Raw genomic sequence first — 871,224 nt, 5'->3', positions numbered from 1 at the left:
GAAAAATCTACATGACTGCTTTCTTATCTACAAACGAAGTTTGTTTTCACTCACGTTCCGGTCTTTCCTCACCTTCTATATAACGAAATATTTCCTCATTTGAAAACTTGTAACATTCCCTCAACAGTTTATAGGCCTGTAACATATCATCCATTATTTCCTATTCCTCACTGTGGGTAGTCCACATACATATCCTCAATCTGCTATATTAAACCCACATTCCATAATCGTGATATAATCTTTTTTATTTGTTACTCTTCTTTCAACGTTTTCCAGTTTTTTCAGCCTCCCAAGCCGAGGAAACCAAATTTTCCCTATTAAAAGACCTTATAAACAGTGGGAATAACTTGGTTATCATGTTATAGTTCGCTTCAACATTGGAATTATCATCAAGTTTTATTTGGATTTTTGAAATGTGACGTTTGATGTTCAGTTTTCTATCCCTTATATCAAATGCCAATATCCCTAGCTTTATCGCTTCATGCCAAGCATTATGAACATTGAATTGACAGGTGATCACCCTTCCTAACTATGCAAATCATTCTGTAACCTACTATATATCATAGTATCCTTGAATGCTCTATCAATCTTTGCTTCATCAGCAAAAATAAATCTCTTGCCATTTCCTTCCCAATATCATTAAAGTATAGACTGAAGGACCCAATTCAAAAACTCATCCCAGGATTACACAAACAGCCATACTAAATCTTCTAGATTCACAAATACAATATGTTCTAATCTCATATCCTTTAATTTATGCAACAATCTTTAGTATGTATCCAATCAAATGCCTTAGCAAAGTGTAACAGTGTCGTAGTGTATCCCTTCCCTTTATCCAGGTTAGTAAAAATTAAGATAATTCAGATAATGAGTACGACTTCACTTAGATCCATTAACCAGTTGTAAATAACATGGTACGCAATGATACCACTACACTGGATGGAGACAGAGAGGCACCTACAGATAGGTCTGCATTTGAGAGGAACTTGTGACATGAAATTAAGAATTATTTGCACGTTAGCACAAGAAACGTATATTTAATATATTGCCAGATATTTCAGTTTGAAAATAACAAGCTATCATCAGTGGCTAGACAGAAAACAGTTTTTTACAAGGTAGAATACAAACAATTGATCATTCAAAATTAGAACTAGCCGCGTGATGTTATATCGTTAATCATGATATTATTTCACTGAAGAAGGTAAACATAACAGTGCAGAATAGTTACATGTATAATTTACAATGTCATACAAAAATTTAATTTATAAAATCATAATAAAGATATCATTAGACAAAAGCTGTATCTTTGTAGGTCTTCATTTTAAAAAAAAAATTAATAATTAATTTGTTATTCAGATCAAACTTTCCCATATTTTTGACATAAATAGGCAGTCATTGCGATTTAGGTTAGAGCTGTGAAGTAAGGCCTCAGCACTCTGTTTAAATAGGCATTCGAATTTATACTGACAACTGTGTAGAAGGCGATTTTTTGGACCATAGAATGTTGTGGTTTGTCTCTAATCCGTGTTGTGCCAATCCAGACTTATCCGATTTGTTGTGAAGAATACAGATATGGTTCAACAGCTTTTGTATATCGTGAATATTTTTTAAACAGTAGGACCAGACGGGATATCAGCATGTGTACTAAAGTAATGTACAGCTGAAATATCTTTGCCCTTTGCCTCTCTGTCTTCATCCAGTGTAGTGGTATCATTTTGTATAGGGCCAGTCCGAGAGTATCTGATACCCTAGGCAAAGAAAATTTAGCGCACCAATACATTGTCTCTCTATATATATTTTGTCATACTCACACGTACACCTACACATGTGGATATTTATAAAAATAATATCATTATGAACATTACAAAACTTTATTGACGGCTTGACTTATTTCAGTTTTTTATTATTAATCAAGGTTTTACTAATTTTTTTTCGAAGGTTGTAATTTTTCCCCGAACTATGTAGCAAAATCTTGGGGAACGAAATCTTAACGCCCCCCCCCCAGGCGATTGCCTATTGTAATACAGGTAACCCTCATATAAAGCGGTAGTTATACAACGCGGTTTCGTTATAACACGGTCTACAAATTGTAGTAACTCTTTATCTTTTCATATATTTTTCATCGCGCGAATTACAAATCGAATTTTATCTTCGTTAAATTTGCGTCTTCCCGTATCGCTCGTAAGTTATAAGTAGCGAATTTATATTAGGGAAAATACCCCTCAGCACGCATGTACGTCAATTGCTTACCGTATAAAGAGTTCATTGTTGAATGTTGTCTTCGGTTTTTGGCAGAAAAGCGCATTAAAAATCATGTATGTTAATCTCCAGCTGAGATTTTATTTTTTGGTGAGCTGCATACAATATGTAATGCTTTTTTTATGTAAAAAATTAATTTTTATAGTAATGTCCACTTAGAGGGCTTTTGCAATGGTCGAAAACGAAATTAGTGAATTAATTGATGGGGAAATAGATTTAAAATCGGAGGGGAGGGAGGAATTGGTACAATTAATAGATGACGTCAAACCATATGTTGGGGAATAATTCTGCCGAAGATTCCGATTATGATGAATCCGTTAAAGAATTCAGTTTAAAGAAATTAGCAGAAGGATTGGACTTGGCAAGAAAGATAGGAAGTTATTTTATGGATAATGATCTCTCAGTGGAGCGCTCAGGAAAATTCGAGACAATTGGATATTTGTTTAGCTCCATGTTATGAACTTAATAAAAAATTGCAGCATAGTGCTAAGCAAGGTCTTATTACTGAATTCTTGATAACTAAACCAGTCAAAGTATGTAATTAGAATTATATAAATGGTGTTTGTATATTAGGACTGTCTCAGACCAATGTTGTAGAGTATTCATTTGGAGAAAAGCCCTTAAAGCCAGCCCACATTAATTAGTAACAACACCTCTTAAATACAACATTTGCAAGTAGAGATTGGTTTTAGTGGATTTATCCTTTCAGTCGTTTCCGACACTAGATGCCATTGTAGACATTACCCACAAGTGTTCTGGTGAAATATTTTACGGGGCAGTTCATCCATGCTTCCCCACCCAATTTTATCCGGGACCCTCATACGGCTGGGATGTATTCATGACTATAATCTATGTCTGTTCATGGGGTTGTTTGCCTGTTCTAGCGGGACGAATAACCAGAGTTTCCAGTTGAAAAAATCCCCTACCTCTGTGTGAGACCGGCAAACTCACCTTTCGTCGAAAGAGAACAAATAACGGTTACCAACGTCACCGACGGGAATCGAACCCAGCACTTTCCAATCAAAGGGCTTCATCTATATTGATTGAGTTACGGAGGCTCGGAAGTAAAGATTATAAAATAAACCCTAAATTTGCTTGTAGACTTCATTTTTAGTCTTAGAGTTCAAATGGCTACAGAACCTATCGAATACCCTATACTTAACATAGAGGAAGTTCTGGGCTCAATTATCTTGTGCTAAAGTCTTTTTAAAGCTCGATGTTCATAGTGGCTTTTATCAGATACCTTTAAAAGAGGAAGATCAACAGAACTTTGCTTTTTCGACCCAAAAGGAAACATTTCAATTTACCAGTAACCTCAAGATGAAAGAAATTCTGGACAAGGTTTTCAAGAAATTATGGATTTTATTCTATCAGATCTATTAGGCTTTATATAAAGCCTAATAGATCTGATATTTCTGTATATGCATTTATATTTCTTTATATTTCTTTATATGCATCACAGAGCTATGTTAAAATATATATAATATGTTAAAATATATATGTATATGTTAAAATATACATTTTATAGAGCCCATAACGTTATGTGTTCTATAAAACTGTTATAGAGCACATAACGTTATGGGCTCACACTTATATGGCGTTTTGTGTGTTCATTGTGATAGACTGCTTTGTTGTCCAGTAATGAGTTCACATAATAATCTTCCAAGAGAGTCACGAAGAAATTATTTGAGGCCAAACTCAAACTTCAAAATGCGAATATTTCTCGAGTGAACTCTTCCATCTAGGTCACCACATTTCACATGAAGGAATAAAACCTGACCCAGGTATTCTAAATGTTCTCTTGATTCTCTGCTCCTAAGATTACAAAGCAAATCAGCAACTTTATAGAAATGCTAAACATTTATCGAGAGTTTATTTGAAGAATCTCAATAATCTCAACAAAGAAAGGGGTAATTTCAATTGGAGTGCTAGAGAAAAAAGCTCCACTGACTAAATCCCCCTGTACTGAGTTAGCAAAAACCTTTATTTTTCTCTATATGCAACACAGAGCTATGTTAAAACTGTTATAGAGCACATAACGTTATGGGCTCACTTTAGTGAGTACGGGAATTACAAACCAGAGGTATCTTACTTCATATAATATACATCTCTTATATTATCTTTAGACAGGTCTCATCCCTTATTTCGTTTCCTCTTGCTCCTTCTCCACAATGCTATTAGAGTATTTGAGGGCTAGGGATGAATCACATCTATTTTGCTATTTCGTCTCATGCAGTTGAAGTCTGTCACATTTAACAGGCGGCGGTCTCAACCCACCTGGCCAACTTGAAATGAAATGGGAACAAAACTTCCCAGATATGTAGACAAGACTCCTGGAATCCTAACATTTATTCTTACAGTGACTGCACTTCAAAAATACTAATATGATCTTTCCTTATAATAAATCTCATGCTGCATCGATTGTCGTGCAGAACAATAAGGTAGCATTTTATAGGTAAAGGTACTAGAGATCAAATCCTTTGCCTTCGACCCATCACTGAAAAGCACAAAGAATTTAGAATTTAGAAAGAATTTGTTCCATAGACTATTCCAAATCCTTTGACTGCCTTCAGCATATGAAATTATGAGAAGTAATGAATTTAATGAGTTTTCTCAACACATTATTAGGTTGATAGCCAAGTAGTACATTGAGCAGGAAGTTACACTACGAACAAGTGTTGGATTAACTGATTACCTTCAGGTCGCACGAGAATATTTGTTATGTGCCTGGAGCTAAAGATGATCTATCTAAAGATGGTGACTAGATACAGACACAGAGTATCTGTATCTAGTCGAAAGATTAGAAGAATCAGTGGCATAGTCAGTTATGAAACATAAGAAGGCTGCCACTTCTAATGTGTTATCTTTTCCAAAAACAAAAAATTCATTCCAACTAAGACATGTTAAAGTGGTGGATATGTGAATTGCAGTCAAAAGTATAATGATAAACAACATTACAAAAGAAATTATAATTGTAAATGAGAGACACTACATTGACAAAATAACTATATTTCACAATAAACTTATTATACTTCTCCTGAAACTCATTCACAGACGAAGCTCTCACAATCACAATCACCTCTGGCAATGCATTCCAAGCATTCACAATCCTCCAGTCAAAACATCTATCCTAAGACCCGTGCTAACCATAGATAATTTCAAGGGATGAACCCTCATTCTATCCCTTCGTGCACTATACAGAAAATCGTCATCAGTATCAATCCAATAAAACCCATTTAGTATGCTTCTATCATATCTCCTCTCTTTCAAATATCAACTAGATTTCGGAGCGCAGAAATCTCCAATCTATCCTCATAAGAAATATTCCAGAGACTTGCCATTCCAATCTTTGTCACTCTCTTTTGGATCCTCTCCACCATTCCTTCATCACCAAGGAATTTATGTGACCAGACCTGTGCGCAATTGTCTAGATGTCGTTTTATTATTGCCTTGTAAATTGGAACAATGACTTCTCTATACATGCTTGTATGTGTGTTCTTCAACATGTAATTCGATGGGTTGTTTTGTCCTCCTTAGCAATATGCCCTCTAAACTTCGGTTCTGTGTTCACAAATACCCCAAATCCCTTGCATTCAACTTTTTGCAGTTCAATTCCATTAATTCAGTACACAGCATGTGATTTCACGCCCCCCCCCAAGTGCATCACATGAATCTTAACCACGTTAAACTAGTAGCTATTTACCTTTGCCGATACCACCAGCATATTTAAGTCATTCTGCAAGATATGTACACCACCGTCATTGACTATCGCCCTACCCAATTTTACATGGTCAGCAAACAATTTCCTGTCAAAGTATTTCCCAATATTAAAAAAAAAAAAATCAGCTAACGCCTTTTTATTCCCGTATATACGGGAGTAGGCGAGGCCATTTAGCCCTATCTAACTTTTGGAGACTGAGTGGGCAGTTCAATCTCCACTGGTACCCAATCAGAGACAGATGGCCCAAGGCTATCACTAATTAAGCGGTACGCAGTGAAGAGAGACGGCTCAAAATGTGCCGCCATCTCGTGGTCTCTAATCCTAACACAATATATTTAATGTCTGAAATAATGTGGGTTCTACGGTCGATTTTCTTGAATTTACAGGACGAAAAACCCGAGTTTCCGGGAGAAAAAACCTGCTTGCCCGTGCCAGAGATCGACTAACTCGGGAACCGGTCGAAAAAAGGCTTAGAAAAATTTCCTCTAGTCGCCGACTAGACTCGAAACCAAGACTTCCTTCGTGCGGCCTAGCGCGATGGTGTGCAAACTTCCCAATATTAGTAAAGTGAAATTAAACAATTGAAGACAAAACTGAGTAATGGGTTATACGGTATACCCCATGTCTCACCTGCCGTTTCACTGTTCTCAGATCTTACATTTTTTTTTATTTTTTAGTTGACGATTTTGAGGAAAAAATTAATAAAAAGGAATGTGGAATTGGCTTTTGCACTCCACGGCACTTTACTTAAGAAGGAATACTTCGGTTCAAATCTAGTCGCTGACTAAAGGAAAATTGTCTAAGCCTTTTTACGATCGGTTCCCGAGTTAATCGATCTCTGTCACGGGGAAGTGCGTTTTTTTCTCCCTGAAATTCGGGTTTTTTGTCGCGTAAACTGAAGAAAATCGACCGTCAAACCCAATATTTTGAGACAAAAAATATTGTCTTAGGGACACGAGATGGTAGCACTTGTTGAGCTGAGTCTCTTCATTCGTAGTGATTAAATTACTGATAGCTTTTGGCCGGCTATCTCTGATTGCTATCAATGGAGACTGAACTGTCCACTTAGTCTCCAAAAGTTAGATAGGATTAAAATAGCCATGATTTCTCCCTATACGGGAATAAATGGCGCTAACTTATTATTGTTATTATTATTATTATTATTATTGTAAACATTTTATAAATGTATAAAGAAAACGCAATTATAACTGTAAATGACAAAACTTTGAGAATGATTACAATAAGGATTATGATTAAGACGCTTGTCGAGAGAAGAAAAGCATTGATAAGGAGGTCATTTCTAGAAAAATTTCCTCTGCTGATGATGTTGCCAATGAACATTTTGAGAGAGTTCTACAAATCAATAGTAGCTCTCATGCGGAGCCCTTTGTAAATGCCGATTTAGAGGATAGGAGTTCTCTGTCTACTAGTAATCTATCATTAGGATTAGTTGAGTCTAATTATTTATATTAATTTCTAATAAATAAATATAAATAAATTAGCTAATGCCTTTTATTCCTTTATATGTAGTAAGGAAGGCTTTTTAATCCTATCTAGCTTTTGGAGACTGTTCAGTCTCCACTGGTAGCCAATCAGAGATAGCTCACCCATGACTGGCCCATAAAGAGGCTGGTAAAGAAGTATTGCCATTTCTTGTTATTTAACACATACAGTGCATGTTCTATAATAGTGTTGGTTCTATGGTTCGATTTTCTAAAGTTTAGGATAGAAACAACCAGAATGTCCAAGTGAAAAACCCACTGGGCCAAGATGGAGATCGACTAACTCTGAAAGTGGTCGATGAAAGGCTTAGGAACATTTCCTTCAGACAGCGATTAGACTCGAACTTAAGTTAATCTTTGGGTGGTATAGTGTAGGGGATGCAAGCGTCACTTCTTTGTAATCAGTTTTTTTTTCTAATGTTTGATACGAGAAATCTTCGTATAGTTAAAGCTCATCTCAAACTGTTGGATCATCTCTAATTTAATTTAATATATTTTTTCTGTAGCATAAAGTTGAGAGAAGAAGATTTTGATCTTTCCAACGACGTTTTGAAGTCATTAAAGAACTATATTCCTGTATACAACTACCTACTAAATGCCTTTGTAGCAAGTGGAAGCAGAGCTTGCATCCTCTATGCTAAGCCACTCAAGGATAGACTTACGACACGAGTAACTTTTTCTAAGTCTTTCTTTGAACGTTTCCAGAGTTATTCGATCTCTGGCACGAGCAAGAGTGTTTTCTATTACGGAAACTCGTGCTTTATATATCCTGTAAGCAAGAAAATCGACCATAGACACCACATTACTTCAGATGATAACACATCCTCTTAGGATTAGGTACCAAGAGATGGCACTTGTTTGCCCGTCTCTCTTCATCGGTTACCACTTAATGGTAATATTCATGATCTATCATTCACAATCATAATTAATATCTCTGATTGGCTGCTAGTGGAGATTTAACTTCCCTTCACTCTCCAAAAGCTAGATAGGTTTAAAAGGCCTCGCTTACTCCCTACAAGGGAATAAAAAGCATTAGCTGATTTTTTTTATATTCAAAGCTAAAAGTGTATCATCAAATCATTAATGAACATATCTTTAAACAACACTTCCGTTTACTTCCTTATAGACGCTTTTTATACACAACTCGCTGATATCTATTATTATTATTATTATTATTATTATTATTATTATTATTATTATTATTATTATTATTAAGTCGGCGACTAGAGGAACTTTTTCTAAGCCTTTTCTCGACCGGTTCCTGAGTTAGTTGATCTCTGGCATTGGCTAGCGGGTTTTTTCTCCCCTCGAAACTCAAGTTTTTCGTCCTGTTAACTCAAGAAAATCGGCCGTCTAACCCACACTATTTTCAGACATTAAAAATATTGTTTTAGGGTTAGGCACCACGAGATGGTGACCTTTCTAGCCGCCTTTTTCACTGTGTAGGAATTAATTAGTGATAGCCTTGGGCCAGCTATCTCTGATTTGCTGCCATTGGAGATTGAACTACCTACTCAGTCTCCAAAAGTTAGATAGGGCTAAACGGCCTCGCCTACTCCCTATATGCAGGAACAAAAAGGTGTTAGCTGATTTTTTTAAACATTTTTTAATTTATTATTATTATTATTATTATTATTACAAAACTACCCACATGGAGTCCGAGGACTTCTCGCAGGACAACAGTGCAATCCACTGTTTACACTGCAGAATAGAATATCAGTCCTCCACTGCATACCACCCACTCCCATTACATATTATTATATTTTCTTTTTGTCTATTAATTGCGTGTGTTCAGCGGGCGATTTATTTTATAGCATCTGTTCTCACACCTCAGCCACGTTTCTTACTATTCAAATTATTAATTTAATATTGTAATGTAATTTTAAAAGGCTTAAAGAAAAACATTGACTAAAATAACAATAACAGCGAGATGTACAACCAGCATTCAGTTACATGCATCTTTGCAATATTAGGTGTTTTATAAAACTAGAAAAATTATTCATGTGGAATTCATTCATTCATATTCAAAAGTATTTACTCTGTATTTAAAATTTTGAGGATACAGTGTTTTTTTTTTTTTGACACTGATCTTCTTCTTCTTCTACTTCTGCAGCTTCTCCCACTTAAGTGGGGTCACTGTTTGTTATGAGTCTCCTCCACACCTTCCTGTCTTGGGCTGTCACCACATCCAAGTTCTTCATCTTCAAGTCCTCTTCTACCAGCTCCCTCCATATCTTCTTTGGCCGCCCACGCTTCTGCCTTCCTTGCACATCCATCTGCATGACCCTTCTTCCCACATATTCGTCCTCCCTCCTCATCACATGACCAAACCATCTCAACCTTGCCTCCTGTATTTTCGCTCCTAAGTTCGTAACTTTCACTGTTCCCCTGACATAGTCATTTCTCAGATGATCCTTTCTGGTCACACCGCACATCCACCTAAGCATTCTCATCTCTGCTACTTCCATCCTGCTAATGTTATTTTTCCTCAGGGCCACAGTTTCTATAGCATATGTCATAGCTGGCCTCACTACTGTCCTATAAATTTTGCCTTTCAGATTGATCGGCACCCTCTTATCGCATAACACTCCAGCCATCTCCCTCCAGTTCCTCCAACCTGCTTGTATCCTGCATCCCACTTCCTTCTCACCTCCTCCATTTTCTTCCACTGTCGAACCTAAGTATCTAAAGTCTCTCACCTTCCTGATGACATTTCCTTCCAGCTCCAAGTCTGTCTCCTGGCCACCGCCCACTGCGCAACACATATACTCTGTCTTACTTCTGCTCAGTCTCATACCTCTCTCTTCCAGTACTTTTCTCCATCTTTCCAGTTTAGTTTCCGCTTCTTCTCTTGAATCTACACACAGCAAGATGTCATCTGCATACAACATTGTCCAAGGTGCATCTTCTCTCACCTCCTCTGTTACCACCTCCATCACAATATTAAACAGAAACGGACTTAATGCTGACCCTTGATGCAAGCCAACTGTTACTTGAAAACTTTCTGTCTGTCCCAAACAGGTCCGAACACTTGTCTTCACATTTCTGTACATTTCCCGCACCAACCTGACATATTTCTCCGGCACCTTCTTCTCCCTCAGACACCTCCAGACATCTTGCCTTGGCACTCTATCGTATGCTTTCTCCAGATCAATAAATACCAGATGCAGCTCCCTTTGTTTCTCTCGATATTTTTCCATCATCTGTCGTAACCCAAAGATAGCATCTGTTGTTGATCTACCAGGCATGAAGCCAAATTGTTTCTTTGCAATCTCCACCTCCTCCCTCAATCTACCATCAAGAACCCTTTCTAGGATCTTCATTGTGTGGGACATCAACTTTATTCCTCTGTAATTTTTACAGTCTTGTGCATCCCCTTTACCCTTGTAGATGGGAACAAGAGTACTCTCCCTCCATTCCTCGGGTATATTTTCCTGTTGGCAAACTTTCATGAACAGGTCCCACAGCAGGTCAATTCCCTCTTCCCCCAGTGCCTTCCATGCGTCCACTGGAGTTCTGTCGGGGCCCACCGCTTTTCTATTCCTCATCCTCTTCATGGTCTCCATCACTTCCATTCTACTGATGTTCTGCACCATCCCCTCAGAAGGCTGCCCATCTCCTCTGTGAGTCCTTGCATTTTCCTCATTCAGAAGTCCCTCAAAGTATATTTTCCATCTGTTTCTTATGTCCACATCCCTCCATAATACTCTTCCTTCAGCATCTTTGATCTGTCTCACATGTAAGCTGTCCTTAGCTGCTTTATTTCTACATTTCGCTAGTTGGTAAATTTTTCTCTGTCCTTCCTTTGTTTCTAATTGATCATACAGATCTTGATATGCCATGGCCTTCGCCTGTGCCACAACTCTCTTGGCTTCTTGCTTTCTCTCTTTGTACACTTCTCTATCCTCTTCCACTCTTGACTCATCCCACTTCTGCTTTGCCTTCCTCTTAGCTGTCACTGCCACTTGTACATCATTATTCCACCACCAACCCTCCTTCTGCTCTCTAATCTTTCCAGATGTCTCACCAAGCACCTCGATTGCACAGCTCAGGATTACTTTTGAATTATGTTTCCACCAATCTTGTACACTTTCCAGTCCATCCGAAATCCTCTCTAACACTCTCTCCCTAAAACGATTCCTCACACTCTCTTCTTTTAAGTGAAACCACTTAATTGTCTTCATCCCATGGCAACCAGAAGTTCTTATCTTCGATCTTATTTTAAAGTCTGCGCACAGCAGTCGGTGTTGTTGTGCTACTTGATCTGTTGGAATTACCTTACAGTTTGTCACAACCTTAAGATGTTTTCTTCTAGTCAAAATGTAGTCAATTTGTGAGCTGTTGTTACCACTTCTAAATGTTATCAAATGTTCTTTCCTCTTGAATAAAAACGAGTTCACAATTGCCAGATCAAATGCTACTGCAAAGTCCACAACCCTCTCTCCTTCCTGGTTCATCATTCCCACTCCGTGGCCACCATGCACCCTTTCACAGTCTCTATTCTGTCTTCCTATGTGCCCGTTCAAGTCTCCTCCGACAATCACCATCTCGTTTTCTTCCAATTCCCTCATTTCTTCATCTAACACGTTCCAGAACTCATCTTTCTCCTCTGCTGTACAGCCAACTTGCGGGGCATATACACATAATACGACCACCCGCTCTTCTCCAAGACCCAATTTCATTCGCATGATCCTGTCGTTCCTTCTACCCACGTCCAGTACTCCCCCCTTCATTCTGCCACACACCACAATTCCTACACCATTTCTTCCCTCGTTATTCGCTCCAGAGTAGAACAATTTATATCCATCTCCCAGTTCCTTTGCCTTTCCCCCTTTCCACCTTGTCTCCTGCACAAATAAAATGTCCAACTTCCTCTTTCTCATCATGTCTGCCACCTCTCTTCCCCTTCCAGTCATGCTTCCAACATTCAGTGTTCCCACTCGCAACATCCTCTCCACCTGCTGGGCTCGCTTCTTTAACCGCACCCGCCCTTGATGCGGTAGCCCTCGTCCACTTCTCACAGCTGTAGGGCGATGTGGCTGCGCGTCGCTTAAGGGGTACGCCCTAGCCCTTATATCATTTTCTCTTCGACTCATAATCATAGTTTGAGTTGGCACTTTTTTTTGACACTGATACATGATCTAAAAGTCTGTGTCTATGACATTTTTTATTGGGGTGGGGGTTCTGAACGTATCAAAAAAGTGGGAGATCATGTAATATATTCCTTATCGAAACAATCAGTTATGTCACATTTCGTTATTCGAAAGAAAGCAAAAAATATATAAATAAATACATTAAAAAAATAAGAGAAATAAAATAAAAGCACAGCCGAAATTCTTTTAAATAACAGTTTTATTAAGGATAAATTAGATATATTGCGATGCATATATCTATAATACTGGATATTTTATTTATAATTACTACAGTGTTATTTTATTTTTGATAGCTATATTTACATTTGAGATGTCGTCTGTTATGAGTAGATTGTGTTTTGCTCCAGGCTTGTCATTCTTGTTTGGGGTGGAAGATCAAAGCGTGAAGTAGATTACGATGTAGGAATTGGGGGGGAGTGTCAATGGATGGATATTGGAATGATATGTTTTCAGGTTGTCAAAATTAATAATCAGACGAGCGATGTTTAGTAAAAAACCTCATTCGGATATTAGAAAATCATCCCTTAAGGTTCTTGATGCAAAGAAAGATTCATTGAGTCGATTGAAACACCTGAAAATAGTATTAGGTAAGGCGTATATATCTTAATGTGTTTGTTGATTGGTTAATCTTGTTGTTTATTGATGGTTGTATATAATTTAACATTATTTAAAACAAAATGACAAACGACGTAACTCGAATACATCTAGAAACAGGAGTTCTTGGAAGTCAGGCGAGTACTACTACTTTATGACGTAAAGTACATTTAACAGAAATAATTTATATAACAGAAGTAGTAATAACTTATGTGCAAATTGAATGGAAGTTTAAATGCTAAGGAAATATTTCCAATGTTTGGCCCTTAGTTGATTGGTTTTGATCAAAAGATGTCGATGAGCATTGTAATTGCAGACCTATCATTTTGTCAATGAACCTAATTCCGCTTTTTAAACTGTTCAGAAATGACAATATCGACCAATTAATAACTAAGTATATATGAGCATCATAAGTTTCAGTATGAATGACATGTATGCCTTGAAAGGAACAAGTTGAAATACTTATCAGGTTGAGAAAAACAAACAAACAAACAAAACAAAAAAATTGATTGGTATGATTGGTTTATTATTATTATTATTATTATTATTATTATTATTACGGGCAACTCCAGGGAGTCATTAGACTCATCGAGGGAGGCCCCAAATCATTTTCATCACAACTATTCGACATTCATACAGTATCTATCATACCTCGCCTTAAACTCATTCACTGTCACAGCATCCACCACAGACTCAGGGAGCGCATTCCACTCATTCACTACTCTAAAAGTAAAGAACCCAGCTCTAACACCTTTACTAACCACACTTTTGCCCAGTTTCCATGGATGTCCCCTAGTCCTCCCACAACCAGCCCTGTTCTCAAAAATATCTTCTGAATTAATTTTATAGAAACCCTTCAGTAATTTGAATGTCTCAATCATATCTCCCCTCCTCCGCCTATCAACCAATTTTTGCAACCCACAAATCCTCAACCTGTTCTCATACGGTTCATTCCACAGACCTGCTATCATCTTGGTCACTCGCCTCTGGATCCTCTCCACCTCCTCCCCATCAAGAAGAAACCTAGGTGACCAAATCTGAGCACAGTAGTCGAGATGAGGTCTTATCAAGGCTCGATACAGAGGAACAATAACCTGCTTATCTCTGCTTGTCAACGTATTCTTCAGCAACCAAGTGATTTGATGAGCTGATTTGGCCACTTTTGCAATGTGTCCCCTAAATTTCAATTCCTTATCCACCAACACTCCTAAATCTCGTGCCTCATCAATTTCCTGGAGCACGGTTCCACCAATGCAGTAAACTGCCTCCCATCTTTTCACCCCAAAATGCATAACCTTACATTTTGCCACATTAAATTGACATCCATTCTCCCTAGCCCAGACCTCCAATCTATCCAAATCATCCTGCAAAATTTTGACGTCATCTGCATTCACTATTGCCCTACCCAACTTCGCATCATCCGCAAACAAATGAACTGTTCCTCTCAGATCCTTTCCTATATCATTTATGAACAAATTAAACAGCAGTGGTCCAAGAACAGATCCTTGTGGTACACCACTAGTCACAGGCCGTCTTGTGGACTCTACTCCTGAGTAAACCACTCTCTGATATCTCTCCGTCAACCACCCTCCTATCCATCTCACCAACCCTATGTCCATTCCCATATGCTGCAATTTACTGATTAGAATTCCATGTGGTATCCTGTCAAAGGCCTTAGCAAGGTCCAGCAGAATCACTGTAAACCCATTACCCTTATCCAGTTCAGCCGTCACTGTGTTATAATACGTGAGCAAGTTACTGAGGCATGACCTACCCTTCACAAAACCATGCTGTCCCCGATACAGTATCCCATTTTCTTCTATCCAATCTTGTATTTTCCTCTTGACTATTTTCTCTAAGACCTTGATAATGATTCCTGTTATGCTGATTGGCCGGTAATTTTCAACAGCAGCCTTGGAACCACCTTTGTGCAGTGGAACTATTTTCCCCTCTTTCCACCCCCTTGGGACTGACCCAGTCCTGAGGCTCAAATTAAACATAATGGTCAAGGGCACTGACAATTCTTTGGCCGCTTCACGTACGACACGAGCTGGTATACCATCCAATCCCACAGATGTATTGACATTGAGGTTCTGTAATAGACTAGTTACCTCTACCTCATTCATCACAATTCCAGTATAAGCTGTTGGTTTCTCCATTTCCGCAAAGCCACCACCTGGATGATATACTCTTGCAAAGTGTTCGCTCAGTAATTCCACAACATTGACTGATTCAGTTACCTCCCTACCCTCAGCATTTTTTAAGATCATTCTACCATGAGCATTTTTCCTTTTACTTGCAACATATTGAAAAAACTGTTTGGGATTCTCTTTAGCCTGCATGGCCAATTTCCTTTCGTAATCTGCTTTTGCTTTTCTTACCACCCTTGTTACCATCCTGGCCTGAGCTTTGTACTGTTCATGCACCTGATGGTCACCCTTCTCCTTAAATTCCCTCCACAATTGTTTCTTTTTTTGCAGCTCAAGCTTAATAGTGTTATTCATCCATTTAACCCCTACCTGATTTATTATTCGGACTCTTGGTATACAGTCAACCATTGCCTCCTGCAAACAGTTCTTGACCACCTCCCATGCACCATCAACATCCAGCCCTTGCAGTTTTAAATGCCATGGCATTGAGCCAAGCACACACCTAAGCTTGTCATACTTACCAGCCCGGTAATTCCACATATACCCTGTCTTAATTGTAAATTCGACTCCTTTAGCCACCTCCCAAGTCATGACCTTATGGTCACTCTCACCAATTGGTGGCAACAAGGTCATGTTCGTTACAGCCACATTCTCAGTTGCAATTACTAGGTCCAGCACTCTCTGCCCCCTGGTATTTTCCAATACATGTTGCCGTAGATAGTTGTCCCTTAATAACTGCATAAAATCCAATTCCTTTCTCCCATGTGCCCTCTCCTCTTTCCAGTCAATATTACCATAATTGAAATCACCCATAATAATTACCCTCCTTCCATTCATTTCTTCTATTTGCTTATGCATACTATTCCCACCATCCACTCCATCACCCGGTCTATAGCAGCACCCAATTGTATATTTTGTTCTGCTAGATTGTATCTCACACCAAACAGCCTCAAATGTGCTTTTTTCCCCATCCTGCAGTTCAACTTCTATACTCCTTGGCTGAAGCTCATCAGCTATCATCAATAACACTCCTCCCCCCTTTTTATTCACCCTGTCACTCCTGAACACGCTATACCCATCGCATTCAATCCCACTAGCTTTATCATCTTCTGTCAGCCATGTTTCACTAATACCGACAACCTGTGGCCTGGAAGTGCCAACCATGGCCAAAAACTCTTCCTTCTTGTTCCTAATACTCCTGGCATTAGTGTACATGAATCGCAGAAGCCCATTTGTCCCATCCCTACTTTGATTCCTTATACTAATTATCCCATTCTGATTTGTTGTCCGTCGTACTCGCCCGGGCATAATATACTCATTCATACACTTAACTTCCCCCCCTAAAGTCTGCATATCTACTCCCCCCCCTCTTAATAAATCTAGTTTCCCTGAGTCTGTACATCCACTTCCACATCATTCATCAACACTCTTTCAAGTCTCCGTACACCAACTCCATTCAAATGTAACCCATCCATCTTATATAAGTCCTTTCGCCCATCGAACTCATTCCACACATCCACAAATTCCACACCACTCTCCATGCATAACCCACGCATAAAGTCATTGGCAATTATGGCCCTCCTTATGACCTTCTGTTGGTGAGATTCACTTAAGTTGAAAAAGAATATCAGCTTGACTAATAGTCATGATATGTGAGCCATACATACCTTTATGTATGGCTCTCAAGTATTACAAATTTTTGTTTTACCTGTTTAGTCTAGAGTTAACCAAGCTACCAACCAAGACATCAAGGTTATCATGGATGCGAAGTGTGTATTAAAATTGTAATACCATTGATATTACATTGAAATATATAATGGATACGAAGCTTATGAGGATGCGTATTTGATCCATAATGGCCGGTAAGGTGGTTAAGTGTGAACCAGATTTGCTAGCATGATAGGCTAAATGGATAGTATTTCCACTCTCTAACCAACAGGTATTCTGTTCAAAGACTACCTTTCTTCTTATTGGAGGATTGAAGTGGTTTGAAAATAGCATTTAAGTCTAGAGCAAAAGTTTTTGGATCCAGTTCTAATGTATCGTAGAGCCAGAACAACTTTTTGTTTGTTTACAATGTTTTGTTGGAAGGATTTATATAAGAAAAAAATAAGAACATGCATCATCTGATGTGTGTTCTTTCTTTCTTACTTCCTCTGTGATCAAGATATAGAATGTTCTGCTAACAGTTTATTTTCTGCTAGAAATGCTTTTTCCAAGAATTATTATTATTATTCAGACCTCCATGGAGTCAAAGACTCATCGTGGGAGGTCCTTCCTAAGAAACACAGTCTATCAAGACTCATCGAGGGGAGGTCCTCCCTAAGAAACACAGTCTATCATACCACTCCTTAAACTCATTGACTGTTCTCGCCACTCCATCAGGCAATGCATTCTATGATTCAACCACCCTCCATGTAAAGAAACCACTCCGCACCCTCTTGCTCACAGTTTCCTTTAGTAACTTCCAGGGATGGCCTCTTGTCATCACTCCTTCCCGCTGTTCAACCAAGCGAAAGAACTACCCAGTGTCAACCCTTTAACCACCTCTCAGCAGTTTAAAAGTCTCAATCATATCACTTCTCCTTCTTCTATCGACCAAACTCTGCAGTCCACATTCCCTCATCCAATCCTCATAACTATCATTGTACGGTCCTGAAACCATCTTTGTTATCTCCCTTTGTACCCTTTCCACAGTTAATTTATCCCCTTCAAATCCTGGGGACCAAATCTGAGAACAATAGTCCAAGTGTGGTATGATCAGGGTCTTATACAACGGAATGATAACTGGTTTATCTCTGCAGGTCAGCATCCTTCTCATTATTGCAGTAATGCTCCGTGTTACCTTCACCACCTTTGTAATATGTCCCCTAAATTTCAGGTTTCAATCAGTCATCAACCACAGATCTCTTGTCTCCTGTACTTCCTCCAGTATAACTCCTCCCATAGAGTATGCAGTGTCCCATCGATGTTTCCCAAACCTCAAGATCTTGCATTTTGCTGCATTAAACCAACACCTTTCCCCCATTCATTTGCCCATCTATCTAGCTTATTCAAATCCTCTTGCAGGGCTGCCACATCTGCACTATTACTAATAATCCTTCCCAGCTTCGCATCATCTGCAAAAAACAGAATATCCCCTTGCAATCCACTGGCAAAGTCATTGATATAAAGGTTAAACAATATAGGTCCTAGTACTGAGCCCTGTGGGACCCCACTTGTAACCCTCTGCCTCCTTGAAACTGCTCTACCATACACAACTCTCTGATACCTATCGGACAGCCAATCCTGAATCCAGTTGACCAATCTGACATCCAGTCCCATGTTCTGCAACTTAAATATCATCTTATCATGTGGCACCCTGTCAGATGCCTTTGCTAAGTCTAAGAAAATGGCAGTATATGCCTTTCCCTCATCTAATGCTCTTGTAACTTTATCATAAAAGGCTGGCATATTGCTAAAACAAGATCGCCCCTTCACAAATCCATGTTGACTCTCACAGATAATATTACTCTCATCTGCCTAATGCTGTATAAGGTCCTTCACTACTTTCTCCAAGATCTTATTAACTACTGATGACACACAGACTGGCCTATAATTAGACACTTCCAGTCTGCTACCGCCCTTATGCAATGGCACTATCTTACCTTCCTTCCATTCCATCAGCACCTTTCCTGCAGCCGGACTTTCATTGAAAATTCAGGTCAAAGGCTCTGTCAGTTCCCTAGCACATTCTCTCAAAACGTGTGGTGAAATACCATCCAGTCCCACAGCTTTATTGACATCCAGAGTACTCAGTATTTGGAACGCACTCTCCTCCTGCACCTCTAAACCTCGAACCTGCCCTATCCCTCTAGCATTAAAACTGACTCCTCCAGGATGAATACTCCAATAAAGTGATCATTGAACAATTCCACTATGTCCTCTGCATCAGTCGCTCTATTCCCATTTTTATCCCACAATATCATTCTTCCACAGTCATTTCTCCTCCTACTGGTCACATATCTAAAAAAATTCCATAGGATTTTCTTTGGATCTGAGGGCCAATCTTCTCTCATATTCCAGTTTTGCTTTCCTTACCACACTAGTCACTCTTCTGGCCTGTGTCTTATACTTTTCATGCATCTTCTCTTCACCTATCTCTTTATATCTCTTCCATAGCCTCTTTTTTTGCATGCAATTCCTGTTTAATATTGTTTGTTATCCACTTTACTCCAAATTGTGTCCTCTTGTTCACTCGTGGTATACAACTTACTATTGCTCCTAACAAATATTCTTTCATAATTTTCCATGCACTAATGATATCCCGGCCTTCCAATTCCTCCCTCCATGAAACTTCCCCAAGTTGACGTCTTAGACTGTTATAATCACCTGCCTTATAATTCCACATATGTTCCCATCTCCTTGATACTCCTGCATGTCTATTCATTTTCCAATTCAAAACCATATAGTCACTCTCTCCAACTGGTGGGAGAGATGTCAACTCAATTATTATCAACTCTTCTGATGCTACAACCAAATTCAAAACTCTTGAACCTCTTGTTCCTGTTATTACATGTTGCCTAAGACATTTGTCCCTCAAGAATTCTAGAAATTCCATTCCCTTATTGCTACATGCATCTTCCTCTCCCCAATTTATACTACTGTAGTTAAAATCTCCCATAACAGTCATTCTTCTTGCACTTGCCAAACTTAGCTGTCTAAACATCTCTTGGTCCCCATCCTCTGTGCTCCTGGGTCTGTAGCAACGCCTCACTAAATATCCTGTCTTGCCCACCTCTACCTCACACCATATGCTTTAAAAATCATTAGTGCCACTGCCTTTGAAAGTATCCACTCTTAGAGGACATAGGTTGTCACTTATCATAAGCAGTACTCCACCACCACCACGCTTTCCCTTCCTATCCTGCCAAAAAATGCTGTTCCCAGTGACTTCTATTCCTGTTATTATATCCTCTTCTGTCAATCACGTCTCAGTGATCCCAATAATTTTTGGCTAGGCTGATGCTATCTGCACCACTAATTCCTCTCCCTTATTCTGGATACTCCTGGCATTAGTATAAAGCATATAAATGCCGTTGTTTCTATACCCAGCATTATCCCCTCTAGACTCCACTGGGCTCAGTGTTACCTGATGTCGTCCCCCTTCTCCCAAGTACCCAGGTAGAATTGACCTGGTAATGCTTCTGTCTTTGTGTTGAGGGGAACAACCTGTAATTGAAAAAAGGACTTTAGGTTTATAATGTTTTTTTAGAGATTATGCTAAAGGAAGTAGAGGAACTTTAAGTTTTGGATGGAGGAATTGTGTGGAAGCTCATTGAGATAACTCTGTTATTGATAAATGAATGACCTTTAGCATTGTTATGTGTAAAATGGATAATTGACCTTTGATAGAATTTCCTACTTGAAATAATGTTTTAACATATTACGGGAGAATTAGAAATTTTATTATGAATAGCTTTTTCAAGAAGAAAATCAACCGAAAATGGACTTGGAGAAGCACAAATAGACAAACTTACAATGAAATAGACTTCATCCTCTCCAACAGAAGATATATAATAAATAATACTGAAGTGCTTAATAGATTTAACACAGGAAGTGACCACATACTAGTAAGGGCAAAAGTATGGATCAACAAAAAATGGGAACGGAATAAGCTCATAAGAAACAAGTCCAATTTAGTGAATCTACAAAATCTCTACCACAATAAAAGCTGTTATAGAGAATCACTCAAAAATTAACTAAAAAAGTTAAACACAGCTACCACCATCGATGATGCTAATGAAATATTAACAAAATCTATCTTGAATTGTGCACTAGAAATAGGAGGTGTAAAAAGGCACCAAGGAGAGGAAAAACTAAAACAGGAAACCTTAGATCTGATCAAGAAAAGAAGAGATTTGAATGACACCAATAAAATGGAATATACAGAAATTTGTAAAACTATACATAAAAGGATGAAACATGAACTTAGATCATATAATACTAGGAAAATTAAAGAAACAATAGTAATATGAAGGTCCTAAGACGAACATTATCAGTTGGAACAAAGGAAATAGTTGCTGTAAGAGGAAAAAATGGTGAACTGATAAAAAATTGAGATTCAATAATCAAAAGAATTCAGGAATTTTATACTGAATTCTATGAAGACAAAGACCGGGACATCCAAGAATCCTCTATGGATAACTCGAGTCAGGAAGAACATGATGCCCCCTGAGATCTTACAAGGTGAAGTGGAAATGGCACTGTGGGAAATGAAGAATGGAAAGCCCCCCTAGGAGAAGATGGAATTATGGTAGACTTCTTAAAACTGGGAGGAAGCCCTGTTATCAAATTGTTGAGTAAACTCTTCAATAAATGCCTAAAACAGAGAAAAATTCCGAAAAATTGGAACAATTCACTTCTAATATTAATTTTTTAAAAAGGGCAATAAGGAAGAAATTAAAAACTACAGACCTATAAGCCTACTCCCCACCATATATAAAGTTTTCACAAAAATTATAAATAATAGAATAAAATCTAAACTAGAGGGAATGCAATCCTGTGAGGAAGCTGGATTTAGGAAGAATTACAATACTTTGGACCATATTCACACATTAAGACAGCTCATTGAAAAATCAATTGAATACAATAAACCATCATGTCTGGCCTATATAGTCTATGAAAAAGCATTTGATTCAGTTAAAACATCTGCAACACTAAAAGCACTTGAATCCCAGGGAAGTGAGAAACCATATATTGAAACACTAAAAAATATTTACAATAATGCAACTTCTGTAATTAAATTATATAAAAACAGTGAAAAGTTCCCAATACAAAAAGGCATCCGGCAAGGCAACACCATATTTCCCAAATTATTTACAGCTGCACTAGAGGAAGTCTTTAGAAGCCTTGATTGGGAAACAAAAGGAATGAACATAAATGCAGAAAGGCTGCATCATCTGAAATTTGCAGATGATATTGTCCTAATAGCAGATAATCTTGAAGATCTGGAAGAAAGGCTAAATCAGCTAAATGAAGCCTCCAGAGAAATTGGATTAAAAATAAATAGAGAAAAAACAAAAATAATGATGAATAAATACATAAAACATAGAACTATCAAAGTCGAAAACCATGAAATAGAACAAGTTACTTCATTGTATATTTGGGCCAATTGTTATCCTTTGAGGAGTGTCAAAGAAAAGAGATTGAATGAAGAATTCACCTTGGATGAATGGCTTATGGGAAAATGAGAGACATATTCAGAAGTGACATACCTATGAGTCTAAAAAGGAAAGCTTTCGACCAGTGCATACTTCCTGTCCTAACATATGGAGGAGAAACATGGACTTTAACAGAAGCCCTAAACAAAAAGCTGAGAACAACACAACATCGCATGGAAAGAAGTATGCTAAAAATAACATTAAGAGATAGGAAGACAAATATCTGGATAAGATCTCAAACAGGTGTCATGGATATTGTAAAATACATTAAACAGGCTAAGTGGAGATGTGCTGGCCATATTGCCAGATGCAGTGACGGGAGATGGACTAGAAAAACAACAGAGTGGAGACCAATGGATGGAGCAAGACAAAGAGGAAGACTGAGAAGAAGGTGGAGAGATGAACTGGAAGAAATTGCAGGAGTGAGATGGATGGGAGATGCAGAAAACCAAGTGATCTGGAAAATCATGGGGGAGACCTTCGTCCAGCAGTGGACAGAACCAGAAGGGTGAAGAAGAAGAAGATACTCATACCCTAAAGTTAGTGCAATTCTATGTCAGAGTTTGTTCATAAAGTGTAAATTGTCTGATTTTGTAATTAAATGTTTTTCTTTAGTATTAATTGATGACTTGCCTGATTTCCTTTCTATTGCACCGTTCATTAAGTTAGAACCATGACGGGAGGTAAAATACAAGGGAGGCTATGACTGTAAATTGAATTTTGGTTATTTGATGTATTTAGAGTTTAACGACAGTGCTTAAGAGATGTTAGACAGTGTACTAAACTGAATTCTAGTTCCTTGATTTTGCATTGCTCAGTAGTCTAGGATTTAGGATGGTACAGTATAATAGAAATTTTCTCTGAATCTGAAAAGGAACTGGCACCAGCACTGAAACAAAGGAATTGGCACTATCCAACGGCAATCCCTTTGTCTTCAATTTACGTGCACTACTCTTAAGATAGTTTAACGACCCAGATTAAGTATTGAGACTGCATAGGAATTATAGTATATTAACTTGATGCATCGAGTAAAGAACTTTTATTGAAATTAGGCTAAGGAAATTATATGAGGGAATAAGTCAGGATTAAGATCATAAATCACGACGTTAGGAAAGAAAAGAAAAACGCTCCAAGCACTGTTCAGAGATTTTCATGTGAGTATCGTTTTTGATCTGCTGTGAGCAAGCATAGCACCCATCTTGCGCTAAGCTTTTTCATTTGCAATTCTACATGCAAAATATATCCTACACATTCTTTTAAAATGTATATAGTCTCAGCAATTTCACGCACTTTGACTCGCTGGTCGTCCAATACTATACCATGCACTTGATAAATGATTTCTGGTGGTGTTACACTTTTTAGATGTGTCCTTCACGTGGATCATCTTCAAGGCTGGTATAGCCATGTTTAAATGTGGCAACCCATTTCTTAATTGTCGAAAATGAAGGAGAAAAGTGCCTATAAACTTTGAATGAATTTATTTTGGCGTTAAACCTTCTTTTTTTCAAAGAATTTTATAACTGCACGATACTCAATTTTATCCATTTCAAGGGATACAGACAACACTTTTGCTTCAGACATCTGTATAAAACAAACTACTTGATAGAATAACTTGCAGTTTCACATGGATGCTTATTACAGATGTACCAACTTAGAGAAAAAAAAAAATCGGCCGATAGTGTTGCTATCTATGGTCGAAGCCAAGAACTGTTCAGACCACGCTCGTATAAGGGATGGCTATGCTCTTATTTTAATCTTTTTTTTTTTTTTTTTGGTTGTATTTTGAACTGTCAGTTCAATGTTTGTTGCAAAGTGTAAGGTTTTGAGATTTGGTAAGCAATGATGGGATGCAAAGTATACGCCTGGTGGGGAAATTGTAGAGGAGATGAGAGATCTAGGAGTGACGGTTGACAAGGACGTGAAATTCAGGGGGCCACTTTGCACAAGTTGTGAGGATGTCACATCAGATAATGGCAATGATGCGGAGGACCCTGACATGCAGAGATAGAGAGGTTATGATGCAATTGTATAAGGCCTTGATCAGGCCTCATATGAATTATTGTGTAGATTTGGTTGCTGGGTGAAGTATGAGGACAGATTGAGAGAATGTAAGTTCCAAAGCCTCATGAATAGGAGGAAAAGGGGGGTATATGATCGAGACATGTAAGCTAGTCAGGGGTTGTTATCAGGTTGACATGGAAGAGATTTTAACAGAATGGGAGAGGGGGAAAGAATAGAACAAGAGGCCATCGCTTGAAACTGTATAAGGAGGGTGTGAGCAGAGGAGTAAGGAGCAGGTTCTTTGCATGGACAGTGATTGGTGAGTGGAATGCATTGCCTGAATGTGAACAAATTGAATCAGTTTACCCCCCCCCCCCCCCCCCAACAACCAACTGGTGTCTATAGATGTCGAGCTAAATCTGGATACGAAGCTCTAAAACCCATTTAATAACATGGATAAGAAGTGCAATTTGGTATCACTATTTCATCCATATTGGCCAGTAGGGAGGTTAAGGCAGTTAATTAAATTAAGGGGATATTAGATCCTACATTGTTTTAAAACTGAATAAGAAACTCAAAGATTGGAATCATAGAGTTTGATGCCAAATATAGTATAAAAAACTATAAAAGTATCAGCGAATATTAGTGTGAGCTAAATGCAAGTAGTCCTAGAACGTAGTACAAACATGGGCAACTCGTTGCAAAGGTGGGTAAAGTTCCGATCGCTATTCTTGGTATTTTCCATAATGTAAAAACACATTTCCTAGGAAATGTATGCTGTTATTACATTATGGTAGGAGGTCACTGCCCAGACCGATTTCAGCCTTTATTGAGGCTTCATCAGTGAGTAGCAAGACCAAATTAATACCAAAGGGTAAAGCGAAAAGAACTTATATACTCTGCTATACGAGTTGTCCAAAAGGTGCACCCATTAAGTTTCTTAAATATAAATATAAAGAGCCAACAGGCTTCATTTCGGCGATATAAACATTAATTAAATTAAGGGGATATTAGATCCCACATTGTTTTAAAACCGAATAAGAAACTCAAAGATCTTCCACATTTTGCCTTCCTTCCTTAAAAGTTTTATGCCAGCGAAAAACACTTGCCCTCAACATTGCTTCATTTCGAAAGCAACAAAGCATGTGTAAAAGCTGCGGAGGCGGTTTTGAAAGAACTCTCAAAAAACGGATTCTCACATGTGTTTAAGAAGTGGACGCAACGTTGGGACAAATGCATCGCATCTCATGGTAGTTACTTCAAAAAAGACCATGTAAATGATGACGATTGAAGGTAATCTGTTTTCTGTATAAATATAGTCTTATTACTTATTGAACAGCCTATGTATGTATTAACCCATGTGTGTGTGGGTTTATGATAAACAGCATGAGGGAAATGTAACAAGCTTATGTATAGAAGGAAGTATGTTATTGTTTTCGATTTCAATGGTGAATTGAATGTTCTGTGTTGTCTGTTTAGGTGACTGAGGAAATTGTTTCAAGTTTGGTGGTCATGTGGTCAAATGGCAAAGATGTCATCAAGATATCTTAGCCAACCTTTGGGTTTTAAGGTCACTGTATTTCAAGCTTATTGCTCAGACTCTTCTATATAAAAGTTAGCTATAAGGATGGGGAGGTTGTGTACCTTCTTTTTTTTTGTAAGTTTTAGTGGTTTTGCTACACAAAATAACCAGATTGACATATGCAATCAAAGAGGACTGTCAGGGGAAATTTTGTTTTGTACCATTTTTATGATTGGGACATTTGCAAAAAAGGCAGTCACTTCAAAACTAATAAATTTTCATTGTTGTGTTTGACATCTTTAATTTTGTTTATGAAATATTGCATATATTTTATGCAGGAGGGGGAAATGACCTGCTAATTATCATTTAGTCAAGAAACTAATGTGGCATTCAAGGTGTAAGTAGTATCATTATTATAAAATGTAAGTTGCTCATGTTGTTCATTGCAAGGTATAGATTCTCTGTCAACCTTTTTCTGTATCAAATTATATAGCCTGGTCAAAGGAACAGCAGCTCATCTGAAACATAGCATCTGTGTTGATTCTCGTAGAATCAACACAGATGCTATGTTTCAGAAATTCGAAATTCAATATTTACAATTAAATTTTAACAATTAAATAACTTTCACCACAGTGAAAGTTATTTAATTGTAAATATTTCATCCTAAGTATCTTAGGACATCATCAGTACAGTATTTAAACAAAAATTAGGAATAACATACAGTTAGGGCGCGTGATTACAATAGAATCTCATGAAAACGCGCCAAACGTGCTAAAGTAGTGCAACAACAACAACAACAAAAAAAAAAAAAAAAAAAAAAAAAACGTTAATTATTTAACACAGTTTTGTATGATAATTTCCCATACTTTAGGAATAGTAAGAACGTCGTTGCGGTTTAGGTTTGGTCTGTGTAGTAGGGTTTCAGAACTTTCTTTGTATAAACGTTCATGTTTAAATAAAGATCTATGTAAAAGTTTAGTCTCTTCCCAATGGATCCTATGGTTTGGATTTTCAATTCCGTGTTGATACAAAGAAAGTTCTGAAGCCCTACTACACAGACCAAACCTAAACCGCAACGACGTTCTTATTATTCCTAAAGTATGGGAAATTATCATACAGAACTGTGTTAAATAATTAACGTTTTTTTTTTTTTTTTTTTTTTTTTTTTGTTGTTGTTGTTGTTGCACTATTTTAGCACGTTTGGCACGTTTTCATGAGATTCTATTGTAATCATGCGCCCTAACTGTATGTTATTCCTAATTTTTGTTTAAATACTGTACTGATGATGTCCTAAGATACTTAGGATGAAATATTTACAATTAAATAACTTTCACTGTGGTTTATATGTGTGTTTCTTCTCATTATGAACGCACCACAGGTTTCTTTATTTAAAAAAAAAAAAACGACAAAATGATTGGCTCCATAATTTTGACATAGTGATTATTGATGACTGTGTAAGAATGAAGGAAAACATGTTTAAGTCTAGCTTTATCCTATCCTATTCCTTCAGCCATATGACTGGTGGGGGATAGCTATATGCTACCATACTAGGGAGATGATTATGAAAAAGGTGGTTTCCTGTTGCCTTCCTTGCCGTAGTATTTTTTATGACTGTAGCCATGTGTGTTCATGAGATTTTGCCTGTTTTGAGGGATGAAAAACTCGAGTTACCAGGAGAAAAACCCCCCCCATTTTTGTATGAGACAGGTTAACTCACCTTTAGTTGAAAGAGACCAGATAAAGGGTCCCTTATGTCACTGACAGGAATCGAACCTAGGTCTTTCTGACCAAAGGGCTTTGTCTATACTGACTAAGCTATGGAATATGAGCTACTATTTGTTAGGCTCATGTAGTACCTTTTATAATCTTAGATATAAAGATATAAGCAAAGCCTGATTTTTATGGAGCATCCTTGAATCAGAACATGTTTGTTTATTTATTTATTTTATTTTCTTTACTGCAGCTCTTTTAAATTAAAAAAATTAGTGAAATTATCATATATAAGTGCTATTGCCTCCCGTGTATTTTTGCAATTACGATCTTTAAACACTTGAATTCCAAATTGTAGATGGTGATGAATGAATATGATATGAATGATGAGTAACTGGTAATTAGTTTATGGAATTAACAACACATATAAAGTATATTAATTAAAGGTAACTTTAATAAATAACTTCTATATTTCGGCAACTCACGTTGCCATCTTCAGGAACATAAAGATATGGTACGTGCACGCAGGCACTAACAAAAGCAAATGAGGAAAAAAGCAAGAAACTAATATTGTTCCTAAAGTCCTAATGGTGCCCTCTGGTGAGCTAATTTGGTTGACTTGGCAGTTCGGCTGAAGTTCTCAAAATGTAAGTCTCCCAAATTTGGGGTAGTTTCATGCACCCAAATTTGTTGAGGTTAGGAACGTTTTTTAGAGCTGCTGAAGATTCCTTGAATAATCTCTCTCTCGTATTTAAACTTGCTGCGGTGTATTATTTTTGTTTTCTTCCAACGAATTCTATGGTTGGTATCTAAGGCATGGTCTGCCAGCCCTGAGCAGCTGTACTGGTGAAACCGGATGTAGTCTGTGTTCTGAAATCCTGATATTTGTTGTTCTGCCTGTTTGGCCAAAGTAGGACAATTTGCAACTGCAAAGGACATGGTATACACCAGGTAGGTCTAGGGGAAGTGGTTGGTCTTTGGTAGAGCGGATAAGGGATGCCAACTTTTTATATGGTCTGTAACAGGAAGTAAGGTCATATTTTCTGAGGATATTGGTTATTTTCTCAGAGGTGCCCTGGATGTAGGGGATGGTGATAGATATGGGGTTATAAAAACACTATATAAGGGCAAAATTAATCTGCTCAGATGACAAGGCCCTAACTACTGAACTAAACCACATCCACAACACTTTCTTAGCCAATGGCTATAACCCCAAAAAAATCCAAAAAATACTCAAACCAGTAAACCACAACCCCCCTCTCCCCCCTCCACAATAAAGATTACACCAAATCTATCTACATCCAGGGCACCTCTGAGAAAATAACCAATATCCTCAGAAAATATGACCTTACTTCCTGTTACAGACCATATAAAAAGTTGGCATCCCTTATCTGCTCTACCAAAGACCAACCACTTCCCCTAGACCTACCTGGTGTATACAAGGTCCCTTGCAGCTGCAAATTGCCCTACTTTGGCCAAACAGGCAGAACAATAAATATCAGGATTTCAGAACACAAAGACTACATCCGGTTTCACCAGTACAGGGCTGGCAGACCATGCCTTAGATACCAACCATAGAATTCGTTGGAAGAAAACAAAAATAATACACCGCAGCAAGTTTAAATACAAGAGAGAGATTATTCAAGGAATCTTCAGCAGCTCTAAAAAACGTTCCTAACCCCAACAAATTTGGGTGCATGAAACTACCCCAAATTTGGGAGACTTACATTTTGAGAACTTCAGCCCATCTGCCAAGTCAACCAAATTAGCCCACCAGAGGGCACCATTAGGACTTTAGGAACAATATTAGTTTCTTGCTTTCTTCCTCATTTGCTTTTGTTAGCGCCTGCATGCACATACCATATCTTTATGTTCCTGAAGATGGCAATGTGACGTTGCCGAAATATAGAAGTTATTTATTAAAGTTACTTTTAATTAATATACTTTATATGTGTTGTTAATTCCGTAAACTAATTACCAGTTATGTGTGACCAACGTATAAGCCTTGCTACTGGAATGATAAGTAAAATAGTGAGATAGTGCTATTTTATCTTAATAATTTAATTCCTGAGATATAAGAAAGTCTAAAAGTATAAAAATGATAGGATATGATTAAAAGATGTAATATGAACAAAGAATAGATTTGCTAATGGATGATGTGATGTTATGATAAATATCATCATTAAACTTGTAAAGATTAAAAGTTCCGTCTAGAACTTAAAAACCCATAAAGGTTAAATAAAAGATTAATATAAATGCCTCAGAGTAGAAATATTAAAAATATGACAGATGCGATTCTGTGGTTGAAGTAAAGCTGTTTTGGAAATGCCGTCATTGGAATGAAGGAACAAAATTTTGTGTAGAGCATGTTATGTAGAGGCTGTGTGTCAGTTACATAAATGCATTTTTATTGGTGGAAGGTTTTCTGTTAGGGAGCTGCCAAACCTCAGATATAATGTAGGTGTGGTGGACATTGAGAGTGCAGTGTGTTTTTTTGCATTATAAGTGGCATTGCAGTTTGGTTGACAAGGGAAGTGATAAACAACATTGCAACACTGTAGAATGTCATGGATTGTTTTCTTTTCTATTATTTTTAATTGATTTGATAATTTAGAGTAACTCAGGAAAACACTTTATAATCAGAATATTTCAGATATATTTTATGGCCCTGTGTATATGTGCTTCATAGTAAATTTTGAGCTATGGGATATGTCATCGAAGGGTCAAAGGTAGATAACAGGGAAGAGACTTTCACATAGCTTCTGCCTAATTCTTGCCTCTTTAGTGTGCTCCATTAGCAGGTATTCACTTGGCTACTGTACAGACCAGGATGGGCTGGCAATTTGGGAATTGGTTGACTATATTGTATTCTGTATTGGCTGAAAACAATATGATGGTGCAGCATGATCAATCATGCTGGTTTTGATACCAGTTAGGCAAGACTCCATTGTTTTCCTCAGGTAGCCAAGGAGAACACTGAAAAGTCAGTACTAGAACAACTCAACATCAGAAGAATTAAAGGAGTATCATGTCAACATAGTGTTACTGAGACAAAGAGACTAGTAAGACAGATGAATCTGTGCATAAATAATATGTAATATTTAGACCATAGCAATAAGAGAAAGGTAAATTTCTGGAATGATAGGCAGTTTCAAGAGGGGGGGGGGAACAAATTTCAAAATGGGAAATCTGAAAATGAGACTTATAGGCATTTGCTGTTAAGTAGACATGGACAGGTGAAAACTATTTAATAAAACAGTAATGGCATCAAAGTTTAACAGATTCTAAATCCATAATAAAGCTTCAGGTTTAGCATCAAAAAGTCCATGTTGGTTCCAGGATAAGAGAACACGAGGCAGTCGCTAATATGTTTAATGGTCTAGAGAGCTTCCATAGCTCAGTTGGTATTGATGAAGCCCTTTGGTTGGTCGGAAAGACCTGGGTTCGATTCCTGTCCATGACCTGAGAAGCCTTTATCTGGTGTTTTTGACTAAAGGCGAGCTGGTCTCATATGGAAGTAGGGTTTTTTCACCCGGAAACTCTTGTTTTTTGTCCCCCAGAACAGGCAAACTGGCCCTGTGAACACACACGGATTTACACTCATGAATACTTACAACAATGTGTGGAAGAGATAGGGTCCTCACCATATAATGCCCATAGTTAACCATGAGTCATATCATGGTAGTTAGCCTCCTAGATTGGAGATGGCACTTGAATGGGATCGGTATATTTTGTATGTGTAGAAATATCAAGTTTGTTTTTTTTAACAAGAAATTTATTTTCTTGCGAGGTAGCTGTTATTTTAGCTGTTGTATTTATGTAATTTATTCATTGCTAGGGATAAAACATAGTTTAAGAAAATCTACTTTAGATGGTTAATTTTCTAGTTTAAATTTTTGGGAATAGATGCAACTTTATTCATAAAGATCTACAATTAACTAGGAGCATAAATTAGATTTCTAAAATTAAAATAAATATATTTTAAACCATTACCACTGTGATTACAAAATTATAAAATTATTGATTTTTTGTTGCAGTATTCTGTTTTCTCAGCAACCTTCACATTACAGGCTTTAATGATATAGTGAAATTGTCCATTTATTCCACAGATGGAATAGAAGACTTCGTCTTTGCACCGTATTTTTCGATAGATGATGTGCGCGTTATCTATACAAAAAAGTCTAAATTTGTTAAAAATGAACATGCGCGGTATACATTTTAAAGGTATGAGAGGTAAATCAAATGTCATAACAAAACTAAGGTAGAAATATTACTTAATATCTATTGAACATTACATTACGCTATTCAAATCCAAAAAATTCTTCATCACTCTCAATATTGAAAGAATCAGTTGCATTAAAAATTTCGTTTGGTATTTCTTCAGCTTCATAATCATTGTCACCGGATACCTGCATTCCCTTGTGCTTTAATGAAACCATTTCTAACATAGTTTTCACTTACAGCAACCCAACTTTCTACAGTTCACGCAACTATATCTTTATATGATGTTCTTTTCATCTGCCCTGTTTTGTTATATTCATGGATTCCATTCATCATCCAGTCTTCCCACCTGCAAATTGTCTTTGAATGGCTTATTTACTGCAAGAGCAAGGGGTTGGAATTTTTTTGTTAAACCACTTGGAATGACGGCCAATTTGGAATACTTACTTTCTCCGAGAAGTACTTCTGTCTTCCATGTCGACCACTGCTGCTAGCAATGCATGTATTTTTAAAGAATTCCTCCATTCTCTGTCTGTACTTCCTAACTCCACTGCTAGTTGGTGCATGTAAGTTATCTCTACAGCAAAATGAGTGAGGAAAATGTTGGGGTGAGTGTTATCTATCGAAAAATATGGTGTGTGTGTGTGTGTGTGTGTGTGTGTGTATATGTATGTATGTGTGTATATATATATATATATATATATATATATATATATATATATATATATATATATATGACGATCTGTAATATTAACTTGGAATTGGGATATATTCAAATATACTGACTTAGATCCGAAACTAGAAATAACAATTAAATTTATTCAAAACGCAACATGTTTCATCGGATTGTCCGACTTCTTCAGGCATAGGAACATAGAAAGCAAATAAAAAACACTATAAGAAACATCGTATCACTATAAAAACGACTATTATAAAATTCAGTTAGCTTTGAACTGTAGCTACAGTCTGTGTTGAAGTTCTATTGTTGGGCATTTGCGTGCGTCTGATTTCACGAGTGTGCCAATATCGGATAGCAGAGCTGAAAGGGTCCGGTAGATTATAACTAAGTTATTATTTATATGATGAGGGTTCATAACAATTTCCTTAGACTTGACTATGTGGCGTTCCACCTTGTCACGGCATATATGAAGGTTTGAAGTTGTTATCCAGTTTATCTCATGTTGACGGCCTTCATCATTTGTGTTTACTGAAAACAGTACATGGCATGACAGGGCACTTGCTCTAGTTCTTTTGTAGGCAATGTCCCTCTGGTGTTCTTGAAGATGTAGGAGGATGGATTTTTCAGTTTGGCCATAGTATTGTTTCCCCGCAGTCACACGTGATTTTGTACACTCCTGGGAATTGTAGATGGTTGTGAGCTTGTTTGTATTTGCTTAAAATCGATCTTAGTTTGGGAAGAGTAGAGAAGCAGGTTTTTATGTTGAACTTTCGTAAAATTCTTCTTAGTTTTGTGGAGAGCGAGCTGATGTATGGTAAGGAGATATAACCTTTGGGGTTGTCTTGTGTTTCTGAGTTGTTTTGATGGCGGATGTGAAGAGCCAAAGGCTTCAATTCGGCGACATATAACTTGTAGATATCTAATAATTTATTAGAGCACCTTATAGCAATACTCGTAGAAGGGGTACAAGTTCTGTTCGCTACAAACTTGATATTAACTAGGTCTGGCTACTCACTGATGAGACCTCAATAAAGGTCGAAACCGGTCTGGGTAGTGACCTTCTCTCATAATGTGAACAAAAATACAGTTCCTAGGAGCTAAGTTCACATTATGGGCAAATATCAAGAATAATGATCGGAGCTTGCTCCACTTCTACCACGAGTTGCCCCAGCTTGCACTACCCTTTGGGATCAGTGCTGCAGTATCCAGGTATTTGCTTACGCTTGGAATCACCGAACTTTATACAGTTTCTACTATATTCGGCATGAAACTCTTTGAGTTTCTTATTCGGCTAAGAAACTATATGGGATGTAATATCCCTTAACTTAAACAAGTTATATGTCGCCGAATTGAAGCCTTTGGCTCTTCACATATCTAATAATTTATTAGAGCACCTTATGGCAATACTCGTAGAAGGGGTACAAGTTCTATTCGCTACAAACTTGATATTAACTAGGTCTGGCTACTCACTGATGAGACCTCAATAAAGGTCGAAACCGGTCTGGGTAGTGACCTTCTCTCGTAATGTGAACAAAAATACAGTTCCTAGGAGCTAAGTTCACATTATGGGCAAATATCAAGAATAATGATCGGAGCTTGCTCCACTTCTACCACGAGTTGCCCCAGCTTGCACTACCCTTTGGGATCAGTGCTGCAGTATCCAGGTATTTGCTTACGCTTGGAATCACCGAACTTTATACAGTTTCTACTATATTCGGCATGAAACTCTTTGAGTTTCTTATTCGGCTAAGAAACTATATGGGATGTAATATCCCTTAACTTAAACAAGTTATATGTCGCCGAATTGAAGCCTTTGGCTCTTCACATATCTAATAATTTATTAGAGCACCTTATGGCAATACTCGTAGAAGGGGTACAAGTTCTATTCGCTACAAACTTGATATTAACTAGGTCTGGCTACTCACTGATGAGACCTCAATAAAGGTCGAAACCGGTCTGGGTAGTGACCTTCTCTCATAATGTGAACAAAAATACAGTTCCTAGGAGCTAAGTTCACATTATGGGCAAATATCAAGAATAGTGATCGGAGCTTGCTCCACTTCTACCACGAGTTGCCCCAGCTTGCACTACCCTTTGGGATCAGTGCTGCAGTATCCAGGTATTTGCTTACCTTGGAATCACCGAACTTTATACAATTTCTACTATATTCGGCATGAAACTCTTTGAGTTTCTTATTCGGCTAAGAAACTATATGGGATGTAATATCCCTTAACTTAAACAAGCTTATTAATAGTTTTCAACGAGTAGCCATTACTTGTGAAGGTTCTTTGTAGATGTTGTAGTTCAATTTTTAGTATAGATATTGACAGTATAGATCTGGCATGATGTGCTAGAGTTGAGATGATATCCACTTTCTGTGCAGGATAGTGATGTGAGGATGCATTTAATATATATATATATATATATATATATATATTATATTAAATTGAAGGTTTACTTGGTTTGATAACATATTAAAATTTATTTAATGACTAAAAACGGAGGTTTTGAGTAAAAAAACTTTATTAATACACACGACTAGTTTCGTTTGAGAACAGACTTCATCAGGTGTAAGCAAAAAGGGCATAAAAATATTAGAGAAAATATCTTTCTTCCATTTAACGTTAACTTCTGCTGTGCAGAAATATAGTATTTGTTTGGTTTTCTCTAATATTTTTCATGTCCTTTTTTCTTACACCTGATGAAGTCTGTTCTCAGACGAAACTAGTCGTGTGTATTAATAAAGTTTTTTACTCAAAACCTTGGTTTTTAGTCATTAAATATATATATATATATATATATATATATATATATATATACACAGTGTAATATATAATACAGTAATAAATGTTTTGAGAAAATCATGAAGGTAACAAAAACATTACTTGATATTTTTGCATTCCCCTTTCTTCCTGATTTAATTATCATGATTTCTTTTCTTATATATGATCAGTGTGCACGACTGATGTTTTTTTATTATTTATTTATTTATTTATTTTTATAGATTATTTGGACATTTCTGATGCGAAGGTATTCTTTGAGAATAATTATAGCCATATATATTATATATTTTACGATGTCTTCATTTCTGTTGAGGCTAGTTTAAAGCAACGAGGTAAGTTTATTTAAAAAAAAAACTCTGTTGTTGGTTTATTTTATCTTTGCTGCAGTTCATTAGTATTGCATTAAAACTACTAATCTGCTGCTGAAAATGTTCATCATTTTAAATTTAGAAAATGTTATTTTTGTTTAATCCATTCAGTTCATCCAATTAATCACATTAATTGGATGAACTGACATCTTAGGGAGTAAGTTATCTTATCCGTGAGTGTGAAAGATAAGATTTTTTTTTCTTTTTTCAGTTCATTTTAGTAATTGATTAAAATGATTATCATTATTAATTTCAAAAATGATTGATTAGAATGAAGTAATAGGAAATGGCCACAAAGGATAAGAACTGTCTGTCAACTCAAAAGATAAATTTTAAAAAGATGACAGAAAACTGAAGATAAGGATATCCTATATGTCTGGAGTAATTACTTTGAATGACTGTTAAATGAAAAAAGCAGAACCATAGTTGAAAATTTTTATGAGAAATGCAAACAGAAGTATGTAGAGAAAGCTATCAAAAGCTTCAAATGTGGAAAGGCAGGCTGGAGTATATTCGACTAGAAATGCTCAAATATAAAACAAAAGTTTTGTAGTGATTATACTGCATAATTCAGAGGGCCTGATCAGAAGGTCTAAATCCAGATGATTGTGGTAGATGATTCATTTCTATTCATTTTGTAGCAGATTTTTTTAATTAAAAAAAAATGAGAGAAAGTAGGTATTATTTAAAGTCTGTCAGTGTTATATAATTAGAATCTGGCTAGGTAATGTATTTTATTAGTAAACTATATCATATTAAACTTTGAAAGGTAACTAAACTGAGAGGATAACAGTTCTTCAGAGCATTATAGATATGCAATAGTAAACAATATAAAAAGAGAAAGTAATAGATCTTTTTAATGTGATAGAGAAAACAATTAACACTATGCAGACACCTTTTAACTAATAAACAATTGCCAGTCTGGATTATGCAACTGTCTATCAATGAGGAAGGGGATTCTTATTACTCAAGTTTCCTGCCTAGGGACCTGTGCCATGGAAATGTCAAGAATCTCTAGTGGTCGCTCTATGTGACCTAACATAATTGGCTTGAGGCTTGTTAAGTAAGCTTCCATTGTGTGGTCTGTTTGGATGCTTATTATTTGCAATGGATGAATGGCTCTTTATTATCAAACTTTGCAACTAATGGTGGCGACAAGGCTCACTGTTTTCATTTCACCATTTTTCATGAAGGCTTTTAAAGCCTAGAGCAACGTTGGCTTACATCAACATGTCTAATGACTCTGGTTCAAGATAACTTTGCTTACTTGCTAATATAACTACCATACTGGTATATTTAAATTGAGTAGTTACTTTGAAAATAATCCTACAGTACACAAAAAAAAAAAAAAAAAATTAAAGAGACTGCCTGCAGTCTTTAACAAAGGGCATAGCTGAGTCTACTTATGTTCCCTCAGTAGTAGTAATAATAGACTATGAGGGTGGGGGGGTTTGGAAAATTCTGATAAAACCTAGAACAAAAATGATATTAAAGTAACTGATATAAGCACAAGAAAGAACATACTAGTAGCAGAGTTATGATGGTAACTTATGTTCTTATATTCTGCTATCCTTCTATGTTCTTTCTTCTGCTTATATCAGTTGCTTTAATATAATTTTTATTCTAGGTGTTTATCAGAACTTTTCAGACCCTCCCACCCCTGTAGATTCTGTCTAATAATTCAGAATCTAAAAGTGAGAAAATGTTTCTGATAAATCATGTTCCCTTTTGTTTCACTTTTTTTTTAATTGTCATTCTTTCAAAGAATATATATATATATATTTTTATATTGGAATTTTACTGACTAGAAACACCGAGATAAGACAAAAACACAACTAGTTTCATTGGAATGCCCAACTTTTTCAAGTGTACATACTATTACAAAAAACTGGAAAAATTAGCAAGATAAAAAAGTGAACTTCTCACATTAACAAGTTAGAAACAACACCAGTCAAGTTTGAACTGGCGTCCGCGTGGCAGGTCTAGCGGGAGGCATTAGTGAGTGGGAACTATCTCGAGAACGGTAAAATTGAATTATTACACTGTGTTAATCAGGTAAGCAATAACTTAAATAACTGTTCATGTGTGAGGGGTGGTCCAGAACTATTTCTTTCGATTCTAAGATGCGTCTTTTTAGTTCATCAGAGCATTTATGGATATTTGTAATAAGATTCCAGTCTATCTGGTGTTGACACTCTTCTAAATTAGAGTTGGCAGAGAAAAGAACATGACTGGAGAGGGCGCTTGTATAGGTTCTGTTGTATGAGATATCACATTAATGTTCTTCGAGTCGTAGTGAGATAGACTTATCAGTTTGCCCATAATATGGCTTCCCGCAACTACAAATGATTTTATATACTTCTGAGAACTGAAGTTGGTGATGTTTTAGCTTGGGTTGACTCAGGAAAGAACAGTGGCGTTTCATCATAAGCATGTGATAAATTATTATCTTATTTATTTACCAATCTGGTTGGTTAAGTGGTAAGCATATCCACTCTCTCTCTCTCCACTAGGCTGTGGGTTCAAATCCTGCTGTGAATATAGTCAGGGCTATAGAAATCCACTTGCCGCAGGTAAAGTGTAGGTAAAGCTTTTTACCTTGGTTCTATTATGCATAAAAGATATCAAGAAATTATATGCAGTTGACCCTTGAAGAATGCATGTTTGAACTGCACAGATCCACTTATATGCAGATTGTTTTCAATAAATATGCTGGAAAATTTTTTGGAGATTTACGACAGTTTGAAAAACTTGCAGATGAACCGCATAGACTAGAAATATCAAAAAATATTAAGAAAGAGTTGAGCATGTCATGATTTCATGAAATAGCAAATAGTCCATTGTAGATACTAGTCTATTTTATCATTTACTACCATAAAGTATACACAAATCTATTATAAATAAAATTTATCAACACTTATATACACACACAAACACTTACACACCATTCATGGCGTCATTCGCAGTCAAGAGAAAAAAGTTAAGATTTAATGTTATGATTTAATATGCAGTATTAAATCATAACTGCATAAAATTAATTGTTATTAATTAGTTCAATTTATTTAATCAATTAGAATAAAATAATTTTATAATGATTCATTTATTAGTGTATAGGTTACCATGAAGCAATCATATCGATTACGCTAGGCTACCATAAAGCAGTCATATTGTTGCTTCTTTGTTATCAATGCCCGGATTGTTATACCTGTAAATAAATATGAATAATTTCCTTTTCACATTATCTTTTCATTTTTGAAGTCTAGTGTTAGTAATGCATATAACATCTACAGTGTTTTGTATCATATAAGACAATATTGATGGAAGTACCGACAGACATACGATTCATCTTGTAAACAGACGATGTAAACTTACGGTATCGATAAATACAGTACGGTACTGTAAATGTATTTTCTCTTTGTTATGATTTCTTTAATAACATTTTCTTTTCTCTAGCTTACTTTATTGTAAGAGCATATATACATACATACATATTTTATGTGTGTTAATTGACTTTTTGTTATTGGTAAGGCTTCCAGTCAACAGTAGGCTATTATTAGTTAAGTTTTTGGGGAGTCAAACGTGTTATATGCAGATTTTCGAACAGTACAGGGGGGGGGGTTGAGGAACTGAAAAACAATAAGGGATTTTTATCCCTTTTACTTACATACCAAGAAATTATATACTTGGTTTTAATCCTTTACCCAAGGAAGCAAAACAATGTTTTGCATGTATAAGTCTCTGTATACAAGTAGCTTAGACGTGAATATATTTCATGTGCAAAACATTGTTTTGCTTCCTTGGGTAAAGGATTAAAACCAAGTATATAATTTCTTGGTATCTTATATGTATAACAGAACCAAGGTAAAAAAACTTTCTACATCTTTCTCTCATCCAGAAATTCTAGCTCCATTTGGATACTTGTATATGAGATATGTATGACTTCTTCACTAGTTCAACCTTGGTATCTCTCCTGGGTCTGGCTCCCACTGATGAGACCTCAATAAAGGTCAAAACCAGTCTGGGCAATGGCCATTCCCGTTATGCATCGCATTTTTACATGTCCAAAAGGATGTGTGTGCTTTGCATTGTGGGATACATATTAAGCAAGATGTAGGTCATTAGCCTCTATATATAAGTAGCTCAGATGTGAATATATTTCATATGCAAAACATTTTTTTCTCTCTTGGGTAAAGGATTAAAACCAAGTATATAATTTGTTGGTATCTTTTATGTTTATCAAAGACAAGTGGTGAGTGAATTTTCAACCTTGTTCTAAATGCATTCAATATATATTAGAACAGGTTACATGCTGAACTACAAAGCTGGAAATTATGATCAACTTAGGAGAATACTATCTTTGGTCACATGGTATCAGGTACCGAATGGGAAAGTCAGCTATGCATGGGAATCTTTGAAAAAGTGGTAAATGAGATGGTATCTGAATGTATCCCTATTGTTCAAAGAATAAGTAGGTTGAGAAGAATGAAATGGATGTGCAACCTGATTAAGCAAGAGATCCACATGAGAAGAAGATGATGTGGAAATTGACCATGCAAGCTAAAGGCGATTCAAAAGAATTTTATTGTTATGATGCAAGCAAAAGAAAAAATGAACATGAAAAAATAACTTTTTGAGTGGCGGAAGCTAATTAGATTGTTTAATTAATGAGTGCTCACTTTGCTAAGATATATCAACCAGGTGTGTGTGTAACATGGTGCATAGTACTAATGTTACGTTGGATGAAGAATTAGAGGTTCACAAAAATGAGGTTGACATAACAAGGATTTGTGTATAGCGGCAGATGGAATATCAGCCTGTTTGCTAAAAGAATGTTCAGCTGAATTGGCTAGGCCTTTTACATCTTTGCATAACTTGAGTCTCAGCTCAGGAATGATACCACAGGAATGAAAGGAATGTATGATAGTTCCATTGTACAAGAGTGGTGAAAAAAACTGATATGTCTAACTACCGACCTATCAGTATCTCTGGTATGGTACTGAAGATTTTAGAGAAGTTTGTAAGAATTCGCAGAAATGGGTAGACAAGCAAGCTTTACTCTGCATGAAGCAGCATGGGTTTATTAAAGGAAGGTCATGTCTTAGCAATTTGCTCGTATTTTATAACAATGTTACGGCTGAGTTGTTGGATAAAGGGAATGGATACACTATGATAATGTTGGAATTTTCTAAGGCATCTGATAGGATACCACATGAAAGGCTGTTGCATAAACTGGAGAATATGGGATTGGAATATAAATTCTTGACTTGGATCAGGGGATGGTTGACAAACAGATATCAAAAAGTGGTATACAGTGGGTGTGAACTGCCAGATTTAAGGTGACCAGTGGTGTACCACAGGGTTCAGTCCTTGGGCCATTATTGTACAATCTGTGCATTAATGACATCAGGCAGGGTCTAACAATCAGATGTGCGATTGTTTGCCAATGATGCGAAGATAGGCAGGGCAATCAGGGATGCTACTGATATTCAGCACTTAAAAATGGTTTGAATAAGCTTGAAATTTGGGCAAACGAAAATGGCTATCAGTTTAATGTTAGTAGGTGTAAAATTATGCACTTTGGCATTATTAGATTTCCAGCAGTTTATTATATTAGCAGGGTTATGATATAAGAAACTGTGGAGGCAAGGGATTTTGGTGTATTGGTGGATAGGAATTTGAAGTTTAAAGGTCACATAGCAAAAGTTGCAAATACAACTCAGAGGGTAATTGCAATGTTGAAGCGAACCTTGACATGTAAGGATAAGGAAGTCATTTTGTTTCTTTATAAGGCTTCAATAAGACCACACCTGCATTATTGTGTGCAGATGTGATCTTCCATATTCCAAGGGGATAAAGAAGCTGTGGTAGGGGTTCAAAGAAGAGTCGCAACAATTATATCTGGATTATGGGATTTAGATTATGAGGACAGATTGCGAGTATGTGGATTACAGACTCTGTTTAACAGGAGAAAGAGGAGTGATATGATAGAATACAGATGTATAAACTTTTAAATGGACATTATAAGATAACATCTGATGAAATTTTCTTTATATTTAAGGTGGGGAGAGAACATGAGGACATCCATGGAAGTTAAGTTTGTTCACAGTCAAGAAAGGGGCAAGAGCTAGGTTTTTCTCTCAGAGCAACGAGTTAGTGGAATAGTTTGCTTTAGGGGTAGTGAGTGCATCTAGTATGATCGAATTTAAGGGAAGGTATGACAGATGGTTTGCATGATTTCTAGCTTGACTCCTGGAGGTCTTAGGTAATAATATTTTTTTCACATAATTTACATTTTTTTTTTTTGAAACATCTCATTCACTATCAAGTTATTTGATCACTAGTAGCAGCCATTGAATTTATTAAAGAAGTTCTACCATATCCTCTGCCTTCCTAATAAATCTGTCATTTTTTTGTAACATAACAGTTGATAACTTTTAAACATTTTTCTTTTTATATGAAAAACTTCATAAATATCTACTATTAAGTTCCAAAAATCCCCCTCATTTCTTATGGCAGTATTATACTGTTCTCTTATATAGAAATAGCAGATATTAAAGGTTCAACATTATTTCAAAGCTGAATGTGCGTAGATATTTTGAAAGCTTCAAAATTTTGAGTAGAGAGCTAATGAGAATACAATACTTAGTATTGGAGTTGCACTATTTAAAAGCGGCCTGTCCTGACATCCATATATTCACCTTTTATTAGTACATTTAATAAAGGTTTTACTGGCCTGACACCTGTTTCAAACTGGTTGGTTCTCTTCAGAGACTGGGCAGCAATCTTAACTGGGTTCTTATAAGCTCTATGGTCATAATTAAAAGACCTTCAAAGTTTGTACACATATTCGGCTTTGATATAATATTGGATCTTTAACATCCACTATTTATATATAATTTACCTTGCTGATATGAAGTCATATGGCTCTTTCTTTGATAATGTTCTTTTTGCTTCGGCACATACTCTACTATGCATCGCACTTCTGGTTTTTGGTTTCAGTTCATGAAGTAAGAAAAAGGGCTGCCATCACAGCAGTTTACCTGAAAATAGTAAAACTCATACACTTAAATTATGCAAAACACATCTAAGTTTTCATATCATGAATGCATTTCAATTAAATTACACTTATCTTTTCCAGTAAATACATTTTTAATCAAGTCAATGCATCCACCTTAATAAGATGTAGGGCATCTTTTCGTTGCGATGATTCAGCAATCCTACGGGCGATTACTTTCCGCAAGCAAACAATAGCAGTCAGTGGGAATTTTGGACCATTCTTGGTGTGTGCATGTAATGACGTCCCAGACTTTTGTGGGGCAGATGTCCCTTGACCTGATCTAACTCCAGTTCATCCCACAGATGTTCAGTAGAGTTGAGATTAGGACTCTGTGGTGGCTATTCAAGTGTGGTGACGTTCATGTCCACAAACCACGAGTTACAGTAGCAGAAGCCTTATGACATGATGCATTGTCTTGCTGAAAGAGACAATGTGGCATTTCTACAGAACTGACCAAAGTAGGATACAATGAATTATTTAGAATGGTCAGTTACCTCTCAGAGTTCATTGTTCATGACACCACAAACACAGGTCCAAGGCCAAACTAGTAAAAACAGGATCATACCATCACACCGCCACCTCCAAATTTCATAGTTGGGGTTACACGCTCTGGTAAGAAGCGTTCACCAAGTATCTGAGACATCCACTCCATCCACCTGCTTGGTAGAGGTGTAGCATAATTTGTCTCTCCAAAACACAGCTTTCCAAGCTTCCATCTCTCGCTATACATGCTCTTTGCATCATTGAAGGCAACTCTGCATTTTGGTTTGGGTAATGTGGTGCTTGCATATTGCAGTCCTACCATGGAAACCCATGCTGTGAACCTTGGTTCTGAATGTTTTTGTGCAGATTCATGTTGCAGTTGATGCCCGGATCTCTTCATTCAACGTGTTGGCTGACGAATGGTAGTTTTTACATGTTATTCTTCACTGACTAAACATGCACACGTAACCACAGTAATAAGATATTTTTAATAAGTAAATATTTCATTCTAAATATTATAGGACGTCAGTACAGTTAATTCAAACAATGCTAGGAATCACATACAGTTAGGGTGCAGGCTTACAATGGAATCCCTCTATGCATGCAGTAGTATGTTACAGAATTAAATTAAAATATATCTAGTGAGGGGGGAAAAAAAGATTACATTAAAATGAGATAACATATATAAATTATTTTATACAATTTAGGATGACAATTTCCCAGACTTTAGGGATAATAAGAACAGCATTACTGTTCAAATTGGGTCTGTGACATAAGGCTTCAGCACTTACTTTATATAAACGTTCATGTTTATATAAAGATCTACGCAGAAGTTTGGTCTTTTTCCAATGGATCCTATGGTTTGGGTTTTCAATTCCATGTTGTGCAAGGCCAGATTTCTGCAGTTTGATAAGACAGATATGGTCTTAATGTTCCGAAATATGTTTGCTAGTGGATTTACCTGTCTGTCCATAGTAGGACAATTTACAGGAATAATGGACCTCGTACATGCCAGGTAACATCAGAGGTGAGAGTTTGTCTTTAGGAGAAGGTAACCAATTGTAGATCTGGTTGATTGTTTTGTAGGCAGCAGTCAATTTATATTTCTTCATAATTTTTGAATTATGTTTGAAGATGCCTTTGACATAAGGTATGGGAATCCTATTGGGGAAGTTTTTGGAAGATGATTTTTTGAGTTGTTTTTGGATTGTATTTTTGATTATTTCTACTTCTTTATTTAAAGATTCTTTGGAGGAGCAGAATCTGTGTACTCTGGTTATTAATGATTTAATGATGCCAAATTTTTGAGATGAATGATGAGCTGAAGAATTGTGAATGTGGCGACCTGAAATGTCGGCTTATGATAGACAGAAGTGGAGATAGAACCACCTTCTTTTCTTTGGAAAAGAAGATGGGTCATCCCTGTGGAGATTCTTTTTCTAGTGTGAATTTGATGCGAGGATGAAAGAGGTTGATTTTATCTAGAAACAAGTGTAGTTCTTGTTCAGAATGACCCCAGACAGCAAATACATCATTGATATATCATAGCCAAATCTTTGGTTTAGGATTAAACGTGCAAATTTTTTTCTTTAAGGTGTTCTATAAAAAAGTTGGCTAAGTTTGGTGATAAGGGAGACCTCATTGCTGTTCCTTCCTCTTGCTTGTAAATTTTCTCTTTCCAAGTGAAGTATCCAGACTTAATAACAAATTTGGATAATTCAACAATATTGAATGGAAATTTTTGAGTTATCAAGTCTATCATTTCCTTATGGAGAGTATTAGTGAAGAACGAGACAATGTTGAAATCTGGTGTCATTCTGAACAAGAATCTTTAAACCAGAAATTGGAAATAATCAAAAATGCAGCCATACAAAATGGATACAATCCAAAAACAACTCAAAAAAAATCATCAGTCACTTCCACACACATCATCCTAGACAAGAACAAACCCGTAGGATTCCCATACCTTATGTCAAAGGCATCTTCACATGTCTTTCAAAAATTATGAAGAAATATAAATTGGCTGCTGCCTACAAACCAATCAACCAGATCTACAATTGGTTACCTTCTCCTAAAGACAAACTGTCACCTCTGATGCTACCTGGTGTATATGAGGTCCCATGTTCCTGTAAATTGTCCTACTATGGACAGACAGGTAGATCTATTAGCAAACTTATTTCGGAACACTAAGACCGTATCTGTCTTATTAAACCGTAGAAATCTGGCCTCGCACAACATGGAATTGAAAACCCAAACCATAGGATCCATTAGAAAAAGACCAAACTTCTGCATAGATCTTTATATAAACACTAGGTGGCTCTGGCGCCAACGGTACCCCCCCCCCCCCCCGTGTTCTGGGTTGGTAGGCCAGTTCTCCTTGAATTCTAATGACTCGAAATGGGAGATCCCCCCCCTTGAGTTCTGGACTGGTAGGCCAGTTCTCCTTGCATTCTGATGACTCGAAAGGAGATTAGGGGATTCCTCCCCCCCTGGCATCTACAGTGCCTAACCCCCGAGTTCCGGACTGGTATGCTGGCTCTCCTTGAATTCTGATGACTCGAATTTTGAAAACTCGAAAGGTTCTTCCCCCCCCCCCCCCCACACACACATGAGTTGTCTGGACTGGTAGGCTCCTTGAATTCTGATGACTCGAAAGGGAGGGTTCTGTCTCCCCGGCACCTATGGTGCCCCCCCCCCCCCCCCCCGAGTTCCGGACTGGTAAGCCGGTTCTCCCCTGAGTTTCAAAATGTTTCAAATAACTTGAAAAAAACATGACAGAAAAAGGCTTATCATTTTATATATATAGGGTAGATGAACATTAATATGAAGAAAGTACCGAAGCCTTACGTCACAGACCCAATTTGAACCATAATGGCATTCTTACTATCCCTAAAGTCTGAGAAATTGTCATCGTAAATTGTATAAAATAATTTATATATGTTATTTCATTTTAATATAATCTTTTTTTTTCTCTCTCCCCTGATATATTTTAATTTAATTCTGTAACACACACTACTGCATGCATAGAGGAATTCCATTGTAAACATGCCCCCTGACTGTATGTGATTAGCATTGTTTGAATTTACTGTACTGACGTCCTATGATACTTAGGATGAAATATTTTCTTATTACTGTGGTTACGTGTGCATGTTTAGTCATGAATGCTTTACAGTATACAACAGTTTTATTCTTCGTAGCATTCTACGGTCACATTTGGTGGGAGTGACTGGTTGTCTACTGTGGGTAGCACTTGCAGTTGACTCCTTGTGCTTTCATGGACTCCCTACGACTCCCTGGGTTGGCCTAATTTGTTAACAATTTGCAGGACAGGTAGGCCTTGAACATAGCATCCTATCACAAGACCTCTTTCAAACTCCGTCAGTTTTCATCTCAGAGTTATTTCATCTGGAAACGGTTGCACTGACTTGGTAGCATCATATTCCTCCAAGTTATAACAGCCAGAAACATGACTTGTTACATGACACAATACACCTTGTTTGTGTCCGTTGACTTCTTTCCAATCACTGTATAGGCATACTCATGCCATATGTAATAAATTTTTAAAATATATATTTTTTTTACATTCCATTTGTAGAGCCTCTGCTACTAAAGGCTCACGCAAAAAGTTAAGCAAGTTTAAGCTCGGTTAGTAGTTGGAAGGAGATCAATCTTTCAATGCTGTTGGCACACTCTCCCTCTTTGACTCCCTGGAGGTGTCACATAATAATAATAATAATATAAATAATATAAAATATTTATTTTATATTATTTTTATATTTTTAATTTTTGTTTTATAATTTTAATTTCATTAGCAAAGTTAACCAGTAATTATAAACACAAAAATTAAAATTAAATCTCATTCTAATCAGGGAAAAAGAAGAAGGGGTAGACAGTCAGTGAGATGAATGGATGGTGCGTGTGGAGTGACTGATCTTCAGAGAGTTGAAGCCTTCAGAAAAGCATACAACAGGACTACATGGTGAGGCCTGGTGTGGCACATTACCAAGTGTGAGTGACCATATGGCATCTGTGGATGCCCAGTGAACAGATGAAATCTAATCAATACTGCAGAATATCTACACATTTTAGTCTTTCAACACCTTTACCCCTTAATTTGTTTTCTGAATTGTAATATTACTGTCCTAAGCTTGTTTTCACAGTCACAACATGAATTAGCTTAGGTGTAATTAAATTCTTGAAAATTTTCCATCACGAAAATGCTTTTTAATACTGTTATTTAAAGAGCAGTTATATTCGAAAGATAAGTCAAAGATTGAGTACTTCATGAAAAGTGAGTCTGGCTCCACGTGGAGTGCCAGACTCTGTTTTCATGAATTTTATCATTTGTCTTTCTTATTAAAGTATTGTTTATGGATAATTTATATACATTCACCCTTCATTATTCATTTATTCTGAGTTGTGTTTGCAAATTTTGCTATATGGCCCTTATACTTCAAATTCCTATCCACCGTTATGCTGAGATCTCTAGCCTCATCAGTTTCTTGTAGCATAATCCTAATCTAATATAATATGCTACTGGAATTTTCATCACCCCAAAGTGGATAATTTATACCTACTACCTTTAAACTGACAGCCATTTCATTTATCCAAATTTCCAGCCTTTTCTAATCATTCTGTAAGAAGAAAAGAAAAAAGGGGAAGGGACCAGTCTACAGATAATATAACAGATGTATATTACATGAAGTAAAGCACGGTCCAGCATCAGGTGAACGGTGAAAGTCACGAACTTGGGAGCAAAGATACAGGAGGCAATGTTGAGATGGTTTGGTCATGTGACGAGGAGGGAGGATGAGTATGTGGGAAGAAAGGTCATGGAGATGGATGTGCAGGGGAGGAGGAAGCAGGAGCAACCAAAGAAGAGACGGGGGGGGGGGCGGTGGAGGGGGACCTGAGGATGAAGTTGGATGTGGTTACAGCCCAAGACAGAAGGATGTGGAGGTGACTCATTAGAAACAGTGACCCTACTTAAGTAGAATAAGCTCTGGAAGAAGACGGTTTAAAAAATCCCAAAAATATGGGATTTTTGGGACTTTCAAACCACTTTAGGTCTCTAATAAGTCTGCTGATTAAAATGTGGAACTTTTGTAGCTTATTCTGTTTTGACAGTGCTGATTGGTTAGAAAGACTTGTATTTGAATCCTGTCTAGATGGATGGCTCATATTCTACCTACATAACTTTTTGTTCTAAGTGTTATTTTAAATTATAATTAAAACTGTAATAATCCAGGATCTTACCATTAACAGTTATGATAAATTACTGTTGTTGTATTAAAGTATTAATATGAATTTGGTCCTTGACGATATTATAGACAGCATATGGCTTTGATGTCGTTCCCCCTCCCCACTAGTAGTCAGGCCAGTAGAATAACGGTTGATCAAATCATTGTCACTTTGGTATATTGTTTGAAATGTAATATAGCTTTTCTCTGTTTATACTCTATGTGTGTGTAGTATACTCCAGAATTTTATTGAAACGAATAAACAGATTAGTTTTACCACACCTATAATCTGGTGGTTTAGGGCTTTTTAATAAGAAAAATGAAACAATAAATTGTTAGAAGAGAAACAATTCAATGCAAATGTGACTACTGTATAGTCGCTGTAGTCATGAAAAAAAAAAGTCACCAGATTATAGGTGTTGCAAAACTAGTTGGTTTTATTATTTTTCCCATGTACTATTAATGACTAATAAAAAAATTTCCTTAGTACCCATTTTAGCATGTAGATTTCTGATATGAATATTTTGATTATTGTGAATATAATTTTTAATAGCTCATAGGACTCACAGAGATGAATTAGATGCTGTTTGTCATATATTTGAGGTAAAGCTTATTTTTTTGCTTCTTAATTTGTATTTTATATTAAGGAAAAAATAATATATTTTACAAAAAAAATGTCTAGATTTTAAATTAATTTCTTTTTTATTCTTTCAGTGATGATAGTAATTGAAAACATAGATAAAATCAGTATTTTGGAATTATTTTTCAAATATCATTAAGATTGTTATGCTTTATTAATCAAGGATTTTTATAGAAATCAGTCATAAGTTTTCCATTTTATACACTAACATACTAAGCTATGAGACTATGTGAATCCCATCCACAAAAGACTGTAAGCCTACGGTACGTTAGTACTGTGCTTGAGTTAGGTAATTCAGGAACCTGGCTTTAGAGATCAAATTTAGTACTCTTTCAAACCACTTTAGGTCTCTAATAAGTCTGCTGATTAAAATGTGGAACTTTTGTAGCTTATTCTGTTTTGACAGTGCTGATTGATTAGAAAGACTTGTATTTGAATCCTGTCTAGAATGAGAAGAGCCTTTATGAGGGCTTTCAATGAAAGGTGAATTGTACTGGTATGGAGGTGGCAGAGGACTTCTGGAAACTTATATTTCATTTTTTAAAGAACAGACAAACTGGCCAGAAGAACAATACAATACAAATACAATTAACAGGCATAATACTCTTACTTCGTATCCTTAGTTTCTTCAGCTGTAGTTACAAACGATGACCAACTTAACATGCAGATTATGCTGATATAAACAAGATATCTTTATTGACAGAAATTAGTAACTCATTATTTTTCATCTAGATGTAATATTTGTTTTAATGTATTGTGGGAGATTTTCTACTCGTGTTTGATAGAAAGTTGTATTGTGCTTCATCTTTAACACATTCACTCTGGGCATGAGACACATCTCATGCATGTTGTGTATTAGACAGGAGCTCTCTTGTCTTTGTATTGTGTTCCTTCTACATCAGGCAGAGGCACATTTCAGATTCTAAATGGATGAAATGTTTCCTTGTTTTATAGATTTGTTGCCGAGAATGCAATTGTGTTTTATGTTCTGTCTTTTTCTTAGTGTATGTGTTTATTACTGATTTTCATAACAAGCAGTTATTTAGAGAATGACTTCTCTAGACTTGTAGTGTATTATTTAAGAGGCTAAATCTACTTAAAGTAAAGCGTGAACCAAAATCTTTGATTTTGATATCACTTTCCTTTATTGTGATTCATGTAGATGAGTAATATGGAGATAATGTTCACCCTTGCCTTACAACTGATTTTACATCAAATATATCTTTCATTTCTAACTGCTGACTTGCAGTTCAAGTATAGTCTATATATATTACTCTGTATAATGTCTCATTTATACTACATAAATGTAATATTTTGATGAGATTTTCATTTGGTGATTTGTCATATGCCTTTTTGATAGCTACAAACTTTAAATGCAGATTATTATTATTTTTCTGGTGCTTTTTATACAGGAGCCTTCACACAATTTGAAAACTCATAATGAATATTCCATTACACATTATTTCCACAGTACTACCTATCATGCCTCTCCTTAATATGCTCATGCTAGGCAGAGACAAATCGTTTCATGCCGTACTTGAAAGAATGACTTAGGGCAGGACATGAGGATTTGTTTCCTATTTTGCTTATCAGGTGGATACCACAAACCATTGTGTGTGTGTGTGTGTTGCGGTAATTTATTCCTACATGCTCCATTGCATACAATGCATATATTACATGCAACTTCCAAGTACTGATTAACATTTACATTTCCAATTTTGTATCAATATTCATATTTGCATTTATATTTTTACATCTATATGTACATATTCTGACCTTTACATCCATGTTTATGTTTTTATATATACATATATTTACATTTTAAATTCTTACAATATCAGTAATTTATGTTACTTTACAACAACTGGTAGTTGATCTTATTGGCAAATTTAATTAGTTCTGAGTAATACTTTTCACTAAGTCCCTGTTTTGACACTGGTCACTTGTCTCCAGAAGTAATGGTGTTGCATTAGGGCATCCGGATGGAGTCCAGTAGCTGACAGTCGTTAAAGTATGTGGTCAACAGTCTTTTGAAGGTGTGAGCTACAAATACATGATCGTGATTCCAAGATATGGAATCTGTGTAGGTGGTGTCTTAGTTTTCCATGTCCCATTAATAGCGTGGTTAGACCTGGAGAAATGGCGTGTTTTTTCAGCCGGAGTCTGCTTCTGATGCTAGGAAAGAATTCTTTTGTTGTTAATCCGTTTTTTGATGTTTTTCCATTCTTCCCACAAATCTAGGCTTCTTTCTTCTGCAAGTGTTTTTATAGCAGATTTCGAGTGCCTTTGGTAACTCGTTTCTAGCTTCTTCTTTAGCCAACTGATCTGCCCTCTCGTTTCCGGCTACCCCAGTATGTGTGTTCACCCAGCAGAACTTGATTTCCCATCTTGATAGAGTGAGATTCCAAACCAGCTTTCTTCTCTGTTCTATTAACGTTATATGGTTGTTCTGGTTTTTTATGCCATCTATAATGCTTCTACTGTCACTGTAAATTGTTTCTGTCTTTTGATGAGAGGTGTTGACTTCTAATTCATGGAAATATGTAAGTGAATAAATTATAGCAAGTTGTTCTGCTTGGTTGTTGGAACAGAGAGGATGCAGTCTAGAGCACCTGTCTTGTATAATGGACTGCCTGTTATTATTATTATTATTAAAACAAGACCTCATGGAGTCAAAGACTCATCTAGGAGGTCCTTTTATCTCACACACATCTCTTCATACCGGGTCTTAAACACATTCAAACTCCCTGCAGACACCACACTCTCAGGCAAGGCATTCCAATCATTCACAACTCTGCACGAAAAAAACCTGCCTCTCACTCCCCTACTCACACCCTCTTTATACAGTTTCCAGGGATGACTTCTGGTTCTCCCCTGATCTCCCACTATTCTCTGTAGAACTTCTCCACCATTGATCCTATAACAACCGCTTACCAACTTGTAGGTCTCTATCATATCTCCCCTCTTCCTTCTCTCCACTAGACTCTGCAAATTACATCTTTTCAATCTTTCCTCATACTCGACATTCCAGAGGTCAGAAACTACCTTAGTCAGTCACCTTTGGACCCTTTCCAACATCTCTTCATCCTTCTGAAAACCAGGTGACCAAATCTGGGCACAATAGTCCATGTGTGGCCTAATCAAAGCCTTATACAATGGAACAAGAATCTCCCTACTTCTACACGTCAGTGTCCTCCTCATCATTCCCAGAAGTCTTTGTGTTGTCTTCACAATTTTGGCGATGTGTCCCCTAAATTTTAGATCTTTATCCACTATCACTCCCAGATCTCTTATTTCCTCTACTTCCAACAATATATTCTCACCAAGCATAAATTCTGCATCCCATCTTTGTTTTCCAAATTTTAAAACCTTACATTTTGCAACATTGAACTCACATCCCCATTTGCTTGCCCAATCACTCAATTTATTCAAGTCTTCTTGCAAGGCCACAACATCTTCACTACTCTTTATGGTTCGTCCCAACTTTGCATCATCTGCAAACAACTGAATATCTCCATCCAAATCCTCGCCAATATCATTAATATACAAGTTAAATAGTAATGGCCCTAAAACAGATCCCTGAGGCACTCCACTAGTGACTTTCCTTTTCCTGGATATTGCACCCCCATACACAACTTGTTGATACCTATCAGATAGCCAGTCTCCAATCCAATGCACTAATCTAATATCCAACCCCATCTGCTCTAGTTTGACTGTCAACTTATCATGAGGTACTCTATCAAAAGCTTTTGCGAAATCCAAGTATATTACTGTGTATCCTTCTCCTCTGTCCAAGGAAGCAGTCACTTTATTGTAATAAGTAAGTAGATTACTAAAACACGACCTCCCTTTAGCAAATCCATGTTGTCCATCAAAGATTATACCATTGTTGTCAACCCAATTCTGGATCCTAGTTCTCACAAGCGTCTCCAACAACTTAACCACAACACCTGACACACAGATAGGCCTATAGTTTGATGCTTGAGTTCGATCACCTCCTTTATGAAGTGGCACAATCTTGCCCTCCTTCCACTCTTTAGGGACTTGACCAAGTGCAAGACTCGTATTAAAAAAATATGTCAAGGCAGGTGTCAACTCTCTGGCACATTCCTTCAGAATACGCGGTGATATATTATCAAGTCCCACAGCCTTATTTACATCTAGTTTACTCAACTCCCCAAACACCTCCTGCTCACTTACAGGCAGTTTCTCCTCCCCATCATCAACTGCTCTTAATCTCTCCATGAAGTCACAATCACAAGATTGAAAGATCTTTATGAACTGCTCATTAAGTATCTCCACCACACATTCTGCAACAGCTGTCTTTATACCATTTCCTCCAATCAATGTCATCCTTCCATAATCATTCTTTCTTTTGCTGGCTACATATTGAAAGAACTCCCTAGGATTCTTTTTAGCTTCATTAGCTAACTGCTGTTCATACCTCTCTTTAGCTACTCTCACCAACCAAGTCACCCTCCTTGCCTGGTCTTTGTAGACCTCATGAAATTGGTTACTTCCACTTCTCTTATGCTGCCTCCACAATGCCCTTTTTCTCTGTATTGCATGCTTAATCTCTTTATTCATCCATCTCACACCTACCTTATTCACAATGCAATGAAAGAACAGCCGACATTCCCTCCAGTTTTGCTTCCGTCAGTGTATATATGGAATTCATCGTCAGGGCTTTCCTTCTCCTTAATACATGTTTTCTTTGCTGGGTGAAGCCACTTACTATAGTAAAACAGTAAATTCAATGTTGGAATTTCCGTTATATCTCCCAGAAGTGACTTCATATATTAGAGATAATTCCTGTATTTTTGGGAAGATCTGTGTTTGAGCTGCAATAATGGAAGATGCCTCAAAAGCTATTGTCTTGTATCCTTTAATTATACGTATGGCTATAAGACATTGAACTCTGTTTAGTTTTTGTCGATTTTTCTTTGATTTTAGTTGAATGTTTCCAGGCAGATGCAGCATAAGATATTAATGGTAGTATAGCTCCGGTATATATTGTTTTCAGCACTTGGCCTAATCCCCACTTAATCCTTGCCAGCTTTACTAGAAGGTTTACAATTTGTAAGCTTTTTTCGGCAACATATGTGATGTGCTTGTTGAAGGTAAATCTTTCATTTATTATTACTCCTAGGTATTTTAGCTCACTGGCTACCTCGTGAACTTCTCCTTTCAGTACCTGTACTTCTCGAGAAGACCGTAACAGGTTGTTTTGATTTTTTACGTGAGATGTGAAGCACTTTAGACTTGGTGCTATTGAATATAACTTTCTTCTCGCATGCCCACTCTGCAATTTTAAAGAGTTCCTCGTTGCCCGTTACTTCTAGTTGTAAGCCATCTTGTCCTCGAATCATTATCATTGCATCATCGGCAAAAGCTATGACTTTTATTTCAGTAGTGAAAGGAAGTCTTAATAGTGAGTCATATTGGATGTTCCAGAAGCCTGGTCCACAGCAGGAGCTTTGCAGGCAGCCTTGTTTGACTTCTTTCATTGCAGCTGTGGTGTGTGTGTGTGTGTGTGCATTTTGATTGAAACAAAAATTGCATGGGAGTGGGGGGTAGAATCTGTTGCAGAATATATTAGAAACCAGTGATTAAGGGGAAATCCTCTATTTTGTTGGTATATTTAAATTACTAACAGGCAGGGTCGGCTCGTCTATAGGGACCGGACCCCACCTATATTTGTATAAGTAGCCCAATAATTGTAGTTTTAAAAAATGTTTCTTGTAATTATTATTTTTTGATCTATTTCCAACACGTTTTATTGATTAATAAAAAAAATTACTGTAGTATTTTGTGGCAATATTGTATAATGCAACTTAGTACAGTCTCTGGGGCCAACCACGGTTGGCCCTATTTTATACGTGTAGAACACAGGGCATGTATGAGCACATACACTAACGATTGTATTTGTTTACCGGGCGCAACGCTTATCTTGGGGCCAGTTTAGTCTGGCCCAGTCACTGCGTTTGTGCATAAATAGTGCACAATTCTTTCATAGTCTTATTATTTATTCTCATTATTGATCTGTTTTATTGTTTAATAAAAAAATTACTGTAGAATTTGTGGCATTATTGTAATGCGACTTAGTACGGTCTCTGGGGCCAGCCACAGCTGGCCCTATTTTATACGTGTAGAACACAGGGCACGTATGAGGTACGTGCAGTAGCGATTGTGTTTATTTACCAGGCACAGTGCTTATCTTGGGGCATGTTTAGTCTGGCCCAATCACTGCTTTTGTACATAAATAGCGCGCGATTCTTTCATTGTCTTATAATTTATTCTCGTTGTTCTGTTGTATTGTTTTTAGTGTGTTTAATTATTGTTGTCGTTTTTTGTTATAATTTATTTTAAAGTTTAAATTTTTATTACATCCATAAACAATATATTTTAATTATGAACAAAATCGATAGTTTATTGGAAAAACGTTTCTCATTTTTCCAATTTAAAAAAAATTAATAGCTCAATGCATCAGTGGAGTCTGACTAAACATTATTGTAAGAGAAATAATAACTATAAATCAATAATAGAACCACTATATAAATATAAAAAAAAATTAAGTTGTTTTTGGCCCCTGGCTCCACCTGTTTCTATTGTCACCAGCTGCCACTGCTAACGGGTATACATTTATGAGCTAATCATACAGATATGATCACCTGATTTTCAATAGGATGAGTTGTTGGAGAGGGTTCAGAGACATCTCTGGAATATGGAGTATAAGGACAGATTGAGAGATTTCAAAATTGCAGAGCTTAGTGGATAGAAGGAAGGGGGGGGGAGACATGATCGAGACATAAGTTGGTAAGTGGTAGTTACCAGATTAATGTGGATGAGATATTTTATAGAATGTCTGGAGATAAGGAGAGATCAAGAGGCTATCTCTGGAAGCTACATAAGGGTAATGGGTTTACAGTGATACTGCTGGACCTGGCCAAGGCCTTTGACAGGATACCACATGGAATTCTAATCCGTAAACTACAACATATGGGAATGGATATAGGATTGGTGAGATGGATAAGTGGGTGGTTGATGGAGAGATATCAAAGAGTAGTTTATTCAGGAGTAGAGTCCAAAAGACTGCCTGTGACTAGTGGTGTGCCGCAGGGTTCTGTTCTTGGACCACTGTTTAATCTGTTCATTAATGATATAGGGAAGGATGATGCAAAGTTGGGTAGGGCGATAGTAAATGCAGAAGATGTCAAAATCTTGCAGAATGACTTGGATAGATTGGAGTTCTGCACTAAGAAGAATGGATGTCAATTCCATTTGTATAATGTGACAAAATGTAAGGTTATGCATTTTGGGGTGAAAAGATTAGCAGCAGTATACCGCATTGGTGGAACTGTACTCCAGGAGATTGATGAGGCCAGCGACTTGGGAGTGTTGGTGGATAGGGAGATGAAGTTTAGGGGGCACATTGCAAAAGTAGCTAAATCAGCTCATCAACTCACTTGATTGTTGAAAAATACCTTGACGAGCAGAGACAAGCAAGTTATTGTACCTCTGTACCAAGCCTTGATAAGACCTCATCTCGACTACTGTGCCCAGATTTGGTCACCTCGGTTCCTTCTTGATGGGGAGGAGGTGGAGAGGATCCAGAGGCGAGTGACTAAGATGATAGCAGGTCTATGGAATGAACCATATGAGAACAGGTTGAAGATTTGTGGGTTGCAGAAACTAGTTCATAAGCGGAAAAGGGGAGATATGATTGAGACATTCAAATTGCTAAAGGATTTCTATAGGATTAATTCAGAGGATATTTTTGAGATCAGGACTGGTGGTGGTGGGAGAACTAGGGGACACCTATGGAAGCTGTGCAAGAGTGTGGTTAGCAGGGGTGTTAGAGCTCGGTTCTTTACTTTTAGAGTGGTAAATGAGTGGAATAAGCTGCCAGAGTCTGTTGTGGGTGCTATGACGGTGTGCGAGTTCAAGGCAAGGTATGATAGATACTGTGAGAATATCGTATAGTTGTGTGGACATGATGTTTAGGGCTTCCCTCGATGAGTCTAAGGACTCCCTGGAGTCGCCCGAAATAATAATAATAAAAAAAAAAAAAAAAGCTGTATAAGGAGGACGTGAGCATGGGGGGGGGGAGTAGATTTTTTTTTTTTTTTTTTTTTTGCATGAAGAGTGATGGGTCATTGGAATGCATTGCCTGAAAGTGTGATGAGTGTAGAGACAGTGCATGCATTTAAGTCAAGGTATGATGAGCAGTGTGCATGTGATAGTGGGACCTCCCACAATGACTCTCTTTATTCCTTGGAGGTCTGATGATGATAATAATAATGTAAGAAAGGGAAAATATAGGTGTAAATAGAAATACTTTCTTTAGAGACAAATAAACAACTAATAATTTACAGCTGTGGTATTATGTGCGTGCCCAAAAAGCTACTTTAGGTAGGAAGGTATTACATATCATCCTATAATCTCGACACATGCATGTTCACATTTATGATGGGGTGTAAGTAAATAAAAAATTTGAATCAAGGGAAAGAGGTTTGTAAATAACTGATAAATAATAAACAGCACCTGTAAACTCAATGGACAAAACATTAGAGATAGAGGTGATGGGAAGTTGACACTGCAGACAGTAAATAGACAGACATTGGGACTTCCCAACAGTGTATCACAATCGACGAACATGAGTAAACGTGGCAGTCTTAGCAACTTTGATTGTGGAGTGTTATCGATGCAAGACAGATTGGTCATTCTATCACCCAAGTGGTAAGAACCCTAGGGTTCTTGAGGGCAACTGTAACAAGGGTCTACTGCAAGTATACCATTAACGGATATACCATTGAGCAGGTGGTGGCCGACCACATACCATTGATGACTGGGGTTGACGTAGACAGTCCAGGCTCTTACAGACCAACCACAGGGCAGTGGCAGCACAAATCACATCCAGTTTCAATGTTGGATTCCAAGCAGCATCAGCGAGCGAACAGTACGGCATACCTTGCATAACCATGGGCTACGGAAGCCAATGCCCTTATCATGTACCGCTGTTGACAGCTCATCATTAGGCATTGCACCTTACCTGCTGTCAGGACCACCAAAACTAGACCTCTGCAGAGTGGTACAGAGTCATGTGGTCTGGTGAATCCCATTATCAGTTGTATTGAGCTGATGGGAGGGTGCAGGTGTGGCATTGACAGCATAAGACCATAGCCTGTCGTGCCAGGTTGGCTCTGTTCAAGGAGGTGGTGGCTCTATGATGGTTTGGGGAGCCTTCTCATGTGATGCATTAGGTCCCTTAGTGCAGTACTTCCCAAACTTCTGGATGTCAGGGCCCCCTTTGCAAAAATTAAAATATTTCACAGCCCCCCTCGAAAAAAAATTGTAATAGAGAGATATATTATTATAATATTTATTGTATTTATATTCAATACAAAACATACACAGTGAATATTGCAAAAATCAAATGCATATATTACATTTTTTGCCTCTTACCGTTTGGTTCTGAAGACGGTGTGACTGTTCTATTAAAATATGAAATATTGTCCTTTTTTTTTAGTCTGTTTCTGCTTCTTCTGATTGTTCGTGGGAATTTTTTTTTATTTTTTATCAGCCACTTATCCATCTCAGGGTTAAATTTTTTAACGTAGAATAGATCAAATAATATCACCACTTACTGATACTGGCACACCACAGACTGATAACATGAAATTAGTGAATATTACCTGAATAAGGGAATCCCCGGACCAGGAACATTTTTCTCTTTTGTGACTTTTCTCCCTTTACGGTAATTAAGCCTAACGCAAAACAGACAGCAGAGGCAGGTTATTAAAACGTGCATATGATTGGTGCGGTATTAACAAAAGATCGCACAACCGAAAGATAAAAGCATAGCTGACAATTGAGTTGAAATGCTAACTCTCTTCAACCGAATTCCATATGTGAAACTGCCATAACATTCATTATATATATATATATTACTTAGTTTTAACACTTTTGCGAATTTTAACACGTTCGGTTGAATTTTATTGCTGCCTTGGGAAATCGAACTCACACACATCTAATTAATAGCAATAGTTTTTAGTTAGACACTGTGTTTGCCCATGCAACATATGGTTTTGTTTCAGTCTATATATACAGCATAGCTTCTGTATGAGGGGACATGTGATTCATTAATTAGTGTTTTTTTTTTTTCCTAGTTGTCTCTAATTGCACTATTTGTTGAGAAATATATTACACAGACTCCTCATACTTTATTCACTGGCATAATAAAAGTACTTGTTTTTATTGCCTCTGCAGTATAGTGGCTGTTAAGGAGAGCATGTTGTTTACCACTGCAAGCGAGTTACTATCTCCCCACATGAACTTGTTTAAGCTTTTTTTCATGTGTGAGTATATGCGAAACTTTTATTGGTAACAGAAAACTAGCTTGGATGACAGTGATAATATAAAATGAGTTTTAATATGTATATAAAGTCGATATCAACAGTCCCTGATTACGAACGCGTGATGAAAGGGACAGGAAGATTTGGAGCTTCCCTGGAGAGCATTCAAAGTAAATACAATTAACCACTGCTTTGAAATGAAATATATGAATAAGCAATATTTACTAATATTCATTAAGCGCCGAAATACGCAGGAAGCAAAGTTTGTGAACCAACACCAATGTGTGAAATTTTCCATTAAAATATAAAAAAAAACAAAAAAGAAATAATAAATAATAAAAGTTAAATACGTTTCTTTTAAAATAAAAAAATCTACTTAGTCTTAAAACATTTTAAATTTGTTTTCATTATTTCACGGCCCCCAAGGGGGCCGTGGTCCACAGTTTGGGAAGCGCTGCCTTAGTGTGTCTGGAAAGATTCTTAAATGCCGAGCTACCAGAAAGTGTTGGCAGATTGTCTACACATGTTCATGCCCTTCATGCATCTTGCAGCCGATAGTCTGTTTCAGCAGGAGAGTGTGCTATCCCACCTGGCCACAACTACCTAGGTATGGCTCAAGGAACACTCACGTGAGTTTGGGACCATCCAGTAGTCCCAAGGTCCCCAGATTTAAATCTGAATGAATCTTCAGATGCCATAGACCGAGACAATAGATCTATGTATCTGAGACCAACCTCTAAGGTGCAGTTGTGGACAATGTTGCAACAATCATGGCTGGAATTACCTCAAGCAACCCTCTGTCATCTGGTGGAGTCAATGCCTCGGAGAGTATAGGCTGTTATTCATGCTATAGAAAGACTGACATGCTATTAGGAGGTATCTTTAAGGTTTTGTCCATTGAGTGTATATGTTGATAGCTTAGTGAATGATGATAAGCAAGAGGCATATCCAAAAAACTAGTATTGATCAGAAATTTAATCTAAACAAGCAAGCACATAATTCTATAAATTTATTATGCTTATAATGTGTATTTGTTTCTGTGTTTCTCTATTTATGTTTGTTGTTTTGTTTTCTTTTATTCAATAATAATTATCATCTGTGTACACTTTTTACATAGTAATAAATCCTGTATATTGCTAATTTTGTTGGAGGTCATCACAGTGCTTTTTTTTTTTTTTTTTTTTATTAGAAGGCTTAATTTTCTTCATTAAATATAGATGGTTTTAATCTTATTCACTGGAATAAATGGATTATTACTCTTGCATATTCTTTCTGAAGACTCCATTGAATATCTGTGTACAGTGAAAAACATCCTCTCCACCATAGACACCAATTGCACAGACTTATTCAAAACAAAGAAGTTTTATTATATCGCTGAATACATTATAGCAAGAATTGAACTGTGTATTATATTTAGTGACAGAGTAATTAGCATAATAGGACTGAATGAAAATGACCCTGGATAGTGAAAAGCACCTCCCCTACCCTCCCATAAACACTATACTGCATAAATGGGAGCAAAATAAGGCAGTAGTTCTATTGTTGTGCCAAATACTGTAACTAAATACAGTGTTATAACAACTTTTCAACTATTCAACTTTTCAGTTCCAGAAAATATGTGGTCACAATTATTCATACAATTATTTGGTGCAGAACCAAAGTGATTTATCTAAAGCAAATTTTAAAAAGTAAAGAGTTGTGTATATATATCCATAGCTTGAAATCATATTAACAAAATTGCATTTGAGATTTTCTGTATCATTAAGACAATTCATAAATACTAATTTTACAAATAAAGTTCTACCAAAAAATTTCTTGTATTGAAAGCATTGTTAAAATGCTCCTGCCAAATGCAGATGGGACATTATATACAATCAAGTGAGTGCTTGTTTGCCTGCCTGCCTGCCTGCTGTGCAACATGGCAGACAAAATACAGACTGGTGTGAATGTTTTAAACTCATTCACCAATGAAGCACTTGTAGCAGCCTCTGTTCTGCCAACCCATCCCACTCATTTATCACTCTTCAAGATAAAAAAAAAATCTAATTTTTCACCCTTCTAACCATACTTTTACACAACTTCTTGAGAAGATCCTCTTGCTCTCTCTCTCTCTGTCATCCTGTCATGCATCGAACAAAAATTTTTCTACATCTCTTTTTATAAAACTCCTTTTAGTTAAATGTTTCTCTCGTATTCCCTCTTTTCCGTATGCCAACTAAACTTATTAACAACAAACCTTCAGGTGTCTAAATCTGTGCACTGTAATCAGTGCAGTCTTATCAGATCCTTGTAATGAGGGATAATAACCTCCTTATCTCTATGTTCAACATCCAAGTAATCTCTTGAGCTATTTTGCTCACTTTGATAGGTCCTCCAACTTCCATCTAGTTCCATCACTGTAATACACAGCTTATAAAGTGCATAACCTTACACTTTTTGGACATTAAACTTGCAAGGGTTATCTTTTTTTTTTTATGCTTAGTCTGTGCAAAGCATCCTGCAGGATCTACTATACATATCTATCTCCAAATCATGTCCTATGTTCATTGATGTTCAAATTAAATACAGAGACAAGATGCACACACTGTTGTTATGCCTTTTTGTGATTCCTCTTCCATAAAAGGTTGCATACCCATCGTACATTATCACATCGGAAGGGGGGGGGATTGCTTAAGGGTCAAAACCAAATAACTGGGAGGAGACTTTCACATTGCCTTTAAGGAATGTGGAGAACCGACTGAGGCTCCTGACCTAATGTCCAAGCCTCACCTTCACGTGGTGAGGTATCCACTGAGTACTAGACGAACGAGGAATGGATGGGCGGGCAGTTTTCGGATTTAACCAACCAAATTGTACTTTCTATTGGCTTAAACCACAAATAATATCATTGTGCAATATGATAAAATTTCATGCTGGTTTGGGCATCCTCTAGTTAAAAAAGGTCCTTGCTGTTTTTGTCAGAAATTACTCTTGCAAAATGTTCACTTAGTAATTCTGCTATTTTCACTGATTTAGTTATCTCCCTACCATCAGCATAATTAAAATCATTGTGCCATAAACATTCTTCTTTTTACTTGCAGCATGTTGAAAGAACTGTTTGAGATTATCTTTGACCTGCATTTCTAATTTCCTTTCATACTCTGCTTTTGCCTTTCTTATCACACTAGTTATCCTTCTAGTTTGTGTACCTGCTGGTGACCTTTCTCCTTTAATTGCATCCACTTTTTTTTGAATTTTTTTTTTTTTAGCTCCAACTTAATGATAATATTCTTCCATTTAACTTCCACTTGATTTACTCTCCTGATTCTAGGTATGCAGTCTGCCATTACTTCCCTCAAATACTCCTTTACTACTTTCCATGCACTATCAACATTCAGTCCTTGCAGTTTCACATGCTGTGGCACTGATCCAAGAAATCTTCTAAGCTTGTCATACTTACCAGTCCTGTAATTCCACATATATGCCTTCTTAAGTGAAAATTCCACACATTTAGCCACCTTCCAAGTCAAGACCATATGATCACTCTCACCAATTGCTGGCAACGTGGTCATATTAGTTATAGACAAATTCTCAGATAGTTACTAGATCTAGCACTCTCAAACCCTGGTATATTCCATCACATGCAGTCTCAGGTAATTATTCCTAAGTAACTGAATAAATTCCATTTCCTTCCTCCCATGTGTCCTCTCCTCCTTCCAGAGTGTTCTCATATTTAAATCCCCCCCCCCCATTAATTACCCATCCTCCACTCATTGAATTTATTTGCATACTATCCCCCATCATCTTTTCCATTCCCTGGTCTAGAAGCATTGAACTGTATATTTTGTTCTGCTGGTTTCTATCTCACACAATATAGTCACAGATGTGCTACACCCTCTGTCCAAAAAGAAACCAAAATCTTGATAGAAAATAAAACAAAGGCCGATTATATAATTATTCAAATAATTTATTTCAATTAATATATACTGTCCCTCAGCTTCGATACAGCATTTGGCACCGTCAATTAATTCGTTAAATGAGTTTTTTATATCGGTTTTTGGGAATACTGTTGAGGGTTGTGGTTACTGCCGCTTGAACGTTTTCAATGGTGTCATATCACTTTCCTTTCATCAGCAAATGAAGTCGGGGGGGGGGGAGAGAAAGAGGTCACAGGGTGCTAAATCAGGTGAATACGGTGAGTGATCCAACACACAAACTTGGTTTTTGCTCAAAAACTGTCTCACAATGTTCGAACGATGAGATGGTGCATTATCGTGCAAAAGTGACCAGCTGCGTGCATCACTATATTCATGCCGTACATGATGAATTCTTGCTATCAATCGCTTCAAAACTTCAAGAAAAACTCCATTGACCATTTGGCCAGGTGGAATGAATTCTTTGTGGATAATGACCTTGGAATCATAGAAACAAATCAGCATTGTCTTTACTTTTGACTTCTTCGATTTCTCCAAGCGACTTTTTTTCAGATGCCCCTCTACTGGTGGTCTCCACTCAGCACTCTAGTATTTTGTTTCAAGCTCATACTCAAAACACCACGTTTCGTCATCAGTAATGATCGTTTCAAGAGTCCTTACGAGCGGTTTTAATGAGGTCCTTGCAGTGTTCAATTTGATACATTTTTTGGTTGTCGGTCAACTTGTGGGGAACAAATCACGAATTCAATTTACAAAGGTCCAAACTCTCGGTCAAAATGTTGTGCACGGTGGATTTTGGAATGCCCAGTTCATCTTCAATCAATCTCACGGACGATTTCGGGGTTTCTTAATGAAATCATGCACTTTTTGGATGTTAACTTCACTCAGTCCAGTTTTTCGACAGCCCGGCTTTTCGTCGTCCTCAAGCGTCTTGACCACTTTGAAATCACTTAAACCACTCATAAACTTGAGTACGGGATAAGCATTCATCATCGTATGCTTTTTGAAACATTTGATGTGTTTCGGTAAAACTTTTATCAAGTTTAACACAAAAGTCAATCGCAGATCTGTTCGAAACTCATTTTCCAACCATTCGTCAAAACACACTGTCACGCTTGGCACCATAACTCGGCTTCTAATGAAACAAATGTCATAAACATTTGACAAAACACTAATCAAGGTTGTGCTTTCGACAACAAAAAAGATACAACAAGTGTTTCTTCTATTTTCGAAAAGTTCGGTTTCTTTTTGGACAGAGGGTGTATTTTCACTGGTCTGCAGTTGAACTTCTACTCTCTTTGGTTGCAGTTCATTGGCTATCATCAATAACACTCCTACATTCTTTTCTCTCTGGCCTCTCTGAACACACTATCCTTCACATTCTATCCCACTAACTATATCATCTTCTGTCAGCCATGTTTCACTAATGCAAATAACCTTTGGCCAGGATGAAGTAACCCATTCCAAAATCTCTTCTCCTTTGTTCCGAATTCTCCTGACGTTAGTATACATAAAGTGCAAAAGCACCTTAGGCCCACCACTATCCTGATGCTTTTTACTAACTAACCCATTCTGGTTTGTTATCAGTGATACTATAATAGGCATTTTATGTACATTCTTACTCAGCTGCCTCACTGATATCTGCATATTCACTCAACAGCTTCCCCTTTAAAAGATCTAGTTTCCCTTATTTTGCACAACCACTTTCACTTCATTCAACAACACTTTTTCCAGACTTTGAACACCATACTTCAGATGGAAACCATCCTTTCACCTGTCAAACTCACTCCACACATCTACAAAACTCCACATTATTCCTCCTGCATAACCTATGCATCGAGTCATTCGCTGTTATGGCCATCTTTCTCAGCTCTACTCTGACATATCGTTGCAACACATCTATCTTGACCAATCAGAGATATCTTCTATTTAATGTGTTATGATTGTGTACATGTGCTTGTGAGTGAGTAAAAGGATCACTGCTGTTTTAATACAAATTTATTTTATATGTTGTGTTTATATATATATCTGGCATCTTGTGACCATTTCAGTTGGGTGTGCTGTTGTGGCTTATGCAACCTGCATTACAAAATTCACGTCAATTTAACCACATGATTGCATTTTTATTGATGTATGAAAATTGGTTCAATGCAGTTAATTGTAGGATAATTTTGAATACTTTAATTTATCAATTAAGCTCAGAAATGGAGGAAAGAGTGCTGTAAAAGGAATTAGAGATGATGAAGGTAACATGAAAACTGGAGAAAAAGATATTCTTGAAGTATGGAGTAATTACTTCAAAAAATTGCTAAATGAAACAATCAGTGACAGCACAGTAGTAAAAACACTTATCAGGCATGCAATCAGGAATACATACCCATACTTGAAGTAGAAAAAGCCATCAAAACCCTGATGGCTTTTTCTAGGCAGCTAGAGTAGATATTCAACCAGAAATGCTCAAGTATGGAGGTATAAAAGTCTTACATTGGCTGCACTGTTTAGTTCAGAAGGCCTGGACAGAGGGACGAATTCCAGATGATTGTAGTAGAGCTCTCATAGTACCCATATATAAAAAGGGAGATAAAACAATGTGAAATCTAGTAGAGAAATATCCCTTCTGAGTGTTCCTGGTAAGATTTATGCAAGTATACTTGAGAAATGGTTGAGAAGGATTGTGGAAGAAAAAAGAAAAGCTTGGTGAAGAAACATATAGAGGCTGTCAGGATCAGTTTTTCACTTTACGACAAATAGTTGAGAAATCATGGGAATATAACAAAGATCTGTATTTAAGTTTTGTAGATTTGGAAAAGGCATATCTCAAGGTGCCAAGAGAGAAGCTATTCAAAATGCTACAGTTATATAGTGTCAGTGTGGCATTATATCAAGCAATACTTAGTCTTTATTTGAGTTGTAGGTCAGCAGTTAGAATTAAAGGAAGTAGAGGGAGATGGTTTAATGTTAAATCTGGTGTCAGACAAGGATGTACATTATCCCTTGTGTTATTTATTATCTATATGGATCACATTATGAAGGAAAGTGGTATTAAACCTGATATCAAATTTGGAGATGTTAATGTCAGCTCTTTGCTTTATGCAGATGATGTTATACTTCTAAATAAATCTCCTGCAAATCTTCAAGATTCCCTGGCTAAATTGAATAACTGTTGTAATAGATAAAATGTGCTCCTTGCCCTTAAGCTTACAACAAGAACTTTTCACTATAAAGAAGTTAATAGAATCTAATGGTTACAACCCTAATCAAATCCAACAGATAATTGACTCCTATGTTCCAACACCTCAGGATTCTTCAACAGACCACAGAGTTCCAATCCCTTATATTTCAGGTATCTCAGAACCTATTGGCAGAATTTTGAAGAAGTATCATCTTATTCCCACATATTTTCCTATCAACAAAATTTCTCACTCATTGCCATCTACAAAAGACAAACTGGCACCTCTATCATTAGCTGGTGTTTACCAGATACTATGCGAATGTAATTTATCATATTTTGGACAAACGGGCTGTTCTGTGGAAAAAAGAATGAAGGAACATCAGTATTATATCGAATACATGAAACCTCATAAGTTTGGTCTAGCACAACGTAGCATTTACATTAAACATAATATCCAGTGGGATAAAGCTTGTCTTCTCCACAGATGCATGTTTAAATATGAATGCCTTTTCAAAGAAAGTTGCGAAGCCCTTTTACATCAGCCGAATTTGAATCAAAATGACTGTCTCTCTCTCTTCCCCAAACGTTTGGGAGATTCTTATCTTATGCAACCATCAATGAAATAGTTTTTAAGAATTATTTAATAATATTTTATTAATATTAATTTTCTGGCATGCGGCAACAATTTTAATTGGTAATCCATCGACTATTCTGTACTTTGTATTCCATTCCTTTAACTGTTTGTTCTATACTGATGATGTACTGTTACTTTCAGTACGAAATATTTGTACCTTTAATTCATTAAAGTTATTACTGTTGGTTTTATATGTGTTAAGTTATTAACTCTCACTAAAAAACTCACAGAGACCACAGCAATAGTTTGTTATAGTGAATTTCTTTTAGCATAACATTGTACCTGTAATTTCAGCAGGACTGTTTTTTGAAAAAAAATTGAAAAAAGTAATTTGATTGTAATATTTTACATGTAATCTCAACAAAATGTAGTCCAATATTTTTTTTGATGGTGATATTTTTAAATCTTTTTTTTTTTTTAGAAAATATTAACACTTTTACCTGAACTGCTTAACAGAAGATGGCAATATCACAGCATTCAGCGGTTGATGAAGAAGCTTTTGCATCCTGGAAATTCAATCAAGGTAGGCTTGAATGTTTTTTTTATTTTTATTTTAAGCAAATATAAAAAATTATTGAGATCATAGTAGCCAATCATGGATAAAACATACCAGAAGTAGCTCCTTTCTTACATTAATTATAATAAAATTAAGACCACTAATGTGTTAGGATAATAGCTTCAATTTAATATAAACCAAAATAATTCCATTAAGTTTTGACTTTCATATGAAAGTCTTCATATGGAGTATATATGAAGTTCATCATCTGGAGTATTTATAAATACACACACTGCTTGGAAAGAAGTCAGTGTACATCCACATGAGCAAGGTGCAATTGCAAGCCTTTCTGTTCAGCAAATTGTTGATAATTTGGGTCATTCCAGGTCAACAATCAGTGATACCATACTGAGATAGAAGTGCAGAAAGTCAGCTGCAAGTGCTACCTGCAGTGGATGACTCACCACACTTGCTGAACATGACTGTAGAGTGCTATGAAGGATAATATGTAAAAACGACCACTTGTCGGCCAGCATGTTGAATTCAGAGTTCCAGCCATCAGCACTAGTAATTGAATCTGCACAAAAACATTCAAAACCAAGACAACACACCCTGATCTCAAAAACATTCAAAACCAAGACTTGCAACATGGGTTTCCACGGTGACTGCAATATGCAAGTCTCACATTAGCCGATCCAACATGCAATATCATCTTCAGTGGTGCAAAGAGCATGTACAGGGATGTGGAAGCTTGAAAAGCTGTATTATGAAGTGATGAGTCACTCTACTGAGCAGATGGACGGATGCGGGCGTGGCAGATGCCCAGTGAACTTCTCTTACCAGAAACCCAACTATAAAATTTGGAGATGGTGATGTGATGGTATGGTCCTGTTTTACCTGGTTTGGCCTCTAACCTCTGTTGTGCCATGAACATTGAACTAAAAGAGATATCTGAACATTTTGGACACTGCAATGCTTCCTACTTTCTGGTATTTCTAATTTCTACAGAACTGACTATTGTATCTTTTAATAAGACAACACACCATATCATAAAGCTGCTTCTGTAACACTGTGGTTTGTGGACAGGAATGTGATCACACTTGCCTAGCCTCAATAGAGCCCTGATCTCAACCCTATTAAACATCTGTGGAATTAATTGGAGTGTTGGGTGAGGATAAGGGACGTCTGCCCCACAGCAGTCCAGGACCTCATTACATGCTTACAGGAAGAATGGTCCAAAGTTCCCATTGATTGCTATCATGTGCTTGTGGAAAGTATGTCCCATAGGATTGCTGCAGTCATCACAAATTGTTCCTCAGCGATGGCATCCATTGGATTCTGGTTAATTGGGCTACACTAGGAATGGCATAATTTGGCCCAATTCAGCAGCTGCTCCAATGAAACAAATTTGCAAATCAAGAGATTAAAAGGTGTATGGACATAAGGCAAAATACAAGTTTAGACATTTTTTTTTTTGTTTATTGTGTAGCATAATTATTGAATTATAGATAAACAATTGGTTTTAATTAAAGTAAAATATTTGCCAGAAAAATAATTTCATTTATATATATATGTTAAACACACATGCATCTTTTTAGCAGTTAATAGCATTGAAGGAATTGATTGTATCCTGTCATTTTTTTCTCCTATTCACTGCAATTAAACCAGTTCAGGGTAGGTATCAAATGCAGGTATAGCATTGCCTTCCTACATGAAATCACAATTCTCTAATAAATTTTCTTGCATCCCGAGTAGTCACTCCTTCAAGATTGTATGTGTCATCCTTATGACTTTCTTCTTCTTCTGATATCCTGTGATATTTTGATGCAGTTTCCTCCTCAAAATCTCCGTTTTCATTTGAGTATTGAAGTATGCTATCAATGGATGCAACTTTGCTTAGTTTCTGATGTAGTTCATGTCTAATGGGATATCATTTTTACTATTAGCTGTATATGGCATATCCATGACCAAATGCTTAAAAATGACTAAAACAGTTTTGAATGATACTGTTGCATATTCCATGCCAACTATTGGTCATAAATTGTATTTCTTGTAAAAGATTTTGCACTGACCTGCTTAGCAGTTGCCAATTAAATTTTTCTCCATTGTAATTTTTTCTCCTAACTCATACCCCAGCCAAACCTGGGGTATACTGAATCCATGGCACCTGTAACTTTATATTTGTGAAACAGATGCACAATTCCGATCTGAGAAAAATAACACATCAAATTTAACACAGAGTTAAATCAGGCCTCTCGGATCATGCTCTTAACACTGTACATCAAATTGATTGAAAAGGAATCTGTTCCTTACATTATACTATAACTTAGTAGGAATGGAAATTTAAGGAAGCCTGTGAAATTTTGATCAGTCATTCTAATTTAAATGATAATGGTGGCCCAAAAATTCCAACCATAGGAATAGCACACGTTCAGATATCACATAACATAGATTAAAGATGTTGGTGATGCTGTTAGGATGTAGAGAGTGAAGGTGAAAGAGATGTTTATTTTGTCAGATACAAATGATTTAGCAGATGACAAGTGTGATATATGAGAAGATATGAAAGAGTTGCTAGTAAGTGCTACAAAGTAGATTGAGAATGTGAAAGTTGTGTCTGTTGTTATTGTATGATAGAAGAGATCTGAGATGGAGAGTTACAATAAAATGAGTTAGTGCACAGAATGTGCAGGAGGAATGGTAGGGAGTTTGTGGATGAGTGGAGTGAGTTTGATGGAACAAAGGATTTATAAAAGGTGGATGGCTTGTATTTGAATAGATTTGGGTTCGAAGTCTTGAGAAAGTGTTGTTCAGTGAGAGTTCAGAAGCACAGAGTCAGGGAAACCAGAATGCTTGGGAGGGGAATGCAGGTGAGCATGTGTTCAGTCAACCTAGAGATTGGCAAATGGTAGAGTCATTGCATGATGCTAAATGTAGCATCCACATGTTCTTAACTTTAGTGGGCTAAGCAACACAAAGTGTAAATGAGATTGTGGGATGAAAGTTGTTTCTCTTTATGTGTACTAATGTATGTATTCGAAATAAGGGTGGAGAGTTTTAGGCATCAGCTAGCTCAACTTGGTCAAAATAGACCCATTGCATAAAGGAGTCTCTGAGACAGAAGTAGCAAATTATAAGCCAGTCGGCATCTCAAAGTAGTACTTAAGGTATTGGAGACATTGGTGAAAGAGAGAATTCAGGCTTAGTGGATAGGAATATGATACTGTATGAGGGAAAACATGATTTTGTGAAGGATAGGTTTTGCCTTAGTAATTTTCTTCCTCTTTATAATAAAGTGACAGTGGGATTGGGTAAGGAAGATGGTTACTCAGTGATACTTTTGGACTTTACAAAGGTATTTGATTCCACACAGAAGTATTGCTTAAACTGGGGCAAATGGGAAAGGATATGAATCTGGTGATTTGGATTAGAGAGCAGCTGATGAACAGATATCAAAGACAGATATGGTTTATGGAGGTGTTGAGCCCAGGAAAGCAGGTGACCAGTGGTGTACTGCTGGCTCCATACTCAGTCATCTGTATCAGTGATAAAAGAAATGATTTGATAGGAGATATTCAGTTTTTTGCTGATGATGCTGAACTTGGAAGAGCTGGTAAATGAAGGTGATGACGCACTTTGGGAAGAGATAACAAGCTGTGTACTATATTGATGGAGCTGAACTTCAGGAAACTGATGAGGCCAGGGAGGTGGTTGTGGACAGGGAATCGAAGTTCAGATGGCATGATGTGCAGGTAACCAAAGCAGCACATCAGATTATGTGGTTGTTAAGAATAAACTAACAAGCAGGGATAGAGAGGTTATTGTTCCTTTCTATAAGGTTTTAATAGTTCATGTCTGGAATGCTATGTGTAGATCTGGGCACCCAGATTCCTTGTGGACGAAGAAGTGGTGGAGAGGATCCAGAGGCAAGTGACAAAGATTGTGGCAGGTCTGTGGAATGTAATGTTCTCTATGAGAATAGATTGATGATTTGGAGGCTTCAAAAATTGTTTGATAGGCAAAAAAAAAAAAAAAAAGAAGTCATGATAGAATTATCGTATTTGTCGGCATATAAGATGCACCTCCCTTTTTTTTTTTAGTTAAAAAAAATTTTATCACTGAATATTGTAATGAATTTACAGTATTTCAAATATAAAATATAAAGTTCATGAATCTTGAACACGATGTTGATCTAGTAAAGTTGGCCAACTTTACTAGAGGTTTCGCTTGATGAAAAATGGTTAATCAAGCGAAAGCGATAGCCTCTAAGAGAGGGATATCGCTTTCGCTTGATGAATAACTATTTTTGTAGACACTGAAAGTCCCACTTTTCAGTGGTCTAAAATCCAAGTATTCGGTTTTGGCCATTTTGCAGTTCGACTTCATAGGTTATGTTTACTGTGAGTTGCTTTTTTTAGATCCTCTTCCTGATTCTGCCAAATTCTTGTCATTTTCTCAGTGGGGGGTGGGGGGTGGGGGGCAAAATGCCTCTCTTCAGCCCTGTTTCCATGTTCTTTAGTATACGCAATCACATGTAGCTTGTATGTAATATTGTAGCAATGCCGACGTTTTTCAGCCATAATTTGCCAAGAAATTTAGAGAAAATTTAATAGCAGAAATTTATCACTGTTCACAACAACAATTGGAAAGTTTAAATGAACAGGAACACAGCTGTCATCGTCGATGACAGCGCATGCACATCTACTGAATTCTACGTAACTAGAATGCTCTCACACAGCGCAAGGAAGCAAGAAAGAAATCACGTAACTCGGAACAGAGAAAATTTCCAGAAATGAAAGTAATAAAAAACTGAGTATCGGTGTATAAGACGCACCCTGTTTTTCAGACCTATTTTCAAAAAAAAAAGTGTGTCTTATATGCCGGCAAATACGATATATGTGATTAAAGGAGTTTAATAAGATTGACACTGCAAAGAAGGGAGACAACAAGGGTTAATTTGTGGAAATCGTGTAAGCATGTATGTAGCTAATAAGGATGTTAGGACTAGATTTTTTGCTTGGAGGCTGGCAAAATGGGTTGCCTGAGGTAGTTATGATTGATTTGTTGATGAATGAGTTTAACGACAGGTATGATAGGTTGTTTGTGTTATTTTTTTTCAATGTGTCAGCTGCACTATATATGTTATATCTCTGTAAAAATATTGTTTTACACCGAGTGTTAATTACACAAGAGTTCATTCTAATTGGTGTAATGACTTTTAACTCTATTTCTTTTACAATCTGGAAAATTTGAAAATTATTGACTCGAGACCAAATACAAAAATATACACATTTAATTAAATTGAAACACTGTATACATTATAATTAAAATTACATAAATTCTTATCCATACATGCCAATGTTTGTTCATTGCAATTATCCTCTGAGTTGTATTTGCAATTTTTGCTAAATGGTCCCTAAAGTTCAACTTTCTATCTATAAAAATTTCAGAGTCCCTAGCCTAATCAGTTTCTTCTAGCATAATCCTGCCAATAATATTATTATTATGGAGTCTGAAGACTCATTGCAGGAGACCCAATCTACCCACACAATCTGTCATACCTTTCCTTGAACCCATTAACAGACAAAGCATTCACAACTGACTCTGGCAACCCACTCCACTTATTCACAACTCTCCAAGCAAAAAATCAAGTCCTCACATCCCCTACTTGCCACACCTTTATTCATCTTCCAGGGATGACCACTTGTTCTGATCCCTCTAGCCAAGTGCTGAAATATTTCTCCTGCATCTATCCTATAAAACCATTTAAGCAACTTTAATGTTTCTGTCATATCTCCTCTTTTTCCTCCTATCAGCCAACTTCTGCAATCCACACACCTTCAATCTATCCTCATAGGGAACAGCATTCCACAGGTCACTCACCTCTGAATCCTCTCCACTGCTTCATCATCCCCAAGAAACCCAGGGGACCAGACTTGAGCAGAGTAATCCAGATGTGGGTGTATCCAAGGCCTTATAAAGAGGAATAACAACTTCCATATCTCTACTTGTTAGTGTGTTCTTCAATAGCCAAGTAATCTTATGAGCTACTTTATCAACCTTAGCAATATGTCCTCTAAACTTGAACTCTCTGTCTACTAGCACCCTTGTACTCTAGCTTCATCTATTTACTGAAGTACAGTGCCATCAATGTGGTACACAGCTTGTAATCTATTTATCCCAAAATGCATTTCTTTACATTTCTCCACATTAAACTGATACCCATTATCTTTTGCCCATACTGCCAGCCTATTTAAAAATGTCCTCCAAGACAATTTAAATAGGCTAATTTAAATAAGTGTCTCCACATCACTTGATTAACTATTACTCTACCTAATTTTGCATCATCAGCAAACAACTGAATATTTCCTTTCAGGCTATTTCCTATATCATTTATGTACAAATTTAAACAGCAAAGGTCTTGGCACTGAACCTTGTGGCACACCACTAGTCACCTATTTTTGCCTCAATTCTGCCCCATCCATATACCACTTTTTGATATCTATCCAGCAGCCACCCTCTTATCCACTTGACCAGTGTCATATCCATCCCTGTTTGTTCTAATTTGCATAACAGAGTTTCATGTGGTATTTTGTCAAATGCCTTTGCAGAATCCAGTAAAATCATCGTGTAGCCGTTTCCTTTATCCAGTTCAGCTGTTACTCTATTATAAAAAATTTAGTAAATTACTAAGGCATGACAGAGACCCTTCACAAAGTCATGTTGACCTTCATACAGTAGCATATTTTATCTACCCATTCTTGAATTCTCTTTTTTACCAATTTTTCTAGCACTTTTACCACCATGCCTGAGATACTGATTGGTCCATAATTTGCTACTGTAGTCTTAGAACCTCCCTTATGCAAAGGAATTATTTTGCCCTTTTTCCATACCCTTGGAACCCTATCAGAGCCGAGACTTAAATTAAACATTTAGTCAAAGGCACATTCTCGCAAAACCCTAGGTGATATTCCATCTAATCCCACAGCTGTATTTATATTGAGATTTTGCAATATCCTAAGAACTTCCAAATTCATCCACTTCTGTTCCCACATTAGTGTCTGTCACATAGGTTAAAGCAGTAATCTCACTATCATGATATATCATTGCAAAGTGGTTACTCAGTAACTCAACTGCTTTATCTGCTTCTGTCTCTCCTTGTGATTATCATCACTCATTAATTTTAATCTTCCATAGTTATTCTTCCTCTTACTTGCCACATAACAAAAGAACACTTTGGGATTTCCTTTGGCCTGCTCGGCTAGATTCTTCTCATAATCTGATTTTGCCTTCTGTGCCATGACGGTCACCTTTCTTGCATGAGCCTTTTAATGTTCATGAGTTTCCTGGTTAACTTTTTCTTTATATATCCTCCACAGCATTCTTCTGCAGCCCGTGCTCAGTGATATTACTCATCCACCTAACTCCTACCCAATTAACCCTCCTTATCCTAGGTATACAACTTAATATTGCTTCCTCTAGATGACCCTTAACTAAATCCCATGCACTACTGACATCCTTAACCTTCAGTGTTTTATGCCATGGTACAGATTTAAGCTCCTTCCTAAGCATGTCATAATCACCTGCCTTGTAGTTCTACAAATATGCCTTCTTGATAGAACATTCCTCATGTTTTTTACAATCTCCCAAGTCAAGACTACAAGGTCACTTTCACCAATTGGAGGCAATGTTGTCACCTTTGTTATGGATAGCTCTTCTGATCCTATGACCAGGTCCAATATTTCTCCCACACCTAGTCCCCTCTCTCACATGCTGCCTTAAGTAATTATCTCTCAACAGGTGTATAAAAAATTCTATTTCTTTCCTGTGTGATCGTTCTTCCTTCCAGTCTATATCTCCATATACCCCCATAATAATTGCTTGACCTGTACACATTGTACTAATTTGGCAATGCATGTCTTCCAGATCATCTGTGGAACTCCCTTGTCTGTAGCAACAACCAACTGGATATTTTGTCTTACTGGCCTTAAACTCACACAAGATTGTTTCAAATGAACAGCCACCCTCCTACCTGTCTCCAATTCTTCATCTGCTATCATCAGCAGTACTCCTCCCCCATCCTATCTTCCCTGAAAATACTAAACCCTTCACATTCACTCCCTGTAACTACATCATCTGCTGTTTGCCAAGTCTCACTAATGCCTATACTTTTTGGTGAGGTTGCACTAACCAATCCCAAAAACTCCTCCTCCTCCTTGTTTCTGATACTTCTGGCATTAGTATATAGAAACTGTAGCATCCCATTAGTCTCCAACCCACCTAAACTTTCTGACTTGACTACCCTATTCAATATTTTTGCTTGAGAGACTAGATTCCTCACTTGGTCATTCTCACACTCATTTGCTTTATGGATGCCCCTTTGCAAAAACTTGCTTGCTTCCACACTAATTGCTTAAGTTTCCCTGAATTTGCACACTTCAGCATCAGTGAACAAATCTCTCTTCAGACACCTGGCACTGAAACCACTTAGATGCAGTCCATCAGCATTTGTACAAATCCTTCTTTCCATCAAACAGAGACCACAGATCCACAAATTCTACATCATTCCATTTGCACAATCTATGTATAGACTCATATAGATTCACTGGCAATCAATGCCCTCCTCCTCAGTTTGTCTCTGTCATAGGAGATTTACAATCTTCACCTTCTCACTTTTCACTTTTGCCTCTTCTAACAACTCCTTTGCATCCTCCCTCATAGAACACCCCTTGCCTCTCAAATCATTTCCTTCAACTTACCTTTTTGCATCCAGATGGTGTGGCTAATATTGTAAATTTTTGCACCCAGGAAACACTATTTTTCATACTTTTGTTAAGTATCCCCCCCCCCCCCCACAATCATTAAGTCTCCATACATAATTTTCTTAACTTGTTTTTCTTATTTGTTCAGTCAGTCTTTATTATTCCTTCGGATAACCTGCTTTTTTCTTTTTACAGTCCTGCTTTATTAATATTGATTTCATTCTTATTTCCATGGCTGCACGTTCGACATTAATAACATAATTTTCCATCTTATCATCGGTATTTGTTGCATTCTCATCACCTAACAGACACTCACTTTTAACACTTAATACATACTCTGTCTCTATAGTTTCAATTTCCTTCCACATATTCTTTAATTTTCTCGACAATTACATTTCACATACACTGCACTGAATAATATCTCACACATTCAAATCGTCAGAGAATGTGGTTTTTGCCGCCATTATTTGTCGCATTGGTGCCATGGCGACTATATCACAATAAATATCACAATAAAAATGTTATAAAAACGCAATAAAACAGATGTATATAACATACCATTTTCACTTGCCCACAATTTCAATCTATTCAAATCTTTCTGCAAACGCTGAATATTTGCTGAATGTTATATTCATAATTACTTTACCTATTTTTGTATCATCAGCAAATAACTGTCTCCTTTCAACTTCTTTCCAAGTTCCTTAATGTTGTACATCAGTGATCTTCTCTCACTAACATCCAGCAGTCTGATGCATTACTATTCATAGCTTTGCTGACAATAGTACATTCCATTTTTCTCTTCTTCATTTACAAACCTTGTAGTATGCTTAGGTTTTCAAGGTTTTCTATGGCCAGTTCCTTGAATACAGTCTTCTCACTATTCTCAAGTGCATGAAGATAATTTAAGGAATTTTAAAGTGAGTACTACAAAAGTCTTATTTACCAGAAAAAAGTCTTTACCTAACTTTTTTTTTTTTTTTTAATTTGGGTTGCCAACCAAGATCAGTTTTCTCTTATTGGGTTGACTTTCACCTCTAGCCTATCCTGACATAAACATATCTCATCCACAGTCTCTTTAGCCTCCAGAAAGCTTGGTAGTAATTTTTGATCTAAACATTACTTGTATTCTCAACTTCAAACACTTCATAAATCCCAAGCCCATATAACCTTAGAATATTGGCCTTGTGTTTGTGGTTGTGCACTAAAAAAACTCGCTCAGAATGTCTGATTGTATCCAGAAGAGAGTTATTTGTTTAAAACAGTGGTCACCAAAGTCGCCAATAGCTATCTTCTGGATACAATCCAGAAGATAGCTATTGGTCGATATCGACCCCCAGGGGTCGATAGAAAAATATAAGACATCATTGTATACGGGTAATATTTAATTCGGTTAACTTGAATTACACCTCCATCCTGAATGACAACGCAATTAAGAGTGAATCGTGGGAACAGTGATATGAAAAGGACCTGTAAGATGGAGCAAGGTCATAAAAATAGTTATGCAGGCCAATACAGTAGGACAAAATGACATATTTACCAATAAACGGATGGAGCGAGATTACAACACGTGCGCGGTTGCTTATTTACTCATACTTACACGTACGATTCTTTTAGGCTTCCAAGCTGAATTAGCCTTATTTAAATCATCATTGTTATGAAAAGATTTTCAGTACTTTTCGAATCTATGGCAATTGGAAGTAAAAGATGAAGACTTAGAAATATACACAAAACATCTTCAAAATTTGAGCAATAATTTTAAATCGCTCTTTGCAGATTTTGAAAACATGCACATTCCAGATTGGGTTATCACGCCATTTTCTGCAGATATTGAAAATATCGAATGTAACTTACAAGATGAACTTATTGAATTGTCAGTTGATCTTGAAGCTAAGATGCTTTTTAAAAATAGGACTTTAAGTTACTTTTGGATGAATATAAATGTTGTAGAAAAATATCCAAAACTTTCTGAAGTGGTACTCCCCTTTTTGCTTGCATTTCCAAGCTCGTACATGGTTGAAGCTGGTTTCAGCCATGTTAATTCCATTTTAACAAAACAAGGAAATAAGCTAGATATAGAATTCTGTGGCGATTTAAGGCTGAAACTTACTAATTTTGAACCCAACATTGCTAATCTTGTCAAGAGTCACGAAGCACACCCTTCATGTTGACAACGTTAGTAAATTGTATACTAAGTTAATTAAAGTCTTACTTTCATATATATAAGGAAGATTATATTATTGTTATTTTGTTATCTAAATTAAATTTTATATTTTATATATTATTTATCCCTCCTATCAAATATGTAATGTTAAGAAGGACGTCAAAATCAAAAACATATCCCTTTGACGTTAAGTCAATATAATAATATATACTATATTATACATACAATAAACATTATAACTATAAAATAAACAATCTGAAAACTCACATAAGCGTCTTTTTTGCTTTTTGTTATAATTAAGCAATAGTAAAATAGAGGGGGTCAATAAAAAGTCAAGAAACTCTTGAAGGGGTAGACGGTCAAAGAAGTTTGGCAACCCCTGGTTTAAAAGATGATTCTTTTCTCACTGATTTCCTCAAATTGTCCTATAGATGTTTGTACAGTTCCTTTTATGTAGGTATTTCCACAGACACTCCCCATCTGTACTGGCTACCACCATCTTCATCTAATTATGTACAAAAATGAGCAGCTTCCAGTCAACATTCATATATCCTTGGGAAACAGAATATCATTTTCCCAATTAATACAATCTTTAACTCTTCAAGAAACATATTAAGATTCCTTTCTTCTCTGTAAAACATTTATCCACACATGGTATTCCTGTGTTATGTTTTGAGACCTTTTATGTGTTGATATTTTTTTAATATCCCTCCTATCAAAAAACTTTGATTTATTTTATAGTATACTTTATTTTATTTTATTAATTTATTTTACGGTACACTTTCTTCCATTTCTAAGCTTTTCTAATAGCTTCTAGAACACTAGCTTGCTGCCTTACTGATATTTATCTTATATATTCTTACTAAAGTTTTCCCTTTACTTCGGTTTAAGCTACTTTTAGACACTACTTTTTTCTTATATTTTTCTCTGTGTTCTCTCAGAGCACAAGCTGACTTACTTGCTAGAGCTTTCACTAAACTGTCTTCTTTTCCTTTTCCATGATTGCCCCAGCTCCACAATCCACCATGGAGTTCTAATTTTCCTATCCTTGTAGATACTTCACAATGTGTTTGTATAGCTAAATCAGTTTCATTGTGTAGAAATTATGCAGAAAAAATGTGCATGTTAGATCAATTACTTAAAACCAAGATAAAATTGCATTTTTTTATCTTAGAATATCATATTTTTTTTAAATAATGGCTTAACACATAAGAGAAAACTAAATAGAATTTAGTTTTTTGAAATATATAGACGTAATCAATTCTATTAAGTTTGCTTTTTTATATTTTCTTTCTATTTACAGGGTGTTCGGGATAAATTTGACATTTATAATTAATTATATTTTTCCGTAAGTTACATGTATTAACACACACTTCTCTTCATTTAAAAGTTTGGACCCTTCTTCATTCATATACAAGATGTCAGAAAGGATGGATAGCTGGAACCCACCTGAATCATGGAAGAGAATAACTTGTATCATGATGATTCGTGCCCGCCATCAAAATAAGGATATTACGACTGCTGCCCAATGCTCCCTGAATACAGTAAAAACAATCAGGCATGAACTAGAGACTTGCAATGGTGACTACGAGGATGTAGCAAGAAGAAAGATCCCTAGCAGACGATCTGATTGCGTTCGTACAGCAGAATTCCTCGCAAATCTGCAGGAACAGGTGTTGAAGAACCCTGGCATTGGAATTCGGGCTTTGTTCGTGGAGTTGCTAACTGTAGTCAAGCCCTGGATAACAAGGGTAGCCAATGGTAGGCCGTATGTATGGCAGCAGGATTCGGCCCCTTGCCACACCTCTGGGAAAAGTCAAAAATGGTTGTCTGAAAATTTCTACGACTTCACCAGTCCAAATGTTTGGCCTCCAAACTCCCCAGACCTTAACCCCATGGATTATTTTGTATGGGGCGCAGTTGAAAAAGACACCAATCGCACTTCCAGTAATACAAAAGCCCAGTTAATGGATAAAATTAAAACAGTTTTTGCGGCCCTTCCCAGGGAGACTGTAGCATCAGCTTGTTCGAGGTTCCGAAGCAGAATTGAAGCTGTGATCGATGCTAATGGTGGTTATTTTGAGTAAATCTTGTTGATAGTATTGTAATTAACTCTGCCTGTAATGTTTTTTTGTCAATTCATTAAATTTAATAGATACAAAGAAGATTTTCTTTTTCCTTACGAAACTGTCAAATTTATCCCGAACACCCTGTAGTAAGAGAGAACTAAATAGAACTTAGTTTTTTTTTGAAATACAGGAGTAATATAGAAATATAGGAGTAATAAATTCTATTTAGTTTTCTCTTACATGTGTGAAGCTGTCATTTGAAAAAAAAAATTATACTATATCTAACTCACATGTCCAGGCCTTCCAAACTATGGTGTGCAGCCACTGTAAGTCTTTCATTCCTTCATACTTGATCATTTCTGGTCAGATATCATCTACTTCAGCTGCCTTTCCACATTTTAGACTTTTGATGGCTTTTTCTACTTCAAGTATGGGTATGTATTCCTGATTGCATGCCTGTTGAGTGTTTTTTTACCATTGTGCTGTCACTGATAGTTTCATTTGGCAATTTTTCGAAGTAATTACTCCATACTTTAAGGATATCTTTTTCTCCAGTTTTCATATAACCTTTATGTTCATATAACCTCTGAGTGTTCCTGGTAAGATTTATGCCAGTAAAATGTCAGCTCTTTGCTTTATGCAAATGATGTTATACTTCTAAATAAATCTGCTGCAAGAGTGCAAGATTCCCTGACTAAATTGAATAACTGTTGTAATAGATATGCATGAAGGTCAGCAATAACGAGATAAAGACAATGAAAATAGGCAAAGAATTGAAAATATCAACTGCCTTGTGAATGGAGAACCTATAGAAGAAGTAAAACATTTTAGGTTCTTAGGCATGATTTTTAGTGAAGATGGTAAATTAAATTTAGAAATAGACAACAGAATCAACAAAGCTGATATGGTATGATAGGAAGTCAACTGAATACATTTATATCGAATAAGAGAGAAATTTGTCAAAACACTAAATTAGTAGACTAGACACCACAGATATGAGAGTCCTGAGAAAGATTAGGGGCGTGAACAGATGGCAGGTGAGTACAGGTAACAGTACACGTGAATACAGGTAACAGATCGATTTGGATGAAAATTGTAGATAGGAAGTTAGTAATGATGTAAATTTTTCATGTAGTACTATTATATCCTGTGCACCCCTTGAGGGTACATGTCAGGAATTTGATAATGATGATGATTAATTGTAACCAAATCTTCATCATTCGTTACACAAAAAAATTGTAAGAACTCATTAACTTATTTTAAACATTTTTATAAACTATTAAAATATCTGATAATGTATTTTACTCTAGTTGTATATATAAGGAAAATATTTTTATTTTTCTATAACAAAATAATCAGCCAACAATAAATGCAAAAGCAACAGAAAATATGATAGCAATATTATGTATACGTGATGAGAATAATAAACTTTGTATTGTATTGTGCTGTATTGTAAATCCACGCAGAGTGGTGGACAATGTGTTTGTTTTAAGATATTGTATATTAGAAAACAGTAATGAAGGAGAAAGCTATCTTTGGTTGGTATATTTGAATTACTCAAAAGTGTAAAATTTGGAAGAGGAGGATGAGGCTTACCTCCTTTGACTACAGTACTGTTTCCCATTGTAAATATCGGCAAAAAAAGTTATCAATTTATCGAAAATTATATATTAAAAACTTCATCTTCATCATCATCATATTCCTGCCATGTACCCTCAAGGAGGATATGAGAGTACTACATGAAAAATTTACATCATTACTAACTTCCTATCTACAATTTTCCTCTAGATCAGTCTGTTACTTGCCAAGACTTCAATATTATCAGATCTTATATTTCTGTCGTCTAAGGCACTTTGTACCGTATCAATCCACCTATAATTTGGTCATCCTCTGGGTTGTTTTCCTGCGAACCTGGCAGAGAACACTTGTTTTGCCAATCTTTCCTCGCCCATTCTGTTTAAATGACCATACCATCTGAGATTAGCTCAGCTAATGCATTTTCCTGGATGCTGACATTGTCAAGTTCTTTCCTAATATCCTCATTTTTGATATGATATTGCCATTGATGCCATCTGTTCATGCCTCTAATCTTTCTCAGGATTCTCATAACTGTGGTCTCTAGTCTTTGGTCAAGTGTTTTACTTCTGACCCAGCTCTCAGATCCATAAGTTAAAACTTGTTTGAACACTGTCTTGTATACAGCTGATTTAGTGTTCCAACTAATTTCTCTCTTATTCCATATGAATTTATTCAATTGACTTCCACTATACCAGCTTTATTCATTCTGTTGTCTATTACCATATTTAATTTACCATCTTCACTAAAAATCGTGCCTAAGTAGGTGAAATGTTTTACTTGTTCCACAGGTTCTCCGTTCACAATGCAGTTGACATTTTCAATGATTCTGCCTATTTTCATTGTCTTTGACTTTTTATTGCTGACCTTCATACCATATCTATTACAATAGTTATACAATTTAGTCAAGGAATCTTGACTAAATTGTATAACTATTTAGTCAAGCTTATCAATAAATCCGACTAAATTGTATAACTATTTAGTCGGATTTATTGATAAGTATAACATTTTCTGCATAAAGCAAAGAATTTCTACAAAGAATTTCCTCTAGAATTCTTCTCAACCATTTTTCAAGTATACTTGCATATATCTTACCAGGAACACTCAGTAGGGAAATGCCTCTGTAATTCTCACATTCAGTTTTATTTCCCTTTTTATATATGGGTACTATGGGAGCTCTACTCCAATCATTGGGAATTCGTCCCTCTGTCCAGGCCTTCTGAACTATGCAGTGCAGCCACTGCAAGACTTTTATACCACCATACTTCAGCATTTCTGGTCGAATATCATATACTCCTGCTGCCTTTCCACATTTTAAGCCTTTGATGGCTTTTTCTACTTCAAGTATGGATATGTATTCCTGACTATATGCCTGTTGAGTGTTTTTTACCACTGTGCTATCACTGCTTGTTTCATTTAGCAATTTCTCGAGGTAATTACTCCATACTGGAAGGGGTGGTGAAGCGCAATACATAGCCTCTCTCACTCAAATGTCAACCTCACCTTCCCGTGGTCCATCCTGTTCTAAAAGTACAAACGAGGCACTGGCGACCGAGTATGGGCGGTATAACCTTAACACCCTAACAGAGTAAATGCTGTTAGATCTGCCTGTCCAGAGGCGTTAGGTAGCAGCCCTACCACTGGACTTACCCAGCGACAGGTTAGTAACCTGCCCTGGGGAAATTCAAAATACTTTCAAGTTTCATGCAAAGAAAAGCCAGACGGACTGTCAGGGAAAAGACCACAACCCAGGAAACGGTAAACGAAATTGGAAAAAGGAACACATAATGAAGATTGCAACATGGAATGTGAGAAGCATTGCACACAAAGAAGAAGAACTTGATAAACAACTAAACCAAGCTAACATAAAAATATGTATAGTAACAGAAACAAAGAAAAAACAAAAAGGTACAAAAGAAACAAACAACTATATACAAATCTACAGTGGGGTAAAAAAAGAAGAAAGAGCAAAAGCAGGTATAATGATTATGGTACATAAATCCCTAAAGAACAATATTGTATATTACAACTATTTGAATGAAAGACTAATAGAAATTAGACTCAAGACATTAAGAGGCCACATAACAATAATTGGTGCATATGCACCAGAAGAGGGAAAAGAAGACAGTAATATATTTTATAAAGAATTACAGAATGCCATAGATAAAACAAACAAAACTGACTATTTACTGCTAGCAGGAGATTTAAATGCCAGAATAGGAAACAAAAAATACAAAACAAACATAGGTAAATTTGGCAAAGATACATGTAATCAAAATGGTCGCAGATTGCGCGATTTTGTCATTTATAATAATATGAGAATAATGAATTAAATGTTTAAACACAAGGAAATACATAAATATACTTGGTCAGCCAGAGGATACAAATCAGTAATCGACTACATTATCACACATTTTAAATTAGCGGAGTTAATTTTAGACGTAAGAGCATATCGAGGTTTTGAATTAAACTCTGATCATTATATGGTATCAGCAAAAATTCGTTTTAAACCAAAGTGGCTAAAAACACATAGAATTGAAAATTCTTACCAGCCAAGCTACAAAATTTCTTCATTACAGGATCCTCAAGTTAGACTACAATATCAAAAATGCACAAACTTAAAAACAGAAACCACACATGAATCAAGGGACATAGAGGATGAATGGGAAAATTTGAAACAAATTCTCACAAAAGCAGCAACAGAAACCTTAGGAATAAAGCACAAATGGATTAGAAAAAGAGGACTACGAGACTGGAACAAAGAAATAGAAAATATAATAAAAACCAAAAAGGACAGTTACCAGAAATGGCTAAATTCCAAAACAATAGAAGCAGAAATAGAGTATAAAAGAAATAGTGCAATTGCAAAACGAGAAGTAAGGAAAAAACATAGAGAAAGATGGAACAATTTCGTAACAGAACTAGAAAAGGATTTATTTAAGCCACAACCCAAAACCTATAAAGTAATAAAATACATGAATAAAGAAATAAAAGAAAAGATAAAAATCCAAACAATAGATTTAGAAAAATGGGTGACCTATTTCCAAAATCTCTGGACTGATGAGAACAATGAATTAAAATTTTATAAGACAAAGAATGACCTAATAGAAAATATCACAATGTTAGAACTGAAAAATATAATAAAGAAGATGAAAAATAGGAAAATGCCAGCAGAAGACAATATAAATATAGAACTCTACAAAAATGCAGGTGAAAAATTTAATGAAAGACTTTTGAAATTTTTTAATATGGTTTGGATGTCTGGAAAAACCCCTAACTCTTGGAAAAAAGCACTGGTCATCCCAATCTATAAAAAAGGAAATAAAGACAATTGCAATAATTATAGGGGAATTAGCCTGCTTAATACAGGATATAAAATATATGCAGGAATATTAAAAGAGAAACTAAGCAGCATTGTAGAAAACAAATTACTAGAAGAACAAAATGGCTTCCGAAAAGGCCGATCCTGCATAGATCCAATTTTTACTTTAAAATTATTAATAGAAAAGAGAATTTCAAAAAGAAACACATGTGGCGTTTATTGATTATGAAAAAGCTTTTGACAAAATTAGTCGACAAAAATTGTTTAAAATATTAACCAATTTAAACATACCAAACCGACTTTTACAATCTATTCAAGAAATATATACAAGAAATAAAATAGCAGTTAAATTAGAACACACCTCAGAATGGAAAGATATATCAAGAGGAGTACGACAGGGATGTACCCTCTCACCTCTGCTTTTCAATATATATATAAATGAAATATTAACAATCTGGAAACAGCATAACCCATTTGGTATACAAATGACCCTGCAAATGAAGATAGATACACTACTATTTGCAGATGATCAAATAGTATTAGCTACATCAGAAGATGACTTACAAAGATCATTAAAATCATTAAATGATATCTCAAAGCAATATAATATGACAATATCCAAAGAAAAAACAAAAATAATGGCATTCAAAGGAGAAAACCCAATAAGAAGTAAAATAGTGATAGATAATAAAATACTAGAACAAGTAAACACTTTCAGATACTTGGGATGTGATCTATCATACGAAGAAGAAGAAAAAGACATAGACACTAAAATATCAAACTTTGTCAAAGTAAATGGCATAATAAACAGTATATTTAAGCCATCCCTGGTACAAAAACACACTAGAATCAGACTATATAATGTCTTGTCAAAACCAACTCTACTATACGGAAGCGAAACATGGACCATGAAAAGGAAAGATGAAAAACGAATTCAAACAGCAGAAATGAAGTTCCTCAGAAAAACAGCTGGATATACCAAGTGGTACCACAAAACAAATGAAGAAATCTTACAATCCCTAAAAATCAAACCAATTAATTACTACATAAGACAGTATAAACAAAAATGGCTAGAACATTTAAATCGAATGGACAACAGCAGACAACCAAAAATATTATACAGATACAAAATAAGTGGAAAAAGAAGAATCGGAAGACCAAGAAAGAGATGGCATGAGACCGGAACAGGCCACATGGCCTATATTCCATGTTAGGAAGAAGAAGAATAATTACTCTATACTTCAAGGATATCTTTTGTTAGAATGTGTTAGCAGAGCTGATCTCAGGTGGTAGGTCACTTAAACAGAATGGGTGAGAAAAGATTAGCTAATGAAGTGTTCTTTGCTAGCATGGTAGGAGGAAGACTAAGATATAGGTGGATTGATATGGTAAAAAGTGCCTTAGAAGATAGAAACATAAGATCTGACAATGTTGGAGTCTTGACAGGTAACAGATTGGTTTGGAGGAAAATTGTAGGTAGGAAGTTAGTAATGATGTAAATTTTTCATGTAGTACTATCACCCCCCCCCCTTGAGGGTATATGTTAGGAATTTGATGATGATGATGATGAAATCACATGTCTATTAAATGTTTACTAAGATAAAAATAACCCTGATATTTTGACCTCTATATCAAGGTCATCATCTTGAATACATATGTAGGAACTAAAACACATCTACCAACATGCTTAAGTAAGTTATAGCATAACTACTTTATTAACCATTTATACTATCCTGACATTTGGTGAGGGAAAGAAAGAGGAGTAAAATTTTTAGATTAAAAAATAAAATAATTGTATAGGTATAAATTAAAAGTGGAAATACATCAATTGTTACTTGGTAACTTCTCTATAGTCTGTCATCTTTAGGTTCTGTCCTTTGATCAGGTTTTCTTGTGTTTGAAGTTTGCCATCTTGTTCTTCTATCGTTCTATACCTGAATGCTATATGGGTTGTAGATGGGTCTTCCAGATTCTGCGAATTGCTAATCCATCATTCCTGTTGATGATGGGATAACGAATCAGCATCTCATAAGCTTATTTGCATTTTTTTTCATACCAAGTTTTGATGATGTGTAGGAACTTGGGTACCTTTCCAATTAATTCTGTAGTATGTTTGAACTGGATGATCAGGAGGACCTGTTTTTCCATAATGAAAGAATTTAACTTTTATATGGAAAACTTTGAGCAACAAGCTTTAGATTCAGCTAATCTAAGCCTGACATTTGGATCAGATATGTTGACAATATATTTGTTGTTTGGCCTCATGGCCACCAGACTTTAAATACATTCCTAAGCCACCTGAACAAACAACAGAAATGCATCCGGTTTACTATTGATATTGAAAAATAACATTTTTCCTTTTCTTAATACATTGTCTTTCCACAAACTGTCTTTCCTTCACAGTCTACTGTATAAAAGGCCATATAAAACTGCACATAGGCCAATAGGAACACAAAGATTTATACCACTCTCTCTGGCACAAAAATTAGGGGTAATTATCACCCTCAGACACAGACTTAGCAATTTTCTCTGATGAATGTGCTCTAGAGAATGAGTATGAAATTATAAGCAAAGCTTTTATAAAGAATGGTTACAACAGAAAAACAGTTCATAGGATGCTTCACAATAATTCTACCAAATATAAAATTCTTATTTTATACATTTTGTAATCTTTTATAGAAATTTCATAGCCATTCCATACATTAGCAGAGAATCGGAAAAATAAATTAACAGAACATAGATACAATATTAAGGCAACATCTGAACCACCAATCTGAGCATGTATTGGCAAAATTAAAAAGCCTATATAAGGTAAATTATAGTAAGTTTTTTTTTTATTGTTTCTTATTGGGAAGCAAAAGGCACAATTCCAATAAGAAACAATAAACACAAACTACACATTAAACCCATTTATTATGGAAACACAGGCATTTCTGATCATGCACTTCAAATGTGCTACAAAATTGGAAGGGTATTCATTTCCTTCACCACATCAAAACATGGTATGAAAGAAAATTCAAAGAAGCTTATGAGATGCAGATTCATCATCTCAATCTCAGCAAAAATGATGGATTAGCAAATCCAAGAGTGTGGAAGACCCATCTGAAACTCATAACAGATTCAGATGTAGAACAACAGAAGAACAAGGTGGCAGAACTCCACAAACTTTCTAACACAAGTTAGAAAGCTTGTGGAGTCAAATTCTTTATTTATTTTTTCTTTGGTATATGGTGCTTAGTTTCCAATGTTTGATTCTTGTTATCAAACTCTAATTTTTTACTTGAATAATATTTGTGTATTTGGGTATGCAGTTCATCTCTGAAGGCCATTCCACTTTGATCCTTTTTAAAACTTTTTATATATTTTTCTTATCAATATGATATTCAGTTTTATCATGCTCAAATGCAAATGGTGAACACTTTCTGTTTCAAATCTCCTGTATTATCTTGTGTTCAGAACCATCTTAAAGCTATTGCTATCAACTGTAACATAAATTAAAGATACCAAGAAATTATATTTTTGTTTAATCCTTTACCCAAGTGTAAATAAACTAAGTTTGCATGTGTAATATCTTCATCACCAAGCTACTTATATATAGAAGCTGATTACTTCACATCATTTGCCTTAGTATGCTGTAATGCAAAACATGCTTCCTTTCAGAAGTATATATTACAATGCATTATGAGGAGGGTTACTACCTGGACCGGTTTTGATCTTTATTGAGGTCTCATCAGTGGCAGCTAAACCCAGAAGAGATATCACAGTTGAATTAAGGCAGAAGTCATGTGCTAAGCTTTAACATTAATGTTATCTCACTGAGTTCAAATCTGGCTTTGCAAACTTCTGTGAGACAGCAAATGTTATTGTTTAAATTTAGTATTAATTCCACATGAAGATAGTTAATATAACAATTTTATTTAGATCTTGTTTTGTGTAATATGTATACTTCAGGAGAGATAAAAAGTGAATTACATGACAGTTTGGCAACAAGCATATAATGGTAACATTAGTACATAATATTTGAAAAAAGATTAACAATTGAAGGCATGTGTTTTTATGTTGAATCCTGTTTAGCAATGTAATGAGCATCTGAGGTCTGCATGTGCCAGGTTTTTAACAAAAGATTCATTGTTTCTTTTTGCATTAAGTTGGGTGTGTTCTCTCCTGAAGTGTACTATAAAGTTATGCAAAACTAGTTGAGATCTCTAAATGAAATAAAAAAAGAAATGAATCTGAAAAGAGTAGGAATTCATTATGAGAACTAGGATGTAAAGATCAGTGCATGTGAGGCTATCTGGTGTAAGAGGCTAATTGGATGAAATATACACTTTGTTCCTGCTATAAGCCATGCGAGGTGTTATAAGGGAGAATAGGGATAGCATATATTGGCAAATAGCATAGTGGGTGCAGGTTAAATGATTATTATGGAGATGGGACATGTAGGAAGGTAGAAATCATAACAATGAAGGAAGAAAATGGAATTTATACAGCTGCTAAGAGATTATGACCTAAACATGCATGTGATGGAATACCTGGGGTTTGAGAATGCTAGATATTGTGCTAGTACTAGAGAAGTTGTCCATTTCCAGTTAAATGCACAAGAAAATGTTGAATGATAACTATAGTAAAACATCAAAAATTTCATGTTTTTACATCCATCAGTTTAAAATATTTTTCATGGAGGATGAAGCAAGTGGAATTCATTGTCAGAAAGGTGATGAGTGCATTGATGCTCATTAAATTTACAGGACAGTTATGATTGATTATTCAGACCGGTTTTCCTGAATAAATTTTGGGATTCTGTAACAGTCTGGTTTTAATAATTACACTAATTAAAAACCAGAACTTCTGCATTTATGTTTATAGCCTATGGTTATGGCTATGATATGCATGTGGATCTGGAATTCAGTTTCCATTCTGAATAAGTAGTGTATAATTTTATGGCAGAGTTGTTAAGAATTGCTATGTTTTGAAATTTCTTAGCTATAGAAAACTGCTATCAGAGCCATTTTTTATAGCTTTTTATTTATTTATGGCCAAAGATATTCAGTGGTTTATTAATTTATAACTCTCTAGATGTACATGTGTCAAGAAAAAGTAAAAATGTAAATCTTACTCAGAAGAGTAAGATTTAGTGTTTACTAGTCTTCCTATCATTCGTCTCCATTCATATTGTTCTTATCCAAGAGAAGGACAAAAGCTGCCTACACTTGAAGTATATTACCTGGCTATCAGGATATTGTCACTCTTTTAATGATTCTGTTAATGAAAAAAAAATTTGATTTTTCATGTTTTCTTGTAATGATATATGTCTCTAACTAAATATATATTATCTTATAATTTCTATGTTTATATTTTCATTTGGATGCGTCTGCTTTTTTCCTAAATTCGTCTAATTTCTCATTAGATTTCCAGTCATTGAAAAATGATACAATATTTGCTAATTTGTTGTTGGTCATTTGTTGTAAAATAAACATTTAATTTTTTAGGTACGGAAGGAAGGTTTGCAACTGTTCCTCTTGTGGTATCAAATATTAGGTGAGAATACCTCAGAAGAATTAGATACAGTGTTTAGCAATCTTGTGCCTGGCATTCATCCTAGTTCATCTAATCCTTACACAAGAGAAGGACAAGGTCACAAAACGTTTAGAGAGCCTCCTACACCTGTTGATATTTTTCAGGAAACTTCAACTTTCTATGCACCAACTACTCAGGATGACACAGGTATGTTGGAGTATTTATACAGATTTTTTCATTGTGTAATATTTGCTTTATACATACCAAATCGAAAAGAGAGAGAGAAAAAGTATACTGTGTTGAAATGAGTATTATAATGAAGTGTACTAATTTACGTAGTACACGTGTACTAGAGCCTCCATAATTCAGTTGGTATAGACGAACCCTTTGATTGGAAAGACCTGGGTTCGATTCCTGCCCATGACATGAGGAACATTTATCTGATCTCTTTCAATTAAAGGCGAGTTAACCAGTCTCATATGGAGGTAGAAGGTTTTTCACCTGGAAACTTCTATTTTTTCATCTCTCAGAACAGGCATACTGGTCCCATGAACACATGCATCTTCAGACATAGGACAGATCTGGAATAAGGATTGACCAACCTATTCCATGGAGTTTCTGGTTTCAAATGCACAGTTAAGTGTGGGTCTATGCGTGAACGTAATTAATGATGTGTACTAATGGGCAAACAGATATATCCTACAGGCTGTGTACAGAATACACTGTCCATAATATGTGGTGAAGAATTTGACTTTTAGGATGTTGATAAATTACTGCATCATCCAAAATTAACTGCATGCAATGTTCTCAACCACTGGAAATGTGTAGGTGCGACCTAATCTAAGAAATGCACAAACCCAAAAAACCTATAGCAAGAGACTAAAGTATTCTGAAGTAAAGGACTAAAGTATTTGAAAGGTGTTATGGAAATCTTGACATTCTGATGTGAAATGATCAACCAGGAGCTCAGTCTATAAGGGTTCAGGTTAGTAGTAGGACACTATATAATGAGCTGTTTTGTCTTTCTATTCTTGAGAGCCACTTGTGACGTTAAATTAAGAATTATAAATAAACACATTAACACAAGAATATTTTAATGCTTGCCAAATATTTCAGTCTGAAACTAACAGAATATCCTCAGTGGCTTGATAGGAACAATTTTTACAAGGTGGAATAGAAACAATTGATCATTCAAAAGCAGAATGAGACGTGTGATGTTACATTACTAAGCATTAAAGAGAGGTAAATTTCATCAGAGTGACGAATAAATTATAGGTATTAATTCAAAATTTCATATAACAATCTTAATTTATAAATTCAATTACAGATAACATTAGATTAATGTAAGAATTAAAGGTCCCAATTAAAATTTTTTTTTTTTTTAGTGTGTTTTCCGGATTAAACTTTTCCATATATTTGACAAGGATATACAGTCATTTCGATTCAAGAGTTAGGGTGTTCAAGTAAGGCCTCAGCACTCTCTTTGAATGCGACATCTCTGTAGAAGGTGCGTCTTGCACCATAGAATGTTGTAGTTTGTCTCTATCCCGTGCTTTGCTAATCTAGACTTATGAGGTTTGTTGTGAAGAATGTATGATTGATGTTCTTGTATTCTTTTTTCTATAGAATGTCCAGTTTGTCCAAAGTATGACATATTGCAGTTACGAGGAACGTGATATACACCAGGCAGAGACATAGGTATTTATTTTTAAAGAGGGGAAATAGGTGGATATTTTGTTAATAGGGATATAAGTGGCCGTTAAATCATATTTCTTCAGAATTCTTGAAATTGGTTCTGAAATTCCAGAAATATATGAAATTGGAACTCGACGCATTGATTCATTGTTGTTCTGGATCGGATTGTAGGAATTGAACAGAGGTTGTGTAGTTTTTTTCGAAGAAGCCATTTAATTTCATGTGATGTTTGATGGTTGAAAGTTATTTCTGTAATTATTCATGGGGAGTTGAGCAATTAGTTCTAGCTCATCGAATTAAACATTTTATGATTCCTGTTTTTTGATAAGGATGATGGGCAGATTGTTTGAGAATGTAACATCCAGTAAAAGTGGGTTTTCTGTAAACTGTCGTTGTCAGAATACCTGAAAGTGAGCAGATGAGGAGGATGTCTAAAAAGGATAACTTGTTGTCTTTTTTAATCTGCATGGTAAACTTAATACGAGAATGTAAGGAATTGATTTTGACTAAAAAGGAAGGTAAGGAATCTCTGTTGTGAGGCCACACTGAAAAGATGTCTATATATCTCATCCAAAAGATTGGTTGAGGGAATATAGAAACAGGACGTCTTCTAGATGTTCCAAATAAAAGTTGGCAGGTGAAAGTGGACTTCCCATTGGTTGTAGAATTTGTTTTGACACAAGAAATATCCAGAGTGCATCATGAAATCGAATAATTTTATGATATCTTCTGGGAAAATGTCAGCAAGTAATTGTAAAGTCTCTTTGAGAGGTACATTAGTATATAGAGATTCTACATCGAAGCTCACCATAAGATCAGTGGGTGTTGTAATGAGATATTTTTTAATTTATTTAAGAAATCAAGAGTTTTTCAAAAAAGAGCATGTTTGCCTATATGTGATTTCAATAATTTCACTAAATATTTGGCTATGCGATAAGTAGGTAAATCAATACAGTCAACTATAGGACGGAGAGGAATGTCTGTCTTGTGAATTTTAGGTAGACCATAAAATCTAGGTGGTCTTGCAAAATGTGTTTTTAACCTTTCTATCGTGTCTGCATCTAAACTTATCACCTCATCTAGAAAGGAATTTAGTTTCTTCAGTTGCCTGTTGGTGGGTTCATGATCAAGTTCTTGGTATGTTGAGTGATCTCGAAGTAAAAGAGAAATTTTTCTTCTGTAGTTTGAAGAATTCATAATTACTGCTTCTTTTCCTTTGTCTGCTTTAGTGATAACAAGGTGATTGTGGATTTCTTAAGGAATGTAGCACTTTCTTTTCAGAAGGAGATATGTTGGAAAGAGGAAGCTTGGCTTTGAGTAGCATAGAAGCAACTTCTAGGGGGAGAGAATTAGCCTTTTCACTGAAGAGATGACTAAGGTTCTGTTCGATATTAACCGGAAATCTAAATAAGGAATCTTTTTAGGGACTATAGCAAAATCATGTCCTTTTGAGAGGATGAGTGTTTCACTACTCATTAAGGGGCGACTGGATACATTGACGACCTAATTATCTGGAACATGGAAAGGCTTGATTTGTCTAGATACATGGACATCTAATATGCGGTTTAGATGTTGATTCCGTTTTTTATATGAACGTTGTATAGAGCATTTAGCCACATTAAGAACTATGTCGGAAAGTTGTGGGTCTAAGTTTGCGGAGATAAAGGTACAGAGATCAGCAACTTCACAAATGTTATTGTAATAGCAAGATCATGTTTAGCTGCTCTGAGTTGATTATGGATTAAAGCTAAGCTGGTGTTCTTGTAGATTTTGAGCTCCAGAAGATTTGATGGTTTCGTTTATCTTAGCAAAGTTAGGAATAATCTGATTAACTCGGCACTTTTCCGAAAAATGATCTTCGCTCGTAACTTACCTTGTATTACAGATAGTTTACCTATTTTACCGTTTTTTTTTGGTAAAGTTTTCCCCATGTAGGAACAGAATTCTATTCTTGAGAGAATTTCCGACATAGTTCTTAATGTGGCCAAACGCTTTATACAATGTTCATATAAAAAACAAGACAGACATTCCTCTCTGTCCTATAGTTGACTGTATTGATTCACCTACTTATCGCATAGCCAAATATTTAGCGAAATTATTGAAATCACATATAGGCAAATCATGCTCTTTTTTGAAGAACTTCAGATTTCTTAAATAAATTAAAAAATATCTCATTACAACCTACTGATCTTATGGTGAGCTTCGATATAGAATCTCTATATTCTAATGTACCTCTCAAAGAGACCACAATTACTTGCTGGCATCTTCCCACAAGATATCGTAAAATTATTCGATTTCATGATGCACTGGATATTTCTTGTGTCGAAACATTCTACAACCAAGTGGGTGGAAGGAATGGCCATGGGAAGTCCACTTTCACCTGCTTTAGCCAACTTTTATTTGGAACATCTAGAAGACATCCTGTTTTCATCTATATTCCCTCAACCAATCTTTTGGGCGAGATATATAGACATCTTTTCAGTGTGGCCTCACAACAGAGATTCCTTACCTTCCTTTTTAGTCAAAATCAATTCCTTACATTCTCGTATTAAGTTTACCATACAGATTAAAAAAAGACAAGTTATCCTTTTTAGACATCCTCCTCATCTGCTCACCTTCAGTTATTCTGACAATGACAGTTTACAGAAAACCCACTTTTACTGGATGTTACATTATCAAACAATCTGCCCATCATCCTTATCAAAAAACAGGAATCATAAAATGTTTAATTCGATGAGCTAGAACTAATTGCTCAACTCCCCATGAATTACAGAAATAACTGTCAACCATCAAACATCACATGAAATTAAATGGCTTCTTCGAAAAAAACTACACAACATCTGTTTGATTCCTACAATCCAATCCAGAACAACAAAGAATCAATACGTCGATTTCCAATTCCATATATTTCCGGGATTTCAGAACCAATTTCAAGAATTCTGAAGAAATATGATTTTGCAGCTACTTATATCCCTATTAACAAAATATCCACTTATTTCCCCTCTTGTAAAGATAAATGCTCAACTATGTCTCTGCCTGGTGTATATCAAGTTCCTTGTAACTGCAATATGTCGTACTTTGGACAAACCAGATGCTCTATAGAAAAAAGAATACAAGAACATCAATCATACATTCTTCACAACAAATCCGATAAGTCTGGATTGGCGCAGCACGGGATAGAGACAAGCCACAACATTATCTGGTCCAAGACTCGCCTATTCAAAGAGAGTGCTGATGCCTTACTTCAGTGCTCTAACTTGAATCGAAATGACTGCATATCCTTGTCAAAAATATGGGAAAGTTTAATCCGGATGACGCATTAAAAAAAAAAAATTTTTTTTTAAATTGAGACCTTTAATTCTTACATTAATCTAATGTTATCTGTAATTGAATTTATAAATTAAGATTGTTATATGAAACTGTGAATTAATACCAATAATTTATTCATCACTGAAATTTACCTCTCTTTAATGCTTAGCAATGTAACATCACATGGCTCATTCTACTTTTGAATGATCACTTGTTTGTATTCCACCTTGTAAAAACTGTTCCCATCAAGCCACTGAGGATAGTCTGTTAGTTTGACTGAAATATTTGGCAAACATTGAAATATTCTTGTGTTAACGTGTTTATAATTCTTAGTTTTGTCTTTATTTTTAGAGAAAGGTAGCTGCACCTAATCCAGATATTTGAAAATAACCATTCAATTTCCAAATATGTAAATTTGTCAAGGTGAGGAGCATCATGACTATAAATTAAAGTTGCCAAGAAATTATATTCTTGGTTTCATCCAAGTGTAAGCAACCAAAGTTTGCACATGAAGTCACTTCATGATTGGGCTACTTATATATAGAGGCTAATGACTTCACATCAGTTGCCTTAGTATCACATAATGCAACTCACATATCCTTACAAACACGTATAATGCTATGCATTATGGGAAAGGCCACTACCCAGACCGGTTTTGACCTTTATTGAGGTCTCTTCGGTGGGAGCCAGACCCAGAAGTGATACCAATGTTGAAGTAATGTAGAAGTCATATTTCCAAAAAGAAGTAGCCAAAAGGTGTCTCTTGTATATGGAAATATGACTTATGCACATTTGGAGGGGAAAAAATGAATTTGACACAGACAATGCTGCAATAGACTGGTGTCATAAAACTAGTATTATGGTGCCATCTAGTGATGGTATCTATTATTTAAAAGATTGATTGATATTTAGCATAATCGATATTCTTCATGTTAAAACATTCTAAGAGCTTAGTGTGAAAGTACTCCATGTATCTCTGTCCTCATGCCATTAAATTGAAGCAAAAAGCCAATTTTAAATTTTATCGAGCTAGATAAATTAGTCAGTGAAACTCTAAAGCAAATTGAAGGCAATATTTGTCTATTACTCATGTTTGTTTTAAGTGCCATAAATATTTCTGTCATGGCAAAGAATCACTAGAGGATGACAAATATTCTAGATAAGTAATCAGAACACGAGATTGGAAAAAATCTCGAAATCATAATCTGTGACCTTATTGTACAATGAAGCCTGTGGAAAATTCATGACTAAACAAACACACATGATGTACTGACGATGTCCTATGATACTTAGGATGAAATATTTACTTATTAAAATTTATTACTGTGGTTATTACGTGTGTTTGTTTAATCATAATCTGTGACCAGTTTGCAATACTCAGTGATTTCAAGAGATCTATGCATTATTAAAAAAACAGTTCATTAGACAATTATCCAAGATTTGAAGAAAATAAAGGATTTTGCATCCACATACCAATTAGAAATAATGACAATCCTATGGAAGACCAGATTGAACATTGCAGGGAACTCATTGAAGCTACTGAAAGAAACCAAGCTTCTTGAATTCAATCATGACAAGTAATGAGATATATTTAGACATTCTGAAACATTTGCTGCAGAGATTGAATCATGTGCAGTACAGCTGCAGTACTAGAAAGCTATAATTTTGGCAGTGGATTTGGACACTTTTCAAAGAACCATGATCAGAGCTTTGAACAGTATCCTAAAAGAAACTTCCACAAGTCATTTACATTCATTTCATAACTGTTTTGATTGTACACCTGTCGATATTTTTCAGGAAACTTCAACTTTCTCTGCACCAATTACTCAAGATGACACAGGATGAAATTTGATCAAAACACATATACAATTATGTGTTTTATCTTTACATCCTTTCATGTTTCATCTCTGTTTTAGGTGTGTGATAAAATAAACTTCTCAGAATGATACTTTTGAAAACATTGGTTTAAGAAGTATAAGTCTGAGAAGTTTTTTATGCTATAGATGTGAATGTAAAAGCAAGTATTTTGGGACTTCCTCACTCTTGTTTTTGTGAGAATAAAGTAACTTAACTGTTTTTTTAATTGTGTGCATGTTCTTTTGCCAGTTTGCTTGTTTTGCATGATGAGAAATCTATTTTCAGAACAGGAAAACGTTATATGAAATTGGCAAAATTATGTACTCACCAGGGGTGTACAGGATACTATGACAGTATGGTCAGTTCTCACTGTAACAGTACCAAAAAGTTCTGAGCAAAACACCTAGAGGCTAGATCTGTTGCATACTAAAGAAAATTCACAATAGCAAATTGTCCCATTCTTTCTAACATCTTCATTTTTAATGTTTCTGCTATTGAATCTATCTGTACCATCCATCCAAGAAGAGTTGAGTCTCCTGATTAGGGATTTTATGCAATTTAATACATCCAGCCTTCAATTCCTCTGATACTTATTTTTTAAAAGTCTGTTCACTGGGTTGGTTTTCCTGTTTATGGGATGAAAAACCCATGTTTCTAGGAGGAAAAATTCCCACCTCCACGTAGATTGGCTAACTCACCTTCAGATTCTATCTGTATGCACTCCTAATTATCCAAACATCTCTCATGTCTGTAGTTCCTATTCTCTGATCAGCTTTTTTTATTTATGATCCAGCTCTCCAATTCAATTTAAATTGGTTTGAATACTGACTTGTGTACTTTAATCTTTAAAGGTACCTGTGACATGATTATAAATAATAAATTACACGATAACCACAGTAATTAATGAAAATGAAAGTACAGATATTTCATACAAAATAACAGTATATCATCAGTGTGTAGAAGCAAGCAGTCAAAGGAACTGGATTACAAAGTACATACAGCAGTCGGTGGTTTGCCAATTAAAAACTGTTGCCATGCTAGAACTTAGTATTAATAAATAATATTATTAAAAATATTATTAAACAACTATTTTTGATGGTTACATAAGATAAGAATCTCCCAAACTTTTGGGAGAGAGAGACAATCATTCTGATTCTGATTTGGCTGAGTGAAAAGGCATTTATATTTAAGTGTGTGATATTGACTATTCTTGGTCGTCGTCTGACCACCAAGAATAGTCGAAACGGACCGGACCCTGTCAACCCCCCCCCTTCTAAAAATCAATTGCTGTTTTCAACCCCTTTCACCCTTTCCCACCCTACATAAATATAAAAAAATGCTCCGCCCATCCCTTATAATATATATCATCATCATCATCATCAAATTCCTGCCATGTACCCTCAAGGGGTGTACAAGATATGTTAGTACAACATGAAAAAAATTACATCATTACTAACTTCCTATCTACAATTTTCCTCCAAATCAGTCTGTTACTTGTCAAGACTCCAATATTATCAGATCTTATATTTCTATTGTCTACGGCACTTTGTACTGTATCAATCCACCTATATCTTGGTCTTCCTCTAGGTCGTTTTGCTGGCAACCTGGCAGAGAACACTTGTTTTGCTAATCTTTCTTCGCCCATTCTGTTTAAGTGACCATTCCACCTGAGATTAGCTCTGCTAACGCATTCCTGGATGCTGACAATGTCAAGTTCTTTCCTAATATCCCCATTTTTAATATGATATTGCCATTGATGCCATCATGTTCACGCCTATAATCTTTCTCAGGACTCTCATATCTGCAGTCTCTAGTCTTTGGTTCAAGTGTTTTACTTCTGACCCAGCTTTCAGAGCCATAAGTTAAAACTGGTTTGAACACTGTCTTGTATATAGCAAATTTAGTGTTCTGACTAATTTCTCTCTTATTCCATATGAATTTATTCAATCTACCATACCAGCTTTGCTGATTCTGTTGTCTATTTCTATATTTAATTTACCATCTTCAGTAAAAATCGTGCCTAAGTAGCTGAAATGTTTTACTTGTTCCACAGGTTCTCCATTCACAACACAGTTGACATTTTCAATGATTCTGCCTATTTTCATTGTCTTTGTCTTTTTATTGCTGACCTTCATACCATATCTATTACAACAGTTATTCAATTTAGTCAGAGAATCTTGTACACTTGTAGCGGATTTATTTAGAAGTATAACATCATCCACATAAAGCAAAGAGCTGACATTAACATCTCCAATTTTGATATCAGGTTTAATACCACATTCCTTCATAATGTGATCCATATAGATAATGAATAACAGAGGGGATAATGTACATCCTTGTTTCACACTAGATTTAACATTAAACCATCTTCCTGTGCTTTCTTCAATTCTAACTGCCGACTTACAACTCAAATGAAGATTAAGTATTGCTTGATATAATGCCCCCATTAACACCACATAACTGTAGCATATTGAATAGCTTCTCTCTTGGCACCTTGTCATATGCCTTTTCCAAATCGACAAAACTTAAATACAGATCTTTGTTATATTCCCATGTTTTCTTGACTATTTGTTGTAAAGCGAAGATCTGCTCCTGATAGCCTCTATTTGGCCGGAATCCAGCTTGTTCTTCACCAAGCTTTTCTTCCACAATTCTTCTCAACCGTTTCTCAAGTATACTTGCATAGATCTTGCCAGAAACACTCAGTAGGGAAATACCTCTGTAATTCTCACATTCACTTTTGTTACCCTTTTTATATATGTGTACTATGAGAGCTCTACTCCAATCATCGGGAATTCGTCCTTCTGTCCAGGTTTTCTGAACTATGCAGTGCAGCCACTGTAAGTCTCTTATACCACCATACTTCAGCATTTCTGGCTGGTTATCATCTACTCCTGCTGCCTTTCCACATTTCAACTTCAGCTTTTATTACTTCAAGTATGGATATGTATTCCTGACTGTATGCCTGTTGAGTGTTTGTTTCATTTGGCAATTTTTCAAAGTAATTACTCCATACTTCAAGGATATCTTTTTCTCCCATTTTCATGTCACCTTTATCATCTCTAACTCCTTTTACAGCACTCTTTCCTCCATTCCTTCAACAACCTCCAGAATATTTTTCCGCCTTCTTGATATTTATTTTCTATATTCTTGTCAAAGTCCTCCCATGACTTTTGTTTAGCTAGTTTTACACAGTGTTTAGCATTCTTGCATTTGTCTCTGTATTCTCTAAGAGCACAAGCTGACTTATTGGCCAGGAACTTTTGATATGCTTTCTTCTTTTCTTTCACTGCCTCTTTAACCTCCTGTGTCCACCATGGAGTTCTAATTTTTCTATCCTTGCAGATAACTTCACCACATGCCTCTCTAGCTGAATCAATCAGGGCTTTCTTCAAGGTTTGCCACTGAATCTCCAAATTTTGATTCCTGTTCTCAAACTCTTTCATTTTTTCTTCAATAATCTTTGTGTATCTTAGTCTACAGTTCACATCTGAAAGCTGCTCAACTTTTATTCGCTTTAAAACTTTCTTACGTGTTATTCTTTTCAATATGAAATTCAATTTTATTCTGCTCAAGACTAAATGGTGATCACTTCCAATTTCAAATCCTCTGTACACTCTGGTGTCCTGCACCAGGGAGAAAACATCACTATCAACGATAACATAGTCAATGAGACTTTTCTTATTCCTTGCCTCTTCTCTTCATGTGAATTTGTGCACATTTTTATGTTGGAACATGGTGTTAGTAATAACCAGTCCATGTCCTGAGCAGAAATTCAACAAATCTTTGCCATTATTATTAGCTTTGCTCTTTTCTCCAAATTTTCCCAAAATATTTTTGTATGTCTCACAATCATTTCCTTCTCTGCTATTTAGATCCCCAACAAGGACCAACTTTTTCTTTTTCATTGTGTCAGTAGCCTTTTCTAAAGCCTCAAGAAAAATCTCCACTTCTACCTTAGTAGAACCTTCTGTGGGATCATAGGCACAAATAAGTCTCATTGTGCAGGTCCCCATTCTCATATTTGCCCACATTACTCTACTTGAGACTGACTGCCATTCAAGAAGATTAGCCTCGTATTTAGTGTTGTTTACTGTGGCTACTCCTTCTTTTCCTTGATTGTCATTGCCTGAATATGACATTTTGTATTTATTGCTCAGGAAGATCTCACCAGTTTTTGTTTTTTTTGTTTCAGTCACCCTATATATGTCTATTATAATATATATGTATATATATTATTCAAAAAAACCCGGTTTTTTTCCATTTCTATTTTAATTCTCCCTCATTGCCTAATCCCTCCCCACCATGCACACACACACACAGTAGTTTGGACATCACTGAAAGAAGAAAAGCCACAGCACCCAGAAAAAGGTATGATGTGCAAATTTCTCTTCCTTTATGCTACATATATTTATTGGTAAATATACATCTACAATGCCCTAAGAATCCGTGAGTAAAAAGCCAGTGACATTTAAACAGGGACACTCCTAAACAGAAGCAGGCAACATAGCTGTAAATATAATAAATATTTATATTTATTCCCGCATCTATGGAGAAGACGAGCTTTATCCCACTGGATATTGTGTTTAGTGTAAATACTGTGTTGTGTCAGACCAGACTTTTGAGGTTTCATGTATTCGATATCATTGGTTTCGTTATGTTGATGTCTTTGCTATTTGGCCTCATTCTGAAAATGAACTTACTGCTTTCCTACAACAGATCAGTAGCCTTCACCCACACATTCAGTTCACCATGGAAAAAGAAAAGGCTCGAAGTTTACCATTCTTGGACATCTTCCTTGCATGCACAGCCTCTGGTAATTTATCAACCAGTGTTTATCGAAAACTTGTCTTTATTGGCAGATACATCCATCAAAAGTGTGCTCATCATGCATCTCAAAAAATTGGTGTTATCAAGTCCTTAATTAATAGAGCACATAAGGTGTGCTCCTCTCCCTCAAGCTTACAACAAGGACATCTCATATCAAAAAGTTAATGGAATTTAATGGTTACAACCGTAATCAAATCCAGCAGATAATGAACTCCTATGTTCCAACACCTCAGGATTCTTCAACAGACAGCAGGGTTCCAATCCCTTATATTTCTGCCATCTCAGAACCAATTGGTAGAATTTTGAAGAAGTATCATCTCATTTCTACATATTTTCCGATCAACGAAATTTCTCATCTGTTGCCATTTAACAAAAGATAAACTGGCACCTCTATTATTTTATCATTAGTTGGCATTTACCAGATACCGTGTGAATGTAATCAACATACTTTGGACAAACAGGCCGTTCTGTAAAAAAAAAAAGAATCAAAGAACATCAATATTATATCGAATACATGAATCCTCAAAAGTCGGGTTTGGCACAACATAGTATTGACACTAAGCACAATATCCAGTGGGATAAAGCTAGTCTTCTCCATAGATGTTGATTTAATGAACATCTTTTCAAAGAAAGTTGTGAAGCCCTTTTACATCGGCCAAATCTGAATCGGAATGATGTCTCTCCTTCTCCCAAAAGTTTGGGAGATTCTTATCTTATGTAATCATCAAAAATAGTTGTTTAATAATATTTTTAATAATATTATTTATTAATACTAATTTCTATCACGTGGCAACAATTTTTAATTGGTAAACCACCGACTGCTTGATGTACTTTGTAATCCAGTTCTTTTGATTGCTTGCTTCTAAACACTGATGATATACTGTCATTTTGTACGAAATATCTGTACTCTCATTTTCATTAATTACTGTGGTTATCGTGTAATTTATTATTTATAATCATGTCACAGGTACCTTTAAAGAGTAGAGTACACAAGTCAGTATTCAAACCAATTTTAACTGGACTGGAGAGCTGGATCATAAATGAAAAAAGCTGATCAGAGAATAGGAACTACAGACATGAGAGATGTGAGAAAAATTAGGAGTGTATACAGATACAAATTAGGAGTGTAATTTATTATTTATTGACTTGTGTACTACTAGTTGAGTGTTTTGGCTGATTTAACTTTATTCTCTCTCTCCACTTTACCAGCTTTGTTTCTGTTATATATTTGTCTATTATCATGTTCACTTATTGATCTTCACCTTATTTTTGCATCATTTTTTTTCTTATTGCTAATTTTCAAGCCAAATTTACCATCATAATCAGTTTTCTGACATGTATCCTCAAGGAGAATGTACAGGATACTATGACTTTATTACATATTTAAGTTACATTATTACTAATTCCCTATCAGCAATTTTCCTCCATTTGTTAGCACCCCAATATTGTCATATCTAATATTTCTTCTAGGGCACTTTTGACTGAATCACTTGACATAGCTCTTGGTCTATTTTATATCACCTTGCTATTAAACACCTCTTTTGCTTACCTTTTCTCTCCCATTCTGTTTAAGTGTGACCATACCACCTGAGATCAACCCTGCTCACATATCCTTGAATGCAAACAATGTCAAGTTCCTTCCTAATGTCTTCATTTTTAACATGATTCTGCCATTGATGCCATCCTAATCTTTTTCAGAACTCTCATATCTATGGTCTCTTATCTTTGATCAAGTGCTTTCTTTCTAACCCAGTTCTCAGATCCATAACTTAAAATTGGTTTGAAAACCGTCTTGTATACTGCTAGTTTAGTGTTTTGGCTAATTTCTCCCTTATTCCATATAAATTTATTCAGCTGACTCTCAACCATACCTGCTTTGCTTATTCTGTTGTCTATATCCAAATTTAATTTACCATCCTCACTAAAACAGTGCCTAAATAGCTGAAATATTTTACTTGTTCAATAGGTTTGCCATTCAGAATGCAGATGGAGTTTTCTATGATCTTGCCTATTTTCAGAGTTTTAGTGATTTTTCATGCCACATTTGTTACAGCTTTTATGCAATTTAGTTAGAGAATCCTGGAGACCTGTACTACATGTGTTTAGGAGTACATCATCTGCTTAAAGTGAAGAACTAAGTTTGATCTCTGATTCTAATATTTGGTTTCATGCTGCTTGCTTTCATAATGTGATCCATATAGATGATGAATAAGAGTGGAGATGATGTGCAACTTTCTCCTACATTGATTTTACATTAAACCATCTTCCTGTATTTCCATCAGTTTTAACTGCTGACTTATAATTTAAATATAGACTATGTATTTCTCTCTATAATGTTTCATGTACCCATATAATTGAAGTGTTTTGAGAAACTTTTCTCTGGGCACCTTGTCATGTACCTTTTCCAGATTTACAAAACTAAAGTACAAATCCTTGTCATAATTCCACAATTTCTCAACTATTTTTTAAAGTGAAATTTGATTACTTAAGTATAAAGAGCTAATAACCTTCATTTCGGCAATGAAAACATTACTTAAATTAAGGGGATATTAAATCCCACATAGTTTTAAAACCGAATAAGAAACTCAAAGATTGGAATCAGAGAGTTTCTTGCCGAATATAGTAAACTATAAAGTATCGGCGACACTAGCGTTAGCCAATGCAAGTGATCCTAGTACGTAGTACAATACCGGGCAACTCGTTGCAAAGGTGGGGGAAGTTCAGATCGCTATTCTTAGGTATTTTCCATAATGTAAAAACACATTTCCTAGGAAATGTATGCTGTTATTACATTATGGAGGGAGGTCACTACCCAAACCGGTTTCAGCCTTTTTTGAGGCTTCATCAGTGAGTAGCTAGACCTAATACCAAAGTGTATAGCGAAAAGAACTTATGTACTCTGCGAACGAGTTTTCAAAACTCGTTCGCAGAGTACATAAGTTCTTAACATATGGATTAAGAATTATATATTAATATATAAGTTCTTAACATATGGATTATGGATTAGTTCTTAACATATGGATTATGGATTAGTTCTTAACATATGGTTTAAGAGTACATAAGTTCTTAAACATAAGTACATGTGTTTTTACATTATGGAAAATACCTAAGAATAGCGATCTGAACTTCCCCACCTTTGCAACGAGTTGCCCGGTATTGTACTACATACTAGGATCACTTGCATTGGCTAACGCTAGTGTCGCCGATACTTTATAGTTTACTATATTCGGCAAGAAACTCTCTGATTCCAATCTTTGAGTTTCTTATTCGGTTTTAAAACTATGTGGGATTTAATATCCCCTTAATTTAAGTGAAATTTGATCTTTAGAACCTCTATTTGGTCCAAACCTTGCTTGTTCTTTTGCAAGTTTCTCTTCCATAATTTTTCTCAACATCTTTTCAACCATGCTTGCATAACTCTACCCAGAACATTTATTGAGAAATTTCTCTGTAATTCTTGCATTCAGCTTTGTTCCCTTTTTTATAGATGGGAACTATGAGAGCGCTACTCCAAACACTTGTAATTTGATCTCAAGGTCCTCTGAAAATGTTGTAGTATGGTTCTGTCACTGCATGTTTCATTTAACATTTTTTTAAAGTAATTACTGCAATTTCTTTGGGTTACGGCAGATGATGGAAAAATATCGAGAGAAACAAAGGGAGCTACATCTGGTATTTATTGATCTGGAGAAAGCATACGATAGAGTGCCAAGGCAAGAAGTCTGGAGGTGTCTGAGGGAGAAGAAGGTGCCGGAGAAATATGTCAGGTAGGTGCGGGAAATGTACAGAAATGTGAAGACAAGTGTTCGGACCTGTTTGGGACAGACAGAAAGTTTTCAAGTAACAGTTGGCTTGCATCAAGGATCAGCATTAAGTCCGTTTCTGTTTAATATTGTGATGGAGGTGGTAACAGAGGAGGTGAGAGAAGATGCACCTTGGACAATGTTGTATGCAGATGACATCTTGTTGTGTGTAGATTCAAGAGAAGAAGCGGGAACTAAACTGGAAAGATGGAGAAAAGTACTGGAAGAGAGAGGTATGAGACTGAGCAAAAGTAAGACAGAGTTTATGTGTTGCACAGTCGGCGGCGGCCAGGAGACAGATCTGGAGCTGGAAGGAAATGTCATCAGGAAGGTGAGAGACTTTAGATACTTAGATTCAACAGTGGAAGAAGATGGAGAAGCTGAGAAGGAAGTGGGATGCAGGATACAAGTGGGCTGGAGGAACTGGAGGGAGATGGCTGGAGTGTTATGCTATAAGAGGGTGCTGATCAATCTGAAAGGCAAAATTTATAGGACAGTAGTGAGGCCAGCTATGACATATGCTATAGAAACTGTGGCCCTGAGGAAAAATAACATCAGCAGGATGGAGGTAGCAGAGATGAGAATGCTTAGGTGGATGTGCGGTGTGTCCAGAAAGGATCGTCTGAGAAATGACTATGTCAGGGGAACAGTGAAAGTTACGAACTTAGGAGCAAAAATACAGGAGGCAAGGTTGAGATGGTTTGGTCATGTGATGAGGAGGGAGGACGAATATGATATGTGGGAAGAAGGATCATGCAGATGGATGCGCAAGGAAGGCGGAAGCGTGGGCGGCCAAAGAAGATATGGAGGGAGCTGGTAGAAGAGGACTTGAAGATGAAGAACTTGGATGTGGTGACAGCCCAAGACAGGAAGGTGTGGAGGAGACTCATTACAAACAGTGACCCCACTTAAGTGGGAGAAGCTGCAGAAGAAGAAGACTGCAGACATCTTCATTTTTCATGTCAGCTTTATCATCTTTGAATCCTTTTGCAGTATACTTTTTCCTTCATTTCTAAGCTTTTTGAACACTTTGAAGAACACTTTGCCACCTTCCTGGTATTTATCTTCCATATTCTTACCTAAGTCTTTCCATGACCTTTTCTTTAGCTACCCTTGCACATAGCTTAACTCTCTTATATTATTCTCTGTATTCAACTACTGCCTTATTTGCTACGAGCTTTTGGTATGCTTTCTTCATTTGGACTGCTCTTTAACTTCTTGCATCCACTGTGGAGTACTTATTTTTCTATCCTTGCAAACAGCTTCATTACATACCTCTCTAGGTATGTAATGAAGAAAACATTAACTGAATCAGTTGATGTTTTCTTTAGAGTTTATCACTGAGATTCCAAGGTTTGGTTCTTGTTTGCTAACTGTTTCATTCTTTTGTCAATAATGTTTATATAGTTGAGTCTACAGTTATCTGTAAAAGCTGCTCAATGTTAATTTTGTTTAAAACTTTTTTTACATACTGTTCTTTTCAGTGTGATATTAGTTACTTCCAATTTCAAATCCTCTGGACATTCTTGTATTCTCAAGCAGCATGAAGATATCGCTGTCAACAATAACATAGTCAATGAGCTTTTCTTATTACTTGTGTCTTCTCTCAATGTGAACATGTGCACATATTTGTTGGAATATAGTGTAAGTAATGACTAGCTCATATTCTGAGCAGAAATCCAGCAAATATTTGCCATTATTACCTTGCTCTTTATTCCAAATTTTCCCCAAACATTCTTATATGCTTAGTGGGATTCATTTCCCTGTTTAAATGTCCAACAAGGATATCAGCTATCTGATCTTCACCTTATTTTTGCACCCCCCCCCCTTTTTTTTTTTCTTATTGCTAATTTTCAAGCCAAATTTATCATCATAATCCGTTTTCTGACATGTATCCTGAAGGAGAATGTACAGGATACTATGACAGTATTACATAATTAAGTTGCATTATTATTAATTCCCTATCAGCAATTTTCCTCCAAATTAGTCTGTTAGTTGTTAGCACCCCAATATTGAAAAATTCCTCCACTTTTACCTTAGAAGACCCTAATGTGGGACCATAGGCACAAATAAATTTGTCTCCATTTCTCCATTTTGAAATTTACCCACATAAAATTTCATTCCAATCAAGAAGTGGTGAATGCAGTTGCTACTTCTTCCTTTCCTTGATCATTATTGTCCCAAAGATTTAGAACTTAAATACATATACTATATATAGCTGTGTATAATATTCCATTTATTTCATATAAGTGTAACAATTTTCTCTTGGCACATTGTCATATCCTTTTTTGAGATCTACAAAACTTAAGTATTGATCATTCTTATATTCCTGTGATTTCTCAGTTATTTATTTTAAAGTAGATATTTAATCTTGATAATCTCTATTTGGTCCAAACCCAGTTTTTTTTTTCTTAGAGTTTCTCTTCTAATTTTTTTTAGCATCTTCTGAAGTATGCTTGCATAAATCTTTAGTTATGCAATCAGATGTGTACCACGGTAAAAATTAATTTATTGTAGAGATATATTATTTTGTTCACTCCCCTAATTTTTCTCAGAATTCTCTTATCAGTAGTCTTTGTTTGGTCATGTGCTTTATATCTTACCCAACTCTCAGATCCACGAGTTAAAATTGATTTGAACACAGTCTTGTATGCTGATAAATTATTGTGTTGGCTAATTTCTCTCTTATTCCAGCACAGACAGGAACATCAGTCATAAACTTATTTCTGAATATCAAGCCCACATCTGGTTCATCAAACTTCACAGATCAGGCCTAGCATGATTGAAAACACTAGCCATGGAATCCAGTGGGAAAATACCAATCTGTTACATAGATCAATGTATAAATATGAACGTTTATTCAAAGAAAGTGCTGAAGCCGTACTTTATTGACCTAACCTCAGTTATACTGCCTCACCATTCCTGAAGTGTGGGAAATTGTTATCTATAAACCATATTAAATAATTTTGTATTCTTAAGTTTCATTTTTAAATTCTGTTTGTTTAAATTTATTTCCAGCCCAATAATTTTTAACCAATGAACATGCGACTGTATATAGACAGATTCTAATGTAATGCACGCACTCTCCAATGTTTTTCTTATTCATATTTCTTACTGATGTTCTATGTTCACAATGATAATGTGTTATGATAAAGATGAAAGATCTGTACAATAAATTAATATTTACTGTGGTACATGTGTGATTCTATAATTGTGGATACCCCACAGGTCTCATTATACAAGACATTGCATGAATCTTACCTGAACACTCAGTTGGGAAAATCCTCTGTAGTTCTTATATTCAGTTTTATTTCTCTCTTTTTTTTTTTTAAAAAATAAATGATAACTATGAGTTTTACTCCAATCATCTGAAATTACTTTTCTTTAAATTAATGTGAAAAACACAAGGAATAAGTAATAATACTATTTTTTCATGTTAATTTAAATAAGCCTCTTATGGCACAAGTATCTCTTAAAGAAACATCTGAAATTAGACCTTTTTACCTGGTCTTCTGAATGAAGTGAAGCTATTGCAAATCTTATATCCCCATATTAAGCATTCCTGGTTGAGCATCATCTGCTCCAGCTGTCTTTCCACATTTCAGGCTTTCTTGGTTAATCTGAGCTTAATGCAGTTAAGATGTTTTTCATTTTCTTCCTCAAGTGTAAATATTTACTGATGTTTTTATTTATTTTATTTTATTTTTTTATGTAGCTTCCATCCATGAAAGATGTTTTTGTAAACCTATAGTACATTTCTACCATGGGTGGCTTTTGATTTTTATTTACATTTTTACATAGTCCAGAAACGCTGCTCTAGAAACCAATGTTGAACTTTTTCAAGCTACTTCAGGCCTTTATAAGCAAGGGATAGTGTCACACTAAGCAATGAAATTCATCTCCCACCTAAAGATGGCCAAAGCATTCATGCCCATGACAGGATTTGAAGCTGTAGCTTGTTGGTTAGATTGCAGATCTGCTAACCGCTTGGCCAACAAGTCTGATATTTCAGTTGGAATCCAAGTTTGCATTCCTCTTGAATATTTTTTACCACTGTTCTGACAATGTTGCTTTCATTTCCATATTTTAAAGTAATTACTCCAGAAATGTAGAATATCATTATTTTCAGTTTTCATGCTATCTTTATCATTACTGGTTCTTTCTACAAAACTCTCTTCTTAACTTTTGAACTAACTTTTTCAATAGCCTCCAGAAAATTTTGTCGCCTTACTAATATAGTGGATTCCAGTTAATTGGGACACATCGGAACTAGAACACTCTGTCCCGATTTAAAAAAAAATTTTTTTTTTAGTTAAATTTATTTTATTTTATTTTTATGTAAGCAAATATATACAGTACAGTTTGGTTGACCAAGTGCGAAACTGCTAGCCTATTCTTGTGCATTCAGCATCCATGTGGATACTCATTAACAGGGGCTGGCACACACACTACATGGATGATTGGACATTAAGCCTGAAGCCACAGTCACATTCCTTAAAAGCTTATGGAGATCTTCTCCCAGTTATCTAGCTTTGACCATTAAATAGTCCCTTAACCTAAAGTCTATTCACATCTTGGAGAACTCGGTTTTTAAATATTGTTTGAACTTATTTCAGTTCATTGATTTATAATAGATTATTATTATTATTATTATTACGGGTATCTCCATGGAGTCAGTAGACTCATCACTGGAGACCCAAACTATCAAAACATAATAGATAGTGATAAATGATAATGATGAATAAAATAATGATATAAAGATAAATAGATAAATAAAGATAATGGAAGAGATAAGAGAAACCTTGACCTTGTACAAGAAATGGACTGAAACTACTCTAAGAACTTTTGCAGATTTTGAATATGATAAGATATAAAATATTTGGGAGTTCTGAGGACAATCAGAGGAAACACCTGATTTTCCTCAGAAAAGGATGTTCATTATGGAGCAGATGTATCAATAGCTGGCCTATATTGCAAATGAAGATATCATACGGTAGCTTGGCATTTATAATATTTAAAAATGTATATGCATAGCCAGTTTAGGATGATATAATCACTTAAACAGAATTGTAAAAGCAAAATACGTATTTAATGTGAAACTGGCAAGAAAAAATAAAATACAGAAGATGATCAATATATACTATATTTGAGCTTAATGCAGTTAAGATGTTTTTCAGAAGATCAAAGTATATTGGACAAATTGGAAGGAGGACTTCTCAGAACAGTAATAGGAGGTAAAGTTCCTGGAAAAAAGAGGAAGGAGTAGACCATCAGTGACATGGATGGATCGTGTGCCTGGAGTGACTGATCTTCAGAGAGTTGAAGAAAAGCATACAACTTGACTACATGACAAGGACTGGTGTGGCACATCACTGAGTATCTGAGTGGCCATACAGCATCTACTGATGTCCAGTGACCAGATGGATGGATGGAACAAAGGTGATGGGATACCAGTCACAAAATCATGTGTTAGATTGTCGTGTCTGGTTCACTCTTTTTAAAGTCAAGGTTGTAGAAGGTTTTGATATCAGTTCTGATTTTTCCTTTTATTTTAAATTATACACCTGTCTTCAAATTAACTTTTTAAGTGGATTATAATTTTGATGTGCTGATTTCAAAAATAACATCCATCTTTTAGTACAGGAAGATGGTTTGATTTAAAATAAATTGTAAGATACAGGTGCCCATTATTTTATTTCCACTCTTATTGAAAGAAACTGACAAACCTAATGTCAGAATCAGTGATGTGAAACTTAACTCTTTATTTTTATGTATGTGATATTATACTCCTAAACAACTTGAGTGCAAGTCTCTAGAATTCTTTAACTAAACTGAATAGCTGTTAATTTGGCATGAAAATCAGCAGTAAGAGAACAAAACCATAAAAATAGACAGCTGAACATAAGGAAAATATCAACTGCATTTTCTATGTTAACCTGTTTCAGATTTCCATGTAGGGAACCTATAGGGCAAGTAAAATAGTTCATCTATTTAGGCACAGGATTTCATCATCATCATCAAATTCCTGACATTTACTCTCAAGGGGTGTACAGGATATGATAGTACTACATGAAAAATTTACATCATTACTAACTTCCTACCTACAATTTTCTGCCAAATCAATCTGTTACCTGTCAAAACTACAACATTGTCAGATCTTATATTTATATATCTATTCTAAGGCACTTTTTACTGTATCAGTCCACCTATATCTTGGTCTTCCTCTGGGTCTTTTTCCTGCCAACCTGGCAGAGAACACTTGTTTGGCTAATCTTTCCTCGCCCATTCTGTTTAAGTGACCATACCATCTGAGATTAGCTCTGCTAATGCATTCCTGGATGCTGACAATGTCAACTTCTTTCATAATATCTTAGTTTTTAATATGATATTGCCATTGATGCCATCTGTTCACGCTCCTAATTTTTCTCAGGACTCTCATATCTGCGGTCTGTAGTCTTTGGTCAAGTGTTTTACGTCTGACCCAGCTCTCAGATCCATAAGTTAAAATTGGTTTGAACACTGATTTAGTGTTTTGACTAATTTCTCTCTTATTCCTTATAAATTTATTCAGTTGACTTCCTACCATACCAGCTTTGTTGATTCTGTTGTCTATTTCCATATTTAATTTATCATCTTCACTAAAAATCGTGCCTAAGCAGCTGAAATGTTTTACTTGTTCTATAGGTTCTCCATTCACAATGCAGCTGATATTTTCAATGCTTCTGCCTATTTTCATCATCTTTGTCTTGTTATTGCTGACCTTCATATATTATTTATCACAACAGTTATTCAATTTAGTCAGTGAATCTTGCAGACTTGTAGCGGATTTATTTAGAAGTATAACATCATCTGCATAAAGCAAGGAGCTGACATTAACATCTCCAAATTTGATATCAGGTTTAATACCACTTTCCTTCATAATGCAATCCATATAGATAATGAATAACAGAGATGATAATGTACATCCTTGTCTCACACCAGATTTAACATTAAAACATCTCCCTGTACTTCCTTTAATTCTAATTACTGACTTACAGCTCAAATAAAGACAGAATTGCTTGATATAATGCCCCACCAACACCATATAACTGTAGCGTATTGAATAGCTTCTCTCTTGGCACCTTGTCAAGAGAGAAGTATTTAAGTTTTGTCGATCTGGAAAATCTGTATTTAAGTTTTATTGATCTGGAAAAGGCCGACAAAACTTAAATACAGATCTTTGTTATATTCCCATGACTTTTCAACTATTTGTTGTAAAGTGAAGATCTGATCCTGACCACCTCTGTTTGGCCTGAATCCAGCTTGTTCTTCACCAAGCTTCTCTTCCACAATCCTTCTCAACCGTTTCTCAAGTATACTGGCATAAATCTTAACAGGAACAGTCAGTAAAGAAATACCTCTGTAATTCCCACAATCAGTTTTATTTCCCATTTTATATATGGGTACTATGAGAGCTCTACTCCGATCATCTGGAATTCGTACTTCTGTCCGAGCCCTCTGTAAAACTGTAGCCGCTGTAAAACTTTTATATCTCCATGCTTGAGCATTTCTGGTCTAATATCCATCAATTCCAGCTGCCTTTCCACATTTCAGACTTTTGATGGCTTTTTTTCTACTTCAAGCATGGATATGTATTCCTGACTGTATGCCTGGTCAGTGTTTTTTTATCACTGTGTACATCTTTGCTAGTTTAATTTAGCAATTTTTTGAAGTAATTACTCTGTACTTCAAGATATCTTTTTCTCCAGTTTTCATATCACCTTTATCATCTCTAATTCTTTTTACAGCACTCTTTCCTCCGTTTCTGGCTTCTTCAACAACCTCCAGAATATCTTGCCACCTTCTTCATATTTATTTTCTATGTTCTTGCCAAAGTCCTCCCATGACTTTTGTTTAGCTAGTTTTACACAGTGTTTAGCTTTCTTACATTTCTCTCTGTATTCTCTAAGAGCACAAGCTGACTTATTTGCCAGGAACTTTTGATACGTTTTCTTCTTTTCCTTCACTGCCTGTTTAACTTCCTGTGTCCACTGGGGAATTCTGATTTTTCTATCCTTGCAGACAACCTCACCACATGCCTCTCTGGCAGAATCAATCAATGTTTTCTTCAGAGCTTGCCACTGAATCTCCAAGGTTTGATTCCTGTTCTCAAACTCTTTCATTTTTTCTTCAATAATCTTTGTGTATTTTAGTCTACAGTTCACATCTGAGAGCTGTTCAACTTTTATTCGTTTTAAAACTTTCTTACATGTTCTTCTTTTCAGTATGAAATTCAATTTTATCCTGCTTAAGACTAAATGGTGATCACTTCCAATTTCAAATCCTCTGTACACTCTAGTGTCCTGCTCCAGAGAGAAAACATCACTATCAACAATAATATAGTCAATGAGACTTTTCTTATTCCTTGCCTCTTCTCTCCATGTGAATTTGTGCGCATTTATATGTTGGAACATGGTGTCAGTAATAACCAGTCCATGTCCTGAGCAGAAATCCAACAAGTATTTTCCATTATTATTAGCTTTGCTCTTTTCTCCAAATTTTCCCAATATATTTTTGTATGTCTGACCATCATTTCCTACTCTGTTATTTAGATCCCCAACAAGGACCGATTTTTCATTGTGTCAGTTGCTTTTTCTAAAGCCTCAAAAAATTCCTCCACTTCTATTAGTAAACCTTCTGTGGGACCATAGGCACAAATAAGTGTAATTTTCCAGTTCCCCATTCTCATCACTCTACTTGAAATTGCCTGCCATTCAAGACGATTAGCCCTGTATTTAGTGTTGAATACTATGGCTGCTCCTTCTTTTCCTTGATTGTCATTGCCTGAATAATACATTTTGTATTTATTGCTCAGAAAGAGCTCACTAGTTTTGGTGTTTTTTGTTTCAGCCACCCCTATTATGTCGATCTGGTATTTATCTAATTCCTCAGCTAGCTCCATTTCTTGCCATTCAGGCTTCTTATGTTGATAGTACTGATCTTCAATTCTGGTGATGTTGAGTTGGGGTGTGTTTTAGGATTTGATTTCAGATTCAGTAGCTGACTTTTCGCTGTTCGCCCTGGTTCCCTGGCGAAAACAACGGGGGCCTTGTTTAACCGGGCGATGCCTCAGTCGGCATGAAATTCTATCATGTTGTACCATAATTTAATATTGTGGTTTAAGCCAATAAGATTACAATTTGGTCGGCTAAATCCCAAATTGCTAGTCCATTCTCATTCGTTCAGTATCCAGGTAGATACCTAACACGGTGCACCACGAGAAAGTGAGGATTGGACATTATGTCAGAAGCCCTGGTCGGTTCTGCACATTCCTTGAAAAGGTGACATAGTGGATTCTTTTATGTTGCATGCAGCAACATTGTCTTCTACATAAGGCATGGAGCTCTTATTCCACTCAGTGTTGTGGTGTGTGTAGGAAAAATGAAAAGACATATCTAAGTTGTCTTCTTTGCTGCTGTTGTCTCTAAGTGTTCTTTCTGTCTTATTTCAAAACTTCTAGATATCTGGTCTATGTAAAAAAGACCATAAGAACATGGAATATTATAGATCCCAGGATGTTTGTAGAAGGAGGTCTTTGTGGGTCTTTAGGCAAAAAAGTAAACCTGATACAGTCAAAAGAGGCTTCAAATCCACCCTGATAATTTGAGCTTTGAGAAAACTAGCGATCTTGATAGAAAGTCTAACAGTGTATGGGATGGAAACAAGTCATATAGTCAATGGCAGGATTTTGCCATGGAGATTAGAGAATAGCAATTGGTGTGCGAGTTCCTGTAAATTTCCATTGTAAATGAGTAGGTTGAGTTTGTAATTCTTCATTTAGTTTTTTCTTCATCTCATGTGATAGAGACTGCCCTTTTTGTGACACATAGTAACATCAATGTCGAGATGCCACGTTCAGCTGAACTGACAGATTTCCAGTGTGGGATGGTAGTTGTGTGTCACATCAGTAGTCTTTCTGTCTGTAACATTACTACCCATCTCAGTATACCGAAATCCACTGTTGCTTATGTCATTCATGGATGAAAAGTTGATGGACCTACCACAGCAGGAAAACATTTTAGGATGCCATGACACTTACTAACTGAAATCGAAGAGCTCTGTCTCGGAACGTTCGAGCATCCCACATGTCATCACCATCAGATCTTGTGGTCAACCTGGAAAGTGCTGCATCTGTGAGCACTAGAACTGTCAGCAGAGAGTTGCATGCCTTAGGTTAATGGCAGGGCTTCTGTGAACAAGCCACAAATTAACCCCCCCCCCCCCCAACATTAAATGATGTTTAGACTGGTGTCTTTCACACCAGGAATGTGGATGATTGGAAACCCTTTTCCAATCATCTACCAGACTGTAGATGATTGGAAAAGGGTTCTGTGGAGTGACAAATCACACTTCCAAATGTTTCACTCTGATGGGCATATTTGGATTTGGAAATTACTGGGAATGGTTCCAGCAGGACTGCATCATTCCAATTAGGTTTGGTGGAGGCTTGGTAATTGTATAGAGGTGTTTCAGTTGGATGGGGATTGGTCCATTGGTGGATGAACCCAAAACCATGACCTGGACAACTTCATGCTTCTGATGCTGTGGGAGTACTTTGGTAGTGACCTTTGCATGTTTCAGCATGACAATGCTCCATGCCATACTGCACTGTGTGTTTGTGACTGGTTTCCACAAAGCTATGTTGAAGTGCTGGATTGGGCAATTCAGACCTCAACTCCATTGAACATCTTTGGGATAAATCAGAATGCCGAATTTGCTCCAGACCACAGCAGCTGTCATCAGCAATGGGGTAGATTTGTGTGAGGAATGGAAGAATATTCCTGTTGTGACGATGATTTGGTTTTAATGGCACAAGGACAGTAAAGGTCATACTGCACCTTATAGCAGTACAGAAGGTGACCTTCGCAAACATCCTTGCTAGCAGCTGGATTCAAACTCACGACATGTTGGTTGGAGAGCGGGTATGCTAACCACTTGGCCAAACTGGCCAACTCCTTTTGCGACATATCAGAAATTGGGTGAAAGAACCCGAAGGTAGCTGCTGTCATTCAGGACGAAGGTGGTCCCACTAGGTACTAGAGTAATTAAAATGCTTTTTTACCAGAACTATGTGTCCAAATACTTTTGTCAGCATGGTGTATTTCCAGATGATGAAGATAATGGTATATATATTTTTAACCCAGAAGAAGCCACAAGTATTAACAAAACTAATGGGTTTTTGTTATTTTTTGTATTTACAACCAAATAAAACCCGGTTTATTTTATAATTATATTTATTTGTCAAAGTCTCCATATCTAATTTAGGGTTGTCAGCAAAGTGTAAATTTGTAAAAGAGAGCCTTGAATCTATCTCATCTCATCTCATTGCATTGGCAACAGGAGAATGATGAATATCAGATGCATTCTCCCAAAACATCCTTCTTGTTGGTGATTAATAACCACTCAACAGTATATTTCCTTCTTAAGAAGCCAATTAGTTCCTTTATTAGTTGGCTGAAGAATCATGCAGTTGTAGTAGTGTTGCCATCAAACCCTTTTCTGTGCAAAAGGACACTAATTTGTAAATGCATGTAACACAAACACACTTCAGATGGTAAACTTACACTAGTGAATATTTAATGCTTTTTTTATTCAAGTAAGCATATAAAATTGTACTTTGAGAACTGACAAATGCTGGAACCTTACCTGTGTGAATAGAGTATGTGTAAAACTCAAAATTGAACAATGCCAATGACAAGCCTATCATTATTTTCTCCATGAATACTTGGGCATAGTACTTTTCTATGTAAACGTATTCTCTATAAATATTTTTTTTTTAGGCAGACTATATAAAGGATGCTAGACATAAATGCGTTGATACATCATTTTCCGCTTTAGTACTGAAAAACAACTATAACAACAAATAATAAAGGATTATGTTAAACAATTTATTTTTATTGCATTTATTTTAACAGTTTGTGTTAAGGATCATAACTGGAAGGAAATTAAGTGTTGAGTAAGGGTCATAAATGGAAGGAAATTTCCAGATATTGGAACATGGCATCTCACACATTGTCCTAGTAACTTAGACACACTTGAGGTATGTCTCAGTTACTAAGCTTCCACTTAGATACTGAATAAGGATGGACTGGTGATTTGGAATACTTTAGCCAATGAATTTATTTTACTTTATGTATTGGCTTAAAAACCACACTCAAGATGGGGGGGGGCACATTTTACTAGGTATTGATTTATTAAACAAGTCCACTGCAGCTTTCATCAGGAAGCTAGGGAAAACGGTGAAGGATCTACTACTAGACAAACCTCAAACTCAGTAGGCTTTATAAGAAGCTTCAATCAAAAAGAGGTAGAGAAAGCAGAGGATTTGTAACAATATCAGATGTTGAGAGATTGGTGCTACCAGGATAAAGAAAACAAAAAACGTGAACAATTTCAAAATAATAACTATGCCACTGTCTCTCATAATAATTAGGTTTAATGGCACAAAGAAAATAGCACAAAGAAATAATCAAACAAAAGTTTAATAATTCAAGTATTTTGTCTCCATCACGGACATCTGGATTCAGTATAAAAATTGTATTCTAGAAAAGGTTTTTATTTTGCTCTCACCCCCTAAAGGTTATTTGCAAACCTATGATATATTTGTACAATTAGTGGGCTAAGCATTTTTTTTTTTTAAATATATATATAGTTAAATTATTTTATCAAGAGCCCACTTCACACTTCAAAGGCCTGAGGTCTCACACTGCATGATGAAATTCATTTCTCACCTAAAGACAATCATAAGTATCCATGCCCACTGCAGGATTTGAACCTGTAGCTTGTTAGTTGGAGAGCAGGTGTGCTAACCACTCGGCCAACCAGACTGGTTTATCTTCGTGTTTAGTTTTGAATGCTATAACAACTACTTCATTTCTCTGATTACTATTTTCTGAATATAACATCTTATATTTATTATTTAGCAGAATCTCATCACCTGCTTTTCTGTTGATACTTAGGTTTATTATTATTATTATTATTATTTCGGGCTACTCAAGGGAGTCCTTAGACTAAAACATCATATCCACACAACTATTCGATATTCTCACAGTATCTATCATACCTTGCCTTGAACTCGCTCACTGTCATAGCACCCACAACAGACTCTGACAGCTTATTCCACTCATTTACCACTCTAAAAGTAAAGAACCGAGCTCTAACACCCCTGCTAACCACACTCTTGCACAGCTTCCATAGGTGTCCCCTAGTTCTCCCACCACCAGTCCTGATCTCAAAAATATCCTCTGAATTAATCCTATAGAATCCTTTTAGCAATTTGAATGTCTCAATCATATCTCCCCTCTTCCGCCTATCAACCAGTTTCTGCAACCCACAAATCTTCAACCTGTTCTCATATGGTTCATTCCATAGACCTGCTATCATCTTAGTCATGCGCCTCTGGATCCTCTCCACCTCCTCCCCATCAAGAAGGAACCGAGGTGACCAAATCTGGGCACAGTAGTCGAGATGAGGTCTTATCAGGGCTCGGTACAGAGGTACAATAACTTACTTGTCTCTGCTCCTCAAGGTATTTTTTAACAACCAAGTGAGTTGATGAGCTGATTTAGCTATTTTTGCAATGTGCCCCCTGAACTTCATCTCCCTATCCACCAACACTCCCAAGTCCCTGGCCTCATTAATCTCTTGGAGTACAGCTCCACCAATGTGGTATACTGCTGCTAATCTTTTCACCCCAAAATGCATAACCTTACATTTTGCCACATTAAATTGACATCCATTCTCCTTAGCCCAGAACTCCAATCTATCTAAGTCATCCTGCAAGATTTTGACATCTTCTGCATTCACTATCGTCCTACCCAACTTTGCATCATCAGCGAACAAATGAACTGTTCCACTTAGATCCCTATATCGTTAATGAACAGATTAAACAGCAGTGGTCCAAGAACAGAACCCTGCGGCACACCACTAGTCACGGGCCGTCTTTTGGACTCTACTCCTGAATAAACTACTCTTTGATATCTCTCCATCAACCACCCACCTATCCATCTCACCAACCCTATATCCATTCCCATATGTTGTAGTTTACGGATTAGAATTCCATGTGGTATCCTGTCAAACGCCTTTGCCAGGTCCAGCAGTATCACTGTAAACCCATTTCCCTTATCCAGTTCAGCCGTCACCCTGCTATAAAACTTGAGCAAGTTACTGAGGCATGATCTACCCTTCACAAAGCCATGCTGTCCCCTGTACAGTATCCCATTTTCATCCATCCATTCCTGTATTTTTCCCTTGACTACTTTCTCCAAGACCTTGACAACAACTCCTGATATGCTGATCGGTCGGTAATTTGCCACCATAGTCTTGGATCCTCCTTTATGCAATGAAACTATTTTCCCCTCTTTCCACGCCTTCGGGACTAAACCAGACCCGAGACTCAGATTAAACAACATGGTCAAGGGGCACTGATAATTCCTTAGCTGCTTCACGCAAGACCCGTGTCGGTATACCATCCAATCCCACAGATGTATTCACATTAAGGTTCTGTAATAGACTATTCACCTTCACTTCATTCATCACAATTCCCGTATAAACTAATGGTTCCTTCATTTTTTCACTGTCACCACCTGGATGATATACTTTTGCAAAGTGCCCGCTCAGTAACTCCACTATATTGACTGGTTCAGTGACTGCCTTACCATCGTCATTCCTTAAGCTCATTTTGCCATGTACAGTTTTTTTCTTGCTTGCAGCATATTGAAATAACTGTTTGGGATTCTCTTTTGCTTGCATAGCTAGTTTCCTTTCATAATTGGCTTTTGCTGTTTTTACCACACTCGTTACCCTTCTGGCCTGCACTTTATACCGTTCGTGTGCCTGCAGGTCACCCCTTTCTTTAAATTCCCTCCATAGTTGTTTCTTTTTTTGCAGCTCAAGTTTAATGGTGTTATTCATCCATTTAACCCCTACTTGTTTTACTATTCGGACCTAGGTATACAATCAGCCATAACCTCCTGTAAATGCTCCTTGACCACTTCCCATGCTCTATCGACGGCCAGCCCTTGCAGTTGTACATGCCATGGCACTGATCCAAGCAATCTCCTAAGCTTGTCGAACTTGCCAGCACGGTAATTCCACATATACTCTGTCTTAATCCAAAATTCCACACCTTTAGCCAGACTTAATCCAAAATTCCACACCTTTGATCACTCTCACCAATAGGTGGCAACATGGTCATATTCATTACAGTCAAATTGTGAGATGCTATTACCAGGTCAAGCACTCTCGCACCCCTAGTATTTTCAGTTACATGCTGTCTCAGATAGTTATCCCTTAATAATTGAATAAAATCCATTTCCTTCCTCACATGTGTCCTCTCCTCCTTCCAATCAATGTTACCATAGTTGAAATCCCCCATAATAATTACCCTCCCTCCACTCATTTCATCAATTTGTTTATGCATACTATCTCCATCATCTATTCCATCACCTGGTCTATAGCAGCACTCAACTGTATATTTTATTCTGCCAGTCTCAATCTCGCACCAAATAGCCTCAAATGAGCTCCTTTCACTATCCTGCAATACAACTTCAATTCTCCTTGGCTGCAGTTCATCAGCTATCATCAATAATACCCCTCCCCCCATTTTATTCTCTCTGTCCCTCCTAAACACACTATAACCTACACATTCTATCCCACTAACTATATCATCTTCCATCAGCCATGTTTCACTAATGCCAATAACCTGTGGCAAGGAAGAGCCAATCAAGGCCAAAAATTCTTCCTTCTTGTTTCTAATACTCCTGGCATTAGTATACATGAAATGCAGTGATCCCTTTGTCCCACCCCTATCTTGATGCGTTATTCTAAATGTCCCATTCCCATTTTTTGTCCTTAGTGCTGGCTCGTGTACATTATATACATTTTTACACTCAACTGTCTCACTGACGTTTGCATATCCACTCTTCTTGGTAGTTTTACTTTCCCTGGTTCTGCACATCCATTTTCACTTCATTCAGCAACACTTTTTCCAGTCTCCGCACACCAAGTCCATTCAAATGCAGGCCATCCAACTTGTATAAGTCCTTTCGCCCATCAAACTCATTCTACACGTCCACGAATTCCACACCGCACTGTCTGCATAACCTGTGCGTAATGTCATTTGCGATTATGGCCCTCCTTCTAAACTCCTCTCTGTCATACTGTGGCAACAGACTCACCATTTTAACTCTGTCACTCTTTTCTTTCGCTACCTTTAACAATACTTTCAAGTCCTCTCTCATAAAAAATTTATCACCTTTCAATTCATTCGTACCCGCCACAATTATTAATTCTTTCACCCTCTGTTTTTGCACTCTAATACTCTCACTTACATCCTTAAATTTCGTGCCCGGTAAGTACGATTTAGTTACACTCCCATCTATCACTCCTCTTAATAATGAGTCACCATACAACACTCTTTCCTTCATTTCAGAAACTCTCCCACTCTTACGCTGTTTGTTTACGTTAGCCGAATCATTCTGGAAAGAGTTTTGCAGGTGCTCTAATTGCAGCTGCGCATTTTGTATCACTGTGCGCAGCCTAGCGATCTCACTTCCTACAAATAATTCCTCATTTTTTTATCATTCAAACCATTTTCTCTTTCTGTATAGTTGCTCTCACAATTTCTTAGATCACCGCTCTCATTGCCATCTTGTACATCGCAATTCCCTATCAAGCCACTATTTTCACTCTCAATCTGGCTTTCTTCAACCATAACTGTCTCGCAACCTGACACATACCTCAACTCCTCACTTTGCTTACACTTTCTGCACATTCTCCCACCACTATCACTTTCAATCCAAACTCCAGCCTCGTTCGGGAATGCATACATTCCACACACATCACATTGGACAAATTCTCTCACATTATAGTTTTTGAACAATGGCGTTGTATTTTTGGACGCCATTATCTTACGTCGCATTGCCGCCATATTCAAATCTATGAAACGTATCGTTAAATACTGAATTAAATAACGGAATTCACACCGAAATCACTCAGACACAACAAGCTACCAAAATTAGACAATATTACATTATGATTTTAACCTATATTCTAATTTTCATTCAAAATTATACTTAGCTTTCGGGAGCTCCCTGAAAATACGACTGACTGTCTGGCCCTCTAGCGGCCATTATACATCTCTTCAGTTCAGTTCTGCTGATGTTGAGAATTTGTTTCAGTAGCTGACGTTTCAATATTCACCCTGACTCATCAAATTTCATGTCAAATGGGACATGGCGTGTTTAACCACTGTACTAGCCTGGATGTGTATGTATGTCCATTATCGCATTGATGCAAAGTGTCTATTAAAGTCTGTATAACTGTTGTATATTATAAAATAAATGATATGGATACAAAGTGTATATTTTTGATATATTTGATCCATGCAGCTGGTTAGGTGGTTAATCATGCCATGTCCCATTTGACATGAAATTTCATGTTGTGCAATCATTTTGTTTTGGTGTAAGCCAGTACTGAATACAGTTCGATTAGCTTGGTTTCAGATTGCCAATCATTTGTCCTTCATTAATTATCACAGGCTACACCACTTGAAGTTAAGGAAGGGAATTAGGTCAAAAACTCAGTGTAGATTTTTCTGTTTCCTTTTCAGGCTATATGGAAGTCTCTTCCAGTTATCTGGGTTTGACTCTTAAGTAGTGCCTTATGTGTTAAGTTTATTTACTAAACCCACATCAACATCACAGAGAACTCCTGTTTTTAAATATTGTTTAAACTTAATAGTAATAAGAGACTTCCAAGGAGTCAGGGACTCATCAAGGGAGGCCACATATCACTTGCACCACTTTATATCTTCTCTCGAATTCATTCCTGCTATTTGTATTCACAACCTTGCATTCCAGTTTTGCACTACTCTGAGAAAAAAATCTATCCCTAACCTCTTTCTTGACTGCATTCATTCTCAACTTCCATGGATTCCCTCTAGTACTTTCTCCACCTTCCATAAAATGAAAAATTCCATCTACTGGTATCTTGTATGACCTCTCAAAAGTTTGTAGGTCCTTATCGCATCACCACTCTTTCTCATTTCAGCTAGCATCTCAATCTCTCTCTCTCTTTAATCTACATTTCACAATCCTGATATAATCTTTAACACTCTCCTTTGCACCCTCTACACTGTATCTGTATCACTTTGATAACCATATTGTCGAGAAGGGGGATAATGGGAAAAGTTTATGCATGTATCTACCTGTTTGGTTGGGTTTTCTGTAAACTGCAACAGAAAAGGTGCCATCAGGTAGATGTGTGATTAGAGTATCTAAAAAAAGGCAAGCTGTTATTTTCTTTTTTTTTTTTTTCCTTTTTTTTTTCTTTTTTGCAGTGAACTGGATTCTGGGGTGCTAACTGTTGAGGTGAAGTAAGAAAGAGTCTAATGTGTCTGAGTCATGTGGCCAAATAGAGAACACATCATTAGTATATTTTAACTAAATAGAAGGTTTGAGAATGACACTATCAAATGCAGGTTTTTCAAAATGCTCCATATTGAAATTGGCCAGAGAGGAGGAGGAGCCCATGGAAGTACCCTATATCCATTTATATAAGGTGCCCTTCCAAGAGAAGTAATCAGTAGGAATAGTAGAATTGGAGATCAATAATGTCTGGGGGAGGGAGCATTTTTTCAATAAATTTAGCTTCACAGAGGTGAATATTTGTGAATAAGAAGGTGACATCAAAGCTCACCATGATATCATTATTGTTTAAAACTAAATTTTGGATTTAGGATTCTAAATGTGTGGAATTTTTTAATATAATAAGTGTGCCCAGTAAGTTGAATTAAAGATTTATCTATTATTTGGCTAATTTAAAGGAGGGGGGAGTCAGTAGTGTCTACTATGGGACACAGAGGGTAAATGGGTTTATGAATTTTTGCAATCCATTTATCTGGGAGGCGGGAAAAACTAAATGGTTTGAGTTTTTTTAACAACTTCAGGAGGCCAGGATGTGACATTTTTTAGAAGCCGTTTTAATGTTTTTCTCTGATACTTGGTGGGATCATAAAACCAGTCAACATCCTAGAATCTTCACTATAGAAAAAGATAATTACAACAGCTAACAGCTTGTCTTTTTTAAAATACTCTAATCACACATTTACCCAATGACACCCTTCTTTTCATTGACAGAAAACTCATTCACACAGATAGATACATAAATTTTCCATCATCCCCTTTCTCAACAATATGGTATCATCAAAATCCTTGTCAACAGACCCTCTAATCTCTAAGTATTAGAGATTAGAGGGTTACACACAGAGGGTTACTGTGTAAGTTACAACAATATGTAACTTACACATTATTCTACATATTCCTCATGAAGTGCCAATACACTTATTACAATGCTGCCGCATCATTTGAAATCCTCTGAGAAAAAAAGTCTTTCCCTTGTTGCATAAACCAGTCCTCAGCTGCAGACATGATTTCACCCGTGGTAAATTTTGTTCCTTTAAAGTATTTCTTTAAATTTGGGAATGGGAAATAGTTAGATGGAGCAAGGTTTGGCAAATAGGATGGGTGAGTGAGGCAGACATTGAAAGCGCAAATTGTGTATATCTGTTGGGTTTCATGAGCAGTGTGAGTAGGTGCATTGGCCTGCAAAAGCACACCTCTGCTCAGTTTCCCATGGTATATTTCCTTTTTTCCCTTCAGTACTTCCTTTAATTCCTTCAGAACTGTTGAATAAACTGCTTCTGCTATAACAGTGACACTTTTTTTTTTTTTTGAGGTACTTTGTAAGGATTACGTCATCGATATCCCCAAAGACAATGGCAAGAACCTTCCTTGCTGACTTTTGGGTTCAGAACTTTTTTGGCCATGGATAACCTTTGTGTCTCCACTCCATTGACTGTTGTTTGGTCTCTGTGTCATAGTGATGAAGCCATGTTTCACCAACAGTCATAATACGAGATGAAAAATTTGCACCTGATTTCTCAAAATGACCCAATATCCCTTGAGATGACAGCACACATTCTCTTTTTTGGTTTGCATTCAAACATTTGGGGATCCACATTTCTGAGTGCTTCTGCATGTCCAGATATTGGTGGATAATGATCCCAATTCATTCCCTGGATATTCCCAGTCTTTGCAATGTTTCTGGCTCGTATTCATCTATCATCAAGGATTATGACATGCACTGCATTGATGTTTTCAGGTGTGATCACTGTGAAAAGTCTTCCTGATCTAGGAACATCTGTTGTCTCAGGATGCCCAGTTTTAAACTTGGCCACCCATCTGGCAACTGTTGGGTATGCTGGAGCACAGTCCCCCTAAAGCCTCTCATAAAGTTTGGTGAATCTCAGTTGTGGACTTTTCTTGCAGCATGAAAAATTGATGACGACCTGCACCGCTGTGTCTTCGAAGTCCCTGGCATATCTTCTTATATATCCTAAATGAAAAAGAACAAATTATTACAATTTGATGAAACATGAGGGTTAAAAGGTTTAAGATATGTTATTTCTTGTGGTTATATTATTTGCTTTAATATCATTTTTGTTCTAGGTGTTTATCAGAACTTTGCAGTACCCCCTCCCCCTCATGTACGTATGTGTGGTATATATATATATATATATGATATTGATAATTTAACAGATTTACTCCTGAATTTTTAAGTGGAATATTGTTTGTTGATATTAGCACTGGTATCATTGCACATGTGTGGAACAAATATAAGGTGCCATTGCATAAGTGATGCCCAAACTAGCAGTATCAGATTATTAATTTATATTTCTGGAGGCATGGCTAAGGATTTGGAGAATATAGTCTGTTCATAAACTTCTGGATTTGGTACATTATTTTTATATTCCTTGATTTTTTCAAATATTATACAGTATAATATAATTTCATTATATTATACTGCATTGGAATTTCAGTAAATTTCAATATACTGCACTTATTATTTCAACAGAATTTGAATAATTAATTAAAATTATTTTATTTTTAGCAGATTCATTTGTAGTGTAGTGTGAGGCTATATTATATAGGTTGTTTGATAGACTATAGCATGATTTGAAACATTATGATTTTTCATTCGAATTACCATTTGAGTTATCAACAAAAAATGTTAAAACAAAAAGATAATTCAACACTGCATTGTAGTTGCATACGTATGATTTTTTATGTGAGATCTATTTTTTTATGTAAGATTTATGTAAAACTAAAAAACATTTAGTTTTTTGCATGAAATTGATAATTGTAGGATTTTAGCAGTTATAAAAATTATGATGTTTGTCAGAAAGATCTGGGTTTATATTTTTCCTACCAAAGGTGATTTTGCAGCATTTTGGCTCTTGCAAAAACAAGAAATAAGAATATAATTCACTGTAGTGGGAGTTGACAGTAAAAGTCAAGTTACTTGGCTGTGACCAGCCATTTACCTAATAGATTAAGAGGAATGTGATATAATATGCATTTTTTTTATTCATTGAGATTCAGGTGAAATATATAATCTGATTTGACTGTATCATATCAAAAGCAGTCTACTCTTTCCTTAATTTCAATTTTAATAATGGAATTCATACATTTTTTTTTTAATACAACTGATATTCATACTTACATTTTAAATAAATAATTATTGTTCACAGGTCCAGTATGTCCAGGAGATATATCACCCATTCTGCCACCACAGAGTGGAGAGCAACAACCAGAAGATATAACTATAATTTTCCTAGATTGTTTAATGGAATTTATGGTGTCACAGGTAATATTTTATTGTTGCATGCAAACATTGATGATCATGTCTTTCAGAAAATGCAATGGATTACACCTTAATGACTGTCAAAAAATATAACTGCTTTGAATCACAGTTGGAATTAATATGCACTTTATTTTCATTTAGTATCATATTAGAGGCTTAATGGATTGTATACAGCACTCAGAAAGGATTAAAACAGAATTTAATACTTCCTATATATTTCATCTCAGTAAATGAGGCATCTTCAGGGATTACAAAAAAACTAATGTAACATCAAAAACAAATAACACACAATACTAAGCCCAACAATGTGGGTTACACTAAAGTCCTATTTAGGTGGAGCACCCTCTAAGGGCAGTTGTAGGTGGCCTGGAATGTAAAGCGGGACCTCTAGTGATAAGCGTTTCCCAAATCTTAGGAAGCTTAATGCAACTATATTTGTTGAGATTTGGTTGATTCCTGAGAGCTGCTGCTGATTCTAAGAATAGTCTCTCTTTTTTGAATTTGCTGTGGTGGAGCATGGTGGTTTTTTCCCATGAGATCCTGTGGGTTGTATCTAAGACATGGTCAGCCAAGCCTGACTGACATAGTTGTGTTTGCGGATGTATGACTTATGTTCCTCCAGATGGATAGTGGCTGATCTGCCTGTCTGTCCAAAGTATGCCAGTTTACATGAACAGGGTACTTTATAGACTCCAGGTACTGAGAGAAGAGGGAGCTGATCTTTTGTAGAGCGGATAAGGGAAGCAAGTTTGCAGTGGGGCTTAAATGCTGTGTGTAGGTTGTACTTTTTTAAAATCTTGGCTATTTTTTCGGATGTGCCACGGATGTAGGGTATGGTGATGGCATTTCTAAACTCTATCTGAAGAGAAGACCGAGGAGAGGAGGAGGACCTGATTATTTTTTTAATACTGCGATCACTGTAGCCATTGGAGAGGAAAGTGTTGTTGTGTATGTGGTCAAGCTCAGTTGTAAGGGCAGTTCCACTGGAACAAAGATTGTGGGCTCTCTTGATAAGAGTTTTAATAATGCATATTGTTGAGCAGGGTGGTGACGGGAGAGTTTGTGAATGTATCTGCTTGTGTGTGTGGGTTTTCTATATACAGTGAAGGAAAGTGTACCATTGGGAAGATGTGTAACTAAGGTGTCTAGGAAGGGTAAACAATTGTTCTTTTCCTTTTCCATTATAAACTGGATTCTTGGATGTAGGCTATTGAGGTGACTGAGGAAAGAGTCGAATGTGTCTGGGCCATGAGGCCAAATAGAGAACACATCGTCTACATATCTTAGCCAGATAGAAGGTTTGAGAGGGGGGTTGAGTCTATGGCTTGTTTTTCAAATTCTTTCATATAAAAATTGGCAAGAGGGGGAGAGGAGGGAACATAACAAGAAATTTAACAACGTGGTTAAAGCCAAACCGCAACCACAAATTCAACCACTCCAGACAGTAAGTAGTGAACTTATCATCCAAAAGCCTCAGTGATGATGCCATCAGTGCCCTGAGCCTTGGCCACAATTTCGCGATCGCTCCTAAAGAAGTGCCAGTGCTTGATGTGACGTACAATGTTGAACGCGGTATTTGTCGCTTAGCGCTGGAGTTAGCAAATAACATCAGACTTGACGTCGCCAACATCCTCACCCAGTCTCCGCCTCCAAAAATTAATTTATCGTCCACCCAATGCACTGCTCTCATGAAATTACAAAAAGAAAAAAAAAAGTATTGTCATCACCAGAGCAGATGAGGGTAATGCCACTGTCGTTCTTAATACCATGGAATACAATCGGGAAATGGGGATTATCCTCCGAGATCGCTCTACCTACACCCTGCTAGAAAAACACAAGTTTTTCGACCCTACAAAAACACAAGTTAAAAAATTAAAAAATTTACTTTAAAAAGTGTCTTCCTGGTCCCCGGAAATCGCAAAAAAGCTCAAACCTTTCCATTCCCGTCCCCCCGAATATACAGTTTACCAAAAATCCATAAACCTAATTCCCCACTAAGACCTATAGTAGATGCCACTAACGCACCTTGCTACAAGCTGTCAAAACAGCTTGCCATCTCTCTGACCCCCCCGAACTGGACTTTCCACATCCAATATAAAACGCTCTACCCATTTTAAAACCCTCGTAGAAAATCTAACCTTAAATAACACAGACATGTTAGTAAGCTTTGACCTCTCCTCATTGTTTACCAATATTCCCTTAATTGATATGTTAACACTCTTAAAAAACGTTTTTCCTTCTGACATCTTAGATCTCTTTTCCTTTGCCATCAATTCTGGTTAATTTTCTTGGAAGAACAAAATCTACAAGCAGATAGAGTGAACTGCCATGGTTCTCCCCCCTCTTGCCAATTTTTATATGGAAGAATTTGAAAAACGAGCCATAAACTCAGCCCCTCTCAAACCTTCTATCTGGCTAAGATATGTAGACGATGTGTTCTCTATTTGGCCTCATGGCCCAGACACATTCGACTCTTTCCTCAGTCACCTCAATAGCCTACATCCAAGAATCCAGTTCACAATGGAAAAGGAAAAGAACAATTGTTTACCGTTCCTAGACACCTTAGTTACACGCCTTCCCAATGGTACACTTTCCTTCACTGTTTCAAACTTTCCAAACACACAGGCAGATACATTCACAAACTCTCCCACCACCACCCGCTCAACAATATGGCATTATTAAAACTCTTACCAAGAGAGCTCACAATCTTTGTTCCAGTGGAACCGACCTTACAACTGAGCTTGACCACATACACAACACTTTCCTCTCCAATGGCTACAGTGATTGCAGTATTAAAAAATAATCAGGTCCTCCCCCTCTCCTCGGTCTTCTCTTCAGAAAGAGTTTAGAAATGCCATCACCATACCCTACATCCGTGGCACATCCGAAAAAATAGCCAAGATTTTAAAAAACAGTACAACCTACACACAGCATTTAAGCCTCACTGCAAACTTGCTTCCCTTATCCACTCTACAAAAGATCAGCTCCCTCCTCTCTCAGTACCTAGAGTCTATAAAGTAGCCTGTTCATGTAAACCTGCGTACTTTGGACAGACAGGCAGATCAGCCACTATCCACCTGGAGGGACATAAGTCATACATCTGCAAATACAACTATGGTCAGTCAGGCTTGGCTGACCATGTCTTGGATACAACCTACAGGATCTCATGGAAAAAAACCACCATGCTCCACCACAGCAAATTCAAAAAAGAGAGACTATTCTTAGAATCAGCAGCAGCTCTCAGGAATCAACCAAATCTCAACAAATATAGTTGCATTAAGCTTCCTGAGATTTGGGAAATGCTTATCACCAGAGGTCCCACTTTACATTCCAGGCCACCTACAACTGCCCTTAGAGGGTGCTCCACCTAAATAGGACTTTAGTGTTACCCACATAGTTGGGCTTAGTATTGTGTGTTATTTGTTTTTGATGTTTTTGATTACAAAAAACGTTAGTTTTTTGTAATCCCTGAAGATGTCTCATTTACTGAGATGAAATATATAGGAGGTATTAAATTCTGTTTTAATCCTTTCTGAGTGTTGTATACAATCCATTAAGCCTCCAATATGATGTCCTCACAGCATTTAAGCCTCTAGACATGGTTTCATTTAGTAATTTGTTAATTATTCCAAAATCAGGAATGGTTTAATTGTAGATTCTCTTTTAGTTGATTTGAGCAATGCCTTTGGGTTGGAAAAACCTGAGTTCAAATCTTATTCTAGGATATTCTTTTAAGGTTAAATGATGGTCAGCATTCATTGTGAAGAACTTGTGGAGACAAAAACACACTTTGGAGTAATTACTTATAATTATGAAAATAACACGACATTTCAACCTCTGTTTCGTGATCATCATGAGGAAAACACATATGCACAGGACACAAGCTACATGACACTACACAAAAGTAAGATAGATCTTCTTTCCCTTTTCATCCATCCCTTAGGATGGGTTAGAGTCTCTTAATGAGGGGGGGGGGTATGATGAAAATGTAGCTGCTCATTGCTCTTCTGCTGCAAGTGTTTTATTTCTAACCCAGCTCTCAAATCTATAAGTTAAAATTGTTTTAAGCATTATTTTGTATATAGTTAGTTTAGTTTACTAATTTCTCTCTTATTCCATATAAATTTATTTAGTTCACTTCCTTCCATATCAGCTTTGCTAATTCTGCTCTCTATCTATTTCCAAACTTAATTTTCTATCTTCACTAAAAATTGTACCTAAATAGCTGCAGTCTTTTACTTTTCTATAGGTTCTCCATTCAGAATGCAGTTGATGTTTTTAACATTGCTTCCTATTTTTGTTGTCTTTGTCTTTTTAGTGCTAATTTTCATACCAAATTTATTACAGCAGTTATTCAATTTAGTCAGGTAATCCTACCTGTCCTGGTTTTATTTAGGAGTATAACCTAACATCATCTACATAAAGTAAAGAGCTGAGATTAACATTTCTCATTTTGATATCAGTATGATATCACTTTCCTTACTAATGTTATCCATATAGATGATGAATAATAGTGGAGATAATGTGCATCCTTCTCGCACTCTTGATTTAACATCAAACCACCTTCCTGTAATTCCTTTAATTGTTATTTACAACTCAGATGTAGACTAAATGCTGCTTGATATAATGTCCCATTTAAGCCTTATAACTGGAGCATTTTGAACAGCTGTACTCTTGAAACCTTGTCATGTGAATTATTAATATCTATAAAACTTAAATGCAAATACTTGTTATATTTCCATTAGTATCCACTATTTTAAAGTGAAAAGCTGATCCTGACAACCTCTATTTGATATGAATCCAGATTGTTTTTCTCCAAGCTTCCCTTCCAAAGTTTTTCTTAGCTGTTTCTCAAGTATGTTCATAGAAATCTTACTAGGAACACTCAGTATCAAAATTCCTCTGTAATTCTCTCATTCAGTGTTATTTCTTTTTTTTATAAATGGGTACTATGATAGCTCTACTCCATTCAACTGGAATTCAACCCTCTTACCAGGCCTTCTGAATTATGCAATGCAGGCAGGCACTGTAAAACATTTGTACCTCCATATTTGAGCATTTCTGGTCAAATATCACTATTCCAGCTGCCTTTTCGCATTTCAGGGTGACGTTTTCTACTTCTGGTATTGACATATATTCCTGATTCCTTTTCTGTTGAATGTTTTCTACAAGCATACTGTCACTTTGTTTCATTTAGCAACCTTTCAAAGTAATTACTCCAGACATCTAGAATACTTTTGTCATCAGTTTTTATATCACTTTTATCATCTCTGATTCCTTTTACATTACTCTTTCCTCAATTTCTAAACTTTTTCAATAGCTTCCAAAATATTTTTTTACTTTTCTGATATATATACCCTCCATTTCAAATTGAAACATTTTGGCTCTCTACTTAAAAATTTGACAGTTTTATTTAAGGAAAGCAAAATTTTCTCTTTTTATCAAAGATTCTAAAAGTCTTCATTTTGGCAATGCAAAATAAACAGAAATAGGAGATATTAAAGAACATTGTTTGGTAGCCAAATATACATATATATAGATACTTGGAGAGTTTTGAATTCAGAAGAGAGCTTATGAAAATGTAATCCTTGGCATTGGAGTTACCTTAGCTTCATCCAGCTATTCACTGGACATCATCAGATGCCGTGTGGTCACTCAGATGCTTGGTGATGTGCCACACCAGTCCATGCCATGTGGTTCTGTTGTATATATTCTTCTGGAGGCTTCAACTCTGAAGATCATTCATTCAAGACATACCATCCATCCATCCATATGATTGATGGTCTACCCCTTCCTCTTTTTCCAGGAACTTTACCTTCTGTTACTGTTTTGAGAAGTCCTCCTTCCATCCTTTCAATGTGCTCAAAGTATTTCAACTGCCTCCTGTCAATATTCTTGTGGAGCTTTAAAGTTCTTCTGATTCTTTCTAGCACCCATTGTTCACCTTTCAGTATATGATATCCTCAACAGCCTTTTGTAACACTAAAGCAGATGCCCTTTTCCTATCAGACTTTCCAAGTCTCACATCCATAAGTTGCTGTTGGAAAAGCAGCTACATTTAAAATCCTCAACTTTGTTTCTGTGGAAATAGATCCATCCCTCCAGATTTTAGACAGGTCTCTGACTGTTAAATTATAGATGCCAAGAAATTATATTCTTGGTTTAATTCTACAAGTGTAAGCAAAATGTTTGCAAGTGAAGTATCTTTATAATTGTGTTACTTGTATATGGATGCGAATGACTTCACATCACTTGCCTTAGTATCCCATAATTCAAAGCAAACACCCTTTTCAGATGTGTATAATGCTAAGCATTATGGGATGAGTCACTACCCAGAACAGTTTCGACCTTTATTGAGGTCTCATCCTTGAGAACCAGACCCAGATACAAAGGTTGAATTAATGCAGAATTCATATTGTATCACATAGAAGTAGTCAAAAGGTGTTGCACCTTATCTTCAAAATACAGGTGGAAAACACTAAAAAACTTTGAACATCTCTGACTGTTGTTTTATTCATTCCTAATCTTCTGACATCTTCTCAACAACAATTCTTCACATTAATAATGGATCCCAGGTACTCCAACTTGCTGACTTCCTCAGTTCTTTCTCCATTAAGGTACATTTGTTTCTCAGGAGCTTCCCTGTGTAAACGTAATGTCTGTTGGCTCCTTTGTAATATTATGCTATTATTTACTTTATGTTCTCTTTACTCCATTGTTACGCTTTTACTCTTTACCTTAGATTACTACAGGTTATCTAATTTCTAATACCTTGAGAGCCTTTCTATATTATACTATCATACTATAATAACAATACTATCATACAGAAATCTATGTTCTCATCTCAATACTAATATGTTCATGCAATATATATTTCAACTAACAAGTTTCATCATCATCATCATACGTATCAAGGATTTAGGCCTAGTATGGCCTGTTCCGGCCTTAGAAGTCATCGTTGAATCGTTTAAGAGGATGTCCTGGTTTTCTTTTTCCTAATGGCTTGTACTTTAAGGCTTGATTTGGTAATCTTTCTGTTTTCATTCTTTGAACGTGTTCCATCCATCTATGTTTATATTTTTTAATTTTTTCTATTACTGGTTCTTGGTTTAATTCTTTCATAATATCTTCTTTTCTTTTGTGATCAAATAGGGTATACTTTGCAGTTTTTCTCATAAACTTCATTTCTGCTGTTGTTAATCTTTGTTTGTCTTTTTATTTTATTGTCCAGATTTCGCTTCCATACATTAAGACCGGTAGGGCTAATGTATTATATACTTTTAGCCTGGTTTGTTTTTGAACTAGGTTTGGTTTAAATATAGAGTTAATTACTCCTGTTATTTTTAAATATTTTGCAATTTTTATGTTTATATCTTTTTCATTTTCATAAGTGATCATACATCCTAGATAGTTAAATGAATTCACCTGTTCTAAGATCTTGTTATCTAATACTATTTTAGTTCTTGCTGGATCTTGTCCTTTAAAGGCCATAGTTTTTGATTTTTCCGTTGATATTATCATACCATAATCTTTGGATATCTCATTTAGATTTAAAATAGCTTTCTGTAAGTTATCTTCAGAATTTATAATTATTATTTGGTCGTCTGCAAAGAGGAGAGTGTTTAAGTTAACTGTAGGTGAAAGTTTAATTCCTTGATGTAAATTTTTACTCCATTTTATTATTATTTCATTTAAGTAGATATTAAAAAGAGTTGCTGAGAGGGGATATCCCTGTCGGACCCCTTGGTTTATCTCTCTTGTATATGATAGCTCATGATTTAATCTTATTTGTATTTGATTATTTTCATATATACTTGTGATAGCTTTTAGGATATTATTTGGTATTTGTCTTTCTTTTAATATGTTAAATAATGTTTCTTTTAACTTTGTCAAATGCTTTTTCAAAGTCAATAAATGCAATATGTGTTTCTAAATTATATTCTCTTCTTTTCTCTATCATTAATTTTAGGCAGAAGGCTCGGTCTATACATGATCTTCCTTTTCTAAATCCATTTTGTACCTCTAGAATAAATTTTTCGGAATATTTCATTAGTTTGTTATTTAAGATTCTGCTGTATATTTTGTAACATGAATTTAGTATACTGATACCTCTATAGTTTTTAGGGTCATCTCTATTACCTTTCTTAAAGATATGAATCACAATTGCTCTTTTCCATTCTATTGGGGGGATACCAGTTGAGTAAATTTTATTTAAAAATAATAAGAGTCTTCCTTTGAATCTTGTTCCTGCGTATTTATATAGTTCTGAACCTAGCTTATCTTCTCCAGGTGATTTTCCATTTCTTGTTTCTTTCAGGCTGATTTCTAATTCTTCTTCAGTTATTTCCTTTTCATTTTCGTTAATTGTTTGCCAGTTGTCTTTTTTAAAATATTTGTCTGTCCACAGTTCTGTGTAGTAATTTAGAAATTCTTCTAATTTCAATTCAGTGTTTAATTTTATGTTTTCTTTGGTATCTGCATTTAGGTGTTTCAAAATCTTATATACATTGGTTCTTATTTTATATAGATCACGTTCTAAATTAGAAACAAATTTATTCCTTGATTCTCTGTCTTTTTCTGACTTCTCTTTTAGCTATGGCTCTTATTCTTTTATATTCTATTTCATCTTCTAATCTTTTTCTGCTTAACCATTTGTGATAGGCTTCTTTTTGCTTTTTGATTATTTCTTTGATTGTATCATCCCAGATCTTCAGTTTTTTTCTTTTATTGAATTTTTTGGTCTTTCCTAAGCTTTCATTTGCTGCTGCATTTAGTATCGTTTTTATATTAAGCCATTCTATTTCTATTTCTTCATTTTGTTTTATTTTATTTAGATACTGGTTAATTCTTTGTTCATATAGCCATTGTACATTTGTGTCATTCAATAGTCTAGTTTTATAAACAAATGTTTCAATTTTTGTTCTTGTTACTTGTAGCCATTTAGGTGGTAATCTTAATTTTATTTTAACAAGAAAGTGGTCACTGCTTATTTTATATCCTTTGTGAACTCTAACATCTAGTGAAAATTTTGATGTCTTTTCATTTAATATGAAGTAATCTAATATTGATTTCCATCCTCTTGCTGCCCAAGTATATTTATGCATGTCTTTATGTTTATAGAAGGAATTCATTATTTTTAGGTTATTATAAACTACAAAGTCAATCAATTTTTTACCATTTCTGTTTAGAGTGTGTTCTCCATGTATTCCTATATTATTATTAATTTTCGTGTTTCCAATTCTTGCATTTAAGTCTCCTGCTAAAATTATGTAATCATTTTTATTTATTTTATTATATATGTTTTATAGCTGATTATAAAAATCAATATTATCCTGTTCTCTTCCTTCTTCTGGGGAAGAGAAGTCGGAACTAGATAAGTGAAACTAACAAGTTTCACTTATCTAAATTATACAAATTAATCCTCAGCTTCTTAGTTCAGAACATACAATCACAATTGAACTTTGTTATTGTCCCATGGACTATCAGTCTATCTTCTGTAATGTTAAACAAACACACAAAATTTTACTCACAGTTCTTCTCTGACACATATATCTTAACTGGCTCTTTTATCTCTTTACTGGTTCCACTGACTGCTTTTTCCGTCCTGGGCCCCAACATTCGTGCGGGCTTCTTTCCTTTAGCGGCATCACATTGTGGAGGACTCCTGGGTCTCGAAGCATATTATACCGATGCTTTCTAGGTCAGTCGACGGCTTTCGACGTCCGATGCACATGGCAGACTATCTTACTGGCAAGGCATGCTGGTCCGACTTCTCTTCCCCTTCAATGCCTCACGGCACCCACTGCTTCCCTCCGGACTTCTAACCGTCGTCCACGATTCTGGATCAAGACTCTATGAGAGGAGACTGCCTCCTTTGATTTGCCCCCCAATGATTTCTTATACTTCTCCTACAGCCCATGGATTAAGGGTTGAGAACCCCTAATATTTCCATGCAAAAGGGGATGTGACCTTCAAAGTTGTCGATTACTTCTGTTTCCCACAGAACACACAAAAACAATCTTATTTACTAACTGCTGGGCCTCCTTAGATATTCGCCGCCTTTTGTTGCACTGTCCTTGAGACTTGCATTTTGTTAAACTAGAACATAATTGAAAGCACTTTACATTGTACAAACAAAGTTTCTAAGCTATTTCTCTTAAATCAGAACCACATCAAATGCTGGGCCGCCTTCTAAGGCATTGCCCTTGAAATATACAGTTTAACATTCATACAGTTTCAGCATATATTTGCATCGTTTTTCAATCACAAAATTATTACAACTACAGTGGCAACATATACCTTATATACAAAACTCGTATTGTATATAAGCTATATACAAAAATTTGCAATCACAGTGTTAAATTACAATATCCTTATACAATTTTCGTGACCTGTAAAAGTCGAAGCAAAGTTAAGGAAAAAATTCTACTGCATCAAATTTTACACCTGTCTGTATTTTCTTTGAAAACCATAATCTTTGTCTTGCTAAGATTGAGCTGAAGTCCCCTATTCTTACTGATCTCATTAACTTATCAAGGATTTATCTTAGTTCTTCCTTGTCATTACAAAGGAGTACTGCATCATTAGCATACCTCAGATTACTGATCAGTTTCCCACCTATCCTAATTCCTGTTTCATGCTCATCTAGTGCTACATGCATGATGTCCTCAGCATATCTTCTAAACAAGTGAGGAGAAAGTCAACATTCTTGCCTAAGTCCCTTTCCAACCTGAAGCCAATCAGTTAATTTAACACCTGTTCTTACTGTGGCTTCTTGCTCCCTGGACAAGTTGGCTATCAACCTGATAGTGTGTTGAGGAAAACCCATTCTTTTCATTACTTCCCACAGTTTCACATGCTGAACACAGTCAAATGCTTTAGAGTAGTCTAAGAAACACATTATCAGGGGGGAAGACAGAGACTAATTTCTTTATATTTTTCTATGACCTGTGTAAGACAAAAGGTTTGATATCTGGTTCTGTTACCTTTCCTAAAACCTGCTTGCTTCTCAGGCATCTCTGCCTCAACTTTGGCTTCAGTCCTGTTTAAAATAATCTTTAATAAAATCTTGCTTGCATGAGAGATTAAACTAATAGTCCTTGCAATACTTCATATCTCCCTTGTTAATTTAACACCTGTTCTTACTGTGGCTTCTTGCTCCCTGGACAAGTTGGCTATCAACCTGATAGCGTGTTCATCTCATCTCATCCGATTGGTAACGGGTTGAGTCCACCAAGGAGAAAGGTTGGTTCTCCACTTATCGCGATCTTTAGCCATCTCAATCATGACTCCATAGCTGGGTATATGTGAATGTTCTTTCAGTAACTTTATCCAACTTCTTGGTTTACCTCTAGGTCTTTTTCTTCCGATATATCCATTCAGATCTAAATATGGGAGTCTATGAGGGACCATTCTCTGAATATGACCAAACCATCTCAGTTGACGCTTAATGATTGTGTCTATTATATTATGTGGGAAGTCTAAATCTGTTCTGACTTGATCATTAGTCTTGTTTTGCATCCAGTGGGTGTTATTAATATTTCTGAGGCATTTCATTTCAAATGCTTGAAGTTTCTTGATTGATTGTTGAGTTAATCTCCAGGCTTCTGAAGCATAAGTAGCCGTTGGGATAATAATTGTTTTATATAATTTTAATTTTAGACTCGTTGGGATTTTTTTTATTTTTCCATATTTTGTTTAGTTTATTCATGTTGGTCCAACCTAGGCTTAGCCTGTGTTTTACTGTTTCCATATTGTTAAGGTTACTAGATATAAGACTGCCAAGATAAACATATTTATTAACTTGTTCCAGCAGGTGATTTTCAAGATTTATAGCAATATTTTCTTCTTCTCTACCTATCTTCATTATTTTTGTTTTATGAAGATTTAGTTTCATACCATAAGTTTTACAAGAGTCATTTAAAATATTAATAGCTTTTTCTAGCTGTGTTTTAGAATCTGCTAAAATAATGATATCATCTGTGTATTTTATGTGATTAATGTTGGTACCATTGATTTTTACACTTGGTTCATCGGCAATGGTTTTACAGACTTCTATGAAGAGGATAAAGAGTTGAGGTGAGAGATGGCATCCCTGCATTACACCTTTCTCGACTCCGAAATTCTCGGTTTTAATGTTGTTTGTTTTAACAAAAGCTTTGGTGTCTCCATAATAATTTGTAATAAATGTTAAAATATCAGAATCCATATTTACGTTTTTCAGGATAGTAATCAATTTGTTTCTATTAACTGAATCAAAGGCTTGCTTAAAATCTATAAAACAACAGTATATGGGCAGGTTGTATTTTCAATATTTTCTGCTATATTATTAATGGTGAAGATATGGTCTATAGTGGATCTATGTGGCCTGAATCCTGCTTGGTTTTCCTCTATGATTTTTTCTGTAAGCACCTGTGTTCTCTTTTGTATAATTCGAATGAATAGTTTATAACTATGACTTAAGAGTGTTATGGGTCTGTAATTTTCACATATTCTTTTGTCTCCTTTTTTCTGAATTGGTATAATAATTCCTGTTTTCCAGTCAGTTGGAATTACTCCAGTATAAAGAATTTGATTAAATAAATTCATTAAGAAATTAATGGCTTCCTTGCCACCATATTTCCATAGTTCTATAGATATTTCATCTTTACCCATAGCTTTTGAAAGTTTCATTTGGTTTATTGCATTTATAATTTCTGCTGGAGTTATGGGTGGTGCCTTTATATCATCTTTTCTGTTATACTTTCCTCCCCCTGTTCTTTTTGAAATAATGTTTGATAGTAGTCCTTCCAAATTATTTTAATATTTTGTATTGATCCAGTTTCTAGATTGTTTTTATCTTTCATTGTTAATGGTTTATCTTTATAGATCTTAGTTAATTCTTTGATAATTTTGTGTACCGTTTTATTATCATTTCTTTTATTAGCTTCTTTGCACAGTTTTGCTTTTTCCTCCAACCAGTTATTTTTGGCAGATATGCACATTTTATCAATTTTGTTTTTAAGATTCTTATAATGTTGTTTATTTTCTTCTGTATTTTTTATATTTAATATATGCTTTGCTGTTCTTTTTTCTTCTAAAGTATTTAGAATTTCAGGGGTTATCCATTCATGATTTGGTCTTGATGTTGTACCAAATATGTTTCTTGCAGTACTTGTAACAATGTTTTTACCTTGATTCCATGTATTTTCTATATTGTCATAGGATAATCTTCTAAACTCATTTCCTATTAGTGTCTGATAATTATCTTGCATAGATTTCTCTTTCAGTTTTGACAGGTCCACCTTGTTGATAGGAGCTCGTGATTTACGATACTTGAATTTTAGTTTAATTTTTGCTGATAGCAGTTCATGGTCAGTGTCGAAGTCTGGAGTTTTTAAAGTTCTAACATTTTGCACTGATGATTTCCAACTGCGTTTGATTAGAATGTAATCAATACAGTTCTTTGTTGTACCATCTGGTGAGGTCCATGTGTATTTGTGGGAAGGTCTATGGAAAAAAAGGGTGTTACAGATAAATAGATTATTTGCTTTACAAAATTCTAAAATTCTTTCACTTCTTTCATTTCTGTTATCAACTCCGAACCTGCCCATAACATCCTCCATGCCTGGGGTGAACTTCCCAATTTTGGCATTAAAATCTCTTATCACTATTAAGATAGTGTGTTAGGAGACTAAATTCTTTATTTAAATATAAAGAGCCAATAGGCTTCATTTCGGCGAAGTTGCAAGTTGCCTGAGTTTGTACTATGTACTTGGACTATGTGCATTAGCTCATGCTAGTAGTCGCCGATACTTTTATAGTTTACTATACTATATTCAGTATGAAACTCTCTGATTCTAATCTTTGAGTTTCTTATTCGGTTTTAAAACAATGTGGGATTTAATATCCCCTTAATTTAAATAAATTATTTATATTTTTCTATGACCTGTGTAAGGCAAAAGGTCTGATATCTGGTACCGTTACCTTTTCTAAAACCTGCTTGCTTCTCAGGCATCTCTGCCTCAACAACTTTGGCTTCAGTCCTGTTTAAAATAATCTTTAATAAAATCTTGCTTGCATGAGAGATTAAACTAATAGTTCTTGCAATACTTCATATCTACCTTGTTATGTAGCAACATGAAAACAGACTTCTTCCAGTCTCTAGGCCATAATCTTGTCTCCCATATAGTCTGTCCTTAACAAAAACACTGCTGCAGTGATGATAATAATTTATCTGAGGATATGCTGACAAAATAGCTCAGTTGAAAGAAATTATTAGGAAATCCACCAGGGAATTGGAAAACGTTTGTTTAAACTTCGACAGGATAAGAAAAAGGATGAGAACAAGAACAGGCAGGAAAATACTAAACTTGGTAATCAAAATATTAATAACCACAAGGTAAGTCAGTTAATATCTAAGAAAAAAGAAGTATGGTGATTCAATTTTAAAATTTGCGCTTGCCGAGGGAGTCGCCACTTCTAGTTTCCTGGGAGAAAAAATTACAAATGTGACAAATGTAATTGAAAACCAAAAAAGAAATGTAAAAGAAATGGTAGTGCTGGTGGGTACTAATAATTTAAGTGGTGACAAACATAGTATGAGAGAAGATATGAAAGGTCTGTTGGATGAAGCGAGAAAGAAATGTGAGAGAGTAAAAATTGTACGATTACTACCTAGATATGATAGTACTGAGTTAAGGAGGGCGATGATAGCAAATGATTTCAGGTGCAGGCTGTGTAGAAGATATGGATGCGAGTTTTTAGACGTGTGGGGTGTGTTTGATGGCAGAAAAGATTTGTATAAGAATGATGGCCTGCACTTGAATTCATTTGGCATCAGAAGCCTGGAGAAATTATTCTTGGTATGAGACTTAATGCAGAAAGTCAGGGAAACTAGAACATCAAGGGAGGAATGGGAAAAATGTGTGTGAAAGTTCAGCTATGGTATACAAGCGTGATAAAGATATAAATGCCTTTGAACATGGTTATGTATGTGGTGTAGGAGTGGAAAAATATGCTTTGGGTTCGGACCTTTTAAATATGTCTGGGGAGGGAAAAGAGAAAATTCCAGAACAAGACCAAATACATTGCATATCTAATTATTAGAATAGGCTAGGTCGTAATTTATTATGTCTATACACAAATGCCAGGAGCATTAGCAACGAAGGGTTTGAGTTTGTTGGTTTATTGAATAAGATGTGGCCTAAGATTGCTGGCATTAGTGAAACCTTGCTGTCAGAATTGGAGATGGTAAGTGGGATCGAGTGTAACGGATATACTATTTTTAGGAATGACAGACGAGATTGAAGAGGAGGAGGAGTGCTACTAATGATATCAGATGACTTAAGTCCAGTTAGGGTAGAAATACAAGAAAACAATGATGGTAACAATGTCCCATGTAGCGATGAGTTTGAGTCTATTTGGTGTGAAGTGGATGTTAGCAGAATGAAATATATGGTGAGGTGTTGCTATAGACCTGGCAGCTCAGTTGCAGGGGACAAAGAAATGCATCGCCAATTTAGCCTTATGGGTACCAAGCAAATGATCATTATGGGTGACTTTAATTTTCCAAACATTGATTGGGTAGAAGAGAAATCTCATGAGCAGAAAGAACAGGAATTTATTGAACTGTTGTGGGATAACTTTCTCAAGCAGCAAACATTGATTGGGTAGAAGAGAAATCTCATGATCAGAAAGAACACGAATTTATTGAACTGTTGCGGGATAACTTTCTCAAGCAGCATGTGAAAGAAGGAACTTGAGATTAAAGAGTGTTGGATTTGCTCATAGCATCAAAAGGGATCTCTGTCAAGAATATAGCTATTTTACCACCAATTGGTGATAGTGATCATGCTGTTCTTTCTTGGGAAGTATCTACTTGTATTGAAATTCCGATTAAATCAGGCTACATGCTGAATTACAAAGCTGGAAATTATGATCAACTTAGAAGAATATTATCTTTGGTCCCATGGTATCAGTTACTGAATGGAAAAAATGTCAGCAATGCATGGGAATCTTTGAAAAAGTGCTTGAATAAGGCGGTATCTGGATGTATCCCTAGTGTTTGAAGAGCAAATAGGTTGGGTGTGAAATGGATATGCAGCCTTATTAAGCTAGAAATCCATAAGAAGAAGATGATGATGTGGAATGAGTATCGTGAGAATAAGAGTGAGAGGAGTTATGAAATATATAACACTCATGCCAGAAAAGTAACAAGTATTGTGAGAAAAGCTAAAACGGAGTATGAAAAGAAATTGGCCATGCAAGCTAAAGGCAATCCAAAAGAATTTTATCGTTATGCTGCAAGCAAAAGAAAGAATGAATGTGGAAGAATAACTTTATTGAATGCAGATAGTACACAAGTGTCGGAAGCTAAGGAGATTGTTCAGTTAATGAGTGCTCACTTTGCTAAGATATATCAACCAGGGTAAGTAGTATGGTGCACAGTGCTATTGCTATGTTGGATGAAGAGTTAGAGGTTCATGAAAATGAGGTCGAAGAGCTTTTGCATAACCTGGATAAGAATTTGTCAATAGGAACAGATGGAATATCTGCCCGTTTGTTTAAGGAATGTTCAGCTGAATTGACTAGGCCTTTCACACATTTGTATACCACAGGAATGGAAGGAATGCAATTTAGTTCCATTACACAAGGGTGGTGCAAAAAGTGATGTGTCTAACTATCGACCTATTAGTATTTCTGGTGTGGTAGTGCAGATTTTAGAGAAGTTAGTAAGAACTCGCATACAGAAATGGGTAGACAATCATTCTATACTCTGCAGGGAACAGCATGGGTTTACTAAAGGAAGGTCATGTTTTAGCAATTTGCTCATATTTTATAACAATGTTACGGCCAAGTTGGATAAAGGAAATGGATACACTATGATAATGTTGGATTTTTCTAAGGCATTTGATAGGATACCAGACGATAGGCTGTTGCGTAAACTGGAGAATATGGGATTGGAATATAATCTATTGACTTGGATCAGGGGATGGTTAACAGACAGATATCAAAAAGTGGTATACAGCAGGTGTGAATCTACCAGATTTAAGTGGTGTATCTCAGGGTTCAGTCCTTGGGCCATTATTGTTCAATCTATACATTAATGACTTCAAGCAGGGTCTATCATCAGATTTGCAATTGTTTGCTGATGATGCGAAGATAGGTAGGGTAATCAGGAATGCTACTGATATTCAGCAATTACAAAATGATTTGAATAGACTGGAAATCTGGGCAAATGAAAATGGCTCTCAGTTTAATGTTAGTAAGTGTAAAGTTATGCACTTTGGCGTAATTAGAGATCCAGCAGCATATTATATTAGTGGGGTTATGCTACAAGAAACTGAAGGGGCAAGGGATCTTGGTGTATTGGTGGATAAGAATTTAAAGTTCATAGGTCACATAGCAAAAGTTGCAAATACAACTCAGAGGATAATTTCTATGCTGAAGCGAACCTTGACATGTAAGGATAAGGAAGTAATATTGCCTCTTTATAAGGCTTTGATAAGACCATACTTGGATTACTGTGTGCAGATTTGGTCTCCCGGGTTTCAAGGGGATAAAGAAGCTGTGGAAAGGATGGAAAGAAGAGTTACAAAGATTATATCTGGATTATGGGATTTAGATTATGAGGGCAGATTGTGAGTATGTGGATTACAGACTCTGGTTAACAGGAGAAAGAGAGGTGATATGATAGAGGTCTATAAACGTTTGAATGGGTGTTATAGCATTTCAAATGATGAAATTTTTCGTTATATGGAAGGCAGAGAGAGAACACGGGGGCATCTGTGGAAGTTAAGGTTGTTCTCAGTCAAGAAAGGGGTAAGAGCTAGGTTTTTCTCTCAGAGAGCAGTGAGTATGTGGAATAATTTGCCCTTAGGGGTAGTGAGTGTATCTAGTGTAAATGAATTTAAGGGAAGGTATGATAGTTGGGTTGGGTAATTTAGAGCCTCCCTTGATGAGTCCTTGACTCCCTGGAGGTCTCAGATAATAATAATAATAATATCCTTGTAATCAATCTGCCTTAGCTTGCACAACTTAAAAACTTTCAAGTTTCTTAAATTGCATGAAATATGATATGGGTCACTCTGTTTATTTTACAATGCTGAAATGAATACATTTATTCCCTTCGTTGATAATTACTGACATTCACGCTGGGTAGTGTCTGCAGATGAGTAAACTGCTGGCATTAACTAGCTTTAGCATATATATGCTGCTTCTGTGCTAGGCAGATGCATTTTCACAAAACTTATATGGCATGTTGCAATTTTTTTGGTAGAATTTGGTAGAGTGGCTGGATAATATCGAATAACTCAAAATGTAATTGAAACTGATTTCAAGTTTATATATATATATTCTCATATTGATCTTTTTGCTTTATATAAATTGTGTGCTTTCTGTATCCAGTGCCTGCATTATAAACAGCTATTATATGTATTTTGAAAGAGAATGTTAGGACAAATGTGTTTAGTTAGCTGCAATGTTTAGTATACATGCAATAAATCTGTTTTTGCTTGCATGCTGCATGCAGCATAGAGTCTGTGGGAGGGGAGTCCTTTTCAATTATGAGTGTCCTTCCAGTTGTTTCGAACTATACTAATTGTTGCTAAATATAGTACATAGACTGTAAATGTCTCTGTACTGTATTTAGTGATAAACCAAGCTACTTGTTAGTTAAATATAAAGAGCTAATAAGCTTCATTTCGGCGATATAAACATTATATAAATTAAGGGGATACTAAATCAGACATTGTTTTAAAACCGAATAAGAAACTCAAAAATTGGAATCAGAGAGTTTCATGCCGAATATAGTAAACTATAAAGCATCGGTGACCACTAGTGTGAGCTAATGCAAGTGGCCCTAGTACGTAGTACAATACCGGAGAACTCACAGCAAAATTGGTAAAGTTCTGATCGCTATTCTTAGGTATTTTCCATAATGTAAAAACACATTTCCTTATATTTAACTAACTTAATGGTTGCACCTGTTTGGAAACTCGTATAACAGAGTATATAAGTTCTTTTCGCTATACACTTTGGTATTAATTTGGTCTAGCTACTCACTGATGAAACCTCAAAAAAAGGCTAAAAACCGGTCTGGGTAGTTACCTCCCACCATAATGTAATAACAGCATACATTTTCCTAGGAAATGTTTTTTACATTATGGAAAATACCTAAGAATAGTGATCAGAACTTTACCTACTTTGCTGCGATCCAGTATTGTACTACGTACTAGGGTCACTTGCATTAGCTCACACTAGTGGTCGCCGATACTTTATAGTTTATTATATTTGGCATGAAACTCTCTGATTCCAATCTTTGAGTTTCTTATTCGGTTTTAAAACAATGTGGGATTTAGTATCCCCTTAATTTAAATAAACCAAGCTACTTGTGTTTCTTGCTTCTGCAGTATAGCACTTATTGAGATTGGATTTCACGGTATGGGAATATTTTATTCCAGTCTTCGTAAACAACAGACATAGTAAAAAATTATACATTGCTGAATAAAAATGAATACTTCTATGTATTATAAGAGGTAGTTGATCTACAACAAAATACTAGCATATGTGAGATATCTATTATTGCTGAGACAGAAGTGCTGCTGACAAAGAAAGGAAAAAAGTAACAAATGTAGAATTTGCAAAAGTGTGAATAATTCTGGTAATGATCAGATATTATGGTTTCCTATTACTGTGTAAAATATATACTGTTCCTTGGTACAAAAAAAAAATTCTTAAAAATTTAAGCGAAATATAAATAAAACGGAGAAATAATACACATAACAAGCACAACGAATTTTACAAGCTGTTTGTGCTTCATCAACTCACATGTATTCCTACCACAACTAAATGAATCTCCTGATCAACATTATTAGTTCATTGGATTAGTTTCTTCCTATAGTTATTTACTGAATTACCAAAAATGTAAACAGCAGCTGTTTATCATTAGTTAGTTATTTTTACTTTGCAAAGAAATCCCTTTTCCTCTCTTCGTAAGTTTTTAATTATGCCATCATAAATTCACTTATGCATGTCTGGAATTTATAGAATCACATACTATTTACTCTGCCTGGAATGGATAATTCATTATTAATAATTCGTTTGCTACTAAAGAAAGTATTTTTAGTCACACTTGTTCGTTCCTTTACATTTCCCATTTTCAGATGACTTATTAATGATATGAACCGAGAATGGGAAATGTAAAGGAACAATCAAATGTGATTATAAATATTGTAATATTTGGTTGGTATATTTGAGTAATTCAAATATACCAACAAATGTCAAATCTTTCGAGGACAGACATGGAGTTCAGTACAATGTGAACAACTTCCTAACTGACTTGGTATTTGCAGATGATAGTGCCATATTTGCCGACACATAGATGCAGAGGCTACTGGCATCCTTTACCACATTGCCCATATTGCTCAACCATACAGTCTAGGAATCAATATGGACAAGACCACAGACGGATCACAGATGGCCAAAATGGCATCCACCATTGAAGTCCACAGTAGGATTGGTTTGGCAACAGAAGCTTTTGCCTCACTCAAATAGTGCCTCTGGAAGAGAGCTAGCATCTCCACTAAGACCAAAATTGCCTCTTCCAGACACTAATCATGCCAGTCCTCATGTATGGAGCAGAAACATGGATTCTGCTTGCATCAGACATGAACAAGCTCAAAGTCTTCCAAATGCAACACCTGCAACATATCCTGGGCATCTCACGTCATGGTTGGCACTGTAATGAGACTATTTGGGCAAGGTGTGACAACCAATGTGCTGTTGAAGATCAAATACAAAAATGTAGACTGCAGCGGTTTTACCACATTTGCAGAGTGAACACCAGTTAGCTGACTCACAAACTGCTCTGGCATGAACGACATGCCCACTGGAGAGTTCAGTGAGCAGCACCGAGGAAATCGGGGCTTGGGCATGTGAAGGATGACCTGCAGAACCTGCGGCTGACTGCTGACATGGCCAGAGTTATCTCCACCGATTGCCAAGAATTGAAGCATATTGTGAATGAAATACGGAATCCAGCAGCACCTACAATAGCGTATTGATTGAGAAGTCAACCTGTTCATCAATCCCCAAATTTAATTGTAACAAAATCTATGCAGATTTTGTTACAATTAAAGAAACGCATCACGATATGTAAAATGTCTGCCAAAACTCAACCATGAAATTTCTGTGGGGACGATGTTTTCTCTCACCCGGTTAGATTGCTCGAGTAACTGCTAGACAGCTGCATTTTCCCCTATGCGAATGTATTAAGCACCAGCTGCTGTTCATTTATGAAAAATACCCTTTTCTAAGACAGAATTGCTTTGGCATTGAATGAGGATTCTTGTCATCATTTTAAAGTTTCTGTCTAATCTCCAATGAGAGCCAGCAGTTCGAAACAACTGTCAGGTTAGTGAAACTTTAAAAGAACTAATACGGATTGCATTGACAACACACATCTTTTAAATAGTGCAAGCTAAGGCAACTCCAATGCCAAAGATTGCATTCTCATAAGCTCTCCGATCAGTTTTTGAAACTTTCACAGTTTCCATATATATGTATATTTATTCATTTATTTTCATGTGGTTACATGATTAGGTGAAGTATTATTACACATTTTTTAAATCTGCAATTTGGCTGAAGTGCTAAATATTCGGCTGAAGCATAATTCATAATTAATTAAATTTTATAAACAAATGCTTTGAACAAAAAAAAATATACTCATTAAAATTTTTTATCAATTTTTAATGAGTATTTTAAAGAAGCACTCATTTGTTTATATAATTTAATTCAGTACACTTCGGCCAAATATTTGGTGCTTTCTCCACAATCAGACCAATTATTCAGTATTATGTGATTTGGCCTATCACTAATAGATACCTGTGAAAGTCTTTAGGTGTAAACGAATTTCATCAACCAGGGTGTTCAGCAACCACCATTCCCTCTTATTGGGTGCCTGAAGTGCATACAGGCTAAGTAATGGTGATTTTTTTTTTTAATATTTGGTCTCTATAGCAGAGTTTCCAGATTATCTTTTTAGCTTACCCGTTATGCTAGTGTATTATAGTTTTACAACCTTTCACTGTACGAGGGTTGGGTTTTCAAAACTATTTAGAAGATAAAGACTTATGAATAAGATTATTCAATGGGAGAAATGCCAAGCATTGGGGAATAAGGTTTTGGAAAAGTTTTTGAAACCTGAATAGTCTTAGCAGTAACAGTTACTTAATAATCACTATTATTAAGTAAATATTACTTAATAAGGATAATAATAAAAGTTTACCATATAAATGTATTCCAGAATATTATCCTTAGCAATGTCATAGGTGATGTTTTGATTTGATTTATAAGTATGAGAATGAATTGTTTGAAAAATATTCATTAATGAAATATATAACTGATGTAAATTATTTGTGTTCTAAGGTGAGCAAGATAGAATGGAAAGATAAATGTGATAACAGATTCCAAAAGTGTTTCCATATTCTTTTTGAGAAATTCAAGAAACATTATCTCCCATATATATTTCCAAATATTTGTTGGTCAACCAGTTTGTATAAACCCATTTTAGGTAAGAATTTTATGTACAAAAAAAAATAAATAAAAATAAATAAAATTATAAATAAAAATATATCATTAATAACTGAGATTTATTGAGTTTACTAAAAACATATTTTCTTCTCCCTTTCGGTTATTTTAAGTGGATGGTTTCATTAGTTTTCTTAATGCAGATTAACACAGTGAGTGTGCAGGCCAAACAATCATTATGGGAAATTTAAACTATGAGGACACAGTTAAAGGGGAGGGAAGAAAGGAGGCACCACAAAATGGAAGTGGAATTTATACAGTTACTAAGGGATAATTTCATTAAACAACATATAGAGGTGATAAGGGGGGTTTGAGAGTGTTGGATCTGATAATAGCATTAGAAGATATATTCATGACCAAGGTAGACACTCTGCCTCCAATCGGAGAGAGAGACCATGCAGTCTTGTTCTGAGAAGTTACCAAACATATGAAATTCTTCATCAAGAAAGGCTTTATGTTGATAAAGAGTTCATCATCAAATTCCTGCCGTGCACCCTCAAGGGGTGTACAGGATATGATAGTACTACATGAAAAATTTACATCATTACTAACTTCCTATCTACAATTTTCCTCCAAATCAATCTGTTACTTCTCAAGACTCCAACATTTTCAGATCTTATATTTCTTTCATCTAAGGTACTTTGTACTGTATCAATCCACCTATATCTTGGTCATTGTCCTGCCAACCTGGCAGAGAACACTTGTTTTGCTAATCTTTCCTTGCCCATTCTATTTAAGTGACCATACCACCTCAGATTAGCTCTGCTGATGCATTCCTGGATGCTGACAATGTCAAGTTCTTTCCTGACATCCTCGTTTTTAATATGATATTGCCATGCCATCTTTTCATGCCTCTAATCTTTCTCAGGACTCTCATATCTGCGGTCTCTAGTCTTGGGTCAAGTGTTTTACTTCTGACGCAGCTCTCAGATCCATAAGTTAAAACTGGTTTGAACACTGTCTTGTATACAGCTAATTTAGTGTTCCGATTAATTTCTCTCTTATTCCATATAAATTTATTCAATTGACTTCCTACCATACCAGCTTTGTTGATTCTGTTGTCTATTTCCATATTTAATTTATCATCTTCACTAAAACCCACTATGCTAGTGTATTATAGTTTTACAACCTTTCACTGTAATAGGGTTGGGGTTTTCAAAACTATTTAGAAAGAAACAAGAAACGGAAAATCACCTGGAGAAGATAAGCTAGGTTCAGAACTATATAAATACACAGGAACAAGACTCTTATCGTTTTTAAATAAAATTTACTCAACTGGTATCCTCCCAATAGAATGGAAAAAAAGCAATTGTGATTCCTATCTTTAAGAAAGGTAATAGAGATGACCCTAAAAACTATAGAGGTATCGGTATACTAAATTCCTGTTACAAAATATATAGCAGAATCTTAAATAACAAACTAATGAAATATTCCGAAAACTTTATTCTAGAGGTACAGAATGGATTTAGAAAAGGACGATCATGTATAGACCCAGCCTTTTGCCTAAAATTAATAATAGAGAAAAGAAGAGAATATAATTTAGAAACACATATTGCATTTATTGACTTGAAAAAGCATTTGACAAAGTCAAAAGAAACATATTATTTAACATATTAAAAGAAAGACAAATACCAAATAATATCCTAAAAGCTATCACAAGTATATATGAAAATAATCAAATACAAATAAGATTAAATCATGAGCTATCATATACAAGAGAGATAAACCAAGGGGTCCGACAGGGATGTCCCCTCTCAGCAACTCTTTTCAATATCTACTTAAAACGAAATAATAATAAAATGGAGTAAAAATTTACATCAAGGAATTAAACTTTCACCTACAGTTAACTTAAACACTCTCCTCTTTGCAGACGACCAAATAATAATTACAAATTCTGAAGATAACTTACAGAAAGCTATTTTAAATCTAAACGAGATATCCAAAGATTATGGTATGATAATATCAACGGAAAAATCAAAAACTATAGCCTTTAAAGGACAAGATTCAGCAAGAACTAAAATAGTAATAGATAACAAGATCTTAGAACAGGTGAATTCATTTAACTACCTAGGATGTATGATCACATATGAAAATGAAAAAGATATAAATGTAAAAATTGCAAAATATTTAAAAATAACAGGTGTAATAAACTCTATATTTAAACCAAACCTATTTCAAAAACAAACCAGGCTAAAAGTATACAATACATTAGCCTTACCGGTCTTAATGTATGGAAGCGAAATCTGGACAATAAAACAAAAAGACAAACAAAGATTAACAACAGCAGAAATGAAATTTATGAGAAAAACTGCAAAGTATACCCTATATGATCACGAAGATATTATGAAAGAATTAAACCAAGAACCAGTAATAGAAAAAATTAAAAAATATAAACATAAATGGATGGAACACGTTCAAAGAATGAAAACAGAAAGATTACCAAAACAAGGCTTAAAGTACAAGCCATTAGGAAAAAGAAAACCAGGACGTCCTCTTAAATGATTCAACGATGACTTCTAAGGCCGGAACAGGCCATGCTAGGCCTAAATCCTTGATACATATGATGATGATGATGATGATGATGATCTTCTCTAAAAATCATGCCTAAGCAGCTGAATTGTTTTACTTGTTCTATAGGTTTTCCATTCACAACGCAGTTGACATTTTCAAAGATTCTACCTATTTTCATTGTCTTTGTCTTTTTTTATTGCTGACCTTCATACCATATCTATTACAACAGTTATTCAATTTAATCAGTGACTCTTGTAGACTTGTAGTGGATTTATTTAGAAGTATAACATCGTCTGCATAAAGCAAAGAGCTGACATCAACATATCCAATTTTGATATCATGTTTAATACCACTTTCCTTCATAATGTGATCCATATAGATAATGAATAACAAAGGGGATAATGTACATCCTTGTCTCACACCAGATTTAAACCATCTTCCTGTACTTCCTTTAATTCTAACTTCACTTACAGCTCAAATAAAGACTAAGTATTGCTTGATATGATGCCCCATTGACACCATATAACTAGTGTATTGAATAGCTTCTCTCTTGGCACCTTGTCATATGCCTTTTCCAGATCGGCAAAACTTAAATACAGATCTTTGTTATATTCCCATGACTTTTCAGCTATTTGTCGTAAAGTGAAGATCTGATCCTGACAGCCTCTATTTGGCCTGAATCCAGCTTGTTCTTCACCAAGCTTTTCTTCCACAATCCTTCTCAACCGTTTCTCAAGTATACTTGCATATGTCTTACCAGGAACACTCAGTAGGGAAATACCTCTTAATTCTCACATTCCGTTTTATTTCCCTTTTTATGTATGGGTACTATGAAAGCTCTACTCCAATCATCGGGCATTCATCCCTCTGTCCAGGCTTTTTGAACTATGCAGTGCAGCCACTGTATGACTTTTATACCGCCATACTTCAGCATTTCTGGTCGAATGTCATCTACTCCTGCTTCCTTTCCACATTTCAAGCCTTTGATGGCTTTTTTTTCAAGTATGGATATGTATTCCTGACTGTATGCCTGTTGAGTGTTTTTTACCACTGAGCTATCACTGCTTCTTTCATTTAGCAATTTTTCGAAGTAATTACTCTATACTTCAAGGATATCTTTTTCTCCCGTTTTCATGTCACCTTTATCATCTCTAACTCCTTTTACAGTACTCCTTCCTCCATTTGTAAGCTTCTTCAACAACCTCCAGAATATTTTGCCACCTTCTTGATATTTATTTTCTATATTCTTGCCAAACTACTCCCATGACTTTTGTTTAGCTAGTTTTACACAGGGTTCAGCATTCTTGTATTTTTCTCTGTATTCTCTAAGAGCACAAGCTGACTTATTTGCCAGAAACTTTTGATTTGCTTTCTTCTTTTCCTTCACTGCTTCTTTAACTTCCTGTGTCCACCATGGAGTTCTGAGTTTTCTATCCTTGCAGACAACCTCACCACATGCCTCTCTGGCTGAATCAACCAGTGTTTTCTCCAAGGTTTGGTTGCTGTTCTGAAACTCTTTTATTTTTTCTTCAATAATCTTAGTCTTTGTATTTTAGTCTACAGTTCACATCTGAGAGCTGCTACTTTTATTCGCTTTAAAACTTTCTTACATGTTATTCTTTTCAATATGAAATTCAATTTTATCCTGCTCAAGACTAAATGGTGATCACTTCCAATTTCAAATCCTCTATACACTGGTGTCCTGCACCAGGGTGAAAACATCACTATCAACAATAACATAGTCGATGAGACTTTTCTTATTCCTTGCCTCTTCTCTCCATATGAATTTGTGCTCATTTTTATGTTGGAACATGGTGTTAGTAATAACCAGTCCATGTCCTGAGCAGAAATCCAACAGGTATTTGCCATTATTATTAGCTTTGCTCTTTTCTCCAAATTTTCCCAAAATATTTTTGTATGTCTGACAATCATTTCCTACTCTGCTATTTAGATCCCCAACAAGGACCAAATTTACCTTTTTCATTGTGTCAGTTGCTTTCTCTAAAGCATCAAAAAATTCCTTCACTTCTACATTAGTAGAACCTTCTGTGGCACCATAGGCACAAATAAATCTCATTGTCCAGTTCCCCATTCTGATATTTGCCCACATCACTCTACTTGACACTGCCTGCCATTCAAGAAGATTAGCCTCATATTTAGTGTTGAATACTATGCTACTCCTTCTTTTCCTTGATTGTCATTGCCTGAATATAACATTTTATATTTATTGCTCAGAAAGATCTCACCAGTTTTTGTCTTTTTTGTTTTAGTCACCCCTATTATGTCGATCTGGTACTTATCTAATTCCTCAGCTAGCTCCATTTCTTTGCCATTCAGGCTTCTTATGTTGATAGTACCAATCTTTAACTCTGTTGATGTTGAGTTGGGGTGTGTTTTCAGATTTGATAAAGAACTGGTAATAATGAAAGACTGACAAGTCATCTTGGAGAAGTGCCATGGCTTGAGAAGGTACAAAGAAAGAATGTCAGTAGTGCATGGGAAGTAGTCAGAGATTTGAGTTTGAGAGAAGCAGTATCAGACTGCATACCCAAGGTCAGTAGGATAAACCAACTCTGATTTAAGTGCATGAGTAGAGATATAAAGCAAGACGTACAAAAAAAAAAAAGAAAGAAAGAAAACACTGCAGAGTGAATATAAAGAAAAAAGTTGATCAACATGTTCATCAGCAGTAGAAAGTGCTAGCAAGAATGGTGACTATGGATGGTGGAAGTTTTTTCACTTGGCTATGCTACCAATTATATATTTGGTCCTTTATCCAAGTTTAAGCAAACAAAGTTTGCGCCTGAAGTATTTTCAGGACTGGGGCCACTCGTGGTAAAGGTGGATTAAGTTCTGATCACTTGGCTTAGTATCCCCCATAATGCAAAGCACATCTCCTTGTGGACATGTATAATACTAAGCATTAAGGGAAGGGCTACTACCCAGACCGGTTTAAACTTTTATTGAGGTCTCATCAGTGAGAGCCAGACCCAGAGGTGGTGAAAGTAATGCAGAAGTCATATCACTTTTGGCATATCATCATATGCCAAAAGGTGTCAACACCTTATTATTAAAATTCTCTGGATTTAGAGACAGTTGATGGAAGTTTTTTCACTTGGCTGTGCTACCAATTATATGTTTGGTTTAATTTTTTATCCAAGTGTATGCAAACAAAGATTGCACGTGAAGTATTTTCAGGATTGGATAAAGGATTAAACCAAATATTTAATTGGTAGCATAGCCAAGTGAAAAAACTTCCATCAACTATCTCTAATCCAGAGAATTTTAATAATAAGATGTTGACACCTTTTGGCAACTGGTATATGGTGATATGATTTCTGCATTACTTTCAGCTTAGTATCACCACCTCTGGGTCTGGGTCCCACTGATGAGACCTCTATAAAGGTTGAAACCGATCTGGGTAGTGGCCCTTCCCTTAATGCTTAGCATTATACATGTCTGCAAGGAGATGTGCTTTGCATTATGGGAGATACTAAGGCAAGTGATCAGAACTTAATCCACCTTTACCATGAGTTGTCCCAGTCCTGAAAATACTTCAGGCTCAAACTTTGTTTGCTTACACTTGGATAAAGGATTAAACCAAATATATAATTGGTAAGAAGGGTGACTAGTTTGATAAGAAGACAAAATCAGATTATGAGAGAAAATTAGCTAAGCAAGCCAAATTAAACCCAAAAGAGTTTTTTTCATTACATGGCAAGTAAGAGTGAAAATGATTATGGTAGGATGACTTTAATCATTACTCATGTAGGAAGGTGACAGAGGCAAAAGAAAAAGTTGAGTTGCAGAGTGATCATTTTGCAAAGATATATCATCCAGGTGGAGATTTTGCAGTTGCTAATATGACCAAAGATGCATATAAAAATTGAGGAAAGGAAAGAGGAGGTGTTCAGCATATTGAAAAATATGTGAACCCAGTAGTGGGATTGGATGACATGTTGGCTCATATACTAAATGAATGAGCAAGAGAATTGGCATTACCTCTGATGAAGTTGTTCATTCTGAGTTTCAGCTCTGGCAGGATTCCAGGGGGAATGGAAAGAGGATAAGATGTTCCCTTGCATAAAGGTGACCCCAAGACAGAGGTAACAAACTACAGACCAATTAATATATCAGGAGTGGTTGTTAAAGCATTGGAAAAGTTGGTTAAATGCAAATTCCAACATTGCTTGGATAGAGATGGGATACTCTATAGTGTGCAGCATGGCTTTGTAAAAGGTAGGTCTTGTCTTAGTAATTATTTACATTTTATAATAAAGTGATAGCAGAAGTGGATAAAGGAAATGGCTACACTATGATATTGCTTGAACTTTGCAAAGGCCTTTGACAGAATACTATATGGAAAACTATTACAAAAGTCGGAGCAAATGGGAAAGGATATGAAGCCGGTAGCATGGATTGGGGGGTGGTCTGACAGACAGACACCAGAGAGTGGACTGGAATCTAGGAGAATGAGGGTGACTAGTAGAGTACCTCAGGATTCTGTACTAGGGCTGCTACTCTTTAAATTACATTTCAGTGATATAGGGATAGATTTCAGAGGAGATATTCAGTTGTTTCCTGATGATGCAAGACTAGGTAGAACAATAGTAAATAAAGGTGATGTAGATTGCAGGATGATTTATATAACTTGACATTGTGAGCAAAGGCTAATAATTTTCAATTTAACATTGCAAATGCAAGGTTATGTACTTTGGGTTGAAAAGGTTGCATATGGTATGTCATATTGATGGTACTGGATTGTGGGAAATTGATGAGGTTAGGGACTTGGGAATAATGGTGGACAGAGTTGAGGTTCAGAGGGCATAATGCAAAAATAGGTAAAATAACTCAAAGGATTACTTGAATGTTGAAAAACACACTAACAAGTAAAGATAAGGAAGTTATCACTCTTTATAAGGCTAAGATTTGGTCACATTTCGACTACTGTACACAGGTTTGGTCACCCAGGCTTCTTGTGGACAAGGAGGTGGTCGAGGTGATTCAGAGATGAGTGACCAAGATGGTGACAGGTCTGTGGAATACTCCCTACTTGGAGAGGTTGAAGGTTTCTGGGTTACAAATGTTGAAAGTTTATTTTTCACTTGGTTAGACTATAACAAGTTTAGTTTAATCCTTTATCCAAGTGTGAGCAAACAAAGTTTGCACCTGAAAGTATCTTCAGGACTGGGGTAAGGTAGTGCAACACCAGGAAACTTGTTGCAAAGGTGGAGAAAGCTCTCATTACTCCTATCTCAGTATCTCCCATAATGCAAAGCACATCTCCTTGCGGATATGTGTAATGCTATGCATTAAGGCTCATACTGGTTTCAACCTTTATTGAGGTCTCGTCAGTGGGAGCCCGGCCCAGTAGTGGAGATACAAAGGCAGAAGCAATGAGAGGTCATCCTAACCTATAGGAGTTGCCAAAGGGTGTGCAACTTTATTATTAAATTACTCCGGATTCAGAGAAAGATGTTGAGAGTTTATTTTTCACTTGGTTAGACTATAATAAGTTTAGTTTAATCCTTTATCCAAGTGTGAGCAAATAAAGTTTGTGCCTGAAAGTATCTTCAGGACTGGGGTAAGGTAGTGCAACACCTTATCCCAGTCCTGAAGATACTTTCAGACGCAAACTTTGTTTGCTCACACTTGGATGAAGGATTAAACTAAACTTATTATTGTGGGTTACAAAGTTTAGTTGATAGGCAGAAAAGAGGGGACATGATAGAAACATTTAAGATATTAAAGGGATTTTATAAAATTGATGCAAGTGAAATTTTTCAATATATGACAAATAGTCGGAGAACTAGGGGCATTCCATGGAAGTTCTGTAAGAGTGTGGTAAGTAGGGGTGTGCAGACTGGATTTTTTGCATGGAGAATGCTGAATGAGTGGAATGTATTGCCAGAATTGGTTGAGTACCCTGATGGTGAATGAGTTTATGGAGAGGTATGATAGGTTTGTGTGTAAAAAGTTAGTTTGGGTCTCCTGTGATGAGTCTCCAGACTTCATGGAGATATTGTGCAATAATAATAATTTGTTGCTATTTATTATTGTTAATTTCTTGATATGTAACCTCTAGAGGTGTACAGATTACTATGATGGTACATAATATAAATTTTACTGCATAACTAATCATATATCAGCAATTTGCCTCCAGATTAGTTAATTACTTGTCATGGAATAGTTCGATCTTCTATGCCACTTCTCATTCTACCTAAATCTTGGGATTCTCCTGTCTTTTTCCTGCAATCTTGGTATCAAATACCTGTTTTGTTAATATTTCCTCATGTATTTTGTTTAACCATGTCACTGTCAATATGGATAAAATACATAACTCCTCTACACTTCATATCCATCATATATTTCAATGTAATATCAATTGTATTATAATTTTAATATGCACTTTGTATCCATGTTAACCTTGACTTATATAGACGTCATATCCGGTTGGGTGGTTAAATGACCATACTACTTTAGATTAGCTCTGCTTACACATTCTTGAATGCCAACAATATCAACTTTAATTCTTTTTGAAACTTTCTTACAGATTGTTCTTTTCAATATCATATTCATTTTTATCCTATTTATTATTATTATTATTATTATTATTATTATTACGGGTATCTCCATGGAGTCAGTAGACTCATCGCGGGAGACCCAAACTAGCAAAACAATATCTGTCATATCTCTTCTTGAATTCATTTACAGACGAAGAGCTCACAACTAAGTCAGGCAATGAATTCCACTCATTCACCACCCTCCTATTTAAAACTGAGCAAAGATTATGTCCAAATTTAAATCCTCTGTACTCTTGTATTCTGAACCAGTATGAAGATATTGCTATTAGGAATAACATAGTCAATGATACTTTTCTATTTATTGTGCCATTGTGAACTTGTTCGACAATGGTATTGTCTGTAATGACATCGTGTTGTGTTGCATTGTGTTGGAGCGTGGTAATGACTAGTCTGTATCCTGAACAGAAATCCAGAATGTACTTACCATTATTGTTAGCCTTGTCCTTTCTCCAGATTTTCCTGACTGATTTCTGTATGCCAATTATTCATTTCCTACTCTGCTGTTTAGAACTCCAACAAGGGCCAGCTTTTCCATTTTCTTTGTTGGCGATCTCTTCTAATGATTCAAAAAATTCCTCCACTTCTTCCTTAGGAGAAAAATCTGTGGGATCATTTCCTCATTTTGAGTTCGGTGAGCAAACTTGCTCACCGAACTCTACTTGAAACTGCCTTCCAAGTAAGAAGTTTATCTTCATGCTTGGTGTTGAATGCTTGCCTTTCCTTGATCATTATTTCCCCAAATGTAACATCATGCATATTATCATTTAGTAGGATCTAACCTGTTACGTTGTCTCAGTAACATGCATTCTACCCACATGGTACTTTTCCAGTTTTTCTGTGAGTTTCATTTCCTTGCCATTGATACTCGTTATGTCGATAGTTCCTATCTTCAATTCTTTTGAAATCGTGTTGGGTTGCTATTTAGTTATTGCAAAATATATCTCCAGAGCAATGTTCTTTTTTTCCCATCTCTGATTTGAAAGCACTGAGAAAGGTAATGGCCAGAAATCAATAGTAAGTGCTATTGATTTTAAATATTACTGTTTTGTTCATTAAGTTATCACTTGAGTTTATCAAGAATTTGTATAAATCAACATTTTTGTAATCGTATGTTTCATGGATACATTTTTAATATCTTATTCATTCCTCAGAATTTCATTTTACCTATGTATTTGTTGTACATTTCATTTAACTTCAAGAATGAACATGAAAGCTTAGAGATTAATGATGAAATGGAGGGGGGGGGGTTATGGAGCAACTCATGTGGGAAAAAAATAAACTTTGCTGACATAGGTTTCAGAGTGCAACACAAGGTCATTTGGAAATAAAGTTGCTGCTAATATTATTTTATATAATTTTTATAAAACATTTTTAGTGTTTTACTTCTTCCTCAGAATTCTTTTTTTTCCCCACCACCTATACCATCTCATTCACCTGTTGCTTTCTGTCATTAGTTATAAAAACTTCAAAAATGATAAATCAAACGCTTTGAGATTAATGAATAAATGATAATGAAATGGCAGTAACCACTAAAACAGTGGAGCAGCTCTTATGGGGGTGGGAGGGATATCTTTCACAATGAAGATTTCTTGGTGCATTGAGTAAACTCATTTGGAAGTAGTATCGTTAATATTATATTATTATATAGGCATTTCCATGGAATCCAAAGACCCATTGTTGGGAGGATGGGGGTCCATACTAACTAGTATTGCCAGAGCACCTATCATATATTTCCTGAGACTCGCTTATCCAACAACAAAATACTTATGCAGCTAGCAACAATCTATTCTACTCACATCTCCATGCAGTAGTGGCGAGATATGGAACTAGGGTTGTTGAATTATATGCTTTTTGTCCAAGTGGGCTGAAGACAAAAAAGTTTGATAAAAGTGAATTAGACAATTTTCAAAAAGATTGGTGTCAGTGGAAAAAAGCTCCTCTAGTAGGGGCATACTAACCGTTATTGAGAAAGCATCTATCATATCTCTCCTAAAACTCACTCATTCAATAACAGAATGCTCATGTCACTAGCAACAACTCATTCATCTCACTACTCTCCATGCAAAAAATAAAAAAAATAAAAATAAAAAAATAGAGTCCTTGCATACTTCCTAGCTATGCTGTTCAAACAGCATCTGGGGGGGGGGATGTCCTATTGGTCTCATCCACCTGGTTATATATTGGAAAATTTCTTTAGCATCTGTTCTATAAAACTTCTTTAGTAACTTATGTTCTATCATATCATTCTTCCTATCAGCTAAGCTTTAACTTACAGATCTTCAGTCTGTCTTCCAATCATCATTTTAGTCATATGCATTTAAGTCTCCATGGTTCAGTTGCATTAGATGAGCCTCTTGGTTGGAAAGACTCGGATTCCCATTTATGATGTGAAGAACCTTTATCAGGTGTTTCAGTCAAATGGTGAGTTAGCCAGTCTCATACAAAGGTGGAGAGTTTTTTCCTCCTGGAAACTTGGGTTTTTTTCATCCCTGAAAGCAGACAAACCAGCCAGAGGAACATACACACAGAGAGAGAGAGAGAGAGAGAGAGAGAGTATACTGATAGGACACTATAGAAGTACGGATTAGCCACTCTATTCCATCAGATTGGTTTTGTATGTTGAAGTGCTGGCCTATGCATTGAGCATAAATTTGGAGGAGCAATCTGAATCCTTTTCACTAATTTCACATTCCAAGAAACCCAGGACCCAGATAACTAAATCTATGCCAAGTAGTCTCAGTATGAACCTTCCATAAATTAAAGATGCCAAGAAATTATATTCTTGGTTTAAAATTAAATATCTTAAAATTTTTAATTAAATATTTCAATTTTAAATACCTCTCTTATCCCTACTATCATCGTGTATCTTAGCATCCATAGTGATTCTTTGAACTAAAGCTTACTTTTACAATATGTCCTTTGAACTTCATCTCTGTCTACTATCTCCCCTAAATCTTTAGCTTCAAGAATTTCTTGCAATCTGGTTTCATTTATGCAACTTGTCATTGAGCTTCTATGGTTTGTATTATTCATTATCTCTAGTATAAATCAAGTAAAAATTGTTTTATTCTTCTAGTTTCTTATGCTCATCAGTAAAGATATTTTTAATTTGAAACAAATAGCATCAGAATGACATAATACATAAATTATATTGATAGAATTGGTATTAAACTGATTGTGTATATTTACATACACATTATTCACTTTTGATCAGTTAAATGGTGACATTTTACCACTAAGATATCATCATGTATGATATCTTTAGTAAAGCATGCATAGAATAAAATACCTCTTTTGGATCTGACAGATATATTAGCAAACTTAGACTTAACAAATTTAAATCTTCCTGAAGAAGACATGATATATTACTAGAAGAATCTTTTTTTTTTAAACATTGTCTAGATCATTTTTCTCAAACATTTTTGTCCTTAGTCCACTTGGATAAAACCTGTAATTCACCAATCCTAATTCCGTATCTCACCCTAGTTAGGTCATGTTTTACTAAGGTGAGCCTTCATGTATCACATCTAAGAGCAAAATGATGGAGTAGTTGTCATAACATACAGAACCTTAACATATTTCATTTGAAAATTAGGATAGGATTTCTCAGCTTACCGTGGCAACACACAATAGTTGATTTTATGTATCACTATACATTCACATATTGAAATATACAAGCATGTGGCAGAATATTATGCATATTATTATATTAAAATGAAATAAATTATGTAAAACTTTTTTATTAATAGGATTTTTAATATATATTGCATTTTTAACTAAAAATTTACCCAGTAAGATTTTTTAAAAAAAATATTGTATTTATTTACTAATAAAATCCTCTTGCGGCCAACCAGGAAAATCATGCAGCCCATTAGAGGGCCTTGGATCACACTTTGAGAAATGCTGATTTATATAATACCTTCTTCAAATTTGAAGACGCTATAAAAAGAAAGAACTAGCAGTGAGAGTGTCAGACTCTCCCATTTTAGCAATTATATATATGGAAAGTTTGATTACCTCTGCAAAGTGAATGCTATTAGAATAACTGTCTTCTAAGTATCAATAACCTTTTATTAAAACCACTACTTGGCACACATAAGAAAATATGAACTATAAAAAGGTATCAGGTTATTTTACCATATAGCTGATAAAATAGCTAATGTAGACCATCGATATATGTATATAGATATTCTTCAGTATTTTTATTTAATTTAATAAATGTAAATTTGAATTTTTTTTTCTTCAATTTTCCAGTTTCTGTTAATGCAAAATATACAGGGAGAAAAGAAAAATTATAATTAATTTTTCTTATATATAGTTGTGCATTATTAATATATCATGTTTTGTGTAGCACTAATTTTTAACAAAGTGAAAGTAATAGTAGAAGATTTGCTTGTAAATCTTCTACTACTACAAAAAGCAAATAATGGTTATAGTTTAATGTTTGCGTCTGAAATACATAAATTAAAAAAAAAATTACTTATTTCACTAAAAGTATGAATTTTTCCTGCTTTCAAACAAAGTGCCATGAAAATAACACATAATAGTGGTAGCTTGTCTCACTTCATGACTGAAACAGATCTAGAAATGTATAAATGCTGGAACTTGTGTGAGTGCATAGAATACAGTAGCTAGTAAACATCCGAGGAGAGAGCTGTGAGAGATACAGTTATGTAGTGGTATGGAAGAATTTTTGCAACAAGTTAGTAACGTTCCATTAGTAGCATCATTTCATACAGAAAGATTAAAATATTTTAGTTGTTAAATTACAAAAGTAACTGGAATAATAGTTGTGAGAGGAACTTTAGATCTCAATGAATGAAGTTTCTCAGATGGGAGAAATTCCATTTCTAATTTTATTTTTCACATAGAAGTAAACTAAATTTACTGGTTATATATATATATCAAGTAAATTAACCATCTTTCAAGTTTCAAAAATATCTTTCCAGTGCATTACAAAATAGCATATACAAGTCCCTTTATCCATTAAATGTACAACAGATACCCATATGCTTTACATCAATCTTTCTACACAACTTAAGCGTTGACTTATTAATCATGGCTTTTTCAAACTTTATTCACACTCTTTTTTTGCTTCAAGTAAAATTAGTATTAAAAAAAAAGTCATAATTTAAAGTTCAAGACTTTGTTTCAGAATTCAGACATTTAACTTTTAGTCTCAGCAGTAATTCTTGTAGATAGGCTTATACGTTGGTAACACATGACTATTAAATTATTTAAGGAATTTACAACGTATACTGGAATATTAATTCCTGTCCTATCAGGTGTCTTCTCCCTCCAGGAGATTGACTACCATGTGTCTCCACCATGTCCTATTCAGCACCTCTCTGCTGCATTCCTCATATGAGATAGATAGATCCAGTCTTCTATATTTTTCATCCACTCCAGTCTTTGTCTTCCTCTCTTTCTCTTTCCCTCAACAGTTCCTTCGAGAAGTGTCCATTGTAGGCAGTTATGTCTCAGAATATGTCCAAAATATCTGACTTTTCTCTTTTTAATTTCTTTCATCAGGCTCCTGTTCACACCTGCCATCTCTAGTACCTCTTTATTTGTCTTTTTGTCTTTCCATGATATTCTCATAATTCTTTGCAGCATCCACATTTCAAAGGCCTCCAGTTTTTTCACACTTAGATTGGAGAGTGTCCATGTCTCTACCCCATATAATAATGTAGACCATATGTAGCATTTGGAGATAGTCTTATTTTGCATATGTCGAGTAAGATTTTTTTAAAAAAAATATTTAATTAAAAGAAACTTTAATAAATACCTCCTATATTTCAGCAATGTCACATTGCCATCTTCATGAGAACATACAACTATGACACATGCACGCAGGCACTACAAAAAGCAAATGAGGCAGAAGAGAGAGAACTACTGTTGTTCCTAGAGTCCTAGAGGTGTCCCCTAGCGAGCTTTATTGGGTTGTCTTGGCTGTTGGGCTGAAGTTCTCAAGATGCAAGCTTCCCAAATTTGGGGCAGTCTCATGCACCCAAATTTTTGGAATATTTCGGAACACAAAAACTACATCCGGTTTCACCAATACAGCCACTCTGAGCTTGCAGACCATGCTCTGGATACCCGCCACAAAATACATTGGAAGAAAGCTATGTTAATACACCGCAGTAAATTTAAATATGAAAGATTGTTCATGGAATCAGCCTCAGCTCTAAAAAAAACTTTCCAAACCTCATCAAATTTGGGTGCATGAGACTTCCCCAAATTTGGGAAGCTTGCATCTTGAGAACTTCAGCCCAACAGCCAAGACAACCCAATATAGCCTGCTAAGTGGCACCTTTAGTTTTTTCTCTTCTGCCTCATTTGCTTTTTGTAGTGTCTGCGTCTGCGTGCATGTGTCATAATTGTATGTTCCCATGAAGATGGCAATGTGACATTGCAAAATACAGGAGGTATTTATTAAAGTTTCTTTTAATTAATATCCCAGTATACATTATAAATTCCTTAAATAATTTAATAGTCTCAGCAGTAAGGAAAAGATTTATAACCATGCCTTCCATAATAAGTCGTTCTGTTTCTTAACAACTTATTCTCTTGCATGTTTTCGTATATTATAATTACAACTTACAGAAGTTTAGTTTCAAAAGAATGGGTTAAGAGAGGAAGGGTATTACTATCTCCTGAGAGATAATTACTTGAGGCAGCATGTGATGGAGGGGACTAGGGAAGTGAGAGTATTTGACCTGGTTATAGGATCAGAAGAGCTATCCATAACCAAGGTGACCACATTGTCTCTGGTTGGTGAAAGTCACCATGCAGTCTTGACTTGGGAGATTGTACAATGCAAGGAATATTCTGCCATACGGTCACTCCAATGCTCAATGATGTGCCACACCAGGCCTCGCCTTGCAGTCCTGTTGTATGTTTTTCTGGAGGCTTCAACTCTCTGAAGATCAGTCACTCCACACACACACACACACACAAACACGCCATCCATCCATCTCATTGATGATCTGCCCCTTCCTCTTTTTCCAGGAACCTTTACCTTCTCTCACTGTTCTGAGAAGTCCTCTTTCTATCCTTTCAATGTGTCCAAAATATTTTAACTTTCTTCTGTCAATATCCTTAAGGAGCCTTAAAGTCTACTGATCTTTTCTAATGCCCATTCATTTGTATGTCTTTCAATATACGGTATCTTCAACAGCCTTCTGTAACATGACATCTCAAAAGCAACTATCCTTTTCTTATCTGACTTATTTAGGTTCCCAGTCTCACATCATAAGTTGCTGTTGGAAAAACAACTACATCCAAAATCGTCAACTTTGTTCCCATGGAGATAGATCCATCCTTCCAGATTTTAGACAAGTCTCTGAATGTTGTTTTAGCCATTCCTAATCTTCTTTTGACGTCTTCTGAACAGCAATTCTTCACGTTAATAATGGATCCCAGGTACTTAAACTTGCTGACTTCCTGAATTCTTTCTCCATTAAGGTGCACTTGTTTCTCAAAAACTTCCCTGTTTACATTTCCTTTGAGAACCATAATCTTTGTCTTGCTAAGATTGAGCTGAAGTCCTCTGTTCTTACTGATCTCATTAACTTTATCAAGAATTTGTCCTGGTTCTTCCTTGTCATTACAAAGGAGTACTGTATCATTAGCATACCTTGGATTACTGATCAGTTTGCCACCTATCCTAATTCCTGTTTTATGCTCATCCAATGCTACATGCATGATGTCCTCAGCATATCTTCTAAACAAGTGAGGAGAAAGTCAACATTCTTGCCTAAGTCCCTTTCCAACCTGAAGCAAATCAGTTAATCCAGCACCTGTTCTTACCATGGCTTCTTGCTCTCTGTACAAGTTGGCTATCAACCTGATAGGGTGTTGAGGAAAACCTATTCTTTTCATTACTTCCCACAGTTTCACATGTTGAACACAGTCAAAAGCATTAGAATAGTCTAAAAAACACATTGCCATAGGTAGTCTAATAATTTTTTTATATTTTTCTATCATCTGTCTAAAGCAAAGGATCTGATCTCTGTTACCTTTCCTAAAACCTGCTTGTTCCTTGGGCATCTTTGCCTCAGCCCCTCACTCATTAACCTTAATGAGTGATGATTGTCATGAGGTGACAGTAGAAGATAAAATAATTGAGTTATTTAGTGACCGTTTTGCAAGGGTATATCATCCTAGTGAGGTTACTGCTTTAACATATATGACAGACACTAATGTGAGAACAGAAGTATATAAATTGGAGGTTCTTAGAATATTACAGAACCTCAATGTAAATACAACTATAGGATTAGATGGAATATTAGCTTGGATTTTACAGTAATGTAAAACCCACGTTCTGGCAGAGTTCCAAGGGATTGGAAAGAAGGCAACATATTTCCTTTGCATTAGGGATGTTCTAAGTCTCTGATAGCAAATTATAGACCAAGCAGTATCTCAGCTGTGATGGTAAAAAGTACTGAAAAAATTGGTCAAAAAGAGAATTCCAGAATGGGTGGATAAAAATATGATACTGTATGAGGGGCAACATGGCTTTTTGAAGGGTCAGTCATACTTTGTAATTTACAAACTTTTTATAATAGAGTAACAGCAGAGTTGGATAAAGGATATGGTTACATGATTCTGCTGGATTTTGCGAAGGCATCTGACAGAATACCACATGGAACTCTGTTACATAAATTCAACCAACTGGGAATGGATATGACACTAGTTCAATGGATAAGAGGGTGGCTGCGATAGATATCAAAAAGTGATATATGGAATGGCAGAATCGAGGTGAAAATATGTGACTAGTGTTGTGTCATAAGTTTCAGTGCTGGGACCATTGTTGTTTAATTTGTACGTAGATGATTGATATAGGAAATAACCTGAAAGGAAATATTCAATTGTTTGTTGATTATGCAAAATTAGGTAGAGTAATAGTTAATCAAGGCGATGTGGAGAGCTTCAGGATGATTTAACACGTTGACCGCCGTATGAATCAAATACGATTCACACTACATTTGTTCAATGCGTTGCGTGAATCATATTTGATTCGCATAAAGATTTTTCTTTCAGGCCGTGTAGTTCACCCGTGATTCGTATCTAAATGAAATGCTTATGGGTAATGGAAATGTGGGGCCTGGTAAACAGGTTTATATGGTTAGCACAGTAGAATTTCAACTACACGACCTATTATAGGGGTTTTATTTTTACCTGATTTAGGCCAATTTTTAATGTTGAATAAAACAATAACAATGGTGCTAAATATTTATTTATAATATATGTCATTAGAAATGTTACAAATCATAAATTTTTCTTCTAAACAATTGAAAAATTAATAAACAAAAAAATGTCAAATAATAGACAAATTGATATGAAAAAAATAATTAGGTGAAATTATTACAAACTACAGTTATGCACAATAGTAAAACAACGAACACAGTAAAATTTTTTGCACTGAACACATTTCCACCGTGTTTGTGTCGCCTTAGATGTTGCATATTTTCTATTATGTTCTTCGGTTAACTTTTTGTAGCAAGATGTACATCTTCTCCTATTACTGGTACCAACCTCTTCTAAAATATGTTTTTCCTTGTCTGAAGTCGAAGCGACATTATTTTCCTTTGGTGTAATTCCTAATAACTCTTTTGCGATTTTTTCTCTAAATTCTGTGATGCTAATGTTTTTATCAGTAACTCGCTTATATACTATAAAAGCGTTCACCACAGCAGAACCTAAAAGAATTTCAACTGCGAGTTTTCGATACCATTTCACACTTCTTCGAAGACAAGAAGCATAGGCTTTTATCTGATCAGATAGATCAGTAAAACTTTTGCTTTTGTTATAGTCCATAATAGCTTCCGGCTTTTGCACTTCATTACCATTTCTTGCTGTAAGGGATTTCATTTTGTTTGTGTGTTTTGTTGATAACATAAGCACTTCACGTTTATCGCACCATTTTATTACCACTACCCCTGTGTCACTTTCTTTACCAATTATTTCACCCTTTTTCAATTTCTTCTGGGTAACATCCTGTGGAATTCCCTTTCGATTTTTTCTCAAAGTGCCCACAAGGTGTGTTTGTCTATTCAAAAGTTTGTGCGCTAATTCAATACTGGTATAATAATTATCTACAAATATTGTGCGTCCATGGTCAAGAAGATTCTCACAAAGTCCCATAACAATTGAAGTTGGAACACTATTAGTAGCATTGGTCTTTTCTGCGCCGCAGTATATCTTGAAATCATATGTATATCCATCTTCAATACACAATTTGAATAGTTTTATGCCAAATTTGTGTCGTTTATTCTTGATGTACTGTCGAAAGGCAATACGACCTCGGAAAGGAACTAAAGTTTCATCAACGCAAATATTACTCGAAGGCGTCATTATTTTCTGGAAATTTTTTCTTATATGATTTATGAGAGGTGTAATTTTATAAAGTCTTTCAGAAGTATTTCTACCCTCGTTGTCTGTGAAGTGCCAGTTACTGAGAAGAAGATCGAACCGATTCCTTGACATAACTTGTTTGATTTCTGTAGAATAGAGGATGTTATTCGACCAATAACACTCTAATTTTGGCATCTGCACTAAACCGAACCAAATTTGCAGACCCAAAAATATCTTCATTTCATTGGGATTTGTGTTTTTCCACTTTCTTATCCTTGCTTTTGGTAAACTTCTCTTACTGAGTTTTTGAAGAGCGTATCTGTTAGTTTCTTGCACCATTAGGTCCAGCAGTCCTTCATCAACAAACATAAAAAAGAAGTCTACAGGCTGTTTATCATGCATTTCTTCAATAACGTTTTGTTTTATTCCAAAATTATTATCCACAAACTGAAAATGTTTTAGTTTATCACCTGTAATTTCATTCCATTGTAGGTCGGTTGAATTCACATTTCCAAGTATTTCATCTGAGGAATTTCTTATAACATCATCAATTGTTTGGTCTACAGAATGAGCAGCAGTAAACTGAGATGTACTAGGAGCGAAAACTTCGGTATTACCAGTTGTAGATACTTTTATTCTCTTCCTAGCAATGAGAGAATCAGAATCTGAAGACACAGAACTAAGATCACTTCCGTAGTAACTTTCCGTAGAATATTCATATGGTTCGTCATCAGATAGAACTTCATTTATCAAGGCTTCTAAATGACGTTGCTCTTTTTCGTAGTCTCCCATATTAGGGCAATTTATAACAATATTTATCACTATAACAAATTTATTCCACCGGACAAAACACTCAACACATATAACTGTTCGTAAGCGTCATATATATCCAAGTTTGACCTTGTGTGAAGTGCGAATCACGTGTGCACCGCTCGGCCCAGCAGTAAAAAAATTCTTCTCAGGCCACGCGGTGCACACGTGATTCGCACTTAAAAAATCTATTTAGCTGCATGAAATAAATAAAAAATCATAAAATATGATTATTTTATGTTACTTTAAGCAAATTGTAAAACAAAAAGAAGTTGGCCTGGGGATCAAAAAATTTTTTAACATTACGGCAGTCAACGTGTTAAATATGCTGTCACTATAGGCAAAAGATAATGGCTGTAGTTTAATGTCTAGAAATGTAAACTTATGCATTTTGGGATAAACAGATTACAAACTCTGTATAACATTGATGGCACTGTACTCCACAAAATTAGACAGAGTTCAAGTGTAGAGGACATTTTGCTAAGGTAGCCCATAAGATTACTTGGCTATTGAAGAACACATTAACAAGTAGAGATAAGTAAGTTATTTCTCTTTATCAGGCCTTGATATGTCCACATCTAAATTATTGTGCTCAAATCTGGTCTTCTGGGTTTCTTGTGGATGAGGAAGCAGTGGACATTCAGAGACGAGTGACCAAGATGGTGAGTGGTCTGTGGAATGTTCCCTATGAAGATAGATTGAGGGTGTGTGGATTGCAGAAGTTGGCTGATAGGAGAAAAAGAGGGGATATTATTATTATTATTATTACAGGCAACTCCAAGGGGTCCTTAGATTCATCAGGGGATGACATAAACATCATGTCAAGAACTATCCAACATTTGTGCAGTATCTATCATACTTGCTTTGAACTCATTCACAGTCATGGCACCCACAACTGACTCTTGCAATTTATTCCGTTCATTCACTACATTCCAAGCAAAAAACCTAGTTCTAAAAACACCTTTGCTAACTACACTCTTACTCAGTTTCTATGGATACCCCCTAATTCTCCCACCATCACCACACCTGTTCTGAGAATTTCCTCTGAATTAATCTTGTGAAAATCCCTGAGTAATTTGCATGTCTCAGTCATATCACCCTTTTCCTGCCCAACCAGTTTCTGTAACCTAGAAATCTTCATCCTGTTCTTAAGGTTCCATAAACCTGCTACTATCTTGATCACTCATCTCTGGATCCTCTCCAGCTCTTCCTCACCACCAAAAAACTCTGGCACCCATATCTGCATGCAGTAGTCAAGATGGAGTCTTAATCTAGGCTCGATAAAGAGGAACAATCAACCAGCTTGTCTCTGCTTGTCAAAGTATTCTTCAGAAACCAACTAATGTGATGAACTTCTTTAGCCACTTTTGCTATGTGTCCCCTAAACTTTGACTCCCTGTTAACTAATACAAATGATATGATAGAAACATTTAAGTTGCTTAAAGGGTTTTATAGGATTGATGCAGGGGAAATGTTTCACTACTTGGCTGAAGGTGGCCAGAAAAGGAGTTATCCCTGGAAGTTGAATAAAGGTGTGGTTAGTAGGGATGTGAGGACTAGATTTTTGCTCGGAGAGTTGTGAATGAGTGGAATGGGTTGCCAGAGTCAGTTGTGAGTGCTTTGTCTGTTAATGGGTTCAAAGAGAGATATGATAAATTGTGTGGATAGTTTGGGTCTCCTGCAATGAGTCATTAGACTCCATGGAGGTGCCTGTAGAATAATAATAATTATTATTCTGAACCTGTTTATTATTGTTAAAAATAATAATAATTAATAAATAAATAAATTAAAATCCTAAAAAGAGTTTGTAGGCTGTTTTGTTTGTCATTTATTTTCCAACACGAGTAAAATATCTCAAAGCTGTTGAAGGTTATTTTTCTTTAATCTCTTTCATTGATGAAAATGATGAAAACTTTGAGGCTTAGATTCCATTTTAGGAAAAAGTCACAGAAGCTGTTGACCCTGCTCCTTCTGCAGTTAAGAATGACAGTAAATTAATCCATGTTTTATTAGGTCATACTTTACAAATTATTGCTGCAACTGTAAGGTGCTTTCTCTAGTTTATGAATTGTACTTGTTATTATAGAAATACATAAGTATGTATATAAATTACTTAATGGTGAGGTTAATCATTTGAAGATGATTGCTCGTAATAATTTCTTAAGGTATTGCACTATTTCTTCACTGTCTCTCTAGAAGTCTTGAATATTACTGATATGCAAACAATAGTTTTTCTTTTTTTTACATTTTTAGCAAGTGGAATTAACTGTGATTATCCTGTTGTTTCAGCTTGCTTTATTTGGGATCAGTTTTCTTATATGAGATAACCAGATATCATGTTTTATTTTATCATTGCATTAGATTTGCCTAATTTAAGAAGTGAAGATGACAATAACACGGAACCTACAGATGGATCCCATCTTAGTTTTAAAGATACTTTGCTTCAGTGTCAGTCAGTAGTGGTACGATGGTTTACACATTTTGCACAAACTCCTAAAAGAACTAGTTCTTCAGATAATCATACAAAAGTATCAGAAAGGTAAATTTTTATGAGTACTAAAAATGGATTTTTAAGGTTATTTATATTATATTAAAAAGCAAAGAAAAATTCATTTCTGGTATGAAGGGTTTCATTGCTGGTATTTTAAATGCCGATATTTCTTGGAAAGAATTACAGTACAGCAGTAACAAAATTGTTGACTACAGTTTTGGAATGAAATTTTTATTAGGTGTACAGGTTCACAGTGTAGCTGTGAACCTATGATATATGTTATATAATACATTATACACATATAATATATATGTTAATTTTTACTGCTGCTGAGAAAATAAGTTGGTGTTTTAATATTAAGCCTTCTGTGAGTGTTATTCTTAATTACTAATTAATTATTAATTAGTAAATTAGAAAGATTGCTAAATGAAACAAGCAGTGAGCATCATGGTAAAAATAAAGAAACACTCAATAGGAATGCCATCTGGAATATATATCTGTACTTGAAGTAGAAAAAGCTATCACAAACCTAAAATGTGGGAAGGCAGCTGGAGTAGTTGATATTCAACCAGAAATGCTAAAATATGGAATTATAAAAGTTTTACAGTAGCTACACTGCATAATTCAGAAAGCTCTGTCAGAGGGTCTGAATTCCAGATGATTGGAGCAAAGCTCTCATAGTACTCATCTATGAAAAAGGGAAAACGACTGAGAAAAATTGTGAAGGAGAAGCTTGGAGAAGAACAAGAGCTGGGTTAATGCCAAACAGGTTGTCTGAATTCGATTTTCACTTGAAGACAAATAGTTCAGAAATCGTGTGAAATATAACAAGGATCTGTATTTAGGGTTTGTAGATCTGGAAAAGGCATATAAGGTGCCAAGAGAGAATGAAGATGTTTAAAATGCTCCAGTTATATAGCGTAAATGGGATATTATATCAAGCAGTACATAGTTTCTAATTCAGTTGTAAATCAGCAATTAGAATTGAAGGAAGTACAGAAAGATGGTTTGATGTTAGGTCAGGTGTGCAACAGGGATGTACATTATCCACTGTTATTCATCATCTGTAGGGATCACATTATGAAGGAAAGCAGTATTAAATCTGATATCAAAATAAATCCAGGACAAGTCTGTAGGATTCTCTGACCATATTGAATAGCTGCTGTAATAAGTTTGATATAAAAATTAGCATTAAAAAGACAAACACATTGAAAATAGGTAGCTACTTATTACGAAGATGAACAGCAGAATTAGCAAAGCTGGTACGGTTGGAAGTCAGTTGATTAAATTTATATGGAATAAGAGTGAAATTAGTTAGAACACTAAACTACTGTATACAAGACAGTGTTTAAACCAGGTTTAATTTATGGATCTAGGTATTATTGATAATTTTAACTTATGAGAGCTGGGTTAGAAATAAAACTCTTGATCAAAGACTGAAGACTATAGATATGAGAGTTATGAGAAAGATTAGGGGGACTGAACAGATGGCATCAATGGCAGTATCATATTAAAAATGAGGATATTAGGAAAGAACTTGAAATTGGTAGCATTGAGGAATGTGTAAGGAAAGCTAATCTCAGGTGGTGTGGCCACTTAAACAGAATGGGAGTGGAAAGATTAGGCAATGAAGTGTTCATTGCTAGGATGACAGGAAAAAGATCCAGAGGAAGACCAAGATTTAGGTGGATTGATAAAGTAAAAAAGTGCCTTAGAAAACAGAAATATAAGATCTTATAATAGTGGAATGTTGACAGATAGCAGGCTAATCTGAAGGAAAATTGAAAATTGTTGATAAGATGTTAGTAATGATGTAACTGTTCATATAGTACTATCATAAGATCCTTTGATGATACATATATATCTATCATCAAAGGACGTACAAAGAACTATCTGCCTTTACTGGAAGTCAGATTGTCCTTTGTATGAATTCAACATGAAAAATTTAATTTGCTGTAACATGTCGAATACATGCATTGGTGAGTTAGATTAGTTCATGGAAAAAAAAAGGAGATGGCGGTGCAAAAGTATGTCAAAACTGTGTGCTGATTAGCCAGATTGAGAAGTGAGATATTGAATTTGAGTGAAATTTCAAATGATAGAGCAAATGAGATGGTGTGATATAATGATGCTTGCTAAGAGAGATCAAGGTAAGAATGGAGGTAATAGAGCAAGATGGTATAGTACGCTCACAGATACGAGGCCCTTCGACACTTCTGCACATGTCAAAAGAAGGAGAATCCATTCTGATAATAGGGTAATCAATCCGTATTGTGGAATGAGTGTTTATTATTACAGGTTGGAAAATTAACTTCTCCTTTATGATTTTGTAGTTTTTAAAGTGGTAACTATTTTGCTTGTATAATAGTTGGAAAATTTTACGTATAAAGCACGTGATTTTGGTGACCAATTCATACATCGCCTTATTTCTTTTTCTCCTTCAACATGAATTGACTTTTCTTGGCAGTCTTCTAACGACAGCTCTCGCTTATGTGGTCAGACTATAATACCAGTGTGAAAGAAGTTAGAGGTGTAAGAAAGGTGATATGAAAGTAATAAAAAGAAAAAAAAAAAGAAAGAGGTGTATGACACATTGTTGTAAAATAGAAGGCTTTGGCAAGTGTTTTCAATTAAGAAAGGAAACAAGATGTGAAAAAGTAAAGGAAGGTTTGAGAAAGCAGATTTGGATGAAAAAGGATATGGTGATGCGTGGCTATTCCATGTGCTGGATGAATGAGTAATGAAAACATGTCTTGCAGAGGAAAGATTCATGATGAATGATTGTGTTTGTCAGAACAAATAATTTGAAATGCTAATTATATGAAGAGCCAAAGGCTTCAATTCGGCGACATGAACTTATTTAAGTTAAGGGATATTATATCCCATATTGTTTCTTAGCCGAATAAGAAACTCAAAGAGTTTCATGCCAAATATAGAAACTATATAAAGTTCGGTGATTCCAAGCGTAAGCAGATACCTGGATAGTACAGCACCTGATCCATTAAGGTAGTGCAAGCTGAGGCAACTCATAGAAAGGGTGGAACAAGCTCCGATCACCATTCTTGGTATTTACCCATAATGTGAACTTAGCTCCTAGGAGCTATATTATTGTTCAACATTATGAGAGAAGGTCACTACCCAGACCGGTTTCGACCTTTTTGAGGTCTCATCAGTGAGTAGGTAGACCTAATTAATACCAAGTTTGTAGTGAACAGAAATTACATCCCTTTTATGAGAATTGCCAAGAAGGTGTCCTAATAAATTACTAATTATATGAAGAGCCAAAGGCTTCAATTCGGCGACATGAACTTATTTAAGTTAAGGGATATTACATCCCATATTGTTTCTTAGCCGAATAAGAAACTCAAAGAGTTTCATGCCAAATATAGAAACTGTATAAAGTTCGGCGATTCCAAGCATAAGCAAATACCTAGATAGTGCAGCACCTGATCCATTAAGGTAGTGCAAGCTGAGGCAACTCATAGAAAGGGTGGAGCAACTGGTCTGGGTAGAGACCTTCTCTCATAATGTTGAACAATAATACAGCTCCTAGGAGCTAAGTTCACATTATGGGTAAATACCAAGAATAGTGATCAGAGCTTGCTCCACCCTTTCTATGAGTCGCCTCAGCTTGCACTACCTTAATGGATCAGGTGCTGCACTATCCAGGTATTTGCTTACGCTTAGAATTGCCAAACTTTATATAGTTTCTATATTTGGCATGAAACTCTTTGAGTTTCTTATTCGGCTAAGAAACAACATGGGATATAATATCCCTTAACTTAAATAATTTGAAATGTACTGTGAGGGATGACTCGAAAGCATTGAGTGAATTGAAAGAAGAGTAAAGTACATTTGAGGGGCAAGTCATTTGCCACAGTATGACAAAAGTGAGCTGAGTTGGAACTGATTATATGATTCTGTGTGTAGACTGTGTAGCCAAAATGATGAATGTATTGTGATGTATGGGATAATTCTGATGATTGAAAGGATTTGTACTTGCAGGATTGGTTACATCTGAATGTATTCAGTGTTAGGTGCTTGGAGAAATTGTTGATCACTGAAAGAGGAAAGGAATGTGAATAGTCAGGGAAACAAGATGTCTGGGTAGTTACTTGAAAGCATAGAAGGATGCATTCTGTAAATATGTTATTAATATTAATTAATTAATTTAACATTAAGCAGTAGGTTGATATTGTGAGAGTAATGTGAACAAAAGAGAGAGACAATGATAGTATATAGAGATAAATTCAGTCAAGGCAGGGCTAATTTTTTGTCAAGAACAAAAAGTAAAAAAAACTGGAAATATGGTGGGGAATTTGGTTGAGGAATCAAATCTAGCTCTTTGTGTGAACTAATCTTGTTTAAAGAGTTAAATGAACAACAATCCCAATCAGGGAATGTGTGATGGCTGGTGTGCATGATGTATGACCTCCTTCGATGAGTCCTTGACTTGCTGGGGGTATCAGATAATAATAATAGTAACTGCTATATCACCTTACAAGTGCTAAATATATCTCTAGTAGCTGGTAGTAAAACTGCTTTTTCTTCTGTCTCTCTTCTGAGTCCTCAGAATCTAGCATAGCAGCTAACAACATTCAAAGCTTTGTTTTAAATTTAGCAGTTAGGGGGCATTGAATTGAATTGATACAATTATCTACCCAGCAGAACACTGCTAGTATTTCTATTAAATAATAGTCCATATATCATTTTCTTTGCCATTCTTCTCATATCCAGAATATATGAATCAAGCACTACCATTTCAAATATCATATTTCCTTGTCAACCTTACCTCCTATAATTCAGAATTTCTCTAATTCATACTTCTGAAATTTTTGAGTGAAGACATTAAGTAAAAAACTTTGACTCAGTCTTCTTAGTTCTAGATACATAGGGAAGGAAAATTTTATTAAGTCTATAACAAAATCATTGTCTTTCAGAGCCCAGCAAAACAATTCCCATCTAATCACTGGTATGGGACAACAACCTGTCTTCTATTTCCCTTCAGTTTAAGCCACTTAAGTCAATTGTTTCTGCATCATTCATTTAGTTTTGCAGTAGTAGAGTCCAGGTACTTGCACTAGCCTCTAATCCTAATTAGTCACCAGCTACTCTTGGGTATATTGTATATGTATCTACCTAAATAGGACATTCCAAACAGAATCCAAACAGGAGAATAGTTGTCTTCTCCTCTTTTCACAGAGGCTTATCAGTCCAGCACTACTTAATTCAGATTGAAACGCCTGTTGTAATCTGATCCAATCAGTGTAAGTGATCTTGTCAAATCCCAATGAAGTTGACATTTCTCTCCATGGATTCTAGATTGACTAATAGAATGTCAAAAAAATTAATAATGAGATGTAATAATTTAAAAGTTAAATGGAAAGTAAGAATCAGATAAAATGAAGATATAATTAAGTAAACTTATTATCTTAGCACTACGTTTTCACGAATACAGATGTATATTGCCTTTTCCGGATGTTTTAGTATCCTGCAGCTATGGGATTATTTGAACAAATGAGATTAAAAGAGAAGAAGAGCTCATGGAAAATTAAGTTTAAAATCAGAATCGGCTAGTATATAGGAGTGAGGAAGGATCTGATCATGTCATAATTTTGATAAAGGAATGGAAATTCTACAAAATGAAATATGAGTAAAAGCAATGAAGAAGCTGAATGAAGAATGTTGTTTCAACCCATTGTCATTTTTGAAACATAATTTAGAAATGGGCCAACACATATCTGCATTTTTTCATATGGTTATCATATTACATATTCATGAGTAACAGATATTTGCATGTATCATTTTATAATGAAATACTTTCTTAATTAAGCTAACGTGCAAAATTTCTTGATTGTTAATTCACTGAAAATATTTCAATGTGCAGTGAGCTTTTAAGTGCATCACATTTGTATTATTTTGCATTTTATTAAATTAGTCTCATTTAATATATTCTAATAGGTCTGAATTACGTGAAAGTGATCGCCGTCCAGCTGGAGCATCTGAATCAGATGTTAGCCTGTCACATTCCACTAATCCACCAACTTCATATATTAATCATTTGGAGTTTACCACCAATAATATTGAATTATGTTGTAGAAATCATAGAGTTGTTAGAGAAACATTCTATTCAAACAGAGATAATATAAACCTTGTTCATGAAGTATTTCGACAGGTTAGCCATTTTTTTTAATATAAATTATATATATGTATATCCATTCTTAATTCCCAATTTATGTTTCCATTGCATCTTCCATTATGTGTTAGCTCAAACAGCTTTTATTGCTAAGTAATTTGGCTTCTTATAAATTGAATGTTTTGGTAAGAATAGTCTATGCTCCTGAATGCATGTTTTCTGGTTGGTTTGTCATTTTTGGAAGGGAGAGGAGAAACCCAAATTTTTCACATACAGAAACCCAGGTTTCTGTATGTGAAAAATCCTGTCGCTTTCATAAGATACTAATTATCTTCAACTGAAAAGATTTATAAATGTTTGTTTTAGACTGTTATTTTACAGGAAAAAATTTCTTGGGAAAACTAATTCAGTAAACCCAAGAATTTAATTTTTTATATAATATAATTAAATTGTATTAAATTATTACTATTATTATTATTACTATTATTACGGGCAACTCCAGGGAGTCATTGGACTCATCGAGGGAGGCCCCAAATCATATTCATCACAACTATTTGACATTCATACAGTATCTATCATACCTCGCCTTAAACTCATTCACTGTCACAGCATCCACCACAGACTCAGGGAGTGCATTCCACTCATTCACTACTCTAAAAGTAAAGAACCCAGCTCTAACACCTTTACTAACCACACTTTTGCCCAGTTTCCATGGATGTCCCCTAGTTCTCCCACAACCAGCCCTGTACTCAAAAATATCTTCTGAATTAATTTTATAGAAACCCTTCAGTAATTTGAATGTCTCAATCATATCTCCCCTCCTCTGCCTATCAACCAATTTTTGCAACCCACAAATCCTCAACCTGTTCTCATACGGTTCATTCCACAGACCTGCTATCATCTTGGTCACTCGCCTCTGGATCCTCTCCACCTCCTCCCCATCAAGAAGAAACCTAGGTGACCAAATCTGAGCACAGTAGTCTAGATGGGGTCTTATCAAGGCTCGATACAGAGGAACAATAACCTGCTTGTCTCTGCTTGTCATCGTATTCTTCAGCAACCAAGTGATTTGATGAGCTGTTTTGGTCACTTTTGCAATGTGTCCCCTAAATTTCAATTCCTTATCTACCAACACTCCTAAATCTCGTGCCTCATCAATTTCCTGGAGCACGGTTCCACCAATGCAGTAAACTGCCGCCAATCTTTTCACCCCAAAATGCATAACCTTACATTTTGCCACATTAAACTGACATCCATTCTCCTTAGCCCAGACCTCCAATCTATCCAAATCATCCTGCAAAATTTTGACGTCATCTGCATTCACTATTGCCCTACCCAACTTCGCATCATCCGCAAACAAATGAACTGTTCCTCTCAGATCATTTCCTATATCATTTATGAACAAATTAAACAGCAGTGGTCCAAGAACAGATCCTTGTGGCACACCACTAGTCACAGACCATCTTGTGGACTCTACTCCCGAGTAAACCACTCTCTGATATCTCTCCGTCAACCACCCTCCTATCCATCTCACCAACCCTATGTCCATTCCCATATGCTGCAATTTACTGATTAGAATTCCATGTGGAATCCTGTCAAAGGCCTTGGCAAGGTCCAGTAGAATCACCGTAAACCCATTACCCTTATCCAGTTCAGCCGTCACTGTGTTATAATACGTGAGCAAGTTACTGAGGCATGACCTACCCTTCACAAAACCATGCTGTCCCCGATACAGTATCCCATTTTCTTCTATCCAATCTTGTATTTTCCTCTTGACTATTTTCTCCAAGACCTTGACAATGATTCCTGATATGCTAATCGGTCGGTAATTTACTACAGCAGTCTTGGAACCACCTTTATGCAGTGGAACTATTTTCCCCTCTTTCCACCCGCTCGGGACTAACCCAGACCCGAGACTCAAATTAAACAAAATGGTCAAGGGTACTGACAATTCTTTAGCTGCTTCTCGTACAACACGAGCTGGTATACCATCCAATCCCACAGATGTATTGACATTGAGGTTATGCAATAGACTACTCACCTCCACTTCATTAACCACAATTCCCGTATAATCTACTGGTTTATTCGTTTCTGCAATGTCACCACCTGGATGATATACTTTTGCAAAGTGCTCACTCAGTAACTCAACTATCTCAACTGATTCAGTTACCTCCCTACCATCGGCATTCTTTAAAATCAATCTGCCATGTACATTTTTCCTTTTACTTGCTACATATCTAAAAAACTGTTTAGGATTCTCTTTAGCCTGCATGGCCAATGTTCTTTCGTAATCCTTTTTTGCTTTTCTTACCACACTCGTCACCCTTCTGGCCTGTGCTTTATACCGTTCATGTGCCTGCCGGTCACCTTTCTCCTTAAATTCCCTCCATAGTTGTTTCTTTTTTTGCAACTCAAGCTTAATGGTGTTATTCATCCATTTAACCCCTACTTGATTTATTATTCAGACTCTAGGTATACAGTCAGCCATTGCTTCATGCAAGCACTTCTTAACTACCTCCCATGCACTATCAACTTCTAGTCCTTGCAGTTGTACATGCCATGGCACTGAACCAATCAAACTCCTAAGCTTGTCATACTTTCCAGCCCGATAATTCCACATGTACCCTGTCTTAATTGAAAATTCTACACCTTTAGCCACCTCCCAAGTTAAGACCCTATGATCACTCTCACCGATTGGTGGCAATGTGGTCATATTTGTTACAGCCAATTCCTCAGATGTAATTACTAGGTCAAGCACTCTCTGACCCCTAGTATTTTCCATTACATGCTGTCGCAGATAGTTATCCCTTAATAACCGCATAAAATCCAGTTCCTTCCTTCCGTGTGTCCTCTCCTCACTCCAATCAATGCGACCATAGTTGAAATCTCCCATAATAATCACCCTCCTTCCACCCATTTCTTCTATTTGTTTGTGCATACTGTCACCACCATCTTTTCCATCACCTGGTCTATAGCAGCACCCAATTGTATATTTAGTTCTGCTAGCCACAATCTCACACCAAATGGCCTCAAATGTGCTCTTTTCTCTATCCTGCAATTCAACTTCTATTCTCCTTGGCTGGAGCTCATCAGCTATCATCAACAATACTCCTCCCCCCATTTTATTCTCTCTGTCATTCCTGAACACACTATACCCATCACATTCAATCCCACTAGTTATATCATCTACAGTCAGCCATGTTTCACTAATACCTATAACCTGTGGTCTGGAAGTGCCAACCATGGCCAAAAACTCTTCCTTCTTGTTCCTAATACTCCTAGTATTAGTGTTAAATTAAATATTAAATATTAAAATTAAATATTAAAAAAAAATTAAATATATTGTATAATTAAATTTATACTCGAAGTAGAAAATAACAGTTGTTTCCCCTTTCTGGATCTTCTTATTCTGTGTCAGCCTAATAGCAATGTACGATTCTTCTCAGATCATTCTAATCAGGAAACCGATTCATACTGGTATATATATTAATGCTGCTTTTTATCATCGTCCATGTAAAAAATATGGTGTGATTAAAACTTTAGTTCACTGTGCACATAAGCTATGTTCTACTGATTCTCTTTTAAATAATGAACTTCATTTATCAGAACTACTTTCATATCTAATGGTTATAATTCAAATATAAGTGATGAAATAATTAATTATGGCCTTCATCCTGATCCTCCTCAAGAAGAAGTTTCTAAAATTGCAATGCCATATATTAAAAGATGCTCAGAAAATTGCAAGACTTCTTAGACGTAAACCATCGGATCTGTTTAAGTTAGGAGAGTGGAGTAAAGACAAGAGTCCGTCACAAAAGTCGGTTCCTCATAGAACGGCTTTATAATGAAACATGTGAAACTTTACTCCATTCTCCTGACTTAAACAGATCTGATGGTTTACGTCTATTCCCTTTATGGGAGATAGTACTTTACAAATCAGCTGATCTTTCCTAACTTTTTATTGTATATATAGTTTTTTTTGTTTAGGAAATTTCATTGACCTTTTTAGTTATCTTACACTAGCTACTTAGGTGGCGCTTTTTGGAATTGTCAGTTATTGTTTAATTTGAGCTTAACATGTACTGAAGATACCTGTGACACACAGGCAAAAATTATACTATTAAAAAAAAATCTTTTTACATGAGATTTTCCGTCATTAATTTTGTATTTATATGTTGAAAGTTTATTTTTCACTTGGTTAGAGTATAATAAAATTAGTTTGTCCTTTATCCAAGTGTGAGCAAACAAAGTTTGCGCCTGAAAGTATCTTCAGGACTGGGGTAAGGTGGTTCAACACCAGGGCAACTCCTTGCAAAGGTGGAGCAAGTTACCAACACTCCTATCTCAGTATCTCCCATAATGCAAAACACATCTCCTTGCGGATATGTCTAATGTTATGCATTAAGGGAAGGGCCGCTACCCAGACTAGTTTCGACCTTTATTGAGGTCTCTTCAGTGGGATCCAGGCCCAAGTGGAGATACCAGGCAGAAGCATTAGCAGGTCATCTCTACCTATAGGAGTTGCCAAATGGTGTGCCACCCTTTTTTAATAAATTACTCTGGATTTAGAGAAAGATGTTGAAAGTTTATTTTTCACTTGGTTAGAGTATAATAAAATTAGTTTAATCCTTTATCCAAGTGTGAGCAAACAAAGTTTGCTCCTGAAAGTATCTTCAGGACTGGGGTAAGGTGGTTCAACACCAGGGCAACTCGTTGCAAAGGTGGAGCAAGCTACCATTTTATTAATGATTAAACTAATTTTATTATACTCTAACCAAGTGAAAAATAAACTTTCAACATCTTTCTCTAAATCCAGAGTAATTTATTAAAAAAGGGTGGCACACCATTTGGCAACTCCTATAGGTAGAGATGACCTGCTAATGCTTCTGCCTGGTATCTCCACTTGGGCCTGGCTCCCACTGAAGAGACCTCAATAAAGGTCGAAACTAGTCTGGGTAGTGGCCCTTCCCTTAATGCATAACATTAGACATATCTGCAAGGAGATGTGTTTTGCATTATGGGAGATACTGAGATAGGAGTGTTGGTAGCTTGCTCCACCTTTGCAACGAGTTGCCCTGGTGTTGAACCACCTTACCCCAGTCCTGAAGATGCTTTCAGGCGCAAACTTTGTTTGCTCACACTTGGATAAAGGATTAAACTAATTTTATTTGTATTTATATGTCTACTCACGATATTCCCTTACTAAGAGTTATTGCAAGACAATACGGAGAGTCTATTTCCAAACCATGTGCTAGATACAGTAAAGTTTTGGTAAAGAAGGCTAAATGCATTAACAGAGTAATCTTCCTAAAGCAATGTAAGATGGCTCAGGTTATTCCTACCTCCTGTTAAATAAAAGAAGTTTTCAGGTTCCCAAAAGCTCATCGGATTTATGTAAAAGCTAGTAAGTCTCTTTTAAATTATCAGCTACATGAAGCTAAAAAAAGTCTCTAGCCCTCTTAAATAGAGAAATTATGGACATCAAGAAAGCTCTAGAATCTGTTTTAATGGGTTGAAATTTTTAACACTATATTACGTATATCTTCGAATTCTTACCTAAAAGTCTTTAATGATTCTCGTGATAAGTTAAAACACAAGTTTGAATCTCTGGTCAGGCTACCTTGACTTAGTAATAATGTTATTGATACAGATAAAGTAGTTATCGATGTTTCCGGACGTCCTCTAACAGACAGTGAACGTTTTGTTTTATCAAAAGGTTATGATTTCGCCGTTGCTCCTAATAAAGTTCCCATTATGGATTTTTTTCACAACATAGACTGTATTCGATCCTTATCCCAAAAAACAGCCAACAGGTTACATTTTGAACGTGTGAAAATTCTCTTTAATACCAAGCTTCCTCGTCCTAATCTGTCTTACTCTGAATTTTAAGCATTGAAATCACTGAAGAATAACAATCATTTAATTATTACGAAATCTGATAAAGGGAAGGCTGTAGTTATTCAAGATAGGAAGGAATATGAGAGAAAAATGTCTCTATTACTCTGCAACTATTCAACTTATGGGCCTCTTACCTCAGATCCTACCAGGAGTCAATTGAATAGACTTAATTCTCTTATAGATAATGTATCGACTTGGAATGAAGATCAAAAGAAAAAACTTAGAACCTCCTTCGGTCATCCACCTAGATTGTATGGTCTTCCAAAATTCATAAACCAGGCATTCCATTTGAGGCCAGTTGTAGATTGTATAGGTTATCTCACTTGCAAAATTTCAAAATTTTTATCAAATTTACTCATTTCCTCAACTAGAAGAACTGATACTTATAGAAAAAATACTTTAGATTTCAAAAATAAAATTTCAGATCTTCATTTGGACGTTTCTGATATGATCAGTTTAGATGTTATTTCTTTATTTACAAATGTTCCTTTATCTGAAAGTATTGAATTACTGCAATAGGAATTTCCTTCAAACATTGTAAAAATATTTGATTTTGTAATACATTCTGGCTATTTTTCCTTTAAAAATAAGTTGTATCAACAAATTGAAGGAACGGCAATGGACAATCCTCTTTCTCCTGCTATCTCCAACTTCTTTATAGAACATTTTGAAAAACATATCTTTGACAACATTTCTCCCAGACTTACTCATTGGTTTAGATATGTCGATGACATTTTTGCTATTTGGAATGGCTCTTCTGATGAACTTCAACAGTTTCTCATTAAGTTAAATGCACTTCATCCAATAATTCAGTTTACCCTATAAATAGAATCAAATAAGCAGTTAGCCTTTTTAGATCTTCTAATTCTTTGCCAACCAGATGGTAACCTACATTTCTCAGTCTATAGAAAGAAGATTCATACTGACCATTATATCCATGCTGAATCACATCACCATCCCAGTCAAAAGGCAGGAACCATTAAAACACTGGTTCATCGGACCAAATCTTTTTGTTCTTCAGGCGATCTCTTATGCATTATATTACTTCTTCCTTTCTATCTAATGGATACAAGAATTCCTTCATCAAAAGAGCTTTGAGTAGTTTTAATATGTCTTCCTCTTCAAATAAAGAAGAAATAACATGCATTCCTATCCCTTATGTACATGGGATTAGTGAATGTATAGCAAAAGTTTTAAAACCACTGAATATTTTTGTTTCCTTTCGACCGGTCAGAAAAATCTCCACCTTTCTCACTTCTCCTAAGGACAAGCTTCCATATCTTAATTATCTAGGTGTCTACCAGATTCCTTGCTCTTGTGGATTATCTTATTTCGGACAAACAGGAAGATCTGCCTCTATTCAACTAGAAGAACACCAGTCTTATATTCAATACCTTAAACCTGAACAGTCTGGTCTTACAGAACATGCCATCTTAACCAGACATAGAGTTCATTGGAAAATGACAAGAGTCCTTCACAAAAGTCGGTTCCTCATTTGAACGGCTTTATAAAGAAACTTTACTCCATTCTTCTGACTTAAACAGATCTGATGGTTTATGTCTATTCCCTTTATGGGAGATAGTACTTTACAAATCAGCTAATCTTTCCTAACTTTTTATTGTATATATAGTTTTTTTTTTTTTAGGAAATTTCATTGACCTTTTTAGTTATCTTACACTAGCTACTTAGGTGGCGCTTTTTGGAATTGTCAGTTATTGTTTAATTTGAGCTTAACATGTACTGAAGATGCCTGTGACACACAAGCAAAAATTATACTATTAAAAAAAATCTTTTTACTTGAGATTTTCCATCATTAATTTTGTATTTAATAATAATAATAATAATATGCCAGCTGATGCCCTAAAAGAATACAGAGAAAAATATAAGTGAGCTAAGCTACGTGTAAAAGTAGCTAAACAAAAGTCATGGGAAGACTTTGGTAACAATATAGAAATTAAATATTAGGAAGGTGGCAAAATGTTCTGGAGGCTATTGAAGAAGCTTAGAAATGGAGGCAAGGGTACTATAAAAAGGAATCAAATATGATAAAGGTGACATGAAAACTGAAGATAAGGATATCCTAGATGTCTGGAGTAATTACTTTGAAAGACTGTTAAATGAACCAATTTGTGATAGAACCATACTAGAAAATTTTCAAAAGGAATGCAAATACATATCATTGCTTGAAGTAGAAAAACCTGTCAAAAACTTGAAATGTGGAAAGGCAGCAAGTAATGATATGTATTTGCATTCCTTTTGAAAATTACTCCAGACATCTAGGATATCCTTATCTTCAGTTTTCATGTCACCATGTTTTCATGTTGAATATCAAGTAGATGATATTCAACCAGAAATGCTTAAGTATGGAGATATAAAAGTTTTGCAGTGCATACACTGCATAAGTCAGAAATTATATGTGATTATCTCTTTTCAACTGTATTGACAATGGCTAGGAATCCTAGCTGAAAATTTCATAAATAATATTTTTCCTAACGTAAGTGTTATTCCATTACTGTATAATAATATTATCATTAAATAGTGGAAGTGTTTTACTTGAAAGGACAGATGGTTGAATTCCCAATGATTGGAGTAGAGCTCACATAGTACCCATCTGTAAAAAAGGGAATAAAGCTGAATCTGAGAATTACAAAGGAATTTTTCTCTACTAAGTGTTCCAGGTGAGATTTATGCAAGCATACCTGAAAAGAAGTTGAGAAAGATTGGGGAAGAGAAACTTGAAGAACAAGAAGCTGGGTTCAAGCCAAATAGAGATTGTTAAGATCAGATTTTCACTTTACGACAAATAGTTGAGAAATCATGGGAATATGACAAGGATCTGTACTTAGTTCTGTAGACCTAGAAAACAAGGTGCCTAGAGAAAAGCTTTTCAAAAAACTTCAGTTATATGGGATTAATGGAACATTATATAGAGCAATAGCTAGTCTGTATTGAAGTTGTAAGTGAGCAGTAAGAATTGAAGAGAATACAAGAGAATGGTTTGATGTAAAATCAGGGGTAAGACAAGGATGCACATTTTCTTCACTCTTACTCATCATTTATATGGATCACATTATGAAAGAAAGTAGCATTTGGCATGGTATTATAATTGGATGTGTCTTTGCTTTATGCAGATGATGTTTTACTCCTAAACACATCTAGTGCAAGTCTCCAGGATTCTCTAACTAAATTGCATAACAGCTATAACAAATTTGGTATGAAAATTAGCAATAAAAAGACCAAAACTATGGAAATAGACAGAAATATTGAATACATCAGCTGCATATCAATAGAGAACCTATAGAACAAGCAAAATATTTCAGCTATTTAGGCACAGTCATTAATGAAGATTGGGAGGTTAAATCTGGAAATAGACAACAGAATAAGCAAAGCTGGTATGGTTGATAGCCAGCTGAATAAATTCATATGAAATAAGAGAGAAATTAGCGAAAAACCAAACTATCAGTATATAAGTGTGTTCAAAACAGTTTTAAGTTATGCATCTGAGAGTTGGGTTAGAAATAAAGCACTTGATCATAGACTAGAGACACAGATATGAGGGTTCTGAGAAAAATTAGGGGAGTGAACTGATGGCATCAATGGCAGAATCATATTAAAAATGAAAATATTAGAAAGGAACTTGACACTATTATTATTCAAGAATGTATAAGTAGAGCTAATCTAAGGTGGTATGGCCACTTACATAGAAGGGTGGGTAAATGTTAGTAAAACAGGTGTTTGATGCCAAGATGGCAGGAAAGAGACCCAGAGGAACACCAAGGTCAAGGTGGATTAATTCAGTCAGAATTGCCTTAGAAGAACAAAATATTAAATATGGCAATATCGGATGCTTACAAGTAATAGACTAATTTGGAGGAAAATTGTTGATAAGAGATTAATAATAATGTAAACTTAATCATGTAGTGCTGTCATAATAACCTGAACACTCCTTGGTGGTACATATCAGGAAATTGATTATGATGATGATGATCCTAAGTAACCCTTCTCATTTCTATGTTTCTTAATATTGTAATTATTTAAATATATTTCTCTGAATTCTAATAATTATAGATCAAGTTATGTTCCTGCAGTTGATAGCATTTATTATTACTTGCTTGCAATTTTAAGTGTTGTTCGTATTGTTAAATTAAATTATATGTGGTTATCTCTTTTCAACTGTATTGACAATGGCTAGGAATCCTAGCTGAAAATTTCACAAATAATATTTTTCCAAACGTAAGTGTTATTCCATTACTGTATAATAATATTATCATTAAATAGTGGAAGTGTTTTACTTGAAACGTCTCGATTCAGGATTGGTACACATAATAATAATAATACACATAAAACAATTGGTGTTTTATGTGTATCTATTTTCTTAGTTACTTCTGAGCACTTATTGCTGATTTTCATACCAAATTTATTATAGCTGTTTATAGCTGTTATTCAGTTTAATTAAAGAAGATGCAGACTTCTGTTGGATTTGTTTAGGTTAGAATGTCATCTGCATAAAGTACATAGCTGAATTGAATATCTCAAATTTTGACATCAGGCCTAATGAACTCATAATATGGTCCGTATAGATGATGAATAATAGTGAGGATAATGTGCTCATTGTCTCATGCCTGATTTTACTTTAAACCATCATCTTCCTGTATTTTCTTTGATTCTAACTGCTGTGTAAAGATATTTAAATATCTTTGCATGATTTTTGTTTTAGATATTATTGTTATTATTATTTATTATTTTAATAATATTGATATGTTATTAAAATATATTATTGTTAGTTTAGTTAATTATAAGTGAAATAAGAGCTGTATAAAATATAATTTTTGTTTATAAAATTATATTTATTAAAGCAATATTCTACTGTAAGAAGAATATAGCAGCAGTATTTGTGTTTCACAATTAGTAGATGATTAGCAAAGCTGTTAAACTTAATTCTGCCTCATGATTTTAGCCACCAGTGGAATTAGTTTTCCAATTTAGCAACGACAAGAAGAATCAGCAAGATATACCTATCTTTCCCCCATTGTTGGAATTAAAATACTTGTAGACTTTTTTTATACAGAATACATGAAATAGTCATCAAGTGATAAAGGAATGTCATCGTGCCGCAGATAAACATATCCAGTTTGCCATTATTGAAACACTTCATCTGTACTATCTGTGATACCTGGCTGTCATGTCATTCGTGCAATTTTGCAATTGCATGAAGCAATTCTGAAGAGAATACAGTGTATGCTCTACTGTGATACGAAATGAATAGCTAATGCATACATGAGAGAGAGAGAGAATATATTAATATGTAGATGAGTGATGTTGTAGAAATGTAATGAATAGAAGATGATAAGGGAAAGTTGTAAACGATTCTCTTTAAGAAATATAGAAAAATATAAGGAATGAATTATTATTATTATTTTTTTTTTTGAATTCCTTATTAAAGTTCCTATTGAGAAGTTAATGTATCTTCACTTGTAGCATTTGGTTTTTTGAGTGAAGATCAGATGGAAAGCTCTTCTCTGTTTGTTGGAAGCCACATTTGCCAAGAACATATGGAAGAATATTCCAGAATAGTTGTATTCTGTTTCATCTGAATATCTGAATTTTGTGAAGTAAACCATTAGCATTTTTGGTACCTGTTTTAAATAGAAACAAAATATGTTCAGTAAAGTAGTTGAAGACATGGGTATGAGTTGGCATTTTCTTGTGCGATTACATGCAAGCAGATCTGTTGCTGTTGTTTCTATTATTAGAGTATTAGAGTAGATTTTCATGTTTTTTTTATAGTATTTAGTGTCTTCATAACATATTTTCATTATGATTTTGTAATAGTAAACACAACTTTAAAATGGTGTTTTGTGTTTTAAACAACTTTAAAACACAGAAGAAACGGAACTCTAACAAGAACAGCGAACTAGTGAACAATAAGATTTTTTACACTAAAGACAATACTAAAGAGGATATTGAAAATAATTTAATCTCTGAAATCGCTAGGTTAAAGCAGATTATTAGACAGACAATGAGGGAATTACAGAAAGTCAAGCAGCATTTAGAGGAACAGGAAGAATAAAAAAAAAGTTCAGCAGCAAACTGGAAAACAATAAAACACGGAATCAGGTAAGTTAGTGCGTAATAACAAAATTCTGGTAAGTTGATTGTAAAAAGAAGATTCTATTTAGTATGGTGACACTTTCATAAAACAAGACATTGTTGAGCTGTGGTTGTAATGTCAAGTTTTCAGAGCAAAAATGAAAAATATAATGATGCACGCAATTAAAAAACAGAAAAGAAAAACAAAAGAGGTTTTAATTCTGGTAGGTGCCGATGACTTAACTAGCGATAAATTCAGTATGAGAGAGGATATGAAAAGGTTGTTGGAAGAAGCAAGAGTGATAAAGTAAAAATTTTTAATATATTACCTAGATATGAAGGAAATGAATTATGAAGAATGGCTATGATGACAAGTGATTTCGATGGGTAGGCTGTGTAGAAGAAATAGATATGAGTTTTTGGATGTGTGGAGTGAGTTTGAGAGAAGATTACATTTGTATGAGGGACAGCTTATGCATTTGGTGTCTGGAGTCTTGAAAAATTATTAAATGATATGAGAAATTATTAAATTCTGATGGGAAGAATTGTGAGAATCTGGGTGTAAAAGTTAGGTAACTTTGTGAATGATGGGAATGGTTATTTATTATGGAAATAATTATGAAGAGAGAACAATTCTGTGTTTGTCCAGTTTGGACCTATCACACATTTGTAAAGATGTCTACATAAGTAAGAAACTAGATAAGAACAGAGATCTGCAATTTGTTGAACTGTGTCATGCAGACCACAGACAAGTGTATACAAAAGAGAATACAGATAACTTATATATCTGTACACAAATGCTAGGAGTATCAGAAACATAGGAGTAGAGTTTTTTGCATTGGTTAATATATTAGGATCTCATATTGTAGGCATTAGTGAGACCTGGCTATCAGAAGCAGACATACTAACTGGTATCAAGTGCAAAGGGTACAATATTTTTAGGAAGGATATACATTATAGGAGAGGAAGGAGAATGCTTCTAATGATATTGGATGACTTGAATCCAGTTAGAGTTGAGACTCATGGCTGCAATTCATGTAGCAGCGAGTTTCAAGCCATCTGGTGTGAGGTGGAGTCTAACAAGATTAAATACACAGTGGGGGTGTTGTTGCAGACCTGGTGGATTGGTTGCTAGTGATGAAGAGATGCATCACCAAATAAACATGATTAGTGTGAAAAGAGTAATCGTAATAGAAAACTTCAATTATTCAAACATTGATTGGCAGCTGTGAAATTGCACAAGAAGAATGAAACTGAATTTATTTAGCTGTTGTGAGACAACTTCCTCAAGCAACATGTGACAGAAGGAACTCCTAGTAAAATAGTCTTAGTTCTGATTATAATTTCTGAGGGGTTAAATACAACTATTCTGCCTCAGGTTGGTGACAGTGATCATGCGATATTCACTTGGGAAGTAGCTAAGTTTATGAATATTCCACGTGGAAAATGTTACATGCTAAGTACAAAGCAGGAAATTATGACTGCCTCAGGAGGATGCTGGATTCTGCATCATGTTATTAGATGTTGAATGGGAAGAATATTGACAGTGCATGGGAAATGTTTAAAAAATACTTATAAATGATGCGATATCAGAATGTGTCCCTTGAGTACGAAGGATGTGTAATCTAATTAAGCAAAATATGTCATCTAATTAAGAAATTAATTAATAAAATGTAATCAAATGTGTAATCTAATCAAGTAATACCTTCCACATCATCATTTTCTTAAGCATAAGAAAAAGATGATGTGGAAGGTATACTGTGTGCATAAGGATGATGTCAGTTTTGATAATTACAAACAGCAGGCCAGAAGAGTCACAAGTGTCATATGGAAAGCTAACTATGAAAAGAAACTGGCTCTGCAAGTTAAAGAGAACCCCAGAGAATTCTATTAGTATGCTGCAAATAAAAGAAAGAATGAATTTGAAAGAATAAGTCTTCGGAAAGCAGATGGTATGCAGGTGACTGAGGCAGAAGTGATTGTTCAACTGAGTAGCCATTTTGTTAAAAGTTATCAACCTGGAATATTTAACATTGTGTTCATTGCTATCTCTTCACTGGATGAAGAAACTCAGATATATGAGGAGGAGGGATTAGAGTTGTTGCACAAACTGAACAAGAATTCAGAAATAGGGGCTGACGGGATATCAGCACAGGTGCTAAAAGACTATTCAGCTCAACTGGCTATTCCTTTAACCAGGCTATATAATTTAAGTCTCAAATTAGGAAAGGTTTGGCATGTGTGGAAAGAATGTATGGTAATCCCATTGCACTAGGGTGCTGAAAAGATGAATGCATCCAGTTATCGACTGATCAATCTCAGGAGTGGTAGTGGTGAAGATTTTGGAAAAGTTAATTTTATTTTTATTTTTTTATGTTGGGCACATATACAAGAGGTTGGCTGGTCAACCTATAGTACGTTAGTACCGTATATGGGTGATGGAATTCATGTGTAGAGGCTTAAGTGCTGTGAGGACATCATGTTGGAGGCTTAATCACCAGAGGTCCCACCTTACATTCCAAGCCACCTCCTACTGCCCTTAGAGGGCACTCCAACTAGATAGGACTTTAGTGTCACTCACGTGGTTGGGCTCAGTATTGTTTATTATTTGTGTGTATGTTACATTAACTGTTTTTGTAATCCCCGTAGATGTCCTAGTGACTAGGACGAAATATAGGAAGTATTAAATTCTATTTTAATTCTTTTTGAGTGTTGTAAAAAATCCATTAAGCCTCCAACATGATGGGTGATGGATTGTGAAAGGAGAAACTTGTTTACATTTGATTTAAATGCCTGCATATTGTATTCCTTGGGAAATATGTCAGGGGGAAGACTGTTCCACAGTACTGCAGTAGCAGGGATGAATGAGGAAGAAAAGAAACTTGTTCTGTGGGTTTCAAGGTGTACTGTAAAAGGATGTTGGGTGACAGCTGTACATGTTCCAATGGGTTTAGTACAGGGTGGGGGAATTATTGATGCTGTTTCAGATGAACATTTCCCATGAAAGTATTTATAGAATATACAGATTGCAGAGACCAAGCATCTATGTGAAAGTGAGTTGGTGAGGGATGGGTCATTTATTAGTCTAATTGCTCTCCTCTGTATTGAATCAAGCATTTTGAGGGTGCTTTTTGAAGCCCAACTCCAGATGTCAGAGCAGTATTTGAGAGCTGGGTGGATTTGTGACTTGTATAGTGTTAACAGCTGTTTAGGGGTGAAGTAACGTCTTGAGCGAAAGAGAAAATCTAGTTTTTTGGAAGCTGAGGATGCAATGGTTGTGATGTGTTTATGCCAGGAGAGGCTTGATGTCAGGGTAATTCCGAGAAGAGAAATTTCATCTTGTCTGTGAATTTGAGTGTCATTGAAAACAATGCTGGGGGAAAATTCTTTTTTGTGAGAAATAAGACAGAACTGGGTTTTACTAGCATTGAAGTTGACAAGGTTGTCTGAGCCCCATTGGCGGATGGCTTGGAGGTCTGCGTTAAGGGAAGTTGTGGTTGATGTTCTGTGGGTTGAAGTGAGTTGTGTAGGGTAAGGTTTATCAAATGAAAGGGAGGAGTGCAATGTGCTGTCATCTGCAAAACTGTGTATTGGGTGTTGGAGGTCAACTGAAGTAGGCCATTGATGTATAGAAGGAAGAGGGTCGATGAGAGAACTGGACCCTGTGGGACCCCAGCATTAGTTGGATAGTGGGAGGATAGGGAGCCATCTACCATTACACATAGTGTGCATCCAGACAGGAAGCTGGCAATCCATCTGCAGAAGTCCTGAGGCAGTCCAAATGATGGGAGTTTGTTTAGTAAGTCTTTGTGCCAGACTTGGTCAAAGGCTTTGGAGATATCGAGTGCAACTACTTGAGATTCACCAACTTTTTCCATAGCGTTTGCCCATTGATGGGTGGTGAATGAGAGTAGATCTCCTGTTGAACGGCTTTGATGTAATCCATACTGGTGGTCGCTTAATAGCCGGGTACTTTCAAGGTAGATTAGGAGTTGAGAGTTGATGATTTTCTCCATTACTTTTGATAGGACTGAGGTGATTGAGATGGGATGGTACTTAGGTGATTTGTCACCCTTTTTAGGAATGGGTTGAATATAGGCCAGTTTCCAGGTTTTGGGATATATACCAGTGGAGTAAGAGAGTGTGTACAGGTGGCATAGGATAGGAGTCAGTTCAGATGCACAGACCTTCAGGATAATTGGAGGAATTCGTTCTGGGCCAGGAGACTTTTTAGTGTCTAATTTAGACAGCATGTTTGTGATGTCTTTTTGGCAAAAGGATACAGGGAGCATTGTATGTTGGGCAGTTGGAATGACTGGAGGGCATTTGCCATTGTCAGTTATGTGTGCATTGGAGGCAAAGTGTGATGCCAGGAAATTAGCTTTTTCTATGGGTGATGAGTTAGGGCTCACATTCAGAAATGGGTTGACAGAGAATCTCTAATTTGCAATGAACAGCACTGGTTTACTAAGGGAAGGTCATGGTTTAGCAAGTTTCTCATATTCTATAATATTGTTGAAATTGAGAGCTAGATAAGGGGAATGGATCCACTATGATACTTTTGGATTTTGCTAAGGCTTTTGACAGAATACAGCATAGAAGACTGTTACATAAATTGGAGAATATGGGATTGGATTAAACTATTCGCACAGATAAGAGGATGGCTGACTGACAGATTGGAAAAGTTGTATATGAGGATGTGAATCTGCAAGATTCAAGGTAACCAGTGGTGTGTGTCTCAAGGATCAGTCCTTGGTCCATTATTATTCAGTCCGTAAATAAATGTGAGGTCATGCATGCACTTTGGTGTATTTTCAATATCCAATGTCATATTATATTAGTGGGACTATGCTATAAAAAACTGATCAGACTAGAGATCTTGGAGTTTTGGGAGACAGGCAGTTGAAGTTCAAGGGTCATATAGCAAAAATTGTAAATATAACTCGCAGAATAATTACAATGCTGAAAAGAACCTTGACATGTAAAGATAAGGAAGTCATTTTGCCTCTTTACAAGGCCTTGATACAACCTCACTTACGCTATTTTGCACAGGTCTAGTCTCCTGGTTTCCATGGTAATTCTAATACATGGAAAGAGAGTGCAAAGGACAGTATCAAAAATGATATCAGGATTGTGGAATGCTAATTATGAAGACAGATTAAGAACTTGTAGGCTGCAGACACTAGCAAACAGGAGAAAGAGGGGCAATATGATTGAGACTTCCAAACTTCTGAAAGGGTTGTATAGAATTTCAGTAGATGAAATTTTTCATTTTATGGAGTAGGGAAAGGATGTGAGGGCATTCTTGGAAGTTGAGAATGAATGCTGTCAAGAATGGGGTGAGAGCTAGGTTTTTCTTTCATAGAGAAAAATCTCATCGACTCCCTGGATGTCTCTCTTTATAATAATAATAATAACATTAAGACTTATCAACACGTTAGCATAGGAATATTTTAATATTTGTCAAATATTCCAGTCTGAAATTAACAGACTATCATCAATAGCTTGACAGGAACACTTTTTGCAAGGTGGAATACAAACAATTGATCATTCAAAAGTAGAATGAATTTACCTCTCTTTAGTGCTTAGCAATTACATTGCTAAACACTAAAGAGAGGTAAATTTCATCAGAGCGATCAATAAATTATAAGTATTAATTCACAATTTCATATAACTATCTTAATTTATAAATTCAATTAAAGATAACATTAGAACAGTTTTGATAGGAAAACTTTGAACAGTGTAAACTGATGACCAAACTGGTTGGTGTGTTTCCTTAACGCGCCGTTGGTAAGGTGGCAGTGTCACAGTTATTTCTTTCTATATGTTTGGGATCTGTGACACCCCACCTTACTAACGCTGGGTTAAGTCATGCTACTCAGAATAACTTTTTCGTTTGAGAAAATTATTCTAAATATTTTATTTGCACATCTGACATAAATAAATGCATTATTTAGATCATTTAGTTGCCAAAGCGAGGTTTCCAAAGTACATAACTCTTAGCTGTAGATTAAAACTTAAGAGCTGGGAGAAATGAACTCAATTTGGAGTCTGAATTGAATATACCAGCACTGAGAAAGGATTAAAAACACTGATTCTTCCAACATTTCGTCTCTGTCAAAGAGACGTCTTCATCATATATAATATGAAACTTGTAATAACAGCACATATACACAAAATTCCAAACATGTTAGGAACGGCCATGGGAAGTCCACTTTCACCTGCTCTAGCCAACTTTTATTTGGAACATCTAGAAGACATCTTTTTTTTCATTTTATACCCTCAACCATCCTTTTGGGTTAGATATATAGATGACATTTTTTCAGTGTGACTTCACAACAGAGATTCCTTACCTTTTTATTTAATCAATTCTTTACACCCTCATATCAAGTTTACCGTGGAGATTAAAAAAGACAAGTTATCCTTTTTAGACATCCTTATCTGCTCACCTTTAGGTATTCTGACAACAACAGTTTACAGAAAAACCCACTTTTATTGGATATTACATTCTCAAACAATCTGCCCATCATCCTTATCAAAAAAGAATCATAAAATGTTTAATTCAACGAGCTAGAACTAATCGCTCAACTCCCCATGAATTACAGAAAAAACTTTCAACTATCAAACATTACATGAAATTAAATGGCTTCTCAGAAAAGACTATATAACATCTGTTCGATTCCTACAATCCAATCCAGTACAACAAAGAATCAATACGTCAAGTTCCAATTCATATATTTCCAGAATTTCAGAACCAATTTCAAGAATTCTGAAGAAATATGATTTAGCAGCTGCTTATATCCCTATTAACAAAATATCTACCTATTTCCCCGTTTCTAAAGATAAACGCTCAACTATATCGCTGCCTGGTGTATATCAAGTTCTGTGTGACTGCAATCTGTCGTACTTTGAACAAATCAGATGCTCTATAGAAAAAAGAATACAAGAACATAAATCGTATATTCTTCACAAAAAATCCGATAAGTCTGGATTGGCACAACACAGGATAGAGACAAGCCACAACATTCTCTGGTACAGGACTTGCCTTCTACATAGATGTCGCTATAAATTCGAACGCCTATTCAAAGAGAGTGCTGTGGATTTACTTCAATGTCCTAACTTGAATCGAAATGATTGCCTATCCTTGTCAAAAATATGGGGAAAAAAGTTTAATCCGGATAACACACTAAGTTTTTTTTTTTTTTTTTCAATTGAGACTTTCTAATTCTTACATTAATCTAATGTTATCTTTAATTGAATTTATAAATTAAGATAGTTATATGAAATTGTGAATTAATACCTATAATTTATTCATCACTCTGATGAAATATACTTCTCTTTAGTGCTTAGCAATGTAACATCATGCAGCTCATTCTACTTTTGAATGAATCATTTGTTTGTATTCCACCTTGCAAAAACTGTTCCTATCAAGATACTGATGATAGTCTGTTAATTTCAGACTGAAATATTTGGCAAATATTAAAATATTCTTGTGCTAACATGTTGATAATTCTTAATTTCATGTCAGCAGTGTCTCTCAAGAATCGAATAATAACATTCTTTGTTCTGGCTTCAACTTATGATTCTGCTGATGTACTGATGATTACCAATCACTTTCTAGTCTAAATATTTGGAATAATTAATTTTTTTTTTTTATTGTGAATATGCTTGTCTAATATATTTGGAAATATATTGTCATACAGTTTTGTTGCATATATTTTAGACTTGTAATTTTTAAACTGAATATTTTGGCATAAACTACAGATTCTGTGTATTTTGTAATATTATATATGCTAATATTTAATTCATAACCTGTGTTTACATATAGGCATATTCGATGCCATTTACGCATTCTTTTACCATGAGGAAGGTTATCGTTGTATATAGAGAGTGGATACAAAAAAATGTAAGTTAACCATCTGACTCAAAATATAGTTTCATATGAAATTACTTTGTTTATTATCGATTATAAGTAAAATTATAATTGTAAAACATATAATAATCCAAATGATTTTGATTTTGGCTTCAATGGAATAGATTGCATTGTAAGTAAGGCATAATTTGAGGTATTTTCTGGACTTAATGTTGCATAAAAAATATGATCTAGTTGAAAATATATGAAACTATATCTTCTATAAACTTGTATGTTCTATATCCTATAAACTTGGAAAAGATGTATAAACTTATATATTAGGAGGTAGCTTATATACAGTGCAAGTTGTTGCCTTTGTGTATATGTGCTGTTATTACAAGTTTCATATTATACACTACGAAGACGTATCTTTGATAGAGACGAAATGTTGGAAGAATTAGTGTTTTTAATCCTTTCTCAGTGCTGGTTTACTCGATTCAGACTCCAAGTTGAGTTCATTTCTCCCAGCTCTTAAGTTTTAATTTACATCTAAGAGTTATGTACTTTGGAAACCTTGCTTTGGCAACTAAATGATCTAAATAGTGCATTTATTTAGGTCAGATGTGCAAATAAAATATTTAGAATAATTTTCTCAAACGAAAAAGTTATTCTGAGTAGTATGATTTAACCCGGCGTTAGTAAGGTGAGGTGTCACAGACACCAAACATATAGAAAGAAATGACTGTGACACCACCACCTTACTAACGCCGGGTTAAGGAAACACACCAACCAGTTTGGTCATCAGTTTACACTGTTCAAAGTTTTCCAATTTTGGCAATACATTAGTTTATGGGTAATTGTAGTACTAACTTGTGTAGCATTCCTCATTTCACTAATAACTGTATCTTTGTTTTAAACACCTGTAATCAGTAGTGTGAGGGTTTAGTGCCTATCTCAGTGATCGACTCATCATCATCATCACTAAATTTATGGTTTAAGCTTGATGTATAATATAATAGGTTTGCTTATCTTCTTTTCACTAAAACAACAGCACCCTTACTTTGAATTTCATGCGCCATTAACAACAATAAAATAATAATTATAAACAGTTTATAATTCACAACACCAAAACACAGATGTAATGTGTAAATGATGTAAACAAAACATTCAAAAAACTGCACATTGGTTGATTCAAGGGAGCTTCAAGTTGCTAAAGCTGTCGTATGAGTGAATGCAGTGTTGTATAAATGAGCATTGGTTATAATTGAAAAGCATCACGTGAGTGGATCATTGTTAAGCAAAGCATCATAAAGGTATGGCATTACTGTATTTAATTCTGATTTCTGCATTTCTCCTTGTCTAGTGAAAGGTTTACCTCAGGTGTACCCACAATTTCATCTGATTAACTTATATTGGTTAGCAAGAATAGACCTATGGAAGTTAATAAATGTGTCAGTACTTTGTGTTCTGATAAAGCAGTAAAAAAGAAAGATTGGATAACTGATGAAATTCTCTCTCTCATGGATCAACGCAAATCATAAAAATCATAGTCGAATAAAATATAAAGAGATTCAGAAAATTATTAAAGACAAGATCAAAGAGGCAAAGAAATCTGGGTGAATGAAAAATGTAAAGAAATAATATTTCTACAGGAAAAGAGTGACACTTTTAATCTACACAAAAAAGCTGAAAGAAAGACCTCATGTAGAACTCTACTGATAACAGACAAAACCGAGAAAATACTTATGAACATATGAAAGGTCCATGCATTCCAATATCAGAGATAAAATATGCACTGAACTCAGCTAAAAATGGTAATGCCTTAGGCCCTGATAGAATATCAGCAGAAATAATAGAGATATTAGAAGGTGACAACATTGCTATATTAGTAAAGCTATTTAATAAGATCTACAATACAGGCATAATCCCTCAAGATTGGTTACAGGTTGACCTTCATCACGCTATCTAAAAAAGCAAATGCCAAAACTTGTAATGACTATAGCATGATCAGTCTAACGAGTCATGCTCTCAAAATGTTTCTGAAAAGAATCTCTAATTTTGAAAATTCTGAAAAGAATCTTTTGGATATATTCAAAAAAGAATATATAGAAAATGTAAGGATACCATCAGTTTTTCTGTTTTCAAACCTTCCAAAAATGCAGTGACCAGAACAAAGAAGGAATTTTTTTTTTTTTTTTTATGTGTTGGGCTTATATACGAGAGGTTGGCTGGTCAACCTATAGTATGTTAGTACTGTATACGGGTAACAAAGTCAATGAAGCATTTACTTCATCGACTTCGAGAAAGCCTTTGACAAAGTCAAACACACTAAAATGATTGAATTATTAAAAAGAATTTTTAATAATTCAATCATTTTAAAAAATTTTAAAATGAAGAGAGGAAAGGATTATTGTAAATGGTGAAATCATCAATAATATCTGATTTGCTGATGACACAGCTCTTCTGACAATATTCAGGATCTTCTTGAATAGTGAATGAAGAGAGTGAATAAATGGGATTAAGAATAAATATCATCAAAACTAAATTCACTGTCATAAGCAAAAATCCAATTCTTAATTCAACACTTTCTTTAAATGGGAAACATAGAAAGAATGGCAAAATTTAAATATCTTGGATGCTGGTCAAATGAAGAATGCAACCCAGAAATGGAAATAAAAATTTGAATTGAAATCGCAAGAAAACATTTTCTCCTAATGAAATCAACACTGTGTAACCACAATTTAAATTTAGAGCTTAGAAATTGTGAGTACACATGGTTAAATGCTATGTGTGGTCTGTACTGCTGTACGGTGCAGACATTTGTGCCTTGAAGACGACATCGATTAAAAATAATAAAAAGAACCCTCGAAGCCTTTTAGATGTGGTTATATGGATCAGTGTTAAAAATCCCACACAACTCAAAAACATCCAATGAAAAAGTACTGGAACAAATGGGGAAATCATCTGAACTTATAGATACCATAAAAAGAAAAACTGCATCGCTTGGTTATCTACTTCGTAATGAAAAATATAAGATACTTCAGTTGATTATAAAAGGAAAGATAAATGGAAGAAGAGGACGAGGAAGACAAAGATCTTGGCTAGCAGACATCAAGCAATGGACTGAGATGAGACTGAGATTGAAAGACTACAGAATGGCTGAAGATCATTCAAAATTTGTCAAGGAGGTCTTCAACCTCTGATAGGAGATGGCACTCAAAGAAGAATAATACTGGTTGCTATTATAGTTGATCAATTTCTGATCAACCAGCATTCTTTCAAATAATTCTGGATTCATGCTTAGATGGATATATGTAAAGTCTCTGATTTGATTAGCTCTTATATTTTGATCTGACATATGTTTAATGAAATCTGCTGATATCTTGGTCTTCCATTAGATCTTTTTTTCTGCCAATTTTTACTCACACTGCTAATTTTTCATTTCTCATTCTGTTTAAGTGATCATACCATCTTAGGTTAGCTTTGTGTAATCATGAATATTAATAATGGCAAGTTATTTTCTGATATGTTTTTAATGTGGCTCTACTATGGATGGCATTCTTCTTCTTATTATTATTATTTGACACCTCCAGGGAGTTCAAAGACTCATCGAGGGAGGGCTCCTGCTCTACAATTTTTCGCAAACCTCGTATTTGTGGCCTCTGGTCTTTGATCAATTTTCTATTTACAACCTATTTTTCAGATCTATAACTAGCAGTATATGACTAGTTTTATATTAGTATAACAGAGGAGCAGAATATAAGACTTGTATACTGCTTCTAAAGTGTTGGGAGGATTTATAAAGTGTTAGGAGTTGTTCAAGTAAGAAGTATTGTTTTGAAAGAAAGGGAATACCATGCGTTTTGGAGCCCGAGGAGGCTATGGATTGTGCTAGTATAGATTAGTTGTGAAAGTCGATCCAAGAAGAGAAAATTGACTGGAGATCTGAATATTATCAAAAGTATGAAGGTGGGTGGGTTGAAGTAAGATTGTTCTTTTGAGAAATGTTCTTTTGAGAAATCAAAACTGTGTTTTGATTACATTGAAATTGACTAAATTATCCTCACTCCACTGTAGAATGGTGAGGGGATATCAATGTTTAAGTCATTAATTATGGATAATTTTGATGCTTGAATCATTTCAGAACTACTAGACTTTCAATTAAGAAGAATAGAGTGTATGCTCATTAGCAAAAGATGGAATAGAATTTGAAGTTAATGACAAGATCATTAAATGTATAGGAGAAAGAACATGGGCAAATTAGAACCCTAAAGATAACCTGGCATTGCTAGAGAATTCTAATAAGAGGAAACTATCCATCACAACATACAGTGAAAGAACAGTAAGAGGATTGTAAGAAGATAGATAGCTTGGCAAGAAGCCTCTGTTGGACACAGTCTGAAAGAGGACTTCTTACTGAGGACTTCATGATATTTCCAGTGCCTTGGAAATATCAAGATTAATCACATGAGTTCCCTTCTGTTCCACTTGTTTCACTTAGTTTTGTGCTGCCTTCGTGTGTGCATTACTAGTCTCATATTCTGATTCCTGATGATGTCTCAGTGACAGATGAAGATATTGGAAGAATTAAATAACATTTCTAATCCTTTTTTAGTGCTGTTTAACTCCATTAAGTCTCCAACACGAGAAATGTAATAGTTATTGCATTCTCCTTCCTAGAGTGATCATTTATTACTTCTCATAATTTTATCATTTATTACCACTTATTTCATATTTTTTAGACTGCCGATAAACCACAGTTTCTGGAAGAGCCAACACCAGATTCTGAGTGCAATATTAAAGAGGAACTTCAGAGATTTTCTAATAATAATACTCCTTCGCATACATCTAATCTGTCATCTCAGGAAGTAAGTTTTCTCTGATTTTTATTTTCATTTTTTTTTTTCAATTCTAATGCAGTTTAATTGTTGCAACAAAATATAACTGCAGCATTTTTTATTTGTAGATTAATATAGCATAAATTAATTATTAATATAGCATTAATATAGCACAGTTCTGGGGAAAAAATCTGGCTCTTAGCTGTTTTTTACTTGCACACAAACTTAACTTCCACAAGTGACCCCTTGTCCTCTCTTCACTTTCAATATAATGAAAAATGTTTTCAACCAATATTTTATAACACCACCTCAAGTTTATACACCTCTATCATATTGCCTCTCTTTCTCCTGTTTATTAGTATGTGCAGTTCACATACTCTCAATCTATTTTCATAATTATATTTCATAATCTCGATATCATCTTAGTAACTTCTCTTTGCCACCTTTCTATAGCTTTGTTATCCCGTCTGAAGCCAGGAGACCAAATATAAACACAGTAGTCCAGGTGCAGTCATATAGTGGCTTTGTAATTAGGCAAAATTACTTCAAATCCTTATGTGTCAGTGATTGTTTCAACATCACAATTATTTTTTGAGTTGTATTTGCTTTTATAACGTGACCTTCAACATGAACTTCAACTTTCTATCCACTATAACTCCAAGATCTCTAGCCTTGTGCATTACTCCAATAATTCCACCAACAGAATATGCTGTTGGATATTGCATCATGCCAAAGTGCATAATTTTATGCTTGCAAACATCGAATCACTTGCCCACACGTCTAGCCTGTTCAAATTATCATATAAATGCTGTATGATAGTAGCATCTCTAATTGCCCTATTTATCTTTGCAGCATCAGCAAACAACTGAAGATCTCCTCTCAGACCCTTTCCAATAACACTAATGTATATATTATCAACAGTACTCCAACCACAGATCTTGGGGTGCACCACTGGTCACTTTAACTCTGCCAGATTCACATCCTTCATATACTACATTCTGATACCTGTCCATCAGCCACTCACTTATCTGAGCCAATAGTTATATTCCAGTCCCATATTCTCTGTTTATGCAACAGCCTTTCATTTGTTATCCTATCAAATGGTTTAACAGAGTCCAGCAGTATCATAGTGTATCCATTCCCTTTATCCAACTCAGCCATAACATTATTATAAAATATTAGCAGTTGCTCAGACATGATCTTCCTTTAGTTAACTCTTGTTGCTCCTTGCAAGGAAATCTTTACAGTTACTCTAGAGATACTGATAGGTCAATGGACACATCAGTCTTTGTACTATACCCTCATGTAATGAGATTATCATACATTCTCTCCATTTATGTTAAATCTTTCTTGAGCTAAGACTCAAATTATACAAAAATGTCAAGAATCTAGCTGGTTTGGCTGAACCTTCCTTTAACACACATGCTGATATTCCATTTGTCCCAATTGTGAATTCTTATCCCTTCCACACGAGCAGGTATGGATGTTACAGGAGTAATATCCATACCTATTCATGGTGGAGGGGACCTCCCAGTGATGGCACTGGCCGTTTTCATTCATATTCCTTGTCTGTGATTTTCTTCCTGTATTCTTTGCTCTACTTCTGAGTATTGCTATCCTATCTTCCAGACCACCATCACTGGGATCCAATGCCTTGCTGCCATGTTTTGCTGTGTGATACAACACATGGGCATCTTGGAAGGGGTTGGGATCTTAGTAGTCTCACAGAACTTTGGCCTGTGCTTTAGCAAGATGGGCTGTCCTTGAATATCCTGGCTTTGATTGGCTAGTGGACTTGTCTGCGAGGATCATACAGCTACCACACCAAGGCTTGCTGTGGTGGCTGTATGGCATTTGGGGTAGCCCCGACTTTCGACTCCCAAGTGCACTTGCTGCTTGTCCGAGAACGAGCATCCATGTTTGGTTCCATGGCAGACAGGGAGCTCTGGCAGCACTGAACCAAACTCCTCCTGAGAACAAATACTTCTTCATCCTCTTGATTATCAGGGGGACTTTAACAAGCTCCAATCAGGTTCTAACCATATTACTATTAACAGAAAACCAAAGCAAAAAACAAAAAACATCAGAAGCCACTATAAATACACCACTTTTCTTAATCTTGCACTCAACATCTGAATGTCCAATTGGAAAAATGTCACCCTTTTTCCAGAAGGGTTTAGAAGGGTTGATAGGATCTCCAAAATCTGTAAAGAAACTATCTTCAGGAGATATCCTTATTGAACCAGCCCCAGTAGCACAATCAAAAAACTTACCCCATTCAACATCTATCAGGGAAATATCGATTACAGTTACCTATTGCAAAATTTTAAACTTTTATAGAGGTGTAATGTTAAATTGGAATCTCCTTGATGTTCTCAGTAAAGAGATATGCTCTGAACTCAAGAACCTAGGTGTAATAACATCCATAAGCAGAATCTAGATGGGTACTGGATGTAACTCAAATTATACAAAAATGTCAAGAACCTTGCTGGTTTGGCTGAACCTTCCTTTAACACACATGAATTTTAATTTCAAAACCCATTTTGAAATTAAAATTCAGATATTTCACAAGTTAAAAATATAAAAATGAATTAATATAAAGTTAAGAAGTTAGAAATAAGGTCATATTTTATAAAGTAATTAAACATATATTTCATTTTTGTATGTACGAGCAAGATGTTTAGAAATGTCATATTTTATCTTTGGCTACTGAAGTCTTGCTCAGATATAAAATAAATTTACTTAGTTAGATATATAACTGTACACCCCCTTAAGGGTACATGTCAGGAATTTGATGATGATGATGGTATTAAAGTGTAATTACAGGTTTGTATGAGCTGTCAAAGTTTTGTAATGTTGGTGCAATTTGTATGTAAACAAACGTTGTTTACGAAATGTTATCAGTGATAAGGGAAGTGAAAGTTATCACTACATTTCACATTGCATGAATAATTAAATGATCTTACCTCAGTGCATAAAAGATTGTGAAATGAAGAACTTTTATAAATGTTGGGTGTTTTGTAACAAAATTTATAATTAAATAATCTGCACTATGAAAGAAAGAACTTTGTTGTTTCAAGTCCAATGCTGGAATTGTAGTGTATGATGGTGGACTTGAGCGGAAGTTTCAAGGAGAAAACTGCAGAGTTTCTGCGTCTTCAATATATGAAGACTGCACAGAAATTGAAGGAAAGTTAGAAATGGAAGGCTGAGAGAGGATATCCTTCTATAAAGAGATGTGTGTGTGGAGTTTATTGTTATCATTCATCCATATAGTTCCTAAAAGAACTTTATTCATATCCAGCTGATATGAATGGGCCCAGTAAAGTTTGTTTTATTTAGTATTCTTAGTCTGATAAGTGGTTTCTAACAGTTGAATATGGGTTCAGAATTTCTTCAGAAGCTTTCATATAAAAGGAAAAGTTGTTCTTGAAGTATTAAAATTATTGTTAATGTTTTAAGGAGAATAATAATATAATAAATTTAGTTTAATCCTTTATCCAAGTGTGAGCAAACAAAGTTTGCACCTGAAAGTATCTTCAGGACTGGGTTAAGATGGTACAACACCAGGGCAACTCGTTGCAAAGGTGGAGCAAGATACCAACACTCCTATCTCAGTATCTCCTATAATGCAAAACACATCTCCTTGCGGATATGTCTAATGTTATGCATTAAAGGAAGGGCCACTACCCAGACTAGTTTCGACCTTTATTGAGGTCTCTTCAGTGGGAGCCAGGCCCAAGTGGAGATATCAGGCAGAAGCATTAGTAAGTCATCTCTACCTATAGGAATTGCCAATTGGTGTAACGTTTTAAGGAGAATGTTGAGACTTTCACACAGAAAGTTAATTCATTCTAAATTGATAGTATTCATTATAGAATATTATTACCAGAATCACTTTGATGTTTAATTTTAAATGTCTTTATTTGTAAAATTTTTGGCTAAGCTTCATAGCCATTATCAATACAATTTTAGGAAAACATAAAAAAGAGAACAATTCAGTTGAAACATGTGATATTATGTGCACTATCAGCTGTAGGAGAATAGCTCCATCTGCATTAATAGGTATTCAAAATAAATTACAATAAAATAATTTAGCTAATAAATTATTTTTAAATGTAAACAACAACAAAAATACAAATTGTGGAACACGTGAATGGTAAGTCAGTATAACTTCCAAAAATTGAGAAAGTTATAGTCAGTTGTTTTTGTCCAGGTTTAGGTTGTGAATTTGTGCTTCACAGCTTTCCTTGTACAGTCCTTCCAGGAGAAAATAACTTATGTGTAACACTTTGGTTTTGTTCCACTGAATCCTGTGTTTTGTAGATAATGCATGGCTTGCTAAACCTGATTTGTTTGGTTCTTTAAGTGAAATGTATTCCTGATGGTCTTCAAGATGAAGTTGTGCAGAATGATTAGTTTGTCCATAATAATGTAAGAGCCACAAGAGGTGATTCTGTAAACTCCAGGATAAGAAAGAGGAGAATATTTGTCTTTAGGTGATATGAGGAAGATATTAAGTTTGTGAACTGGATGGAAAGAGACTTGTAAGTTAATCTGTTGAAGTAGTCTTGCAGCTTATGTGCAAAACAAGTGTTCTTTGCCAGAATGGCAGGAAAAAGACCCAGAGGAAGACCAAGATGTAGGTGGATTGATACAGTAAAAAGTTCCATAGAAGACAAAAATATAAGATCTGATAATATTGGAATGTTGACAGATAATAGGCTAATCTGGAGGGAAAATTGTTGATAGGATGTTAGTAATGATGTAACTGTTCATGTAGTACTATCATGAGATCCTCTGTATCCCTGAGGGTACATGTCAAGAATTTGATGATGATAACTTACCTTGCTTTCCTTATTTTTATTTTCTCCTCAGTTTTTTTTTTTCCTATCTTAGTTCTTGTAAACTAAGATAGGAGAAACTTCCTGGTCAGTTTTTGAATTCTCCCTTTTAGCTTGAAATTTCCTGTTAAATTTTCTTCATTTATGTCATCAATATGCAGGTTCTTTTTACTGGCTTGCATGCTTTTGTTATCCTTAGCTTTTGATGCTGCACTCTGCCTGGCACGATTTAAAGAACTATCTGAATTTAACAATATGTCTTTAAATATATTAGCAGATATACCGAATACTGTAAGAACAGCAAAAACCAAAATAACATAGTTCAAGTACACTAACTAATCTTTAAAAATAATAATAATAAAAAAAGCTCCTATTTTATAGGAGATTCAAATTACACATGTCCACACGTGGAATAGTCTCGAGCCAGACAAGTATAATATATTTATACTATAATAAAATTTTATTATAATTATGTAAAAACTACCATTGATAATGAAAATATTACTGTGGACATTATATAACTGCATTTGAAATTGAACAAGAGACAGTTGAAAGATTAATGCAGTAACTTATATGTATAGCTGCCATATTGTAAGTTACAACCTATCATTGCATATCAATATATTAATTTTGTTCTTTGTGGTTCTGGTTAAGCAGATTCACATAACTTGGTGTCAGTTTGCTCACATATCTTGGTATTGTCAGTTTGCTCACATATCTTGGTATTGTCAGTTTGCTCACAAATCTTTATAGGTCATTTCCAACTTTTGATCTGAACATATTCTCCATCTCACTCAGTTTTGTCTCTTCTTTTATCAGTTATAATTTCATATTGGTATTCCTTTATGTTGTCCATCCAGCCAATTTGCTGTTTTCTGATCTTTATCATACACTCAACCTTCCCTAACATAATTGCTTTTTCCAATGGTTCTTCTGCTTGAACAATATGTCCAAAGTACATTAACATCTATTTAGCAGTCAATGCATAGGAGCATTCTGTCTTTGTTCTCACTTCCTTTTTAGTTATTTTTGCTATTTGTTGGATTCTTAAGTCTTCTCTACCTCCACAATTGAAATTAATAAATACACTTCCTATCTTTCAACAATTCCACAGACACATGATTAGCTCCAGGAAATTTCCTTTGGCAGATTCTGTCCTTTTAAATTCTTCATATTTGTTAATATCTTTCTTGTACAATATTGTACAAGAAAGTTTCTTTATTGTTGACAATAAAGAAATTATTTATTGTCAACAACTTTCTTTTATTTTCATTTATTAATTTTAGATTATTCCTGACTAAATTTTTCTTGCATCTACTTTTATCTTGACATAATTATACCATGGTTTGTGCATAATTTTTAATCAGTTGCATGGCTCATTATAATCTAAATTACTAATGTGCCAAAAAAATCATATCAGCCAGCCAGTATCTTAGCATGGCTAACTTCTTTTCATAATCTGATTTCTGCCAAGGTTTTTATAGAAGTAATATCCTGTCCTCTGTGATCTTAATTTACAGTGTAGGCTGTCATCCTAATCATTAATTTTTAATTTTTTTGATTTTTTAAAATGCTGATGAAAGTGGATTGGGTTTCTTATTTTTCTGATCAAGCTCATATTGATGCTTATATGTCATGCATGTATGAGATTTATTTGAAAATTAGTGAGAACTACTCACATTATTCAGTGCCTGAGATACCTCAGACTTGGGCAGTTTTCTTCAAACTTTAAAAGGAAGGCTCTGAAACATTCTTCAGACTGCTCTGAGATTTTTTATAATATAGCAGAATTGGCTTACTTTATTTCTGTGTTGGAGACAAATATCCCATTTAAGTATCAGAAATCACATGGAGAAAAGGTTGAGATTGTAGAATTTTATACTAATTGTTGACACCACTTATTTTACAAGTGTTTTGTTATTTGTTTCTACCACTCTTGTAGCATATAATCTGTTCGTAATCTGCGACTATGCATTGTCTTGATCAGTCCTGTTTTTTAATATGCAGAATATTCTGAATTCCATAATCTTAAGAATCTGCAATATTTATTGTCTTATGTAATATTTATCGCCATAGTTGGAGATATTTGATACCTCCAGGGAGTCCAAGGACTCATCGAGGGAGGGCACCTGCTCTACAACTCTGTCTCCATCATTCAATCACCAAATGACTGCAACTACACTAACACCATCTACTGCCGACCACCACTGGTATTTCCACAGACAATCACAAACATCCATGCCCATGACGGTATTCGAACCCATAGGCTTTTGGCTGGAGAGTGAATACGCTATCCACTCGGCCAACCAGGCCGGCCAAAGATCACGTTCTCAAATGAAAGTGCCATTACATTCATGTATCACACTGATGGTCCTGTTTGTTTTGCTGCTTTTTTTTTAACTAATAGTAGATAAGATTAACATTTGATTTTCCATTTAGAAAAATTATTTTATTTAAATATTTTTGTTAGAAAATTTATGTTTTGTAAAAATCAAACGTACAACTCTACATTTTTAAAAAATTATTATTATCTAATATTGAAATTAATTTTAACTTACACAGGAAACAGAAAGTACTGATCATGAACCTACTGGAATGCGCCTTAGAAAAGATTCCTATTTGAAAGCCATCCATAGTGACAATAGTTATTTAAGGGCTGGACTACAAAATATGTTACAAGTATTTGTTACTAATGCTGCCAATGTATTTCTTTTGGAGATTTCTCCAGAAAGAATAAACCTCTTAGAAGAGCAGGTAAGTTTATATGTATGGTCATGAAACTTTTGCATGAGACTTTATTATTCATTCCTCTCATAGAACAGCTTAAATTCATTCACATTTTATTTATGCATATATTAATCTAACCCACTTACATACAAGACTACAAAACCAAAGCATATAGTGCCTTGGACAAAAGTAAAAGTGCCCAGCTAAAACCCACTATCTTCAGATTCTGTTAAAGCAGTAGTTTTCCATTTCTCTCTCTCTCTCACTAAGGGATCTGTTCTTCACTCCTCTGGTAACTCTCTCAGAATATTTCCTCCTCCTCCGAATATCTTTTTACTACCTTTTGCTAAATTAATATCTATTTATTTGTATAGTCTCTTCTTCACCTGTTAAGTTCTTTCAAGTTGTATAGTTTTACATAACTGTAATGTTTATAATTTTTGAAATTTCATCCATCTGTTAATTGAATTTCAACAGATGCTATGTGATGTGCCACACCAGTCTCTGTCAGAGATCAACTCTCTGAAGATCAGTCATTCCAGACACACCATCCATCCATCCATCCATCTCATTGATGGTCTACCCTTTCCTCTTTTTTCAGGAATTAATAAACTAATATATAACATCGACATTTTGCTACCAAAAAAAAAAAAAAAAAAAAAAAAAATGCTGGCATTATCAAGGTTCAAGAAACGTATACTATCAACTCAGACATAATAATGTGTCTGAGTTGATAGTATACCCCTATGTTGATAGTTATATGTTTGGATCTGAAGAGTCACATGCAGTTTTCACACAAACAGAGACACTTTTTGCATGACTGCTGTTTGTGCTGAAAGTATGCAAGTATGAATACCAAATCTTATTCCAGAAACAACTATATGCTCACTTCTAATTATTTAGATTTTGGACTTGTAATGCATTCTGAAAAGTTAGAGATTTAAATTAAAATCTACATGTACTGGCCAGTGAATTAGAAACTTATTTTACATATAGGCATGCAACTGCCAATACTGATCCTCTTCAATTCTCTGCACATAGTTTGATGAAATATGGGTTGGAAACTGCTTTCATTAAATGCTTCAGTCAATTGCTGTGCACAGGAAGTTCTGTTTGTCTGAACAAGTTTTCTCAGAGGATGGAGATCTCATTCCTACCACACTCTGTTAGGATCACAGCTATACCTCTTTCTTAGACAAGCAATGCGAGTTATTCTTCCACTGATGAAACATCCAGAATATCTCACCTTTCGAGAAACCAGTCGGCTCTGCTGTTTTCAAAATCATGGCTCTAGCCAGATGGGCACCCACAGTAAGCCCTTTATTGATCTCTGAAAGATCCTTTGTTTTTCCCATTGTGATCAACACTATTGATGATTAGTGACCAGTAGCACTGTTAAACAGTTGCTAGAACGTGACACATGACCAAGTATTTTGCATTCAGTGGCTGATATGTGTATATGGTAGCTTCTATCTGCATAAGAAATTTGATTGTATGTTGAGCTAGTTCTTGGTCTGCTACTCCTTTCTTGGTATACCTTCACATGCTCGTAGCATATACACTGAAGTGCCATTGAATTTGGTATATCTACCTAATAATGTGTTGCTCTGATAACAGTCACCACACAACACGGCAAGGACTCCATAAGCTTGTGAAAATATTTCACAGGTATGGCGACCCTTACCTCCTCTAGATCTGTCCACAATTCACTCAAGTTCGGCAATGATAGGACATGGGCCCAAACTACTCAACCATATTCCAAAGATTTTTGATGGTATTTAAATCAGGGCTTCTAGGTGGCCACTTCATTATTTCAAAGTCAACAGAATGCTCTGGAACCAAGCAGTAGCCTGCCTGGACCTGTGAGATGAACATTTGTCTTGTTGGTAGATACCATCTCCATCGGGATGCATGATGGATAGAAATGGGTGTAAATGGTTGGCTATGAGTTCCACTTACCAGGAAGCACTGGGAGTCATTGGTACATGTATAAAAGGTCCCATAGATGTCCAGACCATCACTGAGCCACCACCAGCTTGTACAGTTCTGACCTGACAGGATTCATGGCTTAATAGGATTGGCACTATATCCTGGGTCTCCCATCAGCACCATGACATTTAAATCGCGATTCATCACTCCAGGCTACATGTTGCCAATTTTCAATTGTACGGTTTCGATGTTCTTTAGCCTAGACAAGACATTCAGCCTGGTGTCGTACTGTTAGAAGTGGGACTCTAGTAAGTTAAAGGCTCCCAAAGTCAAGACAGTGAAGTCAGCATTGCACAGTCCTTGCACTGACTTTCCAGCTGGAACCCTTTTTCAGATGGGAGATGATTTGAAATAATATCTGGCCCCTATCAGTGTATGATGTGAGTCAGGCAGCGAAGCCCACAATTATTCAAGACTGGTTGCCCTTTGCAGTTTGTCTGGGTGCTTGTTATTTTGCCAGAATTTTCATATTCCCGGAACATTCTTGAAACTGTCATATGAGAAAATCCAAGTTCGTTGACAATTTCAGAGATCGAGTGACCCATCTGTTGGGCACCTATGATCTGTGCTCTGTCTAATGCATCTAAATTCTGCCTTTCCCATTATACTTTTCACAGCAAATGCTTGGGGAAGCCAATGCTGACAGCTAAGTATAACCACAGTTTCAGCCATGCATTGCATGCAAATGTGGAATTGTAGTACATAATTTGCATAGTATCTCCTATACCTAATTCGGTGGCACTTCAGTGTATATAACAAGATGTCATCACATCACTTTGCCTCATGGAAACAAACTGTTCCTAATCTTTGTGAGTGTGTTCTGATCCTTTTATAGGAATTTCATTATTCATAAGTTAATTGTGAGTTGTCATGTATAGTTGCATTGCCCAATCCCTGTATTCTTTTCATAATCTTGTGATGTCTGTATAACTTTTGTCTGTTTTATTACCTTATTTTAATTACTATTTTATTTTATATTATTTTCAGTCATCTTTCATTTTATCCTTACACTGTTTCATATTTACTTGTACTTTATTCTGTAATGCAAATATAATTTGTGCAGTCTGAGTACAATCTTCTATACATGTTATTTGGCACCATCACTATGGTGGGTTTATTATTATTATTTGTATAGGTACTCCACAGAGTCAAGTGACTCATCATGTGAGATCCACTCTATCCATTAACACATCTATTCTCCTTTAACTTATTCATTGTTGGGGGTGCTCACAACAACCCCTGGCAGTCCATTCCACGCATTCACCACTTTCCATGTAAAGAACCTAGCCCACAAAGCCTTACTAACCACACTCTTAGACAACTTCCAAGGGTGACCTCTCGTTTTCCTCATACTCCCCATGTATTGAAGAGCTTCTTTTGTGTCAATCTTATGGGATCACTTTAGTAACTTAAAAGTTTCTATACATATCCCCTCTCCTCTGTCTGTCAGCTAAACTCTGCAATACCCCTCCCCCCCACACACACTCAATCTGTCCTCATAGGGAACATTCCACAGACCTGTTCCCTAAGAAATGCACATGATCAAATCTGTGCACAGCACAGATTTGATCATGTGCATTTACTTAGCTGTCAGCATGTAGCCAAATCATAGCCTGACATAAAGGGATCATGACCTCCCTATATTTACTTGTCAATGTGTTCTTCAACATTCAAGTAATCCTCTGAGCTATTTTGCCAACTGTTGCAATATGTCCTTTGAATTTCAAATCTCTATCCCCCAGATCCCTAGCCTCAATTTCCTGTAAACTAGTACTATCAATATGATACGAAGTATGTAGTCTTTTCATCTCAAAGTGCAATTGCCTTGCATTTTGCAACAGTGAATTGACATCCATTGTCCTTTTCCCACTCTGCCAATTTCTTTGAATCATCCTTTAAGATATCTACATCAGCTTTATCAGCTATTTCCCTCCTTAGTTTTGCATCATTGGCACACAGCTGAATATCTCCCTTCAAATTTTTAACAGTCTAAGTTTAACCCTTAAACAGTCAAACATGCCATGATTGCTGTTTGGAGATGCATCAGCATTCTAGTATGGATGATCATGCAACTAACATGGTATTACATAATTCTTGGAGTATATAGTTAATATTCCACTATATCAGTATGGAGTTGTGGATCCAATTAGTGAATGTTATATTTACCATTCTAAACATGCAACATTCTACATAGCATTTTTGTGTATCTGTATATTCTATGATTTTTGGTGCTTTACTGTATGCCCACAAATGCAAGACTCTTCGACATTTCTGCACATGTCAGAAGAAGGAGAATCCATTCCGATGTTAGGGTAGTTAATGCATTTCTTGGGGTGAGTACTTATTATTATATGTTGGACAATTAGCTTTTCTTTTATGAAAATTCTAGTTCTTAAAGTGGTAACTATTTTGCTTGTAACAGTTGGAAAATTTATGTATAAAGCATGTGATTTTGCATGTTGGTGACCAATTTGTACATCCTTTATTTCTTTCTCCCCTTCAGCATGAATTGACTATTCTTGGCACATTGCCAGCCTTGGTTCTATGAAGTCTGGATGTACACCTGTGTTGACACATACTTCTGCTGTGGAGTGTGGAGTATGTGTCAACATATACTCCACAGCAGGAGTATATGTCAACACAGGTGTTTGTGCTAAATCGAGGTTGCCTATTTGCTTCATAGATTTGAATAATAAAATATTATTGTATCAAGAGTAACATAGTACTTCCTTGTACTTAAGATTGTTTATATATAATTTTTAACAATGGAAAATTTCCTAACTTTTGTACATCAAACTTGCTTATTGCCAGCCACCTCATTCAACAGAATTTATAATATTCATTACAATGTCCTAGTATATTGACATGTCTATATACTAGGACATTTGCTTGCTATACATGCCATTTTTGTAATTTATGGTTGTTTCTTGCTTCTGTAGTGTAATTTTAACTGAGTTCTCTCTTTTTACCTGTTCTATTTTACTGTATATAGTTCTTGTTTTATTGTTTATAGCTTTGGAATTCAAAGATATAAGTAACTTTTGGAAATTAATTGAATTTAATCTTCTTCTTCTTCAGCCTCTTCCCATCCGCTGTTGGATATTCCATTTCTTTCTATCTTTAGCCAGTGTCCACCATCTCAAGATGGAGAGATGATGATGTAAAATCATCTCTCCATCTTGTTCTTTGGCAACCTTTTATCCACTCAGTGCTTAATCTCTATCCACTTTTTGTCTGGAGTCTATTATTATGGCCAGCCCATCTCCATGTATATGCAACACTTCATAATATCTTCTACTCCAGTCATCTCTCTAATTCTGCTATTTCCTATTCTATCCCTTTTTTTTGTTATGTGGATCATTCTTCTCCACAAGGCTGTTTTGGCCACACACAACCTGTCTTCATGTTTTTTGGTTGTTATCCATGTCTCATTCCATGGGTAGACACTGGAATAATGTATATATTGAAGAGTTTTCTTTTTAGGCACATAGGGAAATCTCCTAACAGATAATTATTATACAGCCCAAATGCTTTGTTTCTTTGTGTGATTCTTCCATTTATTTCTTTATCTTGTTTTTCCTTAAAACTAATTAATTGACCAAGGTAAACATAGTCCTCCACAATTTGAATACTATTATCTGATAATTTTAGTTCAGCATTTGTCATCAGTTTGATTTTAGTTAGAATAATCTTTAAATCTTTTTCCTGCATTCTCTGTCAAGGTCATTTAGCATTTCCTGAACTTCTTTACTTTTTGCTAAAAGAACAATGTCATCTGCAAAACATAAGTGATTGAGATTTTTTCCATTGATGTTAATTCCAGTTTTCCCATGAGACATTCTTAAAAGACTTTCTAATGTAGCAGAAAACAGTCTGGGTGAGAAAGGATCTCCTTGCCTTACTCTCCCAATGTCAGATTCATTTCCTTGATATTCTATCTTTATACTGCTTGTTGAGTTTTGATATACAGTTTATATAATTAGATATACTTTGTTGAGATCACTTTTTGTTTTAAGCTGTTCATTATTTCTGAATGAAATAGAGAACAGCTTTTTCAAAATCTGTGAACACTAAACATGCAGGAAGAAGATATTCATTTGCTTTTTTTCTATTGGTTAATGTGGATATGATCTATTACAGAGAATCTTGCTCTGAATCCTGCTTGTTCATATGGCTGTGCATCATCCAAAAACCTTGTGATCCTATTTAATATAATTATTATTATTATTAAGCCAGAGAGTCAGAGACTCATCGAGGGAGGGCCAAATACTACACACACCAGCTATCATACTTATTCTTGAATTCATTCTCACTGCTTGCACTCACAACATCCAATGGCAATCCATTCCAATCATGCACCACCCTCTGAGAGAAAAATCTAGCCCTCACCCCCTTCTTAGCAGCCTTCATTCTCAGCTTCCAAAGATGCCCTCCTGTCCTTTCCTCACCCTCCATAAATTGAAAAATTCCATCAATTGAAATTTTATATGACCCTTTCAAAAGTTTGTAAGTCTCAACCATATCACCCCTTTTTCTCCTGTTTGCTAGTGTCTGAGGTCTACAAATTCTCAATCTGTCTTCATAATCAGTATTCCACAATCCTGATATCATTTTTAACACACTCCTTTGTACTCTCTCCAATATATCAGAATCACAATGGAAACCAGGAGACCAGACCTGCACACAATAGTCCAGTGAGGTCTTATCAATGCCTTGTAAAGAGGCAAAATGACATCCTTATCTTTACATGTCAACGTTCATTTCAGCATTGCTATTATCTTTTGAGTTGTATTTGCAATCTTTGCCACATGACCCTTGAACTTCAACTTCCTATCTATTAACACTCCAAGATCCCTAGTCTCATCAGTTTCTTCTAGCAGAATCCCACCAATATAATACGACATTGGATATCTAATCCCACCAAAGTGAACAACTTTACATTTACTGACACCCATTTTCCTATGCTCATAATTCCAGCCTATTCAAATCATTCTGCAAGTACTGCGTATCAGCAGCATTCCTGATTACCCTACCTGTCTTTGCATCATCAGCAAATAGCTGAATGCTGCTTGTCAAATAGTTCGAAATATCATTAATGTACAGATTGAATAATAGTGGACCAAGCACTGATCCTTGTGGTACACCACTGGCTACCTTAAATCTTGCAGACTTACATCCCCCGTATACTACTTCTTTGATATCTGTTAGTCAGCCATCCTCTTATCCATGTTAATATTCTATAAGCAAAACTCATTTTCTCCAATTTATACAACAGTCTACATTGCTGTATTCAGTCAAAAGCCTTAGCAAAATCCAAAAGTATCATGGGTTATCCATTCCCCTTGTCTAGTTCATTGGTAACATTGTTAAAGAATGTTAACATTCTTTAACAATGAACAATGTTATTCACAAAGATTGTGAGCAAGTTGCTAAAACACGACCTTCCCTTAGTAAACCAATGTTTTTCATTGTAAAGTAGAGATTCACTGTCAGCCCATTTCTGAAATGTTAATCCTAACCAATTTTTTTAAAATCTTCACTACCACTCCTGAGATACTAATTGGTCGATAGTTGGATACGTTGGTCTTTACATCACCCTTGTGCAATGGAATATCCACACATTCCTTCTATTCCTGTAGAATCTTCCATGTTCTGTGACTCATATTAAACAGCCTGGTCAAAGGAATAACCAGTTCAGCTGAATGCTCTTTTAGCACACGTGCTGATATCTCATCAATCCCTATTGCCGAATTCTTATTCAACTTGTGCAACAGCTCTAATACCTAATCCTCATACACCTGCATTTCTTCATGCAGTGAAGAGGTAGCAGTAAGCTGAATGCTGCGTACACCACGTTAACCAAATGGGCAATCATTAGCTGAACAACCTCTTCTGCATCTGTAACCCTCATGCCATCTAGATTTAGAAGAGTTGGTCTTCTTGTGAGTTGTCGTTAGCATGCAGAGCCAGTTTCTCTTCATACTCAGATTTTGCTTTCTGTGCAACAGTTGTGACTATTCTAGCCTGCTGCTTATAATGTTCATAATGGATGTCATCCTTATGCACATGGTATTCGTTCCACATCGTCCTTTTCTTACGAATCTCTTCCTTAATATGATTACACATCCATTTGACTCCTACCCTATTTATTCTTCGAACTCTCAGAACACATTCTGATTTCACATCATTCCACACGACCCCATTCCACTGAACTCAGTATGCTCCTCAGTTGGTCACGATTTCCTGCTTTGTAGTTCAGCATGTAACCTTTTCTGAATGGAACATTCATAAACTTAGTTACTTCCCAAGTGAGTACCACATGATCTCTGTAACCAACTGGAGACAGAATAGTTATGTCTTTAACTGAAACGCCCTCTGACACTATAATAAAATCTAACACTCTTTGACCTCGAGTTCCTTCTGTCACATGCTGCTTGAGGAAGTTGTCCCGCACCAGCTCAATAAATGCATTTTCATTCTTCTCATGAGATTCTACTGCTACCCAATCATATTTGGATAATTAAATTTGGGATAATTTGGGAAATTAAAGTCTCCCATTATGATTACTCTTTTCATGCTCATCTTTTCTATTTGGTGATGCATTTCTTCATTACTAGCAACTGATCCACCAGGTCTGTAACAACATCCCACTATGTAATTGATCTTGTTAGATTCCACCTCACACCAGATAGCTTCAAACTCACTGCTTCATGAAATATTGTTAGTAGTAGTAGTACTACAATCATGTCTCAACTGTAACTGGATTCAAGTCATTTGATATCATTAACAGCACCCCCCCCCCCTTCTCTCTTATCTTCTCTATCCTTCCTAAAAATATTGTACCCTTGATGCTGGATACCAGTTAGTAGGTCTGATTCTCATTGCCAGGTCTCACTAATACCTAAAATCTGAGGTCACAACATATCGACTAAGGCAACAAACTCTACCCCTTTGTTTCTGATACTCCTAGCATTCATGTACAGACATAATAATCTACTTGTTTTTTCTTTTGTATAGAGTTGTCTGCAGTCTGCCTGACACAGTTGGACCACTTGCAGATCTCTATTCTTCTCTAATGCCTTATACATGTAGACATCTTTGCACATGTTTGATGGATCCAAACTTAATGAACACAAAGTCAAAATCCTTCTCTCCTCGTCAACATTTCCTTGACTAAGCCCGTTCCCATCATTAACACAGTTATATAACATTGTCACTCTTACACTCACATTCACACTATTCCTCCCTTTATAATTTAGCTTCCCTGACTCTCTGTGTTAGGTCTAATACCAGTTATTAATTTTTCTAGATTCCTGATACCAAACACATTCAGGTGTAAGCCGTCACTCTTATAGAAATCTAATCTTCCCTCAAACTCACTCTACCACACATTCAAAAACTCGCAACCATTCCTTCTACACAGCCTACGCATCGAATCATTTGCCATCATAGCCCTTCTTCTTAATTAATTTTTATCATAGCGAGGTAAAATACTGACAATTTTCACTTTCTCAAATCTTCAATTGGATATACACATTTTTAATAATTGTGATAGTAAACTGATTGGCCTATACTTATTGATATAATCTCTACTGGCTTTTTTTCCACTGCACTGGAATTTTTTCTGGAGTTAAAATATCATTGAACATATCCGATGTGACCTTATGAAACTGTTTGCCTCCTGATTTTATGTATTCTGTTAAAATGCCATCTTCTACAGGCATTTTATTATTATTTGCTGACTTGAGTACTTTCCATAATTTTTCCATCATGATGGGGGTGGTTCTGTATCAGCCTTATCTAAATATAATAGAGTATTTTTATCTGTATAACTCACTAAATATTTTCATTATTTCTTCTCTATTGTATTATACTATTCCTTGCCTACTAAATAGTTAGTATAGTTACCATTTTAAATGCTTTATTAAATTCAGTACTATTCATCGCTCTTCTAGGAATATCATCTGAATTTAATAAAGCATTTAAAATTGTAACTATTTAAGTCTCTCTCTCTCTCTCTCTTCCTCCCTCCCTCTTATCCCACTTTATTTTATTATAGTGTTTTTTTATAGTGTGTATAGTGTGTATGAGCAAGACAAATAAGTTATAAGATAGTATTTGCCTCTCATCAATGGCATATGAAATCCTGATCATTGCAGGCTTGATATGCCATTGATGTACATTTTTGGCATCTGATATGTCAGCTTAAGTCTATGCTATATCTTAGTTTATTTATTTGTTATGTTATACTGTGTACTTGGTTTACCCCAGGAATCAACAGCCACAAAAGTTTGTGCAGGAACATCAAATTCTAAAAATATTGTTCCTTTTTGTCTTCGTATTTAAATTTTTTAATAAAAAAATTTGCACATTTTTTTAAATATAATCTTTTTTGTAATATAATGTTTTTAATTATTTGAGATATCAGAAAGAAAATTCCAAAAAAGTTTTTCTGATATTTCAGATGATTTCATTTGCATTATTATTACAGTATGTATTTCCCAAAAATTGCACTTGCTCAAAAATATCATTACTTCTTATGGTAGTATACAGTAATACAGGTGTTTATTGCACTGTAACTTTTTAATTTCTTCAACACGTATGTTTGCTAATTTTACTGTTTTTAAAATTACATTTCATTGAGTGTTGGATTAGGGATATAATAAAGTGTTACAGACATAACAGTTCCCGGACAATTCATCGCATAAAATTCATCACGGGGAAAAATCATTGCTAGGAAAATTCATCACAGAAAAATTCATCGCAGAAACTATTGATTGCTGAAAATGTTATTTGCTAGAAAATTGAAATGAATTGCATTGATACCAATGTATAAAAAGTAAATGCAGTGCAAGATAAATTTTGCAAAATAAAATTATATATAAAAATATAATTTTATTATTATCTATGTATTAGTCCGTGCAGTTATCTCAGTGACTAGTTGCTTCACAATCATATGCCTGGGAAAGGAGTGTCCTGGGTTCGAATCCCATTGCTGACATTGAGGAGCTTAGGATCCTTCTCAGACATAGCCAAGTTAGCCAGTTTTGGGCAAGGACTACAGGGTTTTTCTCTGCAGTTTATGTGGGGTTTTTCCTCCTGCAAGCAATCAAACCAGCCCTGAGAACATAACGCTTCTACAGACATAGGATACACTGGGAGGCATAGGACCAACAACCTTATCCTCGTATAACGGTTGCAGTTATAATTTTGTAAATATTAATATTCCATCAACAGAATCTGTAGTATCAAAGTAAGAAAGAATATTTATACCATTTTAAGACGAAACAGAAATTAGGAAACTTGCCAATCAATAAAATATTACTTTCACTGTATAAGAATAAAAAAATATTGTGAAAATATTTTTTTATTCTTATACAGTATATAATATAAGAATTATATTATATACTGTATAAGAATATAATAAATAATACATAGATAGATCTATGTATTATTTATTATATACATAAATAATACATAGATCTATCTATGTATTATTTATGTATAATACATAGATAATGTATTATACATAAATAAATAATACATAGATCTATCCCTCTTTTACCTCTATGTGTCGAGAGTTTCTATTCCTTATAACCGCAACCGTTATATGACAATAAGTTAGCCACTTAGCTAACCGCACGGACTAATACATAGATACATAATAAAATTTTATTTTGTGAAATTTATCTTGTACTGCATTTACTTTTAATATATCGGTATCAATGCAGTATCATTTCAATTTTCTCGCTATAACATTTTCAGCTAATTTTTTTCTGAATTCAATAGTTCATGCGATGAATTTTCCCCTCGATCAATTGTCTCTCCGATAAATTGTCCCTGCGATGAATTGTCTCGCCGATAAATTGTCCCCACGATGAATTGTCCTGGGAATAAATTGTCTCGCGATGAATGTCCGGACATGGACATAACGTACTGTATATCCCTTTATTATATTATATACTTACATATATATGTATGTATATACTTTATTATATTATATAATATATTTATATTATATAATATAATATTATACTATATTATATTTTTCACAATTATGAACATATGATGCTTTTTTTCCAATTAATGATGTTACTTACGTGCAACTACTTATATTTCCAATCAATGAAGTTATATGCAACTACTTTTGAAGTTAAGTATAATCAGTGCACATTGTCAATGTAGGAAGTTAGTAATGTCGAAAGTTTTTTTTACTTGGTTATTGATTAAAGATCCAATAATTTATATTGTTTAATGTGTAAACAAAGTTTGCTCATGAAGTTACTTCGCAACTAGATTACTTGTATATAGAGACTAATGACTTCACATTAATTGCTTTACTATCCCATGATGCAAAGCGCATCCTTTCGAACATGCATAATTCTATGCATTATGGGAAGGGCCACTACCCCAACTGGTTTCGAACTTTACTGAGGTCTCATCAGTGGGAGTTTGACCTAGAGGAAATACCAAGGCTGAAGTGATGTGGAAGTCATATATTTCCTAAATACAATAATGAAAAGGATAACTCCTTATTATTAAAATACTCTGGATCAGAGCTAGTTGTTGTTGAAAGTTTTTGCACTTGGTTATAAATTAAATTAAAGTGTGGCTCTTCTCACTTGGATAAAGAATTAAAGAAGAATATAATTTCTTGGCATCTTTAATTTGAAATTAATAACAATGTAAACTTTCATGTTGTACTATCATAATATTGTGTGCACGGCTTAGGATGCATATCAGGAATTTAATTATGATGATTTTGGATTGGGATTCCACCAATCCACAGATAAGAAAACTTCACAGACTTCTTAAAAAGGTCACCTCTTGGCCTTTGGAAGTCACCAACAAACTAAAACCTTATAAACTCTAGACCCTTCCCTGTATATATGGGCTACCAAAAATCCATAAAAACAAATTGCATCCATGTGGATGGCATTGATCCACCCACATACAAATTAGCCAAACATTAAAAAACTCAGCCTGCTTTAAAGCCAGTATAGAAAACCTCAGGCTCCAAGATACTGACATGATGGTCAATTTAATGTTTCCTCTCTGTTCACTAATTTTTCAGCCAAAGACACCTTAGACCTCATCCAAACTATATTTCCTCCCAATATCTCAGCCCTATTTCAGTTCACCATGAATTCTGGCTATTTCATTTGGCAAGGAAAATTCTATAAACAGATAGAGGGGACAGTTTTTCACTTTCTCCACCCCTGGCCAACTTCTTCATGGAGACCTTTAAAGAAAAAGTCTTAAACTTCTGTTCCACATAAGCCTACTGTCTGGCTATGCTACACAGTTAATATGTTTTCTGTTTGGCCATGGTCTAGATGCATTCAACACTCCAGGATCTAGTTTACCTTAGAAAAGAAAAACAACAACAGTCTCGGCACTCTGATTCCTTGGCACTCTCTGATTACACGCCAGCCTGATTGATCCCTTTAATTCTCCATTTACAGAAAACTCACACATATTGATAAATAGATCCACCAGCGGTCACCCCACCACTCACTCTGAACAATATGATATTATGAAAACTCTATGTAACAAGGCAAAATTAATCAGTTCTTATAACAGTGCCCTAACCACTGATCTTGACCATATTCTCAACACTTTCTTAGCCAGTGGCTACAATCCCCCCAACATCCAAAAAATATTAAAACCCTAACTGCAACCCCACTCCTCTCCCCTTTCAGAGCAGAGATTACACAAAATCCATCACCATTCCATATATCCAGGACACATCCAAAAATTCCTGTTAATTCCTTAAGCTAATTACCAGTTATGTATGACCAACATATAAGCCTTGCTACAAGAATTACGATAATCCACGGAGATTTCATAGCACGAAAGGCCCGCCAATACGGCAAATTGAGGTTGAAGATATCGAGACAACTAAATCGTCTGACCTTCCTAAAACGCTGCCAGGATAACAAGCTAATCCCAAATTGTGTTAAATTGAAGCACAGTTTTACTTCACAGAAAGCTCTCCATATTTATAACTGCACTAGTTTCGCCTTATTTTGAGAACAAATCGGCACGATGCGTGTTCTCCTTGCCGATGAAAACAAAACCTTACAGGCACTAGAAGAAGAGCTTTCAGATACTCTCCCCCATAATCTTTGGACGACTCTTTATGATGTCTCATGCGCTTTGGCAACAAAAGAATTCGCAAAAATACATAGTCTGCACTTAATAAAATATGAGAACTTGATAAAGAATTCTACTTCCTTACCACAGACACCACTCAACACGGTTGTCAACTTCTCTTCCGGAGTTTTAAAACCTGAAGCACTCACCGCACTTTCACGTGGCCACAATTTCGCCCTAGCTCCTAAAAGAATACCTGCCGAGGAAATCATGATCCAAATAGAACGTGGGATTTGCAGCCTTCCTAACCATATCGCCAACAACGTCAGACTGGATGTAGCTGGTGTTCTCACCAAAACAAAACCTCCAAAAACCAACTCCAAAGACGAATATGCAGATCTACTAGAAATGAAGAAAAACAAAAAAAATAGTAATCACCAAAGCAGATAAGAAAAACACCACTGTGGTTCTCAACCAAAAGGACTACACAGGTAAGCTTAATGCTTTAGTATTAGACGGTACCACCTACCTCCCTATTGAATCCTACCATCTCTCAGATTAGAACTCTCCACAGACTCCTTAAGAAGGTTACTTCTTGGCATGTGGAAGTCACTAACAAACTAAAACCTTATAACTCTAGACCCCCCCCCCCCCAATTATATGGACTTCCAAAAATACATAAACAAAATGTGCCATTACTTCCCATAGTGGATGGCATTGATTTCCCCCACATACAAATTAGCCAAACATTTTGCCAAAGCGCTCTCACACTATACTGGCAACACACCATCACACATAAAAAAACTCAGCCCACTTCAAAAGCCAGTGTAGAAAACCTCTCGCTCCAACGACATAATGGTCAGTTTTGACGTCTCCTTCCTATTCACCAATGTCCCACTGAAGGAAATCCTAGACCTCATGCAAGCCAAGTTTCCTCCTGATATCTCAGCCCTATTTCAGTTCACAATGAACTCAGTCAGTAAAATTCTACAAACAGATAGAGGGGACATCCATGGGTTCACCACTTTCCCCACCCTTGACCAACTTCTTTATGGAGACCTTTGAAGAGAAAGCCACTATTCGACTTCATTACGTGGATGATGTGTTCGCTATTTGGCCACATGGCTCAGATACACTCCACTCCTTCCTAACACACTTAAACAACCAACACCCCAGAGTCCAGTTCACCTTAGAAAAAGAGGAAAACAACACCCTCCCCTTCCTAGACACTCTAATCACTCGCCAACCTGATGGATCTTTGGTTTTCTCTGTTTATAGAAAACCCACCCATACAAGCAGATACATTCACCAGCAATCCCCCCCCCCACTCACAACAATATGGGGTTATAAAAACACTATTCAACAGAGCAAAATTAATCTGCTCAGATCACGATGCCATAACTACTGAACTAAACCACACCCTCAACACTTTCTTAGCCAATGGCTACAATCCCCAAAAAATCAAAAAATACTAAAACCAGTAACGCCCCCCACACACACATAAACACAATAAAGATTACACTAAATCTATCACCATCCCCTACATCCGGGGCACATCTGAGAAAATAACCAATATCCTCAAAAAATATGACCTAACTTCGTGTTATAGACCATATAAAAAGTTGGCATCCCTTATCCGCTCTACCAAAGACCAACCACTCCCCTTAGACCTGCCTGGTGTATACCAGGTTCCTTGCAGCTGGTAACTGTCCAACTTTGGCCAAACAGGCAGGACAGTGAATATCAGGATTTCAGAACACAAAGACTACATCCGGTTTCACTAGTACAGCCACTCTGGGTTGGCAGACCATGCCTTAGATACCCGCCATAGAATTTCTTGGAAGAAAACTAAAATAATACACCGCAGCAAGTTCAAGTACGAAAAATTATTCATGGAATCATCAGCAGCTCTAAAAAAATGTTCCAAACCTCAACAAATTTGGGTGCATGAAACTACCCCAAATTTGGGAGGCCTACATTATGACAACTTCAGCCCAACAGCTAAGACAACCCAATTAGCCCGCTAGGGAGCACCATTAGGACTTTAGGAACAATTTTATTTTCTTGCCTTCTTCCTCATTTGCTTTTGTTAGTGCCTGCGTGCACATACCATGTTTGTATGTTCCTGAAGATGGCAAGTGATGTTGCCGAATTATCGAAGGTATTCATTAAAGTTTGCTTTAATTAATATCCGTTATATTATTATTATTATTATTTCAGCCGACTCCAGGAGTCCTTAGACTCATCGAGGGAGGCCCTAAACATCATGTCCACACAACTATGCGATTACATTCTCACAGTATCTATCATACCTTGCCTTGAACTCGTTCACCGTCATAGCACCCACAACAGACTCTGGCAGCTTATTCCACTCATTTACCACTCTAAAAGTAAAGAACCCAGCTCTAACACCCCTGCTAACCACACTCTTGCCCAGCTTCCATAGGTGTCCCCTAGTTCTCCCACCACCAGTCCTGATTTCAAAAATATCCTCTGAATTAATCCTACAGAATCCCTTTAGCAATTTGAATGTCTCAATCATATCTCCCCTTTTCCACCTATCAACTAGTTTCTGCAACCCACAAATCTTCAACCTGTTCTCATAAATTTCATTCCATAGACCTGCTTTCATCTTGGTCACTCGCCTCTGGATCCTCTCCACCTCCTCCCCATCAAGAAGGAACCGAGGTGACCAAATCTAGGCACAGTAGTCGAGATGAGGTCTTATCAAGGCTCGGTACAGAGGTACAATAACTTGCTTGTCTCTGCTCGTCAAGGTATTTTTCAACAACCAAGTGAGTTGATGAGCTGATTTAGCTACTTTTGCAATGTGCCCCCTAAACTTCATCTCCCTATCCACCAACACTCCCAAGTCCCTGGCCTCATCAATCTCTTGGAGTACAGTTCCACCAATGTGGTATACTGCTACTAATATTTTCACCCCAAAATGCATAACCTTACATTTTGTCACATTAAATTGACATCCATTCTCCTTAGCCCAGAACTCCAATCTATCTAAGTCATCCTGCAAGATTTTGACATCTTCTGCATTCACTATTGCCCTACCCAACTTTGCATCATCAGCGAACAAATGAATTGTTCCACTTAGATCCTTCCCTATATCGTTAATGAACAGATAAACAGCAGTGGTCCAAGAACAGAACCCTGCGGCACATCACTAGTCACAGGCCGTCTTTTGGACTCTACTCCTGAATAAACTACTCTTTGATATCTCTCCATCAACCAACCACCTATCCATCTCACCAACCCTATATCCATTCCCATATGTTGTAGTTTATGGATTAGTATTCCATGTGGTATCCTGTCATTGCCAGGTCCAGCAGTATCACTGTAAACCCATTTCCCTTATCCAGTTCAGCCATCACCTTGTTATAAAACTTGAGCAAGTTACTGAAGCATGATCTACCCTTCACAAAGCCATGCTGTCCCCTGTACAGTATCTCATTTTCATCAATCCATTCCTGTATTTTTCCCTTGACTATGCGTCATTAATTCCTTAAACTAATTACCAGTTATGTATGACCAACGTATAAGCCTTGCTACAAGAAAGACATCCAAAAAATTGACCAAATCCTAAGGAAACACAACCGTACAACCACTCACAAACAATATAAAAAATTGGCATCCCTTATCCACTCTATTAGCGATCAGCCACATTCCCTAGACCTTTCAGTTGTCTATGTTAGTTATGCAGAATATCATAGTAGGATATTCTGCAGTTGCAGAATATCCTACTATGGCCAGATTATCCTACTACATCTGGTTGTTCCATTACAGCCACTCTGGACTTGCTGACCATGCTTTCGACATCCACCACAGGATATACTGAAAGAAGGCCACTCTACTGCACAGCAGCAAATGCAAATATGAGAGGCTATTCCTTGAATCTGCCTCAGCTTTGGGGAACTGTTGAGACATCAACTAATTTGGGTGCATGAAACTGCCCCAAATTTGGGAAATACTCATCCCCAGTCTTCAGCCCAACAGCCAAGACCACCCAATTTAGCCCACTGGGAGGTGCCATTTAGGACTCTAGGCATGACTTTGATTGCCTTTCTTTGGCCTCATTTGTCCTGTGTTGGTGCCTGCATACACATATCATTATTTTGTGATTCCTGATGATGGCAGTGTAACATTGCCGAAACATAGGAAAGTATTAATTAAAGTTATTATAATTAATATTTCCTGAAAACTAACAGGTATGAATAGCCAACATATAACCCTTTCTACCAGAATTATTGTGTCAATAAAGCGTAATGTTTGTTAAGTTATCTGTCCATAGTGGTTTTAGTTTTTGGAGTGCTGCTGTTGCTTTTGCAATTTTTTGTACTAATGTCCTGCCTTGATCTTCCATCTTTATTAAATATATATTGCCTTGGTATTAAAACTGATCAACTTCTTCTATTGCTGTATTTTTGAGTAGGATGTTTTCAATTTCTACCACAGTACTTCCTTCTTGGTTAGAAGCACAGATATAATGATAGCTGAAGAATTATAAATAATGAATATATAAAAATATTCATTAAAATACGAATGTGAACACAGTAGTTGGATAGGATGATGTATCAGCCCATTTACTATGCGAATGTGCAAGAGATTGAATAACGTCATCATTGCATATGGAGTTGTTCAGTCTAAGTCTCAGTTCTGGCAGGATTCCAGGGAAATAGAAAAAGGATAAGATAGTTCAAATGTATAAAGGTGGCTCCAAGACAGAGGCAGCAAACTACACACCAATTAATATATTAGGAGTGGTTGTTTTTTATGTAAACCATTTGTTACCTACTGCTAAGTATGCTTCGAATGGAAGTAGTTAACATTAAAAATGGTGGCAGTAAAAAAGCGTACGCCAGCAATGCAGATGGTTTCAACTTGGTGATCAAGTTTTTCTGTGGACTTTTCACTTTGGATATGCTATGACAATTGTTACATGTATGCACCCAAAAATGTTAAAGATTTATGGAGTGTTAAGTTAAATAAGGAGGGCCATAATTGCCAATGACTTTATGCGTGGGTTATGCATGGAGAGTGGTGTGGAATTTGTGGATGTGTGGAATGAGTTCGATGGGCGAAAGGACTTATATAAGATGGATGGGTTACATTTGAATGGAGTTGGTGTACGGAGACTTGAAAGAGTGTTGATGAATGATGTGGAAGTGGATGTACAGACTCAGGGAAACTAGATTTATTAAGAGGGGGGGGAGTAGATATGCAGACTTTAGGGGGGGGCAGTTAAGTGTATGAATGAGTATATTATGCCCGGGTGAGTACGACGGGCAACAAATCAGAATGGGATAATTAGTATAAGGAATCAAAGTAGGGATGGGACAAATGGGCTTCTGCGATTCATGTACACTAATGCCAGGAGTATTAGGAACAAGAAGGAAGAGTTTTTGGCCATGGTTGGCACTTCCAGGCCACAGGTTGTCGGTATTAGTGAAACATGGCTGACAGAAGATGATAAAGCTAGTGGGATTGAATGCGATGGGTATAGCGTGTTCAGGAGTGACAGGGTGAATAAAAAGGGGGGAGGAGTGTTATTGATGATAACTGATGAGCTTCAGCCAAGGAGTATAGAAGTTGAACTGCAGGATGGGGAAAAAAGCACATTTGAGGCTGTTTGGTGTGAGATACAATCTAGCAGAACAAAATATACAATTGGGTGCTGCTATAGACCGGGTGATGGAGTGGATGGTGGGAATAGTATGCATAAGCAAATAGAAGAAATGAATGGAAGGAGGGTAATTATTATGGGTGATTTCAATTATGGTAATATTGACTGGAAAGAGGAGAGGGCACATGGGAGGAAGGAATTGGATTTTATGCAGTTATTAAGGGACAACTATCTACGGCAACATGTATTGGAAAATACCAGGGGGAAGAGAGTGCTGGACCTAGTAATTGCAACTGAGAATGTGGCTGTAACGAACATGACCTTGTTGCCACCAATTGGTGAGAGTGACCATAAGGTCATGACTTGGGAGGTGGCTAAAGGAGTCGAATTTACAATTAAGACAGGGTATATGTGGAATTACCGGGCTGGTAAGTATGACAAGCTTAGGTGTGTGCTTGGCTCAATGCCATGGCATGTAAAACTGCAAGGGCTGGATGTTGATGGTGCATGGGAGGTGGTCAAGAACTGTTTGCAGGAGGCAATGGTTGACTGTATACCAAGAGTCCGAATAATAAATCAGGTAGGGGTTAAATGGATGAATAACACTATTAAGCTTGAGCTGCAAAAAAAGAAACAATTGTGGAGGGAATTTAAGGAGAAGGGTGACCATCAGGTGCATGAACAGTATAAAGCTCAGGCCAGGATGGTAACAAGGGTGGTAAGAAAAGCAAAAGCAGATTACGAAAGGAAATTGGCCATGCAGGCTAAAGAGAATCCCAAACAGTTTTTTCAATATGTTGCAAGTAAAAGGAAAAATGCTCATGGTAGAATGATCTTAAAAAATGCTGAGGGTAGGGAGGTAACTGAATCAGTCGATGTTGTGGAATTACTGAGCGAGCACTTTGCAAGAGTATATCATCCAGGTGGTGGCTTTGCGGAAATGGAGGAACCAACAGCTTATACTGGAATTGTGATGAATGAGGTAGAGGTAACTAGTCTATTACAGAACCTCAATGTCAATACATCTGTGGGATTAAATGGTATACCAGCTCGTGTCGTACGTGAAGCGGCCAAAGAATTGTCAGTGCCCTTGACCATTATGTTTAATTTGGGCCTCAGGACTGGGTCAGTCCCAAGGGGGTGGAAAGAGGGGAAAATAGTTCCACTGCACAAAGGTGGTTCCAAGGCTGCTGTTGAAAATTACCGGCCAATCAGCATAACAGGAATCATTATCAAGGTCTTAGAGAAAATAGTCAAGAGGAAAATACAAGATTGGATAGAAGAAAATGGGATACTGTATCGGGGACAGCATGGTTTTGTGAAGGGTAGGTCATGCCTCAGTAACTTGCTCACGTATTATAACACAGTGACGGCTGAACTGGATAAGGGTAATGGGTTTACAGTGATTCTGCTGGACCTTGCTAAGGCCTTTGACAGGATACCACATGGAATTCTAATCAGTAAATTGCAGAATATGGGAATGGACATAGGGTTGGTGAGATGGATAGGAGGGTGGTTGACGGAGAGATATCAGAGAGTGGTTTACTCAGGAGTAGAGTCCACAAGACGGCCTGTGACTAGTGGTGTACCACAAGGATCTGTTCTTGGACCACTGCTGTTTAATTTGTTCATAAATGATATAGGAAAGGATCTGAGAGGAACAGTTCATTTGTTTGCGGATGATGCGAAGTTGGGTAGGGCAATAGTGAATGCAGATGACGTCAAAATTTTGCAGGATGATTTGGATAGATTGGAGGTCTGGGCTAGGGAGAATGGATGTCAATTTAATGTGGCAAAATGTAAGGTTATGCATTTTGGGGTGAAAAGATGGGAGGCAGTTTACTGCATTGGTGGAACCGTGCTCCAGGAAATTGATGAGGCACGAGATTTAGGAGTGTTGGTGGATAAGGAATTGAAATTTAGGGGACACATTGCAAAAGTGGCCAAATCAGCTCATCAAATCACTTGGTTGCTGAAGAATACGTTGACAAGCAGAGACAAGCAGGTTATTGTTCCTCTGTATCGAGCCTTGATAAGACCTCATCTCGACTACTGTGCTCAGATTTGGTCACCTAGGTTTCTTCTTGATGGGGAGGAGGTGGAGAGGATCCAGAGGCGAGTGACCAAGATGATAGCAGGTCTGTGGAATGAACCGTATGAGAACAGGTTGAGGATTTGTGGGTTGCAAAAATTGGTTGATAGGCGGAGGAGGGGAGATATGATTGAGACATTCAAATTACTGAAGGGTTTCTATAAAATTAATTCAGAAGATATTTTTGAGAACAGGGCTGGTTGTGGGAGGACTAGGGGACATCCATGGAAACTGAGCAAAAGTGTGGTTAGTAAAGGTGTTAGAGCTGGGTTCTTTACTTTTAGAGTAGTGAATGAGTGGAATGCGCTCCCTGAGTCTGTGGTGGATGCTGTGACAGTGAATGAGTTTAAGGCGAGGTATGATAGATACTGTATGAATGTCGAATAGTTGTGATGAAAATGATTTGGGGCCTCCCTCGATGAGTCTAATGACTCCCTGGAGTTGCCCGTAATAATAATAATAATAACAAAGACTGTATTACAGTGGTTGAGAAATGCAACAAAAAGTTAGGACATTCCAAAAATGAGACATTGTTACCAAGAATAATCATAAAATGGCTGAATTGTGTCAGGCAAAGAGTGTTCAGTTTGTGAATGGTATGAAGTAAATTTGAGGGAAAGTTAGGGTTTGAATAATAATGGTCTGGTGTTGAACATTTGAAGCACTTGTTGTTTACTTAAGAGTGCACAATGTTCGTACAAAATTAGTATCACTTAGAGTCAGACAGAGGTTGTGAAGCAGGTTTGGGAAGGACAGGAAAATGATGGATACAAAGGCAAGAAAGTTATTGCAGCAGGGTAGAGTGATGCAGAGAAAACATCATCAGGATTGGGGGAAATGGAGATGGTGATTGAAGAGAGAGAGAGGTGTGCTATAGCAGAGAGAGTACAGGGTATTGGTGTTGGTGGAATGGCCTCAAAGAGTAGGAATTGTGATGTGCTGGCAATTTCAGAACTTATTTGACCAAATAAGGAGTATTAGAAATAAATGGGCAGAGTTTGTAGCATTGATCGGGTCATTATGCCCAAAGATAATTGGTAGAAGTAAAGCATCTTTGCCTGAGATTAATATACTGTTAGGACTAGTAATCATAGGATATAGAATTTTCCAAAAAATGGGGAGAGGAAGAGAAGTACTGTTAGTGATAGCAAAATAAGCGAACCTTGACATGTAATGATAAGCATGTCATTTTGTTTCTTTACAAGGCCTGTGTGCATATTTGGTCTCCTGGGTTCCAACTGGATTTGTTTAGTGAGAGAATGAACATGCAAAATTAGGAAAATTAAAGCTCTTGGAGAGGTGGGAAAACGCAGCCTCCTCTGAAGTGAGAGAATGAGAAAGACCATAGAATTATGAATTCCATTTCTCTGGTCTCAAATATTTTAATAAGACACTCATTAAAAGAATCAAGGGTCCTTATGTGGCCAAAGAGAATATTCAAATCTGTGTATTTTAAAACCAGAAGTATCAGAAACAAGAGCGAGAAAATTTTTGTGTTAGTTAATTTGAATTAGCCAAAAATTATAGATGTGAGATGTGGTTGACAGAGGAAGATATTATCACAGGGACACAATGCAATGGATACAGTATTTTCAGGGTTGATAAGAGAGAACAGGAAGGGATATTGCTAATGATGGCAGAACAATTGCAACTAGCATAAATATTATTTAGGTAGGAAGGTAAAGTTTAGGTTGCATTGCATTTGAGCTATTTAGCATAAATAAAAGCCAGTATGACAATATATAGAGTTGGATATTGCCATGAGTTCAAAAGGATATGCATTAGTAAATTAGTTTAATGGGCACAGGGCAAGTAATCATTATGATTTACTTCATGTATGAAGATATAGATTCAAAGACAGAAATGGTATTAATGTAGGTACTGAGAGATATATCTAAAACAGTATGTATTGGTAAGTACCTACAGTTTGAAAGTATTGAATCTGATACTATCAGAGAAGTTAGTCATAACCAAAGTTAATCTCTGCCTGAGGAGAACAATCAAGCAGACTTAGCCTGAGAAGTTGCTAAGCATGTGGAATTTTCATTTATAAGAAGAATTATATGTGGAATTACAAAACTGGTGATTATTGAAAAAAGCACACTTTGCTCTTGGTTCTTTTTCTTCTGTTTCTCTCCCTCTCTCAAGATGCCATTATAATAGTGGCAAAATATTACTGACCTTAACACAGTTTCCTTTTGTTACTAACTGATATGTTGCTGTCTTTAAAATTTAGAAATATATCTGATTCACATATTGCATTAACATTCCAAATATAAGTCTTAATAATTTCCCATTTTCATTTGTTCCCTTCCTTTTTTTTCCATGGCTCTTGCATTGTTGTCTTTCCCAAGTTTTGCATTTATGTTTGCTAATACTATTATGATGCCTTTGGGAATAATTGAATTAACTTTTGGTGGCTCTTATGTCATGTTAGTTCATGCACAGACATGGTTCCCTTAAAGATTGCTATCTTACACAGATTGTTATTCATGCAAGATATTTGTGCTCTTTGAAACAGTATCATTGTTACTTATTTTGTGTGCTTTTCTTCATTTATGTTTCTGCAATACTCTGTTTCTCCACTGTTAAACTAGATTCTGTCCTTTTCAAATTAAATGTAATGTTTCTAGTTTGTATTTTCTGATTTGTTTTTCAGTGGGTGCAGCAAATTTCATATAATTTGTTTTCCTTTTTTGTTCATTATCTTGCTTTTTTCTGTTTCCAGTTCATGCTTTCTTGTTGTAATCTTTTACAAGAGAGTTATATTCTCTTCTGAATTTTGATAAAACTTTTACAGTGTTATTTCTGTAGTGTGAGTTTTTTACAAGGATGGGCTGCTAACATTGCTCAACCCCATTCTCTTCTAGTTATCAGGACATGGAATGAGTTAGCACTGTTTCTAAATTACTGATACTTCACTTTTTTTTTTTTTTTTTTTTGTTGAGCAGATTGTCCTTTTGAACAATTTTATAATTGAACACTGTTTTTGTATAGTGATATGAGCATGGACAGTAAAAGAGGAATCTTGTTCGAATTGGTAGGGAATTTTTTTAATCATATGCTAAATTAGGATGTTAGATCTTCTTTCAAGACCAAAATATTCATTTATTGAAAATTCAGAAATCCCATTAGAATTTAATGAAAAAATACAGCATATTTTTAATCTAATCATTTTGAGACAAAAACAAGTCATGTGTAGAAGCTATAAAGAACTACTTGAACCATACAAATTATTATATTTCATAATCACATTGTTCATTTCTTCTGCATTTAATTCTGACTTTATCAGTTTTTATGCATTCAGATTTGTCAGTAGTTTATTTTTTGTTAATTATCTGGTTTTGTTAAAACTGCTAATAACAGTATGACCTATTAGATTTCACTTTGGGATATGAACATTGTGTTTGAACATAAAAACATACATAAATTCACATGGAAAGAACACATACAAAAGAAGAGACATTGCATAGATTGTTATTGTTGATAGTCATCTTTTTAGAATGTTTCAAGATGCGAGAGCTTATTAGGGGATTTGAATGGAATTTGATCATCACCTAGTGTTGGTCAGAATAAAATGAGTATCCTGTTGGAAATAAAAATGTGTACTAAAGCTTGGAGACGAATCAAAGTTGAGCAACTCTGAGATGTAAACTGTAAACTCAAATATACAAATAATAATGGGGAATCATAAAATGATGGAGTTTAAAAAGAAGATCCAAACTTTAGAAACTGGGTGCTAAACTACAAAGGAAACATTGATAGACTTAGTAGGGAAGCATGTAGCAAAGCTGATCAAACCTTCTGGTGGGCCCAAGAAGTTAGATTCTAGTAGTAAGACTTATACGTTGGTTAGACATAACTGGTAATTAATTTACGGAATTGACAACGCATATAAAGTAAATTAATTAAAGATAACTTTAATGAATCACTTCTATATTTCGGCAATGTCACATTGCCATCTTCGGGAACATAAAGATATGGTATGTGCACTAAGGAACTAACAAAGCAAATGAGGAAGAAAATAAGAACTAATTTTGTTCCTAAAGTCCTAATGGTGCCCTCTTGCGGGCTAATTTGGTAGTCTTGGCAGTTGGGCTGAAGTTCTCAAAATGAAAGTCTCCCAAATTTGGGGCAGTTTCATGCACCAGCTTGAACTTCAGCCCAACTGCCAAGACTACCAAATTAGCCCGCAAGAGGGCACCATTAGGACTTTAGGAACAAAATTAGTTCTTATTTTCTTCCTCATTTGCTTTGTTAGTTCCTTAGTGCACATACCATATCTTTATGTTCCCGAAGATGGCAATGTGACATTGCCGAAATATAGAAGTGATTCATTAAAGTTATCTTTAATTTATTTACTTTATATGCGTTGTCAATTCCGTAAATTAATTACCAGTCAAGAAGTTAGAGGCAGTCCACACGCATGCACTCACTCATCCTTCTTGAGACTTCCTGGCTAGTAGTTTAAATGCTTTAAAAAATACACTTAAATTAAAATGTGAGAAATCTATGTATAAAAGAATCAAAAGTCAGCCATGTGAAGACTGTGGGGAAGAATATCATGTCTGAACATGAACTCTTGTCTGAATCCTATTCAGACAAGAGTTCATATAGAAAAGTCATCAGAAACCTGAAATATGAAAAGGCAGTTGGAGTAGATGATATCAGACCTGAAATGCTAGCAAAATGTTTTAAAATTTTGTTTAAATTTTAAATTAAAGCCAGTTGGCTACTGGCTTTAATTTATAAAGAGAAAAATAAAACTGAACAATGAGAATTATAGAAGAATTTTCTTACTGAGTGTTCCAGGAAAGATTGATATGAGTAGTATATTAAGAAGAGTTGAAAATTAGCAAAAGAATAACCTGTATTTAAGTTACCCAGGAGCTGAAAAGACCAGATTTTTTACCTCACAACAAATTCTTGAAAAGTCATGGGAATATAATAAAGATACTTACACTCATGTTCATAGAAACCACGTCATCTGCTGTATCCATGTTTTTATGGTAATTATATTTGAATGCCTATTTGAAAAGGGATAATAGCAATAATTGTCCCAAATCATGAAGAAGATAATATAACATTTTTATTTATGATTAATATTTGACTCTTTTTAGTACAAGCTATGACATAATTAGGAAATGACAACAAACTTGACATAACCCTACTTTTTCTATTTGATCTGAGACTCGCATAACGCGATTTATATAACACGGCATTTCTGTGGAACCTAACATGTGCTTTATACGAGGTTACCTGTATAGTACTTATACTAAATTAAACCACCAGTTTAATTTAGTATAAGTAGTATATTTAATGTCCGCACGGTTAGCCTAGTGTCTATGCACTTCGCAACCATATGCCTGGGGAAGGAGTGTCCTAGGTTCGATTCCCGTTGGTGACGTGAGGAGCTGAAGGATCTTCCTCAGCCATAGCCAAGTTAGCCAGTCTTGGGCGTGGACAGCAGGGTTTTATCTCCAGTTTATTCTGGGGTTTTTCATCCCGCAAAGCACGCAAACTGGCCTTGAGAACTCAACACTCATAAGGCTGACCACCTTATCCTATAAACGGAGTGAGGTCCGATGATCAATGGACCCTCGACACCGCAAGGTAAAAGAGGGTATAAGGAAGATGAGATGAGATGATGAACAAACTTGACAAATTTGCAAACATTTCAAAATGGAGTAGACAGTGATATTTTCACTGGAAAAACAAATACTGATATCAGAATTTCCAACTACACGGTTTTACTAATATTCAAAGCTAAAAATTCACTTTTTGCTGTTTAGTACTTTGTGGGTCCTCCTCTTACCTTTTTACAGCTTGGCATTGGTGAGGCATTGACAAAATCAATTTGCTGATGAATGCAATAGGGTAAAAATCATTATTTCATATCCTTATAATGGCTTCTTGGAGCTCCTGAAGTGTTTCTGGCTTCTTCTTGTGTATTTCAGTCTTCATTTGGTATCACAACTTCTCAATGAGGTTGAGATCTGTACCGTTTCCTGGCTGAATCGAGTAGGTAGGTAGTTGCTGAATTGAGTCTTCATGGAACCACTCATTAACCTACAACAAAAATTAAAGCTTTTTTTAAGTACTAAATTCAATTCATATTGTACATTTTAGGGTTATAATAGCATTACTTACACTTTTTGCCCTATGACAAGGAGCGGCATCATCCTGAAAGATGCAGTTAATCGTTACAGTAAAGTGGTCTCTAATAGTAGACAGCAATTCTTCTTCTAAAATTTTCTGGTACACGTGCAAGCGACCAAAACCATGATATGACATGCAGCCCCAGATCCGATTAGCTGAGCATTTGATTGTATACCAGACAGTAAGAGTTGAATTTTTTCCCTGATCATCTTTGAACGGTATGTCTGCTGTCAGACAGACACTTCAAATTTAAAAAAAATTTTAAGAAACTTTTCTTGTCATAAAAAAAATGACTCTTTTCCACTGATCTCCATTTGGCATGCTCTTTGCACCAATATATCTGAGACAGCCAACTTTTTTTTGGTTAACAAGGGTTTCTCTTTAGAGCATCTGTTTATCAGTCCCTGTCAAATGAGTCTTCTCCTGACAGTTACAGAGTTTGCCACAACTCCCATTTGTTCTTCCCAGTCCTGTTTCAATTCTCCAGATGATGCATGGTCATTTTTGAGGTAGAGCTGCTTTAGAACTCGATGTTGACATGGTGTAGACAGTGGCTTTCTTCTCTGTCTCCTTCCTTTCAGCAGATCCAGTTTCCTTCACTTTTGACAGCAGCCACACCATAGTAGATTGACTACAGGACACCCTTTTAGCCATTTCACAATTTCTATTCAAATCTTGAATCACTTTTTCTGTAAGATATTAACTGCATGTAACTAGCCATAGTGATATCAGCACACAAATGCGCAAACTAGCTCTTGCTATCTATTTATAGCATAAAAAATTCTGATGCAATAGCAGCAACTATTACATTATACAGAAACCCATGGGAATGATGTAATACAATAAAATATCTAAAGATAAACTAATGAAAATGACCATTTAACTACTAAAAAATTATATTCATGTAAGGTGGTGTGGTTTCTATGAACATGAGTGTATTTAAGCTGCGCTGATTTCTAAAAAAAAAAAAAAAAGCAAGTGATGAATGGGTGGATAAGGTTAAGTGGTGGAGATGGAGAGTTGTAGAATAGATGCCCTCCCTCGATGAGTCCTTGACTCCTTGGAGGTGTCAAATAATAATAATAATATATCAGTGGAACATTATGGACATTGATTAATATAAGTTGCAAATTGGCAGTTAGAATTGAAGAATGTATATGAAGATAGTTCAATCTTAAATCATGTGTCAGGCATGATTTTAACTATTTTTCACATTCTTTGCTATTATTTATAATGTTTATTTATAGACCACGTCATACAGATATTCAAATATCTATATGATTTGAATATGTTGATATTCAAATGAGAGAGAGATCTCCTATAAGCTGTTAAAATGTTTAGCTATATTAAATAATTGCTGTGAGAAATTTGGTATTAAAATCAGAAATAAATGTATTCAAGAAGAGATATGACAGATATTGTTTTGCTAGTTTGGGTCTCCTATGATGAGTCTACTGACTCCATGGAGATACCTGTAATAATAATAAAATAAAAAGTCTAAAAGTGTGAAAATAGAAAACATCAAATGAATTCTCAGTAGTTAATCTATAAGATATTGCATGGTTTTTAGTGAAGATATCAAATTGATAATAAGGTTATGGTGCGAAGCCAATTGAATAAATTTATAGGAAATAGAGCATTCAACTCATACAGTACAAAACAATGTTTGAGTGAATTTTAACTTATGAATTTGCAAGTTTCTGAGCAGAACTTAGGAGGTAGTGAACAGCAGAATATCAATGTCTGAATCATAATAAAAATGAAGATACAGAAAAGATTTTGACATTGCTAATGTTAACAATATGGTCACTTAAATATAGAATAATACCTGAAAACAATCTGGTTGGCATGAAAAAGGTCTCATCAAGAAGACCAAATATTGGTGTTTACAGTTAGGAGTGTTTCCAAAGATTGAAATATACTTTTTGGATGAAATCTGAGACCTGACAATAGCACACTTGTTGGAAGAAAATTGTTTATAGGAATTTTACTCTTGAGAGACACTTGTGACATTATGATCAGGAATTATAGACACGTTAACACAAGAATATTTTAATATATTAAAATATTCTTGTTTATAGGAAACCAGCCATAAAATATTGTGGACTATCTTATCTAAAGTATATCTCAAGGCACTGCATAGAAAATGTTTTTTTGTTCTTAGTCCCAGAGGATGTTGACAATACTTGATTAAATTCATAATGTAAAAAGATTTTTATAATGTTTGATTCAATTTGCTTTTATACTAGTTATAATAAAATAAAATGATATTCTTGCATTATAAAAATATTACCTTGGTAATACATTGTAGGTTGAAGTTTGTAAACGGGTTTTAAATATATATCGATATATGGTGATGAATATACACATGGAAAGGAAAACATGGTAAGTATGTTATTTTGGCTGATTAATAAAATATTGTTCTAATAATACTTTATTTTGGAAAGCAGTTTGTACCATTGTATTTTTTATAGTTCAGGTTCTCTTCATTTTTTTAAATCTAAGCATATTGAACAGGTTAATGCAATTCTTATTTCAAGTTTTTGTTATAACTGACTATGGCATTTATAGCAAATAATCAATGTAGCCAGCACTGCTATAATGAACTTATCTGCAAAAAAGTATTGAAATATCCAAACCAGAGTCCAATAGTAAGAACACTGTTTTAACATTACTAATGTGAACAGTAAAAAAAAAAAACAAAAAAAAAAAACATTAGTTCCCTGTTAAGCAGACTGATTTACTTGTGGTTGATGCCACAGTCCATTATCAGAATTACATGTGTATTTTTAACTTAATCTGTTGAGCACAATATGGAATGTCTAAAGTCAGAATTACAAAGGCAATTAATATAAAATGAGGCCTGTCTTAAATGTGAGTGTATCCTTCCTAACATTTTAAGAGAATGGCTACTCAAAATTTACAATTTGGAATATCATTCTATTCATGTAATGATATGACAGAATGATATAGAATTTTTGTGAAGGTTTAAATTCCATCATGATCGGATTCCTGACATGTACAGTATCCTAGGGGATTATGTAGATACTATAGTAGTATTACACAAAGAGTGTACATTGTTACTAATTTCTCATTGATTTTTTTTTTCCATAATCTCATCTTTCAGAACACCAGTATTGTCAGATTTTTATTTCAGCCTTTTATCACTTCTAACTGCATCATTCTAGTTAGATCTTCTGACTTTTCCTAGCATCTAAAAACCTGCTGTTTTGCTAATCTTTCTCTTTCCAATTTGTTTAAGTGACAATACCGTTGCTCACACATACCTGAATGCTAACAGCATCTAGTTTCGTCTTAATGCCTTACTTTTTAATGTGATTCTGTCATTATATATCTTTTTCTCCCTCCTCTAATATTTTGCAGAACTCTAAAATCTGTGTTTTCTAGGTCTGATCAACTGCTTTATTTCTAAACGAGCTTTCAGATCGATAAGTTAAAATTGATTTGAACGCTATCTTTCTTGTGCACAGATACTATACTGCTATAATAAATTTAGTTTAATCCTTAATCCAAGTGCAAACAAACAAACTTTGCGCCTGAAGGACTGAGGCAACTCGTGGTAAAAATGGACCAAGCTCTCATCACTACTTGTCTTAGTATCTCCCTTAATGCAAATCCAGACCCAGAGGTGATACCAAGGTTGAAGCAATGCAGAAGTCATACTGGCTCCCACTGAAGAAATCTCAATAGAGGTCGAAATGGTCTGGTTAGTGACCCTTCCCATAATGCATAGCATTATACATGTCTGCAAAGAGATGTGCTTTGCATTATGGGATACTAAGGAAAGTGATGAGAACTCAGTCCACCTTTGCCATGAATTACTCCAGTCCTGAAGATACTTCAGGTGCAAACTTTGTTTGCTTATACTTGGATAAAGGATTAAACAAAATATATACAGGTAACCCTCGTATAATGCGGTACTTATATGCTAACCCTTGTTCAACATGGTACTTATACAAACCAGTTTCGATAAAAACACTATCTACAAATTTTATTTTCATTAAATTTCCGTCTGTGCATATCGCTCATGTAGTTATAAGTAGCAAATTTATATTAGGGGAAATACCCTTTAGCATGCATGTACTTCAGTTGTTTACCGTATAAAATGTTTATTGTTCAAAACATTGGTTGAAAACGAAATTAGTGAATTAATTGATGGAGAAATAGATTTAAATTAGGAGGAACCGGTACAATTAATACATAACATCGAAGCAAATGGCGGGGAAAGTTCTGCCGGAGATTCTGATTGTGATGAATCTGTTAAAGAATTAGGAGAAGGATAGGACTTGGCAAGAAATTGAAAGTTTATTTTTCACTTGGTTAGAGTATAATAAATTTAGTTTAATCCTTTATCCAAGTGTGAGCAAACAAAGTTTGCACCTGAAAGTATCTTCAGGACTAGGGCAAGGTGATACAACACCAGGGCAACTCGTTGCAAAGGTGTAGCAAGCTACCAACACTCCTGTCTCAGTATCTCCTTTAATGCAAAACACATCTCCTTGCGGATATGTCTCATGTTATGCATTAAGGGAAGGGCCACTACCCAGACTAGTTTCGACCTTTATTGAGGTCTCTTCAGTGGGAGCCAGGCCCAAGCTGAGATACTAGGCAGAAACATTCGTAGGTCATCTCTACCTATAGGAGTTGCCAAATGGTGTGCCACCCTTTTTTAATAAATTACTCTGGATTTAGAGAAAGATGTTGAAAGTTTAGTAATTTATTAAAAAAGGGTGGCACACCATTTGGCAACTCCTATAGGTAGAGATGACCTACGAATATTTCTGCCTAGTATCTCAGCTTGGGCCTGGCTCCCACTGAAGAGACCTCAATAAAGGTCGAAACTAGTCTGGGTAGTGGCCCTTCCCTTAATGCATAACATGAGACATATCCGCAAGGAGATGTGTTTTGCATTAAAGGAGATACTGAGACAGGAGTGTTGGTAGCTTGCTACACCTTTGCAACGAGTTGTCCTGGTGTTGTATCACCTTGCCCTAGTCCTGAAGATACTTTCAAGTGCAAACTTTGTTTGCTCACACTTGGATAAAGGATTAAACTAAATTTATTATACTTGGCAAGAAAGTTAGGAAATTATTTTACGGAAATGATTCCTCAACGGAGTACTCCGGAAAATTCACAAGACATTTGGATATTTGTTTAGCTCCATATTATGAACTTAATAAAAAATTGCAGCATAGTGGTAAGATGTCTTGTTACTGACTTCTTGATAACTAAACCAGCCGAAGTATGCAATGAGAAATCTCCAAGAGATTTCAGGTGATGATGACGTCTGGCCACTCATAAATAAAGAACATCTACGAAATGTTCATTTTGAAAACAGTGATGATGATTAAAATATGCACTTCATTTTATTTTGCCTAAAATATTTATGCATTATGTGTAATGAAGTTTACATACAATTTTTAATTTTATAAGTTTAAACTATGTATTTGTTTCATAGTTTATATGTTTTCTTACCTTACATGAACTACCTGAAATAAATAACAATATATATTTGTTGGATATGTCATTGGATATATAATTTAAAAAAAAAAACGATTTCGGAACATAACCCTACTTTTTCTATGTGATCTGAGTCTTGCATAACACAATTTACATAACGTGGCATTTCTGTGGAACCTAACATCGGCGTTATACGAAAGTTACCTGTAATTTATAGTCTAACCAAGCGAAAAAAACTTCCAACATGAGTTTAATTTATTATTTTGTTTCTTTCTATGTTTAATTTCTATCTTTGTTAAAAATTGTAACTAAATAGCAAAATCTTGTGCTCTAGGATTCTCATTAAGAATAACTCTCTCCATGTGAGGTGCCCATTCATGATTGAGTGGAGACCTCCCAGTTATGCTACTGATCCTTTTTGTTCTATTCTTTTACTGTGCTTTTCTTCCCATATTTTTCACTCTACTTCTCCCCATTCTTTTTAAATTGTCTTCCAGACCACCATCACTAGGATACCATCCCTTGCCACTGCGTTTGCCATGCAGAATGACCTGTTGACATCTGGAAAAGGGAAATCCTTTTAGTCCTACACTACTTTGACCTCTGCTTTGGCAAGATAGGTGGTCCAGAATGCCCAGCCAGGATTATTCAGCTAGTGTGCTTGCCTGCAAGAGTGTCAGCAGTGTTGCAGTAGTCCAGGAATTGGGCACAAGACTTGCTGTAGTGCCAGTATAGCATCTGGAGTAGCCCTGTTATACCATTACCACGCCCCAAGTGCAGTCATTGCTAGCTGGAGAGTGGGCATCCATGTGTGGCTCTGTTTGGTGGGTGGGGAGCTCTGCTACTGAATCAAACTCCACCTGAGAATGAATGATTTTTCATCCTCTTGTTTATCAGAGGTCCTCAATAAGCTCCAGCCATGTCAAGAAACCATAGAACATCATCTGAAAACAACAAAATGAAGAAACAAAATAATCAGAGGTAGCTATTAATAGCCATACCAATCTTTTTAATACTGCACTCGACTGAAAAATGTCCACTTAGGAAGACATCCTTCTTCCTCATCTAGAAGCATTGATAAGATCCCCAAAATCAGAGAAGATTGTTTATATCTATGAACAATGACAGATCCTTATATCTATTGGTAGTCATGGTGATGTTTATTTTATGTAATTCTTCCAACAGAAGTCTGCATGATCATCAATATATTGATGAGTTTCTTGGAGCATTGTTGGTGAATAGGGAGACTACATCAAAAGAAATTTTTGTTGTCCAGCAAACATAGATCTTTAAATTTACCTTTGAAGTTGGTGTATATTTTTTATGTAAGAGAATCAGAAGAACAGATGGAGCAAGTTTGGCTTATAAGAGTTTTGATAATGCCTGTTTCATGTGATGGATGATGTCATGAGGATGGATGTAACTGCCAGTAAGGGGTTTTTGGTAAACAAAAATTTAATACTGCCCGTAGAAGTCAGATTGTATACAAAAAGGGATACCCTTTTAGATTTATGTTCAGTAGTGAACTTGATACAGGAGTACTTCAAATTTATTTAATCCAGAAATTGTAGTAATTCTGTCCCTGAGTATAACTAAAATTCAAAGATATATGCGAAGCAAATGCAAATATGAGCTTGAGGAAAAATGGTACTGAAAGGTTGACTTTCCTTATTTTCCATAAAATAATTAGCCAAAGCTGGTAAGATAAATCTGCATATATCTGTTCCTCAGTCTGCTTGAAAACTTAATTTGCCACTTAAAATGGTCTGCATGATCATCAATATATTGATGGGTTTCTTGGAGCATTGTTGGCGAATAGGGAGACTACATCAAAAGAAATTTTTGTTGTCCAGCAAACATAGATTTTTAAATTTATCTTTGAAGTTGGTGCATTTTTTTAATGTAAGAGCTAGTGTGGCCAGTTAGATTTTGAAGACTAGAAAGATATTTAACAAGACAGTACATTCGAGAGTTAGTACAATTAACGAACCTTAGGAAGACCATAAATATGTAAGAATGAGCATGATGAATCCACAGTTTTTCAGTAGTGGATGTATCCAAAGAATATACCTAGTTCAATAATTTTTTTTTTTACTTGCAGTTATTTCTCTGCTGATTACACTACAAGTTGTCATGTTGGTTCATGAGTAAAATATTGAGTTTATGATTATACTGTGTAGTATCATCAGAACAGTTGCATTACCTTCTGATTCCCTTCTGCTAGAAGAATTAAATAAAAATCACTAAGACTACTAATAATATAACTGGACTGCCATCCAGAAAATTACCAGCAGATATCAGCACTAAACCAGATTACGTTCTGATATATAAAGAGTTCCAAACTCTAACTCCCAAATAGTAGAGGTTCTTTGCAAGTGTTATTTATGCACCACCTTCAAACCAGTTTTGAAGGTGGTGCATCTTGCCTTGATGGGTAGCTCTATAGATTTATCTTCTACAGTGGTAGTTAGTTTATAATTTGTAAATTACAGTAATTCACGGAAGTATTCTCTCCAACTGTTTTGTTGCTTCTTTATTAACATGATTCTTTATCCATCTCAGCACATACCTATCCCAGGCTTATATCCTTCTTCACTTTGCTTGATTATGTTATATGCTTGTCTAAGATCACCCTTGTTCTTCTTATCTTATTCTATTGTGTATATAATTTCATTAAGGGCTTGAGTTTCTTCCTTCACAGATTTTATGTCTCTCATATCAGTACTATATATTTTCCTTCTTTATTCGTAGTTGATCTTGCAGTGAATTCTTTATATACTTTAATTTATTTTTTATTATTGCCTTTACTGGAAACTCTGCAGTATTCAGAATACTCTTTTGATACAGTGCAGTTTGTTCTATATCTATATTTGGGTCCTCTGTTTTCTCTTTTATTTTGTGTTGCAAAATGGTTTTCACTTCATTTTCTTTAAGGTTTTGCAAATTAAACTTTAGTGCTCTTTTGTTTCTTTCTTGATTCTTCACTGAGCTTCTTTATCTATACTTAATTATGACCAGATAATGATCTGAATTACAGCAAGTGACTATATGATCTTACATCCATAATATTTGATGTTGATCTTTTATGTATAAAAACATGATCAATCTGATTAAATGTTGTGCCATCTGGAGATATCCATGTCCTTTTATGAATATCTTTATAAGGAGTACATGCAGAGAATATAACCATATTTATAAGAACATCTATCACTCTTCATTATCATTGGAGTGGGTATGTAGAATCTGTTTTCTATTTGTTCCTTTATATAATTCTTCCTGTCCAACCTTGGCATTGAAATCTCCAGTAATAATTTTTATGTCATTAGTTGGTGCTAAATCATAGAGTCTCCATTTTACAGGGGGAAAAAAAAGTTTTTCCATATTGTCTGTTTCTTCTGTTGCTGCATGAGCATTTGTTATCCATAAATGAAATTGTTCTGATTCTTATTGTGCATAATCTTTCATTCACAGGTCTAAAATTGAAAACATTCCTTTTAGTGTCTCTGTTTACTATAAATGCTTTTCCAAACTAGTGTCCCTGATTCTTTTCCACTTGAAAAAATTGTGTATTTTCCAAAATTTTGATTTCTGTTCCGATCTATCTTGTTTCTTGTGTTGCCACTTATTTTAATTTGTATCGATGGATTTCTGATATGAGTGCTTAAGTGCACCTATGTTCCTGCATTCCATGTCTCAAAGTCATAATCCAATAGTTTCTTGAGTTATACCTCTGTCCAGTCTGAGGCTTTTCTTTTCCAAGTTCTTTAACAAGTAGTAATTTTACAGGAATTTGGCTTTTCAGTCCATTGCCCAACCTGGATGTATTTAAATTCCCATAAATAGAGTGGTTTGGCTATACCAACTCCAGATGTGGTTCACATCTCGTTACTCAGAATGTTTGCATCAGGAAACAAATTCCATATCTAGGGTTCTCTCCATCCTTCACCTGTCTGGTAGGTTGTAGCACCCCACCCCCCCTTCCAGTTTTTACAATTTACCAAGGATACCACTTATGTTATTAGCTTGTGTCTGTCAAGTATCCTTTTCATGTTGACTTTGTTATTTTGGACTGATATACAGTAATGATGTTCTTGATTCCAATATCATCAGCACAGCCTATCGGTAAGAAATTCTTAGAATCTGATAAGTTTGGGCTTGCTTCATACTATTGACATGAAATGGAATTCTTTGGAATGAAACTAAGATTCTGCACTTTAATATCCTGTTCAACTTTAAGATTGCAGGAAATCACTTCCTCATGAAAAATGGATGGATAATTATGCCAACAGGAAAAAGTCCCTTCTTAGGACTGCAATGAAAATATTTTTTGAACGAAACATTATGAGCATGTTTAGTCTTTTTTAAATTAAACAATGTTTTAAAAAATATACTGCTTTAAAATACCATGAAAATAAATAAAAAACTAAATAAACTGGCTGATTGTTTTGACCAATCATATCACTTCATGGTCACACCATGATTTCAAAATCATGACATGATGAGACAGGTGTTTTGATTACGAATCCAGACTTTTTTTATTTGAAATTCTTGTCAGAAAACATTGAGTTAAAAAGACATATACTGAAATAATAGCTCCCGACAAGTTTCGTAAATCGTAGGATTTACATCTTCAGGAGTAAATAGTATAACTTAAAGTTTAAACAAGAGAAATTAATAAAAACAAATCATAACCATCTAGCTATTCATAAACTCAAATAACAGAATGCAGATATATAACGTTATTGATGTTGAACAATACTGGACCCAATGCAATGGAAAAACCCAACCCAATGCAATAAAAATCAAGGTTTAATTCTCCATCAAGTGTGGTCAGCTCTAATAAAAAATCTACCTCAATCTGAGCTTGGACTATATGAACGAGAACAAGAACACGCGACATCGTCCAGTATTGTTCAATGTCAATAACGTTTTATATCTGCATTTTGTTATTTGAGTTTATGAATAGCCAGACGGTTATGATTTGTGTTTATTAATTTCTCTTGTTTAAACTTTAAGTTATACTATTTACCCCTGAAGATGTAAATTGTATGATTTACGAAACTTGTCAGGAACTATTATTTCAGTATATTCTAAAACTGAATAAAAAATATGGTGTAATCACCAAAATATGTCTTTTGATTCAATTGCCACAGAAGTCTACGCCTGCAATTGATGAGTTAGTCAAAGCAAATTTTGATGAACGTTTCCATGAAGCTGTGAACTTCACACCCTGGTGAGACCAAGGAAGAGAGTGTAGTGATGGAGAACAAGCTGACCAATGTTTCAGAGAGAACCATCTTCAGTGCAAAAGCTGAAGGCCAAGTCCCCATCATGCTTGCTTTTTGGGTGTTGAAGACAACACCCAAAAAGCGGGCATGATGGAGACTTGAACTCATCCAATCTAATGTGAAACACTCAACAACAAAATTGTGATGACCTCCTTCAGTGTGGCATTTGCCAAAAGATTTATGCATTTTTCTTCAGGAATGAGTGGCCAACACCGAACAATCTGATTGTTGAAGTCAATAGTGATCCCAATAAATATAACGAACAACATTTTATTGGATGATGAAGGATCTTGACTTCAGGTACATAAAACAGCAATGTGCATCAGCCTTCATAGAATGAGAAGATGTAATTGCTTGGAGACATTGATACCTTCAAGTGTGGAGGAATATGTGCCTTCCTTGTGGTTAGTGGACTGCAATCTTCAAGTGGAACAGAGCATAGTCAATTTAATTTGATCATCTCTTCCTTGAAACTTATGAAGCTATGCCATCTGAATTGGGGGGTTGGCCACTAGAGGGATTCGTAGTCTGTAGTGTTTGTTGAGAGCTCCTGATAAGATAAGTGTTATTTTAAGTTATCATTGAAAGAAAATGAAATTGAAATTGAAAGAAGAAGGAAAATGGCGGCTAGTAATAATGGTTCGCCATCTTTGTTCAATAACTGTAATATAAAGGAGATTATTCAGTGTACTATCTGCGAAATGTATGCTTTGCGGAAAGAGGTTGGAGTATGGTTAGATGATGGAGTGAATGTGTGTAGAAAATGTAAGGAAAATGAGGAATTAAAGTGTGTTTCAGGTCGTGAGTGTGATATTTTTGTCAAATTTCAGAATGAAGAAAATAGCGATATAAGAAATTGCGAGGTTGTACCAGAGAACTGTGAGGGCGTGAATGTAGAAAGTGTGAATGATGGTATTAATACAGAGCAAATTAATGGTTTAATAGATAATAAAAAAGATGAGATAGATGCAATGAGTGAGATCGCGTTGTTGTGCGGAGCAATACATAGAGCAAAGCGACAACTAGAGCGTATGCACAAATGTCTACCGAGTGTACCAGCCAATAATAAAAAATAAGAGTATGATTGTGAACGTAAACAAAATGAAGGAGCAAGTGCTGTATGGAGATTCGTTAGTACGAGGTGTGTTAGTAGAGGATTTGACAAAATCCTACCAACCTGGTGCAACCATCAAGGACGTAAGTGAGTCTATTAGAGAGCAAAAGGAAAGGGTGAAAGACATGATAGTTGTGGCAGGTACGAATGATTTGAAAGGAGATAAAATGGAAGTGATAGAGGACCTGAATGAATTGTTTGAGGTAGCAAAAGAAAAGAGTGAGAGAGTTAGGATGATTAGTCTTTTGCCATGGTATGACAGTGAAGTGTTTAGAACGAGGGCCAAAATTGCAAATGACTTTATGTGTGGGTTATGCATGACGAGTGGTGTGGAATTTGTTGATGTGTGGAGTGAGTTCGATAGGCGAAAGGATCTGTGTAAGATGGATGGTTTGCATTTGAATGGATTCGGTGTAAGGAGACTTAAAAAAGTGTTGTTGAATGAAGTGGATGTGCAGAATCAGGGAAAATAGATTTATTAAGAGGGGGGGTTAGATATGCAGACCTTAGGGAGGCAGTTGAGTGTATGAATGAGTATAATATGCCTGAGCGAAGAAGGACAACAAATCAGAATGGGATAGTTAGTATAAGGCATCAAGGTAGGGATGGGGCTAACGGGGGTCCGCAATTCATGTACGCTAACGCTAGGAGTATTAGGAACAAGAAGGAAGAATTTTTGGCCTTGGTTGGCACTTCCAGACCACAGGTTATTGGCATTAGTGAAACATGGCTGACTGTAGATGATATAGCTAGTGGGATTGAATGTGATGGGTATAGTGTGTTCAGGAATGACAGGGAGAATAAAATGGGGAGAGGAGCCTTGTTGATGATAGCTGATGAGCTGCAGCCAAGGAGAATAGAAGTTGAATTGCAGGATAGAGAAAAGAGCACATTTGAGGCCATTTGGTGTGAGATTGTGGCTAGCAGAACAAAATATACAATTGGGTGCTGCTATAGACCAGGTGATTGAAAAGATGGTGGAGATAGTATGCACAAGCAAATAGAAGAAATGAGTGGAAAGAGGGTAATTATTATGGGAGATTTCAACTATGGTAGCATTTATTGGAGTGAGGAGAGGACACACGGGAGGAAGGAATTGGATTTTATGCAGTTATTAAGGGATAACTATCTGCGACAGCATGTGATGGAAAATACTAGGGGTCAGAGAGTGCTTGACCAAGTAATTGCATCTGAGGATTTGGCTGTAACTAATATGACCACATTGCCACCAATTGGTGAGAGTGATCATAGGGTCTTGACTTGGGAGGTGGCTAAAGGTGTGGAATTTACAATTAAGACAGGGTACATGTGGAATTATCGGGCTGGTAAGTATGACAAGCTTAGGAGTTTGATTGGTTCAGTGCCATGGCATGTACAACTGCAAGGGCTAGAAGTTGATAGTGCATGGGAGGCAGTTAAGGTGTTTGCATGAAGCAATGGCTGACTGTATACCTAGAGTCCGAATAATAAATCAAGTAGGGGTTAAATGGATGAATAACACCATTAAGCATGAGCTGCAAAAAAAGAAACAACTGTGGAGGGAATTTAAGGAGAAAGGTGACCGGCAGGCACATGAACGGTATAAAGCGCAGACCAGAAGGGTAACGAGTGTGGTAAGAAAAACAAAAAAGATTACGAAAGAACATTGGCCATGCAGGCTAAAGAGAATCCTAAACAGTTTTTTCGATATGTTGCAAGTAAAAGAAAAAATGTATACGGCAGATTGATTTTAAAGAATGCCGATGGTAGGGAGGTAACCGAATGAGTTGATATAGTAGAATTACTGAGTGAGCACTTTGCAAGAGTATATCATCCATGTGGTGACATTGCAGAAATGGAAGAACAAACAGCTTATATGGGAATTGTGGTGAATGAAGTGGAGGTGAATGGTCTATTGCAAAACCTCAATGTCAATACATCCGTGGGATTGGATGGTATACCAGCTCTTGTCGTACGTGAAGCGGCTAAAGAATTGTCAGTACCCTTGACCATTTTGTTTAATCTGAGTCTCAGGTCTGGGTTAGTCCCGAGTGGGTGGAAAGAGGGGAAAATAGTTCCACTGCATAAAGGAGGTTCCAAGATTGCTGTTGTAAATTACTGACCGATTAGCATATCAGGAATCATTGTCAAGGTCTTGGAGAAATTAGTCAAGAAAAGAATACAGGATTGGATAGATGAAAATGGGATATTGTATGGGGGACAACATGGTTTTGTGAAGGGTAGATCATACCTCAGTAACTTGCTCATGTTTTATAACACAGTGACGGCTGAACTGGATAGGGGTAATGGGTTTACAGTGATTCTACTGGACCTTGCCAAGGTCTTTGACAGGATACCACATGTTACTCTAATCAGTAAACTGGAGCAGATGGGGGATGGATATAGGGTTGGTGAGATGGATAGGAGGGTGATTGATGGAGAGATACCAGAGAGTGGTTTATTCAGGAGTTGAGTCCAAAAGACGGCTTGTGACTAGTGGTGTGCCGCAGGGTTCTGTTCTTGGACCACTACTTTTCAATTTGTTCATCAATGATATAGGAAATAATCTAAGAGGAAGTGTTCACTTGTTTGCTGATGATGCAAAGTTGGTTGGAGCAATTGTGAGTGCACAGGATGTCAAAATTTTGTAGGATGATTTGGATAGTTTGGAGGACTGGGCTAGGGAAAATGGATGTCAATTTAATGTGGCAAAGTGTAAGGTTATGCATTTTGGGGTGAAATGATTAGCAGCAGTTTACATTGGTGGACCCGTACTCCAGGAGATTGATGAGGCCTGGGATTTGGGAGTGTTGATGGATAGGGAATTGAAGTTTAGGGGGCACATTGCAAAAGTGGCTAAATCAGCTCATCAAATCACTTGGCTTCTGAAAAATACTTTAACAAGCAGAGACAAACAAGTTATTGTTCCTCTGTATCGAGCCTCGATAAGACCCCATCTGGACTACTGTGCCCAGATATGAGTGCCAGGGTTTCTTCTTGATGGGGAGGAGGTGGAGAGGATCCAGAGACGAGTGACCAAGATGATTGCAGGTCGGTGGAATGAACCTTATGAGAACAGGTTGATGATTTGTGGGTTGCAAAAATTGGTCGATAGACGGAAAAGGGGTGATATGATTGAGACATTCAAATTACTGAAGGGTTTCTAAAAGATTAATCCAGAAGATATTTTTGAGAATAGGACTGGTGGTGGGGAGGACTAGGGGCCATACATGGAAGCTGGGCAAGAATGTGGTTAGCAGGGGTGTTAAAGCTAGGTTTTTTACTTGGAGAGTGATGAATGAGTGGAATAAGCTGCCAGACTCTGTTGTGGGTGCTATGACCGTGAATGAGTTCAAGGCGAGGTATGATAGATACTGTGTGAATGTCGAATGGTTGTTCTTGACATGATTTTATGGACTCCCTCGATGAGTCTATCGACTCCTTGGAGTTGCCCGGAATAATAATAATAATAATAATAATTTCAGCTGTTCTCTTTGCATGCATATCGCAAAGTTTAGGGAAGTAATTACAGTGAACTGTTCAGAATTTTTTTTTATTTATTTATTTTTATAATGTATGAGTTATGTAAACCTCTGTTTGAATTACATTTTGTGACTTGAACTGCAATAGCATGTTCTCTCTTTACTCAGCTGCAACTGAGACACAAGTAAGTAAACACATATTATGTGACTTGTGTTTTTTAGTCATGTTTTGAATGTTGTCAGCTAATCTCTTCTTTTCTTTCCTGTTGATGTCCTACAAGGAAGAAATAATAAGAATAATAAATTTTATTTCTTCTAAATTTTATTTTAGAATAAATTTTATTCTCCACGTGTTAACTGTTATTAACAACATGATGTCTATTACATGTTCCTTAAAAATATGTGTGATAGACATTTTGTGCTCCTTAATATTTTCAGTTTGCAAATAATTTTCTTAATAACAGGGAGCAGTTATTGATGATACTTCTTCAGATAACATCATTGGTGCTTAAAGAAACCCCTCCCGTTAGAAAAGAAACCACTTTGGGTGGCAGGCTAGCCCCAGCTTTATTTCAGGTATGCTATTGAATACTTATAATTATTAAACAAATACTAATTGTATTGGAAAATATAATGTATGAATCATATTTTGTAAAACAGTTTGACTTAAATTTTCTGCTGTCTTTGATAGGGGTAGATTGAATGTTATTTCAGATATCTACATGTTGAGTTCACATCATATTAATATATAGTAAAAACTTGAAGTTCCAGAAATTGAAAAAAAAAAAAAAAGTTCCAGAAAAAATCCATAAACTAGAGTAGCTGTTTTGACAATATATATTTGAGTAAACAAAAACAGAACATTGATAATTAAGTGACAAACACCATTTCCTTTTATACCTGAACTATTACATAGAATTGGCCACAACCTATCTCAGGAGTTTTGTGCAATATGTCTGTGGTGGTAGTGCATATGTTTCCTTGCTTATAATATTCTATTTACTACCTTAGGCTATGTCATTTCTAGTTATGGTGTTTTTTTTATTTATTAATTTTTTATGTTGCTGGTTGATTAACTGACAAGGATCATTCCACTCGAGGCAATATCAAATTCTAGATAGGATGGAAAATTGAATTTTCCATTCTATGAAAATTTTCTCCACTTCTCTCTCTCTCGAGAGAGAGAGAAGTGGAGAAAATTGGGAACCGGGATGGATATGCTATTTGCTACAAAACTGGAAACTGAACTAGGATGGATATGCTATTTACTACATATCCATCCCAGTTCAGTTTTAACTGTTTGCCTTTGTGTATAATGTGGGGAATTTCTGCAGTCTAATTTATTTTTAATTCTAAAAATGCATAATGCATCTTTCCATTGCTGATTGCTGTGTTTTTTTTTTTTGTCATGGATTGCGTTTGACACCATATGGCACCAGTGTTGATGAGATAAATGAGTATTTACACTTAGATGCTGGTTTGCATCATGTTGTACTTGAAATAATTTACAGCAGAAGGGAAATAATTAAACAACTGGTTTAATCAATTTCAGTATTTCATCTCAGTCACAGAGACATCAGGAATACAATGTTAAAATTATAACAACACACTCAAAAGCACACAAACAATAAGTGGAAGAAATGAGATAGAATAAATGAAAACTAAAGTCCTATGAGTGCCCTCTATGGGTACTGTTGGCCAGCCTTAAACATTGGGCGGGAGGCCTAAGAATTAAAGTCTACCAAATTTTGGGAAGTTTAATACAACCATGCTTATTAAGATTAGGCTGGTTTTTTTAAGTCTGCTGCAAATTCTAAAAAGATTCTTTTAAGTTTCTATTTGCTGCGATGGAACATGGTGGTTTTCTTCCGTCTGATTCTGTGTAAGGCATCCAAGACATGGTCTGCTAGACCTGATTGACTTTGCAAGAACAAGGAACTTTGTAAACACCTGAAATAGAGAGGGGAGGAAGCAGATCCTTAGGAGACTAGAGAAGGAAAGCCAAATTCATATGAGGTTTGAAATCAGTGCAGAGATTATATACAGTAAACCCTCGATTTAATGGACAAAACACCAAATTAGTGTCACGTGAAAATTAACACCCTGTTAATTTTAAAATGCTTTTAACTAAGATTTGCTTATAATTAAAATTAACGGGTATTTTTTGTTATTAATTTCCTGTTATTTTTAACAAATTTTGGCAAATAGGCCATCATATGTTGGAAAAACACTGTAGTAATTTAGCTGACATAAATGAGTCACTGCTCATAAAATATGTTCGGCGAATGATTAGGATGTGATCACACCTATCACACTGTAATTGGTTCTTTTGTTGCGTGGCATAACTTTCTGCAGTAGTTTTATTACACACATTTTCGTAATTTTAGGGAGTTAATTTTAAAAAAAACAGCAGAATTCAAAAGTTCAAAAAAAAAACTTGGTAGTTTTTTCAAAGCCGGATTACCTAAACCAAGCACCTCAACATCGAACATTTAACTTATCTAAAAGTGTGAAAATTGTGTTAAAAATTGTGTGTAAAACAATTTTGTTATTACAGTGCTAATATTGATAAAATTGCAGTATTATGTTACAGATATTTTTATTTTAAAAAATTCACGATTTAACGGACACACCTTAGCCCCTATTAGTCCGTTAAATCGAGGGTTTACTGTATCTTCCAAGTTCTGGCTACTATTTTTTATGAAGTGCCATGGAAGCAGGAAATAGTAATGGGATTACCGTAGTCTTGCCATCTTGGCATCAAACAACTTTGATGACTTTGCTAACCTTTCTTCATCCATTCTATTTAAGTGGCCATGCTACCTTAGATTAGACCTGCTCACACATTCTTGAATGCTAACAATGCCAAGTTCCTTTCTAATATATTCATTTTTTAATATGATTCTGCAATTGATGCCATCAATCCACTCCCTTAATTTTTATCAGAACTCTAATATCTATGGTCTCTAGTGTTTGATCAAGTGCTTTATTTCTAATCTGACTCCCACATCTATAACTTGAACCTAGTTTCAATACTGTCTTGTAGACTGCTAATTTGGTGTTTTGGCCAATTTCTTACTTATTCCATATAAATTTATTCAACTAATTTTCCACTAGACCAGCTTTTCTTATTCTATTGTCTATTTTGAAAATTTAATTTAGTCTTCCCTAAAAACTGTACCTAAATAGCTGAAATATTTTACTTGTTCTATAGGTTCTCCATTGAGAATACAGCACGACTTTCCCATGTTCATGCCTACCTTCATAGTTTTGGTCTGTTATTGCTGATTTTCATGTCAAATTTGTTGCAGATGTTATGCAAGTTAGTCAGAGAATCCTTAAGAACCCAGAAAAAGACCAAATGGGTAGGTGTATTCATACAGTCAGAAACATCTTAGAAGCACAATGTTAGATATGACAACATTGGAGTACTGACAAGCACTAGACTAATTTGGAGGAAAACTGTTGATAGGAGATTAACAATAATGTAAACTTAATGATGTGATGCTGCTAAAGTAGTCTGAAGATCCCTCGAGAGTACATATTTGGAAACTGATGATGAAATATTTTTTGCTCAGATAAATCTCACCTGTTTTTGTCTTCTTTATTTTGGCAATGATTATCACGTGAATCTGGTATTTATCCAAGTCTTCTGGTTCCATTTCTTGAGTTCTGCTGATGTTGAGTTGGGATTTGACCAAGTAGCTGACTTTTTGCTGTTTGCCCTGATTTTCTGACGGTGTGTGTGTGTGTGTGTGAGAGAGAGAGAGAGAGAGAGGGGAAGAGGCTTGTTTATCCAACAATGCTCCAGCTGGCATAAAATTATCAGATTGTACCATGATTTTGGTTTTAGTCAACAAGGATACAGTTTTTTGGCTGCATTCCAAATTGTCAGCACATCATCATTCAATGAGTATCCAGATAGATACCTATTAATGAGGTACACCAACAAGAAGGTGAGGATTGGACATTAGATCTGAAGTTTTGGTCACTTCTCTGTATTCCTTAAAAGCAACATGGAGGTTCCTCCCAGTTATCTAGCTTTGTCCCTTAATGTATGTGTGGATGTGTATGTGTGTTTGACCCCCCCCCCCACCTCAGTACACTTGCTATGAGATATGACGTTTGAATGCATGCACATTAATAGAAGAGCATGTGTAGAGAGTCTACAGTATTACATTTAGCTATACAATGGTGTTAACATTGGAAGAAAAGATATTTATTGTTGAATGTTATTTTTATTCATACAGCGTTGGTAGAGCAAATGGTTCAACATTATGACATGCTTGTGAGTAGTTTGTTCGTCATTTCCATAAACATTCCTGAAGCAATAGTGTCATCATTGCCGTAATTGAGAGGTTCTGACCTATCAGGAGTGTTCTGCTGCAATGCAAAGGGTATTCCGGGAGACTACAAACTGTTAACACAAATAAGAATCACGGGTGTGTGTGCTGAAGCAAGTGTTACAGTCTCTGTAACTCAATCAACATTGAACAGCAGTAAAACTTGGGATACCAAGGTAGTCACTACAGAGAATCCTTAAGGAGCTGGAATAAAATTGCACGTGTCCAGCAGATGTCCTAATCCTTGTTCTCCAAGATAATAGAGAATCTTCTCATGTGCTATGAAACCTGTCTTGAAAGACAAGTTGCCCATTTCAGGGCTGAAATGGGCAACTTGAATATTTCTTTGTTAATAAACCCATTTATTCCATAACATATATTATTGTAGTTATTCAATACTGTTTTTATATATATATATATATATATATATATATATATATATATATATATGTGTAATGCCATACTGTATGTATATACCCCTATTTCAATTTCAATAGTAAAATAACATTTTTTTAATAGAATTAAAAAAAACAGCAAACTTCAGATGATGTGCAATGATTTTGCCACTAGTCCATTGTTTTTTCCCTTGTCATCACATGCTACTTTTGTTTCACCAGTCTTCCACGAGAAGAAGAGCTTTTTGCTCTGTCATCTATCAAAGTTCACTGCAGATGAGTTTTGGAGAGGAATTATGTAAACAAATACTTCTTGTGATTTTTATCTGCATATCTCATATAATGAATGAGTTTTTCTTTATCCGAAAAATCTGTAGAATCATCTAGAAGAGATCACTACTGGAGTCTTTAATTTCTTTAACTAATTTTTCTTTAATGACAAGAACTGACACAAATTCTTTATTTCCTGATATTCTGTTACTGTTCTGTTACAAGGCCTATGAAGTTTTTCAAGTAAGTGGCTTATTAATTTAGCTTTATAATAGGCTGTATTAAAAATGCCCTTTGGGTGTTTACACATTTAAAATTCATCTTTCTTTTGAAAGTAAGTAGAGGTGTATTTCCTAGGCAATATCTGGCCAAGTCTTTGTCATAGCATTTTTTGTGGAAATTGAAGACCTAATAAAACCTAAATGTCTCCATTTTAAAAAGACCATGAAAATCTTGTAGTAATCTAGAGTTTCTATCAGCAGTCCCAGGATATTTTTTATACATTACAGAATGCAACTTCATCTTTATAGCACAACCATGTGAATTCCTCAATCCATTTGTCTTGAAAGCATGTTGTGATTGTTTTTAGTTGATAACACATCATCCTTTTCTGCTGTGTTTTAATATTTTTTGGTCCCTTATCTTCTTCTTTAGTTTTGCATTTTAATAAACTAAAAATTGTAGTTTGCATTTCCTTTCATTTATTGTTCATAATAAAAAAGGTGAATTTATATAAGTTATCCATAAAAATAATTCAATAAGAAAGATAAATAATAAAATATACAAGAATAACAGAAAATGGTCAAACTAGCAGTGGAGTCAGACTAACTTTTCACAATGCAATGTCAGTGATGTGTCAATAAATTACTGCACCTGTATGCCCTATACAGGGGAAACAGGACGCACAGTTCCTGTCAGAAAAAAAGGAACATAAATGACACATTAAATATAATAACTATGGTCAAGCTGGTCTGTCCGATCATGCCCTGAACACTTTACATAGAATTGACTGGAAAAGCACCCGTTATTTACATCACACCAAAACATGATATGAACACAAATTTAAGGAAGGGGCTGTGGGATTCTTATCAGTCACCCTAATCTTAACAATAATGATGGTCTAAAAGTCCCAAGATTATGGAAGGCACATATTCTACCCACTTAACCTTTCTCCCTAAGAGTTAATTTTAATAAATAGGACCATAGGTAATCCAGGATCTTAAATCTAATATAACAATTGTCATGTTGTTAAATTAGGACATCATTTTTACTGTAACAAAACTATCTATATGAAAGAATGTTTCTCTGATATTGTCTTAAATAGAATATAGCTGTGATGTAGTTATTTTATTTTATTCCATTTATTTATTGTATTTTATTTTCACTAGATGTCAGGCCAGTAAAATAACAATTGATCAGTTCATTGTCTCTTCAGTATATTGTGTGAAATGTAATTTAGCTTGTCTCTATATATATATGTATATATACTCCAGATGACCTTAATATGAAGATTGAAATGTTTGGAAATTAAAATAATTATTTATAACATGGTTGTAGAGTCCATAATTTGTGTAAAATGAATCACCATGTAACACTAAAGGAAGGGAGTATAAATTTTGTAAATAAGAATATGTTTTGTTGCATTATAACACACACACACACATTTGCATTTTAAACTTGTCTGTATTTAATAATATGATTGTATACATTAGAATTACCAAATACTGCCATGTGGCTAACATGTGGTGTAACAAAAGAGCAACAGTGTTTTATGTAAATCTCTATGTTGTAATCCATAGAGATTTACATAGAAATAATGTATGTATATTATTATATTCTTGTTAATAGTAGTGTTCTTATGCCTTGCATTATTACAATGTACAAGCACTGTTATAATGACGAATGACAGCCATTTTGTTACTAAAGTTTTGCTTTGAACCTTAGTAACACTGCGCAGCCAAGAAATATCGAAAAAATTAAGAAAAAGTTAGGTATGTCATGAATGCATAAAATATATATAGATAATACTAGTCTATTTTATTATTTACTACCATAAAATATACACATATCTATTATAAAAAGTTAAAATTTATCAAAATTTATGCATACAAATTTATAGATCATAAATGGTGCCATTCAGTCAAGAGAAATGTAAACAAATGTAAAGATGTAGCATTATAATAATAATGCTATTATCATAACTGCAAAAAATTAACTGGTAATTAATAAATTTAATTAACTGGCATAAAATAAAAATTTTATAATGATTCATTCCTTAGTGTATAGGCAAGGCTACCATGAAACAATTGTATCGATTATACTAAGCTACCATAAAGCAATTACCGTTTTTTTTTCTTGTGTATAAGACCAACCCTACTTTTTCGAACCCAAAATTAAGAAATCAGTATTTTAAACATAATGTTGTAAGATTTTTGTTAGATTTTTCTCTAACAGATCAGAACACATTTGATATTTTTTAAAATATTCAAAGTATATTTAGTAATTAGGTAATATTTTTAAGATACATACTAATATGCATTTTCTGGGCTAACTTGGTTCGTGCTGTCATGGCCAACCCTTCTCTCCTCATGAAGTTGAAGCACTATTTTGCCTTTCCTGTGAACTCAATAATGTTCATTTCTTTTGCAAACCTTTTTGCCTCATATTGAATAAGCTTGGTTGGCACACATATCCTGCTCTGGCACTGCTCCATAATCCAAGTCTTAAACCCCTGCTCCAAATTTGGCCATTTTGCTGGTTTTCCTCATAAGAGCCCTCTTCTTTTTTGGCATCTTGAGTAGTTGTTCTTCCTGTTTTTTCCACTGTCTAATCATACAGTCAATGAGAGGAGGTCCAAACTGTCTCTCTGAAGCTTTATTTCCATGTTATTTTGTGTAATTGATGACTTTTAACTTGAATTTTGAAGAATATGACAATTGTTTTTTATTTTCAGACATTTTCATGGGCCAGCGCTCAAAATATTGTTAATGCATTAACTTACCCTGCCAGTGAGTTGCAGACATATGAATGCTTTCAGAGTTCTGATTGGTTTATTCAGAATCAGCCATTAATGACGTCAGTGGACAGAGTCCTGTCGATTGACGTCATTAATTTGATATTGTCTTAATCAGATTAACTTTTGTCAGAAGCCTGTTCGCAGAGACAAGGTGCTGGCAGTTTTGCCATGGCAACCGCAGGTTTCTCAACTGGTTATCCCCATGTATAAGACGATCCCCAATTTTTGGTCTAAAAATTTTCGTCTTATACATGGAAAAATATGGTATATTGCTGCTGCTTCATTATCAGTGTATGAATTGTTATACCTGTAAATAAATATGAATTTCTTTTTCATATCTTTTCAGTTTTGATGTCTAGCATTAGTAATATGTATAACATCTACAGTGTTTTGTATCATATAAGACAGTATTGATGGAATTACTTACAGACAGATGATTCATCTTGTAAACAGAACAACATAAACTTACGGTATCGATAACAGGTGTATGATATTGAGGTTGAAGGGCTGTTGCATACATAACCTGGATAGGAATTTGACAATAGGGAGAGATGGAATATCAGCATATATGCTAAAGCACATATGGGCAATCCCCGGTCTGCAGGCTGGATCTGGCCCTTCTACTTCTTTTGATCTGGCCCTAATCTATTTCAGCGAAGTTTGTCTGATTCATGGTGGGAGAAAACATGGTGTGTTCTACTAACTCGCATTAAGCTGACGTCATATGACTTGCGCAAAACACACTGTTTTCTCCAACCAAGGTCTCTTTCTCACTTTGACTAGCGGTGTGTGTGAACGTGTTGCAACATGTCAGTTCGATACTTGCATTAGTGTTATGCTTTGTTCAGTGCCTGCATTGATGTTATGTTCTGTTCGGTGCCTGCCTTGATGTTGTGTTTTGTTCAGTGCCTGCGGTGTGGAAGACAGTTTTGTTTGACAGTTCTGAATATCGCTTATAAATTTGGGACAATGTTAGGGATTATTGCAAAAAAAAAAAAGAAAAGTAGATGCAGAGAATCGTCAATTTCAAGACAAGTGGACGGAGGATTATTATTTTATTCTGAATAAAGGTTTGCCTGTATGTTTGCTGTGCAACGAATCCGTATCCGTCAACAAAGAATATAACTTGAAGGACACTTTCGAGACATGCGGATCAGCCAAAAATTGATGGACAACTACGAAAAGATGAAATACAGAAGTTGAAGAAGAACTTGGATACTCATCAGCAAATGTTCAACAAGCAAAGAACGCAGCACCACAGCATTGTCAAAGCCAGCTTTGTGGTAAGCGAAAAAATCGCTAAGCATTCTAAGTCATTTGGTGAATGAGAATTTATCAAAGAATGTCTATTGGATGTTGCAAGTATAATATGTCCTGAAAAGAAAAAAGACTTCAAGAATATTTGTCGAGACATACTGTTGTCCGGCGGATAGAAATTATGGCTGATGATATCAAAAAAAGTTTAAAAGAGAAGATTGCTAGATTGGAAGCATTTTCAATTGCTTTGGATGACAGCACCGATGCCTCCGATACAGCACAACTAGCAATATTTATTCGAGGAGTTGATGCGGATTTCAACATCACAGAAGAATTATTGGCGCTTCGGCCGTTAAAAGGAACGACTACAAGTGAAGATATATTTGAAATATTCAACACAGTCTTTGAGAGATTTGGGCTTAAATGGAGTTCACTATCTGACATATGCACCGATGGAGCCCCAATGGTTGGTGCACAGAAGGGATTTATTGGAATAATTCATGAAAGAGCAATAGAACTACAGATCCATCCGGAAAATTTAACAAATTTTCACTGCATTATCCACCAACAAAATCTGTGTGCAAAATCGATTAAATTCATAAATGTTATGGAAGTTGCAGTAGCCAGTGTTAGCTTTATTAAGCCACGTGCACTTAATCACCGCCAATTTAAGGAGTATTTGGCAGACCTATTTTCGTATTATGAAGATGTCTTATTATTGTGAAGTGAGGTGGTTGAGTAAAGGTAAAATGTTAAAACGATTTTATGATCTAAGACAAGACATTGCAGATTTTATGGACATAAAAGGAAACACAATTAACCAAGTAAAAGACGATGAGTAGGTATGTGATTTAGCATTCCTTGTAGATGTCATCGGATACCTAAACGAACTGAATCTTAAATTGCAAAAACATGGACAATTGGTTCATGAACTGCATGGACATGTCAAAGCTTTTTGTAATAAACTAAGATTGTTGGAAAGTCAGATAAGAGCTAAAAATTGTTATCATTTTCCTACTCTAGCAAGTCATAAAAATATCCCTTATAATTGTTATGGAGATGAACTGAAGGCACTAATAGAGCAATTTGATACGAGGTTTGCCGATTTCAAAAACAAAGACTCCACATTCGCTATATTTGCTCGTCCGATGGATGCTGATGTAAATAATGTGCCAGAAAACTTACAGATGGAACTTATTGAGCTTCAGGCAGATTTAGTGCTAAAATCACAATTTAACAACATTGCTTTGAAGGATTTTTATAAATTTTATTTGGTGGAAGAAAAATATACAAATTTACGCGCCTTTTCAAGAAAAATCATTTGTCTTTTCGGAGCACATATATGTGTGAACGGTTTTTTCGAGGATGAAATACAATAAATCAAAAATTCGGACAAGAATAACGGGACAAAAACCTTGAAAATTCTATGCGATTATCCTTAAGTAATATTAACGTCAATATTAATAGTCTCATAGTTGAAGTACAAAGCCAATCTTCACATTAAATTGTTATGTCATTCATTATATTATAAAATTTATGTAGAGCTTTATACCGAAGCATTATATAATAAATAAATGAAATATGAAGTAGCAACTTGTTTTAATTCATTTAATATTAATTTATTTTATTTAATAATTTGGTCCGGCCCTTGACTCGGAGACAGAATGATAATTTGGCCCCCAAACTAGGAAAGGTTGTCCATGCCTGTGCTTATGGAATGTTCAGCTGAATTGGCTAGGCCTTTGATTGATGTTTGTATAACTTGAATCTCAGTTCAGGAAAGATACATACAGGAACGGAAAGAATGTATTATAGTTCCATTGTACAATGATGGTGCAGAAATTGATGTATCTAACTAATGATCCTTTAGTGTCTCAGGAATTGGTGGTGATGATTTTAGAGAAGTTGGTAAGAACTTGCATGCAGAAATGGGTTGACACGTAAGATATACTTTGCAGGGAACAGCATTGGTTTCCAAAGGGAGATCATGTTTTAACAATTTGCTCCTATTTTATAACAACATTATAACTGAGTTGGATAATGGAAATGGATACCACAAGAAAGGGTATTGCATAAACTGGAGAACATGGATTTGGAATATAAACTTTTGACTTGTATAAGTGGAGGGTTGATAGACAAGTTTCAAAAAGTGGTATACAGTGGGTGTGAATCAGCCAAATTTAAGATGACTAGTGGTGTACCTCAGGCATCAGTTCTTGGAACATTGTTGTTCAATATATACATCAATGATATTAGGAAGGATCTACCAGGAGATGTTGAATTATTTACTGATGATGCAAAGATAATCAGGGCATGTCCATTGCTTACTGAATGATTTGAATAAGTCAGAAATTGGGACAAATGACAGTGACTATCAGTTCAGTGTTAATAAACATACAGTTATGCAGTTTGGAGTGATGAGATTTCCAGTGCCATATTATATTAGCAAGATTATGTTACAAGAACTTCTGAATGAGTGTTATAGGAGTGTTATAGTCCTTGTGATGAAATTTTTCATTATAATGGAAGGTAGGGAGTGAACATGGGGATCCATGGAAATTAAGTTTGTGAGCAGTAAGATTTTTCTCTACCAGATCAATGAGTGAGCGAAACTGGATTTTCAGTGGCATTTCCAACAGTTTACCTCTTGAAGTGGTGAGTACATCTAATGTGAATGAGTTTAAGAGGAAGTGTGACAGCTGGTTTGGGTGATGTATAGCCTCCTTCCATGGACTCATGGATGGAGGCTATGGTCTTTCTTCTTCCTTCTTTATCCTTCTGGTCTCAGATAATAATTATAATAATGTACTCTTGTTTACTATTCATACTTTTTTTTTAAATGAGTCAGTTATACTTGAGCATTGGATATTTATATTGAAGCATGCAGTTCCTTACAGACACATGAAAGTTTCTGTTAAATATTACCCACTGGTTTTTATGAATCATTTATAGTTGTTGTTGTTTTTTTCCCTTACAGACATTAATAGTCACTTGGATTAAAGCTAACTTGAATGTTGTAATCTCTTGTGAACTTTGGGATCAATTTCTTCATGTATTGTCCTCTCTAACCCAGTGGGAGGAACTTATAAAGGAGTGGGCGGTAATGTATTAATCTTTATTACTTTTAATTTATTTTTAATACTGTAGTAGTAGTGGAGTTAGAAATTCTAAGCCACTTTTAATGTAATTATTTCACCAATGGTTCCCTTGGTCACTGCATCTTTGCTGACACATGCACAAGTAAACTGTATATATATGAGAGAACAGATTCAGCAGCAGGGCAAAAAATGGAGCAAGTATCTTACAGTTCTAATTAGAAATCTTTGCATGTATAGTAAGGTGATCTCAAATATTGAGCTGATGACAGTCTGAAATTTTTGGAATTGTAAAGCATCAATGATTGATCAAGTTGTGTAAATATTGTAAAGTTGATCTATGGCACATTCCAGAAATTTTTGTTTGGATTTAAAATTGTGTTTGTATATTAAGTTGGTCTTCTTCTCCCCCTGCCACTCCTGCATGACACGACGAGCAGCACATGACATGGTCTGCAACTCCTCATTGTTATAGTGTAGTACAAGTAGACAAGAGAAGTTACTTCACGCAAAGATCTTCACACCCTGCATGATTCCTTCCACCAGAAGGGTAAAGCGAATCATGCTCTGCATGAAGATTTAGTACTTTTGTGTGATTGATATTTCTTGCCTAAGAATGTCTATTGTTGAACCTTCTTCTTTTTTGACCTTTTTTCTAAGATTTCTCATTCATCTGCTGTGTCTACAGTATCTTCCACTTCTGAAAATCATCCTGACATCTAACTAGTTACCTTTGAAGCTTGATATCCTTGATTCAAATTTCCTAACAGTAAAGTCAGAGAGTCCTTGGTGACTTTAATATGTACAATTCTAACTTCCACCATTCTGAAAGAGATCAGAGGTATTTTCTATGAGTAGTGATTTAGGAGAAATTGATCTTCTGACTGGAATCCCTGACAATCCTCTCCACTCATTAAATGTTCTGAATATTTTCTCTTTGCACACTGCTAAGGTGAATGTGCCTGTTTGCAATTCAGATTACACTCTCTTCCAAGTTTCATCTCTAGTGAAATATTCTTTCACAGTCTAATGTTCTTTGGAACTACAACACCACCAAGTAGAGACTTTTACTCCTTTTCGTGGTCAGACTACTATTTCCATTCTCCATATCCAGATACTTGTGATCTTGTTACAGAAATTATCCTTGTTAGAAAATGAGATTTTCATTGCTCACTCTGTTCAAAATTCCCACCCTGTTTATTTATGCTATTTCCAAAAAAATGTGCCAGGACAGTCCAAGAAAAGAAAAGAGCTTATCATAAAAGACCTGGGACAAAACCTCTAGATTCATTCACAGTTTATACTGAAGCCTACAATCACCTGTGCCAATGGCAGTCGTACCCTCTGGTCCATAGCAAAGCTGTTGAGCACAACATTTGCCTGTCTGTATTTTCACCTCTTTTTTCACCTAGATGGTAGCATTGTAACATCACTTAAAGATAATGCTGACCCCCCCCCCCCCCCCACCATCATTCTTCTGTCATCTGACTCTAGGATAGATGATTAAAGCAAATCTTTCCATAACATGTCTCATGTAGCCATCTGCTAGGGGCATCAGAGAAATAAGCAACCTAGATACCAGAGATACTTCTGGCTCCAATGTAATTTTATCAGTTATTCAACAGATGTGCTTCTGAACTAATTTCTGTTCTTTATCATCTATACAATATATTATACTCTAAGTAGACATTGGGATGTATATAAATAATTTGTTAATTATTTGCAGCTGATGTTTCGCTAGCTTAGGCTAGCATTATCAGAGGCAGTTTAACACTACACAACTCAGTGAAGACAGAAACTAAAATGACTTATGATAACAGGGACAGTCACGTGTGTGGAGGGCGACAGTGGTGCTCTTCGTGATGATTCCTGTTAATGCTAAAGCATAGATAAGGCAGTGCTCCAAAATCTGTTTAAAATCATGCTGTTAGTTCTGTTGCAGTTAACTGTATTCTGTAAAACATGACACTTTCAGGAACAGTCTCTCAGTTTGAAATGGGATTTGTGAAGTAGTCTGACTTTCTTCCATCTTACGAAGTGGTCTTTCTCTGTGGCATGTTGAGATAGTCTGTTTTTTTGGTTTTCCATTTCAGATGTAGTTTTTATGTTATTTTTTTCCATACTAAAGTAATTACTACTTTAGGTATCCTTACTAAACCCTACAGTATAAATTAAAAACAAAACTTTAAACCTGCTAGAAAGCATTCCAAGTTGACCAACTGAAACTGTGTCCACACTAAAAAATTTTTTATCTACATACACCAAGACTATGTGGGCCATCTAAGGTCCATAAATCTGGATCCCCATTGCACTCAACTGTGGAAGCCACAAATCGTCCCACCTATAAACTAGCAAAATGCTTGGCATCTGAACTCAACAAACACATCGGCAAGACATCATCTTACATTAAAAAAAAAAAAAAAAAAACTGCAAATTTCAAAAGCACTATACAAAACCTTCAATTAGTGAAGAAAGATCACTTAGTAAGCTTTGATGTGTTGTCCCTTTTTACAAATGTTCCAGTAGACGATGCATTATCTCTGTCCAAAATTTATATTTATCCCCCTGAGATTTGCAAACTCTTTAAGTACTGCCTTAAATCGGGGTATTTTAGCTGGAACAACCAGCTCTTTAAATAAATTTGCAAACTTATACATGGAGTCATTTGAATCTTTGGCACTTAATTCTGCCCCCCCCCCCCCCCCAAAAAAAAAGCCCAAGGTATGGTTGAGGTATATAGACAATGTCTTTACCATTTGGCCGCATGGCCCACAGACTCTAACTTTTTTACATTTTGACAATAATATCCATTCTCAAATCACTTTCACTGTAGAAGAAGAAAAAAAAAGGGCACTTACCTTCTTGGATATTTCAGTTACAAGGCAAGCATATGGAATCCTCATACACAGGAAGATACCTACGTGCCACTTCACACTTCCATCCTTCTCAGAATTTTGGAATTGTCAAACCTTAGCTTCCATGGCAGAGTGAATTTCATCATCTAGACAAGCACTACACCGAACAACAGGCTCTGCTTGCATTATTCCAACAAAATGGATACAACAAAAGAATTCTGGCCACACTCCTTAAAAAGAAGAACAATCCCACGTCCTCTAAACAAGACTATACATGTACTATATCTTTGCCCTAGATCAAAGGCACAAATGATCCAGAAATGACACAGAATCGGAACTGTCTAGAAGCCACTCAACAAGATTTCTACCTACCTAAGACAAATTCAGGTTCGCCTAGACCCTCCGTCATTCCCTAGAGTCTATATCTTCCCTTTCCAGTGTGGAACTTGATATTTTGGACAGACAGGATGAACTACTTTAGTAAGGAAAAAAAAACACAAAAAATACATCCAAAATGGAGAACCAAAAAATGGACTATCAACAAGTCATAGAGAAAGACCACTTCATAAGATGGAAGAAAGCCAGACTACTTCACAAATCCCATTTCAAATTGGAGAGACTGTTCCTGAAAGCAGCACATGTTTTACAGAACCTTGGTTAACTGCAATCTGATGACATGATTTTTAAACAGATTTTGGCACACTGCCCTATCTACGCTTCCACTTTAACAACAGGAATCACTATGAAGAGCACCACAGTCACCCTCTACACATGTGACTGTCCTTGTTATCATAGGCATTTTAGTTTTTGTCTTCATTAAGTTGCGTAGCGTTAGCCAGCCTGGTTGGCCGAGTTGTTAGCGTATCCGCTCTCCAGCCAAGAGGCTGTGGGTTTGAATACCGCCATGGGCATGGATGTTTGTGATTATCTGTTAAAATACTGGGGGGTGGTGGTGGGCAGTAGATGGCATTAGTGTAGATGATGTGGTTTGCTGTAGTTGGCAGATTGAGTGGTGGAGACAGAGTTGTAGAGTAGGTGCCCTCCCTCGATGAGTCTTTGGACTCCCTGGAGGTGTCAGGTAATAGTAATAATAATGCTTGCTTAAGCTAGTGAAACATCGGCTGTAAATAATTAATAAATTATTTATTTACATCCCATTGTTTACGTAGTTTTTAGTTCCAGAAATTTCGACATGAACAACAGGAATAGTTATGGAAATTTAAACATGGAATATATTATACTCAGCTGGCATCCACCCTACAGCATGGAAGGAAGCCCATTGCTCTCACTTCATTATTTCCCAGAGTTATGGAGAAGATCATTAATAGGAAACTTCTGGAACATGTCTGGAGAACTATCAGCTTATCATTCTTGTAGGAAGGCTTATACGTTGGTTATACATGCTTACTAAATAGCTTAAGGAATTCACAATGTACAATAGAATATAAATTAAATTAAACTTTAATAAATATTTCCAATATTTCGGCAACGTCATGTTGCCATCTTCACAGGAATTTAAAATAAAGACACTTGCACGCAGGCACTACACACAGTAAATGAGGAAGAAGCGAGGAAGCTGTTATTTTTTCTAAAAGTCCTGATGGTGTCCCCTAGCGGGCTATGTAGGATGTAGTCCGTTGGGCTGAAGGTCTTCTGATGTATGTCTCCCAAATTTGGGGCAGTCTCATGCAACCAAATTTGTTGAGGTTAGGCATGTTTCTTAGGACTGAGGCTGATTTCATGAAAAGTCTTTCAAATTTGAATTTGCTACGGTGTATTACTGTAGCTTTCTTTCACCGTATTCTGTGGTGTGTATCCAGAGCATGGTCTGCAAGACCAGAGTGGCTGTACTGGTGAAGGATGTAGTCCTTGTGTTCTGAAATTCTGATATTTGCTGTCCTGCCTGTTTGGCCAAAGTAGGACAGCTTACAGCTGCAAGGGACCTGGTATACACCAGGTAGGTCTAGGGAAAGTGATTGGTCTTTTGTGGAGCAGATAAGGGATGCCAATTTTTTATATCGTCTGTAACATGAGGTCAAGTCATGTTTTTTTTAAGATTTTGGTAATTTTTTCTGAGGTGCCTCGGATGTAGAGAATGGTGATGGATTTAGAGTAATCCTTGTTGGGGAGGGGGGTTGTGGTTTATTGGTTTCATTTTTTGAGGGGGGGGGTAGCCATTGGCTGAGCAAGTGTTGAGGATGTGGTTGAGTTCAGTGGTTAGGGCATTGTCATTTGAACAGATTAGTTTAGCCCTGTTGTATAGTGTCTTAATAACTCCATATTGTTGTGAGGGGGAGGGGGGGATTGTTGGTGGATGTATCTGCCTGTATGGGTGGGTTTTCTATAAACTGAGAAAACCAAGGTTCCATCAGGTTGGCAGGTGACTAGTGTGTCTAGGAATGGGAGGCTATTGTTTTCCTCTTTTTTCAGGGTGAACTTGATTCAGGGGTGTTGGTGTTTTTCAAGTCTCTGTTTGTCCGAAGCAAGAAAGGTGACAGTCACAAATAACTTGGTATATGCCAGAAAGAGCAAGAGGGGAATATTTATCTTTAGAAGATGGAAACCATGGTAGTTTGTTGACAGGAATAAAATTAACCACTAGATTATACTTTTTAAGAAATCTAAAAATTGGTTCTGATATTCCAGAAATGTTCTCTACCAAACTTTTTTTGTGACTGTCACCTTTCTCACTTCAGACAAACTGCACATGTTTAGTGGAAAGAGAATACAAGAACACCAGTCTTACATCATCAACTGGATATCTGGCCTTGCACAACATGGAATAGATGTGGACCACAATATCCTGTGGTCTGAAATGCACTTACTCCATCTTTGTTGCTATAAATCTGAACGTTTATTTCAAAAAAGCACTAAACCCTTAGTTCATCTGAACTTAAATTGGAATGATTGCCTCTCACTATCTAAGATATGGGAGAGTCTTATTCTAATCACACATCATTCGAGTATTTTTTAAATTAATACAGTTAATAACTAATAATAGTGTTTCATCAGTGATACCTTTTGTGTTGTTTTATGCATAACATTACGTGGCTCTCACTGTTCCATATCAATCCATTGTTTTCGATCTACTTTGTTATTCTTTCCTTGTCTTATTGCATGAATTTAAGAAACCTTATGGCACAAATAGTTCTTAAAGAACAAGATTTGTGACTAAAAATAAACATATTTTGTTTCTCTGCTAAACCACATTGCTCAGTAAGTATCTTATTGAATGTTACAACACATCTAACCAAGTCACTATATGTGGAGGATGGTCTTGTCTGTTTGTCAGTTGTTCATATCAAGTGTTTGAAAGCTAGTGTTTGTTAATGGATATTGCATTTTGTAATTCTCTGAATCAGGAACAATCTGTACATGAAGTTTTGGCTAAAAATCAGTAAGTTGACAGATGAGGATATAAATTAAGACAAATACTATTTATTTTTTATGTTAAATCCACCTACAAAAGGTTTCTAAACAAAACCTAGATCACTTTTTATTGGGTCATGTATGGCTGAGAATTAGATTATCTTCACTCGCCAGTAAACAGACTTGTGGGCTTCCATAGCAATGAAACCCATCTGGGTCTCAATGAAGTAATCTGTTTATCTTTTATAGCAGAGTAACAAGAGCCATAGGTGCGGGTAAGTCATATACTGTATTTTTTCCCCAGGGTGCCACATGACAAGTTGGTTTTTAAGTTGCAACATATAGAGTTTGATATTAAGTTAGTGTATTGGATTGGTAACTGGCTTTCTGATAATATCAGTGTTATATATGGGGGAGCAGTATCAGGAAGTAGGAAGGTTATAAGTGGAGTTTCACAGGAGTCAGTACTGGCACTATTATTGTTCAATCTTTGTCATTGATTTGTCTCGGGACTACAGGGAGATATTCAGTTGTTTGCAGATGATGTGAAGCTTGGGAGGATTATTAATGATAATGCTAATGTTTTGGCTCTTCAGGAGGATGTGAATAAGTTGAAAAAGTGGGTAAATGAATAGGGAATGTCAGTTCAATGAAACTAAATGGAAGGTTTTGAAATTTGGGCTCCACAGATAGGATGCTTCTTACTCACTTGGTATACTGGAAGAAGTGGGGGAAGCAAGGAATCTTCCCATGATTGTAGAAGGATATTTGAAGTTCAGAGGACATATTGCAAAGGTTGTGAAGACATCTCAGAGAGCTACTACAATATTGAAGATATTGACCAGGAAAATATAAAAGGATGGTGGTCCTATTGTATAAAGCCGTGATCAGACCACATCTGGATTTCTGTGTTCAGATCTGTTCACCAGACCAGGGTTTGAAGGGATGAAGTAACCTTGGAGAGGATACAGAAACTGATAACAAAAATGATATCAAGACTACATTGTTGATTATGAGAATAGACTGAGGCTGCAGAGATTGGTTAATAGGAGCTGTGGAGAGAATATAATTGAGACATTTAAGCTGTTGAAGGATTATTATTGCATTAGCACTGAGGCGATTTTTCATATGGTAGAATGAGGACATTGACCAGGAGAATGAGCAAGGACAAGAGTCCATCCCTGGAAGCTATAAAAGAAAATAGTGAGTAAAAGAGTAAGAAAAAAGTTTTTTTCCATGGAGAGGGTAGGAGCATGGAATGCATTGCCTGCGAGGATGGTGAAAGTGCAAATGGTGGATGAGTTGAAGGTGTGGTATGCTACACTTTGTATTAACTAGTGTTTGACTTCCCATGATGAGTCTTGTGACTCCATGGAGGTCAAGAAGATAATAATCTACTTTGTATTCAGGCATGTTTCTCTTGTTCTTTTGTTTTGGTCTAAATCAATATTGAAATTCAGCTGTGCAATAATTGCAGAATTTAATTCTCTTAGTTACCAGGTCTGTAATTTTTACATCAGTTGCTTTTTTTTTTTTTTTGGTAACTGACAGATATAGCATACTTAAATGTCTTCTCCATTGTAACACAGTAGATAAAAAATTGAATGAAAAAGCTGTTTTTTTTGTGTGCTGATGTTGAAGAATCTTGGGGGGGGGGAGGCTTTAAAGTTAGTTTAGAAAAACAACAAAAAAGTTACAGATGCTCTCTCAGAATATTGTGTTAAATTTTGAATGACTTTATTGTCTTTATTAAAAAAAAAAGGTTAATATATATTGAAAAAAAAATTTTTTTATTTTAGAAAACAGTTGAAACTTTAACTCGTGTGTTAGCCAAACAAGTTTATAACTTAGACCTCACTGATTTACCATTGTTTCGACTTACTGAGCAGAAGCAAAAAAAACAGAGGGGTATGAAAAAATTTCCCTCAGGGGCAGGCAACAAAAATCAGATGGATTTAGAGAAAAGAGATGCTGCTAGATCATCACCCAGCAATAAAAGCAGAGATTCTCATAGTGCATCTGGAACAAATGAGGATGAATCCCTTTCGCAAGAAAAAGGTATTTCTCTTTCTTATCTACTTTCCTCTTTATATTTTATTAAGTATTTAGGGTTTTGGATGTAGTTTGATTCTTAAGTGTAAACTTTTGTTTTCTTTTTTAATAAATATTACGAAAAATGTAAGAATTTCCTTTTACTTTGCCAGTTTTTGTCTGATTAGAAAGTGTTTTTAATTTGAAAAAAAAAATAATGATGTAGCTTTGTAAAAATGATTTTGTCTTATACATCTTAGAAATTATGGAAATAATTTCTAAGATGTATTCTAATCATTATGTGAGCACAAAGGAAAGGATTTTGTCTTATCTTTAAAGGTACATATACATGTCATAATCAAACAACAGAAAAAAAAAAGGTCAAGATAAAACACAAGTCGGGATCAGAAATGATCCATTCATATAAATGAACAAGGGATCACTTTGGTGCACAAAATTAATAAGATTTCTCGAAGCATTTTCCTATTTTGCATGGTTTTATTTGTATCTAAAAATTACAGATAAAGCCATGAAGATGTCATTACTTTAAAATTCTGATTACATACTTCAGAAATATGTATTATAATTCATTTAACATTTCTGAGAATTTATTAATATACTGAATCATATTTACTATGAAATGAATATAGTTAATTTTTTTTTTTCTTATCAGTGTGATCTAATTTGGGACAATATATCATTTAGATGTAAACAACTCTGTTATGAAAATTTCATGGTCTTTTTTTATTTCATATTTGAAACATTCTTTAGATAAACAGAAGCAGTTTTTCCTCATTAAAGATATATAAACAACCCTTTAGATTATACAAGAAGCATGAAAATGCTAAAAGGATATTTTGCCTTCATACACACAGATACTGTATATTATCAATGAGATATTATTCCAGTGGGAAACCAAATAATTATTGAAATTGGCAAAGTGAAAAAGGCAAAATGAGTATGCAGAATTCTGTGTTCGAAAGCTGTGGGGCAACTTTTCAGTGCCTATTGTTCCATGTTTTTATCTAAAATAAGAGAAATTAAATTGTTTCACTGATTAAGTTCATTCACCCAAAAAGTTTTGGAATAAGTGAGGCATGGTTGGATGAGAGTGATTGCCTGACAGGAATAGAGATGGGGCGTATGATGTTTTCTATAAAGATAGGCAGGGAAGAAATGGTGAATTGCTGTTCATGGCAGCAGTGGAGTTATTGCTATCCAAGATAAAGATGTAAGGAACAAATAGTGGCAGTATGGTATGCGAGGTAGATGGTGACAAATTGAAATATTTAGGTGGGTATTGCAATAGACATAGATTATAGATCTGGTAATTGGGGATGAGAGACAGTGAGAAGGAAATGTGTAGGCAAATAAGAAAAAATGATCATGATTTTAATTGTGATAATATAGATTAAAATGAAGAGGTGGCATTTAGGACAGAGAGAACAAATTTCCTCAAATTCATTTGGTCATGGTTTGTGACCGATAAAAATGACCATGAAGGGGTCACTTTCATATGGTGGCTATCCATATTAGGACTTCTGTGAGAAAGATATATATATGGAACTGTAAATCTGGCAGTCATGAAACTCAAGAGGTGGCTTGCCACTATATCATGGAATGAGGAATTGGATGAAAAGGAGATAATTTTCTTGAGCCCTATTCAGTAACTATTTTTCAGATGCAGCGTTTTGTAGATTGGATGAATGAAGAAATATGGCATGCAATTTGGAAGAAATCATTATGAAGGCAGCACAGGATGACCAGTAATAATCAGTTGCATGGGGAGTACAATGAGCAGGCAAGAAATCTAATGATACAAAAAAAAAAATCCCAGATTGTTTTTTAGATCTGTGGACAATAGAAGAAAGAATGATTGTATGATTATGAAAGGATGATATTGGCTGATATTGATGATAATGAGCAATTCATAAATTATTTCATCCTCATGAACTGTGACATTTTGCAGAACTTGAATGCATTGGGAAGGGAAGACAAGGTACTGCTGCAGAGTGATGAGGTGGTATATTAGTTTTTGCATCAACTGATCTTAATAATGTTGTAAGACTTGATATATCACCACATGTTTTGTAGGAATGCTCCAGGGATTTAACATCTTTGATGTATCTTTTTAACAGGAATTGTAGACTGGGCTAAGTTTCATTGATGTGGTAAGAAGGCAAAATTGTTCTGTTCATAAGGGAGATGATAAGACTAAGTAAGGCTTTGAATTATAGGTCACTTTTTTGTGTCTTGAGTTGTGATTAAAGTGTTACAAAGGTTAGAAAAGAAAAAGATTTAAAAATTGGGTTGAAACAGTAGCATTCTCTTTGATTGACAGCATGGGTTTACTAAAGGAAGATCATGTTTTAGCAGCCTACTTAATTATAATTACATGACATATGCATTGGACAAGAGAGATGCATACACAGCATTATATTTAGATTTTAAAATGGCCTTTGATAGATTTCTGCACAACACAAACTTTGGTTATACTTGGATCAAGAATTAAACCAAGAATATAACTTCTTGGCATCTTCGATTTATAGTATAACCAAGTGGAAAAAATTTCGGCATCAGAGTCAGTTTATGCAACTTAGTAACTCCATGTATAACATTATTTATCAATATATTCATCTGAATTCTTTCTCAGTTCAAGAGATCACAGCAATGCCAGATCAAGAAATTTTTGCATTCTTGATATTCTTCATATGTAATAGTATAGTTCTTCATTTTTTGTTTTAGTAAATGATGATGCAAACTATTTTATAACTAACTATATAATTATTAAATCTGGTTGTTTTCAAAGTTAAATTGGCATTGTCATGGGAACTGTATAGTAGTATTGACACATATACACAAGCATTACATTAGTAAGTGAGACTGACTTACAGTCTTGCTTCTTCTACATTGTTATTTTTCCTGGAAAAATGAGTAATGAACATCTAAGATTAAACACTAGAAATACAGTTCTTTTGGTACAAATTATTATTTTTATCATGTGACACTTCTAGGGAGTCTGAAGACTCATTGAGGGAGGGCACCTATTCTACTACTCTCCATCTCCGCCACTCAATCCACCAACTACAGCGAACTGCATCAACTACATCAATGCCATCTACTGCCCACCACCACTAGTATTTTCACAGATAATCACAAACATCCAAGCCCACGGCGGGATTCAAACCCACAGCCTTTCAGCTGAAGAGCAGATATGCTAACCACTTGGCCAACCAGGCTAGATGGTATAAATAGAAATATTTCTATAAATGCCAAAATATTGAGTGAATAACTTGAATAGTTTTTGCTCATTGATTGTTGATAATTACCATGAACTTATAATATTAAGTTCATGGAAGCTTCATGATTTTTGTGCTTTTATACATTTGTTTCCATTTGCATGTTTACATCATTTTGGGACAAAGGTCAAGGTAATATTATAGTTTTTGTAAATTACAATTCATTTCTAAGTAAATAATAATTTTCATCTAGTTTTTGAAATTATTAAATCTTGATTCTTCCATTGCAGTTCATTCTGTTGTAGTATACTGAAATCTCATCATCATCAAATTCCTGACATGTACCCTCAAGGGGTGTACTGGATATGATAGTACTACATGAAAAATTTACATCATTACTAACTTCCTATCTACAATTTTCCTCCAAATCAGTCTGTTACTTGTCAAGACTCCAATATTATCATTATCAGATCTTATATTTCTATTGTCTAAGGCACATTGTACCATATCAATCCACCTATATCTTGGTCTTCCTCTGGGTCGTTTTCATGCCAACCTGGCAGAGAACACTTGTTTTGCTAATCTTTCCTCGCCCATTCTGTTTAAGTGACCGTACCACTTGAGAATTAGCTCTGCTAACACGTTCTTGGATGCTGACAATGTCAAGTTCTTTCCTAATATCCTCGTTTTTAATATGATATTGCCATTGATGCCATCTGTCCACACCTCTAATCTTTCTCAGGACTCTCATATATGTGGTCTCTAGTCTTTGGTCAAGTGTTTTACTTCTGACCCAGCTCTCAGATCCATAAGTTAAAACTGGTTTGAACACTGTCTTGTCTATACAGCTAATTTAGTCTTCAGACTAATTTCTCTCTTATTCCATATGAATTTATTCAGTTGACTTCCTACCATATCAGCTTTGTTAATTCTGTTGTCTATTTCCATATTTAATTTACCATCTTCAGTATAGCTGAAATATTTTACTTGTTCCACAGGTTCCCAGTTCACAACACAGTTGACATTTTCAACAATTCTACCTATTTTCATTGTCTTTGTCTTTTTAATGCTGACCTTCATACCATATCTATCACAACAGTTATTCAATTTAATCAGGGAATCTTGCAAACTTGTAGTTTTTGTCTTTTTTGTTTCAGTCACCCCTATTATGTCGATCTGGTACTTATCTAATTCCTCAGCTAGCTCCATTTCTTTGCCATTAAGGCTTCTTATGTTGATAGTACTGATCTTTAACTCTGGTGATGTTGAGTTGGGGTCTCTTTTTTTCAGATTTTTTCCAGTAGCTGACTTTTGGCTGTTCGCCCTGGTTCCCTGGCGAAAATAACGGGGCCTTGATTAATCAGGTGATTCCCCAGCCAGCATGAAATTTTGTCATGTTGTACCATCATTTTCTATATTGGTTTAAGCCAATAAGAATAGAATTTGGTCGGCTAAATCCCAAATTGCCAGCCCATCCTCGTTCGTTCAGTATCCAGGTAGATACCCAACAGGGTGCACCGTGAGAAGGTGAGGATTGGACATTAGGTCAGAAGCCCTGGTCGGTTCTCTGCATTCCTTTAAAGGCTATGTGGCGGTCTCCTCATAGTTATATAGCTTTGCCCCTTTTGACTGAAATCTATCTTAAATAAATCAAATGCATTTCATTTGCTATTTCACAATATTTTTAATCAATAAAGTTTTATTCATATTTATTAAGCATTTTATTTTGTTTTTTTCTTTATAAGAAAGTACTGGACAAGTAACAAGAACTCGATCTGATAGTGGGGATGCTTCACATAAGAGATGCATGTCTCCTACTGATAAACTTTCTTCATTTCATAGAAGTGCTAGTGATAGTCATCTAAATAAGAGAGGTAAAATGTAATATTAAGTTTGTGATTGTAATATTAATAATTATGAATTTTATTTATTGATATGAATAATTCATGTTTTTATGAATAACCTTTTTATCCTAAAAGACAGCTATTTTTGTATTTCTTCTCTTCAACTTTCCTCTTCATTTTCTTAAAACTTTTTTGTTATTTCAAATATACCCACAAATAACATCTAGCTTGTCTTCTTTTCTTGTCTTCTGTTGTATTCCCTTTCCTAGGATATTTTTACTGCCAGACTTTTATATAAGGAAATCATTTATTTCTTTTCTTTTCCCTCCAGATGAACAGACTTAATCATCTAATCACATCAATACTTTGTTTCGTCTTGGAGATTTCTTTTATTTTCAGCAATATCTTGTTTCTTCGTATTCTTCCAATTAGATGATTGGATAATTAATTGGTTTCTTTTTTAATTTTCATCTAGTAATGCTGGTCCAAGAATTTCTCTTTCAGCTTTATACAGGGTGATCATAAAAAAAAGTATCTCTGTTTAAGACCTTGTGAAGTTCTACCCAGTGATCCAAATACTGCAAAACATTTCAGGTATACATTCGGTGTCATGAATTTAAAAAAAAACGTAGTTCCAAAATTCACCACCAGCAGGGTGCTGTATGATGTACCAAATGTAAATGTGGTAATTTTTCTGTGTGTGTGTAAGAAGGAGAAAAGCAACACAAGCATAAATAACATATTTTTATTCACTTTTATTCACAGGCTGTACTGTTCAGTATGCTACCCTTCTCATTATGCCACAATCTGCATCCTTTTCACAGTATGTTCAACAGAATAACATAGCTCATTGGAACTGTTGTGCACATGCTACATTGTGCTGTCTTTCAGCACTACAATTATCAGGATGATCCTGATAAATCCTATCTCTGAGGAATCCCCAGAGCCAGAAGTCAAGAGTCATCAGGTGTACAAGGCAGTCCTGCAGTGGGAAAATGCATGGCTGATCACTTTGGCTTCTGAGAAATGTTCTGAAAGAACTTCCTCTGCAGATTGATGTGGGGAATGACCCCAATTTGCATAAAAAAAAATACTGAATCTGTACCACACCTGTAGCTGCAGCACAAGAAAGTTGTTTATCATATCATCGTACCTCTTGACAGTTACTGAGCAGGTCACAGGACCTGACTGGCAAATATCCTCAAAGAAGAATGGTCTAACGATAAATGAAGCTGCACTAGACCATAATTTTGGATGAATGCAAAGGAATTTCTTGAATTGCATGCTGGTTTTGTGTAGCCCATTCCCAGCAATTGTGGGTATTCACGTCTCTATTCAGATGAAAGTGAACTTTATCTCCCCACAAAATCATCCATGGCCATGAAGCATCTGACTCCATTCGATCAAGGAATATTAAAGAGAATGTCAGTTGACTTTCAAAGTCCTGCAGGTGCAACTACTGTGTTAGGGTTATCTTGAATGGGTAGAAATGCAGAATGCTCCATAGAATTTTCCAGACATTTGTGTGAGACAGATCCATGTGTCTTGATACAACATGTACACTTAGGAACCACTGCTGTTATTCATGTTCCACACAGCAGTAACAACTGCATTCATTTGTTGAGAACTGATTGGTTTGCAACCTCTTTCAGGTCTAATTCCCAACGATTCCAGTTTCTTCAAAATGACTAATCATTTGTCGCAGAGCACATGGAGATAGTGGATCTCATCAACATTTGTTTAGGCAATGAAATTCACTGAGTCCAGCAAGAGCATTGCAGTTGTTTAGGTAGTGCAGCTTCTCGAGCAAAGCATGTTGGGGCAAGGGTAGTGCATCGTTGTGGACAGTATTAACAACCAGAATGAAGGGAAAACTCAAGTGTCCTTTTTTTAGACCCTTCTGGCTAATGTCCTCCAAGAATAATGGTATAAATACCATTCTTCTTTGTATAAATGCTCTGCGCAATTGATAACTTATGCATATCCATCAACTTGCACTAATACCCATTCACAAAAAAAAAAAAAAAAAGCAAAATGGACTGCAAAAACTATAGAACAGTTGCTCTTACAAGTCATGTAGAGAAAAATAAGTTTATGAAAAAATAATGAAACTAATGGAAGAAAATCAAGATGATGAGTAAGCTGGATATAAAAAAGACAGATGTTCTATGCACCAAATGTTCATGTTAAATTAATTGTTGAGAAAGCTCTGCATCACAATAAAAATAGCTATACCTGTTTTGTTGATTTTCAGAAAACATTCAACATTATAAATCCAAAATTGGCATGGACTGCACTTGAAATTTATGGTATAGACAGAAACATGATATGTCTATTGCAGAACATCAATAATTATGCAGAGGCTGCTGTGAGAAACTGTGGAGAAATAGCAAAATGGTTCTGGTTTATGATTTGCAGATGAAGTTAAGTGAAGGAGGAAAGAAATATGGGTTGATAATAAGCATCGATAAAACAATGATACTTGGAGAGAAGAAGAGAGAAAGCAAATAAAGGTCAATAGACAAGATGGAAGAGGATAGAAACTTTACATACTTAGGGAGCAACGTGATACATGATTTATATAAGCGGGTGGCTGCTGTATAGATATCAAAAAGTGGTATATGGAGGGGTGGATCAAGGTGAAAACAAGTGACTAGTGGTGTGCTGCAAGGTGTGCTGGGACACTACTGTTTAATTTATGCATACATGATATAGGAAATAACCTGAAAAGAAATATTTTATTTGCTAATGATGCATAATTAGGTTCAGTAATAGATAATCAAGGTGTACAAAGAGAGAAAGCAAGAAGCCAAGAGAGTTGTGGCACAGGCGAAGGCCATGGCATATCAAGATCTGTATGATCAATTAGAAACAAAGGAAGGACAGAGAAAAATTTACCAACTAGCGAAATGTAGACATAAAGCAGCAAAGGACATCTTACATGTGAGGCAGATCAAAGATGCTGAAGGAAGAGTATTATGGAAGGATGTGGACATAAGAAACAGATGGAAAATATACTTTCAGGGACTTTTGAATGAGGAAAATGCAAGGACTCTCAGAGGAGATGGGCAGCCTTCTGAGGGGATGGTGCAGAACATCAGTGGAGTGGAAGTGACGGAGGCCATGAAGAGGATGAAGAATGGAAAATCGGTGGGCCCTGACAGAATTCCAGTGGAGACATGGAAGGCACTGGGGGAAGAGGGAATTGACCTGCTGTGGGAGTTCATGAAAGTTTGCCAACAGGAAAATATACCTGGGGAATGGAGGGAGAGTACTCTTGTCCCCATCTACAAGGGTAAAGGGGATGCACAAGACAGTAAAAATTACAGAGGAATAAAGTTGATGTCCCACACAATGAAGATCCTAGAAAGAGTTCTTGATGGTAGATTGAGGAAGGAGGTGGAGATTGCAAAGGAACAATTTGGTTTCATACCTGGTAGATCAACAACAGATGCTATCTTTGGGTTATGGCAGATGATGGAAAAATATCGAGAGAAACAAAGGGAGCTACATCTGGTATTTATTGATCTGGAGAAAGCATACGATAGAGTGCCAAGGCAAGAAGTCTGGAGGTGTCTGAGGGAGAAGAAGGTGCCAGAGAAATATGTCAGGTTGGTGTGGGAAATGTACAGAAATGTGAAGACAAGTGTTCGGACCTGTTTGGGACAGACAGAAAGTTTTCAAGTAACAGTTGGCTTGCATCGAGGGTCAGCATTAAGTCTGTTTCTGTTTAATATTGTGATGGAGGTGGTAACAGAGGAGGTGAGAGAAGATGCGCCTTGGACAATGTTGTATGCAGATGACATCTTGTTGTGTGTAGATTCAAGAGAAGATGCGGGAACTAAACTGGAAAGATGGAGAAAAGTACTGGAAGAGAGAGGTATGAGACTGAGCAGAAGTAAGACAGAGTATATGTGTTGCGCAGTGGGCGGCGGCCAGGAGACAGATCTGGAGCTGGAAGGAAATGTCATCAGGAAGGTGAGAGACTTTAGATACTTAGGTTCAACAGTGGAAGAAGATGGAGGAGCTGAGAAGGAAGTGGGATGCAGGATACAAGCGGGTTGGAGGAACTGGAGGGAGATGGCTGGAGTGTTATGTGATAAGAGGGTGCCGATCAATCTGAAAGGCAAAATTTATAGGACAGTAGTAAGGCCAGCTATGACATATGCTATAGAAACTGTGGCCCTGAGGAAAAATAATATCAGCAGGATGGAAGTAGCAGAGATGAGAATGCTTAGGTGGATGTGCGGTGTGACCAGAAAGGATTGTCTGAGAAATGACTATGTCTGGGGAACAGTGAAAGTTACGAACTTAGGAGCGAAAATACAGGAGGCAAGGTTGAGATGGTTTGGTCATGTGATGAGGAGGGAGGACGAATATGTGGGAAGAAGGGTCATGCAGATGGATGTGCAAGGAAGGCAGAAGCGTGGGCAGCCAAAGAAGAGATGGAGGGAGCTGGTAGAAGAGGACTTGAAGATGAAGAACTTGGATGTGGTGACAGCCCAAGACAGGAAGGTGTGGAAGAGACTCATTACATACAGTGACCCCACTTAAGTGGGAGAAGCTGCAGAAGAAGAAGAAGAATAGATAATCAAGGTGATGTGGAGAGCTTGTAGGACAATTTAAATAGGCTGACAGTATAGGCAAAAGATAATGGGTGTCAGTTTAATGTGGAGAAATGTAAAGGTATGCATTTTGAGATAAATAGATTACAAGCGGTGTACCACATTGATGGCACTGTACTTCAAGAAATAGATGAAGCTAGAAATTTAGGGGTATTGGTAGACAGAGTTCAAGTTTAGAGGACATATTGCTAAGGTTGATAAAGTAGCTCATAAGATGACTTGGCTATTGAAGAATACACTAACAAGTAGAGATAAGGAAGTTGTGATTTATATTCCTCTTTATAAGCCTTGATACATCCACATCTGGATTACTGTGCTCAAGTCTGGTCTCCTGGATTTCTTGGGGGGATGAGGAAGTGGTGGAGAAGATTCAGAGGTGAGTTACCAAGATGGTGAGTGGTCTGTGGAATGTTTCCATGAGGACAGATTGAGGGTGTGTGGATTGTAAAATTTGGTTGATAGGAGAAAAAGAGGGGATATGCTAGAAACATTTAAATTGCTTAAAAGGTTTTATAGGATTGATGCAGGGTAATGTTTCAGCTTGACTGGAAGGGTCAAAACAAAGGGTAATCCCTGGAAGTTGAATAACGGTGTGGTTAATAGGGGTGTGAGTACTAGAGTTTTTGCTTGGAGAGCTGTGAATGAGTGGAATGGGTTGCCATAGTCACTTGTGAGTGGTTTGTTTGTTAATGGATTCTAGGAGAGGTATATAGATTGTGTGGATAGTTTCGGTCTCCTGCAATGAGTCTTTGAACTGTATGGGGGTGTCCGTACAATAATAATAATAATTTTTCCTTTTGCTTGCAATATAATGAAAATATATCGGAAACGGAATTTCTTATTTTTTATTTCTTATGTAAAAGTCGCTGTTTCAACCTTTATATCTAGGTCATCATCAGGAATATATATATATATATATATATATATATAAAGGTTGAAACATCAACTTTTACATAAGAAATAAAAAATAAGAAAGTTATTTTTCTTAGTTGTAAGTAATTGTTCTAACATGTTTCCAATGTATTTTCATTATGTTTGAAGCAAAAGGAAAAATTATTATTGTTATCGTACAGGCACCTCCATGCAGTCCAAAGACTCATTGCGGGAGACCGAAACTATCCACGCAATCTATCATACCTCTCCTACACATGTGTGTATGTATAGCTTGCCCACAGTTGAGAGAATCATGGCTGGCAGAGTGGCAAAACATATGTTATAGTTTAACTGCTTTAACTATTGACACTAGCTTGACTGCTGGTGAGGGAAAGAAAGAGGGGAAGAGCAAAATTTTTAAATAAAAAAAAATGAACTTGAATGAAAAACAAACAAAAATATTATATAAAGAGGATAAAAAAAAAAAAAAAGATGATGATATATATATATATCAGCCATTGTCAATCCACTGCTGGATGAAGGCCTTTCCAAGATTACTCCAATACTGTCTGTCATGTCACTGCTGCAAATCTGATGATATCATCAATCCACCGTGATTTAGGTCGGCGTCGTGGTCGTTTTTTTCCTCTTGTGGAATCCAATCCAGTACTTCTTTTGTCCGTCATTGATCTTGTCCTCGAGCAATATGCCTAGCATTGCCACTTCAGATGTTTCACTCTTCCTATGATGTCAGAGACTATGGTTTGATTTCTTATCCACATATTCCTTTTGATCCAGTCTTGTGACACCAAGCATACTTCTTTCCATAGTAAATTGTGTTGCTCTTAATTTTTGAATTTTATTTGCATTCAGTGTCCATGTTTTACAGCCATATGTCAATATAATATATGAAAAATTCACTGGTTAAAAACTTTTCTCTTCAGGCATAAATGGTAGTTGGCTTTTGAATATTGAATGTAATTTTTTAAATGCTTTCCACCTAAGCATTGTGCATCTTTTAATTTCATCCATGATGATATTTTATTCCATTGATATCTGTTGCCCTAAGTATATATGTGTGAATATATATGTAAGCATGTGTGTCTATATATATATGTGTGCGTGCGTAAGTATGTGTGTGTATATCTATATATATATTTTCGAGCTATATCTATATGTATAGATATAGCTCGAAAAGATCAAATAACTCTATATGTATATCTATATATATAAACGAGAAACCTCAGCATACATTTTCTTTATTATTTATTTATTTATTAATTTATGAAGTCGAGAACTTCACCTTTTCACTTAAAAGGAAGCACTTTATGTCTTTGGCATATCCGAACTGCGAGCATCACTACTCTTGCACTTTGGGGTCATTATTAAGTAAATAAGTTACTTGAACACAAGTACTGTGATACTGCAACAGTTGATCTGATAACTAAGAACTATTTAGAATGGCATAGAATTTAAAACTTCATCATCATCATCTCATCCGCTTGATAATGGGTTGAGTCCACTAAGAAGAAAGGTTCTCCACTTATCGCGATCTTTAGCCATCTCGATCATGACTCTGTAGCTGGGCAGATGGGAATGTTCTTTCAGCAACTTTATCCAAGTACTGCTTGGTCTGCCTCTAGTTGTTTTACTTCCTATATATCCATTCAGAGCTAAATATAGCAGTCTATGAGGGGAGGCCATTCTCTAGGTGTGACCAAACCATCTCAGTTGATGCCTAATGATAGTATCTATTATATCATCTGTGAAGTTTAAATCTATTTTAATTTGATCATTAGTCTTGTGTTGCATTCAGTGGGTGTTATTAATTTTTCTGAGGCATTTCATTTCAAATGCTTGAAGTTTCTTGATTGGTTGTTGAGTTAATCTCCAGGCTTCTGAAGCATAAGTAGCCGATGGGATGATAATTGTTTTATATAATTTTAGACTTGTTGGGATTTTTTTATTTTTCCATATTTTGTTTAGTTTATTCATGTTGGTTCAACCTAAGTTTAGCCTGTGTTTTACTGTTTCCATATTGTTGAGGTTACTAGAAATAAGACTGCCAAGATAAACATATTAACTTGTTCCAACAGTATTGATTTATTTACAAGAGTCATTTAAAATATTAATAGTCTTTTCTAGCTGTGATTTAGAATCTGCTAAAATAATGATATCATCAGTGTATTTAATGTGATTAATGTTGATACCATTGATTTTTTTACCTGGTTCATCAGCTATGGTTTTACTGACTTCTAGGAAGATGATAAAGAGTTGAGGTGAGAGAGGGCATCCCTGCATTACACCTTTCTCAGCTCTGAAATCCTCGGTTTTAATGTTGTTCGTTTTAACAAAAGCTTTGTCTCCATAATAATTTGTAATGAATGTTAAAATATCACAATCCATTTTTATGTTTTTAAGATAGCGATCAATTTGTTTCTATTAACTGAATCAAAGGCTTGCTTGAAATCTATAAAACAGCAGTATATGGGCAGGTTGTATTCCCAATTTTTTCTGCTATATTATTAATGGTGAAGATCTGGTCTGTAGTGGATCTATGTGGCCTGACTCCTGCTTGATTTTCCTCTATGATTTTTTCTGTAAGCACCTGTGTTCTTTTTTGTATAATCTGGATGAATAGTTTATAACTATGACTTAAAAGAGTGTCATGGGTCTATAATTTTCACATATTCTTTTGTCTCCTTTTTTTGTGAATTGGTATAATAATTCCTGTTTTCCAGTCAGTTGGAATTACTCCAGTGTAGAGAATTTGATTAAATAAATTCATTAAGAAATTAATAAATTCCACGTCCTCCATGGCTTCCTTGCCCCCATAGTTCTATAGATCTATAGTTCTTTGCTTGTAGCTTTCGAAAGTTTTATTTGGTTTATTGCATTTATTTCTGTTGGAGTTATGGGTGGTGCATTTTCATATATCATCTGTTCTGTTATACTTTCCTGCTACTATCAAACATTTTTGAAATAATGTTTGATAGTAGTCCTTCCAAATTATTGTAATATTTTGTACTGACTCAGTTTCTAGATTGTTTTTATCTTTCATTGTTAATGGTTTATCTTTATAGATCTAAGTTAATTCTTTTATAAGTACTGTTTTGCTTTTTCCTCCAACCAGTTATTTTTGGCAGATATGCACATTTTATCAATTTTGTTTTTAAGGTTCTTATAATGTTGTTTATTTTCTTCTGTATTTTTTATATTTAATATGCAAATGTTTAATATGCTATTTAATATGCATCAGCCTGGCTCCCACTGACGAGACCTCAATAAAAGTCGAAACCGATATGAGTAGTGGCCCTTGCCTTAATGCATAGCATTACACATATCTGCAAGGAGATGTGCTTTGCATTATGGGAGATACTGAGATGAGATAGGATTGATGAGAGCTTTCTCCACCTTTGCAACGAGTTGCCTGGTGTTGCTCACACTTGGATAAAGGATTAAACTAAACTTATTATTGTCTAACCAAGTGAAAAATAAACTCTCAACATCTTTCTCTGAATCAGGAGTAATTTAATAATAAGGTAGTACACCCTTTGGCAACTCCTATTGCTTCTGCTTTGGTGTCTCCACTACTGGGCCTGTCTCCCACTGACGAGACCTCAATAAAGGTCGAAACCGGTATGGGTAGTGGCCCTTGCCTTAATGCATAGCATTACACATATCCACAAGGAGATGTGCTTTGCATTATGGGAGATACTGAGATGAGATAGGAGTGATGAGAGCTTTCTCCACCTTTGCAACAAGTTGCCTGTTGTACTACCTTACCCCAGTCCTGAAGATACTTTTTGCTCACACTTGGATAAAGGATTAAACTAAACTTATTAAAGATAAGGAAGTTATCACTCTTTATAAGGCTCAGATTTGGCCACATCTTGACTACTGGGCACAGGTTTAGTCACATGGGTGTCTTAGGGACCAGAAGATGGTCCAGGTGATTCAAAGATGAGTGACCAAGATGGTGACAGGTCTGTGGAATACTCCCTACTTGGATAGGCTGAAGGTTTGTGAGTTACAAAGTTTAGTTGATAGGCAGAAAAGAAGAGGACATGATAGAAACATTTAAGATATTAAAGGTGTTTTGTAAAATTGATGCAAGTGAAATTTTTCAATATATGACAAATTGTCAGAGAACTAGGGGCTATCCATGGAGTTGTGTAAGAGTGTGGTTAGTAGCGGTGTGCAGACCAGATTTTTTGCTCAGAGAGTGGTGAGTGAGTGGAATGGATTGCATAAAATTAGTTAAGTTTCCTGACAGTGGGTTAAAGGCGAGGTCTGATAGGATTTGTGTGTATGATGGTTGATTTGGGTCTCCTGCTATAAGTCTCCAAACTCCATGGAGATACCACGAAGAAACTAAAATAAAAAAATATATAATAATTAATATATATATATATATATATATATATATATATATATATGTACATAGTAAAAATTATAATGATTAAAGTATAATGAAATAAAAATGATAAACAAAAAAAAAGTTATTAAAAGTGGAACTACATCAATTAAGAGGGAGATGTTAAATCCCGTTTTATTTTATAGCTGGGTATGAAACTAGGGTCGAAATCCATCGACATCCATAGAATTAATAGTTTCGTTAATTAATCTCTTAATTAATAGTTTCGTACCCGGCTATAAAATAAAACGGGATTTAACATCTCCCTCTTAATTAACAAATTCGCCTGTAAAAATAGCCTTTCGACTTATTATCTTTGGAACTACATCAATTGCAACTCAGCAGTCCTACTATCCTTAGGTTCTTTCCACTCATCAGGGTTTTTTTTGTGTTGGGTTTTGCCATCATGTTTTTCTGAATGTTATCTGGGTTGAAGTTTCAGCTTCTCAGAAGCAGAAGCTTCTTTTGAATTTTCTCTCAAACCAAGTTTTGGTGTAGGGTAGGGACTTGGTACCTTTCCAGTTAATTCTGTGATGTGTTTAGAGTGAATGGTTGGAAAGGCCTGTTTTACCATAAGTGAAGGAATTTAATGTGGCTTTTATGTTCATCTTTTCTTACAGGAATTGTGTGTTCTGTTTCCCTTATTTATGGTAAGTTGCAGGTGAACTCAGGTTTGTAAATTCATGGGTGGACAAGGTAAGAAAGCGGATGTTTGGATGAACTAAGTAAACTTTTTAATTTTGCAGGAGGTTTGAATGTCATCTTAATATTGTATTTATGATGCAATATTTTTTTTTCTGGTATTCCCCTGATGTGCAGTACAGCTATGGTATATTTGATCTTTTTTTGTAGCATTATTGTGAGCTTTTTTTTTTTTTTTTTTTTTTTTGTAGCCATGCTTTATACAGGTTTGGTTAATAATTTCATATTCATTTACTTGCATATCTGAGCAGATTGTTAGTGCTCTATGTTTGAAGGTGCTGATGATTGCTAACGGACAAATCAGTGGAAGAGGATTTGTATCCCAACAGTGAAATGTGCGGAAGAATCTTCAGAGGAGCAGACCTCTATAAACAACCCGGGCTCAGCTGGCTCTGGCTGTCAGTACCCGGTTAGGGTCCCTACCTAGGGTTACAAGGAAAAATAAAGGGTTCAATCCCTTGGCAAAGGGAAGCAGCTTTGTCAGTACTGACACAAGGTTGAAGTCTCATGATGATGACGGTAAAGCTTGTGATTAGAAAATTGCAGATGGCAATACAGTTTATTGTGTACATCTGTAATACTGCAGAGCAGAAAGCAAATGGAGAAGCTACTGCTCTATTCTCTCTCCAGACTAACCACCATGGCGAACAAATCTACACAAATGGCCCCGAGTTACCGGCGTCCCTTAAATGGGACAGGGGTGCGAAGAATCCCCGGGCTCAACATGGTGCACTCAGTAAAACTAGGAACCTGGAATGTCAGAACCTTGTATGAAGCAGGTAAGCTAAGAAATACTATCCAAGAAATGAAAAGACTTGAAATTGGAATTTTAGGAATGAGTGAAGTTAGATGGCCAGGATCAGGCAAAACTCAAGTCAATGACATGACAATGTATCACTCTGGAAGTTGTGAAAACAACCATCAAAACTGAGTTGGAATAATAATAAACAAAGATATCAATAAGTCACTGTTGAGCTTCATCCCTTACTCAGATAGGATGATGTTATTAAAACTGAAAGGACAACCACTAGATGTTAATCTTATACAAGTCTATGCCCCCACTGCTGACAAGAGTGATACCGAGATTGAAGAATTTTATGATCAATTAAAAGAACTAATGAAAAACACAAAAAAGCATGATATTAACATAGTCATGGGTGATTTCAGTGCTAAAGTTGGGAAAGGTAGAAGTGGAGATGTAGTTGGTGCACATGGACTGGGCACAAGAAATGAGAGAGGTGACCGTCTTTTTCAATTCTGCCAGGAAGAGGAGCTAATAATCACAAACACATGGTTTAAGCTACCACCTCGAAGATTGTATACTTGGCGATCACCACAGGATAATAATGGGAATATAGTCAGAAACCAAATTGATTACTTACTAATTAATCAACGATTTCGAAGTTCTATAAAGAGTACAAAAACCTATCCTAGTGCAGATATTGCTTCTGATCATAACCTACTGGTGGCAGCGTTACAACTTAGACTGAAAGCTATGCTTAAGAAACATCAACAAAAAAGGTTTGATTTGGAAAAATTAAAAAACACAGAGATAAGAAGCAAATTGAGTCAAGATCTGAATCAAGAGCTAACACTTATCAAGAATGATGACATCATGAGGGTTGATGAATCGTGGGACAAATTGAAATCTGTCTTCATAGAGAAATGTACCAATACCTTATGTCCTAATAGAGCAGTAAAAAAGAAAGATTGGATGACTGATGAAATTCTTTCTCTCATGGATCAACGCAGATCATATAAAAATCATAATCCAACAAAATATACAGAGGTTCAGAAAATTATTAAACACAAGATCAAAAAAGCAAAAGAAATCTGGATGAATGAAAAATGTAAAGAAATAGAAATTCTACAGGAGAAACATGACAATTTTAATCTACACAAAAAGATGAAAGAGACCTCAGGTATATATAAGAAAAAACAATTCTGTATCCTTCGAAACAAAAAGGGAGAAATTATATCCAAAAAGGATGACAAAATACAAGAATGGGTGAAATATATAGAAGAAGACCTAGATGAGTCTTTGACTCCATGAGGTCTTGTTTAATAATAATAATAGAACTCTTTACTGATAACGGACAGAACCCAGAAAATACTTATGAACATGGAGGGTCCATGCATTCTAAAATCAGAGGTGGAATGTGCATTAAACTAAGCTAAAAATGGTAAAGCCCTGGGACCAGATAGAATACCAGCAGAAATAGTAAAGTTATTAGAAGGTGACAACATTAACATATTAGTAAAACTATTTAATAAGATCTACGATACAGGCATAATCCCTCGACTGGTTACAGTCGACCTTCATCATGCTACCTAAAAAAGTAAATGCGAAAACTTGTAATGACTATAGAATGATCAGCCTAATGAGTCACGTTCTCAAAATGTTTCTGAAAATAATTCAAAAAAGAATATACAGAAAATGTGAAGACACCATCAGTGATACCCAATTCGGCTTTAGAAACGGCTTGGGAACAAGAGAGGCCCTTTTCTCTTCTCAGATCTTATTTCAAAAATGTATTGACCAAAACAAGGTAATATTCATTTGCTTCATCGACTTCGAGAAAGCATTTGACAAAGTCCAACATGCTAAAATGATTGTACTATTAAAAAGAATTGGATTAGATGGTAAAGACATCAGGATTATTGAAAACTTATATTGGAACCAAAAGGCATCTGTTCAAGTTGATGACATTATTACAGACTCCATTAACATCAAATGAGGAGTAAGGCAAGGATGTGTGCTGTCACCTCTTCTTTTTAACATCTACTCAGAAGCCATATTTCAAAAAGTCTTGGAAGGAAGAAAGGAAGGGATTAGTGTAAATGGTGAAATCATCAGTATCATCCGATATGCCGATGATACAGCTCTTCTGGCTGACATTATTCAGGATCTTCAAAATCTTTTGGAACTAATAAATGCAGAGAGTGAAAAAATGGGATTAAAAATAAATATCACCAAAACTAAATTCATGGTCATAAGTAAGAAACCAATTCTTAATTTAGCACTTTCTTTAAATAGAAAACAAATAGAAAGAGTGGCAAAGTTTAAATATCTTGGATGCTGGTTAAATGAAGATTGCAATCCAGAAATGGAAATAAAAGTTAGAATTGAAATGGCAAGAAAAAAATTTTCTCTTGATGAAATCAACACACTGTGTAACCGCAGTTTAAACTTAGAGCTTAGAGTATGCATGGTTAAATGTTATGTATGGTCTGTACTGCTGTACGGTGCAGAAACTTGGACCTTGAAGACAACATCAATAAAAAGACTTGAAGCCTTTGAGATGTGATTATACAGACGAATGTTAAAAATCCCATGGACAGCAAAAACATCCAATCAGGAAGTACTGGAACAAATGAGGAAATCACGTGAACTTTTAGATACCATAAAAAGAAGGAAAACTGCATATCTTGGTCACCTACTTCGTAATGAAAAATATAAGATACTTCAATTGATTATAAAAGGGAAGATAAATGGAAGAAGAGGACAAGGAAGACGAAGAAAATCTTGGCTGGCAGATATCAGACAGTGGACTGGTATGAACTCTGAGAGACTGCTCAGAATAGCTGAGAATCGCTCAAAATTTGCCAAGGTGGTCGCCGACCTCCGATAGGAGATGGCACTCAAAGAAGAAGAAGATGATTGCTAGTTTCTGTTTTGAATAGTGGTATGAATCTTTGTGTATGTATTGGCCTGTATGTGTAGGTTTACAGTAGACCATGAAGGATAAACAGCCTGAATGAAGATGTGACAAATGTGTCTAGCAAAGGAAATGTTTTTGTTTTCAATATCAATGGTGAATTGGATATGTTTGTGTTTCGTTCAAGTGACTTAGGAGTGTATTTAGTGTTTAGCAGCTGTGGGACCAAGTGATGAATATATTGTCAATATATCTGACCCAAACTTTGGGCTGTTAAGACTTGCCAAATCTAGAGCTTGTTGATGAGAGTCTTTCACCTAAAAGTTATTATTAAACACTTAAGGAATAGAACAATGTAGTTAAGGATATAAATTAAATTAAACTTTAATAAATATTTTCCGATATTTCGGCAATGTCACATTGCCATCTTCTAAAGGAACTTACAAAAAAAGCACGTGCACGTAGGCACTACAAACACAGTAACTGGGAATGAAGAGATGAAGCTATTGTTCTCCTAAAAGTCCTGATGGTGCCCTCTAGCGGGCTAAGTAGGTGTTCTTGGCCGTTGGGCTGAAGGTCTGCTGATGTAAGCCTCCCAAATTTGGGGCAGTTGCATACAACCAAATTTGTTGAGGTTTGGAGAATTTCTTAGGGCTGAGGCTGATTCCATAAATAGTCTTTCGTATTTGTATTTGCTACGGTGTATTACTGTAGCTTTCTTCCACCGTATTCTGTGGCGTGTATCCAGAGCATGGTCCGCAAGACCAGAATGGCTGTACTTGTGAAACCGGATGTAGTCCTTGTGTTCAGAAATTCTGATATTCGCTGTCCTGCCTGTTTGGCCATAGTAAGACAGATTACAACTGCAAGGGACCTGGTATACACCAGGTAGGTCTAGGGGAAGTAGGTCTTTAGTGGAGCGGATAAGGGATGCCAATTTTCTGTAAGGTTTGTAACAGGAGGTCAGGTCATGCTTTTTTAAGATTTTGGTAATCTTTTCCGAGGTGCCTCGGATGTAGGGAATGGTGATGGATTTAGAGTAATCCTTGTTGTGGAGGAGGGGAGGGGATCTGTGGTTTGTAGGTTCTAATATTTTTTGGACTTTTTTTGGGGGGTAGCCCTTGGCTGAGAAAGTGTTGAGGATGTGATTTAGTTCCGTGTTTAGGGCCAAATCGTTTGAACAGATTAGTTTGTCACATGGCCACAACTTCGCGATTGCTCCCAAAAAAATACCCAGTGAGGATATTATGATCCAGATCGAACGCGGAATCTGCCACCTTCCACATCAAGTCGCCAACAGTGTGAGACTGGATGTAGCTTGTGTCCTTTCCAAAGCAGTCCCACCAAAATCCAACATATCCAACAAGGAATATAAAGCTCTACAGGAAATGAAGAATAATAAAGAAATAGTTATCACCAAAGCGGATAAGGGAAACGCAACTGTAGTCTTTAACCAAAAGGACTACACAGGTAAGCTGAATGCTCTTCTCTTAGATCGGGCTACTTACCTCCCCATCAATTACAATCCCACCAACTCTCAAATTAGAAAACTTCACAGACTCCTTAAGAGAGTCACTTCTTGGCCTGTAGAAGTTACCAACATATTAAAGCCATTTAACTCTATTCCACCCCGTATTTACGAACTCCCAAAAATACATAAAGAAAATGTGCCATTACATCCCATAGTGGATGGCATTGATTCCCCCACATACAAATTAGCTAAACATTTGGCCAAAGAGCTCACACACTATACTGGCAACACACCATCACACATAAAAAAACTCAGCCCATTTCAAAGCCAGCATAGAACACCTTACACTCCAACATACTCACATAATGGTCAGCTTTGACGTCTCCTCTTTATTCACAAATGTCCCACTCAAGGAAACTCTAGAGCTAATCCAAGCTAAATTTTCTCCCGATATCTCAGCCTTATTTCAGTTCACAATGAACTCAGGCTATTTCGTTTGGCAGGGAAAATTCTACAAACAAATAGAGGGGACAGCCATGGGTTCACCACTCTCCCCACCCTTGGCCAATTTCTTTATGGAGACCTTTGAAGAAAAAGCCTTAGCCTCTGCCCCACAAAAACCAACCATATGGCTTCGGTACGTTGATGATGTGTTCGCTATTTGGCCACATGGCTCTGAAACACTTCTCTCCTTCTTAACACACTTAAACAACCAACACCCCAGAATCAAATTCACCCTGGAAAAAGAGGAAAAAAACAGCCTCCCTTTCCTAGACACACCAGTCACCCGCCAGCCTAATGGAACCTTGGTTTTCTCAGTTTACAGAATACCCACCCATACAGGCAGATACATTCACCAACAATCCCCCCCCCCCCACACACCACAATATGGAGTAGTGAAAACACTATACAACAGGGCTAAACTAATCTGTTCAAACGACTTGGCCCTAAACATGGAACTAAATCACATCCTCAACACTTTCTGAACCAATGGCTACCCCCCCAAAAAAGTCCAAAAAATATTAGAACCTACAAACCACAGATCCCCTCACCTCCTCTACAACAAGGATTACTCTAAATCCATCACCATTCCCTACATCCGAGGCACCTCGGAAAAGATTACCAAAATCTTAAAAAAGCATGACCTGACCTCCTGTTACAAACCTTACAGAAAATTGGCATCCCTTATCCGCTCCACTAAAGACCAACCACTTCCCCTAGACCTACCTGGTGTATACCAGGTCCCTTGCAGTTGTAATCTGTCTTACTATGGCCAAACAGGCAGGACAGCGAATATCAGAATTTCTGAACACAAGGACTACATCCGGTTTCACAAGTACAGCCATTCTGGTCTTGCAGACCATGCTCTGGATACACGCCACAGAATACGGTGGAAGAAAGCTACAGTAATACACCGTAGCAAATACAAATACGAAAGACTATTTATGGAATCAGCCTCATCCCTAAGAAATTCTCCAAACCTCAACAAATTTGGTTGTATGCAACTGCCCCAAATTTGGGAGGCTTACATCAGCAGACCTTCAGCCCAACGGCCAAGAACACCTACTTAGCCCGCTAGAGGGCACTATCAGGACTTTTAGGAGAACAATAGCTTCATCTCTTCATTCCCAGTTACTGTGTTTGTAGTGCCTACGTGCACGTGCTTTTTTTGTAAGTTCCTTTAGAAGATGGCAATGTGACATTGCCGAAATATCGGAAAATATTTATTAAAGTTTAATTTAATTTATATCCTTAACTACGTTGTTCTATTCCTTAAGTGTTTTAATAATGCATAACCAATGTATAAGCCTGTCTACGAGAATCACCTAAAAGTTAGTTATGGAGTGGTGTGGGTGATCCCTTGGCTGTACTTTCTTCCCTAGGTAGAAATTATTTCCACATGAAATACCCAGGGCAAAGTATATTAGCGAAGAGAGCTGTGAAATTGGGTGAAAATTTGTTCTTTGCAAGAATAATCATGTCATTGATTGAAACAATTGTGAAAAGAGCAGTTATGTCAAAAGTGACTAATAAATCTTCTTTACTGAGTGTGATGTTTTTAATTTTGCTTATGAAATGTGTATTTTTTATTTGGTTACACAGCATGCTGGATACATTCTTAGCACACATAAATAGCAAACCCCTAGAAAAAAATTTTCTTTAGAAATTGAAAATAGCTGTTGTTCACCATTTTTAGACATAGTTGCCTAATTCTCTCTCTCATATGAAAACCTATATATACTAATCAGTATCTGAGCATTAATTCACCCCACCATCTTGCACATATATTTGTCATAATAAAAAATTAGCATAATAGCTTAGAGTTATTTGATCAAATAATGGTTTATTTCAAAAAGAAATAGAATACATTTTTAATAATTTCCTATGGTTACTATCCTGAAAAAAAAAAAAAAAATTATTAATTCTTGCACCTAATAGCAGACAAACTAATAAAGAACCATCAGATCATCCCAAAATGATAGTTATATTAAAGCAGTATCTGAAAAAATTACTCACTAAATACCAATTACTTCATTATCAGTACCTGGAGTAAACAGCATATTGTCAATGTAAACTTCCATATTATGGATGTTCTGGCACATCTGCTGCAAAACGGAAAAGGACATTAGAATTATATAGTTATGAAACCATTATGAACAAAGTGGATTAGCAGACCATGTGCTTGATAAATAGTGGAAAACTGCTACCCTAAAATGGCTGTTCTTCAAAAGCTATTTTAGGATATTTTAATAGTCTGTTTATGCTTTACAGAATATTCTTAACCTAAACAAGAATGCATGTATAAAGTCTTTAACCACCTGAGAAACTGTTATTCTTGGTTTAAAACAATGATACCACATCATTGTTGATAGTGATATCATCATTATAGAGGATTTGTAATTGGAAGTGACCATTATTTAGTACTAAGCTGGATAAAAATGGATATCACATTGAAAAGAACACTGTGAGAAAGTTTTAAAAAAGAATTAAAGTTGAGAAGCTTTTAACGTTTAAATCATATCCTTAACAATACAAACATTATTGACGAAAAAATGAAACAAATTGAAAACAAGAATGAAACCTTGGAGTCTCAGTAGAAAACTCTGAAGAAGACATTGATTCAGCTAGGGCGTTATGTGGTGAAGTTCTGCAAGGATAGAAAAAATAAGAACGCCATGGTTTACACAGGAAGTTAAAGAAGCAGTCCTGGAAAAGAAGAAAGCATACCAAAGTTCTTAGAAAATAAGTTGGCAGATCACCTAAATGTAAGAGAGCTAAGGTATGTGTAAAAGTAGCTAAACAAAAGTCATGAGAAGACTGGTAAGAGTATGGAATTATCAGAAAGGTGCAAAATGTTCTGAAGGCTATTGAAGTTTAGAAATGGAGGAAAGAGTACTGTAAAAGGAATCGAAGATGATAAAGGTGACATGCAAACTGAAGCTAAGGATATCCTAGATGTCTGGAGTTATTACTTTGAAAGGCTGTTAAACGAACCAAGCAGTGAGAGAACCATGCTAAAAAATTTTCAAGATGAATTGGAGTAGATGATATTTGACCAGAAATGCTTAAGTATGGGGGTATAAAAGTTTTGCATAATCTAGAGCCTGGTCAGAAGGTCAAATTTCTGATGATCGGAGTAGAGCTTTCATAGTATCCAGCTATATAAATAAAAAAAAAGAGAATAAAACTAAATGTGAGAATTACTGAGGAATTTCTCAACTAAGTATTCTAGGTTGGTGAAGAGCAAGCTGGGTTCAGGCAATAGAGAGGTTGTCAGTATCAAATTTTCAATCTGACAAATACGTGAGAAATCATGGGAATATGACAAGGATCTGTACTTAAGTGTTATAGATCTGGAAAAGGCATATGACAAGCCAAGAGAAAATCTTTTTCAAAGCACTATGATTATATTGGATGAATGGAATATGGTACAGAACACTCAGCAGTTAGAATTGAAGGAAATACAAGAAGATGGTATGATGTAAAATCTGGGGTAAGACAAGGATGTGCATTATCTCTACTCTAATTCACCATATATATATATATATATATGGATCGCATTATGAAAGAAAGTGGTATTAAACCTGACATCTATAATTAGAATTATAGATGCCAAGCTTAGTCCTTTGCTCTATGTGGATAATGTTGTGCTCCTAACACATCTAGTTCCAGTCTCCAGGATTTTATAACTACATTGGATAACAACTGTGATAAATTTGACATAAAAATCAGCAATAAAAATACCAAAAGTATGAAAATAGGCAGGAGCATAGAAAACTTCAGCTGCATTCTGAATGGAGATCCTATAAGAACAAGTAAAATATTTCAGATATTTAGGCATAGTTTTTATTGAAGATGACAAATTAAATTTGGAAATAGATAGCAGAATAAGCAAAGCTCATATGGAGTGGAGCCTATTGAATAAATTTATGTGGATTAAGAGTGAAATTAATCAAAATATGAAACTACAAGTTTGTGCAAAACAGGTTTAGTTATGTATCCAAGAGTTGGGTTAGAAATAAAATGTTTGATTTTTTTTTTTTTTTTTTTTTTTTTTTTTTTTTTGAATTTGTTTGAAAAGACTAGAGACTACGGATCTGAAAGCCCTGAGAAAAATTAGGGGAGTGAACAGATGGTATCAATGGCAGAATGATATTAGAAAGGAACTTGACATTGTTAGCATTCAAGAATGTATGAGCATGGCTAATTTAAGGTGGTTGGCCTTAAATAGAATGAGTGACTAAAGGAAAGTTAAACAGGTGTTTGATGCCAAGATGGCAGAAAAGAGATCCAGAGGAAGACCAAGGTCTAGTTATTATTATTATTTTTTTGTAATCTACATGGAGTCAGCAGATTCAACATGGGAGGCCCACTCAACCAGCAACATGTCTATCATAATGAGCTTTGAAGTTATTTATACTACCTGCATTCACAATGCATTCCACTCACTAACAACTCTCCATGTAAAAAAATCTACTCACATCCTTCATCACATCATTATACAACTTATAAGGATGGCCTCTGATTCTTTCCATCTTCACATCCACTCTTTTTATAATTTCTACTGTATTAATCTAATAGAATCCCTTAACTAACTTGAAGGTCTCTATCATATCTCCTCTTTTCCTCCTATCCACCAACCTCTGTAATTAACATTCTCTCAAATATTCTTCAATAATCAACACTCTAGAGTCCTGATATCACTGGTTATTTGTCTTTGGACCCTGTCTTGTGTTTCCACATCACAATGAAAACTAGGTGACTAAATCTGATCACATTAGTCCATACGTGGTTTGACTAATTCCTGATATAGAGGCACCACCACTACTTTTTAGCAACACGATATGCAGTCTTTGCAACACCTGCAATGTGCTCTCAGAGCTTCAGTCCACTGTTTACCATTACCCCAAGATCCCAGATCTCAACCACTTCCTGAAGTATAGCTCCACCAATACAGTACGTAACCTTATATCTCTGTATCCCAAAGTTTAATACCTTGTGTTTATTAATGTTAAAACTGTTACCCCACTTAATTGATTCAGTCAAAAGTGCATTAGAAGCATGAAATGTTAGATATGATGATATTGTAGTGCTGACAACTAATAGACTAATTTGGAGTAAAATTATTGAAAGGAGATCATCTAATTCTCTCATAGTAAGGCTACTGTGAGAGCCTGAGCACCCCATTGAGGATACATGTCAGGAAATTGATGATGATGATGAAAGAACAGAAAATGTATATTTTATTTCAGGAGTGATTGCATGATATTTAAATTTCATGTGGAATGGCTTTGTGTGGGTGGATGGTATGAGTGAATGTTTATCAGTAAAACTATGGTTTGTTTTTTGTGTTTAATTTGCATCTATTCAAAAAAATAATTTAACAGTAGGAGTGAAATTAAAATTTTGCCTTTCATTGCATTCATGTCGTGGCTCACTGGATCACATCTGTGATCTTGAAAAAGTAGTTCATTGATCATCCAAGTGTTAGTGTTATCCATTAAGCCTCAGCATGAATGTTTATTAATGCATCCAGGTATTAATTCCATATTTCTTCTTATAGCATACTGGAATATTTTTAGAGAGTCAAATATAGGATTATCTGAAGAGAAACAATCCTCTGTGATAACAAGTAAGTTCTTAAAACTTAAATTTTTTTCTGTGCTGTTTACTGTGAAAAGTTTGCATGTTGTCTTCATTGGCATTTTATAACATTTTTTAAAACGTTTTTTTTTTCTTTTTCATTTGCATTTTTTGTTGACTTTTTTTAGATTTTTTACATGGAGAGTTGTTAGTGAGTGGAATGCATTGCCTTAGTGCATTGTAAATGCAGGTAGTATACTTTATAACTGTAATGATCCTTGTTTACTAACATCTGCAAAATTAATTTTAGTAGTGTGCATGGCAGTTGAAATATTTCTGTGGGGAAGCAAAAAAAAAAAAAACAAAAAACATCATGAATAATTTTCATATATACTTGTATATCCTTTAGCCCCAACTGGCCATGATGTCTATAGACATCCAGCAGAATCTGGATACGATACTGTAACACCTGTTGAATAACATGTATAAAAAGGACAATTTGGTCTCACTATTTCATTCACCGTGGCTAGTAGAGATGTTAAGCTTTTCTCAGTGTTGTTTTTTTGCTAAATTAAATTATGCTAAAAATATTTTAAGTAACAAAGTAAAAAAACACGCAAAAATTAAAAATATAATCAATAAAATTCTAAAAAAAAAAAAAAAAAAATTCAACAACAACAAAAAATCCCAGAAAAAAAAATGCTCGCATCCATTCAATTTGTGGTCTTAACACAAACCTAAATAATGCACACCATCACTTACTTGCATCAAAACCTAAGTTGATATGGAATATTTTTAGGGATATAATATTATATCAAGAACATTCTTATCAACTGCTGTCCATTTCAACCATCCAAATGACACTTTCCAATGTTCAGGAAACATTGGAAAGTGTTTTTGCCACACTTTGTTTCATTTATTTGTTGTTGGTGCTATATTAGTTTGACTTATTTGATTCTTTATCTCAGAAGTTTGATTTTCTGGAGTCTCTGCCTTCCCAAAGATGGGCTTTGTTTCCTTCCTTTTGTTTTCAACATCACCAAGCTTACACCTTCCTTACACAACTTCCAAGACTGATCTCTTGTTCTTCCCAATTTCCCACTATTTTATGAAAAACCTCTTCAGCGTCCAACGCCTTACTAACTTGTATGTCTCTATCATATCACATCTCTTCCTCCTATCCATTAAACTCTGCAAATTGAATCATCTCAACCTTTCTTCATATTCAAAATTCCAGAGATCAGAAACTATTTTGGTCAATCGCCTCTGGACCCTCTCCAACAACTGGTGACCAAATCATTGGAGTAGTCCACATGTGGCCTAATCAGAGCCTTATGTAATAATGGAAGCAGAATTTCCTTACTTCTAAAAGTCTACATCATTGCCAGAATTTGTAGTGCTCTCCTCACAATTTTGGCAATGATGCAGATCCCAAGATCTCTTATTTCCTCCAGCTCCAACAATTGGCATTGCCACTCCCATGCCCATTTACTCTGTCTATTCATTCTTCTTGTAAGGCCACAACATCTTCTCTACTTTTCATAGTTCGTCCCAACTTTGTGTCGTCTACAAACAGCTGTATATACCCATGCAAATCTTCCCGAATATCATTCACATGCAGGTTAAACAGCAACAGCCCTAAAACAGACACTGAGGCACACCAGAAGAGGAAAGGCACTAGTGACTTTCCTGTTCTGAGATATTGCTCCCCCTCCATACACAACTTGTTGATACCTATCAGACAGCTAATCCAATGGACTAGTCTAATATCCACCCTGATATTCTCTAGTTTGGCTATCAACTTATCATTAAGTAATCTGTCAAAAGTCTTTGCAAAGTCTAAGTATACTACTGTGTATCTATCTCTTACATCCATTGCTGCTGTTAACTTATTGTAATAAGTAGATTACTAAAACATGACCTCCCTTTAGCAAATCCATGCTATCGATTAAAGATAATATCATTGTTGTCAGCTGAATTCTGTATCCTGATTCTTTCCCGTTTTTCCAACACATCTGACACACAGATTGGTTTATAATATGATACTTGAATTCTATCACCTCCTTAATGACTTGGTATAGTCTTGCCTTCCTTCCACTCCTTTGGAACCCAACCCAATGTAAAATTCATATTAAACAAATATATCAAGGCAGATGTCAACTCCCTGGCACATTCCTTCAAAATACACAGTGATATATCGTCAAGTCTCACAGCCTTATTAATATCAATTTTGCTCAATTACCTCTTCCTCACTCATAGTCGATCTTTCCTCTTTATCATTCACTGCTCTCAACTCTCCATGATGTCACTTTCACAAGGATGAAAGACTTTTATGAACTAATAATTAAATATCTCAATTATATTCCCGCAGCAGTTGTCCTTATGCTATTTTCTCCAATCCATGCCATCGTACCATAATTGTTCTTATTTTTGCTGGCTACATATCAAAAGAACTCCCTGGTTTTTTTTGGCTTTGTTAGCTAACTGCTCATTCTGAACTTTTACTACCCTTACCAAACAAGTCGCCTCCTTGAATGTTCTTTGTATTCCTCATTAGTATCACTCCTCTTATGTTGCCTCCACATGCCTTTTTTCTCTGTATTGTATGCTTAATCTCTTTACTGATCCATTTCACACTTAACTTATTTAACCTTCTGACCTTTGGAATGCATTTAGACATTGCTTCTACTAGGTAGTTCTTGAATGTCACCCAAGCAGCATTGATCTCCTTTCCACCCAACTCCTCATTCCATACTACAGCTCCAATCTGTCTCCTGAACTTCTCATAATCACCAGCCTTGTAGTTGCACACATACCCTTTCCTCCCAGAAGTCTTCACTTGGTTGGCAACCACCACCCAGCCCAGGTAATCTCTTCATGGTTATTCTCACTAAGTGGAAAGAGATTTGACCTCTCATTTATAATGATATCCTCTGATGAGATGATCAAATCCAAGACCCTTAATCCTTGTGCCCTCTGTTACATACTGCTTGAGGTAGTTGTCCGTAAAAAAAAAAACTACAGAGACTAATTTGTTTTACTTCCAGTTGCTATCTCCTAATCCTAATGAATATTGCTGCAATTAAAATCACCCATAATGATCACCCTTTTCCTATTTTGCTTAGCTAATTTTCTTATACATTTCCTGGTCACTACCCTCCACATTACCAGGTCTATAGCAACATCCAACAAAGTATTTCATTCTATTCACCCCTGTTTCACACTGCCTTGCCTCTCAAAACCATTACCACTACTTCTCCCCTGCATCTCTACTTTCTATGGACATAACTTTTTTTCTATCACCAATAGCACTCCACCTCCCTTTTTACTCTTTCTATCTTCACGAAATACATCATGCCCTTCCATCTCTATTCCTGAGAGGATGTCATCCAAACATGCATTCTGCTAAAGCTTGGAGGATATACAGAAGTGCAAGTTTTGCTCTTTTGCAAGCCAAAATACAAAAAACTAGATCAGACTTGTTCCCAACTGAGCAAAAAGCATATCACCCATGTTGTACTCTAGCTAATTCAATATCCCAAAATACATGGAATGTCATATACATTCAAATACAGTTTCAAGAATAGACAGAGACTGTCAAAAAAATTCAAGCATTTATACAGTAAAGTTCACTTCACAAAAACAGAACTTTTCAGAATTTTAAAAAATCTATATTAAATTTATTGTAATCATACTAATATAGAAACTTTAGTTTTAAATAAAGATTTTCATTTTACCATTACTCTGAGTCACATCCCAAATTTATACATTTTGTCATCTCCGAAAGAGGCATTATCCACAAGATTACTTAGCATTTTAGTTTTATTAAACAGTCACACACCAAAAAATAATTTCTCAGCTTTAGAGAAAGAACCTTTAAGAATTTTATGCAAAAATGAAGAAATCATTTTACACAAGGCTGATAAAGGGCATTCAACAGTTATTTTAAATAGTGCACACTATGACATCAAGATCACCTCCATGTTATTTGATTCTTCCATATATTCAGAAGCATGTCTATTCTTGATCTAATCTCCAATACTTTTGGATTTACAGAACTTAAATCTAGACAATCGATCACTCCAAGATTATAATGAACTTCAGGCATAAGACAGACCGATGTCTGTCTTATGCCTGAAGTTCATAAGACAGACATCGCTCTACATCCAATAGTTGATGATAGAAGTTCTCCAGCATAGTTCACTCTAACCACTTATCTAACCTCCTTATATTGGACATACAAATTCCTACCTGAAAAACTTGATGCATTTTGTAGATAAACTCTCAAACATTCAAATTTCCAAATCAGATATATTAGCTGGTTAGATGTAGTTTTTTGTAGTTTTACCAATGTTTCAGTTGTACTTGATATACTTGAAAAATTATTTCATCCGGAGACATTGCATCTATTTCAGCATTGCCTAAAATCCTTATTCTTCACTTGGAAAGAAAACTTTTACTACCAAATATGCAATGGTCTCACCTCTATCACCTTTGATTGACAACTTATACATGAAAAAATTTGAAGAATCAGCTATAGATCAGGCATCCTTAAAACCACGTGTGGTAGAGATGTGTGACATCTTTATCGTTTGGGAGCATGCCTGGAAGAATTTGTATATTTTCTGAATAATCAACATCCAAAAATAAAATTCAAATTAGAAGTAGAAAAGAATGGAAACTTACCATTCCTGACATCCTTGTCAACAAAAATGTCTAGAGGAATATCATTAGAAGTCTATAGGAAAAAAACCCATATAGGCAGGTACCTACAATCAAGCTCATTCTATTCATCCTCAACAAAATTAGGTATAATCAAAACCTTGAAAAATAGAGTTTTAAACAAACTAGAAAATGACAAATCAAACAAAATCAAGAACTTCAAATCCTATTTAATCATTTCTTCCAAAATGGATAATCAAAAAAGTACTAAAGAAACTTTTATTTTCTGACAAACGATCCTGTGAGAACTCGGAAATTAATTACAGAGTCATGGTATTTGTTCCATACATTGGCAATACATCAAGAAAAATAGCCAAAATATTAAAGACACTCAATGTCAGCATTTTTACGTTCTCCTAAACTTTTTTACAACCATTCGATTGTATACAAGATTCTATGTTATTGTGGAAAGATATGCATAGGTCAGACTGGGAGAAGTTTCAAAATCCTCAACAAAGTACATAGAAACGATGTTGAAAACAAAAGGGAAGAAAAAAATCGGACTTGTAGTGCATGTCCTCAAAGAACATCACACAGTAAATTTGTAAACATCCTCCATGCCTTACCTAGTAGAGAATTACTTCAACAGGTTGCTCATGGAATCAAAGAATAATCTTTCACAACATCTATAAATCATTAATTACTATCTGTAATATTATAGACCTCTCCTATGCCAACAATTGCAGACAGAGCTTACACAACAACGTAGAGGCTGCACACAACATGCGTAATGATACTCATGATTAAAACTATCATTCCAATCTTTTCAACTTATAGATGTTAACTACTGTTAAAAAATGTTTATTTTTTGTCAGTTTTTACTTATGTTAAGCAACCTCCTGATTATGCTGTTAGCAGTATAGACAGCAAAACATGTAGAGGAAATACATCTTGCATTAAAAAAAAAATTAAAAAAAAAAGCATGAGTTTCTGGCAGTTATTCAAACAAATCTACTTAAAGTTAATGGGGGAAAAAAACTTCTTTACTATTGTTTCACACACAGAAATGTAGATACTTCTAAAGTACAGTGTTAATTCTTGTGAGTAGTTGGAATAGTCAGCTGAATAGTACATCCTCAAAGGAAAGATTTAAAAAAAAAAATGAAAGAAAACAATTGAATGATTATGCATGAATGAATAGCCACACTTTTTTCCAACAGATAATTTTTTCAGTCCAAAAGTAGAAAGGCAATTGCATCAGATGATTTATAAGTTTTTTTATCTTAAAACTGAAGCTGCAATATATTAGAAATTATGTGATCTTTGATTAGGGAGTATCAATGAGAAGAACGAATAATTTCAAAACAAAAATTTCTGGTGCATATTAGGCAATTGCTTGTGTTCTTTAGTGTAACTTCCAGGAAGTGTTCGTGCTTTATTTATTTATTTTTTTCCCCTCAGTACTGGTGAATAATCTCATTTAGCTTTCAGTCTAGCATTTGCTAGGACAAAAAGTATTATTAGCTGATGATATGTCTAAGCCATAACTATAAAGATATGAAATCTATATAAAGATATAAAAACCCATCTAAGGTATAGCTGATTTTAGAAATGGCTACCAGCTGAAGTAACCTCAAAATTTCTTTTTAAGGAAGAGGGAAATAACATTCAAACAACTTTTTTATGGCATAAATGTATATAATTTTTATATAAAGATATAACAGAAATTCTGTTTGTAAAACTAAAAATAATTTGTGCGTTTACTTTCTTCTAAAACAACTGATGCTAGGCCAAGAGGGAAAGAAAGTGGTGACCTGAGTAAATGGTCAAGAAATAGTCCAGTTTTAAAAGCACCTGCTTCAGCAGACATGAAAGTCAGCTGAAGTTAATGCCTTTATTTTATTTTTTTCAAAACAGTAAAATAATAGCTTTTGGATACTAAAATATGAAATTCTCCCTGTGAAAAATTTCCAACCAGTAGGAAATTAGGCAAAACCTCAAATTTCAGATTATAGGTAGGGGAATGTAATTGGAATACCTCAACATAAAAGTAAATTTTGAATTTTTTTTATTTTTTATTTTATTTTATTTATGTTGGATCCATATATGAGAGGTTGGCTGGTCAACCTATAGGTGACCGGCCAACTATAGGTTGACAACATCTTTAAATCATTTTTTACCATATATGGGGTAGTGGGATAGGAAAGGAGGAACTTGTTAACATTCGATTTGAAAACCTGTATATTGTATTCCTTGGGAAATACCTCAGGGGGAAGACTGTTCCACAGTACAGCAGTAGTAGGGATGAAGGAGGAGGAAAAGAAACTTGTTCTGTGGGTTTCAAGGTGTACTGTGAAGCGATGTTGGGAGGTGGCTGTACATATTCCAATGGTTTAGTACAGAGTGGGGGAATTATTGATGTTGTTTCAGATGAGCATTTTCCATGAAAATATTTGTAGAACATACAAATTGCAGAGACTAAATGTCTATGTGAAAGTGGGAGGAAGTGAGTCGGTAAGAGATGGATCATTTATCAGTCTAATTGCTCTCCTCGGTATTGAGTCAAGCATTTTGAGGGAGCTTTTAGGAGCTCCACGCCAAATGCGGGAACAGTATTCGATAGCTGGGTGGATTTGCGATTTGTATAAGGTTAACAGCTGTTTTGAAGTGAAGTAACGTCTTGAGCGAAAGAGAAAGCCTAGTTTTTTGGAAGCTGAGGATGCAATGTTTGTGATGTGTTTATGCCAGGAGAGGCCTGATGTCATGGTAATTCCGAGAAGAGAAATTTCATCTTGTCTGGGGATTTGAGTGTTATCAAAAATAATACTGGAGGAAAGTGGTTCTTTTTTGTGGGAAATAAGACAGAACTAGGTTTACTAGCATTGAAGTTGACGAGGTTATCTGAGCCCCATCAGAGGATGCTTTGGAGGTCTGCGTTAAGGGAAGTTGTGGTTGATGCTCTGTGGGTCGAAGTGAGTTGTGTAGGGTAAGGTTTATCAAACGAAAGGGAGGAGTGCAATGTGCTGTCATCTGCAAAACTGTGTATTGGGTTGGAGGTCAACTGAAGTAGGCCATTGATGTATAGAAGGAAGAGGGTCGATGAGAGAACTGAACCCTGTGGGACCCCAGCATTAGTTGGATAGTGGGAGGATAGGGAGCCATCTACCATTACACATAGTGTGCGTCCAGACAGGAAGCTGGCAGTCCATCTGCAGAAGTCCTGAGTAAGTCCAAATGATGGAAGTTTGCTTAGTAAGCCTTTGTGCCAGACCCGGGTCAGAAACTTTAAGAGATATTGAGTGCAACTACTTGGGATTTGCCAAATTTTTTCATGGTATATGTCCAGAGATGGGTGATATATGAGAGCAGGTCAGCTGTTGATCGGCTTTATGATCTCTTTCTGGCAAAAGGATACAGGGGGCATTGTATGTTGGGCAGTTGGAATGACTGAGGGGGCATTTGCCATTGTCGGTTATGCATGGATTGCAGGCAAAGTGTGATGCCAGGAGATTAGCTTTTTCTGTGGGTGATGTTGCAATCGAGCCATCTGGGTATGATAGGGGTGGGAGTAGTGTAGGGAAAAAGTTGCAACCAATTGCTTTGGCAATAGACCAAAAGGCATGGCTGCCGATAGGATAGGCTGCAAGTTTCCTGCTTTTTGCCCGTTCAAATTCTGTTTTGGAATCATTGATAATTTTTTTTGCATCTGTTTTGGGCTTCAGTATAGTCACTGAAGGTATAGGCATTGAATTAATCTATATGTGATATGCTGCAGACATTTTTGCCACATCGCATTGTCACTGTGATACATAAGGACAATGATGTGGTTGTGCCACTGTCTGAAGCACTGGTCAGACCCACTTGGACTGCTGTACTTAGTTTTCATTGTGATGTGGAAACATTGGAGAAGTTCCAGAGATGCATGACTATGACAATAACTGATACAGGAAGTTTCAAGTAAAACAGTTCACTTTAAGTAAAGTGGTCTCAAAAGTCACAACTCCATTCTATTTAATCTGTTAATGGATCCAACTGTAAGGCATTTATGATGGAGTAGGGTAATTAGAAGATGAAAGACAGAAAGCTATTCCTGTTTTCATCCTTGAAATTTCATAAGGTGGTTTATGTAAAGAGTGATTATAATTAAAGTTCATGTTTTGAAAGACTGTAATTGGGCAACTACTCAACAGAACGATTTAATATTTAACATGATGATGTTGTGCATCAATGGAATTTTATTTTGTGCAAAAACCAATGTTAATTCTAAAAGTTACCACTAGGGCGATACATGCCACTGCAATACCATAGTGGGTAATTCAAAACGTCACAAAATATAGGGTAAACACAGTATACGTTGTGTGATTACACAACACGTTTGATATGCTGTCATCCATTGTCGGCAACAAGCTAAAATTGCATGTTCAACCACAGAATGTAGAGTTTCACTTGAAATGTTGTGGATATGGCATGTAATGCTAATCTTGAGGTCCATTAAGTTGGCTATTTGTCCACAATAGACAATGTCTTTGAGATGCCCCCACAGCGAAGTCACAGAGGTTCAGATCCAGCAAGCATGCTGAACACATTGTACAAAAATGGCAGCTGATGATTCTGTCCTTGGTAAAATCTGTCTGAAGCAACCACTTGACAGGAGTGACGATGTGAGGAGGGGCACCATCTTGCATAAGAACTGTTGAATCCAGGCACTGATGCTGTTCAAGTGTTGGAATCACCTGATTGGCTGAGAGAGAGAGAGAGAGAGAGAGAGAGATGATATCGCTGGCCATTAAAACTGCAGCTAACAAGACCAGCAGGACCAAGCTCCTTGAAAAAGAAAGGTCTGATAATGAATTCTCCTATAAAACCATACTTTTGGGGAATGAAGTAGAATCTGTCACACAACGTGTGGATTTACGGTTGCCCAAATTCTGCAGTTGTACATATTCATAGCACTGTCCAGATGGAAGTGAGCTTTGTCCATCCAGAAAATGTTCCATGGCCAGTTGTTGTTCAGTTCAGTCCGAACAAGAAACTGCAGGGCAAATCTTTCCCGTGTACAATTGCTGAACATGGGAAATCTTGTAAGGCTAACAGCACAGAATTTGTCTTATGACTTTGTGAATTGTGCTTATGGTTCACAAAGTCTAAAGACCATGTAGTATGCCATGTGCTGCTGCTTCCTACGACATTTGCCATCCTTTCTTCCTCTAATGTTGGGTCTACTTCCTCCACTTCTGCTGTTTGGGCTTCCTTCCTCTGCCAGGTTTGACATCTGAGAAACCCACCTCTTCAAATTTCCAGATCATTTTGCGCAAACCTTTTTTTTAATCTCTTTAATGTTCTGAACTTTTGAAATGCTGTCAATGGACTGGTGTTGTTTTGGTAAAACAAATTCATGACAAGTGTGCAATCCTTAGGTAATGATGACATTGTGCTTTAACATGTTGTTTGCTCACAGGCATTGAACTGCTGTATTCTGCAGCTACCTGCTTTTATAGAAGTTTTTTTCGAAGCATGCATCATTGGGGACATTTGTCATTTGCATAAATGGTACAGTTGCAACATTTCACTGCATACCAGGAGTATCATATGTAATTTACATGTATTACAGTGCCATGTTTTGCTCTTGTGGCAACTTTTAGAGCTAACATTGTTTTTTTGCACAAAATAGAATTCCGTTTCGCTGAGTACTTACTCATCGAATTATAATCGCTTTAATTATAATCACTCTGTATTTGATCCAATTTGGTCATTAGGGAGGTTAAGATATAAATCAACAGAATTGAAGGAGATAACAGGAAGATGGTTTGATACCAAATCAGATGTTAGACAAGAATGCATCCTTCTTCTATCCTGTTCGTCACTTATGTGGATTATTTTAACAACAAAAAAAGTGGTATTAATCTTGATTAATCATATATTAAACCCTCACTGTTTACTTTATGTAAACACTGAGGGTTTACTGTTACTGTGCCAAATTTACTATTGCAAATTTTCACGTTTCTTTGACATTGAATAACTGCTCTAACAAATTTGTCAGGAAAATCAGTGATACAAAGACAAAAATCATGAAAATAAGCAGGAGCATAAAGACATCACTTGTACTGTAGTCTCCCCCTTATCCATGGGTTCACTTTCAGTGTTTCAGTTATCTGCAATCAATCCTGGTCCAAAAATATTAATTGGAAAATTCAAGAAATAAACAATTTATAACGTGTTGTGAAATCTCGTGATGTCCTACCCAGGGACATGAATCATCACTGTGTCCACTGTACCAATGTCCACATAAGCTATCTGCCCATTAATCACTTAGTAGCTATCTGAAAATATTAAATGGACAATTCCAGAAATAAACAATTCATAAGTTTTAAATTGTGCACCATTCTGAGTAGTTATCTTTTATCAGATCAACTATGACGATATTGCAGTGCATGTGTAAGTAACCTTTATTTTACTTAATAATGGCCCCAAAGTGCAAGAGTAGTTATGCTGGCAATTCTAGTGTGCCAGAAAGAAGTCATAAAGTGCTTCCTTTTAAGTTAAAAGGTGAAAGTTCTTGACTACATGAAATAATAAATAAATAATAATAATAAAATGTATGCTGAGGTTGCTATGATTCCATTCACATTCCAATAACTTTTTTACAGTATGTTGGTATAATTGTTCTGCTTTATTATTAGTTATTGTTGTTAATCTGTTATTGTGCCAAATTTATAAATTAAACTTTATCATAGGTATGTAGGTATAGGAAATCAGTATAGTATATATAGCTTCAGGTATCTGCAGGAAAGGGGGGAGGGATCTTGGAATGCATTCCCTGCAGATAAAGCAGGGGGACTACTGTATTTTCAATGGAAAATTTATAGAACAAGTGAATATGTCAGTTATTTAATGCAAAATTTAAAAAAAATTGCAAATTGAATATGGAAATAGACAATAGAATAAGTAAAGCATGCATTTATGGGGAGCCAATTGAATAAGTGTATTTTAGTTAAGATAAAAAGCCAAATGGCTAGTTTTCTGGCACCTTAATATAGAAAATAAGGGGATAAACATCTTTTGTTGTTTTATAGCCAGTAAGCGAAACTAAAGATCGATAACTACGATCTATAAGTTTCATGCCGAAAAACTATCGGCGAAGGCAATTCGAAGTAAAGGTGGAGCAAGCTCCCTCACTATTTTTGATATTTTCTCATAATGTAAAACACAGCTCCTAGGAGATGTAATACTGTCATTACATTATGAGCAGAGGTCACTACCCAGACCGGTTTCAACCTTTTTTGAGTTCTCATCAGTGAGTAGGTAGACCTGGAAGATATGAATGAATAAGTGTATGTTGAATAAGGGACAAATTATCCAAAACACTAAATTAGCCATATACAAAACTGTATGCATACCAATTTTAACTGACTGCTCTGAGAGTTGAGTTAGAAATAAAACACTTGATCAAGGACTAGAGATAACAAATATTAGAGTTTGAGAAATATTAGCCAAGTGAACACATGGCATTATAGTAAAATGTAAACAGATCTATTCTAAGGTAATATGATCACTTACACAAAATAAGAGAGGAAAGGTTAGTAAAACAGGTGTTTCTTGCCAAGATAGCAGAAAACCAAGATCTAGATGAAACGATGCAGTTAGAAATCTCTAGAAGACTAGAATATCAAATCTCACAATATTTGACTCCTGACAAATATTGAGAGGATGATGGTCCTTACCAGGAATTTATTGGTGATAATGTTTTCTTTTTTAGTCAAAAAAATACTTTTGTTTAAGCTTAGAATAGATATTTAAAGTTTAAAAATACCTGTGTATTTATTTATTTTTTCTCATTTTCTGCCTTTCAATAGGTACATCTCCATCTGTAGATGAGGAGCTTGTAAGGATAATCAGTGGTTCTGGCGAGTATGATATAGAACATAATTCAAAGAAACTCTGTTCTCGCCAAAGAAGTAAATCCTTGGATTTCCTCTCCCACAGAGGTATTATTTGTAGTTTATGAAAATTATTCTTATTTTATAAAATTACACAAGATATTGTGTAATTTTATAAAAAAAAAATATCTTGTGTATCTATCTTATGTTGTTAGGCTTAGGTGCTGATTAGGACTCTTGTTAGAACTCTTGATTGTAAAAAGCAAAAGAAATGAATTAAACTACAGCTTAATGTTTCCAATATTTTATACCCATCATAGACATCTTCAGCAATATAGTACGGATTGTAAGAAACATGCATGCAACACATCATAATGTGGAACTTAGTAGTCTCCATTACTACACTGGGTTAGCAGTCTTGAGACCTATGTAGGAATAGTGCCCTCTATGAGCACTAGTAGTTAGCCTAGTTGCAACTCAGGATGCCTAAGAATTACTGATTCGTGTATCTCGGGAAGTTTAACACAACCATATTTATTTATATTAAACTAAATTATTGACATCTGCAAATTCTTTGAATAATCTATTATATTTCTACTTGTTGTCATCAAACATATTAATGTTTTCCCTTTGACTCTGTGAATGATGTTTATGCAGTGGTCAACTAGATATAGCTATTCATAGTCATGATTGCCAGTTAATTTTTTTATCTTCTTCCAAGCAGACATTGGCGGATCATCTAGTCAGCCTATAGTAAGGCAACTTGTAGTACTAAATAACCTTATATACACTGGCAACAGAAACAGGAAATCATGTTCCTTAGTAGAACAGAAAAGGGCAGACAGTATTAAATGTAGTTTGAAGACTGTGCAGAGAATCATATAGAATAATGATTGCATCACATTGCCTCCATTTGTTGATAGGTTAAGGCTTGAGAGGTGGGTTAAATATTTTGTTAATTCTTTTGGAATTTTAGCTATCAGATAAAAATGTGTGGCTTATGTATTGAAGAGATTGGTAAGGAATAGAATACAGGATTGAGTTGATTGACATAGCATTCTTTATGATGGTCTGCATGGATTTGTAAAGGATAGATCCTGTTTTAGCAATTTACTTGCTTTTTATGATAGGGTAACGGGTGTGTTAGATAAGAGAGAATCATATACAGTGATATTCTTGGATTTTGCAAAAGTGTTTGACAGATTATACTATGTGATAAGTTGCTGTGCAAGCTGCAGAAGATGGGAATAGGTAGTATATTGGTTAGATGGATTGAAAATTGGCTCTGTGAACAATACCAGCAAGTTGTGCACCTACTGTATAACTTGTCTGTCAACAATATATCATGTGGACTGACTGGGGATCTTCAGTTGTTTGCTGAGGATGCAAAGTTGCAAAGAATTATAAATAGCACTGCTGATGTTAATTCCCTTCAGGAAGATTTGAATAGACTTTTGACTTGGACAGAGGAGTGGGGTTATAATTTTGATATCAATAAGTACAAGCTGTTGCATTTTGTAGTGCAGAAATAAGGCTGTGCGCTATATCGACAGTACCGTACTATATCGCAGGAAGTGGATGAGATTTGAGATTTGGGAATAATGGTTGACAGTAGACTGAAGTTTAGAAGGCATATTGCTATGATAGAAGTACTCTAACATGTATGGATAAGGAAGTGGTTGTGCAACTGTATAAAGCACTAGTCAGACCACACTTGGATTACTGTGCTTAAATCTGGTCACCTGGTTGTCTGTGTGATGTGGAGACATTGTAGAGGGTCCAGAGACAAGTGACTAAGACAATATCAGGACATGGCATATTGTGGAGAGAGGTTGAAAAAATGTGGATTGCAGAGTTTAATGGATTGGAGGAAAAGAGGTGGGTGATACGATAGAGATATGATTAACTTAATGAGAAGATTTTATCAGATTAATCCAGATGAGATTATAAAAAGAGTTGAAGGCAAGAGACCAAGAACCAGAGGTCATCTCTGGAAGTTATGTAAGAGTGTGGTGAAGAGGGATGTGAGGTAGATTTTTTATATGGAGAGTTGTCAATGAATGGAATGCATTACCAGAATGTGTTGTTTAAGCAAGATGTGTTAAAGATTTTAATATTCTATATAATAAATATGTTGTCAGTTGAGTGAACTTCCCACAGTGAGTCTGCAGACTCCATGGAGGGTAGGTACAGAATAATAATAATAATTATATCGTTAAGTTCAGCTGTGAAGAATGCCACATTGGAACATGGGTTCTCTCATCTTCATCTTCTTTATACCCTCTTTTACCCTGCGGTGTGGAGGGTATATTATTAATCATTGGACCTCAAGCCATTCACAGAATAAGATGGTGAGCCCTGTGCCCCACTGTATCCTATGTCCTGTAGTGTTGAGTTCTCAAGGCTGGTTGCCTGTTTTGCAGGATGAAAAACCCCAGGATAAACTGGGGGAAAAAACCTACAGTCCACACCCAAGACCAGCTAACTTGGCTATGGCTGAGAAGATCCATCAGCTCCTCACATCACCAACAGAAATCGAACCTAGGACACTCCTTCCCAGGGCATATGGTTGCGAAGCACACAGCCACTAGACTAACCGCACGGACTGGAACAGGGATTAATGGCCCTATTTGTTAGTTTTAATAATACATATTGGCTTGGGGATAATGATAAGAAGTTTATAAATGTATCTCCCTGTATGAATAGGTTGCAGTATATTGTAAAAGAAAGTTTATCATTTGGAAGATGTGTTATTAAAGTGTCTAGAAAAGCTAGGCTACTGTTAGTCTCTTTTCCTTTAAAACCATCCTTGTGTGTTGACTGAGTTGAAGGTGTCTATTATATCTATTTGGCCACAAGGTCAAATTGAGAGCACAACTGTGTATCTTAGCTGTATCGAAAACATAACTGGAGTTGCATGTTAATTTGTTTAACATTATTGATTTACAACACAAAATAATAATAAAAAATATTAATATTTATTAACTTATTTGCTGCTATTTTTCTGATATTATATCCAGCATCTTCAGTGCACAAAAACAGTTTGTCACATTACACAAAACAGCAGGAATTAATATAATTAATAAGTGGGATAGTTAAAAAAAAAATTGTAATGGACAACACAACGAACTACAATCATCATCATCATCATCAAATTCCTGCCATGTACCCACAAGGGGTGTACAGGATATGATAGTACTACATGAAAAAATTATATCATTACTAACTTCCTATCTACAATTTTCCTCCAAATCAGTCTGTTACTTATCAAGACTCCAACATTATCAGATCTTATATTTCTATCGTCTAAGGCACTTTGTACTGTATCAATACACCTTTATGTTGGTCTTCCTCTGGGTTGTTTTGCTGCCAACCTGGAAGAGAACACTTGTTTTGCTTACCTTTCCTCGCAATTCTGTTTAGGTGACCATACCACCTGAGATTAGCTCTGCTAACGCATTCCTGGATGCTGACGATGTCAAGTTCTTTCCTAATATCCTCGTTTTTAATATGATATTGCCATTGATGCCATCTGTTCATGCCTATAATCTTTCTCAGGACTCTCATATCTGTGGTCTCTAGTCTTTGGTCAAGTGTTTTACTTCTGACCCAGCTCTCAGATCCAAAAGTTAAAACTGGTTTGAACACTGTCTTGTATACAGCTAATTTAGTGTTCCGACTAATTTCTCTCTTATTCCATATGAATTTATTCAGTTGACTTCCCACCATACCAGCTTTGTTGATTCTGTTGTCTATTTCTATATTTAATTTACCATCTTCAGTAAAAATCATGCCTAAATAGCAGAAATGTTTTACTTGTTCCACAGGTTCTCCATTCACAACACAGTTGACATTTTCAATGATTCAGCCTATTTTCATTGTCTTTGTCTTTTTATTGCTGACCTTCATACCATATCTATTACAACAGCTATTCAATTTAGTCAGAGAATCTTGCAGACTTGTAGTGGATTTATTTAGAAGTATAACATCATCCGCATAAAGCAAAGAGCTGGCATTAACATCTCCAATTTTGATATCATGTTTAATACCACTTTCCTTCATAATGTGATCCATATAGATAATGAAAAACAGAGGGGATAATGTACATCCTTGTCTCACACCAGATTTAATTAAACCATCTTCCTGTACTTCCTTCAATTCTTACTGCTGACTTACAACTCAAATAAAGACAAAGTATTGCTTGATATAATGCCCCATTGACACCATATAACTGCAGCGTATTGAATAGCTTCTCTCTTAGCACTTTGTCATATGTCTTTTCCAAATCGAAAACTTAAATACAGATCTTTGTTATATTCCCATGCTTTCTCGACTATTTGTCGTAAAGTGAAGATCTGATCCTGACAGCCTCTGTTTGGCCTGAATCCAGCTTGTTCTTCACCAACCTTTTTTTCCACAATTCTTCTCAACCATTTCTCAAGTATACTTGCATAAATCTTACCAGGAACACTCAGCAGGGAAATACCTCTGTAATTCTCACATTCAGTTTTATTTCACTTTTTATATACAGGGTGTTCGGGATAAATTTGACAGTTTCGTAAGGAAAAAGAAAATCTTCTTTGTATCTATTAAATTTAATGAATTGATAAAAAAACATTACAGGCAGAGTTAATTACAATACTATCAACAAGATTTACTCAAAATAACCACCATTAGCATCGATCACAGCTTCAATTCTGCTTCGGAACCTCGAACAAGCTGATGCTACAGTCTCCCTGGGAAGGGCCGCAAAAACTGTTTTAATTTTATCCATTAACTGGGCTTTTGTATTACTGGAAGTGCGATTGGTGTCTTTTTCAACTGCGCCCCATACAAAATAATCCATGGGGTTAAGGTCTGGGGAGTTTGGAGGCCAAACATTTGGACTGGTGAAGTCGTAGAAATTTTCAGACAACCATTTTTGACTTTTCCCAGAGGTGTGGCAAGGGGCCGAATCCTGCTGCCATACATACGGCCTACCATTGGTTACCCTTGTTATCCAGGGCTTGACTACAGTTAGCAACTCCACGAACAAAGCCCGAATTCCAATGCCAGGGTTCTTCAACACCTGTTCCTGCAGATTTGCGAGGAATTCTGCTGTACGAACGCAATCAGATCGTCTGCTAGGGATCTTTCTTCTTGCTACATCCTCGTAGTCACCATTGCAAGTCTCTAGTTCATGCCTGATTGTTTTTACTGTATTCAGGGAGCATTGGGCAGCAGTCGTAATATCCTTATTTTGATGGCGGGCACGAATCATCATGATACAAGTTATTCTCTTCCATGATTGAGGTGGGTTCCAGCTATCCATCCTTTCTGACATCTTGTATATGAATGAAGAAGGGTCCAAACTTTTAAATGAAGAGAAGTGTGTGTTAATACATGTAACTTACGGAAAAATATAATTAATTATAAATATGTCAAATTTATCCCGAACACCCTGTATATGGTACTATGAGAGCTCCACTCCAATCATCGAAAATTCTTCCCTCTGTCCAAGCACTTTGAACTATGCAGTGCAGCCACTGTAAAATTTTTATACCACAATACTTCAGCATTTCTGGTTGAATGTCATCTACTCCTGCTGCCTTTCCACATTTCAAGCCTTTGATGGCTTTTTCTACTTCAAGTATGGATATGTATTCCTGACTGCATGCCGGTCAGTGTTTTTTTACCACTGTGCTGTCATCACTGTTTGTTTCATTTAGCAGTTTTACAAAGTAATTACTCCATACTTCAAGGATATCTTTTTCTCCAGTTTTCATGTCACCTTTATCATCTCTAACTCCTTTTACAGCACTCTTTCCTCCATTCCTAAGCTTCTTCAACAACCTCCAGAATATTTTGCCACCTTCTTGATATTTATTTTCTATATTCTTGCCAAAGTCCTCTCATGACTTTTGTTTAGCTAGTTTTACACAGTGTTTAGCATTCTTGCATTTGTCTCTATATTCTCTAAGAGCACAAGCTGACTTATTTGACAGGAACTTTTGATATGCTTTCTTCTTTTCCGTCACTGCCTCTTTAACTTCCTGTGTCCACCATGGAGTTCTGATTTTTTTATCCTTGGAAATTGTGAGACATACAAAAATATTTTGGGAAAATTTGCAGAAAAGAGCAAAGCTAATAATAATGGCAAATATCTGTTGGATTTCTACTCAGGACATGGACTGGTTATTACTAACACCATGTTCCAACATAAAAATGTGCACAAATTCACATGGAGAGAAGAGGCAAGGAATAATAAAAGTCTCATTGACTATGTTATTGTCGATGGTGATGTTTTCTCCCTGTGCAGGACACCAGAGTGTACAGAGGATTTGAAATTGGAAGTGATCACTATTTAGTCTTAGCAGGATAAAATTGAATTTCATATTGAAAAGAATAGCAACCTCACCACATGCCTCTCTGGCAGAAACAATCAATGTTTTCTTCAGAGTTTGCCACTGAATCTCCAAGGTTTGATTCGTGTTCTCAAACTCTTTCATTTTTTCTTCAATAATCTTTGTGTATTTTAGTCTACAATTCACATATGAGAGCTGCTCAACTTTTATTTGCTTTAAAACTTTCTTACATGTTATTATTTTCAATATGAAATTCAATTTTACCCTGCTCAAGACTAAATAGTGATCACTTCCAATTTCAAATCCTCTGTACACTCTGGTGTCCTGCAATCGATAATAACATAGTCAATGAGACTTTTCTTATTCCTTGCCTCTTCTCTCCATGTGAATTTGTGCACATTTTTATGTTGGAACATGGTGTTAGTAATAACTAGTCCATGACCTGAGCAGAAATCCAACAGATATTTGCCATTATTATTAGCTTTGCTCTTTTCTCCAAATTTTCCCAAAATATTTCTGTATGTCTCACAATCATTTCCTACTCTGCTATTTAGACCCCAACAAGGACCAACTTTTCCTTTTTCATTGTGTCAGTTGCTTTTTCTAAAGCCTCAAAAAATTTCTCCATTTCTACCTTAGTAAAACCTTCTTTGGGACCATAGGCACAAATAAGTTTCATTGTCCAGTTGCCCATTCTCATATTTGCCCACATTACTCTACTTGAGACTGACTGCTATTCAAGAAGATTAGCCTCGTATTTTGTGTTGAATACTATGGCTACTCCTCCTTTTCCTTGATTGTCATTTCCTGAATATAACATTTTGTATTTATTGCTCAGAAAGATCTAACCAGTTTGTCTTTTTTGTTTCAGTCACCCCTATTATGTTGATCTGGTACTTATCTAATTCCTCAGTAGCTCCATTTCTTTGCCATTCAGGCTTCTTATGTTGATAGTACTGATCTTTAACTCTGGTGATGTTGAGTTCGGGTGTTTTTTTCAGATTGTTCCAGTAGCTGACTTTTGGCTGTTCGCCCTGGTTCTCTGGCGAAAACAACAGGGGCCTTGTTTAACCGGGCGACGCCCCAGCCTGCATGAAATTTTGTCACGCTGTACCATCATTATTTATTTTGGTTTAACCAATAAGAATACTATTTGGTTAGCTAAATCCCAAATTGCCAGCCCATTCTCGTTCATTCAGTATCCAAGTAGATACCCAACGGGATGCACCACAAAAAGGTGAGGATTGGACATTAGGTCAGAAACCCTGGTTGGTTCTCTGCATTCCTTTAAAGGCTATGTGGACGTCTACTCTCAGTTATACAGCTTTGACCCTTAAGCACCCACGAACTACAATCATACAATCTAAATCTAAAATACTAAAATTCTGGATGTGATAAAGGAGAGAGTTTTTTCTTAGGTGAACAGATAAGAGTTGCCAATTTGACATATGGTTTAAATGTGGTACGTAGCTGATATTTATTAAACACTCTAAATATCTTTTCAGATGTACCTTTGAATGTTTGGGATGGTAACAGTTTTGCTGTAGTTTGGTGTTATAAGCAATGGAGGGCACTATCGTAATGGGAAGTTTGGACTAGCAGACCATACTTTGTATACCCCTTCGCACAGAATCAAATGAAAGAAAACAAAAGTGCTACACAGAAGTCATTATAAGTGAGAGAGATTGTTTTTGGAAACAGCAGCAGCTTTTAAACATACTCCAAACATCAAAAAGTATGGTTGTGTCAATTTATTGAAAATCTGGGAGACAATCATTAATTTAATCATTGAAATGGATTACTTGTTTGGATTAGCAAAGCAAGTGTTCTCTGCCAGGTTGGCAGGAAAAAGATCCAGAGGAAGACCAAGATATAGGTGTATTAATACCGTAAAAAGTGCCTTAGAAAACAGAAATATGCGATCTGATAATGTTCAAGTCTTGACAGATAACAGATTTATTTGGAGGAAAATTGTTGATAGGAAGTTAGTAATGATGTAAGCTCTTCATGTAGTACTATTACAATATCCTGTATGCCCTTTGTGAAGGTACATGTTAGGAATTTGATGATGATGATTGATACTTGTTTTCTTTCTCTTTATCCAACAGTAGATGGTGCAAATTAGAACTTTAGTTCCTTGTGTTGTCCATTAATTTTTTTTTTTTTAAACTAGTACCACTGTTATACCAAAGTGTTGCTTTTTTGAGTACTTTTTTTGTTTTTGTGCTCTGAAGATGCTGGATATAATACAGTCAAATATCAGCAAATAACAAAATATTAATTATTTTCTTATTATTCTGTGTTGTGAATCAATGCTATTAAATAAAGTAGCATGCACTTCCAACATATATAAGCCTTTCTACCTGGAGTGTGTCAAATGCCTGTATTTCAAAACTTACATGAAACTTGGCTATAGGAGAATCCATTACAGTACTATCTCTTTGTAGAGGAAGACCAAGATATAGGTGTATTAATACCGTAAAAAGTGCCTTAGAAAATAGAAATATGCGATCTGATAATGTTCAAGTCTTGACAGATAACAGATTTATTTGGAGGAAAATTGTTGATAGGAAGTTAGTAATGATGTAAGCTCTTCATGTAGTACTATTACAATATCCTGTATGCCCTTTGTGAAGGTACATGTTAGGAATTTGATGATGATGATTGATACTTGTTTAACAGATAGTACTGTATATTACAGTACTATCTGTTTGTATATTTGGTTCTTCCAAGAGAAGTAATCTGCATGAATTGCAAGAGTGTTCAGCATTGATGTAAATAAAATAAAAGTGTTAAGGTGTCATTCAAGTGAATAATTGCTGAAATTATTTACAATTGAATTTTTGATAGAACTCTTAAAATTAGTAGTTAATATTTAGTTCATACTCAAAATAATTAATTGTATTATATAAAATATGGCATCATGCAGTCGGTGTTGGGGTGCTTAAGGGTCAAAGCTGTATAACTGAGAGGAGACCTCCACATAGCCTTTAAAGGAATGCGGAGAACCGACCAGGGCTTCTGACCTCAATCTAATCTTCACCTTCTCATGGTACACTCTGTTGGGTATTCTACCTAGATACTGAACGAACAAGGATGGGCTGGCAATTTGGGATTTAGCCAACCAAATTGTATTCTTATTTGCTTAAACCAATCTACAAAATGATGGTACAACATGACAAAATTTCATGCCGGCTAGGGTGTCGCCCGGTTAAACAAGGCCCTTGTTGTATTTCCAAGGGAACCATGGCGAACAGCGAAAAGTCAACTACTGAAACAAACCCTAAAACACACCCCAACCCAATATATATATATATATATATATATATATATATATATTTTTTTTTTTTTTTTTTTTTTCTTTTTTGTAACATTTAGCACTTTTTTTATTCATCATCAACATTTTAATGAACAGTTCCTATTGCCATAGAGAATGCCCTATTTCCAGTATTTTATAAGCTCTTCGAAGTAATCTACACATCACCTCTGAGAATGCATCTTTCATCTTCCCTCTTCTTCTTTTCTCTGGTATCTTCCATTCCAATAATTTATAATCCTTTCGTTATGTTTTCTCACATCCCAGAATTTTCATATTCCTTTCTAAGCTACTGTATCCACATCTTTACAACTTGGATTATATAAGAATATGCTCCAAACAAATGTTCTTATAAATCCTTTCCATATATCTTTATTTACCTTATTGTAATAAATGATCTCTATTTCTTTAATCCTTCTTTTGGCATAGGAATTCTCAACATTTCCAACTTATATCTATCTGTCTTCTTGTATAGTTCCTCCAAGATATATGAACAAATGTACTTATCTAATATTCATACCTCTAATCACTGTTTTATCTGTCTTATTTTGTTTCTTTGAATCTGCCACCATTATTTTATTTATTTATTTATTTATTTTTGCTGCATTTAAGTCCATAAATCAGATAAAACCTCATCCATCCTAAATAATATCTGTTTTAAATCCTGTTCATTCTCAGCTTATACAGCTATATCATAAGAAAAATGTTTCATATGTATCTGGATTTCACTTACAGTTACCCTGTTCATTTGTTCTTTTATTAATTTCATTGCAGTATCTATATACAGGTTGAAAAGTAAGGGGAGGGGGAAGCAATGCACAACTTTGCCATACTTTTTTCTTTACTTTTTCAGTTACTTCATTTTCTTGAATTCATATCTTTATTTTCTAGTTTATATACAATTTCTGAATTAGTCTTCTGTCTGTGCAGTCTGTTAGAATTTCCTTCATTATTTGAAACAGCTTATTTTACCTTACATTATCGAATGCATTTTCTAAATCTATAAATGTTAAATATTTAGCTTTATTTACGTATGTTCTTCGGTCTGTTATTGTTAAGGCTAGTATTGCTTTTCTAGTTCATCGACCATTGAGAAATCCCAACTGATCTTCATCTAAATGGCATTCAATTTTTGATTTTATTCTATGTGTGATCTTTGAGGCATGATTGAGTCAACTTAAAGTTTGACGATTTTTACAATCTATTGATTTCCTTTCTTGGGTATTGTTCCGACAAAACTTTTATAGAAATTATATACTTCCTGTCCCTCCTAATAGATTAACCTAAGCACCTTAAATAATTTTCTTACATTGTGTCACCAGCCTGGTTGGCTGAGTGGTTAGCATATACACTGTTCAGCCAAGAAGGTGTAGGTTCGAATCCTGCCAGGGGTATGGGTGTTTGCATTTGTTCTACTAACTCTTTGTGGAAAGGGCATCTGCAACCGTACCAATTCTTCTAGCAGAAGGCTTCACTCCGAAAACCTAATGAGCTATGGGAGTGACCATATGGTATCAAAATTGACTTTACATGTGAATAACTAACTATGCTGTGTCTCCCATATTTTTTAGAATTTCAGCAGATATTGCATCTTTTCCTACAATTTTCTGGTTAGATAATTCATTAATCACTCTTTGAATTTCTTCATCCGTAACTTTGGCCCAAGCCTTTATTTTTAAACCTCATATTCTGGTTCGATAATTTCACTTCATCTATTCTGCATCATATGTCTTCAAGCTATTCACAATCTTCCTTAGTATTGTTCCTTGTCTTGTATAATCTTCTTTTTTCTTGCTTTATTTTGTTCTGTCTATCTGTTAACTTGTGTCTCATTAAAGGTACCTCAGTTGTAATTTTGTAAATTCTAGCATTTGATCTGCTGATATTTTAGTTATTTTCTTGATGACCATCCATTATTTTTCACTGTTCATCTCAAGCATGCAATCTATTTTTTAAATTCATTTTTTATGCCTGAGGTCTTCAGTAGGTCAATATTCCATTTTCTCCTTCTTATTCTATGTATTTTCTTATATTTTATTTTACAATTTGCAATAAGAAGTGAGTAGTCATTCTCTATTTCAGCTCCTGAGTAGATGTAGCATGACTCGACCTGGTTTTTCTATCTCTTCTTGATGTGTATGTAATCAAACTGGTATCATGCATCTCCTGGTGATTTTCATGTGTCTTTATTTTAGCTTCAAAACGCTTATCATTTACCAGTTATGAAGTCATGTTCTTTGTAGAAGTCTAACAATTGTTCTCCTCTTTCATTCTTCCTGCCTAGTCAAAATCGTCTGCTTTCTTTACGTTTATTGTCCAACTATTGCATTAAAATTGCTCATTATAATCAAATTAACTTTATCTTTAATTGATGTTATTAGTTCCTCTAATTGTTCATATGCATCTTCTCTATATCATAGTCTTCACAATTAGTTGTTGGTATGTATACTAGAATCATGGCAAAATCCGTTGTGGCTGCTGTTTAGATTGTCATCAGTTGTGGTTCTGTTATTCAAGTGATAAGTACTTTTTTAATTTCTACTATGTATAGCATGCAAAATGCATACATTAGCAAATTAATAGTTTATGGGAAATGGGAGGAAGTGTGCTAGAATTGTTAGAAATGTGTGATAATTTGTGTGTGTTAAGGCTTAAGTGCTGGGAGGACATCATGTTGGAGGTTTAATAGAATATTGACAACATTAAGAAAGGATTAAAAACTAATTTTAATTCTTCCAATATTTTATCTCAGTCACTGAGACATCTTCAGGGAGTAGGGTTACCACCTCTCCCGAATTTTAAGAAAATTTTCAGTGTTCCGAATTACACCTAAGCAGGACAACTTATATATTTAAAATACAAATATTATTAAATCACTAATACCAGTACCAATGTATTCAACCTTTTAATTTTTTATAAGGTTAGAATTACATATTCAACTTTGGCTTTTTCATTTTATACATTTTAGAGGAGAGGAAGACTTTCATATTCGATAAGTGTCTCTCTCTTTGGACTTACCAAAAGGTGGCAACCATGTCAGAGAGTACAAATAACATTTATAACACACACACACATACAAAGAAGTGCAAATTTTGGGAAGTTTTATGCATCCGTATTTGTTTAGATTAGGTTGATTCAATCTAAACAAATACGGATGCATAAAACTCCCCAAAATTTGGGAAACAATAATTGTAAGAGGTTCCAGTTTATATCATAGGCCACCTACAAATGCCCATAGAGGGTGCACCACCTAGATAGGACTTCAGAGTCACCTATGTGTTTCTTTTAGTATCGTGTTGTTTTGTGTGTGTGTGTGTGTGTGTGTGTGTGTGTGTGTGTGTGTGACAAGTGTTATTTCTACTCCCTGAAGATCTCTCATTGACTGAGACGAAATACTTGAAGCATTAAAATTAGTTTTTAATCCTTGTTGCTGTTCAATGCTCCATCCAACATGGTGTGATAATTTAATCACACTGAGGAGCATGAAATATTGAATGTGAACAGAAATTCAAAGAAAGGAGTAGATAAGATGATGGAGCAAGTAGTGACTTGTGTGTTAAGTGAAATGTGAGCAAGAATGTCTTTATGTTGAGCCTATACATGAGAGGTTGGTAGATCAACCTATAGTACATTAGTACCATGTATGGGTTGGGAAAGAAGGTACTTCTTCACATTGGATTTGAATGACTGTATATTGTATTCCTTAAGGAACACATCAAGGGGAAGACTGTTCCATAGTATAGCAGTTGCAGGGATGGAGGAGGAGGAGAAGAAACTTGTTTTGTGGGTTACAAGGTGCACTGTGTAGGAATGTTGAGTGGGGAAATTATCGATGCTATTTCGGATGAACATTTTCCATGAAAATATTTGTAGGAAACACATAGTGTGGAGACTGATCATCTGTGCGAAAGTGAGGGGAGTGAGTTGGTAAGAGATGGGTCATTAATAAGTCTGATTGCTCTCCTCTGTCTTGAGTTGAGCATTTTGAGGGAGCTTTTGGGGGCCCCACCCCATATGTGGGAGCAGTATTTGGTGGTTGGGCTGATTTGTATAAAGTTAACGGCTATTCAGGAGTGAAGTAACGTCTTGAGCAAAAGAGAAATCCTAGTTTTTTAGAAACTGCTGAAATGGTTGTATGTGTTTATGCCAGGAGAGGCTTGATGTCAGGTAATTCCATTAAGAGAAATCTCAGATTGTCTGGAAATTTTGATGTTGTCAAAAATAATACTGGGAGAAAATGGTTCTTTCTTATGAGAAATGAGACAGTACTGAGTTTTATTTGCATCGAAATTGACTAGGTTATCTGAATCCTATTGGAGGATGGCTTGGAGGTCTGAATTGAGGGAAGTGGTGGTTACTGTTCTGTAGATTGAGGTGAGTTGTGTGGAGTAAGGTTTATCAAAAGAAAGGGAGGAGTGCAATGTGCTGTCATATGCAAAACTGTGTATTTGGTTGCAGGTAAACTGAAGTAGGTCACTGATATATAGTAGGAAGAGGGTTGGTGAGAAGACAGAACCTCGTGGAACCCAGGCATTAGTTAAATGGTGAGAGGATAAGGAGCCATCCTTATAGGACACCACACATAGTGTGTGTCCAGACAGAAAGATGGCAATCCAACTACAGAGGTCTCGAGATAGACCAAACGATGGTAGCTTGCTTAGTAGACTCTTGTGCCAGACCCGGTCAAACGCCTTGGAGATATCATGTCCAACCACTTGAAAGTTGCCAAACTTCTCCATGGCATTTGTCCAGAGATAGGTGACATGTAAGCAGATCTCCTGTTGATCGGCAGCAACGGAATCCATACTGGCAGTCGTTTATTAGATGGGTAGCTTCAAGGTAGTGTAGTTGGGGATTGATGATTTTTTCCATTACTTTAGACAGCATTGAGACATGGGTTTCAGAGGCTATTCCACTTAGCACTGTTATAATGCCAAACTACTTTTGTAGGAGTGACTGTGTAAGCATTTTTTCATGGGAGAGGAGATGAGCACTAGGTTGTGGGCAGAATTGCCTACTGGGTCCTCTACATTCACTGTGTATTTGGAAGGGTCATTGGTCAGGAAGAGGTCTAGGATATTGGGAGAGTGGTTTGGGTTATCAGGTATTCTGGTTGGCATCTGAACTAGTTGTGTAAGGTCATTAGTGTTGGTGAATGTTTCAGCATCTTTGCCTGCAAGATCTGTACATCTGGACTAGGAAAGCCAGTTGGTGTTTTGGACATTAAAATCTCCTTGGAGGATGATTTCGCTGTTAGGAAAGTGGGATTGGAGAAAGTCAGTTTTTAAGGAGAAGAAATGAAAGAGCTCAGAGTGGTTGGTTGCATTAGGGGAGCAATAGAGACAGCATATGAATTTGACTGAGTTGGGTAGGGATATTTTCATTCAAAGAAGGTCGAAGTTGGGCGAGATTTTCAATTCATTTGCACAAGTTCAGGAGCTGTTTTACAGACAGGAGAAACAGCGAACAGAAATAGGGGCCACTCTTGGGGGTGAAAGGAGTTAAAGAGTGTGTAGTTTGGAAGGTTGAGGTGAATTGTGCTGGAGGGAGGTGAGATTTGAGTTTCTGCCAGAAAGAGTAGGTGGAGGTTTGGTAGACTGTAGGTGGTAGTGGACACTAGTTTGAAGTTTAGGTCACGGACATTGATGAAGTGGATTTGGAGGGTTTTGTGAGTCATATGTTTGACCACAGAGGTCTTGCACATTTCCTATGCAGTGCCTGCATACTGGTCACCATGGTGGCTGCTAGTGGCATTGCTTGGTTTTTGCAGCAATTTAGCTTGTCTGTAGCTGATGGTCCAGCTGTAGTCACCATTTTGACATTTTTCTGCAAGTTGTCTTTGAAGCTAGTGACCTTGTTCCCTTTGTGCAAATGATAAATCTGGTCGAGCACGTATGCGCAATTGCGGACAAATATCTTTGAACTTGTTGATTGCTGTTATTAGTTTTGATATGCTTGTCAGCATGTCACAAGTCACTTTTATGAGGCAGGAAAGTTCATTCTGTCCTTTCTTTTGTTTATGGATCCAAACTGATGGCACCTGACGATATTTTTAGGATTGTCTCATTCTTCTGCTAATTTGATGATGTCTTCTTTCAGTGCTTTTCTGTTTTCTTTTGGTAAGTTCAAAATGACTACGTTGAATTTTTTGTTTTTAGCCTCCATCGAGTCGTGCACCGTTGATGTGATTATTTCATGAAGTTCATTTGCTGGGAAGGTTGAACTTGCATTTCGGTGCTAATCGTCATTTGATTCAAGCTTGATTTCTAGTGCTAGTATTTTGCAGTAAAGAGTTTCATTCACAGCACTGATGTGCTATTTGAGGTTTTCAATTCGTTTGCTTAAATTCAGGAGCTGTTTTACAGACAGGAGAAACAGCAAACAGAAATAGGGCTGGTTAAGGTCAATATATATCTTGTGTGCCGATTCGCCCATTTTTGCACAGGAAGCATGTATCCAGTAGCAGCAGCACTCGCATATTATACTCTTTTTTTTTTATCGCTAATATCATTTTTACAACTGTGCCACTTTGTGAGTTTGTTGGCAATCGATGGCACTATGCTGATTAGACATGGGGTGCTTGTTCATCATTGGCTTTTGTTGCTGCCATGTTTGCTTCGCACGGTAGGCATAGTGGGTGCTTGCATGTGGCCAATTTTTAGATCAAAATATAACTGGTTTAATGCACTAAGAGTACTTACAGGTTTTTCTGGAGTTTTCTGCTCCTCGCTATTAAAATTTCCATTTGATGTTTAATTTGAATGGGAAATTCTTGAAGTAGCAATAAAATGCTGGAGCACTAGTTTATAGTAGCTTACTCACAGATGCCTGGTGGTGTTTATGACACCACCTGGCATCTGATAGTTGGTGATATTATGAAGATGGTGATAGTTGTGTGAGAGAGTGTGAAAAAGGAGATATGAAAGAAATAAGGAAAAAATTTAGCACAAAGTCTGATATTTCAGTTCTTTGATGAGTGTTACACAATGCTAAAGTAGAAACTAGGAAAGCTCTTAGTCGGTCATGTCTTCGTAATTTACTGTCTTTTTATAATAGGGTAACAGCAGAGTTGGATAAAGAAAGTGACTACATGATGATTCTTCTGGATTTTGCAAAAGTATTTGACAGAATATCACATGGAACTCTGGTATGCAAATTAGAACAAATGGGGATGAATATGATGCTGGTTAAGTGGATAAGAGGGTGACTGCCAGACAGATATCAAAGATATCAGATTTGAGGTGAAAACAGGTGACTAGTGGTGTATTGCAAGGTTTAGTGTTGGGACCATTGTTGTTTAATTTGTACATAATTGATATATTCAGTTGTTTGCTGATGATGCAAAATTAGGTAGAGTAATAGTTAATCAAGGCGATTAACTATCGAGAGCTTGCAGGACAATTTAAATAGGCTGTCAGTATGGGTAAAAGTTAATGGGTGTCAGTTTAATGTGGAGAAAAGTAAAGTTATGCATTTTGGGATAAATATATTACAAGTTGTGTATCACATTGATGGCACTGTACTCCAGGAAATAGATGAAACTAGAGAGTTAGGGGTGGTGGTAGAAAGAAAATTAAAGTTTAGAGGACATATTGCTAAAGTAGCCCATACGATTACTTGGTTATTGAAGAACACATTAACAAGTAGAGATAAGGAAGTTGTCTTTCCTCTTTATAAGGCCTTGATACATCGACATTCGGATTTCTAGATTTCTTGGGAACTGAGGAAGCGATGTAGAGGATTCAGAGGTGAGTGACTTGTGGAATGTTCCCTATGAGGATAGATTTAAGATGTGTAGATTGCAGAAGTTGGTTGATAGGAAAAGAAGATGGGATATGATAGAACAAAGGATCATCCTCAGAAGTTGAATAAAGGTGTGGTTAGTGGGGGGGGGGGTGAGGACTTGATTTTTTGCTTGGAGAGTTGTGAATGTGTGGAATGGGTTACCAGAGTCAGTTGCAAGTGCTTTATCTGTTCATGGGCTCAAGGAAAGGTATGATCGATTGTGTGGATAGTTTGGGTCTCCTGCGATGAGACTTTAGACTCTGTGAAGGTTCCAGTACAGTAATAATAATCACAATAAAATAGCAATAATGGGGATAAAACATATGAAGAAGTTAAGGAAAAATGAGGAAACAGCAATAGATGACAAGGGATATTGCATTATATAGTGATTCCACTTACTGGAATCATACTTTACAAGTGAACAAGAAAAGCATGTTCCTGGGTAGGAAGATTCATCATGTAAGTGGAACAATATTTAAGCAAGTAGATCAAAATGATGATATGATTGAGTTGCTTGGAACAAGCAACACAAGAAACTTGTGCCATTGCATTTGACATCTCTAAGGCTTATGATAGGATCTGGCATCAGGGTTTCTTTACAAATTAATTAGTAAACTGCCTTTGTTTGTGCAATTTGGATTGCCAGTTTTCTCTCAGATCGATCCCTACATGTAATAGTGTTTGGTGTTCTGTTTTCAGATTTTCCTGCTCATTCAGATGTCTCTCATATTTTTCTCATGAATTGTAAACCCTATTCATAGTCTTGCTGATAACACTCTCCACTTATTCTACTTGTACTAAGACTCCAGGTATTCTTGATTGTGGAGATCAGTGTTGAGGGCACTTATTACATATCATCTTGAGCATGAGATGTTTGAGCACTGCCACTTTGTGCAGTAGTAGGATAAGTGGAGATTGTTATCAGTAAGACTATGAATAGAGTTTACAGTCAATGAGAGCAGGTCAACTATTTAAATCAGTAAGAAGGGAGATGAAATGAATAGAAGCCTGCCAACTTCATTGCCTCTAAAACACAGAAAGGGGTCTTTTTTGTTATTTTCTAGCAAAAAAGAAAAAAAAAAACCCCTTAGATCTTCTCCATTTACATTTTAATAATGTTCAACTCAACAGTCAAAACCAGATCTCTCTCCTTGGACTGACTCTTATGCTAAACCTTTTCTGGCATAATGATATCACTTTTATAGCATCATCAGTTTCCAAAAAACTTGGCATCCTTTTCTGCTCAAGATGGTACTTCTCTTTTGAACAGTTACTTACTTTGTATAAATCCAAAGTAGTAACTTTGGTATATTGCTGTCATGTTTGGAGTGGTGCACCTAAGACCTCACTAAAAATTCTTTATGCTGTTCAGAAAAACACAATTTGTTTGATTATTTACACATATCTCAGACCCTTTGGCCACTTTCTCATAGAAGATCTGTATTGTGTCTGTTTTGCAGATATTTCCCTGACCATTGTTCAGCAGAAGTAGCATCCATTATGCCTCCCATTTCTTTCAGATCTACAGGAACTCGAGCAACAGCCCCTCAGCATCTGTTTACAGTCAAACTACATATTCACCAAATCTGCTACTTCCTGTCATCTTTCATTTCATCATAGAAGTGGGGGCGTCAATTCCATGGACTTCTTCCCCACACACAAGCATTTCCAAAGGGCCAGCAGTTTAATCATGAGTAGATCCTTGTTCACACATACCGTTTATTAATTATAGGCCCTTCTCTCTCATTAGTGAGAGTAGCATTAAAAAAAAATGAAAGAGTTGTTGAACAAGGCAAAAAAGCAGAGCAGCAGAGTAAAGATTTTGATTCTTTTGTCACAGCATGAAAGGAGCAACCTGGAGAGGAGAGCTGCAGTTGCAAATCAATCAGTAAATATATTGCATAGGAGAAATGGTGTGTGGTATGTAGATGTGTAAGGTGACCTTGATAGTTGAAAGGATTTGTACCTGAAAGTTAGCTTGCAAATGAATGGTTTTAATGTGATTTGGCACTTGAAAAAAATTGTTGTTCGGTGAAAGAGTGAATGAACTAGATATGTCTAGGTGGTTGTATGAAAGCATGGATGGATTTGTTAAGTGATACAAATTGTCTGCATAGTGACAAACAGCATGACAGAGAGAGAATGTTAGCTTGCTAGGGATTGCTCCAGGAAATGCAGAAATCAAAAAAGAAAATTGTTAACTTTGTAAATAGAACTGTAGATATATTTTCAGTGGTCAGGTTTATCAAACTGATGGTCTGTTATCATACGTATTCACTATTGCCACAAGCATCAGGAATAAAGGCAGATAAAGTGAAATCAAAAATTATAGGTATCAGTGAGATATGGCTGACAGAGGAGTATATTGTTAAAGGAATAGAATACAGTTTATTCAGAGATGACAGAAAAGAAACACTACTAGTGATTATTGAGGAATTGAATCCAATCAGAGTAAAATCTCAGGTAGTGATGGTGGTAGTATAAATAATATAGGAAATAGGATTGAGGTTGTTTAGTGCAAGATAAGGATTAACAGGACGAAATACACAAATTGGGTGCTGCCCTGGACAGTCCTTGTATCTTTAAAATTTTTCTATCATTATAGGTGATTTCAGCTAGTGGGATATAGACTAGGTAGCTAAGAAAGCATTCAAGATGTGGGAAAACGAATTTATAGATTTACTCAGGGTGAAACTGCTTTAAGCAGCATATGATGGGAGTGATCTATGGAACATGAATATTGAATCTAGTAATAGCATCCAAGAATCTTGCTATAAATCAGTTGACCATCATGTAGTTTTTGAATTGGGAGGTGATAAAGTATGCAAGATCTTTGACTAAGAAGGGGCATATATGGAACTATAAGCCAGGTGATGATAGTAAACTGAGCAGCTGCAAGCAGTGCCTCGGCAAGAGAAACTGCATGGTAGAAGAATCACGAATTAATAGGAATTAGTCAGAGGGTACCTTAATGAAGCAGTATCTGACTGCATCCCCAGAGGTAGGAGAATTATTCTCACTGAATTAAATAGATGAATAAAGAGCCAAATTTCGACCATGGAAAGGAAGGTAAAATCAGATTATGAAAATAAATTTCCCAAAGGATAGCCAAGGGAATTTTATCATTATGTGGCATGTAAAATGCCACATAATGATAAAAGCATGAAGAATGACAAATGACCAGAGAAGAATAGCTTTAATGAATGTGAATGGTAGAAATGTGTTAGATACATAAAAAATAGCTTAGCTGTTAAGTGATCGCTTTAGTAGTGTAAAAGTTCTCGGCTTCGACCATAGATGGCAATACTATCGGCAAGATTTTTTTTTCTAAGTTGGTATACATCTGTCATAAGCATCCATGTGAAATTGCAAGTCATTCTATCAAATAGTTTGTTTTATACAGTTGTCTGAAGCGAACGTGGTATCTGTATCCCTTGAAATGGATAAAATTGAGTATCATGTGGTTATAAAATTCTTTGTAAAAGAAGGCTTAATGCCAAAAGAAATTCATTCGAAGTTCATAAAAGTTTATGGGTGCTCTTTTCCTTCATTTCTGACAATTAAGAAATGGGCTACCGAGTTTAAACGTGGCCGTACTACTTTGAAGATGATCCACGTGGAGGACTTCCAAAAAGTGTAACAACACCAGAAATCATTGATCAAGTGCATAATACGGTATTAGATGACCGGCGAGTCATCAAGTGCGTGAAATTGCTGAGACTATAGGCATTTCAAAAGAATGTGTAGGCTATATTTTGCATGAAGAATTGCAAATGAAAAAGCTTTGCGCCAAACAGGTGCCGTGCTTGCTCACAGCAGATCAAAAATGCACTCGCATGAAAATCTCTGAACAGCGCTTGGAGCATTTTAATAAGAATAAAACTGATTTTGTGCATCGATTTATTACTATGGATGAGACTTGGATTCAACCACACACACACACTAGAATCCAAACAGCAGTCAGAACAGTGGAAAGAAGCCGGTTGTTCAGCACAAAAGAAAACAAAGTCGGTTCCATCAGCAGGGAAGATCATGGCATTGGTGTTTTGGGATTCTAAAGGCATTTTATTTATTATCTTGAAAAGGGTAAAACAATAACTGGGGAATATTATTCTGATCTTTTAACCAGACTAAACAAAAAAATTCATGAGAAAAGACCTGGTTTGCAGAAGAAAAAAATCATGTTTCATCAGGACAATGCACCTGCACACAAAGGTGTTTTGCAATGGAAAAATTAAGGGATCTACAATATGAATTGTTGGAACATCCACCCTATTCTCCCTGATTTGGCTCCTTCTGACTTCTATCTCTTCCAAAAACTAAAACTCTTTCTCTTTTTCTTCGAATCAAGAGGTGATTGCAGCTGTAGAGGGATATTTTGCAGATCTTACTAAGGACCACTACAGGGATGAGATAATGACACTGGGGCATCGCTGGAATAAATGTATGTCTTAAGGGAGATTATATTGAAAAATAAACATAATTTTAAAATTATAAATCCGTTTTTTCACTGTTAGGTTGAGAACTTTGCAAACCACCCTCGTATTTGATTAGTGCATTTTCCATTAATGCGCTTGTTTTAAAGAATGCATTAGGTGCATTAATAGAGGGATTGATGTATTTGGAATTGGCTATCATTAGGCTTTGTGAATGCTTTCTTATAAATGGGTTGTTTTGGTTATCTTTTCAGTGATTTTTTAATTTGTTTTCCTAAGTTTCACTGGAAGTTACTTATTAATTCTCTCTTCCATATATTACCTTATTTCTGTCGTGTAGTATTTAATGAGTAGAACTTATCAAACCTTACATTAATAAAAGCAGCACCATTCTTTATGAGCTGTTATCAGATTAACTACTGCCAACGAGAATTCATGCATCAATGAATATATTTCCATAAGTTTTATTTCATGTTTATTCCATTAATAAAGTCAATCTTATTATGTTGTGAGACCTGTGTATAAATTTCATTTGTGAAGTACTTTACTGAATCTTACAATTAATTATAACTTCATTTATAGCAGAGTCACCTTGCTTCTCAGAATCATCAGAATATCGTAGTAGATCTCCATCCCCAACTCCTTCAAGTGGTTTAGAAAATACAAGCATTAAAGATTCTCCAATGCAGATTGATGTTTTGGTTTCAAGCACAGACAATTCCTGTAGTAATTCTGGTAATAACAGTTGTACTTAGTATTCAAGTTTATTTTATATATTATAGGAATTCTGACAGAAGTGATTCTTTATCTAAAAATACAAAATTATGTTCACTTTAAAATTGTATGTTTTTATCATATATATATATATATATATATATCATTAATTTTTCTTATAACACTTATGGTTTTATTTCATGTTCTTCTATTAAAACTTATTTATTCTGGAATCAGGAAATATTGATAGTATTTCCACATTCCTTTGTTATTAACAGAGCTGAATTTCAAAACAAAAATTTTCATGCTTTTCTCTGTTTCTTCTGTGTTTATAATAGAGATAGATAGCTTTTTAATTTTTCAGGAAATGACAGTGTATACCAGAATATTAATTAAAAACTTGAATCATCAATATCTTCAATATCTTCCTATATTTCAGTAATGTTACATTGCCATCTTCAGGGATCACAAAACAATGATATGTGCATGCAGGCACTAACACTAAGCAAATGCGGCTAAAGAAAAGCAACTGAAGTTGGTCTTTGCTAAATTGGATTGTTTTGGCCATTAGGCTATGTTCTTAGAATGCAAGCCTCCCAAATTTGGGACAGTCTCATGCACCCAAATTTGTTGAGGTTTGGGAAGTTTTTCATATTATGACCTCACAACTAGTTTAACATAAATATGATCTCACAACTAGTTTAACATAAATATGATCTCACAACTAGTTTAACATAAATATGATCTCACAACTAGTTACAAACCACATAAGAAATTGGCATCGCTTATCTGCTCCACTAAAGATCAGCCACTTCTCCTAGACCTACCTAGAGTATAACAGGTCCCTTTGCAGTTGCAAACTGACCTACTACAGCCAAGCAGGCAGACAGCCAATATCAGGATATACGAACACAAGGACTACATCTAGTTTCACCAATACAGCCACTCAGGACCTGCTGACCATGCATTAGGCACCCACCACAGAATATGCTGGAAGAAGGCAATGTTATTACACCGCAGCAAGTACAAGTATGAAAGATTATTCCTTGAATCAGCCTCAGCTCTGAAAACTTCCCAAACCTTAATGAATTTGGGTGCATGAGATAGCCCCAAATTTGAGAAGCTTAATTTCTAAGATCGTCAACCCAATAGCCAAGACAACCCAATTTAGCCCACTAGGGGCACCTTTAAGACTCTAGGGCTAACTTCAGTTGCCTTTCTTCAGCCTCATTTGCTTAGTGTTAGTGCCTGCCTGCACAAATCATTATTTTGTGACCCCTGAATATAGTGGTGTAACATTGCCAAAATATAGGAATGTATTGATTCAAGTTTTTAATTAATATTTCTAGTATACAGTGTAATTTCCTGAAAAATTAAAAGAAACTATATATCACCAATTAAAAGTTTATCTACAAGAATAGAAATAGATAATTAGAAATATTGTAGTATGTAATGGTGCAGTCATATTACCAGATGTTTATGTCTATATCAATTAGAATGATATGAAACTTTTTTGGGAAAAGGAAGTCAAATTTGGTGAAGTTGTGTTACCCTCATTATTATTCCATGCTTTTGCAATATATGAGAAGATTGAATGTGTTTTTGGATTGCATGCTAAATTCAGTACCTTGTTCAGCATTTATTGCATAGGAATTTCACATAAAGCTTACCTTACTGTGGGGCAGTAAGGTAAGCTTGCAACATGTGTTTTCCTTCTGTGTCTGTGATGTATATGTTATGTGATATAACTTGATGCTTTTAAATGATTACATGTACATCTAAACACAATTTGTTCAAATTGAAGATATTTGTGGAAGATCACTATCATTTGAAACTGTAATAGTGTAGTGAATTATGCTTGGTATGAATCTGAAATGCTTCTGCAACACTGATGTTATATAGCATTTGAAAACAAATTGTTTTGCAGAATGAATGATTGGATGTTCTCTTAACATCCAGCCATTGTGTGTTTGTTGTATAACATCTTTTCTTACTTTAATACTAGGCCCATTTGCCTTTTACAGCAAAATATCTTTTAGCGTATGAGGAACCTAATTTATTCTGCAGCAAGTCAGTTTATTATATCAATGTGTGCTATGTTTTATCAATTTCACATGTTCTGTAGCTGTTTTGCTTCTCTTGAATTAAAAAAAAAAATTTGTTCCCAGACTTATCAGACTGGCTAAACAATTGAAAAATCCCAATAGTCTGTTGCAGTCTGATTCAAATCCAATCCATGTCTTTCCAGTCAGAGGATACAAACATTTTTGTTACTGTGCTACAGTACTTTGTATCTAGATACAGTATACCATTAGCAAGATAGATAGCTCATTAAGGATGGTTTGAATTTGATATTTATAATGAAGAATGCTTCCAAATACATAGATAACAAAGATAATTTCTGCCGTTTTCTTAATCTTTTTCATTATGACTAATACAAAACAATTAAAAATGTTTAAATGCGTGGATAGGCTTATGTGTTTGTCACACATGTTGAATTGAATTTAAACGGTATTGATGCAAACACAAATCGATAAGAAAATAACTATTTATTAACTTAAAAGCTAATATTTCGCTGATATTATATCCAGCATCTTCATCCAGCAAAGTTTGTTACAAATGTGAGACAACCACAATTCGGTGTAACAGTGGGGCTAGTATAAGTAATTGCAGCATGCAACACGAGACTAAAGTCCTAATACAGTAGCATCTATGTTATTAAAAAAAAAAAAAAAAAAAAGTAGTCCAAAGTTTTGAAAAAAATATAGTAGTCCTTGAAACTTATGAAAAATAGTAGTCCAAAGTTTGAAAAAAATAAAATTAAAATAAATAAATATTAATTTGGTCTTAGGATGACTGTCTCCCAAATCTTTGGTAGATTTATACAGCCATACTTGTTGAGGTTTAGAGCATGTTTCAAGGGCTTCTGTTGATTCCAGGAACAACCTCTCTGACTTGTTGAAGCTTCGGTGCAGTACTTTTGTTTTTTTCAAATTGATCCTGTGTGCTGGGTATCCAAAGCATGGTCTGCCAGACCTGACTTGCCATAATGAAAATGCCGGATATATATTTTGTGTTCACTGAGGCGGATGTCCACAGTTCTTCCTGTCTATCCGTAGTAGGCTCGATGACAATAACAGGGCACTTCATAAACTATTGGATGTGATAAAGGAGTGAATCTGTCCTTAGGTGAACAGATGAGAGTTGTCAATTTCACATAAGGTTTAAATACAGTGTGCAGTTGGTGTTTGTTAAGCACCCTAGATATCTTTTCAGATGTGCCTGTAATGTATGGGATGGTGATAGTTTTGTTGTAGTCTTCTGTGGTAGATAGTGGGGGGAATTTCTGGGTAGCATTTAGTATTTTATCTATCTTATGGGGATTATAACCATTGGTTAGGAAGGTGTGGCGCAGGTGAGAAAGTTCAGCAGTGAGAGCAATGTCATTGGAACAGATTGCTCTAGCTCTATGGGTTAGTGTTTTTAAGATACCGTATTGTTGAGAAGGGTGATGTGTGATTGTTTGTGTAAATATCTCCTTGTATGTGTGGGTTTTCTATAAACAGAAAATTATAAGGAACCTTCTGGAAGACATGTGATCAGTGCATCCAGGAAGGCTGGCAGTCATTGGCTTCTAGTTCCACCTGCGCCACACCTTCCTAACCAATGGCTATAATCCCCATAAGATAGATAAAATACTAAACGCCACCCAGAAACCCCCTTCACTATCTACCACAGAAGACTACAACAAAACTATCACCATCCCGTACATTAAAGGCACATCTGAAAAGATATCTAGGGTGCTTAACAAACACCAACTGCGCACTGTATTTAAACCTTATGTGAAATTGGCAACTCTCATCCATTCACCAAAGGACAGATTCACTCCTTTATCGCATCCAGGAGTCTATGAAGTGCCCTGTTATTTTCATCGAGCCTACTACGGACAGACAGGATGAACTGTAGACATCTGCCTCAGTGAACACAAAAAATATATCCCAGCACACAGATTTTTGGATATTCCAGCACACAGAATCAATTGGAAAAAAACAAAAGTACTGCACAGAGGCTTCTACAAGTCAGAGAGGTTGTTCCTGGAATCAACAGAAGCCTTAAAACATACTCCAAACCTTAAAGTATAGCTGTATAAATCTACCAAAGATTTGGGAGACAGTCATCATAAGACCAAATTAATATTTATTTATTTTAAATTTATTTTTTTCAAACTTTGGACAACTATTTTTCATAAGTTTCAAGGACTACTATATTTTTTTCAAAACTTTGGACTACTGTTTTTTTTTTATTTACTTAGATGGCACCATATTAGGACTTTAGTCTTGTAATAAATTTAGTTTAATCCTTTATCCAAGTATGAGCAAACAGAGTTTGCGCCTGAAAGTATCTTCAGGACTGGGGTAAGGTGGTGCAACACCAGGGTAACTCCTTGCAAAGGTGTCGCCCTGGTGTTGCACCACCTTACCCCAGACTAGTTTCGACTCAGACTAGTTTCGACCCAGAAACTACCCAGACTAGTTTCGACCTTTATTGAGGTCTCTTCAGTGGGAGCCAGGCCTGTAGGTAGAGATGACCTTGCTAATGCTTCTGGCTGGTATCTGCACTTGGGCCTGGCTCCCACTGAAGAGACCTCAATAAAGGTCGAAACTAGTCTGGGTAGTGGCCCTTCCCTTAATGCATAACATTAAACATATCTGCAAGGAGATGTGTTTTGCATTATGGGAGATACTGAGATAGGAGTGATAGTAGCTTGCTCCACCTTTGCAAGGAGTCGCCCTGGTGTTCACCACCTTACCCAGTCCTGAAGATACTTTCAGGCGCAAACTCTGTTTGTTCACACTTGGATAAAGGATTAAACTAAATTTATTATATTCTAACCAAGTGAAAAATAGACTTTAGTCTTGTGTTGCACGCTGCAATTACTTATACTAGCCTCAACGAATTGTGGTTGTCTCGCATTTGTAACAAACTTTGTTTGTGTGCTCTGAAGATGTTGGATATAATACCAGTGAAATATTAGCTTTTAAGTTAATAAATAGTTATTTTCTTATCAATCTGTGTTCGCATCAATACCGTTTAAATCCAATTCAACAATTATAAATGTTATTCATTCATCCAAAATACTATTAAATACTATTGTGGCACATAAGCACGCTTTTCATTCATGCTGTAAATTTTATTGATCATTTTTATTATTATAAATCAATAAACGACTGAAAACTCGGTAAAATATAAACTGTTATTGAAAATACTTGACAAATGGGGTTGCAGAAACCATTTTGTAAATTCTTGATCAAACTACATTTAGAATTTTTAGCAATTAATTCCCCTATCACTTTAGTTGCTTGGGAATTAATTGTGCTTTTAACAAGTGATAGTATATTGATCTGTTTAAATTCTTTGAGAAATATGCTGATATGAGTGTAATAAACATGTTGCTTAGATATAAACTACCTGATCTGTTTATTTAAAACTTAAGATTAAAATCCAGTTGACTATAATCACATGACTGACTGGGATGAGAATCTCCATAGCTTAGTTGGTATACACAAGCCCTTTGGTTGAAATTATCCAGGTTTAAATCCCATCTGTGACATGAGGAACCTTTATCAGGTCTTTTCAATTAATTGGTGAGTTGGCCAATCTCATATGGAGTTAGAGGATCTTTTTTTTCTCCCAGAAACTTTAATTTTTCATCCCTCGAAACAGGTAAACTAGCCATGACAACACACATGTGCAGACATAAAATACTCATTCTTAAGGAACGCAGCAGAGGAATAGCAAGCTGACTGCATTAATTACTTAACTCCTAATTAGGGGACTGAACCTGTCTTGGACAGATGAGAATTGGATGTATAAATTGGGATGAAGGAAATTTAGCCAAGAAGTTGGGAATAGGTTACAAGACTTCATTACACACTCAAATTCACCAAAGAAATAAGAATAAATAAAAGGAGCAGAATAAAGATAAAAGCAACTAAAAGGAATAGATAATTAAAGTATATAGTAATAGAAAAAAGAAGTATAAATTAAAATAAAAATTATAAAAAAAGATAAAAGTATACTTCATTGTTCCTATGTATAGGTAGATTTCTACAGAAAACTGGATAATAATTAAAATATCTTATGAACAAGTAGAAGTCCTCACCAAGAAGGAAATAATTTATACAAGTGATGGCAAATCTGGTTAATAAGCATCGCAGAGGTGCATTATTTTTTTCAATCTCTGTATAAAATCAGTGTTCCTGCTTGAAAACTGGAATTTATCATAATGTATGACTGGTCAGCTATCATTCATCGTACACAGGACTATGAATGATGAGGGTTCCTACAAAGAACCAGATGCAACAGTGTTGTTGGCTGTATAGGTATAATACAGAGTTGGTGTGCCAATTACTTATCAAGTATAACCCTGCTTGGCTTTACATGATGACACTGTCATCTGAAGTACACACATTTCTAATAGAAGTAAGTATATTAAAACATTAATGGCATACATACATAAAATATGAGTATATATACTGCATTTTAGTTCATTTAATGATTCAGCTGTATTGTCTGAAAGTGCACACTTAAAAACTGCATTAGCTGTGTAGCTGTTAATTAATCAGGAAGTTATTGCTTAAAGTTATGTGAATGAACATTGTTTTTTTAAACTATAAATATTTTAAAAGTTATCATGAGCTTGTAAGCTCATGATAAGAAATCAACGCCTTTAGCATGAGTTGTGTTTAAGGAAATGGACTTTTGCTCAAGATCCTGTATATTTGCTTTTTATTAATTGCTTTTGATTAAGGGTTTCGGATTTGCTTCATATCATTGATTCTCATCAGAGAAAGATTAGGCAGAAACTTGCAAAGTACAAAAAGATCCTGTCTTTTAATAATCCAAAAAACATCTTTTAATTATATACATCTTTCAAATCATGTTTGAAAGATATATTGTAAGGAAAATCTCAGTTGCTGCATAAATCAAAAATATTTGATAAAAGAACCAAAAAATTTTTCACTTGGCATTTATTATCTGTTCTTTTAATAATATTCATTATTAAAAGAAATGATTATATACATCCTAATTCTTGAATTTTTGGAGAATTTACATTGAGAAAATAAAGATAAATTTCGTAATTATATTTTACTCATTATTTAACATCTGCGTTGAGGTATACGCTTTGATCATTGTTATAAACAGCTCATCTGTGTAATCTTCACCACCAACTCTACAAGTACTTGTTGATTTTCCACTATTTTTTTTTTTTTAATATTAATTCTACCTACAAAGGATTGTGAGCCCTTATTCATTAGTACTATCATGGGCAGGCTAAGATTAGCATATCAGAGATCAGATGTAAATATTTTCAAGCCATTTCATTCCTCTGATAAGTAGGATAACAGTCTCACACCACAAATTGAATTTCATCTAACAACCTAAAATTATTACAAGCATCAGTGTCCACAGTGATACTTAAATTCACAGCTTGATAGCTGGAGAGTGGAGACAATATCTAAATGGCCAATCAGAGAGGAAAGCCTATAACTCATTCTTTGGTGTAATGGTAAATAATGACAAACCATAGGCAACAAACAAAATTTCATGAAAGTCTTGCTATTATGTGCCAGTTTATGCAACATATACTGATTCACAATGAGTGCACATTATTACTATAATCAAGTAAGATAAATATAAAGTGTAACTGAGCTAATGAAAAACTTGTAGCAAACCCTGTTATCTTTAAGGTAGTTTAGGCTGTTGTGCTTGAAGATCTTAGAGGTTTTTTTTTTTATCAGTCTCTCTCTCTCTCTCTTTCACAGACATATACATACATACACACACACACATACGTGTAAAGTTCTTGCTATGTGCTTGATTGTTTTTCTCCTGTGTTATTTTGTGTGAATTATTCAAAGCATAGTTTTTCAAGACTGGACTTGTTATATGAGTTATGAAGGGCTTTGTATGTTTTTCAAGGGGATATTTACTGTTCTTTCAGTTTGACCAAGGAGACCATATCGTCATTCTTGTGGCATTTCTTAGTAGTGTTGTGACTATTGTCTTCCTTAGCATATTCAGAAGTTTAAGAGCATCAGTGTTTTATCGATAGTATAAAGCTAAGCTACATGCCAAAGCAGACATGTGAATTGATTCTAAGTTTTTGGAGTTATAAGTACATCCATAAAAGCATAGTAGAGAAATTCTATTTTTCTTGTCGGCTTCATAGATATGAATGCCTTTTGTATGTGTGTATGCACATACTTGTTATAGCATAATTGATGAACAATCTTTGTTGTTAACTATTTCAGGAGTGACTTTTCTATAGGGTTCAGTCTTCACCATGGAATATATTTTCCTTCAATTAATGAAACTGTACATAAATACTTTACCTATTTGGTAATAAGGAATACTTATATTATACATACTATATAAAACAGCTTATAATTTCCAGAAAAATATATATGTATATATACAATATTTTATGACGTATGAGAATTGTTGTGTAAATGCATTTTTGCAAGATGTGGAAAAAGGCATGAACTATTTTTCCCCTGTTTATGTGTACTGTATCTGTAGTGCATTTTTTGTTTCCTTTTTTATTATTATTATTGTTGTTGTTACATGTGCATCTCTATAGAATCTGAAGACTTCACAAGAGTTCCACATTAACCATTATTATTACTAGAGTTCTCCAGGAAGTCAGGGATACATTGAGGTATTCCATAGCTCACAGCAGCTGTCATGCCTTTTTGTGGTCTGTATGTTATTTTTAGAAGGTTGCAGGTCTCTGTCATATCACCTCTTGACTAGTGGCTGACAAGGGGTGTTATCCTTTCCAATGTAATTCAAATTCTCTATCAGTTCTTATAATCTATATTCCACAGTCCCAATATCTTTTCAATACTTTCCTTTGCTCCCCCTTTGCTGTATCTGCATCACATGAGAAACCAGGAACCAGATCTGTGTACAATAGTTCATATAGGGTGTATCAAAGTCTTGTAAAGAGAAAAAATGAATTCCTTACTTGTCAATGTTCTTTTAGCATTGCAATTAACCTTGTGAATTGTATTTGCAGCGTTTGCTATATGGCTCCTAAACTTCAACTTCCTATTTACTAAATCTCCAAGTTTCTTATCCTGGTTAGTTTCTTCTAGCATAATATGCCAATGTTCACAGTTTGAGTATATTCAAATCATTCTGCAAGTGCTGCATATCAGTCATTTTTTGGATTACATTGCCTGCCTTTGCATCATCAGCTCTACGTCACCTGTCAAATCTTTCCCAATGTAATTAATGTAAAGAGTAAATAACAATGTATACCAATTATTAACATGACATCTTTCATGTTTAAACACATTCACCAACAGAGCACTCACAACTTCCTCTGTCAGCCCACTTTTCCACCATTCTCTCAGGGAAAACTTTTGATATTATGCATCTTTTATAGAAGTGTCTCTTTCTTCACTTCTGTCCAGTTATGTATTGAAAAATGTCATCAGCATCTACTCTGTAAAACTCCTCTTGAGCAACTAGTGTTTCCATCATTCTTTTTACCTATTAACTGACTTTGTAGCATACAAAATTTCAATCTGTCAACATAAAGAGCACTCTGAAAACTAGTTTTTTCACTGTTTTGTTCATTTGCTTCTGTATCCTCTCCTTCATTTCCATATTCCCAAGAAACACATGCAACCCAATATTTCACAGGCATCTAGATGTGGTTCTTTGAAAGCCACATGGACAATAATAATAACTTGTTACCCGTGCTTGTCACTGTGTGCTTCCTAACATAAAAGTGACCTTTGAACCATTTTTTTTTTTATATGTTCTCTGAACTTCACCTGTCTGTCAATCATTACTCCCAAATCCATTGCTTAAGTCAATTATCAATTTCTTGTAATGAAGCTCATGTTTGTTTTTTTTTTCAAATCCCAAACTATGCATTGTGTAGTGGAGATGAGTTCTCATATTCCTTGGAGGTGTTATCCACATACCAGCCACTGAATTAAAAACTTTAATTTAGTACTGTGTGTTGATGAACCTCCTTTAGCCTGAATTACAGCACATATGTAGTTTGGCATAGATTCCACGAGGTGTTGGATTGCATCTACATATACAACATACCAGGTGTTCACCAGACAGTCCTTCAATTGGCTCAGATTTGATGGAAGAGGACTTTGTTCTTGGATCTGTTTTTCTAATGTGTCCCATACATTTTCAATGGGGTTCAGATCCAGGCTTTGTGGTGGGTAGGGAAGATGGTGGAAGTTCCTGTCATGCTCGCTGAACCACTGGTGAATAATTCTTGCACAACGGACAGTAGCATTTTCATCCATGAAACAACTGTCACCTGTTGAACAAAAAGTGAACATTCTAGGATGGACTTGATTGGTAACAATGTATTCCTTGGAAGACACCTGACCTTCCAGCAATATCAGGGGAATTGTTCTGTATCAACAGAATGCCCACACCATGAACCTGCCTCTAGAACCTTGAGTTGTGTTTACAATTCAAGCTGGGTTCATTGCTTCATAGGGTTCCTGTCAAACTCTGCCTACTATCACTCACCAAACCACATGACTTTTTTCCAATGTCCAGTCATGGTGTTCCTTAGACCACTATAGACGAACTTTCCGATTCTTTGCAGAAATCAGTTTTTATAGTCATGCAACTGCCCATACCAATCCTCTTCAATTCCCTGTGCATAGTTCAGTGAAATATGGGTTCGGAACAGCCTTCATTAAATGCTTCAGTCATTTGCTGCACATAGGAAGTTCTGCTTGTCCATATAAGCCTTCTCAGATGATTGTGATCTCATTCCTGACAGATTGTCTTAGGAATAGGACCACAGCCACAGTTATGCCTTTTAGACAAGCAATATCAGTTATTTTTCCACTGATTAAATACCCAGGATATCTCATCTTTTGAGAAACCAGTCAGCTCTGCTATTTTCAAAATCATGGCTCTGGCCAGACAGGCATCCACAATAAGTCCTTTATCGAACTCCGAAAGATCATTTCTCTTTCCTATTGTGAGCAACACTACTGATGATTACTGACCGGCAGCATTCTTAAATAGTTGCCTAAAACACGTGGTTATGCAATAACCACATGTTTAAATATTTTGCATATATGCTACTTATATGATGTTTACATACATCTGCATAAAGGTTTGTAATTCAGTGGCCAGTATATATTGTAATAATAACCCTGCACGTTAACCACATTGAACTGGTAACCATAATGCTTTGCCTACACTCAGTCTATTTAAATCATCTGGCGAGATCTCTGCATCTTCTTTATTAACTGTTACCTTCCCATGTTTAAAATCATTGGCAAACAACTTTATATTCTCCCTTAAATCATTTCTTATTTGATGTATACCACGTGAATAGCATAGTCCTGAAGTGCAGTACAGATCACCTCACTTTTGATTCATTCCCATCATATATTGCTCTCTGATGATCCACTCTCTTATCTATGTCATTATCTTCATGTTTATTTGGTGACTTAGAATATCACACGGAATACTATTATATATATCAGATGCCATTTCAAAATTTAGCATTATCATTATTTAGCTATTTCCATGATCTAGTCCATATAGTGTCTTTCATTTTATTATAAAAAGTGAGTATATTAAGGACTTCTTCACAAAGCTATGATTTCTCCCATAGAGTATTTCTATTCACTCTTTCCTGAATTCTGCCATTGATCAACTTTTCCAATAGCTTAGCCACCACATCATCAATTAGTCTTGAGATACTAATTGATCTATAATTTGTTCCCTCTGACTTCACCCCCCCCCCCTTTTCTACTATGAAAAGGGAGTGTGAGATAGTGTGGAGGGATGAATCTGAAAAGGCCAAAAACATTAGTGTTATAGAGAATGTATGCAAGCAAAGTACGAAATGCAACAAATGTTAGAAGAAAGAAGTGGTGAAACTTGAGAATAGCATGCTGATCCTTAACTGAGTTATTTAATGATACCATCATTTCTCATGACATGCAGGCTGATATCACATCGCTTGATTGTATTATTAATAATCTTAACACCTCTAGTTCATTATCTCTTTTCTGATATCAATCCCTGTCACATCAATCACTGCATTCTCCTCCAGCTGGATGATACACCCTCTTGAAATAATCACCCAGATTCAGCAATTTCTTCTATCTCTGTCACTTCCTTGTCATAATCATTAGTTATTTATTCTTTCAACATTCCTTTTCCTTTTTTTTTCTCATCATATAGTGAATGAATTCCTTTTGGGATTTTGTTTGGCCTTTTCACCAAACTATCATCCTTCTTGTTTATACATTGTACTGCTCAAGTGTTAGCTGATTTCATTCTTTTTATATATCCTCCAGAACTTTTTTTTTTTTGTAGCTTCTACATGATGCTGCTCATCCATTTAACTCACCCGAATCTCTCACTTGAAATTTTTTTTAAAAAAATAGAAAATTAGTAAAAGGAGTTATTAATGTAAATATATAAAAAGGTAAAGGTTTTGGAGACTAGGAAAACTAGAAATGGAGTTTAGTACTAGAAGAGGAATGAAGAATCAAGATGATGGGAAAACTGAAGAACTTTAGAGAGAAATGGCAAAATATGAAGATAGCATTATTTGACTGAGACAGAAATGTGTATAGTGAAGTTGTCTGCAAGGATAGAAAAATAAGAACTTTCTGCCTCCGGCATAAAATCCAAAGAAGCAGTCAATGAAAGAAGAAATAATACAAAATTTTTTTGGGTTAGTCTGGATGCTCTTAGAGAATATATAGAAAAATTTAAGGAAGCTAAGTTACATTACCCTAAACAAACTATTGTGAAAGTGGCTAAAGGTTTTGGAGACTAGGAAAGATAAAAATTAAGTTCAGTACTACAAGAGGAATTAAGTATCATAAATTTAAATGATATGAAAACTGAATAAAAAAAGATAATTTGGATGTCCTTTTACTCATTTATTTTAACTCTAGCAACACTGATTTACCTACATGAGAAAAGTAATAATAAATCTCATCTTCAAACTGGAAATAGTAAAACTTATCTCTTTACCTTACAGAACACGATGTTATGATATGATGTGCCGTATTAGTGCAGATAAAAGTTGGTATGATCAGAAGCATTGAAAATAATAGGCTACTTGGAAGAAAGTTATTGAGAAACTATTCGTAAAAACTGTTATTTTATTTATATATTTATTTTTATATATTAATTATTAAAAAAAATTTTTTTCATAGACATTTATTGTTGTTTCTTATTTTTTATTTATTTATTATTATTACTTTATTTACGTCATTCAAACAAAAATTTGACTGGTGATGCAGAGCAATTCAGATTCTACCCAAGAATCTAAGAAATAGTCTGTCAGCTAGCATCGTAAAAATATGGGCTGTTCCAAGTAATGCTGTTTTTCGTAGATCATATGTGGTTGCTTCATTGATGTTTAATTTTTATTACTATTATTGTTGCACAGGCATTTCCATGGAGTCCTAAAACTGATCTTGGGAAACCTAAACACACACAATCTGATTTTGCTTTACTTACCATGCTAGTCACCTTTCTTTACTGATCCTTATACTGTTCATCAGGTAGCTGGTCACCTTTCTCTCTCTATGTATATCCTCCACAACATTTTCTGTTTTTGCAGCTAATGCTTAATGATACTACTCATCCATCTGACTCCTACTCAATTTACTCTCCTGCCCTTGGGTATAGAGTGGATGTTGCCTCCTGCAGATATCCCTTGCCTATCTCTCATGCACTGTGAACATTTTTCCCTCACAGATCTTTATGCCATGGTACTGCTTCAAGCTGCCTCGTAAGTTTATCATAATCACCTGCCTTATAGTTCCACATATACTCTTTCTTAACTGGAATTTCCACATGTTTTGCTATCTCCCAAGTCAAGACACTTGATTACTTTCCCCGGTTGGAGGCAACGTAAATACTCTAGTTATGGACAGGCCTTCTGATCCTAGAACAATATCTACTTTCACATCTCAAGTGTATAAATTCCATTTCCTTCCTGCCATGAGATCTTTCATCCTTAAAATCTATATCTCCGAAATTAAATTCCCCCATAATAATTACTTGACTTCTGCTATTTATTTTATTTATTATTTTTAAAAATTGTTTTTTGTGACCAAAGAGATGCATGTGAAATTCATCTCATTAACCACTGTGCCATCCTGGACATGTATATACAGTATGTCCATAATTATATGGATGCAAAGTGTCCATTGAAGTCAATATAACCTTTGGTTATTATAGAAATAATATGATAATAATAGAATAGAAATAATAGAAAGCATATATTTTGATGTATTTTAACCATATGGCTGTTTAGGTTGTTAATAGCAAGTATTGATTCTTTATTATCAACAGTAGTGTGTTATAAATTAAAGATACCAAGAAATTATGTACTCGGTTTAATCCTTTATCCAAGTGTAAGCAAACAAAGTTTGCTCCTGAAGTATTTTTAGGACTGAGGCAACTCTTATATAGAGGCTAATGATTTCACATCACTTGCCTTAGTATCCCATAATGCAAAGTGCATATCCCTACGGACATGTATAATGCTATGCATTATGGGAAGGGTCACTACCCTGACCGGTTTCAACCTTTATTGAGGTCTCATCAGTGGGAGCCAGACCCAGAGGTTGATACTAAGGTGGAAACAATGCAGAAGTCGCTTTCATATACAAGTTGCCAAAAGGTATCACACCTTATTATTAGAGTACTCGGGATTAGAGATAGTATCACTAATCTGATTCTAATCTAATCTAAAAGTTTGCTATCTCTAATCCTGAGTATGGGATACTAAGGCAAGTGATGTGAAGTCATTAGTCTCTATATACGAGTTTCCCCAGTCCTGAAAATACTTCAGGTGCAAACTTTGATTGCTTACACTTGGATAAAGGATTAAATCAAGTATATAATTTCTTGATATCTTTAATTTATAGTATAACCAAGTGGAAAAACTTCTAACAACAGTAGTTGTGTTGCAACCCCCCCCCCCCCAATACCTCCATTCATAGATCAGAGGTAAATTAAAACAGTAAAATAACAGTAAAAAGAGTAATTAACAATTATGCTTTGATTTTTTTTCCTCATAAAAAATAAAGAAAAATGACAAACACTATGAAATATCTATCTTTTATCTGTTTTAACACATCTTCCTGTTCCATATATATATATATATATACACACACACACACACACACACACACTGGCAGTTCACAGGTAAGTTTTTATTATACAAAGATTCATCCCTCCCCAGTCCCCAAGCTGTTTATCTTGAGAGTGTTTACATAATAAAAATGAGTTGTTTTTAATAATGGATCTTTACTTGTTTAAAAAATAATTACTTTTTTTTACAGGTATGTTTAAAGAGACAGTTTAAAGTTTTAAATATTTAACAAACATTTACTTTTGTTATAGTAAAGTTATAAGAAACTTTTGTTACAATTATTTAGGTCTTTCAGAGAAAAAAAAGAAAGGTAGGTTACAGTTATCTGAGTTACCAATTCATTATACTTAAAATAAAGAGTTTACTTTATTGCTGAGTATGAATATTTTCTAATAAATATGCAATGCATTCAATCTCTGGATGTATTCTGCAGTATACTTTCATTTATAAAGAACAAAAAAATGCATCATTGTTCTTTCAAAAGAACATTCAAGTATTCAATAAAGAATACTTTTTTTTTTAACCTTGAATATTTGCATCATTTTTTTATTGCTCCACTCCACTCTCATTACTCAATCACATGTATTCAGTGTTCAATAAGTATGGATTTTCCACACACAGACACAAACACACACACACTATTTTGATCCATATCCACATAGAAAAGGGTGATAGATAAGAGCCCTGAGGCATTCCTAGATTAGTAAAGCTTGTAGAGAGAGGGAGCCATCCATCATTACACGCAGAGAATGACTAGAGTGAGAAAATTGGATACCTAGTTACAGATTAAAATTCCTAGAAATCAAGAGCAGCAGTAGCACATGTTTCTCCAAACCTTTCCATGACATATTATGTCCATTGGTGGATGATCTAGACCAAGAGGTTAGCCATGGATTTACTGACAGAATCCATATTGGTTGTTACTGACTGTTTAGTAACCATTGTTTAATAAGCCCAGTTTTTTAGAAGCTGTTTTGGATTGTGCCTTGGTGGCACTGAAAGTGACTGTCTCATTCATCTCATTGAAGGATGGTATGGAAATCAGTATTTAAGGCACTAATTGTAGATGATCTGAAAGCTTTAGATGTCTGAGCATTGTATGTTTTGTTGAGTGTACTATCATCATATGAGTTGTTGATAGAATTAATGGTGATTTAGAGTCAGTAATTTATGTGTATGAGAAAGAGGGCATGTAATAGGCCTGCATTGGTTGCACAGCCCAAAGAGAAGGCATCACCTACCATGACATGCAGTGAACAACCATAGAAAAAGCTGGATACCCAATTACAGAGGATAGTGATTAGATTAAAGGAAGGCAGTTTACTGAACAGGCCTCAATGATCAGAGTTCTGGAAATGTCAAGAGTGATAGTACATGTTTCTCTGAACCTTTCCATGGCATGGGTCTATTGGTTGTAATGTAAGCTGAGAGGTCAGTCAGTCATGTATCAAGATTAGCAGAATCCATACTAATGTTGATATGGTAATGGAGAAGTGAATCGATGTTTTTTTTTTTTTCCATTATTTTGGAAAGGATCCAAGTGATGTCAATCATTCAGTCAGTTGATAGACTCTTATCTCTCTTTTTTGGGATAGGGTTCTCAGACAAGACATTCAATCTGACATGAAAATGGAGATAGTTGGGAATATTTGTGAGATTATCTAATTAATTAAACTGAAAGAATAGCTTTAAGGTCATCTTACAATACAACACAGAACACAATTAGTTTATATATTTTTAATTTCTGGTTTTATTTACAGTTGATATTATTTTTGCGATTCTTGTGCCATTTCTGATGTCCTATTAGGGCTTCCACCCAGAGCAAAAGGCCCTGGTTTGTCTGCTCCAGATCTGTGTCTGATACTGGCTAACACTATTGTAGCAACATATGAAACATGTAATCATTTTCCTTAATTCTAAATTGAATAGGATGGCTTGTTCTTCCTAACATTTATAATTTTTTTCTTGTGTTCCTTCACATCCTTTAATTATTTACATGTAAAATAAAAACAATACTAACACATTTGACAGTGCTAATTGTTTGCCATAGCATGCCAGATTCCAATCCATATGTGGCCTTAGCAGTGCCCTCTGCATGCTACTATACTCTTGACTCCCTGGAAGAGTAAGCAATAGCAGCAGAATCCTTCATCTAATAAGGGTGTCTCCAGCAGATACAGGCTTGGTGCCATATGCTGTCTAGGCCAACCATATGGCATTTCATATAGCATTTCATTCATATAGCAAATTTCATTTGCTATACTAATAGCACCCATGTTCTTAGTTTCATTTTGAAACTTGGTAATGGTCATGCACATTAATTGTGAGTTTTGGAGCAGCTGTTTCCAGTAAACAAAAAATGCTAGCAAACAAACGAGAGAAATGGAAGGAGAAGAGCTGGAAAGATAAAAGAAAAAAGTGAGTTAAATTCTGCGATCTTACTAAAGTTTTTATATTCATCTTTATCTGCTCTTCAAGGAGGAAGTGTGAAGTTTAATATAGATGGACTATGTATCAAGCCTTTGTATATCACGTGAATATTATATGCTCAATTGGAAAGCAAGTGGCATATTCTTCATGAAGGTAGGTAGAATTTTTTAGTAATCCTTTCCCTTGGAATTGCCTTTGGAAATGTACTCTTGTTCGAGTGATTATTCTTCATTCCTATTTCAGCAAATGTAGGAAAGATGTTTTTAATGAATCTTGCTTGCTAGAAGAAGATATATGCAAGCATAATAATTGAGATCTTTAACTTTTATTGTATTCTAAGGAATTTGAGAAGGAAGACACACTAGATCAATGAATGACTAGAAAAAATAAATAATAAAACAAAGGAAGATAAAGAGGACAGTGATGTAATAACTGCAAAGGAAGTTCCCACACAGTCAAGTGACTATATATAGTTTTTAACCAAATGCTATGTTTGGTTCATTTTGTTATTGTGCTTGAAGAGCTGTCAAAATTGAATTCAACTGTGAGAATCAGAGAGCAAGAGAATTTTCTTTGAGCTCTGATTGTGTAAATCTTAGAATTGTTGTATATGTATATTTTGTGAATTACAGCAATTTAGTTATGTAGAATATTAGAAATTATTTAATAATAATAAATTCACAGTAAATACTACTTGTCAGATCTCCTTAGAGAGATAAAGAGGATAATTTAATATAATGAATTGTGTCTAGTATGTATCTATCTATCTTGAGTTATATATATAAAATTGTGCACAATATAAGGAAATGCACCATCATGGGTGTAAATCAGAAACATTCTAACCAGCCAATAAACGATACAAAATTATAATATAAATGTTTTATTAACTTACTCCACAAATAAGATTTAACATGAAAAGTTCGATATAGACAAAGATGGGGGTTAACAGTGATATTTCACCAAGTGATAAGATATCTAATTGGCATTTCCTTGATGTATAATTAGCATTGGCCCCAACTAGGGAAGGTGTGCATATAAGGTGGTAATACTCTTCTCACTATAGCCCCATTTGTGGGAACAATTCATATTACAGGAGAATGTATTTGATTGCAAGAGGATATATATTGCATTCTCAGCCCATTATGTCAACAAGTCTTTGATACAATCCAGAGCCACCTCCCAAAAAAAAAAAAAGAATCATCATATGAGTCTCTGTCATTTTCTTGTTTCTTTCCCCACCCCTTTTCTCCATTTTGATTGAACATTGTAAACTAAGCCATTTTTTCAACCAGTGCAAAATATATACAGGTAACTTTCATTATATGTGGAGGTTGCGTTTTCAGGAATTGCACTTATATTAAAAATCCATAAGATGGGAAGCTCATAACATGAGATAATAGAGGTTGCATTCCCAAACAAGGGGAGTTCCGATCTTTCAAGATTATTTTAATCGAAAATGCACCAATTTTTCATACGTGTTAAGGCATAAGAGTAGTAAATAAAATATTCAGTGTGTATGAAGTAGTTTATGATTAGGACATAATGCAACTCTCCTAAAAGTATTCACCAAAAAGATTTTCTAGATTTTCACACTTACAGATAAATACAATATTGCATAGACCAATAAGATGCTGAGGACACAAAATGGACACTGAGCACAGTGAATGGAGGTGGGAAACAAGGTGCATACATGGAAGTTTCCACAACCTTGGATAGGAAATAGCAATAGCCATTATGTACTGAAATGAAACCACATATATTCAAAAACTTGGATAACAAAAGTTATCCAAGGAGAGTTACCTATTCATGAGATAATTGAGGTTGCGATTCCAAACAAGTGGGATTCCGATCTTTCCTATACATGTGGAGTACTTAAGGATGAAAGCTATATAACTGAGAGGAGACCTCCACATAGCCTTCAAAGGAATGCGGAGAACCGACCAGGGCTTCTGACCTAATGTCCAATCCTCACCTTCTCATGGTGCACCCTATTAGGTATCTACCTAGATACTGAATGGACGAGGATGAGCTGGCAATTTGTGATTTAGCCGACCAGATTGTAATCTTATTGGCTTAAACCAAAATTTCAAATGATGGTACAACATGACAGAATTTCATGCCTGCTGGGGTGTTGCCCGGTTAAACAAAGCCCCTATTGTTTTCGCCAGGGAACCAGGGCAAACAGCGAAAAGTCAGCTACTGGAACAAATCCTAAAACTTACCCCAACTCAACATTACCAGAGTTCAAGATCGGTACTATCAACATAAGAAGCCTGAATGGCAAAGAAATGGAGCTAGCTGAGGAATTGATTAAGTACCAGATCGACATAAATCAACAAATGACTCAAACAAAAAAGACAAAATCTGGTGATATCTTTCTGAGCAATAAATACAAAATGTTATATTCAGGCAATGACAATCAAGGAAAAGAAGGAGTAGCCATAGTATTCAATATTAATTATGAGGCTAATCTTCTTGAATGGCAAGCAGTCTCAAGTAGAGTGATGTGGGCAAATATGAGAATGGGGAACTGGACAATGAGACTTATTTGTGCCTATGGTCCCACAGAAGGTTCTACTAAGGTAGAAAGAAGTGGAGGAATTTTTTGATTCTTTATAAAAAGCAACGGACACAATGAAAAAGGAAAAGTTGGTCCTTGTTGGGGATCTAAATAGCAGAGTAGGAAATGATTGTCAGACATGCAAAAATAATTTGGTAAAATTTGGAGAAAAGAGCAAAGCAAATAACAATGGCAAATACCTGTTGGATTTCTGCTGAGGACATGGACTGAGTATTACTAACACCATGTTCCAACATAAAAATCTGCACAAATTCACATGGAGAGAAGAGACAAGGAATAAGAAAAGTCTCATTGACTAAGTTATTGTTGATAGTGATGTTTTCTCCCTGGTGCAGGACACCAGAGTGTACAGAGGATTTGAAATTGGAAGTGATCACTATTTAGTCTTGAGCAGGATAAAATTGAATTTCATATTGAAAAGAATAACATGTAAGAAAGTTTTAAAGCGAATAAAAGTTGAGCAGCTCTCTCATGTTAACTGTAAACTAAAATACACAAAGATTATTGAAGAAAAAATGAAAGATCTGAGAACAATAACCAAACCTTGGAGATTCAGTGGCAAGCCTTGAAGAAAACTCTGATTGTTCAGTCAGAGAGGCATGTGGTGAGGTTGTGTGCAAGGATAGAAAAATCAGAACTCCATGGTGGACACAGAAAGTTAAAGAGGCAGTGAAGGAAAATAAGAAAGCATATCAAAAGTTCCTGGCATATAAGTCAGCTTGTGCTCTTAGAGAATACAGAGACAAATGTAAGAAAACTAAACATTGTGTAAAACTGGCTAAACAAAAGTCATGGGAGGACTTTAGCAAGAACATTAAAAATAAATATCAAGAAGGTGGCAAGATATTCTGGAGGTTAATGAAGAAATTCAGAAATGGAGGAAAGAGTGCTGTAAAAGGAGTTAGAGATGATAAAGGTGACATGAAAACTGGAGAAAAAGATATCCTTGAAGTATGGAGTAATTACTTTGAAAAACTGCGAAATGAAACAAGCAGTGATGACAGCACAGTGGTAAAAAAACACTGACTAGACATGCAGTCAGGATTACATATCCATACTTGAAGTAGAAAAAGCCATCAAAGGCTTGAAATGTGGAAAGGCAAGAGGAATAGATGATATTCAACCAGAAATGCTGAAGTATGGAGGTATAAAAGTTGTACAGTGGCTGCACTGCATAGTTCAGAGTGCTTGGACAGAGGGAAGAATTTTTGATGATTGAAGTAGAGCTCTCATAGTACCCATATATAAAAGGGAAATAAAACTGAATGTGAGAATTACAGAGGTATTTCCCTACTGAGTGTTCCTGGCAAGATCTATGCAAGTATACTTGAGAAACGGTTGAGAAGAATTGTGGAAGAAAAGCTTGGTGAAGAACAAGCTGGATTCAGGTCAAATAGAGGCTGTCAGGATCAGATCTTCACTTTACGACAGATAGTCCAGAAAGCATGGGAATATAACAAAGATCTGTATTTACGTTTTGTCGATCTGGAAAAGGCATATGACAAGGTTCCAAGAGAGAAGTTATTTAATACACTACAGTTATATGGTGTCAATGGGACATTATATCAAGCGATACTTAGTCTTTATTTGAGTTGTAAGTCAGCAGTTAAAATTGAAGGAAGTACACGATGGTGGTTTAATGTTAAATCTGGTGTCAGACAAGGATGTATATTATCCCCTCTGTTATTCATTATCTATATGGATCACATTATGAAGGAAAGTGGTATTAAACCTGATATCAAAATTGGTGATGTTAATGTCAGCTCTTTGCTTTATGCAGATGAAGTTATACTTCTAAATAAATCTGGTACAAGTCTGCAAGATTCTCTGACTAAATTGAATAGCTGTTGTAATAGATACGGTATGAAGGTCAGCAATAAAAAAACAATGAAAATAGGCAGAATCATTGAAAATGTCAACTGTGTTGTGAATGGAGAACCTGTGGAACAAGTAAAACATTTCAGCTACTTAAGCATGATTTTTAGTGAAGATGGTAAAATAACTATGGAAATACACAACAGAATCAACAAAGCTGGTATGGTAGGCAGTCAACTGAATAAATTTATACGGAATAAGATGGAATTAGCCAAAACACTAAATTAGCTGTATACAAGACAGTATTCAAACCAGTTTTAACTTATGGAGTTAATCTGAGAGCTGGGTCAAAAGTAAAACATTTGACCAAAGACCAGAGACTGCAGATATGAAAGTCCTGAGAAAGATTAGGGGCATGAACGGATGGCATCAGTTCATGTTAAATTAAATAAATATCATATTAAAAACGAGGATATTAGGAAAGAATTTGATATTGTCAGCATCGAGGAATGCATTAGCAGAGCTAATCTCAGGCGTTATGGTCACTTGAGCAGAATGGTAGGGGATAAGATTAGCAGAACAAGTGTTCTCTACCTGGTTGGCAGGAAAAAGACCCAGAGGAAGACCAATATATTGGTGGATTGATACAGTAAAAAGTGCCTTAGAAGATAGAAATATAAGATCTGATAATATTGGAGTCTTGACATTTAATAGACTGATTTTGAAGAAAATTGTAGATAGGAAGTTAGTAATGATGTAAATTTTTCATGTAGTACTATCATAATATCCTGTCAGGAATTTGATGATGACGACCTATACATGCTTGGAAACTACTTTTATTTCTTCAGGTGCAAGAAAAGACATGCAGATTTCATGTTTACAAAGAAATCTACTTACACTGTCTTGGTGTTATAAATATTTCAATTCTTTGAAGATATTTCATAATATGCAAATTATGATACTTTAATGATGATAATAATAATAATTTTAAAATAAATAAATAAAAATAAATCCACTAATACCTTTTATTCCCCTATAGGGAGTATGTATAGGCTGTTTTTAGCTGTCTGACTTTTGGAAACAATCACAGATAACTGGTCCAAGACTGTCTCTATCTAATTATACATAGTATCCAGTGAAGAGAGGTGGTTGGCAAGTGCTGCCATTTCTTGGTCCTTTTTCCCCAAATTGGCGGGGGGGAACCTGTTTGCCCGTGCCGGAGATAAGCTTACTTGGAAGCCGGTTGAATAAGGCTAAGAAAAAGTTCTTCTAGTAAGCAACTAAAATTGAACTTAGGTCACCATTCTTTGGACAGCCACTCTTCCCCTGAGATAATACACCACTCATACACCACCACTCTTTCACTGAGATAATTTAGTGATAATAGTAATAAGTAATTAATAAAAATATTTTTATGACCAAGAGTTTTTTGCTCTCCAGGTTTCTGCTTGCTCTCTGATGAGAATCTGATGAGAGCTGTTTTGGGATTCAAAACAGTTCTCAGTTTTTTGCTTATGTAAAATGACTTCCTGAAGATTCATTTTAGAGAAATTATGGACTCTATAGCTGTGTTAGAAATAATTTTCATTTCCCGATCTTTCGACTTTCATATTAAGTTTGTCATCTGGAGTATACACATATGTATACAGAGACAAGGTATATTACATCTCACACAGTATGCTAAAGAGACATTGATTTGATCAACAGTTATTCTACTGCCCTGACATCTAGTGAAAAATTAGATTAAATTGAATTAAAATAAATGAAATAAAATAAAATAAAATAATTATATCAAAGCTATATATTTTTAAGAAAGCATGAGGGAAACCTTTTTTCTATAGATAGTTTTATTACAGCAAAATTGATGTCCTAATTTAACATGAGAATTGTTATATTAGATTTAAGATCCTGGATTACCTATAGTCCTATTTATAATTAACTCTTAGGGAGAAATGTTATGTGGATAGAATATGTGCCTTCCATATTCTTGAAATTTTTACACCATCATTATTGTTAAGATTAAGGTTATTGATAAGAATTTCACAGGCCACCTTAAATTTACATTCATACCACATTTTGGTATGACGTAAACAACAGGTACTTTTCCAATCTATTCTATGGAAAGTATTCAGGGCATGATCAGACAGGCTAGTTTCACCATAGTTATTACATTTAATGTTCCATTTATGTTCCTTTTGTCTGTTAGGAATTGTGCATCCTGTTTCTCCTATATAGAGCAAATTACAAGTGCAGTGAATACAGTATACTCCAGGGTGAGCCAATGGAGGCAGTGGATCCTTGGACGAGTCAAGAGTAAATTTTTTTTTAATTTTGCAGGAAGTTTAAAGATGGCTTTAAGGTTGTATTTCTGTAGTATTCCGTTTATTTTATCATCATAGTTATTAAATTTAATGTGCCTTTTATGTTCCTTTTGTCTGATAGGAATTATGCATCCTGCTTCTCTTATATTAAAATTATTATTTCTAACATAGTTGTAGTCCATAATTTGTCTAAAATGAATGCTGATCACCGTGTAACACTAAAGGAAAAGAAACTTCCTGAAGGTGCTGTCAGCCACCATAGAGACAGCAAAACATGTCAAGAAATACATCTAGTGTTAATAGAAAATGGTTATGAGTTAAAACCTGTTTATTAAGTTAGGTTTCATTTATGCTAACAATGTCAGAAAAAGGCAGTTTCCAATGGTAAACACCACAACCTCAGTTCAGCAATGTTAGAAATATTCATTTTGAATGTTTCTAGCATCGGTGAACAAATATAACAGTCAGGCATTAGTCTTATAGATATCTCACTCTCACATCCTCCAAACTTTGCCAGAGCTTTTCTCTATTTGTATAAGTGTGCTCTCAAAATCTTCAATGCCATCCAACCATTCAGTCACTCACTTATGTGTTATTTAAACCGAAATATTTCACTCCAACTCTTCTTGCGCTGAGTTTTCATAACTACTTGAACTAGCCAGTAATTACTCTAATTGCTTAATGCCAAACTCATTCAAATTAATCATAAGAACTAAACTTGCCTTAAAATACAAAATAAAATCATATAACAGCAATATGCACAAAATGTCTTTTTTATTTGTTCTGTGGTAATTCATTCCATTTGCTGAAATAGTCCCTACATAGAAAATCAGTGAGAAAATGATTAAAAATAAATAAAGCTCTTGATGAATAAAGGAAAAATAATCATTTATAAAAACTTATGAAATTCAATAAGTAGTCTGACTTACAGAATACTTCCTAAAAATATAACAAAATATAACATAATAACAGAAATAGCTACATTAGTTAATAGTTCAAATACCAAAACAATATTATTACTGAAGTATTGTAATTGAAGGCACATAATAATAGATGCAAACTGGGGAGAATAGTTAGTTACTCTTAAATTTTGTTGATTAATGTTTGCAAACACAATTTCAGTTTGATTCATTTGCAAACAAATTATAGAAAAATAGCAATCCCATTTAGATTGTTAGACTGACTATTATCATTTGTCATTTTATCTCTGGTTAGGTTACCTGACAAATGATGAGGAAAATCTGGTTTTAATATTCATTAAAGGTTATTTGTATTGAACGCTGAAATGTATTTGACGAAATATATGAATAAATTGAGTAACTTAATAGTAATTTAAGCAACTGCCACATAATTCACCTGTCATAATGCCAAAGATATTAAATTTTAGTGATATATGAAAATGGTATATTTTCATATTCTAAAACAACAATGTATATTTGTTACATTATGTTACACTTTTAAAATAGTATTTATGTATTATACTAAAAATTATTGATTATAAATTATGTATTTATTTATAAATAGAAGTTGGAGTTGCTGGAGGTGAACCTAGAAGTGTGATGTCAGGTGGAACATCGCGAGGATGGTTGTTAGATGTAGCAGTAGTGTTATGGAGAAGAATGTTGGGTTCCTTAGGAGATATTAACGTAATTGCAGAACCTACAATTCATGCTCAAGTACTCAAACATTTAGTAGATTTCACTGATACGCTGATAAAGGTATGGCATCAGAATTTTCATTCAATAATTTCATATTATACAATAATTGCAAGTTAAAACATTCATTTTAATAGCTGTAAGCAGTTTTGTTTGGCCACCACAAAGAGACACTAGTGGCTGTTTGTAATGGCCAAAAACTGCTTATTTTTTGAGCAAAAAATATAGAACATCAGTAAGAAAACAAGTGACAAATTGAGCAAGATCATTCTAATATCTACACTTTAGATATATTAATCTACGATGGTTGTTTGAAAAGTTTGATAAAAAAATAATTTAAACTCATTGTTTTTAAAAAAATCACCCCTTTATTTCTCAACGTAGTCTCCAGCGAATCTCCATGCAATACCTTCTCCTTATTTCCAATTTCTCACACTTTCATACTTCCTCATTCACTTTTTTTTTTTTTTCATTTTCCTTCCTGCTGTACCACACGACAATCATTTCTCCAGTTTCTCTAGCACTCGTTTTGTTCTGTGAAGGATGCTGCATAAATGTGCTACTTCTCTCCATACTGTCACATCATCATCCACATTACTTTCAGCTATTTCTTTCATGCCTTCATTCTGTTTCACATACTTGCATTCATTACTTCCACAATCTCCAGAACAGTTTTGCTATCTTCCTTTGCATCATTAGTACTCGTAACGTCATTTTCCCACCTTCCGCATGACTCACATTTATTGTACTTGCACATGAAACATTTATGACACATAGACTTCGCATACACTTCGTCGTACAAAATCCCTCATATTAAATCATGCAAAATCCCTTTGTCATCATTTCCCTTGTACCTATTGGTCATATGAGAGAGAAAGCATTCTAAATAATATCCCGTATTAAATTTCTGAAACAAACACATATACTCGGCTTTAAAGTCTAAAGTAATATATAACCAAAATATAATTCCTTTCACTTCCTGATAGTTACTAAAATTACTAATATTCACTAAAATAAAAGAACTTCAACTCCCAGTTTGCCATCTCTCTAACCACATCAGTTTTTTGCAGTGCCATCTCATCAATATAATACAGTTAATTGTATGTGAATCATAATTTTGTTTATAACAAATAAAATTAATTAAAAAATAATAATAATACTGCTACTTCTATACATGTATCTGAGTAATGACATAAAGCAATTAAATTCGAAATGACTGAATGCAGTTGTCAGTAACATTTCAATAGCTATTATAGTGAGCAAAAGCATTCTTTCAACTCCTGTGCTATAATAAACTTTTCTTTTTAGTTCTCTCAAGTTTTTTGTAAGAAGAATGAATTGTAATTTCGATGTCATATCAGTGTTTGATTCATGTTACAACTTCAGTGGGATCTCACAACTTCTGTTGACTTAGAAACTCGGAGTTTCTTGGCGAATTTCAACATAGGCATGGGGGTCATTTTCTGTATAGAGATTACTAGTTTAATACACTATTTTTGGTTGCCAGAGTGGATTGTGTCTCTACTCCCCATTTCTTTTTTTTAAAGGCTCTGGTTTGAATCCTACTGTCACATAAATGTTTTTGAATGTCTTTAGGTAGTAGATGATTTTCACTTACTGATATAAAAACTCTGCCATTTGAAGGACAAAAGTTGCAAAAAGACAGTTTTTGGTCTGTAGAGCAGGATGTCCAGAATGTCTAATGAGTAACCCACTAACCCTTCAATGTATTGATTGGCACTTAATGAAGCTTCTGAGTAATATGTAATGTATTAAATAACCTTCTTGATATTTAATTATGTGGACACTCTACTTTTTTTGCAGTGTATAACAATTGCTAATGTTTTGGCTTGTCTATACATTGAAACAAATTGAACTTAATGGTGTTTTAAGTCAAATCAAGATTTATCTTCAAAAATCATCTTCATAATAAAAACTATATTTTGAGTATGCATGCAGTTTGTGCTACTTATGTAATGTATTAAATATGGACATTATTTAATTTGGAATTTTTAGGTACGTGATAACATCGGGGTTTCTGTAGATAATCAAAGTAGTCCTCCACCACCAGAATTTATACCTCCTTTGCATTTAATTACACCATGGCTGTTCCAGGTAATGTTATGACTTTGTTTGTTTGTAAGATATGCTAATAGACCTTCAGCAAATATTGCTTCAAAATATTACTTTTACTAGTATATTTATGCTTTCAATTTTCTTTAATTGTATTCCTATAATAATTATTTAATTATTATATTATTATTATTATGTAATTGATATAATATTAACTTTTACATTCGTTTTAGAAATTATGGGCTTTACAACCGTGTTATAAATAACTATTTTAATTCCCCAGTGTTTCGACCTTCATATTAAGGTCATCATATGGAGTATATACAAATATACAAGAACAAGCTGAGTTACATTTCACACAGTAAGCTAAAGAAACGATGATTTGATCATCATGGATGTTACGGTTATTCTACTGGCATGACCTCTAGTGAAAATAAAAATAAAAAATAAAAAAATTAAAAAAAAAATACAGATAAAATTACAAATTAATTAATCATTTAGAAACTACATCAAAGCTAAATCCTATTTAAGATAAATGAGAGAAACATTCTCTCTTATAGATAGTTTTCTTACAGTAACAATGATGTCTTATTTTTAACATTTTGTGTATTTTTGGTAGACCGTAAATTCTCAGGGAACAAGCATAGTGCGGAAGTAATTTTTTGACTGTATCTTCAGGCCATGTAGTAATTGATTTAAGTAGTTTCTCTGTTTTCTTTTTTATTCTATTTGTTGAGTCATAGTTAACAAGTTGGTAGTTAACATAAATCAATTACTACATGGCTCAAAGATACAGTCAAAAATTACTTCTACACTACATTTGTTCCCCGAGAATTTACAGTCTACCAAAAATACACAAACAAAACACACTACTCTGACCAATAGTCGAAGGTATAGATAGCCCGAATTATCACCTAGCCAAGAAATTAGCGGTAAACTCAAGGAGTTGGTAGGTCATTCCCCCTCCTATATTAGAAACACACAGTACTTCATAAACATGATCAAAGTCATTACATTAGAAAAAAATGATTTATTAGTAAGTTTTGACATCTCTGTCCTCTTTATGAATATCCCAATCAATGACACAGTCCTTCTTTTACAGAACAAATTCCCCCCAGATATAATGGTGCTGTTTGTGCATGTATTATGTTCTGGTTATTTTGGATAGCAAAACGCTTTCTACCTACAAAAAGAAGGCACAGCCATGGGCTCGCCATTATCCCCAATTACTAACTTTTATGTGGGACATTTTGAGCAACATGCTCTAGATTCCTCTCCTTTAAAACCCAAAGTCTGGCTTAGATACGTTGACAATGTTTTCATGATCTGGCCCCATGGGCGCCAGACACTTTACTTATCCACCTAAACAAACAAGACAAATGCATACAGTTCACAATTGAGATTGAAAAACAGAACACACTTCCGTTTCTAGATACACTTGCCACACGTCTTCCTTCTGGTAGTCTTTCCTTCACTGTTTACTGGAAATTTACATACTGGCCAATATATACAAATAAACTCCTACCACCACCACCCAACCCAAAAACTAGGTGTCATTAATACTCTAAAATACAGGGCTTTGAAGATCTGCTCCAATGAACAAGTGCTGAAAGATGAATTTAAAGTTATCAGCAATACTTTTCTAAAAAAATGGTTACAGCCAAAACACTATTAACAAAATTCTCTACAAGACCTCAATAAAAAACAAAGATAAGCCTGACTACAATAAAACTATAACTATTCCGTACATTAAAGTGACATCAGCTAAATAATAAACAGAATACTACAGAAATGCAACCTCAAAACCACTTTTAAACCTCCTGCAAAATTAAAAAGCTTAATCAACTCATCCAAAGACCCACTCCCTCTGCTGGCCCACTCTGGAGTATACCATATTTATTGCATCTGTAATCTACCATATATAGGGGAAACAGGACGCACGATTCTTATCAGACAAAAGGAACATAAACGACACATTAAATATAACTATGGTGAGGCTAGCCTTTCTGATCATGCCCTGAATACTTTACATAGAATTGACTGGAAAAGCACCAGTTGTTTACATCACACCAAAACATGGTATGAATGCAAATTTAAGGAAGCCTGTGAGATTCTTATCAACTACCCCCAATCTGAACAATAATGATGGCCTAAAAATCCCAAGCATATGGAAGGCACATATTCTACCCACAGAACCTTTCTCCCCAAGAATTAACTATAAACAGGACTATAGATAATCCAGAATCCTAAATTTAATATAACAATTGTAATGTTAAAAATAAGACATCATTGTTACTGTAAGAAAACTATCTATAAGAAAGAATGTTTCTCTCATGTTATCTTAAATAGAATTTAGCTTTGATGTAGTTTCTAAATAATTAATTCATTTGTAATTTTATCTGTATTTTATTTTTATTTTTTAATTTTTTTGCTAGAGGTCATGCCAGTAGAATAACCATAACAGGCTTGGTGATCAAATCATTCTTTCTTTAGCTTACTGTGTGAAATGTAATTCAGCTTGTCCTTGTATATTTGTATATACTCCATATGATGACCTTAATATGAAGGTCGAAATGTCGGGAAATTTAAATAGTTATTTATAACACGGTTGTAAAGTCCGTAATTTCTAAAAGGAATGGTGATCACCATGCAACACTAAAAGAAAGGATTAACTTTTACATATTTGTCACGTAAGACCATTCCATAATAGGTTTTCCACAGAATATTGATATGCTGCCATCCTGCTTATTCCAAAATTGTTTAATGGTTACTAAAGTAAATAGTAACTTGACTGGGCTCTGACTCTGCATTATTTTGGTTTAAAATATCAAAGGCATGGTATGGAGAGAAATTTGTTACCTCTTCCCTTTTCTATAAATAACTGCCTACATTATTTGAAGGTTTATTGTAGAAGGGTTTACTGGTTTGGTTGGCCAAGTGAGTAGCACATCCACTGTCCAACCAACATTCTATGGGTTCAAATCCTGCCATGGGCATGGATGTTTGTGATTGTATCTGGATGAGAGATGAATTTCATTGCATGGTTGGAAACCACCACCACTCTTATTGGAGGCCTGAAGTGACTTGAAGAAGTTCCATGTTCATTCTCTAGAGCAGTTTTTGAATTGTGTGTGTGTGTGTGTGTGTTTTAAGAAATAAACAATTTAGTGCAAAGAAGCAATAATAAAATAAAACAATTGAAAAAAATTGATTATTAGCATAGTATAATGCAAAATCCAAGCTTTATTATATGTTGTTAAGAGCTGGATGTTTGGCGAAGTAGAAAATTTTGTGAAGGAATTTGTATTTGCAAATCTGAGAATGGCTGTTATAACTCTGTTCTTGTCTTATATAATATAGAATTGAGTGAGATGGGATGCATATAACATTGATGCAACTTATGAAAAGCTAAATATATATATATATTTTTTTCAAGAGCATTCAAAAAGTGAGAAAACAAACATCCTCTACAGTGTAACAAAAAACAAGGAATGATTTTACATGAGCATGCAATTAATTTTTTTCCTTGTTCCTTCCTATTTTCATATTTGCCTTTTTATTCCTGATTTTCATACCACATTTGTTAGAACAGTCATTCAGCTTTAAATCAAGAGTTGAATATCTGCATTGTATTTATTTAATTTATTACAATATCACCTGCATAAAATAAGAAATATGGATCAGCATGTGGTGATTTGAATGATAGCAACCCAAGAATCAGAAGCCAGCATAATAGTGAATGCATGCTTTCCATTGTTTAAAAACAAGGGATGATTTTACATCAAGTTTGTCTTCATTAATTTATCATAATACACTCATCTCTACTAGTAGTATATAGCAACCCAACAACCAGAAGCCAGCATAGTAGCGAATGCATGCTTTCCATTGTTTAATCATGTTGAAATATTTTTACTAGAATTGTTAACTGTTATTACTTGTTTTCTAGTTTTTTAGTTTATTCATGTAATTATTCTGATGAAGTGAAACAAGAATTTTCATGAAACTGGTCAAGAAAATAAAAAATAGTTTCTTATTCAATGTGATTTTTTTGTAGAAAAATACCAGAAAACATATTCGTATTAGGTTCTTACCCATTGATTAAGATTTCCACAACCAGTTGAATTCTGTAACTGTAAATATGCAGAAATTTTATCCGGTGACATCTGGTTGCCAAATGGGCGTTAACTTGCACAGACTTAGCTGGTGTGTGAATAAGATTCTTAGATAATCTATCATATAGCCTGATCACTGTTACTTTCAAATGAACATATTAGAAAGTCTGATTTATTAATTTTCTTTGGTTAGCTCTTTTATTTCTCTCATATCCTTATGTTAAAGTTGGTGTGAATGCCATCTTGTATGTAGAACCTTTGTTACTCTGACTAATTTCTCTCTTATTATGATAGAGATGATGATGTGTACATATAAATGTACACATTACTCTTGCTTATATTGGAATAAGTATAGGATGTTATTTTTAGACAATATGATTAGGAAAGGAAGGAGTAGTGATAGCATTCAACACCGAACATGAAGATAAACTTCTTAATTTGGAAGGCAGTTTTTAGTTAGTGGGCAAACTTCAAAATGGAGAAATGGTATAGCAATTTCAGAAGTATCTAAAATAAGGAGAATGAAATTGTTGCATTCATTGAATTCATCTGCCCAAAAATTGTTGGAATGAGCAAGAAGTGGTTGGATGAGGAACACATCCTGACAAGAATACAGATGGGGATATGATGTTTGTTGTGAAGACAGACGAGTCAGAAAATGAAGATGAGTCCTATTGATGGTAACAGAGGAGTTTTGTCCATTCAAGGTGAAGATACAAAGGGCAAAGAGTGGCATTGATTTTAAACAATATGATGTTAGTGAGAAGTGGATTGAATGAAATACACTAGTGTCCAAAACCTAAGGACGAACACTGTTTTGAGGATTACAACGACTAATGATTTCAAGTAGAAAGTGGGTACACATTCAAATTTTCGAATCTCATTGAAGGGGGGTTACATGGCAGCACTCAACAGGGCAAAAGGCTGTGCTAAGCAAATTGTATTTGAAGTAACCTCTTTTTGTGAAAGAATAAAGTTGCAAACTTGGATGTCTTTTAATGTCTCATCATCTAGATAATTTCACATGGGGAAGAATTATTAGAAAGCTTAAAGAAGGCTGCAGAATTATAGTTATTGCCAGAGAGTTTGGAATCTGACATAGCATTATATCCAACTCTGGACAGCATTGGAAACCAATGGCATGTGTTCCAGACCTTTGCTAAGAGGACTCTCTGACTCTACCACAGAGCATTAAATTAAAACAGATTTTATGGTGATAACAGCAAAACATAATCAATGTCCCACTGCAGGTCAGCTTGCAAGGTGGCTCCATTCAAGCACAGGTATGTGGATATCTCAACAAACTGTGGCAAGGTGTATAGGTCTACATGTCTGCGACAAGTAGACCTATACACCTGAAGGTCTGTGGTAGCATCCCTTTATTCACAAATTTTTTTCAGTGGTGTTGTATCCATAAAAATTGGACAAGACACCGATGGACTAATATACTCTTCACTGATGAATCATTTTATCTTTCCTCCAATTCTAGTCGACAAATGATTTGGCATGAAAGTAGTACTGCTTACCACCATGAGCATGTTCTTGAAAGGATAGATATGGCATTTTTGGGATCACGGGGAAGGCATTATGCTTAATGGATGCTCTGAGCTACAAGTGCTGGAAAAAGGGACCATGCCTGGTGAACAACAATATTGCAACAAAGTTCGTCATTATCATGTTCGATTGTTCTGTGGTGCTCTAGGTGAAGAATTAATTTTTATGCATGATATTGCCACACCACATCATACAGAAGCAGTGTAGATACTTCTGAAGACTGAGGATAATAATCAAATCGAGTGGCCAGCATTCTCCCCAGATCTCAACCCGTAGAATACGTTTGATACACAATAGGGAAACGCACGTTCCCAAAATTCCCCTCCAGAATACAAATAAGGCCTTGTTCTGAAGGAGGAGTGGGCCAGTTAGCTTCAACAGCTCCTGAATCACTTTGATGCATAGCATGGTACAACACTGTGGGAGCTGCATTTGGGATGGACATATTCCATAACTGAAATGTGTCTCCACAGTTTTCTATAAGCACTGCACATTAATTCCTTAACTACGTTCTTAGGAAATTAAAAACTTTTGCCAAAAACATATTTCAATTTAATTTGTACAAAATTTATTATTATTATCACAGGCAACTATAAGAAGTCCCTAGACTCATCGAGGGAGGCCCTAAACATCATGTCAAGAACAACTATTCAACATCCACACGGTATCTATCATACTTTACCTTGAACTCATTCACAGTCATGGCACCCACAACAGGCTCTGGCAACTTATTCCACTCATTCACCACTCTCCAAGTAAAAAACCTAGTTCTAAAACCCTTGCTAACCACACTCTTGCCCGGTTTCCATGGATGGCCCCTGGTCCTCCCACCACCAGTCCTATTCTGAAAAATATCCTTTGAATTAATCTTATGGAAACCCTTCAGTAATTTGAATGTCTCAATCATATCACCCATTTTCCTCCTATCAACCAATTTCTGCAACCCACAAATCTTCAACCTGTTCTCATAAAGTTTATTCCATACACCTGCTATCATCTTGGTCACTCGCCTCTGGATTATCTCCACCTCCTCCCCATCAAGAAGAAACCCTGGCACCCAGATCTGGGCACAGTAGTCAAGATGGGGTCTTATCAAGGCTCGATACAGAGGAACAATAATTTGCTTGTCTCTGTTCATCAAAGTATTCTTCAGTAACCAAGTGATTTGATGAGCTGATTTAGCCACTTTTGCAAATTGGTGGAACTGTCGACAGAACCCTGACGACACTTCCACCAATGTGGTATACTGCTGCTAATCTTTTCAGCCCAAAATGCATAACCTTACACTTTGCCACATTAAATTGACATCCATTCTCCTTAACCCAGTCCTCCAATCTATCCAAATCATCCTGCAAAATTTTGACATCATGTGCTTTCACTATTGGTCTACCCAACTTTGCATCATCAGCAAACAAACGAATAGTTCCTCTCAGATCCTTTCCTATATCGTTAATGAACAAATTAAATAGTAGTGGTCCAAGAACAGAACCCTGCAGCACATCACTAGTCACAGGTTGTCTTTTGGACTCTACCCATGAATAAACTACTCTCTGATATCTCTCTGTCAACCACCCTCCTATCCATCTCACCAACCCTATATCCATCCCCATATGCTGCAGTTTACTAATTAGAATTCCATGTGGTATCCTGTCAAAGGCCTTAGCAAGGTACCTTAGCAACCAGTAGTATCACTGTATACCCATTACCTTTATCCAGTTCAGCCGTCACTGTGTTATAAAACATGAGCAAGTTAGTGAGGCATGATCTACACAAAACCATTATGTCACACATACAGTATCCCAATTTTCATCTATCCATTCCTGTATTTTTCTCTTCACTACTTTCTCCAAAACCTTCACGACGACTTCTGATATGCTGATCGGTCGATAATTTGCAACAGCAGTCTTGGAACCTCCTTTATGCAGTGGAACTATTTTCCGCTCTTTCCTCCCCCTCGGGACTAACCCAGACCCAAGACACAAATTAAACAAAATGGTCAAGGGCACTGATAATTCTTTAGCCGCTTCATGTAAGACCCGAGCTGGTATACCATTGAATCCCACAGATGTATTTATTCACATTAAGGTTTTGTAATATACTATTCACCTCCATTTCATTCACCTCAATTCTCGTATAAGTTATTGGTTTCTTCATTCCTGCAATATCACCACCTGGATGATATTCTCTTGCAATGTGCTCGCTCAGTAATTCCACTATATCAACTGATTCAGTTACCTCCCTACCATCGGCATTCTTTAAAATCATTCTGCTGTATACATTTTTTCTTTTACTTGCAGCATATCAAAAAAACTTTTTGGGATTCTCTTTAGCTTGCGTGGCTAATTTCCTTTCATAATTCACTTTTGATTTTCTTACCACACTCGTTACCCTTCTGGCCTGTGCTTTATGCTGTTCATGGGCCTGTAGGTCACCTTTCTCTTTAAATTCCCTCCACAGTTGTTTCTTTTTTTGCAGCTCAAGCTTAATGGTGTTATTCATCCATTTAACCCCTACTTGATTTACTATCCAGGCTCTAGGTATACAGTCAGCCATTGCCTCATGCAAATACTTCTTAACCGCCTCCCATGCACTATCAACATCTAGCCCTTGCAGTTTTACATGCCATGGCACTGAACCAATCAAACTCCTAAACTTGTCATACTTACCAGCCTGATAATTCCACATGTACCTTTTCTTAATTGACCAGACATTTAGCTACCTTCCAGGTCACCTTATGATCACTCTCACATATTTGATCACATATTGAATATGACCACGTTGGTGGCAATGTGGTCATATTCAATACAGTCAAATTCTCAGATGCAATTACTACGTCAAGCACTCTCAGACCCCTAGTATATTCTATTACATACTGTCTCAGGTAGTTATCCCTTAATAACTGCATAAAATCCAATTCCTTCCTCCCATGTGTCCTCTCCTCCTTCCAATCAATGTTACCATAGTTGAAATCTCCCATAATAATTACCCTCCTTCTACTCATTGCGTCTATTTGTCTATTCATACTATCTCCACCATCTATTCCATCACCTGGTCTATAGCACCACCCAACTGTGTATTTTGTTCCACTAGTCCCAATCTCACACCAAATAGCCTGAAATTCTATTTGGTGTGAGAAATATTACATCAATTCTCCTTGGCTGCAGTTCATCAGCTATCATCAATAACACTCCTCTCCCCGTTCTTTTCTCTCTGTCCCTCCTAAACACACTTCGCATTCTATCCCACTAGCTATATCATCTTCTGTCAGCCATGTCTCACTAATGCCAATAACCTGTGTCCAGGAAGAGCCAACCAAGGCCAAAAATTCTTCCTTCTTGTTCCTAATACTCCTGGCATTAGTATACACGAAGTGCAGAAGCCTGTTAGTCCCACTCCTATCTTGATGCCTTATACTAACTATCCCATTCTGATTTGTTGTCCTTTGTACTAGCTCAGGCATATTATACACATTCTTACACTCAACTGCCTCACTGATATCTGCACATACACTTTCTCCCCACCCCACCCCCAATAGCTCTAGTTTCCCTGATTCTGCACACCCACTTTCACTTCATTCAGCAACACTTTTTCCAGTCTCCGCACACCAAATCCATTCAAATGCAAACCAAAAATTTATAACACTTTTTTGTGTAATATAATTTATTAGTATGCTTGGCAACACATTTTTTCACATTCGGTTGTAGTCTTCATATACAGGTAAAAATGTAGTGGTTCACTTGAGTTTGCTATAAACCTTCTGATGTGGAGGGCAGTGAAAAAGAAATGTATAGGCAAATTAGCCTGGAAAATAAGAAAAGTTTGATCATTATGAGTGACTTTAATTATGGCAATATAGATTGGAATGAAGAGATGGCATCCAGAGACAAAGAGAATGAATTTTGGGGGTTTGATGTACCTTAGGTAGTATGTAACAGTTGGCATAGGATGATCAAGGATTGTGCTATCTCTTACATACTGTTATAATGATTTGATCACCTTATCAGAAAAGATTATAAATGAAGTATCAAATCTTCCTCCAGTTGGTGAATGTTATTATGAAGTGATTACTTGGGTGGTGGCCAGCCATATCAGGACTTATGTAAGGAAGGAAAATACATGGAGTGATGAGGCTAATGATTATGACAAACTAAGGAAATGGCTTACACAGAATGAGGAATTGAATAGGTCAGTGCTGCTTGGGCCTTACTCAGGAACTTTCCATCAGAGGTAGTATCTCGTAATGTATTTCAAAAGTATGGAAGTTAAATAAATCCGATGTAAAATGGACTACTGCAGAGGTAAAGGATGCATTATGGAGGCAGCACAAGATGAGTGACAAATTAGTTGCTTGAGTAATACAGAGAGCAAACAAAAAAGGTGACTTATTTAATAAATGTAGCAAAAAAGTGCAGCATGAGCAGTAGTGAGCTAATGATGTCCTGAAGAGTTTTTTTTTTTTTTTTTTTTTTTAATACATGGGCAGTAGAAGATAGAATGATATTGGATAAGGATAGTGATAGAATGATAATCACTGAGAAAGATATTGTAGAGACGTTAATGAGCAATTCATTAAGGTGTTTAATCCATGTGAATATATCATAATGCAGAACTACAGATCTGTGGTAGGGGAGAGCCACTAATGGCAATTCAGCAGGAAGCAGCTATGTTAGGAATTGAGTCGACTTGATGTCAGTAAGGCTGTAAGACTTGATGGTATTTCACCATGTGTATATCACAACAACAGATCCACCTTATCTCTTTAACATAAGTTCTTTAAAGATTGTATATAAGTTAGTAATGGCCAAGATTCAGAATTGGGGTTCGACAGGAGCATTCTATTTGATTGATAGTTTGGGTTTGCTAAAGAAAGATCATATTTTAGCAGTATATTTATTACAACAGTTTGACATTTGCATTGGACAAAGGAGAGGAGATGCATGCACAGGGGTATATTTAAATATTTCAAAGGCCTTTGATAAATTTCCACATGACAAACTGGTAATTAAATTGGATCAGATCATGTTAGATAGTTGATTAATGTCCTGAATTGGAGATTGGTTGTCTAATAGACACTGGTGTGCTGAAACCAGCTGGCATGAGCTGAATAAACTGCCAGTGGCTATAAACTATAGAGTGGCACTCAGTTCAATCCACAACAGCTAGTTGCATTTGGATGATATGCTTGTATATGGTGACCTGGAAAATTCAGCTGGGATGCACTTATTTCAGCACCCTTTGTGCTTCTGTTCCTCTGCTTTCCCTGTGCAGGGAAGGTGACCAAGGAAAGGGTAGGGATTGTTTTCTCTAGCAGTTTTACAGGAATATTATTTTTCAGAAAACATATTCTTAGCTTACCCAGGATGTTCCCATTCTCAACTTTTAGAACCTATTATTTCCTAACATTAATTACCTAACCTAAAAGAAGAATCAGCCCAGGCAAAATTAAGTGATTGTTTGGTGATAATAGAATTTGTTTATACTGTGGTGGGTTTTTAATTCTCACAAGGGAGAACTCACCTTTTTAAAGTGAGCCAATCATAGAAAATTTACCAGCATATCCTTGCTAACAGGTATCAGCAAGTTGTGTATGGAGAAGCGGTATTCCAGAAAATGAAAGTTACTAGTGCTGTGCCACAAAGATTGTTTTGGGGCTGTTGCTGTTTAACTTGTATGATGTTCATGATGTTGATTTGAATGGTAATATGCAACTGTTTGTAGATGATGCGAAGTCGGGAAAACTATGAGGGGATAGAGCAGATTGTTGTAACTATGCAGGTGGTCTTGAATAGACTGGCCAAATTTGGCAATAAATGGAGTTACCAGTTCAGTGTTGCAAACTGTAAGGTTTTAAACTTCGTAAAGCATAGATGGAATGCAGAGTATACAGTTGGTGGGGAGATCTTGGTGGAGGTGGAAGAGATGACGGATCTAGGATGATGGACAAGGACCTGAGGTTTCAGGTATACAGTTTCTGGAATTGTGAGGCCTGCACATCAGATTATGGCAATGGTGTGGGGAACATTAATGTGTAGAAATAAGGATGTTCTCATTCCATTATAGAAGGTTTTGGTCAGGCCACATATGGACTATTGTGTTCAGATTTGGTTACCTGGTTTTCAAAAGGATGAAGTGATATTGGAAAATGATCATTTAAGGTAGTTGATGGTCTTGCTGGTCTCTGCAACATTGAGCATGAGGACAGATTAAGGAATACAATTTGCAGAGTCTAGATAGAATAGGGGGAATTATGATTGAGGCATATCCCATAATACAAAGCAGTTGATGTGAAATCATTAGCCTCTATATACAAATAGTCCTAGTTTAACCAAGTGAAAAAAACTGTCAGCATCTATATCTCATCCAGAGTATTTTAATAATAAGGTGATACACCTTTTCACTACTTGTATATGAGAAATATGACTTCTACATTACTTCACCTTTTCTTCTGGGTCTGGCTCCCTCTGATATTAATGCTCATCATTGGGTTTGCTTACTTTTTAGGGAGTAGAAAGGTTCTACTTGGTGGCAAGTTTTTGCCTGTCTCTGAATGGAATGACCACTGAGTTTCCTATCCTGGAATGACTCGGATCAAGAGGAATGAGTTTAGTAATGATCCTTTAGCATCACTCAGATTTAGAGTAATCTTGTAGATCACTCAGATTTTATGGAGAGATATCCCTGCACTTGAACATACCTCAGTATTGTCAAAAGGTCTGGGTAGTGGGGCCCCTTCCCATAATTCATAGCATTATACACTTCCAAAAAATGAGCAGGCTTTGTATATTAGTTGACTTCATATCAATTGCACTAAGGCAATTGATATGAAGTCATTATCCTCTATATAAAAGTAGCTCAGTCATGAAGATACTTCTCGTGCAAACTTTGTACTTAAGCTTGGATACAGGATTAGACCTAGAATATAATTTATTGGTATCTTTAATTTAATACAAATCCTTGTTATATTCCCATGATTTTGGAACTGTTTATCTTAAAGTAAAAATCTAATCCTGACAACATGTGTTGTCAAGATTAGATTTTCAGGCTGAAAAATTATGAAAGTTTCTCTTTCATAATTTTTCTTAGCATCATGTCGAGTGCACTTACACAAATTGAGTACGAGATAAGTTTATCACAGTATGCTTTTTGAAGCATTTGATGTGTTTCGGTAAACCTTTTACCAAGTTTAACACAAAAGTCAATCACAGCTCTCTGTTTGAAACTCATTTTCCAGCCGTTTGTCAAAACACACTATCACTCTTGGCATTATAACTCGGCTTCTAATGAAACAAATGCTATAAACAGTTGACACAACATTAATGAAGGTTGCCAACATTACGCTTTCAACAACAAAAAGATACAACAGGTGGTGCCACTAGTTTCTTCCATTTTCAAAAAGTTTGGTTTCATTTTGGACAGAAGTTGTACCTAATTTTTTTAAGATTAGATCCTAAACATTCAGCTGATCCTATTAAGGAGCAGTCTCATGTTTGGGAATTCAGAACTGAAACTTACGTGATAAATATATTTCATTACTGATACCTCTCCCTATAGTAAACTTCTGGGAACCACAAGACATGCTGAGAACTTGATTTATTACAGATTTTTGTCTATTTGGCTTTGGTTCAGCCTTTTATTAGAATGTTATAGTGAGAGTTTATTGTATTCACAAAATTTTAAAGTTTTTTTTTTTTTTTAAATCAAAGGCTGTCTTCAATGTAGAACAAACTAGGATAAAAACAGTCATACTAAATAATGGAATAGATAGAATTCTGTTATCATGGAATATATTAGAATCATATGCACTTAACATATGGTAGCAACATGACTTCTCAGTACTAGGAAAGATGAGCATATTCATTTCTGTTAAGATTTGGTTTAATGTAAATTTTTTTTCTCTTGCAGCTTCCTTTGTATGTCAAAACAGAAAATGGAACTTGTGAATGATGTTTGTGTTTCCACACACTCTCCAAGACCAAAGTTAGATTGCTAATAATGGATATAATATTCATATTTTTCATAACTAGGAAATCATGCATGTACCATAACTAGAATCACATTTGTACCAAATTAAAATAAAATTTATTATGCAGATATTTCATCTTATGTAAGATGAAATATCTTACATAATGTAAGACATCATCAGTACAAACAGCAAACAATAATAAGCAATTTTGAACAAACAGCAGAGTGCATACGTTAAATTGAAATCCCTCTATTTATATAGTTGCTTGTTCATGGGTTAAAACTTTAAAACTATTCTGCTGAAAATAAATTAAAATAGATTAGTTAAAAGAAGGCACAGCCATGGGCTCACCATTACCCCCCATTGCTAAGTTTTACACGAACATTTTGGGCAGCGTGCTCTAGATTCCTCTCCTTTAAAACCCAAAGTCTGGCTTAGATACGTTGACGATGTTTTCACTATATGACCCCATGGCCGCCAGACATTAGACACTTTCCTCAGCCACCTAAACAAACATCACAAACATATACAATTCTCATTGAGATTGGAAAGCAGAAGCACACTTCCTTTTCTAGATACACTTGTCACGCGTTTTCCTTTTGGCAGTCTTTCCTTTACTGTTTACTGTAAAGGAAAGACTGCCAAAAGTCTTTCCTTTGTTGGTAATTGGCCATTACCGACACATAATGGCCAATATACACACATAAATTCCTACCACCACCCAATGCAAAAACTAGGAGTCATTCATCAACATTCAAAATTCTATACAAGACCTCACTTAAAAACAAAAATAAACACGAGTACAATAAAACTGTAACCATTCCATACATTAAAGGGATATCAGACAAAATAAACAGAGTACTACAAAAATACAATCTTAAAGCCACCTTTAAACCTCCTGCAAAATTAAAGAACTTACTCAACTCATCCAAGGATCCACTCCCAACTCTGGCCCACCTTGGATTATACAGTATTCATTGCACCAGTAATTTACCCTATATAGGGGAAACAGGATGCACAATTCCTATCAGAAAAAAAGGAACATAAACGACACATTAAATATAATATGTGTGGTCAAGCTTATCTTTCTGATCATGCCTTGAACACTTTACATAGAATTGACTGAAAAAACACTTGTTGTTTACATCACATTGTTCAAACATTTATGTTCATACAAAACTTGGTATGAACGTAAATTTAAGGAGGCCTGTGAGATTCTTCAATCACCCTAATATTAACAATAATGATGGCCTAAATTTCCCAAGCATATGGAGGGCACATGTTCTACCCACTTAACCTTTCTCCCTAAGAGTTAATAATAAATAGTACCATAGATAATCCAGGATCCTAAATCTAATATAACAATTGTCATGTTAAATTAGAACATAATTTTTACTGTAACAAAGCTATCTATATGAAAGAATGTTTCTCTGATGTTCTCTTAAATAGAATATAGCTTTGATGTAGTTGATTTATTTTATTTCATTTATTTATTGTAGTTTTATTTTATTTTCACTAGAGGTCAGGGCAGTAAAATAACCATTGATCAAATCATTGTCTCTTCAGCATACTGTGTGAAACGTACTTTAGCTTGTCCCTGTATATATGAGGGTGGTCTGAAAAGTTCTTGGCCTAACAATGAAAAAACGAATTTATAATTTCAAAATTATTTTTATTTTTCAACATAATCTCCCTTAAGACAAATGCACTTATTCCAGCGATGCTCCAGCATCATTATCCTGTCCCTGTAGAGGCTCTCAGTAAGATGTACAAAATACCTCTCTACAGCTGCAATCACCTCTTGGTTCGAAGAAAAATGCTGACCAGCGAGGAAGAGTTTTAGTTTTGGGAAGAGATAGAAGCTCGAGAGAGCCAAATCTGGGAAATGGGGTGGATGTTCCAACAATTCATAGTAAAGATCCGTTAATTTTCCCCTTGCCAAAACACCTTTGTGGGCAGGTGTGTTGTCCTGATGAAAGATGATTTTTTTCTTCTGCAAACCGGGTCTTTTCTCACAAATGTTTTTTGTCTAGTCTAGTTAAAAGATCGGAATAATATTCCAAAGTTATTGTTCTACCTTTTACAAGATAATTAATAAACAAAATAACTTTAGCATCCCAAAACACAGATGCCATGACCTTTCCTGCTGGTGGAACTGACTTTGTCTTCTTTTGTGCTGAACAACTGGCTTCAGTCCACTGTTTTGACTGCTGTTTGGATTCTTGTGTGTAATGGTGAATCCAAGTCTCACCCATAGTAATAAATCGATGCACAAAATCAGTTTTATTCTTGTTAAAACGCTCCAAGCACTGTTCAGAGATTTTCATGCAAGTGCGTTTTTGATCTGCTGTGAGTAAGCGCGGCACCCATCTTGCATAAAGCTTTTTCATTTGTAATTCTTCATGCAAAATATATCCTACGCATTCTTTTGAAATGCCTATAGTCTTTGCAATTTTATGCAGTTTGACTTGCTGGTCATCCAATACCATATCGTGCACTTGATCAATGATTTCTGGTGTTGTTACACTTTTTGGACGTCCTTCACGTGGATCGTCTTCAAGGCTGGTACGACCATGTTTAAACTCGGCAGCCCATTTCTTAATTGTCGAAAACGAAGGAGAAGAGTTCCCATAAACTTTTATAAACTTTGAATGAATTTCTTTTGGCATTAACCCTTCTTTTACCAAAGAATTTTATAACCGCACGATACTCAATTTTATCATTTCAAGGGATACAGACGCCACGTTCGCTTCAGACAGCTGTATAAAACAAACTACTTGATAGAATGACTTGCAGTTTCACATGGATGCTTATGACAGATGTACCAACTTAAAAAGTCCATGCGGTTCGCCTAGTGGCTTTGCGCTTCGCAACCATAAGCCTGGGGGAAGGAGTGTCCTAGGTTCGATTCCCGTCGGAGACCTGAGGAGCTGAAGGATCTTCCTCAGCCATACTCCAGATGATGACTTTAATATGAAGGTTTAAACGTTGGGAAATTAAAATAATTACTTATAACACGGTTGTAGAGTCCATAATTTGTGTAAAATGAGATAAAATAAAATATTACAAATTTATTTAATGCAGTGGAGAATAACAATTTCCCACACTAGTAAGGCAGTCATTACGATCAAGATTAGGTCAATGAAGTAGGGCTTCATCACTTTGTATAAATTTTCATGTTTATATATGGATGTATGTGCCATTTTGATGTTTTCCTATTGGATCCTATGGCTAGTGTTTTCACTTCCATGTTGCACCAGGCCAGATTTGTGAGATTTGATAAGCCACACATGTTGTTGATGTTCAGAGATACATTTATTGACAGATCTTCCTGTTTGTCCATAGTAAGACAAGTTCCATGGACATGGTACTTTGTATACTCCAAGGTAGATCAATGGTGAGAGTTGGTCTTTTGGAGAAGGTAGCAAGTTATGAATTTGGTTGATGGGTTTATATGTAGTGATGAATTTATACTTCTTTTCATAATTTTTACTGCCCGTTCTGAGATGCCTTTAATAAATGGTATAGAAGTCCTGTGGACTTTTTCTTGTCTGGGTTGCTGTACCGGTTGCAGTGTTAATTATTTTTTGAGTTATTCTTGGACTATAGTAGCCATTTAGTAAAGCTGTTTCTTTGATATTCCAGTTTTTCTTTCAGAGATTCTTTGGAAGAATAAATCTTGTGTGATCATAATGGGAATTTTATGATAACAAATTGTTGGGATGTATGGTGGGCTGATGTATAGTTGAAGTTTAAAGGGCATATTGCAAAGGCAGCCAAAACAGCACATCAGGTTATGTGGTTGTTGAAGAACACCCTAGCAGGTAGGGATAGAGAAGTTATTGACCCCCTTTATAAAGCTCTAAGGTGGCTGCATCTAGTCTGCTGTGCACAGATTTGTTTCCTGAATTCCTTGGGGATGGAGAATTGGTGGAGAGGATTCAGAGGCAAGTGACTGTGGCAGGTCTAAGAATGCTCCTTTTGAGAATAGAACTGAAGGTCTGTGGGCTTCAAAAACTAACTATAAGCAGAAAAGAGAGAATATACAATAGAGGCATATATGTTATTAAAGGGGGTTTTATAGGATTGACATAGAAGACTTTTTTCAGTACATGGTGGGAAGGGAAAAAACAAGGGGGATCGCCTATGAAACTTGTGTAAGTGTGCAGTTAGCAAGGGTGTCAGGACTAGATTTTTTGCTTGGAGACTGGTGAAAGGGTGGAATGGGTTGCCAGAGATGGTTTTGAGTGCTTCATCAGTGAATGGATTTAAGGCGAGGTGCGATAGATAATGTGTGAATAATGGATTTCCTGCGATGAGTCATCTGACTCCATATAATTATTATTATACAGATACCTGTATAATAATAATTTGAAGTATGTGTTTAATAAGTCTCTGAAGACATTAATTACATCTGTTACAAGTTTGGTAAGTCTCTACACATAATAGAACCTTTATCACGTTAATTCTTATGGGAAAAGTGCCTTTTAAATTGTGAATTTGCTGTTGAATTTTTCAAATGTTACATTTTGAATGGATAATAAGGAGTCTACTCCTAGTGATATTCACTGAAATTTGTAAAGCCCACAGTCATGCATTAAATCAGACCACTTTTATTGTACCAAAATTTAACAAAATGATTCAGAATTATATGAATTCTGTGTGAGTCTAAATCTCATCTCTGGCAGACCTTGGCAAAACTGTCTTAAAAGTTTCATATTCCAGGTATGTTATGTTGTTTAGGGAAAATAATTTATTCTAGAAATAATATCATCTTCCTAAATTTGGATTCACTATTGTTGACAGCAAAGAAAAGAAACAGTACCTTTTTGCGCAGTTATAGGTATTTAAAACATTTTTTTATTGACTTTAAAGCTGAAAAGGTTCCTTAGTTTTGGAGATTAACACTATCCACATTGCATGAGCTGGTGCATAAGCAAAGGTGCATCAATACATTTTTCTGTCAGTTATTACTGAATTTATCAATTTTGCTGATGCCATTACAGTAGTATTGTAACAGTCACATGATGTTGTGGATAAGATGGTTGCATTAGTAAATAAGAATACGTCTGTGTTATCAGTATCTTTTGTTTTCCTTTTCTCATGTAAGGTTTCAATGGAAGCATATTATTGCTTATATAGACTGACTAGGGAAAAAATAGTCTCACAATATTTTCTTTAATATTTTATGTGGTGATGAGTATCAATACATTTTAAATCTACCAATTTGATCTCATATTTATGCCAAGGAAATAACGTATTTTTAAGATGTACGTTATTATGTGAGTAGGACTGTTTGTATTGCTGCCAGGATGATTAAGGCCATGTTGCTTGTTTTTAATGTTTATTTTGCTCAGTACGTTGAATGTTATTCATCCATTATGTAGAACAGTCTGAAACATTTAACCCTTTATTGCACATACTTCATTCCATTTGCATTAAATTTAAACTGTTAAAATTAGAACTAATTATTTCTGGTATTAATCCACACACAAAGATGTCAAATAGAAAGTATATTTTAATTCAATTAGTTTCATGAAAAACTTTGTATTACATCATCACGAAATAGCACAAATAAATTTAAAAACTAGAATGATGTTACTAGTTAGCAAAACTAGTTAGCATTTCTAGTGAAATTTTTTGAAAATGTTTAAACAATGGAAAACATGCATTCACTGTTATGCTGGCTGCTGGTCCATGGGTTTCTGTATACTTCTGTAGATGCAAGTGTGTTGTGATGGATTAAGGAAGTCCAGAATTTATGTAAAATTATCTTTTTTTTTTTTTTTTTTTTTTTTTTTTTTTTTTTTTTTTGTTATACTGTAGTGGATCCTTCATCATTTCAACTGATTCTTTGAAAGCTCTTGAGTAAAAGTAGTAATCAATGTGGAACATTTTTTTTTTTTCAATGCAGTCTTGCTATTTTATCTGTGATTATTGTATATATGGGAGAATCACTTTATCCTTTCTGTGTGTTTTGGAGGTCGAGATAGAATTTTTTGGCTAATGTTGTGTTATGGCCATTTTTAGGAAGGACAGAATTAAGATACTGTAGTTCTTGGTTTTTCACTTAAGCTGATAGAAACTGTAAGCTCTATCCTGTTAAGGAATGGATGATTTCCATTTTTTGTGGTGGGTGGTGATGAGAAGTTTGAGTTTAGATAACATCCTATGTTAGTTGATTTCCTGTAAACTCAGAAGTTGAATGTGGTTTGTTCTGATATCTCAGCTATTGTATCCAAAAACAGTAAAGATCCTATTTTCTTCTAATTCATCTGTGATTTAATTTAAGGATGAATGTTGTTCAGGAAGGTGGCAAAATTTTCTAAATGAATAGAACAACCAGGTCAAATGATAAAACTGTTACATTCAGTTGTATGTTAAGAATTATAGTGAACAAGGAAATCAGAAATGTGAGATTTTTTTGTATGATTTTGTTTTTTAAATAAAGAATTATAAAATAAAATCATATTCCATATTTTAAAGCGTGAGAAGAGTGCCCTTGAAATAAATTAGATGTTAATAATCCTTTTATTTTAAGAGAACTTTTCTGTCTTGTGAATCCACATTACATTATTTCATTAGATCTAACATTAGAATATGATTCACTTTAGCATTTATTGCTTTATATGAAAATGGACTTAGAGGCTTAAAAGTGTGTTTTTATTTAAGATTATTATTCTTTCAGAGATACTTGTGCCATGAGGTTTCTTTAATTTACATGAAAATACAAGGACATAAGTAAATAATATTTATTGAAAGCAATGCTTTCAATTCTTTCAGCCTGAATATTACAGGCTATCATCAAAAAGTAAGTGCTGCATGATGCTATACATAAAATGATGCAAAGGTATAACTGAAGAAACACTATTATTAATTATTCATTAACTGTATGAAAAAAAAAAAACTAGTGATGTGTGATTAGAATGAGACTCTCCCATATTTTAGATATTGAGAGGTAGTCATGATTGAAGTTTGGACGGTGAAGTAAGGCCTCAGTGCTTTCTTTAAACAAATCCAAATTTATAGCACCAGAGATGAAGTAAGTATGTTTCAGACCATATTGTGGTCGATATCTATTCCATGCTGTGTCAATCCAGATTTCTCAGATTTCCTGGTGCTAATAGGAGCAGTAGAAGAGAGAGTTTGAGAGAGAGAGAGAGAGAGATGGGAATGATAGAAGAGGGGAGAATGGAAACAGTCAGAGAGAGGAAATGAGAAGAATGCAAGGGAGTGCTGGAACCAGGGATAAAGTGATGCCAGGACAGCAGATAAGTAGTGGAACACACACACACACACACACACACACACACAGAGAGAGAGAGAGAGAGTGAGGAATGCAGGTGAGCAATCAAGGAACAAAGAGGTAACAGGTGTGATGTATGGAGACTCGATGATCCATGATGTACAAATAGGATGCCAGAGGAGTGTTTGCTGGAGGAACGATAGAAAGTGTGGCTATGGCAATTAAGTGGGGTGAAAGAATGGATGAAATGATTGTGATGGTGGGCACGAATGACTTGAGAAACAATGTAAATCAGGTGACAAGAGATCTGAGATTCTTGTTTGAGGTTGTGCAAAAGAAAATGCAGAGAGGAAAGATTGTGTGTATGTGTGTTGTCCAGGTATGATATTGACAAGCTGAGTAGAAGAGCAGTAATAATGAATAGCGTAATAGCTGGAATGTGCCAGAAGAGAGGATTGGAATATGTGGATGCTTGGAGAGCATTTGAGGACGGAAGGGAGATGTATGTGAGAGACCGCTTGCATTTGAATGAGGAAGGAAGTAGGCATCTGGAGAGAGATTGCTGTTTTCTGAACGAGTCGGTGTGTCAGTGCAGGGAAACTAGAATTCCCAGGGTGGATAGTAGCAGAGGTGGCCTCTTGTGGGAATGGGTGCTTGGAGAAAGAGAGACAACATCAGGTAAGACCAAGTCCAGTGGGGTCTGGATGGGGATAATGATAGGTATAGAAGCAGTGACATTTTTATCATCATCATCATCTTGCACATGAAAGATTTAGGCCAAGCGTGGCCTGTTCCGGCCTTAGAAGTCATTATTGAATCGTTTAAGAGGACGTCCTGGTTTTCTTTTGCCTAATGGCTTGTACTTTAAGGCTTGTTTTGGTAATCTTTCTGTTTTCATTCTTTGAACGTGTTCCATCCATTTATGTTTATATTTTTTAATTTTTTCTATTACTGATTCTTGGTTTAATTCTTTCATAATTTCTTTGTTTCTTTTGTGATCAAATAGAGTATACTTTGCAGTTTTTCTCATAAACTATATTTCTGCTGTTATTAATCTTTGTTTGTCTTTTTGTTTCATTGTCCAGATTTCACTTCCATACAATAAGACTGGTAGGGCTAACGTATTGTATACTTTTAGTCTGGTTTGTTTTTGAACTAGGTTTGGTTTAAATACAGAGTTAATTACACCTGTTATTTTTAAATATTTTGCAATTTTTATGTTTATATCTTTTTCATTTTCATATATGATCATATATCCTAGGTATTAACATATTAAATGAAAGACAAATACCAAATAATATCCTAAAAGCTATCATAAGTATATATGAAAATAATCAAATACAAATAAGATTAAATGATGAGCTATCATATATGAGAGAGATAAACCAAGGGGTCCGACAGGGATGTCCCCTCTCAAGAACTCTTTTTAATAATTACCTAAATGAAATAATAAAATGGAATAAAAATTTCCATCAAGGTATTAAACTTTCTCCTACTGTGAACTTAAACACTCTCCTTTTTGCCGACGACCAAATAATAATTACAAATTCTGAAGATAACTTACAGAAAGCTATTTTATATCTAAATGAGATAGCCAAAGATTATGGTATGATAATATCAATAGAAAAATCAAAAACTATGGCCTTTAAAGGACAAGATCCAGCAAGAACTAAGATGGTAATAGATAACAAGTGACATTTTTATGCTTTATACTAATTCCAGGAGTATTCGAAATAAAGGAAATGAATTGGTGGCACTGATAGCATCAGTCTTGGCCAAAGATTATTGGGATCTCTGAGATGTGGTTGATGGAGGATGATGTAATAACTGGAATTGAAGTAGCAGAGTACAGCATATTTCCACAGGATAGGAAAGGAAAACATGGTGGTGGACTACTGCTTATGATAAGTGATGACATGTTCTCTGAGGGTGGAGGCTTTGGAAGGCAGTGACACTAATGATTTTGAAAGTATATGGTGTGAGGTAGAGGTGGGCAAAACAGGATATTTAGTGGGGTGTTGCTACAAACCAAGGAGCACAGAGGGTATTGAGCAGATGTTTAGGCAGTTGAACTTGGCAAGTGCAAGAAGAATGATTATGGGAGATTTTAACTACAGCAGAGGAAAATTCATGTAGTAATAAGGGAATGGAATTTCTAGAATTCTTCATGGACAAATGTCTTGGGCAACATGTAATAGAGGAAACAAGAGGTTCAAGAGTTTTGGATTTTGTCATAGCATCAGAAGAATTGATAATAACTTAGATGACATCTCTACCACCAGTTGGAGAGAGTGACCATGTGGTTTTAACTTGGAAGATGAATAGACATGCAGCAGTATCAAAGAAAAAGGGAACATATGTGGAATTATAAGGTAGGTGATTATAATAGTCTTGGATATCAACTTGATGCAGGTTCCATGGAGGACAGAATTGGAAGGCCAGGATATCATTAGTGCTTGGAGAATTGTGAAGGAATATTTGTTAACAGCAATAGTAAGCTGTATTCCACGAGTGAAGAAGAGGATGCAATTTGGTGTAAAGTGGATGACAAACAATATCAAACAGGAACTGCAGGTGAAAAATATGCGTGAAGAATATAAGACAGGCCAGGAAAGTGACTAGTATGGTGAGGAAGACAAAACTGGAATATGAGAAGAGATTAGCACTAAGATCCAGAGAAAATCCTAGGGAATGTTTGAGCAATGCGGCCAGTAGGAGGAGAAATGCTTGTGGAAGAATGACAGTGCAGGATAAAAATGGGAATAGAGTGACTGATGCAGAGGACATAGTGGAATTGTTCAATGAGCACTTTATTGGAATATTTCATCCTGGGGAAGAAAGTTTTAATACTAGAGGGATAGGGCAGGTTGAAGGTTTAGAGGTGCAAGAGGAGAGTGTTTTCCAAATACTGAGTACTCGGGATGTCAGTAAAGCTGTGGGACTGGATGGTATTTCACCATAGGTTTTGAGAGAATGTGCTAAAGAACTGACAGATATGTTGACCTGGCTCTTCAATGAAAGTCTGTCTGTGGGAAAACTACTCAAGGAATGGAAAGAAGTTGAAAGTTTACTTGGTTAGACTATAATAAATTTAGTGTAATCCTTTATCCAAGTGTGAGCAAACAAAGTTTGCACCTGAAAGTATCTTCAGGACTGGGGTAAGGTAGTACAACACCGGGAAACTCGTTGCAAAGGTGGAGCAAGCTAACATCACTCCTATCTCAGTATCTCCCATAATGCAAGGAGATGTGTTTTGCATTATGGGAGATACTGAGATAGTAGTGATGCTAGCTTGCTCCACCTTTGCAACGAGTTGCCCAGTGTTGTACTACCTTACCCCAGTCCTGAAGATACTTTCACGCGCAAACTTTGTTTGCTCACACTTGGATAAAGGATTAAACTAAATTTATTATAGAATGGAAGGAAGGTAAGATAGTGCCATTGCATAAGGGCAGTTGCAGACTGGAAGTGTCTAATTATAGGCCAGTTTGTGTATCATCAGTAGTTGTTAAGATCTTGGAGAAATTAGTGAATGACTATATACAGCATTGGGCACATGAGGATTATGTTATCTGTGAGAATCAACATGGATTTGTTAATGGACACTCTTGCTTTAGTAATATAATTGCCTTTTATAATAAAGTGACAAGACCAGTTGATGGGGGGGAAGGCATATACTGTCATTTTCTTGGATTTTGCAAAGGCATTTGACAGGGTTCCACATGATAAGCTGATATTTAATTTGCAGCACATGGGTTTAGATGTTGAGTTAGTCAACTGGATTCAGGATTGGCTCTCTAATAGGTATCAGAGAGTTGTGTATGGTGAGGACAATATTAAGGAAGCAGAAGGTTACAATTGGGATTCCACAGGGCTCAGTACTGGAACCTGTATTGTTCAACCTTTATATCAATGACATTGTCAATGAATTGCAAGGGGATATTCAGTTGTTTGCAGATGATGTGAATCTGGGAAGGGTTATCACTAATAGATGTGACAGCCCTGCAAGAGGATTTGAATAAACTAGACAGATGAATTGGGGGGGGGGGTACCAGTTGAATGCAGCAAAAAATAAAGTCTTGAAGTTTGGGATGCATCGATGGGAGGCTGCATACTTGATTGGAGGAGCTGTACTGCAGGAAGTATGGCAGAGTAGAGATCTGGGGGTGATGATTGATAGAAAACTGAAATTTAGGGAGCATATTGCAAAGGTGGTGAAGGTAACCCAGAGGATTGCTGCAGTACTGAAAAGGATGACTGCAGAGATAAAAGAGTTATCATTCCATTTTATAAGATCCTGATTAGACCACACTTAGACTATTGTTTTCAAATTCGGTCCCTAGGATTTGAAAGGGATAAATTAACCGTGGAAAGGATACAGGGGCAGATAGCAAAGATGGTTTCAGGATTGTACAATGTTAGTTATGAGGATTGGCTGAGAGCATGCGGACTGCATTTGGTGGATAGACGAAGGAGAGGTGATATGATCTAGACTTTTAAACTGCTGAGAGGCAGTTACAGGGTTGACACTGGGGAGTTCTTTCACTTGATGGAACAGCAGGAAGGAGCGATGACAAGGGGGCCATCCCTTGAACTTACGGAAGGAAGCTGTGAGCAAGAGGGGGGGGGTGGAGTGGTTTCTTTGCATGGAGAGTGGTTGAATCATGGAATGCATTGCCTGATAGAGTGGTGAGAGCAAGAACAGTCAATGAGTTCAAGGAGTGGTATGATAGAATTTGTTTCCTAAGGACCTCGCACGATGAGTCTCTTGACTCCATGGAGGCCTGAATAATAATAATGTATCATTGCTGCACTGTCACAAGGAACTTGGTAGACACCAGAAAAACAGAGGACAGTGTTTATCTTGGTAAGATCGAAACCATGATAATAATTTAATGATTGGAAGAAAAGTAGCCACTAAATTGTGTTTGTTAAGAATTTCTGGAATTGGGTTCTGAGATGCCAGAAATGTATTTGATTGGGATTCAACGTACTTTTTCATGTTATATATGAAACTCAGTGCCTTCCCAGGAAGGACCACATAGGAATCTTTTTAATTCCTGGAATCTCAGCTCATATAACAAGGAAAGAGTACATTGAGTCCCACTCCCATACATTTCTGGCATCTCAAAACCAATTTTCAGAATTCTTAAGAAATACAGTTTAGTGGCTACTTTTCTTTCTGTCAACAAATTATCATCTTGATTTCCTGGAAATCCTGAGAAATCTGGCACAGCATGGAATAGATTCAATGTCTAAAGAAAAGCACTGAGGCCCTACTTCATCACCAAACTTAAATTGTAACGACTGCCTCTCACTATCTAAGATATGTGAGGATCTTATTCTAATCACACATCATTCTGTTATACCTTTGCATTGTTTTATGCATAACATCACACAAATTTACTGTTTCAAATCAATCAGTTGTTCATGTTCTACCTTGTAATTAATTATTGTTGCAGCTGATGATGACCTGTAATATTTAAGCAGATTTGTATGGCTTTAAATTAATATTTACTTATTTCCTTGTGTTTTTGTGTAAATTGTAAATTAACACATTCACTGCCATGCTCCTCGGGCATAGTTTGTTACCGCACGCCAAGCAATTTCACTTCTTCTAGGTCAGTACCAGTAATCTTGTTGCCAGCAGTAATTGACACACGAGTATATTTGTAGTTGGCTGGTGAGGCTCATATACCAACTACGAGTATACACACTTTCGCTGCTCGCTCTGCACACCAAGCACTTTCACTTCTTCAAGGTCAGTATGAGTAATCTCGTTGGCAGCGGTAAGCGTCATATGAGTATATTCGTAGTTGGCTTGTGAGGCTCATATACCAACTACGAGTATACTCATAGTTGGCAGCGAACATGTTAACTGTAAATTGCAATCTCAAAATTTAAAAGTATTAGCAGTGGTGGTGCTTAAGCATTATTTATATATTTTCAGGCTATTACACTCAATGAAAAGTATCAAGAGGGAAAAATTCTTGCATATAAGTTGTTAAGTTTGATCACTGTTCGTAGACATGATTTGCCTTTACCTAGAGACTATCTTATTCAGTTCTATAAGACTATTCATAATGGAATAGTTAGTGGTGATCAGGTAATGCTTTTTTTAGGTTTTCATTTGACATAATTTAAAGTTTTTATTTAATACTTGACAATTCAACAAAATTTTCAAAATTATTTATTTATTTAGCATATGGCTCACACATGAAAAGTTACATTACATTAATCCTTAATATATATGGACATAGTAATAGACATATGTACAATAAGAAGACATAATACAGTCATAAAAGAGACACTCAAGAATCAAGAATAGGCTACAACTGAATGTCTAGGTTGATTATCCAGTCGACTGCACTTGGTGTAGCATGGATGAAGTCTGACAGGTTTCCACTGTATGCACGTAGGACACATTCTGCTATAATATGATTAATTGTCTGGCAGGGTGATCCACAGTCGCACCTGGGTGAGGCAATCATGCCTCATTTGTAAAGGTGGTCTGCACATCTGCCATGGTTGCTGCGGATTCGGTTAAGGGTAGACCAAGTTTTCCGAGGTAGGTCAAAACCCAAAGTTATCTGTGTTGGGTCCACTAATTCATGGAAGATCCCTGTTGAAGTGTTACACCAGGACTCTTTCCACTTCTCCTTCATGTTGAACCTTGTCTCTGCAAGATTTTTTGCTGTTAAGATTGGAGGGTACCTTGACTTTAGCCTGTTTATTTCTAGGGGTGGGATGTCTTCATGGATTGGAAGATTTTGGATTTCCATGATTTTGCTGTATTCATGTAGAAGAAAGTTGGATCTGCGGATGTATGGAGGCAGGATGTTGCTTATTTTTCAAAATTTTCAAAATGACTTTGAAGGACAAACTTTTAATGCAGAATAACTCTTGCCTCATTTTAGAAAACATTTATACTTTTTTTTATCCTGTTCATTCAAGCCAGTGGAATCTAAAATCTCATTGACCACTTAGTATAACCTGTGTTTTCAAAGTTGATTGGCTGAGTTTAATGTACTTTTGCTCTCCAACCAGCATTTGAGATTTGATCTCAAATGCTGGTTGGATTTGAGATTTGATAAGCAGATGTTTGTGGATGTCTTTAAAGTAGAATTTCATTGGCTGGTTTAAGATCATTCTCTTATAACAGGATTCGAGTGGCTTTAAAATGCTCTGTTTGATTTCTAGAGTACGCACACAGCACTAATGTTCAATATATTTAATCTGGGCTGAGTGGTTAGTGCAGTGTCTCTCAACCTTCAGATATCCGTGTACCCCTTCTTAAATTTTCATCATTACCAAGTATCCCCTTATCAAAATAATAATAATAAATAAATAAAGTATCGTGTATTATCGCGTATAATGCGAAAAATTTATGGTAAAAAATACTACTTAAAGTTAGGGGTTTGCATTATATGCAGATCTTAAACAATATAACATCTTGTTAGACTTGCACACACAATATATACTACCTAATGCCTATGCAACCAAAACTACTTGACCCACTCGCATTTGGTGACCGAGCGCACATTGTATCTGCCCATAAAGCCAGTAATGTAAGTAGTGTTAATATCCCGTCCCCTTGGCGGGATATTAGCACAGTTAGGTATATCGGTTTATTTTAAATATTATTCGTTAAACAAACCTAGCCTGAAAATGAGCCAACAGAAATGTTCATCTTTTGAAGCAGGATTTAAATTGTGTGTTGTGCAGTTTGCAGAAGAACATAATAACACTGTTGCTATGCGAGAATTTGGTGTAGCAGAGAGTAATACAGTATTAGACTTTGGCATAAGCAAAAAGACAATCTTGAAAAAATCCCCAAAACGTGCCCATCGTGGAGATGTAGCATCCTTTCCAGAACTCGAAGAAGAGCAAAAAGAATGGATTTTGATGCAACGACAAGATGGCATTATAGTAACAAGAAATGCAATTCATTTTTGAGCTCTACAACTCAAGAATCGTAAATTCAAGGGCACACCAGGTATTTCATCTTTTCTTGCTTCACCTGGGTGGTGCAACAGATTTATGGAATGGAAAGCATTAACATTACGACACTGAACAAAAATTGCGCAGAAGTTACCAAAGCAGCTTGAAGAAAAAGTGGAGTCCTTCCATAAATTTATCATAAAATTACGGAAGTGTCACAGATATGAATTTTTCCAAATAGGCAATATGGATGAGACGTCCATGTACTTTGATATGCCTGGGAATCGAACAGTAAACTAAGTTGGTGAAAAGGGTGTCCTCATAATAACAACAGGACATGAAAAAACACATTTTACCGTTGTTCTAGTATGCATGGCAGAGGGAACCAAATTAAAGCCGACAGTTGATATTTAAAAGGAAGAAAATTCCGAAGCATATGAAATTTCCCACCAGGTGTCTTTGTTCGCGCCAACCAGAAAGGTTGGATGGATGAAGAAAGTGTACAATTGTGGCTGGATCAAGTCTGGAACATATGTCCAGACTTGTTACATCAATAAAGCATGCTAGTCTGGGATATGTTCCGGGCGCATTTAACGGAGGCAAGCAAAGAGAAAGCACATGAGTTACCTACTGACCTAGCAGTCATACCGGGTGGTCTGACTTCCGTTTTGCAGCCGCTTGATGTCAGCTTGAATAAGCCATTTAAAGATCACTTACGTGAAAAATAGAGAGAATGGATGGCATCTGGTTTGGTGAAGATGACAAAGAGTGGGAATTTTCAGAAGCCTGAGATCACCCTAATCACAAGCTGGGTTAAAGAAGCTTGGGATTCGATACCATCTGAAATAATTCAACGCTCATTTCTTAAATGTGGAATAAGTAATTCAATGGATGGATCCGAAGATGACATCACATACGAAAGCGAGGATGACGCACAACAAATTGGAGAGCATGATGACGATGACAACAACTACTACACTGATGATGCAATGCCTACAGATGAATTTATAAATGAAATGTTTGACTCAAAAGATGAAGAAGAATTTAAAGGATTTTGACATTTTGTTTTAAAATAAATATTTTTTTCATTAATTCATATTGTATTATTTATAATGTTATGGAACAAGATTAACAGATCACGTTATACGTGGATATGGCATTTTAGGGCTAGTTTTCAAACAAAATTTCTAGTTCGCATTATACGTGGATCGCATTATATGCGAAAATATATGGTATATTTTATTCTAAATGTCTATTTTATTTGAATTTATGTTCATGTAAACAAAAAATATGATTTATTTTTAATAGAACAAAATTTGGAATAGGTTCCTCTTCATTTCCTGTCCATGAAAATCCACATTTCAAGTAATTCATATCATACTCACGAAGATTTTTTATCTTCTTCCTAGTTGGTTCTCTAGAGTATTTCTTAGTATTTTGTTTATTTTACGTGGATTGTAGCCGTTGGCCAAGAAGGTGTGGCGTAAGTGAGTCAGTTCAGCAGTCAGAGCCTTGTCATTGGATTTTCCACTGAACTGACTCACTTACGCCACACCTTCTTGGCCAACGGCTACAATCCACATAAATAAAATAAACAAAATACTAAACACTCCTAAGAAACCCCTCCCACCATCCACCACAACAAAACAGTCACCATCCCTTACATTAAAGGCACATCCGAAAAGATCTCAAGAATTCTCAATAAACATAAACTACGCACTACAATCAGACCATGTAGCAAATTAGCCACCCTCATCTGCTCACCCAAGGATAGCATTCCTCCTTTATCACATCCAGGAGTCTACCAAGTACCCTGCTCATGCAATCAAGCCTACTATGGTCAAACCGGAAGAACTGTGAACATCCGCATCAGCAAACATAGAAGATACGTCCGGAATTATCATTATGGGAAGTCGGGCCTAGCAGACCATGCACTGGATACCCCTGCACACAGGATCAACTGGAAAAACACAAAAGTACTACACAGAAACCCGTATAAATCAGAGAGATTGTTCTTAGAGGCGACAGAAGCCCTAAAACACACTCCAAATCTCAACAAATATGGCTGTATTAACTTGCCGAAGATCTGGGAGACAGTCATATTAAGAAAAAACTAGCACGTTTCTAGGACTCTAGTAATATATGATACCTTTTTTTTTTTTTTTTTTTTTTTTTTTTTTTTTTTTTTTCAGATAGAGGGCTCCAAAATCAGGACTCTAGTCTTTGTGTTGCTGCTACAATTTTGTTTAAGCACACCATGTTGTTTTAGTCTCGCGTATTGTGACAAACAGTGTTTTTGTGCTCTGAAGATGCTGGTTATAACACCAGCGAAATATCAGCATCAAGTTAATAAATTAATTATTTACTTAGTTTCTGTGTTCTATTATACCGTTAAAATAATAAACAACATGTTCGACGAACACATAAGCCTGTCCACACGTTTTTACCATTGTCTTTGTTTTTTCAAAGTTCATAACAAGTCCAAATCTCTTCCCTTCCTCATTTAACAGTTTCAGTGTTTTTTGTAGTTCTCTTTCGTCTTCTTCAATAATAACAATAAGTTTTAAAAGAGGTAAACTGTGAGTAGACATATCGATACAAAATAAATAATGGAAAAAAACTCACGTAGAAAGATTATATAATAGTATAATTTTCGCCTGTGTGTCACAGTCATCTTCAGTACATTAAGCTCAAAATTAAACCCTAACTGACAATTCCAAAAAGTGCCACCTAAGTAGCTGGTGTAAGATAACTAAAAAGGTCAATAACTTTCCTAAAAAAATAAATAAATAAATAAATAAAATTTAAAAAAAATAATAAAATAAAAATTAATACAATAAAAAGTTAGGAAAGATTATCTGATTTGTAAAGTACTATCTCCCATAAAGGGGATAGACGTAAGCCGTCGGATCTGTTTAAGTTAGGAGAATGAAGTAGAGTTTCACATGTTTCTTTATAAAGGCATTCCATGAGAATTGTGGAACGCCTTTATAAAGAAACGTGCTCTTGTGGATTATCTTATTTCGGACAAACGGGAAGATCTGCCTCTATTCGGCTAGAAGAACACCAATCTTATATTGAATACTTTAAACCTGAAAAGTCTGGACTTTCTGAACATGCCATCTTCACTAGACACAGAGTTCATTGGAGAAAGACAAGAGTTCTTCACAAAAGTCAGTTTCTCATGGAACGCCTTTATAAAGAAACATGTGAAACTCTACTTCATTCTCTTAACTTAAACAGATCTGATGGCTTACGTCTATCCCCTTTATGGGAGATAGTACTTTACAAATCAGCTAATCTTTCCTAACTTTTTATTGTATTAATTTTTATTTTATTATTATTTTTTTTTTTTATTTATTTATTTATTTATTATTTTTTTTTTTAGGAAAGTTATTGACCTTTTTTAGTTATCTTACACCAGCTACTTAGGTGGCGCTTTTTGGAATTGTCAGTTAGGGTTTAATTTTGAGCTTAATGTACTGAAGATGCCTGTGACACACAGGCGAAAATTATACTATTAAATAATCTTTCTACGTGAGTTTTTTCCGTTATTTATTTTGTAATAATAACAATGTCATCTGCTTGGCATCTTCTTTCATTTTATCCATTGCTCTTTCTAAATGTGCGATGAAAATGCTTGGTGATATTGGGTCTCCCTGTCTAGTACCTCGGATTGTTTTAAACCATTTTCCCCAAATCATCACCTATTCTAACTACTGCAACTGCATTCTGGTAAACATCTTTTAATATAGCTATTAGTTTTTTATCAATTCCATAGGATTCCAGAACTATAGTTTAATGCTTGAGTTCAATCACCTCCTTTATGAAGTGGCATAATCTTGCCCTCCTTCCGCTTCTTAGGAACTTGACCAAATGCAAGACTCGTATTAAAAAATATGTCAAGGCATGTGTCAACTCCCTGGCACATTCCTTTAGAATATGCGGTGATATATTTTCAAGTCCCACAGCCTTATTTACGTCTAGTTTACTCAACTCCCCAAACACCTCTTACTCACTTACAGTCAGTCTCTCCTCCCCATCATCTACTGCTCTCGATCTCTCCATGAAGTCACATTCACAAGATTGAAAGATCTTTATGAACTGCTCATTAAGTATCTCCACTACACAGGATTCCGAATTTCTTGTGGGGGAGATATATATATGGTCCCTTAATTATATTTCAAAATATTATGAATAGTAGGTTAAATTATTCTTTGAGATGTTTTATTTCTTAATTTTTGAAACATTCTATGTACCACAATCCTACCTAATGCAACTGTTTTTGAAATTTGCCTGTTATAAGATTGTTTTTTATTAAATAAGAATACAGTTTGCCAAAAGTGAAACTTTGTCTATTAAATTTTCATTGCAGTGTGTGTCACAGATTAGAAATTTTAAAGTAGTGCTAATAATATTTTTTTATTACAAAACAGCAAAGTTTTGTTCGACAGACTGGTGAAGTTCAACAGATTCAACAATATTATTGCCTTATTTCTTTTTTCTCGTGCTGGATAAAAACGGTAAAATTTCACTCTTATAATTATATCGGATGTTCTGTTGGCAAAAATAGTAAGAAAATAATAATTTGCTCTTTCTTTTCAAAACACAAAGAAAGAATGTTATAAATTCACCCAATGAAAAAGAAAATACTACATATTTTTCTTCTGTTATTATCGGTTTTTTTTTCTTGTAGTACAAAGAAGTAATCACTCCACATAACATGGGAGAATACAAGAGGGCAAAAATCTGTAAATTGATCACATTATAATAATAGAGAAATCATGCCAGAAAAAAATATTTATGTAAGAGTTTTAACATCAGTAGATATAACGACATTTTCTTCTAGTTTAGATATATATGGTATTGTTGAAGTAGCTAAACTTTTGCTACTGTTTTACATTAAAATGAATGTGCATGTTCCCCAAGTGATTTATGTTTGTAACAGTTGTCTTGTGAACGATTTTTAAAATAAATTCTCTGAAATGTGTGCAGATTAAATAGGTCTATAATCCCCCCTCAAAAAAAAAAAATATTATGTAACACATATGCGCCTTTTCTTTTAAATAATTCAAATCCTTTTTTCGAGATAATTGTATCAAATAATTTATAATTTTTCGATAATAAAAGTGAAACTGATCAGCCTGTAAAACAAATGTCAATATTTTTGTGTTAGGATGTCTAATAATCAACAATTGAAACAAGGCATTCTTGATGTATTCTGGCCTACAGCTTGAGGCACTTCAGTGAATTCTGGCAAAGTGTTCTCTCTTTTCTTTTTCAATAGCAATGAGAGTATTCTAAGCCTTTAGCTGTTCCTCCAGCTGAGAGGAATTATCATTAAGTATTTCTAAGATGTAGATTATTTCAGAAAAGCAACCAGTAGAAGTAGTAATATTTAGAATTTTTTTTAAGATGAACACAACAAAAATAACACTTCTGAACTTTCTTTTGTGTGATATGCATGTAAGCAGTTTTACATGGTAAAAATATAACACAGTATTTCTAAAAGAGAATAATTTTAGCAGACAGCTGATTTTAGACTGCAAAGAAATAGTCCAGAATTAGAAGCTTCAGTGGTACAACAATATTATTGCTTTATTTCTTTTGTCAGAACAGTAAAATGAAGTAATAGATTTTGAATACTGTCTGTGAAAACTTTCAAACCAGTAGAAATTTAGAGTAGTTATGTAATTGAGTTCCAGGAATAGTGAAGGAGGGGAGGGGGTAAGCAATTGAAAATCTTCAAAAGGAGCATAAATTTTGAATTATTCCATATAGGATATCCTTCATATTATATTTCTACAATGGTTATGCACTGGATATTATAGTAATGTGCATCCTAGAAAAAAAAAAAAGATGAAGAAAAAATCTCTTGCAATTTTAAGCAAAAGACTAAGGTGATGAATCCCTGCTAAAATATTATTAGATATAAATTTTGATACTAAAAAAGACTCACAATCAGAAACAGAGTAATGCAATTTAACATCATTTGTCGTTCATTTAAAAAAAAAAAAAAAAGTTGTCTCTAAAACTGAAATGTGACAATCCATATAATGGTATTTTGCAAGGAAAGAAAGCAAAAGTTTATATTTATTTCAATAAATATTACTTGATGATGATGAACAGCCTATTTTTCTACCCACTGTAGGATGAAAGCCTCTCCCATTGCAGGAGGTTTTGGGTCTACTACTCCCATGGTGACTCAGTCCATATTGGGAGAGTATATCTATACTTGGGTGAAGGTGGAAGACAATCACAAACATCCATGCCTATGCAGGATTCAAACCCGCAGCCTATTGGCTGGAGAGCAGATACACTAACCACTCGGCCAACCAGGCCAGCTAAATGTTACTTAAAAAATATAAATATTTGACGTAATATTTTCACTGCAAAGAAATATTTGAAAATTGTTTCCGTTGCACGCTGATTTGAAGAATAAAAACTAGCAAATTTACTACTACCAAATAGATTCATTGCAAAGGCTGATCAGTGGTCATTTCAGGATTGATTATTTATTTTTGCACATGTGAAATTCATTTTTATTTTTGGGAAGAGAGACAATAAATAAATTGTGCAGCAAAAATGGTCAAATATTGTAGAACAGTAAAGGAAATACCAACTAACACTGTACAAGCAAAGACAAATGGCATAAAGGTTTCCTTGTGTCGTTTGTCTTTACTTTCTCCACCAGAAGTGCAGACGAAGTTTTGATCCATGAAGAATGGTAGGGTGGTCTGGCTATTTTATTCACCTCGGCTGGTAGAGAGGTTAATAGTTCTACAGTTTCACTTATTCCTGATTTTTCTCTTTATTGTCTCCAATACTTGCATTTCTGCTTTTTTTTTTTTTTCTCCCTAAAACATTCCATTCACAGCTCCATTTCACTTTTTGACATACACTATTGACATTCCAACCACTCCCCCCCCCCTCCTCCACAACTTCATATATTGCCCACAGACTGCTCACCTTCTGTAGCAAATACATTGTACATTTATTGCATCTCATAACCTTTCTCATACTGAATTCCTTGAAGAGTGATGTCTTAACCATTTACTGCAGTATAATAGTATATTAAATAAACTAGCAAAATGATATGCATAGCTCAACAAGATGATACTGCACATAGAATTAAAGTCATAATATAAACTGAATCTTACTGAATTGTAATTTATCTTTTTAGAAGCACACATTCCAGTACTTTCTTCTATAACAGAAGGTGAAAAATTATGTGATATATGATATATAACTATGCATTTTCAAATATTTTTTTGTGTTATCTTGAAGACTTTCTTGGCTTCAAATGGAATAATTATGAGCTACTTGCTGCTTAGCACTCACAGTGGAAGAAACAGACATAAATTATCTTATTTAATCAAATTCTTGATTAATGTCTATTAATCATCATCATCATCATCAAATTCCTGCCATGTGCCCTCAAGGGGTGTACAGGATATGACAGTACTACATGAAAAAATTACATCATTACTAACTTCCTATCTACAATTTTCCTCCAAATCAGTCTGTTACTTGTCAAGACTCCAACATTATCAGATCTTATATTTCTATCGTCTAAGGCACTTTGTACCGTATCAATCCACCTATATCTTGGTCTTCCTCTGGGTCGTTTTCCTGCCAACCTGGCAGAGAACACTTGTTTTGCTAATCTTTCCTCTCCCATTCTATTTAAGTGACCATACCATCTGAGATTAGCTCTGCTAACACATTCCTGGATGCTGACAATGTCAAGTTCTTTCCTAATATCCTCATTTTTAATATGATATTGCCATCGATGCCATCTGTTCACGCCTCTAATCTTTCTCAGGACTCTCATATCTGCGGTCTCTAGTCTTTGGTCAAGTGTTTTACTTCTGACCCAGCTCTCAGATCCATAAGTTAAAATTGGTTTGAACACAGTCTTGTATACAGCTAATTTAGTGTTCTGACTAATTTCTTTCTTATTCCATATGAATTTATTCAATTGACTTCCCACGATACCAGCTTTGCTGATTCTGTTGTCTATTTCTATATTTAGTTTACCATCTTCAGTAAAAATTGTGCCTAAGTAGCTGAAATGTTTTACTTGTTCCACAGGTTCTCCATTCACAACACAGTTGACATTTTCAATGATTCTGCCTATTTTCATTGTCTTTGTCTTTTTATTGCTGACCTTCATACCATATCTATTACAACAGCTATTCAATTTAGTCAGAGAATCTTGCAGACTTGTAGCGGATTTATTTAGAAGTATAACATCATCCGCATAAAGCAAAGAGCTGACATTAACATCTCCAATTTTGATATCAGGTTTAATACCACATTCCTTCATAATGTGATCCATATAGATAATGAATAACAGAGGGGATAATGTACATCCTTGTCTCACACCAGATTTAACATTAAACCATCTTCCTGTACTTCCTTCAATTCTAACTGCTGACTCACAACTCAAATAAAGACTAAGTATTGCTTGATATAATGCCCCATTGACACCATATAACTGCAGCGTATTGAATAGCTTCTCTCTTGGCACCTTTTCATATGCCTTTTCCAAATCGACAAAACTTAAATACAGATCTTTGTTATATTCCCATGCTTTCTCGACTATTTGTCGTAAAGTGAAGATCTGATCCTGACAGCCTCTATTTGGCCTGAATCCAGCTTGTTCTTCACCAAGCTTTTCTTCCACAATTCTTCTCAACCGTTTCTCAAGTATACTTGCATAGATCTTGCCAGGAAACTCAATAGGGAAATACCTCTGTAATTCTCACATTCAGTTTTATTTCCCTTTTTATATATGGGTACTATGAGAGCTCTACTCCAATCATTGGGAATTCGTCCCTCTGTCCAGGCTTTCTGAACTATGCAGTGCAGCCACTGTAAGACTCTTATACCACCATACTTCAGCATTTCTGGTCGAATATCATCTACTCCTGCTGCCTTTCCACATTTCAAGCCTTTGATGGCTTTTTCTACTTCAAGTATGGATATGTATTCCTGACTGCATGCCTGGTCAGTGTTTTTTATCACTGTGCTGTCATCACTGCTTGTTTCATTTAGCAGTTTTTCAAAGTAATTACTCCATACTTCAAGGATATCTTTTTCTCCTGTTTTCATTTCACCTTTATCATCTCTAATTCCTTTTACAGCACTCTTTCCTCCATTCCTAAGCTTCTTCAACAACCTCCAGAATATTTTGCCACCTTCTTGATATTTATTTTCTATATTCTTGCCAAAGTCCTCCCATGACTTTTGTTTAGCTAGTTTTACACACTGTTTAGCTTTCTTACATTTGTCTCTGTATTCTGTAAGAGTAAAAGCTGACTTATTTGCCAGGAACTTTTGATATGCTTTCTTCTTTTCCTTCACTGCCTCTTTAACTTCCTGTGTCCACCAGGGAGTTCTGATTTTTTTATCTTTGCACACAACCTCACCACATGCCTCTCTGGCAGAATCAATCAATGTTTCCTTCAGAGTTTGCCACTGAATCTCCAAGGTTTGATTCCTGTTCTCAAACTCTTTCATTTTCTTTTCAATAATATTTCTGTATTTTAGTCTACAGTTTACATCTGAGAGCTGCTCAACTTTTATTCGCTTTAAAACTTTCTTACATGTTATTCTTTTCAATATGAAATTCAATTTTATCCTGCTCAAGACTAAATAGTGATCACTTCCAATTTCAAATCCTCTGTACACTCTGGTGTCCTGCACCAGGGAGAAAACATCACTATCAACAATAACATAGTCAATGAGACTTTTCTTATTCCTAGCCTCTTCTCTCCATGTGAATTTGTGCACATTTTTATGTTGGAACATGGTGTTAGTAATAACCAGTCCATGTCCTGAGCAGAAATCCAACAGATATTTGCCATTATTATTAGCTTTGCTCTTTTCTCCAAATTTTCCCAAAATATTTTTGTATGTCTCACAATCATTTCCTACTCTACTATTTAGATCCCCAACAAGGACCAACTTTTCCTTTTTCATTGTGTCAGTTGCTTTTTCTAAAGCCTCAAAAAATTCCTCCACTTCTACCTTAGTAGAACCTTCTGTGTGACCATAGGCACAAATAAGTCTCATTGTCCAGTTCCCCATTCTCATATTTGCCCACATTACTCTACTTGAGACTGACTGCCATTCAAGAAGATTAGCCTCGTATTTTGTGTTGAATACTATGGCTACTCCTTCTTTTCCTTGATTGTTATTGCCTGAATATAACATTTTGTATTTATTGCTCAGAAAGATCTCACCAGTTTTGGTCTTTTTTGTTTCAGTCACCCCTATTATGTCGATCTGGTACTTATCTAATTCCTCAGCTAGCTCCATTTCTTTGCCATTCAGGCTTCTTACGTTGATAGTACCGATCTTTAACTCTGGTGATGTTGAGTTGGGGTTTGTTTTCAGATTTGTTTGGTTTAACCAATAAGAATACAATTTGGTCGGCTAAATCCCAAATTGCCAGCCCATCCTCGTTCGTTCAGTATCAAAGTAGATACCCAACAGGGTGCACCACGAGAAGGTGAGGATTGGACATTAGGTCAGAAGCCCTGGTCGGTTCTCCGCATTCCTTTAAAGGCTATGTGGAGGTCTCCTCTCAGTTATACAGCTTTGACCCTTATAGAGAAATTAATTATTATTCCTTTGTCAGTTTCTTCCATTAAATTATAAGTGATAAGCATGATTATAAGTAACTATTGACAGCCATTTAAAGCCAACATGACTGCCAATAAAGCTTCTATGCTTAATCAGGTTAGGAAAATGGTGTTAAGATTTTTAATTAGGTCTGAGCGATGATCATAAGATATTTTTCTTCTCAAATTAATTTTCAATAATTTTATGAAACTTGAAATGCTGATTGTATAAAAATTCAAAATATTAGTAAATTTTGTAATTTTAGAATATCACAAAGTTGTTTTGCATTAATTTAAATTCATTACATACCTTTTTATTAACATTAATATTCTGTATTTTAATTACTAGAAAATAATGAATACAGTTGTAGAGTTTTGTGGCCCAAAATTTTTTTCTGTTGGACTTCCTGGGTGTACTTTACTCCTTCTTGATTTTATATATGCTGCTGATACCATTGCCTTATCAAATGAGCTAAAAGAAGTAAGTTTGTTTTTAAATTTTATTTTTTTGATAAAATTTTAGAATCGGATTATATTTGAATTATATGCAACATCTTGATTCATGTTTTGTATGTTGCATTTCAAATTAAAAGCAAAGTTTTTTTTTTGTTTACATTGTTTTTTCGCATTTACAAATTGGCATCAGAAAATATTTCATGATGATATTTCTTACTATTGATTTTTTGTTAATCAAAAAAAATCAGTTGAGACAACTTCTTGAGTGAAAATGAAGGCCTTAAGCATTATTTGAGAGTACGTGAATTGCCCCTTACTTCCAAAACATTGTAGTTTTGGTTTGGATGTCGAGTTCTTTTTTAATTTATCAAACTTGTTGATATGTCGACGCCATATTCTTTCGAATTCTTTATTTGCTGCAGTGCACAAGACGTCATGTAGAATTGACCAATGTTCGTGATTTAGCGTATTTGAAAGCCCTTTTTTTAATGCTAAAATAGCTCTGTTTACGTCGGCTAGGGAACCGCGTGTAGCGTTAATTTGCTCCCGGAGCAAAGCCTGACTCGTCCAGTTATAGAAAGTTCACCCCTTTCTCCACCCAACTTCTTTATGTACATTTTTGAAGAGAAAGCCTTAAACTCTGCCCCACAAAAACCTACCATATGGCTTTGCTACGTTGATGATGTGTTCGCTATTTGTTTAAGTGTGTTAAAAAGGAGAGGAGTGTATCCAGGCCTTGTGGCTAAATAATCACATGGCCCAGAACTTGAACACCCTAGAACCAGGTTCACCCTGGAAAAAGAGGAAAACAATAGCCTCCCCTTCTTAGACACTAGTCACCCGCCAACCTGATGGTACCTTGGTTTTCTCAGTTTATAGGAAACCACCCATACATGCAGATACATTCACCAACAATCCCCCCCCCCACAACAATATGGAGTTATTAAAACACTATTCAACAGGGCTAAAGTAATCTGTTCAAATAACCAAGCCCTAACCACTGAACTAAATCACATCCTTAACACTTTCTCAGCCAATGGCTACCCCACCCCATCTAAATCCATCACCATTCCCTACATCCAAGGCACCTCGGAAAAAATCAACAAAATCATAAAAAAACATGACTTGACCTTTTGTTCCAGACGATATAGAAAATCGGTATCCCTTATCCGCTCCACTAAAGACCAAACACTTCCCCTAGACCTACCTCGTGTATACCAGATCCCTTGCAGCAGTAAATTGTCCTACTTTGGCCAAACAAGCAGGACAGCAAATATCAGAATCTCAGAACACAAGGACTACACCCGATTTCACCAGTACAGCCACTCTGGGCTTGCAGACCATGCTCTGGATACTGGCCACAGAATAAGGTGGAAGAAAGCCACAGTAATACATCGCAGCAAGTTCAAATATGAAAGACTATTCATGGAATCAGCCTCAGCCCTTAGAAACATGCCAAACATCACAAATTTGGATGCATGAGACTGCTCCAAATTTGGGAAACATACATCAGAAGAACTTCAGCCCAAAGGCCAAGAACACCTAATATAGCTCGCCAGGGGGCACCATCAGGACTTTAGGAAAACGGTAGTTCTTCGCTTTGTTTCTCATTTGCTGTTATGTAGTACTTGCGTGCACGTGTCTTTATCTTAAGTTCCCATGAAGATGGCAATGTGATGTTGCTGAAATATTGGAAAGTATATATTAAAGTTGATTTAATTTATATTTCTAGTGTATGCTGTCAATTCCTTAAGTATTAATTATCATGTTTAACAGCATATAAGCTTTTCTACAAGAATTAGTTAGATATTGCTGTAGACCTGGTAATGTAGAAGGTAGTGACCATGAAATGTATAAGCAAATTAACCAAGCAAATAGGAAAATGGATTATAATGGGTGATGTTAATTATAGCAATATAGAATGAGATGATGAGATTGCAACCAGAAGTAAGAAAATTAATTTCTCAAGTTTTGAGGAACAACTATGACAGATAGTATGTAACAGAGGGCATGCAAGGAGATTGAAGTTCTTGGATTTGATCATATCAAAAGATATCGTTATAAATTAGGTGTCAGATCTCCCTCCAGTTGGTGAGAGTGATCATGAACTGATTACCTGGGTAGTTGCCAGCATGTTTCGCCTTCAGTGAGGAAAGTGTACATGTGGAAATAGAAGGCTGGTGGTTATGAAACACTCAGGAGGCAGTGTGGAATTAGAAGTTTGGACAGAAAGGAGATCATTTCTGCTTGGGTGCTATTCAAGTACATTTAAAAGCAATGTCTAAATGTACTCGAAGGTTCAGAGGTTAAATAAAGGTAGGTGTGAAATTGTTGAATCAACAGATCATGAAATACAAAGAAAGATAGCATCATGGAGGCAACATAAGATGAATGGTAATAATCAATTCCATGAAGAGTGTACATGAAAAACAGGCAAGGAGGATGACTTGGTTGGTAACATTAGCAAACGTACAGTGTGAGCAGCAGTTAGCTTAAAGCTTAAAAAAACTGTAAGAAGTTCTTTCAATTTGTAGCCAGCAAAAAAAGTATGATTATTATAAGATGATATTGATTGGAGAAAATGGTATAAAGATAATTGCTATAGATGTAGTTGAGGCATTTAATGAGCATTTCATAATCTTTTATTCTTGTGAATGTGACATCATGGAAAGTGTGAGCCCAGTGGATGAGGAGGAGAAGTGACTGACTATAAGTGAGCAACAGGTATATGTGGAATTGAGTAAACTAGATGTTAATAAGGCTGTGGGATTTGATGTTATATCACCATTTATTTTGAAGGAATGTACCAGGGAGTTGGCATCTGAATTGCCATATTTGTTTAACATGAGTCTTACATTGGATCATGTTCTGAAGGAGTGGAAGAAAGGCAAGATTGTACTGCTTCATAAGGGAGGTACAGAACTCGAGCAGCAAATTATAGGCCAGTCTGTGTGTTAAGTATTACAGTTGAAGTATTGAAAACATTAGTGAAAACCAGGATCCAGAATTGGATTGACAATAGTGGTATTATGAATATATATATATAAATATATGAAAGTATATGAATATATATATATATATTGAATGAAGTTATGAGTGGGATAATATATGGTGATTCAATGATTAAAGATATGGAGAGCAGTATGTCTGAGGAGTGCTTGTCTGGCAGAACAATAGAGAGAGTGGCTTTAGCAATAAAGAGAGGGCATGATGCAGAAAAGACGATAGTTATGGTGGGTACAAATGACCTGAGTGGTAGTATTAATCAGGTAGCAAAAGATTTAAGAGCATTGTTAGATATCGTGAAGAAGAAAAGTGACAAAGGGAGGATAGTGTGTGTGCTGCCTCGTTTTTACAATTATGAGTTAAGTAAAGGAGCAATGATAATGAATGATATGATTGCAAGAATGTGCAAAAAAAGAATTTGTTGATGTCTGGAGTGTGTTTGATGGCAAGAGATGTATCTGAACATGGAAGGTCATAAGCGTTTGAAGAAGTTACTGTTTTCTGAATAAGTTGAAGTAATTGGGCAGGGAAACTAAAATTGAAAAGATTGAGTGTAAGAGGGAGAAACTTATGCAGTGAATGTATATTTATTGATCCTTTTTTGTGGAATAATTTGAAGAAGAGAGTGGATAAAAATTGGCATGGTACTACTCAAATTAGTAGAATTTACATCAATTCTAAAGCTGGTACAAGAACTAAAGGGAATCTGCAATTTTTGTATACTAATGCAAGAAGCATTCGAAATAAGAGGGAGAATTTTGGGCATTAGTCAGTACAATCTCACCAAAAGTTGTAGGCATTAGTGAAACTTAGCTGTCAGCAGAATATATGGTTACTGGAATTGAATGTGAAGGGTACAGTATTTTCAGGGAGGATAGAGAAGATAGGATGGGGGGAGGAGTACTGTTGATGATAGCTGATGAGTTGCAGCCAAAGAAAGTAGTATATCAAGAGGATAGACGTATGAATGATAGTTCATTTGAGGCAGTCTGGTGTGAAATAGTGACCAATGCAACCAAATATGCAGTTGGTTGGTGCTATAGGCCAGGGGATACAGGGGGTGATATTGAATTTGTGCTTCAGCAAATTAGTGCAATGGGTGCAGGGTTAGTGATTATTATGGGGGATTTTAATTGTGGTGATATCAATTAGAAGGAGGAAATATCACGTGGCAAAAAGGAAATGGAATTCATACACCTTCTAAGAGATAATTACTTGAAACAGCACATAACTAAAGGGACTCATGGTGTAAGAGTGTTGGATCTGGTCATAGGTTCAGAGGACATATGCATAATTAAGGTGTCCTCGTTACCTCCAATTGGTGAGAATGATTGTGTGGTTATTGGGAGTTGCAAAATTTGTGGATTTCTCTCTTAAGAAGGGGTATATTCAGGAAGACAAACATGGTAGGCGTTAGATGGATGAGTAGTAGTATTAGACTTAATCTGCAAAAAAAGAAAATGTTATGGAGAACTTACAAAGAGAAAGGCAATCAGTACACCCATGGGCAGCACAATGCTCAAGCTAGGAAGGTTACCAGCATAGTAAGAAAAGATAAATCAGATTATGAGAAGACCTTAGCCAAGGAGATCAATGGTAATCTCAAAGAGTTCTTCTGCTCTGTGGCAAGTACAAGGAAGAATGACTTTAGAAAGATAACCTTAGTGGGTGCTGATGGTATTGAGGTGACCAATTCAGATGTAATAGTAGAGTTACTGAGCGATCACTTTTCAAAAGTCTATCACCCAAGTGAGGATATCTCTTCATGACTTATTTTTCACGGTATTAACAACACCACAAACACTTTTAACAACAAAGTTGTTTTATTAACGCTGGCCTTCGCACCACCTTCAAACCTCATGTCAAGCTGGCAACTCTGATCCGCTCACCAAAGGATAAACTTCGCCCTTTAGCACATCCAGGAGTGTATGAAGTTCCATGTGACTGTGACTTGGCCTGTTATGGGCAAACAGGAAGATCAGTGAACATCTGCCTGGAAGAACACGAAAGATACATACAAGTCGGGACTGGCAGACCACGCTTTGGACACTCCTTCACACAGGATTAGATGGAGGAAAACGAATGTGCTATTTAGGAGTCGTTATAGATCTGAAAGATTATTTTTTGAGTCAGCAATGGCTTTGAAGAATTCTCCTAACCTTAACAAATATGGTTGCATTAATTTGCCAAAATTTTGGGAGACGGTTATCCTAAGAAAAATTCCTGGATAACTGTTGTTAGAGGGCGCCAAAAATATGACTTTAGTTCTTTTGTCTTTTGCAATTATATTGTTTCACTCACTCACTGTCGCGTTTACATGTGTGTTGTGCTCTGATGATGCTGAGTTGAAAATCAGCGAAATATTAGCGTTAATAAAACATCTTTGTTGTTAAAAGTGTTTGTGGTGTTGTTAATACCGTGAAAAATAATTCATGAATAACCATCAACACCTAAGCTTATCTGTTAGATTAAGGATATCTCTGTACCTGTAGCAATAACTAATGTGAGAATTGAAGTTAATAAATCAGAGGTACTTAGTATATTGCAGAATTTAAATGCAAACACTGCTGTAGGTTTAGATGGAAGATCAACTTGGGTGTTGCGTGAATGTGCAAAGGAATTATCAACGCCTCTTACTTGGTTATTTAACTTAAGTTTGAACTCTGGTATGATCCCTAGAGAGTGGAAGGAAGGCAAAGTGGTTCCTTTGCATAAAGGTGGCTCCAAGACTGCGGTAGTTAATTACAGACCAATCACCATCTCGGGAGTGGTGGTAAAAGTATTGGAAAAGTTGGTTAAGGACAGAATTCAACAATGGGTGGAGCAGAATATGATACTCTATAGGGGCCAACATGGTTTTGTTAAAGGTCGATCCTGCCTTAAGGGATCAATTTATTAACTTTTTATAATAGAATGACATCTGAGTTGGACAAGGGGAATGGCTGCACAGTGATACTTCTGGATTTTGCTAAGGCTGTTGACAGGATATCCCATGTAATACTGTTGCACAAATTAGAGCAGATGGGAATGGATACTACACTGGTGATGTGGATAAGAGAATGGCTCATGGAGAGATACCAGAAAGTAGTGTATGGAGGAGAAGAGTCCAGGATGAGGCAGGTGACCAGTTGCGTACCTCAGGGATCTGTGCTTGGGCCATTGTTGTTTAATTTGTACATAAATGATATAGGAAATGGCTTAAAGGGAGACATTCAGTTGTTTGCTAATGATGCAAAGTTGGTAGCACAATAAAAAATCAAGCTGATGTTGAGAGTTTGCAGGATGATTTAAATAAGCTGGCAAAATGGGCTAAGGGTAATGGATGTCAGTTCAATGTGGAAAAGTGTAAAGTTATGCATTTTGGGATTAAAAGATTACCAGCTGTATCACATTGATGGAACGGTACTCCAAGAGATCGATGAGGCTAGGGACTTGGGGATGTTGGCAGCTAGGGAGCTGAAGCTCAGAGGGCACATTGCTAAGGTGTCCAAGATTGCACATAGGATTACTTAGTTACTGAAGAACACACTAACATCCAGAGATAAAGAGGTTATTATTCTCCTTTATAAGGCTTCGATACTTCCACATTTGGATTACCTTGCTCAAGTCTGGTCACCTGGATTCCTTGGAGATGAGGAGGTTGTGGAGAGGGTTCAGAGGAGAGTGACTAAGTTGGTGAGTGATGCAAAGAATGCTCCCTACTTTGATAGGTTGAGAGCCTGTGGATTGCAGAGATTGGTTGATAGACGGAGACGAGGGGATATGATAGAAACATTTAAATTACTAAAAAAATTTTTTTATGATTAATGCAGGGGAAATATTTCAGCTGGGTGATAATAGTGATGGAAGAACAAGAGGTCATCCCTGGAAATTAAGGAAAAGTGTGATTAACAAGGGTGTGAGAACTAGATTTTTTTTTGCTTGGAGGATGGCGAATGAGTGGATTGCATTGCCTGACTCAGTTGTGAGTTCTTCATCTGTAAATGAATTCAAGAAGAGGTATGATAGATATTGTTTTGATGGTTTGGGTCTCCCGCAATGAGTTTGCCGACTCCATGGAGATACCTATAATAATAATTATCTTTGATGGATAGCAAGGATTTGCTAAAGGGAGATCATGTTTAAGTAATATATTTACTTTTTACAATAAGATTACAGCTGTATTGGATGAGGGAGAGAGATGGATACATAGTAGTCTACTTAGATTTTGCAGAGGCTTTTGATTGATTACCACATGATAAGTTGATAGTCAGACTAGAGCAGGTGGGGTTGGACATTAAATTGGTGTATAGTTTTAGTGAATTGGAGATTGACTATCTGATAGATATCAGCAAGTTGCATATAATGGAGCAGTATCCCAGAAGTGGAAAGTCACCAGTGGTAGTGTGTCTCAGGGGTCTTAGGGCCAATGCTGTTTAACTTGTATGTTAATGATATTGGGAAAGATTCGAATGGGTATATACAGCTCTTCGTTGATGATGCAAAGTTGGTATGAACTATGAAGAGTGAAGCAGATGTTGTGGCCTTACAAAAAAGGCTTGAATAGACTTAGTGAATGAACACAGGAGTGGGGATAACAGTTCAATGTTGCAAAATGCAAGGTTTTAAATTTTTGGAAAGCAAAGATGGGATGTTGAATTAACTCTTGATTGCAGATATATTATTCAAGGTGGAGGAAATAAGAGATCTTGGGGTGATGGTGGTTAAGAATCTAAAATTTAGAGGATACATTTCCAAAATTTTGATGACAACAGAACAAAATCTGGCACTGAAAATCAGAAACTCACACTTCAGAGAAAATTGCAAAATACAGACTGAAAATGATTCACTCCTAAAACAGATAGAATGAAAAATACATATAGAATAATGCAGAATAACAGATGGTAAAATAAAAGTAAAGAACTGGATACCAAAGGGAAAGAGAAACAGAAGAAGACCAAGGAAATGATGGCTGGATGTCTTGAAAGTAGCAGCATTACAAGCAACTAGGGAGGGAGAGTCTTGAATTAAGAGAATCAGACTTTATAATAAAATTCATTGCTTTAACAGCTGTTATTATTAATACCTGATTTAACTCAACACATAAAATGTTACTTTCTAATATTTTGCTGTGTATTATGCTATGCCATCATCATCATCAAATTCCACATATGCACCCTTAGGGGAGGGAGGGGTAACAGTAATATTAGGATAGTACTATACATAAAAAATATAGTCCTAACTTCCTATCAACAGCCTTCCTCCAAATTAGTCTGTCATCTGTGAGGACCATATTATGAGATCATATATTTCGGTCTCTATGGCACTTCTTACTTTATGCTTGTTTTTGCTTGGATCATAAAAGCTGTAAAGTAAAGGGAAATCTTCACAAATACATTCCTATTGATAGTTGTGTTCAACATGCACCTCACTTTACCTTAATGTGCATTACTTTTAGTTATTTTATCTTAATGTATCAGCTGGTCTTCATGGGTTTAGAACCCACCAGAACTTGCATCAAGGTTCTCTGTCCACTAACACAGTCAGATTGATGATCTGGAAGTTTGAAGAAAAGGGATCTTCGAAAGTTCGACCTGGGCAGAGGATGGAAACCAGTGCCACAACAGGTAATTGAAGTTGCCATCGTGATTGTCAATAGATCACATGAAAATGTTGCTGGTAGTAGCAGCACCCATGGAGTAGCACAACAATTGGATGTGTTTTATTTCACAGTATGGAAAGTCTTGCACATAATTATTACATTTTATCCATACAAGATCAGCTGGTATTGTAAAATACAGACTGAAAATGATTCACTCCTAAAACAGATAGAATGAAACATACATATAGAAGAATGCAGAATAACAGATGGTAAAATAAAAGTAAGTACTACACGATGATTATGCTCTGACATTTCTTGTCAGATTGGAAGTTGTCAATGCTTGGCATTGGAAAATTCTGTGGGGAGATGAGGATGAGGTGTATTTTTATCTGAATGGAACTGTAAACACTCAGATCTGTTGAATTTAGGCTTCCAAATCACACCAAAACAGGTCCTGGACCATGTGCTCCAGGACCTGTTTGGTGTGACTTCATAGCAGATTTTATAATAGGACCATTATTTTTTGAGGGCATCACCTCAACAGAACCAGTAACTTGTTCCATTACCACACAGAAATATAATGATATGCTGAATAGTTTTCTCATTCCACAACTTTAGCAACAACAATGTCTGGACGATGAGGCTATTTTTATGCAAGATGGAGCTCCTCCCCACATTGCACGACTGGTACAGCAGCTTCTATGGCATCACTTCTCAGAAGAAAGAGTGATTAGTTGCATCTTTCCAGTTGCATGGCCACCTTGCTCCCCTGTAATTTTTGGTTGTGAGGTTACCTGAAGGTAAACTTCTATCATGGCAGTATATCGAACTTGGCAGCCTTAAAGGACAATGTATCACATACTGTGATGAACATTCCCTTAGACATGTTATGTTCTGATGTTGAATGCTGTGTACAGGATGCAATTTCTGGTCTGTGAGAATGGTGGCCACATTGAACTCAGTGTGCTCGAGTTGTGTAACAGGTTTGTGACAACACTTATGCTCCAGTAACTGTAATACCATGATTACTGTGCTAAATTAAATTGATATTAAATGTTTTATTGCTGTGTTATCATAAGTGCAACACATAAAGGTAATCTTTCATTTCAGTTTAGTCTTTGTTATTCATTTGTTTGTCTATTTTCATGCTTTTTTACATCATTTAGCCAGTTAGAACAAGCTACATAAGGCTCTGAATAGGGAAAGTTTAATTGTTACCACCCTGTATAACTATAGATCATAATTTTTTGTCCCCCCTCCCCATTGTCTTGTAACAAGGCCACATTCTACCTCATTTTTTATAAATATACATAAATGACCCATTTCATTCATTAAAATAGCATGTTTCCATTATTTTTAGATGCCAAGGACTGAAGCAATATCTATTCTTGGTGCCCTTATCTGTTTTCCGAATATCTATAAAGAGTTGCCTGTTCTGCAACCCAGTGCTTCCACTTTAACATCAATGACTTGTAAAGATGCAAAAGTAAGTAATCTAAGAAAAATTTATATTTTAAATATTTAAACTATATGAGCACAATTATGTAATCTCTGATTATGGCCATGATTATATCAGATGACATATGAAACACAATGTAGAATCAAGATTTAATAACTGGATCAAATACTGTTTCATCTATAATGATGAACAGGCATCAATGATCAATTGGAATTGCTATAATCATTGGAATATATTAAACACAGTTTAATGAGAATGATATCCCGATGCAATAGAAATGGAAGGGTACATTTTTTCAGGAGAATGAAAAAGGACAAGAAGGGAGGGGAAAGTGCCTGCTGATAATACAAGAAGAATTATGTCCACATAAAGGTAGATATGAAAGAGAAAATAGTGACAAAGGTTTTGAGGCAGTGTGGTATGAGGGGTGGGGAGGTTATACAGGAAGAGATAATTAGTTCAATGTTGCTATTGGCCAGGGAATGTGCAGAGAAGTGATGAAGAAATGTATAAGCAACTTGGGTTAGTGAACAATTTTTTAGATCTGATCATTTTATCAGAGAATGTAATTGTGAGTGAGGTTTTGCACTTCCCTTCAGTTGGTGATAGTGATCATGAAATAATCACCTGGGGTGGCTAGCCATACGAAGGCTTCTGTGAGGAAAGGGTATATGTGGAAGTACAAGGCTGGTGATTATGACAAACTTACGAGACAAGCTGGAACTATAGTGTGGAATGAGTAGTTGAGCAGAAAGGAAATAAATGCTACTTGGGAGTTGACAAGAAAATGTTTAACAGCATCGATATGTGAATATATTTTGAAGGCTGAATAAGGTAGGTGTAAAATGGATGAATGAGGGGATTAAGCATGAAATCTGGAAGAAGGCACTTTGGAGGCAGCACAACATGAATTATGGTAATAATCAGTTGCTTGAAGAGTATAAAGAGAAGCCCAGTATAGTGACTCAGTTGATAAGGACAACAGAAGTGTCCTTGCCAACTGAAATTAGCAAATGAGTCCAAAAAAATCCTCAGGAGTTTTTTCAGTATATGACAAGTAGAAAGAAAAATTATTATGGCAAGATGATATTAATGAATGAAAGTGAGGGATTGGTAACTTCTGCAGAGGACATAGTCGAGGTATTCAGTGAGCATATGTTTCAGTAAGGCAATAGGACTTGCTGACATATCACCATGTGTTTTGAAGGAATGTTCTAAGGAGATAGCATTAGCCTTGGTTACCTGTTTAACAAGTCTTGCAACAGCACAAGTCTCAAGGAAATGAAAGGAGGGTAAAATTGCTCCGCTTCACAAAGATGGTGATAGGGTTAAGGTCACCAATTTTAGGTCATTCTGTATTACTGGGATTGTAGTTAAGGTATTGGAGAAGTTGGTGAGGGCAAGATATAAAAGTGGGTTGATAACAATGGTATTCTTTGCTTGTTAGCATTGGTTTGTTAAAGAGAGATCGTGTTTTCCCAATTTGCTTATGTACTATAACAAAGTGATGAGTGTATTAGACAATGGAGATGCATACATAGTGGTATACTGAGATTTTGCAATGGTTTTTGAAATATTGCCACACACAAGTTGGCAACTAAACTGAAGCAGATAGGATTGGATGATAGATTAGTGAGTTGGATAGGCAACTGGCTCACAGGTATCAGCAAGTTGTGTATGGGGTTGCACTGTCCTGGAAAGGTAATTCAATAGTGGTGCTTCACAGGAGTCTGTTTTGGGACCATTGTTATTTAATTGTATATTAATGATATTGGAATGGGTTTAACTCAGACAGGATGACTCTCGGACAAGATGAAATTTCTCTTCTCGGAATTATCTTGACATCAAGCCTCTCCTGGCATAAACACATCACAACCATTGCATCCTCAGCTTCCAAAAAAATAGGCTTCCTCTTTCTCTCAAGACGCTACTTCACCTCTAAACAGTTGTTACCACTATACAAGTCGGAAATCTGCCCAGCTCTCACATCTGGAGTGGGGGCTCCAAAAAGCTCCCTCAAAATGCTTGACTCAATACAGAGGAGAGCAATTAGACTAATAAATGACCCATCCTTCACCAACTCACTCCCCCCCCCCCCCACTTTCACATAGACACCTGGTCTCTGCAATCTGTATATTCTATAAATATTTCCACGGGATTGTTCATCTGAAACAGCATCAATAATTCCCCCCACCTGTACTAAGCTCATTGGAACACGTACAGTTGCTGTCCAACATCCTTTCACAGTACATCTCGAAACCCACAGAACAAGTTTCATTTCCTCCTCATTCATCCCTGCTACTGCAGTATTGTGGAATAGTCTTTCCCCAGATGTATTTCCCAAGAAATACAACATACAGGTGTCCAAATCAAATGTAAACAAGTTTCTCCTTTCGCAAGCCACCACCCATATACGGTACTAACGTACTACGGGTTGACCAGCCAACCTCCTGTATATGGACCCAACATAAAAAAAATTAAATTAAATTAAAAAAAAAAAAAACTGGTGATATGCAACTGTTTGCATATGATGCCAAACTTGGAATGATGAGAAATCTAGTAGATGTTGTGGCCTTACAGAACGGTTTCATTAGATTGTATGAGTGGGCAACAGTGTGAAACTGTAATTTTAATGCTGCAAAGAGTAAGGTTCTGAAGTTTGGTAGGCAACAATGGGATGTAAAGTATATGCTTGTAAGGGAAATTTTGAAGGAAGTTGAGGAGACAAGATACCTCGGAAGTCAATGATCTGAGGTTTATAGGCCACATTGCACAAGTTGTGAAGTCATTGTATAAGCTCTTGATCAGGCCTCATATGGATTATTGTGCACAGATTTAGTCTCCTAGTTTACATGATGATGAGAATATATTGGAAAGGCTCCAGAGAAGACTGACTAAGGTGGTAACTTGTTTTGGGGATGTGAGATGTGAAGACGGATTGAGGGAATGCAGTTTGCAAAGCTTGGCGAATAGGAAAAAGAGAGGGGGGGATATGCTTGTAACATTTAAATTGGTGAAGGGTTGTTAGCAGGTTAATGTGGAAGAAATTTTTCATAGAATTGGGAAAGGATAGAACAATAGGACATCTGTGGAAGTGGCATAAGGAGCAGGTTCTTTGCATGCAGAGGGGTTTGTGAGTGGAATGCATTGCCTGACATTGTGGTGAATGCAGATACATTGAATGAGTTTAAAGCATAGTTTGATGGGCTTTGTGTGTAACAGTGTGCTTCTCATGATGAGTACTTTGACTCCATTGAGGTCTGGAGTTAATAATACAAATACTAAAGCAAATAACATATTGAATTAAGGAACAATACAATGAGAAGCATTAATATCACTCCTGAAGTTGTTGGCTGAAATGTTATAGATATTGTAGCTCTTTATGACTAATCAGAGTTTTGAAATTGGTATGCATGTTTCTTGTTGAAATTGAGCCAGTGGCAAAAAATCCGTTTGATTGGACATTCATATTTGAAGCAACACCCATGGCAGAACTCAAATTTGGTTTAACAGAATTCTGTGATGAGTGTTAATTGTTGCTGCCTACTGATTAAAACTTTTAATCTTGATTAGCTTCTCAATCACTTTGCTTTTTCCATATGTGGTGAACCATCCATATCTCTCGCTGGTCAATAGATTATACCTCCGTCAAAAATGTTTATGGTAATGAGGATGTTTTTCACAATCTCACACACATACTTTATACCACTCATTACTTATAAGCAATGCTCTACAGTTGTCAGGATTCCATTCTTGTCAGATTTTGTATTTTGGTCTTCTAAAGAACTTTCAACTGCATCAATCGATCTTGATATCTTTTGTCTTTGTCTGCCATTCTGGCATCAAGCACCTGTTTTGTTAACCTTTTTCTGAGGTACTAATCTAATAGCACACTAGATTAGCTCTGCTCACATATCTTTGAATGATAGTATGTCAAGTTCCTTCCTGATAGAATCATTTTGCATATGATTGATGCTGTCTCATGACTTCCCTAATTTCTCCTCAAATTCATTTCTGTAAAATAAAGATGCCAAGAAATATTGGTTTAATCCTTTATCCAAGTGGAAGCAAATAAAAATTTGCACGTGAAGTAACATCATGGCTGGGCTACTTGTATATAGAGGATAATGACCTCACATTAATTGCTTTAGTATCCCATAATGCAATGCACATGTCCTTACAGACATGTATAATGCTATCTTGAGGTCTCATCAGTGGGAGCCAGATCTAGAAGTGATACCAAGGTTGAAATAATGCAGAAATCATATTTTTGTGTACAAGTAGTCAAAAGGTGTCACATCTTATTACTAAAATACTCTGGATTAGAGAAAGATGTTTGAAAGTTTTTTCACTTAGTTATACTATAAATTAAAGATGGCAAGTAGAAAGGTTTTTTTTGTTGTTGTTGTTTTTTTACCTTGGGTGTAATATATGTTAAAGATACCAAGCTATTTTAAACCTGGTTTTTTACTCCATTTCCCAAGTAAGCAAACAGACAAATAAGTCAAGTTTGCACCTGCTCATAATGCAAGTCTAAGTGACCCTTAAAATAGTACAAGTCGAGGCAACTCATGGTAAAGTCGGAATAAGCTCTGATCACTATTCTTAATATTTAACCTTAATGCAAAGCCCATCTCCTTGAGGAGATGTATGATGCTATGCATTAAAGGCAAGGGGCCACTACCCAGACCGGTTTCGACCTTTATTGAAGTCTCATCAGTGGGAGCCAGAATTAGAAATACCAAGGTTAAGTAATACAGAGCTTATAAGTATTTTACCAAAACAAGTTACCAAAAGGTGCTTTGACCTTATTAAATAAAAATCTCAGGATGAGAAATAGATGTAGAAAGTTTTTTACCTTGTGTATAATATATGTTAAAGATACCAAGCTATTTTAAACCTGGTTTTATACTCCATTTCTCAAGTAAGCAAACAGACAAATAAGTCAAGTTTGCGCCTGCACGTAATGCAAGTCTAAGTGACCTGTAAAGTAGTACAAGTCGAGGCAACTTGTGGTAAAGTCAGAATAAACTCTGATCACTATTCTTATTTTATTTTCCCTTAATGCAAAGTCCATCTCCTTGAGGAGATGTATGATACTATGCATTAAAGGCAAGGGGCCACTACCCAGATCGGTTTCATCTCTCATCCTGAGATTTTTATTTAATAAGGTCAAAGCACCTTTTGATGACTTGTTTTGGTAAAATACTTATAAGCTCTGTATTACATAACCTTGGTATTTCTAAGCCTGGCTCCCACTGATGAGACCTCAATAAAGATAAAAACCGGTCTGGGTAGTGGGCCCTTGCCTTTAATGCATAGCATCATATATCTCCTCAAGGAGATGGGCTTTGCATTAAGGGTAAATATTAAGAATAATGATCAGAGCTTATTCCGACTTTACCATAAGTTGCCTCGACTTGTACTACTTTACGGGTCACTTAGACTTGCATTATGTGCAGGCACAAACGCGACTTATTTGTCTGTTTGCTTACTTGGGAAATGGAGTAAAAAAACAGGTTTATAAAAGATGGCAAGAAATCATATTCTTGGTTAATCCTTTTTTCAAGATGAAAAAACTTTCAAACATCTCACATCTGTATATAAGTGATCTTTGGTCTTTCATTAACTGTTTGATTTTTTCCTGATATCTCTGATTTATAAGTTAAAATTGGTTTGAACACTGTCTTCTATACTACTAGTTTAGTGTTTTGGCTAATTTTTTTTTCCTATTTCATATAAATTCCTTCACCTGGCTTCTCACCATGCCATCTTTACTTATTCTGTTTATTATTATTTTGTTATCTTTTTGTATTTAATTTGTCATCTTCTAAGCATTGTGTCTGAGTATCTGAACTATTTTACTTGTTTTAGGTCGTTCTGTATAACTGGGGTTGTAGTTAAGGTATTGGAGAGGTTGGTGTCAATTTGCCATTTCCTATGAGTTCACCATTTAGAATACATTTGATGTTTTCCCTATTCCTATATATTTTCATAATTTGTCTTTTTATTTTTATTTTCATAACAAACTTGTACAGCAGTTATTCAGTTTACTTAGAATTCAGAAGACTTTTACTTGATTAATGTAGGAGTGTAACATTATTATTATACAGATATCATCATGGAGTTTGAAGACTGTGGGAGATCCATTATTCACACACACTAGCCATCATTCACACAATACCTATCACCTCTCCTTAAACATATTCACTGATGAAGAACCCACAACCACCTCTGGCAACCAATTCCACCCATTCACCACCCTCCAGCAAAAAATCTAATTCTAACACCCTTGTAAACCACACTCTTACACAACTTCCATTGATGACTTTTTTTTTCTCTTTTGCCATTTCCTAATAAAGTCTTCAGTGTCAGTCCTATAATGCTTTTGTCTCCTCTTTTTTGCCTATCAATTAATGTTTGAAGCCTACAGACCATCAATCTATTTTCATAAGGAGCATTCCACAGATCTGCTACAATCTTTGTCACATCCTCTGGATCCTCTTCACAATTTCCTCATCCCTCATGGAATCCATGAGTCCAGATGTGGCCTTATTTAGGGGAACAATAAAACCTCTCTAGGAGTATAACATCATCACATTATACTCCTAAATAAATCATGTAAAAGAAAAAAATAGAATCTAAATCGAAAAGTAAACTAAATCAAGAAAAAAAAAAGATAAAGCTCTGAGTTCAATATTTCTGATTTCGATATGAGATTTATTGCTGCTTTTCTTTATAATGTGATATAGAGATTATAAATGACAAGAGGGATAGTGAATACTTTGTTATAAACCTTTACGTCTGATAAGCCTTATGTACAATCTTTTAACCAATACAGCAGATTGAGACTGTAGTCTCAATCTGCTGTATTGGTTATATATTATTATTATTATTAATGTTTGACCTCCATGGAGTCCGAGATTCATCATGGGAGGTACACACTATTGCACACAATGCTCATCCAGTCTTGCTTTAAACAGATTCAATGTGTCTACACCACACCACAACTCAAGCAATGCATTCCACTCACCAACCAATCTCCATGCAAAGACCCTACTCCTCACATCCTCCTTATACAGTTTCCAGCGATGGCCTATCGCTGGAAACTGTATAAGGAGGGTAGAACTGGAAAGGGGGGGTAGAACAATAATATATTGTTCTACCCCCTTTCCCATTCTATGAAAAATCTCTCCCATATCAACCTGATAACTCCTGACTAGCTTATGTCTCAATCATATCCGCCTCTTCCTCCTATTCACAAGGCTCTGCAACTTACATTCTCTCAATCTGTCCTTGTACTTCATATTCCAATGACCACTGACCACCTTTGTGAATCTTCTCTGTACCATTTCCAACATATTGTCATCATTATGAAAACCTGGCAACCAAATCTGTGCACAGATCAGACCATATGAGGTCTGATCAAGGCCTTATACAATGTAATCATAACCTCTATTTCTGCATGTGAGGGTCCTTCACATCATTGCCATTATCCGATGTGATGGCTTTACAATTTGTGCAGTGTGGCCCCTGAATTTCAGGTCCTTGTCCACCATCACTCCTAGATCTCTCATCTTCTCTATTTCCGTTAAAGTTATTAAATTTCTTTACAGCTTTCTTTGACCTCTTTTCAAGTATATTTGCCTAAATATTACCTGGAACAAAGTAATTAAATTCTTCCTTAGTAATTCCACTTGGATTAAGATTTTATTTGCCTTTTCATAAATTGGTAATGTGAGATATACAAATAAATGATATGAGATAAACTTGTAGGTTTATTTATAAGCAAATTTAGCATAAGATTTTGGCATGTTTTTGCCATCAGTTAGTTAACATCTTGAGGAAGTAAAAAAAAAAAATACATACAACAAAATCTGAAAGCTTAACAGCTTTTTTAAATGTATACTATGGCTAATAAAATAGCTATTTGACAGATTATTTGCAATGTGTAGTTTGTTGTATAATGACTATAGGTAAGTTATTGTCATAATAGAGATTTTGTAATTTGCATAAACTTATCAAACACTTCCGAATATTATGAAGTATAAAGCCCTTATTTCTGTTTGTTCAGAAAAGATGTGCCCACCGAAATCATTTTTTTTCTTTCCTTTTATATTTCATGTTGCCTAGGTGTTCTTTCTGACAGATTTCAAAACTTTTTCCAGCCTGATCAGTGTAAATCTTGCTGCACAAATGTGAAAGCTCCAGGACAGACAGAGGTGATAGCAAATTATATACTGATCATTATCTGAGGAATGGTAGTTAAGATATGCCACAGATAGTCAACAGTAGTTGAATCAGGAATGTGTGAATATGAATATAATATTCTGGAGGTCTGCACAGCATGTGTCTGGTAGATCTCGTGATAATATTTTAATAATTTTCTTAATAAGTGGCAGTGGCAGTTGAGTTGGTTAAAGGAAATGGGCACAATGCCTAATAATACTCAGCATTGCAAAACCATTTGGTGAGATGTTGCATTGAACTTTGTTTACGTAAATTGAAGCAAATGTGGATAGAAATGAAATTGGTGATGTGGATAGGAGGTTCAATGATAGATCGACTTTGGTGTTTATTAAAGAGAAGCAGAATCCAGGAAAAGGTGTGTTACCAGTAGTACAACACGTTGTTCTGTAATTAAGCCATTGCTATTTCATTTGTACTTTAATGATATAGGAAATATTTGAGGGGAATATCCATCTATGTCTTGATGATACCAAACTGATGTAGAGATCTTACAGAATGATTTAAGTACACTGATAACATAGGTAAATGTGATGTTCAATGTGGCAAAGTGTAGCATTATGTACTTTGCAATGAAAAGATTTTTGTACTTCATGATGGTATGGGATTGCAGGAAATTGATGAAGATATGGATTTATGGGTGATCGTAAAAAGAGATTTGAAGTTCAGATTGCATTTCACAAAAGTTGACAATGTGCTTTATAGAGTTAGTTGGATAAGGAGGTTATTATTCTACTTTATAATACTTTAATATGCCACATCTGGACTGCTTTTGTTATAGAAATTGCACCTCATCCTCCCAGAGTTTAGTGAACAAGATGGTGACTGGTCTAAGGAATTCTCTTTATGAGGATAGATTGAAAATTTGTGAGTTACAAATATTGGTTGTTAGGCAGAAAAGAGCAGATATGACAGAAAATGCTTCACTAATTTATATTTTTCTAGGATTGACACAGGGGAAATTTTTCAGTATTGTAAAGAAAGGACAGATTAAGAGATCACTCATGGAAATTGTATGAGTATTGCTAACTAGAGCAGGATATGGTACGTGCCAGTCCCATTACCACCTCCTCTAACATTTTGAAATTGTTTAAATTCTTTGTTCATGCTCATTGTTTTATATGGGTATGGTGGACTAAGATCAAGAAGAAGCAAGTAGATGAGACTTCATTGTCTTCACTCCTTTTTAGAAAGTTTCTGTATCGAACACTGAAAGACCAAAGCCCATGATACAAAGCCTCTATAGACACATTAAATACATTTTCAAAGTGTTTAAATAGGTGTTAATCAGCTCTGATTGCAGAGGAGTTTAATTAGTATTTAAGAAGTGCATCTGTGAACATATGAGGGGGGGGGTCTGGAGAGTTTTGATAAACACCTAGAACAAAAAATTATATTAAAGCAACTAATATAACTACAAGAAAAAGCATACGATATAAGAACATATGTTACCTTCATAACTCTGCTGATAGTATGTTCTTCTTGTGATTATATCATTTGCTTTAATATCATTTTTGTCTAGATGTTTTTCAGAACTTTCCAGTCCACCCCCCTTCCTTATAGATCAATGTGCTGGTTTGCTGAGAGGTTAGTATATCTGCTCTCCAACCAACAGACTGAGTTCAAATCTTCTCATGAGCATGAATGCTGTGATTGTCTTTAGTTGGGAGCAGGACCATTGTTATGGTATGTGCCACCCCTTTGCTGCCCCTTAATTAAAGAAAATATGTAAAATTAAGAGGAAAAAAAAACTTTCTTTTTATGGCTATGGTTCAATTTTGGTGGCTTTTGCCACCCTTCAATTAGTTGCTTTGTGGATTATAACAACCTTGGGCAGGAGATGAATTTCATTGTCTGGTGTGACACCACTACCCTGCTTATTGAAGGACTGAAAGAGCTTAAAAAATGTCCATGTTTGGTTGTCCAGAAACCTTCCTCTACATGAGGAATGTTTCTGTATTATGTAAAAAAAAAAAAAAATCTTTTAAATACAAAAACTATATAAAATTAATGAAATAGGGAAAAAATCCTTAGCCCACCCACCTATAATGCATTTGTACTATAGGTTTGCAAAAACCTTTTTGTGAATGGGAGCCACATAAAACATTGGAAAAGAAGAACTGCTTAAGATGTTAGATTTACCTAATGACATAATACAGGAGGAGGAAATTGTTGTCATAATCAAATTTCTACTACATACCCTCAAAAAAATACAACTCATAGTAGGAATTTGTTTTATGATAGTATGAAGTATGATTTTGATTTGATTATGAAGGATACACTGTAGAGATTACTATCTTGTTCATTATAAGTTTACATTATTACTGTCTATTGACAGTTTGCTTCAGATTAGTTTATTTGTCAACACTCTCATATTGTCAGATCATATCTTTCAGTCTTCTAAGGTACTTCTTAACTTCATCAGTCACCTAGATGTTGTTCTTCCTTTCCTGGCATCAAACAACTGTTTTGTTAACCAGTGAAATTTTAATATCTTAAATCATTGATATTTGATAAGTTGGAAGTATGAACGATATATCTCCTTTATTGGTGATCAGCAGTACCCTCTGAATTTCAAAGACAATTCTAGTTCATAAAGTTTCATCAGATAAATTGAAAAATTGGTTAATGGACTAATGGAACTGATTAGTCTTATTAATGGTCTTATAGATAAAGTAATAGGAGGTGTCCATATTATCCTTGATTGGGATCAATTGTTAAACAAAGCACAGCATTGTTTTTAACAGATCACAATTTTGAAAAAAATATAAAAAATTTTTTTTAAAATTGTGATGTGTTAAAACTTTTCTTTAGACCTTTTAATGAAACAGACCAAGTTATCATACTGATTAAAATATGCCAAAAATGTACTGATAAATACCTAGTGGGAGGGGAGGGGTAGAAAAATTGGTTGACAAATAATTATCAACGTTTAAAGGGAAAAACTTTCAATGATGTCTTGCTTAATCATAGAGCATGCTAAATATTGCTTCTATTGTGACAAAAAAGAAGTTTCCTTAACAGTATAGTGGAAGTGATTTGTCTTGGTCATCTATGTAGGATTGCAGCTTTATCTTTGGATGATGTTTCAGTGGTATCATCCAAATGTAAGAGAAGTGGAAGCATGGAATGGCAGACTTTTTGTGTGGTATTCTTGATGAGGAACCAAAATGCAAATTTTTTGTACCTGAGCTTGTTGCTCTTGTTTATGACCCTGTGTGATTTTGCTAGTTCCTTTTAAGAATGTGCTCAAGTAAAATAGCTTACTCATTTAAAAATGAGAGACATTTCAATCATTCAAATCGATTAAATGGTTCATGAAAAACGGTGTTTTAAAATCCTTATTATTAAACACGTGTATTCACAAGAATAACGAATAATAATTTTTTTATTATTGCAAATATTTCTTTGTTCTAGCTCCACCTTGTAATTATGCTGCTGCACTGGTGATGACCTGTTAATTTCTGTCTGAAATATTTGCAACAATAAAAATTATTTTTCTTTATTTTTGCCAATATGTTTGTTGAATACAAGGGTTGTTTGAAAAGTTTGGTAAAAAAAATAAGTTAAAACACATTTTTTTGGGAAAAATCACCTTTATTTCTCAACATAGTCTCCATCGAGATCTACACATTTGGTCTAGCGAGTTTCCAATTTTTTCATCCCATCTAAAAAAGTAGGATTTGTCAAATTGTGCAAAATAGTCATTGACAGCCTTGATGGCATCCTTGTTTGAAGAAAGTTTTTTCCTACCGAGCCAAATTTTTAAGTTTGAGAACAAGAAGTAGTCACATGGAGCCAAGTCCGGAGAATACAATGGATGTGGAACCAATTCGAACCTCAATTCGTGCAATTTTGCCATTGCGACAGCCGATATGTGGGACAGTGCATTGTCTTGATGAAAGAACACTTTTTTATGTGCCAATCTTGGCCGTTTTTTATCCAGTTCTTCTTTTAACTTGTCCAACAATAATGTCTAATAGACTCCTGTTATTGTCTTGCCCTTTTCCAAATAGTCTATCATGATAATTCCTTGGGAATCCCAAAAAACAGTGGCCATCACCTTCCCAGTTGAAAAAACGGTCTTTGCTTTTTTCAGTGCTCTTTCACTGGGCATTATCCACTGTTTTGACTGCTGCTTGGACTCAGGTGTGTGTAGTGGTGAATCCAAATTTTGTCTACAGTCACGAATCGACGCAAAAAATCCTGCGAATTGTGATTAAACATCGCCAAACGCTGTGTTGAAATGTCTTTTCGTATGCATTTTTGATTGACAGTCACAGCACCCATCGTGTACACAGTACACGATGGGTGTACTGTGTACACTCATCTTGTGCTTTTTCATGTGCAATTTTTTGTGCAGAATATTATACATCCATTCAGTTGAGATGTTTACAATCACAGCAATCTCATTCACTTTCACTCTTCAGTCTTCCATAATGATACCATAGATTTTGTCAATCATTTCCTTTGTAGTGACCTCAGTTGGGCATCCAGAGCACGCTTCATTTTCAATGGAATTACCACCATGTTTAAACTCATTTATCCAAAAATAAATAGTCTTTAATACTAATGCACAGTCCCCATGAACTGCATTGAACTCAGCTTTGATCTCCGAAGCCATCCACTTATTCAAATAAGTGTTTTATCAATGCACGAAATTTGTTTTTCTCCATTTTTATGAAAAATGCAAACATGGTCATTTTAAGTGTTTGCCAAACAAGAACTATGTGTTGCACGTGGCTAAAAATTTGCCAGGGGGTCATGAAAAAGATGATACATGGCAACACTGGTATGAATGAACGAATTGTGTTGCCTTCTATTGAAAATTTACCAAACTTTTCAAAAAACCCTCATAAGCTATGATATTCATAAGTGCCATTAAAACTCATTCAAAATCTTTTTTGCAAATGTTAGTCAAGCTTGCTATTAGAACATAAAGTTGTGGCTATTTCAAGCAACATATTCCTTCAACATTATTTTATGTGATGACTGCTAAGTACACTAATCTGCCTAATCATCCTCTGAGAAACTACAAAAAGTTGCAGCTGTAAGATTTATGATAAAGTTGACCTTGTAATGTTCCTTGCAGTGTTGTGAAAATTGCCATTTCTATATTAACATAAAAAGAAACCTAAAATTAGAAAAAATTTTGGAAGATAAGAAATTAAAATGAAAATTCCATAACTGTACTATAAAATGGCATGTTTTCTATAAATGATGATAAAGCCACTGATGGACTAACTACGAGTGCTACAGTTTAATAGAAGCTCCAAATAAAGATCAGAGAGAAGTGGAAGTAGACGTTGACAGTTCTCTTAAGAAAATTTAGTGATCAGGTATTAAAAGATCGAAAAGTAATGAGAGTTATCTCAAAAGAGATAACTCTATACAGCTTTGGTCACATGTTATGAATTATAAACTTATACAACTTTAAGTATAAAGTTGACCAAATCACTACACATCGTATTGCACAATAAAATGAAAATATTGTCATGCGCTTTCAATCCTGGGTGATGCTACAGTCACATTGTTACAAAACTGTACAGGAAATTCTTACTTCTTATGGCACATGGGTCCAAGGATACATTATGATTGCTCAGTGAATTTAGCACTTTTGAATTGAGGAAGTCAGCAAGTTTGAGTACCTGGGATCCATTATTAATGTGAAGAATTACAGTTCAGAAAAAGGTTAGGAATGGCTAAAACAACAGTCAGAGACCTGTCTAAAATCTGGAAGGATGGATCTATCTCCATGGGAACAAAGTTGAGGATTTTAGATGCAGTTGTTTTTCCAACAGCGACTTATGGATGCGAGACTTGGACCCTAAAGAAGTCAGATAAGAAACGGATATCTGCTTTTGAGATGTGGTGTTACAGAAGGCTGTTGAGGATATCATATACTGAAAGGCGTTCAAATGAAGTGTTAGAAAAGATTAGTAGAACTTTAAGGCTCCTTAAGGATATTGACAGAAGAAAGTTAAAATATTTTGGACACATAGAAAGGATGGAAGGAGGACTTCTCAGAACAGTAATAGAAGGTAAAGTTCCTGGAAAAAGAAGCAGGGGTAGACCATCAATGAGATGGATGGATGGCATGTGTGGAGTGACTGATCTTCAGAGAGTTGAGGCTGCCAGAAAAGCAAACAACAGGACTACATGGCGAGGCCTGGTGTGGAACATCATCAAGCATCAGAGTGACCATATGGCATCTGTAGATGCCCAGTGAACACAGAGAGAGAGTAAAAAAAAAATTTTTTTTCCTGTTTTATTGTGTTTTTCTCTTAGAAAATTAGTATTTTATAGTATATTAGTGTACATTTAGTGTATTTAATGTTTTATAACATGTTTTTGTTAATATATTGCAGTATTAAATATAGTTTAAAATGGTGCCAAAAACACACACAAGAAACGTTATGCTAAGAAAAGCATGAAGTTGAGAATAAGAAGGCTTGCTCTGCTGAGGAGGATATTGAAGAGGTTATTGAAAATGAATTCACCTCCAAAATAGCGAAGTTAAAGCAGATTATTAGTTGAGGTGGTAATTAGTGAAAGTTAAGTGGCATTTGAATCAACATAGAAAAGGAAAAGAAAATTAAGCAGCAGGATCAGAAACAACAAAGCACAGAATCTGGTAAGTTAGTAAGTAATTACAAATCAGGTAAGTAACGTTGATTGTAAAAAGAAGGATATTATTTGATATGGTGACTCCATCAACATTACTTACCTGGAGATCATAATTGTAGTAGGTACTAACAACTTAACTAGCAATAAATTCAATGTGTGAGAGGATATGAAAGGATTGTTGGAAGAAGCAAAATTGACTAGTGAGAAAGTCAAAATCATAAGCATATTATCATGATATGATAAAAATGAATTAAAAAGAGGAAGATGGTGGTAGATGATTCAATGCCTAGGCTCTGTAGAAGGAATGGATGCGAGTTTTTGGATTTGTGGAGTAAGTTGGTGAGAAGATTGGATTTGTATAAGAGGGATAGCCTACACTTGAATGAATTTGGTATCAGGGGTCTTGAAAAACTAATAACTGGTATGAGATCTAACACAGAGAGAGTCAGAGAAACTAAATTATAATGAGTGGAATTGTGAGAATGTGTATATGTCAGAGTGACAATGTTATGTAACTGTGCTAATGAAGGGAATGGGCACTGTCGTGGAAATGATTACGAGGTGAGAACGATTTTGACTTTGTGTTTGTATGGTTCAGACCCATCAAACGTCTGGAAAGATGTGTGCATATATGAGGCACTAGAGAAGAACAGAGATCCGACTGAATCATACAGACTACAGACAAGAGCATATGAAAGAACATGAAGGTAGCTTATTATGTCTACACACGAATGATAGGAGTATCAGTAATAAAGGGATAGAGTTTCTTGCCTTGAACAATATGTTGGGACCTCAGTTTGTAGGCATTAGTAAGATCTGGCTATCAGAGTAAAGGGTAGTATTTTTTAGTAAGAATAGGCAAGGAAGGGGTGTGCTTCTAATGATATTGGATGACATGAATCCAGTATGTGTTGAGGCTTATGATTGTAATACTAGTAACAGTTTTTCATGTGGCAATGAGTTTGAAGCCATCTGGTGTGAGGTGAAATCTAAAAAGATTTCACCTCACATTAATTGGGTAGCAGTAAATCTCATGAGAAGAATGAAACTGAAATTATTGAGCTATTGTGAGATGACTTCCTCAAGCAGCACGTGACTGAAGGAACTCGAGGTCAAAGAGTGTTAGATTTGATTAGAGTGTCTGAGGGTGTTTCAGTAAAAGACATAACCATTCTGCCTACAGTTGGTGACAGTGATCATGTGGCACTCAGTTTGGAAGTGGCGAAGTTTATGAATGTTCCATTCAGAAAAGGTTACATGCTGAACTACAAAGCAGGAAATTACGACAAACTGAGGAGTATATTGTGTTCAGCACAGTGGTATTAGTTGCTGAATGGAAAGAATATTGACAATGCATGGGAAGCATTTCAAGCATTTAAAAAATACTTAAATGATGCAATATCAGAATGTTTCCGGAGAGGTTGGAAAAATAAATAGGATAGGAGTCAAATGGATGTGTAATCCCATTGCACAAAGGTGGTGCAAAGACTGATGTATCCAACTATCGATCATTTAGTATCTCAAGAGTGGTGGTGAAGATCTTGGAAAAGTTGGTTAGGGCTTGCATTCAGAAATGGGTTTTTCTTGATTCCTTATTTATTACCCATGTTTCAGATCCATACAGTACACTGCTAAAGATGCATGTTTCCAGCACTCTTAGTTTTGCTTGCAGGATGATCACTTAATTTTTCCAGATGTTATCCATGGCCTTCAGATTTGTTCTTCCCTTTGCATTTCTTTTTTACAGGCCAAATCATATGTCATTTTACTTCCCAAACATCTGAACTGTTCTACATTTTCTATATCAATTCCATCCACTTGTATCTTTTGTTTCATGTTCTTCTCACCAAATACCATTGTCTTTGTTTTTTCAAGTTCATAACAAGTCCAAATCTCTTTCCTTCCTGATTTAACAGTTTCAATGTTTCTTGTAGTTTCTCTTTCTTCTTCTTCTTCCATAATAACAGTGTCATCTGCAAATCCCAGATTGTTAATTCTCGTCTCATGTACCGATATTCCTTTTGCATCTTCCTTCATTTTATCCATTGCTCTTTCTAAATGTGCAATGAAAATGCTTAGTGATATTGGGTCCACCTGTCTAGTACCCTTGCTTGTTCTAAACCATTTCCCCAAATCATCACCTATTCTAACTGCTGCAACTGCATTCTTGTAAATATCTCTTAATATGACTATTAGTTTTCTATAAATTCCATGGGATGCGAGTCTGCTAGATGTAAGATAACTAGTGGTGTACCACAAAGATCAGGCCTTAGTATACTGTTATTCAATCTGTACATTAGTGATATTGGGAAGGATTTGACAGGCAACATACATTTATTTACTGGTGATGCACAAATAGGTAGGTTAAAGATGAATGCAGCCAATATGCAGTAGTTGAAGAATGGTTTGAATAGGCTGGAATTGTAGGCATGGGAAAGTGGATATCAGTTCAATGTCAATAAATGTAAAGTCATGCCCTTTGGCATGATTAAATATCAGATGTATTATATTGGTGGGATTATGTTAGAAGATACTGATGAGGCTAGTGATCTTGGAGTGCTGTTAGATAGGAAGTTTAAGTTCATGGGGCCATGTTGCAAAGATTGCAAATACAATTCGAAAGATAATTGCAATGCCGAAACGAACTTTGACATGTAAAGATAAGGATGTCATTTTGCCTCTTTACAAGACCTTGATAAGACTTCACTTGGACTATTATGCACAGGTGTGGTTTCCATTGTGATTCTGATACAGTGAAGAGAGAGAGAGAGAGAGAGAGAGTGTTCACAAAGGCAGTGTTAAAAATGATATCAGAATACTGATTATGAAGACAGATTGCAAATTTGTAGACTGCAGACATTAGAAAACAGGAGAAAGAGGAATGATTATTGTGGATTGCAGAGGTTGGTTGATAGGCAGAGAAGAGGGGATATGATAAAAAAAACATTTAAATTACTAAAAGGTTTTTATAAGATTGATGGTGGGAAAATGTTTCAGCTGTGTGATAGTGATGGAAGAACAAGAGGTCATCCAAGGAAAAGTGTGGTTAACAAGGATGTGAGAATGAGGTTTTTCACCTGTAGGGTGGTAAATAAGTAGAATGTTGCTTGACTCAGTTGTGAGTTCTTCGTCTGTAAATGAATTCAAGAACAGATATGATAAATATTGTTTTGATAGTTTGGGTCTCCCGCGATGAGTCTACTGACTCCATGGAGATACCCTTAATAATAATATGATTGAGACTTACAAACTTCTGAAAGGGTCATACAGGATTTTGATGGAATTTTGTATTTTATGAATGGTATGGAAAAGTATAAGAGGTATCTTTGGAAGCTGAGAATGAATGCCACTAAGACGAGGAGATCTAGATTTTTCTCTTATAGAGTGAGGCATGATTGGAATGGATTGCCATTAGATGCTGTGCATGCAAGCAGCATGAATGAATTCAAGAACAAGTATAACAGCTCGTGCATGTAGTATATGGCCTTCCTGGAGGGCTCTTTTAATAATAACAGATTCTAAATTAAAAATCGAAAGAAATTATATTGTTACATATTGTTTTAACAAGCAAATTTTTCTTTTGATTGTCCAAATTGAATATTGTTCACATAATATTTTCTTAAGCCTAACTTATTAACACAAACTTTTATTGTTATGAATTTTAAATAAGTTATGATAACTTTCTTTTCAGGACCACATTATTGGCACATTACTTAAAGCTGGTAAAAGAGAACCAGCTGGGCTTGCAAGGTAAGTTCAATTTTATAATATCAAATGTAGTTACTAAGGAATCATAAAAATGTCATGCTATGTGAGATAATATGTGTGTTTAATCTAGTGCTTTCCTAAAATAATTAGTTAAAGCATCCTATGTATTTTTATAGGAAGTGAGTGTCAAATAAAATTAACATATACATCACTTGTATTCACATCGTTGAATAAGTTTAATTATGTGAAGTCAAAGCTGTCATGTCCAGCATAACCTGGCTGAAGAAAATATGAGTTTAGTAGGTGGGAAATAACTTTCATCAATCAGTAAAACACCGCCACTCTGCTTTTTGGAGCGACTTCTGCCTTATTTCATGTTCAGAGTTTATGGCTCTGGTTCTTATATGTCCTTTCTTCTCACATGAAATGCAGTGCAGATTAAACCAGGCCTTGGTGTGCATGTTCGATACTATTATTAATAAAGGTATAGCAGTAAAGTAAAGTTTTTTTTCCCTGTGTTTTTTAATTAATTTTATATTTTTCGTATTTTTTAATCAATTTAAAAATAAGATTTTTAAATTGATTAAAAATTTTAAATTGATTAAAGATTTTAGATTCCCCTCTTCAAATACACAAGAACAAAACAACAATATTCCTATTCCCTGTACATACCAAGATACACTACATTCAAACAACATGTCAAATTAGCATCTCTGATCTGCTCTCCTAAGGACAAACTCCATCCACTAGCATATTCTGGAGTGTAAAAAGCTCCCCCTGACTGTGATTTAGCCTACTACTATGGACAGACAGGAAAATCTGTTAACATCCACCTTGGAGAACTTGGATAAAAGGTAATTACACTGGTGTCCAAAACTTAAGAATGAACACTATTTCTGAGGATTATAACTGCAAATTCAGATGAATCAGCTTGTGCAATTTGTATAATTGATGATTTCAAGTAGAAAGTGGGTGTACATTCAGATTTTCAAATCGCTTGCAAAGAGGTAATGCAGTAGAACTCAGCAGGATAAAAGGCAAAAGCTGTGGTAAACGAATTGTGTTAATAAGGAAGCTCATTTCAAGAAGGAATAAAGTTCCAAACTTTGATGTCTTGTATTGTCTCAAAGACATCATCTAGATGATTTCATATGGGGAGGAATTATTGGAAAGTTTGGAGAAGGCCACAGAATTACTGATATTGCCAGAGAGTCTGGAATCTCAAATAGCATTGTATCCAAGCTCTGAACAGTATTTCAAACCAAAGGAATGTGTTCCAGATCTTTGATAAGAGGTCACCTGCTCTAGCATGACAGATTTTTGGTTATAACAGCAAAATGTAATTGGCAGGTCTGTTTAAAAGTCAGCTCCATTCAAGCATAGGTATGTGGATATCTCACCAAACTGTGACAAGATGTCTGCGAAAAGTCAGTACATCTGTAAATTTGCAAAAGTATTAAAAATTATACTTCTAAGCCTCAACATCCAGCAGAATAAACTGTAATAAACCTGTTGTCCACTCTCAAGCCAGAATCTATAAGTACACTCAGTCATGGCCATAACTCTGTGATCACACCTAAAAAATACCTTCTGAAGAAATTATGATACAGATGAAATGAGGGATTCATAGCCTTTCTGTCCACTCAGCAAACAATATCAGGCTAGATGTTGCAAAAAAATATCCTAACACTAGCAAAACTGCCAAGAAGCAATCTCTCCTACAAGGGATTTTAAACACTAGCTAAAAATGTTCCTCTGAAGGACACCTTAAACAATATCCTTCTAATTTCTCAGCTTTTTTGAAGTTCATCATGAACTCAGGGTATTTCATATGTTAATAAAAATTCTAACCCTAGATTTTTTAGGTATCTGCCAGGTTTCGCACACTTGTAAACTGTCTTACAGGCAGGACAGCCAAATCAGAATTGCCAAACATGAATACTACATCTGGTTCCACTACTACAATCACTGAGGACTTGCCTTGAGCATCTACTGAAAAATATGGAAAAAGGCCACCTTACTTATAGGAGCAAATTTAAAAGGCTTTTCCTGGAATCTGCTTCAGCCTTAAGGAAATACCTTAACTTCAACAACTTTGGTTGTATGAAAATGCTGAAATCTAGGTAGTGTTCATCCTGAGAGCTTTAGTATAGCAGTTAAGATCACCTATCCCATCCCACTTCCTCTACTTCAGTCATACTTACTCTGTGTAATGTCTGTATGCACATATCAGTTTGTTTATTCTTGATGATGGCAATTTAACTCTGCTAGAATACTGAAAATATTAATTAAAAGTTTTTTCTAATTTTATAGTATATGTTTATATTGTTATCATATTTGTTAATTTCATGAACAAACATGATAAATATATGTTAATTTCCCTAAGTAATATATTCCCATCATTCATCATCATCATCAAATTCCTGCCATGTACCCTCAAGGGGTGTACAGGATACGATAGTACTACATGAAAAAAATTACATCATTACTAACTTCCTATCTACAATTTTCCTCCAAATCAGTCTGTTACTTGTCAAGACTCCAACATTATCAGATCTCATATTTCTATTGTCTAAGGCACTTCGTACCATATCAATCCACCTATATCTTGGTCTTCCTCTGAGTCGTTTTGCTGCCAATCTGGCAGAGAACACTTGTTTTGCTAATCTTTCTTCGCCCATTCTGTTTAAGTGACCATACCACCTGAGATTAGCTCTGCTAACGCATTCCTGGATGCTGACAATATCAAGTTCTTTCCTAATATCCTCGTTTTTAATATGATATTGCCATTGATGCCATCTGTTCACACCTCTAATCTTTCTCAGGACTCTCATATCTGCGGTCTCTAGTCTTGGGTCAAGTCTTTTACTTCTGACCCAGCTCTCAGATCCATAAGTTAAAACTAGTTTGAACACTGTCTTGTATACAGCTAATTTAGTGTTCTGACTAATTTCTCTCTTATTTCATATGAATTTATTCAATTGACTTCCCACCATACCAGCTTTGCTGATTCTGTTTAATTTATTTTACATTAATTTAATTTAATATTTAATTTACCATCTTCACTAAAAATCGTGCCTAAGTAGCTGAAATGTTTTTCTTGTTCCACAGGTTCTCCATTCACAATACAGTTGACATTTTCAATGATTCTACCTATTTTCATTGTCTTTGTCTTTTTATTGCTGACCTTCATACCATATCTATTACAGCAGTTATTCAATTTAGTCAGAGAATCTTGCAGACTTGTAGTGGATTTATTTAGAAGTATAACATCGTCCGCAAAAAGCTGACATTAACATCTCCAATTCTGATATCATGTTTAACACCACTTTCCTTTTCATAATGTGATCCATATAGATAATGAATAACAGAGGGGATAATGTACATCCTTGTCTCACACCAGATTTAACATTAAACCATCTTCCTGTACTTCTTTCAATTCTAACTGCTGACTTACAACTCAAGTACAGACTTAAGTATTGCTTGATATAATGCCCCATTGACACCATATAACTGTAGCATAATGAATAGCTTCTCTCTTGGTACCTTGTTATATGCCTTTTCCAAATCGACAAAAGTTAAATACAGATCTTTGTTATATTCCCATGCTTTCTGGACTATTTGTCGTAAAGTGAAGATCTGATCCTGACAGCCTCAATTTGACCTGAATCCAGCTTGTTCTTCACCAAGCTTTTCTTCCACAATTCTTCTCAACCATTTCTCAAGTATACTTGCATAGATCTTGCCAGGAACACTCAGTAGGGAAATACCTCTGTAATTCTCACATTCAGTTTTATTTCCCTTTTTATATATATGGTACTATGAGAGCTCCACTCCAATCATCAAAAATTCTTCCCTCTGTCCAAGCACTCTGAACTATGCGGTGCAGCCACTGTAAAATTTTTATACCACAATACTTCAGCATATCTTGTTGAATATCATCTACTCCTACTGCCTTTCCACATTTCAAGCCTTTGATGGCTTTTTCTACTTCAAGTATGGATATGTATTCCTTCCTGCATGCCTGGTCAGTGTTTTTTTACCACTGTGCTATCCTCACTGCTTGTTTCATTTAGCAGTTTTTCAAAGTAATTACTCCATACTTCAAGGATATCTTTTTCTCCTGTTTTCATGTCACCTTTATCATCTCTAACTCCTTTTTACAGCACTCTTTCCTCCATTTCTAAGCTTCTTCAACAACCTGCAGAATATCTTGTCACCTTCTTGGTATTTATTTTCTATATTCTTGCCAAAGTCCTCCTATGACTTTTGTTTAGCTAGTTTTACACACTGTTTAGTTTTCTTACATTTGTCTCTGTATTCTCTAAGAGCACAAGCTGACTTATTTGCCAGGAATGTTTAATATGCTTTCTTCTTTTCTTTCACTGCCTCTTTAACTTCCTGTGTCCACCATGGAGTTCTAATTTTTCTATCCTTGCAGACAACTTCACTACATGCCTCTCTAGCTGAATCAATCTGTGCTTTCTTCAAGGCTTGCCACTGAATCTCCAAGGTTTGATTCCTGTTCTCAAACTCTTTCATTTTTTCTTCAATAATCTTTGTGTATTTTAGTCTACAGTTCACATCTGAGAGCTGCTCAACTTTTATTCGCTTTAAAACTTTCTCACATATCATTCTCTTCAATATGAAATTCAATTTTATTATTTCAATATGAAATTCAATACTAAATAGCAATCACTTCCAATTTCAAATCCTCTATACACTCTGTTGTCCTGCACAAGGGAGAAAAATCACTATCAACAATAACATATTCAACGAGACTTTTCTTATTTTTTGCCTCTTCTCTCCATGTGAATTTGTGCACAGTTTTATGTTGGAACATGGTGTTAGTAATAACCAGTCCATGTCCTGAGCAGAAATCCAATAGATATTTGCCATTATTATTAGCTTTGCTCTTTTCTCCAAATTTTCCCAAAATATTTTTGTATGTCTCACAATCATTTCGTACTCTGCTATTTAGATCCCCAACAAGGACCAACTTTTCCTTTTTCATTGTGTCAGTTGCTTTTTCTAAAGCCTCAAAAAATTCCTCCACTTCTATCTTAGTAGAACCTTCTGTGGGACCATAGGCACAAATAAGTCTCATTGTCCCGTTCCCCATTCTCATATTCGCCCACATTACTCTACTTGAGACTGACTGCCATTCAAGAAGATTAGCCTCATATTTTGTGTTGAATACTATAGCTACTCCTTTTCCTTGATTGTCATTGCCTGAATATAACATTTTGTATTTATTGCTCAGAAAGATCTCACCAGTTTTTGTCTTTTTTGTTTCAGTCACCCCTATAATGTCGATCTGGTACTTATGTAATTCCTCAGCTAGCTCCATTTCTTTGCCATTCAGGCTTCTTATGTTGATAGTTGTGATGTTTAGTTGGGGTGTATTTTCAGATTTGTTCCAGTAGCTGACTTTTCGCTGTTCAGCCTGGTTCCCTGGCGAAAACATCAGGGGGCCTTGTTTAAACGGGCGACGCCCCAGCCGGCATGAAATTATGTCATGTTGTACCATCATTTTTTATTTTGGTTTAACCAATAGGAATACAATTTGGTCGGCCAAATCCCAAATTGCCAGCCCATCCTCGTTCGTTCAGTATCCAAGTAGATACCCAACAGGGTGCACCACGAGAAGGTGAGGATTCAACTTCAACTTTCTTGCACAATAAGATCTTCCTTTCCATGTAGCTTTAAGTAGTCATCCCTTAGTATGGTGAATCTGTAAGTGCTGATGAGAAGCCTGCCAAGGAGTTTGTGGAGAAATTGAATAAATTATTATGGGGGAAAATTATTTGCTACAGCAAATATTTAATATGGATGAGGCCTCCTTGTTTTGGAAAGTCTGAGTGGACATTCATCCACCAAAAACTAAAATCTATGCCTGGTTTCAGAGCTCTTAAAGACCATATTACAATTCTGTTAGGGGGTAATGTGGCTGGATATAAACTGAAACCATTTGTGATATGGCACAACGAGACTCCACAAGCCTTCAGAAACATTAGGAAGCAAAAGAAGTCGTGGATGACTCAGAAATTGTTCGAGGATGCCTTAATCAACTGTTATGCGAGTGAAATCGAAAACTATTGTGTGAAAGAAAATGTAGAATTTAAAATTTTATTAATTCTAGATAATGCTTCAGGTTATCCACCTTACATTGGTGATCTTCACTCCAAGATCAAGGTTATGTTTCTCCCTCCAGACACTACTTCATTGACCCAACTGATGGATCGGGGATTCTTTCAGTGTTAAGGGCTTAGTATATAAAGAGAACTTTTTCACAAGCCATTTCTGCTACTGAAGAAAATGATCAGACTCTCATGCAGTTCTGCAGAGTATCCAATATTTATCATGCTATTAAAAATATTGCTGTGACTTGGGACAAAGTGACCTCTCAATGTATGAGTGGCATATGGAAAAAGACATTAAAAAGGTATATGCATGATTTTGGAAGTTTTGAAAAAAAATGACATTTTGTAAATTGAGTGAAGAAATAGTGGGACTAGCAAACAATCTGAATTTCAAAGTGAGTGATGATGACCATTGAACTCAAAGAAACTGCTTTTGAAGAGTTGACCAACAAAGAATTGGTCAAACTGGAGGAACAATGTGCTGCAGAAGAGAAAGAACAAGAAAAGGAAGAGATAAAAGAGAAACAAGAAGAGGTAGCTAACAGTTCACAGTGAAGGATCTTGCAGAAATGTTCTCTGCAGTTAGTGATGTTCTCAAAATGGCTGAAGACATGGACCCCAATATTGAATGCTATTTATTAGTAGAAAGAAAAGAATGATGCATTTGTGTGCTATAAACAAATTTATGATGAAAAGAAGAAGAGGAATAAGCAAAGCACATTGGAGTTTTTCATCAAAAAATAAAAGGTTAAACCAGAAGAGATGCAATCTGGTCTTTCATATAGGGAAGGTAATGAAGATGTGATTGTGGAGGAAGATTTGGGTCATTTTTCTCCCATTTTATAGTGGCAGTAATGCACAGTGCAGTTTTATAAGGTTTAAAAATTAAAATGACAGCATACTTATTACGGTTAAGTTCCTAACTCCTATAACCTTGTTGATTTAATGTATCGACTTACGTTCTGCCAGATGGCCTAACATAACTGAAGAGAGACAGTATATCTATAAGAAATTAATTTTGGATCATATATACATAAGAAATACATAAGTTTATAAATACAATCACATCATGTACCTTATAAGATCACAAAATTTGTATCCTTGGTGCTTTTAATGCCGCAAAATTCTTAATTAATTCACCCAAGTCTATACTATCCGTAATATCATTTTCTATGGATATTATAGACAAATCTGTTAAACATTCTTGGGTTATGGTTGATCGTAAATAATATTTAATTATTTTGAGGTTTCAGAAAGTTCTTTCTCCTTGTCAAAGCTGTATAACTGAGAAAAAACCTCCACATAGCCTTTAAAGGAATGCGGAGAACCGACCAGGGCTTCTGACCAAACGTCCATTCCTCACCTTTTCGTGGTGCACCCTGTTAGGTATCTGACTGGATACTGAACAAAAGAGGATGTGCTGGCAATTTGCGATTTAGCTGACCAAATTGTATCCTTATTAGCTTAAACCAAAATATAAAATGATAGTACAACACGACAGAATTTCATGCCGGCTGGGGCATCACCAGGTTAAACACGACTTGTGTTGTTTTCGCCAGGAAACCAGGGTGAACAGCAAAAAAGTCAGCTACTGGGACATATCCTAAAATACACTCCAACTCAACATCACCAGAGTTCAAGATCGGTACTATCGGCATATGAAACCTGAATGGCAAAGAAATGGAGCTAGCTGAGGAATTGGATAACTACCAGATCGACATAATAGAAGTGACTGAAACAAAAAATACAAAAACTGGTGCAATCTTTCTCAGCAATAAATCCAAAATGTTATATTCAGGCAATGACAATCAAGGAAAAGAAGGAGTAGCCATAGTATTCAACACTAAATACAAGGCTAATCTTCTTGAATGGCAGGCAGTCTCCAATAGACTGATGTGGGCAAATATCAGAATGGGAGAACTGGACAATGAGACTTATTTGTGCCTATGGTCCCACAGAAGGTTCTACTAAGGTAGAAGTGGAGGAATTTTTTGAGGCTTTAGAGAAAGCAACTGACACGATGAAAAAGGAAAAGTTGGTTCTTGTTGGGGATCTAAATAGCAGAGTAGGAAATGATTGTCAGAAATATAAAAATATTTTGGAAAAATTTGGAGAAAAGAACAAGCTAATAATAATGGCAAATACCTGTTGGATTTCTGTCCAGAATATGGACTGGTTATTACGATGTTCCAACATAAAAATGTGCACAAATTCATATGGAGAGAAGAGGCAAGGAATAAGAAAAATCTCATTGTCTACGTTATTGTCAATAGTGGTGTACAGAGGATTTGAAATTGGAAGTGATCATCATTTAGTCTTGGGGAGAATAAAATTGAATTTCACATTGAAAAGAAGAACATGTAAGAAAGTTTTAAAATGAATAAAAGTTGAGCAGTTCTCAGATGTGAACTGTAGACTAAAACACACAAACATTATTCAAGAAAAAATGAAAGAGTTTGAAAACAAGAACTAAATTTGAGATTCAGTGATAAGCCTTGAAGAAATCACTGATTGATTTAGCCAGAGAGGCAAGTGGTGAGGTTGTCTGCAAGGATAGAAAGATCAAAGTCCATGGTGTTCAGGAAGTTAAAGAGGCAGTGAAGGAGAAGAAGAAAGCATACCAAAAGTTCCTGGCAAATAAGTCAGCTTGTGCTCTTAGAGAATACAGAGACAGATGAAAGAACGCTAAACACTGTTAAACTAGTGGAACAAAGGTCGTGTGAAGACTTTAGTAAGGACATAGAAAATAAATATCAAGAAGGTGGGAAGATATTCTGGAGTTGTTCAAGAAGCTCAGAAATGGCGAATGGAGTGCTGTAAAAGGAATTAGAGATAATAAAGGTGAAATGAAAATTGGAGAAAAAGATAACCTTGAAGTATGGAGTAATGACTTCGAAAAGTTGCTAAATGGAAAAATCAGTGACAGCACAGTGGTAAAAAAAATACTCAACAGGGATGCAGTCAGGAATACATATCCATACTTGAAGTAGAAAAAGCCATCAAAGACCTGAAATGTGGAAAGGCAACAGGAGTAGATGATATTAAAACCAGAAATGCTCATGTATGGAGGTATAAAAGTCTTACAGTGGCTGCACTACATAGTTCATATTGTCTGGACAGAGGGACGAATTCCAAATGATTGCAGTAGAGCTCTCATAGTACCCATGTATAAAAAGGGAAATAAAACTGAATGTGAGAATTACAGAGGTATTTCTCTACTGAGTGTTCCTGGTAAAATTTACACAAGTATACTTGAGAAATGGTTGAGAAGAATTGTGGAAGAACAAGCTGGATTCAGGCCAAATAGAGGCTGTCAGAATCAGATTTTCACTTTATGACAAATAGTTCAGAAATCACGGGATTTATAAATGCGCTGCAACTCGCCAAGATTCCCTGACTAAATTGAATAACTATTGTAATAGATATGGTATGAAGGTCAGCAATAACAAGACAAAGACAATGAAAATAGGTAGAAGCATTGAAAATAACAACTACATTGTGAATGGAGAACCTATAGAACAAGTAAAACATTTCTGCTACCTAGGTCTCAGTAGATCACAGTATGGTGATTGCTCTTCTAAGCACGACACCCAGACCAATACCGAGGTCATTTGGGGACGATTTGGTGCCCCCATGTCACACCTGAATGGTGCGGCGTAGGAAGCAGCCCGCATAGTCTCATCGGCCGCCTTGATGCTTCCATTCTAGTGTCATCGCCAGAGTGATCGCACCGTGACAGTACGTCTCCTCCCTATTCGCTAATGTCCCACTCAAAGAAACCCTTTAGCTCATCCAAGCCAAGTTTCCTCCCGATATCTTTGCCCTATTTCAGTTCACAATGAACTCAGGCTATTTCGTTTGGCAAGGAAAGTTCTACAAACAGAGGGGACAGCCATGGGTTCACCACTTTCGCCACCCTTGGCCAATTTCTTTATGGAGACATTTGAAGAGAAAGCCTTAAACTCCGCCCCACAAAAACCCACTATTTGGCTTCGTTATGTGGATGATGTGTTTGCTATTTGGCCACATGGCTCAGACACACTCCACTCCTTCCTAACACACTTAAACAACCAACATCCCAGAGTCCAGTTCACCTTAGAAAAAGAGGAAAACAACACCCTCCCCTTCCTAGACACTTTAATCACCCGCCAGCTTGATGGATCTTTGGTTTTCTCTGTTTACAGAAAACCCACCCACACTGGCAGATACATTCACCAGCAATCCCCCCCCCCCACAACAATATGGGGTGATAAAAACACTATATAACAGGGCAAAATTAATCTGCTCAGATGACAAGGCCTTGACTATTGAACTAAACCACATCCTCAACACTTTCTTAGCCAATGGCTATAACCCCCAAAAATTCCAAAAAATACTAAAACCTGTAAACCACAACCCCCCTCCACAATAAAGATTACACCAAGTCTATCACCATCCCCTACATCCAGGGCACCTCTTAAAAAAATAACCAGTATCCTCAAAAAATATGACCTTACTTCCTGTTACTGACTATATAAAAAGTTGGCATCCCTTATCCGCTCTACCAAAGACCAACCACTTCCCCTAGACCTACCTGGTGTATACCAGGTCCCTTGCAGCTGCAAATTGTCCTACTTTGGCCAAACAGGCAGAACAACAAATATCAGGATTTCAGAACACCAAGACTACATCCGGTTTCACCAGTACAGCCGCTCTGGGCTGGCTGACCATGCCTTAGATACCCACCATAAAATTCTTTGGAAGAAAACAAAAATAATCCATCGCAGCAAGTTTAAATACGAAAGATTATTCAAAGAATCTTCAGCAGCTCTAAAAAACGTTCCTAACCTCAACAAATTTGGGTGCATGAAACTGCCCCAAATTTGGGAGACTTTCATTATGAGAACTTCAGCCCAACTGCCAAGACTACCAAATTAGCCTGCAAGAGGGCACCATTAGGACTTTAGGAACAATATTAGTTTCTTGCTTTCTTCCTCATTTGCTTTGTGTTAGTTCCTGAGTGCACATACCATATCTTTATGTTCCCGAAGATGGCAATGTGACATTGCCGAAATATAGAAGTTATTCATTAAAGTTACCTTTAATTAATATACTTTATATGCGTTGTTAATTCCGTAAACTAATTACCAGTTATGTCTAACCAACGTATAACTCTTACTACTAGAACCAACCAGTCGTGACAGTACAAAAGCAATTCCGGCTAGTGCTGCCTTTTATCATGCGAGGCACGAATGTTATCATTGCATTGACTAGATGGGATTCTGACCTAGAGGCATCAGTTCATGTTAAATTAAATAAATATCATATTAAAAATGAGGATGTTATGAAAGAACTTGACATTGTCAGCATTCGGGAATGCATTTGCATAACTAATCTTAGGTGGTATGGTCATTTAAACAGAATGGGAATGGAAAAATTACCAAAATAAGTGTTCTTTGCCAGGTTGGCAGGAAGAAGACCTAGAGGAAGACCAAAACATAGGTGGAGTGATATGGTAAAAAGTGCCTTAGGAGATAAAAATATAAGATAATCTTAGGTGGTATGGTCATTTAAACAGAATGGGAATGGAAAAATTACCAAAATAAGTGTTCTTTGCCAGGTTGGCAGGAAGAAGACCTAGAGGAAGACCAAAACATAGGTGGAGTGATATGGTAAAAAGTGCCTTAGGAGATTAAAATATAAGATCTGATAATGTTGGAGTCTTGACAGGTAACAGGTTTGGAGGAAAATTGTAGATAGGAGGTTAGTAATGATGTAAATTTTTCATGTGGTAGTAGTAGTATCATATTCTGTACACCCCCTGGGATTCCTTAAATGACGCCATAAAAATAAATTTTATTATACATATAATCAAGTAAAATGCAGCCTTTGTGTGGTGAACAACCTGCACGCCTACATGGGGCAGCCCTGTTTAAAAGTATGTTAGCAAGAACATGAATACGATAATTTTTGCTTAGAAAGTAGTGAATATGTAGAATGGAATTGCCAGAGGCAGTTTCAAGTGTTTTGTGATTATTAGTAAGTGTGGGCTGCCACCTATGAGTCTTTGGACTCTGTGCAGTTGACCATATATTAATAATGATATTCCAATAGGAGATATTAAGCTTAAGTTCTTTTTTTTTTTTTTTTTACAAATGACATTATTCTCTTAAATACAACAATCCCTCGATTAATTGCCTCCAATTAGCACATAATTTTTTTTCTATACCCAAATTCGATTATTTCGCCTATACACATCTTAAAGATAAATGCTACTGATTTAAAAAAATTTCTGTCTATTTTATGCATTTTTTATGGCTAACTATTTTAAAAATCACTCACCGAGATGAAATAATTTCGTTATACTGATTTAAAATATTTTACAAAGTTATTTTTTTAATTGCATACAGTGCTACACTATTTTCATGTACACTATGTTCCATATTTACTGCCAAAATTTATTAATCTCATTGGAAGAAAAACTTGAAATAATAAAGAAAAATGAACAAATTAAATTCCCTTCTAGATGAGGTGATAAGTTTAGATGCAGACGCAATAGAAAGGCTAAAAACACATTTCGCAAGACCTCCTAGATTTTATGGTCTACCTAAAATACACAAGACAGATATTCTTCTTTATCCTATAGTGGACTGTATTGATTCACCTACTTATCACATAGCTAAATATTTAGCGAAATTATTAAAATCATATATAGGCAAATCACGCTCTTTTTTGAAACACTTCGGATTTCCTAAATAAATTAAAAAATATCTCATTACAACCTACTGATCTTATGGTGAGCTTCGATGTAGAATCTATATACTAACGTACCTCTCAAAGTGACTTTACAATTACTTGCTGACATCTTCCCACAAGACATTATAAAATTCTTTGATTTCGTGATGCACTCTGGATATTTCTTGTGTCAAAACAAATTCTACAACCAAGTTGAAGGAACGGCCATAGGAAGTCCACTTTCACCTGCTCTAGCCAACTTTTATTTGGAACATCTAGAAGATGTCCTGTTTTCATCTATATTCCCTAAACCATCTTTTTGGGTAAGATATATAGATGATATCTTTTCAGTGTGGCCTCATAACAGTGATTCCTTGCCTTTTTAGCCAGAATCAATTCCTTACATCCTCGTATTAAGTTTACCATGGAGATTGAAAAAGACAACAAGTTATCCTTTTTAGATGTCCTCCTCATCCATTCAACTTCAGGTATTCTATCAACAACAGTTTACAGAAAACCCACTTTTACTCGATGTTATATTCTCAAACAATCTGCTCAACATCCTTATAAAAAAACAGAATCATAAAATGTTTAATCCAATGAGCTAGAACTAATTGTTCAACTTCTCATGAATTACAGAAAGAACTTTCAACTATCAAATATCACATGAAATTAAATGGCTTCTCTGAAAAAAGTACACAACATCTTTTCGATTCCAACAATCCAATCCAGAACAACAAAGATTCATACGTCGAGTTCCAATTCCATATACTTCCGGGATTTCAGAACCAATTTCAAGAATTCTGAAGAAATATGATTTAACAACTACTTATATACCTATCGACAAAATATCCACCTATTTCCCTTCTTCTAAAGATAAACGCTCAACTATGTCTCTGCCTGGTGTGTATCAAGTTCCTTGTAACTGCAATCGTCCTACTTTGGATGCTCTATAGAAAAAAGAATTCAAGAACATCAACCATACATTTAGCACAACAAATGCGATAAGTCTGGATTAGCTTAGCACAGGATAGAGACAAGCCACAACATCCTCTGGTCCAAGACTCACCTACTACACAGATGTCGCTATAAATTTGAACACCTATTCAGAGAATGCTGAGGCCTTACTTCAACGCCCTAATTTGAATCAAAATGACTGTATTTCCTTATCAAAAATATGAGAAAGTTTAATCAGGATAACACTTTTTTTTTTTTTTTAAATTGAGACTTATAATTCCTACATTAGTCTAATGTTATTTATAAATTAAGATTATTACATGAAATTGTGAATTAATACCTATAGTTTAATCATCACTCTGATGAAATTTTTCCTCTCTTTAATACTTAGCAATGTAACATCACGTGGTTCGTTCTACTTTTGAATGATCAATTGTTGGTATTCCACCTTGTTAAAAAACTGTTCCTATGTAGCCATTGAAGGTAGTCTGTTATTTTCAGACTGAAATATTTGGCAAATATTAAAATAATCTTCTGTTTATGTGTCTATAATTCTTAATTCTTGAACAAAGCGAGTCCAGAGCAAAGATAGGACAAGAACACAAAAACGGGTGAATCAACTATATGAGCAATTTTAAGCAAAGCTGCTGAATACAAAGAGAAAGGTAAGGCTGCTTCAAGTTCATCATGCATGCATTCAAAATCAAAGTATTATAATGATTGAATTAGAGAGACTTTCTATATGGGTCGAAGATTGCAACCAAAAACAGATCCTGCTAATCACTGACCTTATTAAATCCAAACATTAAGTCTCTTTGCAACATATCAATGATGGAAAAGAAGAATTCCACTCTAGTGCTGGGTGGTTTGAGCATTTCAAAAAGAGAAATAGTCTGCATAATGTTCTAATCACAAGTGAAGCTGCAGGTGCAGATAAGGAGGTGGCTGAAAATTATCCAGAGATTTTGAAGAAAATTGTGGAAGAGGAGGGCTGTTTTGACCAACAAATATTTAATGCCATGAAACAGGCCTTTTTGGTAGCAAATGTCTTCTAGACTTTTCTGGCCAAATCAGAGAAATCTCATCCTGGTTATAAAGTCGACAAGTTGAATGAAATTACTGCTAGCAATATGTGAGCCTTTGGAAGCACATTCTCCAACATTGCAAACAATTTTAGAGGCTTTTCAAATGAATCTAAGTTAATTAAATCTCATTCTGAGAAATTAAGTGATTCTGACCTGCTAAATTTAGATGTGCAGTGGAAAGATCCTGAAGAATATAAAGAAAATTTAATCACTGACAAACTCAAAGAGATTTCACAGAAACAATTTGAAAATATTTTTTGTACAATCGACATTTTTAAGCAGCAATTCTTAGAGGCTGACCCTAATGAAGGAAGAAGCAGTAGAGCCATACCGTCATTTGTATGAAAAAAAAAAACAGAATGCCAGCCAAACTGCGTTACTCAATTCTGTATTAAGAAGTAGAATAATAAATTTATATTCTGAATATGTTTTATTGTCTTTCAGCTTCATGGATTTCCTTTAATTATGCCCTGAGATATACCCTAATTCTTTTATTAAAAAAAAAAAAAAAAAAAAATTAAGGGTCGTAAAAGAAATTTGAGGAATGAATATACTTTTGCCCATAGGTTATTATATTTGATTAATGCACCTGTTTTAAAGAACACATTAGGTTCATTAATCGTGGGATTGCTGTATGCTATGTCTTGTTGGCCGAGTGGTTAGCGTATCTCCTCTCTAGCCAAAAAGGCTGCAGGTTCAAATCCTGCTGTGGGCATGGATGTTTGTGATTGTCTGTAAAAATAATAGGGTGGTGGTGAGCAGTAGATGGTTGTGGTTCATTGTAGTTGGTGGAAACAGAGAGAGAAGTAGAGTAGGTGCCCTCCCTCGATGAACCTTTGGACTCCTTGGAGGTGTCATATAATAATAATATAATATTATTAATAATAAGTAATTAATGAGACAAATGTAGCAATCAGCAATTTTTCATTTTAGCTATTTAGGCAACATCACTTAGAAATTTATTTTTGGTTTTGGTGAATGTGGAAAATTAAATATAGAAACAGATGACAGTATACAGCACATATGGCAACTTGCGGGCCAGATCTGGCCCTCTACTTCTTTTGATCTGGCCCTAATCTATTTCAGTGAAGTTTGTCTGATTCGTGGTGGGAGAAAACATGGTGTGTTCTACTAACTCACGTTAAGCTGATGTCATATGATTTGTGCAAAAACACTGTTTTCTCCAACCAAGGTCTCTTTCTCACTTTGACTAGCGGCATGTGTGAACGCATTACAACATGTCAGTTCGGTACTTGCGTTGGTGTTGTGCTTTGTTCAGTGCCTGCATTGATGTTGTGTTCTGTTCAGTGCCTGTGGTGTAGAAGACAGTTTTGTTTGACAGTTCTGAATATCGCTTATAAATTTGGGACAATGTCAGGGGTTATTGCAAAAAAAAAGAAAAGTAGATGCAGAGAATCATCAATTTCAAGACAACTGGACAGAGGATTATTATTTTATTCTGAATAAAGGTTTGCCTGTATGTTTGCTGTGCAGCGAATCCATATCTGTCAACAAAAAATACAACTTGAAGTGACAATTTACTTCGAGACATGTGGATCACCCAAAAATTGATGGACAACTACGAAAAGATGAAATACAGAAGTTGAAGAAGAACTTGGATACCCAGCAGCAAATGTTCAACAAGCAAAGATTTTTTTTTCGCTTACCACAAAGCCAGCTTTGTGGTAAGCGAAAAAATCGCTAAGCATTCTAAGTCATTTGGTGAAGGAGAATTTATCAAAGAATGTCTGCTGGATGTTTCAAATATAATATGTCCTGAAAAGAAAAAAAAAGACTTTGAGAATATTCGTTTGTCGAGACGTACTATTGTCCGACGGATAGAAATTATGGCTGATGATATCAAAAAAAGTTTAAAAGAGAAGATTGCTAGATTGGAAGCATTTTCAATTGCTTTGATTGACAGCACTGATGCCTCCGATACAACACAACTAGCAATATTTTTTCAAGGAGTTGATGCAGATTTCAATATCACAGAAGAATTATTGGCGCTTCGGCCGTTAAAAGGAACAACTACCAGTGAAGATATATTTGAAACAGTCAACACAGTCTTCGAGAGATTTGGGCTTAAATGGAGTTCACTATCTGGCATATGCACTGATGGAGCCCCTGCAATGGTTGGTGCACAGAAGGGATTTATTGGAAAAGTTCATGAAAGAGCAATAGAACTACAAATTCTTCCAGAAAATGTAACAAATTTTCACTGCATTATCCACCAACAAAATCTGTGTTGCAAAATCAATTAAATTCACAAATGTTATGGAAGTTGTAGTAGCCAGTATTAGCTTTATTAAACCACGTGCACTTAATCACCGCCAATTTAAGGAGTATTTGGCAGACCTATTTTCGGATTATGAAGATGTGTCTTATTATTGTGAAGTGAGGTGGTTGAGTAAAGGTAAAATGTTTAAACGATTTTATGATCTAAGACAAGACAAGACATTGCAGATTTTATGGACATAAAAGGAAACACAATTAACCAAGTAAAAGATGATGAGTGGGTGTGTGATTTAGCATTCCTTGTAGATGTCATCGGATACCTAAACGAACTGAATCTTAAATTCCAAAAACAAGGACAATCAGTTCATGAACTGTATGGACATGTCAAAGCTTTTTGTAATAAACTAAGATTGTTGGAAAGTCAGATAAGAGCTAAAAATTGTTATCATTTTCCTACTCTAGCAAGTCATAAAAATATCCCTTATAATTGTTATGGAGATGAACTGAAGGCAATAGAGAAATTTGATACAAGGTTTGCTGACTTCAAAAACAAAGACTCCACATTCGCTATATTTGCTCGTCCGATGGATGCTGATGTACATAATGTGCCAGAAAACTTACAGATGGAACTTATTGAGCTTCAGGTGGATTTACTGTTAAAAACACAATTTAACAACATTGCTTTGACGGATTTTTATAAATTTTATTTGGTCGAAGAAAAATACAGTCATACCCTGAAGTTGTGTGGTAGGTGGGACCAACAAAAAGTGCGTAAGTCGAATTCGCGTAACTCGGGGTATAATTTTGCATGTAATTTATATATACAAACATACAAAATATTAGTTAATTGGGACCAAAGGTTTATAAAAACACGTATATTTTTTAAGAAATATAATCATAATTGTAGTTTTTAGTACATTAAAAAAAAAAGAAAGTTATTTCGATGTCAATGGTTTCATAAAATCTAATAGAGTTGTCTGACGGCATAATGTATTTTTCTTGGCACGCAAAATTTCTTCTTAGCAAGCCAATGATTTTTTTATTACTTGCCTTGTGGCTACAATTCGTTCCTCATTAGAATCTATGTCCTCCAAAATCTGTAAACCTTTCTTTTATGATTGTTCTTACTGTGGATTCCTGTTGCTCGAACTTCTTTACTTGCTCACAGATTTTTATTCCACCTTCAAAATCCTTAATAATGTTGAGTTTTGTTTCCAAAGTCAATGTTTTTCTTTTCTTGTTAGCTGTAGAAGAATCGGACTTGTTTCCTTTGGACGAAATTATTATTTTTTATGTGATAAAATTTTTATCAAGAACATAACATTAAACAATTGCAAGGTTTGTAGACTATGAAATTCGTGTATGAATGAAGACCACGCAAAACACGTCAGTGCTTGTTCACAGCATGTGGCCGGTGCCAGAAAGATACGACTAGTGGTGAGGCGTGAAGCAGGACAGGAATATGTACATATAAGAAACCGCGTAACTCTGGATTCGCGTAAGTCAGGGCATGACTATATACGAATTTATGCGCCTTTTCAAGAAAAATCATTTATCTTTTCGGCAGCAGATATATGTGTGAACAGTTTTTTTTTGAGGATGAAATACAATAAATCAAAAATTCGGAGAAGAATAACGGACGAAAACCTCAAAAATTCTATGCGATTATCCTTAGGTAATATCAATGTCAATATTGATAGTCTCGTAGTTGAAGTACAAGGCCAATCTTCACATTAAATTGTTATGTCGTTCATTATATTATAAAATTTATGTAGAGCTTTATACCAAAGCATTATATTATAAATAAATGAAATATGAAGTAGCAACTTGTTTTAATTCATTTAATATTAATTTATTTTAATATATTGATCCGGCCCTTGACTCGGAGACAGAATGGTAATTCTGTCTCCGAGTCAAGGGCCAGAACTAGGAAAGGTTGCCCATGCCTGGTATACAGCATATCAGTATAATGGAATTCAATCCAATTCCAGCTAATGGTAGGCTAAACAGTATTCAAACCAGTATTATCATATGGATCTTGAAAGGTGGGGTGGTGTGGGTGGAATTTCTTCCAAGACTGGAAACTAAATATGAGAATTCTGTAGAGATTTCTGGGAATATGATTAAAAGAAAAAAAAATCTAAGGATGAAATGTTGGTAAAGTACCTGGTTAATTTGGTCCTTTTCTGTCCATTCACCTATTCAGAAATTTGCTGATCAGAATTTATGTATAATATAACACATCAATCCTTTTTGTTGTTCAATTGTTTTCCAACACACGATTAGAGTGGAATGTGCAGTGTACACAAAATTCAGTGGGTGAGCAAATATCTTACAAGCTATCAGCAGTTTGATTTACAAAGTATTTGTTGCATTTAAATTAACAGTGTTAATTTGTGGCAGTTCACATATAATTTCTATATATATATATATAATATTAACCACACTACCAGCCAAGGCATCTACAGATGTCAAAGTTATCATGCATGCGAAGTACATATTCGAATTGTAATACCATTGATATCATATTGAAATATATGATGGATACGAAGCGTAGGAGGATGCGTATTTGATCCACAATGGCCGGTAAGGTGGTTAATGGGTCTGGATATCAGTATTCTCCCATCTTCATGTTCTCTCATAATGAAATAGACAGTTATGTTCTACTTTTGGATTTTTACACATGCAATATAATGACTTCAGCATGCTCATTTGTGAAATAATTTTAAAACTACCTGCTGTAATTAATTTTGTTCTATTCCAAACAGACCAAGTGAATATTGGAGAATTTTCTTTTTCAGATGTATTGCTTTAAGTAGTTTGGGTATTTATTTATATGAAGAGCTTACACTTAAAACCAGCCATTCTAAGATAAGGGAAGCTATTAATGTTCTTCTTGCTGCTCTTACAGTAAGTTGGTGATTTGTAATTTTCAATATATTTGTGTACATTAGAGTTTAAAATTTTAAAATGAATGTACATTAGAGTGTTCTCTCTTTTTTTGGTTATGAAAAATCAACTATTAGGCAGATGAATTAAGAGATTTTATTACAATATATTAGCTAATTTGTTTACTGTTATATGGAATCTTGTCTAAACTAGAAGAATATATGAGATGTTAATCACTGCATTTTATTTTTTCAGTGAATAGCACTTGATCTGTATTAAAACTTTGATGCATAGAATATCCACATGATGTTACAGATTTTACTTTAATACTTTTTAATCAATCCAGAACATTAGAAGAATCCACTTTGTCATTATTAGGATATCCATTGAATTCTCTGTCTTGTAAGAAAGCTAACTCAATGCTGCATATTATGATATTGAACTATCATAAGAAATCCAATTTATGTTGCACATGCTGATGAAGCCCTTGAAAACAGTCATCCCATTAGCTTACCACCCACAAAAATTCCATTTTCATTTTGCCACCAGGAGCTATACATATGCATCCAATTTTGGAAATGGGCATTTGTATAAACTGATAGCACTGGAAGTTTATCATGGCAGTTTGGGGAAGAACTGATACATACTTTTCATCATGCAGTATTATACTGTTAATTTGCTTATTGCAAAAGCCTGAGTGACATAAAACCATAGTTTTTAGAGAAGGTATCCAGTTTATGTAATCCTTGGTCCACTCATGGTACTAAAATTCATTATATATCTTTTAAGTGCAGTTATCTTAACCTTATCGGCATTCTCCATCCATTTCACAATGTGTTTTGGAATCTATCTGAGCAGTAATCGCCTTGAATTACTGCTCAGATATATGTATCCAGAGGTGGGGGTGCCTTTTTTGTGTAATTATTGCTGTTCTCATCACAGTCATAACTATTGTTGTCTTCCTTTTAACTATTTTCATTATGAATTCCCTTCTAATTTGTATCATCAGCCATAAACCAGTATGTTTCACTTTCTTACACCCATAATTGGATTTACCTGCACTTAAAATTTTAGGGCCATTACTATTTAACTTGTATATTAATGATATTGGTGAAAATTTGGATGGAGATATTCAGTTATTTGCAGATGATACAAAGTTGGGACAAACCATAAAGAGTAGGGAAGATGTTGTGGCCTTGCAAGAAGACTTGAATAAATTGAGTGATTGGGCAAGCAAATGGAGATGTGAGTTCATTGTTGCAAAATGTAAGGTTTTAAAATTTGGAAAACAAAGATGGGATGTAGAATTTATGCTTGGTGAGAATATATTGTTGGAGGTAGAGGAAATAAGAGATCTGGGGGTGATAATGGATAAGAATCTAAAATTTAGGGGACACATCGCCAAAATTGTGAAGACAACACAAAGACTTCTGGGAATGATGCGGAGAACATTGACATGTAGAAGTAGGAAGATTCTTGTTCCATTGTATAAGGCTTTGATTAGGCCACACATGGACTATTGTGCCCAGATTTGGTCACCGGGTTTTCAGAAGGATGAAGAGATGTTGGAAAGGGTCCAAAGGAGACTGACTAAGGTAGTTTCTGATCTCTGGAATGTTGAGTATGAGGAAAGATTGAGAAGATGTAATTTGCAGAGTCTGGTGGAGAGAAGGAAGAGGGGAGATATGATAGAGACCTACAAGTTGGTAAGGGGTTGTTATAAGATCAATGGTGGAGAAATTCTACAGAGAATAGTGGGAGATCAGGGGAAAACCAGAGGTCATCCCTGGAAACTGTATAAAGAGGGTGTGAGTAGGGGAGTGAGAGGCAGGTTTTTTTTCATGCAGAGTTGTGAATGATTGGAATGCCTTGCCTGAGAGTGTGGTGTCTGCAAGGAGTTTGAGTGTGTTTAAGACATGGTATGATGAGATGTGTGTGATAAAAGGACCTTCCAGATGAGTCTTTGACACCATGAGGTCTTGGGAAATAATAATAATAATAAAACCTTACTTCAAACTAACCCAATATTTTTTGCTCCTAGCACCAGGACATTTGTGTTACCTGTGATCACCATTGTAATAATTTTATTTCTCTTATTACACTTCCAACTTTAATTTCTGAAAAACAGTGCTAAACATCTTAAATCTCCACAACTCTCTGGCTGGTTTAGCAGGAATACTTTCATCCCATGTAATTACCACAAGATCCCTACTTCCTCTATATCTTCTATTATAACTCTACCAAGTGTGTATGAAGCATCACATTTTTGAAGCCAGAAATGCTGCATTTTGAAAATAAACATGATGCTTTTCAAGTCCAGTCTCAAATAAGAACTGTTGTGGTCTCATAACAGAAATCATCTATCTAAAGACTTTCTCAGAGATTCATGTCACAGTAGGATTCAAATCTGCAACCTGTTAGTTGGACAGTGGATATATTATCCAGTCAACCAAATAGTGTAAATCTATAGTAGTATATTAGCATTAGTATTACTGAGTGTTGAAAGCATTAGATTATCCAAAAATGCTGCTCTAGAGACAAAACATGGACATTTTTCAAGCCACTTTAAAATATTCCATATTTTCATCCAGTAAGTAATGGTTTCTCAATATGGGATGAAATTTGTCTACCATCTCAGAATATTTACAAATATTCATGCTGATAGTAGGTTTGGGATTCACACTTTTGCTGTGTTGGTTGGAGAGTGGAGACAGTCCATTCATCCAGTGTGGCCACTAGCATAATACAGTACATCTTATATCTTGTATATTATGACAGTCTTCATGTAACTTTCAACCTGACATTTGCTTCATATCATGCTGCTTTGTGATATGGTGCATTGTGGGAAAACTTGATTAGCCTGCATAGAGTGCCCATCTAAACTCAATAGAATACATTTGGAATGAACTGCTATGTTAGGTAGGACCAAACTCTTGTATCTAATGGTGGCGCATTAGTGTTCATGTCAAAGGAAGAGTCCAGGATAATTGTTTCATATTTTCAAAAATTGGTGGAGAGTATGTCTAGAAAAAAAGGTAGAAAGTGCAGTCAAAGCCAAGTAAGGACCTGTCTATTTGTGTGAGTGAGTACAGTTTAGGTTTTTCAGAAATATAGTGCTCTCCCAATACTTTGATAATGCCAATATATATATTGCAGTTACAGCAATATTCTTGAAATATAGACATCTGAGTATCAGCTCACTCTGAATCTCAGACATGCCAATACAGATTTTAAACATGTGATGTTGATTTGTGGTGAACACCAGTTTATAGTTAGTATGTTTGAAAATGTATTTGTATACTAATACTATAAACTGGTGTTCACCACCCAAAAAAACCTACAAAATCTCACACACACACACACACAAAAAAAATATTAGAACACCACAATGTTGTTTACAAATTTCCTTGCCAAAAAGACTGTGATGTCACCTACACTGGTTCTACTCTCAGGTCTTTATTGGCAAGACTACAAGAACACTTCCGTGACTGTAACATCCCTATTCCAGAACATTTAAACAATAAAAAGCACAGAATACAAAGTATAGAAAACAGAAATAGCAGTCCATGCCCTTGAACAGAAACATACCCCGCAAATTGACACGGCTATAATAATAGATATACAAGATAACAAAACAATGCTTAGAATATTGGAAATGATAGCCATAAAGTGTGACAAAAACTCAATAAACGTCCACCATCCCTACATAATCTCTCAGTGTTGGAAGCTCCATAACATAAAAATTAGGTCACGACTCCGACCAATAGGAAATAACACTGATACATCAAAGACAGAAACACCAAGCCGACATGACATAGCCCCCAATTCCCCCACAAGCTTCAAAAATGATGCACTGTCAAAATGGCTCACACCCCATTACTCCCACCACTTATTTATTTATTCATATGGAGTTTCCTCCCTTTTCCCTCCTCGTCCTTATTGGGACGAGTTGAGCCCCCTCATGGGGGTTAAGTATTTATGGCTGTAGATCTGTGTGTGTTCACGGGGCCGGTTTGCCTGCTTGCGAGATGAAAAACCCCAGATAAACTGGGGGATGGGGAGAAAACCCTGCTGTCCACGCCCAAGACCGGCTAACTTGGCTATGGCTGCACTTTCTACCTTTTTTTCTAGGCTCCTCAGCTCTCGGCTTTTAAGCTCCTCATGTCGGTGACAGGAATCAAACCCAGGACACTCCTTCCCCATGGTTGCGAAGCGCAAAGCCACTAGGCTAACTGCGCGGACACGCCCACCACTGAACTTATCCTATCATATCCTTCTCCAGAAAATTGTTTCTATTCTCGTCCCCTCCCCCCCTCCCAAAATATTCTCTGCCCACCCTTAATGATATATATATAAAAAGACCTTGATTTTTCAAAAGTTCACATACTCCTTGCCTCACCAATTATTCTCCCACATTGCTCTATCCCCACTTTTTCCAAATCCCCTTCCTTTCAATCATACTTCTTTCCTTTAACAGCAGATGAATGTATATCATCACATGCTGGGATGCCGCTGAATAAGAAGACATCCAGCAACATCCTACAAAGGTATATCTGAATTTTCCCTCTTATATTCTTCATATATCTATCAATATAAAACTTCAGTAATGCCCTAAAATTGAGTAAAAAGCCAATGACATTATAAAAAGGGCACTCCTAAACAAAAATAGGCTAAATAGCCATAAAATTAATAATAATAATAATAATAAAATAATACAAATACAATTATCTCATGTATACTTGCCACTGTCCTTCAACCACAAATTGAAATGGCATAACAGTATTACTCCACTTTTTTCTTTACACAATACCTGTGAAGAATCAACTATCTTCCAGTTTGAGTAAGTCACTTTTCAGTGATTCATTCTGAAGTTAGATTTCATAGATCATTGAGTAATGATAATGCCCTTTAGTTGGAAAGACCAGTGTTCAAACTCTATTAGGAAGTGAATGTCCAAAAGTTAACTGATGTCCAACTGAAGCTTTTTCATCTCCTCCACACATCTGTGCTACTAAACCAGTTACCTAAATGAGTACTTTATGTAATATATAGTTAACTGCTGAATGAAATTTCCTAACTTTAGGAAACTTATATGATGGCAGAGTCTCCTTGGGTTTTACCTCCTTGGGATAAAAAAACTTGAGTTTTTTTTTTTGTTTTTTTTCTTCCAAATTAGACATCCTTCTAGGAAGATGCATGCTATTAACTTACATAATACACCAGTCTCCTATTCTTGGTTGCCTCAGCTATAATTACAAACAACCCAGTCATTCTTAAAGAAATACTTGAAGAGGATGTTAGCAGAAAAAAGAGGAAATATTCATTTATCTCATGCTTTTCCACTGTATGTTATAATTGGTATTGACAGTCAAAAATTTAAGTAGATATGCTCTCTAATTTAGTAAAATTTAATATTACATTTCATTAACAGTTATAAAAGAATCCTTATTAGAATATAAAGATTTCTCATGATGTCTTGAATGTCTGTCAATTGTTACATGTTTAGAAGCATAAGAAATAACCTATTTCTTTTTAAACAACTAAGAATGTGACTATATTTGTATATTTCAAATAATGAGTATTTTAGATATTGGATGCACACATCTAATGCAGATTAACAAATGCTAACTTCATCTTACTGCCAACATTTATTTTACTTTTTCTTTTTATTAATTTTATATACAAACATTTAATTAGATGACTGTCTTTAATTTTGCTTTTTTGTTTTACTTTGTGTGTACTTAGTCCCTTGCTGACCAGTATTATATTAATTTTATGAAATTTTGAGTCATATATACAAAGGCGCATGAACATGCCAATATATACAAAGGATATCTATTTTTAAATTTATTTATATATATTTATTTTTATATTTCTTATTACTAATATCTAGAATGTTCTTTGATATTATTGATATCTAGAATGTTTTTCTTTAATATATTACATTAATAAAGAAAAATAAATTCAGTACTTACAATGATTTTGAAATCAAAATAATTAAAAGTATACTAAAGTAAAGAGAAGAGTATTTTCTATACCTAGGTTTATTCTTAAATACATGCATAAAGTATGCATTTCTGTGATATTAAGTAATGATATAGATTTTTTTTTTGAACTACAAATATTAAACCTAATGATTAAATGTCAGTTATAAATTAATATAATTAATTCCTTGGGACTAGTTGTGTTAATTATGAATTGTTCATGTTTTTAACATGAACAATTGTAACAGTGTGTCATGCATAAAGTTTACTAATTAATCTCAAAGGCTTTGTTAGTGTAAGGAGATATGCAGGCAGACTGACCTGTAGTACTACAGATTCACAGTTGAATATTCCTAATAGTTCTTGGCTAGAAGTTCTTTTATATCAGTCTTTCCCATAAACGTTTGAGAAAACCTCCTTGCTGCATAGTAGTCAGAACATGAAACTGAACTTAGAGGTTCAGTTTTATCTTGTTGGATGCACACATCTAATGCAGATTAACAAATGCTAACTTCATCTTACTGCCAACATTTATTTTACTTTTTCTTTCTATTAACTGTTATTATCTGTTTCTATTATCTGTTCAGTTTTATAAGATAAAACTGAACTTAGAGGTTCGGTTTTATCTTAGTACATAAACATCTTGTGCTCTTGGAGAATACAGAGACAAATGTAAGAAAGCTAAACTGTGTGTAAAACTAGTTAAACAAAAGTCATGGGAGGACTTTGGCAAGAACATAGAAAATAAATATCAAGAAGTGGCGAAATATTCTGGAGGTTGTTGAAGAAGCTTAGAAATGGACGAAAGAGTGCTGTAAAAGGAGTTACAGATGATAAAGGTGACATGAAAATGGGAGAAAAAGATATCCTTGAAGTATGGAGTAATTCAAAAAATTGTAAATGAAACAAGCAATGATAGCATAGTTGTAAAAAACACTTAACAGGCATACAGTCAGAATACATATCCATACTTGAATTAGAAAAAGTGATCAATGGCTTGAAATGTGGAAAGCCCGCAGGAGTAGATGATATTCGACCAGAAATGCTGATGTATGGGGTATAAAAGTCTTACAGTGGCTGCACTGCATAGTTCAGAAGGCCTGGATAGAGGGATGAATTCCTGATGATTGGAGTAGAGCTCTAATATTACCCATATATAAGAATGGAAATAAAACTGAATGTCAGAATTACAGAGGTATATCTCTACTGAGTGTTCCAGGCAAGATTTATGCCAGTATACTTAGAAACGGTTGAGAAGAATTGTGGAAGAAAAGCTTGTTGAAGAACAAGCTGGATTCAGGCTAAATAGAGGCTGTCAGAATCAGATCTTTACTCTACGACAAATAGTTGAGAAAGCATGAGAATATAACAAAGATCTGTATTTAGGTTTTATCGATCTAGAAAAGGCATATGACAAGGTGCCAAGAGAGAAGCTATTCAATACACTACAGTTATATGGTGTCAATGGGGTATTATATCAAGCAATACTTAGTCTTTATTTGAGTTGTAAGTCAGCAGTTAGAATTGAAAGAAGTACAGGAAGATGGTTTAATATTAAATCTGGTGTGAGACAAGGATGTACATTATCTCCTCTGTTATTCATTATCTATATGGATCACATTATGAAAAGGAAAGTGGTGTTAAACATGATATCAGAATTGGAAATGTTAATGTCAGCTTTTTGCGGACGATGTTATACTTCTAAATAAATCTCTACAAGTTTGCAAGATTACATGACTAAATTGAATACCTGTTGTAATAGATATGGTATGAAGATCATCAATAAAAAGACAAAGACAATGAAAATAGTTAGATCGTTGAAAATGTCAACTGTGTTTTGAATGGGGAACCTGTGGAACAAGCAAAACATTTTAGCTACTTAGGCATGATTTTTAGTGAAGATGGTAAATTAAATATGGAAATAGACAACAGAATCAACAAGGCTGGTATGGTAGGAAGTCAATTGAATAAATTCATATGGAATATGAGAGAAATTAGCCTGAACACTAAATTAGCTGTATTGAAGACAGTGTTCAAACCAGTTTTAACTTATGGATCTGACAGCCGGGTCAGAAGTAAAACACTTGACCAAAGACTAGTGACCGCAGATATGAGAGTCCTGAGAAAGATTAGAGGCGTGAACAGATGGCATCAGTGACAATACCATATTAAAAATGAGGATATTAGGAAAGAACTGGACACTGTCAGCATACAGGAATGCGTTAGCAGAGCTAATCTCAGGTGGTATGGTCACTTAAACAGAATGGGTGAGGAAAGATTAGCAAAACAAGTGTTCTCTGTAAGGTTGGCAGGAAAACGACCCAGAGGAAGACCAAGATATAGGTGGATTGATACGGTACAAAGTGCCTTAGATGATAGAAATATAAGATCTGATAATGTTGGAGTCTTGACAAGTAACAGACTGATTTGGAGGAAAATTGTAGATAGGAAGTTTGTAATGATGTAAATTTTTCATGTTGTACTATCATATCCTGTGCACCCCTTTAAGGGTACATGTCAGGAATTTGATGATGATGATGATGACATAAACAAAAGTGGATTCAAGCAGCTGTTTTCTTGTGCTGAATTGGCTTAAGGAATGTTAGGGAAAAAATTATTTGTAATAGTTTTATTATAAATAAAATGCGCTTTAAAATTGTTACACAGTTCCAAAGTGCATTTCCATAAGCATTCATAGCTGCACTATTTTCAGAAATTTTTTTAAGAGATGAAATTCTATGTTTACAAATGGATCAGAACACATGCTATTTTGTACATATCCTAGCAGTAGTTTATTAACCAGAAATGACCAACTAGAACTAATATTATTTTCCTCTCTTGAACTTGTCTATTTTCATGATTTTCTAAAGGAATCACAAAATATTTTTTTAATCATTATCACAAAACAGTTCTGGCTATTATAAAGAAAGGATGAAACTTTTTACTTGCTAACAGCAGTTCAAAATGAATATATGTTCTTGTATTTCTTTTCTGTTAAGGTGGTGTGATTTCAGGCAGTTAACTGAAGCCATTGTTCACTAATAATTAATAAATATATAATTTCTGTAATGGTTTTATTCTCAAGGGAGTAGGCATAGTCTCTTTAGCTGTAACTTTATTAAAGACTAGTAGGCAGTGTTTATACTTCAAACCTTCACTGATAATGAGCTGAAGCTATCACTGAATCAAGCTTTTCAAGAGAGAGAGAGAGATGGACAGATAATTGTTGCTAGTTTTTTTGAAATGTGTGATTAAAACAGAGTTTCCATGATGGGGCTCCTTGCTTGTGCGAGAAATCAACTACATGGGAACCAGTCAAAGAAAGGTTTACAAAAAAAGTTCTTCTAGTTGGCAACTAGCATTGTTTTTCTATCGTGAATTTTAGGTCAAATGGCCTGTTCCAGTCTCATGCTATCACTTTCTTGGTCTTCCAATTCTTATTTTTCCATTTATTTTATATCCGTATAGTATTTTTGACAGTCTGCCTGTTGTCCATTCCATTTAGATGTTCTAACCATTATTTTTATATTTGCTTATATAGTATGTAATTGTTTTTTATATTCAGGGATTGTAAAATTTCTTCATTTGTTTTATGGTCCCACTTGTTATATTCACATAATTGATACACAGTCAAAACAAGATTTAAACAACAATTTGACTGCTGATACAGAACAATTTAGATTCTACCCAAGAATCTAAGAATAGTCTTTCAGGTAGCATCGTAAAATATGGACTGTTCCAAGTAATGCTGTTTTTTGTGGATCATATGGGGTGTTGTTGATGTTTAATTGCTGTAAATAGTTGGAAAGCTTCTTTGAAATTGTGGCAAGTGCACCAATAACTATTGGGATAACTTTAGTGTGTTTAAGCCACAGCCTGCCAACTTCGATTCCCAGATCTTGATATTTAGTAATTTTTTCCAGTTCTTTGTTGTTAATGTTATCACTGGGTACTGCAATGTCGATGTTCGATAATTATGATGTCACAGCTATTGTGTTCCAAATGCCAATCAGTTTGTATTCGAAACTCCCAGAGAATTTTTGCTGTTTTGTTTTCCAGTACTGTCTCTATTTTATGCTGCCACCAGTTATCAGATGTAGGAAAGCCATATTTTTCGGACAATAAGACGTGCCCCAAATTTATGAGACGAATTTTAGAAAAAAAAATATTTTATTATATAAAGATGTTTACAAATACTTATTTAATTTTTATTTATTGTTACAATCATTAGCAGTATTCAGTTCGTCTTCACTCTCGATACTATCTCTGATCTCGTTAATGTCACCGTTCATATTACTTTCGTCTGAACTATTGTTGTCACTCCCTTAAAAAACTGTCATTTTCGGTACCATCCATCACATTACTTATCCCGCATTTCTCAAATGACTTTATAATTGTCTCTTCTTTCACAGCTTCCCATGAATTTTTCACCCAGGTACATACTTCTGAAATTGTTGGGCGTTTCAATGTCCTGTTGCTATAACATCGTGATTTGGCTTTGCCATCCATTTGTTCCGCTCTTCCTGCATAAAATTTTTAAATAGTTTATTAATAGATCCATCCAAAGGTTGTAATTGATTTGTAAGGCTTCCAGGAATGAGTTAATTCTGTATTCATTTCTTTTAGAAGCTTCTTGGTTGATTCTGTTTTATGTGCTCTGAATTGATCCCACACCAACATCGCAGGCTTTTTAAACAACACACCTGGATGTTTTGCCCATATCTTTTGTATTTATTTCATTCCTGTTTCGTCCATCCAGCCTTTATTTTGAATGTGGTAATAACGCCACTAGGAATTTCATCTCTCGGTAACATTTTTCTCTTGAAGATTAACATGGGGGATAGTTTTGGTCCGTCCACGCAACAAGCTAAAACTACAGTGTAGTGAGTTTTTTCGACCTGTTGTTTTGATCACTATTTATTTGGTGCCTTTTGAATCTACTGTCTGATTTGAAGGAACATCAATAGGTTAGAAGCACTTCTTCCATGTTTGCAATTTGATTAAGCTGAAAGTTAAATTTCCTTCTCACTGATATGACAAATCTATGGAATTCTATAATTTTAGCTTCGTAGTCAGTCGGCATTTTTTGGGCTAGAGTGGTTTTTGTACACATGCATAACCTGTGTCTTTTCATAAATCTAAAGCACCAAGACGGTGATACAGTAAAATCTAAAATTCCATTAGCAGTTGCCCATTGTTTCGCTTCAAAAATTATCATTTTCGTAGAAACAGATATTCCCATGTTTCGGTGATTTGTTACCCAATTTTTCATTTGTACTTCTAATTCTGGCCATTTTTCTAGGTGCGAACGGAATGTTTTCTTGTGTTTACATAGCAGTTTTAATTGTTTCTCTTTTTTTCTCCACTCGCAAACCATTTTTTCTGTTGGTGGTGGTGGTGGACCAAAATGTCTTTCTGCTGCTTTGTTTCCATATCGTTTTGCATAATTTATCACATTTAATTTATAACTCACGTTATATGAAAGTCCTTTTTGTTTTACACTCATTTTTTCTAATTTTAAGATAAAAATTTTAATGATTTATAAAAAAAATAATTCAAATGAACCGTACAAAAGCATATATGTTTACACACTAATGACTATTGACGTTCTAAATCGGTGATTCACCCACATGCAGCGAGATAACTTAGGTACCTACCTTCAGTGGCGTACTTGCTAATTTTATTAACATATTGCGCCAGTAATTGAACTTCGCTAACAGCTTCGGTACAGTGTAAAGATTCGTATTTTAATGTTACCTTCGGACCATAAGACCCACCCCAATTTTAAGTCGATTTTTCTATGTAAAAAGGTTATGGTCCTTTTATTGTGCATTTTATGGTCCGAAAAATACGGTGCAGATAACGTCCTGTATTTGTGGGTTTTTGGTAAACTAAGAGGCTGAGACAACCATTCGTTTGCTTCTTAATTAGGGTGTCCAGAAAAGATAATTGGTTATCTTTTCTGGACAGTTATCTCTATTCAGTTATCTCTCATCATCTTGTGCTGACCTTTTGACCTTTTTATGGAAGATCTTGAAAGTAAAATTTTATCTCAAGTAGAACTAAACCAAGTGGAGATGCATGGATGGTAATTTCATCGTTTGAAACCACACAAAAAAGGACCTGAAAGTTTATTTTCCACTTGGTTAGAGTATAATAAATTTAGTTTAATCCTTTATCCAAGTGTGAGCAAACAAAGTTTGCGCCTGAAAGTATCTTCAGGACTGGGTTAAGGTGGTACACACCCGGGCAACTCGTTGCAAAGGTGGAGCAAGCTACCAACTTTCAGGCGCAAACTTTGTTTGCTCACACTTGGATAAAGGATTAAACTAAATTTATTATACAAAAAAGGACCTGTTTGATTTTCTAAACAAAATCAACTCATTACACCATACAATCAAATTCACTCTTGATCTTGAAAAAGATAACCAATTATCTTTTCTAACTAGTGAAACTAGTTGGTATAACAATACAGACTCAGGGAAACTAGATTTATTATGGGGGTAGATATGCAAACTTTAGGGGGGGGGGCAGTTAAGTGTATGAATGAGTATATTATGCCCGAGCGAGTACGATGGACAACAAATCAGAATGGGATAGTTAGTATAAGGCATCAAAGTAGGGATGGGACAAATGGACTTCTGCGATTCATGTACACTAATGCCCGGAGTATTAGGAACAAGAAGGAAGAGTTTTTGGCCATGGTTGGCACTTCCAGGCCACAAGTTGTTGGTATTAGTGAAACATGGCTGACAGAAGATGATAAAGCTAGTGGGATTGAATACGACGGGTATAGTGTGTTAAGGAGTGACAGGGTGAATAAAAAGGGGGAAGGAGTGTTATTGATGATAGCTGATGAGCTTCAGCCAAGGAGTATAGAAGTTGAACTGCAGGATGGGGAAAAAAGCAGATTTCAGGCTGTTTGGTGTGAGATAGAATCTAGCAGAACAAAATATACAATTGGGTGCTGCTATAGACCAGGTGATGGAGTGGATGGTGGGGATAGTGTGCATAAGCAAATAGAAGAAATGAGTGGAAGGAAGGTAATTATTATGGGTGATTTCAATTATGGTAACATTGACTGGAAAGAGGAGAGGGCACATGGGAGGAAGGAATTGGATTTTATGCAGTTATTGAGGGACAACTATCTATGGCAACATGTATTGGAAAATACCAGGGGGCAGAGAGTGCTGGACCTAGTAATTGCAACTGAGAATGTGGCTGTAACGAACATGACCATGTTGCCACCAATTGGTGAGAGTGACCATAAGGTCATGACTTGGGAGGTGGCTAAAGGAGTCGAATTTACAATTAAGACGGTACATGTGGAATTACCGGGCTGGTAAGCATGACAAGCTTAGGTGTGTGCTTGGCTCAATACCATGGCATGTAAAACTGCAAGGGCTGGATGTTGATAGTGCATGGGAGGTGGTTAAGAACTGTTTGCAGGAGGCAATGGTTGACTGTATACCAACAGTCCGAATAATAAATCAAGTAGGGGTTAAATGGATGAATAACACTGTTAAGCTTGAGCTGCAAAAAAAGAAACAATTGTGGAGGGAATTTAAGGAGAAGGGTGACCATCAGGTGCAGGAACAGTAAAGCTCAGGCTAGGATGGTAACAAGGGTGGTAAGAAAAGCAAAAGCAGATTACGAAAGGAAATTGGCCACGCAGGCAAAAGAGAATCCCAAACAGTTTTTTCAATATGTTGCAAGTAAAAGGAAAAATGCTCATGGTAGAATGATCTTAAAAAATGCTGAGGGTAGGGAGGTAACCAAATCAGTCGATATTGTGGAATTACTGAGCGAGCACTTTGCAAGAGTATATCATCCAGGTGGTGACTTTGCAGGAATGGAAGAACCAACAGCTTATACTGGAATTGTGATGAATGAAGTAGAGGTAACTAGTCTATTACAGAACCTCAATGTCAATACATCTGTGGGATTGGATGGTATACCAGCTCGTGTCGTACGTGAAGCGGCCAAAGAATTGTCAGTGCCCTTGACCATTTTGTTTAATTTGAGCCTCAGGACTGGGTCAGTCCCAAGGGGGTGGAAAGAGGGGAAAATAGTTCCACTGCACAAAGGTGGTTCCAAGGCTGATGTTGAAAATTACCGGCCAATCAGCATAACAGGAATCATTATCAAGGTCTTAGAGAAAATAGTCAAGAGGAAAATACAAGATTGGATAGAAGAAAATGGGATACTGTATCGGGGACAGCATGGTTTTGTGAAGGGTAGGTCATGCCTCAGTAACTTGCTCACGTATTATAACATAGTGACGGCTGAACTGGATAAGGGTAATGGGTTTACAGTGATTCTACTGGACCTTGCTAAGGCCTTTGACAGGATACCACATGGAATTCTAATCAGTAAATTGCAGCATATGGGAATGGACATAGGGTTGGTGAGATGGATAGGAGGGTGGTTGACGGAGAGATATCAGAGAATGGTTTACTCAGGAGTAGAGTCCACAAGACGGCCTGTGACTAGTGGTGTGCCACAAGGATCTGTTCTTGGACCACTGCTGTTTAATTTGTTCATAAATGATATAGGACAGGATCTGAGAGGAACAGTTCGTTTGTTTGCGGATGATGCGAAGTTGGGTAGGGCAATAGTGAATGCAGATGACGTCAAAATTTTGCAGGATGATTTGGATAGATTGGAGGTCTGGGCTAAGGAGAATGGATGTCAATTTAATGTGGCAAAATGTAAGGTTATGCATTTTGGGGTGAAAAGATTGGCGGCAGTTTACTGCATTGGTGGAACCGTGCTCCAGGAAATTGATGAGGCACGAGATTTAGGAGTGTTGGTGGATAAGGAATTGAAATTTAGGGGACACATTGCAAAAGTGGCCAAATCAGCTCATCAAATCACTTGGTTGCTGAAGAATACGTTGACAAGCAGGTTATTGTTCCTCTGCATCGAGCCTTGATAAGACCCCATCTTGACTACTGTGCTCAGATTTGGTCACCTAGGTTTCTTCTTGATGGGGAGGAGGTGGAGAGGATCCAGAGGCGAGTGACCAAGATGATAGCAGGTCTGTGGAATGAACCATATGAGAACAGGTTGAGGATTTGTGGGTTGCAAAAATTGGTTGATAGGTGGAGGAGGGGAGATATGATTGAGACATTCAAATTACTGAAGGGTTTCTATAAAATTAATTCAGAAGATATTTTTGAGAACAGGGCTGGTTGTGGGAGGACTAGGGGACATCCATGGAAACTGGGCAAAAGTGTGGTTAGTAAAGGTGTTAGAGCTGGGTTCTTTTAGAGTAGTGAATGAGTGGAATGTGCTCCCTGAGTCTGCGGTGGATGCTGTGACAGTGAATGAGTTTAAGGCGAGGTATGATAGATACTGTATGAATGTTGAATAGTTGTGATGAATATGATTTGGGGTCTCCCTCGATGAGTCTAATGACTCCCTGGAGTTGCCCGTAATAATAGTAATAAGTACAAATGATATAAATTAAAATTAAAGTTTATTAGTTAAGCTCTGTCTCATCCTATCAGAAATGGATATCCTACAAAAGTTTCCAAAAAACTCATAGTCAGGAAACAGGAATATAGAGTAGCATTTGCTCCCCTATATCCAATCTGTGACAAAAAATAATTCAAAGATACATTATTACGAACACAAGAAATGAAAATGGCATTCTCTCCTTGAAACACAAGGAGAGAATGCCATTTTCTCCATCATTCTCTAAAACCTCCATTGATCACTCAAAAACTATGGATATTCAAAATCCTTTGTTCTGGAATGTACTTTGTGGGACAAACAAGTTCGTGGGGGGGCATGTCATGTATGTCTCAATGCATTACCCTTTATGTAGCTCCCATCCAAAAGATTATTTTATATACCTTTAGTACATTTGTACTGTGGGTGGGACAGGGTTTTTTCCCCCTATTTTTTATTAATTTTATTTATTTTTTTCTATTTCTTAACTTTTTTATACAGTTTAGAAATCCTGCTCTAGATACCAAAGAACTTTTTCATACCTCCAATAAACAGGATGGTAGTCTCTCACCAGGTGATGAAATTCATCTCACACCTAAAGACAATCGCAAACATCTATGCCCATAGTGGGATTTAACCTTTCAGCCTATTGGTTGGAGAGTGGATACACTAACCACTCAGCCAACCAGCCCAGCAAAGCATTGATAAAGGTTCTTAGGTGTGCTGGACAGGGGTGGAACATAGTCTTTCTTCTAGAAACACCTAGGTTTTAATCATGAAAGACATGAAGAAGAAAAGAAATATTAAATCAGGACTAGCCTCTCATACAACAGAAAAAGATCAAGTCCAATGGCAGCATATAGAAATCACCTGTATTGGCTATAACTTTTTAGTCAAAATGCCTCATAGTATCAGAAATGTTAAGTAACCTCAATCAGTGCAACAAAAATAAATACTATAACAAATAATAAAAATAAGGAATTATCCAACATCAGTTTTTGTCTTGTTTCATCAAAAATTGGGCACATGCAGATATGTATGATATGCATTATACCTTAGACATGATATGTATTAGAATACTAGACATTATAATACATCATGAATCTACCATGTATGGTTGTTAATTTGTGTAAAATATTCTTTCAGAAAGACAAAAGTAGCATTGTTTTGTAAATTCTTGGCTACCCAATAGTAAATCTGTTACTGCTGAATCACTATAAATAGTGGTTCATCACTATTTATAGTGAGAACCAGTGTTGGTTCATCTATCTTTTGACTTCCATCATTGTAGACATATTTTCAAAAGTCTCCTACATACTTATTGCATGTGTGAGAGGTATTGGAAGGTCATATATCTTACAGGAATAACTAATTCCATTTTTTGTTTCAAAATACGAGATTTCATTTGTATTTCTCGAAACATAAATTGTTAGATCTGATAAGTTACGTTGTTTACAGCATTCAAGCAGTTCAGATTATTTGATATTCATTTCTCTAACAAGGTTAAGGTAATTCCTTCTTTTGAGTCAAATTAGGTTTCTTGACATCTTCGTAAATGCTTTTATCTAATGACAGTGACTTCCTGTCCATACATGGAACCAAAAGGTTCTTAATATCTCACTGCATCTCTCAATAATATGGGAGAAACTTCTGAAAGATATAGTAAGATATTGATCTTATGGAAGATTTCAAACTTGAAATTTAGATACCTTAGTTGAACTGAAGTAACAATCTTTTATGTGATTAATTCTCTCCAAATCATTGGCACCCCAAAAAGTCATAAAATGTCGTTTTTCCTGAATATGTTATGTCAAAGTAACTTTACTGGATCATTACCAGTAATGAAGAGCCTGCTTTTTTTCTTATCTTGGTTTATTATTACCCACGTGAAGTAAAGAAAGAATTAGGTCTTTGATGCATGCTAATGTTTTGTTCATACTTAACCACTTTCAAATGTGACAGAAAAATAAATGAAAGAAACAAGATTCAAAGATGTGTTAAAATCTTACTTCATTTCAAATCACTGTTATGATGAATGCAGTGAGAGTCACAACAGCTACAGAAGGCCAGTTAAAATAATTTTAGATTTATTACTAATTTACGATAAAATTTTACAGGGTGCTTAAGGGTCAAAGCTGTATAACTAAGAAGAGACCTCCACATAGCCTTTAAAGGAATGCAGAGAACCGACCAGGGTTTCTGACCTAATGTCCAATCCTCACCTTCTCGTGGTGCACCCTGTTGGGTATCTACTTTGATACTGAACGAACAAGGATGGGCTGGCAATTGGGATTTAGCCGAAAAAATTGTATTCTTATTGGTTAAACCAAAATAAAAAATGATGGTACAACATGACAAAATTTCATGCCGGCTGGGGCGTCGCCCGGTTAAACAAGGCCCCCGTTGTTTTCGCCAGGGAACCAGGGCGAACAGCGAAAAGTCAGCTACTGGAACAAATCTGAAAACAAACCCCAACTCAACATCACCAGAGTTAAAGATCGGTACTACCAACGTAAGAAGCCTGAATGGCAAAGAAATGGAGCTAGCTGAGGAATTAGATAAGTACCAGATCGACATAATAGGGGTGACTGAAACAAAAAAGACCAAAACTGGTGAGATCTTTCTGAGCAATAAATACAAAATGTTATATTCAGGCAATGACAATCAAGGAAAAGAAGGAGTAGCCATAGTATTCAACACAAAATACGAGGCTAATCTTCTTGAATGGCAGTCAGTCTCAAGTAGAGTAATGTGGGAAAATATGAGAATGGGGAACGGGACAATGAGACTTATTTGTGCCTATGGTCCCACAGAAGGTTCTACTAAGGTAGAAGTGGAGGAATTTTTTGAGGCTTTAGAAAAAGCAACTGACACAATGAAAAAGGAAAAGTTGGTCCTTGTTGGGGATCTAAATAGCAGAGTAGGAAATGTTTGTGAGACATACAGAATATTTTGGAAAAATTTGGAGAAAAGAGCAAAGCTAATAATAATGGCAAATATCTGTTGGATTTCTACTCAGGACATGGACTGGTTATTACTAACACCATGATCCAACATAAAAATGTGCACAAATTCACATGGAGAGAAGAGGCTAGGAATAAGAAAAGTCTCATTGACTATGTTATTGTTGATAGTGATGTTTTCTCCCTGGTGCAGGACACCAGAGTGTACAGAGGATTTGAAATTGGAAGTGATCACTATTTAGTCTTGAGCAGGATAAAATTGAATTTCATATTGAAAAGAATAACACGTAAGAAAGTTTTAAAGCGAATAAAAGTTGAGCAGCTCTCAGATGTGAACTGTAGACTAAAATACAGAAAGATTATTGAAAAGAAAATGAAAGAGTTTGAGAACAGGAATCAAACCTTGGAGATTCAGTGGCAAACTCTGAAGAAAACATTGATTGATTCTGCCAGAGAGGCATGTGGTGAGGTTGTGTGCAAGGATAAAAAAATCAGAACTCCTTGGTGGACACAGGAAGTTAAAGAGGCAGTGAAGGAAAAGAAGAAAGCATATCAGAAGTTCCTGGCAAATAAGTCAGCTTTTACTCTTACAGAATACAGAGAGAAATGTAAGAAAGCTAAACAGTGTGTAAAACTAGCTAAACAAAAGTCATGGGAGGACTTTGGCAAGAATATAGAAAATAAATATCAAGAAGTGGCGAAATATTCTGGAGGTTGTTGAAGAAGCTTAGGAATGGAGGAAAGAGTGCTGTAAAAGGAGTTAGAGATAATAAAGGTGGCATGAAAACAGGAGAAAAAGATATCCTTGAAGTATGGAGTAATTACTTTGAAAAACTGCTAAATGAAACAAGCAGTGATGACAGCACAGTGATAAAAAACACTGACCAGGCATGCAGGCAGGAATACATATCCATACTTGAAGTAGAAAGAGCCATCAAAGGCTTGAAATATGGAAAGGCAGCAGGAGTAGATGATATTCTACCAGAAATGCTGAAGTATGGTGGTATAAAAGTCTTACAGTGGCTGCACTGCATAGTTCAGAAAGCCTGTACAGAGGGACGAATTCCAGATGATTGGAGTAGAGCTCTCATAGTACCCATATATAAAAAGGGAAATAAAACTGAATGTGAGAATTACAGAGGTATTTCCCTACTGAGTGTTCCTGGCGAGAACTATGCAAGTATACTTGAGAAACGGTTGAGAAGAATTGTGGAAGAAAAGCTTGGTGAAGAACAAGCTGGATTCAGGCCAAATAGAGGCTGTTAGGATCAGATCTTCACTTTACGACAAATAATCGAGAAAGCATGGGAATATAACAAAGATCTGTATTTAAGTTTTGTCGATTTGGAAAAGGCATATGACAAAGTGCTAAGAGAGAAGCTATTCAATACGCTGCAGTTACATGGTGTCAATGGGGCATTATATCAAGCAATACTTAGTCTTTATTTGAGTTGTAAGTCAGCAGTTAGAATTGAAGGAAGTACAGGAAGATGGTTTAATGTTAAATCTGGTGTGAGACATGGATGTACATTATCCCCTCTGTTATTCGTTATCTATATGGATCACATTATGAAGGAATGTGGTATTAAACCTGATATCAAAATTGGTGATGTTAATGTCAGCTCTTTGCTTTATGCGGATGATGTTATACTTCTAAATAAATCCACTACAAGTCTGCAAGATTCTCTGACTAAATTGAATAGCTGTTGTAATAGATATGGTATGAAGGTCAGCAATAAAAAGACAAAGACAATGAAAATAGGCAGAATCATTGAAAATGTCAACTGTGTTTTGAATGGAGAACCTGTGGAACAAGTAAAACACATCAGCTACTTAGGCACGATTTTTACTGAAGATGGTAAATTAAATATAGAAATAGACAACAGAATCAGCAAAGCTGGTATGGTGGGAAGTCAATTGAATAAATTCATATGGAATAAGAAAGAAATTAGTCGGAACACTAAATTAGCTGTATACAAGACAGTGTTCAAACTAGTTTTAACTTATGGATCTGAGAGCTGGGTCAGAAGTAAAACACTTGACCAAAGACTAGAGACCGCAGATATGAGAGTCCTGAGAAAGATTAGAGGCATGAACAGATGGCATCAATGGCAATATCATATTAAAAATGAGGATATTAGGAAAGAACTTGACATTGTCAGCATCCTGGAATGCATTAGCAGAGCTAATCTCAGGTGGTATGGTCACTTAAATAGAATGAGAGAGGAAAGATTAGCAAAACAAGTGTTCTCTGCCAGGTTGGCAGGAAAACAACCCAGAGGAAGACCAAGATATAGGTGGATTGATACGGTACAAAGTGCCTTAGACGATAGAAATATAAAATCTGATAATGTTGGAGTCTTGACAAGTAACAGATTGATTTGGAGGAAAATTGTAGATAGGAAGTTAGTAATGATTTAATTTTTTCATGTAGTACTGTCATATCCTGTACACCCCTTGAGGGTACATGGCAGGAATTTGATGATGATGATTTGATGATGATAAAATTTTACAAAAATTATAAAAAGCACACACCACCACAAATAATAAATTAATAACAGTAACAATAATACTTATGTGGTAGAATATTTTATATTATCTGTTTGGATTCAGTGCCTTAATATATGAAAATCACTGATATTATTTTTGCTTAATTTGTTGGGCAATGCTGTTATTGGTGTAGAACAGGGGTGTCAAACTGGTGGCCCGCGGGCTGCATTCGGCCCTCAAAGCAATTTTTTGTGGCCCACAATGCCTCAAGGAAAGATACAAAAAAAAGTATGATTGCTATTTATAATAAAACTGAAACATCGATTTAAACATTCAATTTATTCGTTTTTTTGTACAACATTTATAGTTACAATATGGTTGCAACAACCTGCTATAATATAATTGCAATAATAAAAATTTATATTGCAATTTCAATGTTACATCTGATCCTGATCAATTATAAACTATATTTATGCTTTCATTGTTAATATATAGCACACTGAAAAAATCGAACTCTATTGGCTAGCAGCTGTTCATGTGACGTGCAGCATATGCACGCATGTGAATCCAGGCTATGTGAGTTTATAATTGCCTGCTACTGGCAATCAGCTATCTGTGAAGCACATGTCAGTGCACCAAACATGAATACATTTAGTTTTAATAATGTAAGTAATTATATAAATACATTTTTTATAAAAATTGTTATTAATAATATATTTATTCAGTCAGACAATGTCGCTTTCTAAGACAACAAGAAAAAGAAAATTGCTGATGAGGGGAGAAAATTTCAAGAAAAATGGGATTTGAATTACTTCTGCACTGAAACAAAGAACAAAATTGTGTGCATTATTTGTAATGAAAAATTAGTGTTGCCAAATAATATAATATAAAAAGGAACTACGATAAAATTCACAAAGAACAATATTCACGCCTGGAGGGTAAACTGAAAGAAGAAAAATTAAAAAGTATGAAGCATTCATTTCAAAGTGGACAATAAGTATTTTCAAAAATTATGAAAGACAATGAATCAGCAGTGAGAGCGAGTTATGAAATCAGCTATTTATTGGCAAAACATTCCCAAACCTTTTAGTGATGGTTCCTTGGTTAAGGAGTGTATGATAAAAGCAGCTGAAAATGTATGTTCCAAAAACGTGCAAGTATTTTGCGTTATTTCTTTGTCCAGAAATACTGTGATCGAAAGAATAACCAAAATGGCAGATAATCTGCATGACCAGTTGCAAGAAATATCCGCAAACGTACAGTGCTTTTCAATTGCACTTGACAAAAGTTTCAATATTCATGACAGGGCTTATGACGACAATTTGAATATTACTGAAGAGTTCTTGGAAATGATTCCCATTCATGAAACCACTACAAGGGAAGACATTTTTGATGATGTGTGGAGCATTTTGGAAAAATACCAACTTCCTCCGAAGATTGAACAACAGGCTCGTAGCAGTGACAACCGATGGTGCTCCAATGACAGGCAAAAATAAAGATTTTGTATCAAGACTTGCAGCAAAGTTAAAGGAAATGTATCCATACATTCCAAAACTGCAGTCTTTCCACTGCATTATTCATCACCAGGTCCTGTGCTCCGAAGTATTGGAAATGAGCAGGATACTCAAACCTGTGACAAATACTGTGAACTTCATCCGATCCAGAGGCCTCAATCACCTCCAGTTTGCACAATTTCATAAAGACTCGGAGAGTGAATTTGAAAAGCTACCTTATTACACATAGATTCATTGGTTATCTTGTCATAAGGTTCTAAAAAGCTTTTTTTTTTTATATAGAGGAGATCAAATTGTTCTTAGAAATGAAAAATCATGATGTTGCATTTCTTAATGATGACATGGGTACAAGGTCTAGCATTCTTTGTTGATATTAGTGGACATTTGAATGATTTAAATGTCAAACTTCAGGAGAAATATCAGTTAATAACACACATGTATGATGCACTGGCAGTTATTATTATTATTTGACACCTCCAGGGAGTCCAAGGACTCATCGAGGGTGGGCACCTGCTCTACAACTCCTTCTCCATTATTGAATCACCAACTGACCGCAACCACACTAACGGCATCTACTGCAGACCATCACTGGTATTTCTGCAGACAATCACAAACATCCATGCCGACGGCAGGATTCGAACCCATAGCCTTTTGGCTGGAGAGTGGATACATTATCCACTCTGCCAACCAGGCTGACAAATAACAGAAAGTTTTACATGTAAATCGGTTTTATTTCAAAATCAATTTAAAGAGAGTATTCTAAATAACTTTCCTATGTGTGAACAGTTGAACAATAAGAATCAAAGTTTAACCTTTACTCAATATTGATCCCAAACTAGAAAAGATTAAAGAAGAATTTGATAGGCGATTTAAAGATTTTAAGGAGCAAGAAGAAGATTTTTCACTTTTTACAGGTCCTTTTTCCTTTAATTTCGAAAAAGTTCCTATTTGTATTCAAGTTGAACTTACCAATTTCCAAAATGTTTCCATTCTAAAAGAGAAATACCAAGAAGTTGGTGTTCCAAATAGATAGTTATTTAGGTCAAAAATATCCCGAAATAAAAAAAAGTTTACAGCAAATATCATATGTGTTATTTTGGAAGCATCTATTTGTGTGAACAATTATTCTCATGTATGAAAGGTAACAAAACAGCCCACAGATCAAGACTAACTGACGTCAAACTTTCTGCCATAATGAAGGTCGTATGCTCTCAATCTTTGAGTCCAAATTTTGGCAAGTTAAATTACTTAAAATTACTATAATTATATTATGAAGTATATATATTTTTTTACCCCAAAATATTATCATTGGCATTTAGAAATTCCTCGAAATATAGACATTTCATCTCCAAAATAGAAGTATTTTATTTCAACACAAACACAAAAAATTTCAAACTAACAGGAGACTCTGTAAATTTTTGTGATGGTTATTAATGAGACTTTATACTTTTTTAGACTGTATAAATATTTGACTTGTTCAAATAAAATTTAATTTCGGTTTAATTTGGTTTAAATTAATATTGTAAATATTAATATAATAAAAGTATTCTTTATTTTTTTGAGTTGTCATAATCATTATACTATTATTTTATATCTTCTAATGACTAAGAATAAATAAAATTTTCATTATTAATTTTCCAGTTTATTTATACTCATTCTTTCACTTCCCTTCGATTCTAATTAGTGCAACTTTTTTTTTTTGGCTATTTATGAAATGTAGGGATTGAGATTTAGCTTATGATATTTTTAGCATAGCATAGTAATTTGAGATACCAGTACATTGTATTCAAATGCCAGAAAAGTGCTGATTTAAATTTTAACACTTTTTGGAAAATTATGGAGACAACTACCGTGTTTGAGTAAAACTTTAGTTTAATATAAACCAAAATCCACATTCGACGTTTCAACCTTTATATCAAGGTCATCTTTTGGAGCATATATACAGAGAAACAAGCTGCACTACAATCTACATGGTTTGCTAAAGTTACTGACCAACCGTTACAACAATTATTGGCCTGACCTCTGGTGAAAAAAAAAAAAAAAAAAAAAAAAACTTACTACATCAATGCTCGAGTCCTATTATTAATATTATCTATTGGTTGTAAAATTACATGGGAGCAACAACAAGTCTATCTACTATATATATTAACACCATGATTATACATATAAATTCCAACCAGTTCGTATGGAATGGTTTCCAATACTAGCTGAAGGTTGCCTAGAGTCCTGAAGTAGGCTGAATGTGTGCCATCCAGATTCTTGGAATTTTCATGCCACTATTATTGTTGATATTTGGGTGGTTTATCAGAATTTTGCAGGCTTCCTTAAATTTTCTTTCATACTAGGTTTTTGTATGGTGTAAAGAGCAGGTACGTTTCCAGTCGATTTGGTGTAAGGTGTTGAGAGCGTGATCTGAGAGGCCTGCTTCACCAAAATGGTTATATTTAACATGTCTTATGTGTTCTTTCTTACGTATAGGGATTGTACGTCCTGTTTCACCAATGTACGGTAAGTTACATCCTGGAGTTTATTGCAGTGGATGCAATAAACTCCAGGATGTGCCAATGCCAATGGGAGGAGAGGATCCTTAGAGGAGTTGAATATGTTTTTAAGTTTTGTAGGTTTTTTAAAGGTGGCATTGAGATTATAATGGTGTAGGATTCTGTTGAATTTTTTCTGATATAACCCTTTAATGTATGGGATGGCTATAGTTTTACTGTAATCTAGATTCTTTTTTGATGATGTTTTATGAAGTACTTTATTAATAGTATTTTTGTTATATCCATTATTTATAAATGTTTTGCTGATGATTTTTAGTTCCTGTTTCAGAGATTGCTGGTTAGAGCACATTATTATAGCTCTGTTTAAGGGTGTTAATGACTCCATATTTTTGTGATGGGTGGCAGTATGAATTAGCATGTATGTATTGGTCAGTGTGTGTTGGTTTGCGGTAGACTGTGAAAGATAGACTGCTTGAAGGAAGACATATGACCAGTGTATCCAGGAATGGGATTGAGTTCTGATTTTCAATTTTGATAGTAAAATGTATGTGTTCATGTTGTTTGTTCAAGTGGCTAAGGAATGTGTTTAGCATTTGTCACTCATGTGGCCAGATAACGAACACATTGTCCACGTATCTAAGCCACACTGTAGGTTTTAGAGTGAAGGAATCAAGGGCACTTTGCTCAAAAATTTCCATATAGAAGTTAGCAATTGGGGGGAAGGGGGTAGTGGTGAGCCCATGGCCGTACCTTATTTTTGTAGATAGAATTTATTTTGCCACACGAAGTAACCAGAATGTAGTACGTGGACAAAGAGGGCCGTAATGTTGGGCGGAAATTTGTTCCACAGGAGAAGAATTGTGTCATTGATTGGGACATTTGTGAAGAGGGTAGAAACATCGAAACTGACTAACAGGTCATCTTTGTCGAGTGTTATGTTTTTAATTTTGTTTATAAAGTGTTTTGTGTTCTTTATGTAGGAGAGGGAATGACCTACCAATTCCTTGAGTGTTGATGCTAATTTCTTGACTAGGTGGTAATTAGGGCTATTTATTCCTTCCACAATTGGTTAAAGTGGCACATTTTGTTTGTGTACTTTCGGGACACCATATATTCTGGGAGAGTGGGCGTAATGGGGTATAAGTTTTTTAACCGTGTCTGATGGCCACGAAGTGACGGACTTAAGTAATTTCTCTGTTTTATTCTTTATCCTGTTTGTTGGGTTATAGTTTACCAGCTGATAGGTGCTGTTATCGGAGACTAGTTGATTCATCTGATGGATGGATGTTGACCTGTCAAGGACGACAGTGGCATTGCCTTTATCCAATTTCGTTATAATTATGTCTTGATTAGCTTTCAATGACTTGATTGCTGCTAGTTCCATTTTTGTAAGATTGTTATGTATGGTTTTCTTATTGTTCAGAACATGGCTGGTTTCTATTCGTATTTTATTGGCTATATTATTGGGTAGGGACCTAATGCCTCTTTCTATGTGGTAAATAAAATCCACTTTATTGACAGTTTTAGGTGCTATCTATATGTATAATCATGGTGTTAATATATATAGATAGACTTGTTGTTGCTCCCATGTAATTTTACAACCAATAGATAATATTAATAATAGGACTCGAGCATTGATGTAGTAAGGTTTTTTTTTTTTTTTTTTTTTCCACCAGAGGTCAAGCCAATAATTATTGTAACGGTTGGTCAGTAACTTTAGCAAACCATGTAGATTGTAGTGCAGCTTGTTTCTCTGTATATATGCTCCAAAAGATGACCTTGATATAAAGGTTGAAACGTCGAATGTGGATTTTGGTTTATATTAAACTAAAGTTTTACTCAAACACGGTAGTTGTCTCCATAATTTTCCAAAATGTATTCTGATCACCGTGTAAGTCTAAAATAAAGGATTTAAAATTTGCATGCATGTTCTTTGTATATACTGTTTTATTAAAACTAAATGTTTTGCATGTGTGTGTCAGCAAGGGAGATAATTTTTTTTTTTTCCCTCTTAATAACAATGCTTTCAGTTTTAACTGAATTTTCTTTTATTCATTGCTTTCTAATTTAACTTGAATGATTGTGCATGGTCCTTTCTACTAACACTTTTTCCATGAAGCCCAGCAGTGTGCATAAATTAAAGGGGCAGAAGAAATATAGACAGGTATTCTTAATTTTGCAAAATATATTTCATGTTATTTCTTTCATTTGTCAATTTAATTTTTCCTTATTAATTGTCTTAAAAAGCCATTTTTAGACAGATTTATGTAGTTTGCATATATGGGGAGAAAGGGAAGTATTAAGGAAATTTCAAATGTAGGTAATACTTGAAAAAAAAAAAAAACACAAACAGTTTCTTATTATTTTATAACAGATGCAAGTAGTTTACATTATACTCACCTTCTTGTTTTTTTTTGTTTTTTTTTCAGTAACAGTTTAAATGCATGTGACATTTGTAGTGATCAGTCACTGTTTAAACTTGATTCTCTTTCCCACCAGTAGAAAACATTACCTGACATGTAAGCTTCTTAATAACAGAAAAATTGGAATTAAAAGTCATCACTGTAGAGAGATTAGAGAGGACTCTCGATCTGCCAGATGTTTGATAGAGGATAGTTTGTTTGATAATTGTCACATAACAACATACACCAGAACACTTGCAGCAAATGAGTCAACAACATTCTTGTCATCTTTGCGTGATGAGCAATTCTGTTGCTTACTTACTACATGAAGCGAAATCATCCCTTAAGATAGCTGTATTCATATCACAAAAGATGGTCACTATGAAGATGATCTTCAGGATAAGAGTTGCCGAGTTTAACAGTTTTTTATGTTCATTCCACCCATAAAAATGTGCTCATGGGTGGAATGCGCATCAACAAAAGAATCAGCAAGCCTGTGAGTTTGCTCATGGTGAGATAATCTAGAAGTTGGCTCTAGAGACCAATATGGAACGTTCAGCCTCCTTCACATTATGGTTTCACTTCACTGGTAGTTTTCACACTGGGAAAAGCAGTGAAATGCCCATTCTGATTCTACAATATTCCTCACAGGATGATGTAGAATCAGATCTACATTTCACAAAGAATGCTCATCACCATTCTAACTGGCAGTCCATGATGCTATGGAGAGTTTCCTCTTCCAGATCATTCTGTTTTCAACTTTCCTCTTTAGTAATTTATAACCTCCTTGGATTAACTAAACATAACCTCTAAGAAAGCATATTTGCCGACCTCTTCTTCTTTTCCCTGGTATCCTCCTTTCTACTATGTTTATAATCCATTCATTATGTCTCCCAGGAATTTCATCTCTCTTTCTTTCTATGATTGTCTTCTTCAATACTTGGCTCTCTTTTATTTCACACAAGACTTCTTCATTGGTTTTTCTTTCTCTTGTACAAGTCTCACAACTGTATAGGAATAGGCTCCAAACAAATATTTTTATAAATATTTTCTGTGTGTCTTTACTTACTTGTAATCAGTGGTGAGCTATAAGAGGCTCGCATGAGTCCTTTGTTAAATTTTTCTCAAATTTGCAAGCCCCTTGTTCTTCTTGTTTACGTTTTTATTTTTTCAAAAAAAAAATTTTTTTTTGAAACCTATTAAGTGAGAAACTCATAAGGTAACCTAACAAAAATTAGTCTATTCGGCAGTGTATAGATTATTTGGAATTTTTGTTTCAACTCCTCTATAACCAATTACCCCAAGTTTGAAAATAAAATAAGTGCATGTGCTATCTTTACCCTTCTCTCTTCTAGTAGCCAATCAAATGTTTTAAAAGATTATAAAAGATTTCATTCTTATTATATTTTGATAGTTCAAAAATGTTTTTCTTATATAAGATAAATTAACACAGTTGATTGTGTGCAAATATTTCATGTTTAGATCATGAAATATTTGTTTAAAAATGATAGCCTTTAGATGTTGATTGTCCTCTCATACTTTTTGATTGGAATTTGTACACAAGCTGTATTAATAAAAATTTTTGTGTGAAATACTTTTTTTGCTCGACAATGCGAGCCCTTTGTTAAAATTTCCATAGCTCACCACTGCTTGTAATATATTATCTCTTTTTCTTTAATATTTCTTTTGCCATAGGAATTCTTCATATTTCCAACTTATATTGTCTGTTTTCTTGCATAATTCCTCCAAGATATAACAAATTTACTTGTTCGATATTCTGACCTTTAATCATTATTTTATCTATCTTATTTTGTTCCTTTCAACCTGCTACCAGTTTTTAGTTTTTGTTGCATTTATTTTAAGCCATAATCAGATAAAACATCATCCATTCTAGGTAATATGTTTTAAATCCTGTATATTCTCAGCTAATATAACTATATCATCAAAAAACTCCACCTAATTAATAATAATAATAATAATTACCCCATGCATTCATTCATTTTTTTTTATTATTATTAATTTCATTGCATTTTCTGTATAGGTTGAAAAGTGAGGAGATCGGTGCACAACTTTGCTTTATACCTTTCTTTACTTTCACAGTTGCTTCATTTTGCTATTCATATCTTTTGTTTCTGGCTTATATGCAATTTCTTAATTAGTCTTCTGTCTCTCCAGTCTGTTCCAGTTTCTTTCATTATTTGTTTCGCTGTACATTATCAGATTACCTCTTCTAAAAGTAGTGTTATTATGTAGCTTTATTTATTTCAGTTATTTAGATGAAGAATCAGTTTATTTGCCATTGTTCATTTGCCAATCCAAACTGATCTTCATCTAAATAACATTCTGTTTTTGATTTTATTCTATGCTTATGCATAGTTTGAACTTTGAGCCACAATTGAATAAAGTTGACGTTTAACAAATTTTACACTTTGTTGAATTCCATTTCTCAGGTATTGTTTCCATCATACTTTCATAGAAATCATATACTTCCTTGTCTCTCTTGACAGATTAACTTAATCACTTTAAAAATACTGATAAATAATTATAGAACTTTGGAATTACAATATCCATATATTTTTCAATACGGAATCACACTGAATTAAGATTAATTCCAACTGTAAATTGTCATCAACAATTTCATCATTAATCGATAGAGGAGAAGTAAATTGGCGAAACTGATTTTCATATTTCTTAAAATCTAAAAATCTTCTTTCAAATTCATTTTCTAAAAACTTAATTTGATTGGCATATTCTGAAAATTTCAATGTCATTTGTTTTTTCCAAAGTAATAATTTCTGTTTGAAAATGTTAATATTGTTAAATAAGATGGTAACTACTTCATGTTTGCCTTGTAGCTTAAGATTAAGTTGACTAAGGTGACTTGTAATGTCAACTCAAAAAGCCAGGTCCTTTATCCATTGATCATTCTTTAATATTTCACATTCATAATTTTTCAATTCTAAAAAAATGGTATTGTCGTCCAGCAATTCAAAGAATCACTTTAAAACTTTATGACTGGAAAGTCATCTAATTTCTTATAATAAGGTAGATCGCTATATTCACTTTCTATATCTTCTAGAAAGTTACTAAATTGGTGATACTAAGGCAGAAGCAATCGAGAAGTCATATTTACCTATACGAGTTGCCAAAAGGTGTCTCACCTTATTATTAAATTACTCTGGATTTAGAGAAAGATGTTGGAAGTTTTTTTTCACTTGGTTAGACTATAATAAATTTAGTTTAATCCTTTATCCAAGTGTAAGCAAACAAAATTTGCACCTGAAGTATCTTCAGGACTGAGGCAACTCGTGGTAAAGGTGAACCAAGCTCTCATCACTCCTTGTCTTAGTATAGCATTATACATGTCAGCAAGGAGATGTGCTTTTCATTATGGAAGATACTAAGACAAAGAGTGATGAGTGCTTGGTCCACGAGTTGCCTCACTCCTGAAGATACTTCAGGCGCAAACTTTGTTTCAAATTAAAAGCTTGAAACATGACCTTTATTGTGAGAGTTTTCTGGGTTTCAACCTCCATAGGAATTGACTCAGATTCCTTACTGATGTGTTTTCCATATCTAGAAGATCTGCATTGCTCAGGACGCAGATGTTATTGACAGATAAAGATAATACCACATAGAACAATAATAAGATAATAGGAACACAAAATTGGCACTGACCCACTGAGTAGTATAGTGGACAGAGGTGCAAATATTTCCACAACCTTGGATAGGAAACAACGATAGTCCTTATGTACTGAAATGAAAACACTGATAACAAAAACATGTAGACTGAGACCTTGGAACTTCAGCTGAAAATCAATATACAGTTACCTGTATATTGATTTATATTAAGATGAGTTAGCTGGGATTGATGCAGTGGTGAAAGAGTTCCCCCTCTAAGTCTGACAAATGCCAGTTTATCATCCAATATATCATGAAAACAAACTAGAGAAACACCCACAAATTAACAGACATAGCAAACTATGAAAATAAGGGCTAGCTGTCCAATTCTATGGGATTTAGATTTGAATGCCACACGTAGTATATGGTTGCATTGATTGGAGTGTGGAGAGGACACACAGGAGGAAGGAATTGGATTTTATGGTTATTAAGGGATAACTATCTGCGACAGCATGTAATGGAAAATACTAGGGATCAGAGAGTGCTTGACCTAGTAATTACATCTGAGGATTTGGCTGTAACAAATATGACCGCATTGCCACCAATCGGTGAGAGTGATCATAGGGTCTTGACTTGGGAGGTGGCTAAAGGTGTAGAATTTTCAATTAAGACAGGGTACATGTGGAATTATTGGGCTGGAAAGTATGACAAGCTTAGGAGTTTGATTGGTTCAGTGCCATGGCATGTACAACTGCAAGGACTAGAAGTCGATAGTGCATGGAAGGTAGTTAAGAAGTGTTTGCATGAAGCAATGGCTGACTGTATACCTAGAGTCCGAATAATAAATCAACTAGGGGTTAAATGGATGAATAACACCATGAAGCTTGAGCTGCAAAAAAAGAAACAACTATGGAGGGAATTTAAGGAGAAAGGTGACCGGCAGGCACACGAACGGTATAAAGCGCAGGCCAGAAGGGTAACGAGTGTGGTAAGAAAAGCAAAAAAGGATTACGAAAAAACATTGGCTGTGCAGGCTAAAGAGAATCCTAAACAGTTTTTTAGATATGTAGCAAGTAAAAGGAAAAATGTACATGGCAGAATGATTTTAAAGAATGCCGATGGTAGGGAGGTAACTGAATCAGTTGATATAGTTGAGTTACTGAGTGAGCACTTTGCAAGAATATATCATCCAGGTGGTGACATTGCAGAAACGAATGTACCAGTAGATTATACGGGAATTGTGGTGAATGAAGTGGAGGTGAGTAGTCTATTGCATAACCTCAATGTCAATACATCTGTGGGATTGGATGGTATACCAGCTCGTGTTGTATGAGAAGCAGCTAAAGAATTGTCAGTACCCTTGACGATTTTCTTTAATTTGAGTCTCGGGTCTGGGTTAGTCCCGAGGGGGTGGAAAGAGGAGAAAATAGTTCCACCGCATAAAGGTGGTTCCAAGACTGCTGTTGTAAATTACCGAGCGATTAGCATATCAGGAATCATTGTCAAGGTCTTAGAAAAATTAGTCAAGAAAAGAATACAGGATTGGATATATGAAAATGGGATATTGTATGGGGGACAACATGGTTTTGTGAAAGGTAGATCATGCCTCAGTAACTTGCTCATGTTTTATAACACAGTGACAGCTGAACTGGATAGGGGTAATGGGTTTACAGTAATACTACTGGACCTTGCCAAGGCTTTGGATAGGATACCACATAGAACCCTAATCAGTAAACTGGAGCAGATGGGGATAGATATAGGGTTGGTGAGATGGATAGGAGGGTGGTTGAAGGAGAGATACCAGAGAGTGGTTTATTCAGGAGTGGAGTCTAAAAGACGGCTTGTGACTAGTGGAGTGCCACAGGCTCTGTTCTTGGACCACTGCTTTTCAATTTGTTAATCAATGATATAGGAAAGGATTTGAGAGGAAGTGTTCACTTGTTTGCTGATGATGCAAAGTTGGGTAGAGCAATTATGAGTACACAGGATGTCAAAATTTTACAGGATTATTTGGATAGTTTGGAGGACTTGGCTAGGAAAAATGGATGTCAATTTAATGTGCCAAAGTGTAAGGTTATGCACTTTGGGGTGAAAAGAATAGCAGCAGTATATCGCATTGGTGGAACCGTACTCCAGGTGATTGATGAGGCCAGGGATTTGGGAGTGTTGGTGGATAGGGAATTGAAGTTTAGGGGGCACATTGCAAAAGTGACTAAAACAGCTCACCAAATCACTTGGCTTCTGAAAAATACTTTAACGTGCAGAGACAAACAAGTTGTTGTTCCTCTGTATCGAGCCTTGATAAGACCCCATCTGGACTACTGTGCCCAGTTATGGGCACCAGGGTTTCTTCATGATGGGGAGGAAGTGGAGAGGATCCAGAGATGAGTGACCAAGATGATAGCAGGTCTGTGGAATGAACCTTATGAGAATAGGTTGAAGATTTGTGGGTTGCAAAAATTGGTCGATAGGCAAAAGAGGGGTGATATGATTGAGACATTCAAATTACTAAAGGGTTTCTACAAGAGGGATCCAGAAGATATTTTTGAAAATATGACTGGTGGTGGGAGGACTAGGGGCCATGAATGGAAGCTGAGCAAGAACGTGGTTGACAAGGGTGTTAGAGCTAGGTTTTTTACTTGGAGAGTAGTGAATGAGTGGAATAAGCTTCCAGGGTCTGTTGTGGGTGCTACGACCGTGAATGAGTTCAAGGCAAGGTATGATAGATACTGTGTGAATGTCGAATAGTTGTTCTTGACATGATGTTAGGGCCTCCCTCGATGAGTCTGTCGACTCCTTGGTGTTGCCCAGAACAATAATAATAATAGTATATTGTGTGCATATGTGTAAATGCTGATGATCAAAGAGTTTATCAAAGCCTTTCTATCTGGAATTTGGGAGATAGTCATTCTCTTCTAAGAACATCTAATATATTATTTTTGTTTACTTATAATTGTATGAAGATGAAGAAGACCTTGGAACACTTATATTCACTTTTTTTTTTAGTATGCACGTGTAGGCTTCTGGTCAGAGTCTGTAGCTTGCACTGCATAAAAAACTCTGCCCACTCTTTTATGTAGTGTAAGCTAATTCGCCTTAACTTTGCTGATGTTGCAGAGTTGGGAAAATTATTAGGAGCACTGCTGATGTTCACTCCCTTCATGAAGATTTGAATAAACTTTTGGCTTTGGCAAAGAAGTGGGGTTGTCTTTTAATATTAATAAGTGTGAGGTGTTGCATTTTGGAGTGCAGAAATATAAGGCTGTGCACTATAATTGATGGTTCTGTACTGTAATAAGTGGATGAATTTTGAGATGTGGGGATGGTCGACAGTAGACTGAAATTTAGAAGGCATATTGCAAGTGTTGCAAAGACTATACATCGTATTGCCACTATCATAAATAAACTAACATGTAGGAATAAGGAGGTGGTTATGCCACTGTATAAAGCGCTGGTCAGACCGCACTTGGACTTTTCTGTTCAGATTTGAACATTTGGTTTTCATTATGATTTGGAAACATTGGAGAGTGTTGAGAGATGACTGACTAAGACAATATTCATTGTTCATAAACTTACCCACTTCACAAGTGTGTACAGCATTATTTCTGTCGCCATCCAGAGGCAGAATAGTTGTATTTTACTGAAAACCTCTGTGACGCTTTAAACAGATCTAATAATCTTTGACCTCAAGTTCCTTCTGTCACATGATAATGAGGAAGATGTCTTGCAAAAGCTCAATAAATTCAATTTAATTCTTCTCAGGAGATTTCACTGCTATCCAATCAATGTTTGGATAATTAAAGTCATCCATCATGATGACTTGTTTCGCACCCATCATCTGAATTTATTTGGTAATGCCATTTCTTCATCACTAGCAACCAATCCACTAGGTCTATAACAACACCTTCATGTGTAATTAATCATGTTAGATTAATGCCGCCGTATGGCTTAAAACTCACTGCTACACAGAAAACTGTTACTAGTCAATATCAACTCTAACTGGATTTAAGTCATCCATATCATTAGCAGCACACCTTTCCTCTCCTGTCCTGTCTATCCTTCCTAAAAATGCTGCACCCTTTATGCTTGATACCAGTTGTTATGTCTGCCTCTGATAGCCAGATGTCACTAATGCCTTCAATCTGAAGTCCCAGTATATTCACCAAGGCAACAAACTCTACTTTTTTGTTTCTGATACTCTTAGCATTCATGTACAGATACAATAATTTATATTATGTCCTCCTATACATTAGTATTCTCTTCCTGACATCCAGTCGTATTCATAGCTTTGCTGAGGACAGTACTCTCCACTCCTCCTTTTCATTTTCAAAACCCTGTAATGCTAAGGTAACTCATGTTTCAATATCTTCTTTAACCAATCTCCTATAGACTGATCTCCTTTCCATTCCCATGTGGTGTGAAGATAACCTGGTGAATTTTAATGCCACCAAAATGCAGTCCTGTCTCATTTCTAGAAAGAAAGACCATTCCGCTCTCTCCCTCACTTTTAACAATATTTCTCTCGCCAACCAGGAGAGAGGAATATTGTTAAAAGCAATGTCCTGGCATGAACACATCAACTCTATAGCTTCTTCAGCCTCTAAAACACTTGGTATTATTTTCTGTTCCATAAGGAACAGAAAATAGTACTTAATAATAATATAAGGAACAGAAGTACTATTAATAATAATAATAATAGTACTTCTCTCCTGCATAACTCCTGACACTTTATAAAGCTCAAATCTGTCCAATCTTAGAATACTGTTCCCACATTTTATACTTCCCTCAGAATGCTTGATTGTATACAGAAGCAAGCAGTTCACTTAAAGGATGACCTCCTCCCTAATCACCTCCTTCAAGTCACTTTCTCATAGATGTTCTGTTGTTGCATTATGTCTCTTTTACAGGTATTTTCATGAGCCCTGCTCCTTTGAACAGGCAGCTACAATTCTTCCACTTGACTCATATATGAACATGAGCTGCAGCCAGTCAACACCCATTTACAATTCAACTCCAAACTCATCGAACCAACTTCTCATCTGCTGCCTTCATTTCCTACACCTCTGCATTTTGGAACATTCTTCCCCAGTGACTACAACCTTCAGGTTTTCAAAAAACACATCAACATATTCCTCTCTTCCATCTCTCACTTACCCACACATGACACTGTCACATCATAGGTCTTGGGACCTCTCATGTGTGGAGCTGATATTGAATTTAAAAAAAAAAAAAAAAAAACATAACTGGCTGTCTTCAAAAACTTTCTTTCACCACTTACACTAAAGCCCGAAACAGCTGCAAGAAAATCGTTAGTGCATCAAAAACTGATTTCCAAAGAGCTAAAAGCAGGAACCTAGCATCATGCTGAAATGATTGCCATGCATTTTGGTCTCTGGCCAGAGCAGATGGCCATAACTTTTGCCCAACACTGCTATTGCACTCAGAGGGTCTATTGCATCATCACTCACACAGAGAAAGCCAATCTCCTAGCATCATACTTTTCCTCAAATGCTTACATAGATGATTTTGATAAATGTCCTCCAACCATTTCAAACACCCAAATGTCAATACCTCCTCTGACCTTCTATCAGAAGGTATTCAGAAAAATCCTGTCCATATTAGATACCAAAATGTCCCCTGGCCATTTGACAGCATCCCTCCAATTATCCTGAAGATTTTTGCTCTGGAGTTGACTGCTATTCTGTGTTGTCTCTTTATGCTTTCTTACTCTACTAGCATTGACCCTATACCCTAGAATTAGCCCATGTCCAACCTATTCCCAACAGGTGGTACAGATCCTTACCATCAAATTATCAACCACATAAAGTAATGAAGATAACCATCAGCAGCCAACTCTTATGCTATCTTGAATGTACTCAACTAATAAATGACTGTCAGTGGGATTCAACAGGGGATCTGCTCACCTATGTCATACACCTCTGGATTATCACCATGGAAAAGTTTGGTAAATCCCAAGTGGTTGCATTAAATATCTACAAGGCTTTTGACTGGGTCTGACACAAGGGCCTATTAAGTAAGCTTCCATCATTCAGTTTGTCCTCTGACTTTTGCAACTGGGTTGCCAGTTTTCTCACTGGATGCATATTACATGTGATGGTTGATGGTTCCCTATCTTCTAACTATGCAACTAATGCTAGGATCCCACAAGGTTCAGTCCTCTCACCCATCCTGATTTTTCTATACATCAGTGACTTGATACAGTTGCCCAACAGTCCAGTACATGGTTTACTGACAGTACACTGCATTCCTCCTCCTTCTCACTTGACAAACCTTGCACCAAACAAACCACCACAACTCACAGAGCAACAAACTCTGCAAGCCTAGATTCTGATCTCCAAACTATTCTTTGATGGGCTCAGATAACTTTGTTAATTTCAACATCTGCAAAACATGGTTCTGCCTTATTTCCCACAAAAAATAACCATGTTATCCCAGCCTTACCTTTGATAACACCCAAATCTCTCTCACTTTAGGATTACCTTGACATTATTATTATTATTATTATTATCATCAACAGCCGACCTCCATGGAGTCAGACTCATCATATGAGGTACTCACTATTGCATACACACCTGAGTGTGTTCTGAATGTGTCCACATCCACAACACACTCAGGCAATGCATTCCACTCACCTACCACCCTCCATGCAAAGAACCTGCTTCTCACTCCTTTGCTCACATCCTCCTTATACAGTTTCCAGCAATGGCCTCTTGTTCTACTTCCCTCTCCAATTCTATGAAAAATCTCTTCCATGTCTAACTGATAACAACCCCTGACCAGTTTGTCTCAATCATATCCCCCCCCCCTCTTCCTCCTATTCACAAGGCTCTGCAACTTACATTCCCTCAATCTGTCCTTGTACTCCACATTCCAAAGACCACTGACTACCTTTGTGAATCTTCTCTGTACCCTTTGCAACATATTCTCATCACCATGAAAACCCGGCGACCAAATCTGTGCACAATAATTCATATGAGGCCTGATCAAGACCTTATACAATGGAATCATAACCTCTCTATTTCTGCATGCCAGGGTTCTCTGCATCATTGCCATTATTCGATGTGATGTCTTCACAACTTGTGCAATGTAGCCCCCGAATTTCAGGTCCTTGTCCACTGTCACACCTAGATCTCTCATCTCCTCTACTTCTGTTAAAGTTTTCCCACCAAGTGTATACTTGGCATCCCATCGTTGCTTACCAAATTTCAGAACCTTACACTTGACAACATTGAAAAAGTTTTCCCACCAAGTGTATACTTGGCATCCCATCGTTGCTTACCAAATTTCAGAACCTTACACTTGACAACATTGAACTGAAAGTTCCACTTACCTGCTAATTCATGCAATCTGTTGAAGTGATCTTATAAAGCATTAACATCAGCCTGCTGTGCATTGCTCTCCCCAGTTTTGCATCATCTGCAAACAGCTGGATATCACTAGTTAATCCCAACCTAATATCATTAACATACAAATTGAACAACAATGGCCCCAAAACTGACCCCTGTGGCACACCACTGGTGACCTTTCTCTTTCGAGATACTGCACCCCCATATACAACTTTCTGATAACTATCTGACAGCCAGTCACTGATCCAACACAGAAGTCTGTTATCCAATCCCATCTCTTTCAATTTAATTAAGAGCTTGTCATGTGGCAGTCTATCAAAAGCCTTTGCAAAATCCAAGTACACCACTGTATATGCATCTCCTCTGTCCAAGGTATTTGTCAATTTGTTATAGTGCATAAGTAAGTTAGTGAAACATGATCTCCCCCTTAACAAACCCATGCTGATAACCACAGAAAATACTGCTGCTATCAACCCATTTCTGTATCCTACTTCTCACCAATCTCTCCAGGACCTTCACCACAACTCCAGATATACAGACCGGTCTATAATTTGAAGCTACAGCCTTATCACCACCTTTATGCAGTGAAACAATTTTACCCTCCTTCCACTCCCTTGGAACCTGTGTTGTTGCAAAACTCTTGTTAACCCTTTAACTTCTAACTTTATATTCTACTGACATTGTCCCATGTGCTGAATTAATTTTGCAAAAAATTTATGAATAAAATAAATTTAAATTCTTACTGAAGTAAGAAGTCCGGACAGCATCATACATTCTTGATATACACTTGTTCACTCACAAAAATGGCAATAATAGCGTTTTATAAAATTTACATAATCAAGAGGTGTTCACTTGATTATGCAAATTCCACACATTAATTTATGTAGAATCACCAGGATCTTCTTCATCTGAAGTACAGAATTCACATAACTCGGACAATTCCTCTTCACTCATTTGTTGTTAACAATTCATCAATTTGATCATCAGTAAGATAACGCAGATATTTACTGGTACACGTCATATTGTGACATTCCGGAAATCCCCACAGTCATGTGGTTTATGCATCGTGCTGCATATTATTATTATTCGTGACACCTCCAAGAAGTCCAAAGACTCATCGCGGGAGGACACCTACTGTACAACTCTCACTCTCCACCCGAACCACTACTACCAATCATCCACATTAACGTCATCTACCACCCTCCACTACAACTAGTATTTTTTGTCTGTAAATTGCGTGTGTTTAAAGGGCCGATTTGTCTGTATACAGGCTGAAAAACCCAAGTTTCCAGGAGAAAACCCTGCTACCTCCATATGAGATCGGCTAACTCACCTTCGATTGAAAAAAGTCCACATATAAAGATTCCTTCTGTCACAATGAGAATCGAACTTAGGCCTTTTCTAATCGATGGGTGCAATGTACCGTCATTCTTCCAATTGCGCTATGGGGGCACTTAATATGATTAGTTGCACTAGTTCAAATTTTTCTCTTTAGATGTCATACAAGGACAGAAACCCAAGTCAAATAAACTTCAATTGGTTGGCAATAGATGGAGGAACCTACCCACGAAGTTTGAATATCTTATGATGATTCTTTCTATACTAAAAATTTGTCCGAATATGGGAGGCGCACCAACCGTTCAAATCGAGTTAACTCGATTGTAGCTTTCCACGCTTCAGTTAACTCGGCCGTAGCAGTTAAAGGATTAAACAGGCATGCCAATGCTACTGCCAGTTCCCTGGAACATTCTCTTAAGATGCTTGGTGATATGTCATCAAATCCTATCACCTTATTAACATCAAGGTTATTTATTTCCTCAAATACCTCCTACTCATTCATAATTAAGCAATCCTCTCCTGTGCCCTCTACACTCAAGTTCCTCATGATTCCATCCTGATCAGGATGAAATACACTTATAAATTGATCACTGAATACCTCAACAATGTCTTCTGCAGCAGTTACCATTCTACCACTTTTATCCTTTAACTTCATCTTTCCATGATCATTCTTCCTTCTACTTGCCACATAGCTAAAAAAAAAAACTCTAGGGTTTTTCTTAGCCTGATTTGCCAATTTCTGCTCATACTCTACTTTTGTTTTCCTTACTAACTGAGTCACTCTCCTGGCTTGTTCTTTATATTCTTCATGTGACTGATTACTATTATTCATCTTGTTCTTCCTCCAAAGTACTTTCTTTTTCATATTTCATGCTTAAGTTCCACATTTATCCATTTTACACCAACCTTATTCAGCCTTTTGGCCTTTGGAATATATTCGTACATTGATGCTGTTATGTATTTCTTTGTAAGTTCCCATGCAGCATTTATTTCCTTACCGCTCAACTCCTCGTTCTGTGTTATAGTTCGAAGTTGTCTCCTAAGCTTGTCATAGTCACCAGCCTTATAATTCCACATATATCCTTTCCTTGCAAAAGCCTGCATATGACTAGCCACAACACAGGTGATTACTTCATGATCACTTTCACCAACTGGAGGAAAATGTGAAACCCCTCTAACAATTACATCCTCTGATGAAATGATGAGATCTAGAACTCTTGATCCTCGTGTGCCTTTCTTTACATGCTGCCTGAGATGGTTATCTCTCAAGAACTTGAGAAGTTCACTTTCCTTATTCCCAAATGCTATCTCTTCATTCCAGTCTATACTGCCATAATTAAAATCACCCATAATAATTACCCTCCTTTGTTCACTATTTCAAGTTATTTATACATTTCTTCATCACCACATTCCCAGGCCTATAGCAACATCCAACTAAATATGTCTTCCTCTCAACCTCCACGTTACACCACACTGCCTCATAACCATTCTTAAAGTTCTTAAAAGAACTGGGAGATGGACTGAGTCCTTGACTCTTTATCCCGTCATCTGAATGAAGAAAATCGGTGTGGATGGAGAGTTATTGAGCTAAAAGTTCCAGTCATGGCTGGGTAACGTAACGGCAATAGCCGAGCCTCAGTTAAAACTTCATTGGCTACAGCATTGCCATTCGTTACCCTGGAAGTCCTAAAAAGGACTTTTTTTCTCAGAACCCCTCATAACCATTGCCACTACTTCTCTCTTTCATGTCTACCTTATGTGGACTTAATTCCCCTGTGTTGGATCCTACTTTGTCTTAATTTATACCTTGGATCCGACTTGTTATTTACTATGATGTTCTTAAACAAAATAGAAGGTTGCTAGTTGATTTCTAATTCAAATATAAAGAAAATTTATATTTAAAGACTGCGCCACTTTGTATCTGAATTAGTTCAAGAATTGAAGATAAACCAACTCGCAACTATCTCTCCTTTTAGGTGTTAATATTATATATACTGGCCGAGTATATTTAACTTATTTATCTCTCCCGCTTTGGTTTGAATATTTTATGAATGGTGCAGTAAAAGAGATTCAGGCAAAATACAACATTAGATTAACAAAACAAACATTTAATTTCATCATCATCATCAAATTCCTGCCATGTACCCTCAAGGGGTGTACAGGATATGACAGTACTACATGAAAAATTTACATCATTACTAACTTCCTATCTACAATTTTCCTCCAAATCAGTCTGTTACTTGTCAAGACTCCAACATTATTAGATCTTATATTTCTATCGTCTAAGGCACTTTGTACCGTATCAATCCACCTATATCTTGGTCTTCCTCTGGGTCGTTTTCCTGCCAACCTGGCAGAGAACACTTGTTTTGCTAATCTTTCCTCTCCCATTCTATTTAAGTGACCATACCATCTGAGATTAGCTCTGCTAACGCATTCCTGGATGCTGACAATGTCAAGTTCTTTCCTAATATCCTCATTTTTAATATGATAATGGCATTGATGCCCATCTGTTCACGCCTCTAATCTTTCTCAGGACTCTCATATCTGCAGTCTCTAGTCTTTGGTCAAGTGTTTTACTTCTGACCCAGCTCTCAGATCCATAAGTTAAACATTTAATTTTATAATCACAAATTATACACTTAACTTCAAATCACTAATTAAGTTATTAGAAACACTTCAGCCTTCCTGGCAATACAGTCATGTAAACTCAGACAATGGTAATTCTGCTATCTCTACTTTACAGTCTTCTCACAGTTCCTTAAATTCCAAATACAATAAAATTTTCAGTAACACTTCTCCACAAACAATCACTTTTAATTTTACACTTCGGCTAATTCTCCACAATAGTTACTGTTAGCATCAGGGCATTCTAAGATGAAACTCACACACTTCTCTGTACAGAAATATTAAGGTTGGAATAATCTTACCATAATCTTTTCTTCTTCATTTACTTATACGTAAACACTTTTTAGAACTGTAAACACTTTGAACAGTAAATGGCACTCATTAAAATAATTCTTCTAAGCAATAACTGAATTAATCATCGGTCACAATACACATAAACAAACGTTGTTGCATAAAGCACTACTGATCACTCATGAAATAAGGCAACACACAATAATTCCTTAACTTGAGGTTTTATATGCACAGTTGTTCACCCTTCCGGCATTCAATTAATTCTTAGACACTACAATTCTAAACACAGCTATCGGTATACTTCAACTTTACAGCTCTACTATTCTTTAGTAACTTCGTGCTTTGCTTCAAGGTTCTGTGTGTCCTTGAAAGGTCGGCCCTGAAATTAAATCTCAATTCAAGTATTGCTAGTCCATTTAGTTGTCACTCAGCTGTCTTCCGTAGCTATAATTGTTATTCTACAACTTATTAGCTAACCGCCTCTCGACTAGTAGAATTTATTTAGCTGCTCGAGTGACTTGCCGACTCGCTATTATCGCACTGTGATTCCCGAATGCCCAATTCTAACCTAATGCCAATCTCTCTCTAATAAATCTCTAATCTCCTAATAATAATTTCAGCGTTCATCGCTTTTTATATCTGTTGTTCCCGCCTAAATTGTTCTCGTGATCTAAAACTCTTTTCAATAAGTCTTCTCTTCATGTGGTATTCCAAAACGTGCTCGCTCACTTACGTATGTTTCCATGACAACAAAACAAAATATAATAAAATTGAGCTATTACATAACATTAAACTTTACAAACAGGAATAAATAAGGAATATTTACATTTCAAATAATACGCAATTAATTTATCAAATACAAATTCTTATAATATTAACATAATAATAAATAAAATAGCTTAATAATATTTAATACACAGTCTTTTCATTATTAATACATATATCTTGATTAAATAATTAAATATTAAATAAAGTTAAAGGTAGTTATATGAATATTAATTTGTAAAATAAGTTGTTTACATTAAATAATATTTACAAGTCTAGCCTTTGTGATGGAAGATCATGTTGGATTCTGAAGCAAATAATAATTACTCTAATCTCTACATAATCAGAATCCAACATCTGCTATCATCAGCAGCACTCTCCCCCTCCCTTCCTGCCCTTTCTATCCTCACGAAAAACACTGTACCCTTCCATTTCTATTCCCGTTATGATATCATCTGCATTCAACCATGTTTCACTTATTCCAATGATTTGGGGGGGGCGAATAAACTCAATCACTGAAACCATTTTATCCCTTTTATTTCTGATACTTCTGGCATTTGTAAACAAACACAATAGTTCATTTTTAGGTCTATAGCCAGTCCTATCCAAGCCATATGTTGGTTGTGATTTCCTCACTACACCTGCCAAATCACCTTTATCACCACTTACCACATATACCTACTCAGTCTCCACTTCTCCACCCACATTGTAATATACCCATCTTCATACACACATTCACTGCCACTTTCAACATTTACTCTCTCTCTCTATGCCATGTTTCCCTGTTCCTCTTGTATTCCCATTCTCTCTTCCTCTCTCACCCCACTACTGTTTCCACTGCCAAGCACTGCTGTCTCTTCAGTACCGCTCTCCTGATTTTTCTCTTCATCTCTTCCTTCTGATTTCTGGCACGCATCACACACTGTACTTCCACACACTATACTTTCATCCAACAAGACTTTTTCCAGCACTCACTCCAAAGCCATTTAAATGCAACTCATCATGCCTGTATAATTTCATTCTTCCCTCAAACACATGCCATACATCCACAAACTCCACTCCCTTCTCCTCACACAGCTCCACCAACATACCAAGACATCAAGACTCTCTTGGCATAACACATTACAACCACTGCCTCCATGGCATCTAAGAAATTAGGATTCCTCTTTTATTCAAGGCATTACTTGAACCACACAGCTATTAATCCTGTCAAAATCACAAATCTGCCCATCCATCGAGTAATGGTCACAAATCAGGGAAGGTGCTCTTAAAAGCTTCTTAAAAATACTTGTGACAATACAGAAGAGAGCTATCAGTAGTCAGATTAATTAACAATTCATGACATCTAATGAACTCGCTCCACCAATTCTTGTACAAGTGTCTATTATCTACTGCATGCATCTTTATAAATATTTCCATAGTAAATGGCATGAGACAATTAGACTTAATATCTCCAAGCATCTTTATCATGCTTTTGGAAAGAGCAGTGGATATCATAAAGGATAATATAAGGGGAATTTCAATTCAAGGTACAAAAATAAACAATTTCATGATTTGCAGATGACAGTCATTATTGAAGAAGAATTAGAAAGAACAGTGCTGATGCTAAGTGAAGAAGAAGAGAGATATGGGCTGATAATGAACATCAATAAAAAAAAAACAATGATTTTGGAGAGAAGAGGATGAAAAAACAAATAACGATCAATGGACAAGAGCTGAAAGAGGTTAGGAACTTCACATACCTAGGCAGCAACATGATTTAGGCTGCAAAAAAGGAAAAAAAAAAAAAAAGATCTTGGAAAACAAAAGCTAAAGTAAACCTGACAAGATCTGGAAAAGTAAATTAGTGAGCATTGCCATAAAGCTGAGAGTGCTCTTTCTGATTGTAAGACATAGGTAATCATTAAAATCCTTTCCTTTAGTGTTACACGGTGATTGTCATTCATTTCAGACAAATTATGGAGACTACAACTGTGTTAGAAATAATGAGGAGATAAATATTGACTTTTGAAGAACATTTTATAGAGAGATTCTATGAATTGGATGGGTGCAAAAAAAGGAACAAATTGAGAACTGTATCATAAAGTAAACTGAAAAGGAAACTAAAGTTTTTTTGAACATATCTGCAGAATAGATAACAGTAGGAAGATCAGAGCCTTGATATTTGGTACAGTAGATGGTATAAATATAAGAAGATGGCTAAGGTGAGAGTGGATAGATGACATGAAAGAGTTTACAGGATTTGAGTCACCAGGCATTGGATAGAGAAATGGCAAAACAGGCATCAGATACCAAAAGGTATTGGACCAATGGATGATGATGATGAAATATTCATCAGAACTATCATCAATAATTGCTCCATTTATTTATTTATTTATTTTTCACTATCACCTGAAATCCTTTTACAGTCAAATTGCATACTCATAGAACAAGTTTCTCTTTCATTCCTATAGCTGCTGTCTTCTGGAACAGCCTTCTCTTCCATGTGTCCATATGTTTCCAAGGAATACATTGCACAGGCCTTCAAATCCAATGTGACCAAGTTCCTCATTTCCCAGTTCTTTTCCCATAAATGGTACTAACATGCTGTAGGCTGACCAACCAAACCTCTCTTGTATAAGCCCAATATAAAAAAAAAAAAAAATAGTTGTGCCAACATATACTATTCATGTTCCCTACTCTCCATCTTAAATCATCACTATCATACCTTGAAACACACTATCTTTCCAATCGCATTGTTATCTTTCACCCTCCTCAACAACCTCCTGATATCCATCTTCACATTCTCCTTAAGTCCAAGCTAGTTCCAACAACCATCATCAACTTGTTTGCTTATTCTACTAATTTTCCCTCCTGAAATGAACCTTATGGAATTTCTCATTTCACATACCTCTAATAATGGATTCTCCATACATCCCTGTTCTCAAGTCAGATATACAAAAAACTTGATTGTGACATAAAACCTGAAACAGAATCTGTGTTACAAAATAAAAGTGATGATTAAACCAAAACTCCATTTTACGAATCAACTTAAATTTCTCACTTGTCACAAATCAGCAGACAAGTACATTTTACGAGCCGCCTGAGTAACGGAAACTCCATTCACTTCACTAGATGAGAAGTGTATCTATTTTGATCAAGGTTCAATTTGATTGTCAATGTGGTGCTTGTCCTAGATAAGCAGTCAGCCACTATGCTTTTTGTTCCATGAATATAAGTAAAGGACAGATTATATTCTTAAATCTGTAAAATCTGTCTAATAATTTTCTAATTCTTATCCTTCATTACCGTTCAAGAATGAGAGAAATTAATGGTCAGAAAGTTATGAATAATGTGGTTAGCAAGAACCTGATGATTAGATTTCTGGCTTGGAGTGTGATAAATGAGTTGCATTAGTTATAAGAAGTAGTTGTGAGTGCTTTGCTGTTGAATGAGTTTAAAGAGAGTTGTGATAGACATTTTGTGAATAATGAATGTTTTGGTCCTTTTGTGATATGTCTTCAGACTCTGTTGAGATTCCTGTCTAAAAATAATGATATGATATGGATATTCATGTTTCAGGATGTCTGTCTTGAATATATGTGGGGGAGGAAAAGCTCAGTTCAAGTCCAGGTCATCATCATCAGATTCCTGACATGTATCCTCAAAGGATATACAGGATACGATAGTACTACATGAAAAATTTACATCATTATTAACTTCCTATCAGCAATTTTCCTCCAAATCAAAATGTTACCTGTAAAGATTCCAACATTGAATATCAGGTCTTATATTTCTGTCTTCTAAGGCACTTTTTACTGAATTTTATCAATCCGCCTCTATCTTGGTCTTCCTCTGGGTTTTTTTCCCATGCCAACCTGGCAGAGAACACTTGTTTTGCTAATCTTTCCTCTCTCATTCTGTTTAAGTGTCACCATACCACCTGAGATCAAGTCCAGGTTTGTACATATATATGTTATTGACCTCATTAACATGGTACTACTTTTTCTCCCCTTTGTGATGTGATACAGCATGCCTTTCAGAAGTATGGTTGAATCCTGTTAGGTACTAATTGTTATGTACTGTGTTGTTATCTTGTGCTTATTTGCTTTTGATAATGATGCCAATATAGCTTTCAACACATTTTTAATGTAAATAATAATGGTTTAATTAATCAAAGCCATTAATTGTTATTTATCATCATAAAATTGTTGTTCTTATCCAAATGCTGCTGTTTCTCTACACACTTCATGAAAGATATCATTCTTTTAAATGTACAATGATTAGAATTAACCAGGAAACTTTTATAACATTCTTTGCATATTTTTTTAAGTAGCTTTAAATATAATTTTGTGTCTCCTATCATTTTAGTGAAAGTAATGAACTAATTTAATAATCAATTTATTTAAACGTTTCTTTTAAATTGTTCTCTACCCCAATATTTTCTGGTTTCTTCTTTTAGAAATTTGGAGCTTACTTTATTCTCATTCCATTCTCCTCTCATGCTTTCATGTAATGGTGATATTAATCATTTTCATTTTTTATAGTTCAACAGTAAGCTTGTAGCACAGATTGCATCTGATATGCTGCTTCTCTTATGCCATCATGTTGCTATTCTGTTAGATGAGTATCCTGATATACCATGTAGGATTGTTGAAGTAAGTATTATATTTTTTGCCAAAATGTCTCTATCTATATATATATATATATATATATATTACAGTGAGATGTATATTTTTATACACTTAATTATTAGTGTCTTCCTGATTAGTGTATCCTAATGAAGCTTATGTATGTGTATTCCTGATGATGACCCTGATTTAAAGATTGAAACAGCTGTTATTTTATTCTAATTAAAGTAAGTGCTCTAATCCCAGGAAATCACACATTGATAGTAAAATACAGAATATTGGCAGACCATAAATAAAGCACACAAGCACACAACAACATGAAAAAGTACAGGTACAAACAATAATGGAAGACAACAATGAAGAGAACTAAAAGAATATAAAATTGTAAAAATTAAAATAATTCAGATTTAATGTGTACATTTTGAAATGCTACATTAAATTAATGCCATTAACATGAAATCTTCATAATGAACTAAATTATGTGCTATGTGCCATTAAAATCAAAAATTACATTAAAACTTTGACATTCAAAGTTTTGGTTAAAATTAGTCACCTCTAGTTACAAAGAGGGAGGGTACATATGTGATGAACAGGTGGTGTGAGAGCATTTCAGTCCCCTAACTGGATAGTTGGCATAAGATGATACTGTTCCCTTAAAACTGAAAATTGAAGAAATATGGTAAAATATACAGTATTTATTTAATTCAGATTGATTTTAAAGTGTTATAAGTGAGAAATTAATTCATTTACCCCTTAGGTAAAATTCTAAAAAATGAATTAATTTATCAATTGTAAAATGAGCTGTTACCCACACGGACTTCATAACACTGCCTCCTTAATGCTATTGAAAGAATGATGGGACATTGTACCCTTTGATTGAAAAAGACCCGAGTTTAATTCTAGTTGTGATGGGTGGAATCTTTATGTGTACTTTTCAGTTGAAAGTGAGTTATCTCATTTCATTTCATTTGGAGGTAGCACGATTTTTTCTTCTGGAAATTTCAGTTTTTCTTTCTGTGGACAGACAAATCAACACATACAATTAAAGAGATAGCATTAGTTAAAAGAATTATAAAATTGGAGGCAAAAATATTCACTAATGTAGAATTTTCACCTAAGTATCATAGACATTTCAGTACAAGATCACAAAAAGGAAAATAAACAATCGCAGACAATTCGAAAAAGCACCACCTGAGTAGCCAGTGTAAAATAATGAAAAGGATCAATAACAGATAAATTCCACATATTAAAAAAAAAATTATATATATATATATATATATATATATATATATACACACATAGACAAAATAAAGTTAGAAAAGATTAGCAAATTTAAAAAGTACTATCTCACATAAAGGAGATAGATGTAGATCATCGGATCTGTTTAATTAAGTTAGGAGAGTGGAGTCAGGTTTCAGATGTTTCTTTATAATGACATTCTATAAGGAAACTATTTTTCTGAAGGACTCGTCTTGTCCCACTGAACTCTATGTTTAGTGTCGATCGCATGTTTCGCAAGCCCAGACTGTTCAGGCTCATAGTATTTAATATAAGACATGTTCTGGAGAGAGTTTTCGGTATTGAGACCACATGTTTATTAAACAATAAAAAATAAAAGAATAAAAACCCGACAAGTTTCGTTCGTTGTAAGACTTGCATCATCAGGGGTAATAGTGTATAAAAGTTTAACACAACAACCAAAGATTAATTGATAATTAATAGTCCATTAGATGTTTTTTTTTACTTCATAACTGTTCATTAATTGAGAACCCAAATACAAAATGATACATTCATTACTATGTGTAATGAATGTATTCGCTACATTATGTAGATGATATTTTCGTCATATGGCCAGGAACGGTAGTTGAACTGATTGCTTTAAAAAAAAAAAAAAATTAAAACCTTGAGCATACAATATATCTAGCACACAGATGAAGCGAAATGAAGAATTACGCTACCTGACACAGAACCTCACACTTAATGGGTTTGAACCCAAGACAATCAAATTTTTAGATTCCTACATCCACCAAACCTCCACATCATCCCATGAAAAAACCAGGCTTCTATCAGATTCACTGTTCTTGTGGCATCTGTTACGTAGGCCAGATGGGAAGGTCAGGAGAAATCCGCATGGCTGAACATATAAAAGACATCCAAAAAAGAAGGGAACACAAATCAGGCTTAGCATTCCACACAGCTACTACTGGCCATCAAGTACTCTGGCAACAGACAAACATGTCATATGTTGATAAGAACTGTTTCACAAGAAAAATCAAAAAAGCTTAGAATCCCTACACAGTGCAATAAAAATCAAGACTTGATTTTACATCAAGTGTGGTCTACCTTCATCAAAAATTTAACTGCCTCAGATATAGCACATGTGAGCCACAGAAAGTGGCAACAACTAGCACTGTTCCAACAAGCATACAGTAACGAATGTATCATTTTGTATTCGGGTTCTGAATTAATGAACAGTTATAAAGTCAAAAAAAAAATCTAATGGACTATTAATTATCAATTAATCTTTGGTTGTTGTGTTAAACTTTTATACACCATTACCCCTGATGATATAAGTCTAATGACGAACGAAACTTGTCGAGTATTTTATTCTTTATTTTTTATTATTTAATAAACATGTGGTCTCAATACCGAAAAAACTATCTCCAGAACTGCTTACTCACAGAAACCTTCACTTACATAAGACTTATGTTCTTCTAAATGAATAAAAGCAGATCTTCCTGGTGTCTCCAAAATACGATAACCCACAAGGCAAGGAATCTGGTAGACACCTGGATTGCTGAGATGTGGAAACTTGTCCTTAGAAGAAGCGAGATAGGTGGAAATTTTTCTAGGTTGAAAGGCAACAAAAATATTCAGTACTTTTCAAACTTTCACTATGAATTCAGTAATGCCATGCACATAATACTTTTCAAACTAGATAGGAATGCAAGTTATTTCTTCTGTAGATACAATAACTGTTAAAAACATTTTTTGATGAAAGAGTCCTTAAAGCCATTAGACAAAAAGGTGGAATTAATGTGTCTCAATTCTTTCTGCGAAAGTGTCTGAAAAACATAAAGAATGACTATGATGTACTAAACTCTTAACAGTTCCAGCCTTTTGACTAGGATGGTGATGAGATTCAGCATGGATATAATGGCCTGTATGAATCTTCTGAAAAACTAAAAAATATAGGCTACAATCTGGCTGATGAAGAATTAGAGCTAAAAAGGCTAATTGGTTATTTATTTATTTCTTCTAAGGTGAATTGGATCCTCTCCTGGCATGATGAGCATTTAATTTAAAAAGAAACTACTGTAACTCAGAGGAAGTGCCATTCCAAATTTCAAAAATATCATCAACATATCTGAACCAGTGAGTAGGTCCAGGCAAAATGTTATCAAAAATACATTGTTCAAAGTGTTACATGATCAAGTTAGCAATAGTATGAGAAATAAGATTGCCCATTGCTATTCCTTTGATTTATTGAACCAGTACTCTTAATGATATGGATAAACTGGTCATCAATGTTTCAGGCCATCTGCTAACAGAGGATGAATTTTTTATTTTATCAAAAGGATGTGATTTCACCATCTCTCCTAAAGACTGCCATTACAGTTCAAGTTTGGACAATGTTGTAGTTGTTCAGCACTCTCTTTGAAAAGAAAAAAGAGAAAAAAAAAAAAACTCATATTTGAAGTAGAGGGGTTTTAGACTAGAAGACTCTGTGGTAAGTGTCAGTTCCATGCTCTGCTAAACCAAACTTCTCAGACTTATTATGAATATTAATAAGTATTATTAGATTGTTTATATATGAATATTAGATTGTTGTTCCTGTAGTCTCTTTTCAACAAAGCATCTTATCTGTCCAAAGGTAAAGTGATGGCAGTCACAAGGAACTTTGAAGACACCTAGAGAATGGATAGAAGAGATTTATCCTTAGTGGAAGGTAACCAAATGAGAGTTTATTGACAGGAATAAATGCGAGTACTAGATTATATTTCTTAGAAATTGAGTCAGTGATTCCAACAACATAAGAAGCTTAAACTCTATGGACAGATTTTGGGGTTCTTGAGAGAATAGGCTTGTAAAAGTCTAAAACTTAGTGAATCTTCCATGGGGGTTTGATAATACATTGGATGTTGTCCAATTCTGGTTTGAAATCATTGTGTTTTATTTTTATTATTATTATTTTATGTTGATCCCCCATATGAAGAATTGATTGAAATTCTTCTACAATTGAAATTGATCTACAACAAAATGTGTACCATGTATATATATATATATATATATATATATATATATATATTAGGATAACCAAGCAATTTTATATGCTTGGTTATTTTAGCTCCTAATCCCAAGTGTGCAAACAATTAAGTTTGCGCCTGAAACAAAGTTCAAGTCTAAAGATGGTACAACACCAGGGCAGCTCATTGTAAAGGTGGTTAAAGCTTTGATCACTATTCTTAGTATTTTCCCATAATGTAAAGCACATCTCACTAGAAGATGTATACTGCAATGCATTATGGGTGGGGTCACTACCCAGACCGGTTTCGACCTTTTTTGAGGTCTCCTCAGTGAGTAGCTAGACCCTAAATACCAAGGTTTTAGTAATACAAAGCCTTATCAACTTTAATTATATAAGTTGCAACAAGGTGTATTAAGTTTTAATAAAAATCTCTGGAGGAGATATTGATACTAAGAATAGTGATCAAAGCTTTAACCACCTTTACAATGAGCTGCCCTGGTGTTGTACCATCTTTAGACTTGAACTTTGTTTCAGGCGCAAACTTAATTGTTTGCACACTTGGGATTAGGAGCTAAAATAACCAAGCATATAAAATTGCTTGGTTATCCTAATATACAATATACCCAAGTTAAAAATTTATTCCCATATATATATATATATATATATTTCAAGTTATATATATATAACTTGAAATCAGTTTCAATCACATTCGAGATATTCGTTATCATCAAGGCACTTCACAAACTCTAATTTTACAAATAAAATTCTACCAAAAAAGTTGCAATTAACATTTCATATTAGTTTTATGAAAATAGGACCCCCCCAATGGAGAAGCAGCATACATATGCTAAAGCTAGTTCCCACCAGCAGTTTACCACTTGCAAAGACTGCTCCGCATGAATGTGTTAAACAAAGTTAGTTGGTACAACTAACAAGGGGTGCTTAAGGATCAAAGCTGTATAACTGAGAGGAGACCTCCACATAGCCTTTAAAGGAATGCAGAGAACCGACTAGGGCTTCTGACCTAATGCCCAATTCTAACCTTCTCGTGGTGCACTCTGTTTTGTATCTACCTGGATACTGAATGAATGAGGATGGGCTGGCAATTTGGGATTTAGCTGACAAAATTGTATTCTTATTGGCTTAAACCAATATACAAAATGATGGTACAACATGACAACATTTCATGCCGGCTGGGGAGTCGCCCCTGTTAAACAAGGCCCCCAGTTGTTTTCGTCAGGGAACCAGGGTGAACAGCGAAAAGTCAGCTACTGGAACAAATCTGAAAACAATCTTACATTTTGAAGATCAGTACTTTCAACATAAGAAGCCTGAATGGCAAAGAAATCGAGCTAGCTGAGGAATTATATAAGTACCAGGTTGACATAATAGGGATGACTGAAACAAAAAAGACAAAAACTGGTGAGAATTTTCTGAGCAATAAATACCAAATGTTATATTCGGGCAATGACAATCAAGGAAAAGAAGCAGTAGCCATAGTATGCAACACTAAATACGAGGCTAATCTTCTTGAATGGCAAGCAGTCTCGAGTAGAGTAATGTGGGCAAATATCAAAATGGGGAACTGGACAATGAGACTTATTTGTGCCATGGTCCCACAGAAGGTTCTACTAGGGTAGAAGTGGAGGAATTTTTTGAGGCTTTAGAGAAAGCAACTGACACAATGAAAAAGGAAAAGTCGGTCCTTGTTGGTGATCTAAATAGCAGAGTACGGAATGATTGTCAGACATACAAAAATATTTAAGAAAATTTGGAGAAAAGAGCAAAGCTAATAATAATGGCAAATACCTGTTGGCTTTCTGCTTAGGACATGGACTGGTTGTTACTAACACCATGTTCCAACATAAAAATGTGCACAAATTCACATGGAGAGAAGAGGCTAGGAATAAGAAAAGTCTCATTGACTATGTTATTGTTGATAGTGATGCTTTCTCCCGTGTGCAGGACACCAGAGTGTTCAGAGGATTTGAAATTGGAAGTGATCACTATTTAGTCTTGAGCAGGATAAAATTGAATTTCATATTGAAAAGAATAATATATAAGAAAGTTTTAAAGAGAATAAAAGTTGAGCAGTTCTGAGATGTGAACTGTAGACTAAAATACACAAAGATTATTGGAGAAAAAATAAAAGGGTTTGAGAACAGGAACCAAACCTTGGAGATTCAGTGGCAAGCTTTGAAGAAAGCCCTGATTGATTTAGCCAGAGAGGCATGTGGTGAGGTTGTCTGCAAGAATAGAAAAATCAGAACTCCATGATGTTGGAGGCTTAATGGATTTTTTACAACGCTCGAAAAGAATTAAAATAGAATTTAATACCTCCTATATTTCGTCCTAGTCACTAGGACATCTACTGGGATTACAAAAATAACTAATGTAACATAACACAAATATCATACAATACTAAGCCCAGCCACGTGGGTGACACTAAAGTCCTATCTAGGTGGAGCGCCCTCTAAGGGTGGTTGTGGGTGACCTGCAATGTAAGGTGGGATCTCTGGTGATGAGTGTTTCCCAAATCTTTGGAAGCTTAATGCAACCCTGTTTATTACGAATTGGTTGATTTCTAAGAGCTGCTGCTGCTTCTAAGAATAGTCTCTCTTTCTTGAATTTGCTGTGATGGAGCAAGGTGGTTTTTTTCCATGATACCATAGTTGACCATAGTTGTGTTTACAGATGTAAGACTTGTGTTCCTCTAGGTGGATGGATGCTGATCTGCCTGTCTGTCCAAAGTACGCCACCTTACGGGAACAGGGTACTTTGTAAACTCCAGGCCGAGAGGGAGGAGGGAGCAGATCTTTCGTAGAACGGATAAGGGTAGCAAGTTTGTGGTGGGGCTTATATGCTGTGTGTAGTTTGTACTTTTTTAGAATCTTGGCTTTTATTTCTTTCCCCGTAGATGTCCTAGTGACTAGGACGAAATATAGGAAGTATTAAATTCTATTTTAATTATTTTTGAGTGTTCTAAAAAATCCATTAAGCTTCCAACATGATGTCCTCACAGCACTTAAGCCTCTACACACAGAACTCCATGGTGGATTCAGGAAGTTAAAGAGGCAGTGAAGGAAAAGAAGAAACCATATCAAAAGTTCCTGGCAAATAAGTCAGCTTGTGCTCTTAGAGAATACAGAGACAAATGTAAGAAAGCTAAACACTGTGTAAAAGTAACAAAACAAAAGTCATGGGAGGACTTCGGTAAGAACATAGAAAATAAATATTAAGAAGGTGGCAAGATATAATGGAGGTTGTTGAAGAAGCTCAGAAATGGAGGAAAGAGTGCTGTAAAATGCATTAGGGATGATAAAGGTGACATGAAAACTGGAGAAAAAGATATCCTTGAAGTATAGAGTAATTACTTCGAAAAATTGCTAAAAGAAATGAGCAGTGATGTCAGCACAGTGGTAAGAAACACTCAATAGGCATACAGTCAGGAAAACATATCCATACTGGAAGTAGAAAAAGCCATCAACGGCTTGAAATGTGGAAAGGCAGCAGGAGTAGATGATATTCGACCAGAAATGCTGAAGTATGGTGGTATAAAAATTTTACAGTGGCTGGAGTGCATAGTTCAGAATGCTTGGACAGAGGGAAGAATTTTCAATGATTGGAGTGGAGCTCTCACAGTACCATATATAAAAAGGGAAATAAAACTGAATGTGAGAATTACAGAGGTATTTTCCTACTGAGTGGTCCTGGTAAGATTTATGCAAGTATACTTGAGAAATGGTTGAGAAGAATTGTGGAAGAAAAGCTTGGTGAAGAACAAGCTGGATTCAGGCCAAATAGAGGCTGTCAGGATGAGATTTTCACTTTACGACAAATAGTCAAGTAATCTTGGGAATATAACAACGATCTGTATTTAAGTTTTGTCGATCTGGAAAAGGCATATGGCAAAGTGCCAAGAGAGAAGCTATTCAATACACTACAGTTATATGGTGTCAATGGGGCATTGTATGAAGCAATACTTAGTCTTTATTTGAGTTGTAAGGTAGTAGTTAGAATTGAAGGAAGTACAGGAAAATGGTTTAATGTTAAATCTGGTGTGAGACAAGGATGTTCATTATCTACATGGATCACATTATGAAGGAAAGTGGTTGAAACATACTATCATCATCATCATCATTATCAAATTCCTGCCATGTACCCTCAAGGGGTGTACAGGATATGACAGTACTACATGAAAAAATTACATCATTACTAACTTCCTATCTACAATTTTCCTCCAAATCAGCCTGTTACTTGTCAAGACTCCAACATTATCAGATCTTATATTTCTATCGTCTAAGGCACTTTGTACTGTATCAATCCACCTATATCTTGGTCTTCCTCTGGGTCGTTTTCCTGCCAACCTGGCAGAGAACACTTGTTTTGCTAATCTTTCCTCTCCCATTCTATTTAAGTGACCATACCATCTGAGATTAGCTCTGCTAACGCATTCCTGGATGCTGACAATGTCAAGTTCTTTCCTAATATCCTCATTTTTAATATGATATTGCCATTGATGCCATCTGTTCACGCCTCTAATCTTTCTCAGGACTCTCATATCTGCGGTCTCTAGTCTTTGGTCAAGTGTTTTACTTCTGACCCAGCTCTCAGATCCATAAGTTAAAATTGGTTTGAACACAGTCTTGTATACAGCTAATTTAGTGTTCCGACTAATTTCTTTCTTATTCCATATGAATTTATTCAATTGACTTCCCAAGATACCAGCTTTGCTGATTCTGTTGTCTATTTCTATATTTAGTTTACCATCTTCAGTAAAAATTGTGCCTAAGTAGCTGAAATGTTTTACTTGTTCCACAGGTTCTCCATTCACAACACAGTTGACATTTTCAATGATTCTGCCTATTTTCATTGTCTTTGTCTTTTTATTGCTGACCTTCATACCATATCTATTACAACAGCTATTCAATTTAGTCAGAGAATCTTGCAGACTTGTAGCGGATTTATTTAGAAGTATAACATCATCCGCATAAAGCAAAGAGCTGACATTAACATCTCCAATTTTGATATCAGGTTTAATACCACATTCCTTCATAATGTGATCCATATAGATAATGAATAACAGAGGGGATAATGTACATCCTTGTCTCACACCAGATTTAACATTAAACCATCTTCCTGTACTTCCTTCAATTCTAACTGCTGACTCACAACTCAAATAAAGACTAAGTATTGCTTGATATAATGCCCCATTGACACCATATAACTGCAGCGTATTGAATAGATTCTCTCTTGGCACCTTGTCATATGCCTTTTCCAAATCGACAAAACTTAAATACAGATCTTTGTTATATTCCCATGCTTTCTCGACTATTTGTCGTAAAGTGAAGATCTGATCCTGACAGCCTCTATTTGGCCTGAATCCAGCTTGTTCTTCACCAAGCTTTTCTTCCACAATTCTTCTCAACCGTTTCTCAAGTATACTTGCATAGATCTTGCCAGGAACACTCAGTAGGGAAATACCTCTGTAATTCTCACATTCAGTTTTATTTCCCTTTTTATATATGGGTACTATGAGAGCTCTACTCCAATCATCGGGAATTCGTCCCTCTGTCCAGGCTTTCTGATCTATGCAGTGCAACCACTGTAAGACTCTTATACCACCATACTTCAGCATTTCTGGTCGAATATCATCTACTCCTGCTGCCTTTCCACATTTCAAGCCTTTGATGGCTTTTTCTACTTCAAGTATAGATATGTATTTCTGACTGCATGCCTGGTCAGTGTTTTTTATCACTGTGCTGTCATCACTGCTTGTTTCATTTAGCAGTTTTTCAAAGTAATTACTCCATACTTCAAGGATATCTTTTTCTCCTGTTTTCATTTCACCTTTATCATCTCTAATTCCTTTTACAGCACTCTTTCCTCCATTCCTAAGCTTCTTCAACAACCTCCAGAATATTTTGCCACCTTCTTGATATTTATTTTCTATATTCTTGCCAAAGTCCTCCCATGACTTTTGTTTAGCTAGTTTTACACGCTGTTTAGCTTTCTTACATTTGTCTCTGTATTCTGTAAGAGTAAAAGCTGACTTATTTGCCAGGAACTTTTGATATGCTTTCTTCTTTTCCTTCACTGCCTCTTTAACTTCCTGTGTCCACCAGAGAGTTCTGATTTTTTTATCTTTGCACACAACCTCACCACATGCCTCTCTGGCAGAATCAATCAATGTTTCCTTCAGAGTTTGCCACTGAATCTCCAAGGTTTGATTCCTGTTCTCAAACTCTTTCATTTTCTTTTCAATAATATTTCTGTATTTTAGTCTACAGTTTACATCTGAGAGCTGCTCAACTTTTATTCGCTTTAAAACTTTCTTACATGTTATTCTTTTCAATATGAAATTCAATTTTATCCTGCTCAAGACTAAATAGTGATCACTTCCAATTTCAAATCCTCTGTACACTCTGGTGTCCTGCACCAGGGAGAAAACATCACTATCAACAATAACATAGTCAATGAGACTTTTGTTATTCCTAGCCTCTTCTCTCCATGTGAATTTGTGCACATTTTTATGTTGGAACATGGTGTTAGTAATAACCAGTCCATGTCCTGAGCAGAAATCCAACAGATATTTGCCATTATTATTAGCTTTGCTCTTTTCTCCAAATTTTCCCAAAATATTTTTGTATGTCTCACAATCATTTCCTACTCTACTATTTAGATCCCCAACAAGGACCAACTTTTCCTTTTTCATTGTGTCAGTTGCTTTTTCTAAAGCCTCAAAAAATTCCTCCACTTCTACCTTAGTAGAACCTTCTGTGGGACCATAGGCACAAATAATTCTCATTGTCCAGTTCCCCATTCTCATATTTGCCCACATTACTCTACTTGAGACTTACTGCCATTCAAGAAGATTAGCCTCGTATTTTGTGTTGAATACTATGGCTACTCCTTCTTTTCCTTGATTGTTATTGCCTGAAACATACTATTTGATTTTTAAGACCATGGATTTAATACATTTAATACTAGCATAATCTTTCTCGTCCATTTAATACAAGTATAACCTTTCTCGTCTAAAAAGGCTAGACAGTTACAGCTAGCGAAACTAGTAGACAATTAGTATAATGTTTATTAAATCCATGGTCTTAAAAATCAAATAATATGTTTCAATTTTAATGGAAAGGACCAAATAACTTTCAGAAGGAAATGGTATTAAACATAATATCAAAATTGGGGATGTTAATGTCAGCTCTTTGCTTTATGCAGACGATGTTATACTACTAAAGAAACCTGTTACAAGTCTGCAAGTTTCCCTGACTAAATTGAATAACTGTTGTAATAGATATGGTATGAAGGTCAGCAAAAAACAAAACAAAGACAATGAAAATAGTCAGAATCATTGAAAATGTCAACTGTGTTGTGAACAGAGAACCTTTGGAACAAGTAAAACATTTCAGCTATTTAGGCACGATTTTTAGTGAAGATGGTAAATTAAATATAGAAATAGACAACAGAATCAGCAAAGCTGGTATGGTGGGAAGTCAATTGAATAAATTCATATGGAATATGAGAGAAATTAGTCAGAACCCTAAATTAGCTGTATACAAGACAGTGCTCAAACCTGTTTTAACTTATGGATCTGAGAGCAGGGTCAGAAGTAAAGCACTTGACCAAAGACTAGAGACCGCAGATATGAGAGTCCTGAGACTGTGAAAGATTGGAGGTATGAACATATGGCATCAATGGCAATATCATATTAAAAATGAGGATATTAGGAAAGAACTTGGCATTGTTAGTGCCCAGGAATGTGTTAGCAGAGCTAATCTCAGGTAGTACGGTCATTTAAACAGAATGAACGAGGAAAGATTAGCAAAACAAGTGTTCTCTGCTAGGTTGGCAGGAAAAAGACCCAGAGGAAGACCAAGATATAGGTGGATTGATATGGTACAAAGTGCCTTAGACGATAATATAAGATCTGATAAGTTTGGAGTCTTGACAAGTAACAGACTGATTTGGAGGAAAATTGTAGATAGGAAGTTAGTAATGATGTAAATTTTTCATGCTGTACTGTCATATCCTTTACACCCCTTGAGGGTACATGGCAGGAATTTGATGATGATGAGTTGGTACAACATTTGGATCTCCAAAAATGCTAATATTTCATTATATTTCTATCTACAGGGTGAAGTTGATATAGGGGGATTTAAATGTTGATTTTAATTTTAAGAAATGCTGTTGATTTTAATTTTAAGAATGGAGGTAGAGTGTATTGTGGGTGAGGCCAAATGATGAAAACTTCATCCACATAGCAAGTCCAATAGTATTTACTCTCCCGTTCAATAGCTGGCCATATGCTATATACGTCTTTACCTCATATGTTATGCACATAACTGAAGAAGTTTAAATGACTAAAAGCTAAGAGATAAAATCAGAGAAAACTCATGATAAGAATGAAGGAAAATTTATTGAGCTGCTATGTGACAAGTTTCTTAAGCAGCATGTGAAAGAAGCATCTCGAGCACAAAGAGTGTTAGATTTGATTGTAGCATCAGAAGGTGTATCAGTTAAGAATTTGTGACTATTTTGCCACTAGTTGTTGACAGTGATTATGCCAAACCAACCTGGGAAGTGGCAAACTATATGGATGTTACAGTCAGGACAGTTTATATGCAATTACAAATCTAGAAATTGTGAAAAACTCAGGAGAATACTATTTTTGGTTTCATGATATCAGTTGTTGAACGGGATGTATAGCAGCAGCACACGAGAAGAACTTTTCAAAGGTAAAGCATCATTAAGCATCATGCTTAATGATGCTTTATCTGAATGTGTCTCTGGAGTTTGAATAACAAATAGAATAGGAGTGAAATGGATTTGCAATCTCATTAAACATGAAATGTGAAAAGAATGCCATGAAGAGTGAGTTGCATTATGAAATATATAAAGCTTAAACTAGAAAAGTTACAAGTATTGTATGAAAAACTAAGTGGGAGTATGAAAAGAAATTGGCTGCACAACTCAACAGAATTTTATTGTTGAGGTGAGATAGTTCAAATAATGAGTGCTTACTTCATCAAGATCTAAACCTGGTGTGTGTAACACAGTGCTACCACTACATTGTATGATTAGTTATTGGTGCATGAAAATGAGGTTCTAGAACTGTTGCATAACCTGGATAAGAATTTGGCAAATGGGATATCAGCACTTATGCTAAAGGGATGTTCAGCTGAACTGGCAAGGCCTTTCACATGGTTCTATAATTTGAATCTCATTCAGGAAAGTTTCCACAGAAATTGAAAGAATGTATGATAATCCCATTGATAATCCCAAGGACTAATGTGTCTAACTATCAGCCTTTCAGTATCTCAGGAGTGTTTTTAAAGATTTAAGAGAAGTTGGTAAGAACTTGCATTCAGAAATCAGTGATGAATAAACAAAATATACTTTGCAAGGATGAATGGATTTAATAAAGAGAGGTCATGTCTGAGCAATTACTCCTATTTTATAACAATGTTACAGCTGAGTTGAATAAAGGGAATGGATACACTATGATGCTGTTAGACTTTGCTAAAGCATTTGATACGATACCATCATCATGTTACAGCTTACCACTACAAGTTTGTGTGCAGTTAAAGAAAGGGGTAGAGGCTAGATTTTTCTTTCTTAGAGCTGTGAATGAGATGAGTGGAACAGTTTACCTGTTGAAGTAGTGAGTGCATTTGTTATGAATGAGTTTAAGTAATGGTATGACGTTTGTTGTGGGTAATGTATAGCCTCCCTTGATGAGTCTTGACTCCTTAGAAGTCTAATAATAATAATAATAGCAACAACAAAAAACGATTTATTATTTTGAATGTACAACTTATTTTATCTTCTTAGAAGACTTCATTACTAGAGAACGATTGCTATAATGTTAAGTTCAAAATGGATTGCTGACAATCAAAAGTGTTCTGGATCTCACAGCATTGTTAAGCAGGCTCAAATAGGCATGATCACTCATACACCTAAGCTGGATTGCTGTAGAGTAGCAATTAGAGAGGTTATAACTTAAGTTTGTATTAAGGTGGACTGGTTTGAGAACAGTTTCTGTAGATTCACCAATTTTTCTTTCACACTCATCAAAGCATCAGTAAATGTTTTCTGATGTATCTCATATCAGACCACTGAATGAATGGTAAATTCTTCGACATCGAGGTTAGCATACTTAAGAACATGATTAGGTAGAGTGGTGATACTAGTTCTACTCTAGGTGATGTCTCTCACATGTTTTTTCCATATGTAGTTTAATATATTTTACTATCTGACATGATACAGATTATTGCACTCAGCAACCAACATCCAAGAATACAGTTTATTGCAGAGTTGGAAGTTAACTGTTCTCTCCCATTTGCAGATGTCAAACTTACATGCACGTCAGAAAAATCAAATATCCTACAGAAAATCCACACACACACACAAACAATATTTTCATGCACATTCTCATCATTACCTATCCCAAAAGCTTGGCATCATTTCTACTACATTAAGTACCTAATTGCACCCTCATCAGTGGAGAAGAGATCACCAAAGAACTAAAGTTTCTTCTAACAATTCTTCAGATATGGTTATGGTAAAGATAATGATTTTATTTCTCTTCTGTGTGCTGACTTTTTTCCAAAATTTTTTAATTTTGATTAAAATTAAAAAATTTTGATTAAAAGAGCCAAAATTAAAAAATATATATAAAATCCACACTCCTTTCCTCCTGTAACCAAACTTTGTTCCTTGCTTCGTACTGCACTGAAACATGATGGCTTAAATTATCTAATGGTTCACTGTCTTTGGTGTAACTGCGGGAACTAGAGCCACCACTCTATCTAATCATTCTTAATTCTGCTATCACTGGGTGAATGATGGATTCTTCATCATCAGAATTCTTCCAGAAAACATTTATAGATACTATAATGAGCTTGAAAGAAAAATTGTTTAATCTACAGAAATTGTGCTTATTGCGCTCCACTTAACCTCTCTGATTGTTACTCCTCAACCATCCAACTTTGGCATATGTGAGATCATGCCCATATGAATGTGGTCAACAATGGTATGGGATCCAAAACACATTAAAATATCAGCAATCCATTTGTAACTTAATATTATAGCAATTTTTCTCTGGTTCTTCTTATTCACTTCCATGTTATGCACCTGATGGAGTTTCCTAGCAATACGAAACTAGTCATGCTTTCAAAAAAAAAATATAGTTTTTTCTATTTTTTGTTATCCCTTGGCCTTGATTTTGATTAAAAGAGCCAAAATTAAAAAATATATATAAAATCCACACCCCTTTCCTCCTGTAACCAAACTTTGTTCCTTGCTTCGTAATTTAAAAACTTAAACATTTAAGTTTTTTCAAGTTTGTCAGATAGCTGTATATAATCCTTGGCATTATATGTATATCTTCTTATTGGCTTGTATATCTTCTCTATCCTGTATATTCTCCCTACTGACCTGGCCTGGTTAACCAACCAGGTTAACCAGGCCAGGTGAGTGGATAGCATTTCCATTCAGCATGCTCTGGGTTTGAATTTCATTACCTTGGACTGATACCCTGCTTGTTGGAGGCCCAAAGCATATTGAAAAAGTTTCAAGACACTTCAATGTTTCATGTTTGGTGTTTAGTATGGTCTTTAGTTCACCCACAGTACTAATGTACCATAGGTTTTCACATATTCAAATATCCTTTTATACCAAGTGGATACCAAGTACTGGAGAAAAGTACAGGAAGGCAGGAAATGGATCTTCAACCAGAAGTCCCAGTCAGTTCTGTACATTCCTTGCAAGTTATGTGTAGATCTTTTCCAGTTATCTAGCTTTGATTGTTAATCTAGCTATGATTTTATGCATAGCCATTTTTATTCTATTTTATGATGTGTACATGATAAAGTGTTATGGTTCATTCAGTCATTCATTCATTTCGTATTGGTGATTCAATGGCCATGAGCCCCTTTTATGGGGAGGTACGGCACCACCTCAATCCCCCCCCCCCATTTTTATTCGGGCTCGGAACCAGCATAACTGACCATTCAGACCTATGACTGGAGGGATTGTCTTAAGTATTCCTGACTGTATCCGTGTGTGTGTTCACGGGGCTGGTTTGCCTGCTTGCAGGATAAAAAACCCCGCCATCCACGCCCAAAACTGGCTAACTTGGCTATGGCTGAGGAAGCTCCTTAAGCTCCTCACATTGTCGATGGGAATTGAACCTAGGACACTCCTTCCCCAGGCATATGGTTGCGAAGCATATAGCCACTAGGCTAACTGCATGGACAGTGTTATGGTAATATACCTAAAGAATCGGACATATTAAAAATAATCCTACTAGGGCATTACTATTTTTTTCAGAAATGTTCATAAAGGCAACTAATTTTTCAGCTGAGTCAACTGAATTAATAATCATTGTCATTTATTTTTTGCTGTTAATGTTTGGTGTGCACCCCAAAGTATTTTCAATTAATCCTACAGGATTGAATTTTTTCAAGAATATGATGCTGGTTAAATTTGTACTTTCATTCATTATGTATATATAAATTTATAAATTGCAGCAAAATATTTTATTTGCTTCTTGTTTGAAAAATAAAGCACCCCCCATTGTTCAGTCAGTTTCAACAATGGAATTCACATATCCTTTTATGTGATACCAAGTAATGAAGAAAAGTACAGGAAGGCAGGAAATAGATCTTCACTTTGGTTAGAAAGAGCTGGGTTCAAATTATTCCTTTGTCGGTTGCATCATTTTTATTTAAGCATTAGTATCTTTACTAGATGTTCATGTATGTGAGCTACAAAATTTTTTGCAGTTGTTAGTTAGCCTTCATTAGTAAAATCAGTTTTTATAGTTCACAAAAGTTTATATCAAAAACAAAAATTAGGATTCAGATCTCATTTGTTATGTGGGAATGAATGTTTATAAAAGCTTTTCAACTTAATGTGACTAAACTATTCCCTTATGAAGGATGCAGATTTTCTCCACTGCTAGATAGCACATTAGTGATATCATAGAACATATATTGACAGATATAGCAGACTAGCAATAGGATTTAAATGCCTTATTGTAGCATATGTTAGATCCTGAATGAAGGAATCTTGCAAAGAAATCATTCATTCAAAATCCAACATATTAAACTTACAAAAAAAGAGAAATACCTGCACATCAGCTAAAATTAAGTTAAACTTCTTCACTTTATGTATAAAATTTGCATTCCTTATTTCATGTACGATATATTTAATCTGTTGTGTTCATATTAAGATTTTATTAGAGTATGTTTTATAAGAGGGATAATCTGACTTAATTTAAGCCTCACTTAAGCTGTGTAAAATTAACTGTGAGTCATCAAATAGTTACTAAATAATGATTCTTGGAAGGTATAAAACTACACATGTACAGTGTAACGCAGGTGGCAGTTGCTTAAGCAGAACGTATATTGACGCAAATTCTGGGAATACAAGAGCATAACAGCATTGGGAAAAGGCAAGGGATGAACCCAAGGGGTGAAAAGATATGGGTCGTGCAAAGGGGGCTGAGGAAAAAGAGGGCGCTCTAAGGAGGAATATAAGGGAATGAGCACCGTATCGGAAAAAATTCTTGTCGTATCGTTTTCCTGTTTGGTGGCTCGGAAGTTAGCGGGAGTTCGCATAAAAGGGGGGGGGGGGTGAAGCGTCGGAGCTAAGATAAGATGTCAGACAGCAGGCTTTCTTGAAAATGGAGAAGGATTCTACACAGAGCTGAAGGTAAAAATTTCGAGTCCTAGCAGAATTAAACCATCGCTGAGAAGTCCCATCGAGTTGTTCCTGAAACACAAAGATTTAAGTCCGTTTTCAGCAGGAATAATGAAGATAGCGTAACCCCTACATTGGCGTATGGACAGCCAATAGACAAGAAGTAACCAGACGTACACGTGGTGCTGAAAGATGCAGAAAAAGTTTGGTAAAGTGAAATTACTCTATTTTTGTATAAAATTCATTAGAAGAGAGAAGATTGTTTGCGAATGTGAAATTAAGAACAGTATTCTAAAGAACTCTGTGGACAGTCTCTAATTAGAAAGTTACTCTCCTTTGAGAGAGTAAGAAGAATTGTTTGGAAAAGATCTTTAGTAATTGTGTGATAGGATTAACTTAACGAGATCAGAATTGTGGATTTTAGTAACTGAGTAACATTAGAATGTTTGTTTATATTATCTTATAAATAGCATTACAGAAAGAAATTTTAGATTAACTTCATATCATTTGCTATCTATCCCAATATGCAGTTATTGTGTTTCACATGCTTTATGACCTTTAATTAATTTAGAATATGTTAACCTCTTAACTCGAGTTTCATTTAGTATCGAGTCATAATTAAGTGTATGAATTTTGTATTCTGTTTAGATATTCCAATAAACATGTCATATTTACCTAAACCTGTGTCATGCCTGATTACGATTCCAAACTACCACTTATAAAAATAGAACCTATTTTGGCGGGAAGAAATTAGAAAGAGTATATAATTATAGATTTTGGTCACTGAATCTATACAGCAGCATTAAAATAAAGTATTGTGTGAGAACGGCTAAGAGTCTAGTATTGTCTCCCTGAGTAGGAACCTTTTTTACTATAGGATACTGGCTGGCGCAGCATAATAAAAATTTGCCAGTATCCGAAGAGGAAACAGTCCTAGACATAAATAGATGTAAGCATATTAGGCCCGATATCTGAAGAAGAAAAATAGTGATAGAAAGATAGAATAGGAAGATATAAAGCAGTCAAATATAGAGAAAGCAACGACATAACTATAGAGCAGCTGGTAGGACTTTAATTGAATAAGGTTTTGAATAAGAAAGGATTTAATCAAGTAACAAACTCTTTAAGTATAAATCATATAAATACAATTTAACACATATGTTATTGGCAGTGACAAGCTGTTTGGTTTGATACTTGAATGGAAAATGGGGATAAATAGCATTATTTTATAATATTTTCTGCAGTTACTTTAAATTTTTGAAAGGATAGTTATGTTTGTTATAACACTTTTTAATATGGACATATTTGAGCCCTTAAAATAGTGTAGACAGTGGTATTAGTAAATGGCTGGTAAGATAAAGTCTATTGATGCCTTTTAAGATCAGTTATTGGAAATGAACATGGTTATATAAGACTTGTATAGGGATCAAAAAAGTAAATAATGATTTTGAACTGTAACTGTTGTACAAAAACAGTTTGCAGTATCTGTAGATACTGTACTACCATATATTGTAATACTATATATTTTTTCTTTCTGTATATATTATTAATGGTTACTGATGTAACTCCGTGTGAAAACAGTGTTTCACACTGATTTTGGTATTAAAAATATGACTGTTCTATCTTTTTTTTTAAGGAGGATAATATCAGATTCCATTATTCTATCGTTGCTTTATCTTTTAGGTAATTTCTTCTACTCTGTCGGTTTTACTACCTAGTCCAGAAGGTTCAGTTACAGATGAAGACAAAAAGGTAAGAAATATTTCTTCATCCAGCATATTTAAAATACAATACAAAAGCTTGATGTATTTTATTTTATTTTCATATTCTTCCTCAGTACTTTAAATCCATTTGGAAATTCCTTGCATCATATAAAAAGACCAGTCATTATTTAATGTTGAAATAGCATATTTCTCTAAATAACCGATTATTTTTTCTTCTTTAACAGAAAAATCATATTTTGATATGCAGTTATAGTAATAGATCTTATGTATTTCAGTAATTGTATAATTTGTAAATGCTGTTTGAGGCTATAATATCAGCTGCTTGAAATAACATTTGGAGAATAATGCAACCCTAGTTTGTTCCAACTTATTGATATTTACAATTATTTGGAAATAAGTATTCAGCAGTCCATAAGTATGGACTGCTGAATACTTATTAATATTCAGTTACAATTGGTCCATACTAGTGAGAATTAATTAATTCTCACTAGGTATGGACCAATTGTCACCCAGTGTCTTATTTATTTACTGATATAGTTGTTTGCTCTTAAGTAGAATAGATTTCTTATTTTTTGTAGAAACCTATTCTTGAGTTAGTATACTTGTTTTGCTGGTACCCATGTTTTTCAGAGAAAAATCCTTGCCATTTTTTATAATGACAAGGATTTTTGAAAATAAATGCTAAAAAGCTCTTCCATCTCTAATGGAATTTGAACCCAGGCTCTTATCCACACTGTCATCTGTGGTGAAACATGAAAAATATACATTTTTCTCTGTCTCTCAAATTGTTTATGTTGTATTCAAATTAAACTTCTTAACTGAATCAAACAAGGTAGGAATGGCCTGGTATAAATCTATTCTACTTAAAAAATGTATATTGAAATATCAATTTGTAATAACAATTTATTATCAGAGCAGTTAAATCAAAAGCATTTTTTAAAATTTTCGACAAAAAAAAAAAAAGTTGCAACATATAATTTTGCATATTGCATTTCTCTGCTGACCTAGTTGGCTGAGTTAATATACCCACTCTCCAATCCAAAAAATGCAGGTTCAAACCATGAATGTGTGAACGAGGTAGAAAAGGAATTCTTTATCACCTGGTGTGAAAGCACCATTCTCCCTGTTTTAAGCTTGAACTGGTTTGAAAAAGTTCCATCTTTGGTCTCTAGAAGTTAAAGATGCCTAGAAATTATATTACATTCTTGGTTTCGTTCTTTATCCAAGTGTAAGGCAAAGTTTGCACATGAAGAAAAAGAAAAACTTTTTAGTCTTATGAACAAAAGATTCTATTTTTTTTCTCTTACACTCAGACACAGAGGTTTGTCTTTTTCCCCTGAGATAATGTTTCCAATTCCTCCAAGGGTGCAAACTCTAGGAATTGAAATTCCAGGATGTGAACAAGCATGAAGGTGACCAAGGTTTTAAAAGCGATAATAGGAGCTAGTAAGATTTATTCTTTCACACTTTAGGAGGGAAATATATAATTGTAGTTAAAAATGTGGAAACAAGGGATAAACTATTAGAGTTTTACATTTGAAAGTAGCACAGTAATTCCTGTAATGGTGGGAAGCCAGGTTAAAATATGAGGGTGGTCTGAAAAGTTCTCGGCCTTGACCATAGATGGCAACACTATTGGCACGACTTTTTTTTCTTTCTAAGTTAGTACACTTGTCATAAGCATTCCTGTGAAATTGCAAGTCATTCTATCAGGTAGTTCATTTTATACAGCTGTCGGAAGTCAAAGTGTTGTCTGTATCCCTTGAAATGGATAAAATTAAGTATCATGTATCATGCAGTTATAAAATTCTTTGTAAAAGAAGGTTTGATGGCCAAAGAAATTCATTCGAAGTTCATAAAAGTTTATGGGCACTCATCTCCATCATTTTCGACAATTAAGAAATGGGCTGCCGAGTTTAAACATGGCTGTACCAGCCTTGAAGGTGATCCACGTGAAGGACGTCCAAAAAGTGTAACAACACCAGAAATCATTCATCAAGTGCACTATATGGTATTGGATGACCAGTGAGTCAAAGTGCATGAAATTGCTGAGACTATAGGCATTTCAAAAGAACGTGTAGGATATATTTTGCACGAAGAATTGCAAATGAAAAAGCTTTGCTTAAGATGGATGCCATGCTTCCTCACAGCAGATCAAAAACGTACTTCCATGAAAATCTATGAACAGTGTTTGGAACGTTTTAACAAGAATAAAACTGATTTTGTGCATTGATTTATTACTATGGATGAGACTTGGATTCACCATTACACTCAGAATCCAAACAATGGATAGAAGCCAGTTGTTCAACGTCAAAGAAGACAGAGTCAGTTCCATCAGCAAGAAAGGTCATGACATCGGTGTTTTGAGGTGCAAAAGGCATTTTGTTTATTAGTTATCTTGAAAAGGGTAAAACAATAACCGGGGAATATTATTCCGATCTTTTAACCAGACTAGACGAAAAAATTCGTAAGGGAAAAAAGTCTTCTTTCATCAGGACAATGCACCTGTCCACAAAGGTGTTTTGTCAATGGGAAAATTAAGGGATCTGCACTATGAATTGTTGGAACATCCACCATATTTCCCAGATTTGGCTCCCTCTGACTTCTGTCTCTTCCCAAAGCTAAAACTCTTCCTTGCTGGTCACGTTTTTCTTCAAATCAAGAGGTGATTTCAGCTGTAGAGTGGTATTTTGCAGATTTTACCGAGACCCACTACAGGGACAGGATAATGGCACTGGAGCATCGCTGGAATAAATGTATTAGTCTTAAGTGCAATTATGTTGAAAAATAAAAATAATTTTGAAATTATAAATTTATTTTTTCATTGTTAGGCGGAGAACTTTTCAGACCACCCTCGTAGTAAAATCGAGAGATTTCCAATGGAATATATAGAAAACAGTAATGAAATTCTTATCCAGACATTCTCGAAATGGGGTAAAATCATAAACATACAAAAGGGTATATGAGGTGAAGATTCGAAACTGGTTTTCTGGTGAGATCACATTTACAATAGATTTGAAGATGCCCTTACCAATTTTGTTGACATTGGTATTACTCATTTTATGGTGAACTATTTGAGAGTACAGAGGCAGTGCCAGTGTTGCGGTTCATATGATCACTTCAGTGACAACTGCCGCAAAGCAGGTAAATTTTCAAATTTATGGAGATTGGACATATAGTTGATGAGATCAAATCCTGTCTCAGAAATGCAAAAGTTCTAAACATTCAGTTAACACCTGTCCTTTCAGAACTTTCACTGAAAGAGTGGGAGCAGCAGTAGAAGCAATTAGAACAGCATATATATCGGAGAGGCATAAAGGACAGTTCCCAGATCTTCTAGTTCAGGCTAGTAAAGATGGCTCTTTCAAACAAACTATACTTGATAAAATCACAAAAACATTTGCTACCAAATCAGCCAGAAATCATCCCCTGTGAACTGTAGAAAATACACAAATTATTGTGTATTTTCTACATTGAAAATACACAAAATACAAAATACACAAAGATTATTGAAGAAAAAAATGAAAGAGTTTGAGAACAAGAACCAAACCTTGGAGATTCAGTGGCAAGCCTTGAAGAAAACCCTGGTTGATTCAGCTAGAGAGGCATTTGGTGAGGTTGTCTGCAAGGATAGAAAAATCAGAACTCCATGGTAGACACAGGAAGTTAAAGAGGCAGTGAAGGAAAAGAAGAAAGCATATCAAAAGTTCCTGGCAAATAAGTCAGCTTGTGCTGTTAGAGAATACAGTGACAAATGTAAGAAAGCTAAACACTGTGTAAAACTGGCTAAACAAAAGTCATGGGAAGACTTTGGTAAGAACATAGAAAATAAATATCAAGGTGGCAAGATATTCTGGAGGTTGTTGAAGAAGGTCAGAAATGGAGGAAAGAGTGTTGTAAAAGGAATTAGAGATGATAAAGGTGGCATGAAAACTGGAAAAAAAGATATCCTTAAAGTATCGAGTAATTACTTCGAAAAATTGCTAAATGAAACAAGCAGTGATGGCACAGTGGTAAAAAAACACTGATCAGGCATGCAGTCAGGAATACATATCCATACTTGAAGTAGAAAAAGCCATAAAAAGCCTGAAATGTGGAAGGGCAGCAGGAGTAGATGATAATCGACCAGTATGGGTATCACTCAAGTATGGAGGTATAAAAGTCTTAAAATGGCTGCACACTGCATTGTTCAGAAGAACAAATTCCAGATGATTGCAGTAGAGCTCTCATAGTACCCATATATGAAAAGGGAAATAAAATTCAATGTAAGAATTACATAAGTATTTCATTACGGAGTATGACTGGTAAGATATATGCAAGTATACTTTAGAAATGGTTGAGAAGGATTGTGAAGAAGAAGCTTGGTGAAGAACCAGCTAGATTCACGCCAAATAGAGGCTGTCAGGATCAGATTTTCACTTTACGACAAATAGTTGAGAAATCATGGGAATATAACAAAGATCCGTTTTTAAGTTTTGTAGATCTGGAAAAGGCATATGACAAGGTGCCAACAGAGAAGATGTTCAAAATGCTACAGTTATATGGTGTCAATGGGGCATTATCAAGCAATACTTAGTCTCTGTTTGAGTTGTAAGTCAGCAGTTAGAATTGAAGGAAGTACAGGAAGATGGTTTAATGTTAAATCTGGTGTGAGACAAGGATGTACATTATCCCCTCTGTTATTCGTTATCTATATGGATCACATTATCGAGGAAAGTGGTATTAAACCTGATATCAAAATTGGAGGTGTTAATCTCAGCTCTTTGCTTTATGCGGGTGATGTTATACTCTAAATAAATCCACTATGAGTCTGCAAGATTCCCTGACTAAAGTGAATAACTGTTGTAACAGATATGGTTAATTGTTTTCTGGAATATTGTCGTGATGTTCTATTTTCATGTTATGTTCTAAATCCGCCATCTTGGTTCAAGTCACTCTTATCAATATAACAACTAATTGCAAATTGATCACCGATCCAAAAGTAGGGAAATTTATAATTATACTGCGCCACCCTATTTTTAGATTAGTCCATATAAAATAGTAGGATCAATTCTTAATTAAGTTAACAGTCTCCTTATTTATTTAGGCGAATTATTTACTATTCCACTTGGGGTTCCTGCAAGATTCGAATATTTATGAACGGTGCAATAAAAGGGAATTCAGGCAAACACAATATTTAGATTAACAAAATAAAACATTTAATTTATGATATATATAACAAATACAAGAATTCTGCTTTAAAATGAAACAATACAATCAACTTAATACATCTTGCTAAGTCACTCATGCCAATTCAATGTTCTAAACTTTCACATACAATTCACAGTTTCAAAATCACAAGCTTTCTTAACTCAAGTTAATAAAACGGAACTTCTTATTTATTCAGTCTCCACATATCTATCAGCTGTACTTAATGTTTAAATTCACAGGAAGCACTGATCAAGGTAGACAATATTCCAAGCAATCTTATTTCGGACTTTGAACTTCGAAGATATGTTAATGTTAGAATAAACAAACAAGTATGACTACTCTTACCAGATACAATCTTCAATACATCAATTAATTGTGAGCACACTTATGAATTAACTTATTTACATTAGCAGAACACATTAATAAAAATTCTCCAGCGATTTAACTGAACTACTGTTGATCGCGCTTCACTACTCTAAAAAAAACACATCAGTAAGGCACTGATATCTTTCCTTGTTTACTTTTCTCAAACTAGTTAATCTCAATATAATTCTTCTCAGGGCAACATAGAATTAAGACGTAATCCTAGACTAACTGGAACTAATCAGAATTTTGCATTGAATGTCCAGTTCTTTATTTATCCGGTTACGGCATTAATCTTCCTTTACAACACAGCTGACTTCACTTGCAGCTAAGTATATGATTCACTATGTTTTGGCTCACTTCTAAACACTATTCTCATGAATTTCTGCCCTAGAGAACTTATAATTTTCTTCCACTTCCTTTGTTTGTATCCTATCCTCCTTCCCGCTCCGCAAAAACTTCCTCTCCTCTCTCTAATTAAAAATCTTCTATTTTATTTTTCCTCTCCTTTCAGTCCGAAGGTCACGCTCTCTTCGACTTGTGCTTGTTTATTTCATGCGTCTCCATGACAACAAATGAACGCAAACATTTCGCTAATGTAATACAATGCTCTACTACTACATGAGTGATTACATAACGTTAAATTTTCACAAATAAGAATAAACAGAATATTTGAGCTACTTAATTAGCTTTTTCATTACGTATACAATTAATTATAATAACACTTTTTGTTACATCATATATATATTTTAGTTATTATAAATTCTGCACATATTATTGCTTAATAAATTAATAGTAGGTTAAGTTTGGAATAAATATTTAAATAGTAATCCTAAATTAAGGAATAATAAATAATTTTTATACAAATCATGATTAATACATAATAATCAATGTTAAATGTGAATAAAAAAAAATTAAATTACACAACATAGTTTCATTCACAATTTAACAATATGTCATAGATGAAACTCTTCATGGATATGACACTGGAATAGTAGTTGGCAGACTAAGAAATAGCTTATGTTTTACAGATGATATCGATCTCCTGGCAGAAAGGAAAGAAGAATTAAAAGAGATAACCAGCCGCTTTTTCGGAACATTAAAAAAATATGGATTATACTTAAACCTACAAAAAACAAAAACAATTATAACCTAAAAATCAGACATTGAATTCTTAAAGATACAAATTTGCGATAAACAAATTGGGGATGTAAACAAGTTCACTTATCTAGGAACGCACGTTGAGTCAAGATGATCATTCAAAAACCGACATTAAGTACCGAATAGCTAAGGCAACCATGGCCCTACAGAAGTTAAAACCATTGTGGGGAGATAACAGAATAGCAATCACAACCAGACTAAGACTAATTGACACCTTAGTGAATTCTATACTCTTGTATGGTTGTGAGGCCTTGACTTTATTGATGAACATTTACAGAAGACTTTTGAAAATTCCCTATACCCCTGATGAAACTAATGAAAATGTCCGAAAACTGATTGCTTCAATAGATGGGAGAAGAAGGGAAAATATTCTGACAGTCATCAGAAGAAGTCAGATGAAATGGTTCGGACATGTGGAGAGAGCTAATGGCATTCCAAAGCAAGCACTAAGAGGAATTGTTCCGGGACCGACCTCAATTAAAATGGACTGATAACATCGAAAAATGGACACATTCTCAACTGACATCAAGAACAAGAGACCGAGTTGATTGGAGGAAGCTAACAAAGAATATCACCTACCTATAGAACATGTAAAACATTTCAGCTACTTAGGCATGATTTTTAGTGAAGATGGTAAATTAAATATGGAAATAGACAACAGAATCAACAAAGCTGGCATGGTAGGAAGTCAATTGAATAAATGCATATGGAATAAGAGAAAATTTAGTTAGAACACTAAATTAGCTGTATACAAGAAAGTGTTCAAACCAGTTTTAACTTGTGGATCTGAGAGCTGGTGCAGAAGTAAAACCCTTCACCAAAGACTAGAGACTGCAGATATGAGAGTCCTGAGAAAGATTAGGGGCATGAACAGATGGCATCAGTTCATGTTAAATTAAATAAATATCATATTAAAAACGAGGATATTAGGAAAGAACTTGACATTGTCAGCATTCAGGCATGCATTAGCAGAGCTAATCTCAGGTGGTATGGTCACTTAAACAGAATGGGCAAGGAAAGATTAGCAAAACAAGTGTTCTCTGCCAGGTTAGCAGGAAAACCACCCAGAGGAAGACCAAGATATAGGTGGATTGATACGGTGAAAAAGGTGCCTTAGACGATAGAAATATATGATCTGATAATGTTGGAGTCTTGACAAGTAACAGACTGATTTGGAGGAAAATTGTAGATAGGAAGTTGATGTAAATTTTTCATTTAGTACTATCATATCCTGTACACCCCTTAAGTGTACATGGCAGGAATTTGATGATGATCTCATTATCAAATTCATGATAATAGTAGTTGGCAGAAGTTGTGCTGATAAAAGTGGATAAATGGAGTATATGATTTGTTAGACATTGCATTTATTTGGTACACAGAACCATAGAAAATGCTTACCAAATAAATATAGGCAAGTGTTGGATAATCGCTGTAATTTTAAAAGTTGATTGGCTGCGGCTATATAAGAAACATTTGTGAGTCAAATGTTTCTTATATCACGTCATGTCAATCATACAGACTTTGATTAACATGAATGATTTAGGGGAAGTGCATATTTAGAAAGTTAGAATCCTTTTCAGATGTGTTTTTGTAGTGAATATTAGCCATTTTCTAGAATGTATCTGGCTCAATATTTTTAAATATAAGGTAAGTCATACTTAAATTTAAATTAATTTGATGAAATTAATATATCTATGAATTAATTTCATATATATAGAATCAAGGAGACAACTAGAATCAAACATAGAATGGCCCTTCTTTGAGCTGCCTAGCACTAATGTCTTTAGCCATATGTCTTTAATTTTGCTATTTGTATTTGTTCCAAACCAAATATGATGGATGGAATATAATGAAACACTGAAAAAAGTGCCGTAAATAGGTAACTGGTATATTGACTCTGAGAATAGAGTCAGGAAGTAAGTGATATTGATTGGGAGTAAAGGTATTGTATGGAAGAGATGATTGAAACAGAAATTATTGAGAGAATCATACATGTATAGAGAGAAGTGATTTTTGATATTTCTCGTGGAGAGAGTGATGATGCACACTTCAAATGTATTGTCTGATTATATATTAAGGACAATGAATTTAAGCATATTAAAGAGGTATAAGCCAAGCCTATGCACTCTGTCCTGGAAATCCATGAAGATATGTGATAATAATAAATATGAATGGCATTTTTCAGCATTAGATAGCTATAAAATCATTTTTCTATAATAAATACGAGAATAATCACTATTTTTTAGTTTAATATGTCTAATTGATCATTATTAGTTGCTGCTTTCTCTAATTCTTTGCTTGGGAGAGTGGTGCATGCATCTACCTCAGAATATTTTGACACAGTGCTGGGGAGAAAACGGACCACCTTTACTGTCAGTCTTTAAGGTGAGTGAACTTTTTTCTTTCATTTTTTATTTATAACATAAATAATTTAATCAGTAAATGATTATTATAGATTTTAACTAATAGGAATATATGGACCGAGGTGTAAAATCATGTAAATTTGAAATATTGGAGAAGACACAATTTCAAAACAGTCCCCCTCCCCTCAAGAAGGCACTGTTATCATAATTTATTTAGGAAGGAACTAGGTTAACTAGAACTGATACAAATCATGTTCTAGTTAATGTTTAAATAAATAACAACATTCTCAGTGATAATCAGTCAGCACTACAGTGTAATATCTATCCTCATTAATTTTTAATGAGGATAGAAAGAAGATTACTAACAGTAATCTTCTTTCTTTAACAAATCTAGGCCTGGTGTCCTGTTTTTATTTTGTTCCAGTGTTTTATCCATTTATTTTATTTATTTCTTATTTTATTTTTTGATCCCTTTAGTGTTTATTTTATCATCATCCTGGATACTCTTTCATATGTCATTCATCCAACACATTACATTTTCTAATCTTGTATAACTGTTCCGTATATTTCATTTCAGCTGCAGTGATTCTTTTCTTATTATCCATGCTTCACTTTCATATAATAATGTTTCTTTTGGAAACATTATTCTGCATTCATAGTTGGATTTTTTGGTGACTATTGCTAATTGTTTATTGTTCTACTTCTCAAGTTCTGTTTATTGTTCCTTAACTCCTTAATCATTTCATATGTATATATTTCAGATAATATTGGAATGGGGACATCCTTATATAAGGCCTCCTGTTGTTTCAAGTTTTGTGTTCCCACTTCTTTTTATGCTTATTACTATTTTCTCAGATAGGGCATTACAGAGGTTTAATAGATTTTTAGGTAAGTGTATTTAGTATACCAAAGAGGCAAAAACTTTTTTATAATCTGTGAATAATGTTCATTTCTAAGTTATTATGAGTGCTTAACAAATTATCCACAAACCCTACTTGCCACTCAAAAAATTTACTGTCCTAAACCTATCATTTTTGTAATGATATATCTCTCAATAAGTCAATAGGAGTTCTACAAAATGATTAATAGTGCTATATCGTGGTCAGAGAAGTTATTTCTTTATTAAATAAAACTATTTCATTGCGTTCATTTTACAGCTACTTACTTATTTTTACTGTTAACTACAGGCAGGTGGACAAGTATATTTGCAGAACACTGATTATTATTATTAACTTCATCCTCATACCTCTGTTGAATCAAAAGCTCATTATAGGGAGATCCCTCTATCTCTCACACACACACAGCTCATTATGCTGTGCCTTAAATACATTTGCATTCTCTGCAGTCACCATACTCACCGAAAAAACCTTTCCAATCAATCACCACTCTCCATGCAAAAAAAACCCTGCATCTAACTTTCCTGAATGCAGCCTCCTTATACAGCTTCCAGGAATGATCTCTTGCTCTCTCTCTATCTCCCACAATTCTATAAAAATCCTCTTCAACGTTAATCTTATAACAACCCTTTACGAACTTGTATCTCTCTATCATATTATCTTTCTTCCTCCTACTATCCACCAGACTCAGTAAATTTCATCTTCTCAACCTTTTTCTTCATCCTTTTGAAAATGAGGTGACCAAATCTGTGCTCAAATTGCTGGATTCCCAGCAATTCTCAGGTTGTGCTGGATTCCCAGCCGCATTGGGATTAAGGGAAATGAAACTGCATCTGCAGTTTCACTTCCCTTAATCAACTCATGCTTTCTCCATGTACTGTTTGACAGTACCATATGCAGATTATAGACAGTTTATAAGATCAAAGCTCATTGCTCAATGGCAGTCATCATGGTAAAAAGCATTGAAAACAAATTATATGAAATTAAGCTTTAATTTGGCATTTTACGTTGGCTAGAATGCCAACATAGTTGGCATTCTAGTCAATGTAGAAAGAGAAGAGAGGAAGTTTCTCTTGGTAGGCTCCACATTGGTCACAGTCATCTTACACATTCTTATTTACTGAGGGCTGATAACCCTCCCATGTGTGAAAAGCGTAATACACATCTTACTGTTTGTCATATTTTGGGGCAGTGCCAGCACTTTACACTTGATAAAATTTTTACCTGTCCAGCTTATATATATATATATATTATGTTGAGCCCATAGACGAGAGGTTGGTTGATCAACCTATAGTATATTAGTACTGTATATGAATAGTGGGTTGGGAAAGGAGAAACCTGTTTACATTTGATTTAAAAGCCTGTACATTGTATTCCTTGGGAAATACATCAGGGGAAAGACTGTTCCACAGTACAGCAGTAGCAGGGATGAAGGAGTGGGGAAAGAAACTTGTTCTGTGGGTTTGAAGGTGTACTTTGAAAGGATGGTGGGTGGCAGCTGTACATGTTCCAGTCGATTTAGTACTGAGTGGGGGAATTATTGATGCTATTTCAGATGAACATTTGCCATGGAAATATTTATAGAATATACAGATTGCAGAGACCAAATGTCTATGTGAAAGTGGGTGAGTGAGCTGGTAAGAGATGGATCATTTATCAATCTAATTGCTCTCTTCTGTATTGAGTCAAACATTTTGAGGGAGCTTTTAGAAGCCGAGCCCCACTCCAAATGTGAGAGCAATATTCAATGGCTGGATGGATTTGTGATTTGTATAAGGTTAACAGCTGTTTAGAGGTGAAGTAATGTATTGAGCGAAAGAGAAATCCTAGTTTTTTGCAACCTGAGGATGCAATGGTTGCGATGTGTTTATGCCAGGAGAGGCCTGATGGCAGGGTAATTCCAAAAAGAGAAATCTCATCTTGTCTGGAAATTTGAGTGTTATCAAAAATAATACTGGGGTAAATGATTCTTTTTATGAGAAATAAGACAGAACTGGGTTTTACTAGCAGTAAAATTGATGAGGTTATCTGAGCCCATTGGAGGATAGCTTGGAGATCAGAATTGAGGACAGTGGTGGTTGATGTTCTGTAGGTTGAAGTGAGTTGTGTAGAGTGAGGTTTGTCAAATGAAAGGGAGGAGTGCAGTGTGCTACCATTTCAAAAAACTGTGTATTTGGTTCGAGGTCAACTGAAGTAGATCATTGATATACAGAAGGAAGAGGGTTGGTGAGAGAACAGAACCTTGTGGAACCCCAGCATTAGTTGGATGGTGGGAGGATAGGGAACCATCTACCATCACACATAGGGTGTGTTCAGACAGAAAGTTGGCAATCCAACTGCAGAAGTCCTGAGACAGTCCAAATGATGGGAGTTTTCATAGTAAAACTTTGTGCCAGACCTGGTCAAAATCTTTGGAGATATCAACTGCAACCACTTGCAATTCACCAAATTTCTTCATGGCATTTGTCCACAGATGAGTGATATATGAGATATCTCCTGTTGAATATATCTCCTGGTGCCTTCAAGGTAGTATAGGAGTTGGGAATTAGTGTTCTCCATTACTTTGGACAGGAGACTGAGGTGAGTGAAATAGGGTGGTAGTTAGATGGCGATTTGTCACCCTTCTTAGAAATAGATTGAATATAGGCCAGTTTCAGAGGTTCTGGGATAGATACCAGTGGAGTAAGAGAGTATACAGGTGGCATAGGATACGAGTCAGTTCTGATACAAGCCCTTAGGACAATTGGAAGAATGCCATCAGGGCCAGGAGACTTTTTTGTGTGTAATTTAGACAATAGGTTTCTGATCTCTTTCTGGCAAAAGAATATAGGGACATTGTATGTTGGACAGCTGGAATGATTGGGGGGGGGGGTATTTACCATTCACAGTTATGCATTGGAGCAAAGTATGAAGCCAGTAGATTAGCTTTTTCTGTGTGTGATGATGCAGTAGAGCCATCTGGGTATAATAGGGATGGGAATAGTGTTGGACAAAAGTTACGACCAATTGCTTTTGCAAGAGACCAAAAGGCACATCTGCCATTTGGGAAAACTGCAAGTTTCCTCCTTTTTTGTCTGTTCAAATTCTGTTTTGGAAGCATTGATAGTTTTCTTGCATCTGTTTCAGGCTTTGATATAAGCATTAAAGGAGGATGGAGTTCTTGATGTAAACCAGTTGTGGTATGCTTGATTTTTCATTTGCACAGCCTTGGCACATCTTTTGGAGAACTAGGGTTTAGTTAGGGGGCAGCACCTCAGAGTAGTGTGGGAAATGTATGTTTTCATGCCAGTGAGGATTACTTTGGTGATACATTCGATGCATATGTTTGGATTGGAAGACCAGAAATAACAGTCCAACCATGAGAATGAAGCATAGAAATCACGGAGGCTGTACCACTTGGCACTGTTATAGTGCCAAACTACTCTTGTCTGGGAGTGGCTGTATAAGCGTTGTTGCATGGAGGAGGAGATGAGTACTAGATTGTGGTCAGAATTACCTGGGGGCTCACTACATCACTGTGTATTTGGAAGGGTCATCAGTAAAGAAGAGATCTAGGGTATTTGGGGGAGTGGTTTGGGTTATCTGGTATTCTGGTTGGCTTGTGAACAATTTGTGTAAGGTCGTTAGTGATGGCAAATGTTTTAGAATCTCTGCCTGCAAGATCTATACACCTGGAGGAGGAAAGCTAGTTGTGGTATGGACAGTAAAATCTCCTAAGAGAATGATTTTTCTGTTAGGAGAGTGGGACTGGAGAAAATCAGTTTTTAAGGAGAGGAAATGAAAGAGCTCAGAGTTGTTGGTGGCATTAGGAGAGAGTGGTGCATGCAGATAGAGACAGCAAACGAATTTGACTGAGTGTAGAAAGGATATTTTAAATCAAAGAAGATGCAAGCTGGACGATTCTAGGTTAAGTGCTCTCTGCCAAAGTATATCAGAGCAGATATATGTGCAGACACCATCCTATATATACTCAGGCCAATGTTATCAGACTCCGACAGATTGCATGATATTTTTAACCTTCTACAAAGAATTAATCTGTACAAACACATTTTACTGTAATTTTGTTTATATATAGATACTGCATAACTTAATTGTTGTACATACATATTATTTACTAATTTCTCTTTGACTGTTTATGTACTGCTATAACTTTTACTGTAATTTTATTTATATGTAGATACTGCATTGTTTGACTATTTGTGTACTGCTGTAACCTTTGACCTTGTCTATTGCCGTAACTTTTGCTATTTTTTTTATTTATATGTAGATACTGCATTAGTTGGCATGGTTTTTGTACATGCATATTGTTTACTAGTTTGTCTTTGACTATTTATGTATTGCTGTAACCTTTGCTATTGCACAATATAGCCTTTGCTGTTCTTGAACCAATAAACCAACCAACCAACCAACCCTAGAATCTCCTTATTTCTAGAAGTCAGTGTCCTCTATATCATTGCTATAATTCATTTTGCTTTTCTCACAATTTTAGCAATGTGTCCTCTAGATTTTGGGTTCCTATCCACCATCACCCCCAGCTCTCTTATTTCCTACACATCCTCAATATATCCCCACCAGCTGTATACTCTGCATCTACATTTTAAAATTTGAAAAACATCTTCTTTTTCTAAATGCCAGCCTGGTTGGCCGAGTGGTTAGCATGTCCTCTCTCCTGCCAAAAGGTTGTGGGTTCGAACGACACTGTGGGCATGGATGTTTGTGATTGTCTGTGAAAATGCTAGTGGTGGTGGTGGTCGGTGGTAGATGGCATTAGTGTAGATGATGAAGGTAGTTGCAGTTGGTGGAGACGGAGAAATGTAGAGTAGGTACCCTCCCTCGATGAGTCTTTGGACTCCCTGGAGGTGTTAAGTAATAATAATATATTCTGAAACCTCACACTTTGCTACATTGAACTGGTAACCCCTTCCCCTATTCCCTTTCACTATTCACTCAGTTTATTTGAGGTCTCTTTGAAGCCAGAACATCTGCTCTACTCCTTATAGCCATTCCCAACTTTGCATCAAAAAATGGAGGTACATATTTGCAGATGCAAACATTTACTCCATCAACAAACCTTCCACAATATTATTATTATTACATGACACGTCCAAAGAGTCCTTCCCCAATATCAATTAAGTTGTGCATGGGGACTTAAAATAGACACTTGAGGTACACCAGTAGTGACTTTCCTCTTCTGAGGTATCACTTCCCCATACACAACTTGCTAATACTTATCAGATAACTCATCTCCAATCCAATGCAGTAATCTGTTGTTATTATTATTATCTAAGACCTCCAGGGAGTCAAGGACTCATTGAGGAAGGCTATAAATCACCCAAACCAGCTGTTGTACCATCCCTTAAATTCATTCACACTCACTACCCCTAAAGGCAAACTATTCCACTCACTCACTGCTCTGTGAGAGAAAAACCTAGATCTTACTCCTTTCTTGACTGTAAACAAACTCAACTTCCACGGATGCTCCTGTGTTCTCTCCCCACCTTCCATACAATGAAAAATTTCATCAGACGATATCCTGTAACATCCATTCAAGTTCATATCACCCCTCTTTCTCCTGTTCATCAGAGTCTGTAATCCACATACTTGCAATCTGCCCTCATAATCTAAATCCCCTTCTCTTCCAATTTAATTATAAATTTATCATGTGGCAATCTGTTCAAAGCTTTTGCAAAAACTAAGTATACCACTATGTATGATGTGGTATCAAAAAGTTTCGAGACTAGTTTTGCAACACGGCAACACAAGGCTGCATGCACAGTCAGCACCGACCTTCATAAGGTCGGTGCCAAAAGACATCATCCTGTGTACATCGGGAGCTGTGCAACTGGTGCTATTCTGACCATGTGTGTTACCACGTCTGCGATTTCATCGTGGACAGCAAGTTAGAACAAAGAGCGAACGTGAAACTGGGCAGATCTACCACAGAGACATTTGACATGATTTGGCAAGTTTACAGCGATACTACAATGAGTCGTTCGAGATGTTTTGAGTGGCACGTGCGCTTCAAGAGCGGAAGAACATCACTGGAAGACGAGAAATCAGGAAGACCTTCAACGAGCTCAGCCCTCGAAAATGTCAAAACCATTCAGCAACTTGTGCATGAGGATCATTGGAGAACACTCCACAACATTGCTGCCATTGTCAGTGTGTCATATGGAACAGTCCAAGCAATCCTCACGTGATTTTAACATGCACCATGTTGCTGTCAAGTTCGTCCCCAGGCTGCTGACCCAGAAGCAGAAGGAACATTGTGTCGAAGTCTGCCAAGAACTCCATCAGCGTGCCATGGATGTCCCATCCTTCATGTCGAGGATCATTACTGGTGACGAAACTTGGGTGTACAGGTACGACCTTGAGACGAAGCAACAGTCTTCACAGTAGAAGAGCCCATTATCTCCACGACCGAAAAAGGCGAGGCAGGTCCGCAGCTCGACAAAGTGCATGCTCATCATCTTTTTCGCATTCGCGGCATTGTGCATCAAGAATTCGTCTCCCGGGGGCCAGACCATCAATTGCTAGTTCTACTGCCAGGTTTTAAGGCATCTGAGGGAGGACATTAGGCGAAAGCGACCGGATCTGTGGCACGTGAAAAACTAGATGCTCCACGACGACAATGCACCCTGTTACCGAGCTCTCCTCACATGCGAGTTTCTTGCCAGAAACAAGATGATCTCACTTCCGCACCCACCCTACTCGCCAGATTTGGTTCCTACAGACTTCGCCCTCTTCCCGAAGATGAAGATCCAGCTCAAAGGTCGCTGTTTTAACACCATTGCAGAGATCCAGTGCGAATCGCAGAAGATGCTTGACACACTTCGAAAAGAAGACTTCCAGGAGTGGCAGGAATGCTGGGAGCGCTGTATTGCTATGCAAGGGGACTATTTTGAAGGTGATAGTGTGTAAACATAGATAAATAAAGTAATTTCTCGTAAACAGAGCTAGTCTTGAAACTTTTTGATGCCACCTCCTATGCAACTCCCTTTTCCAATGCTCCTATCACCTTATTGTAATAAGTAAACTGATTACTAAAACATGATCTTCCTTCAGCAAAATTATGCTGCCCATCAAAGAGGAAGCCACTGTTGTCAACCAGATATTGATCCTCACGAACCTCTTCAACACGTTAACCATTGCACCTGACATACAGATTGGTGTATCATTTGAAGTTTGAGTCTTTTCATCTCTCTTATGAAGCAGTACAATCCTACCTACATTCCACTCCTTTGGAACTTGATTCAGTTTGACTCATAATAAACAATTGTATCAAAGCAGAAGTTAACTCCCTGCCATTCTCTCAAGACACACAGTAATGTATTATCATGTCCCAGAGATTTATTAATATTGAGTTTACTCAATGCCCCATATATTGCTTCTTACTAACAGTCAGTCTCTGCTCCTTACTTTCACTGCACTCAAACTCTTTTCATCTCTCTTATGAAGCAGTACAATCCTACCTACATTCCACTCCTTTGGAACTTGATTCAGTTTAAGACTCATAATAAACAATTGTATCAAAGCAGAAGTTAACTCCCTGCCATTCTCTCAAGACACACAGTAATGTATTATCATGTCCCAGAGATTTATTAATATTGAGTTTACTCAATGCCCCATATATTGCTTCTTACTAACAGTCAGTCTCTGCTCCTTACTTTCACTGCACTCAAACTCTGCATGATGTCACATTCACAAGGATGAAATGTTTTTATGAACTGCTCATTTTGATAACTGCTTCATAATAAGATGTTTACAATCCTTTCCTCATCTGAAGACAAGCTTTCTCCACTCAGTGTTCCAGGTTTCTATCAGATCCCTTGTACCTGCAGTTTATCTCACTTTGGACACTCTGGCAGATCTGTAGCTGTTCATTGTGAGGAACATAAATCTTATATCCAGTGTCATAAATCCAAGCAGTATGGATTAGCAGAACATGCTATCTTGACTAAACATAAGGTTCTGTGGAAGGAAACTAAACTCTTACATAAAAGTTGATTCTTGTAGAGTAGTTATACAGAGCACTGTGAGGCCTTTCTACACCAACCGAATTTAAACCAATCTGGTAGCCTTCGTTTATACCTTTTATGTGAAATATTATTGTACCAACCTTATGTAAATTCCTGATTATTATCTTATTATATTATTTTATTTGTTTATTTGTTATTTTTTTAAATTACGAATTTACTAATTGCCTACTAACTTATTTATGCTCGAGTGTCACTTTAAAAGTTAATTCCTTTATTGCATTTTATTTTGTGTTCAGTTGCTAACATACTGAAATGCCTTTGATACTTAGATGAAAATTTTATGGCTATTAAATTTACTTCCACATAAGTTTGAGTTTCCCTGTTTAATTTCTACGAACTACTCATTTAATATCTCAAGTATATTCTCCATGGTGGGTATCCTTTTACCATTTTCACCAACCAGTATCATCTTTTCATAATTATTCTTTCATCTGCTGGCTACATATCGAAAAAACTCCCTAGTATTTTGGTTTTGTTACTTAATTGCTGCTCATACTGCACTTTTGCTACACACTTACCAACCAAGTCACCTTCCTTTCTGTTCTTTTCTACTTCTCATGTAAGTGATTATTACCACTCATGCTAGATCTCTTCATTCACTCTTTTTAAACCTGCCTTATTTAACCTTATGACTCTTGCAATACATTTAGTCATTGCTTCTGCTAGATAGTTCTTAAATAGCAGAAGCAATGACTAATTCATCAAGTCACCAATGTAAAATGCAAGCCACTAAGTAGTACTGATCTTCTTTCCATCCATGTCCTCATTACATGATAACAGCTGCAGTCTGTCTCCTGTGCTTTTCATAATTCACTGCCTTTTAGTTCTATAATATATATACACATATATATATATATATATATATATATATATATATATATCCTTTCCTCTCAGAAGTCCTCAAATAGCTGGCAGCCAACCAGGAAACTAAACTCTTAGCGGAAGATTCAATGCCTCATTTACAATAACATCCTCTGATGCAATGATCAAATCCAAGACCTTCATTTCTCACATGCCTTCTATGCTTAAGGTAGTTGTCCCTCAAAAATTGGAGGAATTGATTTTCTTTACTTCCAAATGCTATCTCGAGATCCCAATCTATATTATCATAATCGAATCCACCCATAACAATCACCACTTTCCTATTACCCTGGCTAATTTGCCTGTACATTTCATTGTCACTGCCCTCCACATTACCAGGTCTGTATCAACTATCTCATGCTATCCACCTGTACCTCACACTATACTGCCTGAAAACCACCATCACTCATTCCCTCCTTGCATCTCTACTTTTCATCGGCTTAACTTACCTTTTCTATCATCAATAGTACTCTATCTCTTTTTGCCTTTTCTGTCATAACCTTCCATCTCTATTCCTATCAGGATGTCATCCTCATCCAACCATGTCTCACCTATTCCAACAATTTTTCGGTGAACGAACTGAACCACTTCAAATTGTTCCCCCTTATTTCCGGTACTTCTAGCATTTGTATATAAACATAACAGTCCATTCCTCAGTCTGTAACAATTTCCACTAATATCACTTCTTAGACACGACTCCTTCATGCCTTTCCCCCAGCCATTTCTCTCTCTCTCTCTCTTATTCCAGAATCTTCTCCAAACCCAAATTCCTGCACCCCCCACACACATTCCAGGCCATTCCATATCTCTCTTGTCTACCCACATGTTCACTTCCCCTTCCATCATTGACCCTTCTTACATTCTGACTACTATTCCATCCTGTCTGTCTTACATTCTTGTTTGGTCATTCTATTCACTTCTCCATTAATAAGTACTTTTCTATTTTCTCCTCCCTTACTCTTCTGCTCTTCCACATTGCTTCTTACTTACTCAGATCCATTAATTGCAGTCATTATTCTCCCTTCTAGCAGCAGAGTCTCCAAATGACTCACACCAGAACCATCCAAACAAAGTCTATCACTCTTATATGATTCCATTCATTAAACGCATCCCACACATTCGCAACCTGCACTTCTTTCTATTTATAGTTTTATGCTAACATACCATTCATGATCTCTGCTCTGTGCCTCAACTCTTCACTTTGGCAATATTCTATCTTTTATTTGTAGAAATTTTAATGGCTCATACATCTAAAAAAAAATATAGAATTTTATTCAAAAATTCTGATATGGTTCATCCATTGTAACATATCAGGGAGACTGACTGGTAACGATATTCAAAAGATTAATCATAAAATAAGTCATGAAGTATGTGCCTACTAGCTCATGTCTCAGTTACTGCTGAGATAGGAATTACATTGTTACAGTTCAAAGGAACAGTCATAAAAACTGCATAGATTAAAAAATAAAATAAAATTATGAACAATCAATAGTAATAACTTCCCAAAACTTAGAGATTGGCATAAAGTCAGAGAGGTTAAGGTTTGAATGATTTCATAGTATTCACATGTTTCAAGAAAAAGGCAATCAAATTCAAACCTGTTAGAATAAAGAATCTTTACCTGTTCTCAGAGAACTCAAATATGAAATCTGATGTCAGTTTGACACAATTTTTTACCATCAGCTCCCACTCTTAATCCTACTGTTAATTGCACTCTGTTTTCAACATCAGTTTCACCCACTTTCTTAACAGTTACATGCTCTTTCTTGCCATCTTCCATTTCACTTACCATGCCATGGTCCCCTGCTGTGATTCAAATAAGCCTCATGGTTAATCAGTATATCATATTTCCAGCATACTCATTCTCACTCATCTCTCTTATTCAACCTCTTCACATAAACATTTGCAACATGCATACATACACACTCGCAGCACTGTACCATTCTTGAAAAATCCATTCCATTCACTTTGCTTTTCACACTGACCTATGGAATTATCTCTCTTTCACCACCACCACTATTTTGTCTCAGAACACTGAAAAAAGAAACAAAGAATTAAAATACAGTCTAAAAAATGTAACCAAACACCCTATACTTGTCAAGAGTCAATCTAAAAATTACACAATATTGTCACAATAAATATAAAATTAATTTATTTTTTTGCTACACATCTTACAATCTAACTGTTAACACTGGTGGCCAGTTTTCTATTTTGAATTCTATTATTTTCTCAAGTAATATTTTTAGAGTGAATATAGTATTTATGCAGGCATCTTCCCCCTGGAAAACAACTTTTCTTTAGCTGCTGTTCTTCGTTTATATTTTTTTTCAAGAATAGGGTTGATTCTCCTTCATTATTTTGGCATACATTTTATAACTTTATTTAATATACTTATTCTTCAGTGGTTTTCACAGCTTTAATTCATTTTACTTAATTCATTTTATTTATACAAAACATAGGAATTGCAGTTGCATGGTTCCATTATCTGTACGAGTATTATATATGTTGTTTATTAAGCTAAGAATTCTTTGATTAAAATAATTTCTGTACGTTAAATAAATAAATAAATAATAATAAAAAGACAAGCCTTATAAACTCAAACAGCTATAGCAGGGATTTACGAACATCCATACCAAGGAGGAATTCAAACGAATGACCAGTTGATTGGAGAGTAGATATGTTAACCACTTGGCAAACCATGCCAGCATCTTATAAGTTTTATTAGGATTTTATCTTGTCCTGGTGATTTTTCATTTCTTTGAATGCTGCATTCATTTCTTCTAATGTTGTTTAGGAGTACATAATCATTTGCGTTTTTTACTATATTAATCATGGAATGGAAGCAGCTGTGTGAGCAAATGATTGTATAAATCAAAGAATGGAAGCAAGCAGAACTACAGAAGCAAAAGTTAGTATAGCTGAAGAAATGAAAGTGAGTGACACTATGGAAGAGAAGGGACATCAAAATGAGGAAACAAAAGAAATGAATGATAGACTGATAGATAATGTAATTTTCAGGAACAAGACTTGAAAAATGAGTTGATCAGAATGAGAAGTGAAATGAAAAATATGCATAGTGAGATAAGAAGTTAGGTAGATAAAAATGAATGAGTGCAAAGGTTACAATGAAGGAAAACAGAGAAAAAGAGGTGAAGAATGACTCGAGAAAGCGATGTAGGAGATTCCATTATTAGAATCTGTTTTCCAGGAGGGAGAATTAGCAGGTAATTGATATGTTAAATATGAGAAGAGGACAAGGAAGTGAGCTGCTGGTGGTTGTAACAAATTACTTATATGGACATAAAGAGCATGTAAGAATGGATATCAGTAGATTGTTGAGGAATGTGAAAGATAACAGTGTGGGTAGATGATGAGTCCATGTGTTGCCTAGATATGATATTGGTGAGTTGATACAAAGAGCAGGGATCATAAATGGCATGTTGGCAGAGCTGTGTGAGGAAACAGGAGTGGAGTTTGTGAATATGTGGAATGCATTTGAAGGAAAGATGGAAATGTACAAAAGTGATGGGTTGCATTGGAATGAATTTAGTGTGAGTCAGATTTTTGCTTCAAGGAAGAACGAGTGATGAGAGAAGAAATAAGAAGTGATCAGGAGAGTGGAACTGGTGAGACTGAAGTTATTGTAAATGAGAATAGTAGTACTGTGAGTGATAATGATAGATCAAGATGGACAGGGAAATGGGAGTCAGGGTGCACAGATAGACATAGTGTAAGGGGAAGTGGATGTTGGAAGTAACAGTGAATGTGAGTATGGGAATGGGATGGCTTGGTAAGTACAGGATGTAGATGAGTATGAAGAGATAGATAGGTTAAGTGGTGATAAGGCAATTGGCAATAGTTAGGTGTTGGTGAAATCACACCCTATAAGTGGCATGGGCAGGACTGGTTATAGACCTAAAAGTGAATTTGCTGTGTTTATTTACAAACCAGGAATACGGGAGATGAAATAATTTCACTGAGTTTATTCCCCCCAAAATTGTTGTAATAAGTGAAACATGGTTAAACGAGGATGATATCCTGACAGGAATAGAAATGGAAAGGAATGATATTTTCTGTGAGGATAGAAAGAAGGAAGAGATTGCTGCTGATGATAGAACATGAATTATGGCCATTCAAAGCAAAGATGCAAGATGTAAATAGTAGCAATGGTTTTGAGTCAGTATTTTGTGAGGTGCAGGTTGATAGGAGGAGAGGAGGATGGTGATGAAGAAATGTATAAGCAACTTGGATTAATAAACAAGTGTGATTATTATGGGTAATTTTAAATATCGCAGTATAAATTGGAATGAAGGGATAGGTAATTTGGGATTAAGGAAAATGAATTTCTTGAGTTCGTGAGAGTTATCCCAGGCAGCATGTGAAGGAGAGCACATAGAATCAAGAGTTTTAGATCTGATTATTTCATTTCACGTGATCATGACTGGGGATTTTGTACTTCCCTCCAATTGGTGAGAGTGATAATGAAGTGATCACCTGGGTGTAATGAGCATGAAGACTTCTGTGAGGAAATGATATATGTGAATTACGAGGCTTGTGATTATGAAACGGAGCTATAGCATGGAATGAGGTGTTCAGCAGAGGGAGATAAATGCTGCATGGGAACTGACCAAAAGATATAAACAACATGTATTCCAAAGATCAAAAGACTGAATGAAGTAGGTGTCAAATGGATGAACAAAGGGTTTAACCATGAAATTTGGAAGAAGAGATTACTATGGAGGCAGCACAAGATGAATAATTGGAGCATTCCATTGCATGAGGAATATAAAGAGCAGGCAAGGAAGGGAGAACTCAGTTGGTAAGAAGGGCAAAACTACAGTATAAGTAGAAATTAGCAAACCAGGTCAAGAAAAACTAGAGTTTTTCAGATATGGGGCAAGAAGAAGGAAAAAAAATGATTATGGTAAAATTATGTTAATGGATGAAAATGGTAGAATTCTAACTGTTGCAGAAGACATTAAGGTATTCACTGATCAGTTTATAAGAGTATTTTATTCTCATCAGGGTGAAATCATAAGAAACTTAACTGTGCAGGTCATAGGATTTGATAAGGCAATAGGATTTGATGACATATCACCATGCACTTAAGGGAATGTTCCAGGGAAATGTCAGCAGCATTAGGATGCCTGGTTAATAAGAGTCTTATAACAACACAGGTTCTCTTGGAACCTGTGTTGTTATAAGACTCTTATTAACCAAAGAAGAAAAAAAAAGAAGGTAAGATTATTTCAGTGCATAAAGGTGGTGATAAGGCTGTGGGTACAAATTATAGGCCAATCTGTATATCTGCTAGAGAGATTCGTGAGAAGTAGGATATAGAAATGGGTTGATAATAGCAGTGCTTTCTGTGGTTATCAGTGGGTTTGTTAAAGGGAGATCATGTTTTACATAACTTACTTATGTACTATAACAAGGTGATTAATGTCTTGGGCAAGGGAGATGCATATATACAGTGGTATAGTATACTTAGATTTTGTAAAAGCTTTTGATAGACTGTCCACCATCCCAGAAGCTGTTAAATAAATAAATGCCGTGACCAGCATTTCAGTTTTTCTCCTACAAGTCAACCTCTTTGAATTAAACTAGCAATTTTCTGCGCTTTACTAGTGGTTTTTCCAATGTGATTCTTGAACTTAATATCATTATCAATTATCCATTTCTATCAAACTCACATATTGTACTTATATTTTCTCATATTAAATTTTAAGCACAATTTTCTTGTCCAGTTTTCAAATTTTTGAGATCATCCAGACACCTGGTTTTATGTCATCAGTCATGATGAGCAGATTTGCTCTTAATATTGGAACCTAAACTGTTAGTGAACATGTGAAATGAGGTTTAAAACTGAATTCTTGGGAACTCCTCTCCTGATCATTTGGCTCTTTTCCCTCTGAACATAATTTCTTGTCTTTTACCTGTCCACATTTTACATGTGTGTGTGTGTGTGTGTGTGTGTGTGTGTGTATACACATGTGTGCAAAGGGAAAAAAAACAACAAGAAACCCATTGATATGTTTCTTGAACAAGTGAAAGATGTGTCCTTGAGGAAAACATCTTAAGGAATGCTTTTCAAAGAACTGGTGTATGTGAAATGAAAAGGAGGAAAAGAAATCAATTCAGTAAATTTAAAATGGACTGCATGGCTACTACCAAGCATCTATTCCTGTTTTTATAGGCTTCAAGACAAGGAGCAATGGTCAGTTTTGCAGAACACTGCTCATGAAAATGCTGAGAAAAAACAAGACAAGAATAGATTGTCTCTGAGAAAATGATTAGAATGAATCTGTGTGAGAAAGATCATCTATTAAATGGTTTCCTTCTTCTGGATAGCATTTTAATGAGGTTTTGGTCCACCATCCCAAACAGGAGAAAAGTAGTCTTAAGTTTCAGCAAATTTGGATAATCTGGATAAGTTGTAATCACTGTGGGTGATTACATCTATGGGATGTGGACTGGAGGAGAAAAAAAAAAACATGCAAGATGAGGGAAGAGAATTTATTGAGTTATTTGCTGATGGATAACTACATTAAGCAGCAAATGATGGGACAAACTTATGATACAGGAGTATTGGATCTGGTAATAGCATCTGAGATTCTGCATAGAAATTAGGTGACAGTGCATGTCAGAGCTTTAACTAACAAGGAGCAGGTGATTATAATAAACTAAGAAGGCAGTTGATGTGAAGTCAACAGTCGCTATATATATAAGTAGCCTAATTCTGAAGATACTTCACATGCAAACTTCATTTGCTTATGCTGAGGATTAAAACAGTAATATAATATAATGTAATTTCATGAATAAAATTTCAGAAATTAATATATGCTGAAAAATTGTCTGAAGAAAGCTATAACATAGCCAGAGAATAAATCACATTTGTGTTAACAGAATGAATAACACTTTAAAACAAAGAAAAGATGGAATTAATTATGAAAATAAGTTAGCCAACTGGCTACAAGAATTATATTTTCTATGTAGCAAGTAAATTGAAAAATGAACATGAAAGAATAACCTTAGTGAATCTGAAAACTTTATTAATAAGAGACCATACGATTTAATGAATAAAATACAAATTGCCAACCAGTTTCACTAGCTACTGTCTAGCATTATCAAGGCTGTACCGGTGTAAATACAAATGCACCAAGTTACATGAATACATAAACATTAGTACCTATTAGACTGTTACATTTGATAATTCTTGTTTGGAAGTGCGCATGCATTAGTCAGAATCCAGTACATGACCACGTGTTGCGTGGTTTTTTGCGTATTGTAGTTCTGTTAAGCTGAGAGAATTGATGAGATGTTTCCATATGTCTTTAAGAATAACACCCTAATTTCTATTTAAATTGCTGCCTATGCGTAGCACCACTGGTGATTCTTTAAAAGTTCTGTATCTGTAGTCATACTCGACGTAAGGCATAGAGCTGTTTTTCCAGTCTATAGCGTGATTGGATGTCAAAAAATAGTGATCTAAACCTGATGTGATTATTCTGTTGTGATTTACGTCTCCCACATGTTCTTTCTGTCTTATTTCAAGACTTCGAGAGGTCTGTCCAATGTACGATAGCCACACGTGCATGGAATTACATATACTCCAGAATGTTTGAAGAATGAGACTTCATCTTTAGGTAATCTTAAGACCTGTCTGATCGTAGTAGTTGGTTCAAAAACCACTCTGACATTATGAGCTTTTAACATTCTAACTAATTTTGTGGATACTGAACTAATATATGGAATCACGGCGCTGGACACATATTGGAATCAGTTATTCATTTCTATTCAAAGACAACCTCGAACATTGTTCGAGGTTGTCTTTGAATAGAAATTTGTTTAAAATGTTGGTGGAGTATCCATTCAGAGATAGAGTCTTAGCTATTTGCGACAGTTCTAACCCTACATCATCTTCTTTTGAAATAAACTTTAAGGCTGTATTGCGGAGCATATGAATGATGCTGTGTTTTTGTGATCGATAATGGTTTGACAAATAATGTAGATATCTTCCTGTATCTGTGGGTTTCTTGTAAATGGACAGTTGGACATTGTTATATTCTCTCTTCACCAGTATGTCAAGAAAGGGTAGTTCATTGTTCTTCTCTAGTTCCATAGTAAATTTGATCTTATTGTGTAGTGTGTTGATTTTATTAAGAAACACTAGAAGGTTTTCCATGGTATCTTTCCATATGATGAACACGTCATCGACAGATATCCACCATATTGAAGGTATTGGTGAAATGTTGAAAAAATATATTTTTCAAGTTTTTCCATAAATAGGTTTGTGCATGGTGGTGACAGGGGGCTACCCATGGCTAGACCTTCTGATTATTTGTATACAATGTTATTTACTACAAAGAAATTTGATTTGGCAATGATGGAACAAATGGGTGATGTCCTGAGGGAAGAGATCCTTTAGAATGTTGACCTCCTCATCGACCGGAATGTTGGTGAATAGGGACACAACATCTAGACTTGCCATAATGTCAGTTTGTGAAATTGTGACTGTCTTAATTTTTTCAACAAAATTGTTGAGAATTTTTAATATAGGTCTCTATTTGTCTGATATCTCCTTTCGTTAAATTTGCAAGATGTTTTGCTAGTAGGTAGGTAGGTGAGGATCTTCCATCCATAATTGGACGTAGCGGTATGTATGCTTTGTGAATCTTCGGAATTCGGAAAAAACCAACATGACCAATTGGTCAGGAGAACTAAAAAGTTCTCCCGACCAACTGGTCATGTTTCGGATAAGAGTGTTTGTCTTATCCGAAGATGATTACTCATGATGGGATTCTTATCTAAGACTTGGTAAGTGGTACTGTCCGATAGTAACAAGTCGACTGAATTGAAGTAATCTTTCGAGTTAAGAATGACTGTTGAATTGCCTTTATCCAATTTTGTCAAACCATCATGGATTACAAAAACACAGCATCATTCATCAATAGAGCCTTAAAGTTTATTTCAAAAGAAGATGATGTAGACTTAGAACTCTCGCAAATGGCTAAGACTCTATCTCTGAATGGATACCCCACCAACATTTTAAACAGTCTATTCAAAGACAACCTCCAACAACATGTAACTGATAATGCTAGACAGTATCTAGTGAAACTGGTTGGCAATTTATGTTTTATTCATTAAATCGCATGGTCTATTATTAATAAAGTTTTCAGTTTTAATACATTAGACCAAATATGAACAATTTAACCTTAGTGAATGTAGGAAATTGTTAGATGTACTAGAAATATATACATTATGTGTTCACTTCAGTAAGGTGAAGTGGACAGTATGTTTGGGACATACCAGATGAAAGAATAAAAGTAAATGAGTTACACGTATTAAAGCTATTGCAAGAATTTGATTTGAAATATAGCTGTAAGATGGAATGGAATATCAGCACAAGGAAATAATCTCACGAGAAGTTAGCAATTCCCCTGACCTGCTTGTTCAGCGTAAGTCTTAGCGCGTCTAAGAGAGGTTGTTGGAGAGGCTAGTTAGGGTAAGTATCAGGAAGTGGGTAGATTGCATCTTAATCTTCTAGAGGATAGCATATCTTTCTTAAAGACAAACCTGCCTTGTTTTAGTCACATTTTATAATGTAATTGCAGAGTTGAATAAGGAAAGTGGATATACCACAGTACTTTTGATTTTATCCCAAGGGATTTGACAGAATACCACTTGAGAAGTTGTTATACAATCTCAGGAGGATAGGTGTGTGAAACAAGCATGTGACATGGATAATCGAACAGCATACTGACTCGTGTGTGTCAGAGGTGCTGAGTCTAAGAGGAGGAAGCCAACTAGTGGAGAGCACTTGAGTCATTGTCATTTAAATATTAATGATTATTTGAATTGGTCAGGATAATAACATTTACTAATGATGGAAAGTTAGAAACGGTGAGAAAAGACATTTCCGAATACAGAATCCTTGAAGGCTGATCTGAACAAACTGGTTGTCTGAGCATATGACAATGAATGTCACTTCAGTAGGTTATGCATTTTAAATTGAAGACATTGCAGTCAGACTGCTGTATGAATAGTAATTGCCACAAGGTCAATTAAGCTAGATGTTAGTGTGATGGTAGGCAGAGTTAGTTTAGTGACCACAGTTATTTTTGGTTAACTTATCAGATCACTCTTGTGCTAAAGAGAATTTGTTAGAGAGAATTGATAAGACTGCATATTCACTTCACTATCATGCTCAAATGTGTTCAGAGAAGAACAGGAAGGAGACATTTAAAAAGATCCAGCAATGAGTAATCTAGATGGTAACTCTACTACAAAATTCCTCATATGAGAACAGACTGAAAAATGTAATCGTCATAGTTTAAGGACTAAATAAATGAGAGGATATATGATAGAAACATACAAGTTAATGATGAGAACATACTGCAAAACACAGATGGGATTTTACAGCTCACGCCAGGTAGGGAAGGACAAGAAAACTTGGCCCAACCCTGAAAAATGAGTAAATATTATTAAAAATCATGTCAGGCCCAGGTTTTTTATCTTCTAGAAGATGTTGCGAGTGCATCTTCAATGAATGCTTTTAAGGAAAGAAATTATAGACGTTGAGGCAATGTATGGCCTGGAAAAAGCTTGCTCTCAATGCGTCCTTGACTCCCTGAAGGAACCTATATTGTAATATAGGATAATCAGATAACAATTATTAAATAATATTTGCCAATAACCTTTAGGTTAATTTTAATGAAAGTAGATATACAGAGCACTGTTAAAGGCGCTGAATAAATCACATCATAACCATTGCCATAATCTGATTTTCCATGACCTCTTCATGAAATTTTAACTGATTTATTGAAATTGAGTGACTCTTTACAAAACCATACTGCTTAACTTAATGAATTCTATCAGAGATGTTCTGGAAGCATCAAATTTTGAAGAACCCTTCTTTATAAAGTCATATGAGTGGCACGAGTGAACGTAGCGGTAAATTTGTGCTGTGCTAAAAAGATTTTTAATAGTGTATAGTGTGACTTTTTATCACAATTGTGCTGCATTTTTTTCAGTCTGGATACAAGTGTTCTTCAGTAGTGTTGTTGTTGTTGGAATTTTCATTTGTTCATGTTGTGTTTTGCTACTTGTTTATTCTTACTGCTTCTGAAAATGGCATCTGTAAAGAACTGCACATAGGCGACATGGAAAGCTTCAGTACAAAGATCAAGTTCCTCCTGATATTTTTCCCAGTGGATGCGATTCAAAAATTGCTACATGTATGCACCAATAAGTGTGAAAGATTTGTGGAGTGTTTTGGTAAATGAAAAGAAGGAAAGCATTAATGTATGTGAAAAGTGTGTTGATAGATTAGAACAATTAGAAATGGGAGCAAGAGTTGAGACTGCAGTAGAAGAGCTTAGGCAGGAGTTAGTGAAAATGAAACATCTGGAAGAGAATATTAAACATCTGAAGAAGAGATTGGCTGATGAGAATGAGATGGAAGAAGTTAGTATTACGAAGAAAGTCAAAGGATAGTCGAATATCATTGTATACAATGATATACGACTACCATTGTATATCATTGTATGGGGGCTCAATCATTAGGGGATGTGATGACTAATACAGTGCAAAAAAACATGCTTTCCTGGTGAAACAATGAAACAAATAACTGATGTGTTGCAGACGAGAAAAAAGCAGGCATCAAAATTAGTGGTGGTCGTGGGCACAAATGACTTAGTTGGGAAAAAAAGAATGTTGATAGAGACTTGAGGAAGTTGTTGCAGTAGCTAAAGAATAATAGTGTTGTTGGAAAAGTCATTAGCATGTTGGAGAAGGAGAACAAAGATAATGAATATTAAGATGGCTGATTAGTGTGAGACAAAGGGGTTTCAATTTGTAAATCTGAAGGCATTTGAAGGAAAGTTAGAATGATTTAAAGTTGATGGATTGCATTTAAATGGATTTCTTGTTGGGCATTTAGAAAGGCTGTTTTTTCTGAGAAGGCACAGAGTCAAGAAGCTAATGCAGTAAATGATCAGTCTACTTTATGTTGGAGGTTTAATGGATTTTTTACAACACTCAAAAAGAATTAAAATAGAATTTAATACTTCCTATATTTCGTCCTAGTCACTAGGACATCTACGGGGATTACAAAGACAATTAATGTAACATGCACACAAAAACTTACAATACTAAGCCCAACCACGTGGGTGACACTAAAGTCCTATCTAGGTGGAGCGCCCTCTAAGGGCAGTTGTAGGTGGCCTGGAATGTAAGGTGGGACCTCTGGTGATGACCGTTTCCCAAATCTTCGGAAGCTTAATACAACCGTATTTGTTAAGATTTGGTTGGTTTTTGAGAGCTGCTGCTGCTTCTAAGAAAAGTCTCTCTTTCTTGAATTTGCTGTGGTGGAGCATGGTGGTTTTCTTCCATGATACTCTGTGGGTAGTGTCCAAAACATGGTCAGCCAAGCCTGAATGGCCATAGTTGTGTTTAACGATGTACGACTTGTGTTCCTCTAGGCGGATGGATGCTGATCTGCCTGTCTGTCCAAAGTACGCAAGCTTACAGGAACAGGGTACTTTGTAAACTCCAGGCTGAGAGAGAGGAGGGAGCTGATCTTTCGTAGAACGGATAAGGGTAGCCAATTTGCGGTAGGGCTTATATGCTGTGTGTAGGTTATACTTTTTTAGTATCTTGGCTATTTTTTCCGAAGTGCCACGGATGTAGGGTATGGTGATGGCATTTTTAAATTCTTGTTGACGAGAGGGACGGGGAATGGGGGAGGAATTGATTATTTTTTTGATGCTGTGTTCGCTGTAGCCATTGGAGAGGAAAGTTCTGTGTATGTGGTTAAGCTCTGTAGTGAGGGCGGTTCCACTGGAACAAAGATTGTGTGCTCTCTTGGTAAGGGTTTTAATGATGCCATATTGTTGTGAGGGGTGGTGGTGGGAGAGTTTGTGAATGTATCTGCCTGTGTGTGTGGGTTTTCTGTATACAGTGAAGGCAAGTGTATCATTAGGCAGGCGCGTGACTAAGGTGTCTAGGAAGGGTAAACAATTGTTCTTTTCCTTTTCCATAGTAAACTGGATTCTTGGATGTAGGCTATTGAGATGACCAAGGAAGGAATCTAATGTGTCTGGGCCATGAGGCCAAATAGAGAACACATCATCTACATATCTTAGCCAGATAGAAGGTTTGAGTGGGGCTGAGTCTATGGCTCGTTTTTCGAAATCTTCCATATAGAAATTGGCAAGGGGGGGTGAGAGGGGGGGAGCCCATGGCGGTTCCCTCTATCTGCTTGTAGATTTTGTTATTCCAAGTGAAATACCCAGAGTTGATGGCAAAGGAAAAGAGATCTAAGATGTCAGAGGGAAAAACGTTTTCTAAGAGAGATAAAGTGTCAGTTAAGGGAATATTGGTAAACAAGGAGGAGATATCAAAGCTTACTAATATGTCTGTATTATTCAAGGTTAAATTTTCTGTGAGGGCTTTAAAGTGGGTCGAGTTTTTTATATAAGAAGCTGAATTTCCGGTGAGGGGGGACAGAGAGTTGGCCAGCTGTTTAGACAGTCTGTAACAAGGTGCATTGGTGGCATCTACTATAGGCCTGAGTGGGGAATTAGGTTTGTGGATTTTTGGTAAACCGTATATTCGGGGGGGACGGGAGCGGAAAGGTTTAAGTTTTTTCGTGACGTCGGGGGGCCAGGAGGTTACTTTTTTAAGTAAGATTTTTAATTTCTTAACTTGCGTTTTTGTGGGGTCGTGTTCTAGCGGGATGTAGGTAGCGCGATCGCGGAGGATAATGTTCATTTTACGATTGTATTCGCTGGTATTAAGGACAACTGTGGCATTACCTTTATCCACTCTGGTGATGACGATACTTTTTTCTTTGCGTAGTTTCTGGAGAGCCATGCATTGGGAATAAGATAAGTTACTTTTTGATGGCGAAGAGTGAACGAGGATGTTGGCTACGTCGAGTCTGATGTTGTTGGCTACCTCCGACGGTAAGCGACCGATCCCCCGTTCGACGTTAACCATTACATCGAGCACCGGCACTTCTTTCGGGGCGACGGCAAAATTACGGCCGAGGCAAAGGGCGCTGATGGCATCATCGTTGAGCCTTTTGGACGAGAGGTTTATTACTGTCTGGAGCGGTTGAATTTGTGGTTGTGGTTTGTCTTTAACCAGGTTGTTGTATTTCTTGACGTGTTTGTTTTTTATTTTCTGAAATTCTCTCTGTGCGGAAGTTTTCGAAATGTCGGAGAGAATCGTCCAAAGTTCAGGGTTAAGGATGGTGGAGAGCTCCGCTTGTAAGGAGCCAATGGCGGCGTTCGTCACTGCGAGGGCGGCACGAGTAGAGGCGATTTGCTCGCGTAGTAATGCTAAGCTGGCACGTTTGTATATCCGGAGTGCTTTTTTAGAATGGAAATTAATCTTCATTTTAACACATTTCGGTATCACTCTTGTATCCCGACATCTTTTTAAAAAGGCCAGCCTATTTAGTTGTCTAGATAGTCGTAGTTTTGACTTACCGTATTGCTTGGATTTGCGTGCTAGCTCTTCTCCATGGATGATTAGAATTCTTGTGTAGAGGCTTAAGTGCTGTGAGGACATTATGTTGATACATTCACAAACTCTCCCACCACCACTCCTCACAACAATATGGCATCATTAAAACCCTTACCAAGAGAGCACACAATCTTTGTTCCAGTGGAACCGCCCTCACTACAGAGCTTAACCACATACACAGAACTTTCCTCTCCAATGGCTACAGCGAACACAGCATCAAAAAAATAATCAATTCCTCCCCCATTCCCCATCCCTCTCGTCAACAAGAATTTAAAAATGCCATCACCATACCCTACATCCGTGGCACTTCGAAAAAATAGCCAAGATACTAAAAAAGTATAACCTACACACAGCATATAAGCCCTACCGCAAATTGGCTACCCTTATCCGTTCTACGAAAGATCAGCTCCCTCCTTTCTCTCAGCCTGGAGTTTACAAAGTACCCTGTTCCTGTAAGCTTGCGTACTTTGGACAGACAGGCAGATCAGCATCCATCCGCCTAGAGGAACACAAGTCGTACATCGTTAAACACAACTATGGCCATTCAGGCTTGGCTGACCATGTTTTGGACACTACCCACAGAGTATCATGGAAGAAAACCACCATGCTCCACCACTGCAAATTCAAGAAAGAGAGACTTTTCTTAGAAGCAGCAGCAGCTCTCAAAAACCAACCAAATCTTAACAAATACGGTTGTATTAAGCTTCCGAAGATTTGGGAAACGGTCATCACCAGAGGTCCCACCTTACATTCCAGGCCACCTACAACTGCCCTTAGAGGGCGCTCCACCTAGATAGGACTTTAGTGTCACCCACGTGGTTGGGCTTAGTATTGTAAGTTTTTGTGTGCATGTTACATTAATTGTCTTTGTAATCCCCGTAGATGTCCTAGTGACTAGGACGAAATATAGGAAGTATTAAATTCTATTTTAATTCTTTTTGAGTGTTGTAAAAAATCCATTAAACCTCCAACATAATGTCCTCACAGCACTTAAGCCTCTACACAAGAGATCAGTCTACTTGTGAAGCAGCATAGCACATCTAAATGGATTGTACGACAGGAGGAAGATGGATACGACGTTAATGATATTGTTGCAGCAGCACAAAGTGATAGAATGCATAAAGGTGAGGATGAGATAGGTAGGAATGGAAATCAGAGTCGGGAAATGGGAGTATAATCAGACCAAAGCGAGAGGTGTTGTATTGTAAAATGGTCTGTTATATTGTATACGTTATCTATATATATGATCTTACTCGTTGCTTATTTTTTCTTTCTCTATTCTGGATATATTCCTACCTTCCGAAATCTATATTCCTTTCACCTGAGAGTAATGGGAAATTTTTTTTAAGTTATCGACTGCGCCACCCATTCCTCGATATGGTAAAAGAAATATGATATATTTCCAGTAGGTTGCAAAATGTCTCTCAACTATATAAAAGAAAACTTAATCATCCCCAAGTAATCAAATTTTGCTTTGCATCTGGACCCTTTACTCCCGCACTCTCTATACCAAATCTTCCCATTTAGGTTCGATTTTTTTGGGATCAATGCATTGCAATAAGAATCAGATCAGGCAAAACGCCACATAAAATGCAACAAAAAATTTAATTAATCACTAAACAGACATATATTTTACACTAAAAGACAGGGGATGGTCCTCTGTAAAATTCTCAAAATACTAAGGCAAAACATGCATATATCTTCGCTTCAATAAAGTACACGTTATCTATTTAACTCAAGGAAATATCTTTAACAAAAATTCTCAATGCGTGGAAAAGCAGCATTGAAAACATATCACAATCAATTCAACAATTTCTTAAATTAGCTAAGAAAAGCAACACATATATATACAATATATAAATAAAATATATACAATCATTAGATTAAGCCATAACATAAATCTTTCCCTGGGAATGAGCTAAACTTATTCATAGATGCATCAACAATTTCCTGACAGAACGAGTCTTTAAGTATGTCCCACTTAATTGAATTGTCAGTTCATTAACCTATCCTTAAAATTGTCACACAGTCTTAACAAAATAATATTCAAACTCACATGGGCTGTATTCTATAAGGGCACATCCTTCAGTTTCTGCTGGCTGCATCTTCCTATGATTCTTTTCTTCTAGGTCCTTGGATTATCGGCAGCTCATCAGGTCAGCTCACGGGACTTGGGTGGCTTTTCATTGGAATACTAAACACACTGGCGAAGGGTTGCGATTTGTCAGGGCCTTCATGGACTCAGGTAGAGCGGAATGGCTCACGGACAAGTTCGGCTGCTCCTTGGCTGTTCGTCCCCTGGTCATCCTCGCTTCTGCGCTATGACGGCCTGCGGCATTTCTCCCTTTGACCTCCTGCTTCCCTCCTTCAGCTTTCTCCTCGGCACATCAGGGCTTCACTGTAAAATTCTTACTATGTAGTCTCCCTCTCTTTCATTCCATCTCTTCTCTCGTCTTATATCCGCCTGGGTTCCCAAAACCGTGGGTTCAGTTTTTTTTAATCCCATGCATTCCTTGCATGCACTTATGCAAACCCCTTAAGTTATCATGTGATTCCTGGTTCTGGAACTTTCGCCGATCCCCTTCATTCTCCGTCTTCATGTTCTAATCAGATTAAGTCGGCTGGCAGAACATTCGGTTGAATCTTGCCGCCCCCTTTCTGCATTGACCTTGAGGTTACTTAGGGTCAAACTTGTAAACAAAGTTTCAAATGGCTTTCCGACTGTAGGGCGTTTCCTTTAGCCTTGACAATTTTACATCTTTTGTTTTTCAAAGAGATAGCTAATTCCCGTTGGGCTGGACACAGGCTACATACAATACTGAATACTAAAGGAAAAGGTTATTTACAGGTGTTCTGGGTTTTGCCTATCTGTAAAAACTCGATGTATTTGTTATGCAAAATTTCTTCATGCTGCATCGAATTTTTACAGTATACCAGCTAGAATAGAGGATGTTGGCACTTGTAGAATGGCCTCAAAGACACAAGAATTGCTATGCTTGTACACACATAAGGAGTATTCGAAACAAGAGAGCTGAGTTTGTTGCATTAGTTGCAGCCCAATCAATATGCCCAAAGATAATTGGAATAAGTGAAACTTGGTTGCCGGAGGAGAATGTGATGTCGGGAATAGAAATTGAAGGATATATAATTTTTCAGAAGCATAGGAATGTGAAAGTGGGGGGGGGGGAGTTCTGTTAATGACTACAGAGGAATTGTGTTCCACAAAGTATGGAAATTGATAGTACATGTACCAATTTTGAATCTGTGTGGTGTGAAGTTGAAATTAACAGGCTAGTATATCCAATAAGATGCTGCTGTTATATGCCAGGGAATGTAGAGAATACTGATTATGAAATGTTTACACAAATTGGTTGGGCATGTAAAAAGAAGCTGATCCTACTTTCATTACAGGAATACAGAATTGAAGGAGCAGATAGCGTACGGGGACAAGGAGAGCGAGTTTGTTGAATTTCTGGAAGATAAATATCTTTATAAAGTAGGTAGCATGTGACTGAAGCAACTAGAGGCTTTAATGTTTTGGATTTGGTGATAATTTCACAAGATTTATTTTTAATGACGTAATGCCACTGCTGCTAGTTGGTGAGAGTGATCATAAGGTACTTATTTGGGAAGTGGTGAAACAATAAAAGATTACTGCCAAAAATGGATATATATGTGGAAGCATAAAGCAGGTGACTATAGGAAGCTCTGTGGTCAAGTACCATCAGTACATTGGGTAGGTGAGCTGAGCAGAAAAGATGTTGACAGTGCATGGACATTCATAAGGCAGTATATTATTATTATTATTATTATTTGAGACTTCCAGGGAGTCAAGGACTCATCGAAGAAGGTTGTAAATCACCCAAACCAGCTATCATACCCTCCCTTAAATTCATTCACACTAGATGCACTCACTACCCATAAAGGCAAACTAATCCACTCACTCACTGGAAGAAAACCTTGCTGTTACCCTTTCTTGACTGCAAATAAATTTAACTTCCATGGATGCTCCCATATTCCCTCCCCATCTTCCATATAATGAAAAATTTCATCAGATGATATCCTATAACACCCATTCAAAAGTTTATAGACTTTTATCATATCACCCCTCTTTCTCCTGTTAACTAGAATCTGCAATCCACATATTTGCCATCCGTTCTCATAATCTAAATCCCACAATCCAGATATAATCGTTGTAACTCTTCTTTTCACCCTTTCCAGATCTTCTTTATCCCCTTGGAACCTCGGAGACAAAATATGCACACAGTAATCCAGGTGGGTCTTATCAGAGCCTTATAAAGAGGCAAAATGACTACCTTATCCTTACATGTTAAGGATCGCTTCAACATTGCAATTATCCTCTGAGTTGTATTTGCAACTTTTGCTATGTAAACTTTGAACTTCAAATTCCTATCCACCAATATGCCAGAATCCCTTGCCTCCTCAGTTTCTTGTAGCATAACCCCATCATTTTCAATAAAGCAATGAACTCAACCCCTTTGTTTCTAATGCTCCTGGCATTTGTGTATAGACATAATAAATTACCACCTAGCCTATTCTTATAATTAGATAAGACCATATAGTCTGCCCATAGTCGAGAGAACCATAGCTGGTAGAGTGCCAAGAAGAGTTAATTCATGTTGAAGGGGGATTACAGAATAAAGGATGTATGAATTCGTCACCAACACACAAAATCACATGTTTTATATGTAAAATTTTCCAGCTGTTATATAAGCGAAATAGTTACCACTTTAACAACTTTGCATGCATTTACCTTGGCAGTTGCATAGTTGGGGAATTAACTAGCAGAGTTGGTGAGTTGTGTGTAGTTGGAGGAATAAGTGGTAAAGAAGACAGTGAGATGTGCATAGTGGAGTAGAGTTGCATGCCCTCCTGCAAGCAGTCGCTGGACTCATTGGAGGTGTCACATGATAATAATACAGTCAAGTAAAACTATAGAATTTTAGCTGAATGCTATATTCACTTTTTTGCATAGTATTTGATATTATCCTTCAGAGATGAATTTAACAGTAAGCATCAGAGTTCAAGTTATACAGTGGTACCCTGGTTGTCGAACAGAATTCATTCCTAAGGGCTGTTCGGGCTGATTTGTTTGAAAACTGAAAGCATTTTTCCATAAGAATTAATGTAAAATGGATTAATCCGTTCCCAAACCCCCAGATGATTGCTTATTTAAAACCTTTATAATAGTACTTTGTGCATAAAATCATATACAAAAACATTAAAAATGCTTAAAATCTTACACAAAAAGAATAAACACAAATAGATAAAATATAGACGAAAATTTAACTTTACTTTAACTACATTCTAGTTTCAGCTTAGCTACTAGCTTATCATGGCAGTCTATCATAGGCCTTTGAAAAATCAAAGTACACCACTATATATGTATCTCCTTTATGGAGTGAATTTGTCACCTTGTAATACATAAGCAGAGTTGTAATTTATGAACAAAGAAAATCGAGAAAACGCACAGCAAATTCGAGCAGGTGTCTGCACTGAGTGGAGGCTGCAGTGTAACTGACACTCTCCCGCCTTACATATTAGCCCATGGAGTATGTGGTTGCTGGTTTGCCTGTTCGGAAAATATGCTCAGGAACCGATTTGTTCGAGATGAGAGTCGTTTGACAACCAAGGTTCCGCTGTATATATTTTTCTGTGAGCTCACATTGTACAACATGTAGAATGATCATGTAAATTTTTAACAGATATTTGTTATTGTTTCCATGATTTCTCTTAGTGATTTGTTCTAACGTGAAATTATGATCTTGATGGCCTGAACACAGCTCATTTTTCTTAGCCTTTACTTGAGTATGCTGGCTTAAATCTTACTGGAACACTTAGTACAGCAATTTCTCCATAATTCTCACATTCAGCTTTATTCCCACCCTTTTTTTTTTCATAGATGGGAACTATGAGAGCTTCACTGCAGTCATCTAACAGTTCTTCTGAATTAAGCAGTGTAAGCACTTAAATACTTTTATACCTCCATATCTGAATATTGTTAGTCAAATATTATTATTATCTGACCTCCATGGAGTCAGAGGACTCATCATGGGAGGTCTATACTCTTGCACGACAAAAGATCATCGAGTTGTGCCTTGAACCCAATCACCGCATTCTCCACACTTTCAGGCAATGCATTCTATTCACCAATCACTCTCCATGCAAAGAACCTACTGTTCACTTCCTTTCTCATACTCTCCTTATACAACATTTATGGATGTCCTCTAGTTCTACCCTTGCCTCCATCTACTATATGAAATATCTTCTCCATCTTACCATATTAATGTGGAGAAGATATTTAAATACAAAATTAATGACGGAAAAACTCACGTAAAAAGATTTTTTAATAGTATAATTTTCGCCTGTTTGTCACAGGCATCTTCAGTACATTTTAAGCTCAAATTAAACAATAACTGACAATTCCAATGACCATATAATCTAGGTGGATGACCAAAGAAGGTTCTAAGTTTTTTCTTTTGATCTTCATTCCAAGTCGATACATTATCTATAAGAGAACTAAGTCTATTCAATTGACTCCTGGTAGGATCTGATGTAAGAGGCCTATAAGTTGAATAGTCGCGGAGTAATAGAGACATTTTTCTCTCATATTCATTCCTATCTTGAATAACTACAGACCTCCCTTTATCAGATTTCGTAATAATTAAATTGTTGTTATTCTTCAGTGATTTCAATGCTTTAAATTCAGAGTAAGAAAGATTAGGACGAGGAGGCTTGGCATTAAAGATAATTTTCGCCCATTCAAAACGTAACCTGTTGACTGTTTTTTTGGGATAAGAATCGAATAATTCTGTCTATGTTGTGAAAAAAATCCATAAGGGGAACCTTATTAGGAGCAACGGTGAAATCATAACCTTTTGATAAAACAAAACGTGCACTGTCTGTTAGATTACGTCTGGAAACATTGATCACTACTTTATCTATATCAATAACATTATTACTGGGTCTAGGTAGGCTGACCAGAGATTCAAACTTGCGTTTTAACTTATCACGAGAATCATTAAAGACCTTTAGGTAAGAATTTGAAGATATACATAATATAGTGTTGAAAATTTCAACCGTTAAAACAGATTCTAGAGCTTTCTTGATGTCCATAATTTCTCTATTTAAGAGGGCTAGAGACTTTTTAGCTTCATGTAGCTGATAATTTAAAAGAGACTTACTAGCTTTTACATAGATCCGATGAGCTTTTGGAGACCTGAAAACTTCTTTTATTTTACAGGAGGTAGGAATAACCTGAGCCATCTTATATTGCTTTAGGAAGATTATTCTGTTAATGCATTTAGCCTTCTTTACCAAAACTTTACCGTATCTGGCAGATTGTTTGGAAATAGACTCTCCATAAAGTCTTGCTCTCTCTCTATGTTCACTGGGCATCTACAGATGCCGTATGGTCACTCCGATGCTCGGTGATATTCCACACCAGGCCTCGCCATGTAGTCCTGTTGTTTGCTTTTTCCAGGAACTTTAACTTCTATTACTGTTCTGAGAAGTCCTCCTTCCATCCTTTCTATGTGTCCAAAATATTTTAACTTTTTTCTGTCAATATCCATAAGAAGATATACATAATATAGTGTTAAAAATTTCACCTGTTAAAACAGATTCTAGAGCTTTCTTGATGTCCATAATTTCTCAATTTAAGAGGGCAAATATGAGAATGGGGAACTGGACAATGAGACTTATTTGTGCCTATGATCCCACAGAAGGTTCTACTAAGGTAGAAGTGGAGGAATTTTTTGAGACTTTAGAGAAAGCAACTGACACAATGAAAAAGGAAAAGTTGGTCCTTGTTGGGGATCTAAATAGCAGAGTAGGAAACGATTGTCAGACATACAAACATATTTTGGGAAAATTTGGAGAAAAGAGCAAAGCTAATAATAATGGCAAATACCTGTTGGATTTCTGCTCAGGACATGGACTGGTTATTACTAACACCATGTTCCAACATAAAGATGTGCACAAATTCACATGGAGAGAAGAGGCAAGGAATAAGAAAAGTCTCATTGACTATGTTATTGTTCATAGTGACATTTTCCCAATGGTGCAGGACACCAGAGTGTACAGAGGATTTGAAATTGGAAGTGATCACCATTTAGTCTTGAGCAGGATAAAATTGAATTTCATATTGAAAAGTTTTATATTTATGTGTATTTATATTTTATTCACTTTCTTTACTTTCAATATCTACTGTCAATTCTTTATTTTTATTTTATATCTGTATTCAATATCTTGTCCTTGTGTTAATCGATTTACTTTATTTCTGCCTTAAACTGATTACCCTGATAATCCTATCTTAACACAAGCTATGGTGTGCTAGACTCAGAAAGCTATCTATCTACTTGGCTGAATACTTAGAGTAACCACGTGTATTTGAACTCTCGGACAAAGGGCCTATCTCTTTGTTGGAGATAAATCCTTTGTATTTTACTGTCTGGAGTTGTTTCCCTGTCAGATACTGGCAAACTTATTTGTTCTGCTGCGCCAGCCAGTATCCTTAGGTTATTAGGAATCCTTATACTCTCAGAAATTATACAGAGGTGATTATCCTAACTCTTATCTTTTAGCACCTAATTATCTGAACTAATTTCACTCAATGATGTTTGCAATTGTGGCCTCTACATTCAATTATACTCCGCATTAGGTTCCAAAATTTATGAACGATGAGTTGAATTCAGGCACAGACTAATTTCAGGTTAAAACATAAAAACATATTTATTAAGGTCATTAAATTGTACATAGTTACATTCATTCTCACTATTAAATAAAAGTCATACGCAGGTGAGGAGCTAATATAGGCATTTAGAACTAAACTAAAATCTAACAGAATCTCCTTTCACAATTTCACTCATTATATTGTACACAATACATTTCTCAAACTTCTAATCTTCACTATTTACCCTATTATTCTATGTTAAAAGATACAATTCATGATGTCACACTCTATCTAATCTACAATCAGTGAAAAAGCTACCGAGAAAGATAAACCCTGGCAGTTAACGCTAATCTACTGAAGTTCCTTACTAGAATGTCTGTTCACATATAATACTTGACTGCAATTCACACTTATTCTCAGCATGATTCTCTTTTAACATAAAGGAGAACAAAACAGTACTTTACCAAGGTAGTCCACATTCTGCATACAGTGCTAGGTTCTCCTTCCTTGAAAAACTGGATCTGGAGCATCGTAGAATTACCTTACGCACATGGTCATACTTGGTGTTCGTCTCGTCTGTCCCTTTCAGCACGGCTGATGATCTGTCCACGTTGGTCTGGTTCTGTTTCCAGTGATCCTATTCCACATCGCTGCCATGAATACGAGGACAACAGCTGCCAATATAGAAGATATAGAACATCTATCTACGGGCTATCCTGGATCCATCACGAGGCGAGATAGAACTCCTCGTCCGAGAAGAGTAGGTCAAAAACCAAACGGTCATGACTCGAGCAAGGGCAAAAGTCCGGCAATCAAAAAGCCTTCTGCAAGGGGCGGGGCTAACCCTTTTTATTTCGCACCTTTAGCACCCTCTTTTCTCTTACAAATCTTCGCCTGACACTCACCTTATTTTCCCTCTAATCCATCCGGGTCACCGTGTTTCCTTAGGTCAGTGTCTTCTGCAAATTCAAGCATCAGCCGCTTTCCCATAATTTACACTGCTGCAAGCGTAATGCTCACCCAAGCACCTTGAACTTTAGATTACATACGTTTCACATAGAACATATTATCGCCGTTACAATTAACTAAAACATACTTCTTTACATGAAATTGATATAATTAATTATGCGTTGTATCTTTACATAAATTATTCGTTCTATGCAGTCTTTTCACAATCAGTTTCTATATTAAAGCTCAAGTATCTCTTATTTATTTTTTAATTCTTGTTGAATCCTGAATAAATAAATTTTCCATTCAAGGTTCAACAAAAGAAGAACATGTAAGAAAGTTTTAAAGAGAATAAAAGTTGAGCAGCTCTCAGATGATGTGAACTGTAGACTAAAATACGCAAATATTATTCAAGACAAAATGAAAGAGTTTGAGAGTAGGAACCAAACCTTTGAGATTCAGTGGCAAGCCCTGAAGAAAACATTGATTGATTCAACAAAAGAGTCATGTGGTGAGGTTGTGTGCAAGGATAGAAAAATCAGAACTTGATCATGGTGGACATAGGAAGTTAATGAGATAGTGAAGGAAAAGAAGAAAGCATATCAAAAGTTCCTGGCAAATAAGTCAGCTTGTGCTCTTAGAGAATACAGAGACAAATGTAAGAAAGCTAAACACTGTGTAAAACTGGCTAAACAAAAGTCATTGGAGGACTTTGGCAAGAACATAGAAAATAAATATCAAGAAGGTGGCAAGATACTCTGGATTTTGTTGAAGAAACTCAGAAATGGAGGAAAGAGTGCTGTAAAAGGAATTAGAGATGATAAAGTTGACATGAAAATTGGAGATAAAGATATCCTTGAAGTATGGAGTAATTACTTTGAAAAACGGCAAAAAAAACACTGACCAGGCATGTAGTCAGGAATACATAACCATATTTGAAGTAGAAAAAGCCTGAAATGTGGCAAGGCAGTAGGAGTAGATGATGTTCGACCAGAAATACTCAAGTATGGAGGTATAAAAGTCATACAGTGGCTGCACTGCATAGTTCAGAAGGCCTGGACAGAGGGACGAATTCCAGATGATTGGAATAGAGCTCTCGTAGTACCCATATATATAAAGGGAAATAAAATTGAATGTGAGAATTATAGAGGTATTTCCCTACTGAGTGTTCTTGGTAAGATATATGCAAGTATACTTGAGAAATGGTTGAGAAGGATTGTGGAAGAGAAGCTTGGTGAAGAACAAGCTGGATTCAGGCCAAATAGAGGCTGTCAGGATCAGATTTTCACTTTACAACAGATAGTTGAGAAATCATGGGAATATAACAAAGATCTGTATTTAAGTTTTGTAGATCTGGAAAAGGCATATGACATGGTGCCAAGAGAGAAGCTGTTCAAAATGCAACAGTTATATGTCAATTGGACATTATATCAAGCAATACTTAGTCTCTGTTTGAGTTGTAAGTCAGCAGTTAGATTGAAGGAAGTACAGGAAGATGGTTTAATGTTAAATCTGATGTGAGACAAGGATGTACATTATCCCCTCTGTTATTCATTATATATATGAATCACATTATGAAGGAAAGTGGTATTAAACCTGATATCAAAATTAGAGGTGTTAATCTCAGCTCTTTGCTTTATGCAGATGATGTTATACTTCTAAATAAATCTGCTACAATTCTGGAAGATTCCCTGACTAAATTGAATAACTGATGTAATAGATATGGTATGAAGTTCATCATTAAATAGACAAAGACAATGAAAATAGGCAGAAACATTTAAAATATCAACTGCATTGTGAATGGAGAAGTTATAGAACAAGTAAAACATTTCATCTACTTAACACAATTTTTAGTGAAGATGGTAAGTTAAATATGGAAATATACCACAGAATGGACAAAGCTGGTATGGTAGGAAGTCAACTGAATAAATTTATATGTAATAAGAGAGAAATTAGCCAAAACACTAAATTAGCTATATACAAGAGAGTTTTTAACTAATTTTAACTTATGGATCTGAGAGCTGGGTTAGAAGTAAAACCCTTGACCAAACACTAGAGACTGCAGATATGAGAGTTCTGAGAAAGATTAGAGGCGTGAAATGGCATCAATGGCAATATCATAATTAAAATGAGGATATTAGGAAAGAACTTGAGATTGTCAGCATCCAGGAACTCACTAGCAGAACTAATCTCAGGTGGTATGATCACTTAAGCAGAATGGGAGAGGGAAAGTTAGCAAAACAAGTGTTCTTTGCCAGGTTGGCAGGAAAAAGACCCAGAGGAATACTAAGATATAGGTGGATTGATACAGTAAAAAGTGCCTTAGAAGATAGAAATATAAGATCTGATAATGTCAGAGTCTTGATAGTTAACAGACTGATTTGGAGGAAAATTATAGATAGGAAGTTAGTAATGATGTAAATTTTTCATATAGATCTATCATATCATGTACACCCCCCTGAGGGTATATATCAGGAATTTGATGATGATGAATAAAAGCCATATAATACAAAAGTATTTCTTTTATAGCAGAATGAATTGCTGTTCTACAAGGAAATGAAGCTTGTGAGGAGTAAGATTCACAATTGACATCTTAGCATTATCTAGTTTGAAACACATCTTTTTCAGTCTTATTTTGCCTTTCACACATTCCATTACATTGAAGATGGTAATGTAGTAAAAAACTTCTTTATATGTGATAATTTACATAATACAGAATAAGTTCTGCTGTAAAAAAGTTTGCTCTGATCAGATAAAAGTGTTTAAGGAATAACATGCCTTGAAATGATCAGTTTTAAAATTTATTAGCTACAATTTGAGCAGTCTGATCCTTCATAGTCACTGCTTCTGGAAAGGCTCTAAGGATGCATTTATTTCCTCACTCTGTTGTGGATATGGGTCCCATTATATGAATGGCTTCTGCTTAAAATGGTCTACCTGGTATAGGAAAGAGTTGTGAAGGTACCTTGCCTCTAGATCTATTGATGGAAGTTTTTTCACTTGGCTATGCTACCAATTATATATTTGGTTTAATCCTTTATTCAAGTGTAAGCAAACAAAGTTTACGACTAAAGCATTTTCAGGACTGGGGCAACTCGTAAAGGTGGAATAAGTTCTGATCACTTGCCTTAGTATCTCCTATAATGCAAAGCACATCTCCTTGCGGACATGTGTAATGCTAAACATTAAGGGAAGGGCAACTACCCAGACTGGTTTCAATCTTTATTGAGGTGCTGTTTAAGTAAAGACCTCTCTAAAAATTAGGCCCCCCAAACCACTTCCTACAAGTGACTGAAGGACCATCCAACTCAGCGTTTTTCCACTCAGTGACAGGCTCACCCCATCACCGAGAAAAACCTCAGCATTGTCTCTACCCATTGGCAGGCTCACCCTACCACCAGACAGAGTAATAATCTCAGCAGTGGCCCCACTCAGAGATAGACAAAAACCTACCCACTAAGGTGGAAGTAATGTAAACGTCGTATCACCATATACCAGTTGCCAAAAGGTGTCAGCACCTTATTATTATAATTCTCTGGATTAGACATAGTTGATGGAAGTTTTTTCACTTGGCTATGCTACCAATTATATATTTGGTTTAATCCTTTAGACAAGTGGAATCAAACAAAATTGCACATGAAGTATTTTCAGGACATGTATAGCATTATACATGTCTGCAAGGAGATGGGCTTTGCATTATGGGAGATAATAAGTCCAGTGATCAGAACTTGTTCCACCTTTACCACGAGTTGCGCCAGTCCTGAAAATACTTCAGGTGCAAACTTTGTTTGCTTACACTTGAATAAAGGGTTAAACAAATATATAATTGATAGCATAGCCAAGTGAAAAAACTTCCATCATCTATTGGAATGATGGAAGTTTTTATCTTATTATTAAAATCCAGAGAATTTTAATAATAAGGTGTTGACACCTTTTGGCAATTGGTATATGGTGATATGACTTCTGCATTACTTCTGCCTTAGTATCACCACCTCTGGGTCTGGCTCCTACTTATGAGACCTCAATAAAGGTCAAAACCGGTCTGGGTAGTGGCCCTTCCCTTAATGCATAGCATTATATACGAGACATGCTTTGTACTATGAGAGATACTAAGGCAAGTGATCAGGACTTATTCCACCTTTACCACGAGTTGCCCCAGTCCTGAAAATACTTCAGGCATAAACTTTGTTTGCTTACACTTGGATAAAGGATTAAACCAAATATATAAACAGTAGATCTACTTCGGCATAGGTTGACAAGATTTTATACATGAATTAATTGTCACTTCTCATACCTCTCCAAAAATACCTGCCCTTAATTCTCTGTCAGGTTACCTCAAATCCTTATAACCAGGTAGATCAAAATCATGAAAGTATAAAAAATTTCTCAGTTTCATTATAATTAGAGCTGAAATTCTCACTTTAATTCTGCCCTTATCCATCCCTCTTGATAACAATAAACCATCTTTTTCTAGCTAGAGCATTTCAAAGAAAGAAACTTCAGGATTAGACTAACCCGTTTGAAATTTTTTATACATGATTTCATTACATTGCACTTTGACTATAAGAGATCTCTCTCTCTCAGTTTTGACAGTTAGACAATTTACCATTAATCTTAATTTAATTTGAAAATTCTCATCCTTAAATTTATACTAAGAAGTCTGTTCTCTAATCCCCCTTAAGACTAATACATTTATTCCAGCGCCATTATCCTGTCCCTTTAGTGGTTCTCAGTAAGATCTGCAAAATACTCCCTCTACAGCTTCAATCACCTCTTGATTCGAAGAAAAACTCTGACCAGTGAGGAAGAGTTTTAGTTTTGGGAAGAGATTGAAGCCAGATGGAGCCAAATCTGGGGAATAGGGTGGAAGTTCTAACAATTCATAGTTCAGATCCCTTAATTTTCCCATTGTCAAAACATCTTTGAGGGCAGGTGCATTATCCTGATGAAAGATGATTTTTTCTTCTGCAAACCGGGTCTTTTCTCACAAATTTTTTTGTGTAGTCTGGTTAAAATATCGGAATAATATTCCCCGGTTATTGTTTTACCCTTTTCAAGATAATTAATAAACAAAATGCCTTTAGCATCCCAAACCACCGATGCCATGCTGATGGAACCGACTTTGGCGCTGAACAACCAGCTTCTGTCAACTGTTTTGACTGCTGTTTGGATTCTGGTGTGTAATGGTGAAACCTAGTCTCATCTATAGTAATAAATCGACACGTAAAATCAGTTTTATTCTTGTTAAAACGCTCCAACCACTGTTCAGAGATTTTCATGCAAGTGCATTTTTGATCTGCTGAGAGCAAGCTTGGCACCCATCTTGTGCAAAGCTTTTTTTCATTTGTAATTTTTCATGCAAAATATGTCCTACACGTTCTTTTGAAATGCCTATATATAATAGTCTCAGCTATTTCATGCATTTTGACTCGCCGGTCATCCAATACCATATCGTGCACTTGATCAATGATTTCTGGTGTTGTTACGCTTTTAGGACATCCACGTGGATCATCTTCAAGGCTGGTATGGCCTTGAAGATGATCCACATAAAAATTACAAAGAATTTTATAACTGCACGATACTCAATTTTATCCATTTTAAGGGATATAGACAACAGTTTTGTTTCAGACAGCTGTATAGAACAAACTACCTTGATAGAATGACTTGCAATTTCACATGAATGCTTATGACAGATAGCAACTTAGGGGAAAAAAATCTTTTGCCGATAGTGTTGCCATCTATGGTCGAGGCCAAGAACGTTTCAGACCACCCTCGTATATATATTTCTGAGGTGGATAATGAGAGAGAGAGGGATGGTGTGAGGAAGGCATAGAGAAGTCATATCTAATAAGTGGCATCAGTGAAAATTTGTTATAGATCCAGAAGTGAACTGTTATGTTGGTATACAAATGCTAGAAGTATCAAAAACAAGGGGAATGAAATTGTTCCGTTGATTGAGTTCATTCATCCAAAAATTGTTTGAATGAGTGATTGGATGATGATGGCATTCTAGCAGGAATAGAGAAGAATGGGTGTGATGCTTTTTTTGTGAAGAAAGAAAAGATAAAAAGGGAGGCTTATTGCTGTTGATGATAGAAAAAGGGGTTATACCCATGCAAGGGAGAAATAGCAGCAGTAGTTTTGAGGTAGCATTGTTTAAGATAGAGGTGAACAGAATGAAGTACTTAGTCAGATGTTGTAGTAGTAGTCCTAGTAATATGGAAAGTAGTGACCGTAAAATCTATAAGCAAATAGAAAAATGGTGATCATTATGAGTGATTTTAATTATGGCAGTATAGATAAGGATGATGAGATAACAACTGGAAATAAATTAGAAAATATACAACTTACTTGTGCTTGTATTCCCTTTGGCAATTCAAGAACTGAAGGAATATATCTACTTCTTCAGTTCTTCAAGTGTTAAAGGGAATACAAGTAACAAGAAAGTTGCATTTGCTAATTTCTTGTTTAGAAATTTGCTCAGTGAAGGTAAATTTTAAAAATTGTTAAGTCTCATATTCATCATCCATAATGTTTAATCAGTCATTTGTATAACTTGAGTCTCAGCTCAGGAATGATACCACAGGAATGAAAGGAATGTATGGTAGTTCCATTGTACAAGGGTGGTACAAAAACTGATGTGTCTAACTATCGACCTATCAGTATCTCTCGGTTTGCTAGTGAAGACTTTAGAGAAGTTGGTAAGAACTCCCATACAGAAATGGGTAGACAAACATGCTATACTCTGCAAGGAACAGCATGGGTTTACTAAAGGAAGGTCATATTTTAACAATTTGCTCATATTTTATAACAATGTTATGGCCAAGTTGGATAAAGGGAATGGATACTCTATGATAATGTTGGATTTTTCAAAGGCATTTGATAGGATACAACACAAAAGGCTGTTGCATAAACTGGAGAATATGGGATTGGAATATAATCTATTGACTTCGATCGGGGGATGGTTGACAGATAAATATTAAAAAGTGGTATATAGTGGGTGTGAATCTGCCAGATTTAAAGTAACCAGTGGTGTACCTCAGGGTTCAGTACTTGTGCCATTATTGCTCAATCTATACATTAATAAATCAAAGAGGGTCTAACATGAGATGTGCAATTGTTTGCTGATGATGAAAGATTGGCAGGGCAATCAGGGATGATACTGATATTCAGCAATTACAAAATGATTTGAATGAACTAAAAATTTGGACAAACGAAAATGGCTGTCAGTTTAATGTTAGTAAGTGTAAAGTTATGCACTTTGGCGTAATTAGAGATCCAGCGGCATATTATATTAGTGGGGTTATGCTACAAGAAACTGAAGGGGCAAGGGATCTTGGTGTATTGGTGGATAAGAATTTAAAGTTCATAGGTCACATAGCAAAAGTTGCAAATACAACTCAGAGGATAATTTCTATGCTGAAGCGAACCTTGACATGTAAGGATAAGGAAGTAATATTGCCTCTTTATAAGGCTTTGATAAGACCACACTTGGATTACTGTGTGCAGATTTGGTCTCCCGGGTTTCCAGGGGATAAAGAAGCTGTGGAAAGGATGGAAAGAAGAGTTACAAATATTATATCTGGATTATGGGATTTAGATTATGAGGGCAGATTGTGAGTATATGGATTACAGACTCTGGTTAACAGGAGAAAGAGGGGTGATATGATAAACGTTTGAATGGGTGTTATAGCATTTCAAATGATGAAATTTTTCGTTATATGGACAGTGGTGAGAGAACACTTCCAATTTCAAATTCTGGTCATCCATGGAAGTTAAGTTTGTTCACAGTCAAGAAAGGGGTAAGAGCTAGGTTTTTCTCCCACAGAGCAGTGAGTGAGTGGAATAATTTGCCCTTAAGGGTAGTGAGTGCATCTAGTGTGAATGAATTTAAGACAAGGTATGATAGCTGTTTTGGGTGATTTATAGCCTCCCTCGATGAGTCCTTGACTCCCTGGAGGTCTCAGATGATAATAATAATAATTCGAATTATCTCAGCTTAATATCTGTGTAATTCCTGCTCCATCTCTTTTTGACTGAATGATCCATACCTTGACTACTATCTTCACATTTGTTGAAGTTGATATCAACTCTTCACTGTTCAGCCAGACAAAAGCAACAAGAGCAGGGGTGGTTTGTTAAAAAGACAAATGCATCATTGATATGATTTTTCCATTGTTTTTGTCATACTTCATATTTTAGTTTTAGTCAAGATAGAGTGTAGTTTGAGTAGCAAAGTCTCAAATTGTCATCCTCATTCTTTCACTATATATTCTATGGGCCACCTTGAAAAGGAAAGGATTGGACATGGGATCAGAAGCAGGATTTCACACTCATTTTCAGACTTCATAAAGAAAAGCTTCATTGACTATGTCATTATTGATAGTGATATCTTTATGCTTGTTCAGGATACAAGAATATACAGAGAATTTGAAATTGGAAGTGACCATTAATTAGTACTAAGAAAAATGGATGTCACATTGAAAATAACAGTATGTAAGAAAGTTTTTAAAAGAATTAAAGTAGAGCAGCTTTTATAAATAAATTGTAGACTCGACTATACAAAAACATTATTGAAGAAAAAAACTAAACAAATTGAAAACAAGAACCAAACCTCAGTGGCAAACTCTGAATAGGATATTGGCTGATTCAGCTAGGGAGGTATATGATGAAGTTGCCTACAAGGATAGAAAAATAAGAACACCATAGTGGACACAATAAGTTAAAGAAGTAGTCCTTGCTCTTTGAGAAGAAGAAAGCATACCAAAAGTTCCTAGCAAATAAGTCGGCAGATGCTATAAATGAATATAGAGAAAAATTTGAGAGGGCTAAGCTGTGTGTAAAAGTAGCTAAACAAAAGTCATGGGAAGATTTGGACATGGGATCTTCTAAGAACTCATGGTGTGATACCACTTCATTCCATATAAACCACCAACTGCATTCCAGAAGAAATTTCTGCAACCTTCTTCAAACTTCTGTTGAATTTCTAGAAGAAAAATCGCTGCCATAAGCAATCAAGATTGCCTAAAATGGGAAAAAAAAAGTCAGGGCTTTGAATACTTCTAGCTAATGAAGAGAAAGAAACCAGTTACAGACTTTCAACTATGGAATTACTGCAATGCTATACCACTGGGAAAATAATATATCATTTCTGAGAGGTAAAAATATAGAAAATAAATATCAGGAAGGTGGCAAAATGTTCTGGAGACTATTGAAGAAGCTTAGAAATGGAGAGAGTGTTGTAAAAGGAATCAAAGATGTCTAGAGTAATTACTTTGAAAGACTGTTAAATGAAACAAGCAGTGACAGAACCATACTAGAAAATTTTAAAGAGGAAAAAAGAGAATGCAAAGACAAATGCAGAAAGGCAGCTGGAATGGATGATGTTCAACCAGAAATTCTTAAGTATGGAGATATAAATGTTTTACGGTAGCTACACTGCATAATTCAGAGGATTTGGTTAGAAGGTCGAATTTCCAATGTTTGAAGTAGAACTCTCATAGTACCCGTCTATAAAAAAAGGGAATAAAACAATGTGAGAATTACAGAGGAATTTCTCTAATAAGTGTTCCAGATAAGATTTATGCAAGCATCCTTGAAAAGAGGTTGAGAAAGATTGTGGAAGAGAAACTTGGAGAAGAACAAACTGGATTCAGGCCAAGTAGAGGTATTCAATCAGATTTTGACTTTAAGACAGATAACTTAGAAATTGTGGTAATATGACAAGGATCAGTACTTAAGTTTTGTAGATATGGAAAAGGCAATATGACAAGGTGGTCAGATAAAAGCTGTTCAAAATACTACAATTATATGGGGGTGAATCGAACATTATACAGAACAATACATGGTCTATATTTAAGTTAAGCAGTTAGAATTGAAGGAAATACAGGAAGGACTTAAAATCAGCAGTAAGACAAGGATGAACATTACCTCCATTCTTATTCATCGTCTATATGGATCACATTATGAAAGAAAGTGGTATCAAGCCTGATAATAGAATTGGAGATGTCAAACTTAGCTCTTTGCTTTATGTGTTTTGGAGTACAAGATGATGTACTCCTAAACACATCTAATGTAAGTCTCCAGGATTCACTAACTGAATTGAGTAACACTATAAAAAATTTGGCATGAAAATCAGCAATAAAAAGATGAAATCTGTAAAAATAGGCAAGAGCATAGAAAGCTTCTGCTATATTCTGAATGGAGATCCCATAGTAAAGCAAGTAAAATATTTCAGCTATTTAGACAATTTTTAGTGAAGATGGCAAGTTAAATCTGGAAATAGACACCAGAATAAGCAAAGCTGAATAAATTTATATGGAATAAGAGAGAAATTAGCCAAAGCACCAAACTAGCAGTATACAGACAGTGTATATTAACATTCAATAATGTGTCAGGAGAGCTATAAGGTGGTATGGCCACTTAAAGAGAATTATTATTATTATTATTCAGACTTCCATGGAGTCAAGAGACTCATCACGGGAGGTCCTTAGGAAACACAAAGTCTATCAAGACTCATCGTGGGAGGGCGCCTTCTAGGAAACACAAAGTCTATCATATCACTCATTAAACTCATTGACTGTTCTCGCTCTCACCACTCTGTCAGGCAATGCATTCCATGGTTCAACCACCCTCTATGCAAAGAAACCACTCTTCATCCTCTTTCTCACAGTTTCCTTTCGTAACTTCCAGGGATGGCCCCATGTCATCACTCCTTCCCACTGTTCAACCAAGCAAAACAACTCCCCAGTGTCAACCCTATAACCACCTCTCAACAGTTTAAAAGTCTCCATCATATTACCTCTCCTTCTATCCACCAAACTCTGCAGTTCACATTCCCTCAGCCAATCCTCATAACTAACATTGTACAGTCTTGAAACTGTCTTTGTTATCTGCCTTTGTATCCTTTCAACAGTCAATTTATCCCCTTCAAATCCTGGGGACCAAAATCTGAAATAGTCTAAGTGTGGTCTGATCAAGGTCTTATACAACGGAATGATAACTCTTTTATCTCTGCAGGTCAGTGTCCTTCTCATTATTGCAGCAATCCTCTGTGTTACCTTCATCACCTATGCAATATGTCCCCTGAATTTCAGGTTTCTATCAATCATCAACCCCAGATCTCTTGTCTCCCCTACCTCCTCCAGTATAGCTCCCCCAATAGAGTATGCAGCATCCATAGATATGTCTCAAACCTCAAGATCTTACATTTGGCTGCATTAAATCGACCCCCATTCATTTGCCCATCTGTCTAGCTTATTCAAATCCTCTTGCATGGCTACCACATCTACACTATTACTAATAACCCTTCCCAGCATCACATCATCTGCAAACAACTGAATATCCTCCTGCAATTCACTGACAATGTCATTGATATAAAGGTTAAACAATATAGGTCCCAGTACTGAGCCCTGTGGGACCCCACTTGTAACCCTCTGCTTCCTTGAAACTGCCCCACCATACACAACTCTCTGATACCTATCAGACTACCGATCCTGAATCCAGTTGACCAACCTGACATCCCCATGTGCCGTAACTTAAATATCAGCTTATGTGGCACCCTGTCAAATGCTTTTGCTAAATCCAAGAAAATGGCAGTATATGCCTTTCCCTCATCTACTGCTCTTGTAACTTTATTATAAAAGGCTAGCACATTACTAAAACAATAGTGCCCCCTTCACAAATCCATGTTGATGCTCACAGATAACATTATCCTCATCTGCCTAATGCCATATACTGTCCCTCACTAATTTCTCCAAGATCTTAACAACTAAGATGACACAAAAACTGGCCTATAATTAGACACTTCCAGTCTGCTTCTGCCCTTATGTAATGGCACTATCTTACCTTCCTTCCATTCCCTGGGCACTTTCCTGTAGCCAGACTTTCATTGAAAAGCCAGGTCAAAGGAGCTGTCAGTTCTTTAGCACATTCTCTCAAAACTCGTGGTGAAATACCATCGAGTCACACAACTTTACTGACATGCAGAGTACTCAGTATTTGGAACACACACTCCTCCTGAACCTCTAAAACTCGAACCTGCCCTATCCCTTTAGTATTAAAATTTACTCCTCCAGGATGAAATACTCCAATAAAGTGTTCATGGAAAAATTCTGCATCAATCATTCTTCCACAATCATTTCTCCTCCTATTGACCACAATCCAAGGGTGCACCAGTAGTGTCCGGTGCCTGTGTGCAAAACTTTAGTTGGCACCCCTATAGCCAGTAGTGTCCGGCACCTGAGTGCAAAACTTTAGTTGATGCCCCCCCCCCTCCCTCCACTAAAAAAATCATTTAAAAAAAACGTTTTTTTAAGTATTTCCTCCTCTTTGGCGCCTGTGTGCATCGCACACATTGCACATATGGCTGGCGAGCCCCTGCACATATCTAAAAAAATTCCCTAGGATTTTCTATGAATCTTAGGGCCAATCTCTTCTCATATTACTGTTTCACCTTTCTTACCATACTAGTCACTCTCCTGGCCTGTGTCTTATATTCTTCATGCATCTACTCTTCACCTGTCTCTTTATATCCTTCCATAGCCTCTTTTTCGCATGCTATTCCTGCTTAATGTTGTTTGTCATCCACTTTACTCCAAATTGTGTCCTCTTCTTCACTTGTGGAATACAGCTTACTATTGCTGCTAATAAATCACCTCTCCTTCTACTATCCACCAAACTCTGCAGTTCACATTCCCTCAGCCGATCCTCATAACTAACATTGTACATTCCTGAAACCATCTTTGTTACCTGCCTTTGTACCCTTTCTGCAGTTAATTTATCCCCTTCAAATCCTGGAGACCAAATCTGAATGGATTAATAAAGGTTAGCAAAACAGATGTTTGATGCCAAGATAGCAGGAAAGAGACCCAGAGGAAGACCAAGATCTAGGTGGATTGATTCGGTTAGAAGTGCCTTAGAAGCATGAAATGTTAGATATGGCAATGTTGGTGTGCTCGCAAGTAATAGATTGATTTGGAGGAAAATTGTTGATAGGAGATTAATAGTAGTGTAAAGTTAATCATGTAGACCATCCCTTGAGAGTACATGTTAGTTAATTGATGATGATAAAGAAATTGTTTGTAAGAATAAACCATTAAGTGATCCTGAAGCATGATATATGACAGGGTTCTGTCTGATGACTGTGATCCCCCCCCCCCACTTAAACATGCCAAATGTTCGTTAGAAGTTTTTCCATTTTGTTATACTATAAATTAAAGTTTAATCCATATCCAAGGAAATACTTCAGGTGCAAACTTTGTTTGCACCTGAAGTATTTCCAGGACTGGGGCAACTCATATATAGAAGCTAATAACTTCACATCACTTGCCCTAGTATCCCATAATGAATAGCACATATCCTTGCAGACATGTATAATGTTATGCATTATGGGATGGGTCACTACCCAGACCGGTTTCAGCCTTTATTAAGGTTTCATCAGTGCGAGCCAGACCCAGAGCTGTTACTAAAGTTAAAGTAATGCAGAAGTTATATTTTCATATACGTGTAGTCAACCAAGTATTATATAATTTCTTGTTATCTTTAATTTATAGTATAACCAAGTGGAAAAACTTCCGACTATCTATAATCCGGAGTATTTCATTAATAAGGCATGACCGCTTTTGGTTATTCCTATATGAAAATATAACTTTTGCATTACTTCAACCTTAGTATCACCTCTGGATATGGCTCCCACTGATGAGACTTCAGTAAAGGTTGTAACCTCTCTGGGTAGTGACCCTTCTCATAATGCATAGCATTTTACGTGTCCACAAGGATATGTGTTTTTCATTATGGGATACTAAACAAGTGATGTGAAGTTATTAGCTTCTATATACAAGTTCTCCCAGTCCTGAAAATACTTCAGGCACAAGCTTTGTTTCCTTATGCTTGGATAAGGATTAAACTAAGTATATAATATCTTGGCATCTTTAATTTATGCCAAATGTTCATATAATCAGTATGTGTATGTGTGATATTTGCTTAATGTTTCTGGAAGGAAAGGACCTTTCAGTTCCCCAGCTGTTTAATACCAAGTCTTTTATGATTTTATTACTGTTATATCCAAACTATAGGCAACTTGAAGATCAACAGAAGAGAAGTTAGATAACAGAAGAAGCCCTTCACATTCCTCTAATTAGGTATCCACTTGGATACTTAATAAGTGATTGAACAAGAATAACTAATTGCCGCTTAGCCGACCAATTTATGTTCTCTTTTTTCTTAAATCACATGCAAATATGATGGTTGAGGGGGGGGGGGGGGGAATTAAGGACATGTGCTCTAGGCCTCATTTACTCAACTGCTAAATACTGAAAGTGCACATGTTAATCAATTGATACCGTCCTGAATCAGACAATGCGTAATATTTCTGAAACAATAAATACTACTCCATCATATTGGTTACCAGTTCTGAGCCACATACAACCACCATAACTACAATGCCAAGACAATTTGATTCGCAAATATAACAAAATTTCCTGGAATCCACTGCTTCCTATACCGTCTGATATTGACAGCTTTACATCACAGAGACTTAAGTCAAGACACCCTCCTATTATTATGGCACTATGACTTGTCACTGAGGGCTATGATGCAATAACAGCATGACACACAGGATGGACTGCCCAAGACAGTCTGCGAGATCGCAGACTGTCTTTAACTCAAACAGCCCTCCATCAGGGTTGACCTACCTCGTAAAATATAGACCTCCCTAAATAGGATCCACACAACCATGGTAGATGCGGAAAGCTTCCTTGTTTACTTTGGGGGATAAGACCAAATTCATTTTGTTACTGTGGTGAAGATAGTCAAACTATATAACATATCACTTTCGACTGACCTCACAGAGCCTATATGGGACTTGTAACTGACTTTGTAACAGTTTCTATTTAAATTAAAATTAAACAGTCAATTTTAATTTTATGCTTACTTATATATTTTTATATGTATATATGACTATAGTGTCACCTCACACTATTGTATCCTTTTATACATCCCCTACATATTTTGTCTTGTATGTCCTTCTTTTGTGTGTATGTGTGGTGGCATACACATTTATTCTTCTTAACCAAATGCTAAATAAATAAAATAAGTACCTTCAGTGGGATCATAAAACATTAATAAATCTCATTGTGCCATTTCCCATGTTTAATTTGTTCACATCATGCTCACTTGAAAATTGTATGTCTTTCAAGTAGTTTTTCATATTCAGTATTGAATCCTGCAGATACTCTTTCTTCCCCCTGATTGCATTTGTCTATGTAACCAAGTGGCCCTGGCCCCCCAAACGAAAAAGGAAAAAAAAAATATAGAAAATTTTCCAAAAATCTTTTCCTAATTAAAATTCATTTTTTTGTTATTTATGTTGTGTCGTGTCTTCTATTTCTATACTACTTATGAATGCAGATGCTCAGTCATTGGTCGTATGTGATGCATAGTGTGTATTTTCAAATCGTCTACTCAACCCCCCCCCCTCCAACATTAAATCCTGAGTGCACCACTGATGTAACTCATCATATAGTTATTATTTAGAATTATCTTCTCTGCATTTATCGTCTTCTGAGTAACATTAGTTTACCTAACATAGTATATCAGGGAGAAGAAAAAGTTTTATTCTGTATCAGTTGAAGTTTTATTACTGAATGACAGTCACTATTAATTTTTACTCTCCAAATTATTTATATAAATATTTTTAATTATAAGCTTATCATTGAAATATTGCATTTATAAAGTGATCCTCTGAAATATTAATGTATATCTGGATAAAATATTGTTTTATTTCCTAGGTATTAAATTCGGCTGTTGTCGGACAGTCACATACCACTCCATCTACCCATTACATGGGTGATTTAGCAAATAATGATGTTGATCCTAATATTCATTTGGATAATTTGCAAGAAGGAACAAGTCCTTCTGCTCCTGGCTCTCCTAGATTGCACAATATAGACAGTCCAGAAAAATCTGCATCAGAAAGCTCATTCTTCAGGCCTTCAACTGGCATTCATTTTGATCCAAAACTTAACATTAACATTGTACAGTTGGCTGCCAGGCATGTAAGTTGCATATCATAGTTATTATAATGCTATTAGTATAATGTTTTTGCACTTAATATTTTTATAGTAATTTTGATCAATTTTATAATCTGTACACCTCTGATTTCTTTTCATGTATTGTTTCTATGTTTATTTCTTCTCCAGTAATCTCCAGATATATACATTTATTTTATTAAAATTATTTTGTAGTCTGTAATGTCAAAATACAAATTTTGAATTGTAAATTGTAAATTGGGTGGAGGTTTAAAATTTAAAGATCCACTTCATTTACATATATATTCATTTTAAGGTAATCTTGACATGTCTGAACCTCTCAGCCTAACAATGAAAAAACGAATTTATGATTTCAAAAGTATTTTTATTTTTCAACATAATCTTCCTTAAGACTGATACATTTATTCAAACGATGCTACAGAGCCATTATCCCATCCCTGTAGCGGTTCTCAGTAAGATCTAATATCCCTCTACAGCTGCAATCGCTTCTTGATTCAAAGAAAACGCTGACCATAGAAGAGATAGAAGTCAGAGGGAGCCGAATCTGGAGAATAGGGTGGATGTTCCAACAATTTATAGTGCAGATCCCTTAATTTTCCCATTGCCAAAACACCTTTGTGGACAGGTACATTGTCTTGATGAAAGTTGATTTGTTTTCTTCTGCAAACCAGGCCTTTTCTCACGAATTTTTTTGTCTAGTCTGGTTAAAAGATTGGAATAATATTCCCCAGTTGCAGCATCCCAAAACACTGATGCTGTGACCTTTCCTGCTGATGGAACCGACTTTGTCTTCTTTGGCACTGAACAACCAGTTTCTCTCCACTGTTTTGACTGCTGTTTGGATTCTGGTTTTGAAATGATGAATCCACGTCTCATCCATATTAATAAATTGATGCACAAAATCAGTTTTATTCTTGTTAAAATGCTCCAAGCACTGTTTAGAGATTTTCATGCGACTGCGTTTTTGATCTGCTGTGAGCAAACACGATATCCATCTTGTGCAAAGCTGTTTCATTTGCAATTCTTCATGTAAAATACAGGGTGGCCATAAAATAACTTTCCCCTCTTTGGAGGCATCTGTAGCTAAAACCAATAAATGGAATGAGACCAAATTTTATTTTGAGACTTTTGAAGGCATGGGGAGATGATTTCCACAAAAAAAAGATTTAGTACCAAAAGTTGCCGAAAGGATAAATTTTGGCGCTGGTGGAGCTGAAAACGAGCAGATAATTACATTAAAGGCAGATAAAATGGAATAATAACATTTCGAGGGTGTAAGCAACAGCTACGTCACTTATTCCAGCTGGATATGTGGTGCGTTACAATGATAATAGGAATAATAATAATTAAACTAAAACAACTTGTGAGAGAGACAGAAATTAATGTAGTGACTGAACTCACAGGAAATAATGTTTTATTCATCAGAATCAGGGTCCCCTGGACCACATACACGATTTTCAATGTGCTGACCTTGCTTGTGTACAACAAATTGCATCCGGTGTGCAACATGCTCTACAGCTGAGCGTAAGGAGTCAGATTGGATGTTCATAACAGCCCGTTTTATGTTCTCTTTCAAGACGTGCAAGTTGGGAACGCCACCAACATACAAAAGTCTCAGTATAAAATTTGGTCTTGTTTCGTTTATTGGTTTTAGCTACAGATGCCTTGAAAGAGGGAATGTTATTTTATGGCCATCCTGTATATCCTACATGTTCTTTTGAAATGCCTATAGTCTCAGCAATTCGCACACTTTGACTCGCCGGTCATTCAATACCATATTGTGCACTTGATTAATGATTTCTGGTGTTGTTACACGTTTTGGACATCCTTCACGTGGATCATCTTCAAGGCTAGTACGAGCACGTTTAAACTCGGCATTCCATTTCTTAATTGTTGAAAATGAAGGAGAAGAGTGCTCATAAACTTTTATAAACTTCGAATGAATTTCCTTTGGTGTTAAATCTTTTTTTACAAAGAATTTTATAACTTCATGATACTCAATTTATCCATTTCAAGGGATACAGACAACATTTTTGCTTCAGACAGCTGTATAAAACAAACTACTTGATAGGATGACTTGCAATTTCACATGGATGCTTATGACAGATGTACTGACTTAGAAAAAAAAATCTTGCCGATAGCATTGCCATCTATGGTCAAGACCAAGAACTTTTCAGACCACCCTCATACTTTAGCCCATGTTGCTAATATAGGATAGGTTTGCAACCTTTCATAGATTGGATCATGTGACTTAATCCTCTCAAAATACACACACACACGTGTGTGTGCGTGCGTGTGTGTGTGTGTGTGTATCATACTTAGAAATTCTGATAATTCTTTATAAAGTAGAGTCACCATCATGAACAGTTATTTGTAGTAATTATAACACATCCAGTATCTTAACTTGATATTCACTCATATTTATGTTTAAAGCAAAACACACACACACACATCTACAAATAGTGCTTCATCTAGTAATTGCATCTGAGAATTTGTTTATAAAAAATATGATCATGTTGCCACCAACTGGTGAGAGTGATTGTATGGTCTTTACCTGGGACATGGCTAAATGTGTGGAATTTTCAGTTAAGACAGGGTAAACGTGGAATTACGGGGCTGGTAAGTATGACAAGCTTAAGAGATTGCTTGGATCAGTGCCATGGCATGTAAAACTGTAAAGACTGGATGTTGATAGTGCATGGGAACTGCTAAAGGAGTGTTTGAGGGAGGTAATCAGATTGCATACCTAGAGTTAGGATAGTAAATCAAGTGGAAGTTAAATGGATCAGTATCATCATTAAGCTGGAGCTGCAAAAAAAGAAACAATTCTGGAGAGAATTTAAAGAGAAAAGTGATAAACATGCACATGAACGGAACAAGACACAGGCCAAAATGGTAACTAGTAAGAAAGGCAAAAGCAGAGTATGAAAGGAATTTAGCAATACAGGCTAAATATAATCTCAAACAGTTCTTTTGATATGCTACAAGTAAAAGAAAGAATATATATGGCTTCTGCATTACTTCAACCTTGCTATCTCTCCCAGATCTGGCTCCCACTGAAGAGACCTCAATAAAGGTCGAAACTGGTCTGAGTAATGGCCCTTCCCATTATGCATTGTACACGCCTTAAAGGAGGTGTGCTTTGCATTACGGGATGCATACTATAGCAAGTGATTTGAAGTCGTTAGCATCTATATGCAAGTAGCTCAGACATGAATATATGTCATGCGCAAAACAAAGTTTTGCGCATGACATATTAAAACCAAATATAAAACCAGATTAAAACCAAATGACAGATTAAAACCAAATATAAAATTTCTTGGTATCTTTAAAGTATATTACACCCAAGGTAAAAAACTTTCTCAGCATATATATATATATATATATATAGTTTTATGAAAAAAATTGAATGACTAGAACCGAGATTTAATTAAATTTAATTTAATTTAACTAATCTGTCGAAATGCGTATGGAAGAACACATGAGAGACATTACTTACAAGAGACAACGAGCAAGTGCATTATCAAGTCATATCCTCTTCTCGGCTAATCCTAATGATGATAACCAAAGTCACAAAGTCTGCTGGGAAAAATCTACAAACATCTTCCGTTGCAGTGACGAAATAGAGAGAAAAATTGTGGAATCGAGAGAAATCATCTTATCCTGTTCATCTAAATAACAACTTAAGCTACAACCTCCCAGATAGTCATTCAGCTGTAATCATGTACTGGCGTTCACATGATGCAGCAAGCACGCACTCTCCCAACAATGCAACAAATGAAAGAACAGCTTCAAATACAACTACAATGTTTTCATGCTAATTATGTATAAAGACTGTCTATGTTGTTCATAGTCTTTTAACCCTCAATGTTTAGTGTTTTTTCTTTTATAATGTCACCTGAAGAAGGCTGTTACAAGCCGAAACTAGTAGTGTGTTTATATTAAAACCTTTTTAATTAAATCTCGGTTCTAGTCATTCAATTTTTTTCATAAAACTATGTATGTTAACCGAGTCAATGATCATTCTGACATATACAGGGTGTTCGGGATAAATTTGACATATTTATAATTAATTATATTTTTCCGTAAGTTACATGTATTAACACACACTTCTCTTCATTTAAAAGTTTGGACCCTTCTTCATTCATATACAAGATGTCAGAAAGGATGGATAGCTGGAACCCACCTGAATCATGGAAGAGAATAACTTGTATCATGATGATTCGTGCCCGCCATCAAAATAAGGATATTACGACTGCTGCCCAATGCTCCCTGAATACAGTAAAAACAATCAGGCATGAACTAGAGACTTGCAATGGTGACTACGAGGATGTAGCAAGAAGAAAGATCCCTAGCAGACGATCTGATTGCGTTCGTACAGCAGAATTCCTCGCAAATCTGCAGGAACAGGTGTTGAAGAACCCTGGCATTGGAATTCGGGCTTTGTTCGTGGAGTTGCTAACTGTAGTCAAGCCCTGGATAACAAGGGTAGCCAATGGTAGGCCGTATGTATGGCAGCAGGATTCGGCCCCTTGCCACACCTCTGGGAAAAGTCAAAAATGGTTGTCTGAAAATTTCTACGACTTCACCAGTCCAAATGTTTGGCCTCCAAACTCCCCAGACCTTAACCCCATGGATTATTTTGTATGGGGCGCAGTTGAAAAAGACACCAATCGCACTTCCAGTAATACAAAAGCCCAGTTAATGGATAAAATTAAAACAGTTTTTGCGGCCCTTCCCAGGGAGACTGTAGCATCAGCTTGTTCGAGGTTCCGAAGCAGAATTGAAGCTGTGATCGATGCTAATGGTGGTTATTTTGAGTAAATCTTGTTGATAGTATTGTAATTAACTCTGCCTGTAATGTTTTTTTGTCAATTCATTAAATTTAATAGATACAAAGAAGATTTTCTTTTTCCTTACGAAACTGTCAAATTTATCCCGAACACCCTGTATATATATATATCAGAAAACTGATGGTGAATGATGAAAATTGTTCAGGATTTCAAAATTGGTTATTTTTCATTGATTTGAATTTTTTTTTTCACTGAAACTTACTGTTTTTCAGTGAAAAGAAATTCTTACATTTGAATATTACAATGAAGCAGTTTCAGAGACATTTTTCTCTTAATGTTACATTATGATCAGCATTTGTTATGGTAAAATTATGGAGACTACTACCGTATTAGGAATAATAACTTTATTATTTCCATCATCAGACCTCCAGGGATTCACTACCTACTATTCTATGAGAAAAAAATTTAGTTCTCGCCACTTTCTTAACTATAGATAATCCCTTGCCCTCTCTCCACCTTCCATGTAATGAAAAATTTCATCAGCCAATATCCTATAACACTTTCTCAGAAGTTTATAGACTTCTGTCATATCATCCCTCTTTTCCTCTTGTCTACCAGTGTCTGGAGTTTACATACTTTGTCTATCCTCATAATCTGCATTCCATAATTCAATATCATATTTGTAACTCTCCTTTGCATCCTTTCTCAACATTTTGACCTTAAGGTTGTCTAGAAATTAACATTTTATGTTCCTAACATGATAGTAGTCCCTATACTTTTACCATAGTGAATTTTTGCAGGCAATTGTACTAGGTGTATCGTGATTTAAAGTTCCATTGTATAATGAAATGGAACAAAATATCATGGATGAAATTAAAAGATGCATGATGCTTGGGTGAAAAGCATTTGGAAAATGTTTGTTGTGAAAATGTCATTTGGAAAATGACAGTCAATATTCAAAAGCCAATTACCATTATGCCTGAAGAGAAAAGTTTTTAGCCAATGTATTCTTCCTATATTGACATATGGCTGTGAAGCATAGACACTAAATGCAAAGCAAATTCAAAAATTAAGACCTGCACAATGTAGTATGGAAAGAAACTTGGTATCACAAAAGGAGTATGTGGATAAGAAATCAAACCAAAGTCTCTGACATCATAGGAAGAGTGAAACATCTTCCTATGATGTCAAAGATGGATTGGATTCCAAGAGAGTAAAAACAACCACAATGCCAACCTAAATCATGATGGATTGATGATATCATCAGATTTGCAAGAGTGACATGGGAAAGGAGAGCCATGGACAGTTTTGGAGTAATTTTGGAAAGGCCTTCATACAGCAGTGGATTGATATGGCTGATGATGATGATCATCATCATCATCATTGCTCTCTTGCCATAGGCATGCATGTTTGTGATTGTCTTTAGCCTGGAACACAGTTACACCACTTAGACAAGCAATGTGGGTTATTTTCTCACTGATTAAATACCTGAGACTACCACCCACTTATTGCAGGCTTGAAGTGACTGGAAAAATTATCTTTGGTTTCTAGAGAAGGGATTATGTAAAAATAATTTAAAAAAAAAAAAAATCCTTTGCTCGCTCATAGTACTAATGTACCATATGGTTTACAATCTTTTGTGGGTGGGAGTTACATGAAAATGTATATTCCGGTACACTACATCCTCAGGAATATGGTACACCAGATCCTACAATATAGTTATTACACATACTGGCCACTGAATTAAAAACTTTTATTTTATGTATAGGTATGCAACATCCAATACTGATCCTCTTCAATTCCCTGCGTATATTTCAGTGAGTTGTGAGTTGGAAACAACCTTACTAATTGCTTCAGTCAATTACTGTACACAGGAAGTTCTGTGCTTAAGGGTCAAAGCTGTATAACAGGAGAGGAGAAGACCTCCACATAGCCTTTAAAAGAATGTGGAGAACCGACCAGGACTTCTGACCTAATGTCCAATCCTCACCTTCTCGTGGTGCACCCTGTTGGGTATCTACCTGGATACTGAACGAACAAGGATGGGCTGGCAATTTAGGATTTAGCCTACCAAATTGTATTCCTATTGGTTAAGCCAAAATACAAAATGATGGTACAACATGACAAAATTTCATGCCGGCTGGGGTGTCGCCCAGTTAAACAAGGCCCACGTTGTTTTCGCCAGGGAACCAGGGCAAACAGCGAAAAGTCAGCTACTGGAACAAATCTGAAAACACACCCCAACTCAACATCACCAGAGTTAAAGATCAGTACTATCAACATAAGAAGAATGAATGGCAAAGAAATGGAGCTAGCTGAGGAATTAGATAAGTATCAGATCGACATAATAGGGTGGTGACTGAAACAAAAAAGACAAAAATTAGTGAGATCTTTCTGAGCAATAAATACAAAATGTTATATTCAGGCAATGACAATTAAGGAAAAGATGGAGTAGGCATAGTATTATGGTCCCACAGAAGGTTCTATTAATGTAGAAGTGGAGGAATTTTTTGAGGCTTTAGAAAAAGCAACTGACACAATGAAAAAGTAAAAGTTGGGTCTTGTTGGGGATCTAAATAGCAGAGTAGGAAATGATTGTCAGACATACAAAAATATTTTGGGAAAATTTGGAGAAAAGAGCAAAGCTAATAATAATGGCAAATATCTGTTGGATTTCTGCTCAGGACATGGACTGGTTATTACTAACATGATGTTCCAACATAAAAATGTTCACAAATTCACGTGGAGAGAAGAGGCAAGGAATAAGAAATGTCTCATTGACTATGTTATTGTTGATGGTGATGTTTTCTCCCTTATGCAGGACACAGAGGATTTGAAATTGTACAGAGGATTTGAAATTGGAAGTGATCACTATTTAGTCATGAGCAGGATAAAATTGAATTTCATATTGAAAAGAATAACATGTAAGAAAGTTTTAAAGTGAATAAAAGTTGAGCAGCTCTCAGATGTGAACTGTAAACTAAAATACACAAAGATTATTGATGAAAAAATGAAAGAGTTTAAGAACAAGAACCAAACCTTGAAGATTCAGTGGCAAGCCTTGAAGAAAACCCTGATTGATTCAGCTAGAGAGAGAGGCATGTGGTGAAGTTGTCTGCAAGGATAGAAAAATCAGAACTCCATGGGTGGACACAGGAAGTTAAAGAGACAGTGAAGGAAAAGAAGAAAGCATATCAAAAGTTCCTGTCAAATAAGTCAACTTGTGCTCTTAGAGAATACAGAGACAAATGTAAGAAAGCTAAACACTGTGTAAAACTAGCTAAACAAAAGTCATGGGAGGACTTTGGCAAGAACATAGAAAATAAAGATCAAGAAGGTGGCAAAATATTCCTATAAAAGGAGTTAGAGATGATAAAGGTGACATGAAAACAGGAGAAAAAGATATCCTTGGAGCATGGAGTAATTACTTTGAATGAAACAATTACTGTTAAATGAAACAAGCAGTGATGACAGCACAGCGGTAAAAAAAACACTGACCAGGCATGCAGTCAGGAATACATGTCCCTATTTGAAGTAGAAAAAGTAATCAAAAGCCTGAAATGTGAAAAGGCAGCAGGAGTAGATGATATTCGACCAGAAATGCTCAAGTATGGTGGTATAAAAGTCTTACAGTGGCTGCACTGCATAGTGCAGAATGCCTGGACACAGGGGTGAATTCTCAATGATTGGAGTAGAGCTCTCATAGTACCCACATATAAAAAGGGAAATAAAACTGAATGTGAGAATTACAGAGGTATTTCCCTACTGAGTATTCCTGGTATTCCTACTGAGATATATGCAAGTATACTTGAGAAACAGTTGAGAATTGTGGAAGAAAAGCTTGGTGAAGAACAAGCTGAATTCAGGTCAAATAGAGACTGTCAGGATCAGATCTTCACTTTATGACAAATAGTGGAGAAATCATGATAATATAATAAAGATCTCTATTTAAGTTTTGTCAATTTGGAAAAGGCATATGATAAGGTTCCAAGAGAGAAGCTATTCAATACACTGCAGTTATATGATGTCAATGGGGCATTATATCTGTTACCGCTAAAGCTCGAAAGCCGTTAATGTGCACATTACCTAGCTAATCTGCAGATTAACTGATTTGCTCTGTTAACGTGCGGAATCAAGAGTTTTCCGCATTTTACATAGGTAATTTGCACACTAACGGCTTCCGTATCGTTAAAGTTCAAAAGTTTGTATCTCTCATTTCCTTTCCCTACTCCTTCCCCCCCTCTCCCTCAACTTTTAGTTTGGTTTTGCCAATGTTTTGTCGTTGAAAGAAGATGTCCCTGCTGTAGAAATATCTTTACTTCAAACAGCAATAAAATAATCCCTTGGTATTGGACAGGGTTTCAGAAAATGTGACTGTAAATCTAAATGTACCACAAATAGGTGTGCTTGTCACATAAACCAGTTGCTATGTAATTCAAAGTGTCACCAATCTTTAGATTGCACTAATAAGTAAACATAATTTTTCATATGTTTTGCAAATTCATTTCCTTAATTGTAATAATATTTTAAACCGTTTGATTCTTTGTATTATAGTTTTTTAATTGCTGTTCTTCCAGCAAAGATCTTATTTTCACTTTAACATAGGTAATGTGCAGATTATCTAGGTAATTTGCAGATTACCTAGGTAATTTGAGAAATGAAACAATTTTCGGCACGTTAACGCATCACCCTAGTTAAGCTGCAGAATACCTAGATAATCTGCAGAATAACTGATTTCTGCACTTTAGCGGTAACATATCAAGCAATACTTAGTCTTTATTTGAGTTGTAAGTCAGCAGTTAGAATTGAAGGAAGTACAGGAAGATAGTTTAATGTTAAATCTGGTGTGAGACAAGGACGTACATTATCCCCTCTGTTATTCACTATCTATATGGATCACATTATGAAGGAAAGTGGCATTAAACATGATATCAAAATTAGAGATGTTAATATCAGCTCTTTGCTTTATGCAGACGATGTTATACTTCTAAATAAATCCGCTACAAGTCTGCAAGATTCACTGACTAAATTGAATAACTGTTGTAATAGATATGGTATGAAGGTCAGCAATAAAAAAGACAAAGACAATGAAAATAGGCTGAATTGTTGAAAATGTCAACTGTGTTTTGAATGGGGAAGGGAACCTGTGGAACAAGTAAAATATTTCAGCTACTTAGGCACGATTTTTAGTGAAGATGGTAAATTAAATATAGAAATAGACAACAGAATCAACAAAGCTGGTATGGTAGAAAGTCAGTTGAATAAATTCATATGGAGTAAGAGATAAATTAGTCGAAACACTAAATTAACTGTATACAAGACAGTGTTCAAACCAGTTTTAACTTATGGATCTGAGAGCTGGGTCAGAAGTAAAACACTTGACCAAAGACTAGACACCCAGATATGAGAGTCCTGAGAAAGATTAGAGGCGTGAACAGATGACATCAATGGCAATATCATATTAAAAACGAGGATATTAGGAAAGAACTTGATATTGTCAGCATCCAGGAACTCACTAGCAGAGCTAATCTTTGGTGGTATGGTCACTTAAGCAGAATGGGAGAGGGAAGGTTTGCAAAACAAGTGTTCTCTGCTAGGTTGGCAGGAAAAAGACCAAGAGGAATACTAAGATATAGGTGGATTGATACAGTAAAAAGTGCCTTAGAAGACAGAAATATAAGATCTGATAATGTCAGCTTGATAGTTAACAGACTGATTTGGAGGAAAATTGTAGATAGGAAGTTAGTAATGATGTAAATTTTTCATGTAATTCTATCATATCCTGTACACCCCTTAAGGGTACACGGCAGGAATTTGATGATGGGGAAGGCTTGTTTGTCCATACAGGCCTTCTCAGACACCGGTGGGCTTGTTCCTCACGTCTTAGGAACACAGTTACACCTCTTAGACAAGCAATGTAGGTTATAATCCCACTGATTAAATACCTGGAATATTTCACCCTTTGAAAAACCAGTCAGCTCTCCTGTTTTCAAAATCATGGCTCCAGCCAGACCAACACCCACAATAAGCTGTTATTGAATTCTAAAAATCCTTTGTTTTTCCCCATTATGATCAACACTATTGATTATAATCAATAGTGTTGATCATAATTACTGTGCTGCAGTAATAAATGTGACAGGACAGTAAGGACAGTCCTCTCCTGACAGGACTTACTGTAAGACAGTAAGAACATCTGAGAAAGTATTTTGCTTATATGCTGAATAAGCTGCTTTTGCATATATCTGCATAAAGGTTTCTAATTCTGTGGCTAGTGTGCATATCTCATTACTAATTTCATATCCATAGTTTTCTTGAAGATCAGTATTATTTATTAATCATGGTTTAATTATTTGTGCTCTTTTTTTTTTTTTTTTTTTTTAAGTTATTCCTAAAGTATATGCGTTATTCCATCTCTTTCTCTCTATATATGTTATATATAACTGAATCTTTTTACTCTGAACCTTTTCTTCTGTCATTTTTGCTTCTTTAAAATTGCTTTTTTGTCTTGGTCTGGCTTAGGTGTGGGCCGTTATTCACTTTTATTTTTCTCAGTATTAATCAGATGAATGATTAATGCAGCCATACTTGTTGAGGTTAGGAGAATGTTTTATAGCCACTGCTTACTCTAAAATAATCTCTCATTTTTAACAACTTCTATGTATCACTGGTTTTCTTTCATCTAATTCTGTGGGACAGGGTGGGCAAAGTATGGTTTGTCATTTCTGACTTCCCATAATGATGGTAACAGATCTATGTCTTACATTTTCTATAGCATATGTTTACAGATCTTCCTGTCTGTCCATACTTGACCATGTTACAATCACGAAACACTTTCTACTGGATCAAGTATGCTGATAGTGGATGGAGCTTATCCTTGTAAGCAGATCAGGGTCACTAATTCGAAATGTGATTTAAATGGCTGTGACACTTTTCTAACTGCAACTGGTATGGCTGCATTAATCTGCCAAAAATTTGAGAGAGAGAGTTATCTTAAGATCAACTCCAACCCAACAGTTGTGAAATGATTTTTCCGTATACTATCAGAAGGTACTAAATTATCCTAAATATTAGATCTTTTGTTTGCTGCAGTTTGAATTGTTTCCTCTGTTCATTGTTTCATAGCAAGTAGTTATTCTCTGAAGATGATGGTTTGAAATCCATGGAAATATGTTAGTCAGTGCATATCTAATTTATGATTTATTGGTTGAGTGTTTTAATGACATGAAAAATAAAAGATGAATAGTTTTTTGAACACAAGGTATTACCCCAAAGTTCAGGAATTTGAGTAGTACGTGCAAACCAGTTTTAGTATAAAGGGCTGTACTATCAGTTGTAGTACTTTCTGCTGCAATAAGGGGCGAGCAGTACCCTTTGTGAAACAGTATACCAACAGCCAGCTAGCTGAAGGGCTGTGGTCTTGGGTAACATGCATTTTAGTAATATCATGTTTTAGTGGTTTGGCACTTTTCTTCTCCAACTGAAATGGTGGATTTTAAGGAGCAGAGAATGTGCATCAAATTTTACTTCAACTTCAAAAAACTGCTGCAGCAGCTGAATAAAATACACTGAGTTCACATCAATGTCAAGTCAGTGTTGATCTTTTTTTCTTTTTTTTTTTTTTTTCCATCCAAGGTACACATATTTACATTCCTTTCTCACCCCCCCCCCCAGGTGAAATTGTCAGTGGTAAAATTTTTCAGTTTTATTTTGCATTATAATAGCTTGTATTTTTATTGCTAATCTTTGCACCAAATTTGTCATTGCAGTTATTTATCACAGTAAAGACTTGTAGTAAAGTTACTTAAGTGGATAAAGTAAAGAACTAAGTTTAATATACCCTGTTTATATATGAAATTTGATATCGCTTTATTTAGTAGTGAACAAGTTGAGTATAGGTTATGTATCACGCTTCATAAAGTTTAATTTACATGAAGATTTTGAAATTTACCATGTATACCCAACTGCAGCAGTTATCATAATAGAAGTCACCAAATTCACTGCAGCTGAAAAAAGTACACCAACACTTCGTAGCAATATCACATCAATGTTGATCTTTTTTTAACATCCAAGGAACAGACATCCATGAAGATTTCTCACCCCCCGGTTAAAATCAATGGCAGGTGGAAGAACAACAACTGAGATTCTCCACTATGACAACACTTCCAAGTTCCTGGCTTCTAAAAACACAACAGTCATTTCCCCCCCCCCCCCCCCCCCCATTCACCAAGATGAAATTCTGGCTGGAAGGCCAGAATTTCTGAAATAAAAACACACAATCATCTTCACAATCTAAAGTGAATAAGATATAACCAATTATATTTACTAAAATTACAAATGTTCACTAATCTGTAAGACACATGCAACACCCCTACTAATACTTTGTGCATGCCAACAAGATATTAAAATGATAAAATAACTTTTATTTTACCAACAAATCATCGAGTGTGATACAAATTTAAAAATAAAAATGGAAAATACATCATACATTATGTATGATGTATTTTCTCATTTCTTTCACCATCGTTTGAACCTGGAACTCCATTCACTCAAATACTTTCATTTTCATGGCTTTCAGTACTAAGTTCCACTACTTTATTCTGTTGCTTCCAACAGGTCTCTCACATCTGGCTCATAAAACATCTATGGCACACTGTCTCCACTGTCACTATCATACCACAATCCATTTTCTCTTGGTAAGGAATACATAGCCCACACACATTTCTCAATATCCCCCATGTCAACCCTCCCACACACACACAATGATGTCTTGGCTGCCATTGTTGTCGTTCGCATCGGCACTATGAATAACATGGTTTATCTGTCATACATGTTATAAATATATCAAAAGAAATAAACACACTCGACAGCACCATCATACACAAGAATATTACAATTGCTACTTATCTAAATATCATTGAATCAATATTAAAACAGTGACTTAGATGTGAGTTCATGATCACACATTCTGTCCAGTACACGCCACCTAGCATCCTATCAATCAGTATGTACCAAATATAGTGAATTTGACTCTTTCACTTGGCATATGTGGTATAGTGATGGTATTGCATGTTGCAGTGCTCATGCTGCAAATGTGAAGTGTGATCTGAGTAGTGGTGAAACCGTTGTGTTTTTTTTGTGTGTGTGTGTGGGGTAAATGGTTTAATAAAACAAACTCTAAAGGCAGTTGGATCGGGAGTTCATAGATATCTGGATTTGAAGTATAATTCTTGAATGGATTGTTACAACACCATTATTGTTATTCACTTATTACAACAAACTATCCAAATATGTGCTAAAGTCCTATAGCAATAAGACTGCTTTAAAAATATTTTATGTTCATTTCGCTATACTAGGAACTGACTTCAAATTTTTCTGAAGTAGCAAAATTTTTATATCAATTTTCTAATTTTGTATTGTTTAATATTGAAGGTAATGTCCCATTTGGTGAATCATTTGGGCCACTTTCCTATGGGAGTTGGTGCAGTTCGCTTAACTAGTTTAGTTAATGAACATGATGATGTTCCTACTTTGACAGGAGATGAGCTATCAGCTGAAGTATTTCATGCTCCTAATATTCAGTTCTTCGTATTAAATAATTCAGCTATAATATCTTTTGTTGAGATTCCCATTTTGGTAAGTATATTAATTTATTATTTAGTGAAGCTTATTTATAATTAATAGTTATTAATATTTTTGATTAGCAGTAGTGTTCCATGTAGAAGTGAGTTTCAGGCTATCTGATGTGAAGTGAAGGATAACAGGATGAAATATATCCCCTCTCCCACCCAACAGAATGATCAAACTCCACACTGCTCCTCTGAATTTGATATTTTCCAAAATCTGGATGAAAAAAAAAAAAAAAAAAGCACCTCTGAAAATGTAGCATTGAGTTCTTGAAACATATAACACACAAACATCTTTTAAACATTACCAGAAATTATCTATCTGCTCATCTAAAGCATCTCCCTTGTCATACAGACATACCTTGGCTAAGCTGCCAACATCCATTATCTACATTACAGCTACTCTTGTATTGCTGACTACAACAATTATTTGTACCATTCTGTTCAGTGGAAAAAATAAATGTCTTTACTATGGGAATTTAAATCAGAGAGACTGCTCTTAGAATCTTTCATACTCTACATTCCTCCACCTTGAAACAGCTGTCTTACACTACAAAAAAAAAGAGAGAGAAGAGTTAGGGATCATGTCCAATAACCAAGATCTCCTTACTTTGCCCATAGAGGATGTCATTTAGGATTGTAGATTACAAAATTCGGTACCCATGCTCTTGTTTATCTCCCTTCTATGCCTGTTTTTGTGTGCACACTCTTATCCTTATGCCTAAAGATGCCTTAATGACCAAGATAAAATATTGACTTCATAATTAAAGAAAACATAGTTAATTATTATTTATCCCTGTGACAATTAAACAGTGTCAATGAACATCACTTAGTAACTATCTCACTGGATAATTACCAAGTACCTCTAGGACACATTTTATCATAAGGTTCCTATGTGTCACTTACATTCAAATAAATCATATTATACCCATTATATCAATTTATTTCCCTCTTAATCTTTTTATTAAAAAGTAAGCAATACAATCAATTGTCATAATTGATCTCTCCATAATGAAACCATGCCATGTCCTGTCAAACAGGAATTATCACTATCAATCAAATTTTAGATATGATTCCTTTTAGTTTTCCACTACTTTACTTTGACTATTGTCATTGGCATTCACTCACAAATGACTGTGATTGTCTCGTGCTTAATTGAGAGTATATGAGACAGTACAAGACGTGGTAATTCCAATTTAAATTAGGATAGCTTAACAAGATTTCTGAACTTTCTTTGAAAAGACATTCATGTTTATTACTGCTTCTTTGGAGAAAATGAACAGTTTTCCAATGAGTACTGTGTTTGATATTAGTGCCATGTTGTGCAAGACCTAACTTTTGAGGTTTATGGTACTTCGTGTAATACTGATGTTTAGTAATCCTTTTTTCCACAGAGCAGCCTATCTGTCACATGCAGGACTCAACAAATATGTTCACCCATTTGCCCGTGGTGAGTAGATATTGCTAGCTGGTGAGTAGCTGCAGATTGCACAAAATAGAATATTTTTTATGTCTTAAATAAGGAAATAACTTCTCCAGCCAGAGTACACCACTATTATTTATTTTGTGGAACTCCTCTTGACTTATTGGGATATATCATTGAAAAAATAGGGATAGCTTGGCCAAGTAAATTTTGTGTGTGGTGAGTAGGTTTTGTTTAGTAGGTTATATTACTTTCATAAGAATTCTGGTAACCATCAACTAAAGACAGAGGCAAAAGTTTGTAATGGATATGAAATTAGAAATTTTGTTGATTGGATAATATTTCAGTATCAGGTGAAACCTCAATTCTGCCAATAGGTTTTGAAGTGCCCAAAACACATGGGACTGCAACTCTGTGTTATGATGCAGTATTCTTGTGCATAATGTGAATGAGAATGCGATATTTGTTTGATATATTTCAATTACTCAAAGTTGTAAAATTTGGAAGAGGAGGACGAGGCTTACCTCTTTCGACTACAATACTGTTTCCCATTGTAAATATGGACAAAAAAGTTATAAATTTATCAAAAATTATATATTAAAATCTTGTCTATATTATATATAAAAACTTACTTACCACGTCAGTTCACACTTGATGCACGCAAAACATATGAAACTCAGAAAACAAAAACAACTCATGACAAATGATAACATTCAATTGGATTGGTTGACAATTGAGAGCTCACCCTGCCTTGCCTTCTGAGCAGTTGAAAACTACTAAAACGCTAAGAATTTGACTTGCTGCACCATCTGTACATCTTTTCAAAGGGCTCAAAGTTGTATGTATTTTGAATGCACGCTCAGGCTATTAGCACAAATGTGATGCAATGTTTATGCATCAAAAAGTGTCCTCGTCATGAAGCATTAGTGTATTGTGTTTACTTTTAGGAATTACGTCAAGTCTGGAAACAATTCTTTAATGGGAATAAATGCAAAAATATAATTTCGGTGATATTGCTATTTGGTGGATGAGGACCACACACCTAGCACATCCTGAATATTTTCCTGATATATCAATATATATATTGATATATATATATATATATATATATATTTCAAAAAATAGATTTAATGACTCCAAGACCGAGATAACATATAAAGATTTTAATGATAAAAAATGTATAACAACCGAGTAAAAGCAAATCGCCACATATATATATATATATATATATATAAAACTATATATATATACAGGGTGTTCGGGATAAATTTGACAGTTTCGTAAGGAAAAAGAAAATCTTCTTTGTATCTATTAAATTTAATGAATTGACAAAAAAACATTACAGGCAGAGTTAATTACAATACTATCAACAAGATTTACTCAAAATAACCACCATTAGCATCGATCACAGTTTCAATTCTGCTTCGGAACCTCGAACAAGCTGATGCTACAGTCTCCCTGGGAAGGGCCGCAAAAACTGTTTTAATTTTATCCATTAACTGGGCTTTTGTATTACTGGAAGTGCGATTGGTGTCTTTTTCAACTGCGCCCCATACAAAATAATCCATGGGGTTAAGGTCTGGGGAGTTTGGAGGCCAAACATTTGGACTGGTGAAGTCGTAGAAATTTTCAGACAACCATTTTTGACTTTTCCCAGAGGTGTGGCAAGGGGCCGAATCCTGCTGCCATACATACGGCCTACCATTGGCTACCCTTGTTATCCAGGGCTTGACTACAGTTAGCAACTCCACGAACAAAGCCCGAATTCCAATGCCAGGGTTCTTCAACACCTGTTCCTGCAGATTTGCGAGGAATTCTGCTGTACGAACGCAATCAGATCGTCTGCTAGGGATCTTTCTTCTTGCTACATCCTCGTAGTCACCATTGCAAGTCTCTAGTTCATGCCTGATTGTTTTTACTGTATTCAGGGAGCATTGGGCAGCAGTCGTAATATCCTTATTTTGATGGCGGGCACGAATCATCATGATACAAGTTATTCTCTTCCATGATTCAGGTGGGTTCCAGCTATCCATCCTTTCTGACATCTTGTATATGAATGAAGAAGGGTCCAAACTTTTAAATGAAGAGAAGTGTGTGTTAATACATGTAACTTACGGAAAAATATAATTAATTATAAATATGTCAAATTTATCCCGAACACCCTGTATATATATATAGTTTTTTTTTTTTTTTTTTCAATTATTGTTTTTATTTCATTGTTCAATATAAAGTATTGGAGACAGAGAACAACCTTGTTTTTCACCTTGGTTTATAGATTTATTGCAGATATTTTTACTCTTATTTTTATATCATTATCTTTATACATATATTCAATATTGTCTGTAATAAAATATTACATATATTTATTCTTTATAATATATCAAAGAATATTTGATTTCTAAATTTAGAAATCAAAGTTTCTAAATTAAATTCCCTTTTTTTTTTTTGTAAGTAGTTTTAAACAAAATGCTGAATCCATTGTAAAACATCCTTTTCTAAATCCATTTTGACATAATATATTTCACTATATATTTCCAGTTTTCATTAATTAATCTACTATATACAGGTAATCCTCGTATAACGAGGTACTTGTACAACGCGATTTCGATATAACGCGGCCTACAAATTGTAGTAAACCCTTTATCATTTCATATGTTTTTCACCATACAACTTGAAAATCAAATTTTATCTTCGTTATATTTGTATCTGCCCATATTATTGTGCATGTATCACGCATTTATATTAGAGGAAATACCCTTTAGCATGCATGTTCGTCGATTGTTTACTGCATAAAGTGTTGTTTGTTGAAAATTGTCTTCATTTTCTACTACGAAAAGGCATTAAAAATCATAAGTGTGTTAATCTCAAGCTGAGCACTTTATTTTCTAGTGAGTTACATACATAATTAATATGTAGTGCTTTTATTTATGTAAAAAAATTATTCTTATAGTAATGGCCACAAACTGCAACAAAAGGGAAAAACCAATATTGAAAAGAAAATTAATTTCTCTCGTAGAAAAAATTAAAATCATGGATCGGTTGAAAAATGGAGAAAAACCAGGAGTTGTTGCAAGGACTTTGAATTTAAATGAATCAATAATTCGAACAATCAAACAAACATAAAATCCAAGAAAGTGTTTATTGCTGGGTCAATGATAAGTGCAAAGCGCATTGCTCGTGTATGTACGTGATATTCTAATGGGAAAAATGGAGAAATCTCTAATGATTTGGATAGAAGATTGCACTCAAAAGAAAATTCCTTTGGATGGAAATCTTATTAAACAAAAAGTTCTCAGTTTATAAACATTTATAGTGCGGACCAGGTGTTCAATGCGGATGAATCCTGGTTGTATTGGAAAAAAAATGCAAAACTCGCCTATATTTCTAAAAATAAAAGGTCAGCTTCTGGATTCAAAGTTTCCAAAGACAGAATTACTTTAATAAATTTAGTTTAATCCTTTATACAAGTGTAAGCAAACAAAGTTTGCTCCTGAAAATATCTTTAGGACAGAGATAGATAAATATGACCTCTCCGTTGCTTCTGCCTTAATTTCACCACTCTGGGTCTGCCTCCCACTGACGAGATCTCAATAAAGGTCGAACCCGGTCTGGGTAGTGGCCCTTCCCTTAATGCACTGCAGTATATATGTCTGCAAGGAGATGTGCTTTACATTATGGGAGTTACTGAGACAAGGAGTGATGAGAGCTTGGTCCACCTTTGCTATGGGTTGCCAATGGATACCACCTTACCTCGGTCCTGAAGATATTTTCAGGCGCAAACAAAGTTTGCGCCTGAAAAATTTTACTTACACTTGGATAAATGATTAAACAAAATTTATTATAGTCTAACCAAGTGCAAAATAAACTTCCAACAGAACTATTTTACTGTTTTGTAGTAATGTATCAGGTGATTACATGACAAACCAATGTTTATTAACCAATCCTCAAATCCTCGTGCTATGAAAGAATAAAATATGCACTTTATTTTATTTTGCCTAAAACATTTATGCATTATGTGCAATGAAGTTTACGTACAATTTGTAACTTTTATAATTTTATACTATGTATTTGTTTCATAGTTTATGTTTCCTTAACTTACATGAATTACCTAAATTAAATAAAAATATATTTTTGTTGGATATGTCATTGCTGTTTATATAATTTAAAAAAAAAAAAAAAAAAAACGATTTCGGAACATAACCCTACTTCTATGTGATCTGAGTCTCGCATAACGCGATTTATATAATGCGGAATTTCTATGGAACATAACATCCATGTTATATGAAGGTTACTTGTATTTTGTAACATTTATTTAATAAACTAATTCCTCTGTAAGTGACAGATTTTCTCTTATCCCCCTTTTTTAAAAAAAAAAATATTGGTATTACAGTATACTTGTATTCCATTCTGTTGGTATTTTTCCACTTATATGTATTTTATTTTAAAAACATTTAATGATCTCTGATGAAATAAAATTTCAGCCAATTTATACAGTTTGGAGCTTACCAATTTTCAATTTAAATTTAAGTTATCCTTTAATTTTTTTTCATTGTTATTACAGCATCTAAATCATTTAGTGACTTTTCAGTGTACTTTTTTTAATGTTAGTATTGTCTGTCCAAGGATATGTAAAGTAATCTAAGAATTCTTTTAAATTTACCTCATAAGTCATAGTTGCAATTTCTTTTATCTATATTCATGTGCTTTAGTATTTTATAAGCATTGCGTCTTACTTTGTATATATGATTTTCCAGATAATACAAAATTTCCCAGCTTTCTGTGTGTGTCTTTCTAGTTCTCTTTTTGCTACTGCTCATCTTTTTTGTGTGTTTGATTTTGTCTTCTTGTTTTTTACTACTGAACCAAACGGCTAGTTTTTTTTTTTTTTCAATTATTGTTTTTATTTCATTGTCCCATATATGTATATATATTTTTTATGGTATTTTCATATATAATAATTTCTTTCATAGTATTCCACTGTTTTTCTCCATCTGCAAATTCTTGTATTTTTTTTTTATTAATCCTCTGATGGTGTGAAATTATTATTATTATTTCATGACACCGGCAAGAAGTCCAAAGACGCATTGAGGGAATGCACCTACTTTACAACTCTCCATGTCCACCACTTAATCAACCAACTACCGAACTGCCACTTCTTTATCATATACACCAACTCCATCTACTGCCTATCACCACTACTATTTTTTGTCTGTAAATTGTGTTGTGTTCTGGAGGCCAATTTGTCTGTATGCAGGATAAAAAAAAAAAAAGTTTTTGGGACAAAAAAAACTGCTGCCTCCATATGAAGTCAGCTAACTCACCTTCAATTGGAAAAAAAATATTAAGATACCTCCTGTCATAACAAGAATCGAACTTAAGCTTTTTCCAATCGAAGGGCTTTTTTGAAGGTGCTTCAAAGTGCCTCAGCAGGACTTGTTTCAACTCTGCCACTCCCTCTTTATTATTATCATGGATAAGAGAATGGCTGACTGAAAGATATCAAAAAGTGGTATATGGGTATGTGAGTCTGCAAGATTTAAGATAACTAGTGGTGTGCCACAAGAATCAGTCCTTGGTACATTAATGACATTGAGAAGAATTTGATAGGTGATATACACCTATTTGCTGATGATACAAAGATAGGTAGGGTAATCAGGAGTGCTGCTGATATCCAGTACTTGCAGAATAATTTGAATAGACAGGAATTGTGGGAAGTGAAAATGACTATCAGTTCAATGTTAGTAAATGTAAAGTCATGCATGCTGGTGTGACGAGATATACAATATCATATTATATTAGTGGAATTATGCTAGAAGAAACTGAGCAGGCTGGGATCTGGGAGTTTTGGTAGACAGAAAGTTGAAGGACCACATAGCAAAGAGTGCAAATAACTCGGAGGATAATTGCCGTGCTGAAATGAAACTTGAGATATAGATATAAGGAAGTTATTTTGCCTCTTTGCAAGCCTTTATAAGACTTCATTTGGACTACTATACACATGTCTAGTTTCCATAGTGCTTCTGATACTGTGGAGAGTGTTAAAAATGATATCTGGTATTTGGATAGGCAGAATACTGATTATGAAGATAAATTGAGAATTTGTAGATTGCAGACACTAGCAAACAGGAGAAAGAGTGATGTGATTGAGATCTACAAACTTCTGAAAAGGTTGTACAGGATACTAATGGATGGAATTTTTCATTTTGTGGAGGGTGTGGAAAGGATGATAGGACATCATTGGAAGTTGACAATGAATGCTGTCAAGAGGAGGATGGGAGCTAGATTTTTCTCTTATAGTGGTGCGTCATTGGAATGGATTGCCATTGGATGTTGTATGTTCAAGTAGTGTGAATTTTTTTTTTTTTTTTTTTAATTGGTCTCATACAAGAAGCTGAATGGCCTATAAGCACATCATTGCTATGTTGGGTGTAGATGAGGACTGAGATAGAAGTTTATTGATGTCTTTGAAAAGTTGCAGGTTGTAGTTGTTTGGGAATACTTCATAAGGCATGCTGTTCCAGAGCACAGAGGTGGATGGAATAAAAAAGGAATAAGACATGCAGGTTTGTTGTGCTTGCAGTTTCACAGTAAAGAAATGCTGGACAGCTACTGCTCTTTTATTATCAGGTGCAACAGAAAGTGGAGTAATGATGGTGGCCAATTTACTGTAGCTAGTGCAGGTAGTAAATGGCCTCACTCGATGACTACCTGGAGGTCTCTCTTTTTAATAATTATAATTATAATAATAATAATATATCTATTTTTTTTCTTTTGTTCCCCAGGATGTGCCTGGTGGTGGGCCTACAGCAGGGCTGATGACAGCAAAATCTCAAGTTAGGTTAATTGTTAGAGATCTGAGTGGAAAATTTTCTTGGGACAGTTCAATTCTTTATCGACCTCCTGAATGTGCATCTTCTCATCTTCAGGGTTAGTAAATTTAGTTTTCTGTATATTTTTGCATAATTTTTTTTCTATTAAACAGTTGCAATAATAGTTTATATATAATAGTATATTAAAATGTTTACGTTTATTTTCTCTAAGGCCCTTTTACTTGTAATTTTTTAAGAAAAATCAGCTCTTAATAATTCAGAATGATTTTTTGGAAAAGAGAAACATAATAACTGATGAAGTTTTAGAATTGACAAGCTCAAATTTATTAAAAATCATTGGCATTAGTCAGATCAGTTGAGTGATGATATATACTTGCTGAATAGAATGCACATGTAGTAATATTTCCAGGGAGAATGAGAGAATGTGGGTGGGTGTGGGGGGGATAGCTGAAGTTTGTACTGGAATCAAATTTGGCAGTTCAATTTCACAGTGAATGAGAACAATGACAACAACAATGGATTTTTGACTGTTTTGAAATAAGGTTAAATGTATTGGATTGGCAAATAAGTTCGTTCAGTTTATGCGTTAGTACAAGTTTACGCCACTTTGCCTGTCGCTATTGTTGCACTACCACACAACGCTATTGCGCAGTTCAAAGGCGACATTTCACATAACCTTTCAGTGAATTTTCTTTTGGCCTACTTCAGTTGCGTGTAACATATTTTTAGAAATGGAAGGAAATACCGTACATTACCAGCATATTTTGCTTTTTTATTTCAAAAAAGGCAAACAAGCTGCGGAGGACCATAAAAAAATATGCAGTGTATATGGGGATGGTGCCTTAACAGAACTCGTATGCCAAAGGTGATTTGTCAAATTCCGTTCTGGAGATTTCGACGTCAGTGATGCACCTCATGTCGGTCACCTAACCGAGGTTGATTCGAGTGTTGTGAAGAATATCATCGACAAAAATCCATCACAAACGGTGCAGGTGATTGCTGCAGTACTGAACATATCCCATACAACCATTGAAAACCATTTGCACAAGCTAGGATATGTTTCAAAACTCAGTGTTTGGGTGCCGCATGAATTGACTGAGGCCAATATGACTGCTCGCATATCCATCTGTGATTTGCTGTGATGTCGCCAAGAAAATGACCTATTTTTAAGCGGATGATTACGGGAGATGAAAAATGGGTCGTGTACGATAATGTGGTATGTAAAAGATCATGGAGGCACAAGAGCGAACTGCTGCAACAACCTCGAAAGCTGGATTGCACCCAAAGAAGATCATGCTCTCTGTGTGGTGGGATTATAAAGGTGTTGTCCAATACAAGGTGTTACCATCAGACAGAACAATCGATTCAACTGTCTATTGCTCACAGTTAACGTGACTGGCCCGTGCAATTAGCACAAACGTCCTGAATTGGCAAATCAGAAAGGAGTTGTCTTTTACTATGACAACGCCAGACCCCACACATCGTTAACAACCTGGAGTAAATTGTTACGTCTTGGCTGGGATGTTTTGCCGTATTCACCGGACCTGGCACCTTCCGATTACCACTTATTCCGATCGTTGCAGAATTCTCTGAATGGGAAAACCTTTGCTAATGAGGAGGCTGTCACAAGACACCTGGATCAGTTTTTCGCCAGTAAACCTCAGGAGTTTTATGAACGCAGCATAATGAAGTTTGTGGACAGATGTCAAGAGGTCATTGATAAAGAGAGGCATTATATAACTGACTAGTATGTATTATATATATTAAATAAAATATATTTCATTTCACTCTGAAAAATCAAACTAACTTATTTGCCAACCCAATATAAGCTAATCAAATTTGTAAATATATTGCAGAAATAGAAGTATGATAGATTTTAGCTATAGGAGACATAAACAAGGAGGAGGAAAATAGCATTTTGAAAAAAGGAAACTGAATTTATAGAGTTACCTACCTAGATATTCTCTGTGTGGTCTGTTGCACATAAGACCAAAATACATCTTCTCTGGTTACCTTTGTGCTTTGCAATGAAATCTGCTTCTTGGCAGCTCTCCTAACCAGCCATCTTTCATTCTTTCTTTCTCTTTTTATCAGAGTTAGTTCGGGTGTCTCCCTTTTTCCATCAATGCTATGCTTGGAATTTCATCTTTCTCTATTCTCATTATATGACCAGCTCTCTTCCATTTCTGCTTTTATTATTTCACTGACAGTTCTCTTTTGCTTTGTCTGTTTATATAATTTATCATTCATTATGCATTATGGCCAAAATATTTTTGATGTATTACCCTAACTTGAAGACAGATATTTGAGAAATCAGGACTATAACAATCATCTGTATCTGAGTTTTGTAAATAGAAAAAGGCATGTGGCAAGATACCAAAAGAAAAGCTGTTCAAAATGCACACAAATATATGATATACGAGGGTGGTCTGAAAAGTTCTCAGCCTCGACCATAGATGGCAACACTATCAGCAAGATTTTTTTTTTTTCTAAGTTAGTACACTTGTCATAAGCATTCATGTGAAATTGCAAGTCATTCTATCAAGTAATTTGTTTTTATACAGCTTTTGAAGCAAAAGTGTTGTCTGTATCCCTTGAAATCGATAAAATTGAGTATCATGCGGTTCGGTTATAAAAAATTCTTTGTGAAAGAAGGTTTAATGCCAAAAAAATTCATTCAAGCTCATTAAAGTTTATAGGCACTCTTCTCCTTCATTTTTGTCAATTAAGAAATGGGCTGCCGAGTTTAAACATGGCCGTACCGGCCTTGAAGATGATCCACCTGAAGGATGTCCAAAAAGTGTAACACCACCAGAAATCATTGATCAAGTGCACGATATGGTATTGGATGACTGGCGAGTCAAAGTGCGTGAAATTGCCGAGACTACAGGCATTTCAAAAGAACGTGTAGGATATATTTTGCATAAAGAATTGCAAATGAAAAAGCTTTTCGCAAGATGGGTGCTGTGCTTGCTCAGAGCAGATCAAAAATGCACTCGCATAAAAATCTCTGAACAGTGCTTGGAGCGTTTTAACAAGAATAAAATGATTTTGTGTGTCCATTTATTACTATGGATGAGACTGGATTCACCATTACACATCAGAATCCAAACAGCAGTCAAAACAGTGGACAGAAGCCGGTTGTTCAGCGCCAAAGAAAACTAAGTCAGTTCCATCAGCAGGAAAGGGCATGGCATCAGTGTTTTGGGATGCTAAAGGCATTTTGTTTATTAATTATCTTGAAAAGGGTAAAACGATAACCGGGAAATATTATTCCGATCTCTTAACCAGACTAGATGAAAAAAATTCGTAAGAAAAGACTCAGTTTGCAGAAGAAAAAAATCATCTTTCATCAGAACAATACATCTGCCCATAAAAGTATTTTGGCAATGGGAAAATTAAGGGATCTGCACTATGAATTGTTGGAACATTTACCCTATTTCCTGGATTTGCCTCCCTCTGACTTCTATCTCTTCCCAAAACTAAAAATCTTCCTCGCTGGTCAGCGTTTTTCTTCGAATCAAGAGGTGATTACAGCTGTGGAGGGGTATTTTTCAGATCTTACTGAGAACCACTACATGGACAGGATAATGGTGCTGGAGCATCACTGGAATAAATGTATTAGTCTTAAGGAAGATTATGTTGAAAAATAAAAATAATTTTGAAACTATAAATTTGTTTTTTCATTGTTAGGCTGAGAACCTTTCAGACCATCCTCGTAGCAGCTGTAGAGGGGTATTTTTCAGATCTTACTGAGAACCACTACATGGACAGGATAATGGTGCTGGAGCATCACTGGAATAAATGTATTAGTCTTAAGGGAGATTATGTTGAAAAATAAAAATAATTTTGAAACTATAAATTTGTTTTTTCATTGTTAGGCTGAGAACCTTTCAGACCATCCTCGTAAATAGGATATTATTTGTGTATGAATTCTATATTTGATTTTAAGTCAGCTGTTAGAATTGAAGGAGATATATAGGAAGATGGTTTGATGTGAAATCAGATGTGAGACAAGGATGCTCATTATCTCAACTGTTGGTCATCATCTATATTGGTCACATTATGAAGGAAAGCAGCATTAAACTTAACAATACAATTTAAATTGTTAATGTTCAAAAATGATGTTATACCTCTAACTAAATCTAGTAGAAGTCTGCAGGATTTCCTGAATAAATTAAATTACTGTTGTAATAAATTTGTTATGAAAATAAGCAATAACAAGAAAAAGATTATGAAAATAAGCAGGGACATTGAAAATCAGTTGTATCCTGAATGGAGAACCTACAGAATAAGTAAAATATTTGTTATTTAAGCACAATGTTTAGTGAGGATGTCAAATTAAAATATGTAAATATACAATAGAATTATCTTTGCTGGTATGGTGGGAAGTTAGGTAAATGAATTTATAGAATAAGAGAGAATAAGAGACAACACTTAACTAGCAAGAGCCAACATAAGATGAGATATAATAATCAATTCCACAAGGAAGACAAAGAACAGAGAAGAAGGTGACTCAGTTGGTAAGATAGCAAAAGTGCAGTATAAGCGGCAGTTAGCTACTGAAGCTAAAAAAGAAACAAGAAAAAAAAGAATGAGTATGGAAGGATGACATTAACTGCAGAAAATAGTATAAGAACAACTGCTGCAGAGGATACAGTTGAGATATTTAATATAATGAGCAGGCTGAGAACCTTTCATATCCTATACCTTGAGGATATATATCAGGAATTTGATGATGATGATGATGAGCAACTCGTAAAGGTTTTCATCCTTCTAAATGTGACATCATGGAGAGTTTGAGAGCAGTGGATGATGAGGATTGATATTAATATGGCTGTGGGACTTGATGATAGTGGGATTTGAATGTGCCAGGGAGTTGACATCAACCCTGACATATTTGTTTAATATGAGTCTTACATTGGATCAAGTTCTAAAGGAGCAAAAGAAGGCAAAATTGTGCTGCTTCGTAAAGGAGGAACTTGAGTATCAAATTATAGACCAATCTGTGTGTCACTTGCAGTTGGAGAGGCTGTGAGAAACAGGATCCAGAATTGGATCGACAAGAATGGAAATATCTTAAATCGACAGAATGGATTTGCTAAAGGGAGGTCATATTTTAGTAATTTTTTTTTTTTTTTTGATAGATTACCACAAAGTTGGTAGTCAAATTAGAGCGAATGGGGTTAGATATTAGACTAGTGCATTGGATTGGAGATTGGCTATCTGATAGGTATCTTCAAGTTGTGTATGTGGGAGCAATATCCTAGAAGTGGAAAGTCACTAGTGGTGTGTCTCAGGGGAACATCACACTGAATGGCACACCCTGAGGGGATATTCAGTTGCTTGCAGATGATGCAAAGTTAGTACGAGCTATGAGGAGTAGAGCAGATGTTGTCGCCTTACAGAAAGACTTGAATAGATTCATGGAATGGGCATGGGAGTGGGAATTCCAGTTCAACATTGTGAAATGTAAGGTTTTAAAATTTGGGAAACAAAGATGGGATGTAGAATTTATGCTTGGTGTGTATATATTGTTGGAGGTGGAGGATATTAAAGATCTTGTGGTGATGGTGGAAAAGGACCTGAAATTTAGAGGATACATTGCCAAAATTGTGCAAACAAGACAAATTCTAGGAATGACGCAGAGGACACTTGACTTGTAGAAGTAAGGAGATTCTGGTTCTAATGTATAAGACCCTGATTAGATCACATATGAACTACTGTGCACAGATTTGGTTACCTGGTTTTCAGAAGGACAAAGAGATGTTGGAAAGGGTCCAGAGGCGATTGACTAAGATAATTTCTGATCTCTGGAATGTTGAGTATGAGAAAAGGTTGAGAAGATGCATTTTACAAAGTGTAGTGGATGAGTGAGTGGATATCTCAAGGGCTCACTTTAGTGAGTACGGGTATCGCAAACCCGAGGTACCAGATGCTGAACCATGTCTTACTTCATGTAATATACATCTGTTATATTATTCTGTAGACTGGTCCCTTCCCTTCTTTCTTTGCTTCTTTCTCCTCTTCTTGCTCCTTTCCCCTGATGCTATTAGAGTATTCGAGGGCTAGGGTGAATCTTTCTTATCTTGCTAAGTCATTTCGTCTTATGCAGCCACCGAAGGAAGCAAGCTAGCCTCAATAGGTGCCGGTCCCAAGCCCAGATAAATGGCAAGGGTTGATGTCAGGAAGGGCATCTGGTCTTAAAACTTCACTGCCAGCCCTAGCTATGATATGAGTCAAAGAGAAAATGATATAAGGGCTAGGGCATACCCCTTAAGCGACGTGCAGCCACATTGCCCTACAGCTGCGAGAAGTGGACGAGGGCTACCGCATCAAGGGTGGGTGTGGTTAAAGTGAGCCCAGCAGGTGGAGAGGATGTTGCGAGTGGGAACACTGAATGTTGGAAGCATGACTGGAAGGGGAAGAGAGGCGGCAGACATGATGAGGAAGAGGAAGTTGGACATTTTATGTGTGCAGGAGACAAGGTGGAAGGGGGGAAAGGCAAAGGAACTGGGAGATGGATATAAATTGTTCTACTTTGGAGCGAATAACAAGGGAAGAAATGGTGTAGGAATTGTGGTGTGTGGCAGAATGAAGGGCGAAGTACTGGAAGTGGGTACTGGAACGACAGGATGATGCGAATGAAATTGGGTCTTGGAGAAGAGCGGGTGGTCGTATTATGTGTATATGCCCCACAAGTTGGCTGTACAGCAGAGGAGAAAGATGAGTTCTGGAACGTGTTAGATGAAGAAATAAGGGAACTGGAAGAAAACGAGATGGTGATTGTTGGAGGAGACTTGAACGGACACATAGGGAGACAGAATAGAGACTGTGAAAGGGTGCATGGTGGCCACGGAGTGGGAATGATGAACCAGGAAGGAGAGAGGATTGTCGACTTTGCAGTAGCGTTTCAACTGGCAATTGTGAACTCGTTTTTCTACAAGAGGGAAGAACATTTGATAACATTTAGGAGTGGTAACAACAGTTCACAAATTGACGACATTTTGACTAGAAGAAAACATCTTAAGGTTGTGACAAATTGTAAAGTAATTCCAACAGATCAAGTGGCACAGCAACACCGACTGCTGTGCGCAGACTTTAAAATAAGATCGAAGATAAGAACCTCTGGACGCCATGGGATGAAGACAATTAAGTGGTTTCACTTAAAAGAAGAAAGTGTGAGGAACCGTTTTAGGGAGAACGTGTTAGAGAGGATTTCGGATGGACTGGAAAGTGTACGAGATTGGTGGAAACATAATTCAAAAGTAATCTGAGCTGTGCAATCGAGGTGCTTGGTGAGACATCTGGAAAGATTAGAGAACAGAAGGAAGGTTGGCGGCGGAATAATAATGTACAAGTGGCAGTGACAGCTAAGAGGAAGGCAAACCAGAAGTGGGATGAGTTGAGTGGAAGAGGACAGAGAGAGAAAGCAAGAAGCCAAGAGAGTTGTGGCACAGGCGAAGGCCATGGTGTCGTGGCGTTCTCTTCTTCATGTTCGAATCCGCCATCTTGTTATAAGTCACTTTCAAAAAAAAAAAAAAAAAAAAAAAAAACTAATTATAAATTGATCACCAATCCAAGGGTAGAGAAATTTCTATTATACTGCGCCACTCTATCCTTAGATTAGTCTATATAAAATAGCAGGATCAATTCATAGTTAGTTAGCAGTCTCTTCATTCACACTGGCCGAAGTATTTATTTTCCACTTGGGATTCCCGCAAGATTCGAATTTTTATGAATGGTGCAATAAAAAGGAATTCAGGCAAACACAATAATTAGATTAACAAAATAAAACATTTAATATAAGCTATATGACACATACATAAATTCTACCTCTAATTTTAAGCAATAGAATCAAGTTGAACATTAGGTCAAATCAATTACATAAGTTCAATCTTCCAAACCTTCACATACACCTTCTCAGTTTCTGATTCACAAAGTTCCTACACTTAATTAAATATAATAAAACTTCCTTTCTAATTAGTTTCCACGCATTTCTCAGCCATGCTATACGCTTAAAGAGAAAACACCGCAGGCACTAATAGCTAATAGAAGTATAAATATCTCTCAAGCAATTTTTATTTTTCAATTCTCAATCTCGAAGAATTTCCACAGTTAAAGTTAGGTTAAACGTAGCGTAATTAACACTCAATTCTTCATGTGTTGAAATAAATCAATGTGACAGTCCTTACCAGAAATAGTTCCTAGTACATCAAATAGTTCCTAGTACATCAATTACGTTGTGAGTATACTTCTAAAATATATTTATTACACTTAAGAATACATCTATAAGACATCTTCACAGTTATAACCAAAAAACACTATCAATCACGCTTCACAACTCTAGACATCAATTTTAGGGTACTTTAATTATCCTTGTTACCACTTAATAACCAATTAAACTCTGTGCAGTTCTCCTTAGGGCAAATTAGAAATAAGTCGCAATTCTAGACTAACTGGATTTATTCATAATTCTTCACTGAAAGTCCAGTTTTTTTTGTATTATCCGATTACGGCATTAATTTCCTTTTATTATTACTGCTGACTTCGCCTTCAGCTAACTATAAGATTCACTTCGTCTTTGCTCGCTTATAAATATTATCCGTTTTAACTTCTGCCCTTGAGAACCCTTCATTTACTTCCACCTCTCTAGTTTATACCCTTGCTTCCTTTCCTTCCAAAATTTCCGTTCCAACTCCTTTTCTCCTTACTTTTTATCTTTTCTTTTTTTATTATCCTTCTCCCAGCTCACGCTCTGTTCCACTCGCGCTCGTTTACTTTATGGGTTTCCATGACAACAAATAAACGTAAACATTTTCGTTAATGTTACATAAGGCTATACCACTACATTGAGTTAATAAAAATACAATAAATAGAACATTAGAGCTACTTAATCAACTCTTTCATTTCGTATACAGATAATTATAATAATATTCGCGTTACAATATTTATATAAGTCACAATAATTTATACATATATTATTGTTTAATTAATTAATAGCTGATAAAATTCAGAATAAACACTTAAATAATAATTCTTAAATAAGGATTAATAAATAACTTTTATACAAGGCCAGGAGACAGACCTGGAGCTGGAAGAAAATGTCATCAGGAAGGCGAAGGAGTTTAGATACTTAGGTTCAACAGTGGAAGAAGATGGAGGAGCTGAGAAGGAAGTGGGATGCAGGATACAAGCGGGTTGGAGGAACTGGAGGGAGATGGCTGGAGTGTTATGCAATAAGAGGGTGCCGATCAATCTGAAAAGCAAAATCTATAGGACAGTAGTGAGGCCAGCTGTGATGTATGCTATAGAAACTGTGGCCCTGAGGAAAAATAACATCAGCAGGATAGAAGTAGCAGAGATGAGAATGCTTAGATGGATGTGCGGTGTGACCAGAAAGGATCATCTGAGAAATGACTATATGAAGGGAACAGTGAAAGTTACGAACTTAGGAGCGAAGATGCAGGAGGCAAGGTTGAGATGGTTTGGTCATGTGATGAGGAGGGAGGACGAATATGTGGGAAGAATATGTGGGTCATGCAGGTGGATGTGCAAGGAAGGAGGAAGCGTGGGCAGTCAAAGAAGAGATGGAGGGAGCTGGTAGAAGAGGACTTGAGGATGAAGAACTTGGATGTGGTGACAGCCCAAGACAGGAGGATGTGGAGGAGACTCATCATCAACAGTGACCCCACTTAAGTGGGAGAAGCTGCAGAAGAAGAAGAAGTGGATGACCGAAGAGGAAGAGGGGTAATATGATAGAGATGTACAGGTTGGTAAGGGGTTGTTATAGGATCAATGTTGTAAGAGATTTTTCATAAAATGGTGGGAGATTGGGAGATAACAAGAGGTCATTCCTGGAAGCTGTATAAGGAGTGTGTGAACAAGGGATTGAGAAGCAGGTTTTTTGCATGCAGAGTTGTGAATGAGGAGAATACCTTACCTGAGAGTGTGGTGTCCACAGAGAATTTGAATGTGTTTAAGTATGGTATGATGAGCTGTGTGTATTACAAAGGGACCTCCTAGATGAGTCTCTGACTGCATTGGATCTTAGGATAGTAATAATAATATATTGATCAGAAACAAAGCAGCTGATCAAATGTTAAAGACCATGGATAATAGGAGTTCTTAGGAAAATTAGAAGAGTAAACAGATGTCATCATTGCAAACCATAGTAAAATGAAGATATCAGGTAAGAACTTGACATTATTAATATCAGGAATGAAAAAGAGCAGAAGTACAGGGTGATTCAAAAAGATGGACTCAATTTCGTACGGCTATATTTTCTGAACTATACATCATATATGAATGATCTACATAACATTTGAAAGAGAAGGTCCTCAAGTTTGAAATACTACCACTAGAGTGCTTGCCTAGTGCACAGCTGCAACAGCATCAGTTTTTTGATGCTGTTGCATATGTTTTATATTTTCTGAACTATACATCATATATGAATGATCTACATAACATTTGAAAGAGAAGGTCCTCAAGTTTGAAATACTACCACTAGAGTGCTTGCCTAGTGCACAGCTGCAACAGCATCAGTTGTGAGCAAAATGGGTATTATGTAGCAAAAATTTTTTGTGTTCGTGAGCTCATTAAAACTGAGTTGGCGACTGCGGTGGAGCATGCGTTTCGTCATCATTTCAACATTAAACCTCCAACGAGGAAGAGCATTTGTCGTTGGAATTATCAATTTGAGCAAACAGGTTGTCTGTTTAAGGGAAAAAGCTTGGGCAGACCACATGTATTGGAGGAAAACATGAGATGAATTCAGCTACTGTCTTGATGTTATCCATGCGGCCTGATGATGGCACATTGAACATCTATAAACTTTAAGTTAAGGGGACGTTTGGCTTTTCATCTATAAACTTTATTGTGAATATAATCAAACGTACTTTACATCATATTTGTCACTAGTTCTATGTTTGATATATAGACTTACAAAATTGAGTCCATCTTTTTGAATCACCTTGTAATATAAGATGTTATGTGGAGCTGAATGATTAGCAAAACAAGAATTTGAAGCAAAATTTATTATTTATTATTTCGTGACACCTCCAAGGAATTCAAAGACTCGTGAAGGGAGAGCACCCACTCTACAACTCAGCATCTCCACCAATTAATCCACCAACTATACCTAACTGCCACTACCATCATTATCTAAACCAATGCCATCTACTGTGCACCACCATTAGTATTTTGTCTGTATGTTGCATTGTGTTCTGAAGGCCAATTGGCCTGTATGCAGGATGAAAAACCCTGATACCTCTGTATGAGATTGGCTAACTCACCTTCAATTGAAAAAATCCATATTAACCACCTTACCGGCCATTATGGATCAAATACGCATCCTCATACACTTCGTATCCATCATAGATTTCAATGTAATCAATGGTATTACAATTTTAATATGCACTTTGCATCCATGTTTACTTGGACGTATATAAACGTCCTGGCCTGTAGCGTGGTTAAGATTCCTCTTGTCAAGATGAGAATCTAACTTAGGCTTTTTCCAATCAAAGGGTGCAATGTACTGTCGTCATTCCAATTGCGCTATGGAGGCACATTTGCAGGGGAAAACCCAGAGTAATGCTAAGACATAGATGAGTTGATGCAGTTAGGAGTGCTATAGTTTTAATCTATAATAATAATAATATTCGTATGGGGTTTCCTCCCTTTTCCTATCCCTTTGATGGTGGTCGGGGGTTGAACTCATGAGGGATTAAGTATATATATTTATTATAACTGTAGATCCATGTGTGTTCAGGGGGGCCACTTTGCCTGTTTTGAGGAATGACCCCCCCCCCCCCGAGTTTCTTGATGGAAAAACCCTCTACCTCCATATGAGACCAGAGGTTGGGGATTTTTTCCCTTAATCTTTAGTCAGATGAGACAGATAAGGGTTTCTCACATTATAGACGGGAATTGACTCGGGTCTTTCCAACCAAATGGCTTCATCTATACTGACTGAGCAATGGAGGCTCTGTTTTAAAATATAAAACTGATGTATTAAGCCTAATAGTCTAATATAACATTCATGTCTTTGGTCTTTAGTATTTGATGAATGGCTAGTAACTTGACATTTAATAAATCTAATTTTGCTAATGATAAGTTGGTTCATACTGTACTGTAGTGTGCCATGGCTGTTAGTACATGTAATTTCCTGGCTCTACTGTCTGTTTTACAGAGATAAAAAATGCCTTCCCACTCTATTATTGTGAGACTGGTTAACTGATTTTCACTTAAACTGTTTACAAATTTTTTTTGCATCCTAGATAGTATATGCTTCTGGGTCACTCTAGCTAAACAGTGACATTGCATCTCTTTTTATTAGAGCAGTATTCATTTTCCATTTATACTAATAAATTCTCTTTAAGACTTGAGACAAATAGAATAGTCCTCTATCCACTTTGACAAAAAGAATATTTTCTAGTCAGTAATATTTATAGTTTATTCTCCAATGGTATTTATTCAGTAATGTATTTAAAATTCTACTGGGTATCTGCAAAAATAAATTTAATTAAATTTTGAATAAAAATCAGTGTTATAGATTGGAAACATTGAAGTAACTTAATGAACTGAAGAATGAAATCACTTAACGTATTTCCACCCAATGAACTAGAAACTTCTGAAATTTTACATTCAAGTATGTCCACTTATCTCTCACTGTGGAAGCATCACAGGGATCAAAGAGTTTGTTATAGTAGTTTGCTATGATGAAATTTCTTTACTGTAACTTCAGTGCTATCGCATTTGGCTGTGACATTTTGGCAGTTTATTATAGCAAGCAAATTCACTTTATCATTGCTTGCTATAGTTAGAGTTGAGTGTATTTTCTCCAGTAGTTATTGATACTACATAGAATGTAATTGCCATCAGAGTTCAGTAGGTTGAATCCTGCCAACAAAATAAAAAGATAGATAAGAGTAGTTATTAAATATGTATAATAGTTTCATTTATTTCTTATTTTTATTTTCAGATATTCCTCTCTTTAAGCAGTTTATTAAGACTTTATATTCATCTGATATAAGTCTTCCTGTAGAACAGAATCCTTCTTCTTTTACTATAAGACATAGATCTCCTGAAGTGTTACCTGTCTTTGAAAATAGTGCAGATGATCTTGACAACTTGGATGATGTAAGCAATTAGTCATAAAGCTAGTATATTTTGATGTATATATATATATATATATATGGAGAATTTTGATTAAATTTAATAAAAAAATACAATTCTGAATACCAACATTTACACCACATAAATTCTTCTACTGTATTTTAATGATAATGTATTTAGTTACCAAAGCATCTGATATTTGAATAATATAGACTAGCCTTACTCACATAATAATTTCATGAATAGTATAACTGCTTACCTAGCAACAGGTTAAATTATACTTGAACCAGAAATTATATTGCTTGCTTACTTGGGTAAAGAATAACCCTTTAACCAAGTATAAGCAAACAATTTGCACAGAAAGTATCTTCACAAATAGGTTACTTGTAAATAGTGGCTATAGACTTCACATCAATTGTCTTCATCATCATCGCGAACCATAGGCTCACTGCCCGTTGATGTCCAACGCCTCCTTCACTATCTTCTTCCATCTTTCTTTGTCCAGTGCACAGTGTTGCAGTTTCTGTACACCCATTCCACACCAGTCCTTCATATCATCTATCCATTCTCTGTATGGTCTACCTCTTCTGTTTAAACCATCCAAAATATCAAACATAAATGTCTTTATCTTCCAGTCCTCACTCATTCTACAGATGTGTCCAAAAGTTGCAGCTTCCATTTTTATAATCTTCTGGATTAGATTCTCTTTTGGTTGTATCTTCCGATGGAGCTCTTCATTTGTGATTTTCTGTACCCATCCTATTCTTAGAATCTTCATGTAACAAGTTCTTTCAAATGCCAAAATTCTTTTTCTTGATTCCTTATTTATTACTCATGTTTCAGATCCATACAGTACATATATCACTAAAGATGCATGTTTCCAGTACTTTAAGTTTTGTTTTCAGACTGATCACTTTACTTTTCCAGATCTTATCCATGGCCTTCAGATTTGTTCTTCCCTTTGCAATCCTTTTGTATCTTTTGTTTCATGTTCTTCTCACCAAATACCATTGTCTTTGTTTTTCCAAAGTTCATAACAAGTCCAAATCTCTTCCCTTCCTCATTTAACAGTTTCAGTGTTTTTTTGTAGTTCTCTTTCGTCATCTGAAAATCTCAGATTGTTAATTCTCATTCCGTATACAGATATTCCTTTTGCATCTTCCTTCAGTTTGTCCATTGCTCTTTCTAAATGTGCGATGAAGATGCTTGGTGATATTGGTGATATCCCCCTGTCTAGTACCTCTGCTGGTTCTAAACCATTTCCCAAAATCATCACCTATTCTTACTGCTGCAACTGCATTCTGATAAACATCTTTTAATATAGCTATTGGTTTTTTATCAATTCCATAGGATTCCAGAACTGCTAATGTCACTTTCTAGTCAATACTGTCAAATGCTTTCTAAATCAACAAAGCAAGTATATATATTTTTGTTTTTTCTCCTAGCTTTCTCTACTATTAACCTCATTGTCAAAATCTGTTGAATTGTAGTTCTATCCTTCCTAAATCCTGCTTGCTCGTCTGCAGGGTATGCTTCCAATTGTGTTCTCAATCTTTCTGTCAATATCATCACTTTACCAAGGTGACTTGATGATATTGATTGCGCCCACTCCTCTGGTATTTTCCCTTCTTTCCATACCATATTACATAGTTGGTGCATTACTGTAACCATACTTTCACCACCATATTTAATCATTTCTCCAGTGATGTTATCATTACCGGGACTCTTGTGTTTTAGCTGTCCTATTGTTTTTTTTCTACCTCTCCTCTTAAAATGTCCATATCATGCTCATTGCCTGGTGATGATATCTGCTTCAATCAGTTTCCCAACGCTATCTAAATCTAGTTTTTCTTCATATAACTCACTACAGTATCTTGTCAACTGCTGTACAATTTTTTTCTTTATTCATCAATACTTTGCCTTTTTCATCTTTAATTGTGGTCTGTTTTGGTTGCCACTTTCTATTAATGGTTCTGATCATTTTGTATACCTCCCTTGTTTTATGCTTTCCATAGTACTGTTCTGTATTGTTTCATTAGGCTTCTAACCATTTCATCTTATCCATTCTGACTGCTTTTTTCACCTCATTACACTTTCTTCTATATTGCTCCTCTATTAAATATAAACCCCAACTGATGTTCTGATGTATCCCTTCTTATCTTCAACATTCTTTTCTCCTGTACTAACTTCAGTGTTTCTTGTCTAATCCATTTCCTCTTGATCTTCTCTTCGTACCGTTTCTTCGACTGCATGTTCCATTGCCTTTATTACTCTTTTCATTCTTAGATTCGAGTTTTTTCTTTCTCTGCACTTTTAAGTTTCTCTTCTAACACTGTTTTGTGCCTTCTTCCTATTTCTGCTTCACTTATTCTTGCTGTATCTCTTCTATTCTGATGTTGGGGTTTATATTTCTTTTTTAATTTCAACGTTATGTCTGCAATCAAGTTATGATCTGAATCTATATCTGCTCCTTGAAAAGCTCGACACTGCTGTACTGATGTTATCTATCTTCTTTTAATTGTAATCATATCGATCATGTTCTTGGTTTTCCCTTCATTTGATCGCCACATCCATTTTCTACACTCCTTTTGTTGGAATCTTGTGTTACAGATTATCAACTCGTGGTCCATAGCAAATTCTAACAATTTTTTACCTCGTTCATTTCTTTGTCCTAAACCATATTTTCCCATGACTCTTTCCCAACCATCATTATCTATTCCAACTTTGGCATTCCGGTCTCCTTCACTAATTAGCACATCTTGTTTTGATATTGTTTCTATTATCTCTGTCAGATCTTTTTAAAATAAGTCAATATCCTCATCTGTGCTGTCAGATGTGGGTGCACATATCTGGACTATTGATATGTTAAATGGTTTTGCCAGAAATCTTGCTACTATGATTCGTTCATTGACTGATTTGCAGCCTAACAGCATCTCTCGAGCTCTTTTGTTAAGAAGGAAGCCAACTCCAGCTTTGTGCTTGGTGTCATGTCCTGACCATATTACTTTGCATCCATTGATCTCTCCAGATGATGTCTATCGCATCTCCACCAATCCTAGTATATCACAATGATACCTCTTCATTTCCTCGCGAAGTAATTCTAATTTTCCTGACATCCAGAGTGTCTGCACATTCCACGTTCCTACTGATAACAGTTCTGTTAGTTTCAGTTTCTTTTTGATATCCTACTTTTCGATCCAACCCCGATCACTCAATTGGTATCACGGGAAGTGTTGATCCAGGCAACATCTCTAAGCCAGCATGTTTTACCTCTTGATACTGTAGGCATCAGATAGCAATCGTGTTTTTTCTTTACAGTCAGAGCATCGACACTCATCTGACCGACCCTCCTCCTTTATCTCGGCTTGGGACTGGCCTGAGACCACTAAGGATTCCATGGCAGAGTTATCAATTGTCTTAGTGTCCCATAATGCAATGCATACTTCGTTTTGTGCATTTACATGTGCACATACCTGCCACTGAATCAGAAACCTATATACTGATGTACATAGAAATCACATATGCAACATGTGTAAAATGCTTAGTCACATGCATCACCATGTGTTCCAGGCAACTATTTAACAATGCTGCTAGTTAATAATCATCAGTAGTGTTGATCAAAATGGGGAAAAATAAAGTATCTTTTGGAGTTCTATAAAGGGCTTATTGTTGGGTGCCCATCTGTATGGAGTGAGAATTTTGAGAACAGCACAGCTGACTGGTTTCTCCAAAGGTGAGATATCCCTGGTGTTTAATCGGTGTAACTTTGGACCTAGTAGACACTCTGTCTTGAACAAGATTGCCATCATCTGATGTATAGACAAACAGAACTTCCTGTGTGTAAAAATTGACCAAAGCATTCAATGAAGGTATTACGGTACTGACTCGTATCTCACCGAACTATGAGCAGAGAATTGAAAAGGATTGGTATTGACAGTTGCATGCCTATTCATAAAATAAAAGTTTCTGATTCAGTGGCAGCCAGTATGTGTATATCACTATGCATTATAGAAGGATCACTATCCAGACCAGTTTTTACCTTTATTGAGGTCTACAGGGGAAGCTGAACGATACCAATGTTGAATTAATGCAGTTATCATATGTTAATTTATTTTCACGGTATTGATGCCAACACAGAATGATAAGAAAATAATTAATATTTATTGACCTATTTGTTGATATTTTGCTGGTATTATATCCATTATCTTCAGAGCACAAAACCAGTTTGTCACAGTACACAAAACAACAACAATTCAGTATAACTGCGATACTATTAATTAAAAAATTGTCGTGGACAACACGAACCAAAATCCTAATTAGGTGCCATCTTATTGGAAAAAGAAAGAAAACAAGTAGTAATTAGATCTTAAAATGTCTGGTCTCCCAGATTTTTGATAAATTTATACAGCTATACATGTTGAGGATTGAAGTGTGTTTTAAAGCTGCTGTTGATTCCAAAAACAATCTCTCTCTAAATTACAATGACTTCTGTGTAGCACTTTTGTTTTCTTCCATTCAATCCTGTGTGAAGTGATATCCTAAGCATGGTTTGCTACACCCAACTTGCCATAACAATAGTGCCAAATGTATTTTTTATATTCACCAAGGAGGATGTCAGCAGTTTTTCCTGTCTGTCCATAGTAAGCTGAATCACAAGAAACAGGCACTTCATAAACTCCTGGATGTGATAAAGAAAGCCAGTTTGTCCTTAGGTGAATGGATGAGAGTTGCCAATAAGGTTTAAATACAGTGTGTATTGATATTTATTAAGCACTCTAGATATCTTTTCAGAAGTGCCTTGCATGTATGGGATGGTAACAGTTCTGCTATTGTCTTGTGTGGTAGCCAATGGAGGAGATTTCGGGGGAGCATTTAGTATTTTTCTATCCTATGGAGATAATAGCCATTGGCTAAGAAGGAGTGATTGAGTTCAACAGTAAGAGCATTCCCATTGGAACAGATAGCTCTGTGAATTGGTGTTTTAAGGATACCATTACCATACTGTTGAGCTGGTGATGGTGTGTGACTGTTTGTGCAAATATCTCCCTATATGTGTGTTGGTTTTCTATTAACACAAAGATAAGGAACCATCTGGAGGCTGCGTGATTAGTATATCCAGGAAGGGCAGACAGTCATTAGTTTCCTGCTCCATTGCGAATTAGATTTTAGGTTGTTGGTGATTTAAATGTACTAAAAATATATCCAATGTGTCTGGAGAGTAGCAAAATAGCAAACACATCATCAACATACTAGGGTAGTCTTAAAGGTTCTGGGCCTAACAATGAAAACATGAATTTATAATTACAAAATTATTTTTATTTTTCAACATAATCTCCCTTAAGACTAATACATTTATTCCAGCGATACTCCAGTGCCATTATCCCCTCCCTGTATCTCTGTAGTGGTTCTCAGTAAGATTTGCAAAATACTTCTCTACAGCTGCAATCACCTCTTGATTGCTGCTGTAGAGATGTAAAAATCTTCCTCGCTGATCAGCGAGGAAGATTTTTAGTTTTGGGAAGAGATAGAAGTCAGAGGAAGCCAAATTTGGGGAATAGGGTGGATGTTCCAACAATTCATAGTGCAGATCCTTTAATTTTCCCATTGCCAAAACACTTTTATGGGCTGGTGCAATGTCCTGATGGAAGATGATTTTTTTTTTCCTGCAAACTGGGTTTTTTCTTACGAATTTTTTCATCTAGGCTGGTTAAAAGATTGGAATAATATTTCCCGATTATTGTTTTACCCTTTTCAAGATAATTAATAAAAAATTCCTGTAGCATCCCAAAACACCGATGCCATGACCTTTCCTGCTGATGGAACTGATTTTTTATCTTCTTTGGTGCTGAGCAACTGGCTTCTGTCCACTGTTTTGACTGCTGTTTGGATTCTAGTGTGTAATGGTGAATCAATCTCATCCATAGTAATAAATGGATGCACAATATCAGTTTTATTCTTGTTAAAACGCTCCAAGCACTGCTCAGAGATTTTCATGCAAGTGCGTTTTTGATCTGCTGTGAGTAAGAGTGGCACTCATCTTGCGTAAAACTTTTTCATTTGCAATTCTTCATGCAAAATATATCCTACGCATTCTTTTGAAATACCTATAGTCTCAGTAGTTTCATGCACTTTGACTCGCCGGTCATCCAATACCATATCGTGCACTTGATCAATGATTTCTGGTGTCGTTACACTTTTTGGACATCCTTCACATGGATCATCTTGAAGTCTGGTACGGCCATGTTTAAACTCGGCAGTCCATTTCTTAATTGTCGAAAACGAAGGAGAAGAGTGCCCATAAACTTTTATGAACTTCGAATGAATTTCTTTTGACGTTAAATCTTCTTTTACAAAGAATTTTGTAACCACACAATACTCAATTTTATCCATTTCAAGGGATACAGACAATACTCTTGCTTCAGACAGCCTGTATAAAACAAACTACATGATAGAATGACTTGCAATTTCACATGGATATTTAGACAGATGTATCAACTTAGAAAAAAAAAAATCTTGCTTTTAGTGTTGCCATCTATGGTCGAGGCCGAGAATCTTTTAGACCACCTTCATAGCATAGCCAAACCACTGGTTTGACAGTGCCTGTATTCATAGCTTGCTTTTGCATCTATTTTATGTAGAAATTGGCCAAAGGGGAAGAAAGAGGAGAGATCATTGCTGGTCCATCTTGTTGTTTATATATCTTCCCATTCCATGCAAAATAACTTGCATGTACTGTAAATTTAAATAGTTCAAATATATCCTGGGAGAAATGTGACTTTTGCAAATCAAGGGTTTCAATTAATGGTAAATCTGTTAATAGTGAAGTAATTTCAAAACTAATCATTATCTCTGAACTTTTTAAGTTATAGTTTTCTAAAATACCTTTTAGGTGAATAGAATTTTTAACAAAGGAGGAAGAATTATTTGTGAAGGTGGCTAGTAATTTAGCTAAATGTTTACCAAGTTTGTATGTAGGACTGTTTATACTATCCACAATAGGACATAGGGGTGTAACTTGTTTGTGAATTTTAGGTGCTCAATATATTCTGACTGTTTTAACATGAAAAGTCTCGAGTTTGTTAACTGTTTCTTTTGGCGAGTAAGTGACTTTTTTTTTTTCAATAATTTACAAACTTTATTCATTTGAGGGTTAGTAGGATCGTGATTAATGATTTTGGATGTAGCCTGATCTTGTAAAAGTATGTGCATTTTGCTTTTATATTCAGCTAAATTCTGCTTTATTATTATTATTTACATCTGACCTCCATAGATCCAGCCACTCATCGTGGGAAGTACACACTATTGCACATGATCCTCATCTAACTGTGTTTTAAACAGATTTAATGTGTCTACATTCACAATGCACTCAGGCAATGCATTCCACTCACTAGGTGAATAGACTAACCACTCTCCATCCAAAGAACCTCTCTTCACTTCTTATTTCAGCGATTGCCTCTTTTTCTACCCCCCCCCCCATTCTATGAAAAATCTCTTCCGTGTCAACCTGATAACAACCATTGACTAGCTTATATGTCTCAATCATTTCATCCCCATCTTCTCCTATTCACGAGGCTTTACAACTTACATTCTCTCAATCTGTACTTCTACTCCACATTCCAAAGACCAATGACCATCTTTGTGAATCCTCATTGGACCATTTCCAATATATCCTCCTCACCATGAAAACCTAGCAAAAAAGTCTGTGCACAATAATCTATATGAGGCCTAATCAAGGCTTTATACAGTGCCATCATAACCTCTCTATTTCTGCATGTCGAAGTTCTCAGCATCATTGTCAATATCCAATGTGACGTCTTCACAACTTGTGCAATGTGACCCTTAATTTCAGGTCAGGTCCTTGTCCATGATCACTTCTAGATATCTCATCTCTTCTACTTCCTTTAAAGTTTTCCCACCAAGAGTATACTTTGCATATGGATCAAAATCTTGCACTTTGCAACATTGAACTGTTAGTTTCACTTACCTGCCCATTCATGCAATCTATTCAGGACCTCTTGTAATGCCATTAGATCTGCTTGACTCGGAATTGCTCTCCCCAGTTTTGAATCATCTGCAAAAAAAAAGCAGCAGATGATCATTAACATACAGATTGAATAACAATCGTCTTAAAACTGGCCCCTGTGGTATACCACTAGTGGCCTTCCTGTTTTGAGATACTGCACCCTAATATAAGACTTTCTGATACCTATCTGACAGCTAGTTTCGGATCCAATTCAGAAGTTTGTTATCCAATCCCATCCATTTCAATTTATTTACCAGCTTGTCATGCAGCAGCCTGTCAAAAGCTTTTGCAAAATTCAAGTACTGTATATGCATCTCCTCTGGCAAAGGTATTTGTTACCTTGTTATAGTACATAAGATAGTGAAATATGATCTCCCTTTAATAAACCCATGCTGATAACCACAGAGAATACTGGTGTTATCAATCCATTTCTGTATCCTACTTCTCACCAATCTCTCCAACACCTTCACCACAACTCCAGATGTACAGGTTGGCCTATAATTTGAAGCTACAACCTTATCACCACCTTTATGCAGTGGAACAGTTTTAACCTCCTTCCACTCCCTTGGAACCTGTGCTATTACAAGACTCTTATTAAACAGGCATGCCCATGCTACTACTAATTCCCTGGAACATTCCTTTAAGATGTGTCGTGATATGTCATCAAATCCTATTGCCTTATTGACATAAAGTTTATTTCCTCAAGTACCTCCTGATCACTCACAATTAATCCATCCTCTATGTCCTCTATACTTAAGTTCTTCATGATTCCACCCTGATCAGGGTGGAAAGATTTCAAGCTTAAATCCCTCATTCATCCATTTTCCTGCCTTATTCAGACTTTTGGCCTTTGGAATACATTCACACATTAATGCTGTCACATATTTCTTTGTCAGTTCCCATGCAGCATTTATTTCCTTACCGCTCTACTCCTCATTCCATGTTATATCTCCAAGCCATCTCCTAAGCTTTTCATAAACGCAAGTCTTATAATTCCACATACATCCTTTCCTCACAAAAGTCTGCATATGACTAGCCATAACTCAGGTGAACTTGCACCAACTGGAGGAAAATGTGAAACCCCACTCACAATTACCTCCTCTGATGAAATGACCAGATCTAGAACTCTCAATCCTCACGTGCCCTCCTTCACATGCTGCCTGAGATAGTTATCTCTCAAGAACTAGAGAAATTCATTTTCCTTATTCCCAAATACTATCTCTTCATTCCAATGTATACTGCCATAATTAAAATCACCCATAATAATTACCTTTTCTTTGTTCACTAATCCAGGTTGTTTTTAGATTTCTTCATCACCACCCTCCACATTTCCCTGTCCTATAGGAATATCCAACTAAATATATATTTTCCTGTCAACCTCCATGTTACGCTACACTGCATCATAACCATTGCTACTATTTCCCTCTTTCATGTTTACCTCATGTCGACATAATTACCCTACTATCATCAGCAGCCCTCCCTTCTTATCCTTTCTATCCTCACGAAAAATACTGTATCCTTCCATTTCTATTCCTGTTAGAATATCATCTTTATTCAACCATGTTTTACTCATTCCAATGATTTTGGGGTGAATAAACTCAATCAGTGAAACCACTTCATCACCCTTATTTTTGATATTTCTGGCATTTGTAAACAAACACAGTAATTCATTTTTTCTCGGGTCTATAGCCAGTCCTATCCAAGCCTCTTGTTGGTTGTGATTTCACCACCACACCTGCTCAGTCACTTTTATCACTACTTACCACATATGTCTGCTCAGTTTCAACTTCTGCATCCACATCGCAATATGCTCCATCTTCACAGACACATTCACTACCTTTCAACATCCACTCTTCCTATGCCATTTCTTCCTGTTCATCAGCCCCCTTGTTTCCCTGTTCTCTTGCATTTCTATTCTCTCTTCATTTCTCATACTATTACTGTTTCCACTTCTAATCACTTCTGTCTCTTCAGTACCCCTTCATCTTTTTCTTTTGATCTCTTGCATGCATCACACACTGTACTCCCATTCAGCAACACTTTCTCCAGTGCACTCATTCAAAAGCCATTGAAATGCAACCCATCATGCATGTATAATTTCATTCTTCCCTCAAATACATCCCATACATCTACAAACTGTACTCCTTCTCATTTTAGCTATAACGATATGGTTGTTATCGTACAATTCTTTTAGGGCACTGATTTCCATTTGTGGAATATTGTTTTTAGGAGTGCTTAAGGGTCAAAGCTGTATAACTGAGAGGGGGTGCTTAAGGGTCAAAGCTGTATAACTGAGAGGGGGTGCTTAAGGGTCAAAGCTGTATAACTGAGAGGAGACCTCCACATAGCCTTTAAAGGAATGCGGAGAACCGACCAGGGCTTCTGACCTAATGTCCAATCCTCACCTTCTCGTGGTGCACCCTGTTGGGTATTTACTTTGATACTGAACGAACGAGGATGGGCTGGCAATTTGGGATTTAGCCGACCAAATTGTATTCTTATTGGTTAAACCAAAATAAAAAAAAAATGATGGTACAACATGACAAAATTTCATGCCAGCTGGGGCGTCGCCCGGTTAAACAAAGCCCCTGTTGTTTTCGCCGGGGAACCAGGACAAACAGCAAAATGTCAGCTACTGGAACAAATCTGAAAACAAATACCAACTCAACATCACCAGAGTTAAATATCGGTACTATCAACGTAAGAAGCCTGAATGGCAAAGAAATGGAGCTAGGTGAGGAATTAGATAAGTACCAGATCGACATAATAGGGGTGACTGAAACAAAAAAGACCAAAACTGGTGAGATCTTTCTGAGCAATAAATACAAAATGTTATATTCAGGCAATGACAATCAAGGAAAAGAAGGAGTAGCCATAGTATTCAACACAAAATACGAGGCTAATCTTCTTGAATGGCAGTCAGTCTCAAGTAGAGTGATGTGGGCAAATATGAGAATGGGAAACTGGACAATGAGACTTATTTGTGCCTATGGTCCCACAGAAGGTTCTACTAAGGTAGAAGTGGAGGAATTTTTTGACGCTTTAGAAAAAGCAACTGACACAATGAAAAAGGAAAAGTTGGTCCTTGTTGTGGATCTAAATAGCAGAGTAGGAAATGATTGTGAGACATACAAAAATATTTTGGGAAAATTTGGAGAAAAGAGCAAAGCTAATAATAATGGCAAATATCTGTTGGATTTCTGCTCAGGACATGGATTGGTTATTACTAATACCATGTTCCAACATAAAAATGTGCACAAATTCACATGGAGAGAAGAGGCTAGGAATAAGAAAAGAATCATTGACTATGTTATTGTTGATAGTGATGTTTTCTCCCTAGTGCAGGACACCAGAGTGTACAGAGGACTTGAAATTGGAAGTGATCACTATTTAGTCTTGAGCAGGATAAAATTGAATTTCATATTGAAAAGAATAACATGTAAGAAAGTTTTAAAGCGAATAAAAGTTGAGCAGCTCTCAGATGTAAACTGTAGACTAAAATACAGAAAGATTATTGAAAAGAAAATGAAAGAGTTTGAGAACAGGAATCAAACCTTGGAGATTCAGTGGCAAAATCTGAAGAAAACATTGATTCTGTCAGAGAGGTATGTGTTGAGGTTGTGTGCAAGGATAAAAAAATCAGAACTCCCTGGTGGACACAGGAAGTTAAAGAGGCAGTGAAGGAAAAGAAGAAAGCATATCAAAAGTTCCTGGCAAATAAGTCAGCTTTTACTCTTACAGAATACAGAGAGAAATGTAAGAAAGCTAAACAGTGTGTAAAACTAGCTAAACAAAAGTCATGGGAGGACTTTGGCAAGAATATAGAAAATAAATATCAAGAAGGTGGCAAAATATTCTGGAGGTTGTTGAAGAAGCTTAGGAATGGAGGAAAGAGTGCTGTAAAAGGAGTTAGAGATGATAAAGGTGACATGAAAACAGGAGAAAAAGAAATCCTTGAAGTATGGAGTAATTACTTTGAAAAACTGCTAAATGAAACAAGCAGTGATGATAGCACAGTGATAAAAAAAACACTGACCAGGCATGCAGTCAGGAATACATATCCATACTTGAAGTAGAAAAAGCCATCAAAGGCTTGAAATGTGGAAAGGCAGCAGGAGTAGATGATATTCGACCAGAAATGCTGAAGTATGGTGGTATAAAAGTCCTACAGTGGCTGCACTGCATAGTTTAGAAAGCCTGGACAGAGGGACGAATTTCTGATGATTGGAGTAGAGCTCTCATAGTAGCCATATATAAAAAGGGAAATAAAACTGAATGTGAGAATTACAGAGGTATTTCCCTTCTGAGTGTTCCTGGCAAGATCTATGCAAGTATACTTGAGAAACGGTTGAGAAGAATTGTGGAAGAAAAGCTTGGTGAAGAACAAGCTGGATTCAGGCCAAATAGAGGCTGTCAGGATCAGATCTTCAGTTTACGACAAATAGTCAAAAAAGCATGGGAATATAACAAAGATCTGTATTTCAGTTTTGTCGATTTGGAAAAGGCATGTGACATGGTGCCAAGAGAGAAGCTATTCAAAACGCTGCAGTTATATGGTGTCAATGGTTCATTATATCAAGCAATACTTAGCCTTTATTTGAGTTGTAAATCAGCAGTTAGAATTGAAGGAAGTACAGGAAGATGGTTTAATGTTAAATCTGGTGTGAGACAAGGATGTACATTATCCCCTCTGTTATTCATTATCTATATGGATCACATTATGAAAGAAAGTGGTATTAAACCTGATATCAAAATTGGAGATGTTAATGTCAGCTCTTTGCTTTATACGGATGATGTTGTACTTCTAAATAAATCTGCTACAAGTCTGCAAGATTCTCTGACTAAATTGAATAGCTGTTGTAATAGATATGGTATGAAGGAGGTCAGCAATAAAAAAGACAAAGACAATGAAAATAGGCAGAATCATTGAAAATGTCAACTGTGTTGTGAATGGAGAACTTATAGAACAAGTAAAACATTTCAGCTACTTAGGCACGATTTTTTGTGAAGATGGTGGAATAAATATGGAAATGGAGAACAAAATGAATAAAGCTGGTATGGTAGGAAGTGAAATGAATAAATTCATATGGAATAAGAGAGAAATTAGTCGGAACACTAAATTAGATGTATACAAGACAGTGTTCAAACCAGTGTTAACTTATGGATCTGAGAGCTGGGTCAGAAGTAAAACACTTGACTAAAGACTAGAGACCACAGATATGAGAGTCCTGAGAAAGATTATAGACGTGAAGAGATGGCATCAATGGCAATATCATATTAAAAATGAGGATATTAGGAAAGAACTTGACATTGTCAGCATCCAGGAATGCGTTAGCAGAGCTAATCTCAGGTGGTATGGTCACTTAAATAGAATGGGAGAGGAAAGATTAACAAAACAAGTGTTCTCTGCCAGGTTGGCAGGAAAACGACCCAGAGGAAGACCAAGATATAGGTGGATTGATACGGTACAAAGTACCTTAGACGATAGAAATATAAGATCTGATAATGTTGGAGTCTTGACAAGCAACAGACTGATTTTGAGGAAAATTGTAGATAGGAAGGTGGTAATGATGTAAATTTTTCATGTAGTACTGTCATATCCTGTACACCCATTGAAGGTACATGGCAGGAATTTGATGATGATGATGATGTTTTTAGGAGGCTTCGAATGGATTAAGATGTTGGCAACATCCAAATGAATTTTATTGGCTGTTGCTGGAGGCAGGTCATATATTCCCCATTCAACGGAAGCCATTATTTTGGCTTTTGGAACTTGCCTGGGAGTAATGGCAAAGTTATGTCCTCGACTTATCATACTAACAGCTTCATCCATTAGGGCGACTGATGATAAATTCCCAACAACGCGATCCTGTTGTAATTATGGTTGTTTCATAGCACTACGATGTTGGAGGATTTCAAATTTTTTCTTGTGCCAGTTTTTAACTTTAATGAATTGTTTATGATCCATTGCATTAAAGATGCTGTCAAGGATATCCAACAGTTCCGAGTTTAAAATATCACATGGTTTGTCACTTAGAGCGTTGATAGTTGCATTTATTTTTGAGATCTCCATGTAAATTATTAAAAAAAAGTCACATCTTGGTCAAAAGAAACAGTTAGCAAATTCAAGACTTTTCATGTTAAAACACAGAATATATTAAACACCTAAAATTCACAAACAAGTTACACCCCTATGCCCTATTGTGGATAGTATAAACAGTCCCACATACAAACTTGCTAAACATTTAGCTAAATTACTAGCCACCTGCACAAATAATTCTTCCTCCTTTGTTAAAAATTCTATTCACCTAAAAGGTATTTTAGAAAACTATCTTAAAAAGTTCAGAGATACTGATTAGTTTTGAAATTACTTCACTATTTACAGATTTACCATTAATTGAAACCTTTGATTTTCAAAAGTCACATTTCTCCCAGGATATATTTGAACTATTTAAATTTACAGTACATGCAAGTTATTTTACATGGAATGGGAAGATAACAACCAGATGGAACAGCAATGGTCTCTCCTCTTTCTCCCCTTTAGCCAATTTCTATATAGAACACTTGCAAAAGCAAGCTATGAATACAGGCACTGTAAAACTCGTGGTTTGGCTATGCTATGTTGATGATGTGTTTGTTATTTGGCCACGTTGTCCAGAAACATTGGATGCATTTTTAGTGCATTTAAATCACCAATAACCTAAAATCTTATTCACAATGGAACAGGAAACTAATGACTGTCTGCCATTAGTTTCCTGGATATATACTAATCACATAGCTTCCAGATGGTTCCTTATATTTTTGTGTTTATAGAAAACCAACAAAATATAGGGAGGTATTTGCACAAACAGTCACACACCATCACCATCTCAACAGTATGGTATCCTAAAAACACTAATTCACAGAGCTATCTGTTCCAATGAGAATGCTCTTACTGTTGAACTCAATCACTCCTTCTTAACCAATGGCTATAATCTCCATAGGATAGAAAATACTAAATGCTTCCCAGAAATTCCCTCCATTGGCTACCCCACAAGAAAACAGTAAAACTGTTTCCATCCCATACATTTAAACCTTATGTCAAATTGGCAACTCTCATCCATTCACCTAGGGACAAACTGGCTTCTTTATTACATCCAGGAGTTTATGAAGTGCCCTGTTCTTGTGACTCTGCTTACTGTGGACAGACAAGAAGAACTGTTGACATCCTCCTTGGTGAGCAAGTCGGGTCTAGCAGACCATACCTAGGATACCCCATTCACACAATCGATCGAATGTTATTGAAAGTCAGAGAGAGAGAGAGAGAGAGAGAGAGATTGTTTTTGGAATCAACAGCAGCTTTAAAACACATTCCAATACTCCCCAAGTATAGCTGTATAAATTTATGAAAAATCTGGGAGACAGTCATTTTAAGATCTAATTAATACTTGTTTTCTTTTTTTTTCATCTCCCATAAAAAAAAGAGAGAAAATAACCTTCCTTAATCATATCTACTTGAAAGTAGATATGATTAACCACTCTACCATCTTTTGTTGGGTTTATGCATTATACATTACATAGATGTGAAGTGCTCATTGAGTCAGTATTCATTCACTGAAATAATATTTGTCCTGTTGATGTTTAATTGAAAAAACATATCTAGAAATAATTATTAAATTTATTTAGCTAATAAATTAAGTTAATTATTTACTCTGGTCACCAAGGGCACTAAGAAATAGAACTAAGCACATACATGCAGGCATGCTAACAGAAAAGCAAATACAGACTAAGTATGAAAGTGAATATCCTATAGTTCTAACTGGCACCTATGTGTGCAGTTATGAAATCTTACTGAAAATAACTATTTCCCAGATTTTTAATAAAGTGTGGCAGCCAAATTTGTTCAGGAAAAAATTCAAGTTTATAAAAGCTAATCCTCACAAAAGCAGAAGCCAGATTCATCTACCAAACTTAAATAACAAATTCGTACAATGAAACTGTGGTGGATTCTTTAAAAATATTGACAATATTCAAGAACATTGTGTTGAAACATAAGGTAATATATTTATGTCTGCAAGTGATGTATTTGAAATCTGGGGAAGACTGTGTTGCAGTATATGTGAATATTCACTGCTATCAATATAACAATTTGTTAATCATCCCAGAACCCACTGTTTCAATGGGAAGTATATCACATCTTATGGAGTGAACATTTTCCTGTGATAGCTACACAACCAATTGTTTCTTCATGATTATCATGATGGAAAATAGATCTAGCTAAGTGGAATATCCTCTCGTCCTTAGTAGAATTTGATTTTGCAACACTCCTCTCCTGTTAATGAAGCACTGAATCATATAACAATGTATAATACAATGCACCACAACTGCAATTTCCAAAACATCAAGACATTTCCACCTTTCCCAAAATTATGCAGAATTCACAATGTACAGAAGCCCAAAACAAAGCATGGGATATCTTCCAGAAATACCCCACTACACACAACTCACTTGCTCTCATATGTGTAATGCCTGAGCACTGCATATTCACCAAAGTCAGAAAGACTCATGATTCAATTCGTACCTATCATCAGATCAAAAAAGTACTAACTAGGTCTGAATGAGGAACAGACATTCCTCTGACCCTTTTTTTTTATCCTTCAGCAGAATGGATCTACAAGCAATTGCAGATATTCTTAAGGATAGTTTTGTCAAACCCTTACCCCTTAAATTCTGTTCACTTTATACTTCTTCTTCTTCTTCAACCTTTTGGTTCTGTCCACTGCTGGACCTTCGTCCAGCAGTGGACAGAACCAATCTCCTCCATTAGGCTTCAGATAACTTCAGTTATCTGAAGCCTAATGGCCGTAGATGCTACTTTTGATACAAAAAGTGAAAAACACAAACAACCTCTACTTGCCTAATGATTTGTCTTGTTAGCCTATATCTCATGCCAGATCATTTCAGGTACACCACTTCAGATCTTTGTCTTTATGGTGAGCCCCTACTCTTTTTGACTGCTATTCATCTGCTGTGTCATCAGCAGTGTCTCTCCCCCATGCTGTTCTCCCTGTAACTCCATCATTTGCTGCAACCAAGAGCTTCATTAATGCCTGTATTTTTTGGAGATTGCACTAGCCAAAGACAAACTCTTCTCTCTCTCTGATGTTTTTGGTTCTCTTCTTCTTTTAAGCCCTTTTTATAACCATTTTTGGTTATAGGCCTTCCCCATTTTTCCATCTTTCTCTGTTGAAGGCTTCCCATTGCTAACATTCTCCAACTATCTACATCAGGTCATCCTTCCATCTTCTTTTTTTTTTTTTGGTTGTCCTGTCATTTGTCTTCCTTCTTATAGATGCCACTAGGTGATTGTCTTTGTCCATCTGTTGCATTTCGTCCATGCAATATGTGATGTTTCTGGTTGGTTTACATAAACTACAGTATTCGCCTACAACTCTCTTTATATATTGTATCTACCTTATTTCTTGAGACACCAACTCCATAATCTGTTTACATGCAACCCTGTGAACCGTATATGTCTTTCTAGCATTCTCAGCTCAAAGGTCTACAAACCACACACAACTTTTCTTCTGCACAACTTACACATCGACTCATTTATAATCTTTGCTAATCATGGCATGATAGAGGTTAGTTAGCAAATATTTTTTTGCAATATTTTCTCTCTCTCTCTCTTCTAATAATTCTTTTTTATATATTCGCACATACCATACTTTTCACCTTTCGAGTCATTATTGTCTGCCAAAACACCAGCTCTTTCAGTTTGTCTTCATTCTAAACAGCCTTGATGATGTAATTAATATTTTCACTCACTAACAAAATTTAGGAATCATATCATTAAGTACTCCCCTTTATCATAGAATCATTATGAAACGTTTTTTCTTATTCTCCTTGTCTCTCTTTATCATATCTTCCTTTTTCTTACCTTGCACTTCTCCTCTTATTATCTCTACCACTCACCTGACATTTCTCAATTGTTTGAGCTCACATTTTCTCCTATGAAAGTTTCCACATATATCCTCATATCCTGAACTTCTACTACTGCACCTTCCTCAGCAATCTTGATGACACATTTTCCTGCCATTTGTCAACATTCTCTGCTTTGCTGTCTCATGTTTCACTCACCCCACAACTGGCACTCACTCTCAGAATACTTCACATTTGCATATCCACACAATTCTTCTCACACAACATTTCTTAGTTTCATAAGAAAGATTCCAGTAATTGGACCACTTTTTTATTAAGATAAATAGCAATTAAAAAAAACCCAACAAGTTTCGTAAGTCATTTGACTTACATCTCAGGGGCCAAAGGTAACTAAAAGTTTAAACACAAGAAATGAGAAATTACTTAAAATAGTTCATTCTATACAGTTGTGGCCATCTAACTGTTCATTAAATTAAATATCTGAATGCAGATTCAGTGCAATGCTGGATGCTGTCACGTTCTTACTTCAACAAATATTTTGCCTTTCATAAACTTTTGAACAGAATCACTAATATTAAACTCTCCTAACAAAGACATATTCACTGCCATTGTTCTAGTATACATTAGCACAATTCTGACAAACAAACAAACAAACATTCACCTTGCAGTACTCTAAAATCTGTGACTTATAAGTCAGTATTACATTTTTAAAATAAAATAATCTTATGTTTTCATAATGCTTATTTCACACTCCACCTTGCAGCCAATCTCAAATGGATATCTATTATTAACAAGTGGAAAATGACAGATGCAAATGTGCAGTTGGATTTTAGATTGATAAAAATAAAATAAGTTAAGGAGGTTGAAATCCATATGAGAAAGAATTTGTCAAATCATAATAATACTGAATAAAAGATATTCTTTAAGTCTTGTGCAAATTTATCTTCCTGCAAGTAGCTACAGTGACAAAAAAAAATTGAGCTCATGATCAAATACATTAACTCCTTGACAATGAAAAATGTTATTTTAATTTTTTTGATGGATGATTTTTATTATTAATGCTACACAGTAGCATTAATAATAAAAATATTTCAGCTAAAACATTTCAGCTATTTAGGCACGATTTTTACTGAAGATGGTAAATTAAATATAGAAATAGACAACAGAATCAGCAAAGCTGGTATGGTGGGAACACTAAATTAGCTGTATACAAGACAGTGTTCAAACCAGTTTTAACTTATGGATCTGAGAGCTGGGTCAGAAGTAAAACACTTGACCAAAGACTAGAGACCACAGATATGAGAGTCCTGAGAAAGATTATAAGCGTGAACAGACGGCATCAATGGCAATATCATATTAAAAACGAGAATATTAGAAAAGAACTTGACATTGTCAGCATCCAGGAGTGCATTAGCAGAGCTAATCTCAGGTGGTATGGTCACTTAAACAGAATGGGCGAGGAAAGATTAGCAAAACAAGTGTTCTCTGCGAGGTTGGCAGTAAAACGACCCAGAGGAAGATCAAGATATAGGTGGATTGATACGGTACAAAGTGCCTTAGACGATAGAAATATAAGATCTGATAATGTTGGAGTCTTGACAAGTAACAAACTGATTTGGAGGAAAATTGTAGATAGGAAATTAATAATGATGTAATTTTTTTCATGTAGTACTATCATATCCTGTACACCCCGTGAGGGTACATGGCAGGAATTTGATGATGATGATGATGCTACACAGTCACCCTCACAGGATGAAAAGATTCATCGTGGGGGGGGGGCACACACTGATCATTATTCACACAATTTATCATTGTTATGGACTTACTTATATACTATAACAAGGTGACAAATACCTTGGACATGGGAGATGTTTATACAGTGGTGTACTTGGATTTTGCAAACGCTTTGATAGACTGCCACACAAGCTGTTTAATAAATTGAAACAGACAGGATTGGAAACAGACTTTTGAATTGGATCAGCAGTTGGCTGTCAGGATAGGTATCAGAAAGTTGTATACGGCAGTGCAGTATCCCAAAAGAGGATAATAAATGGAATATGGAATGACTCCTGCGGCACACTAGTGGTGTGCCGCGGGAGTCAGTTTTGGGACTGTTGGTGTTCAATTTGTACATTAATGATATTGGGATGGATTTAACTAGTGATATGTAACTGTTTGCAGACGATGCAAGCTTGGGAAGAGCATTGGAGAGTCAAACAGATGTTACATTGGGAAGAGCAATGGAGAGTCAACAGATGTTACAGGAGGACTTAGTAAGCAGCAATGGGATGCAAAGTATACACCTGGTGTTGAAACTTTAAAGGTGGTAGAGGAGATGAGAGATCTGGGAGTGGTGGTGGACAAGGACCTGAAATTCAGGGGCCACATTGCACAAGTTGTGAAGACATCACATCAGATAATGGCAATGATGTGGAACCCTAACATGCAGAAACAAAGAGGTTAGGATGCCATTGTATGCTTTGATCAGGCCTCATATGGATTATTGTGCACAGATTTGGTTGCCAGGTTTTCGTGGCAATGAGAATATGTTAACCCAGCGCTGGTGAGGTGGGAAAATGTAACAAAAGTGGTAAGGTGAGGTCCCACCAAAATAATGTAGTGTATTATAGACTACTGTGCCCAGAAATGGGCACCAGGATTTCTTCTTGATGGGGAGGAGGTGGAGAGGATCCAGAGATGAGTGATCAAGATGATAGCAGGTCTATGGAATGAACCTTATGAGAACAGGTTGAAGATTTGTGGGTTACAAAAATTAGTTGATAGGCAGAAAAGGGGTGATATGATTGAGACATTCAAATTACTGAAGGGTTTCTATAAGATTAATTCAGAAAATATTTTTGAGAATAGGACTGGTGGTGGGAGGGCTAGGGTCCATACATGGAAGCTGGGCAAGAATGTGGTTAGCAAGGGTGTTAGAGCTAGGTTTTTTACTTGGAGAGTGGTGAATGAGTGGAATAAGCTGCCAGAGTCTGTTGTGGGTGCTATGACTGTGAATGAGTTCAAGGCGAAGTGTGATTGATACTGTGTGAATGTCGAACAGTTGTTCTTGACATGATGTTAGGGCCTCCCTCGATGAGTCTGTCGATTCCTTGGAGTTGCCCAAAATAATAATAATTATAGAAATCCATATCTTTTTAATCAATATTAGTGGATTCACTGTGGATTCTTCCTCACAGTCTTGTTCTGTATCAGACTCATGGTTACTGACATTCTAAATCAGTTTCACTATCATCATCTCTGCTAAATTGCTCCTTATCTGTCAAAGCGTCATCTATAAGTTGACGTAACCTCTGTTCTTCCTGCTCGTAAATCTCTGGTAAAAAAAAAAAAAAAAAGATATTATTTTCAAAATATCCTCTAAATATTTACGAAAATGTATTTGCTTATAGTTGGTATGTAAAAATATAGAAGATACAGCACTAATGATAATATTTTAGTAGAATATACATGAAAGCAACTTACGTTTCAAAAGTAAATATAGTCACACTTTTGGTAAGGTGGGGTCTAGTGGACCCCAGCACGCTTTCACCTCTGCACAGTGAACTTGCTTGCGCGCAACAGCCTGTCGTCTATGGCGTCGAGTAACAGGTTACGGGAGGAGAAGCTATACTGAGGCATGTCTTACTGCCACGTGTTGTTAAAAAGTTGTAGTCAATTTAAAATCTTTGGGGTCTATGACACCCCACCTTACTAATACCGGGTTAAAAAGGGTCCAGAAAAGATTCATAAAGGTGGTCAGTGGTCTTTGGAATGTGGAGTACAAGGACATATTGAGAGAATATAAATTGCAAAGCCTTGTTAATAGAAAGAAGGGGGATATCATTGAAACATATAAGCTAGTCAGGGGTTATCAGGTTGACATAGAGAAGATTTTTCATAGAATGGGAGGAGGGGCATAGAACAAGAGGAAATTGCTGAAAACTGTATAAGGAGGGTGTGGGCAGAGGAATGAGGAGAAGGTTCTTTGCATTGCATGGAGAGTGGTTGGTGAGTGGACTGCATTGCCTGAGTGTGTTGTGAATGTAGACACATTGAATCAGTTTAAGGCATTGTGCAATAGTGTGTACCTCCCATGATGAGTCTCTGACTACAAAGGGAGGTCATATACTATTAATAATTATTATTATTATTATTAGACACCTCCAGGGAGTTCAAAGACTCATCGAGGGAGGGTACCTGCTCTATAGCTCTGTCTCCACCACTCAGTCTACCAACTGACAGCAACTACACCAATGCCATCTACCGCCACCCACCACCACTAGTATTTCCAAAGACAATCACAAACATCCATGCTTGCTGCGGGATTCAAACCCACAGCCTTTTGGCTGGAGAGCAGATACGCTAACCATTTGGCCAGCCTGGCTGAGTGGTTAGCATATAATAATAATAGTGGTATAATAATAATGCTTATCATACTTCTCTATAAACTCATTTTCCAAAAGGTACTTTTGACCACTTCTGATAACCTATTCCACTCTCCAAGCAAAAAATTTATCTTTTGCTCTTATTCCAAACACAGTTTCTAAACATTAAACAGATGTTATTTCTTTAGGTGAAACCAAACTTTGTTTATTTTTTTTTTCAGTTGCTTCAATACATAGGACATACTAGTCCCGAGTGTGTCATCCAGCCAGGTCAGTTGCTGAATTTTCCTCCTCTACTGCAAAGTGAAGGAAGCATGGATAAAGAGAATTATACAATGAATACAGTACTTAATCAAAGAAACAGTGAACAAAGCCAGTTTCAGAAGCATTCTGGGGATAATAGGTAAGAGATGTTTTGCATTATTATCAAAAATATTAAATGTATAAAATGGATTGATAAAAATGTCACTAAATAATTAGCAAGGAGGGGGAAATTATCACCGTTGAGAATTCAACAGAGAGGACTGTTTGAATGAGCAGCAGCAAATATGTTGGGTGGGAGTGAGGATGCATTTGTGAATATAGGTTTTTTTGTTATGAATATTTAGTATAATATCACTTTGTATCATGAATTCATTGGTAATTAAAATAATAATTATATTACTTTCAAATTTGATCTTTATTGTTTCTATTTTAGCATTTGGGATATATTCTATTGCCTGCATTGAAAAAAATGTAAATGCAATCAGTATCTTGAGATAACTTCTTTCATATTACTATTGAACAAAAGTTTATTTTTCAATTCTTATGAATAATGAAACTATTGGTTTGCAGAAGGGAGAAATTGAAAGAGTTGATTGTTTTGGCAGGAGGAAAGCACTAGGAGAAATATGCAGTGAGAGAGGATATAAAGTTGTTGAAAGAAGTGAAAAATGAAGAGTAAGGAAGTAAAGTTGTGAGTCTATTGCCTTGGACAGAATTGAGAAGGATTGCCATAATTGCAAATTAGTTAATGAGAATATTGTGCAGGAGCAATGGTGTGCAGTTCATAAATGTATGGAGTGAATTTGATAGACAAAAGGACTCAAGCTACATGATGATGATTCTGCTGGATTTTGAAAATGCAGGAGAATGTAGGTGACTATTGGTGCTGCAAGGTTTTGTTCTAGGGCCAATACTGGTTATTTTGTACATAAATGTTATAGGAAGTAATCTGAAGGAAAATAGTCAGATGTTTGCTGATAACGCAAAATTGGGCAGAATAATTAATCAAGGTGATGTGGAGAGCTTGCAGGATGATTTAATTTTTTTATTATTTCTCCTAACCATTAAAGGTTATTTAAAACCTATAGTACATTTTGCACTGTGGGTGAGCTAAAGATTTTTTTTTTATTTTTATCAAATTTATATAGATACATTTTTTAATTTTTTTTTCCTTATTTATTTTTATTTTTATTTTATTTTTTACATAGTCTGGAAATCCTGCTCCATAGACCAAACATGGAACTTTTTCAAGCCACTTTTTCATGCCGGTCTGGTTGGCCGAGTGGTTAGTGTGTCCGCCCTCCAGCCAAGAGGCCCTAGGCATGGATGTTTGTGATTATCCTACAAACTTTGTATGGAAAGGGAATCTGTGACCCTACCACTTATTCTAGCAAAAGACATCATTCCACTTTAGGCCTCCAATAAGTTGGGGGGGGGGTCTCACACCAGACAATGAAAATCATCTTCCACCTACAGACAATCACAAACATCCATGCCCATAACAGGATTCAAACCTGCAGCCTGTTGGTTGGAGATTTGAAAGTATGCTGACAATTTATGTGCCAAATAGGCTATTCGTATGGGCAAAAGATAATGGGCATCAGTTTAATATGGATAAATGTAACGTTATGCATTTTGGGATAAGTAGATTACAAACTGCGTACCACATTTCCAGGAAATATAGGAATTGGGGGGGGGGGAAGATAGAGAGGCGAAGTTTAGAGAGCATATTGGAAAACAGAAGAAATTTGCATATTGAAGTTTTGAGGGCAAGATGGAAGTGGAATTTATAATGTGCTTAAGGATAATTATCTGAAACAGCATGTCTTAGAGGGGGGGGGGGACCAGGGTTTGATAGTGCTGGATCTCATAATAGCATTTGAAGATATATCCATAACCAAGGTATACACTTTGCTTCCAATTGGAGAGAGAGTGACCATGCAGTCTTGTTCTGGCCTGGTTGGCTGAGTGGTTAGCATATCTGCTCTCCAACCAAAAAGGCTGCAGGTTCAAATCCTGCTGTGGACATGGATGTTTGTGATTTTCTGTGAAAGTACTTGAGGTGGTGGTGGTAATGGTCAGTAGATGGCATTGGTGCAGATCAGGGCTGTCCAACCTTAGGTAATACGAAGGCCGCATTAAAAAAAAAAAAAAAAAAGATTTATCCAAGGGCAGCATCCAGAATAATAAATAAGTATATATATTTTAAATTACTTGGAGAATCCTACTTAATTAGGTTTTGCAAACACTTTGAAAATTTCATAAGAAAGAAAAGTCATGGTGCTTATATGAATTTTTATTGAAACAGAGGACAAGAAACTTTTTTTCATTTTAGTGAGAGCTCTGCAATAGTTCAGCTTCATTTACTAAAGTACCTATATCAATTTTGATGCTTGTACTTGCCAATCGCAGTAAACTTGCAAGAGAATTATCTGTCATCGAACATCTGTATTTGATTTAATGAATTTCATCATTGAAAAATTGCTTTTCTCAAAGATGTGTGTTCCCAAGCATTGACCACATCTTGAGTCCAAAGTTCCTCAATATAGGGTACCTCTCTATTGGTAGTAATTTAAATCTTCTCCTTTTCACTTCTGTTAGTGTAAAAACAGTCTGATTGCAAATCACATAATTCCAGAGCTGAAGGTCAGCTGAAATTGTGTGATTTTTTACTCAACTCTTGGCTCTCAGCATTTTCAATGCTGAGAGCCAAGAGTTGAATAAAAATTGAAATATCGTCTTTAATTTCCTTAATATCACCAAATTGATTCTCAAAAAAAAATCCTCAATGATCATTTCAGTATACTTTACATGTGCTGGAAATGATATTTCCTCAAAATTCTTCATTTCTTCAAAACATTCTTTGCAATTTGGAAAACAAGTAAAAATATTATTAGCTAATGTTGACTTAAAAAGCTTCAATTTACTTTTAAAGCCATTCAAATGACCATATATGTCGGCAATATTCTGTTGTTTGCCCTGCTGTTTTAAATTCAACTCATTCAAATAGTCGGTCATATCTGTTATAAATGCAAGATCTGGTAAAAATATGAGATCTTATATTTGATTTTCAAGTTCTGTTGTGTCAGACACCACATCATTTTCAAGAAATATGGGATTTCTTTCCGAATAGCAAAAAAAACGTTACAGACATTTTCTGGCACTCAACCAGCGAATATCAGAATGAAATTGCAAATTGCCATATGCAGCATCCATTCACTCAAGAAATCGTGAAACTTACAATGAGTCAGAGATCTATTACCTCCTCATATAATATTAGTTATTTTTACAGCTACTTTCATGGCATTGATATCATCATCAAATTCCTGCCATGTACCATCAAGGGGTGTACAGGATATGATAGTGCTACATGAAAAATTTACATCATTACTAACTTCCTATCTACAATTTTCCTCCAAATCAGTCTGTTACTTGTCAAGACTCCAACATTATCAGATCTTATATTTCTATCGCTAAGGCCCTTTGTAGCATATCAGTCCATCTCTTGGTCTCCTCTGGGTCGTTTTCCTGCCAACCTGGCAGAGAACACTTGTTTTGCTAATCTTTCCTCGCCCATTCTGTTTAAGTGACTGTACCACTTGAGATTAGCTCTTCTAATGTATTCCAGGGTGCTGACAATGTCAAGATCTTTCCTAATATCCCCGTTTTTAATATGATATTGCCATTGATGCCATCTGTTCACGCCTCTAATCTTTCTCAGGACTCTCATATCTGCGGTCTCTAGACTTTCGTCAAAAGTGTTTTACTTCTGACCCAGCTCTCAGATCCATAAGTTAAAACTGGTTGAAACACTGTCCTGTATACAGCTAATTTAGTGTTCTGACTAATTTCTCTCTTATTCCATAAGAATTTATTCAGTTGACTTCCTACCATACCAGCTTTGTTGATTCTGTTGTCTATTTCCATATTTAATTTACCATCTTCACTAAAAATCGTGCAAGTAGCAGAAATGTTTTACTTGTTCCATAGGTTCTCAGTTCACAAGCAGTCGACATTTTCAATGATTCTGCCTATTTCATTGTCTTTGTCTTTTTATTGCTGACCTTCATACCATATCTATTACAACAGTTATTCAATTTAGTCATGGAATCTTGCAGACTTGTAGCAGATTTATTTAGAAGTATAACATCATCCACATAAAGCAAAGAGCTGACATTAACATCTCCAATTTTGATATCATGTTTAATACCACTTTCCTTCATAATGTGATCCATATAGATAATGTACATCCTTGTCTGACACTAGATTTAACATTAAACCATCTTACTGTACTTCCTTCAGCTTTTAACTGCTTACAATTCAAATAAAGACTAAGTATTTCTTGATATGATGTCCCATTCATACCATATAACTGTAGCATTATATTACATTTTTGAAAATTATGGAGACAACTACCGTTTGAATAAAAACTTTAGTTTAATATAACTAAAATCTACATTCGATGTTTTGACCTTTATGTCAAGGTCATCTTCTGGAGCATACACATTATATACAGAGAACAAGCTTCAACAATTGTTGGCCTGACCTCTGGTGGGAGAAAAAAAAATTATACATCAACGCTACAGTCTTATTATTAGTATTATCTGTTGGTTGTAGAATTACATTGGGCGCAACAGCAAGTCTATGTGTGTGTATATATATATATATATATATATATTTACAATATGATTATACATGTACATTCCACCAGTTGGTATGGAATGGTTTCTAATACTAGCTGGAGGTTTGCTAGAGTTCTGACTTAAGCTGGATCTTATATATTAGGTAGGCTGAATGTGTGCCATCCAGATCCTTGGAATTTTCATGCCATCTTTGTTGTTGATATTTGGGTGGTTTATCAGAATTTCGCAAGCTTCTTTAAATTTCCTTTAATACCAGATTTTTGTATGGTGTAAAGAGTGGGTGTTTTTTCAGTTGATTTAGTGTAAGGTGTTGAGTGCGTGTTCTGAGAGGCCTGCTTCACCATAATGGTTATATTTAATGTGTCTTATGTGTTCTTTCTTACGTATAGGGATTGTACGATCTGTTTCCCAATGTACGGTAAGTTACAGGTGCAGCGGATGCAATAGACTCCAGGATGTACCAGTGGTAGGAGAGGATTCTTAGAGGAGTTGAATATGGTTTTAAGTTTAGTAGGTGGCTTAAAGGTGGCATTGAGGTTATAATGTTGTAGGATTCTGTTGATTTTTTTCTGATAACCCTTTAATGTATGAGATGGCTATGATTTTACTGTAATCTAGATTCTTTTTTGTTAATGTTTTATGGAGTATTTTATTAATAGTATTTTTGTTATAGCCATTATTTATGAATGTGTCGCTGATGATTTTTAGTTCTTGTTTCAGGGCTTGCTGGTTAGAGCAAATTGTTGTAGCTCTGTTTTTTTAAGGGTGTTAATGACTCCATATTTTTGTGATGGGTGGTGGTATGAATTAGCATGTATGTATTTTCCCGTGTGTGTCGGTTTTTCAGTAAACCGTGAATGATAGACTGCCTGAAGGAAGACGTGTGACTAGCGTGTCTAGGAATGAGAGCAAGATTTGATTTTTGATTTCGATGGTAAATTGTTCATGTTGTTTGTTCAGGTGGCTAAGGAATGTGTATAGTGTTTATCACCCGTGCAGCCAGATAGCGAACACATCATCAATGTATCTAAGTCAGACTGTCGGTCTTAGCATGGCATAATCAAGACCCCATTGCTCAAAAGTTTTCATGTAGAAGTTAGCGATTTGGGGGGGGGGGGATATTGGTGAGCCCGTGGCTGTACCTTCTTTTTTGTAGGTAAAATTTGTTTTGCCACACAAAGTAACCAGACTGTAGTATGTGGGCAAAGAGGGCTGTAATGTCGGGTGGAAATTTGTTCTGTAGTAGGAGAATTGTGTCATTGATGGGAACATTTATTGTGAAAAGGACAGAAACTTTGAAACTGTCTAATAAGTCATCTTTGTCAAGTGTTATGTTTTTAATTTTGTTTATAAAGTGTTGTGTGTTCTTTATGTAGGAGGGGAAATGACCTACCAAACTCCTTGAGTGTTCACGCTAATTTCTTGACTAAGTGGTAATTAGGGCTGTCTATTGCTTCCACAATCGGTTGTAACGGCACATTTTGTTTGTGTATTTTCGGGACCCCATATATTCTGGGGGGAAGGGGACATAGTGGGGTTTGAGTTTTTTAACCATGTCCAGTGGCCAAGAAGTGACAGGCTTCAGTAGTTTCTCTGTTTTATCCTTTATCCTGTTTGTTGGGTTATAGTTTACTAGCTTGTATGTTGTTATCAGCTACTAGTTGGTTCATCTGAAGTATGTATGTTGACCTGTCAAGGACGACAGTGACATTGCCTTTATCCGATTTCATTATTATTATGTCTTGGTTGGCTTTTAATGACTTAATTGCTGCTAGTTCCATTTTTGTGAGATTGTTCTGTATGGTTTTCTTATTGTTCAGGACATTACTAGTTTCTTATCGTATTTTATCAGCTATATTGTTAGGTAGGGACCTGATGCCTCTTTCTGTGTGGTAGATAAAATTCAGTTTGTTTATCTTTTTAGGTGCTATTGCGTAGTTAAGTCCTTTATCCAGTAGCGTAAGTTTGCCTCTGTTTAAAGTGTGTCTTGATAGGTTGATCACATGGTTCTTGCTTGCAGGTGGTTGGTTGCTCCGTGTCTCCCGTGTCTGGTGTTTGCCGGGAAGGAGGTCTCCTGATTGGTTGGATTTCTGTGATTGGCCGCCATATTTCGCCGTTGTTTCAAACTGTGAAATTTGGTCTTGAATTTTTCTTTATTCTTTTCCAGGGTATATTTGGCCGAATTGTCAGTAATTGTTTCAAGTATTTGTAGAATGTCTGGATTTATACAGCCCGATAGTTCAGATTGCAATTTTGAAACCAGGCTTTGAGTTATTGCTAGGTTTTGGCGGGCTGTTTGGATTTGTTCTCTAAGCATTGCTTTTTCTGTGCGGTCATATATACGGAGTGCTTTAGCAGACGTAAATTTCTTTTTCAGCTTGATACAAATAGGAATAAGATTATTATCTCTGCATCTCTTTAAAACGGCCAGCCGATTCATCAAGAGGGAAATACGTATCTTTAACTTACTGTACCGATTGCATCACTTGTGGGTATCATTTCCATGGATGATCTGAATCCTTTCTTTTAGTCTTACGCAGTGATCCGAATACATTTTTGAAAATTATGGAGACAACTACTATGTATGAATAAAGATTTTAGTTTAATATAACTGAAATCTACAGGTAACATTATATTCTTGGAACCTTGTCATATGCCTTTTCCAGATCGACAAAACTTAAATACAGATCTTTGTTATATTCCAGTGATTTCTCAACTGTTTGTCGTAAAGTGAAAATCTGATCCTGGCAGCCTCTATTTGGCCTGAATCCAGCTTGTTCTTCACCAAGCTTTTCTTCCACAATCCTCCTCAACCGTTTCCCAAGTATACTTGCATATATCTTACCAGGAACACTCATTAGGGAACCACCTCTGTAATTCTCAAATTCAGTTTTATTTCTCTTTTTATACAATGAGAGTTCTACTCCAATCATCTGGAATTCGTCCCTCTGTCCAGGCCTTCTGAACTATGTAGTGCAGCCACTGTACGACTTTTATACCTCCATACTTGAGCATTTCTGGTCGAATATCATCTACTCCTGCTGCCCTTCCACATTTCAAGCTTTTGATTGCTTTTTCTGCTTCAAATATGGATATATATTCCTGACTGCATGCCTGGTCAGTGTTTTTTACCACTGTGCTGTCATCACTGCTTGTTTCATTTAACAGTTTTTCAAAGTAATTACTCCATACTTCAAGGATATCTTTATCTCCAATTTTCATGTCGCTTTTATCATCTATAATTCCTTTTACAGCACTCTTTGCTCCATTTCTGAGTTTCTTCAACAACCTCCAGAATATTTTGCCACCTTCTTGATATTTATTTTCTATGTTCTTGCTAAAGTCCTCCCATGACTTTTGTTTAGCCAGTTTTACACAGTGTTTAGCTTTCTTGCATTTGTCTCTGTATTCTCTAACAGCACAAGCTGACTTATTTGCCAGGAACTTTTGATATGCTTTCTTCTTTTCTTTCACTGCCTCTTTAACTTCCTGTATCCACCATGGAGTTCTGATTTTTTATCCTTGCAGACAACCCCACCACATGCCTCTCTGGCTAAATCAATCAGGGTTTTCTTCAAGGCTTTCCACTGAATCTCCAAGGTTTGTTCCTGTTCTCACACTCTTTCATTTTTTTTTTCAATAATATTTGTGTATTTTAGTCTTCAGTTCACATCTGAGAGCTGCCCAACTTTTATTTGCTTTAAAACTTTCTTACATATTATTCTTTTCAATATTAAATTCAATTTTATCCTGCTCAAGACTAAATAGTGATCACTTCCAGTTTCAAATCCTCTGTACACTCTGCTGTCCTGCACCAGGGAGAAAATATCACTATCAACAATAACATAGTCAATGAGACTTCTATTATTCCTCGCCTCTTCTCTTCATGTGAATTTGTGCACATTTTTATGTTGGAACATGGTGTTAGTAATAACAACATTTTCCAACATAATTTCTGCTCAGTCCATGTCCTGAGCAGTAAACCAACAGGTATTTGCCATTATTATTAGCTTTGCTCTTTTCTCCAAATTTTCCCAAAATATTTTGTATGTCTGACAATCATTTCCTACTCTGCTATTTAGATTCCCAACAAGGACCAACTTTTCCTTTTTCATTATGTCAGCTGCTTTCTCTAAAGCCTCAAAAAATTCCTCCACTTCTACCTTAGTAGAACCTTATGTGGAACCATAGGCACGAATAAGTCTCATTGTCCAGATCTACATTCTGATATTTGCCCACATCATTCTCCTTGAGACTGCTTGCCATTCAAGAAGATTAGCCTCATATTTTGTGTTGGATACTATGGCTACTCCTTCTTTTCCTTGATTTTCATTGCCTGAATATAGCACTTTGTATTTATTGCTCAGAAAGATCTCACCAGTTTTTGTCTTTTTTGTTTCAGTCACCCCTATTATGTCGATCTGGTACTTATCTGATTCCTCAGCTAGCTGCATTTCTTTGCCATTCGGGCTTCTTATGTTGATAGTACTGATCTTTAACTCTGGTGATGTTGAGTTGGGGTGTGTTTTCATATTTGTTCCAGTAGCTGACATTTTGCTGTTTGCCCTGGTTCCTTGGCGAAAACAACGGAGGCCTTGTTTAACCGGGCAACACCCCAGCAGGCACGAAATTTTGTCGTATTGTACCATCATTTTGTATTTTGGTTTAAGCCAATAAGAATACAATTTGGTTGGCTAAATCCCAAATTGCCAGCCCGTTCCCGTTTGTTCAGTGTCCAGTTAGATATCCAACAGGGTGCACCACGAGAAGGTGAGGATTGGACATTAGGTCAGAAGCCCTTGTTGGTGTTCTTCCCATTCCTTTAAAGGCTATGTGGAGGTCTCCTCTCAGTTATACATCTTTGACCCTCGAGCACCCCTGCATTGATTTGACGTAGATGTTTTCCACAGAGTGCTTCTTGGTGAATTATGCAATGCATTGTAAGGCAGTTAAAATTATTTTGTTTCAATAGTCTACAAAAGCTGCTTCCAGTCCCTGTCATAACTTTGGTCCCATGTGTTACGATGTAGAAACATTTATCAAATCCACCATAGTTCATAACAGAGTTTTGAACTGCTTCGAAAATTCCTATTATATAGTGAAACTTGTAGAGTATTCATAACTAAGAATTCACACATATACCACAGTAATTAAATTTTAATAATATGTAGATAATATAATACTTGTAAAATTTCAAGATTTTTGTCTAGCCTTCTTCGTCTTCTCATAGGCAACTCAGCTTCATCAATTAAAAATTCCACAGAATTTTACACAAAAATAAAAGACATCCAACTGTCAGAAACAGACATGCTAATAAGCTTCACCGTTGTCTCTCTCTCTCTTCACTAATATTCCTCACAAGGAGACAACAGAGTGGTTAACTCAAAAATTTCCATCCGATATTGTGGAAGTATTCAAATTTGCTATCACATCTGGATTCTTCACATGGAAAGACAAAATTTATAAACAAGAGGAATAAGCAGTAATGGGCTCTCCGTTATCACCAAACTTAGCCAACCTTTTTCTGGACGACTTAGAAGATAGAATTTTCGCTCTTGAACCAAAACAAAAAATATAGCTTCGATATGATGTTGACATCTTTGCAGCTGGAGTCATTCTGACTCCAGCTGCAAAGAAATCTACCATTTCTAGATGAGATCAACAATCTTCATCCTTGTATCAAATTCACATTAGAAAAAGAATCATTACAAGGTATTTCCTTTCTTGATATACATATCTAATGAAAACAAGATGATTCCATCTCCACTTCTGTCTATCGAAAACCAACTTTTTCAGGTCGTTACATCCACAATTCATCTGCTCATCATCCATCTCAAAAATATGGCATCATAAAATCTCTGGTATCCAGAGCACACAAATTTTGTTCCTCTGAAGAGTCTTTAAAACAAGAATTGGAAATAATTAAAGATACAGCCTTATTAAATGGATACAACCTAAAAACAACTCAAGAAATCATCAGCCACTTCCCTAACACATTAACCCAGACAAGAAGAAGCCTGTAGAACTTCTATACTGTATAACAAAGGCTTCCCTGAATGTCTGTCAAAAATTATGAAGAAATACAAACTCACTGCTACCTGTGATTCAACCAACTAGATCCACAATTTGCTACCTTCTACAAACAGCACTCTCACCTATGGACATACTGGAAGATCTATAAGTAAATGCATCACTGAACACCAAGACCACATCCATCTGATCAAACCACACAAATCTGACATCACTCAACATGGAGTTGAAAACCCTAACCATAGGATCCAAAGGTAAAACACCAAGCTGCTACTTAGATCCTTATATAAACATGAGCATTTATATAAAGAAAGGTGCTAAAGCCTTACATCACAGACCCAGTCTTAACCGTCTCATTATCCCAAAGGTCTGGGAAATTATTATCCTAAACTATCTAAAATAAATTTAGCAGATATATTTTAATTAATTTTAATTTACAGCCGAATATTTTAGTCCTCAAACACGCTACTATATGCATAGAGGGATTCCAATGTAAGCATGTGCACTAACTGTTCCCTTGAATGTAATTCCTAGCATTGTTTGTAATAACTGTTCTGATGATGTCTTAAGATACTTAAGATGAAATATCTGATCTAAAAATCTAAGATGAAATTTTATTAAAATTTAATTACTGTGAATTTTTGAGCTGCTTCGAAAATATCAGTACCTTTAGTATCCCCATGTAAAGATATAAGACTGAGGAGTTCTTCATTAATAGTAAAGTCCTCTTGAATAGTTCAAAAAAAATTAAAAGTTGACTTATGTCTGCTTGATCAGTGCTTTCATCCACACACAATGAAAAGTACTCACATTTTGCTAACATTTTCACAAAAAGCTGTGTGATTTTAAATCAGACATCTTTTTTGATACATATTGATCTATGTGTTGTATGTGTCTCTTGACAGTTTGAAATAATGCCCTCAACTAATTTCAGCTCATTAAATTGTTTTGCCATTTCAATTGCACTTTTCTTCGCAAACTCACCATCACTAAAAAGCTTTTTTGCTTTTGCTAACTCCAATGCTACTTTGTACAAAGCGGCAAGGCTTGAACTTTGTTTAGTGCTGTGTTTTGCAAAATAACTCATTTGGTGCATCAAATTCTTGTTATATTCTGCAATAATGGTGCTTCTTGATTCTCCAATATACATCTCAAATGTTTTATTGTGTAATGTAGTGTAGTGTCGTTTCACATTATACTCTTTAGACGCTGACAAAATTTGCATTCAAACAAGACATTGAATTTTATTCTTGTTATTTGTAATCAAATAGTCTAATTCCCATCGGCTTTGATACACTTGATTTTCATCTTCAATTTTTCTTTTCTTGTTAGGCATGGTTGTTTGCTGATAAGTTGTAATAAAATTTATTAAGTAGAAGTAGATTACTAAAGATAACACAGAAATAAATCACAATGTGTATCTAGTAATTTGGTGAGCAGCAGCAACACAACCTCGATAGCTGAACAAATGAACAACACTAACTTCATACTCACGTTCCCTGTAAGCACCCGGAGCATGCTTGTTGGAACAAAATGGTGTAAGAACGCTTCTTTGACACATCTAATATTTGAAAAACATGATTTGTGATAGAATTAAAATATCTAATATGCATTCGATTCAAATTGTTATTTTATTTTTTCGCTTGTGAAAATCCAAACCCACAGGCAGACTGCACTAAATCACACCGCAGGCCATGTTTTGGACAGCCCTGGTGTAGATGATGCCATTTGCTGTAGTTGGTGGATTGAGTGGTGAAGATGGAGAGTTGTAGAGTAGGTGCCCTCTCTCTCGATGAGTCCTTGGACTCCTTGGAAGTGTCACATAATAATAATTATAAAGTTGCTGAACATGCAGAATTCTCTTTCAATAAAAAATTTAGTTGAACTAGAAAGCCAGTAATTATTAAAAAAGCAGGAGGATAAACAAAGTGGGGACAAGTGGATGAGTAGGGATAAAAAGCAATAAAAGAAAACATCATGGAAGAAATGTAAAGAAAAGGTGATCAGCATACTCATGAGAAGTGCCTATTCCAAATCTATTTTAATAAAAGATCTAGATGCACAGATTGGCCTATAATTTGCAGCCTTAATCTTATCTCCCACCCTGGAGAAGTGGAACAGTTTTATTCTTTTTCCACTCCTTTGGAACTTGGCCAATCTAAACTTAGGTTTTAATCCTTATTAAGATCAAGTTTACTCAATTTCCCCCATGTACTTTCTCCTCTTCTCCTCAGCGCCTTCTCCCTTCCCAGTGCACATCAAGTTCTGTATGATGTTGCATTCATGTTGATGAAATACCTTTATGAATTGTTCATTTAATATCTGAACTGTAATCACTGCAGTGGTTATCATTCTGCCATTTTCACCAATCACCATCATCCTTTCATAATCATTTTTTCTTCTTTTGGCCACATATTGAAAGAACTCTCAGTTTTTTTTTTGTTTTTTTTTTCCTCTCAATGTTATAAGCTAACTGAGACTCTTTGCCATTTTGCTACACTTACCATGAATCATCTTTCTCACCTGCTATTTGTACTCATGAATTCATTCATTTTTCACCTCTTATTTAACCACCTGACTTTTAGAATATATTCAGTCATTGCCTCTGCCAGATAGTTCCTGAGTAGTGCCGAAGCATCATTGATCTCCTTTCCATCCAATAGCTCATTCCATGAGAGAGCTACAGGTTGTCTCCTGAATTTGTCATAACTCTATCTCACATCATACTGCCTCAAAACCACTGCTACTATTTTCCTCTTGCATCTCTACCTTGTATGGACACATAACTCTTTTTTCTATCACCAATAGCATTCCCCCTCCCTATTTACCCTTTCTATCTTCATGAAATACATCATGCCTTCCATCTCTATTCCTGTCAGAATGTCACCCTCATCTAACCATGTCACTTATTCCAACAATTTTTGGATCAACAAACTCAGTTAATTCAACCCTTTCATTTACCTTGTTTGTTATACTTCTACCATTTGTATACAAACATAACAGCTCATTCCTGGATCTATAACAAGTTTCAGTGAGAGGAATGAGTCTCGTTATCTTGTTTCCTGTTATGTAATTTGTCCACATTGCTGTGCTTAAAATGAGCTGCCATTCAGGTTTGTTTGGTAATTAACATGAATTATTACAATTACTACTTCCTTTCTCTCAATCACTCTTGTCTGTGTAAATCATGTAGTTACTATTTAGAAATATATCACCTGTTTTATCCCTCTTGGTAATAAGTATCAACAATGTTCTTCTGCAATTCCTCTGTTCTTTGCTAGCCCTGTTTCCCAGTAATGATTCTTACACTAATGATGATTAACTTTTTAGTTTGAGGTTTGTGTTGCCTAATTAATTTTCTGATTAAATTACACTTCACAAACTGCTTGTGAAGGACAGTTGGAAAAAAAAATTACATTCTTACTGTATCAAAAAAAAAAAAGGGAAAAGGCTTTGAATAATATTAATGCCCAATTTTTAGCATCTGCTAAAATTAATTATGATGAGCTTGTACAGAATATTTTACAAGTACATGTGAATTATGGTGAGCAGTTTGTTGCTCAGTATTCTGTTGTATAGTCATCAGATGGTAGAGTTCAGTTCTTTAGTCTGTGCAGATGGCATCATCATCATCAAATTCCTGCCATGTACCCAAAAGGGGTGTACAGGATATGATAGTAGTACATGAAAAAATTATATCATTACTAACTTCCTATCTACAATTTTCCTCCAAATCAGTCTGTTACTTGTCAAGACTCCAACATTATCAGATCTTATATTTCTATCGTCTAAGGCACTTTGTACCGTATCAATCCACCTATATCTTGGTCTTCCTCTGGGTCGTTTTGCTGCCAACCTGGCAGAGAACATTTGTTTTGCTAATCTTTCCTCGCCCATTCTGTTTAGGTGACCATACCACCTGAGATTAGCTCTGCTAATGCATTCCTGGATGCTGACAATGTCAGGTTCTTTCCTAATATCCTTGTTTTTAATATGATATTGCCATTGATGCCATCTGTTCACGCCTATAATCTTTCTCAGAACTCTCATAACTGCGGTCTCTAGTCTTTAGTCAAGTGTTTTACTTCTGACCCAGCTCTCAGATCCATAAGTTAAAACTGGTTTGAACACTGTCTTGTATACAACTAATTTAGTGTTCCGACTAATTTCTCTCTTATTCCATATGAATTTATTCAATTGACTTCCCACCATACCAGCTTTGCTGATTATGTTGTCTATTTCTGTATTTAATTTACCATCTTCACTAAAAATTGTGCCTAAGTAGCTGAAATGTTTTACTTGTTCCACAGGTTCTCCATTCACAACACAGTTGACATTTTCAGTGATTCTGCCTATTTTCATTGTCTTTGTCTTTTTATTGCTGACCTTCATACCATATCTATTACAACAGTCATTCAATTTAGTCAGGGAATCCTGCAGACTTGTAGCGGATTTATTTAAAAGTATAACATCATCCGCATAAAGCAAAGAGCTGACATTAACATCTCCAATTTTGATATCAGGTTTAATACCACATTCCTTCATAATGTGATCCATATAGATAATGAATAACAGAGGGGATAATGTACATCCTTGTCTCACACCAGATTTAACATTAAACCATCTTCCTGTACTTCCTTCAGTTCTAACTGCTGACTCACAACTCAAATAAAGACTAAGTATTGCTTGATATAATGCCCCATTGACACCATATAACTGCAGCGTATTGAATAGCTTCTCTCTTGGCACCTTATCATATGCCTTTTCCAAATCGACAAAACTTAAATACAGATCTTTGTTATATTCCCATGCTTTTTCGACTATTTGTCATAAAGTGAAGATCTGATCCTGACAGCCTCTGTTTGGCCTGAATCCAGCTTGTTCTTCACCAAGCTTTTCTTCCACAATTCTTCTCAACCGTTTCTCAAGTATACTTGCATAGATCTTGCCAGGAACACTCAGTAGGGAAATACCTCTGTAATTCTCACATGCAGTATTATTTCCCTTTTTATATATGGGTACTATGAGAGCTCTACTCCAATCATCGGGAATTCGTCCCTCTGTCCAGGCTTTCTGAACTATGCAGTGCAGCCACTGTAAGACTCTTATACCACCATACTTCAGCATTTCTGGTCGAATATCATCTACTCCTGCTGCCTTTCCACATTTCAAGCCTTTGATGGCTTTTTCTACTTCAAGTATGGATATGTATTCCTTCCTGCATGCCTGGTCAGTGTTTTTTACCACTGTGCTGTCATCACTGCTTGTTTCATTTAGCAGTTTTTCAAAGTAATTACTCCATACTTCAAGGATATCTTTTTCTCCCGTTTTCATGTCAGCTTTATCATCTCTAATTCCTTTCCGGCACTCTTTCCTCCATTCTTAAGCTTCTTCAACAACCTCCAGAATATTTTGCCACCTTCTTCATATTTATTTTCTATATTCTTGCCAAAGTCCTCCCATGACTTTTGTTTAGCTAGTTTTACACAGTGTTTAGCATTCTTGCATTTGTCTCTATATTCTCTAAGAGCACAAGCTGACTTATTTGACAGGAACTTTTGATATGCTTTCTTCTTTTCCTTCACTGCCTCTTTAACTTCTTGTGTCCACCAGGGAGTTCTGATTTTTTTATCCTTGTAGACAACCTCACCACATGTCTCTCTGGCAGAATCAATCAATGTTTTCTTCAGAGTTTGCCACTGAATCTCCAAGGTTTGATTCCTGTTCTCAAACTCCTTCATTTTTTCTTCAATAATCTTTGTGTATTTTAGTCTACAGTTCACATCTGAGAGCTGCTCAACTTTTATTCGCTTTAAAACTTTCTTACATGTTATTCTTTTCAATATGAAATTCAATTTTATCCTGCTCAAGACTAAATAGTGATCACTTCCAATTTCAAATCCTCTGTACACTCTGGTGTCCTGCACCAGGGAGAAAACATCACTATCAACAATAACATAGTCAATGAGACCTTTCTTATTCCTAGCCTCTTCTCTCCATGTAAATTTGTGCACATTTTTATGTTGGAACATGGTGTTAGTAATAATCAGTCCATGTCCTGAGCAGAAATCCAACAGATGTTTGCTATTATTATTAGCTTTGCTCTTTTCTCCAAATTTTCCCAAAATATTTTTGTATGTCTCACAATATGCAGATGGCATTGGCCTCTTAAATAAATCTGCTTCAAGTTCTTCAGCTAAATTAAATAATTAATGCTAAAATTTGGAATGAAAATCTTTTAAAAAGACAAACTATGAAAATAGACAACAAAGCAAAAATAATTACATTATTGGTTTTTAGTCAAGTTAGGAAACTAAATGTGGAAATAGATAAGGAAGTCACTTTGTAAAGAGCCAAAATGACTTCCTTAGCTTTACATGTCAAATATTTGTTTCAGCATTGCAGTTATCCTCTCTGAGTTATATTTGCAGCCTTTGTTATATGATCAGAGAGCTTCTGTAGCTCATTCAGTATAGACGAAGCCCCTTTGGTCAGAAAAACCTGGGTTCGATTCACATCCGTGAGGGGGAAGAAGAACTTTTATTTGGTCTCTTTCAATGAAAGGTGAGTTAGTCAGTCTCATATGGAGGTAGGGGATTTTTTCACCTGGAAACTCGGATTTTTGGTCCCCCCAGAATAGGCAAACCTGCCCCATGAACACATACATCTAAAGACATAGGACATTCCAAGAATAAGAATTGACCGACCTATTCTGTGGGATTTTTGGTTCAAATCGTAACAGGCTGTTAGGCCTGATATGTCTATAACAGGTCACTAGGCCTAATATGCAAAGGAAGAAGTAGTAGTTATATGATCAGAATTTCCAATACCTATTTATTAAAACTCCAAAATTCCTACTTGGATCAGTTTATGTTACATTTATGTTTATTTATGTACAGTTTATTAATGTTTATAATGTGCCATTGGATATCAACATGAGTAACTTTACATTTACTAACACTGAACTGAAAACCATTTTCCATGCCCACAATTCTAGCCTATTCCAATCATTCTGTAATTGCTGCCTGATCACCTAACCTATTTTACATCATCGGCAAGTAGCTCTGTCTCCTATCAAATCCTTCCCAATATCATTAATGTAAATATTGAATAATATTTACATTAATGTAAATATTATTTACATTAATGAAAGGTGATCAGTGGTGTACCCTCTGGGGTACACCACTGATCACCTTTCATCTTGCCAACTCATGTCCCCTCGCAAACCATTTTTCAATATTATTATGTGATTCATTCAAGGAGTCCAAGTATTCATTGTGGAAGGGCACACTAGTCGCATCTATCCATCTCCCTCATTTAATCCTCCAAGTACACAATAACACTACTACCTTCATCACACAACACCATCTACTATCTGCCATCACCAATAGTATTATTGTCTGTAAGTGTGTGTGGGTTCTCTTGATTAATTTGTTTGTATGCTGGATGAAAAACTTGAGTTTCAGGGAGAAAAATGCTGCTACTTCCATATGAGATCAGCTAACTCACTTTCAGCTGAAAAAGCCGATATAAAGATTCCTCTTATCATGGTGAGAATCGAACTCGTTATTTCCAATCAAAGGTTGCAACATTCCATTGTTCTTCCATTGCATTATGGAGGTGCTTATCTGTAACTCAGCCATCCCCTTAACCAAGCTAATAGTTCATATCCTTCAGCTTATGTAATAATGGCCATCCAATGCTGTTGACCTGTCAAAAGTATTAGCAAAGTCCAAAAGTGTTATTGTTTATTCATCCTACTTGTCTAACTAAACAAGCTGTTATCATTTCATTTATTATGCAAGCTGTTATCAACTTTTCCAAAATCTTCACTGCCTGTCCAGCATTACTGATGGCTCTATCGACATATCAGTCTTTGTACCACCTTCATGTAAGTGGATCATCAAACATTCTCTCTATCCCTCTGGAATGCTGAGACGCGTATAATACATTCAGGGATATCTCATCAGACTCAGCAGATGTAACTAATATTTTTAACTTTCTACAGGATACTAATTTATTTAGCTATTTAAAGTTATATTTTAAATTAATTTTATACAAACTGTATGAGATTTATAAGAATTTTAGAATTTTCTTTTTGTTCATTGACAGATAGATAGCAATATTCACCTTTACAATGTTTGTTCATTTTACTATATAATTTTGACCATGTACATAGCACGTAATAATCATTATAACTCATCCCCAATAAGCAGTTAAGCAACAACATCTTTCTCATATTTTACAACCTTGGCACTATGCAAATCACCATACCTTCCAGAATTCTAATAAAGAATGGCCTTGTAAATATTTATAGAAAATCCAAACAGAGTAACTGAATAACTATGTGAACTTTGTGATCTTAAATGGATCTCTAATAATAAAGTTGCGATAATATTATTAATTTCAAAGCTAGTAATACTTGTTTTATTTCTTGCAAGAAAAAAAAAATCTTTTCTTCCATTCTTATGTTTGACACTACCCAGATCTCTAGACAAGACGAAGTTTTTGTTTTTGGGATTACTCTAACCTGAAATCTTTCTTAGCATAAACATATTACAGATATCACTTCTTCAACATCCAAAAAATTGGGTCTTCTCTTTCACTCAAGGTGTTTCTTGAGTGAAACAGAGTTTCTTCAGCTATTAACTCTATACAAATCACAAATTCATCCAACCATTGAATACTGTTTATATATTTGGGTTAGCACCCCTAAAATCTCCTGAAGAATACTTAGTGAGAAAGAGAGCAAGGTTAATTAATGACCTGTTTCTCACTAATCCACTCCACTTTCTCTCACACAATCGTTTGGTTTCTATTGTTTGGATTTTCTTAAATATTTCTATGAATGTTATTCATCAAAATCAGCATCAATAATTACCCAGGTCTCTTCTAAATTGGTTAAATTATGTGCAGCAGCTATTCAACATGCCTTTACATTTCAACTCCAAACTTACAGAACCAGTTTTTCTTCATCTTCATTCATTCCTTCTATTCTGTCTTTTTGGATCACTTTTCCTTCTTCACCCATCCACAGTAATAACATACTACTATAAATGTACTGTAGATTCATAACAGTGCTTCATGATATAAACACTAAGAGAAAATATAACAATTAATTAGATATATTGGTCGAACACCAAAGAAAATAAACTTAAAATACACATGAACACAGTAGAAAGATATTTAATTAACTATAATTAAATAATTTTGGTTCAATTATCTTACACCATCATCAGTATAGCAAAGTAAACCTTTCATGAATAGAATTACCATTAAAATATATATGTGCATATATATAGAGAGAGAGTGAGTCCAGTTCAGAATCAATGACTCCCTTCTGTTAGAAAGACCTGGGTTCGAATCCTGTCTCAGATGCATAGAACTTTTATCAGGACTTTTCAAGTGGAGGTGAGTTAGAATTTTTCATCCTTCCAAGCAGGAAACTAAAGGAAAAGAGAGAAAGCCTCCTTAGCTCAGTTGGAATTTGAAAGACCTTTTGGGTTTGAATCCTGTCTAGGATGCAAAGAACCTTCATCAGAGGCTTTTTAAGTGAAGGCAAATTAGCTGATCATATAGAGGTGGCAGAGTTCCCCTTCTTGGGAACTTGGGTTTTTCATCTTGGCAAACTGACCAGGATGAAACACAATATGCTCTTCTGGCCAGCTTGTACACATATGCACAATGTGTTCCTCCTTAGTAGACAGTACAGATTATTGCTCTGTCATAAGTAGTAAGTAGGTTACTAAGAAGCCAAGTTTGTTTGCAATAATTATTTGATAATTATTATTGATCTGCTAAGTATAATGAATATTTAATGAATTTTGTTTAAAATTGGAATGTCATATATACTTTTAAAAAAAATTATCCAGGGAAAGAAAAAAAAAAAAAGATTAAATTTTTTTACCTAGTTTATTTTATAGATTACATTTTAAATGATTAGGTTAGCATTTTTGATGAGAATTATAGTTCAAAACGAAAATGACTGTCAGGCCAATGAAACCTTAATAAAACACTAATACATTTTTAAGGGCAAATACTGACTCCTGGGCTGCGTAGAGTGTCTTAAGTAACACATTGCTGAAAAAACTCTCATGGCTCATGACAAGTTGTATTATTCTAAACTTTCTCTTTTAAAACTTTAAGTTTAAAAGACAAATGTATTTTGGCTTTAAAGCAGTATGAGATATTTCTTTCTTTTAATGAATGCTGCTAGGAATGGGGTGAGATCTAGATTTTTTCTCTCATAGAGTGGTGCATGATTGGAATGAATTGACATTGGATGTCGTGTGTGCAAGCAGTGTGAATGAATTCAAGAACAAGTATGATAGCTGGTGTGTGTAGTATGTGGCCTCCCTTGATGAGTCCCTCAATCCCTGGAGGTCTCTCTTAATAATAATAATAATTTATTAGTTCTTTATCATACTAAAACAAAGCCTTTTTAGGTTCTTTGCTTTAATGCTTATGTTTTACAAACTGACTAAGAATACAGTTATGGAGCAACTTTCAAACATAAGATTCCATACTTGAAAGAATAGTTCTTAATTTTCTGCCTGGTTCAAAACAATTCTGCTGGCTGTGTACGGACTTCCATGAGAAAAGGGTATATGTGCAACTACCAGTCTGGTGATTAGAAGCTCAAAAGACAGCTTGCAGCAGTAGCATGGAATGTGCAGTTGGGTGGAAAGGAGAACAGTACCTAAGAACTATCTAATAGAAGCAATGTCTAAATGTATTCCAAGGTTCAGAAGGTTAAATAAAGTAAATTTGAAATGGAGGAATGAAGAGATTATGCATGAATATAGAGAAAGAAAGTTTTGAAGGCAACATGAGATGAGTGGCAATAATCAATTTCATAAGGCAAAGAAGAGACAATGATGGTGTCTCAGTTGGTGAGGGTAGCAAAAGTGCCGTATGACTAGCAGTTAGCTAATGAACCCAAAAAAATAAATAAAAGAAAAGAAACTCTTGGAACTTCTTTTGATACATAGCCAGCAAAAAAAAAAAAAAGAAAGAACGATAATGGTAGAATGACATTGATTGAATTGGACAACTGCTGCAGAAGATATAGTTGAAATATTTAATGAGCAGTTCATAAAGGTCTTTCATCCTTGTGAATGTGACATCATGGAGAGTTTGAGAGCAGTCGATATTGTACCTGTTGCTCACTCACTGAGTGTGAGTGAGCAACAGGTGCAATATGGCACAAAAAAACAGTACTGAATAACTACAATGATGTATGTTATAGAGTAAACAGATTTATTAACAAATAAATATATTTTTACACATGATGATATGTACATCCACAACTATCTGTAGAATCTTGGTCAAATGAAGCATTAACAACGGTAGATTACATGCTCAAAATGGGCACCTTGTCTTTCAAGAAAGGTTTCATCATGCATTTGAAGGTTCTATCATCTTGGAGAACAAGGGTTGGGACATCTACTGGACATATTGTGTAATTTTATCCCTTAGTTCATCAAGGTTTGAAGGTGGGTTATGGTGGAATACCCATTCCTTCAACATACCCCCAAACAAAGACATCAAATTATGTGAGATCAAGAGAATGTAAAGGGATTGCAGCAGAACACTCCCACTACATCAAAACCTCTCAATTAAGGTAATGATAACACTATTGCTTAGGGCATGCTTACAGAAACAAACTGCTCACAAACATGTTGTAGGGTTGGACTATTTGCTCTACAAACTCCATATGAATAAAAATAATGCTTAACAATAAAAGTCTTTCTTCCGATGTCAACACAATTGCTACAGTAATTGTGTTGACATTGTGATGACAACACAAATGTAATGGTGTAGAATCAAAATGTGCTCTTCTATTAATATACATGCAGTTGAATGGCATATCTCATAGCATGTTTAATGAAGGGAGTGTCAAAGTTCAATACTGTTTTTTTTTTTTTTTTTTGCCATACCCTATATGAGGAATTGAGTAAACTTGATGTTAATAAGGGTGTTCAACTTGATGATGTATCACCACATATTTTAAAGGAATACAACAGGGTGTTGATATCTGTCTTGGCATATTTCTTTAATTTGAGTCTTACATTGGGTTAAGTACAAAGGAGTGAAAGGAAGGAAAGATCTTACCACTTCATAAGGGAGGTGACAGAACTCAATCATCAAATTATAGGCCAATCTGTGTGTTAGGTGTTGTGCTTAAAGTGTTGGAATGACTAGTGAGAACCAGGATCCAGAATTAGGTTGACAACAGTTTATTATCTTTGATGGAGAGCATGCATTTGCCAAAGAGGCGTCATGCTTTAGTAATCTTCTCACTTATTACAATAAGATGACAGGTGCATTGGACAAAGAAGATGGATACAGAGTAGCATATTCAGATTTTACAAAGGATTTTGATAGATTACCACATGATAAGTTGATAGACAAATTTGAGTGGATGGGGTTGAATATTGGACTGGTGCATTGAATTGGAGATTAACTATCTGATAGGTATCAACAAGTAGCATGACATGTGGGGAAGCAATATCCTGGAAGAGGAAAGTCACTAGTGGTTTTCCTCAGCTGTTTGTTTTAGGACCCTTGCTATTGAACCTGTATGTTAATGATATTGGCAAAGATTTGAATGGGGATATTCAGTTGCTTGGAGATGATGCAAAGTTGAGATAAGCTATGAGTATAGCAGGTGGTGTTGCCTTACAAGAAGACTTGAATAGATTCAGTGAATGGGCATGGGAGTGGGGATTCCAGTTCAATGTTGTGAAATGTAAGGTTTTAAATTTTGAGAAACAAAGATGGGATGTAGAATTTACGCTTGGTGGGGATATATATATTGTTGGAGGTGGAGGAAATAAGAGGTCTTGGAGTGATGAAGATCTAAAATTTCGATAACACATTGTCAAAATTGTGAGATCAACACAAAGAAGTCTGGACATGAGTAAGGAGAGTCTGGTTCCATTGTATAAGGCCCTGATTAGGCCTGCATATGGACTACTGTGCACAGATTTAGTCACCCGGTTTTCAAAAGAACAAAGAGATGTTGGAAAGAGTGTCCAGAGGCAATTGACTAAGGTAGTTTTTGATCTCTGGAATGTTGAATATGAGGAAAGGTTGAGAAGATTTAATTTACAGAGTCTAATGGATAAGAGGAAGAGGGGTGATATGATAGAAATGTATAAGTTGGTAAGGGGTTGTTATGGAATTAACATTGAAGAGGTTTTTCATAAAATGGTGGAAGATGAGGCAGAAAACAAGAGGCCATCCCTGGAATATGTATAAGGAGGGTATAAGCAAGGGAGTGAGAAGCAGGTTCTTTGCAAGATATTTCTCAGATATGTTTAAATTTATATTCTTTATAATACTTTTAAAGTTTCAATTAATGAAATTTTAATAATGGCATTTAAAAAAATGTTAATATGTAGCCTATTTTTGCAGCTCTAATCTTGGCTAATCATATGTGCATGTTAACACACACACACACACGTGTGCATGCATGTAGAATATGATATGTATGTGATGTATGAACAGAACATAGTACAGTAAGTAGAAATCGAACAAAAATCAGTTAATAATCATGTTATAAAATAATAATGAAATTATAATGGTTATTGTTCCATCAAATGCAGTTTTATTTTTGCACAACCCAGTAAGTGAGAACATCCATAGCTCAGTCAGTTTCGATGAAGCTCTTTGATTGCAAAGACCTCAGTTCAAATTCAGTCTAGGATGTGAAGAACCTTTTATCAGGACTTAAATTGAAAGCAAGTTAACCAGTCTCATACGCAGGTGGTAGTTTTTTCACCCAGAAATTGATTTTCATTCCCTTTCTCTGAACATGCAAACCAGCGAGTCTACATATGTTATGCAGATAGTGTGTGTATTAACGCATTAATTAGGAATCAAATTAATTACATGTCAGCATTAATTAGGTTTCAAGGAAGCCGTGTTACTTGATTGTGACTGGCTATTTAGCTTAACATGCAAGGGGGGGGGGATATGGAAAATTCTGTGTGTGTGTGTGTGTGTGTGTGTGTGTGTGTGTGTGTGTGTGTGTGTGTGTGTGTGTGTGTGTGTGTGTGTGTGATGTTTATCTTATTGTTTTTTGTTTTCTAGCATGGAAGCCAAATCTGTTCATCCACCTAGTCCATGTGAACCTCTCTCATCTTTTCAGCACTGTAGGCTGTTATTAGATCAATTAGGTTTTACTTCATGGGAAAAACGGTAAATGAAAATTCTTTAGTAGATAATGAAACTATTTTAACAAACTATTTTAATAGTCACAGAATGTTCATTATATGAAAAGATAAATTTATTTGTAAGCGAATTAGCAGAATAATTATTCATTTCAAGTTATTTGTTCTAATTCTTTTTCCGGTTGTTTTTAATGCTACTTCTTTATGAAGCATCTAATGGAATGAATGAACCATTATTTTTTTTTCAGTATTGTGGGATGGGGTGGGTGAAGCATTTCTGATTATAGTGATGCATTGTCCAAAATGGGGAACAAACATGGTATATGAAAGAGTGATCTGCTGTAAAAGTAAAGGCAAGGATTGATTTACTTTTGCAATTGAAAATGATTTTTTTATATATATTTTTTTCTTTTAATGGAAAAATAATTACAATAACCAGTTCTAATCAAAAAATAAGTTGTTGTTTTTTTTTATGAAGCTTTCCTTAAAAGTAAGGGTAAAGGAAAATTAAATTAATCCACACGTATATCTGAATATTATTACTGTATATGCTGCACAAAGTGACTGAACATATAAGATTATGATCCCAAAATTTCTTTTCATAATATTTGTGCTAATATTTGCCATATAAGACAACCACAAATTTTACACTTACTGTTGACAGTTCTTACACATTTTTACCAGTTACCATGTTTATGACAATTATCAGTTTTGCATATTGTAATTCACATGATCATTATGCCAGTAATTTTATTAGTGTATAAATTTAAAAAAATAAATAAAATAAAAATGAGTCTTTGGACTCCCTGGAGATATCATGTAATAATAATAATAAAAATTCATTCTTACCCTAATAAATAAATACATTTCTTAAATATCAAATATTTATATATAAAATATATTAATATACTAAGCTAATATATCAGTATTTGAATATTCTAATTAACATAATATAAAAGCAAAATCTTATTAGAAAACAGTACATTTAGAAGACACCACTACTCAGTATACATTATTCTAGGAGATAGACGAGCACTTAATGTTGTTTTCCATCTCTGAATTCAAAGGTTCATATTTTACATCTGGAGTATAAGATTGATGAAACAATCCCATGTTTCATAAATTTTTTTTTTCTTAACTTCAAATATTGTCTTATACACCAACATATACAGTAGTTATTTGAGCATAGTTTATGTATGTTTAAAATATACATTAATATGATGAGCAAAAGTTTCACCTGATGGTATAGATGAACATTGTCATTTCTAGTATTACACCCACAAACACATGAGAATTTAGGAAGAAAAAAGAAAACTCCAAATCTTCTTTGAAACCATGCTGGCCAAACCAGGTCTTATCAAAAACAGTATTGACTTCAAAGAGAAAATTAAAGATCTTTGTTTGCTAGACAGCAAAATTTTGGTTTCCTTTGATGTGGTTTCTCTATTCATAAACATGCTGCTCCAAGAAACTACAATTTTTGTGAGATAATTTCTATGAGGAATTATTAACTTGTTTAAATTTGCCATCAATGCAAGATACTTCATATGGAGGAATAAATTATACAAGCAAATAGTAGAAGGAGGAGCCATGAGCACTCCTATTTCACTAGCTTTGACTGATTACTGTATAGAACATCTAGAAACCAACTTTTCAACACCAGTTTTCCTCATCCTCCTATCTGGCTTTGTTTCGTGGATGATGTCTTTGAAGTATGTGGTCCCATTCTGAAACAGAATTACTTCTGCACGAAATTAACTTAGTGAATAGCAGCTCTTCTCTGCAACAGACGGTGAATCTTAATTCCATAGACTTGTTTACTGGAGGCCCCCCAAGTTATTAAAAGAATTCTATTTTTTTTAATGATTATATTTTTATAAATGTAAAATATAATCACTCTTGCCTTTATTTTTTTCTTGTTTTGAACTGAGTTCACAATGCTTGTAGTTAAAGAAATATAAAGTATTAATAGCTATGTTGTAATAGGTTTCATGGTATGATTAGAACACAGATGGTTAAGAAAATAACTATTTATTAACTTAAAGCTAATATTTCGCTGGTATTATATCCAGCATCTTCAGAGCACACAGCACAAAGTTTGTTACAAATGTAAGACAACTACAATCCGGTGTAACAGTGGGGGTTAGTATAAGTGATTGCAGCGTGCAACACAAGACTGAAGTCCTAATACGGTGCCATCCAGGTAAAAAAAAAAAAAAAATTCAAAGTTTTGAAATAGTAGTAAAAAAAATTCATATTGAAAAAATATAAATTAAAAAATATTAATTTGGTCTTAGGATGACAGTCTCCCAAATCTTTGGTAGATTTATACAGCCATACTTGTTAAGGTTTGGAGTATGTTTTAAGGCTTCTGTTGATTCCAGGAACAACCTCTCTGACTTGTAGAAGCTTCTGTGCATTACTTTTGTTTCTTTCCAATTGATCCTGTGTGCAGGGGTATCCAAAGCATGGTCTGCCAGACCCGACTTACCATAGTGAAAGTGTCAGATATATTTTTTGTGTTCACTGAGGCGGATGTCCACATTTCTTCCTGTCTGTCCGTAGTAGGCTTGATGGCAAGAACAGGGCACTTCATAGACACCTGGATGTGATAAAGGAGTGCATTTGTCCTTAGGTGAATGGATGAGAGTTGCTAATTTTATATAAGGTTTTTAAATACTGTGCATAGTTGGTGTTTGTTAAGCACCCTAGATATCTTTTCAGATGTGCCTTTAATGTATGGGATGGTGATGGTTTTGTTGTAGTCTTCTGTGGTAGATAGAGGGGATTTATGGGTAGCATTTAGTATGTTATCTATTTTGTGGAGATTATAACCATTGATTAAGAAGGTTTGACGTAGGTGAGAAAGTTCAGCAGTGAGAGCAATGTCATTGGAACAGATTGCTCTAGCTCTATGGGTTAGTGTTTTTAAATACCATATTGTTGAGAAGGGTGATGGTGTGATTGTTTGTGTAAGTATCTCCCTGTATGTGTGGGTTTTCTATAAACCGAAAATGATAAGGAACCTTCTGGAAGACGTGTGATCAGTGTGTCCAAGAAGGGCAGGCAGTCATTGACTTCTAGTTCCATTGTAAAGTTGATTTTAGGGTTCTGGCTATTTAGATGCACTAAAAATGTATTCAATGTGTCTGGGCCATGTGGCCAAATAGCAAACACATCGTCAACATAGCGTAGCCAGAGACTAGGTTTGAGAATGGCTGTGTTGGTAGCCAATTTTTCCAGATGTTCTATGTAGAAGTTGGCTAAGGGGGGAGAAAGGGGTGAACCTATAGCTGTCCCATCTAATTGTTTATATATTTTCCCTTTCCATGTAAAATAACCTGCCTGTACTGTGAATTTAAATATCTGAAATATATCTGGGGGAAATTGTGAATTTAGTAAGTTAAGTGTTTCAATCAGTGGTACATTAGTGAATAATGAGGTGATATCAAAACTCACCATTAGGTCTGAACTGTTTAAGGTGTGGTTTTCTAAAATACTTTTTAGGTGGGTAGAATTTTTAACAAAAGAGGGAGAATTGTTTGTTTGTGTAAGTATTTAGTAATTTTGCTAAATGTTTAGCTAGTTTATATGTAGGACTGTTTATACTATCTACAATAAGACGCAAAGGTGTACCTTGTTTGTGTATTTTAGGAGCACCATATATTCTGGGTGCTGGTGCTTTAACGTGCATGGGTTTGAGTTTTTTGACAATTTCTTTAGGCCAGGAAGTGATTTTGTTCAGTAACTTGCACACCTTATTCTTTTGTGAGTTGGTGGGATCTCGATCTATGATTTGATATGTAGACTGGTCTTGGAGCAGTGCATGCATTTTGCTTTCATATTCTGTTGTATCCATTACTACAGTGGCGTTTCCTTTGTCTGATTTGGTTATTGTAATGTGGTTATTATTGCGTAGTTCTTTTAGAGCTATTATTTCTTTATGTGGGATATTATTTTTGGGAGGCTTAGAATGGATAAGGATATTGGCCATGTCTAACCTAATATTATTGGCTATGGCTGGAGGCAAGTGGTAAATCCCGCATTCAACGGAAGCCATTATTTTGGTTTTAGGCACATCTTTTGGAGTAACGGCAAAATTGTGTCCAAGACTTAATGCACTCGTGGCCTCTTTGGATAAGGTTGTCGATGATAGGTTCACAACTACGCCATCTTAATGAAATTGCGGCCGCTGTGTAACATTGCGTTGCTGGAGGATTTCAAATTTTTTCCGGTGTCGGTTTTTAACTTTAGCAAATTCTTTATTGGCTGTAGAGTCAGATGTCTGATGAACACATAAGCCTATCCATGCGTATTAATAGCTAGCAACAACTAGCAATGTTCCTGTTGAAACATTGCTAGTTGTATCATGTTCTGTGGTATCAAGCATATTATATCCCAGGTCTGTAATACTTAAATTTTGATGAAAGCAGACCATACTTGATGTAAAATTAAGCCTTGATTTTTATTGCATTATTTAGGTACTTAAGCAACTTTCAAGGCCTCTTTAAATTTTCTTGTAAAACAGTTCCAATCAATATATGACATTTTTGTTTGTTGCCAGAGTACTTGATGGCAATTAGTGGTTGTGTGGAATGCCAGGCCTGATTTATGCTCTCTTTTCTTTTTCAATGTCTTTTATGTGTTCAGACATGCGGATCTCTCCCGACCTTCCTGTCTTGCCTACTTAACAGTGATATTTTCGTCATTTGGTTGAGAACAGTGGGTGAGCTAATTGCTTTCAAATATTATATGAACAATTTGCATCCCAGTATAAAGTTCACCCTTGAACTAGAACAACACAAAAAATTACTGTTCCTTGTTGAAGTAAACGATGATGAAAAAAAGGTTATATTAGGGGGCGCATTGATGGTAGGACTACGTTTGAAGAGCTGCGAAAGATAAGTTATTTAGTTTTAAAAAACTAGCGTTATCAATTAATAATTGTGCTAAAATTATACTAGATTGCGGAGTTAATCTGTTTATCATAAAAAGTTTGTTTTAATTGGTGTTAAATTAGTATTTTGATAAGATACATATGTAGCATAGCACATGGCACCAATGAGAAGAAAGGTAATGGCATCCAAATCATCGCCGTCTTTGTTGAATAAATTTAACCCAAGGGAGGGAGTTCATTCGGTGTAACGTCTGTCTGCAGGATGTATGCTTTTCCGAGAGCGGCTGGAGTTTGGTTCGATAATGATAGTGGTGGGAAAGTGTCGGGAATGCGAGGATTTGAAGTGTGTCTCAGGTTGTGAGATTGATGTAATAGATGAAAGCCATAATATGATAGAAATTTGCTATGTAGTGCCAGATAGCATTGAGAGCGGTGTTGAGGGTGAGAGTGAATGAGAGAGTAAAAGTACAGAGCATGAGAATGGTTTGAGGGATAAAAAAAATGAAGAGTTAGTTGCAATGAGGGAGGCTACACGGAGTGATACATAGGGCAAAGTGGCAGCTGGAGCGATTACAAATTTGTTTACTGAGTGAAATCAGCTAACGGAAAGAAGCAAATGTGTGATAAGAAAAATGAGAGCATGATTGGGAGTGAAAGGAAAATGAAGGAGCGAGTGTTGTATGGGGATTCACTAGTAAGAGGTGTAATAGACGAGAGTTCGATAAAATTGTACTTACTGGGTGCGAAAATTAAGGATGTAAGTGAAGATTTACATTTGCTATGAGAGAGGACCTGAAGGAATTACTAGAGGTAGCAAAAGAAAAGAGTGAGAAAGTTAAGATAGTAAGTTTGTTGCTGCAATATGACAGAGAAGAGTTGAGAAGGAGGGCCATAATTGCAAATGACTTTATGTGCAAGTTATGCAGGAGGAGTGGTGTGGAGTAAGTTTGATGGACAAAAGGACTTATACAGGATGGATGGTTTGCATCTGAATGGATTTGGTGTGCAGAGACTGGAAAAAGTGTTGCTGAATGAAGTGAAAGTGGATGTGCAGAATCAGGGAAACTAGAGCTATTGTGGGGGGGGGATATGCAGACATCAGTGAGGCAGTTGAGTGTAAGAATGTGTATAATATGCCTGAGCTAGTACGAAGAACAACAGATCAGAATGGGATAGTTAGTATAAGGCATCAAGATAGGGGTGGGACTAACAGGCTTCTGCACTTCATGTATACTAATGCCAGGAGTATTAGGAACAAGAAGGAAGAATTTTCGTTCTTGATTGGCTCTTCCTAGCCACAGGTTATTGGGATTAGTGAGACATTGCTGACAGAAGATGATATAGCTAGTGGGATAGAATGTGAAGGGTATAGTGTGTTCGGGAGGGACAAAGAGAAAAGACTGGGGGAGGAGTGTTATTGATAATAGCTGATGAACTGCAGGATAGTGAAGAGAGAGCACACTTGAGGCTATTTGGTGTGAGATTGAGACTAGTGGAACAAAATATACAGTTGGGTGCTGCTATAGACCAGGTGATGGAATAGATGGTGGAGATAGTATGCATAGACAAATAGACACAATGAGTGGAAGGAGGGTAATTATTATGGGGGATTTTAACTGTGGTAACATTGATTGGAAGGAGGAGAGGACACATGGGAGGAAGGAATTAGATTTTATGCAGTTATTAAGGGATAACTACCTGAGACAGCATGTAATGGAATATACTAGGGGTTCGAGAGTGCTTGACCTAGTAATTGCATCTGAGAATTTGACTATAATGAATATTATTATTATTATTCGTGACACCTCCAAGGAGTCCGAAGACTCATCTTAGGAGGACACCTACTGTACAACTCTCTGTCTCCACTATTACACAGAACCTCTATTACATCAATGCCATCTACTCATCTGCTACCCACAACCACCTAGTTAGTATTCCAACAAGCTAGTATTCCCTGTCTGTAAATTGCGTGTGTTCTAAAGGACTGATTTGTCTGTATGATGGAGAAAAAACCCTGCTACCTCCATATGAGATTGGCTAACTCACCGTCAATTGAAAAAGTTCATATACAGATTCCTCCCATCATGACGAGAATCGAACTTAGGCCTTTTCTAACCGAAGCGTGCAATGTACCGTCATTCTTCCAGTTGCACTACTGAGGCGCTTGGTAAGAGTGATCATAAGGTCTTGACCTAGGAGGTGGCTAAATGTGTAGAATTTTCAATTAAGAAAGGGTACATGTGGAATTACCGAGCTGGTAAGTATGACAAGCTTAGGAGATTACTTGGTTCAGTGCCATGGCATGTAAAACTGCAAGGGCTGGAGGTTGATAGTGCATGGGAAGTGGTAAAGGAGCATTTGAAGGAGGTAATGGCTGACTGTATGCCTAGAGTCTGGATGTAAATCAAGTAGGGGTTAAATGGATGAATAACATTCATCCATTTAAACCCTACTTAACACCATTAAGCTTGAGCTGCAAAAAAAAAAAAGAAACAACTGTGGAGGGAAATTAAGGAGAAAGGTGACCTGCAGGCACACAAACAGTATAAAGCACAGGCCAGAAGTGTAACGAGTGTGGTAAGAAAAGCAAAAGCGGATTATGAAAGGAAGCTAGCGACGCAAGCTAAAGAGAATCCCAAACAGTTTTTTCAATATGCTGCAAGTAAAAGAAAAAATGTATATGGCAGGATGATTTTAAGGCACGCTGATGGTAGGGAGATAACTGAATTAGTGATATTGGAGGAATGAAGGAACCAATAGCTTATACGAGAATCGAGGTGAATAGTATATTACAAAACCTTAATGTGAATACATCTGTGGGATTGGATGGTATACTAGCTCATGTCTTACGTAAAGCGGCAAAACAATTTTCAGTGCCCTAGACCATTTTGTTTAATTTGAGTCTCAGGTCTGGGTTAGTCCTGAGGGAGGTGGAAAATAGTACCACTGCATAAAGGAGGTTCCAAGACTGCTGTTGCAAATTACCGACTGATCAGCATATCAGGAGTCGTTGTCAAGGTTTTGGAGAAAGTAGTCAATAAAAAAATACAGGAATGGATAGATGACAACGGGATACTGTATGGGGTACAGCATGGTTTTGTGAAGGGTAGATCATGCCTCAGTAACTTGCTCATGTTTTATAACACATACTGCTGGACCTTGATAAGGCCTTTGATACCACATGGAATTCTAATCAGTAAACTGCAGCATATGGGGATGGATAGGAGGGTGGTTGAATGATAGATATCAGATAGTAGTTTATTCAGGAGTAGAGTCCAAAAGACATTAATTTGTTCATTAATGATATCGGAAAGTATCTGAGAGGAACTATTCATTTGTTTGCTGATGATGCAAAGTTGGGTAGACCAATAGTGAATGCACATGATGTCAAAATTTTGCAGGATGATTTGGATAGATTGGAAGACTGGGCTAAGGAGAATGGATGTCAATTTAATGTGGCAAAGTGTAAGGTTATGCATTATGAGGTGAAAAGATTAGCAGCAGTATACCACATTGGTTGAACTGTACTCCAGGAGATTGACAGGACCAGAGATTTGGGAGTGTTGGTGGATAGGGAGTTGAAGTTTAGGGGGCACATTGTAAAAAATTGGCTAAATCAGCTCATCAAATCACTTGGTTACTGAAGAATGCCGTGACTTGCAGAGACAAGCAAGTTATTGTTCCTCTGCATCGTGCATTGATAAGACCCCGTCTTGACTACTGTGCCCAGATCTGGGTGCCAGGGTTTCTTCTTGATGGGAAGGAGGTAGAGAGGATCCAGAGGTGAGTGACCAAGATGATAGCAGGTCTATGGAATGAACCTTATGAGAACAGGTTGAAGATTTGTGGGTTGCAGAAATTAGTTGATAGGTGGAAAAGAGGTGATATGATTGAGACATTCAAATTACTGAAGGGTTTCTGTGAGATTTATTCAGAGGATATTTTTCAGAACAGGTCTGGTGGTGGGAGGACTAGGGGCCATCCATGGAAACTGGGCGAGCAGAGGTGTTAGAACTAGGTTTTTTACTTGGAGTGTGGTGAATGAGTGGAATAAGTTGCCAGAGTCTGTTGTGGGTGCCATGACTGTAAATGAGTTCAAGGCAAGGTATGATAGATACTGTGTGGAAGCTGAATAGTTGTTCTTGACATGATGTTTAGGGCCTCCCTCGATGAGTCTAAGAACTCCTTGGAGTTGCCCATAATAATAATACCTGTTTCCATATACAGAAAAACCTATCACAACTGGAAGATTTTTAAATGCCACTTCACACCATCCATTTCAGAAGATAGGCATAATTAAAACTTTACAAGACAGGACATACAATATATCAAGCATGTCAATTAAAAGGAATGAAGAACTACACTACCTCAGACAGAACCTTGTGCTTAATGGTTTTGATTTCAAGAATGCAATCATATTGCCTTACATCAAGAATGTCACAGACAAAGTGGCTGTGTTGCTCTGCAAGTAGTGCAACTTAAAAATGTTTTTATCCCATGCCTGCAATTCTAGCCTATTCAAATCATTCTTCAAGTACTGCATATCAGCAGCATTCCTGATTACCCTACCTATCTTTGCATCATCAGCAAATAGCTGTATGTCACATGTGAGATCTCTCCCAATATCATTAATGTAGAGATTAAATAACAGTGGACCAAGTATTGATCATTGTGGTACACCACCAGTTACCTTAAATCTTGCAGACTCACATCCCCCATATATCACTTTTTTGAAATCTGTCAGTCAGCCATCCTCTTATCCATGCTGTATTCTGTCAACTCTTAGCAAAATCCAAAAGTATCATTGTGTTCTCTTGTATAAGGCTTTGATCAGGCCACATTTGGACTGTTGTGCACAGATTTGGTGACATGGATTTCATAGGGGATGAGGATGTATTGGAGAAGGTCCAGAAGAGGTTTACTAAGTTTGTGTTAGGTCTATGGAATGTCAGATATGAGAAGAGATTGAGGGAATGCAACTTACAGAGCTTTCTGAATAGAAGAGCAATGCGATTGAGATATACAAGGGGTAAAAATGACTGGAATTTTAACTTGGCATGTGCGCATTTTCTAGTAATGGATGATGCCACTAGGCATCGTGAGTGTGCAATTTCCTGCTGCAATCTGGCAAGTGGCGTCATCCTGGTTTGTTGTTCTGCTACTTTTTTTTGTTAGTGCTTATAAGCAAGTTTGGTGATTTTTTGATGGCTGACCACAAGGAACAGAGAGCTTGCATGAAATTTTGTTTTCTTTTATGTAAAACTGCAGCTTGAAACTATTGTTATGCTTCACCAAGATTTTGGTTTCCCATTTCATAAATTGGACCATGTCGGTTGAAGACCAACTATGATCTGACCGACCTTCAATAAGCAGAAATGATTGAAATGGTTTGCCAGGCAATCAATGAAGAACGTCGACAGATGATTGAGCAAGTTTCTGAACAGACAAGTTTGTCATGGAGTTCATGCCAGCAAATTTTAACAGAAAATTTGCAAACAAACGTGTGTCGACTAATTTTGTGCCTCATATGCTCACAGAGGATCAAAAATAAATAAATAAATCATGTAAACATTTGCCACGATTTGAGGAAGCAAGTTCTTAATGACCAGAACTTTCTTTCAAAAGTTGTTACCAGAGATGAGTCTTGGTGCTACTGTTATGATCCAGAAACAAAACAAGCATCAAGCCAATGGAAACATGCAAATTCACAGAGACCCAAAAAGGTACATCAAATTCCAAGACATTTTTTTTTAAATTATTATTATTTTTTTATGTGAATGGAGTTGTTCACAGAATTTGTTCCTCTTGGACAGACAATGAACCAACATTTTTATGTCAACTTTTTGAGAAGACTGCATAGCCTGTGACAGATGTGGCCAGAAATGTGGAGTAGCAGAGATTGGTTGCTGCACTATGACAATGCCCCAGCTCGCATGGTGTTGTCTGTCCAACAGTTCTTGATGAAAAGCAACATGGGGATTGTTCCCTGCCCTTCCTACTCACCCAGTCTCTCTCCATGTGACTTTTTTTTATTCCTGCGAATAAAGAAAACCATGAAAGGACAGCAATTCATTGATGTGGAAGAAGTGAAAGAAAAGTTGCTGGAGGCCATAAACACTATTCCAGTTGAACAGTTCCAGAACCATTTCCAGCAGTGGAAAAAATGTTGGGACAACTGCACTGACCCACATGAAGAGTACTTTGAAGGAGACTAGAATATGGTATTATAAACTTTAATAATTTTTTTTTAAATAATTCAGATTATTTTTGGGTAGCCCCTCATATAAGTTGGTGAGCAGTTGCTACCAGATTAATGCAGTGAAGATATTTCACAGAGTAGAGAGAGGCAAGGATTGAACTAGAGACCAGTCATGGAAGCTGTATAAAGAAGGTGTGTTCTGGTGAGTGAGAAGCAGGTTCTTTGCATGGAGAGGGATTGGTGAGTGCAATGCATTGCCTGAGAATAGTGAGTGCAGAAAATATGAATGGGTTCAAGGTACGGCTCAATGATTTTTTAGCATGAGAGAGTATAGAACTGCCATGTTGAGTCCTTTTCCTCCATGGAGATTAGATTTAATGATAAGTTTGCTAAAATTCGAGGTCATTTAGTGAATATTTGTTGCATTATTCTGTCAGGTGTGCATAGAAGAAGTACTTTGAAGATTAACTGGAATGGAAACAAATGTAATAGATAATACACTTATGCAATACATTTTGTTATATACTCTCCAAGTGTTATGGTCTTTTCTCTCTTTCTCAAAAGAGCCTTTCTCATGGTTCATTGGCCTTTCGTTAAGAGTTACTAATAATTTTTTTTCTTACCATTTTATTCACATTTTTTGAAGAACATAAACTTCACAGAACTTTTGTTTTCAGGAAAACACGGGATGCTTAGTAAATGCTGAACAGCAGGATTTCCTCAAATCATGTACCTAATGGTGACTTCAGTTCACAAAAATTTAGTATCCTAAACATTAAAACATGATTTTCTTGAAAGTAAATAAATACTGAAAGTAGTAACTGCAATATAATGTCATGAAAGTCTTTCTGAGAGTGATCTGAAGCAGAACGATGGTAATGAGATGCAGCATACTGTTATAAGTGTTTTGTCTGAGAGACGGAGGGCAACTGCCTCTACATATATATATATATATATATATATATATATATATATATATTAAGTGGGAATGCTGAAAGGTGACATAGTTACCCACAGAATGGACTCCTGTGGGTAGGCCAATCTCCTTATTAACGATAGCTAATTTTGTCATGCAAGATTATCAGCAGACTACAAGTATATTACCCGCAAGCAAAAGCATATCTGTTTGTACTTGCAAGAGAGCCTTGATGTCATTAATGTTTTAATGAAATCCATGGCATGTCTATTGTAGAAATGTTTTCATTATTTCTTTTTGTTAGTATCATCTGACTTCCTATGTTGAGAGGGTTTTTTTTTTCATGTTAGGCTTCGATTTTTTTTTTTTGAGAATTGTAGACAGAAAAGTGTCCATTTTTTCTTCATCAGAAAAAAATATCCAAAATTTCATCAAATTGGACTCAACTAGGACATTAGATATACTAATTGTTTTATCTTCATGTGTGTGTGTGTGTGTGTGTGTGTGTGTGTGTGTGTGTTAATAAGTTGACTTTCATATAGTGTGACCATATTTGACATATCCTCATGAGTGAGTTCATATTGATTTTTCTCTTTGATTCATTCTAAGGAGATAAAGAACAAGTCACACCATTCAGGCATGTTGTAGCTGTGAGAAGGATGTATCATCATGAGTTAGGATTCTTGATGACTGTTTCTTTACAGTTGCCTTCTTTGCATAAGAGAGTTTATCAGATGCTGCTACTTTTGTGGTGCTTCCTGATAAGTGATGCACCATTCAGTTTTTATTTTTTGAATCTCCATTTCATTCTTCCACATTTGGCATGCTTGGGAGCATTCTAGGCACTCCCTCACAATTAAGATATTTTGGTGTTTTCCTCTTACAGTCTTTATTCTCATGATCTTTACTACCACATTGGGCACAGATGACAGAGCTGTGACAGGTAGTTTGGACCACCCATTTTGCCAAGCAGAGTCCAAAATAGTATGAAACTACTAGGACCCCCCCCCTCCTTTCTTGATGTTCATAGGTCTCACCACACAGAAAACTCAGTGACAAGTGTTCGATCCCAGTGATGATGATGATCTAGATGACATGATAGTAAAAAAAAAAAAAATACTTCAGAGAAGTAAGAGTGAAGAATATAAGAAAAACAAAGATAAAGAGTAAGAATGAAAAGTCCAGTACCATCACTGAGAGACTCTTCACCATAAACAGGCACCTCACATGGAGTGGCATAACAAACAATCAATTAGAAAATTTAGACAGGACCTCCTACTCTTGACAGAAATCCAAATTATAGCTATAACAACACAATCCCTCTTTACTGTCCACGTTATGCCACGTGATTGCTTTTGCTACAAGAGTGGGACCTGTACCCTTGTGTGATCAGACAGTGCTTGCCAGAATACCAAATTTAGAATCCTCTGCATTTGTCCTCTTTTGGCTTAAGAATTCCTTCTGTCATTCAGTTATATTCATCTGCTGTATTTACTGCTCTCTATTACTAAATCACTTAAGGAATTGACAATGTAGATAAGAATATAAATTAAATTACACTTTAATAAATATTTCCGATATTTTGCAAATGTCACATTGCCATCTTCACTACAACACAGTAACTGAGAATGAAGTGATGAAGTTATTGTTCTCCTAAAAGTCCTGATGGTGCCCCCTAGCAGGCTAAGTAGGTGTTCTTGGCCATTGGGCTGAAGATCTGCTGATGTAAGCCTCCCAAATTTGGGGCAGTCTCATACAACCAAATTTGTTGAGGTTTAGAGAGTTTCTTAGGGCTGAGGCTGATTCCATGAATAGTCTTTCGAATTTGTATTTGCTACGGTGTATTACTGTAGCTTTCTTCCACTGTATTCTGTGGCGTGTATCCAGAGCATGGTCTGCAAGACCAGAGTGGCTGTACATGTGAAACCAGATGTAGTCCTTGTGTTCCGAAATTCTGATATTCGCTGTCCTGCCTGTTTGGCCAAAGTAAGACAGTTTACACCAGGGACCTGGTATACACCAGGTAGGTCTAGGGGAAGTTGTTGGTCTTTAGTAGAGCGGATAAGGAATGCCAGTTTTCTGTATGGTCTGTAACAGGAGGTCAAGTCATGTTTTTTTTAAGATTTTGGCAATTTTTTCCGAGGTGCCTCTGATGTAGGGAATGGTGATGGATTTAGAATAACCCTTGTTGTGAAAGGGGGGGAGGGGGTTTGTTGGTTTCAATATTTTTTGGGGCGGTAGCCATTGGCTGAGAAAGTGTTGAGGATGTGATTTAGTTCATTGTCCAGATCGAACGCGAAATCCGCCACCTTCTGAATCAAATCAGCAACAATATAAGACTGGATGTAGCTTATGTCTTCTCCAAAGCAAGACCACCAAAAACCGACATATCCAACAAGGAATATAAAGCTCTGCAGGAAATGAGAATAATAAAGAAATAGTTATCACCAAAGTAGATAACGGAAATGCAACTGTAGTACTTAACCAAAAGGACTACACAGGTAAGCTTAATGTTCTTCTATTAGATCAGGCTTTGTATCTCCCTATTGAATGCAATCCCACCATCTGACAAATTAGAAAACTTCACAGGCTCCTTAAGAAAGTCACTTCTTGGCCTGTAGAACTTACTAACAGATTAAAACCGTTTAACTCTATACCCCCATCCCCCTGTATTTATGGACTCCCAAAAATACATAAAGAAAATGTGCCATTATGTCCCATAGTGGATGGCATTGATTCCCCCACATACAAATTAGCTAAACATTTGGCCAAAGCACTTGCACACTATACTGGCAACACACCATCACACATAAAAAACTCACCCCACTTCAAAGCCAGCATAGAAAACCTTACACTCCAACATACTGACATAATGGTCAGCTTTGATGTCTCCTCGTTATTCACAAATGTCCCACTCAAGGAAACTTTAGAGCTAATCCAAGCTTAATTTTCTTCCGATATCTCAGCCCTATTTCAGTTCACAATGAACTCATGCTATTTCATTTGGCAGGGAAAATTCTACAAACAAATAGAGGGGACACCCAATTTCTTTATGGAGACATTTGAAGAAAAAGCCTTAGCCTTTGCCCCACAAAAATCAACTATATGGCTTTGCTACGTTGATGATGTGTTCGCTATTTGGCCACATGGCTCTGATACACTCCTCTCCTTAACACACTTAAACAACCAACACCCCAGAATCAAGTTCACTCTGTAAAAAGAGGAAAACAACAGTCGCCCTTTCCTAGACGCACTAGTCACCCACCAGCCTGATATAACCTTGATTTTCTCAGTTTATAGAAAACCCACCCATACAGGCAGGTACATTCACCAACAATCCCCCCCTCCCTCCCTCACAACAATATGGAGTGGTGAAAACACTGTACAACAGGGCTAAACTAATCTGTTCTAACGACAAGACCCTAAACACTGAACTAAATCATCCTCACTTTCTCAGCCGATGGCTGCCCTCCCCAAAAAATCCAAAAAATATTGAAACCAACAAATCACAACCCCCCCCCCCCTTCACAACAAGGATTACTGTAAATCCATCACCATTCCCTACATCCGAGGCACCTTGGAAAAAAATTACCAAGATCTTAAAAAAACATGACTTGACCTCCTGTTACAGACTATACAGAAAATTGGCATCCCTTATCTGCTCCACTAAAGACCAACCACTTCCCCTAGACCTACCTGATGTATACCAGGTCCCTTGCAGCTGTAAACTGTCTTATTTTAGCCAAACAGGCAGGACAACAAATATCAGAATTTTGGAACACAAGGACTACATCCAGTTTCACAAGTACAGCCACTCTGGTCTTGCAGACCATGCTCTGGATACATGCCACAGAATACGGTGGAAGAAATACAAATTTGAAAGACTATTCATGGAATCAGCCTCTGGCCTAAGAAACTCTCCAAACCTAACAAATTTGGTTGTATGAGACTGCCCCAAATTTGGGAGGCTTACATCAGCAGACCTTCAGCCCAATAGCCAAGAACACCTACATAGCCCACTGGGGGGGGGGGCACCATCAGGACTTTTAGGAGAACAATAGCTTCATCACTTCATTCTCGGTTACTATGTTGTAGTGCCTACGTGCACGTGCCTTTTTTGTAAGTTCCTTTTGAAGATGTCAACGTGATGTTGCTGAATTATCGGAAATATTTATTAAAGTGTAATTTAATTTATATTCTTATCTACATTGTCAATTCCTTAAGCAATTTAGTAATGCATAACCAACATATAAGCTTATAATTCTTTGTCAGAGCTTTTTAGAAATGTAGCCAGAAGCTTTTCCATTGGGTTCCTTTTCTGAAGATCCATTCTGGTCACTGCTTTCAGCATTCAAAATTAATTGAAGAAAGTCCTTTGGAGTTTCACCTTGAGAAATTGTTTTCATCTGGCATCTTCTTTTTATTAAGTCATTGCTAAAGTCTTCAAAGAACTTTATAGCTTGTGGATTAAAAAGTGGGATTTTGAATAACTTCATAAACCATGGAAAGAGGATTATTGCAGTCTATTGGTTGTTTTTCTTCTGCTACCATTTTGATACTTTCAAGAACATTATCTACACATTGCTGTATCAGAAGGATCATATGGCGAAGTTTATTTGATGTAAAAGCAGGAGATATTACAGATCTTACTCTCTTCCAGTCTTCACCTTCAAGAAGTGGAAGCATATTATCTGTCACTGGATCACCAAATTTCAATTCCCTGCGACTATGAAACAAATTAAAGTCTTTAATTGTAATATCTTTTATCAGTTCTGGCTCTCCAACAGTCAATACTGGAATCTGCAGATCATATCTCCCATATATCCTTCCATATCTTCTATATAATTCCAGTTCTAAAATATGAAGTGGTTTTGCAAATAAGTTGACGGATCCAAAAATTGGAGATGTCTTCAAAGTTTTCACTCCTTGTAACTCCCAGTAATTATAATTCTTTGTCAGAGCTTTTTAGAAATGGGCAGATTCCAGTATTGACTGTTGGAGAGCCAGAACTGATAAAAGATATTACAATTAAAGACTTTAATTTGTTTCATAGTCGCAGGGAATTGAAATTTGGTGATCCAGTGACAGATAATATGCTTCCACTTCTTGAAGGTGAAGACTGGAAGAGAGTAAGATCTGTAATATCTCCTGCTTTTACATCAAATAAACTTCGCCATGTGATCCTTCTGATACAGCAATGTGTAGATAATGTTCTTGAAAGTATCAAAATGGTAGCAGAAGAAAAACAACCAATAGACTGCAATAATCCTCTTTCCATGGTTTATGAAGTTATTCAAAATCCCACTTTTTAATCCACAAGCTATAAGGTTCTTTGAAGACTTTAGCAATGACTTAATAAAAAGAAGATGCCAGATGAAAACAATTTCTCAAGGTGAAACTCCAAAGGACTTTCTTCAATTAATTTTGAATGCTGAAAGCAGTGACCAGAATGGATCTTCAGAAAAGGAACCCAATGGAAAAGCTTCTGGCTACATTTCTAAAAAGCTCTGACAAAGAATTATAATTACTGGGAGTTACAAGGAGTGAAAACTTTTATAATTACTGGGAGTTACAAGGAGTGAAAAGATGTCTTCACTCCTTGAGTGAAACTCAAGGAGTGAAGACATCTCCAATTTTTGGATCTGTCAACTTATTTGCAAAACCAACATATAAGCTTGTCTACGAGAATTATTGCTCTCTAAATTCTGAAAACCTCTCAAACCTTTTCACCTTCTTATTTCTGAAGCTTAACTTTCTGCTATTCACCTATCCAAACAGTTAAGTAGACTTAAATATAAAGAGCTAATAAGCTTCATTTCGGCGATATAAACATTATTTAAATTAAGGGGATATTAAATCCCACATTGTTTTAAAACCGAATAAGAAACTCAAAGATCGGAATCAGAGTTTCAACTATAAAGTATCGGCGACCACTAGCGTGAGCTAATGCAAGTGGTGACCCTATTATGTAGTACAATATCGGAGAACTCGCAGCAAAGTCGGTAAAGTTCAGATTGCTATTCTTAGGTATTTTCCATAATGTAAAAACACATTTCCTAGGAAATGTATGCTGTTATTACATTATGGTGGGAGGTCACTACCCAGACCGGTTTCAGCCTTTTTTGAGGCTTCATCAGAGTAGCCAGACCAAATTAATACCAAAGTATATAGCAAAAAGAACTTATATACTCTGCTATACGAGTTTCCAAACAGGTGTAACCATTAAGTTACTTAAATATAAAGAGCTAATAAGCTTCATTTCGGTGATATAAACATTATTTAAATTAAGGGGATATTAAATCCCACATTGTTTTAAAACCGAATAAGAAACTCAAAGATCGGAATCAGAGAGTGTCAAGCTGAATATAGTAAACTATAAAGTATCGGCGGCCACTAGCATGAGCTAATGCAAGTGACCCTAGTATGTAGTACAATATTGGAGAACTCGCAGCAAAGTCTCTGATTCCGATCTTTGAGTTTCTTATTCGGTTTTAAAACAATGTGGGATTTAATATTCCCTTAATTTAAATAATGTTTATATCGCCGAAATGAAGCTTATTAGCTCTTTATATTTAAGTAACTTAATGGTTGCACCTGTTTGGAAACTCGTATAGCAGAGTATATAAGTTCTTTTCGCTATACACTTTGGTATTAATTTGGTCTAGCTACTCACTGATGAAGCCTCAAAAAAGGCTGAAACCGGTCTGGGTAGTGACCTCCCACCATAACGTAATAACAGCATACATTTTCTAGGAAATGTGTTTTTACATTATGAAAAATACCTAAGAATAGCGATCAGAACTTTACCGACTTTGCTGCGAGTTCTCCGATATTGTACTACGTACTAGGGTCACTTGCATTAGCTCACGCTAGTGGTCGCCGATACTTTATAGTTTACTATATTCAGCATGAAACTCTCTGATTCTGATCTTTGAATTTCTTATTCGGTTTTAAAACAATGTGAGATTTAATATCCCCTTAATTTAAATAAAGTTAAGTAGACGTTATCTTCAATGTTTACCTTAATGCCCACAACTCCAAATGGCTTCTCATTTCCAACACTGTGGACCAAGATGGATGAGATGTGGAAGTGTCGCACTTACATCTATCAACCTTGAATACCTGGTAACCATCTCTTCCATATATACAGCAGATTCATTAATTTGGATCACAATCTTGTGTAATTTCCTCTCTCTCTCTCAGAGAATGCCTTTCCTACAGCAGATCCTAACATTTCTTCCTATGGCACTACAGAGATACCAATTCATAACTTATTTTAATGTTATTAATAACACAAACAAACTACTTTATAAAAAAAAAAAAAAAAAGTTTATTAACTGGCTTATATTTCACTGGATTTCAAATCATCTTCATAGCAAAAAGCAACGTTATAGTTTACACACAGTGACTAAGTGAAACAGTTAATATTGTAACAGACAAAAGATATGAAGTCCTACATTCATATTTATGAATTTAGGGACACACATGTTGAAATGATTATTTTACTTATTATTAATAAAATAACAATTAATGTTTTGACCCTGTATTGAGGTCACCATCAGAAAGTTACATGTGTATATGAAAACAAGCTACTTCTTCTTGCACTCTACAAAAGTAAATTGAATCTATGCTGTTAATTGATTTTTTACTTAGCCTGACCGGTAGTGGTAAAAAATAAAAAAAACTACAATAAATCCTGCTAAAGTCCTTCCTTGCTAAGATTTTCTTCTGGATTTGTACAGTTCAACTTGCTATTGAATGTTAAAAAAAACACTTCACTGAGTCTTCTTGTATTGAGATTTTTCTTTGGCTTCTTCTGGTTGCAAATGGGTCCTCCACATTCTTGGAATGGTTAGACTGTCATTTTTGTTCAGGTTAGGATTGTATTTGGATTTCACATGCTTCTTTAAATTTCCTCTCGAACCAGGTTTTGGTGCAGTGTAGGGACTTGGTACCTTTCCAATCGATTCTGTGATATGTCTGAAGTGTGTGGTCCAAAAGGTCGTTTTTTCCAAAATGGAGGTATTTAATGTGTCGTTTGTGTTTGTCCTTCCTAATTGGAATGGTTTGCCCGATGTATGATAGGTTACATGTGCATTGTATTGGGTGGGTGCAAATGAAATGGCCGATTTTAAGGATGATTGAAAAAGAAGGGAATGAAAAGAAGAATACCTGTTTAATCAAAGTAATCTCCGGCAGCATCAGTGCATTGTTGCCAACATGTGGCAAGGTCATTTATACCACATTTGTAAAAATCAGTGTCTCTGGAAGTGATGAAGTCCTCCACTGCCCAATATTGATGCATCGTTGGCAAAGCATTTCTTGGACAAAAAATGGCTCGAGTGCCAGGAAAAAATGATAATCTGTTAGGGAAATGTCAGGTGAGTATGGAGGATGAGGCACAATTGCATATCCCAAATTGTTGATTTGCTGTATGGTTGACTCTGCCATATGTGGTCGGGCATTTTCCTGAAGCTATAGGGCTCCATGTCTATTCACAAGTGCTGGTTGCCTATGGCACAATTTGTCATGCATTTGCTGCATATCTGTACATTATTGAGCTGCATTTATCATTTCACCTTGTGGAAGGAATGAGTAGTGAATACACCAGCAGAAGACCACCATACAGTAAACAACATCTTCATTGGATGCAGAGGTGCCTTTGGAGTCCTTCCTGGAGCGTCTTTCACTCCCAACCACTGCAATGAACATGTATGATTGTCGTAGAATATCCACTTCTCATCCACAGTCGCAATTCATTGCAGGGACCTTTCTTCTTTACTTCTTAAAAGAGAGAAGAGCATGCTTCCAAACGGTGTGCTTTGTTTTCATCAGTAAGTTCGTGAGGCACCCACTTGTCAAGCTTTCTTATTTTTCCTATTATTGCCAAGTGCCGTAAAACAGTTGAGAAGTGTACATTTAGTGTCTGGGTGATCTCTCATACAGTTTGTCGTGGATCTGATTCGATTAAATCCTTTAATTCATTCGAATCAATGGAGAAAGGACGATGGCCATGGGGTTCGTTTTGTAGCCTCAAATCTCCTGAGTGAAATTTTGCAAACCAACGGCGAGTGGATCTCTCATTAGTTGTTCCTCCACTGAATGCTTTATTGATGTTTTTTACTGCAGCCACTGCAGAATTTCCCAATTTGAACTCGTAAAGGTATAGCAACCTTAATTGACTGGGTTTCATGATTGACTTGATGTCGGTAGTATTCAATGTTTAATGCTCGTTGAACAAAACAAATACTACAATTGCATCACCCAAGTGTGATGCTGTCACATGACATAAAAATTTGCATATACCTCAGCACTTGCTTTCTTCAGCAAACAGTAGAAACATGACAGTCATTCAATGGATATTTCATTTGCAACAACCCAATATTTTGTAAACCCCTGGGTAGGCTAGGTGTGGAAGAGGATCTTTGGAAGAATTGAGTAGGTGTCTTAATTTTGTCGAGGTTTTGAAGGTGGTTTTGATGTTGTATTTGTGTAGTGTTCTGTCTATTTTTTCTGAAATGCCTCTAACATAAGGTATGGCAATAGCATTCTTGAAATCTCTTTTGTTTTTTTAGTGGTGTCTCTGTGGAGGATCTTCTGAATAGTTTTTTTACTGTATCCATTTTTTGTAAATATATGGTTGATCATCTCGTATTCCTGGTTTAAAGCTTGCTCATTTGAACAAATAGTTTGAGCTTGTTTAAATTCTTTGTTTTGTGTATTTTTGCAGGCCATAAATTCTGGGTGCGTGGCATAATGAGATATTAGTTTTTTGGTTGTTTCTTTTGGCTATGTGTTAACGGATTTAATTAATTCAGTTGCTTTCTTTTGTTCTCAAAAATATTGTCCTCATTGTTCTCATTCAGTTCAAAATTACACAAAACAAACACACCACTATGTCTGATTGTTGAAGGAATCAACAGCCTGAATTATCACTTAGCCAATCACTTAGCAGCCACACTCAAGGAATTGGTACGTCATTCCCCTTCCTACATGAAAAATACACATTTCGTAAACAAAATTAAAAACATTACACTCAACAACCAAGATTTATTAGTCAGCTTTGACATAACTGCCTTTTTCACCAGTGTCCCGATCAATGATACTATTATGCTCCTAGAGAACATATTTCCACACGACATCATGGCCCTCTTTGCCCACATACTCCGCTCTGGATATTTCGTGTGGCAAAACAATTTTTACCTTCAAAAAGAAGGTACAGCCATGGGCTCACCACTTCCCCCTCAATAGCTAACTTTTATATGGAAGACTTTGAGCAATGAGCTCTCGAGTCATCCCAAAATTTGGCTCAGATACATCGATGATATTTTTGCCATTTCGCCCGATGACCACGAAGCACTAAATACATTCCTTAGCCACCTGAACAAACAAACAACACAAACGTATCCATTCACCATTAAAATTGAAAAAAAAAAACTCTCTTCCTTTCCTAGACACACTCATCACATGCCTTCCCTCAGACTATCTCTCCTTCTCAGTCTACTGCAAACCTACACACACATATACAAAAATTCTTACCACCACCTAACACAAAAACTAGGTGTCATAAGCACCCTTCCCTTAAACACAGAGCTCAAACTCTTTGTTCAAATGAGCAAGCTCTAAACCAGGAATACGAGATCAACCATACATTTATAACAAAATGGATACAGTAAAAAAAACTATTCACAATATCCTCCACAGAGACACCACTAAAAACAGAAAGAGATTTCAAGAATGCTGTTGCATACTTTCTGTTAGAGACATTTCAGAAAAAATAGACAGAACACTACACAAATACAACATCAAAACCACTTTCAAACCCTCGACAAAATTAAGACACCTACTCAGTTCTTCCACACCTAACCCACCCAGGGGTTTACAAAATACAATGCATATGTAACCTACAATACATAGGGGAAACAGGGTGAACCATCCCAATTAGGAGGGACTAACACAAACGACACATTAAATACCTCCATTTTGGAAAAACCTGCTTTTCAGACATACCACAGAATTGATTGGAAAGGTACGAAGTCCCTACACAGCACCAAAACCTTGTTCGAGAGGAAATTTAAAGAAGCATGTGAAATCCAAACACAATCCTAACCTGAACAAAAATGAGTTTAACTTACAAGAATGTGGAGGACCCATTTGCAACCATTATAACAACCAGAAGTAGCCAAAGAAAAATCTCAATACAAGACTTGGTGAAGTGTTTTTTTTTTAACATTCATTAATAACCTGAACTGTACAAGTCCAGAAGAAAATCTTAGTACAAGAGGACTTTAGCAGGGTTTATTGTAGTTTTTTTTTTTTTTTTTTCCTACTAGTGGTCAGGCTAAGTAAAAGATCAATTAATGGCGTAGATTGAATTTACCTTTGTAGAGTGCAAGAGCATGTAGCTTATTTTCATATACACATGTATCTTTCTGATGATGATGACTTCAATACAGGGGTCGAAACGTCAATTATTATTTTATTATTATTATTCAGGCCTCCATGGAGTCAAAAGATTCATTGTGGGAGGTCTTTCCCAGTCTAACATAAAGTCTATCATACCACTCCTTAAACTCATTGATCGTTCTCGCTCTCACCACACTATCAGCAATGCATTCCATGGTTCAACCACCTTCCATGGAAAGAAACCACTCCTCACCCTCTTGCTCACAGTTTCCTTTTGTAACTTCCACGGAAGGCCCCTTGTCATCACTCCTTCCTGCTCTTCAACCAGGTGAAAGACCCCCCCCCCCAGTGTCAACCCTGTAACCAGCTCTCAACAGTTCAAAAGTCTCAATCATATCACCTCTCCTTCTATCCACCAAACTCTGCAGTCCACACTCCCTCAGCCGATCCTCATAACTAACATTGTACAGTCCTGAAACCATCTTTGTTATCTGCCTTTGTATCCTTTCCACAGTTAATTTATCCCCTTCAAATCCTGGGGATCAAATCTGAGAACAGTAGTCTAAGTGTGGTCTGATCAGAGACTTATACAACGGAGTGATAACCCTTTTATCTCTGCAGATCAGTGTCCTTCTCATTATTGCAGCAATCCTCTGTGTTACCTTCACCACCTTTGCAATATCTCCCCTGAATTTCAGGTTTCTATCGATCATCAAGCCCAGATCTCTTGTCTCCCCTACTTCCTCCAGTATAGCTCCTCCAATAGGGTATGCAGCGTCCCATCGATGTGTCCCAAACCTCAAGACCTTACATTTGGCTGCATTAAATCGACCCCCATTCATTTGCCCATCTGTCTAGCTTATTCAAATCCTCTTGCAGGGCTTCCACATCTGGACTATTACTGATAACCTTTCTCAGCTTTACATCATCCGCAAATAACTGAATATCCCCCTGCAACCCACCGACAATGTCATCGATATAAAGGTTAAACAACATAGTCCCCAGTATTGAGCCATGTGGGATCCCACTAGTAACCCTCTGCCTCCTTGAAACTGTCCCACCAGGCACAACTCTCTGATACCTATCAGGCTGCCAATCCAGTTGAGCAACCTGACATCCAAACTCGTGCTGTAACTTAAATATCAGCTTATCATGTGGCACCCTGTCAAATGCCTTTGCTAAATCCAAGAAAATGGCAGTATATGCCTTTCCCTCATCTACTGCTCTTGTAACTTTATTATAAAAGGCTAGCATATTACTATGGATTTGTCCTTCACAAATCCATGTTGACTCTCCAAATAACATTACCGTCATCTGCTCAATGCTATACGGTCCCTCACTACTTTCTCCAAGATCGTACTAACTACTGATGATACATAAACTGGCCTATAATTAGACACTTCCAGTCTGCTTCCACCCTTATGCAATGGCACTATCTTACCTTCATTCCATTCCCTAGGCACCTTTCCCATAACTAGACTTTCATCGAAAAGCCAGGTCAGAGGAGCTGTCAGTTCTTGAGCACAGTCTCTCAAAACTCGTGATGAAATACCAACCAGTCCCACAGCTTTACTGTCATCCTGGGTACTCAGTATTTGGAACACACTCTCTTCCTGCACCTCTAAACATCGAACCTGCCCTATCCCTCTAGTATTAAAATTTACTCCTCCAGGATGAAATACTCCAATAAAGTGTTCATTGAACAATTCCACTATGTCCTCTATATCAGTCACTCTATTCCCATTTTTATCCCAGAATGTCATTCTTCCACAATCATTTCTCCTTCCGCTGGCCACATAGCTAAAAAATTCCCTAGGATTTTCTTTGGATCTTAGGGCTAATCTCTTCTCATATTCCAGTTTCGCCTTCCTTACCATACTAGTCACTCTTCTGGCCTGTGTCTTATATTCTTCATGCATCTGCTCTTCACCTGTCTCTTTATATCTCTTCCATAGCCTCTTTTTCGCATGCAGTTCCTGTTTAATATTGTTTGTCATACACTTTACTCCAAATTGTATCCTCTTCTTCACTCTTGGAATACAGCTTACTATTGCTGCTAACAAATATTCCTTCACAATTTCCCAAGCACTAATGATATCCCGTTCTTCCAATTCCTCCCTCCATGAAACTTCCCCAAGATGACATCTAAGACTATTATAATCACCTACGTTATAATTCCATATGCATTCCCGTCTCTTTGATACTCCTGCATGTTTATTCATCTTCCAAGTCAAAACCACAAGGTCACTCTCTCCAACTGGTGGGAAAGATGTCATTTCAGTTATTATCAACTCTTCTAATGCTATGACCAAATCCAAAACTCTTGAACCTCTTATTCCCTCTATTACATATTGCTTAAGACATTTGTCCCTCAAGAATTCTAGAAATTCCATTTCCTTATTGCTACATGCATCTTCCTCTTCTCAATTTATACTGCTGTAGTTAAAATCACTTGCCAAGCTCAACTACCTAAACATCTCCTGCTCCCCCACTCTCTGTGCACCTTTGCTTGTAGCAACATCCCACTAAATATCCTGTCTTGCCCACTTCTACCTCATACCATATGCTTTGAAAACCATTAGTGTCACTGCCTTCCGAAGCCTCCACTGTTAGAGGACATAAGTCATCACTTATCATAACCAGCACTCATCCACTCCATTTTCCTTTTCTATCCTGCCTGAAAATGGTGTACCCTGCTACTTCTATTCCTGTTATTATATCTTCTTCTTCTGTCAACTCCATCTCAGTGATCCCAATAATCTTTGGCCAGGCCGATGCTCACAGCGCCACCAATTCATCTCCTTTATTCTGGATACTTCTAGCATTAGTATGAAGCATAAAAATGCCATAAAAATTTTATTAATAATAAGTAAAATAATCATTTCAACACGTGTGTTTTGTGTCCCTAAATTTGTAAATATGAATGCTGATCACCGTGTAACCTTAAGAGAAAGAGATATAAAGTCGTTATTTGGCACTCTCTAATGTTGTAAAAAAAATAAGTATTACAGCTATGTAGGAATCGATCTTAAAATAATGGTCTCCCAAATTTTTGGCAAATTAATGCAGCCATACTTGTTCAGGTTAGGAGAATTCTTCATAGCCATTGCTGACTCTAAAAATAATCTTCCTGATCTGTAACAACTTCTAAATTGGTTTTCTTCCATCTGATCCTGTGTGAAGAAGTGTTCAAATCATGTCATCATCCATGCTAACAGTGATATTTTAAAAACACTTACACAGAGCTAGAGCAATTTGATCTAATGATACAGCTCTTTCCACAGAACTGAAATATCTGCACCATACTTTCTTGGCCAATGGTTACAATTCATAAAAAATAGATAAAATACTAAAATATCCCCATTACTTCTCCCTCCTGTAATACACAAGAACAAAACATTACTGTTCCTTATGTCAAAGGTACATCAGAAAAAGGTAGCCAAAGTACTAATAAAACATGGCCTTTGCACCACATTCAAGCTTCATGTTAAATTAGCAACTCTTATCATCTCTCCTGAGGAAGATCTGTTAACATTTGACTTGGAGAACTTAGAAAAATACAATTGCTGCCATAATTTCTCATTCCATCCAAAATTCCACTCACTTTTCAATCCATGGTTTTAAAAAAAGGTGTACCAAAGTAGTTGTAGGAAAACATTCAGCATATTGCGGGTTCAACAAAAACCAAAACAAATTGAAATCTGACCTCAGTCAAGACGAACAACGGAAAACTCGCCTTTTGTCCAAATGGAAAGCATGCTTTCTGGTAGCTTGCAAAGCTCATCGGGTGCAACTTCTGCTCACCTGTACTGCCACCTCTCTCTCATCCATACAGACCACTGTTACAGTGCCTAAGAAAAGCTGACCTGCAGGCATCACTCTTCTCTTTAAAAGTCTGCCATCCAGCTATTGACTAGTTGCTTTCACCTCAATCCTCTTCAAATAATCAAGAAAATCATCAATAATCAACTTATTCACTGCCTATGAGCCTACCAGTTAATCAATGATGACCTGTTTGTATGTTACCACTCTAGATCCGTGTCTGATCTCTTAGCCTATATGAACCTTCACCATGGAAAGGTTTGGAGAAATATGCACTGCTGCTTTTGACATTTCCAAAGAATTTAACCATGTCCAGCATCAAATCTTGTTCAGTAAACTGTTATTCGCTATATCTGGATAACAAGCTCTTTCTTTGATCATTTAATGGATGTCATGATGGATGGCTCCCTCTCTATGAGGAAACCCATCTATCATGACAGGAGTGCTTCAGGACTCTGTTTTCTATCACCAGCTTTCTATCTTTCTTTTATACATAAATGACCTCTTCCAATCAGATTAGGAACAGGATAGTATTCTCTACTAATTCAGGAGTGGTTCAGAGCTCTTCTTTCTCATCTAATCTCTTTCTTCTATACAAATGACTTATTCCCAATAGATTCCCTAATCATATCCACAGTTTTACTGATGACAGTGTACTTCATTCAGCAAACCATGTAGTACTCAGGCATTCCAAGCATCAAGTCATATGCAACCATTGCCTGCAATGCTGATCTCCATACCATCCATCAATGCCTCTCCAGAAAAGTGATATCAGCTCACCTACCCTTACTCTCATTAATATACGTAGGCTGTTCAATAAGTTACAAGACTATATTTATACAGAAAACAGATTACCTTTAATCGTCATCATTTACATGGTCTTTTTCGAAGTAACTACTGTGAGACGCGATGCATTTGTCCCAACATTGCGTCCACTTCTTAAACACGTGAAAGTCCGTTTTTCGAGAGTTCTTTCAAAACCGCCTCTGCAGCTTTTACACATGCTTTGTTGGTTTTGACATGGCAGCCTCTTAGTGGTTTCTTGAGCTGAGGAAACAGCCGAAATCGCATGGTGCGAGATCAGGACTGTATGGAGGGTGTGGTAGGATATCTATGTTGTTCTTCTGCAAAACATCCACTACACAACCAGCAATATGTGGCCTTGCATTATCGTGGTGCAATAAGAAACCATTCTTCAGCAATGGACGCTTCCTTTTGACGTGCTGTTCCATTATCCGTAAAACATCTGCATAGTATGAGCCATTCAGTCCCGGGTTCTATGCGTGTTATTAAACAATGTCTTCGTAGTCAAAAAACATTATGGTCATAACTTTACCAGCCGATTTTACAGTTTTTGCTTTCTTGGGGGTAGGCGAAGACGGATGCTTCCATTCACTGCTTTGTTGTTTCATTGTAGGGTCATAGTGATACAACCAAGTTTCATCTGCTGTAATGATGCATTTCAAGAAGTTGTCGCCTTCTTGTTCCAGTCTTTCTTTCCATTCTGTGCACACATCCACTCGATGCTGCATTTGCTCCGGTGTCAAGAGTTTGGGAATCCATCGGGCACAAACACGTTTCAGTCCCAAATGTTCAGCCATGATTGAGTGAACACTTCCCACAGAAATATTCAGGACAACATGCAGCTGGCATACTGTAATTCTGCGATCCTCCTTGATGATAATCGCTGCTGTGTTGATCATTGTCTCTGTGATGGACGTTGAAGGTCTTCCCTCACATTCAAGATCTTCCACATTTTGCTTTCCTTCCTTAAAAGTTTTATGCCAATAAAAAACACTTGCCCTCGACATTGCTTCATCGTGGAAAGCTTCGCATATCATGTTAAAACTGTCCGATGCCGATTTTTGCAAATCAACCTCTTTTGTTAATACAGACAGCAACATTTCTTTATTCCACAGAAATTAATATTGTGATGAGTGGTTTCCCGACAGTAAAATTAGTCTTATTACTTATTGAACAGCCCTCATATAAATCACCAGACCGAATCATCTCGCTCTCTCTCCTCCCTGGATTGACATTTACATCATCATCAAATTCCTGACATGTACCCTCAAGGGGTGTACAGGATATGATAGTACTACATGAAAAATTTACATCATTACTAACTTTCTATCTACAATTTTCCTCCAAATTAGTCTATTACTTGTCAAGACTCCAATATTATCATTATCAGATCTTATATTTCTATCGTCTAATGCACTTTGTACCGTATCATTCCACCTATACCTTGGTCTTCCTCTGGGTCGTTTTCCTGCTAACATGGCAGAGAACACTCGTTTTGCTAATCTTTCCTCTCCCATTCTATTTAAGTGACCATACCAATGAGATCAGCTCTGTTAACGCATTCCTGGATGCTAACAATGCAAAGTTCTTTCCTAATATCCTCGTTTTTAATATGATATTGCCATTGATGCCATCTATTCACGCCTCTAATCTTTCTCAGGACTCTCATATCTGCAGTCTCTAGTCTTTGGTCAAGTGTTTTACTTCTGACCCAGCTCTCAGATCCATAAGTTAACAACTGGTTTGAACACTGTCTTGTATACATCTAATTTAGTGTTCCGACTAATTTCTCTCTTATTCCATATGAATTTATTCATTTCACTTCCTACCATACCAGCTTTATTCATTTTGTTCTCCATTTCCATATTTATTCCATCATCTTCACAAAAAATCGTGCTTAAGTAGCTGAAATGTTTTACTTGTTCTATAAGTTCTCCATTCACAATGCAGTTTATATTTTCAATGGTTCTGCCTGTTTTCATTGTCTTTGTCTTTTTAATGCTGACCTTCATACTATATCTATTACAATAGTTATTTAATTTAGTCAGGGAATCTTGCAGACTTGTAGCGGATTTATTTAGAACTATAACATTGTCCGCATAAAGCAAAGAGCTGACATTAACATATCCAATTTTGATATCACTTTCATTCATAATGTCATCCATATGGATAATGAATAACAGTGGGGATAATGTACATCCTTGTCTCACACCATCTTCCTGTATTCCTTCAATTCTAACTGCTGACTTACAACTCAAATAAAGACTAAGTATTGCTTGATATAATTTCCCATTGACACCATATAAATGTAGCATATTGAATAGCTTCTCTCTTGCCACTTTGTCATATGCCTTTTCCAGATCGACAAAACTTAAATACAGATCTTTGTTATATTCCCATTCTTTCTCAACTATTTGTCATAAAGTGAAGATCTGATCCTGACAGCCTCTATTTGGCCTGAATCCAGCTTGTTCTTCACCAAGCTTTTCTTCCACAATTCTTCTCAACCATTTCTCAAGTATACTTGCATAAATCTTGCCAGGAACACTCAGTGGGGAAATACCTCTGTAATTCTCACATTCAGTTTTATTTCCCTTTTTATATATGGGTACTATGAGAGCTCTACTCCAATCATTGGGAATTGTCCCTCTGTCCATGCCTTTTGAACTATGCAGTGCAGCCACTTTAAGACTTTTATACTACCATACTTCAGCATTTCTGGTCAAATATCATCTACTCCTGCTGCCTTTCCACATTTCAATCGTTCGATGGCTTTTTCTACTTCAAGTATGGATATATATTCCTGACTGCATGCCTGGTAAGTGTTTTTTTTACCACTGTGCTGTCATCACTGCTTGTTTCATTTAGCAGTTTTTCAAAGTAATTACTCCATACTTCAAGGATATCTTTTTCTCCCGTTTTCATGTCACTTTTTATCATCTCTAACTCCTTTTACAGCACTCTTTCCTCCAACAACTTCCAGAATATTTTGCCACCTTCTTGATATTTATTTTCTATGTTCTTGCCAAAGTCCTTCAATGACTTTTGTTTAGCCAGATTTACACAGTGTTTAGCTTTCTTGCATTTGTCTGTGTATTCTCTAAGAGCAAAGGCTGACTTATTTGCCAGGAACTTTTGATATGCTTCTTCTTTTCCTTCACTGCCTGTTTAACTTCCTGTGTCCACCATGGAGTTCTGATTTTTCTATCCTTGCTGACAACCTCACCAACACATGCCTCTCTGCTGAATCAATCAGGGTTTTCTTCAAGGCTTGCCACCAAATCTCCAAGGTTTGGTTCCTGTTCTCAAACTCTTTTATTTTTTTTCCAATAACCTTTGTGTATTTTAGTCTACAGTTCACATCTCAGAACTGCTCAACTTTTATTCTCTTTAAAACTGTCTTACATGTTATTCTTTTCAATATGAAATTCAATTTTCTCCTCCTCAAGACTAAATAGTGATCACCTCCAATTTCAAATCCTCTGTACACTCTGGTGTCCTGCACCAGGCAGAAAACGTCACTATCAACAATGACATAGTCAATGAACCTTTTCTTATTCCTTGCCTCTTCTCTCCATGTGAATTTGTGCACATTTTTATGTTGGAACATGGTGTTAGTAATAACCAGTCCATGTCCTGAGCAGAAATCCAACAGTTATTTGCCATTATTATTAGCTTTGCTCTTTTCTCCAAATTTTCCCAAAATATTTTGCATGTCTGACAATTATTTCCTTGTTGGGAATCTAAATCTACTCTGCTATTTAGATTCCCAACAAGGACCAACTTTTCCTTTTTCATTATGTCAGCTGCTTTTTCTAAAGCATCGAAAAATTCCTTCACTTCTATTTAGTAGAACCTTCTCTGGGACCATAAGCACAAATAAGTCTCATTGTCCTGTTCCTCATTCTGATATTTGCCCACATCACTCTATCTTGAGACTGCTTGCCATTCAAGAAGATTAGCCTCATATTTTGTGTTGGATACTATGGCTACTCCTTCTTCTCCTTGATTGTCATTGCCTGAATATAACATTTTGTATTTATTGCTCAGAAAGATCTCACCAGTTTTTTCTTTTTTTGTTTCAGTCACTCCTATTATGTCGATCTGGTACTTATCTAATTCCTCAGCTAGCTCTATTTCTTTGCCATTTGGGCTTCTTATGTTGCTAGTACCGATCTTTAACTCTGGTGATGTTGAGTTGGGGGTGTGCTTTCAGGTTTGTTCCTGTAGCTGACTTTTCGCTGTTCACCCTGGTTCCCTGGCGAAAACAGCGGGGGCCTCGTGTAACCGAGCGACGTTCCAGCCAGCACGAAATTTTGTCATATTGTACCATCATTTTGTATATTGGTTTAAGCCAATAAGAATACAATTTGGTTGGCTAAATCCCAAATTGCCAGCCCATCCTCGTTCTTTCACTATCCAGGTAGATACCCAACAGGGTGCACCACGAGAAGGTGAGGATTGGACATTAGGTCAGAAGCCCTGGTCGGTGTTCTCTGCATTCCTTTAAAGGCTATGTGGAGGTCTCTTCTCAGTTATACAGCTTTGACCCTTAAGCACCCCTATTGACATCTTTCCCAAGCCTCTGTAATAGTAGGCATTCTTTTCTGTTCATGATGGCACTTTTCACTCAATCAGTTATTAACACTGTGCAGATCCAACCATACTACTTAGAATGCTACTCATATTTGGTGAGGTGCCTCTAAAACATCCTTAAAAATTCATAACTCTCCAAAGGAGAGTGATTCAACTAATAGATCATCCTTCCCTCAGTAACTCATTCATTCATTCAGCTACTATCTCACATAAGCTTTGGTTCAGCTCTGTCTCTTATTTAGGTTCTTCTGTGGTCACTGCTCCACTGAGCTGGTAACCATCATTCCTCAGCTTTCTGTTGGGCCTGCTTAATTAAGTGGCAGCTCTTAATTTAGCAGGCCCAACAGAAAGCTGAGAAATGATGGGCCTGCTTAATTTAGCAGGCCCGTCATTCCGTAGCTTTCTGTTGGACCTGCTAAATTAAGCGCCACCGCTGCCCAACATCCCCCCCTTTCAGTTCTTTCTTCCCTCTTTTTCATTTATTCCATCCACCTCTGTCTTGTGGACCATCTTCCTTATAAAGTGTTTTCCAATGACTGCAATGATAGCAATGTCTGTTTCTTCAAGAAAAATGCCAATAGATTTCTTCCTTCCCAATCGTAATCAATCATCCATATCATCTTCCCAATATGCAACTCCACACATGGCACTGATGTTCTGTAAGTTCTACTTCTCGTGTATGGAATTGAGAAAGTTTTTTTTTTTCTTTTCTTATCACCTATTACTTTTGACTCACTAACAACTTGCTGAAAAATACTGCTTACTTTGAATGTGGAATCTGTGTGTTTCAACAAACTATGGCAACATCAAAACAAACGAATACTTTTTTTTCCCCTTTACTTCTCTGGTGACATAATTAGCTGATATATCACCTTCTGGAATAAAACTAACAGAAAGCTGCACATTCTTTCTTTTCATTGCATCCTAATACATTACATTTAGTATTTTTCTATATTCCTTGTCAACCTCCTTGTCTGAATTTATATCTTTCTGCCTCTTTTTTTCTCTTAAAGCATCTGTTTCAGCACTCTCTTATCTGTTCATCAGAGCATTCTAATTCTATATCATCTTCAAAAACTTTCTCTTAGATACTGTTGTCTTTAGCCTACCACTGATCCTTCAATTAATATTTCTCCAGTGTCACAAGATCGTTATGAAGGATACCACCTTACCTTCCAAATCTGCTGGTAAGTCATTTTCCAGTGTTTCATTCATAAATTAATAATGTAATAGGATAGCCCATAAAATTAACTTAAAAGAAAGAGGTAGCTCCATACATTATATCTTATAGCACAACAAATTACATCATCCTTAATTATAGGGAAGATGAATCATGACTGTAATTGAGTTTAAGAAAGTTAGTTAGAGCATCCATATGATGACCCTGAAGTAGAAGAAAACTGGTGCACTGTCCATATAGTTTGACTTCATAGCAGACATTCTGAATGGAGTATAGTGTAGTGGATAATTAATTGCCAGCATTCCCTTATGGAATGCTGCCTCCAACTTTAAAGTTGTTCAATTAAAATCTTAAGGCCAATCAGTTGATCTTAAGGGAATGTTCCAGGAAATTGGCAGTAGCATTGGCATGCTAATTTAATAAGAATCTTTCAACAGCACAGGAGTATAAAATTGTTCCTTCTGTGCTACAGTTTCAAATTATAGGCCAATCTGTATATCTGGAGTTGGACAAGGGAGTGCATATACAGTGGTGTACTTGGATTTTGCAAAAGCTTTTGATAGCTGCCACTCGACAAGCTGGTAAATAAATTGAAACAGATGAGATTGGATAACAGACTTCTGAGTTGGATCTGTGACTGGGTGTCAGATGAGTAGAAAGTTGTATATGGGAGTGCAGTATCCCAAAAGAGGAAGGTCACTAGTTGTGATCCGCAGTGGTCAGTTTTGGGACCATTGTTGTTCAGTTTGTATGTTAATGATATTGAGATGGGTTTAACTAGTGATATGCAGCTGTTTGAAGATAATACAAAACTGGGGAGAGCAATGCAGAGTCATGTTATGGCCTTACAAAAGTACTTGAATAGATTATATGAATGGGCAAGTAAGTGGAACTATCAGTTCTGTGTTGCAAAGTGTAAGGTTTTGAGATTTGGTAAGCAATGATGGGATGTGAAGTATACACTTGGTGGGAAAACTTTAAAGGAATTAGAGGAGATGAGAGATCTAGGAGTGATGGTGAACAAAGACCTGAAATTCAGGGGCAACATTGCACAAATTGTGAAGACATCACATTGGATAATGGCAATGATGTGGAGAACCCTGATGTGCAGAAATAGAGAGGTTATGATGCCATTATATAATGCCTTAATCAGGCTTCATATGGATTATTGTGCACATATTTTTTTGCCAGGTTTTCATAGTGACAAGGATATGTTGGAAAGGGTCTAGAAAAAATTCACAAAGGTGATCTTTGGAATGTGGAGTATGAGGACAAATTGAGAGAATGTAATTTGCAAAGCCTTGTAAATAGGAGGAATGGGGGGATATGATTGAGACATAAGCTAGTCAAGGGTTGACATGGAAGAGATTTATCATACAATGAGAGGGGAGGGGGTAGAACAAGCAGCCATCACTGGAAACTGTATAAGGAGGTGTGAGCAGAGGAGTGAGGAGCAGGTTCTTTGCATGGAGTGTGATTGGTGAGTGGAATGAATTGCCTGAGTATGTTGTGAATATAGACACATCAAATCAGTTTAAAGCATGGTTGGATGAGCATTGTGGGCAATAGTGTGTACCTCCCACAATGAGTCTCAGACTCCATGGAGATCAGATGTTAATAATAATAAAAGGTGTTGAAATTTCAGATTCTGAAGTAAGCTAAAGTATATACCAAAAAAAAAGAATGTAAGTCACTGGATGTGTTCAAGTTTAGGAGTACAAGAAAAGCAAATTACAAATGTTCCATACAAGTGAATTATAGAATCATTTCTAAAAAAAAATATTCTTATTACCTAAACTGCAATCTAAGAGGAGCCTTTGTAGCTCAATGGAAGTGGCATTTGCACCCACAGTGCAATACCACCTGAAGAAAGAATTAAGTTCAATTCTAGTTGCTAACTAGAGGAACTTTATCTAAGCCTTTCTTCGACCAGTTCCTGAGTTACTCAATCTCTGGCATGGACAAGCAGGTTTTTCTCTCGGAAACTCAGTTTTCTTTATCCTGGAAACCCAAGGAAATTGACCATAGAACCTACACTATTTTAGATAAGAAATATAGTGTTAGGAACCATGAAATGGTGACACTTGTCAGATGTCTCTTCACTGGATGGCATTTATAATTAGTGATAGTCTTGAGGCAACTTCCTCTGATTTATTGCTAATGGTGAATAAACTGCCCCCTCAGTCTCCAAAAGTTTAGAGCTAAAATGGCCTTGCCTACTCCATAAAGGGGAATTTATTATATTTATTTTATACTAGAATATAAGTGATAGTTAAAAGAAAAAATATTTTTAAAAGAGTGCATTTTTTTTTTTTTTTTTTTTTTTTTTTTTTTTTTTAAGACCTGGCTATTTGTAATTAAATATGAAGGTGTGGTGAAAAGTTGTGATAATTACCATGAAGGAATTGAGGTAAAACCATATAGCTTACACATTATTCTACATATTTCCCATGAAGTGTTATACACATGTTACAACATTTGCAATCCTCTGAGAAAAAAGTATTTCCCTTGTTGCACAAACCACTCCTTAGTTACAGATATGACTTCATCATCTGTGGTAAATTTTGTTCATTTCAAGTGTTTCTTTAAATTTGGGAATAGGAAATAGATGAGGCCAGGTCTGGTGAATAAGGTGGATGAGGCAGACATTGAAAGCTCAAGTTGTGTATTGTCTATTGGGTTTCATGTGAGCAGGTACATTGTCCTGCAAAAACAACATGCTTCTGCTTAGTTTCTTCACAGCATTTTTCCTTCAGTACCTCCTTAATTCCTTCAGAGCTGTTGAATAAACTGCTGCTGTAACAGTTTCACTTTTTTTGAGGCACTTGTTAAAGATTACGCCATCCATATCCCTGGCAAGAACCTTCCCTGTTGACCTTTGGGTTAAGAACTTCTTTGGCTGTGGAGAACCTTTGTGTCTCTACTCCATTGACTGGTCTCTGGGTCATAGTGATAAAGCCATGTTTCCTCAACAGCCACAATATGAGCCAAAAAATTCACATCTGATTTCTCAAAATGACCCAAAATCCCTTGAGATGATAGCACACATTCTCTCTCTTGTGTCGGCGTTCAAACATTTGGGGACACCCACTTCGCTAAGAGCTTCTGCATGCTCAGATGTTGGTGGATAGTGACCCCAACTCATTTCCTGATATCCCCAGAGTATTTGCAATGTTTTTGGCTGGTATTTGTGTGTCATCAAGGATCATGGCATGTGCTGCATTGAAGTTTTCAGGCATGATTGCTGTGGAAGATCTTCCTGACCTGAGGCCATCTGTTGTCTCAGGATGCCCAGTTTTAAACTTGGCCACCCATCTGGCAACTGTTGGGTATGCTGATGCATGGTCCTCTAAAGTCTCACACAAAGTTTGATGAACGTCAGTTGTGGACTTTTCTTGCAACATGAAAAACATGGTGACGAACTGCACCTCTCTGTCTTTGAATTTCTTCATAACCTCTGACATATCTTTTTATATATCTTAAAAGAAAAAGAGCCTGTGTAGCTCAGTGGATGGGGCGTTTGCACACCACGGCACTTGGCCGCACGAAGGAAGACTTGGTTTCGAGTCTAGTCATGACTAGAGGAAATTTTTCTAAGCCTTTTTTCGACCGGTTCCCGAGTTAGTCGATCTCTGGCACGGGCAAGCAGGTTTTTCCTCCCGGAAACTCGGGTTTTTTGTCCTGTAAACTCAAGAAAATCGACCGTAGAACCCACATTATTTCAGACATTAAATATATTGTGTTAGGGTTAGGGACCACGAGATGGCGGCACATTTGAGCCGTCTCTCTTCACTGTGTGCCGCTTAATTAGTGATAGCCTTGGGCCATCTATCTCTGATTGGTACCAGTGGAGATTGAACTGCCCACTCAGTCTCCAAAAGTTAGATAGGGCTAAATGGCCTCCCCTACTCCCCGTATACGGGAATAAAAAGGCATTAGCTGATTTTTTTTTTTTTTTTAAAGAAAAAGAACAAATCATTACAATTTGATGAAAGATGGGATGAAAGGGTTTTAGGATATGTTCTTTCTTGTGGTTATATCAGTTGCTTTAATATCATTTTTGTTCTAGGTGTTTATCAAAACTTTTCAGCATCCTCTTGTATATTTTTTTTTTTTTTTGTACAGCAACAGTAACTGGATGTAAGTGATTTTATACATTAATTAATAGCATAATTATACATGAGTAGATTTGTGATTCAGTATTTGCACATCTATATACATGAGGTACAACAGTGATTGGCAATGTCTTCCAAACAGATTGCACAAACTAATAATTTAACTGAAAACGGGTTGCTGCATATTCAGAATTTAATTTATGCTGAAAATCAAATGAAAATGTGAAAAAAGATTTTAAGTTTAGACCTTGTACATTCATTCTATATGCCATATTTATGCCATACATAAATGCCAAATTTAACATAGCTATTTTTCTGGGGTGCAGCAGTTAAAGATACTGTGTTCATGCAGGAAGGGTACAGAGGTTAGAAACAATCTTGTACAGAGGTTACAAACCTTCATGTAAGATTAATTAGGAGTTTAGTGTCAGTGTTTTCTTTTTATTTTGAATTTAAGAGTTTTAGCCACTCAATATAGAGGGAGAAAGTAAGTAAATAACCCTCCCACACACACACATACATCTTATATCAATGCATATAATACTTCACATATTCAGTACATATATTTTACAACTGCTTCCTTTAACCTCTCCCTCTACTGCTTTTGCAGCTGTTAAAAATTCTCTTATGTTGGTATGACATGCTGTCCCACAGAAATGAGGTGATGATTAGAATGCATATACTTCAATAGTAGGTTGCTGTCTGCCACAGACCACAATATACAACAAAGAATAAAACATTTTAACCTAATTACAAACAATTCCTGATAACTAAATCAGTACGATTTATTTTCTTATCCAATAACCTAAGTTTTATGCAATAAAATATCGTATAAATATTTGCATTTTAATAAATTAATCACCATCTCCGGATTCTTTCACAGGTGCACAGGGAATTAGTTATAGCTGGTATTGTTTGCCTCACTCTTCATTTATTCTCAGTTTAATTTAAGATTATTTACAGTACAATATGATAATGTATATATATATTTCCTTCCTATATATATAACCTTAATGTCGGCAAAGAAGAAAAATGAATTTGAGAATACAAAATCTTCCTTAAAGATGTGGCAAGCAGTAACATTAGAGGAGAAACATAAATTTTAAGCCTGCATAAATATGGAATGAAAGTGATGGAACCTGCCTGCAAGTTGTCTCATTCCAGAATAGGCATCATCTTAAAAAATAAACAAAAGTTTATATTATGTTATTAGTTCAACCTGTATTTCCAAGTATGAAATCCTAATTCTAGAAACCACATTTGTCATGAATAATTAGGTAGTTAGATTTAAGAACAGCTTGCTTAATACACATGCATGCACACACAGTAATCCCACAATTATTTGACAGCAGTGGAAGAAATGCTTCTATGCTGGTTGATAACTGAAGACATGATAACATGGCATTGCACCAGACATCAGTAGACACACTAACCTGTTGATAGGTTGGATAATTAATGATTCATTTATTTGAATCGAAACCACTATGCATACACACACACACACACACACAAATACACATTTTTCCTATGGTAATCAATATATATAGTTCAGGGGCCATGTGGCAAAGATTGCAAATACAACTCAAAAGATAATTGCAATGCTGAAACAAACTTTCACATGTAAAGATAAGGATGTCATTTTGCCTCTTTACAAGGCCTTGATAAAACCTCACTTGGACTATTGTGTGCAGGTCTGGTTTTAGTTGTGATACAGCAGAGAGAGAGAGTGCAAAGGAGAGTGTTAAAAATGTTATCAGTATTGTGGAATACTGATTATGAAGACAGATTGAGAATTTTGTAGACTGCAGACACTAGCAAACAGGAGAAAGAGGGCGATATGATTGAGACTTACAAACTTCTGAAAGGGTCATACAAGATTTCTATTTATGGAATTTTTCAATTTATGGAGGGTGGGAAAGGACAAGAGGGCATCCTTGGAAGCTGAGAATGAAGGCCGCCAAGAAGGGTGTGAGGGCTAGATTTTTCTCTCAGAGGGTAGTGTGTGGTTGGAATGGATTGCCTTTGGATGTTGTCAGGGCCGGCTCTACCAACAGTGCAAGACGTGCATTTGCACGGGACGTCAAGTTTTTTGGGGGCGGCAAAGTTGGCACAAACTATACGAAAAATAAGGGAGAAGGGGCGGCCCTGAATGTTGTGAGTGCAAGCAGTGTGAATGAATTCAAGAATAAGTATGATAACTGGTGTGTGTAGTATGTGGTCTCCATCGATGAGTCTCTGACTCCCTGGAGGTCTCTTAATAATAATAATATATGTAACTAATAGAGAAAAAAAAAAAAAAAGAAATCCTTAGTGTGCTCATGGTACTAATGTACATGCATTTATAATATTTCGTGGGGGGGAGAGGGGAATCACATAAAAAAAAAATTAAATGTTAGGACTATGCCTTTGGTAAATGTGGTAAAGGAAAGATAAGTATTTGGATACAAGTGACTAAAAGGAGCCTTGAACTTTTTGGAGGAGCCAACATAAATAATAGTTATCATCCCAGGTGTAATTTAAGCCCTATTATTTAATGCCATTGCTAATTATTTTATTCCTTAATATATTATGCTGATGTGGGTGTGATACTATTTTTATACATTATTTGTAGCATTTTCAATGAGTCAACAGAAATGTATGTATTTCTTTCAGATCTCAGTTTGATTTATTAAAAAAAAATGAAAAGCTTCTCAGAGAATTAAGGAATTTAGATAATCAAAAATGGTAAGTTTTATGTATTAATATTTACATGTTAATTAATTACTGTTCATTTTAAAGTATCTTTCTTCATGCAGCATGGTTATTACCAGCATGATGTAGTAATAACTACATCATGCTGGAAATAACTACTCTTTAGGCTTGCTGAAATCTGTTGTAATCACTTTCATACAAAACAGTAGTTTATATGATATTGGCTAGCCATCTCATTTGAAAAGAAAATTTTTCATGAATCCTAGATTACTCTGTGTTAAACTAAAACTTTCATCTGATTTTTTTAATATAATCAGTAGTGAAATGACCTGCACAGGTATTCTTAAGTGTTTCAGTTTATGTATTTTGAAATCAGAAATATGTTAGATTCTATTAAATATGTAGAACTCTTATTATTGAAATATCTTTTTTTAACTATTCTAGTGACACAAAAATATTAGTTCTAAAAAAAAAAGCCTCTATCCTTAACTGCAGCTATTGATCCTCAGGCTGTTTAGAAATTATACTTGCATTACCTATAGATATGTTTATTCCATGGGCATGTACCTTTTGGAATTACAGAATTACACATAATTTGTACTTATTATTATCACTATTGTCAGCCCTCCATGAAGGTAAAAGACTCATCATGGATGATCCTGCTGCCATACACACAATTTATCAAATCATTCCTTAAACTCATTCATTGCTTCCACACTCACTACTCTCTCAGGATAGGGAAAAAATTTGTTGTGCCCCTTTTTCTCTATCAATTTTATGAAAAATTTCTTATATGAAAATCTGGTAACCATTATATATGGGCTGGAGTAACTCTTTTGTGCTCTGGAAGCTTTTCAGAATTTCATGTTTCTAGCCTTTTATATTTTAAATATACTTCATTGTAGTTCAAATATGCTCCAGTGGACTTAGGAAGTTAACAAGATAGTCATGAAAAAGAAGGAAAGCATATCAAAAGTTCCTTGCAAGTAAATCAGCTTGTGCTCTTAGAAAATAGAGATAAGAATATAAGAAAGCAAAGTACTGTGTAAAACTAGCTAAACAAAAATCACGGGAGGACTTCAGTAAGAACATAAAAAATAAATATCAGGAAGGTGGCAAATTATTCTGGAGAAAGTACTGTAAAAGGAATCAGAGATGATAGGGGTAACATGAAAACTTAAGATAAAGATATTCTAGATGTTTGGAGTAATCACTTTGAAAGATTCAAATAAAATAAGCAGTGTCAGCATGGTGGCAGAAAACTCCCAACAGGAATGCAGTCAGGAATACATGTCCATACTTGTAGAAAAATCCATCAAAAACTTGAAATGTGGAAATGCAGCTGGAGTAGATGAAATTTGAACAGAAATGCTCAAATATGGAGGTATAAAAATTTTACAGTGCTTGTAAAATTTTAATTTTGCACTGCATAATTCAGAAGGCCTGGTCATAGGGTTAAATTCCAGATGATTGGAGTAGAGCTTTCATAGTACTCATCTTTAAAAAGGGAAAATAAAGCTGAATGTGAGAATTACAGAAATATTTTTGTACTGAGTGTTCCTGGTAAGATTTATGCAAGTCTAGTTGAAAAATTGTGAACTATAAGCTTGGTGAAAAACAAGTTGTATTCAGGCTAAATAGAGGTTATCAAGATCAGATTTTCACTTAGGACAAATAGTTGAGAAATCTTGGGAATATAACAAGGATTTGTATTTAAGTTTTGTAGATCTAGAAAATGCATATGACAAGTGCCAAGGGAAAATCTCTTCAAAATATAGTTATATAGTGTAAATGGAACATTATATTGAGCATTACAATCTCTATTTAAGCTGTAAGTCAGCAGTTAGAATTGAAGGAGGTACAGGCTTGATGTTAAATCAAGTATGTAACAAAGTTGTACATTATCCATCTCCACTGCTATTCATTATCTATATAGATAACATTATTATTATTCAGGCCTCCATGGAGTCAAAAGACTCATCGTGGAGGTCCTTCCTAGGAAACACAAAGTCTATCAAGACTCATTGTGGGAGATTCCTCCTAGAAAACACAGTCTATCATACCACTCCTTAAACTCGTTGACTGTTCTTGCTCTCACCATTCTATTAGGCAATGCATTCCATGGTTCAACCACTCTCCATGCAAAGAAACCACTCCTCACCCTCTTGCTCATGGTTCCTTTCGTAACTTCCAGGTAAGTTTCACTGTTCAACCAAGCAAAAGAACTCCCCAGTGTCAAGCCTGTAACCACCTCTCAACAGTTTAAAAGTCTTAATTATATCACCTCTCCTTCTTCTATCCACCAAACTCTGCAGTCCACATTCCCTCAGCCGATCCTCATAACTAACATTGTACAGTCCTGAAACTATCTTTGTTATCTGCCTTTGTACCCTTTCCACAGTTCCCTTTCCTTTGTACCCTTTCCACTGAGAACAATAGTCTAAGTGTGGTCTGATCAGAGTCTTATACAACGGAATGAAAACTGTTTTATCTCTGCAAGTCAGCACCTTTACAATATGACCCCTGAATTTCAGGTTTCTATCAATCATCAACTGCAGATCTCTTGTCTCTCCTACTTCCTACACTATGTCCTCTGCATCAGTCACTCTATTCCCATTTTTATTCCACAATCATTTCTCCTCCTACTGGCCACATAGCTAAAAAATTCCCTTGGATTTTCTTTGGATCTTAGGGCCAATCTCTTCACATATTCCAGTTTTTCTCCTTCCTTACCATACGAGTCACTCTTCTGGCCTGTGTCTTATATTCTTCATGCATCTGCTCTTCACCTGTCTCCTTATATCTCTTCCATAACTTCTTTTTCGCATGAAATTCCTGTTTAATATTGTTTGTCATCCACTTTACTCCAAATTGTGTCCTCTTCTTCACTCGTGGTATACAACTTACCATTGCTGCTAACAAATATTCTTTCACAATTTCCCACGCACTAATGATATCCCGGCCTTCCAATTCCTCCCTCCGTGAAACTTCCCCAAGTTGACATCTAAGACTATTATAATCACCTACGTTATAATTCCACATGCGTTCCCGTCTCTTTGATACTCCTGCATGTTTACTCATCTTCCAAGTCAAAACCACAAGGTCACTCTTTCCAACTGGTGGGAGAGATGTCATGTCAGTTATTATCAACTCTTCTGATGCTCTGACCAAATTCAAAACGCTTGAACCTCTTGTTCCCTCTATTACATGTTGCCTAAGACATTTGTCCCTCAAGAATTCTAGAAATTCCATTCCCTTATTGCTACGTGCATCTTCCTCTCCCCAGTTTATACTGCTGTAGTTAAAATTTCCCATGACAATCATTCTTCTTGCACTTGCCAAATTCAACTGTCTAAACATCTCCTGTTCCCCACCCTCTGTGCTCCTTGGTTTGTAGCAACACCCCACTAAATATCCTGTCTTTCCCACCTCTACCTCACACCATATGCTTTCAAAATCATTAGTGTCACTGCCTTCCAAAGCCTCCACTCTTAGAGGACATAAGTCATCACTTATCATAAGCAGTACTCCACCACCATGCTTTCCCTTCCTACCCTGCTACTTCTATTCCTGTTATTATAGGTGGATTGATGCAGTAAAAAAGTGCCTTAGAAGACAAATATTACATCTGATAATGTTGAAGCTTGAGAAAGCTACACCATTACTAACTTTTTTGTGTAGCACTATCAAATATCATGTACATCCCCTGAGGGCACATATCAGGAATTTGATGATGATGATATACTTCATTGTAACCATTAGAAATAAATGAGCAGGAATTAAACATTAGTAGTTTTTCATCGTTATAAGATTTATTGATGTTCTGATACATCCTCTATCATGATGTATCCCAACTCTACAATAAAGGAAAACATCATTTCAGAATTGTAATGGTAGACTTTAATGCTAGAATTGGTATTCAACATTCAGATGAAAGCTCAATGGGAAATTTTGGATATGGCATGAGAGATGACAGAAGAGCAAGGTTAATAGAATTTGCAGAAAAAGAAAACCTGTATATCATGAATTCCTTTTTCAAGAAAAAAACACATAGAAAGTGGATATGGAAAAGTCCAAATGGAAAAACTAGTGAAATTGACTTTATCCTCAGCAGTAAGAAAAACATCTTTCAAGGCTGTTCTGTTATAAACACCTTGTATGGTGCCAAAAAGAAAGAAGAAAATTGTTTCTGAGATCAAAGCAAAACATAGATGCACACAAACTCAATATTAAAAAAAGATATATTCCAACATGAACAAAACAATAGATTTAAACATCTTATTATAGATGACAATGCTGATCTATCAGAAAGTAATGACATTATTATTCAAAACCTTCTGCAATGCTCACTTAAAATGACTGGTACCACAGAACAGAAACAAGACAAAATCTCTGAAGAAACAAAACAACTTATGAAGAAATGAAGAGAAATGAAACAATCAATTAACCTACAGAATTGTGCAAAAGTCAGAAAACATATCACAGAAGAAATAAGAAAATTCAATTGTAAATTCATACAACAAACAATTGAAAACAACCGTAATCTCAAAAGAGCCAAACAGCAAACAGATGGTTGCAGTCGAACTACATGATGGGACCATCACCAGAGATAGATATGCTACTATAGCAAAAAGAATTGAAGAATTCTACTCAATGTTATATCAGAATGATGAATTAAATAAAGAAGACAACTACGACATAGCTGAAGTACCACAGATTCTACCAGAAGAAGTTATGCAGAGCATCCAAAGTTTTCAAAATGGGAAAGCTGCAGGTGAGGATGGAGTTATAGTTGAACTTCTAAAAACAGGTGGAGAAATAATCTACAAGCTCTTTGCAAAACTATTTACTTTATGCCTGAAGAAAAATGATGTACCAACAACATGGAAGAAGGCTACCCTAATTCTGATACATAAAAAAGGTGGGATAGAAGACTTGACAAACTACCTACCTATCAGTCTACTGTCAGTGGTCTACAAAGTGTTTACAAAAGTCTTAGCTCTTAGGCTTTGTGTGACTCTGGACCTAGCACAACCAAAAGAACAAGCAGACTTTCGAAGGGGCTTTAGTACAATGGACCATATTCAAGTTGTATAGCAGATTATTGAACTGTGTAATGAATATCAATTACCACTATGTCTTGGTTTTATTGACTATGAGAAAGCCTTTGATTCACTTAAAACTTGTGCAATACTTAAAGCATTACAAAACCAACAAGTGGAGGAGCCCTACATCAAAACCATCAAATCAGCATACACCGATGCCACAGCAGCAATTCATTTCAGTGGAAACATCTCTGCTGTGGGAATACAGAAAGGTATAAGGCAGGGTGACACAATATCTCCAAAATTATTCACAGCATGTCTAGAACAAATATTCAGACTTCTTGATTGGGAAGGGAAAGCTCCGAAAATAAATGGAAGATATTTAAGCCATTTACGCTTTGCAGATAACATACTTATCTTTACTTCAACTACACATGAATTACAGAATCGTATCCATGAGCTCCAAATTGCTAGCAGAACAGCAAGTCTAAAAAAGACCCAAGTTATGTTCAATAGCTGTATCCAACCAGAAATAATATAAATCAATAATGAGGAAATTAAACGAGTAGATCATTACATATACTTAGGACAACAGATATCAATGGAACAAAATATCATGGATGAAAGTAAAAGGCACACGATGCTTGGGTGGAAAGCATTTGGAAAATTACATTCAATATTCAAAAGCATACTGTCATTATGCCTGAAGAGAAAAGTTTTTAACCAGTGTATTCTTCCTATACTGACATATGGCTGTGAAACATGGACACTGAATGCAAAGGAAATTCAAAAATTAAGACCAACACAATTTAGTATGGAAAGAAGTATGCTTGGTATCACAAGATTGGATCACAAGAAATCAAACCAAAGTCTCTGACATCATAGGCAGAGTGAAACATCTGAAGTGGCAGTGGGCTGGGCATATTGCTCGAAGACAAGATCAGCGATGGACAAAAGAAGTACTGGATTGGATTCCATGAGAGGAAAAACGACCATGAAGCCGACCTAAATCAGGGCGGATTGATGATATCATCAGATTTGCAGTAGTGACATGGAAAAGGAGAGCTATGGACAGAGAGTTTTGGAGTAATCTTGGAAAACCCTTCATCCAGCTGTAGATCGACAATGGGTGATGATGATGATAAGATTTATTATTTAGCCATTCTCATCTTTACACAGAATTCCCATTTCACCAGTTTGGCTACTAGGTGGTGAAGCGAAAGCTGTGTTCGTTGAGATCTCTGTGAAAAGATAAGTTTAAATTTTGAAATTGTGTGTGGTATTGCTGATAGTTTTTTTTTAATATTGTTCGGTGTACTTATAATTTTCTATTTATTATATTTTTTGTATTTCTTGTGTACAGCTTTGAGCATGAGTGAAATGGCACTGAAACGTATGATAGCACGAAAGATGAAACAAATGGCATGAATTTTTCGAAAATGGTGAGATGTGATGAATGGGTATGTATGCTTTGAGAGAGACTGAAGATATTTATGTGGAGAGGAAAAATAAGGGAGATGAGAGAGTTTGAGTGTGTAAGAAGTGCAGCATACTTACGGATTATGAGATATCGTTGAATGTAAGTGGTCGTAGGCAAAAGATTGTGGATGTAGCTACGGGAGTAAGCGGAGTTGACATTATGGCTGAGTACTTCAGCGATAATGGTATGACAGCGAGTGAAAGTGGCGATGAGTTAGTGATGTTGATTGCTAAGACAGTGTGCATAGATAATGGCAAGTTAGCAGCGGTAAGCAGTATGAGCGCCAGTGGCAAGTTAGTGGTGGTTTGTGGTAAGACTGTGGATGCCACTGAAAAACTAATTCAAGATATGAAAGTGGAGTTGGCAAAGATGAGGCAGCAGATTAAACTTATGAGGAATCAACTGAGGAAAATTATGGTTTTGAATGGGAATGTGAGGAAGAATGGGACAAAAGATTCGAAAGAAATATCAAATGATTTAAGAGCGGCAATGTATGGAGATTCCTTGATAAGAGGTATGGTGAATGAAAAAAAGGTGCACAAGGTCTGTTTTCTTGTGGGTAGAATGGGGCAGGGTGGTTGAAGCATTGGATAAGAAGAGTACACAAGCAAAAGAGTTGGTAGTGGTAATTAGCACAAATGATCTGACTGGTAACAAGAAGAATGTAAGGATTGATGTCATGAGGCTATTAAGGAGAGTGAAAGATAACTGTGATAGGTGAGATAGTCAGTGTATTGCAGATATGATGATGAGTAGATATCATGAGGCTATTAAGGAGAGTGAAAGATAACTGTGATAGGTGAGATAGTCAGTGTATTGCAGATATGATGATGAGTAGATAAGGCAAGCAAAGAGTTTAAATTGTATGCTAGCAGAGTTTGTGAGAGGAGAAAGGGGTTCATTTTATGAATGTGTGGGATGAATTTAAGGGACAGAAAGAGCTGTATAAAAGAGGTGGGCTACATTTGAAGAATTTGGCGTGAGTCAGTTGGAGAAACTGTTGCTGCAAGAGAGAGAGAGAGAATGACTGACTTAAGTGAATGTAAAACCTGAGGAATCAGGTGGTGTTGTGGAGGAGATTAAGGTAGGCAGGTTTGTGAATGGAGAGGTGAGTGGCATGAGTAGAGATAATAAGAGAGACAGAAAGAACACAGGGAAATGGAAGTCAGGATGGATATGGGGACACTGTATGAAAAGTGTAGATGATAGTTTCAGGAGTAGATGTGTGAGTGTGCAAGAATGGATTAAGACGGTCAAAAATGGTGGGGTGACATTTAGGTCTGGGAAGGGGGTGTAATGTCAGTGATAATGGAGAGCATAGAGGAATCATGTCCGAGAAGTGGGATGTGTTATAGAAATAGAAATCAGCTAGTGTGTATGTTTACAAATGCTAGATGTATTCAAAATAAGGAGAATGAAACTGTATTATTGTTGATAGAGTTCTTTCAACTAATTATTGTCCTGTCAGTATCTCTGGACTGGTTGTGATGATTTTTGAAAAGTTGATAGCTTGCCTACAGAAACGGGTCGAGAGATAAGCTATACTTTGCAAGGAACAGCAAATTAATGACTGAATTATTATTCAGACTTTATATATATTATTGATAGTATTGAGAGGGATTTTACAGAAGAAAGATGTACAGCTGTTTGCTGATGATGGATTCAACTGACATGCAGCATTTGCAGAATGATTTGAATAGACCGGAATTGTGGGTATGTGAAAATCAGTTCAATGTTAGTAAATGTCAAATAATATACTTTAGTCACTATTGGATATCTCATTGGATACATTGGATATCTCATCACACTAAGGTTTAGTGTGATGAGATATCCAATAGTGTAATATATATTATTGCAATTATGCTAGAAGAAACTGGTCAGGATAGGGATTTTGGATAGTTTTGTAAATAGGTACCTTGAAATATGGTTTGTCATATAACAAATACTGGAAATGCAATTCAGATGATAAATTAGGATAGGAAATCAGTTTGCTTCTTTACAGAGCCTTGATATGGCCTCACTTGACTATTGTGTAGATGCAGTTTCCTGGTTTCTGAGGTAATGAAGGTATAGTGAAGGAGTGCAAAGTAGAATGTTAATGATGATATAGTGAAGGAGTGCAAAGTAGAATGTTAATGATGATATGAAGATGATTGAATGCAGATTTTGAGGGAAGACGCTAGCAAAGGAAAGAAAGTGGGGTGATATAGCATGCTTGCTATATCACCCCACTAGATGGAATTTTATATTTTATGATGGGGAGAGGACGAGAGAAAATCCTTGTAAGTTGAGAATGAATGCAATCAAGAAAAGGGTGAGAGTTGGATGTTTCTCTCATAGAGTGGTGCATATCTTGAATGGCTTGCTTTTGGAAATAGTGTGAATGAATTCAAGAGGCAGTATGCCAATTGGTGTGGTTGGTATGTGGCCCTCCTCAATCAGTCCTTCACTCTCTAGATGTCTCTGGTAATAATAATATTCAGTATCTTAAGTGCTGATTTCCTTGCCATATTTCAAGGGAGTGAGAACAAACTTATCAACTTCAGTGCTGCAAAACACAAGCATATCTTTTATTTCATATAAGAAAGACTGCACTTATCTCCTCTCATCTTTCATAATACCTAGATCTCTGCATGGATAAGATATCTCTTCTTGGACTGACTTATTCCTCTATCCTCTCTGAAGTAAGCACATCACACCTTGCTGCTTCTGCCTCCAAAAGAAATAATTGTCCTTTTCTAATCATGATATTACTTTTCCTTATTATAAACTATATAAATCTACCCCACCTTTTAATATTTTTCTCACATATAGAATGTTACACCTGAAACTTGAAAAGTTTGATGCCATTCAGAAGAAGGAAATCTGGTTAGTGATCTCTCGTTCAAGATTCACGACATTCACTATCATACAAACATATCATTATCCTCATGTAAGAGGATATATGGAATAAAACAGCACTAGAAAAGGATTAAAAATATTATTTAATTATTTTAGTATTTCATCTCAATCACTAAGACGTTGTCAGGGATTACAATATAAAACTGTTAACACACACACAAAAGCAACACAAAACTTAGTGAAATATGTGGATGAAAGACTAGAGTCCTAACTATGTGGGGCACCTGTAAAAAGTTTTTTACCTTGGGTTTGTTATACATTAAAGATAGCATTATACGTTGAATCCTTTTTCCAAGCATGTCTTGGGAAAAGGAATTTCATGCGCAAAACAATGTTTTGCGCATGAAATATATTCACACAATATTCGTGGATATATTTCACGCACAAAACATTGTTTTGCTTCCTTGAGAAAAGGATTAAAATCAAGTATAAAATTTCTTGGTATCTTTATCATATGTGGGGCACCATCTGTGGGCACCTGGTCATGGCCTAGGATGAAAACTGGAATCTTGAAGTACTATTTGTTTCCCATATTTTGGGAGGTTTTATGCAACTATATTTATTTAGATTAGATTTATTTAAAAATAGGCTTTCTCTTATAAATTTACTGTGATAGAGCATGGCAGTCTTTTTCCAATTGATTCTATAAACTGTATCTAAGGCATGGTCTGCAAGGCCCGATTGGCCATAGTCATGACATGCATTTTTTGCATTCTTCTAATCGAATGTTGGCTGATCTTCCTGTCTGTCCATAGTAGGCCAACTTGTGGGAACAGGGCACTTCATATACTTCAGACACAGGGAGAGGAGGGAGATGATGTTTAGTAAAACATATGAAAGTAGCAAGCTTTTGGTGGGACTTGAAAGTGTTCAGAAATCGTATTTCTTTAAGATTTCTGGCTATTCTTTCTAAAGTGCCTCAGACATGCAAAATGATAACATTAATAAAATCTTTCTGAAGAGAAAGTCAGGGTTGGTGGAAGAATTGATTATTTTTTGATACTGTGGGCCATTAGATAAGAAAGTGTGGTGTGTAGAATGAAGTTCTGCTGTATGAGAGGACTCACTGGAACAAAGGTTATAGGCTTTATTGGTTAGTGTTTTAATGCTACCATATTATTATAGAAGAAGTACAAAACAGTTCGCAGTGAACAGATGCATAAAGAATATAAAGTGCACGCCAGAAACATGACAACCATGGTTAAAAAAAGAAAAAGTAGAATATGAGAGGATACTGATCAGTCTGGTCAAAGCTAATCTGAGGGATTTTCTCATATTTCATATTGTGATCCCTAATTTCTCAGTGACTGAGATGAAATATTGGAAGAATTAAATATTGATGTTAAATCCTTTCTTAGTGCTGTTTCACTTCATTAAGGCTCTAACATGAGTTTCTCCCAGCACTTGTACCTTAACACACAAACTTACTCTCGTAGACAGGCTCATACGTTGGTTATGCATTACTAAATCACTTAAGGAATTGAACAACGTAGATACGTATATAAATTAAACTTTAATAAATATTTCCGATATTTCGGCAACGTCACGTTGCCATTTTCAAAAGGAACTTACAAAAAAAGGCACGTGCACGTAGGCAATACAACACAGTAACTGAGAAAATAGAGATGAAGCTATTGTTCTCCTAAAAGTCCTGATGGTGCCCTCTAGCGGGCTAAGTAGGTGTTCTTGGCCGTTGGGCTGAAGGTCTGCTGATGTAAGCCTCCCAAATTTGAGGCACTCGCATACAACCAAATTTGTTGAGGTTTGGAGTTTCTTAGGGCTGAGGCTGATTCCATAAATAGTCTTTCGAATTTGTATTTGCTACAGTGTATTACTGTAGCTTTCTTCCACAGTGTTTTGTGACATGTATCCAGAGCATGGTCTGCAAGACCAGAATGGCTGTACTTGTGAAAGCGGATGTAGTCCTTGTGTTCAGAAATTCTGATATTCGCTGTTCTGCCTGTTTGGCCAAAGTAAGACAGTTTACAACTGCAAGGGACCTGGTATACACCAGGTAGGTCTAGGGAAAGTGGTTGGTCTTTTGTGGAGCGGATAAGGGATGCCAATTTTCTGTAAGGTCGTGTTTTTTTAAGATTTTGGTAATTTTTTCCGAGGTGCCTCAGATGTAGGGAATGATGATGGATTTAGAGTAATCCTTGCTGTTGAGGAGGAGAGGGGGGGGGGGGCTGTGGTTTGTAGGTTTTAATATTTTTTGGATTTGGGGGGGGGGGGTAGCTGAGAAAGTGTTGAGGATGTGATTTAGTTCAGTGTTCAGGGCCATGTCGTTAGAACAGATTAGTTTAGCCCTGTTGTATAGTGTTTTCACCACTCCATATTGTTGTGAGGGGAGGGGGGATTGTTGGTGAATATATCTGCCTGTATGGGTGGGTTTTCTATAAACTGAGAAAACCAAGGTTCCACCAGGCTGCTGAGTGACTAGTGTGTCTAGGAAAGGGAGGCTGTTGTTTTCCTCTTTTTTCCAAGGTGAACTTGATTCTGGGGTGTTGGTTGTTTAAGTGTGTTAAGAAGGAGAGGAGTGTTTCAGAGCCATGTGGCCAAATAGTGAACACATCATCAACGTAGCGAAGCCATATTGTTGGGTTTTGTGGGGCAGAGGGTAAGGCTTTTTCTTCAAAGGTCTCCATAAAGAAATTGGCCAAGGGTGGGGAGAGTGGTGAACCCATTGCTATCCCCTCTATTTGTTTATAGAATTTTCCCTGCCAAACGAAATAGCCTGAGTTCATTGTGAACTGAAATTGGGCTGAGATATCGGGAGAAAATTTAGACGTACATCATTTCTATACGTCTAACAACACGATAGAGTGGCAAAACAGCTCCATGCCATATCTCGATGACGACTACAGACATCGTTTATTCAAGGAAGCCGCAATAGTGTCAGTAACCGGCGGAAACCTCAACAGAAATCAGAGGGTAATTCTAAACAGTTCGTGGAAAAACCTTATCCTCTCTCTTAATCAAGCTGAACTACAGCTAGCCAGTAATCACATTACACATTTACAACAAACGCGCATGCGTGATAATGAATAAGAACAATAAGTCCTCTCTGTCACGCGAACGTGTAACCTTAGCTACTAGTTGGTTTACAATGTTTTTTATGTTCCTTTCAATTTGTATTTACTAGTTTTTATGTCTTTTCATAAACGCCTTGAAAAAGCCAGACAGTCTGCTGGCGAAACTGGTAGGCTATATTATAAGTTTGTTTTTATGGTCAGCATTAAATAAAATTGTATTTTAGTTTCCTTATGTTGGTAATCATAATTCTCCCTTGATTTCAAAGTTCAAATTCCATCTAAGATGTGAAGATTCTTTATAAAGGCTCTTCAGCTGGAAGAAGCATTTGTTCTTCTGTTATCTGGTTTCCTTCAATATTTGTCATTATTTTAGTTTTTTCACAGTTTATGTATAATCTCACTTTATTTGATACTATATTCATGCATTATTTTGCTAACAATATCATATTATAAATGATTTAGTTCTTTACCATTGATATTAATCCCTTTGTCACTGTAATCTAGTTCACTCAAGGCATGTTCTATTACTACTGCATTGAATAATTTGGGTGAAATAGTATCTCCTGGTGTACTCCTTTGTTTATTTGGAATAGACAGCTATGTTCGTATATAAGGATTCTAGCAGTTGCTTTTTTTCCTCTGTTTTGTTTGAGCTGTATATATTTTGGCTTACTTCGTATTTCTTCATTGCTATTAGGATTGCATGTTTTTCAACTGAATTGAAGGCTTTCTTATAATCTAACCTAAGTAGAATAGTATAACTAAGTAGTTGTGTATGGGGAAGCAATATCTTCCCCATATGGTATGCCTCATGTGTCTGTTTTAGAGCCATTGCTGTTTAATCTGGATGTTAATGATATTGGGGTAGATTTTATGGAGATATACACCTGTTTGCAGATGATGCAAAGTTGAGAGAATGAACTGTGAGAAGTAGAGCAGATGTTTTGGCCTTACAAGAAGACTTGAATAGATTCAGGGAATGGGCATGGGAGTAGAGATGCCAGTTCAATGTTGGGAAATGTTATTATCATTATCCCAAAATCCCTTGTAGTCAAAGCCTCATCTAGGATTTAATGTAAGGTTTTAAAATTTGGAAAACAAAGATGGGATGTAGAATTTAATTTACTCTTGGTGGGGATATATTGTTGGAGGTGGAGGAAATAAGAGATCTTCTGATGATGGTGATTAAGGATCTAAAATTTAGAGAACATATTGCCAAAATTGTGAAAACACTTCACAATTTTGGCAATATGTTCTCACTGCCACAATGAATTCTGGCAGTGATTGTAGGACACTGATGTAGAAGTTAGGAGATTCTGGTTCCATGCATAAGACCTTGATTAGGCCACATATGGACTACTGTACACAGATTTGGTCATTTGATTTTCAAAAGGATGAAGAGATGTTGGAGAGGGTTAACATTGAAGAGACTCTTCATGAAATGGTGGAAGACTGGGGAGAACAAGAGGTCATCCCTGAAAGCTGTATAAGACAGGTGTGAGCAAGGAAGTGAGATGCAGGTTCTTTGCATGGAGAGTTGTGAATGATTGGAATGCATTGCCTGAGAGTGTGGTATCTGCAGAGAATTTGAATATGTTTAAAGCATGGCATGATGAGCTGTGTGTATGGCAAAAGGGACCTCCTAAATGAGTAAGTAACTCCGTGGGATCTTAGGATAATAAATGATTAAATTAAGATTTTCCTATATGTTATCATTTGTAGATTTCTGTTTTGATTTTCATGTTATTTCTTTGATTGTATAATTTTTTTTTGAAATTTTGTTCTTGATGTAATTTTTTGTTGGCTACTAGTATATCATTATTAATCTTTACATATTTTGTTTTATTCTGTTTCCTCCTATAATTTTTTTTATTCTATTCTTATTTTCCCTCTAACTAATCTGTGATCACTTCCTATGCCTATTTCATTGATGACTGAAACATTTTAAAATAGTCTTACATGAGATGATAAAATATTAGTCTGTTTCACTTTTGTTTATCCATTTAGACTAATCCATGTCCATTTTCAGTTTGATCTTTATGTGTAATCATAATATTCAATTGGTTCCTCATCATAAAGTTTAACATCATATTTTGTCTTTTGCTTCATTTCCCCGTGCCATTTTTTCCTATATACTTCCAAGTTCATTTTTATTTTTTCCCAGTCATGCATTGAAGTCTCCCAACACTATTGTGTTGGGAGACTTTTACACCATTATCATGCTCTACTGTATTGGACATTGTGTCAGAGAATTCTCCCACTTCTTTATTGTCATAACTGCTCTTTGGTGAATATATTTGTATTATTTTAATGGTTTTCTATACTTTTGTTTATAAGGAAGCCTACTCGTCTCTGCTTGACATCATCTGGTCCTTTGCGTTATAGTATATTTCCTGATTTCAGTGCTCTACATTCTTCTGATTTTCTTTTCACTTCACTTAGTCCTATTATATCCTATTTCATTTTGCTTTAGCAACAATGAAATTAGTTTTCTTGCTTAATTTTATTATTTGGTTTCAGAGTAACAGTAGTTCTGTTTTTCTCTGCCGAACTAGTTTCTCTAGGGATTGTAAAGTCTGGCAATGCTGGATTCTGTGTGCTCATTCTTGTATATAGCATATTCATGGTTTTAATGAGGAGGGTGGGGGATTGTCTTTTTTCCCACAATGACAAATCAGCTTGGGTGAAAACTGTCAGTAGCTCATCTAACTAGAGCTATGGAACGGCATCATAGATGTTATTACTCTTTCCGTTCCAAAGGATAGGTGACCCACCCGTGTTCTTATCTAGTCCACACTGCTCTGCCTAAGAATATGTTGATGTGACCAAGTAATCTCTGTAGTGAGCTACTCACTCCCAAGGGATAGTAGATGCCATTGGGAAGATTCTTCTCTAGAGTACCAGTATGTCCAGTAAGAATCCCTCTTAGTTTGGTTCCTCAGTATCGACCTGTCCTGATTGGGAAGCCCTGTGGTAGAATACATCCTCAAATTATGCAAGCACCACTTTGAAAAGGTGAGGATTTTTGTACATTGGTTTAAATAACTACTTTTATAAAATGTTGCCTTATTACTAACTTCATAACTTGAAATTAGCAAAATTTTTTTTGTGGAAGTTTTTCCACTTTATTATACTCTAAATTAAAGATACCAAGAAATTATATACTTGGTTTAATCCTTTATCCAAGTGTAAGCAAACAAAGTTTGCACCTGAAATATAATCAGGACAGGGCAACTCGTACATAGAAGCTAATGGCTTCACATCACTTGCCTTAGTATCCCATAATGCAAAGCACATATCCTTATGGGGATGTATAATGCTATGCATTATTGGGAAAGGTCACTACCCAGACCGGTTTCGACTTTTGAGGTCTTGTCAGTGAGAGCCAGACCCAGAGGTGATACTAAAGTTGAAGTATGAAAATATGACTTCTGCATTACTTCAGCCGCCTTGGTATCACCTCTGGATCTGGCTCCCACTGACAAGACCTCAATAAAAATAGAAACCAGTCTGGGTACTGACCCTTCCCATAATGCATAGCATTATACATACCCGTAAGGATATGTGCTTTGCATTATGGGATACTAAGGCAAGTGATGTGAAGTCATTAGCTTCTATATACGAGTTGCCCTGTCCTGATTATATATTTCAGGTGCAAACTTTGTTTGCTTACACTTGGATAAAGGATTAAACCAAGTATAAAATTTCTTGGTATCTTTAATTTTTTTTTTTTTTTAATTTGTCGGATATCTGTATTAAAACAAATTTTAATACAGATATCCTACATCTACGTGGGAACAATGTGGCCCAGTGGATCTAGACTCTTCCAGCAAGACATCACCACATATCACAAGATTCACATGGTTAAGCATGATTCAAAGGGAATATCCAAACTTTCTGTGTGTTCTCTGGCAGTGGAATCATTTAATCGAATTCCACAAATCAAATATATGTGGAATCATGTAAAACACAGCATCTGCTGGGTGAAGCCAGTGTCTCGATTCCATACTGACCAAGTATTTTGCCTGGTTGATCGAATACCTCAGTACTGAGGTATTCCAGTAGTGTCAATGCCAAGATGGGTGCAAGTGGTTATCTCAGCCAAAGGAGGCTCAACACACTACTAGCAGGTGATCATAATGTTTTGGCTCATGAGTGTATATGGAGTGAAGGAAGGGAATGAGAAGTTGGTTAATAAGGTGCTGAATATGCATATATTTTCTTGTTTTCTTCCTTGGGTCCTCACCTAGCCAAAATTTTACCAAGCTTTATAAACTAGTATTTTTCCAAACACTTATATAATTATCATGTCTCAGTAAATCTCTCCAAAGTATTGTTGTCTTGAGTGCTAACTTTTTTTCTGCTGATTCATTAGGTCAGTTTTTAATTAATATAAAGATATCGACAGCTGAAAACGAAACAAAAAGGAAAAGAAAAATTAATTTAATGTGTTAGTCATCTCACTTTGCTTTATCAGTAAGATTCTTGAACACTTTCCATAATTTTCTCATGCGGTAATAATTTCCTTTCAGAAAATTAAATACCCTACCTTTGCAGTTTTATAAAACATATTCCAGAATATGTGATTGCTTTGATCACTATCTGCAAGTAGTCTTTTTATCTGATATTTAATCACAGTGGATGGTTCCTTAGTGAACACTAAGTCCAGTGTATTCCTTCTCTTGTTTAATGCTGAGCTAATAAAAGTCATCTGACAGCTGTGTGCCAAATATCCATTTCACATTTCCTCAGGCAGTATCTAGTTGAAAAGTAGTTGTTGTTGTAGTTGAAAAGTCATCATCTCAATTGTCATTTCTTTTATAACAGATATCTACCTTAAGAATGAATGTTTTCAAAGTGAAGTCAACAAATATAAAGTTAATAAACTTTGAAAGTTGACTATAAAATTTTGCTATAACTCCTTTCTGTAAGCAGATATAAACATATATCATCCACTAAACATGATTACCCAATTGCCTTAATGAGAAATAATTAAACACGTTATTTTTTAGCCGTGAAACCCACAAAATAGCTGTGATATATGTTGCAGAGGGACAAGAGGATAAAAATTCCTTGTTACTAAATAGTGGAGGAAGTCAAGATTTTGAAGAGTTTGTGGCAGGACTAGGATGGGAGGTAAGTAGCAATCATTTGCTTAACTTACAGAATTTCATCAAATTCATTCTTCTTGATTCTGTAGTGGTTTCCTAAAAGAAATAATAATTATTATTTTATTATTATTATTATTCATGCCTCCATGAAGTCAAAAGACTCATTGTGGAAGGTCCTTCCTAAGGAACACAAAGTCTATCAAGATTCCTCGCGGGAGGTCCTTCCTAAGAAACACAAAGTCTATCAAGACTCCTCGCGGGAGGTTCCTCCTAGGAAACACAAAGTCTATCATACCACTCATTGACCGTTCTCGCTCTCACCACTATCAGGCAATGCATTTGATGGTTCAACCACCCTTCATGCAAAGAAACCACTCCTCACCCTCTTGCTCATAGTTTCCTTCCGTAACTTTCAGGGATGGCCCCTTGTCATCACTCCTTCCTGCTGTTCAATCAAGCGAAAGAACTCCCCACTGTCAACCCTGTAACCACCTCTCAACAGTTTAAAAGTCTCAATCATATCACCTCTCCTTCTTCTATCCACCAAACTCTGCAGTCCACATTCTCTCAGCCGATCCTCATCGGCTGAGGGAATGTGGACTGTACCCTTTCCACAGTTAATTTATCTCCTTCAAATCCTAGGGACTAAATCTGAGAACAATAGTCTAAGTGTGATCTGATTAGAGTCTTATACAACGGAATGATAACTCTTTTATCTCTGCAGGTCAGTGTCCTTCTCATTGTTGCAGCAATCCTCTGTGTTACCTTCACCACCTTTGCAATATGTCCCTTAAATTTCAGGTTTCTATCAATCATCAACCCCAGATCTCTTGTCTCCCCTACTTCCTCCCATAGAGTATGCAGCATTCCATCGGTGTGTCCCAAACCTCGAGACCTTGCATTTTGCTGCATTAAACTGATACCCCATTCATTTGCCCATCTGTCTAGCTTATTCAAATCCTCTTGCAGGACTACCACATCTGCACTATTATTGATAACCCTTCCCAGCTTCGCATCATCCGCAAACAACTGAATATCTCCCTGCAATCCACTGACAATGTCATTGATATGAAGGTTAAACAATATCGGTGCCAGTACTGAGCCCTGCAGGATCCCACTTGTAACCCTCTGCCTCCTTGAAACTGCCCCACCACACACAACTCTCTGATACCTATCGGACAGCCAATTCTGAATCCAGTTGACCAATCTGACATCCAGACCCATGTGCTGCAACTTAAATATCAGCTTATCATGTGACACCCTGTCAAATGCTTTTGCTAAGTCCAAGGAAATGGATGGCAGTATATGCCTTTCCCCTCATCTACTGCTCTTGTAACTTTATTATAAAAGGCTAGCATATTGCTTAAACAAGAGCGGCCCTTCACAAATCCATGTTGACGCTCACAGATAACATTACCCTCATCTGCCCATTGCTGTATACGGTCCCTCACTAATTTCTTCAAGATCTTAACAACTACTGATGACACACAAACTGGCCAATAATTAGACACCACTTCCAGTCTGCTACCACCCTTATGCAATGGCACTATCTTACCTTCATTCCATTTCCTGGGCACCTTTCCCACAGCCAGACTTTCATTGAAAAGCCAGGTCAAATGTGCTGTCAGTTCTTTTGCACATTTTCTCAAAATTCGTGATGAAATATCATCCAGTCCCACAGCTTTACTGACATTCAGAGTACTCAGTATTTGGAACACGCTCTCCTCCTGCACCTCTAGACCTTGAACCTGCCCTATCCCTCTAGTATTAAATTTAATCCTCCAGGATGAAATACTCTAATAAAGTGTTCATTGAACAATTCCACTATGTCCTCTGCATCAATCACTCTATTCCCATTTTATCCCACAATGTCATTCTTCCACAGTCATTTCTCCTCCTACTAGCCACATAGCTAAAATATTCCCTAGGATTTTCTTTGGATCTCAGGGCCAATGTCTTCTCATATTCCTGTTTCGCCTTCCTTACCATACTAGTCACTCTCCTGGCTTAATATTGTTTAATATTGTTTGTCATACACTTTACTCCAAATTGTGTCCTCTTCTTCACTCTTGGAATACAGCTTACTATTGCTGCTAACAAATATTCCTTCACAATTTCCTAAGCACTAATGATATCCCGTTCTTCCAATTCCTCCCTCCATGAAACTTCCCAAGTTGATGTCTAAGACTATTATAATCACCTGCCTTATAATTCCACATACGTTCCCATCTCTTTGATAATCCTGCATGTTTATTCTTCTTCCAAGTCAAAACCATATGGTCACTCTCTCCAACTGGTGGGAGAGATGTCATTTCAGTTATTATCAACTCTTCTGATGCTATGACCAAATCCAAAACTCTTGAAACTTTTGGCGTTAGAGTACCCCCAAGTACCCCATTCCCACAAGAGGCCACCCCTGCTACCATCCACCCTGGGAATTCTAGTTTCCCTGCATTGATACACTGACTTGTTCAGAAAACAACAATCTCTCCAGATGCCTACACCCTTCCTCATTCAAATACAAGCGGTCTCTCACAGACAGTTCCTTTCTGTCCTCAAATGCCCTCCAAGCATCAACATTTTCCAGTCCTCTCTTCTGACATATTCTGGCTATTATGCTATTCATTATTGCTGCTCTTCTTCTCAGCTCATCACTATCATACCTGGGCATCACACACACACAATCTTTCCTCTCTGCATTTTCTTTTGTACAACCTTAAGCAAGAATCTCAGATCTTTTGCCACCTGCTTTACATTGCATCTCCAGTCATTCGTGCCCACCATCACAATCATCTAATCCACCCTTTCACCCTGCTTAATTTGCCACACTCTCTATCGTTCCTCCAGGCAAACACTCCTCTGGCATCCTATCTTGCACACCACGGATCATCGAGCCTCCATACATTACAGCTCTTACCACTCTGTTTCCTTGATTGCTCACCTGCATCCCTCACTCTCTCCTCTAATTCTTTCACTCTGTGTTCCCCTACTTGCTTGCTGTCCTCATATCACTCGATCCCTGGTTCCAACCCTCCCTCACATTCTTCTCATTCTCTCTCTCTGGCTTTCCAGTCTCTCCTCTTCTATCATTCCCATAACTCTACTGCTCCTGTTCTCTCCTCTTCTATCATTCCTGTACCTCTCTCTCATTTCCCTCTCTTCCACTGTTTCTGTTCTCTCCTCTTCTATCATTCGCATACCTCTCTCATTCCCTCTCTTCTACTGCTCCTATTTTCTCCTCTTCTATCTTTCCCATAACTCAATGTGAAAATTCTCATTGAAAGTGTTATTGTTGGTAGTGATATCTTTATGCTGGATGATTAAGACACAAGATTATTTAGTTTTGAACAGGATAAAAATGAATATCATATCGAAAAGAAACTTATGTAAAAAAGTTTTAAAATGATTCAAAGTTAATGAGCAGCTTTTCAAGGTGAATTATACACTCAGGTTTACAGTTTGCCTTTGAAACAAAACTTTCACTTCTGGAACTTTCATTTTATTCAAGAAAAAATGCAAGAGTTTGGAAACAACAATGAAACCTTGGCGATTCACTGGAAGACTCTGAAGAGAATATTGATTATGCCAGAGAGGTATCTGTCTGATGAAGAATTCCATAGTTGGACATAGGAAGTTAAAGAGGCAATCAAGGAAAAGAAGAAAGGTTATCAAAACAGTAGATCTGGTAAGTCAGCTTGTGCTCTGAGAAAATACAGATAAAAATGTAAGAAAGCAAAGTGAAAGTAGTAAAAGTAGCTAAGCAAAAGTCTTGGGAAGACTTTGGTAAGAGCATAGAAAATAATTGTCAGGAAAGTGACATTTATTAGGTGACGGCTTCACTGGACAAAAGAGATGGATACACGGTAGTATAGTTAGATTTTGCAAAGGCTTTTGATAGATTACCACACGATAAGTTGATAGTCAAACTAGAGCGTATGGGATTGGATATTAGACTAGTGCATTGGATCGGAGATTGGCTGTCTGATAGGTATCAGTAAGTTGTGTATGGGAAAGCAATATCCTGGAAGAGGAAAGTCACTAGTGAAGTGCCTCGGGGGGGGGGAGAATCTGTTTTAGGGCCATTGATGTTAATGATGCTAGGGAAGATTTGGATGAGGATATTCAGTTGTTTGTAGATGATTCAAAGTTCAGACGAAGGTAGAACAGATGTTGTGACCTTATGTAATGGAGATAATGTGATGTAATGGAGGATTCTGGGCATGATAGTGAGGATGCCAGTTCAATGTTACAAAATTTAAGGTTTTAAAATTTGGGAAACAAAGATTGGATGTAGAATTTACACTTGGTGGGGATATATTGTTGGAGATGGAGTAAATAAAAGGTCTTGGGATAATGGTGGATATGGATCTAAAATTTAGAGGACACGTTGCCAAAATTGTGAGGACAACACATCAAATCCTGGGAATGATGCAGAGGGCACTAACTTGTAGAAGTAAGGAGATTCTTGTTCCATTGTATAAGGCTCTGATTAGGCCACACATGGATTACTGTACACAGATTTGGTCACCTTGTTTTCAGAAGGACGAAGAGATGTTGGAAAGGTTCCAGAGGTGACTGACTAAGGTAATTTCTGATATCTGGAATGTTAAATATGAGGAAAGGTTGAGAAGATTGAATTTATAGATTCAGTGGATAAGAGGAAGAGGGTTGATATGATAGCGATGTACAAGGGGTTGTTATAGGATCGATGTTGAAGAGGTTAACATGGTGGGAGATCAGAGGAAAACAAGGTCATCTCTGGAAGCTGTATAAGGAGGGTGTGAACAAGGGAGTGAGAAGCAGGTTTTTTACATGCTGAGTTGTGAATGATTTGGAATTCTTTTCCTGGGTGTGTGGTGGTGGAGAATTTGAATGTGTTTAAGGTGCAGTATAATCTGTGTGTATGACAAAGGGTGACCTCCTAGATGAGTCTTTGACTCCATGGGGTTGTAGGGTAATAATAATAAGTGGCATAATATCTGGAGGATATTGGAAATGCTTAGAAATGAAGGAAAGAGCAGTGAAAGAAATCAAGATGATAAAGGTGTCATGAAAACTAAAGATAAAGATATTCTAGATGACAAAGTGCCAACAGATACAAAATCTGTTCAAATATTACAGTGATATTGTGAAAATGGGGCATTATATCAAGCATTACGTGGTCTATATTGAATCTGTGTTTGCTTAGAATGAAGGCGGTGCAGAAATATGGCCTGATGTTAAATCAGGTGTGAGACAAGGATGTATTTTTTTCCGCTGTTATTCATCATCTATATGGATCACATTACGAAGGTAAGTGGCATTAAAGCTGATATCAAAATTGGAAATGTTAATCTCAGCTGTTTTATTTCTACAAATGATGTGATATGTCTCAATAAATCCATTACAAATTTATAGGACTCAACAACTAAATTGAAAAACTTGTAATAGATTTAATATGAAAATCAGCAGTAAGGATAATTAAAATAGGCAGAAACATTGAAAGCATTAGCTGAACCCTGAATGGAAAACCAATAGAACAAGTAAATCATTTCAGCTATTTTGACATAATTTTTAGTGGAGATGGCAAATTACTGTATTTGCCCACCTATAAGATGCATCCTTTTTTTTTTTGTACACATTTTTTAGGGAAAAAACTATCCAAGTTCTTATCATTTTCTCAGTTGAGGATGGTCCGAAATGCCTCTCTGCAGCCTTGTTTCCATGTTCTTTAGCATACACAATCACACGTAGCTTGTATGCAATATTGTAGCAATGCCAACATTTTTCAGCCATAATTTGCCAAGAAATTTAGAGAAAATTTAACGGTAGAAATTTATCACCATTCACAACAACCGCGACAACAATTGGAAAGTTTAAACGAACAGGAACACAGCTGTGATCTTCAATGACAGTGCACGCGCATGCACTGAACTCTACGTCACTGGAATGCTTTCACACACCACAAGGAAACAAGAAAGAAATCGCATAACTTGGAATAGAGAAAATTTCCAGAAATGAAAGTAATAAAAAACTGAGTATCAGCGTATAAGATGCACCTTGTTTTTCAGACCTATTTTCAAAGGAGAAAACTTATACGGCTGCAAATATGGTAAATTTGAAAATAGACAACAGAATAAGCAAAGCTTGTATGATCGGGGAACCAGTTGAATAAATTTATATGGAATAAGAGAGAAATTAGCCAAAATACTGAATTATTTGTATACAAGACAGTGTTCAACCTGTTCTTTTGTGTCTGGCATATACTGCCTGCAGTTTTGTTAAGAAATTATTTTTAATTACTAGTTTTTTTATATGGTTCTTACCTAAAAAATTCTTCTATAAACCTATATATATATAGTACATTCATACAATTGAAAAAGAATCCTTAGCCCATCCATAGTATTGGGTGGGCTAAGGATTCTCCATTTTTATTAATTTTATAAATTTATATTTTTATATTTCTTCATTTATGTTTTTACACAGTACTGAAACCTCAGTCTAGAGAACAAAATATGGAACTTTTTCAAGTCAACCTCCAATAAGCGGGACAACGGCCTCAGACTGAGCAATGAAATTCATCTCTTGTGTAAGTTTCATACACCATTTTTGTGTACTTCCTGAGATTAAAAAACAAAGAAATAGAAAAAAAAGGTAGGCGTACACAGAGAGATTTCTGAATTTTCAACTGTTATTCAAATTATACTTGAACTATATCCTATCCCTCTCGTCCTTCCTAGGACGGGTTGAGTCCCCTCCTAATGATGGGTTACTGGCATATTAATGCAGCCGGTTCGCCACTCCTCTGCTGCATACCCTAAGGGCAATATTCATGACTGTAGTCCATGTGGGTTCATAGGGCCGGTTTGCCTGCTTGCGGGACGAAAAACCCCAGATAAAACTGGGGTTTTTCATCCCGCAAGTTAGCTGGTCCACGCCCAAGACCAGCTAACTTGGCTATGGCTGAGGAAGATTCTTGAGCTCCTCACATCGTTGACGGGAATTGAACCTAGGACACTTCTTCGCATATGGTTGCGAAGCTCATAGCCACTTGAACTAGATGTTGAAAATCATGCTGCGATGTCAGATGTGTGGCTCATTGTTGCAATGTGCTGTATAACTTCTCTCATGGCCTAATTCATTAATATGTATGTGTCTTTTCTGAAAGAAGTTAACAGCACATTGCAGCAATTAACCATGCATCTGACATCTCGCTACACTTTGCAACATGTACTTCAGTTTTGAATAATAACAGTTGTCAATTCAGTTCACTATCACAAAAATAAATAAATAGTTTTTATTATTGCAAATATTTCAACAGAAACTAACCAGTCATCATCAGCATAAGCTGAAGCTAGAACAAAGAATTTTAATCCTATTTACAGAGCTGAGTTATGTGCTGAAATGCCACCTAGCTGGTGGTTACAAAACAAAATAAGATTATAATTAAAGCTAAAATTAAGTGATTTGAAATGAAAATTGAATTTAGATGAAGAATTGAATTACACAGCATTATATTTAAAAAAAAAGGGGGGGGAAGAATGGGATGCATTATTGCTTGCCATCTATGAGGATCAGCCTCTCCCAAATCTTGGCAGTAGGGAGGCAGTCATACTGATTTAAATTTGTTGAGTGCAGAAGTGCTTCAGCACTCTCTTTAATAACTCGCTCAAGCCTAAACCTTCAGCAATGTTAAAGGCAAGTACTGGAAGATATTGTGGTCAGTGTCCACTTCAAGGCCAGATTTTTCAGGTTTGGTGTTGTTGATATAAAACTGCTGTTCTTATAGTAGTTCAAAGTATGAGCAGAGGCACTCACTCTGAACCTGGTAAACAGCGGGGAGGGAGGCTGTTTACCTTTCGTGGATGATAACCAAGAGGTGATTGTCTTGATAGGAGAAAGGTAGGAACTAAATTGTATCTTTTCAGGATCTTAGCAATTGTCTCAGAGATGCCTGTGATGTGTGGGATAGGAACTCAATGTACAGATTCAGGTTTTTTGGAGATGGGCTTGTAAGTGTCTAGGATTCATTTAAACTAACTTGAGGTGAAGCCATTTTTCAATTCCTGTTGGAGAGTTTGGGAATTGGAGCAGATAACATGTAATCTGTTGAAGATGCCTATTTTTTTGAGATGATGATGTGCTGAATCTTGTTGTAAGTAACGACCTGCGAAGGTAGGTTTACAGTGAACAGATGAAGAGTATTCCAGAAGGGGGTGCAGGAAACGAGGATGTCTAGCAAGGCTAAGACATCCTCGTTTTCCCAACCTGTTCTCTTTCTGTGGTGAAGTTGATGAAGATTGTTGTTGATTTTGGTTGTAAAGGTAAGCAGCGATACTTCCAAGTCTGTCCAGATGGCAAACAAATCATCCACATGTTGTACCTAGAAGGAAAATTGAGATCGTATTGAAGAGAATAAGGCAAACTCAAGATTCTCCAAGTAGAAATTGTTAAGTGCAGGCTACAAGAGGCTTCCAGTAGATTGAAGGAACAGCTGTGGAAAGTCACCTGCATAGAGTGAATCTCTCTCTTTTTATCGTAAACTTTATATCTAACTGAATCTTTCAAGTCTGAGTGAGAACTGTCCTCTCTTGACACTAAAATCAAGAGAAAGGAGTCTCACAAGGTTCTGTTTTAAGTGACACACTTTTTACAATCAAGGTTATTAACTCAATAACAACTTCCTCCAACAGTAAGTATTGCCTTATATGTGAATGATTTTACTGTCTCTTGTCATTCATGTAATATGAGGGTACAGAAAGACCACCGTAGCAAGTATTTGACTCTCTCTCAAATGAGATACTTGAAAAAAAGGGTTTCAGATTTTCACAGCAGAAGACAGTTTGTGTGCACTTTTGCTGTGGACGTGGTTTTCATCCTGACCTGGAACTGTGACTAGTACAATCGCTAATCCTAGATGCACTGGAAGCCAAGTTCTTGAGAATGATATTCTTTAGCAAACAAAAACCTAACATAAATATATATATTATATACATATATACATGTCTGTGTGCATGTGGATGTACTGACACACAGTGAGATTATCTCTTTGCAAAGTTTCTGTCCATGTCTGATTTACCACGTTGGATGTTGTAAATATTTCTTTTAATTCTGTCTTCTACACTTCCTTTGGAAGCAGCTGTTGAAAGTATGGGCTTTAGAAAATTAGCTTTTATTTTTTTCTGCAACTGTTGTTCTTTTTCATCCTCCTCTTTGTAGCGCTGTATATTTTTCTCTCTCTGTTCATTTCTCCACTTGGCATTGTTAACCATTTCTTGTCTCAAACGATCCATTTCCTCAGCACTTTTCTCTTGGGTGCTTTGCCATTGCTGGAAACAAATCCCTTAACTCTTTCATTATATGAATGTCTGGAAGGTTTTACTGAGCTTTTATTATATTTCACTTCACGATCAGGAGAACTTAATCATGAACGCACTTTACTTTTTCTGCTATTCTTATCTTTATGTATACTAGTTATTATACCATTGGATGCATGTGATGATTTGTGTCCTCCAATTAATCCATACTGTTTTCTCCTGCAATGATATTTGACAGCAAACTCAATTTCCTGTCTCACATACATCAGTTATGAGAAAAGTGCCATAAAGCATTGAACATTCCCTACATCCTATCTTCCATCCTACTGAGGTACTGACAGATGCTGTATGCTTCAGGATTAGAGATAGTTGTTGAAAGTTTTTCTGCTTGGTTATATTATAAATTAAAGATACCAAGAAATTATATACTTGGTTTAATCCTTTATCCATAATGCAAAGCACATATCCTTATGGACATGTATAATGCTATGCATTATAGTTATTATATATGCATTACTAAGACTGGATTCAACCTTTATTGAGGTCTCATCAGTGGGAGCCAGACCCAGAGGTGGTACTAAAGTTTAAGTAATGCAGAAGTCATATTTTCATATTCGAGTAGCCAAATAAGGTGTGACACCTATTGGTTTCTCGTATATGTGTCCATATGACTATATGGACTACAGTAATTTACAATTTATCTGGCATAAACACCGAAACAGATCACCCTCCAGATCATAATACCTCACATTCGGCAACACAGGAAGGCACTCGACCTTCATCCATGTCCAAATCATATGCGGAAGCAGTAAGAACCCAAACTCCTTCATCGCAAGAGTGAAGAAGCTCTAATCTCACATCAGCTTTAACCTCGTCACTTGCAACAATGCTGCATGAATTCAGCAAAGCAAGCACCTCACCATCTTCCAGAAATAGATTCTATCTAGAAATCCAATCCATATTAACAGCTCTCTATAATGTTTAAAAAATTTAAACCAAATTCTCTCATGATAACAGCATGGAATGCCAATGGCTTAACAAACAAAATTCTCGAGCTGCAAGAATTTGCAAAAAGATACAATCCAGACATAATCTTGATCAGTGAATCCCACCTCAGACCATCAAACAACCCAAAACTAAGAGGTTATATTTTATATAGGACAGACAGACTTAACTCTAGTGGAGGCAGCACAGCTATTTTTATTAAAAATTATTTAAGCCACAACTCGCTGACCAACCCCCAAACTCTAAACCTTGAGGTGACGGGTGTGGAGGTGCACACTAATAACGCAGGCAAACTCAAAATCTACGCAGCATACAATCCTCCCAGTATTCCACTATTGACAGCAGACCTAGGCTCCATCCTCGGCTCTATGGATTCCATAATTATAGCAGGAGACCTAAACTCCAAACATACGGCCTGGTTCAGTTCGTCAATCAACTCCAAAGGCCGTACCTTATTCAACTACATGTTACTCAACTCATCAATAGTAGCCGGACCCACTGAGCCCACCCGCTACAGCCCATCAGGAAGTTCTGATGTATTAGACATAGTTATCCTCAGGAACATCAAATATCAGTACCAGCTGGAGACATTAGAAGAGCTTAACTCAGATCATAATCCTATCCTGCTCAGGTTTCCCATCCTGCTCAGGTTAGGACTTCAAGATCAGCTCTCTCCCCATCATTCTTTCTTACCATGGGACAAGCTCTCTGAGGTTTTCCCAGTCCACATCAGTCCACCCCTGTCATTCGTAAAAAAGAAGAAATCGACCAAGCTGTAAGCAATTTAACTAGGCAAATCAACACAGCAATAGCATCAGTCACTCAAACCACTGTCTTCCACGCTCCCAACTGGATCCCAGAAGAGATAATGGATTTGATTAGGGCTAAAAATAAAGCCAGAAAGCGATATCACAACACCAGAGCCCTGCAGGACAAAACAACCTTAAACAACCTGAACAGAAAGGTTCGAGAAGCCCTCCAGATGCACAGAAATTCCAAATGGGAATCCAAACTCAGGGAAATCAACCCAGAAGATAACTCCGTGTGGAAGTTTGTAAAATCTCTTCGTACCAAAAGACAACCACTTCCCCCTTTGAAGACAAATCTTGGAATTGCACGCTCAGATGAAGAAAAAGTAGAAGCCCTAATTGATAATCTGGAAAATCAATGCAGCCCATTTTACATAAACTTAAATATCAATCTTATTTACAAAGTTCATCGTAAAGTTAGAAATGCACTAAGACAGCCTAAGGATGATTCAGAAACCATTACCCCCCCCACACACACACACCTCCAACAGAAATAATAAATATTATTTCCCATCTGAAGAATAAAACCGCAGCCCTGACGGAATTACCAATAGAATAATAAAGCTACTCCCGCGGAAAGCCATAATTCACCTAGTTAATATTACCAATTCCATTTTAAGATTCCAGTACTTTCTCACAGATTGGAAAATCGCAGACATTATACCTCTGAAAAAGCCTGGTAATAACCCACAACTTCCCCAAAGCTACAAGCCCATCAGTCTTCTTTCCTGTCTTGGCAAAGTAATAGAAAAGGTCATCCTATCAAGACTACAATCAGCAGTGGACAAACAGAAAATAATCCCAAATGAGCAATTTGGGTTTCGCAAAGCTCACAACACGGTGCAACAAATTCACCGACTAACAGAACATATCACTCATGGTTTTAACTGGCACCTTCACACTGCTGCTGTATTTTTAGATGTTGCCAAGGCCTTTAAGGTCCTGATAAGGTCTGGCATCAAGGCCTTATCTTCAAACTAATTGAAAACAATATCCCAATTAAACTAGTGAAACTCATATATTCATATATTAATGAAAGATACATGCAAGTAAAACTCAACAGAATTGTGTCATCAAGGTGCAAAATTCTGGTGGGAGTACCTCAGGGTTCTCTACTGGCCCCAATGCTTTTCACAACTTACATGGCAGATATTCCTCTCAATTCAAGAACAACTAATACGGCCTTTTATGCCGACAACACCGCTATTCTAGCTAGATCACTCAGCCCTTGCCTAGCAATCACTAGACTCCAAGGAAGTATCAATGAACTAGCAAACTAGTTCACCAACTGGAGGATTCAAGTGAACCCCCTCAAATGCTCAGCCATGTTGTTTTTGAGAAGAAAGGTCTACATTAAAGAAGACATCCTGCTCTCTGGTCATAAGATCCCATGGCAATCAGAGAACAAATATCTTGGAGTATTAATGGATAAGAAGCTCCTTTTTAACAAGCACATCAATCTCATTGGCTCCAAATCTTCCAAAGTAATAGCACAGCGCTATCCATTGATCAACCGCAAGAGTAAATTGAACCTACATAATAAATTGCTTCTTTACCAGATGGTAATACGTCCAGTCATTACCTACGCCTCACCAGCATGGTGTCACACTTCAAGATCAAACATTTTGAAATTGCAGAGAATTCAAAACAAATATCTTAGGATGATCCTGGATGCACCGTGGTTCATCAGAAATTCACAGATTCACTGAGAAACCGGCATTCCATACATTTCCTCCTTTCTTCATAATCTTGCAGAAAAATTCTTCGTGAAGTCAAGTTCACATTCAAACCCACTAATTGTACAAGCTGTCAATTACAACGAGACTGATTACTACAAACACAAAAGACCAAAGGCTATTCTTCTCTCAACTGATCATAGCTAACACAACTGTCCTCAGAGGTTGAGCTTAACTGCTCACAAACCTCCCATTCCCAATCAACTCTCATTACAGATAAAGGGGAATATGAAAAACACTAGTGCTTTACCCATCCTGTCAGTAATGTTAATGTTAATGGTTAATTTATCTGGCCACATCAAGGAGGTAATTTGCCATTTCAATAATGGAAGTACTATTACATAGCACTGTACATGAGGTTAGAAGATAGGCATGGGGCAGTTAACCGAAGGATTGTTGTTTTGAAGGTTAGATAAAGTGTAGATTACTATGCTACATCTGCTTCTTTAGAATGGTAAAGTCAGGACTTTCAGACCATTCTATTAATATCAATGAATCAAAAACTTCATCATGGGGGTAGGGAGAGAAAAGCAAGAATCATACAGTTTATACACTTCTGCTTTGGGAGACTTTTATGAATTAAGCCTCTGCAGCTCTTCAAAATACATCCTTCTGATCAGGAACAATTGTATACCTTGGCATGATTTTGGCACAAGCCCTACTCAACCAACTGTCCCAAGTACTGGAATTCTTAAGTTTATATATATAAAAACTCGAGCGATCTTTCCTGGCCAGGCATTATTAATTGTTTAAATAATTAGCTGTGAGTAGCTTATTTGACCTATGAATGATTAACTGAACATTACTCCAACATGTTTCACTGTCTTTATGGCTGATATCATCTTCGAAATGATATTTAGCACAAAAAAACTCGGACATTTCCAATAGCCATTATTTCTATAAATTGAATGAAAAATACTGAATTGACAGTTTAACCTCCTTGGTGGCTGAGGTGGATGAAATAGTTGGGACACCTTAGTATTCTACCTTTTCTCATGTAATTATCCTCCTCCACCGTTAATCACTTAATGGCGATTGTATACCCATATATATTAGTGGAAATCTTTGTGTCAATCGACTTGAAATCTAATGTGTCACTTGAAATTTCCTTCACCGTCTTTCAGTATTTAAACTTTTTATTCTTTTTTTGCATAATTTATTGTTTCTTCCCAAAAATAAAAATAAATTTCACATGTGTGAAATAAATAAACAATCCTGAAATGGCCACAGATCAGATTTTACAATGAATTTATTTAGTAGTAGTAAATTTTCTGTCTTTTATTCTTCAAATCAGTACAATGGAACAAGATGATTTATGTTGTTTCATATTTATTTGCATTGCAAATTATTAGTATGTTAAATATTTATTTTTTTTCCAATAGCATTTATTGAAACGTGTATGAACCTTGCATATTTCTTTCCTTGCAAAATACCATTATATAGATCATGATGCATTAATTTCAGAAACGTGTTTTTCTGTTTTTATGAACAACAAATAATGTTAAATTGAATTACTCGCTTTCCAATTGTGACACTTCTTTTTAATATCAAAAATTTATATCCAGTGATATTTCAACAGGAACTCCTTTGCCTTTTGCTTAGAATTGAAACAAGTGTTTTTTGTTGTTGTTTTGGGTGCACATTCTTATAATATCTAGTGTTTAACCACTGCAGATATATTGAAAATATATGAAAGATATTCTATACAGATTTATTCAAAATTTATGCTCATTTTAAAGACTTCCAATTGCATCCCCCCACTCCCTCCCTCCTTCCCTACCCCTGTAATGGAATTATAAATAACTACTCTATCTAATTTCTAATTTCTACCAGTTTTAATGTTATCACAGACAGTATTCAAAATCTAATTATTCTAAGTTTTAGAAATACTATGCTGTATGAATAATAATAACTTTAGTTTAATCCTTTATCCAAGTGTGAGCAAACAAAGTTTGCACCTGAAAATATCTTCAGGACTGAGGTAAGGTAGTACAACACCAGGCAACTCGTAGCAAAGGTGGACCAAGCTAACATCACTCCTATCTCAGTATCTCCCATAATGCAAAACACATCTCCTTGTGGATATGTATAAGGTTATGCAGTAAGGGATAGGGCCACTACCCAATGCATAACATTATACATATCCTTAAGGAGATGTGTTTTGCATTATGGGAGATACTGAGATCTGAGATAGGAGTGATGTTAGCTTGGTCCACCTTTGCTACGAGTTGCCTGGTGTTGTACTACCTTACCCCAGTCCTGAAGATATTTTCAGGCACAAACTTTGTTTGCTCACACTTGGATAAAGGATTAAACTAAATTTATTATAGTCTAACCAAGTGAAAACTAAACTTTCAATATGCTATATGAAGTTTGTCTGGGAAATTCCCAAATATTTTTTTAAATAAAAATGTTCCTGTCTAACATAGGAGCTATTCGGCCTTTAAATTTTAATTTGGGGAATAAAAAAGGAAACTGCTGGTGCGAGTAAGCAGGTTATGGAATAACCATTGTTTCTTGTTTTGCCAAAAATTGAGAGGTTATTAATGTCTGTGCAGGTGCATTATCATAATGAAGCCTCCATCATTTTTCCCTCCAAGCATCAGGCTTTTTTTTTTTTCTGATAGCCTCACGAAGACGTTGCATTACCTCAAGATAATACTCCTTGTCTTGTAGAAAAAATTCACAGTGAACTAACTATGCCCTCAGAATTGAAAAAAAAAAAACTGTCATCATCATCACTTTAACGTTTGACCGCACTTGTTTTTTTGGGTTGTGGTGGCCCTTTCAACACCCACCGTGATGATTGAGCTCTTGTTTCAATATCATAGCTGTAAACCCACATCTCATCCCTGGTAATGATGTTTATTAAAAAGTATTCGTCCTTGTAACCTCAAGTGAAAAGCTCTTGGCTGACATAAACTCAATCATGTTTTTGATCATCAGTCAAAAGGTGAAGCACAAATTTGACTTCAATGCAATGTATGCCTAAATTTTGCACTCACATGTCAAGAATCTCATGACAGTTTTTGTGATGTTTGCTTCTTCAGCTACCTCACAAACAGTTAATGTCAGTTAGAACGGATGACTTTACGAACTTTTGCAACATTTTCATCTATTTTCGATGTTTGACGGTTGACCCGAACAGGGATCATCGTTCACTGAAATTTGGCCATCTTTGAAAAGTTTCCACCACTCTTTACATTTGAGTCTGGCGTAAAGCCTCATTTTCAAATGCTGTTTTTAACATTTCAAATATCTCCATGAAAGATTTTTCCAATTTGGAGCAAAACTTCACACAAATTTGTTGATCATGAAAATCACTCATTTTAAACATAACAAAAAATCACCAGATGCACCACACAAGTGTTGACACAAACAGACGTATTACAATAGCTAAGCAAACTATCACATTGTGGGTTTCACTAGGCTATATTTCCGAATGTTGCCATGAGATTGCAGCATATGAAGCATGCATATAGTAGCACTTATTGGCACAATAATTCAAAATTTTGTGAATTTCCAGGAAAAAACTCATATTTATTATTGTTATTGTATGGTATTATTATTATAGTATTATTGTATTGTAATAACTTCTTTATCTATACTTGTTAATGTGTTCTTCAGTTGCCAAGAAATCTTATGGGATACCTTAGCAGTATGTCTATGTCCTTTAAACTTTAACTCATTGTCTACCACCACCCCTAACTCTAGCTTCATCTATTTCTTAGAGTACAGTTCCATCAGTGTGTTACACACATTGTAATCTATTTATCCCAAAATGCATAACTTTACATTTCTCCACATTTAAACTGATATCCATTATCTTTTGCCCATACTGACAGCCTATTTAAATCGTCCTGCAAGCTCTCCACACTGCATTAAAATTTTGCATCATCAAACAGCTGAATATTTCCTTTCAGGTTATTTCCTATATCATTTAGGCACAAATTAAACAGCAATGGTCTGAGCATCGTCTTGCATCATACCACTAGTCACCTGTTTTCACCTCAATTCTGCCCCTGCATACACTTTTTGATATCTGTCCAGCAGCCACCCTCTTATCCACTTAACAAATGTCACATCTATTCTCATTTGTTCTAATTTGCATAACAGACTTCCATTCAAAGACTTCCACCCAACATATCTGTTGGATTTTGTCAAATGCCTTTGCAAAATCAGATATGATACCCTAAGGCAAGTTTACCAAACTTTTTTCTCCATGGCCCGGTTATTTTAATACTTCATTTTCATGATCCACTAAAATTTTTATGGCCAATAGCTAAAATAAAACAGATTTGAATGTTCATAGAGTTTTTATTTATTATTATTATAATAAAGAAGCATTTACTCTTACAAAAATATAAAGAAATTAAACTGAAGCCAAGTAATTTATTAATGAGAAGTGTGATGCTGTTGTTTGTTAACTAGAAACTTCAGGTTTGGAGGAAAAGATAACTTTATTCTTAAATCCGTTTCGACTTCCATTCGGTTTCTATATTTATTTTTTAGAAAAACCAGTGTTGAAAAGCCTGTTTGGAAAGGTAATGTTATCAGTAAATACAAAAAAATACGCTCTCTCTCTCTCTCGATGCTTAACTCAAACTGAACAAGCAGTGTGAGTACATGGCAGACGAGTAAAACAAGCGGCAGACCGCCAAACAATTCGGCTGGCACGGTTGCTACCACATAGCCTCGCCATTAGTTGAGCTACTTTACCGCGAACAAAGAGACTGTGAAATGGCGATGCAGACAGAGCGCGTTTTCTGTCTCTATTAATTAAATTATTTATTCATTAGTGCCGATTAAACGCTATTCACTTGTATTTTAGAGTTTCGTGAAAAAAAGAAAACCTAAAAATGAAACACCTAGGTTTTCAAGTTTTTTTAAGCAACCCTGCATTTAGCTTTCGTGACCCACCATTTGGGAAACTCTGTCCTAAGGAATAATTATCAAGGTTATATCATATCTCAACTTAAAATCATTCAGAGATAGATGTTGAAAGTTTTTTCACTGGGTTAAACTATAATTTAAAAGAGCCAAGAAATTATATTCTTGGTTCAATCCCTTATCCAAGTGTAAGCAAACATAGTTTGCATGTAAAGTATCTTCATGGCTGGGATACCTATAGTGGCTAATGACTTCACATACAAACCTCTATCTCTTATTCAGAAATTTAATAAGGTATACATCTTTTTACTACTTCTATATACTGCTGATCTATTTTGGTGGACAAAGATCAGCCCTTCTACAGTGAATCTCAACTCTCTGGAGATCTTGTGGTAATGAAGATAATAAATAAAAAAAAAAAAAATATATATATATATATATATCATGCCGGCCTGGTTGGCTTAGTGGTTAGCTTATCCGCTCTCCAGCCAAAAGGCTGCAGGTTCGAATCCTGCCGTGGGATTCGAAATTGTGAAAGTACTAGTGGTGGAAGTTGGCGGTAGATGTCGTTGGTGTTAGATGAAGAAGGTTGGTGAGCAGTGAGACGAGGAGTTGTAGAGTAGATGTCCTCCCTCAATGAATCTTTAGACTCCCTGGAGATGTAATATAATAATTATATATATATATATATATATATTTTTTTTTTTTTTTTAACACAACTACTACTTGTTCTAAACTCTGTGTTTGTTAAAGTACAATATAAAGTATATTTTTAAGATGCTGTTTTCTCCATGGTACTGTATTCACCTGACGAAGTCAGCATTTCTGATGAAACTAGTAGTGAGACCTTATTAAATCTCTTATATGTTTTTCTCGGTGTTTAAGTCAGTTAATAATTTTAAACATGTCATTAAACCCAGTCAATTACTCTGTAAATATAAGGAATAATACATTTAAATGGAGAACTAATTTTTAAAATGTTTATGAAGTAACATTTTAAATAGATAGCGTTTATTATAATTTTAATTTTCGTGCAGTAATTTATTTCATACTGAACAAAATGAAAGAAGTATATTCTTTATGATTTTGTGAATAATTTGTTTAATGTTTAAATTATCTTGTTAATTTCATGGAACTAACTTTTTGTTGAAAGGAAAATTTATGTTATGGACAAGAATATTGGATTTTTCTCTCTCTTGCTTGCTTTATTTTATTTTATTTTTTAATTTTTATTTATTTATCCATTTTTACCACAGGTTGAGCTGGAGACTCATGTTGGTTTTAGTGGAGGTTTACAAAAAAACAGAAGTACTGGAGACACTGCTCCTTATTATGCTACCTCTTTCATAGAAGTTATTTTTCATGTTTCAACTAGAATGCCTACCTCTTCTGATGATGAAGCAATGAATAAGAAGGTTTGAGTTTCATAGACATTTAAAAGATGTATTAATTCTATAAATAATTATTTTTTCCTTTTTTATTCCAACCACGTAAGGTTAGAAATCTTACAACACATTAGCAGTAGTATCAGAAATGGATCAAAGATTACTTTTTCAATGTGATATCCATTTTTATCCTGAATAATACTAAGTAATGGTCACTTCCAGTTTCAAATCCTCTGTATGCTCTTGTATCCTCAACAAGCATGAAGATATCACTTCAACAATGATATAGTCAGTGAGGCTTTTCTTATTTCTTGTCTTCTCTCCATGTAAACTTATGCATATCTTTATGTTGAAATATAGTGTTAGTAATGACTAGTCTGTGTCCTGAGCAGAAGTCTAGTAAATATTTACCATTATTATTATTAGCTTTGTCCTTTTCTACAAATTTTCCCAAAATGTTCCTATATGCTTGGTGGGATTCATTTCCTACTCTACTGTTCTGATCTCCAACAAGGACCACTTTTTTCATTTTCTTTATGTCAGCTACCTGCTTTAATGGCTGAAAAAATTCTTCCACTTCTGTTGGACCATAGGCACAAATAAGTTTCATCGTCCATGTCCCCATTTTGAAGTTTGTCCACATCACTCTACTTGAAACTACCTTCCAATCAAGAAGTTTATCTTCATGTTTGGTATTAAATACTATCGGTACTCCTTCCTTTCCTTGATCATTATTGCCTGAAAATAACATTCTATACTTATTATTTAGTAAGATCTTACCTGTTTTTATGTTCTATGTCTCAGTAATACCAATTAGGTCCACGTGGTACTTTTCCAATACTTCTGCAATTTCCTTTCCATTAATAATCCTTATGTTGATAGTTCCTATCTTCAATTTTTCTGATGTTTGGTTTATTCTTCATCTAGATTTTGAGATTGAGCTTGTTCCAGTAGCTGACTTTTCACTGTTCACCCTGGTTCCCTGACGAAAACACAGGAGCCTTGTTTAACTGGGTGATCTCCCAGCTGGCATGAAATCTCATCATGTTGTGCCATTATATGCATTTGTGGTTTAAGCCAATAGAGAGTACAATTTGGTCTGCTAATTCCCAAATTGCCAACCCTTCTTTGTTTTGGCTGCAACTAATGACCTGAAAGGTGAGAAGTACTGTATGAGAGTTATTGGAAGAATCAAAAAAAAAAAATGAGAGGGTGAAGTTTGTAAGTCTGCTACCACGTTATTGATAGAGGCAAACTGAGAAGGAGGATAATGATAGCTAATGAAGCAATATGCAGGTTGTGCAGAAGGAATGATGTAGAGTTTGTGGACCTATGGCCTAAGTTTGATGGACCTAGATGTTTAGAGAGCTTTGTTCACTGAGAATGTGAAAACACAAAGTCAGGAAACAGATGCAGACAAGTGTGCATCTGTTTCCTGACTTCACACACACACACACACACATGCATGCAGCAATGCACATGCATTGCTGCATGCATGTGTGTGTGTGTGTGTGTGAAGGCACCCATGAAGTGATTGAACAAAAAATGTGGAATCTGGTCTAAACAACATTGAATGAGGTAGTCAGTTGAGGATGTAAAGGTGGTTGGGGAAACTAAGGGGATACTACAGTTTTTATGTACTAATGCTAGAAGCATCAGGAATAAGATGGAGGAATTTTTGGCATTGGTTAGTGCAAAAATTATACCAAAAGTTCATAACTTATACTGACTCATTAAGTTCTTTATAGACAATCTCGACTCTTTTGTGTAATCACAAAAGAGTCGAGATTTACAACAGTTGTAGAACTACAAAGTTATACAACTGTTGTAAATATTGAAGGTCTTTAACTTTGAAATTCAGCTATGCTGGATTTCCAGCCACATTGAAATTAAAGGAAATGAAATGTAGATGCATCTGCTAGATGCAAAGTTACCAATGGTAGTCATTATGGAAGGAAGTGCAGACAAAAATCTAGCCTGAAATTAAGCATTTGCAGTCTAGTCAACATAGAACCATAAGAGATGAAGTTGTTCTTGCTAGTCTCTGCATAGGTAGCAGTCATCATAAACATTCATATTTACTGGGGGCTGTTGACTCATGTATGTGTGAACAGTGCAACCAATGCAAATGTTGTTGGATTGCTAGCACTTCACTCAAGAAAGGAATGAATTTTTTACTATATTGACTGAGTCATATTGATTGAGTCATATATTGATTGAGTATATATGATACCATATATACTCAAGTAAATCTTATCAGATAAATTGCATGATTTTTAACTTTTTTTTAAATAATTAATTTGTATAAACACAGTTGTAAGTTTCTATTTATTTGTCAATGCTGCTTTTTTTTTAATTTAAAATAAAACTTTTTTAAAATTCGCTATTTGTACATAATGTGTTGTTTACAATTTTATCTGTTTATTATTGCAGGTCGGGTTGGCCAAGTGGTTAGCGTATCCACTCTCCAGCCAAAAGGCTTTGGGTTCGAATCCCACCGTGGGTATGGATGTTTGTAATTGTCTGTGAAAATAGTAGTGGTTGGTGTAGTTACGGCTCATTGTAGTGATGGAGACAGAGTTGTAGAGTTGGTGTCCTCCCTCGATGAGTCTTTGAACTCCCTGGAGGTGTCAAGTAGTAATAATAATTATTATTATTATTACCTGAATCAGTTGTAACCTTTGGTTTGATGCAGTATGACCTTTGCTGTCCTTATGCTAATAAACTCCTAATCTGCCAACCAGTAGTATCCTGGATGGGATTTGAACTCAGGTTTTTTATCTCAGTTGGATTATCAATACCATCTGAGCTATCAGTGCTCTGTCTGTTGGTTTAATTAAACAAGATCTAGCATGTGAGATCTAGATTCTTCTCATGAAATGTTGAGAATGACCTCCATTAGATGTTACATGTCTTCAGTGAATGTGTTCAAGGAGAGAGAGAGACATTTAAGTTTGAATGACTAAAAGATTCATTCTTTTATGAGTCCTTGGAATCCCTAGATGAGCATGCATAATAATAAATATTTTTTATAAGAACCTTGAAAGATAACTTCTTTGCAGAATGTTATGGTAATTTAACATAAATAAATAAGTGTGTGTGTGTGTGTGTGTTGTAGTTCTAGGAGAATTATTCACAACGTGAACACTGATTTGTGTCATCATATTATTTTATGAGAATTTATACTGTAATAGTATTTTCATTTTTTCTCAGTAGATTATAATTAAATTTGTTGCTATCAAATGAATATTTTTAAATTGTAATAATTCTTTCTCTCACTAGTTACGTCATCTTGGCAATGATGAAGTGCATATCGTATGGTCTGAGCATACCAGGGATTATCGACGTGGGATTATAGCAACTGAGTTTTGTGATGTTTTAATCGTGATTTATCCCTTAGAAAATAATTTATATCGTATTAGTATTTCTCGAAAACCTGAGGTGAGAAGATCTAGTTATTTGAGGATTACCCTTGATATTTTGTAGTTATGAATTATATAATTACTGTTTGTTTTTTATTTAATTTGCCACAGAAAGACTATTTTGGCTACAATATGAGTGCAGTCAGAAAGCAGAGATTTTACAAGTATGGTATGAATACTTGGAAATTGCATGTGGTTCATTACAAGTCCAGTAATTTCCCACATTGCAATGCTTCATTTTATGACAATTCACTCATATAATGGTATTCAATTTTATGATGACCATTATATGAGTGAGTGTTCATTAATATGATGCTTCATTTGTTTATATGATGCTATTAGCCACATGTTGCTCCAGTGAATCAACTGATACCCCAGTTTTCATAACCTGTTTGTTTATGATCATTGTTTGCTGCATTTCTCTGTGTTTTGGTGTTTCGTTGTGAATTACAAACTATATGTTATTTTATTTTATTGTTTAATGGCAGATAAAATTGCTGTTGCTTCTAGTGAAAAGAAAAAGACATGTAATCCTATTATATTACATACTAAGATTAAAACATGTTGAAAGTTTATTTTTCACTTGGTTAGAGTATAATAAATTTAGTTTAATCCTTTATCCAAGTGTGAGCAAACAAAGTTTGCGCCTGAAAGTATCTTCAGGACTGGGTTAAGGTGGTACACACCAGGGCAACTCGTTGCAAAGGTGGAGCAAGCTACCAACTCTCCTATCTCAGTATCTCCTATAATGCAAAACACATCTCCTTGCAGATATGTCTAATGTTATGCATTAAGGGAAGGGCCACTACCCAGACTAGTTTCGACCTTTATTGAGGTAGAATGGGAGTTCATGTCTCTCATCATTGGCCTTTGGAGAATAAAGCATGCTGAGGATCAGCAGACAGTAAAAGAGGAGTATGATATAAGATAGAGTAGGATAGTAGGAGGTAAAAAGAGGCCTCAGTCAACCTGTTTAGCCTTATTGGCTAATTGGTCTGTAACATATAATCTCAATTTACCTGTTCAGAAAAGGTTAAACATAGACTTTTGTCTCTAGTTCTCATATTATTTTATCTAAAGTAATGATTTACTCCAGTATTAATGGAAGTTCTTTTTATGTTACTAAATATAATATCCTTATTTTTATTCCAGGTATATATATATATATATATATATATATTTTTTTTTTTTTTTTTTTTTTTTTTTTTTTTTTAAACAGGATATAAATAATAGGACTTGTTTAAATATTTATTTTAAATCTAAAATAACGGGACTTAAGGTCCGGTAAGTAGGAATGAATAGGAACTTACTGAGGAACTCGTATACCTGGTACCACTGGGACTTAGAATGGGGAAGAGACTGGCCCGGGAGATGCCGCTCACGAGGAGCAGCACCGCCTCGCAGTAAGCCTTCGCCGCCCGGGTTCTCAGCTCTCCCCCCCTTGTTTGGAGTAAAGAGACCGTGCCAGCGAAAGCTTTGTGGCTAGGGGAAACAGAGTGGTTATTCTTTTTCCTGGGGTGGGGGGGATGGTGGGTTTTTTTTGGGTTCTAAAGAGATATACAGGGCTTGATGCGTCCCTGTATAAGAAAGCATATTATCGGTGGTTTGCAGTATTGATTCACAAATTTAAAGTCTCCTAGTAAGTGCCTTTCTTGTGCAAGAAATTTGTGTAAGTAGAAAAAGAAACCTTTTCTTATTCTTGCATACATTAAATTTGTGTCTCGTACCTGGGATTTTTTCCGTACTTTCCAGATGTGATATTTTAGTACATTGATTAGGAAGATAGTGAACTTTTGGGTTTTTTGGACTGGTGGCGGGAATTGTAGTCGTACTACCTCTTCTACTGTCAGCATGGGGATTCCCAATGCTGTGCTGAGTCTCCGCCAGATGCGTTGGGCTGGTGGGCAAAAATAAAAGAAGTGGTCCACCGTTTCCACGTCCCGGCAGACATCGCAGAATGGGTCGCAAGGGTTAGGTACATACCAGGATTTCACCTGTTTCACCGGGAGCCGCCCGTAGGCTATTCTCCAGGCTAGATCCCGATGAAAAGGCTGTCCCCAGCTATTTTTGATGTTTCTGAAGAGAATTTCATTATTTGTACTAAGATTGGGTGTATCACGCCTGGAAAGTTGGAAGAAATCCCAGTATACTGCTTTGGGTTTGTGTGTGAGGATTGCTATTCCTCTGTCTCTGAGTGTTGTCATCGATTTCACTACTGTACGGTACCACTTGGGCACCCCCCTTGCGCGGGGTCCAGCATAGTCCGTGATCCCAAAGAGGGGGAGGAAAAGTCCTATAAAATATCTAATTAGTAGGCCAGAAATGTGGTTGGAGTTTAAGGCCTTCCGTACGATTTTGAACGTGTTTGCTTGTAGCAAGCTTCTGTGATCGGGCAGAGCATAACCCCCTTCTTCCTGTTTGAGTTGTAGATATTCTTTCTTTACTTCGCGTTTTCTCCCATTCCAGAAGAAATCCAGGAGTTCTTTTGATAATTTATTTTCTTGTGCCAGTGTGATGCCTGTGATATTGACAGTGTGCATCAGCATTGGGGTGACGATTGTTTTTATTACTGTCGCTCTGCCATAAAAGGAGAAGAAGGTTGGTTTGAACAGCCTTATCCTTTCCCTGCTTGTCTCCTGCAATTTTTGGATTGGTAGTGCTAGGGTGTCTGAAAAGGGCACGCCTAGTATAGTTAGAGGCTGTGTCTGTAGCGTTAAACCTTAGGGAAGTCCAGTGCTATGGAAATTTCCGAAACTTTTGATTTGGGTTTTTTGTGCGTTAACGCGAAGACCACTGACTATGCTGAATTTTTGCAGCGTGTGCAGATAGATATAGATGGACTCAGAGTCTCTGAGTGTAGCCACTACATCGTCTGCATATGCCACTATTTTGCATTGTCTGGAGCCTTGGGGAAGTGGAATACCGTTAATTGCGGGGGTGTTATCAATTCTTTTGATTAGGGGTTCTAGTACTAGGGAGAAGAGGAGGGGGCTTAGCGGGCAGCCTTGCCTAACCCCTCTCTTTATGCGGATTGGTTCTGTTAGAAACCCATTAATAGATAGTTGGGTCGTGGCTTCCGCATACATGTTTTTAATTGTACGCCGAAGTCTCGGGCCCACGCCTGTTTTTAGTAGGATGTTCTGCAAGTACCTGTGGTTGACGCTGTCAAACGCTTTCTCCAGGTCGGTGGAGAGAAGTGCCAGGGGGTATTTTTTCTCTTTGGCCAGTTTGATCAAGTCTCTTAACAAAAAGAGATTGAATTCCATAGATCTACCAGGGATCCCATAGACCTGTGAGCTTGTTATTATTTTTTCGATGCCACCCTTAAGGCGCGTGCAGATAATTTTTGCAAAAATCTTGTAGTCTACGTTGGTTAGGGAGATTGGATGCCAGTTATTCGACAAAGTCCGATCTCGGTCTTTCTTGGGGATAAAGATGGTGTGGCTCTTAACGAATTCCTCGGGGATGTTTCCCGAAGTGAGGAATTCGTTAAAGATGTTTATTAACGCTGCCAATGCAAATTCCCAGATAGATCTATAGAATTCTATCCCCAGTCCGTCTGGCCCTGGGGTCTTCTTTGTTTTCATCATTCTGTACGTGGCCTTTAATTCGGCTGCAGTTATCGGCCTGTCCTGTAGGGCACTAAGATGATCGGGAAAACGTGTTGCGTCCCACTCACTGAAGTCATCCGTGCCCTGCCGGTCAGAGAAGATACCGATATACTGCTGATGAAAGTGACCGAGTATTTCGTGGGTTGAGCGTAAAATCTGGCCCTTCTCCTCGATCTGGTGAATCGTTTTCTCATCATTAGCCGCCACCCGTTGTTGGTTGTAGAATGCGGCGGAAGGTGTTTCCAAATGTCTGAGATAGAGTCTCGTTCGAAAGTCGAGGTCCTCGACTCTACTCTGCCGCTCTTGCTGCAGTTCTATTTCTACTTGTCTGATGAGATCTCCGCAGGGAACTCCGCTCCGTTCGTTTGTCCGGTACCAGCCGAGTTCCCTGTAGAGATCCCTCAGCCGTTTGCGTTTTTGGTAGGCCCTTTCGCGTCCACATTTTTGGAACAGTTCCCTAGCCTGTCTCTTGAAGGTCAGCCAGTTTTCCCAGTCCCAGTTGGTGTTTGTCCATCCGTCACAGAGGTTCTGTAGCTGGTCGCTGAAAAGACTGGGGAAGGTAGGAGGGAGTCTCCAAGGACCTCTGGCTGTTTCCATCACCTCTGGGAGCGTGATTTTTAGTATGACCATCTTGTGGTCGGTTGTCAAGTTATGCACTGCGGTGTGACGTATCCTCTGAACATATTGTTCCAGGTTTTGGGACACGTACACCCTGTCTAGTCTTGTCGATATCTGGCCGCGGCCCCACGTAGTTTCTACTTTGGCGGGGTTATTCCGCCTCCAGATATCGACGAGGTCAAAATTTATACAGCATCGATTTAAAGCGGCAATGCCGCCAGTTCCGTTGTTTGCGTTCCCGCCTATTTTGTCTAGACGTGTGTCTTCCACACAGTTCCAGTCTCCTGCAACTATTAGGTGTTCTGCTCCCAGGAGATAGTTTTCAAGGGCAGAGAAGAAACCACTTCTGTGGTATGGATTGTTCGGGGCGTAAACTGCAGCAAGTCGGATGGTACGGCCACCGTACTTCCAGTCCACCGTTACTAGGCGTCCTGTGGCGTTTTTTTGGACGTTGAAGAACCCCCCGCGATTGGGGGGCGAATTAGTATCCCCACCCCTCGCGAGTGAGCGTCCCCGAAGCACCAGTAGCTGGTGACCGGATAGCTTCTTGAGAAGTTCTCCACGTCCCAATGCTTATAGAAATGGGTTTCTTGTATCAGGAGGATATTAATTTTGTGTGTTAACATTAGCCTCCAGACAGCGCTTTGCGCAAAGGGGTTGCGTAGTCCGTTAGTGTTTAAAGTTGCGATTTTAACTTCCATGTTGGTGTTAGAATGAGGGGGGGGCGTTATCTGGTGTTTGTTTTATGAAACCCGGTTCTGGTTCCTCGTCGGAGCTGGTTGCACTTTGAGCATCCGAGACAATGACAAGCCTGTCTGTAGAGTCCCTGTCTTCGTCAGAGTCCATTTCGTGGACTTGGGGTTGTGCCAATTGATCCATTACTGGGGGTAGGCTCTCTAACATTGTAACGTCATTGTCGAGGGGCTTTGCGCCTATTGTTCGACGTTGACCTGTGGTCTCTGTTTCGTCCTCCGATGACATCATGCTGCTTTGTTTCGCTTTTTTCTTTTCCTGTGATTCCGTTTCTCTTGCGCGCTTTGTTGGGGCGCTGGGTGTGACCTCTTCCTCTTTCCTGCAAGCTTCATGGTTTGCCACATTGATGCTGGTGATGTTCTGTGTGTGGCGGCTTGCCTTGGGTATCTTTGGGGTTTTCGTTTCCGTTGCTGCTTCCTTTTCAGCCTGCTGGCCGAGCTCCGGAAAATCGCTCCTTGATATTTTCTCAGGGTTCCCGATGGGCGTTGCCCTAATCGGTGTTATGGTCCCTCCTGTTGCTTCTGAGTGTGTCTTGTACGGACATGTGTCCAATTTGTGGGTCAGAGCCCCACACTTAATACAGGGTTCTGTACAGCTTTCCATTTTATGCTTTGACGATTTGCAATTTCTGCATTGTATTCGAGGGCAATCTGCCCCAAGGTGTTCCTCCGAATTACATCTAAAGCACCTTTTTTTCACACCTGGGTAGTTCACCATTACCCTCGTTCCCCCCAAAAAAACAAAATTGGGGACTTCTTTTTTCATGTCAATCTGGATTTCAACATCTCCTGTTTTCCATCCTTTATAGTCTGCATACTCCATTGCTTTAATCTCGTGAATTTCCCCCCATTGGCTAAAGAATTTCTTGACTTCAGGTTCGTTCTCTAGGTATTCTAGTGGAAACCTGGTTATTTTTAGCGTTTTTCGTAGGCTCCCTACTAGAAACGGTCTGATTGTTTGTCCACAACAAATGAAACCCTCTAATAATTTCTTTTTTGTTTGTTCGCTTTTGACCACTATTTGAAATCTATTGTTCCCATAAGGTATAAAACCGTATATATTTTCAGCCCCTACTGTTTCGATTAGAGCTCTCGCTAACGCCCGCTGATCTACGGGCTTCGTGAGCTCGATACCGAGCGTCCTAGTTCTAGGCAAAAAATGCGACATGGTTACAGAAATTCCTGACTACTGGGTGTAGAAAGGGAATGTAAGGGAGGGCAAAATCGAGGAACGTTGGGCGTTCCTCGCCGCAAACAAAGCGATACCAGAATAGACGGATAAAACAGGCAATAAAAGGGAAAAAAAGGTCTTACCAAAGCTGGGGAACTACTGCGGAATCTGAGCATGGAGCTTTCTTTTCGGGCCGTTGAAACTGGATCTTCTTGAGAGGTAGACGTCTGCCTTCGGCCGGAGCTTTCTCGGGGGTCCTCGGGAACTGTCTCTGGAATCCGCTGCGTTCTGCCGATGTCGATATTGATGTCTCTTCAGTGGGAGCCAGGCCCAAGTGGAGATATCAGGCAGAAGCATTAGCAGGTCATCTCTACCTATAGGAATTGCCAATTGGTGTGCCACCCTTTTTTTAATAATTTATTCTGGATTTAGAGAAAGATGTTGAAAGTTTATTTTTCACTTGGTTAGAGTATAATAAATTTAGTTTAATCCTTTATCCAAGTGTGAGCAAACAAAGTTTGCGCCTGAAAGTATCTTCAGGACTGGGTTAAGGTGGTACACACCAGGGCAACTCGTTGCAAAGGTGGAGCAAGCTACCAACTCTCCTATCTCAGTATCTCCTATAATGCAAAACACATTTCCTTGCGGATGTCTAATGTTATGCATTAAGGGAAGGGCCACTACCCAGACTAGTTTCGACCTTTATTGAGGTCTCTTCAGTGATTAAACTAAATTTATTATAAGATTAAAACATGTTTAGTGAGAATAGGTTACTCCCACTAAACATAGCCTATCTCAGTGTTTGATGGTGTATCGAACACTGAGATATGCTGCAAGCTAAACTTATCTTACACTATTGTTTTTTATATATATATATATATATATATATATATATCCTTAACTCAGGGGAGATGTTTTTACGTTTCATGTGTCAATTTTTTCGCATATGAGTTTAGATAATAAATTATATATTTAGTTTAATCCTTTATCCAAGTGTAAGCAAACAAAATTTGTGCCTGAAGTATCTTCAGGACTTTGGCAACTCGTGGCAAAGTGGTATAAGTTCTCATTACCTGCCTTAGTATCTCCCATAATACAAAGCACATCTCCTTGTGGACAAGTATAATACTATGCATTAAGGGAAGTACCACTACCCAGACTGGTTTTGACCTTTATTGAGGTCTCGTCAGTGGGAGCCAGACCCAATGGTGGTGATACTAAGACAGAAGTAATGGAGAAGTTATATTTACCTAAATGAGTTGCCAAAAGATGTCACACCTTATTAAATTACTCTAGATTAGAGAAAGATGTTGGAAGTTTTTTCTTTGTTAGACTATCAGGCACAAACTTTGTTTGCCTTACACTTGGATAAAGGATTAAACTAAATATATAATTTATAGTCTAACCAAGTGAAAAAACTTCCATCTTTCTCTAATCCAGAGTAATTTAATAATAAGGTATGACACCTTTTGGCAACTTCTATAGGTAAATATTTCCCCATTACTTCCACTTTGTTATCACCACCACCGGATATGGCTCCCACTGATGAGACCTCAATAAAGGTCAAAACTGGTCTGGGTAGTGGCCCTTCCCTTAATGCATAGTATTATACATGTCTGCAACGAGATGTGCTTTGCATTATGGGAGATACTAAGACAAGTGATGTGAATTTATACCACCTTTACCACAAGTTCCCCAGTCCTGAAGATACTTCAGGCACAAACTTTGTTTGCTTACACTTGGATAAAGGATTAAACTAAATATACAATTTATAGTCTAACCAAGTGAAAAAACTTCCAACACGAGTTTAGATATACCATACAACTCTTGTACCCTTAAAAACACCCTGTAAAAATGTTAATATAGACATGATATATTGATTTAATATAAAAACAAGATAAACATTACTTACTTTAATGAGACTTTTGAGTCTGTTTTGATTTTGTCAAGCTTTTAATGTTTGGAATTAAATTACTTACTGAGAATGACAGAGAATTCTTCAAATTTGAATATAGTCATTAGCAACCTCATTTTGTTTTTAATCAATTTCATGATTGAAAATGCTTCTTCACATCTGTACATCATTCTGAAATGACAGTATAACTCTGGGCAAATTTTTTTAATTTTGGAAAATGCTCACAAGGTAATGATCTTCAGAAATTAATCATGTTGGAAGCATTTGGGACTGAGGGAAGCTCATCAAATTTCATGTTCAGTAATAAATTTGTTTTCAAGTCAATAAGTTTCATTTGTATGTTTCTTAATTTTTTTCATAATTTCATAATTTTTTTTCACTAAGTAAAAATGGGTTTATAAATGCAAATTAGTAGTCCTCTTCTTTAGCAAAATCACAAAAACAACTTTCAACTAACTCTTGCAATAACTTGATTTTTTATATATATTTTGTAAAATTGCCATTATCTTTAGCACATTCACTCTGCTCTTTTAAGTGTGGAAACTGGCTCAAATCCTTATTTTCTAACTGAGAGATAAATAGTTTTAACTTCATCTTGAATGCATTGATATCATTTACTAAGCTAGAAAATAATTTGTTCTTGCCCTGCAGTTTCAAATTTAGATCATTGAGATGGCCGGTAACATCAACTAAAAATGCTAAATTAAAGACAGTTGTTATCACATAAAAGGGCTCTTTCCTCAGGCAACTGATTTTTCCCCTCTAGAAAATTATAAACAGTATTTTTCAGTATCCAAAATCTACTCAGAACCTGTCCTCTAGAAAGCCAGCACACCTCACAATGAAGAACGAGATTGCCATATTCCAAATGTAACATTTCACAATATTCTCTGAATTCTCTTCTGTTTAATTGCATGCATCTACAAGTGAAGAAAAAAAAAAGGCAATGAACCTAATCTGTCGTATGACCAGGACATGCTTGTATGGTAATGAATCACAAGTAGATTTTATGAGGCTTATTCACATATCATTATTCACCAAGTTTCTGTCAATTTTTATCTTTAAAAAACAACAGAGCTATGTTTAAGGGTATCAGAATTTAAAAAATTTGATCTGGATTTTGAAGTATAATTTCATCATAATACAGTTGACTGCATTATATTAAGTACCATTTGCGGCACTCTCTCACTATAGCAGTGAGATGTGCTCTTCGACTTTCTGGGATGAAGATGTTTATTAATTAATAATCCTTAATTGTGTTTTAAATATTTAAGTGCATATTATTATTATTGCACAAGCACATGAAGTCCTAAGACTTATTGCTGGAGATTCAAACTATCAACACAGTATCTATCATACCTCTCTTTGAAACCATTAATAGACAGAGCACTTACAACTGACTCAAGCAATCCATTCCATTCATTCACCACTCTCCAAGTGAATCTGGTCCTCATGCCCTTGCTAAGTACACTCTTACTCAACTTCTAGGGATGACTTCTAGTTCTGCTCCCTCTAGCCAAGTGCTGAAACATTTCCTCTTCATCAATCCTATAAAATCCTTTAAGTAACTTAAGTGTTTCTATCATATCCCCACTTTTTTGCCTATTCACCTATTGGCTATTATATACGAGATACTATACATTTGTAATACAAATTACAAATGTATAGTATCTTTTTTATTGAAGTAATATATTACTGGACTTTATTGTGAAACTGAAAGGTATTTCATGAGTTTGTAAAAAAAAAAAAAAGCATAATAGACAAAATGTCATTTTATCAAAACAAGCATATCAAAAAGAATGCACTCAATAACTTGTATACTGAATTTTTGTGGAGAATTAAAATATCTGTATTAAGTACAGAATCTATAAAAAAAAAAAAATATATATATATATATATATATATATATATATATTGAAAGAAAAACACAGATAAAATGCAGAAAAAATATCTATATTAATATAAAATCATTCCTTTATTATTATTACTATTGATTTATTATTATTACTATTATTACATTCGTGCCAAGCTATATGTAAATACAATGGTAAATATTTAGTTTAAAAAAAATTATATTTATATTTAAATGAATTAGGTACTCTTTATCTCTATTTTGTATTGAATCTTTGTACTGTATACAGAAAATACGTTTCATTGTATATATATATATATGTAAATACTCTGTATGATAATAAACCTTGTCATTGTCAAAAAAAAAAATATTATCCCAAAACCCAATGGAGTCAAAGACTCATCTGGGAGGTCCTATTTTCATACACACAGCTCATCATATAGGTATCCCCAAGGAGTCCTCTGACTCCTTGGAGATACCTGTGTAATAATAATTGTTCATCTGTTCTTTAACAACCATGTAATCTGATATGTTTTGGCTACTTTTGTAATGTGCCTTCTAAACTTCAACTCCATCCACAGTCACCCCCGCCCCTTCAGTTCCATCAAATGTAGTACACTTTAGAATTCTTAATAAAGTGCATCACCTCACACTCGTCTTCACTTTAAACTGACAGAAATTTACCGTTGCCCATACTTCTAGTCTATTTAGTTCATCATCCTGCAGGATCTCTGCATCACCTTCAATTACCATCATTCTTCCCACTTTTTCCTCATCAGCAAACAACTGACTATTTCCCAATTATTGACTAATTGAAATTTATTATATTTGAAAGAGTACTTATCTGACACCTGGATATTTTTGAAGGTAAGGATGACAATATTTAGTATGAAACTTGATAATTGAACCAATATCATGAGATTGGAAATAAGTTGAAGATGTAGAAATCACAAATGAGCATAGAAATATATCAAATAGCAGAAGAACTAAAAAAAAAAAAAAAAAGACATAAACAAAACCATTAATAAAGACAACATGGATTTTAAAGATTAAGAATTAAAAATTAAACTAAAAAGTATATACTAATATACTAATAAACTAAATGCAGAGTTGTGTGTGTAGCTGCTATGCTAGACATTTTAGTCATATTTGTAACTGTTAAAAATTATTGCATTTTTAAAAAATCTTGAATTTTTTCAGGTTCCTTACTTTGGACCACTTTTTAATGATGCAATTGTGAATCGAAAAATCCTTCCTGGACTTGTTCGAGCCACAGCTATTAATGCTAGCAGAGCTATGAGATCTTTAACACCACTATATCAAAATTTGTATCCTTTATGAAATAATATTTCAAAAGCACCATAATTGTATTTTAGGGAATTTCTTTTTAAATTATAAACTGAAAAATGTTGCAGAAGTTGTGTATATAAATATATGTGTATGTGTACTCAATGAACAAAATATTAAAGATACGTACCTAATAGCATGTCAATCCTCCTTTAGCACGAATAACAGTGTACTCTCTGAGGCATTGACTCCACCATATGCTGGAGGTAATTCCAGCTATTCCTCTTGCAGCATTGTCCACAACTGCACCTTAGATGTCAGTCCTGGATACATGGATCTGATGTCTTGTTCTACGGCATCCCAGAGAGAGATCCAATCGGATTTAAATCCAGTGACTTGGGGGACACTGGACGGTCCCAAACTTAAATGAGTGTTCCTCAAACCATGCCTGGGTGGTTGTGACTTGGTGGGGCAGCGCATTGTCCTATTGAAACAGACCATCAGCTGCCAGATGTGCAATTGCCATGAAAGTGTGTAGGTGATTAGCCAGCACATTCTGGTAGCTTGCAGCGTTTAATGACCTCTCCAGGTGCTCTAAGGGACCTAATGTGTCACATGAGAAGGCATCCCCCAAACCATCACAGAGCCACCACCTCCTTGAACAGAGCTGACTTGGCACGACGGGCCTCATGCTGTCAACCCATACCCTCTCATTAGCTTGGTACAACTGATAATGAGATTCATAAGATCACACGACTCTGGTCCACTCTGCAGAGATCAGTTTTGATGGTCCTGACACCAGGCAAGGCACAATGCCAATGATGAGTTTTCAACAGTGGTACACAATTAGGTCATCAGATCGCCATACCGTTCACTCACTGATGCTGCTTAGACCTATGACATTGAAACTGAATGTGATTTTGCTGCTACTGCCCTGTGGTTGGTCTGTTTTAGCCTGGACAGTCTACGTCAACCCTGGTCATCAATGTTGTGTGTGGTTGGCTACCACTTGCTCACTGGGCACTGGTACATCCGTTGATGGTGTACTCATGATAGACCCTTGATACAGTTGTCCTTGAGAATGCTAGGAATGGAAGTTTTTTCACTTGGCTATGCTACCAATTATATATTTGGTTTAATCCTTTATCCAAGTGTAAGCAAACGAAGTTTGTGCCTGAAGTATTTTCAGGACTGGGGCAACTTGTGGTAAAGGTGGTATAAGTTCTCATCACTTGCCTTAGTATCCCATAATGCAAAACACATCTCCTTGCAGACATGTATAATGCTATGCATTAAGGGAAGGGTCACTACCCAGACCGGTTTCGACCTTTATTGAGGTCTCGTCAGTGGGAGCCAGACCCAGAGGTCTGACTCCCATTTAACTAAGCATCATTAGTTAAATAGACTATAATCCAGTGCCACACTACTGATATTATTGATAAGTATGGTCACATCACATTTTTTTTTCACTTCCCTTAATGTTTATATATTGCATATAATAATTATTAATTTTATGCCTATTTAGCCTATTTTTGTTTAGGAGTGCCCCTTTTTTTTATGATATCGTTGTCTTTTTACTCAGTTTTAGGAGATTACTGAAGTTTTACATAGATAGATATATGAAGAATATGGGGGAAAATTAGACATACCTTTTTAGGATGTTGCTGGCTGTCTTCTCATTCAGCAGCATGTGCCAATATACATTCATCTGCTGTTTAGGAAAGGGAGGAGGTTTTGGTTGAGCAATTCCTAGAAATAAAACCTTGCATATAATATTTTTTTATTATATTTTATTTTCACAATTTACAGTTACAGTTTGATAACTCATTAAACTTCTCATCTGATCTTCCACTCCCTCTCATCCCCTGTTAGTCTCAGTTTTCAATCATAGCTAATTCTCTAATAGAGCAGTTAGTTTTATCTGTGTAGTATGCCATGTTTTTATTTCCATATTTTGTTATGCTGGTTGGCAATTTTTGTTGTAGAAAAATCCTTTCCACTTTTGTATGAAACCAGTTAACTCAACTTCAAATGAAAAACCCTATTTAAAGCTTGTTCCCATCCTAGGTCTGATTTAAAACCAGGTTTTTCCATCCAGCATTTACTGATATTGACAGACAGAGATATGGAGGTTTCCCTCAATAAACCTAAATACACTAAAACAAGAATAAACCATGGATAACCAAAAGCACCCCACCTCAACTATCCTGATAAGTTTTCAGTCTTGGTCTTGAACAATTTTTTCATATAGTTGGAAGAATGTTAATGCAAAATGTTCCACACATAAAAGGTTGCTTTTATTACATCATAACTTTTTCTATTGATCTAATACAAAAAAAAAAGTACTCTACGGATATTCTTTTATTATAGACAAGGAATCTTGAAAACATTAAAAAAAAATGTTAGTTCAGTGTCTGTGAAGCAGACATCAAAACACAGTATATCAAAATTATTGCAGTATGACTGCAGTTGTGGTCAAATTGATACCAGAGCAACATTTTAATGCATTGTGAATTGATGTCTGCATCTGTCCAGCAGCATTGGAAGCTAGCATTTATCTAACATATTCCTAAAAATAGAGAGAAAAGGCAACATCAGATGATTTTCTTGATGCTATCATTTGAGTACTCTTGAAAAAAATGGAAAAGGGTATTAACAACAACTACTTCACTAAATGGAGATACACCAGTTAATTAATAATCACTATATGAATTTTGTTGGCTAGGAGATCTGCTCCAGTGAATGCAGATGCTATGCAAGGTAGATGCAGAAGAAATCATTCAGCTAATGATTTCCCACTTTTCAAGAACTTATTCCATGTTGGAGTATGTGATATGGAACTCATTGCTATATCTACATTGAATAATGTGACTCAGATCCCCAAAATAAAATCCTCAAAATAACACCAACATTTCTTCCAATAAAAACACTGCCACATCTGAAAACACCATCATCTACAGCATCAATATTAACATTAGTGATATATACACCACCACTGCTCAACTTTAATTTTTTATTTAATTTTCTTACATGTTGTTCTTTTCAATATAGTATTTATTTTTATCCTTAAAAGTAAGTGGTCACTTCCGATTTCAGATCCTCTGTACACTCCTGTATTCTGAACCAGCATGAAGATGTCACTATCCACAATTACATAGTCGATGTGATTTTCTTATTTCCACATGAACCTGTACACATTTTTATGTTAGAATGTGATGTTAGTAATGACTGGTCTGTGTCCTGAGCATTATTTTCTCCAGATTTTCCCAAAACATTCATATATATCTGGTGGGATATACCTCCAACAAGGACCACTTTTTTTTTTTTTATGTCAGCTGCCTGCTCTAATGACTCAAAAGATTGCTACACACTTCTTCCTTAGGAGAACCTTCTTTATGAATGTGGCAAATTGTCCAATTTGCCATTTTGAAGTTTGCTGACATAACTCTGCATGAAATTTTCTTCTAATCAAGAAATTTACCTTTTTTTGATGTTATTAAAGGAAGGAGTACTATCACTACTCCTTCCTTTTTTTGATTGTTGTTGCCTGAATATAACATCCTATACTTATTACTTAGTAAGATCTCAAATGTTTTTGTCTTTAAGTAACACCTGCATAGCACTTATTCCAGTTCTTCTGCGAGTTTCATATCCTTTTCATTGAAACTTCTTATGTTGATGGTTTCTATCTTCAATTCTTCTGTTGTTAGGTGCTGAGTTTGAGTTTGTTCCAGTAGCTGACTTTTCACTGTTCATCCTTGTACCCTCAGAAAAAAAGCAGGGAGGCCTTGTTTAACTGGATTATGCCCCAGCTGGCATGAAATCTCATCATGTTGTGCCATTAGATGTATTTTGGGTTTAAGCCAACAGAGGATACAATTTGGTTGGCTATGTAATAAATTGCTAGCCCATTCTCACTTTTCAGAATCCAGTGGATACCTACTAATGGAGTGCACATTGCGAAGGTAAGGATTGGACATAAGGTCAGATTCTAGTCCATGTCATTTCTCCACATTCCTTAAAAGTTATGTGAGTCTTTCTCCCAGTTATTTGGCTTTAACACTTAAGTATATTATTTAAGAAATGCTTTTGTTTAGGCTCTTGCTGATATTATTGTTTGGATGCCTTCTTGGCATCCAAAGACTTATTGCAGGAGAACCAAACTATCCACACAATCTATCATACATCTCCTTGAAACCATTAAGCACTCGCAGCTGACTGGCAACACATTCTACTCATTCACAACTCTGTGAGCAAAAAACCTAGTCCTCACACCCCTACTAACCACACCTTTATTCAACTTCCAGGGATGACCCCTTGTTTTGGCCCCTCTAGTCAATCCTGAAACATTTCCATGAATCCTAAAAAAACCCTTTAAGTAACTTAATTATTTCTATTATATCCCCTTGTTTTCTCCTATCAGCCAATTTCTGCAATCCACACACCCTCAACTTATCGTCATAGAGAACATTCCACAGACCACTCACCTCTGAATCCTCTCCACTGCTTCCTAATCCCCAAGAAACCCAGGGGACCAGACTTGAACACAGTAATCCAGATGTGGACGTATCAAGGCCTTATAAAGAGGAATAACAACTTCCTTATCTCTACTTTTTAGTGTGTTCTTCAATAGCCAAGTAATCTTATGAGCTACTTTATCAACCTTAGCAATATGTCCTCTACCAGCACCACTGTACTCTGGCTTCATCTATTTACTGAAGTACAGTGCCATCAATATGGTACACAGCTTGTAATCTATTTATCCCAAAATGCATTACTTTACATTTCTCCACATAACTGATACCCATTATCTTTTGCCCATACTGCCAGCCTATTTAAATCATTCTCCAAGCTCTCCACATCACTTTGATTAACTATTACTCTACCTAATTTCACATCATCAGCAAACAACTGAATATTTCCTTTCAGGTTATTTATCTTAACCACATAACCAGTGTCATATCCATCCCCATGTTCTAATTTGCATAAACAGAGTTCCATGTGTTGTTCTGTCATATGCCTTTGCAGAATCCAGTAGAATCATGGATAAAGGATAACAGCTGAGATGGATAAAGGAAATGTGTAGCCATTTCCTTTATCCATCTCAGCTGTTAACTATTATATATTATTATAAAAGGTTAAAAAAAATACTAACGTGCGACCAACCCTTCACAAAGCGATGTTGCCCCTCATACAGTATCATATTCTCACCCATCCAATCTTGAATTCTCTTTCTGATCAAATTTTCCAGTACTTTTATCACCATGCCTGAGATACTGATTGATCTATAATTTGCTACTGCAGTCTTAGAACCTCCCTTATGCAAGGAAATTATTTTTCCCCCTTTCCACTCCCTTGGAACTCTACCAGAGCTGAGATTTAAATTAAAGAGCCTAGTCAGAGGCATTGCTTTTTCCCTTGTACATTGTCAGCAAGCCCAAGCTGATATCCCATCTACTCACTGCTGTATTTATATTGAGATTCTGCAATATCCTAAGAACCTCAAATTCATCCACATCAGTTTGTCACATATATTGCATCAGTAACCTCACTTGGATGATATTCCCTTGCAAAGTGGTCACTCAGTAACTCAACTATTTTATTCGCTTCTGCCACCTCATCACGATCAGCACCAAGGTTAATCTTCCATGGTCATTCTTCCTCTTACTTGCCACATAACAAAAGAATTCTGGAATTTCCTTTGGCCTACTCAGCTAGATTCTTCTCGTTATATGATTTTGCCTTCCATTTCATGCTGGTTACCTTTCTTTCCTGAGCCCTGTTCATGAGTTTGCTGATCACCTTTCTGTTTATATACCCTCCACAGCATTTTCTTCTTCTGCAACTCATTCTTAATGATATTACTCATCCATCTAACTCCTACCTGATTAACCCTCCTTACCTTAGGTATACAATTTAATATTGCTTTCTCTAGTTGCCCCTTAACTATCTCCCATGCACTACTAACATCCTTCCTTGTGGTGTTTTATGCCGTGGTAAAGATTTAAGCATGTCATAATCACTTGACTTGTAGTTCCACAAATATCCCTTCTTGACAGAATATTCCTCATGTTTTACAGTCTCCCAAATCAAGACTGCTTGGTCACTTTCATCAATCAGAGGCAGTTTGGCCACCTTGATTATGGATAGTTCTTCTGATCTTATAACCAGGTTGAATAATCTTGCATTCCTAGCCCCCCCCCCCTCCATCACATACTGCTTCAAGTAATTATCTCTCAGTAGGTGTATAAATTCCATTTCCTTCCTGCCATGTGATGTTTTCCCTTCCGGTCTATATCCCATAGTTGATGTCCCCCATAATAATCACTCTATCTGCACTCATTGTACTAATTTGCCGATGCATGTCTTCCAGATTATTCATGGAACTTCCTGGCTTATAGCAACAACCAACTGTATATTTTGTCTTACTGGTTTTGATCTCACAGCAGACTGCTTTAGATGAACAGCCACCCTCCTGCTCAGAGCCATTGCCAGATTAGATCGTACCCTGAGGCAAAGAATTAAATATTGCCCCTGATGGATTATAAGACAAAAATATAAGAAAATCTCCAATTGCTATTTTGTTTTTATTACAAGTGAAACATTAATGCAAATCAATTACATAATAATATTAAATGTTTGCTCTAAAGGGATATTGTGCAATAAAATAATTTAAAGCTCTTCTAAATTTAAATTATAATTTAATTAAAAATAAATGGGTTCTAAAATGTTTAGTTTTAGTATGTATAACTATAATTTTTTTATTATTAAAATATAATAAGCACATAAACTAAACGGCGTGTATTTGTAAAATATCTTGTTGCCGTAATACGGTACCTATCATAATATGGCTGAATGAGTGCCCTTATTAAGTGGCGCCATGAGGCAGGCTGCCTCTATGTTACACCCTGTCAACAGTACCGCTCCTGCTTATCTCCTAATCTTTTTGGTCACAATTCATCTGCTACCATCAGCATCACCCCTTCCCCATCCTATCATCTCTATCTTCCTCGAAAATAATAAATCCTTGACATTCTATCCGCTGTTAGCCACGTTTCACTAATGCCTATAACTTTTGGCAAGGTTGCACTAGTCAATGCCCAAAACTCTTCCATCTTATTCCCGATACTGCTTGCATTAGTATTGAGGGCGAGAAAAACCTCAGTCTTCAGAAGAATGATATGAATAAAAAAGGACAGAAATAACTGTCCTTTTTTATTCATATCATTTTTGTTATTTGCCTCTACATCTCCAAGGTTAACTTATCCCCTTCAAATCCTAGTGACCATATCTGAAGAAGCACAGCAATCCACAATGATTCCATTGCATAAAGTCCTGATCACCACTCTTCTATCTCTGTTGGTCAGGATTCTTCTCAGTATTGCATCACTTGTCTTGGTTACCTTCACCACTTTGCAATATACCCCCTAAACTTCAAATTTCTCTCAGTCATCATTCCAAGATCTAGTACAGTTCCACCAACAGAGTATGCATCCTTCCGTAGGCAGCCCCCAGAACTTCACAACTTCATTTAGTTCAATTTTTTTTTTTAAGTATAGCAATAGCTATACTTCATGATAAAAAAAAAAAAATGGAAGAGAACTGTGAAGTGTTATTAACTATTCCTAATCTGGATAGGTCCAATGGCTTACATTTATCATGTTTATAGAATTTATTTAAGTTTTACACAAAAAAAAAAAAAAAACATGATTAGTTTTATTAGACTAAGTTAGTTGATTGTCCACATAGAACATTTTTCTTGTAAATTTTATTAAAAAGCAAAAATTACATCAGATGTTCTCTCTTTCAAGATAGATATTTTACCAATTTATAAAACTGACCTTTATATTGTTCTAAAGTGCCATTACTTTCATTGCTGAGCTCTTACTTTTGTGCTGTTTTCTTGATAAGATCTTAGAATGAGAATTCAGTGATATATATCAGTGGCGTCCTGTGCCCATTTAGGTGTGTGTGTGCTGTCATGTGGCTTATGCAACCCAGGCTACCAAAAGACTTCAATTTGACCATAAGATTGCATTTTTATTGATGTATGAAAGTTAAGAGTGCATAGCGTGTCAGCGCTCATCTTAATTGGTCCAATGCAATTAATTGTAGGATAACTGTGATTACTTTAATTTATCAATTAATAAAATTTTAAATATGGAAAGCATAAAGGTGAAATGAGCAATAGCTATACTTCATGCATGCTGTTTATGCGAGAAGCAGAAAAAGTTTACGTTTCATGGTGAGATTAGATTATCATTGACAAATACTAGAGTGAAACAAGGATAATTTAAATTTTGATGTGATTTTTAAATACAGCCATATATATGCACAAAAATCGGAAAACGTTTGGGAAATTATTATTTTTCTGGATTGAACAAAAGACAGGCTAAATTAACTCATTCTACTTATTTATACACAAATTCCAACTTCCTTCGACTATAATCATATAATCTGCAAAAGCTCTGGCAGAAAATGGGACATTCAGTAGATCTTCAACACTCTTTCCCATTGTAAATATGGACAAAAAAGTTATAAATTATTTATAGAAAATTACTTGTCTATATTGGTGTCCTAAACACGTCAGTTTGCACTTCGCACTCGCAACAGAGATGAATCTCAGAAAACAAAAAACATCAACTCATGACAAGTCAGAACATTGAGCTGGATTGGTTAACACAATAATCAATCACAGGCACTGATTTCTGGGTGCTTTTGACTCCGTTCACACCCTTCCTCATCTTCTGTACTTTAAAACCACTGGAACACTAAGAATTTGACCCACTGCACCATCTGTATGTCTGTTCAAAGGGCTCAAAGGTAACTGCACACCCAGGGTAATTAACATGAATGTGATGCAATATTTATGCATCAGAAAGTGTCCTCTTCATGAAGCATTAGTCTATTGTATTTAATTTTAGGAATCACACAAGCCAGGAAACAATTAGAGCCAAGTCTTTAACAGGAATAAATGCAGAAATATAATATTTGGTTATATTACTATTTCCATGGGTATTGTTGGATCCTACTTCGTCTTAATTTATACTTTGGATCCGACATTTAGTTATTACGATGTTCTTAACCTAAATAATAGTTGCTACTTGATTTACTTGATTTCTAATACAAATATAGAGAAAATTTATATTTATAGACTGTGCCACTCTATATCTGGATTAGTTCAAGAATTGACAATAAATCAACCTTCAACTATTTCTCCTTAAAATATATACTGGCCGAGTATATTTAACTTACTTAATTCAGCCGCTTTGGTTCGAATATTTTATGAATGGTGCAGTAAAAGAGATTCAGGCAAAATACAACTTTTGATTAACAAAAACAAACATTTAATTTTAGAATCATAAATTTTACACTTAAATTCAAATCAGTAATTAAGATATCACAAACATTGTAACTTCTGATAAATTCAATCATACAACTCAGACAATGATAAATCTGTTATCTCTAAAATACAGTCTTCTCATAGTTCTTTAAGTTCCAAATACAACAAAAATTGCAGTAATACCTCTTCACAAACAAATACTTTTAAATTTACACTTTAGCTAACTTCCTCAATAGTTACTGTTAGTATAAGGAAATTCTAGGATGAAACTCTCACACTTTTCTGTAAAGGAATATTAATGGTCGGAATAATCTTCTATCTTCATCAACTTATACATAAACACTTTTTATAACCATAAACACTTTTAACAATAAACGGCACTCTTTTAAAATAATTCTAAGCAATAACTGAATTAATCGTCAGTCACTATACACATAAACAAACGTTCTTGCATAAAGTACTACTGATCACTCATGAAATAAGGCAACACACAATAATTCCTTAACTTTAAGTTTTATATGCACAGTTGTTCATTCCTCCAGCATTCGATTAATTCTTTAGGCACTATAATTCTAAGCATAGCTAACGGTAAACTTCAACTTTACAGCTCTAATATTCTCTAGAAACTTCGTAATTTGCTTCAAGGTTCCGTATGTCCTTGAAAAGTCGGCGCTGAAATTAAATCTCAATTCAAGTATCACTAGTCTATTTAATAGTCTCTTAGCTGTTTTCCGTAGCTATAATTGTTATTCTACAACTTATTAGCTAACTGCTTCTTGACTAGTAGACTTTATTAGCTGCTTGAGTGACTTGCCGACTCGCTATTATCGCACTGTGATTCCGGAATGCCGAATGCTCCGATTCCAACCTAATGCCAATCCCTCTCTAATAAATCTCTAATGCTTCCTCTTTTCCAGCGTTCCTCGCTTTTTATATCCGTTCTTCCCGCCTAATTTCTTCTCGTGATCTCTTTAACTAATTCCTTTTTAGTAAACTTTCAGTTTTCTCCCCACGTTCTGTTCCAAAAACGTGCTCGTTCACTTACATACGTTTCCATGACAACCAAACAAAATATAATAAAATTGAGGTATTGCATAACGCTAAACTTTCACAAACAGGAACAAATAAAGAATATTTATATTTCAATTAATGCGTAGTTAAAATATCAAATACAAGTTCTTATGTTAATATAGCAATAAATAAAATAAACTTAATAATATTTAAATACAGTCTTTTCATTATCAATACATATATCTTTGATTAAATAATTAGATATTAGACAAAATTAAAGTAGTTATATGAATATTAAATTGTAAAATAAGTTGTGTACATTAAATAATATTTACAAGTCTAGGCTTTGTGATGGAAGATCATGTTGGATTCTGAAGCAAATAATAATTACTCCAATCTCTATATATTCAGAATCCAACAGTATGCACCACACACCCATAATATACATCCCTGATATATGTATATATATATATATATTTTTTTTTTTTTTAAGTCAAAGAATTGCTTACAAGTTTGTCATCGTTCTACTTTAAAGGGAAGATTTTCTTTAAACATAGAATTGCCAGTCATAAACTTATGATACATGTTATTCTTGCTTGTCAACTATTCCAGAGTATTGTTTAAGTTTTGTAAGATAATAATTCAAATAGGAAATGATAGAATTTTCTTGTTCCCTATGGCTAATTCAGAAAGAGAGAGAGAGAGAGAGAAAATGAAGAAACAAGTTACTTGGAAATTGCATTTGCTGCTTCATATAGAATAGTTACTAATTGAGTTTTTTGAAGTGATCCTTTTTCAGTTGAATGAAAAAACTTTTTGCAAATGATTAACTGTGTAATTAATGTCATTCTGTCTGAGCCCAAGGATAAAATTATTCCTTATTTCTTGAAATAGAAAGTGTGCATAATGTGGCCCAGTAAATGCTTGTGTTAGAATACTTAAAATACATACGTATATGAAATTTTGTATTTGTTTTGTTGTTTATTAAAACGTTTTAGTTTCTGATGTTTGAAGACTCCATTATCTTAATTAGTACTGTTGATTGATCAAATTTAGTGTTGTTTTTTTTTAAGAATTTATTCTAGCAGTGCTGGCTGAATGGTGTAGCAATGTGGGCAATTTTTGAATATTTTGGGGAGCAATTAGAAAATGACGTTGCATTCATCACCTCCCGATATACTCAAAAAAACTCACCATTGTCGATGTTGCAACCCTGACTTTCTGAGAAAAAAAAGCTGACGTCACTAGCACAGCAGTCAACATAAATACAGTATCAAGAAGAACTCTCAGAAAAGCAAAATGATGAGTCTAAGAAATTTATTTAAGATAAAAGGAACAATGGCATGGCTTTCTGACGAGACAGAAACGAAATACCGAAATTCAACTAGTTTTGCAAAAAAATATGTTGCCTTTCCCATTGTCATATTTAGTTGAATGCGGCTTTAGTGCTCTAAATGACTTGCTACTGAAAAAAAGAAATCATCTGGATATCATAAACCATGGAGATTTGAGATTGAAAATTACTAAATTAGTAATTAATACCTCAAATAAAAACTCTTTGCAGCAGACATCAAGCTCAAGGATTGCATTAACTTGGATTTTATTTTCCCGAGTTCAGTTCGATTTATGTTTTATAATATACAAAGTGTAATATAAAATTTATATTCATTGAAGAAAGTCAAATTAAAAACAGTTTTACCTATGTTCCTTTTTTAATTAAAGTACATATTTATATTATACTTTTTCAGAACTTGGCTGACTATTATGCTAGAGGGGGGGGCATCAAAATCTTTGAGGCATTGAGGTGGGGAATGATCCAAAAAAAAAGTTGGGAAACACTGGTGTAGGCTGAGTGGTTGGAGCTCTTAACTCTAACCAGCTGTGAATTTAATTCTTATAGTTGGAATTGCAGGAAAGAACCTACTTATATAGATACCTTCTTCATTGCTATTGTGGTTGATAAAGAAATTAAAGCTCAAGAAGTGTTAATATACTGTAGGTTTTGCAACATTTTTATATGGAATTGCTATCGATTTCATTTTTTATATGGAATTGATAGCAGAAAATGAATATACTAATTTTCATAAAGCATGTTGTTTTGAGCATGGAATGGCACTGCATATTCTGTGAACACTAATATTAATGGACAAAAATAACATAATTTGTAAATAAGTTAATGGTGCAGGTTACATTTAAAAATAGCAAATTGGTAATAAAGTCTGATAAAAACACATTGGAAATAGAAGTTCTATCATATTGAACCTTCAATCTGTCATAGGGAACACTAAAGAAGGATAGACTGAGGTTGATTATTGATCAATTTTTTGGGTATTTCATCCTGGAAAAGCAAGTTTTATTATTAGAGAGAGAGAGAGAGATGGGAAGGATTCAAAGGTTAGAAGCATGAATAAAATGTATTTTGAACACTAAATATTCTGGAAGTCAATAAGACAGTAGGACTTGTTGGGATTTTGCCTCATTTTAAGAAAACATGCTAAGGAACTGACAGCTCTGTTGACCTGACTGTTTATTGAAAATCCAGCTATGAAAAAGATGCACATGAAAAAAGGAAGGTAAAATAGTGCCATTGCTTGGTGTGGGGGGGGGATCAGAATGGAGTTGTTAAGATTTGGGAGAAACCAGTGAGAGGTGTATACAAAATTAGACCAATGGCAGTAATATTATATGTGAGGATCAGCATGGATTCATTTAAGGACATACTTGTTTCTCACTAGCTTTTATAATTTACAAAGGCATTGATGATAGGATGCTACATCATAAACTAATATTTAAATTGCAGCACATGGATTTAGATAGCAAGTTATTGGATTGGTGATTGGCTGTATGATAGATATCAGGGAGTTGAGTATGGGTGATTGGTATCGAGGAAGAAGGGGATTCCACAGGACTCAGTACTTAGACCTCTACTGTTTGACTATGTTATTGGCATTGTTACTGGATTGGATTGCAGAGGTGGAGGATATTCAGTTATATGCACATGATGTGAGGCTAATTGGGGTTATTAGTGAGAGTGTTAATGTTGTGGTGGGTTTAAATAAGCTGGACAGGTGAGCAAATTAATGTGGATATCTGTTTCATGCATTGAAATGTAAGTTGTTGAAATTCGGGATCCAAGAATAGGTGGTTACATGTTCTATTTGTACTATACTAGAAAAACTGGAGGAGGTAAGGGATCTTAGAGTGATGATCGATGCAAATTTAAAGTCCAGGTGACATATTACAAAAGAGATTCAAGTCTGAACACAGAGGACTCCAATACTAAGGATTTTGACCATCAGAGATATGACTGGTGATTCCATTGTATAAAACCATGACCACAAATCACACCACATCTGAAGAGACAGATAACAAAAATTCTATCAGGACTGTATAATGTTAGCTATGAGGATAGACTAAGTGCATTCAAACCACAGAGTTTGGTAAATTGAAGAAGTGATATGATTGAGATATTTTGAGAAGTACTTACAGGATTGACACTGGGAAGATCTTTTGTATGTTGGTAGAACAAGGGAAGGAACAAAGAAAGGGATCATCACTGGAAGTTGCAAATAGAAGTCATGAGTAAGAGGATGAAAAGTGGCTTTTTTTTGAATGAAGGTTGGTTGGACTGCAGATTGCATTGCCTGATAAGGTGGTAAAAGCATGTATGATGAGCAAATTTAAGGAATGGCATTATGGATTTTGTGCTGTCTAAGATAGGCCTCCCACAATGAGTCTACAAAAATTTTGTTTTATGAGTTAAAAAATAGTGGCTGAGTGATTTTTAGTGAAATTTTATTTTATTGATTTTCTGATTATTTTATTTGATTTTCTGATATTAGTTGATGAAATAATATGCACAATGTATGTTTAATTTTATCAAATGCTCTTAACTGTAATACAGTTTTGAGGAAAGATCAAGATCTTTGAAGACTATTGTTCAAAATCACAAAGATCTTACTACCTTTGAAAAATTTGCTGCCAGTGTCTATTCACCAGCTCCACCAAAATCTCTTCAAGCTGCTAGAATTCCTGGTAAGTGGTTTATTTAAATACTGCAGTTTTATATTCCAAGTATTTGAGATTATGTATCCAGTCCACTGTTCTGATAATCAAACCCATATAGAATGCAGTTTAAATATCAATTTTTCATCTAATATCCTGTCAAATGCTTTTGAAAAATCCAAAAATATCACAGTCTATGCCTTAACAAATTCATGCTGGCATGCATAAATGATTTTGACCTCATCTTCCCAGTTCTGTATATGAGTTCTTGCCAATTTTTCCTAAATCTTAACAACTACAGTAGAATGACAAACTGGTCTGTAGTTTTATACTTTCATTTTACCACTGTTGTTATGCAGTGGCACTTTCTTACTACATTTCCACTTCTCAGAAGTTAATGGTATGGTCAGATCCTTAGCACAGTACCTGGCAAAATCCCTGTAGTTCCTTTACATATTGACATCTAGAGTGCTCAGTATTCAGAATACATTCACTTCTAATCCTTCACTTCTGCTTATCCCTCTAGCAATAGTGCTTTATCATAATGGAACACTCTAATAAAGTGATCATGAAATGGGTCAAAAACTGTATCATCTGCATTAGTCACCTGAGTCCCATCTCCCTCCAGCAAGGTAATCTGTCCATATTAATTTTTCTTCCTACTGCCCATACAGCAAAAACATTCCTTGAAATTCAACTTTGTTTTGAGTTTGCAGCATTAGTCTTCTCTCATATTGTAATGTTTCTCTCCTTACTATACTAGTCACCTCCCTTTGAGGTATATAGCCTGCACTGCTGCCAACAATTTCTTCTTACCAATCTCCCATGCACTTACTGACTTTTCTTCCAATTCTTTCATCCATTCAATTTCTATCAGTGTTAGAACATCGTCCTCATTAATCAAGTATCACTGATACTAGCAATCATCAGTAAAACATCAGTCAATGTCACATACTCATTCCCCTTTATTCCTGATGCTCCTGATATTTATATATCGGGAGCATTAGGAATTAAAAAACCAGTACTTTGTCAGTATCCACAAAGCTATTATTATTCTTTGTAGACTTCAGTTAGCTCTCTGCTGTAGTATACACCCTCTCATTTCTCAAGCCACTATCCCCACAAGGCCATCCTTGCTACCTTCCACCCTTACAACTCTAGTTTCCCTTGCACAGAAAACAACAGTCTCTCCAAATGCCTGCATTCTTCTGTCTTTAAATGTAATCCATCTCTTGCATACAGCTCCTTTCTGTCTTCAAACATACTCCAAGCAACCTGGTTTTCTATTCCAGACCTCTCTTCCTACACATTTTCACTGTCACCTCATTTATTATCACTTCTCTTCCCTTACATGTCACATTATCATATGGAGACAGCACACTATCTATCTCTCACATATTTCTGCTGCATAGCCTCAAGCAACAGTCTTAAATCTCTTGCTGCATGATTCATGCTGCCTCTCAGGTTATTCTTACCAACCAATCACTGTCTTCTCTTCTACATTTTTGAACTCCCTTTATTGCCACCACCATACTCTGTCTCTCTGTCATTCCTTCAGACAACCGCTCTTCTTTCACTCTACTCTGCACACCCTGAATCATCAAATTCCGTACATGACACTCCTTGCAGCTTGATTCACTCTTCTTGCTGTCATCCTTGTCCCTTTCTGCTTCACTTTCTCTCTATCTCTTCCCTCCCTCCTTTCATTCTACCTCTTTTCTCTCATCTCTCCATCCCTTGCTCCCATGCACTCTTGAATTTCTCCTATTTCTTCTCTTGCCCTGCCTCTTCCATTCTCTTGTCTTGTTCTCCTTGCACTAGCTAACCTCTCTAGTATAGTGATCCTTTCATTCATCCTTTTCAACTCAGTTTTCATATTGTCCACTTCCCTTCTCAGCAGTTTCATTTCTCTGTATGCATACACATTTAATGCTACACATCAGGCACAATCATGGCCATCTGTCAAAACATCTGCCACATTCGATCTGAGATCAAATGCATAAACATCTCTTTCACTGTCTCTTCACTATCTAACACACTGCTGTTTTCTACAAGTTGGTACTTACTCATTTCCAACATACTACCTCTGCTGCTAGTAAAGCCCAAGACAGTAACATTGAAGTCACCCAGCACTTCCCACTACATATATTTAAGGCACACATACACATTCCTGTTCCTCACCTGTCACATTTTTAAACCATGAGATGTGTACCCTGCCACATGAGTAGCATACTGTGAAATCCTCAACTGTGCTATGAATAATGTAGTCTTTAATTGGTGGCAAGCTGGGTGACAATGTGGTAGCTGTTATGATACATATGATCACAGTTAGATACAATGAAGGGACAATAAAGTTGTACCAAAAAACCACATCAGTCATACAAAAAAAAAAAAAAAAAATAGTGTTTCAATGGGACAAACTTAACAACTGGCATTAGTAAAGATTTCATAAATAATCCTCCATTAATACTAATGCTTATCTTTTTTAATGCCACACATCGACATATGATTTCTTTAACTAAGCTTGCAAGCACCTGGAAAAATATTGGTAATACCATCATCCTTAATTTCCTGATATGTACATTCAAAGGGTGTTCAGGCTACTATGACAGCACTACACGATTAAGTTTACACTATTATTAATCTCTTGTCAACATTTTTACTCTAAATCAATCTATTACTTGTCAGTACTCCAGAATTGTCATATCTATTTCTTGCTTCAAGGCACTTCTGACTGAATTAATCCACTTAGACTTCGGTCTTCTTCTGGGTCTCTTTCTTGCCATCATTTGCTAACCTTTCCTCGTGCAGTTCCTTTCTAATTTCTTCCTTTTTAATATGATTCTGCCATCTGCTCATTCCAAAAATTTTTCTCAGAACTCTCATAACTGTGGTCTATAGTAACTTAAATCTGGTTTGAACACTGTCTTGTATAATACTCGTTTGGTGTTTTGGCTAATTTCTCCCTTATTCCATATAAATTTATTCAACTGGCTCCCCACAATACCAACTTTACATATGCTGTTGTCTATTTCCAAATTTAATTTATCATCTTCATTAAAATTTGTGCCTAAATAGCTGAAATATTTTATTTGTTCTATAGTTCTACATTGAAAATGTAGCAGCTGAAGTTTTCTATGTTCCTACCTGTTTTCATAGTTTTTGGTCTTTTATTGCTGATTTTAATGCCAAATTTTTTACAGTTGTTATTCAATTTAATTAGAGAATCCTGAAGACTTGCACTGGATGTGTTTAGGAGTACATCATCTGCATAAAGCAAAGAACTAAGTTTATCTTTAATTCTAATATCAGTTTTAAAGCCACTTTCTTTCATAATGCAATCCATATAGATGATGACTAAGAGTGGAGATGATGTGCATCCTTGTCTTATCCCTGATTTACATTAAACTGTCTTCCAGATTTAATTTAATGATATTACCAACACCACTAGTAATGCTATTTATGAATATCTTACCTTCAGTTACTGAAGCATTCATTCTCAGGCTTAGTTATAATAACAGTATGATCACAGTGATATACAATTTATTTAATTAGGGGTGTTGTTTTCTGAAAACTATGCCTTACAGAATATTACAAATATAAATTAATTATCTTTGCAAGAAACTACCAAAGACATGAATAAACTGCCATCCTTTACCAAATATAAAATTTTAAGTTAGTATCCTAAAGCCCTTATCCTAAGGGCTTTAGGATACTAACTTAAAATTTTAACTATCTTAATATTAACTTAATAAAGTACTTACTTCTTTTACCAGTTGTGTTGTGGTGAGCCATTAAATCTTCAAAGTAATATCCCATGTAAAGCTTTGTTCCAAACAGAAAGCAGTATAGAATAGTTCTTCCAATTTCTGAAGTGCAGCTGAGAACTGGGGGGGAAGGAAAAGAGGCCCTGTTTCTAAATCTTTGTTCATGTTCAAAAAGTTAGACATTCCACATTACTCACATATTAGGAAATTGACAGAATTGAGTTTTATTTTTTGCATGCACATAAACAAGATCAACTAGCACACTTGTCATAGAAACAGATTTTTTTTATATATAGTCTGTATAAGCTAAAAAAGATTTGGTTAAATTTTAAGGTAATCTATAAAAATTCATGAAAGAAGATTAGTTATGAGGGGTAAGGAAATGGCAATTTATGCATTTACTTAGAGATAATTACCTAAAACAGCATGTGTTAGAAGGTACTAAGGGTTTAAGAGTATTAGATCTTGCAATGGCTTAGAAACTTTGTTCATAACCACAGTAACAATTTTGCATCTGCTTGGCAAGAAATTACACTATATTGACCTGAAAGGTGGATAATCATGGGTCGTTCTCAAGTAAAAGGGGTATATGTGGAACTACAAAGGTGGTGATTATGACAAACTCAGGAGACAGCTTGAAGTAGTAAAAGAAACTGTAAGGGAAGGATGTTTATACTAGTGCTTGGAAAATGGTCAAGAAGTTTTTGAGAAAAGCATTATTTGACTTGCATACCCAAAGGTGAGGTATGCATGATGGATAAATAGCATCTTTAAGCAGGAGCTGCAAAAAAAAATGTTCAAGGGGATATATTATTATTATTATTATTATTATTATTTGACACCTCCAGGGAGTCCAAAGACTCATCGAGGGAGAGTGTGCCAACAGCATCGAACGATTGGTCCCCTTTCAACTACTTACCATGCTCAAACTTACTTAACTGAGTCATTAGTAGCAGAGGCTCTACCAATCAACCAACCTTTCCTGGCATATATAAGAAAAATAGTAATCAGCAGACTCATGAGCAGTACAAAAGTGCAAGCAAGAAGGATGCCTAGCATGGTAAGAAAGGCCATATCATATTATGAGGGAAAGTTAGTTGAGATGGTCAAAGGAAATCAGTGTTCTTTTGCTTATAGCAAATGTGCAGATGCCACTCTTGGGTCGAAAGGATTTAAAGAGTACCTTCCAAACCACACACGCTTTAAATCCTTTCAACCCAAGAAGAAGATGCAAAACTTCCACCTTCTTTGGTTGAAAACATTCCTTCCCCACTCAGTCACATTCATTTGCTGTCTGCATCGCTCCCCTAATGCCACTAACCACTCTGAGCTCTTTAATTTCCTCTCCTTAAAAATTGATTTTCTCCAGTCCCACTTTCCTAACAGTAAAATCATCCTCTTAGGAAATTTTAATGTCCACAACACCAACTGGCTTTCCTCCTCCAGTTGAACAAATCTTGCAGGCAGAGATGCTGCCTGCAACTTTTGCTATCACTAACAACTTTACACAAATTGTTCACATGCTAACCAGAATATCAAATAATCTGAACCACTCCCCAAACACCCTAGATCTCTTCCTCAATAATGACCCTTCCAAATACAGAGTGAGTGTAGTGCCCCACCCCAGGTAATTCCGACCGCAGTCTAGTGCTCATCTTATCCCCTATGTAACAATGCTTACATAGCCACTCCCATACAAGAGTAGTTTGGCATTATAATAGTGCCAAGTGGGACAGCCTCTGTGACTTCTATACTACCTCATTCCCATGGTTGGACTATTGTTTCTGGCCTTCCAACCCAAACATATGCATCGAATGTATCACCAAAGTAATCCTCACTGACATGAAAACATACATTTCCCACACTACTATGAGGTGCCATCCCCTAACTAAACCCTTGTACAGCCTTGGCACATCTTTTGGAGATGTGCCAAGGCTGTACAAATGAAAAATCAAGCATACCACAACTGGCTTACATCAAGAACTTCATCCTCCTTTAGTGCTCATACTCAAGCTCGAAATAGATTCAAGAAAACTATCAATGCTTCCAAAACAGAGTTTGAAAGAGCAAAAAAGCAGGAAACTTGCAGCCTGTCCAGATAACAGCAAAACTTTTGGCCTTTTGCCAAAGCAATTTGTCCTAACTTTTGCCCCAACACTATTCCCACCCTGTCATACCTAGATGGCTCTATTGCATCATCACTCACAGAAAAAGCCAATCTCCTGGTTTCACACTTTGCCTCCAATTCACACATAACTGACGATAGTAAATGTCTCCAAACCATTCCAGATGCCCAACATACAATGACCCCTATATCCTTTTGCCAGAAAGAGATCAGAAAAATATTGTCCAAATTAGACGCAAAAAAAAGTCTACTGGCCCTGATGGCATTCCTCCAATTGTCCTGAGGGCTTGCATCAGAACTGACTCGTATCCTATGTTGCCTGTATGTACTGTCTTACTCCACTGGTATCTATTCCACAGCCCGGAAATTAGCCTATATTCATTTCTAAGCAGCGCAACAAATCACTGCCGTGTAACTACTGCGCTATCTAACTCACCTCAATCCTATTGAAATTAATGGAGGAAACTATCAATTCCCAACTCCTACACTACCTTGAAGGCACTCAACTAATAACGACAACCAGTATGGATTCCATTGCTGCCAATCAGCAGGAGATCTACTCACATATATCACCCATCTCTGGACAAATGCCATGGAGAAATTTGATAAATCTCAAGTAGTTGCACTTGATGTCTCCAAAGCTTTTGACTGGGTCTGGCACAAAGGCTTACTAAGCAAACTCTCATCATTTGGTCTGTCTCAGGATTTCTGCAGTTGGATTACCAGCTTTCTTCTGAATGCACACCACTTATCTGTGATGGTGGATGGTTCCTTATCCTCTCACCATTAACTAATGCCTGGGTTCCACAAGGATCTGCTCTCACACCAACCCTATTCCTTCTATATATCAATGGCCTACTTTAGTTGACCTCCAACTCAGTACACAGTTTTGCAGATGACAGCATATTCTGAATACAATGCATAGGCTTTTAAATCAAATGTAAACAAGTTTTTCCTTTCCCAACCCACTACCCATATACGGTAGTAATATGCTATAGGTTGACTCAACATAAAAAATAAATAAATAAAATAAGAGGAGGAATGATTGTAAAAAGAAAACTTTAATGAATGCCAGTAGTAGGAGAGTTAGCAGAAGAAATAGATGAATTACTGAGTGATCACTTTTTTAAGTAGATGTCATCCATGTGGTGATATTGCAATTACTGACTTAATAGACATTGATATGAGATTAGAGGTAAATGAATTGAAGAGGCTTAGTGTAGTAAAAAATCTCATTGTGAATACACCCACCAGGTGTATTCACAATGATATTTCAACCTATGTGTTACAGGAAAGTGCAAGAGAAATAGCAGAGTCCCAAAGAAGTGGAAAGAAGGCAACATAGTCCCATTACATAAAGAACTAAGAGAAAGTGGCAAGTTACATGTGAATGAGAGTTCATTTTAGGTGGTCTGGTGCGAAATAGTGACCAATGCAACCAAATATACAGTTGGATGCTGCTATAGGCCAGGGAGTACTGGCGGAGATATTGAATTCGTGCATCAGCAAATTAGTGCAATGAGTGCAGGTTTAGTGATTATTATGAGGGATTTTAATTATGGTGATGCAAATTGGAAGGAGGAAATATCACGTAACAAAAAGGAAATGGAGTTCATATATCTTCTACGAGATAATTACTTGAAACAGCACATAATTGAAGGGACGTGGTTTGAGAGTGTTGAACCTGGTTATTGGTTCAGAGGATATATGCATAAGTAAGGTGTCCTCGTTACCTCCAATTGGTGAAAGCGATCACGTGGTATTGACTTGGGAGGTTGTGAAATCTGTTGATTTTTCTGTTAAGAAGGGTATATACGGAACTACAAGTTAGGCAATTATAACAAGCTTTGGAGTGAGCTTGCAGCCATCCCATGGCAGAACATATTGCAGGGGAAAGATGTTAGCAGTGCATGGGATAAAATAAGCCAGTATCTGAGGAAAGCAATATCAGATTGTGTCCCCATGGTCAGGAAGTCAAACAAGGCAGGCGTTAGATGGATGAGCAGTAGTATCAAGCTTGACCTGCAAAAAAAGAAAATATTTTGGAAAATTTACAAGGAGAAAGGCAATCAGTACACCCATGAGCAGTACAAGGCTCATGCTAGGAAGGTTACCAGCATAGTAAGAAAAGCTAAATCAGATTATGAGAAGACCTTAGCCAAAGAGATCAAAGGTAATCCCAAAGAGTTATTTCGCTATATGGCAAGTAGGAAGAATGACTTTGGAAGGATAACTTTAGTGGGTGCTGATGGTATTGAGGTGACAAAATCAGATGTAATAGTCGAGTTACTGAGTGATCACTTTTCAAAAGTCTATCACCCAAGTGAGGATATCTCTGTACCTGCAGCAATAACTAATGTGAGAATTGAAGCTAAGAAATCAGAGGTATTTAATATATTGCAAAATTTAAATGCAAACACTGCTGTAGGCTTAGATGGAATATCAGCTCGGGTGTTGCATGAATGTGCAAATGAATTGTCAACCCCTCTTGCTTGGATATTTAATTTAAGTTTGAACTCTGATATGGTCCCTAGGGAGTGGAAGTTAGGCAAAGTGGTTCCTTTGCATAAGGGTGGCTGTAAAACTGCAGTAGTTAATTACAGACCAATCACCATCTCAGGAGTAGTGGTAAAAGTATTGGAAAAGTTGGTTAAAGACAAAATTCAAGAATGGGTAGATCAGGATATGATACTCTATAGAGGCCAACATGGTTTTGTTAAAGGTAGATCCTGCCTTAGCAATCTATTAACTTTTCATAATAGAATGACATCTATTATGTTGGACAAAGGAACTGACTACACAGTGGTACTTCTGGATTTTGCTAAAGCTTTTGACAGAATACCCCATGGAACACTGTTACGCAAATTGGAGCAGATGGGAATGGATACTAAATTGGTGATATGGATAGGAGAAGGGCTCAGGGAGAGATACCAGAAGGTGGTGTATGGAGGAGCTGAGTCCAGGATGAGGCAGGTGACCAGTGCTGTGCCTCAGGGCTCTGTGCTTGGGCCATTGTTGTTTAATTTGTATATCAATGATATAGGAAATAGCTTACAGGGAGATATTCAGTTGTTTGCTGATGATGCAAAGTTGGGTAGCGCAATAAAAAATCAAGCTGATGTTGAAAGTTTGCAGGATGATTTAAATAAGCTGGTAGAATGGGCAAAAGAAAATGGATGTCAGTTCAATGTGGAAAAGTGTAAAGTCTTGCATTTTGGGATTAAAAGATTACCAGCTGTGTACTACATCGATGAAAAGGTACTCCAAGAGATTGATGAGGCTAGGGACTTAGGGGTATTGGTAGATAAGGAGATGAAGTTCAGAGGACACATTGCTAAGGTGTCCAAGATTGCACATAGGATTACTTGGTTGTTGAGGAAAACACACTGACATCCAGAGATAAAGAGGTTATTATTCCCCTTTATAAAGCGTTGATACTTCCATATTTGGGTTACTATGCTCAGGTCTGGTCACCTGGATTCCTTGGAGATGAGGAGGCTGTGGAGAGGGTTCAGAGAAGAGTGACTAAGTTGGTAAGTGATGTAAAAAATGCTCCCTACATTGATAGATTGAGAGCTTGTGGATTGCAGAGGTTGGTTGATAGGCGGAGAAGTGGGGGATATGATAGAAACATTTAAATTACTGAAAGGTTTTTATAGGATTGATGCAGAGGAAATGTTTCAGCTGTGTGATAGTGATGGAAGAACAAGAGGTCATCCCTGGAAATTAAAGAAGAGTGTGGTTAACAAGGGTGTCAGAACAAGGTTTTTTGCCTGGAGGGTGGTGAATGAGTGGAATTCATTGCCTGATTTAGTTGTGAGCTCTTCGTCTATAAATGAATTCAAGAAGAGATATGACAGATATTGTTTTGCTAGTTTGGGTCTCCTGCGATGAGTCTACTGACTCCATGGAGATACCCATAATAATAATAGCCTGTTTAATATCTCAAGAATGGTAGTTAAGGGACATAATTCAGGAATTGGTGGATAGAAATATTATATTCTGTGGGGGGAAAGTATGACTTTGTGAAGTGGTGGTCTTGTCTTAGTAATGTACTGACTTCTACAGTAAAATGATATTTGAGCTGGATAAGAGAAATAGTTACATCATGATATTGCTAGACTTTGCAGAGGCATTTGACAGGATATGACAATAGAATTTTATTATGTAAACTGTAGCAAATGGAGATAAAACTATTTAGATATGAAGATGACTGATGGTTAGACATGAGAATATCGTGTGATAGCGGTGAATCAAAGGGAGGGCGCAGGTTACCAGTGGTACCACAGATCCTCCATGCTATGGCCACTGACGTTCAGTTTGCAAATTTGAAATAACAAATTTTAATGATACTGGAAATTGATTTGGCCGCAATGTTAAAATCTGGGGAATGTAATAGTTATAAAGATGATCTATAGGTCCTGTAAAATGATTTCAGTAGACTGGTAATGTGGGCAAATGATAATGGTTAATTGTTTAATATGGAAAAATGTAAAGTTATACACTTTGCATTGAAGAAATTGCAATCTCTGCATTATATTGATGGGATTGTACTGCAAGAAATTGTTGATGCATGCTAGAGATTTGGGAGGTGATTGTGGAGTTCACATTCAGAAGACATATCACAAAAGTACACAAAATAACTCAAAGGATCACTTGAATAATAAGAAACACAGTGACAAGCAGGAATAAAGAAACTATTCTCCTTCTTTATATGGCTGTGATATGACTATAACTGAAGTGATGGGCAAAGATTGGTTGCCTTGCCTGGTTTCTTGGATGTGGAAGTGAAGTGTGTGGAGATGATTCTGAAGCAAGTAACTTCAGTCTAGTCTCATAAGCCACTCTGTGGAAGTGACCTATGAGGATAGACTGATGGTTTGTGGGTCACATAGTTGAGTTAATAAGCAGTAATGAAGGAATGTGATAGAAACATAAGCTTCTCAAAGTAGAATAAATGCAAAGGGAAAGAACAAGCCATCACCCCCTCCCTCTTTAAGTTATGTTATTAGCAAGGATATGAGGACTAGATTTCTTCCCTTGGGGAGTTAGTATGGAATGGATTACCAGCAGAGACCATGAGTGCTCTTCAATGAAAGTTTAAGAAGAGTTGTTATAGGCAGTATGGTTAGCATGTGTGTGCCTCACACAATAAGTTTCAAAGACTCCATGGAGATGCCCATATAGCAGTAATAATGATAAATATAGCATATAAAATACACTTGGTCGTCGACTTGCGACCGACTTCTGCTTCTGTTCTGGCTGACAGGTCGTAAGTCGATCTGGTCATATGTCGGCCATATATTTATTAACAGTATTCTTTAACCTTTCTAATCTTTTTATCATCTTTGTAATTTATTTTTATAATCTTTTAAATTTATAATTATCTACATTGTATATAATGTAAAAAATAATACTGTACTGTAAACACAAAAATACAATCTAAAATTAATGTAAAAATTAATACAAATGAAATTTACAAAATCAATTTTTAATCTTTGCTTGTGCTGGGTTGTGGATCATCAGGGTCATGTTCTTGGGTTTAGGTAGGAGATGTTCTCTTGATGAGGAACATGCCGGGCTTTGTTTGAACAGTTTGTTTCTTTTTTCTTCATATATCTCACGATAACAACACACAGTATCTTGAATCGTTCGACATCAGGGTCCATTGCGAATTGTTCTTTGTGAATCGTTTGACATTAGGGTCCATTGCTTCGAAACTGGAGAGAGCTTTATTCAGTTGTGAAAAAGTATCTGATATAAACTCTTTGCAGTGAATTTCTTTTCTGGCTCCTCTTCTTCTTTCTCTTCTTCCTCTCTCGCTTTTTCTTCTGACACTCTCTGTGCTTCCAGTGCAATCAATTCTTCATCCGAAAGTTCTTTTATTTCACAATCTAGCAACTCCTCTACGTCTTCTATTTCACATTCTAATTTAAGATTTTTTGCAAGTTTAACTATTTTTTCTGTAATCACTTCCAGTTCCTCTCCTTTTTCAAATCCTTCAAATGTATTCTCATAACATTTTAGACACTTTTTCCAAATTCCCAACATACAATTCTTTGTTACACATTCCCATGCAGTCGAAATATTCTTAATACACTGAAGAATGTTGTACTGCTTCCAAAAGTCTCGCAAAGATAAATCAGCATTAGAATCTATGGATTTGATGGCTTGTTCTAATGTCGTTTTGAGGTAGTGAGCCTTGACTGCTGAAATAGCGCCCTGATCCATGGGTTGACTGAGAACTGTTGTGTTAGGTGGCATAAAAACCACTCTAACATCATGTTGAAGATCGTCCAGATGAAGAGGGTGTCCAGGAGCATTGTCCATAATCAATAAAATCTTGAAAGGGGATACCTCTCTCCGCACAACATTCATGAGCCTGGGGAATAAAGCAGTTCATGAACCAGTCTTCGAACAGTGCTTGAGTCATCCAAGCTTTAGGGTTTGAACGGTAGTAAACATTCAGTGTGTGCTTGTTGATGTTAAATGCATGAGGGTTTTCTGAACGATAAACGAGAAAAGGCTTCAGCTTAAAACCCGTTGTTATATCCCCGTTTTGGTTGTGTTTTATCTTTTTTACTGTTAATATCTTTTTATCTTTAATCTTTAATTTGGCTTTACTTTCTTTTTACTTTTAACATTAAACTTTGTATCTCTTGCTATCAGACTTTCACTTGCCGACAAATTTGTATAGATTAAAGACTGCGCCAGCCGGCAACTAAAATCTGATACACTATCTAAAATACTTAAAGAAAATTGTAGGGATCAAGATATATGCATGCAGTCGTGGTCCCTATTCACATATCACTAATGGTTTCTCCTTTAAATGCATGGTACGAAATTTTCCAAACGGTAATTCAAATCCGCAGAAGATATGACAAACTCAATTGATTATGTAAAAAAGAAGCACATTTATTATTTCACAAAGACAAGTATACATGTTATTTAAATTCTTAACCTTAAAAGAGTCTAAGTTCTCCTTTCTTAATTCATCATCATCATCAAATTCCTGCCATGTACCCTCAAGGGGTGTACAGGATATGACAGTACTACATGAAAAAATTACATCATTACTAACTTCCTATCTACAATTTTCCTCCAAATCAGTCTGTTACTTGTCAAGACTCCAACATTATCAGATCTTATATTTCTATTGTCTAAGGCACTTTGTACCGTATCAATCCACCTATATCTTGGTCTTCCTCTGGGTCGTTTTCCTGCCAACCTGGCAGAGAACACTTGTTTTGCTAATCTTTCCTCGCCCATTCTATTTAAGTGACCATACCATCTGAGATTAGCTCTGCTAACGCATTCCTGGATGCTGACAATGTCAAGTTCTTTCCTAATATCATCATTTTTAATATGATATTGCCATTGATGCCATCTGTTCACGCCTCTAATCTTTCTCAGGACTCTCATATCTGCGGTCTCTAGTCTTTGGTCAAGTGTTTTACTTCTGACCCAGCTCTCAGATCCATAAGTTAAAATTGAATAAGAAAGAAATTAGTGTTCCGACTAATTTCTTTCTTATTCCATATGAATTTATTCAATTGACTTCCCACGATACCAGCTTTGCTGATTCTGTTGTCTATTTCTATATTTAGTTTACCATCTTCACTAAAAATTGTGCCTAAGTAGCTGAAATGTTTTACTTGTTCCACAGGTTCTCCATTCACAACACAGTTGACATTTTCAATGATTCTGCCTATTTTCATTGTCTTTGTCTTTTTATTGCTGACCTTCATACCATATCTATTACAACAGCTATTCAATTTAGTCAGAGAATCTTGCGGACTTGTAGCGGATTTATTTAGAAGTATAACATCATCCGCATAAAGCAAAGAGCTGACATTAACATCTCCAATTTTGATATCATGTTTAATATCACTTTCCTTCATAATGTGATCCATATAGATAATGAATAACAGAGGGGATAATGTACATCCTTGTCTCACACCAGATTTAACATTAAACCATCTTCCTGTACTTCCTTCAATTCTAACTGCTGACTCACAACTCAAATAAAGACTAAGTATTGCTTGATATAATGCCCCATTGACACCATATAACTGCAGCGTATTGAATAGCTTCTCTCTTGGCACCTTGTCATATGCCTTTTCCAAATCGACAAAACTTAAATACAGATCTTTGTTATATTCCCATGCTTTCTCGACTATTTGTCGTAAAGTGAAGATCTGATCCTGACAGCCTCTATTTGGCCTGAATCCAGCTTGTTCTTCACCAAGCTTTTCTTCCACAATTCTTCTCAACCGTTTCTCAAGTATACTTGCATAGATCTTGCCAGGAACACTCATTAGGGAAATACCTCTGTAATTCTCACATTCAGTTTTATTTCCCTTTTTATATATGGGTACTATGAGAGCTCTACTCCAATCATTGGGAATTCGTCCCTCTGTCCAGGCTTTCTGAACTATGCAGTGCAGCCACTGTAAGACTCTTATACCACCATACTTCAGCATTTCTGGTCGAATATCATCTACTCCTGCTGCCTTTCCACATTTCAAGCCTTTGATGGCTTTTTCTACTTCAAGTATGGATATGTATTCCTGACTGCATGCCTGGTCAGTGTTTTTTATCACTGTGCTGTCATCACTGCTTGTTTCATTTAGCAGTTTATCAAAGTAATTACTCCATACTTCAAGGATATCTTTTTCTCCTGTTTTCATTTCACCTTTATCATCTCTAATTCCTTTTACAGCACTCTTTCCTCCATTCCTAAGCTTCTTCAACAACCTCCAGAATATTTTGCCACCTTCTTGATATTTATTTTCTATATTCTTGCCAAAGTCCTCCCATGACTTTTGTTTAGCTAGTTTTACACACTGTTTAGCTTTCTTACATTTCTTAATTAAACACATTTAAACTTCTGCACTATGATCTCTTACTGGGCATAAATTCCTCACTTTTGTACATATATCTATCCTCAGACTCTCACAATTAAGTTACCTGATAAAATCATACATGAAACATTACATATAAACATTAGACAATTCAATAAATCTGACATGTAATTCTCTAGGACAATAGTACTTATTTCTACTTGATTCTCTCCCCAAAATATCTGTTAACACTTAACTACTTTCTGAATGTATGACATTACTTTTCTTAAATCACTTAAACAGTTCGGAGCTCGTCTCCTGTTCGGCTGGAGCCTAATATGTTTTCTTCTTAACAGTAGAACAAGTGTCCAAATTGCAGACTGTTCTTGTAGCACAACACGTAAATAGCGTGTGTTCTTAACTTCTGTTTCTTTACTCCACGGATACTTTAATCCTACATTAATATAAGAAAATCTTCACTTACCGTTCTTGCTTTGACTAGGTATTCTGATCTGTTCAGTGTACCTCCCCTGATGGCGGGCTTTGTTTCCTTGTTCCTTTGTTCTACACGAACCGAAAGCACTCATACATAGATTTGTATGCTGACGTAGATTTCATCAGCGGCTCTTTCTCCTTTTGTGTTGAACACATTGTAGTTGCAGCTTTGACCGACAAGAATCTCCCACATGCATAGCAAGGGGAGATTCTTGCTACACGTGGCGGCAAGCTCTACATAGCTCTCCTACGGGAAACTAGGTGCCGACGAACCTCGGAGACGAGACACAAGAAATCGGAGATAAGAGATAAGAGAGCGATTCGAACTCCCGCTGAAACTTTTATACTCCGGAACACTCCCTAACTCGGCGGTGTCGTCACGCATACGGCGACAGCCGATTGGACGCCATGGCTACGAACTGTCTTTACATGCCTTAAACTTGTACTTAGCTTATACATATTTATTTGGTAATACTACATGATTTTATACCTTAATTCATTCACAATTATTATCTTAATAAACATATGGGCTATCTTAACAGTGTTTAGAATTTACACATCTGGTTATTTACATTTTCCTGCAGCATTATTCGGTACACTTCCCATCAGGAGGCATAAGCATGTCCTTATCCCTTCCTTCTGAGGTAACGTAACGTTGGTTGGGAAAAAGGGATGACTCATCACTTTTTCTGACACAACACCGTGGTATTCCCACCAAGCAACAAAGTCAACCGATCCTTAAAAGCTTTGAATAATGGCATGCGTTTCCATTGCAAGTTGGTTTCATCTACGTTAAATATTTGTTCCGGTAGATAACCTTCTTCTTTGATTAAAGAGTCGAAACTATCAAGAATTTTTGGACTTCATCTTCATCTGCACTTCCTGCTTCTCCTGTGACACATACATTGTGCAAAGCAAATCTTTTTTTAAAATGCTTAAACCATCCAGTACTAACCTGAAAATCTTCTGCGTAATCGTCTCCAGTGCGTGATTTTAAACTCTGAAACTCTTCTAGCCTTTGCTTGCACTGTGCAAAGGCTCATGGGTGAATTTTTCTATATTAAATCTTCCATCCACATAATAATTTCTCCATTTCATGGATGGGTCCCTGTCGTTGTTTGGTTAAAATTGTAGACTACATAGGTGCAGAACCTTTCACAGCTTCCTGAATTCTTTCTTTGTCCTTAAGTATCGTCGATACCATGAAATGTGATAACTTCAAGTCACGTGATATCGTATTCACTTTCCTTCCGCCTTCATACTTCTGGATAACTTTCATTTTACACTCTAAATCAGTAGTTTTCCTTGACTTCTTAGCAGGCGTATCTGTAGATGAAGGCATTTTCCTTTTACTAGACATTTTATGGGTAGTGTTTCAGTAGAATTTTAATTAATACACCACACGCAACAGATGCTTGAAAGCGATTGAGTGTATGTGAGAGATAGTTATCGTATGCGGGTTATCGTATGATAACTATCATATCCCATAGTTATTGTACACGCAACTGCCTGATTTATTATTAATTTATTCATTTTTTTTTTTTTTTTTTTTTTTTTTTTTTGTGGTCATAAGTCGCATAGGTTGTAAGTTGACGACCAGTGTAATGCTAATATGAGTAAATATTTCTTGTCATGATCAGTAAATTGTAGTAAACACCAGGATTACTTTGTGCCCCAATATTATTAACGAGGTGTGAAGGTTTTCTCCAATTACATTTATAGGTTCTTCAATTAGACAAGAAAGTGGAAGTCCGCAGACTACGTCCAATTTAGCTGCAGCACTTTTAGATTCCCACAGCCAAAGTGGAGGATATAGTCCTAATCTGAGGAACAGACCACATAGTTTATCAACAACAGACAACACATCTCCTCACACTTCACCACAGTCATCTAATAAACAAAAAGGTAAAACAGATCAGTGATTCTTTTAGCTTGATTTTAAATAAAATAAATTTTATAGGCATTTTGTAATTAGTAATCAACATGACTAACATTACCTTTGCTAACTTTGGTAATAATTATATTCAGAACTGGCAAGACAGTGATTGCCATGTTGATTACAGATAACATCAACAAAGTAGAAGTATTGTTCATCGTAGTCGTCATCTGAGCAATTTGGGTATAGGCTTTTTATGTCCTGTTCCTGCTCTGCAAATGAAATTCATCTTTCCATCTTAATCTTGGACGTCCATGGTCTCTTCTTCCTGTAGGTTTATATTCTAGTGCTTGTTTAGGAATCCTATTGTTATTCATCCTTTCTATGTGGTGTAGCCAATTTTGCTGGTATTTCTTGTATGATGTTTTTTGTATCTAATTGTTCTCTTGTTTCTGTATTTTTCCTTTTATCTAATCTAGTGAGCCCCAGGAGAGATTTTAGAAACTTCATCTGTGCTGCTTCCAATCTTTGTCTGTTTCTTTGTTTTAGAATCCAAGTTTCACTTCCAAATTTGAGAGATGTTTTAGAGGTCATATTATTATTATTATGTGACACCTCCAGGGAGTCCAAAGACTCATCGAGGGAGAGTGTGCCAACAGCATCAAACAATTGTTCCCCCGTCCAGCTACTAACTGCGCTCAAACTTGTAATCTTAATTGAGTTTCTTTAGTCATTTATTTTCCAAAATTTCTTTTAATTATGCCATTCATTCTATTGTAAATTTGTAGTCTTGCTTCCAATTGTGAATCAGTATTGTATTGCAAGATTATCTTTCCTAAGTATTTGAATTCTGTAACTGTTCTATTATTTTATTGTTAAGCATAATTTTGGCATTTTTTTAAATGATCACTTGCCATAGCTTTTGTTTTTGTTTCAGAGATTTTAATTTGAAATTTTTTTCCTATTTTATTTAGATGGTTAGTTGCAATTTGGAGTTTATCTTCTGAAATTAGTACTTGACCATCTGCATAAAGTATTGTATTTAGCTGTATATTATTTGTTAGTTTAATTCGTTATAAGCACTGTTAGCATGTGCAAAAATAATGTGATCCAAAACCACTACAAAATAGAGATCAGACTAACTGGTATGGACATTCATCAAGCAAAATGAGTTCCTGAAAAAAAAAAAGTTCTGCTTAACGTAGTAGGGAGGGAATATCCTCTATCTTCCAATGACTTCACAGATAAATGTAACAAGTGGCAGCAACGCTCCTAATATTATTTATTGTTACATCAATAATCAGTATATTTTGTTTGTTTTTTTCTTTCCACTAATGTATAATTTTATTCTAGTAAAAAAATAAAATAAATAAAATTATAGACATACTCTGATCATATGATATGTTAGATTCCAGATCACCATCATATAGCAAATCACTGCCCTTTTTTTTTCCCTGACTTGTAAATGCATGTAATTATTTAATGACATTTACAAGCACTCATATATATGCATATGTAATAAATAAATGCTTTATTTACATCAGATATGCAGAGCCTCCATAGCTCAGTCAGTAGAGATGAAGCCCTTTGGTCAGAAAGACCAGGGCTCAATTCCCGTCCATGACATGAGGAACCTTTATCTGTTCTCTTTTGACTAAAGGTGAGTTAGCCAGTCTCATATAGAGGTAAAGGGTTTTCTCTCCTTCAAAACAGGCAAACCAGCCCGTGAACACACACACAGATCTACAGTCATAAAATACATACTTAATCCCTCACTAGGAAGGCTCAACTTGCTCCAATAGGGACAGAGGAGGAAAAAGAGAGGAAACTCTATACGAATAAATAAATAAATAACTAGGAGGGCTCAACCAGTCCTAAGGGGTGGTCAAGGAACAGTGGGAATCCCACATGAATAAATAAATAAAATCAGATATGCAAATAAAAGATTTTAAATAATTTTTGCAAATGAAAAAGTTATTCCTGAATAGCTTGGCTTAAGTGAACATGCTAACCAGTTTGGTCATCAATCTGTAGCATTAACTAGGTGTAGTACTTTTTGCTACACTTAGAACTTTATCTTTGTTTTGACCATCTCTGTAAAGCATGTGGCCTTTCTCAGTGTTCAGTACACTAGCACCAAATTTAATCATTTCAGTCTTAGCATCTAATGTTACATGTGTTCTTCTTTTCATCAGAATTTTATCTGCAATTATTAAACAGCAGTAAAATAAAATAATAGTTATAAGCAATATATAATTCACAGTTAAAAAACAATACTCAGTGAGATTTAGCAAGCAAATAATATTTTAAATAAACTGAGTTCATGAATGCTTTTCATCCCTTGATTTAGGGCAAGTTACATGAGCAAATGCGGTATTATATAAGTGGGCATTGGTCCTAATTGAAAAACATTGTATGAGTGGATCATCACAAAGCAGGATATTACTGTACAGAAAATAATTCAGAGTATAGCAAAAATACTGAAAAAAAGATTTTCTACAAATTACCATGTTTTTTGTTAATAAGACAACACGCTTTTTTGTAAAATTTATCTGGTAATTTAGGATTAGTCTTATACATCGAAGTATTTTTTTATGTATGTGCAGTGACAGTGCATCATCGCTTGTCGGTAATGCATGATCAGTTTGAATAGTTGCACAGTCGTTAATGGTCACATATTTAAAGTAGTAATTAATACATTATTATATTTATTTTTTTATAACCCATGGATTCTACAAAGCACAGACATTGCTATATGACTACATTTAAGTGTAGTGTGATCAAGTATACAAAAAAGAATGGCAATAGGGCAGCAGAGCAGCCACTTTGAACCTCTGTGTACAGAAAAAATGGTACAAACTTGGAGGACACAAAAGCAGCAATTAATAGAAGTAAATTCTAAAAAACACAATCTCTGCAGAAAGCCTAATGCAAAATGGCCAGAAATTGAAAATGAATTAAAAACTTGGATGATGGATCAAAGAAGATCGGGTTGCTGTATATCTACAAAAATGATTACTCAGTAATTTTACTTTGGCGAAGTAAAATTATTCAAAATTAAGTGGTTATTGAATACCACATTATTTCTTAGCCAAATAAGAAACTCAAAGATAGGAAATCTAATCTAATTAGATTAGATAGTAATCTAATCTAAAAATAATCTAAAATAATAGATTTCCTAACTTCATCATCATCAAATTCCTGCCATGTACCCTCAAGGGGTGTACAGGATATGATAGTACTACATGAAAAAAATTACATCATTATTAATTTCCTATCTACAATTTTCCTCCAAATCAGTCTGTTACTTGTCAAGACTCCAACATTATCAGATCTTATATTTCTATCATCTAAAGCACTTTGTACCGTATCAATCCACCTATATCTTGGTCTTCCTCTGGGTCGTTTTCCTGCCAACCTGGCAGAGAACACTTGTTTTGCTAATCTTTCCTCGCCCATTCTGTTTAAGTGACCATACCACCTGAGATTAGCTCTGCTAATGCATTCCTGGATGCTGACAATGTCAAGTTCTTTCCTAATATCCTCATTTTTAATATGATATTGCCATTGATGCCATCTGTTCACGTCTATAATCTTTCTCAGGACTCTCATATCTGTGGTCTCTAGTCTTTAGTCAAGTGTTTTACTTCTGACCCAGCTCTCAGATCCATAAGTTAAAACTGGTTTGAACACTGTCTTGTATACAGCTAATTTAGTGTTCCGACTAATTTCTCTCTTATTCCATATGAATTTATTCAATTGACTCCCCACCATACCAGCTTTGCTGATTCTGTTGTCTATTTCTATATTTAATTTACCATCTTCATTAAAAATCGTGCCTAAATAGCTGAAATGTTTTACTTGTTCCACAGGTTCTCCATTCACAACACAGTTGACATTTTCAATGATTCTGCCTATTTTCATTGTCTTTGTCTTTTTATTGCTGACCTTCATACCATATCTATTACAACAGCTATTCAATTTAGTCAGAGAATCTTGCGGACTTGTAGCGGATTTATTTAGAAGTATAACATCATCCGCATAAAGCAAAGAGCTGACATTAACATCTCCAATTTTGATATCATGTTTATTACCACTTTCCTTCATAATGTGATCCATATAGATAATGAATAACAGAGGGGATAATGTACATCCTTGTCTCACACCAGATTTAACATTAAACCATCTTCCTGTACTTCAATTCTAACTGCTGACTTACAACTCAAGCAAAGACTAAGTATTGCTTGATATAATGCCCCATTGACACCATATAACTGCAGCGTATTGAATAGCTTCTCTCTTGGCACTTTGTCATATGCCTTTTCCAGATCGACAAAACTTAAATACAGATCTTTGTTATATTCCTATGCTTTCTCGACTGTCGTAAAGTGAAGATCTGATCCTGACAGCCTCTATTTGGCCTGAATCCAGCTTGTTCTTCACCAAGCTTTTCTTCCACAATTCTTCTCAACCGTTTCTCAAGTATACTTGCATAGATCTTGCCAGGAACACTCAGTAGGGAAATACCTCTGTAATTCTCACATGCAGTTTTATTTCCCTTTTTATATATGGGTACTATGAGAGCTCTACTCCAATCATCGGGAATTCGTCCCTCTGTCCAGGCTTTCTGAACTATGCAGTGCAGCCACTGTAAGACTCTTATACCACCATACTTCAGCATTTCTGGTCGAATATCATCTACTTCTGCTGCCTTTCCACATTTCAAGCCTTTGATGGCTTTTTCTACTTCAAGTATGGATATGCATTCCTGATTGCATGCCTGGTCAGTGTTTTTCACCACTGTGCTGTCATCACTGCTTGTTTCATTTAACAGTTTTTCAAAGTAATTACTCTATACTTCAAGGATATCTTTTTCTCCCATTTTCATGTCACCTCTATCATCTCTAATTCCTTTTACAGCACTCTTTCCTCCATTCTTAAGCTTCTTCAACAACCTCCGGAATATTTTGCCACCGTCTTGATATTTATTTTCTATATTCTTGCCAAAGTCCTCCCATGACTTTTGTTTAGCTAATTTTACACAGTGTTTAGCATTCTTGCATTTGTCTCTATATTCTCTAAGAGCACAAGCTGACTTATTTCCTATCTTTGAGTTTCTTATTCAGCTAAGAAATAATGTGGTATTCAATAACCACTTAATTTTGAATAATTTTACTTCACCAAAGTGAAGCCTGTTGGCTCTTATTTCAGTAATTGTATTTGTGCACCTTTTAGCAACTCGTACAGTAAAGAAATAAGCTCTGACTATTGAAACCTTAGTATTACATCTAGGTCTACCTACTCACTGATGAGACCTCAAAAAAGGTCGAAACCGGTCTGGGTAGTGACCTTCTCTCATTCTCACGTTCGAATCCGCCATCTTGCTAAAAGTCACTTTCATAAAATAAAGGAAAACTAATTGCAAATTAATCACTGATCTAAGGGTAGAGAAATTTCTATTATACTGCGCCACTCTATCCTTAGATAAGTCTATATGAATTAGTAGGATCAATTCAAAATTAGTTAGCAGTCTTTTCATTCATTCAGGCCGAAGTATTTATTTTCTTTCTGGGATTCCTGCTAGATTCGAATTTTTGTGAACGGTGCAGTAAAAAGAATTTCAGGCAAATACAACAGTTAGGTTAACAAATAAAGCATTTAATATAGGTCATATAACACTTACATAAATTTTACTTCTAATTTTAAACAATAGAAATAAGTCAAACATTAAGTCAAGTCAATTACATTAGCACAATCTTCCAAGTCTTCACATACATCTTTTTAGTTTCTGGATTATAAAGTTTTTACATTTAAATGAATATAATAGAACATCCAATCTAATTAGTTTTCACACATTTTTCAGTCATGCTACAAGTTCAAAATATTACAGGATCTAATAGCTGAAAATAATCTTTCAAACAATTCCTATCTCCAACTCTCAATCACGAAGGGTTTCCACAGTTAAAGTTAACAATTCACTATGATAGACCTTACCGGAAATGGTTCCTAGAACATCTATTATGTTGTAAGCAAACTTCTGGAATTCACTTATCACACTTAAAGAATAAAACACATTTACAAAACTTATCCGCAGTTATACTTAAAGCACTATCAATTACGCTTCAGAATTCTTGATATCAATTAGGGCACTTCAACTATCGTTATTACCACTCATAAATTAATTAAAACACTGTGAGGTTCTCTTTAGGGCAAATCGGAAATAAGCTGCAATACTAGATCAGCTGGGTTTATTCAGAATTCTTCCTTGAATGTTCAGCTTTTTACTTTATCCGATTGTAGCTTTAAATTTCCTTCTATTACTACTGCCGATTTCAATTTCAGCTAACTATAAAATTCGTTACATTCTTGCTCACTTATAAAAATTATCCACTTAACTCCTACCCTAAGAACCTTTTATTTACTTCTACTTCTCTAGTTTATCCCCTTGCTACTTTTTACTTCCAAAATTCCCTTCCGACTCTCCTACTACGTATATATTTTCTCTTCTTATTTTGCCCACGCTCCCTTCACTCGCACTCGTTTATTTCACGTGTCTCTATGACAACCGATAAACGTAAACATTCTCGCGAATGTTACATTAGGCTATACAACTACATTCAGTTATTACATAATGTTAAACTTTCACAAAAAGGAATAAATAGAATATTTGCATTTCAATAAGTGCATAGTTAAATTACAAATACAAGTTCTTATAATATTGACATAACAATAAATAAAATAACTTAATAATATTTAATACAGAACCTCTTTATCATTAACACTTTCTTTTGATTAAATAATTAAAAACTTGATATAATTAAGGCAGTTATATGATATCAATTATAATTTATGCTATTTACATTAAATAATATTTACAAATATAGTTCTTGTGACAGAAAATCATGTTGGATTCTGAATCAAATAACATTTATTCTATTTTCTACATAATTAGAATCCAACACCCTGGCATTGCACTACCAGATGTTGGCTTATGCTTGGACTCGCCGAACTTTATATAGTTTTCTATATTCGGCATGAAACTCTTAGATTAGATAGATTAGATTTCCTATCTTTGAGTTTCTTATTTGGCTAAGAAATAATGTGGTGTTCAATATCCATTTAATTTTGAATAATTCTGTATGTCATTAAAATAAAGATTGAATAACAGTGAACCTAGGACTGAGCCCTGGGATACACTACTGTTCACCTGAAATCTTGCAAACTTGGGCCCTCCCCCCAACCTGCACACCACTTTTTGATATCTGTCAGTCAGTCAACCATCCTTTCATCCAATTTTATAATCTGATCCCATATCCTGCAACTTATGCCTTCCATAATATATCCCTGTCAAAAACCTTAGCAAAGGCCAGAAATATGGTGAATGAATTCCCCTTGTCTAACTCAGCTGTAAAATTATTGTACAATGTAACAAGTTACTCAAACATGACCTTCTTTTAATAAACTTATGCTGTTCATTGCAAAGTGTGGATTCTCTCAACCCATTTCTGTATGCAAGATCTTACAAATGTTTCCAAAATCTTCACCACCACTCCAGAGATAACAATGTGTCTGAGTTAGATACATTAAATTTTGCACCAACCTTGTGCAATATGAATGTCACACATTCTTTCCACTCCTGTGGAATCTTTCGTATGTTGAGACTCAAATTATACATCCAGACCATGGGTTTAGCTGAACACTCTTTATATGCATGCCGATATCCTTTCAGTCTCTATTCCTGAATTTTTATCCACTTTATGCACCAGCCTCCAGTTCTTCCTTCTCCTCATACACCTGAGTTTCTTCATTTAGCATCGCATAGACCAAGTTAAATCTGCATATGCCATTCACATTCAGTAGTTAATCTTCCACATTTATTCTTTCTTTTACTTGCAGCATATCAGCAGAATTCTGTTGGATTGTTTTTAGCTTGCCGAGCTAGTCTCTTTTCATACTCAGACTTAGCTTTCTGTATAGTACTTGACTCTTATGGCCTGCACTATAATTTATATAACTATAATCATTGTTATGCACATGGTTTTGCTTCCATATCATCTTTTTTTTCAGTAATCTCTTAAGAATTCTTTAACAAGATTGTGAATTCATTTTTGTCCTACCCTATTTATTCTTTATACTCTAAATTATACTATAAATTAATTCTTCCCCTCTTCTGATATCCTTCCCATTGAGCAACCAATATTAAAGATATGCTATAATTGGTTTATCATTATTAACCACCTTTCCAGCCATTATGGATCAAATACGCATCCTCATACGCTTCGTATCCATCATATATTTCAATGTAATATCAATGGTATTACAATTTTAATATGCACTTTGCATCCATGGTAACTGGGACGTATATATACGTCCTGGCCGGTAGCATGGTTAAGTGAGACCTCCAGGAAGTGAGGGACTCATCGAGGAAGGCTACATGCTACACCCACCAGCTATCATACTTATTCTTGAATTCACTCACACTGCTTGCACACACACAACATCCGCTGGCAGTCCATCCCAATCACATCCCACCCTATGAGAGAAAAATCTTTCACTCACCTCCTCCTTAACAGCATTCATTCTCAGCTTCTAAGGATGCCCTCTTGTCCTTTCCCCACCCTCCATAAAATGAAAAATTCCATTAACTGAAATCCTGTCTAACCCTTTCAGAGGTTTCAGTCATATCACCCCTTTTTCTCCTGTTTGCTAGTGTTTGCAGTTTACAAATTCTCAATCTGTCTTCATAATCAGTATTCCACAATCTTGATATCATTCAGACCTGCACACGATAGTCCAAGCGAGGTCTTATCAAGGCCTTGTAAAGAGGCAAAATGACATCCTTATCTTTACATGAGAAAGTTTGTTTCAGCATTGCAATTATCTTTAGAGTTATATTTGAAATCTTTGCTGCATGGCCCTAGAACTTCAAATTGCTATCTACTAACACTCCAAGATCCCTAGCCTGATCAGTTTCTTCTAGCATAATCCCACCAATATAATATTACATTGGATATCTAATGACATCAAAGTTGATGATTTTGCATTTACTGACAGTGAACTGACATCTATTTTATTTTCCCATGTCCACAATTCCAGCCTATTTAAATCATTCTGCAAGTACTGCATATCAGCAGCATTCCTGATTACCCAACCTATATTTTCATCATCAGCAAATAGCTGTATGTTGCCAAATCCTTCCCAATGTTATTATTATATTATATTTTTATTACGTGACACCTCCAGGGAGTCCAAAGATTCATCGAGGGAGGATGCCTACTCTACAGCTCTGTCTCCACCACTCAATCCACAACTATAATCAACCCAATCATCATCTACACCATCTACTACCACTAGTGTTTTCACAGGCAATCACAAATGAATGATGAATGAATGAATAATAGTGGACAGAACACTGATCTTTGTGGTACACTGCTGGTTACCTTAAATCTTGCAGACTCACATCCTCCATAGACCACTTTTTGATATCTGTCAGTCAGCCATCCTCTTATTCATGCTAATATTCTATAACCCAAATCCATTTTATCCAATTTATGCAACAATCTACTATTCTGTATTCTGTCAAAAGCCTTAGCAAAATCCAAAAATATCATGGTAGTGTATACATTCCCCTTGTCTAGTTCAATGGTAACATTGTTATAGAATGTGAGCAAGTCTTCCCTTAGTAAACCCATGTTGCTCATTGCAAAGTAGAGATTCACTGTCAACCATTTCTGAATGCGAGCTGTAACCAACTTTTCCAAAATCTTCACCACCATGCCTGAGATACTAATTGATCAATTGTTGGAAAAATCGGTCTTTGCACCACGCTCGTGCAATAAAATTACCATATATTTTTTCCATTCCTGCGGAATCGTTCCTATTCCGAGACTCAAATTATATAGTCTGGGCAAAGGAATGGCCAATTCAGCCAAACACTCTTTTAGCATCAGCCTCTATTGCTGAATTGTTATTCAGTTTGGGCAACATCTCTAATACAGCCTCTTCATTCAGTGAAGAGGTAGCAATGAACTCAATGCTGCATACGCTAGGTTGATAGCTTTTAGCAAAATGGACACTCATTAATTGAACAACCTCCACTGCATCTATCATCCTTACACATCTACACCAGAAGAGTTATTCTTTCATATTCATTCTTTCTTTTACTTGCAGCATATCAATAGAATTCTTGTGGGTCATCTTTAGCTTGCAGAGCCAGTTTCTTTTCATACACAGACTAGCTTTCCATACAGCAGGTGTGACTATTCTAGCCTGCTGCTAATAATTTTTGTAATGGACGTCATCCTTATGTACACGATATTCCTTCCACATCATCCATTTCTTACAAATCTCTTGCTTAATAAGATTACACATCCATTTGACTCCCATCCTATTTATTCTTCAAACTCTCAGGACACATTCTGATATTGCATCATTTAAGTATTTTTTAAATGCTTCCCATGCACTGTCGATATTCTTCCCATCCAGCAACTGATACCATTCCCTTATATAGAACAAAATTTTATAAACACTTTCAAACTGTAGTGTATCTGGTCTTTGCAAACCCTAACAATGAAAAATTCATTGTGCATGTTACTGTTATTAAAAGTAAAAAAAAATTGTATTTTTTAAAAATACTTTATTCTACATTAACATTAATTCTCATAACATTCACAACATGTAGTTTGCTGACTTCACACCACTCAGGAGGTCCTAGAAATTACATCTTAATAAGTGGATATACTAAATATGCTGAAAGATAGTACAAAAAAAATTGCATTCTTCAATTTTAAAAAACTCTCCAGGCTGAAGGGATTAAAATAACAGAATAGGGCCAATGTTGTTTCACAGCTGTCTATCAAGAGTATGTCTCATAAAAATTTCAAATTCTTATTTGTTTTTCCCCATGTAACTCTTTATTATACTTCAAAGACTGCCTTTTTTATTTTATGTTTATTTTATTTTATTTTTGCTAACCTTAAGGCAATTTTTTGTCATAGAAGAAAGTTCTTCAATCAAAGTTGAAGCCAGGGATTGAGGGCTTCAGTCACTTGATGAAGCCAGGGATTTGAGGGTAGTAGTAGGTAGAGAGCTGAAGTTTACAGGGCATATTGGTAAAGTAGCCAGGGTAGCTCACAAGATTACTTGGTTATTGAAGAACATGCTAACAAGCAGAGATAAGGGAATTATCATTCCTCTTTAAAAAACAAAGGATTACTGTGTTCAGGTCTGGTCATCTGGGTTTCTTGGGGATGAGGAAGTGATGGAGAGGATCCAGAGGTGAGTCGCCAAGATGGTGAGTGGTCTGTGGAATGAAGAGTCTCAAAAAAAGGGGTGATACGATTGAAATGTTTAAGTTACTTAAAGGCTTTTATAGGATTGATGTGAGAGTAATGTTTCAGTACTTGACTAGAGTGGCATAACAAGAGGTATCGCTAGAAGTTGTGTGAGAGTGTGGTTAGCAAGGACATAAAGAGTAGATTTTTTTGCTTAAAGAATGGTGAATGAATGGAATGGGTTACCTAAGTCAGTTTTGAGTGCTTTGTCTGCTAATGGTTTCAAGGAGAGGTATGATAGATAATGTGTTAATAGCTTGGCCCTCCCATGATGAGTCTTAGGATTCTCTGCCCCTGTGCAATAATAATAATATGTTTTTCACCATGCATATTCTACTATATGTATGCATAAAATACTCAGAAAATCACACTCAGCCTAGATAGTAGAGTACAAAATGGGATAAAAGAGCACTTTGAACACCTTAAGCAGATGGCCATCACTTTAAAAAAAAGTTTTGTAAACACAAGTAAGAAATCAAAAACCATACACCTTCTGAGCACTAAAATGCAGTAAAAAATCAGAAATTGAACAATCTAGATATAAGCTGCAATTAATTTTAACCTTCCAAATGGCCAGGACGTCTATAGACATCCAACTAAATCTGGATATGATTCAGCCCACCTGTTTTAAAGAACTAGGGTAAGAAGTGCAATTTGACCATCCTGTCCATTAGAAGGTGTGATAAACCCTCATGCTGAAGAGAACGGTTAATCGGATTATCTCACGTTCGTAGCTGCCTCTCAGTTACCTGTAACAAGAAACGCACTTCCTTGTTCTGTGCTGGGTAACTGGATCTTAGTTATATAGGATAGACTAAAAATAGAGAAATTATTTATATTTTTGTTTTCTCTTTTTATTGTACAATACAATTTTAATGTCTGGACAAAATAAAGGTCTTGCATAACTTCTTCACTTAAATATTGCCTTACCTTGGAGAACCAATTTCATTTTTAATTTTTTTTGCGCTAATTTTTTTCTAATCACTTTCTAGAGACAAAATATTATTCTTTGTTCTCGAAGAAATTAATTCACGATAATTATTTGAAATATTCTTTTAAAAAAGAAAAGAAAACTGGCTGCCGACGTTCCAGATTATATTATTTTTATTTTTGTACAAAACCATCGAAATCGAATAATACTTTGCAGATTTCCTTTAGGACACACTGGAGCAGCTTTGCTTTATAGAGAATAACGTGAAATTCTTTAATCACATCACTAAATGTTTTCTTTATATTATATAGTAATCTACTGTTCTTTGTACTTTCACTTTCTTGGTTTCCCTGTATAATTGGTCATTACAAAATGAAATTAACATAATGAAATTACAATTATAGATATTTACTGCATAATTCAGATATTTTATTCTCCAATTTTTAAAGTAAGTGATACATTTGCTTATTTTTATTATTAAAAATATGTATATCAAATGCATCAAATGTGAAATTTCATTTCCTTTCACAATACAAATGAACTTTATTTCAACTTTGATAGCATCACCCCCCCTTCCCATTGCAACATTACCAGACACCCGAAAGCTGTTATGAAACATAGGTTTCATAACGTTTTTATTTCATTCGTGATTTTTCCATAATAATTGTTCCACATAACGTTTAATTTTTTCAACACACAGAAACTAAGTTTTGATTATTATAAATTTGCAAATTATAAATAAGAAAATATACATATTATTTCCCTATTATTATAAATCAGGAAGTTATGTGACGTTGGCTAATAGGGGAAATTAATATTTAAAATCACTGTCATCCTACAAATGCAATATCAGAATATGCTTCGAATGTCTGCTAATCAATCAGAAAGATGGAAAAACAGAACAAGGAATTTCTGCCTGTAAAATATTCAGTTATTGCACTAGGTACTTTAGTATGCTGCCTTCTGGGCATGTTCTTTTGATCTGGTTCCCACTGGTGGTGGTGGTGGGGGGTTGGTAATCTCCGTTAGTCTACAACTTGTTACTGGGCAGAAAGAAATATTAGAAAGTATACCCAATATACAATTCATTTGTGAGATGGCAAGCAAGAGCAGCAACAGCAATAGTAGTAATTTTTTTCAAGATAATTATCAAATAATTTAGAATTTTTCGATAATAAAAGTGAAACTGATCACTTTAAATAAAGAAATTATTTTTGGCATAAATACTTCATCAGCCTGTAAAAGAAATGTCAGTTTTACTGTGTTAAGATATCTGAACAACAGAAAATGAAACAAGACATTCTTGCTTGAGGCAATTTAGTGCAACTTCTCGGAAACTTTCTGTCTTGTGTTTCTCAAAAGAGTAATCCATGACTTTTGTTTTCCTCTAGCTAAGAGGATTATTGTCCAGCATTTCTAAGTCGTATTTCAGAAATAGCAATCAGCAGAAATAGAAGTAGTAATATTTAGATTTTTTTTTTAAAAAAAAAAAACCAGAAATAACACAATTGAAATTTTTTTGTGTGGTATACAGTTTTACATGTTGAAAATACAGCATAGTATTTCTAAATCTTAGAATAATTTCAGCAGACCGCTGATTTCAGATTCAAAGAAAGAGTACAGAATTAGAAGCTTCGATATACAACAATATTATTGCTTTATTTCTTTTGTCAAAACAGTGAACTGAAATAAGAGATTTTGAATACCGTCTGAAAGCTTTCAAAGCTGTAGAAATTTAAAGTAGTTATGCAACTCGACTTCTACTTCTACTACAACAGGACTTCTACTACTACACGAAAGGCTGGCTCAGCGTTAGATTTTTCGCAATGGATGCGTTGCGGAAACTGCTATATGTATGCACCGAAAAATGTGAAGGATCTGTGGTCGGTCTGGCAAAATGAAAAGAAAGAAAATGTCGACGTATGTGAGAAGTGTCGGGATAGGCTGGAGCGTTTAGGAATGGAAGCTGACATCGGGACCGTAGCGGAAGAACTTCGGCGGGAGTTTATGAAAATGAAAAATGACCTTCATCTTCTTCATGAGGAAGTGGAAGTGATCGGTAAGGAGATACTGGAAGTTAAAGCTGAGTTTAATGTGTTAAACAGAGAAATTAGGACTATAGAGATTACTTTAGCTGAAGTAACTAGAACAGGATTACATATGGGTGAGTCTTTGGTGAATGATTCAGTAATAAATAGTATGGGAGTGATTGGGAGTCAACATAATAAAACCACAAGTAGCCAAGAAGAAATGAGATGTAGTGAGAGTGGGGGGGTAAGTAATAGAGAGTTGAGTAATGAAGCTGGGAGAGTCATGCTGAATAGTGTAGAGAATGAGTCCATGAGTGTGAACTTGAATGAAGTTAATAGTGGTAAAATATATGGTGATTCTATGATTAAGGGTATGGAGAGTGGTATGCATGAGGAGTGCTTGGCTGATGGTACAATAGAAAGAGTGGCTTTAGCAATAAAGAGAGGGCATGAAACAGACAAGATGATAGTTATGGTGGGTACGAATGACCTGAGAGGTAGTATAAATCGGGTAGGAAAAGATTTAAGAACATTATTAGATATTGTGAAGAGGAAAAGTGTCAATGGGAGAATAGTGTGTGTGCTGCCTCGTTTTGACAATTACGAGTTAAGTAGACGAGCAATGATAATGAATGATATGATTGCAAGAATGTGCAGAAAAAGAGGTCTGGAGTTTGTTGATGTTTGGAGTGTGTTTGAAGGAAAAAGGCAGTTGTATGCTAGAGATGGACTGCATCTTAACATGGAAGGACATAAGAGATTGAAGAATTTATTGTTTTCTGAACAGGTTGAAGTTATTGGGCAGGGAAACTAATATTGAAAAGGTTGAGTGTAAGAGAGAGAAACTTTAGCACTGATTGTGTATTTATTGATCCTTATAGGCAGAATAAATTGCAGAAGAGAGGGGAAAAAAAAATCGGCATAGGACTACGGTAGTTAGTGACTTATATATCAGTTCTAAAGCCGGTACAAGATCTAGAGGGAATCTGCAATTTTTGTATACCAATGCTAGAAGCATTAGAAATAAGAGAGAAGAATTTTTGGCATTAGTCAGTGAAATCTCACCAAAAGTTGTAGGCATTAGTGAAACTTGGCTGTCAGCAGAAGATGTGGTCACTGGAATTGAATGTGATGGGTACAGTATTTTCAGGGAGGATAGAGAAGATAGAACAGGAGGAGGAGTACTGTTGATGATAGCTGATGTGTTGCAGCCAAAGAAAGTAGTATATCTTGATGATAGACATGTGAATGAGAGTTCATTTGAGGCAGTCTGGTGCGAAATAGTGACCAACGCAACCAAATATACAGTTGGATGCTGCTATAGGCCAGGGAGTACAGGGGGAGATATTGAATTCATGCATCAGCAACTTAGTGCAATGAGTGAAGGCTTAGTGATTATTATGGGGGATTTTAATTATGGTGATATCAATTGGAAGGAGGAAATATCACGTAGCAAAAAGGAAATGGAGTTCATACATCTGCTACGAGATAATTACTTGAAACAGCACGTAACTGAAGGGACACGTGGTGTGAGAGTGTTGGACCTGGTTATTGGTTCAGAGGTTATATGCTTAAGTAAGGTGACCTCGTTACCTCCAGTTGGTGAAAGCGATCATGTGGTATTGACTTGGGAGGTTGCAAAATCTGTGGATTTTTCTATTAAGAAGGGGTATGTACGAAACTACAGGTTAGGCAATTATAACAAGCTTCGGAGTGAGCTTGCAGCCATCCCATGGCAGAACATATTGCAAGGGAAAGATGTTAGCAGTGCTTGGGATAAAATCAGCGGGTATCTGAGGAAAGCAATATCAGATTGTGTCCCCATGGTCAGGAGGTCAAACAAGGCAGGCATTAGATGGATGAGCAGTAGTATCAAGCTTGAACTACAAAAAAAGAAAATGTTATGGAGAATTTACAAGGAGAAGGGCGATCAGGACACCCATGAGCAGTACAAGGCTCAAGCTAGGAAGGTTACCAGCATAGTAAGAAAAGCTAAATCAGATTATGAGAAGACCTTAGCCAAAGAGATCAAGGGTAATCCCAAAGAGTTCTTCCGCTATGTGGCAAGTAAGAGGAAGAATGACTTCGGAAGGATAACCTTAGTGGGTGCTGATGGTATTGAGGTGACAAAATCAGATGTAATAGTCGAGTTACTGAGTGATCACTTCTCAAAAGTCTATCACCCAAGTGAGGATATCTCTATACCTATAGCAATACCTAATGTGAGAATTGAAGCTAAAGAATCAGAGGTATTAAATATATTGCGAAACTTAAATGCAAACACTGCGGTAGGCTTAGATGGAATATCAGCTCGGGTGTTGCGTGAATGTGCAAATGAATTGTCAACCCCTCTTACCTGGATATTTAATTTAAGTTTGAACTCTGGTATGGTCCCTAGGGAGTGGAAGTTAGGCAAAGTGGTTCCTTTGCATAAGGGTGGCTCTAAAACTGCAGTATTGAATTACAGACCAATCACCATCTCAGGAGTAGTGGTAAAAGTATTGGAAAAGTTGGTTAAAGACAAAATTCAAGAATGGGTGGATCAGGATATGATACTCTATAGAGGCCAACATGGTTTTGTTAAAGGTAGATCCTGCCTTAGCAATCTATTAACTATCCATAATAGAATAACATCAGAGTTGGACAAAGGAACTGGCTACACAGTGGTACTTCTGGATTTTGCTAAGGCTTTTGACAGGATACCCCATAGAACACTGTTACTCAAATTGGAGCAGATGGGAATGGATATTAAATTGGTGATATGGATAGGAGAATGGCTCAGGGAGAGATACCATAAGGTGGTGTATGGAGGAGCCGAGTCCAGAATGAGGCAGGTGACCAGTGGTGTGCCTCAGGGCTCTGTGCTTGGGCCAATGTTGTTTAATTTGTATATAAATGATATAGGAAACGGCTTAAAGGGAGATATTCAGTTGTTTGCTGATGATGCAAAGTTGTGTAGTGCAATAAAAAATCAAGCTGATGTTGAAAGTTTGCAGGAGGATTTAAATAAGCTGGTAAAATGGGCAAAAGAAAATGGATGTCAGTTCAATGTGGAAAAGTGTAAAGTCTTGCATTTTGGGATTAAAAGATTACCAGCTGTGTACTACATCGATGAAAAGGTACTCCAAGAGATTGATGAGGCTAGGGACTTAGGGGTATTGGTAGATAAGGAGATGAAGTTCAGAGGACACATTGCTAAGGTGTCCAAGATTGCACATAGGATTACTTGGTTGTTGAGGAACACACTGACATCCAGAGATAAAGAGGTTATTATTCCCCTTTATAAAGCATTGATACTTCCACATTTGGATTACTGTGCTCAGGTCTGGTCACCTGGATTCCTTGGAGATGAGGAGGCTGTGGAGAGGGTTCAGAGAAGAGTGACCAAGTTGGTGAGTGATATAAAAAATGCTCCCTACATTGATAGATTGAGAGCTTGTGGATTGCAGAGATTGGTTGATAGGCGAAGAAGAGGGGATATGATAGAAACATTCAAATTACTAAAAGGTTTTTATAGGATTGATGCAGGGGAAATGTTTCAGCTGTGTGATAGTGATGGAAGAACAAGAGGTCAACTCTGGAAATTAAAGAAGAGTGTGGTTAACAAAGGTGTCAGAACAAGGTTTTTTGCCTGGAGGGTGGTGAATGAGTGGAATTCATTGCCTGACTTTGTTGTGAGCTCTTCATCTGTAAATGAATTCAAGAAGAGATATGACAGATATTGTTTTGCTAGTTTGGGTCTCCCGCGATGAGTCTACTGACTCCATGGAGATACCCGTAATAATAATAATAATAAATAATAAAAAAACTCAGTTCCAGGACAGGAGGGGGGGGGGGGTTCAGTAAAAAATCCTAAAAATGAGCATAAATTTTTAATCATTCCATACAGGATATACTTCCTATTATATTTTCAACATATCTACAGTGGTTAAGCACTGGATATTATAGTAATGTGCATCCTATAAAAAAAAAAAAAAAAAAAAAAAAAAAAACCTCTGTTGCAATTTTCAGCAAAAGAAGAAGGTGAAGAATCTCTGATAAAATACCATAAATACCATTAGGTATAAATTTTTGATACTAAAAAAGACACAATATCGGAAACCGAGTAATGCAGTTTATAATCATTTGTTATTCATGAAAAAAAAACAATCGTTCCTGAAATTGGTCATCTATGGTCATTTCAGGATTGATTATTTATTTTGGCAGTGTGAAACTTCTATTTTTGGAAAGAGAGACAAGAAATAAATTGTTCAGGGGAAAAAAAAAAAAAAAAAAAAAAAAAATGATCAAATATCTTAGTACAGTGAAGAAAATTCGAAGTAACAGAGTACATGTAAAGACAAGTGACACAAAAGTCGCTCGACCACAGTTATAACTGGTAATTAATTTACGGAATTGACAACGCATATAAAGTAAATTAATTAAAGATAACTTTAATGAATCACTTCTATATTTCGGCAATGTCACATTGCCATCTTCGGGAACATAAAGATATGGTATGTGCACTAAGGAACTAACAAAGCAAATGAGGAAGAAAATAAGAACTATTTTTGTTCCTAAAGTCCTAAAGAACAAAATTAGTTCTTATTTTCTTCCTCATTTGCTTTGTTAGTTCCTTAGTGCACATACCATATCTTTATGTTCCTGAAGATGGCAATGTGACATTGCAGAAATATAGAAGTGATTCATTAAAGTTATCTTTAATTAATTTACTTTATATGCGTTGTCAATTCCGTAAATTAATTACCAGTTATGTCTAACCAACGTATAAGTCTTACTACTAGAATCACGACCACAGTTAATCTGCTAATGGCTCTCAAATTGCCGTTAAGGGATTAACAGTGGAGGAGGGTAAATACTTGATAAAAGATAGAATGCCGATGAAGTTTTGATCCATGAAAAAGTCTGGTGTAGTCTTGCTATTTCATCCACCTTGGCCGGTAGGAGGGTTAAAAATCTGTGCACCTGACAAATAAAAATGGCTGACATAATTAATAGGATGCCAGAAACATTCTTAAAAATAAAAATAAATAAAAAAAATTCCATCTAAAAGATAAGAAGATAAAATGACTTACTTTCATTAAAAGTGAGTATATATGTCGTGCGTGTGTCATTATATATATATATATATATATATATATACACACAAGCCTATAAACAAAAGGCTGTTGCTTGTATGAGCAAGAAGTTAAGAGAAAAGAAATCTGTTGACAAATTTTATGAACAGCTGAAGGTTATGCTCTCTGGGAGAGAACAGAGTCAGTAAGGCTGCTCCACAGAACAGAAGTAGATGGAATGAATGAGGAAGACAAAAGTTACTTATGAGCTTGAAACTGGACAGCAAGTGGATGTTAACACAGAAGCTACTCATGTTCTTATGTCATCCTGGAAGAAAGTGGAGGAATGATGGTGACCAGTTAAGTGGAACATTGTTCGTGAAATATCTACAGAAGAGAGAGACAGAGAGACATAAGGTGGAAACAAAACATCTGTGAGAAAGTGACTGGAATGAATCTGTGCATGAGGGGATCATCAGTTTAATTGGATTGCCTTCATCAGGAAAATTTCCAACATTCTTAGGGAGAAATGTATATTCCAAATTATCTATCATCTAGCGATTTAACATTAGCAGATATTCACTGTAAAATTATATTATATGTTACATTATGAAGCTTTAGAGTGTTTGTTATACAGTATTATTTATTTATTTATTTTGTTATTATTATATTATTTAAGAGCATGATCTGGCACTTTGTTATTGAAATTGATTTGCTGAATGTATGTTTTAAGAAAATCTTGTTTGGCTAACTTATGTGTGTTGTGATTATTCCTGAGATGAAAAGTTTCGTTTTGTGCTACATCGTTGCATTTTTTTGCCTTATTATTACTCCTTGAAAAAATGAGAACAAATTAAATATTATTTATTAACACAATAAATGCTTCATAGTTGACACTGGCATCAAAAAAAAAAAAAAAAAAAACTGAACTACATAATGTTACAAATTCAAACTAAAAGTATTCTCCTTTGAATCTAAAACATAAATGCACTTACCTTGACTTCACCCTATTATTATTATATGGTATCTCCAAGGAGTCCAGAGACTCATTGTGGGAAACCTTACTAACATTTATATGCACAAAACTATCATACCTTAGTCAGGGCACTCACAACTTATTCTGGCAATCCATTCCACTCGTTCACCACACTCCACACAAAAATCTAGTCTGCACACCCTTACTAACCCACACTTTGTACAGCATCCATAGATGATCCCTAGTTTTCTGACTGTTTATCATATATTGAATAATTTCCGTTGCATTAAACTTTGTAACCCACACACCTTCAACTTATCCTCACAGGGAGTCCACAGATCTGTCACCAGCTTTATTTCTTATCTATGACTCCTTTCTACCACCTCCTAATCCTCAAGAAACTCAGGTGACCAAATCTGTACACAGCAGTCAAGATATGGCCAAATCACAGGCTTTATAAAGAGGGATAATAACTTCCCTATCTTGTTAGCATGTTTCTCAACATCTAGGCAATCCTTTGAGCTATTTTACCAACTTTTGCAATATGCCCTCTGAACTTCAACCCCCCCCCCCCCATCCACCATTATCCTTGAATCCATAGCCTCATCAATTTCCTGTAATCCAGTACCATCAATGTGATACATAGTATACAGCCTTTTCAATCCAAAGTGCATAACTTTTGCCCAAAATGCCAATTTATTTAAATTATTCTGCAGGATATGTACATCATCTTTATTAACTATTGCCTCTTCATTTTGCATTATCAAACAACTGAATATCCCCCATTAAATCTTTCCCTGTATCATTGATATACAAATTAAAGAGTAGTAGCCCTATTACAGAACCCTGAGGTACTCCACCAGTCACCCTCATCCTCCTAGATTCCATTCCACCATATTCTACTCTCTGGTGTCTGTCAGCCACCCATGTCCATGCAAGTAGCTTCATATCTATTCCCATTTGCTCCAACTTGGGACAGGAGCAACTTGGAAAACACTATTGTAATAGTTTTCACCATGGAAAACTATTATGGTAATTTTCCATGTGGTATTCTGTCAAATGCTTTTGCAAAGCCCAGCAGTATCATGGTATAGCCATTTCCTGTATCCATTTCAGTTGTCACTTCATTAAAAATGTGAATAAATTATTAAACCAGGACCTAACCTTTACAAAGCCATGCTGTCCTCTATAGAGCATCTTATCATTATTCACCCACTGTTGGATTTTACCTTTAACAAACTTTTCCAGTACTTTATCAACTACTCCTGATATATTAATTGGTCTATAGCTTGCTACTTCTGTCTTGAAACCACACTTATATAATGGAACTACTTGTCCTCTTTCCATTCCCTTGGAACCTTGCCAGAGCTTAGGCTTAGATTGAACAACTTCATGTCAGTTCTCTTGCACATTCATGTAGTACACAGGCTCACATACCATGCAGTCTCACTGTTGTATTCACATTAATGTTTTTCAATATGCTGAACACTTCCTGTTCATCTGCCTCAATTTTGATGTGCATCTCTTCACATCAGCAACTGCAAAATCTCCACCTGTATGATACAGCTTTGCAAAATAATCACTGAACAACTCAACTATTGTTTTTGCTTCTGTCATCTTCCATGTTTAGCAACTTCCCAGAACAAGACTGCATGGTTACTCTCCCCAATAGGAGGCAGAGTGTCTACTTAGTTATGTATATATATCATCTGATACTATTACCAGATTCAGCACTCTCCAACTCCTCTATAACATGTTGTTTCAGGTAATTATCCCTTACCAACTGTATAAATTCCACCTCCATCTTGCCATGCCCCATTTCCTTCCTCTAATTTATGTCACCATAGTTGAAGTTTCCCATAATAATTGTTGGGCTACTCATTATGCTAATTTGTTGATAGATGACATCTAAATCCTCCTGTGTGCTTTAACAGCAACCAAACAATATATTTTGTCTTATTGGCTTCTATCTGACACCAGGCAGGCTTAAATGAACCATCTTCCCCAGATCTAAAATCCTCTTTTTAATTTCTAATTTTGTTGGTTTTAGTTCAGCTATCATCAGCAATACCCCACCTCCTCTGCTATTCCCTCTATTCTCCCTGAAAATACAATACTCTTGACATTCTAATCCTGTAACTCTGTCATTTTCTGTTAACCAGGTGTCACTTATGCCTATAATTTTTGGCCAAGTCAAGCTGACCAATTCCACAAAACTCCTCTCCCTTATTTCTGATACTCCTAACATTTGTATACATGCATTTCAGCATCCCCTTCAACCTACAATTACCCTTGCATAGCTCTTGCTAGCATCTGGTAACAGCATACAAAAACCTGTAACAAATCGAATCGATCTCATTATATATAAATCAAAAAAGCAAGCATTTAAATATTAATTTCTTTCATATATTGTAACAAAATTGTGAAATGGTTTAATTGGAACTTAATGAGTATAATTAATGATCAAAATCAGGTATTTAATTCCAAAGGCTGGGTATTAAAAAAAAAATGTGCACCTGTTTTAATAATACCTGTCTCTGTTTAATAATACTTAATAAGAGTGGTGAAACTGAAACAGTTAATTCTCTCTATAGAAAACTACCAAAAAAGTATCCTGGCTCTAGTGGTATCAGAGTGATAGTGTAAAGGAAATTCATTATAACAAAATGTTTTTTTGGTCCCTATGAGTTTGCTATAATGAGAACTGGCTGCAATAAATTATTTCATTTCTAATAATGTTTACTAAAATGTCTTCTTTTATTTATTTTTTAGAAAGGCCTCTGTCAGCATCACACAGCCATACTTCTTCACCCCTTTCACATCATTAAAACTTTAGTGTGACAAATTTCAGCTCAATGATTAAGTCCCAGAATGTGTTTACATTCTGTTGAGCATTTGGCTTTCATCTCGGTAAATAAGACTAGATTCCTGTCCTATTTTTATAATAACAGTTATACTTTCTGAAAACTACCGATGAATGAAATATGCAAATGCTTTCAGACATAGTGAATTAAAATTGTAGGTATCTTTCTGGTACAGTGCTGGTGTAACAAATTGTGGTGCTTATACTGAAGACTGGAAATATTCACTTATATATATATATATATATATAAACTGTTTTCTAGAAAAAAAAGAGAGAGGAGTACTCAGAAATGGGAACTGTAAATTATAAACTATCCATAGAGAAGCTATTGAAAATGAAGATGAGAAGCAGAATGTTGGAGATTCTAAATGTATATTAACCAGTTGCAATACATTGTACTTATCAGTTTTACAGAATTTTACCTCTTTGATAAACTTGTAGATATGTTGGCTAAACATGTGAAAATGTACAGCATAGTGATATATTTGTGATAAGCAAAAGTTCTGCCAAGAAGGTTTTTTTTTTTTCCTCCTCTTTTTTTCTATATGTTCATGTGGAGAATTGCTTCAGTTTGTGGCATAACATTTAGATTTTTAAATAAAAAGTCTGTTTCACTTGCATTCAGATTTTTGGTTTAAAAATCAGAGAGTGCCAACTCTTTTATACAGTTTAATGTACATTCCTTTATTTGTAAATTATCAGAAATACTATGCCTAATAAATTGCTAGTTTTTCTTTGAGGAGTATCTAGGGATGAGCATAGTTGGAGTTTAAAGGGGGGAAAAGCCTTATATCAGTTGAGGGTTTCTTAAAATTAAGTAGAAATAAATTTATTTGCTCTATTCCTTGCTTGTATTCAACTATTCAAAAAATAAATAAATAAATAAATAAAATTGAGAATAATTCTGAAAAGACTGTTAGTTTTAGCATTACCATTTTAATTAGAGAAAATGTCTCTTTATAGATTAAAAGCTCTTCAGTTATGCTTTCAATAATTTTATTTAATCTTCCGAGGAGATTAAATTCTCAAAAATTTTTTACATCAGATGTCTAATATAAAAGTTGAAATTACATGTTTTATTGAAAATTGTGAAATATTTCTGTAACTTTGATTTTAAAGAGGTAGGAAGTAATTTTAATTAAATTCCATTTTACTTGATTCTGACAAAAATGTTAGAATTAAGTTCAAAACATGTAATTATATTAAACTTGAGGTATATATTAAAAACCCTTGGCCTACCCACAATACTAATATACTATAGGTTTACAATGTTTTATGGGTGTGAGTTTGATCAACAAAAAGAAATATATATATATATATATATATATATATATATATATATATTATTTATATCAGCATAATGTACAATTGTTTAAAATTATGATTTTGCATTTTTATATCATCTTGTATAGTCATCAGAAATTATTTTATATATAAATATTGATTTAAGTGTAAATTCTTTAATTTCGTACATTTTCCCACTTTGTTTTATGAAATAAAACTAGAGCAAACAAAGACATTAAAAACTTTATAAACAAAATTTGAAATTTAGTAAATTATTTGGGTACCTCTAATGTAGTTTAGTACTCATCTTTAATTATTTTATAAACAAATTTGCGTGTAGCTTTGATAGTTTGTAAAACCTATGATGATTTCATTCAAAATTAACATGCTGGTGGGGGTGGGGTGGGAGAAATGATAATTAATAAATAACTACTGTTATTATTAATGAATGTTAAATTAAAAAATGGGTGAGGGTGGATGTTAAATACTGCAAAGCTTTCATATATTTTAAAACGTAAAAAAATTATGTGAATGTATATACCTATATATATGTGTGTGCAAAATAAAAATAAAAAAATATTTACTACAAAACAAATAAAAACCACAACACATTTTGTGTATGTGTGCTAAAATGTGTTAAAATGTAAGAAAGAAAGAAAGAAACAAGATATTGAATTTAAGTGCTGGTAGGTTTATTCCTACTTAAAAGAATTTTCATGCTGCCAATTATAGCAGTCTTAATTAGAGATTTTCTGCTCAGTTTTAATATATTGTGGATTACAGTGTCCTGTATTTGTCTCCATAAGAGTTATGCATTGTAATTAGCTTATATTTTTCATGAGATTTGTAAGAACTTAATGAAAAGTTGAATAATATTACACTGTATTTATAAAATAAATTTATTGAACAATTTATTTTTTATTCATTAAGTTTTTTAAACATCTTGTTACTTTCATAAAGCTCTGAAATTTTTGTAATGCAATCTCTAAATTGTATTAGAAAAGTAGAAAAGAATATTTAAATATCTAAAAGGATATTTTGAAACAATATTTTGACTGTGAGAACATACCAAGAAGGTATTTTCGTCTTCACACTGGACAAAGCTAACAAGGTTTTCATCTGATTCTCAAAAATATATCTAGTACAGTGGGTTTATTATTACAAGAGAACTCTAGGGAGTCAGAGACTCATTAAAATGACATATCACCTACACTTCCTGTCCCACCTATCATACCTTCTTAAATTCATTCACACTATCTTTGGTCACTATACCTCCAAAGGTAAGCAATCCAATCACACACCACTCATGAGACAAAAATCTAGCTCTTATCCCTTCTTCACTGTATTAATTCTAAACTTCCATGGATGTCCTCTTGTCTTCTTCCCACCCTCCATAAAATGAAAAATTCTATCTACTAATATCTGCAATCTAATGTCCAGTGTCTACAGTCCGTAACTTCTCAGTCTGTTTTCATAATCTACATTTCATGGTCCAGATATCATTTTAACACTCTTCTTTACACCCTGTCTACTATATCCACTTCACCACAGAAACCAGGACACCAGATATGTTCACGATATTCCATATGAGATCATGTCAAAACCTTGTAAAAAGGAATCTCAACTCCCTGTCTGCTAAAACTCCAAGATCTTTAGCCTGGTCAGCTTCTTCTAGAATATAATACACCACCAGATACCTTAACACACAAAAGCAAATAACTTTCCATTTACTAACATTGAATTGATAGCCATTTTCACATCCCCACAATTCCAATTTATTCAAATCATTCTGTGAGTACTGCATGTCAGTTGCATTCATGAGTACCCTGCCTATCTTTGCATCATCATCAGCAAACATTTGTGTGTTTCCTGTGAAATCCTTCCCAGCGTTGTTGTTAATGTAAAGATTGAATAACAATAGACCAAGGACTGATATCTAGGATACATCACAGATCACCTTAAATGTTGACTCAGATCTCCACTTTTCTGATATCTTATTCAACCCTCTTTCTATCCAATCTAATATTTATAATCCAATCCCCATATCCTCCAACTCGTATAACATTCCATGTTGTATCTTGTCCAATGCGTTAGCAAAGTCCAAAAGTATCGCGTGTATTTATTACCCTTGTCTAACTCAACCATAATATGATCTCCCCTTAGCAAACCCAATGTATTCATTTGAAAATATACATTCTCTGTCAACCTAGTTCTGTATGTGATCTACCAACTTTTCCAAAATCATCACCACCATTTTCCAGAGATACTGATAGTATGATCGGTAGATACATCATTCTTTGTATCGCCCTTGTGCAGTGGGATTATCATACATTCTTTCTGCTCCTCTGCAGTCTTCCCTGTGCTGACACTCAAGTTATGCAACTAAGTCAAAAGTCGGTCATTTGACCTGGATGCTATTTTAGCATCTACACTGATATCCCATCAAACTATTGCCGAATTCTTATTCTGATATGCAACAGCCATATTATATTTTCCTCATACACTTGAGTTTCTTCATTTAGTGTAGAAGTGTTGAGTTCCATACACCAGGTTCATAGCTTTTAGGAAAAACGGACACTCATTCGTTGAACAATCTCTTCTGCATTTGGCACCTGCATGCCATCTGCATTCAGAATAATTCTTTCATATTCATTCTTTCATTTACTTGTAGCATAACAGAATTCTTTAGCTTGCAGCAGAGGCGTAGCTAGAGTGGGGGGGGGGGGGGAGCAGTCTGTCCTGGGTGGCACTTTGAACCTTTAAACTTTTGATTAATTCTAAAATACAGTCTCAAGAACGCATTTCCAGCTATTGTAATACTACTGCGAATTTTCTTCACAATTGCTGTAAGTGTTGCTAGTCGTGAGAGGAGTTTTTCTAAATAAAACTGATTAAGAATTACCTGCATTACTATGAAATAGCAAAGTCGATGATATTGGCGAAGTCTAACAGAAAAGCAAGAAAAATAACATTTTAGAATGTCAAAATTAAAGTTTTACTTCAAAAATAAACATAATGTTTTAATTTATTTCCCTATACGTCATTTTGACTTTCTGTGGTATTGAGAGGGGCAGCAAACTCAGGGACCGACTCAGGTGGCAAAAGCTCTAGCTACACCACTGGCTTGCAGAGCTGCTTTGTTTTAATACTTAGTCTCAGCTTTCTGTACAACAGTTGTAATTCTTCTGGCCTACCCTTATAGTTTTAATAACTGACATCTTTTTCTTAAGTCTCTTGCTTAATAAGATTGCACATCTCTGTCACTCCCATCTTGATTATTCTCTAAACTCTAGGAAGACATTCTGATATTGCAGTATTGATGTATTTTTTTTTTTTTGTAATCTTCCCATTCACTGCCAGTATTCTTCCCATCTAGTAACTGATACCATGGGATTGAACATTCTCATGTGATTTCCCTGCTACCCAGTCAATATTCATACAAGCCTCCATATTTCTCAGTCAGTATAGACAAATCCTTTGGTTGAATAGACATGGGTTTGAATCCCATCTAGGGTGCAATGAACCTTTATGAGGGCTTTTGAACTGAAGGTGGCAGAGTTTTTCCTTCCAGAAATGAAACTAAGTTTTTTTTTGTCCTGCAACCAGGAAAACTGACCAGTTCCATCCTTGTGGAGCACCTTTATGTGGTGGAGAGAACCTACCAGTGATGGTACTGGCACTTTTCATTCTTCCTCTTTTTCTTTGCTCTACTTCTCCTGTGTCTTTTACATCATCCTGAGCTTAACCTGCAAGAGTCAACAGTGTTGCAGTAAGTCTTAACCATGGTTCTGGGGATGGGGCCAAGGCTCACTGTGGTGCTGGTATAGCATCTGAGATAAACTTGGCATTCCTCTCGCAAGTGCAGTGATTGCTTGCCAGTGAGTAGGCATCGGTTCATGGCTCTGTTATGGGTGAGGAGCTCTGGCACTAAACAAAAATCCTTTCAGAATGAATTTTTCATCCTTACATTTTTTAGGGACCCTCACCAGGTACCAACCAAGTATTGATACCATACATGCATCACTTGATGCATCTTCAGTATTTTTTACTAGAGGTAAAAAAAGACATGACAACAGTATAAATCTACCAGTTTTTCTAATGAAAAGAGAACTAGCAGGATCTCCCAGAACAGTTAAAAAACTACGATACGGTGATACGATATCCTTGTGGAAACATGTCAGCAACACTCAGGAAAATCTCAGTGCAATATCAGTTGGATAAAATACCAATTACTATAACAACTCATAAATCACTAAATTCTAGAGGCGTAACAGCATGGGATCTTGATGTTTCAGATGAGCAAATATGTTCAGAGCTTAAAAAGCAGGATATCTTAATTCTCCTGTTAGACTGTACATCCCTAATCTCAGAAATAAGGGGATGTCAAACTGCCTGTCTTGCTCTGCAAAGAAAGCTAAATGAAAACAAAAAGGAAATACAAGATAAAAATAGAACAAAATATATTAGGATGCAAAGTGGAAGCTAAGCCTTCACCACTACCGCTACATCTATTCTGAAATCTTATATACTGAAAAGGTGACAGTTCAGAAAATAGCAATTCAAACCCATATGTCTATTCCACAATCTGATAATTTCCCCATACTTGATTGTGAGTGCTGCTCTGTGGAGCTCCTCAGTCGTACTGCCTAAGGTTTCACTCCTGAAAACAAAGTGATCCAATTTGAGGAGAACCCACTTGGCAAGATCTCACATGAAGATAAGCCACCAGACACTCCCATAGAAAAAATGTATGAAATAATTAATATAAAAAACATACAAAAACATCCACTGAAAGTAAACTAAACTCACCTAAGGAACCTGACACATTAGATTTGAACTTTATCCAAAATAAGGATGAATACTATTTCTGAAGATTACAATCGCAAATTCCGATGAATCAGTAGTGGCGGATTACCGAGGTGCGTGCCTATTGGATAATTTATCACTGGGTGTGAGTTAAAAGTTCTGATAAACACCTGGAACAAAAATTATATCAAAGCAACTGCTATAACCACAAGAAAGAACATCTTAAACACCTTTAACCTTCTTTCATCAAATTGTAATAACTTTTTCTTTTAGGATATACAGGGTGTTCGGGATAAATTTGACATATTTATAATTAATTATATTTTTCCGTAAGTTACATGTATTAACACACACTTCTCTTCATTTAAAAGTTTGGACCCTTCTTCATTCATATACAAGATGTCAGAAAGGATGGATAGCTGGAACCCACCTGAATCATGGAAGAGAATAACTTGTATCATGATGATTCGTGCCCGCCATCAAAATAAGGATATTACGACTGCTGCCCAATGCTCCCTGAATACAGTAAAAACAATCAGGCATGAACTAGAGACTTGCAATGGTGACTACGAGGATGTAGCAAGAAGAAAGATCCCTAGCAGACGATCTGATTGCGTTCGTACAGCAGAATTCCTCGCAAATCTGCAGGAACAGGTGTTGAAGAACCCTGGCATTGGAATTCGGGCTTTGTTCGTGGAGTTGCTAACTGTAGTCAAGCCCTGGATAACAAGGGTAGCCAATGGTAGGCCGTATGTATGGCAGCAGGATTCGGCCCCTTGCCACACCTCTGGGAAAAGTCAAAAATGGTTGTCTGAAAATTTCTACGACTTCACCAGTCCAAATGTTTGGCCTCCAAACTCCCCAGACCTTAACCCCATGGATTATTTTGTATGGGGCGCAGTTGAAAAAGACACCAATCGCACTTCCAGTAATACAAAAGCCCAGTTAATGGATAAAATTAAAACAGTTTTTGCGGCCCTTCCCAGGGAGACTGTAGCATCAGCTTGTTCGAGGTTCCGAAGCAGAATTGAAGCTGTGATCGATGCTAATGGTGGTTATTTTGAGTAAATCTTGTTGATAGTATTGTAATTAACTCTGCCTGTAATGTTTTTTTGTCAATTCATTAAATTTAATAGATACAAAGAAGATTTTCTTTTTCCTTACGAAACTGTCAAATTTATCCCGAACACCCTGTATAAGGAGACAAAATTGATTTTTGTTTTAGGTGTTTAATAGAACTTTCCAGATTCCCCTCTTAAATGAGATTGAACTTTATAATCTTATATATTGCAACTGCCTCATGCCATCCTTCTCGTGGCTACAACACTGGGATGGTGACAGTTCGAATAGACGTGGTCGTATCATTCGAACTGGCGCCATACTGAAAACATAGCATTCGAAGTGAATGTTCGACAACCAGGCCTCTCCTTTCTTAATAATAGAGTCGATACTTTTTCTGATGCCTACCTTCTGGTATTCTGCAATAGTTCTTGCACTATTCTCCCCATCTTTCCACTGCTCATTTGGAACGTTGGAGAGAGCATCTAATGGAGGCGATCATTTTCCTGTTGTTCGTACTATGTCTTCTCAGGAACAATGTTCTCCTACACGAATGCCTATGAAAAATGGAACAGAACGAATACTTTTTCCCATCTTTCAAAATTTAATTCTGAAGCAGTCAGTCAAACACCTAACAGTGAAGTACATCACAGATGTATTGTCCAGGCAGCAACAGCCGCAATCCCAAAAACATCTCGATTCGAAACCGTGCTATAACCAGAGTGTGGAGAAGCCAAAAACAATTCTAGACAGATTATTGGAATAGATTTCGTAAATACCCCCACCACATCAAATATAATAGCTTCTAAACGTGCTCGTGCGAAAACATTACGTGAGACGTCCAAGGCAAAAACAATCTTGGATCCACTTTACATAATCGATTAATCAAACAACCATTAACGCTCTTGCAGACACTTTGGGAGATAATTTTTCTAGAATCTCAGCAATCGCTTCCTATCTTCCAGAATTTTTAATATTGAAAGGGCAACAAGAGAAACAGTGGCAAAGTTTGTCTACCAAAGTGCTAGGACTATACAATTAGCCTTTCGTTAAGGAGGAACTATCGTTTGTACTGTCATGCCAGTGCAGTAGTTCCTGATGACATCCATTATGAGATGATAAAATATATTCTATGGATCTCTTATTATACAATGGAATACTTACAGAGGAAGTGTTTCCAAACTCTTGGCAAGTCAGTTGTCATTGCCATTCCAAAGCCTGAAAACGATCCCACATAAACAGGCAATTATTGACCTGTCACACTGACCACCTGGCTTTGTAAAATAAAATATTGGGAAAAAATGGTAAAGGCAAGAGCTTCTCTGGTATTTAGAAAACCAAAAACGTCTTTCAAAGACAATACCTCTTTAGACACCGATGAACATCGAACTCACCATTCGGTCCATATAGAAACGTGTAAGAGATGTTTTCGTGAGACAGTCTGGTTTCACCGTTCTTTGACATGGAAAATGCGTATGACAACCTGAAAATTAAATGAAATCTTTAATCTTGGTCTGAGTGGACATCTTTCTGTCCAGCCTAGTCTTCCACGTCCACTGCTGGCAGCACTTGCAGTTGACTGCCTGCGTTTCCATCTCAGTATGGTGTCACTGATTGTTGACCTGGGATGGCTCAATATGTCAACAGTTTGCCAAACTGTAGGCCTGCAACATGGCATCCTATCAGAATAAGTCTTTCCAGTTCAGTCTAGTTCCATCCATTTCACCTTGACTGTTGCACTTACTTCAGAGCATCATAATACTCCAGTTTGTAAAGGATACAAACACATGACTCGTAACATGGCAATATATAAAGACGATGGCACACGAACCTTGTCCATGGCGGTGTCTGTTGACTTCTCTCCAAGCTGGGTCAGCTCCTATTTTTTTCTATTTACCATTTGAAAGTACAAATCTCAGATAGCTTATAAGATCAAAGCTTTACCCAACGACAGTCTTAATGGCACGAAACACTACCAAATTGCACGAAATTTAGCCTGCACTCAATTATTGGCAGTCTAGTGAACATAGAAACAAGAAAGGAAGTTGTTTTTGCTGTGCTCCGCATATTCAGTCATCTTACATATTTTTATTTACTGAGGGTTGATTACCCTCAGTAAATAAATATACCTATTACTATTTTACATATAATACGTCTTCTATGCATATGACTATTTTACTTATAATACATATAATTATTCCTTCGGAGACACTTCTTTATAGCCCTTTGTTATGTTTGACTTGACACTTTTACATTTGGATTGTACATTATACATTTACAGTATAATGTACATTTTGGATTGTACGTTATACAGATATAGTTTGGATTATACATTATTAACTTATCATGAAGTGTTAAGCGCTATTTACACATACCATATTTATACATACACATGTAGTTATTTTACATATCATAAATATTGTTAACATATAATTACTAAAACTTGTTTTTGCCTAGAGGTTGTAGTTTATTTTTATGTATCAAAAAATGTCAATGACAGTTTGCTGATCCTGTGGGTAACTCAAATATCCGCCAAAATGAAACCCTCTCCTATGTTAAAACAAATACTACACATTTGTTTAGTAAATGTCTATATACACTATATGTATATAGACATTTGCAATCTGAAAATGATAATAATGATGCCACATCCACTGAGCTACACAAAAATTAATTGATTTAAACAGATTTGATTATGAATTCTATTTTTATGTAGATACAGAATTATTTAATTTATAATTTTTTTAAAAACTCTGCGTTTTGTACAGTACATATTATTTACTAATTCATTGCCTTTATACTATTTATTATTACCATTTGTACTGTGTAACCCTTTACTTTGGTGCAATATGACCTTTACTGTCCTTGTGCCAATTAAACAAAAATCGACCACATTCGTATGCACCACCACAATTTGGTGGTGCATACGAACTATTGTTCGCATGATATCTATCGTACTTTTTAATTCACCGATGAAGCACGCACGCGACCACCTCTGATAACTCATTTGTTCCACCGTCTACGGAAAAAAAAAAAAAAAATATATATATATATACATCTATATATATATATATATACAGGGTGTTCGGGATAAATTTGACAGTTTCGTAAGGAAAAAGAAAATCTTCTTTGTATCTATTAAATTTAATGAATTGACAAAAAAACATTACAGGCAGAGTTAATTACAATACTATCAACAAGATTTACTCAAAATAACCACCATTAGCATCGATCACAGCTTCAATTCTGCTTCGGAACCTCGAACAAGCTGATGCTACAGTCTCCCTGGGAAGGGCCGCAAAAACTGTTTTAATTTTATCCATTAACTGGGCTTTTGTATTACTGGAAGTGCGATTGGTGTCTTTTTCAACTGCGCCCCATACAAAATAATCCATGGGGTTAAGGTCTGGGGAGTTTGGAGGCCAAACATTTGGACTGGTGAAGTCGTAGAAATTTTCAGACAACCATTTTTGACTTTTCCCAGAGGTGTGGCAAGGGGCCGAATCCTGCTGCCATACATACGGCCTACCATTGGCTACCCTTGTTATCCAGGGCTTGACTACAGTTAGCAACTCCACGAACAAAGCCCGAATTCCAATGCCAGGGTTCTTCAACACCTGTTCCTGCAGATTTGCGAGGAATTCTGCTGTACGAACGCAATCAGATCGTCTGCTAGGGATCTTTCTTCTTGCTACATCCTCGTAGTCACCATTGCAAGTCTCTAGTTCATGCCTGATTGTTTTTACTGTATTCAGGGAGCATTGGGCAGCAGTCGTAATATCCTTATTTTGATGGCGGGCACGAATCATCATGATACAAGTTATTCTCTTCCATGATTCAGGTGGGTTCCAGCTATCCATCCTTTCTGACATCTTGTATATGAATGAAGAAGGGTCCAAACTTTTAAATGAAGAGAAGTGTGTGTTAATACATGTAACTTACGGAAAAATATAATTAATTATAAATATGTCAAATTTATCCCGAACACCCTGTATATATATAAACAATGACATACCCAACAAAAATATATTTATCTTTAATCTGGTAATTCATGTGAGTTAAGAAAACATATAAACTATGAAACAAATACATAGTATAAACTTATAAAATTAAAAATTGTATTGCACATAATGCACAAATATTTTAAGCAAAATAAAATAAAGTGTATATTTTAATTGTCGTCACTATCTTCAAAACTAACATTTCGTAGATGTTCTTTATTTACGAGTGGTCAGACGTCGTCATCGCTTGAAATCTCTTGGACATTATTATTATAATTATTATTACTACCCGAGATCCCACGGAGTCAAAGACTCATAATTTATATCATAGGTGGCCAACAGTAGGCGTGCGGGTCGCATACGGCAGTGCTTCCCAAACTTCTGGATGTCAGGGCCCTTTGCAAAAATTAAAATATTTCACGGCCCCCCTCGAAACCAAATCGTAATAGAGAGATATATTATTATAATATTTATTGTATTTATATTCAATACAAAACATACATAGCGAATATTACAAAAATCAAATGCATATATTACATTTTTTGCCTCTTACCGTTTGGTTCTGAAGACGATGCGGGCTGTTCTGGTAAAATATAAAATACTGTCTTTTTTTTTTGAGTCTGTTTCTGCTTCTTCTGATTGTTCGCGGGATTTTTTTTAATTTTTTATCAGCCACTTATCCATCTCAGGGTTAAATTTTTTAACGTTGAATAGATCAAATAATATCACCATTTACCGATACTGGCACACCACAGACTGATAACATGAAATTAGTGAATATTACCTGAATAAGAGAATCCCTGGACCAGGAACATTTTTCTCTTTTGTGACTTTTCTCCCTTTAAGGTAATTAAGCCTAAATATATATATATATATTACTTAGTTTTAACACTTTTACGAATTTTAACACGTTCGGTTGAATTTTATTGCTGCCTTGGGAAATCGAACTCACACACATCTAATTAATAACAATAGTTTTTAGTAAGATACTGTGTTTGCCCATGTAACGTATGGTTTTGTTTCAGTCTATACAGCATTGTTTCTGTATGAGGGGACATGTGATTCATTAATTAGTGTGTGTTTATCTCAGTTGTCTCTAATTGCACTATTTGTTGAGAAATATATTACACACACAGACTCCTCATACCTTATTCACTGGCATAATAAAAGTACTTGTTTTTATTGCCTCTGCAGTCTAGTGGCTCTTAGGGAGGGCGTGTTGTTTACCACTGCAAGCAGTTACTATCTCCCCACATGAATTTGTTTAAGCTTTTTTTCATGTGTGAAGTATATGCGAAACTTTTATTGGTAACAGAAAACTAGCTCGGATGACAGTGATAATATAAAGCGAGTTTTGATATGTATATAAAGTCAATATCGATAGTTCTTGCTATTAAAATATAAAAAATAACGAAAAAGAAATAATAAATAATAAAAATTAAATACGTTTCTTTTAAAATAAAAAAAATCTACTTAGTCTTAAAACATTTTAAATTTGTTTTCATTTTTTCACGGGGCCCCCCTCAACAAAACCTACGGCCCCCAAGGGGGCCACGCCCCACAGTTTGGGAAGCGCTGGCATACGGCGCGTAATTTTGTACGGCCTGCGGCAGGATAAAAACTATATTAAATTATATGTATTATCAATTTAGTTTCGACCGCAGATTTTCTGATTGATATACTAGTCATATTCATTATTTCTGATGACGGAAACGATTTATATTCTCAACACGGAATCAAAATTGCTTTAAAAGATTACTTAATTTATAAAATCTACTGCTTCTCAGTGAGAGTTGTAGTAGTGGACGTGGTAGATTTCTATGCGCTCCAGAGTAACGCATCATTGAAAGTCACGTGCTCTGCGCTGGTTACAGTGATCAGTTGCAGGACTCGGTTTCAAGTATTTTATATTGTTCTCCCAGTAGTAAAATGATTTAACAAATATAGCAATTCAATATATATTACTATTTCCTTGGAAAAATGCAGAGTTTATTTTTATTTAGGTTCTGTCTAAAAGTGTGCAACCCGTGACGTTAGCACTCGTCATATATTGGCCCGCGTATAGAATGAAGTTGTCCACGCCTGATTTATATAATTCTCATTGCATACTTTGACTGGTTTAATTATCAAGAAGTCAGTAATAAAACCTTATTTACCGCTATGCTGCAATTTTTTTTTTTTTATTAAGTTCATGATATGGAGCTAAACAAATATCCAATTATCTTGTGAATTTTCCAGAGGGCGCCATTGAGGGATCATTATCCGTAAAATAACTTCTGCTAATTTCTTTAAACTGAATTCTTTAACGGATTCATCACAATCGGAATCTTCCGCAGAACTTTCCTCATTTCGACGTCATCTGTTAATTGTACCAGTTCCTCCTCATTTAAATCTATTTTCCCGTCGATTAATTTACTCATTTCGTTTTCAACCATATCGCAAAAGTCCTCTAAGTGGCCATTACTATAAAAATAAATTTTTTACACACAAAAAAAAGAAGCATTACTTATTGTATGTAACTCATCAGAAAATAAAGTGCTCAGCTTGAGATTAACACACTTTTAATTCGCTTTCCTGGCAGAAAACGAAGACAATTTCAAAATTGTCTTCGTTTACTGTAAACAATTGACATACAAGCGTGCTGAAGGGTATTATTGAAGGATATTTCCCCTAATATAAATTTTCTACTTTATAACTACATGCGCAATACGGGTAGGCGCAAATTTATCGAAGATGAAATTTGATTTTTAAGCACGCAGTGAAAAATATATGAAAAGATAAAGGGTTATTACAATTTGCAGACCGCGGTTTCGATTTATATCGAAACCTCGTTGGACAAGGGTTACTACAATTTGCAGACCGCGTTATATCGAAACCGCGTTGTATAAGTACTACCGCGTTATGTGAGGGTTACTTGTACATGTCCTTGTTAACCACACTCATAATTTTGTGGTGATCCCATATCTTTTCCTGCTATGTATTGAAAAAATCTTCTGTGTCTGCCTATAAAACACATTTAATAACTTATGTTTTCATGAAGGCTAATTTATATGTGGAAGAGATAGCCTTTGTAACCAATAAAAACTTTCAATCTATTGTCATAAAGCATTCCACAGACGTCTCACAATCTTTGTCGCTCAAGTCTGGATCCTTTTTACCACATCCTCATTCACAAGGAATTTAGTTGACGAGATCTGTGTGTACTAATCAAATGCATCTTTAGGAATAACACCCTATCCCTGCTTGCCTTTATCAAGGCTTTGCAAATGATCATAATTTAGCGAGTCTCTTTTAAAGGTGGAAAGGATTTTCCTCCTGGAAACTCGACCGTAAATCGAAACAATCTCATTAGCCTTCGGTCTTTCAACTATTGGTGGACGGTAGATGGCGCTGTTTGTTGATGGTAAATAGTGACGTTGTGTGTGTAGATGAAGGATTTGATAGTGCTGGCTTCGTGGAGTATAGTGTCTTCCTGCTATGAGTCCTTGGAAGTTATATTATTACATGCTACTTCCAAGGACTCATTTGCTGTCGTACTTCTTACTCTCCCCACACTTGAGGCACTCGTTCTCAGAACACTCCAACACCAACCTCACTCACTTTTCACAAATCTGTCACCTTTTGCCACGAATATCTTGCATACATCAGTGAACAAAATTCTCTATGTTAAATTTCCCCTAATGTTCCACTTCATATCGTGAAGCAGAACAATGGGAAATTTCTATAGCAAACAGTAGAAAATGCAATTGGCAACTTTTTTTCTAATAATTACATAAGCAAACACATGAAACCGTCGAACATCCCCAGCTAAATTGCCTATGTAGCCCTGTGGAAATGGCATTTGGATTCATAGTGCTAGGCCGTCTGGGAAAAGACCCTTCTAAGTTCGATTCTAGTCGCAACTGCAGGATATTTTCTGAGCCTTTCTTTGTCGGTTTCCGAATTATTTGATCTCTGGAACTGGAAGGTGGGCTTTTTTCTAGATATCGCAGTCGCAGCTATAGAGTAAATACTTGGCTTATCTACTTTAAGATATTTTACTGACAGAAGAGTAGTAGAAAAGATTTTAAAAAAAATTAAAGCAGAAGTGTATATTGATGCCGCCACCTTTAATGCCTTTTATTTCTAAAAGGGAGTAGGCCAGGCCATTTCGCCCAAATAAATATTTTGAAGACTATTGAGCAGGTAGTTTTTAACCTTAGCCAGTTCACAGAATAGTTGGCCCAAGACCATTAGTGATTTTAATTGGCATCCTGGGGAGGAGTGTACGACAGACAACTGCCGGCATCTCATGGTCTCTAATACTATCAAATAGTGTGTGCTCTAAGGCTAATTTTCTTGAGTTTAAAGGATGAATAACCACTTGTTCGTGCCAGAAATCAGCTAACTTGGGAACCGGTAAAAAAACAAAGGCTTAGAAAAAAGTTTCTGTACTCAGCGATTAGAATCGAACTTAGAATGTCTTTCTTCACATTGCATAATGCTATGGACTCAAGTGCCGCTTCCACAGGATTTGGAATAAGGATTTTGTTAATTTAGTTTATTGTATTTTTTTATATATTTTACATAATCCAGAAGCCAGTTGACAAACCAGCTGTGGAACTTCATGCTTCCAATAAGTCATAGTGGTCTAACGGGGAAAGGGATGAAATTTATTTTGACCTATTGTCTGGGATCGACTTAAAGTGAACCAGGGGGAATGAAAATGATGTTTCAGTGATATGGAAGCTGACAAATGCGTTCTCCTCCTTTGCGGATTTTTGGCCTGTCGTTTTGAAGATATTTTGGACTGTTTCGGATACCATATGCTCAAGTTTGAACTAGTAAAATACAACCTGACGAATTAGATGATTATTGTCACCAATTCTAAATAATAAATTAAAAAAGCATTTAAACATTAAACACCGAAACTAGTCTGGGAAGAGCCACTTCCCAGACTAGTTTCGACATTCATACATCTTGTTTGCAGAAACAAGCGCTTTAATGATATATAAAATAGAATAATGTATTTAAGTGAAAACACAGTATAAATACAGAAGAATCCGCTTATTGTGATCGCGGAAAATATTATCAAAATCGTCCCAAAACACTTCATTTAAAATGAATTAAAAACAATCCGTCTATTATAATCAAAGTTCCAGTTATTGTTATCAGAATCCTCGAATGGTTAGACTTTTGCGTCTCAGAATTCTAAGAAATATGGGTTAATCAGGAGAACAATTGACAAAGAAAATTTGTCGAATAATAAATTTAGTTTAATCCTTTATCCAAGTGTGTGCAAACAAAGTTTGCGCCTGAAAGTATCTTCAGGACTGGGGTAAAGTGGTACAACACTGGGAGACTTTTTGCAAAGGTGGAGCAAGATACTAACACTCCTACCTCAGTATCTCCCATAATGCAAAGCACATCTACTTGCAGATATGTCTAATGTTATGTATTAAGGAAAGAGCCACTTCCCAGACTGATTTCGACATTTATTGAGGTCTCTTCAGTGGGAGCCAGGCCCAAGTGGAGATATCAGGCAGAAGCATTAGCAAGGTCATCTCCTCCTATAGGAGCTGCCAAACGATGTGCCACCTTTTTATTAAATTACTCTGGATTTAGAGAAAGATGTTGAAAGTTATTTTTCACTTGGTCAGACTATAATAAATTTAGTTTAATCCTTTGTTTGCACACACTTGGATAAAAAATTAAACTAAATTTATTATAGTCTGACCCAGTGAAAAATAACTTTCAACAAAAATTTGTCGAAATCTGACTCTTTTGTAATGTTCGTAAAAAGAATGCTTCGATTAATGGGTGGGCCTTTAATGCTTCAAAAAGCAAAAGAACTTGCAAACAATGGCCAAAGAAAATTTCACTGCAACTGATGGATGGTTTAACAGGTGGGAAAAGTGAGAGACCATGTGATCAAGTCAAACGTTTGTCCGTTGACTACAGTTCTAGTGTAAATGCTTGGATGATTAATGACATTTTCAACAATTGCTTAGTTAAGTGGGATCTTAAATTAAAGCAAAAAATTGTCTTGTTTAGTAAACAACTGCACTACACACACACACACACACACACACACACACACACACACACACACACACACACACACACACACACACACACACACACACACACACACACACACACACACAATTTATCCTTAAAAAACATCAAAGTAATCTTCTTGCCTTCGAACACTACATCGTTAATTCAACCATGTGACCAAGGCATCATACCAAGCTTTTAAAGCTTATTATCGCAGGGAAGTTCGTGCGAGAATTATAGCTGAACTCGATTATATAAAAGACCAATCTGATGCAAGTGCAATTGCAAAAAAACATTTCCCTTCTGATGCATTACATTTGGTAGCAATGTCATGGAAGCAAGTCTCAGAGAAGACTATTGAAAATGCTTCCAAAAGGATGGATTTTTTAAAGCAAACTCTGAAACTTCTTCTTCTGAAGAATTTGAATGTCTTATAAATAAAAGTTTTGATAAAACCCCAGATGGTATGTCAAAAGAAGAATTTGAAAATTTTAGAGGCTTCTCCAACCAAAGCCCAGATGCAAGAAGCTCTACGAACACTCCGTCGCGATGTGCAACATACTCGTAGAGCAACAAACTTCGAAAGGCATTATGAGTATGAGTATGAGCAATTTATTCATGAACTACTATATTCAAAGACATGACAGACAACACTAGAGAAGTTTTTAAAATAAATTTTATGTTGTTGCTTATTAAAACTTGTTTATAACAATAAATTAAACAAAATAATCTTCATAACAATAAATTGAAATAAATGACGCAATTTTTTATATTCTTTGCTTAATGTTATCAGCCGGTTATTGTTATCGAAAAGCGACTGTTCTAAATTGATCACAATAAGCGATGTCTACTGTACATAAATTCCAATAACTTTTTGAACTGTGTTTAGAGTTAGGACATTGCAAAAATGACAAACATTACTGATACGAGTGCACATTAGAAACCTAATTATACTCATCTTTTCCGATGGACTTCCGTCAGCAATAGAAGCTGACTTCATTTGGCATTGTTAGTACGTGGGTCCCTCAACCAACTCTAATCTCTCATTATGTCCTATTAAAATGCATAGTTTAAACATCAACTGTTACACATATTTGTTATACACAGAGTCAAATTTCCTAACGACAATGCAATTTTTATAGAGATATGTGCAAGTTCTGTCTTTGGATTGCAAATAAGCCGATTAACTTCGCTTGGACCCATTTTCGAAACTGTTTATTAAAGTAGTTTGACCAACTACGTACTAAAATCCGTTGTAATCTGTGTTCAACGTATGTCACTAATAAACTGTATTAATTAGCATTTCCAAGAGCTTTCCTTTTAAACAGTCTTTGTGATTAATTAAGCTGCGAATGTGCAAAATCCGGGTCACATGAGGTCAGAAACTATTTCTCTACAGTTCAAAAGGAAAAAGCGAAAATGTATGGGAACAATTGATTCGTATGATGTAATAAAAATTAATTTCTGGAATATTGTGTAAAATTGGCTATTAAAATCCTTAATTCAACTTTAAAATAAAAGGTGAATTACATTTTATCTTTTTTTTAGCAGGGTAACAAATTTATCGCGTACTGAGTAGGTAACCGCTAATTGTAATTGACAAAACACTTCTTGGTTTTAAGACTGGTGACCATAAGAAGAATTAAAAATAGATTTTAAAAACCAATGATAACAGTGACACAGTTTTATCTTATTTCTTTGATTTCTTTGATTTTATTTATTTTATTAACTAATTAGTTATTTAGTCTTTTTCTGACACAACTAACATCCGATGTTACAATACCAATTAAATTATTTTTGTCTGAGTTGAATGGTAAGAATTCTTAATTTGTTTAAACGCAATGAGGGTGCGATCGCTTGAAGCCATTGATAGCCAGGTTCCTAGAACAAAAATAATTCTTTTTTTTTTTTTAATTTTTGTAGATCGGTTAAAGGAAATCTCATAAAAATATAGCATTGTATTTCAAGATTACAAACGAACAAATCGATGCTTATACTGAAATTATTATCTCAAAAATATTTTCAATGATAAACATTATTTAATTAATACAGCTTACAAAATAATATGTTTTTTAAATAATTAGTACAGCTTTCTGACTACGTGGGTAGGCGAATAATTTTATAGATTTGATTCCAAGTGTCACACGCCAGAGGAACTTTTTTTTTTCTAACGTCCGGACCTATGTAGCTCAGTAGAAGTGGCGTTTGCACTCTACAGCGCTTGACCGCACGACGAAAGGCGTTCGAATCTAGTCGCCAACTAGAGGAACTTTTTCTAAGCCTTTTCTTGACCGGTTCAAGAGTTAGTCATCTCTGGCATGGGCTAGCGGGTTTTTCCTCCCGATAACTCGGGTTTTTCATCCCATAAACTCAAGAAAATGGGCCGTCGAACCCACACTATTCTAAGACATAAATATATTGTGTTAGAGTTACGGATCACCAGATGGCGGCACTTACTAGCCTCCTTCTTCACTGAGTGCCGATTAATTAGTGATAACCTTGGGCCACCTATCTCTGATTGGCTACCAGTGGGCTGAAAAATACCAGATAGGGCTGAAAAACGGCCTCGCCTGCTCCCAATACGGGAACAAAAAGGCGTAGGCGTTAGCTGATTTTTTTTTTTTTTTTTTTTTTTAAAGTCCGGACACTTCATATTCATACTTTATTGGGTTTTCGAGTGAAGTCGCTGCTGGAAGAAGAAGTGATGAGTAAGAGTCGCAAATGTTCTTGCCACAGAATTAGTAAAATCACCTTCCCAATATTCATGCCTAAGATGACATTTGAACCTACATGAATTCAGAGAGTAGGCATGCTATCCATTTAGTCTGCATGTCAGCTGTCGCTCTTTGATGAAGATAATTTTTTTCTCCTAGAAATTCGAGTTTTAACCATGTTTAAAGTGAGATTCGAACAGATCTGTGATAAGTCTTCTGACTCCATAGAAACGCTATCCTAATCTTTTGGATGGATATCGGAAGCTCTATTCGCTGAGCCAAGAAGGTGGATATTACACATATGAAATAGTGTTGGCGTTAAAATAAGGCCCTACTCGACTCTTTTTTTTATTTTCATTTTTTATTGCCTGTGCACCTGATTTGTGCATGTTATAATTTAATATGGCACACCAGCTATGATGGGCGAAGGAATATTAGTGGTGGACACCCAAAGACTGGTGAAGGGTTGATCAGAGTGATGAATGATCCCTGGTTATTTCAAGGGGAACTAAGACAAGGATATAGTGAAAGCAACCAGATGCTATGGACCCATCTTGCTCTGTTACAACAATGCAAGGTGACGGTAGTCGAATAAGGATATGGAGCATGTTTTCCTAACACTTGTGGATTCCAGTTGAGAAGAGATGAATGGTGGCAGCCTACTTAAACATCATTTCCAATCAGGTACACTAATTCATATCGAAAAGTTAACCTGAACGTGATCGAAACTTCCCACATCATAATACGTCATTCGAATAGCATCCGGAAACACTTACAGGAAGATGATAGTAACTTTACCTTAGTGTACAGGGTGTCCACATTGGACCTCCCTAGTTTCAATATGTTACTACTACTTATGGTGTTGAAATTGCACAAATGAGAAAGAACACTCACTACGTTTTTGTAAAAAAAAAAAAATCTGGATGAAACTTGTCGAATCTCTGTGACGTTTGAACAACCCAAACCTTACATATTTCCACATTTCGATTTTTTACTGTTCTATGAAACCAGGGAAGTCCAATGTGGATACCCTATATTTTCTCATCTTTTCTTCAGTGGATCGTAGTCCCATTGAGCATCTTCGAGATGTTATGGAAATATAAGTTTGTGGCATATGTGGCACAGGCTGATAGGATCTACCTCTGGAGTATTTCTGAAACTTCATGGAATTATTGTACCAACATACTGAGGGCATTCTAAAGACTCTTGACGACCTAAAATAAATGCAATCAGTGTAATTTACAGGTATTAGAAAAATGTAAAATTCCTCCCCAGATGTTGCAACGTTTTTGAATTACATTTCTTGGAGTAGCGCTTGCATCCTCTGCGCTTGAGCGCACGAAGATAGTCTTATAAGTTCGAGTCTAGTCACCGCCTGGAGGAACTTTTCTAACCTTTCTTCGACCAGTTCTCGAGTTAGTCGATCTCCGGCACAGGCAAGCGAGTTTTTTCTCCCAGAAACTCGAGTTTTTTCCTGTAAACTCAAAGAAATCGAGGGTTAAGTATCAAGAGATGACAGCACTGGTTTGCTAGTCTCTTCAGCGGTGGCTGCCTATAATTGGTGACAGATATGGATAAGTTATCCCTGATTGGCTATTGCTGGAGATTGAACTGCCCACCCAATCTCCAAAAGCCAGAAAAGTAGCTATGGGGGGGGGGAGGAGGTCCACCCCAGGCGGCACTTTGAACATTTTTGAACTTTTGCAGTTAATTCTAAAATACAGTCTCGAGAACTCAGTTCCAACTATTGTAATACCACAGCGAATTTTCCTCGCAATTGCTGTAACTGTTGCTAGTTGTGAGAGGAGTTTTTCTAAATAAAATTGATTAAGAATTACCTATATTACTATGAAATAGACTTCGCCAATGTCATCGACGAATTTGCTAACAGAAAAGCAAGAAAAATAACATTTTAGAATGTTGAAATTAAAGTTTTACTTAAAAAAATAAACAGAGCGTTTTAATTTATTTTCAATTTGACTTTTTGTAGTATTTTAGGTGTGTACTGAGAGGGCTGACAAACTCAGGGATCGCTCCGGGCTACAAAAGCTCTAACTACACCACTGCCAAAAGCTAGATAGGGTTAAAATGCCTACTCCCTCTACGGGAATAAAAAGGCGTTAGCGTAGCTTAACATTTCTTGGGAAGCGCAACCATTTCACACCAACATAAAACTGCTTCTTTTCCCCTCCCCAAGTGTACAGATTTTGCTAAAGAAGCTATAGTGTACGGATATGATTTAGAATTCTTCTATAAATTATGTAATGCTTTTTCGTATTTTAACTTCCCTGCCTTGCACAAAGTATCACACGAAATAACTCCTGAAAAAATTTCATAACACATATGAAAGTTTAGGATTAACATTCTAATAATATCGGGCTAAATGAGGATTATTCTGGTATGATTGTTGCCAATTAATATTATGGTTTACTCTGGATTTTAAACGTCCCTTAAGTTATCGGTTAATTATTAATTAACTAGTCAGGGACGTGTTCTGGATATTACCGCTTATAAATTTATTCAATGGCAGTTATTATAGCAGATAATTCTTATAGTCATTCAAAGAAAATAGTAACACTGATAAAACATTGATTATAATATGTAATTATCACCGTTGAACATGCTAATACCTTCTGTCATATATGTCAGAATATTATTATTATTATTATTATTATATGACATCTCCAGGGAGTCCAAAGACTCACCGAGAGAGAGAGAGAGAGAGAGTGTGACAACAGCATCGAACAATTGAACTCCTTCGAACTACTAATCGCCCTCAAACTTGCTTAACTTTTTGCTGAGCCATTAGTAGCAGAGGTTCTACCAATCGACCAATATATTTAAATCCTGGTTTCAAAATATAAAATATATTTCACTAATAATGAAATATAATAGTTCATTATTAGTGAAAATTATTAAAATACTAATAATACATTATTGCACTCTATGTTATTATGACGATATATATATATATATATATATATATATATATATATATATATATATATATCATGTTAAAAAATTATTTTACTTAATAAAATAAATAAAATAAAGCCATATACCATACTATAATACAGCGTACAGTTATCACACATACTTGAAATACTTTTTTTTTTTTTGGTCTCTTTCCAAATATATCATTCACAAAGTACTGAATAATAAAATCTCTATACAGCATCGTATACTCCTGCAGTACAAACATAATTTATAAAATAATAATAATAAAATAAATAAATAAGCGTATTTTATTTATTGATAAATATCGCATAAAAGTTGTTTTGAAAATAAAATGAATTTGGTGGATTTTATATTTAATCTCAAAAATTACAGGGAGCGCAACTATCTTGTTTAGTTCGTCTGCCACACGCAGCAATTACAATCGTGGTGATAAAATTAATTTTTTTTTTTTTCATTTAAGAAAAAATGTCTTTTTCCCCTCCTTCTCTTTGAAATAAAAAGTCATTCGTAAAAAAAAGGTAAACTGAACTTTTAATGTAATTTTTAATGTATTGTTCCATGTTAATTTTTTTACGAAATAACCATTAGGCTTACTGAAATAAATCTAATTTACTTAAGCGGTGAACGATGATATCATGCAACTGATTTTGTCAGTTAGTGAAAGTTATATTGTATTGCAAATTATAATATGCGAAATCCTGGTCATTAGCTGACAACTAGCTAATTCTTACTGATATTTGTGTTGTAGGGGAGAAGGGGTTAGTATGAAGTGTCACCGGCGAAGCAGATGTTATATTTAAATGAGAAATCGACTTCACAGTAGGCGCTAATTTATGACTGGTACCAATAATACTAGTCACGCAAGTATCTTTTGATACAGCTCACCCGAAAGGGTGGCTTATGGCCACCACTTTAGACCCTAACAATGTGCCACGAGAACCAAACGCTGATGATTTACACGCGCTCCGAGATTCACATTTAATCTAAACTTGCCACTTATGTACAGACTTGTGCAAGGTCAGCATTAATGTATTAAGCCTTTGGGACCTCTTTTCTATGGATATTCAGAAGCTGGCGTTCGCCATGCGTTTATTGCAGTCGCAGTAGTTTTTTTTCTGATAAATGACTCACCCCTTCACTGGCCTTGAAAGGGTTATTCATGCAGTATAGCTACCCCCTTCCCGCGTGAAAGGGTATCGCTGTGGTTGCATACTTGTCGAGATACCTGCGTCAATGAACCGAGAGAGACTTTCCCCATTTCTGTCCTTCCCAATTTCGGGGGCAAGAACGCGGGCCGGAATGCAATTGTCAAGCACCTCGGGAAGGTAGGCAATTTGGCGGGAAGGGTGAAAGACTGTTTTTTTTCATTATTCACCGGTAATTGGCCTGATCATCGTCAATTATGCAGGCAGTACTGGAGAGCAGGCGTCCATACTCTTTAATTGTATTCATGCCGGAACACAAGGGTTACTAGTTGAGGGACCACCGCTCTTTCGGTGTGGAAACCAATATGCAGAACGCGATTATGTGTAAGAGATAAAAAAAAAAAAGAGGAAAAAAATATATGTGTGTATATATACTGTGTATGTATGTATGTCCAGAGATTTAAATATGCAGCTCGAAAGGGGAAAAAAACGCACTGAGTGAGTTTTTGAATTAAAATATGAGACAGCTCATGGGTTGGGAATGAAAGGGTAGAATAAAAAAAATTAGGTCGACACATATTTGTCATGGTGGGAGCTTTCGCTATTACAATTTGAAAATTCATGTTAAAGTACGACTGTTGCTTTTTTTTGGTATGCGAAATGTTTTTTTTTTTTTTTTTTTTTTTGTTCTCTCCCTTTTCTTTTTACACTGGAGGGAGAAACAGGTACGCCTATATCTTTTCGTAGAGGGTTATTTGAATGAAACTTTACTAATGCGGTTAGCAAGTCATTAAATGAATTTCGCCGCTTTTTTTTATTTATTTATCTTTAGAAATGTCATTGATTTATAATGCTTCTTTTCATGTTTGATAGCGAGTTATTTTCAAATTGCGATTAATGATTCCGCGACGAGTGCAGGGGTGGCTCGTTGCATAGGCTGCGGAACTGCTTCACCCCAATTTTTCTGGATATATAAATATATTTATTAATTTATTTATATTTGCTTGTAAGTATTTAATTTTATCATCAGCAATCCTATACAATTCTCTTATTTTGTATAAAAAGTAATAAAAGTCCATCTTGTAGCAGTTAGGAGGGCGAAGGACGCTAGCAGCACTGTGTTTACCACAGCGTCATAGTGCTACGCGCGCAAGCATATGCACGTCATATGAGATGCGAGCTACTAGCGTAATGCGGCACTGTCCGTTGCGCAGTTCCACTGTTGTTTGTATGTAGTTTGCGTCAGTAGTAGAGTGTTCGTAGTGCTTATCGTGTTTACTCCGTCTCTTTAAATATTTGGACATTACAATTAAACACATAAAATTTATTATAGTTTTTATTTTAGAACATTATTGGGGTTATGATATTGGATTTTATTTTTAAGTAATTTTGAATTATACCAAACTGTATAAGTTTATCGATAATAAACAATATTTTTTAATGTTTAATTTTTTTTTTAATTTTTTTTTTTTTGATATTTTATCAAAACACGTATACACTGTACTTACAGTGTGTATGTATATTTCGAAAGTTGCAGCACCCCCACGATTTCAAGCCACGAGCCGCCACTGGACGAGTGTATTTTTTTGTTGAACATTTTTCATATTTGCCTATAGCATCAGTTTGCATTGGAATTATTTATTTGAAAAGTATTTGAATTGTGATATATTTACGTAAAATCTATAAAATGCAGGCTGGAAAAGTGACAAGTATAACAAGAAAGAAGTTAGTATATGAGAAGAAACTAGTGAACCAGACTAGGAAAAATTCCAAAGTTTTTCCGTTATGTAGCAAGAGAAAGAATGATTAAGGGAGAATAACTCTGTTAGATTGAGAATAAGAATAACCAAAGCAGAAGTTATAGTGAACTATTCCATAATCATTTTGTTAAGGTTTTTCATACTGATGGGAAAGATATTTTTCTATGGAAGCAGGAAGGTAAAGGATCTATATCTCAACTCATATCTCTCGAGAGTGAATCCTGATGTTAATGAGGCGGTTGGACTAGATGGGATTTCGCCACATGTGAAGAAATGTGCTAAGAATGGACATTTCGATCTACTTCTTTAATTGGAGTTTTGGATTTCGAAAGATGAGTGAAAAGATTCTTCTATTGAATAAAGGCGGAAATAAAACTGATGTTTCAAATTACAAATCTGTTTCTGAAGTGATTGTTAAGGTTTTGGGGAGATTGGTTAGGAACAGAATACAGGACTGAGTAGATACGGAAAATATTACGTCAACACGCGTTTGTTAAAGGGAGATGTTTCAGTAATCTACTTACATTTTATAAAGTGACCACAGTCGTGGATGAGTTGATTCATATACAATGATATTTCTGGATTTTTCAAAGGCATTGAGCAAACTAGATTCGTGAAGTTACGATAAATGGATTTGGATAATCCGTTAGATGACTGGATTATCTAACGGATTATCCAGTAGAGAACTAGTTCCCTAAGGATAGGGAACTAGTTCTCTACCAGATATCAAAGGATTGTGTATAAGAGGCACTGTGTCTCCTAGGAGGAGAGTTACCATTAGAGTCCTGAACGTACTGGCCTGGGATCACTCTTGTTTAATCTAGTTGTTAATAATATTGCGATAGGTTTGCAAGCGGATATTCAACCGTTTAAAGATTATGCAAAGTTAGGCAAAAGTATTAAGAATGATGCTGATGTATACCGATGCTTCAGAACGATTTGAATAGCCTAGCTGTGTAAGTCTAACGTTACATCTGTGTAAATGTAACGCTGTATATTACGTTAATGGTGTTATTATACGAGGTGGAATGGAGCCAGGAATCTTGGGATATTGGTGGACTGAGAGTTGAAGTTCAAAAGATACATTGTGATAAAAGCAGGACACAAAAGTGCCAGTATAATAAGAGCATTGACACGTAGAAATAAAGAGGTGGTCATTCCACTTTACAAGGCTTTGATTACACTACATTTCGACTACTACTCAAAAATTTGATCTCCCTGATGACTTAGGAGAGATGCAAGATCTGGAAAATATTCACAGGCGGATAACTGAAAGCAACGTCGAGTTTGTGGAATGTTGACTATGTTGACTCGTAAATAGATGGTGGAGGACTGTTATGACTGAAAAATACAAATTGTTGAGATAAGCTTGCCAGATATATATCCAGGATATTTTTTGAAGGGTTTAGTTAAAGACAATGAATATGAACAAGGGTCATTTTTGGTAATTGTGAGGCGCGTGACACGTTCTTTAAGAGAATGGTTAGTGAGCAGAATTCGTTGCCGTTGAGGAGGGGGGGGTAAGTGTGCTCGCGCACATTGAATCAATTTAAGATGAGCCATTATTATTATCATCAGAGATGCCCAGGAACTTATCGAGGGAGGCTGGACATCACCCACACCAGCTGTTATTCTTTCTCCGAAACTCGTTCAAACTAAATCCATTCACACTTCAAGAAGCAAGCTGTTTTACTCACTGTGAGAAGAAATATCTATCTCGCATCCCTTTCTAGGCAGTACAGAAATTCAACTTCTCTGGTTTTCTCTTGTCCTCGCTCTCACTTTCCATATAACAAAAAATTCCATTAACCAAAATATCCTTTCAGAAGTTTGTGCACCTCTGTCATATCAACTCTCTGCTGTCTACTCTCAATCTGTTCATAATTTACTTTCCATAATACCAATATTATCTTCGTAACTTATTTGTATCCTCTTCACAGCTTTATCCCCTTGTAACTCCACCGCCCCCCCCCCGGGAGATCAAATTTGGGAACAGTAGTTGTGGTTCGATCTAGGCCGTGTAAAGAAAAAAAACGACTTCCTTATCCTTGTACATCAGTGCTGGTTTCAGCATCGCAATTATCCTCTAAATTTTGCTATGCGATCTTTGAACTTCAGCTTGCTTCCTATCTATATTAACTCAAGATCTTAGCTTCATCATTTTCTCTAAGCATAATTCCACCAGTATAATATACCATTTACTAACATTTAATTGATAGTCATTTTCGCACAGTTCCAAACTTTGCAAATCATTGTTGTATATCACTATCATCCCCGATTGCACCGCCCGTCTTCATCAACAGCAAACAATTAAGCATCTCCTGTCAGATCCTTCACAATATCATTAACGCACAAATTGACTAACAATGCTCCAAAGACTTATCCATAGGATGAATCACCTTAAACCTGGAATAGTCACATCTCCATAAATCAGTTTCTTATACTGCTTATCTGCTACCTGCTTATCCAAGGGAATAGTTGATATTACACTCCTTTATATCAACTTATTCAACAGCCTTTCGTGCGTTTGCAAAGTCAAATAGTATCATAGTTCATTATTTATCATTCTCTTTATCCAACTCAGCCATAACATTGTTACAAAATATGAGGTAATTGCTCAGACACTGCATCCTTTTAGTGCAGACTGTCTGCCAAGTATTTATTCAAACTCTTACCAACTTTTCTAAATCTTCGCTCCCATTCCAGAGATACGGACAGATCGCTAGTCAGAGATCTGTCCGCAAAAACATCAGTTTTTGCGCTATCCCCTGTACAACGGAACTGTCATACATTCCTTCCATTCCTGTGGGATCTTCCTGATTTGACTCAAATTATACAACCATGTCAATGGCCTAAGCTGTTCATCTGGACATTCCTTTAGCATACATACTATATTCTATCTCTCCCTATTGTTGCATTTTTATCATGATTATGCAACAGCTCCAGAACTTCCTTTTCATGCTATCTCTTCATTCAATGCAGTGGTAGCACCGTGCGCCATGTTGCATACACCAGTTGATAAATCTTAGGGAAATTTAGCAAACACGTGTTATTTGAACAGTCGCACGTTTCTGACACAAGTGTAATATCTGCGTTCGATAAAGTTTTTTATACGTTCATTCTTTCTTTCATTTTTAGCATACCAATAAAATTATTTTGCACAGCTAATTTCTTTCCGTACTTGTCTTGGCTTTTCATACAACACTTATTTCTGGCATGCGCTTTATATATTTCATAAACTCATCTTTATTATCATGATATTCTTTCCGTATTCATCTTATTTGTATCCATCTCTCGCTTAATAAAGTTACACACCCATTTCGCTGTCATACTATTTGTGCTTTGAACTCCAGGGACACATTGAGATACCTCATCATTTAAGCAGTTTTTCAAAACTCCCTATGAACTGCTGATAATTTGGCGATAAATTTCATCGTTTTTAACAACTAACTGCTGGGTAGCAACACCCCCCACCAGATATATATTTCATCCTGTTAACCTTCGGCTCACAATAGATGGCTCATACTCCTGCTACATGGAACATCATTATTATTCTTTCTTTCATGAGTTTCTACTATTTACTATCAGATCATCTGATATCATTGGTAGCATCTCCATGTTCTGTTCTTCCTACGATTACTATACTCTTTACATTCGATTCCAGTTACTACATTTCACTCTGAGATCCAGATTTCACTATTGCCAAGTCTTAGTCCGTAACCTATTTACCAAAGCCTGTAACCTCTTCACTCTGCCACTTGTATAAAGCTTTTGAACGAATGATTCCGGAAAGAATAGCAGCAAACATCGACGAGAAACTTATTCCCGAGCAAGCTGGTTTCCGTTCCGGAAAGTCCTGCTGTGGCCAAATTCTGAATCTCACGCAGCCATCGAAGATGGTTACGAGAAGAAGCTTGTGACTGGAGCAGCTTTTATTGATCTTTCAGCGGCATATGACACTGTTAATCACAAGAAACTGTTGGTCAAGCTGTACCAAATAACGAAAGATTTTCACCTCATGAATGTAGTTAAAACCATGCTCCAGAATCGACGATTCTACGTAACTTTGCAAGGAAAGAAGAGCAGATGGAGAAATCAGAAGAAAGGTTTACCTCAAGGAAGCGTATTGGCCCCGATACTCTACAATATTTATACTAACGATCAGCCAACCCACCCACAAGTGAGAAGGTTTACTATGCCGATGACACAGCTATATGTAGTCAAGCAAGGAGTTTTGAAGAAGTTGAAAAGAGGTTGACAGAAACCTTAGAAATACTGTCCAATTACTGAGACCAATTGCCTGAAGCCTAACTCAAACAAGACTCAGGTTTGCGCTTTCCATCTGCTCAATAAGGAAGCAAAACGCCAGTTAAACATTGTCTGGGGAGGAAAACGCCTCGAACACTGCAGCAACCCCAAATATCTTGGAGTTAAGCTGGATCGTACCTTGTCGTATAAGGTACATTGCCAGGAGCTAAAAGGAAAAATCTATGCAAGAAATAACATCATAAGAAAAATGACTGGCACGACGTGGGGAGCTCAACCAGAGGTACTTTGCTCGACGGCTTTGGCATTGTGTTTTGCTGCAGGGGAGTACGCTTCCCCAGTGTGGGAGGCATCCACCCATGCGAAACACGTGGATGTGGCTTTAAATGATACCATTAGGATCATAACCGGATGCCTAAGACCAACCCCAGTCAACAAGCTGTATCCCTTAGCAGGCATAACGCCACCAGGCATAAGACGTCAAGTGGCCGGTGAGATGGAGAAAAAAAAACACATGACGGACGAAAGACATCCAATGTACGGGCATATTATCACGGCTTCTCGATTCAAATCAAGGCATAGCTTCGTGCAAAGAACTAAACCATTGATCCACAGACCTGAGGAGCGACGCCTTGTTCTATGGAGGGAGTTGGTTCAACTTCAAGAAGTCCCCATAATTAAGGAAGAGTTAACCAAGGGATATCACCTACCCTATAGCACCTGGAGGACTTTGAACCGTCTTAGAGTGGGAGTGTCCAGATGCAGTAGTAACCTGATGAAATGGGGTTATGCCGATGATGACAGCTGTGGCTGCGGAGACGTCCAATCTGACGAACATCTTTTATGTTGCCCAGATGTCATCGATGTGTGCTCCACGGATGACATTCTGACGGTCAATGACAAGGCGATACAACGCTGTTTTTTTTGGATTGAGAGGATATGATTGGTGTTCCGGACTCGGAAAGTAAGTAAGTAAGTATTCACCAAAGCAACAAACTCAACTCCTTTGTTCCTGCAGTCTGCTTGGATATATTCCCTCAATACACTCGAAAGTCCGAACCCAAAACTTACAGGTCCATCCCTTCACCATATAACTGTGCTCATTGACATTTACTTCATTGTCACGTTGAATTTGCACACATATTCTCACCTTTCCTCCCATGAGGATCTCATTTCCCTACTTCTCTGTTAGCATCTCACTCAAATAAATAATTTCTTTAGGCTCCTGGTCGAAATCCATTCAAGCGCAGACCGTCCCTCGTATACAAGCCTTTTTCTACCATCAAACCTCACTCCTCACATCCAAAAAAATCCCATTTGTTTTACACAGCCTGCGCATCGAATCATTTGCTGTCATTGTTCTCCTTCTTAACTTAGCACTGTTATGTTTTGGCAATAGACTAACAAATTCCACTCTCACTCACTCTTCTTTCATTTCTTCCATACTGTATTTATCATACCCAAACCATTTGGGTATGATAAATACAGTTGGGGTTTGGGGTTTGGGGTTTGGGCGCCGTATGCGCTACGGGGGTCCCCCTAGTATATATATATATATTAAGGATACCAAGTAATTTTATAAACTTGGTTTTTTTACTCCTTCTCCCAAGTAAGCAAAACAGTTAAGTTTGCGGCTGAACGTAGTTCAAGTCTAAAGGTAGTGCAACACCAGGGAAACTCATTGTAAAGGTGGGTAAAGCTCTGATCACTATTCTTACTATTCTTTTAGTGCGATGTGCTTTACATTATGGGAAAATACTAAGAATAGTGATCAGAGCTTTACCCACCTTTACAATGAGTTGCCCTGGTGTTGTGTCATCTTTAGACTTGAACTTTGTTTCAGGCGCAACCTTAATTGTTTGCATACTTGGGATTAGCAGTTAAAATAACCAACTTTATAAAATTACTTGGTAACCCTAATATATATAAAATTACTTGGTAACCCTAATATATATATATATATATATATATATATATATATATATATATATATATATATATATATATATATATTAAAAAATAGATATTTAATGACTTTAAACTGAGATAAAATATTAAGTTTTAATGAAATTGATACAACTAGTTTCAGCCTTCTTCAGGTATCCACTAAAGGTAGAACACAATAATAAAAATTGAAGTTACAAAAAACTGAGAATTACAGGCAAAAATGCAATACATAATTGACATAAAAAAGTTGTATTGTTTTAAGTTGTTCTATCCAACGCGCCATTGTTTATAGCGTGCGTGCTTGTGAGGTCTCGTGAACGCCATTATTGAACAACTGCAGCATGGCTATCGGGGATGTTGTAACTTAAATTGCTGTTCAAATGTTCAGGATTAAGGAGGATTTCTCTGGATTCCACAATTTTCCTTTCAAACTCATCACTGCAGCGAAAAATATTTTCAGATTTATCCCAGCAAACTGAGGGACTTTGGAGATCATTATGAGGATTGTTTGAGAAAAGAACATGACTGGATAGTGAAGATGCATGTGTTCTTTTATAGGAGATGTCTCTCTCTCTTATGCTCTTCTATACGTAGTTCAATAGATTTGTTAGTCTGTCCAAAGTAAGGAATATTACAATCGCACCATAATTTGTATACACCTGGATATTTTAGGTTGTGATGAATTGGCTTCGGATGGCTTATAAGAGGACGGATTTTAGGAAGTGTATGAAAAACGTCCTGATGTTGTATTTGTTGTATTTTTTAAGGACTTTAGCCAATTTATTGGAGACTGAACTAATGTATGGGATGGAGATGCTACCTTTAAAATTAGTAGTTTCCGTAGTATACTGCCTAGGAAGACCCAGAATAAATTTCTTAATCGTTTTTTCAGAATATCCATTTTGTTTAAAGATAAGAGAAAGGTGATTAATTTCTTTTTGGAGCTCCTCTGGTTCATTTAAAAGAGAGCATGCTCTGTGTCCTAAAGTAGAAATAGTTCCGAACTTTTGAGGTGGAAAGTGATGAGATTGACTGTGCAGATGTCTATTAGTATGAGTTGGTTTTCTGTATATAGAGATTTTAAATCTATCAGATCATCGTGTAAGAATTACATCCAGGAACGGAACGCAGTTATTTCGTTCTAGTTCGGCAGTGAATTTTATATTAGAATGCTGGTTGTTAAGATGATGAAGAAAATCCATGAGAGATGTTCGCCCGTGACTCCATATTATAAAAGTGTCGTTAGCATAACGCCTCCAAAGCTTCGGCTTAAGTGAGAAGGATGATATGATGATATGGCTTTCGTTTCAAAATCTTCTAGGAAAATGTTTGATAAAACTGGGGATAAAGGGTTTCCCATTGCTAGGCCTTAGTTTTGTTTGTAAATGGAGTCCCTATATCTGAAGTAGCCATATTGAATACAATGCTTTAATAAAGCAAATATCTTTTTAGACAATTTGTCCTTAAGTAATGTTAATACCACCTCAGTAGGGACGTTGGTAAATAATGAGATAATGTCAAAACTTGCTATGATATCATTTTCGCTGATGGAAATATTTTTTTTATGAGAGACGAAACTGTATTGTTTTTGATGATCGATGAAGATTTATTGGAGAAACACTTGAGGTATTCTGCAAGATATTTTGAAAGCTTATAAGAAGGGCCATCAATTCCATCCACAATTTGGCGAAGAGGGGTCTTTTCCTTGTGGATCTTCGGAACTCCATAAATGCGTGGTATAAGAGGGTGTAGAGAGCGTAAAGAAAGACGAATATTGTGAGGAAGTTCACTAGTAGTCTTTAGCAGATTGTTTGTGTGGTTTTGTAGTTCCCTTGTTGGATCATCCTGAAGAATTGAATATGTAGTATTGTCTACAAGCAATTCGAGCATTTTACTGTGATAATCTTCAGGACGTTTTTCACTACACTTCTTAAAATCCGTTCTCTTATAAGCCATCCGAAGCCAATTCATCACAACCTAAAATATCCAGCTGTTTACAAATTATGGTGCAATTGTAATATTCCTTACTTTGGACAGACATACAAATCTATTCAACTACGTATAGAAGAGCATAAGAGAGACATCTCCTATAAAAGAACACATGCATCTGCACTATCCAGTCATGTTCTTTTCTCAAACAATCCTCATAATGATCTCCAAAGTCACTCAGTTTGCTGGGATAAATCCGAAAACATTTTTCGCTGTAGTGATGAGTTTGAAAGGAAAATTGTGGAATCCAGAGAAATCCTCCTTAATCCTGAACATTTGAACAGCAATTTAAGTTACAACATCCCCGATAGCCATGCTGCAGTTGTTCAATACTGGCGTTCACGAGACCTCACAAGCACGCACGCTATAAACAATGGCGCGTTGGATAGAACAACTTAAAACAATACAACGTTTTTATGTCAATTATGTATTGCATTTTTGCCTGTAATTCTCCGTTTTTTGTAACTTCAATTTTTATTAGTGTATTCTACCTTTAGTGGATACCCGATGAAGGCTGTAAAAGGCTGAAACTAGTTATCATTTTCATTAAAACTTAATATTTTATCTCCGTTTAAAGTCATTAAATATCTATTTTTTAAAATGTACCATAACAACCGAGTAAAAGCTCAGGAATATATATATAATAGAAAACGATCATAATTTTTATGTTCAGTTTTACTTTTTAATTCATTAATTTTAAATCTCATTGTTTGAGCCCTTAAAATGGCCATAATCTTTTGGGATCCGCAGCTAGAGCCTTGTGCTCTTTGCATAAGTATGGCCCTGATTCTGGAACAAATTTTGAGCATAATTGTGGATTTCTGACGAACAGGGTATGCATGGTCTGGGTTGTTCAGGGGTACTGTTGGAGGGAGGGGTAACTTTCCTGCTAATAATAATCATAATCATATGTCCTTGAATTGAATGAGAAGAATAATGACAGGAAGTCACAGCCTTATTTTTTAGTGATTCAAGCCACTTGAAAAAGTGGCTTCAGTATGCAGGGTATTGTGTGAAGCACTATTCACTTGGCCAACTAAGCTTTCAAAAAACTGTCATTTATCACCCGGTTTTTCTCTTTTGTGGAGGTCCTACTCTCTGTTACGAAAAGCCCTCCCACCTCATTTGAAAAGTCTTTATAAATCCTCGTGTTCTGAAGAGATTCGAACTTCATGCCAACTCATGTCACTTGAATGGTAAAACCTATGTTTGAATATCACTGCACCACAGATGCATACTGAAGAATGTACCGACTTGTTGGTATATTCTTTTATATGTATTGCTGGTATATCCAACTGTGAAAATGAATATTTGTGAATGTCCTTAAGTGGTAGATGAATTTCATCCGATCTCTGTTTGGTCTCTGGAGCTTGGTTTCCGGGTTATCTAACCCTTCGCCCCCTACTACACTTCAGTACCGCGGGACTAACGTTTTTTCTGGGTGGAATTCACATTAAAAAAAGTGTGCGTCCTTGAATATATACCGGAAATTACTATAACTGCTTTCTGATTTGCTAGTGATCTTAAGGGAATTTGGCTGATGAAAAGAATGGATGAATACTGTTGTTGTCGTAAAACTCTGTGCAAAAGAGGGACAACAACTAATAGATATTTAATAGGTAGTCATTTTGGAATTTACTTTACTGTGTCAAATAAAAAAATGCTGGGAATAAAAAAAAATATATTTATTTTATTTATTTATTTATTTTATGAATTGAATAAACCTTGGTGTTGTAACTCTACCAAAATCGCAGTACGAATATTGAATGATTAGTTATTTGCGTTGTCACTAGATGGCGCACATTGAAAAAAAAGTTGCGGAAACTTTTGGGGTTCTGAAGTAAACAAAGCTTGTTCCAAAGTCGTTACAGATTTTTAGCAATTACTTTATGTACATGCACCCAATAACTACTAAAAATAAGTAAAAGCATTTTTGTATATAAGAATGTCCGTGAAACTCTTTTAAATATGATTCCTGCATGTAAATGTTTATTGCCTATTCGGATGCCGGTAATTTGTAAACTGTTATTTTATGTTACGATTCTGTCCCTACACTTACACAAAATAAAGTACTGTAATCCCTATAGTACTGTAGTGCGCCAAATGCGTTCTTTAAAACAGGCGAATTAATCAAAACTCACTAATCGAATATAATAACCTATGGGAAAAAGTATAATTCGTTCCTCAGATTTCTTTTTTGAACCTTAATTTTTTTATAAAAGAATTAGGGTATGTATCAGGGCCTAGTTAAAGGAAAACCTTGAAGCTGAAAGACAATAAAACATATTCAGAATATAAATTTTATTATTCTACTTCTTAACAAAGAATTGAGCTAATGCATTTTGTTTCTTTTTTTCATACAACCGACCATTGTATGAAAAAACGATCTCAATTCTTCAGAATGAGATTTAATTAACTCTTGGACGTTATCATTGAAGGGGAGAAAGAAATGAAGGACGTACGAATTGGTCGCCAACAAGCGAAATCACGTGCTTTATAGATAATTTCCGAACTGTTATACAAGCAAAATAGTTACCACTTTAAAAACTACGATGTTCATAAAAGAGAAGTTAATTTTCCGACGTGTAATAATAAACAATTCATCCCAGACAACGGATTGATTACCCTATTATCGGAATGGGTTCTCCTTTTTGTGACATGCGCAGAAGTGTCGAAGGGTCTCGAATCTGTGGGCGTACTATAGCAGGCGCCATAAATTTTGGCGGTAAAAATTTGGAACATAGTATACATGGAAGTAGTGTAGTAGGCCATTAAAATAACTTTGTAAAATGTTTTAAATCGGTAACTAAATTATTTCATTCTGGTGAGTGATATTTTAAAATAGTTAGCCATGAAAATGTATACATAAAAAGTTTTTAAAATCTAGCATTTATTTTTAAGATGGATATAGGCGCACTAATCAAATTTGGGTATCGAAAAAAAGGACGCACTAATCGAAAACCCACTAATCGGGGGCGCATTAATCGAGGGATTACTGTACTGACGTTATTTTGGCGTATCAGTTTTAATACTGTTTGAATCGATAGGTAATTCAAGTCCTGAGGTTTGACAATTTCAAATATCTGAGAAGCCGTTTTTTTTTCGTTATTATTATTATTATTATTTTATAATTGATAGAAGTTTGAATTTATACTCAAATGGTTTTGAGATATTGAGGACTATTTCACTTGGTCAAATCTTCTTTAATTGCTTAATCACTCTACGCTATAAACGAAGCTGAAACTTTTAATTAACAAAGACGTTTTTTTGCCTATGACAAGATTGGTGCAGTAGAGCCATGGCAACTAACTAATAGAGAGAGACAGCTATAAAATAAAAATAATGGAAAAGATTTAAGGAGAATGCTAGAAAAAAAAAATTTTGTGTAGATGTTTTGAAATTGAAAAAAGTTGCAGAAATACTTGTACATTCCCAGCTTGAAGTTGACTGGACATGTAAAAAAGGATAAATTTAGAAAGTATACATGCATACGTAAAAATAATGTAGAAAACCTAGACCGAAGAGAAAAGATCAAAAAGGGATCATAGCAAAGATGGAATGAGATTAATTTAGGGGGGGGGGAGAAACTTGAGTTGGTGGGTTTTCATAAGGCAAAATATGGTTGTATAGAAAGAGATACAGAATTCTGTTCACGCGACTTGATAGACTTTCTTTTGGAATGGTTAATGACTTAGCTCGTCCGCGCGATTAGCCTAGTGGCTTTGCGCTTTGCAACCATATGCCTAGGAAAGGAGTGTCCTAGGTTCGATTCCCGTCGGAGACGTGAGGAGCTGAAGGATCTTCCTCAGCCATAGCCAAGTTAGCCGGTCTGGGGCGCGGGCAGTAGGGTTTTTTCCGCCAGTTTATCTGGTGTTTTTCTTCCCGCAAACCGGCCCCGTGAACACACAGGGATACAGCCAAGAATACCCTGAGGCATAGGAGTGACCATTCTTTCCTCGTATTTCGGTTACGAAATCCAAGCATGCTTGGAAGGTTGTAGGTTAAAGCCATGGGGATAGAATAGATAGATAATAACTTAACTCCAAAAGGCTAGTATTTGTTAAAAGACATGATATTAACTGTTCTGGGGCTGGAAAAAAAAACATTTAAAGAAGGTTATCATGTATAAACATGTAAGAAGAGCGCAATATACCTTTTTTAAAGTTTTTTGTGTGGGGGGTGTATCGGGGTCCTTACCCCTTACCACCTCGGGGGACAGATTTTCCCCTTTCCCCCGAGGTGGCGGACAGGGGAAAATCTTGACCACGTTCCGTCGGATATCAGGGCAACTCTGAATAAATAAATAATAAAGAGCCATGGACTAGTAGTTTTCGCACATAGGAATGGTTTCGCAGTGGGCCAGAGTGGTGAATTTTGGCCCAACTTCTGAGATAATCGGAGAGGAATCAAATGGTGCCCTTTACTTGGAGGTCAGATTGTCACTACCTATGACAGCAGGCAGTTAAACATTAAGGCAACGGTGCTAAGAATCCCTGGATAACCATATCACGCTGCCATTGAAAACTAGACCTTAGAACTTCAAACTGTTGGACTTTCAGTGAAGAACGCTAATTGAACTAGCATAAGATCTAACATCGACTGAAACAGGATATCCTTGGATTGTGGATAGTTAGACGTAATGGTGCAAAAATTCTTCGGCTAAAAATCGAGACATATTACACTATAAAAGAAAGTACATGTACACTCAGTCGACAAAACATTAGAGGTACCTGCCTAATAGCGTGTCGATCCTCCTCCTCTAGAACGAATAACAGCCTATGCTCTCCGAGATATTGACTCCACCAGATGTCGGAGGTAATTCCAGCCATTCCTCTTGTGGCATTGTCCACAACTGCACCTTAGACATCGGTCCCGGATACATGGATCTAATCTCTCGCTCTACTGTATCCCAGAGATTCGATCGGATTTTAATCCGGGGATCACCGGATTGCCCCAAACTCAGATGAGTGTTTCTCGAGCTATGCCTGGGTGGTTGCGGCCCAGTGAGCCGCATTGTCCTGCTGAAACAAATCATCTGCTGCAGGATGCGATGAAAGTGTGTGAGTGATCGGCCAGCACATTCTGGTGGCTCGTAGCGTTTAAGGACCTCTCCAGACACACACACTAAGGGATCTAATGTGGCACATGAGAAGGCTCCCCCAAACCATCATAGAGCCACCATCTGCTTGAACAGAGCTGACCTGACACAATGTGGCCATGGCCTCATGCTGTCGACGCTACACCCGCACCCTAATATGTTAGCTCGGTACAACTGATAACAGGATTCATCAGCCCACACGACTCTCATCCACTCTGCAGAGGTCCAGTTTTCATTATCCCGATCCCAGGCGAGACTGCCCGATGACGAGCTGTCAACAATCAGGGCGTCGGCTCCCGTAGCCCATGGTATGCAGGCTACGCCGTACCATTCGCTCTCTGATGTTGCTTGGACCTCCGACATTGAAAATGAATGTGATTTGTGCCACCGTTGCACCTCGATTGGTCTGTACGGGCCTGGACCGTCTACATCAACCCTAGTCATCAATGGCGTGTGGTCGCTCACCACTTGCTAGCTGTCGCTGGTACGTCCGTTGATGGTATAATCGCGGTTGATCCTTGATACGATTGTCGTCGAGAACCCTAGGGTTCTTACCACTTAAGCAATAGAATGACCCATCCACCTGTTTTGCGCCGATAATACGTCCACGATCAAAATCGCTAAGATCGCCACATTTACCCTTGTTCGTCTATTGCGATACACTTTTGGGAAGCCCAGTGTCTGCCTATTTACCGTCTGCCTTCGGTTTGAGTATGTTTAATAAGGAGCAGGGGATGCTAGTGTCAACCTCCCATCACCCCTATCTCTAATGTTTTATGCATTAAGTCCAGAAGGAAAGGATCAGTAAAATTGAGTTCTTGATAAAAATAACTGATGAACAGATCATAGAATAACCAGTATCGTTGATATGAAAAGGATACACTCTCGGAGTTCTCTGAATGTACTCGCCAACAATAACATACTGATAAAGGAATCGAAGACTTCTATCATGATATATCACAACTGTACAACAAGGAAAATATCATTTCCGAATCATCTTCATGGCGGAACTTTAATGCCACATTGGTACACAAGAATCAGATGCCAGGAGGCAAAATTTTGGATATGGTGAGAAATGATAAAGGAGCAAGACTAGAATTTCCGAATAAAAATAAACTACACAATGAATTAATAAATTCTTTTTCAAGAAAATGCCACATAGAAAGTCCAAATGCAAGAACTAATGAAATTCATTTTATCGTCAGTAACAGAAAAAAGTATATTTCAGGATTGGTCGATCTTCAGCACCTTCAATATTGGAAGTGACGATCGTTTAGTGCAGGGTTTCCCAAACTTTTCCTAGGACGGAACACATCACAAATCCTGAAATGTTCACGGAACACCTTGGTTATTTTGTAATGTATTAATTAATAATTAATCCGCAATTTAGCTTATTTTATTGTTAATTAATAATGGGTAATTAATTATTAATTAATGATTAATTAAACATCAATTAAATCACCATTAAATTAATTTGTGCTGATGTTCATTGATATATCCCATTCTGATCACCAAAAATTTATAATATTATTATAAGTACTTATGAGTGAATGCAGACTTTTTCTCCTGTGTGCTGGTTTTGTAGGGCAGGTAAATATAAATAAAATAAATGAGTAAATCTAAGCGTTAAGGGAAAAAAAAAACAATCATTTATTGTCAAATGTTAATTAGTAAAAACAGAACACATAAAAATAGTAAAACGTATATTGCAAATTAAGTTCTTAATGACTCCGATGTTTTTGAGTCTTTGAATTACAAATTCTTTTGATATCAGGCATAATATTAGAAAGTTGAATTCTCATATTTGGGGTAGCGTCGAATCTGTTCCTGGACTTTGATTTCGTTGCAGCATAATATGAAAATCCTGCCTCGCATAAATATCTCATTTTAAAGGAAATAAAACAAGAATAGCTAGTTTTGACACGCTTGTCCAGAAATCATTTATTGGCAGTTCCTTGTAATTTTGTTTTAAATCAAAGTCACTAATTAAGTCAATTAGATTTTCCTAGTCACTTGCGCTGAAGCCTGCTGGCTTAGCTGTCACTGTAAATGGATTCAGAACCCAGGAATTGTCCTCACTGCATTTTGGAAAATATTGCAAAAGGGTTGATTGCAAGTCATGCAAGTGTTCTAAAATTACGTTAGATACTTCTTCATTTACTTTAGAATTTATTTCAGTCAAAAATTCATGCAAGGTGGGAAAACAATCAAAATTATTCTGTTCAACTGTAGAAATCCAGAATTGCAACTTCCTATCAAAAGATGCAATTTTATCTCTTGTATTAAAAAAGTGTAATATTCTTTCCTTGTAATGATAAGTTAATTTCATTGCACTTTGTAAAAATATCTGCCAGATATGCAAGCCTCATCAACCATGAAGAATTTCTTAATAATTGAATAAAATTTTGTCCTAAATTATGTGACATCAAGAAGAACATTAACTCACTACGAAGCTGTTCCTCTGGATAGCCATCTCACTTCAGTATGTAATAAAAGTGCGTTATGCGCACTACCCATTTCAACGCATAAAATTTTAAATAATCTGGATTGAAGTGGTCGAGATTTTACATAGTTGATCATTTTTACGGCTTCATCCAAAATAGTTTTTAAATATGTAGGAATTCTTTTTGTTACTGGTGCTTGTCTATGCAAAACACAATGACTTTTGGTGGCTCTTGTAGCTACTTGCAGGATACGTGTTACAATTCCCTTCATCTTTCCTACCATTGCTTGAGCACCATCTGTACAAATAACAATACACTTCTCCCAACCGATTTCCTGTTTTGTAATATATTTATTAATACAGTTGAATATATCTTCTCCGGTAGTTTTTTCTTGTAGATGTTCGCACATTTCTTCAGTACTTTTATCAAATATGTAACGAACAAACACTAGTAATACAGCGATTCCTGCGACATCTGTAGATTCATCCATTTGGAATGAATATTCACTGCAGTCTAAGTCGATGAATTAGCTCTTTTTCTATGTCAGCAGAAATATCTTTGATGCGGCGTGAAACAGTATCATTTGATAAATGTACTGCATCTATTTTTTTTAGCAACCTGCTCGTTTAACATGCATGATACAATGTCTTTCACACAAGGCTTAATGAGCGTCTCACCAATTGTATGAGCTTCACCATGAAGTGCAATGCGGTAATTCACGCGAAAAGATGCCTCTGTTGCATTTTCAGTTGAAGCAATTGTTGCTATTTGAAGTTTAGATTTTTCTAGCGAGTCGCTTCGTCTCTTTAAAAAATGTATATCTTTTCCTTTGTAATCAGTGTGTTTCGTTTCGAAGTGCCTACGAAATTTAGCTGGAGCCAAAGAACTGTTTACTAGTATTTTATTACATAAAACATCAGGAGCATGTGTATTGCCAATACACGTAAATCCATAATTTAAATAACTTTCATGGTACTTCCGTTTTGGTCTGTTCTTAGATGACTCTTGTTCTTTAATATTAGCTTTTGAAGAAACCGCCGTTTGCAATTCCATATCTTCTCCAATCATACGAGTAGATGTGTCAGCAGAAGTATTTGCTCCTCCTTGTGTTAAAGTTCCTGTCTTTAAACAAGAATCCATGGGTATTTTTTCAATAATATTCAAATTTCAATATTTTCAGAGCTATAATAAAAACAAATAGAATTGCGTTGTAAAGGTAACTTTAGTATGAAAAACAATAAGATTATAAATAAGAAATGTCGAATAATATAAAAGTAAATGCATAATGCAAAATAGTAAAAAAAGACTGCAACACACAAAAGTAAATATAAATTGTAACAATACTTGTAAGAAAAGTACTAAACCGTATCAAATAATGTAAAAGCAATTGTAATAAGAATGATTTGATAAAATGTTCAGTAACAAAAATTAAATAGTTCGAAATAAATCACATATTAATTATAAAATTAGTTAAAAGAGTAAGAAGAATTATTTTTTTAAAAGTCGCCTCGCCTACTCCCTGTATACGGGAATAAAAAGACGTTAGCTGATTTTTTTTTTTTCCGAGGGCCCGGTCCCAGCAAATTTACTCGTAAATACCTTTCCAATTTTTTTTAAAGCTCATACATTAACATAAGTATTAATTAATTATGGCATAATCATAAAGAGTATTAGTACACTTATGTATACGGTGTGGCATGTTGACAAATATAAATTACATTTAAATTGGTTATCAATCACTGGACTCATGAAATCTTGTGGCATGTCGTAGTTTCTTTAGGCAAACATCATTAAATTAATTTGTGCTGATTTTCACTGATATATATCCCATTCTGATCACCAAATGTATTTATAATATTATTATAAGTACTTACGAGTAAATGCAGACTGTTTCTCCTGTGTACTGGTAGTATTCTCCTCCTTTTGTACATCCTGGAGATCTTTGTAGGCTTGAGGTGGATGACTCACTATCTGTTCCACCACAAACACCTTCAATAAGAGATTTCTTAATACCAAAATTAAACAAAGTGCCTTGTCTCTTATTCATATTAATTTTAACTCTGTATTCCTATTACTTTTAAAAAAATCACGGCACTCCGGTTTCAGAACAAGCACTTACACACTGCAATACGAACTTGCGAAGAAAGTATTCAGCAGTAATAGATTTGAGAACCGGATACAGACTACTCTTCAATTTCAGTGGAAAAATTTTCTTTATACTTCCTTGCTGATTGGTCACTGATATTTGCAACACAGATGTTGCAAATATCAGTTTTGAGAACACGCTGGCGATTGTTGTAATCGGCTTGCAGGCAATTTTTATGATCGGTCATAAACGGCGGTATTCTCTTTCCTGATTGTCGAAAGATTTCGATGTGTGAAAATTAACGATAATTCATGAATACTTCCATATTTAAAAATATGCTGCTTGGTCACTGACATTTGCTACACAGATGTCATTTCCTTCAGTTTTGAGAACAGAGAATATGCCACCCATTGTTGTAATGGGCTTTCAACCAATTTTTATTACCCGTCATAAGCAGCAGCATTCCCTCTCCCAAATGTTGAAAGATTTCGATGTGTGAAAATTAACGATACACAGATCTGGGTCTGAGCTTTTCGACATATTCACGAATATTATTCTCCTCAGAATATTTTTACTATAAAATATTTATTCATGAAAAATGCTTAGAAAACTAAAATGACAAATTTCAGAAATTCTCGCGGAACACAGTTTGAGAAACCCTGACCTAATGAATGCTCTTAGATCACAGGCCTCTCTTACTTCTCAAAGAAAGATCTTACTTTACTCTTTCTTACTTTTGATAATTGCCTGATCTATATTCATCAGTTCTCTCCTCTTCGTTTGACTTGCACATTAGTTTGTCTTGGAATTAAACACCACATCCATAGCTTTTTCAGCCTCCACCTTCGTATTCTTTTTTTTTTTTTTTTCCAGAAATGTTACTTCAGAGCTGCGCAACTCCTTATACTTTATAAAAGGAAATGTGCCTAACGTTAGAATACTCTTCTGAGATTTGAGGTAGTGCACTGAAAACGCCTTTAAGAATGCTTGATGCCACGCAGGTGATCCTTTTCTCATAGACTTTCTCATCTCTTTCTCAAAAACGCCTGGATTCATTAATAGTTTTAGTTATCAGTGATGGCTTAAGAGTAAAAATCGGTTGCCGAGTGATCTGCAAAACATTATTTAGGACTAAAGAGCTCTAGCCACTCCTTTTGGGCATAAAATGCGATTTATTTATTTTTTTATTCCTAGATTTACATTACTAAAAGACTAAAATATCGACCTTGGGCAACATTATCAGCTAGCGGCAGTGTAAGAGTGCCGCTTTTTTGTGTTAAATTCCTGATTTTCTTAGTATCAGAAATATAATACAAAGAACTGTACGGAAATTTCTAATCTCTCCAGTTCGATTGGGGGGGGGGGGGCAACCAAGAGTCCAAAGAGTCCTACAGGGATTCAAAAATGTCCTAATAGAGTTGTGGTCTCACTTTCTAGAGAAAAGAAGTTGCATAAGCCATTGTCATCGGATTCTTAACAGCACTAGCTACAATAATATAAAGAATATCGTGATTAGTTCATGTTATTGAGTGATGAATCAAGTCACACTGCTTTCCGATCTGAATGGCTAGTACACATAACCGGCCGCTGAATATACGTAAATGCAGCAAAAAATACAAAATGCATGGTCACGTGTGTCACTACATGTTCTAGACCAGCGTTTCCCAAACTGTGGGCCGCGGTCCCCTTGGGGGCCGCACGTTTTGTAGAGGGAGTCGTGAAATAATGAAAACAAATTTAAAATGTTTTAAGACTGAGTAGTTCTTTTTTTAATCTTAAAAGAAACCTATTTAATTTTTATTATTTATTATTTCTTTTTGTTATTTTTATATTTTAATGGAAAAAATCACACATTGGTGTTGGTTCACAAATTTTGCTTCCTGCGTATTTCGGCGCTTAATGAATGTTACTAAATATATGCTTATTCATATAAGTTTCATTTCAAAGGTGCTATTGATAAGAAGCACAAAAAAGCTTACAAACGCAAAATCTTGAATATAAATTGTATTGAATATGAATACAATAAATATTATTATAAATATTAATGTGCCTGGAAAAATGGAAAACGAAAGATACGAAATGCTTATGGATAATGCCATGCTTTCTACATTATGGCAGAGAAAAATATTTTTCTTGTGCAATATTAAGTGGTACATCATCTTAAAACGGTTTCATAGTTGTTGTTGTTGTTTTTTTTTCAAAATAAATTTTGCTCTGCTGCCGTAAGATATAAAAGGAACCTGTTTACTTACTTTATTTATTTATTTATTTATTCGTTAAATAAATGCTACTGAATTAAAAAGTCTTACTAAAGAAAACGTCATATTGAAGACCAAATGTGTTTGTGTCAGTAAGCTCCTAAACGATAAAAGCTACAGCCATGAAACTTGGAATGGTTTCTTCTGTTGCACCTTTAAGATTCGGGTAGTTTTCAAACCGAGATGATGCTCGCTTTAATAATAATAATATAAACGATTTCTGACCTGGTCTACCGATCTCCTCTTTTAATAACTGCTGTCCGACAGTGGCATGGATGTTTTCTGTAGATCAGATCGCAAATGATTTTCATCTCCCCATGTGAGCCCACCATCTTGCCTGCCAGAGGCATAAAGTTTCTCAAAAGATTTCTAGAAGAGGATTTCCAAATCATCTAAGTCTTATCAAATTTACTCCTCACATAAAGCTTTCATTGATTGAGTGTCATAAACTACGCTAATCGCTTTTAAATGACATAACTAATAATTTCCGCTTAAATTATGAATGCTTTTGTAACTAAATTCAGATTCCGCTAAACAGCTTTGTTAAAAAATAAAATGTTTGTTTTTTATTTTTGTTAAAAATATAAAAAATGAAAACTCATTCTAGTTTTCTGTAACTGGAAGTGTAGACAAAACAATTCTGTAGGTTTTATTATTATTATTATTATTTTTTTTTTATTCGGCTTGTATTATCAGAAATGTATTATGATGATACAATTCACACGTTGAGAAACAATGTGCTTATACGTGTTGTTCTTACACGTATTTTCTTCCTCTTATTTATTTATTTTTTTATTTTTTTATACATCTAAATGTATATTATTGCATACTTCGCTTTCGACATCGAAATTACAAATAGAAATCAGAATTATAATTACAAGCAAATATAAAAAAAAAATCATTACATCACATTACATTTTATAAATGTTTCCAAAATTATAAAACAAAGATAGCATATGTATAACCCAAGAGCATAACCTCATCCGGTTTGGAATATGTTTATAGATTACAAATCAATATACAGAGCATAATGGCGCAGTGCACAGAAATATTCACAATCAAATTTTAAACAAATTTTCAGTATTCTTCTAGCAATTTAAGTACTCTCAGATCAGCTTTTTGTATGTGTTCATATTGTGTCGTTTCGTATTAACAGAGGCAAGCCATTAAAGATATTTACAGTATTTTTTATTATTAACGAAATAACTGAAAACGCTAACGCCCGCTAGAGGGCTAGACGGTCGGTTGTGTTTTCAGAGTTCCCTAAAGCTAAGTATAATTTTGAGTGAAAATTAGAATATAGGTTAAAATCATAACGTAATATTGTCTAATTTTGGTAGGTTGTTGTGTCTTTGTGATTTGGTGTGAATTCTGTTATTTAATTTAGTATTTAACGATACGTTTCGTAGATTTGAATATGGCGCCAATGCGACGTAAGATAATGGCCATTGTTCAAAAACTATAATGTGAGAGAGTTTGTCCAATGTGATGTGTATGGGATGTATGCATTCTCGAATGAGGCTGGAGTTTGGATTGAAAGTGATAGTGGTGGCAGTATGTGCAGAAAGTGTAAGCAAAGTGAGGAGTTGAAGTATGTGTCAGGTTATGAGACAGTTATGGTTGAAGAAAGCCAGAATGAGAGTGAAAATAGTGGCTTGATAGGGAATTGCGATGTACAAGATGGCAATGAGAGCGGTGATCAAAGAAAGAGTGAAAGCAATTATACAGAGAGAGAAAATGGTTTGAATGATAAAAAAAAAATGAGGAATTATTTGTAGGAAGTGAGATCGCTAGGTTGCGCGCATTGATACAAAATGCGCAGCGGCAATTAGAGCACCTGCAAAACTCTTTCCAGAGTGATTCGGCTAACGTAAATAAACAGTGGGAGAGTTTCTGAAATGATGGAAAGAGTGTTGTATGGTGACTCGTTATTAAGAGGAGTGATAGATGGGAGTTTAAATCGTACTTACCGGGTGCGAAATCTAAGGATGTAAGTGAGAGTATTAGAGCGCAAAAACAGAGGGTGAAAGAATTAATAGTTGTGGCGGGTACGAATGAATTGAAAGGTGATAATTTTTTATGAGAGAGGACTTGAAAGTATTGTTAAAGGTAGCGAAAGAAAAGAGTGACAGAGTTAGAATGGTGAGTCTGTTGCCGCGGTATGACAGAGAGGAGTTTAGGAGGGCCATAATCGCAAATGACATTATGCGCAGGTTATGCAGACGGTGTGGTGTGGAATGAGTTTGATGGGCGAAAGGATTTATACAAGATGGATGGCCTGCATTGGAATGGACTTGGTGTGCGGAGACTGGAAAAAGTGTTGCTGAATGAAGTGAAAATGGATGTGCAGAACCAGGGAAACTAGAACTACCAAGGAGAGGGGGGGGGGAGTGGATATGCGGACATCAGTGAGACAGTTGAGTCTAAGAATGTATATAATGTATCCGAGCCCCAGCACTAAGGACAAAAAATTGGAATGGGACATTTAGAATAACGCATCAAGATAGGGGTGAGACAAAGGGATCACTGCATTTCATGTATACTAATGCCAGGAGTATTAGGAACAAGAAGGAAGAATTTTTGGCCTTGATTGGCTCTTTCTGGCCACAGGTTATTGGTATTAGTGAAACATGGCTGACGGAAGATGATATAGTTAGTGGGATAGAATGTGTAGGTTATAGTGTGTTTAGGAGGGACAGAGAGAATAAAATGAGGGGAGGGGTGTTATTGATGATAGCTGATGAACTGCAGCCAAGGAGAATTGAAGTTGTATCGCAGGATAGTGAAAGGAGCTCATTTGAGGCTATTTGGTGAGATTGAGACTGGCAGAATAAAATATACAGTTGGGTGCTGCTATAGACCAGGTGATGGAATAGATGGTGGAGATAGTATGCATAAACAAATTGATGAAATGAGTGGAAGGAGGGTAATTATTATGGGGGATTTCAACTATGGTAACATTGATTGGAAGGAGGAGAGGACACATGTGGGGAAGGAACTGGATTTTATTCAATTATTAAGGGATAACTATCTGAGACAGCATGTAATTGAAAATACTATGGGTGTGAGAGTGCTTGACCTGGTAATAGCATCTCAGAATTTGACTGTAATGAATATGACCATATTGCCACCTATTGGTGAGAGGGGTCATAAGGTCGGACCTGGGAGGTGGCTAAAGGTGTGGAATTTTCGATTAAGACAGGGTATATGTGGAATTACCGTGCTGGCAAGTATGACAAGCTTAGGAGATTGCTTGGATCAGTGCCATGGCATGTACAACTGTAAGGCTGGACGTCGATAGAGCATGGGAAGTGGTCAAGGAGCATTTACAGGAGGTTATGGTTGCTTGTATACCTAGGGTCCGAATATTAAAACAAGTAGGGGATAAATGGATGAATAACACCATTAAGCTTGAGCTGCAAAAAAAGAAACAACTGTGGAGGGAATTTAAAGAAAGGGGTGACCTGCATGCACACGAACGGTATAAAGTGCAGGCTAGAAGGGTAACGAGTGTGGTAATAATAAGCAAAAGCGGATTATGAAACGAAACTAGCTATGCAAGCAAAAGAGAATCCCAAACAGTTCTTTCAATATGCTGCAAGCAAAAAAAAAACTGTACACGGCAAAATGATTTTAAGGAATGACGATGGTAAAGAGGTCACTGAATCAGTCGATATAGTGGAGTTACTGAGCGCGCAGTTTGCAAAAGTATATCAGATTGAAAAAATGAAGGAACCATTAGTTTATACGGGAATTGTGATGAACGAAGTGGAGGTGAATAGTCTATTACTGAACCTTAATGTGAATACATCTGTGGGATTGGATGGTATACCTGCACGGGTCTTGCGTGAAGCGGCTAAGGAATTATCAGTGCCCTTGACCATGTTGTTTAATCTGAGTCTCGGGTCTGGTTTAGTCCCGAAGGTGTGGAAAAAGGGGAAAATAGTTTCACTGCATAAAGGAGGATGCAAGACTACGGTTGCAAATTACCGACCGATCAGCATATCAGGAGTCGTTGTCAAGGTCTTGGAGAAAGTAGTCAAGGGAAAAATACAGGAATGGATTGATGAAAATGAGATACTGTACAGGGGACAGCATGGCTTTGTGAAGGGTAGATCATGCCTCAGTAACTTGCTCAAGTTTTATAACAAGGTAACGGCTGAACTGGATAAGGGTAATGGGTTTACAGTGATACTGCTGGACCTGGCAAAGGCGTTTGACAGGATACCACATGGAATTCTAATCCGTAAACTACAACATATGGGAATGGATATAGGGTTGGTGAGATGGATAGGTGAGTGATTGATGGAGAGATATCAAAGAGTAGTTTATTCAGGAGTATAGTCCAAAATACGGCCTGTGACTAGTGGTGTGCTGCAGGGTTCTGTTCTTGGACCACTGCTGTTTAATCTGTTCATTAACGATATAGGGAAAGATCTAAGTGGAACAGTTCATTTGTTCGCTGATGATGCAAAGTAGGGCGATAGTGAATGCAGAAGATGTCAAAATCTTGCATGATGACTTGGATAGATTGGAGTTCTGGGCTAAGGAAAATGGATGTCAATTTAATGTGACAAAATGTAAGGTTATGCATTTTGGGGTGAAAAGATTAGCAGCAGTATACCACATTGGTGGAACTGTACTCCAGGAGATTGATGAGGCCAGGGACTTGTGAGTGTTGGTGGATAGGGAGATGAAGTTTAATGGGCACATTGCAAAAGTAGCTAAATCAGCTCATCAACTCACTTGGTTGTTGAAAAATACCTTGACGAGCAGAGACAAACCCACAAATCTTCTCATATGGAATGAACCATATGAGAAGATTTGTGGGTTGCAGAAACTAGTTGATAGGCGGAAAAGGGGAGATATGATTGAGACATTCAAATTGCTAAAGAGTTTCTATAGGATTAATTCAGAGGATATTTTTGAGATCAGGACTGGTGGTGGGAGAACTAGGGGACGCCTATGGAAGTTGGGCAAGAGTGTGGTTAGCAGGGGTGTTAGAGCTGGGCTCTTTACTTTTAGAGTGGTAAATGAGTGGAATAAGCTGCCAGAGTCTGTTGTGGGTGCTATGACGGTGAGCGAGTTCAAGGCAAGGTATGATAGATACTGTGAGAATGTCGTATAGTTGTGTGGACATGATTTTTAGGGCCTCCCGCGATGAGTCTAAGGACTCCCTGGAGTCGCCCGAAATAATAATAATAATAATAATAATAATTATTATTATTATTATTATTATTATTATTATTATTATTATTTCTTTGTGCGCTTTTAGGATTAAATATTTTAAGTCCATTTTGCATAGGACAAATTTTAATGGAACAAATATTTTTATGTTCCAAGAGGGAATTGCCCAAAATTATTTTATGCTTTGGTTTTTTAATGTAATTTCATCTTTTATATTTTGCCAGTATTGTAATCCATTTTAGTTAACTACAGGCTAATCATGATATCATCCAAATACTGTACATTACAATGCTGGCAAAATATAAAAGATGAAATGACACGAACGAATAACTTGTTTTTGTCGTATTTATTTATACTCAAAGCGGCTGAATGGATTTTAAAAATAGACCTGTCAAAATGATTGAGAAACCTACGCACAAGATCTGTGCAGAAATTCTACGCTGTTCCTTAACGATACATCAAAGTTCGACTAATTTAAACAAACAAAAAGTTCACTTAATATGCCGTAAGCTCCTCCTTAATTTGAATTATTAATAGTCCATTAACAATCTTATGTAACTACTGAGAAAAGTTATCGAGGCTGAGGTTAAGCACCTTTTTTTTATTTTATAGTATAGTTCAGTTTTTAACCGATGCCGTTAATCGCGAATAACATAAAAATCACCTGCAATATCTTTTCCTTGCCTTTTGGATAATAAACCCGAAATTAAGCATACTCTCTTTCCCCTTTCCTCCTTCCAAGTTTCCCTTGCTAGTCGAGAAATGCCTGCGTCACAAAACACCTGCACACTTAAGGTTTTATTGCAGTGCAAATTGCTTTATACTAAGGCTTTCTATTCCCGACAGAGCCCGGCTATCAACTTCCATTAGTAGCTGCCTTTGACGGAATGAGTCATTACTGAAGTTCATAGTCAAGCCCACTGCTCAATTTACCCTGGGGTTCCAATCAACCGTGCCAGGAGCTGATGACATTGCATCTCTGTACGAACGCGATACCGGATGCTGGTGGTATCACGTTACGTTGCCCAGAGACTGTAGTTATCGGAAACTGCCGCAGGTATATACATTCCATTCTAGAGTGTACAATCAAGTGTGCGTTACCGGGAGACAGACCAATGAAATACTGCTACTATATTCACATTCAAGTTAAAGCAGATCTTTTTGTTGTGTTTTATGTTATCTGCGTGAATGAGGAAGCTATAAATAAAACTAGTCTCTTACGATTTTTATACTGGAATTCGTTTTTGATCTTCTCTACCATATTAGTTTGATGATTTCTCTTGTTAAGTTTCACGTCACAAGATGGCACTGCTGTTAATTGTCAAGCATTACTTCTCTTCATTTCTTACACTAATTTTAATAACTTTTTTTTTTTTTTTTGCATAGATTGTTTCTGCATCTTTCTGTATTTCTTAGAACACTAAGATACCTTTCCTGTATTTCCTAACCAGCTTTTCTGTAAGATAACTGAAACGTGATGAGTTAATCCCGGTTGCAGTGGATGAAAGAATCTTTGGATAAATTATTTACCTTCGGATGGGTAGGTAAAGTATGGGGGGAAAAGGAAAGATCTGAATCCAGTAATTAGTTGCAGTGCTGAGATAATCCCCTAGCTGTCACAGTTTACCATTCGGGCTATTCTTGTTCATGTTTTGTTATCCTATGTATCTACTTCTTATGGCATTTCCATTCCAGCGACTTTTGTTGATTTTTTTATTTATCATAATATGAATGGTACAGGTATTTCTACAGTATAATCACGTATTTATTAAATAATTGATATTACATGCTCTCAGCAGGACCTGCTGCTGCTAAATAAATTATAAACATATTATTTTAATTAAACTTAAAATTTGTCTGTGTTATGCTAATCAGCACCAAAGATTCTATGTTTTGGTAATTTTAGCTCTGATCCGACTACTGTCGTGTGTCTGTGTGTTATGTTCCACCGAGTCGTTTCCGACTCCTGGCGACTCCACGAACATGCACTCTCCATTCCGATCTGTCCCTGACCATATCTTTCAGAACCTCCAAGCGCAATCCAGTTGCTTCTTTAACTCCATCCACCCATCTAATTCTTGGTCTTCCTCATCTTCTGCTTCCATCAACTTTAGCAAGCATCATCATCTTCTCCAGACTGTCATTTGCTCGCATAATATGTCCGAAGTATCACAATTTTTGCTTGATGATCATAGCTTCGCGGGAGCAATCTGGCTTTATTCTGTCTATCACTGATTTATTGGTTTGCTTTGCAGTCCATAGTATTCTCAGTAAGCGTCTCCAAACCCATAATTCAAATGCATCTATCGTCCTTCTTTCACGATTCTGATTTTTGTTGCGAGACTAATATCTTTATCTTTAAAAGATCTTGCTTAAATTTGTCATTGCGTTCTTTCCGAGTAATAATCTTCTTCTAACTTCTTCAGTACAATGACCATCTTTATCAATTCGGGATTCTAGGAGCACAAAATTGTTAACTACTGTCGTACACCCAAGAAAAGCAAATATATACACGCAAAAAATTAAAAAAAATCGAATGTAATTCCGATACACTATTGTACTACACTGCACTCCTGTGTAATTCAAACATACCTAAATTAAGGAACAAAGAGAGAAAAAGCACGATAACTTAAAAACTGTATGATGAATTTTAATATGATTCGGTGAAAAGCAGTTATGATATGAAATTTGATAGACTCACCAACAAAAACACTAAATAAATAATATAATTCAGTAACAAATTGGTACGTGATGACACTATCCAAACAAGTGAAAATGAGATTGTTAAAATGCTTCAATAAGGAATGTGGTCACCCCTTACAGCAATACAGTGCTCACAGCGATGATTCATATAGTGTCCAGCAGCTCAGTTGGTAATAACAACAATTGCTCCTGCAAAGAGCTCTCCTTAGTCCCTCAAGGTTTGGGGGAAGGAGTTGAGCGCAGCAACATGTCTAACTGGAGAATACAGATATGCTCAATAGGATTAAGATCAGGAGACATGGCTAGCTAGTCCATGCCTGTGATAATTTCTTCTTGATGATATTTTACCACGAGCATTATAGTCTTGTAGGATAAATGTCTCTCCTATCGTACCACGTGTGAACGAACATAGGATCTCCATGACCACGTTTCTATAAGTTGTAGCATTCATCGTTCCACTAGGAAGCAATTACAGGTCGGTACGTCGACCTAACGAGATACCACCCTAAACCATCACACTAACTACACTAACTCCATCATAAGTGTCCCTTTCACCGATATTAGATGATAACTTGCCTGGTATCGCTTTGTAGAGCAAATCAGGACTCTAGGTCTAGTTAACGTGAAGCCTGGAACATTTCAAACGTTCTCTTAGCAGCTGCAGACTGCCGTTCGCCTAACATACAGACCACTAATGAAAGTCTTCTACACACTATGGAAGCAGATACTAATGTTCCTGTAAGCCGATCGAAGGTCAATCATAGCTGATTGGTATTTTGGCAAGCAGATATTCGGAGATATCGGTCGCCTACTGCAGCCGTAGCCGTGGCCTTCCTTCATTGTATCCCCGAAATGCTGTGTGGAACTGTTGGAATTGGTCCTACGATCTGTAAACCACGGAATGAGTCATACTATCATCTGGCTACCTTCGCCTGACTTTGGTCGGCCTCTCGTTCTCACGATGGCTTGCCACCTGAATTCATCTGCTGAACGATCCAAGAGTTGGGTTATCACGATATAAGAACCGCTCCAAAATGTCCGCTTTTATGCCTCTCAGCGGTATGCAAATGAGACACTCATTCCGTGTCTCATTTGCATACCGCTGAGAACACTACTCATTTGTATACGATAGCTAGACTCAACGTCACTCTTTTATAATGTACCTAACTTCATATGTTTTTTTCCTTTTTTCTCCGAAGCTATCGCGAATTTTCTCTTTGTTCCTTAATTTATGAAAACCAGTGTATAAAAATTATAATTGCATTTAGCAGGGGGAAATAACAAATAAATTATCACAATTACTGATTATTACATTTTACATTAAGACCATCACAGTCTTTGTTCTGAATGAGATTCTAGTTCCCGACTACAGCTTTTTCGCACAGATGAGCAGGATTTTTTCTCCCGGAAACTAAACTCAGGTTTTAACCCCAATAAAGCACACTATCTCTTAGGGTTTAGATATCACTATATGGCGGCAGTTGCCTGCTGTACTATCTCCCCTGATGCCTATGAAATCATCAATATTTTTGAGCTCAGCTGTCAGTGACGACTAACGACAACTAGGTGGAGAACGGTTGTAGTGATCTTCCGAAAAAGTTAATTATGGTTATTAATGCTGACGATTCCCATTTTGCAGAAGAGGCTTTAGATTATTTATTTTTTATTTTTTTATACAAGAGAGAGAGAGAGAGAGAGAGAGGCGGCTGGGTGAGGGGGGAGGAATGAAAGTGGAATGGATGTTAAGGAAGTCAAGCCCTTATCGCATTATTAGAAAATAAAGTTTCGTAAACTGATTTTTTTTTCTTTTTTTGTTAATGCATGTATTTTTCGTTCACGACTAAGTTGGTCACTTTTGATTTCTTCCTTCAAGGCTTACACATGTTTTACAACCTAGCAATAGACCTCGAAACAATTTTGAGAAAGCAGCCAAATTTTGTGCCTCTTTCTCTCTTGAACAGTGATTGGCATTTAGTTTGATTTGGAATGAAAATGATCAAGCTTTCAGGTTTGAGTTCATTTAAAGAAGGAAGTTGAAAGGAGAAAGGTCTGGTTGGTGAGTACGATGCGAAGAGGTCTGTTGCAGACATGCAACATAGTGTTACCATAGCAGGACTGAAGTGGCATTTCCATGAGCCTTTCGCCGTTTCGTGACTCCGTTTTTAATGCCAGAAGTTTTAACATATAATTGTGCACTGACACACATATTAAGATATGTATTGTGAAAATTTTAACACATTACATACTCTGTATTTTAAATTTGCGTGTTTCCTTGAATGTTATATTAAGGATGTTAAAATAATAAAATATAAGTAAGCGAAATCAACAAATATCAGTGCTAAATAAAGTGTAAGTTATGTCCTTGAAGTGTAATTAGTGTTTTTAAAGTTTAATTAAAACTGTTGAAGTTTTAAACGTTTAATAAAAGTTTAAAAAAAGTTGAAGTTATTATTTCTTCTGCATCAACAACAGCACGTACTGAGCGAATTTTCAATTTATGTGTTTTTGTGGACCGGAGCACTGGAGGAAAAATACCACACAGTCACCATCCGAGATAGCCTAACTCAAACTGGGGGAAAAGCGAGGAAATATTCAGTTCAGTTAGATTGGGATATTTTTATTTAGTTAATGATATACAATGTAATAAGAAAATAAATAGATGCAAATGTTACATAAAACAGAAAAGACTCCATATTTTAACAGGTAAATTTCGAATACACAATAAAGCATCTGGATTAACATCATAATAGCCCATATAATTTCCAGGATGAGGACATAGGAGGGAAGTCACTAACGATATGGTTAATGGTCCTGGCTAAATTGTGACAATCACAATATGGAGAATTAGTCCATTTGTGGTGCAGCTGTCTGCACCCCATGTCCTGTCTTGATCTGGTTAGGAAGGTCAAAGACCTTTAGCCTGGCAGTTGGATCAGGGACAGTGACATGTAAGTTAGAGGTTTGTTTCTCCCAGTGGTATCAAAGGTGTCATGCAATATTTGCACAGCAGTTCTCCATGCAGTTGTCTAGATTTTCGTGTCTGAGTAGTCTGTGTGTGTGTGGGGGGGGATATCTTCATGTGCAGATAAGTCACTGTTCTCAATCATTTTGGAGAAAGATTACCAAGTGTTGGTTCTGATGTTATTTTTCCAAAGATAAAGTTCGTTGATGTTGAGATGGACATCAATCAGGCATGAGTACTATTAAGCCACACTAGGGAACACTATTCAGCTGTGAGATACACTAATGCCAAAGTTTCTGTAACTGATGTATTTGCACCCCATGAAAAAGCTGCAGTTTCTGCGAGATTTTATTGCAAGTTTTTAATTTACCAGCAATGCTTGTTAAGTGATTTTTGACATCATGGATCTGTCAAGGGTAACTCAAGATACTTTTTGGTTCTGTTGCACATAACCTATTATTTAACCTACTATTAAATAGCAATCTACTATTTCTAAAGTAGACGTTCGGAACATAGTTCACTTGATTGTTATTTAAATGAAAAGTAATGACTTCAGTTTTCAGTTCTTTGCATGCTGGGTTAAAAGAGCCAGCGCCGCCTGTTTTTAAGTAACTGTCAAGTTTTTATAACTGTATTCTCTGTAACTTGAATGGTGATGCTCCGAGTTGCAATTGCAACATCTACATGCATAATCTTTTGTGAGAAGACAGTGGTGGGGATGTCATAGGTGTAGAGACTGAAAGCAATTGAACTAGTAGCTAACACAGGTCCTTGTGGAAGATCATTAATTAGATTATGGAATTTAGTTTTTGAGTCATCGGAATGTATATGAATCCATCTATCTGACGGCATCATATTATTTACAAGAATAGCAATCTTGAGAGAAGGGATCACCTGTAGAAATTTTTGGATTAAACCCTCTCTTCGGTGTTATAAGCTACTGAAAGATCCATAGAAACAGTGACTGTCTTTAGATATTTATCAAAACGATTTGACAAAGCCAACTCCTGATCACAGTATCTTCTGTTAGGTCTAAATCCAGCTTGCTCTACGGATATCTTGCTGTAGACGATTGAAAAAATGCTATTGTACAGCAACCTTTTAAAGAATTTCAAATATATTCTTAACAAAGTAATGGGTCGATAGCTCATAGCAAGAAATTGGCCTTTCTAAGTTTTTAAAATAACTATTGTTGTTTAATATCTTTAAAGTAGTGACAACATAGGCCACAGTTCTTTCCGATCAATGACAGGATCTTCATTGTCCTGTTGAGAAGTACAAGGCTAGGTCATCTACTTACATCATCGCAGGAGTTATATTAATTTGACTGCCTTGATATGACAGTGATCATTGCACTTCGATAAACACTAGAAATACAATACGCACTATGTAAATACCACTTCTCCAAAATCTTGTTTCTCTGAGACGCACCATTGTAGCCATCGTGGAGCGGTAACATTTATGATATGTTTGTAGGCGACAGCACAACCGTGAAATGACATTACTATCTTTTGGGGATCCTCCGCAAATATCTTTCGTTGTACCCATGAGGACTTCATCGGACTCCTCGGAAAGTCACTGAATCTCTTACGTCCTTTGTCAGATTACAAAGGACAGAAGAGTTCTATTGCTGTCATGTGGCAGTTTTTTTCTTGCAACACACGAAACGATGCTACTCACTTAGATGGTGCAATTCACCTTCCACAAATCAACAAGGCGAGTTAGCCGTTTAACAGGATCTTTGCTGGTGCTAACCAGCTGGTGCTCTCGCCTGTTCGAATTGGATAAATAGCGTTGAGGTAAGCTAACACTTTTTTATCCGATAAAACGCTTCTTTGAGAAAAACGTGTTGTAATTGCTTCTGTCAGTAAATATGAAACAGAAATGTCTAGCTGTGTGTTAACATCACATCACATCCTGAATCCTAAAACGAGATTCAGGGTCGTATTGGAATGATCTCGTTAGAAACGAGATCTAAAACGGTGTCAAAAGTGAAGACAAATTTGATTGTGTTCTTTGACAATAACAGTATCGTGCATTACGAATTCAGCAGGACACACGGGCAATCGGTATCTACAAAGATTCTTTGCATCATTACAAAAGCGATCCTCATTCAGAGTTATCAGTGAAGCTCTTTTGAGCCCAAAAGCAAATCGTGACGATGGAGTAGCCACTCTATTCGCCACTCAGTTCTTTCTGTCTCCATATCCGAAACGGTTTATGAAAGAAACCCATTTTGATGACGTGAAGCACATAAACAAGACGCAAGAGAACGCACACCTCAACAGCATTCCTGAAAATGACTTCTAAAATTACTGGCACAAGAAAGGAAGAGAATGATGCAGTGTCTGGAAGATTACAATAATAAAAGTTTTATTGACCTACGATCGTTTTCTATTTTGTCACACATTTTTCTTCAAAATTAAATGATCTGCTGTTCGGAGTTCAGCATTGCTGTATGACCATTCACATTCCACTTGCGTGCGGTATTTTGCAGATTAAAAATGCATACAGCAGAAATTCAATTGTTGGAATTCACGTGGGACGAATTTGTTAAACACAAATAACTTTGTGCAGTTGTAGATGATGGAAGAACCTGAACTACTGTTCATCGGTTTGCCGATAGATAAAGTGCCAGTAGTGAGAAATAATCTAGTAGAAATAATTAATGATCGCGTGTTTAGGATATTTCTTTACAAAATCGTAAGTGGATAAAGGATTTTTCTTTTGAATCCGAATAGCAGTCCGCCTACGGATTGAAGCCCACATTCGTACCACGATTTGAGGGTGATCTATGCCGAGAATCTGAATACTAAATGTTCTTTTATTAAAGTTCAGCAATCGATGTAAACGTAATTTCAATTGCCTATTTCAAACTTTCAGTTACCACAGTTATGAAAGTCATATATCCTACTTATTAAAATTATTATTTGGATTTTTCTGCATTCTTTAATCGGATCAAATCTATCGTATAAATTTAGCCAGCATAACTGCGCACTACAGCTTGTTCAGTGGGGCGCATAAAGTGTAAAAATAATTAAAAAAATACACTTCATGCTTTGTGAGGGCGCCTTTTCCCTGCGGTGAGATTTGAGATATCTTGGTCAAGCCCTGTTTTGCACGATTCGTCCGCAGAGGCGGAGG

The 871,224-nt window shown here is 35.9% G+C and overlaps 1 protein-coding gene across 6 annotated transcripts; it reads left to right on the top strand.

Moving 5' to 3' along the window:
- The first annotated feature begins 13,010 nt into the window (after positions 1 to 13,010).
- On the top strand, positions 13,011 to 813,572 carry LOC150102202 (ral GTPase-activating protein subunit alpha-1). Of its 6 annotated transcripts, none has more exons than XM_090398987.1 (46): positions 13,011 to 13,222; positions 35,719 to 35,829; positions 49,199 to 49,248; positions 67,782 to 67,883; positions 91,235 to 91,469; positions 128,388 to 128,503; positions 150,908 to 151,052; positions 173,695 to 173,872; positions 179,786 to 179,999; positions 199,777 to 199,854; positions 204,543 to 204,668; positions 212,045 to 212,236; positions 242,492 to 242,565; positions 255,989 to 256,100; positions 267,783 to 267,905; positions 275,924 to 276,182; positions 281,140 to 281,268; positions 303,050 to 303,118; positions 315,585 to 315,716; positions 338,075 to 338,224; positions 353,689 to 353,712; positions 364,074 to 364,267; positions 366,221 to 366,319; positions 393,103 to 393,258; positions 406,074 to 406,205; positions 416,128 to 416,253; positions 434,792 to 434,850; positions 454,747 to 454,855; positions 481,862 to 481,906; positions 502,681 to 502,791; positions 522,410 to 522,478; positions 531,439 to 531,549; positions 581,287 to 581,553; positions 595,770 to 595,973; positions 604,169 to 604,313; positions 617,199 to 617,356; positions 639,883 to 640,064; positions 664,696 to 664,803; positions 705,363 to 705,434; positions 722,872 to 722,995; positions 741,963 to 742,121; positions 745,374 to 745,532; positions 756,633 to 756,760; positions 770,978 to 771,108; positions 788,031 to 788,213; positions 811,284 to 813,572. In XM_090398987.1, exons 1-46 carry the CDS (start codon positions 13,117 to 13,119, stop codon positions 811,337 to 811,339), a joined length of 6,012 nt encoding a protein of 2,003 aa, XP_090255113.1. In that variant the 5' UTR covers positions 13,011 to 13,116; the 3' UTR covers positions 811,340 to 813,572. The 6 variants fall into 6 exon arrangements, with proteins under 6 accessions (XP_090255113.1, XP_090255112.1, XP_090255116.1 ...); XM_090398986.1 differs by having other exon boundaries at positions 338,072 to 338,224; XM_090398990.1 differs by lacking the exon at positions 199,777 to 199,854 and having other exon boundaries at positions 338,072 to 338,224.
- Positions 813,573 to 871,224: the final 57,652 nt, after the last annotated feature.

This window comes from Typopeltis vanoorti, chromosome 10, assembly GCF_054136105.1.
Source record: "Typopeltis vanoorti isolate ZY-2024b chromosome 10, IOZ_Tvanoo_1.0, whole genome shotgun sequence".
Lineage (NCBI taxonomy): Eukaryota > Metazoa > Arthropoda > Arachnida > Uropygi > Thelyphonidae > Typopeltis > Typopeltis vanoorti.
The sequence above is the reverse complement of the archived record's forward strand: the minus strand, read 5'-3'. Positions and strand labels throughout refer to the sequence as shown.

What these genes read in the sequence shown, in the direction of transcription:
- LOC150102202 (XM_090398986.1), top strand. Translation starts at nt 13,117, where the DNA reads ATGTTTAGTAAAAAACCTCATTCGGATATTAGAAAATCATCCCTTAAG. An exon ending in TGGAATTTATGGTGTCACAG is followed by an intron (nt 128,504 to 150,907) that starts GTAATATTTTAT and finishes TTGTGTTCTAAG; the next exon opens with GTGAGCAAGATAGAATGGAA. An exon ending in GGATTTCCTCTCCCACAGAG is followed by an intron (nt 315,717 to 338,071) that starts GTATTATTTGTA and finishes CTTCATTTATAG; the next exon opens with CAGAGTCACCTTGCTTCTCA.